Source organism: Podarcis liolepis, assembly GCF_965112155.1.
Source record: "Podarcis liolepis genome assembly, chromosome: 5".
NCBI lineage: Eukaryota > Metazoa > Chordata > Lepidosauria > Squamata > Lacertidae > Podarcis > Podarcis liolepis.
The window spans coordinates 57,846,898-58,977,533 of NC_139556.1; the positions used below are offsets into that span (position 1 = coordinate 57,846,898).

At 42.0% G+C, this 1,130,636-nt stretch overlaps 23 protein-coding genes and 5 long non-coding RNA genes across 87 annotated transcripts; 13 read left to right on the forward strand and 15 right to left on the reverse strand.

Moving 5' to 3' along the window:
- Positions 1-1,466: 1,466 nt before the first annotated feature.
- Positions 1,467-88,048, reverse strand: CFAP58 (cilia and flagella associated protein 58). The gene is made up of 18 exons (XM_083504782.1): positions 87,584-88,048; positions 83,453-83,734; positions 79,814-79,962; positions 78,061-78,217; positions 76,539-76,733; positions 73,672-73,809; positions 71,861-72,020; positions 69,919-70,001; positions 68,138-68,329; positions 59,206-59,367; positions 56,460-56,606; positions 51,445-51,585; positions 50,898-51,121; positions 46,967-47,078; positions 39,130-39,234; positions 12,658-12,777; positions 9,398-9,531; positions 1,467-2,665 (listed from the first exon to the last, which is right to left on the reverse strand). The coding sequence occupies exons 1-18, from the start codon at positions 87,590-87,592 to the stop codon at positions 2,545-2,547; spliced, it is 2,631 nt and encodes an 876-aa protein (XP_083360908.1). The 5' UTR covers positions 87,593-88,048; the 3' UTR covers positions 1,467-2,544.
- Positions 28,076-37,385, reverse strand: LOC310707719. The gene is made up of 4 exons (XR_014526689.1): positions 36,781-37,385; positions 32,993-33,121; positions 29,874-29,964; positions 28,076-28,139 (listed from the first exon to the last, which is right to left on the reverse strand). It is a non-coding gene; the product is annotated as an uncharacterized lncRNA (long non-coding RNA).
- Positions 88,049-97,011: 8,963 nt separating the features above from the next.
- Positions 97,012-116,608, forward strand: ITPRIP (inositol 1,4,5-trisphosphate receptor interacting protein). Its single transcript, XM_083504973.1, has 2 exons — positions 97,012-97,418; positions 114,697-116,608. The coding sequence occupies exon 2, from the start codon at positions 114,710-114,712 to the stop codon at positions 116,357-116,359; it is 1,650 nt and encodes a 549-aa protein (XP_083361099.1). The 5' UTR covers positions 97,012-97,418; positions 114,697-114,709; the 3' UTR covers positions 116,360-116,608.
- A 5,024-nt stretch (positions 116,609-121,632) lies between these two features.
- Positions 121,633-130,549, reverse strand: GSTO1 (glutathione S-transferase omega 1). Its single transcript, XM_083505024.1, has 6 exons — positions 130,397-130,549; positions 128,112-128,220; positions 126,882-127,104; positions 125,501-125,602; positions 124,628-124,734; positions 121,633-122,090 (listed from the first exon to the last, which is right to left on the reverse strand). The coding sequence occupies exons 1-6, from the start codon at positions 130,512-130,514 to the stop codon at positions 121,937-121,939; spliced, it is 813 nt and encodes a 270-aa protein (XP_083361150.1). The 5' UTR covers positions 130,515-130,549; the 3' UTR covers positions 121,633-121,936.
- Positions 130,550-134,549: 4,000 nt separating this feature from the next.
- On the forward strand, positions 134,550-183,634 carry CFAP43 (cilia and flagella associated protein 43). 3 transcript variants are annotated; one of them, XM_083504734.1, is made up of 39 exons: positions 134,550-134,777; positions 136,564-136,817; positions 138,483-138,579; positions 139,774-139,941; positions 141,239-141,389; positions 141,944-142,103; positions 143,300-143,350; positions 145,181-145,260; positions 147,329-147,460; positions 149,384-149,500; positions 151,518-151,598; positions 152,126-152,274; positions 152,941-153,044; positions 154,202-154,342; positions 155,326-155,495; positions 156,925-157,077; positions 159,283-159,413; positions 160,100-160,271; positions 161,819-161,923; positions 163,173-163,250; positions 165,679-165,804; positions 166,268-166,372; positions 169,587-169,703; positions 171,065-171,271; positions 172,407-172,613; positions 173,127-173,216; positions 173,318-173,398; positions 174,859-174,984; positions 175,962-176,081; positions 176,162-176,269; positions 177,054-177,140; positions 178,027-178,115; positions 179,006-179,213; positions 179,890-180,002; positions 180,482-180,641; positions 180,967-181,131; positions 181,532-181,612; positions 182,603-182,756; positions 183,287-183,634. In XM_083504734.1, exons 1-39 carry the CDS (start codon positions 134,713-134,715, stop codon positions 183,460-183,462), a joined length of 5,079 nt encoding a protein of 1,692 aa, XP_083360860.1. In that variant the 5' UTR covers positions 134,550-134,712; the 3' UTR covers positions 183,463-183,634. The 3 variants fall into 3 exon arrangements, with proteins under 3 accessions (XP_083360860.1, XP_083360861.1, XP_083360862.1); XM_083504735.1 differs by having other exon boundaries at positions 161,825-161,923; XM_083504736.1 differs by lacking the exon at positions 134,550-134,777 and adding an exon at positions 134,951-135,068 and having other exon boundaries at positions 161,825-161,923.
- SFR1 (SWI5 dependent homologous recombination repair protein 1) lies at positions 181,939-186,338 on the reverse strand. Its single transcript, XM_083505030.1, has 3 exons — positions 186,226-186,338; positions 185,348-185,758; positions 181,939-184,345 (listed from the first exon to the last, which is right to left on the reverse strand). The coding sequence occupies exons 1-3, from the start codon at positions 186,322-186,324 to the stop codon at positions 184,154-184,156; spliced, it is 702 nt and encodes a 233-aa protein (XP_083361156.1). The 5' UTR covers positions 186,325-186,338; the 3' UTR covers positions 181,939-184,153.
- A 14,639-nt stretch (positions 186,339-200,977) lies between these two features.
- On the forward strand, positions 200,978-262,010 carry COL17A1 (collagen type XVII alpha 1 chain). Of its 2 annotated transcripts, XM_083505042.1 has the most exons (51): positions 200,978-201,252; positions 208,903-208,964; positions 209,989-210,033; positions 212,662-212,760; positions 216,082-216,213; positions 217,286-217,333; positions 218,188-218,223; positions 218,762-218,809; positions 219,442-219,585; positions 220,786-220,941; positions 221,750-221,821; positions 222,561-222,629; positions 224,264-224,344; positions 226,389-226,553; positions 227,258-227,347; positions 228,000-228,044; positions 229,238-229,387; positions 230,579-230,773; positions 231,466-231,495; positions 232,388-232,405; positions 233,433-233,486; positions 233,865-233,969; positions 235,098-235,160; positions 235,733-235,768; positions 235,997-236,050; positions 236,654-236,689; positions 236,861-236,896; positions 237,349-237,411; positions 238,497-238,532; positions 238,906-238,977; positions 239,684-239,710; positions 240,943-240,978; positions 241,917-241,952; positions 242,064-242,144; positions 243,371-243,406; positions 245,171-245,254; positions 246,682-246,735; positions 247,671-247,712; positions 248,653-248,694; positions 249,184-249,249; positions 249,934-249,975; positions 250,375-250,497; positions 251,156-251,281; positions 251,370-251,507; positions 253,288-253,389; positions 253,959-254,111; positions 254,991-255,509; positions 256,352-256,492; positions 257,242-257,304; positions 259,401-259,472; positions 260,080-262,010. In XM_083505042.1, the coding sequence occupies exons 2-51, from the start codon at positions 208,910-208,912 to the stop codon at positions 260,127-260,129; spliced, it is 4,266 nt and encodes a 1,421-aa protein (XP_083361168.1). In that variant the 5' UTR covers positions 200,978-201,252; positions 208,903-208,909; the 3' UTR covers positions 260,130-262,010. The 2 variants fall into 2 exon arrangements, with proteins under 2 accessions (XP_083361168.1, XP_083361169.1); XM_083505043.1 differs by lacking the exon at positions 216,082-216,213 and having other exon boundaries at positions 201,018-201,252.
- Positions 221,914-224,465, reverse strand: LOC310707729. The gene is made up of 3 exons (XR_014526699.1): positions 224,411-224,465; positions 224,021-224,077; positions 221,914-222,011 (listed from the first exon to the last, which is right to left on the reverse strand). It is a non-coding gene; the product is annotated as an uncharacterized lncRNA (long non-coding RNA).
- Positions 262,011-265,923: 3,913 nt separating the features above from the next.
- On the reverse strand, positions 265,924-311,745 carry SLK (STE20 like kinase). Of its 2 annotated transcripts, XM_083505046.1 has the most exons (20): positions 311,475-311,745; positions 310,205-311,045; positions 295,865-296,029; positions 294,164-294,212; positions 291,977-292,126; positions 289,401-289,473; positions 288,846-289,040; positions 288,051-288,132; positions 286,452-286,580; positions 284,416-285,855; positions 282,785-282,915; positions 282,049-282,172; positions 280,833-281,012; positions 278,003-278,095; positions 272,030-272,159; positions 271,460-271,584; positions 269,805-269,993; positions 269,250-269,375; positions 267,950-268,063; positions 265,924-267,787 (listed from the first exon to the last, which is right to left on the reverse strand). In XM_083505046.1, the coding sequence occupies exons 2-20, from the start codon at positions 310,352-310,354 to the stop codon at positions 267,641-267,643; spliced, it is 3,792 nt and encodes a 1,263-aa protein (XP_083361172.1). In that variant the 5' UTR covers positions 310,355-311,045; positions 311,475-311,745; the 3' UTR covers positions 265,924-267,640. The 2 variants fall into 2 exon arrangements, with proteins under 2 accessions (XP_083361172.1, XP_083361173.1); XM_083505047.1 differs by lacking the exon at positions 278,003-278,095.
- A 208-nt stretch (positions 311,746-311,953) lies between these two features.
- Positions 311,954-333,900, forward strand: STN1 (STN1 subunit of CST complex). 2 transcript variants are annotated; one of them, XM_083505106.1, is made up of 10 exons: positions 311,954-312,070; positions 316,512-316,721; positions 318,335-318,430; positions 320,358-320,429; positions 322,775-322,945; positions 323,786-323,897; positions 324,626-324,788; positions 330,800-330,922; positions 331,868-331,940; positions 332,725-333,900. In XM_083505106.1, exons 2-10 carry the CDS (start codon positions 316,589-316,591, stop codon positions 332,880-332,882), a joined length of 1,101 nt encoding a protein of 366 aa, XP_083361232.1. In that variant the 5' UTR covers positions 311,954-312,070; positions 316,512-316,588; the 3' UTR covers positions 332,883-333,900. The 2 variants fall into 2 exon arrangements, with proteins under 2 accessions (XP_083361232.1, XP_083361233.1); XM_083505107.1 differs by lacking the exon at positions 311,954-312,070 and adding an exon at positions 312,077-312,263 and having other exon boundaries at positions 316,477-316,721.
- A 4,165-nt stretch (positions 333,901-338,065) lies between these two features.
- On the forward strand, positions 338,066-598,938 carry SH3PXD2A (SH3 and PX domains 2A). 17 transcript variants are annotated; one of them, XM_083505057.1, is made up of 18 exons: positions 338,066-338,152; positions 339,921-340,070; positions 340,241-340,368; positions 343,904-344,175; positions 374,345-374,425; positions 412,019-412,094; positions 442,753-442,829; positions 449,907-449,998; positions 491,927-491,955; positions 507,732-507,776; positions 519,445-519,576; positions 559,319-559,432; positions 561,019-561,102; positions 574,579-574,696; positions 580,744-581,078; positions 582,714-582,763; positions 584,679-584,798; positions 584,941-598,938. In XM_083505057.1, the coding sequence occupies exons 4-18, from the start codon at positions 344,104-344,106 to the stop codon at positions 586,825-586,827; spliced, it is 3,312 nt and encodes a 1,103-aa protein (XP_083361183.1). In that variant the 5' UTR covers positions 338,066-338,152; positions 339,921-340,070; positions 340,241-340,368; positions 343,904-344,103; the 3' UTR covers positions 586,828-598,938. The 17 variants fall into 17 exon arrangements, with proteins under 17 accessions (XP_083361183.1, XP_083361184.1, XP_083361185.1 ...); XM_083505058.1 differs by having other exon boundaries at positions 343,937-344,175; XM_083505059.1 differs by lacking the exon at positions 339,921-340,070 and having other exon boundaries at positions 338,093-338,152.
- Positions 446,063-457,008, reverse strand: LOC310707754. The gene is made up of 3 exons (XR_014526716.1): positions 456,899-457,008; positions 447,981-448,115; positions 446,063-446,906 (listed from the first exon to the last, which is right to left on the reverse strand). It is a non-coding gene; the product is annotated as an uncharacterized lncRNA (long non-coding RNA).
- Positions 458,285-488,574, reverse strand: LOC310707756. Its single transcript, XR_014526718.1, has 7 exons — positions 488,404-488,574; positions 476,792-476,868; positions 473,182-473,321; positions 471,494-471,671; positions 469,417-469,497; positions 468,555-468,768; positions 458,285-458,676 (listed from the first exon to the last, which is right to left on the reverse strand). It is a non-coding gene; the product is annotated as an uncharacterized lncRNA (long non-coding RNA).
- Positions 598,939-599,272: 334 nt separating the features above from the next.
- LOC310707755 lies at positions 599,273-607,040 on the forward strand. The gene is made up of 2 exons (XR_014526717.1): positions 599,273-600,445; positions 602,826-607,040. It is a non-coding gene; the product is annotated as an uncharacterized lncRNA (long non-coding RNA).
- NEURL1 (neuralized E3 ubiquitin protein ligase 1) lies at positions 602,616-734,355 on the reverse strand. 2 transcript variants are annotated; one of them, XM_083505074.1, is made up of 6 exons: positions 733,576-734,355; positions 653,269-653,510; positions 650,180-650,501; positions 619,933-620,613; positions 609,990-610,136; positions 602,616-608,362 (listed from the first exon to the last, which is right to left on the reverse strand). In XM_083505074.1, exons 1-6 carry the CDS (start codon positions 733,664-733,666, stop codon positions 608,121-608,123), a joined length of 1,725 nt encoding a protein of 574 aa, XP_083361200.1. In that variant the 5' UTR covers positions 733,667-734,355; the 3' UTR covers positions 602,616-608,120. The 2 variants fall into 2 exon arrangements, with proteins under 2 accessions (XP_083361200.1, XP_083361201.1); XM_083505075.1 differs by lacking the exon at positions 733,576-734,355 and adding an exon at positions 670,910-671,146.
- CALHM3 (calcium homeostasis modulator 3) lies at positions 733,931-755,902 on the forward strand. 11 transcript variants are annotated; one of them, XR_014526704.1, is made up of 4 exons: positions 733,931-734,014; positions 736,205-736,995; positions 738,912-739,009; positions 740,213-741,350. XR_014526704.1 is itself a non-coding variant. In XM_083505112.1 (4 exons), exons 2-4 carry the CDS (start codon positions 751,292-751,294, stop codon positions 754,664-754,666), a joined length of 1,032 nt encoding a protein of 343 aa, XP_083361238.1. In that variant the 5' UTR covers positions 734,472-734,788; positions 751,169-751,291; the 3' UTR covers positions 754,667-755,902. The 11 variants fall into 11 exon arrangements, 4 of the variants coding, with proteins under 4 accessions (XP_083361238.1, XP_083361239.1, XP_083361241.1 ...); XR_014526705.1 differs by lacking the exon at positions 733,931-734,014 and adding an exon at positions 734,469-734,788; XR_014526706.1 differs by lacking the exons at positions 733,931-734,014; positions 736,205-736,995 and adding exons at positions 734,469-734,788; positions 737,861-737,944 and having other exon boundaries at positions 738,912-738,993; positions 740,173-741,350.
- Positions 755,903-762,332: 6,430 nt separating this feature from the next.
- CALHM1 (calcium homeostasis modulator 1) lies at positions 762,333-765,536 on the forward strand (the record flags this gene model as incomplete). Its single annotated transcript, XM_083504715.1, has 2 exons — positions 762,333-762,947; positions 765,078-765,536. Exons 1-2 carry the CDS (start codon positions 762,399-762,401, stop codon positions 765,534-765,536), a joined length of 1,008 nt encoding a protein of 335 aa, XP_083360841.1. The 5' UTR covers positions 762,333-762,398.
- An 11,945-nt stretch (positions 765,537-777,481) lies between these two features.
- CALHM2 (calcium homeostasis modulator family member 2) lies at positions 777,482-787,039 on the forward strand. 3 transcript variants are annotated; one of them, XR_014526714.1, is made up of 4 exons: positions 777,482-777,721; positions 782,593-783,227; positions 784,648-785,750; positions 785,968-787,039. XR_014526714.1 is itself a non-coding variant. In XM_083505121.1 (3 exons), exons 2-3 carry the CDS (start codon positions 782,685-782,687, stop codon positions 785,062-785,064), a joined length of 960 nt encoding a protein of 319 aa, XP_083361247.1. In that variant the 5' UTR covers positions 777,483-777,721; positions 782,593-782,684; the 3' UTR covers positions 785,065-787,039. The 3 variants fall into 3 exon arrangements, 1 of the variants encoding a protein (XP_083361247.1); XR_014526715.1 differs by having other exon boundaries at positions 777,483-777,721; positions 784,648-785,626; positions 785,667-787,039; XM_083505121.1 differs by having other exon boundaries at positions 777,483-777,721; positions 784,648-787,039.
- A 939-nt stretch (positions 787,040-787,978) lies between these two features.
- Positions 787,979-816,227, reverse strand: PDCD11 (programmed cell death 11). Of its 2 annotated transcripts, none has more exons than XM_083505044.1 (36): positions 816,070-816,227; positions 814,794-814,908; positions 813,679-813,810; positions 813,177-813,344; positions 811,397-811,558; positions 810,658-810,781; positions 809,082-809,263; positions 808,319-808,426; positions 807,899-808,105; positions 807,350-807,474; positions 806,614-806,674; positions 805,713-805,859; positions 804,866-805,117; positions 804,246-804,389; positions 803,202-803,396; positions 802,480-802,650; positions 801,395-801,614; positions 800,698-800,850; positions 800,282-800,397; positions 798,976-799,490; positions 798,410-798,472; positions 797,124-797,232; positions 796,714-796,803; positions 796,008-796,110; positions 794,590-794,767; positions 794,294-794,350; positions 793,538-793,660; positions 793,100-793,222; positions 792,598-792,748; positions 792,340-792,456; positions 792,102-792,242; positions 791,464-791,714; positions 791,032-791,200; positions 790,452-790,605; positions 789,656-789,821; positions 787,979-788,504 (listed from the first exon to the last, which is right to left on the reverse strand). In XM_083505044.1, exons 2-36 carry the CDS (start codon positions 814,896-814,898, stop codon positions 788,339-788,341), a joined length of 5,448 nt encoding a protein of 1,815 aa, XP_083361170.1. In that variant the 5' UTR covers positions 814,899-814,908; positions 816,070-816,227; the 3' UTR covers positions 787,979-788,338. The 2 variants fall into 2 exon arrangements, with proteins under 2 accessions (XP_083361170.1, XP_083361171.1); XM_083505045.1 differs by having other exon boundaries at positions 815,963-816,133.
- A 159-nt stretch (positions 816,228-816,386) lies between these two features.
- Positions 816,387-819,734, forward strand: ATP5MK (ATP synthase membrane subunit k). Of its 2 annotated transcripts, none has more exons than XM_083505124.1 (5): positions 816,387-816,474; positions 817,100-817,164; positions 817,894-817,991; positions 818,454-818,551; positions 819,449-819,734. In XM_083505124.1, the coding sequence occupies exons 3-4, from the start codon at positions 817,905-817,907 to the stop codon at positions 818,544-818,546; spliced, it is 180 nt and encodes a 59-aa protein (XP_083361250.1). In that variant the 5' UTR covers positions 816,387-816,474; positions 817,100-817,164; positions 817,894-817,904; the 3' UTR covers positions 818,547-818,551; positions 819,449-819,734. The 2 variants fall into 2 exon arrangements, with proteins under 2 accessions (XP_083361250.1, XP_083361251.1); XM_083505125.1 differs by having other exon boundaries at positions 816,398-816,435.
- A 1,599-nt stretch (positions 819,735-821,333) lies between these two features.
- Positions 821,334-834,218, reverse strand: TAF5 (TATA-box binding protein associated factor 5). The gene is made up of 11 exons (XM_083505069.1): positions 833,592-834,218; positions 832,274-832,508; positions 830,639-830,954; positions 829,806-829,969; positions 828,761-828,896; positions 827,617-827,737; positions 826,724-826,853; positions 825,259-825,423; positions 824,189-824,366; positions 823,592-823,769; positions 821,334-822,514 (listed from the first exon to the last, which is right to left on the reverse strand). Exons 1-11 carry the CDS (start codon positions 834,163-834,165, stop codon positions 822,297-822,299), a joined length of 2,415 nt encoding a protein of 804 aa, XP_083361195.1. The 5' UTR covers positions 834,166-834,218; the 3' UTR covers positions 821,334-822,296.
- A 925-nt stretch (positions 834,219-835,143) lies between these two features.
- PCGF6 (polycomb group ring finger 6) lies at positions 835,144-881,704 on the forward strand. 3 transcript variants are annotated; one of them, XR_014526711.1, is made up of 11 exons: positions 835,152-835,603; positions 836,707-836,806; positions 838,287-838,383; positions 838,914-838,969; positions 840,575-840,634; positions 843,651-843,759; positions 848,126-848,153; positions 849,055-849,153; positions 857,738-857,824; positions 860,737-860,895; positions 881,223-881,704. XR_014526711.1 is itself a non-coding variant. In XM_083505116.1 (10 exons), the coding sequence occupies exons 1-10, from the start codon at positions 835,322-835,324 to the stop codon at positions 860,803-860,805; spliced, it is 987 nt and encodes a 328-aa protein (XP_083361242.1). In that variant the 5' UTR covers positions 835,144-835,321; the 3' UTR covers positions 860,806-864,134. The 3 variants fall into 3 exon arrangements, 2 of the variants coding, with proteins under 2 accessions (XP_083361242.1, XP_083361243.1); XM_083505116.1 differs by lacking the exon at positions 881,223-881,704 and having other exon boundaries at positions 835,144-835,603; positions 860,737-864,134; XM_083505117.1 differs by lacking the exons at positions 849,055-849,153; positions 881,223-881,704 and having other exon boundaries at positions 835,149-835,603; positions 860,737-864,134.
- On the reverse strand, positions 869,586-876,833 carry INA (internexin neuronal intermediate filament protein alpha). Its single transcript, XM_083505101.1, has 3 exons — positions 875,624-876,833; positions 873,215-873,339; positions 869,586-871,895 (listed from the first exon to the last, which is right to left on the reverse strand). The coding sequence occupies exons 1-3, from the start codon at positions 876,632-876,634 to the stop codon at positions 871,583-871,585; spliced, it is 1,449 nt and encodes a 482-aa protein (XP_083361227.1). The 5' UTR covers positions 876,635-876,833; the 3' UTR covers positions 869,586-871,582.
- Positions 881,705-885,786: 4,082 nt separating the features above from the next.
- Positions 885,787-968,594, forward strand: NT5C2 (5'-nucleotidase, cytosolic II). Of its 15 annotated transcripts, XR_014526700.1 has the most exons (21): positions 885,787-885,921; positions 895,213-895,346; positions 909,150-909,223; positions 927,012-927,129; positions 930,316-930,411; positions 931,783-931,874; positions 932,047-932,104; positions 932,881-932,974; positions 933,713-933,766; positions 934,613-934,696; positions 935,877-935,918; positions 936,979-937,086; positions 938,042-938,108; positions 939,717-939,887; positions 941,377-941,428; positions 941,702-941,762; positions 943,806-943,982; positions 944,954-945,082; positions 945,998-946,031; positions 965,585-967,045; positions 967,105-968,594. XR_014526700.1 is itself a non-coding variant. In XM_083505086.1 (20 exons), exons 2-19 carry the CDS (start codon positions 895,246-895,248, stop codon positions 945,998-946,000), a joined length of 1,581 nt encoding a protein of 526 aa, XP_083361212.1. In that variant the 5' UTR covers positions 885,787-885,921; positions 895,213-895,245; the 3' UTR covers positions 946,001-946,031; positions 950,204-956,793. The 15 variants fall into 15 exon arrangements, 12 of the variants coding, with proteins under 12 accessions (XP_083361212.1, XP_083361211.1, XP_083361202.1 ...); XR_014526701.1 differs by lacking the exon at positions 945,998-946,031; XM_083505086.1 differs by lacking the exons at positions 965,585-967,045; positions 967,105-968,594 and adding an exon at positions 950,204-956,793.
- On the reverse strand, positions 954,245-1,075,751 carry CNNM2 (cyclin and CBS domain divalent metal cation transport mediator 2). 4 transcript variants are annotated; one of them, XM_083505065.1, is made up of 8 exons: positions 1,073,119-1,075,751; positions 984,748-984,891; positions 980,918-981,055; positions 978,206-978,375; positions 972,745-972,838; positions 968,385-968,450; positions 961,256-961,437; positions 954,245-957,730 (listed from the first exon to the last, which is right to left on the reverse strand). In XM_083505065.1, the coding sequence occupies exons 1-8, from the start codon at positions 1,074,749-1,074,751 to the stop codon at positions 957,521-957,523; spliced, it is 2,637 nt and encodes an 878-aa protein (XP_083361191.1). In that variant the 5' UTR covers positions 1,074,752-1,075,751; the 3' UTR covers positions 954,245-957,520. The 4 variants fall into 4 exon arrangements, with proteins under 4 accessions (XP_083361191.1, XP_083361192.1, XP_083361194.1 ...); XM_083505066.1 differs by lacking the exon at positions 968,385-968,450 and having other exon boundaries at positions 1,073,119-1,074,934; XM_083505068.1 differs by lacking the exons at positions 954,245-957,730; positions 968,385-968,450; positions 972,745-972,838 and having other exon boundaries at positions 961,332-961,437; positions 1,073,119-1,074,937.
- Positions 1,075,752-1,086,202: 10,451 nt separating this feature from the next.
- Positions 1,086,203-1,098,491, reverse strand: AS3MT (arsenite methyltransferase). 3 transcript variants are annotated; one of them, XM_083505103.1, is made up of 11 exons: positions 1,098,188-1,098,491; positions 1,097,947-1,097,978; positions 1,096,495-1,096,622; positions 1,095,568-1,095,718; positions 1,094,789-1,094,925; positions 1,094,294-1,094,363; positions 1,093,697-1,093,778; positions 1,092,901-1,093,032; positions 1,092,190-1,092,332; positions 1,091,897-1,092,031; positions 1,086,203-1,086,414 (listed from the first exon to the last, which is right to left on the reverse strand). In XM_083505103.1, coding segments are annotated over exons 1-11 (1,113 nt in total). In that variant the 5' UTR covers positions 1,098,189-1,098,491; the 3' UTR covers positions 1,086,203-1,086,312. The 3 variants fall into 3 exon arrangements, with proteins under 3 accessions (XP_083361229.1, XP_083361230.1, XP_083361231.1); XM_083505104.1 differs by having other exon boundaries at positions 1,086,203-1,086,411; positions 1,098,188-1,098,486; XM_083505105.1 differs by lacking the exon at positions 1,098,188-1,098,491 and having other exon boundaries at positions 1,097,890-1,097,978.
- A 3,143-nt stretch (positions 1,098,492-1,101,634) lies between these two features.
- On the reverse strand, positions 1,101,635-1,109,673 carry BORCS7 (BLOC-1 related complex subunit 7; the record flags this gene model as incomplete). Its single annotated transcript, XM_083505123.1, has 5 exons — positions 1,101,635-1,102,461; positions 1,103,611-1,103,631; positions 1,104,342-1,104,385; positions 1,106,635-1,106,697; positions 1,109,524-1,109,673. 5 exons carry the CDS (start codon positions 1,109,671-1,109,673, stop codon positions 1,102,410-1,102,412), a joined length of 330 nt encoding a protein of 109 aa, XP_083361249.1. The 3' UTR covers positions 1,101,635-1,102,409.
- Positions 1,109,644-1,128,216, forward strand: CYP17A1 (cytochrome P450 family 17 subfamily A member 1). 3 transcript variants are annotated; one of them, XM_083505094.1, is made up of 9 exons: positions 1,109,644-1,109,753; positions 1,112,540-1,113,044; positions 1,115,837-1,115,975; positions 1,117,740-1,117,969; positions 1,118,804-1,118,890; positions 1,120,511-1,120,726; positions 1,121,750-1,121,919; positions 1,122,398-1,122,501; positions 1,123,754-1,128,216. In XM_083505094.1, the coding sequence occupies exons 2-9, from the start codon at positions 1,112,736-1,112,738 to the stop codon at positions 1,124,029-1,124,031; spliced, it is 1,533 nt and encodes a 510-aa protein (XP_083361220.1). In that variant the 5' UTR covers positions 1,109,644-1,109,753; positions 1,112,540-1,112,735; the 3' UTR covers positions 1,124,032-1,128,216. The 3 variants fall into 3 exon arrangements, 2 of the variants coding, with proteins under 2 accessions (XP_083361220.1, XP_083361221.1); XR_014526703.1 differs by lacking the exon at positions 1,109,644-1,109,753 and having other exon boundaries at positions 1,112,563-1,113,044; positions 1,123,754-1,125,772; positions 1,126,123-1,128,216; XM_083505095.1 differs by lacking the exons at positions 1,109,644-1,109,753; positions 1,123,754-1,128,216 and adding an exon at positions 1,122,640-1,123,439 and having other exon boundaries at positions 1,112,561-1,113,044.
- Positions 1,128,217-1,130,636: the final 2,420 nt, after the last annotated feature.

Below are 1,130,636 nucleotides of genomic sequence, written 5' to 3' on the forward strand. Positions count from 1 at the left end.
TTAAGTGAACAGGCTATCAGGGCACTGATCAGTTACCAGACAGGTTAGAGGTGCTGAACATGGATGGTAAAGGAAAAAGATGTTACTCTTCACTAAGGTAGATGACCCACCCTTTTTTCTAGTTTTTTCCCTTGCAGGTCCTTAATTAAATTGTGACCTTTAACCTCAAAAGCAGCCTCACATGCTCATTGCTGGTGTGGAGGCAATTTGACAGTTTGCATTTTGTAGATATGAATTGCCAAATAAAAAAAGTAATTTGACCAAGACAAACCATTCTTACTGTGGAATGATTGAAATCTGAATCCTCGTCTTTCTAAGTGGGCAGTAGCCACACATCACAAACCCCTTTCCTTTTTTGCAGAACATCAGCAAACACAGCTTGACCGTATCAAAAAAAAAATATTCATATTCACCCAACCTTAAAATCTGCTGGGAATGATCCAGCTGAAGTAAAGCACTTTTCAGCTTGCTCATACATATGCTTCCTCTGAAGTTTAATCCTCTTGAGTTGAAAAGAATTTCCTTCCTGGTAAGTTTTATTAGGAACTGTAGCCTTACAATTTCCACTGACTTAGCACATGATTGCCTATCTCAGTTGAAATCAACAGAGGTTAAAAGTGCTTTTCTTTAGCTGGATCATGCTGACATTATACAGGACAATGACTCAAATATCCTTGGAAAATATGAACTCACTAGGAACCTGAGATGACGTTTCAGTTATGCTTTTGCTGCTTTCATTAGCAAAAGGGTCAAGGTGTAGGGGGAAATGAGAGCAATGATTCTGCTAAAGTCAGCATACATGCTTTTATCCTACGAGGAGCCACCTGTCTATACAGAAACATGCCAGATTACCTGCTGGTATTAATAAACTTAGCTTTGTTGACTCTGGTGGCATTGTGCCAGGGTAAAGCAGCTACACCTTCAACTATGTATTGTTCCAATTTGTACTGAATGGAGACAAATTTCATTATAAAGAAAACAAAATAAACACATATGCATATAATAGCATTTTAAGAAAGCTGTGAAATGTTTTGGGAAAGAATATAAAAAACCAACATGTCTAAGGGCTTACCCACAAAGCTGGTTCAGATGTTCTTTTTCTGATTGCATTTAATTCACCAATGCAGTACTAGTAAGATGGATGCTCCAACTTAAATCAGTCTCTGCTGGTCCATGCAGCTGATGCAGCAAAGATACTAGGAGTTGTACATTGCATATTTTGTTTATAGTGGGTTGATTGTTATGATGGTAAGAAAATGGTAAGAAATATAATTTTAAGTATTCACTGGTATCTTCAGGAAACAAGACACGAAAGACAGAGACCCTAACAAGAATAATAATTGCTTCAGAAATTAAAGACAATGGCAATTCCTCCAATAACTAAGTATCTTTGTCCTTGATATAAAAGCAAAATGATTCCCCATCACAGATTACTTGATTTCTATGAAATAAACACTTAACATTAATAGTTTTCCAAAGGGGCTTTAATATACAATTCTGTATTCCACCAAACAAAAGATCAATATCTTTGCAAAAGTTTTTTTTAATGAAATATTTATCAGGCTCTCTCCTGGGAGTTTTTCATCCCTGAAGCAAGAATACATCAAAGACATTTTATTTTAAACTCTTATCCCCATTCTTCAGCACCTCACATATTGACATTATTAAATGGCTTGCTAATGAATGTTAATTAAATCTCTTTGGTTGAAAAGGTTTTGGTGTGGGGAGGTATATATGATGTAAAATGTAAACAATCTTTAAATGTTGCAGAACTAAATCAGTGTCTTCCTTTTAACAGGTTCGAAAATGTAAGGTTGGTTATATTTAGACTCTAGATTGAGAAACAAATTAATGAAAGATAGGCATAATCTAAATGTACAGACTGAGATGTACAGTCAAAGATGTTGCCATCATACTAGCTAGCTAGCATAAAAAGGAAATACATTCACGAGTATGGGCTTAATGTTATCGCATACCTTCCCAATGTTCCTAATCAGTTTTGAGAATGACTTTAAACTTTCACAGATTAATGTTGTTCCGATAAAGTGATGAATTCTAAGCTTTAAATTTTCTTAAGCTAAAGTATTAGCATTCTAGTTATTTTTCATGTTTTTTCATGCTGAAGAAGAGGTAGTTTAAGCCAATATAGATATGGATATTTTACAGTTGATTACAATTTTATATGCAATATATTTACTTGGAAGCATGTATCACTGATTTCAACTGAACTTACTTCTAGTCTTGAGTACTTTGAAGTACAACAAAAACTGTAAAATCGAAATATCTGCTCCAAATATATCTATAGGATGGGGAGTGACTTCATTATGTGCAGCATTCAACTAACTGGGCATAAAAAATAGCATTGCCTATGCCAGAATGCTACCTTTAATGAAAGAACACAGTAACCTCGAAGAAATATTTTGCTACAAATTATTTTAGAAACCATAATATTATCTAATCTGTATTCAAAAGCATTTTAGTTCAGCTGGACATGCCAATGTCTCTTTTCCATTCTAGTGGATGAGGTTTAATGATGCAATGGTGTTAGGCTACAATTTTGGGAGGTGGGTTGTTAAGCGGGAAACCACCTCCGGTGAAGCGTGAAGCTCTGGCTCTCGTTCCTTGGTAGTCATGCTCTATGTTACTCAAGGCTCTCTCCTTTTCCCTTAGGGGTGGAAGTAGAAAAGAAAGAAAGAAAGAAAGAAAGAAAGAAAGAAAGAAAGAAAGAAAGAAAGAAAGAAAGAAAGAAAGAAAGAGAGAGGGCATATTATTACATTTTTTATCTCAGTATCATTTTGAAAAGTTCCAAAAGTTTTAATAGCAGCAATAGCTCTATCAGGAGATCATTAAAAATAAGTTGATGAAAGCTTGTTTAGCTAAACAACCACAATTAGATGCCTGTTTGGATCTAATTAGGTGACTGCTTACGGTACGCAGAATTATTAAAAATTAGAACTAAATGAGCTCTCCTAATGTTACCCCCTCAAAATGGTCACAGTTTCTCATTAAAAGAATAATAAATGTAAGACTTGGAATTTCTAATCTTGGCACTGTTCCTCCAAATGATTATTTGTTTTTCAAATAAAAAGCTGAAATCATCAAAGGCAAAAAAGGGATCCCCCCCCTTTGTTGAATTTTAATGAAGAAATTGTGTTAGCCATTTTCACCATTTAACAGATTTATAGAGATAATTATCCATTTTTTTTTACACAAAGCCAACACTGCCTATATAACTTTGAACTGATAGGTGTGACCGTTAGACTTAAAGCCATAGGAAGAACAATCACAACTTGAATTTAGCAGCCTTAAGAGAAAGCAGCATAGTTTAACTATCCACTCAGATATTTAATGAGGAGGGGGGGGGGGAGCCAGGAGAGCAATGTGAAAGACACATTTTCCTGAACTGAGATGTACAACTACATAAATGGAGCAAAATATTCAAACAAATTTATCAGATCACTATAAACTGGTGGTACTAAAGCACAAAAATGCTGTATTATATTTTTTTCTAACAATTTTTAAAAAATCTTAGGACTTTTTATGGTACAGATCAAAGCCTCAAAAATGTCTGAAGCTAACAATAGGTTATATGTATCCAGGGCTAGTTATCCCCAAAGCATACCCACTAAAATTAATGGGCACGTCTCACCTAAGGTCCATTACTTCCACTGCATATATTTTGAGTAGAACTTAGTTGGATACAACCCTGTGGTTCAAAAAACTAAATAGTTTCCTGGAGAACATTTCAAATTTGCTTCCTAGTAAATGTTTTCTTTTAAAAAGTAATTCAAGGACTGTGGCACTGAGGAAAAGAGAAAGGGTGAGATTGTTGCAAGCATGTATGCAACTGTGCACCAAACTCTCCTAAATAATGACGAATGCGCTGTGATCCAAACATGCAACAGAGAGCAAGAAGCAAAAGAGAGCTTATGGTGATTTTCTGTAGCAGTCCTACAATCATGCCCTACACTGCAAATTTATTCAAGCTGTAATAGACACTGGACTATATACTACACTAGAAAGAAGTAGCTAAACATGTGCAGGTCCCCTTGACTACATGACTGTTTTGGAGGCAGAAGGAAGGAGAAGGAAATAGTAAGAAAAAAATAAAAATAAAAAAGAAAGGAGATAGCTTAATTCTCCTTTCTGGACTTATAAACATAATTTACTATGGAAGCAGCGGCGTAGCGTGAGTTGTCAGCACCCGGGACAAGGCAAGTAATTTGCGCCCCCTAACCCGGGGCAAGGCAAGTAATTTGCGCCCCCCCTAACCCCAAACCTGCCGATCTGAGGCGAGTTGCCGCTGCTGCCCAAACCACGCCGCTTGCCCGGAGGAGGAGGGGGGCAGAGAGGCGAGGAAAATGCAACATGGCCCAGCAGCTGCAGCAGCAGCGGCGGAGGAGGGGCTGTGAGGAGGGGCTGCCTGGCGCGTCCTCCGCGGCCCTGACGCGCGGGGCTGAGAGCTGCTGCCTGCCGGACGCCTTCAGCCCGGGCGCGTGCAGCACAGCTCGTCGGTTCCGCGAGACATGGGGCTCTGCTACAGCCTGCGCCGGAGGCTCTTCGGCGACTCCGGAGGCAGCGAGCGCGCCCCCCCAGATGTTGTGCCCGGTGCTGCCGGCCCCCCTGGCACCCCCCACGCTACGCCACTGTATGGAAGTGGCATAAAACTGACAAAAATGAAAACCTCATAGTACTGTATGTAATACTCATATATATCTAGGCGTAACTCTATTCCTTATAGATGGTCCATTGCCCTTTAAAAATATAATAGTAGAAGGAAATAAAATACTAGAAATAAAATACGGCAGAGTGAATTTCTTCCCCTGTAATGCTGAAATGGAAAAGCTAAGCCCAGGGTTCAAATTCTAAATATTATAGCTGTTTTCAAAAGGACACTTAGCTGCTGGAAATGGATCGCTAGACATTATGGTAGCTTTGTGTATTGATCATAAAGCCCCAGGAAGGCCATTAGCCACGAACAATTGTTGCTAATTCCAAACATCAAGGCATGCCATTTTCAGATGGGCAGAGGTTTTGCTAATTCAGTCATCAGAACTGTTTGCTATCTAAAAACATGAAGTTTGGGTGGTAAAGGAAGTAACTAGTTTGAAATCAAATTCTGTATTTCTAAATGGGTACTAGTGCAGGTTCTAAAAATCACGTTCTAGCACAGGAAGGAGCGAAACAGGAATATATTAAATTATTTGAACTGCCCGATGCACATCTAATTCATGGATGGGGAGAAGCATGATTGCAAAAATCAAGACTGGTGACTGAGAACAGAATCAAGAGACTATTAGATCAGGTAAACAACATGTACATGCAGCTAAATAGGCATGTGTGTGATCACATGAAGTTCTAAACATGGGGTTTCTCTCATGTTAAGTGGTTTCTGCATAAGCAAATTGCGATGTTTGAATGGTTTTGAATTGACAGGTGTGATATTGAGAATTTCCAGAAGCAGGGATGGTCCAGGGCATGGGTAGGCAAACTAAGGCCCAGGGGCCGGATCTGGCCCAATCACCTTCTAAATCCGGCCAGCAGATGGTCCGGGAATCAGCGTGTTTTTACATGAGTAGAATGTGTGCTTTTATTTAAATTATTATTATTATTATTATTATTACAGTGGTGCCTCGCAAGACGAAATTAATTCGTTCCGCAATTCTCTTCGTCTTGCGGTTTTTTCGTCTTGCGATGCACGGTTTCCCATAGGAATGCATTGAAAATCAATTAATGCGTTCCTAGGGAAACCACCTTCAGACCAGGTCCGGGGACAGTCTGTCCCCGGACCTCTTCTGAAGGCTGGGGGGGGGGGGGACAGGCGAGCGGCATTTTAAAATCGCTCCGGACAGCGGAGGACTTCTCCGCTGTCCGGGGCGATTTAAAAGCCCCTGGGAAGGCAGGCAGGGGGGACAAAGACTTTCGCCCCCTGCCCGCCTTCAGAAGGTGTTCCCGCCCCCCGCCCCACTTCGGAACAGCTTTCCGAAGTGGGGCGGCGGGGCCGGGTGTCCCCGCCTGCCCGCCCCACTTCGGAACAGCTTTCCGAAGTGGGGCGGCGGGGCCGGGTGTCCCCGCCTGCCCGCCCCACTTCGGAACAGCTTTCCGAAGTGGGGCGGCGGGGCCGGGTGTCCCCGCCTGCCCGCCCCACTTCGGAACAGCTTTCCGAAGTGGGGCGGCGGGGCCGGGTGTCCCCGCCTGCCCGCCCCACTTCGGAACAGCTTTCCGAAGTGGGGCGGCGGGGCCGGGTGTCCCCGCCCGCCCGCCCCACTTCGGAACAGCTTTCCGAAGTGGGGCGGCGGGGGCGGGTGTCCCCGCCTGCCCGCCCCACTTCGGAACAGCTTTCCGAAGTGGGGCGGCGGGGCCGGGTGTCCCCGCCTGCCCGCCCCACTTCGGAACAGCTTTCCGAAGTGGGGCGGCGGGGCCGGGTGTCCCCGCCTGCCCGCCCCACTTCGGAACAGCTTTCCGAAGTGGGGCGGCGGGGCCGGGTGTCCCCGCCTGCCCGCCCCACTTCGGAACAGCTTTCCGAAGTGGGGCGGCGGGGCCGGGTGTCCCCGCCCGCCCGCCCCACTTCGGAACAGCTTTCCGAAGTGGGGCGGCGGGGGCGGGTGTCCCCGCCTGCCCGCCCCACTTCGGAACAGCTTTCCGAAGTGGGGTGGCGGGGCCGGGTGTCCCCGCCTGCCCGCCCCACTTCGGAACAGCTTTCCGAAGTGGGGCGGCGGGGGCGGGTGTCCCCGCCTGCCCGCCCCACTTCGGAACAGCTTTCCGAAGTGGGGTGGCGGGGCCGGGTGTCCCCGCCTGCCCGCCCCACTTCGGAACAGCTTTCCGAAGTGGGGCGGCGGGGCCGGGTGTCCCCGCCTGCCCGCCCCACTTCGGAACAGCTTTCCGAAGTGGGGCGGCGGGGCCGGGTGTCCCCGCCCGCCCGCCCCACTTCGGAACAGCTTTCCGAAGTGGGGCGGCGGGGGCGGGTGTCCCCGCCTGCCCGCCCCACTTCGGAACAGCTTTCCGAAGTGGGGCGGCGGGGCCGGGTGTCCCCGCCTGCCCGCCCCACTTCGGAACAGCTTTCCGAAGTGGGGCGGCGGGGGCGGGTGTCCCCGCCTGCCCGCCCCACTTCGGAACAGCTTTCCGAAGTGGGGTGGCGGGGCCGGGTGTCCCCGCCTGCCCGCCCCACTTCGGAACAGCTTTCCGAAGTGGGGCGGCGGGGCCGGGTGTCCCCGCCTGCCCGCCCCACTTCGGAACAGCTTTCCGAAGTGGGGCGGCGGGGGCAGGTGTTCCCCCGAGCGCTTTTAAATGCGGGCGGCTGGGAGGGAATCCCTTGGCCCCCCGCTGGACTTCCCGAAGCTCTTTTGAAGTCCGGCGGGGGTCCAAGGGATTCCTTCCCAGCGGATCTCTCTGCCAGCAGCGGCAGCTCTGCCGCTGCTGGCGGAGACTTGCCGGCATCCCGAAGCCTGTGCGCAGCGCGCCCAGGCTTCGCGGATCTCTCTGCCAGCAGCGGCAGCTCTGCCGCTGCTGGCGGAGACTTGCCGGCATCCCGAAGCCTGTGCGCAGCGCGCCCAGGCTTCGCGGATCTCTCTGCCAGCAGCGGCAGCTCTGCCGCTGCTGGCGGAGACTTGCCGGCATCCCGAAGCCTGTGCGCAGCGCGCCCAGGCTTCGCGGATCTCTCTGCCAGCAGCGGCAGCTCTGCCGCTGCTGGCGGAGACTTGCCGGCATCCCGAAGCCTGTGCGCAGCGCGCCCAGGCTTCGCGGATCTCTCTGCCAGCAGCGGCAGCTCTGCCGCTGCTGGCGGAGACTTGCCGGCATCCCGAAGCCTGAGCGCAGCGCGCCCAGGCTTCGCGGATCTCTCTGCCAGCAGCGGCAGCTCTGCCGCTGCTGGCGGAGACTTGCCGGCATGCCGAAGCCTGCGCGCAGCGCGCCCAGGCTTCGCGGATCTCTCTGCCAGCAGCGGCAGCTCTGCCGCTGCTGGCGGAGACTTGCCGGCATGCCGAAGCCTGCGCGCAGCGCGCCCAGGCTTCGCGGATCTCTCTGCCAGCAGCGGCAGCTCTGCCGCTGCTGGCGGAGACTTGCCGGCATCCCGAAGCCTGTGCGCAGCGCGCCCAGGCTTCGCGGATCTCTCTGCCAGCAGCGGCAGCTCTGCCGCTGCTGGCGGAGACTTGCCGGCATCCCGAAGCCTGAGCGCAGCGCGCCCAGGCTTCGCGGATCTCTCTGCCAGCAGCGGCAGCTCTGCCGCTGCTGGCGGAGACTTGCCGGCATGCCGAAGCCTGCGCGCAGCGCGCCCAGGCTTCGCGGATCTCTCTGCCAGCAGCGGCAGCTCTGCCGCTGCTGGCGGAGACTTGCCCGGAGATTTCCCTATGGGCTTTCGTCTTGCGAAGCAAGCCCATAGGGGAATTCGTCTTGCAAGGCAAATCGCGGACGAAAAAACCTTTCGTCTAGCGAGTTTTTTGTCTTGCGAGGCATTCGTCTTGCGGGGCACTACTGTATTATTATTATTATTATTATTATTATAAAAAGCATCTCTGGGTTATTTGTGGGCCATAGAAATTCGTTCATTATTTTTTTTTCAAAATATAGTCCAGCCCCCCCACAAGTTATGAGGGACTGTGGACCAGACCCCTGCTGAAAAAGTTTGCTGACCCCTGGTCTAGGGTTTTGTAATATGTAGCTGATTTTGGAAGACTGACTATATACTCTTTTCAAATTCCAATGTGAAGGAACAAAGCCCTCATCAATGAGAAACAGCAAAGCAGTTATTGGCATCCGTCTGTCTCGAAAGACAATGGAGTGCACCTTCTGGGGTGAAGTCAAACTGCTAACACCCCATACACCAAACAAAGCAGTGATGGGATGCAATTCAAATAAGTCTGGAAATAGCAAACTCAGAGAGCAATTCAGCATCAAGCTATTATGATCATTAAGTCAGTGCAAGCATTTTTTCTTGGAAGATGAAATGATCTCCCCTTTCCTTCCCCTACAGCCAATTTGGGGGTGGAAGTGGGTGCACAAGGCATGTACAGGGGAGAAGGGGGAGCCCTGTTGCACTAGCAGGACTCATTGCACTGTCTCCTGCTAGTGCAGCTGTTTACTTGAGTCTGGACCAACATAAAAAGCCCAGAACAGAAATTAAATGCAGGGGGGAGGAGGGCAGGATGTGGCTGAAAAAAAGAGTTGCAATTAAAGGATTAAGAAAGCTGGGCACTGACATGGGAAAAGAGATAAAACTACACTTGGGGGGATTTTCACACAAGTGACTTACAGGAAGTACTCAATATTTGGCAATTTCACATATCTCACCAGGGGAACATGTATCCACACACATGAGATTGCTGTCATAATCCGATCTCAGCTGGGCAGTAATTTATTATTAAATGATGTAATTATTACCACCACTGGTACTATCACTTACTTGTTTTCATGTTCCTTGCGTTTTTGGGTGAGGTATTTCTTCTTTACATTTAGAAGCTCATTGGCAAGTCTTTCAATTTCATATTTGTATTCTTGACTCTGTGATTCATACATGTTCAATTCAGAAGACAAAACCTTAAAAAAAACCAAGAACATACAAATGCCATGGGTGCTTTGTTGTCTTCTTGTACCTATACGGCTTTTATAAATAATTGTTATTTAAATCTGTCCCTGCACTGGGTAACAATTCTCTCATTCTGCATCATCATGATGCATTAATTTATATACTGCTTAGTGTCTGGATGTTTGTAAGCAGTTTACAAAGCATAAAAACCAGTTTCACAACATGGTTAAAATACAGAATCATTAAAAGCATGCCATAAAATACACAATGAACAGCTTAAAATACACAATAAAACAATCATTTAGTTTCATTGATACCAATATTGATAGCAGTTATTATATACAAACTATTTCCATTTGCACAGTACATGAATAGATATACTATACTTACTGTGACATTCTGATCTTTTGAGAAATTCAAGAACTGTTGGAATGAAATCAGTTTCTTTGTGTTTGTATCAACCAATCAGCCACAAGCATACCTGTGGCAATGTTTGTAATATTCAATAAAAGAGATTCCCGGGGCTCGCCCCGGTAGACGCCTCTCGATGACACCTGCTACTCGTCTGTCGTGATTTCATTCCAACAAAGAACAATATTCAAGTGGCTTAAAAATCATAAGGCTTAGAAAAGAACAAATTTAATGTTTTGTACTTGTGTTTTTGTTTCTCTGAGTTGAATCAGACTAAGTTACAGAGTAAACCCCCTGAAATTAATGAACACGACTAACTTAAATTCAAGTAGGTAGCTGTGTTGGTCTGACACAGTTGAAATAAATAAAAAATAAATAAAAAATAATCCACTAGCACCTTAGAGACCAACTAAGTTTGTTCTGGGTATAAGCTTTCATGTGAATGTACATTTCTTCAGATACCAATATTGAATATTGAATATTGTTCTTGACTATCTCAAAAGATTTTTCATACTATCAGAATGTCGCAGTAAGTATAGTATATCTATTCATGTGCTGTGCAAATGGAAGTAGTCTGTATGTAAACTGCTATCAATATTGGTATCAATGAAACCAAATGATTGTTTTATCGTATCTGAAGAAGTGTGCATGCACACGAAAGCTTATATCCAGAACAAACTTAGTTGGTCTCTAAGGTGCCACTACACATTTTTCTTTTTATGACTAACTTAGGTCCATTAATTTCAATGGATCTGCTCTACCTTTGTTGGCTACAACTCTTTGACCATAAGCACAGACTGCTATTTTAGTTTCAAACATTACTCTATGAGCCCACAAACTTTAAAACAACCCAGACAACTAATTGCTGTGTTTTATCCAATGTCTCCGTAATATGTTGAGTGCAAAAGCCAGCACAAAAACCTTAATAGTCATCTCCTATCCGAGGTACAAGCTGCAGCCTTAGTTATTACCACCTATGGCAAATGGGTATTACTTTTCACACTGCTTTCCTTAGAATGCGTAAACAGGGATGGGAGGAGGGGAAAGAATGTACTCTATTGTATTTTCATGCAATGAAAATGAAGGAAGAGCACTACATTACATATTAGCTGTTGCTGCTTAACATGGTGCATCAAGCGGTTCCAGGAGGCATAAACAAGCTTTTCTCACCCAAGAAATCCTGTCTTACAGTGACAAGGGGTTAAGAAAGATTACTCTTGTCAGCCCTCTAATAAGATGCGAGACTAATATAAGTCAATGCACCGTTAGAGAAAAATGAAGGATTTAGCAATGTTTTCTCAATCCGTTTCTGCTAGCTTGTTAAGGACAGAAGGAAAACTGTTTTGACGGGGATGTTTAAAAAAAAAACTCATTTAAAAAGGAAATTAAGTCTCGTATAAAAATCTGGCAGCATCTCCAAAGACCCAAGTGGGATGCACATTTATAGTAATAGGCTGTAAATTTATGCTCTAATTAGATTTAATTTCTTAATTTTATAAACAAATATTATACCACGAAATGCAAACAACAATGTTAGGAAATTCATACAATAGCTTTCTTCAGAACTGTATGTGTAAAGAACTCGTGGGCATTTCCCAAAAAGCACAGTTCATGTGATTCATAAGAATAGTCATGCTAAATTATGGATCACTAAACTTTATGATAGTAGCAGGTTTTTTTCTGTTCTATTTCCTAATGATCCCAACATGGAATTTGCTTTTTTCAAAGCTGCCACACACATCTTTATCAAGTTATCCACTATGATCCTAAGTCCCATTCCTAGACAGTCACCATCAGTTCAGATCCCATTAGCATATATGTGAAATTAATCATTTCCCCCCTATTGTGCATCACTTTACTCTTGCTTACATTGAACTGCATTCCCTTTTTATTGCCCATTAAACCAGTTTAGAGAGATCCTTTTGAAGCTCCTCACAGTGCATTTCCATTTTAACCACCTTGAACAATTTGGTGCAATCAGGAAATTGGGCTGCTTCACTGCTCATTCCTAAGCACAGGTCCTAATGCCTATCATTGTGGGAGCTCCACTTTCTACATCCCTCTGTTGGGAGAACGGTCCATTTACTCCTACACTCTGCTTCCTGTTTCTTACCCAGTTACTGATTAATAACAGAACCTTTAGTCATTCCATAACTGCTAAGCTTACTCAGGAGCCTTTGGTGAGGTATTGTTTCAAAAGTATACAATATCAACAGGTTCACCTCTACCAATACGTTTGCTGACACTCTCAAAGAACTCTAAGAGGTTAGTGGTACAAGAACATAAGAACAGACTGCAGGATCAGGTGAAAGTCCCATATAGTCCAGCACTCTGTAGTCCGAGTGGCCAACGAGCCCAGGGAAAGCCCACAAGCAGTGCAACTGGAATATCTCTACCCAACAGCTGGTATTCAGAGGCAAACTGCCTCTGAAAAAGACTTTACCAAAAGCATGCTGCTTCTGCTTCGATATGTTACTCAGAAGAATTCTGCCTCTGAATTTGGAAGTCCCATTTACCTTTCTGGGGTGACAACATACTTGTAGTTCTATTCTTAAAGTACTTATCCATGAATTAAGAAGTATACCTCCAGGTTCCAAAGACTTTTCCGAACACAAGTCCTTATGTCCCTGACAACAATGATTTCCTACTTCCTGGGGCTGCGGAATACAAGCTATCTATTTCTGCACTCACTATTTATATAATGAATTATTGGAAATGACTCTTACTTTAAGCTGCTTGGTCTTCTCCCGCAGAGTGTGCCGATACAACTGCAACTGTTCTGCTGCTTCTGGTCCAGGCTGACGGGCCAAGAGGTGCTTCAGCTCTACATACAGTTTCTCCTTCTCCTAGGAGACAAGGTGAGATGAAACCAATTTGGAAGTTACGATTGTTCACTTGCCACCTTAGAATGTATGTAAGGAGAGGGAATGCAAAGACATGAGAACAGAAATATAAAAACAATCCAGACCATAAAGATTTTCATAAGCTAACTGTTTTGGTTTAGCTGTGGTGCTTTACTTCTTCTCAAACAAAAAATCGTATCTGCTATCTTAGTAATTATGGTTTATCCTGAGTCAATTCCTCCAACAAGTCAGTCCACGTCTACCGATGAATCTATTTTGCACGTGTACTACACCAAGTGGCTACCAGCAAGCATATGAAAATGTTGCACAGTATATTAATGAAAACTGTAAATCACGCTGTAAGACAGTAATGAGGTAATCCTTTCTAATTTTCACAAGGTTTTACAGTTTAAAAACTGATCATACTAAGATATTATTTTATTTATATTTTTATCTTAAAACATTTGCTCTGCCACTCAGTATCATAGTGCTTTTAAGCCAGCCTGCAAGAATAATCATATATAACATATATAACAATTAGCCAAGCACTAATATTCCAAAAACCCAAGAAAGCTAACAACATAATTAGAACAGGGCAGCACAGATTTAACAACCACCATACAAATACATAATTATATGGATTACTCATAGGCACAACACAGAACTTTTATCAAGAGCATATGCGAAAATATAAACATGCTGGCCTATAATGCTGATTCAAGCAAAATAGAAAAGTTTTGCATCTTTTCACTGTTAATTTGAGCTGAATTTTGCGTCTCTTTCACTATAGTTTTGCTTCTCTTTAACGAAGTATGGCAAATGCATCTCAAACCATATGGTTCTACTTTTGCAGGTATTCATGTTTATTGAGGTGGCTAGTGCAGAACTCAAGGCTTGAGTTCGCTGGTTGCAGTTGCACTTTCATCCTTTTCCCTAGGCTATATAATTGGGCTTAAAACCCCAGAGTATTTAACATATCATATTGAAGCATACGCTGCTGAAGATAAATTCAAATTCAATCCTTTGTTGTAATTTTTAAATTGATTTTATTGTCTTTGAGGGGGTTTTTAAACAATCAAGCTGTGTGTAAATTCTATAAAATAAATAATAATCCTAGCCACTGGCATTTTTTACATGCAGAGTTCATCTTGCAACATGCTTAAGATTTGCATTACCAAATCCACTCCTAATGTACCAGTATTCTATATTTAGTTACAATCACCCGCTCAAAATTAATATTCTGTTGAAACAACATAATGCTTGAAATATGCAATGATGTACTAACAAAACTGATTTAGTCTTTCCTAATTTTCATGATCTTGATCCTGCCCTTTCTTCAAGGAATCTAGGCAATGGTTTGAAAGAGAGGTGAATATATTAGTACTGTAAAACATGCCCTCACTATACAGTTTTTGACAGATGCTGAAGACACAGCACTTTACCCTGGCCATTGACACTATGCTTTTGGGACCCACACTATATTTGTAATTGCAATCTGTTTTAAACTCTTTGCGCTGTATTTTAAATTGTTGTGACCCACCCTCAGATCTTAGAGTGAAAGCGTGGTAGAATAATAATAATAATAATGTAGAGAATACTTGTATGGGTAGGAATCCATACACCTGCAAAACCTTTGAGTTTGGCCACTGTTGTATCCCAGTTTACTTAGACTTTTTTTTTTTACAACAATCAAAAAGAGTGCCAGCAATTATTCACCAAAAGTCACCAAATCTGGTCTCCCTTTCATCCTACACAAAGTTCTTTTAGTTTCGGGCTTCCTGTTTCCGGTGCGCCAGGAATGGAGTTTCTCTCAACAAAGCGGGAGACAGACAGACAGAGATAATCAGATAATGATGGAGGAACTTCATTATCTGCATTCCTCTTTGGCTGGAAGAGGAACCAGGCTCTCATCTGCCATTTGCTTGGCAGTCTGGCACTCGCTTCCCCATGAATGTGATGGCAGGCAAAGGCACTGGGTGCATGGAGCACTCTGGCTGCTGCGACACCCCCCCCATCCTGTCCCTGGAAGCACAAGTTATCCTGTTAATTGGGCTTTAATTGGAGTAAACTATAGACACATGCCAGAGACAATGAGATAAGAAGCTGCAAAAACAACGCAGCTACAAGGATGTGAAAGGTTTGGATTGAGAGCAGATTTCATTTAGTGAAAGAGACGGTGGGGGGAGAGGAGCCCATGGTTTGCTTACTCAAGGTTTTTCTCTACATTTATGATACAGCCTAGAATGCAAGTTTTATTTTAAAATATCAGCACAAGTGAGGATGGAATAAATTGGGATAGAATATGGAATTTAACAAAATTGGAAATGGGTATGGTGAGAGAAAGGAACTGAGAGGGGGGGGGAGAGAAACGCTATGCTTTGAAAATATAGAGCAAAATCCTCCCTAATCTCCATTATCCATAAAGGAATGTGTTTGAGATAAGGTTAAATGGTCATAAATCAGTGGCAGGGAGGAAATGAGCCTACCAGCTGCGAGAATAGAAGTTTCTAGATTGACTGTCTGGAAAAATGGTGAAGACGGCTTGTTTACTGGAAGCCGAATCACGGGATGAAGTGATGCAGTGACTTTTGGAAACTGTGAGATAACAGCTTCTCCCAAGACATGACGGGAACCATCAACAGTTGCAGGAATAACGGATATACCACCATATATGGATGGGGAAACATCATGGGGGAAATTGTCACATGTACGAAAGAATAAGGAGTACAGCTAAAGTTCCTCACTTGAAACTTTATAAATTACCTATTATGCCAACACTAATTGAAATCACAAGACTGTAGCTGTTATATAAGGGATTATTATATCTGGATGGAATGGAATGGAAAATATTAAATTTTTGGAATGCAGAAAAAATGTAGAAGAATGAACTCATCAACTCTAGCATGCGAGGGAGCTAGTTTAATTAAATCGTATAATTTGACATATGAATATTTGGCAATAATTGTATTAATTGGATAAAATTTGTTTTGTTATAATGAGGCTGTTATTGGAATGATATTGGAAAATCAATAAAAAATATTTTTTTAAAAAAAACACAGTTCTTCTAGTTTCTCCTTGAAATGATAGATGCCGTAGTTAAACACTTTGCTGGAAGAAAATCTTTCATCTTTGTCACTGATCTTTTCATTCATATTTTGCATGGATTCTTTCTGCTTTAAATCCAGTCTCATTTTGCAATATTTGACAATGTCCTTACAATGTTCAAACAAAGTGGCTGCATCTTTCATGGTTTGCTTTGTGGCCAGTTAATAGGAAACTGAAAAGCAACATGACAGAGCAGAAAGGACAGTTGCTGAATGATGTCAAATATGCTTAAAGCCTTTTTAAAAAATGCTTTGAATTTTTCTTTTTGTTTGTGTATATATGAGAAACATTTCATTGCTGTTCAGAAAACTATGCATATTTTTGTATCACTAACTGTCATGGGCTCCAGAGAGGTGCACTTCAAACCCCAACCAAAGAAAGACAAAGAAACTCTAGGAATAAGTTGCAATTTACCATTTCTTTATCCCAGTTGGAATAATAATAATAATAATAATAATAATAATAATAATTTTTATTTATATCCCGCCCTCCCCAGCCGAAGCCGGGCTCAGGGCGGCTAACAACACTAAAATAGTGCAACATTATAAAAACATTATAAAAATTAATTAAAATTAAAATTGATGGCAACCATAAACTAAAGTTCTGTAAAGATTGCCAAAGGAGGGAGTCAGGCTGCGCCCCGACCAAAGGCCTGGTGGAACAGCTCTGTCTTGCAGGCCCTGCGGAAAGATGTCGTCCTGCAGGGCCCTTGTCTCTTGTGACAAAGCGTTCCACCAGGTTGGAGCCGCAGCCAAAAAAGCCCTGACTCTAGTTGAGGCCAGCCTAACCTCTCTGTGGCCTGGGACCTTCAAGATGTTTTTATTTGAAGACCGTAAGTTCCTCTGAGGGGCATACCAGGAGAGGTGGTCCCGTAGATACGAGGGTCCTAGGCCGTATAGGGCTTTGAAGGTTAAAACCAGCACCTTAAACCTGATCCTGTACTCCACCGGGAGCCAGTGCAGCTGGTATAGCACCGGATGAATGTGATCTCGCAGCGAAGACCCCGTAAGGAGTCTCGCCGCGGCATTCTGCACCCACTGGAGTTTCTGGGTCAGTCTCAAGGGCAGCCCCACGTAGAGCGAGTTACAATAATCCAGTCTGGAGGTGACCGTTGCGTGGATCACAGTGGCTAGGTCAGGGCGAGAGAGGTAAGGAGCCAACTGCTTAGCTTGGCGGAGATGAAAAAATGCCGCCTTTGTTATAGCTGCAATCTGCGCCTCCATGGAGAGGGTGGTATCGAAGATTACACCCAAACTCTTAACGGACGGTGCTGGCACTAATTGCACCCCCGCAAGAGATGGGAGTTGCCCCCTCAATCCCATATCGTCCCATCCCAGCCAGAGGACCTCTGTCTTTGAAGGATTTAACTTCAACCGGCTCCCACGTAACCATCCAGCCACAGTTTCCAAGCATCTGATCAGTGTGTCTGGGGCTGAGTCAGGATGGCCATCCATCAACAGATAAAGTTGGGTGTCATCAGCATACTGATGGCAGCCCAGCCCAAAACTCTGGACAAGCTGGGCGAGGGGGCGCATAAAGATGTTAAAAAGCCTTGGGGAGAGTATCGCACCCTGGGGCACTCCATACACCAAAGAGTGGCGCGATGACAATTCCCCCCCCCTGCGCCACCCTCTGTCCCCGACCAGAGAGAAACGAGCGCAGCCACTGAAGGACTGTGCCCTGGATCCCTACGTCGGCAAGGCGGTGGTCCAGGAGTTCGTGATCGACCATGTCGAAGGCTGCTGACAGGTCTAGAAGAATCAGCAGCCCCGATCCGCCTTGATCCAGCTGCCTGCGGAGATCTGTTAGGGCGACCAGAGCCGTCTCGGTCCCATGACCAGCGCGGAAGCCAGACTGGAATGGATCGAGAGCCGATGTTTCATCCAGAAACCTACCAAGCTGTTCAGCAACCGCTCTCTCAATCACCTTACCCAGGAATGGAAGATTCGAAACCGGGCGGTAATTGGATAGATCTAAGGGATCTAATGATGTTTTCTTTAAGAGCGGGCGCACCACTGCCTCCTTCAATTCCCCTGGACAAATTGATGATATCCCCCAGGGGGGCCCGCACCTCATCTGGACACGCTCTAATCAGCCAAGACGGGCACGGGTCGAGAGGACAAGTGGTGGGCTTTCCAGCTCGGAGGAGTCTGTCCACATCGGCTGGGGATATCCAGTCAAAGTAGTCCAATACTGGACCCGAGGACAGTCGAGGGGCCTCCAGTTCCTTTATTGTGTCCAAATTGGCAGGGAGATCATGGCGGAGCAACAGGACCTTCTCCGCAAAAAAGCTCGCAAATGCCTCACAGCTGTGTGTCAAATTGTTATTTAAATTTGGCTGTCCTTCGGGGGACGTTAAAGACCGAATTATACTAAATAATTGCGCCGGGCGAGAGCTAGCAGATGCAATGGAGGCCGAGAAGTAGGACTTCTTAGCGGCCTTCACTGCCATCTCGTAGGTTTTCATAAAAACCCTATAAGATGTTCTTGAAGCTCCGTCACGGGCACCCCGCCATACTCGCTCTAGCCGTCTGAGGTCCCGCTTCATTTTCCGGAGCTCCTCGGTAAACCAGGGAGTCCGGTTTCTGCGGAGTCGCAGAGGGCGCTTAGGTGCGATCTCATTGATGGCTGCCAGTAGCTGGGTATTCCAGCCCTCAACAAGCTCAGTCAATGAGTCGCCAGGGGGAGAAAGGTCCCGCAAGGCTTGACGGAATCTATCAGGGTCCATCAGCCTCTGCGGGCGAGCCCAAATCGGCTCACCACCTAAGCAGGGTGGGGGTGGAACGTCAATCCTGGCTTTCAGAGCGTAGTGATCAGACCATGGCACCTTCATTGAAGGAAACATGATCACATCTATACCGACGCCAAAGATCAAATCCAGCGTGTGGCCTGCTTGATGTGTGGGCCCGAAACAAACTGGGAGAGCCCTAGTGTCGGGAATCTGGGAATCTGTATTGGATTTAAAATAGTTTTCATATATGTAACTTTCAGCTGTTTTTATATAAATATGTTTTAATATATATTTTTATATAGGTTTTGTGAAGTTGCCACTAGATGCTTCATAGGAGGTGATTAATAAATGAAATAAGTGGTAAGTGAACTACCCTGTTATCTCTGGATGAAGGCAAAAATCTCTGGATGATATGTGCAAAAATCAGGAGTAAATATAGCTCTGCTCAGAGCTCACTTGGAGTACTATGTTGGATTTGCAGCATAACAGTTAAAGGAGGATGTTGATAAACTAGAAAAGATTCAAAAGACACCAAAGCTTATAAACAGTCTAAAACGCAAGCCATAGAATTATGAGGAAAGTTGTACTTTGAATGGAGCTGGGAAAGGGGGTTAAGTTGACTTCTGTGGAATTTAAAATGTTATTAAAGAAGATTAACAGTTGCTCAACATTTTCTATAAGGATAAAGCAATGGACTTGGACTACCAGAATACAGCTTTCAGTTAACATTGGAATGGGTAAAGACAATAGCAGCTTTGGAACAGTCTAGAGAAGCTGTGAAAATTTCTTCTCCTGTAATTTTTAAGAGATTGGGCAGTCATCCATTAGGAATTCTTTTGGCATATGTTATTCTCCAGAGCAGGCATAGGCAAACTCGGCCCTCCAGATGTTTTGGGACTACAACTCCCATCATCCCTAGCTAACAGGACCAGTTGTCAGGGATGGTGGGAATTGTAGTCTCAAAACATCTGGAGGGCCGAGTTTGCCTATGCCTGCTCTAGGGGCATATGTGATCCCCTCCAATTCTAAGATTCTGCAATTTAAAGAATATAGCTAAAACCTAGTGGAAAGGGTTTATTGTCCCTTGAAAAGGTTATTATGAAGAAGACTAATTCTGAGTTCGGACAGCACAGATTTTTCAAATGAAGCTCTGGCATGTCTTTAAAAGCCAGTAGAGGGCCAAACAGACACAACTAGCAAGAGCCGGTGTATGTTAATCAGTAAAATCAAAAGGTCTTGGGAAATTAAATAGCAAATACATGGCACAGCTTAGAAATGGCTTAGGTGCTAGAAAACAAAGAAACAGAATGGTCTCAATGGCTTCAGAATGCCTCTTCATATGGCTTCCTTCCAGTTACAATTTCTTCATGGAGCAGAAAAAAACAAACACGGTCCCCAGATTTTATCTGCTAAACCCAAGTGTTCTTTTATGACAGATGGGTTATCATTGGCATCCAATTGCTATATTGGATCAGACCAGCGGTCTGTCAAACCCAGTGTTTTTTTCTTGGAACTGTGGCCAATGTCAGATTATGTTGTGAAAGAGCACAGCAATGGAGTATATTTAAAAATCTAGTATTTATTCAATTAGTCCTTTAGAAGCTGAACTGAAAATGGAGAATAATCACTTTTTTCCTTCCACCATAAAAAGCATTTCCCCTTTTTTCTAGGGCAAAGTAATTCGTTGTCATTTGTTTGCGAATTCAGAAGTCTACACCACTTAAAAAGAAGGGGGGGGAGGCAGAGACATCACCTTGCCAACAAAGGTCCGTATAGTAAAAGCTATGGTTTTCCCAGTAGTGATGTATGGAAGTGAGAGCTGGACCATAAAGAAGGCTGATCGCCGAAGAATTGATGCTTTTGAATTATGGTGCTGGAGGAGACTCTTGAGAGTCCCATGGACTGCAAGAAGATCAAACCTCTCCATTCTTAAGGAAATCAGCCCTGAGTGCTCACTGGAAGGACAGATCGTGAAGCTGAGGCTCCAATACTTTGGCCACCTCATGAGAAGAGAAGACTCCCTGGAAAAGACCCTGATGTTGGGAAAGATGGAGGGCACAAGGAGAAGGGGACGACAGAGGACGAGATGGTTGGACAGTGTTCTCGAAGCTACCAGCATGAGTTTGACCAAACTGCGGGAGACAGTGGAAGACAGGAGTGCCTGGCGTGCTCTGGTCCATGGGGTCACGAAGAGTCGGACATGACTAAACGACTACGCAACAACAGCACACCACTGAACCTCATATTTCAATGCACTCCATTGTGAGCCACTTCAAAGCCCCAACTGGCTGCAGCTTAATATTTTTTTCCTTCAAATACACCTTATTCTTCCTAGCAAGAGTGACCTAATCACAAATCTTGTCAGATTTCAATACATGACTACACTACTGACAGTAAACAAAGTCCTAAAAGGCATTAAGCCATTCTGAATTAACTTTCACTGTATTATAGAGAAAGCTGATTTTTAAATCATATGAATGGTGCTGAAGTGACAGTCAATTGGGGCTTCCAATAAAGCCAACAGGTCTGAAAAATATAAGCTTGAGGGTTGCCTTTTGGGAAACTTTGTGGGTCTCCCGTGTGTGTGTGTGTGTGCTGAAAATGGTTGCTAGAAAGCATTTCAACCGAACAAATACTTAAACAAAAAATGTCCTCTGCTTTTCCATTGGTGTTATTCTTTTAAGAAATCAGTAGAGATATCTTGCCCTTCTATTAAGATAAGGGGTGATATCCATTGTTAGTCATACTCAAAGAAGAACCATGGAAGTCAATGGATTTAAAGAACCTACCGTAAGTCTGTTAATTTCAGTGGGTCTACTCCAAATATGACTTAGTCAACCTAGAATCCCAGAATCTGTCTTAATACAGGTTTAGCACTTCATCAGAAGATTTCTGTTCTAATGCAACTGTCTGTTAGAAATGAAACCCTAAACTACTAGTTTCTGGATTACCTTAAAAAATAAGCACTGCACAGTAAACAGACAAATATGTTGGGAATCTGTCAGTACCATAAATGACTCAGAAAAACAAGAGAAAAGGATGGTAATGTTAAAAGGGACATCCTTGACCAATTTTTTATTTTTTGCTCGATGTATTTAACTAGTAATGAGTTTCAGACCCGCATTTCTGTAGAAAGCTTTGCATCATGAGACTTCAACCAGAAAGAAAGAAAAATATTTTAAACAGAGATGTAGAAGAAGAAAAAAGATTGAACCCACATGGATATTTTGCTTCACATTTAAGCTGCCTTTGCTGATCATCCTCTTTGCCTGCTTTTCTTGCTACTATGTAGCACTATAAGTCTTCCTGTCAGACTCCTGGGTGTGAATAAAAAGAATTGTAGAAAAAACATCTATCTACAGTACACATACTTCTAGTTAATCACTCAATTGCGTGGAGTGTGGCCAATATTTTCAAAAGCAATTCATGATCTTGAAGCCTGGAGCCAGAGAGGCTGCACTTGTTATGAATAAAACTTACCTAGTTTTAGACTTTTTGGTATCCATGAACAAAGATACCAAAATAAAATGAAAAATATCAATATCATTTACAAGATACATTTTCTTTCACAATACAACCTCATAATTATTACAGAGATCACTGTTTTGAAATTATCACACAACAAAAACCACTAGTTTACTCATAGGTGAAATTCCATTATGCAATTCAAAATAGGATTGAACTGTTTTTCATGCTGTTGGCTTTTCCATTAATTGTGACTATAGAAGATGGCAACTGTTTTCACAACCAAACATGTCCCAGCCTTGAATGTTGTACATGTTTGTATTTTGTAAGAGGGTCCTGGTAATATGGATAAATAAGGAGCAGCTGATAGACCGCTGGTCTTATTTGCAATTGGTTTCCAATTTATTTCTCTCGTAACCCTCAACAAGGGCCAACCAAGTCCTCTGAACATTGTGCAATGGAGTGGATAATAACCCCATTTAGAGACAATGCATACATTTCTATTAGAAAGTGAAATCTATCCTATGCAGCTGAAACTGGTTTCCTCTCCAATATGTATTACTGCCATCATCTAGCAGCAGCAGAACCACATGTCTTGTATTACACCCATTATTATTATCACTAAACAGTATCTATTTCTTTTAAGTCTTGTCATTTAATTTGTCACTGAGTTAAGATCACCAAATGTCAGGGAAACATCAAAAGGAAGCCCATTATACTTAATTCTTTCTTCTTCAAAGAAGAAACAAAATGTGTGTTAACAGTGGTCACTTGCCTACATTCTGTTACTGTATTCCAGTAAGCCAGAAGTTGCACGGAACAAAGTGGACAGGACTCCTGAATCCCATTTGACAGAGTTTATCTTTAAAATTAACTTAAAAACAAATGCAACCAAAATTATAGATACTAAAGAAGTTTGGTGTCTCTCTGTGTGCAGGCTGAAAGGCAAATCTCCTCCTCTCAAAAAAAGAAGCACCAAATCAAACGAGTCCCATACCCATTCTAGCTTCGATATAGCTTGAAGAGGGGTTTGCCTCCAATCCCCAACTCTTGCCCTCCCTGCTTCAAAGGCAAACCACCCCATTTTTATTTATTTTTTACAAAAGTGGCAAAAAAGGCTCATTAACTCCATTCCGTATTTGAAACGATACACCAGAGCATGGGTAGGCAAACTAAGGCCCAGGGGCTGGATATGGCCCAATCGCCTTCTAAATCTGGTCCGCAGACATTCCGGGAATCAGCATGTTTTTACATGAGTAGAATGTGTCCTTTTATTTAAAATGCATCTCTGAGTCATTTGTGAGGCATAGGAATTCGTTCACTTTTTTCTTCTTCAAAATATAGTCCAGCCCCCCACAAGGTCTGAGGGACAGTGGACTGGCCCCCTGCTGAAAAAGTTTGCTGCCCCCTACCCCAGAGCATGCTTGAGGCTTTGAGAATTTGACATGTCTGCACAGCTAACATGGAGAGCTCTTCCCCAATTAATATACTCTTGTGTTCCCTTCTGGCTTCAGACTGCCCACAGCTTGGACATTCATTCGCAAGTTTCTATTAAATATTTTCATTATTTGGATGTTTTATGCCACTTTGCTTCTCTAAAGCCTGACTAATTGCTGCTCGACATTTATGAGAAAAAATAATATAGGTTGTTCCAAATTAAAATGCCAGTCATCCCTGAGTGAAAGTTCTTATTCAGATTTAAGTAAACATAATATGCCCTCTGATCATAAGATGGTCTGTCCCAAGCTAAATGCAGCTCATCTTTAAAACTAGTTGTTTACTAAAGTAAAACAAAGCCTATTAATTAGAGAATCATTGCAGAGCAATGTACACCATATAAACATTAAATTAAAACAGAGTAACAGTATTCTCATTAGGGGGCTTAAAATAAAATACAAAAAATGTAATAGCCAAGTACTCAGATTGCTTTATATGTTGATGTCTGCCCTATTCCTTTGAAAAAGGATGGGCTATATGCACAATTGAATAAATTAATGATGAATTATGAAAAGGGGGACATAACAAAGTGGATCACCACTCTGTTAACAATAAAGACAGAGCAAAGAAAAATGAAACAATACATAGAAAAGGGCTACAGCAGAGACCCTATATCCTTGATAGACTCCTACCCCATTCCCATAGTAAATAATGCTTATGAGAACTGCACATCAAGGAGGGGACTCAGACTGAGGGTTTGAGGCTTTTCAGCATTTCTGCCAGTGTATATTATTTGTATGAATAAACCTTAGGATTATTTTTAGCAAATCCTGCCAGCCTGTAAGATTTGTTTTTCCAGTAGTGCTCGAAGAAGCCCATGGATCTGCCTCTAGGCTAAACCATGACAACATATTTCTGAACCTGTCACTCCATTTATTTTAATATTTTGTGTTTCCTTCTTCTGAATGTGAACTAGCTGCCGTCTTAATAAGATTTTGGTCCTACTAGTGCCTTGCATGAAACAAATTCAGGATACAGAATTTCAGCTACTAAGTTGCACACATGCTGGTTGATGGAAGCTAATATAACCCAGGTCATTGATCTCTGCTGTACAACGCAAGCCTGCACAACTTGTGACCCACAAATAGTGTCAGTTCTTGGAACAAATAAATAAATAAATATAATATAATATTGGGTAGGATCCAGAGTAGAACCTTTCAGGAAAGCAACAGAACTTCCAGAAAAAAAGCTCTGTACTACAGCATGTTTACCTGTCCACTACCACCTAGCAACACACCCACAGGCCAGCACAAATAGCTCTCTCCGCAATCCAGGCTACAATTCTATTGCAAGCAGAAAAGGAGAGATAGAAAAGGCTAGAAGTCTTACACTAAATATATCATTCATTTGCAGAGGAACATTACATTTGCTGCTTGCTCACTTTGATCACTCTTCCCAAGCCAAGTTGATTATCAAAGGCCTGTGTCTCAAGCCTTATGAACTGCATGCTCTTGCAGTCCTCTTCTTGCAGATAACAGAATGCTGCCCAGGGAAACACCAATGCAGCAGCTAACAATTCTGAACACACAAGGGTGTTCACTTTGATGGGGTTTTTTTCCTGAGTCAGGCTGTTGCACTAGTCTAGAAAATGGCACAAGTGCTAACTCTGTCATTAGGAAGCCCAGTCTGTCATTTTAACTAGAGATGATCAACAGTCTCACTCCTAATGAAGATTTATTCACCGTCCAAGAAGTCACATTACAATTCTAGTCCTCCAATGCTGCTGCCTTGGTTACATATTTCAGAAATAACTAGATCCTTGTTAAACACCAAGAACCTCTCACTACATTTTGCAAATCCCTGCTATATATTTCTAGTGCAGAAATGTGCACTACATATCTTTGTAAAATGCATTTTTTTGTTTTACTTGTTGTTCTTGGACAACTGCAGGTCACTGCAAACAAAAGTAATCTTTTATGCTTTCTTTTATCTATATGGTGGGACATTCAATAAAGCATTTGTAGAATATCAGCTATTAAGAAATATACAGACTGCACAAACATTATTTTGGGTGCTATCAAGCATTCTTCTTCTTCCCCTATCAGTCCAACATCAGCCTCCCCAGAATTCTCGTCATCATTTCACATTAGAACCCGAAACTGCTTCTCACATTTTTCTTTAGCAACTACCATCCTAAACTAATATTTCAGCACACTCTGCTTGGTGGTAGATACAACTTCTAGAGTGATTCTGGGTATTTATACCCAGAAAAGAATTTATAGCAAACAGAAAGGAGCCAGAACTGCTGCTATTCATCAGAGACTGAGACTAATGTCATAATCAAGGTTCCAGCATTAAGAGCAGAATTTTAACAGAAAGTTTAAGATATTTTAAAAGCTGTGCTGCTTACTGTTCTAAAAAGAGTCCTAAAACATTTAATCTTACAAAGACTTTAATTGCAATTAGTGGAAGAATTACAGTGAGGTTTGACATTGCATTGATGAGGGAAACAAAACCCTCTGCTTTGAGGGTTTCATGTTTATTGGCATTATAACCAAAATGTCAACTACACTGAACTCCAGAACTATTTGTTCATGATGTAATGAAGCAGTGAAAATTCCAAGTGGGCTAAGAACCCTTCTGCAAGATATTACATAGGAAGCTGATACTAGTTTAAATGCAACAATGTATAGCCCTGTTCAGTTTACTTCTATGAGCATAGTGAGGTTGTTTTCTTCTTTTTAAAGTTTTTGCATAATAAGAACATTTTCAGCTCAGGATGCCTATGATGAAATGTTTTATGAGGCATATGAAAAATTAGCATACAGTAACCTTCACTTTTTTCTTTTCTTTTACAACAATGGGGAAAAGTTGCCTTAAGCTTTTCAAGATAGCTGCAATATGGATATTCTTAAAAAACTCTTCTTAAAAGGTCTTTCACTTGTGATAAATTTCAGCAAACACTTCTGAAAGCTGCAATGTTTCAGTTCATATAAATCAAGAAATCCATGAGCTTCACTCATTGTCATGTGTGTGTGCCATATTTGGCTTCCTTTTTAAAAGCTAAACCACCTTCCTTGATCAGCATTGAAAAATCATATTCTACAGAAGAGAAAAGACTCTTTGAGAAAAGAGACTGAACCTTCAACCTTTATGTTTCTTATTTTGCTTCCTATCTAGAAGCCTTCCTATACGCTTACACCTCGGACTTATTTGGTCAGCTGCACCCCCTTCCTGTTTCGAAAAGCTGCCTCTATGACTTTCTGCACCAGCCATCTAAGGTCAGGGGGAGTCAACGCTGGCAGCTGCGGGCTCTCCTGTGCTGGCTTGAAAGCCCAGCCTCCCTGTTCCTGACTGCATTCTGCAGACGGCCGCAAGATTACACTTGGAGCTGGTGTGTTCATGACACGCAAGCATCATCCTTTGCTAGGTTTTCTGTTTTAACAGTTGAGAAATTAGCCCTCAGTTACCCCATGCCAAATTGATGTCATAGCATGGATATCTGAGAAGTTAATCCAAACGGTGAGACCCAACTTGAAGCAACTTGAAGGAAACATTTTCTTGCAGCTGGATTCATGAACTTCACTATTGCTTTCTAGTGAGGGGCATACAGCCAATAAATTCTAGTTTGGCAATATGACAAACTCCTTTGAAAAGAAGCTACTTATTCACTCAAAGCAATTTCAAGATGAAAGACAGTCAGACCCTAGAGCCATATTCTTCTTTCCATAATAACAATTCCTTTAAGAGTATATCCATAGGATCTGAAGCCAATTCAATATGGTTTTAGGCTTGGGCTTGTGGCTACTCTGGTTCCCCCAGTGAGTAAGAACACAATAAGAGTGCTGCTGGATCAGATCAAAGGCCGTCTAGTGTCACTTTCTGTTCTTATCGTGGCGTGCCTGATATCACTGATAGCACTCTTTCGCTCATGAGTCCCAGCAACATTAAGTCCCAGGGACATTAAGCCAGGTACTGGAGGTAATATAGCCACTAAGATTAATAGCCATTATTGACCTATGATAGGAGATAGAGAGTTTTATCCTTTTGATTTTCCAGACATTTCAAAAGCCTTTTTTCCATCAATTATGACAAATTAAGCTGGAAATAGGAGCACTACCCTGCAGTAGGTCTGCTCTTACCGTTTTACCTGTACAAGGATATTTGTGCAAGCTTCTTAACTACTTTACAGAATTTGAAAGTTTAAGATTGCTCTTCAGGAAGGAACTTCATTTAGTTAGAGTCATTGATAAAAGATATCGTATTTTCATAGGCAAGCAGCTCCATACAGTTGTAGGGATGCACAATAACAAGGGTTTAAGGAACGGCTAGTAAAATAACCTGCAGCCAAGCAAAGGGAGATTGGGGTGGTTTCTCTGCATCGGATGGAATGCATTGTAGTCTGTATTCTGCTACATCCCTGACATGCCTCTCTGTCTCTCTGAGTGCTTTTAAGTGGTAAGTTTGTCCCCTACTGCATGGAGCAGATTGCACCAAAATGACTAACATTTTCAAAACAACTTAATGAGAGAAGAAGATACCTTACAGCCTCTTAGAAGATGTTCACCCTCACCTTGTCTTCCAATGACACGAGTTGAACGTACTATCACTATACTCAGCATGTTTTCTAAAAAACAAAGTAACACAGCAGTTCTTTTCTGCATTTTTGTTGGCTTGCCATCTTCTTTTGTTATGGGAAGTAGGAGTTTTCCATTTACTAGGACAACAAATCAATACCTCCAGTGCTCTCCCACACAAACACAGCCATGGAAGGCAAATGGCTGATAGTTAATTCTTTAATGACAAAAGCAACACTTACAGCACTTCCTAAGGTGCACCAGATGCACACGTGCACACACTTCTTGCACCAACATAGCTGGCATTAACTTTTCCAGGTTCACGCCTGGCGGAGCAGTTGAAGCAACAGTAGGAGCATGCCCTCCCCTGGGCTTATGTATCCTTGTCTGATGGTATGCATGCCTGTAACCTGAGACTGGCTTCTCCTGCACAGAGGTTGCCCCTCCACTTCCCTCTTCAAGACCCTCCTGGTTCTAGGAGACAGCAGGACAGGGGATGATGGGGATTTGACCAGTTCACCAGTCACATGAAGAGCCTCTTTCTCTGCTTCTGACACATCCTGCCCCCATCTCCACCTTTGACTGACCCTTCCCCTTCCCTCTGTCCTGGCTGCTGCGTTGTGGGTGGCATCAAACCCCATAAATCACTGCCCCCCTCTCCTGGGTCAGCCTCCAGACCCCGTCTCCATCACACACTCACCAGAGCCCTGTAAGTCCCTGACAGGCTGTGACCTGCACACAACTAAATGGGGGTAAAATCTACTGAACACTGTAGGATTTTCTTCCAAGTCCATGGACAGGGATAGCCTGATGACTGCAGTCCATGTGTTGGTAACCTTGAGGTTGGATAACTGCAATGCACTCTATGTGGCAGCCATTAAGTCGTGAGCCACCCCAGAGCTAACTGCTTTGGTATGAATGATGAAGTCCCCCAACACTAGCAGTCTGGAAGTCCTCAACACCACCTCCAAGATCAGCTCAGGCAGCAAGACTGCTGGGCAGCAAAGTGGGAGGTAACCAGCAGAATCCCTAATCTGTCCCAATTACGCAACACCAGGAACAAACACTCTGGACCCCCACTGAACTAGACAGAGAGCCTGGCGAAAGATAAATATATAAATTTATTTATGTATTTTAGACTATTTTATTCTCATTTTTAAGATGCATGCAAAACGGAGCACACCCATTAAAATGCAGAGAACAAAAGCTTTCCTTGGCACCCATCCATCAAGAATAGGTAAGAAGAAATTATATAAATCCCATGTGATGCAATGGGTGCAATTTTATGACCCAGTAGAATTGCCTTTTAGCTCCAATGAATCTTTTAAATTCCCTTAAAACATAAAGGAGATTAAATATTCATGGAGCTTTCCTAACAATAAACTCAAACTAATTTCTCTTCCGGCTGAAACTTTGTCTTCTTTGTAACTGGCACCTTTAGTCTGAAAATATCTCATACTGAGATCCCATCAAAATAGCTAAAAATGGTGAGGATTCCCCAGAGTTGTAATTTTGATCCAATTTTGTCTAATTCTTCTGTCAAATTTGCATCTTGCTGTTGTCCAAAAGAACATTCATCACACAAAAAAACCTCTTCTCTCTTTGTGCTCTTAAAGAAAAGGTACAAAGATTCACTAAGACCTGAAGTGAGGAAGTTTTTTATCACAAATTCTTCATTTGGGTGCTAAGTGATCTGCTTTATTTTCTCCATCTCTTGATGCTACATTAACATAACTGGTTTTTATTGGAAAACAATTTTCCTTTTGTTAAATTCAGCTGATTACCTCTAATAGATGAAGTTAAACTGATCATTGCCATTCCTTTTTTAAAAAGCACAGATTTAAAAGTGTTGCCTCCTCCTGAAGGTTTTGTTCTCTGGGGAGGAAGGAAAAGTTAGTGCCAACATCAGAATGCTTCTCAACTTAAAAACCATGATGATTCTCTCCCCCCCTTCCCTATTTTATACACCATTTCAATATGAATTGGAATTAGAAATAATAAGGTGGCAATGTGAACACACCCTTTAGTCTCTTCTGCACAATATCATGTTTGTGTCCCATCTCTTGCTCTATGTGGTATAGCTCACCTGTCCACCTCCTGCCCAAAACGATTATAATCAAGGGGCTACCAACATTGCAGGGGGGGCAACTGGAAAAGGGGGAAGGGGGGGCCAAGTTCAAGCAACAGCTCCCAGCCCAGCTAGAACTGACTCTCCATCCCATATTGCCTCCCAAGGACCAAGGAGGCTGCCCAATCCTCAAATGGGGTTTTGCAAAGGTTTTAGAAAACTTTAACAAGGGATCAGAGAAGAAGCATGTCAAACAATTTGAGATCCCTGAATGATTTAGGGAATAACAAATGCCAAGACTTAAAAGCAAGAATGTGAAGTGTAACAGGCCTATATCAGTGAAGCTAAACAGGGCTTATTCCCTCCGTGCCCCCCCCCCGCCAAATCTGTTCTGGGGGTACCCTGGGCATCTGGAAAGATTTTGGGCATAGACAAAAGTCCTTGAAACCAACAGGACTTCACTGGATACAACCCATCAAACTGAAATAATACAGCACATGCTCCATAACCATTTTTTAGGTTCAGGCTAAATCAGATATCAAGGTGAAGTACCAACTTCAGGCTGAAAACACTGCTCAGAAATATATTTACACTCTTGAATAGAAATCCCAGCATAAAGATTTGTTTGATTAAGGGTACAAGAGTCCTCTTAAACCAAAACAGTTTAAGGGTTCAGGACTTCAAAATTCACTATGTGGATTTTAGAATCAGACTTTGGGAGTGGGATGCTACCAAACCTATGTGAAATATCTAATATGTTGAGGATTTCACAATTTATTCTGGAATACAGAGAGTTCTTTTTGCGCTGTCTCTCAGCTAAAGCCATTCTTTTTCCTGCATATACCTTCTTTATGATCAAGACAAGTCTTTAGAGAAGATGATTGACAACCAGCAGGTAATATGATGTCATTGCACTATTATCTGGTTTGAATGTGCAGATAAGTAAACCAGACTGTTAGTCAGTTAGACAGAAAATCAAATTTAGAAAGGGAGTTTGCTTTAAAGGGAGACGGCTAGATTTTTAAACAAATAAAGACATGCATAATTCACTTTTTCCTCAAGCTATGCTAGCTATATCTACAAGGTAATTACTATTACTTTGTTCATTTACTATTTGTTATTTGCCTCCTTACACAGTAATAGTACATATACTTCATTTGAGATTTGTAAGCAGTGGCTGGCCACATAGCATGGATGCTGCAGTAGCAGGTTTCCTGCACTGTCAAGAGATTAGACTAGACTTTTGAGGTTCCTGACATGATTCTGTGAACATAAGAATTGTAGCTGAGCATATAATGAAGCAGAACATTCTAGAAAAGTCTGCCTCTCCCAAAGTTCAAAGTAAGGAAGATTCCATTTAGGTGCATAACCAGTAAAGTTGCACAATTTGATTCAAAACCATCCTAGACTGCAAACTTGTACAAATATATGCATTAACAAAACATTACATGGGAAAAACCATGTGTTCACCCAGAGGCATCCTTCTGACATCTTCCAATGCGCCCCACCATGGGGCGCATTGGAAGATGACCGACAATAACATCTCTCCAACCCACACGAGGTAATTAAGAGGCTGATATGGGAGTATGCAGCCTCCCTTACCCCCCCAAGGGAATGGGGGGGACTGCCTTGCCAGCGGTGTCCATAATTCACCCCCGGATTCGAAAGAAGGGGGTGTGGGCACTTGGCACGAAGCCCTCGAGTGAGGCCGGCTCTCCCGGACACTGTCTCTAGTTCGTGCACTGGTTCGCATTAGCTCGGAATATATAATTGGAAATATATAATTGGAAAGAAGCTAATGCACATACATGATGTGAAGATCGGGAGTAAAGACTGCTGATTAATGGATCTCTGTGAGCGGAGCGAGGGGGTAAACAATAAATCAAGTGAAGAATCATCATTAAAAGACTGGTACGTTGGTGTGAAACGGAAAGGGGGGGGAGGAAAAAACTTTTCTTTTTTTATCTTATGTGAGTACCAATAACCCTCCCCTCCAGAGAGAAGAATTGTTGCAAAGTATTAATCACAAGCAGGAGATCAAGAACTGTGTGGAAATGATCAAAGAGAGGAAGTTTTATGATGCAGTTACAAATGGTGTTTCGCTAAGACAGGCTTGCCTATAGAAGGACGAGGGGGAGGAGGACCAGGGTCATCAGAATGTGAACGTATGGTTATCGGAATGTGATCTTGACCTGGCAGGGCCCCCTGAGATATGTTTGGCAAGCCTGGGGAAATCAACGGACAGACGGAGGGAATGTTCTTTATGGAGGTGTGGAAATGGCATCTGTTCTTTATGTGATATGATTTTTGGAGAGTGTAAAACCCACAAAGAGGATGTTTGTTTTCAACCCGCTTGTGAAGACTATCAGAGATCGCAAAGAAAGGAATATATGATAACAACAAGAAGATAAGGAAAGTAACAAAGAGACTATCTGGACAGAACTGGATAGAACTGTTTAATTAAAGCAGCAACATGAGTGATGTTTGGTCCCCTTTCGGAGCTTGATGTATGGGTACCCCCAACAAAAATTTAAAAATCTGGCTGTATAATTTGGAATTAATGTAATTTGGAATTAATGTGATTTGATTGGCCTGTTAATAAAAACTATATTAAAAAAAGACATTTCTAGTGCAGTGAGACAGCACATTCCACAGTATCATCCAAGGAAGGATTGGAGTTTTCCAACTTGTTCAAGCCCTTGTAATTATTATTAGCATTAGTATATATTGATTTATATACTAAGGGATGGGTAGTACCTCTGATGGGGGGACACTTTGTGCTCCTCCTGGGGTAGTTGGTCCACATTTGGTCCCCACCCTGCACTCAGTTCTCACCTGTAGTACCTAGAAGCTGTCACACAGATTGTGACAGTAGCCACACCCCGGGAACTGCTTCAACTGGCTAGCTATACCAGGTAAGGATAGCTGATGGGTCTCAAACCCTCGGTGAGTTAGGGACTTCCCCTGCATGCAAAGAAGGCAATGGCAAATTGAGTAGACGAGACCAATAGTGGGTCCAACGGTCAAGAAGGTGGTTTCTGCACATGCTGTAGAGGAAAGTGAGGGGCAGATGGGGCTTCTCAACCTGAGAAGGTAGTCTATCTAGAAGAAGGGAAACTGATCCTCTGCTGCCTTGCATGATATCTTCAGGAGAAGAAAAGGCTAAGGAGTAAAACTTATACAAATACGGAGTGGAGTCCCTAAGATGGTTATATATGCCTCCTTCTGGCAACTCCTGCAGATAAGCTGGTGCCAACCATATTGCTCTGCTTTTTTTGGACCACAACAGCAAAGGCAAGAAGGGGATCATGTCGTCTGGGCAGTCCAGAACCTCCATGCACACTGGCCAGGCTTGAACCCTGGGAAGGTCACTTTGGTGCTGCTAACACAGGAGTCTGCCTTTCCTCCTGGGGGACACTCCATTGTCTCTCAGGACAGAAGAATGCCAATAATATACCCCAACTTTTTCCCTGAAAGTGACTCAAAGCAGCTTACAGACAAAACAAATGAAACAGCTAAATAGACAAATGCTCACTTTCTCCTTGGAACTTTCTCTTTATAATTCCTCTACAGTTACAAGCTTTGGATTACTAGTATCCCTTTGTTCTTGGTTTTGTTGATGTCCTTTAATGTAGGGTCAGAGCTTTCTTCAGTCTGTTTACTGGAATTACCCAATTATCAGCTCCTGCCTAAAGCTGCAAATTATCTTTAGAATAGCCATTAATATACCGAGAGTTTCTGGAATGTGTTGAAAGCTCCTTTCCCCAGCTTAGATCCAGTGCTCACACTCTTATCAGCATGGGAGCCACAGCTGCACAATACCTTCCAGCTCCACTGCAGTAACATAGGATACAGGAGGAGCCCATGCAAGCATCTATACCCAATAACATTTGTTTATGGGGGCAGGGGTCTCCCATGATTCACACATTATATGGGAATGAATCAACTACTATGGCTCCTGTACCAGTGGAAAAATGCAAAAACCCAGTCTTAAATTTCTGTACAGAACAATTAGATTCTCTGTCATTTATTCTACTGTTTCTACTGTACATGTAAGCTTACTGGTCAACTTCTCTTTTTTTACAGGAATCCAAATACCTTACACTCTTCTTAGGAAATGTCATATGGCAGTTGAGCTGAAAGCCAGAGAGGCATGGCACAAAATCTGGATGGAGCTGTGTAGTACAGGATAACAGGCTTTTACTATGAGGCAAGAGGCCTCAAATTCTAGACAATAAGACAAAGCTGGGTCCAGAGAAAACTCAGGCAAGCAAGGGCAGATTAAGGTTGCTGGGGGCCCTGGTGCAATTCCCAAAAATAGGCCACCCTTCCCTCCAAAAAGCATACATGCAATAAGGTACCACAAAAAAAATCTAGTGGTATCTTAAAGAGTAACACAGTATATTCATTATGGCATGAAGGAGAGGACCCTGAGCACATGTAGTTCACAACTTTTAGCAAACTAAGAACTTTTGGGGTGGGGGGCAAACCTTAATAAACAAAAAGAAAATACTCTAAGCATATGCACTTAACTCATTGCTTTTGCTCATTTCCTGCATTGGGCCTGTAATCAACTTAGCCTAGCCTTCCTCACATGGCTGTTGTGAAGGTGTAGAAGGAAGTATAAAATGGTGGCAAAAGGAAACTTAAGACATCAAACTTTTGTTCCTTTAACCAGACTAATGCAGCTTTATTCCATAAGGGGTCATTATTTTCTACTCCTCCTCCACCCCACAAATTAGTACAGTTCCAAGGCTTCAACCATTCGTACTCTGCATGATTATTGTGTGTTTTAGATTCCTATGTCCCAATGAAAAAAATAAGGGGTAAGGAAACAATTGGGAACTGCTCTTACTTTTATTTTATCTTCCCCATCCCCCAATTTACTAAACTAGACCAGCTGAAGTACTGAACTGCTGAAGAAGAAAAATGAAAGAAGAGTTTGTTAAGACACTGAAAGATCTTCTGTGTTTCTGCTCTCCACAGTAGTCACAAAGCATCAAGCAATAAAGGTGCTGGCTCTATCCTTTGGCTTGTGCTAAAAGCACAACAAAGCATCTATCTGAGAGTCAGGCATGGTTCCTTTGACACTCCCTTCTCCCACAGACACACAGGCTGACAACAACCATTCAATATAAACAGTACTACAGGCTGCACATACGAGATAAATCAAATGATGATTTTTAGGGATGAAGAGGTGACTGAAATAAATAGGGGTTAAGGGACACAGATGCTTTATTAATTATGAGATTTCTCATTTTTTTTCCTGTGGAAGCAGTTTATTGCTGCTGTGAGGATGCTGCACAATTGAAAGTCTCCAGACTTTGTACATAATCATAACTAATGGAGTAAGCATAAGGGGGCTTTCTCTAATAGTCATTTTTATTATGAATAAAATAAAATCCCCAAAGTTTATTTAGCATTACATCTAATGATACACCCGAAATACTATAACAGCAGACAAAAGTTTATACACACACAAATGTACAAACACACACACACACACACACACAGACATTCACTGTATCTTTCCAGTTTTCAAAAAGTTACAATAGCTTTTTCAACAAAAACGCTTTCTCCAAAATACTGCAGCCTCAAATTCAGAGTATTCTAGAGAATAAAAGTACCACACTAGCTAGGCTCTCACTCTGACCCAATCTCCCCAGGCTTTGGAAACCAAACTGACCTGAATGCAATGAAAGACCCATAAAAATTCATCTCCTGTTGGAAGTGGCAAATCTTCCTGTAGCATTTACAGCTGTGGTGTATAGGGACCCATTTATTTCCAGGTTATCACCTTCCACCCACAGCAACATAAAAGAAAGGCTCAGAGACTGACAGGAATCAACAAAAGACCTCATTTCTTCCTGCAATGGCAGAGCAGCTCCTGGGAGAGCTGGGCAATTTGGAACAGTAGCTGAAGGTGGGAAAATGTCAACTATCTGTGAACACAAGGGCCTTTATCCAGATTATTTACAACTATATATAGGAGCTTCTGAGCTATGCTGTTATGCACAGCATCTACTACCTGGACAACACTAATACTGATTACAGTTCAACATTTCAGTTCAGCTTCATCAACAAACTATCATGTCCAGAATAAAACAGGAATAAAATTGCCATGGTGTATGGGGCATTCAGATCTTCTGCTCAGTTCCTTTATTCGTAGTGTGAAGTGGTCATGAAGCCCACTAGATGACTTAGGGCAGTCACTGTCCCTCAGCCTAACCTACCTCAAGATAAAATGGAGAGGGGGGGGAGAGAGAGTACATCAGGTGGGATTAAATGTATAAACAAACAAACTAGGGAAAAGTTTTATTTATTGACTTACTTACTTACTTACTTACTTACTTTGTTATTGTTATTTTGCCCAGGAAAACCCAAAGCCAAACAAAACACCCCACAAAGATACATTAAAGCCAAGAGGAGGGGAAATACATTAAAAACATCCTACCCACTTCTAAAAGGCCACAGATAGTTAAAGGCCAAAGGCATGGTTACAGATGAAACTTTTTGCTTGGTGCCTAAGAACATATTAGGATGGCACCAGGCGAGCCCCCCTGGGGAGAGAATTCTACAAATGGGAAGCCACCATAGAAAATACCCATTCTCATGTTACCAACCTCCAGGCTTCTCATGGAGGAGACACAGGAAGAAAGGCCTCAGATGATGACAGCAAGGTCCACCTTGGTTCATATTAGTCTCTTGATGAGATGAAGACCTCAGGGTATGGATTCATGATTGTAGGAAAGGTTGCCATTTATTTAAACATACTGTGTTGAAAATCATACATCTTATAATTTTGTATGTCGGGAGGTACCAAAACCAGGGCTTTTGATTAACACCCACCATCCCATTCTGAACTATCAACCATATATATGCCAAAAATTTGGGGGTAGAGAGGAGGAAAGTGAAGAGGGGAGGAGAGAGACACTGACCTCCAGCAGAAGGGAGCAAACTTGACTTTACACACTAACTGATTTAAAGGACAATGTGCTAAGCTGGTCTTCAAAAATGAGCCACAATGCAGACAGGGCAAGTCAAAAAAGTCAAAACCTGTTAAATTTAAATCTCATGCTGGTTCATGCTAAACTAGCAGCAAGGGAGTGACTCAAGAGGAGTCAAAACAAAACCCTATAAATGATCAACAAGCTGATGATAAGAGGAGGAAGGAAGAGGTTACATCTTAGTGTAAACTGAAATCAAATTAACTCTTCTGACCATATACTAACTGCTATGTTTTACCCATATACACATGCTGAACTTCCTAAGGAAATTTCTAAAATGATCTCTTTCTTCATTAATAGTATGTTCCTTGTGCTCATCAAGTGATAAAATATTGAACAGGAAATTCAGAAAAATACCTCATGCTACTTAAATAAGAGGAAAACTCCTGTTTCCAATTTGCATCCTGTATCCCTGCATTTTAGCAACATAAGATTATTCAGGCAATTAAAAATTTCTGCTTACCTGATGCATTTACAATCACTGTGTAGAGACATAAAACACAAGCCTTAGACTATTCTACTTAGAGGGAGAACATGTATGAACACAAGCGGCATCATTCCACCAGGTCAAAGCATAATCCTGCATCTCTACTTGTATTTTCTGTGTTGGGAAAATACAGACTGCCTTTTAGGACACAGAGCGCTTAATGGACTTGCATACTGTGTGAAATGTAATACAAAGCAGAGGTACATCTTAAAGATGTGCAACCTTCCCTTCAGATTTTAGTGGCATTCCCAAACACATCAATATGTATGTACCACAAAAAAATGAACTACAGAAAAAATGTGCAAAAGGAGGAAATACTTAGCGTCCACTGCAAGAAAAACCAGTGATGCAGAAAACACGTCTTACTCTTAAGTCATAAAAAACTCACTGAAATCTTCTACCAAAGGCCATAATAAGCAAAGTAGGAAATCCAACAGGCATTATTCTCTACTGACCTGGTAATTAGTGGCATGATCAAAATGATTCAGAATGACCTGACCAAGGAAATAATGCTGCCTTTAAAGCTGGCAAAATTGGTGTTTTGATTGTTGTTTTGCTATAAGTGGAAGTAGAGGGGTGGACTTTTCACTACATTTTTTATTCTGAAATGTGGGTTGCAGCAACAAAGTTTCATGTAAACAAACTTTATATGTGAATAAGTGCTGCCATCTAAAGCTAGTTACTGGACATGCACTGTGTTTAATTCCATAAACTGAATACCAGAGTATCTGAACAGCACTGAAGGCTTTTGCATACAATCCATCACATTTCTTCCTTTATTCTATTAGCTTTCTCAGAGATCATTTCTAGTCAGATTTGATTTGTGCAGTGACGGTACCATGGCCCTGCTCTATAGTTTTGCTGTAGAGCCATTTTTAAACAAAGAACAGCATGGCTCTGTACCCCAGAGAATTGCTCAGCTGGAGGAATATAGGAAGCTGAGATGCCTCAACTAAGACTATTCCCTTCCATCTAGCATACTACAGCTGAGTGGTTCTGCACTGGTGATGTGAAGCAAAATTGTGTTAATCTAGCAAAATTATGTATAACAATGTGTCAGAAGGCAGCAGGAAGCCTTTTTGATTTAGACAAGTCTTCTAAGGAGTGTGCTCATTAGAAAAAGAAATTAGCCAGCAAGGAGCTCTGAAGACAAATAGATCTCTGTTCCATGCAACCATTCACATCACATGCACTACTCATCACACCAGTCATTCATACATCCACATTCCACATGATCCCATCACCACTGACTGCACTAGCTGAAGGAAGTTTGCATTTTCCCAGCAACACAAGATACTTTTTTGATTGCTTGGGGAGTACAGTATTCCTGCAACAGAAGCACAGCCTTAGGGGATGATATATGGATCCCTCAAAGCAAATAAAAATAACACCTGTGCAAAAATGAACCCAATAATATGGAAATGACCCAAGAGAAACACATGTATGTAAGCAGGATACACCCAACATGCCAACTGTACCTGGAGGAGCAACTCTTTTTCAACCACTTCTTCCGTCTTGCTAATAAGTCGTTTCTGCAATGCATGTATCTTTTGTATCAACTCATAGGTATTTGGGTCGCTGGCCTGCATGAATAGGAATACAAATTTTTAGTTGCAAGTTCTGTGCCTTGTAGTATGCCTAATTGCTCAAAACTTAAATGAATACCTTCCACACTAAACATGGCCTTTCATAATAAAACTTAAACTTTAAAGCTGTTATTTATTTCCCTAGCAATATGAACAGCCCAAGTTACCAATCTAGACAGTAGCAGGTTCAAATTGCTTCCACACAGAGCAGTCATGGAGATCTGCCTATGCACCTCATTTAGGATTTGAGGAAGCATCAGTTTCATTGATCAACAGAACGTGTGCAGGCAAGCACATATCCTGAACACCATAGAACGTAGTCACATGATTGTCGTCTTCTGGCCAGTAGTACCATCTTCTGAATTGTAACATTCATGCTACACTTTGTATTATTGGGCTTTCAAAGAACTTTTGATATAGCCCCTCAATCAATTTTTATTGCGGTCAAAGACCAGACAGCAAAGTTAACAATAGCAATATATGCTACATCCACATGAAGAAGCAGATGTAATTAAAAATTGCCTATAAACTTATTTACATTAAAAATAACACTCCTTTTTTTTTATAAAATTTTTATTTGGTTTTCTGCTTTTATAAAGACAAAACATACACAAAGAAAAAACAAAAGACAAAAACATGTATAAAATCAGCAAATCCCCATTTCATAACCTTGTTCCCTGACTTCCCCCCACCCCCCCTCATGCATCCCAGTTTCAAGATTATGTCAGCAAGTTGATATTTCTCCTCTTAACAATCTTATTCATCTTATTTCCTTTTTTATAATTAAAAATTAATTTTCATAAGTTGGACTTAAATTCTCTTCCATCGATTTTCATTTTATCTTAATTAAGAGTCATCTTAACCAAACCTAAAAGTCTTGAGAGTTTTTAAGAGTCTCTTCTTCCCTCCCTCCCATCCCCGGTTTTTGTCCCTTCCCAATAAAGATCCAAATTCTAAGTTCTCAGCCTGGGTTCCTCACGTCCGAGGCTTTCAAATCTATTTCCGTTCCTCTCCGCCTGTCCTGTTGGTAGTCCTTTATAGCAGTCGTCAAATCTGGGAAAAGTTCTTTCACCATCAAAGTATGTCCTCTTCCGACAAGAAGATTCAAAGGTAGCTGCTGAAGTATTTCCACAAAGTCTGTCTCTTCCAAGTCTAAGTCCAAACGGAGGCCCCAATCATATTTCTTTATTTTAAATTCCTGTACTCCATTTTGTCTTGGGGCCTCCTCCTTCTTCTTCTGTATCTCTCGCAGACTTGTGGTGGATATGTTCCCAGCGTCTCCTTGCTTGTATTCCACAGATGTCAACTTTTGGTTGTTGCTTCCCAGGATTACTTCTTCTTTTTCTTGTTGTTTAGTCTCTTCCAGCTCTGTAGATATTGTTTCCCAATCAGCTGTGGATTCTTTCTCATTAAGGTCCTCAATACAAAGAGCAGAGTTGCCTGTTCCCAAGGTCATAGTCTCAAGTTGTTTGTTCATGGCCAAACTCTGCTCCTGTAAGATTCCCACCAATTGAAACATCCTTTCGATTTCCACTAGTAACTTTCCTTCCACAGCCATTGTATCCATTGTAGTTTCACAGAGTTCCCCCTAGGGGGAATCTGGTTACTTATTTGCCTTTTCACCAACAATCCTTTAACTGATTATTATTACTTTGTTTCCAACAGTTTCAGCTCAATTATAACTCGTCTTAGTCCATAGGAATCTTAAATGACAATTTCTCACTTTAAACCACCCGTTTGGCAGCTTTGACAGCTGTCAAACTCCGCAGCTCTAACGCAGGCACAAAGGCAGGACGTTCCCGATCCCGGGAGGGGGAGTTGTTTAAAACAAAAGGAAGGTTTCCAAAACTCCACTCTCCTGCACAAAGTTTCCTTTAGTAAAATCTTGGAAGTTAGTATCCTTTTTAACTCACCCCACCAAGGGTAGGCTCTCCAGCTTATCTCTTGTGTCGTTGCTTAGATGGTCTGCAAGGGGGGGGTGCGGACTTCCTTTTAGCACACCCCCCGGTCGTCTCCAATTGAAGGTAAAATTTTTATAAAGTCCCAATCCGTCTTACTCACGGGTGATTCTTTCAGTCCAAATTTCAAGGAAGGAAGTCAGCGCTCTCCGGTCATGGCTCGCGGCTTCGCTCCACCGAGGTAGCGATCGACTCTCAGTGCCACGCCACCCCCGTATCCCCTCCGCAGCCTTTAAAAAGGCTCTTTGCGAATCAGGGGGGGCGCTTAAGGCACCCGCCGAGTCTTCAGTCCGCAGGCTTCCGCGCCTGCGGTTTTTAAGGGTCCCCGCGTCGCCGGCGCGGCAAAGACCCATCCTCAGTGGAGCCGATTCCCTCCGGAGCTCGGAGGGAATCCGCCATTTCCAGATCGCGTCAACCCGGAAGTCTAAAAATAACACTCCTTCAGCTAAAATCTGAATTCCGGAGATTAAATCAGTACTCATTCGTCAGTCATCACTGTCACCACAGCCTGTCTTGTCCTTGTTGCTATAAAACAGAGTTTTGCAACAGGCCTGATGATATCTAGATTTTTATCAGCAAGAAGTTTCCTCTAAGCATCCGGGAAATTTCTTTAATAAAGGTAAAAAAGCTCTCCTCAGGTATCACGGGCAGTGTAGAAGAACGTGCCCAATGGATTCAATCTCATTAGAATTGCATGGACATAATCTTTGTTCAGCTGGGATGTCATGATATCTGCCCTCTAGTAGTGCTGAAGGGAGAACATTAAAATGGCTCTGGAAAATGTCCAACAATGTTTAGCGTTTGCTGGATGGGATATTTGAGATTTGTGCAGAGATTTATAGATTTTAGAGGATCAGAGAAAATCAGTTTGGAATTCTATGTCCCAGATTTGTTCTTTGGTTATATATCTGGCCCTCCCCATTTCCAAACTATTCAGGAGAAAGGCCATAAAAGGACAGTTTTCTTGTAATGCCCTTCCACCATTTTGTTTGATAGTTATGAACTAGCAACAAGGGAAACAGCCCAGTTGGAGTCTTATTAAGTCTTAGCCATGTGTATAGAGTAACTAGCCACACTTTGGCTTCAATCCTATATAGGCCCATCTCCAGTCACAGGGCTGAATTAGGGACACGTTTACGGGTTCAGAAAATTGACCTAAGAAATCCTGATTGCATTTTTTCATAGGAGTTCAAATTAGAGAGGGGAACTAGTTGTGTACCATATAATAGTTGTGCTATAGATTTTTCAGCAAATAGTTTAACAGCAGCTGGAATAAAATTTCCTCCCTTTGCTCAGCGGAATCTTAAAATTGCTGCAGTACTTTTTGGGGCACTTGGAATACTGTGTATAGTTGTGGTCACCACATATCAAAAAGTGCATTTTAGAGCTGAAAGATGTGCAGAAAAGGGCAACCAAAATTACCAAGCCGCTGTAACAACTTCCCCATATGAAAAGTTGCAAACAACATTTGAGGTGTTTCAGTTGTGGGTGGGGAGGAGTGAGTAGTAGAAGTAGTAGTAGTAGTAGTAGTAGTAGTAGTAATATATTATTTATACCCCATCCATCTGGCTGGGTTTCCCCAGGCACTCTGGGCAGCTTCCAGCAAAATATTAAAATACAATAATTCAGTAAGGGAGGACATGATAGAAATGATGACTAAATTATACATGGCGTGGAGAAAGTGGATAGGGGAATGCTCTTCTCCCTCTCTCATAACACTAGAACCCAGGGCCACCCAATGAGAGCTGAATATTGGAAGTTTCAGGACAGAAGTATTTTTTTACACAGTGCATAGTTAAACTATGAAATTTGCTGCCACAGGATGAAATGATGGCTACTGAATTGGAGTCTTAAAATGGGTTTGGACAAATTCATGGAGGATTACAGTATCAATGGCTATTAGTCATGATAGCTGTGCAAAATGGTCAAAGGCCTGGAAACGATGCCTTATGAGGAACGGCTAAGGGAGCTGGGCATGTTTAGCCTGGAGAAGAGGAGGTTAAGGGGTGATATGATAGCCATGTTCAAATATATAAAAGGATGTCACATAGAGGAGGGAGAAAGGTTGTTTTCTGCTGCTCCAGACAAGCGTACACGGAGCAATGGATCCAAACTACAAGAAAGAAGATTCCACCTAAACATTAGGAAGAACTTCCTGACAGTAAGAGCTGTTCGACAGTGGAATTTGCTGCCAAGGAGTGTGGTGGAGTCTCCTCCTTTGGAGGTCTTTAAGCAGAGGCTTGACAACCATATGTCAGGAGTGCTCTGATGGTGTTTCCTGCTTGGCAGGGGGTTGGACTCGATGGCCCTTGTGGTCTCTTCCAACTCTATGATTCTATGATTCTATGATTCAGAACTGGAGGAGGAATGTATCTGAGTACCACTTGTCGAGGAACACAAGTGAGGCAAATGCAGTTGCACTCATGTATATCCTGCTTACAGGCTTCCCATAAGTATGTGGTTGACCATAGTGCAAACAGGGTGCTAGTCCACATGGGTCTGTGGGCTGATCAGGGCTCTTATGTTCTTATTCTGGTAGTTTTGGAATACATTGGCAAAATGCTACAGAGAGACTACTGTCATCAATTACTTCCAGAGGTGGTGCTCACATGGAAAATTGTGTTGACATGCACATTGTCTCAGAACATTTTATCAACAGTGATCAACATTGGAGCTGTTTGCCCTGGGGCATCTGCTATTTTGCTGCAGGGCAGTAGTGTGAAAGTTTAGTCACTGCAACATGCTGCAAGAAAAATCTCCTATGACAGCAGGGTCCCAGAAGCAAAGGGAGTCCTATAACAATGCAGGCAATTATAGGGTTTTCTAGCACAGGACGGCGAGCAGAGAGAGGGATATTAGCAAACCACATTTTTCTTATATATGCTATTGCTATTCTATCTTCACACTTGAAAAACAAATGAGCCCAGTGATTCCTAGTGAGACAGACTGCAAATACTTTTCCTTGTGTTCTACAACCGCAAACACACTGGCTCATAATACTGGCCCTGTTTGCATTCCACAGTATGCCAAACTATGTCTTACAGGGGTTGCACAAACATGCTGGCTCTCAGAGAAGAGCTCCCATGCACTTTACTCCTCCCAAGTCCTTTTAGCACAATGTGGCAGTTAAGCCAAGGTTTGGCTCAGAATGTCATCTGAACCTGGCATCACAGTTTAGGTCTCTGCTCCTTAACAACAAGCTGCAACCACTGAACAAATGTTTGCATGAACCTGATAAGCCATTGTTTGGTTTATTGTAAAATGTGAACCAGGCTGCCGATAGCAGCTTTCTAGAATCCTCCCATCTGTTTACACAAACATGTCCAATTAATAAATTCCTAAGGACTAAAGCATAGATGCTTCATGCCTTTAACAGCCAAAGTGTTGATTTGCAGGAATTGTTCTATTTTTTGTTCTGGAGATGAACTGAGGCACTGTTACAAATTATTTCAACTGATTCTATATACTGGATGATCAAGCTATTTCAAAATGATTCTAGAATTCAAAGACTTCATTTTCTGCAAGTATCAAATTGTTGTTTATGTGTAAGATTTAGATGTATAGCTGACGTTATCCTATAGGCTATGGACAGGCTACAGTAAATATCTCTAAAATATAAGCAATTTCTAAGCATTTAAATTAAATTATATTCTATATTCTATCTGCTTCTAAAGGAGAAATTCCAGAATACTTTATCAGATGAAAATAAAGCATCAAAATATCAGAATTGTCTGCTGGGCAAATCAATACAACCAAAACATTCAGCTGGAGTTCTTCAGAAACTTGAATATTGCTACCAATTTGAGAGGTCAGCTGAACAACATTTGGCGCTGCATAAAAGACCAACATGCATGCAAAACAGAAATCTCAGCAGCTTGAGAAATGTTCAAATGTATCGTTTCTGCTCATGGATTTAGCTTAAAGATCTTTATTTATTTTGCTTTCAGTTGTGAAGCAAACGAGTGTACGCGTTCATAATAAACTACCGTATTTTTCGCCCCATAAGACGCACTTTTTCCCCTCCAAAAATGAAGGGGAAATCGGGGTGCGTCTTATGGGGCGAATGCCTGCAAGCCTCGCGCGCCCGGCAGGAGGTCCCACCGGGTGCGCGAGGCTTGGGGCGGCAGCCTGTCGCCCGAAGCACGGGGAGCCCTCTGGAGGGCTCCCCCTGCTTCGAGCGAGTGTCTGCAAGCCTCGCGCACCCGGCAGGAGGTCCCACGGGGTGCGCGAGGCTTGGGGCGGCAGCGGACTGCTTGCGCGCACCTAGAAGCTTGGGGCCAGCTCAGCTGGCCCCAAGCTTCTCGGTGCGCGCAAGCAGTCCGCTGCCGCCCCAAGCCTCGCGCACCCCGTGGGACCTCCTGCCGGGTGCGCGAGGCTTGGGGCGGCAGCGGACTGCTTGCGCACACCGAGAAGCTTGGGGCGGGCTGAGCTCAGCTGGCCCCAAGCTTCTAGGTGCGCGCAAGCAGTCCGCTGCCGCCCCAAGCCTCGCGCACCCTGTGGGACCTCCTGCCGGGTGCGCGAGGCTTGGGGCGGCAGCGGACTGCTTGCGCGCACCGAGAAGCTTGGGGCGGGCTGAGCTCAGCTGGCCCCAAGCTTCTCGGTGCGCGCAAGCAGTCCGCTGCCGCCCCAAGCCTCGCGCACCCCGTGGGACCTCCTGCCGGGTGCGGGAGGCTTGGGGCGGCAGCGGACTGCTTGCCGGCATGCAGAAGCTTGGGGCGTGCTGAGCTCAGCACGCCCCAAGCTTCTAGGTGCGCGCAAGCAGTCCGCTGCCCCCCCAAGCCTCGCGCACCCAGCGGGACCTCCTGCCGGGTGCGGGAGGCTTGGGGCGGCAGCGGACTGCTTGCCGGCATGCAGAAGCTTGGCGCGCGCTGAGCTCAGCACTCCCCAAGCTTCTAGGTGCGCGCAAGCAGTCCGCTGCCGCCCCAAGCCTTGCGCACCTGGCGGGACCTCCTGCCGGGTGCGGGAGGCTTGGGGCGGCAGCGGACTGCTTGCCGGCACGCAGAAGCTTGGGGCGCGCTGACCTCAGCTTGCCCCAAGCTTCTGGATTAGCGCAGGGGTCCGCTAGCCCTGGGAGAGGGGCCCGGCTCTCCCACGCTAGCGGAGACCTTGCCGGCACGCAGAAGCTTGGGGCGCGCTGAGCTCCGCACGCCCCAAGCTCCTGGTGTAGCGCAGCGCACCTGGGGGGGAAATAAAATTTTTTCCCTTTATTTCCCCCCCTAAAATCTAGGTGCGTCTTATGGGCCGGTGCGTCTTATGGGGCGAAAAATACGGTACACAGAATGTTGTACTGGTTACTAAAATTCTTTTCTTTCCCAAATTTATACATGCCCTTTCTGCTTCAACTCAATTGTTCTCTCTTCCGTTCTCTATAAACTTCATCTAATGCAGCATTTCACATTTGACCATGGAAAAGTCGTTCCTTCTTTAAGGTGGGTGGGACTCTCTTTGAATTGTTTAATACTCTAGCCCCCTGTCCAAGTTAATCAACTATTTCACTCTCAATCTCACCTTCAGACCTTTCTCTTCTCTTTGGGCTTTATCAGTTTTCATTCTGCAAAACTTTCTGCAATCATACATCATGGAAGCAACACAAAAATAATCCCCAAATGCCTTGTGCCTATAAAGCCTGTCTGCCATTAACCACCATAGAATATGGTGTGGAAATTTTAGCCTGTCAGCCCTTTTTAATGTCAGTTTGCACAGATTAAAATATGTTTTGTACCATGCTATCTATTTGAAAAACCGGGTCTCTTTGAAAGGTGAAACGTTACCTCTAATTTTCTCCATCTGTGAACATTCATGGGGTTCTCAAGCTCTTCCTCCAAGGCTCTACAGCGGGTCCGTTCCTTCAGTAACTCCTTCTGCATATGATAAACTTCTTGCCTTCAAAAAGTAAGAAATACAAACACCATGACCTCTGCAAAGCACTTAATATGAATATGGCAAAATGTTTATTAACTCTTTTATTTGGTGTAAGAGAGAAACATGTAGCCATCTCTCAGTACAATTCTTCTTTCGCATGTATTTACTAGTAATTTCAATTACTCAAGCAAACATTTCCAGCACTGGGTGCAGAAGAGTTTCATGATGTAATGCTATTTTCAGTCATCCCATTCGACTCTTGCCAAAAGCAATGGCAAACTTTCCCTATTTACACAAGGCAGTCATTCAGAGGTCTGCTATGCAAAATACCAGCATTAGGCTTGTCACAAAGGATTTTTTTTACCTAAGAGATCAAAAATTAGAAGTCTTGTTTCAAGAAGCAAAATATGGTAAAATGAAATATGATACAATCAGCATGCATTATTTAGGACTTGAGATGAGGTAATGAGTGGCTAGTGATAACAAAACTATAGTTGAAACTGTCCAGATGTCATACATATCCGATCATGCCCACTACCACAAAGAGATAAATGTAATGTCCCCAAAGCAACCTAAGTGACCTTGTTGTTGAGTATTTCCCAAACATTCCATCTGTGACTCATGGAACTTCATGGTAGGGCCGGTCGATACATGAGGCAAGTTGAGGCAACCATCTCAGGCAACAGGATCCACAGAGGCAAGAAATTCTGATGTAGATATTTATTCCCCTTTGTTCCTAATGTAGGAACTTCACTTATCCCTTCTTCCCTAGTTGGGGGAGGGCACCATTTTGTGGTTTGCCTCAGGTGCCAAAATGTTTGGGGCTGGCCCTACAACATGGTACGGAGCATTCATCGAAAGATATAAACTGAAGGCTGTTTCAAAGCAGGCAGACTCCAGAAGTTTATTGTAGCTGAGGAAACATGCATTAAATTGTTCCTTTGGGCAGCTTGAGGAAGTCCCACTTACATTTCTATTCATAGTGTTCCAGCTAAATATCGGAACTGAAAAAACTCCCACCTATCCTCATTATCTCTTCACCAGACTTAAGAGTAAAAATATACCTATAAAATATATTAAGGCATGCCTAAAAATGTAATCTGTACACATGAGAAATGTGTATTTTCAGTCATGCGTTTTCTACAAATGCAGATGTCAGTGCACTCGGCTCTCTATGACTTCTTACATGGCTGCAACAAGAAATACAGCATTTAATTATTGCCAGCTCCATTAGACCTCTCCATCAACTATCACCTGGTAACAGTCATTCCATCAGGCAGCAGTGGATCTGGTCTTTCAGCAGAGCTGAAGGAATGCGCTCTGCTTTGTGTCTCTGAGGCAGCCTACTATCAAGAATGGTAGCCAGGGCAGTATGGGTGGGGCTGCATTGTTCTCCTGTCTTCCCAATGCTGGACACCACTGCCACCAAGATGCAGGGGGACAAGGCAACAGAAGCTCAGCACAATGCAGGTATATTGGATGGGACACACCACTGCCCATACCATGCCATGCTAAACACCTGCTGCCCTGCCCCTCGACTTCTTGGTAAATGGCAGCAACATACAGCATTGGGAAGACAGCAGAGCAACACAGCCCCTCCTGCACAGCTCCACCAGCTGCTACTGCCGGAAGACTGCCTTAGAGATGGGGAACAGCTCATTACCTCAGCTCTGCTGAAAGATCAGCTTCATCGGGTGCCTCCTGCCCCTGAACTTTTTCCATTCCAGCTAGTCCTGAGGAGGACAACCTCCCAAGTGTGCTTTTCCCCTCTTCCCCATCCCCTTTTCTTTACAGTGTCTTTTACACTGTATGCCTGTAGACATACAGTAGATGGTCTTGTTTCATTGATCAGACATAAGCCATCATTGGAATCTTTTCGGGTGAGGAGCAAGGTATAAATGCTCTGATTAAATAAAAACATAGTGGAAGTCTCTTTAGCTTGATAACAATTTATACACCATGATGTAAGTGATTTTCAAAGTTCTTATTGTTATAATTTTAGTTATATACCTTATATTTCATTTCTATTTCCAAGTATAAAAATATTAATTACTAGTGCCATAAACAGGATGCATTAACAATTTTACATTTTACATTTGTAATGTATGAAACGATTCTTAGATGGATGGGCCAAACCCAAAGAAGTAACTGTACTACCAATTAAAGCAGCTTAGCACTGCAAATGATGAAATAACTATTTTCTGGCAATTCTAGCAACGATTGGGGAGTTCATTAAAACAGAGAGCTGCTGATGCCATTAACAGAAGTTAACCTTGCCACAGTAGCATATACTTGCATTTCCACATGGTAATCAAGCACCCAGCCCAATACATTTCAGCCCAAAATCCAAAGTGTGTCATTGACCATAGACAACAAATAAATGCCACATCTTTCTAGAATGCTTAAATCTAAATAAAATCTTAAATAAGGGCGGGAAGGAACCTTCAAGCCATCTCTCTCAAGTTCTGCACTGAGACAAAATCCTCTGTTAGGACACTGAGACACTGCACTGAGACAAAATCCTCTGTTAGGACCTCTCCCCATATATTAAAACCACTAGCCAATTGGGCCTAGAGGGGGAAAAATATCACACACCCCACAAAAAGGTATCAGTCTACTAAGCCGCTCAACAGAAATTGTTAGTTCTCAAATATCTAAAGTTCACAATAAAAACATTGCATAACCATTGCCTCTCTCTACAGTAGTTTCCAAAAGAGGAAAAAAAATCTGTTCATTATAGCCACCACTGGCACATTACCTGCAAAATCTTTTAAAACTATCTTAGGCTGCATTTTATATACACTTACTACACAGTAACATCCACTGATTTCAATAAGATTTACTTTTCAGGAAAAATGCTTAGAAGCACCCTGTTATTTAATTGCCTAAAAGTCATTTAGCATTTGAGAATTAGCTACAGTAAAAAGTTCCATGAAATTTGCACACTCTTTCACCCAAATAAATAAGTCCAATTAATTAAAAAAAGCACCTTACCTATTTTATTGTTCTTATTCTTTGGGACTAGCAGAGTAACTCTCTAGAGCAAACCTTATTAATGTCTGTGAAGTTTTGCCAACAGCATAAATCTTACTTAACAGAAGACAGAACTAAATCCTCCTTTGCCAAACCAGTAACTCACTGAAAGCAGTCCTTTTCTTTAGTCTATTTTCTTACAAGCCCACAGTGACTATATAACAATGTTTTCCCAAAAGAACAAAATATGTCTCAAGTATAGCAAGGTCTTTTTTCTTTTTCTTTTTAAAGTATTAGCACAAAAAAGGAGGAGATAAATCTAGCAAGCCCATAAAATTTTGCTTTGAGGTAAACACAATCTCGAATGAAAATTTAAGCAAATCTTTCTACTAGGATCAAGCTACCTGATAAATCTAAAGGACAAAAAACTGAGAACATATTAGGGCTTGTTATAAATATGTCAAATGTTCTGTTTCCACTATGAATTACCTAATAAAAAACAGCTCTGCTAATGTGGGTCCTGGGCCCCACTAAGTTATTCACTGAACTCTGAACACTTTCCCCATTGCAGCCTGTCAAGTTTTACGTTGTAGCAATTGTAGAAGTAAGTAAAGTTTGGAAGTGGGATAGTTTGGTACCAGCAACTTCCCTTTAAAATTATGTTTCTTTTTCCTGGCTATTGATTGGCTTATTTGCTTGAATTTAAATCTAGCATTGTACGAGGTCATGTGAAGCAAATCATTCCTTGAAATAACTGATATGTCAACACAAATCTTTGTCATGCATGAAAACAAACATTCCCTAGTGTCTCAAAAGCAGTGTCATGGCCGCAGCCACAAGCAAAATTGATTCATTCTGTCTTTCTACCTGAGTTCTTCCACATTAGCTACACTCTTGCCAAGTATTGCCTTCTCCCGACGAAGTTTCTTGATCTCCAGCTTGAGTAGTCGGATGTCTTCCATTCTTTGCCGGTACTGCATTTCTCCCTTGTTCAGAATTGATTGCTGGATTTTGATCTTCTCATATAGAAGAGCCAATTCATCGTTGCGACGAACCAGCTGGCTCCCCAGAATGTCTCTTTCACTGATAACCTAGAAAAAGTGGCAGGCCAAGACAAGATTCTACAGATGGGCTGAAAGTATGAAAATTGTCAGTCATAATGCATAAGGGGGAGCACTGCCTTCATCAGCAAAAAAAAAAAACATAGCACCAAAATGTTGCATATTGTCAGTAAATAACAATATTACTGAAGAGGGTCTGAAGCAATCCTGACAGTAGGCCAGATCTTCAACTAGGACAAGTTGGCATCCTTCTGTTTTATAACACTATGGTATGTTAAATGGGTTGATGCCAATTTGCTTCAACTGAGTCACATTGGAGTAAGTGCCACTGAAGCAGTGCTTGTATTACTTACCTGGTCTAATTCCTTTTTTTGCCTGATCCTCTCTGCATCAGCTTCAGAAATAATTTTCAAGAGTTTTCTTTCTTCTTCCTCTTGTTTTTCAATAAAGTGTTTAGTCTCCAGAGCTTGTTGTCTCATTTTAAGCAGTTCACTCTGACAGAAACAAAAGAAACAGGAAATAAATTGTGTTTAGTAACAGCTTCCGACTTTATAAACCTGGGAATTTAGGATTATTAAGATTTAGACAATCTTGTACTCTTGCTTAGGTTCTCATGTTTTGTTGGATTCAGTTTGCTGGTTCTCAACAACAAATGAGAAATACCACACAAATGTACACTAAACTCTTATAAAAGAAAGGTTGTAACAATATGTCCAACATCTTTGTATTGTACATCATACCCAAGAGAAATGTCAGTGTGGTTTAGGCTCAATTTGTAATTCGCAGGCATTTCTTAAACTTACAGAGGGGGAAAATGAACAGTAGTAGATAGTGGAGAATTCAGTTGCTTACAGTAATAACCCACCACTATCTTTATAATTTATCAAACTTGTCTGGAATTGGTGCAAGTGAAATTACACATTTTCTGACACAGAAAATTCTGACACAATCACACAGACGGTTGATTGATCATGAAATCACTACAATCAGATGACTTAACAGCATTACCCCTGCAGTGGACAGAATACTTTCAGACAAAGCCCATAACCATGGAAGCAGTCCAGGTCACCTTCATTCAAGCTGCTGACATTTTTATAGTGTGCTTGAAACAGCATAGAGAACTCAGAAACAAAGATTCAAGGATAGTACATAAGATAATATTATGTAATACTGTAAGCTACAACACGTTCACAGTCAAGAGTTGAGGTGATAAAGTTTGCACATAATAGGGCTGTTATTTATCTGTAATTTATTGCCTTTGCCTTTAGCAAAGTTGTATCATTCCTAGATACATTGCTAGTACAGTAGTTCACTGGGAGCAACTCAAGGTGTGCTATTTTCAAATATGATAATGATACCATGCCAAAGGAACCACCAAATATTCTGTGGTGCTTCAATTGTTAAAGGGACAATCACTTTGTTAAAGTGATAGAAAGGAAAAGGCTATTCCTATTGATTCCTTAGTTGGGAAATATCTTTAAAAGCAAGAAACATTTGCGATATATTTTCAGGACAGGATGTTTTTCAGAGACAGAGACATTTGATCCTGCTCTGTCACAACAGATTCTGAAAAGGGCCGGTTCCAATAAATGGGGATGTGTGTTTGGTCTCTTGAGAAAAAGCAATGCAACAACAACAAAACTGGTTGCGAAAGCAATAATTTAAGAGAACTGGAGGAACTGTTCTGTTATACTAATAAAATACCTTGCTCCCGTGTTGTTTTCTTTAATAAAACTTTTATTTTCCCATATGCACAATATTTGCACCACACTTACTCCAGTTTGGACACTAATCAAACTCTATCAGCAGAGCAAAAATGGATGCTGCCTAGTATTAAATGCAAGCAACAGCGTGTAAAAAGTAATTGTCTGGAAGAGTAAAACTGTTCATGTGGTTCAGCATTGCTGAAACATTTTTTTAATATCAAAACGCTATCCTTTTTGTCACAGAATACACAAGCTGTAAACAAGATACAGCTTTAGATGTGGGCTATTGATATAAGCAAATATTCTGGTTCAGATGCATTAAGTGCATGAAAATCTAAGCTATCTTGCAAAGCAAAATCCAAACAACTACCAGACAATCCAGGAGCCCCATGTTAAGCAGAAGCCCTAGAGGTGTCAGAAATCTCACAAAGGTGTGATCTAAATACCTTCAGGTATAGGATCTGCACATAGCCATGTGACAGGAAACACACAGTGCATGGGTAAGCTTTCCCGCTGATCCACTGGATCCTGGCCAAAGCACCAAAGACAAATGTAGAAGTTGCATTCTAGGACACCCACTGAATTGAATGCATAATATTGGGGTTGGGGTTGGGAAAGTTGTAAAAGAGGGAGGAGGAAACTCTTAGCATTCTAGGTATTTAGCAGAAATTCTGTAGGCATCAGAGCAGAATGCCCTCAAGCCAGTTACTAAAGTGAGGATAGGCCACAGACACTTTTGCTGCTGAATAATTGAACAGGTAAAAGAGCACAGCAATCAAGCTGCTGTCAAACTGTTGGTGGATGGCTCCACAGTGACAAGGCGGCATTAGAGGCTAGTTAAAGGAGACAGTTTTGCACAAGAAGTAAAGTTCTGAATGCTTTCTCCATAGCTGATATAACAACTCGCAGACAGACCAAGAACCCAAATTCATCACCCCTTTACAGAGTTCTATTGACATTCTGTCATAACAGTAATGTGCTGACAATAGCTGAAAACCTACAGAGTCACTGGAGCGTAGCATAAAATTGACAAAAAGAAAGCAAAGCAAAAAGTAGCAAGGAAGGGATCTCCCCCTTTAGTGAAAATAAAAATGACCTGCTATGGATGCTGTTTCTCTTGATCTTAAAAAGACAAAAAAAGAGAGACTGAAGTTGAGAAAGTTACATTTCATGCAGCCAGATTCAGCTACATTCACTGTAACTAAAAGAAGCACTGACAGTATTCTCCTACTTTCTTTTTGATTTAGCACAGATTTATGACTTTCTGCTGCTCCTCAAAAGTAAATTTCCACCTGACCAGAAATCCACTCATAGGGAATCTAGTTATTTGGTAATGAAAAACTAAAATCTCTCCCTGTGTGTATCTTTTCTTCTTTCTTAATATACTACAGGGAAGGCGGAATTACTAACTTTGCACAGCATTTCAAATGTTAATTGTTAAGTATCCATCAATACTAGAAATAAGACTATGCAAAGAATAGTATTCCCACATCAGCTTCCAATAGTGAACAACTCCAGAATCCTGGATATCTCTGCTCTATATTAGGTTTTGCCTCTCTATTCCTTTTGGCCTGCTCTCCATATTCAACCAGTTCAGCTATCTCTCTTCAAATCATTGATCTTCTTTCCCCCTAAAGTTACAAAAGATTAGTCTGCGGTTATTCAGTCCCACCATTCACTATACCCACCATTCACCATACCCACCATTCACCATACAATTCACCATACCCATCCTTACACCTGGGGAGGGGTTTAGATTTGGTGGTGGTATCTCACTTCCTAGCTCTTTGGACTCAGCCAGACTCCCACAGGCTGCCAATTGTGCAAGTAGGTATGAAGCTCACCAGTGGGAGCCAGCAGAAAGCCCTGGAGTGGGGCATTCAAAAGGATGGGGGGGCTGTGCCAGCTCAGGATTGACTGGATCCCAAGTCAGTCTTACAGCCACAGCACAATGGCATAGGGCCCAATCGCTGCACCAGCTTGGGCTGGCACAGCCATCACGTATGGATGGGGCCTGAGCATCCTCCACCATCACCTGCCTCCACAGGCACCATGAGGAGCAGGGCTGCAGATGCAGCGGTGGCCCTGCCACTCCACAAAGCCCCACTGGCCAGAGGCAGGAGGTGGGAGTTTGGACTGGGCCCTTAGCCTAATTATCTAATGGTTAAGCAACAAACTCCTTAAGTTAATTTGCAAATATTTAACCCTAGAGATTTGTGCCAAATATCAGTGTAGTCTAGTAGTATTAAACTGGGGTTTAATGGGTATATCCACACTTACAATAATAATGTTATGACAGAGCAATCCAGACACCAATAGTTCAGTGGATTCCAAGCACAAGTGGCTAATGAAACATGAATGAAGGCAGTTGGCTAAAATGGCATTGGTACAACCTGTCAAGAAGGGAACTAAGACTACAATCCTATATATAATTACTTAGTAGTAAGATTCATTGGCTTAGTATCAGACAGCTATGTATGTTAAGCTAAAAAGGAACCATTTCCAGCAAAAGTATTAGATCGCTATAATATTCTTTACTATGTTTTTTCCTGGCAAGATCGTAAACTTTTTATAGTTGCATGGCCAGCAAAAATTCAAGAACTGACAATTTTCCATCTATGCATCTCCATGCCAGGAATCACACAAATGTTAAAGGGATACAAGCCCTGCCAGAAAAATAAGGGCAACCATGGAATATTGACTCTACCCTGCCACTTAAAGACTAGGGAACTTAATTTAAAATACTCCTATCCTACAAATCTGTTAAACAGAAGTTAATTCAACAAATGTAGACCAAAAAGTATGATGAATAACCAGCATGGGCCAGCAGAGAACTCAGTTTGAATTGCAGAGTCTTTTTGAGGAACCCCAAGTGTTAGTAGAATCAGTTATTTCCCAATCACCCTAGGGCACCCTGGCAGGAAAATCCTCCAGAGCTCTATGGAATCCAATGGCTTCCAGAGGAGGGACCATTTTAATAGGTGCCCCATCCTTGCAGGAGGGGAAAGGCTCATGCAAGCCTAAACCTAAGTAGGAAGTGAGTTTTCCATGACAAGTTGATAGATGTTAAATCCCACCAACCCCTTTCAGATCACGATCCAGCTCCTTGATCAAGTGTGTTCTATGTTGAGTTTGGAGACGTTTTGGGACAGCCCCACTGCAGCCATTAAGTCCTGAGGTACCTGGATCTGGCAGCTTTAACATGGATGCTGAAATCCCCAGGAATCCACAACACCAAATCAGATACCACTTTTATCAGCTCAGGCTGATGGATGGAGCACAGCAGAATGAGCAGTACACCAACATATGCCAAGTGGCAGGGCCTCTTCTGGGCAATGGAATGGGAGACTTCCAGCTCTCCCTGCTTTCACTGGCAATGACTGCAGGATGCACTCCTACCATTACTAAAACCATAAATGTTCCACAACAGCACTAGTGCAGCAGCTCCTGCCCTTGGTCCACTCTGAAGAGCCACACAAGACGAAATATTTTAATACTGCTCTTCAACAGCTATTGACAGAAAAAAGAGGTCTTTTATATAGACAATAAAAAAGTCTATTCAAGAAGGTAAACAGGTACATTTCTGCCAATTCAACAACTTAAAACCAATTCCTTTACCTCTGATCAATACTGGGACACTTTTCCTAATGGAAGTTCCTTACCTTTAAGGCCTCTTTCTCTTTTTCTATCCGCTGGTGGTCCAGGTGCATTTTCACAAGAGCTGCCTCTTTAGCAGAGATCTCTTCTTTCAGCTGGTCTACCTGGTGTGTCATAATCTTCAGCTTCTTTCTCATTTCATTGATTTCATCCTAACATGACAGAATTGAGGGCTTACTATATGCAGGTACCAATGGCTCTAAAGCAGTGATAGATATAAAATCCACATTTTTCTTTCAGCATAGCCATACTCCACCCCAGAGCCAGTCCAGGAGGATACCATGAACAATGCCATCAAAAGCCAGAAAAATACAGTGGTGCCCCGCAAAACGAATGCCTCGCAAGACGGAAAACCCACTAGACGAAAGGGTTTTCCATTTTTGAGCTGCTTCGCAAGACGAATTTCCCTATGGGCTTGCTTCGCAAGATGAAAACGTCTTGCGAGTGTTCCGATTTTTTTTCCGCTTTCCCCCCTTTTTCTAAGCCGCTAAGCCGCTAATAGCCTTTTAGCCGCTAAGCCTTTAATAGCGCTAATCCGCTAAGCCACTAATAGGGTTGCTTCGCAAGACAAAAAAACCACTAGACGAAGAGACTCGCGGAACGGATTATTTTCGTCTTGCGAGGCACCACTGTATCAAGAAGCAGGAGCAAGGTCTCAGGCTCCTGTCTGATATAAAGGTATAATACAATGACAAAATAAGAACTCTGGTTCTCACTTAGGTAAATGCAACAGAAGAAATATCACACACACACAAACACACACATCCTTTGAAACAAGAGCTTATCATGTGATATACACATCATCACTCATGTAAAGAGAACAGGAGAAAGCTGAGTATAATCCTAGATATGTTACAAATCCTCATGAAGAAAGCCAGCTATTTTAAAAGTTGGTATGCACATATGTTTCCAAATCTACTACTATGATAATGAAAATGGAAAAGCTCCCATGAATTTTGCAAAGCTTGAGGTTACATTCGTTTAAATTAACAAGCAACAATTCCCAAAACCAGAATGATCCAAAAATGTGAAACCATCCTAGCAAGTACTGAAATTCAGCCAACAACTCCTTTATCAAATGGCTTTACTGTGTCTGAGCTTATGATACCCTGGAGATCAGAAGCAGTGTGAACAGGGTTGGGCAATGGGGGAATTTTCCTTATTAAATAATCTGAAAATGCCTACCAAGAGGTTTGCTTTCTCAAATAAGCTTGCACCAATTAAGCTTATATCCCAAGAGAGATGACAGTTCTGCATAGTTTTTCAGATAAGACCATCTTTGTTTTCATGGCTGGCTGGCTTGTTACTGAACTATGAATGATGGTCTTATTGCTATAGCATAGCTTGACTATACTATAAAAGTTATGTTCAGCTACAGATGTTTTCTCCTACTCCTGAATTTTGCAATTCATGCTAACTGAATCCTCTTGCTCCCCACACTCTTTTGAAATAAATTAACACCTTATAGATGCCATAATTACCCACTTCGATTTGGGCAAGGGCTATATTCCTAGCCAGGTACAAGCCTGTGCAAGAAATTCCCTGGTCAAATTTAAATTATGTTCTCCTTACTAGGCCACCTTTGTAGCTACTTCCTTAATAATTTGATGGGCTAACTTTCCCTCAGAAAAAAATCTGTATCTTTTTCCTTCATGCTGCAATGACAGCTTTTCCCTACTATAGAAAATAATTTGTTGCTTAATATTGGTTTATACATGTCTATTGATTCTTCACACAAAGCTGAAGACAAAAGGAAATTGATGGTTGAGCTATCAATCTGATACAGTCATGTTTGACTCTCCTTTAGTCCCCTGGAGCTTTGGATGCCCCTTGGCAGACACTTTCAAGGCATCTACTTTAAAACAATACTATATTCAGATAATCATATCATTCAAGAGCATTTATTTGTAATGTTCTTGAGCTAGGCCATCTGAAAAATGGTTCCCTTCTCCACTGGGTACAAATTTCTAGATCATCTTTGGAGGACATCTGATATGGAAAGCTCTCCTGTAATCCAGAACCACCAGAGACTTGTCACTTTCCTAATTTGACTCCTGACATCTCTTCATCTTTCAAAGACATACATGTGAAGATAGTATCGTGGATGGTCCCCCTGCAGCCACCTAGACTCTATGTTCTAGAGCAGAGCTTTCCAAACTTTTCATGTTGGTGACACACTTTTTAGACATACATCCTTTCGCAGCACAGTAATTCAGTTTTACTAGGAAACTAGAGGTTAAACTAACCCCTTTCCAGCCCCAGGAGGAGCGTGGGGAGCATTCATGTGACACACCTACACACTGCAGCTGACACGTTAATGTGTTGCAACACACAGTTTGGAAAGCTCTGTTCTAGAGTCACGATTGTTTGCATAAACAGTCAGGTCAATGTGGCTGAGGTTTGTAATATAACTTTTCCCACAGGAGGGACAAAGATATGAAAACAATCATGTCAACATTGTTATATCTTCTAGATATTAACCGAGAATGGGTGGCTCAAGTGGAGGCTGGGCTATAGGACCACAGCCCTCCTACTGAAAATATCAAGCCATTAAAAATAATAATAATCCTCAAAAACTCAAAGCCACACGCTTTTTCCGTCCCACACACATTTTATACTGTCTTTAATTTACAGAGTCATTTCTGTCAATCTGAAAATTGCAGCCCTCCCATGTCAAAATGTTACCAGCCACCACTGAATGGCTCAACTAAAATGGGAAACAAACTTAGTAAGAGAACTGCTTTTTAGTACCTGGGCTTCGATCAAATTTTTACTGTAGAGGTTTCTGTCTGATCTCACAGCTTCATAGAGGTTCTGTTGCTGTTTTAATTTTGTTTCAGACTCTGCTATCTGCTTTTTATAGTCAAAGATCTGCATTTCCCGCACTTTGATATCTTCCATGTGATGGAGGACCTGTCAGAGAAAGCATAAAATAAATATCATTAAACCATCCTTCTATGACGACTAGCAGTGCTCTATATACAGACTTAACTGCAAATACAAAGATTTCTGTTCAACCAGACAGATTTGGGCTAAGGTCTGGATTATATTTACAGACTTTATTGTGTTGTAAAAGAATGCAGCTGCAATCTGAAGGAGGAGACTAGCATGGGAAGGCAGGATCATAACCTTTCCCCACACACCATTTTTCCACTGAAAATTGTCTCTACTCAGCTTTTCCCCAACAGGATCTCCCGAGATCTTTCCCCCAACAGGAATAAAAGCAGCTGGGAAGAGGTCAAGTCCACTCTGCAATTATTAAAAAGATTTTTGCAGTGTAATCTTATACATATCTACTTGTAAATAAGTTGCATTGCATTCAGAGGGATATGCTCCTAGGTAAATGGGTAGAGGATTGCAACCTCTGTGTAAAGGTAAGGTAAAGGACCCCTGGATGGTTAAGTCCAGTCAGAGGCGACTATGGGGTTGCTGTGCTCAACTCACTTTCAGGCCAAGGGAGCTGGCATTTGTCCACAGACAGCTTTCCAGGTCATGTGGCCAGCATGACTAAACCGCTTCTGGCGCAACGGAAAACCATGACGGAAACCAGAGCGCATGGAAAGGCCGTTTACCTTCCCGCTACAGCAGTACCTATTTATATACTTGCACTGGTGTGCTTTCGAACTGCCAGGTTGGCAGGAGCTGGGACAGAACAACAGGAGCTCACCTCATCATGTGGATTCTAACCACTGACCTTCCGATCAGCAAGCCCAAGAGGCTCAGTGGTTTAGACCATAGCACCACAGCGTCCTGCAACCTCTGTGTATATGTATATGTATATATACGTGTGCATATAGTTAATATGAAATGAAACCGCATGTTATGAAGAATGCAACATTGCTGTCTTTCTCTCATTTGTAGTGACCCAGTTGTTTGAACTGTCTATTGACAGATTTCAAATTTGTTGCTGAAAACTAGCCTATGAATCAATACATCACCTTAGTAATGAAACTTGCCCTCTGCCAAAGTGTGAAATGGTTGTCTTAAGGAGCTGCAATTATTTTCAAATAAAGGAGAGCAAAGTACAGTTTTTTTAAAAAAGGGTGTCTACATGGATCATTTTAGCCAATGAATACTCTTTATACGGTCAGTGGAATTTAATAATCCTGGACAGCTCTGTGTTATAACTTCAGGTGCACATGAGAATCCTCAGTATCTGAGATACTATGGGCTCTTGTCATTCTCATTTATCATAACTGTCAATCCGGATATCCCATTGTACTCCATACCTCTTTGCAAGGGTAAAAACAGCCAAAATTATTTGCCTAATCATATCACAATTCACCTTTCCTAAGGAAAACAAGCATTTGGAGAAGAAAACATGGAGACAATGAGTGGAAGCAGATCATCTGGAATGCACTGGACAGTTTGCCATGAAGAAATTTAAGGTGTCACAAACACTTAAATCTTAATACCTCTCCAGTATATTTTTTTACACTATACTATATTGATAGGGAAGAAGGAAAAATGCCTTTTTAAAGAGCAGGGCACATATGAGCTCTCAAATTAAGCAAGGAGAGCATAGAACCTCCAAATAGTGACGTTTGTAAGATATGAAACCGGCAAGAAAAACATTTTACTACTACAACTTCCTCTTGAAAAATATGCATTCATGTTCGTCTCTGCCATGCAAGATACTGGAAGAAACCTATCTCTAGCACCAAGGTTTTTTGTGCTTTCTTGTACAAAATCCCCCCTCCCATATAATTATTTACATATATGCTATGTAGTTTCCACTTCATTTATCCAACTGACTGGGGAGAGCTGTACAAACTTTGCAGTAATGAGAGACATGGGAATATTTTAAAAATGTATTTTCACTAATAAAACTCATAAGGAGAAGCCAGAGAAATCTGATAAATTTTAAATTTCAGATATCTGAGGTTCTGGAAATGGTTTCTTCATTACCTTGACATTAGATGGTAATGAAACAGATTGCTGGAATTCGTCCACCCTGCTTAGCTTCCTTGCATTGAGGCCTATTGTTTAAATTCATAAATTTATGTTCATGAACCTTCAAAGGAAGAGATAACATTAATGTTCAAAACAGCTACTCAGTAGTAGACCTTGCAACCAGCACATTTGTCTATGCTGAAAGAATTCAAGCTTTGCTAGTGTATAGTAGGGTTATCAGTGTGCAAGCTTTGGGGCGAATGCTTAATTAATTGATTACCAGATACCTCTAACCAACTCAGGAGATAAAGCACATCTAAATATAGAAAGTTTTATTGCAGAAGTGGCAATGGTACTCAAGTGCATTTGTTGCTGACTGCAGAGATGCCTAAAAACTGCTTACAGTTTAAAACAAAAGCAGAGACCCAGCTTATAATTTAACTCCTACTCCTACCTCTTGCTTTTTCCTGTTAAAAACAAGTTGCCAATAGCAATAAAAGTGAGCTCAAAATCAATAATGTGTATTTCAAATCTGAAGCCTAGCTTAGTGATTATCTAGGCTGAAGCAAAATTAGAAAACAGATCACTGAATTGTAACCATGCATCTTGGGAGTTGATGAACAAAAGTACAATAATAAACTACTTTACTATGTTTTACAAGTTGGCATCCATGGTTCTGAGGCTGACTGTGCTTTCATAAGAATTTATAAAATTGTTGCGTGGGAGTAACACCTCTCCAATAACTCTCAAACTGGAACTGGATGAATTAATGGATATTTTATTATGAATAACTCAAGAGTTGTCAACTGAGATTAGGAAAACATTTCCCTTACAATGCTGAGTTCTTCTTTTTTTTCTGAGAACTCTGTAACAATCTCCTTTACAGATAGCATGTTGGGAAGAATGCACAAAGTATCACTTGATGAGCTTCAGTAGAGTGATTTTGCATTGAAGGTCAGATTTTCAACTGCCATACATACATGAAGCTGGATCGAAACAGACTGCTTACTTACTGACACAAATATCTGTCTTCTTAGGACAATGTGCCATGACTCAAGTAACTTGTACCATCTGAAATAGTTTTACTAATTCAAATGCATTTTTAAAATTCTAGATTCACTTTTGGCATAGCGCCTGTTATTCACGCTTGGTCAATTTGCTGGAGGTTGTCATCTGTAAAGGTAATCTGAATCCTCTGCTCTTCGGCATGATTCAATGAACTAATGAACTCTAACATTTCTTCATCAGAAACTCATATGAAACTGTAAATGCTAAACTTCCTGGATTTCAATGTACTGATCTTGTACAGGGTGTAATCATCTCAGACTGAAAGCAGTCAGCATCCTTCCACTGTGACTGGGGCCACAGTGCACAATGTACATCAAGCAACCTATCTAGCAAACTGATGTGCCTAAATTGGAATAAGAAGCCTGGAGAGGGTTGTTTCTCTCACAAACAATTTGGCACATCATACATTATTTGCAAATCTGTATACAAGTTTTGGAAACTGATCTACAACATTAAAAAATCTGAAAGAAAACCTCAGTTGTGACTAGATCAGTTGAAAAAATAGACTAAATTATTTGATCCTGGGAAGCTCTCTGGGGTCAACTAGAACAATATAAAAAGGCAATTGCTTCTGAGTTGCTTCAAAGCACAGAAGTATTAGCTCTATAGCCAGCCACTGGTTCTGTCAATATCCTCATACTAGGAAGCCAGAATTAGGACAATTTGCATTAGTGCTTTTGTTCGGCCCAGACATCATGTGCCATGGTGCTTCTCCTACCTTTGCCATAGCCCTGATCAAGGCTTTTTGCAGCAGGAACTCACCAGAACTTAGTTCCAGCACCTCTCAAGTGGGCACCATTGCCATTCTAAGAGAATAAGGGAGGTGTTCATGGTGAGTTCTGGCACCTCTTTTCCAGAAAAATACCACTGGCCCTGATCTATTTGTATTTTGCTTTTCACCCTCCATTTTCACCAACTACTGTGCAATCCTAAGCATGCATACTCAGAAATAAATCCCAGAATTCATTAAGTTTTACTTTCCTGTAACTATGCTTCGGAGTGCAGCCATTGTTAAATGAACTAAGTTGCTTATCACAAATTCTGCGTTGGATCTACATTATTTGCTTCACTTACTACTAAGCAATCTTGTCTTTCAGACTACATTTGAAAGGTTACTTTGCAGAGCATTCCTTGTACTCTGGGGACCAGGATATCTAAAGGATTGCCTTACCCACTATATACCCGCCTGGCAACTGCATTCCTCAGTTGAGAGTACCATACACCCCAGAAGTGTGCTCAGGCTATAGCAGAAACTGGGCTTTTAGTGTTGTCACACCAGCTCTGTGGAATCACATAAGATATGCACCTAGAGTGATACTGTTTAGGCACCTACTAAAGACATTTTTGTTTAGGAAAGTTTTCCCTGAAGCATAATTAGTCATTTATGAAGATCAAGATCAATTTTATATTTAATTAAATGGCTTCATTGTTTTTAGAGTCTGTACAGATAGTTTTATTGTTTTAGAATTCTGTTTTTATTAATACACTGCTTTGATGGCTTTATGCCATGAAGTGCTCTATAAAAACATTTAATAATAATACAGTGAAAAACAGTAATAAAGGAAAAGATATATTAATTGTCCTGCATAGAAAATTAGCCCTGCAATGTGTGCCCACATGAATAGCTTTATCTTCCATCAATCTTCTTTTAATTAAACTATTTATTTCATATATCAAGTTCTTGCAAATGCATTGTGTATTATGTGGCACCTAGAGTAGTGCCTATTCTGCTGAGCTAAAGCAGTCTATTGGTACATGTGGCATAAGGTGATCTCATAGGTATACTTCTTCCAAGTTGTAGATAGGTAGCCGTGTTGGTCTGCCATAGTCAAAATAAAAAAATTCCTTCCAGTAGCACCTTAAAGACCAACTAAGTTAGTTCTTGGTATGAGCTTTCATGTGCATGCACACTTCTTCAGATACACTTCAGATGCACACTTCTGAAGAAGTGTGCATGCACACGAAAGCTCATACCAAGAACTAACTTAGTTGGTCTTTAAGGTGCTACTGGAAGGAATTTTTTTATTTCTTCCAAGTTGTTAGGGTCCTTATATACAAATAGTAACACCTTTAACCCAACCCAGCCCAGTAGCAAACCTGAAACCAGTGCAGATCATTCAAATTTGTGTCATCACTACAGGTTGTTGGAGCACATTCCATTGTTTCAATTATGTGCTGTGTGGAGAAATACTTTGTCCTGAATCTTTCAACATTCAGCTTCTTTGGATGCCTACAAATTCAAGTGCTATGTTATGCTACTTCCTTGACCTAACAATGGTCGCACGTTTGGGGCTTTATGCACTGAATTATCAGTATATAATATCAACAACCTCAGATATGCAGATGACACAACCTTGATGACAGAAAGTGAGGAGGAATTAAAGAACCTTTCAATGAAGGTGAAAGAGGAGAGCGCAAAATATGGTCTGAAGCTCAACATCAAAAAAACTAAGATCATGGCCACTGGTCCCATCACCTCCTGGCAAATAGAAGGGGAAGAAATGGAGACAGTGAGAGATTTTACTTTCTTGGGTTCCATGATCACTGCAGATGGTGACAGCAGTCACAAAATTAAAAGACGCCTGCTTCTTGGGAGAAAAGCAATGACAAACCTAGACAGCATCTTAAAAAGCAGAGATATCACCTTGCCAACAAAGGTCCATGTAGTTAAAGCTATGGTTTTCCCAGTAGTGATGTGTGGAAGTGAGAGCTGGACCATAAAGAAGGCTGATCGCTGAAGAATTGATGCTTCTGAGTTATGGTGCTGGAGGAGACTCTTGAGAGTCCCATGGACTACAAGAAGATCAAACCTATCCATTCTGAAGGAAATCAGCCCTGAGTGCTCATTGGATGGACAGATCCTAAAGCTGAGGCTCCAATACTTTGGCCACATCATGAGAAGAGAAGACTCCCAGGAAAAAACCCTGATGCTGGGAAAGATTGAGGGCACTAGGAGAAGGGGACGACAGAGGATAAGATGGTTGGACAGTGTTCTCGAAGCTACCAACATGAGTTTGACCAAACTGTGGGAGGCAGTGGAAGACAGGAGTGTATGGCGTGCTCTGGTCCATGGGGTCATGAAGAGTCGGTCACGATTAAATGACTAAACAACAACAACAACATACTAAACTAAAGATTTTGAGAGTTACTATTATTTTGGAGCTTCCAGATGGATTGTTTATTCACACAAAACCTGATTGTTACACAACAATTTCTAGCACAAATATCCCATTACCTTTTTAATAGCAAAATGTTTGGTAAGAAAGGTGATGGAAAATTGCACTAGAAAGTATGGGATAATAACCACTAGTTGGCAATATCATAAAACTTCAACACAAACATATCAGAATGAATACTCAATAAACAGACAATGCTGTATAATTTCTGCTCAAGTTGTGTGTGAATATGTCAGCATGATTGCTCAATAAGCAGCTGGTTTGGAAAGTCCCCAAGTCTCCTAAACATAGAAATTTGGCAGGCAGATCATGCTTTGTTATGGATAAGCTTCTCAGACAAAGGGAAGAAGGGAAGAAGCACTGAAGGGAATGCAGTAAACATCAAAATCACCAAAAATGTATTCATTATGTTCTTCTTTCACAGTTTTATTTGTGCAACCTATTGGCAATTTTTAGGTATTAGCATTTTTGCTCCTTGGTTTTTATGTGTAGCTAGAGAGTACCATATGAAATGCATTCAATGATAAAACAGATCTTGAGCTAATTCTCACTTGAAGTTGATGATCTATAAATATCCTGATATTTTTGCAAAATGTGTTTGCACCAGCTATGTGCGAAGGCTGTCCAAAGTCAGAATTCACCTCCAGTGAAGAAATCAAATGTATTTTTTTCTTGGTTTATGATTTTCCATTTTGGACTGGCATTACATATACTCAAACTTGGACAATCACCTCTAGTTATAAGGTCCTTTCTGAGGTGCCAGCAATGACTGATGTGCCTTGTTCATAACAGGCCTCAATAATCTTTTTTAAGAATACCCAAGAGTTCTTAATATTCCTTCCTATGGTTAACATCAACTGTGGTGGAGCACTGAAATGGCCATGGCTCCTGTTGTTGGCATCCATCCGTCAAACATGCATGCATGCATGCATACATACATACATACATACATAGCTCTTTATCTCTAGGCCAAGGAAGTAGGCCAATGTAAATGTAAAATGTAAAAATCATGCTACCACATAAAAATTTCTCTTCTTGATTACTTAACAAATCAAGAGCCTGTGGACAGGTGATCACGTCAATTTCTCTCACTTTCCACACACACACACACACACACACACACACACACACTGATACACAGTATGTAATGCTATTGATAAGGATTCACTGCCATAAACACAAGACAATTTAAGATACCAAAATAATAACAAATCTTACTTAAATGGAATTGTTATTACAAGGAATTTATACATGCTGTCATACAAGAAGGCACCTATCTGTTAATCAGATAAAGATACAGAAAGTAAAGTGAGCAGGGAATAACAATGAGAAGAAAACAGACTGGAAGCTAGCATGCCTGTCAGTGAGTTTTATGTAGAGCTCTTCAGTCAGTTCTCAAGCAAATAACAGAGCATTTTACAGTCACATAGCAGAGGAAGCAAGCAAGAAAGCTCCACCTAACCAGCTTGAGTTAACAAAACAGGCTATGACATAGCTTCTGCAAAAATTCACAACTTGTGTTTTGTTCAACAGATCGGATTCAAGTTACATACTGAGCAGTAACAGCTTTTTATGCAAGAAGAGAAGTCTAGATATCCGCATGGCCAATCTAAAAAACCCTTCTTAATTATAATGCCATATCCTTTATATTACTGAGAAAAGAGTAAGTTATTTTATAGTGGATAAATAATTAATACCCAAGCAATTTCACCTTAAGTGCACGAAGCCAAGAGATATCTGTGTATAAATGTTAGTGGTTGAGGTATGGGCTGTACTACAAAAGCAACAAGCTAATGAGTGCAGGGTAAGGTTGGAGGAGAGCAAAGGGGAAAGCTTTTTCCCACTTGCCCAAGCTTTCAGATAAAAAATGCAAAAAAAACCCTTATATAGTCATTCAGGATTTAACAGCTGTAACAACCTAGCAATGTCTCTCAAATGGGAAGAGAAATGAAGGGCAAGCAATTTTCTAGGGAGCACTTGCCTTTCTTTGTCCCTCTACATGCTATCTGAGGCCTGATAAGACATGCTCTGCACAGCTCCTTGTAATCTCTGCAGGCTCTTCACCCCTTTTCTCCCATTTCCACATGCCTGCTAATTCACAAAATCCCATGCATCCTGCTCATATGTTCCAACAAAAACAAAATTATTCTGTCCCCAACCAGCAAATTTTTCACATCAAGCAAAACATGCTAGTTAAGTAAAAAGATGTCAATTTTCTTAATCTGCATAATTTACTCCCATCACAGAATTAGAGTTTTTCTGGCAGCATAATTAAGTATGTTTATTTTAGATCCTAGATCTCTTGATTAGCCAGGCAACAGGAGGGTTTTTAGGGCACTAACTGTAGATACCAGAATGTATGCTTAAGTGGACTCTTTAAGATGTAACGAACATGCAGAGAAATAAGTATGACTCACTGGAACTTTATTCTTGTACCCTAAAGACCACTGAGAGGACCTTGGCAAAATTCATATAGAAAGTCAAGAACTGAAAAGAACATCTTGTTAGTTCTGAAAGGCAAAAGTCTGCAAACAACTCTCTCATACCTTCTGTGTGAGATCACTGGCTTCATTGATATAGCGGTCTCTCTCTTTTTCGAGCTGAAAGATTATCTTTCTCTGCTTCTGAGCCTCATCCTTATAATTCTGAATTTCTTCTTCCAGGTTCTTCTTTGACTGTTCATGGAGCTTAACAAGGTTCATCTGCTTTTGAGTAACGGTAGCAGCCTTGAGCAAGTTCTGCAAACAAACAGTGAAGATGGTTAGGGGACACATTGTATAAGAGTGATTTCACAAAGCCTAATAATACCAAGCACTCATGTCCAAACATGACATTACATGGGAGATACATGACATGGGAATTTCCTGACTTTTTCTTATTTATAGAATCATAGAATCATAGAGTTGGAAGAGACCACAAGGGCCATCGAGTCCAACCCCTTGCCAAGCAGGAAACACCATCAGAGCACTCCTGACATATGGTTGTCAAGCCTCTACTTAAAGACCTCCAAAGTAGGAGACTCCACCACACTCCTTGGCAGCAAATTCCACTGTCGAACAGCTCTTACTGTCAGGAAGTTCTTCCTAATGTTTAGGTGGAATCTTCTTTCTTGTAGTTTGGATCCATTGCTCCGTGTCCGCTTCTCTGGAGCAGCAGAAAACAACCTTTCTCCCTCCTCTATGTGACATCATTTTATATATTTGAACATGGCTATCATATCACCCCTTAACCTCCTCTTCTCCAGGCTAAACATGCCCAGCTCCCTTAGCCGTTCCTCATAAAAATTTAATGAAAAGCAGCCATAGGAGGCAGCAGTAGAATGAAAATAACAGCAGAGGAGTTGGGGTGGGGGAGAAGACTGCTTAATTATGTCTCCTCCGGCTGTTTTCCTGCTCAAATCTGCCTAGCTCCTTATCTAGAAGACTCCTCCTTCACCCCTCACTGCAGCCTCCCACAGCTTTTGATGAAAGAAGAAATGTGGAGAGACTATGTAACATATAATTTGACTCTCATTGCCAGAAAAGTACATAAATCATCCCAAGGTGGTACTCTTAACACCTGGTATTTCATTTTTTAAAAATGCTTGTTCCCAAGATGCAAGACACTCCATTTAAAGTTTGCATGTTACTACAGATAGTGGACAAAGTTTGCAATCCCGGGCACAACTGGCATCCGTGAAACTTCGCCAAACAAACTGTCTACAGAACTTTGTTACATTTATATCCAAGAATAATTCTTTTCAATAGGGATGGAGGATAAATTTGTTCAGTCTGCATTATGTCACAAACCAACTAGTCCTGGACTTACATGGATCAGAACACAATCCGCAAAACCAAAAAGGAAACAGACGTATGACTGAGTGCATGCAAAACTGACATGGAACAGAAATAGGCTGATCCAGTCATCGCTAATGATCAATAGATGTATATCTGTCAGACTGATTTTTAGTTTTACCAATAATGCCCCTGTCGTGTTTTTCCCATTGGGCCACTCTCAATGAGAAGGATGCTGCTGCTGTCCATCAGGTCACCTGATGGACCGGCAAAGTTTTTTTTCCAGTAAAAGAAAGACTAAAACTCTCTGCCACCTCATTTCTATTATGGTATGCCACATCACCCACAAAAGTAAAAGAATTTCTCCCAGCCCCTGCCACCAAAAATGCAGCCCTTTCATAGAAGATTGATGGGCCCAAGAAAGGGGAAGCATTTTCCAGCAGCAGTGTGCATATTCATACTTGACCAAATGACTACTAATGACCACAACTAGGATTTGGTTTTGTACAAATGACTGAGAGATGCATTTTCTAGAGTCAGATGTACACACTCACCTTGTTCAATATGTCCCTTTCTCTCACCAGCTCATCTATAGCCTTTTTGTCAATTTCAGCTTGTTTTTTTGCACCTTCCAACTCTAAAACACAGGAAAAGTTGATAAACCTTGAGGTCAGAGTCAGACTGCATAACTTGAACATTATGGGATGTTATTTTTTAAACGCAGTTTTACTTTAAAACTAAAAGTCAATATGATTATTCATTACTTCTGACAAGGTGACAGCAGAAAGGCACTAACTTGGAGGTTTTGCCCCAGTGCACACTTTACTCAGAAGTAAGCCCTGCTTAAGTCAATGGCCCTTGCTCTCTGATGTGAACATGCAGTGGCACACACTCTGGAAATTGGTCAAGGCAGGAGAGAAAACAGGGGAAAGCGAATCAGCTATGGTGAATTAAAAGCCTCAACTGTTACCACATCAGCCGAAAGGCCGCTCTCAGGGCAAACAGAGGGAGTGGGAGGGGGGGACAGGAGCAGCTGCCGTGCTAGGACAGCGGACCAAGCAGCAGCGTCCTTACAGACAGTACCACTGCAGACTAGGGAGGGGGCTCTGCAGGGTTGCTGCATCAGCCCATGCAATGTCAGGATCGTTCCGCTGAGGTGCTGAGAGAGCTGAAATTGTTGTCCATCAACCCTCCCCCCCCCCCCGAGTCTGTGGCCTTGGCAGGTGCTAACCTAGCCAACCTCTAAGTATGTCTCTGCCAAATTAAGATGTATGGAGGCCCAGGAGTAGTTCCAACAATAAGGTCTCCTAAATGAACATGCCAGTGGGAGGTTTCTTTCCAGGGCTTACTGCAGCTGCAGGGAGGTCTGATTTTGTTGGGCTTACTGTAGGGTGTGGGGTTAAAAACCTTGCAATACAGAATAACCCTGATGAAATACACTAATCCATACAGCTGGTAACTGAAAAAATATTAATTCATTAATTCACTGGCAACACTCAAAATCCATACAAAGTAGAAGACTCTTGATCACAAAGAAAGTCTAATCAGATCAAGTGAATCCATGGCAAGAATTTAATACACAACAACCCCCACTTTCCATTTCTTATTTTTTAAATTACTATTTCTGAATTAAAAGTTTGCTTTAATAATTATTCATTTATATAATGAAAGCATGTATCACAACAGGATACAATACTAGGCAAATACTAGGGGGTTATTGGGTTGGTTTTGTTTTTTTTATTTTGATTCTGTATTGTGTGTTTTTATATTGTGATTTTATCTTGTTTTCACTCTGTTTATCTCTTGGAAAAGCTCATTTGGTTTCTAAGACTGAGAGAATGAAGATTCTACTTTGCCTTTATACAATGAAGTATTTAATATTCCATTGACTTCTTTCATCTCAGGACACAAGAGATAAACCTCTGGTGGATTCCTGGCAAGAGAAGTGGACCATAACTACATATTCATAGCTGCTCCCACAACTTGCATTGTATTCCTAACCAAGAACTCGGCACAATTCTCAGCCCTGCTGCATCAAAATTCTTGGAATTCTGCATTCTGCTATTTTCTACTAGAAACTGCAAGTTCCTGCACCTGCAGGGAACTGCTAATAGCAGATTTCCCAAGCATGTCAACCAGGTCTTTTCTGAAATGGTTGGAAAGAAGACTCAGAGATACAAAACATATCGAAAATACTTGCAAGGGGAACTGCAACTGCCCACATTTCACAGATGCATGTTTGCTTTCCCATACTTCCTTCAAACATTACAAAAATAAACAAGAATTTGTTTATTTTTAAGATATGCTGAAGCACATTGTCATACCCTCAACCTGCCACCACCAACTAAACAATAATAAACCCACAGTTGACATATCATGGGAATTCAGGAGCTTGCCTTTTTCTGTAACACTTGAAGTATAGCTAAGACATATATTGGGGGGAAATTGTTTTGTCCAACCAAATTTCCATATCACTGCATTAAATTTGACTCCTACCTCTCTCCAGCCCATTTATCTGATTTTTAAGAGTATCCCTTTCGAATTCAGCATGAGTCTTTTGCTCTTCTACAGCACGTAATTTTCGCTGCATAACCTCTCTCACTTTAGAAAGTTTTGAAATCTCTTGACGCATCTGAGACACCTCATCTTCTCTCGACTACAGAAAACAAAAGAACAGGAATAGAGAGGCAACAATTAGTAAGGTATATATCAACTTTTGCTCCTACTGCAATGTGTTGGGTAAAAAAAATAAAATAATAGCCATTGTCATTTGCAATAAATGAAAATATTCAGAGCCCTGAAGGCTTTACAGAGCACAGCTTTTGTTTTTCATCCTCTTTTCTCTCTATCCTTTTTCTTCCGCTGCACTCTTGAGCTTTAGTACCAAGTACTCAGCTTGCCATCACTTGCCTAATGACAGCTGGACAGAAGAACTAACAGTGCACTCCAAACCCAAGATTCACCAGGATGAGTGAGTTTGGACTAGGAAGATTCTGGGCTGTCCTAGTTCAGCTGCTGTAACTCCCTGATTGTGGCTCAGCTGGGACTCAGCCTGCAGAACTCAAACGTATGCAGGGGTGGGACGGGACAGGATAACAAGACACGCTGATTCTTAACCTTTTAGTTCAGTCACATGACCTAGCAACTCAGCAGATCGTACACTGGCAAAAAGAGTGGTGCAAGCCAACATCTATTTTAAAGTATTATATTCCCTCTTCTGGGCTCTGGCTAATCAGCCAACAGTAGCCCCACTCCTGAAAAGAGTTTAGAATATTGGTAACTTATGCCAACAACAACAAGGTTCTATGGCATTTTAGGGTGTAATTCTATGCACCTGGAAGTAAGACCCATTAAACTCATAAGGCTTACTTCTAAGTTGACACTCATAGAACTGTGCAACAGAAGCATTCGTAGGCTTGAGTCTACCATGTATCTGATGAAATTTGTGCCACAATTAATTTTTTAGCTTTTTAGGTGCCCAAAGTCTTGGTTCATATCCAAAGGAAGATCATCGGCTGTGATAATAGCTTTTGATAATGACTTTTTTAATAAACATGAACATAGATCAGAAAATAATCGTGATAGCCTGAAACTCTGAAATGGAATCCTCTTGCTACACCAGATAAATATTTTTATATGCTTCTAGAACTTGCTTCCATTGTTTTAACCAACCAGGCCCCTTGGAAGCAAACACTTCATCAGCAAATGACTTCTTCTATTTAGAAGAACAGGTTGTACATTACTAAAGCTCAATAAACTATTGGTTTTCTGTCCTTTTCTTTAACAGAAACCATGTTGTAACTGCAGATGTGTTCTTGACTGGAGATTAGACAAAAGAGATGAACAATGGCAATATCTTAGGTATATATAGTGCCTTTCATCTCAAGGAGAGATTGGCCTATCTTGGAAAGGCAGGAATCTGTAAGATGCCACAAAACCAATGTAAAAAAACACAAAAGGTTGGGGAACAAATTGGAATAGAAAAGAGGCCGTAATAGGAAGAATAAGGTTTTTGCAGAAAATAAATTGTATGAGCAGATTATGATGTCACCACTTCCAAAGTTTGGGCTATCCTGGATGTCAGTGCAATTCATGTGCATGTTTTGTAATGTAATTCTCACTGGGGGTGAGAATGTTCTGTCCCAACAAGAATTGTCTTTCCATATCTGCTATTTGTGTTTCAAAGGAAGCCTCATAGCGATCAAACATCTAGACACATAATCTAGTAATCACACACCTACTAAGCAGCCATTTTGTACAATGCAGTTTTGAAACTGGGATAGTATCTGATGTCATACTGAACTTACTCTCAGCTCTGTGGTTTTCTGCTGGTTCTCCTGCATGAGTTGATCAATGGCCAAAGTATGCTGTTCATTTTCTTGCTGGAGCTTGAGATTTCTTGCTGTACACTGTTCAAGTTCTTTTGTGGCTCTTTCATTCAGAATCTGTGGAATTGTGGCACAAAGCCATAAATGTATTTATAATATACTAGTACCACCCTCAACTTCTACAAAGCTTCTAAGGAGAACAGAATTCCTTCACCTTTTTTTTAAATCAAATGCCATTTACCACCATATTAGTAATGTATCCTATTTGAGAAATATGACAATTGTTCAGAAACTGGGAATGAGAGTGGCAGCTTCTAATGAATAACTCAGGGGGTATAATCTTTTTTGTAGGATCTTTGTAAGCCTCCCTCACAGGTAGCCAATAAATATTTTAATGCCTTATTGACATTTGGTAGTGTACAACACTTCCTGTAACCACTGCAAATGAGAAATAGAGTCAAATGGTTTTTATCAGCAATCATGAAAATAAATTATAAATCTTAGCAGACATATGCTACATTAATAAAAAGCAGTGACTATTATGAGATGGTAGACTACATATTGTATCACTGCAGAAGATCCCAGGCTCAATCTCAAGTATTTCAAGGCAAAGGATTGCCATTGGTAAAGCTGGTAAAGACTGCCCCTAAGACCATGATACACCACTGCCTGTCATAATATTGGTCTAGATGGGTTGGCGTCCGTCTGTCTTGGGAGACAGTGGAAGAGTGCACCTTCAGGGCTGCTGTCACAATACTAGTCTAGATAGTATTTTTAATATAAAGCAACTTCATATGTTCAACATGTTCATAATTACTTGAGTCCATAGAAGTGCATATTCCAGTGAAATTCAGTTACCTCAATAGGAAGAACAGAAAAGGGTAGCAAGACATCACTATCTGACAGACTGATTAAAATCAATACACACAATACATTCTGGGAGCAGAGAAGCATGTTAGTAAAGCAAACTTGGCGCCATTCTGTGGCTGCTAATAGCTATGCCAGGACTGGCCCACAATTACCATTCGTAATGTGTAAATGGATCATCACACTATTTTAAAAGGCTACATCAGGACCAATGTATTTGACAGAGACAATAAAATTTTCCTTTCAGTTCTGCATATACACCGAATCTGTGCTTGGTTTTATTAAATACTTCATCTAAATGAACAACTGTCACAGACGTCTACCCAAATACACTCAGGGAATGGAAGGAAGGACTATACATTTGCATGACACAAGCAACTCCAGGAAGACTTTTGTTCCAGGAAGAAACTGCTTTACAATTACCAAACCTCTTTTACTGTTTACTAAAATTGCTTCTCATAGGGCTTTGCAGCATCAGGGGAAATGGAGTGAAAAAACAATCTAGACCATTTTAAGGCCTGATCAGAAAAATGCTAAGAAATGATATTTTGGTTTTTAAAAATAAATACTTTGCACTTTGACAGCAACTTCTGTCTAAAGATCTTTACCAGCATTCTGACAGCTAACCTCACAAGTGACAGATAGGAAAATATTATTGTCATGCTTCCTTATTTATCTGCAGGCTTCAATATTTCAGAGGGAAATGAGCAACAATTGTATGTTAAGAAATATACTAGTATGAAATGACAGTCTGGTGAGCCATGGCATCAGAGCATGAACACTGTTTTAGGCAGAAGTGAAAGTCCATTCTTATGTTTTATTAGTTTGAGGCAACTGCAGAAAAACATCAGCTTCTGCTACTCAAGCTGCATCAGTCCACACCGAGACAGTCATACACATGCTCTTCTCAGCCAAAATCAGCTTCTGGCCCAACACCACAAATGTGGTGGTGTGGATTATCCCTTTGCACAAAAAAAGCAGCATTCACACAATAATAAGTCAAATAATAAGTCAGCATAAGCTGGTTTTTCCCCACAGATGCCATGCTGCTTAAACCAACTGTGTGTGAATATACCCTGAGACACTGAAATTTCCAAAGTGAGTTCTTAAAGACCTACAGAAACTAAATACATTCAAGTGAGTTTTCTGATAAAATTCATTTATATACAAGAAAATATGGCATATTCATTTTAATGTAGCCACTAAAAAGGTTCAAACGCATCTGCATCAAGTTCATAGAAATATTCAGTAGAAAGCCAGTAGCCCATTTAATAAGACATAAATGCAACTACTAGTCGCTATCCGGAGCTGCCACATTTTCAATGCAACTTTTTTTTTAAGCAACAAAGGAAAGACCATAATTTCAAGAACTATCAATGGGCTCATAATGGGTATTGCTAGACTCACATATGTAAAACTGTGTTATGTGCTGCTGGATAATTTTACAAACCAGACATGAGTCCCATCTTTAGAATCCTTCCTGATTCCTGCTCTCTCATATTTGTTCCTTGGCAGACCTCAGAGGAAACAGGAAGTACCCTGTCATCTTACAGTGGGGTGGGGGGTACAGTCCAGATGCTGTTGGATTGGAAGATGGAGCCCAACAGTAGGGAACCATGTTTGCTTCCCATGTTACAGGATCCCACAGTTATGCATTCATTTATCTCATGTCATGTAACTAAAGGCTCACACTCAGAGATACTTTTAACAAACCCAAGGGACCAGGATGTAATTTTGTGCATGTGGCTTTATTGTCTTATTTTGCCACAAATCTTTAGAAGGCATTCTCAAATTACTTCAGTGCGAGTGAGGGAGCAGGTGGGATTTTTGTCAAAATCTATATTAGCCGTATATGACCAAGAAAAAGAAAGTGTTTAGTTTCCCCAAGTGTTTTCATTCTGTCCTGAAAATCTGACCTTGATCTGAAGAGTCTATGTGTGTGTGTTTTTAAGGAAGTTCAATGTCAGACCCTACATTACCTTTTGCTCCTTGAGCTGCTGTTCAATTCTCAAGAGTTCCTCCTTGTTTCTATTCATATTCTGCTGCATTGCCTTCATTTCAGCCAATTTACTGTCTAATTCCATCTGCTGCTGTTTTAGTTCCCTCTCCATTTTTTCTTTTCTTCGGGCCTCCCTTGAAGCCTCATTCTGACGCAACTGGATTTCCTGATTAAGCTGCAAACAGCAATATAGGAGGAAATGGCAAAAAAAAAAATGTTTTTCTTTTAATCAGAGGAATCAGTAAGTGTATATTTTACCCACATTTAAGTTCGGCATTCTACTTTTTGCTATTTAAACAATTTACACAGCATCTGGACAGTAAGGTAAAGGTAAAAGGTAAAAAGGTAAAGGACCACTGGACAGTTAAGTCTAGTTGAATTTGACTATGGGGTGTGGTGCTCATCTCTGCTTTCAGGCCGAGGGAGCCAGCATTTGTCTGCAGACAGCTTTTTTCGGGTTATGTGGCCAGCAAGACTAAACTGTTCATGGAGCAATGGGACACCATGACGGAAGCCAGAGCGCACGGAAACGCCGTTTACCTTCCTGCCTCAGCAGTACCTATTTATCTACTTGCGCTGGTATGCTTTTGAACTGCTAGGTTGGCAGGAGCTGGACAAAGCAATGGGAGCTCACCCTGTCGCGCAGGTTCAAACTGCTGACCTTACGATAGATAAGCCCAAGGTGGTTTAGACCACAGTGCTACCCATGTCGCTACACAGTAAAATTGAACAGAACCCCAGCCAGAGAACTTACAATCAGTATTGGGCAAAATAGGGCTAAGGAGATAAAGTCAACGCTTCACATGAAGAATGGAGGTGAGGTTGAAGCACAGTTGCTTAAGGAATGGTTTTGTGAAACAAAATATGTTTTTGGGAGACTTCAGGGAAGACAAAGAAGTGATCTGATGAACAGTGAAAGGAATGTTTCAGGAGTGAGGGGCAAGAAAGTCTAGAGATCGCTGAACACCCCCACTATCTACCCCACAAACCCATATGGGTTTTACAAGTACAAGAAAGAAATGATCACAAAACTCAGATGGGATGCCAGATGGGATGCAAGCAAAAGGGATGGAACCAGCAGAAGAAGGAACCCTGGTTCTCAGGCTGTTCCCCTCCCACTCTACCTAAAGTTAAAAACCTACTCCTGGCTCCATTCTGCCCTCTCCCCTGATGTCTCCCCTCAATCTAATCTAGATTATAAACTCAGCAGGGTAGGAACATGTCTTCTCAGTATTTATAAAGCAGCAGCTCCAGTTGGTGCAGATTTGGCAAACATTTAAGTCCCCTACAGAAGGAAAACTGTTCTGAAAAAGATATGTCAGAGATCAATGAAAGAGATTAAATGCACTGATGATGCTCTGTCACTGAAGACTTCTCACCAACCCGCCTGGAAAAGGTTTAGGAAGTAAAATAACAGGTGGTAGTTAATAGAGACAAATTGGCAAGCTTGGAAAGCCTTCTAGACAAAGACAAAAGTGACAGCAAATAGGGTTTACACAGACCTCAGCAATGGTTTGTTCCGCCACAGTTTTTGTCATTTCTGCTTCGTGCTGTTGATCTGACATATTTGTTACGTTTTCACGTAACTTTACAACCTCTGACAAAAGCTGGTCTCGCTCCTTTGTTACTTCTTCCTTGAATTTTAGCAATTCCCGCAGGCTGTGGAGGAAAAAAAGATCTAAGTCAACTTCTCCGTGTTCTCCGCAAAAGGTGCTTTCTGGGAAATGATAGTGTAAAGATATAACTGCTTTACATGAAACTCCCCTTCTATTAGCTCACAAAACCTGTCAACTAAATTGCATGTCTGTGAACATTTACTAAAAACACCCTATTACTACTTAGTAGCAAAAATCATAACCCAGTAGTTTTTATTCTTCAGCTGAATTCATGATTCAAACTTAGTTCCTTCCAACCTAATGATCAGAACTCTAAACTGTCATGCTCTGCAGCATGTTCACTGTATGCCCGCTCCTCTACTCCTGTCTTGCCGTTTTTTGGGTGTCTTCCTTTGGATTTGAATAGGTTGTCTCAGCTAATCTGAGATATTACATGACACATAAACGTCCAGGATTCAAGAGATGTACAGACAAGAACATAATCTGCCCAGGATATCTGCTCATCTGGCTTCAGCACCGTCGACCCTCCAAAAACCTTCTGACCAACAAAGAAGACTTCCCTTTCTCCCCTACTGACCAGTATACTTTCCCACCTTTTCCATGAAGTGTTTGGCAAAGCTCTCTAGTTCCTGTGCCCTGCATTAACTATTAACTGTACATGTAAATGAAACAACCACATACTGCAGTGCTAAAATTTAGATTGTAAGCTCTTCAAAGCAGGGACCCACAGGGAAGGTGCCATGAGCACCGACTGCCTATTATTGTTATTATCAACAGCAAAAGTTAGACACACTGAGTAACAATGAGAGACACTGGGTTCCAACTGAAAACCCATGTGGAAGGCAGCTTGAATTTATGCTCCAAGTATGCTGGCAACTGTTACGCAACTATTACACAGGTGCTCCCAGCAGCAAAGCTAAAATCACAAGATTAACAGTACAAATTAAAGCTAATATAGCAACACCAAATGGTTGTGGCAACTGCTTTCCCATCTACCAATCACACTGTTGCACACTGACAATTTCTTAACATTTTTCATGCACTGAAACCACTAATCAATGCAGAGGTTGAAGATGCCCCCATGGCCTAACATTCCCCAGAACATAAATCCTAGATCAGGGGTGGCAACCGCTTCTGGGCTTGAGGGCCACATTCACCTTTGGCAAACACTCTGGGGACCACATACCAGTGGTAGGTGTTGGAAAAAATGTGTGTGGGCACACAGCCCCCCCCCCCATTACTGCCCTCTCCCCACTCATCATATGGTTGATCTGAAGACCAGGAAGGGGCAATTTGCATCCTCATCAGGGAACTGGACTTGGCCAAGGAGTTTAAACCTTTCTGCCCACCCCATTGCCATGCTTCTTTTATTTGTACCACTGCTAAAATCAGTGGCAGAAAAACTTGCTGGGAGAGGGCACATAAGGCATCCTGGCTAGGGGATAGACTGCTGTGGCTTTTGAATAAAAATTATCAAGCTATTCTGAGGGTGCAAACACACAGCTTTTCACACATGAAATATATTTTCCCACCTAAAATATAATATGTGCAGGTTTTTGCAAGATTATTTGCATTATCTTTATCAAATGTAGTCTCAATGAACGGCAATTTCTCCCAGTCCTCTCCAGATGCAACTCACTTATGCTCCTGACCCAATGATAATCCAGATCCTTGCTCCACTAATTTAGTCAAGTTCACAATTTCCTCTTTAAGAGACAGGATGGTTTCCTTTGCTTTCTGCTCCTTCTCATAAGCTGCATCCACCATTTTCCAAGCCTTTTCGATCTCCTGTGGATGGTTGAAGAAAACAGTTTCATATATTTAATTAAAAATGAACAATTAGCTAATTAATTTTCCTCCAGGTTAATGAATAAAAGTTTTCAGCCTTCTTTCAACCTTTTGTCTTCATCTGTGTTCTGTTCTATTAGCCAATTCCGTCTGGCCAGTAAATATTAGTACTTTCAATTAAGTAATCCATACCTACTAATATGGAACATTATACCTAATTATATTGTATTTTCAAAGTTATTTATTTTCATCAGCATGAATCTTGCTTAAAGTCCACTGGAATCCATGGTCAAGTTTATCCATATTTTGCACAACGTTTCTATAATCATAATTTTAAAATCCAGCTTTTACCTTAAAAAGTCCAGAAGGAGATGACAACTAAACATTCGGGGGAAAACTTTCTGACAGTAAGAGCTGTTCAGCAGTGCAACAGACTCCCACTAGCGGTAGTGGGCTCTCCTTCCTTGGAGGTTTTTAAGCAGAGGCTGGATGGCCATCTGTCATGGATGCTTTAGCTGAGATTCCTGTATTGCAGGGGGTTGGACTAGATGACCCTTGGGGTAGCTTCCAACTCTTAAGATTCTATGATTCTATTTGATTCAAACAAGAAATTCAGGGGAAAGCAAGCTAGTATTTTTAATATTTTCTGCTTATCTCATAAATGTGAATATATGAATATTTGGGAGAATGATTACAATGCAAAGCAATTTATGGTTAAGCTAGCCCGTAAACAATGGGGGTCAAAGGATGGGTACTCAACCATGACCTGAAGCCATGTGTTTTGTCATAGAACTTAAAATCTACTGTTTGGGATATTATTTCCAGCACATAGCCAGGGATTTTTTCCCTTTCTTTGTTAACCATCATATACTAGTCCATCAAATCATAAAAGTATGGAGAGAGTTCAGGCAGTAAGAAGGTCATCCCCTTAATATCTGTGGCTCTTGGGTCAGGAAAGCTGCTTGCTACCACATCTTAGCTTCTTCTCTTCTTTTTTGGGACAGCTCAGAAGGATAATTTGAGTAAAAAGGCAAGCACCCTAAAGGATTCTCATAAAGCTTTTGAAATGTGTTTTCATCTACCATATTTCTTCTATGTTCTATGCTCTCATACCACATCTCATTATTATGTAAATATTGTTTGATTTTGAAGTGATAATATTAAGCTTACTGTCCAGTTCAATAAAGCATTATACACGTAACTAACAATATGTTTAAGAACAGAAGAATTAGCCTCAGACGAACTATTTTTGTGTTTAGAATCTAAGGGCCAATCTAGATTTGGTTTTAAATGCAGCTTTATATATAATATTCATTTCTTTAAAATGCAAATAACAGCCCTGCAGTGGGGTGATAATTGTCATGCTCACAGCAGGCAGTGTGATTTTCCTCTGCTTTAGTCCTGAAATCACCCATCTAAAGCTACTATTTGTATTAAAGGAAAACCACTTGTTGGTGCCATAAAATTAATCCTGGTGCAATTCCATGTTTTAAAATAGTATTTAATATCCATGTAACATTTACATTTGTTTAAGGAACAAATTTGTTCAACAAAGCAGATGAAGGGGAAAATAATATTTTACAGGAATATTCCTTATCCCATTGTTGTTGTCTATTCGTTTAGTCGTGTCCGACTCTTCGTGACCCCATGGACCAGAGCATGCCAGGCACTCTTTATCCCATTAAAACCCCACAAAATTTCATTGATGTTTTTTCTTAGCACTGCAGCCCCAAAGCAAGCCATCAAATAGATTCTACAGTTCTATGATATCAGTTATTTTTTACAATACTGTCATAATAGTTTCATTAAAATCAGTGTCACTTGCCTAAGTAAAAGGTGTCATATTTCACCTGCCTAAGTGAAAAATGGTCCAATCAATTAGCCTTAAGCTGCAACTTTACTGTACATTCCCAAAAGTTCCCAAAGGACCACAGTGGCACAACTGGATAATTTGGTGCATAATGTAATTGCTCATCTCATCTCCATACTCTTCCTGCTCTCATTGACATAGTCAAAGGAGTCTGTACACTCAGATGAAGGACATCTTAATACCCAAATGGGCTTTTGTTTTTGTCATTTACTTTGGCTAGAGCATGACTATACACAACATTATGTAAGTGTCCTCTTGTTTGTTTGTTTTATTTCAGATGGAGGAACACAAGGTTGTTCCTTTTTGTATCAGGGTAAAAGGACAAAGAAGTATTAATATGGTAAGATAATAAAATAAGCAGTTCAAGTATGACTGATTGAAGATACAAAACAAAAAGACTGTAAAAACCTGTTAGATCTAACTAGAATTAATCTTATGCTAGCCCCTAAAATTAGATATATAAATACATTTTATTTTTACCAAATTCACACTATAAAATTAGCACACTGTAAATGTAGGTTGTGTCGCTCTGAGCAGTCTGACATACGCAGTAGTCCATTTCCTGCATATTCTTTTAAATTCACTTTCAGCACTTTTGCTGTTACACTGTAAATGTGGCTTCTGTTGAAAACTAGAGGCATGTATGTGATGAAACAATCACACAATAGCTTTACCACATGCCAAACGTTGCATGGGTTCTGTCAGGGAACTGACATCGGAGCCAGAGGCGGAGGGAAGGCTCCCAAGTGATGCTGGAGAAGGACCCAGCAGGGAGAGAGGCAGCTCATCAGCTGGGGAAGGAAATCAGCGCAACACCAGGGATAAAGGGGGGCAGATGGGGGAATCGGCGAGAGGGCTCCAGGACTCTTCGCCGGACACCAGCGGGGAGAGCACGGGTCCTCCGCTACCCACACCCTCCCTGCGCAGAAGACTTCCGCGCAGGGAGAGTAGGAGGAGACTTGGTGTCAAACAGCTTTTATGCTGGAAAAGGTTTAAGAAACGCCCACTGACGGATTCTGCTAGCGACTGAAACAGCCACGAAGTAGAGGGCTGTCCAGACAGAAAAGGTTTAACCAGCCAACCTAGCCAGGAGTGTCAGCAACTTACGCACGAGTAACCCCAATCATTATTACAGGTTCATTTGACCTACATTCCGAAAATGCTAGTTTGATGGTGAACACTGACCTCATTAAAAACTTTTCTAGGAATGTTACAGAAGTAACATACAGGGGGAGTAGCAAGGACCCACAACTTCAGCATGCGTACACTACACATATACATTATACTCTACACATATACATTTACATTATACAACTGTTTCAAGTGACATGAGAATAAAGTCAATGTAACTGAATGTGAATGTATGGTTTAAATATGTATTATTAAATATTTAGTATAGGTGCCGTGAGTTTTTCTGCATAATCTGATCTTCCCTCTCCACCACAGATGATTAACAGAATTAGAAGAGCTGAGATCAACAGTAAAGGGACATCAACTTCCACTACAAACTGTAACTCACACCAAGTCATCATACTAAGGATCATGAAAGTGCTAACATTTTACAGGTTCAAGACCTCCTATGGCCTCAGTTATGCATTTGTCATGTTTTGCTTCCTTTACCCTTTTCAGAGATGCTATTGTTGTCTGGTCATCCTGTGAGAGTTTCAGGGCAGTAGCCACTTTAGCCGAATTCACCACAATCTCTGCATTCAGCTCCCTGCATTTTGCCATGAGACGCTTTTCATTCTCATAGGACTTTCTTAGCACCGTGTGGAGCTTCTCATATTCCACGCGAAATTTCTCAAGGCTTTGATCTCCTGTAAGCTCATTGATGACTTCTTGGAAGTCTTTTTCCAACGCTTCAAATATATTTTCTTCTATTGCAGGTTTGTCATATTTTTCCTGGATGAAAGGAAAGAGAGAATCTATCAGTCAGTCACCAAAGGCATCTTGATAAAGATAATGACATATCCCAAGATATTGGTATAATAGCTCCAAGGTACCTCCTTTTGATTAAAACATCTGTGATTATGGCAACTCATACCATATGAAGCTTACATTCCATCCTATTTTAAATGCACAATCCTTTAGGCAAGCAGAGTCTTTTAAACATAACTTCAGCCCATCTATAAAGACTTACCATTACACAAAGTATCCAATTATAAAACACAACTTTTAAAGATTCCAGTGTTTATATCACAACTGCTGTCTTTGTTTTCATGATCATATATTCCTTGAAGATGTCACTTCAAAGCATGCTGTTCTTCAATTCTTCACTAAGCAGTTACTTGGGATGGGGTGGGGGAATCAACACCATTTCGGCCTTAAAATAATGCTAGGCTTATCAATACTTTGTAGTCCCAGGAAGTTAGAGAGTATATCTAGGACCTGGCAGGTTACAGTGCATGGTTTACATGCCACAGCCTGGAAGCCATTTGTTTGACAATGTTTGTCCTACATTTCTGTACACTTCCTCTGAAACAACTATTAGAAACAAGATATCGAATTTAAGTTAGATAAATCACAGGTCTGAAGAAAAGAAACTGATTTGCAGTATAATCCTATGCATGTTTATTCAGAAGTAAGTCATTTTGAGTTTTTTACATTTTCAATAACTAAGTTGGTCTGAAATAAAAAACCCTGCTATTTGTATTCAAAAGTAAGTAAGCCCCATTGAGTTTAATAGAATTTACCTCCATGTGAGTATAATACTGCAGCCTGAATTATTCTTACATAAAATCACACAGATCACTAAACATCACATTTCAATAAATAGATAAGGAATCCCCAACCTTTTGGGGCTCAGGGCCATACTTAGAAATTTAAGAAACTGTCGTGGGCACCACATAATACCCATTTCATAGAAGAAAAAACTGAAGATTCTCAGACACTTAAAAGAAAGAAAACAGGCAAAAAGCAAAACACCTATACACATCTCAAAAAAATAAAAAGTTTTTTAAAACAACCCCTAAAAAAACAATCCCTCCTAAACAAAAGAGCACACAAACCCTCGTTTCTTTAAAAAAAAAAGAGACAAGCAGAGGGGCTTGACAGGTAACTAGTGGGGAGGTTTCTGAGGAAGCTGTGGTGCCCACAAATCCCACACCGGAAACCCCATCTGTAAGGGAGCCTGAAGGAGTCCAATGAGGACTCAACGACCACATAACGCTGACTGATTTGAGAGGTAAAAAATACTGTAAACAGCCCCAACAATTGAATTTCTAAGAAGTTATACAAAAATAGAAAAATCCAATATTTTAACCCAGCCAGAACTGTGCACAAGTGTGTCCATCCCAACTCACAAAGAAAAATCCAAAATGGAGGGGGGAAACCCCAGAACAGTTCAATGAGAACCGAGCATGCTCAGTGGGCATGAATGCTGATCAACTGGAAGGAAGTGAGAAAGATGTGGAGAGAGGAGAACAGGATCCCATTTGTTTCAACTAATATATTTTAGCTATAGAAACCAATATATCACTATTGTATCACCATGCCTCCACTGAGCCTATAGCACACAATATTGCACCTCACCATAAAACTATTTCAATTCACAATGCTTAAAATGTAATAGTATTCTCTACTCATGATAAACTACTTGCTGACAGAAAAATATGTGTGAAATCAAACAGAAGTAAAGATGTTTTGTGGGCTAAGGAGAGCAGTGAGGCTGCCTCTGTTTTATTCTCCCTGTCTGAGTTCATGCCAAACTCAGTTATTCAGCCTATAAAGCTTGGTTTATTGCCCCCCGTTTGCCCAGAGTATCAAGAAACACAGGCTGGGAACATTTCAATTAATAAAGGACAAAACTAAGGGAAAAGGCAAAGGCTAGCTGAAATGACAAAAAGATTGTTAGCTACAAGGTGCATAGGACAACTGTACTAGAAGACACACAAAAAATGGCCTCTCTTAAAGAAACCCTTGCAGAATGTGAGGGGGGGGGAGAAAAATAAAGACTTGAGAGATGAAAGAAAGGAGGATTGAAATAATAACAGACATACAAAACAAGAGAAACAAAAAAGGAGTCATTTGTTTATTTTGAGTCTATCTATCCCACCCTTTACCAACTGTCCCCAGGGAGGAAGCTTTGACAGTAAAATATCGACAAATCATTAAAAGAGAAAGTGAGCAGTTAGGGAACTACAAACAAGAGACAGAAAAGAGATCCAGCCCGTGTGTTGGGGGGGGGACCCACAAAAATGGAATAGAGGCGGGGACCTTGGGATGACTAGTGGTATTAAATGCTTTCCGGGATTTATTATTATTATTATTATTATTATTATTATTATTATTATTATTATTGTCATCAACAATACACAAAGATTAGTCCACATGTTGATTTCTTACTAAACTGACAACCCATAGGATCAGCACATGTTCCACCAGTACAAAAGAGAGTTTGTGCCCCTGACGTTTTTTCTCTCCATTTCAAGTTCAGCACTACACATGTCTGTTGGAGTTACTGTTGTCTGCTCAAGCCCACAGGGGAAATGGTTGATAGGAAAGCAATGAACAAGGTTTAAAGAACAGTCACCAAAAGACGTCTGTGGGAAATCAGCAAGAAAGGACCTGAGCGCAAGAGCACCCCAACCCTCTTCCTGTGGTTTCCAGCAACTGGCATTCAGAAGCATTAGTGTCTCTGATCATGGAGGCAAGGCATAACCATTATAGCTAGTGCCACTGATAGCATTATCCTCCATGAATTGGTCTAATCCTCTTTTAAAGCCATCCAAGTCAGTGGCCATCACCGCCTCCTGGGGGAGGGAACTCCATAGCGTAACTAAGTGCTGCATAAAGAAGTACTTTTGTTTGCCTGTCCTGAATTTCTCAACATCCAGCTTCACTGGACATCCGTGAGTTCTGCTGCTATGAGGGGAGAGAGAAAAACTTTCCTCCAGTCCCTGACAGATGTCAGCAAGTGATAATTATAAGAAATGATAGTAAAAGGCATAGAAAATGAAATGGAGAATGTTGACAGAGATGGAATACAGATGTGGGAGAAACAAGTTAAGAGAGTCATTCTAGGAAAGGAAGGGTAAAACAAATTAGACAAATTCATGGACAGGAATCCTAGGACACAATGATGGGTAGGGAAGAAGAACTGGGCAAGAGGTAAGGCATGGGAAAGTGTGGAGAGCAAAACGCTTAAAACAGGTGTATGATCAAACATGAAAACTTTTCTGGATCAATTAATCCAGAACAAAGTTCTACCTGGCTCCATCACTAACTCAGATTATAATCCCACTTTTTCACCATTCTTAAACCATACTACTTCTGCGTACAATAATGGTGCAAGGTAGTGAGAGCGCATCCTTGAGTTCTGGCGAGGAAATGTGTGGTGTGTGTACGTACTCAAGGGGATGGGATGAGGGGGTTTTTGACACCCCATGTCTTTATAAAATAAGGTGAAAGGACATTGTCGTGAGTCTACCTACAAGCATGCAAAGTTTAGATCTATTAAAACTGGCGAAACTCACGCTATCATGTATGTTACTGCGACTGGCAAATGAAAGAAGATATTATTCTACTTCTTGGTGCGGGGAGGGGTGGAGGCAGCAGAAGGGGGTCGTGGAAATACCTGAGAGGGCGCCCAGTAACCCTTGTTTCCTTTTGGGGGGAAAGGAGGCGATTCCTAGGTATGGATGGATAGGGGGAAATGTGTTGTTAAGGAAAGGTACTAAAGGCGAGGGGGGAGCCCTAGAGCGGCGGAGGTGGGAGATACGGAAGAGGCTGCACCGTGAGGAAGGGGCTCACCTCTGCCATTTTTGCAGCGGGTGGAGAAACGCAGAGGCCCCGAGGTGAGAAGGGAACGAGGACCCCGCGTACAGGCCGGGCGTGAGGGCCTGTCCTTTTCCTCGCTGCCGCGTTGCCGCTGTGTACACGGGCCGCCGCTCTCGTCTCCTAGCAACCGCTCCCCCTCCCTCCCCGCGTTCGGCCGGGAGGCGACTGGGCTGAGGAGAAAGGGGGCGCCCCAAAGAGGGAAGAGGGTCTGTAGGGGCATCGGAGTAGCGCAGGCGGCAGGCGAAACCCGCAGGGCCCCTGGAAGGCGCCTTCTGCTGAACCAGACCATTATTAGTCCAGCACATCCAGCTCAGTGCTGCTGCTGCCCATTGAGTAGCTCACTGGGAAACAGGGCTTTCCAGTTCCCGGCAAGTGGCTACTATGGGCTCTCTCTTTCGTCCCATAAGCTGCTCAGTCCCTCGTGACTGCCAGTTCTTGTTTTTTCTCGAATATTTCCGTGCTGCCGTTCAAGAATAAGCCCTCCTCAGTACAATAAAACTAGAACTGCACTCTACAAAAACACACCCCAACTCGACACACACCTGTGAATCCAAGCTAAAACAATTAAGAGGGAAACAGTTTTTAAACCAGTGGCAATGTAAAGCATTATATATAGTGCTTTTTCTGGGGGGACGCAGGGATCCACATGCCCCTAAATATTTTGTGAATCTAAGTTCATTGAGGGGTAGTATTTCAATATGGGTAGAAAAATGAGAGTAACCCTAAACATTTTTTTAGGGGGAAAAAACACTGATTATATATAAAGCATGGGTGTGAAGCATCAATTCAGCCCAACCTCTCAATTAGAAGAGTGCCAGAGAGAGGAAGGAAGCTCCAAGCCACAAATCCTGTTTCGTGAAGACTGAAGTGATGAGAATGTCTCTGATCTGGGATAGTGGTTTCACAAATGCAGTTGTTGGGTGATGACCACAATATCAAGCTGCTTTTATACAGCAGGGACCTCCACCTCCAGACTGTCACTATTTTCTGATGGGAGTCCATCAATTAATTCAGTAATTAACTGATTGAGAGGTCTTGCACAACTAGCCTGCTTCCCCCTGTTGTAAATAAAAATATGCCCTTTTCCCTTATGGGGTATCCAAGAGCCCATATAGAGTCCTTACATAGGTTCCCTATTGGTAGGAGAAAATAACAGAGGCCAACCAGAGAATATTGAGAAGCAAAGCAGCTAGTAAGCTTGATCTTTATTGATCTGTTGCAACAGGGTACTCCCCTCACACGCAGGAGAGGAAGAGGACCCATAAAATTCCTATCACACCCCCAAAATCAAACTTTTTATTATAAGGAAAGTGACAGGAAAGTGCACTGGAAAGTGCAGGATAACACTTTCTTGACTCATCATCTAACCTCCCCGCAAACAGATTAGAATGAATGCTGAATAAATAGCTGTCATTGTCTAACCTCTGTGCAAACAAATCAGTCCATAATGATTGATAGCAAAGGGAACAGCATTCCAGTTGGCAGCAATAGGAACATTCTGGCATAGTTGGAACACCCATATTCTAACTCCAGTCGTCACTAGATAGGACACCAACACTCAATTTTGCATTGCTGAATGTTCTTCTATGCTATAATAAGATAGCTAGCCTCTTGCAGTATGTTGCCAACATTTCAAATTAGCCAAGCCTGTGAAATGGCAGGCTGTGTACTCCTCAGTACCTTATGTGTTCATTTACATGCATGTGCACTGTGGTTAGATGCATCCACTACCATAAAACCTATTCACAACACAACTCTAAATTCTGTAGAAAGCATCCGTAAGTATAGAAGTCTCCCTCCCCACTTCAAAAGATCATGGAGATCAAAATTCAATGCATGGAGGGCTGTAAAGATGAGAAATGTGACATGCTACAAGGTGTAGAGTTTGCCAGCATACCCTCATTCTCCCTCAGTTAAGGGAAGTAAATGCCCAAATAGAACTCCTGACATTTAATTCCTAGGGTGGGCTGAGGGGAAAAGCTGAAACTTGAAGAAAAACAATTCCATGTGTATGGTTGCTAATAAAAAGAAAAAAAAAAGCCTGCCCCAAAGCAAAAAAGGGACAGTGATTTACTAAGGATAACTACCAGAAAACCAGGGTTGTCATCTCTAATAAATAAAAATAACTGGAATATTGGGATTAGCTGGATCAGTCACCTACTGAAACCCTTTCGGTTGCTGAGTGAGCAGTGTTTGGCGAGTGAATCGTGGTTAAAGAGGAGGCTTATTTGTTGCAGAGATGCTTATAGGTAAGAAAAATAAAGTTATTTATTGTAGGACGTGCATAACTTGGATGGCACATTGTCTAGCTCTAAGCTAACTGGTCTAGAGAAGATTGAGGCAGCCTTGATTACTTCTTTGTTCTCCCAGAGAATAGTTAAAGATGACTTCACATCTTAAGGTTCAAGAGAGAAGTGTGAGGGTGAGGAAGTTGTAAAACAAGATGCAACCTGAGAATATCAGTCTAACAACAAAGAGATAGGTCGGATCAAGAGGTTAAAGTTACATGAATAATATGAGAATCTGGATGACCCTAACTCTTCTGTCTTAATCCATGCAAAACCCCTCTGCTGAGTTGCACACAGACTTCCAACATGGAGTATATGGAGGAATGGAACATGGACAAAGTTATGTTATGTGACTGCTATTGTATCACATTAACAGAGGAATTCTTTGGGGGAGTCCTCTGTGCTTAATTCTAAAAAAATAAGGACCCAAAAGTCAGCTCTGCCAGAAAATGGTGTCCTCTAGAGCAGTGTTTCCCAACCGGTGTTCCGCGGCACACGAGTGTGCCGTGAGACATCGGCTGGTGTGCCGCGAGATGCCTGGAGGGAGGCGGGCGAGTCGGGCGGCGAGAGGCGGGGCGGCGGCGGCGAGGAGAGGCCGCGCCTCCTGCTGCTGCCTGGCGCTCCTCCTCGCAGCCGGCAGCGCTGCCTGGGCGCCTCCGCGCGACTCTGCCTCGCTGGGTTTGGTCTCCCAGCAGAGACAGGTCACACGCGCCCCTCCCTCCCTCCCTCAGCCTGCGCGGAGGGAGAGCCAGAGAGAGGCATCGCTCCTGCGCTCCGAGGGGGATTGAGCGCAGCTGAGAGGAGCTGCCGAGGGAAAAAACTTTCACTTTTGTGCGTCCCTCCCGGCGTGACGCTGCGCGCTGACGTCACGGGGCGGGGCTTTAATGGTGGTGTGCCGCGAGATTTTTTTTCAGTAAACAGGTGTGCCGTTGCCCAAAAACGTTTGGGAAACACTGCTCTAGAGGCCTAGGCACAAGGACTGTTTGCAATTGCTCTGTGCCCTATCATTAGGAAGAGTGGTTGCAAATTCTTAGTTATATATTATTGCTATATTTTCTGCCAGGGAGAAGCACTGGTGGGATTTTCTTGTCTTGGGTGCCAAAAAACTTCACCAGCCTTGAGGACTATGCACTCTGCCTAGGTTGCAGGGCCCTATTTGTTGTTCTGCCTCAGGCAGCTAAATGTCTTGGGCTTCGTATCTTCAGAGGCATTGTTTCTTGACCCTGTCTCAAATTAAGCATTGGAGCAAGGGAAAGATTGGATGAGCATGGAAAGAGATTTCTCTGCTGCAGGGAAGATTATTCCAGGCAGGAAAGGCTGATTGTGAAGGTGTGATGGAAACTACTGGAATAAATGGTGGGGGGCAGGACCTAATCTGAGTGAGTAAACAGAGAGCCTGGTTCTGCCAGAGCTCAGTGCGGGAACAAATTCAATTCAGTTTAACTCAGCTTAAACACAAGCAGCCAAGTATAACTGGATAACTGTGGATCAAGCTATAATTAACATTTATTAAATGGCTGCATACCCAATGATTATTGCGTACACATTAGCTGCATAACCAGAATCTTAATTTATGTTTATTTTTATATATCTCAGAATCTCTCACTTTCACTGAACTGTTTGCCTCCCTTCCATTCCAGTCACAGTGAAACTGAACCCAATGAAGTGAATTTCATTAAAATCCATATGGCTCAACAGATTTGTCTGTTAATCAGATCCATTTCTTCCTATTTTCTTTCTTTGCCCTCTCTTCTTCTGTCCTCTCCTTCTTTGCAGATGTTTGTCAATATTGTCTCTTGGATAGATGTATCTGCATCTTCTGACTTAAATAAACATAACAGCCTCTGCTGATTTGATATTGGTGACAGGGCTTTTCTGCATTGCAACCAGCATTCAGCTGGAACTGAAAATATCTGAGAATCAGTGTAGTCACTTCTATTATTGCACTAAAATTAAATTGCACCAGTCCAAAGAGAATAAGATTCCCTCTTCAGACTAAGGCACTGCAACAAGCATGCAGGCAGATTATTAAGGCTTACTTTTGTTCCTATAATATTACTGTGCTATTAATTATCTCTGTGTGAAATGATACAGCCACTGAGAACGGTTGTAAAAAACGACAATGGCTTTCAACCCTGTATCTTCTGCTCCTTCTCAACAAACCACAGCGTGCATATATGTGTCTGAATGTTTTGCTTTGTGCCAGCAAGGTTTGTAAGCATATGAAGTACTGCAAACATGAAGTATTCCAAGATACGTGACTTGGCATAAAGCAAATGATCTATGCAGGCTGTGGCTTCTTGAGAAATAGCTGATGATGTCAAGGCATAAGAGCAGAAGAATAAGTTATGTTAAGATTATTACTAATATGCATATGTGTTATATTTATGTTATTTTTTTCTTATTACCTTGTGCCTGACTGTAACACAGTATGCATTGATTATATGATTAAACAGAAAAGCAATTTTAAAAAAGAGAGAAATAGCTGATGATGCAATGTCAATGTGTTATAAACAATGCAAAGTAAGCGATCAAAAATATTAGCAATACAGTATTTTACAGCACAGATATGGCCAACAAAGCTCAGACCAGTTTATGTGATTACTTGGTGGATATATGTGTTTTACCAGTTTTGAAATCATAGCGTTAAGGCAAAAGTTTAATGCCTCAGTTGGATTGCAGTGGCATTGAAGCAGAAAACTGTTCAGGGGCTTCAGGGGCCATTTCTAATACATATACAATGAAACCTCTCTACTGTCTCCTCACCTATAAACTCTATTGGAAGACAGGTTACCCAGGAAAGAGCATTTGCTTATGCATTGTTATAATGAAGAAAAGCACTAGATGGCACTATACAACCATAAGCTTACAGTGGAGATGCTTAGTTTTTGCCTAAATTCTATTTTTTTAAAGAGTAAACTCAATCCAAACCTTTTTTCTGCTCCTTTTCCATTTCAATTATATTCACCTTGTGATCTGATCGTGTTGTGTGTTGTCAGCTGAATCTTAACAATCTTAACTATTACTATCAGGCTACACACAGCTGTTGATAACTATAGGTTTATTAACAATTTTAAGGTTGTCTGCGGTTTCATGGGAGGTAAGACATCACAAACTCACATGGAAAAGATATGTAAATTGCCTGCGGCCTGCCCATCCCCATTGTCCCCACTGGAAACCATGAAGGTTAAATTTAACCATGAAGGGCAAGCATGCAAACATTCACTTACACCTTACACTAGCCACCTGCGGCCTGCCCTTTAAAGGAGAAATTGTGAATTGCAGAATTTTAAATACCCGGCATCATCCTTGGCTTCACTCAGTTTTGTGTACAACACTCTTCCATTTTTTTCTAGTTGTAAGGTGGGGGAGGAGGAGGAGGGGCCTCACAAGTGGAGTAGCCTAGAGCCTCTCTTCATCTAAATTTGGCCCTGGGGCCGGTTCACTGTCCCTCAGATCTTGGGGGGGTGGGGTGGAGCAGACTGTGGGGTTTTTTTTGGGGGGGGGAGAATGAACACATTCCTATGCCCCACAAATAATCCAGAGATGTGTTTTAAATAAAAGGACACATTCTACTCATGTAAAAACATGCTGATTCCCAGACCGTCCATGGGCCAGATTTAGAAGTCAATTGGGCCAGATCTGGCCCCCGGGCCTTAGTTTGCCTACCCATGCCCTAGACACTGGGGAATTAATAGGCACACCAGCAGCATAAAATCCATATTAAGCCAAAGTACAAACAGGCTTTCTGTATGGGAAGAAACAACAACACACTATTTTTTTGTGGTCCTTCCAGGGCTACGTATTCAAATAAAACGTACATTATCACCTTTCTAGGAGTAAAACCTGCTGAAAATTGTAAGGGAATAAAGCAGAATTATACTTGTTGAAAAAACGTAACACCATCAAGAGGACTATCACAAGCCAGTCCCTGGGAATGGGGGTGTGTTTTTTGCCACGATCTATATCCCACTCTTTTAGCGTAATCTCTCTCAAGGGTAGTCCCACCCAGTCACTTAATTAGCAGTCTAAACTAATGCTGAGTTATGTGCACCTACCTAATGCCACAGACTTCAATGTGTTTGAGCACCATCAGCTCTAGATAGAACAAATCTGTACAATGCAGGCAGGACTGGGAAACTTGATGAGGGTTTATAGTTTGGAGAAGAGCTGGTAGTGGCCTTCCCTTCTGCCAGTATGAAAACCTACCCCCAAGGAATCCATGGCTAGCAGGAAGGTGGTGGCTAGCATAAGGTGTAAGTGAATGTTTGCATGCTTTGCCCTTCATGGTTTCCAGTGGGAACAAGAAGCATCAAGAAGGATTCAGGACTGAAGGTATAATTATGCTGACTGGATGAAATTTGGGGTGGGGGGGGAATCCCCATCCAAGAATAAATGTCCCAAATGTGCTGCCCTTTAGAAGTACTTCTAGATGGAAAGGTTAACAACATAAATATTCCAACAGATCCAGGGGCGCGGACTTATAAAAAATATTGGGGGGCCCGGGAAAGCTCATGAATAATAAATAAGCTCATGAATATGCAGATAAAGTGGCGCCGCCTCCTCGTGAGCGAATAGGAGAGAGCGTGCTGCGCCTATTAATCAGCTCCGAAGGAAATTGGGTGGAGCTTTTGCTCGGGAGGGAGGGCAGGAGGCATGCAGCCCGACCCTGTGCATTTTGGGCTGGGGGAGGGGCGGCGGTGGCGCTCTGCTGGAGGGGCGCCCGAGATTATTGGGGGGGGCAGAGCCCCCCAAACGAATTTTTGAGGGGGCTCGGGCCCCCTCAGGCCCCATGGAGTCGGCGCCTATGAACAGATCATACTCCCCATTAGGTGTGTGAGTGAGAATAGTCAAATGCAACAGGCATGAAAACAGATTGGCTTTGTTCTATGAGACTATATAGTTGGATCTCTTTCTCGACCCTGGACATGACTATGCCAAGCTGTAGGAGAAATGCTTCTCTTTGATGTGTCAGTCAGTGATACAAAATGAACAGTATGTTCTACTCTCAACATTTCGTACTGGTTCGGTAGTAGAAGGAGTATACTGTACTAGGCAGAGTGCATCAAGTAGAACTGGCATGTCCAGATAACTGGAGTCTCCATTATTCCCAATAGTACATTTGATGCAAGATCAGCTTATGCCGCGTAACTTCCTAAGTGGACTGCAAACAGTGCTGGATTTACGTATAAACTAAACAAGCTATAGCCTAGGGCCCCACTCTCTTGGGGCCACCAAAAAAATTTAAAGGAAAGAAACCTGGATGTACATTTCCAAAATATAAGATAAAAAACAAATAAAATAAAACCTACATACCGCAACAGTGTTTTGTGTTGTGTAGGTTCCTATGATGTAAGGAATGGGCCCCGCCAGCTAGCCTGCTCCCTAAAATATCACTGGTAATTATTTCACTATTAATATACTTCTTATTTCAGTTCAACAATTACTTTGATAAAATACATATTTTGTGATGTGCAAATGGCTTTAGATACCTATTAGGTCCATAAATTAGCATATAGCATATATTCAACACAAAAAAACAATTTGTTGTTGGCAAAGGACAGCTGGACATATAAAGGGCCCCATTACCTTCAGTAGCTTAGGGCCTCATCAAACCTAAATCCGGCCCATAAGTACAATGTAGTAGAATGTAGAATCGGATGTATAGATGCCACCCTTCTTGTGGCCTGTACATCAAGGCAACCAAAGCCAATGGAACAAGTGCTCTGGTGCTAGAGCAACCTCTTTTTGCAAACTGAAAAAACCACACACATGCATTACAACCGATTCTATTGGTTTTAAGAGAATGCTCATTTTAAGCCTAACTTATTATTATTAATCTAGAGCATTTGTACCTCACTCTTCAGCCAAAAAGGCTCCCAGAGTGGCTTACATACAATCAGCCCGCAGGCTTGAAATCTAAATTAAAATGACATGGGTACCAATCTACACCTGCTGCTTGTACAGTGGTACCTCAGGTTACATACGCTTCAGGTTACATACGCTTCAGGTTACATACGCTTCAGGTTACATACGCTTCAGGTTACAGATTCCGCTAACCCAGAAATATTACCTCGGGTTAAGAACTTTGCTTCAGGATGAGAACAGAAATCGTGCAGGGGCAGCAGGAGGCCCCATTAGCTAAAGTGGTGCTTCAGGTTAAGAACAGTTTCAGGTTAAGAACAGACCTCCAGAACAAATTAAGTTCTTAATCTGAGGTACTACTGTATAAGGAATAAGAGTCCAGCATCCTGTTCTCACCATGGCCAGCCAGGATGCCTGCAAGCTGAACATGACACCAACAGCACTCTGCCCAACCTGTGCAGCCCATCAACTGTCATTCAGAGTTGTGCGAGTGGAGGTGAAATGCAGCCATCTTGGCAAGTAGCCATCAATCACAGTTTAAGAAGCCCAATCCTAAAAAGAGTTAAGCACACCTAAACCCTTTGAGTCCAATGGCCTTAGGCAGGATCAGGCTGTTCATATGCAAAGTGTGGTCCTTGTCTCTTTTGTCCATTATTATGTCTTCTTTCACAGATGGGGGGGGGGAGTCTGAGAAAGGATGACCTGCCCACAGGGAGGCCAGGTAGCAAGTTCCAGGCACACGTGGCACTTTGATCCAAGCCTCCTGCACCGTCTGCCAAACAAACGCTGTTGCATATTAACATTTAATATCTACTTTAAATAGTTTTAAATGCTTTTCTCATTTGTTTCTTCACTCTCCTCCCAAGGAGCTTGAAGTGTTTTGAACTCACACCAACCCTGGAGGGTAGGGTAGAGTAGGCTGCATGGTAGTAATTTCACCAAAGCAAGGCCCACGGGTATTTAACCTGGATTTATAACGTCCAAATTATTGACACCGACACCTGGCTATTATCGATCAGACTCGAGTATAGAGATTGGCAAGCCGATTTTACCAAAAAAAGGGGGGGTAAGTAATGAAAGAAAGTGGGTTTCTGAATTTTTAGTGAAGGGGGTGGAAACACTGCCTATATAGAGGTAGCAGCGAGAGTTGCTTCAGTTCTCGCTCTGTATTTCATATATATTGCAAGCCACGAGGAGCAAACTCCGGAAAGTTGTTGCGTCGTTGCTTTTCCCCTTTCCTCGCGTCTTGCACAACAAGCAGAATTTAAGGGCGTCCGCGATTTCTTCACCCCTCCGCGAGTTTCTGCAGTGATCGCCAAAGTTTTCTCTTGCTTTCCACCTTAAGGGCGTCCCGGGACTCGACCCAAAGTTGTGCGCGCGGGAGGGGGGGGCGGTGGTTGTCAGAACGAAAAACAGCGGCCGCCAGGAAATGAGTAAGTTAGAAAGTGATCGTCGTAGTAACGCCAGCTTCGTAGCCAGAGAGGAACAAGCGTGGAGGATGCCGAGAGAAACGGGAAGGAGCTCCGACTGAGCCCTTTGTCCGCCTAAACTTATCCAGCATGAGAGCCGCGTGAAAAAGTCCGGCGTAGGAAAGGACGCGGGCAAAGAGATCCGTGTTAACCGTTTAGGGTCATACAAGAAGTTTGCAGGACGCTGTAAGTATGAACTTATCTGCCACCAAAAGGTGGCCGTGCAATATATTGCTTTGGTGTGTGCGCGCGCGTGTGTTGTGTGTCTTTGTGTCTGAAAACGCGGTTCCAGGTTTGAGCCCGTGTTGCTTGTCAAGGAGGCACCTCCATCTTCGCCGACTGGGGGATGCGAGTCTTGCCCCCTCGCCTTGCCCGCTTCCGCCCTCCCCTTCTGCTGCGCGCAGCCCCCGGAGGTCGCCTCCTCGTGAGGAAGGGCGAGCAAGGCGGAGCTGCTGCTCCGAGGGTCTGCGAGAGGTATGCGCGATGTGGCCTTAACAAGAGGAAGTTGGGCTTGTAGAGAGCAAGGCAACATCTTTCTTAGTTTCTTGAGAAATGAGAGCGGAAGAGGCGCATCAAGCAGGGCAGGGGAGAAAAAGCACCATTTAAAGACATAGTCTCTGTCCCAAACCCTGCACTTCCCCCACGAAAATAACTTCGTTTTTGTAGCTTGCTGCGCATCCTTTTCCCCCCTTTTTTTTGCACACACGCCTGGGTTGTACTAAATGCATTTGCTTAAAAGTAAGCCCTACTGACTTCTGCTTTACTTAATATTAAAGAGATGTGCTCATGGGCATAGCCAGGATTTTTGTTTGCGATTCTGTCCCCCCTAACAAAAGGTCCCCCCTGGTTTGCTATGGATTTTTATGGAGTTTTATTGAGGGGGGGGCAGCTACACCCATGGGTGTGCTTAGGATCAAGGCCTTGAACATGTCATTGACTTGTTAAGTTTCTTGGCTTCCCGGTCATGCAGCCTTTGATTTGCTTATTCAGAAAGTAAGGGCTGCCATCAGATAGTAAATGATACAACATTCCTCAGATAACGCGGGACAAAGAATAAAGGATGTGTTAGTTAAATAACACTGACTTTGTTGTGTCCATCAAACCTGCAGTATGGACTGTTCATATCCAATCTAGCTTCTCATCAGGTAGGTACTATAAGGACCTAATGCTTGGAACTAATTTATTTACAGTATTTATATGCTGCCCAATAGAACTGGCCTCTGGCTGACTTATGATAACAAGCCATTACAATGTAATTACAATCAATAAAACAATAACAAGAAGCATAAACATGTCAGTGGCATCAAGAAAAAAAAGTATACTGTAATAAGATGCACTGTGTTACTAAGAGAGCACAGTAGATCTACAATTTGGAGGATTAAGAGTGTGCAGATGTAACAGAGCCTATGAGAATTGAATGGTTTTCACCTGGTGCTGAAAACCATTTTAAAACTCAGCAGGTAAGCCTCCCTGGGGAGGGCATTTAATAACTCAAAAGACTTGGGCAGCAATCCTGCATACACTTATTTGGAAGTGAGCAGCACTGAGCTCAGAAGCGCTTGTTTCTGAGTAAATATGCATAGGGATGGGCTACTACACTCATTTAATTCTACTGCTTTGGATAATACATTGCTACTTCTGACTAGAAGGGGACTGGAGTATGAAGTCTCAATAGCTACTAGTCACGGGTGGCCTCTGCGATCAGAGGCAGCATACCATGGGATGCAAGGGAGCAACAATGCGAGAGTGCTCTTGTGTTTAGGCCATTCTTGTGGGCTTCCCAAAATTATCTGCTTGGCCACTGGTGGGGGGGGAAGGTTACTGATGGTTTAAATATAATTTTCAGCATAGTTCTTCCGCTGGCCAGCAGCACAACTAGTTCTTGCAAAAGTATTATGATTATTGGTGGAAGCACCTGATAGAAACATTAGCCGCAGAAATCAGAGGAAACTAGCCACTAGGGTAACCAAAGAAGGGGCTCAGTGAAATATTACACTATATTTTGCATATTTGGCTTGACCCACTCACTGCTGAACTGAAAAATATACCTGACGCAACTCTGAGAAAAGATGAGGTGTGTGCCTGTAGCTCTGTCTATTATATACGTGCTTGCCTGTAACTGTGTGTGTGACCATAAAGTCACAAAATTTATGCCCAGCTGCATAGTTTCCATTTAGGTTTTTAATAGCGGAGTGCTCCTGAAAGGTAGACATTCCAGTTCTAGGTTGGGAGCTGGCACAATTTGGGTGTGGCATGGGCAGGGATGCAGCTGTGCATGAGGATGCCTGGCCCACGTGCTGCCAGAAGCAGTAGGTGCCAGCTCAGCTGTATAAGCAAAAGCCCTGGCCCACATTTTTTTTAGCAGAGAAGCAGGATGTGAGGTAAATGGGAAAGAATGGAGCAATGTGCAACAAACAAAACAGATACATGAGGAAAAGAACCACATATTCGAAACCTTGCACAACATTAACTTAGTGGAACTGGTGTAAACTTTGAATAATATGCATGTTAACCATGTCTACTTCTGTCAACCGTGTGACACCTTTCTGAGGCACATGTTGCAGTCCAGTTGGCAGTAGTCTAGTGCAGTTTGAACCAACTTCTTCAGCACTATGGACAGTTTTGGAGAAAATATTTTGAGTTGTGGATTGCTGCTGTTTTGCAAGTTTATGTAAACATTTGCATACATGTAGAGATGGCTCATCTAGGCCCCTTCTTTAATATACATTAATATTCTTTAATAATACATTTAATATACATTAAATATGCATTAAAAGCAATACAGTGGTACCTGGGGTTACAAACGCTCGGGTTACAAACTCCGCTAACCCAGAAGTAGTTACCTTGGGTTATGAACTTTGCCCCAGGATGAGAACGGAAATTGTGCGGCAGTGGCACAGCGGTAGCGGGAGGTCCCATTAGCGAAAGCGCACCTCAGGTTAAGAACTGTTTCGGGTTAAGAACGGACCTCTGGAACAAATTAAGTTAGTAACCTGAGGTATTACTTTAAGCAGTTTAAGCACTTTAAGCAGTCATGGCTGCCCCATGCCCCCTGGAATTCTGGGAACTGTAGTGTGTTATGGGTGCTGAGAGTTGTTAGGCAACACCAATTCCCCTCAAAGAGCTACAATGGCCAGAGTTCCCTAGGAAACAGGATTGACTGTTAAATAGAATTGTAGCTCTGTAAGGCAAATACGGGGCCTCCTAACAACTCTCCGCAAAATCTTTTCTTCATTGAGAATCACTATCTTCCTGAGGATAAAGATCAGCAACCTAAAGTTCAGATTCTGCAGAAACAGTGGTATTTGGACCAGTCTCCCCAAACCATTTAATAGACACAGTTGGCAGAATCTGCACCTTGTCAGGACAAACAACCAAAACTCTTCCATCTTCAGTAGTAGGACAGGTAACAGCTCATGCAAAAGGCAGAAAATGGTTGCAGGCAAACCTGGTTTGAACATGATTACATAGCTTTGTTCATTCCTGTCACCTACTGCATGTGTTGGTTGTGGCTGGCAGGAACCGTACTTCAAAACAGCTGGAGGGCACCTGGATGGCAAAAATACCCTTAGGCCTACCAGATGTTCTAATCATGTGAAGTGTTTGGCTATCAAGATGTCTACCCTCATGAAAGGGGTAAGATTACATTACTTCCTGCTAGGGCTTTCACCTGATCAAAGACATCTTCATTGATTGAATTCGTTGATTAAATGTATTAAATCTGTACAAGTTAGCACGTGACTAAAACGATAGTACTGAGGAAAAGGAGTGCTTTCTTTGTTTTTAAATGAGGTATGCATGTATCACAGGAGGCAGCATTTTAGGAGTGGGTATCTGATACTGTGTGGGAGTGAAAGGGGAAAGCCTCCTTCCCGCCCTCTGCAATTTTTACCAACCCTTGTACTACAACGAAGCAACACGGGGAGATTTTGTAAATGTTTCGCCTAATTAATTGGGGACACTCATTCATCAAATAATGCAACCTATTAATCAGTGAAAGGTTGCAGCTCAACTTCCTGTATGTTCTCTGTTCAATGAAGAGGAGCTCAAATGTACCAAGCAAGAGGTTTTATTAAATAACTGTGTACAACAGGGCTTCTTTCCTTTGGCTACTTCCTCTGGCTTCTAGCTCTGTCTCTTGCTTGGGGCTGACCTCTAAATTTGATATGGGAAGTACTCTTAAAGGAGGGGTGTGGAGTCTCTGGCTCACAGGCTAAACTTGGCCCATGAGGCTGTTTTGGGAAAGCCACATTCATCCTCCTCACACTTTACGTTATGTCAGATACGGGGCAGATAAGGGCACTGTTTCAAAGGAATACAGTAATTGGGAGCTTAATGTGGGCTCAGCAGTGCCTGGCACTTGGGAACCCCACAAGGGATTTTGACAAGTAGATGGGATGAACCACCTGTCAGTCATGTGAGATGTGATTGGCAGGTTGATGCCCATACCCACCTGTCAGATTTGACCCCTAAGACCAATCCTGATAAGCATCTGGCCCATGGAGCCAGAAAGGTTATCCACTCCTGCCTTTAAAGTGTGGCGTTGAATTCAACTAAGTTGTGCTAGCTATTTAACTAGGAACAATAACATTATAGCATATGTATCCATATTTGTTAACTGATGTGGTTTAACGCTTGTTGTTGTTAAAAAAATTAGACTGAGTTTTAGCATACATGAAAAACTTAAAACAAATCCTTATTTCCTGAGGGATAGCCTTGGACTGTAATGTAACTTAAATAGAAAATTATATTTAGAAAGATTTTTTCCTCCAAAAGCATTTTATTTTTAAAAAATCCAATTTAAATTAAAAAAAAACCAATTTAAATTTTAAAAAATCTGATTATTGTTTTAAATTAATAAGTCATTGATTTTTATCCACCCTGCTCTTAACTGGAAAACTGCCCAACTCTGCTTTTTGACATCTGGAACAGTATTATCATTTCTAAACAGAAGGTATAGACATGGCGAGAGTCTCTGTGTCACAGTGAGGCCTTAGAGTCATGATGCATCATTTCCATGGTGCTGCAAATTAGCCTTCTAATGGGAGAAGAAGACTTCCATTTGGCTATTCTACAAAGCAATTATTTGTTGCCTCCTGGTTACAAACCAACCAACCATTTTTGCTCACCACAGACGTGTCCCAGATGAGTAATGTGTTGGCCAATTGCCTTGTATTTGGTGGATCTGCCATGGAGACACATGGCATGGCCCTTCTAATATTTTCTGCTGCTTCTAGAAGGAAGAGGGTGAGTGATATTTAACTAAATTTAAATTATAGACAGATCTAAAGTTTCTGGTAATATCGGGGCACCCAATGTCTCTTCAGTTGTTGCACTGCAGCTTCCATAATTTCTTACTGCTTTTAACTTCTTTTAAACTTTTTATTAGGGAATTGTTTGGTTTCATGTTTTTATATTGTGGACTGCTGTGATATATTTTCATGATGCAGCGGTATATAAATCTTTATAGAAAGCAAGCAAGAAAGTTATATTGGCATTCTTCACTTTGCGATGGAAGTGGATGAAATGCTTTGGTGAGTCACCACACCTGTCTATTCTTGTACTCTTTATTCTCTGCTTCTGTTAAAATGTATGTGATACAGAAACTCAGCTCTCCTTCTGGAAACTGCATGTGGTGTTAACAGTACAGTGATACCTTGGGTTACATACGCTTCGGGTTACATACGCTTCAGGTTACAGACTCCGCTAACCCAGAAATAGTACCTCGGGTTAAGAACTTTGCTTCAGGATGAGAACAGAAATTGTGCAGCGGCGGCGGCAGGAGGCCCCATTAACTAAAGTGGTGCTTCAGGTTAAGAACAGTTTCAGGTTAAGAACGGACCTCCGGAATGAATTAAGTACTTAACCAGAGGTACCACTGTACATGTTTTATTTTTGCATCTTTACTACTGGCAAATTCATTGTTCCTAAGGGGCTTTCACTTTCTTCATCTCTTACAAACAGGAAAGGAAAAACAAATGTCCATCAGAAGTAAACTATTGATTTCACGTGAACTATTTCCCAAACTCTTCCCCATCATTGCAGTCACTTGTGGGTGTCTGTCTTTCATTTATGGCAAGACCCTTGACAATTTAAATTGGAGAGGTCAGTTTCTGGAGTATGCTTTTGGTCCCTTCAAGGGCTTTAAGATAAAAAGGGAAATCTGGTGACATTCTGATGCATTTCTAAAAATTCTGTCTCATCTTCAAAATCTATAGCAAGAGCTTTAATTTATTCTTCTACCTGGATATAAATCAAAAGGACTAGAGAAGGAGTACCTTTTAAAAGGCTTAAAGCAGTATCTTCTGACACTGTCCAGTGACCAAGTAAAATAAAACTAGAAGCAACACAACTGAGCAAATCAGCTGTAAATGGCTGAAAACACGAGGTTATTAAGGTATGGTCATGCAGCCTGCTAGTCTTTTCACACTTTAAATGATATTACACTTTATAGCTTTAGAGTTTCTTATGGGCACTGTTTATTCCTGTTAAGGAAAATTCCAGGGTGAGCTGGGCTGTTGCGTATCTTTGCACCCCGAGATTTTCCTTAACATTTCTAATCAACCATTGAATTCCTGGTGTTAAATCTTTTTCATCGTCTGAGAAATTGAAAGGGGTCATTTTAGGGTTTCCATGTTTCAAAAAGTGAAAATCTGGACACACAAGGGTTTTTTGGGGGTGGGGGGTGGCTACTGCCTTCAACCACAGTATTCCGGGTATGTCCAGACGTATGACAACCCTGTCTGTAGCAGTTATGTTGTTGGCTCTGGAGCTGCTATTGAACAGAGATGCCTGAGTGTTCAGCCCTTTTTATCTGTGACTTGAGATAGATGTTGTAAGCTGCTGTGAATTCCCATGTTCTGACCACGCAGTCTGTAAATGACTGCATATCCCTAGTGGTACAAACAAGACTTCTCTTAAGTTGCCTGAAGGATGAGGAAACATTTGAGCTCTTGTTTACTTTCATACCTAGATCTAATTCTTGTCCCTTTCTTAGTAATTGGCGAGTGTCCAAGTGGGGAAGCTTTTGGTCCAGGAGTGCATTTTGTCACCATGAATTCTCACTGCTTTCTGCCAAGTTTTCTCCACTTCCTCCTTTTGTTTTGACAACTTCCTGTTCCAAGGCATGATCCGAGGGCACATGATGCAGTTACTTTGCTGAAGCAAATCAGGTCTGGATCTGGCTGGTGAATTCCTAGATGATAGGCTGCCCTGAAAACCCACCTGTCCAGCCTGGAGTTCCATGATGAAAGAAAGGTGGAAGATGATAGATAGATAGATAGATAGATAGATAGATAGATAGATAGATAGATGATAGATAGATAGATAGATAGATAGATAGATAGATAGATAGATAGATAGATGATAGACAGACAGATATAAATGCTGGTAGGAGAAAGGAGAATGGCAAATGGTTGTAAAAAGGAAACCATAAGGGGGTACCCATTCAGCCCTACCTTTGTTTCAGTCCATAAAACGAATGGGGTAGGACTGCCTCTCTGCCTTCAAAAAATGACAAAAGTGGCAAGAATGACTCGTGTGACAAATAGGTAACTGGGCAAATATTTCAGTAGAGCAACTGGATTGGTTCCAGAAGCAGCTGATTAGAATAAAAGTATTTGCCTTATTGACCAGGAGAAAAATTACTTAAAGCCTGGCAATAATTTTACGATAATAACCCAGTACATTGTTTGTGTGCAGAAGCTCCCCAGCCCAGTTTTCCTGTTGGATATATAGGGATTTTTAGTCCTATTGAAATACTACAAAAAAATTGCTGTATCAGAATCTTGTGGGATCTGCTGGTCCTGGGTCTTACATAGTGTTCCCCTGCTGATAGGAACACATCTGGCCAGTGGAAGGAAGAAATATCAAAAACTATGTGTAGTGCTTGTATTGATGAGGATTCTTTTTGCGTATGGCCCCTTTTCATAGGCATTGTTATTTTAGGGAGTCCCTAAAAGCAATTGTCATGAGACAATGTGATCAAATGAACTGCTGCTGATGCTGCTTTTAAGCTTCTCGTTGAAACCAGAGCAATTTTCATAATATTGCAGCACAGTCCTCAAGCAATAAATGAAAAAAGCAGATTGTCATTTTTGATGCATGTAGTTGTGCCTGTAAAACCTCACGACCGAGAAGTGCTGAATTAGATTTGGCTGGGTGCTAAGATCTTCAGTACAGCATACTTTTAAAGACAATTTAGAACAAGATGCTAGGTTTCAGATAAAACTGGTTGAGAATAACTTTGGCTGTGCAATTTTGTTAAGCTATTTTGTTCAGAAAAAGTGGATCATCCTTGCTTCAGGAATACTATACTGCTTTTGTTTGCCTTGTACAGGAAATGTCCTTAGCCTGTTAAACAATATGTCACTCCTATTGTTTTCTGAAAGAACAAATACTTGACCCTGTCTCCATTTGGCTTGCCAGGCATTTGTGCTCTGGTAAAGGCGGAGCCACTTTGAACATCACACAGGAAAAACGTCAGGATTTCCATGAAAATTATTTACCCGTAATAATTGAAAGGGAGGTCCTTTCCAAAAGATATCAGCATGTATGCTGGAAAGAGTGGCCAGTGCTGGCCATGTGACTGACTGCTCTGGCAAAAGTAGGATGTTCCTAGTATTTGTGATCAGTGGCAGCATTTTGGCAAAACTAAAGTTTTCTTTTGAATCTCCACAAAGCTCTCTGGAGATGTCCGATCTGCTGTGTACCTATTCCTAATTGGTAGCTTAAAAAGCCACATTGATGGGGAAGGGCAGTCACCTCATTATTGCCATTTTTGGCATAGGTAGCACAGGACCCATCAAAAAGAGTGTTCATAGTGGGAGGCAGAAATGGGCATTTCACATTTTTCTTCTGATTGATCCCCAGGTCTAGTCTGACACCCAAAAGGCTAGTAGAGGAAGTACTGATGCACTGGGCCCATAGCCAGCAGGACCCCCAGACTCCTTTTGAAGCCAAATGTGCATCTACCCTTCTAAGAAATTTCTGTGAGATGAGCCAGTCTGGCTGTTCCTGCCTTTTAGTGTTTTTAACCAATAAATAAAGGCAGAACTGTGATTGATTAGTTGTTTAGACAGCAGGTGATAGGAACCCCTGGTGTTGCTATCCACTCCGCTTGAGTGCAGTTTTCCTGCTTCTGTCTTCTTTTCTACTCTTTGGAATCTCCATATTTTGCTTTTCCTTTCTCCTAAGCAACCAGGATGGACCTTCCTGTGGTGGACTCTTCTGAGATCAGATACTCTATAGAAGTTAATTTTTGAAAATCTCGCTGGCACCGTTGCTGACATCAGAAATGAAATTGGCAAAGATGTTCCTGGCCATAGAGATAATGTGATACGAAAAGCTTCCTTTTCTTTATTTCTGCATAGTGGCCTGCTGTTAAAGACATAGGAACGCTATGTATGCTGTGGCAGTGGCAATCCTAGATAGCCTACAATCTTGGTGGAATACCAAAAACGCTGTGAAAATGCTTTTTTAAAAAAAGTTTTGGAAAATATATTGAATTTGCCATAGCTCACCATCTCCATCTAGTGTCACATTTGTATATTGCACTTTAAACACACCTAAAATGTTTTATTTGCCACTATATAGCTGAGTCCCTGGAAAACATGGCCAGAGAAACTAAGAATCAGGATATGTAAGAAACACAAAGGAGAGTACAAGGAAATGTTGAGGCAATATTTGCTACTTTTAAAAGATGTGGGTGGAATTCAATATCGTTCTAAGAAGATTGTTCTCTCAGCACAAGCGTTTATGCTTGCGTGATGAAACGACCTTCCCATTTCACCCCCGCCCTGTCATCAGTTAATACAGGGATAAAATCTTATCACAAATCTCTCTTCAAGACAGAATCAGCTAAATAGTTAACCTTTGGTAGTACACACAGGCATTTTGCTTTGATTTTAAAGTAAAACATTGTATTAGACCATACGGCATTAGCTGAATAATTTTAAACTCAGCATTTGAACACCTGCCATTGTTGCAGGCATACTTAGAGACCACAAAAATATAAATTGCTTTTCCTTTGCTGTAGCCTCTGCACCCTTTACTCTCTTATGTGTAACAAGCTTCCTTGCTGATCATCTTTCTAAGATGGAGTGTCCTAATCTTTTAAAACTTTCATCATATCACATAAGCTGCCTCATGATAGCGGGGATCACTAGAATTCATAGATGATCCATTATTATGGCAAGAGCTTTGAAGAGACAGCAGGTGTAATTGAAACAACTGCCTATATATAAAGTTTTACTCTCCTTGTATAGCCATTCCTTTAACGAGGTTTTAAAACGTGTGTGAGCTACAGTTTGTCAAGACAGATTGGCCTGATTCATTTGTAACGCTAAACCATAATTTAACGCTTCATGCATGAGCCTTCTCCTTCTCCTCACCTCCAAGGTGTCCACAGAGCAGAAGTGTCTGCAGTTTCTCGTAAATAAAATAAAAATTAAATAAACGTTCACCCTGTTTACCATCCCAACCAGAGCCACATTCCTACAAGAATCTGCTGCATTGAAATGTCACAGAAGGAAATATCATTTTTGGTGCTAAACAGAAGAGTGTTCAGAACCTCTTTCGAGGAGCTTATTCCTATGTTTGAGTTTCCTGCAAATCTTGCTCCTCCCAAAGTGAGTTGCCTCTATTGAGTTCATCACTAACTTTGTGGGTGAGGTCGGGTGGCGATGCTTCTATTTTACTTAATGTGCGTGTGGGGTTTTGTGTCAGCGTCGCTTGTGCATGTTCTCTTTGCTATTCGCTTGTGTTCCTTCGGTGCTGAGAGAGGTTGGGTGTTGGCCTGGGGTGTGGTTGTTCATTTGTGATTGGTTGTGGTGGGGTGGGTGGTTGTTTTGGATCCGGTTAGCCACACACACCCCACCACCTCTTTCCACCTTTTCTTCCTAATGTAACACTAATGTCTCCACAAATGAAACTGATCTGTAGAAAACGTAATTTGAAAAAAGAGACATTCCACATACTTTGGTAAACCAAGAAATCTTTCATAAAAATACATTTTAATATTTTTTTTACTAACTTTGTGGGGGTAACGAAAATCTGGGAGAAGGGAAGTTGGGGAACCTTGGCTTCTATCTTTATGGGTTCAAACAAGTCCAGAAGGCATTTTCCTCTTTCATAATTGGCAACACAATGAAAGCGAAGCAGTTTAATCACTCGGTAACAGAAGCCAGGTAAACACCCCCTGAAGGGGTTATGTCAGAGCTGCTCTGCTCTTTTTTCTTTCTTCCCTCTACACTACCCATTGAAGTAGACATGCAAAGTGGTGTTGGTGACGCCCTTGTTCCATCTGATGTTGCTAACCAACTGGTGTGCACAGGTAGGGTGGGAAAGCATGTATAAATATTAATAAAAGCTTTGTGTGTTTGTCAGGGCTGGGATTATGGTTGTTATGCATCTAATCTCACATACGCAAGAAGCGGTGCGGTGCCACACCTTTCAGCCCCGAGGTGAATGCTGCTGGAGCACTAAGATCAGCTGGCATAGCTTGCTTCTCACCAAAATGGCAGGTCTCTTAAGGAAAAACCTTCAGGCATATGGGTCTCGCTATGATCTTGGCTTGTGGCATCTCTTCACACCGGTTCCCAGAAAGTTTGCTAGATTGCACACCCTTGCTTTGAAAGAAGCCTGTTTTCCATGTAGCATTTATACATAGAAATAGATGTCATGCGCACATACTTCATATAAAATCTGCTTGTTGGTCCGTCCCCCCCTTCTGTCTCTGTACTATGTCCTGCTGAACCAATTTTAAATTACCCTTTTGTTTATGAACTGTGGCCTCCAGTTGACTGTAGAAGAAGCCATGCCCATTTGATCAGGTAAGGGACTGGGGCATGCCCCTAATGAGCGCCGCCTGTTATCTTGTTGCTGTCTAGTGTCTTCCCTGCTCACTTCCATGTCAGAGGCGCCTGTAGTTAGTGTTTCAAGACCAAAGCCCAGTCGCTGGCAACCCGCCATGCTATATTTGAATCTCAAAACATACAAGCTGTTCTCTAAAAATACAGAGCCAAAAAAGGAACTCTGTGGCACTTCCTGAAGATCTCTTGCAAATGGATGAAGGCACCTTGTGGCTTATTTTTAAACAACCTCGGTGGGATTTGGGTTTGGAAAATAACTATTTCCTCCTCTTTTTTTAGTTAAATAGGATATACTCAATTTTATATGGATGCCTTCTAATTGAAGTATTACCTAAGAGTTTAAGATAATAAACACTTCTTTTTTTTTTAGACCATCCCCCAGTGCCTCTTCTAAACAAAGCAGCCCTAATACTCTTGGCTGTTCCTTGTAGGAAATGTGTTCTTTGTAGGGCTGCTTCTGCTTTGCAGCAGGGCACAGTGGTACCTCGGGTTACAGACGCTTCAGGTTACAGACTCCGCTAACCCAGAAATAGTACCTCGGGTTAAGAACTTTGCTTCAGGTTGAGAACAGAAATCGTGCTCCGGTGGCGTGGTGGCAGCTGGAGGCCCCATTAGCTAAAGTGGTGCTTCAAGGTAAGAACAGTTTCAGGTTAAGAACGGACCTCCGGAACGAATTAAGTACTTAACCCAAGGTATAGCGAGGAAATGTATGAAGGAAGGTATTTGGTGTTTGAATGGTGCATCAAGACTTTTGAAAGCGGAGGTAGCTAACCTGATGTCCTCCAGATGTTTTGGACTACAACGCTCATCATCCCTGGACATCAGCTATGCTGACTGGAGGCTGATTAGAGTTGAAGTCCAAAACAATTGGAGGGCACCAGGTTGGCTACCCCCATTCTAAAGTGTTTGTCTTAGCAGAGGGGGATTTTTTTTCTGGCTTCAGGCAACAAAATATATTGGGGCAGATATGGTTCTGTGTGCTCAATAACCCTTTGCTTCTCTCACCTTGCAACACCCCTACGCTGGTTTCTAAGTCCCTCTTGAAATTCACACAAACTGTTTGTCCTCATTTTCATGATCCTTTGCCAGCTTCCCCCACCTGATCTTCCTGCCCTTGTCTCTCAATAAGCCCTTTCCCATTGATTGTCACTCCTTCCAACTCTTCTACCCATAGTGTAGTGGCAAATCCAGAAGTTTAGGGTCCCTTCATGACAGTCACAGCCATGCTCCTTCTAAGATTATACAATTATCTTGTAATTATACTGTAATAATAATTAGGGGTGCATTAGGAGTATCTGTGCAGATCTCCATATGTTTCCTTTCAGATAGCTGTACTGTGCATGTGCTTGGGCAAATGATTCAGTGTGCTCCCAGAATCTTCTTTTGGGGTGACTAAGTTGTACTTTCATGAAGTTCCATTGTATGTAATAGAACTTGTGCACCATTCTCTTGAAACTGCAGGAAGCGCCTTGTGTTTCCAGTGTTCCTAAATGCTTGGCTTTGGAGCATACAAAAACCCTGGGCCACTACCCGACTTTGAGCCACTCAAGTTGCCTGCTTTTTCAATCACCTTTTTGGCAACCTCCCTCCCAGAACATCTGCATGGTGCCCTTCCTTCAGATCTCTCCTCAAAGCCCACCTCTTCCATGAAAAGTTTAGCATGGCCCCTTAATTCATCCCCACTACCACCATAATGGGAGAGACGCAGGTGGCGCTGCGGGTTAAACCCCAGAGCCTAGGACTTTCCAATCAGAAGGTCGGCGGTTTGGATCCCCGCGACGGGGTGAGCTCCCGTTGCTCGGTCCCTGCTCCTGCCAACCTTGCAGTTCAAAATCACGTCAAAGTGCAAGTAGATAAATAGGTACCGCTCCAGCGGGAAGGTAAACGGCGTTTCCATGCGCTGCTCTGGTTCGCCAGAAGTGGCTTAGTCATGCTGGCCACATGACCCAGAAGCTGTATGCCGGCTCCCTTGGCCAATAAAGTGAGATGAGCTCCACAACCCCGGAGTTGGCCATGACTGGACCTAATGGTCAGGGGTCTCTTTACCTTTACTTACCACCATAATAATGTCTAAAACACCTGCAATTGCATCGAATCAATTTCTCATTACCCTTCCTGCACTCCCATCACTCTTCCCCATTATTATCAAAAGCTGCAAGATCCTCGAGGCAGAGGCCTGAATACTTCTTTTTCAATAGGCATCAATACGCTGGTGACTAGACCTTTGCAGTTTCTGATTCACCAAACAGAATTCAGTCTTGTAGCTAGTAAATCTGGTTTTTCTCTATCAGGGACTGCAGAAACAGGTTTATCTACCCCCTTCAGGGCTATCATTAATCATGGCTGGTGGGTTGAATCCACACTGTGCAGGGTGTTGTCCAGCAGCAGCACTTAATAAAAAAATCTGGCAGATTTTTGTGTGGTTTTTGTGGTTGTGTTCTTGCTTTTAGAGCGTCTGTGTTTGATGAGGTTTAGCTTTCCCTTTGGAAAGTGGTGTGCTGGAGAAAATGAAAATTTTTAAATAATGTGCAAATGACGGCCATGTGAACGTCTGCTACTGCAGATCCAACCTGATAAGAATTAATTAATTGTGCTGCACTTGTAACAAGGATGTGAAAGGGTGAGACAGGAAGAAATAATACCATTTCACTTTGCTCTTCTCAAATCAGTTGCAGGATTTGTGCTGATATCTCTGTGCTCTGCTATCATTGAAAGTAGAGAAACATCAAGATAGATGGTTCGCTGTCCTTACCTACACAGCAAGACTGGAGCAACCCTAAAATGTTTGCTAAGATGAGGTTGAGCCAAGGGACTCATACGCCTGCCCTTACTTTGCACATCCAGTTTTGCTAATCATGAGTTTTGACAAAGAAGGCAAGATCCTATGTGTTCAAATGGCTGTAATCTATTGTCCTTCTGGCCATCCGATAGCACTTGTATTGTCGCTACAGTGGGGATTGAGCTAGTACTGTTCTTCTCAGCCTGTAGACAAGACAGATTGGAAAGGCAGCATTTATCTCATGTATTCTCTTGTGCCGTGTAAGAGTAGATGGATGGTTCTGCTTTTGAAAAGGTCACTCTACCCTATTTTTAATCTGGCGTGCATATGCCATTACACTGCATCACCTATATGGACTTCAGCATCTTGGGGAGAAACAGCAATAAACTATTGATCCATCTTCCAGTAATAGTTTTTAACCACCCGACTACCACCAATCAAAAGCATATTCAACCACGGTAGCGTCAACTCCCATGTTGGATAGATGGACAAACAGTTTAATTGTGTAAAAAGCCCCCATTAATGAAGTGTTGTTGATGATGTTGCCAATGAGATTGATAGGTTTTCAACTGACAAAATTGAATGTGGTGCTTCAGCAGTTGCCTATAGTTGGGAAGGTTTTTACTCCTCTGACATATGTATGTGGTTCACTTGTAAATAAAGAAAGGCCTTGCTTTACGACCTTACCCAATCTGGTTTCTATGGTAACTAACTGCCAGGATTGAGGGCAAGGTGGCAGCTGGTAAGGTAGTCTTAGACTTACAAAGGGGTGGCTATGCCTTAGCCCTGCGGTGAAACCAAGCCAGTAGATGCTACCTAGTGATGAAAATGTGTCACTGGACAGAGGGGCTCCTTACCTGGCGTCTCACACCCATCCTCTTAAAAATCTCTGGACAGCATCCATGTTCTCTTTTCTCATGATTGTGGTGTGCTCTGTTGTGGGAATACTGATCTTCTTTATTGCTAAAGTAGCAAAAATTTCCTTGTATATTGATTGATTTATAGGGTAGGATAGGCGCCAGGTTGGGGAAGACTGGTTTAGGCTTTAGAGCAAGCAGCCTTTCTCAACCTTGGGTCCCCAGCTGTTATTGGACTACAACTCCCATCATCCATAGCTAGCAGGACCAGTGGTCATGGATGATGGGAGTTGTAGTCCAACGACATCTGGGAAACACTGCTTTAGAAGGATATGCAAAGAAGGGTTCCTGCAGTGATGTCAACAGTGCAACGATAATCTTTCCTGATCCTTTCCCCTTTCTCATTACATTTTTCCTAAAGTTTTTATCTGTGTTTGCATCTACATCTACATTCTTCAATATTTTTTTGCATCTGTCTCCCTTAAGTGCAAAATCCTTGTCTCACTCTCATTTTGGGGGGGGATGTGCACAGGCTGCTAAACATATAGCGGACACCTAGATGGGAAATCAATTTGCAAAACAAAAGAGACTTCATCTAAAAGATAAAGGCTGTGATCCTAACCCCATTTACCTGTAGGCCACATTGAATTCAGGAGGACTTACTGAGTAGACATGGCATGGATTGTTCTTATTAGTTAAGCCGGTGTGCTCGGATACTGTAGAGGGGCAAATCTTTGAATCACATTCGTTTACAGGCTAGAAGGGAATAATTATAGGCTACTGGCAGCTGTGGGAACAGGATGGGTGCACATCAACACACTGGAAATATTAAATGGATCCCTTTTGGAGTCAGAATTACCATCTGCTTCCTCTCACTGTTCACATTATGCAGGATGTATATTTCGGGTGGGCTGTATGTGACAGCCACCACTTACCTGTGACTCCTTCCATCACATTATTAATTTCTATACCTGCCATGGAGCTGGGTCTTTAGAGCCCCTCTCTCCATACACTTTGGGCTCCGTGCTATTGCCATACAGTGATGACATGATATGTGCTACACCATGAACAGAACTCCTCAAATAGAATCCTGCAACAGCAGTAGCTAGGACTTTTATGGGATCCCAGGAATCACTATGGCGCCATGATGGTAGCTGCAGGGACAGCTTCTGGTAATGTCTGACTTCAAGGAACAGAGCATCCTATGGACCGCAGCACTCTAGAGCAGGCATCCCCAAACTCGGCCCTCCAGATGTTTTGGGACTACAACTCCCATGATCCCTAGCTAACAGGACCAGTGGTCAGTGATGATGGGAATTGTAGTCCCAAAACATCTGGAGGACCGAGTTTGGGGGTACCTGTTCTAGAGGCATGATCCACAGGCCATGTGCATAAGGGAACACAGATTATTCAGGCAAAACAAGTGTTCGTAATAAAGTAATTAGATGTGTTACACACCCACCCTTCACTAATAAGAAATCAATTTCATTTCTCTTTGCCACATACTCCTGACCCTGTATACAGCTGTATACTGACCCTTAACAATATCTTCTTAGGAAAATATAACTACTTTATATGGGAAGTATCCAAGTAATGTTTTGTGCTTTGAGATTTTATTACAATCAAGCAGTAAATAAATATTGTGACATAAATAAGGATTAGTGCTACATCAATTTAGATTTTCCCCCTCCTTCCCCCACCATCCCCAAATCTGCTCCAGAGGGTTGGAGGAAACCCCAGCACAGAGTTAGGGGGCGGGCAGGGAATAAATCTTTGTACAGACAGAATATTAGCGCTATCACCACATTGAATACAACCCTGTATCTGAAAGCTCGCAGATATTTCTTGCGTTCCTGTTTGTTTGTTTGTTTTCCACTAAGCCAAGAATTCATCTGATTTCCTTGTGTGCATGTGCAGATCTAAACACTACTGACTGTTTCTCTACCTCTTCCTCACAGGAAAGTTTTTGCCATGCCAGCAGGAATCTTCCGGGTGTGCCTGGTGGTTATCACGGCTATCGTCAACCATCCGCTCCTCTTCCCAAAGGAAAATGTCACTGTTCTGGAAAACACACAGGAAGTCATCCAGAAGATGAAAGAGCGGGAGGAGAACCTGAGGCTGGAGCAGCTTAAACTGGAGCAGGAGATTGCCATGCAGGAGACCTTAACAGAGCCTTCAGTGAAGGCTGCAGAGACAGAGGAGCAATACAATCACAATCCCCTCTCTTGGAATTTCTGGACTGCTTTGTCCATGGTGGTTTTCCTTCTGATTGAGTTCTGGCGGCAGGACTACAAGGAAGGGACTTGGCAGAATTATGCCAATGAGGAGGATGAAATTAGTGTCCTTGGGAAAGCGCTCAAGGGAGTCGTCCTGCCAGACAATGCCACATTGGCCAACTTCTATGAAAAATGCCTCCAGATTGTGACCAGTGATATCGCCAGAAACCGAGAGCTTGTGGAAGGCTTTGCAGATGACTTGCTGGAAGCCCTGAGAAGTGTGTGTAACCGAGATGCAGACATGGAAGTGGAAGAATCCATAGGAGTCGGGAGCATGTATGAGAACTGGAGAGCTCACAAGCCCTTAGCTTGTGACTTCATTGTCCCTTTTACCCCTCCGGAGCCATATTGTTTCCAGTTAGAAAGCTGGTGTTCGGAAGAAACCGTCTCCCCAGACAAACAGGGTTATGGGATGATAAAGATCTTGCGGGCGGATGAGAACTCAACAGGATGTATCTGCGACAAGACTAAGCTCGGGGAAGACCTGCTGTGTCTTCTTCACAGCAAAATGAACCAAGCTAGGCAGAACCAACATATGGAGGACCTCCTTTGTTACAAGGACACTCGATACCTTGATTCTGACCAGGTTATGACGTGGTTCCAGCTTGCGCTTACTAAGGCATGGAACAAAATTTCACACAAGTACGAGTTCAACCTCACTTTCAATCTCCTGGATGCGCCTGGGGCTCTAAAAATCAAATTTCGATCTGGAAAGACCATTACTTTCAACCTCACCCCAGTGGTACAATATGCTGATTCTGATGTATATTTCATCTCCCATTTCCCATGCAATAGCCTGGCAGAGGGCTCCTCTTCCAGCATTCACTGGCTTCTCACGTTTGCAGTATATGAGAAGAGATACATCCAGTTTATTTCCAAAACTCTGCCTGCCAACTCCTGCCACCTCAGCTGCCTCCAGATTCTGTCCTTCCTTCATGGAAAGCAGTGCAGTCTAACGGGAGCAAGCAGCCTTACAAACTACCACTTGAAAACAGTGATGCTACATTTACTGCAGACACTTCCTTGTGCATACTGGGCTTCTACACAGCTGCAAGCCAGGCTGCGAGACATGCTCAGATTTTTAGAGAAAAGCTTGCAGGAAAAGAGGCTTTACCACTTTTTCGTTGGGAACAGGCACCTGCCAGAGGAACTGGGTATCCCCATAGAGTTCCAAAAGGCAGAACCTCTAAACCTTTTCCGCTGCTTTGTATTGCAACGAGACGCTTACAGAAAGACTATGGACACGTTTCATGAGATGCTAAAGAACACAGCAGCTTTAATAAATGAATATGCCATGCATGTTCCCAATGGACGAGTGACCTCACTACATAAAGAACCCCTGTAGCCAAATCTCTGAGAATTACAATATGAACAGATCTCCCCCATTGGGAGCAAACTACTTTATATGCTCACATAACTCCAAAGATTGGTAGAATGGAGATACTTCTCTCGTTTTCTTCCCAATGTTGTTGGCTGATATTTATGCAGCTTCTAACGTTTAAACTGTTGTGTATAAAGTTTGTTGTAAATAGTTTAAGCAAAGGAGGTATCTAATTTATTCCTATATCGACATTACAGACCTTGGGATTTGGTAGTCTGTGTGGTTTGTTTATGTGAAGATGGAGATGGTGACAGCTCTGCAAAAGGAGTCCTTGTAGGAGAGAAAACATAGTTTGAAAATTGGTGATAGATGTTCAGCCCTGTACTTCACAAATGATCAATCATCCACTGTGAAGGGAATTCTTTTATTTTGTCCTAAACTATTAAGCAAATGCAGAAATAGGTTGCAGAAATACCAGTTCAGTAGAGCTTCCTGCAACTATCTAGATAGCCTCTACATACTTTCACACCCTGAGCCCCTGGAGAGGATTTAGAATTTCTGTCCACCTCCATGAAGTATATACATATCTATGAACCAATGGGAATACCTACAAAAAGCTATCCAATGATGCAAGCATCATGCAGGGTATTTGAGCATGCCTTTTCTACATTTCCAGCTACTATTACTTTTAAGACTTGACGCACCACTAAAATGCATTTTTTGTCTTTCTCTCCAATAGCACCAGACCTAACTGGCAAGAATATTTTCCAGAACTGTTAGATTAACCACTGGCCTAAACAGATCATTACCTTGGTGCCAGGGATCTGAGTTTATGATGCATTGCACACACTCTGGCTTATTTTTACATGTTAAGTGTCACAGGCAGACCACAGCAATAAACTGCTGTTCTCAACAAAACAAAAGAATGACCGTATGTTTTCAGATTTCCTGAAATTCAGGTTGTTCTACAAAGATGACATCCTGGATTGGTGTCCATAAATCTGGTGTAATGTGGGGGAAAGGAAGGACAAAAATTCAGGTATGGGGTGTTTTTTTTAAAGGACCCTTTTGAAAGGTAAAGGTGCTACTAGTTATAGTGGCTGGGCTCTGGCTCCACATTTGGAAACAGCAATGCTTCTGAATACCAGGGATCCACAGGAGGCTAGAGTGCTCTTGGCCTTGGGCCTGCTTGTGGGTTTTCCGCAGGCATCTGATTGGCCACTGAGAGAACAGGGTGCTGGATTATATGAGCCATTGGCTCTTCCTTTGCTGTTTTCCATCTTGCATTTGTATCTGCCGCGATTCTGAACATGTGCCAGGTTTTGTTCTTTTCTGGAAAAGGGCTTTGGAAATGACAGTTATCATTGGGAAGTAAGACTTTACTACTGCTGCTGCTACTATTCTCTAGTGCCCAGGCTGCATTGCTACGCTGCTACTTCTTTGACGGAACACGCTGTGTTCTAATAGCAATAGTTAAATGCCAACTGCAGTGGGGGGATGGGGTTTGTTGTTTTTGTTTTAGGAATGGGCTGCTGAACGGAGAACTTGATGGCTGGATAAACAGAAGTACGACTACCACATAGGTTCATAAAAGAACCAAACGTGATGATAGGCAGAATTTTCATCTAATAAAGCACTGCTCTCCTGTACATTACCTGCATGCCCATGTAGCAGTGTAGGTCCACTCAAATGACACACAGAGAACATGGTTCCTGCCACCACAAATCTCTGTTTAATCCGTTACTAGGAGGGAGAATATAGGGATCAAATTGTGCCCCTGTCCCACTCCCAGAAAACAACATACCATTTGTGCTTTGTTAATGGACCAGCCAATGCCTTTGCAACCGGATCTCTGGGTGGAAGGAACCATAGGTGCATATAGTACCAGTATGTTTATGCAGTTCTTATGCACATTTATGATTCTAGCTGGAAAGAGAGCTTTCTGACACCTGTATTTTCATTAAACTCTGTCTTCCGCCAGTTTCTTTCATGGAGCTACAATTCTCAAGATTATCCTGGGAAGATCATTAAACCACTCGGGGAATTGTAGCTCTATGAGGGGAACAGGGGCCTCCTAACAACTCTCAATTACCTTGACAAACTACAGTTCCCATGATTCTTTGGAATGGCACTGTTTTAAATGTGTAGTACAGATGGGGCTAATAATAATAATAATAATAATAATAATAATAATAATAATAATAATAATAATAAATAATAGTATAATGGGCCAAAAAAGTGCATTTCAGCAGGTAGGCTAGTTACACATCCTACCGGAAAGAGCTTGCTCACACAGTGCTATTTTTCTAGAAAAAGAGGTGACAGAACTTACCATGAACACAAGTTCTGGCTGGGAAAAAAAGCCCTGTCCACACACTTCTTTTTAAATCAGCCCACTGGTTATTTCACTGACTCTGTGCAAATGCTTATTTGTTATCTGACCGACTTTAGGGACAGTGAAAGCTGAGCAACTCCAGTCCCTAGTAGAAGTGCTGAAATATCAAACCAAGTGTAATGTGCTCCTTTTGGCCCACACTATAAGGACATAAATCCATGACTGGAAAAAAAATTATATAATGTAAAAAACTTAAGCGGAAGATGGAAGAAACAGTTAAAACCTCTCTACCTTTTTTTTTAAAAAAAGAGTAAAGGTCTGGAAAATGGGTTTTGAAAAATGACAAGTCCAGGGAAGCCATAAAAAGGTGTCAGACACCTCACTGCAATACCTTCCTCCTTGTAGCATTCTTTTTCTAGGCAGCTTCTGCACTTTTAAATTTTTAATGTTTCTTCCATTCTTGTCAACGTGCTATATAATTGACTCCTTGTAAAATAGTGGCTCCAGTTAATAGGCCTATTAAACAACCCATTGCGACTTCAGTTATTTTATTTTAAGTAATTACATGGTTGAAGTGGAAAAATCTCTCTCTTCTTTCTCAGTCAGCAGTATTTCCAGTTTTGCTGGTCTTGAAACAAAGCTCTCTGAGGAAACACAAAATCTGAATGTTTATAGTATGACATTTTTTGGGGTTATGCATTTCCACAAGAGTTGCTATCCTTATCTAGGTCGTTATCAAGCACTCGTGAGGGGTTTAATTAAACTGATGCTTTAGTAAGACTTTAAAAACACAGACATTTACATTTAGTCTCCAAAATGCAAGGTATTAAAAATGTCTTACTCAGCAAGCAAACCAGACTGGTTTAAAACAATTTGAAGTATACATACTATACTTACCTTCCTTAACCTTCTGCATGAGCAGAAAAACATTTTGGGGAAGGGTAATACTAAGATTTCGACTGAGTGCATACTTGCTTGGTAAGCCTCATGGAAAGCAGTCAGACTTTTCTGACAAAGCAGTACATAGCAGTGCTACTCAGACCAACTAATAGGCTTTGCTTCTTTCTGGATGTCCAGTCTTGTGAATGTTCTGGAACATGCCTAGGTTGCCGTTGAAGGAGGAACTCATGGCAGAAATGGGAGACTCTCTTTGCAGGAATCCAGTACGGCCTGCACTGGATTTTGACGCTGAATACACAGGACAGCTGCCACCTGCAAAGACTAGTTTAAAGTCATTTCAAATGGCAGCTGTCAACCTGACAGAAAGGTGCTTGGGGGTGCCTCAGGAAGAGTTAAGTGATATTTCCATTCCATCATTAAAAAAGGAAAAGAAAAAGCAAGCAGCCTCCATTGTATGCCTGTAATGTATGCATTCATCCTCAAGGTGACCTGAATAAGATTTATGCTTTATGTATTATTAATGGAAATCCACCAGTGGCAAAGGCGTTGTGTAACCAAAGAAAAAGGGGAAATTGCTCATTTTCTTACTTTGCATCCTTTCGGCTATAGCTCACTATCTTCCCAAGAATAAGAGAATGTGCGTTGTTCAGTAAGTAAATCTGCAATTGGGCATGTTTTATGCCGATTCTAATTTAAGCAGAGTCCACACAACATACAATCATTCAAAAAAATCTTTTATTTCATCTTCTACCATTGCTATTCCTTGCCTCTTGTAAAGGACCCAGGATAATGGCTGACACTAACTGGTAAATGACAAAGTAGTATATACCACTTGTTCCAATTATTTACTGTTTACTGTGGAACTGCCAACATGTGGTATTTGTCCATGAAGACATGACTTCTGGGATAATATCCTTTTCTGATGCAGCACCCACTGCTGTTGCCTTAACAGCCTTGAGAATTGTGCATTGTTACACTTTTTTGGTTGGCTACTTACAGCTAGAACCAGCCAAGGAACCAAGCTGCAATGTACAGCACAGAGGTTGAATCTAAGTCATTGTGTTTGTGAAACAACTACTGCACTGCCCCTAAATCTTCTCTAGAGGGTCAGGAGAATCCCCAGAGCAGATTGGGTCACAGGGGAGAGGAGGAAGAGAGAGGGTAAGCTCTGTTAACATGACTGGCAGTTGTTCTGTCAACTCAATAATTGGATTCGAGCCCAGGTTGGCTGGTTCTACATGCAAATGGAAAATTGCAAGTAACTGGGGCAGAGTGTGGACAATGTAGAACAGCTGAAAAATAGCCAAGAGCTGTACCTCTGCTAGATGGAAAGGCAGCAGTAATAATAATAATAATAATAATAATAATAATAATAAATTTATTTATTTATTTATTTATACCCCGCCCATCTGGCTGGGTTTCCCCAGCCACTCTGGGCAGCTTCCAACAAAATATTAAAATACAATGGCCTGTTAAACATTAAAAGCTTCCCTAAACAGGGCTGCCTTCAGGTCTGGTTGAATAATATCCCTACATGATGTAAAGCTGTTCATACAAGACCCCTCATCTATTTAAGTTGGCAAGTACAAGCGCTGCTTTGCATAAGGTTGCCAGCTTGCCCAAATTCTATACTTATGCCACGTTATCTGAATAGTAAAGAGGATGGGCCGTCGCTCAGTGGTAGAGCACATCCCTTGCATGCCAAAAGACCCAGGTTCAACTCCTGACATCTCCAGGCAGGGTTGGGAAAGACCTATCTAGAAAGTCATTGCCAATCTGTGTAGACTTCTGAGCTTGACAGACCAGTGGTCTGACTGTATAAGCAGCTTCCTACGTATGGGGGAAATGTATGGATTTTTCTATATGATCAATTTTTTGTTTCCACGATTAAAATAAAAACAGCAACATAGCTTGCTTCCTAGGGTGCATCCTGAACTTTTCAAAGACACAGCAAAGCTCAGCCTAGCATGCACAGCATTATATTTTACTTGCACACTAACATCTCCAGAGACATAACCTCTCCTGTGGAGCAGCAAGGAAAATTAACAGGAAACGCCTGTATTTTTAAAAATGTGTTTATTTCAGAACAGTGGCAGAGCCAATACAGATGCCTACCTGAGGAAAAAGACGTTACAACTTTGGTGGGCAAACAAAGTCAGGCAAATTCTGAACATCAGCCTTTTGGAAAAGAAAGCCTTATTTTTTGCAGGTGGCCTGTCACTTCGGCACAGCCATATCCCTACTGTACATCAAACACAGAAACCAAACCAAAAGTGACAGTGCAGCACAGGTACCAGCTCTGCATGTGACGGAAAAGGAAGATGGAGCTACTGCCAATTATTGGAAAGGCTTCCCTCCACTAACTTTCAGAGGCCGTAGTCGCAGGCCTCGTGGCTGTTCTTCAGATAGAGCTCCAGGAAGCCTTTGTATGTCTGAGCGTCGTTTACTGTAGCCTTGACAGCCGGATCCAGCCTCATGGCTTCAACCCAGTGTTTTAGCTCTGGTGTGTGGTCCAAACAGCTGCAGAGAAAATGAAAAAAGTCACTGTGAAGCCTACATCTATGGTGGTTTGTCTGCAAAAGGTCTCCGGTAGAGCACATGTTTTGAATGCAGAAGGTCCCAAATTCAAACCCTGGCATACTTCTGAAACTCCAGAGAGCTGCTGCCAGACAGTGTAGAATACAATATTAAGCTCAATGCATCGTTGGTCTACTTCTGTATAAGGCAGCTTCCAAACTACTAAGCTGTCTGCATTTAGCTCTGTTGGAAGAAGAGGGGTTTTTGACATCCATTATGCTTGGCTTCCTTAGAAATGATGTGATGCTTCAAAATAGATAGGGGGCACTGCTGCACTGCTCTAGTTTTGGAGATCAGGTGTGTCGTTTCAGCACTTCCCGATTCCAACAGTTTGAATTAGAGGGGTTTTTCCAAGCTATTTGGCCGAGAGATCAGCCCACAGGCAATGCAGCCTGAAATAGCACACTTTCCATGGCAAGAACTATACTGCTGGACCAAGAGCCATGCTACATTAAGTTTCTACTTCCATTTGCCAGCCAGAGGATTCTGGATACCCACAATCAGGGTATGAAGGAGTGGTCCCCTGTTTACTCTCAGCACCTGGAAGTTCCATTTGGCCAGCACAGCTAGAAGCTATTCACAGTCGTCTTCTCCAGAGTGGCTCAGAAAAAAACAACACCCACATCTCCTTCCTCTGTGTGCTACAGAGCCAAGCTGGTATGGGATGTATACTGCAGCTGACTACAACCTAGAAATGGAAAAAGCCTGCTACCTGAAGGTGGCTCCACAAGCTTAACTGTAGAAGGGCCATAGCTTTGCGGTAGCGGATGATGCTCTGCATGCAGATGCTCCAATACAGTGCTACCTCGAGTTAAGAACTTAATTCGTTCTGGAAGTCCATTCTTAACCTGAAACCGTTCTTAACCCGAGGTACCACTTTAGCTAATGGGGCCTCCCGCTGGTGCCGCTGCACAATTTCTGTTCTCATCCTGAAGCAAAGTTCTTAACCCGAGGTACTATTTCTGAGTTAGCAGAGTCTAAGCTGAAGCATCTGTAACCTGAAGCGTCTGTAACCCGAGGTACCACTGTATTCAACTCCTGGCACCTCCAGGTAGGGCTGGGACAGACCCCTGTCTGAAATCATTTGAGAGCCACTGCCAGTAAGTGTAGGAAATTCTAAGATGGACCAACTGCCTGACTCAGTATAAGTCAGCTCCCTATGTTCCTATCCTGCCCCTAGTCAACTCATCATTCCATTTTTTAAAAAAAAAAGTATACAAATGTCTTTCATAGGATGATAATCCTATACACTGCGTGCACCTGAGATGGCTTTGAAGTCCGATCTAAACCTGACATTATGCCAAAGAAAAGAAAGTAAAACCTGAACTCCTATTATCTGATTTACTGTACAAGTATAATACAAAGGGAATTTCTCAGAAATCCCAGAGCACCGAGCCTGACCCTGGACTCTTCAAGGAGAGCAGAGAAAAGGCAAATCATCAGAGGAGTCTGATCCTCCTCTAATTACCCTCTGGACACCTTGCGGCATAGTTTGATAACATTTAGCCTCGGCAATGTTTCTAATGAGAATTTTAATCCTCCCACAGTAATCACAAGTTCCTTGTGCACTACCTAAACTGTTACATTACATTAAAAAATGGTTTTTAAAAAAATATGTGCAGGAGTGGCTGCATCAGTTAAAGCAACAACAACAAAAACTCCTTTAAGGTGCCACTAGAGCCTGACAGATTGTGGTAGAATCTTCATCAGCCTCGTGAAACATGCAGGTATTATTACTCACGGGATCCAAATATATCACATCTCAGCTTAACAGGGCAAGAGATGAGCAAGCCTTTTGACCAAGCATTTAGCTTCTTCACTCTTCCCTTTGCAGCAACAGCCAACACAACCAGGTAATTTTCTGTTAACTACAGTTTCTCAGTTTGGACAAAATGAGAAACCCCAGTTAAAAGCATTAGAACAAGTTAAGTTTCTAAACCACGGTCTGAAGTACATTTAGTATCCAAACTTGTTCTGAAGCTCTTAACTAGTTTTTTTCCTCCCTGAAGTGGGAAGCTGTGGTTAACAGAAGACTTTGCTTGCATGGGGAAGAACAAAGGGGCTATGCATAAAGCCAAAAGGGCTGTTCATACCTTGGACTTATTAATCAGAGGAATGATCATCCAAGTGTGGCCATTATCTGTAGTGAGAAAAGAAACCCATTGTCTTGATCGAATTCAAATTGAACAGAACCGAATCTGCCAGTAAATACTAGTATAGATCAGAAGGGATCACTCCAGAAACATACATTCAAGTGAGTCAAATGTGCATTTCCAAGTGAGAAGAATGATTCTCCTCCTCTTCCGCACCCACTTCACTTCCGCCAGACACCCCATTGCCTTGCAGATTACAGATGAACCAGAACAAATGGCAGTAGCTCTCCCCTATCAATAGTGCCCATTGGGAAAGGGACAAGGGAAGGAATGTAGCTGGAGAATGGTACTCAAATGTGAGAGGTACAAATGCTTCAAAGGGCTTACTCATATAATTCATAGGGCTCCATACGCTCAAACCAAGGCCAGATCAGATAGTCGATCATGGAAACAGTGTTCCCACCGAAATACTTAGTCTTGCGGGTTACTAGAATCTAAAAGGGAAAGAGACACATGACATTCCTACATAAAAAGCACAGTATACCAAGAGAACTTGCAGAAACTGAAATCTAGAGTGAGGAAGGGGAAAGGGGCTGCATATATAACAGACAGGACCTTGTTACATAGAGCTCAGTAGTTTCAGAACTTCTAGCCCTATGTTGCAAACCTGTGTGGAGATTTTAACCTGTACTGGTCCCGAGTAGACTGCACAATAGATCACAGACCAAAGTGGGTTGTGCAGCTGGATTTTAAGAACTTCTTGGCTGCAATTCCAGATTCAGCAGAAAGCAAAACCTCTCTGTCTGGAAACACTTTTGGTTATTTGTTTGAAAATCCCTCTTGTCAGACAGAAACAAATCCATCAATAAAGATATGAACATGGCTCCCTCTAGTGGGCAGCACTAGAGTCTGCTCAGAGTACGTAATCCCAAAACTAAATTACCGGTATGTGGAAGAGTCACAAGTTTCAATGAGCCCTTGTGTGGGATGCGGAGGATCAAAATATTAGACTTTCATTGCATGAAGTACAGCTATGGAAATAAGATACAGAGAACAGAGCAATATGTTCCCTAACACAGGTTCAACAGATCTCTTCAGCCTAGTAATGGAGTAGAAGAGTTGCCCAAGGACATAATGCTTGAATTTAGTTGGAAAACCGAAGAGACCTTTTGTGTGGAATGGAAACGAGGAACCTCTCTCCCTCACAATCAAGTTAATGTATAGCTTTCCTTGGAGCAATGCCCCCCACCCCCAACTCACCTCTTCAAGTTTCAGAAGCCTTTCTCGGAGCTCATTCTTCACTGCAGAGGCATTGTCTCCACTCCTGACGGCCAGCAAATACTTGTGACACAGAGGAGTTAGCTAAGCAAAAGCAGAGATTGCCATGTTACTAAGGTGCAGAAAAGTGCTTAGCATTTTAATTCAAGGAACATAAATGCATGCTAAGAACGAGAGGTAATTCTACCATGACTAAATTTACAGCAGTAGACAGCTCGTCCTCATAAAGCCCTGTCAGTAAGAGGGTGTAAGTTGCAGCCCAGCATGGCTTCCGCTGGCCAACTGTTCTGAACTGTAGAGGAGTCCTTTCACCTTGGTAGAACATCCATCCACACCATCTTTCCATTAGTATGAAGCAGGAATGAGGAACCTGTGGACCTCCGGGTGTCACTGGATTCCAAATCCTATCAGCTCCAGCCAGTGTGATAGGTGTTAAGAGTCCAATAAGAGGGCCACAAGCTCACCCCCCCCCCGCTATAAAGATGCCTAAACGAGTTGTTTTCCTCCTCTAAACTATTTGGTTACCTATTGAGATGCACACCTTTCTCTCTCACACATTTAATTGTATACTACAGACAGAGAAACGTGTCCATTTTAGTTAACACAGGGCAACTTTCCATTGTGTGATGCTACAGGAGCTTGGATGTGTTCCTCAGACATCTTATTAAAAAAATTCTAATGAATTTTGTTGTCATAGAAGTGAATGGGTTTAAGATGGAGAAGAGGAAACACAAACCAAGGGAGATAAACCCACAGAAAGCATCTCTCAATGCAGGAGAATGTGGAACAACCCAGAAGATCGTACCAGATATCAACACCCCCCCTTCCACTCAGCATCCAGACTAACCCTGGTTTAATGCAGAATTCCAAGTAAGCTCAAAGGAAAAGCAAAGCTAAACAGTACATTAGCAGTTCCGCTTTGCTTCTATACTTTAGTCCTATGTTGGGACAACGTACAGCAGCCACCTTACCCTGTCTGTATGTTCCACATTCACCAGTGTTTCCTCTGTTGTCCCTACTCTACAAAATCCCACTTTCTCAGTTATACCAGCCTGGCCCTGTCATCTTGTACCAGGATCTGTGCACGATGCCATAAGTGGCATGTCAACACACTAAAACTCTTTGTAGCAACCAGTTCCTATTAACACCCAGCATCAGGTCACATTGTCCAGTAACTTTAAAACCACTGTCTTTCTTCCACAAATGTTTTCTTTGCAGATCTCACTTTTTGCTTTCAGACACATGTTTAAAATAGGGCAGTGGTGTTGCCTAGCAGATTGCCTGTAATCATAACAATGCCTTATCAAGTGTTATTTTCATACCACACACTGAAATGAGTTTCCCGTTACTCCTCTGTACACACCTTGGAGAACTGTTCCAAGAGCATCTTCTGATAAGCTTTCTCATAAGGATCTGCAGGATACAGCTTCTTCTCTGGATACGCTTCATCCAAATACTCACAAGTGATTGGAGACTCATAAATCAACTGGCCCTTGCTGGTCTCTAGCACAGGTACCAATCCGAATGGGCTTTTCTCAAAAAACCAGTCTGGCTTGTTTTTCAAGTTGATATTGACAATTTCATGACTAAAACGTATGACATGGAAAGACACAGCAAGGTTATTTTGCTAACTTGCCTGTTACAGTTAGAGTCAACTTCTGCTATGTTATTGAAATCACCTAAGGTTCTGTTTCATATTGGCTACATGGTTACAGAACTCCAGATCCAGCCCTCTAACCATTAGGAACTAGAAGGCAAGGGGTCTAGATGACGAATGGGGAACCACTGGCCTCTGGGATTGATCCAGACCATGGGTAGGCAAACTAAGGCCTGGGGGCCGGATCCGGCCCAAATCACCTTCTAAATCCAGCCTGAAGATGGTCCAGGAAGCAGCGTGTTTTTACATGAGTAGAATGTGTCCTTTTATTTAAAATGCATCTCTGGGTTATTTGTGGGGCATAGGAATTCATTCATTTCCCCCCCTTCAAAATATAGTCCGCCGTCCGCCCCCCAAGGTCTGAGGGACAGTGGACCAGCCCCCTGCTGAAAAAGTTTGCTGATGCCTGCTCCAGACCATGGACTCCATTCTAGCACTCATCAAAGGGTTCTTTCGGCAGCTCCACCTCCTCCTCTTGTTGGATGCAAAAACATCACGGGGTCAAAATGGGAATCTCCACATTCCACTGCCTCATGCTGTGGTGCACACTTTCTGGGTGGAGTGCATGGGTGCATAGAAACACACCCTGTGTCAATTGGAAGGCAACTCCCATAAAGCTTGATATGCAGTGAACATCTGCCAGTTTTCAGCCCCAAAGGTGGTTAAAAACAATTACAATACAATAAAATTAGGACTATGTGAAATTAGAGAGAAGGTTCATTTGATCTGGGGGCTGGAGTATTGTTTGGGGGAGTTGTTGGGTGTGGCCGTTGCTGTTAATTTCTGTATATTTTTGATCTTATGATTTATGTAGAAATTGTTCTATTTGGTTGTGTACTTTTTGATGTTTCATTTATTGTTTACAACTACTTTTGTTACGTTTTTAGTTTTTGGAAAGGTGGCATACAAGTAAAATGACTGACTGACTGATCTTACTTGATTCCTTTGGCTTTGAGGACTAGCCTTGTTCTCTGTGCAAAAGGGCAGTAGTGCATACTGTAAAGACGGATCACTCCCTCCGGCACAGGCCCTGGAGCAGAACTTCCTGGAATACAAAGAGACTTACACAGGTCATTCTGGTCAGAACTAGCAAAATTATAGCCTTTTCTGAACAGAAAACATAAGCAGGCCATGACTTAGGGCAGAGAGAACAATGAAGCAGAGAGAAAAAAGGGGAGCCTTCCAAAAAATAAATTCCTCTGGTATTTGATATGCTCAATTTTCATAACCCTGCAGTCATTCCAAAGGCCTTTTTCACACTGGTGATTCACATCTTAATTCAGATGAATTAGCAGAGGAAAGTAAATGGCGACAGGAATGTGAGGATGCCAAGCTACTGATGTGAGAATAATTCCACAGAACTCAGCTGAATTGCTGCAAAGTAAGCAGCTTGTACATTGTAATTGTTCTGCACTTTTTGGAGCTTAAGCCCGCAGTCCTATATCCACTTATCTGAGAGTAAGCCCCATTGAACTCAATGGGATTTATCACTGAATAAACATGTGCAGGAATATGCTGTAAAAAACAAAAGATTTGGCAGCATAAGCCTAGCGTTGCAGTACTCATTTCCTCACCTGGTATGGACTTATGGGGCCCATTCACCGCTATTCATGCATGACTGCAGGGCCAGGAAGAAACAAAATGAACGTCCCAACATGTCTCAACACATCCATCTCTCTCTGTGTATGCAGCAAAGAAACACACACACATAACTTCCTTGCTAGACTTGGGCATGTAGGCAGACACAAAGTCACAAGCCAGGAAGGAAGGTTGTGTGGGAAAGACACTTAAGTTTATGCTCTTCCCCAAACCAAGGATGTACTTCACGGACTTGGGCTAAAGGAAAGAGACTATAGCTCACTCAGGATGATCTGTGGCCATGATGACATCAGGGCAGTTATATGCCATCCCATTTTCAATACTGTTTGCATCTACCAAAGTTTCAGATGGACATGTATTTATTTCCAGTCAGGGCATGCCCCATAACGATATCCTTTAAATTATCATGTTCTAGGACACAAGAGTGCTGCTTTTTGAGGTTTCATGAGCTCTTACAACCCCATCTCATGATTTTAACAGGGTGCTCTTTCTTTATAGGAGTAACAGGTCTACAAATCATCAACACTCATTGAAGGACTCCTACAATGTGCAAGTTGTATTTCTTACAAGAACAAGCTGCAGCTACCCCATAAAGACCCATGGTTTATTAAGAGAAAAAGTGCCCTCACCAATTTAATCAGCATCTTGCCTTCAGTGCCAATTGAAAAGCGTCCCATGAATGAATTGGGGTCTGGTGTAGGGTCACAGCACGGAAGATCACAACAGACTCTTCTGGGTCTAGCAAAATATGCATCTGGAGAATTTGCCAACTGGGAAAGTAGCTACTTACTACAAAACCCACTTCTGGTATTACACTGCACCCTCAGTTAGCTCATTACCAGCAGCGGCTAGGCAAGAGGTTTAGGAAGCTACACCAACACCTGAACAGACCTTTAAAAGGCGTGCAAATTAAATAGTCATGTTACCAATACAATTATCAGTGCAAATTGTCCAGAGTGCAGGTGGAGAAGGTGACCTGAGGCAAATTAAAGTCATCAACGCCAATCCTATTTTTCACATGCAGTACTGTGTACAAACAGCAACGCGCGTCTCACATCAGACGTAGCTCAGAGGAGAGAGCGAGCTCACGATCGTTGTGTGTGTTTTTTTAATTAAATGAGGAAACTAGAGGAGTGACACGCCCCCATGCAAACTGTTTTGGGGAGCGTTTATTTTTTAAAATGCACGTCGCTTTTAGTGAAGTTCGTGGCGAGCTGCTTCGGAGATTTGCTTTACACAGAGTTTCGAGGAAAGAGTCCATTTTGAAACGTTATAATTTCAAAAATAGTCCCAGGAAATCCTCCCCTCCCTCTCTTCGTATACGTGCCTCTGAACATATGCGCCGCAGCAAATCACGTGGCGTTAAATAAACGCAGCTTGGCATTATTATTCTTATTTTAAAACACATCAGCGGGTGGGGTGGTAACGAGCGGGCTCAGAGAAGGGGGAAATTTCACCCCCTTTTCCCTTGCCGTAATATGGAGGAAAATCACTAAAATTAGTATTTGCTGGGCGTCGGAGGGGCGCCACAAGGAAAAGAGGCGGCCCGATCCTCCCCACAACGACAGGCACAGGCAAGCATAGAGCATGCAATGCTGTGGGAAAGAAGCAAACCCTCTCACCTTTTCCTAAGCTCCTAGCGAATTCCCCAGACATTCTCCCTGGTGTAGTCAGCAGGCAAGTGACGGACACCGAAGAAAGGGAACCTCCCCGGAGTCGGCCGACTGTCTCCGCCCACATCCCTTGATCCCAAGATCCACCGACTCCGCCCCCTTCGTTATTCTGCGACGATTCCGTTATAGAAGCCGCCTCCGAACTTGGCCACTTGAAAGCGCCTGGACATACCAGTGTTGGATTCACGCATAAGCTAAACAAGCTATGTATAGCTTAGGGCTACACTCTCTTGTCGGCCCCAAAAAAAATTAAAGGGGAAAAAAAATCTGGATGTACATTTCCAAAATATAAGATAAAAAACCAAATAAAATAAAACCTACATACAGCAGCAGTGGCAAATGGCTTTAGATACCTATTAGGTCTATAAACTACCATATAGCTTCAACACAAAAAACGGGGACAATTTGTTGTTGACAAAGGACAGCTGGATATATAAAAGGCCCTATTACCTTCAGTAGCTTAGGGCCTCATCAAACCTAAATCCAGCCCTGGACATAACGCTGAGTGGATATGGATAGCAGTGCAGCTTTAGGTTTCCAGCCTAAAGGCGCTTCAGCTAAAGTCCTACCTCCACTTACATTGAAATCAATATTTTTTATTTATGCATTCATAGCCCACCGTTTCTCCAAGGCGCTCAAAGTGGAGTACTTGATTCTCGTCCCCAATATTCATTGAAACCCCAAGTTGTGTCTCACACCAAATGTAACTGACCTGTGGAAAGGACTCTATGAACTGAAGACAGAGACATTATATGTACAGTGGTACCTCTGGTTATGTACTTAATTCGTTCCGGAGGTCCATTCTTAACCTGAAACTGTTCGTAATCTGAGACACCACTTTAGCTAATGGTTTACATTTTCAACTCAAGTTCCCTGCACTGGGGCAAAGAGCAACTCCACCCTGAAAGTACATATACACTGCAACCAAATGGGAGTAATAATAATTTGCACCTCAGGATATCAGGGCTGTTCCTGCCACATGGTTCTTCCCACAGACTGCTCTTTGTGTGGTTTGTGTTGGTTGTTTTTTGAAAACTCCCTACAAGAAGAAAACTAGCACGGCAGGAGCAGGCTGGACATGCAAGAAGTTTGAAACAAGGACAAAAATGGAGTGACTCGTTCAAAAACAAAGTTTTTCAGAGTGCGTCCTGGGCCCACAGGTCCCTGACATACTAAGGATGCATGTGATACATGCATAGCAAAGGCAAACACTGAATCATGCACATCGGGCACACCATGTTCTTTTAATACCTTCTGAGAAGTAGTAGTCCAAAGGACTGCCACCAGAGAGGCCAGATGTAAAGGATAATTTTACCTGTTATATCAGCCTATAAAGTTAGTAACCCAAAGTTGAGAAACAGTCTTGTAACACTGTGGCCAAATCGTCAGCAGCAATGGTGACTCTGTACAGTGGTACCTCGGGTTAAGTACTTAATTTGTTCCAGAGGTCCGTTCTTAACCTGAAACTGTTCTTAACCTGACGCACCACTTTAGCTAATGGGGCTTCCTGCTGCTGCGCCACCGCCGGAGCACGATTTCAGTTCTCATCCTGAAGCAAAGTTCTTAACCCATGGTACTATTTCTGGGTTAGCAGAGTCTGTAACCTGAAGCGTATGTAACCCAAGGTACCACTGTATTTTTATGCACAGTCATCCTAGCTGTGCATTATTCTTGTTTTGCTTTTTGCTATCTTATCTTCCAGCATTCCATGTGATTTTCAGCAGTTTTAAAAATGTGGCTTTTCTTGTTTTAATTTGTGAATTAGGTTGCAAAGGAAATCTAACCTGTTTCTAACAATTTAGAAACAGTCTTCCTTGGTATTGCAAGACTACTGCACATTTAATAATGAAATCCTAGGGCTCAGTCCTAATAAGTGTAAAGTAATAATATATCTTTAAAACACATTCAAAACACGTTCTTGCCCTCAAAGAATTCTGGGTAATGTAGTTTACTCCTTGGTTACATGTTCCAGAAACCCTTATAAACTACAGTGCCCAGAATTATTTGAGGGAATGAATTTGTGCTTAAAATGTACTTTAAATGTCATTATTACCAGTGTGTGACTTATCTGAGCTACTTACAGCTCTGTTGGTTTGGCTGCATACACACCATATGGTTAAAGTACATTTAAAGCAACTCCACCTCATGCGAATTGTATTTGTTAAGGGTTCTGGAAATTGTAGCACTTTAAAGGGTAAACTGTCTTTCCCAGGATTCTTAGCGTCAGGGATGTATTTTAAATATATCTTATAGCCTGTCACAGCAGCAAATGAAAAGGAGGGTAATTGGAGAGACCTCTGCACTTGCATGATAAATCAAAAGGCGTTCCAGCTCCTCCCAGCAACACATGCCTTAGCGTGCCTGGCACAATCCATGATAACCAGAGAAAGAGAACAAAAAGCTCTGCCATGTATCTACGTACTAGAGTTTCACAAGGAAGGAATACAATATCAAGAGTGTATAACAGGAGTCAGCAAACTTTTTTAGCAAGGGGCCGTTCCATTGTCCCTCAGACATTGTGGGGGACCGGATTATATTGGGGGGGGGAATGAATGAATTCCTATGCCCCACAAATAACCCATAGATGCATTTTAAATAAAAGCACACATTTTCCTCATGTAAAAACACCAGGCAGGCTCCACAAATAACCCAGAGATGCATTTTAGATAAAAGGACACATTCTACTCATGTAAAAACATGCTGATCCCTGGACCATCAGCAGGCCAGATTTAGAAGGCGATTGGGCCAGATCCAGCCCTCGGGCCTTAGTTTGCCTACCCATGGTGTATAACTAGGAAGGTTTAAAATAGTAGAACTGGAAAGCATTTGGTCTCAAAGGAGCTTGATTTATTTGTCCTTTCCTCTCCCAAAAGTATTGGGTGACCTAAAATTAGATTCTGGGAATAAAAAATAACAACCCTTCAACTGTACTTAATTTAGCACACCATCGAAAATAATGTCACCACCAATTTAAGCATGTCTTGGGGAAGGGACCTAGTCTCTAGGGTTTGCTTTTAAATGCTCTCTTCCCTTATTTTCTCAATGTTAGAACATTCAGAAGTTTAAAATGCCAAACTAAAAGACATTATGATTGAAACTGAAATACTTTATTGTCACTTGTACAACTTGTATACAGTGAAATTACACAAGCACCCCCCACTCAGCTCTGTTAGTCTTAATTCCTCTCGTTTACTGACGCACACCCACCAAACCCGAAAGTCAGTTGCCCTGTTGTTGTCTTTTCATTCAGCAGCCTAACAGCCCATGGATAGCTGTTCTTTACGCTGTTGGTGGAACTAACCATGCTTCTATATCTTCTGCCTGACGGCAGGCGATCAAGAAAGTGCCGGCCAGGATGTGAATCATCCCTGAGAATTTTCCTCTCTCTCCTGAGGCAACGTTCTTCCGCTATTTCATCCAGCGGATTCACAGGACAGCCCATAATATCTTGTGCTGTATTCATCACCCTCTGTAGGCACTTCCTATCAGATGATGTCAAACCAGTGTACCACACCGTGATGCAGTATGAAAGGTCACATACTATTGCTGACCGGTAGAAGATCATCAAATGTTGATTGACATCGTTCTTCTGCAATACTCTGAGGAGATAGAGTCTCTGTTGAGCTTTCTTAACCACCTGGGTTGTATTTATTTTCCAAGTAAGGTCTTCACTGAGATAATTAGCATCACTTGTGAAAATGCCCCCAGAATGTTATTGTTTTTTAAGCACCCGAACATCTGTCATTTTTATTGTCGCTTGATTATACTAGCATGACAATAAACACAATTTGAATAAAACGTGATTAGAGCTAGACATATTTACTCAGAGGTCAGTCCCACTTAAGTTTCGAAAGGACTGACTCTCAGTTGTGTATAGGAGGGCAGCCTGAATATTTTAAAGATGAAAATAATTTGTTTTTTAAAAAATGTTCCCGGTTCCGTCGTCTCATCTCGTGCATGTTTCCTGGGCAGTAAATTCCACAACGTGGGAGCCGACCTCCATGGGTCCCCCATAGTATGAGGGGCAGGAAGAGAGAGAGCGCTACGTCATCTAGCTATGAGACTTCTTAGAGGTTGGCTTTGGATATAACCCCAGCGCGCGGAAGGAGTCAGTCACGCTCGGAACACGAGAACTGAAACGGCAAGCGGGGCGGGACGAATCAGCGACGGAAAGCCCATCTTAGCCAATGGCAGGAGCGGCCGGGTGTTGCTAGGAGACGGGTACAAACTGCTCCGGGCAGCTCTCTGGCGAAGCTGAGGGTGGCATGGACGGCGGGAAGTCGGGCGGCCGCCGCCCAGGCTCCGCTCACAAAGCTGATCTCGAAGTGAGGTGCGAAGGGGAGCGAGCGGGGGACGGGGACTTGCCTGGTGTTTCTTGTGTCCGAAAAACCCCTTCCTCAAGGAAGCCTCTCCCCTCTTCGTACGGCCGCCTTCGCTAAGGTGGCGCCCGCCGGACGCCTTGGACTTGCACGCGCTGGCTGGGGCTGATGGGAGTTGTAGTGCAAAGCGTCTGCGGGCGCCACCTTGGCGAAAGGCGCTATGCATGCTTGTTTGGAAGAGAGTGCTGCTGAGCTCAATGGGGCTGATGCCTAAACGGACGATAATGCAGAGGATTTGCTCTGTAAGACCCCGTCCTTCCCTCTCGTAGCTTGTCTCCCAAAGCTTCCCACCCACCTTCCCGAAGCCTTTTATTTCCCCCAGGGTGGCGCACACTTCTTTGTGCCTCAGTTTTAGTCAGTCCTCTGGATTTCACATCATTAACGTCCCTTTCTTCAGGAATGTAGGTGCAGGAAAGCTAGCTAGACCTTGGGGGGGAGGACGACACCAACAAATGTGTGATAGTCTTTTATTACCCTATCTGAATCCAGAGGTGAAAATATATTCTGTGATTTTTAAATGTTAGTATTGATAACGACAAAGGAAGCCTGGTTTCATTCCCTCCACCCTGTATGTAATCTGCTTTTCATTCTTCAAGATATTATGATGATGCTAACAAAGCAAATATATTTATTGAAGTCCTAAGTAATTCCAGCTATCTGTCTTGTCATTCATTCAGTATAGTGAATGAAGGCAGATATAGCAACACTCCTGTAAATAACAAGATATTGCCAGAGTAATAACAAAGAGGTGGTTTCTGTGTCCCATGTTCTTTTAAAGTGAAGATTTAGATAAACTCTGATTCACCTCATTTCACAGTCCTTTCCAGGACTATTTTCAGAATCTTTGTTTATGTTCTTATTGGAGGGGTCTATTTTTTTTTTTTAGTTACTAAGTAAGTTGCAAAATTTATAAATATTGTACAATCTGTTACTGGTTTCTGTTTTTCTTCGCTTTAAATATTGTGATGCATTTTCCATTCTGCAGCTTTTTGTTTGCAGTAGGTGAACCATAAATAAATTATATTTGCATTCATTCAATTTAAACTGAGGGGAAGTGCTGTTACATCTTTTTCTAGTTGCAGGTTGTGTATGCAGGGACGCGGACATATAAAAAATATTGGGGGGGCCCGGGAAAGCGCATGAATAATAAATAAGCTCATGAATATGCAAATAAAGTGGCTCCGGCCCTAAATAGGGCAAGCCACGCCCCCCAGCCAGCCGATTGGCTGGCTGGGAGGTGTGGCCAGTCGGGATTCCCCTGTTCTCGCGGGGGCTGAAACCGCCAGGAGGAAGGAAATTCCCCCCGGCAGTGCCTTGGCAGTGGCGGTGGTGCTGCGAAGCAGCGAGGCAGGAGCCCCCGCCCCCGGGGATTCCCTAATCTCGCGGGGGACGGCCGGGGCTCTCCGACTAGGGCGCGCGGCTGGCTGGCTGGCTGGCGAGGGAGCAGGTGGGGAGGAGGCGGGGGACGGCGGCGGCGCTCTGCTGGAAGGGCGCCCGAGATTATTGGGGGGGCTGAGCCCCCCCCCAAATTTTTTTTTCGAGGGGGCTCGAGCCCCCTCAGGCCCCATGGAGTCGGCGCCTATGTGTGTATGTAATTAGTGAACACAAACAACAGTGGTTTTCTTCAGTGGAAGCTTTGTTTTACGCCACATTATCCATTTAGCAAAAAACAAAACTCTTTGTTTCTTTTAAAATGTCATATAATCCTAACTTTCTTTCTTTCTCCACCCCTTCAAGATGGGTACAAGGATTCACCAACAGGAATGTTGGCTTTGTCACCAAAAGAACTGTCTGCTATCCTTGTGGGAATTACGTAATATTTGTTAACCTTGAAACACTGGAGAGATCCATCTTGCGGTGTCACAGTGGAAAGGTAGAAGCTTTTGCAGTGAACCCAAACCAGAATGTCGTTGCTTATTCTGACAGGCAACTGAAACCTGTGATTCACATCCACAGTTATCCAGGACTAAAGAGACAGGCCAAATTAAAAGGTGGGTCTGATGGTTAATCGAAACCATCTTGAAATGATTTTTAGAATTTGGTGTGGGGAAGGCATAAGAGTTGTGCTAGATCAGACCAACAGTCTATAGCAGGGATCAGCAACCTAAGGCCTATGGGCCAGAAGCAGGCCATGGAGGTTGTTTGGCCCATGAGTCGCCCCTGAACTGAGCTGCCTGCTTGCGCGCTGCGCTAAACCAGCGCAGTGCGACATGGGGACTCGCTTCGCCGGCGCTGGAAACCATGTCTGCATGCCTGCAGATGCCAAAAACCACGGGCGCGTGCACACAGACTCCAAAAATCACAGGCGCACATGCAATCCTGCCCACAGAGGGCTCTCCACAGGACCGATCCAGCCCAAGCTGACCCCTGGTCTATATAATCCAGCATTCTCTTATTACAATGGCCATTGATATGTCTCTGAGAAGTCTGCAAGCTGTACATGAGTGCAATAGCGTGGGAACCTGAAGGTCATATGACTAGTAACAATTGATATATTCCATGAATTTATCTCATTCTCATCCCACTTGGAGACTACTACTGCATACTGTGGTAGCAAATTATACATATACTGTTATGATATTATACTTGATGCTTATAATTTTATAGTATTAAAATGTTCAGAGATCAACCAAGTAGCACATGAATATTTACATTTGTGTGTTGCCTTATTCCTTAGAAATTGTGCAGATCTTGAGCTTGCATAGAATAACCTTTTCATGGGGCTTTAAAAGCATTAATAAGTGCAGCCTCTCAAAAAAAGAAAGGCTGCATAAAAGAGACCTTGGAATGTTATTGCATGCTATTCATGCAGTGGGATCAAGATAAAATACAAAAAAGCCCACGAATCTAGTCAATATGAGATCTGCAGAGACTAGTTTTGTGATGTATAATTTCATTAAAAATGGAGCAAGTTGGAGACCAGTTACATTTGATTAAAGAGAGGGAGAGAGAGGAACATATGCAACCTGACTATTGAAGATTGAGAAAAAATAATATTGTTCTAGAGATTCTACACCTGCAGTGAATAGTTTGCCCCAAAGGAAGGTGGTACTTTCAATACACTAAGTGCTGGAAAAGTTCAATTTATTCATATTGTTTCATGCCCCCCCCAATCTCTAAGCAGGGTGAGATTCCAGGGGTTCCAGGTGCTTACCCAGGCTTCCCATTTCCTTTTGGAAATGAAGCACAGTGGAGACTAGGGTGTCTTTAATGATATGTGGTTTATTTACACATACTACTTTAGCCTACGATGGAGGGGTTTACGGCACCCTGAAATGATCTTGTGTCTCCCATAGCTGTAGCCTTCAATTCAAACAGAAGTCAAACACCATGCTCTGACTCTTTGTCCCCATCACCTCAATAGGTAGCTATCTTGGCATGACTAGCTTTTAACACTTGATAAATCCAAGGATTAGAGGGGTCTGGCACGCACACACACACACAACTCATAATATCAATCTATTCAAATGAATTAAGCAAAGCCGCCAGGGTTGTACAGATTTGTACATAGTGTTTACCATAACACTCTAGTGAAAGAAAATTAGACCCTCCTATGTTGGCAAGACAAAGCCCTATGGTATGGTATGGTATGATAGGAAATAGCACGACAGCGTGAAGCTGCAGAGATACTAAATCCATCCTATTTTATGTTTTAGGACAAGCCAGCCTGGACTACACCTTGCTTGCATTCAGTTACACAGGTCCTTACCTGGCCAGTTACTCCTCAATCCCAGACTTTTGCCTTACAATATGGTAAGCTTACAATATGGATAAATTGTTTATATTATATTATATTATATTATATTATATTATATTATATTATATTATATTATATTATAATATTAGCTACTTAATAATTCATATTACTTACTAATAGATCCTTTGCTGTCTGTAGGTAATTTAACACCTGCCAGAAATAGGAATGTCTTCATTTTTGCATAATACAGGCAACTCACCATTTGCATGTGATTGGCACATGTGCAACTGCTGACATGTGTGCCATTTTTAACGCCTCAAGGGGGCAGCGTGGACTTATATGTGTCCCGCTGACATGCGTGGTGCCTTGGAATGCAACCCCCATGCACATGGGGAGTTGCCTGTACAGACAAACTCACAAACATCCGTTCATGCAAACAGATGCAGGCAGTGAGCCTATGGCCTTAAAAAGTACTCTGACTTTCAAAACACTTTGTTCAAGTGACCACGCTTTTGCTGAAAACCACAAGTTAAATTCACTGTGCACAAGTTAGATTCATTTGAAAAAAGTTCCAAAAGATACCTCATTTTCCACAATCAGTAAATACTGCTGGTTTCCATAGTCTTCCATAGTCCCCACCACCCCTACATCTGAAATAAGTTGTCTGAGGTAGCATATCAGTCACCTGAGGTTTTAGAAAGACATGTAAAGCACATTAGTTTCAGCAAGCATTTGGGGGGTTGGTTAGTCACTTTCTTGTCATTTTAGGCTACAGTTCTATCCCTACTTATTTGGGAGCAAGCCCCATTGAACTCATTGGGACTTAGAGTGGTACCTTGTTTCTCAAACTTAATCTGTTCCGGGAGTCTGTTCGGCTCCTGAAGTTTGAAAACCAAGGCGCAGCTTCCGATTGACTTCAGGAGCTTCCCTCACTCAAGCGGAAGCCACATCGGAAGTTTGACTTCTGGAAAACGTTCTCAAACCAGAACACTTACTTCCGGGTTTGCAGAGTTCGGAAGCCAAGCTGTTCAAGAACCAAGGTACCACTGTACTTCTAATAGACATGCATATAATTGCACTGTTAATTGTTTTCACTTAATCCTGTTTTGCTGGCATTCTATCTGATTCTATGGTTCTTGTTCTATGGTGTGATTTTATGTTTTCTGTTATAGAGAGGCCGAATATAAATTTACCAAAAAAAATTCAAAAAAGGAAAATTAATATTTTTGCGTTCTTTCATTTTTGATTAGGGATTGGAACAAAAAAGTTATTTTGTGCAGTCAGTCACAGATGGGAGTAGAAGTGACCGCAATGAGTTTTAACCCCATGAGCTGGCACCAGTTGTGTTTATATAATGGGACTTCTGTTACACTTTGGACCATTGAGCGGAATAATGAGGAGCACATTTTGAAGTCAAAGTAAGGTTAATAGAAAGAGATGTTTCAAATGTTACTTTTATTTTATACTAAGATTAATTTTTGTGCTAGATAAAGAGCGTTTTTGCAGCTGATGAATGGTAAAGCATGCTTTCAGGTGAGGGTCTACAGATTAAAGAGTTGCTATGTATATCAGGTGCCTAATCCATGTCTCTTGGGCAAAATAAACATGTTCTGTCCTTTGCATTTTAGAAAAACGTATTTTAGAAATATGGAATAGCCCTCGTGGTTCCTTGTCTTTAAAAGGAAATTTTCCAATTATTAACTCATTTTCTGTTTGTTTTCTTACATTTATATCCTGCCCCCGCTCTCCCAGTCTTCCATCATGGAACCCAACACAGTGTACATGTGGTTCCCAGTCGGTCACCGATCCAAGCCCTGAAGTGACCCAGACTTCCTTTGCTTCCACAAGGTGGCAGCTTCATGTGCCTTCAGACTATGCCCCTGGACTTTATTAGTGATGGTTTGGATTGAGTGCCAGTCCTCAGGCATATGTTCACATTATGCTTACTGTGTATCCAATGTGCTCCTACTATTCATTTTTGAAGCTGCATTCACATGACATAAGCCACAGTCCATATTAGCAGTGGTGGAGGAAGTGGGGAGGGCGGAGCACCCTGGGTGCCACCTTTGAGGGCGTGACAAGAAGGCACCCCGTGGGGGGCTCACCCTGCCACCATCACACCGCCCCAGCCGCATGCAGAGGATCCTTCGCTCACGGCTACACCCTCCACCGCCGTCCGTACAACGCTCAAGCAGCGCTGTCAGCAAACCACCCGGGGGCGTGTGCGCCGTACAGACGGCGCACGCATGGCACTGCTCAAGCTCTGTACAGAGGCCACAGGATCCCTCCGCCACCGCATATTAGTCTTGTAGTTTCTTGACCAATACTGCTGTATTATTATTATTTTATTCCTTAAATCAGCTTCAGTCTGATTAGATAATTGGATGTGGAGTAAGCAGAAATGTGAACACATACCCTAACAGCCGCTGCACAGAAGTAGATGAGTGTGCAAGAACAGATGACAGCTTAATCAACAGGCTTGGGGGGGAACCCAGAAGTACAAAAAATATATGGGGGGGGGAATAAGGGAGTCTTAAGAAACTTGAAATAGCCTAATGAGAACTAAGCATGCACAGTGACTACAGATTGCTGTTGGAGGTGGAGAAGAAAAAGCTGAATGGGGTATCCTGGGGAGCATGACTTCAACAGTTTGTTGCAGTCCCGCTTGAATTTTCCAAATATGCTTCTTCTGTGCCATTTTTCTCATTGCTTCAGGTCAGTTAGGCTTCCTGCTGAAGATGGAACTTTAGCAGATGAGCAAAACAGCTTTTTCTCCCATCCCATGGACAATGATCCTTACTTTGGCCCTATTCTGCCCAATTCAGCCATTGCTGGCTTGGTAGGAGATGAAGCAGAAACATTTAAGGTGAGTTCTGCTATGGATATAACTACAGTGGTGCCCCGCAAGACGAATGCCTCGCAAGACGGAAAACCCGCTAGACGAAAGGGTTTTCCGTTTTTGAGCTGCTTCGCAAGACGATTTTCCCTATGGGCTTGCTTTGCAAGACGAAAACGTCTTGCGAGTGTTCCGATTTTTTTCCGCTTTCCCCCCTTTTTCTAAGCCGCTAATAGCCTTTTATCCGCTAATCCGCTAAGCCTTTTATAGCCGCTAAGCCTTTAATAGCTGCTAAACCGCTAATCTGCTAAGCCGCTAATAGGGTTGCTTCACAAGACGAAAAAACCGCTAGATGAAGAGACTCGCGGAACGGATTAATTTCGTTTTGCGAGGCACCACTGTACTTGTGGTCAAGATATCTATTGAAATATCATTGATATAGGACAGCACAACTTTTTACAAAACACTCAGCAATTTTCCCTGTGAAAAGTAGATAACTGCAATCAATGCCAGTCAGCACTGAATGAGTAATTTATTTTTTAGTACTTTTGTTTTAGTAACTGAATTTTTTTTTTTAATTGAAGCCTAAAGATGACATTCAACCTTATGTTCACCCTACTTCCCACTGCTGGACTCAAATCTCTGATCTGTATATGGGCTGTGAAGAAGGATATTGTTTGAAAATTGGTGCAGACACATTCAAGGCTACAGTTATCCATCAAAAGCTTTCCCCAGATGCTAAAGGTTAGTGCAGTTTCAAGTCAAAGATTGTCCCCAGCCTTTTCTGATTCATTAGGATGACCAGGGTCCCTTTCATAGAATGAGAGGGGCAACTGCCTCCCCACGTTTTAGACTATGCGTAATTCTTCTTCACCTGCACCTGTACCTGGACAATTCACTGGTTACACACACTGATCTGGTACTGCTAAGCCAAATAACAGCTTAGCACGAGTACAAGGTACCAAAGAAGAGACAATGGCCCCTTTGCTCCTTCTTCAGTCATTGTACTGCTGTGCTGCTGTGAGTTAAACAGTGGTTTAGCTGAATGTGTCATCGCAGTCTGGGTTATTGAAATGTCTGGCTACAGACAAACCAGGAGTTGTAATGAAGGTTTGTTCTTCATTTACATCTTGTGTTTATCTGGAGGAGACATGGCTTATGCCTGGATTCCAGGAGCCTGCACACGTCAAGAATTGAGCCACTTTGTAACTACTATTATAAATTAGTATGTTAGTGCCAAAGACAAAAATTCCATTTCTTCTTCTAAATGGTGACTGTTTTAAGAGTGGACCTTTGAATGTTGCTGTGAACTTAGACCCTATCATACAATTCATGCTTTAAAAATATGGAAGCCATCTTTGATTGGGATGGTGTGGGTCTCCTATGGCCACTGAAATGCAATAGATTTATTGAATCCACTAGCTTCACAGCTGGTGGTCTTAAAACTATTTGACCAGTGCTCCTAATATTCTGCCACATTGAACTCCCCTCATCTTCATATTTATCATTTTTAATTAATGTCATCACGTTAAACCACCCCAATAGTTATTTCATTCTGCTGTGGACATTATTACAATACAGACATTTCTTGTGAGAGCGCATAAATGCCTTCCATCTTCAGGGAAAGAAGGAAAGCCAAAACATGGTCAGTTGCCCATATATCCATGTGTGTGTATGCCTCAGCGATACATTACTACTTAGAATGAAGGTATGCAGTTCCCAAACCAAACCCCATAGAAGTGATTATTGCAGTCTTCTGAAACTACAGTAGGTGCTTCACAAATCCAGTAAATACTGGTTCTACACTATAAAAATCTACAAGCAGGTTGGTGTAATGAGGAAGCCTTTGTTTCTTTTAAACTATATCATGTCTGGCCCTCCAGCAGACTTGTCAATATACTGTGTAGGCCGCAACTGACATAGCCTTGTTTCCTTTCCAGCAAAAAAAAGGGCAACTTTTCGATCGTTATCACAGAGTATGAAAACAGAAGGTATTTACTTTTTAATGCTAATTGACTTTGCAGGAAGCATCTGCAAAGGGGATTGTATGTTGCTGTCTGGTAGGAAACAGCTAATCAGAGTGGCATATTTGAAATGAGGGGGTGGTGTTTTATTTGGTGACTTCATCAGAAAACTCTCCAGTGTCAGCAGTAGAATTGGATGGCCACGAAAATGAGCTGTCCAGATGTGAATTCCACCTCCAAAAGTTTTATGAATGATAATCCATTATCAAAGTACTAAATTTTGTACACTGAAAAACAGATATACTAAAGAATAGTACTGTAAGAAGAGGAGGTTCTCTCACTCTGTGTAATAAAGAAAGCATATGTGCATGCAGACAAGCATTACACCATAACAAGGATTACACCATAACAATGGGTGTTTGCCACACTTTTACCAGAGAAGAAGGATGGGGGATAGATAGTTTTGGAGGGATTGGAAATGCTGATGGAAGAACTAGAGCCTTTTGATGCTTCCATCGCTCCTTTGGTTTGGTGGGTGGCGCTGTGGGTAAAACCTGAGCGCCTAGGACTTGCCGATCGCATGGTCGGCGGTTCGAATCCCCGCGGCGGGGTGCGCTCCCGTCCTTCGGTCCCAGCGCCTGCCAACCTAGTTCGAAAGCACCCCGGGTGCAAGTAGATAAATAGGGACCGCTTACCAGCGGGAAGGTAAACGGCGTTCCGTGTGCTGCGCTGGCTCGCCAGATGCAGCTTGTCACGCTGGCCACGTGACCCGGAAGTGTCTACAGACAGCGCTGGCTCCCGGCCTCTAGAGTGAAATGAGCGCACAACCCTAGAGTCTGGCAAGACTGGCCCGTACGGGCAGGGGTACCTTTACCTTTTACTTTTTTGTCTTATCAGAAGGACAATAGGGATTAAAATAGTAGGAATAAAGCTGAATAATCACAAAGGGACCAAATCCTGACGGGTTTCAGGCAGGTGTGTGCAACAGGGGAGATGCATTATCACCTTTGATTAAATCACTTTTGCTCCCTCTGTTAACTTTTACTTTTTTATGTTGTTTTTTGATAAAGTGAAACTGCATTTTTGGCTTTATTTTGAAGGGAGCAGAAGCTTCAGCCCTTCTCCTATTTATCTTCTTAACTCAGGGCTTCACCCCCAGTTGCAAAAAGGCCACAGTGATGTTTTCTACTCTGGGCTCATTATTGCCCATAATCCCTTTGTGGCAGGCCAGGTCCTTGGCCTTGGAATCCTAAACATATTTTTCTATGGAAAAATGTGGCAGTGCAATTTTCAAAAAGTGCAAATCCAAGTGGCTATAGAAGGTTCATAGCCTCTGTGACATAACCATGGTTCATTTTGTGATGATCCAGGATCCTTTACTTGTGGTGATCCTTGTTTCAACAGAGTGGCACTCTACAAGGAGATAAATAAGCCTTTGCGGCTGTATCCTGGCATTAAATATAATTTTTGACTAGTAAGAATTTTGAAAGGTCTGTATATGTAAATGAATCAGCCTGATTCGCACTTCCCAGACTAATATGCAGCTCAGATTGCAGTTAGGCTTGGGGTTTTGTCTTTCTTCAGATGTTGTGACACACATTTTATGTGCCCTTTGATACATTTTTTGAGCCAAAAACTGTATTATTGTTCTTAAAACAAAACCTTAGAATGGTGCAGAAATGGGTTGGAATGGACTTATGAGTGAGTACATATAAAACTGAAACAGATGAAAAATCCATCCATCCCTGTTCCTTATTATTCCACAGTACTGAGTGGCAATACTGCCTTTGGAGATTAGTTATGAAATTTAAGTGATAAATTTTTAAAATCTCTTTTATTTTATTAATTCTTTTGTAGCTGAAGATAAGAAGGAAGCTCAGAACGTCAGACTGCTTGCCATGGCACTTCATAAAGATGGACTCTATACAGCTGGAAATGTATGTAGGGCACCATTTGGTAGAGGACTGTAGCCTCATTGTGAGTGCCAGCCAGCCAAACTCCAATGTTAGCTTTAGTCCTATGCTAATTGCAGGTGTGCGGGTGGCGCTGTGGGTTAAACCACAGAGCATAGGACTTGCCGATCAGAAGATTGGCGGTTCGAATCCCTGCGACGGGGTGAGCTCCCGTTGCTCTGTCCCTGCTCCCGCCAACCTAGCAGTTCGAAAGCACGTCAAGTGCAAGAAGATAAATAGGTACCACTCCGACGGGAAGGTAAACGGCATTTCCGTGCACTGCTCTGGTTCGCCAGAAGTGGCTTAATCATGCTGGCCACATGACCTGGAAACTGTACACCGGCTCCCTCGGCCAATAAAGCGAGATGAGCGGCGCAACCCCAGAGTCAGTCACGACTGGACCTAATGGTCAGGGGTCCCTTTACCTAATTGCAGGTGTGCAGGCTGGATTCAGACTGGAACAACATTGAGGGTCAGAGTGTGAAAGCCCCCAGCCACCCCTAGTCCTGACCTGTTTGGAGCTCTAAAAATAGCTATTTCTGCAAGAAAAAATGTGCATTCCAGAGCAAAGGATGTGTGATAGGGTGAGAGAGAGAGATTTGCCTAAGGTCACATAGTAAGCTCATGGTGGAGATGATATTCAAATCAGGGAATTTGATCTGTAGCTCAGTCACTTAGCTGCTATGCTACACCGACTCACAGGCATCAGCCACACCCTTCTGCTAATTACACACCTGCTGCCATAATATGCCATCCTGGAGTTGCACCAAATGTAAACACAGAAACTTGTTGCTTATACCTACCGTATTTTTCGCTCTATAACACGCACCAGACCATAACACGCACGTAGTTTTTAGAGGAGGAAAACAAGAAAAAAAATATTCTAAACGAAATAGTGGATATATGATTTTTGTGGTTCATGCTGTGGCCACAGACATGTGATCTGACAGTGAGTTTGGAGTAGCCCAATGCAAAAATCCTGAGGATCCATGTGGGTCCATGCTTTGTAACCACAGAGGAGGGAAGGAAGGGGAACCATGGATCCTCTGCTCACAACTGCAGCAGATCTCCCCCGCCACCCGCAGGCATTCGCTCCATAACACGCACAGACATTTCCCCTTACTTTCTAGGAGGAAAATAGTGAGTGTTATGGTGCAAAAAATACGGTAAGTCCTAAGAGCCAAACTAGACGTAAGGCATTGGAGATGGTGAGTGGATATACTGTATTGGTCCGAATATAAGCCACACTTTTTTCTCAAATTTGGGCCGTGAAAAATTAAAATGTGGCTTATATTTGCAACCTTACCGCATGGCTCCCCCCCCCCCCCACATACCAAGAAGCAGCCCAGGAGTGCTGGGCAGTGGCACGCTGCCCACCTGCCACTCCCAAGCCTCCCCCAGCTGCCAGAAATAAGGGGAGAGGCCGCCGGCAAAGCAGCACAGCTCCCTCCTCCAGAGAGCAGCCCGGGAGCGTGGGGCAGTGATGCGCGAGCTGCCGTAAAGAAGGGGGAGGCCGCCCGCAAAGTGCCCCCCCCCGAAAGCAGCCTGGGAGCTCACAGCCCACCTGCCGCTCCCAAGCCTCCCTTGGCACCAGTGGGGAAGGTAGTGCCGGGAGTCGATAGTGCTGGGAGGTGGGCCACACCCGCAAATAAACCTTGAATTTTAAAGGTGTGGCTTATTTGTGGGTGTGGCTTATATTCAGGCCAATACCTCTTAATTATTAATACTTCCTTTTTTTTAGTAGCCACAGGATGGCAAACAAATTTGGTTGGGGCTAGAGCACTGACAGAGGGAAGAGGTTAATCTTTCTCCCTGCACCATGATCCCAGTTTAAATTGCCCCTCTCTAAGTTGCTGTTTTCCCATAAGGGGCAAATACATGTACATTTTCACTAATAGTGTGTTGGGAGGGTATTATTTAGATAATAATTAGGAAACCATTATCGGGAAAACACAGGAAAGGGAAAACACTGTCCCTATTTAATTCCACCTAGTTGGTTGCTATGCTGTCTTGCTAATTATGCTTTTAAAGGTGTGTGTCTGTTTTTGCCTAGGATGGCGTTGTGCGTTTATATAAAATCAAAGGCAACAGTTTTCAGATGGAGGACTGTCTGGAAGTGGAAGAGCCCATAACAAATCTTATCTTCTCCCCTGACTACTTTTACTTATTAGTAGAAACAGAAAAGGTATATTGTGAAAGGCAAAGTTGCTAAGGTGCTGATAAATGGTTCCTACCTTAACTTGGGATATTTTAAAAAATGAGCCTATAATCAGTACAATTTGGGATCTATCGTACGCAACAGTAGTGCAGCTCATGTAGGAAATAATCAAATAGTGCTGGATACTGATTTTGCATCTGATTTTAATCTTTGCCTAAACATGCAAATGAGGGTTGAGGTATGAAATTCAGAAGATTAAGTCATATATCTAAAATAAACTTTTAACCCCTTACTTCAGCTCTGTAATTGGGAGCAAAAATGCTGGGGGGAAACCCATGGTTGAGTGTGTGTATATGTGTGTCTCTGCTTGCTTGAATATGTGTGCATGCCTGCTTGCCTATCTGCTCACCTCTGTATATCTTTCTCTGCCTGCTTGAATGTATCTGTGCTTTTCTGCTAATATGTCGTTCTCCCACTGAGTGAGTGTGTGTGCATCTATGGTGTGGGCGGTGTGTGTGTGTCTATTTATGTATACATGTGCTTTATTTGTGATTAATATATGGGGTATGTGTGCTTATGTGTTGGTTATGCTCACTTTGGTCACATCCACATGGCATTTGGCCCCTGGAAGGATGGCAAATCCTCAATGTGACGCTTAGGTTAGCCTGTATTAAAGCCCTGGAAAGGTAAGATGTCTTTGCCTGGCACTGAGAATATAACATCATGGGCACCCATTGAGCCTCTCTGGGCTGAACATTCCACAACCATATTGGCAGTCCACCACTGAAAAGTCCCTTCCTTTAATAGCCACCCACTACACTTCACCTGGGGACGTGGGTGGCGCTGTGGTCTAAACCACTGAGCCTCTTGGGCTTGCCAATCAGAAGGTCGGTGGTTCGAATCCCCGTGATGGGGTGAGCTCCCGTGGCTCGGTACCAGCTCCTGCCAACCTAGCAGTACAAAAGCACGGCAAAAAGTGCAAGTAGATAAATAGGTACCGCTCCGGCGGGAAGGTAAACGGTGTTTCCATGCGCTGCTCTGGTTTCAGTGTTTCGTTGCGCCAGAAGCGGCTTAGTCATGCTGGCCGCATGACCCGGAAAAACTGTCTGCGGACAAACGCCGACTCCTTCAGCCTGTAAAGCGAGATGAGCGCTGCAACCCCAGAGTCCTCTGAGACTGGACTTAACTCTCAGGGGTCCTTTATCTTTTACACTTCACCTGGCAGGGGCGCCTGGAGAAGGGCTGTTTAAAAAGATCTCAGAGTCTGGGCACTTTACACCTATCTTTCTTCTTCTTAGAAAATAGCTACCAGCATTTCCTCATTGTGCTCTGCCATATTAGCAGTAAATCAGGATCAAAAAAGTAGTCAAATGTCAATGAAATTGCATGTGGTTGCTACAGAAAGCAAGTTGTTAGTGTGACAGCCAGTTTTTCAGTCCTTTATGGAAATGCATAAAATAATTGAATCATATACAGTGGTGCCTCGCAAGACGAAAAGAATCCGTTCTGTGATTCTCTTCGTCTAGCAGTTTTTTCGTCTTGCAAAGCAAGCCCATTGACGGCTTAGCGGATTAGCGCTATTAGCGGCATTTAGCGGCTTATCGGCTGATCGGATCAGCTGATAAGCGGCTTAGCGGTTTAGAAAAAGGGGGGGAGGGGGAAAAACCCGCAGGAACTCGCAAGACATTGTCGTCTTGCGAAGCAAGCCCATAGGAAATTCGTTTTGTGAAGCACCTCCAAAACGGAAAACTCTTTCGTCTAGCGAGTTTTCCGTCTTGCGAGGCATTCGTCTTGCGGGGCACCACTGTAACCTGATGTTCGTCAATTTGAGTTCAAATCTACTTCTCAACATCTAAAAAAGAAAATTGAGAAAGATAGGTGCATTTTTCTCAAAGAATTTAGGATAAGCTTTTTCTGTCCTCATAATAGATTATCATATCCACTTAACAGGGATCACTCTACGCTTTTAATCCTAACGATAATGAACATGTTATCAAGTTAATGGATGCCAGTATAAGCCATTTTGTAGGAGCTGGGTTTCTTGTTCCAGGAAACAAGCACTGTGTGGTAAGGAACTCTTATTTTCCAAATAACAGAAGAGAGAAACCACTGTTTTTTAATACACTGTCACAACCTTTGCCAGCTTGCAGTCCTCCAGATGTTTTGGACTACAACTTCCATTAGCTGTAGGAATTGTGCTCCAAAATAGCTAGAGGCCGCCCAGTTGGGAAAAGGCTGCACCATCATCTTGTGAAGGCTATTACAATTCAAGATTCCAAATGAGATCCGAAAACCTATTTCCATATTGATTGTTCTACTTTGATGTTTTTATCCTATTCATTTTACAAAGCACTGTAAGCAGCTGGATAAGGCAGGCTGTAAATAAAAACTAAATACAGGCAGTGACCATTTTTGGCTTGTCCAATTGACACGCGATCACTGATGCATGGGTCCTTTTGGACCCAGAAGAGGGCAGAATGGGGGTATAATGGGGCAGGGTGGGTTTATGCATGCTCTGCCAAATGTATATGGGGGCTGGGAACAAAACCCCTGCACAAAAATGGTCACCACCTGTAACAAACAAATACAGTGGAACCTTGGTTGTCGAACTTAATCCATTCTGGAAGTCCATTTGACTCCTGAAATATTTGAAAACCAAGGTGCGGCTTGCAATTGGCGCAGGTGCCCCGGAAACAATAGCCGCCAGCCGCATCGGATGTTCGGCTTCCGAAAAATGTTCAAAAATGAGAACGCTTCTGGGTTTTTGGTATTCGGGAGCCAATTTGTTCGTCAACTAAGCTGTTCGAGAACCAAGGTTCCACTGTAACTAACTGGCATTTTTATTTCAATGTATATAAGCCATGCAGTGGGAGCTGTGCTAATGAGCCTTGCTTTAGTCCTACTGCTAGAGAAGGAAGAGGATGAGGCATTTCACTAGTAAGCCAAACATAGGAATAGGCAGGGTTGTGCTCTCCAGACCTTGCTGGACTCCAATTCCTGTCGTTCCCAGACAGCATGGCAAGTGGTCAGGGATGATGGGAGTTGAAGTCCACTATCTCTCTGTATACTGAAACTCTTGGTGCAAAGTTGTTGCATCCCTTTGCAGTGGTAGGTAGTTTAAGCACCACCTTTAGATTTCAGGCCTCTTACAGTTAATCTCACATGACTCCCTTTTGAAATCGGTGCTTTTAGACTGTCACAGTTTTGTGAGAGGTATTCAAGTTAGGTTTGTGCAGTTCAACTAGATTAAAGGTCTCTGCCATCCTAGCACAGCAAATCAAAAGAAACTGGCCTTATATGGTTTAGCGAGTAATAGGGAACTGCATTAAAAATGGCGGGATGAATGAATTACCAACAGGAAGCCATATAAACATGCTACAAGCAAATCAGGATGAATGCAAAATGATTGCCCATTGTTGCATAACTGCCCCGTAAACAAATAAGGAGAACTGCTCACTAAAATCTGGAAATAGTGTAGCCACAAGTACGCCCTCAGTCACAAGGTGTGTTAGCTTGAGTGTCAACAGATTGCTAACTTACTTATTTTCTCTAGGAACTCTGTTTTGTTTTGTCTATAATAATGTCCTGGGGGGGAGACCAGATCGATTGGATAGCGCATCTTTGTGTTTAAATTTAGAACTGCTCTAGTAACATAGAAATGGGGTTTAGGATCTGATATTAAAAGCAAATGGGTTGCATGAAGCAAGGATCTGAACCCTCTTTCCTCCTATGGCTTAGCACCACCTTGCCCTTCTCACTAAATACTTTCTCCCTCTTCAGAGCCAGAGTAGCATCAGCTTCAGGTTTCAGAGTCCCAGATAGGATCAAAGTGCCTGGAGAGTAGTGCTGATGGGAGATATCCCAGGAGCCTGTTCGGAAGCTCTGAATTTCTCACTCGCAAACTTGCTTCTGCTTTTAAAGTTGGATCCAGCATACAAAATTGCTGCCATTACATCTGTTGGCTCTTAAGTAAACTTGTTCAGTGCAAATAGAGCAGACTGGTGTGCATAGCTAGTATGTCAAGTCACCAACCTGATTTATTTTCAATTGTTGCTTACAGCGTTTTCCCCCTCTTATATTGTAGTCTGTAGCAGGATCAGGAGAGGTACATGTTTGGCAGTTGGAAGATGGTGCTTTTGTCAGCAAGCTATGTCTACATACCTTGGTATGCACAAACAGAATCTGAGTATGTAATTAATGAGACATTTTATCTGTTGTCTTATTCAAGCCAGCAATACATTTGGTCCAGCAGAGAACTAGAGTTTTGAGAGAGACCAATATTATTTTTCCTAGTAAAACAGTCTATCCAATAGAGCTTTTGGTATAGAAAAACCAAGAGTACTCTGATGGTACTTAATGAAAAAAATGAAAAAGAATATGATATTCTTATATGATATTATATATATATGGATTCACTGTTTGCTATTTTACAAAGCATGCTTTTGAACTTCTATGGAATTTTAAAAACATTTCTGAAGCTGTTTCATATGCAAATGTGTCAAGAATAAAACAAGAAGAATTATGTTAACTAAGTATGGCCTAATAATGATCCATGCGTGATTGATAGGATTCTTTTTCGAAACCCCATAAAAGTAACTTGCACTTGAAAAACTAAGAATCCTTGTCATTGCCATAAAATGTTTCTTAAGATCCTGTCACGGTGAAATTCACTGTCATTTGTTCTTTCTATAGGTCACTGCAATGGCCTGTAGCCTTTCATGTTCATGTGTCACAGCGGGAACTAAAAAGGGCCAACTTTACTTTATAGATCTTACTGCCATTGAAACGCCTAGGGTGGTTCACCGAGTTTCCATTTCTGAGCATCCTATTCAATTTTTGCAGTAAGTATATTGAGAAAGCAGAGCAAAAAAGACTGCCTGGGCTCAAACACAAGCAGGGGGCCCACCGGATGCAAAGGGGTCAGCAAACCCTTTTTGGAGGGGGCCAGTTCACCTTCCCCCAGACCTAGTGGTGGGATGGACTGCGCGCGTGCGGTGGAGGCGGCTTCTCTCTCTCTCTCTCTCTCTCTCTCTCTCTCTCTCTCTCTCTCTCTCTCCAGCCCCTCCCCTCCCCCAAACCTAAATCCGGCCCTGGCCGGGCACCAGCAGCCCCTGGAGGGAGTGACAGATGCCGCCATCTCCCTGCCATATCAGTTGCCATATTTCAAGACAAAAACAATACTTAATTAAGCATGGCAGCCCCCATCCTCTGGAACTCTGCCTATTTAGATCAAGTAGGCACCGTCACACTACTATTTCGGGTGCCTGCTAAAAGCTATTGTGTTTATACACACCTACTCAGATGCTTAGAAAATTGGAGTAGCTTTAGTCTGTTAACTTATGTATGCTTTAAAGTAGGGTTATATTTTTTTCTTGATTTACTGTTTTATCTTTTGTAAACAGCTTTGAGGGTTATTTTTAAACAATCAAGCAATGTATACTTTTAGTGAAATAAATAGTTAATAAATAATTTTTGATGTACTATATTTGTTCCTTTTCCCTCTCAAGCTATGAACAAAGTGGTCAGTTTCTCATAACGTCAACAATAAATGGATATATCTTTATTTTAAATGCTCTGCCCATGGAATCATTTCAAGTCCTTGGATACGTAGGTAATACAGTACGTTCAAAATTCATGGATATTTGTTGACTGCATATGCTGGCTGCAATATTTGCAAATGGTAATGGATATTATTTCCTGAGCATTTTTAAAGAAGATGATACTCTGCAGAAACTGAAGGTTTTACTTCAAAATAATAGTTTGTCTTAAGGCTGAGAGAGAATATCATCCGGCCTGTATACTATCCACATTTAAGGGAAATTCCTTGACACTGGATTTTTGCTAGCACCCTGTGAATATTTGCTTTAGTTTCCTTAAAAATAAATAAGTGTCTGCATAGCTTCTGTAGCTACAGAAGAAAATCTGAAAACACTATGGCAGGTAATTGGGGGAGGGGGGCTGTTTCCTAAAGGCTCTTTCTGTTCATTGGAATTTTGAGGACCAACTCAATTTTTTTTAATGGGTTAATAATAGAACTGATATATATCCACTCATTGTGACCTGGTGTATCTATCATGCTGATTTCTTTTTGGGGTGAGCAAGCCTAACGTTATGCATAACACCCTTGCACAAAGGAGCTGTAATGGGCTTCTTTGAGTTTTTAATAATAAAGTGGTGAAAAGAACTGTTATCGGAACTCCTACATTCTTTTATAAGACTGAATGCATTTGTTAGGTCCCCAGTTCAGATCAGGGTCATGGTGCTGGCAAAGAGAGATTTAAACCAGCTTTCTAATTCTGGTTTGTCCACCTTCCAAGCTGCGGTTTGCAATATGCTTAAGTTGTGTAACAAATTACAAGTGATTAAGAGTGCCTTCAATTGGGACTAGGTTTTTATGTGTATATGTGTGATATAAAGTTGACTATCTTCTACTTCCAATGTTGCTGGGAATCAGAAGTAGGAAGTGTGCTGCTGTAGTAAGGTCCTACTTGCAGGTTTCCCATAGGCATCCGATTGACTATGGCAAGAACAGGATGCCCGAATAGATAGGCCTTGTGCCTAATTCAGCAGGGCTTTCCTTATGTTCTCAGGTTTTTTCCTGTAGAGAAATAGTCACAGACAAAGAGGCCCTAATTTCAAAAGCTAGTCTACCTACCTCTTTACTTGGTGTTACCTTCCCAGAGCTCCTAATATATTGTACGCCAATAGAAGGAATATATCATTGTGATTCTCTACCTTGCTTGAAATACTGATTTCTCTTCACTTTAGCAATGACCAGTGAGATTCTTGATATAACTTCAGTCTATGATGTAGAAAAGAGTTCAACTGAAGTGATTGTACTCCTTTGTCCACCGGAGATCAAAAGGGCACGAGTGGAGATATTTAATCTTCCTTCAAAGATTGTTCTGGGTAAAAATGAAATACCGTGTGAAGTTCTGCTATAGTTGTGTCCTGTATTAGTCATTTTTAAAAATCAAATATGCTAACTGGAAACCCATTCTCCAGGTGTGGAGCCCTTCCTTGCCAAAATGGACCATCTACACACGGGGGTGGGGGGTATTAGCAGACTAATGAGAACCCCAAGGTTCACAACAGTACAAGCATTATTTGGGGTGGACTCTAAAGAGGGGAGGGAGAACAGGACTTGCAATATTCTGTGATCATGAAATGCTGGCTAACTGGAGGCGGGAACAGAAAACTGGAGTTGGGAGGGTGGGAATGGAATGGGAATGGAATGAAACATCCTGGGAAGGGATGTGGCTAAGCAGGAGTACTCTACCACTCTGCACATTTCGTTGTGGGTACTTCTAATTCTTTCTCTCTGTGTAGGGTAATCACAGAGAATGAAGGGAATCTAGCATAGTAGAACCAGGAACAAAAAGCAAGAAAATGGAGAAAGCCTTTGCTTCTTATCTCCATAGTGTCTCATTTATAGGGAGAAGTGTGAGGATGCACACTTTGGGCTTGTCTACACTTCCGCTTGTCAAGTGCCAAGAAAACATGCGTCCCAGCTGTTCTTTGTTTGTCCCATGCTTTCTAGGCACGGGTCTGAGTGGTTTAGCTGTTGTCCTGCCACTTTCCCCTAGAAAACCAGCTTTTTAGTGTTAAATCGGAGCAAACATCAATCCAGAGAAAGCCTGATTGATGTTTGTTCCAATTCAGCAGTAAATGGGGTTTTCGCAGGGGAAAACAGAAGTGTGGATGAGTCCTTTGTACAGATATTCTAGAGATTCAGGCTATAACTACACATTTGATTGAGAGCCTGATCTATGTACTTAACACTTATCATGTGCTTTTTACATTATTATTTTTAGTGAGAGAGAACTACTGACATGGAAGTAACGTCTTTCTCTCTTCCCCATCCCACTATGAATCTTTTTTTTTTCCTGTAGAAAATGATGAGTGTATCAATGAAAGAGGGCAGTTGAAAGAAAGTGTCATTCAGACCCGTGCGTATGAACTAGAATATGCTCTAAGTTCTGTGGTCAAGCGGAAGGACAGCACGGTGTTTGGCTATGCTACCCAGGCACCTTTCATCTGCAAATACCATTTTACGTCAAAGGTATGATCCTATTGCACAATAAATCAGGTGACTTAAGGTGGTCAACCTAGATGTGAAATTTGTTAACTGCATTTCCATTTCTTTAAGCTCTTAGAATTCACAGCCTTGGAGCCTAACAATCTGGGCCCTACAGCAGTAGGAAGAGGGTTTAACTCCTACTCCCATTTTCCTTATGCACTCCCCAGTTTTCCAAATCTGACACTTTATCCTAGATAAGTAGCTATGTGTGGCTTTCTCAGTGCATCTACCATCTTCTTGCAGGATGCACACTTGTAGTTCACAGGAGCCTCGTGCTTTGCACCAATAACAATCTCTGTGTCCTTAATGCTGGCCTCAAACCAGTCTGCTGTGCTTTTTTGCTAAAAGAGGACATAGCTGTGTTGTAGGTTGCCTCTTCGATGTAGTTCTACCTTCCTTCAGTGCCAGTGCTTGTTCAACGGTATCGGAGAAGCATTCACAAAGTTCAGGTATGGCCGTTGTAGAAGTGTTGATTTGAGGTCACAATTTCTTCTTTGTGCTATCCATCTCTTTGGCTGGAGATAGATCTTGCTCACCACTAGGGAGTGATCCAAGTTTAATAACATGTCCAAAAAGGAACTAGCTCCAGTTCATGATCTTTCATGTACAAAATGAAGTGGTTCCTTCATGTTGATTTCACAGTTCAAGTTCATCCAGTTGGTCCTCAGTAATTTTCCTCAACATTCAGAACGTTGCAAGCTGCTGTGGTGAAGTATAAAATAATCAAGTTGGAAGTAACTTAAGGCTGTGCATCAAGGGAGAATGAACTTGAAGATGAACTTGAAATTGTTCAGCGTCCTGCATCAAAATGAATTTAATTCTCATTCAGTTCACCTGCCAATTACGGGAAATACTTTCAGGCATAGTTCAGAGATTTCTTTAACTAATTTAGGAAACTTCATTAAATCAATCTATTTAATTCCAAGCACTGATGACATCACTGGCACATGCCAGGGCCTGGCAGTCTCAGTCCCTGATTGGCATTCGCATAGTAGATAGGAGATTTCCTGCCATGCTTCCAAGGCTCTGTTTGCAAAGCCAAGAGCTGTAATGGGGTCTATTGGTTTGACACTGAGCAACTAGGAAACCTTGTACTCACAAGAACTTCATGGGGCCAGCAAGACTGTAACGTCCTGGAGAGCAGCTCCAATTTCTGCTTTACATTTAGTACTGGTGAGTTGTATGAAATACAGAAGTGACTTGGTTTCTGCCCAAGAGAACTACATGTAGGGTTGGCAGTAAAGCCTACTACAAACAGCAGTCCGCATAAAGATTTAGCATAGCCCTGTCTTAAGTCTTAAAAATTGTCCATCCTCTTATTTTCTTATGTTTTCTTAGCTATTTTACATGAGGATTCTTGAATACTACCACAATCACATCTGCTATGTAATGTTACCTGTTCAATTCACAGATAACCTGGAAAGACCAGCCAATCGTATTTGCAGAGAGGACGACACCAAGCAAACAGTTTGGACGGGGTTTCCTGGAATTGTCAGCACATGGCAAGTGGTTAGCTTCAGCTTCAGAGAGTGGCCTCTTATTTATCCATGATGCTTCAAATCTGGTATTTGTCATAGTGTGGCTCCCATTAACCTTTGCTTGTCAGAAGTATTTCATAGGTGCTTAAGCTAACTAATAAAATAATCTATGCAGCTTAATCTTTCATGCACGTATTATTCCAATTTTAACCTCTCCAGTAACACTATTAGTGCTACTAATAGCAGACTGCTGACAAAAGAATATGCATTTTATCTCACTGGTCTCAGTTAAAAATAAAATACCACTTTCCCCCCTTTCATTCAGTGATCTGTTTACAAACGAAGCAGTCTTTATAACAGAACAACATGCTCACATTAAAATTTGTGCATAGTGTTACTGTTTCTTCACATTTCTATTATTTGGGTACAACTTAATTTAGCTTGATGCAGGATTGGGTCTTACCCATGGCATGCAAATCTTTGTGTTTTGGCTCTGGTTCAGGCAGACCAGAACACAAAGGACTGGAGGCAGGTGACATAACCTAAGATAGGAGTTCTGAAGATGGCAGATGGGAGAAAGGAGGATGCACGAGTTCAGCAGCTTCTCCAATGGCACGTTGTACAGACTAAGTTGACTGTTGTCAGAGCTTTATCAGTGGGTGCAGACTGGCCTTTGAGTTCAGCTGATCTTCTTCAAGTTCATCCTGAAACCATAAGTCATTGTTGAGCTATGGAACTCTGTCATGGTTTTGCTGAAGAACCACCCTGAACCACATTGAACCATGCTTAAGAAACTAGGAGCTAACCATGAGATGGTGTGCTTTTTGTCCCAGCTCCTCCCTTGTCATGCATGAATTCCCCAAAACATTTCTGATAACCTTAACATTGACAAGGGGCTGTATTTATCAGTTTCAACCTAGTTAATGAGAATCAGGTTCCCTCTTAACCAGGGTTTGCACACCTTCAAATTCCAGTTAGCATTAAACATGGTGCAGATATAACCGTTAATCATAATTAAGATTGTCATGGTAAATATGCATAACTTGCAATCTGCTGGAACCAGAGGCCTTTTTTGGTATTATTCTGAAAAACCGGTGTAAGCCGGGGGGGGGGGAGTTGCACACTCTAGCTCCCCGCTCCCCCCCCCCATGCCTACCTAATCCCATGTTGAGCATAAAGGTCAGTTTAGGTTTTCTAAACCTGCTTTTAGAAGCTTCCCCACAATCAGAATCCTAGTTATCAGGGTTCCTGGTCGCAAGCAGGCTTTTAAGCACATTCAGCTGAGCATTCTGTGAGCCCTCCTTCAAACCTTCTTGTGAAACATGAGAAGTTTGTGGATGGCCTGGGTCTCACCAGAACATGCACAGACATTGAAGATGGGGCTGGTGTGCAAAATCCCCTACGCAGTGTTAAAACACAGAATAATGCCTATACAGAGCTAGGATCTTACTTCTTTCCAGGTATGAAAGAGTGAAGTGTTTCCTGCACTTTCAGAGCTTCATCTGCCACATCCATCAGTGAGAAACTCATGTGCATGTGACGCTCTAAATCATGGCCTTTGTCTCTAAATTAATATTCAGCTTTTCTCATTTAAACGTGAATATAGTGAACCACATACCTATTAAAATGGACATGGCTGCAGAATGTGTTTTAGATGCATTTATTTCTCTGTTGTAATCCTTCCAAAACTCTTTGGTCTGATGGGGTACAGATTACAACAATTAAATAAACTGGTCAAGTACTGACATAATGTTTCCAATCTCTCTTGTTTTAAAAATAAACTTTAAATTTTTTAAAATGAGAACAAAATGCAAACAACATTAAACATACTGATATAACTGGGGTGTAGTGGCGGAGGAAAACTAGAATGGATAAGATGAAGAGGAAGAAAAGGGAAAATGATACCCTCCATTAATTCATGTGCTGCATCTTTCATCAGTATCCAAGGCATCGGAAAATTACTTTATCCTAATCTTCTAAAATATATCTTCTCCACAAACTTAATTGGATCATTGGGGGTCTATGTACCGTCTCTGTTGTATTGATGTACTGTATATAAAAGAATTTAAACCAAATAGCATAAAAAACATCTGATTTAGATTCTTTCCTAGTTATTTTTCATTGATATGTAAGATTCTCAGAGAGAGCTGTATCCCGGATTCTACCAGCCCAATCTCTTCACCATAGTTAAGAGAATAAAAGCAGGTTGCGGAATCTCAATGTCCCTCTCTCTAGAAGGAATTCATTGACTATCAGGTAACAGTGGTATTTGTTCTCTCTTCCTGCTTAAGGAGGTTCTGACTCGTGAATACTGCCATTCGTATCATGGACAGGGAATCAGATCTTTGACATTCTCACTGGATGGCCAACATATTCTTGTAAATGGCATGCAGGACGGTGCACTTGTTTGTCTGAAATGGAAGTATGTATAAGCTGAAGAATGCCTGTATATGACATAAAACAGCCTTTCAGCAATTCCATTAGGCTATCGTTTCCTATTCAACAGAGCAATTTAAATACTTTTATATACTTATATCTCTATTATTTGACCCCAAACAACTAGTTTTATGTCAGCTAAAGAAGGGCAACTAAGGGTCTCTCCTGCTTTTTTTGGTAGGTGTGTTTTCTAATGTGTCATTTACAGTATACTGGATTTCCCCCACATTTTTCTGCTTTATTAGGTGTTCTGCAGTCCTTCCCAGTGTTACTATATTATTGCTATCTGAGTGGCAATGGGGGGTGGGACTCCAGCACCATAGCAAAAGAAAACCTGCATAAAAATTGTGAAGTTGGTGGTGTAAAAATTTACAGGATTTTGGGAGGAAGTAGAGCAACATGCAGTGAATGGAAATGGAAACTGCAGGTGCAAACAGTATTGAAAGTGGGAATGCATATAACCATCATGAGCACAAATCACCATGAATTGCAATAAGAAAGATGTCTGGAATGGCTCTAATTTAATTGGCATGGGCTGCTATCCTGACCGTTTATTTTTGAGCAAATAAGCATTAGATTTAGATATAACAATCTTTTGATCAGTCCATTAATTATGGTGGTACAACCTTACCAATTTCCTAGTTGTTTAATTTCTCTCTCTCTCTTTTGCAGGAAACTGGGAGAGCGCAAATCAAAGGACGCCACTGACTTTGGAGCTTACCTTCTTAGCAACGTACTCGGCAGCTATATTTTCCAAGGAAATGCACACCTAAAGACCATGCCAGAATGGGCAGTGGCATCAAGTCCCACATTTAAGTTATCATTGGATAGCATTTCTTCTCAGGTTTTAAGACTTTTTAAATATACTAGTGTGGTATTTGAAACATAGGTGCTATATAGATCCGTGATGTTCATGTATGGAAGTTGTGGATGAGTTACAGTGCATCCTCGATCTGTTGTTAGAGGATGTATGGAGAAAATGACAGATGAATGCTCTGGATAAAGTGATGTGATTGATGGAGGTCTTGCGTGAAGCTGCCATAAACTAAGCGTAGTAGGAATAAAATACAGAATTGATGAAGATAGATAGATATATATATATATATATATATATATATATATATATACACACACACACACACACACACACACACACACATACATATACATATATATAGGCAGGCAGAAAGGGCATAGGGAACTGGGTATGTTTGTATTCTCTTTCACTAGATTTTAGGACCATCTTCCTGTTCAGCTTATTAGAATGTTGAAAACTAGTGAAGACTGGCAGCTCACTGGATGACCCAGACCTGTATTGTCAAGTTGTTGGGGAAGACAAAATGAGATAGCCAGGGCTTGACATTCTTGCTCATCCCCCTTGCTGTGGTGACAACCATGTTCTGTTGACAGAGCTAAGCCTGAAGCTTCCTCCCCATACTGGAGCTACAGAGGAGGGAGCCCAAAACATGAGCAGGTTCTGCAGTATGTTTTAGATCTTCATTTCCCGCATACAAGCAGAAAGCAAAACAAATGGCTACCTTCATACTCTGGTTCTGGACAATGGAGAGGCTCGTGTCTGAGCCTTCTATGCAATTATAATGTCTAATGTGCTAGAGGAAAGAGAGCCCTGAATGCTTCCCCCAACCCTCAGAAGCTCTGAACTGCAGGGAATTGGCTGAGAGTTCATTTGTTCCTGACCTCATTTTGTGCAGCATGGTATCAAGGATAAAACCCCACCCCATGAGGCAGGGGCATGCCCTAATTATGAGAAGTTTGTGACTGGCCAACATGGCCACCCAAAGGATATTGACTCATTGCAGTAACCCAATGATAAGCCATTCTGAGCTCTTTGAAAGAATGGTAAGATAAAACTGATAGAGGCCATGGATCATCATTCAGTCCCACTTTGTATTGTCCTCCATGGCATTATGCATCTACTGTTGTGATGATGTTTTAGTAAATATAACGCTTAGTATAGTTCTAATCCATTTAGAAGCAAGGAAATGTGATGAGTGGCAAAGGTTTGTAGGGCTAGGCAGGCCCCGGACCAGCATAATAGTGAACTTAGTTTTCTGATTAGTTTCTATAAACAATCATTTTTATACGGTAATTGTAACAACCATGGTAGTCTGCCACCAGCATTGACAAATCTTGTTGGGAGTCTATGCAAAGCAAGCCTTATAATAATTATTTCATTTATTCAGATTTATTTAAATTTGCACTCTCCCATCCTATAAGAAAAATTAAGAGAGCAAATGTTAAATATCTTAAAATGAAAATTCAGTATACAAAATGGAAATAAAAAATACAGTACTAACACATTTTGGTGGCTGAAAATTCTGAAGATATATCAATAATAGGTCCTGTCTTTATTTCTTTTTTAATATAACATTGCAGAAGGCATCATTTATTGATACAACAGAACAAGATGAATACTTTCTTCTGACTCAAGCAAAACCTGAAGAGACTACATGGTTGGACCAGAAAGCAGAGATGGTAATTTGTCCAGTGCTGCAATAAAGTCTCGGTGGCAACTGAAATGTGTTTTGGTGTCGTGCTGCTCTGTTTTTAAAGCTGCCCCAGTATCAAAAAACTGGTAGAAATCACTTGGGAGTGAAAACCGAGCAGCTTAGGCTATGTATGTACCAATGCCCCTCTTTTCATTTCTGTTTGATTCCTCTTTAGACCAGTTTAGACATTACCACTCTGGTTGAAATAACATGGTTTGCTGAACCGGGAAGAAGCAACAAACTTGAGAGCCCACTCCTCTCCAGTCACTTTTCCTTTTGTATGCCTAACTGCCTGATTTGTTTGCTTTGACATCCAAACCTGCAAAACTGAGCCACAGTTTCCCAGTTTGGATACCATAGGAAATCATGTAGTCTGCTCCCAAATGAGAGGATTATGGAAAGGCAGGAGAGGGTGCTCAAATTCATAACAAATTCTCAGTCCAACAAACCAGGTTTTGTTGGAATGGGAATGTGGTGTCTGAACCAGATCTATGTATCAGAAAATTCATTTGCTTCTCTCAGGAAGTTTGCAGTCTGCACCATTAATAGCACAGGATTACAAGTGATTGGGACACTTACTGTCAAGCAAACCTGCTGGTTGGTCACCCAATCATTCACCACTGGCGCCTGTCCTTATTTCTGTTCTAGCCAAGTTTTTTGACTGAAACTACAGGCAGTAAGATTTTCACATTATAATCTCCATTAGAGCTTACCTGTACTTTATTTCATATATCTAGAATCACATTGTTAGTTACTTAGCAGCTCCCTCAAGGCATAGCATCTGTTCCTGGCTACTTCTTCTCTGCTCTTGGTCATTACAAAAAAATTCTCAGTCCTACCCCCGGAGCAATGTCATTTGGTGGGGGAGGCAGCCCTCATGTTCTTGTATTGTACATTTCATGTAAGCCAACTTGAGGATCTTTCTATATCAAAAAATACAGGGGTGCTTGAAGCAAAACAGGAAGTGCTGCACTGCTGCCAGCACCACTATACCTGCTGTGCCAATTTTGAGAGATCTCACCCGAAATCAAGCCAATGTCAGCATCACTTCTCCACTGGCAGATGTGGAAGGGCACCTGCAGGGGGTTTCCGCTGCCTTAAGTGGCGGCCTCACCCTGCCTGATTCAGAAAGATGGGTTAGAAATCAAATGAATGATTAATAAACAAACATCTTTTCCCCTCTCTCTCTCTCTCTCTCTCTCTCTCTCTTTGTCCTTCTCTCTATTACATCCTAGGCTATGAATGTGGAATCCAGAAAGTTTCATGGAAAGAGAAGAGAAGTAAAAATCAGAATTAGACAGCTACGCAAAAAGGTGTGTGTTGACAGATTTTCAGAAGCATTTTCAGGGCATTGCCCTTTAGCTTTTCCATAGCCATAGATAACACTGCCCATTTCATAGTGGCTTTTAAACATAGCTTTAAATCCATTCTCTGGAGACCCTTAACCTGAATAGGAACCATTATCCCCTAATGACTGGGAGCTAATATGGGCAGAAAAGATCAAATGGGTCATTTTCACAGAGTCAAAACTCAGTTGCAGCTGCATATAAAGGGCATTTAAGAGCAGACCCGCATCTAATGTGCCACTTAGGGAGGAATTTCAAAGCCTGCATCTTTATTCTGCATTTTATCACAACATACAAAAAGCGAGCCTTGCATATCCTGCAGCAATAACGTAGGCTGAGCAATAACTTAGGCTGAGGTTGCCACTCTCCAAAAGTGGAGAGGACACTTTTGGCTGGAGTCAGATGCTTATTCCAACTGTCTTGCACTTGGGTTTCCTTCTGCCTTCATGAGATTAGATAACAGTTTTGATGTGTTCTCTTTAAGGCTGATTTTATTACAGTAGGTAACTGGATGCCACTGTAAATGTTTCCATTTGGTTGCTGCTATGTGCAAGTGTTGATTACCACATAGACTGGCATGCTCATGTGGAGTTTCCTTATGCCAGTATCCTGTGTTTTGCTGCTCTACTTTTTATTATTTGATATATTTTATTATTACAATGGTTTCTGTCACTTATTTTAATGACTGCAGTTCTCCAGGGTGTTTTATAGCAGGAAAGTGTGATGAGAGCAACAATATCCTTCACTTTTGGTGGTGATGTGCCTCTGAATACCAGCTGCTGGGAAGCACAAGTCAGAGAGGGCTGTTGTGTTCAGGCCTGTTTGCATGCTGGCCTGATTATTTATACTAGTGAACATAACTAGGACCATTGTGGAGAATCTTCGTTTGACAGAACCATTCCAGGAGATAAGCAATTCTCACATGTTGTGGCCTCCATTAGGGAGCACCACATCATGGAGCCATTTTGCCCTTAGACGTTAGAGATGGCAGTGGTTGTCTTCAAAAGGGAATGTTGTCTTCTCAAAAGGGAGTGTAATGCCCAATAATAAGATCACGGGAGGCATATGGGTGAGTGTCCAAGCTGCAAGTAAGAGCAGAGCCAAATGCCACATATTGGAGTCAATGCAATGCAATGCAATAAACCCTGGAGAACTTACAGAGGCTGTAAGTCACTGTCATGGACATGACTTCCCACAGTCAAGATGAGCAGTCTGAGTGGGGGGATAGTCAGTCAGAAGAGGAAGAAAGAGACTTGCCTCTTTCTCAGCCAACCGAAGGCAGTGGATTACAGCCCCCCTTCTCAGAAGGAGGAGAGGCTACTTTATCAGTACAGTGAGAGCAGGCTGGATGGAGGCCAGTTGTCCGAGGAGCAGCCGTTAGTCACCTAACAGGGGAGGGGAAACTCTTAGTCAGAGGAAGAGGTGGGAGATAACCCTGAGAATCCCAGGGCTCACAGAAGAACAATAGTCAAGGAAATGCATCAATCGAAGAAGAAGAGGGGGGCGCTTTCGTGTTTCCTGTTGAAGGCGCAATTTGAGCTCAGATGCCTCAGCTTCATCTTGATGGACGGTCGCTAGTGTGAGCGGCTCTGAGGTTAATGGCTGTATACAATAAATCTTCTTGCTGATTATCTGAGCCGGCAGCCTGCCAGATCCTGACAGTCACATAGATCCCAAAGAAACAAAAATACGATCAGCGCATTTCCTTATTGAGATATTCCAGAACAATTAGGCAAAGAGGATGAACTTTTCAGTTATCCTATTAACAGTGTACAGTGGTACCTTGGTTTTCGAACATAATCCAGAAGACCGTTTCAGTTACGCAACGTCCAAAAACTGAAAACTCAATATGGAAGCCTCAATACAGAAAACTCAATATGGAAAAGTCAATATGGAAGCTGTGTGGCATGTTCGACTTCCAAGGCACATTCAAAAACCGAAGCATTTACTTCCAGGTTTTCGGCGTTCAAAAACCGAAATATTCGAAAACCAAGGTGTTCAAAATCGGAGTACCACTGTATTTGCACCAGTGGGACCGGCAGCACTTAACAATGCTAATCAAGTGTGTGTTTTATGGGTTCTAGTTGCAGAATTTGTCTGATAGCTCTTGGGGTTGCTTTTCCAACACCTGCATGGAGAAGGAGCAGTGTCTGAATCATTCCAAACTTTAAATGCACTATGTACCTCCTACAGTTTCATAAGTAGATATATATTTGCTGATATTAAAACATGGAGACGCAGACTTCCCAAATACTTCCCAAAGTGGAACCACTCAAAGGCTGTTTGGCTTTCTCATCCATGTCCACTGTATGTTTGGACAAGCACGTTGCACCTTCACTTTTTACAAACATATTTTGAGCCTCCCTCACTAATACTTTATCATTTAAAAAAACAGATTCAGGATATGATGTTTGAAAATGCAATGGTACCAAAAAATGAGATGCTGGAGCAATACGAATTCAATCTGGACGTAGAAGAACAAGACAGACAGCAAGTGCATAGTGAAGCAGAAGTGGCAAGGGTAAGGTGAACTTGTGGGGAAAGATTGCTGCAGAAGAGAAAGAAACATTGGGGACAAAGTAAAGAACTAGAACACAGGAACACCAAATGCTGGCCGAAGCTTTTAAAGTTACCTAAGGCAGGGGTGGGGAACCTTTTCTGGTTGATGGGCCAGATCCTTATCCCCCTACCCTGGGAGAACCAAACTTGGCAGGTGGCCAGCTGTATCCACTCCACCACCAATCAGACAAAACCCACAAAAATCAGCACACATTCTTATCTGCAGGCAGTTATCTTAACAGGACAAACAGACTGACACAGGCAAACAGGCCAGGCAGGGAGCAGGGGTCAGGGTGCTTCAAACCAGCCCTTTCCTACTTAGTCCTCCTGTAAGTTTGCTTAGCACATTCTAATATATATATGATTTTCATGTAACCTAGTGGAATTTGTATCCTTCTCATTTGTTTTTTCTATTATAAAAAAAGGTAAAGAAGGATATAGAGATGGAAAATCTGGCCAACAGCTATTTACGTGAGATCATCAAACAAGAGTGTTGGGATACCATGTTGGTTAAAGGGCGTTCAGTTAAGGTAACATTTATTGACTTTTTCTTTCAGCTTGGTCCTGTTGTAATTAAAGTACTGAAGTGAAGTAATTAACACAGCAATTCTATACATGGCTACTTGAGTTAAGGCCCTTTGCTTTCAATGATGCTTACTCCCACATAAGTGTACATGCAGGATACTGTCCCATGAGCCAGAAGATCTCGTGGACAAAACTCAATAAAATATTAATAGTAAAAGAATGGCAGCAAAAACTATTGCAATATGCAGAAATGGCGAAACTCACCCGAAGAATAAGAAATCAAGATAACAGAGTCTTTAATTTAGACTGGAAATCGTTTATTGAATATTTTAAAAATTATTGTGAACAGATACAATCATTAGCAGGATTAATGTAAAGACGTGCAGTGAGATAAAACCAATTTTGAATGTATGGGATAATTAATAATTAGGTGTAAATTAGAAGATGCAGTTAAGACATGAATTTAAGCAACTGCAGAAAGGGGGCGAGGGAGATCGAAATGGGGTATTGGAATTTGATGTAAAATGGGAAATGATAAGTAAAATTTATATAAAAAAGAGAAATCAGAATAAACATAGTAGGAGTTAAAAAAATAAATGAATGAATAATAACAAATTTGAAAACTATGCTAATTAGGAGAGAACTAGACTCAGTTCTCTGTCCAAATGACATGACAAGCTATGATAACTCAGAAGCAAAAGCTGCCAAACTCCTCCTCTCCATACATGAAGAGGGGGCTTGCTTTGGCTTGTTCCTGCTCATTCACATTGCACTAAATTGTAGTCTAGCAGGCTGTGCAAACACAGCCAAAATATTAGTTGCATTGTATCATATTGACTTAAAAATTCATACGTGGGGTTTTTTTCAGGCCAGAGATACTAATCATATCTCAGACAGAACTGATCAAAGGGGAGATTTTTTTTAAGGATCTAGAGAACAGGGCAGCCTAGAAAAGCTCCAGGGCCTTGGTGAAAAATGAATTACCGTATTTTTCGCCCCATAAGACGCACTTTTTCCCCTCCAAAAATGAAGGGGAAATGTGCCTGCGTCTTATGGGCCGAATGCAGGCTTTCGCTGAAGCCTGGAGAGCGAGGGGGATCGGTGCGTACCGACCCCTCTCGCTCTCCAGGCTTCAGGAAGCTCTGCGCAACCCTCGGGAGACCGGCTCGAGGGTTGCGCAGAGCTGCCTGCAATCCCGGGACCAGCGCAGCTCTGCGCGGCCACCGGGAGCCGGGGGAGAAGCTCCGCCCCGCTCCCGGTGGCCCTGCAGAGCTGCCTGCGGTCCTGGGACCAGCGCAGCTCTGCCCGGCCACCGGGAGCCGGGGGCGAAGCTCCGCCCCGCTCCCGGTGGCCGCGCAGAGCTGCCTGCCGTCGCGGGACCAGCGCAGCTCTGCCCGGCCACCGGGAGCCGGGGGAGAAGCTCCGCCCCGCTCCCGGTGGCCGCGCAGAGCTGCCTGCCGTCGCGGGACCAGCGCAGCTCTGCCCGGCCACCGGGAGCCGGGGGCGAAGCTCCGCCCCGCTCCCGGTGGCCGCGCAGAGCTGCCTGCAGTCGCGGGACCAGCGCAGCTCTGCCCGGCCACTGGGAGCCGGGGGCGAAGCTCCGCCCCGCTCCCGGTGGCCGCGCAGAGCTGCCTGCCGTCGCGGGACCAGCGCAGCTCTGCCCGGCCACCGGGAGCCGGGGGAGAAGCTCCGCCCCGCTCCCGGTGGCCGCGCAGAGCTGCGTGCGGTCCTGGGACCAGCGCAGCTCTGCCCGGCCACCGGGAGACGGGGGCGAAGCTCCGCCCCGCTCCCGGTGGCCGCGCAGAGCTGCCTGCCGTCGCGGGACCAGCGCAGCTCTGCCCGGCCACCGGGAGCCGGGGGAGAAGCTCCGCCCCGCTCCCGGTGGCCGCGCAGAGCTGCCTGCCGTCGCGGGACCAGCGCAGCTCTGCCCGGCCACCGGGAGCCGGGGGAGAAGCTCCGCCCCGCTCCCGGTGGCCGCGCAGAGCTGCGTGCGGTCCTGGGACCAGCGCAGCTCTGCCCGGCCACCGGGAGACGGGGGCGAAGCTCCGCCCCGCTCCCGGTGGCCGCGCAGAGCTGCCTGCCGTCGCGGGACCAGCGCAGCTCTGCCCGGCCACCGGGAGCCGGGGGCGAAGCTCCGCCCCGCTCCCAGTGGCCGCGCAGAGCTGCGTGCGGTCCTGGGACCAGCGCAGCTCTGCCCGGCCACCGGGAGCCGGGGGAGAAGCTCCGCCCCGCTCCCGGTGGCCCTGCAGAGCTGCGTGCGGTCCTGGGACCAGCGCAGCTCTGCGCCGCCATCCCGAGCGGGGCGCTAAGTCCCGCCCCCTCGGGATGGCGGCACAGAGCTGCCTGCCGTCGCGGGACAGCAGGCAGGTCTACGCCGCCATCCCGAGCGGGGCGCTAAGTCCCGCCCCGCTCGGGATGGCGGCACAGAGCTGCCTGCCGTCGCGGGACGGCAGGCAGGTCTACGCCGCCATCCCGAGCGGGGCGCTAAGTCCCGCCCCGCTCGGGATGGCGGCACAGAGCTGCCTGCCGTCGCGGGACGGCAGGCAGGTCTACGCCGCCATCCCGAGCGGGGCGCTAAGTCCCGCCCCGCTCAGGATGGCGGCATAGAGCTGCCCTCCCCATCGCCAGCCCCACAAGCTCGGGGGACAGCGGGGAGGCAGAGCGTGCCTTCCCACTGTTCCCCGACCTGGTTCTTCCAGCCCCGCACCTGGGGGGGGAAATAAATTTTTTTTCTTTATTTCCCCCCCAAAAAACTAGGTGCGTCTTATGGGCCGGAGCGTCTTATGGGGCGCAAAATACGGTATGCAATCTCTTAGTTTGTCTGGTCAAATTGTGGGAAGTCTCCCAGTCCCAACAGCCCATAGTTGTTGAATGAGAAAATCCCAGGTTCAATCCCTACTATCGCTAGGTGGGGCTAGGGAAGTATCCTGACAAACCTGGAGAGATGCTGCCAGAGTAGACAACACTGATAGGGGGACCAATGGTCTGACTCAATATGATAACTTCCCATCCTCCTGTGTAAGGCTTCTCCATATTAGCAGGTTATGACTTTGAAATCTTAATTTTGTTACAATTGGCAGGAGCTGGCATTTGGATTGTTGGTGTAAATTTTCAAATGAATGGACAGAGCTTGCACATGTCAATGTTAAAAATTTTCTTGAAGTAGCATGAAAGAACCTCACCCACAGAATCTTTATTTCCCTCTTCTCCACCCAAAAGGCCTTCCACTCATCCTGCGAAGTTCAGAATTACCCAATGAAAGAACAGAGTCCAGAAGAACAGTACATGTTGGAGAGAGTTTGTTATTTAAAGAAGATTGAATCAATAGATCTAAAGGTAGAATCTCTTTACCGCCACCAAAAATAAATCCCCATCCACATGTTCAGATTATATAATAACCCTAATGTTCAAGGCCATCCTCTTAGAGGTTTCCCATGCTGAATGAAGTGATATTGTTCATTATAAACCTTACACCTCATAATTTAGAATTTTGCTTTTAGAAATACTCCCTCATTAGCTCTATATCCTTAACCATGAATTTAAAACAATTGCATCTACTATGTGTCTGAGCAATACAGACAGAAAACTCCTATGAACAGTACATATGAAACATAGCAATTCATGTTAAAATACTCAATCTCCTTGGAAACATATAACATGTAGCACAGAAGTCAGTATTCCCGTGAGCTGATGTGCTTACCAGTTCTTCCTGGTAGTTGCCCTGAGATTACTGCTGCACTGACTATTAAATAAACTACTTTTGTCAGAGTTTAGCTCCTTGAATTCCTGCCTTTTTCATCTGAGAGGTTTCCATTAAACTTTTAGGGCCAAAACAGATTTCATGTTACTCATTAATTGCACGAGTAGCATCTGTGGTGGGGGCCACTTTGGATCAAAACAGTGGGATGGAAGAGAGTAGGACCTTGGTCCTGATCAGAATCCCTCCCTCCCTCCACCGCTCCGCTTTCCTCCAAATTAAATATCAGTTGGGGCTGAGGGTATGCAGGTCAGAACTGTGGAACTGGGGCCAAAAGGTTAAAATAAATCTCTCCCATCCTATAGCCCTAATTCAGATCAGGGCCCCCTGCAGCTCCCATTTACTTTCTGAAAATTTGTGGAAAGAGTTGTTGAATGAGAAATGTCATTTCTGTTTGAGGCCAAAGGCGTAACGTATACTATTATTAAGGATTCACTGTTCATCTCCAGAATTCCTCTTCATTATGCCCTTCCTGTATTTCTGCTTTTCCCATCCCCAAACACGAAGAACTCTAAATTAGACAACTGAGGCTAGTAGCAAACACCTGTAATCTGAGGCATGCATCTAATGAAGTAAGCTTGTCAAATACTCCTGAGCTATGTAAACTAATCAAATTTCCACAAACATTGTTTCTTTATTCTATTATTGGCATCTTTTCTTTTTCCATGAGACTCAAGAGAGGCTCCAGGGAATCCCCCATCCAAGCACTGACCAGACCCAGACATGCTTTGCTTCAAAATGTTTGCTTGCCATGTGCCTTCAGGCGATGCCCTGTTCACTTTGTTTTCGGGCGCTCACCTTGCATATATGTATATTTTAATCTGAAAAACTGGAATTGTTTCATGCCAAATTCTCGGATATGTGTTCTGTAGGATCCATATGATTTTGGCACCATGTGTTCAATTGTTCTAAGCTGCTGTGCTGTTTTATACATATCTAGCTTCGAAGGCAAATCGTTGAATTTGAATCTCAACCTTCAGTCATTGAAGGGGAAAAGACAGAGGAAGGGGAGAAGCAGGAAGAAGAAAAAGTAGATGCTCTGGTGGGGAGCCTGAGTTCACTTTATGGTGGAAATACATCAACTTTATACCACCAGCTAGAAGTGCACACTCGAGAGGAGAAGATTAATCAAATTCTATTGCTACGGGTAACTTTTTCATAGGTGTTTGCTTATTATTTCATTAACTATATCTAGTCAAAACTGCTCTTCAGTGTCCTCTGATGGGATAGGGGTTTTTGCTGCAAAACTGTTCATACTATCTTATTTCTTTGGAATTTTGATCCTTCATTTACTTGCTTTTTATACTCTCTTTTTTTATAAAAGGGAATGACAGAATGCAGGCCACATAAGCAACAAATGTGGCTGCCCCATTATCACAAATTTTGCTTGGAACCTGTTAATTGCTCGGAACATGCTAGAATCCAAATGATCAGTTAATAATATTGATCAGTCAGTTAATAATATTGATTAAGGAGAGTCCATCTTTGATACAAGGACTGAATAAGATTGTCTTCTAGCTATGTAGTTCTAGGATTCTATTCAAAGGATAGTATAGTATCCTTTGAAAGTCAGTAAATATGAAATCCCTTGTCAGCTTAAATTTATGTGGCATTTGAATGTGCTCTATCTATCTATCTAATAACCCATCTTTTCTCCAGGGAGCTCAAGGTTCTCCTCCTCCCCATAATTAATCCCCACATCAACCCTTTGCAGTAGGATAGGCTGAGAGGCAGTGACTGGCCCAAGGTCACCTAGTGAGCTTCATGACTGAGTGGAGTGAAGGCTCCTGCCTGATATTTACAGGCAGGGAGTTCCAAAGTGTAGGGGCTGCCTCACTAAAAGATTGATTTCTTACAAGTGTACAACAAATATTATGTGGCACCTGTAACAGTGCTAGTTCCATAGACTGAAGCGGTTGAGTGGGCATGCTGTTAGGAAATAATTTTATTACCACATTTGTTCCAGAGTATAAAACAAAGCTGACATTCTTTGTTGAAACAACTTCTGTTGGAATTATACAAGATTTTGAGCTTCACAAAGCTCTTTAAGCAGAATGAGGAAACTGAAATGATGCTTTTGAGTGTGTATTACAGTGGTACCTCTGGTTACAAATACTTCTGGTTACGAACGCTTCAGGTTCTGAGCTCCGCTAACCCAGAAGTAGCTGCTCCCGGAAGTAGCTGTCATTGTGGGAACTAGTCTACGGGTTTCATTATGTGGTTTAGAATTTTACCACATAGCTTTTGCAGTATTGCTGCCATCTTCTTACCTGTTATTTCAGAACATCATTTACAATGTGAAGAGTCATTTCAATAAGGAGTTTGATGCAGTCATCCGAATGAAAGACCTAGAAATTGCACGTGTTCAAGAAAGAAACGTTAGAATCGCAGAGATCCTGATGCAGCTGGAGCTCCAAGAAGAAATTTGGGTGCCAGTTCTTTCCGAGAAAGAGAAGCCAGATCAAGCACTGATCATTCTGGACTCAGAGGTCGAGTATATAAAATTCAGATCTTTCTTGCCTTGAACACTAAAAGTGCACGAGTAACCAGAGGAGCTGCATCCCTTCAAAGAGGATTGAACACATCTGGTGACATTTATCATGGCATATACTTTGGCCCTGGTATTCCTGGGCAGGCAGATGGGGTTACTTGCTTGAGTGCAGGGGTGGGGAACAGGGTCCAGATGCAGGCTGGATCCTGAGCTTCCCCAGCAGGCTGCTAGGACAGATGGGTGGGGCTGCCCAATTGGCTACTCAGTGTGTAATCAATCCCAACAAGGCTTGAGGTTCTGCTTCAACATTGTGACCTTGAAGATGTACCCCTTACTGTAGAATGTGGGTATTTTAGGGTATAGACTCTACAAGGCCATAAGAGAGTCCAGTATTGTTGTCAAGCAGGGATGCTAAGAAAATGACTGGTATTTAGCAGGTAGGGCGGGGACGGTGAATTCTCAGACAGCCTACTTGCTGAAAAAGCCGAATCTGAACGTTTTGTCTTCACAGATCAAAGTGGAAAAGTACTTGACCCCATTGCAGAAAGCAAAAGAAAAAATTATGTCTAGAGTTCACTATAAACGACGTCTTGCTGCTCAGGTAGTTTGGTGACAACAGGGTTTTATTTTCTAAACTTTTCACTTCTCTCACCTCATGCTCCATTTCTACATTGTTACGTCGTACTTTGTTCTCGCTTTCAGGAGGACAATGCAAGAGAGCGTGGCCTTATGGACATGATGAATGGAGTCCTTGAAATAAAAAAGGAAGATATTTTAAAGATGGTGAGTCCTGTTTTTATCGACTCATAGCTAAAGTAAGACTTCACATGACAACAAATAAATATAGCATTCATCTCATAAAGAGAGACCTTAAACACTTGTTCTAGGAAACTAATATCATTCAGCACTAAAAATAGCCCCAAAACTAAGCAGTGCTTAGATAGGTGGCCACCATGGAACTAAACGTATATCATGCTGCCTTGGGTTCTATGATTGAAAAAGGTGGGATGTAATTGTAAGAAAGTAAACAATACAAATAGATTGGAGAGGTAGTGACGACTCTATGGCTGGGCTTCCCCCTGTGGCATGATAGTGGATTAACTCCACTCAATATGCCCCAAGAACTCTCCACCCATGTCTTTTGTAATGAAATGTCACTTGTGTCCAGACTCAGACTCTGTGTGGGGAAAAAGCCCCTTTCACTTCAGGTAGCAGCAATAAGGCAAGTTTTTCCTATAACTGGATGCACAAGGCATCCCCAGTTGTCTTTCCCCCAAGTAATCAAAGTGTACCTAAGGGCAGAACAATAACCTCTGTGTCATGCAGCTAACAATAGATCAAGGACCCCAAATTTCACATTCCCATACTTATACAGGAAAACAGATATGTTGGTGTAACATGTGAACTAGGACATGGGTAGGCTTGATAACAGTGAAAATGACTTTGAAGAGGCAAAATGCTTCCACTTTTGATCACAAACCAACCAAAATTCCCTGTGACACCTGAACCTGGGAAACTGTGGTTCATTTAAACTATGGTGAGAACGAACCAGGATCCAAGTGCGGTTTCAAAACCTTGGTTTTCCCCCTCAAATTCTAGTATAAACTAACCACAGGTCCCCGGATTCACACCCGTGGGAGAGTGTTGTTAGTTTAAAATTAAAAGAAGCAGGTTTCAGTCTCCTTGAGAGTGTGGTATAGTGGAGAGGAACTGTGCAAACCTCAGGCCTACACAGCAACAGTTCATTGATTATTTCCATCATGATATTGAGTGTCACCAGAAAGTAACATTCTGAAATTCAAGGTATACATCCTTTAAGCCAGTGTTTTTCAACCTTTTTTGGGCAAAGGCACACTTGTTTCATGAAAAAAATCACGAGGCACACCACCACTGTGTGCGGAGAGGGAGATGTCAGAGAGGGAGATGTCAGAGCCCCGCTGCTCTATGGGGAATCGGATGAGAGCGAACCGCCTGTCCGCTCTCATCTGATCCCATCCGATCTGATCCCCACCCAGGACGGATGGAAAATAGGGTGGACACAGTCCGGCGCCCGCCTAGTGGGCGAAAATGTGACTTTTTTTAAAAAAAAATCTTTCAAATTTTTCCCACGGCACACCAGGCAACATCTCGCGGCACACTAGTGTGCCGCGGAACAGTGGTTGAAAAACACTGCTTTAAGCGTTATAATGTTAGTGAATATCCAGTGCTGTTTTTGAATCTCTCTCCCACTTTTATATATTCAGGAGATTCCAGCACCTGCTTTTACAGTAAAACAAGAAGCACTGTGGAATGAAGATGAGAGAAAAATATATAAAGAATATGAGAAGAAAGTTAAGGAACTGAATGAAGAGAGAGAGAAACACAGAAAGGTAAACAGAAAAAAGATGAGAAGGAGGATTATCAAGGTTCTCAGCCTTTAAAAAGTATTTCTACCTGCTTTAAGTAAATCCAAATCTAGTATGATTAGTTTGAAAGTTTATTTGATGAGGCAAAATGAAAATGTAAACCATAACTAGCTTTCCAAGAATTGGGTATTGTCATGTTGTTAAAAACTATCTTATCAGTTTTTTTTACTCAAGTTGTAATTGAACAGAGTGAATAATTAGTTATAAGTACAACAGTATTAGGTGAGAAAGAAAAATGACAATCTTTGCCTTGCATTTTTAGTTTGAGAAAATCAAGTTGCTATTCATGGCCTGTTTTCACAACTGGACAATTCACATTAAAATTAACTCGCTGGAAGTGAACAAGTCTTAATGTAGTGAAGTTCTCAGTCAGCTGGGATTACCAAGAAACCTCGTATTGCTTGACTTAAATGTTTCAAAGGAACAATTAATGTTGTGAAATAGGCCTAGAACTAAAGAAAATTGCAAACAAAATATACGGCATGGGATATCTTTAGGTTATTGGTAAACTGGATAGAGAATACATTAATCACATCAGAAATGGGCATATTTAAGCCAAACTGTGGCTGCTGAGAACACCAGCCTTTGAAAACTGGAGACAGTTGTCAGCTGGACCCACTGGCTGCCTTTCTTCATCAGTCTGGTTTTATTTCCTGGTTATTACCTCTTTATTGGTTAATTATTTTTGTTCATTCCCCACCCAGGGCTAATTACCTGCTAAATGACTAATAAGATAAGAGAGGATGCCATGTGTCTTCAGTGTTTCAAACCTGATTATTGCTGGGCTTGTTCTTACAAACATGAACATCTAGAATTTTACATGCTTTAAAAACAAAGTATCAGATTTTAAAAGAAGCACAAACAAAAAGTTCATTGAGCCACAATCTTACATATAATCTATATTCAAACACAGCACCTTTACCCCCCCTTCCACCCCTTAGATTCTGGACACTGAATTGAGGAAACTTCAAAGTTCTATTCAGGAAACTACACAATCCTTTGATGAAATTGTGACAAGGCTCTTTGAGAAAAAAGTCAACTCAGAAATGGTTATATACCAGGTGAGCGTCTGCATGTATTCACCAGTGCTACTTCCTTACAAACTACAGTCTGACTGTTCCTTTTTGAAACCTTTTCCCAGGAAGAACTCAAAATAACTAACCTCCTTTACTCACTACTTCTGGATGAAGAGCTGAGCACAAGAGAAGCTGGGCTCCATCACTACCTTAATAAAAAGAGGAAGGAAAAGGTATAAATAATTTTTGGAATTTGACAAAGTACCTGCTTCTTAATGGAATCTGCCCAACACTCTACAGTAATTCTCTCTAAAATATCTCCTCTTACTGAATAAGCCAAATACATAGATACCCCGGTACATAAAAGGTAAGGTAAAGGGCACCTGGACGGTTAAGTCTAGTCAAAGGCGATTGTGGGGCTGCGGCGCTCATCTCCTGCTTGGCAGGGGGTTGGACTCGATGGCCCTTGTGGTCTATTCCAACTCTATGATTCTATCTCGCTTCAGGCCAAGGGAGCCGGCGCTTGTCCACAGACAGCTTTCCGGGCCATGTGGCCAGTATGACTAAACCACTTCTGACACAATGTAACACTGTGACGGAAGCCAGAGCACACGGAAACGCTGTTTACCTTCCTGCCACAGCGGTATCTATTTATCTACTTGCACTGGTTTGCTTTTGAACTACTAGGTTGGCAGAAGCTGGGCTAGATCAATGGGAGCTCACCCCATTGCGCTGATTTGAACCGCTGACCTCCTGATCAGCAAGTGCAAGAGGCTCAGTGTTTTAGACCATAACGCCACCCGTGTCCTTTTTTACCCCTGGTGCTGTGCATGTTATGCCCTCCTTCTATCTGTTGATGGCAATTTAGTATCTGTGTGAGCATAGAAACTGTTAAAGAATGTCTTGAGTTTCAAGGACAAGGGGCTAATGTTTCTGGGAACGGTTGTATGTACATTATTGCTCACTTGACTTTTTCTGTTCCAAAAGCAGTCAATCATATCTACTTTTTTGGTGTAGGTAATATCTAATGAAGCAGTTAAGACATCCAGAGCAGAAGTGGACGCCCACAGAGAAGCCTATGACATCTTAGTTGTTGAAGACAAAGTAAGAACCTTAAAACCAGATCTCCAAACTGTTCAGCTGAAGCTGTAGGATTAAAATTCACAAACTCTGTTGAGATTACTTGGACTAAACTAATTTTACATTCAAGTAATCCAACTCAATTAAGTTGTCGATCACATGTAGATGTTCCATTCCTATGTAGAAATGGTCTGTTTTATAAGCAGTACTAGTGTTTTGATACTAAACTGCCATTGCAATATTTTGTGAGTAAATGGAAATAAATATGCCTAGATATTTGTGAAAAAATTCATGAGCTAAGACCTAAATAGCTAGAGATTGCATGGTCTTGACTGGTTTTCACCTGGTATTTCTTCTTCTCTCCACCATTCTTTCCATAAGACTCTGTTCATTTATAAAGCACCACCAGTGTATTTGGTGTTCTAAAATGTGTAAGAGGACAGCTCCCTATTGGTTTTTTGAATTAAGCTTGCTTTTCTAAAAATGAAATGTGAGGGCAATGTTGGCCTGAGATATATGAAATAAAGTGTTAAAATTATGCCTCTTCCCTACACTTTAACTGACTCATAAAGCTGGAGGTTGAGCTCAGGATTTGGGCACTGCTTCAGACGGATAGAAAGGTAAAGGTGAACAGTTAGCCTTGCTTTATGCCAGCCAGCACCTGGGCCTCAGGTTCCCCACATCTTGTTTATAGCATATTGCAAAGCTGCCTTGGTGAATGTCTAGATTCTGTTAATAACACTATATATTCTACTAAATAGTCAGCTTCTATACTCTGCAGCTCTATCTATGCAGGTTCTCAACTCCTTCAGTGTTTTCTATAGATCTTTCTCATGCAGGATGGTGCATACTAACACGGTTAAACTCAGTCTAGACTGACATAAGGTTGTGCTTTCCTCTTCACTGTTAGCTTATGGAACGTGGGTTTAGAAAGGAATTTTCAGATCTTCCCACTCATCATATTGATCAGCTATTCAAACTTTACAAACGTCGACCAAGGTAAGCATTCGTGTTGAAAGGAAAATACTTTTCCACGGGTGGCAGTGTTTTATTAGAAACAGTATAAATTGCTTTCAAAACCAGCAAATAGAACAGGATAGTAATGATGCCAGAACCATTATTATAAACTATCAGCTTACATTGTTCATCTTGGCAAACAAATAGTTCTTGCCTTAACTGGCACCTTTTTCCTTATTAAACTCAGTTCCATGCAGTTTTTCCCACATTATAGCTTGCACAACTAGTAAGACTCAGCTTGAGAATCTGTGAAGCTCAGCAGTGGCTAACCTGTGACTAATATTTTTGGGCTTCAACTCTTTCCAGTCTGTGGACAACATGGACAGTGGCTAGGGATTACCACTCCAGCAACTTATTTTCAGTGGCGTATTATTGTGGTTTTGAATAACTCTAGGACATCCTTGACTTTTCCTTTCACGTTTCCTTTTATCAGTCTCCTCATTTTGGGGAAGTTTCCTTTTTTGAAGTCAAAATTTGATTGAACGTATTGAACTTTCTTGGCCATTGTCCACTTTCATCTATGTTAAATATGATAGGACCATGGACACTGTTCCCAGTTAGTTCAACACATACATTTTACTTCAAGTCCTGGGTGCCATTTACAATTAAGTCACTAAGCCTCAAGCTGTGAAGGTGAGCAGTCCATACTGCCACCCCATTGCTCCATGGAAAGGAATGTAGGCTCTACTGCTGGTCAGTATGTGGAACTGTAAAAGTAAGCAAGTAAACAAGAAGGTAGCCAGTAATACCTACAAACTTTGCAAAAGAAATACAACTAGAAACAGTGATCTTAATGACAAGCATCTTTATTCTGAATGCATAAGCAACCTGTAGCAGAATCCTTATTTGTCTGCTCTGTTCCATGGCGGAAGAGCTCTCAGGGCGAAGGTTCCAGCGGATTCTGCTAACCCCTATGGTGAACGGCCAGGCTCTGCAGAGGCTTTAAAGGCTGCTCTTGCCCATTTAATGAAGGGCATTGACGAAATGGATGAACCTGAAAACAAACCTGAGGGTCTTGACCTTCCCAACTGGGAACGTTTCTGTGAAGCTCGGCGAGCCAAGGTGGAAAGTGAACAGATGGTAGGGAAAGTTATTTGTGCTGTGCTTTGAAAAATATTTTCATAGTTGAACAACATTCTGGTAATCTGATCTGAACTGAATGTTATACCAGAGGTCAGAGTTCCACAATGCTCACCTGGTAGGAAATGTATGGACAGGCTCTAATGATCCCACAAGGCAAGAAGCTCCTTTTTTATTCCTTTCTAGGCTTTGTATGCAGAGAATACATGCGCCAAGTCATCAGCATCACAACATCCTAAACACTCCAATAACAGGGTGAATAACAGTGGTTTAGCATGCTATGCTCTCAAGCTATATTACAAACACACGCCACTTTTAGCCCACAGGCTCCCAAAGTAGTGAGCAGCATCACAGTACAACAAAGGATACAATCGCAAGATAAGGGGATGAGGATAAAAGAAAGCCTTCCCAAGCTCATGAGCACTCTCAGCAATCCTACATCCCACACATGAGAAACCTGAACAGACTACAAGAGATACTAAACATGTTTACCACAGTTAGAGGAATTAAATGATACTCTTACCTCTGAAAGCATCCCAAAGTATTAAGTTTAAACTATCAAAAGGGTGGAAGATGCTTGCAGTTCTGCTAAAGAAATTGAATCATATATTCTGACTCTTGGCAAAGAAAAGGTTGAGTGGTAATGTGAACATGTTCTGCCACCCTGTTTGCTTAGGTGAAGCAAAAAGCACTGATACTTGCAGAAATGCAGACTTTCCTTCAGAAGAGGACTGAAGATGATGAGAGGCTACGGAATGACATTGAGCAAGTTTTTGCTGAGCTCAATCTGTAAGCTTGCTTTTTCCTTTTATGTTTACTGACATTGTGGTATTACAGCCTTAACAAAGGAAAGCTACATTGCAGTCAGTTCCACTGACTCCTATTGCTTAGTTTGCTTTAAAAAATATTCTATGCTAAGGCTAACTATGTAACTAATGCCACACCTAGTTTGGTCCTTGAAAGGGTTAATCCTCATTTTTAGCTACTAAGGTTCATAAGGTGCTGTTATGATTAATTCCTCCTTTAAATTCATTTTCAGGCCCAGACTAACCAGTATGCTGAGTGCTTAGACTGCAATCTTACACCCATCTTGGAGTAAACACAGTTATTTCTGAGTAGACATGTATAGGAATATACATTTGGAATATTGCTGGGAGTATTCCAAATACATTTGCCATAGTGTGATTTAGAACTATATATACCAGTTACTGTGATTTAGAACTATATATACCAGTTACTGAAAAAGTTTTTTCCCTTTGCAATTGTAGGCTTCGAGAGCAGAAGATGACATTTCAGCTAGATCTGATGGTCCAGTTTCTTTTTAAGCAAGGACAAGTAGAACTAGAGGGTACCAATTTAATACCAGATTACAGAGATGCTATTCTTATCAGCAGGACCATAATTGAAGAGCTGAACAGCGTAATCCGGGTAACTGGTCTTGTTTCAAAACTGAGTTTGTACAGATTTGCACTGAAATTCTAAATGGTGTATGCTGCACCCATGTAGTGTAAATGATCTCTGTGCTTTTCCCATCTTGTAGCCATTAATAGGGTAAGCCTTAATAGTGGGCGAGTGACTCAAAAGCCAACACATTTAATAAATGCACAAAAAGGACCCTTCATTGGAATGTGGCTGCAGTTTCTGTTTTCTCTCATTACAGCTGGGATTTTAGAATTCCAGTCGATAAGTTCTTTCAGAAGTAAATAATAAAGCTATATATGGAGTTAATTTCTCTCCTACCCTGTACCCCCAGGCTCAAGGAGAAAGGAAAGTTGCCAGCATGGTGGAAAGCAAAGATTTCCGTAAAGGGATATTTCAGCTGGAATGGGAACATAAAAAAATGCGGATGCAAGTGGATGATCTGAACCAAAAGGCTCGAGATATTCAAAAGCTGAATGTTACCAAACATCATCAGATTGTAAGTTATCGCTCCAGATTTTACTATAAATCGAACCAACTCTATGTTTCAGGAAAGTGATTTTTATTCAGTTGTTTATCATCTTTCATTAATTGGTGCATCTAAGAGTTCTACTCTATATGAAGTATGGTGTTCCTCCAGTGACATCTTACCCCAGGAATGGTGTTTGCGACTGGTATTTTGTGCATGTTCATTATTACTTCATAACTTTAGTATTGGCCATGCTACCTAAGTAAGAACTACTTTGTGTACTGCCCAAATCTTTTGGTTTCTCATACAAAGTCCTAACACACTATTGAAGAATACTTACACAAAGGGATTCAGTTTGCATTGGACAGCAAGGTTTAATGTCTGGAGCATCAACTCTGTTAGCTTGATTTTTCTCTGCTTTTAATCCCAGTTCTTAAATGCATTAAACTATGACAGCCGAGTGAATCATGAAGTCTCAATAATGGAAGGAACACTCAATTTTCTAGATAAGGTAAGCTCCTTTTGGAAATATGTGTATGGAGTGTCTGCCTATTTGACACACCCACCTTTAACTCAAAAGTATACAACCACCCTTACCATCCTTAGTTTTGGCACTACTTCCTTCTGGGTTTTGGCTAATGTCATTATTAAATAAATCTAATTTGCTTCCTTCTCTATTCTCTTCTTCAGTGTACAATCACTACCACCATCCAAAAAATCTGCCCTGTCTCCTATTACTATGTGCAGAGCTAGGCATATGTTGTCCAATTGTAATAAGATTTTCTCATGCTTTCTTCTCCCACTGCTGTATACACCTACACAGCTTTCTCGCTTCCATTTTGTGTGGTATCACTTTGTGTTATACCAGTATTTTTTATTAATAAATATAAACAATTTCATCAAGATTTCAGAACAGCTTACAACAATTATATATACAATAAAACTTGTGTTTACACAGTTTTCTTCATCCCCAAATTATTAAAGAGCTGCAAACATTTCAACACTTCCATGGTAGCTAGCCCCACTGTCCCCAGTAAGATTTGCTTCAGTAAGGGCATATAGGATAGGATGAATCATCTTCAGTACTGAACATACATATTTCAAAGTTAAGTCTGTTTAAATGAGTGGGACTTAACAAGTTTTTACACAAACACTTTAGAATCCTGATCTTCCAAGTTCTAAATGTTTTCACCTGCTTCCTCGCCATCTTTTTATATTCCTGCTTTTCATGCAGAACTTTAATTTTTGTGTCAGTTTCATGCTATCAATATTGGATGTGTGTTTTAATGATAGTGTTATTGTTGCTGTTTTATGCAATATATGAATGCAATTTACTTTAAGCTCTTATGTTAGCCACTTTGCCTGCAGCAGGGAAAGCTTGCAAAAAAATGTATGCTAAATACCCAAATCTATTTTACCAAGGAAATAAAACTTGTTTTAGCAACTTTTCACTTAACAGTTCTCAAGCAGCTTCTATGTTTGCTTATTTTTAAATGACCAGGTTCACAAGAAAAATGTACAACAATGTGAGACTGTCATGAAAGAGCTGGAGAAGCAAATTAGTGTGAAAGACGTAGCAAACCGAAAACTTAGCAAGGAATTACAAGAAATGCTTGTAATTGTGTCAGAAAGGCGGCACATTAATGAGGCTACTGGTGAGTCACATTTGAAGGATTACCAGGTTATTTGACGTCCTCTAACAGAAAGTTTAATCCACTGTTCATATCATTTTTCTCTCTCCTGAACTTCATCCTACAACACTCATACCAGTGTATATGTTATTAAAAGCATACAAATCAATCATAGAATGGTGGAAAAGTAACATGTGAATCAGGAGTGTGAGACAAGATCTTAAAGGCATCACTAATTTCTATGACACTGATAAACTGTGCCCCATTTTTTCCCAAGATTATTTTGGGTTATTTCTATGATGGGGGTAAATAGATTACACTACTCAATACAGCCAACTCTTGATATTCATCAGGGTGCAAAGGAAATAAGTGTTTTATCAAATGCAAAACTGGAGCTAGTTCATGTTTCCATCAGCAGAATGAGAACTGTTTCAATGTTGTTCCCACAATGCTCCCCTTTAAACATATGAAGAAAGCAAATCATATGGATCAGTTTGTCAATCTGTTGCACATTCTATATGACCAGACACATTCTTTTTTTTTTTTTTTTACAGACTCGGAGCTGCTTAATCAAAGGGTTTCTAAAGAGCATTACGAGGACATTGTGCAGAGACAGCAGCTTGTGGATCTTGCAAAAGCACAGGCACAGGAGTTGTCAGTCCTTCAAGCTGAAGTGGAGAGACTGAGAATGAGAACATTCCCAGCTTTCTTTGATGTGCAAGAGTTTTAGCAAGGTGATTCGTCCGCAACTAGAAGCAATAAATTTCTCGTGTTAAATAAAAAAGTGGGTTTTTCCTAAGCACATTTAAGATAGCTTTAGATATTACATTGCAACTCGTTTTGATTCTCAAAAGACATATTATTCACTATGTATTTTACAATGGAATAAAAAAGAAAAGAAATACCTATATTATATTGTGCTTGTTGTGTGGTGGTGAAACCTTTGAGGCTTGCCAGGATTCAAAGACAGTTGTCTAAAGCACAATACAGGCAGTGTGCCAAATGTTGTGCAGTGGGGATATGAACTTTAAAGAAGTGTGTGAAAGAAAGTAGGACTGAGCTAAGTAGGACTTCAGCTAAGATGCAGGAAAAGCAGACTGCACCACCACCTGTAGAAAGGAAAGTGGATTGGCAAAACAGGGCTACTGGACTTTTAAAATTGCAGCAGTGTAAGTGTGGCAGTTGTCTTCTATTCTAACAGCAGCTTTAAGACCTAAAGGGGCATTGAGAATCAAGGATAATAGGATGGGGGCTGAGTTTCACATACTGATTGAACTAATCAGATACTTTTTGCAGCAATCTTTTAATGTTTAAAAGATTCAAGGATTCACAACAGTCCAGCAATGCAGCTCAAAAGCCAAATTTAAACTTTGAAAATATTTATCTTCTGATGTGTTAAGAATGAAATAGAAACAGCCGTATCATGCATCTGTAAAGTCTTCTTCTGTTCTAATGTAATGTAACAGTTTATCATCTAATCCAAAATTGTCTATCAATTGAGTGAGACTTAATTTCCTGCTATCTGTAGACAAGGATGACTGTAGCTCATATAGCATTGCTTGGGAACTGCACCGCCATTTTGATATTAGAGACCGCAACTCTGTTGGGTTATTCTGAAAGAGGTAAAGACAAAAAAGCTGAAGTTGTTTGGTAATATCCCAGTATTGATTTAACAAACAAGCATACATCACACTTGACAAGTTCTCTCCCTTTTCCAAATCTGCAATATTTGAAAACTTAAGTGCTAGACCTCTCAACAATTCTAAAAAAAAATAAAATTAAAAGATTCTAGTGGAAAATTTACCTAAAAGAATGGCATTTAAAAATTATGTTTTATCAATATTTGGTATCTAGATACTTTCCATATTGGACATTAGCCTCATTTTGCAGCATTTGCTTGAAGAACTACTTCCTATTTACACAGAACCATCAATGTACATAGAGAGCTTCACTTGTTCCATCAGCACAAGTACTTTTCACTGTGCAACTGAGCCTCCCTTCCCATGCCCCTAAATCTCTTCTGGGTTCTCCCCCAACCCACTGAAGCAGATCTGGGGAAGGCACTTGAGGGTAGAGAAAGGGCGGGGGGAATTCTGTTGCACAGAAGGAAATCCTTGGGCTACCAGAAAAAATGCTATGGATACTGTGCAGAACTGAATCACTGAAGGCAATTGACTTAAGTGTCCATTGATTTCAATGAGTCTACTCCAAGTATGATTAACATTAAATTATCACCTTCATAATTTTACAGAGCTAAAATGAGATATAATTTTTATTCAGGATAAGTCACAAAGGAAGAAAGACAGCGGGAGACACAAGGACTTGCACATAAACAAGATTTGCACATAAGTGCATTTTTTTGGTGTCAGCATCCTGTGTCTACAATAAGTCATTTCTATGGTTGACGATGGCTACACTGCAAAATGCTAGATGGGAGCAGCATTTGGGTTAATGTAGTACTTCGCTTAATTACAGTACTAGAATTAAAAGAGAACTAAGGAAATATTGGAACACACATTTCCTTGCAGTACTTGCTTTTCTAAAAGCTCTCATTAGGGCTAAAAAAAGGAACATTTTCAATTAAATACATTTTCAAGAACATTTTAGCGTCTCACCTTTGATCTGTACATTTTGACGAGTTTAAGTCTTCGAAGAAATTCCTCCTTTTCCTGAATCTTCTTTGCTAACATTCTCTTTTCATCCAATAGTTCCCGTTGCCTGCAATTTGTTTCTGACCGAACTTCTGGAGAGCTTTGTATAGCTTCACTACATCCAGTATATTTCAATACACAGAGCTCTCTCTCTTGCAAAGCACTTTTCAAACACATGGTGGCATCAGGAACTTTTTCTAAATGTTCACCCTCATTTTGTGACTTAGAACATGCCTCTCCTTTAGATAAAGCCCTTCCTTCACAAGGACTACCGTTGTTTTCATCATCTATTTTAAGACGCTTTGCAACAGTGAAAGCTGAATGAAAGGACCGTCTTGCTTTCTTCAATCGTTCTCTTAGAGTTGCACTCATTAGCTAAAGTGAATGTAATATGGGAGTAGTAAGAACGAAGTTTTTTTTGTTTGTTAATAACAATGGTATATGGAAACAAAAAACAAGCTACCTGCATGAACCAATTTTTGTTTTTTTTTATATATGCATATACACATAACAGGCAAAACAACAACACCCTAATGTTATCTATTATACCAAGCTTCCTCAAACTGCCCTTCAGATGTTTTTGAGACTACAATTCCCATCATCCCTGACCACTGGTCCTGCCAGCTAGGAATCATGGAAGTTATAGGCAAAACAAACAAACAAACATCTGGAGGACTGAGTTTGAGGAAGCCTGTATTATACATATCTTTCTTACTTTAAGCTTGGGGTCAAATTTTGTACCAAGATTTCTTTCTCTCATTTGCAGAAACCTCCAAAGATTCAGTGACATAACACCAGTTTAGGAGCAGCTAGGAGGGAGAGACATAATAAAAGCTACACACCTGTTTCCTTGAGCTGCTGCTGCTGCTCTGAGCAGATGTCTCGCAGTTCTTTGGAGTGGAGCATAGAAGTGTAGATTTGTTTAATTCGGTTGTTTCCATTTTCAAAAGGCACTCAGTTGCTGGGGATAGGAAAAAAACCTCAAAAGGCAAGTTTCATTTGTACATTTAAGACACCATTATTTTTATTCCAGTCAGCCTACAATTTCTCAAAATTGGAAAACCAGAGTTAACTAAGTTCGTGAGCAATTGGGATATGCTTTGATAATAAAACCTTCACTGGTGGCTATGCTCAAAAGGCCTCCCCCCCCCCCCATGCAAGACTTCTATAACCATCACATGGCAGCAATTCAACAGGCAAAGATATTCCATTTCATTAAGAAACAGATGGTACAAGGAACACACCTGTTGCATTTCTGCTAAATGAATTAACGGTATATTATTACTATTACTATTACTATTACTATTACTATTACTATTACTATTACTATTATGAAAGGACTCCCAGCCTCCTCAATGGCCGCTTGCCTTTGCTGGACGGAGAGTGGTCTGACTACTGACTCCCAGAACCGACACGAACCGTCGACTCGTCAACTGACAGCGAAACTGCCCACCGAAAACCCGCGCGCCGTCCTAGGCATCGGGGCCTCTCATTTCCGCGCAGGCGCGTCTGGTGAGAAGGAGTGAATGGGTCGGTGGGGTGGGCCTCCTTGTGGATTCGAGCGGGTAGGAACTGGGACGCGGGCGGACAAGAAGCCCCGCCCCTTAGAGCAACGGTTATACTCCTCTCCCCCGCCCATGCGCAGACACACCAACTCCTTACCTCAGAGATGATAACGTCAAGTCCGAGGAGCGGGCGAGAGAGAAACACATCTGCTCAAAAACTCCCGCTCTGAGGGAAGCAGAGGAAGCAGTAGGCAAGGGCAAATCTCGTCTCGCGGTCTCCCGGCGCCTGCGCTCTCTTCTCAGAAAGGGGGCGGGCCGGTGTGGGGCGGAATCGCCGCCTTATATCGAGGGGAGCTGAGCAGGAAACTCCTTCCTGTACAGGCTTACTCGGAGGAAAGTCCTATAGGGCTCAGTAGGGCTTACTCCAAGGAAAGTGAATGCTACGGTTTGCAGTGTTACGAAGTAAAACTCGCTTGAAACCAGCCGGGCTTCCTTCTGAAGTAAACATGCGCGGGACGGCGCGTTGGAAGGACATCACCTCAGAAACAAAATACGCCGTGTTGTTTTGTTTTTTTGTTTGTAACTCGCTGGATTTTCCACAGAAAATATGAATCGGGAATAAACGGCGGGGGCGGGCTGCCAACGGTGTCGTTTGGATGCTGCGAAAAACTTGTATGCTTGACACACAATAAGCATCTGTCTTCTTCCCACCCTCCAATGTTGGTTGGGTAAATTGTCCCTTTTGGAAACGTTATAAAACCACAATGTTTTTTTATGCAACAACAAAAGAGAGTAGGCACAAGGATGTATAAAGTCATTCGCAGGGAGCAAATGAATAAGGAGGTGCTTGTTATGTGCACGTGCATCAAATGGGAACGATGCAGCTGTGATTCTGTCAGAAATAGCAGAACCCAAATTTCCTATCTTAAGGAATTGCCTAAGAGAGTCAGACTTGAAGGTGTTTACATTTTTTTATTATTTTTTATTATTATTTTGAACAAGGTAGAATAGGAAAAAAGAGCTTTAAAAACTGGTGAGAGCTGCTTTAGGAGACTTTGCCTTAAAAGTGAGGTAAAAATAAAATGAACAAGTTTTATTGTGCACTTTATAAAAAAAATTGTAGGAGCAAGAGAATTTACCTTTTCTAGATACTTGTATGGTGCTAAATAAATCTGAGCAGCAGTTCTGTGAATATCTGAAACATGGAATTATGTGAGATTTACTTCAGAGTAAACCAGTGTTAGAAACAGACATGAAAGCTAGGAGCTAAATGGCACCTTAAATCTGTTTTTAATAACAAGAATACAAAGCTGAAAATGAATGAACTACATATAAAATCTTATATTCATTTTGCACATGGTCTAGTCCTCATCTGAAGACTGCAACAAACAAACAAAACAAAACAAACACAAATCCATACTTCTGCCTGCCTGCCCCCCTAATATTCTTAAGAGGGTCCCTTCTCCAGTCATCAGAGAGTGACTGGAAGTGGGAAGGCAGAAAAAGGTATTTCATTCAGTGGCAGTTTTAATCTGAAATATTGGGCGCAGTACTGCTTCCAGAGCTCAGAAGCTGCTCGCATTAATGAAATTCCCTGTCGCAAAATGCGCCTAGAACAATGGGAGTTTCAAACACTGGAGTAAACAGCCTACAGTCAGGGATGGTCGTTCTTGAAATTGTTACTCAACATCAACATGAGTGAGTCACTCTCCAACATCATGCCACTTTAATGGAACAGGAATTCATTACCAAACCTGTCTGTAACATGTTTATTGTGTTATATAAGCACCACCTTATTGATCAATTAAGTTTTCATTTCAGCAGCAGGGTTGAAACATTGCACAATCCATTCTATATTCTGTGGAGAGCACTTATAATAGTACTTGTGCTAATATTTGACGTATGTAGTGAACACGAGTTGGGGCAGGAGGTGGTCAAGGTGACCTCTCCAATTGCTTCCCTAAGTCATTTGTCATATTGGATAGTTCAGCTGAACCTATTACCAGGCAGGAAATCTAGAACCTTCCCGTAAAATCCTGATGATGCCGTTGTTACTCACCCTACTTAGGAAATAGGTCTCAATTTGTATCTCAGAGATTTTCTACATTATATTGTTGATGTAGCTGAAAGCCAAACAGTTATGATTTACCCTGACAGACAAAGGACAGTATGCAGTCATGTTTCTATAGCCTGGAGCATTAAGGTGGAGAAGCTTATGCAGTTACCTGGTGTTGCAGAATTTCCTTAGCCGTTCCCATTCCAGTATGAGCTTACAGTGTATGGTTGTGGTTTTGCTAGTTGAATAACACTTGCTATATGAACGTTTTCTTATTTGTAAATTGCTATGCAACCTGGGCCACAGTCATGAATATGCTGTAGCAAAGATCACTTTGATCAGTGGTCATTTCCTGTCCCACCCTTGGTTCTTAGCCATGTGGTGTGGATGTGGGCCTCTCCTATTGTGGTGTTGAAGTGAAGGTGTAATCTACCTCTCCCTATGCTATCTTTGTACTTGCCAGCTTTTGTAAAAGAGAAGCCCCATTAAACAGAAAGAGAGAAACAAAACTTGGTTAGAAAAGGTAGTGTGTCAGATTAATAATTCTTCCTCTTTTGTATTCTTGCATCACAGATTACACTAGAAAGTTATGTTGAATGTTATTAAAAGGTTGCAGCTGACCATTATGTTTCTGCTGTTGTATTATTAATCATCTGCTAAAAAAATTCAATGCCTAAATATTTCAGAGGAAGAAATGCAAGCTGGGAAAAGTTAGCTGAGAATATCCCCAATTGCATTCAATAGGACCTACTTCTGAATATACATAAGATTGTGCTATGTGTGCTTGGATATTGACTGAAAACCCAGCTGTCTCTAAACCTTGCTTTGTCTAAAACCCAATGTGGCATATCAAGATGTTCTCTTTTCTTTTAGGGGATATACTTTTTGCCAAATTAATTTCCATATATATATATATATATATATATATATATATATATATATATACTGTGTGTGTGTCTGCATATATGTGTGTGTATACACATATACACACCTATCACAGCTAACAAAGAAAGCTGCTTCTTCTAGCTACTATTTTGCAAAATCCACTTGTCACCAACTTCTTATTCCTTGCATTTACCCAGTTTTGAAGGTCCTTGCTGCTCTTACTTCATTTTATTATTGTTGCTGCTTAACTTGCCACTGTGTTTGCAGCTTAAGTTTTGGGCAATACTTCATATGGCTGATGTCTAAGCAAAAAACTCATGGTTCTGAAACAAGAACTCATGGTTTGTTAATTAAATAAAAATACAATTAAAAACCATACACACATAGCACAGCACATGACAATGGCAGGCGGCAAAATAATTCAGTGGTTCACCAAGACCCTCAGCAGTTTTCAAGTGGGTTCATAGAGTGAAAGGATTGGGAACCACTAATAAAGAGTCTTGTTGTGCTTTAAAGACTAACCATTTTTAAAATACAGAATAAGCTTTAGTGGACAAGAGTCCAGCCACTCAGTACATGATTTCATTGAAAACTTTGCCTAATGGAATTGCTTTGCCCATACATATGCCCTTTTTCAAGTTTATGCCTGCAGTTTTTTAAAACTCCATCATTATGCAGCTGTACACTGAAGATTGCACAGCTCACATTGTTGCAACAATAGCATTGAGGCTTCCTTTGAACACTTTATTGTATGCAGTTGCTTTTTATTACAGGGCTGGTACTAAATGCTACATGTCAGATCAAAGTAATGAAAGCCCGGATGCTATTTCAATGGGACTGTCTGGAGATTTTTATCTGACAATGCAAAGGGAAATGAATAAAGTGCAAAGTCCCCATTAATATAGTTTGCTAGCAGAACAGCTCAGAAGAAACTTGGGGTTGTATCCATTGCCTCCCCCAAAATTCTGCAGATGTAGACAGTATTTAAAGCAGGATCATGAACGACTGCCCTGATTGCATTATGAACACAAATTGTTATGAATGCACAATAAAAGGGATGTCAAGGGGGACTTGAGGATGTTTGTATCATCACTAGTGACTGTTGTGAAATAATCACTGTGTTAATTTTGCATACTTTATAAAATAAACTTTATTATTATTTTTAAAAACAATTGCCAAGCGTAAAGTGTTGTCTTCCAGGACAAATGCATGTACAGGTGTCAAATCTTAGATAGAGTCATCTATCTGGCATCAAAACAGACTTGGAAAATCTTTTACATTGCAGATTATTTTACATATATTTAATTGCATGTATTAAAGCTTTCATTTAATGGTCACAGGCTCTTACAGAGGGACGCAGCTATCCCTCTGACCAGTGCCACCTAATAAGAGATTGCATGGCTGTTCTTTTTTCTCTTTCATACTGAGGCAGGGCTTTGCACTCTTATAAAATCCTCTGTTGGAGTATACAACTAGGTCACAGTTTTATGTACTGGCAGGTTTTTACCAACACAGTATGTGTGGCACAGTGGGAGGTTGAAAGCCTTAATTCCTAACCTCTCCTACCCAAGGAAGGCCATCTGTGCCTTGGTGAAGTCTTATGCTTAATCTGCCAACCAGGCAAGGTGAGGTTCCCATACAGTTGCGTACAAGCTGCTGGGTGGTTCCACCACAGCCCCCATGCCATGGACATGGCTTACATCACCTTCCATGTGCCTCTATTTTTCCTTTTACTTTGTACCCATCCCTTGCCCAAGTTGTGAGCGTAGCAAATAGTGTAAATGTATTTGCAACCCCCTGGGTGCTACCCCAGGGAATGGGAAATCATGCCCATCTTCAGCCAATTTGGACAGCTTTTAAAAACCATTCCCAGTCCCCAATCTGCTAAGCAGGGTGGGAGGAGCACACTTGCCTCCCAGCCTGAAGCTGAGCCAAGTGGGATGAGGCATTATAATACACCTTATCAAATTTTGTGAGATGTGGAGATTGTGTGTCCCAGAAGATTTAGGTCTCCCTACTCTCATGATGGCTAGGAATTACCAGCTACCATGAGATTACCTCAGCATGTCATGAATGCCTCCTGGCCAGATTTCATCCAAGAAGTGTGACAATTAGCTGCAAAGATGGTAGATGGGGTGTTTGCTTCTCTTGCCCAGCAAACCCCCGCTTCCTGACAGCTTACCCTTACAATTCAGGTTAGTTATCTTCTTTTGGGTTTCTTTTCTCTGTAATAGAGAACATAGCCAGAGCTCTGAGGATTTATCATAAAGATTAGGGATAGGTTGCCTCTGGAGATTCACTCTTTACAAGAATAATTAGTTCATCTCAATCTAGCACCTCACAAAACACTCAGCTTTGTGATGTTAAGCAAACTTCAGAAGGGGAAAACACTGTTGGCTAGTAAATTAAACAAATTCTTCTAGAACTTGGCCCAGGTTGTCCTTCACCAGCAAAACAGGGTATCTGCTACCTGCAGGTACAAGTTTAAAGACCATTGTAAGACTGCCAGATTCCTAATGTCAAAGCAATAATTAGAACCAAGCGTCATGCAATTAAACCGTTCAGTAATGAAACTTGGCAGCCTTGGGCAATGCAGCAATTGGAGTCTCAGATTTTAGGTGATGAAACACGTGCTCAGCTTCTAAACACGAGACCAGTTAGTCCCCGTTGCACTTGGTGGCCAAACACACAACTGACATTGATGCATCATGTACCTGCAGTACTGTTGCCAATCCTATAAAACAACATTTGCCAATCTGGAGCCTGCCAGATATTTCTAACTATAACTCTCATCAGTCCTCACCAGGACATCCTGTGGCTGATGGGAGTTGTAGTCCAAAACATCTGGAGGACACCAAGTTGATGAAGGGTGTAGTTAATATAGTTCCTACAAATTATGCTATGCAGTTCTATATTTAGAGATGGGAGTATCAGTTTGCTCAGTTGCCAGTTGAAATGTTACTTATCTCTGGACTTTTCAATTGCTTAAACTTTTTGGTTAGGATAATTAATTATTTGATTTGAAATGCCACGTAGCAGAGTTGTAGATTTGGCATTCCCAGTCCTCCCTTAGACGTATGTCTATATAGTATATTAGCGTTAACATGCGTTTGCCATTAGATACATAATTATTAAGTGTATTTTGCCATTGCATAAATAATTGTGAGGAGATGATGACTGGAAGAACTTGGAAAAAATATAGGAACTTAGGCAAGATAGACATCTTTATAGCTGCTATTTGTCCAAGCCAGCTTAATTTGACATTTTCCTATTTCTTGAGTTTTAGAACTATTTCCATATATAGACCTTTATAATTCCTGTGTGCCAATTGCTTGTGCAAGGGTGAAGGATGAATTTGTTATGTCTATATTAGAAAAAAGTATTGTTGATTTTGAGTACGGTAATTAATTTGCAAACCTGCAACTCTGTGGAATGCATTTAACTGATTGACAAGAGGAAGAAGAGCTTCCTTTGGATTTTGGATCATTACAAGTGTATCATCGGCAAACACGTTGATTTTATATTCTCTGCCTCTTATTGTGATTAAGAGTCCATTCTTAATTGGTTGGCTAGAACCTCTTTTGCTATTACAAATAGGGGTGACAGGGGACAACCCTGCCATGTGTCTATAAATGGGTCAATTTGAGGAGTATCAGAACTGTTGACTACTATGATTGCATGGGATTTGTGAAACGTAATTTAAGTCTGGTATTATTTGCTCCTGGGCACTTCCTGTTATTGATTGATTGATTAGTGTGTGTAGGTACTATATTGATTGTAGTGATTCAGAGACATTTCCTTAAAACAGGGATGTCCAACCAGTAGATTGCGATCTACCGGTAGATCTCTGTCTGATCCTGGTAAATCGCGGGATCCTTATCTTGTACAAAAAGTTACAGGGGGAAAGCTAAAACACTCTGTGCAATCCTTTCCATAAAAAGCTCAGTAACTCTGGGCACTTCCCTCCTAAAAAAAGCTCAACAACTCTGGGCGATCCACTCCACGCACGCTCCTCCTCCCTCCAATGATGACAATGGGTAGATCACTGCCAGTTTTTTTATACTGGGAGTAGATCAGTCTCTTGGGAGTTGGACATCCCTGCCTTAAAAGAAACATTGGGATGGGAGTTTAGTAATGATGACTGGACAATAATTTGAGAGGGTGGAGCCTGACTGGCTTTAGGGGCTTCAGCAGAAAACTTCTTGTTGTATCTGCTGACTAATGAAATCACTATGTTAAGTCTGGTGTCAAGGTACTGAACCCAAACTTATTACAGGTACAGAAATGTCTGCATGTGTACACAGAATGGGACAAGGGGTGTGTGTGGGAGGGGGGAGAACACCCTTTATTTTAACTTTCTTCATTGTTCCTACCTATCACCCCAATCTCCAAGTGGTGAGAGAATCCAGGGGTTCCAGCACTTACCCAGGGTTTGGTTGCCATGGAATGAAGGTCAGCAGAGATTGTGGTGGCTTTGGGCTATATGGTTTTGTTTGCACACATATACAACCTGAGTGTAAAACGGAAGGGCTCATAGGGTTAACATCCCAAAGTACCGTTTCTCCATTAGTTACAGCTTTAGATCCAGCAAGGAGCATGTCTCTGTCTCTCCTGCTTCCAGCCCAGCTCTCTCACACACTTACTATTGTTCTCCTACCTAGCAGCCAGGTGAAGCGGGGTGGGGTGTGGGGGTGGGAAGGTCCACCTATTAGCCTGGAAGGCACCATCACTTACTTATAGTCTAGCTATTCTTTTGGGATGCTGATGAGGCCACTTAAGTGGCCAGATAAGGGCATTGTCCTACAAAGAAACTTGTCTGACTAGTTCATCAATAGAATCCATCACTGGGGACAAGAGTCTAATAATTGGAAGGGACTCAGGGCACCATCCAAAGTGATCCTGCAAACTAACATATACATTTCCCCAAGCAATTATCCTAATACAGCACAATTTTGTATCTTATTTTTACAAATATGTTCATTTTCATTGACACTTCCCCTTAATATCTGCATGTCTGTGAACATAGGTTGGAGAACTCTATCATAAAATTGGGCTAAGCACAAATTTAAATGGAAGGCTGTGTTTTGGTTCTTCTATTGTTTAGAAAAGTTCACATTTCATAGATTCAGCTGTAAATGTGGATTGAATTGTATTTCTCATCCATCCCTACCAGTACAGCAAGCCCCGGGGAATTCAATGGAGCTTACTTCTGAGTAGCTATGTATAGAATTACAATTTAAGAGACTGAAAAGGTAGGCTCAGGAGGTTTTTGGCTGCCACGTGAGAGGCAAGCACAAGGAAGTGAGTTTGTTGATGTTCTTCTTTCATGTCTCATCTTGCGCTGAGCAGCGTTCACAAGCATCTGCCCATGTGAATTCACTGCTAATATTTTATGCTTCTGGAATGTACCTTTTCATAAAGGACTGCCATTGTTTCAAGTCTGCACTTGGCAGATATGCCCCAGGAAAAACAGGTGCAGTCATGGCAGGCAAGAGCCAGCAGGAGAAAATGCAAGCCCTTTAGAGGGGAATAATCATCCAAGAAATCACAGTAGTCAGCCACACACATACCAAATACAAAAGGCAAAAAGAAAATAGGTGACTTTCCTACAATCCGTCAGAGGCGTCTGTCTGCATCTGCAGTTAAAAATTAATATAGTAAATATCTGCTTGAAAATGCATTAATAATATATTAATTCTATCCATATATATTATATGAAAGGGCATATTTCAAATAAAGCAATCACTTTTCCCCAAACTGTAACCAGTGCTGCTTAAATTAGGATTTAGTCTTAACCCTAGGGCTGTGTATGTATTAGTGGCTTAAAATGCAGTGAAGTCATTTCTCCTTGCAGGATTTCCAGTCAGACTTGCACGTTGTTGTGCAGAGAGGGCACAGGTGTCTTCACAAGGTGCACATTACCTGATTTGTTTCTCCCCCCCTCCTACTCCTGCAGCACCACCATAAAGCTGTCATCCATGCATGCGCAAATGGTTGCCTCACATGTACACACCTCAGCTGAACCACAAAGTGAATGTGGTTTATGTTTTCCTTTTCGTCTGAAGCTGGTTTGAGGGGAAATGCACCAATCAGTTGTGTTTCTCAGGAAACTACAGAATAGCTCTACCTCGCCGATTACATCATGTGTACATGGATTCCAAAGCCAGGAGTGGGAGTGCGTAGAGTGAATGAGCACCCAGCTCAGAATCTGTTTGTCTATTAAAAAACCTCTCTGTCTATATAAAAAAAAATCTCAAAAATGTCTCTCTTGTTTGTGAAATTGCCTGTAGCATAATGAGGCTTAGGATCATGGCCCAAGAACTATGAGTGACAGGAACAAGCAACAGCTCTCTGGCAAGATGATGGTGGTTTTTATATGGCCTCTTATCAGCCAGGTTGTGGGCAGCTTTTTCAGTCTGAGACCCCCCATTCCCTCTTGGGGAACCTTCTGAGGGCTGCTTGCCAGTACTGGGTGGGGTCAGATGCAAAGGTGGGTGGAGCCATAAATGTGACTCTCACCTTTGTTCAGAAGGCTGCGTTTCACCTACCCACAAGCTGGCAATTCCTACACACGCACAAATACCATACCTCCCAGAGTGTCCTATTTTAAGTGGGACATCCTGAATCACAGAAGCCGATCTCGGTTTCTGTTTGGGACCTGGAATGTCCTGATTTTGGGTCCGGTGCTCAACCGAAGATGCTCACTCTGGCACAAGTCAGCAGGATCACACCTGAACTCTGGCATGTCCCTAGTGACCAGCACCAGGCCAGAAGGCGTGCCCCTCCTGACGTCCCAATTTGGGGGGTGAAAATGTTGGAGGGTATGACACACGCACCTCTCTCCATCCCCCATCCAAATAGAGCAGATGGATTATCACAGTCCAAGGAGATAAATGTGCCAGGAAGCACAAGAAGGATACAGAGCAAATCTAGTGAAGGAAGTGGACAGGGAGAAGGATGTGACTAGTAATATTCTTAAAGGTCACATATAGAGGCCTGAAGGTAGAGATGCATTGGGGTCTTGGTCCTGGGGATTATCCCACTCCTGTTCTAAGCATTTGCCATATTGAGCCTGTTCGCGTGTCAAAGATTTTTTTCTTCAGCCATAAGAGATAGAAACTCCTCACTTCTTAATAAACCTTGAATTCTTTCCTGCACTTTCTGTGCAAGATTCCATCCAGATTTCATAAAGCAAAAGTGCATGGACACATGGGCGACACACAGCTCTGTTTATCATTCATCACCTACATGGTGGTTTTCATGTGATGATAAAGAAGGGTGTGTGAGACAGGAGTTCGGATATTTTCTGAGTCACCAGATGAATAAAAAACTCAAGACAAACTTATTAACTTTTGCCACGGCTGACTGTTTCCAAAGCAGAAATGCTGAAGGTGTGGCCTTCGGGTCTTTGTAGGAATCTATTGGGTTATAATCAGAAGCTGCATTTTTGATATCTGTTGCACATCATGGACTGAAGTCATGGAACAATAACATCCTTGAGAGTTTTGGTGCAAGTGATATACTGAGTCCTGCGTGCTTCACTGAAATAGCGAATGGGAGTAACATGGCCCCTGGATTCAGTTTTAGCATGTCACTAGGTTTTCTTTTCAGCTACTAAAGATCAACAAGCTGCATGGGCAAACTTGTTGGTTCGGTTAAGCTGTCTCTAAGCCCACATTGTGTGATATGCATATATAAAGGATGCAGACATGTTATGGCAAAGCAGAGGCACATTTCAAGATACCCTACCTAATGTGCAGTATGCAAGTCTGCAGCCCATTCTTGTATACCAGGAGAAAATCACTGGGCACTTCCTCAGAGCAGGTTATTGTGGACTTAGTGCAGCTCATGCATGCAAGTCCCCTCCCCACAGTGTCCACACTATGTGGTTCTTATAACAATGTCTTCCCCTATACCCACCGCTTAATCTGGATTTACCATTTCCACAAGTGGTTTTTTTCTACAGAACCATATCTCTGGATTAAATGGAAAAATAAAATGGGAATGAATTTTGATGTTATATGGATGTATGCTCTATATGTATGATCCATAGGTGCCAACTCTATAGGGCTGAGGATACCTCAGCCACCTCCAAATATATTGGGATGGGGCAGAGCCCCCCAGTCTTGAGGGCCTTGTCGGGCCTACCTATGGCTGCGGCTGGCCCTGTTAAGCCTCCCTGAGGCTGTGGTGGCCCTTGTGGCCTCTACCCGCCATGTGACATCACATGTGTGCATCATGCTTATGATGTTGCATGCGTGTGCTGGGCTCCCTGAAAGTTGGGTGGAATCCAGCACCTACGGTATGATTAGCACTGAGTCCATGGTAAACTGCCTCATGGGTAGATCCCCTTGGGTAAAGAGGGCCCGGCCAACTTCTCTATTATTAGAGCTCACAAACTTGACCCCTGGGGTCCCCTTCCAACTCTACAATTCTATGATTCTATGATCACTCCTGTGGCAGGAATTAGTACTTGATCTTTCTCCAACAGCCATTTTCCCAATCAAAATCACACCAATCTCCATATGTTTTCCTTTCAGCAGCATTCCAGGTGGAATTCTGTTGGGGAAAAGCCACTAGGGTAGTTTATGCTTGGTGAAGAAAAATCAGTGGGGAAAGGTACCCTTTTGCCTCTGTTCCTTTACTTAAAACCATAGCTGCTCAAGGCCCATTTGGGGGGTGGGGAGGAATCATCTGCAGCTGCATGTAACAAGTAGTTTGCTCATTAGAAATAATATTCTACTGGTGATTAAATTAGCTGCCCACAAAAACTTGGGGACTGTGTAAATGTAAGTGACAATTAGAGTTTATTAAAGATATTATTTGGTAAGCATAGTGAATTCAAAGAGGAGAGCAACACGATCTCTTTTTAAAGTGCTGAGTTATCAATTATCAACACTCTTCCGATTTCCTTTTAAGGGATCTCTTCTCCCTTTGAAAAAATATTAGAAGTTCAAGAATAAATAGGCAAAGTGATTCATAAAATCGGCACTTTAAACTGTTTGTTGCCAAGAAACACCTATCCGGTTTCTTACTCATTGGGCTACAAAGGATGATCTAAATTTCTTGGAGACATCAAACATGTCTGTAGCTGAGGAGGCATATTGAATATGATGAGCACCACAGAGAAAATGTTATGAATAATTTCCATTGGGGATCAGTGAATAGGTATTACAGTACTTGCTCACTCAAGTTCTGATTGCCATAAGGGTGCCTTCTGCAGCAAACGAACCAAAAGTGAAAGTAATTCAGGTCACCGGTGGAGGAAGGCGGGTGCAGGGGATGCAGTGCACACTGGGTGTCAGCCGTGAGGGTGGGTGACATCCTGGCGTCACTCCCCGCTTGCCCACCCCCAAAAAAGCTTGCTGACCCCTGGTCTTAGACGACCCCTGTGAAAGGGTCGTTCAACCCCCCAAAGGGGTCGCGACCCACAGGTTGAGAACCGCTGATATAGATCCACCTGCTGCAAGTGTTTAGCTGTGTAAAGGGCATTCAGAATTATTGTCTCCACTATGACATTCTAGCAAGAATGCATCAAGATGCTGTAAAATAGGAGGCTCCCTTCTACCACACAGGGAGTTCAGCTACATGGGGGGAAATGGGGAGGAAACACCCAAGTGCACCGAATCGTTTATTGAGATTGCAGGTGGAGGATTTCCTCCCCTTTTCTCCTGCATTTGGTGCCTTTTCTTTTTGGTTGAACTACAGACCTTAATTGGTCCCTTGCAGGCCTGTGCCTGTATAATGGTGCCTCCTACCATGTCTCCCATTTCTTACAACAGGATTAAACAGATTCATGAAGGGGAAGGTGGCAAGCAGCCACGATGGCTACATTGAAACTCCAGTTGGGGCTCAGAGTCAGTGTGCCAACCAAATATCAATTATTTGCAGAGGTCAGTCCTCTGCTGGAAGGGCTGTTCAACCCAAGTCTGATAAAAAATATCAATAAGGTAAAGAACCACAGGAAGAAGATAAAGAACAATATGAAGGGAGAAGACAGGGTGCTGAAGTTGCCCGTCAACTACTAGCACAAAGACAGGACGTTGAGCAGGCACACAGATAACCTGGTTACAGTCTTCTCTGGTATGGTGAGGCATATTGTATTTCAATTTATTTTCTAGTCATTTCTAAATTTGCATTTTTGAATATAAATTAGCATGTGCAAATTTAGTGTAAATCTGTGTCTTCTTTCGTCCTGAATTTGGGGGATAGGTAGCCTATCTTTTTGGCGCCCTATTACCAGTTGCTTTTGTCTTCAAGTCATGCTTGTAGGCTACTTAGAGGTCCCTGGCTGGCCACTTTGGGAAATTGATATTTCAAGTGGTTTGCTTGTTTAATCAGGTGGTTCAGTATTTCTATGCCCTCTCAAGGTGACTCACAATGAATAAAATAAAATGATAAGAAAGATATAAAATTATAAACTATAATGGTTTATAAAACACCTCAACATAGCCCAATAGATTCCCATGAAAGAGTTAAAACAATTTAAGGCAGAGAGTAGCAACCATTCAAAAATTAGCTCAGCATATTTCAACTAAAAGCTGATAGAAACAAAAAGGTCTTCAAGGCCTCTTCAAAAACACGGAGAGAGAAGGGGTCAAATGCACAAGGCTTGAGACGGAGTTCTACAAATATGGAGCCACTACGGAAAAGGCCCAGTTTCTTCAGATCATGAATCTAATTGACCTTAATAGCAGGTCAGGAGGAGTCACTAATGAGGGGCACTGCCATGTATCTGACCTCTCAGCAGCAGAGTCACTGCTACTTACTGGGAGGGAGAGGGTGAGGTAGCAGGGAGGTCCGGACTCTGCAGATGTCTCACAGAGTCCTAACAACTCTGAAGCCAGTCTTGAGGCCTGGGCCTCATATGGTCTTTTCTTCAAATAACCTGGCCCTAGACTATTTAGAACTTAAGAGTTAAATACCTTCAAATTGAGGCCTAAAATGTAAAGGTAGCCAACAAATACCTAACCCCAACTAGCTGCATTCTGCATCAATGAAAATTTCCATGCCATGTATAAAGGCAGCTTCATGTAAAGCACATTGCAGTAGGCTAGACTGGATGTATTTGAGCTTGTAGCTTGATGTGTTTTATTTCAGCAGTTAAATTTGATTCCTGGAGGCAGACTTTTTTTTTACCCGCACTGTGTCAGATAATTGATAGGGTGGAGTAAGGCAAGAAACCATCACACACCTTTGTCAGGACTTGTTTAGGAAAAATGTTTTGGGGAAAAGAACATACGTGTTTGGGGGGCGTGGGGTAAAAGACATTAAATACAAGTCAAATTCAGCATTCTCTGAGGATCACGCAGTCTGAGAAACACCATACTGCTGAAGGAGTGCTTTATTCAAGGACTTGTGGGACAACATCTGGGATCTGGGTAGAAAGCAAACAATAAGGATTACGAACAGAAGCACTTCAGGTATGTAACACAAGACAAGGAAACACTCAGAAGGGTGCCCTTTTCTACTATAATTCTATCAGATTATTTGATTGTAAAAAAGGGGGAAAGTGTGGAGAGATAATTCTCAGGCAAAATATGGGCCAAAATAGCTTCTTATTCTATATTAAGAAGTCTAGTAATTATGCTGTAGAGACTGAGTATTGAGACAGTTTGGTTATGGGGAAAATAGGTTTACAATTGGCACTGAAAGAAAAGCTATAAGTATACAACTTAATAGCAATACTCTGAAAACAAGCCAAAATAAGCATTTCCTCTCACATCTGGGTCCATGTGGTCCAGTCCTGTGGATATTTACTTGAAAGTAAATTTTTTGAGACTTACTTCCTAGTAAGCATACAAAAGCATTGCAGCCTTATTAGATAGGCATTCACAAGATTATGGTTATAGCTGTAGATGGGTATGGTATGTCAGAACCCTGGAAGAAAGACTGACTAATGCATTTTTCAAGGCAGAGGAACTGCATAACCATCATTACAAAAATGTACTTATTGTGTGCTAGTTCTGTGGACGATGTGTGTGGATCCTGTTTTTTGGGTACACTGAACCATATCTCTCAAAAAATGCTTGCAGTTCCTTTGCAGAAAGCAATTTTGTGTTGACTGTGAAAAATAACAATAGATTCAAGCCACCTTCATCAGCAAGGAGTATATTATCAGGAATCACTGAACTCCTTTGTATTCCTATATATAATTAAGTACCTAATCTTGAGTTATGGACTTTCAAAAATTAGCATCATTATGAAAAGGGCGTTTTGTGGGTCATTATTAATTCTTTACATGGTGTTATTTCATTATTCAATTGTCTATTTTGCTCATTTCTGCTACTACTTTGGTTTCAAACCTGGACTGTGGGCTTTCAGGTCATCGTCCCCATCTGCAAAATAGTATTTAAATATGTTTATCAACACTGATAAAACCTTTGCTAGATTCTACCATAGAGGCAAACTTTTCAGAAATCTTCTGAAGTTAAATGTTGAATTAGTCTCCTGGAAAATATAGGAGTAAAGAACATGAGTAAAAATTAAGCTGCTCTGAAGAGCATTGTGACTTTTATGGTGTTTCAATAGTGGCTTAAAGGGCCCAGAATGAATTTCCTCTACCTATGGGATAACATTCCCTACTTCTGAAGTGTTAAGGGCATGACTGAAAAGAGAACATCAGAAGAGACAATCTGAGGTTCGGGAGCTGAGAGAAATATTGAGGAAGTGGAACGCACCATTTTACTTCCATTCACAAATTCTGCCCAATTACTGCATTTAGAAAAATGCATAAATATACCCTCAGGGCAAGTTAGCTGTTGGCTTCCGGCATTTTAAAAATCTTGCTTTCTTCTGCAATGTGTAGTACACTTCACTGAGCTGGCTGGGTGTGTTGTACTGAACATATTCCTTATCCCAAGGACATTAGTTTCCTAGAGGCATGCATGACACATCTTGCTTGATCCTGTTCCCTACTTGTGGCGCATATATCAAAATGCAACTAATCTAAGGGTGCTTCCACTTAACCTGCCTACTGAACATTCATCCTGATTTGTTTGCTGGGAGATCAGATGGCTGATGCCTCAAACTAAGTGTTTTTCCAGCTTTGCAGTACATTTCCTTGTCACGCTCCATATAACAAAAAAGTCTAGTTTGGTGGGGTATTTTTTTAAAAGTTTGTTGCACAAGACTTCTGAATCAACTAAAATTGTGGCACCTTGATGCCACTAAGTGACTGAATCCCACCTCAAAATGCCAACAACATGGAAGTGCCCAGTGTTAACAGAGCAGGAACTGTAGTTATGGTTTGTTTAGAAGCATGGACAAAATCCCCCCATATTCTTTTCCGGCCTCTGAAGATTCTGTCTTGAGCAGCCTATTCCAAGTTGCTTAACTTAGGGGTTTTTTAAAGCTGAGTTCTAAATGCCTGACCAAATGAAGACTTTCTGTGCTCCTGCTCAAGTGCTTAATACATCACTGGGAGGGCAGGAAGGGTCTGAGAGAAATCCAACTTCCCTTCGCCTTGGGGCATCTGCATGATGAGCATGAGAAGTAGCTGAAGGGACCACACAGCCATTGCTGGTTCTCTGCTGGGGTTCACTGGTAGCTGGGTGGAATGGCAGGAGCTGACACAGACTGAATCACACAAGTGGTTCAATGGAAGAGCATATGTGTTGCATGCAGAAGGTCACAGGTTCAGTCCCTGGCATCTCCAGGTGGGGCCAGACTCTTACTTGAAACCCCAGCAAGCACCACTCAGCATAGACATACCAGGACTACAGCAGGATCTGACCAGTTTAATGTAGCATGAATATACTCTGAGAAGCAATCACTATTTGAAATTGGGAAGGCCTTTCCCTTTTGGGCTGCTGGGGTTTTTCACCATCCCACTGTAATGGACACTATGCCTCAGTGCTTAAGTCCTTTGGCCATGTTATCTCACTGAACCAATACCCAAGACATCCCGAGAAAGCCACACACTACCCCAGTATTGCTAAATACACCAACTGGCAGCAGTTGAAGATGGCAGAGATTGCACACAAAGCATAAGCTCTACCTGTGAGCTATGCTCCTTCCCTAAATTGCTCCTTCATTACCGCAGTATCAACCTTGCTGTTCATGCTTGCATTTTGCAAGCAATCACTTGCTTTGGATATAATTATATCACAAGTCCATTAACAATTATTTCTATTTGAAGAATTCTTATCAAGATAAAACAATAATTTCCCTTGTTTCTTTTAGATCTTATGCCTATTTCAGATACCTCCTTGTGTATTTTTTTGCTCATAAGTTTTCCATAGTTTTTGTTTTATACTATGCCCTGATGCTACAAAAACACCAGTATTAGTAAGAATACTTAATCAGCAAAACCATCTTAAAAGAATAATGTTCTGCTCTGGTTTAGTTATAATTGTGAATACCTAGAATTAACATAATTTAATTTTTGTGTTATGCCACACTCTCCATGGCAGCCATTTTGTGTTATGCCACACCTCCTCTCCCTCCATAGCAGCTATTTTTGTCTAGCACCCCCAGCACACTCTGAAAATTTGAAATGTGTCCACTGGTCCAAAAATGTTGGCAACCCCTGCCTTAGTCCAACCTCCTGCTCACTGCAGGAAAGTCAGAACTAGAATGTCCCCAACAGATTGTTGTGCAGCCACTCCTGGAAGAGCTCCAAATTTCACTTATGATAATTAAATCAACTCCTTGGGCAAATGCAGCATTTTCAGTGGCAGGATATATAATAGTTTTTCTTTTGAATTCCCTCTCCTTTGATGTCTTATCACATGATGGGCACCCATGTGAAACACCAAAAGCAAATGTGCCAGCCTGCCTCATTTCTAGTCACTGAGATAATCATCTCTGTACCCCAGAGGATGGAACAAAAGAGAAGAAAGCCTTGCTAGACTTCAAATTCCTGCTGTCGTCTTAGATATTTGAAGGAATGGTACACAGGACCCCAAAGCAGTGGCTAGGCTACTACAGTAGCTTAGCTGTGAAAGGTAAATTTGATTGATAAGTGATATCAGCAGTGCTGGAAGATCACACAAGCCAACTGGAGCAGTTTCAGCGGCTAAAGTTGCTGTTCAATTCTGGGCGACTATAGAACAAAGGGGTAATTAATGGACAGAACTGATTTTGTTCTGCTGTTGGTGTGCTACCAAAGTTTCCTGAGGCTTCTGTGGGGGGTTGTTTCTGTCTGCAGACTTGTCCACACCAGAGCAAAAAGTAGACCCCACCCCAATGTTGTCCTGGACCTTTCCCCCTTTAAATGTGGACTTTTTCAATCCTAGCCATTTTGGACTTTCCAAGGATTGAAAGAACCTGCATTTAAAGGGGGAAAGGTCCAGTACAACACTGGGATAGGGTGGACATTACCGGGGAGAACGGCAAATCCACATTTACTCTAGTGTGGACAAGTTATATGTGTATATATGAATTGTAAGTGTTTGTATGAGAATGTTGATGTTTTATAAGAATTTCTAATGGTATAGTGTATTTATTTTGATTCTTTTAAATGTAAGTCTCTTGGAGACCTTGATAACAAGTGAGTCACAAACCTAATAAATACTATTTATTTGTGTGTTTTAACATTGATAATCTGTACTTTCATAAAATATATCAAGGTGGCTTATAGCATATAAAATACAATAAAAACCAGCCTATAAATTAGAAACATTAATAAATGGAGTAGAGGAGATTTCTGGGTTGTTGTTTTTTTGGTTTTTTTTAGTAGATTGACTAAACAAAGCAAAACCTTTTTCTATATTCCAAAAAGTGAAAATCCAGACACAAAGTTGGCCAAAGTTGTTGAGCTTTTTCTAGTTTTGTCCAAGGCTATTGAGCTATTAAGGAAATTCATCAAAATCTACACTTCTGACATTGGGTACATCCGGATTTTCCTGGACATTTAAGCAATTTCCGCCTGGACACTGTTTCCGACCATTAAATCCTGGCTGTGTCTGGAAAATTCTGGACGTATGGCGACCCTAGTTTAAATAGTGTGAAATGACAGCCTTAGGATTTGATTGCTGTGACCCAGGGGCCAGTTGAAAAATAATTTAAAGGACAGTAACACTGCATTGTGTCTTTCCTGGGATTACTGACCACTCATCACCAGACAAATACCATAGAATATGTCACAGATGGGAAACCTGTGGCCCTCTACATATTGAATTACTACCATCCCAGACCATAAGCGATGCTGGCTTGGGCTGATGGGAGCTGGAGTTCAAAACATCTGAAGGCCCACACTTTCCCTGTCTGGGTTAGAGAGTATGCTTCTCAAATAGCTTTGAGTCCTATCGCCTTGAGTTTTGTTGTTAAATTACTTGGCAGCTTTAAAATACTTGGAAATGTCCTCTTTGGACCTCTGTGACAGGAGACTAGAGGGAGGGGTCACGATTTTTCTGTTCAGAGCATGCATGACCAGATGCCACCTGAAGTTTACTTAATTGCATTTTAATCCTTTATGTCATGTAAGGCAAGGCTCTGCGAACCTGTGGTCCTCCAGATGGTGTTGGACTCCAATTCCCATTGGCCTCAGCCAGCGTGGCTCAATGGTCATGGTTGATGAGAGTTGCAGTCCAGCAATATCAGGAAGGCCACAAGCTGCCAACCCTCCTCTAATGAGCTCAGATAAATGTTTGTGGTTCTTCTCCTCCCCACCATTCTAACTTCACAACAAACCTGTGAGGTAGTTTGGGCCGAAAGACTGTGACTGGCCTAAGGCCTTCATGGCCAGGACTGGCCCAAGATGTTTTGCTAGTTGAGGTAAATGACACAATGGCTCCCCCTTCCATGCTCAGAAGCTGACTGGCTTGGCAGTTGAATTGTGCATCAACACTCTCAACAGGAGAGCATAGCATCCCCTATTGCACCTGGTGGTTGTGTTTGTGTGTGCTTGCAAGGCCATGTGGCACACATAGCTTTGATCTCCATCAGAGGGGAACGGCCAGAGGTGTGGCTAGGGGAGCTGTTGCCTTTGCCTGCCAGTCTGTGCTGCCTGAGGTGATTCCCTTATTCTTCATAATTATAGGGCCAGCCTTGCTCATGACAACAGAGTGGGGATTTGAGTCTGGTTTGACACCCTCACCTCTACTCCACACTGGCTGCTCTCCCAAATCCTGAAAGCCAAGGTCGAGCAAAAGAAAGGAACATGCAAAAGAAACTTTAGCAAAACAACAGAGGCTGAGAGAGCGAGGCCAAGATGCCACCTCAAGCCAAAATCTTCTCATAGACTGGGTTGGGTTTGGCTCCAGGGCTCCATTGTTCCACCCGCCTAAGCTCATCTTTCAAGCATCTTCCTTCAGTGTTGGAGCTTGTTCATCATGCGCGCCAATTATGACTGTGCCTGTGATTCATGGTTTAAGGTGCTGTGGGTTTGCTGAAGTGCCTCAGGCATCCATTATCCTGAGGAAGAGGGCACAGCAGTGAAGAAAGAGATTCGGGTGGATTTAGACAAACAATTAGGATGGATTTACCCTGAGATGAGACTCACTTCATGTGCAAATATTTTCCTCCACAGGAGCAGTATTTGTCTAGGAAAAAGGACACAATATAATCCCATACGGAGCTCAGTGAGTTTTATATTGGCTCATGCATACATGTAAGGCTGCTTTTGTAGGCATCTTTTTAGCCAATGTGGCTTGAGAGGAAATTCCTTCTTTAGTAGCAATCAACCAATCACTGAGCATGAGTAAAACCACTTTCAAAGTCATCCCAAAGGCAAATAAACCCTCTTCATGAGTTCACTGAGGCGTATGTAGGTGGGCGGAATGAAATTGCACCCACGCCATACATTTAAAGCACTTTTACACCACTTTAAGAGTCATAGTTTCTGCAAGGAATAATGGGAACCCCTCACAGAGTTATAATTCCCAGCACCCAGAGCAAAGTACAGTTCCCAGGATGATTGGGGCAGGGGGAGGCATGTGATTTAAATGTTCCTTACCTCCACAAGTTCAGTAGATGATAGCAGATATGTGCCCACAGGTATAATAAGTACAAAGGGTTCTGTGGTCCTACAGGACCACTGTTTCCCATCTACTTGAATGTGCAACAACAGATCTTGTCCCTTCATAAACTACTTTGCTCCCATTTCTTGCCCGTTCAGCACTCCTCTTTTTTTCACACCCTTCAGCAGAACATATGTTCCACCTTCCTGGTATCTTTTTACTCCTGAGCTAAACAAGTCATTGTAGTTTATTAGGGGGAAAGTAACCACTATAATTCAGAAATCTGAACGTTCCTACTTTTTAGTGCCAGAGGGGGTGGCAAACACCAAACATAATTGCAGAAGATTTATGTTGTTGTTATTTTGCCCTTCTTCTTGTAGGAGTTTGGGGTAGTACAACACTGTTAAAATGCAACAATGTAAAAATGTTATTTAAAAACCTCAAAAAGCTACATGTCTGAAAACAAGAATTGAACAAAGAACACCACCAATACGACTGGATCCCAAGGAAGTCATATCCCAAAAGTGCAAGCAAACAAATATAGACTGTTTTTACAGGAATATTTTAAATTTTGAGGCCTGGAAACATTTGAAGACTAAAGCTGTGAACTACTGTAAATCTGAGCAGGGGGAGATAAACACTGGCTAAATATTCCTGAGCTGCCACTAGATGACACTGTTGCTTCACCGACTAAAGCAGTTGTTTTTAAAAACAAGTTTCTACCTTTCTTCTACTTATTAGCCACCTTTCCAGAACTTCAATGAAATAATTGTAAACTTCGGATTTTAAACATTCTAACACCCTGGATAGGTTACTTCAGAGCACTTTATGAGGTGGGGGAGAGGACAAAGAACACAATACCTGTGCCAAATGCCTTTCTCTTGTGAGAGGAATTGGTTTATCTTAAAAAACAAACAAAAACTAAACTTCTAACTGGCTGAGCACTTTCCAGTCCTTATAAATCACACATATTCTCATCAAATAGAAAAAGGCCTATGAAGTGTTCCAGGAGGGACTGTGTGAAAATGTGCAAACTGCACATCTTAAACTGCTTCCTAGCCTAGCATTGGCTGAGGAGGGAGGAAGCGCCTGAGTGGGACCACTACAGCAAAGTAGCCACCGGGGTCAGGAATATGTTAACCTTTGCTCTTTCTCTTCGCCTTCATGTAGCAATGATATGGCCGCTGTAACAAAGAAAAACAAGCGGGATGGAACAGAAGTCACAGAGAGACGTAAGTGAAACCTTTTCTAGGAATAGATGATTCTTTAAGTTGATTCGCACAGACATTGCAGAGGTAAAAGTTAGCGTGCAATCATTTCACCCTTCAATATCCATGTGGTTCAATGTTCTTCTGACATTATTATAACATTTTTTAAAAGGCTTATACATAATGAAATGTTCATTATGCGGCAATGGGATCTTAAAATGTGAAGGCCCTTACTGCCTGAGTATTGGGACGGAAGAGTCATCTCAGGGTAACACTTCAAAGAAGAAAAGTTTATGTGAAATGGCCCCATGGTGGGGACCAAGTGGAACCTCCCGATTATTTTCCAAATGGAAGTTTTGATATAATAAACCAACCTTGCAAACCAGGTTAATAGCAGCTTAATACTATATGCCTTTTCAGAAGCATTATATTGCCATTTTCAGAGATGGTTTCGGCTAAATATTTCACAGGGTTTCAGGCAATTATCCCTGCTGTATACATCCTTTGAAAAGTTATATCTCACTATGCCTTCATAAGTATCTCACCTGTAAAAAATTGAGTCCTTCTCTTAATTACCAAGATGGTTTCCATGGGCCAGAAACAAACAACTTTCAAAAGGAATTTGTTGGTTTGAATTCAAGACTCAAATTCAGCTTAGCAATTTTGAAAAAAAGAGAAGAAGTCGTGGTGACTTGCTTATCGCCCCCAAACAGGGAGAAAAGTGAGCACAGATTTGCATTAAAATTGCCTATGTATAGATGTGATTTTAGAAATAATGCTGTGATTTGAAGGGAAATGCAATTGATCTCACCACAGTGGGAAATAGTGTGATCAGGTGACTGCGTACCTGCTCAATTTGCTGTCCAGATGCTAATGATTGAGGAGCAGCATCAAGGTTCCTCTGTAAATGAGGACAACCTATCCCATGGATTTATACTTCTCTTCTCTTCTCTTCTCTTCTCTTCTCTTCTCTTCTCTTCTCTTCTCTTCTCTTCTCTTCTCTTCTCTCTCTCTCTCTCTCTCTCTCTCTCTCTCTCTCTCTCTCCAGTTATTACAGAAACTGTTACCACCAGACTGACATCTCTTCCCCCAAGTAAGTGGCTGCTGTACAGAGTTCACTATACGTGTTTCTGCATGCATGCATCTCAGTTTGCTTTGTTTGTGCCTCTTTGTCAGAAGCCCCTCAAGTGTTTGTGCCACTGAGCTTATAGATCAAAGCATAACAAAAGCACCATCCTACTTACGGTTGCAGGAAAGTTACAGGAAAGACATGGATTAAAAATAGCAAGAGACTTTGTACAGCCTCTCTGTGCATGGGAGTTCACTAGGCCCATAGGCTTGGCTCAGAAGAATATATGGAACAAAATCCAGTTAGATCATATTATTTCTGAGCCAAGGAACATTGCCAGTAGAGGGTTGTTGTTTCTAAATATCAATTGGTCCCATTCTCCCATGGCTTCTGTATGACCTCGGCCCACATTGTCCGTGATGATGTAACTTCCCTTCACACTATCAGCCTGGAAAAACCTGGGATGGGATGTGTTGACTACAACAGCTGTTTGAGTTTGATATCGAGCACCTTTGCTGAGTAACTTTTGACCAACCACACCATCTGTGGTGTGGTTTCTTTACCAGAGTAATTGTAAGGAGTGCCAAGCAGTGATAATAGCTCTTGATCGTACAACTCTTCTGACTAGGGTTCTAGCCTTCCCTTTCTCACTGGAATGTACCGTATTTTTCGCTCTATAACACGCACCTGACCATAACACGCACATCGTTTTTAGAGGAGGAAAACAAGGGAAAAAATATTCTGAATGAAACAGTGGACGTATCATTTTTGTGATTCATGCTGTGGCCACAGACATGTGATCTGATGGTGAATTTGGGGTGACCCAATGCAAAAATCCTGAGAATCCCTGTGGATCCATGCTTTGTAACCACGTTTTTGCACCATTGCAGCCCCAGGCAACAGTGGGTGCGTGATTTTGGGGGGGGGGGCAGGCTGTAGCCATGGACATGCTATGTGCTCTGATGGTGAATTTGGGGTGACCCAATGCAAAAATCCTGAGAATCCCTGTGGATCCATGCTTTGTAACCACGTTTTTGCACCATTGCAGCCCCAGGCAACAGTGGGTGCGTGATTTTTTTTGGGGGGGACAGGCTGTAGCCATGGACATGCTATGTGCTCTGATGGTGAATTTTGGCTGACCCAATGCAAAGATCCTGAGGATCCCTGTGGATCCATGCTTTGTAACCACGTTTTTGCACCATTGCAGCCCCAGGCAACAATGGGTGTGTGATTTTGGGGGGGGCAGGCTGTAGCCATGGACATGCTGTGTGCTCTGATGGTGAATTTGGGGTGACCCAATGCAAAGATCCTGAGGATCCATGTGGATCCATGCTTTGTAACCACATTTTAAGTGGGGAGGGAAGGAAAAACACAGAAGGCTAAGAATGCAGGAGAGGGCTATAACGTGAGGAAAGGAAGGCAAAAGTTTTCCCCCACCCACCCACACAAGCCAGCCACTGTTTAAGGATTTCATCCTTTTAAATGGAAGAAAGCATATTTGAATGCTGTGTGTCTCCAAAAACAAAAAGCAGGAAGTCAAATCAGAATTTTAAGCCGAACCTGTAATCTCTCTTCCCTTCACAAACATTGTTCCCTCCGGAGCAGGGACAGGATAGAGCGACGCTCTGCTTTCCTCTCTACTTGCCTGGAGGGGAGGGGCTTTCCCTGCTCTTTGTTCCGTTTGAGCAAACACAGCAACGAAACAGAGCAGGGTGGGCAGTAAGACCCTGAGGCAGAATGCAGGGAAGCTGCCACTTCCTCTCTTCAGGCTTCCCTTCTCCCTGAAGCGCGGTTTGATTTTTGCCTTATTTTTCGGCTACAGGGACCACACATTCGCTGCATAACACGCACAGACATTTCCCCTTCCTTTTTAGGAGAAAAAATCTGCGTGTTATAGAGCGAAAAATACGGTAATTCTCATTTCAGCTAAGTAGATTTAAAGTGGTCTGTTTTCTAGCACTGAAGGTGTGTTGCAAGTATGACACATGTGAGTGTAGGCAGGGGGACCCACCTAGTTAGTTCAAAATTGACTATGCGGCAGCCCTATTCTTGAGAGGAATTAATCCATTCAGCTTTTCCTCAACCTCATACTCTCTAGCTGTTTTGAACCAGTGCTTTTTTCTGGGGGGATGCAGGGGTACGCATACCCCTAAACATTTTGTGAATTTTTGTACTTTTGTCCATTTACTATATTTATTTCCCCCGATTTGAACTATAAAATGGTGATTTTCTTGAGTCAAAATGAGAGTACCCCCTAAACATATTTTTTTACAAAAAAAGCACCATTTTGAACTATAGTTCCCATCAGCCCCAGCATGTTTGGGGAAGGCTACTCTAGTCTTACATTATTTCTGTGAAATTGATCATCATCATTCTATTATTAAATGCTGCCCATCTGACTCTGTTGCTCCAGCCACTCTGGGCAGCTTCCAGCAAAATATTAAAACTCAAGAAAGCATCAAACATGAAAAACTTCCCTGTACAGGGCTGCCTTCAGGTGCCTTCTAAAAATCATATGGTTGTTTGACACCATATATGTGAGGCATGCTCATGTTGTATATGGCCCCACTGAAAGGCCCCTATATTATTCCGCAGTCCTCTTTTCCTGCTTTTTCCCACCCACAGAATCTCATGTTGTGTTTACTTTGACAGAAGGAGGCAGTACCAGCAGCCTCAAATCAACGGCTTATAGTGGAGGAGGTGGAGTGGAGAAAAGGACATACACCCACGGCAGCAGTTATGTGACAGCCAGTAAGTGGTTCTCAGACTGAAGGGAAAGGGAAACAACATAAACGAGGAACGTAAAAAGGTGTGGGGAGAAAGGGCAGAAGCTTACAATTCAAAAGCGACAAGTGCTGTGTGTATGTGTGGGAGAAGCATTCCTCCTCTCAGCTTTTGTGGAACTACAAGAGAAGGGAAAGAGTCCTTGCCCAGAGATGCCCTTTAAAATCTGGAAGCAGGATCCTTTTTGTGGTAAATGGTGGGAATTTATACAACTGGTAGTTTTTCTTCTTCCAGGAAATATCACCACACAATTATATTTCCTTGCAATCTCCTGTGGTTCTCTGTCTTTTCTTGGCGCTTCTTCTTGGGCTCAGCACATGGGGGTACAGAGGAATCAAATAAAAACAGCTGCAAATAAACATTAGGTTATTGTATAAACTTATTTGGTTTGCCTTGGAAAAGCCTTTCTGCAGAGAACATGGAAGGCATCCATTTAGACCAGTGTTTCCCAACCGGTGTTCCGCGGCACACTAGTGTGCCGTGAGACACCGGCTGGTGTGCCGTGGGAGGGAGGCGGGCGAGTCGGGCGGCGAGACGCGGGGCGGCGGCGGCGAGCAGCGGCCGCCCAGCGCGGGGCTCTCGCCGTCTGCCTGCCTGGCTGCCTGCCTGACGAGCAAACCCCCGGCGCAGGCGCCCCGCTTGTTGACACGGGAGGGGAGGGGGGAGAGGAAACGCTGCTGGTGTCGCTGCTCCTCGGCGGCGGCTCCTCCTCTCAGCCCGCCCTGCCTATATTTGCACCAATCCCCGCCCACTAAAGCATTCGCGCCTCCCAATGGGAAGCCTTGCCGGGCGGCGGGTGCTGCTGCCTGAGAGTTCTGAAGCCACGCCCACTTTCCCAGAGACTGGCGGTTCTGAGGGATCCAGGGCAGGGCCGGCGCGCGCGCGCTTCTTGCTGCCCGGGCGCTTGCTCTAATCCCGCCTTCCCTGGGAGGGAGGGATGGCGGTGGCTGCGAGCGTCCGGGGTGGGGCGCGCGCTGGCTCTCCCTGGCGGCCCTTGTGCCTGGCGTTCTATCAGTGCGCCTCCTCTCTCTTTCCCCACCCATCCTCCACGTGCTGCGCTCTAACCCGGAGTTAGAAGCAAATTAGAACACGTGTGTGGTGTGTTTTTTGTGCTGCTCCTCTTTTTTTAGGGCTTTTTGGCGGCTTTTGGGACGGCGTCGAGGGGTGGCCGCCTCAGCTGCCGCCGTCCCTCAGTCCCTCGCTCTGCTGCCTCCTCCCACCCCGGCAAGGGGGAGGGAAAAAACTTTCACTTTTGTGCGTCCCTCCCGGCGTGACGCTGCGCGCTGACGTCACGGGGCGGGGCTTTAATGGTGGTGTGCCGCGAGATTTTTTTCCGGTAAACAGGTGTGCCGTTGCCCAAAAACGTTTGGGAAACACTGATTTAGACAACCAAGGAACTATCCACCCTGCTGCTCACTGGAGAACTCCAAACAGGCTGTGCGGGTGTGCCTTGATATTTTCTTCTGATGAGGCCGACAGCACTGCCATGTTTGAGGGGGCATGGGCAAAGAGACCTCCAGGGACCCTCACCCTGGCTAGACCCTTCTCTCCCAACATGCCACCTGGGCTGCTTGTCCTGCCTTCTCCCCCAGTGCTCTGCCAATCTTGTTGCTTTGCCACCTTCTCACCCACCTCCTGGTCACTGCTCTCCTTCCCCTTTCCAGCAGGAAGAAACCCCATTTTCCTTACTAAAGAGGCTCCAGCAATAGCCACCATCTCCATTTCCCATGAGTTTCCTCTTTTTCCTGCAGACACTCTGGGGAAATGAAGGTGGTGGCTGTTGCTGGAGCCTCAGCAAGCTCTTCACTGCAGAGGGCACCCTCTGCCATCATTGCTGGCAGTCATCTGAAGACCCCTGGATTGTAGGGCCTTGGAGCCCCAAAGTCCAGCCCCAACAGAACCACTGGAAGGTAGCCTAGACAGGACAGACTTCACACAACTTCATGAAACTTTATAAAACCTTCCAGGTGTAAAGCTCTCCATAGGCCACACACACCTCCTAGAAGGAAAAGTAACGCCTCTAGTTAATTAACATGGAACACATTAGCGTGTTTTCTTGTAACGGTCCTGATTGAAATGGCTTTTTGGAATTTCCCTAGATACTTTAGGAATCCATATTGAAAGTATGATGCTCACAGCCACATTAAAAGAGCCAGAGCAGTTTGAGTTAATAAACTCTTGATGTTTCTATGTCTTAAGTCTGTGTGTTCCAAGTCAGCGTAAAATTGGAGAGCAGGGCAGAGGAGGGAAGCAAAGGCTTCCTCACAAAAGTTCATTGTTCTTCAAACAGTTTAATGGGGAAGCCACTGAATGACACCAGATTCAGAAGTACAAGCAAATGTATGAGAACAGCCCTCTTCCTGGGATTACAAAGGGAACATTCTCTCTTCATAATTTGGAGCATGGCATTCACCCAGTATTCACATGACTGCATCATGTTAGATCACAGCTATCCCTCTGCTTTTGGAGACCTTATGAAAATCCAAGGGCAGAAATAAATGCAGTGACCAGGACTTTTAACAAACTACATTTTAACCACACTATTCCAAGTGGGATTTGGGTGGGGTTTGATTTAGTTTGCACTTAAAGGCAAACCTACCTAACTCACAGTTCTTGAAACAATATGCAAACCAAGTCACACTCACCCTTCAAAATCCACACTTCAACAAACTTTGCAATGTGTAGCAAACCACACAAACTTTTTGTGAAACTGAAATACTCCATTAATGTCATTGACTTCTAAAGGCTATGGCTTGTATTCAGCGTAACTCTAAGTAACCATTCCAGCAGAAGGATTTATTCTTGTGCCATGGGATTCCCCCTCTCTCTCCTCACACAATCCACACGTACACACACACACACACACCTGCTCTGGAGGGTTAAGGGAACCCCCAAGAAAAGATTCATGTGTCTGTGGGAGGAGGAGCAGGGTACAGGCCTGTTGTGCAAGTGTAAAGCCTTGAACTGACGGGATTGTTACTTAACGCTATATTGGATGAAAGCCTGTTGCTGGCTGAATGGAAGATGGAGAGGGGTTTACGACCATGTGTACAAACCAGCCTGCTATACAAAGGTTAAACGTTTGCTGGGTCCACTTTTGTCTCTGGATCAGCCCACCCTGGCATTGTTTCCCTCCTTCCCAAAAGTTGCCCAATAGCAAATGTGACCCTCAAGCTGAAAAAGCTTTCTGTTCTAAGTAATAAATATTAAATTAAAGACCGGACTGTCATTTCCATCACAGTCTGGTCGATTGTACATACATTTTAGGAGGTCTTGTTTCATCTGTAGGTGGAAATACTAGAACGAATACCTCCTCTTCCTCCTACAAGCAAGCCATCACTCCTTCTTCTACTCTTACCAAATCACCAGGCTCAACCTTTGAACGAAAAACCTATTCCACTCGCCATGCAGCATATGAAGGTACCATAGTCTCAAGGAAACTAAGGGGTTGCACAGATTATGTTGGCTAATCATTCAACTATCCTAGAAGCCTGCTTCATTTGCACAAACTCTGGCTTACAGGGACCTCACAAATGTGCTCATTCCTTCAGAGAAGCTCATACCCACTCTGATCTTTCCTGGTCCTAGCTGACCCCAAATTTTTTTATTTTATTTTTTTGGTGGCTGACCCAAATTTTGATTTTTTGCTTAACCACTGTCTGTAACCATATTACAAGCCTTGGCTACAGATGGTGTTTGAGGAGGAGAGACCTTAACTACAATCCCAGATTCAAATTACACGCTAAGCCAAACTTTCGGTTTAGCTGCAGTGCTGTGCTTAAAGGACCAGAGAGAAGCAAAGTGGGTGTAAGCTCCTCTCTGGGATCCAACACAATTACGTGGTCTCAGGACACCATGGTTTGGCTTACCGTGACATGTGAATACTTGCCCTTTACAGTACTTCTGCTACTTTTGACCCTTTTGTTATTCGAATGAGTCACACCCCATTGTCATATCAATTCATGATCCATTAAGCCTTTTTGGAGTATAGCACTGTAATCCATTGTCTAACATAACACTTTCGTCAGCAGTGATAATCCTCTCTCTGCACTTTGCCAAGATCATTTCCTGACTTCTCATGCAGACTAATCAATAGCTCTTCCACATATGTCCTCGGGACACCTTTTAATTCCAGAGAAAACTACAGGATACTCTATATACCACGATGCTGATACGTTAAACTATTTTTAAAAAATAATAATAACAATTTATTATTTATACCCCGCCCATCTGGCTGGGTCCCCCCAGCCATTCTGGACAGCTTCCAACAAAACACTAAAATACAATAACCTATTAAACATTAAAAGCTTCCCTAAACAGGGCTGCCTTTAGATGTTTTCTAAAAGTTTGGTAGTTCTTTTTCTCTTTGACATCTTTTTCTTTTTATTAAGGATTTTCTTGTTTTACAGAAGTAAGTGTAGTGAAATCTCCCTTTCCATATAACACATGCAGTTAAATTTTAATATGAAATCTTCTTGTTTTTTCCCTGCAGGGAGCTCCAGCGCAAATTCCTCTCCAGAGTTTCCAAGAAAAGATTTTGGTACATTTCTGTTATTAATACTATGAAGGCCAAATTGAGGGCAGGTGCATATTAAATGCCTTATGGTCAGGGAGTTCAAAATGTTGAAAAATCCCTATACTCTTGCACTAGAATGAATTATGGAAATGACTCAGATTTGAGTATATTTCTTTGCTGTCATGTTTCCATCTGGTGCAGAGCTTTGCATTTAGAAAGAAATGGAATCGTTCTAATAGTTCTGGCTTTAGTAGATAAGAAGCTGAAATGCATGTGTCTAATATTTGGGGATAATATGCAAGTGCCTGATCTACAAAAGTAACGGGCAGCACAAGCATACCCCTTTCCCACTCCATCTCTGTTGTGCCAGAGTCCCAGGAAGCTGAAAGGAAGCCCAAGAGCCAGTTACCACTGTACTGCCAGTGCTTCCCATTCCTGGCTGAACCGCTGCAATACAGATTCAGATCAGATCAGGCCCTAGGAAGCTGCAGTGGCGTAGCGTGGGTTGTCAGCACCCGGGGCAAGGCAAGTAATTTGCGCCCCCTAACCTGTGGATTTGCGCCCCCTAACCCTAACCCCCAGATGTTGCGCCCGGTGCGGCCGGCCCCCCCTGCACCCCCCACGCTACGCCACTGGGAAGCTGGGTGGCATCGGAGGGGATAAAGAGTGCTATAGAGTGCTCATTCCCCTGTCACTGGAAGCACAAATCATTCTTCCAATGTTTTCTAAGGATGTGTACACATACTATACCTTTAAAGCAGGTTATTCAAAGAACCTTCTTTCCCCCAAAGAATTCTGGATTTTCGTCAACCTTCTTATCTTCATCACAGTTTTTCAAAATAAAATTCAAACAATTGCATTTTCCTTGATTTTCACAGGTTCCTCTGCTACCAGGGGGCGAAGCCAAACTCGTGGTAAGATATAATATACTGTACACTTTGCAGAGATCCAAAGAGTTAATTTGGGCATGCCCAAGAGTGTGTGGGCATGCTAAGTGGCTTTTTGTTTGTTTATTTTGAAAGCTTTTTTCTTTAAGGCCAAGTCACACAAGTTTTTAAAAAAGTGGTTTGCTATGATGAGGCATGGCAGGTTGCTACTGAGGAAAGCAACACTTTGAAATGTCAGCACATATTATGTAAAAGGAAAATTGGACTGGTGGGAGGTCTAGGAATGAAAGCAGAGTGCAGTTTTATAAAAGTTGCTGTGTCACCATTGCATTATAATAATAAACTCATAAAAAATGATTAGACAAGCCATAGTGTAGGAGAAATTAGTATTTTATTCCTGTCAAACTTTGCTGCATGTGGTCTAAATACTGACAGAACATACCGAATGCCAAGCTAACAACCAGCAGCAATGAACGTTCTTCATGCCAAAGGTGTGTACAGGGTATCCAGTTACCAGTACCTCTCCCTTCACAATAAGCCTTTTCTATCATTTTGTCTTGTACAGAGAGTGAAATTCGAGTGAGGCTGCAGAGTGCTTCTCCATCAACCAGGTGTAAGTGCTTGAGCTATTTTTTGTGGACTTGAACAAAGGGTAGCTGAATCTCCTTGATTAATAATCCAGTAGTTGTAGTGATGAACTCTTCCTTTGACCATTTGGTAGCCCTTTTTTCCATGATGCCATCTGATATTTTCCTAATATCTATTAGCCGGAAACTGTATAGGGGATGACAAAAATACACGAGGAGCAAGGATTACTATAATCCAATGAAGAAATTACTTGTGGCCTCAAGGGAAGAGGAGTCCTTGATGTTGAGGTGGAGCAGCCAGAACAGAGACAAGGGCTGCATACACACTATATCTTTGAAGCACGTTTGAAACATGTTCTCCCGTCCCCCCCTGAATTCTCGGCACTGTGGTTTGTTAAGGGTTGCTGGGAATTGTAGCTCTACGAGGGGTAAACTACAGTGTCCGGAAGTCTTTGAGGGAAAGAATATGCTTCAAAGGTATAGTGTGTGTGTAGTTTTGGCCTGCACCATTCAGCTCTATCCATCTTCAGATGCATCTGTCATTTTTAAGACCCAAACATATAAAGCATACAATTTTCTACCATCATCATGCTTTTAATTTTCTACCTACATTGTCAAGTTTTGAGCTTAAGTCTCCAATATCTCTCTTCTCTTTTAGGGACAGAATTGGACGATGTCAAACGACTACTTCGGGGAAGTCGGTCAGCTAGTGCTAGCCCAACTCGATCCCCATCAAGCACACTCCCGATACCTAAAAAAGCTGTTGTGGAAACCAAAATGGTGACAGAGAGCAGCCAATCAGGTATCTCATTGCTGGACCCCAGGAATTCCAGTATATTTCTAATCTATCAAATCACAGAATAAGGTGGGGAGGGTGGCAGAGGCTGCAAATGGTTGTCTTCTTTACAGGCCAACAGTGAAAGGATCACATTATTGTTCAAAGGTGCATGCTTTTTCCTAGTATCCAAAAAGTAGAGTGAAGTATAACTGCTTCAGTCTCTCTTGGCAGTGATTGAGTGGCACCATTGCAAGACTCTTTTTTTAGTTTCATCAAAAGTAGTTTCACACTAGGTATGGGGAACCTATGGCCCTCTAGGTGTTGCTGGACTCCAGTTCCCATCAGCCCCAACTACCATGGCCAATGATCACAGGTGATAGGAGCTGTAGTTCATAGGTTTCCTACCCCTGTTCTAGACTAAGAGAAGAAGAAGAGAAGAGTTTGGATTTGATATCCCGCCTTTCACTCCCCTTCAGGAGTCTCAAAGCGGCTAACATTCTCCTTTCCCTTCCTCCCCCACAACAAACACTCTGTGAGGTGAGTGGGGCTGAGAGACTTCACAGAAGTGTGACTGGCCCAAGGTCACCCAGCAGCTGCATGTGGAGGAGCGGAGACACGAACCCGGTTTCCCAGATTACGTGACTACCGCTCTTAACCACTACACCACACTGGCTCTCTTAACCACTACACCACTAAAGACCAGGGCAGAGGTGTTAGTTAAAAGCTAGAAGGTCAGGACTCAGGAGTGACTCCTGACAAATAGGAAGCAACTGGAGGAAGCAAATATGCTCAATGTGAGGAGGGCAAGGAAAGAATTTGAATCGAATAAGGGATCTCTGCTGATGTCCAATTCCATGGCCACTGAAAACTGTGCTAGGGATCACCATCGGTTTATGATGTTTTAGAATAGGGATGAGAAACCTGTATTCCTCCAGATGTTGCTGGACTACAGCTTCCATTATCCTTCTGGATAGCCACAGGTTAGCCATGCCTGCTTTAAAACCAATTTGAAGGACATATTCATGCTTTTCTCTATAACTCTGAAGACTATATAAACTTGTTTTTTTAAAAAAAGGAAACACCAAAAACAGATTAGACCAAGTTTCATATTTTATGGTGCTGTTTAGGTGAGAGGAACAGAAAAAGAAATCACATTGCTTAAGGATCATGCATTGTATATAAAGATATATGGTTTTTAATGTTGCTTGTTGATTTTTCTTCCAGTGTCAGGGACATACGACACAACCATCTTGAATGCAGCACTCCCACAATACATGTGGTCCTCCACCCTGCCTGCAGGGTCGTCTCTCGGCGGCTACCACAACAACATGACTCAAAGCTCCTCTTTGATGAACACGGCAGCACATTCTACTGGATCAGGTACATGTTCACAGCATCGGCCATAGCAATTCTGCAGACAAGCTCCAAGATAACCTTTTCTGAAAATCATGAGGTGGCCAGTTGTGGTTACTCAATACCAGAAGTCTTAAAGACCACGAAGGAAGCATGCAGTGTGGATATTCTGCACCATCATTGCTTTCCTACATTTTCATTGCCATTCCTCAGTTGGTTTCAGAACTTGCCTTCACCGTATGGGTATAAGTGTTAACCATATTGGGAGTTGGGAAGGCATTGCCCCTTCTGGCCAAATTGCCTGAGTGACTGTTGGAATTTGAGGACAATATATCGGATCAGGGTGGGATGTGTGCCCTCTAATGAACTCATTCACTTCAGACATATATATTATTCAGTGGAATGTTAAATTTAGTAAAGCAAATTTAGATGGCTCTAAAGTACAACCGAGTGCCAGTAAAAGAAGAGTTGTGAAGCAGCCAGCTAAACAACAGCTTGCAAGATTAGGGTAGACATCTGCAAAGGTGTCAGTGGTTTTAGGCTAGGGATGGGAAACTTATGGCCCTCCAGCTCCCATAAGCCCCAGCCAATATGGTCAATGGTCACTGATGGCAGGAGCTGTCCAGATACAACATCTGGAGGGTCACAGTTTACCCCTCCGCCATGTTTTAGAGACTTCTTTCAGTGTGTGGAATTCAAATCGAAAAGTTTAAAGTTTACTGATCATTCTGCTACAGGACAAGTGATTTGTGTCACGTCCCAGATGCGTTGGAATCTTTCTGACTTCACCTACATAGTCAACATCTCTTCCTTTTTTCCCTACCTTCCCCCACAGTGTTTGGCGTCCCAAACAACTTGGCTCCCAGTTCCCCAGCTCTGCATGCTGGTCTCAGCAGTTCTTCCACAGGTGCGTTTTCTCCCTCCCTCCTTGATCCCACCTGCCAAGATGTGCGGCCATCAGGAGAGGGATATGCAAAGGGTTTGGTCTCCAGTTCTTCATGCCAGTGGCACCAGCACACCTGGACTAGTTTGTGGGATTCATTTAAAGCTCCTGCTCTGTAAACAGAAACACCTGTTTGAGGGATGGCTTAGAACTCCTGCAGCAGAAGATTTTAAAAAAGTATTTATTGAAGATAATCAAAAATACATAAAATAAATACAAGTGAAATGAGCAGCACAAATGTTGCAGTGTGTCCCTGAGCCTGGGTGCCAGTCAGAGGGATGTCCTTACCTGTAACCCAAGTCAGGAGGTGAGTGGGCAAAGCCCTCAGGTCTGGCACCCAGGCTTGCATAGCAATTCCTTGCTTTGCAGTCTCTCAGAACCTAGGAATCAGCAAGGAAGATTTCCACACCCTTCCTCTAAACATTGAATTGTAAAGAGAACTTTCAAGCTATTTCCCAAAGTTAAAAGTTTATTCCTGCATAATAAGTTACAGAGATTTGTGCACTTCTGAGAGGACAATTAGAAATGAATATAAAGAATGACAGACTAGCTCAGTTTATTAAATGCAGTGTAGGGGAAGTCTTCAATTTTGGGGCATGGTTAATTTCAGACCATTCTTACCTGTGGTGAGTCACTATGGCTGTTTACTAAAAAAAAAAAAAAAGCAAACTTGCACCTCACCCCAGAATATTTTTATTTGCAGTATTTGGTGTTCAGAACAACCTGGCTCCAAGCACACTTGGTGTTGCCAATACTGCAACCACAACTGCAGGTAAGGTAACAGAACATTATGAAAATACCTAGTTTATGAGCCATTTGGGTGACATACTTGAGAAATCCAGCTCCTCATGGAATATTTTTAAAACCTTATTTCTGTACATGCTGGCCATGGATTAGCCTCAGACAGGCCTTTGTAGACAGTTTGATGTTGTGCATATTCACTAACTTCATTTGTGACTGGATGCTCCGAGTGAGGCACTGGGCTGTAAACCTGGCCCCAGCATTTGACAACGTGAAATAAACACCTCAGGCGGTAGATTACTATAGGCAGCAGTGACAGCCCCTTGATTGTTCTTCCTGATACCCGCCTCCACTCTGTGGAGCAATGGTAAATTAATCAATGCAGAGTCTTCTTTATAAACAGAATAAAACTTTACTGAAGGAAATAAACTTGTTCAGAAACAGCATAGTTAAAGAGCATACACAGAGTGCTCATAGCAGCCATCTTAGTCTTCAGAGAGGCACAGATCTTAGTTATGGATTAACTGGAGCCCTGGAGCCGCTCTGTCTGCAACAACTCACTCACATACTGAGCTGAGACTGACTCAGAAGACAGACTGAGGCCCAGAGAGATGGCTGGTTACATTTTTAGGGAACCCAAGATGAGTCACGAGTCACAGTGACATGGCAGTATACTGCTAACAGTTACAGTTAGCAGGCTTGAAATGATTGTGCAGGCCTTGTAGGCTGTGCCTAGCCCTTGCCTGCTTTTGCTCTCAAGAACCTTTGTCTCATGACACTCCACTTTGTTGGAGGACAGAGCTGTGTATGCCACACAGCTGATGCTTCAGATGCAGTGAAAGAAGTTGCCCCATTTTTACTGTTGAAGCAAGATTCAGCTGCCCCTCTGGCTGGCTTCTGTACATGGAGTAGAGAAGGGGTGCTTTCTGGTCCTTCATCTCACACAGCAAAATGCTGTAGGCTGGCCCTGGCCATAGACAGTGATGGAACACATGCTGTGGATACAGAAGGCCACAGCATTTCTAGGTAGGACTTTCCTGCCCGAAGCCCCAGAGAGCAACTACTAGTCTGTGCAGAAGACAATACCAGGCTAGAGGGACCAAGAGTCTGACTGAGTACAAAGCAACTCCTTAATGCTCCAGATATTGATGAAACAATCACTTATACCATAAGCTAATCACGGTGCAACATATACACATACTTGAGAGTACATATGTATAGGATTCCACTGCCAAGCACTATTTTTTCATTAGGGGTTTGTGAGAGTAGGGCATGCTAAAACCAGGGACCAAGCAGGTTACTTGGGAACCATGCCTAAACCCATGCTGAGTACCATGAGTCCGAACAGCCAAACAGGATTAGTAGAGATGGGACAGCAGACAGTGTACCTAAGTACTGCTGAGTTATCACAATAATACTCACCTGCATTACAGGGCTGTTATAAGGGTTGTTTGGATAATTGCATTGAAACGCTTTGAACTTTAATAAAATGAAATAAAATATTATTTATTAGTAACTTGCAACTCTCTGCAGAGAAATACCTTTTCCTCTGCTTATTACTCAAAAAATAAATAAATGGTGGTGGTGGGGAAGCAGATGTCTAGATCTCTTTCTTTGGCTTCTACAAACTGTGAACTGAAGTATTCTCTTCTTCTCCTTTATTAGCAACAGCATATGGAGCAAAGAAGAATACAACCCAGAGCTATGGCGTGACTAGCACTGGTGTGTCCACCTCATCTACAACTGGTGAGTCTTCGTTTTCATTTTGCATTATATGGAAAACCAGTCTTCATATAACAGATAGAATGGTACCTTTTCTGCAATCCATAGTATACACATGTCTGCCATGGAATGGGGAGGTGGGGTTGTGTCACTAGTGATGTCATAAGCACTACTGAGGACATGCTAGTGGCAATTTTTTCATGTATAGAAATGTTTGCTGGATGCAGGGGATTAGAAGGGACTCAGGCCTCATACAGACTGACCACCCCCCGCAAACACACAACAATATAAAAATACATTATATTAGGGAAAATTCCTTGCAAAAATCTCATACCAAAAAAAGCCTATTAGGATAAATTTGCACTAAAATGCTGACAATTATTTATTTTTTTTTTTAAAAAAATAAGAATTACAAACTGATGTAGAAATGTTGGGAACTAAACTGAACTCCAGATATCACAGGATTGAAATTCCCATCAGCCCCTACCAATGTGTGTTGTTATCCAGATTGTCCACTAGATGCAGCTGCTGCATTTTGAAAATAAGAATAAAGGCCTAGTGCATTAAAGCGCATGGAGAACAGATTAATCTTCTCCCTAGTGCCTGTTTTGCAGCCATTTTTCTCAAAGCGCAGCTGACGTGGATTTACTTCATGAAGTCTAATTGCAAAACTGATATCATTGTCCTTAATTTAAACTATGCCAGACGGTCTTCACAGAAACATTTCTTCATAGTTTTGTTGGATAAATCAAAGGCAGCAGTTGCTTGCATGGCAATTCCATGAACCCATTATCACTAAAAAAGAACATATTTTAATCAAGACAGCAGCAAACCCTGCTGTCACCCATATGGGATTTATTCCCTGTTCTCACCCATATAGACTTTTTCCACCCTTTGCTTTTGCTTATGTTGGTGCTTTTAGTGCCTTTGCTAGCATTGCCAAGGGTGTCAAAGCACAGAATGCAATAAGACATTTACAAGTCTAGATACTGAAATTGACATTATACAGTCCAAATACTGAAAATGACATTTTGATAGTCCAAATATTTAAATTTACATTTTAGCCTACAGCAGAAAGGGCCAAAAGACCCTAGCAGAAATATATTTTGGATACATTCTTTTGGGACAGGGTGTTTACCTTTTTTTCTTTCGAGCATGTTCCTGTGCCTTTAACAACTATGGCAGGAATTCAATAGATGGAGCTTTCCCCTGTTGTATATGTACTGAAAGCGTTAGCAAAAGTGTCTTTCTACCCAGCATAAATTCGTAATCCAATTTGCATTTTGTCTGAATCCAACATTTGTGGAATTTTAAATAACTGTCTGAAAATGGGCAAAGCAATCCTCTACTGCAGTTACACTGGGGCCAGGGATAAACTGCTGCTGCACCGGCAGAACAACTGCCCTATCCAGCACATGCTCAGTCCAGTATAGAAAGAGAAAGCATTTGGGAATAAAAAATGTAAATGCCTCAGAAATGCATCCTTGGCAACACCAGCATTGCCCACCAATCCCAGGGCACGGCAGATGTTATGCACTCACACCAGCCAGAGAACAGAGGGAGGCATTCCATGCCAGCTGATCTGAGCGCATGGCCCTAGTGCAGTGATGCCACAGTGCCTCCAGCACGTGAGTTCAGCAGCACAAGGAGCAGCACACTGCTCCCAAGAGAACTTGGGTTCCCCTGCAAGATGGGATCTATGCATATGTACAGCCTCAGAACTTGATCAGTGTCCTCCTGGCGATCACTAGACCAACCCTTTGCCTGTGGAGCCACTCTGCCAGCATGTCTGAGTCCTTCTCCTGGCATTTATGCCATGCTTGTGGTGTATCTGGCATGCCACCCGCTTAGCATGGTCTGCCACTAAACTCTGTAGTCTGGCAGCCGGCAGATCTTCTCTTAAAAATTGCCCCTAAATATGGAAATCCAAATGTTCAGGTCCCCAAAATATATGATGAGGCTGGAACAGGGAAATGGCAGATTCATGCCAACAGCTTGGATATTCATAGGGCTATCATGCAATAGTTGCATGATTTCATTTACTTTTACCTTTTTCAATGCCATCCAGCTGCCACTACCACAGGCTCTCAGAATGATGACATCCTGCGCAAGGACTGCAAGTTCCTGCTCCTAGAGAAAGAGAACGTGGCTCCCAAGAAAGATGTGGAGCTGTTGATCATGACCAAGGACAGTGGAAAAGTTTTCAGTGCTTCTGGCACTGGGCTCAGTGGAGGTTTGTTTCCTGCCTCGTTCTCATGTCTCCCACCCATTGGTGACTGGACTTAACTCAGACATTACTTTGGTGGGGTAGAAGCTGCCTTCCTATGGTCTAGTTTTATACCACTCTAGTAAGGTCTAATTGGGGAGACAGTATAATTCCTTCCCATGCAAATGTTAACTGACTCCCAGCTCCCATGCTGTTTGTTTGTTTATCAAGATTCATATACCACTGAATATTCAAAAACTATAAGTAGTTTATGTAAAACTCTTGTGGTAACATATGAACTGGTCCTACGATGCATGTATGCAAGGTATTTTTCAGGGGTTGGTTGTGCTATATCTCATTAGGTATCCAGTGACCAGCATGTGGTGGCTCTTAGCCCAGCCATCTGTGCTGCCATTGAGAGCATCTGTGGGAGCAGTGCAAGTTGCATCTGATAAAAGGTTCTCCCAGTCACTTCTGGTTTGCTTCTAAAACCCCTGATCTGAAGTGTTTCCAGTCCCTGTGTATTCACACAATCAGTGGCTATGTGGTTATCCTGGGAGTAGTGGAGTCATATTTTTGGTGGACAATGTAATCACCCCATAATAAGTAAGTCAACATGAATGAGGAAGAAGATTGTTCCAAAGGTACTGGAACTTGGTTAGTTCAGACATACCAGGTGTGATATCTACTTTGGGATGCTTCTAAATGTGTTTTGTTTGGGCTGTTTACAGGCTGTTATTCAGAAGACACCCTAAAGAAAGACAAGCAGGCTTTCTCTTCCTCTTATGCTGGAGATTCCTATCTGAAATCAGAAACAAATGGTAAACCTCTGATTCTCTGCCTTGAAGTGGGAATAATATTTTTCCAACATACCTATAGAAATAAATGTGTGCACTTGTATACATACATGAAAATTGTGTGGGTGGCTATTGTACCATGGAATCATGTGTTGAGAACTTGATGTAATTTGTGGCTTCCTAGCACCTATACATGATAAAACAGTGTTTCCCCCTCTATACACATGTGCTAGAAAGTGCCATGTGCAGGAAATAATTGAGGTGTTGCTATAGTCATTCTGGAGGTGAAAGAAGTGCTTTAGGGTGAGTCGGATTTGGGGTGGGGAATCATGTTCTTTAAAGGTATCTTTCTTGTGGTTGTGCATGGGTGTTTCCAACTGTTGCTTTCTATTTTTGCAGATGTTTCTGCACCATTATTTTTAGAGTTTCTTATCCTTTTTCATTTTTTTAAAAATTACAATGTAGGTTGCAAAAACCTGTCTAATACTTACCACCCTTAATGATGAAAATTGCAAAATTGTGGCCCTATTATCTGATCAGTGAAGCTACACTGCAACTGTTTTTCTCAAGATCCTTGTTTGGATTGGCAGCTGTTGCCCTGGCTTGAATTTCATTTAGAAATAGTGTGGCTGCATGTAGGAAGACTATTTAGCATTTGTTCTTGTTTTTCTAATAGGAGGACTAAGATCTATTTCAACCAAGGACAAAGCTACTTATGCAGGTGAGTGTGTCTGCCTTAGAAGGGAAGCAACGTTTTATAGTGATTATAGCTTTAAAATGTCACTAGGTAAAATGCAGCCCTGTTAACAGCTGATATGCAGAGGCACAACAGAGCTACAACCCAAAGCTCAAATGTTCCTTAACATGCCAACTAAAGTCAATGACACTCCAGTAGAAATGTTCCAGTCTACTGGGGATTGCAACTTGCAATCACAACCCACCAGGGAGTTCTCCTGTCTATGCCTCACAAGCGAACAGAAGCTGCACAAGAGCTCACTTAGTGTTTTCATGTACTTTTACTGAGTCCAGAATATCAATCCCAGATGTCTCCCTTGCTTCAGTTGCTAGAGAGTTTCCCCAGAGGAAGTGTAACGCTATTTGAAATCTTTTGTCAAGCTTTAAAATCTTTCTTACTCCCATTGATTTTGGCAGAGACTTAAACTGGGGACTTCTGGTTGTGATCACTTCATGACACAAACCCTCACCAAGTTTGGGATGTTACATTTAAAGAAAGATAAATATAATGGCTGTTTTCAGACATCATGATGAACCATAACTGATCCATGGTGGGAATGAGCAGTAACCTCACACTACTTGGTGTGCCCTTTGCCTTTCATAGCCACAAGGAGAAGTTTGGAAGCATTTGCTTCCATTTTTAAAAATAACTACAGTGTGACACATTGTTCAAGCCCCACAAACTATGGTTAATCCTAACTATGGCTTGTTTGAAAGAAGCCATCTTCACACTACTGCAGTTTTGAAGCTGGCTTGTTTCAGAAACCCATAGTTAAGTTTAGGAGGTAGCTAAATGTGATTAATTAAAGCTGTACTGGGGGAGAAAGGAATAGTGGGGAGTTCATGAACCAAAGGGAGGGGGCTCGGGGCTCATCCCAGTCATTATATGGTTTGTCATGATTCCCAAATGAAGCCATTATGGAGAAAACTTCAAATATATGTGTGTGTGTGTGTGTGTGTGTGTGTGTGTGTGTGGTGTTGGAAAGTGCTATGCAATTTCTATGTGATGAAGGCCAATTTATAAATTTGGTTAATAATCATTAAATGGAAGGCAGTAAGTAAAAGAATCTTGACAAACATTTGTGTGGGACACCTTGGAACGTTTTCCAGCCTACACCTTTGTGGAGCCACACTCTCTTGTCTAACCTGCTTTTACTGTTATGTCTCTGCTCTCTATAGAAATCCGAGGTGATGATGGATGTGGTGGAGCAGGAGCTGCTCCAGCCTGGTGCCCCTGTGCCTCCTGTTGCAGCTGGTGGAAGTGGCTCTTAGGCTTGCTGCTAGCCTGGCTGCTTCTCCTTGGTCTACTCTTTGGGCTTATTGCTCTGGGTAAGTTATTACAAGGGAACAGGAGAAGTGATGGGTTACAGCTAAGGAAGGGGATGGCTTAGTAACAACACAAGAGGAGACCAACAGGATCAGGCTAAAGGCCAATCTAATCCAGCATCCTGTAGTCACAGTGGCCAACCAGGTGCGTATGGGAAGTCTGCAAGAAGCCCACAAGTAGTACTCTGTACCAACTACTACTGAGCAATCAAAACAAACATGGGGCCATTGATTATGATGAGAGCATGGTCTTAAATTATTTAGGACTGGGTTGAAGGGATCTAGGCAAAGTTCTCTGTGAAGAACCTGGGAAGCCCAAGTGCCATTCTGTTTTTCTCCCCATGAGCAATGCAGGAAGGACGCCTTCACTGAAAAGGAACAATTCAACTTAATTACATATTTTGACTTTGGTTAGAGAACTGACCAATCTGAGTTGTTTGGCCAGTCATATGATGATATAGAATTTCCTAGGTAAAATGCTCTGGGTATGTATAACTAACATGGGGCTTGAACCCACAACCCTGAGATTAAGAGTCTCATGCTCTACCAGCTGATATATATGTCACACATACATCCTCTGAGAATCCACTGTTTACTCCTTTGGAAGAAGCTCTCTCTATCAGAATTGTTAAATTTCCCACAATTCAAGAAGGTTTTCTGTTGCACCCCCCACACCCCTAGGCATTTTATATTCAGTAAGTTCCCCACATTCATAACTATTTGTGATTATTATGGTATTGGGGCAGTCACACACAACCTCACTTTCAATACTGTTTGTATCTGCAAAAATGTGGGGGCAGTCACATTGCTTCACTTCCAATCAGTGCATATCCCAAACTTCCTGGTGAAACCCTATAACTTTTTCTATCACAAATGGTCTGGGTTTTTTGTTGTTGTTGTTTTGGTCTGTTTTTGTTGTTCTATAGTTCCTCTGGATAGTGCTAATGTAGTAGCGTTGGGGACACTTCACAGTGCAAGTAAAAGCAGAATAAATCCACCAGTAATGTACCATTTTTGAATCAAGAACATGTTGAAGAACACACCTGCGATAAAACAGCAGTCTGGAGGACCCCTAAGTTTCATCTCAGTTCTGGAAAAGCAGAATGGAGGCACAGAGCGGGGACTAAAGTTGTATTCACACATGCAAATAGTAAAACCAATGATCATCTAATTCTTTGTTTTAACTTCTTTCAGCGGAAGAAGTGAAGAAGCTGAGATCCCGGGTGGAGATCCTTGAATCCCAAGCCAGCCGCTGGCAGGTTCAACCCAACACAGTTGAAAACGTACATGCTGTACATTCCGAGAGATATAAAGCAGTACAGGGTGATATTAGTGACGATCAATTGTGGTTTTTAATGAAGAAGAGGCTGGATGTGGAACGAAGCAAAGGTGAGGAGCCCACAAAATTCCACAAGGATAGAAAAAGAAGCAATGTATTTGCCAGAAAATGTGTAGTGTTCTTTAGCTACACTCCTAAATTTCCTATAATGCAATTAAACTGGAGGGAAAGAATGGTCATAATTGAATTATGTGGACTTTGAGGTCAGTCCAAACCAATCTGTATATTTGTATAAAGCAAAAGACTAAACTAAACTCAAATTAAAAACTAACACTTTTTCTGGTCTAAGTTTTAATGAATGAAGTGTAATTCTGGAGGTTATCTGGAATAATGCCATACCCAGATGTCCAGAGGGTGGAGCATTCATTCCTTTCCTTCAGTACTGAGGATCCTTATATTTGAGAAAGCTGCTGTATCAAGCGACATGATGCTGGGAAAATTAGGACCAAATTAGTCTGCCATTGGCACACCTCCAGGATGCCATGTTTACTCCCTGGCTTTAAACATTCTAAGAGATTTCAAACTGGATGACACTATGCAGCCTAATTTTGTGTTAATGGGCAAGTAGTCTAAAGAAGATCCATAGCCAACTGAAAGGGTTCCAGGAAAAAAAGTTTTTGGTTTCCAAACTGCACATATATTCCACTTAATTGCACTGCCTTTCTGTCATTATATTAAGCCAGAAGTAGTTTTGGGTCATTTGCACAACAGAAATATGACTAGCATTTTGTTTCCTTTGCAGGTTATTTCCAAGGAGAACCAGGACAGAAAGGTACCTGTGTGCTGCATCTCTGTTTTGATATGTATTAGGGATCTCTCTTACTTTCAGCAATGCATGTCATAGAAATGAACAAGTCTTTAGGATGGGTTTCGTCTGCCCCGATAATTATGATTCTCAACCCAGAATGGGGTTCTATGAGAAAGTTGAAGTACTACCTTTCTTGTGATTCTCCATGGGAAGCCATGATAGATAAACCACTTTCAAACCAGTTTCAAACTGGTTTAAATGGATTGCATACAACACTACGTAAGCAATGTTCTATATAATATTATAATAATAATAATAATAATAATAATAATAATAATAATAATAATAATAATAATAATAATAATAATAATTTATTATTTATACCCCCCCACTCTGGGCGGCTTCCAAAAGAATATTAAAATACTGTGATACATCAAACATTAAAAGCTTCCCTAAACAGGGCTCTACTAGTGCAGTGGGACGTCCCCTTCCCTTCCTCTCCCTGTGCTCCGCACAAAATCTGCTCCAGAGAATCCCTCGACCTCGAGCAGATTTTGAGGGTGCTCATTTTTAAGGGGCTGCAGGGGAGAGGGGAGGGGGGGAAAGTTTTGTTGCGCTAGGGGAAGTCTGCTGCATGAGATGAATGGCAGCATTAGACACAAGCCAATTTGTTTAAAATTTAGAGAATTCACAGGAAAAAATTATTCCAAAGAAATACAGAGAAAGGTGTAAGGAGTAAACTGGTTCAGCTGAGCTGAAGAGCTGATTGACCTAGAGATGGCCTTGACACTGTCTTTTATGATCTCCCAGAACTACCCCCATGTGTGACAGTAATTAGAGAGAGGTTGATAAAATGAGCAAAGCCTTATTTTGATCCCACAACTAATGCATTTCTGTCCCTTTTGTTCTGTCTTAGGCGATATGGGCACCCCAGGTGAGTTTACGATTCTCAGTTCCTGTGTGCTATGACAACTTATTTGGAGTAAATTTTCTTTGTGTGTGAGCATGTGTGTGCAATGGAGCTTCCATGGCCACTAGGAATCAGGACAATAAACCTGTACAGGTGCTCTAATTATGCCATCATTATGTGAAATGAGGGCGGGAATCAATAGTCTAAATGCTGAATTGTTTAGCGTCTGATATCAAGCAACAATCGTTGTTAAGGAAGAGATTAGCATAGGGCACACCTGCCTAACAATTGTGGTACTATCTGAGATGTAAAGAGTTCAGAAATTCTTATATTATTGGAGTGCTAGTTATATATAAGTGCACTGAAAAAGAGAAGAGAAATTTGGATTTTGCAGGTACGGTGCTTAAAATTGGTGGGGAGGAGAATATCAGCTGTTACCACAGAACACCTTGTTCATTTTCTCTGCTTCCCACTGTGATCAGTTGCTGCACCTGTATTATGCAACTTGATCTGTTTTGTCAAGTCTGAACATCACAAGCACAATGAGAGGTACCTTCAAGTTGACTTGCAGCAATTTGCAGTAAGGCACTTAGACTGCCTTTGTATTAGATGATACTCATTGGAAGACGAGATGGAAAAAAAGAGCGATTACTGACAGATTCCTCTCTAAGGACAGATTGGTCTCTGCAGGGGAGTAGGCAGAACTGTAGAACTCAAATACTGAAAATTTAATATATGATACTAGCCTTCATTTTAAATCAAATCTGGGAGTGGTTTGCCATAGTAGAACTCAGTGTTTGCTCCCCACATTCTTATTTTTTTAAACTTGCCCTTAAACTGATGCTGTTTCAGACCAACTCATCTGGTTATTGCCACAGTTCATTGAAAATGTTAAATTTGAAGCAACAATCAAAACTTGAATTCAGATATTAATGCTGATTTCATTTCAGCTTCTCTGCATTTCCCTGCATGTCACAAAGTAGCAGTGCATAGCTCTTTTTAATATCATTTGTTTCATTTTATAAAAAGAAAAATAATGTCGTTTTAACAGGTATTCCTGGCATCCCTGGGCGTGAAGGGCCAAAAGGACAGAAAGGCAGCATGGGTAAGCAGATCAAAGAATAATGAGCAATTTGAGTCAGAGTGCAAGCCAGAATGCAGGGCCAGAAACACTAGATCTCAGGTAGACCTTGTTGCTCAAGCAAAGCTTCAACTGTGACAGGAAGCCCTCTTATACATCCAGCCCAGGAGGGGCCAATGGCCAAGTCAGTCTGGAAGGTTCTTTCCCGAGAAGTCAGTGACACTGCTTGCCTTATTAGGTAGCATCCAGCAGTTCCTGATATTTTCCTGAGAAGCTGCAGAGAAATGGCTCAGCACATGGGGCAGCGGGCAGCAGCTACTGACACAGGGGAATTTTTTAGCTCTACTGAGTAGGATGTGGCATATGTTGGGACCTGGATTCTAAGGTACTGGTTCTCCTCAGGTGAAACCGGCATGGAGGGTCCCATGGGACAAAGAGGGCGAGAGGGACCTCCTGGACCTCGTGGAGAGCCTGGTGCACCTGGATTTGGACAGAAAGGTGACAGAGGTAAGCAATACTTTTGTGTCTTGCTTTCCCACCTACCATTGTTGATCACTTCAATGAATATTACAAAATTATTGTGGGAAGGGAGGCCCTCTTAATAGATGTTTTTCTTATGACAGTGGCTTTCAAACTTCTGCTTTCAAGCTACACTTGCTACATCAGCTTGTCTACCAAAGAATGTCTGACAGGAAATCCTGTGCATTGCAAAGGATGTGATACTTGGCAATGACTAGGACTTTTGGAGCTCTGTTGCCCCACACCAGCCCCAAAACACACTTGACACCCCTGTGTCTACTATATATTGCTGGGGAAGTTCTGTAGTAATGGTCAAGTTGCCTTTCAGGGGAACTTACCCAGATAAAATTCCTAGGATCCCATAGTTTGAAAAACACTGCCTTAATATTGTGCATGGGTATGACAATAACTGTGTCATAAACTATGCTTGGATAGTTTCAACAGTTGCATAAAATGGCAGCAATACTGTTGTGGAAAAGGCAGTAACAGTCTGGTATTTTTCCGAATGACATAAATGTAAGAAAGGTTGGGCTGAGAGATGAGTTTGTTTCCCAGTAATGTACTGTCTGTTGTACTTTAATTACTCATTAATCAGCGATACGAACAGGGCTGGGGACCACAACTGCATGCCCCTCAGGTGCCAAGTAAATGGGGCTACCAGCCCTTAGTCATTCATATGAGTAATGGGATACAATGAAACTACAATGGGAGTTTGTTTTGTGGCAGGGGAAACAATACCTTATCTGTGTCCATAGAACTCTGGTTCCTACAGAATGTGTCTCTTCTCATGGTGTTGAGGGGTGAGGTGATGAAAGAGAGGCTTGGAAAACACTACTCAGCTGCTGTCCCCCAAACACTACCTAACTGTAACCTTATATTCTGAATGGGATCACCTGACTACCTCATAGACTATGTAACCAACCCCACCAACCACATCGGCATCAACAGGGTCAGGAAGAGAAGCATTTTCCTTCTAAGGCTGAACATAATAACAAACGTCAGTGCTGTGTAGTGGGTCTTCTTGGTTCAGGGCCATGAAACCAAGGAGAAACATGACAGAAAGAATTAGGCTTCCGTAGGTTACTTAATGGATTTCTCTCACGTTTTACTCTGCAGGTACTCCTGGCGAACCAGGACCTCAAGGTCCCCCCGGTGCTCCAGGTTCTGTTGGTCTCAAAGGTAAATTTAGTCCCTAGCAAGGAAAAACAACAAATAAAAAACACACAAATAAAAAAGCTCAACAGTTATCTATGAAGGAAACACGAGTTGCAACAGTGAGGCTGAACGCATTAATAGTACTTCGCTTTTTTACCCCTTGGCTTTATTGTGATGAAGGAAATATTTGAGGCTATTCAGAATAAACTGGGTGTATATTTTAGAATACAATGGAGTAGTTCTTAGTTATCCTCTGTTGTTGTATTTACATACACAAATTCTCTGTATGGTCATTGATGTGTTTTAAAAAGAAATCTATTTTTATCCTAGACCCTAGTGTAGGCTAAGGGTACTTCTAGATGCATCTAATATTGAAAACAGGTGTTCAGATGTTGCAAACATGCTGTTGGCAACTGGTTTCTTTACCTATAAATGGTAAATCCAGATTAAATGGGGGGAAATACAGGCCGGCATTTTTCATGCCAACCATGTTGTCTTGGTGCTACAAAAAGTTGCGTTCATGAGATTGCAAATGTATTGTTTGTTCATCTTTAAATCACATAATTCCTGAGCAGTTGCAATGTTTCCTCTTCTAGGTATGATGGGTTCACCAGGTCCCCATGGTCCTCCTGGTAAGTATCATGTTCTCATTATGTAGTTGTAAAATATAGTAAACCCAGGTACTGTAACTGGCAGCATCTGGTATATTGCTTCTCCTGGCTGAAAAGTAGTAAAACTATACAAAAGAAAAAAGAAAAGAGAGAGCTACAAATAAAATATGTCATCCACTCAATTTTCTGCTTTTCAGAAACTTCATATATTATGTGCTTGGCCCTTATTGATTTTACTTTTCTTTTTAGGTCCTCCTGGGCTTCAAGGATTTAGAGGTGAAGCTGGTATCCCAGGTGGTAAAGGTATGAATCAGCGCCCAGAGCCCAACTTATCTGTTTCAAGTTATATGAGAGAAAATAATATATGGTTCTTTTCTGCCACTATCTATTGAGTACCTATAGCAGATAGTTGAATCCCTAACCCAAGGAGGACATGGGAGCACTTCTTGACTGAAATTAAATAATAAAATGAAGAATATAAGCAATTTAAATGGTGAGGGTAACAGTTTTTAAAAGTGGGTGCATGCATGTGTTCATGGAAAAATAAAGAAGAGAAAGAGAGAGTGCATGTTCAAAACTGTGTGTATTTTTTAATTTGCTAGTGAATTGACATGTGTTGGTAGAAGGCCTTTGGATATCATTGGGAAAATGCCTTTGGATATCATTTATTTATTTACCCCTCTCCTTACCTAAAAAAGCTCCCAGAGTGGATTTCATAAAATGAATAAAGACAAGGCAGTCTAATCCAGATTACATTGAGCATTAAAGATATTTGGGGTGCGTAGAATCCTCCCTTAGGAGTTTGACAGATGCCCTACCTTAACTGTTCCTTTCAGTCCAATATGGATGAATGATTTTACTCTCCAATCTTTTTGCCCCAATTCCATTGTGTCTGTGTGTTTTTAGGTGAAAGAGGAACCCCAGGAGCACCTGGAACCAAAGGTATGCTTTATAATAATATGTGATTCCTCAATAGCTATCAGACTCCTATTTCCCCAGTCACTGGGGTGTTCCTTATATGTTTGCCATTAAGATGTTTTTTGCTTTGATGGGGAAGTTTCAGTGTGAATTAATTGCATAATATCAACTTTTCTTTTTGTGTTTTCCTTTTAGGAGATCAAGGGGAAAAAGGACCCCGTGGTCTTACAGGTATGTAGTAAATTATCGAGGATTTTGAAAGGACAACACATGAGCATCCATGCTTGCCCATGATGACTAAGAGGTGTGCCTGGAAGGTTGTCATCCTTGAGGACAGGCAGGAAGTGAAGGGCTTTTCCCTAGTTCTAAGGGGAACCATGGGCTCCCTCCATTCAAAAGGTAGAAAACCTGAAAGACCAGGAAGGTTTTTTCTGGGAGCATCAGTGATGAAGCAGTTCAGACTGGGAGCTTATGACAGGAACTAAGACTTGGCCACTGGCTCTCACCCAGGTCTTGATGCTCTGATGTGATCTCAAGAGAAGCACCTGCAAGAATTGCATGTTGTATTTTAATCTGATATTGAAGATGGTTACATAGTTCACCTCTTTGGTTCTTATACCAGCCGCAACCCATTAAAGCAGAACTGTGCACCTCATTCTAAGCCATTCCTGTTTGATTTGCAGGTGAACCAGGTTCCCGGGGACTACCTGGACCTCCAGGTGAAGCAGGAGCTAAAGGATCAGTAGGTGAGTGAAAATATATAATATTGACCTTTCTGGAAGATAATCTACTTCAAACCACTGTCTCTAGGACTCTTGGATCATAAGATTCAGAATAAAAGTCAACCTGAGGGACTGAAATTTAGCTGCCTTCAAAAGACAGAAAGCATTTTTTTTAACGCAGTTCAGTGTAGGGTCCCTTCCAACTCTACAATTCCGTGATTCTATGTTCCTCGCTGTTGGGGGATGCAAGAGGTGTGACTGGCATATGTGCATGTTTTAAGTCATGTGTGAATGATCTCTTTGTGCCACTTAGTGAAGGCTAGTATGGATATGAACATGTATTCTGGTCTTCTGTACACTTGAACATTGATAAGATTATATTGGCCCAGTTCACATGCCACAGTAAACCATGGTTTATTTGAATGAGCAGTGTGCTGTTGCATGCTGTTCAAAAGTTATCTTGGTGCTGCTCCCCTGCTCTTGATGCTGCTGCTGCATTGGATTGAAACAAGCCAGAGTCTAGTTTGTCATGCAGTCTGAATCCAGGTTTGTGGTTTGTTTTCCTCAAACAAATCCTAAGTAGTAATTCAAGAACCAACTGTGGCTACCACTTGTGGGGTTCTGGCTTTGTTTATTCACAGTGAAGCGGCAGCAGAAATTTGGGGTGAGTGCCATGGGCACTTTTAAGCACTGTACACCAGCACAATGCCTGTTCACTTATGTACTATGTATTTTTGAAAGTTGTGCACCTGTTCATTATGCAATTGAACACTTCTTAAGATATTATAGTGAAATTCTGCATGATCATTCCTGAGGTCAAGGAGCAGGTTTTCTTCTATGTTTGGATATAATTGGATGCCATTTTGAATCAAGGTGGTAGGCTGAAACTTTAAAAATGGTACTGATTTTTGGATTTCATAGAATTCCTGAACATTGCGAGGAATGCAGCTACTAGTATATGATGTACATTATACAAATATACCTTCAGCCAAATGTACTTGAACTTTAAACAATTAGCTATCTTCCTCTGTATGGCTTTGTGTTAAGTACAAATACATATGATTCTATGATACACCGTATATAACTAACCAACTCTTTTGTCTGTATAGGTCCACCAGGACCAGATGGACGGCAAGGCTCCAGAGGTAGATGATTGCTTTCTGTTTCTTTTCATGATAGAGAAAAACATGAAAAAATAACACGAAATGGGTCTGGACATGGATTTACAATGTTCTACCACCATAATTTTTTATGACGGTGGTGTATCTTGCATAGCAACATCTTCTACCAAATCTCATGGGGCTTAGCTTGCAGATCTCGAATATAGCATTGCACACTTGGTTGGTTATAGTTTTGTTTTTATCAGTGTATCACCTTAATGTTTCATAGCAAGCAATTCAGAAATAAAATAAGTAATCAAGTGAAATAATAGCAGCAGGTCTGAGTAGCTCTGAATTTCAGTGAACATTGCTGTTGCATAAAATGAAAATACTAATTGTCCAAACAATTATTTCCTAGGAGAGCAAGGTCTTATGGGATTGCCAGGCCCACGAGGCCCACCAGGACCTCCTGGAGATGCAGGGCAACCAGGTAATAAACCAAACACATTTATTGGTTGTTAAGCAAATGAACAGCCCCTGGCAGGTGTTCTTGTTTTCATGTGGAGAGTGCCTTTTGCCACTGAAAAGTTCTCTTCAAACTGAGGAGCAGAGGTGGAACACCAGGACTTACCGTAGCCTTAGCCTTGAAGGAACATCAGGCTCCCCATAGGAAGAGGAGCAGGGAGGCAAGAAATATTTAAAAGGGGAAAGCAAGTAGCTTGGTTCCCATGAGGGAAAGTGAAAATCCTGGAGGTAGTTTTGGGATAGGAGGATAATCTTAATTCATTCGTATATTCATTTTGTCCAAAGTCATCATTCACTGAGGAGGCTGTTTGCAAGCTGGTTCATATTCAGCATAGAGACTTAGGAAAGGGAACTGTACCATTATGGTGGCAAAAAAGAGGAGGCGGGATGTGTAAAGAACTTCTATATCAGCAAAATGAAAAAGGAGGCCAAAAGGGAGGACATTGCAGGTACTGAGGCTAAAAATGAGAAACACATGTAGGAAGAGTTAAACAAGTAGGTGCAAAAAAGGCAAGGGCTGATCATAGATGTACTGAAAAGCACTAGGCAGCAGTGGCTTCCATTTGGGATGCTGTTGAATCAGCTGAAAAGGCCAGGTTCTTACTTGCTGAAACTAAAGACCATGGCTGTAAATTCTGAACCTCTTCAAATGTTTGCTATTGTTTTCCTAGGTCTCACAGGACTTCAAGGACCACCAGGTAAATACACTGTGTGTGGAAAGAGATCAGCATTAAGTACCTTCTAAACACTGAAAAATGCTGAATTTGGTGCAGCAGATAAGGAAGGTTCATTTTAGTGGGAAACAATAACTGCTTAATGCACAGTTGTCATTTATAGTGTGGCAGATGTAACCACATGGAGAACTGGTCTCCTGTCATACCTGGCTATGGAAATTTAGATAAGTGGTGAGCCTGGTAATTCTGGGATTACCACATAATTAGAGGTTACCTTTGCATGTTATCTTAATTGGATCTTCTTTAGTTCTACATTGCCTTGTGAGGGCTATGCCCTAAAAGCAGAATATAAATGGCATTAATATGCAAGCAAGCAACTGCATCTCATAGAATTGTAGAGGTGGAAAGGATCCTGAGGATCATCTAGTCCAACATACTGCAATGCAGGAATCTCAACTAGATTTATACGTGACAGATAGCCATCCAACCTCTGCTTAAAAACCTCCAAGGGAAGATAGCAGGACTGTGTTCCACTGTGGAACAGCTCTTCCAGTTAGAAAGTTCTTCCTGATGTTTAGTCAGAATCTTCTTTCTTGTAACTTGATCCCAAATGGTTTGGGTCCTAGCCTGTGGAGCAGGAGAAAACAAGCTTGCTCCAGCCTCCATATGACAGGCCTTTCAATATTTGAAGATGGCTATCATATCTCCTCTCATTCTCCTAAACATACCCAATCCCCTCAGCCGTTCCTCATAAGGCTTGGTTTGCAGATCCTTTATCATCTTGGTCACCCTTTTCTGCACACATTACAGCTTGTCAATATCCTTATTGAATTGTGGTGCCCTATGGTTACCTGGCGTGCTCTGGTCCATGGGGTCACGAAGAGTCGGACACGACTAAACGACTAAACAACAACAAATGGTTACATCTACCAAGTGGTGCATTCCAAATGATCCATTCAAAATATCTGAGAATGGGGGTATAGATTGCACTCCAAGTACTGGGGGACTGATATGGATGGACAGAAAGGTGTTTGCATGTTTATGAAAGAATCTGCATCCTTTGAAAACAAATGAAAATGAAACAAAAGCAGGCTGCCTTTTGCAATATCTGGGAAGGGTATGTGTGAGAGAGATATGCCTTGCAATGAAGGAACTTTGAATACATGATTCTTTATGGTCCAGTATTATAGCATTCTCACACACACAGTGATGTATGGTATTTTGTATACTGAATTTTCATTTTTAACTCTCTGCAGGACTCACAGGCAATCCAGGCCGACCAGGAGCTAAAGGTGAGTAGAGATGAATATTGGATGTGCATGTTTTCAATAGAAAATGCTCTTGTTCATACATTCAGACCAGGGCAACACTGCAATAGCCAGGCTCTTTAGTCCCTCAGATTGTCTAAGAACCCCTCTGCTGCACAGTTAGCCTGCACTCTGGACTCTGCCCTCTGTGACTTCCTGTCTTAATCACGCAGAGGCTCCTGTTTGTGCGATTCCCTGTTCCTCAAAACAAAAACAGGTGGAAAATCATTCTGTTCAGGACCTTAGGTGTTATGGTGTTAATATGGAGGCCTCTATTACCTGCCCAAACAGAGGGACTCATGCCCTTTCTCATCATACTACTATTATAGGTCTATGCAGCTTGAATATATGAACCAGGAAAAGGTGAGGAGTAGAAGCAAATAATTGCCCCTACTCTCTGCTGTCAGCTACAAAAGTCTCACAACCTCTGGCTTTGGATAGGGATGATGAGAAATATGGAGTACTACTGATTGCTCATAGGGCCTTTTCTAGGGTTGCATATTTCAAAAAGTGAAAATCCAGATACAAAAACACAAAAGTTGTTGAGCCAAACATCAACAATGCACCCAAGTTTTCGCAGACATTTTAAACAATTTTTGGAAATTCCGCCAGGATGCTATTTCCGAAGGGCAAATCCTGGCTATGTCTGGGAAATTTTGGACATAAGGCAGCCCTATCTTTTCTGATAACAGATGCATACACTTAATTCTGACAATCATTTGGGGCAATTGCCATTAGAGCCACTTTTGTGCCCTTATACCAGCAATTCCCAATCTTACTATAATAATCATCATTTGGCAAAGTATTTAATGGCACAGATATATCATGGGTCATAAACATGTTATCACTGAAGCCCTGATAACGTCTTTCCCTTTCCTTTCCTTTCCTTTCCTTTCCTTTCCTTTCCTTTCCTGTTTCCTCAGGTGAACCAGGTGCACCAGGCCGGGTTACAACTTCAGGTATGTATCACTGCTGTAGCAGGAAAAGTCCCATGCCTGATAATTGTCATACTGCCATGGTGCCATAATCTTTCTTCACAAAGTGATTTATGGAACTTTTTGCTGTTTCAGATGGTGCATCAACTATTTCTGTCCCAGGACCTCCAGGTCCACCAGGGGCTGTTGGTCCTCAAGGCCCACCAGGTGTTCCAGGTGAGAACCTTTTTTAATTCCTTGCCCTTTTTATTTGCTTTATTCCTAATATTTCTCCATATGTAGGGATGAGGGGGAAATCTGTTCGGTTCACATTTAAAGCTGAATTTTTCAAATACACGCTTTCCCAAACAATATGAGAACTGAAACATAGCCATCCTTTGAAATTTTCAATTTCACCTAATTTTCAACCACCTAATGTTCACAAAATGCATATATTTTAAAAAGGTTTGCATAACAACCCATATATTCATGAAAATGCCTAACATAAAACATGTTATATGAGGATAAATTGCTTGCAAAAATGTTTATGTTAGTCAAAATGGCAAATTTGTTTATTAGGAGAAATCTACACTAAACTGCTGAAGAATTATGAGGATTTTAAAAAAGAAACTGTTGCAGAAATGTTGAGAACCAAATTTTGAATAGAAAAATTAAAAACAGAAAGAACTGAAATTTACAGATCTTTCTGCTTTCATTTCAGTAATTGCTCTCAATATGGACCTTTACAGCTGTCTGCAAAGACTTGCTCCCTACTTGTCTCTCATTATATGGCCAATGTTGTGTTGAAAAGCTGATGATGGGTTTGGACTTCTGGCTGGTGCTTATAGCTTAAGAACCTCGTGTAGAGGAAACACACACACACAAATACTATTATGTATTAGCATTCCTTTTGCCTTGGTGATGTATGGTTTTGTCACTGCTTAGTGCTATTTCTTGCGCTGTAGCTTCAAAAAACACATGGAATTGGAATACAACAATTTTCACACGATAGCATCCACATTTGTGTGAAGTGATCCCCAAACTTATTCACCAACTGGAATCTATCCCTTTCTAGAGAAGAGTACACTCCTTTCTTTCTCAAATTAGCATACCTGCTGTAGCTGGAATTGCCTACCCAGGACCTTTTCATTTAAGTACCTTCTGTTTTCTCTACTCAATGAAACAGAGAATGCTCCAAAAGTGCATTCCAAAATTAAAGGGTGTCTTGGTGGGAAGTACAAAGAGAATAGGACAATGGGAGAAATCATTTGTTTCAAAGCTATTACCCACTTGACAATTGTGTACCATGCCAATGGCTATCAAAACCTGTTGAAATTTTAATTCAGCCTTTCAGGCAGTTATATTATTTGTAAGTTTCTGCTCCATTTCTCAAGAGGAGCTTCATCCACTAAGGTTGCTTTATTCACTAAGGTGATCTAACTTTCCCTCTCTTTCCCCCTAAGGTCCTATTGGCCCAGCTGGACTTCCTGGATCTCAAGGTAATACATTCAGTGCAACTCCATCTTTAGATTCCTTCCTTTGTTTTCCAGTCCCTGTCATCACCCCTTATGATGTGTTTTTCCCTGTGCTCCACTTTAGCTCATCTTCTTTCAGCCTCTTCTGAAAGAGGTGACCTCCCTGAAACTCTGCAAAGCACCTCCTCCCTGAAACTCTGCTTTTCTCCATAGTCTTTCTGCACCAGCCTAGCCTTGTTTTTTCCCCCCTACACATGCTGCTACTTCCTCCCATCCTTATTGCTTGTCTATCAAGCTGTGTTTCCTTCTTTCACACTGTAAACCCTTTGGGCAGGGATGTACTTGCTTTTGTTCGACAACCAGCTTCCATAAGCTTTCCTGCTAATTTCTGTCTTGCTGACATCTGTGGTGCGCTTGGTGGAGATGTGGGGGAGAGCCTTCTCCAGGGTCATGTCTGAGCTTTGAAAAGCCCTGCCCAGAGAGGTCTGCATCACTCACTTGCTGATGTTTTTTCACTATTTTGTGAAGATCTTTATTTTCTGACAGGCGCTTGGCCTGCTGAGCTGATCATTGTTTTATTGACTCTCTGGAAAAAGAGATGGTTGGGTTTTTTTGTTACATTTTTTTGCCCCTCCATTCTTTTCTGTTTGCTAGGCTTTACTGTTTTAATATTTGCTGTAAGTTTCAGAGAAAGGGGAGGATGAATGAAAATAAATACAGTGTAGATGGCAAATGATACATTTCCAGACACAGTGTATTAGTGACCTACAAGCCATGTACAGTGGTACCTCAGGTTATATATGCTTCAGGTTACAGACTCCGCTAACCCAGAAATAGTACCTCGGGTTAAGAACTTTGCTTCAGGATGAGAACAGAAATCATGCCCCGGCAGCCGGAGGCCCCATTAGCTAAAGTGGTGCTTCAGGTTAAGAACAGTTTCAGGTTAAGTACGGACCTCCGGAACGAATTAAGTACTTAACCTGAGTTACCACTGTAGAGGATCCTTTCCACTGCGTATAGTAGACTGGAAGATTAGCAACATTAGCTCAAGTAGTACAATCCAAAAACAAGTCTTGTGCAATATCTTACTTTCTTTTTCCCCCTCATTTTTTTGGTACTACCTCCAAAATTTTTGGTTTAGTTTGTGTGGTGAGGAAAATTGATTATCTAAGGACTTTGTCATGTAATACAAATTACAGATCTCCTACATGCAAGGCACTAAAGCCAAGGTGATGATAACACTATGGGTATATGTTGGTGCATAGACATGACCAATATATGTGGGTGGGTGTTATGCTGTTTCCTACAAGGAATCATTTTCCATGCAGGAGACCTATAGTACATCAAGCAGCCATAAAGCTTTTGGCAAACCTGTTCATTTAAGTAAGCACTGGGGAAACTTCAGCCCTCCAGACATTGTTGGATCTCCAACTTCCATCAGCCCCAAAAAGTATGACCAGGGAAGGATGGGATTTGTAGTCCAATCACATCTGGAGGCCCACGGGTTTCCCTCACCAATTGAAACTTCATTCCAGTCTTTCCACATTTGTCCACATTAAGGAATCCCCAGGTTTTTCTGGCCTTATCTCTCTCTGCAGTATCATCATTGCCATGCAAGACACATAAACTGAGGACCAGTTCAGGTCCTATCTAGATTAGGTTTAAGCTAAAAAACATAAAGCCTACATGCATATTAGGTGGAAACCAGAACCTGACAACTTGAGTTTCAACCAGTGTGCTTATTTGTGCTGAATTAAATAGTCTGTCATTTCTTATGTTCTGATGCAGGTCCTCGTGGTGAGAAAGGTGACCCAGGTGAAGCCACCGTTGTGGAAACCATCCGTTCAGGAGTTGGTGCTTCAGCTGCTCAAGGTAGAGAAAATTGTCTCTTCTATGCTTCTGTTTGTGAAGTCAACTCTTAAAATACTGGCACTTTCTAAGGGACTGTTTATGCCTTCAAATGTTCTTGTGGTTTGTGTCTGCCCTCCCAAACAAGCCATAAGTCCAGGTTTGTATGACATGACAAGCCAGACCATGGCTTCTTTTCTGGCAGGGTGGCAGCAGTAGGAATGGAGAGGAGTGAAGTACCCACAAATTTAGCAGTATAACCAAGGGCTAACCCACACTTCCTCTTGTCTTACTGCTTTTTCCCGGGAAAAACTGCTCTTTAGCACCCAGTCAGAGCAAATGGCAATTGAGGTTTCCCTCGGATTGCCATTTGTTCCTATCTGTTGCCAAAGAGTGGGTTTTCTTTTGGAAAGAAGCAGGCCAAGGGGGAAACCACTATGACCCACTCAAGCAGAAAACCCCTTAGACCTGTGCATTCTAGGCATAGCCTAGATGAGATAAATTTGGATGAGCCCCAAATTTATTTTAACTGTAATTTAATGTGACACATGTACCAGACCATTATCTTTACTTTGGAGCAATACACTTTTATCTCCTATTCAAAACCAAGTCAAACTAAGCCCAAACCTACTTATTGCTATAAAATAAGAGGGTGAGTGGTCATTTAGAGTCACTGGTTTGTTTTAGAGACAGGGGGATCCTGAGTTAATTGAAATATCATTTTACTATATAGACCAAGCCAGATACTTAGCCCATCTAGTTTTCGTTTATTGTATTGGGGGGTTTTTTTGTTTTGTTTTGCTTGCAATTTACCCTGCCAAAATTTTCACTTTTCTCTCAGCTTTCCTCATTCTCAACTTTTTTCCTTAAAAGAAAAAGAAAAAAGACACAGTTATTTTACGCTTAATCTTTGCCCCATGCCTCACACTTCAAGCAGGATAGAATGTTTCTTTGGGCATTGTCACAAGATATTACTTTGTAGTGTCACTTGTGAATGTTGGTGTGGATTTCAGTATGGAAGTGAACAACTTTCAAGACAGTTGGTTGAATCTAAGTCATGCTCAGAGTAGACACTTTGAAATCAAGGGACTTGGGTTACTACTACTTCTTCTTCTTCATGTATATACCATATACCACCTTTCATTTTGGGAAGAAAGCCCAATGGAGCTCAAGGTAAGTTGTCTATTGATTTCAGCAGGTCTACTCTGAATGCACCTTAGTTAGACAGAACCAAAGTGTACGTTCTAGTCAATGGAGCCTCCTTCATTTTGATTTATAGACACATGAGATGATTTAGCCATCCTTTCAAATACAACTGCTGTCTGGTTTCCTTTAATATTTTAACCCGTGAGATCATTTATTATTATTATTAAAAGCAGCCTCTTTCTGTTTCTAAAATATGCTGCGGTAGCAGCAGTTGTGTAATACTTCTGTTTCCCTTTTTCGTCTAGTGGTACCAGAGATGCAAGGACCGCCAGGACCCCCTGGACCGCCAGGACCTCCAGGTATAGACTGTCTATTCTGTACTAGCATATAAGTGAAAAAATGGTGGTGAAGAACTAAGTAGGAAAAAAATAAGCAGGCTGTAAGTCTTCCTATACTAAAAAGGGAATTTCACACAAAACCACTTTGCAGTTTATATTTATATGTACTTTTTATATAAATATTCCCGATGGCTTCTAATCTGTCCCCTTGATAGTCTTGGCAGAAAACCAGCAGTTTTCTGATCAGCGTGATATAAAGTGAACTGAAGCATTTCATAGACACAAAGAGAGAAAGACCACATACACACTCTACAGAGTGCCCTGAAATCATGTTTATTTTAGCAGGTGGCAAGAAAAACAAGAACTGAGCTGCTGCCATTAAAAAAAAAAAAATCACCATTGCAATACCTCGCATTCTGTTAGAATAAAACCTTTGTAAGAAATTAGCAGCTACTTAAAGAGGTCACGTTTTGTGTAGTTAAACTGCTGTACAAGATGGACTTTGCAAGATATGACTTCTGAGTTGACTATGAACAAAAGTGTGCCTTAATGAATATAAAGATTTAAAAACCTGGAAAGTTTGATGAACAGTCCTTTAATATTAGGTCAGGCAGAAAAAAACTGACCTCATCAGGCAACATCTTTGTTATGAGGTAGCAGCAGGAAATGCCTACACAGTGTGCTACATCCTAGCCTGTGGATAGTCTTATATCTCTGTCAAAGTCTATTTCTTCATGCACGTGCCTAGCCAGCCATGGGCTGGTAGGTAGTACACTCTATTTGAGTCCCCTATCCATGGCTGCCACATGTCCAGTAACTGTGTGAATAGGCCCTAAAGCTGTCTCTATTTTTGGAAGTCAGTAGGTATGGAGGGAACAGAGAGGCAGGATAGAACTCCAAGCATTATTAAAAAAAATAGGAGTCCAGTGTAATACTTTCCTCTCTTTTTCCCCCAGGAGCTTTTGTTCAAGGCCCACCAGGACCTCGTGGCATACCAGGTAAAAAGGGCTTTTGTTCGATTTAAGAACTTCCCTTTGAGGGATTTTCAAAAGCTGCTCTATTGTTTTGGTGAAACGCAGTTTTAATGCACAGGTTTAATCCCCAAAGCATTTCTGAAGAATTTGTTCAGTGAAAGCACAAGCTGATCTGCCTGTGTGATTTCCAGACTTCCTCCTCTCTTCCTGCTGTAATAATTGACAAGTCTCAGACCATGTGTGTGATTACTTGTGACTTGGGAACTAAAATGTGACTTCAGTATGTGATAGCCTTGGTATATGCTACTTCAGGATGAAGCACTGTCCTTTGGCCTCACCCAGTTGGTTTTAGGTCCCACCCACCTGTCCCTCAGAGGGCTGGCAAGATAAGAATCTGGCCCTTGGGATAACAAAAGTTCCACACTCTTGCTCTAGATGATGTTGAACTCCGGCGCCAACTCAGCCCTAATCACCATAGCCACTGGTTAGAGGTGATGGGAGTGGAAGCCTTACTCTACAGACTGGTGCAGTTGTATAGGAGACTGAGTTTGCTAAGAGGGTTATGAATGTAGGTAGAATGAAAGCAGGAAAGCAGAAGAGAACAGGTCTCTAAGGCTCATCTTTTCCTTTGCTGCAACCTGACCCAGTGAATGGTCCGGAAGCAGCTAGTGCTGCAAAGTTGCTGGAGCTAAGTGGGTGCAGACCTGAACATTAAAAAAAAAAAAAGGATCTGGCATATCCACCAGCAGTGGTGCTGGTCTTAGTCCATTCTGCTGGTCAGAGGGCAAGAGACCCTGAGTGTTCCCCATCACTAAGCACCAGAGATCTAATGGGCCTTTCTTAATTGCCAGCTCACTCAGCCCTCAATAATTATATAACTATTTTTAAAATTTTCCTTATGGGAACCAGGAGCTATTGATGCACTGTAATAACCTGGTTGCGTGGTTTCCAATCTTTCTCACAGGTGAACCAGGTCAGCCAGGTCTACCAGGAGCCTCTGTGTCAGGTGAGTCTAAATGCACTCTCTTTCTTATCAGCCCCTTCCTCTCCTGCCTCTGAGTCTGACCTGCCCTCTTCCACAGCCTCTTCCTGATCACTAAATCCTGTTTCCCCTTCAGCTTCTGACACCACCTCCCCCTAGTCTGTTCCTTCTTCTCCCTCTGACCACTCATTGTCATCCCACCACCTGGCTCTGAGCCTTCTTCCCTGGGGGTTTCCCAGCTGCTTCCCCCCCCCCACTTCTCTGCATCCAGCCAGTCCATGACAATCAGCCTTCACCAACCTGGTGCTCTCCATACATTTTGGATTATAATTCCGTCAGCCCCAGCCAGCAGGGCCACAATGATCAGGGATGGTAGGTAGGCCGGAACATCTGGAGGGCACCATGTAATGAAGGAGTCTCTAAACAGTACAATGTCACATGTGAAGCCCCTGTTCTCTCCACCACCCCCCTCTCCAGATTTCTCATCACCATCTCCCTGATTCCTGTTTGCAGGTGCTGGAGTTACCATCCAAGGACCACCTGGATTACCAGGACCACCTGGGCCCAAAGGAGAGAAAGGTTTGTGAAGAGCACTGAGCACCCTTTTGCAACTTGAACTTTGTGTGAGAGGCAAAATCTGTGGCTTCTGGCATGCTGTGATGAGCCTTGCTCCTAGCTGTAAAAGTGCCCAGCTGTGATGTAATGTAAATCATTGTGGGTGACCCTCTTGAGAAAGCTCTTTTGCTGCTTTTCTTACCTCTTCCCACAGGGCAAAATAGATGGTTACAGTTCTCCTAAGCCAGGAGTGGGGAACCTCAGGCTTAGAGGCCAAGTGTGGCCCTGTAGGCTTTTCTGTGTGGCCCCCAGGATTCTTTCCAGGCCACCCTCCACTCCCCATGCCATGTCCTTTACCAGCCCAACTTCATCCCCTTGAGTGGTTGGAATGTGTACTTAAACTCAGACAATGCCTTTTGGTTTCCTGTATTGAGGACAGATGGATGGGTGGAAGGGTGTAAAAACTAGCCTACTGTACAAAGGTAGTATTTGCGGTCACTGCTTTGCCCACTTTTGCCTCTGACCCCACCCACCACTGGCACGTGGCCCCCAGAAAATTGTCCTGATGGTAATGTGGCCCTCGCTCTGAAAAAGCTTTCCCACCAATGTGACTTGGACTTTTATCCCCAGAAGGAGTGCAATTAGAAAGGTCCACAGGCTTGCTGAATGGAGTCAATGAACACATGTTTTTCTTTGTTTTCCTGTTAGGTGATGCAGGTGTACCAGGAGCTCCAGGCATCCCTGGAGGAGGTAAGATGACAGCATCAGTAATGTACACTTTTGTATATAGTATAAACCATCATGGCCATCCCTAGTGTTAAAGCTTTCTGAAATGTATTGCGTCTTCTTCCTGGGCAAATAAAACAAGGCAATTCAGCTCACAGAGCAGGGCTGAAAATCCCACTCATGCCACAGAGATGCTGAAGGACTCCATCTCTGAGGAGTCGTGGTCTGGGGCCATGACAGGTTAAGGAGGCCTGTCATTCTCCTGTCATGTGGCAAATGCAGGCTTGTGAAACACACACAGTTGCTTTGTAATGTACTGTTTCATCCTATGTGTCAGTATAATGCACTTAAGTACAATGGTCTTTTTAGGCTGCGCCTTGCTTCCATAGTAATAAAAACAAATCAACTTTTGTACTTCTGCAGCTGGATCAAGAGCATCTCAGGGTCTTCCAGGTCCCCCAGGTCCTCCTGGACCTCCAGGCCTAGGAATCAGTGGAATTAGTTCGGCCCGAGACATTCAGCTGATGATTGCTGAGTACCTGCAAAGTAAGTCACACACCTTTTGTTAGAGTCATACTCTCATGTCACTATCTGACAGCACTCAGTTCAGACACCTTTGGGGGTTTGGGGAAAGCCTGGAGCTTGTTTGCCTTCTGATCATCTAATATCTGATTTACTGTGGACATTTCAGATTGCAGGTAGAAGGGGGCTGGAATGCCTCCTGCCTCCTGCCATGCAAAACTTAAGTTTCAATATACCCCAATGAAATTTTCCAGTTAAACCTTCAGCAGTATACATTTAGGCATTTTCCATTTCAATGTCAATTAAACCATTGTACTTAACAGGCAGGGGTTCATGGAAGTTGTCCAACAACTGGAGAGGCAGGGGTTTCCTACCTCTGGTCCAGGTATATGGCTCCTCCCTAAGGACTAAGAGAACTTTAGCACTAAACAAATAATACAGGCCAATATATTAAAAAGCTTGGACTCTGGATCCCAAAGTACCCTACTTAAACCTTTGTATGAGAGCAGATAACAAATTATTCTATGGTAGGAGCAGCCAAGGGGTGATGTAGAATAATCAAGAGTGTGTGTGATTTCGTAGGGTTATGCTGGTGGAGCTGCAGGAGAACCACAAAAACCATGTAAATCACCACATCCATCCACTCCAGTAATGATTGTACTCTGCCCTTCTGCTTCACTAGGTGACAGTGCATCCTATCTGATTGGACCACCTGGTCCTCCGGGACCACCAGGAATGATTACCGCCATTGGTGAGGAATCCTTGGACTACACTGAATTGGCCCGCCGTGTCGTGAGCTACATGTCTGGTAGGCACCATGCTTTCATGCCTTGTCAATTTTGTTCCATCTCTGGACAAACCAGAAAAGCAGGACTAATTTTCTTTTATTTTCTTAGGAGTGGATGTGCGCCAGTATTTCATTGGACCCCAAGGTCCCCCAGGACCCCCTGGCCCCCCTGGACTGGGAGGAGACAGCTTATCTGTGTCCCTGGACTATGATGAATTGACAAGACGGGTTGTCAGCTATATAACAAGTAATGTCATATGCATATCTATTATGTTGCACTAAGTGATTTCCCCAACAGCACTGTGAGCTGCAAGTTGGCTTTTTGGTACTACCTGTTGGCTGCAGGCCCCTTCGTAAATTTTGCAACCACATGTTGTGTGTGTATGGTTACACACTCCTTAGGATGCCACACACAGGTGGGGGCCTCTAGTTATAGGATGCTTATTCTTGACCCATTTACCACCACCCAATAGCTTCATGTGGACCCACTTTCTGCTACAAGGGCTATCAGGGCATGTCCCACTATGTTTGGATGATATGCTGTAGTGGTCAGTAAGAATATACTATTGTTGATTTCCATTTACACTGAATAATCCATTTTTGGTGGCTGTTAGTTCACAGAATTCTCAGAGTAAACTGAAGAGTTGATCCAGAGAATATGTAATATTATTTTTTCCCTACAAAACACTTCTCTACAAAACACTATAGGAGTGCTTTGAAAATAAAGGATTATTTTACAGAGATGCTTTCAATAATCCAGTATTTAGCACATTTACTGCTTCAACACACTGACTAAGAGCCACACCATAGTGGGTTAAGGGTACTCTGTGGTAGGTAAACTGCAGTTCCCAGGATTCTTTGAGGCAAGTTATGTGATTTAAATGTACGGTGTGGGTGTGAGCATCTTGCCGGAACCACAGTCATGAATTGCAGTATTGATTGGAACTATAGTAAGTCTTGCAATCCTATCAAGCCATCTTGGGACATTTTATAGACTCACAACTATTGGATTTTAGGCTTCCCTACAATGACCAATGGTTCATAGACACCCAACTTGGACTTGCCCCTCTGTGCTCATCTCTGGGTTTTAAAAAGAGTTGAAATGCAGTGGAGACATCTAGGTCTCCATTTAGTTCAGTGAAGCAAAGGTTTGGCTCCACCTCATTCCCAGGAGGTAGATTGCTAGAGTAAGCTGAGTGGTTGTGTTCCTACTTCAGCTGAGATTGCGTAATGGAGGAAGTAGCTCAGTAGCAGAGCACATGCTATACATGCCAAAGGTCTGAGGTTCAATCCCCAGCATCTCCTGATAGATCTGGGAATATCCCTTGCCTGGAACCCGGGAGAGCTGCTGTCCATATTTGTAGATAATATGCTTGTGGAAAACTCTCCCCAAGGAGGCCCATCTGGTGCCTTCATTACGTATCTTTAGGCATCAGGCAAAAATGTTTCTCTATAACCAGGCCTTTGGATGATTGAACATTCTGTTGTCTTAAGGTGTTTGTGGGTTAAAGGTGTGTGTGTTTTATTATGTATTTTGTGTTCTCATTTTGTATTTTTATGTTGTGAAGTGTCATGTGATTTTCTGATGAAGGGTGGTATACAAATTTACTCAGTAATAATACTGAGCTATAATCAATAATAATACTGAGCTATATGCGCCAATGGTCTGACTCTGTATAAGGCAGCTTCTTATGTTCCTACTGGCACATTCTAGAAATGAGCTGTAAGATCACTGTCAAAAGTAGTATGTGCTTTATAATTTCTTTTGCAAAGAGACTACAAGTGTGAGGTGCATAGTCCTAATTATTCTTCAAGACATAGCTGATTCTGCCATTCTTAACCCTCACTTTGTTATACAAGCTAACAGAGTAGGACAGAAAAGTCCTTCTGCCTTTTGTTTAGCTATTCTGTCCTGGCAATGTGGGTAGGGACAGAGGGGATTTGCTTGCATAGCGGGGGGGGGGGGGGAAGGGTGTGTGTGTGTAAATCAGGCCTCAGATACTTATTCACATTCTTCCTTCTTTCAGACTCAGAATTTGATCGCTTTGTAGGGCCACCTGGGCCACCAGGCCCACCAGGCAGTGCGCTTTCCTCCATCACTGCAGAGGACATCTCCGCCTACTTACAAAGTAAATATGATTTGCCATACTCTGTGCTTGGGTACCATGTAGGAGTCTGGGATTTCTTGTGGGGGGTGGGGAGTTGCTGGGCTTTCTAGGACAGAGTAAAGGAAAAAGAAGGGGGGTAGAGAAATTGAGCCACGTTCAATATGCAGCAATACAGTGAATCCTAATATTGTAAGATCTGGGTGTGTTAGTCATCACCAGCAAAGGATGCTAGTGACAAAATAGTATGATTGGTCAATCAGCTGATCTAAAATTCTGCTGGTAGCTCCCTATAATGAAAGCTATGTGATACTTTGACTTTCCTTGCTAACAGGGTAAAAGGGTGTCATCACCCCACCCTGCTGCCAAAAAATTAATGATACTGAATCAAAAATTACAAAGGTATAAAATAGCATGCCATCCGGACATGCCAATGAAGTTGTTTTTAAACATAATGGTGGCTAAGTGCATATGATTGTGCTGTTAGAATTGGGGGGGGGGGGCGAATGACATAGGAGAAAGAATTCAAGCAAAGGGTCTGCTTGCAATTTCTTAAAAAGCACATAATTAACCCAGTTTCTTCTTCTTCCAAGGTTTGGGGTACTTCACACTCTCTGGACCCCCCGGACCCCCAGGTCCACCAGGCCCTCCAGGACCACCTGGCTTGTCAGGAAGTGGCCTTGTTTCCTATGGTGATGATCTTTGGACTGACCAGTTCAGAAGTGACTTGATTAAGTACCTTACTAGTAAGTCACACACGCAAAACCACTTCCACAATTTTGATTGCTATAACCAGCTGCTGCTCTTCTTGAAATTTCAAGTCTGGGCCTCATCCTGGCACTATGCCTAGGGCTGATCTCATAGCTCTTTTGTAGCAGCTGAGAAATGCTTACTACAGCTGCTATCCTGGACTGAAAAGTCCCTCAAGAAATCAAAAGTATTGAATATGGTTTTGTCTTAAGGTGGATCCTAAGATTTATTTCTGTTTGGTCATCTTTGACATGTATCACTTATGGAAGAGACTTGTTCTTTAATTTGTGCTTCCTTTACTGGAACCAGAAGGTCTAAAAAATAGCACCTTAGCTGGTAGGGCATAACCTCTAACCATCAACTCAGTCTCAAGTAGCATCCTCTTGCTTTAATGAAAAGCTTTCCAGAAACAGGTTCTCTTTGGGGCACCATGCTGTGCCAAGTTTACTAAAATTACTAAAATTGCATCCTGCTACAGTAAACTTAAAGAGGCTTACATCAATATCATTAACATACTATCAGGTTCTTGCCTGTGGGTGGAACTGACAGTGGATAACCACTCCTGTAGGAATAATGGGTGGAATTGGGAAGGCACTAGATCCTTCAGATCCCACTGCTCCCTCTGCATGCCCCCAAACCGTCCCAACACATTTTGGTTTTGGGATGTCAAGAGTTCCAAAACTGATAGGGCTGGGTTTGTGGAAGTTGTGGGGATGGGAGGATTCAGCATCAGAGCTCCCTTGAAGAAGATCTGATGTATCGTGTGACCCTCTGGGATGCCGTCCCAGAGCACTCTTTGCTGGCTTCAGCACCCCTGTAGAACATTCCATTATAACTGGTGCAGCTCCATTAACACCCATTGCTGTGTTTTGTAGGTGACGATATTCGTGGCATCATCAGAGGACCCCCCGGGCCTCCAGGACCACCTGGTATAGGAGGAGATGGCAGCTTGATGGCTGAATCTTACAGAAGGTCTCTAAATTCAGATGGGTCGTATGGCAGGTCCGTAAGTTCTGCCACATCCTATGATGCATCACTTGCCACAGGGGGATCATACAGCAGCTCATTGGGAAGCAATGGAGCATATGGTGGATCTCTTGGAGCTGATGGATCTCTTGGAGCTGGTGGATCACTTGGAGCTGGTGGATCATACGGTGGATCTCTTGGAGCTGATGGCTCTTATGGTGGATCTCTTGGAGCTGATGGTTCTTATGGTGGAGCGATTGGAGCAGGTGGATCTTACGGTGCTGGAGCAGGTGGATCTTACGGTAGTTCAACTGGAGCAGGCGGATCACAGATGAGATCTACAGGTGCAGGAGGATCCTATAGTGGCTCATTTGCTGGGGCACTGGATTACAATGAGTTGGCAGCCAGAGTGTCAGAAAACATACAAAGTAAGTATATCCATATTTTACCCCATGCTATCTAAAGTGCTGTGGACTGTTTAGAGTTTGTGTGTGTGTGTGTGTTTGGGACATGTGATTCTTAGACCATTAAGTTGTGTTCCACTCCTTTGAATATATGCAGTGTAGATTCCATGAGCTATTCTAAGGAAAAACTTGGCATTCTTTTTTGAAATGACCCTAAAAGTGCACACATGAGAAATGTTAAATTGAAACGTGCTGTATGTACCTCTGAGGGAAATCCCAGGAGCAGGTTCCTTCCTTGACTGCTAGATCTTGGATTATCACAGCAAAACAGTTTAATATATGTGCTCAGCAGAATTGGTGCAAAAAGTTTCCCCAGAGGATCAAAACATGAAATCAGTTTCCTAACTCAGATTAGAATCCTTCACCAGCACTAGGGCTGATGTGAGTTGTAGGCCAAAACATCTGGAGGGTACTAGGTTGGTGAAGGCTGAAGTACAATGCTTCAACTATGGGCTGAGTCTTTTTCTGGAGTGTTAAGGATGCTTTAAAAGTAGTACAGAAAAATGCCACGGCTTCAAAGGGCGGGGGGTGGGAAGAGATGCTTCCTTGAGTTCTGACTTCATAGCAAGGATGTAGAACCGGTGGCCCTCCTGATGTTCTGAACTGCAACTCCTATCTACGCTAACTGGGACTAATCAGAATTAACTACGCTAACTGGGACTAATCAGAATTAGGGGTTGCCTACCTCTGCTTTATCGAATGGAATTTTCACTGCTGGACACAAAGCATTTTGAAGAGCCAGGGGGTGAAATTGGTCATGTCAACCTTCGTATACTCTATTTCAAATTTATGTTCTAATTTCCCAGGCCGAGGGCTTCTGCAGGACATGATGACTTATGCTGTGCAAGGACCACCTGGGCCTCCAGGGCCTCCTGGCATTCCAGGCATCAGCAAAGTGTTTGCATCCTATGGCAATATCACTGCGGACCTCATGGAATTCTTCAGAAGTAAGTCACATCCCTGTTGTCATTTTAATTTAGGATATACAAAGATTTTAAATGAAATGAAATACTGCAGCTGCTGCTTTACTGGGTAGGGAGTAGTTTAGGGACCACTCCAGATTAGTGGATTTTTTTTTAGCAGGTGCATTCTGCAACATGTCATTGATGCAATAGTAGCGTGTTAATGGTGGATGCATACTGGACGGTCTACACATCATTCCCCTATACTGGTTGTTTTGCAATAATCCCTCAATGTTATACATTAGTGCCTTCTCAAGGGGCACTCTTGCCGTATATAGTGCAACCACAAAATAATAATATTCTTGGAATGTTTGTGGTACAGAAAGTTACAGGGTTTCAGCAGGAAGCTATGGGACATGCACTGCCTGGAAACGAAGCAGTATGACATGCCAAAACTTTTGCAGGCACAAATGGTATTGAAAGTGTGATTGTGCGTAACTGCTGCAACAACTTGATGAGTACAAATCATGATGAACGCTCAATAAAGAGGCCCTAGACGTGTAGAATATAGTAGAATATAGCCTTGTGACAACCTGCATTTCTGCCCCATTAGAAGAGGAGGCAGTCTCTCAGATATGGCTTACCTTGATTTTGTAACCTGGACCCTTCAGGCTTTGCGGTATTGAATTACTTTGTTAAATGGGCCATAAGCACAGAGCTTTTCATTATGGACGTTCTTATATTTACAGTTAAGAGCAGATATACACAAACATGATGTTGTTTGTTTTCTACAGCTTATGGAACTATCCCAGGTGCACCTGGACAGAAAGGAGAGATAGGATTCCCAGGACCCAAAGGTAAGAAATTTGCATTAAGGCAGGCTGTGCTCTGGCTGATTAAACCATCCCAACTATGTTTGTCTAATCATTTCTGTCCACCCTCTTTGCTTTCATAATTTCTTTAAGATACTTGTTCCAGGTGTATTCTTGAGTCAAGTGTTGTGATGATCATGACATATATTGTTCATGCCTCTTAAAGTTTGGCCAGTCTGACACTGGTGGCATAGAATCATAGAATTGTAATTAGGAAAGGATCCAGAGGTTAACCCCCTGCAAAGCAGGAATCTCAGCTAGATCATACAGCTGCTTAAAAGTCTCAGAGGGTGAGTCCACCACCTCTTGTGGAGACCTGTCCCACTGTCAAACAGCTCTCACTGTCAGAAAGTTCTTCCTAATGTTTAGTTGGAATCTCCTTTCTTGTAACTTGAAGGTTCGGGTTTGGGTCTTGGCCTCTGGAGCAGGAGAAAACAAGCTTGCACCATCCTCTATGTGGCAGCCCTTGAGATATTTGAAGCTGGCTATCTTAAGAGCAAAAATCCTTTTTGGGAGCTTGCAAAGCAGCCCTGTCCTGCTGGTGTGGGCGAATGCTGAATTTCCTTTGTTTAATCCTGCCTGTGAACAAGTTTGCATATTCTGGCTACCTGCCTGTTCCCAGGCAGGAGTTCCTACTTTTAAATGCTGATATGCTTGTTACCTAACAGAGGTGTGCCTGCTCAGCTCTTAAGTATTTTTTTCCAAAGTGGTAGCACTGTTAATAAGTTGCTGCAGAAACAGCTTAGAGTCTTGTGATATGTTAAAGACACAGGCTGCATACATACATTTAAAGCAGACTTAAATGGCAAGGCTTACACCAAAGAATTCTGGGAACTATAATTTGCCCCCAGAAAGCTATGATTTCAAGATGCTTGGCAAACTGCGGCTTCCAGGATTCTTTGGGAATCATGTGCTTTAAATGTGCACTGAATGTGCTTTAAGTGTACGTCTGCCCCTTGCACCAACTGTGTTGGCATAAAAATACAAATCTATCCTTCCCCATATCTTAATCTGCGTTTAGCCTTTCCATGGAAAATCTGGTAAGATTTTTTTTAAAAAAAAATTGTTTCCAGCTGTCCATTTGCAATGTTAAGCCCACGTTTGGAAGTCTGGAAGTCCCCAAAGTAAAAATAGTACAGGGTGTTTTTAACCCTTTAATTGCTGTATGAATTAAACTTAACCCTTTTCCTACAAAGAAGGCAAAGTCCTGTGACACCTTAGATATGAATTTATCTCAGAACTAGCATTTGTAAACAAGAGTTTACCTTATCATTTGTATGAAATAGAAAATATCTCTCTCACAAACACAAATTTTTAATCCGAACTTGCAGAAAACAAATAATTGATAGAAGAGATAATTGAATACATAATTGAATTCAGCTGACATCACTAAGGTTCCCATTAATGTATCTAGATTGCTGTTTTCTGAACACTTCCACAACATGGTCACTAATGTGTCACTTACAAAGGTTGTTTGCTGAAGAAAGAAAATGTGGGAGGAACGCCATTTTAAACCACACACATTTTTCTGATTCAGTTTACATATACAGGAATTCTTTTTTTTAAAAAACAGTTTGTTTCACTTCTTCCATTTCATTATAAGATAGATATTATGGGCTTGGTCTACTGAGTATTCAGACAAAGCCCAACTGTTGCCACAATGGATGATTATCTGGCTGTAACCATATTGTTTTCTGTATCTGGATAGTTAGATTCTCTCTGTAAAATGCTATTTGAAAATGTGTGCATTTCACCTTAATTTCTGAGTAGTAGCATGTGCCATAGATGTTCAGCACCCCTGAGTGAATGAGCACATGTTCTGTAGATAAATTATCCTCATGGGACTAGCCCAACTGCACAAACAAGAGACTTGCATTATCTGGCCATGTTGTGTGTGATCTCAGAAATATGCTTCATTGTTCTCTATGGCATACTTATCAGATTGCAGCATGATGGGATAACGCATGGGGTCAGCTTTGGAAGATACACTCTTCAAGAAGTGGGCCTGTGTTGTAGCTGAACTATTTTAAATGAGTAGCAATCTCAATCGAGTAAAATATCATTTCTCTTCCCTCTGCTAGGTGACATAGGACCAATGGGCCCCCCTGGCCGCCAAGGCCCAAGAGGACCAAGGGGTGAAAAGGGCGAGAAAGGTATTTGTTTTCCAAATTAGAAGGGGAAGCATAGCGCGGGTCCAAGCATGAAGACTTAGCATTTGTCATAGTTCTAGTGTAGCCACCTGTATTGTGAGAGTCAACCTTCCCCCACTTTTTTCAGAGACCCATACATAGGCAATGACTCAAGCAAACTTTATTTATTTTATCCTGCTTCTCAGACAACTGGTGTCTCCCAAAGTGGATTACGTAAATGAAAAGAAGAACCTGCAATTAAGTTTACAAATAAAAATGCACAACACACAATGGAAGGGGAATTGAGGGAAGAGGCTGAGGATGTGGCCAGATTGAACTTCCTTTGCTTGAATAGCAGCTGATAGCTTCTGTTCCTGTGGCTGCAGTCAGAGTATCCTTGCTTGCTTCTGCAGTCCCAGGGCAGTTGGAGCCAAATGGTCTTTCAGGCAGCTCCTTCCTTGGCCTCCCCATCCTGAGGGACAGTTGGAAGTGCAGTGGTTCTTGTTCCCTGGCAAATGGCAGAGGCCAAAGTGTGCTGCTCTTTAGTTCCTAACAGTAGCATGAAAGTTGGGAAAATGTGTACTTGTACCTGTAAAGTAACACTTTCTTCATCTTATTCCATCTCTCTTAGGTGAAGCAGTGTATGTTGGCCGAAGGAAAAGGAGAAGCATTGGGGTCTAATCTAAGAACACAAATTTGAGCAGAAGATTTCTCAACTGCTTATGGTTGCTTTTTTATCTCAGTGGAGACAAAAACCCCGTTTCCAGTGACTTCCAGCAAGTGACGACTAACACTTGGTACTTTGGGAATGGTTTTCATAACATTTTATCTTATTTCTAAGATATGGGTGGCTTCCAGTAGTACATATTGAACTAATGGCTCATTTGCTTGTTGTCCCATATGAATTGGCTGGAACAGAGTATAGCCCTCATCTAAACCCAAGGATTTTATAACAGCATAGCCTCAAAAGTTGTAACTTACTCCCCAGGAAACTCACACTTCAGTTTCTCTGGATGAAGATTAGCATGAGAAATCTTCAACAGAAACTCAACCAAAGTTGAAAGGATTGGAGTCAGAGGTTGTGTATCTTCCTTTGAAGTAGGAGAAAGCATATCCAAAATTATCAAGAATATGGATTTAAGAGTAAAGGCTATGCCAGTTGTGATAATACTCAACTATATGCTAGCAGGATGCATAACCATAGGCTACATTTTATTATTGTTAAATCCACTTAATCTGTTATAAAATGCATTGCAAAAATGTGAAGGACCTTGGGGCTGTTAGTATATAAGCACTTTGTTGGAATTTTTTTTAAAATGTCTGCTGTGGTTTTAATTACTATAAAAGTGCCTTTTTAATATAAAGCTTCCCGATTAGAGCTTGTTTACACTCTAGCCTCACTTTAGCAGAAACCAGACACTGAAGTATTATGACAGACAAAGTCAGGGAAGCTTATGCATACAAGTACAGCAGCCTGCCCACCTTCAAAAGTGAGCAGTTTTATCTATGACCATTTCTTCCTCTACTGCCTGCTTGCAGTGAGCATCTCCTAAGCCATCTGTTGTTTTTAAGGTGCGGCAATCCCCATTAGCATAGAATGATGTGCAGCAAGGGGAATTTAGGCAACATGCCTGAGTCTGTGCAAAGTCAATAAAGTTTATTTTCACGTGTCCTAAATCATATCAATATATCAAGAAACTAATGTTGTACAGTGTGAATCCTCTATCCCGTTATTATACATGCAATCATGGCAGCAATAAAGTGATAGCTAAGTCTGGAGGGACATGTTTTTGGGCCACAGGAAATTTATCCATGTAAATCCTGATGTTGCGACACATCTCAAGATGTTACGGAATTGTAATTTGTTAAAAACATTGCTGGGTATAGGTCAACCTTAATTCCTCCATTTGCTCCAAGATACAAATTTAGTGTTCCGTAACTGATAGCAAAAGATTCAGAATTTAGCTAAGAGATCAAGGAAGATCAAATTAGAAAAATTAACACCAGTGTTGGAAATACACATTTCCTGGACAGGTTAACTATTGCCTCCAACCTTATCAAACATATAAATCGAAATTGATAGCTGCAGTTCGCCATCTTGTGAAATAAAAACCAGTTTTCTACAATACAAAGAGGTAGATAGTTGCATGGCTTTCTGGTGTGACCTAAGACTAGCACTTCCACTAAATGTGTCCAGTGGGGCTTTGAACTTTTTTCTCCCTCCATTCCAACATACCTAGGTAGCTAATCAAAATTAGTTTGTGACATGGTACTGAGCTTGGGAGCTGTTTGCTAAGGGACTCAGAATTGCATACAAGCCCTTAAGTGCACAAATTATGTCTGGATCTGTGACCCTTGACATGATGACTTGTGCTCAAGGGATTCCATCAGGGTAAGATGAATCTCCTGTAACTGGCATACCATTTGTCTGGTTTTGCAACTTTGGAGCAAACATCCTATTAAATAGTATTTTCAACATATCAAGCAATTGGTTGTGCATTTAAACCAGCTATATCTGTTACTGAGACATTTACTTTTTAAAAAATAAAGTTACTTCCAATGTGTTAAGTTTCTTTCTTCCCCTGTCCCATGAGCTGTGTGGATTACACTATGTTTCCTGATATGCTTGCATATTATACAGGTAGGCAAGGGTGAGTCATTTGGTAGATGAATGGAAACTGAATGTGTTTCCATCTTTCAAACCCCCATTTTGTTTTGACACAAAGTGTCCATGTTTCTTCTTAACATTATCTTTCAAGTGCAATCCTATACATATCTGCTGAGAACTCCTGTTTAGCTCAGTGGGATTTGGGACATGGGTAGTGCTGCAGTTTAAACCACTGTGCTGCTTGGACTTGGACAAATGCCGGCTCCCTCAGCCTGTAAAGCGAGTTGGGCGCCGCAACCCCAGAGTCGTTCGCGACTGGACTTAATTGTCAGTGGTCCCTTTACCTTTAAACATGCACAGGATTGCATCCTTAAGAGCATCAAAATAATTTCAGTCATTTATCTGAATTTTGGTTTTCTGTGGCAAAAAAGCGTTTAAGTATTTGAAGATGGCTAATATCTCTCCTCTCATTCTAATTATCAAGCAAAACATACCTAAGTCCTTCAGCTGCCATCCAAGTGGTGGCAGCTGTGGTCAGAATTGCCTGTGCTTGTGTCCTACCTACACCCTTGCTGCAGCTGGTACAAAATACAGTGGCCAGTGTGGTTTTTGGCATTAACAGCCCTTTTCTTTCAAGACACAGAAAGAACAGTGCTAGTGGAAGAAAAGTATAGATTCCTACAAAATGGGTAATGGACCACAGTACTTATTCTACAGATCTTTCTTGTAGTTTATTTTGTTTGAAATATATGGGCTTCCCTTCAGTATACCTGAAGGAGCGTCTCCACCCCCATCGTTCTGCCCGGACACTGAGGTCCAGCGCCGAGGGCCTTCTGGCGGTTCCCTCATTGCGAGAAGCGAAGCTACAGGGAACCAGGCAGAGGGCCTTTTCGGTGGTGGCGCCCGCCCTGTGGAATGCCCTCCCATCGGATTTCAAGGTGATGGACAACTACCTGACATTCAGAAGACATCTTAAGGCGGCCCTATTCAGGGAAGCTTTTAATGTATGATATTTTAGTGTTTTTTGGTTTCTGTGGAAGCCGCCCAGAGTGGCTGGGGAAACCCAGCCAGATGGGCGGGGTACAAATAATAAATTATTATTATTATTATTATTATTATTATTATTATTATTATTATTATTATTATTTCAAATGAAAATGAACTTTCAAAGCTTGTGGGGGCAGGGGCAGATATAACTCTAATTCACCAATTAAAAAAAAAGTTTGCTACCAAGAGTAGGCGGCTCACAGGCAAATACTTCAAGTACAGCACTAACTGAATTGAAATTCTTCCTTCTGAAATTTTATTGTATCTCTGCCTAGAGATAAAAGAAACCACATCCCAACCCTTAAAATAGCACTTTCAAGGGGCCAGAACTTGTGCTTTGGTAAGAAGCTTTTCTAAAGAAAACAAATAGTAACACCTTAGGCAAGAATAAAAAATTTGTGCTCCAGAAGAAATCAGTAGCATCAACTTCCAAAGAGATTATTTAGAATCTTAAGATCTAACAGTATTCCTATGTTCCACTGATTTAAATGAAAGTAAGATAAAGGAAAAGTTGTTCTTACCATAAATGATATTTCACTGAGGATGTAAAGAGAGTTCCAAGCGGATTGCGTTGCTTGCCCTGCAGCTTGGAGGCAGAAAATGCCTATATAAGTTTTCTGCTCTCTTCCTGTTGAGGCTCAGTCCTATTTCTTCGAACAGCTTAGGAGGAAACAAAACTCAACAGCACAAAATGTGATAAAATGTGTACAAAATAGGAAACAACCAGAAAAAGTGGGAGAAAAACCATTCTGGAAACCAACAAAATCCACAAGGACTAACACAACTGAATATGTATTGCTTTCCCATGCTGAGCCTGAAGGCTCAGTGAGGCAAGTGCCTGTCGTTCACCAGGCATGGATTGTATCTCCTCAGGAACGGCTGCCATTATGCTTGCCAATTTCTTCGTTCCTTGCTGCCTCCAAGCGTTGTAGTCTCAGAGCTGGTTGGTTTAGGACTCAATGAAGCAGCAGAGGATGATACCCCCAGTTTTTCCTCCAGCAGCAACTTGCCAGAACTCAGTTTCCGCCCCTCTCAGGTGGGCACCATTGCCATTATAAGAGAACAAGGGAGGTGTTCATGGTGAGTCCAGCACCTCTTTTTCTAGAAAATTAACACTGGATGTCCCTTGCACAGGACTCAAAGGAAGAGGCTGCACTTGCAAGGGCCCTCCCTGGGATCTTCAGAAATAGCGGCCCCCTGGATGCTTGCTGCAGCTACTGCTGAGTGTGGCCCCAACCCCAAAACTTGGCTTTTTTCCTCCTTCAAAGAAGTAGCCCTGAACTGTAGGGATTTGTCTGTCTTCCCCATAATGAGAAAGTGGAAAATCCTAGCCTCACAGCTCAGGATGGAGCTTAGAAAGGGAGAGAAAGAAAAAAAGGCAGGAAACAAGTGAGGAAAGGTGAAGGAATTTTTTTTCTTTTTCTTTTTTACACAGTAAGAGAAAAAGAGAGGAAGAGCAGCTGTAGAAAACAAATAAGAACAAAAGACTCAATATAAGAAGGAGAAAAAAGAACAGGCTGGCTATAAGGGAAAAGCCTTAAAGTTTCCAAACAGAATGTTTCTCCGAGTTGAGACAGGAAATGGACTGAGCCTCAATAGAAAGAGAGCTGAAAAATCTTCCGTAGAAGTTTTGGGCATTTCCTGTCTTCAAGTTGCAGCAACACAATCCGCTTGGAGCCCTCTTCCATCCATAGGTGACAGGAATGGCAAACTGACCTTAGGTGGTATGATTCTAGCAACTGACAAGCTAAAATAAAGACAGCGGTTCAGTAAAAAGTTTTCTTCTTTGACATAATCAGCTTAGCTCAGAATTATGAGGGCTTTTTGGTGCCCTTGTAGTAGAGCAACAAAACTGAGCTTCAATATTAATGGCAGTGTATTTTCCTTCATCAGATTATCTGTGAAGGAAACCATTTCTCACGCCATCAAATCAAAGCCATATATTGATATCATTTTCAATAAACTCCACTGTGTACCTCTATAGGGAAACCAATCAGGTGCAGGTGCTCAAAGTTTCAGCCAGGAGGAGGAGCCAAACACAAAACAAAAATGCAACATTTTTGTACAATTAAACCTTTTATAATGGTGGGGAACTTGGTGGCACAAAGGGCAGACCCCTCTCATGGGGCCCCTCTAATTAATGCATTATCTGACTGCCAGCCTTTACCCTGTTTATTTGTGGCTAGGTTCAGACATCACATACACACAGCATGGTTTGACTCTCAAGAATGTGCCCTTTGTTTGTAGGGTCCCTTTTATGTTCTAATTTCCTCCTGCAGGACCTGGTTATCCCTGGTTTCCAGGGATAACCAAATTAGATAAAATACAACAAATGTACTGTATCTACAAATCAAGTTGCTTCTAGATCAATTTCCGGTATATAGTAACCATAGCACCACTGATTTTGGTGTCATGGAAACCTAGGGTTACCATGAATTGGAAAATAAAAAGAGAATCAGAGTATGCAAGTACAAGAGGAAAAACACATGCACATTTCTGACAGTTGAACCATGGTTTGGCACCTGACCCTAACATCCTGTGTCATGACACCGGGAACCATGTTGGGATAATAAAGGTCTGATTTTGTAGCATGTGAAACATGCAAAGAAATGAACACTTTATATGCAACACAGGGCAATAATGATGGAAGAACGCCACCAGGCAATCATCAATATAGGAAGAAACCGAGTAGGGCTAAGTTCTGGTGCTCATTTTGGTTCTGGTGCCCCAAGAAACAGCAACACCACAGAATCCTTTCAGACTAGCACACAACACACACAACTCCCCAAAGGAATCCACAAACTTGAGATTTTTAAAGAGTTTTTTAAACAGATAGAAACAGTATTTAATGTTATAATCAATACTAGTTATTTCGTAAAGGTGACTTTTAAAAAAAGTAAAGGCTTTTGAAAACTTTCCCACCAAAACAATTCAGAATAAACAGATTTCAGAACTTTGTAAAGAGCAAAATGCCACATTCTAGTTGATGTATATGCGAATGTACAACCTGGTACACAATACATATTTATAAAATAAAATGTGAAGTATTAAGGCTAGCTATGAAATATTTGTTAGGTAGATTATGATTAAAGGAAAACAAAATTTAACTGAAACATGCATCTTCAAAGTATGTTTACTATACTGTCACAATTAAACAATCTGATCTGATAAGATCAACCTCAGTATCCGGATTCAGTAGCCAAAGTATTGAGCACACTTGATTAAAGTACTATATATTTTTATAATCTGCTTCCTTCACATGCAGGAATGCTGCTGACATAATATAAAATTTGTAAGAAATTGGACAGTATTCACATTTAATGAAAAGACTGCAAATGCGAAAACTTACAATTGATTATTCAAAGCTACCTACTAAAAGATTAGGCTGCGAAAAAACAGGAAGCAACCAACATTTATATTACAAATCTAACTTTGGCATATCAAAAGGACAGTCTACAATACTGTTTTTGATATGACTGAGATCTGAAGCCTGAAAAGACAGCAGCTGCTGTTTAATGCAGGCACATCTCCTGCCAACAACATGATAAATATTTCTATCCCACCCCCACAGCAAATAAGTTATAATACAACTATGAATTTTAGAAATAAAACCATTTAACTTTAGTTACTTCATGGTAAAACAATGAAGCAGATTAACCGTTTGTCTATACATGTAACTTAAATCCTTCTATAGATCAACATACATTTTGAAAGAAAACATGCCTTGCAATCCAGACATCAGCATTGATTTGTACGAACGGGGACAGTCACAGCCATTTTCTGCTCTGGAGTTTCAAAACTGCTACTTTGAGTAAGGAGAGAATCCATTCAGTTCACGTTTCCCTAATCGTGGGGGTGAGAATGGGGCTGCAATTTTTGCACACTTTTTCTTGAGAAATAAATGATATTGTTTTATTTCAGTTTGTAGAGGAATATGGTGTATATTTTAAAGTAGACAGGAGTACTCTTTTTTAAACTTTTACATATTTTAGTGCAAGGATTTGACAAAAATTGTGGCAGCGGCAAGCATTTCTGTTACAGTAATATCAGTAACGAGGGCTTCTTTAGTGATAAAGAAACATGATCCTCTTACAAAAAAAAAAACCGTAGCATGTTTACAGGTTTCAGGCACTGAATGAGGCTAGTGACCCATTTCCTCACGAGGTAATGGGCATAACACAACAAATATTTGGTTAAATGAGTAGTAGTATATCTGCCTAAGAATCCTCTACAATTATTCCTGGGCATTGCAGATTATCTTTAATAGTTTAGGCTTGCTTTCCAGTGCCAACACAGTTGGATACATTTTTTTCAGTCCAGTTTTCAAATGGCTATCCTTGAAATACATGAAATATATCATATTGGATTTCAAGACCAACATTTGTGCTTCTATATCTGATATCACTGATTGTCTCCACTGAAGGTGGATGGAGTTCCACTGAGGTTCTTGGATGCAGAGTGTAGATTTCATTGTGACAGAAGCTGAAGAGGAGAAGCTGAAAGACGCACCCAAAGCCACCTCACAGAGGCTCCAAATTTATGATCCAGTGGAGTGCAGGCTAGGGACTGCGTAGAATTTAGAAATCCGGCTTTGCGATGATGGATTAAGGCATTCAGATTCTCCAGACATTTTAAAGAAAATCTCCTGTTCTTGAAGCTTACGAGCAAATTCCTCTTCTAATGTCTAATGACAAACAACAACAACATTTAAACAAAATAAACATGATGAGCTTGGTGTTAGTTCTTGATCTGATTTATCAGAGACAAGCTACAAAACCAACTGCCCCATATAGTATTAGTATAGAATATAATATTCTATTGGTGATTCAAAGTCAATCTGCATTACCTTTTTCCTTGGTCTCAGTTTCTCTCGCCATTCTTTAAGTTCTTGGCTATGTTCCTCATCCAGCTCTTTTAATTTCTGAGTCTCGTGTTCAACCAGCAGGTGGCATTTCTCATTCTGAAAATGGGATACAGATAATCCTTTAGTAAAACTAAATCAGATTAGACATTTGGCTACTTGTATAGAAGCATATGCTGACCTAATTCTTTAATTAGCTTAATCTGTACAGTAGCCAAGATAATTCCTACATAGCAATGTTCTCTATCAAGATTTTAGCTTTTCAACAGAAACTCTTACTTGAATTCCTCAAATAGGGCATGAAGAATATGTATTATGGTTTTTTAAAACTTTATCTGAAGCTAAAACTATGAACATATCTCAGAGCTAGAATCACAAGATTTATAGTGCAGACTGACGGGTTTTCCCACGATTTTTTTTTTAAGTTGCAAAAAGTTATGCAATCTATCAGAATCTACTTTTTTTGGTTCTCACACACAGAAATTATTCTATTTCAATAAAGAGGTAACAGCTTTTATGAGATCAGCCCATCCAGAAACCTCATGTTGTCTTCTCCCCAGTGCTTTTTTTCCTAAAAAAAATATTTAGGGGTACTCTCATTTTCCTACTCATGTTGAAATACTGCCCCTCAATGAGGCCAAACTTTGATTCACAAAATGTTTAGGGGTATGTATACCCCTGCATCCCCCCAGAAAAAAGCACTGCTTCTCTCTACACACAAGATCCCTATACACAGTCCATTTTGTGTATAAATATTCCCCGGTCTTCTGTTTGCCAAAATTTCCACAGCTACTTGTAGCACAGGGAAATGTTAATACACAAATATACTTCATGCAGTTGAAAAAGTTGGAAGAGATCATAGCAGTAACAAAACTGTAACACTGCTACAAATCCGCAGCTAAACCCAGTTAAGAGACATGCTGGAAGATCTGGATTAATAAGAGATGTTTTCACCTAAACACCAAAAAGATACCAAACTCATTGGCACATAAATCTCACAGAGAAGGGCATTCCACATGCAGGTCACTACCACAGAGAAGGGCCCTCTTTCTGGATATCACCCACCTGACTTCAGAAGGTGTGGAGACTTAGAGGAGGGCCTTGGAAAGAAAAACTGGTGCAGATTCATTTGCAAAAAAAAAAAGAACAGAAATACTGTGTGTAGTACCACAACTACAAAGTGTCACATGTAACTGCAGCACATGAAGTGCCATCACACTGAAAACAGACCTATCCCATGTATAAATTACATAAAGGGGCACATTTGGGATTAACATTGTTTAACCTGCAGCTGATGTAATTCTCTAATGTTGGCTTCGCACTGCAGCTGGAGGTCTCGCATTTGATTTTCATGTTTCTGATGTTGAGCCAGTCTCTCATTTTTTTGCCTTTTTTCTTCCTGAATAGCAAACTTTCAGAGAAACAGGAGGACTTAAATTAGAATTTTTGAAATGTTTATAGACTCAAGCATATAATTAAATGACAGTGTAACATTCAAAAACAGTATATTGAAATAACTAATATTAGACAGATTTGAAAAAACATGGGCTTGCAAAAACCTTCTTGGTTCATTCTTAATACATACTGGATAAATGTGGATCTTACCTGAAGGAGCTGATCCACAAAACACATAAGCAACAATATGACTTGGTTCTTAAACCAATTCTAACTGGCCCACTAGATTCAATAGGCTAATAGTAAATCAGCTTCAAGCACACACACATAGCTGAAGACATCACTTCCAGAGACTTGGACTCATCAGATTTTTGACTTGAGAGTTTCATAGAACTGCATAATCTGTGTATGCAGATTCCCCCTTTGTCTAAAATCACTGCTTTACCTGCTTAATCTTTTCACGATCCTGTTCCGGAGTGCTTGAGGAGTTTATTCTTAGGCTCTTTTTAAACATTGCCATCCTAGTTTTTGCTTCACTACGCTGGATTTTGGGCAACCGAGCTCTTTCCTGGGTATGCTTGTTTTTTAATTCCTCAATAAGCCGCTGGTTATATCTTTGCATCTGTTCTGTTTCCTTTTAAAAAAATGAGGGGAAATACATTTTATATATCATCAAACCTTTATTGGCATCACTTACAAATGTTCAGAATAAATAGGCCAATGCGGTCTCGTCGCCATTTCAACAGTACATTTAAAGTATTTAATATACATTTTACCCTGTGCAAATAAAACACATCATAATTAAATTTTCTGTATCAGAAAAACTGAAGATAAATCTTTTTTTAAAAAAAATAACTGGTTAGTCAACCAGCAGTAATAACAACATACAAATTTCAGCCAACTGAAAAGATCAAATCATATTATTTCAAAATTTGCAGCTCTCCTTTTACCTACTACCATCACTCATAGTTTTCATTTATTTATTGTCTAAACCAGTGATTCTCTACCCTTTGGGTATAATGACCCACAAGTCCAAATTTGCTTGGTACAGTAACCCATCTTTTTATTGTCACATGGATTTCGCAACTTAGGCCTTCAACATCCATCTGTTTAACTGCAATTTTGTCTATTTTACAACCATTACTTGAGGCATCCAAGGAAAACGTTCCTTAACACCCCTATTGATATGAAATTTGTGTAAATATTTAAAGAACTATAATGCTATTCATTATTTTATTTATAGGAATGTAAGACCAGCTATCTGACTGCAATATATTGCTTCAAAAGCTGTAACTTTTATTCAAAAACCGCTGTGTTAATATAACAAATTATGGATATTTTAAATAGTTTTATTCATGAAAAAGTCCATTTTGGCGAGTATCAATGGGGTAGCTGAGCTTGTATTTTGTCAACAAGTAGGCTGATGCAGGTTTTGATGGTTGTTAGACATGGTCTCAGATCATTATTGATAAATAAGATAATGATATTATTTATTAGTTTGACTAAGCAAGGAAGGATGGACTGAGGGTGGTGCCAAGCCTATAAAGCTTGACACCTGCCCTTGCACTACAGGGATAGAAAGGCACACGTCCCTTTCCTAACCCCCTCCACAGAAGAAACCACCCATGCCTTCTCAGGAAATGCAGGGGGCAAACTTGCCTCCATGCTAGGGTGGGAGCAGCATTCTGACATTTGGTTACAAGTGCCAACACAGCATTATAATATGCAAACAAAAACCTGCAAGAGGTATTCATCATACCAGTTCAGAGCAAAAGCAATACTTATTTTGGTTTTACTTATATGGGCCACACCTCACTTGCTCAGGTACTGTGACCCACTTGTGAGTCGTGACCAACAGCTTGGGAATTGGTGGTCTAAAGTGTTTGTGTGTCCCTCCCTCCCTCCCTGAATTTAAGGCGCTGTTTTGACCTTATGAACATTGGGACTAAATATCAGTGCATCAAATAACTTACACAAAATATAAAAGTATTAAATACTAAAGAAAAAAGGCAAGAAATAAATAAATATAGGTAGTGGGAAGGGATGTATTTGAACCAGGATTTGGAGCCAGCAAAGAGGACGAACTAGGATCGCACTAACTTTTTCATGCCGTTTAAGCAGCTGATGTCTTTGCATGAAGTACTGATCTTTCAGTTGCTGTTTTAGCAGTTGGTGTTTTTCCTGCAAGTGTCGTTCTTCTAGTTCCCATATTGCAGCTTCACGGGCTAGAAGGGAATAAAAATTCTGTCAAAATTACAGAGGAGTCACCCCAAAACATTCCTTATACAATGTATTTCACGAAGCAATCAATAACAGAATAACCCCAATGAAATATTTAATGGAGAAATGCATTGAAGAAATTATTCCCCATCAAGTTATCCAATAACAATTCACCAAAATTGTAGACACAAGTAGGCTTGTTTCAGAAACAGACAAGCCATTTTAAAATGGATTCTGTACACCATTTTCTGCTTGCCTAATAAAAACTCTTCTGTACAGCTACAGTCTTCAGTGCATTTTCATGCCTTCACTAGAAGGACATAAATTTAGGACATGACTCATTCCACAAGTTTCATGGGGCTTGCATGTGAGCTGTACTAGTGCCCAGAGCCCTTAATGCTTCTTTAAGTTGATGAACAGTAATCCAACACTGGGGAAATGGAGAAATACCTCTCATGAGTTGTTGCTTATTGTTCAGACAGTCCCGCTCAATGGTAGCTAGCTCAGTTTTTTGCTGCTGAATGATTTTCTTTAGCGATGCATCCAGTTCTTGCTGCTGCTTCTGTACAAATTCTTGTTCCTATCGGAAATTAAGCCAAATTGAGTACATTATGCATAAGTCTCAGACGTCTTAATTTGTATACAGCCTTCTTCTAAAGGATCTCGGAGCAGCCTTTTAGCTCACAACTAGCAGGTAAGGCGCAATATGCGGAGAGCGAAAGATGCATACACTTTGCCACAAGCCAAACTTCAAACAGGGATCTGAACCTGGGTAACCCATATTCAAATCACAACATTATTTTCTAAGGGTCAATTAAAACATTTACACAGCAAGTGAGCTTGCTGTACTTACCACAGCATTTGAAGTGCTCAGCACTATAAAATGTGAGGGGAAACATGCATTTCTCAACAGTAGCAAACCTATACTGGGAAACTAATGGGCCCTATGAGTTCTCTCTCTTTCTTTTCCCTCCACCAATTACTGCTTTTTCAGCAAACATATAATTTGGTCAATAATATATGAGACAGCCTTGCGGGCAGCCACTTGCCAGCCCAAGTTAATTCTTCGTGGGCAAGTAGCTTGTCAGATCAGTTGCTGTACCCTGCTATGTCTTTGTATGCCGGGCCATTACAGCCTTTATGCTAATCAGCAAATATGGAAAAAAACACACACAACTTAGAGAATCTTTAATTTAAGAATATTAAGTTCAAATCTTATACAAATTTGCTTGCAAATTATTATTAATACATTTATATTAAATTACCAAGTAAACAAAATTCTGTTTAGGAAAGCAACAAATGACAAGACTAGGGCTGAGCTGCTTCAGAAAAAACTTGTTCAAAATTAAAAGAAAGCCACCCCCACCCCCAAAATTTTCTGGTTTCTTTCTTTTTGGTAGATTGTTACAGAAATAGCTGGAAAAAGTGTCCATTTCATAATCCCTTGGGGGCTAGGATTGATCACTGTCCAGTTTAGGAAACACTGCCTTTACTCTAAAAGACTTCTTGATGTTGACAAATAGCCATATCAGATTCAGTACATAGTGCTATTGTGACATGTCCATTATATGATCCATAAATGGCTGGGAGGAAGAAAGCAGGGTGGGATGAAGGTCAGAATAGTCCAAGGAACAGCAAATATAAATAAATGGCTGAAAATTACTGCAACTGAGATAGGTTTAATGTATTTTGTGGGAAGAAAATGTATATTTTCTGTCTCAATCATTACTTTCAAGCAGAAATGGAAACTGGGGAGGGGATTTAACCCATGTAAAAAAAAGCCTTCATATAAACAAGAATATTTGCTGCACAGAACCAGCTCTCTCTTGCTATCTGTTAACAATGGATGGCAAATTACTCTTGAGAATCAATTGAACTGTCTCGATTCACTCTATGTGCGAAGGATACTGAAAAGGTTTAGGTTAGAATGTGTACATCTGTCTTTTAAAGAACATGTGAAAAGTCTGGGGAAACCTCTGGCCCACATGAATCCTCTCCAAGATAAGGATGCCTATTATATTTTCAACATTGTATTTTCATGTTTCAGAGCAAGATACCCAGACCAGGTAGAGGACACGTGACAGCTTAAAAGACCAAACACTTCCAAAATTCAAAATGCAGAATTTACAAGATTGGCTCCTCAATGGCACTGTAAACAGTTTCACATTAGGCAACTGATGTACTTATTAAGCTGCACCATCTATAGCGTGTAATGTGAGGCTGGTAGATAAGCAAGTGCTGGGGAAATGAGGCCAATGGCTTCCAGATGCACATTTTGAACAGTGCACATACACAAGAAAAGGGCTTCCAAAGATTAACATAACAAGTCACGTGTAGCTATTTTAATGGAAGTGGTTACATGTGAAGTATTTATCACCTATTTTGTGGAAAGGAGCTTTATGAAAACAGATGTCACAAGCTCAGAAAATAACTAGAAATATTGGCCCTACATTAGAAGTTGATCCAATCCTATACAGATCATTCCACGAACGGAAAGAAGGCTGTGTGGAAATCTAACAATGTCTGAGCACTTACACATTATTTCCAGGTGTGGGGTGGGCACATGGTATCTCTCTCGATTATATAATAAAATTTATGCAACAGGGACACGTCATGTTGAGACAGGTCCATGTTTTATGCATTGGGTAAGTCACATCTGATGTCCTTGTAGTTCAAAAGGTTCATATAAAAGGAAGACGTGTGATTTATGGACACAAATGAGAAAATAAATAACAAATCTGCAAAGTTCACCTCCAGGCCAGGTTGCACAGAAATCATCCGCCCTGATCACAATTTTTTACTTGCTAGTAATCTTCAGACAAATTGCATCTGACCAATTTGATGAAGATGTTATCCGATGTCTGATGTTCCTACTCATCTCACAAGAACCAACAGAAAGCACCATATAGGAAGATGTGTACATCCATCAGAATTGGTCACTTCTTTTCCTAACAGCAGCTTCTTTATGCCACATGCTAACTCACTTTTAAAAGCTTCAAGGGATTAAACAGAAGGTTCTATTAAGTGGGTGGGGGAGGAGGAAAATGAGGAATCCATTTGCCAAAACCCCCCAAAATGAACTTATGTGATTCTATTTATTCATCCTCTACAGGAAAAGCACAATGTAGCAAAGAAATTAGATGGACAATGGAACAGTGCAGCAGTAATGGTGGTGATCCTCTGTGTTTGGGGACATTAGGTTCTTAAGGTCCCTTTCCCCTTTTTGCATGCAAATTACCCCTGGTTAGCATTAACTACAATGCAACATCAAGTTTGCACCAGTGCTAAGCATGGTTAGTTTTAATCAAAACTTGAAAAGTAGATTTTCAGTGCAATTTTCAAATCTTAGTTTAAAAACTAAGCATATTTAGTGGTGAGGTAAACATAACACCAAACTAGAGTTAACACTAACCAGAAGGGAGGACCTGGAAGCCTACTGCACAATTCCACAGTTTAGATATCACTCTTATTATATATGTATTAGATCAATGACAAAGACATTTTCTGGAAATTATAAATTATGTAAGTGTGGAATATCTGTACAATACATATATATATATATATAGAGAGAGAGAGAGATAGTTAAAGTATAGTTTCTTTTTTTAATTCTCTCCTAATGAAAGTCAGTGAGACTGAAATATATTCAACTTTGGTTAACTTGTGTTTCCTGAAAACTATAGAAAATATGCATTATTTTAAACATCCCCCCAAAACTGAAGAAAGCTTTACCTTCAGAATCATTTTTTTTTTACAAATGCTACCGTCTTCACATCAATATTAGGGACTGAACTGTCTCAACTCCCTGGAGAGTTGAAGGAAACCCCCAAAGCAAATTTCAGAGGATGAGGGGGGGGGGGCATGTGAGAGGAAGAGAGGGAGGAAAAGTTCGTAGTCTACCACTATCAAAATTCTAATGAAAAGCAGGAAAAAATGTGTAGAGACAAATCCAAAAACCCAGATCTGTAGAGACAGATGTCAACAACAAGAACAACAGATGTCAACAACAAGAAAGGTATAGGTCCACTGTCTACTTGATGGCTTTGATGAAGTGAGACAAATGGCAAATGTACCTGCCCTTCTCAAGCAGCAATTCTGTCAAATTGCAGGAGCTGGATTATTAAACTGAAATGAAAGCAAGTAGTGTTTTAGTCCTGAGGTTTCCTCAGTTTAGATGAGTATGTTTTAGAACACAAAACATTGAGAATAACCTAGATTAGATAAAATATATCACCACAGCCTATTCTGTAGTTTTGTGAACGAAAGGTCAGTTGACATAGACTTCCATGTCAGGCTTGTGATCACTAACATTGTTACGCAATTAAAAGAGACAGAGAGATTTGGTATACAGCGCTGATGGGGAGCCTGGATGTTCTACAGATTCCTGTTCCCAGAGCCATGTAACAAAAGGCCATTTCAATAAAGCTTGCAAAGCAAACTTTCCACCTTCCTACTAAAATCTCAACTACCATCTGGTGGAACAGAAGAGAGAACACAAAGGTAGAAGCGGGTTTGTTTAAAAAATAAATTACCAATACTGCACAAGGCAGAGAAGAAAAAAATGTCACAAGGGTGTTCCTTGCCCCATGAGTCAAAACTTAGGATGGCTGACTCTATAAGGGTATAGCAGGGAACACCCATTGTCAGGTGGTATCAGGAAGCATTCTGGAAAATGCCTGTTTCACTGCACACAGAAAAGCAAAACATAGCACTGGTTTCACACATGTGCTGAAAATCAACAAGTCTCATTTGCCCAGTTTGTCCATCACAATCTTTGTGCAGATGAACCCATTTTTAGATTTTTTTAAAAAATTCATCAGCACATGCGTGTCAGAGAAAAAGCAGAACAACAAGCTAGAACTACAGAGGAAACACCCAATTTTTGGCATGTTGGACTTACATCCTGCATTATTGCATTGAAGAGGGTACATGAGGACAACTGAAAAGACTGAATCATAACCTGAGCAACGCCCTGCAGAGCAGAATACAATGTACTTCCGAGGTCAGAATGCAAGCACAAACCATGCATTCAAACACCGAACATAAGCAATAAGACTGTATGACTCATTAGTGGAGCACCTCCCTCCCTAAAAGTAGAAGTGGAGTACAGTGATGTGGGTGGAGCTATGAGAACAAAAATTACACTGTATTCATAAAGACACCAATTGCAAAACAACGTAAAAACCGTTATGTCTTCAGTATTTATTTTATTTTGCTAGATAATGCCCTACAACCTAGTCCTATTTAACCTATATTGTTAACTCTCTGTGCCCAAAAGATATTGATGAATTTTCTCCAATATATTTAAGACTGTAGTTACTCAATAAGCCTTCATGTAGTACAATATTGGCTGGACGTACACCTTCTCAAATATCCAGTTCCAAGAGATGTGCACATTCAAATATACACAGTTGTCTTTAGAAGGCAGTAGCATACACTACTGTGAATATCTGCAAAAGCTGGATTCTGCTCCATACATGAGATAAACTGGCGTTGGACAGTCTGGCAATGCCTCCATTTTAACTCTCTTTCCTCTCTTTCACTCCCCTAACATTCCACCTGTATTTCTTTAGTGCTTTAGTGCACTGACTCCTGAGATTTCTCTGTCATTCAGGGAGTTCAGCAGCAGTCTCCTGACCCCCTCACATCCTTGTACAGAAACTGTGATACAGCTCACTTTAAAAATTTATACCTGAAGCATTACTTCAGAAGTACTTCAGTCTCATTGTACATGAATACATAGGAAGTATTCATGGATATCAGAAGTTATCTGTACTTAGTCTGGGATTTAATACCAAGACAAGGAATGTCAACAAGAAGTGAAGAGTTCTTCATAGCCTTAATCACTATATACACTGCCACACACCCAGATCCTTATATATTTCAGATGCGCTTCGTTTCAGACAGGAAATGTAATCAATAGTATGTCTGCTGCAATAGCATGCTTGGAACACAGAAAGTACAGGCAAGCCATTAAATAATGAACATGGACACCATCATGTCAACTGCATTGCCTGGTATTAAAAGATTCAAAGGTAAGATATAATGAAAAATTGCTTATAAAAATATTATTTACTACTTTTCCACTTTGATAACGTTATTCTTTATGGTAAATGCCCTGAATAAAGTAAACATTACAGCCTGAAATTCATATCCACACCTGAATACACACTAACTACATAAATTGCATTTTTATAACTTTGGCTGTTGTTCTAACTAATCACATCTAAGTAAATGAATACTGAATAGATTGCACTTCTGTTTATATGACACGTTTGAGCTACGGTTTTAAGAATGGTCAGTCATTACAAATTAATATCATATTTACTCAGAGGGAAAACAAAAAGCAACCACTATGGAATGGTTAAAGCTATTGTGAACAAAGCTGCTTGGTTGTTTTTAGAAGCATGAAGCTGCTGCGGTTACCTGAGCATGCTGGGATTGAGAAAGTTCCTCTTTCTTGCGTTTCATGAGCTCTTTTCTCAGCTCTTTTGGTGCTTTCTCCACTTCATTAAAAACCTATAGTGCACAAGCATGCAGAAGGTGGGGAAGATAACCCTTTTTCTCCACAGCAAGCATTTTATGGTGAATATGAGAGGAGCAGGTCAGGCATTATAAAGGTTATCAGAGAGCATGCATTGAAGCCAGAAGAGTTAGCTTGGCAGAAGATGGATGGAAGAAGCAGACATGCACAAAGCATTTGCGGACTGCATTCTACAAAGAAGTGCACGAGCTAATCGTATTCTAGAAACTAGTTTCATTTTGCATGCAACTACTAATTAGATGCTTTTACATTTACTTTTTATGCAATCATTCAGTATAACACAAAGGAATTTAAGACCGTTGTCAAAGGAAGAATGATACTGGGAGGGACAACAAATGATTTTACCGTCATGGAAAAGCTCCAAAATAGCAGGATGTTTAGATTTCTCAAAAATAACAGCTACTGTTGACATTATGTCTCATTTGAGACACAATTGTCTAAAGAACAACTTTCATAAAAGTAAGGCACCTCAAAAGGGGCATTTGCAGAGCATAGGAAAGTGTAAATCAAGTGTCTAGTTTCATATAGCTTATCTAGCTAGTGACATTCAAAGAAGGCAACCACTTACAAATATTTTTCAGCAATGTATGTCAAAGGATCTAAAGGATAATTTTGTCAGGAAATAATAATGCATGTTATATAGATAATCAAAAGTATGATTGTGTATTTTTCATACTCTCATGAAGAGATTCAGTACTCTAGATGTTATTTCCTACAAAAGAACTAGGAGGTCACAACTATCCAAGAACAAATGGCTGTTTAAAAGTCAAAGAACCCAAAGAAAACAAAGCCCAAATCACCACATGCTACTGTTCAATGAAAAAGATTGGTCCTGAGTGCATTAAACCTCTTCACCAGATTTCCTTTTGAGACCCAATTACCAATAGAGACTCAGAGTGCAAGAAATTCAGCAAAAAGAAGAAGTAATAGTCAATATTGTGCAAATTAAACACAAGTGATGGTATCTTGGAGATTAAATGACATATATTACTTAGTATAAAAATCATGAAAAGTTGTTTAAAAACCAAATGAAAGCACCTAGAAATCTGTGCAATCTGTTCATATTATATGCCTCAAAATTGGTATATTATCTAGAAATTGTTGAACTGCTTTTTTAAAAGTTAAGATGAGAAGTAAAAGATTACAGGCACTTTCTGCAGAACAATGAGATTATAGGTAGAATTTCTGCATTTTGCACAGCTGTATTTCTCCCATCCAGTGTAATGAAAGAATACAAATTTCAATTTAGTTTGATTTTAAATCAATTGAACTTGATACATAACTATGCTCTCTGCTGAACTCAAACTAAACTCAAATTAAATTTAAAAAATCCCTTTATCACTGACTGGGTCATTTCTAGTCCTTAACATATATTACAATCAATCCCCCATGTGAGTCATTCTGAAAGATCAAGGGTTATACAGTGGTACCTTGGTTTACAACCATAATCCGTTCCGGAGGTCCATTTGTAAACCAAAACAGGTTGTAACCCAAGGCGCGCTTTCGCCAATGGGGCCTCCCCCAAAAATTTGTTCGTAATCCAAAAAAAATCGGTTGCAATCCAAAAAAGGGTTGCAAATCAGAACATGCACTTCTGGGTTTGACGTGTTTGTAATCCAAAATATATGCAAACCAAGGCACCACTGTATCCAATGCTAGTCCTACTCAGGGTAGATTCACTTAAGTTGCAGTCATCACTAACTTAGGTTCACTGGGACTAATTCAAAGGAGTGCCATGGTAATCGTTCTCCCAGCACAAGTGTTTTATCTTGCCAAATGGAAAGAGCTTGCTCTCCTATTCCAGTGTGCTGTTCTGGAGGTTATCCTTCTCCATCCGAGCCACTTTAATGCTGTGCGGAGGGAGGAAGAAAGCCCTGTTGCATTATCCAATGTCCACGTGCAGGCTTCTGCTAGCGGGGCTCAACAGCTGAATCTAGATTATTAGTTTAAATGGCTTTACAATGTGTAGAACCAAGTTGGCAACAATAAATCTTGCTATCAGAATTATGAATGCAAACAAAGTTGCTTAAGATTGCAGTTTTAAGATTTTCTGGAGGCACAGAGTAGTCTTCCACAGCACAGAGTTCTAGACTCTTCCACACAAAGTTAATTAAATCGCCTTTTTAACAAATTCAACTACAAGTAAAAAGAAAAAAAAAACATTGCATTTTGTTATGAATGTTTCATGAACCAATGCACAAATATCCTCATCCCTCCACCTTTGTGCTGCTTTTATATGTACTGAATATAGTAAGGAAAATCTTTATTTGTCACACATATCCAAAGAAGCACATGTGACAGATATGTGTGCAATGGATTCTAGCAGTTCTCCCTATTGAACTCCTAGATCAATTTTACATTGTCTGTAACATACAGGTATTGACTACATATAACATTTGATACTGTTCCAAATAAATGGCGAAACTCCTATTGCTAACGATGATGTTTAAATCATAAGGGTGGAGACATCTACACCATATAATTGTTTTTTCATTATATTTTCTTTGCTCCTATATAAGGTTACTATTTTCATTGCACATGGCTGTTTTTTATTTTAAAAAAACTTTTCAGTGCTAAATATTATTATAAAAATACATCTACTGTTGAGGCATCTTATGGTGATACATCTTTTTTTCAAAGTAAGACTGCAGACATCACTGGAGACCAAGAAATACCAACCTTATTTTTTCCAACTAAATAAATAGTATTTACCTCTTTTTTCCTGTTTTTCAGCATGTTCTGAAATTTGGACAATTCTTTCTCCTGTTCTGCTTTGATGCGTTTTGCTTCATCACGTAAGCGATTTGTATGTTCCTGTTCCAAGCGCTCTATTGTCTGTTTCTGCTGTTTTTCCAGGTTTTCAATCTCCTGGTCATACTGCCGCTTCTTGCTCTGAAAAATAATTCCATTAAATTTTATATTTACCTATTGTTGAACTTGATGGGTTTGAGGCAGGGCAGAGGACGTCTGCACAAGTAACAATTGCCTATGCTTTTCAGTTCCTAGATTTTCTAACTAGATTTCTGCCGTTATGAAGCACAAAAAATACTTTAAAAACCCCATAGAAAGTCTTCAAAACTCAGAATCAGAAGTGGAACTAATTGTTATTGCACAGAGTTTAAAAATATTGGCAGAACTGGGACTGATACTATAAAGTTTATTTCCTTCTTGAACACAAACACACACAAATTCAGCTCTTGAGAATCTAACATTTGGAACTCAACATACGTAAACTATTTTGTAAAGGGTATAGTGGTTAAGCTTTGTTTTGTATGCAATCTTTAATACAGGAGCCTGTTTCAGATATAATAGGGAGTATTTTTCTCTGCCCAATGAATAAGCAGACCCCCCCCATACATAGAACACTTTTTCAAGTAAGTTTTTTTATTATCCATTGCAAGGAAAAAATAATTGCACATGGGCTAGAAGATCACAGTGTTTTGGGTACCACAGTCTACTACAGAAAGGCAAAGATCATGAACTGGGCCTCTGAAATTATTTTGAGATATTTTCTACAGTTGTCAAAGTATGCAACAGCTTCCTCTTCAGTATAGCAATCCTGTAAAGCTGCATTCACTACCTACAAGTAGAAAATAAACGTTTCTAACCTTCAAGGGTAAGAAGTGGCCACATTCTGCCAATTCTAGTACTGACCATGCCTTAACAAGACACTCTCAAGCTAAACATTGCAGCGCTTCACTGCCTTTTCCACTGTTGGCAGCCAGTGACTACATGCAGGGCTACCATTGCAGTAGTTTGCAGTTCAGTTAAGGCTTTTGGTATGCAAGTTTCATTCATAATACATAAGATGAAATGTGGCAACAAGGGCAAGGATATACCTAGAATGACTTCTAGGCTGCTTACATTAAGTAAATTAACTCAAAATAAGGGGCCTGCAAAATGTGGGTGCAAGGGAATCAAACCTTACCGTCATTTCTTGTTCAAAGCGCCTGAACATCTGTTCTCTTTGTTGTAAAAGTTTATTACTAAGCTGCTGCTGAGCTCGCTGCTCTTCTTTTTGTAGAAGTCGTAACTCTCTTAATTCTTGACGCCTGGTAGGAAGGAGAATGGACGCAGTATCGCAGGGGAGAAAGAAACAGACTGAGTTCAGAATTCTGCATCAGTGTACAGTGTAGATGCATTCGGGGGCTGTGCAGAAATATTATTTATTTATTTATTTGTTATTATTTATTAAATTTCGATACTGTCCTTCATCCGAGGATTACAGGGCAGTTTACAGTAGAAAAACACAAAAATGCACAACATAGTAACAAACAAAAACAATACTCTCCTACTGGGCCATAGATTGTTTAATTAGACAAGGGCCTGGGAGAAGAGGAATGTTTTTGCCTGGCATCTAAAAATATGTAATGAAGGTGCCATGTAAGAGATGGGGAGAGAATTCAACAACCACGGAGCCAACACAGAAAAGGCCCATTCTCGTGTTGTTACCCACCAGACCTCTCATGGAGAAGGCACACAAAGAAGGGCCTCAGATGATGATGTCATAGTCTGGATTGATTCATACGTTATTTAAAGGGACAACATGAATTTTGTTAAATATAATCAAACCACAGTAAGTTATTAAAAACAAGCATGAGAAAAGTTGTTTTAATTCAGAGAAGAAATCCTCTGTCATTAAGAATGGGTATTTTCAAACTCACCGAAGATATCGTAATTCTTCACTTTTAGAATCACTTTCTGTTACAATTTTAGAGGTAGTCACACTTACTTCCACACCATCAACAACAAATTTGCGAGTTTTCTTTAATGTTTTCTTGTGTCTTTTAGTTTCCTGAATAAAAGATCATGCATTATTTCTGTGCTGCATAAAGCATACTTGTCCAACCTTTACTTATTTTTGAAAGAACCCAAAGCCTGCAAGTTCAAAGATTTCAGTTTTCAACCAACAGAATTAGATACTAAATTTCTTTATTTAATTCTGTTTCTTTTCACAAGATGGGCAAAGGTGGACTCAAGTTTGCTATGAGGTATGTTCTTAAAGAAGAATTCATTTCTTCAACTGGCCATTTTGGACCAGTATACTACTGAATATACAGACAAGGCTGAACTAAAGTAATCATCTGAATAACTGCTACATATGCAATCCACGTAATCAAGAACAGAAATATAATTCAAACCTATTTTCAAGCTGTTAATTCAGAAGTATATACTTATAATTTCAACGTAATTTACTCTCTACTATGGACATCTAGGGTAACAGCCTTAACATTCTTATTCTGCATGAATTCAGGAAACTTCACTTAAATTTGTAGACAGATATCTAGTTATAAACATAAAATATATTATATAGTGTGTATGTTAAAAATTTAAAGGTACCCCTGACTGTTAGGTCCAGTTGTGGACGACTCTGGGGTTGTGCACTCATCTCGCTCTATAGGCCGAGGGAGCTGGCGTTTGTCTGCAGACAGTTTCCGGGTCATGTGGCCAACATGACTAAGCTGCTTCTGGCAAACCAGAGCAGCGCACGGAAAAGCCATTTACCTTCCCGCCGGAGCGGTAACTATTGATCTACTTGCACTTTGACGTGCTTTCGAACTGCTAGGTGGGCAGGAGCTGGGACTGAACAATGGGAGCTCACCCCGTCATGGGGATTTGAACTGGCGACCTTCCGATCGGCAAGCCCTAGGCTCTGTGGTTTAGACAACAGCGCCACCCGCGTCCCTCTAGTGTGTATGTTACACATTGCCTATATTAAGGCTAGCTAACATTTTTTTGCTCAAGGGCCACATTGATATTTAACTACCCCTCTGAGGGCCATGGTATACACATGCACTTCCATACAGCTCACATATGGACCAAACATACATGCACCACCACATATGTATACATACCATGCTCACCAGTTCTATACACAACTCTCTCGTTCTCTTACACACACATAAACACTCAGTATTTCCAGCCTTTCTTATTCCAGCACTGGTGTAGTAAAGGCTGGAAACACAGCCTTTTATTTTGCCCCTACCCCTGTGCTGGAGTGGAGGAATATGCTGCCTTTTGTTCTTAAAAAGCAGGCAGAGAGCTTCATCTCTGATCTTAGTCTTGGGCTTAGAATGGAGACAGAATCCCAAATTTTCTGATTTTATCTCATACCTTTAAGATCCTATCTAAAGAACAGGTAGAGAAATTTTATCTCCTGATCAGATTCAGAGACAAGCTGTGGAAGCTAGTGAGCCACTTCCTATGGGTTGGTGGGGCAAATCCAGCGCATGGGCTGCAAGCTAGCTACCCTGATCTGTATCTCTATGTTACTAATAGAATTGTTGACTCTTACTTGTAAAGATATTGATCCACTCTCCTTGTTTTTAGTGAGGAAACTGGAAATGGACAAGTTCAAATCAATGCTGCTGTTGTCAGCAGTGGAACCTCTGCCTGAATCTGTATCATTTTCTTTAGTGCTTTCAGAATCAACATGATGCGAGTTTTCAACACTATCCTGATTGCCAGATTTATCTTCTGCCTCATTTTCTGCAGAGCTAATGCTAATATTGGGTACCGGAGAAACCTCATGTTCATGCATCTGCTTGGCTGCAGAATCTTCAAGCTTATTTTCAACTGGCAAACCACTGGAAACTGCTGATCGGTCTGTGTCCATTTGTATATTATTCTCATGCTTCTCCTCAGCTCTGTTTTCTACTTTATGTTCAGGTTCTGCAATTTTATCCCCTGGTGCAATGTTCCTTTCCTCAGTGCTTGCCTCTTCAGTATGCTTTTTGTCTGCTGGCTTATGCTCAATGTTGTCTGCTCTTTCTGAAACACTGACCTCTGTTTCCTTTGTGCTGCTTGTCTTCTTTGAATCGTCATTGTATCCCTCAACTAACTGCTGATCAGAATCTACCATTTTCCTCATTTCTGAGACTTTCTCAGAAGCATCCTCAGCCAGGCACTCTGCTGGCTCCTGAGCATTTTCAAGCACTTTATCTACATCAGTGACCAGATTGTTGCCAGTACTGTCAATCTCTTGTGGACTACTGGTACCTTCTTTTATTTGCTTCTGTGGTTCATCAGCTGTCTCAGCTATGACCTTCACCTGTGATTCCTCAGTACCTGCAGTAACTTCATTTTTCTGACTTTCGGCCTCTTTCAGATTACCCTCTTTGTCATCCCCTTGCAATTCCTCAACCTCTTTAATTCCTTCGGTAGGCTTTGCCTCTTCCATTTCATTTTCTTGGAGGTTTGTGGTACTTTCTTCTTTCACACCAGCTGCTTTAGAGACTGCATCTGTAATTTCTGCACTGCTGCCTCCATCATCAGGAATTGTTTCTTGTTTGTTTTCAACCGTTGATTCATTTGTGAAGTCCTTTCCTTCCTCTGTTTTTAGACTGGGCTCAACGTTAGTTTCAGATGCTACTGTGCCAATCTCCTTTTCCTCTTTCTGTGACTCTGTGTTTTCACTTAATCTTGAATTTTCAATTGTCTTCTCAGTCTTCTTTGCTTCCTCATCTTTATGGAGCAATGCAGATCCATTCTTCAGTTTTTCAGTGTCTTCTTGTATGGTGCCACTCGTGCTTGCAGTGTATTTCTCCTTTTCATTTTTGTCAGGAGTCACACTTGTTTTTTCACCTTCAGGTGCACTAGTACTATTCTGTTCTGTGGATGAACGCTCTGTTTTTTCAGAAACAGATTCCAGAATACTGGCATTCTGTGAAAGTTTATCCTCTTCGGAGCTGGCAATGCTGAGGTCAGATGAGGCTCGTTTACTTGCAGGTAACTGCTAAAATAGACACACAAAAAACTGATTAGCTATACAATGCTGTAATAAGGAAATAATGCTATCAAAGTTTTATATCAACCAATGGGGAATTTAATGGTGATTACAGGGCAGAAGTGACCTGTTCCTTTTTCCTCCCTACTGTGGATTTTCCTAATTTACTGTACTGATAGGAGGGGGAGAAGTAATCACTGACTCCAGAGCTGGCAGAGGTTTTATCTTATCTGGGACACGCTGGAGGAATGGGAGGATCCCATGGTCCTCCTCCCGCTGGAACACTAACTAGAGAGGACTAATGGCAACAGAGATTTCTTCTGCCACAAAGGGGCCTTTGACTGTGGCTCTCCCTTCTCTGACCATGGAAACGGTTCCATGGCATCCTAAGGAAGCTTACATTTACTTACTTTGCATTTTACATTGGCATCTTAAAGAAAATTGTGTGTAATGCAACAGAAAGCGTGTCAGGACATCTTATAAAAGGCAATTAGCATTGTATCTCTAAGCTCAATTACATGAAAGATCAATGGAAATGAATACAATTCATAGCTGTAAACTGCAGCACAAGTTAAAATATTTTTGATATATTTATTTTAACTTACCAGAGAATTTTCAGTTTCTTCCTCTTCTTCCTCCTCTTTCCCATCTTCTACTTCCTCTGTAACTTCAGCCTTTGCTTCTGCAATCAGTTCTCTGACTGGTTTATTAGAAGTTACAGTAACAAATGGATGCTGTTTAAAAAGGCATAATATCAGTTAATCAAAATTAAAAACCATTTAATAGCAACATATTTTATCACTTAGGGCCAGGTTATGGTCTGTTTTGTATCCAACTCAAAATAAAAAATAGAACACTTAAAGGAAAATTTATACTGCTTACAACTTTTTTCTGTGCTATCTTGTTCTTCTATTTTCATGTCTAAGATCATTTACATTTATTTGAAATATAGTAAGGCTGAAGCTAAGAGTGTTTCTCTGGCAGATTATCTTTGCCTGGCCCCATTTCAGAAGTCTTTATTTTTAAATCTAATGTATTTTAGATGGGAACATGAATGAAGTAACATGAAACCAAGTCATATTCATCCTATTACATTTATTTAGGTTAGGTCCTTGTAAACTATGAAGGAGACTGCAGCTTCTGAAATACCAGGCAGTAATAAGCAAGGGCTAGAATCCAGAGGACCTATGCATAACCAAGGTCTGGATATACTTTTGTCAGAATGTCTGTCTTCTCCCTAGAACCATCCAAGTGCTCAAGCTCCCTTAGACATGAGAGCTTCTCATGATAATACCAGTGGTAAGGGAGAAGAGTAACAGCACAGTTTACCAATGGGTGCATGCTATTCACTCACTTCCCCAATGCCCTCTTCTAAAGATCTGCATGCCTACATTACCAGCTACTTTTAAAATCCAAAGCATGGCCGTTTGGACTAGCCCCCAGTGTCTCACCATCCCCCTTCCTGCTTTCCAAAGGGGATTACGGACCTGTCATCTTTTGGAACTGCTGCTTCGAGGAGCAGCTGAAAGGGGAGGTGGGGGAGCACTGCTCAAAGCGATGGCTGAAAAGGCTTTCCTTGCCCTTCATGTTGGAAAAGTTTAAGGAACCCAAGCAGAGCCCTCTTTGCTTGTGCTTAGCGGCTTTCTGATCAGCTGAGTTTGGGGATGGGGGACAGAGACTGCAGGGAGGGTAGTTTTAAATTTTCCTCACAGTATTCCTTTCATTCCATCCTGCTGATTGGGAAAGGTTGTGTGGGTATACTTGTCTGTGTGCCTCTGTGGTGCATGTTGGATGTATCTACAGTACATGTATATCTACATATCATACATATCTACGGTATGTATATGCAGGTTTGCAAAAGAGTGTAGAGTTGCCCTGTTTGTCACTAGAATGGCTCCTGGAAAACTGGTATTTTATTTTATGTTGCTTTTAGTATTTTTTACTGCAAGCACAGCAGTTTTTTAAAAAAACAAGTTACCGGTATTTGCTGCTTTTATCATTCTCTGGTTAGAAAAGTGGGGTATTAACCAGTTTGTGCTGTCTCCTAACTCTCTGGTGACCAATGGCAAATGGGAATGTTCTAAATAAAGTTAAAACATGCAAAGATTGAAAATTTAGCAGACTTTTAAAATAGTTCCTGTTTTAATTTATATAAATGCACTCAATAAAATATCATGACTCAATAGACACTTCGTTCTTCCTACCTGTAGAAGCTCAGCAGTGTTCCACCTGGCATCTACATTTTTTTCCAAACATTTCCTTAAGAAGTCTTTGAAGTCAGCAGACCTGCATAAAAGAAGCTGAACTCAATAAATACTATACATTAAGCACTACATACAAATTGAGTGATGTCATCCATGTCATCAGAAGTATATAATGACTGTCAGATAAAAATAATTTCAGTACCGTCTACTTCTTGCCTGCTACCTCTTGTAAGATCCACAGTACACTGTTAATAAGCTATTATACGAGAAACGTGCTAAGAGGAAGGCACGCTTGGCAAATCCACAACGTGATCAACTCCCACCTGGGAACCAATGTCCTCAACTGTGGAAGGATGTGTGGATCCAGAATTGGCCTCCACAGTCACTTGCGGATTCATTGTTAAAACCGTGTTTATGGAAGACAATCTTACTTGGCTATGAGTGATCGCCAAAGAAGAAGAAGATACTTCAAATCATTTTAATGAAGATTGATGTCCAAGACTATTGTACTATTTTATTTCTATTGCACCACTATCTGCATCCTCATCTTGAGGCAAGCTCACTCTCCTCCGGTGATGTACATCTATATTTAACTGAAAGCTAGCCTAATTAATATCCAGCTAAGCTTGAAATGCCTATTTGCTTCTGGGGGGGGAAACAACATTTAACTCTTGAGGCCTAAGTGTGCTTTTTTTGCCAATTGACAATCTTAAAAATTAAGACAGCTCTATTATTCTGTACCTAGGTATTATTCTTGAAAAATAAAAATACCATAAAATAAAATAGAATAATCACCATTTTGAAGGTTGTGCCAACGATGGTGGTTCCGACTTTGCTATTTTCAGCAGAACACGCATTGGATTCAGTTCATGATGAGGTGGTTCTATTTCAGCCATTTCTATTAAAGTGACACCTAAAGACCAAACATCAGCCTTGTAATCATAAGGCCTGTCTTTAGAGGTCTCACACATTACTACTTCAGGAGCCATCCTGGGATAGAAAGAAAGAAAAGATTTTTTAAGATCTATTATCTGTAGTAAGTGGTATTTTCAACAGCGAGAAGAAATATATCCAAGGGGAAATATCTATCCCAGTTAAATGGAAATAATCAACATCATCAGAGTAGAGCCACTGAAATAAATGTATATAAATTACTTTAAACCATTGATTCCAATGGGTCAGAGTATGACTAATCTTACATATAAATTAAGGTTAATAAAACCAGTAAATGCTCCAACAAAACAATATTATCATTTTGTTTACTATACTTGTTTTTTTTAGATAAACAATTGTTTATAAAATGCAATATGCTGCACTCAGCATAAAACAGTATAAAAACTGCACACATACCAATATGGAGTACCAATGAAAGAATCCCGTCTTTGTATTGTCCTTGTATTTTTAGCAGACACTCCAAAATCCGCTTCAAACAAATGAGAAAACATTACAGTCACTCATACCAATATACACTTTTACTTCAAACAGTGTCATTTATGTAAAAACATGTATAACACCACTCATTTGTCAAGAATATTCAACAGGTTTACAACAAAAAATATGAATTAATAGAGAAAGGATTAAGCTCATAAGTGATGAGAGCATAGTTTAACCTAGTGAGTAGATCTGTGACAAGTGAGGCACAGGTAGGGGCATGACTGAACTCACAAATTGGAAGCTTGTACCTCCAATAGCACTGAGCTTCCTGGGCACTCTTCTCCAAAAGAATCACTTTAATCATGTATATTTGCATTGGTTTTATAAATCATTGAATGTTACTATAATGACAAAGATTGATTTTCTTGGGGTTCAAGAAGACAGAAAAATGGATGAGGTTTGTAGAAGTTTATATTTATAATGGAATGACCAATATGCTCTGTGAACACTTAACTGTTATAGTTATGCATTTTAATTATTTGATTATATCGTTTAATATTTTGATATAAAATTCAGAGGAAAAGAGGCATAAAAGTCCACATCAACAGATATATGAAGGGAATTTATTCTACTAGTTACTACTAGCAAAGATGAGTATCCCCAATAAGCACTAAGCTGTTGTCCCCACTAACATCATGAATGCTTAGTAAAATTTAACACAACAGTGCAGTTCCACCTGAAGCCACACAATGGAAATGGGCTACTTCACAGTACGCGGTTAGAAAAATATTTAGGAATTTTGACGGAAATCTGCTTGCCCGAAGTAATTATTTTCCCTTCCTTCCACCCTGGGTTATTCTGGGCATTCTCCCAAACCTCCAGAGTGGATTTGGCGAAGGCTTGGAGATATGTGGGGGAAGGAGAGCCCTGCTGCATTAGCAGGAGTCCTTGTGCTGACTTCTGCTTATAAACTGGACTACAGTGGTAACTTGGGTTACGAACTTAATCCATTCTGGAGGTCCGTTCTTAGACCAAAGTGTTCTTAAACCAAGGCACACGCTTTCCCTAATGAGGCCTCCCGCTGCCAGTGTTCAGCTTCTGTTTGTCTTCTGGGGCAAAGTGTGCTAACCGGAACACCTACTTCCGGTATTGCAGAGTTTGTTGTCCAAAGCATTCATTTACAGGACTGTTCGTAGACCGAGGTACCACTGTAGTTGAATCTGGCCCTATGAGTTTAAGAAGCCAGTTTGCCCATACTGAAATGTTCTGCCTAAAGATGCAAATAGTAAACGGAGCTGAGGAGGAAGCTGTTCCTCAGTTTAAGTCAATAGTTTCAATCTGGGAAGAAAAGAAATGTATGTCCATTCCTTAATCCCCACACATTCATGTGGATTTCCTAAAATGGCCTTTAAACATCTTAGTAGGCTAAGTTATGACCAAACAGCAAGAAGCCACCACAAAAAGCAGGGGTGAAAGGCAGACACTGCCCTGAAGATCTAAGCTCAAACTATGTTTAAAGATTTATTGTGAGAATGAAATAAAGCTATATATAATAATCTAAAAGGAGCCTAATAATCCAATGAAACAAATTACAGCACAACGGAAGGCATTTGCTTGCTGGTACAAATATTCAAAATGCTGGAACTAAATAGGCACATCTTATTCCTTAAGACTAAAGTAAGTACTTTGGTATTCAATGAATAATTTACATATTGACTCCACTCCCACAGTATGTATTGAAAGCCAAGTACAAACAATTGTTTAAAAGTTGGATTAAAAATATATTGCTCCTATAAGGACATAACAGTCCTGCTGGATTAAGCCCAAAGACCCATGTAGTACAGCATTTTCATCTTACAACGGCCAACTAGATGCCTACGAGAAACCTGCAAACAGAGACTGAGTGTAACAGTGCTCTCCTCACTTGACTTGTGATTCCCAGCAACTGGTATTCAGAAGCATGCCATTCATATTATCTCAGTGGTTATTGCTTCTGACCAATCAAGGAATTCCATTGAGTGGACAGCTGGCGTTTTTATTTTCCCACATGGAAACCTTAGCTGATATGATGGGGTTTCTTGGCATGGCACCTGACCATGCAGAAGCAACAGCCACATTGTAAGGGTAGCATATGATTGAACCTTATCTGTGACTGCCAAATGCTGGGGTTTAAAAAACAGGCAATGAATATTGATAGCATGCCTTGATTATAATCTTCCCCAAGCATTTGGTAGCTCAGTACAATACGAAGAAATGGTCTAGCTATGTAGATCATTTATCTGAACAAGTACAGGCATTTTAAAGTGTTTCTATGTGTGTCCCAAAAACATACCATGTCAGGCTTTAAGAAACATTACAGTATTCAGTACAAGTATTACAATAGGCCCACCCATTCACTCTGAAATCCAAAGGAAGTTTGTCAAATGTAATTACAATAATTACTTAAATTGTTTATTTTCCAAGGCAACAAAACTTACTTATACCAGCTGGAAAATAATACATCATGAAATCTCTTTTCATCCAAGTTAAATTTTTAAAAGAGGAATACTCACCTAGCTTAATGTCTCCATCCAATGTGAAAAGAATATTGCCAGCTTTTAGATCTCGATGAATGATCTTATTTTCATGCAGATAGTGGAGCGCCTCAAGTGTCTGCCTGCAAACTACCCTGATCTGTGGCTCGGTTAGTGGTCTCTCAAGTTCTACAAGAAAAGCATACTCTCAGAATATAAAAACCATCATTTGCAGATTGCATTGATTCACATTTTTTAATAAACATTTGCTTCAACCTGATAAGTCTTAAAAGCTGATCAAACAGAACAGGATTCTCCAACCTAGTGTTGATTACATGTGTTTGACTACAGCTCTTATCATTCCCCCAGTCACCTTGGCCACTGGAGTGAACAACTTGTAGTTCAACACAGTAGGAGGGTACGAGGTTGGAGAAAGCTAATGTAGAAGCCACTGTGTGAAGAAATATAAAGAAGCACCACGAAGAATCAAAACAAAAATGAGAACAGGCTCTGATGCTTACTGGTCACATGACTTTTATTATAGTTCTATGTGTTTTGGAATGAATAGTCCTTCAGGAACTTGAAAAACTTGCAAGCTCCTGAAATTATCACCCTAGCTATTCATTCCAGACACAGAATAAACCTGTTCAAAGTTGGTTGTTAAGTTCAGACTTTCCAAACAAGTACCTTAAAGTACTTACAAGCTTTTCAAGTTCCTGAAGGAGTATTTCAGAAACAGAGCTAAAATAAAAGTCTTGCAACACTAAGCAGTGGAACCTGTTTTCTTTGTTTTAATGTAAACGCTATGTCATAGATATTTATATCCACAATAGTTCAAATGCTGTCTTGTTTTTCATTTTGCAGCATTGCTGAATCATGATACTTGTGTGTACGTGTATGTTTGCTACTAAATACATTAAAATAAAACAGTTTAACTATAGATATTCTTATATATAAAATGTGTCCAGAAAATATATTAAACCAGGCATGGGCAACCTTTACCCCTCACCCCCCAATGTTGCTGAACCACAACTCCCATCATCCCCAGCAAGAATGATCAATAGCCAATGATGGATAATTCAGCAACATTTGGAGGGTCAAGGGATCCCCATACTCTGTGGTGAGCAATCAGTTTCTTCCAAGATTCAAAGTGCTGCTACAGCCCTCATAAAATACTTTTAAGGTTTTTTTGTTTAAATTTTTGTTTAAATTTTTGTTCAAATTCAATCAGATTCAAGCATAACAAAATTCTAAAAATTAGCAGAATTCCTACACTGTGAAAAAATATGTCCCACTGTTTTCCAAACTATTTTTTTATCTGGAGCACATTTCTCACATATCAGAACTGGCAACACACTTTCTTTTACGCCTGAATTCTTTTATCTTATACACCCGTCAAAATGGAGGTGGCTGAGAGTGAAATAAGGGAGGTGCTGCAGAAGGAACAGTACTATTAAAGTTCCATAAATTATTCTGGCCTCCAGCTTTCCCATCAAAGCTAAAATGAGAGATAAGAATGGCCTATTGGGGAAGTTCAATAAGTCCTGCTGCTCTGGTAACTAGGATGAAGTAACACTCTTTTGGGGGTTTTACTGTGGTTTTCAAGAGGTCTTGAAATGAACTCCTTTAGTGAGATCAGAAACTACTCTTTCCTTAAGGCCTTTCTTAGGAGTGACAAAAGCTTTTTATTTTGGAAGGATTTTAACTACTAAATTAATTCCTAGGGTAGATTTGGTAAGTAGTGTATTTTGTGTTAAATGTATACAAATGTTTAAAATCACAAGGACCGCCCGTCCCCAAATGAACCAACCTGAACCCTGCAATCCTCATTTGAGGCCCTTTTTTGCGTGCTTCTTCCATGGGAGGTCTGAAGGGTGGCAACACAGAGTGGGCCTTTTCTGCAGCGGCTCCCTGCTTGTGGAGGGAGGCTCACCTAGTGCCTTTGTTACGTACCTTTCGGCACCAAGCAAAACATTCCCCTTCTCCCAGGCCTTTTGCTAATTAAACAATCTGTGGCCTTTTAAACTGTGTGTGGTGTGGTTATTGTTTGTTTGTATGCTATTTTTTGTGTTTTTATATTGTAAACCACCCCATGATCCTCAGATGAAGGGCAGTGCAGAAAGTAGATAAATAAATAGACAGACAGATATTTTGGTACACAGTATAACCAAACTGTTAATATGCAAAATTGTAGCTTTCTTTTGCAAAACGTAATATTGTACTTGCCCAACATTACTGCATCTACAGCACCACCAGCACAGAATTCAATCAGGATCTGCATATAAAAAATAAAATAATCTATTTTTAAACTTCCAAGTATTGAGATTTAACTTTGGCTAGTCAGAGCACCGAAGATAAATCAAAACTCCCCTAACCAAGGACTCAGCTAGATGGGTAAAGAAAAAGCTATTTTATGTGTTATATATGTGATATAACATTGTGCCACCAGATGGCGCTGTGGAGTCCTACTTAACCTGTTTTCCCTGTTTAAATTTACAATACATTTAACTGAAACACTCAAGTATATCAACATTTTGAGGCTTCTGATGTTTGACTAATCAGTCACTCTCTCCTTTCCTCTTTGGGTTGTGAATGTTTGTTGATGACAAAAGATGGCAGGCTTTTACTGGCCATATTGCTTGCTTTCATTTATAGAAAAGAAGAACTCTGCATCTGATATTTAGCAAGCAGCAACAATAGAAAACCTAGCATTTTGTTACTGTTACAATGTGTGGGCACACAATGAAAAACATTGCAATTCCTGTCCCAGACCAACCCTCAAACACTCTTTCTAGGGAGGCTATATGCTTAAATCAAATTGAGCAATGCTTATGGGCAGAACTGTCTATACCAGGGTGGGGAACCTCAGGCCCACCAGCTGAATGTGGCCCTCCAAGCCTCTTATCTGGTCCTCAGGGCTTTCTCTAGGTCTCACACCCCTCCCCTACAGGTCTAGAATTCTAAGATTTAACAAATTGACCTTATAATATGCAACTCCCCCATTAGCTAAAATTTTAAGAAGGCAACAGACTTTGGAGGGTGGAAATTCCACGAAAATTCTGGAAACCCGGGATTGAGGCTTATACCCCCATGGTTTTCTGAATGTAGTAAGCCACAGTAAACAAAGTGTGGCCTGCCTAGTGCAGGTCAGGCTCTCTGTGTATCTCTCCCCCACTTAGGAGGGTAAAGGGGACCCCTGACCGTTAAGTTCAGCCGCGGATAACTCTGGGGTTGTGGTGCTCATCTCGCTTTACTGGCTGAGGGAGCTGGTGTACAGCTTCCGGGTCATGTGGCCAGCATGACTAAGCCGCTTCTGATGAACCAGAGCAGCACACAGAAACACCGTTTACCTTCCCCCTTGAGCGGTACCTATTTATCTACTTGCACTTGACGTGCTTTCAAACTGCTAGGTGGGCAATAGCTGGGACCGAACAACGGGAGCTCACCCCGTTGTGGGGATTCGAACCGCCAACCTTCTGATCGGCAGACCCTAGGCTCAGTGGTTTAGACCACAGCGCTACCCGCCCACCTGTCAGTTGGTGAAAATGATCTGTTCCTTTCACCTAGGCTGGCAAAAATAAAAGCCCAATCCATCACATTTGAGAGCATAAAGATTTTTACAATGAAAGGGCAAGATATAAGTACTCTTAAATAAATATATAAATTTAAAGTAAAATATCTTATTTTATGAATTGAGATCTCTAGCAAAAGCTTTTGCCTTAACAGCAAGCATATTTAGGTCTAAAGTTACACTCCAGAAGGTTTAAGCACCCTTTCCTCCACTGTCAACAAACTGTACATATGCAAACAAAAAGTACTAATTAAACACCCATATTGTACTGAAGTATTGTTTTGTCAAGTCATAAAGACACTGTAATTTCACATCTTTTCCTAAAGTACAGGCTCTGAACAACAGCAAATACCTACCCAAAGGTTGTTTTCATAATAAAAGGCATCTAGAAGTTTGACAATGTTAAGATGATCACAGGATGCTAGGATATCAATTTCAACCATGTAGTCTTCAAGTTCTTCCTCAGATTTAGTATCAATCACCTTTGCAGCAGCAAGCACATTTGTTTCTTTGTTCTGAGCCTGGAAAATACATTGAAACAAAATTCTGGTCAGTTGTTTTACTTGTTCCAATTTATATAACTTTATGAGCACTTCCCCATCTTCAACAGACTCTACAAAGAAGCATTAACATTGTAAAATGTCTATGTTTTAATTGCCCTCTAATTCATTGTCTCATCTCTCATCCAGCTTTTACTGTTACTGGACTCTTTGGGGAGTGGGGAAAACAGTCTACAAGTTTATTCCTTCCTGCATTACTAAAGTACCTGAAGGCAACAAAAAGAAGGGGAGGGTGATAAACAACTGAAAACTTTAAGGTAATATTACACACTGCTTAAGTCTTCCACATCTGAATGTGGAGGTATGTTCTTGTTTCTGGTTAATCCTAGACGAACTGCATATGAAAGTAGCAACCCACATAATATGTAAGACCTAAGACACAAAGTACACCTTTGTCTCCTTGTAGAGGTTTAAACACATCCACAAGTAAAAAAATGACACACAAGGTGAAGGCAAAACTGTGAACTAGTGTGATGTTCTACATCACTGATAAACACACACAGAGAGACACAGGTTGCCAAATACAGGCCAGGAAACAAGTCAACAAAGTTGTGAGGATACAACCAGGAAGAAATGCCACCAATAAAATCGGAAATACTCAACTTCTTGGGTTTTTTGTTGTTGTTAGGGGGTGGATATTGTAAAGCATGATGGCATTAACATGGTGTCAGGCTAAATGCAGCGTTTCATTGTGCATTCTGTGGGCTTTGGCTCTCTTGTGGGCTTCATCTGTCTTCATGGCTATTACATGCCTCTACTGTTTTGAGTGCCGTTTCCATATCAACCACTTCAGCATTAGCAACAGACTACCCAGTGTATTTGTTGCGGTTCTTTTCCTTCCTCCCAGACATGGTTACTTACAAACCACAAAGTTATATATACAAAACTGGCAATAACCTGAAGCATTTAAAGCAGTTTGGATTTCTTTCATCTCATGTATTAATTTCCCTATGGAGGGCATTAAGCCAAAGTGTCCTAGAATTCCTTTTGGAAAGATTTGTTGACATAAACTTGACTTTTACCTTGCCATATCCTTGATTATTATGGAAGCGAATCTTCCGCTCCTCTCCCCTATCTTTGCATGTAAATTTCCTGTATGTGACAATGTTATTCTGTTATATTGACTTGTTTATTAGTGTGCATATTTATGTATATCTTTAAAACAAATACACACTTGTCTGGTTAAGAATATTATTTCCCTCACATTTCCAGTAGCTCCATGGGCCGTATTCACATTTTCTAAGCTAAAATGAAACACACCTCATTTTTACCTTTTATATCAAGGAAATCAGTGGAACAAACAAACAAAAGTTGTACATTTGCAAGAGCTGTCAAAACAGCAGCAAATGATTCAGAGTGGAAGCTGCAGGTTCACCTTTAAATGTGAACATCAGTTGCAAAGTTAAAGGTTTGGAGAGCTGGAGTGTTGGAAAGACTAACTGGGCTGTGAGTTTGGATGGATGGAAAACTATTTATTTACTTATTTGCTTACTTGCTTCTTTGGCACCCAGGGCAGATGTCCTGTCACAACCCTGGCCTATTGTGACATGGAACAGATCAACCACCAAAGCAAAATTCCATATTTTCCCGTGTATTAGATGAGGTTTTTTGACTCAAAAATCATGTCATAAAACTGGGGTTGTCGTATACACAGATAGTGGCATGGGGGGGGGGAGCTACGCGCTGCCAGCTAGCCAGCTAGATGGCGGGCACGCAACTCCCCCCCAATGCTGCTGCGGGAGGCGCGTGCTCAGGGGAGCATTTCCCGCAGCTACATTGAGGGGAAGCTGCGTGTGCCAGTCAGCTGGTTGATGGTCCACGCTCTAGGGAGCTTCCTGCCCACAGTGGCATGGGGCGAGCGGTTGCCCACTTTGCCAACCCCCAGCAACAGCCCTGCTGGGGTGATGGCACAAGTGCAATTTCCCCTTTAAAAAGCTCAACAACTTTGGGCCATCTCCCCTCATTTTCTTTAAAGTTAGTCCCCCAAAATACGGGGCATCTTATACATGCGGGCATCTTATACATGGAAAAATACGGTAACATGGAAAAGGAGACGTAGTAATTCCACACACTTAACATAAGTCAACTGTGTGATGCAGTAGCAGCGAAAGGGGTGGGGTGGGGGGGAAAGGTAATGCTATTCTAGGCTGTATCAACAGAAGTATAGTGTCCAGATCAAGGGAAGTCCTGCCTTATTCTGCCTTGGTCAGACCACACATGGAGTACTGTGTCCAGTTCTGGACACAATTTAAAAAGGATATTGGCAAGCTGGAACGTGTGCAAAGGAGGGCAACCAAGATGATCAAGGGTCTGGAAACCAAGCCTTATGAAGAACGGTTGAAGGAGCTGGGTATGTTTAGCCAAGAAAAGAGACTGAGAGGAGATTTGATAGCCCTTGAGATATTTCAAGGTGGCTATCACATGGAAGAGGGAACAAGTTTGCTTTCTCCTGCTCTAGAGAAATGGCTTCAAGTTACAAGAAAGGAGATTCCAACTAAAGTTCAGGAAGACCTTTCTGATTGTAAGAGTTGTTCGACAGTGGGACAGTGGTGATGGGCTCTCCTTCATTTGATGTTTTAAGCACTGGTTGTATGGCCATCTGTCATGAAGAAGAAGAGGAGTTTGGATTTGATATCCTGCTTTATCACTACCCGAAGGAGTCTCAAAGCGGCTAACACGCTCCTTTCCCTTCCTTCACCACAACAAACACTCTGTGAGGTGAGTAGGGCTGAGAGACTTCAAAGAAGTGTGACTAGCCCAAGGTCACCCAGCAGCTGCATGAATGTTAGTTGAGATTCCTGCATTGCAAGAGATTGAACTATGGGTCGTTTTCAATTGTACAGTTCTATAGTAGCATTACCTTAAGTCCCCTGTGGCTGGAAGATGCTGCCCACAGAAAGGAACGAACTATTTAGTATGCCTGCAAGAAGCAAATCTGCAGCTTGACTTCTATCACTTCAATTTGTAATGCTCATTTTATTTTTTTGTAGTGGTTTGTATAACTGCATTGGTAATTTAATTTTGGGGAGGAGATGTCGCAGAAACCATAGTTCAGAGATGCTGGACTTTTTTTTTAAAAAAAAGGAAAACATCTCATTTACTTTATTAGTTGATCTTCAATGGCTGTTCAATGTGGTTTGTGCATGAATCATTCCAGATTGTAAGTGGGCCTCCCTAAATAACTGCAAATGCTTTACTGAGTGAATGACAGACTCACAATGCAGCTTCAAAGTATTGGGAAAGGAAGTGATGCACCAAACCAAATAAATCAACAATACTCCACTCATATTAGATTTTTGTTACTGTGATGGAGTCCAGATTTTGCTTTTGTAAGCTATGGCCAGTATTTTTGCTGGCCTAATAACCGACCTAGGTGTCATGTAATACTACTGATCTATATCAGGAATGGTGAATCTTTTTTATATCCTCATACACACATACTCATAGAAGGGTCTAGATGAAAGTTTCCTACCCCTGTTCTATATGTAGGGAAACCCATCATTATAAGCTACTGAAAATAAACCAGCATATCTAAAGACAATAGCCTTATGGGCCAGTATTTGTTTTCTGTGGAGAACTGCTTTCTGTACAGTCACACTGATCTCCAAGATCTCAGTCTTTCCAACCCAGCCACCCGCTAAGATACTTTAAACTGGAGGTGTGTAGGACTTAACCTGGGACCGTCCACATGTAAAGCATGACAAAGCAATAACCTCTTCGTTTTAGGAATTTTTTCAGATCTTCCCGTTTTCCAAAACATTTTCAAGCACTCAAGAACATCTATCAAGCCTAGAGTCTTGTACCTTAGAGATCAGACATGGGGACAGTGAATGCAAATAATATTTGTGTTATGCTACAAGAGTAAATCTGTGTACAGATAATTGTGTAGTACGGTCTCCACTAAACGATTATGGAGGTTAAACTGTGAATACAGTTGCAGAAAAGCTTGAGGAATGAAACAAAACTCCGTTGTTTTTCTTCCATAGTTTCACTGAACTATGAAGTAGTAACTAGCATCAATATAAATGTAGAAGTGAATCTTATCAGTGAAAAAAAATGACTAGGCTAACTTCCAACAGTTTCCGCAAGCATATTATACAACTTTTTAAGTTGTCACTTTATTCCTCTCACATTCTAACTCTCAGTTTACCAGCAGGACCATCTCACATGCTTTCCTCATTAATAGGCGAACAAACAAGTAACAAAACTGCATGACTAGCTTTTCAAGTACTACTTGTAAAAGAGGCTTTATACAAGAATGTGTACTAGGCAAACACATTTATCACACAGTGATTCATTTTTCCTTCCACAGAATTAAAATCAACTTTGAGAAACAACAATTTACAAATAATTTTAAGCAGGGTCTAATTTGAAAACTGCATTGATGTTGAATAAGTGTCAAGACTTTAATTTATAAAGTTACAAGTACGTAGCATAGTTCATGGCACAAAATCATAAGCATATATTTTAATTATGCATATATGTATGTATTTATAGTCTGCTTTCGTAAATGTTTATCAAGGCAACATACAACATGCAAAAGGAAAATTAATTCAGTAAAGCATCAATAAAACACCACTAAAACACCAGAAAATATTAGGTTATAAGGAAAAATATAATGTAGTAAACATCTATATAAACAGTTTTCATACAGCATTTATCTCCCTTGAATGGCCTATTTGAAGTTAGCTGAATTTGAAAACATTCCATTATTTCCAAATAGTAAAAATACAGTATTACAAGTCTGTTGAGCTTAATAGGACCATAGATTGAATGCTACAGACTCGATGCAAGAGCTCCTTTATAAAAGCTGCTGTTGGCAGAACAGAACACAATTATACGCAGAATTGAGAAGATTTTTCTCCAAGAGGTGATAACTGTGCTCTACCACTTTGAGTTTCTAACTTAAATGTGATGTAAATTAAGAAACAAAATGTACTGCATCTATATGCATAAAGGCAACACACCTAAGCATAATTCTGCAAGTGTTACTATTTTATCCATAATTATCAAGCTTTAAGACTATATTAAAGTAACTATTATGTTTGGGTCAAAATGTCTTCTTTCAAATGGGTAAACTCTTATTAACATAAGAATGCTAAAACAAAGAAACAGGCAACACATTAAGAGTGGACTAGGAAATTCTATGTAGGATTATGGAGATTGCTTAGGTAACAATCTCCTCCCCATGGAATTCTATTGGGGGCAGGCTCTCCCGACCCTCCAGAGCAGATTTAAAGAAGATACAGAGAGTACCAGCCCTGTTGCATCAGTGGGAGTGTTCGCACTGCTAGTAGAATGGGATGACTGAATTTGACCCTAAGGCTGCAACCCTAGAGTTTTCTATTTGAGGGGAAGCTCCATTTAGTTCAGTGGCACTTATACTTCTGGGCTGATGTTCACAGGATTGCACTGAAGGGACAGATTCCTTAACTTTTTGCCTTTTATATATCCTTCTAACTGTCTGCCCCTACTAGGTGCAGATTTTCCATCATCAATCAAGTACATGGAAATAGCCTCTTCAATATTTCCACAGATTTCTTTCTTCTGTTGCACTGGTTAGTATTACTGTATCTGTCAAAGATTTGGGAAATCATGCTATCAGTAAAAGTGACAAGAGCCAGGTCAATACCCTTCCTGCAAACAGACACTATTTATTCTTTCTCCTCATCTTATCTCTTCCGTCTGCCATCACTCTGAAAATAACTTTAGTGTAAATACTGCTGGTGCTTGGGACACTTTTGTGCATCCTGACCAATCATCTGATTTGAGAACCAAGGGATTAGGAAATCTGGGCACACAATGCAATTATCAGACTTTCCTGCCCCCCATGGCATCCAGACAATTCTAATGCAGGCAGGATAGAACTTTACATGCCATTTCCAAAGTACTTCCCAAAACAACAGTGCAACAGAAACTATGTATTGGGCTTATTCACCCTTGTGGCTTCAAAGTCATTAGCTCCAATGTTAGAAGCCGCAGGCTTCACACATGCACACAATTCTTTCATTATGACACACTGTGTTACACATGACAGTGTTAAGGAGATTGCATGCATTGCCCTTTGTCTTAAAAGCATGACTTTTTAAACATTGGTACAAAGATAAAAGAAGCTGCATGCATTTTCCAAAGCACTGTCCAGTGCTAAGCACCATCTCCACTGCAAACCAAGACAGGATAGTTAGTGGGTGGTGGCAGAGTGAGGGGAAAGGAGCCAAGTGAATGAGAAGCATGAGGGTGAGTGACGTTTACTTAAGATCCTTAAGAGGTTGCCATCCACAACTGCCATTAATTCAGCTAGCTGGAACCAATGTAAGTTGGAACCCAACAGCAACTGATGGCCAAAGATTCACCATCCTGCTTTAGTATGTAAGGCTCAGCTGAAAGCTCCTATGTAGAATTGGGATGAGAGTGGAGGGAAAGGGAATCCCCTGAAAAGAATTTGGAAGTGGAGAAAGTACAACTTCTGCCTGGAGTTATTCATAGCAGCTGACATTTTTACTAAAATCCCTCAGAGTGATGCAATATTGCTTGGTGGGATGGGACTGATGGCACTAGGATCATTTCAGGACAGTAAAAGCAAATCTTGCACCCCAAGGATTTAGTCTTCTCTTCAAAAATTGTCAAAGTATCTCCATTTTGTTGCACAGAAAGGTTAAAGCCTAATACTTTTGTGGACTATGTACTGCCACATTAACTTTCTCACTATCCCCTCCCTCTTGCCTATTTTTCAGCTAACAAAAACATGGACTGTGCCTAATGAAGTTTAATCTAATCTCATTGCTGCTTGCCTTCCAGCAGGCAGCTAAGACTTACAATTATCTATGCTCTGGTCACATTCCATTTATACAACATATACATGGGGCTGTCTTTAAGCAATGCATCTGGTTCAAAAATAAGTAGTTAGGCTCCCAATGAGGATGGGCAAAAAGAAAGAAGAAGCAGCTTGCCAGTCTCAAAATGACTGCCAATAGCTTCCAATCTATTTAAGATGACAATTCAAAAACAGATTTTAATCTTTTTCAGGCAAGCCTCCCTATGAAGAAAAATCCATAATCAAAATGCTACAATGGAAAAAGCATTTCCATCTGTATTAGTTCCCCAACAGTAGATGAGACTAGGCCATACTTTCCTACAGTTTTGCTGTCCCTGAGTAACCAAGAGTTGTTCAGTATTCTTTGTGACAAGGAGGTAGCTGCTCCTTTACTGGCTGATGGGTTCAGACTGGTCTCTCCTTACCATGATAAGAGGAAGAGGGTGCATCCTCCCAATGGCCTTTGGCCCCCGTGCAAAAGGCAGAGTTGGAGTACACAGCTCTGCTGTCCCAGGACAAATGTCTTCATAAAAAACAGAATAAATTATACTAATGCTTTTAAAAAGATGGCTTAGATTCACAGGTAACATATCTACAGATAAATTAATATTTTAAAGCAACAACCTAGAAATCTATATAAGGTTAATCCCATATTCTTGGCTGTATTAGAATACAAACCTCACATTATTTCCACATACATCTTGAGAGCAGAACTGCAATACACTTGGCATGATACAAATGTGCGCACTTTGTGACTACTATACTATACACTGTAATTCGAGGAATTAAAAAGAACAACCTGTTTGTTTGACTAAGTTGTGAGCAGAGGGAAATAGTGCTGGAAGCAGTAATGTCAACATCACAATATGCTAATAAAGCATTCTATGCAACTCAGAATTTTGCATACGAATGCCTCCTTAGGTTGCTTCAGTATCATTGACCTGCAGGGTGTTTTGTGTCACCTTAAAGACTAACAGTTGCATTGTCACATGAGCTTTCATACATCATAGCCCCTTTGTCAGATGCAATATTTATCTGCTTTCTATCTTCTGTCATTTCCAACCACAACAGCCACTATCTACTGAACAGCCTATTCATAATGCTTTCTTCAGAAAAAAAAACATGCCAATATAAAGCTTTTCAGTCTGGAGAAAGGAAATGGCTGAAAATTCTGTAACCCGAGGCAAACATTTGTTGCTATCCAATGTTCAAGCATGTAATATGATCACCAAGAGCAAGTTTTGCTTTTATTATAATGGGTTCCTTACCATTAGAACTCAATTAGAAGCCCCAGAGGAATATTTCTCTTCCTACTGATAAAAACCATATGCATAAAAATTGCCTTAATGAAAGTTTGAAACATTTGTTCACTTCAATTCAGGAAATAGTGTGTAAGATGACATCACATAACAATAAAATGACAAGAAAGATCAAACATCTAAGCTTCCAGAAGTCTGATTTAGTTTAATATAACTGCTACTTTTTCAAATTATAGTGAATTTAATTTGGATTCTTACCCAGATCAAGTTTGAAATGACCAAAATACTGAAACAACGAATTCTGCAAAGGTTTCCACATATATCAGTTAGTGAACTGCTTTGGGTAGCAGTCTCAGTGCCCTTCTCCCTAGTTACGAAAGTCACAACTTTCAGCTTGTTTTGTTGGGTTTCCTTTATTAGCTTTTATGAATTATATCAAATTTACTACTTTAAATTCAACTGAAGTTATCTTATTCTTTTAAAAAATCAAAATAAACACAACAGGGCCACAACATTTTGATTGATGGATTACTGACAACCCTGGATCCCCAATACACATCCAATCCATATTCCTCTTTGGAATATCTAGACCAGAAGTAGGGAATCTTTTTGGCTGGGGGAGCAGACCTTTACTTTCCGCCACCTTGTGGGTCAACTTTGACAGGTGAGTGGGGTGACCCATGGGGGTGGGGTCTGCTTTGCCAATACATTCACTGTGGGGAATTCAACTCCACGCCCAGCTCATACCTGATACCACTCAGTGATGTTAACTGATCGACAGTCAGTGTTCTTTGGTGGAAATGGGACTCATAGGTCTACTAGGACATCCAAGGGCAGAGGTTTCCCACACCAATCTAGACAGACCTCAAACCTGCCCATTGCTAACATGGCATTCTTTATAAAGAAATGAAAAGCACTATACTATTTATACAGTTATAAGATGAATAGTTATAGAGATACCTTTATGCAGCCTTGATACAGTTAATTGTATCCTGTTATAAAATCACGGGTGCTAACATTGGTAGCACTCAGAACCCAGCCATTAATCAATGGCTTTAAATAATTATCTACTCTTAGCATAACTTGGATATCACCTCTTATTAGACAGTAAATCAAGTCCCAGAAAATAATAGTTTACAGAATGCCTTTTTTTTTTTACTCAACAAAATGCAGGTTTTTAAAAAATAGGCTCAATTATGGCTTATAATGTAAAATGTTTTAATATATATTTATTCTGTCCTGAAAGTATATTAAATGCTATCAATATGTTGAAAACCATATCCTACCCATTCTGCTTATTATTGCAGAATTCCACAAGTCTCCTAGAAATCGTTTACAGAGATTAGAGGCCAGTCTAAGGCACAAAACTAAAAATGGATAATTAAGTGGAGAATAGCAACAGACAGCTGGAAGGAAAAATTAACTACTGTTTTAACAAATGCTTAACTGTACAACCGATGGTCATTTCCACATCTTGGGAAACAGAAACTGACAGATGGCAGCAATCTATAAAGTTTATTCATAGTTCCTTATTCAATTCAGAGATAAATATGCAGCATGAAAAAGAAACTGAAATCTGAGCAAATAAAACCACAAAATGGCTTTAGGAAATCCCAAACCATGGCACTAGGAGACTGCTCAGAAAATAGTGTCCTAGAAGTGCTATATTCAAGACAAAACTGAAATCATGAGTTTTTTCTACCATAAAAATATATTTTAGCAAAAATATATACATGAACAGCTAATACGCCCTTTTGGTACCTTGCTTCCTCCTCTTAAAATAAATGTTTGAGGTTAACAAGAATTAACTCATACCTTGGAGAAAATGACTTGCCTTATAAAGGGATGGGTGGATACAGTCTACATACACACTCCATGTACTGAAGTGTGAAAGAAAGACTCCAGATTACTCATGAGGTATACACCCAGCTCATAAGTGACTAATGAAAGATGGCAAGAATCAGCATGTACACCATACTTCCTTGATTTGAAGAATTAAAAATTATTAACCCTGGATAATATCAACTGCACTATTATGCATACTGATATGCCATCTTGGGCTTCTTTGGGAAGAAAGGTGGGATGTAAACTAATAAGATTTCTGTGCTTGTGTATAACAGAGGAAGTTAGTTGCTTTTGTTTTCAACTCATTGCAGGAATTGAGAATGTTGTGTCTGATGTGCAATAATAGATAAGCATAGCTAGTCTTTTCTACTGTTATGAATCTTAATCCCATACTGAATCCAAGATTTCTGTGCTGCTCAGGAACATGAAAGCATACTCCATGATTAAAGCAAGGAATTGGATGATTAAAATATCAAACGTACAGCCTTAAACAATTATGGTACTTTTCACTAAAGTTGAAGAGAATATCACTGCATGTGCAAAACTTCCAGAAGCTAACATGATGCAATATGTTCAGGAGATTGGCATCTATAACTGTATGAATGAGTCATACAAGACACACTTTAAACCAGGGGTCTGCAACCCGTGGCTCCGGAGCCGCATGTGGCTCTTTTACACCTTTGCCGCGGCTCCGGGGCGGATACTAGCGAGGGGAGGCGGCGCATTGTGCGCCCCGACACTCCCCACTGTGGCGGGCGCTGTACTGGCTGTGATGTCGCATGGGGGCAGTGCGTGCGTTAGTCACGCACCGTCCCGACGTCACCTTCCTGCCCGCTGTCAGATCGCGGCTCCGGAGATATATTTGTTTTAAATGTCGCAATGGTTTTGCGGCTCCCAGGTTTTTTTTTTCTTCGAAAACGGGTCCAAGTGGCTCTTTTTGTCTTAAAGGTTGCAGACCCCTGCTTTAAACCATGTTCCACAGAAATGCTGTATCAGGATGTGCAATATATGGTGTTCTGGGAGTTGCTAAATCACAACTCCCATCATCCCTAGCTACTAACCATACTGACAATGGCTACTGGGAGATGGAGTCTTACAATACCTGGAGGGCCACAGGTTTCCCTTGTGCTATAATAATAATAATAATAATAATAATAATAATTATTTATTTCTACCCAACCCATCCGGCTGGGTTTCCCCAGCCACTCTAGGTGGCTTCCAACAGAAGGTTAAAAATACATCAAAACATCAAACATTAAAAACTTCCCTAAACAGGGCTATATCTCTCCACCATAATTTTCTAAAAGTAAAAGTGATTTTTTGGTAGTATTTTATGTTCCTCTTTTAATGCTAATGAAAAGCTAAAACAAAGATTTAGCTTTGTGTATTCCAACACTTACACTTTGGCTTTCTATGCAAATGCAGTTAAGGTGGCTAAATACAAAAACAAAACAATATAATCAAGTAGAATCTAATGAAACCAGCAGAGAGCAAACGAAATACTGTATTCAAAAAGTCTCAGTTAAAAAATGCCCACTGAAAGCAACAGTTTTCAAGGCATGTTTGAAAGCAGGTAATAAAGAGGCATATAAACGTCCCAGGAGAAATTATTCCATAACCTGGGTGCAACCATCGAAAAGGCCTCTCTCATTCCAACTAGCTGCACCTGTGTCAGCAGAAGGACAGCAAACCTCAAGCTGATTTGTCCAGTCCAGGCTGTCAGGGCATTTAAGGCCCAATCAACCTCTTGAATTGAGCCTGGAAAGAAATCAAAAGCTGTTAAATTGGTACAACCAAATTCCTGGTGACTCCAGATAACAGTTTCGCAGCAGTATTCTGAACCAATTGAACTGTGTTCAAGAGGAGCCCCATGTAGAATACTTTACATAATCCAACCTGGGAGTGACTAAGCCATGAACAAATGAGACTTGATCTGATTTCTCAATGAAAGGGTGCAAGATAGTAATAATAATAATAATAATAAATTTATTACCAGATAGTTATGTCACAGGCACCTGCATAAATAGGGCAGATCCAGGAACCACCCCCAAATCTATGAGCCTGATGCTGGGAGTGCAACCTGGCATATAACAGATTAAATATTTATTGCAAGAACAGTAGTACTACCAACCAAAACAAATGAGAGGTTCAGGGGAATCAACAGGATCACAGTCCTCCATCTCCCAGGACAGGTCACCCAACAGGGTGAACAAGGCAATCTCTTTTTTTAAATGATAGTTTTGCAATTTAAAATACACATCAACAATTCCTTTTACATTGACATATGTCTTCTACATTATTTTTCCCTGCATATTTGCATACTTTAAATAATAATTATTGACTTCCCTCTACCTCTTAACAGCTTCTTCTCACTTTATTTCATTTTCTTTTGTACCATGTCAAAATCCTAACAAACCTTTCTTTACAGCAAAAGCCTCCAAAGGTGATAACCACCATGGTGTATTTGGTTCTAATAACTTTTTGGTAACATTCCCAGACTGAGTATTTTCTAATTATATGCTCGAGGAAGCCTCTATGTGCTTTCACTCTGTTATAGCCCAAATACCCCTGCCAGCCGAATCTATTATCCCACCCCTCTATGTCCAATGTATTTGTGTTTTTCAAAATCATCCATTCCTTTGTCGAGCAAAGACATACAGCTTCATAGTATAATCTGAGGTCTGGCAATGCAAAGCCCCCCTCTGTCCTTTTTCACCGTCAAAAGTTTATACTTAATTCTAGGTTTTTTGCCTTGCCATATGAACTTTGCTAGTTCTTTCTGCCACTATTTAAAGCAGCTTGTCCTGCTTATTATAGGGATCATTTGGAATAAGAATAGCATTTTTGGCAGCACTGACATCTTGACAGTCAAGATTCTTCCCCATAACAATAGATTTAGTCTACTCCAAATTTCCAGGTCTTTTTTTATCTCCATCCATACTTCCACATAATTATTGATATATATATATATTTGTAGAGATCCAAATTCCTAGATATTTGATCTTTTTGAACAAGGCAATCTCAGTCCCACACCAAAATGAAGAGTACAGCACTGAAATACTATCATATGAAGAGCCCTGGTGAATCAGACCATAGACCCATCTAGTCCAGTAACCTATTCTCACTGCAACAACAAGATGCCTAGAGGAAGTTTCAAAGCAGGATCTGAGCACATTCTTCCCTACTTTCAAACGCCAACAACTGGTACACAGAGGTATACTACCTCGTACATAACGAAACTATAGAATTGGCTCTTATAAGATGTAGTGACAACCAGTAAACTGGATGTCCTTAAAAGATCATTCGTAAAATTAGTACCATGCACTAAAGAATGAGATGCCTGAAAATTGTATTAGTGCTTCCTCTGAGTGTGTTTTTCCTGAAAACACTTAATACTTGTTCTACAATCTCTAATATGCAAACCTCCCAATTCTGCTCTCTGATGAGCTCATGCTTTAAAATGCTGTTTTGCATATATTCACATATATTCCCCCAACCACCATAAATCAGCAATTCAAAACCAAAGGCATAGTACTGTATCTATGAGGAATGGGATTCTTCCTTTTAGGAGTTACTTCATAAAGATCTTGCTAAGCCTAAGCCAACTGTTTAGAAAGCAGCTTGTCATCTAGAGAAAGGAAGGTTGAAGTGATAAGCAGCACTTGCAGAAGTCATACAAAAACAATGTTATATGAAAAACACACACAAAATTGAGTATTTTCCCCCTAGCAATGTACTTTGTTGAAAGAAACTAATTTCATGCTTTCATAACAAACTGCATCTAGTAAGGCCTGCATTTTGACAGTGGTGAAATGAAGAGAATCCAGCATATATACATGCAAGAAACTCTTCTATTTTTTATAAATGAAATTCAAAACCGGTCATAGTTGAAAAACCAGCCAACAAGAAAAACTTTGCAATACCAAAGAGGGGGGAAAGGGTGGATAAATGATCCAATACTTTTCCATCTCATATTTCTATTATTCTAAACTGCGACAATTCATAGAATCAAAGAACTGTAAAGTTGGAAGGCTGGCATGATCAAAAGAAAAACCATGTTTGCCCTAAGATGTAAACAACAGAACAACCAAAATCATTCTAAGGATAATGAAATCTTTATGATATAATGAGATGTTCCCAAGTTACAGGTTATAGACAAAGACAGTGTTCATATTTCAGGATTACAGCAGGAATATAAGACAAAACAAAATTTCTTACCTTGAATACTTTTCCAAAAGCACCATCTCCCAGTTCTCCTATAATTTCCCAATAGTCCTCTGGGTTTAAGTCTCTCTTGACATGCTCATATTGCTTCTTTTTCTTCTCACCCCCCAACTTGAAGATCTTACGAAAATTGAAGAATGACATCTTTGCTTTTTAAACTACCAGCAACTCAAAAACCGTATCAAAACCTCAGAGTAGACAACAGTTTGGCTTTTTCCAACACCTTTCTTCCTTGCTTTATGATCCAAAGGGATAAAAGGCACACAACTGCGGCAGTTATGTCACGTGAGAACTTTGATGCTGCCAGCAAACCAACAGAAAAAAAGAGTTTTTGACCTTAATTTTTAGATGCAGTATACAATAATCCAATGTCAAGTAGAACAACTTCTTTCAAGTCTATCTCTCTAGCTTTAAAAGCCAAATAATCATTTGATCGCAAATTTCTTGCTCATAATAACCATACCATAGTACATGGCAAGGCCCCAAAGATGCTACTAGATAAAGTACATTGATGGTCTACAGCCATCAGTTGTGGCAGTCTTGGGGCTGGAAAAAACATACCAGCACAATATTTTTGATGGTGTAGCAAAACATCTGGTGCAGGATACTTGTGCCAAACAACGAAAGGGCAGACAGCAGTATTCAAATCCTACTACTCCAATACTACTTATTTAGCAACAAGGATTATAGGCACCATTTCAGGACAAGCCTCCTTTCGCTTGATGAAACAGCTTCAGGACTCCAACACTGTGAAGATTGCACATCCTCCTTCATATTTTGGGTAAAATAAAATAAAAAGACTCCTTATCCAATGGGCGTTGGGAGCCAGTTTCGCCTGTTGGGAGAGAAGAGGAAAGTGAGAAAGACCGTCCCGCCTTGACAACTCACGAACTCTCCGGTCCCACCCCGAAAGACACTTAACCAATCCCCACAACAATTCAAAGTCAATCATGGATTTTGCTTTAAGGCGTGAGGGAGGGGCTCCACCGGAGTTTTTGAGGGGTAAAGTGGAGCTACTTCACAAAGCAGGGGGCGTGTGAAATAAATCTCCCCCCCCCCCCGCTTCACTTCTGTGTGGAAAAGAAAAGCCATAGGAGTCTGGGCTGAAGGAGACCTCCCCCCCTCCGGAGAATTAGTACCAACGGTCGTAACGACAACAAGCCCCACTTTTTTTAGTATTTGGGGGGGGTAGGAAGTGGGAAAGGAAAAGCGCTGCGAATAAAGGAGCCCACGACCCACAGGGAAGCTCATTTCAGCCTCTCACCCGGCCCGAGACGGATCCGGCGTCTTCGTCTTCGCCGCCGCCTTCTGTGTTCCCACTTCCTCTGTGGGGGCGGGGCAGAGAAATAAGCCTCCTTATGCCGATTTCCTCTCCTCCCCCCGCCTCCAACCACCACCCGAGCCCGGCTGCGCTTCGCTTCTCTCCCTCGCTCGCTCCCAACTACAGTCACGCACGCGCACTCTCTCCTCAGCCACTCTCGACCGAGAGCCTGGTAGAAAAGCCACTCCCAACTCGCTCTCCTCCCGCTCCACTCTCAACCGCCTCGCTTTGACACTAAACTACGCATGCGCGGTTCCACTCCAGTTCCGCCAGATGCCTCTTTCCCGGACTTGCGCTGACTATGGCTCCCCCCGCCTCTCTCTCATACACAACCCTGTACGTAGCCGGGTTTCAAGGAAACGGGGGCGGAGGAAGGCGGAGAGGGAGGAGCTTAAAAGAGAAGGGCCGCCGCCTGAGGTAGACTTCCTTCCGGTTTCTCCTCCCACCGACACCCCTCCCCTGTCCCATGCGCGTGACGCCTAGGAAACCCGCCCGTTAGCGGCGGAGAGCCAATAGGAGCGCGCCGAGCTCTTTGGCGGGTAAGTGGCGCAGCGTCGACCGTTTTGATGAGGGGGAGAGATTACAGCACTTTGGGGAAAAAGGGGCGCTTAAAAGGGGCAACTTTCTTTTGTGCTGGTTTAGTGGTTTTTGGCGATTACTTTGTGCTCGTTTGTAGGGGAAAGGAAAAAGGCTAGGCTTCCTGTTCCCTCCATGTATGGCTGTGTATGTGGAGTGTTTGGACAGGGGAATTTAGGCACAGGATAGTTACTGATCGTTATGTCCATATAGAATCAGGGGCAACGTGTGTCTTGAGTGCCACTCGCTGGGGAGCAATAGCGGGAGAAGGCTCTTTCCCCCATGCCCTGAGGGCCCCATGGATGTCCCTTTGGTATTGTGGAAAACCAGGGGGTGGACTAGATATGTGATTGGTCAAGCAGAGTTCTTGTACTCATAAGAACACAAATTGTTTATGGAATTCACTGCCACAAGATATGGTTGCGGTCCTTGGCTTTAAAATGAAAGTAGTTTTTTTAAAGGTTAAAAAAGAAACAATGGGCAATGCGTCAGGAACAGTACGCTTTTGAATACTAAATCCTCAGCGCAGATAACGGCGTAAACTGTTGCAAGGCATGGAAGCTGTGGATATTCCATTGAAATGGGCTGCTGGCCGACAAGATGGATTTAAGGTCTTATCAGGGCTCTTATCCCCTCAAGCTGTCCATACTGTATCAGAATATAGTTTGACAGACTAAGCAAACTTTACTGCAATAAGTTAGTCTATCCTGAATAACAACGTTTGCTTCTTGTTCATTTAAACGATGCCTTATGAGGAACGGCTAAGGGAGCTGGGCATGTTTAGCCTGGAGAAGAGGAGGTTAAGGGGTGATATGATAGCCATGTTCAAATATATAAAAGGATGTCACATAGAGGAGGGAGAAAGGTTGTTTTCTGCTGCTCCAGAGAAGCGGACACGGAGCAATGGATCCAAACTACAAGAAAGAAGATTCCACCTAAACATTAGGAAGAACTTCCTGACAGTAAGAGCTGTTCGACAGTGGAATTTGCTGCCAAGGAGTGTGGTGGAGTCTCCTACTTTGGAGGTCTTTAAGCAGAGGCTTGACAACCATATGTCAGGAGTGCTCTGATGGTGTTTCCTGCTTGGCAGGGGTTGGACTCGATGGCCCTTGTGGTCTCTTCCAACTCTATGATTCTATGATTCTATGATTCTATAATGGAGCTAAACTGTAATAGTTGAATACACAAGGCACCCCCTCTCTGGAAATACAACAGCCAGTTGTTACTCAGTTTTGTCTCCATGCTTAGGTAAAGCACACAAGTCAATAGTTATTGTGAACCACTTTGATATTTTCTTTGTGAATTAGTTGTATATAAATATTTTTATAAAGTTGAGAGCCAGACTATAAAGAAACTTGTCAGTCCTTGCTTTAGCAACTAATCCACACCTAATGACCCACCTAAGTGGTACTCAGAATATCACTCAAGAAATCACTCAAGATATCCCTCAAGTAATTAAGGAACAAAAGAAGAAAAGGCACACTAACCTGGGAACTTCCTCTCTGCCCAGAACGTTGGAGGCTATACACCACACCCCCTCAACAGTATTTATAGGAACTCAAACACTGAGATCCTGCTCTGTTCCAGTAACAAGAAGCCGAAAGCACCAGCCTGAAGATGACGAGTGAGACCTCGTCGAAACGTCGCCTAGACACCCCAACTCTTACACGGGAAGACACCCGAAGACACCAAAACCTGCATTCCTGTACCCGTGAAAATCTACGAAAGCATATATATATATATATATATATATATATATATATATATATGCATGGTGTGGAGAAAGTAGGGTAGGGAGAAGTTTTTATCCTGTTCTGTACCTGCATTATAGCAGAAGCTTGAATGGTCAGGGCAGACAAAAGGAAGAATTTCACCAGGGCATAAACTATGGAATTAGCTCCTGCAATATGATGGAACTCAGTTTGGTTGACTTGAAAGGCAGATTCATAGCTAAAGCTATTGTTGGCTACTAGCCAAGATGACCGGGCTCTACCACCACTGTTGGATAGGAATCACAAGTGGAGAGTACTGTTGCATTTAGGCCCTGATTGTAGGCTTCCCATAGGTATCTGGCTGGACACTGTGGTAACAGGATAATGGACTAGATTAACCTTTGAGTCTGATCCATCTGGGTTCCTTTTTTGTGTGTGTATCTTTTACTATCTGCTCTTTCGCTTATTCTCCCCATTTTTTTGTCTCAACTTGATCCTCATTTCACTCTGATTCTTTTATTTTCCTTACACCTTTTGTTCTATCTCTTTCCTATGCGTAAACTGTTCACATCTTCCCTTTCCTAATATATACACAAGGCTAATTCATCAACCATGCTCAGTAGGTGGAAAGACAGTTGGATCTATACACCACATTCATATTCTTTTAGTTTTCTTTCAGCAAATTGGTTTCTTAAGCTAGAGTTATGTATTTATGCATTGCACTGTGATTTTCTGACTATGCAGAACTGTTCTCTATTAATCTAGTCATAAGACTGTTAATCATACAAAGTTCTCAGAGGTTTAGTGGATTTAAGGCTACTTTATTATCCCTTTGTCCTCAATAATGCCTAATTGCTGCCGCTAATACATGCATAGTAGGATCTATGTAGGTCATTATTGAATTCCTCCCCTAGCTGAAAAAGTCAAGCTGCACAGACCTTATAAATTGCAAGCTTTCTCACTCAGCAAGAGGAACAGCCCCCTGGTGAACAGCCCTTGTCAGATACTTCCTGTCCAGTTAAGAATTCAGAAAATAAAGATGGGAAATATGTAGGAAGAACCACTATTTCTTTTAATGCATCTAACTTCTTGGTATTAAACTGCAAAATCAAATATGTGCCACAATTTCTACCCTCTTCATCACTCCATACACTTTTCCTGCCTAACTCTTAGATAGCAAATCTGCTTTGTTGTTAAGGTGTCTGATGTTATTGTCTGATGTTATAGCAGCCTAGCACAGCTACTATTCCTAGTTTGTGGTTAGTAGTAATTGAATGGTAGCACTTTTGACTGTTTTCATGACTGCAAGTACATGTTATGGTTGGCCTCTTATCACCAACATCACCATCACCATCATTCTTTTTGGAAGTAAACCTAAAGGCAAAACAATCCATTTGTTTTAGAAACTTGTGTGCTTTGTAGAGTCACAGTTAATGCTTCATTGATTAAAATGCATAGTTCAATGTAGATAGAACCATAATCAGACATTAGCAACTGCATTTTCTTTGCTTTAATTCACTCATGACAGTGAATTTACAGATGACATGAACTATGGAAATAGTATTTCAAGATTGCTAAATATTTTCTTTAAAAATAAATGTCGCATTGTGGTGGCCTATGGCTTTAAACAACAAAGTTTCATTCACATTGATTTGCACTGCAAAATGATCCTCATTTTTACATTGTGTTTCCAATTAATTATTGGGAAAATTTATTTTGGTTTTAAGTGCAAGAAGCCTCATACAGTTCAAGGCAGGTAGAAATAACATTTTTAAAAACCATAATGTAGCCAACCGAGTCATACTCCAAGTAGACCAATTGAAATTAAAGAACTTGACTAAATTCCATTGATAAAAATGGAACTACTCTTGAGTATGCCTCAGTTGTATGCAACCCATTCATTCAACAACAGTGTTTCTACCGTTCATATCCTGTGTAAATTCATTGCTGAAATTTGACAGGTAATATGTTTATACAGTATACCACTGTCATCTCAAGTATTCACTCAAAATTTCAAACTAAGTAAGATCTAAAGACTGTGAAGATGGAATGGGGGAAATGATACTCCCAGATCTGCATTTCATATATGTTTCTTTTGATAGCTTCAAATATAAACAAGTAGCAAATCTTTTGTTTGAAAAGAAAACAAGCACAAGCCATGCCTGCTTTTCCAGCGGGTCACAGCAGGATTGCGCAATGCATTGAGTGCATGCCAGGGATGAAACTAATTAAGGGAAAACACTGGAGAGAATGAAACTAGTCATTGTGTAATAACTGACATTGTATTCCTGATTGTTACTAATAGTGTAATTTTGTCAGCAAGGAAGATGGCAGCTATAAATTGATGCAAAGTTTTGGACAGTGGGGTACAAAGCATGATGTGACTGGCCTGTAGTCCTTGCCTAAATTCTGCCTCTTGTGATAAACCTATTTGAGGTAACATTGCAGGTTGCTTGATCCTCATTGCTGATCTCGGACTACGTATCTGTTTTCCAGTATCCAGAAGGAATGAATTCAAGCATTTGTTTCTTTCCTTTTAGCAGAGGCTAGGTGCTATATAAAATGCATGGAGCAGTTAGCACTCTTTCTAATCCTGTCATACCATCAACAATTAAAATTTTAAAACTAGGCATCATAATAAAAACTAATCAAGCTAGCATAATGTTTATGTTACACACATTTCCCCCCACAGACTTGCAAACATTTGGTCAGAAGCTCTGCTTGTCTTGAGTTGATACATGGTCTTGGAGCCACATCATTCACTTCTGAATGTTCACCGCAGCCACAGAATCAGAAGAAGAGGTCCCTTCATTGTTATGGGGACTGGATCCTATCTTTTCAGCTTTTGCAAGACTGTACATTAAAGACCTACAAGAAATGAAAGAATCAAAACAGGTTCCAGGTGAGTTATGAGGTTGCTATGATATGTATAACATCACTGGTTTTAAGGAAAAGCCTAGCATTACTGTGCTATGGACTGACAATCTGGCTCCAGATAAAAACTTTTCTCTCCCTTCTGTGCCTGAAAGAAGCTCTGAGGATAGATAAAACAGCAAAAGAAAATGAGCTAATCTGTATATTCCAAGTTCCTCAATGAATCCAACCCTTGCTTGAGTTTCCTGGCCTTGATCTGCCACCTTACCTTGCCCAGCAGGAAAGGGAATAGAATGGTGGATGCAATGTGTACCACCATCAAGAGGAGTGTCCCTTCTCTTATGGATATACTTGAATCTGCCTCCACCCCATCCCATGTAGCATGAAGCCATTGGATTGGGGAAAGAAGAGGGGAGAAATTCAGTCCCTGGAATTATCAGTATATCATTGGGAGGGAGTGACCCATCAGGCTTATCTCTCAAAGTGGCTATACTAGTACAACTAGCTGCAGACAGGAGGGAGAGGTTGTGATAAAGGCGCTGAGGGAGTGTAAGAAGGATCCCAACAGCCTGGATGAGCTTGCAGCTGGTGACTCGGAGCTGTGCCTCAGTCTATATCCCTAGTAACATAACCATACTCGCACTGTACTTCAACCAGAGCTCTCTTTCCACTACTTGTCAGTTCATCTCTCACATGATTATTATCAGGGCAGCTTGACCAGACAAACTGCCCTGGCTGGAAACAGCTATAATTTTTTACCATTATTTTTGCTTAGTCTGATCCAATTTAGGACTCATCAACTATTCCTTTATGCAAGAATGTAAGATTTTCATGAATAATAAAAAGCAACTAAAAGATCAGTCCCAAGCTACCTTGAAAGAGATAAATAGGCAATATTTGTTAAACAGAACTGGAAATCAAGACAGAGCATATTGCTTCCAAAAATGCTTAAGGGAAAAGGTGTGGTGAATTGTGATATGCAGAAACCAAAGAATTTAACAAAAGGCTGTTTAGAAAATGTCTTTTCTTTTAAAAGATGTTGAATTAAAAGCCATGGCTGAACATTCCTCAGCATGTTCCTTACAGACCTTACCTACCCTCATTTATTAAAACTGACATTTTTTGTTTGCTTGGCAAACTCCAGTTTCCCTTAGTAAACTCTTCATCTGTTTCACCCTTTGGTAGTTAAAATCTCCATGCTGGTTCCTGAGACTCCTACAGCACCATTTCTAAGCCTACTGATTGCAAAGTCTGAGAAAGTGGGGCATGGCCTTTTTAAATAAACTGAAAATAATTACTGGTACTGCCTTTAATCATTAACTGGCATGATGAATACCTCTTACAACTTGTTGCTTTGTTGACATATTATAATGTTGTATTGACACTTTTGGCCAAATGTCAGAATGCCACTCCCAACCTAGTGGGGGGCAAATTTGTCGCACACCCCTTTCCTAAGAAGCCTTGAGTGGTTTTTCCTGAAAGAGGCGTTAGGGAAGGTGCATGGGGCTTTCTAGCCCTATAGCAAACAGGTGGGCATTAGAATTTATAAGCCCAGGCATCACCTCAGTCTATTCTTCTTTACTTCGCTGAAATAAGACTGTATGTACCTTATGTATCAATAATGATCTCCTCCTTTCATAGGTATATTCTTTTACAACAGGCATCCAGTAAGGCAGGTGGATATTCTTGGAACTGTGGTTCTGATCAAAGAACGAGATGCCTGTTATACTTATGGAGGTAAGAAATTCTTATTCCTGCTAGCTCTTAAATTTCTCCATTCTCATTAGCCTTTACTGCCTTCTTAAATTAGGTTTGCTTTTATATATGGTGTAGCAACAACAACAACCAGCTGGAGGTTTCTGATCAGTCTGCAAGGGAAAACCCCATGCAACCCACTCTGGAAGAGACCAAGGTATATAGGGTTGAGGGAAGGTCTGATTGCTTCAGTAAATGGCAAAACAGGGGAGCCAGATGAGAGTTGGCAGAAAGTACCCCTTGCCACTGCTGCATCCTGTAAGACACTTTAGGAATGGCCCAAGCTGTGAAACTGTTCCTTCAGGGGGAATGTTCACTTTCATTGACAACTTCCACAGCCTTGACTGGGACAGATGGTGGTAATGAGAGAGAGAGATGGGGTTTCAAGAGCATACTAACAATGACATAGCCTTTTGAATGTCCCAGCGCAGAGAGTGAGATGCTAGGTGCATAATTTTCTGTTCCTGGGAAGAAATGCTTGTGTGGTTCTTAGCATGGTTACCTTGTACAGTTCTTTGGTACAAAGACAGAGGCTATGCTTTCCTCAGCCACCCCTCCCTTCACTGCCAACTCTTTCCAAGTTCACACCAGTGAACTTAGGAGAAGGACTACCCTCCTTGCGTCCATGGTTGTCTTTCTCCTCATGTTCAAACTGTTCCCAGTTTCATTCTTGGGCATCTTGCCAAGCTGCCCCTCCCTGACCTTCTCTCAGCTGCACTCAGGCTGACTCGCCCAAAATAAATCGTAACTTCCATTTGCATTTTCCAGTTCAAAAGCAAGGCTCTGCCAGCTGGGGATCTAATTGGCTAGTATTGCATCAGCTGGATCACGTGCTTGAGTTTAGAGAGGCATGATGCACTCCTTTTTGAGAAGCAAAGCTGCATAAAGGAAGGAATGTGGATTGTTGTCTTGTTTCTGCACTGAAAAACGGGAATTTGTTTACACTTACATACTTAAAAGGGGCTGCTTGTTTTAAACTCTCTTAAACTCTCTTAAGTAAGGCCAGTGGTCCCTCAGACTGAGTATCCTGTTGCTGAAAGGACTTAAAGGGAAAATGACAAGAATGTAGGTCAATAATGCTAGAAGTCTCCCAAATGTGGCAGAGGGGCTTGGATAGAAATTACGAATGACCAGCTCCTTGTGAATATCTGGTACCAAAAGTTGACAACTCACTGTGAGGGTATCTAAGGCCTTTTCTGCCTTCATTCATCCTCCCTTTGTGATCTCAGTTCAAGCTGCAGCTAATACAAGAAGTTGTTCTGTCCCTGGTCAACAGTGTATGTATCAAATAGCAAGCATTATTGCCCTTATATTAATTTCAGGAGACAAATGTTAGATGTTTCAGGAAAGGTCATTTACATAGCATATGCATTTGTGCAGATGATGGTATAGAAAGGGTTGGGAGTGAGGAAGGCACTGTTAAAAATAAAAACCTGCCTCTTTATATATCATTAAGATAGATTGCCAATAGCGTTAATCCAGCATAGAGAAGGTAGCCTGTCCAGCCTCTACAACAGTAGTCCATGGAACAGTCATTTTCCTCTTTCCTTCACACCCCCATAACCCAGCTTAGTTGCAGAAAGTGTGTCTGTCTGTCTTTGACCCGCATCTCCATCTTTTCACTATCCAGACTATTCCCTCAACACCACTAGGAAAAAAATTGCTGTAGGGGAGAATTTCGGAAAATGAGTTATTCTGTGTTTTTGACTTTTGACTAGTTTGTCAGTCACATTTAGTCTGTTGATTTGCTGCAGCAGGAAATTGGCACAGGTAAAATGGATGGGAGAGCTTTGAGAAAGATTTTGCTTCTCTGGTACAAACAAAAAGGCTGTTGCTAAGCAAAAATGTTTGTGGTGTGTGTTCTATAAACTCCCACCAAACTGATTAAAATTGCTATCCTACTATCTAGTGGATGACGGCACAGGAGTTATAAGCTGCACCTGCTGGAAAAACCCTTTGGCACAGCAGAAATCTTTGTCAGGTAACTTTCCACTTCGTATCTGCTTTCCTTTTAGCTTTTTCAGAATATGTATTACTATATATTCTATACTTTATTAGTGAGGGTTATTTTCAGGTGTTTGCACCATTTCCCTGTTCATTTTTATATTGTTTTACTGTGACTTGATAAAAGAGCAGTGCTGAGGTCCATTCCTTCATAACAGATGGGTCTGTTGTTTCCGTTCAGGACACTTGGCTTGAAGAGCCTTCTTACTGTAGTTCCCAATGCAACTTTTCCATTTTGTTTAAAGTGATGTTTTCCAATTAGAGCTAAATGATCTGAGATCTGTTAGCTTGTTGAATTCAAGATAGCTTCTTAACATTTTGCATATATTTTGATTTGCAGAGATACTATTCTTTTCTCTTACACATCTTATATCCTATTCTGAACAGTTGATTTTAAAAATGTGAATGTCTCATGTTTCCCATGTTTCAGTGCAGATGACTTTTTCTTCTTACCCACAGATACCTGCTACATAACATAGCCAAACTTCTGTTCCTTCCTCTTTGCTTCCCACCTCCCTATTTCAGTGGGTTGAAGAGTAAACAGGCCACACACAAAAAAAACATTTTTTTTTAAAAAATGTACTAGAATATAATCACCTAGAGACTTCATCTTGGGAATCTGCTGTTTTTAACTCAGTTGCTGGCCTTTGCTTGTTTTATTCTTGGTTCACTCCCTACTGACAATTATACAGTCATTACTACTGCATAATTAAAAATATGCAGTAGTATATTGCTTTCAAGGTGCAGAGAATAATGTTAAATAAATGTTCCAGGCCTTTCGTGGTCTATTGATGCTCTAAAATTATTTATTAATAATACAGTTGAGGTCAGATTGTCAACACTAAATCCAAATGATAGCTAAGAACCCTGAAACTTGAAGCTCTGCTCAATTCTTGATGCACCTTAAAGACAGACAAGCTCATTATGGCATAATTAAATAATTTTTAAGGTGCCACAAGACTCTTAGTTGTGTTTGATGTCACAGTTTAACATGGCTATCTGTCTGGAAAAAGCTACTCAGTTATGCCAGGAAAAACTTATAATATTTAATGAAGAAGTCACCTTCTTTTCTGTATTGGCTTAGCTCTAAAATATAAGAAGAATTCAAGTCCTGAAAAGGAACACAGAATATTTAGTAGCCTGCTTTTTTCTGAGAATGTGTTCACAGCAGACAACTTTTACAGATGGCTGCAATTAAAGTTTATGCTGCCCTGGATCAAAAACTTATTGGTGAGCCAATAAACTTGAAGTTCTGTCAAAGTGCATTTGTATCTTGGCAGGCTCAAAGAGGCAGCTTTTGTTTTACTTCTAATGATATTAAGTTTCCTTTTTATTAAGAATGAGGTTTGCTGGTGAGGTTTGCTTTTTATTTTGAACTTGGGTTTACTTTTTTGTTCAATTTTGAACTTCAGAAGATTAGCATTGTTTGTCTGTTGTAGGCTAAGCCACAGTCTGGTGGCACTTTAAGAATTATTAGGTGTTTTGTAGCATGAGCAAAGTTATATTCATCAGGTGCATTAAATATTTAAGGACAGTATTGGGTATTGGATATTACATATACATGGTTTCTCTGTGAGGAAGGAGGTGCATTATAACAGCTGGTAAAATTAAAAGGAACATTTCCTGCATTCATCAGTCAGCTGTAGGGGACAAGATAGATTTGAAAATACTGCCAGCTATATTAAACACTTATTATTCATATTACATACCGGTATATGCATTTGGTAGAAATACTCCAGTTTTGGAACACACCATCACAACAAACTTAACACACGTTTGTTTTTTAAAAAGAGGTTAACATTTCAGGAAGCAAGTCTGACAAAAATACTGCTTTCTACTTTTATTTGAATAATGAATATATATATTAATCATGTCTCATTCTGTTGAGTCACAGTCTTAGTCAAGAGGAGCTTTCTCCAGCCTGGTGCCTTCCAGGTATTGTTGGACTACAACTCCCATCAACCCCAGTCAGCATGGCCAGAATTAAGGAATCATTGAAGCTGTAGCCCCAACAACATTTAGAGGGCACCAGGTTTGGGAAGGCTGGTCAAGCAGAATTTCAGTGTCTCCTTTTATTTTTTCCCATCTCTCCAGCGCTGTGTTTTCTCCCATTAATTGTGCTGTTTAATGTTATATCTACACAACTAATTTTTTGGAAGATGGCAGTTTCTAAGGGGAGAAGACAGTGTGTGTTGGCAGCTGTAATATTGCCTATGAAGTGGTCTTTTAACATACATGGTATCTTGGATGACATCAATCATATTTGGGAAAATCTACTTTGCTTTTCCATTCCAAATGTAGTGAATGTTTCTTTCCCCACAGATTTTAGACCCCATCCTAGTACCTCAAGTGGCCTGGATCTAGCTGAACAAATAAGAAAGCTCGAAGTAGCAGTTTGCCAAAAAACAAGACTGGAAATTGGTGATACTATCAGGGTCCGTGGTTGCATTCAGATCTACAGACAGCAGCGAGAAATCAAGGCCTCAATGTACTGTGAGTAGTTACTCATTCAGCAGTATGCATTTTTATCCTGACCTTTAAAACTCCCATAATTGTAACCTGTGCGACTTACAGTTTATTTAAGCTGCACCCAGGCTTTTTTCCTGTCGCATCAAGGCCACTTTGTGTCTCTGATTCATACGCCTTGTTGAGAGCTGCTGTGTATGACTCTGTGCAGCATATGGATGTTGTGTTTTGTAAAGCTGGGCTTCTCAGCTTGCTAAAAGCCATCCTCCAAACCTAGTTCCAGACACTCAAATGTAGAAGTAGTGTGGCCTCTCCCTGTCCTTCTGTAGAACGACAAACCTGCTAAATTCCAAATAGGATATACAGTAGATCTGATACTCAGGAGTTGTGAATAATCTGAGATTTACTCAGCCTGGAAACTGAGATCCATCTCCAAGGGTCTTCTGGCAGTTTCCCTCACTGTGAGAAGTGCAGTTACAGGGAACCAGGCAGACGGCCTTCTCAGTAGTTGCCCCTGCCTTGTGGAACACCCTCCCGTCAGATGTCAGAGAGATAAATAATCATATGGCTTTTCATAGACATCTGAAGGCAAGCGATGTTTAATGTTATGTTGTGTTCCTTTATATTTTGTTGGAAGCCACCCGGAGTGACTTGGGCAATCCAGGCAGATGGGATGGATACAAGAAATAAATTATTATTATTAACATCAGATAAAACAACCATTATCTTGGAAGGTGAGCTGTAAATAACTAATAAATAAGGTGCTACTGGAAGGAATTTTTTTATTTTAATAAATAAATGAAATGCAACTAGCGGCTCAAGTTTGAATCTGTTTACCTTTTTTGTGCCTTCCTTATTTCTTTTCAGATAAGGTTGATGACCCTATGTGTGAAGTTCTGATTTCAAGGATGCTGGAACTCCCCCATCTATACAGAGATATTTATGATCAGCCATTCCAGTTGCAAGAAGAGGCACAAAGGTCAGTGAGAGCTCTAGATAGGAGATGCTGGTGATTCAGGAGTGTAGGCCTTGCATCAAGAGTAGGATATAAAACAGAGTTACTGGTTTTCTATGAAAACTGAATTTGTATGGTGGGGCAAGTTCAAAGGCAGGAACAAAAAGAAGACGGAAGGATGATACGTCTAGAATAGGTAGAGCCATAGAATGAGACAGCCAGATTCATGTATGGAAGAATCCCCCACTTATGTGGGGATTCCGTTCTAAGCTGCCATGTGCGTCACTGGGATGCGCACAAGTGGGGCTTGCACCATTCTGTCCCTGCCCACTTTCAGCACTGTTGTCAGTGTGTGTGTTAGCAGGAGTGCCCATGCTAATCGCACGCAAGTGGAGAGATGGCTGTAGTAACCCTAGTGTCACACCACAGCACAGGATAGATGCCACACAGTAAGATCTAGTGCAAATGCCACTCCAAACCCTTGCACAGTGATCATGCATACATGTCATCCAGATCGTAAAGCTTTTTATGGATCATAGAAGCCAGTTACATTTCTGATTTCTGTGAAATTTATCCTAAACCAGCTCATAAGTCTGGGTTATTGTAGGCTTGATCTTATAGTGACAGTGTGTTCAGCACTGCTGAAGATTTAGTTGGGTGTCATTTAAACTAGTTAAGTATCTAGTTGTAGGAGGCCTTTTAATTTGGTTAATATTTTCACTCTCCATTTTAAATTTATTTTCTGCTGATAGCCAAGGTGCAGTGTACATGTTGGGCTCCATCACTGAACTGAGCAAAAAAATAAGAGACTTCTTATTGAAGAACAAGATCCAGAGTTTCTATCAGCAGGAGTTGGAAACTGTGGAGGCTTTAGTATCGCTAGTCAAGGAGGATGGACCAAGAACTGCTGAGCAAGTGAGTAAAGGTGGCTTTGTAGGGAGCTGACTGCATTTGCGGGGTAGCTTAGGTCAATAAAGAATGTTTAATAATATTGAACTAAACACTGGACTGTGTAATAGCTGCTACTTTGAGAAAACAAAACCTCCTGCAGTTAATGGCATGGTAGCCGAACAGTATGTTAGTTTGTGTACTGTTTTTGATGGTAATAAAAGTAAGACAGATCAAAACGAAAAAGCTATAAAGCAAACTAAAGTTTGAGACTTGCCACTCCTATTAACTTACTACTTTCATAACTGTGTAGGTAGCTATAATGGAGCTTGGGAGGTCTCTTGAAGATAATGGATCAGTTGAGTGACAGGACTGGATGGTTCTGAACTTAATCAAGGGTAAGATAAATGAGGCCCAACATATTAAAAAGGTTGGCCCTTCTGTAGAAAATTATAAAGAGTATGCTGACATCTGCTATGTATTACACTTTCTACTTGTTAGACATTTCAGCCTGTTCAGAGCAAACTGGGTCTGGGTGTTTTTTTTTTAGGAGATTCCAAGTCCCAAACTCTAATTGGAATCAGAGTTATACATAAAGCAAGTGCTTGTTTGAGATTTGGACTGCTTTTCAATAGCAAAACATTTCTGTCTGTCTCTGTGCTTCTGGTTAAATAGGAATTTGTTTATAAAAGATTCTTAGCATGCAGAGAATAGGGTAATGAGCCAGATGCCCACCTGGTGCAAATTTGCATAACTTCAGTGCTTATAAAGTTATGTATAGCTACATTAGCTGAGAATCTGGGCTGAATATATATAATTTAAAAATCCTTTCTTTAGCATTACAATTAAAACTGAATGTCAGTATGGAAATCTGTCTTTAACTTCAGCCTTTGCCTTACTTTTTTCCGCTTGCAGTACAATGGAAATCGAGGCGATTCCCCCCCCCCCCAGCTTCCCTTTTGTGTCTAGCTATGTATTTAGTTAAGGATGTGCTTTAACTTCCCAGTTCTATAGGAGGATATTTTAATCCTTCCAAAACTGTACAGTAACAACAAACCTGCCTCCCATTCATAGTGGGTTCTGTGGCCTCCTTCCTGGTGGTTGCTTCCTGGCAACCACTTGTTTTCATAAAAGTAACGCTTGTCATTGAATTTTAATAAAGCAATAGGCCTGGATTTGAACAAGAACCCTGCTGGTCTGTGGCAAAGGAATATAATACAAAAAGTACCAAACAGCAGAGAAAGAATTGGCTTCTCAAGCCAGCTGCAATAATAAGCAATTCTGGTAAAAGCTGAAGGCTATTCCAAGTTATTCTGCTCAGTAGGCTCTGGGTTGCTATGGTCACACAGGGCAATTCCATTGCTTCAACTGCATCCAGTTCCCTTTGACTTCCCCAACACAGTATATGAAATAATCATAACAGTATAATCTCTTGATAATGTATTGGACTAGTCCTGGGCTGAAATCACAGTTCAGTTGAACCCTTACTGTGGGATTTTAGTAAGTCACATTTCTCAGCTTCAGCTGCCCATTGGTAAAATTGTGAATAATATCCTCCCTCTTTCTCTGAGCACCCCCCATATATTTACATTTTAAAAAACTTTGTTTCTGTTTTTCCTTACCCCCTCCCCAGCACACCAGGCAGAGCTACATTTACTCTGGTAGAAAGTTGATCCAATCAGATCTTAAACTAGCCCTTTACATAGAATTTAAAAGCAATAAGCATGGGGAACTCATTCATCATTTAGAAGGATACTCCCTACCAGTTGCCTCATTTGACAAAAATAATTATGTTGGTCTTGCACCTGATATAATGATTCCTGTGGCCATCTTCCTCTTGGCTGATTATCTGATTTGAGAGTCTTTCTTTAGAGCAGAAGCAAGAAACCTGTAGCTCATCAAACATTTCTGGCCTGCAGCTTTCATTATTCTTTAATATTAGACATATTGACTGGGACTGATGGGAGTTGCAATCCATTCTCTGGAGAGTCACCCATACCTCAGAGTAGTATAGTTGCTTACACCTTTTAGCATCTTTCTGACAAGTTTCTTTATTGATGTTTCTATTGCAAAATTACTGATTGATTTATTTTTACAGCACTAGATAGTGTTACATTTTTATATCTATATGACTCTTCTCAACCCATGTCAATCTAATTATGCATCCATTGCAGCTGTCATATTGAATGTGTAATTGGTCATGAACACCTAGCTGTGTGTGTGGTGTGATGAGCAGAGCTCCTCCATCTATGTCTCCACCCTCCAAATCCATACTGATTTGTGAACATTTACCTTCATTTTATGTTTGTCTTCAATATAGTAGTTATGTACTTCTTAGCTACAGAACAGAACTTCAGTGTATTCATAAATATTTATCTGCACCCCCTGGGATGCTGCAGGCTTGGGTGCTTGGAAAAATGGCTCCAGCTTGAAGACTCTTTCAGTTCTGTCATTTCCTGAAGTGTATGTCTTTTTTAGTTCTGTCATTTCCTGAATAGAAGTGCATAACCACTTTCTTATCATATTCTATGTGCAATTTCCTGAGATGAGCAGCAGTGGCATTCTGCAGAGTTCTGTTATGTATTTCCATTCGACTGGGTATCAAATTGCTAGCTGCAGCATATCTTCTGACTTTATCATCTGTAATTTTGACCTTTTCAAATCTGTAATTTTGACCTTTCACTTTATGTATTCCCTATTATGTTTGTCATTTCAAAGACCGCATGGACACACACTTAGCATGAAGTCTTTTCATGCTTTTGCCCGTTATCCTGTGCTCAGATATTTTTACAGTAATTACATTTTTTATTACTATTTTTCTTTTGTCAATGGGACCCTGAATTACCCCAAGCCTTAAGTTGGGGACCCTCTCAAACAAAATACATTTTAACCTGTGTTCCAGTATATATGCACTTAGCTTGAATTTTTAAAATTTAACTACAGAGTACTGTACATTCTTCTGAGTAAACAAGCATAGAATCACACTATTAGATTGCCAGATTAACATATTTCCCCCTCTACGTTTGTCAAGAGGCATAAAGTGGTACAACACATTGCTAGTGAATAGAATAAGGCTACAGAGGAAGGACCAAATGAAAACTTTAAATTCTCATAATCATCAGGTCAGGTAATAGTCTACATAGTTTCTTCTTTGAATTTCTGGAATTGATCTGTTTCTGTCCTCTAAAAACTTTAAGTTCAGTTCATGTAGAGGCAGAACTTCTGTCTTTGCCTTAATCTCTTGCATCCTCTGAACTGCATTTGTTGCTGATAGTCTACCTCTTTCAGCCTCTTTGTTACTCCTTAGATAAGCTTTATGTACCTGAAATAGACTAAGCTGGACTCCTGTTGAGTTTCAAATCCAGCAGACTGGAGTCACACTAATACAGCAGAATTATCCCTATTTTTTGCATGTCTACTTTCTTTATATAGTATCAGCTGGGAGACAGCATGCACTCTTGCATGCTAGGACTAACTCACATTAAAGCAGATTTATGGGGGGGTGGGGACAGGAAGAAATGCTTCACAACTCCTGGCACTTTCCAGTATGTCCCAGCAGTACCCAGCTTCAAAGCTAAGCACACTTAACCAACTAATGATTTGCTGCAAAATTTCTCAGATTTTCAACACATATATCAAAATGATTTGACCAAAATATTTTGTAAGTAATGTGTTGCACTTGTATAACCTATTGTGTTGACCCACTGCATAGGCAAGGAGGGTATTTGTTTTGTGTTTTGTTAACATGGCATTCTCTCTGGTTAATACACATTTGGATTTCTGTAACTATTTTTAATTAGCCACCTTTTAAGAAATGAATTAAAAATTCAGAGGTCAAAGTAGGTTTTGGTTTGGAAAGGAAAAACCATTGAATAAGCCTGAGTCATTTTATTCTCAAGAAAAGATGAATGAAGTGAAGGTTTGGCTTAACTGTAATCTTAAATGCAATCTTCAGATGTTTAGAAAAGCAATTATTCTATACTGCCACAGATGAGGAAGTGAGCTTTAAATCACAGGAAAGCAGACTTTAGAATAGAATAGAGAAACTTCCTTGCTAAGCAAGCAGATGGGCATTGTATTGAGTTGCTTTGGAGAAGCTGCAGAATCCTGTTCATAGAAAGAATTAGAAGTGCTTGTCAACAAACAGGGGAATAAACTGGTATTTCTCTTACAGACTGATTGCTCAGGAGTTTCCAGGCTCATCAACATTAATTTTGAAGATTAGCAATGCACATCTGAGCTTTCAACTCTGCATTCTGGCACTTAGTTGCACCAGAGGGGAATTGATGTAGTGTCATAAAGCAAATTGCACTGAAGAGAAATGGGTCTCCAAAGATCCTGGACTATTCTAGGGAAGGGAAAGAACAGTGGTAAAGGTAGTAGAGCTTTGGAGAATCTGAGGAGGAGTGACTGGGGACTGTTGGTAATAAAGTTTATGTAACACATGCATCAGGTTTTCCCTCATGATGGAACCCATTGGCACTTAATGTGTGCATTACATTTATTGGCCTTATGAACACATTTATGGTTAAGAATTTCAATGATCCCTGATCAAAAGCCACAGCCCACAAACGATGTGAAGAGCAAAAGATAGGATCTGTGAACAATCTGTGCTGAAAAGAATTTAGAGCAGCAGCAGATGCTTCTGTACAAGGTAGGAAATGGCAAAGGTTCACAAGCCATCCCTGTGCCTCTAAAGCAAAATGCAGTATTAGAGGAAACAAGGTGGACTCCTGCACCTAGGGAGGGGGAGGAGGTATGTTGCAAAATTTGGTCTTCCCAGCAAGTAACATCATGCACTATAGTTTGGTCCAAAATATCTTCCTGGATTTTATGCAGAGTACAATAGAGGTGCACTTTAAAGATGCAAAAAAACGAAACAAAAAACACCTCTATGGCCATAGAAAGGCTTCCTTTGTTTTACATTTTCTTTTGTATATGACCTATCTGAATTTCCTACACCCATCTTTGCTGCAGGTTTACTTCCTGATGCTTTTCCTCTGATCAGATTTCTTTGTAGATCACTGCATATAACAAAGAAAGCACTCCACCATTGTCTTCTGTGGCCATACTAAATAGATTTAAACCTAGATATACCTGGATCAAATCCAACACTGATCAAGTGTGTTGGATTTAATCTAGGGAGATCTAGGTTTAAACCCATTCAGCCATAAAGCTTACAGGGTGACACTGAGCTGCTTTTCTGTTTTGCGTATCTTATACTACATCACAGGGTGATCGCAAAGAGGGATGGCAGGGATATAGACTATTCTGAGATCTTTAGTTAATTGTAAGTAAACCTAAAGGAGGGCAGACCCCCTATTGCACATGGTATGTACGTAAGATATATTTGGAGTCCAGAGGCACCCCCTCCCCATATCTGAAGCAGGATACTCCAAACTCAACATATTGGTAGACTTAACAAAATAGGAAAACTTAATCTATAGTCATCTAAATCATAGTGCTTTGGGCTGAGGTACAAGCAAGCACAGAGTGCCAGTGCTGCCTGTAAGGCAAGGAGTAAGGTTAATAAAACATAGGTTTTTTTCAGTAGCTCATTGCTTGTACTTTTCAAGCTGACATCCATTTCTTCTGCTTTTTCTGTCAGTTTTAAGAAGTTTGCCATTAGCAATTCTCTTTCAGGAGTTATCCAAGCTGAGCCTCCTGTCAGCTCACGCAGAGTGTGTTCTTAATTAGGCCTTATCTTCAGACAGGATTGATGCTCTAGACCAAAGCAAGTAATTATCAGACTCTGCTCCTTCCACTTGCAGATCCTTTAGTTCATTTCCCTTTTCTTATTAAAAATGGATCGGTGTGTCATGAGGTAATTACTTTGGCAGCAGCTCCTTTCAGTAGCGGAAAGTAAGGTTTGTTTCAGCCATTTTAATCTCAACAGTTTTCTGCTGCTGTTTGAAGGAAAGGACTTCTCTTTTATTCCTTGTGCAGACCCAAATAACCTAAAAGTGCATTTGACTTCCATGCTTCTTCTTTCCCCCTTATCCAAATATGCCTCTCTTTTTTGTCTTTTTCCTCTTCAGACAGATTCCAAAAATGGTCCCTGCTCCAAACTGATTAGAGACTCCTTCACGGAAGCAATAAAGGTGTTGCAAAAAAAGGGAGTTCTTTTCCAGAAATCAAAAAATCCCCAGGATATGTATTTTGTAAGTATCTCTTTATATGAATGGTGGTCTGTAGGTAAAGCATGTTCTGTCACATTTACATAAGCTTAATACATGAAGCATGCCACTAGCATGCTAACTCTGCATACAAATGGGGCATTGCCCCACCAAACTCAGTGTCCCCTCAGCCAGACCTACCTGTCAGCCTTCTTACTTTGACATCCAGTCTGAGGATGCTGCTGGCTGTCACCTTTCTGACTCTTTTAGTCTCAGAGTTGTCTTTATAGAACTCAGCACGGAAAAGGATGAGGACAAATCTATAGTTGATTGGATCTGCCTGTCATTGGCTCTAGATCTGCTCACTGTTGACCTTCCTGTATACTACCTTACTAGTTCCAATGGGCATTAGCCACCACTTCAAATGGGCCAGTGATAGGTGTTTTATGATGGTCAGATGCAAGTGGAATGCTTCTTTACATAAGAATATAAGAAGAGCCCTGCTGGATCAGGCCAAAGGTCCATCTAGTCCAGCATCCTGTTCTCATGGTGGCCAACCAGATGCTTATGGGAAGCACACAATCAGGACCTGAGTGCAGCAGTGCTTTTCCCATGTGTTTTCTGGAAGCTGAGATTAAATCCAGACACAGGGTGGAATTCAGTGTTGTGCTCTTCCAATCATTCCACATACACAAACCTTCTAGCTGAACAGAACAATACCCCCTCCCACTGTGTGCTGTTCTGTGGGTTTTCCTGACACCCCCCCAAGCCAGTTTCAGGGGGAGCCCTCTTGTCTAAGTGGAAGTTCTTGCACAGGGCTTCCACTGACAGGGCTTGTTAGGTGACTCCCACTCACAGACTATCTAATGGCCCTGAAATGTTTCTTTCTGTTATAAAAATGCAGTGGTCTCTAATTGTAGGCCAGGCTCTCATCTTTGATACATAAATGTACATTGCTTTGATTTTAAGAATCACTCCTGCATCCTCTAGGTGACTGAGCAAGATAAAGAATTGCACAAAGTGACCCTTGAAGTCCTCAGAGCTGATTGTAAGAGGCCAAAATGTAAGTATGAACAGTTAGATAACCACAAACACAGGCCTGTACAAGTAAGGAATAATTGTATTTGAGTAAGAGAACTTAATTTAATAACAACAAATTATTATTATTACTACCGCACTTTGAGCACTTTGGGGCCTAAAGGCTAGCAGCATACCAGTACAATACAATACAATCAATCAAACAAACAAACAAACAAACAAGAAAATCACAACATAGGACAAGGAGAAAGCCTTCCCACACTAGAGAATTCAAGTGTGCTCTCACAAACCCTGTATTCCCTTATGGGAAGAAACCTGAACAAATAATTATGGGTCTCTCATCACCACCACCATCCCATTCTAACTACTCTGAAATGTATCCAGTTAGATATGTATTTGCAAAATAACTGCCACAGGAAAGTGGAACTGACTACTGTTGGTTCCAGCACAGAACGGATAACTTGTAATGTTCTAATCCCCCTTCCTGGTTTCTGTAATGAAATAAGATTCATGCTTTTGGTTCATGCCAGTTCTCATTCAGCATAGTGAACCTTTTGGAAACGATCTGCCAGTTTTGTGGAAATACCTTCAGGTATCGCACCAGCAGAAAGAAATATGGCATTGGCGATGGTGGTGGTGTGTTTCTGAGCCAGCACACAGGCAAGTTATCTCAAAGCTTTTATCCAAAGTCTGCCACCTGTCCATGGGGGCAGCTTCACTCCTGCTACTGAAATCCAGTCTCCCTTCTATATGAATAATAGAACAATTACCCACCCATTTACCATTTCACTTCTGCTTTACATCTGTAGATGCTGAAAAGGGCTGCCATCTCAATTACATCCTCAATTGTATTCAGCAGCGCTACAGCCCTTTTGTTTCCAAAGATGTGATCCATTGCCTACTGGACTGGATGGAGACCAACAGTGACGTGGTCACTACCATGGAAGGATACTATACTGTCTTTTAAGACGAGATGCAGTAGACCTCTTTTGCCAAACTGTATACAGTGGACATGAGTCATAAGAATACTTCAATGCCAAAAACTTGGCTGGAATTCCTAGAAGATGCTGTATCATAAAATTCCTATTCATTTAGTTTCTCTCCATGTTTCAGAAGTGCTCAGTCTGCCTCTGGTATTCCAGGTACTAAACACAGGGACCTCTTTAAACAGTTATGTTGTGAATGCCCTCTTGTGGCTAGATGGAAGACAAAACAAACGTTGCATTCATACCTTATAGTCTAATAAACAGGAGCTGCCTAAAAAGGAGAGCAGTCTGAATTCAAGGAAATACTTGAGAAACAGGTATCAGAATAAATTAACCATACCCTTATCTCCAATAAATTTCTGGTACATTGATTTAGGTCATCTCTTGAGATACAACAAGTGCTGTGGATTCTGAATCCTTGTTTTAATCAGATTTGTTACTACTCCCAGTTTACTTTTAACCTGGATTCCATGATTATCTCAATAATTACTAAAGGCTATTCAATGCTTTAATTTAGGGTGGTATCTGCAGGATGCCCTCCTGCAGAACACAGCAGTTGGTTGCATAAGTCGTGGACAAGGTGATCTTTTAACAATCTGACAGTGCACTGGCATTAAAAATCAAAGCAGTTTTTCCTTCTGTAATATTGAAATGTGCACATGCATCCATGCCTCTTGCAAACTGAGGCAGGTATTAAATAATACTCATTAGTAGATGGAGTGACAATCTTGTTTCCTCAAGACTGAAGGAGGGAAAATTCCAGAGGGCACTTCTACTTCGATTTGAGCACTATTTCTGGAACTGTCACAGAGATGAATTATACCTGACTGCAATGAGTTACAGAAATTATATATACATATATTATATCTTGGTTATGCATGTTATAACTTTGTTTTATATTATTCTAAATTGCCATAAAACTACTCAACGGTAAAGTATTCCTTGGTCCCAGTAAGACTACATTCATTTTTAAAATAAAGATACTTTGTTGAAAACAGACCCTAGGCCCTGTCTTTCTTCCTTCCCTATTCCATAATGCTGTTGGAATGCCTCTTGATCTACAAATGCCCTTGTTTAGCGCATGCATCCTTTTGGCAGGCATCCAGCAGATAAGAGCCCTTTTCCAAGTAGTACTATCTGGCAAGAGTCTCTCATTTGCTCTGGTGCGCTGTGGTTTTGGCATAAGAAGTCTTTGTGTGTCATTCCAGCCACCACATAGACTGCTTTATACATGCATAACTGTCACGTCCACAAATGTGAAGCAAATTGAGATCTGCTGCCAGATACATCACCAAGGGGGGCGGGGCGGGAAGGACACTGCTTTTGTATAAAATTTGAATTTGGTAACTTGGATGTATAGGTGAAAGTCTATAAATAATTACTGTATTTAAACAGAAATATTGCAATCTGCCTAAAATTTGGAAATAATTACTATATTGGGGAAAGACAACAGTTGACTTGTATGCCTGCTGACCATGTGCTGCTAACTGTGGATGGGCAACTTCAAGGCAACTTGTAAATGAAGGAGGGGGAGGCACAAAATCAGATGGGGGTGGAAAGAATCCCAGCTTAAAACAAGATCTCGTTTCTTCCTTCCAGCTCCCAAACCCCAGGACTGTTGTACCCAAACCCCGGGGTACCAACCCCATGGACTCTAGTAGGGTGCCAAATCGCCAGGGTGAAAGCCAGCCTTGCATGGTAGAACTGCCACCATACCCCTGTTGGTCCCCCAACCTGGGCCAGCGGAAACTCAAGCTGTTTCTGGACTTCTCTGGAATTCTCAAAGAAAGGAGTCAACCTACTTTTCTGCTTTTTGAACCCCAAGACTACAAATTACTTAGCAGGGGATTTTTTTTGCTGTAAAATTTAAAAAATCTGCCCTATCCTCTTACCTATATTATCTTGATGCCAGGAGAAATGTCTTTTTACATCTTAGTTAGCAATGGAATGTGTTTTCTTGATGCCCTATATTTTAAAGTGTCCTTGCAGGGGAACAAATCGGAGTCTCGTGGAATTAAATAGATGTATTATCTCATGGCTCCACTAACATAATATCCGTAGGGTAGACCTCAGATCTCCTAGCTCAGAACTTCCAAGTTCTGATTTGTTCGTCTTGTACTATTGTCTCAGGAAGCATGGCAGAACAGGACCTGCTAGTATGTGTCTAGCCACAGTGTGGTGCTGTTGAAGCAAACTTGAGCATGAGCTGGAACTTGCAACTGTGTCCCTCAAATACTGTACACAGATTTATTGAATGGATTAACAAGCTATTAACATTGAATTTGGCTAATAATAATAATAATAACCCAGAGAGGGGCACTGCTTGGAGAAGTGATCAAGAAACCAAGCTATGAAATTCAAGGAGGACTAGAAAGAACTAGCAAAGTCACTGTTACTAAAGCATATTCAAACAAACATAAGAAGAGCCTGCTGGATCAGGCCAATGGCACATCTAATCCAGAATCCTAATCTCACAGTGGCCAACTAGATGCCCGTGGGAAACCCACAAGCAGCACCCAAGCACAAGAGCACGCTCCTCTCCTGCAGTTTCCAGCAACTTTTATTCAGAAGCTTTACTGCCTCCCACTATGGAGGCAGAGCATAGCCATCACAGCTAGTAACCATTCATAGCTTTATCCTCCATGAATTTGTCCAAAACTTAAATCCACCCAAGTTAGTGGCCATTACTGCCTCCTGTGGGAGTGCGTTTAAATATGTGCAGTGTTGTATTAAGTTGCACTTAAGTTGTATTAAGGCAAGCAGATAAGCCAGGTTCAGAAGCTTGGCTGAGGTTAGTCTCCAAGGCAGGTACAATGTGACTCAAGAGCTTCAAGCAATGGCATGTAAAAACATGGAGGAAAGGTGTATTATGCCATTTCTCTTCCGGTAGTTTGGACACCTCAAGAACAGGACGTGAAGCTCAAGGACACTACTTTTTTGCTTTTGCAACACTAGACTTCTACAACACCTCTGAGCCCAGCAGCACCTCTGCATGCAGAATGTATTCAAATTACGTAGCATATTTTTCAGAATGCTTCACAAAGGCTTGGGGTTTTATTCACTTAGTCGAAATTTTGAGTCACTTTATCTTATGAAGCTCAGCACTTGTTGGAATATCTTAATCATGCAGAAACCATTACTATGGGACAAGTGTGTTCTTGCTGTCCTTATATGGCATACTGTAGAGTTAGTGCAGGACTGGGGACTGGGCATGAAAAATACTTCCTTATAGCGGTGATCTCTGTTGATTGGGGCACCCAGTATTAGTGAATCAGAATTTTTTCTAGTCTTTGAGCTTCTTTTGACTAAATCAAGATTCTTGCATGTCTAGCATTGCAATTGTGGCAGTCATAGATAACACAGCAGCGGAGTAAGAGGGAAGAAGGAAATGGGAAATTGTGATTTCTACAGAAGACATCTCATGCCAAGGTAGAAAGCATTCTGTCAAGGTTATGGATAATGCTATCTCTTATTGCATAGCAGAGCCTAACTCCCAGTCGTGTATTATCAGATGAATGGGATTAGAGCCTTTTTGTCATAGTGAGTCAGAGTTTCATTTCCTAGCCGGAGTGCATTTTAAATAATGATCTATGAACATATACACCTTGGCAAGGTACTTGACATGTTCCAGTTCCATTAATGGGTTTAGCAAAAGAAAAAGTTGCTGGCCTCATATGGAAATGATCTGACCATCATTGGCTGGTTTGTATAAAGACACGCACACAAACACACATGAGTTTGAAAATCATTGGTTGACAGGTGCTGTTATCCTGAACGTGTTGTGTTATGCTGGTTTTGCTGATACAGAGTGTGTTTATCTGTCCCTTTCACTCCCTCTGCACAATAAGGAGGCTTCAAAATGTCTGGACAAAAATAGCCACTTTGAAAGTAGCACAGTGAAGGCCTGGTTGTCCTTGTTTGTTTTCTTTCAGCTATTTCCTGATCAAGTTCTCAATTTACAAGTCAAGAAGTTTCAGGCTGCCAGCATTGCAAAGACCACCTGAAATATAGAAAGAAGGGGGCATAGGCACACAATAGATGCTTGTGATCAGAATGGAGCTTGGATAAACCAGCACATTCCCTCCCATGGGTTGCCCTCATTTACAAATGTTTTGTTTTTCTTCCCTTACAATAATATAAGCAGTTTCCTCCTGCAGTGAGCAGTTGAGATGTACCTTAGCGTTTACAATTGGAACATGGTGGCTAGCCTTCCTCTCTAAAGCTCTGTGCATTGGATCTCTTGACCGGTTTTCAGTTCACTCATCAATAAATTCTACCAATATTTTCAAAGGTGGTGGGGGAAAGTGCATTGTTACCCTTAATGTATCTTTCTCCCACATGCAAAGATGTCCACACACTAGAGGAACTTTGAAAAAGGGGATAGAGTGTCAGGGAAGAGTTAGAAGTTTTCAGTTTATCAGAGAGAGAAAGCATTCCCCAAGGGGGGGAGGAGAGCAGTGAATCTAATAGAAGGGAGCAAGAGGAACAACAGGGAGGGACCGGCTGTTCACAGCAAAGGCAAGAGTTAAGTTCTAGCTCAGATTCGGAAGGGGGGAGATACAGGCCAGCTCTAGCCAGGAGGTTAGAAAAAAGAGCGGGAAAACGAAGGGAAAGGCGCCTTCGCCATTTTGAGGGTGACTGGTCACGGAGAAGCAGAGCTCAGAAGGTATCTGAAATAAGTGACTCTGAGGAATAATAGTTAAGAACCGTTTATAAGAATGTTTTGTTAATACGCAATAAAAAGTTTTATAAAAGAACAAGAAGCGTTTGTGTGGTGATCTGAAGAGGACAACGACCAGTCCTGACAGAATACCTTCTGCTCTGTGCCTCTTCACTATAAGTAAAGAAGGAGAAGCCAAAATGGAGGGAGCTGTGGCGCCAGTTGGGCAAGGAGAAACCCCCGCGCTCCAGCTAACATTACAGGACTTATGGCAACAGAACTTACAGTTGAAAAGTCAAGTCGACGTACTATCGGCAGCATTGGGAGAACATAGAACCATGCTGCAAGCGACGTGTGGAGATAGAGTGAGTAAAACATTTACTGTACGTCCACGTAGCTTCAAGGGAGAAAGCTCTGAATACATAATACATAGAGGTGCTCATCTTACAGAGCATCACAATAACTTTGTAAGGATAGCAAAATATATATATATATATTCCCATTTCTTGTTATTCCTCCCCTATTTTACAGATGAAGAGGTCAGATTCATCAGATTCAATTTCAAAGAGATGAGATCTCACTGCATTTAAAGTAAGCTCTAGCCTAGCCTTCCCTTCAAAGCAAATCCTGGGTTTACCTTAGACCCAAGGTTCATATGCGTGTCTTGTTTTTGTTTTGTTAAACTAAGGTAGCCACCTCTTTCTCTGTTCTCATTGGGGGTGGTCAAATTCTTAGGTCTGGTTTGGATATCTGGGGTTTCCTCTTGATCCATAGTTTGTGCTTTTAAAATAATGTTATAGGAACATGATTATTTTTTTTTTGCAGGGGGGCTGAACATTGTGTAACTGTGAAAGTAACCTAATTGGTTAATACAAGGCATCAAGGAAAACACTGAATTATTTTCAGAAACTGGGGATAGATACACATTCCTATGTTTTCATGTGATTGTTCCCTCTATCAACTGATCACCTATCTGAGCCAACTGACACACGAGTTATTGTGATGCACTAATCAATGAGAAGGAACCTCACCTATGCTAAGAATCCTGTGAATATCACATAAAACCTAGTGTGGAAATCTATTGTATATGTCCCAGGGTGATCCATAAGACAGCAGCAGCCTCCAGTTTTAGTATAAAGCATTTCCCTCAACCTTTACAATTTTTTAATGTATACTGTAGTGGTTTGTGACTAGTGCTGTGCTTAACATCTGCCTTCCAATTTTCTGCCTTTTTATCTAGACATATTGCAATTTCTGTACCCTTTTTATGAGTGCAGGGTGTTACATTGTTGCAAGGTGACTCGAGGTGTGTTTTTCTTTCCAGTAAACTGTTATCCAACACATTGCAGCCTCCCTGGATGCCCACAGTTCCTGATCGGGGGGAAATGCATAGGAGGGTGTCTTCCACTGAGCTTGAACTGAAGCTTGGGCACCTGGGAAGTCTGTAGAGTGCGGACCACTGATTATTTTGTTGAATTAAAAAAAGGACAATCACAAACATCCCTTGACCACCTCAAAAGCATAGGGATAAAAAACTTGCACCCTACCCACAAGAATTTCACAAGCTTTCTCTCCCCTTAGATACCTTTCAAACACAATTTCTTTTCTAATTGAAGAAAAATGTGGGAGAAAATTTTGGTATGACCCCCCTCTTTATTTGCACAACTCTCTGTAGTGCTTTTCACCAAAAGCATTCCAAAGGAGCCATCTACATAAAAATCAGTGTCTTGAAGTCTGTTTACGCAGGGTTTGAATATAGGCCATGTAATCATTTTCTCCCCGCAGAAATTATTCTATGTGTGATTATCACTGTTGCTAGTTGTATATCCTTGTTTGTAATTTGCCATAGTAATTCGGCTGTTGGCAGTGATACTTGCTACATATTTCCTATGTAGGGTGGGATTCCACCCTATTGCTAATTGCCATTTTCTGCAATGCACTTGCACCCAACAGCGTATGTTACTGATGCTGTCATCCCATGAAGTAAGGACTGCTCGTGCCATTATTTGATTTAATGTTGTGGTGGTTTGCTTTTTTATTGCTTTGTTTATATTTCATGTTAAATATTTTATTGGGTTACAAAAGTACATACATGGTCTCTATTTTCAGATCATAAAGTCCTTTCTACAGATCAGTTATATTCAATGTGAGACATGAATGTTTTATACAGTATAAGGGTTTATTTTTCATGTTGCCCCCCATTCTGGGATTGATTTAATGAAGAGTGGGTTTAAAGTCACCTAATTAAAGAAAATTACATTTGCACTCAGGGAAATGGCTCCCACAAAGTCAGTCTTGAGTTTCTGTATATTCCAAAAGATATTGTAATATTTTAATCTATATGCGTGACTCCTTCCAGAAACCATGAATGGCAAGATTCCAGAATACAGCGGAGTTCTGTGGCAGTCATTGGGCATGTCTAATTAGCATCAACTGGAACACTTTACTTATTTGCACACACAGTATACTCACTGATATGTATCATAGAAGTCCCAAGTGCCCATAAAAGGTAAATATAAAGTTGATAGTGGATAGAGTGGAGTTCGACATCACAGTACCCAATAGATGCAAACTGACCTATTATTTGGGTGCTCCTGGTAGAATTAGCATGATTGTTGAGCTTGCTCCTGTGAATCATGCACCTTGAGCATCATAACTCTTATTTGTCTTTTGTTCCAGGCTAAACATGCCCATCTCCTCCAAACTCTCCTCCTCAGACGCCAAGTCCCTCACCATCTTTGACACCCTTCTCTGGACATGGCCAAGTTTGTTGGTATCCTCCTTAGACTGGACACAGTTGATGTGAGGTATGACCAAAGCAGAATAGAGTGGTGCCATTGCTTTTCATGCTTTTGTTGACACAGCTTAAATTGTAGTCAACTTTTTAGCTGTTGCCAAGGACGTTAGGTCTTTAAAAGGATTCAAAGCACAGGTCCATGACATAGATTTGCACAAAAGTTTTATTTCCTAAGTTATATACATGTATGTAATTTTAGGTCTACTTTCAGAGGGAAGGGAAAGGGCAGAAGACCTGAAGTGTGCAAAAGACCCAGGGCTCAGCTCCCCCAGATCACCTAACAATGCCCTAGACTTGCATAGCATTGCTAGCTCATGTAGAGACAGTAGCTTACTAAAAGCCCTTGTTCCTTTTTTCTGATCTTATTGCTGTGAAGCCAAGTGTCACCAGTCTTACACTTGTGCACCTGATTATTTTGGTAATTTTACCTTTTGGAGCTAAAACGGCAAATTCCTTTTTCTGCTATTGTAAGTTAATTTCACCTGCTCAGCATGATATGCAAGAGTTGGTCATCTTTTTTTTATGCAGACAACATATTATTCCTTAGCACTTCAGTCCTAGTAACATTGTGCCCTGCTTGAGATTTTTTCATTCTCTTGCAAGCACAACTCATTATCGACGTCTGAGCTACAGTGGCAGCTGTTCCATTAGGATGAATGTGGCACTGCCTCACCAGCCTAAGTCTGCCCTCAGCCAGCCCTCCCCTACCCATCTGCCTGCCTTCTAACTTAACAACTAGTCTAGGGGGTGGCATTGCCTGTCAGCTTCCTCCTCCTTGGTCTCGGTGTTGCCCTTGCAGAACTCAACAGGGAGGAGGATAAAATTGAAATTAGGTATCACTACCTCCATTGGCTCTGGCTCCACCTGCTGCTGGCCTCCCTACCTTCTGCCCTACCAGCCCCACTGGGCACCAGCCACTAACGATGATAAAGACAATAAGATTGATTTGGGTGTGGGCGCAGAACTAACACATGCTATGCCTTCTGAAAAAACCAAGCAAAACATGAAAATCCTAAAGTAGCCTTTTTTTCTGTTCTCAAGTACAAGACACCGCAGCACTGAAAGTTACTTTGGCTATCTTGCAGCCAGCTTGTTACTGAATAGCTAGCAGGTTGATATCAGAATAAAGAGTATATGGCAATTAGACATGAATCCCCTTTATCACTACCTGTGGTCTTCAGAGGGCTGTCTCATTCTGTTGGGCAGCCTCATCTGAAATCCACAAGGAATACATATTGAGATTCCAGTTGCTTTATACAAGGGGTGTTGTTGTTTAGTCGTTTAGTCGTGTCCGACTCTTCGTGACCCCATGGACCAGAGCACGCCAGGCACTCCTGTCTTCCACTGCTTCCCGCAGTTTGGTCAGACTCATGCTGGTAGCTTCGAGAACACTGTCCAACCATATCGTCCTCTCTCGTCCCCTTCTCCTTGTGCCCTCCATCTTTCCCAACATTCCAGGGAGTCTTCTCTTCTCGTGAGGTGGCCAAAGTATTGGAGCCTCAGCTTTGGGATCTTTCCTTCCAGTGAGCACTCAGGACTGATTTCCCTAAAAATGGATAGGTTTGATCTTCTTGCAGTCCATGGGACTCTCAAGAGTCTCCTCCAGCACCATAATTCAAAAGCATCAATTCTTTGGCAATCAGCCTTCTTTATGGTCCAGCTCTCACTTCCATACATCACTATTGGGAAAAGCATAGTTAAAACTATGCGGACCTTTCTTGGCAAGGTGATGTCTCTGCTTTTTAACATGCTGTCTAGGTTTGTCATTGCTTTTCTCCCGAGAAGCAGGCGTCTTTTAATTTCGTGACTGCTATTCACCATCTGCAGTGATCATGGAACCCAAGAAATTAAAATCTCTCACTGCCTCCATTTCCCCCCCTTCTATTTGCCAGGAGGTGATGGGACCAGTGGCCATGATCTTAGTTTTTTTGATGTTGGGCTTCAGACCATATTTATACAAGGGGTTGTTGTTGTTGTTTAGTTGTTTAGTCGTGTCCGACTCTTCGTGACCCCATGGACCAGAGCACGCCAGACACTCCTGTCTTCCACTGCCTCCCGCAGTTATACAAGGGGTAGAGGGGTGCAAATCAAGCAATGAGCAAGTTAAATAGTCCATGTTAGGAATGTGAATTAACATGCAAGTAAAGGTGGAAGTTTCGAAAGCAGTAGGATGGCACCTTGTAGGTCTCCTTCCAGCAACACCTGCCGCTAAGCTGGTGCCAAACATATTGCTCTGCTTCCGTTTGGACCACATTAGAGAGACTGAGACAGGGGTCTTGTCATTTGAACAGCCCAGGACCTCCATACACACTGCCCAGCCTTGCACCCCAGGGAGGTCACATTGGTGCTGCTAACTTTGACTTCACCCCTGGAGGCTCCCGGGACAGTTGGATGCCAGCAACAAGGGAGGGGGGATTGGGGGGGGCAGTGGCAATACAGGCCCACCTGCAGACCCCTATTAGGGCTGCTAACCTAACCACCTCTAATAGGAGTAGTCCCCAAAGAATTCAGTCGGGTTTACTCCCAGGTAAATGAGAGTTGATTGCACCCTAATCTCTTCCGCTCGCCTGCCTCCAGCCCAAGAACAGCAGTCCCCAAAGGGAGCCGGTTGTTCCGTCTTCTTAAAGAAATCTGTTATCTCCTCTGCCTTTCTTTTCTCGCCCGTCCCCGGGGAACTTCTCCCCACCCCGCAGCGGCTCGCAAAGTCATTATTTCTGAAGGGGGTGGAGCCGCCTGGGCCAAGCTTCGTCGGCCGCCCAGCGCCCCCTCGGGGCTTGGGCGTGGAGAGGTGATCGCCCACTCCCCTTTCGGATCTCCTGTCCGGGGGAAGACCGGGCCCCCTCCTCCCCTCCGCGGGCGGCAAGCAGAGCCCAGCCCTCCTGCCTCCCGACCGGCCGCCCCCTCCTCCTCCTCCTCCTCCTCCAGCCCCTCGCCTTGTTCCGCGCGGAGTGCAGATCGCGGCAGCAGGAGGCGAAGCCGAGAAGGCAGGGGAAGGGAGCTTCGCGCCCAGCCGCTCGCTCGCCTCTGCCCGAGCCGGCCCGCCGCCTTCTGCCTGCCTCCTCCTTCCTTCCTTCCCCCGGGGCGGCTGCAGCAGCTGCACCAAGGAGCGTTGCCAAGGATCCGCCGCTGTTGGGCACGAAGCGGGGGCCGAAGAGAACCGCTCAGCGGCGACTCGGGTGTAGGGACGAGGGAAAAGGAGGCAGGCAGGCATATAGACACACGAGCACGCGGGACACCGCGCCGGGGATCCGTACAGGGACTGCAAAACTTGATCCGCCTTTAGGAGGGGGAAGGGGGGACTGAATAGAGACTCCCTCCCATCCATATAAACGCAGCCTTGGACCAGAAGGAATCCCCCTTAGTCCCACCAGAGCCGAGCTCTTGTGAAAGTGGCCGAAGACCATTTCTGCCCTTTCCTCTCTCCCAGGGCCAAGGGGAGGATCGTAAGCGGTGTGACCAGGCTCTCCAAGATTGGTGCATACATACATACATACATACATACATACATACATATATATACTTAAGGACATCTCCTTCTGTTGAAGCTTGGGGAAGTTTTGCTTCTCTTCTGGTGCCAGCAACGAAGAAAAGAAAAAAAGGGAGAGAGAGAGAAGGGAAGGCACCAGCTTCCTAGGAAATCCTTCTTGAGCGCCAAGGAGCCATCCTGAAAGAATAAGCACACTCATCATAATACAAGGATACATCTGGACTCTGTTTGCATTTCCTGGTTTTCCTGGGGACGAAGATGCTGTCCTACAGCGTGCTGGATGCTAATGTGGTGGACGTGGAAAAAAGGCGAAACCCATCCAAGCATTATGTGAGTACATAGATGGGGGCTGAATAATGCTTGCATGGGAGGGGGGTGCCATTAATGTCCAGTTTTGCCAAGGCAAGGCTGCATGTCCTGGCAATGGGTGTCATCCCTGAAGCATTTTACAAGGCTGGCTGTTTGGGTTTGCAAAGAGCCAGAGAAATGATTTGGAAAGTGAAGTGGGTGGGATAGGGTTTCTGAGTGTGTGCTGTGTCCCACTGATGAACTTTATGAAGCACCTTTACCACCAAGGAAGAAGGTGAGCATAGGGGTTTTTGCAAGCATTTCAGTTTGGCGCAATCGTGTCTCTTGGGTGCAGTGTTGTGTAACATAGCCTATATAAGGACACTGTTTGGAACAGGCTGCACCTTCCCAGGTGGTCTGAAAAGCACACAGGATGAGTATATGGGTGTTGTTTTGTTTTTAAAGAGCTCTTCTCGTTCAGTTTGAAATCAGTTTTGCAGTCTGTTTTAAATAATCCTGCTGCAAACAAAGTTCCTCTGCCACATCCTTGCTCATTTTTTATGAGCATTGGTAGCATGCTAGGATTTGGGTGGAGTGTTTGGTGCAGGACAGACATGAACTAGACTAGATGATGCTTAGCTCCTCTCCAGCCCTGAGTCTATAATGGCAGTCCCAGTTTATTCATGCACAAGAATGTTGCCCTCTGGTCAAATTGGCTGACCATTTTTTGCCCTTTCCGTGGAGCAGGAGGCACATGTTGTGTTATTTTGAGCCATCTGGGCTTGTCTGACCCAACTTATTATTTTGACCTGGATGCACATTTGGCAGGGGTGTCCCTCAGTTCCTCATAAACATTCAGTTCTGCTATTCTGGAAGACTGCTTACATTCTCCTGCCCCTGACCTGAGCCTTAGAGGGCTTTTGCACATTGGAGCAAAGGGTAGACTTGCAACTTTCCTATCTTCCCATTAATGTAGGGACGTCCACATGATGCCCTCCCCATTCCAGTGTTGCCCTGAACCTTCCATCCTTTTAATACAGGTGTTTTTTTAAATCCTTGGAAAGTCTGAAATGATCAGGATGGAGAAACACCTGCATGTAGTGGGGAGAGGTCCAGGAAAACATTGGGATGGGGATGAAGTCTTGTGGGTGCTAATGGGGTGTTAATGGGGAGACTGGTAGGTGCAAATCCAAGCCCGCAGAAAGACAGTGGTTAGGGCATTTCTTCCCAAAGCATTTTGGAATAGCTGTTTAAGGACCTTGAATTTTTCCTAGGTGGGTGTCCCATTTTCTCTGTTAGGCTTTATTGGCAAAATTTGTTGCTTGACTTTCTCATTAGAGATCCAAGGCAGTGACCGTACATGAACCCTCGGTTTCTTCTCTTTAGCTGAGCCAGCTCAATCAATGTGCAGTGCTGGTTGTGCTCCTGTGCGGTGCAGGCCAGGACACGGACATAGTCACTGCAGGACAAACCTCAGTGAAAAGATCCAAAGAGGATGAAAATGTTAGTCACTACGACATGGGACTAACTGAGGGCCATATATGCTTTCAGATCTAGTGGCCCCAATATTTGAAGGTACCAAGGGTGGTAAATCTGTTATCCTATCCTTGCCAGTAGGTAAGGGCTATATATTTTAGGTTAATTCTCATAGGGTGATATTCTGCTAATCAGTGCAAGGATTTATGGGCAGTAGGACTTTCATGTTTTCCCAACCCTGTGCTCTCCCAACAGCCTCCCAAAATCTTCTCCAGAGGGTTGGGGGAACCCCTAGAACAGATTTAGGAGACATGCTGGGGGGGGGGGAGAGATGCAAGCAGAATTAATTTCACGGATGAAACAATTGCCTTAATGCCATGTTGCACTCCACCTATAATATTTTCATGGAGCTCCAAACTCTGTTTTGGATGTGGGCGAAATGTTTTGCTGGAGCTGTATACTATTTTGCTGATGTTCCATACCTACAATTTCCCACCAGCTTTGACTACTGAACACAAGCTGGTAACTGAGCACCAGAGAATAGCTTTCCCCTTCCAACTGTTCACTGACAGGTATCAAGGGAATTTGATTAATCCTACAGATATCAACACTAAACTTTGTCATGTTGTCATCATCCATTTTGAACAGAAGTGAAATAGTAGATGAGGTAAGGAGTAATCACAGCCTTGGAGAAGGACAGAAAGGCAGGAGTTCTTGCATCAGTCCTCTACCTGACAGCCAAGTCATGCACAAGAGTGGATATAAAGAGCATTATTAGTATTGGCATCTTTCTCCATATTTCTGCCAAGGACCCTGTAGAAGTAGCCTATCAGATGTGCAGCTTGCTTTTTGTGAATTCAACCTTAAATGACATTATTTTTTCACAAGGTTCAGTTTGCCAAGTTAACCAGGATCTACTTGTAATCTTGTCCATTTTAAAGCTCAGCTTTGCTCCAGACAGCAAAATGTGTTGGGCTGGTATTACCACCAGTGTTTCAGCAGACGTTCTCTTAAATTGAAAACTGCTGGTGTAAGGGAAGGGCTTTTCTGATTATTAGGCTTAAAAGTATATCTAGCCAAGCATTCTGCTTCACACATTGACTAACCAGAAAACCCACTAACCACACAGCCTGAAGGCCATAGCTGGCTCCTCCTATTGTGCTTCCCCGGTAGACTGCCATTAAATTTGAAGGTTCTATTAGTCTTGGCAAATCACTACTGGTAGAGTTATTCTCCATGAATATAGCTGATCTCTCCTTAAAACAATTGAAGCCAGTGGCTATCACCTGTCTACTCCTTGCTCTAAGAATTAAAATGCATAACATATTCAGCAGTTATGATACAAGATGCAATGCCAGCCATAGAAGTGAACAATTGAGGACAAAGGGTGGTATTATGTCATACAGTTGTTCAGTTCTTTGGTAGTTTGTGCCATAGACAGTGAGTATTGTGGGTGATATTCACATAGAATCATAGAGTTGGAAGAGACCACAAGGGCCATCGAGTCCAACCCCCTGCCAAGCAGGAAACACCAGCAGAGCACTCCTGACATATGGTTGTCAAGCCTCTGCTTAAAGACCTCCAGAGAAGGAGACTCCACCACACTCCTTGGCAGCAAATTCCACTGTCGAACAGCTCTTACTCTCAGGAAGTTCTTCCTAATGTTTAGGTGGAATCTTCTTTCTTGTAGTTTGGATCCATTGCTCCGTGTCCGCTTCTCTGGAGCAGCAGAAAACAACTTTTCTCCCTCCTCTATGTGACATCCTTTTATATATTTGAACATGGCTATCATATCTGGGTATAACTGTGAGACAGTTCTGTGTCACGCTGGGTGCTATCAGGTTGTGTTCTTATCTACACTTACCTGGAAGTAAGCATGTTAATACTCAGTTGGACTGACTTTTAAAATGTTTACAGTTTGAGATCCTTCAAAGCAAGTATTTTTCATGTGTAAAACAAGCAAACAACCCTCAGTTATAGAGACTGAGTAACTGAATCTAGATCAGGGGTTGCTAATGCAAACCCTGTGGGTGCTAGTGTGCTCTGCCAGTACCACCTATGACACCTGCAAAAGATTGTAGTAAATGTTCCTTCAGAAATCAGCACTACACCAGAGACTTATTTGCTCTTCCTGCTCAGTTTGTTTGCACTAGTTCTGCTTCTCCTGTATTGGAGACACTCCCTTAAACATGTCCACATCTTGTTGGTGCCTTGATTAGACACCCACCCTCCCATTTTGAGGAGAGGTGCAAAGAGCTACTCTGTAAGTGATAATGGTGGATGATGTGGCAGCCCTTTGTGTTATGCCATACCCCCATGGCATCATTTTGTGACTGGTGTTCGTGGCACCTTCTCAAATTCCAAAGGTGCCCACTCGCCAAAAATGTCGGTGATGCCTGCTAGACTTGTATGCTATACTTTTTTTTTAAAAAAAGCAACATTTGAATATTAAAGTCAAATTCTCTTGTTAATAAATGCAAATTAGATAGAAATGCTTGATTAAATTACATGCATTTTTCAGTTGTTACCAAGTGGTTTTCATAATTTGGATTTTAATTCCAGTGTTTGAGGTCTGGGTAAAAAAAAAAAAGTGGGACCTAGGAAAATAAGAGTGCAGAATTGTATTCATCTTTTAAATATTTCCGTGTAACCATGAGGACCAGAAACTTGATCTTTTAGCAAAATGAAATGTTTCGTTTTCAAAATTCCATGGCAGCAGAAAGATTCTGATTTAGTACTTACACAGATTGCTAGACTACTGCCAGTCAGAATGGGGTTGTGCAATACTAACATGAGATTTGCTGTGTTCTGTTGAAAAATGTTCCTTGCTTCTAGATGAATTAATGAACACTGCAATGACTTAATTAGGGCTTCTGATCCTCTTTCCCCCCCATTCCAACTCTCTGGAGGATGCTCTTTGATTTCCCAGACTCAGGTTCTCTGATATATCAAATCGATATTGGCTGACTGGACTCATCTAAGAGTGCTTTCATTTGCAATGTTTAACCTGATCTTCCAGATGTGTATTGAGAATGGGTGATCAAAACCCATCCACAGCCTCAGGCCAAATGCATGTACATGTATGCCTTTTCCTCCTTTCTGTGCATTAGTGCTGGCTAAGTGAATCCAGCTGCCATTATGATATTGTTCCTTTCAGGCCTTTTTCATGTGCTTTATTCAGTCTGGTTTTAAATATCTCACTGTTGCAATGTGCAAAGCTTGATTTTTTTATTTTTGCCAGTGTGGGGAAAATAAATGGTCTATGGCATTTTTCACCCAAGGTCAACATAGCAAAAGGGTTACTTTCATCTTGTTGATTGCCAGCTCTTATCTCTCACTTTCTCTTAGATGTTCGAAACCATACAGGGAGGAGCATACTTGGTTAAATATTTGCCAGTGTGATTCAGCAATACCTAACAAAACTATACACTGAGCTCCATGATTCCAGGAGATACAGGAGACATCTCCAACCCTAACATATCCTAAGTATGTGTAACTTAACTGCATTTGTTCACATTCATCCTTTGCCTGTTCTATAGCCACTTACCTCTTTTCTCTCTCCATTGTCAAACTTTAGATTCTAATCTCTCTGAGACAGGTCGTTTCCCTATTGGACTGGATCCAAAGATCCATTATAAGAACTCTTTTTGTGGAACACACCTACTCACCGAAGTGGGGCAGTCTCCCCTAAACTGCTTTGTAAGGATGGAGGTGAGGGAGGCTGCAGCAAGGGGGGGGGGACTTCAGAAAATTGCCTCCTCTCTTCCTATGAGCCTCTGACAGATCTCAAATCCTCTCATTCACAGAAGGGGTCCTTCTGTGAATGGAACGTGTATCCAGCCTGATGATGGCATTGAATGAAAACAATAATATACCTTGAAAAATAAAGTAACAAGTCAACACAGACTAGATGTTAACCTAAATACAAACACACACAAGATTTATGCATGCATGCTGCTTTCATTTTTGCTGTGCGTGTGTGAAAGGCTTGTATACTGTAAATATTGGGTTGCATCCAGACACGCTTAGAAACACTGAGCTGTATCCAGTACTATTCCAGCAAGGTTCCTCTGGTGCAGCAGGACTTTCATTTTCTCACCTCCCTACACCAGTATGCCCCCCAACTGCTCTGAAGGGTCCAAAGGAAAAGAATAGGAAGTTTCATTGTACCCATGGAAGTTAGAAGGAACTTCCATGGGTACAATGGAACTTCAGTGGAGCTACAGTGTTGGATATGGCCCACTGAAATCAATGGGACTTAAATTAGTCATGACCTACTTAGGTCCCATTGGCTATCATAAGTCCCACTTATTTCAGTGGGTCTGCTCATAATTAGAGACTTAGTCCGGATTCAGCTCACTGCCAGTAAATATGAAGCCTGTCTGAAGGAGACGTTGATGCATAGAGAGAACACAAGCTGCGTTCCCCAGCTCAGAACTGCTTCTTCATGTGATTATTATCATCCCTCCCAAGGCTACCTCTGTCTATGACAGAGAGAAATAAAACTTCTTTTTCTACAAACAAAATTTGAAGAAAATGTGGGGACACCCCTCCCCCCCCCACTTTGTTTGGTAATGACATTAAATGTTCTTAATTAAGGCAAATTTAAATAACCCCTACAATGGTGCCCAACCTTTCTGTCTTTTGTCTCATATGAATGCATGTTAGTTGCAGATATATTGATTGGCCAGGACATGGGATTTTTTGCCCTGGTGTTTTTAAACCTTCATTGTTTTGCGGCAACTGAAAACTAAAGCCAACAATTTTATCTCTCTTTTTCTTCCCTAGCTTAATGACTAAAAGAAATGATACATTTCAATCTCATGTCACAACTCTTGAGTGATATCATTTGCAATCTAAAATTGTATTTCCTATTAGGTAATGATGAAACCGGCTTCAATAATGGCATTTGGTGCTCAGATGTATAGGCTGTCTTGGGAGGAAACAGCTGGCTTTTACACATTGCATAGGCTGTTTCTTTGTCAACAACCATTTTTATGTCGCTTCCTCTTCACGACCCAGTGTCCATTCAAAAGGAAACAGTTCACAGTTGGAAAGCAGGATTGCTGGAAAGCACTTAGCAATGCTGTGTTGAATGTGTGTGTAATCAAGTGCTTTGATGTGTCTCCGCAGAGCTGACTTCTTGTTTTTAGCCTCAGGCATCAATTATGTGTGAGCATAGGAAGCTGCCTAATAGTGAGTCAGACCTTGTGTCCATCTAGCTCAATACTGTCAATTGTCAGCAGCTTTTTTTTCATGGTAACAGAACAGGTCTTTCCCAGCTCAACTGTTCATAGAATTATAGAGTTGGAAGGAACCCCAAGGGTCATCTAGCACAGCCCCCTGCAATACAGGAATCTCAACTGTAGTATCCATGACAGATGACCACCCAACCTCTGTATAAAAACCTCCAAGGAAGGAGAGTCCACCACCTTCCGAGGGAGTCCATTCCATGGTTGAACAGCTCTTACCATCAAAAAGTTCTTCCTGATGTTTAGTCAGAAACTCCTTTCTTAAACCTGAAGCCATTGGTTAAGTTCCTAGTCTCTGGAGCTGGAGAAAACTTCCCTGGATCTGGTCACTGTGTTCTGTTGGTGCAGACTAGAATAGCATTAGCTTTTTTTGCTGCTGCATCACACTGTTGATTCATGTTAAGCTTGTGGTCTGCTAACACCTCTAGATCCTTTTCACATGCACAGCTGGCAAGCCAGGTGTCCCCATTTTATATTTGTGCAGCTGGTCTTCCTGTCTAAGTGTAGAACCTGACATTTGTCCCTATTGAAATTCATTTTGTTTGCGCCTAGTTCTCCAGTTCATTAAAGGTCATTTTGAATCCTGATTCTGTAAGCAGGGATGGAGATCTAAAGCGCAGAGATGAAGAACAACCTCTGGTTGTCCAAGTGTAGTTAGACTACATCTCCCTTCATCCTCTACCCCTGGCCATGCTGGCTCTAGCTGTTGGGAAATGGAGTCCCAACAACATCTTGAAAGCTATAGGTTCTCCACCTCTGAACTAGAGAAGTAGAACAGGGTGCAGTAGGCTTATCAAGACAAATGTAAGTTGTTACAAGACTGGAGCCAGGCTGTTCCCCAAAGAATAACAATTCCTATTAAATGGAAAAAAGGATCCTGAAAAAGACCTCGGAGAGTGACACAGTTTCTACAGTCATAAGGCACAGTACAGTGATAAAGGGAAGTATGTTTAAATTTCATTTATTTGATTTCAGTTAAAGAGAATGAAGCCTTAAGGCTGCAGTTCTAACCCTGCTTACCTGGGAGGAAGCCCAATTCAGAATGACTTACCAGGGTGGAAACAATTACACACCATTGCCCCCAAAAGCAGGTTGTGGAGGCGATATGTAGCAAACATAGATTACTATTGTCACATAGTTGGATGAGTCAGGTTGGCCAGATGCAAAGGAGGAAAGGGCTTCTGCATTTTTAATGGTTTTGCAAAAGAGGGAGTTTCACCAAGCAGAGCTTGCATGACAACCCACACTTGATTAAACTCCCTCTTCTATGCACCTATTAAAGCTATAGGGCTCCTGTCCTCATCTGGTCACCGTAATATAAGATGACAAAATTGTTAAAATAACTTACTCTTTCTTTCTAACGCAATGATGCCCCGCCCCAAACCCAACTAAAGTTCTGTTCAGATCTGAACTGTAGTTACCATGGTTTCCTGATCATCCATATTTTATAGAACTCACTTCCTTAGGCTTATAATGGTGATCAGTTAGATAAGCTATTTATTAAACCATGAACACAGGAATCTATCTGAGAGCAAAGATAGTGAAATAAAATCCTTTGTTTAGCTTGTATCAAATGTTTTGTTCAGTGCTTCAGCTCTCGCTCTAGAAATCTGATACTTCAGAGAATGAATTTTTAAAGAAAAAGCCAAGAATACCCTAGGGGGATATTTCTTTTAAAAATTGGACCTTGAGTGTCTCTGACATGTGATACATCTCCATTCTTCTACCTGGAAAATGTATAAGGTGAATGTAGATTTTGAACTTGCAGATAAACTTTTAAAAATCATCTTTGCTGTATACAGAGTTAGAAAGTGGAATTGGTTACGATTATATTGTCTTTCTCTTGGAACATGGGAACCTTTTTTTTTTTTTGGAATGGCAATAATAAAAGAATGCATTTGTAGTTGCACTCTGCTTAGTGTAAATGTTTAGCTTTAATGTTAAACAAAGTTATAATAAGCCAGAACATTTTTTCCTAAGTGAGTGCTTCCTTCTAGACTGGCATGGAGAAATATTATGGTGAGGCACAAACAGCTTGGGAGTAGAGAATGAAACCACTTTTAAATTACAGTGGTACCTCGGGTTACATACGCTTCAGGTTACATACACTTCAGGTTACAGACTCTGCTAACCCAGAAATAGTACCTCGGGTTAAGAACTTTGCTTCAGGATGAGAACAGAAATCGCGCTGTGGCGGCACAGCAGCAGCGGGAGGCCCCATTAGCTAAAGTGGTCTTCAGGTTAAGAACAGTTTCAGGTTAAGAATGGACCTCCACTACAAATTAAGTACGTAACCAGAGGTACCACTGTACACTCTTGTCGCCTGTCCCCCTTTTTAAATCTCTGCTGGAGTTTTTCCACCCGGATCTTGGCATCCAGGGAATTCTTTTTTATACTGTTATTTTTTCTTGCACCCACACCCATTTTTCATAATAAATCCAAAACACCTCCAAGTACTATTTACATCAGGATCACTATAAAACAGTTGAGCACCCTCCCTCTAGCCTGAACCCAGTTCTGTTCAAGGTGTCTCAATACAGCATTTAGTTTTGGTTTGGCAAACTTTTCCCAGGAGGCTTTTGTTAAGCTTTTCCGTTGCTATAAATAAAGAAAACAGCCTTTAGTGCAAAATGTGGGCAATGTTTAGCACAAGAGGCCTGGGAACACAAAATGGATGACCTCACGCTAGGAGTCTTCCATTGACAACGACTACGAGCTGAGCTGGCTTCTAAGCCAGGCTTGTGGTAAAAGTAAGGCATGCTGCTTTCGTACAAGCAAGGGAGTCTGAACATCTGGAAATGTGGCTGTGAAAATGTCGCATAACATTTTCTAGCAAGCCAAAAGATTACAAGTTGTTATCACTGGGGTAGGGCCAGACCCTGCTGGAGCCCATCCAGGAGTCTGATGTCACTATCAAAGACGTCAGCTACAGTACTTTCCCATGTCATCTCTGTCACTCTTGCCTTCATGCTACTCCTCAGAAGATCTTGAAACACGTTGGTGACCGCCAGGCAAAAATAGTTCATCAGGACCAGGCTTTTTTCACATTCTGCGCTGGAACCAAACCTCAGGATCTGCTTTTTTAACCAAGCTCCAAAACTGCTGGTGTATCAGCACGTGCGCACACATCAGTTAAACTAACAAGTGATTGTGTCTCTGCTTTCTTCTGCCCCTTTGCTAAGTTATCTAAGAATTTCAGTATTGGTGATTTCAGCTACTATGCATAAAACAAATTTCTAGACGGGGATGGTGACTAAGTCATAGTCAACGTATTTATATACTGTGTTTCACACAAATACTGCATTTTCTTAAAAAAATACATCTGTGTTCAAAGTGGTTCATGAACAAATCAGAATAGTCTAAATAAAGTAGTACAATATGGATGCGTATTAAAAGCATATCACTGCAACACAATAGAACAAAACCCAGCAATTTAACAGCTCATTTACCATACAGCAAAATATAACAGAGCATAAAGCTCATTTATCGTCAAACATCCAAAAATAGCACCAAACCTGGTGACGTTAGCAACCGCCCCCCCCTACCCAAACTCAATCTTCAAGGCCAGAAACTCTCCTGTAAGGAAAGGTTGCAGCCTTTGAGACATTTTAGTTTAGAGAGTAAGGAGAGTAAGAGGGGACATCATATAAGTTTATAACCTTATTCATGGCATAGAGAGAATGGATAGAGAAGAGTTTTTCTTCCTCTCCCATTTGTTGAGTGTTGGAAGATTCGGGACAGATAAAAAGAAGTACTTCGTCATGCAGTGCATGGTTGCTGTTGTTTAGTCGTTTAGTCGTGTCCGACTCTTCGTGACCCCATGGACCAGAGCACGCCAGGCACTTCTGTCTTCCACTGCCTCCTGCAGTTTAGTCAAACTCATGCTGGTAGCTTCGAGAACACTATCCAACCATCTTGTCCTCTGTCGTCCCCTTCTCCATGTGCCCAACATCAGGGTCTTTTCCAGGGAGTCTTCTCTTCTCATGAGGTGGCCAAAGTATTGGAGCTTCATGATCTGTCCTTCCAGTGAGCACTCAGGGCTGATTTCCTTAAGAATGGATAGGTTTGATCTTCTCGCAGTCCATGGGACTCTCAAGAGTCTCCTCCAGCAGTGCATGGTAGAAGTATACCAATTACCAATTGCTAGGAACCACAGAAGGAGAGAAGGCTGTTGTGCTCAGACCCTGCTTCGGGGTTTCCTACAGGCATTTGGCTGGCCTCTGTGAGAACAGGATGCTGGATTAATGACCTGATCCAGCAGGAATACCAAGCAGTTGCCCCAAGCCAACAGTAGGGGCAAACACACTTATCTCCCTGCTTTATTGTTGTAGCAAATGTCTAGGTTATTCGTTTATTTTAAATTGTACAATATATCCCAGCTTATAGCCCAAAAGCAGCTTAGCTCTTTCTTTCTTTCTTTCTTTCTTTCTTTCTTTCTTTCTTTCTTTCCTCACCTTGTTAACTTGCTTAGTGTGGTGTAGTGGTTAAGAGCGGTAGTCTCGTCCACATGCAGCTGCTGGGTGACCTTGGGCCAGTCACACTTCTTTGAAGTCTCTCAGCCCCACTCACCTCACAGAGTGTTTGTTGTGGGGGAGGAAGGGAAAGGAGATTGTTAGCTGCTTTGAAACTCCTTAGGGTAGTGATAATGCGGGATATCAAATCCAAACTCCTCTTCTTCTTATCCTTCCCTTTTTATCAAGCTACATTCTACATTCATATTTTTGCATAATGAACACAGATGTTTAAATGTATCACGTGCACATCATTTTCTCGGCCTACTATCCATCTGTTACAGAAGGCCCTTGCTTACAGAATCAAGCTCAATGCAATAATAAATAATTCAGGTAGTCCAGAGAATGCGGCAGTACTTCTGTGCACCAGAGACGCATCCATAGTCACGTACATGTTTCTTTCTCTTAAAAAAAAAGTGTCTTCCATATGAGATCTTGACGCAAAGAAGCAAGGCTGTGACTTACTGATGAATATGTTTTTCTTTGTGCCTTGCGAGTGACGTACATACAACCAGACTTTCATCAGGATACCTGACCACCAGAGCCCTTTAGTATGTGGGAGTTTGGGGGGCAGGTGCCAGGGGTGTTAGAAAATATGAATGTGTCGATTTCCTAGGGTAAAATAAGAGGAGGGGTGGGGAGGGTAGGAAGTTTGTGAGCCCAAGGCTCACTAATGTAACACTAAATCATGGTTTGGCATTACAAGTCAACTGACAGTGTGAAAGTTTGCAGTACCAATGCAGTATTAAACTTAAATGTGAATTTTGCTCCAGTTCTTCTAATGGCAAAGAACTGAAATAGACTGACAGAGCAAACCTCCGTATATCACTGTAGAAATAATATGTTTGTGATTGTGGAGGTTTTCTGCAACTTTTGAATTTAATCCTGCACAGTTTGCTTGTTTGAACAGGCTGTTTAATTGTACAACTTGTTAATTCATATTGATATGGCTGCCGCTGATACTGAATCAGAGAGTCAATGCTTATAGCTTTTTGTATCTGTGTTATACTGAGACAGGCTATGAGTTCATCAAATCTAGTGTACCTCTGCAGCAGCTCTCCAAGGTATCAAGCGGAGATTTTACCTCTTGCAGGGCTTGCACTTGTCCTATGCCTAGAAAGCAAAGGTCCAAGTGGTTTTCTGCTTGAGCCACTCTTTTCCCAGGGAAAATCCACTCTTTAGTGCTAAATCAGAGCAAACCCAAATTGCTGTTTGCTCCAATTGAGTGCTAAAGCGCTGCGACAAAAGGAAGTGTGGTAAGCCCTTACTTGATGCTCTTTATTAAATGTAAATGCCAGATCTGGGAGATATATGCAGATCCAGATTCCTAAATCTGCACCTAGTCATCACAAAACAAATGTTTGACGGTATGAAAGCAACACAAAGTAACACCAGCAGAAGTTCACTCAGACCCAAATAAAACCGCAACATAAATTTCAAAAGCCAAATTTCCCTGGCAGATCACAACATACCTCTTAAAAAAGAATTTCCCCACTTTTAACAGCCTCGAGTCCATGTCGGGGGGAAAGGTGGAGTATAAATAAATATATAACAACAGCAGCAACTAGTATTAAATATGTGTATATATGTAATGTGCTTGGCCACTGCGCTATGGACTTCTTTGTTCTTCAACACTTTTGTTCAATCTCTGAGAAGCACCTAAGGAGCATCAGATTCTGGCTACTGCCTGGCTTCTAGTTAGCTGCAGTATCTTATCAGGTTTGGGATTACCCATCCAGCCCCTGGAAAGAACAATATAAACAATAACTCAGTGAAGTTCCTCTTGCCATTTCTTGAGACAACAGATGGGAATTAGCAGGAGGGGCAGAGGTGATTGCCAGGAGCTACTGTTTACTTTAGCAATTATGATTGCCAAGTTTCCCCAGGACTGTATAACTCCAAACGTAAAAGTCTATTATGCCGGTTACTCTTCAAGTGCCTGCATGGTACCACAGGGAGCATTAAAACATATGAGCAAGCAGTTGTTGTTAGAATATCCTGCATTTTGAAAGGCAGCCAGAGCCATCTTAACCAGGATCTCAATCTATTCCCACTTATCATTGTTTGTATAGCACTTTCAATATGCAAAATGTTTTGTAATCTTGCTTGTGTTTGCCCTATAATAGCTTTGTAAGGGAGGTGATGATGGGCAGAGCAATTCTATCCTCTTGTTGCCCAGAGACTGGAGATATGCTGCTGCTGCTATGCTAACAGAACAGCTGCTGTATCCAATGTGTGCTCAGCTTGGGAGGTGAAAAACAAAGATGCAGTCAATCAAGAGGACCTCTGTCTGAATGATTAGTCTGGCTCCTCTATGGGCCATCTAGACTCTGGCAACCCATTTGACTCATCCCACCACCTTCTGTTTTGCTTGATAGGCCAGCATCCCAGCAGGACACATTGCTCCTCTTTGTTCTTTTTATCCTCATCCCAGACAGTTGCTTCATATACCAGCAGCAGCTACTACCACCCTGCTTTCACATGCCAAGAGGCCTGTTCTTTGACATTGCAGCAGGGGTGCTAACCTGTGGCCCTCCAGATGCTGCTGGACTAGAACTCCCATCAGCCCCAGCCAGCATAGCTAATAGTCAGGGGTGCTGGGAATTGTAGTTGAGCAACTGGTTCTCCACCACTGCAGTACAGAATGCCAGAGTGAGCAGAGAGGATGGGCCAACTCTAAACAGCACAGCAAGCTCCCTGCCTGTCCCCTGTCCCCTTTCCTGTGAAGTCAGATCCTGCTTGGGTGGAAGGGGAAAGGGATCCCTATCTACCAATCCTTAACAAGAACGGAATAACACATGCCAATTTTTAGTGGAGAGAAACTAGAGCTGGAGGAAATCCTGAAAGAGAAAGCCACATGTTGTGGAGTTGCCAATCACTTTCCCCAGCAGGGCTCCTGTGCCTTGAACTCACCAGGTAGCAGAGTGGCATGTATAAAGGTAAAGGGACCCCTGACTGCTAAGTCCAGTCACGGATGACTCTGGGGTTTGTGGCGCTCATCTCGCATTACTGGCCGAGGGAGCCAGTGTACAGCTTCCGGGTCATATGGCCAGCATGACTAAGCCACTTTCTGGCGAACCAGCGCAGGGCACAGATACGCCGTTTCCCTTCCCACCAGAGTGGTACCTATTTATCTACTAGCACTTTGATGTGCTTTTGAACTGCTATGTTTGCAGGAGCTGGGACTGAGCAATGGGAGCTCACCCTGTCACGGGGATTCAAACCGCTGACCTTCTGATCGGCAAGTCCTAGGCTCTGTGGTTTAACCCACAGCGCCACTCGTGTCCTTCATTATACCAGCTCCACGCTAAGAACACTTCATGTGTTGCATAGCTGTCCATCATGGAGCTTGCAAGAGCACAGGGGCATGTCTGGAACAAGAAGGTTAACAACTCTATAGAGAAACAGCCAGAAAGCAATGTGGTTTCTGAACTTGTTCTTCATGGAACAATATATGGAGCAGCTCCTGCAACTCTTGCAGCCAATGGAAAGTAAGAATCAGCATGCACACTAGGTGTTTGCGAGAAAGGGAGAAGTGTGAGCGATACTGCCTGGGTGTTTGTGCCTGGCTAGACTTCAGTGACTGCTTTTCCCTTTGAAGTTGCAATGGAACTTTGTGTGTACAGTTGCTGCATCCAGAATGTGATGCAAAGCAATAGAGAAAGCGAAAAGGTGTAAATGCTTTACAGCTTAATCAGACAATCAGGAATTTAGATAAATTGAATCACTATTTATATACAGTGGTACCTTGGGTTACAGATGCTTCAGGTTACAGACGCTTCAGGTTACAGACTCCGCTAACCCAGAAATAGTGCCTCGGGTTAAGAACTTTGCTTCAGGATGAGAACAGAAATCGTTCAGCGGCGGTGCAGCAGCAGCAGAGGCCCCATTAGCTAAAGTGGTGCTTCAGGTTAAGAACAGTTTCAGGTTAAGAACAGACCTCCAGAACGAATTAAGTTCTTAATCTGAGATACCACTGTATATGGCTGCAGTCGCATAGAGAGGTATTTGCTAGAATGGAAATACTCTGGGCCTGGGAGATTTTTGGAGAACAAATCCACTGTACTATTTGACCCTCATGTTTTCTGAGCCAATTTTCAACCAAGAGGTCTGATTTTTTCATGTTTAATTTTAAGAGAGTCCAATGTTCCCAAGAGCCCCTAACACACTTATCTTTTCCATCTGTGAGTTTTATCTAATTCTCAGTAAAATTCTACTCCTAGAGTTTTAATTTTAAGAGCCAAGCCAAAGCAATGCTGATAAAGCATCATAACTCTCCTGGCCCATGTTTTCTGTTGGTAGAGATGATGGGAGCCAAGTGCAGAGAAAGTAACTAAAACTGTTTTGTTTTGATTGAGCTTTTGTGGAGCAGAGAAGTTCTTGTTCCAACTGTACTTTCGGATGACATCAATGTCTAGAATGCTGTTTCTAAAAGGCTGCAGTTCCCTTAGTGGTTCTGTCGCCTTCAGAGAGGGAGGAAAACTTCATTTGCTTGTGTTTTCTAGGAGAGGGCATAGGGCTGTTGCAAAGAGCTAAGAAGACTGGGGCGAGGGGGGGCATGGACCTATGGGCACAAATGTGCATAAAATTTACATATACTAATTCATGTGTACAGATACAGATATAGAATTTAAATGTCCAAGAAAGCAGGGCAACTAAATTGATATCCAAATCACACACACCAATAAATTATTCAGTAAACTGGCACCTCTCCCTCGATTGCCTCAGATTGCTTCCTCTTTGAATCAATTAATTTCCTAAGAGATCCTGCTGTAAGTAAATTCAGTTCCTTTCAATTACCCCCATCCTCCCCCCCCCGTATTGTATCTAGATAAATTCATATTTGTCTTGTATGTAAATAGCCTTGAGATGGTAGTTTAGAAGGTGATTAATAAATGGATGATAATGTTAAATCAATTTATTTCCCCAAATTATTGTCCTAGTCAATAATCCATATCATCACCCCAATTCTGTTTCCCCTGAATTCTTCACCTACACAGAAGTATGTGAGGCACTTAGAAAAAGATTCAGGATGCCATTGAGCATATCCCTGGCAATGACCCACCTAAGTGACTAACAGTGCAATTCTAAAATACTCTAAAATAAGCACCATTGAATTAGTCCCAGATAAATGCATATAGCACTGCATCCTAAACCAGCTTTTTAAGGAGTGAGACCCATTGAATACAGTGGGATTTCCTCCTGAGATAACATGTAAAACAGTGGTAACCAACGTGGCGCCCTTCAGAAGTTGTGAACTACAACTCCCATTATCCCTGATTATGCATTGGCCATGCTGGAAAGGACTGGCAGGGGTTGTGGTTCACAACATCTGGAGGGCACGACATTAGCTACTCTTGATGGATAGGATTGTGCTACAAGGATGCAAGCCTAAGCACACTTACCTGGGATTGAGCTCAATGGGATTTCCTTCTGAGTAGACATGCATAGGATTGCACTGCAAGTAACCAGGCTGCATCATTTTGGAAGGACCTGTTTCTGATGCACTTGGTTCTTGGACCTTGGGAGAGGATGACTGCAGAGCCCAGGGGCTTAGTTTCTGTTATTTGTTTCTGCAGTCTCTTGTGTTTTTTGCAGCTCATGGGAAAGAAAATAGCTGGGGCATTAAAACGCTGGCCGAGTGCCTCAGCAAGCAAGGCTCATCTTTCACGCTCTGTGACAGGCACTTTCGAACTGTGTTCCAGGGAACCAGGGGTTCCTCAGAAGCTTATCGGCGTTCCTCAGAGAGAATCCAAGGAATGGCGGACAAGCTTCACTCAACGCATCATGTGCAATTGTGTGAAAATGTTTGGTGCATTCTATGCCACCCTGTCAGTTCAAGCAGGACAGCAGTGAGCCTGATACCCTTCCTCCCCATGAACTTGACTATGTGCTCTAGGCCCCTAGAATATTGCCCTGAATACTTTGCAGCAGAATGGGATTTCTAGTGCAAATGCACCTGTTCCCAACACACAGCCAAATGAGATATGGCAGCATTAAATTCATGTTTCTACTCGGGCTTGTGTCACATATGTTGAAAGAAGGGGTGGTGCCTGATTTCAAAAGCAAAAAGGGGCTTGCAGGTGAGGAGGACAGAGCCCATCTGCTAGTAATGCACTTCTCTGCAGCCCCTCTCCCCAAACGCTTTATCTCACAGCTGAGAGCCAACTCTGGAGTGTGGGGAGGTGCTCAGTATAACACCCAGTAATGAACTGCTCTCTTGCAGGTAGCCCTCTAGTGGATTTACCTAGTGGTAGTTCTCCTCCAGTTAGAGCCTAGTAGTTTGCTATTTTAGGTTTCCCACAGTGTTCCAGAGCAGCTTTTACAAATCTGGTGCTCTCCGGATGCTTTCTACTACAACTCCCATCAACCCCAGCTGCCATGGTCAATGGTGTAAGGGATTGTGGAAGTTGTAGTCTGAAACATCTAGAGGGCACCAGGCTGGGGACACTTTGTCAGGTACTCCAGGGCACTGTGGGAAATTGTAGGCTGCAGTCCTATAAGCACCATTGAACATAGTGGAACATATATGCACAAGCAAATGGGATTGCACTGCGAGTTTGTTTCATCTAATATTCTGCTGCTACTGGGATGTTTATTGCTGATTGGTTTGCAGGGAGGTCCATGAATTGGAGAGGAAAGAGAGCCAGAGGGAAGTAACAAGATCCTCTGGCATGATTGAGCTGATTTCTCTACATGCCATGTAGGTCAACTGCCTTTTTATATCACTAAGTATTCAAGTGAACTGCAAACTGGTTTGTGCATGTTGAAGTGCTCTTTTAGAAACCTGATTTTGGCAAACTGCTCATCTGATAAGTTTTCTCTTCTACCAGGTTTCAAAACGGGATCTCATTGATGCATTTAAAGCATGCTTGTTGACTTTGGTTGAATGTACACAAGTCTATTATTAGTTATTTATATTTATTTAATTTGTATACTGTACTTCATCTGAAAATCACGGGGCTGTTCACAACATAAAATTAAACATGAGAACACAAAATACATAAAACAAAACCAATAAAGCCCCTCCCCATTATTATTTTTAAAAAGGTCATAGAATGTTCGTCATAGGCCTGGTTATAGAGGGGGGAAATGGCCTGGCACCTAAATATATGTATTGAAGGTGCCATGCGAGTCTCCCTGGGGAGAACATTGCAGACACAGGTAGCCACCACAGAAAAGGCTCGTTCTTGTGTTGCCACCTTCTGGACCTCTTGGAGGAGGCACACAAAGAAGGACCTCAGATGATGATTGCAGGGTCTGGGTTGGTTCATATGGTGAGAGGCGGTCCTTGAGATATTGCTCCCCTGAGCCATTTAAGGCTTTATAGGTCAAAACTAGCACGTTGAATTGGGCCCATAAACAAATTGGCAGCCGATGCAGTTGAGCCAGGATAGGTGTAATATGCTCAAACCGTCTTTCCCTGGTGCGCAACCTGGCTGTCGAATTCTGCACAAACCAGTTTCCGAACCAACTTCAGAGGCAGCTCTACCTATAACACACTGCAGCAATCTTAGAGGTATTATCCTGTATTGGGAAGGCCTCGGTTTTGCTCCTAACCCCAGGTTTAGAATTGCAGCCTAAATTTTGCATGTTCAGCAGCTATAGATAAGGCTATGATTCTGAACCAAGTAGTAAGACATTCCTTGAAAATATCATCAACCAGCCCTCCTTCAGGAGCACCAGGACTGTAGTTAAGAAAAAAAAAGCATAGTGGAGGCAGAAATAAATGCCGCAAACCTTCCCTGTTATGCACATAGACACTGGAACTGCAGTTGGATTTCCCCTTTGCTCTGCATGCAAAGTCACACAATAACAATTTTCTGAAACATTTGATTTTCATCTCCGTCAGAAAGATTAAAGGACACGTCCTTTCATTTCCAGATAAATAGTTTGCTGCTGCTAAGCCTGAAGTGAGCCATTAGAATGCAGCCTGCAATCTACAAGTTGTTGGAGTGCTTCAGTTGTTTTATGCAAGCGAGAGAACAGAGATCACAGACTTGATAGTCCATAACCGAGGAAGCCTGTTGTGACAGACACCAACTGAACAGACTTGTGATATTGTTTTTCAAAACATGACAAAACAATGGTGAAGCTATGCATGGGAATGTCTCATACCTCATATTTGTCTTTTTAGTTATGCTTCTGTTTCTGACCTGTATTTGGAAATATGATATAAATGAATGCACTTACTTCATTCTCTGCATGGCTTAGAGAGGGTGCATATTCTGGAGCAGGCACCCCCAACCTGTGGCCCTCCAGATTTTTTTGCCTACAACTCCCATGATGCCTAGCTAACAGGACCAGTGGTCAGGGATGATGGGAATTGTAGTCCAAACATCTGGAGGGCCAAAGGTTGGGGATGCCTGTTCTGGAGCATACCATTTGAGAATTTGTTGATGCTATATATAGGGAAAATTGCATATTCTTTTTCTCCTCCCCGCACAGAAGCCCTCAAGGTGGCCAACAGGACCCCCCTCCCTTCCTAATGACATTTGAACTGTTGTCGCACAATCACTGAAGTTATTTTTCAGTCCTTGCACAAAACAGACAGGCACAGTGAATGCTCTCTCTATTTTCCCTGCTTCCCTTGTGTATGCACGTTTATGTAGCAGAACTATGCATTAAAATATGACTCAGTTGGAAACTGGACACTAACTGGAAATTCTGAAGAGGTGTCCTAAGGTTGTCTGAGTCAATGTGCTAAACATGTGAAGCTGCCTTGCACTGAGGAATACCACTGTTCCAGCTAGCAAAGGGTCTAACCTTTTTAGACCCAGCCCCCCCCCCCCATTCAGCAGAAACATGCATTTGAGGACTCATTCCTTAATTTTAATGTTTGTGTGGTTATAAACTGTCTTAGGTTAGACTGTGGTTGCATTCAGGTCTGGGAAATATTGTGTTAGTTTCACTGGTTACAATGCTAGCTCTTCTGTCCCATTTTCTAACCTTCCTTTCACACTCCAGTGCCTATTGCGTTTTGACTGATAACACCAGCCTGTCTCTTTCATTTACACCAGTGGGTGAGTTGTGACTTAGCAGCAAACACTGTTTCTACTCCTCCACCCTTTCCACACGTGCATACTTCTTTTTCCCTGTGATTCCCCCATAAAAACAGCAGAAAAGAATTGAATGCTGATATAATGCCCCAAAATTCGTCTCTGTACTCTCATTATTTTCTGGGTTAAGGGGGCTGCAAATAGATTTTTTCCTGGAAGCAATTAATGTGGAAAGGTATGCTATATATTCTGCTAGATTTCCAGAAGTGGCTTTTGCACCATGTGAAAGCTCAAATATAATGTGGATATCAACAGTTATGGAAACATTGGGCAAATGGAGTAAGTCTCTGTGTGAATGCAGCCTGTAACTCACCCAGTAGTGGGTCTCAAGGCACCAGTTGAAGACCACTGGTCTGTTCTGACTGGCAGTGGACAGTAAGTCCTTGCTACTGCATGTCCTTTTGGCTGAAGATGCCAGGGTTTGATCCTTCTGCATGCAAGACATGTGCTCTAGCAGTTCTGCCATCTCCCCTGTACCTTAGTGATGGAGGACTGCACTTTGCCAAGTTGATCAGAGTGATCCCAGGTTTTGATTACCACTTGACATATTTGTGTGTTGATGGGGTGGTGGTGGAACTATTACAGTATTAAATTGTGGTTTGTTGCACATTTAAGTGTCATTTAAGTGTCTTTAAGTTGAAGAACTGGGAAATTGACGCCCTTGGCTTCATTCCTGGGTTTCAAAACCCACTTCCAAATTGTGCTAGCCCATGTTCTCAGATGGGGAGATTTGCAAGTCAATGATGTGTTTGAATAGGCATTCAGTTAAGAAAATAAAAGGAATTAGGTTGGCTAAAGGATACAAAGGTACCTCTGACAGGTATAGCAGATGTTGCTTTATCAGAGAAAAGTGTTTGTTTTGGTGTGCTCAGGTAATAAGTAGCATTTGGTTTTATAGCTTGGAAGCTGGTTTTCTGTAGTTAGTCATAGAAAATTTAGGATGGAGATTCCACCATTCACTAGCAGCTCATAATGTAGCATGAAATGAACATAAATGTTTTAGATTCCTAACCCACCTCCTCTGAATGGCTTGGTGTTGGTGGTGATGATGACAGTGGTGGTGGTGATAAAGCAATAGAATAACATTCCCACTAATATAGGATACTCTTTTGAATTACAGTTCTGGGCCAGAGTTTGCTTGCACTGGCTTAACATTAGGCACCGAAAGTCAAACAAAGCTTTGCAGCGCTTTTGGCAGACATGCTCTAATTTGGACTTTGTCAAGATGACACAACATTTCTGTAGCTGTCTGACAGTATATATTGGTGTTTTATTTGTAAAGTAAATTGAACAGGGCAATTACAAGTTAAGATCATAACAGCATTCCTGCTATAATCCAGGATTATTGTAAAAACTTGCAGTTTCTATAACATATAGGAAATAGATGAGAAAATAAATAAATAGAGTCAATTGGGATATGCAGGGGAAAAGAAAGAGAACAAATTTATGGAACCACAGAAAGGGGGGGAGTTGAAAACTGATATATAAGAATTCTTTCTTTCTTTCTTGTTTATTTGTTATAAAGGAAAATCATTCATAAATAAATAAATAAATAATCAATCAATCAATCAATCAATCAATCAGTCAGTCATAAGAGCATTGAGTTTAGAGAGCTCCAGGCAAGGGCCGCATGTCTCTAAATCCTCCTGGAATGTCAACACTTGATTTTTGTCCTTCCAAGTCCAGTTCTAGTCGCAAGACTCATCCTTCAGCAAGGCTATAAAAGCGCCTTTCCAAGGTGATGTGCCACCTCCTGTGTAAAAACATTTTGTTTCCCACAAAGTACTAATTGCAGCACCTACTCAAAACAAACCATGCAAATATGTCACCTACAGATCATCACTCTTTAGTCTCTTTGTTTACTATCAGCTTGATAGCAAATCTGTTGAAATTCTATGACTGGGGGGAAAGAAGTGCTCTTTCAGCTTGAGTCATCAGAACTTCTAGCTAATGTTTGCTCAAGTGATGGCTACCCAATCTCCTATGGCTGCTATGTGACTACATTCAGCCCCCTACACCAAGGCCATTTATTTCCCCATGTCTATAATCTTCCTCTCTGAACTGTGCCTTCTTTCATTAGAAATCTCTTCTCCTGTATTTACCGTTTAATGGAGGGGAGGTTAATGGAGTTTGCCCATTGCTGATCTTTCTACCTACATGCAATTCCCAGCAAATGACATTCAAAGAATACCGCCTTTCACAGTGGAGGTAGAGCATAACTATCATAACTCATAGCCAGTTAACCTCCATTAATTTGTCGTATCATCTTATAAAGCCATCCAAGTAGGTTGGCATCACTTCCTCCTGTGAGAGTGAGTTCCATAGTTTAACTGCACTGCACTGCACAAAGAAGTACTTTTTATCTGTCTGAAAACTTCCAATGTTCTATTTCGCTGGATGTCCAAAAGTTCTATTGTTGCCCACTTTCTCTGCTCTGCACCTAAGTTTATAAACTTATATCATGCCACCTCTTGCTTGCCTTTTCTCTAAAAAGCCCAGAACATACATTTTCATTGTACCTTGTGCCTTTCTCTACTGGAAAGATAAAGCTTAGGTAGGATGCAGAAGCTTATTCAAAGAAACTTCCTTAAGAGAGAGGTTCTGGTATGTAGGTGAGGGCCTTCTCCACCTATGTTATGAAGCTCCCTCCTGTGGAAGTTCCAGGCAGCCTCTTTTCTCTTAGCTTTTCAGCACCCAGCTAAGACATGTTTATTCCAATGGGCATTTAACCTGTTGGGTTGAATTGTTGTAATATTTATCTCATTACTTGTACATTATTGTTTTACCTGCAAACCATTTCCTGTTTGCGGCATTTTGCTTGATTTTTTTTTTTAAAAACCCATGCTTTTGTATATTTTGTAAATGGTAAAAAGCCGCCCTTAATATTGGCATATACATCTTCCAAACATATAGAGGTATGTATAAAGCGCTCTTTGTTTCAGCTGTTCTCAGGTGGTAAGCTATTCATGTAGAATGTCACACCATTCAGATCTGGAGGTGCTCACTATATGAATGCCTGAAAAGAGAAGTTTGTGGTAAACAGTGACAGGAGCAGATATGTTGACAAATCATTACAAATCATCTTCTGTTTTTATGTTTATGATCTGTGAGCAAGTCCCAAGATTGATTCAACCTTTGGGTTTCAGTTTCAGAAGTAGACCTATGGATACTGGTTTGCATCCAGTACTATAGTTCCACTTGTGTGAGACTTCTGCTTGTGTAACAAAACATCTCCTTCCTCGTCTCTGAAGTCCACTGTGTACCCTCAAAAGCTGCACCAGAGGGTTGGGGTTCTTTGGATTAGATATTGGGAGAACATGGATAAGACCTCTTTCTTTTTAACCCTTTGCTTAGAGGTCCTCCAGAAGTTGCCAGTGGACACCCAACCAGCCACTGACCAGACCTGCTTAGTTTCAGCAAGGCTGTGATCTCATGTGCCATAAGACCACAACCCAGGAATGAATATTTTTCTTCAACCTTGTATTATGTCATGCAGGATGTACATAGTGTAGCAAATTTTAGCCTCCTTGTGCTGGAGGGAGCCGATAGCAAATCTCTGCTAATGGGATTTCAGCCTATAGTTTGAAATGAACTTTTGTAGTCAAGAGGCAATTTTAGTAAGTGATTTCCATACCTGGACAGCTATGGACATGTAAAGTGTGAATATATTTATATGTGTGAATTTCTGTTCTACTAATACTTATACTGTACGCCTCTAGATCCACAGTCTGTGAGTTGTTGATATTTGAGTTAAAAGTCTAACAGTTTAGCACTTGTTAGTCATCTAGATTTATGACCTGCATGGCAGATGATCAAAGGCACACATAGTGATTTGCTGCTTTATTGAAGCTTTGTCTCTTTTATCGCTGTGACAGATTTAAATCATTATAGTGAAAGCAAGAACAATTGGGTGCACTGCTATATTTTCCCTTTGCTGTAAGCCAAAATTAGAAGTGTCACAGCCAACAGTTTTGAGTTTTGTGAATCTTGGGGTCTTGGAGCTTACATGAACTTTCTTTTCCTTTCTGCTCAGAAAGGGAGGGAAACAGTCCCTCACTCACCAAGGCACCCCTTGAAGAATTCTCACTCTTCTGAAGCAAGGAAGGCCCCAGAGACTTAGCATTGTTTGACAGAGGCCTGAGGGACTTTGGAGACTATACTGTTATTTTTTTCTTTCCCAGGCCCTGGGTCCACTTATAGGGCACTGCATCTGGAGGTCAGCTGCAAGGTTAAGAGTCAATGCTGCAAGATTTTCATGTTCATATAAACTACATTAAGTGTGTTGGTTTTAGCATGAGGCCGTACAATTTGGCTGGCTAGAGAACCAAGAAAAGCTTGTGAACACATCTTGGTTTTTCAGAGATAAAAGCCATAGCTGTCAACTTACAGATTTGAAAATAAGGGACCAGCAGCCTTGAAAATAAGGGACCAGCAGCCAAAATAAGGGACCTGCAGCCTCACCTGTTCCAGGCACTCCAGTTTTCCTGTCCTCCTGCAGTCTGGTCAAACTCATGCTGGTAGTTTCGAGAACACTGTCCAACCAACTTTGTAACCAGAGGTTCAACTGAATAGAATCTGAATCACATGCACCACAAGGCCTATGCAGCCACAACTTAAGATGGCTCCCTGGCCTGGCTTTGCACTGCAAAGTTTGCAGCAGCACGTGTAACAAAATGGCGTCCAGCATTCAACCCCCCCCCTCCCCAGCTTGCATTAACTAGCCACACACAAGGCATGCAAGCTCCACCCCCCCAGTCGTTCTTAGACTTCTTATTGGGTGAGCAACACAACCAAGCAACACGGTTGGAGCCTCCCTCCTCCGGCAGGCAGGGAGGGAGAGGAGCTGCTTCCTTTGAAATTTAAGGGACATCATTTAAGGGACATTTAAGGGACATCCATCAATAAGTGACAGCAGCGGGGCATGGCGCTGGAATAAGGGACTGTCCCTTCAAATAAGGGACACTTGACAGCTATGATAAGAGCACACACTAAAAGTATTTAATGTGAGAGCATGAAATACAAACCGTACATTTGATAGCTATAACTAAGATTGATACAGTATATGCACCCTTCATATTTGCCCTGAGAGCATTACAGTGGTACCTCGGGTTACATACGCTTCAGGTTACATACACTTCAGGTTACAGACTCCGCTAACCCAGAAATATTACCTCTGGTTAAGAACTTTGCTTCAGGATGAGAACAGAAATTGCACGCCGGCAACGCAGTGGCAGTAGGAGGCCCCATTAGCTAAAGTGGTGCTTCAGGTTAAGAACAGTTTCAGGTTAAGAACAGACCTCCAGAACGAATTGAGTTCTTAACCTGAGGTACCACTGTATTGCTGAAATGAATTTCTGATACTACCTGACAAGCTACTGAGGACCCCAGGTTCAATGCTGTTCGAAAGAATCACACCTTTGTGAAATATAACAGTTTTTGGCTTATTTATAAGTAGGATTAGCCACTGATGAAATTGTTGAGCCAACAAATTGCTTATATGTGCTTATGTATTGACTATTATTTTAGAGACTCCCAATGGAGGAAGGAGGATTTGATGTTCTCTTGCCAAGGGAACAGATAACCCCTCCTAATGTAGTGCTTCCTTTTTAATGCAGAAAACAAGGTATCTTCTTCAAAAGAGCAGAAGTTGACATTAGGACATGATGTCACGTTATCCTCTGGATCTGTGTCAAAGAAAGCTGGATACTTTCCAGAGGAAACAATGCTTTTTATAATGAACTCCCACCTAACGGCCCTTTAAGTGGATTCTTTATGATTTCGTATAGGATAATTTATTCATCTTGTTGCCCTCTGTAGACAGCAAAGAGGGGGACACAGCATTATATGGTAGTAGTAAAATCTTTTACTGTGTTTGATACATCACTCGGGGGTTAGCAGAACCGCTGTTAAACGAATACTTCACAACTGACATCCTAGTTCCTAATAAATTTCAACACTTTCTTTCAGAATCCTTCTAAGGGCCTTTCTGCACAACCATTTTTTAAAAAGTCAATGAGTATTTGTTTCCCAGTTGCAGTGCACAAGCTGCAAGCATTTTGCCAAGACAATACCTTTTCTGTACGGTAAAATGCAGTAAATTTTGAAGGCAATGGGTTGTGTTAGCCATACACAGAGTAGACCCATTTAAATGATCAAGTTGATCATGACCAACTTTGGTACATTAATGGTCATTAATGGCCATGACTAACTTTGGTACATTCATTTCAATGGCTCTACTTTGGCCACATTTACCTCACGGCTTCCTTCCCCCCTGTCACCAGTTCTGAGAGTTGACAGGAGGCCTCTATTTCCCTCCCAGACCTGCAGTTCTCAGAGTTCAGTGTAAAGAGGGATTGATTTTCTTTAAAAAAATAAAAAATCATTAAATATATTGTTTGGTTACAAAAGTATCTGTTTTCTCTCTTTTTTTGGGGGGGGGGTCATAGCGTTGATCAGTTACATTCAGTGTGAGACATTAGTGTGGAAGAGGGATTGATTATTAAACCACAAGGACAATTGTAACTCTGTGAAGTGAGCAGAGGTCGCCTCACAACTCTCAGCAACTCCCTTAACAGACTTCAGCTCCCAGAATCCTTTGGGTGAAGCCATGACCGTTTAAAGTGGTCTCATGGTGCTTTAAATGGTATGGTGTGAATGTGGCCTCTGAGTAGAACTGAGTTGGATACAACCAGTGAATCTGCAGCCTTTGCAGTTACAGCACTCGCTGAAGTAGCAGGTTGTGAGGGGGTTAGCTACAAGCCTATACTTATTAAGGATTAAGCCCAATTTAACACAGTAGGACTTCATTCTCATCTTGGCTTTATTTATTGATGCAGGGCATTTTTACCCCACCCTTCAGTAAAATTCCTGAGGCAATTTCAGAGCTTGAGGTACTGCTATGCAGTTTTGGTGTTTTGACAATGCTATTGGCTTTCTAATCTTGGATTCTGCTTCTAATAATGGTGTATTCTTGATTGCTAGGGTGGCTACTTACACATCACCCACAAAAGGGGGGGGGACTGATGTAGATCTACATAAACTGTGCATACACTAATGTATAGATGCCCATTTAGAAATAACAATAATTCAAACAGAAGTACAGTTCATCTCACCACAGTAGGGAAGACTATGGCCAGGTGATATGCACACCTGCGTAGCCCGCTCTCCTGGTGCTAACTGCTGATAGGAAACTTCAAGACTCCTGCTTTTATGGCTTCTTAGGGCTGGACTGTCTTCTCTAAAGGAGGCCACATGGTCACCCTATTAATTGGGTGAGTCTGGTAAATGACAACTAGGCCCATGGCCTTCTGCTGTTGCCTAGATAACAGAGCAATGTCTTGCATGTTGCACTTCAGGCACTTGCTTCTGCTACTTCATAGCCTAGGTTCAGTTACAGGAATCCATGGAAAAATAGGCACTGGGACATGGTAAGCTGTCTTATACCAAGTCATATCATTAGTCGATCTAGCTTGGCGTTGTCTATACTGACTGTCACTGGCATTTGCAGTGCTACTGAGCTACACGAAGTGGCTTGTTTACGAATTGTTTCATATGAAATAGGCTGGAACAGTTAACAATAAAAGCATTATTTTTTAAAAAATACAGTAAAATAGTGGGAGGTCAATGCTGGAGACACTGTGCACCAACGGCAGATTTCAAGTACTGGTACTTGTGGTCTTGCAAGCACGTTTGGGGCAGGAGAGGTGATAGTAAGTGTGTGTGTGTGTGTGTGTGTGTGTGTGTGTGTGTGTGTTGAAATATTACATAATGTACAGCTGAGTTCTACACTCACTGTATTTTTCTTCTCACCAGGCAAGCTGCTTAAAAGGCTTCCAGAAGGGATGTTTATTAACAGCAACTGTAGTTTTTATTATAGAAACACAGACTATTGGTTAAGGCAGTGCTGGGAAATACAGACTACCCAAATCACAGCAGGTTAAGGGAGACAAAGCCACAATGATTCTGCTGGGGAGATGTCATCCCCATGCTATTGGAATAGTAAGTGGTTTTATTTATATAGAAACCAGAAGATGGTTATCACATACTGAATTAGAAAGTTCTTCATTCTTAACACTTCTCCTTAACAGTTTAAGTGCAATGAAAAGAGATAAAGAAAAGAAGTGTGTTCTTGGGGTTTTCCCCTCCCTTAAGCTGCAGATATTGAATGTACTACTGCCTTTTATCTTTCAAAGCCTGCAAGCAATTGCTTTGCCCCAGAGCTCAGAGAGACCAACTGGTGTGCAGGACAGGGAGAATAGGGAACCTCAGCCTTTTTATCCAGAAAGACAATCTCAGAAAAGCAGCCTGACATTTACAGAGCCTGCAGAGGAGTGTGACTCTCTGCAGCTAAGCAGCACTTGAAGCTGAGAGATGAAGTTTGCCCCCTGCACTCCAGCCTTTTTGATTTCCTCCTTCCAGATCCTTATCTTTTGTTATCTCTGGGAAAGCCCAACAAGTCATTCTGAGGACACAGCAGTCAGTCAGTTTTCAGTAGCTCTGGCCTTAATCTGGAAGCACTCAACTGACCTTTAACAGTGTGTAGAAAACTCATTAAATATCAACAACAACTAGAGTTGCATTGTTTAGTTAACTGATTGTTGATCTTAGATTAACTGATTGATTTTGCTCTCCTTTTAATTGATGAAAGGATTTCAATCAGGTTTTCCCCTCCCCCCTCTAATTTTTTTAAATTATTTTTTACACAGAACATGTAGGTGCTATCTTAGAAGAGACTTGCTCTGCTTTCTGGAACAGAAGGTTATGGTAGCTATGCCTGCTTGTTTGTGACAGGTTTCCACACAGAGGCTGTAATGTCTGATATGATTAATTGTTTGATTACCAGTCTTTAGGTCCAACGCTGCTGCCTTAGGCCCCACACTCTGGGTGCCCAGCATGCTCCGCCCACACCATGACTTCATGAGACACACGCTGTGAAGTCATGACACTCGCTGTGGCATCATGACATCATAGCGGGGTTGGGCACGAGCTCCAGTGGCGCAGAAGTGACTGGACCCCTCCTGCCCAAACTCCGCACTCTCTCTCCGCTCAACTCCACACTCTCTTCCATCCCCACCTGAACTCCGCCATCTCTCCCCCTCTCCCCAAACTCCACACTCTTTCCACAGAGTGTGGTGCCTGTGCACCTGCTCCCACATTTTGTGGGTGCCCAGCCCCTATATGGGAAATTTTGTGGGTGCTCGGGTACCCAGGGCTCCAAGGAGATGGCACCTATGATTAGATCACACATTTCTGGCGTGTGTTGCTCTGGAGATCCTATGTGATCAAAGTTATATTTCAGAAGTGCATGTGGAGCAGTCACATGACTGGTGGTTTTTGTGTTGGGTTTAGAATGTGTGGATTGGTCTTAAGGCAGAGGGCCTTCTTGGTAGTGGCGCTCACGCTGTGGAACGCCATCCCATCAGATGTCAAGGAGATAAATAACTATCTGACTTTTAGAAGACATCTGAAGGCAGCACTGTATAGGAGTTTTTAATGTTTGATGTTTTACTGTGTTCCAGTTGGTTGGAAGCCACCCTGAGTGGCTGGGTAAACCCAGTCAGATGGGTGGCATATAAATAATAATTATCATCATCACCATTATGTTTTCAGGAGTCTTTTCACGGCACTGGTATGTTCCTCCATTCTTTTCCCATCTAGCAAGTGAGTGGCTCTGCCTGATTATTCAGGAACTCTGTTTCTCCTTAATAAGCAAGTCATTTATAAGTGAGCAAGTAATTACCAGGAAAATTATGAAATTTGTCTTATGAAGAATTTCAGAGCTTGAAACAATCCTTGCGTATACAAACACAATCATCATCTGAATTAGCCTCTGAATCACATTGCCTTCAAAGCCACAGTTTTGCATACTAGAATGATGATTTGAATGACAGATTGTTTCCTTTCTCCCCTGCAGGTATATATCATAAATGTAACATGGTCAGACTCAAGTTGCCAGACAATCTACCGCAGATACAGCAAGTTCTTTGACCTACAGGTAATGGAATAATTTTACTCATGGCTATAGAGGTGGTATGCATGATATTGATTTCCTACATTGTCTAATGGTGCCACCCAATAAAACATGCCTTATAAGTTTATTGCCTTCTGAGGGTGTGGAAGATTTTACATTATGAGAGAAATCACAGTCAAAAGTATTTAGAAGATGAAGTGGTTCTGGGCTTAAGAATAGATAAATTGTCCTGGTGTTCATTGAGGAAGATCTTGGTTTATTGTGCTGCTCCGTTGGTCTTCCCTGGTGGGCGGTACACGTAGGCCCCCCCTTTCCAAACGCAATGCATCCCCTGAAATGGTTTATCAGGTGAGTGTTTGCATAATGAGCTGACGATCACCATTATTTCCTATGAAAACATATCTAATCCTTACTCCCCTGCCGCCCTCCTTGAGTTCCTCCTAAAATGGCTGCAGCCGACCAGCAAAAGAGAGACAAAGGAAATACTGATTTGCCCAATCTCTTCCACTCTCTGATTTGTCCAATTACTCTCCCCCTTCCAACTCTCCATGGTTTCTCCCTGAAAATAGGTGCTGTTGACCAGCAAAGCACAACAAGTAAGGAAGTGGGCAAACTTTGGCTGTTCAGATATCGGAATCAGTTGTGCATCTAGTGAGGTTTGGGCATAATTATTTGTGTTCAGATAAATGAATTTGCGGATAACGTCTGGGTGGATAGCAGGAGCTGCCTGTATTTAGTTTCTTCCTGTACTTTTGGACACAGTGTCCAGAGTTTGCCTTCAGCCAATTTCTATAAGTTGTTTCTCTTAGACTTTGCCTTCCTAGTTGTGATTCTGCTGACATTTTATCATTGTCATGTTCTGCCTCTTCTCATTAACTTCCCCACAGTTTCTCTTCGTTGAACAATGTGCACTGAAGTAATTTCTTAGTCATCTCCAACACACTCAAGATCCTTGGCGTTCATCAGTTTCAAGCCATCAGCTTACGCACTTTATATCTCCTAAACCAGAACCTTTTAATCCTGAGGGTCATCATTCCCTTCAAGGGTCATGTGCCAGTGGTGGGCAGGGCCAAAGGCAAAAGTAGGAGGGGGGGCAATGAATGCAAATTTTTACCTCTGTACAGTAGGCTACTTTCTGCGCACATTCACACACACTTCTCTATCCTTCATTCATATAAGCAAGAACCACAATCAGGTTTCAATGGTATATTCAGCCAGTCAAAATGCTTAGGTGCAAAGCAGGGTCAGTGAGGGGCGTAGCCTAGGGACAGTTCTGACGGCCAGACAGAGATGCCTAGAGGGCCACATCCAGCCCTGAGAGTCCCCACCCCTGTCCTGACTGCGCTAGCCAGAAACTGAAAGGCAACTCTGGAGAACTGAGCAGCCGCAACATGAGTCCCCAATTCCTTCTATTCTAATTTTTCAAAGATGATTGGAGTAATGCTTCTGTTTGCTCAGTGTTGTTGTTGTTTCTATACAGTATTTATACAACCCATTCCTTAAATTGTAGTTACCGGTATATCAGGAAACAATTTCCTGCCATGAAGCAGAAATATTCAGTGGTCCCATTTCATATAGCTGGGAGAACAACCAGCCTTGGAAGACCCTCTCAATAGATACAGGCTTGCCTTCATATCCGCCACAGCATTCATGTGAAAGGGAACAATTGCCACTGGTGAAATCTGTAGCGATATGTCCTAATCAGGTCACTGTGGCTATTTCTTTATGTGGAAACAGGAAATAACTAAGATGTGACTCATGAGAAAGAAGTGATGTAGTACTGGTAGTATACAGTTGGTAAGATTACAGTTTGGAGGAAGCTTTGATCTCTGTCAAAAGCCTGTGGTAAAGGGATGTGCCTGTTCAGAATTCAGACTGCTGTAGTTTGCAAGTGTTTCTATAGTTAGATGAGCGCATCAAAGGCATATCAAGATAGACAGTGTTCATCATACTGTGCTTGCAAGGAGTGAATTAATATGGGCTCAGATTTTGAAAACCGAGAAGGCTCTGTTCTTTCAGAGCCCATCTAGGGATTTCCATTTGAAAGCAGCTGTCCAATGTTGGGAACCAAGGAACTCCCACAAACGTCTGAGCAGGAACAGCTCCATCCAGCATCTTCTCCCATAAATGTGTGCTGCCTTTCCCCTGGCCAGTTTTATGACCCCAGAATTATATCTTGTATGCCTTCTGTGAATTATAGAAAGGCTGAGAGGGCAAGTCCATCTCTGCATTTCTTCCTGTTGGCACTCATTGGCTGAAGTGGTCAGTTGAATATGGAGAAGAAAAATCAAGGCCACGATTGGGAATCCTTCTCAGTCCAAGTGCTGCATTCTCATCTGGGCAACTTTCCAGGGGCCACATGTCAGTGGTAGCTGGGGCCAGAGGCAAGAGGGACTAGAGCAATGGATGTAAATTTTTATCTGTATACGGTAGACTAGTTTCTACACATACTCATACACCTCTTTCTATACTCCATCCAGGCAAGCAAGAAACATTAGCAGAAGTCAAAGACATGTTCCAGTCAGGCAAAACCCCCCAAAGATGGTGCAAAGCAGAGCCAGGGATGGGAGAGGGGCTGTAACTGGGGAGGGGTGTGGCCTGAAGAGAGTCCTGAGGATGAGATACAGAGGGCTGGTGGGCCACATTTGCCCCCTCAGGCCTGAAGTTCCTCACCCCTGACCCGAAGCCATTGGATTCCTCTACATCTTGTTGGTAATACTTCTAAACTGATAACAGCAACGTTTAGAAAATAATTTGGCGCTGCAGTTCAGTGCTTAGTTCCAAGCACTTTCTTTCCGTTTAAACAAAAACAAAAAACTTGTCTGTATTCTTGTAAGTCTCCTGGACTTTCCTGTTAGGTTTGAAAAGTTCCCATCAAGCTGAAGTTATCAATGGGGTTAGTGTGTTGGACAGGAAATGATGTCTCCAATCAGGGGAGAAGGAGTCTTGAAAGGTCCCATTGATAAGTGGGAGAGGAGGGGGACCCAACCACCAGTGGAAAGTGTCTGCCAAACAACATGCATCCTTCTCCCATTCCCATTTGGAAACAGCAGCCCCTCAGCCCCCCTTCATACTCACCCTTTTATTTTTATCCTTTTGTCCCTGGGCACTTTTGTCCTCTAGGTTAATGAAAAAGACACTGGCAACCAGAGACCTGCAACATCCCTGAAAGAGCTTAACATCTACACGTTTGACAACTATTAGAGACGCATGCATTTAAATGTGTCTATTTAAAGCATTTTTATACCAGCTTTCCACAATGGTTCAAGGCAGCTCACAACATTACTGAAAATATATGTGCAAAAAGTACAATAGATTTAATACCACTCCAAAAACTCAGTGAACAGGCAAAATGTCTTCTTGGTGTGCAGGTAGTATCCAAAGGACATTGCATAGTCTGTAGTTTTCCTTACTACTTGGTAGGTATTGAGGGATAGGGTTAATGCCCAGGAGGCATGTTGGCGGAAGGAGCACCATCTGGCTGCATCTTTCAAAATAAATTCTGTAGGGCCTTTTAAATTTAAGTCCCTGTAAAGCAATATTCCCAGAGGTGCAAACATTAGCATATATACTTACCTTTCCAATGTCTGCAGAACGATGGTCTTACAAAGATAGGATTCTTTCTGCTCTGCGCTTCCCTTATGTGGAGGAAAAAGGCAGGATCTGTGGCTTTCTGTCTATGCCTAGACTGTCTGCTTTCTTCTGCTTTCTTCTCTCCATCTGCTCCCTTAAAACTCTTTGTGAAAGATGTGGTAGAATGAGCTTTCTCTGTTCATCCTGTATTTTGTTGAACCCATTTACCTGAAAAGCCTGCAGGTGCCCCAAACAGGTACCCCTTCGAAAAACTGGCTCACCAGACCTATTTCAGAGAGGTCTGGATGCTGGGATTTCTAATGTGATGCTTGTGGGCATCTCTTCATACCTGCCGAGACTCCCTGCCCCACACAGTATCTTTCTTTATAAAAATAAGGAAAAAAATATTTGGGGTGTGTGGAAGCATTGTCTGTTCTTTTGTGGGGAAGTGTGGTCTCCTTTTTTTGTCTGTATTTTATTTCCTTGGGGTGTGTAGGTGTTTTGCCTGTTGCTTTGGGGGACGTTTGCAGCATTACCCCATTTTCACTTGTGAAATTGGTATTTGGGTAGTGCCCAAAGCAGTTTCTTAGATTTCCAGATGGGCCTCCAGGCTCAAGAATGTTGAGGACCCCTGCTTTAATTGGTGGTTTATGTTTAGCTGCTTCTGTTCTTATGGCTGATTTTTAGGTTAATGTTTATCAACCCACTATGTCTCTTATATGAAATATACTAAATAAATACAATAACAGGTTGGACCCAAATGAGATGACTGGGTCCAAATGTGTCTTTCTGCTGCATAGTCTTTGACAGATAGAAGAACTACTGTCATTGGTGAAGGGGCAACCTTGGCTCCAACCCCCTAATGTAAATGCACTTACGGCAATGTTATTTCTTCTTCACAGCTCCATTGGCTTGCTGGATTTGCATTTTATGAACTGTATCTAATGACTCACTGGAGTGGGTTTTAATGAACCCATTGTATACATACTCACAGCAAAACGCAGAATGAAATATTTAGGGAAGGGACCCGTATGAAGATGAGTTATCCAGTTTTCAGGAGTTTGGAAGTCATCCCTTGCACTTGTTAGTGGCCTTTCCATACCAGTGGTTCTGCTTGCATGGTGATTTAGCAGGTAATAGGTTAATATGCACACTGGGCCTCTGCTGAATTTGACTCTTGCATGCAGTGTTTTTCTACTCCAGGCAGTGCAGGGTGTGGCCTTCTAAAGAAGTTTTAGATGGTCATTATACTCTGGATATTCAATCACTGCAAGACACTGAGACACGTGTGTTTGTTTTACTGTCAGTAGATTGCATCATGATTTCCCATGCTAGATTTGGCTGTGTCCCATTTCCGTGGGAGCTGCATCCGTTATGTTGGGTAGATTTCAAATGGCCTGGAGAGAGGGGTGGTTGGGAAAGCTAGCAGAAGAGATCAAATAGCAGTGTGAGAGGAAAAGCCTGGAAAGACAGCATGTGTATTTGAATGCTTTGCTAGAGTAGTTCCTTTGCTGGAAAAGTTCCTGTAATCAACATTGGGGTGAAAGGGAGGCAACAGGAAGAGAGCCCCCCTCTTCACTGGAGAAATGAATGGAGCAGCACTCCATTGGAGAAGCCCCACTTTGCACGGACAGCCTGTGGTTTGGCTGAGAGGCGGCACATGCCTGTCAATGACTACTGTGTGTGCGTGGCATAATGGTTGGGCTAGGGCTGGGGAAACCCTGGCTCAAGTCCCCATTCAGCCATGAATCTCACCAGGTGAGCCCAGTCACTCTCTCAGCCTCATCTACCCCAAAGGGACATCATGAGTCTAAGGATGTTGGGGGAGAAAGAACTCTGTATGCTACCTTGAGCTTTTTGGAGAGAGAACAGGATGCACATGCCACAAATAAACTAGATGTGACAATAAAAGTTTGTCAAACAGAAACTGCCAGGAAGGGAAGGGGTCAGGATTGGGACCATGCCATGTGGGGAATAGGGTTAAGCCTTTGCCCTTTTCTACAGTCCCAATTTGGGCAGGGACTTGAAGCTGCATTTAGCCTTGGAAGGGAAGTTTTAGTCTGAGTACTGAAACAAAACATGGTTTAATGAAGTATTCTACTACAATGCTATCTGTAGTAGGTAGAATATTTGGCACCTTGAGTTCCTAATAGGAGAGTTGTTCCAACCCTATGGTCATTTTGTCTGCCCCTTTTGGAACACTTTAAAACTCTAGAATATCCTTTTTCAGATGTTGTGACCAGAACGGAACACAATCCTCAAAGTGTGACTTTACCATATATTTTGATATTGGTAGTTTGGTTTTCAATCCCTTTCTTAATTATCTCTAACATGTAATTCACCCCTCTCAGAAGTGCCACGCAGTATGCCAACATTTTTATTGAGCTCTCCACAATGACTCCAGGATCTCTTTCCTGGTCGGTCACTGACACTTTAAACCCCATAAGCTTATGTTATGAAGTTAGGATTTATTTATTTTTTGCACCACTTCAAACTAGCTTACATTGAATCCCATGTGCTGTTTTACTGCCTGTTCACTCAGCTTTGATACAGCAGATTGAAGAATCATTTTAGGGGCATTTTAGTCAAAGGTTTCCATCAGCCAGTAGGCAGCTGCTCTGCGTATGGAATGAAGTTGCCTCCTCTGCCAGCCTGACTTTCTACAAGAATGTTACGTAGGCAGAAAATTGAAATGTAACCATGCAGCACATTATCCCATGTTGACATTTTGACCACAAAGAGTCATCTGAAGTATCAGAATATTGCAAAGGCAAATAAATGAATAGCTTTCTGTTGCACATTCTGTCCGTGTATCAGTTTGCGGAGAGCGGCCTTTTCGATTCCGTCTGCTGTTCCAAGTGGGTTTTCTTTAAAGTGGCAAAGAGAGTTGTTCACTTACAGCCTCTTAGAATGTTTGGAAAATAAAGAATTTTACGGGGTGTCAGGAGGGGTAAAAGTGCTGCAGGGATTTTTAGAGGGTGAATATGAAACTTTGCAAACTTTGCATGTTGCTCCTAAGATTGTCTTGATTATTTATAGAGCTCCGATGAACAGCTGAGTGCTGAATGACATATTAAACAAAAAAATGTTACCATAAAACCTATAATTGCTTGCTATAATGCTGTACTTCCTTCCAAGTCAGCTTGAAGCATTGCTGTCATGGCACCAGACGCTTGCTGATCATTGTTATGCAATGCCCTCATTATAAACATCCACATTCTAGTTACAGAAAACCTTAATGTTGCAATTAAAAGTTTACATAGCACTTTCAAAAGTGTTTTACCGTGTTAATCTTCATTGACGTGGCAACCTTGCAAGACAGAGCAGCATTCTCATTTTATATAAGGGGGACTGCCACTGAAAGATCCTGCAAAGCTGTGGATGTGGTGAGATTTGAGCCCAGGTGTCCTCTGTCCCCCCCCCCCCCATTTTCTTCTGCCCTTTGACCACATTCGCTGCCTGGGACTCAAAGCCAGGGGTTGGGAACCTGTGGCCTTCCATATGTTATTATTATTTATTAAATTTGCATACTGCCCCTCATTCGAAGATCCCAGGGCGGTTCACAACAGAAAAATACAAAATGAGAATACAAAATACATCATAAAACAAAACAGCATGGCAAATCTTGTTGTCACATAGATTTTGTTCTCAGGCTTTGCTTCCTTCCATCTTTTTCTCCAGAAGAGTTGGTGTCAGTTTTAATATTAGTGTGCTACCCTCTTGACCCCATGTTGGCGACATCGTAAGCTTTTTCTCAGAATGTCTTCAATGGCCATGAGTAATAACCTTTTAAGTTTCTTTCTTTAAACCAGCAGTCCTAACATACTATTTATTTCTGCACTCCACTGCTATATACAGTTTCAAACTGTGTTCCAGAACTCCCTGGGGCTTTTTGGAGATTTAGTGCAGGTCTCCCAAGATTTGTCATGAAGAACAATTAACCCTGAAAGATAGCTTACCCGTCACTTGCTACTCAGCTTCCACTGCAGGAGAATACTAGGGATGTTATTGAGAAGGGAGCATATGCCTACATTTGCAATTAATTCTGAGGACTGATTTAGACTGGCAAGGTTCTGAAATGGTACTACAGTGGTACTTCGGGTTACAGACTCCGCTAACCTGGAAGTAGTACCTTGGTTTAAGAACTTTACCTCAGGCTGAGAAAAGAAATTGCACTGTAGCGGCAGCGGGAGGCCCCATTAGCTAAAGTGGTACCTTAAGTTAAGAACGGTTTCAGGTTAAGAACGGACCTCTGGAATGAATTAAGTTTGTAACCAGAGGTACCACGGTATATGGTTGGCAGTAATTTTTTTCCAGGAGGGAAAGGATTCACATTTCTGACACCCCCACCCCACTCTCATTTGGGTCCTTCCACCATCCCTGAGTGGAAGGCAGACAATAAATAAATTGCATCTGTTCAGTTGGTGGTGTGGTATGAGATCCATTGCGGTGATGCGGGGGAATCTGGTTCAGTCAGGAAAGAACCACAGGCTTGTGGAACATCACCTGCAGCTAGGACTGGCCCTGATATTAGGCAGAATGAGGTGGCTGCCTCAGGCAGCTTTGGGGCATCATTAAAGAACAGCAAATGGTTTATTTATTTATTATTTTTGCATTTCCTGCCTCGGTTGCAAAAATAACTTCACCGACCTTGGGGACTGTGTCCATTGCCTTGGGGACTGGGGATGCTGTTTGCTACACTGCCTCTGATGGCAAAGTGCCTGGGGCCAGCCCTGCACACAACTCTTCATTTCACTCTTCTTGTGGGCCTGTGGCCTGATACTCCAAGGACCCAAGAAGACGCTGGGACCAGAAGTTGAACCACAGCATGCCTGGAGGTGCACACAGATGCAGCTAATAGAAGAAAGCTGAGGGCCTGCCCTTCTGCAATTCTCTTCTCCTCCGCAGGGAAATATTGCTACGGGCAGGGCAGTAAGGGTTGCTTAAGCATATACATAGAACAGGGAGGCCAGATATCAAAGAAGACTGGGGATGATTTTTTTTGGACCTTTTAATATGTGTGTAGAAGAGGGAATTTTGCATGAGCCGATCCAGGCAAGATCATATATGTGGTGCAACTATGGTGAATGTGCTTCTGCAGTGGCTTTAGCACTAAAGAAACTCCCTTTACTGCTAGCTCTATAGAACGGGAGGACTAAGTATTTAATGGCAGAGGGGAAGAATGAGCCAATTAATGCCAGAAGCAAAAAGGGGCTTATCTTAACTGGTTTGTTTGTTTTAAATACTGGTTTTCCTTGAGATATTCTAGCAGTACCTTAGGTTACCACCCCACCCTGGGAACACATCATTATCTCTGATGCATAATGCCCAACTGTTTATTATTCCTGTTTCCACCATTGTTTTAAACATTCTCCTTTGGAAAACAGTCTATCTTGTTTCCAGTTTTTGTTTTTTGAGCAAACTCTACCAAACAAACAAAAGCAAGGTCTGTAGGAGGAAATTGTCTACCATGCTGCAACAGAATAGCAAAGATATTTGCCCGGAGTCTCACTGGTAGCTGTGGTACTTGGTTTTTGTCAATGGCTTTAGTGCAATACATAAGTCAGGCATTGTCCCAACACTTGACATGCCACCAGAGCTCCCTTTTTGAAGAGTGGGGTGGGTGCAATTCTATGCTTGTTTGGTGTCCTGAGCAACAGGACTGGGAAAGCAAGTGGGCACTCTTCTAGGTGAGCAGTGTCAAAGGAGCTGACTCACTGTCTGATCCAGTCCCAAGCTCCTCCCTGGGCAGGGGTGGCCCTTCTGTGGCAGGAGTTGTGCTGGAGTCTGCTGTGACATGACATTTGGGATATTGGGGAGCATTATGATAGGTTGTTATTTTAGCATTCTGCTGAGCCCCTCCCCTGAATTTTGGTTGGCACTTCCCAGCCTCCTGAGCTCCTCCCACTTCAACCCACCAAGACGCTTCCACAGGACTCCTGGCATAATGGAGAAAACCCTTTATTTTCCCCACTGGCCACTAATGAAATTCTCTCTGGCCTAGCAAGTTGCAAGCACTTCTGTTCTCTGCATTTATCTGTTACTCAAAACAGATGCTGAGTCCCAGTAGTGGCTGAGCATGTGAGGAGGAACCCCCGGGCTTTGTACGTAGCATACATTCAAAACACATGAGTTTCCCCAAAGAATCCTGGGAATTGTAGTTTATCCCTCATAGAGCATAGTTCTCAGTACACTTAACAAACTACATTATTTTTTGGGGTGGGGGGGAGAGAGTCATAGTATGTATGAACCCTGGTTCCAACCTCCTTTCAGTCTTAGATCGCTTTCAGCAAGCTACTAGGTCTCAGACCAAGCCCTGGTCCATTATTTGCAAGTACAGTGGTACCTCAGGTTAAGTATTTAATTCGTTCCGGAGGTCCGTACTTAACCTGAAACTGTTCTTAACCTGAAGCACCACTTTAGCCAATGGGGCCTCTCGCTGCTGCTGCACCGCCGGAGCACGATTTCTGTTCTCATCCCGAAGCAAAGTTCTTAACCTGAGGTACTATTTCTGGGTTAGCGGAGTCTGTAACCTGAAGCGTATGTAACTTGAAGCGTATGTAACCCGAGGTACCACTGTATTTGTATTCATGGATGACCTGAAGCCGCAGTTGGATCCAGTGGAACTTCTCTCCCAGGTCAAATAGCAGCTGGGAGAGAATCTTAAGCAGGACTGCGTTGGGAGAAATTGTTATCCACAACTACCCCAAGCTTGATAGTGTGAAGCCTCATCAGGATAGCACAGAGAGAGGTGTTCCTTCAAATGTCTGGGTCCTAGCCAACATGGAGTTTGTAAATCAAATTCCAGTTGTATTATGGAGCAGTTTGAGGTTTTGGACCCCAAGGATTCCTGAAGTGTGGGGCCAATCGTATTGGTCTGTTTTCTTCTGCTGTCAGACTCCTCTCTTGAATGGGTAATCCTAGGCATGCTTACCTGGGATCAAGTCCCAGTGGGTCTTGTTCCTGGGACAACCTAAACATAGTTACCCCCATAACAGGAGGAAGGAAAGAACAATCATATTGGTATTGTAGAACAACTGGAAACATTATCAAATCCTAGAAGGTACCATACCCCTTTTAGAAGTAGGGCATTTAAATCTTACCTTCTAGCAATTGTCAAGGGTTTTGAAATGTGTTTCAGTCATCTGTTGCAAAAAGAGCTACCCTTGTAGCTTGTTATGCTTGAGAAGATGATTAGCAGGTTTCAAGGAATTCTATACTCTCCTCCACCTCCCAAAACTCTAGCTACTTGACAAGCACATTAATAAAGCACTCTTAGGCTACCTGATGGCTATCCGTTTAGCTTCAAGGTAGTGAAGGTGGCAATTGCCCTTGAGAGAGTACCAAGGATGTAAAGATCAAGCACAAAAAGAGGTGTAGCAGTGAGATGAAACTGGAATTGACACCAACCTTGCTGCTACATACCAGAACTGGGAAGAGAGGTAGTGGCAAGCACCGTGCAAACACAGTGGGAGAAGTGCCAGATTGTGAGTTTGCATTGTGCTGTTGTTGCTGCTTTGTCCCTTCCCTTCTCCATGCAGTGACAACAACATGGGCATCTGGAGATCAAGTGAGCACTGCTGCCCCAGCCTACTATCTGCTATGGCCAACTAGGCATACCTCCCCATGTCTAGTGAAAGAGTGCAACATGCTTACTTTTGCAAAACTTAGAGTGCCTCCAGACTGTCACTGTTTTAAGGGAAGGATTCAAGCACACACTGGAATTTTAGGTTTGCACAATGAAAGTGGGAAAAAAGGCTCTGCTGCCCTAGCGCAACAAATCATCTTTTTAAAACCTGAATTTTTGCAGTTTAGAAAGTGACAGGAAAATGCATTGAAAAGTGTAGGCTGTGACCTAACTGCTGCATTAGCTTGTGCAAGCATATCAGGATGAGTAAATGTGTGGTCTGGAGGGGGCCTTCATTCACCCTCCCTTCTTGTCTTGTGACCATTGGGAGAACAGTGGGTAGCTGTCCCAAACAGCTATACATTATGCTGCTTCATTGTAAGGCTGACCCTAAATAAAATGTTACCACTCCTCACTGACACTTGCAGATTTCTGGAGACAGATGAGCACTGGATATGTCTATTCCAACGAAACTTTAAAAGCTGAAATTCTCATGAGTTTTTATAATGGTTTACTAGTCCTGGAAAAATTAAATTTGCAGGCCAGGTGCTGCTTTCTATACACTGAAAAGAGAGGCCAAGATTGGAGATATACAATCATGCTGAAGCTCAGGGGTGCAAATTATGCTTGATTGCTTGATTGCACTCTTAGGGTCTCTGGATTTACACTTTAGAATGTAGGTCTGGAAAACCCATCTTCTAGAGTGGTAGACTGTGTAGGGAAGCCAAGATCTGGTCCCATAGGAAATGCAGGGGAGCTCTAGGAGGGGCTGAAATACAAACTGTAAATTGGTTCAGATTTCAAGCAAGAAAGCAGCACATAAAGAACAAATCTGTCTGGGACGTGCAGTTTCTGCATTAGGGAGGGTGTAGCAAGTTCCATTATTAGATACTGCTATCTAAGGTTTTGAGATAAGGCAGCTTAATTTGGGTGCCTTGGCAGATAGAAGTTTGGGTAATCTTGCAGATAAGAGAATCAGGAGACATTCAAGCAGGATGTTGAAGTGATGCCCCCAATGCACAAGAGGCCCTACACCTACAGAGATCTCTGGTTGTGCCCTGAAAGTTCACAGCTGTGCTCACTGTGACTCAGTTCACGTTAAATGTTTCCACAATTGCAATGGCCACTTGAAGATGGTTTCTTCAAAACTTAAAGCCACACTGTGTGCACCATATAGAATCTCTTCCCAGCTCAGCAAACCCTCTTTCTGATTTGAAAGTTATCCCCAGCATACGGGTGATGATGAAATAGAGTTAAGCAATGAGTACAACATTTAAAATCCAATGTAAACATGAGTTCATCCTCTCCACACCGGCCCTGCACATTGTTCTGATGATGCAGATGCTGCTGGCCAGGCCACAGCTCTATACCCATTGCTATACTCAGCAATATGTTCCATTGAGTTTAGTGGGGCTTCCAGGTAAATGGGTATAGGATCGATAATTTAAGGTTATGCTTGCTTTGACTGGATGTATTAGACTTGTATATCGCTTCATACCAAAAGAGTCTCAAAGCAATTCCATATATGTGGAATGAGTAAATAAAACAAGCATAATAAAATACAAGAAACACAATAAAACATAAGAAAAATATATTAAGCAATTCACAACATCAGTACAGCAACAATTATATAAGCACACACACTGGATTGAATAGTAAAAACAACAATATAATTAAAGCTATCCATATGCCTGGCAGAAGAAACAAGTTCTACCTCAGTGAAATGAAAGTAAAGTTGGCTGCAGGCATACCTCCCTAGAGAGAGCATTCCAAAGACAAAAGGGGCCAGTGCAGAGAAGGAGCACTCTGCCCTGTGGGGGAGCACTCTTGAAAAGTACTGCTTTTTGGCACCCTCTGTACAGGAGGTGCAACATTCAAATCAGCACACACCCCCACCTCACATTTGAAAGATTGAAATCACATGGGCGCAGCCAGGATTTATGTTGGGGGGGCAGGCTTCATGTTATGGGGGCAGAACCTCAGTTGGTTAAGTATTTTTATTTACTTGGTTTAGGGGGGCAGCTGCCCCCTGATCTCCCCGTCGCTACGCCCATGGAAAATAGAGTGGTTCTGAACAGTAGTGCAACTTAGCCAGCCAAGAGAGAAGAGCTGGCAGCAACAACCAATGACTCAGTTATGAGGCTGGATGAGACGGAAAGGCAAGTAGATTATGCAATAGGAAGTGATGGGTGACTTTCAGCATTAGGCTGTTGGTTCCTTTAGACTTCGGAATGACAGAAAAACCAGTGCCACAATGTTTTCCTTCTACTTGAAGGTTATGGATTGATTACGCTGCCTTATACTGAGCCAACTCGTTGGTACATTTAGTTTATCACTGTCTACTCTCTGAGCGGTTGACTCCTGGGGCTTGGGCAGATGTTTTTCCAGCTCTGGTGCCTGTTATCCTTTAACTTCAGATGTTGTTGGACTACATTTCCTGCCATTGTCACGTTGGCTGGTGTTGATGGGACTTGGAATCCAGTAAACAACATCTGGAGGGCCACAGGTTCTCCACCCCTGCTTTAATTGGAGAATGAACCCAATGCTGCCTGCATGGATAGCATGTGCTTTACTACTGTAGCTCCCTGGACAGAGTTGGGTAGGGCACCACTGCACTCCCAGCTTCCAAACACAGCAGGTCACTGTTGCAAACCGGAGGGTGAGAAGTGAGGCACGGAGCGCGTAGCTGTGCAGGTACATATGGGCAAGAGCTTCAAATTGGCTCTGCCACACTGCACAGCCCTGAGCTCCCTGTACCTCCCTCTCTGTCTCCAGTAAATGCTAGTGGCGTGCTGTGTTTGGAAGCCAGGAGATCAGTGGTACGCCACCCATGTCACCACATGAGCCACTACTGCTCTACAGCTGAGCTGTGGCCCCATGCCTTCAGAATGTAGGAACTGTTTAGGGCTGTGTATACAGCATACATTTAAAGCAAACTTAACATGACTTGCCCCAAAGAATCCTGGGAACTGTAGTGCACCCCTAACAGCGCTACAGTTCCCAGCAACCTTGACCACAAAGTTACAGTTCCCAGGATTCTTTGCAGTAAGTCATGTGCTTTAAATGTATGGTATGTACACCACCCTAGTCATGATAAGTCAATCTAGTATTACCTTTGTTGTTTTTAAGATGGAAGTTCAAGTGACCACTTTTCTCTGCATGAAGATACATGGATGGAGAAAGCTTCATCAGTTAAATTTCTGCTTGTCAGGCAGGTGTCAAAGGCAGGTACAACAATAGTATTTTGTCAGTTCTCACTGGGCACAATGACATTACAATTACATTCAAGGTCAGAAAAATATCACAGTTCAGGGTGTGTTTTTTTAAAGGTGACAACACAAATTGTCTTGGAATGCAACAGTTTTGCAGTAAAATTGCCTGGGTTCTCTTAAATAAATAAGTGAAAGAATCAGTGGCGTAGCGTGGGTTGTCAGCACCCGGGGCAAGGCAAGTAATTTGCGCCCCCTAACCCGTGGATTTGCGCCCCCTAACCCTAACCCCCAGATGGTGCGGCCGGCCCCTCCTGCACCCCCCACGCTACGCCACTGGAAAGAATGATGTCAAATCCTGGATATAGCTGTTAAGGGAGCAGCCTTGGAGACAAGTGTTTTGCAGCATGAGACCTTGAAGAAGGATCCACATAAAAGAACTCTGCATATGAAGGTTGCTGGAAAGTGTAGCTTTTGGCTCATGCTCCATCTTCAGATCAGAGCAAGATGCTGCCACAGTAGGCCTCATTAGCAAATCTTTACATATTGATGAGGAAGTATTTTTAGCACTGGGCAAAAGCTGCATAGACTCTTCAGACTTTAAAATGTGATTTTGTTTATGGCTATTATTTTCAGGACTGTTCTGTCTCCCAGTGGCAGATAATCACTGGCAGATGAGTTTTACCTAAACATCAAGTATTAAGTAAGAATTAAAGGTTGTGCCTGGACTATTGCATTTTAAAATCTGGGTTGCTCTAGAGGCTTGTTGGTAGTCAGATAATAAATTCATTTGTATGTGGAGAGCATTTGGTTCACTGCACTAAAATATTCCACATTTTGCAACTAGATAAAGCAAAAGTCCTAAAGTTTTGAAGATATATTCCTCTGTCTTGCATGATACAGTAACAGGTGGCTGTAATTTTAGTGATGCACCCTTAAATAGATCCTAAATCAGGGGTAGCCAATGTGGTAATCTCCAAGATGCTGCTTGGCTACAATTTCCATCAACCCTGGCTATTGGACAGGGTGGCTGGGACTAGAGTCCAGCAATTTCTGGAGAGCACCACTTTGGCTTATTCCTGCTCTAAATACTGTGCATTATATCAGACATGTACTTCTGGAATGAATGGGACAGACTCCAGTATGGGGCTTAAACATATTCCAGGGGTGTGGAACCTACAGTCCTCTGGATGTTGCTGCATTTCAACTCCCATCACTCTAGGGCTGATGAAGTCCAACAACATCTGGAGAGCCTCAGGTTCCCCCATCCCTGACATCTTGAGAATGGATTTGTCACTTTGTACTCATAGCGATGCTGTGAGGACCTACATGTGGAAATATTAGGTGGAAACCAAAAATTTCCCCTAGTTGATATGTCAGTGCGGTCCTAGGTCTATACAATCCAAATTGTATAGACAACCGATTCCCGTGAAACATTTGCACTTGTAGATTCTCATGCAGTCTCTTTTCAAAATCCAATCAGTGAACAACGCACAGGGTTATTTTGGAAGAGGCCCAAAGGCTAATTACATCAGATGGGAAATGAATGTATGTAGTTAGTGACCACAGGATGATGGTGCCAGCCAGGGAATTACGATGATGTATTAACTCCTTCACGGAGTAGTAAAAGAGCAAAACACACACCCCAAGCCTCAATCGCAAGCCCCTCTGCTCAGCTAACTACTGTGTGCGCTCAGTTATTTATGGTACCAGAAAATGGCCCACAGCCCTAAAACACAATTCTGCTTTTGTACCGTGAATGCAGTCATTCACTTTTATGAAGGGTGCAGAGAACGAGATGAGAAGTGCCTGTTGTGCTCACATCCCTTGGCTTGCGATGAGAGACGCTCTTTGCTTTCAGAAATATCCAGCATAAGGTTATGGGGAGTTTATTTACATTATTGTATATAAGTGCCGCTGGGAAATTGCACCAACAAGACTGGAAAAGTTACAGATGGACCTGTCAGTTGCAGTTCGTCCCCACCTCTTTTAATTTTAAGGTCACATTTTCCAGCAAGGCTTGCATGTGCCATGTTTCTTCAAGCTGCTGGGTAGCAACGTCTTGTTTTGAAGCCTTTTCCAGGGTTTTGAGAGTGCCTGCATGACTTGATGTAACTGTGGGTGGGGAATAAACATGCAGATGGGTGTGGGGCGTAAAAGGTTCTCAACCCCCAAACATTCTCAATTGAAAACATTTTCAGCCATCGTAGGAACATAGGAAACTGCCACAGACTGAGTCAGACCATTGGTCCATCTATCTCAGTATTGTCTACTCCAGCCTTGGGTCATAGAATCATAGAATTGTAGTATTGGGAGAGACCCCAATGGTCATCTAGTCCAACCCCCTGCCATTCAGGAATCTCAACTAAAGTATCCATGACAGAAAGCCATCCAACAACCTCTGGCCATGTTGGCTTAGCCATGTACACAGAATGGAAGATGACAGGATCCCCAAGGATGTGCTCTACGGGGAGCTGGCTTCAGGCACATGGCCCATTGGCAAACCAACTCTGTGTTACAAAGATGTCTGCAAACGTGACATGAAGACTGGCAACATCAACCCCACTGTGTGGGAATTCCTTGGAGACAATTGCGGTGCCTGGAGATAGTCAGGTTCTGTTTCCACAGCAGTGACCAGAGAAGGAATGACTGCTGGGAGGAGCACAAAGATAGGAATGCCACCTGTAGCAGCAAAACAGGACCCCTTCATCTGCCCCATCTGCAATAAAATACGTTTCTCCTGTATCAGTCTCTACAGCCACAGCAGGCACTGTAACTCTTCGGTGGTTTGACTTTACCCCTAAAGATGCATTCTTCCACTGTCTCCTGAGACAGACAGATGCGAACAACAATAACAACAACAACAACAACAACAGATAGGCTAGCTCAATGACTCTTGGCTGTGCAAAGGTCATTTACAAAAAATCTGTGCTCTCTCTTGCACCCTAAATCTGTTCTGAGTTTCTCCTCAACTCTCCAGAACAGCAGGAGAGGAGAGGGTGGGCAAGTTAGGTTGCACAAGTGGAATCATTGCACTAGTGGATCTGCTTCATTGGATAGTGACCATTGTGTTTGTTGTCAGGATGGAATATTGGACTAACTGCAGTTCTTGTGTGTATGAGACACCAGGCAGTGTTTTTGTTGCAAGAAGAGGGTGACACTCCTCCTCTTAGCTCATTGTTCTTGTGCGTATGAGACACCAGGCAGTGTTTTTGTTGCAAGAAGAGGGTGACACTCCTCCTCCTAGCTCATTGTCCTCCTGGAGCTGGAGAAGGGCGAACTAATAGTGAAATAGCAGGTGGCTACTCAACAGTGACAGTGTGGCTGGTAGGGCTGGACAGCATCCTGCCTGAAACAGAGCCTCCCCAAGTCAGCAGATTTGCCTTGGCCCTTAATCAGGAGCAGAATATCTGGCTAGGTATGGAGCATTATTCTTCAAGCTGGAGCCTGGAGCCCACAAAAAATGAAATAATGCTAGTTTGAGCAGGTGGCCTTGTCTCTCTCTTGCTTTTCTGCAAACTTTCTGACAAAAGTGCTCTAGTTCAGTGATACAGCATCTGCTTTGCATCTAGAAGATCCCAGGTTCAAAAAGCTAGTTTCTCCAGGCAGAGTTGGGAGGGACCCTCATCTGAAATCCTGGAGAAGCATTCCCAGTCAGTGCAGACAACACTGAGTTAGATACACCAATGGTCTGATTCAGAATAAGGCCGTTTTGAAAGCAAAAGAAAACTAATATTCAAATAATCCAGGATGGACTTCCATCTCCAACCCTGCTACCACCAGTATGTATAGTCAGTATGTATAGTAGATAAAAATCCTCAGCTGTTTGGTCCCAGAGCTATACTTCTGAACGCTTTGAAGGGCTGGCTAGTTAAGAACTTGTTTGACGTTCTATCTTTGCTATATTAAACTTTATTTTCTTTGGTTTATCTGTCACTTAAATGAGGCTCTCCAAATGTCTGAGGCGATGAGCTATTGTATACTTTTTGTGCCCCCTCCTTCCAGCGCCTTAAGATTTGTAGAACAGGTTGACACCCAATTCCTGTTTTCATTCTTGATGAGGGTGTGTAGGGAAAACCAGTGTGACCTGCACAGCTACTGTCTTTGAGCTTTCCTTCAGTAAAACAGAAGGAAAGCAGAAAGTTACATCAGGGTAAACAATGTGATGAGAAGTTTTTTTGCATGTGCGAAATAAATGAAGACAGGGAGAGATACCCTAGAAGCAACTTTATCTACTGGAAAAGGCTTCTAAATCATCCTCCATCTACTAAGAAAAAGAAAATGATGAAGGGAAAGAGATTGTTTCGCAGGGCAAAGGTGAGTCTAATAATGCCCATTCTCTCTCTGCAGTCTGTTTTTGTCTTATCCACTTGCTGAGACAGACAAGCTCATTTCTTTCTTTTCTCTTGAACCAAGGAGGGGTCTTAGCTACTGCTTGTTTAACTTAAAATCTCAAGACAAATTGCTCTTCCCCCATACTCTCTCACTCTCTTTTTAATTTATTGGGTTTTACAATTTTATATTCATTACAATACATATTATCTCATAAGAAAGTTATAATATTAAGAAAAAGTAAGGAAAAAGAAGAAAAGAAAAGAAACAATTCCCCAACTCCCCCCCCCCCCGACTTCCCTCATCTTCCCTTTTTGATTTGTTACATTACAATGGTACCTCGGGTTAAGAACTTAATTCGTTCCAGAGGTCCGTTCTTAACCTGAAACTGTTCTTAACCTGAGGTACCACTTTAGCTAATGTGGCCTCCCGCTGCCACCACCGCACGATTTCTGTTCTCATCCTGAAGCAAAGTTCTTAACTCAAGGTACTATTTCTGGGTTAGCGGAGTCTGTAACCTGAAGCGTCTGTAATCTGAAGCGTCTGTAACCCGAGGTACTACTGTAATTGTTGTATTCTGCATGTATACATACTATTCCTTGTTACATTGTCATCCTCCATTTTTTAAATCAATAAAGTTGTGAAAGTTTATTCAAATCCTGCCAATGAGTCCATTTCTTTTTGTTGTTTCTGCAAATAATTTGCAAAAGGTTCCCATTCCTTTTTCAAGTCACTATCGTCTCTTTCATGTAATTTGTATGTTAACTTTGCTAATTTTGCATAGTCCATCAGTTTTTCTTGCCATTTTTTTTTTCATTGCTATTCTCCAGATTTCCAATTTTGAGCTATTAGGATTCTTGCCACAGAATCTACATTTCCCTTTCGGTAGACCTAAAATACCTATTAAAAAGGCTTCTGGGTTTTTTTTACAAATGTCATTTTAAAATGACATTTCTTCCTCCGTACTCTTATGGCTATTTAGCTTCTGTGGAGCTCCATTGTTTATATACACCTTTGCCTCTCCAAAGAGTTGTAAGCAGCTGGGTGGAAATATCCACCCTGCCTGGATTCAGAACCAAACATTCCTTTATTGAGTGGGATTATGAATGTTTCACATCCTTGACCAATGCAAACCTCATTAGGTTATGTCTAGTTTACAACAACTTAAAGATACCCGCTGTTGGTGCCTGATACTTCCGCGGTCTTTCTATCTGGCTGTTTATTCCTTTGCTGCCAAGTCCGAAGTGAATGCCATGTTTTCTCCCCAGGAAGTTGCTCCATGTCAAATGTGGGATTTTACAGCACAATCCTATATGTATCTGCACAGAAGTAAGCCCCATTGAGTTTGATGGGGCTTCTCAGGAAAGTGGGTGTAGGATTGCTGCCTTAGGGAGTTTGGATATATTGTGATGCTGTCCTTGAAGTGCATAAAAAGAGGGTTAGGTCTATCTGCCACCAATATATGTCAGTATAACAAAATTAACCTTATGAAGAAATGTGCAACACGGCACAATTGCATCCACCTCTTGAGCTTCCAGTGACAAAGATGTTTCCAAGGGTATACCTTGTCAGAACAAGCTCTCTAGCCATTTCCACTTCTGAGATCCACCTACATCCAGGACCTCTGGCTTGTCAGGATTCAGGTTCATTTTTGTTTGTTCTCATTCAACCCCTTCTCACCACGGGCATTAGTCCAGTATCTGCATAGCCTCACCTGATTCAGATGATACAGAGTGATACAGCTGAGTTTCATTAGTATCCTGATGACCTAACTCAGCAGCTTCATATTATTACCCGTCACCCCAGTCTCTGCTCAGCGGTAGCAAGATTCCAAGGATCTTGACGCTTAGAATCATACAATTGTAGAGTTGGAAGGGACCCTGAGGATCATCCAGTCCAACCCCCTGCAACGCAGGAATATACAGCTATCCCAGAGGGGAATCGAACCTGCAACCTTGGCATTTTCAGCACCATGCTCTAACCAACTGAGTTAACCAGGTTTGTGTTCCTTTGAAATGAGGCACGGTGTAGACTGTAATGTCTTTAATAAATAGGGTTTATTTACACGTATTTGCACCTGAGTTTAGGTGGAGGGCGTGCAAACCCCTTAAAAATGCACTTTGTTGCTCCCTCATAGCTTCAGCAAACTTGGGTCCAGAGCAGAAGCCGGCCATGTTCAATGGTCTCTGTGTGCTGCCTTTCACAGCCAGTGTACATGGAGTTCTCCCTGCTTCTTCCAGATCTTTATTTTAAAAGGACACCCTTTTTTCCTGTAGTGACATCATGCCCCCTGATATCCTGGCAACCTTCCCCTCACAGCTTACATCATTTGAACACTGAAATCCTAAACCTGACCTTTGCTCACCATCCCCTCCTTAGAGGATCACATCACATTTGTGTCAATCACCTATTACCTTCCTTTGGTAGTACATGATAGTTCTTTTCCCCAGGTGATTCCTGGCTAAGAAACTGATTCAACCTGCATTTTTAGATTGCTAAGCTCTCACACCTGGGTGAAGACTTCAAGCATTTAGTGATCTCCTGCATTTACTAGCTCTAAAAAATTTTGGGAGGGAATCTGGTACCCAGGACTTTTAGAGGAATCTGCCTCCACCCCACAAATTCATAACAATATCAATATTAAAAAGCATAGGACCTTGTAGGTCCCCAAAACAAAATTGTCATAGGGCTGAACAGAAATCTCCACCACTACTCTCTGAAATTGAACTAGGTAAGGATATACACACATGTAGAAGTTACATGTGTTTTATTTCTTTTTAGCTACTGTTGATTTTAACCCATCTTTTGAATATTTAAAAATACCCATTTCAAACTTTTTTTATTGAAAATTGTAATGTTTCACTTTGTATTTTTGTAAGCAGCTTGGAGGTTTTCTAATTATCAAACGGTATATAAAATTTCATAAAGACATGGTGTAACAACAACAGCAGCAGCAACACTAGTTCTGGGGTCAAGTGGCTAATAAAACTACAAACCACATGCTCAGCCCCCCTTGAATGTGTGAATTTTAGGTCAACAGATCATTCAAACTCAATTTCCTTAGCATAATTGAATACTGTAGTGATTGTGAGGCACAGATGAGAAAATATAAGAAGGGGGACAGATGGGGGAGTGCCCCTCCCCGGGGTCTTGTATGACATAGCCTATTTGTAAAGATGCAGCATGAGCCTTCTGCACTTGGTATCTTTTTCCGCTCTAATCAGTGGCAAGTTTCTTTGAAGTCAAGCTCTTTGAAATTCACTCTCCCTTGTCTCAGCTCTGATTAAAAAACAACACAAAGTGTAAGGCTGATCAGGTAAGCAAGAAGAGAGGATACATGGGGCAGGGGGGGGAGAGATCCAGGTAAACAAAAAGTCCAGGTAAACAATTATTTGTCAAGTGCCTAAATTTATAGTTTGTTGGGCAGGAAGGGAGTGTCTCATTTGGATCTTAGTGCAATTAGCATGCTCAGCAGAGATACTGATGCAGGTGTCTTGCAGGAAAGCAAGTTGTTTGTGGATCAAAGGAGAAACATAATAATAAGTGAAAATTTTCTTTAACATACATTGTGGGACCGAAGGGCAACTTAGTTTAGAAAGCCTAACATTTTGATCTGCTGCAAGTTTGATATACTAAGATGGTGATTTGTAGCATATATTTATCATATCCTAGCCTTCCTTCAAGGAGTTAAGGACAGTGTACATAGCCTGATTTGTCCTTATAGCAAACCTGTAAAGGAGGGTAGGCTAAGGTTAGATAGAAAGCCACATCGGTCTCACCAGTCAAAATCCAACACTCTGTCCATTGTTTTATAGTCAAGATGATTATAAAATAATTATACAGCACCAGCATATTTCAGCATTTGGCCCCACATGTCAACAGTATGACTGTGATGGTGACACAGTTGGAAGCCTCTCCCTGTTCTGGGCAAGTGTGAGCAATGCAAACATTGAGCTAATGATTAAAAGCAGCCAAGGGCCGTGAGGCAGGATGACACAGGCCTAACCTGAGAAGAGGACAGAGATGGAGGATGGATGCAGAAACAGCCCCAGCAGGAGAACCAGCAACTCAAGGAACTAAGTTTGAACAGGAGACTTGTGGGAACATGCTCAGTTACTAATCTCAGTTGCCAAATGAGACAAACACAACATACCAGGAAGATTTATGGGAAACATTTGTTTTCTAGCCAAAAGTGTATCACTTAGAAGACGGTTAACCTGTGGAATGGGCCTTCCAAATGGTACAGGAACTGGGAGTTGGTGGTGCACCCGGAGTGGGGCAGGAGGGCCTTCTGACCTAAATGTAGAACAGATTGAAGTGAAGCTTCTGTCTGCATCTCCAGTGCTTGCTGCTTCCTGGCAATCAGCACATTAGAGGCAAAACCACACCATGGCATGGGCAGCTAATTATACATGTGCCAGGCTAGTGCATGCGGTCTCATCCTGTCCAATGAAAGGGTGGAGAACCGGAGGCTTGTCATGCTTCTCTGCCTGGCCCCTCCCCCTAGGCCACAGCCTCCCCATCTCTGTGTAAACCTCTGACCTTTGCATAGCTGGAATGGAGCCTGCTGCACAAAGAGTCATACCTGTTGCTCAACTGGCTTCTGTTTCTGGTCCTGCCTGCTGCTGACATCTTCCCTCCAGGAGGTTGCTTGTGAAGGAATGCAGACCTTGTGCCAAAAAAGATTTCCTCCTCTTGGTATTAGTGTGCATGACTTGAATTGGATCCTCCTGCTTTAGAAGGTGCTGGTGGTGGTGATGATGATCATCTGTTAGTGTTCCTTCTAGAAATAAAGGCATCATATGCTTTGAAAGGAGCATGACAAGAAAGTTGGGTTTGGAATCTCTAAAAACACCAGCAGGGCTGGGTGGAATGGTGTAGTAGTATCACTTTCGACTGCCCTTTCCTGCAAGTTATAACATTCCAAGGCTTATCTGTTGCAATTTCTGTGCTTGTGTTGTGTTCTGAAGTTGTTGCAGCTCTTTAGACAACATGCTATCCTGTTTGAATTTTCAGAAAGTGATAGCCTGCAATTACTTTGTTCCTATGGCAGTTTAATTACTAGATCATTGAGTTTTCCCTGTTCTCATAGGGCTAAATGATAGACCAGGTACAAAAGCACTTTTAATTAGGGCGGAGCCTCTCTTTCTGTGAGATAGCAGTCCAGTAGGAGAGATAGCAGCTGGGCCTTACAGAGAAAGGTGTTTCCCTCACACACACCTTGTTGTTTTTATACTGCTCTGGACAAATTAGCACTGTCAACTTTTTATTTCTGGCAGGAGGCTGTAAATGAACCACTGTCTGACATGCAGAAATGTAGCAGGTGAGCGCTGCTAAATTGTGCTAAAGGTTTCAGCTTGTTACATTTTAGCTGTTTCAGTTGATTCCATCCTTCCACTAAAGCAGGAAAGGGAGGATGGTGGCAATGGTGCTGGATGGGTAACTCCCATCATCCCTTGTTATTGCCCAGGCTGGCTGGGGTGGGAGTTGGAGTTCAGCAACTTCTGGAGGGCACAAGGTTCACCACATCTGCTCTTGAAGAGTTCAGGACAACATGCATGAGTTGCTAGTGATGAAAAGTGAGGTCCAAGGGACATAAAATGCAGAAAAGTACAAGCAGTGAAATTACTTACTTAACAGTGGTTGTTATTCACAGAACAGCTGCTGATGACACAGACATTGGGGCATTGGTAGGCCAATTAACACATATACGATGTGTTAAAAACCTATGTTGAGTCACTCCACAACTGATAGTGCTGAAACTCTTGATGCAATTCAGTGAATTACCAAACACCAACCATTTCATATCCTATGTTTATTTGCATTGTAAGGTAAAGGATCCCTGGACAGTTAAGTCCAGTCAAAGGCAACTATGGGGTGTGGTGCTTGTCTCGTTTCAGGCCGAGGGAGCTGGTGTTTGTCCACAGCTAACTTTCCGGGCCATGCGGCCAGCAAGGCTAAACAGTTTCTGGTGCAATGCAACACTGTGACAGAAGCCAGAGTGCACGGAAACCCTGTTTACCTTCCTGCTGCAGCAGTACCTGTTTATCTACTTACACTGGTGTGCTTTCGAACTGCTAGGTTGGTAGGAGCAGGGACCGAGCAATGGGAGCTCACCCTGTCACGCGGATTCAAACTGCCCACCTTCTGATCAGCAAGCCCAAGACACTCAGTGGTTTAGACCACAGTGCCACCCATTTGCATTGTAGCATTGGTTGGCAAGGGGTCACACCCACACCAGCACTTCCATGTTGCCTTCAAGAGAAGCACTCCCTGTACTGCTTTATTCTGGATTGTTTTATTTGATATTTTAATGTAGATTGTAAACTGATTTGAGATTTTTCCCCCTTTAAAATATAAAGCAGTATAGATATTACCACTACTACTACTTTAACAGTTGTGGTCCCCCCTCCCCCTCCCCGAATCCTGCGAGCTGTCGTTTATTAAGGGTCCTGAGAGTTGTTAGAAGACCCCCTTGCAGAGCTACAGTTATTAGCACCCTTAACAAACTATGGATCCTGGGATTCTTTTGGGGAAGCTATGACTGTTAAAGTGGTATAAGAACGTTTTAAATGTATGGTGTGGGTGTGGTAGCAGCATTAGTAACCTGGGCCCAGTGCCATGGCAGCACAATCTGATACAGCCAGTTCTCCTGATAAGAAGCTAGTTACTTTTTCTATGAACAAAATCACTAACATTTTTGGGCCAAAAATTAAGGTGAGCCAAGGTTTTCCTCTCTATAAATCTTATATTCATGCTTCCCGCTAGGGAAAATTTCTTTGATATGTTTTCTTGAATTCTCCTCGCCTATCAAAGGTTTTAATCAAAATTTTTCCAGCACCCACCACTTCACATCTGAGCTTCCTTTTCTGTTTGAGTTAGATCCCTGGAAAGCCAGAATGCTCTAGGAAGGCACACTGGGTGTGTTAATCATTCCATTTGATCCCGGATGGCAGAGCTGGTTTTACTTTTCAGAGGAGAGCAGCTGCTCTTTTCTTTAATTAGCACAAATGATGGCTTGGATGGGAGAGGCACCTGGGCTTCAAATATACTGAATACGTGATTCCTATCCCGAGTTTCCATCTGTTGCATATTGTTTGATAGATGCAGCTACACATTCTTCATTTACACTTTGTTGCTTCATACAATATTAGTTTCTATAAGCTTCTTTCCAGCACACTTCACATTACTAAATTAGTCAACTTCACACTGTTATTTCCTTCTGCTCTAATGAAATTCCACATGGATGTAACCTGATGCAAATAGCCCTTTCAGTATACAAGTCCAATTTTCACAATTCTTCTGATTGCCTCATGTTTAAGGGATTGCACTCTAGTTTTGTCATGCTTTGAGGGCAACATGGGAGTGCTGTCATTATAGCCTGGTGATGTGGTCACATTATTTATTCATTTGCAACATTTATGCTCCATCTACTAGGTGAACTTTTCAGGGCAGCTTTTCTACATGGGCTCCACTATGTGGAGCGGGTGATGCTCACACATTTCCTCTTATGGATTATGTTAATGAAATTGTGATGCAGGTTTTAAAATATTTGTTGATGGACCAGTGACGTTGAACTAACAAAGACTTTTAAAAATTAAGTGGCAGTAGGGGTGCAAAACATAATTTGATTATCCATTATTAGAGGGGGACATAATATATGCTTTGCATACAGAAGGTGCCAAGTTCACTCCCCAGTATTTCTAGTGAAGCTGCTGACCTTTGTCCTGGACTCTGAAGGGTCACTGCCACCCGGTGGAGACAATGTTGAACTAGTTTTTGTTTTATCTTTTTGTGAACCGCTTTGAGGGTTGTTGTTTTTTTTAACAATCCAGTGGTGTATAAATTTTATGAAGAAAATAAAAATAACTTGATAAATAGGCAGACCTAGTATAAGGCAGCTTCCTATGTTCCATTAATCCTGGTATGCTGCCAAATATCAACAGAGAAGTGACAAGCTTAGCCTCTTCCTGCAAAATTGCAGCTAACCCATTTCCCTGTTGATCAGCAAAACACAACTTGCTGTGTAGTTTGTGTTTTGTTGATCAGTAGTTCTAGTGTCCAATACAGGGACCTTCCACTTGTATAAGTTTTTTTGTTTCCCAAGTACGTGTCAATAATAGTCTTAGACTTAGAGGGAGCTGCTTCCCTGTCTGAAACCCTGGAGAGTTGCTGCCAGTCAGTGTAGACAGTGCTGAGCTAAATGGACTAAGGAGTCTGATTCAGTATAAGACAGCTTCCTATGTTTCTTCCAGTCTAGGATAGGCAAAGTACAAAACAGGCCATATACTGAAGGAAGCATTGCTTACCTTAGTTCAGTTGAACTACTAGAGCATGATTTGGTGGATTGGAAATGAGCCATTGGCTCCTCAGCTACCTCCATCTGTACATTTTGCACAAGACTTCCTGATTGGTTTGCAGTTTAGTTCTAACCATAGTTTGCTGTGATATCTAAATCTGCAAACTATGGTTAGAGCTTGCTCTCCAACTGCAGCTGGAAATCAAGTTTTGAAGTGTTAACAATAATTTGCCAGTTTAGACACTGCTCCAGCCTACAGGTAATACTAAACTGAGGCTGAAAGTGAAGCTGTGCATGAGAACAGAACATTTGAACTTAACATATCTTGTCTGACCTCACCCAGAGAATGTTGTCCCTGGGATAATCTGCACATAGACACAAATATATGAAGGCTGCTTAAACTGGATATGACCACATTGCCAGGTGTGTTTGCAGTGACTTGAGTGAGTTTCGATACCACTGCAAAGCTTTCCGACTATGTATTTGTATGGTTCTCCAATCAGTGTAGCAGCAAGCCACTACCCACAAATGGGTTATCCTGTGAAAACAGCTGCTGTGTGGAATGATTTGAAGTTCAATCTGGTGGCTGTAATGTGTGTACTTGCCCTTGGTCACTCATGAGAGGGATCAAGCTATTTTTCCAGTTTAAAGAGGCTTACTAAGAGATAGTATAAGAACCTTGCCTCAAGTCACACAGAAACCAAATCTGCCCAGCCTAATATTTTGCCTCCATATGGAATGGAATGGCAATATCACTCTCATCTTCTGTTACCTGGCTTGTCTGTCATATTATTGATTTGTGTATGTGTGTGTTTAATAAGCAATCCCACAGGGAGATGTGGATTCTTCTTGCCTGAGAGTCAGGAGTGCCTCTGGGAAATCAATAATTCCACATGAAAAGGTAGAGAGAACCACCTCTTCTCATACCCCAGTGCATACACTTACTTTCTTTCTTCTTCTTCTTCTTCTTCTTCTTCTTCTTCTTCTTCTTCTTGTTCTTGTTCTTGTTCTTGTTCTTCTTCTCTTTCATGTTCTGTTTTCATTCTCCAGTGCTAATCCCCAAGGCTCCAAGCCAGGGTGAAATTTCAAAGACTCTCTCTCTTGGCCTGCTATCTTCAGCTTGCCACTCAACTTTGCAGAAAGCTCTAAGTGTAGAAATAAATGGCGCTGTATTTCAGCACCTGTCAGAAAGGAGATTTGCTTTGAGTCTGGGTGGGGGGGGGGTCCCCCTCGCCCTCTTCCTTCCATGAAGTTACACTCACAGCCAGTGCTTTTTTTCTAAAAAAATGTTTAGGGGCACTCACATTTTCCTACTCATATTGAAATACTGCCCCTCAATGAGGTCAAACTTAGATTCACAAAATGTTTAGGGGTATTTGTCCCCCCCAGAAAAAGAGCACTGCTCACAGCTATAGTGAATACGAGTCCAGGGTTCATGTTTGTGCCTTGTTAATAAAGTGTTATTTTCTTACACCAGAAATGGCCCTTGGCATTGTCGCCTAACCTCACCCTCACAAGTAGGGGTGTAGAGTTGAAACCACTCTGACGGCCACCATGTCTTTGTTACCTCCCCATACACAGGTCTCATTGCACTCCTGTCCCATTGGTTTTCCCTATTTACATTTCTGAGTCTTTTATTTCTGATCTCTTCTTGTCCACTGCCCTCTCCACTCTCCTGGCTGCCTTCCTTTAGTCATCCTTATCACTCCTCGCTGAGTTTGGCAGTAGCAACATGCAATGCTTTCAACAGCGCACACATGACTTTCACTCCCCCAGCAACCCACATCAGTGAAAGAGTTGCAAGCACAGGTGGGCCATGGACGGTGCCAGTTCAGCCACGTGCCTCTGAAACCAGGGAGGAGGAGATCCCTTTCAAATGCCTGGTGGCTATATTTAATAGAGATGTTTTAAGGCAGTAAAAGACTTGGGGGGGGGGGCAGCCCTCTCAAGGGCCAGATGGTGTACATGGTTCTCCGCAGCTCCATTTTATCCTCACAACGACCCTGCAAGGTAGGTTAGGTGGAGAGACTTGGGCTAGCCCAAGTTCACCCACTGAGCTTCATGGTTTAGCAGGGATTCGAACCCTGGTCTCCCAAGTCCTAGTCCCAACACTCGTAACCATTACACCTCACTGACTCAATATTTATAACAAAAATAATATAAATCAAATAGAATTGACTTCAGCAAGGCAAACTGTTGAATTAATTAATTAGTAATTGAACACTAAAGTTAATTGTGTGGCTTAAAAATGAGTGTAAGCTTCAGGAAAATGACTTCTTAGCTGCTTGTGTAACACCAGATGCACATGACTGTGTTCTTCACACCTTCTTAGGACCCTGAGGGTTGATTGCAAGGCTGTCCCCTGAAACTGGCTGAAAATAGGTTGGTTGGTTTTAGGTTTGTGGACCTTGTGTTTGTTTATCTTGTTCCCTAAGCCAAATCTTCCCACTCCCCTCTAATAAAACAAGATAGCTTTGCAGCAGCTGAGCTCTCAGCCCAACCCATGAAGTATCTTTTTTTCTGTAGTGACACACCCAGCCACTGTCATGCTTTCCTAACAACTTGCTTTGTTTGGGTGGAAGGCAGCTGGCGTCCTGTTTCCAATTTCCTCCTTATTTCCAGGACCCAGCTTTGCTTTGGGTGTAAAGTGTAAGATTGCATCAATATGCACCCTTGCTTGGGAGTAAGCTCAGGTAGACATACTTCTGAGGGTTGCACTCTTCTGATCCTGCAGAGTGCTAGAGTTTTCTGATGTGTGTGTGTGTTTAAATCCCCTTTACTATGTGTAACGAAAAACAGGAAAATGCTGAATCATATATATTTTGGGGGATATTGTAAACATATGCAAAAAAGAGAGAGACTTGTTTCTAGCAGATCTATAAAAGCTTTAGCCTGTTCTGTAAATGGAAAATGCAGCACCTGTGTTGTAAATGGATATTTTGTGTTTATTTGTTGAAAAATTAACAGTAAAATATATGTATCTTTGAGGGGGGAAATCCAAATGAAACAGAACTAAGGTCCTATGAGTGTGAGGAGGTGGGAGAATGCCACTTTGCTTCACACACTATTTTTGTTCATATGCTGCTTCCCTTAAGGAGCTAAAGGCAGCATACCTGTTTTCTCTTCTCTCCCATTTATTTATATGATACAGTTATTGGCTGCCTCATGAAAGCAATGTTCAGTAAAAGGAGAAAAGAAATAAAAACACCCAATCCCAATTTAGTACATTTTAAAAAGCATTCACAATTCAGCGCAGCGCTAAAACAGCTGCAGCAAGGCAACTTTAACCCTGGCACAGCCATACAAAGCCAACTGTGCAAGCAAAATCCTAATCGCCTCACAGTTTGTCCTCACAGCCACCTTGTGTGGCAGGTTAGGTTGAGAGATGGTGACTAATCCAGGATCACCAAGTGAACTTTGTTGCTGAGCAGGCATTTGAAACTAACTCCAGCCTGACCATTTGACAAATACACAGCTTTGGAGGGGTGTGTATGTACGCAGTCAACACTGACAAACGGTGCCCTTCAGCTGAGAAAAATGATACTCACACAAGGCAGAATTCTCACCAACCATGCACAGTAGATTGTTACTGGGGGCAGGTGGGAAAATGTGGCATTTGGGACGCTGCTTAAAGCATAGCCTTACTCCTTGTTCTACACACGGCACACTTATGCTCCACAGTGAGCAACACATCTATAGGGCTAAGGTCTCGCCTGCATTAGAAAACTTATGTGTGCGTGTTTTACCAAAAAGTGGTGTTTTCTATGTGTATAGGCATGCAGTTAGGAGAATAATTTGTATGTTTACATCAGGGCTATACGTACTGAACTGGAACTTAAAGAAGTTTCGATACTTCTCCCTAATCCGCTAAACTAGTTTTAAGAAGCAGACCAAGTCAGAACATAAAACTGCAAAGATAAAAACTGGCCCCCAAGGCTTAAAAGGTCTGTTCTGTGAAACTTTCACCCTGTTGGCTGCAGTGCTTGTGAAACTCCCACAAGGCAGGAGATCTGTTCAGCTTGCTGCTGCCCATCTCTCCACAAGAAAGATAAAGTCCTTATCTGGACTCCTACTTAATTCCCTTTGGGGGGAGTTTTGTGTGTTTGGAAGATTGAGGGGGATATGGGCAAAGCAGCTTTAGGTTTTTATTAGGTTTAAAAAATGTGAGGTGGGGTGGGGGTGGGGAAGAGTGACTGACCAATCTTGTTCCACCTTGTCAACAAAATTGGTGATTGTTTACTTTGGCAAGTTCTTTTTAGTTATACTTTGCCCAGCTAGTATAATCCCCTATGATCCTGAATCCTGTTTCAGTTGACAATGTCAAGCTCATGCGCCGTTGTGTTCGAAGCTATTGTTTTCTGTTTTTGATGGCCATTGTGCTCTTAGTGGGGAACAGATCAAACAAAAGTCTGCTTTGTTTGACACATATTACAGTATGGATTGCACAAACCTACCAGTGTTTCAAAATCCAGGACATTGCTCCCTGCTATTGAATTGTGTCTGTATGGAAATACTGTTCAGCAATGCAGTTTGGAAAAGGCACTTTTCTGGAGAGATGTAAGAAGCCATTGATTTATGTTCTGATCCATGATCATCACATGCAGCACTGTTTTCCTTCCACTGCAATCTGCCCTCGCTGTCAGCTGCGGCTACGTTACATCATGTAATTACTTATGTTGTCATTATGTTCTTCTACATCAGGCATGTCCAACAGGTCGAATGTGATTGACAGGCAGATCGCCTGACGTTCATGGTCAATCGCGGGGTAGTAGCTGTTTCCTTTGGCAGTGCATCATCAACGTTCGTTTTATGATGCGGCAAGTGGAAGCAATGCTGTCTGTAGCGCTGTGTTAAATTGAAAGCGCTGCGTGTTATAGCGATGGACCCCCCCCCCAAAGGATCAAGAACATTGGCTTCTCTTTGCAATATGGGAAAGGGGGATGGCGGAAGACAAGCACTATCACCTTCCTTCCTTCCTTCCTTCCTTCCTGGTCTACCTGTGTGGAGTTTATATACAGGCAGCAACCATTTTGCAGTGGGTTCTGTTCCTGGCTCCCGTGTGTGTTGGCAGAGTGTGCATAAGTCCGTTCTGCCCCCATTCCTCTATTTTCCAGGTCCACAAGGACCTGTGTGTTGGTGGTTGCCCATTAGTTGGACATGCCTAAAATGGTTGCCGGTAGTGGTGTGCTATGAACTTGTGGGGCTGTCATGGGAGGGTGGAAGATGGTGATGCATTTTTAATTCCCCCCTCCCATTGATTTGAATACTCTGGAGCCTATGCAAAGTTGCACTGTTGATGATGGTGTAGCTGTGGATTGAAAAAGATGTCCCACTCAAATGTCCACCCCATTTTGGCCACTTCTCTCGTGTATTTTCACTAGTGGAATAGCTCCATCAGTTCCATCAGTGTATTGGGAGAGTTCCAGCAATTAAAACAATGTGCTATATCACAAGTTGTGCCACTGTTGCAGGGTTTCGACTGCATCCTAGGGACCTGTATAGACCTCAGCCTGTAGTTCTCAAGCACAGAATTTCATACCTTTGGTTTCATGTGAGAACAGGTCAATCATTTTTAATTGGAAAGTTGGTGCTTACTTGAACATGTCTGCATTTTTTTATGCTCTGGGTGGTAGTGAAGTGTTTGCATATCCTAATTTAATAGGCAACCATGGCTACATGATTAAACACACACACACACACACACACACACACACACACACACTGTGCAAATAGCATGGTAAAAAAATAAAAGTCTGATCACTCACTCAGATGACATCTTATTCCATAAAACAATTTGTTCCTAAGATGCTTTGAGGAGTAGTTTAAACTGGAACATCAGATTGCAACTATCTGGTTTGAAGCACTTAATCTAAAGTTGGGTGTAGTTCATGTTTTGCAAAATTTATTTTACTTACATAATTTGGAAGATTGAAGTCTTTAAAGACTATGGGTTGGATAAAATGCTGCTGTTCTGCTTGCACAGCAGAACTGTCTCCTCTTTTCCTCTCCTATGCACCCCCCAAGACTCTCAGAATCTGCTCCTGAGGGTCGAGGGGACCCTCCAGAGGAGATTTTGAGGCTGCAATGGCAGAGAAGAGGAAGAAGTCCCATTGCACAAGGAGAACATTGCACTTGTGCAGCACTGAATACAGCACTTTTAATGAATTAACCTGCACAAGCTTTTGCAGTCATCTTTGTCAGGCTAAATTAAGAGTTTAGTGCACAGAGGGAAAGCTCTTGGCCTCTTTAAAACAGGCTCTTTCTATGACTAATGAGCAGATTCGGCAGATAATTACATTTCCTCTGCAATAGCTGTCTCGGCTGAGGCGATATGCTTCTAAATACCAGTTGCTGGAAACTGCAGGAGGGAAGAGTGCTCTTGCACTCAGGTCCTGCTTGCAGGTTTCCCCCAGGCATCTGGGTGGCCACTCTGAGAACAGGATGCTGGACAAGATGGGCCTACCTGATTCAGTAGGTTATCATTGTCTTCATATGCATATGGAAACATAGGAGTGCTAAATTACCTCTTCTGTACTCTTTTTTGCTTGGACAGCACAATTATTCTGTTATTTCATGAATGGTTCTTGAATGGTAGATCACTACTTTATAACTATCAGTTGATCCTATTAAATAAGGGATGGGGAGCCTGTGACCTTCCAGGCTTTGTTAGAACTGCGGTTCCCATCATCTCTGACCTCTGGGCATGCTGGCTGCGGCTGATGGGAGTTGGAGTCCAACAGCATCTGGAAGGCCAGAGACATCCCATCTCTGCATTAAAAGTACTGATACTATTGCTGCTAATTATAATTCCCCCAACCCCCAGCAAATGGACCATAACAGCTATTTGCAGTTGTTTCCTTTTTTATGAGACCCAGTTTGTTACTTAAAAAGGAAGAACAGACTGCCCCCCCCCGCAATATTCAGCAGAAAGTTCATCCATTCTTACAGGGTTGCTCAATACAAAGTTTGATGTTGCTACCATCTTCCATTTCCTTTCGCTAAAGTTTAAGGTAAAAAATAATTAGGTTGAAAAAGCCTTTTGACTAAATAAGAGAATAAGGCAGCAGCCTTAGCTGATACCTGTTGTGGACTTGCAAGCTTTCTGCATCCTTTAACTAAGCAAGGGTGTTTAGGCTCCATGTATTTGATTGGATATTTAGGTAACAGCACTGGTTATCCTTCTGGTGACTCCCTTCTCCCACACAGTTACTGCAGCACATGTGATATCTCTTGTTAGTGAAGCTCACCACCTGCCACTCACACATTCACTTTAAAGGTTAGCTCAGCCTTCCCTAACCTGTTGCCTTTCAGATGCTTTTGACTTCAAACCCCAATCACCCCTAGTCAGGTTGGGGAAGACTGGTTTACATCCTGCAGCCAGGTCACTGTGAACTGCTGACATTTATGGCCAACCTGTTTTACTTGTATCTCTATTATCTAGTGATGGAAGATCTTGGAATTCTGCAGCTGCAACTTGCTGCATCTGTTCCACTGATATCAGCCCTGTGGATAAACAGTACTTAGTTATATACCACACAACCATCTTGATGTGGTTAGGAAAGGCCCACATCAGCCAAACAAGATTACCTCCAAGAATAACCCTAGGAATGTGCCTGTCTCAGCTGTAGGCTCACTGAGTCAGTCACTCTTAAGAGAAAAATGAGACACTTCTCTTCCTGGATAAAAATGTCATGACAGCAAACTCTGGAGTTGAACTATACCTTCATTCTCCTTTGAACAAAAGTAATCTTACCCCTGACTGACCCCAGACAGCCTGAACTCTGTCTACAGGAAAACAAAACATCCTTTAACTCCCACCCTCCTCAAAAAAGTCACCTTCAATTGGCAGAGAAACAATTTGTCTAAGAAGCATTAAAGCCACAATCTGTTTCTTCATCAGGGTGACTTGAAAATGAGGAAGCCTGATGGTTCTTTCCTCTTCCTTAACTCTCCATGCAGGTAGGTCTTTTTCCTTCCAGCCAGATTGCTAGCAGATAGGGTCCAGTGTTCCATGATAGTTAGACTCCTGAGAGAGAACATTAGGCATCTTTCTTTGAAGGAAAGTTTGCTCTCAAAATCTTAGTGGGTATTGTTCCAACATATCTATTAGGAGCAGCAAAATATAGGGTTCTCAACTGATGGAGATGGCTTAGGGTGTTTCCATACTTCCTTTTAACCCCACTTTTGTGTTGACAGCCACCCACCCATTTGTTTTGGGAATCCAGTTGGAAGAAATGGTTCTCCCAAACATTTATATTTACATCCCTCCCTAGGTGTTATCCTGATGTTTTGAAGTGCTGGTTTGTAGTGATTTTTTTTAGAAGCCATTGTAATCACAGGGCAATTCTTTTACATGTGAACTGATGTCATGCTATTGTGCCTGATTTGGAGTCTGGCTTATGTTAAGCTTGATGGTGGGCACACCTTCCATCCTTCCTTGTTCTGAAATGCTATCCCTTTGCTATGGAGTTCCTGGAGTTGAAAATGTAGTATTTGCCATTTTCAACATAGACTGCGTACACACCAGAGTATTAAGGTACATGTCGGTTGCAAAGATCTGATTTTCCTGTGTGTGCTTTATGCACATTTGTTCACTGTGAGCACTTTCAGTTGAATTCCATCTCAATGATTCCTATCCACATTAGTGAAGGTGCTTGAAGGGATGTATTAGCACTGCATGCTGCCCCCTTTGTGCTGTGCTGAGTTGATCACTGCAGATGGTGACAGCAGTCACAAAATTAAAAGACTCCTGCCTCTTGGGAGAAAAGCAATGACAAACCTAGACAGCATCTTTAAAAGCAGAGACATCTCCTTACCGACAAAGGTCCGTATAGTTAAAGCTATGGTTTTCCCAGTAGTGATGTATGGAAGTGAGAGCTGTACCATAAAGAAGGCTGATTGCCGAAGAATTGATGCTTTTGAATTATGGTGCTGGAGGAGACTCTTGAGAGTCCCATGGACTGCAAGAAGATCAAACCTATCCATTCTGAAGGAAATCAGCCCTGAGTTCTCAATGGAAGGACAGATCCTGAAGCTGAGGCTCCAATACTTTGGCCACCTCATGAGAAGAGAAGACTTCCTGGAAAAGACCCTGATGTTGGGAAAGATGGAGGGCACAAGGAGAAGGGGACGAGAGAGGACAAGATGGTTGGACAGTGTTCTTGAAGCTACTAACATGAGTTTGACCAAACTGCGGGAGGCAGTGGAAGACAGGAATGCCTGGCGTGCTCTGGTCCATGGGGTCACGAAGAGTCGGACACGACTAAACAACTAAACAACTAAACAACTAAACAACAACAACCTCAGTGTGCCAGCTTCTGAATGTTGAGTAAAAATGGTCCAGGTCTATGTATGCAATAAAGGCTAAAAATAGGGTTGCCATATGTCCTCTTTCTCTAGGACACGTCCTCTTTTTCATGGCTATATAAAATGAGAGTTGTTATAGCGAAGTCAGAAAATGTGTTCTCTGTTTTGCTCTTCAAATGGCAAACCTAGAACCCAGATTTATAGGATTCTGCATCGTTGCACATCATTCATTATACATAGTACCATGCAGCCTTTCCAGCTTCAAGAGCTCTGCCAATCAGGTGGTCCCATCATATCTACACATCCTTCAGGAACCTGTCCTCTGTTCCTACAGTGCTGGAGGAACATGGTCCCGTATGTGAATGCGCACACACGAACATGGGAGTATTCCTGCCAAAGAACCTGGCAGCAACCCAACTTTTTTAAAAAACAAACTTCTGTCTCCATTATACTGTGATAGTTGAATCTGAAAGCAGGCATTAAAAAAATCTCAAATTTAATATTTTTACAGATTAAATATTTATCTGCCTTATTATTAAATCACTTTGCCAAATTTTCTATATATTATGAATGTAATGGATGCCATTTGCAATGACCGCACACTGAGTTAAATGTGCAGAAAATGTGTGGTCAGCAGGGAAGGGAGGGTCTTTCCAGAAAGGTTGATACAACCTTCCACTTTGTAAGAACTCATTTTGTTCCAGCAAAGTCCCAGGGATCACAATAAGAGAGTATTTCCAGATCCCCAGGAAACTCCTCTGCTCTATGTATGCCTGTCCATCAAGATGCACGGAGAAGCACAGCAATGTGTGGGAGATAGGTGAGGTCTGCCAACAACCACATTGGATGCTTCATTGAAATAACCTCTCTGGCGGTTCTGAGGCAGCAGTTCTCGTCAGGTGGGTGGTCTGTCTTAGAGGATAGGTGGACCCTGCAGGATTGCTACCCAGAACATGGATGAGGGTCAAACTGTGTGTTCATTTATTATGAAAGTACAAAATAGTTAATTTGGGAATTGCTGGAACTCCAGGCTTTGGTCCTGTCCCAACTCTGATGTAATTCTCCCTGCCCTCTCAGGAACCTTGCCGCTCTTCAACCAAGTTCACTGAACTGTATTTGTAAAAAAATAAAAAAATCCTGCCCTTTATCACAGCTGCTCCTGCAGCTTTCAAGATCTGTTACAGCCAGGAAAATAGGCCATGTTGTTGTTGAGGTGGGAGTGGGTAAAGGGGGTGATGGACTTTTGTTCACACTAAATATTTCTTTTGCAGATGCAGCTTCTGGATAAATTCCCTATCGAAGGAGGCCAGAAAGATCCCAAGAAGAGAATCATCCCATTTCTTCCAGGTAACAAACCTTTTGATAAATTTGGACACCTTGTCTTTAAAAGGCCTCTGAGGGAATGAGTAGGCTCATTCACAGGTGTCCAGGCCAGGTTTTTTAGGCAGGATCGTTGAAGAAATGCTAATGCCTCAGTTGTTTACTGAATTTACACAAATTGAGGGCTCATCTGCCCATCACTTTTGCCCCACGCTTTTTAGGCACAGGTCCACACTTTCCTGGTCCATCTCCAAACACTTTACTTTTTCTCTTTTTGCCCTGCTGTTTCCCCCAGGAAAACCATGTGTGTACTGCACATGACATTAAATTTAAAAGGTTTTATTTCATGATTATGTAAAACTTGGAATTTGGGGTTGTATTCCAAGTAAATTAGATTAGACCCACCTGAAATTAATGAGCCTAATAGTCATGCTCATTAACTTCACTGGGTCTACTCTCAATAGCACTAGCACTGGAGACAACACAATGTCTTCATGGGGGGATGGTATATAGAGGCTTCTCATGATCTGAAGCCCTAATCCGTGGCTCACTTACCTTGTGCATAAATCCCACACTGGTAGAATCTGTCCAGAGAGTTCAGCTGCTTTTAGGCGTGTTTCAAAGGTATTTGAAAATGTATACCAGGGGCTGAAATAACAATGTCAATAAATTAAAACTGAAAGGCAAAGGTTTAGCTCCCTCAGGTCTGCCTTTCTTTTCTGCTTGCTTGTGCACTTCTGGGTCTTAGCAAATAATACCACTCTAATTGTTTAGGTACGAGGAAAAATTATGCGTGCATGAGAGTTTTAGGGAGCCAGGCCAAAAAAATAAAAACAGCCTTTCAACTCCGACATGATTTGTGCAGCAGAGAGGTATATAAATATTGCCATGATTTCCTTTGCAGAGAGTATTTTCATCTGTCTGCACAAAACTGTTCCCAGCTGAACTCACAGAGGAAGAGTTTTGATGACGCTGGGAACTCCAGCTCATTGTTAATTACTGGTGCACATGATCGAGACCATCTTTCTCTTGTTTTATTAGTTGCTAGATGCTTTATGGCAACTGCCTTGTAGGTTGGCTTATTGAACTGTGCTCCAGAATAAATGGTGTGGTTTGAGGTGGAGGAGGCTTGAAACCCATTAAAAGATTGCCCTTTGTCTTCAGGTGCAGAGTAAGAATAAGCCTTTTCTCCAAGTACAGACCATGAAGGCAAATTTACAGGGAGTGGGATAAGACTTGGGCCAATCTGTTTATTGAGCTCTTGCTCTGACTGATTTGCACAAAGATTGCAGGGAGGTTATATGGCAGAATCATAGAATTGTAGAGTTGGAAGGGGACCCAAGGGTCATCTAGTGCAGGGTTGGCTTGAACCACCAATCTTCTGGTTAACAGCCAGATGCACTGACCCATTGCACCACTAGAGGTGCACATATGCCAATTTTCCGTGTAAGCAAATACTGATGATAAAGTTGTGATACTTGCTGGCAAAAGGCTGCCATCATGTTTTCCAGATTCTCTCCAGCCCTGCCGTGATAGGAGATGTCTACTGTTTATTGAACCTTAATTCTACTTTGTTTGTGGGGAAATTGTAAAAGGTTGTATTACATTAGCCCACCTTTCCTAGCACATTTTCTTGTTACTTTCTTTTCCACAAAAAGTCCGTTTTTATTTTAGTGTGCGGTTTGTTGCACAAGAGCACCAATTCCACTTTAAATGTGTAACCTGAATTTGCCAGGATGTGATTGAATCCTGCCCACAAAACAGTGACAGTCTGGAAGTGGCCTTGTAAAAATAAATTCTTGCCCTTAGCCATCTTGCCTTTTGGAAAAGCAGTTACTGCACTTATGCAGCAAGAATAGCTACTGTACATATGATCCAGGATATATGGGGCTATGTAAACAGTCAAGCCACCATGTGGTACCTGTCACATAAAAAGCTACAATATGTTCACTCCCTCTAAACTTTCTCCCCAAAAAACTTCTAAAGTGTAAACTAGGAAATAATGCATTTTCAACTGGTTAGTATGCTGCCTTTGTGTGAAGGAGGGACAGGATCCTGTATTCAAATACTCAGTTGGTTCAACACATAAATTTAGGCAGACTATAGAGACAAGCAGCTAGTAAAGTCTCATGCAAAGCTGTGTTGAAATACCTGCCTGCTCTTTTGGAACTTCACAGAGTGCTGCCCTTTCTACCTGTGTAACTGTTTCATTCTTTCTCACTTCTGGAAGATACTTTCAAGAATTGACCCTTGGTGCTTATTTTGGCAAAACTTGTATCCAATCTCTCATCTGGCTGATAACATAGCCATGAAAAGTTTCTAGACCTTATGGGTGCATGATCTCTTGATCAAATTTAGACACACGTGCCACAATGTGTGCCATATCAACCACTGTCCCATCCTCCCTTCATCATCAGAGTTTTATTTAGCTGCTTTTTTAAAAAAAAACAGGCTTTGAATCTGTCTACCCATTCACTCTAAACAACTTCAGACCATGAGTGCTGGGTTTATGAGCTGATGAAATTATCTCAGTGAGAATACATTTCAAAGTTCATATTTCATTTCCAGTCCCCTCAGTATCAGTATGTTCTCTCCTTTCCCAACTGTTTAAGATTTCTTTTCTAGCTGCAGAAGACAAAATTCTGCAGTGTAAAGCTTTGAAAAGGAACAGGCCACTCAGGGTGGGGATATTACTTGGCTGAACGTCAGACATCACCAAACAACATTGAATTAACCTGCTACTTTAATTAGAAAACACCCTGTAGTTTTTACAGTCAAAGCCTTTCTTTTGTTGAAACAAATGCTTGGCGATAAACCTTAATTGAAAATCGAGCAACAAGAAGCTTGTAATGAAATCCTCCTGCTAGGAGAGGCATCAGACTCCTTTCCTATGAAGGGATGTTGTTGACTGATGGAAGCTTCATTCTTGACTCTGCAGTCTTATGTTTCCCGCAGGAAAACATTACTCTGGGGCAATTGGGGTTGTCAGGCATTTGTTTGTTTTGGAACATTTTCTTACTATGCCTGTTAGCTCCCCAAGGCAGCTCCCAGATTAAAAACACAAAAACACAAAAGAAATAATTCATGTAGACGCAATATTGTCAGGAGATTCTGTCTGTACAGTGTAGGAATTGGGCTTTTAGTGTGGTGGCTCCTACCCCTTGGAATTCACCCCATTCAGTATCATATATTCTCTGACTCTGTTGTCTCTTTAGCAACTATCGAAGACCTTAAAGAACATCACTTTTAAGTGGATATTTTTATTCTAATCTGTATCTGTATTGGATTTGAATTACTGTTTTATGTGTGACATTTTATATATGTTTTGATTGCTGATGTCTTTAATCGCTTTGAAATGTTTCATAAATTGGGCAATTCACAAATCAAACGAAACAAATAAGCAATGAGATAAAAACATTCAGAAAGCTGCACAAGAGGGAGGGGGATATAAAACCACTGGGGCAGTTTTTTAAAAAAGTGCATTTCCATAGCAGGAGGTTAGAACAGAATTATGGCATGGTAAAATAAAAAATGTATTTTTAAATTAATTTATCAAAAATTATATGCTGCTTGGTTGTAACAAAATCTTTAAGCAGTTTACATTAAATATTAAAATTCCGAATAAAAACAGTTAAAAACAAATAATTTAATATGTTTTTTAAAACCATTAAAATCAGCAGTAAACCAACTTTTCACACTTCTGTGTGTCTGGATTGGCTTGCCTAAACAAAAATGTTTTAAGCTGGTGCCGAAAATAATACGGTGAAGATGCTTTCCTGATATCGATAGGCAATAGAGTCCTACTTTGCCACCCAAATAAAACTCAGAGAGAGAAGAGACCAAGCAACCAAACCTGTTGGAATGTAGTTCCACTGTCCGGATGCCACCACTGAGAAGACCTGCCCTCATGTCCCTCCCAGGCACACATCTGAAGGTGGTAGAACATGAAGCAGGGCCTCAGATGTTGAATGCCGTATGTGAGCAGGTTCATAATGGAACAGGTGATCCCATGCTGGAGGTGGCCACCCCAAGCCATTTAGGGCTTTGTAAGGAATAAATTTTACTTTCAATTGTGCTCAGAAATGGATCAGAAGGCAGCTCCAAATAAAGAAGATCTGGTGTGATATCTTCTCAGAGACCATACTGGCAATTGCATCTGTCATTCTGGCATGTGTACAGGGTTATTTAAATAATGGTGAATACATGTGGTGGTTATGCTTGCCAAAAAAAGTGTAGGACAACTCTAACAAAACCTTTCAGGATGCCGGTGATAATTGACTCTGGAGTCTGGCTGCAGCACAAACACCATATTTATTCAAATAAACCTTCCAGTGTTTGTTTTTTTCAACTTCGGCTGCCTGGAGCAATATTAATTTGGAATAAGACTCTAAACTGAAAGCCACACTAATTTCGTTCTGCTCTACTTATTGTGGTCCTTCAACAGGTTCCTTAGTTGTGGTTAATTTGAATATTTCTTTTTAGGCTATTAGCTTTATGCTTTAAAGTTTAAGCAGTGCTCTTCTCATCTATGCAATTTAATGAGTTCTTTTGAAACTGTGTTTCAAAAAGGGCACAGGTTTTTTCTGGGTTTAAATTAGGTGAAGCCATTATTCCATCCCAGTAGAGAGGTATAATTAAATGCCTTACTTAGTGTCCAATAAATACAAAGATCAAATGTCAATATAATGTTTACATTTCAACAAACAGGATGTTTTCCAAGCAACCATACTGGCATGAATAAGAGGTGTAATAGTCTAAAAATCATCATTGTTCTTTTCAAAAAACTGGTTTACCCTCACTATATGTATGTTGGTATACACATCACTTCCACTGTAAAAGGTTGGTCTGGTTTTCCTTAGACTAATAATAATAATGAATGTAATTACAACAACAGCAGCAATGACAATAGTATCAGGACTTGGCCTTAGTATGTGCTTGAAAACGAAAGAAAATGCTTCCTCCTAGACACTCCTGCCAGTTCACCTTTTCCTATCCACCAAAGCACATGCTTAAAACCAAAATGGGTGTGTTAAAATGTGCAAACAAAAATGTTTAATCTTAGCCTCCAAATGTTTTACTTAGCGGAGGCTGCTCCATCCTCAGCCTGCCCTTGGCTAGCCTGCCCCTCTCCTAGCCCTCACCTGTCTACCTTTCTACTGACAGGCCCAGTCTGTCATCTTCCTCCTCCTTAGGCTTAGTGTTGTCCTTCTGAAACTTGGCAGGGAGGAGAATGGGGACAAAACAAGAACTCACTGCCTCTGCCTCTCATTGGCTTTGGCTCCACTTACTATTGAGGTTTGAGGTTTCCCTCTGATGATTCACAGAGTGGTTTAATGATCAATCTCTCCTCCCAGGGTACTCTGGAAATTGTAGTTCTGTGGGAGGAATAGGGGCTCTCTGAACAATTCTTGGCGAGGGCCAGTGCAACAAGTTCTGCCAGCAGAGCAGAACTTCTCATTTTCTCCTACCTCCACACACTTCTGTGTGCCCCCCCCCCAGGCTCTGGAGGAGCTCTGAAACAGCAGAAAGGATATTGTTCCATTTGACAAGCTGAAATGCTTGTGCGGTCAGAACAATTGTCATAGTGTGATGTTGGATCCCATCCAATGATGCAGGTGCCCCAACACACATACTTTGGGAACAACTGCTTTAAAGAGAGGCAAAAAATTCAACATGTTGAATTATTAGTGGTAGTTAATACATGGAAAGTGTGTGAGAGTAGGTTGGCCACAGAAAAGCTCATCATTGAGCCTTCCTGTGTTTGGTCATGAGACAAGAAGCTCACTTCCTACTTCAGTTCCCAGTCTAAAAGAGGAGGGTGTTAAGGAACTGCCTCAGAAGACTTGAACCTATGTGGACCTATGTGAACACACAGCCACGACAACTGAAATGGCTGGAGTTAGGTATGCCTAGCACTGCATGGGATTGGGCTGATGATGAGTTAAGAATCATAATGTGCTTTGGATGCTGAAAGCACTGCTGAAATTAATAATGGAAACAATAATACGCTATGCCTAAAAGTAGACAGCCAGTCTCATAAAGAATAGCCAGCCATTCCCAAAATAATTATAAACTGGTTAGTCAACATGAGTTGCCTTTAAAACAGAAGAATGCTGAGTCATGATAGATCACACCACACAATTATTCATGCAGTTGCTGCTTACGGTTGAAGTGAAATGCTAGGTATCGTTTATGTAAATATGCTAGAGCCACAGGCAAAAAGCTGGCTGTGGATTTAGAATAAATATGTGAAGCTTAGTCCCACCTTCTGCCTCTTCCACCAATAGTACACAACTCCTCTAGTTTCTCAGCAATGCGTAAACTGTTTTCACAGCTTTCCCACCTCCCCTCTCCCTGATTTCTTAACTAGAAATTCCCCCAGCTGTCCTGAAGCATCTAATTCTTTGTATCCCAAAGGCCCTATGCATGGGCATAGCTAGGATTTATGTTAGGAGGAGGGCTTTATGTTGAGGGTGGCAGAATCTCAGTTAGTTAAGTATTTTTATTGATTTACTTGATGGGGGGGACAGCAGCCCCCCTGCCCCCCTTGGCTATGCCCATGGCCCCATGGAAGATTTTACCTTTCCCCAAAGGGCAAAGCTGCCCATAAGCTTCCATCACAACAGCTGCATTGAATTTCAGCATTCAGTGGCTTACCATTCCATTTTATCTTCCCAAAGGCATGCAATGGGCAGTGAAGCATGATCTGTTAGGCCAAATGGGACATGACCTCACCAACCTCAATCTGCCTGCCATCTTACTTCCAACCAGTGCAGAGAGTGGTGATGCCTCTCAGCTTCCTCCTCCTTAGCCTCAGTGTTGCCCTTGAAGAATTCAGTAGGGAGGAGGATGGGTCTCCCTGCCTTCCACACTATTGGTCCCAATGGATACCAGCCATCACCGGCTATGGGTTTCATGGCCAGTGGCAATCTAAGCCATGTGCTCTCCACTACACCCATCTCAAACGTCAAATATTGAAAAATATTCATGGGGGGGGGGAGTAGAGCTTTGGTTAACATCTTTTAAAGAGAAAAGAAAAGTCCAGCTTAAGCTGTGTGATGCCACTGTGAGATGGATGAGAATGTAGAGAGGACTAGGGTATATGGAAGGAGTTTTTCATGAACGGCAGCTCCAAAGAGATTTCTCTAATGGGCAATGAAAGTGCAGAGAGAGTAACAGTGAAGGAAATGAGAGTAACAAGGTAGAATTGTGTTAGAGAAATGAAGGACTGGTTCGTGACTGATACAGGTTGAATTAGTTTCTCTGCCTCGCATTCTAGCCGCCTTCTTACCTTCCCATTTTCCTGGTTCTGGTATGTGGATGAATAGTAATCTTGGAAGCTCCCCATTCCCATGGAAACGAGGAAACACCTCTGTTCCCTCCCCTCACAAAATAATTTCCCCCTGTGTGTTTGCCTTAGCTTTTGTCTAGGGCTCCACCCAGATTCTTCCATCTGGTGAGAGCAATAGGCGGGGAATGTTTAGTGACACTGGGAACTGCCTTCTTTTCAGCAAGTTTGTAATAGCCTGAATCAGCACTATGTGCATTTCCCCCTAAGTTGTGCCTGGGCTTTGCTTCCATTTGCGTCTCCCTCGTGAGAAAAACAGACCTCCTGCCAATGAATTGCATCTCAGGTGGATATATATCATATATTTATTTATTTGTTTGTTTATTTAAAGCAAGAGGGGTGGGGAGAGCTGTTCAGGTGAATAATGTGGGCTGGTCTGCAGCTACGTAACCGGCTCAGGGACCAAACAGACAAACACAGCTTTATCTTTTTCATATAGCTGAATTGAAGAGTTATTAGAGTTATTATCTAGAATTGAGACCTTGCTCTCTCAGTGTGCTGAAGCACTGAAGTGTGGTGATTTGAGGTTTGTGTGCTTGTGCATTCAGTGTGTGCTTAAGCTGCAGAGATAGAAGTGGGGAGAAAATCTGTTGCTGTGTGTTTTGAGGAGCTCAACATACAAATCATCCTTTTTCCACTCCCTTGTCCGTACCTTAGAGAGGCAAAATGCCCAGATGCGAGGAGTCATAACTGCCAAAATCTGCAAAGAACCCTGATTTGGCTTCTGATAGGAAGCTTTCCAAAGTTCCTAAAATGGACTGGTTTTCAGGTTAACATATCAGATATCTAACATGATTTCTGTATTACCATGGGCAATGGAAAGAGTTTCACAGCACAAAACTCCTGCTCTACTTCTAAAAGAGTGTTCTCATAAATCCCTTTACATTCAGTGGGGCTTGCTCCCAGATAAGTGAGTATATTGGTGCAGCTGAAAATAGTTCAGTGTGCACTTTTTAGGTTTTCGGTTTTCACTTCCCAGCACCTGGCTTGGAGACTGGAGCCAGAGTAGAAATGCAACGAAGAAGGGCTGGAGACTAATGAACTCAAAAGTTAACCCAGCAAACGATTCAGAGGAGGCTGAGAGGCTTGTATAATCACCGCCGCCTCCTGCTCTATCTGGTTCACTGCTGGTCATTGCTTCCATCTGGATCTACCGTATTTTTCTGTCTATAAGACGACCCCATGTATAAGACTATTTTTGGGGACTCAGTTTTAAGAAAATGGGGGGGGGGTGATATATCCGTTCCAAGTAGACCACTGGCAAGAAAGCCACCTAGAGTCCAGATGAGTGGTGCCCTGGCCACTCTAGGCTTCCCACTAAGTCTACTGCCACCTTTGCTCCTGAGGGATGATGGTGGACAATTAGGGAACAAGCCAGGACTCAGGATGGGGTCCAAGGGAGAGAGGAATCAAAGCATCCTGAGTGTCTTGGTCCCCACCCTCAGACGAAAGACTCTAACTATTGGCTTGGGGAATCCTGAAGGTTTTATTACATGATATTTGCATCAGCTCAGGATACAGGTTACAAAGCTTAACAGGCACCAGCAAATGCTAGAATTCATGGCTAGGCTTTAGCACAAATGTTGACCCAACACTTGACACTCCCCTCCTGCTCTACTTTTATAGGAGTAGGGCAGAGCCCGTTACTTATGTGGTTCACACCCTAAGCTAGAAGACTGAACCTGCAGTCCAGCGCTACCCCTGCTGAAATGTTTTCATCTATGCAACTATTGAAGGTAGTGAAGCCCTGTTCTATTTTTTGGCATCTGCCCCCCCCCTACTCAGAGGGCAGTTCTATACATGCCTGCCCAAAAGTAAGTCCTACTGAGTTCATTGGGACTTTTCCCCAAATAAGACTATATAGGATTTTAGTATCATTTACTTATTGACAGAGAGTGTAGAAGAGAGAATTTTTCTGCTCTTGATACTAAATTTCACATAGTCTTGGATTCTGTTCTTGGAAGTACACTGTGCTGTCAGTAGCACAGCAATTATGCTTTTAAAAGAAAGAAAAATTATATACCAATTTAACTGAATGATGACATTCAGCTGCAGCACATTTCTTGTGTTTGCAATTGCTGATATTAATGCTTGTTCCCACATTTTTTTAAAAAAATATAGAATTCTTCCCCCTGCCCCCCAAAAGAATTGTAACTTGAGCATAGTATGCTTAAATACATGGTATTCCATATATTCTTTGTGCAAAATGAGTATCATGTCCTAACTCTGTTATCAGGAGTTTGTTGAGATACCCATTGGTGCATTCTTTGAATAAAATATCTGAATATTGCAATCTTAGAAGATTCATGGTTTGTGTGCAGTGAGAAGTCAAGGCTGAAGATGTCAGAGCTGGGAAATGTTTTGTACGTGCAGCTTTCAAATGATCCTCTTCAAAGAAATGTCCTCTCGTTTAATTTTAGTTAAGAAGTGTTTGTTGTGAGATAAAGTAGCACTCTGTGCGATGTTAAGAGAGCTCTTGAGGAAAATGAAATATCTTGCCCTGTATACTGTAACAGTAATGGGATTCCCTGGCTGCTCTAAGCATGAAGGGAATGCCTAGTATTCTGATGGGGTGGGGTGGATGTGAATGGCTATTCTTTAGTGTTCACAAAACGTCTGAATGCAAAACTAAGAGAATGGCTAGGTAGAACAGTTCTCTGCAAAAAGTATTTTTAGATCTTGGATCTTGTATGTTTCAAAGACCAAATTGTTGTTTGATGTGTCACATGACAAACTGATGGTTTGTATTGTCATGTGCAGCCTCCAGGCTACTTAAATGTGGAAGGAGATAGCTTTGGACCTTGTGGAACTGGAAGACATTTAAGCTGCTTGATTTGTTCTACCCCGGAGAGTGGAATAAGCAAGGGAAGCAATTTTGCTCCCCTTTTAAGAGTTAAGCCTCCCCAAGGTGTTAATATTGCAAAGATGTGCCCAAGGCAGCGAAACCTAATGGAGTGACTGGATGGACTTTCCCCAAGAACTATATTTAAACATAGATTAGCTGAAGTGTTTTGTTGTCTTCCAGAAGCATTATGTTTCTCTCAGCACTCTAATGAAACAGAAGGACTGTATGTCAGTTCACCAACAGCTAGCATTCCTGAAAACCTTTATAAATCTACTTATTATTTCCTTGGACTTTGTTCCTTTTGGACTTATTTTTAGACTTGTCTTGCGTAGGACTGATTGCCACAGTGCCTTTCACGTCTTTCTCTCCAATCAAACATTGCAATAAAATGGATTGCAATATGATTTCTTTTTAATTTCAAGGCACTCTTGACAGTGGGCTACATGAAACAGATTTGCAAAATTTCATAACAGCAATTAAAATAATAGCAAAAATACCAATGGTGGGATTCAACATTGCACTAATATGATCATTCTGCCAGCACAAGCATTTCTGCTTGCCAACCTTCCCCAGAACAAATGGGCAGGATTTGGGGTTGGGGGGGGAGAAAGCCCCCTTGTGCTAGAGGGACTTGTTGCGCTAGCTCCCAATAGTGCAGTGATTTAGTTGATCAATCCAAACCCAAGTTCCATTGTGACAAGGGGGATCTCTGGCTGAACTGGCTGAAATCTCCCATCCTTGCTCATTATGCTTGCAGAAGTCCCCCATGATGAATTCCGCTGGCTTCCTACAGTTTGGATTGCTGCGTAACTGAAGAAACAGAAGCGTATTTCCCACTACACATAACATGCCGGAAGGTCATCTATACACTAAAAATAATTGCACGACATTTCGGTAGGGAATGAAGTGGGGGAAATTATCTTGGATTGGAAATAGGCAATTGGTCTAGAATGGGACACATTTTATTTTGAATAATTCACACAGATTTCAGAGGTGAGTGGCTAAAAAATAATGCTGAAATAAGCTAGGATCTTTAATAGAGATTAGGTATTCTGATGATTTATTAATACTTCAGTTTATGAGAGATGAAGCAGGTTTTCTGATGGATTTCTGTGTGAAAGCTGTTTTTTAAAGAAAAAATATGTTGACAAACTTAAATCATTGGTGGTTTGGCCCATAAAACTGATAAGAGCCAATAAGTTTTCCCACCTCTGCCTTTGGCATACACATTAACTGTAGTTACAAGATTATATTCTTGAAAATGCAGCATGAATTGTAGAGGATCCTAATGTAGAGGTGCCCTTGTCCAGTGAATATGCCCTTCTGTTATAACTGCTATTTAAAAATAAGTCCAATCGAGGCCTGTAATCAAGACTGGGCTGTGCCTTTGCAAATTTGTAGGTGAATAGATGTGTATGTAAATGTTTTGCATTTTGTCTTTTCTGTGCTGCTTTCTACTCCAAGGTGCAGTCATTCAAATTTCAGTGTTTGGCTTTTTAATAACAATGAGATCAGAGCTAAAATATAACCTCAGCCTCTTGCAAATTGGCAACATAGCAAAGCAAGTAGTGAAACTTGAATTATATTTTACTTTGTGACTCCTCCGTTTTGCCAAGGATCAAAGGGCACATACCCTGTGCAGTTTCTTAAGAGTGTAAACCTTAAGAATGAGAAATAGTGTCTGCCCCAAGGTTGCCTAGTAAGTCTAATGGCTGAGACTGGTTTAACGGCATCTGGTGTAAGTACCTTTTTGAAGCTAAGCAAGTCTGAATCTGGCTAGTGCCCATAGGCGCCGACTCCATGGGGCCTGAGGGGGCTCGAGCCCCCTCAAAAAAATTTTTTGGGGGGCTCAGCCCCCCAATAATTTCGGGCGCCCTTCCAGCAGAGCGCCGCCGCTGTCCCTCGCCAGCCAGCCAGCCAGCCAGCCGCGCGCCCTAGTCTGAGAGCCCCGGCCGTCCCCCGCGAGATTAGGGAATCCCCGGGGGCGGGGGCTCCTGCCTCGCTGCTTCGTTTCAGCTCCCGCGAGAACAGGGGAATCCCGACTGGCCACACCTCCCAGCCAGCCAATCGGCTGGCTGGGGGGCGTGGCTTGCCCTATTTGGGGCCGGAGCCACTTTATTTGCATATTCATGAGCTTATTTATTATTCATGAGCTTTCCCGGGGCCCCCCCCCCAATATTTTTTCTAAGTCCGCGTCCCTGCTAGTGCCTGGATGGGAGAGTGCTGGGGAACCCAGTGTATGCTGCCTAGAGCTGAATTATTGAGGAAGGGGTGGAAACATAATAATAACAACTTGAAAATGGTTCTTAAAGAGTTTCCCCAACTCTCTCATAGCCTAGTGCTGAGCAAAATGCATCCCAACTTCTGACACATCCTTTTGGAGGGGCGCGGGTGGCGCTGTGGGTTAAACCACAGAGCCTAGGACTTGCCGATCAGAAGGTTGGTGGTTCGAATCCCCGCGACGGGGTGAGCTCCTGTTGTTTGGTCCCAGCTCCTGCCAACCTAGCAGTTCGAAAGCACGTCAAAGTGCAAGTAGATAAATAGGTACCACTCCGGCGGGAAGGTAAATGGCATTTCCGTGCACTGCTCTGGTTCGCCAGAAGCGGCTTAGTCATGCTGGCCACATGACTCGGAAGCTGTACGCCGGCTCCCTCGGCCAATAAAGCGAGATGAGTGCCGCAACCCCAGAGTCGGTCACGAATGGACCTAATGGTCAGGGGTCCCTTTACCTTTTATATCCCAAACTTTAGTTTGCAATTCAAGTTAGACCTTTCTTTTTCCTGCCTCCCCAGTTCGGATATCGCTGAGCTACCATCCTTCCCCTATCCTAGAATGTGGGCTGTCCTGTTCACCCATTCAGGATCTCCTGGGATCTGTGTATAGTATATCACTGTCACTTCCATAGGCATGATCTCAGTCAGCATTAATGATGGTGCTGTTCTGTTCAGAGGTGGAGCCAGCAGGGTACTCACTGTGTGATGCTAAATTGTGTGATGAGCCATTTCATATTTTCACCCTTAATAACCTTCTAAGCCCTCCTCCCCTTGAAGAGGACAATAGGTGTGAGCACGAGAAAGGATGAATGCTCAGAGTGCAAGGCAGAACAAACTGGTGTTAAGCTGCCAACCATCAGGGGAACTCTTGCTTCCTGTCCAATTATCAAAACAGCTGATCTGTGACATTTTAAGAAAGGGAAAGAGGCAGGGCAGAGAAAAGGGGGAAAGGAAGGAAAGCCCTGACTACATAAATATTTACTTTCCAACAGTGTCACCTCCTCCAGCTTTCCTGGGTTTTAACTCTAGAGCTGTCAGAGTTTGCTGGGAATAACCAGTCTCCAGTCTCCTCTGTGCTGTAAAAACAACTGAATCCTTCCCTGGTGTGGGGCCTCTGTTTAAAGAGAGAGAGAACTCTTACCTGCAATACCCTGTGTTAACCACTTGCTTTTTAAGTTTGGGAAGTGTTCTTAAAAATTGATAATACTTCTACACAGTCTGGAGATATAGACTCTCTTGATAACTAGTGTGATACATGGGATAGGTTTATCTGCACAGGACCCCAATTAATGACCATGATCACACATACACAGCCTTAAGTGAGTCACATAGCTTGAGCCGATGTGTGTTTACTCTCAAGCACAACTCACTCCCAAGTCTAGTGTGTGTAAGGTAGCAGCTTACAGTGCTGAGTGCAGCTTTCTGGGTTGTTGGGATGAAAAATGGCACCACCGTGAAATGTTTTGTACCCTAAGTAGTGGAGATTAGAGATTATTTATAGTTCTGCTATCTTTGGTGAGAGAAGGACATGTTCGTTAGCCTCAGGTTGGGAAACATAGGATACGACAATATTCCTCCCTTTAGTGCCTCTGACTCTTTTGTGGCTGCCAGAAGATCTAGCCAATAGATTTATCAAAAATACATTGTGGTGATCACAAAAATGGGTGATAAGAGCAGGATGGCCACGGTGGTTGAACTGCACTGGAAGCCCTTATTTAACCTCATTTGCATGTTTTATGATATTGAGATTTGCATAACATCAGGAAGGGCCAGAGTTTTTTGGAATTGCTGAAATGCTTCTAGCCCCAGCCCTGACATTGCCATGCCTCATTGGATCCACTCCAAACTTCTCTGTGGAGAGATGAAGATCTGATCATGGGCACCCATGCACATAGCAGTCACACAGTGCAGGTGCTTAAGAATCTTAATCATATATGCGTGGAGCATCCATGCACCTACAGTTATATACACATATGGATCTCTCTTTAGATTTTTGGCTCCCTGTGGGGACAGGGGTTATTGGAGTTCAACAACATCCGGTGTGGAACTAGTGGGCACAGTCCTGCTCCCTCTTACATGTTTGCTGTACATATGTCATTTTGGAAATGGGCTCTAGCCACGTAACATTGATTATGGGTGGTTGCCTAGCTGTGTGCTTGTTGAACTTCACATACAAGTTACAGAATTTATTCATCTGAAGTGAATCACAGTTTGACCTGATCAGTGTTCATTTAAAATCACCAAGCTACACCTCTTTCCATATCCATGCATCCTGGTTCATCTGAATGCATTACTTTCCCAGTAGGGATACAGGTGCTGGAAATGAGCCTGCATTTCTGGTGGCAGGGTAGCCCAGCCTCCTGTTTCTGCTACTCAGTAGTGATGCCAAGAGCCTGGGTTTTCTCTCTGACACTCCAGAGGGAAGCTCTCTAGCCGTTCTTCTATGCTCCTCCCTTGAAAGGTTTAAGGATGGATAAAAATGATACATGTTGTTTGCCCTCATCAGCCCAAAGAACTGGCATAATGCAATGCAGATGGTTTGTAAATTTGGCAGTGCTCATTACAAAGTTGAGAGCAGGCTTTGGTAATTTAGGTTAGTCCTGCAATTTACTGTTTTGTACACACTCTTAAAACAGCATGTTCAAGACAATGTGTGTGTCAACATCTGGGTAGACCATATTCTTTCATATCCTCTTTTATAAACAGTAGCAATGATGCCTAAATACAGGGCTTGTACAAACATGCATAAACCAAGAAAATTTATCATCATCTTTGGGAGAAGCTGGGAGGAGGGAAGAAGCACACATCTGGTGACTTGGACGAAAAAAAATTGCTGAGCTTAGAGAACCTGTAAGACTGCAGTTCTATAACACTTACCCAGGAGCAGAAAAGCATAGGACTGCTCTGCCAGTCAGCCTAGTTTTGCCTTGCATCTAAAATAACTAAAAGTTGGGGGGAAGTTAGGAAACACTTGTAACACCAGGTGTTGAATGTTTTGGGGTGCTGCTGCCATTTTGTCTCAACATTCGGTAAAGTGGTTTTCTAAGTTGTTGTTTTTTATTCTCTGTCTGCCGGACATTGCATTGTGTGGGCTAACTTAAAACCTTAGGCTGTTGTTACATAAGTCATGTGTTAGGTCCAAAATGATTCAGACAGTGGTATTATATAGTATTCTGGGACACTTCAGGAATACAGAACCAGGTAAAGAACTACACCAAATGTTCATTCTTTGTTGAAACAAGAGGTGCTTGATTTTCCTAGAATTTGTGCATACTTGGGACATATCTGACAGTCATGTTAAAAGTCATTTGCTCATCATCACAAATGTTGTTTTTGAGGCAAGTCCTGATTAGAATGCTTTAGAGATTTGTTTGTTTGTTTAAAAAATAAGTGATTGATGCTTCTTAGTGCCAAGAAATAAAATATTGGCTTACAAACAAACCCATGTTAACAGAAATTTAGTTATGCATGTTTTGCATTAAGTACCACATGGTGATTTTTGTTTTGGGCTTGGGTAACATGAAACCTTAGTCAGAGATTGCCATAGAAATGTGGAGCTTTGACATCAGTGTAACTTTGCTTCTGTTTTCTGGGCCTTCATAAAACACCACTTCATGGGAATTTCAGACTTTGTTGCTATGTAGATGGCAACCATGAATTTGCCTCAACTCCTGATAATTTGAAACAGTGTTGGGCTTAATTACTTCTTCTGTTTCTGGTCTACCTCTTCTGCTTTATTATTAGATGTCTAAAATGCCATTCAGATAACAGGAGAAGAAATCTTACATGCTATTCCTGGAGTTACTGGAATGCTACAGACAAATACTTACTGAGACACTAAGCTATTCCATGGAAGCTGAGGAGATGCTTTTGCTTTATGCGGTGAAATGAAGGCTGCGTTTGATAAATTGGACCCTAGTCCACAAATGTTTATGCCATAATGCATGTGTTAGTCTTTAAGCTGCCGTAAGACAATTTGTTTTTCACAGAAATGGTTGCCTTTCCTTGGCATATGAAGAGATGTGGTGGGAGGGAGGTTCAGGGGTGTACTGCAACTGATCATCCCATTTTTGGCCATTGCAGCTATTAATCTCTGACAGTTGCCCCAAGTTTCACATGTGCTGGTGGCCACACCAGTAATGAGAAGCAATACAGTCCAGCTAAGGAGAGGGAAAGGGAAATACATTGCCACTGTATGCAGTGAGGACGAGGAGGGGCTCAAATGAATGAGCCTCCCAGAAGCTTGATTTACATGTAGTGGAAAACAATGGTTTTCTTTTACAAGAATGAGCCACACCAAGCCTGAGGCTCATGTACGGCCTTCTTTTTTTGCATTATTTTATTTGCATTGCTTTATTTGGAAGGTTTGTAGCTCAGAGGTGGAACATCTGCTTTCCTTGCAGAAGATCCCAGGTTCTGTCCCCAACACATCCAGGTAGGATTGAGAGAGACCCTATATGAAATCCTGGAGAGCTGTAGCCACCCAACACTGAGCTAGATGGTCTAATGGCCTGATTCAGTAAACAGCAACTTCTTTTGTTTCTATGTTATGCTACGGTTCCTCATGACATCCAAATTCAGGGAACTGTGGTTTTTTTAATCCTATGGCCCTCCAGATGTTGCTGGACTACAAGTCGCATCCTCTTGACCATTGATCATTCTGGCGGGGGCTCATGGGAATTGTTTAATCAGGAGATCAAACCAAGATTGAACTATGATTTCAAATCTTGCTTTCAATAAGCATAGTTTAAAACAAATTTTCCAAGTCTGGGCATCATAGAAAACAACTGTTAGTTTATCTGAAAATGCAAGTTTTTATCTCCTAATTACAGGCGTGAAAGTGAAGGAGAAAGTGGTGTGTGTGCAAGCCTAAGATTCACCACAGCTTATTCATGCATCTGGAAACCATGTTTTTAACTAAGCTAGAGACTTAGAAATGCTCTGGCCATTGCTATTCTCCATGAATTTTAATCTTTTAAAAGTGAATCTATACCAGTGACCTATTACAACATCATATGACATTGAATCCCATAGGCCAGTTATTATATATTACTTGGTATGCAGCTCAACCCTATCCATATTTATCCAGAAGAACTGCTGAGTTCAATGTGGCTTACTTCAAATTAAGATTGCATAGAACTGCAGGCATAATGTGACTTTTTGGCAGTGGCTTTCTTTGGATAACCGACCTGAGTTTTGGCATCATGAAATAGAATGTTTTGTTTCTTTCCGCTCTGTGCAAGCTATTCACGACTCTATAAACCTTCATCCTCCTTGGTCATCATTCCACAAATAAAAGGTTCCCTAGACACATAAGCTTTTCTTCACAAGAACAATGATCCATCTTCCTGATCTTTTTAGCCACTATTTTATGTACTGTCAGCTCTAACAAGATTTTAAATTTTAAAGATTTAAGGATTACAATCTTGTTAGACAGGTATAATTTACACTACCATAAATCCATCAAGGGCACTTCATTCCCTGGACAGTTGTAGCAGTTTATTTCCTGGAGAGTTGCTGTAGTGTTGGAAAGCAAGATTTAGCTGTAAATTAATGGGTGCTCTTAGCAAATACTGTATCTGCATTTTAGATCGAAACACTGTGGTACATGTGCACGTAGAAAACTCACGACTGCAGTGATGGCCACAGCTCCCTTGCCATGTGAACTGGAAACACAGAAATGTTGGGGGGTCTGGTTCCCTTTCAACCCCTCCCCATTTTATGGATCTTCCAAGGAAAATAAGTTGTGGTTATTAGAAATAATACTTAAAATGTATGTATGTGTGCTTGCCTCTCGTTAAATAATTGAGAGAGTTTGATGCTTTTAAATGCAGAAGTGTAAATCCTTTGTCTGTTTATAGAAGAACTGCCTGTCCTTTCTGGTAAATGACTGTTGCCCAATTTTATAAGCTTATGACGTATCTAATGTTTCTACATGTTCATGGATGCCCTTGTGGGAATCTTTTCCTTATAATTTACTTCCAGGTCATTCAACTGACTCACGAATGAATCCCATAGTCATTCTAGTTATCTGAATAATTCTTGTCATATATGAGCTTTTAAAAATATCATTATTATTCATATTTTTCAGCCTGCAGCACCCTGCTGTGTATTTAAACTGACTGTTTCCCCAGCTCCACCTTAAGGTGGAAGAGGAATGAAGGTACAAAATGCAAAAAAACCCAAGAAAAACCCAAAAACCACCACCACCAAGTAGCAGCTGTCTACTCAGTTGCCTTCCTTACCCATGATCCTCCATGGAAGAGTAGCCCAAGTGCCAGTGTGGTGCCCAGGCATAGAAATAGCAACTTATAGAGTAATGGGGTTGGAAGGATTCTCAAAAGTCATCTAGTCCAATCCCTTACCAATGGAGGAAACACACTATTACATTTCCCCATACTTTTCCATTCAGTCTTTGCATCTTAAAAAAGAAACTCTATTTATTTCGAGCATTTATAACCTAGTTTTCAACCAAAAAGACACTCATTCTGCAGGCTTACAATGCAAAAAGAAAAAGAAAAAATGACACTGAAAGGAAAAGGGGTGGGTAGGGAAGAAGAAAAAAGTAAACACTATAGACAATTCTTAAATAGAAGATCTGATGATAGGTCAGCTGGCATAGAAATAGGAAGGAGGCACCTGAGCTGGTTCTTTGGCAAAGCTGATGAAGTGAGCCCTGCTTCCAGCTCTCCCACTGAGGTAGCCTGATAGAATGGCTGCTGCCAGTTGAGGGAGAGGAGGCCTGATGGAACTGGTCATTTAGATCACATGCACACATAGGCTTTTGTTTATTTAGGTCATGGACATGAATTTTCTTTTAACTTTCTATGCTCTGTTTTGATAAATGACATTTTTGAGCATGAGGCACTGTGCATGAGACCGTGCCAGTGATAGAACTCTTCAAAAGTAACACATAACAGTGGTAACAGCTGTAGTTCTTGCTCGGCATGCCAAAGGTCCTGGGTCCGTTCCTTGCCATTGCCAGGAGAGTGGGGCTGGGCAAGGCCGAACATCAGGAGAGTCCTTGCCAGTCAGTGCTGACCCAATTTTGCCAAATGAGCCAGTGCTCTGACTTGGTATAATGCAGTTGTCTGTGTTGCTAAGATCTATGTTGACAGTGAGGCAACCCTGAGAAAGGGGTGACTGTATGGCAACCAAAAGACTTTCACGACTCTAATTCTAATCACATTTACTACTAAGTAAGTCCCATTTCATTTAACAAGTAAGAAGTAAATATGCTTAGGGTTGTGCTGCACGAAGCTTAGCATTAGAAATAGCTTTACTCCGGTTTCCAGCGGGCTCCCTTGTCACCATTCCCAGAAACATAAACATCCTTCTTTCCATGTCCGTATAAAATCACTACGATGAGGGGAAGGGGATCAGGGCTGGGTTGGGGAAATGAACACAAATCCAGCCAGTGAATGACTCCAGAGTTCAGGAGGGCCTACAACTGTGCCCAGCCCTGGGACCTTTATGCAGGTTGTTTGGTGGAGTTCTTTTCCACACAGACACACTGCCAAACTGACAGGGTGGCCATCAGTAAGCCCTTTGTGCCTGCAAAAGATCCCAGACGAGTCGACTCCAGTAATACACTGATTCTTGTTAAGATACCTGGCCGAAGGAGCAATTCCGAATGACTCCCATTCTGTGAGACGTTCCAGGGACAACATCAGCTTTGTAAGCAAAAGGAGGGGTGGGATTCAGACCCCCTAGAGCTTGTCTGCATCAGGGAGTTTTAGTGACACTGACACAGCTGCAAAAGGAGTACTCAAAACATGCCTTATGTGCAAAGGTCCATGAGGAGGTCCAGTTAAATATTTTAGGAGCAAAAAGTACCACAACTGTTATGAGCCACCCTAATGTTTGCAGCACATCAAGAGTCATAGAAAGGCTTTTAAAAGTGGTTTAGGAGTGCTATCCTCTATCTGCAAGCTGAAAACAAGGCTTTTAAAGTATTTTTTTAAAAATAACTTCTGCATATTTTATATCTAAAAGTAATTTAATTCCTTCAGATTCAGGTAGGTAGCCTGACACAGTCGAAATAATAAAAAAATTTAAAAAATGTCCAGTAGCACCTTAGAGACCAACTAAGCTTGTTCCAGGTATAAGCTTTCGTGTGCATGCACACTTCTTCAGATACACTGAAACAGAAGTCACCAGACCCTTAAATATAGTGGGAGGGTGGGGTGGGGGTTTTTACTACCCTTCTGAGAAAAAACCAGAACAAACTTAGTTGGTCTCTAAAGTGCTAGTGGACAATTTGTATTTTTTGTTTTTGTTTATTTTAACTCCTCCAGTTTGCTTTGAAACCCTTGTATAAGGTTTTTAAAGTACTAGTTTTATAAAATATTGGTGCCTACCATCTGACTTATAGGGTACTTTTAAAGAACCATTTAGTATACCCATCCACACCCACAATGACATTCTTAAAAGTGTGAAGAGAAGAGTTTGAATATATATTTAAACTAAAGGACAACAGCTGTTTTGGCCCCGTGTGTGCGTGTGTGTGTGTGTGTGTGTGTGTAAGTAAGTAAGTAATAATGGCACTTCCATCTCCCTACAATTTTAAAGGCACTTGCAGCAGAAGTTCTAAATATTTCAGAGATACAAACAAAATTGTTGAAAAGACAGCCCCTCAACTTTGTAGGGGGGGGAATGAGAATGTTTGTGTGTCTATTTTGGCTTCAATACTATGCAGTAAGAACAGAACTTTCTTCTGAGTAAACATTAATAGGATTATTCCACATGACTTGCAAAGTCCCTTTGCAACTGGCCATGAGGCTTTTCTCCAGTTGTCATAGGACTTGAGTGTATGATTCCCACAAAGTCAGACTAAGTATTGTTGCTGTGTCAGGTTTGACTGTCAACTGCTGTTCGGTATTTAGTCTGCACCGCTATTCTCAGACATGCTACTTAGCGGCCATACGTTGCTTCTATTTATATGATTTTGGAATTCAGTATATCCCAACCTAACTTTTCCATGGTATCTGAAGAAGTGTGCATGCACACGAAAGCTCATACCAAGAACTAACTTAGTTGGTCTTTAAGGTGCTACTGGAAGGAATTTTTTTATTTTGACTATGGCAGACCAACACGGCTACCTATCTGTAACTTTTCCATGGTGATCACTATACTGTTCCGCCCCACCCCCTTTTTGTTATTGCCATTTTTCTCCCAGTGAGCCTGGGCAGGATGGAGAATGGGGCAGCTTCTTCGTTTTCATAAAGAGCCTCCTACAACTAGGCATCAGAAAGGGAGACACACCAAGCATTCAAAGGCTGATTCCAGATGACAGCTATGCCAATCCCTGTTCTGATAGCTGCTGTTCCAAATGCTGTCAGGTTGGGGCTCCCCGTAACCATGTGCAAAACAACTTCAAACTCTTGTGATAACTGATACCCCTTCAAAGAAGCAGTCTCTGTTTTGCTTTTGGGTTTCCAACTACTATTGCTGGAGAAGCCAAGACTTGGAAGCACTCAACAGGCAGCTCTTGTGCTTGTTGCATGAGGGTGGCCAGTTATGCATTACCAAAAAAAAGGGGGTGCAAAAAGTTCGCATGGGTTCAATTATATGTATGGATGCCGACTTAGAAATAATTACTGTATTTTTGAAATGCAGAAATGCATTGCCTTCCAGTTGGTTTTAGCCCACAACGGGTTTCTCATGATTGTGAATGCAGAATTATAGACACCAGAAGAAGCCAGGCTGAATATAATTTGTGTACATGACCATCTTTATGATATTATTTAAAGTAAGTTTTAAAAACATAAAATAGTACACTAAATGTGAAAACGTTTGTGGATGAAAAACCCACCTAAATATGTGGGAAGGGACATTGGGGGGATAGATTGCTTACTGTTAGACAAGCTGTATGATGGCAGTCTTTGTTCTCCCCCACTCAATTTACAAAATCTAACTGCAGCATATATATTTTGCTGTACAGTACACCTGGACGCAATGATAAGCCATCACTTAGTGTAGTTTCCCGGAGCATTTCAAGCTCCACAGTTTCAAAGCTGCAGGGCTGCCAAATTGGAACTTGGCTTTGTAATTTAAGTAACACATTTATAAATAAAAGCACTCTTGTCTAATAATAAGTACAGGCAACTCTCAACATACGCAGGAGTTACGTTCTAGGGATAGTGCATAAAGCCAATATCACATAAAGTTAAAACACATTGGGTTCCATGGCAGGAGGTATTGCCATAGTCTTTTTTTCTTCTTCTGGGCATCCACCCCCTTATTTTTTTAATTTATTTTTTTTGCCAAGCATGTAAACCTGAATGTGCGTAAATTAAATCTGTATATGTTGAGAGTTTCCTGTACCTCAAAAGTGCTGCAATATTGTCTGTATGACTATTAAAATCAGATGTTGTTAAAGTATTTCCCAGTGTCTGATTTTACCAGACTTTACCCCAGACAGTTCTTCTAATAGAGGACTCATTGGTGTAAAGCAGGATACAAATGTCCCTATGAGCTTATGCAGGTTTGAAAGTAAGTCCCATCCAGTTCAATGGGACTTACTCCCAACTGCACATATACGATTTCTGCCAAATGTTTTAAAGAAAGAAAATAGATGGAGGATAGGATTTCAACTGGGTTACTTCTACACTTAGGATTCCAGTGAAGGATTCGAGATAAATACCATGTCTTATTTGCCATGCTAGTTCCAAATAAAGCCATGAGGGGATTTTCTTCAAAATGGACAGGATGCGATTGATATCCCTAGTGGAAAATTGTTCAAGACACATGTACTCATAAATTATGGAATAAGAGATCCTGTTACCAGCCCATCTGTGTCTCCTAAAATAGCAATAAGAAGATAATTGTATTAACAGCCTTTCTTGGTGTATTTTGTGCTGTATTATTGACAGAGGCTATAAGCTGGTTTTGTTCCAATTAAGAAGTGCAACATACGCCTTTTGGTGATTTTTTCCTGTGACATTTTTGGGTAGCAATCTCGTAAAATCAGAGGCTTTGTTTGAAATGAAAATGACAACATTGTTTCATAGTATAGCCATTTTCTTCAAAATAGTGTATCCTCTGTATTTTAAAGCATGCATATCCTTTAAAAAAAACACCTGCCCATATCTATGGGAAACCATATATTATTTTTTCTCCCAACTATATGAAATAATTGCTCCTATGGACAGCCTATCTCTTCCTGTCTGCACCTTTCCTCTTTTGAATGGAAGAAACACCGGTGCAGACCTATCCGCATTGCTTGATGCTAAAATCTGAGCTGCTAGAACCTTAGACACAGAGAATGATTTTTGCTGGACTTAAAGGGTAGTTTTATCTAAAAAGATTTGCACTGACTTTGAATGGAAGCCACTTGAAAATCCTGCCTCTAAATTCAAAAGGCAAGCGTGCCTTTATTTGTGGGTTTAAAATGCTTTCATACAGCACATCCGGTCCATACAGTCCACACACCCTTCAGATGTGGAAAGGTAGGAGAGTGCTCAGCTGACCTCTCAGTGTGCTTTGTTCATAGGCCTGTGAGGAGGATGGCATCTATCCATCATCAGGATGGAAATGGAGACCTCAAGTCTACAAACCTGACCACCCTTTGAGGGTTATGTGAGGTTCTTGGTGTCAGGATTCTGTAAACGATGGCCAGCCTGCATAGCACAGCAGCACAAGGGAACAAAGGCAGGCAGTATTTGGGGAGTTGTTGCTTCTCTTTGGCTGTGCTTGGAAAGAAGGCCCAGCTTGTTTGGGCTAGTGTTTTTCTAGCAGCCTGTCCAGTGCGACTGCCTTATGCTCTGAAATTCAGATGCAATTATTCAAGATCCAAAAGAACATTTGTCAGTTCACAATCCTCCTTCTAAGTTTTACTAGTATTCATTTATATATAAAAAAGCTGTCACATATCCTGTACTTTCTTATATAGTGAAAAATTCTATAACTATGGAGAAAGCAGGAGGCAGATCCTGCTGTCATTTTTGCTTAGGACACTTTTCCTTTCAAGGGGGGAAGTAATTGGCTAGAACAACAATCCCTGAGTGAGCTTCTTAATGCTTTTGCTTTCATTGGGGGAACGGCTGTTGAAATGTGACGGCTCTGTGTGGCCTGAATGGGTTCATTCTGACACAGGCACTTTGCTTAATAACAGCAGATTCTCTTATGTAAGCTGAAGTGTAGTTATTTTGCAGTTAAGCTTTCATTTTGATTTTTTCCTCTTTTGGAGGCTGAAGTAAGAATAGCCTGCATAGTAAACGGTTAACAGGTTTCAAAAGGTGATAAGCTGCCTTATTCCAAACCAGACCATTGTTCTACAGTGACTGGAAGCAGCTCTTGAGAGACTCCAACAGGGGTCCGACACAGCCTCGGTTGGAAATGCTGGCAACTGAACCTGGGACTTTTGGCATTCAAAGTATCCTTGGGCTCTATGGTGATGAATAATGCGGCAAGAAGTCCATGCTAGTTGTGTTTAGGAAGATGTTTTCTTAGGAAAGGATTAGGGTCCTCTGGAACCTTGATCTTCCAGTGGTTCTTCACCTCCCCAAGCATTAGTTGCTATACTTAAAGGGCCTGTAAGCTATTTTGCAGTGTGGGAGAGGATGCAAGGGAATCATCTTCAGACTGCAATGGTGATGGAAGAGCCACATCCTCAGGCTGGGAATGCTGAGGTCTCCCCCTTGAGCAGGACAACTAGGGCAGCATCTGAAGCAGAGTTCTCTACAGGCCAGCTCTACACATGCTACATACACACCATACATTTATGGTTCATCTCTCATGGAGCTACAATTACCATCACCATTAACAGTTCCCAGAATTGTTTGGGAAGGGTGTATGGTCCGACCATAGTCATGGACACTGTTCCTTCTTTCCTGCCTATTCTTAAAGAAAGAATTATCAAGAAGGGACAGCAGGAGGCATGGGAGAGCAGCAGGTTCATTGAGTGTCTTTTAAGATACTGCAGTTGTGTATGTCCCTAACATACTGTAAAAAACATGTTCTGTAACTGCAAAAGTTATGGTTCCCACCTGACTATAAGGCTTCATGTCAGGTTTCTGGCGAAGGCCGGTTGAGTAGCATCTCTTGACTTATATAACAGCATTCCTGCCCTGTCTACTGCACATGCAGTCAAAACTTGGGTTTGTTTTGTTTTTACTTCAAGGAGTTATCAGAGATATGATGCAAGAAGTCTTTAATTTATCCTGTAAAACTGTAAGAAGGGAATCTTTTTGGATGCAATTTCAGTTGGTACAGTGGTACCCCGCAAGACGAACGCCTCGCGAGACGAAAAACTCGCAAGACGAAAGGTTTTTTCGTTTTCGAGTTGCCTCGCAAGACGAATTTCCCTATGGGCTTGCTTCGCAAAACGAAGCTTGCCCCGGGGACAGCGGGTCTTCTCTTTTGAAGCAAGGGGCGGCGGGGAGAAGCGATCTTCTCCCCGCAGCCCCAGGTCCGGGGGCAGCGGGAAGCGCTTGCCGCTGTCCCCGGACCTCTTTTGAAGCAAGGGGCTGCGGGGAGATCGCTTCTCCCGGTGCTCCGAAGCCGGGCGGGGGGGAGGGAACACCTGCCCCCACCGCCCGGCTTCGGAATGCTGCTCCGAAGCGGGGCGGGGGGCGGGAACACCTGCCCCAGCCGCCCCGCTTCCGAACGCTGCTCCGAAGCGGGGCGGGGGGGCGGGAACACCTGCCCCAGCCGCCCCGCTTCCGAACGCTGCTCCGAAGCGGGGCGGGGGGGCGGGAACACCTGCCCCAGCCGCCCCGCTTCGGAACGCTGCTCCGAAGCGGGGCGGGGGGGCAGGAACACCTTCTGAAGGCGGGCGGAGGGCGAAAGTCTTTGTCCCCCCTGCCTGCCTTCCCAGGGGCTTTTAAATCGCCCCGGACAGCGGAGAAGTCCTCCGCTGTCCCGGGGCGATTTTAAAATGCCGCCCGCCAGCATTTTAAGATCGCCCGGACAGCGGAGAAGTCCTCCGCTGTCCCGGGGTTTTTTAAAATGCTGGGGGTGGGAAGAAAAGCCCTTGTCCCCCGGACCTGGTCTGAAGGCGGTTTCCCTAGGAACGCATTAATTGATTTTCAATGCATTCCTATGGGAAACCGTGCATCGCAAGACGAAAAACTCGCAAGACGAAGAGACTTGCGGAACGAATGAATTTCGTCTTGCGAGGCACCACTGTATATTTGTGCAGCTCCTTGGCCATTGGTTACACTGTGATGAGAAGGATGAAGTTGACATTCTGTCAACAAAACACTCTCTGTGTCTCCCCACCCCTGCTTTCCTCTTGTTGATGTCCAAGTGGCTTCAGACAGCTTGCCTATAATGGCCATTTGTTAATTTTATTGTATGTAACAGAGGCTTGAGTGTTTGTTCTCCTGCAGAGTGATGGAAGGAATTTCATGGTGAGAAGCATAAAGGAAGTTTGTTTCCCAGTACCAATTGTAGATCTGTGCTCCTCCAGTGCCTAAAAATGACTACAGAGAAGAGGAGAAATATATTTCTTTAAAGCAGGGTGGTGGCAGTGGTGTTATAGCTCCCCCCCTCCTATTTATACAGCCCTATACAGACATGGTGCAACAATGTTAGGAACAATTCTCCATTTAAAAATCAGATCTAATCATACAGCTCTAAGGAAGGCTTAATGATGCATTCAACCAGCAAGTCAATTAGAGTTGTGCCAGATGAACTCCCTTCCTGATGGTGGACCAATACAGATCATCATAAATCTCTTGGCAATAAATGGGGATATTTGATCTTCCCAGGTCTTCAAGAAATCTTTAAACAGTAGCTTGAATTTCCATGTGACGGAAATGATTGTACACAAGAGGCTAACATAAAAATGTATGCGCTAAAAACTCAAAGCAGTTTCTGCGCTGGAATAAATCATTCAAATCAGGCACATTTCAAAAAAAATTAAAATTGGGATTTTGCAAGATTGTGTGTGCATGTTTGTGGAAAGGAAGCAGTAGTATGTGGGGGAAATGCTATAGCTGAAAATGCAATGCCTGGACCAAAATTACCGTATTTTTCACCCTATAGGACGCACTTTTCCCCCTCCAAAAATGAAGGGGAAATGTGTGTACGTCCTATGGGGTGAATGCAGGCTCCTTGGCTTCAGCGATAGCAACCGAAGCCTCCGAAGCCTGCGCTCCGGAGGCTTTGCGTTGCTTTCGCTGAAGCCAGGAGAGTCTGCTCTTTGAGGCTGGCAGTGGGGGAAAGCAGCGCTTCCCCCCATCGCCAGTCCCAGAGGATCGGGGGGCAGCGGGAAGGCGCGCGACGCCTTCCCGCTACTCTCCGACCCGGCTTTGAGGCTGGCGGTGGGGGAAAGCAGCGCTTCCCCCCATCGCCAGCCCCACAATCTGGGTCGAAAAGCCAGCAGGAGCCGCACAGCCTTTAAAGAGTGTGCCGCTCTTGGGGGCTTTTCCCCAAGGACGGAGAAGGGACTGACTGGCCGAGTCACTCCCTTCTCCCTCCTGTGGGCTTTTGTGGGAGATGGGGGAATTCCCCTACCTCCCGCAAAAGCACTCAGAAGCCGCACACTCTTTAAAGGCTGCGCGGCTTCTGCTGGCTTTTCTACGAGGTGGGCGAATTCCCCCACCTCGTAGAAAAGCCTGCAGTATGCCGCACACCCTTTAAAGAGCGCGCCGCTCTTGGGGGCTTTTCCCCTAGGAGGGAGAAGGGACTGACTGGCCTTTCAGTCCCTTCTCCCTCCTGGTCGAAAAGCCCGCAGGAGTCGCGCGCGGCTCCTGTGGGCTTTTGCGGGAAGTGGGGGAATTTGGCCACCTCTCGCAAAAGCAGGGAGAAGGTCTTGGAGTAGCGCACAGGCTGCGTGCAGCCTGTCTGCTGCTCCCAGAGCTGCGGGGGGGGGGAATCATATTTTCCCCCTTGATTTCCCCCCCCTGAAAACTAGGTGTGCCCTATGGACCGGTGCGCCCTATAGGGCGAAAAATACGGGACTTGTTTCTCTCTCTCAGTGGTGGCTGGTGTCCATTGGGGCTGATAGGGCTTCTTTTTCTTCTTTGGCGATCACTCGCAGCCGAGTAAGATTGTCTTCCATAAACATGGTTTTAAAAATGAGTCCGTAAGTGACCGTGGAGACCAATTCTGGATCCACATGTCCTTTCACAGTGGGGCCATTGGTTTCCGGGTGGGAGTTGATCACGGTGTGGATTTGCCAAGGCAGGGAGACCAACAGTAAGTGGAGACCAAGCCAATCAGAGGTAGAGCCAGTGCTATTTTTCTAGAAAAAGAGGTGTCAGAACTCACCATGAACACCTCCCTTTTTCTCTTATAATGGCAATGGCGCATACCTGAGAGGTGCCAGATTGAGTTCCGATGAGTTCTGGCTGAAAAAAGCCCTGGGTGAAGCCAAATAGTTCTGGTTTTGTCCCCATCCTTCTCCTCCTCCTGCCTGCTGAGTTCTCCAGGGGCAATAATGGTTAAATCATTAATCCCTGCCTTTCTCCTGAACTGGGTATGGTGTGGGGTCTTTTTGTCAGCCTAAATGGTCTACAGATGACTTCCCAATTTCTCTTCCACTAGAGAGCGAGAGCAGCAGCAGCAGCAGCAGCATTTAAAGAATGAATGCAGATATGGCATATCCTAGAACCTCACCCCATCCTTTTTATTTTATTCTATTTTGTTTTATTACTCTGTTCCACACATAACATTACACTTGCCTTGTTTCTCATGTCCAAACCTTGTATCTAATATGGTACTTTGGAGCTGTTGGCAGGAATTAGCCTCCTTGTAAACTGTCTGCTTAGTGAAGTTGAATTACAAGTTCAGGAGGCCTTTCATGTGTTCCACATCTATGGCTGCTTTATATTTTGTAAAATATGGTCGCCACCAGTCTGGTTTTCACTTTGTGGCTTGGATTAGAAACTGGGGAATGGGAGTCGTTCACAATCCATACTGTCTCCACAGATGCATTATTAAAACTTCTGCTTAGCTTGCCCAGCACACCAGTTAGTTGGAATGCTGAAAAGGTGGGGGCTGTTGTATTGTAAAAACCGTAATGACCACCACAACCCTGCAAAATTAGGATGTTTTTATAGTGTCCTTCTGTGCAGCAGTTTGAAAGGAGGATGTTTGCCCTAAACTAAGCCTCACATTCCTGGTCCCATATTGCGAGAAAAACCAAGGCATGTATCCCATGTTGCCTTGTGTTGGTGTAGTGGAATGAGAAGTGAAGCAAAACTTACACATGATTTATGCAGCTTAATCCCCCAGTTTAATCCTCCCTTCGTTTAGCCTGACAGGTCTTCTTAATCACACCCAGACCCACTGAATTGATATTTTGCCAGCTACTGAGGGGTGCCGGAATGCATTCTCTTATCCTCCAAAGAGACAGCAAGTATTGTTAGAGCAGCCAGCACCAGCCAGCTGTTGATGAGAACCTGGTCCTGATCCTGCAAACATGTGCAACCCTTGAAATAGATGCAGGGTTATTACAGTATCCAACCTGGAAGTTACCAACTCATAGACAATCGTGATCAGGCTTTCCTGCTTCATTTTTCAGGCCCTACTAAGCTGTCTTTGTAGGATCTAGTCAGAATGGATGGTTCTGTATGTATTATTCTCCAGCCATCTGGTGCAGCTGCTTCCAGGCAGGGTGGTTCAGACAGTAGACACCAGGGTCCTGCATTCAGTCCTCACTGTTCTGAGCCCTGATTCCTTACACCAGGGGTCAGCAAACTTTTTCAGCAGGGGGCCGGTCCACTGTCCCTCAGACCTTGTGGGGGGCCAAACTATATTTTTTGGGGGGGGAAAGAATGAATTCCTATGCCCCGCAAATAACCCAGAGATGCATTTTAAATAAAAGCACACATTCTACTCATGTAAAAACACCAGGCAGGCCCCACAAATAACCTAAAGATGCATTTTAAATAAAAGAACACATTCTACTCATGTAAAAACATGCTGATTCCCAGGCCGTCCATAGGCCGGATTTAGAAGGCGATTGGGCTGGATCCGGCCCCTGGGCCTTAGTTTGCCTATCCATGCTTATACCTTTGACTGGGTACCAATGCCTGCAGTACTAAAAATCTGACAGCCAGCCTTATTTCACACATTTTCTAGAGTGTGAAAAAGTGTAACAAATCCAAACTGTCAGATCTCTTGTTCTGCCACAAGCCTCACTCATTTAGAGATGGCATTATGAAGAGATCCAACTTTCTAACCTTTTTCTTCACACCTGGGCTCAAATAGTCAAAGTGTTGTCTAGGAGGCACCTGCTCAATTTCTACATCCTCTTTCCCCCCCTAGGTAAAATCCTATTCCGGAGAAGTCACATTCGAGATGTCGCTGTGAAGAGGCTACGGCCTATTGATGACTATTGCAGGGTAAGAATTCTTATGTTCTTAGGAGAGTGATAACTGACAAAACACAATGAGAGATGGTCACCCAAGCATATTTAGAGGGGAATGGGACTGTTTTAGCTTAATTGTATGTCTACAGAGTTTTGCTCTCACACAAACAAAAGATGCATAGTTGAATTAACTGTAATCTGAATCTGAAAAATAAAGGAAGATGAAAATGGTGCTTACCCTACAGAATGCGCCCTTTGAGTTCCAGTGGTGTGTAGTGGAAAACATATATAATATAGTCCTCTCTCTTAAGTGATGTCAACATCCCAATGACATTTATTTCTTAAATAACTCCTGTGGCAATGTGTTCCCATCCCATCATAATCTAGAACATCCAGTGTTACACAGTTCTTGTTAAATAGTGGGTAGACATAGCTGACGACGCAGCAATTTCTCCAAAGCAGCTCTTTATTTGTACGCTGGAACAGAACTGAACAGCAAACAGCTCAGCCGGCCTGCTTTTATAGGCAGCCAGCTGTCAACATTGTAGCGACAACAACCCAGGGTTTCCCGCCTAAAGTAACTGACGTGGACCTGAGTGAAAACTATATACACGATACTCCTGGTGGCCAGAGTGAGAACGTCAATACATAACAGTTCTACAGAAGACTCCCATGGTATTTTTCAAAGTATTTCCTTTCTTCTTAAAAGTAACTAGTTACATGATTGATCACCTTGACCCAGTGCCTGCAAGAGGGCATGTTCATTCAGTATTATTTCTAATGGAAGAAGGAAAGAAAGAGAACGCTTAATAGGTATACCTGAGCTATAGAGCTTTATAGGTCAAAGACCAGAGAGGATCCTGGAGCTGGAATCCTTGGAGGTTCACTCCTGTGAGGTTGCCAGCTACTACACCTAGAAACTGTGGTTTTTCAAAGTAAGTTACAAAGGCCTGCTGCTCCTTAAAACCAAACTGTCTCTTCTGTTGCTTCACTCTGGCTGCAAATCCTATGCACATTTACTTTTGAGTAAACTCCGTAAAATTCATTGGGGCTTACTTCTCAGTCACCATACACATAATTGGGCCCCTTTCACAATCATCGTGTTGTGTTTTCAAAATAGTACTTATTTATTTAAAGGATTTTTTTACTCTACTGTTCAGCCAAATATGCACACAATTAATATAAATGCTGTTTGTATTAGAATGGTGTGTGTGTGTGCATGTATCCTCATTCTTTTGGATCCTGATCATATGAACAAAGGCTCAAAGAGTATCAGGAAGTAACCAGTCTGCATTAATTGATCTTATAAATGCCCTCACTGAGCATGGTTAAACAGAGGCAAAGACATGATGCCCATGGTGTTAGCACTTGCTGACTAATAGAGGGTCAAATAGGGTCTCTAAAATTAGTTCAGCTTCTGCTCCCCTCCCCCTTCCCCCAGTATAGTTTTAGGCAAAATAATGTGGTAGAAGCGTATTGATAGCAACATGCATCAAAGTTCTAAGAGCTCGAGACCCAAAGAAAATATAGCATTAATTCTCAACCCTCTGGCTAGGGGAAACGGAACTAAAACCTTATCTTATGAGATCAATCCTTTTGTGCAACAATTGATGCAGTGTCTGGCAAATGAAGGCGTAATGGCTGTAACCACGTGTACTCACACTGTATCCTTCACATTAATCGTTCAAACAGGAACTGTGCAAAAAATGTGCATATGAAATAACGTCATGGGTTCACTGAACAGACGTGCTGCTCAGAAAGCAGGAATTCACTCCAAGATTGTAGAGGTGGCCTCTGACCCCACCCAGAAAGCAGACATTGGTTACTTATCTAAGATGCAATTGTTTGAGAAGCAGACAGTCCCTTACTGGCGCGAGGGACGTGTCTGAGAAATACATGCTTGAGAAATTGTTATATCATTTATGGCTGTGATAACGAAGGCTACCTAACTGCTAGTCAGTATTTATCTTGGCCTTGTTTACTATCTGTGTCAGTGGAATCTACCAAAGTGAAGTCAGGCTCCTTTTGTTCTTAAAAATTCTAATCGATACTGAACGAAGTACAAGCTGCAGCTTGACATGGAGATTGTGTGTGTAAGTGTGCGTCTATATTGATTGAGTGTTAGCAGGGCTGTTCCATCGACAACACTAGTTATTAAAAAAGCAGCAGTCCTTTGTCTACTGAGATTCACAGTTGATTCTTTGAACTCACATGATATGGAATGTGATCATGCAAATGCCCACTAATTAGAGACATCATATTATGTCCAGTGTACAAGTCAGCTAGGGTGGCATGGTGAAAAAGAGGGAGGCCCTTGCACCTCTGATAGTTGTGAATTTCAGCAGGTGTAGCTTGCATGGCAATGTGGTTTATCATGACATACAAACACAGCCCTTTTTGCTAACACACACAATGCTGCTCCAGTTACAGTGGTGCTCTGTGGGATGTAGTGCAGCTAACATGCACTGGGACTTGTATGATTGGACCCAAAGTTAGGGAATAATATGCCAGGAAATATTTGTGCCTCTTACAAAATAAATAAAAGAAAACAAACCGGAACATAGACAGTGAAAAAGAGAATTTGAAGGGGTGGCTGAAAGGTTTGCAGTGTAAGTATTGGAAGACACAAGATCTACCCACTCTGGAAGAATGGCAGATGAAAGTGATGGACTATATGACACTGGCTGAGATGACAGGCAGAATCCGTGATCAGGGAAAAGAGACGGAGGAAGAAGAATGGAGAAAATTCAAAAGTTATCTTAAGGACTACTATAAACTTGATGAATGTTAGAATGTCGAGGTTTTTAGGAAAAAAAGGGATACAGTGACATAAGATTAGATTACAGAAAAGATTAAGATGACAGAGGTTGGAAAGGAACATTTAGAAGTTGCTTAAAAATTGTGGACATTGGGATGCAGGAAGGGGGGGGTATGGGGGAGTCCTGGAAAAGAGGTTTATGAAAAAATGTTATGAAACTATACGTGTTTGTATGTCTTTTTAGTTGTTTGTTTGTCTTTAAAAATTTGTAAAATCAATAAAAAATTTATTAAAAAAAACATGAAAGGTTTGCAGTGTAACTCCACTCTGGTTAGCCTCAGAACTCTTCAGCTGCCCCTTGGCTTGTACCGCCGACCTTTCGATCGGCAAGCCCTAGGCTCTGCGATTTAGACCACAGCGCCATCCGCGTCCCCCGACATGGAATTGGTACCAGGCTATATTTCGTCACATCAAATCATTTTTCCAAATTATGCCCTAGAAAAAGCAGATATGGAATTTATTTTATTCAGCAGAAAGAAGCAATGCAAATCAAAATACACCAATCTCTGCATATAGAGAAACTCATGGCAAATATTACTTTCAAAATCAGATCTGCTGTATAGCTGACTGGAATCTTTGAAAGTGAAGAACAGGAGATGCCCAGGCTACCTCTGCTCAGCAGACCTCCCAAGAACCCGTGTGATGTGTTTCATAGCCATACAGCTGCTAAAGTAAATAACTCAACTTTGATAATTAGGCTCTTTCTGGCACCGTAATGGAAGTCTTTCCAGAGGCAAGTTGAGGATCAGGCACAGTAAGGGATCTATCTTTTCATGTATATAAACACAAACAACAGAACTCTGAATGTTTTGCCTGGTAATCAGCAAGACTGTGTGAGCTGCGCTTGTAAATATTTCTTACCCACTGGAATTTATCTCCCTGGATCATTTTCCTGTTAGCAAACTTGGCATTATTTTTGTGTGAATTGAACTCTTCCAGGGCCCATCTGAAGCAGCTTTCTTCTTTCATCTTTGCAGTTTCCCCCAATCTGAAATAATGAGCTACTTCTTCATAGGCTTTCTATACCAGACACATTTCATTCTTTAGTAAGGGTTCTCAACTGTTGTGGTCACATAAAACCTTTCTAAATGTGTTTGCAATGTATCTTGCACTGTTAATGCATATAATGCCTTTTCCATTCTTATTTGCCAAAACATTTAATTCCATTTGTTAAGCCAGTGGTGTCTTTTCTACCTTGTCCATTCCCCTTCTCCATGCCCCCGTCCTCTGCTACTTAATTCCTTCTGATGTCCTTCTGGATCATTCAGACCAAAGTCTCTTTAGCCCAGTATCCTGATTCAACAAGATAAATAAATAAGCATTAAAAAGCCTTTGCCCCCTAATAGAATTACACTTCCCAAGGGAACGACTCCAAAACCACTTGAGCCCAGAATGTAGAGGCACTTGCAGAATGTGGTTCCGTGAGTATCATTGACACCTTTCGATAGTGCCTATTAAATCAGTACTTGATGAGTGACTGATGTCCCTGCCGTTTTGTGAGCTTTTAAAAAGCATTTGAGATTTCAAAACAACAATATTCCCCAAACTCTTTAGAGGCTGTTTGCTCCCGCTCCCTCCACTCAAGTGCTACAGGGATCTTTTAGCCTTTTGAAAAATTGACAAATGTGAGCAGGGCTACGTAGCCTTTACTCTCACATCAATGTCTTGACATTTCATTAACCTTTTCCTTAGGGGGAAAAAACCTCCTATGAAATGGTGTGTTCATCTTCTCCAGTCGCAAAGTACATATATCTTCTGTTTTGAAGTAAAAGAAGCAAACTGATATAGCTGTCACTTACAACAAAGCTATTGCTTGCAGCCCAGCCCCACTGGATTGTGTAAGGGCAATTTGCACTACTGGTGCTGTGTGAGGCTAGCTCAATTGCAGAAACCATCTACACAGGTTCTATTCAGATGTCATGCTGTCCAGTCGTCCAACAAAGTCTTGGGGACAAGCTTTGCATGAACTAACTCTTCTTCTTCTTCTTCTTCTTCCTATAAGCAGGCCCATCTTAATGGAACACTTACTGGTTTGTCAGACTACAAACTGGTTTGAATTTCCAAACCAAAATTGCAAATTCAAATTTAAACTTTGGCTTGCAATCCTTATTTGGCTCATAAAATCAGGATGTGTTTCATTAAACCAAGCACTGAAGGGGAAAGGAGAGGACGGCTTACGCATGTACAATGCCTGATCCAGCAAACCATGGATTGGATTAACACAGGCACCTGAATGCAAACACAGGGATCTCAGAGTGCCCTTGCATGGTTGTGGGCCATACCAACTTTTATAGTTTCAGCAATTCCTTCCTATTGGTTATATGGAAACAATACCAGTATTTCACACAATTAATGAAAAGTATTTACCTCTAATCACCATGCACAGAAGTAAAACAGCATAAAAGGTTCTGGGATTTTTTCGGCTCCTAGTGCAGGCAGGAAGCCATGAAAAAGAAGGAAATATGGGAGTCTTCTAACAGTCGGGGTAGACTTTCTTAACTCCTGTGCCAAGAAAATCATATCATAAATCGTGGATATAATCACAGTCAAGCCCACATTTTCAAATCACATCATGGCAATATAATTGCAGTCAAACTGATCTTCTGTCTTTATGATTAATTTTAATTGATCCTATCCACTGCATGGTCCCCCCCGCCCCCCGTAATATGTATATGCACCACTTAGACGCTTGGGTGATTACGTAAACAGTATATAAACAGGTGACGTAAATAAACAAACCTTATCAAATTGCATTAAATAATGGAAAGGATTTTTTTTTCAAACATGAAAGGCAACCAACAAGATCAGCAACATAAAGAAACAATGAAAAGCAATTGCTTAAAAAAAAAATGCACCATCACAGAACAAGTATCAGAGTACTATAAATCAGGCACATAGTAAAAGAGTTACCGTAGATCTAAGTTTGTTAGTCCTAATTGGTAGGACATTCAAATTGCCAAGACCCATCTAGAGAAAAAAACCAATTTAAAAAATCTGCTTTTACATCCAGATAAGCCAGGCAACCTCATTCTGGTGAATGGGTTTATAAGAAGTCTGAGAAGATTTGGTTATACTGAACTCTTTGGTGACAACCTGTCTCAGGGCTTACCCATACTTTTCCCCGGGGAAAACCACTCTTTAGCTCTCAATAGGAGCAAACAGCAATTGGGTTTTCCATGGATTTCCATTTGTTTCTATTTAGAGCTAAAGAGCAGGTTTTCCTTGGGAAAGGAGCAGGGTAAGGGAAAAACCTCTCAGACCCATACTTAGAAAGCATTGGTCAAACAGAAAACCTCTCAGACATGTGCTTTATAGGCACGTGAGAAGCAGTAGTGTGGACGAGCCCTTAGAAAAAATAGTAAAAAAACTCCTAGCCATTATCCTTGCTGATTTGTTTAAATCTCTTTGCAATCTGGGGAGTCAAAATTGTTGTGTCTGATCCTGTGCATAAACACCAGCCATTAGAAATTGGAAGGAAGTATTCCTAATACCTTTTTTGAAAAATAAATAAATAATAGAAGTGGATCACCATGGCATCATTTTGCACAGGATAATGATCAAAGGATATCTGAACCTTTCATCAAGACTCAAAACCATGATGCACAACAGTGCTCTTGGAACAGGATATAAATCTCAAGTAAATTAATTGGTTGGAGGCATTGGGAAGTATAAAATGGCACCTTGCCCATCTATAACTACAATAGGTCAAATGTTCAAAGTTGTAGTAAAGCATCTTTAAGTGAATTATGAAATGAGTGAGATTATAATGTCAAGGACGCTGTTTTTTTTAACAAAACATTAAACAAGAATAGTATAGGTATGTTTTGACCCAGAACAGCTAGCGTTTGTGCTTATTTAAATACAGAGCATACTAGAGATGGTGTCTTTCTCTTTGAAAATTCCCCATCGCTAAGGACTAGTCTACATTTCTGCTTGTCCCGTGCCTAGAAAGGGACGACCAACTAAAGCAGGCTTTTTCAACCTTTTGGTCTCAAGGTGTTGCTGGACTACACCTCCCATCACCCCTGACCTGTGGCCATGCTGCCTGGGGATGATGGGGATTGTGGTGTAACAACATCTGGGGCTCAAGGTTGGGGAATATTGAACAAGGATCGACAGCTGTGAATCTGCTTGAAGACCAAGTTTATAAGTCCAATTTGTGTTTTTATGTCATCCTGTTTTTATTCACTAACATTTCTGGGTTGATATGATCCAAAACTTTTTTTGAAAAAAAATCTTGTTACTTGGCATATTTTTAAAAACTGATTTTCCCTTATATATATTTAAAAACAGGCATTGGTGAAGCTTCCCCCTCACATTTCACAGTGTGATGAAGTCTTTCAGTTCTTTGAGACCAGACCAGAGGACCTAAACCCTCCTAAAGAGTAAGTTCCATTGTTGCTTTTGCTGCTGCACTTCTCCAATTTTGTTAGCGAGGAAGGAAGCTAAAGGTCATTGCATTTTATCGCATCCAGAGGATGGAAGAACACTTGGTTTTATTTTAAGCTTTTAATTCCCAGGGAAATGAGACTATAATTTGGCACATGTAAGTCTGTGTGTGTGTGTGCGCTTATGCAAGGGGAAAATTGAAACAAACTTGGCATCTGTTTAATCATAGGTCAGAGGACAGAACTTTTCTCGCTTTGTTAGTTTGCCTAATTGTGTTCTTCCAAGGAATCATTAAAGTCATAAAAGTATTGGCTTTATCAGCTGAAGGAAATCCTGCCAGTTAAAATATCAAGTTTTAATCACCGTCTACCTTACCAGATATACTCATGCTCAAAGATGATTTGCAAGGCTTTGATTATGATCCGTGACGGATACAATATCCGGAGAGCCTATTTTTTGGAAGCCGAAAGCAAAATCAATCACACCAAGAGAGCAGATTGTGCTGGATGCAGAAGAGAAATATACCTACCATTCTGCTGAATTACCAATAACTATATTATTTGTGTTATATATCTCCTCCCAGCAGACTGTAATTAGCAGGGGTTCCCCCCCTACCCCCCCAATGTGGGGCTGAAATGCACAACTCTCAGATCAAGTGTCTCATGCTCTACCAAATGAGCTATCCTTTCTGGCCTCCTAGTACTCTGTCAACCCAACAAAAGGGCATCAAGTGTACCTAGGAAGGTTGTGAATGTTCCTCTGCCTCATCTGTATTGCAGCTGCTTACTAGTGGGATTCAGCTACCAGGCGATATAAAGCTAAATTACACATTATGTATGTCCAAATATTTTCATTTTAAAACAACAGTAAGTGGGGGTGGAGAGATTGGAGCAGTAGTGCTGGAGTAAATTCGAACTATTTTCTTCATGCTGTTTTCCTGACCTAATTTCACCTGCAAAGCTGTGGTTAGCTCTACAGGATTTTTTCCTCCTCATATATTTTCTGCAACTTTGGGAGTATTTCAGTTGGGAACAGGTATGTGGGCCCTCTTCTGATCAGATTTTAAATGATGAACCCTAAATCCTTGGAAGTGGTTGAGCACCTATGAAGCTAACTAGCTAGCTAAACAAACAAACAAACAAAAAACAAGGTAATCAAAATGTTATGCATCTAAAGGGATACCTAATTCAAAATATTGTGATTGGACAGGAAGCCAGTTGTGCATGAAATCTGACATTTCACCAGCAGATGCAATGAAATTGCCTCCCCTCCCCTTCTCCCTGCAGTCGCCATACCTCACAATCTACTTCAGAGGGGTCCTCCAAGCCTTCAGAGTATATTTTAAGGGCACATGGGCAGATTCCTGGAGTAGGGGAGGAAGAATGAGCCCTGTTTACACAAATTGAAATCCATTGTGCAAATAGATCACTACAGTTGGTTGTCACGTTGCATCGCTAATTCCATAATGTTCTGCATAAGAAAGGTAGTTCTATTCACCTATCCACTCTGCTTTCAAGAAAAAGAAATATGCCTGTTTCTGAAAATTGCTTTTGCACTTATTGATCTGCTCTCTGGTTTCCAGCAAAGTAATTGATATCTTTGGAGATCTGAACTGTTTTACTATGCTATATAATTGAATTTATATTGGCAGTCCAGCCAGATGTTCTCATCCTGACCTAGAGGTAGAAGGAGGTTATCAGACACCAACATTCCTCTTACATGCAAAGATTTATTTATGTATTTAAAAATGGGAGGAAGTGGAGCCCTTTATGCCCCAAGTGCAGGCATGATCATACACCTTTTGAGTGACTGAATAAAAACTGATTTTCCAGGCAACACACACACACACACACACACACACACACACACACACACACACACAAAATGTATTGTTTATAAAACTGCAGGTGACTAGTGCCATCTCTTGAGAAGCATTTCCCCTTTTGTCTGACGTGAGTTAGAGATGCCACTTCTGAGAAAGTGACTTCTGTGATACATAAACATACATAATCATCAGTGAAAGAAAGATTGGGCTGTATCTCACTCACACTCAGAGCAAACCCACTGAAATCAATGCACTTGTTAGTTATGAGTGATTTTAAGCCCACTGGATCTACTCCAAGTGTGACCTACTTTGACATAACCCTGTCCTTCAAAAAAGCTTTTTTATTATTCATATGTAAAGCTACACAGTTTTAATTGATTAATACAATTCATGATTAATTCATAACATTTATTGAATAGAAAAGATGCCCCTATTTTGTATCTGAGCTTATCTGTTAAACTCCTCATATATTCTGTACATGCTATTTGTAAGAAAAGCACTCAGTAGCCTGGTTCAGATGTAATAACAAACCATGATTGGTGCAATGCATACAAGCTTTTAAAGACCCTTGAGCTCATGCTTTCTCTCTTCGCCGTACAGGCTGAAATTTCTTCCCTCCCTTCCTTGTCTGTGGCAAACCACTGTCTGCCACTTTGTACAAACCTGCAAAACTATCTGCAAAACTTAATGCCACAAACTAGGATTGCAAACCATGGCTTGATCCTGGTTTCCATACTGGTTTGTAGGACAAGACAAACCATGGTTTGCTGGTTCAGATGAAATTGCGAACAATGCCTGAAGCTAGGAGGGGATCCTGTCATGAAAGGAAAGGGGAAGGAGCCTGTGAGCCTGAGGTCTCATCCACACTTTGGCTTGGCCTGTATTTTGATCATATTGTGTATTAATTCCTCTGGGTCCAAGAGCTTTTCTTGTTGTTCCATAGCTGTGCATTGGAAAAATCTGATCTTACCCACTCAATTGAAGTTTGGTTAAGCAAAATCTCTCTTCAGATTTTGCACACATCTGAAAAGATCCAACTCAGTGGGCAAGATCGTATTTCTGCAAGGGACAGTCACATAACAATGCAAAAAGCTTTCAGACTAGGGTGAATTAATTGGTACACAATGCAATCAAAATACGGGTGAAGCAAAACTGTGGATGAGCCCTGTGTGAGGCTCAAGTCTCCCTCATGTGGCACTAAGCTGTGGTTTGGCATTATGTCTCAAACTTCCCAGTATCTCTAAATTATTTCTTCTTCAAAGAAAATATCCGAACAAGGCCACATTCTTTTCTTTTCTTTTTTAAAAAAAGTTTTAATTTCTTTAAAGATAAGTAGGTAGCTTTTAGGTGCTTTAAAGAATATCGTATCCAAGAGATAAATGTCAAAAACTGCTTGGTAAAGTCACCACCACATCATCAGTCTCTCTGCCTGTCTGCACTGATGGTCTTTGATGCACTCTGGCCCCCAGAAACACAAACAGCAGATCAAATAACCTCATGTTTTGACTCAAAACGACAGGCAGCTTATCAAACTATCAGAGCTTCTGATTTAATTGAAATTTCACAGATAACCCTAGACCTGATTTTCAGAACGGGGCCTCAGCTACCAGAGGAAATGCCATTATGACTGTGATCATGTTAGAGAAAAGATTGTTCTAGCAGAACACAAGATTGAGATAATGGCCATGGCAGTGAGTGAGGAAGCCGGCCTAAAAGCATGGGGCAAAGGAGGAAGGTAGGGAGAGGAAAGCATGAGGCAGCTGAGACAATGGGGTGAACAGGAGGAGTGCTCAAGTTATCAAGGAGGGAAGGGAGAGACGAACATGACTAGGATTCTATTAAACATCTTGAACACCCCCAAAGCACTAAATAAATACTTCATGTTGCGATATAGGTCAGTTTGATGTACTCATGTTGAATTCATGTGATCTATTAAGCATGGGCAGCTGTGGAAGGGCTGAGTAAGAAAGTTTACTTTGCAGAGGCACCTCCTTGGAATGTGAAAACCAGGGTTCAAGCCATTCAGTTTGTGACTCTCATATCCTTGGAAGTGGCACTAAGTATTCTAGCCTAAGCCAATGAAGGGCAACTTCAAGAGTCAGCTGTGGTATATATCCCATATTCAAGAGATTTCAACACCCTCCTCAGAAGGCAGACATCAAAGCATTGTGGTGAACCTCAGGATATTTTATCTGTCCAATTGCATTTGCTTTTAATTAGAGTCTTGTGGGTTCTCTGAAAAATTGTCAGGAAACCACTGGAAACTACTTGCTGGTAATCCGACCTCCCTATTACTTTAAAAAAGATTGTAGGCTTAAAGTTAGAACCAAAAGCGATTGCTTTGTTGAATTATGATGGGGAATCCAATGACTTGGAGTAGAGAATGGCACATTGGGAAGCAGAATTTTAAGAACTTAACAGTTCTTAAAAGACAGCATGGTTATATTGACAATATGGTCCATCTGTTTCAAGAATGTTAAGTGAAAATGTTAAGCACCTTTCATCATGAGAATTCTCATTACCAATATGTAAAGTTGGGGTCATTGTAAAATATGTTAATTAACCATGTGTCTGTGTGTGAAGCTGCCCCAGTTTAAGTAATATTAAACTCTATGACATCCTCATTATATGCTCCTAAGGCAACAATACACCAAATGAATAAACATCACAATATAAGTACCATCAGAAAAAAATGCATGGTAAGTTTCTCGTTTCCACTTTTAAGATTCTTCAACTACTTGCGATGGTTAGATCAAAAGAAGCGGAAGAGGGTGATTAATCTTCTTCAAATGATCCTGAGTTTGCAGTAGACCCTTAGATATGGGACCTGAATATGTGTACACATGCACTTGTCTTGTTGGGTAAGGCCTTTAATCTGTTAATCTTTCCCCCCCACTGAGTGGTGGTGGAAATATCACAGCACAGCTGAGCTCCATTCTTGCAAACTTCCTTTAGGCTGCCCAGAAGCATAAAAGAAAAGCTTCCATTGTTCTCTTATTCCATCTCAATACACAGATCAAGTCCCTGTTGTTCAGATAGCGATGAGGCTAAAGCCATTAAAATGCATGTCTTCACAGCAGGCTGTAAAAGGCTAGAAATGGATAATGAAATCTGGACATACAAGTGGCTCCATCTAAAGAGTTTTATTTCTCCCAGTCCTTCTTTAAAAAAAATTCACCTGCATAGACTAGTGACTGGCCCTATTTGAAGGAATGGAATCACCTGAATTAAATTTAAGAGCCCCTTCTGAGAAAAGTTTGTGAGCATTTTAAGGAGCATCAGAAACTAGACAGATGAGTGATCCTTGAATTCATTGGGGAGCTAGAACAAGTGGTGGAAAAAGAAGTAGATCAAGGAGAATAGGAGATTAAAAGGTAGTTTTCAGACTTCCGGGAGGCAGCGCTTGCCTTTTCCAGATGGAAATATCAAAGAGGCCCTGATAGTGAAGTGTGTGTTATGATGCTTGCAGCAGATGAGGAACAGACATTCTGCAAGTTTGTGTGTTGGTGTTTCTAGATGTACGGGGAAATAAATATTTTTCAAACTTCAGCTTTAATTTTTATGAGATTAATTCCCCCAGTCTATTACACCTAAAAATGTTTTTTCCCATTTCATTGATGGATTTGCCACTTTCATTACTCTTCCTGCAAACTGGGTACTGTAGTTTGTTGAGGGTGCTCGGAATTGTAGCTCTGTGGGGGGGAAACTACAGTTCCCAAGAAGTCATGTGCTTTAAATGCATGGTGTGTGTGTAACTTTTTGGAGACAGAGGGAAATGGATGGCTATCCCAATGCATTCTGATCGTGAGAATATATAAATTGCAGAATTTGGGTTCATGATTCATCTTCTATGGGGAAATAACTACAAATGTATTTTAGTGGATTTCTTTGTTCTCTCTACTATTGTACATATTGATCTTTTAGAAACTTTTACTGTGGGCCAACCCCACAAAAAGTGTCATTGAACACCGCCAGGGCTTCGCCTGTAAGCTTTCCATGTGCATTTAGATGTACTTAGTACATAACCTGACCCATTTCTGTGTAACACTTGCATGCCAGCAGCAAACATGCCCAGGCCATCAGACCTGGTATGCTAATACTGTACAGAAATCAGACATCGAATATGGTAAATATGTCTGGGTGCACATGCAAAGCTTACATGGGCAAGGGCTGTGCCCTATGGTCTCAACACTCTGCCAAGTTTATTAACACACCCCCACTTTTATTTATTTGGCTATGTATTAGTCACCCTTCCAACAAGAGCTCAGGGCAACTCGCAACCTATTGTGCACAAAAAGCTGCCTAAAGTTGTGCATAGTAAAATGTAACGCTAAAATCACCCTGCTTGCCTGTTTCTCTTTCCCATGACCTTAGCTGGGGGTTGGGCTTTTTTTGGGGAGGGGGGTGGAACAGAGTTTTAATGCTATGCTATATATGTTTAATGATGTCCATATGGATTTGTGGGCTCAGGAATTAAATACATAATAGCTCCCAATGACATAACATGGAAATACAACTCCTACAGTGCCAGTGTGTAGACATTAAAGGGTTATTAATAAAAATGAACACTTTAAATAGAAAAACAAGCTTACCGGCACAGACTTGGCTTCTAGCCCATCTCTGAGTGGCAGTGGGGGAAAGGAGGATTGAAAAATGTGCTCTTTACCTAGGTCAGTGTATGAAAATGAACATCTTTTGTACCATTTGGTGCTTAATTTTTCATAGGGGATGCCTGGGGCTTTTAAAGTTTTCAACTGGAGTACAAACAGAAAGATGATAAAGGGGGTTGAGGAATGATATTCAGCCAAGCACTGAACATTTCAGTTGCATGTTACAGGGGAGATTTTGACATTTCAATATTAAGCATTCATGTTTGGTTTGGCAGAACTGTCCAGAAGGTTAGATCTTAACTTGTCAGAAAGCAAGATGCACTTTGTTTCTAGGTGAGCCAGGAAAATAACAGTGTGCACCATTTGAACATGACCTATAAGAAAGTTGCATCTGGTCTGCAAGAAAACTAGTGCCAAACAAAACCAAATTACAAAAACCCAACTGAAAATACAGTATTTACCTTGAGAATAACAAATGCTTGTACTCTTCTCCAACCTCTGCTTCTTCGTGTCTACTTTTGGGTCTGGAAGTGTGAGTTTCTGGCCATGTTGCCCAGTCTGGAAGGAGTCATATTTTAGTGGGACAAAATATATTAAGTACCCCATTGCACTGATGTGGATACAATGCCAACTAAACATGCCCCCTCTTCTTCATTCCCCTTCCCTAGCCATGCACAGCTTTGCAGCACACATAACCAGCTATGCCTTTTCCGTTCCTTCACCGGTGCAGCATGCATCTGTAGAGCTGATCCAGTATTGAGTGGAGACTTAATGAGGTTGCAGCAGCACAATCTCTCCACCCACCCCCCCACTTCCCTACATAGTATTTTCCAGGAAATAGGATAAGGCTGTAAAGTTGCTCTTTCATTAGGTCCACACATTTAACCGGTGGTGAAGGCCATCGCTGGCGGATAAAACATTGAACAAGTCCATGCATCAGGGTGAAATGACTTGCCTCAGTCAGCACCTGTGTGGGGGCTGAAGGCAGGAACGGTGTGTTATTGGTGCAGCAAGGCTTTTAGAAAGTGTTGGCCTTGGGGGCGGGGAAGCAGTTGGACTCCACTCAGCTATCGCTGAGTATTCCTTTGACTGTGGTATGTTCACTTTTAAATAAGTTATAAGCCCAAGTTATATTTACTTCTGGACTTCTACTCTGTGGTAATGGCTGGGCAATGTGCACTTCTGCACAGGTGTGCACAGTCACTTTACTGGAACCCCCATTTTGAGGACACAAGGTGGTCATGGCTGGCTATCCCTGTCAAGCAAGTTTTGTGATACTATCCAGCATTTACCGGTAATATGTGCCCAGCAGAAAACCACAATATTGCCACCAACTGAAAAGGGTTGCCAGAAAAACTTCCAAGACATTCCTGGAACAGAATGGGTAAATTTAAAGAAATTTAAAGAAAAGAGAAGAAACCTCTTGATTTTCTTTTACTAGGTCAAAGCCATTCTTGGGAGTTGGGCCTTCAAAACTAAAGGCAGTTAGTTTCCTTTTTAAAATCATGCAGAACATATGGGAATTGGGTTGTTTCTGCCAACTTTCCCCCTCTCTGGAACCAAAATCTTCCCAGGGATTGTTCCTAATAGAATAAGGCTGGGGGTGGGAAAGAAAGCCTGATGTGACTCATACAGCTGCAGCAGAAACAACAGAAATAAAATGCCTCTTTTCTTGAGAGCCATCGTCTTTCTAATAGTTTCAGTTCAACTGGAAACCATTAATGTTGTTGTTTCAATCAGCCATTCAAAGAGCACCGGTGGGCAGGGGATAGCAACAGGAGAGAGAGAGTGTGTTACCCCAGTTTTGGTCATAGAAATTAATTAGCAAAGACAAGAATGGAACATGGTGAGTTGTGATTGTTTATTCTCTGCATGGTGAAGCTTAAGAGGGTTTTCTTTCTTCTTTGGCAATCACTCGTAGCCAAGTAAGATTGTCTTCCATGAACACAGTCTTAACTGTGAGTCCGTAAGTGACTGTGGAGGCCAATTCTGGATCCACATATCCTTCCACAGTGGGGACATAGGTTTCTGGATGAGAGTTGGTCACAGTGAGGATTTGCCAAACATGTCTTGCTCTTAGCTCATTTCTCCTTTTTGCCCTGAGTTTGTGCTTCCTCAAAGTCCATGACACCTTTGGTAAAGGCTGCTCAGGTTCTTTTGATGCTTCTTTTCAAAGCGACAGATAGAATTTTGAAGAGTAACACTTCCAGGGGGAGAAATCATATTCTTGAATGCTCCTCTATGTAAAAAAAGAGAAAAGTACAGTACAGAAAACAACAGCTCCTTTAATGTAGCAAAGTGGCACACTGGAGTGCGAGGTTTAGTGCATCATTGGCTCAGTCCTCAGCAACACCTTGCCACTAGAGATTCAGTGAGCACATTCTGTGCCAACTTCTAAACACCAGCTGGAAACTTCTGTATTCCTCCAGGCCTTTGCAAGCAATTAAGAGTATTAAGAGTACATCCTCCGCAATGGTCTATTGATGTTTGCTTTTAATTTCTTTTTGCTTTTAACTTTTTACAAATTTATTGTTTGCTTTATGTTTTTATATTGTTGCTGTCAGGGGTTCAGAGACAGAGACACAGGTGAGGGAGGAGACGGAGAGCGACGAGGAAGAATCCCAGGACAGTGAGGAAGAGGAGGACAATGACTTGAGATCTTCCATGAGTCTCTCAAGTGAATCGGAGGATTCTCAGGAGGGGGCGCCCCTAGTCAGGACAAGGGGGGTCACAGGGGGGACCTGCCAGGAGCAGGGAAGCAGCAGGGAAACCCCGAGCGGGAGTGGGAGATCGGGGCCGACTTCCCAGCAGGAACGAAGGGAAGAGAGGGGGGTTCCCAGTGTGACACACGGAGCGGAGCAGGAAAGAGACAGGGGAAGGAGATCTGGGGAGAACGTCCTGCCGGAAGAGGGGGAGAGTAGTACAGGGAGTAGTGTCAGTGTCAAAAGGAAGGTCAGGGGTAGCGAGCGCGCGCCAAGTTCAAATGTGGAGGCGCGCGGAAATGAAGAAAGCCCGGAGGAGGAGCCCAGCCCCAAAGCACGAAGGAGGGGGGAACAGGCATCTCAGGAATCCGCTTCAGGAGAGAGCAGGAGGGAAGGAACCCAGGGGGGCAGAAAGACCCTGCGGAAAAGGAAAGACAGGAAGAGGTGGTCTAGCACAAGCCTCTTAAGTTGGTGCAGGGGAGGGAGCGAGTCAGAGGGGACTTCAAACGTCTGACGTTAAAGACACGGGGCTGCACGCCTCGGTTGTGGAATCTATAATGAACTGCAATAAACATCCCTGTATATAAGAAGAGCTTGGCGTTGGTCTTTTGTGAGCTGAGACCTGAGGCAGCCCCTGACAGTAAGTCCCCTCCAAAACTACGCAAAAATTTTTTTTGCAAAGCTCACGAAGTTTGGCAGCCCTGAGTATGGAGCAGCAGATAGCTGAGCTACGCAACGCAGTCTCCCGGCTTACCACTGAGGTAGTGGTCTCCCAGAAGAAGGGGGAAGAGGCAGAAAAGCGGTGCCAAGATCTGCAAGCCAGGTGGGATCATGCATGCCAGGTGGGGTTCCCGGGGACCAAAGCGGCTGGAGTAGCACTGGGCAGAAGAGGGGGCAACTTGGTAGCCCACTTCGATGGGAACCTGCAGCAATACCCCAGTTTTAAAGCAGACGTAGAATATGCGTTGCACTTGCTTCGCGACGACTTTAAAGATGAGGAAGAGAAAGTGGGGTTCATTGTGTCCCACTTGCATGGGGAAGCGAGGGCTTGGTTGCGCAATCTGTGGCGTGAGGATTGTCCTGCTCGAAGGGACTCTGATGAATTTATCAAATGCATGGACGCTTGCTTCCAGTCTAGTGTGGATGTGGATGTGGCACGCCATCAAATCCATGGTTTAAGGCAGGGCAAGGCTTCCGTACGTCAGTATCATGCTCGCTTCTTCGCCTTGCTGAATGTGCTGCGCTGGGAGAAGGATTCTTTGGCTGTCAGAGACTTATTTTGGGAGGGGCTATCTGGCCCTGTGAAGGACGAGTTGGCTAGGGGGGACAGACCTAAAACCCTGGCAGACGTGGTGCAGCGAGCGCTTGCCATTGGAGTGCGCCAGGAAGAACGCCCTTGGCGCAATGAGGGGGGTAGCCAGCTTCACGCACCGCCCAGAGTGCCTCCTTTCTTTCCCAGAGATCCAGGACGTCCGCGTCTCTCCCCTCAGCTGCAGCCAGGGGAGGAGCCTATGGAACTGGGGAGTGCTAAGGCTCAGTCAGTGGCCGGAGCCCCAGCGTCTGGAACAGTCAAGAAGAAGCCTCCTAGAGGGAACAGAAAGTGTTACATCTGTGACTGTGCAACGCACATGGCGAAAGAGTGTCCCCAGAGGCTCCGGCAGCACACTGCAGCCTTGGCAACAGTAAATGCAGCAGCACAGCATGAAGAGCTGTTTCAGGGAAACGACAATGCCTGGCTGGAATCAGCAATGTTGGGGCACAGCCAGGCAAGTCAGTAGAGCAGTCCCCAGCGCTTTTGCAGCCTACAGACCCCCTGCCACCCAAACCTGTAGTGCAGCTCACTGCAACCCTCCAGCTACCTAATGGACGCACCCTGGAGGTCCCCATCACAATTGACAGTGGGAGCAACGCAGACTTCGTGGGGGTGCAGTTCGTCAAGCAGCATCGCATAGAGCTTCTGCCAGCCACGCTGCCATTGAACGTCGTCACAGTGGATGGCAGGAAACTGCTGGGGGGGCAAGTGGTACAACAGACGCCGCCCATGGTGATGCAGATTGGCAATCACCGAGAAGTCATCAGTTTCAACGTCACCCGCCTGTCAGACACGCCTATAGTGTTAGGCATGAGTTGGCTGGATAGGCACAGCCCGACCATGGCGTGGTACCAGCGGCAGCTCACCTTCGGCTCGTCCTATTGCGCGCAGCATTGCATCCAGACCGGTCAGGAGGAGGAGGGCCAAGAGGAGGGGCAGCAGCTACGTCTCAGCATGGCGCAAGCAGTACCCCTCAAGTACAAGGGGTTTTTGGAGGTTTTCTGCGAAAAGGAGGCTGACCAATTGCCACCTCACCGGCCCTACGATTGCGCTATTGACCTCTTGCCAGGGACAACACTGCCGCCTGTGAAGCTGTATTCCATGTCCGAGGAGGAGCTGCAGGAGCTCCGGGAATTCATAGACCACAATCTGCAGCGGGGATTCATCCGAGAATCGAAGGCTGTAGGGGGCAGTCCTGTGTTTTTTGTGAAGAAGAAGGACACGCCCCAAAAGAGGCTCATCGTAGACTTCAGATTCATAAACTCAAAAACAAAGCCCGCGGCCTTTCCCATGCCCAAGATCGACGACCTGCTCGCGACGGTGCGGAAAGGGAAGATCTTCACCAAGTTGGATCTCCGCGGAGCTTACAATCTCATACGTGTGCGAGAGGGTGATGAGTGGAAGACGGCCATGTTCACGCCGTTGGGCACCTACGAATACAGAGTTATGCCGTTTGGTCTCCAAAATGGCTCCCACTTTTTCCAAGCTTTTATGCATCATGTGCTGGCGGGACTCCTCTACAAGAAGTGCGTATGTTTCCTCGACGACATTCTGATCTTCTCAGAATCGCCGGAGGCTCACGAGAGCGACGTGAAGGAGGTCCTGCAGAGGCTACGGGAGCACAGGCTCTACGCCAAGTTGGAGAAGTGCCAATTCGACGTGACGGAGGTGGATTTTCTGGGCTATAGGCTGTCCGACAGGGGACTAGCCATGGACAGTGCCAAGGTCCGCGCGGTGTTGGACTGGAAGAGCCCGCGAAATCGGAAAGAGGTCCAGAGGTTCGTCGGCTTCGCCAACTTTTACCGCAAGTTCATCAAGGGTTTCGCCAAGGAGACGGCAGCTATCACGGACACTCTCAGCTCCAAGAAGAAGAAGTTCACCTGGACGGACCAAGCGGAGCAGTCCTTCAGGAGACTTAAGAGTCTCTTCGCGTCCGAAGAACAGCTGCTACACGTGAATCCTGGCAGGCCCATGAGGGTGGAGACTGACGCATCTGACAGAGCGGTGGGGGCCGTCCTCTTACAGGAAGACCCGCAGGGAAACTGGAGGCCCTGTGCTTTCTACTCCCGGAAGCTCAGCAAGTCGGAGCAGAACTACACCATTTGGGACAGGGAGTTGCTGGCCATCCACGCAGCTTTCAAGGCGTGGAGGCACTTTCTCATCGGAGCCAAGCACACCGTGCAGGTCCGCACGGACCACAAGAACCTAGAGTACTGGCGCACGGCGAAGCTACAGAGCCAGAGGCACATACGCTGGGCAGAGTTCTTTGCGGATTTCGATTTCAGGATAGAGTACATCCCAGGCGACAACAATGTCATAGCAGATGCGCTCTCCAGGAAACCGCAGTATCTCGAGGCAGCGGCACCGGTGGCAGCCAAGCACATTTTTGCACCGCAGGCGTGGGCGTGCGCTTCAGCCGCCGTGGACCTGGAGGCGGTGCGTCACGCGTTGCAGGCGGATCCATTCGCACAGTCCAAGATGGAAGAGGTGCGGAGGGGCACAGCGAAGGACGACGAGTTCCAGATACGCGACGGCCTGCTGACCCGTAAAGGTGCTCTCTACATTCCGGGAGACGATCTCCGCGCGAAAGTTCTGCAGCAGTTGCACGACGCACCCAGCGCTGGCCACTTCGGCAAGGAAAAGACGACAGAATTAGTGGCCAGAGACTTTTGGTGGCCCCAGATGCGAGGGGAGGTCGCGGAGTATGTCGCCAGGTGTGACACGTGCCAGAGGTCCAAGCCAGTGCACCAGAAGCCAGCGGGACTGCTGGAACCACTGGAAACGCCACTGCAACCGTGGGAGAGGGTGGCGCTGGACTTTGTCACTGATCTGCCCAGTTCGCGAGGCAAGACGGCGGTTCTTGTGGTTGTAGACCTGTTCACCAAGATGGCGCATTTCATTCCTTGTGCGAAGGTGGCGACAGCGGAGCAGACAGCCAAACTGTTCATCGACCACGTGTTCAAGGTGCATGGCTTGCCACGGTCCATTCTGTCTGACAGGGGGCGCCAGTTTGTGTCCGGTTTCTGGCGGAAGCTCCTAGGGATCCTGCACGTCAAAATCAACCTGTCGTCGGCGAGACATCCGCAGACCAACGGCCAAGCAGAGAGGGTCAACGCGATCATGCAGCAGTACCTGAGATGTTACGCCAATCAGCGACCCGCGGCTTGGGTGGATTACCTGCCGATGGCTGAGTTTGCCTACAACAACACGAAGCACGCGTCTACAGGGGTGACGCCGTTCTTTGCTAACAATGGAAGGCATCCCAGAACCTTCCCGGGGCTCGTAACGACGGGGGAGGGGGAGCCACAGGAAGCCGACCATTTCGCAGCAGAATTGCAAGAGGTGCACGACGAGCTACGGAGACATTTAGAGCTAGCTAAACAAGCCTATAAGGTGCAGGCCGACAAACACAGGAGGGAGGGGGAAGACATCCAGGTGGGAGACTGGGTATGGTTAGCGGCCCAAGCGGTGCCGGCCAAGTCGTTAGCTAAAAAGAAGCTAGGACACAGGCAACTAGGGCCGTACCAAGTTGAGGCCAGGATCAATCCCGTAGCGTTTCGATTGACCCTCCCCGAGGGTTCCAGAATGCACCCGGTCTTTCATAGGTCGATGCTCACCCCCTACAAGGCCCCACACAGATTTCAGGAGTCAGGGACGGCACCAGAACCAAGCAGGGAGTCGCCCAAGAGGGGGAGGTCACCTAAGGACGAACCAGTCAACGAGGTCACAGAGATTCTGGACTCGAGATGGGGGGAAGAGGGAGTAGAATATTTTCTCGCCAGGGAGGGCGCCCCGGCCAGCACCAACAGTTGGGTGCCAGACTACGCTTTGGACGAACCCCTCCTCAAGGACGAGTTCCATGCCCTTTTCCCACACAGGCCCATGCCAGCACAGTTTTTCGACGATTGGCTTTTTACGCCCACACTTTCCGCCAGCACCTTCCGAGGGTTCTCCTCCGCAGAGGAGACGACGCCAGAGTCGAGCCCTCCAAGGGGATCGTGTTCGGGGGTGGACACCGACCCTTCTTACTGGTGGGACGATCAACCAGAAGAGGACTGGCGCATGAGGTGGCGGGTGGGTCCTTGGCAAGCAGACCCCACCCAGGCAACAGGGGGAGGGGAGGACGTGAACATGTTGGGAGAGGACAATGGGTTCGAGTACACAAACAATGAACTGGAAGCAGAGGAGATCGACGTCGACGACCTGTGTCCGGCAGCGACCTCCGCAACGACGGAGCCCCCGGAACCTGCGCCCGAGCAGCGGGAGGGGGGAAGGGGGGGCTTCGAGGGGGGGATGGATGTCAGGGGTTCAGAGACAGAGACACAGGTGAGGGAGGAGACGGAGAGCGACGAGGAAGAATCCCAGGACAGTGAGGAAGAGGAGGACAATGACTTGAGATCTTCCATGAGTCTCTCAAGTGAATCGGAGGATTCTCAGGAGGGGGCGCCCCTAGTCAGGACAAGGGGGGTCACAGGGGGGACCTGCCAGGAGCAGGGAAGCAGCAGGGAAACCCCGAGCGGGAGTGGGAGATCGGGGCCGACTTCCCAGCAGGAACGAAGGGAAGAGAGGGGGGTTCCCAGTGTGACACACGGAGCGGAGCAGGAAAGAGACAGGGGAAGGAGATCTGGGGAGAACGTCCTGCCGGAAGAGGGGGAGAGTAGTACAGGGAGTAGTGTCAGTGTCAAAAGGAAGGTCAGGGGTAGCGAGCGCGCGCCAAGTTCAAATGTGGAGGCGCGCGGAAATGAAGAAAGCCCGGAGGAGGAGCCCAGCCCCAAAGCACGAAGGAGGGGGGAACAGGCATCTCAGGAATCCGCTTCAGGAGAGAGCAGGAGGGAAGGAACCCAGGGGGGCAGAAAGACCCTGCGGAAAAGGAAAGACAGGAAGAGGTGGTCTAGCACAAGCCTCTTAAGTTGGTGCAGGGGAGGGAGCGAGTCAGAGGGGACTTCAAACGTCTGACGTTAAAGACACGGGGCTGCACGCCTCGGTTGTGGAATCTATAATGAACTGCAATAAACATCCCTGTATATAAGAAGAGCTTGGCGTTGGTCTTTTGTGAGCTGAGACCTGAGGCAGCCCCTGACAGTTGCAAACCGCTGTGATATATTTTTATGATACAGCAGTATATAAATATTTTTTATAAGTAAGTACATAAATGGGATTCCTTGGGATTTATTTATTATTTGCCCCAGGCAGGGCAAGTAAATACTCCAAATAAATAAATAAATAAATAAATAAATAAACACACACACATAGTTAACATACACACCCTCTGAGGAATGGTGGCCAGGAGAGTGCTGCTGGTACCATTATTCTGTAGTGGCTAGAAGTTCTTTTTTTACTGGTAATTTGAAGTTTAAATTTGCTTCAGGCAGCACAGGCATGGAGCCAGGTGTTCTGCAGAGCTTTGAAAGAGCTGGGGTGGTGAGCTAGCTGGCAAGGCAAGGAAGCAGGGACCCAGCGGGCACAAATCTGTCAACTGAGGCAATAGCTCTGATAACTGGGTTTCTTTTGCAAGGCTGGTGTAGCTCTTTTTCTCATAGCCACTGCAATATGAGTATAATCTGTTCTCCACCTGGAAAGACCAAAATAAAGGAGCCAGGGAGTAAACTGTGCTTATGTCGCTCTGGACTTTTCATGTTTGTGGAGTTTGTAGGATCTGCTTTCCTATATGTCAATCATTGTTATGCCTTTATTCATTGGCTAAAACCAGTGAAAGTTGGGTGTAGACTAATTTATAGAACAAATGACGATAATGTCTGAACATTTTCCTGCACAGCTAGTGAGGGGGGAGCAAATGCCCATAGTGTGGGGTAGTCCTCTTCCCACTGAGCAGCTTCCCATTGGTCTGGTAGGTCATGGGTGTGTTCCAAATTTTCTCTTTCCTACATGCATTTCTCTCCCTCTGTTTTAGGAATTCTCTGGCACCGCCCTTTTTTCTCTTCTTATTCACTGGCTGTGTGGTCTCACTCTTCGATCATCTATCACATATTAAAGCCCCTCTGTCCCACTCCGCTCTTCAGCTGTTATCACTGGCTGCAGATGATGTCTTATGCAAATCTGTCCCTCACTCTGAGAAGTACCAGTGGGTGGGAGTAAGAGATATTGTATGCATGTAGGCTTTGTTCTCTGCGTGTATGTGCTGGGATGCACGGCCCACCTCCCATAACTCCGAGCAAACACAAATAGCAGCTTTGTGTATTTTGCATAAGCTAAACAGCAGAACACTTTCCAGCTGCTCCTTAAACGAAGGACAACTTCATGCTTTAACCCTCATGTAAGTAAATCTGTTGTCATGTTCAACTTCTGCTTTAGCATAGCTTTTAAGCATTGGCTTGTCTTAAAGATGTATAAACACTTCTACATAGAGGGTCTGAGTGGGAAGTGAGAGGGCTGTCCTCTGTCATCACACTTAATTAGATTCAGGCACTCCTTTATTCTGTTCTTGAGGCTTTCCTGTTGTACTTTTAAGTCACAATCTGTATCAAATGTTCAGCTCCAGCTGCTTTAAACAAAGATCGTACTTAAAAATGGAAAGTGAAACGGCTTTGTGGGTTACATTTTCAGCAAAATGTGAGCAATTTTCAGGGTGAAAAAGATTTACAAAAGTTTTAGCACTGCTTCAGTGATAGTTGACAGTGCAATCCTATGTATGTCTACTTAGAAAAAAAGACGAGTTCAGTGTGGTTTACGCACAGGATTGCAGCCTTGGGCTCCCAAATGTCTTGAGATGTTAGTCCTTATTCCCCTTGGTTTTGCCTGTTAAGACATTTAGATGTTACTGAAAGTTTGGCATCCCCTTTCCCCCAGTATTGCACTTGGATAATGCCCTAGGGAAAGCAACAGTTCCTTCAAGGCAAGTAGCTTGGTAAATCCATCCCTCCAGTTATGCTGTGGCAAATTAGTACTGGGCAGGGTAGGGACATGCTGGTAAAATGTTTAGTACAAGTGATTTAGCTGGTAAAATATTTGTATTTGCAAGATTTGTCCTTACCCTTTGCAACTTGTCCTTTTTAGAATAGGTATGACTGTGTGTGATCAAACTGGAGTGCCTGGCTGTGACACAAATTCTAATTATGCATTTTCTAGTTCAAGGATCTCTAGATGTTGTTGAACTATGATTCCCATGATTATAGGAGTTGTAGTCCAACACAGGGCAGGGGGAGGTTAGCCACCCCTGTTTTATCAACATCTCTTCCCCTCTTCTAACACACTTAGGTCCAATCCACAATTCGGGTTTTTCCCATGCCACAGCTTTTTCTGGCTTGTGAGGCACATAATGCATTTCCAGTCTGTTGTGATTTTTGTTTGCTCATTTGATATGGATTTCCATGTGAACCAGCCTCATGTTAACTGCTGGAAGTAGCTTTGTTCTTACACAACCAGTTTGCTACCCTTTGCCCTTCACCTTCCTCTCCTGCTCCATCTTTAATCTTAGGCAGGTGGGAGTGAATCTGTAGGCATGAAGTTTTATCCTCTGTTTTACTATACAACTCAAATGTTGATCATAACTGGGGGGGGGGGGGCGCCTCACTGCTTCTCAGTGCACACCTTCAAAATCCCTTTCTCCCAAAGCTTCAGTTTTTCTCAGGCGGAGGAGAAGAACTGATTGTAGTGGTGACTACATACACCCTGCAGTTATTTCTGGGAATAGAGATACTTCTTTCCCCTATGCAAATTAATTGAGAGCTATCCTTCTATTAACTTGCATGACTAAAAGAAAAGGCTACCCAGAAACTGGGTTGGGGGAATCTTATCTGCCAAGGATAACAGAATCCTTGGGGTGAGATTCTCCATCACCACCACCATTTATAGACAGCCACTATCTTCTTTCCTCCTATGCAAGCTAATGGAGGGATCACTCCATTATCTTGCATCAACTATCTGCTCAGGTGTGGAGGTGTGCTTGTAAGAAATGACCTTTCAAGCATCACCCACTCCCAAAGTTGTGTGATAAAGACAGGCAATTCTGTATGTGTGACTTCTTATTGCACTGCACAATGGCATGTAGCACAGAATTTGTGTTACAAGCAAGGGAGAAGCAGTGTTGCATTTCATACAGGTACCCTCCACAAGTTTTGAAATATAATTCTCATCCACACCAACCTGCATAGGTAGAGCTAAGGAGCCAGAGGCACATGTGTTCTTATAGTCAGGCCCTTGAATCACTCTGAACAGGTATCATTGCAGTGTAGTGCTGGACTAGGACTGAGGAGAATACAGGTCAAATTCCCATTCAGCCACGAACCTCACCACCCCACTTGCCACAAAGGGTTGTTGTGAGGCTAATATGGAGGTGAATGGCACCTTGAGCTCTTCACTGTAAGAAGGATATAAATGTAGTAAGTTATATGGAAATGGTAATCAGTTTCTGTCAGGTATAGGTAAGCTCAGCTTAGAAAGTAGGTGCTCATCCAGACTTCCTTTTGTGCCTCATTTCTAGAGATAGGTCCACTCTTTAAAGCTCCATGTCTGAGTGCTTCTTCCCCTGCCACCCTGGCTGTTTCCCCACGAAAACCTACTCTTTACCACTATATTGTGGTGGGACATAAGAACTGCTTTCTATGCAGGGAGAGGAGAGGAGAGGAGAGGAGAGGAGAGGAGAGAGGATGGGGCAAAGTTGCATGAGTCTGACTTGCTCCTTTCTCATCCAGTGAAGAAAAATGTTCACATAAACAGGGTCATGTGATTATGGAACTGACAGTATCATGAATACTTGTAATTTAGAGTATAACAAGAATGTCAGTCACAGTTTAAGTTACCCAGTGGATTCAGTCTGAGTTCTATGATGAGGAATGGTTTGCAAAATATTATTTCTTTCATACTTGTTTAAAGTATTTTATATCCCACCCCATATCAAATCAGTCTTGGAGAGGAGTACAAAATTCATTTAAAACAGCAATCACATTCATAACGCAAGAATAAAAAACCATAAATAGCACCCATAATCATAAGAATGCTCTTTCACCTGGAGAATATGTGAATTGGCCCTGGGACAGTTCCCTTTCTGGGATTAGCATCTTTATGGTGCCAAGGATAACCAATTTTCCTAGGATCAGGGAGGGGTGAGGACAGGATTGTGGGAAAGGACAGCGTGTTAGTGCAGGGAATATATATCCTACTTGAGACTTCCTTTGGTTTCTTGCAACTTCAGCAAATACTACACATTTTCTAGCTTTCATATGAGACCATAAGAGCTAGAGGTTTTTTTAATTAAAAGAAAGGCAGGATTGTCAAGTAAAATCAAATTTATTTCGAATTTAAATAGAATTACGTTGATTGCATTGTGCAGAAGAGTTGCGTAAGAACAGCATATTATTGGCTTAGATCGCAGCAAGTTTAACAGAGCCAAACTTGCAAGAAACAGGAAAGATAATATGATCAACCATATAGAAAATATGTACACAAGTGAGAAGCAGGATATCTCTTGCACATCCTTCCGTGGCAAGAGAGTCATGGAAGCATGATTCATAGTTTGAATGCCAAATATATTACCAGCTCTTGTCACAACACCCAAGGGATTTCCAGGCACTTTTGCCGTCTGACTTTGAAATCCTGCTAGGTGAGAGAGAGAGGAAGTGAGTTGGAAATCTGTGGCATGCCTGCTCCTCCTTCTGTGCCCACTAGTCCCATAGGGCAACCACATTTTTTCTGCGATGACTAGAAAGGTTGTGTACCAATCACTTGTGCAGAATTTTTTTCTAGGAAGCACTGGTACCTATAGAGGGAGAAGTATCAGTGGAGCCATCAGGGCAACATTTTGGAGCAGAAGTCTGGGGCCCCCGCTCGGGCGTATGTACAGAAGGGACACTCCAACCTAAAATGCACAGGATGACTTACCTCACATTTTGAAGTTAATACTTCAATACTTGAAGTTCATAATTTGAAGTAAATACACCTTATGATCTAAAGAGGAGCTGTCTGTCAGACAATTAAGTCCAGAGTCTAAAATGTACCACTACAGGTTAGAGTGTCTCTCCATGCCTTTGAGAGGCTTCACTTTGACTTGGCCAGTGCTCAGGTACCAATGATTCACCGAGAAGGTTTTCAAAGCTCAGCTTGTCGGCTTTCCAGGCCTGTGAGCACATGCTCCTTCCCCTTGCCCAAGCATCCCAGACATCTTGGTGATGCTGTGGGGAAATGCCTTCTGAGGCATGTCAAGGGAGAGGCAAGTTCAGACTGGGTGTCTTGCATGGCTCCTGGAGTGTTAATAAAATCCAGAGGCATAGCTGTGATGCATCTGTCGTAGCAAAGCAGTAGCGACACGTCCTGTGGAAGACTTAACCACTTTTGAGTGTTCATAATAAGTTGTCACTGGAATGGTTTGGGGAGCATTATATCAGGAAGACTCGGGGCTTCTGTTTTGTTATGGGTGGATTTGTTGCTGTAGCAGTGCATGTGGTGGGCTGGAGCTCACCTCCCAATACCAGATTCTCTACTGCTTGCCTGGGCAGGGCAAACACATTAGCAAGTTGAGGCCATGCTAGTACACCAACAAGAACACTGGAACGGCAGCAGCAGTCCAGCAGATGTGCTGTCATGGCCCCTCTCTCACCGCCCCCCTGGCCCAGCCCTCTTTGCATAAACAACAGCCTGTGTCAGAAGTGTGGCTTAGCCCCACCATGCATGTTCTGCTGTTGCTTCCTTGTCTATGGTCACATCCACACCATACATTTAAAGCATTCTTCTACTGCTGTAAAAATCATGGTGTCCCCCCCCCCCAAAAGAATTCTGGGAACTGTAGTTTGTTAGGGGCACTGGCAATTGTAGCTCTGTGAGGGGTCTCTTAACAACACTCAGCACTCTTAACAAACTACAGTTTCTGGGGATTCTCTGGGGGAAGCCATGGCAGTCTGAAGAGGTAGAAGAGTGTTTTCAATGTATGGTGTGGTTGTGACTCACTGCTTTGTGCTCCAGATAACCCTCTGCTGAGGAAAAGATAGTCCAGGAAACATTATTCGAAGGAGATGAGACAAGTGTTAATCGGCAGCATCACAGATACCAATCACTGTTAAGCGCTAGACTATAACATCAGATGCACTCACCTTTCTGTGCCGATGAATATCAGAAAACTTGGCTGAAAGAAAAGCCAAAGCAGAATGTTTACCTCTTAGAAATTTCCTCCTAGGCCTCTCTAGCACTTGGTAGGTCTACCAATGGGTTCTATTCCAGATTACAGTTTTTGGAGATAGTACTGCATCACATTTCTCAGAACCAGAGTGCCTGTAAGTAATTATAATTAGTGCTTTTGAAAATGTTCTTTGACTTGTGCAAGAATTGTAAGAGATGCAATTTGGGGAAATTCTGGTTGCAAAATCTGACTTTCCTTGCACAATGCAGACTGTGCATCAGGGACTGCAGTGTGGCGATGATGGGAGAGAATGATGGTAAGTGTGGGAATTTCATACTACATGTGCCCAGGGCGGGACAGAGGTTAGCAGTCATGGAAACAGATTAGGACAAGGAGCAGAATGAGGACCTCTGCTAACAACTGGAAGGCCTTCTGCATATATGCTAACAATGTGCATGGCACATCACAGTATACAAGCGGAGTACAGTGGTGCCCCGCAAGACGAATGCCTCGCAAGACGAAAAACTCGCTAGACGAAAGGGTTTTCTGTTTTTGCGTTGCTTCGCTAGACGAATTTCCCTATGGGCTTGCTTTGCAAGATGAAAACGTCTTGCGCTTTTTTTTAAAGCTGCTTGAAGAGGCGCAGTTGCAACGGACCATGCTTCGCAAGACGAAAAACATTGCAAGACGAAAAGACTCGCGGAACGAATTCTTTTCGTCTTGCGAGGCACCACTGTATTGCCCCAAGGATTTTCTCATCCAAAATTGGACACAGGGAAGCAATATGGAAAGGGGAGGCAGGGGACTCCTCCACATTGAGCATTCTCCATGGATTGCTTTCACAAAGCTTACATGGAATTTATATCTCTCTCTCCACCTCCCGCCATTCTTTATGGAGCATTTGTTCTGATTTACTTGCAGGATAGTTATGTGACAACCAGCGCACATTCTGATATCATTGGGAGTGTTTATACATATTCATCATTCTACCATCCCACACTTCTCAGTGCATTTCGTCGTCAGTTTCCTAACTGCAAAAGCCAATTGTTGTTGGTTTGTGTGTGTGTGTGTGTGTGTGTGTGTGTGTGTGTATTTGTTGCACTAGGGCAACAGAGCAGTGTAATCCTCTTGCATAGTGCAATCCTAAATTTACAGGATGCACTGGAATCCCTCCTGTAAAATACAGTCTGGAGGCATCCGTGGATAAACAAGAAAAGATTGTACAATTACTTCAGTAGCATGTGGCTTTCTTACAGTAGGACAACGTGGGGGTTGTGCCAAAGGCTTCATGCAAAGCATGAGGTTTTGAGGAAGGATTTTAAGAAACAAAAGGGGGGAGGTGGCATCCTTCTTTTAGGTAACCTTTACTGACTGTTGCCCATCTCATATCATGGCTGGGAAGATGTGAGTGGTGAAATGAAATTAACCTTCGTTAGCTTTTGGGGTGACAGCTGCAAGCATCCATTTTCCATCTAGTGGCATTGTTGCTTCAGAGGCCATTGTAGGCTGACTTGAGTGTGTGGTTCAGTGCTACAGAGACCACTTACATATTGCCAAAAAAAGAGGGAGAGAAAGGGCACAGATCTGTATAAAATAAGCACATGCTGATTTATAAGTGCAGACACAAAATGAAATTACAAATAGGAATAGAGCACACCTCACCAGACTGCAGAACACTGTGACCAGCTGCTGTCCAGCAGCTAAATGTTGATAGGCAAGTTCAAGGCTTCTGCTCTCCTTTCTTATGGTTATTTATCTTTAAACCAGACTTGGGACAGAACAGCACTTCACATAGAGGATGCCTTCAAACAGAGAACGGTAATGTTTGGTACGTCACCACTCTAACATGCACACCTCTGCCTTGTTGTGGTCTGATGTAATTTGAAATCAACACAGATTGTCTGAAAGGTTTGGCTGACATTGATTGGGAGGGGTTGGAGAAAGAGCCCCTAATTACATATGCCCTGCTTGCCTGTCAGAAGTCTTAGAAGACTAGTTTGTACATTGGGTTCTTCTAGGTCTCTATCTCCACCATGAGGTCAAATGATGCATTACATGGTTTACCTTCTGTTTTTCATTTTAACCGTGAAGTCATGGCTAGCAGCAACCGGTCCAGAAAGGTGCACTTTTAATCTAGCATGGGGGTGGGGGGTGGGGTGGAGGATACTGTGCAGTATTTACAGCTTTGCTGGCTCTCTTATTCCTCCTACTGTTTGTCATTTGTGAGCAGCCCTTTAAAAAATCTGCATCACAGAGAGGCAGACAGAAGATAAACAAGGGAAGCTGTGTTTGGTCCATAAAGGGGGTGGGCAGATCATCCACAGTTCAGCGAAGAACTTTATTTGGGCCAAGCAAAACATCACAAAATTTTAAGTATTTTTTTTTTAAATCATTTTAGTATTGGTACACAATAATAAAACGAAGAGAAAATGTGAATCATAAGTTTGTATTGGGAACAGAGGGAAAGAACAGATAGAAATAATACACTGTGATAGAAAATTAATTTATTGTAAATAAATTATAAGGAGCTATATCCTCTGCTACTTTTTCATTCTGTAATTGTATAAACATGGACCATCTTTCGATACATTAAAAAAAACCATTTTAGTCATTTGTTTGCTTTATCTACAAGACTGTTTTCTGCAGCCATTCCATAACTGTTGGGAGATTTTTATATTTCCAAAATTGGGCATACAAAATTTTGCTGTTTTGCTGTGTGGTGGGGGTAGGGAGAGAAAAAGGGTGAATGGTTGTAGTCCAAATGCCACAGTTGTAATATGAAATATAGGAGGAAATAACAGACTTGCATGCAGGATTGCAACTTTAATTGAATCAGGCTCAACTAGAATCTGTACAGGTGTCAGGTTGCACCTGCTGAGTCAAAACACACACAGTGGCTCAGCCATTCCGCTTCCCACTTTTAAAATATAAAATCCAATCGTTACCTGGATCTGTCCCTGTCCTTAAGTGAAGCACAAACATTCCTTGTTGGATTGAGAAGTCAATTAAAGAGAAGCATGACAGTTTTTGTATTCGCAAAGCTGCAGATTGATTTTAAGGTGTATACAAGGATAAAGGAAAAGTCAGTAGAAATCAAATTGAGTAACATACTTACTTGTCAAATGGAAGTATATCAAAATATTAAGGATGGGCAAACTTTACCCCATTTATGCCCTGTGGGTTAGCTCTGCTCCCATGCTTATGCTCTGCCTTTCTTCAACTTGGAGAATTGCTAAATTTAGTTTCAGAACTGGTCCAAGCACAGTTTGCCTCAGCTTTTAGGATCCTTCTGTTCATATGCTTGTTGTTGTTGTTGCTACGTATTATTAAGGTGTGCAAATACTTATGGGCATTGAGGAAACACAGCCGGCACCCAGAAAAATCACAAGGCCATTGTGTGCACCATCACATCAAGATGATTTTTTGTACTCTGTTTCATTAACATACATAACCACTAGTGCAACCTGGCAACCTGGATGCTGGGGCCAGGGGCAGGGAAAGACTCAAAGAAATGGAAGAGGCTTATGGCTAGGGCAAGTGGCTTCAATGCAGTCTACCAATAAAAAACGGAAGGATAGGCAACATAGGAAAGTGGTCAGAGGGACTGAAAACAAAGACCAATTGGATGGAATGTGGTTTTTATTTTTCTTCTTTATTAATAAGAATTAGAACTCCCTGGGTTCCCTACAAATCAAGCCTTGTTCTAGAGAGGAATGAATGTGTTCATTCCATACAACAGAGCTAAGGGTCCTTTTATTTTCCTGAACGGGGTTCTTATATACATTCTCTGGCTCTGAATCACATGAAGCATAGTTCTTGTGTGTATCTGATCATCATGCATGTACAGTATGTAATTTTGAGAAGGTTTTTTTGCTGTATTGTTAAACAATTTTTGAAGGGGGAAAGGAAGGCTAGCAGATTGCTAAGGTATCAGTGGCATACCACAAACAAGACAAGTTAATTTGCAGCCCCCAAATCTGAGGTGAACTTAATATAGGGAGAACTTTATAAGCTTCCTTTATTTTGGTCCACAGAAAAATAATTACAGGGCTATAGCTGGAGTGGAAAGTCTGCTAACTCAGCCTCCTTTCCTGCTTAAAATCTTCTAGCTGTCCCTAATGGAAAGACCCCACAACTTTTCCTGAGTAATCCAATCGGCTGTTCAATTATCCTTGCATTTAGGAGGTTTTCCATTATATTGAACTTACATCTGCTGCATTTCAACCTCAACTCATTATTCCTCACCCTGCCTCAAGCTGTTATCCTTAAAGCAGTTATTAAGACTTAAAAATAGCTATCAACCCTTGTCCTTTTTCTCCCAACTTAAGCATGTAGAGTTCCTTATATACCATACATTCCATTTTTCATTGTTCTCTTTTTAAGGCTTAAAAGCAGTGATATAAAGGCCAGTTTGCATGACCAGATTGATCCACTCACTCTACTTTTTCAACACAACCATCACACCAACTATATCAGCTTTCCTCAATCTGCCTTTCAGGTGTTTTGGGCTCTAATTCCAGTAATCAGAGATAACAAGAGTTGGAGTCCAGTGACATCTAGGGGGCACCAGATGCGAAAAGGTTAAACTATACCCGTTGTCTTCAAGCTTTTCAGACCCAGGACCCACTTTGCACCCAAACATACATTTGGGGATCCCTTTCTGAATCGTTTACCGTATATTTTCATAGTGGTAGTGCTCATGTTATGACTCACTAGTGGGTTCGGACCCACCAGTCGAAGACCATTATTCAAGCCACTTTCAGCATCCCTGGGATGTGTGTATGTGTGTGAAGAGAGTTCTACAAGTCAGTGCTATTCAGGTGTGCCCCAAAGGACTTCAAGCATAAGGATTGGCGAGTTTCTGCCTGCTACACTGCATTCGTGATCAAATAAGGTGTAGGCAGTTAGGAGGGGCACCAGGCTTAAAAAACAAACCATTCATGTCGATGGAGAAAATTGAAAAAACCATAATGAGTGATTCAACCAAAATTCGGAATGGAAGACCCATAATGGTTTACTCAAAGGCTCTTGTTTCCAAAGCTCATTGTAAGTGCACAACTCCTATGTGGGTCAGAGATCTGCTGCAACTCCGATACATACATCTGCAACTCAAAATGTCTGCATCAGACCCTGAAAATCTGGCAAACACAAATCTTTCCTCATAATATTTAGCAGATGCTTCTAAATATGTTTCCCACCTGTCATCTTATTAGGTGTTACAGCCCCACCTTTCCCCATTTATCTTACAATTGCAACCATCTCTGTTAAATACCTTCACATTCAAAAGGTAACTGAGAGCTGTCTTGTGAGCCAAGTGTTGCCAGATGTGAGAGAGTCCAGTCAGAGAATCTGAAAGATAGATAAGGAATCCTGGACTGGTGTTTCTTCAGGCTCTAGTGGCCCAGTGCATATGTTTGACATGGGGTTCAAAGCTAGCCCGCATTATGCATAGGGAATGCCTGCCTGAAATGTTTTTCCTCACCTCTTGAATATAACAGCCACCTGATCCTCAAAGGGCCCAGTGTTAGGACTTGAGCCTGAAGCAGAGTGTGAACCTTGAGAATGTCAGGCGAGATTCCACCTGTGCACCATCACCAGCCTCTGGCCAAAAAGGCAATTCCCATTAGCCTCAAGCAGCATGGCCGGTGGTCAGGGATAATGGGAGTTGTAGTCCAGCAACATGTAAAAGGCCACAGGTTCCTCATTCTTTCTGTAGGATGACCACCGAGACCTGCAATAAGCTTATTGAATATCACTAAGAAGAAACTCTCCCAATGACAGTGCCTAACTCCATAAGAAATGTTGCCAGGCAGGCCTGTTCTCTTTTCTGAGTATCATGATGATTTGACTTGCTGGTCTTCCCTGATGCAGATCTGCCTCCACCACAAGTACTAATGTCCAGTATTGTTTGCTTTGTGGTCTCTTGAACCCTGATCCACAGAGACTACACTGGAGCCAGATCTGGACCTCATGCAATAAGACTGTACTAGTCACCTGCTAGTTGGGCGAAGGAGCAGTCATGGAGATTAATTGGTATGTGCTAAGAGCAACGCAAATTCCTCCTCTTAGAGGCAGAAGAGCCCTTACATTTGGAGGGAGAAGGAGGAAGCAGCCCAGCCACAATTCCTGCATCTGATAGAGACACCGCGGTTACGGGGAGGTGCCAAGGCTGGGAGTGGGACCGTTCTGCCATCAGATGGGAAAGGGAGGGCAGTCAGCTAGCCCCCAGAGGGCTTGCAATTATACTGCCCCCTGAAGTTTTGAAGGCTGTGCTTCACAATACATTGCCAGCTCAATTATTTTTGAAATGGTTCTTACAATGTGGTCTACAAACTGGTGTTGGACCAGTTGTATCAATACATCTCACAGCCCTAGCCTGAAACAGGGAGGCCTGCTCTACCAGTGTTTGCTCCCCGTGTTATTTAGAACCCTGCTCAAACACATGGAATAGAGTAGGCTCCCCGCTTCAGAACCTCTGCCCCAATGTGTGGAAATTGACATGGATGTGATGAAAGGGAAGGGGCCAGTGAGCACTGCCCCATCTAACTGTGTGAGTAAGAATGCCTAGATTACCCATAGACTGATCCAAGGTCACCCAGTAATTTCGGGGCTCGTTTGAACCTGGGTCTTTGCAATCCTAGTCACAACACACTAACCACTGTACCACACTGGCTAATCCGTATCAGTAAAGCTTAGATGAAACCCAGCCTTGCTCCAGTTGACTTGGGGATGAAAAAGACGGTGTAGACATACCAGCTTCACATGATAGATGCATGACTTCCTCCATGAAGCCTCCTGTTTCTCTTGACACAAACTGGGGTTCTAATAATTGGTTATAAACTTATAGTTCAAGGTCTTCTAGAAGTTGCTGAACTACAACTCCCACCAGCTCCTACTGGCATGACCAATGACCAGGGATGATGAGAGTTGTAGTTCAGCAACATCTGGAGGACCAAAAAACCCCCACTCTTGCCATGGTGTCTTGCCTAAGTGTCAGGTTATACCATCAAATGGTAAAACATTTGCTGGACTGTCTCACATCAGGCTGTGCTGGACTAGGGTGGAGGTTTGTGTGTTAGACTGTTCCCCCTATGCAAGGCGGGAGGTGTCATAGAAAAGTAGTATGTCAGGAAAAAAGGTTGCCTTCTCTTGATGTTATTTATACCATGTTGGCCTTAGGAAGGAAAAAATCATCTTGAATTGATAGGCTCTGGGTGAGCCTGCTGGAGAATTAGTGTCTGCAAAGTTCAGTCTGCCTCATGCTCATCACATACCCATAAATTTCTTTTTATCTGAAGCTCAGCAAACCCATCTGTTTTCTTTAATTTAATCCAGGAGGGGAAAACATTGTTCTGTCATAACTCAGTTTTTCTACTATTATGCATGTTAAAAGACATTTTAATAAGAAAACATATTTGATATTCATAATGGTTTCTGACATTTTAAATTATATTCTATCTTGTCTTCTGTATTTAAAAATAACAAACATGAAAGTGTGGCTGAGTCATCAGTTGAGCCCAGAAATTAATGAGTAGCAAACATTAATATAGACAGACACAACATCTGGTCGTAACCTGTTATTTGTACAATGAATGAAAAGTAAGAATCCTCTACACTAAGCAAACTCGTTCTCTGTTGATCCTTATGTAGCCACAATGGCACCTTCCATGCACAGGGTAGAGGTAGCAACTGGATTGGGAAAAGCCCAAGGTTTGCAGAAGTGCACAATTTAAAAAAAAACAACAAAACCTTTACCAAAAAAATCTGAAGAGGAGGGGATTTGGAAGAGAGTCCAGTGAAGATGGAGATGGGCACAGAGCCCTGGCTTGCTGGGGATGGGAGAGATGGAATGGAGTATCTTGGAAGAGGTACGTAAGAATAATTCTGCTGGATCAGGCCAGTGGCCCATCTAGTTCAGCATTCTGCTCTCATAGTGGCCAACGAGATGTCCATGTCCATCAGAGCTTTTCAAACTGTGTGTCACGAAACATTAGTGTGTCTTTTGCAGTGTGTAGGTGTATTGCACAAACGCTCTCCACATTCCTCCCGGGGCTGGAAAAGGGTTCGTTTAACCTCCAGTTTGCTAGTAAAACTGAATTACTGTGTGGCAAAATGATAAAAAAGGTAAAGGGACCCCTGACCATTAGGTCCAGTCGCGGGCGACTCTGGGGTTGTGGCACTCATCTTGCTTTATTGGCCGAGGGAGCCGGCGTACAGCTTCCGGGTCATGTGGCCAGCATGACTAAGCCGCTTCTGGCGAACCAGAGCAGCGTACGGAAATGCCGTTTACCTTCCTTCCAGAGCGGTACCTATTTATCTACTTGCACTTTGACATGCTTTCGAACTGCTAGGTTGGCAGAGGTGTAAAATGATACATGTCTATAAAAGTGTGTCACCAGCATGAAAATGTTTGGAAAGCTCTGCTGTAGGTTACCACTGGCTGGAACTATGAAGAGAAGCACTCTATGCTGCAATATTTTGTTCCACATCGCACTTCTATTGCAGAACTCATTTTACAGCTTCTGAATATATTGGAGGGGGCAGGAGTGTGTGCAAAGCAAATTGTTAAATGTAACAGTTTTTAAAATTATTATTGTCCTGCCCTTCCTCCAAGGAGCTCACGGTGGCGTACATCATACATCCTCACACCAGTCTTGTTCAGTTGGTAATCCTAAGAAAGTGGCTGCCCCAAGGCTAACCAGTGAGCGTCAAGGGAGCAGACATTGGAATCCTGGTTTCCTTGGTCTTAAGTGCAACACTCTGGCCACCAAACCACACTGACTTTCTAGCCTAGCTAAGCTAGGCTGAGTAAGAGTTTGTGGAATGTAGCTATGACTGCATCTAGATAAATATAGCAAAGCCAGCCTTGCGAATAAGCCCACTAATGCTACCAGTCTGTGTGAAATTTCACTAGCCCTCTTGCCCAGATCCATGTTAATTTTAAAAGCTCCTTAAAAGGAAAAGGCAGGGGGAAAACAACCTTTATTCTACAGCCTGATCCTGCGTGTGTTTACTTGGAAGAAAGTTCCTCTATATCCAGTGATACTTACAAGCCAATGTGCATAAGATTGCACTGTTGATCTTATGCCCTTAAAACACACTGGTTTATTTTAATTGGTTGTTTTTCCCCCAGAATTAGATAAAGGACCTTACCAGTGTTTCCACACAATTTTTAGACCAGCAAATAAGGGATAATCTAATTTCCTTGAAAAATCCAGTCATACACTGCTCAATGTCAAAATTGCAAGGCATAGGAGGAGATTGAAGAGCTAATTCCTGAACCCTTCTTTTATTCTTGCAGAATTCTGCAAAACAATTGAACCTCAGGATATTACAGTAGCAGAGCGGTGTGCAGTAGTTGCTGCCAAGATAATATAAAGCAAGGGGGGTATATAAAGCCCTGTGTAGATGGGCTACAGTGAGAGGATGGTCCCTTCTGATTCCCAAGAGAGGAGTTGTTGTTGTTGCTGCTGCTGCTGCTGCTGCTGCTTCTTTGTCTGGGCTGCTTTTCTCTCAAAGGGGCTCAAGGTCCCCATGGGAAGAAAACCACAGCAAACCACAGTTTGAGGGTTCAGGTCTGACATGCTTGTACCAAATTTAAAATTGCTGACTTTACAGAAAGTCAGGGCAACATCCAAAGTTGCTTTAAAGATTGCTGGACTGTAGGAAGAGATTTTCTCCAATAGGTGGAGTATCTGCTTCAGGTTTGTTTTATGATGGCACATTCACAGCTGAGCTGGCCTCCCAACAGATGAAGTGGGAAGAGAGCAAGAGCGATTGTGCTGTGTTTATTGTGGAAACATGCCACGTTTTAGTAGATTTACAAGCAGCTCATTGGAGCGCCTGATTGCTCTGCAGTTTTGCTTTCAGTCCGTTATTCTTGCTGATATGTTGCTGGTATATATCTCACTGAGACTGCAAAAGATTCTTTCAGAGACATGACGTGGGCCAAAGCACGGAAGATAGAAACCAGCTGTTGGGCAGCATTTCTTCCAGCGGCTTGAGGAATTCCAGCAGGCTGCAAGAGTCTGATTGGGGATTGCCATATACTGGCTGCCTTTGCAGCTATGTTGGTCAACGCTGGCTGAAGTGAGGTTTTCATGGCAGTGATTTTTGTGCTGACATTAATTTGTGATCCTTTTGGTAATTCAGGATGACACTGTTCTCCCTAAATGGGGAAATTAGCAGGATAGGATCTTGCTCCTTTCCAGATAATTCACAGTCCTATTTTCAAGAGAAGGGATCCTTATATTTAAGCTCCACACAAGTACTCCTTTCTGTGCAGTATCTTGAAATATTTTTAATCCCCCCCCCCCATCTTAAGAATCCAGTTCCATGTTTAGTTTTTACTCCCACAATTGGATCTTGCATCTCTAAGCTTCCGTGCCTTGAATATGTCTTGTTTCTGGTCAGGTTTAACCCCCCCCCCGCCCCGGTTTTCAATGTCTTAGATATAAGACAATAGAAAATCACTGGCCCTGTTGGGGCATCATGCTAAGCCATAGTTTATATCCTGCTGCAGCTGTGAGATTGGCCAGGAGTGATGCAGCATCCCAAGTGCTCTTTCTGAGCAGTGTGTGGGGAGCTGCCTGGTAAGCCTGGTCCTGATTTCTGAGGATTGGGTCCTCGCTGTTGGCTTTCCTTTTGCCAGCAGAACTTATGCTGGGCTGCCAGGTCACTTGACAAGCTGAATGGGCTTCGGATCCAGTGTAAGCCTCTCCCTCCCAGTGTTCCCACCCTCACTACTGCCCCAGAATGGCCCCTTTTCAGGGCTTGCATCAGTTTAAGATCCACTGTGCTTGGCTGAGCCAACTAAGCCTGGATGAGGGACTGAAGCCAGTATGTCTTCAGCTGAGCCAAGGTTGGAGACTTACGCTGGTGTAGCTCAGCAGAACCAGGAACCAGCCAGCTGAGCTGAAGATCCACCACATCCTAAGCCATTCAGTGGATCTGGGCTCAGGGTTGCACCCTTTAGTGATGCTGAAAATGTTGCAAAGAAATAAATGAAATGGTTAAGCATTTTTAATAGTAGCTTTTTGTGTAATGGCAAGGAAAAACCTGACACAGAAACAGACAGATTTTGCATTATGATAAAAGAAAGAAAATACATAAATTATGTGCATTGTCCACATGGCTGAAAAGCAGTCCAGGGCAGAGCAGATGCCTTGCTCATGTCATGGAAACATCATCCCTACATTGTGGTTAATGGGCAACCACAGCCAACTTCTTAGTCAGGAGTTGTGACTGGACACTTTTCTGGATGTGGTTCCTTACTTCAGATTATAGGGACAAGAATCTGCCATGCACTGAGTCAGACCATTGGTCCATCGAGCTCAGTATTGTCTCCACTGACTGGCAGTGGCTTTCTGAGATTTCAGGTCTCTCTTGAAGTTGAGACCTTGTGCAATTAAAACAGCTTCTCTAACCCCTGAGTTATGGACCTTATCTCAGCAGATACGTGAAAGACTTGTGGACAAGGCTTTTAGTTGTTTTTCTTTACACCTTCCATCTCCTGTTTTCGCAGGCCAACCAGCATATAAGGTATAATTGTCTTCCCATCTCTATAAAATCTTTGGGCTGTATTGTTTTCCTCCCCCAGTAATTTACAAAGCAAACTATTGTTATGTTCTTGAAGGGAGCATGGAAAATATGCCACTAAAAGCAACTCAGTCCGAGAGAAACTGTTTTCAGACCTTCAAGAATGAGAAACACAAGGGGAGAGCTGCATGATGAACATGATTTCTTCCATAACATAAAGACTCCAAACTCAGCTATTTCCCTGGAGGCAGCAGTTGCCCTTTTATTCCTTGCAGAGGAGAATCTATGCAAACATAGAATCAACACAAGCATGCAACAGATCCATAATGTGAAGTCATTCCAGGGTGCCAGATGTCCCTGACTTACACATCGTGGTTTGGGGCTCCTAAGTGGGTTGTTCAGACCTAGTGGGTGGATGGATTGCTAGGCTATGGTATTGTTATCAGTGTACCTAAGAGAAGCGGAATCTGATTCATCTTTTGTCAGGTCACGGCCAAGCTCCATGAGAGCCTGCAGTTGTGGGGGGGCGGGGGGAAGGATTCTGTCTCAAGCAGACCTGGTTCCACAGACCCAGAGGTAAACCAGTTGCTTGAAAACAGGCTGGTGTTCGGATGCACGGTTATGTTTAGGTGAGGCTGTCTTTATAGCTGCTTGATGAGAAGAGTTTGCATGAGGTAATCTTAACGTGACAGGGTGGGGGTGGGGGGGTAGGCTAGATGGTGTCCTCAAACCCACACAGCCTAATTTGCCTGGCTTGCTGAGAGACTAGAGAGCTAGTGGCACAAGAGGTAGGGTGCTGAAAGATGGTTGCTGGAAGTCCTCATGGCCTCATTGGCTTTCTTTGGCTTGCTTCCTATGTTTCTCTGCAACGGAGTTGTTGCTTAGAGGGCAGAGCTTTCCATCTGTGAAGCAACTCCTATGTGGTTTGGACTGATGTGAACCAAACCAGCAACTCTCATCTTTTTCAGGGGTTTTTCCTTGGGGTTACAAACGCCAGGAGTATGATTGAGCACTGATTGAACACACTTTGAAAACAGCTTTAACTGCATGGTAGCTGCTTGCCACAGATGACTGCCCATGAAGTTTGCCTTTTAAGCAATACCAGTGTAAAATGTGTTGTGAGCCTCTTTGGCACACTCAGATCTCAAGATATGTTAGTTATGAGAGTATTAAAAAATACATGTGTTTTTTTATTTCCAATATTATGCATTATTATTCATTTTTAATTCTTCATCACTCCTCCTTTTTAAAAATTGCGGGGAGTAAGGCATGAGGGTGGTTACAGCTGGTAAATTTTCTAAAGATTATGCTTACCCCTAAACAGGTTGGTTTAGATGGCATGGTAGGCCAAACTTTGGTTTAGCAAAACTGTGTGAACATGTGGGCTGCTGGAGATGAGCTCACAGCCACTTGGCTCCTCCCTGGTTCTATTTACTGTCATTCTCCTTGAACTAAACCAAGGCTTGGCTTAGCATCTTGGTGGAACAGGGAATCGTGGTTAAGCTCTCACCTCTCTTACCACAAGCTGGAGCGAAGAACAAATCTTCTCATGGTCCTACTAAGTTAGATCTACTGTGTAGAGCAAACTAGTTCAGTAAGTATGCCAAGATCCCTTTCATCCTTATGAATAAGGGTCCACCACTCTTCTGCACCCTTGAGTGACTCTCCGTAAGAAACAGAAAAGTAAAATGATAGGAGGAACTGGGAGGATAAGACTTATTGCCACAACAGCTGCACAACAACCACAGAGATTTGTGTCTTCAGGTAGAGCCATTTGGAAACTTGAAGTGCACACAGGATCTAATGTGGTCTTTGAGGAAGGAAATAAAGTGCTTTCCCATTTTAATAGAAAAATATCAATACCAGTTGGAAAAGAGGGACAGTACTTAACCAGAAGCACAAATGCAGCATCAATATGTTGATGACAATGAGAAGAACCAATTTCCCCCCCTTCTGGTTGTCAGTGACATCCATCTGTTGGCTCTGCTTTTCTACAAATTGCCTGTGTTGTTTACATTGCAAATGGATTGAAGCAAGAAGTGTTGTAAAGCCATATGTGTGAAAATGCCCTGAATTGTCTTTGTGTCAGGCTGAACAAAGATTGAGGTTAATCCTTATCTATCCAGACAATAAAGCCACAGGCCTGTGTTTGATGTCCGGTTACAGTTACTACAGCCAGGGCTCTAATCCAGTGTTTTACTCCTGGGACTCATTCAGAAGAGGAACCATGAAGGTGCTTTGAGTAACAAGTAAAGTGTGCACATGTATGCACTCCTCATTGTAAGCAATTGCCTGTCAAATTGAAAACCACTAAGGCCATTAAGTGAGGGCCATTTGCTACTTGGTGAAAAGCAGAGTCAGGGAGGTTGGATGGAGAAGTGTCCCCCTCCCCCATTTCACCAAACAGGAGGAAATAAAGCAATGACGAGGCAGCAGGCCCTGCTGTATATCTCATCCATTAGAGGTGTCTGGCAAGAATCCTGTTTCACAATTAGATAAAAGCTTTTCCATTCTAAATCACTGTCCAGAAGACAGTTTGGAGCCTAAAATGCTGAATCGAATGCACAGGGGAAGCCAAGATCCCGCTCTGGATGCTGGTAATTTATATGCATTATAAGCATTTACACAGAAGAATGTAGGCTCCTACTCAATGATGTGTTGGTTTTTGTTTTTAATTTAACTGGTTTTCCCCGCAGTTACTTTGCGATTGCTTTGACTCGTTTGACATGATCATATGGTGTTTCTATTGCCCCTATAGTGTGTCCTGCACTGTTTCAGGCTGCAGGGTGATGCAGGCATGACAGGGAGAAGGGTTCTAAATTAGCTGTCTCCCTTAGGCACTAATTTTTTACATGCAGGAAATGTTCTCTGTGTGACTTATTTTGTGGCATTAAGGGTTTTTAATGTAAATTGTATACGTGTTAGAACTATCATGTTCAACTAATCATAGTTTGTTGTTGCATTCAACAAAACAAACTGAGGTAAGTTTCAACTATGGTTTATTGAAATAAGCCAGGATCAATGAGAAATTCTGATTATTGTAAAGGTGAAAGTTCCTGGTTGGCTGTGCCAGAGGAGGAGAGAGAAGGGGGTGTCATGTGCAAAGACTAGCTCAGCTCATTCCTTGAGTGCCAGCCTATGATTTAGTGTTACATCTGAACCAAGACTCGTGTCCCAGTCTTTTGGTTTTCTGAACAAGGCAACTGTGTCTCCCAGTGGATATTGCGCTCTCTTCTTTATTTAAATTTCAGTTTTGGGTGAATTTAAGAGTCTGTTGTTTCTAATCCAAGAAGCAAAGGAGAGAATCAATCAATGCATGATTTATCATTGTAGTTCATAGTTATGCTTATGGAGACAGATGCAAGCTTTCAGTCTTATGGATCTAGCAGCTTTAGAACAGCATAGAGCGGTCATGTAAGAGCAGGAGTGGGCCTAAGGTAGATCTCATGATGATTTGCAGTAGATGGGTAAGGATTTTTGATATGCAAAATGATCCCCTCCTACCACCACCCTAAATCATATTGCTGAAATTCAGAAAGCTTGGGATACCAGAAGTGGACTGTTGCATGGAAGGGCACTCAGAATAAATTTCTGGCTTCAGAATTCTTTCATTCAGTGTATGTCATTTGTACCAGGCTCTGGTTGGTGGATCTTTGGCTGCTAGTAAAAATAAAAAAAATAAAAAAGTTAAAAAAAATCAAAGCAGCTCCTACAAATCTGAAGTCTACCACTACTGGGCAAGAGTACTCTATTCCTAACCAAGACACATATGGGACATGGGGACTTTATATCTATGGAAATAACAGGTGAAATATATTGAATATAAAGTAGCTTCTTAGTGCTAAGAGAGTCACATCTCCAGGAAAGCTGCTAGCAAAATGCAGGTGGCATTTTTTGTTCAGAAAGTTAGAAAGATGTCCATTTGAAAAGGTGTTTTCTCAGGTGGATATGCATAAAAAGTGAAGTGCCTGATAGCCATCTCATAGAACTACTGCCAAACAGGCCTCTGGTATAAGCTTAACACATACTGGAGCATGCCATCATATGTCCTGACATGCTTAATACTTATGAGAGCTGGTCTGGATTGCATTTTATAGCCTGACAGAACTATGAACACAAAGCCTTTTATGCAAAAGCTGTATGAAAGCTGGTAGTGCCCGACCTCTAGGAAGTCTGTTCTGGTGCTTTCCCCACAACTGTATGTAGTTTTATAGGATCTATTTTGATGTGCATGAACTCTGCTTTTAGTCATGTTGGATAAGGAGTTGTCTTTGTGTTTCCTTTTGTAACTGCAAATAGAATATGACCAGGAAGCACGTGTTAAATTAAATCAGGCAACAACTTATATAAAGAAATGATAGAGTGCCAACACTACAGCTTCTTTCTGGAGTAGTTTAGCTCAGAAAAATGAACAGCAAAAGCACAAGATCAAAGGGACATCGCTAATACTAACAGTATACCAAGAGAGAGACTGTATGACTGTTGAGAAGAAAAATGGAGACTGTAAACCTTGACAATTGGCTTCATTTCTCTCTCACCCACATCTTGTAGGATATAGGTTAATCCCAGTAATTATGTATTGCAAAAAATCATTGTGCCATTTCAGAGGGAAATGGGCCCCTGGTGTTATAGTGCTAGGAAACCTGATAAATCAAGACTGCCTTTGAAATTATGAACAAGGGACCTTAACTAATCAAAAACCACAAAAAATATTAATCATCCCAGAGCATGTGTGTGAGTGGGTTTAGGACTCAGCACTAAAAAGGCAGCTATTTTAGAACCACAATTCTATTTTTTCATCATGAAAGTGATCTAAAAAATCTACAGCTAGTGCTGGTCAAGGTTTTTGACTAATGCTGGCCCAAGACATTTTACTACCAGAAGTGGTACCCAAGTGTGCACACCCTCCTACCAGTGAGGACTAACAGTTTAAAAAGTCTGGCTACAGCATTCAAACACTGATTCCTGCTTTGATCTAGGGATGGTTGAGAATCCCCCCCCAGTTCATATTTGAAGCAAGGGCTACCAAATTCATACTTTCTGAAACAACACAAGGAATGAAACAGTGCCATGCTTCCAAATTCTCACTTCTCCAAATTTTGCAATGCAGTTCTCCTGCCAAAAATGTTTACCAAAAAAATCCATATTTTGAGGTAAAGTGATCAAAGAAATGCATAGCACCTATGCAGTCAATGGGTGTGAAGCAAGCTTAAACTTGTAGTGTAACATCATTAATCTATGAAACCCCAGCTATGTTAAAAGCATTTAAATGATTTATGCAATGAGCATTATTTTGCAACTTGCAGACATTTCTACTATGAATATTTCAAAATAATAATGACTCACCTTTGTGTTGTTCCTCACTGTGCTTTTTAAACTTCTCCAGTTCTGTTTGACATTATTTACATTCTATAAAAAGATACCCTCAATGAAAACTTCACAATGGGAGAAAATTAAATTTGGTCTGATGCAAGATGTATCTCAAAGACTGGACTGCAGGCGGTCCAGGCTGCTTTATGGGGCAGGTCCTTTGTGAGGTAAATATTCTGTCTCTTGTGCAAAAGTTCACAAATTGAAGGGATAAACAAGGCAAAGCAGAACCAGATGGGGGATATGATTCTTAAGCAATATCTATTTTGTCCTTTAACTTTCCAGGAAAAAGCCAGCAATAAACATCAGTGTTGCATATCCCAGTCTGGATGACCTTTTCTGGGGAAGGTCATGTGGTTTTAATTGATTGTTCCTGCCCTCTGAAGCCTCCTGTTTTGTTATTCCATAGTCACTGCTTTCCCCATGAGGCATGGGTCTTTTCCTGGTGCTGCACTGCCATATATTATATTCTAATGCACTGATGAACTCATCAAACTCAAGGTTCATCTTTCATCAGGGAAAGTTGAATAATTTCAAAGGCAAAACATTCAGGACAAAAAAGTAGCTTCACACACATATATTATCCCATTCAATGGATTTGCATGTCATCCTCCTGACTCCATCACCAATTATTCATTCATTTTGTGCATGTTTGGACCCTTCTTTATGCCCTTCTTTATGTCCTCTTTTGGGTCCTTGTGAATTTATTTCCCCTTGTTCCTGGCCCTGATGGTTGTCCTTTCTGTCACTCTGATTTTACCAGGCTAAGGAAGAGAGCAGTGACAGGAGCAAGGACAAACAGCATCAGCTTCAGCTTCCACTTACTTATCTTTCCCTTTCCCTCTAACTGATAGTATGGATTGGGTCCAGAGAAAGAGGGTAAGCAAATGGAGAGTGGTAACAGCAGGAAGGAGGAGAATACATCCTGCCCAGAGATGACACTGATAGATGAAGGATAGAATTAGGCCACATTCACACTGTACAGTGGTACCTCGGGTTAAGAACTTAATATGTTCCGGAGGTCCGTTCTTAACCTAAAACTGTTCTTAACCTGAGGTACCACTTTAGCTAATGGGGCCACCGCATGATTTTTGTTCTCATCCTGAAGCAAAGTTCTTAACCCGAGGTACTATTTCTGGGTTAGGGGAGTCTGTAACCTGAGGTACCGCTGTACATTTAAAGTATAGTGATACCACTTTAAACAATCACAGCTTCCCCCAAGCAATTCTGGGAGCTGTAGTTTGTTAAGGGTGCTAACAGTTGTTTGGGGACCTGTATTCTCCTCACAGAGCTACAATTTCAGAGTGACTTGACAATCTATTTGCAGGGAACTGTAAATTGTCTAAAGTGGTTTAAATGTGTGGTGTGAATGTGGCAGTTCTCTGAAATGGGCCAACCAACAGTACTGATGGGCTGTCAGCGTGGTGAAAGAAAGAAAGAAGGTCTCTGGAATTGGGATGTTGCAAGTCCCTCATTGTGCAAATATACAGTGGTACCTCGGAAATCGAACGGAATCCATTCGTGAAATCTGTTCGACTTCCAAAACATTCGGAAACCAAGGTGCAGCTTCTGACTGGAAGCCGTGGAATTCCCATTGGACATTCAGTTTCCAAAGAACGTTTGCAAACTGGAATGCTCACTTCTGGGTTTGTGGCGTTCGGGAGCCAAAATGGACAAGTACCAAGGCATTTGGGATCCAAGGTATGACTGTATTGGGATTGCAAGCTGAGAAGCACTTATGCCACATATAATGGGCATAGGTATTAGTCCATTGAAGAATGGGAAGTCTTCCTGAGTAAACATGTGTAGAACTAGACTGTAGCTTCTTCTAATACCATCACAGTATTGCTTCAAGTCTGTGCAGCCCCTTCTCCTCAACACAGGGCCCTTCTTTCTGTCTACTCTGCTTGAACAGAGAGAATTTCAGAAATTTTGGCCTTCCTCAAGCCCTGTTTTTGCTGGAGGCAAGGAATTTTGGGCTCTTGTACTTAATATACCATCACAATGAGAGGCATTCTAAGTCTATGGAAAAAGTTGACCCAGATTGTGAAGGAACAGATTCATGTTGAAGAGGGCTCCACAATGCAACGATTTAGCTTAGTAAATGAATAGGATACTAATTACTTTTATTTCATTGGTTTATTTGTCTCGTGAAAGAGGGAAAGGGGTCAGAATGCTAGAAACATTACAGACGTCTCAATTTTAACAATTTCAGAGCTCCAGAAGGAAGGGGATAAGTAGTCTGGGGTTGTGTCCCCAAAGAGAAGCATTGGTACCACTGGGTATTCTGCTCACAGTATTGTTTACACCCATACATTGTATTCTATTCTCTCTTCAGTTCCCCCCAATCACCTATGAATGGTCAGTAGCTTCAAGAGGTGGGGAACAGGTTCTTAATCATTATTTAAATGCTTTAACCAATTTCCTATTTGTATGTTTTCATGAAATGCCTTTATTGTCATTTATGACTTTGGAGAGCTGCTTCACTTAAAGTAGAGGTGGGGAACCTGTGGCCTTCCAGATGTGGAACTCCAACTTCCATAATCCTGACTGTTGGCCATTCTGGCTGGGGCTACTAGAAGTTGGGAGTCCAGCAGCATCTGGGGAACACCAGGTTGTTATTCATTTCTAATAGGGAAAAGATTGTACTAATAGATGGGCAATTTATGGAAATGGCTATTGGAAAATGTGCATTTTCTCATGTTTAAGGCTGAAATCCTATGCACACCTACTTGAGAGTTAGTTCCCATTGAACTTATTGGGGTTTACTTCTAAGTAAGCATGCATATGATTGTGGTGATGGTGGGAAAATCCTGCTTTGGAAATGCAAGAGCTTCTCCTTTAACAGCTATCTATGTGAATGTACAAGTTAATAAAATATTTTCTAGAAATAAAGAAACCTTGTCAGCCCCATAATCAAAAGAACCAGTCAAAGTGAGAAAACAGCATTTATTCTCCTTATGTGAAAGAAGCCAGGCATTTCTACTCTTCTTTTGCACAGACATGTGTTAGGCAGAGATAACTAGAAGAAGCTGCAGGGGTATGCAGATGGCAAACTGCTTTTTTGAAACCATAGTACTGCAAGCGTCACACAGTATCGCTTAATGAAGCAAATGCGGTAACCTTGCAAGGAGTAGCCGGCATGCTTGTGCCTCTGCGCTGGATGAAAACGATAAAGGGTTAAGCCAGTAACAGCTCTATCTGAAGCTTGATTTAAAGAAGGGAGAATTGATATGCTCTCCCCCTCCCTTGAGTGGATGGTCGGCTCTTTCTAGTGGATCACATGGGCTTGTTAGGCTCTGCTGCAGAAGCACCAGCTGCTGCTGATCAAGGGAGGGTGCATCACCGGCTGGGTGTGTGTGTCAATGCCTTGTGGTCCCAGGCTCCAGTTTAAAAGAGGGGGAGCCCACAACGTGCTTCTGAGCAAGTGGGCTCTACCTTTTTTCTCCCCTGTGCTTCAAGACCTAACCATGTCTATCTGTTGTTGCCTTTTTTTCAGGGATTATGGATCCTCAAAAAGGAAATCAGGTAAGAAACCATGCTTGTTCCATATGTAGCATCATGTCTACAAAGCTCAAAATGTTTCTTAACAATTGCTCTTTTATTGCCTGCTGTGTGAAATGTTGGGGGTGTTTAATGGATTTCATTTAGCAGGAAAGGGAGCATTTAAAATATTTAGTAACTGAGTAGGCAAAATGTTCCTTGCACATTTTTGCTGTTGTATATTTCAGCAGAAAATGTGCCTCTCCCTGCCCTCTCTAGTTGATGGGGAAATGTTTTACAAATACTAAATGCAGAAAAAGCAGGCTTTTTGTGTTGCAGTTTTGCATTGCATTGGAAGCTACCTGAAGACCCATCTAGTTTCATGTTCTTCTTGCTAAGGTAGAATCACTCTAACCTGACCCTCCAGGGATTGTTCGTGGTTATTTCTGGAGGAATAGTAATGGTATAACTGAACTTGTAAGCTTAGTTTGTGCATGCATTGCCCATTCCCTCATGTGTATCACCACATTTCTCCATCCCTCCCTGGTCTAGTGCTCCTGAAGGGGTTCCTGTACCTTTAGCTGTATCTAAGGGGTGTTGTTTTAGAGTAAATGTAGCTTATTGTGCCAGTGTGAAAAAACCTGCAGCTGCTAAAATGTCATCTTGCATACTACTATAAAAAGGCACAGGAACCCTGGCTGTATGTGTTCTGGCCCACCTGCCCTCACATGGATTCAATCTTGACTCATCACCAGGTTTTCTTAATGGCTGCATTCTTACTAGCTGTTAGGGAAATTGCTGTGTGAGTCATGCACAGATACCCTAAGATTAGGTTCTCTATAATCTTTATTGGCCTAAATTTCTAACTAGTAAGTTCTCCTAATCAGTCAAAAGTATAAATACAAGTTATACTCTGCTGTGTGCACTATGCAGTGCAGACATGGCTCAGAAATCAAAGTCAGGGCCAGCTCTACCATTAGGCAGAGGAAGGCAGTCCCTTCAGGTGACAAATTCCTCCTGAACCTCTGGGCACTCCCTTCCCTTGAAGATCAGAGCTGTGTGTGCTATGTAGCTTGTCATGTACTCTCTGAACTAACCTGTTGTCCTCAGGTGCAGTGGATGATGTTATCTTGCTGCAGCTATTAAAGCAAAATTCCAGCTGCCAATCGAGGTGGTTTCTGTACATGGAAAGTGGAAGTGCTATCTTGTCCTTTACCTCAGGCAGCAAAATGTATTGTGCAGGGCTGAATAAAAGTGCAGCTGTGGGGTCAGATGGGAGAATAGGTTCACAATGAAATCCTGTTAATGCCTACTCAGAAGGGAGCCTCATTAAATTAAATGAGACTTAGTCCCAAGTAGCAATATCCAGATGTTTTGGAGTACAACTGCCCTCAGCACCAGCTGGCAACATCAATGGTCAGGGATGACTTTATATATTTGTTTATTTTTTCTACTTCTAGCCCTCTCTTCACTGAATGGTCTCTGGGCAGGCCATATAAAAATAGTACAATTAATTGAAAACCACAAGTTAAAGCTGCAGAACTAAACAAAATAATGAGAACAGCGAAACAGGTGTGCAGCAAGACAGCACAAGGGAAAACATCCACTGTCTTAAAATCTTGGGTAAAGAGGGGGATCTTGACCTGATGCTGAAAACTATACAAGATGCACCTCAGAGGAGATAACATTTTACAACCTGGGGACCACCATGCGCCACCAGCCCACAAACCACACAAGGAGATGGTGCTGCCAGCAGCGCCCTCCCATCAGTCCAGGCAGGTGGATATGGGAGGAGGAGTCTTCAGATATTTGGGGACCAAGTCACTTAGGATTTTGAATGCCAAAATCAACAATTTAAACTGGGCTTGGTAGTGAATTGGTACCAGAGCAGTTGCTTTAAGACCAGTATATTCTGAGTCCAGCTAGAAATGCCCACTTCTGCTTTATTCCTGCATTCTGCACAAGTTGCAGCTTCCAAACTGTCTTCAAGGGCAGCCCTGTGTAGAGTGCATGGCAATAGTCCAATCTGGAAGTTACCAGAGCATGGATCACTGTGGCGAACCTACATCTGTCAAAAGGGTAGTAGCTGCTGAACAGCTAGAAACAGGCACTCCTAGTCAACAAGGCCACCTGGACCTTAAGCAACAGTGATGGATCAAGGAGTAGCCCCATGCTGTGGGACAGTTCCCCCCCCAGGGGAGTTAATTCAGAGGGCACCATGTTGGCTATCCCAGGAAGAATTTGACCACAATACAGTGGTACCTCGGGTTACATATGCTTCAGATTACATATGCTTCAGGTTACAAACTCTGCTAACACAGAAATAGTACCTCAGGTTAAGAACTTTGCTTCAGGATGAGAACAGAAATCGTGCTCTGGTGGCACGGCGGCTGCAGGAGGCCCCATTAGCTAAAGTGGTGCTTCAGGTTAAGAACAGTTTCAGGTTAAGAACAGACCTCCGGAACGAATTAAGTACTTAACCCGAGGTACCACTGTATCTGTTTAGAAGGTACTTGGGCAGAATACTAGAAAAGACCATTCTCTGTCTTAGATGCTCATGCCAGTCAGTTACTGTGCTAGATGTTTTAATGGTCTGACTTTTTACAAAACTCCCTCCCTCCCTCTGTGTGTGTGTGTGTGTGTGCGCAGGTTTGTGTGCATGCCCACGCGCATATTAAGGGGGGTATAGAGGTATAGAGACCTCAATTAGAGCCTGGGCAGTAGCTCTTATTTGTCTTTGGGAATGACTTGCCCTAATGCTGTTGTGCTCATCTGGCACGTGACTCTTATTAATTCCATTGATGGGCTAGCTAAGCTGGAATGCTTGATTTTTGCAATTTAACTAAGTGGTATTCTAATGGATAGTTGGCATTTTGTCTATCTCCCCCTCCTCTTTCCTGGAGATCCTGATGATTTGGGGGAAAAAGGCTCCTAGCCTGTAGCATGAAACCCAGAGGTCAATAGCATAAGAAACCATAGTAGTTGTCATTTCATTCATCTTTTATTAACCCTGCTGGGTAGATCAGGCTGAGACTATGACTCGAATGAATGAGCTGCATTTCATGCCTGAGTGTGTAGGTTTGAATCTGTCGTTCACAGTCAGACTCAATGCCATATCAGTAAACCATAACAAGGTAAGGCATAGTTCCTTTAATATTTCCCATGAAGAACTATCTCTAGATTAAGTCCAAAACATGTCCAAGTTCTCTTTCTCTCTAAATGTTCAGTTTTCCCAATCCACTATTCTTTGTACTTCTGTTTCTTTCCTAATCTTGCACAAATATTTTTGCTGCTATAGTAAACCATACATTTTTTTCCATTTCTGATAGAGCACTTTCCATATATCCCAGTTAAATTCTAAGAGGGTACAGCACCACATCTCAATATAAGTATTGAAAGCTTTCGTGGAACCAGACCTTTCCATCAAATATGCAGCGTTACATTGCCAACATTCAGCTTTCTCCTCCAGATAAATCGTTTTAATTCTCTATGGCGTCATGTACTATCTTGCTAGTACTTTAAAAGATTTCCATGTGGTGAATTATGTCTGTATTGCTCCCACATGGATTCTCATACTACCTCCAGAATATCTTCATTTAAATCTGCAACCCACTTACTTATCACAATATTTATTCTTTGTTATTTATATCTATCAATATATTACGTATATTCTAACTTTGAAGCCGCTTCCTTGTCATTTATCAATCTTCCTGATTTGCTTTTTTTCCCCCGAAGAAAAAACTACCTGCTCCTTTTTTTACAAAATCCACCAAATTATGCTTCATCTAGTTATAACATAATGGGATTTTGGACAGGCTCTCCCACTGTGACTGGCAAATTATTTTGGCCCCAAGTCCTTGACCATATACTCCACTTTGAGAACAACACTATATCTTCTGGCAAGCCGCCGTCTCTTCTTAGGACTGGGAAAACCCAGAGCAGAACAAGCCGGACCTGCTTCTGTAGATCTGCTTCTTCAAAACAGGCCTTCAAAAAGTTGGCATAAAGAGAAAATGGACTGTTAATGCTTTCAGCTCATACCATTGGAATAATAGTGTCCCTTTCGTTCCCAGAACAGAGGTGGGGTATAGCATTCTGCTATTCATACTTTAAAGATGGTGATTCTGTACCCCCACCCCACAGATAAATGAGAATTAGAGTACAGTGGTACCTTGGTTCCCGAATGGCTTAGTCGTCAAGCAAATTGGCTTCTGAACACCGCAAACCCGGAAGTAAGCGTTCAAGTTTGCGAACATTTTTTGGAAGCCGAATGTCTGATGCAGCTTTCGCTTGAGTACAGGAAGCTCCTGCAGCCAATTGGAAGCCATGCCATGGTTTTCAAATGGTTTCGGGAGTCAAACGGACTCCCAGAACAGATTAAGTTCGAGAACCAAGGTACCACTGTACTGGAGTAAAACATTGATTAAACTCTGCAGTTCTAGTATTGATAATTTTCACTGAGCTTTAAAGCATTGTTTAAAAATTGACTGTGATCTGGCTGCAGATGTTTTATAAAGTAATTATTTTTAATACAAGTGCTTTATAAAAACTGTAGAAAGCCGTTAAATGTGGCATTCTTCCCTTTCTCTCATGTGAAATTATGATGGCTATGACATAAGTGTACAGTGCTGAGTTAATGCTTCAGCTACTAGCCATGCAAACTATACACACATGTGAGCTGCATGTGTTGGATTTAATTGCACAATTCAAATTATTTTCAACTCAGAGGCACCCTCTTTTATTTCACTTTTAAAGTGTCTTTATAAATCCTCTTAAAATTAATGGTTCTGTACAGACATCTCATAAATTAGGCCAATTCTTTATCTCTTCCACCTCCGCCCCCCAAACAAAAACCCTCTGCAAAATACCATCTGTGCTTTAGAAACATAGTCTGCTCTGGACATAATCCCAGAGCATTTCTAGTGCTGTAGCTTTGTAGCATGGTGACTCTGTGTGACTGTGCAGTGATAGCATCCTGTCCCACAGTTAGTGTCCAAGAGTTGTTTCCCAGTAAATACAAGAACCTAGAAGTTATCTAATAATTCTTTAACCAACAAAAATGGTTACTCTTGCTGTTACTGGCTCAATACGAGTCTCTTCTTTTCTCTTGCTCTCAGACTGACATTGGCGCAGTTGGGGACAGCTGTGTGTACTCGGAAGCCATCTCATAATTATAGATTATTGTGTGAGACTTGCTTCTAATGTTTGCTCAGTAGGGTGATTGTGTGCAAAGGACAAAGGTCCTCTACTTTGAATTACATTGTAGAAGAGAGAATTTGGCAGCTCCAATTTGTCATGCGTGGGTGGTTAAAAACTACCCACTGAAATTACCTTTCAAAGCTATAATAGTCTTGTCCTCCTCTCTTACCTGGTTTCATTTGGCTAGTTCTGGGATGCCAATGTGGTGCCTTCAGGTGTTGTGGGCTACAGCTCCCATCATCCCTGACCATCGGTTGTGCTGGCTGGGCCCGAAGGAAGTTGTCATCAAAAACATCTGGAAGGCATCATTTTGGCTACCTGTCAGCTAAATGTTCAGCTAAATGTTTCAAAGGGAGGACAAAATGAAGCTTACCGGTATACACCCACCCACCCACCCACACCCACCCACAGAGAGAGAGAGAGGCAAGGTTGTACCAGGGAGATGTAATCCAGCATGTCTCTCTCCTGCCCTAAGGCAGGTATGGAGCATTTGTAACCCTCCAGATGGATTGCAACTCCCATCCACACACCCTTAATGTTGATTTGACAAGTATTTTCTGGAGGACCCATCTCAGTGTACACTGAAGCAGGGGAGACATTCCCCAAGAGCAGAGCTGATGTAATTCCCATGGCTCCTGCCAGATCGGATTGTGTATGGACATAAATACAGCAGCTATTGTGTGCAAAGACTTGCTTGTTAAATTTGAAGCATGACACACTGTCTTCTATATACAGCTTAGTGACGTCTCTAGTTTAAATATGTCCATGCACTATGTGTTATGGGGACCATAGGACAGTAGTTTTCAACTTTCTTTAATCATAACTTGCAGCATGAGATCCTTTATCAGCTCAGACTATTTGTCCATCTAGCTCAGTATTGTGTATTGTGACTGACAGCAGCCCTCCATGTTCTCAGTAAAGATGTTTCTTATTGCCTGTTACTAGTTTCTATCAACTGAAGATGTCAGGGATTGAACCTGGGGCCTTCTGTATGCAAACCATGTGTTATGGTCCATTCTCATTTGGGATTTCTTCTCCTACTAAACAAAAAAGGAAAGAAAATGGTAGTTTCGCTAGTGTGACCTGCCTGTTGGTCTCTTCTTGCTACGTAAAAGCTGGTGCCATGGGGTGTAGTAAAATATTGGGGTTTTCTAAGAGAAAAGTAACATGTTAACATAGTACCTAATTTCTGCCAACGTGCAAGATTTTGGCTTGCAGCAAAGGATGTGACGGCACTCTTTGAAGCTAAGTGTGCTCCCATATTATCCAGGATGTCAGTGCATTAGCTCTGCCAGGCTGCCATGCACAACTCTTTGCCACTATGGAGGCATGGGCTGCAAGTATGAAAGGTAGAACATACAATGGTGCACTTGCCACAGCAGTCAGTTTCTAGTATTCAGAGTCCTACCATAGAATCTGAACTAACCCTTGAACTGGGAGAAGGCTAGGCAGGCTGGACATGCTAACTCAGAGATACTTTAATATGAGGACTTTTAAAAAAAAATCTCTGACATATTTGAGGTGGTGCAGGGCTATTAGAACTACACCTTGTACTCAGTGGTTCAATCAGTTGTACAGTACAGTTGTACATCCCCCCCCCCGAAACTGAAACCACTGCGATCATCGCTATAAAGAAGTCCCATGAAAAACACCAGGACAGATTAAGAAATAAAACAAATGGATGCTTATTGTTTTGTGAATCTTGCCAAGAAATCTAGATCTCACTTTTCTTTTAAGTGACTAGACTTGCTGGGAGAACTTTTACGAGGATGGGTTTTGTGTTTTTGATATTGATTTGGCATTTGAAGCACCTACTGGAACTCTTTTCTTTGGAAATATTTTCCTTGCTATGTGACTCGCTCTGGTCTGGCTTGCTGTGTTTGGAATTCCTAATTTTACAGTATGCCTGATATGACTTCTACAAGGCAACTGGCTGGCATCAGCAGGAGAATTGCCAGTATTTACACTTCCTAAACTTCCACTCGATAATCGACCCAAGCACCTGATGTTGCTATGTTGTGCTTTCCCTCCATAAGGAAAGTTACTTGGAACATTGCTTTCAGTGCTTCCAATCTAGTTCTTGGAAGCAAATGTTCAGCCTAATGCTCAACAACTCAGGGTGCTTTCTGATGTGGGGTATATTGTTAGTTTTCCTGACTTATGATGCTTGCGTTCCTTTTTTTAATGTTCCTTTCACACTGCAGTATCTGTTGTGGTTTGGAACATCAAATTTCATCACACCAGTGGGTGTGGTGTGACACAACACCAAACTTTATTGGACAATGTTGCTACTTTCTTACCCTTTCCACACATGCATACTTCTGTTCCCCATCATTCATCCATGAGAATGGCAGAGAAAGAACTGCATGCTGGTACTTCAAACAGATTTATTTCTGGAATCAGCTGACATGAAAATAAGTGCTAAACTTACACTAGATCTCCATTAGTGCCTTTTATGTTGTGTGAAAGCTGAAATATAATGCAGAGGAAGAGGAGGAGGAGTTTGGATTTGATATCCCGCCTTATCACTACCCGAAGGAGTCTCAAAGTGGCTAACATTCTCCTTTCCCTTCCTCTCCCACAACAAACACTCTGTGAGGTGAGGGGGGCTGAGAAACTTCAAAGAAGTGTGACTAGCCCAAGGTCACCTGACAGCTGTATGTGGAGGAGTGTAGACACGAACCCAGTTCACCAGATTACGAGTCTACTGCTCTTAACCACTACACCACACTGGCTCTCCAGTAAGCTCCAGTAAGCAGTGCTGGTTTTTCTAGAAAAAGATGTATCTCAAGTCGCCATTAACATCTCCCTTGTTCTCTTACAATGGCAACGGCACCCACCGGAGAAGTGCTGGGAACTAAGTTCTGGCTGGAAGAAAAGCCCTGACAGTAAGGGAAATGTTGGGGGTGAGGGGAGAGAATAAACGGCTGTGTGGATGCAGCTCCTTTCTCCTAGTGTTGATATATTTATATTTATGGAACATCTGCATTGGGCTATTTTAACCCCCGTCCCCTGCCAGACTCACAAGAAATGCTGCAATCTCTTGTGCTTACGCAGTATAGAAAACTTGTTTGGATAATACCCTTCACCCAAACTCATGTCTACATACACCAGGAGCTTAGGACAACAGTATGATCTGTTAAATGTTGAGGGCCATTTGGTGATGCTCATGATAAGCCATGGTTTTATCATGACATGCACAAGCTGCAGTGAGTGTTGGGTTTGTGTGCTGTCAGGAGGGCTTTGGAGGGCTTTTGATTTGGTTTTTAGTAAGCAACAGTTTCCTGTTTTGTTTAAAGACTACCTATTCTCAGTTCTCAAAACGAGCCAGCTTCAAGATATGAAGCTGGCTTGTTTATCCATATTGTTGTAGAACAGGGTACCCAGTGTTGTGCCTCCCTTGATGTTACGGACTCCAGCCCCCTCTCCCAGCATGGCCAATGGTCAAGGATGATGGGAGTTACAGGCCTCAACATCTAGAGGGTACCACATTGGTGTAAAGCCACAATCCTGGGTTTAGGAAGCCATGGCTTAATAATGGTTTTTGAAATCTTCCTTCTAGCCAGGGTGTTGGGGGGGGGGGGACAGACATACAAATCTGAGGCTTGTGCTTATCACAATAAATCATAGTGCCACAAGTGATCTAATAAATAATATTGAATAATTAAAGCTTCCTGTGAAATGACCCACTCACAGAAGAGGCTGCCTCTTTGCATGATTCACTGCTCTGGCTTGAGTGGGGAGGTAATTCTGCTACATCTCTGGTTAAGGTATGCTTCGATCTTTTCGTCACTCCTCATCAGCAATTGAGTTAAATAATTGCATTTCCCCAATTCACAGTTCTCTATGAGCTGGTTTTGAAATGCATAAAGTTTTTAAAACATTGCCTGGCAGCAATGTGCACTCCTGAAAATGGACATCAGTTTTTGGAAAAGCATTTTTCAGAAAAGCAGGCATTCATCCCCCCCCCCCCCCAGAGCAGGTCTGTTTGTTTTTATTACTATGCAGGAGGTGTGAGCCAAGTTGGAATTCTTGAATAAAAAAATCAAGCTTTTTATTGGGTGTTCACAGATGCTAGTTGCAAGTAGTGAGCTATTTATGATTTGAGATGAGGGAGATTGGACCTTCGCTGCTTCTGATGCAGCAGATTTACCAGCCCTTGGAAGAAGAGTGCCAAGCAGAGTGTGCAGAAACTGAAGGAATGGGCTCCTTCCTACACACCAAATGCAAGCTTGAAGGACTTAAGTGTGCCAACGCCAGGTTTAATTTGGAAAAAGTGTGCTTCAGCTATTGGAAGTTTGGGAAACAATGTAGTACATGATAAGGTCTCTCACTGCAGCTGTTTGGACTGAAGGAAGCAAATGTGTGCCTATTTAAAAATAAGTTAAGAACCTGGGTTTTCTTGCAGTAATGATCAATACTCCTCCATCAGGACTCTATAGCCCTTGCGAATGCATCTAATCAGCTAAGTGATACTGTCTGGTTGGGAGCCAGAGCTCCCTCCCCATCTTTGGCAGGAACTCAACTCTTGCCCAAATTCCTGCCATTTCCTCCTTGCTTGCATAGCTGTAAATGTTATTGATGGCAATGAAGTTATCCAGACTCTCTTTAGAAGCCAGCTGCACTGCTTTGGACCCTAAAATAGCAGTATTATAACCTCCTTCGGATCTCCATGCATGCTGTCTTAATATAGCAACCATATGGGAAGGGGGTAGGGGGTGCAATCTGTCTGGACTCCCTGAAGTCAGAAGCTTCCCCCTGGACCTAAAGTGCCCAGACAAAACAAAATAATCCTGTAAATTCCTAATGTCTCAAATGAGATCAGGATTCTTTCTTGAGGATTAAGCACAAGGTATATCATGCTGGAAATGAAATGCAACGACGATAGTTTTTGGGCCCTGTTTCCCAGGGAGAGTTAACTTGTGATGTTGTTTGAAGCCCAATTGTGTAAATGTAGAATTATGCCTTGTTTATTTGGAGCATGTGTGATACCTCTGCTCATGTTACAATCTAGAAAAAAATAGCTTTTGTAGCAGGAGAAAGATAGGGCATTACTGAGCTTTTCCCCCTGCCTTGCTTCTCTCTCCCCCCTCCCTTGAGCTTTCTTGTGCCATATGATCAGTTCTGAAGCACCATTCAATCACATGAAGGCCAGATGTGAGTATTTCGAAACAGTTTGGTCTCTGCTGGCGTGGAGATGATAAATGAGGCAGTTCTGTTTACGTGGCAAATGGAAGCAGCCTCTGATTGGTCTGGGACGGAACAGAGGAGGAGCTGATAACTTACAACAGGCGAACAACAAGCGAAAGTCTCAAAGACAGATTCATTCTGTGTAGAACAATGCAAATGAGGGTTCGGTTTTAAAATGAGAAAGAGGCAAAAGGCTGCCATGGACTAGAGCTCACTTCCTTTGGAGTCACAGGTCTGTGCATTTGATAAAGTTGACTTGAGCCCATGAAAGCTTAGAAAACTTTTTGCCGTTGATAAGGTGCCACAAGGCTTAAAACACTGGTGTGCCCTGGATTTGTATTTAAAAGGGTAATGTGTAATGTTTGTAGAGAGGGAGCAATACGCCCCTTGGCATAGTTCCAGAAGGAAATGGGCATCCCAAAGATTAATACAAGGTGGGTTTAACTACACAACATGTGGGATTCCCTGTTACTGGTGGAAGTGATACAGATAAAACGAGAAGGGTTTCCAGGCAGCCTGGTTTTGAAGATCAATAAATGTGCAGTTGCTTTATTTTGTTAATTTATATCCTGCCCTTAATAGCAAGCACTCTTGGGATTTAAATACAATAAAATCACTCACTAAAATGATCTCAACCTGAATTGCTTCATCTCCTTCTTATAACACAGAGGTGGTCTTTGGGGGAAGAAGGATTTTCTGCACGCACCAAAAACTGAACAATGTCTTCCAAGGGAAGAGCATTGCACAGAGAAGCCCCTTTCCTAACATAAAGCATCTCGGGCTCCTCTCACTGGTGGAGTGACAAAAAGTCCCTACCTGGCAGATCCTGCAGCCTGGGTAGAACAATGCAAAGAGAGGCACTCCAGTGGCTTCATAATGGTGTTAAGCATAGGGGACAATATGAAACCCTGCAGAACTCCTCAGCGTATTTTTCACGGGACCAAAGAGCAGCCCTGCCCCTTACTGCCAGTCTCTGAACACTGCCCTGCAGATAGACCAGGGGTCGGCAAGGTTTACCCGCCCTCGCCGGTTCACTCCAGCGGAGATCACTCCATGGGCTAGATCGCGCATGTGCGTGAGCGTGCGTGCCCACAATGGCAGGCATCTTCATCAACGCGATTTTCGGTGCCGCAGAAGTGAGTCCCTGCACCACGCTGCACCGGTTTAGTGCAGTGCGCGGGGACTCGCCGAGCATGCGGCTTGGTTGGGAGGCGGCTCGTGGGCCAATTAAATGACTCCCGTTGCTGACCCCTGAGATAGACACACTGCTTCTGCTCCTAACTTCCAACCCACAGAGCCAGTCCAAGAGGATATGTGGTGAATGATATCAAAAGCTGCTGAGAGATCTAGGAGAACTAACAGGGTTGCATTCCTCCTTTGCCTCTCCCAGCACAGGTCACATGGCTAAGGCTCCTTCAGTGCCAAAGCCAAACCCTAAAGCCAGATTGAAATGGAGCCAGAAAAATAACTTTTTCCAAGCACTTCTGGACACTCACCACCATTTTGAGCAACTTGCCCCAAAAGGGGGTATTTGCCTCTGGGTGGCAGTTGTATACCACTAGTTTCATGGGTGGCTAATTGAGGGGCGGGACCCCTAACTGCTTCAGGGCAGCAGGAACTACTCCCTCACATGATAAGCATTTTCTACCACCTGGACCCACTGCCTGCCTTTCCTAGCCATATCTTGCAAGTCTGAGTATACACATGATAAGTTGAACCCCTTGAAGTGGCTTATCCATGTAATTAAACTGCAAGCCAGGCAACTTCCACTAGAAATCCCTTGCAGAAAGTTTTTGTTAAATGTACTTGCATGCACTGTGTTGGACTGTTCAAAGCAAAAATGCACTAGAGCAGTTTTATGGATCACTTTGTATTTATTTAAAACATTTTTATCCTGCCTTTCAGTCAGAAAGGCACCCAGGGTGGCTTATATGAGATCCATAACAAGCAAGAATCCTGTAGCCTCCTGATGCTGTTGCATTTCAGCTTCTACCAGCCGAAGACAGCATGGCCAATGGCCAGGGAGGATGGTAGTTGAGTTCAACAATGCCTGGAGGGCCACAGGTTCCCAATCCCTACTGCAGTGTCTGCCCCTCCTTTGTCACAATGGGGCTCAATGGTTATACGCAATAGTATTATTGGTGATGGGAGGGGGGAGGTTGTAGAGGCTGGGACCAATTAGAATATAAATGTCGTGCAGTTTTTAATCTTTTTAGAAAACCCTTAAAAGTAATGCTAAGCAGATGTTCAGAACAAAAAAAATGCTAGCTGTCTTCCCTTTCAGAAGCACTCTCATCTTTGTCTAGCTGCTGTCAGACACAGGGAGCTCTGGTGTTCTTCCTATACGTACATATATCTTTTTTATTTGGAAATCTACAATATAGCTTGCCAGTTGCTTGCATGCTTCTACATTCCCTGCCGCCTGTGCTCTGCTTTGGCTCAACTGCTGTTGACAAGTGTGTGTGTGTGTGTGTGTGTGTGTGTGTGTGTAGGGGGGGGGAAATGCTTCTTTTAAAATTTACAACCAATTAGCATTCAGGGCAATCTGATTAAATGGCAATTGTGTAAATAGCTTGGTTGCACTTCAGCTGCTCCTTCAAAAAAACCAGTCATGGATAGAAATCTCACCACCCCCCTCACCAAGTAGGTCAGTTGCATACTATTTTAAAAACTGTATCTTATGCCACTGCGGGAGCATATGGTTCCAATAGAACCATAAGCTCTATGCATTTTCTTATTCCAGATATTTTTCATCATTGCCTGTTTTTTGGCTCTTTCAATATTGGTTTGGCATGGTCAGTGCAAACTCTGTTTGGGGTAGTTGGGGAGTTCTGGAGTATTTTCCCTGGATGGAATTATTCTGTGGCTTTATTTCATTATACTGTCACCTCTGTTTCTCTTTATCCAGAGAAACCTCAATAGCTAGACACAGTATGTACGTATTTGGTTTAGTGTTTTTAAACTTGCCATGTGTGAGCTCCTTCTAATGCATGAACTCCTTTTAAAATAAAAGCCTCGTGGCAAAGGGTTAGCCAGGCCTCAGTTTCTGGAACATCTAAAATAACAATGTCTTTGAGCATACTGAACATGTGCAGAGTGTTCCCCTCCCCCCCGTGCCAGTAAGTAACCAGAGTCAACCCTTGTACACTTGGTTAAGACTTTCAGAATGGAACAATACCTTCTCTCCCAGACACAGAAGCTCATTCAAGAATGTGTGGCTTAATTTTCCATTTTACAGATTAATGAACTGAGGTACAGGGTTTTGCTACCAACCTAGTGTGATTTACAAGTAACATTTTTACTGTTTCATGTGATGGCCTTGCAGGTGCATGCTGGGTATATTTGGACACTGCCCTGGATCTGCACTAGCTTCCATTCTGGCAGAACTCAAAGTCAGGCAGGTCAAATAATACTTGAGAGTCTTATTTATTTTGGTCCCAAATGGTAGGTGTAAAGCTTGGCTTACAATTCAAATCTTTTAAACTTCAGGTCCATCCAAAAGGTACTGAAAACAGAGGTTTGGTGATATTAATGAATGTTTAGCTGATCACCTGCTTATTGACCAACTTAAAAATACATTTAAAAATTGGTTAATAAACCAACAGCTCTAGTCTTGGCTCAGGATAGAGTGGATTGAAATGAGGCGCTAAATTCACAGGGTGACCTCCAGTCTGTGTTTGTTCTGAAGCACTCTAATCATACCTTTGCCTTAAGAACAATGTCAGTGTCTATCTGGATGGCTTCAGTCCATACAGGACCCTGCTTAGCTTTGCAAATCCAGTTTTATTGCTGCACCACATACTCAGAGGGTCTTGTGGACAATGGTGCAGCTAAGTAATTTTAGATCCTGGACTCAGTGGTGTTGAGCCATTGGATGGGAGAATTAGATTGTCATGACATCAGTTGTGAAGCACACAATTAACATTTCTCTTCCTCCTCCTCACTTGCTGTTCCATGCTTTACAACTGCTTCTACATTTCTGATAGAACAAGTATGGGGGACTTCCAGCTCTTTGGGCAGATTAGGTCCATCAGCACCCTGCCCTCACAGTGGCCAACTAGATGCCCATGGGAAGCCCACAAGCAGGACTCGGGTCCTGTGCAACAGTGCTCTTTCCTCCTGCAGTTTCCAGCAACTACTGTTTGGGGATGTACTGCCAATGATGTTGTCATCATGGCCAATAGCTATTATCCTCCACAAATTTGTCAAATTCCCTTTTAAAGTTATCCAGGTTGGTGTCCATCATGGCCTTCCATGAGTATGAATTCCATAGTTTTAACTATGCGCCATGTGAAGAATTGCTTTTTAAAAATATGTCCTAAAACATTCACCTTCATTGGATGTCCATAAGTTCTAGTGTTAAGAGAGAGGTTTTTTCTCCTTCTCTCGTATCTACTTTCTCCATGCTATGTGTAATTTTATAAACTCCCATCAGGTAACTGTTTTCTCTAAACTAGAAGTCCCAAATGCTTCAACCTTTCCTCATGGGGAGTTGCTCCGCCCCCTTGATCATTTTGGTTGCCCTTTTCTGAGCTTTTTCCAGTTCTGCAATATTCTTTTTCAGGAGAGGGGACCAGAATTGTGCACAGTATTCCAAACAAATGCAGTTGCAGAGTGCGCTGCCGATTGTTCCTCTGCAAGCAGGGCTTACGTTTGGCACCTTCAGCATTTGGCACCAAATGCAAGCCCTACTGGGATCTGTTCCACTGATATACAGCAACCACAGTCAGACTATATAAACATCATAGCATAATCATGACTACTGGAATAAAATGAAGTTTGCTTCTACTTCCCTGATTTACTTGGCTATATGCAACATTGTGTTGTGTAAAAGAATAATGCATTTTTTATTAAAATAATAATGAGTATTTGTGCCATGTACATGCCATGTAGTCCCTGTTTAAAAACAGAATGTTTTTAAAATAAGAAATAAAATAAGAAAGCATCATCCCATGGCCAGGTGCTGCTGATACAGAGCCTTTTTTTGCACAGCCCCTCACCCAGGATGTTCATTTAGGACCCTCCTGTAAATGTAGGCCCTGAGGTGCCTTAGGTGCATCATTTCTGTGAAGCATTCCTACGTCAACAACTTCCCACTTGTTCGTATTATGCTTGTTAAAATTACTAATAAGTTATTCAAAAACAAAGCAAAACCTTTCTTATTTAGACCAAAGTTACACAATCCCCTGCCTATATCTGTCACTAATGAAACTCTACCACAGGGATAACTTTGTGCCTTCTTATGCTCTTCTTTTAGCAACCTCCTTGGTTGTTTCCTTGCTGTGAGCTTTATGGAAATAGTTTCTCTGTGTGCACATTAAAAAAAAAGCTGTTCAGTATTTGCTGGTCCATAAAACTGCTTCTCTGTATTTCTAATGCCTCTTCTTCTGCTTTTCTTATTTCTCTGCTGCTTCTTTTCTTGGACTTTGAAGTCTGGATGTCCAGCTTATCTGATTCTCCAAAGAAGGTTATTGCAGGTACTATATTGTTTTTATATACAAATTTGTGCTTGCTCTCTCTGGTACCCTGGATGTCAATTAAGGATCTCTAGAATGGGGGATGGGGAGAGAATGGCAGGCTATAGGCAGATAAGTGGCATGGGATCCCTGCTCAGGGATAGATTGGGATAGACCTTTGACTAACTATATGGATCAACCGTTTGGCCACTAATCTAGATGGCTTTAAAATAATTGGACAAGTTCATGGAGAGGGCTACTGAAGTCTATGAGCCGTGATGGCTATGCTCTCCATCCACAGTTGGAGGCAGTAAAGCTTCTGAATACTAATTGCTGAAAACCACACAAGGGAAAAGTGCTTTTGTGCTCAGATTACGCTTGCAGGTTTCCCACAGGCATCTGGTTCAGCACTGTGAGAAAAGGATGCTGGACTAGATTGGCCATTGGCAGTGCTCCCCCCCCCCCCACGGGTGTATTCCAGGGTACACAGTGCCAGCACCTCTTTTTGTTGTTAAAAAGTGTGGCACTTACCTTAACAACTTCATGGTTATTTTCCTAGAAAAAAAGCATTGGCCATTGGCCTGATCTAGTAGGCTCTTCTTAAGCCTGTATGTCTACTGACTGGCAGCAGCTCTCCAGGGTTCCATACAGGGGTCATTCCCAGCCTGCCCTTGAGGTGCCAGTGATTCAGCATTGAACCTTCTGCAAACTCAACCACTGAGAAGTGGCCTTTGCCCAAGATATAAATAAGTTTCTGTATGAAGTTCCTGGTCTTCTAAACTACTTAAACATACAACCTTAACTTCAAGATGATCAGTTCTACCTTTCAGCTCCTATATTGCAGATCCTCCACTGGCTTATTTACTTGCTTCAGTGTTCCAGAATTAATGCTGTTTGCAGCCTCCTATACCAGTTGTACAGTTTTACTGTATACTAAGAAAACCAACCAACTATTCTTTGAGCCTTTCCAATTATTTCAGCAAGTTTCATTTTAAAGTTATGCCTTATTTCATGTTCTATTCCTTTTAACTTGTCCCTTTGTTTTGCTGTCTGTTCAGTCCTCACATTTGTGTTTGTCTACAGGCTGGCTAGCACAAGCCTTGTCAATCCATTATTTTCTCAATCTGCATTTGGCATTTTACTTGTCTGTTGTATCCATTCATGCACTAAGCTTCCCATCTTGTCTCTTTGTCTCCTCTAACATATTCTCAGATTTCTTTCTCTACCTCCCTTTTTCTTCTTTCCCCATCATTCTCCCACCCCCTCTCCGTCTCAATTCTTTAGGTGAAAGGTGATTTCTATCTTCCATCATACTCTTGAGTATTTGGATTTTACTATGTCAGTTGTTAGTTTTTAAGAAATGGTATTGTGATCCACTGTAATGCTGTCTCTTGATATTCTTCTGTGTTTTGCAATAATTCTCCTCAAGAGACCCGTATGAAGACAAAGAAGCATTAAAAGCAATTCTGTAAATATATAATACAAAATTAAAGTGGACCAAGGGTATTAATCATTCCTCAGGCCTTTAAGGGTCATTTTAAAGAGTACCCATCTAATGACAATTGCATTTGATGATGTCCCACATGGATACACCTGAGAAGTCAATTACAGTAAATGTGATATGTTTCTTTAAAAAAATTACAAATGGGACCTAGTTTGCAAATTATACTGCACAAATCCTAGCAGTGTTGACATAACCTATTTCATAATGCCCTGAACAAAATTTCCCTAATCCACTGCACATTTCCCAAGAAAAAAGTGTTAAAGCGATTTCACAATCCCTAAGTTAGTTCTGCAGCATGGTGCAACTATATAAATAATATTCACCATATCCACAATACGATGACAAATCTCTTGAATCTCCTCCCCCCTCATTTAGTTATTCTGCTTTTCCTCAGTAAACTGTATCCAAATCAGCTTACAATAAACATTAAGACAGTATCTTTTTTACAAATTTATCATGCAACTGCTTTTGGAATACAGTACTGTACACAGTTCTTGTATAATCTCCAAAAAAGAGATTATAGAGCTTGAAAATGTGCAGAAGAAAGTGCTTGGGGCTGGGGGCAGGGACAACTCCCCTTTGAGATAAAGTTACTGTAATGGGGAGGCTTCTTGGTTAAGGGAGGGGAGGGAGGTAAGGGTCTGGAGATTATAAAGGTTTGTACAATTGTGCACTATGTGAAGAAAGTGGATAGACAGATGTTTGCCTCTCTTATAATACTAGCCGTCAGGGTCCTCCAATGAAGTTACATGTTGGGAGGTTCAGGAGGAAAGACAAAAGCAAGTCCTTGATGCGGCAGATAGTCAATGGAATTCCCTACCACAAGATATAGTAATGCCCACCAACTTGGATTTCTTTAAAAGGGGATTAGACAAATTCATGGAGGCTATCCATGGCTAACGGTCATGTTAACTGTATACTGCCTGTATGCCTCTTAATATCTTGTAAAGGTAGACCACTTGCAAAGGTAGGTACTCTCAGGTGACCAGCAAGCTCAGGAGCAACAGCATTTAGGGTGTGGCATTTGGTGCTTCCTTCCTGATGAACCAATTTTTAAAGGCCTGTGTGGAGCTGACTTGCCTACAGAGTGATTCATTTACTAATGAGAGTACTTATAAAGTGCAATCCCATAAGAAAAATATAATGATGGTGTACAATGAGGGATGGGAGCTTGGGGTGGAATAAAATAGAAGCCTCAATCTGAAGCTTTCATGCTAGGTCCTGAGAAGCCAAGGAATGCAGCTGTATCTGGCCACCTGCCCACAGTTTCTTCTTATTTCAAGAAACGGGGGCTACCTGGAGAATACAGAGAGGTTATGAGCATCAGGGTGGGTGGACTAGAGTGTGGACAGAACTGAGCATATTTTAATTTTAAAAGGGAACAGGGCCTTTTTAAAAAGTTTGGAAACCACTGTCTATAAAAACTGTAGAGGGCTAATACAGAGGCTAAGACTTGCTCATTAGTATTATGACACATCTGGCCTCCTGACCATGGCCACTTTTCAACTCTCTCTCTCTCTGATGTTTCTAGTTCTCATTTTTGTTGAGACTTGACAGTGTGTGAGGGCTTTTGTTTGCTTAATCTTCCAGAGAACTTGCCGTTTTCTTGGAATTATTTCATAACTTCCCATTGCTAGCTGCTTTTTCATTTGTGTGTGTGTGGCCTGTGGGGTTGTGGTGGTACTTAGAGATGGACTAAGAGTATAGTCATAGTCTGACTGAAAGTAGGGAAGCTTCAACATCTCCTCATTCGGCTAGAAAATCAGCCATGATTTGTGAGCTTTTCTTCAATGTACTTGCAGAAGCTTGAGAGTTGAAGGATACTCACAAAATCCTGATGTGACTAACAAAAATCCATGGAGACATAATGTTCTTCACGCACTTCAAAAGAAATTTTAAAATACTGAATGCCTGCCAGTGGCTTGGGTATATGTGTGGTAAAAAGCGAGCTATGCTGAAGACCCTCTTGTCCCATCAGTCTACATAGGTGGGTTGACCTTGGGCTTCCTTCAGCTGTTTCTGTAGCCACAGACCTTGCAGATCAAGGTCATGGGTGCAAACAGCAACGTTGGCACTAATTACTTTGAGCTACAAAAAACCTAGTAAGCACAGCCTTGAGGAAATGGGATTTGGGTGGGTGAAGCTGCCAACAGAATTGAAGCAAGGGGCCTGCCAGAGGTGGATTGTGCTTGAAGTCATTTGAGCAGGGGTGCTTTAATATTCTTCAAATACTCATTACTTCCCTAATTGCAGTTTATCCACCCATGCTTTTTCATTATTCACACATGTCAGGTGCTGGCACGACACAAAATAGAATTGCTTTTGCAGAAGTAGGATGTTCTGTGCCATCTGAGCTATTGATTGCTTTCCATTATAAAAGAGAGCGTTGCTACATGTTGACCACCTTGGTTACCGTTGATAACCTTCCTCCGCACGTGCTTTTATAATGTGGCATTATGCCTCAACACTACCTTTGATACTGTTTTGAATGGTGTCTCATTTGAAGGGTAAAAGTGACAGCCTTCCTCACTCACCAGCTGCAGCTTCAAGCCAGCTGTGTTGATGAAGAGTCCTGATATTTCTGACACCCAGTGCTCATTGTGTGGAGCTTTCAGAAGCAGGAATGTTGATAACAAACTTACTTCAAATTGTCTTTGTGTGCTTGTGCTTTTAGACTTACCATGTTTGAAATATGGTCGACAAACTACTATAAACACCTATCCAATTCTAACCTCTCCTTGGTGACTACATTCTTGGCAGCATTTTTGCTACCCTCACTTCCTTATCATTGTTGGTTTGGCTGTTATGTAGATGGAAAATTTGATACTGTAGAAGAGTTGGAAGTGACTTTTATGTTTATTGAAGTGAAGTTAGTTTGCAGAAAAAGCCATAGAATGAGCCAGTATTCAGAGTTCAGATGACAGTTTGGGATTGCTTGGTGTAGCTCACAAAATGAAAACAGCATATGCCAAGAAAGAGTTCTTGATCAACTTCTTGCACTCATTTGGATACTGCTGATTACCCTGTCACTCACAGATTAACGTTGGGAACTACTACAGTTCACTCAACAGGTTGTTGCTTGTACTGACTTAGAATTTCATACACACCTGCTCTCCTCTAAAGGGACATGTAGATAAGGAATAAGGAATAAATTAGGAATTAAGGAATAAATTAGGAATTAATTTTGGCACCATATGGTATATTAGCGTGGTTAACCTTAATTGGTTGATCAATAAATAGTGTGTGCCGTAACAATTGTTTTAATTATATGACCTTCTTTTTACCTCTCCAGCTTATCAGTATGAGATCTCTGGTTAGGTTAGCATAGTATTATATGCATCATTCCTATGGCACCCAGTTGATGGCTAGAATGCCTATATGCCATTCATGCACATGCATCCCAGATTAATCTGGAAACATTTGAGTTCTAATAAATTAGAGGCTGGCTGATACTACCATGCGATGTTCCAAAGCAATGAAGTGTTGATGGCTAGAATGGCTTCCTGGAGCATGTGCTAACCTTGCCCATTGCATAGCACATACTTTCTCACCCTGAACATAATAAGTTAGGGATTTACAGTTGGCACTAGAGCCTGCTCCTGTGGGTGTACATCTTGCAGGGATCAAGACAGATGTGAGAAGAGTTAGTCTTGGGATCGCTCTGTAAGAGGCAAATTTTCCCTTGTCTTAAGTTCTAAGAAACATTGGGGCGGGGGGAGGGGGTTGCAGGGAACAAACAATCTGGATGGCATGGAAAGGAAAAGACAGTCTGAAAAATTAGAGACAAAGATTTGTCCTTGGATTTTGCATGGCTAACACTGAAGACCATGTGTGCCTCATTAGGCACGGCTTTGGTTTAGAAAACTCAAAGCTCTTTCAGGTATCAAATTATGTCTTTCAGCAGTTTAATAGAAAGCAAAGTTTGCAGCCCATCGGATACTTTTTTGTGTATATGGCCATGGGAATACATAAACTGCCTAGGTGTGAGATGGAGGTTGAGAAAGGGAGGCTTGCACCTCTAAAATGTTAAGACTCTGAGCCAAATTCTCTCTCTGTTTGGCACCGTGCAGTATTACCTGGCTGGATTTGTTGCGATGGCAAGATGCAGGCAATTGGAGCTTCAGTAAAAGTCCATGTGTATGAGCAGCCTTTTGCAGGAAAAAAGTTAAATGGGAGGAAATCACTGTATGTAAGCCATTTGAGAAAGCAATCTCCCCACCCCCGGTCTCTTCTGTATTTAATGCTCTCAGGCCAAAAAAATTGGTTCTTTTTACTTGTCTTCCCTCCGCCTCTGCTCACCAGTTCTCCCCTGCAAATACACCATGGGCTGTTCTTATACCCTTCCTTTCCCCCTTCTGGCTAGGGGGAAAGATGCCTGTGGGGAGCTGTTTTCTGGAGAGAATCAGTAGATGGGACATCTCTCCCTTCCAGCTTTCTCCACATTTATGTTACCTAAGCAAAAGTAATTTGGAAGAACTGTGGCTGCCAAGAGGTAAAAGTTCTGCCCTGAGTGCACTTTGAGAACACTTGAACTGAGCATAGAGAGAACACCTGGTCTAATAGTTTCCTGCTCCTAAACTTCTCTAAACCAAACTGCCACCTTTAGGAATGTTCTTCCACTCTTCAATCCTGCCTTAAAAGATCAGCCTCTATCCCTTTTCTATCTCAAAGCACAGCTAAAAGAATCCACACTTGCTTCGGCCAGTTGAAATGGGTCAAGTGCCAAAGTATTTAGGTGTTCTCCAACTGTTGGGGAACTTGTGTCTGGCAGCTTCTTGGATGCCCTCCAAGTGGTTTCACACATCTGTGTGTGGAATACCATTGCCTTAACTTTTTCTACCTGTAACCTAGTTGATTGGAGTCCGTAGACTGTGAGCCAATTTTCCAAGAAGTTGAGGTGGTTGGGGAAAGGAATCTGACTTCACCCTTTCCTCTGTCTCAACTTTTTCTTGGCTGAATGTCATCTCTGAAACCAACAAATCTAAAGTGATTGGGGGTGGAGAGCCTGCAGAACTAATGAATTGCTCAGATTAGAGATTTTCAAAAGAAAAAGACATATAAGAAGGCAAGGCCAGAGATACGACATGAGCACTAACTGTGTGTCAAATATCAGTGGGACTAGAGAATCGCCACTTATTTTAAGTTACTAGTCTTGCTAACTGTGTATTGGACAGATCCCCATTAAAGCACCTGCTGCAATTTAAAATGGAGAATTGGCTAACCTTTGTAAAATTGGTTGTGAATAAAAACAAACATACATTAGATTTGGCAGGGGGATCAGTAGAACCAGATGAAAAAGGACAGGTGGACATAGATAAGGATAAAAATGTATGGAGTATAGATGGAACTAGAATCAAGAAATAGATCCCATTTGCAGCTTCCATGGATAATACTTGTTACCTTGTTTCTGTGTTGCTTATTGTACCACGTTGAAGAAAAGGCTGGATGAAAGTGAGCAATGCCACTTCCTCTTTAAAAATATCACATACTTTAGATAGGGGTTTTTGCATACCCTTAGAACAGGGACGTGGGTGGTGCTGTGGTCTAAACCACTGAGCCTCTTGGGCTTGCTGATCAGAAATTCGGTAATTCGAATTGATGTGGTGAGCTCCAGTTGCTCGGTCCCAGCTCCTGCCAACCTAGCAGTTCAAAAGCACACCAAAAAGTGCAAGTAGATAAATAGGTACCGCTCCAGTGGGAAGGTAAACGGTGTTTCTGTGTGCTGCTCTGGTTTCAGTGTTCCGTTGCACCAGAAGCAGCTCAGTCATGCTGGCTACATGACCCGGGAAAACTGTCTGCGGACAAACGCCGGCTCCTCAGCCTGTAAAGCAAGATGAGCACCGCAACCCCAGAGTCATCTGCGACTGGACTTAACTGTCAGGGGTCCTTTACCTTTACCTTTTTTTAGTCAGAACATCCTCAAAACTAGCCAGGTTAAACTTTTATTCACAGGATAGCTTGACATTTCAGCAACAGATGGAGGAACAGCAATAATCTGAGGTGTGTGTTGTAGTTAGGACTATGCTCAATGTTCCCCAATTCCTAATTAGAGTAAGTGCCCCATATTCTAGATGTGGACTTCAGTGGGAATTTTTACATTTTCCAGAAGTTGTTCACTGCTGTTGTTTCCATATTGGTTGCTGTCCTGATACTCCCTCTTTCTCCTTTCTATAATGATATAAGCCAAATCATCAATTGCTTAAGATGATGAGCCAATTTGATTTGGCTGCATGTTGCTGACATCACTGAAGGCAAATAAAGCCATTTCAGAGTAAGGGCATGCTTTCTACATAAGCAACTGCTTTAGCTCACTTTTGAAGAAATTGCCTGAAGGGGAAGTGCCTTTTTAATGTGCGGGGGTGAGTTTTTTCATAAAAATGTTTCTCCTCTCAACTCTTCAGCCAGCACAGCTCTAAATGTAGTTCATGCTCCTATTGACTTGACCATGAGGAAGGTAGCCATTTGAGTACAGATAGATCATATTTTTTGTTTCAGTTATTTTGTTAAATTAGGTTAAGTGGATTGTGATTTCATGGAGTAATATAGGAAACATAAACTGGGTAAATTAAGAAAGCTCCCATTTATCTGGAAACCTAAATGGCTGTTTAAGATGTAAAATAATATATTATCTCAGGAAACTATTTGATTGCTGGCAATCATGTCTATGTTACAGTCAGTCATTGCATTCATGTATATGTGTATGATTCTCTTACACACACACACACACACACACACACACACACACACACCCTAGCCAGCAGCCTCAGTGGCCAACCAGATGTATATGGGAAGACAAGAAAAAAGTATGATTATTGCTTGTTTGATAATCTGTGTATTCCTTGCATTATATTTTCTATATGGAAATGACTTCAGTATAGAAAATCCCCCAACCTTTGAAGACATTATTTTAAGTATGTTCTCTCAAAACAACATTTAATAGAAACAATGAGAGAGGGTTGTTGGGCTTAATCTTTTGTTAGGAATCCAGTTTCCCAAATAGCTTATTTTTAATGAGCTTTGTGATGTTGAAGGGTGCCCCTGAACGCATTCATATGTTTTCCATAGAGGAGTGGAGAGTGCAAATTCTCCTAGACCAGTGATGGCCAAACTTGGCCCTGCAGCTGCTTTGGGACTACAATTCCCATCATCCCTGACCACTGGTCCTGTTAGCTGGGGGTGATGGGAGTTGTAGTCCAAAAACAGCTGCAGGGCCAAGTTTGGCCATCACTGTCTTAGACTGATTTGAATCCTAAGCACTCTCTCTTTAAAAAGAAACCAGTAGAAATTTCATCTCAACTAGCCTGGTCTTTTTTTTCACGATTGACAATGGAACTTAATAATACCACGATTATTCTCGTCCCCCTCCTCCACTGGGTGCATTCACATTTGTATTTCCTCTACTTTAATCGGGAGAGTCAAAGAAGGGCAAATGGCTGTTGGGAACCTTCCTGCTAAGTGTCGGAAGGAACTCAATCCATGTTAAATTAGACAGTTTGGATGAGACAAGTCTCTCTCTTTCTCTCTCTCTCTCTCTCTCTCTCTCTCTCTCTCTCTCTCTCTCTCCCCCCCCCCCCCATTTCTCTCCCATTTCTCTCTCTTTCTCTAGAAGCTGTCCATCCTATAAATAAAATCTTTTGATAGATGGAACCAATTAAACACGTCTATGGAGAAGATTTTTTTTTACAAATGCTGCACGAAAGAAGAATACTTTTCTCTGCTCTGAAACAATGAAGGCTTCTTTTTCCTCTTTTTCTGTAGAATTGTGGATTGTGATAGCTGGAAAGGGTTTTCTGATTGTAGCCCCTTTCTTCCCAGTCATAAAATAAATATTGCTTAAGATGCTGTGATAGATACATCTTTGCAGACTTGGTCTCTAAATATGTACCATATTGAAGGTGGGCAACTAACTTTAACCTTATTTGAGTTTAATATACTCCATACTATACTATAGATTATACTTTACAATGCAATGCCTTTATTAGACCAGTCAAAATGTTGCAAAAGAACAAGGTTGTTGGAAAAGAACAAGTTTGAGAGAGGAACTTGCCTGTCTCTGTCTCAATGTGTATTACAGCTATTCTCTATTTTGTTTAACCAAAGTAAAAGTGTCTGATTAACATGCATAGCTTCCCATATTAGTCAGTCAGCAGTTCATTGTCCAGCCCAAGCTGACCAGATCTTGCGCTGGAGGTGAGAATTCTCTTTCATCACAGTACCATGCTGGATGTATGCCATAAATTACAGGTCTCTAGGGAACTTACTTGCACCAAGCTGCCCCTAAATTCTTTCTCCAATATTTATATTTGTTTTTCACTTTATCCCAGTTTTTTGCATACAAGGCAGCTAAAAACCACACCAGAACTTTAAAAATTTGCAAAATATATAATGCACTAACAGCAGCTTCTCTCCCTCCTTATATGGTTTATTATCTTTTAAACTGGATGAGGACTGGGCAGACCTTTAAATGGAGGTCTGTCCTCTGTGACCACCCTAACTGCTAGTTATGTGCTGGTTTTCCAGATGTAACTTCCTAGTAAACATGCATAGGTTTCCACTGTTAGCCAGTGATATCATCATTGCAAGGAGTAAGGAGGATTTTGACATCTATTGTCCGGTAAAGTGACTGGACCACTGATAATGAGGTGTCTTGTGAGCCCAGGTGGGGATATTCAAGAAGCATGCCATCCTGTGCTTGGAGGTAATGCCCCTTTTGATGCACACATCAAACTGAATGCAATCTTGTAAACGTCTCTCATGAAGCTTAATGATTGCTAGCTCATTTGAGAATAAGTTTTGGCTTCCTTCAGGGTTTTCTTTTGTTCATGACTGGGGTGTGTGTGTGTGTGTGTGTGTGTGTGTGTGTGTGTGTGGAGTCCTGGGTGGGGGGAAGAGTCCTGGCTTAAAAAATGCTTTTGTAGCACATATTTCTTCTTGCAGGCGCCGAGGAGTAATGTACAGGGGCAGATTTTCCTGTGGGTGTTTAGAAGTGGGCGGGGAAGGGCCTTGTTTATCTTCTGAGTGACTTATGAGCGAAGGGGCAGGCATGCTTCTGCAGCGGCTTGTTGCTATAAGGCAGGAAGGGTGAGCCTTCGTCCCTGGTGGCAGAACACACTTTTTTTTTTGTTCCTTTGCTTTTTTAAAAAAAAACACACACACCCATACGATTAAGACTGAGAAAATGAACCAGAAAATATGGATGGGGTGGGTGAGATGGGAAGACTTTCACAAGAGGAAAGGCCTGGGCATCGCTCAGCTGGGTGGCTGGGGAGTGGAGGCAGGGAGAAAGAATCCAATGTAAGCATTTTGTGTTGGTTTAGAGAACTTTGAAGAATGACTCTTACTATGCGAAGTGTTGTGGTTTTTTTTTACAGCTGCACAAAAAAGAGATGACTCTGTACGTACATCTCAGTTTAACAGGGGGACACACTGGGGGGAGTTTTATTTGGAAAGAGCTTGAGCAGCGGAGCAGAGGGGAACTGTGTAAGCAGGAATCTGGTGCTGTAATTCTTCTTCTTCTGTTTCAAGTAAACAGTCCTTTGCGCCCTCCCCTCTTCCCTTCCTCCACCCCCACCTCCCTTATTCAACACGGCTCATGTGTTTTCTATTTAAGGACTGCAGCGCGAGGCAAATATGATTGGCGTCCACAGCCCCCCTTTTGACTCTTAGCTTGAGCCTGTGAGAGCGAGGCAGGAGCTCAGCCTATGACGGGGAGAAGTTGTGGACTTGGGTGTTTTTCCGCCCTCCCATTTAGCGAGGCAGCCCTGGATTTCAACCCCCCCACCTTTTTTTTTATGCTGGTTGTGACCGAGATGGATTTTTCTCTCTGAATGGGAACAAGGATGGTGTGGCAACCATGTTGGAAAGAGGTTTATTTTCAAACTCCATCCTGCAGCTTGCTATCTAACAATATGCTGTTGTGTTAAACTCTTGGGTGGTTTTTTTTCCTCCTCCCCCTTCTCCCCTTTTCAACCAGTCTCCAATGTTCTTCTGTACTACTCAGCTGTGGGCCAGAGGAAACTTCTTCTATATGGCCAGCCATTTGGGGATATGCCGCGAGCCAAGGTTGTATTCTGATTGGCTTGGCATTGGTGACAAATCAGCCTATCATGAGTCGGATGGACAGAGGTCGCTCTCGAGGAGCCATGGCTGGAAGCTGGCTCACAGCTTGCTTTTTCCCTTCCCCAGGTGCTGACGCTAGTTCTGAACCTATGATCCTGGACCAGTATGTGGTGGTGTCTAACTATGAGAAACAGGAAAACTCGGAGATCAGCCTGCAAGCTGGAGAGGTGGTGGATGTAATAGAGAAGAATGAAAGTGGTAAGACATTGAAAGAAATATATATGTACTTTTCTCCATTCCCCCTCCAGCCCTTCATGTATCTTATGCATTGCATCTGGTAGAGTGCCTGACTCGAGGTGGGATTTCTCTCTTCTCTTCCCCTTGCCCCCACCAGTTGGTTTGGGCTTGTGGCCAAAATATTGCCTTTTGCTGTAAGAATGTCTTCCAAGCCTGTACATTAATTACCCAATATACATTAATGGAAAGTCTTGGGTTGTGGAGGAGGGGGATGTACACAGCATATGCTATGTATTTACTAAGAATGATGCCGTTTCTCTGCTGGAAAAGATCTCACTATTTCCATTACTTGCCACTATTTTTGAAGGATTTATTGGATGGTCTATTTAAAAATATTCCTCTGGGGATGAAAACCTGGCATGGCAGTTCAACCTTTCACCCAATCACAAAGGTTTGAGAGGCGGTGGGATCTTTATAGATTATATGGCAGTGAAAGGTTTAAAGTGCTTTTAAAAGTGGTTGTGTGGGTAACATTTGCTTTTAACTGATATAATTCATTTTCGAATAAGTATTATCATTGCTCAGTGAAGTAATTCATTCTGAGTGTTTTACTGGCTAACAGCAATCTATGTTGTAATGAGATGTATCTAGTTTAGACCATGAACAATGCAATTTGAACTGAAATCTTCCAGCAAGAGACCACTTAGATTTTAAAATACACACTTCTAGTCTCCAATTAATAAAATGTATCAATCCAAGACTGTATATGTAATAGATAGAAAGTACTGGTGTTCATGTGTGACCTTTTGGAAGCCAAAGACTGGGTTCCTTTTTAAGGGAGAAAAGCATCAAAGCTCTTCGGGCAATTCCTAGATTTTGTTTCTCTACATAGCAGTTTTAAATAAGCTATCAGACAAAGCAAAAATGTCCAAAGACTTGAATACATGTTACCTGGCAGTTTAGAGTTAACCTTCAGTCATGTTTCTGTCTCTTCATCCACCTTCACACTAGCCATTCTTTCTGACCTCCCCCTGACTTTACCCACCTGACTTTACTCCACCTCTGGCATTTCCCCTTGTTAGAGGACAAAGCAGGCAGCCTTCCCTGTGGCCCCTAAGCTAACAGGCTGCTCTTGGGTGTGGTAGATGATGATGTCCCATCACCACTGTTGCAGTAATATTCAGTGGTCAGTGTGGCCAGCTTCTCCACATGAACTGGGTGTGTGTGCTCTTGTAATTTGACACACACAATAAAATACCTTGGGGTCAGCTCTGAGTAAGGTTGAAAGCTTATTGGGCAACTAGATCTAGGGCTTAAGAAGTGTGGTAGGTTGAGACACTCTGGCCAAGGGTTTAAAACATGGTTTCCATTATCTTCTACAGAAGACCCTAATCCCAGTACTGTGGTAAAGGTGGGAGTGCAGCTCTACAGCATTCCCCACCCCCAACCCAGTGCAGGAGCAATGACTTCATCTGCTGGAGTTCCAGGGTGGTTGGTGGTCTGTCCTTGCTCAGACAAGTGAATGGGGACAAGCTTGTTTGTAAGAGGCTAGCACAGAGGAGATAATAGAATAAGGGAAATAAGCAGAAGCTAGATGCTATGTTTTTCTTTGATGAGGTTCCTGCTTCATGCTAGTAGTTTAAATGGTAACACTCAGTGCTTTTTTCCCTAAAAAATGTTTAGGGGTACTCTCATTTTCCTACTCATATTGGAATACTGCCCCTCAATGAGGCCAAACTTAGATTCACAAAATGTTTAGGGGTATGCATACTCCTGCATCCCGCCAGAGAAAAAAGCCACTATCCATAACATAACTGATGCATATGGCTATGTTCAAAACATACAGGAGGCAGAGTGAGGCAACCACCTCGGGTGGTGGATGCTTGGGGGGTGGGGGCAACAACAAGATGTTGGAGGAGACAAAAGCTGTGGGTAATGTACAGCTTGCCCTATTAACCCCCCCTCCCAGCTAGCTAGCCTGCTACACTTTGATTCAGTGGAGGATGTTGTCCCATGACCACTGTTGAAGTAAGATTCAGCTAAGGTCACATTCCACTACTCCTGGAAACTGTAGTTTGCCAAGGGTGTTGAGAATTGTAGCTCTGTAAGAAGCAAACTGTAGTTCCCAGGAATCTTTGCTGGAAGCGGTGTGCTTTAGATGTGCTTTAAATGTGTGGTGTGGATGTGACATTCTGCTCAGTTTCTGCACATAGAGCAGAGAGAGGGTGCTATCTTTTCCGTTTGCCTCAGGAAGCACAATGTCTTAGTTTGCCCCTGCTAGGAAGCTTCATAGCAGAAGGCACGGAAGTAGTGATGTGGTTTTTCCAGAAACAATTGAAATGGAAAATTTTGAAAAGTTTCCTATACAAACGTGGGTAATTTGCACAGAACAATTTTCCTTGGAAATTTTTTAGTTTTGGGAAATCTCCTGATGTCCTAGAGAGGGATCAGATTTAGCATGTTTATCTTACTTGTGTTTAGTAACCAAGCTAAAACCTTCAGAATTGCCAAGGTAGCTTGATACTATGTTTGAAATGGGCCTGCATTTATTGTTATTAACGAAGTTACAAAACGTTTTTTTTCTGCAAAAAACAAAACAAAACTAGAAGAATTTTTGCTGTGAAACATTTTCCACCCCCATCATAGCAGAGGAGTGAAAGTGAGAGAAGGCTGGACCAATTACAAATGCACATGTGTGAAATGAAGGGAACATTAGGGAAGAGGTATGGGGGGCGGGCACACAGTGCTTTAAAATTAAACACTTGCTTTGAGGGACAGAGTGATAAAGGAGGACAAAAATGGAAGGAGAAAGATGGGGGGAAGCCTGGTTATGGCAGCATCTGAAGGAGAAATCTTCCCAGTGTAGTGAGGGGAACCCTTAAAAGAATGACTATCTGGCAGCCAACTGGGCAATTCCAGAGAGCTTCTCCATCCCTTTATGGAGGGACTGTCTGACTTCCACTATTCTTCTGGTCTTGGCTATTGTTTCACATACAACAAACACTGAGGATCCAGAATGTCCAAATAATGGAGGAAGAGTCAGACTCCAGGCAAACAAGGGAATTTGCTCTGGCACTTCTTTAGAATGTAAAGTCTGTCTTTCAGGTTGTTTCTCTGCAGTGAAACTGCCAACCATTTGTCACATGATTCACACACACATCCCCAATGGTCCTAAGTGGAAACTCTGGTCAAGATGCCACCTTTGTGTTAAATTCTGTTGTTTGTCTTTTTGTTGTGATCTATCATTTTATGGTGCAGCGTATTTATTTTTCTTTTTCTTTTTTCTTTTCTTTTTCTGTACACTGCCTCTTTCTGCTGAGTAGCAGATAGCTACTGCACAGGCAGATGTGGATAAGTTTCTTGTGGCCATTGCATTGTTTCCATAGACATGTAAAAGATAATTATTTTAAATATTCTTCCTCATGGCTGCAGAGGACTTGTACCTAAAGTCATCTTACCTTAAAAGTAAGGGAAAGAAATGCATTCTTTCCACTCAAGGCAGTTAATGCATCATACTCCACAATTTAAGATATATAGAAATATACTCTCTGGATATGACCTTTCAGAAGGTTTGCTTATGTGTGTGCAGTGTTTTTGCTAAAGAAAGAAGCAAGCGGCAAGGTGCATGAGTTTTGGAGGTTGCCCACTGATGTTGTGCAGTTTGGGGAGAGAGAGTTGCCTCAAGGCCAAATCCATATTGGTGCATGAAGTTTTTTGAATGGCTCTGGCAGGTTTCACTTTTCAGCCTAATACGAAGCCAGAATGTTGGTCCAACTAATCTTATACTAGGCAAACTAATATAACAAAGCTTAGGGGACACATGATTATCATCTTGGAGATGATTGAGTGAACTTTGTTATCTTAAAGGGTCAGACTAGGCAAGGCAAAGCCCTGCCAGAATGAATACTGAACGAGTGTGAATGTGTTAAGACTAAGCAGAACCCTGGTTGCATTTGCCCTGTAGCAGTTGATAAATAGGTCTGTAGACTTTACCCATATCAGAAGATGACTCTTAACTCGACCAACTGCTCAGTCACAAAAACAACTCTCATGCTGGTAGGCTTCTGTAACCTTTCTGGAACTTTCATTTATTTAGTAGGGAACATCCCATTCCCATAAACTAACTGTTGAGTTAGGATATGCCCCTAGAAGCAATCAAGAGAATTCTGTGGCACAGATTTCCCCCCCTTCTGTCACTGTTTTTGACATGCACTGGGTCTTAGACTGCAACACTAAACAGATCTACTCAAAAGAAAGCCATGTTTCATTCAATGAGGCTTACTCCCATGTAAGTTTGGCAAGGATCACTACCTTACTAAATTTTGTTCCATTTGTCCTATCCACTTGTGTTGGAGGGGTACTTGACAATAATGGCTACAAAACATTTAGACTCCAGGAGTTAAGATGAGTATGGGCATGCTCTTCCTACAGCAGCCTTGCTTCCAGAAGTGTTGGCTGTTATGTGCTCCTCCTCCAACTTACCTGGTTGAGATAGTCTAGAAAGTGAGATAGTCACTAGTCTTCAGTGGTCTTGTGTGAGCCTTGCTGACTTTTCCAGTTTGTTGCACAAGTCTTGTATACAGTTAAAACACTGTTGGTTAGTATATAAACAATTTGAGCTAACTTCTTGAGTGAGGGATTCAGACCACCCCAGTTCATTTTGGAAGGGTTTTCCTGTTTTGGTTGGTTATTGCCTGGCAGCAGGGAGTGCCATTATAGGATAAAGCAATACGCTTAATTGCAGCTGGAAGTGAAATGATTGGTACTAGTCGCTAGGTAACTGAGTTTTCATCACACCTCATTCCTTCTGAGATCAGATTGGAGAGGTTACAGTTGATCTGTGTGGAAAGTTGCCTTGTACTGTGCCAGAGGATTAGTTTTTTAAAGTGGTGAATGAGAAGTAAAAGGAATCTTTATATGCCCATTGGGTATGGCCATGTAAAGTTAACTCTTCCCTTTCTCTCTCTCCTTGTCACTTTAACCTCCTGTCACACTCTCTCTTCTCTATCAGCTGGAAGGCTGGGAGGATGCTAGATAGGAAGAGATCTGCTCTAGTTGTGCCTTAGGCTATAACACAGTGGCTGGAAAGCTGATATATTTCAGATGATCAAGCTTCAGCGAACAGTTAACTCTGTTGACATTCCTTTGCGCCAAGAAAGTAGAGAAGGGATTGTGAGGTGTTTAAATATCTGATGGGTTATGTGGGGCAGCTGTCTGGCTGTCCCAGGGCTGCCTTGTCCCAGAGGAAGAAATGCTATCTGGCTACCAGGAAAGTGCTTTGATTTGAGACTCTCTTAACAAAAAATATGAAACTGCTTATTATATCACTGCTCCAGGATGCTAGCTTTGCTTTTCTCCCCTGTCCTCTTTTAATAGACAAACTTCCTTGTCTGCCTGCCTTTGCTGGCTTGGCACTGGCATGGAGTTATTGAACAAGGACAAGTAATTGATGGAAAATAATATATTTATGACGGCAGAGGTATTAATGCTGGAGGTGTCATTGTACAGTTCTTTGCCCCTCACAAACTTTAAACCAAGTTTGAGATTAATTGGTGTGCTGACTTCAGCCTTGTGCAACAAAGGCAGGTGAACTTGGAAAGGTGGGAGCATAAATAAATTTCGAGAATCCTTCACTTTCCCTAAGTGTGCTTGTCATACGGACTGGATTTTTATTACCTAAGGCACTTGCAATCTGTTGGTATTTTCAGGTGGTATTCAACCACATGATGGGAAATTAAGGTTACACAATTATAGTTGGTGCTCCTGCACAAGAAGCCTGCTTCCCCGCCCACCTCAAATGTAATAAGGAAAATGATGGGGAAATGTACTGGAAGTGTGAGATAACAACTGCTTGATGCACATTGTATAAGTTCCCCACAAACTATTCTAATCAATGCTTGATAAGCAGCTAATATTGTTCAACCTCCATGAAAACTTTGTCCAAACAAATCAGAGTGAATTCTCAATGTACAGGTTGCCTAGAAGCAACCCTATTGTGAGCAGTGCAAATGGTATACGCCAGGGGTCTGCAACCTGCGGCTCCAGAGCCACATGTGGCTCTTTTACACCTTTGCCGCGGCTCCGGGGCGGATACTAGCAAGGGGAGGAGGCGCATTGTGCGCCCCGACACTCCCCACTGTGGCAGGCGCTGTACTGGCTGTGATGTCGCATGGGGGTGGTGCGTGCGTTAGTCACGCACCGTCCCAACGTCACCTTCCCGCCTGCTGTCAGATCAGAGGGCAGCAGTGCGCATGCTTTAAATGTCACAATGGTTTTGCGGCTCCCAGGTGTTTTTTTTTCTTCAGAAACGGGTCCAAGTGGCTCTTTTTGTCTTAAAGGTTGCAGACCCCTGGTATACGCCAAGACAGGTTAGGTCTCATAAGGGCTGTATGTTGAATTGTTGGCAGAAGCTAGGACAGAGTAATGGGAGCTCACCCCATTACACGGATTCGAACCGCCGACCTTCTGATTGGCAAGCCCAAGAGGCTCAGTAGTTTAGACCACAGCACCACCCACATCCTGCCAACCTAGCAGTTCGAAAGCATACCAATGCAAGTAGATAAATAGATACCACTGTGGTGGGAGAGTAAACTGTGTTTCCATGCGCTCTGGCATTCGTCATGGTCTCCATGCAGCAGAATTGGTTTAGTCATGCTGGCCACAGGACCCGAAAAGCTGTCTGTGGACAAACACTGGCTCCCTAGCCTGAAGCGAGATGAGTGCCGCATCCCACAGTCATCTTTAACTGGACTTAACCATCCAGGGGTCCTTTACCTTATGTTGATTTGTACAGTCATGGCCTTGAGTGTAACCCCCATGGAAATGGTTCCAACACACTTAACTTTTTGCTATCAGGTTTCTCTGGGTTTCAAATGCAGGCTTGTGCTCCCCAGCAGAGCTCCATTTTCATGCTTGGTAGCATGCACCACTCCAAACAACTTTACTCTCGTGACTTCTCCAAAGGGAGCAGCCTCATTAGATGTTCTTGCATTATGTTCAACTTGAATCCTAATCATATGCAGCACAGATGGCAATGTCATGCCAAAATTACTCAAGATGGATATGCATATTTTACTGTGTCATGCAATTGTCTTGTGATGTTTCAATTTTTACTGGAATTCAGAAGAACGTGGAAGGATGTTAGAACATATTTTAAACATACAAACACACAGGAGAAAGAGACTTGGCTGCAGACCAGAGCTCCCCAGTGCCACCCACAGAGTAGAGAATTCGTTTTTGTCTTTGGTTATTTTAGTAATGAAAATTATCTTGGATGAGTGTTTGTGAAAGTTACTAAGAATTATAAGAAAGGGACTCCTTTGTCCAAAAAGCAGATATTTAGGAGCTAGGAGTAAACATTGGGTCATTCCAGTCATAATAGGCTATAGCTTATTTTTATGAGGAAATGATGCATAAAGTATAGGGCACTTTAGTTATTCCAAAGAGCGGGATGGGGGACCTGGTGCCCTCCAGATGTCGTTGGACTACTGCTTCCATCAGCCCCAGTCATCATAGCCAGTGGTCAGGGATGATGGTAGTCACAGCCAGACAATTTTCCCACCTCTGCTACACTTCCTGAAGAGTGTCCATCCACTGTTCTTTTGTAAACACATCCAATACTTTTCTGCCTGAAGCTGGATCAAATGAAAGCCCCATTTTGAATGTGGAAACAATGTTACTTGGTTACATGTTCTATCAGTACCAGATCTGCTGAACATAGCACACCTGCCACATACTTTGGCCTAACAGGTGCCAAACCGCGTCTGTGTCTGCAGTCCTGGACAGATAAAAATACAAGCTTAGGTCCCTGGTGGGCTGCATTTGGCTTGGTCAGTCACAAGTGGTACTTGCCTGTTCTGCACAAATAGTTGCTCCCAGCTAGCCAAGATATGACATTCAGATCAATGAGGCTATGTTGCATGCCTAGTGCCCAAGTGGTGAATACATTTGATAATGTTGTTTTGGAAGCAGTTGATATTTTCAGTTCTCATTTGGGGTGACTTTTGTTGATGAAGAGAAGCTGGGGAAATGGCAAAAGCATGGGTGATCTGTGCTTTGTATTTCTCCATAATGTCCAAAGCGGAACTCTTTCCTTCCTCGTTGGTGATCTGTGTATGCACTTCATGTGCAATTTTGTTTTTAGTTTCTGATACAAGAGTGGTCTTCTGGCATTGCTGAGCCACCCAAGCCAGGAAGTGAAGTGGAGATAGTGGCCTCTAGGGCCATATAACCTATTGATAGTTGATGTGAAATCCAGGTGATGGAAGGAGATGTAACGCATGGTGGGGATTACAGGATAAGCTCTTTTGTGTTTTCGGTTAACAAGTTTGAGATCCCTGATTTTTGGTTATTCACCAAAAAGTTTGTTCCTAAAACTTTGTGCTTCATGGGGCAAGACCTACCAGAGATGAGTTGCTGTGCGCATTAGGCCTGACATTACTGTGCAGAACGTGCTTTTGCTAATGAAGACTTAACTCCAACTTGCACAGTGTGGTTTACTGCTCGCTTTCTCCTGACAGCTTGATACTTTATATGAGTGGATGGTTTATAAATATTTTTTATAAATCAATCAGTAAAATACATAATGCATGCAGAAGCTCCCAGGCCCTATCCCCAGCATTTTTAGGTAGGATTCTGAAGAAAGACTTCTGTCAGAAAACCTGACAACTGCTAATCTGTGTATAGACAGTACTGAACTACCGTATTTTCCGCACCATAGGACGCACCGGACAATAGGACGCACTTTGTTTTAGAGGGGGAGAACAAGAAAAAAAAATTCTCCCCCTCTCTGCCCAGTGCCCCTTCAGTGAAGCGGCAGGAGGCGCTGCACAGAGAGGGGGAGAACTTTCCCCCTCTTGTTTTCCCGCTCTAAAACAAGGTGCCATTTAAGGTGCGTTCAGGCGGCTACCTTGGAAGCCTGGAGAGCGAGAGGGGTCGGTGTGCACTGACCCCTCTCGCTCTCCAGGCTTCAGGTTCCTTTCGACCTGCTCTTTGGCGGGGGGAAGCCCACCACCAGCCCCAAAGAGCAGGTCAGGGAGCAGCGGAAAGGCGCAGCAGAGAGGCTCCTGCCATAGCCGCGCGTCACCTCTCCAGCAGGGAGAGGGTCGCGGGGGGCTGCTTTAGCCCCGCGCGCGCTCTCCCGGCTGGGGAGGTGACGCGCGGCTATAGAGGCTCCTGCCATAGCCACGTGTCACCTCTCCAGCCGGGAGAAGGTCGCGGGGCTATGGTTTCGCTCCATAGGACGCACACACATTTCCCCTTCATTTTTGAAGGGGAAAAAGTGTGTCCTATAGAGCGAAAAATACGGTAGATCACTAAATGTTTTGAGCCTGTGGACACATTTGGATTTTTGAGTGATTACTGAAGGCACCTGCTTCTTGTTCCTTATTTCCTCTCCATCCTCTCAGTCATTTTCTGTCTCTCTCTTTTTTTGGGGGGGTGCTTTAATTTAGAACCCTCAGAAAATCAATCTTCTTGAATTTGCATGATTTCACACAGGGCCCCCACAAAACCACCATCAAACCGAAGTTTAAAGGGGTAGACTTTGCAGCACCACAAAAACATTGGTCCACTTCGCTTCCCCTGCTCCAGTGTCAATCTAAGCATTGAAAAGCACATAGAACAGAAAGAAGAAGCTGGGAAAAAGCATCACTCTTCTAACTTCCTTCCTTAGCTTAGTACATAGTACCTTAGTACATAGGTACTGTCCAGGAAGTGGGGAGGAGGATGTTAACCACCCTTACCATCTCATGACAAAGGGGGCAGCAAGCCAGGAGGGAGAGCTCAGAAAATTCCCAAATCCATCATTGCTACCATGGGTGCCACACTGTTAATACAGATATAATCTAGTTGTCTAAGTCTGCCCAAGGCTTATGTTCCCAAACCTCCCATTTCAAGAAACCAACCATTTCACTTGTTAAATTGGGATAGGTAAAGGGAACCAAATATGTGGTGTTGCACCTGATTCCTGTTTAAAGAAAAGGCTTATGTAGATACATTTCAAAGATGACTTTTGTATAAGAAATCTGTTCAGAGAGGCATGAGACCTCCACTATGCAATGTGGCAGCATATAGATATTTCCACATTCTCATCTTCCAGCCCTCGGTTGGAAAAGTCTAACTGGAAACTTCATTACTTAATTTTAATTTCTCCCTTCATTTTCACTTCTGGCTCCTTCCAATTGTCAGGTTTTTTTTGGCTCCTTGTTCCCACTTCTCATGGAGAAATCCACAACTGCTCAGGCTGGCAGCTCAAAAGGGAAAAAAATTGTATGCTGGGCCTCTCTCCCCCCACCAGACTCCCTTACACATTTTCCCCTCTGTTTATGGAACTATTGCCAGCTTGGGGACCTTGAAACCTCCCCAGGAAAAATCTGCTTTCTATATTAAAACACTCTAATGTTATAATGATTGGGTTTATATATCCGCCAAATAGGTCACCAGCTCAGCAGTTTTGTTGAGAGAGCAAGACCCGGAAAGATCTAAGGGATATTACAAAGGATTCCCATTCCCTTTGGTAATTACCTTGTGGATTAGATTTCTAGAGATACAGCATCTGAAAAACTATTGTCTCACAACAAATGTAACTGATCTGTAGAAAACACAACCTGAAGAAAGAGACAATGAGCTTTCGTAAATGAGAAAAACCTATAATAATAATAATAATAATAAAATAATAATAAAAAATAATAATAGTAATAAACTATTGTTTTGATGGGCTCTAGTTACATCATAAAGCTTTTTTACAAGGGGGTGTGTTCCCCTTTTCCCCTTCAAGTAAAGTTTTTTTAAACCTTAAGATTTTCCTCACTGATTTAAAAGATATGTCAGCTGATTTCCAACCCTTTCTTCTGTTTAATCAGGGGAAATGATTAATGACTTATCTGCATGCTTGTTTTGACAAATTGGTCTGCAAATATCAAATAAAAGACGGATGGTGCATTTTTATGTCAGACGAGGACAAGATTAATAAAGCGTGCTGTGTTGGTTTTATTTTCCCCTGGGCTGCACAGCAAATAAGCAGTTTCAATAATGCATTGGCAGTCAAAGAACCTGCAATCATTAGCAGACTGGTTTCAGTTGCAACCAGAAATATGTGTCCTTTCTCTCCAGTACTTTTCTCTCTTTCTTGGTTTATATGGTAGGTTTTTGTCTTCCCAGCAACACAATTACTTAGTTCTTTTTGACATAAACACATGCTTGTTAAACAGCCACAGCTTATTAACTTCATAGCTGGGGTGGGGTGGTCAGTAAAGAAATCTTCCTTGGATTTCTCTTCCTCTTCCCCTCCCACTTCAGGGAATACTACTTCTATTAAATTAGTGCACAGATGGTTAATATCACTCACAGACAGACAAACCAGCATGGCTGATGCATCACTCTGCTCCACTCTTAGCGTACCTCCCAAATTCCTTATGCAGCAAAAGGCAGGGTGAACATTAGGGAGGACAAGGAATCCAGGAAAGCCCTCTGCTTATGTCTAATGTCCTGCTCCCTCAGTTTTTCTTATCTTCTTCTGGTATCACAAGTTGCAACAGAACATAGAGGATGGACTTAACAGTAGAGTGAACAAAGTGGGTAAAGTTTTATTATGGTTTGCAGAGTTAATAAGATGAACCCAAACTGATTTGTCAAGCGAGTCATGTTAAGAGTTCATCTCTGGAACATGTGCATGAAAAGCAAAGCCTCTCTGCCTTGCCTTCCCCCTTCCCTTCCCTTTACAGAGTATAGTCCACTTGTTTGAACAGCTGTCCATTCCACATGGTTTGAAGATAAAGGAGAGCAAGGAAGTTAGCACCTGGGATCAGACTGAACAGGCACAAGAGTAACCTATTGCAGGGCTTGTCCACACTTCTTCTTGTCCCATGCTTTCTACGCACAGGTCCGAGTGGGTTTTCATTTGTCCTGCTGCTTTCACTGTGAAAACCGACTATTTATCACTTGTTGTTGTTGTTGTTGTTGTTGTTTAGTCGTGTCTGACTCTTCGTGACCCCATGGACCAGAGCACGCCAGGCACTCCTGTCTTCCACTGCCTCCCGCAGTTTAGTCAAACTCATGCTGGTAGCTTCGAGAACACTATCCAACATCTTGTCCTCTGTCGTCCCCTTCTCCATGTGCCCTCAATCTTTCCCAACATCAGGGTCTTTTCCAGGGAGTCTTCTCTTCTCATGAGGTGGCCAAAGTATTGGAGCCTCAGCTTCAGGATCTGTCCTTCCAGTGAGCACTCGGGGCTGATTTCCTTCAGAATGGATAGGTTTGATCTTCTTGCAGTCCATGGGACTCTCAAGAGTCTCCTCCAGCACCATAATTCAAAAGCATCAATTCTTTGGCAATCAGCCTTTTTTATGGTCCAGCTCTCACTTCCATACATCACTAAATCAGAACAAATGTCAATCCGCAGGAAAAACGATTGACGTTTGTTTCGATACAGTGGTAAACAGTGGGTTTTTCTGGGGAAAAGTGGCAGGACAAATGTTGGCGAGCACATAGTCTTCCTCTTTACGGTGTAATGAATTATATTTCTAATTATGATACGATAATTCTTTCTAAATTTGCACCTACGCACTATAAATGTAAATTTGCTTGGGCAAATTTAGTGCAAAGTGATTTCCTCTTTTTGTAGTGCATTTTCTCTTTGAGGGCAATGCAGAAGTGGCCACCCTACCCTCAGCACTGAGAGGTTGCATCCCCTTCCCACACTTGGAGTTAGCAAATTTATTAAGGGGTAAGAGTACAGCCTAGCAGGGTGGTGCATTTTGAATCTCGGTGTTCTCATCTTAGGAATGAAGCACTTCTAGTAGGTGCTTGTATGTATGGCCTCAAATTGTGCTGTAAATGCAATAAATGCTTTCTCTCTTTAGTCTTATTGTCAAGGTCTGTTCCGGGCAGCTTTCCATCCTGGCTTTACTTTGTAAAATGGCAAAGACTTTATGTTTGCACATGAACACCTGAGGAAGGAGCCATTTAAACAGTCCAGGCAGAGTAGGTGGGAGATCTGGGAGCAAAGTGTTCAAAATCAGAGCAAAACTGATTCTGCTCGCTCTTCACTTCTGAAATAAGATGGAGTTCACCTTCACCAACTATGCCATTCTCACCTGCCATCTATCTGATCTGCCATGCATCCCTTTTACTGGTTGTTTCTTGAAATATCTATTCTTAAATCCACCTAGACCTGTGCATTTTATTACGTGGCTGGGAACCCTATGAGAACAATTGAAGTCTCCCTTCCCCCGATCAGCTAAAGTTTTTTTTAAATAAAAAAATATCATTGGATCATTTAATTCGGACTCTTTCCTAACTCTTGGCTTCCTTCAGAAATAGCTAGGGCTGTAACCCAAGATTGCAAATTGCATAGATAGGGCTGGAATTTTGCCTTCCTCAGCACTAATGATGTGAAATTGCTGGCTTTTCTGGAGTGGCCATTCCAAAGCTGTGATACTATGTGAAGTCAATGTATAGTCTTTTCTTATGTGAAAAAAGTTCTAGAGCCTGTTTGGGTTTGTATAAAGACTTTAGGCTAACAACCGTATTGAAGAAGAGTGAAAACCTAGAGCTGTACAAAATAGCTAACAAACCAACTTGCATAGTCCCAGTGGACTGTTTGGTGTGTGTGGCAGATAGAATAGTAAAAAAATTATACATTGTGAATGTCTGAAATGTCTAAGAAACAGAGAATGAATTAACTAGCACCATGGATAATAACATCTGGAATTGAAGGATTTTCTTAATTGCTTTAATCTGTAGGGTTGTGTTTTTACAATTATCCTTTCCTATAAAGCAGTGGATCAGAATTAATGGTATTTGAGTACCATCCATCCATACCATTAACTTGGTTTTCCTATAGTTCGCCCTTAAGGTGTTTGTTTTGACAATATATGGAAAATGTCCAACAATATTCTCCTCGGATCTACTTTTTGCAGTAAAATTTGCAGTAAAATTTCTATACATTAAAACAGTTTTGTGTGTGACCAGCTTAAAGGTATGATAAATATGCAATGATGGAAACTCAACAGTGTAAAAAGGTAGATTTGCAGAGGTTTCGTTTGATGTTATTACAAGTGCTAATAAAGAAGCACATGGTCTCACATCCTGTTGCTTATCAGTGGATTTCGTTGATTCAATAATACATTATACTAGTATTCTTTAAGATTCATTCCACCCATGGCAGTACTGGGTTTTATGGCATTCTATGTATAAAAGTATACTCAGGGTGTTTTTATTGTACCAGCCTGTTGTACATTTTTATTGTCATTGTTAGCCCAATTAAATATATAAAATTTCTATTTAGGTTGAACAGGATAGGAGGCAACTATCATAACCCTTTGGTAGATAGCACAGGATCTGTAAGATATCCTTTGTAATACATTCTGCCTTCAGCCAGGTATTATTATACAAACTTTTAATTAGAAAAAGTAGCATTTTTGGCTATATTGGATGAGGCTAATTTCCTCCAAAGTCTTACACAGAAAACAGAATCAAATGCTGCCTTCAAATCCAAAACCTCTGATCTATAGTAGATCTACCCTGTCTAAACCCAGCTTCTCATTTGACAAAATGGCATCTTCTGCTATCCAGTTCAGTCAGTTTATTGTGCAGGTGCTTTGCCAATTACACACAACAAGCTAACTGGGTGAAAGTTTGCCGGAGCAGCTTTAGTAATAACAGTACTCTGGATGTTACCCCTTTTTCTTTTTCAAGTTTTCATTTCTAAAATTCTTCCACTAGGGGGCATTTCCTTGTGTTTGTGCTGGATCTTTTCATGCAGTGACATTTGAGCTAGGAAAATCTGGTGGAAACTGGAAAGGTTCAGTAGAAAGGTTGGGGATTCCATGGCCCATTAAAACATCTTCAGCCGTTGTGGCTGTGGTGCCATGGAAGGAATGCTTGAGGTATCCAACAATCTAAGACTAAGGAGTCAAGAATAACACAGATGCCTAACGGGAAAAGACTCCCAGAAAGTGGAAATTGCTCAGTCCCATGTGTGGTCCCTTTTTTGCTTCTCTCTGCCACCCCCTCTCAAAAAATCCTTGTCCTTCTGAAATACAGTATGAGCTTCATTAAACATAGCTGGGTTATTTTGATGTGCTGCAAATACTCTCCTCTACATGTTTAGCAGCTTGTGGCAGGGGAGGCGCCAAGAAGATAGGAGGTGCTCTTGGTAGACACCCAGTATTACCCACCCCATGAATCTGGAGAGCATGTTTTAATCTGTATTGCTCTCTTGCTGGTTCATGTTTCTGGTGGAACTATTGTAGAATTAGTGTGGGCTATCAGGCGTGCACAGCTTGACTCTTCGCCTTCTCGAATTTTCCCCATGGGGAGTAGGTCATAGAAAAGTCAGGACTGTTTCTCCCGGTACCCCACTGCTGCTATTCTGACTTTCCATCTGATGTAGTTTTTAGAAGCTCCTGCTCTGTTGAAAGCCCCTGTACAGTCAAGTAGAGCACTCTGTGAGCATTAATGCTTGCCACCCATTGCAAAACCCTTTTTCATTTGCTTGTGGGGAAGGCACAATTTTATTCAAGAATGGAACAATATCTGGGAACAGCTGTAAATCTGCAAGCTGTCAAGGGAAAAAATGTATAATGTTGTAGGAAAGAATGGAGGACAAATTCCAAAATTCAACTTGGAAGAGATTAAATTCTCTAGCAAGCTTTTGGCTCTGCTTAATTTGGGCATTCATTTGTACTTCTACTTTAGGGGCTAGATTATTGCCAGGTGGTTGAGAACTGGGGAAAGAAATTGGTGCCAGAAAAGTGTGTTTTAATTGAAATCTTAAATAGAATTCTGGAATTTTGAAAGCCAGTTTTTTGTGTGTGTTTTTTTACCAGTTTAATCTCAGCATTTCAAAAGCTTTTCAAGGAACTCTTTCCTTTTTCAAATATGGGACAGGCAATGACAAGTTGTGCTAGTGTGAAGTAGCAAAAGCAAAAAAAGGCATCCTATGGTACCTTATACTACAAGGTTGTTGTTGTTATTCCTTGGTCCCAACACCTAGTGTGCCTTTTCCAAATAATTTGGTTTCAGTTGGGATTGGTTTTGGTTGATTCAATCCAAGTGTGTTGGTTTCCTAACTTACCTTCAGCAGTGTTGCCCAGTATTCTATTATTTCTTTTTTGAAGATTTTAAGATGCTGAGACATTCCTTCCTTCATGGCACTAGGTAGTGTTGGAGATGTTAAATGGTGCTTTATCAGTTTCCTCTCCATTGTTTTTAAAAATCACAGGCACCATATTGTGTGGAGTCTCATTAAGCTCAGGCAATAGGTGCTCCTTTTCTCAAGGTTTAAAACTGCTTGTAAGGTCATAGTCTTTATTTCTGCCTATTCCTGGTATCATGCCCTGTTTGGGCTCTGCTAAAATCTAAGATGGAGTTTTCTTGGCAGGGATACTGGAGTGGCTTGCTGGTTTCTGCTCCAGGTGGATCACATTTGGTCAAAACTCTCCACTATGACCTGTCTATCTTGGGTGGCCCTGCACGGAATAGCTCATAGCTTCTCTGAGTGATTCAAGCCCCTTTGCCACGGCAAGGCAGTGATCCATGAAGCTACCAGCATGAGTCTGCCCAAACTGTGGGAGGCAGTGGAACACAGGAGGGCCTGGCGTGCTCTGGTCCATGAGATCATGAAGAGTTGGGCACGACTAAACGACTAAACAACAACAAAATCTAAGATTCTGTTTGCCTGTTTTAGTTTCTGGGACAAGTTTCATAGATGGCCTGGGATGTTCCTGCTTTATGCCACCCTCTTTCAGGTGTGCAAACTTTGCCACTTTTGCTTTTATTAATAAGGGTATTTCTAAACTATCAATTCATTAAAAATACCATGTGGTGTACAATAAAATTATTAAAATATAATTAATGTGTTTAGTGAAACACATTTGGGGTAGGTGATGAAATATCAGTTTGATTTTAATAGGAACAATGTTTCTAAGTGCTGGTGCCACCATGCTGAAAGCCTTAGACTGCATAGAACCAGAATTAATATGTGAGACAGACAGGATGGCTTTGCATGATGAGTGCAGTGATCTGGCTGGTGTATAGGACTTTATATACTAATAGTCAGGGGCAGCGCATCCGGTTTCACACCACTGGCAGAGAAGCAGTGCCAGCATTAGCATCGATTTCAGATCAGAACTCAACAGATTTGGGTGTGATTAGTGCTGATACCAGTGCCACTTCTGTGCTGCCAGTGGAGGCAGCAGGGCACCTTTGGGGCTTCTGCCGCCTGAGGCACCTGCCTCAGTCTGCCTAATGGCAGAGCCAGCTCTGCTAATAGTAAATTTGAATTTAGCTTGGTAATGTAGTGGCAGGCAGTACAGAGCTTTAAGCACTGGTGTAATATGGTGATACTGAGCTACTTCGTCCAGTGTTCAAAACTCCCATTGTTCTAGGAGCATTTTGTGACAGGGAATTTCATTAGTGCAAGCAGGTTCTGAGCTCAGTACTGTACCCGAGATTTCAGATTAAAACTACTGAGTGGAAGGAAAGGAGGACCTTTTCCTGCCTCCCCACTTCCAGCTAGTCTCTGAAGACTGGAGAAGAGACCCTCTTAAGAATATTAGCGGGGTGAGCAGGGGAAGGACTGGACCATGAGACAAATGAACATAATATTTAGCTGCTGTTCATTTATTTTCAGCTTTGTATTTTTGTTATAAAAAAGCACGCCTGGACATTCCATTGTTGTGCCCATAACCTAGGTTTAAGGTGCCATTTAGCTCCCAGCTTTCATATCTCAGTTTCTAACACTGACTCTGTCCCAAAGCTTAATGTGCTGGAGCACAATTTTATCAGGTGCATACATTATGAATTTGTTAGGATTTCAAGGTGCTATTCAGCTCACTGTTGTAAAAACTATACATGATCCATATGTTGCTAAAGTACAGTGGTACCTCTGGTTACGTACTTAATTTGTTCCGGAGGTCCATTCTTAACCTGAAACTGTTCTTAACCTGAAGCACCACTTTAGCTAATGGGGCCTCCTGCTGCTGCCATGCCGCTGCTGCATGATTTCTGTTCTCATCCTGAAGCAAAGTTCTTAACCCGAGGTAATATTTCTGGGTTAGCGGAGTCTGTAACCTGAAGTGTATGTAACCTGAAGCGTATGTAACCCAAGGTACCACTGTATATCCTTTTTCTCCATGAAAGCCTCTACATAGGGCTGAGTTGGAAGGAATTATATGATGGGGGCGCGGGGGGAAGCATCCTGCTTGTATGTGCAAATATTCCTTCTTCACTTCCCTGCTTTTAGAAGAAAATAAAGTCCTGCTTTTGTTTTTTCACTTAATAAAAATCTCCATCATGAGAGCAGCTTTGAATAGTCTAGCATATCTTTGTAATTTTCACTGTAGATTGATTCAACAGCCCTTCTGAGTGCAAAAATCCTTTTGGAATCCTTTTGAGCATCAGAATGTCAACATTTTGGGGACACTCTCATTCATTCCCATTGTTTTCCAGTCCTCTCTCCATTCTTGCCTAGTGTTTTGGGCAGAGTGAGAGATTTATCAAATAGTGTAAAATATTGTATTTATGCAAATCTAATGTGCCATCGGATCTAATACACACTTCAATTTTCAAAACCTTGAAACCCAAAAAGTATTTGCTGGCAAATGTAAATGCCAAAAAAGGTGCCCATTATATTCAGGTAAATATGGTACTACCTGACTTAGGCAAGCAGTTTGAATAGGTAAGTGGATGGCTTGGGAATGTGGACTTACTGTTCTTTAAGAAAGAAAGTGAGTTTCCCCCAAGAACATTTCTTGTATTTCTGTATAGAAGAGCAATTTGATCTTCTGGAGTGAGTGTCTCTTGAGCAGTGCATGTGTTTTGTTTGGATCAAGTTACCCCCTGTGCTTGGAACTGGAGTGTGTCTTGGCAGCAGGAAACCATTGTGACAAAATAATTCTGAATGCAAAGACATCCAAAATTCGAAACAAAGCCCAGCTGGTTTCATTTCTTCTTAAAGTTGCAGCACTTTGTATTCTTTTGTTGTGTTTGAAAAACTGTGATATACAGTAGTTAGATTTGATCTCAAATTAGCTAAGACTTAAATCAAAATTTGGGGTGGTCTGGGTCAAAGAGTAGGCGCAGTTGCCTGGGCATATGATATATTTTCTCTGAAACTTTGCTGTTTCTTCATGCAATCTCTGGGGTGCGTGTTTGTGCACCTAAGAGGAATGCTATTGACTTGGCCCAACATGTTGTGGGTGAAAGCATGCTATAACCTTACTTTGTGTAATGGGAATTTCTAATTTTGATCTACTTCATATGGCTATGGACATCTTCCAGTTCTTGGAACCATAACTTTATTTATAGGATACAGGGACTCACTTTCAGAAGAGAATTAGGCTTGCTTCAGAAATTCTCATTCAAATTTCTCCCCAGATTTTGGGGTTTTGATTACTTTGACTTGTCAGGTGGGCTCCCTGAATCAATCAAATGAGTTTCTTCCATTCCTGAATGCTTCAAAACTGAGCAGATAAACCCCATTGGCTGTTCTCCCCAATACAGCCAATCCAAGCAGGGGCTGCTTGTTGGCACCAGTTAATTGATTCACACCTACTGGGATCCCCACTTGCAAAGAAACAATTGGGGGCTCAATTTAAGCTCCCAGTTCATTCCTTTGTGGCCACATCCATATCTGTCCCATAGCTGACATCATATATGGTGTCAGATGTAATGTAGGTGGGTGCTGTTTGGAGGGAACAGCTTCATGAGCCAAATTAGTATTTATGCTGGGCTTCATTCCTCACTGCTGCTATAGGTGTTTATTTTTAAATTAAAGCAGATAGAGATCGTTCTTAAACAAGGTTGAAATTATGCCAGTACCTTATGTTTAGATAATGTATGAAGAACACTATGGGACACTTAAATTTTCTAATTATAAGTGTCCTCAAGTATTGAACAAACTTCTATTCAAATCTGTGTGAGTGTAGATCATATTTGCACTCCTTCCTTTGCTTGGAAATGTTCAGGACCTTAAAGAAACACCCAGTTCATAACACCAACACACATTTCTACTCATTGAATTCCCTGTTCAGGAGCTGAAGTCTAACTAACATTTGACATTGTTATAACTGCTCCATGAACAAGATCACCCCCCCCCCAGCTCCTCTTTTCAGCATCTCCAGAGTTAACTTCAAAAGACATCATCTGGAGAAACAATTACACTTTTTGCTGGCTTGGTCTCAGAATATTTGAAAGCTGAGTTGGAGAACAAATAAGCGCTGGCAGACTGCAGCATAGTTAGGGAGAGGATGCAGGCGAGTCTGGCGGCAAGAACCAAAAACTGCAGTTGGGTCAAAGGACCCATTGTTGATTCATCAGTTCTCTGTTGAGCCTTTTGTAAATATCTCAAGCCCCGTGCCCACAGATAGTCTTGTCCTGTACGTTAGAAAGTTCTGAAGGAGCCTAACATGACCTTCTGGTTTATCTACCATGAAACATTGGGGAGGGGGATTTCCCCACCAGTGATTATTTTGGCTTCAGTCTCTCTCTACTAGAGAAGTCCTTTTTAAAAAGTCACTATCAGATTGTGTTTTTTTAAAATCTCAGTAATCTCTGCTGCTTTCTGGGAAGCAGGTGTTCTTAATTTTTTTAAAAAAATTGCTGCCACCTTCATTGTTGCATAGTGATTGAAAACATATTGGAGATACTTACCCCTCATATGAGCATTTGTTTTACACAATTTTGCCTATTATGCACTTTTTTGCAAGCAGTGTTCCACAATAGAATGAATTTTTGAACATTATTTCCACTAATATATGCATTTTGTGCTCACTTTCCCCACTAATCTCTATTTTTTGGTTGGAGAACTGCATTGCAACATTTCAGCTGCAAAGTAATGAGGTAGATCAAAGGTTATGCCATATGACTGAATTAACATGGTAATACAGGCAGATTTGAGCAGAACTTGAAATTTACTCCAGATTTTCTGTGCTGTTGCAATGCTGTCAGAAGAGGATTGGGTGGTAAACATGGGCTTGATTATGAACTGTGCTGGATGAAGGCAGTGCTATAGCTACCGTGTGTGTGTGTGTGTGTGTATGGCTGTGGCTAGCCAGGTTTTTTTGCCCCAGGTGAAGCATGCAGAGGGGCATCATTGAGGCTCCCAGCCTGTGAGTGTGTATGCAATTGTGTGTAGGGGGTGCGAAACTGAGTCTTTGACCCTGGTGAAATAAAGCCTAGTTTCACCTCTGATTAAGGGGTCACATGGTCAATGCAATGTGGGCTCAGTACAGGTGACATGTTCAATCCAGGTGCTCACTATGATAGTTTGGCTCAGGTGATCTTTCTAAAGTCCTCCAACATGGAAATTGTATATTGGAAACTAGAATTTAGCCGTGTGCCTCAGTTAATAGTGAAGAGTGGCTGCTCTGAACCAGAGAACAGATGGGTATTTGTGTCTGGAAGCCTTTAGTGAATGCAAAGAAAATGTTGATGGTCTTTCTCTCCCACACTTGTCTTCCATGCCATTTGGCTACACTGTAGTTGGCCCAGAGAAATGCATCTTGCACCTCTCTAGCCCACCAAATGTAATGTGCTGACCTTGTTCCATTGACTAATCCTCTCCCCCACGCCCAGTGAAGTAAGCAAGCGGAGGCCACCCTTTAATTGTCTTGGAGCCATTTTTCAGCCATACACTAATAATCTGGTTTCTCTTCGGTCCTATTAAAACGGTATTGTTATACATATCCAAGAGTCTCGTGGCAACGGAGAACCTGGACTGCATAGCTGTTTTCCCCAAACATGCCAGTAACTATTGAGATGGGGATTTGAGCAAAGCCTTGCAATGATTCCCCACTGCTTTTTGCCTCTGCTCTTTCGAAAGTTGACCCCTCCCTCCACATGGCTCTTGAACTTGTTGGTGTTTACAGCTATCTAGTTAAGGGGTGGGGAACCAAAGGGATCAAATGTGGTCCTCAGGCCTCTTTATCTGGCCATCAGAACTCTCCCAAGCCACACACCCTACCAACCCAGCTTTTGCATCTCCTTGGTGTAGAATTGTAGAGTTGGAAAGGACCCTGAGGATCATCTAGTCCAACCCCCTGCAATGCAGAAATGGGCAGCTGTCCTGTTTAGGGATCAAACCTGCAACCTTGGTGCTATGATCACCATGCTCTAATCAACTGAGCTAATGTGTCCTTGGAACTCTGATAATACTTTTTGCTTGCCCAGATGAAGGCTGAGTGTGAGGAAACTAGCCTACCCTACAAAGGTAAAACTCACATGTATTGTCCTGGCCACGTTTGCTTCTGGTGCCACCCACCATTGACATTTGGCCTCTGAAAGTTTACCTAGAATGGAGCCTGGTCCTTGAACGGAATTGAATTCATTTGGGGCTCACAGTTTGTTTCGGAAACCAACCATAGAACTAAGAATCGTAAGCTATAGTAGGCTGTTTTAACACACAGGTCTAGTATTTTCCTGATTGTTTTCTGACTGGTTTAAGAACTTAGAATGTGTACACAGTGTTTTAGTTAGTCTTGAAGGCCAGCCATCTCCCACAGATCTGGAATTACAGGTGTTTGGTTCCCTAACTGGCTTCAACATTGAAACTTAATCCTTTCCAGTTATGCAACACTACCAGTTGCAAAGGATGGAATTCAACCTGTAGGTGATTGTTTACCTGGCAAGCAGAAATTATTGTTCTGAAGGAACAATCTCCCCTCTCCTGTCCCTGCACCTTGCTCTGGGTGCTCAGCTGACCATACCAGGAAGATATGAGGAGGGTGCAGAAGTCATGTGTGGGGGGTGGTAATTCCCATTGTAGTAGTGGAACTCATTGCGCCAGCTTCCATGAAAATGTAACAGCTTGTGATGTACATCTGTCTGAATACATGAATGTGTGTGTGCTGTTTATACCAGATAAAACTGATGGGACTTGAAGCATTCTATAGTATGCATCTTGTGCTTGTCATATGGACTAATGAAGAGTTGGAAGCTCTTAAGCTATGTAAAAGAAACTATGTCTATGGTTTTAAATGAGATCCATGTTCTAGTTTAGGACTGGGTTGTATACTCTTTCCTCTGTATATTTGTAGATGCTCCATAGTGGTGTGTTTTGGTTGTGTATTCTACCAGCTATATAATCCATGGGCTAGAAAAATAGAATGTACTTGGAAGGAGTTGCAGGAACTGTGGATTCAGATTTCTGAGTTGCTTTGGGAGCAGCCATCTCCTACTCCTTCAGTCTCTCCCCCCCTCTCTCCCCAGTGCAATGTATTTGGTTAATTGGCAGTTTGCTCAATGTGCTGGCTGTTCTGCAGGCTTCTAGTTTATAGGAAACATGTTCCAGAGGGTTGACTGTTGTTTCCGTTCCTCGAGGCGTGGCTTCAAAGCCAGGGATGTTGTTTGAATAGGACTGAGAAGAGGAGCCCGAAGGACATCTGGGAGGGAAAGCAAAAAAAAACCCAAAACCAAACCAGTGCCCGACCAGAGTAGGTTTAGTTTGTTCAGATTGAAAAGTGTTTCAGTTGCTTCCATCGCCTTGTTGGAGCTTACTGGCTAAGAATAGTTGTAGGATAGGAGCTGTATGTGGATGGGGGATGTTCAAGGAACACCTGGATGCTTCAGGAAGTGGCGTCGGCAGTTTGGTAGGATTGTGTTCTTCTTGCCTTCTTGTGAAACAGTATTTCCAGTGTTGGTAGAACTGTTTGAGATGCAAAATGGTATTGAATGAATGCTGACAGCATTGTGTACCTTTTATGATGAGCTATATTATAAAGCTGTGTATGAATAAACTGTTCTATTTTGTATGTGGTTGCTATGGCTTTTCTTAAAGCAGGCATCCCCAAACTTGGCCCTCCAGCTGTTTGGGGACTACAATTCCTATCATCCCTGACCACTGGTCCTGTTAGCTAGGGGTGATGGGAGTTGTAGCCCCAAAACAGCTGGAGGGCCGAGGTTGGGGGTGCCTGTGTTAAAGAAACAAATATATTAGATTATAGGATAACATTGCCTGAATATCAGCTGCACAGTAGAAGTTTTGTGGTGCTGCTTCCTGTGCTCTCTTGACTCATTTCATTTAATACTAAGCAAGCTGGCATGTCCAACTGGTTTTTTTTTCTAATTTAGGAAGCTGTTTGGAATGTTAGAATGAGATGCCTGTATTAAGCCTCCCCTATACAAGTTTTTGTAAGTTGATAGCTTATATTGTACTTGCAGAATTCTTAATGATTAAATTCCATTTGTATTCAGTTTTCCACACAAAAATTATGCCCAATGTGGTATAGATTGCTGGCTGCGTTTCATAACTAGATACTGAGAAGAAGAATGAGTTATCAAATGTTTTACAGTACAAGGCTGTGATTTCAAGTGTTTTCAAATTGAGTTCTATGTATTTTGTTAAACTGTGTACCTCCTAACTAGCCCATAATGGTCTTTTATAAGGAGCTGTGTTTATAAGCAGTTGTTATTTTGTGTGTTTTGCCCCTCTCATCTTGGGGGCAAAGCCAAACTATGAAAGTACTCCTACAGTACTAGCTAACAAGGACTCTCCTTTAGTTCAACCCTGGGATGGCTACTTTTTATCGAAGTGTACTTAGAAGTTCATTTTTACATGTGTGAAGGTTTTCTGATCCATTTCTCTTTCCTTTCCTTTTTCAATGCAGTTTCCATCTGTGAACTCTTCTCATATAATGGAGTGTGTGAGCAGATAAATTCTTCTCTGCCTTTTATTTTGAAATGGTAGTATGGGTAGTGAAGTGGGAGGGGAATAGAATTTCTGTTAGAAGTGGATTACTAGCATCATCTTTATTAGTAATTTGATGACTGGTCAGCAGTAAAATTATGTAGGTGGCTTACAAATTACAATCATTGATACCGTATATAAAAATACAAAATACAACTTAAACAAACAAAATCAATAAAACCATAATAAAACTTCCCTGGTGCAGAGACAAATAAAACAATTAGAAGCTCAGCTCAGTGACATGCTCTTAGTGTTTTGGAAAAGTTCAGAAGTTAAAGTTGGATTACATTGTGGCTGCTTCCCCTATGACAGGTATGGGAAACCTGTGCTTCTCCAGGTGTTAGAGTACAACTCTCATAATTCCTAATTACTGACCATGCTGGCTTAAGCTAATGGGAGCCGTGCTCTCCTGGTACCTTGGACTACCAGTTCCCTGCCTTGCAATTAACATTTGTGACTCTGTGTTTTGGGGCTTAGCCACACTTATCTTTTGCTCTGCTCTTTCCAGGCATAGGTCCGTGATTAAAAGCTCTGTGTCTGAGCGGGGTTTCGGGGTGGGTGGGTGTGTTTTGTTTGCCATGGAGCTTTACCTGCGAAAACCCTTTAGCACTTGGTCAGAGCAAACATCAAACTGGGGGGGGGGGGGCTTGGCAGATTGCCATTTGCTCCAATTGAGCTTTAAAAAGTGGGGGGGGGGGGACTCCAAAGCAAAAAACAAAAAAACACTCAGACATGGAGCTTTTACTTGCAGACAGTGCCTGGAAAGAGCAGAAAAAAGGTAAGTGTGGCTAAGCCCTATGTTTTGTTGGTAGTGTGCTGGTAGTTCAGGACAAACAGTCTAAGATACAGTGCATGAGGTACAGTATGTAGTTTTTGAAGAGCTGTGTCTGTAAGGAATGGACCCTCTCTTTCTGATCAAAACACTTATTCCTTTCCTGGAAGCTTTTCCTAGATATGCCTTGCATGTTTTTTGGGGCTGCTTTTGTAAAACATGAGACCAAAATGGTTGCCTTTATTTTATTTAAAAATCTATATGAAGTTCTTTCTAGTGAAGCTGCTTAGTTCCATGACGGAAAGCCAGCCCCTGTGATTCATGCAGCTTTTTGAATCCTCTGTCTGTAGCAAGGCGGAAGACTTCTAGTTGCTTGTTGCAGGAAGCTGTTCCAGGCAGCTCTCCCATAAAACGATGAGGCACTGTTGATGCAGCCATTCTTAAAAAAGTGACGCCAGATTGAAGAACGCATTCCCACTTGATGGGAATGTTTCCAGGAGGAACTGAAAAAGCATCTTTCAAAGTGGCATTATTGGTAGCGGTGCTGTGGGTTGCCTGTTACAAGCAAACTGGCAAGCGTACAAGGGTTTTCCTGCCAGTCACTTCCTATGAATGGCTCTGGTGTTATGAGGCATATTGTACAATACTTCCAGCTCATAGGCTAATAGGCTGCCGACCGTTGGTTTGTCAAAGGTTAACATGCCTGGCTAATGATAGTTCTGTGTGATCTGTCAGGATTGAAGGAATATTTCCTTCATGACTAAAATACACAGACCTTCTTCCCCCAATTTCTGCCTGAGTTTCTCTTATTCTGTTCTGCTGTTTTACTTGTATCTGGAATGCAGTTTATGTCAAGAGAAGAGACTCAAATTCTGCTTCTATTGAGAACGTTGGAAAACCTGGGATAAAAGACAGTGAATTCCTTACAGGTTTGGGGTGGGATTTCTTAACATCTCTGAAGAATTGGGCATCTCTTGTGTCTTTGCTGGTCCAGGTTTGAAAAATAAGAGGCATTCTGAAGCAGCAGTGCCCTGTTCTGTTGACATTTGAACTCTTGCATTGTAGAAAAAAATACCTCTTCAGTCTGCAGTATTTCACCACTACCTTTACTCTAACTCAACTTGGTGAAGGGGGACCTTTGCTTAGTGGCAGAGAAGTCACACCTGTGTGAGAGACTAGTTGCAGTGAGAAATGACGCAATTATTTTCTTTCAGGCAGAATGTTTGTCACACCTCAGTGTGTGGAATGACTTATAACTTGTGTCAGAACCAGAATAAATACAATCCACTGCATGTTGGTAACTCTGTCAGAATCTCTGGTATCATTATTGTAACAAAACGTTAATGTACAATGTAAAAACTTTGTACAAAGCACTGCAGCAGTTTGCATCAGTGAAGGGTGCTGACATGTATGTTTGCTAAGTACTTGCTTAGAGAGGTTTGTACGTTATTTGGGTCTCCCTCCTTCTGCAAAAAAGGCAAGGGGAACTCAGCAACCCTTTGTGACAAACAACTAGATGCTTGCTAACAGCACACCTGTGAAACCTGCCCAACCTGTGCAGTGTGACTTCTAACTAGAAAGACTTCCAATTCCTTGCAATGTTCTACTATGACCAGGAAACAAAAGCCAGAATGAGGCCCATACTGCTGAAAGGGGAGAATCAAAGTGGAGCAGGCTTGATTCCCAGTGTCCAGGAATCCACAAAAGCACTTGCCATGGGCACTGTGGCAACTAACCCTCCCAACTCCATGAGTGTCTCTGATGGAAGGAAAAGAATTACATTTAGGCAGCCCAGAGTCCGAATGCAGGCCTCTCTGTCTTGGCCCTCCCTCCAGGCCATGCTCCTTGTCAGCCATGCTCTTCACCCTCTTTTGAGTGCTTCTGCTTGGGCACGATGCGTCCTTGTACCATGATGGTGCCCTTTGCTTGGCTATATGGAGAGAAGTGGGGAGATGTGAAGAAATATGATTCTTGCATGGCGGGAATGAGCACTGGTGAGAATTGCATATGTTGCTCTACCCACCACCTGCAAGTGCCCTTCCACCACCACCAAAGGTTGCATTCGACTTGGGCTGATCTTGTACTGTTCTTTGGTACAAATTACGAGTAGAATTCAGGAAGTGGACCAGTTGCTTTGGAGGAGTTGCTGCCATTCAGACCCAGCGGTTTGTCTAATTACAAGACAGCGTTGTGTGATCTCAAACTTTTCCCCTCCCTTCAGGCTTGGCACCATTACCTTTCTCTTCAGCTCAAGTAGCTGCTTTCTGAAACATTGCCTGGAAGAGCTTTAAAAAGAGGAACGTTTGAAATGCTGGACTGGGCTTCAGGATCTGGACGGAATGCCTGTCGCAGACGAGGGTTCCTTTTTAGCTTTTCCCAGAATTATACTCTTAACGACCTCCATCTGGCCCTGTCTGATGTGGGAGAAATCTACCACAACTGGCATTGGTAAACATTGCATTGAATCAAGGTCCAAAACAGTAAATTCCTGATTGCCCCTGGGATTTGATCCCCAGTTCCATTGACTTCAGAGTTACTTTTTTTTTAAGTGTTCTGTGTTGTCGTAGCTGAATGGTAGAGCCGTTGTGCTGCATGCAGAAGGTCCCTGGTTCAATCCCTCAACATCTCCAGGTAGGGCTGGGAAAGGTTTCTGCCTGAGCACTGCCCAATCATTGTAGAGCACAGATCCTCAACTGGTGGGTCATGGCCAGATCCAAGGTGGGTCACAACAGGAGCACTACTGCCCTGCAAATATATGGTAAAAGGTTAAGAAATGGGTCCCCAAAGGCATGTTTGGGTTAAAAGTCGGTGCTGGATCTGAGAAGGTTGAAGATACCGGGTGCAGACAATGCTGAGATGGACCGATGTATAAGGCAGTCTCCTGTGTTCTTGTATAGTGGCACAAAGTCAGCAATTGCCAAAGTAGCTTTCATAGTGTCCGGCTCCACTTTAGCACATAGTATGTATATTCAGATGACTGATTTGGCAAGAGAGGAAGAGCATGAAAGGAATATGTATTCCAGTATGAAATACCGGTGGAAACAAAGCTGTTCAGGGAAGTGGTTGTTCTTCTTTCAGTTTTGCTTCCTGTGGAATGGGAGTAAAAGTCGTGTTCTCTAAATGCCTCCATAAACAGGACTTGTCTGCTGTTTCTATGCATTAGCTCACCATTTAGGTTGGTTACTTCTTTTCAGTACTTCTAGAGAATGGAATATGGAAAGCTGTCTTGCGCCAGGTCAGACTGTCCATCTAACACAGTATTGTCTACTCTGACTCTTCAAAGTCTTGGGCAGCGGTCTTTCAGATCCCCTGATCATTTTTGGATGGAACCTGGGACCTTCTGCATGCAAAGCAGTTGTGTTACCACTGAGCTGTTGCCCAGATGTGGTTGAATTCCATAAATATTAAATGTATTACAGCAGGCATCCCCAAACTCTGCCCTCCATATGTTTTGGGACTACAACTCCCATCATCCCTAGCTAACAGGACCAGTGGTCAGGGATGATGGGAATTGTAGTCCCAAAACATCTGGAGGGCCGAGTTTGGGGATTCCTGTATTACAGAGATCTGAAACACGAATGTTATTTGCCTCATCAAATTTGGTGGTGACCCTAGCATATGGAAGTTTGGGAAGTCTTGCTGTGATTGTAGAAATCCTTATCTGGTGCAATGAATTAAGACACGTTTCCTTCTCACAGTGTTGTGTACAAGCCTGCAATACATTCAGGCTAGCACATTTCTCTGGAAACAAGTCCCATTTGAACTCGGTGAGACTTACTTTTGAGAGCACATGCATAGAATTTCAGGGTTGAAAGTAGCTTTATTTCTCTAAGCTGAAAATTTCTAGTTCATTGTGGAGAAAGACGGAAACGCTTTCCCTCCTCCGCATGATGATTCATGGGCTGTATTGTCCTCGCCAAACTCTTGCAGCCGGTTAAAGTATTTTCCAAAAGGGGGGAGGTGTGGCTTCTGCTGGTACTGGAATGGTCTATGGTTGCAATGTCCTTGCATAAAATAATGCTGCTAAGCCTATAGGTAGGCTATAATAGGTAGCAACAGGGAAGGAAGGACAGACAAGGGTTTTAGAAAGTGGCTATAATTCATTCAAATGCAGCCTTTCCATGTATATATTGAAAACTCAGGCTAAATCTGAAATACAACTGAATGAAAAATAAACAGAATTGAAGCAGAAAATAAATTACACTTCCTGTGGGGACAGTTCCTACTGGATATTCTCACGGCGCTAAGGTGTTGCCAGTAGGCAGATAACCTCTTAGTTCCAACATCTGATGCCAGGGAAGCAGTGGAAGTGGTAAATTAGTGTCTGGCATGAATTCAGGAGCAGATAGGAGTTTATAAACTGAAACTTAATTCAGACTAGATGGAAGTACTGTTAGTCAAGAACACTGCTGAGGTGATTCAACCTGTTCTGGATAGATTCTCACTAACTTGTTAGAATTCTTTGAGAGTGTCAACAATCTTATTGATAGAGGTGATCCAGTCCACATTCTGTCCTTAGACTGTCTAAAAGATTTCGACACAGGAAGCAGAGAGCATTGAGACTTCTCTCAGTGGAAGATGTAGAAAGAAGAGTCCCCCAGGATTGGTATTGGGACCTGTGCTTTTTAACTTGTTTGTAAAGGATTTAAAGTCAGAGGTGAGTGGTGAGGTAGCCATCTTTGCTGACAATGCCAGATTGTTTCAGGGTAGTTAAAGCAAAATGGGATTACGAAGAGCTCTAAAAGGATCTCTCCAACCAAATAAGTGGGAAGTAAAATGGTAAATGCAATTCAATGTCCACAAATATGATTCACATTTGGACAAAAAACAAAACAAAAAAACCTCCGAATTTCACAGATACACTCCTGGAGTCTGAATAGGAGTAACTTGGCTTTGGTCATCCATTCTTTGGAGCCTTTTATTTGGTTGTACCACAGCGTTCTCATTTAAAATCCGTCAGGCTTCCTTTTTGCGTCTCTTTCAATGGAAATTTTGATAGCGGCCTAATTCTGCTGCCACTTTCTATGGGTAATCCCTTTTATACTCCTGCTGCTGTTCTAGATTTTTGCGTTTAAGTTTTGGCTGGATTATGTTCTTTGTTGCCTTTGGAAAGTTTTTTAGTTGTACTTTAATTGAACATACTGCAGTTTTATGGTTATATTGTACACCACTCTGGGTACTCTGTCCTGTTTTCAAAAAGCATTGAACTTGACAGCCAGAGAGAATTGAAGTTTGTTGTGAGGAGGAAACTGATAGGTTTTGCAGATCTTCTTGGCACTGGCTAAAAAGATCACTTTCCTCTATAAATAAATGAACATGTGTGTGATATGTTAATAAAGTTAACATCTACTCTGCAAGCCTTTTTGTCTGTGGCCACACCATCTTTCTCCTGAATATTTTCCCCAAATCATACCTGTAGCTAGCAACATACAGCTTTGTTCCTTCTGTGTCATTATGCAGACTTTGCTGGCAAAACACAGTGAATTCATTATAGGAGCTATTATTAGTAGCAGATTTTAGCAAATACTCTGAAACTGGGAGTGGGGTAAAAATATTATGCATAGCTTCTTGGTCTATGTATCTATGTATGTAATACACAGAGAATGTCTGGCACAAATCCCAGTGATCAGTTGTGTTGTGCATTCTGCACGGTTGAAGGGAAATTACTGACTAGCGGTATGAGGGATTGCCTCCTATTGAACAGATCTGACAGCTTCCAATCTATTACACAAGTTGTAATGTATGTGCTCACCCAATCAAACCTCCCAAAAATTCTGAACCAGTACTAAGTGTTCTTTAGGCAGTTATGGAGGAGAGGTGTTCTGAACAAGGAACATCCATTATGTTGTTTGAAGCTATTGTGTTCTGGAATTTGGTGCATCTTCTTAATTTCTCTAAAATGGAAAACATTACGTTCATTCTTAATGTAGAACTTTTCAAGTGCAAATAATGAATGTCAGATATCCCAGATATTCAAGTGGGATGGACTTGAGCTAAGAGAGCTTTCTCCTGGGTGAGGCTAGGCAGATGGGGTTTGTTTTCACATTTTGGAAGTGACTGATCACCGTGTTTTTGGAAGGAATGTTTTTCCAGGCTAGATTGGCCAATGACCCTGAATTCTTTTTGTAGCTAGGGGCATGGTTCATCTGTGTGAGTCTTAGTTCTGTTTTTCTAAACCTTTTCAGGCCATTGTACACACCACTGCTCTTCACTTGAGTTATGATGTAATCCTTCTGGATATGGGGGGAGGTCAGCTTTGTGTGCGCACACACACCCACACACACACCCACACCCACACCAACCACTATTCATGTTAGGAAGCTCTTTGCTCTCTCTCATTTTTCTGTATGAGGTTGGGTGGACCAGGTGGCTACCCCACTGGTTATCCAACAACACATATCTGATTCTACAATGAGAGATGATTCAATTAATAATAATAATAATAATAATAATAATAATAATAATAATAATAATAATAATAAATTTATTATTTCTACCCTGTCCATCTGGCTGGGTTTCCCCAGCCACTCTGGGTGGCTTAAAGTGTATATAAAAATGGTGAAACATCAGGCATTAAAAACTTCCCTAAACAGGGCTGCCTTCAGATGTCTTATAAAAGTCAGATAGTGTTTATTTCCTTGACTACTGAGATGGCGCTCTGCCTGGTTCCCTGTAACCTCACTTCTCGCCTGGACCTCAGTGTCTGGGCTGAACAATGGGGGTGGAGACGCTTCTTCAGGTATACTGGACCGAGGCCATTTAGGGCTTTAAAGGTCAGCACCAACACTTTGAATTGTGCTCGGAAATGTACTGGGAGCCAGTGTAGGTCTTTCAGGATGGGTGAATTAGTGTAAGCAGAAGAGCAAGCCAGTCAGCTTATCTCTTCTAATGTATATAGACAAACAAGCAGAATGGATAGGGCATTCCACTAGCACTTGCTTAAGCAAAGTGATTTTTACACATTGAATGCATGTGAATTTGGACTTTGTTCTGCAGATTTGTTTTAAAATCCAATTAATAAAGGAAAAAGTGGTGATAGCAGGGGCATGAAGTTAGCCTGGTGCTGTGGCCCTCAAACTTTAATGCCTTTCGATGAAAGGAGTAAGATAGTCATATGAAGTACAGCAAAGAATATTATTCTGCTCAGTCACAACCAATGATGCAGGAGCCAGAGTGAACCTCATACTGTCTTGGCAGCATGCAGAGAGAACTTTACATAATACTCTGCAGATGTTATTGCAGAATAGTTGTAATAACGGATTGTGCTCAACTCCTGCACAAAGAAAGGAATAAATGCAGGGCAGGGGCAGCTCCATGAATACATTGCTTCATTTTTGAAAGTGAAGTCTCTTAAGAAATGTATACAGTACAGGGTGTATATCCATCTGGCCAAGAGAGGGGTTTTTGCTTTATAGTACAACAATCTTGATTCCTTCTATGTAGCTCTTGGCTAAGCATTTTCCCCCTTCAGGTCTAGACAATTTGCTTAAGATGGAGTCTAAGGCAACTGCCTCAATTTTTCTTCCTTGAGAGCCCTTTTTTAGCTGGAGGGAGTGCTCTTGTAGTCAGATATCTCGGATTGTGGCAAAGGCACAGCCACCACTAGATCATAGGTGTCCAGTCTATGGCATGGATGCCAAAGTGATACACGTAACTGGAGTTTGGGGCACACTTATGCAGGAGTTGAAGAGGGTCAGTTACCTTCCTTGCTATGACATAGTCTGTACTATATTTCTGTCTGCCACTCCCATGTGCATTGCTGGCTGTACCCTATTTCGGTAGGATAGAACCAAAATAGTGCCAGTACAGAAGGAGCTGCTTATATATTGTAGTGTAGCAACACACACATACATCCTTGAATTTGACTTGTGGCATAACTGCCAAAAAGGCTAACTAGCACTGCACACGTTCCAAAATGCAGCATCTCATCATACAAAAAACCTGAAAAGGTTGTGTCATCAGTGTCCCAGTACACACAAATCCATGGGAGATAGAAACCCAAAAGATGCAACTTCAGCACATTCTTAAGCTCCTTGAAAATGGAAACCTTGTTTGTCCCGAAGTGTTTGTTAAAAATGGTGGGTGGAATTTCACAGCTTCAGTAAGGGTGCTCTTTGTTTAAATAATGCAGCAGCAGGCTCTGGATCCATAAATACTCTGTGCACATTTTGTATTCCTTTTGTACCTGGAAGACTAACCTGTAAGAAAAATAAGTGCTGACCACAATGCATATCTAGTTTGACTGGATTCTCGTGCTTTGCTATGTGCATAAGATCAGTTTGGGTCTCATGGGACTTATTTTTTCCTAATGGTTTACAGGATTTCAGCCATAAAGTTCAAATTATATTATTATCAACTACTGTCTTGAATACTTTATTTTTAACATAATTTGAAGGAAACTGGTGATGTGTGTTAATCAGTTTCACACGCAGTTGCTCCCAATTTCCCAACATCTTATTGCAAGTGTTTTGACTTTCACCCCCATTTCATAAAGGAAGGTTGGCGTACTTCTTGTATGTGGATATTTTATTGGTTACCTCCCAATCCAAACCATATTTGACCCAATTTTTTCAGCAGGTTCATAGCATTATGTGTTGTTAAATCCGGCATTCTCCTTTCCTTGTTATTTCATATATTTAATAGTTTCTTTTTTTGGTGCATTTGAGTAAGAAACCTGACTTCAGCATGATATGTTTACAACCATCCATGCTGCAGTTGTCATGCAAGCTAGACCTGCTGGATTTCCTTCTTTCAGACCACAATTAAAAGTGCAGGAGCCTCGTCCTCTTCACCTGGTCACTCCTGACAACTGAATAGGAGTGAACAAGCAGAGTGCCAGGCAGGATTGCATAGCATTTACTGCTCTGTGAAAGTAGCCTTGACATCCCAGGGTGATGAAAGTACTGATAATCATTTCACGCCTTGAAGGTAACTTGCATCTATCTACAGAATCACTTTGGATCTAAGCAATGACTTGAGTGAGGCTGTGTACACACTCCCAATATATTCTGAATCCGGTGCACTCCCACTGCTGGTTTGTGAAGCCACATACACACGCCTTTAGTCACAATCCACACCTATCCTGTAGTTCCTTGAGAATTACTGCATTTTGATGCATTTGCCTCCAAACCAGTGTTGATCTGATTTGAAAATGTAAACCATATGAAAACATCCATGCCCTCTCTCTGCCCACTGGTGTGGACAGGCAGTGGATGACTTGGAAGCACGAACAACTGTGTACAACAAAATGCAAATGCTATTTTAAACAGAACAGGGGGGAAACAACCTCGCTGCGTTTTAAGTTGGTAATTATACACAGCCAGACATTGAGCTTAATGGCTAGATGTGAGTTGGCAAGGAAAACAAGTTATCTCTGACTGATCCTTGCAGAATAACAATAACACTTCTGATAAAAAAATTAAAGGAAGAGCTAATGGAGTCAGTGCCAGCCCAAGGTCATTCATTCATTCATTCACATGTGTGTATGTGTTGATATACAGTGGTACCTTGGTTTACAACCATAATCGGTTTCGGAGGTCCGGTTGTAAACCAAAACAGGTTGTAACCCAAGGCATGCTTTCGCCAATAGGGCCTCCTCCCCCAAAATTGGTTGTAATAAAAAAAAATGGGTTGTAATCCAAAAGAAGGGACACACACTTTTGGGTTTGACGTGGTTATAATCCAAAACGGTTGCAAACCAAGATACCACTGTACTACCCAATCAACTCTGGCGGCCTTGAGGACCTTCAAACTTCTTGGGCCAACACTTTTAAAACTTGGCAAACCATTTTAACATTAGTTTCTGCTTTCCATCTATTTGCAAGTTGCACCTGAATTAAATCACTTCACCCAGCAGGGCTAACCCTGAGTGGAGCACAATGCAATATGATTGGGTGGGTTTTTGTTTGTTTGTTTCTGTCAGTGTGGAAGTTGGTATAGATGCTAAAGCAGATCTTCTTTGTTTTTGTTTTGTTTTTCCTAGACCCCCCCCTCCCCACTGGACCACCACCAAATATAGACTGTACAGGAAGGCAGGATATTGGCGAGGAAAACTGTTGACAAGGGGTTGTGAAAGGATCAGGGAAGAGGGATGAAAGAAACTGGCAATTGGCAGTGGGAAGGGGGGATAAGGTACAAGTTGATTGTGAAAGGAGAATGGGAGAAGAAATTACAGGAGATGGGTAACGATACTTTGAGAAGTATGTGAGGTTAGGAAAGAAAAATATGAAAGGCAAAGACTTCTCCACTTAGAGCTTCTGGATCAGCAAATCCTGCCTAAAATAGGAAGGCTGAGTCACCATACCTTCACAGCAAATATCTGAACTCACCGTAGCTTGAGGAAACCTGAGGTATGGAACTCCTTGCCACAATGCAAGCACTGTGGCAAAGTATTTAGCAATTTCCAAAAATGGATTAGATATCTGTAGGAAATGACAGCACTTGCCTGCTGGTTATGCTAAACTCTGCTTCCATGTACCACCATTTTGTGACTAGTGGGCCTCTTCTTAAGTTGGCCCTGGGGGTAGAAAGTTCAAGAACCCCCTGCTATACTTGGATATGGAATGGCTTGGTTTGGCTCAACTGTTTTAAGCTATATGCAGAGTTGAAAACAGTATTTAGGTCTTTTCCAACTTTTCTGTTTTGTGAAATAGTAGGGCACAAAACCAAAGTTCAGGGTGAAATGAAATGCTTCAAAGGTCATGGTTTTTACTAGAGTGTTAACTTTATAGTGCAGCTCTTTTCACTCAGGCTAACGTTTCCTTCTGAAGAAGAATTCATAGGACCGTTTCCATCTAATTAGGATCAGATGTGTATCAGCTTCTGGTCTGTTTACTTCTGTGTCATAATTACAATTGCATGTTCAACTCTAACATGCCTCCTATCCTGCCATGCCATTAACTATTCCTCGTTTTCAGCAGTAGGCCTTTTTGAAATGAGTTGGTGGTGTTGGTTTTCTTTTTAAATAATATTATTATTATTTATGGCAGCTGGCTGCTGTGGGTAAACGTCATGTCGGGAGAATCTCCCTCTTGCTGTGTAAAAGTGTAACTAAATTCCCTGACCAGGAATACTGTGAAGCAAAGTTTTCCAAATCTCTCTTGGAAATGGAAATCTCTGCCTCTTGATGAAATGATGCTAGTAATGACTCTGGTGTCATCAGTGCTGCTCTGTTTTTATTTTTGATTCCCTTTTGGAACATTTAGGGGAACAGGAGAGAGGTTCCTTCTCATTTGACCATTTAGCAATGTCTTTTGTTAGAACTGGCTTGGATTCTTTTAAGAGTATTTAAATTTGATATGTATGCATGCCTTCACTTTTGGAATAGAGCACTTTCACATGCAAAATTAGATTATAGAGTATGGGCTTTGAATGTTACCTCCTATTATTTGCACAGTATAATGGGGGACCCTCCTGTGCATGGTTGGGGCAAATTTGGGAAGCCCAGTATTGTGCCCTGTTGAAAACTGGTGAGGTCATCACAGTTGAGATTCAAATGAAATGCAAGTGGAAAATGGGAATTAAAGGTGCATGTAAGAAGATTAATCTAGATAACTAAAGCAGTGAGACAAACCATAGATTACAAGGCATACTCACTAATGCACTATATTTTATGCCATGCAGTAGGCTCTGGTCCACATTTATGCCTGAGGAATGCTCAATATCAAATATCAGTTGGTGAATCCATGCCAGAGAATTCTTATGCTGAAATAGCAGTTTTCCTCTGAGTAAATGCAGGGTGCTTCTTTGCTTGCCACTTCCAACAGCTACAGCCTCTCGTCTTCCTCCACAAGCTTTCAATTAAATCCTATATATGTTTGCCCTACTGTATCCAATGGGGACCCACTTCTTTGCCAGCAAACTACAAGTGGTGGATATAGTTTGTTTCCCTTACAAAATGATTTACTTTCCCCATTCTCACTTTCCTTTTAGCAACACTGTCGCTGTAGCTATAAGCAACTGTTTTTGCCTGTTTCCCCTATCTAAGTTAACTTGTGTCAAGACTACGGGGTACATCTTGAGTCTTGTTTTCACTACCAGGTCTGAGTCCTGGAATATGTGGGGAGTGAGCATGCACAGAGTGCTCTTCATTCTCCACTGTACAACTGTAGTCTCCTATCTCCATGCATATTTTAAATTCAAAGCAGGGTACCTGGGTTGGTGTTTAGCCCTGGGAGTTTCGTATAAATGCTCTGGCCCATGCTGCAAACACACACACACACACACACACACACACACACACACACACACACACACCTGCTCCTGGTTTTCCCTCTCTACTTCCCTCATTTTGGTTGCCCAGCTCCAAAAACTAAGAGCTATTTCCCCCACCCTCTCTTTAAAGGCACCTTTCAATGCTTCAAAAATATGAACATTTTATCTAGTTCATAAACCAAGGGTATGGGTAGAAGGCTCAGGTCTTGCTCCAACTTATCCTCCCCGCCATCTCTCACTCTTGCAAACTTCAGCTGACTCTTCTCAGCCTCTGTGCCTTGGGAGAGGCAAAGAGAAGTAGCCAATAGTAAAAGCATCTAATTTGCACTTAACACCTGGGCTTTGCGAAGGACCATTAACCACTTCATTTAAAAGGTTATGTTTTAAGCAAGTCTCTTTGCTTGCCTCAGTGAGAATTTATATATTTACAAGTTCATTAATTGTTGTGTTTAACATCACCCATATGCTAAAGAATATCAATAGGAAAGGAATTATCCAACTTTGCAGAGTGTTAATTTCCATCCAAAAGGGAGCTTATTATGAAGTAGAATTCACACAGACATTTTGTTTTTATTTAAAAGTGAAAGCAAAGCGCACAGCCTTGGCTAAGTCTGGTTAATAGCCTCTGTCCTTTGTCTGTGGTTATGTATTGGCTTAGATCCTATCTAGTTATCCATAATCAGAAGGGCTATTTTCATTTACAGGGGGAACTGGAATCCAGTGGGGATCTGCCCCTCCCCCCTGCCCTGCCCTGCCCTGCCCCTCATGCTCCAAGGGTCCACCTAACCATAAGCGCTGCAGGGAGAAGGGAAGAGAAGCAAAAACTTCCACTGGAAGCAGCATCCTGTTAGTGGAACTTTGCCCACAGACGCTTGCAGCAGCAGAACCTTAGTTATGATGTGACCCACAGTGTGTTTGGGGCAATGTCTTTTGGCAGCACTGTGAGAAGAAACCAATTCTAATTACAACTTTAGTATTTGAATTTTCAGTTTGACACTCCCACTTCCAATTGAATAATCCAAGGGAGTTCCACGGCATTTGGACACAATTATCTGGGGCTACAAAAGCTCTTCAAAGTGTGTGGAGTCATTTTAATAAAGGAAATTTGTGCAACCTGTCTGATTTTTACCAGGAATACAGAACATTTTTCTGCCTACATTGGCAATTAGGTGATTTTATTTCCACCAGCAATATGCCGACTTCTATACAAAAATTGCAGTTCTTGCAGTTCCTACTTCATGGAAAAGGCGAGCAAAAAGTTTCCCTTCCCCCCCTTTCAAGACTCATCTCCTCCTGCTGTATACTTATAAAATGTTTGGCATCAAGCCCCAACTCGGAACCCTTTAATGCTGGATAGCACAGCAAGGGAAGCCTTGGGCAGGGCAGGAGGAAGACAGAAAATGACATTTTAATTTCTTCCCCACCACCACATACACCTCTGTTAGTTCTGCTGTGCTCCCCATCCTGCTATGGAGGTTCTTATTCCAGGGTGGTTGGAGTCTTGAACAGGAGTACAACTCTTAGACGGCATTCAGACAGCACTTTACTCTGTTTTCCTGGTGTTTCCTTCCCTGATCATTTACATGCTCATTCACACTTCTGGAAATCTAGCATAAGTTTAGCACTCATTTCTGCGTTAATTGCTTCCAGGGGAAAAAAACCAATTTTCCAATCCCATTAACCTAGGTAAATGCAGGAGTTTTGTGCTGTAATTTTGTGCTGTAGTTTGCATGGATCACGCCATGTGACAAAATTTGGGTGGAATTCCAGCATACAGTTCTTTTCCTCCGTTATCATGGGCGAATGACAGGGGAACAGAAACATGCATGTCCGCTATTGTATCACACCACACGCAGCAGTGTGAATGAAATTTAGCAAGACATAGTGTTATATTGATCAAAAAGCCACAATTCCATAATGATACAGTAGAAGGAATACAGTGTAAAAGGAACTTCAGAAACGGGTGCATTATAATATAGTGCTAGCATTATAACCAGGATGACTAACACACTGGTTTTGAAGAATTTGAAATTGTTAGGGGACGGTGATTCTGCAGTGAATTAACTCTTATTCTTTCCTTACCCTCACAGGTTGGTGGTTTGTAAGTACCTCGGAAGAGCAGGGCTGGGTCCCTGCCACTTACCTGGAATCCCAAAGTGGAATTAGAGATGATTCTGAAATTAACATGTCCAAAGGAGGGGAAGGTAAGAAACAGCTGTAATTGATCTGGGTGAGGAATTATAATTAAAACCCACCTTTACCCTATATACCTTATAGGAATAAGCATAGCTATCTCAAAGACCAGCACAAAGTCTAGTAGGTTACCTATTGACAGTTATTTATGCCATTTGAGGGGAAGAATAAATGCCTTCCTAGGCTACCTTGATCTGGTAGGAAAAGAGGTTATAGATTTATTTATATTTATTTATTCCCCCGCCCATCTGTTTGGGTTTCTCCAGCCACTCTGGACGGCTTACAGCATATCATAGAAGTAACACTTGTATGGGTTGTGGCATTATTCTAAAGCATAATAAAATATTTTCTAAAAATGCTGATTCTTTTGTGTTTATAATGATGCTGGGTTTCTAGAAATTGTGGTCTAGACACGTGTGGTTTGTATACAATAACGCACCCATGTTCTTCCATAAGAAATTTAACACAGCTATTTGAGTTGTTTTTTTCAGCTTATCTTGAATCTTTCATAGACCACAGTGGGGGAGAGGAGTTTATGTAATCTATGAAATTGTTTTCATAATATATATTTTTCCTGATGTATGCGAATAGTATATTATATAGTTGATATTATTCTGGTTTTGTCCCAGTTTGCAAGTCTTTTTGTCTAAGATGCTATCAGAATCTGCGTACAGCAAAAGGTGTTGCCATTAACTGCCCTATTTTGCTTAGTGCTGACCAAGTCTATCCTCTCCCATCACAGTATTTTGTTCCCCTTTTAGTGTTAACTTTTTGTCATATTCCATTATATGTACATCTTTATCCAACTCATAAATAACTGCGCAGAGGATGCTGTCCCAAAACAGAGTTGTGCATGACATTAAGGCTCCCTTCAGCCTTAGTGCAGAGGAATGGTAGAGTGTAGGTTGCATCAGAGGAAAAGTTCATATCCACAAACGGGAGATACAGTTGGGGTGCACTTGTAGCATCTTTACTCAGGACAGACATGGGGAACCCATTGCCCTACTGATGTTTTTGGATATCTTTTATCATTGGCTATGCTGGCTGGGGCTGATGGGAGCAAGCCAGTGGTGTAATTGGTGTACATCGGATTGTAGAGGCCTCTTTAAAGGTTCCATCCTGCATGGTACAGATTTGGACCTCCCCTCTGCTCGTACAGAGTCATCTAAGGAACAGGCTCCAACTTTGGCAAAGGCTCTGAATGTTCCTGTGCCACAAAGATGTCATAAAAAATGCTCCAAACACCCTGCATTCTAAGCAAAGGTGCTGTGATATTATTGATGTCTATTTCTTAAGACTTCCCAAAATTCTGGATACATACAACCCATTACTGTTATTATTTAGTATGATTTTATGTCCACTAAACGAAGAACCATGAGAAAGCCTGTTTGTGCCTGGGCCTCAGGTAGTTTCTTATTTTATCACTTCTTGTAAACTAATCTGAATGTATTATTACATCTCATCCTCGCTAACACAAGACTAGTCCTTATTGTTACCATGTTTTACGTTGAGTTTGGTTCCCACCCCACCCACCCACCCATCACATTTTATTTTTCTTTCTTTCCTTTTTTATGTTCTCATCCATTTTCCAAAATAGTTTCTAAGAGACGCAAGGCACACCTGAGACGCCTGGACCGGCGATGGACACTGGGAGGGATGGTCAACAGGCAGCAGAGTCGAGGTGAATAACTTCTGGGACATGGTCCTTTGAAGGATGTACATGCTGGTGGCTGCTGCTGCTTCTCTTGCCATTCAACATTGCTACAGATTGCTGGCGGGTGTATTGCATTTTATTGGGTCTTGTCTTCTCTGCGGTAGAAACAAGCCTGCTTGCAGCAAAATTAGATGGCATTTAGGTGTGCTACCTGCTGAGCATGTTCAGATGGGAGCCAATAGCAAAAATCAGCCCTGCAGACACTATATGCTTTCACAAGCAACTCTTCACATCTCTTAATCTGTGCACCACTTCTGAAGGTCCTTAAGGTGACCGAAAAAGGGAAGGCAGGAAAAGGCCAATTTGATCAGTTTTTGTATTTGATGTAAATATGGCTCTTTCATTCTTGATTATTTTCTGTGAGTAGTTATTGTGACCATGGGGAGGGAAGGGAATGTACCTAAAACATAAAGTAAGTAGGCTGATAGTGTGAGCCAAGAAATTAAGTTCATAGTTGAGAATGGTTGCGCAAAGGAATGTTTTAGAAATCTGTTTAAAGAGGGTGTTGACTGTAGCCCCTAATAGTGTCTTGAAGGTTGAGGATTAGGTTGGTGGATGAAGTTAAATCATGAAATTAAATTCTTCCTCCCCCCCCCCGCCAATGCCATATCCCACCCTCGCTCCTGCCCCCCACTGCAGAGCTCAGAGTTGGTAGCCAACCCTGATCCATTGACCGGTATGTAGCATAGTAGTAATAATAGTAATAGTAATAATATTTATTAGTACCCTTCTCGTCTGACTGGGTTGCCGCAGCCACTCTGGGCAGCTTCCAACAGAATGTAAAAATACAATGAAACATCAAATATTAAAAGCTTCCCATGAAGGGTGGGGGCAGAACCTGAGCACTGCAAAGAATGCTACATGCTTCCTGTTGCAGACTACCAGAACAGCGGTATACTTATACCAAATGACACAGGAGGCTGTCACGGCATGTGTCAGTGGTTCTGCTGCATATAAATACAACGGGACGATAACACCAAGCTGGGCATTTCATGCATGTGAAAGTAGTTGTGTACTCTTCATATGGCATAGCACACATGTAGGGGAACATACTGTTTTCTACACAGAAGAGAGGTCCTTGTAATGACTTTTGCCTTTCCTGACTCTAAGCCACTTCTTACTGGAAACGTTTACAAAAACTGTAAACCTTCCTGGGAACATCTGATGCTCCTGATTTACAGCCTGTTGGGAAGAACGCTACCCTGTTCATTTGCCAGAGCTGGGCTGCACATAAAGAGAGGAGAGTGAGGCCTAGGGATGTGGTGAAATCTCCTTAATTCTTTCTGAGAATCGTGAAATTTGTAGGCCACTCCTTGGGTCTTACACTATCCCTTGGGAAGGTGGCCGTCTCAGAGACTGCACATTTTTCAGGCTTGAAGTTACTGATTTACTATCATTTGGAGCGCCAGTTGCCACAAGAACTTCTCTGAACTGGTAGTAAACAAGGCTTCCCAAACCTGGTGCCTCCAGACATTTTGGCCTAGCAAACTGATTGGAGTTGTAGTTCAAGGCACCGGGTTGTGAGAGACTGTTAGTGGGGATTTGTCTTATGTGAAAATGCTCTAAAACTTAACATTATTAGATTATCTCAGTTCTCAGGCATGGAGTGACTTTGTCCTGACAGAGGTTATTTGAACAAGGGGGTTCAGAGGAGGCAAAGGGAGATGGCGTGAAAGAGACTGCTGACTGAAGGGAAAGTATTTTTATGGAGAATTCTTCCGTGGTTTGGAAGATTTTGAGCTATTGCATGTTGCTTAGGAGCCTTAATTAGATAATTCCCCAGACTGCATGCCTCTGCTCCCAGTGTTTCAAAGTTGGATCAGGTCACACAGTGATGTCCCACAGCTGATACACAGAGAGACACAAATTAAACGTTTGGGATAGCTTTCCCTGCCTCAGCCCTTAGAAATGTAATAAGGCATCCTATGCTGAGCAGACCATGTACCATCTACCTCAGTGTAGTCTACACTGACTGGCAGCAGCTTTCCAGGATTTCAGGCAGGGTTCTATCCTAGCCTTACTAGGGATTTCAGGGATTGAACCTGGGATCTTCTGCATGCAATGCTGATGCCCTGTCACTGAGCTGTGGCCCTTCCTGTGTCACAGAAGGCGACTTAGTCACTGGAAATTGTGTGACAGTTCTACTTGCATCTCACCTCAGTCTCAAGAAACTGAAAGGTGTATCTTGTACAGATATTATAATTATAGCGGTACCTCGGGTTACAGACACTTCAGGTTACAGACTCCGCTAACCCAGAAATAGTACATTGGGTTAAGAACTTTGCTTCAGGATGAGAACAGAAATTGCGCAGCGGAGGCGGCAGCAGGCCCCACTAGCTAAAGTGGTACCTCAGGTTAAGAACAGTTTCAGATTAAGAAGGAACCTTCAGAACGAATTAAGTTCTTAAACCGAGGTACCACCGTATTAGAATTTATATACCGCCCTATACCCGGAGGCCTCAGGGCAGTTCCCAAAACAAAATATAAAACCACAAAATATATAATCAAAATAAGAGCAACCCAATAACCCCTCCCCCCCAAAAAAAACACATTTTAAAAGGGCATAGGATGTCAATCAAATCAACCAAAGGCCTGGTTAAAAAGGAATGTTTCTGCCTGGCACGTAAAGGGTATAGTGAAGGCGGCAGGCAAACTTCCCTGGGGAGAGCATTCCACAGGTGGGGATCCACCTCCGAGACCAGCTCTGTCAGCTCAGCCAGGGAGACTGATGGGCAGCAAGGTGGGCGGTAAACCTGCAGAATCCCTAATCTGTCCCAATTGCCCAGTGCCCGGAACACACACTCTAGATTCCTGCCCCCCAACTGGACAGAGAGCCTGGAGAGAGAGAATCTATAGACCATAGCAACTCCCCCTCCCCAATCCTCAAATCTGGCCTGATGCTGCACTGAGTACCCAGGTGGGCACAACTGGGTGAGATTGATTCCACCCTGTTCACCCCCTCAAGTTTCAGTGATACATGCCAGATCAGCCTCCTCATCCATAATCAGATCATGGATCAGATCAGGGAAGAGGGGAGAGAGTCATTTGCTTCCTTTCTAAGGCAATTCCAATCCACACTTCACAAGTAAGTACGCAAAGCGGGAACACCACTGTCCTCTCATTTTTCATATGTGGATATCAAATAAAAATGCACACAAAAATATGTGTTGGAAGAAATGTGTACAAAACTGCATATGAACGCTTGTGCAGTTTTTAAAATTGGAAAAAAAAAATGAGAAAAGGAAAAAAACAGAGAACATCCATCCCTTGAGCTTGTAGATAATTATTTTCATTTGCCATTCAGTTCAGATACGTGGAAACACAAGGAGTTTCAACCAAGTTTTACACAAGAGTAGAACCATTGAAATAAATGAACATGGCTAAGTTTTGCCAATTAATTTCAATGGGTCTACTCTCAGTAAAACTTAGCTGATTACCATGCAAGCCGTTTTTCTCAAAGAGTTACCTTTGCTGGTAAAACATCCGTCAAGAAAGGGCTGTTTTTAATTGCTTCTCTTGCATTGAGAAAACCACCACCAAGACATTTGTATCAAGCAACCACAAATTGAGAGATCTTCCTCCATGTTTCTGGAAGGCTCAAAAGTTGTTAATCCTGTTCAATGAGAAATTGCTTGATCCCTGCATAAGAAGTTGTGTTGAAGCAGCTGCCACAGGGACCAACTTGCAGAAGCCACATGGCAGCTGTTTTGTGAGTGCACAACGTCTCAGACATGCAGATTTAAGAAGGAGAAAAATTGAACTTGGCTAACTTTGGCACAATCCCTGGAACACCGTCTGGAGGGAGTAGTAATCTTGTAGGTTTCAATGGTATTATACAGCAGTAGTGTGTCAGAGTAAGTAATCTGTAGGTGGCATAGTTGTGCGTGTTTGTGTCTTCTAACAACCAGAGATCTTTCTAACACAAAGGATGGTTGGACTTTAACATTAATTGAAGTGAGGAAACTGACCTCGCTTGCAATGGTTTGCGCACTGTCTTGAAATAGCTTTATTTTCCACAGCTGCTTCTAAAAAAGATGATTAATCTAGAAATATAGTATGCAATGTTTAAAAACAGGTGCAAGAAATATCACATGGGAGAGAATATTGATTGTTATAGTCCACTAACTTATTTCATTTGAAAGAAGTGATCTCTTTTGCCTTCACACCAAAATATCAAACAAGAAATGGCTCACAAAACTTAAGAGACCACATATTGTCCACTTTAGGTTTTTCTGAAAACTGAATTGCATACTATCTTACTTGGACCCCTTTTAAACCCTCCTTGGTCAGCTGGATACAACACTAGTCATTCTTCTGAATGATAACATTTCATTGCTGTTTCCCATAAATGCCGACTTGCATACATTTGATATTGTAATTTTTTCTACGGTTAGCCTCAGCTGAAGACTGTCGCAAATTGCTTTTGGGGTTACAAGCGGACCCATGCTCAAAGGAGTGCCAGCTTAATTTATAAACTGTGTGTGTGTGCATTTGTGTGTGTGTGTGTGTGTGTGTGTGTGTTTGTGGTCTCCCTTTTTCCACCACTGTAAGGAAACCAAATGAGTGTAATTTGGGAAATGCTATAATATTTTGCTGCGAAAGCACTCTGCAAAGGGAAACTTTAATGATAGCTTCCTGTTGCAGCACAGAAGGCTTAAAAATAGCACAGCAAAACAAATCTATAACCAGGGCTCTAATATCCGTAGGGGTTTAATCTGACAACACTCTTTTTCTCCTTCGTTCTTCTTCTGCCTTACTTTTGTCATCTTAAATGAACAAATAAAATATTTCAGAAAGACCCATGTTCAACTTTGGATGGCTTTACACCCCCCAAAAACCCTAACAACAAATAATAGCAACCCTTTGGAAAGTAGAGTCTGTAATGGGCAAAGCTTCAGCTGCTTGACGTTTGCAAATTTGGCTTCAAAACTGAGCCTTATTAGAAATGTCTGAATCTTTTGCAGAACCTGTAAATGCAGCAGTCCCCCTTTGACATTTGTCAGCTGGGTGTGTTCATTACATAGAATTAAACATCATAACTTGAGCATTTCCTGGGTGAAAGAGATGCACGGATTGTGTTTCATACATTCCAGGGACAGGAAGCACAAGGCATTAATACTTCTACTGCTTCTTCATTGGTGGTGTTTCCAAAGTTTTCATTCATTTTATGCAATACTTACACAGTGGTGCCCCGCAAGACGAATGCCTCGCAAGACGGAAAATCCGCTAGACGAAAGGGTTTTCCGTTTTGGAGGTGCTTCGCAAAACGAATTTCCTATGGGCTTGCTTCGCAAGACGAAAATGTCTTGCGAGTTCCTGCGGGGTTCCCCCCCCTTTTTCCCAAGCCGCTAAGCCGCTTAACAGCTGATCCTAAGCCGCTAAGCCGCTTAACAGCTGAGCCGCTTATCAGCTGATCCACTAAGCCGCTAAACCACTTATCAGCTGATCTGCTAAGCCCGCTAAGCCGCTAATAGCGCTAATCCGCTAATGGGCTTGCTTCGCAAGACGAAAAAACCGCAAGACGAAGAGACTCGCGGAATGGATTCTTTTCATCTTGCGAGGCACCACTGCACTCTCATTTGCCTCAATAAAAGCAGAGGTGCTATTTCTTGGAACTGTTGCAGCAGGAGCCTTTTAAAGAAAGAAGAAAGAAGCTTTAATGTGCAAGATGCACAAAGCAGAGCTTTGATTGCGTAGTGATGTCACCCCCTTTATGACTCTTAAATCATAAATATGTGGGTTTAGATGTTAGTTTATTGTCTCATTATGATAGTCACAGTGGGATACTTTTTCAGCATGTTTTAGCTATGAGGGGGTGTAGCTGAGGTTTCTGAAGTCACTTGCTAGCCTGTGCTTATTGCATTATCTAAAGTCAAGTGCAAATCTCATTGAAATCCTTTGCCTAGCAGTTTAATATTTTCACCTCCAAAGCCTTAAAATAATATGGCTGTTAACGAGTCCCCTTAGGTGGGCTCTGAGCAGTTGAAGACCTGTAGAAAGATAAGGAATTGTTGCATGATTCTGAAACTGAGTTAACAAACAGAAAGATATGGCTGCATACTGTTTTCCCAGCAATTCAAAGTTAGGCCCATACCATAGTATGGTGGTAGCTGCTTGCACATGGATTTGGCAGGCACCATTCCATGGTGCAGCTGCCATAACAGTGCAGGAAATGATAGGGCAAAGTACCTGCACAGATCAGTTTCATCCACAGCCACTGTACTACTATAACATATATGGGCTTAAAATATAGACCTTTTCTAATGGCATATTTACACTTTCAACCAATAAAACACTTTTAACTGTCACGGCTTCCTCTAAAATACATGTGGGTGGGCACCTAGACACTCTCTGGGCCCCAGAGGGCCCCATCCACTTTTGCTGCTGATCAGCCATTCACCTTTCCTGTAGTTTCAAGGTGATCAAGGGGACAGGGTTCAAGAGAGGTGTGTGTTTGTGTTTAAGAGTAAGGTGGAGTAAAGGCAGTGCTGTTTTCCTAGAAAAAGGTGCTTGAACTTGCCACAAACACCTCCCTTGTTCTTAGAATGGCAATGGGACCCATCTGAGTTCTGGCTGAAAAAAAGCCCTGAGTAAAGGCAAAGCTGGTTCTGCCCACCTCAGGGTCTGGTCCTTTCCTCTGCCACCTATTGCCCTTGTGGTTAAAAAGCTTTCTCCCCACTGCACTGAAGAAACTTAGGAAATATAGTTTAATTGGGGTGTGACAATTATCTTAGACAGTTTCTACCCCCCTGCCGTTAGCACAAAAGAGGGCATGACTACACCAGTTCAGCTCTGTGGTTCAGCTATCCCTTAAAAGTCTGAGTTCTTGGTGATGACTGCGTCTCCCCACAAAGGAATGCAATTTCTCCTATTGTGTGATGTAGTTTATTTGCTTTTTGTTTTTGATGGCTCAGCATGTCCTAAGTGTGATAAAGAGTCCAAAAGCAGTACTGTAATCCTAATGAAACAAGGCTGTGGTTTTGTTGGAGTGTGTTGCAGTCGTGTCCCTTGCCAACATCTCCAGAAAACAAAAAATGAAGTATGGCTCTCTCTGCAGAGGCTTTCAAGTTTTCTCAGTGCCAGTTGAGCCACAGGCTAATGCTGATAACAGCATATTCAGATTGAATGTCATCAGCATCCGGAGCAGGGAGCAAAAATGGCCCTGTTGAATTGCTGTTATCTCCTCTGCCTGCCTTCTTAAATGTGTGTGTAAAACTTCATAGCTGGCCAATAATCTTTTCAGAGCTCCTCAAGCTATATCCAGTCCTTAAGTTGAACTGATGATACCACACTATAATTCAGACCTACTGCTGTGCAAATTAGGAAGGAATTTCAACCATTCAGTTGTACGATTGGAAATCAATTATTTATATTTCAGTGTGTTTCCACACAGACTGCTGTTGATGCAACTGAGTTCCAACCCAGATAGTTACCATAATGTGTGAACTGGCCTAGGATCTAGGGAATTCTGGCAAACAACCTTATATTACATTATATTCTGGACACCAGCCTTCAATTAACTGATAAGGTGGGATCAGTCTGCACCAGATAGCAGGGAGCCTTTTTCTTTCTGTTTATTTTTTTTATTTTTTATAAAATAATATTTATTACTTTTCCAACAATTTAAACACTACAAAAAAAATGAACAATACAATACAATACAAAAACACTACATAACACTAACACATTAAACTAACAAAACAAAACAAAAATAGTTTAAAACACATCAAACAATTTCAATATCTTATCTTTCATTCACTTATTTCAACGACCTCCTCACACCTCCCTTTTTGTATTCCACTTCTGTTAATTGTTTCAGCAATTCCTTTCCATCTTCCTCTGTTTTCTATCCTATAATTATCTTAACACATTCTAACCTTATTTTTTCCTTTATACTCTATTAATCTATTTATACTTAATTCCTTATAACATTTCTACTAAAGCCATATAACTTCATTCCAACATTTTTCTAACATTCATTAATTTTACAGTATTTCTGTAAATAGTCTTTAAACTTTTTCCAGTCTTCTTCCACCAACTCTTCTCCCTGGTCTCGGATTCTGCCCGTCATTTCCGCCAGTTCCATATAGTCCATCAACTTCATCTGCCATTCTTCCCTGGTGGGTAAATCTTGTGTCTTCCAATACTTCACGATGAGTATTCTTGCTGCTGTTGTTGCATACATAAAAAAAGTTCTATCCTTCTTTGGCACCAATTGGCCGACCATGCCCAGGAGAAAGGCCTCTAGTTTCTTCAGGAAAGTATATTTGAATATCTTTTTCATTTCGTTATAAATCATCTCCCAGAATGTCTTAATCCTTGGGCATGTCCACCAAAGGTGAAAGAATGTACCTTCAGTCTCATTACATTTCCAACATTTATTGTCGGGCAAATGGTAATTTTTTGCAAGCTTGACTGGTGTCATGTACCACCTATAAATCATTTTCATTAAATTTTCTTTTAGGGCATTACATGCCGTGCATTTCATACCTGTGGTCCATAACTGTTCCCAGTCAGCCATCATTATGTTATGTCCAACATCTTGTGCCCATTTAATCATAGCTGATTTCACCGTTTCATCCTGAGTGTTCCATTTCAACAGCAAGTTATACATTCTTGACAAATTCTTGATTTTTAGATCTAACAATTCTGTTTCCAATTTTGATTTTTCCACCTGGAAACCAACTTTTTTGTCCAATTTGTATGCCTCCATTATTTGGTAATAATGGAGCCAATCTCGCACTTTGTTTTTCAATTTTTCAAAGCTCTGCAATTTTATTCTGTCTCCATCTTGTTCCAGAATTTCCCAGTATTTCAGCCATTTGGCCTCCATATTGAGTTTTTTCTGTGTCTTCGCTTCCATTGGTGACAACCATCTTGGGGTTTTCTTTTCTAACAAATCCTTATATCTTATCCAAACATTAAACAATGCTTTTCTAACAATATGATTTTTAAACACCTTATGTGCTTTTACCTTATCGTACCACAAATATGCATGCCAGCCAAATGCATTATTGAAACCTTCTAGATCCAACATGTCAGTGTTTTCAAGAAGCAGCCATTCTCTCAGCCAGCAAAAAGCAGCTGATTCATAATAAAGTTTAAGGTCTGGCAGGGCAAATCCACCTCTTTCTTTGGCATCAGTTAATATCTTAAATTTTATTTGAGGCTTCTTGCCCTGCCAAACAAATCTGGAAATATCTTTCTGCCACTTCTTGAAACAATCCATCTTATCCAAAATTTGCAATGTTTGAAACAAAAACAACATCCTTGGCAACACATTCATTTTTATCACAGCAATTCGGCCTAACAATGATAACTTCAAATTTGTCCATATTTCTAAATCCTTTTTCACTTCAATCCAACATTTTTCATAATTATCCTTAAATAAATTCACATTTTTGGCAGTCATGTTAACTCCTAAATATTTCACTTTCTTAACCAATGTTAGTCCTGTCTCCTCCTGAAACTTCTCTCTCTCATTCACAGTTAAGTTTTTCTCTAAAACCTTAGTTTTCATCTTGTTCAACTTAAAACCTGCTACCTGTCTGAATTCTTGAATCAGTTCCAATACCCTTTTAGTACTAAATTCTGGCACCTGTAGAGTCAATACTAAGTCATCAGCAAATGCTTTCAGTTTGTACTGTTTAGCTCCCACTTGTATACCTTTAACATCTTGGTCCTTTCTGATCATATTTAACAAAACCTCAAGGACCGATATAAAGAGCAATGGAGAAATTGGGCAACCTTGTCGTGTCCCTTTCTCAATCTTAAACTCTTCTGTCACTACATTGTTCACAATTAATTTTGCCTTTTGTTCTGAATAAATTGCACCTATACCATTTTCAAAACCTTGACCTACCCCCATCCCCTGTAGATTCTTCTTCATAAAACTCCAAGAAATGTTGCCAAAGGCTTTCTCTGCATTCACAAATATCAAGACTGCCTTAGTTTTTCTAGAATATTAATTATATTCCTCATGTTGTCAGACAAATGTCTGCCCGGGAGAAAGCCCGCTTGGTCTTTATGAATTTCTTCTACTAACACCTTTTTTAATCTTTTAGCCAAAATATCTGCAAAAAATTTGTAATCCACATTAAGCAGCGATATGGGGCGGTAGTTCTTGAGCTGTGTCTTTTCAGTCTCTGTTTTCAGTATAAGTGTAATGTAAGCTTCCTTCCACGACTCTGGTGCCTTTCTCCCTTCCAATATTTCATTGCAGGCTTCCTTCAATGGTTGTATTAACCATTCTTTCAAAGATCTGTAATATCTTGAAGTCAAACCATCTGGTCCTGGAGATTTACCTAATTGCATGTTCTGGATGGCCCCTTCCACCTCCTGATCCGTTATTTTGTAATTCAACATTAGCTGTTTTTCCTGAGAGATTTTGTGTAGTCCATTTATTTTCAGAAATCGATCAATGTCCATTTTATTCTGCTTCTCCTGTGTATAAAGTTGTTTGAAATACCTCTGAAAACACTTCCTGATCTCCACTGGGTTCTGTTTATTCTTTCCTTCCACTTCCAAATTCGTAATAGTATTGAGTTTTTGTCTTTTTTTCATTTGCCAGGCCAACAATTTTCTACACTTATTTGCCTATTCAAATGTCTTTTGCCTCATCTGTTTAATCTTCCATTCTATTTCCTGATTCATCAGCTTTGTGTATTGCACTTGGTATAACTTTATCTCTTTCAGGATCTCCTGTGACTTTGGTTTTACTCTCAGTTTCTTCTCTCCTTCCTTTATTTTCCCCAGGATTTTATCCTTTTTTTCATTCTGAGTTCTCTTCTTTATTGCATTCTGTTGTATTAGGAATCCTCTCTTAACCGCTTTGCTTGCGTCCCAAATTACTCTTTTTTCCACTGTAGTATTCATGTTTATCTCGAAATAGTCTCTTAGAGTTTTTTGGGCCTTCTTGGTCACCTCTTCATTCCTGAACAAAGTATCGTTCATCCTCCATCTAAAGGAACCAATTGGCGTCAATTTCATTTCCATCTTCACAGCATTATGGTCAGAACAAGTTTTGGGGCAAATCTCCACTTTACTGAACTTCGGAGCCAATCCCCTGGTTACCCAGATTTGGTCAATTCTTGTCCATGTCATTTTAGCCTCAGAGAAGAAAGTTCCCTCTCTTCCCAGAGGGTTCTTCATTCTCCAAATATCAAAATAAAAAAATTCCTTCCAGTAGCACCTTAAAGACCAACTAAGTTAGTTCTTGGTATGAGCTTTCATGTGCATGCACACTTCTTCAGATATCTTGGAACAAATGTTTCCATGAGGCCTCCTCTCCCCTCTGTTTCTGCAATTCCAAGTGTATGGTTAGGCTGACAGCATAAATGGCTATCTTTTCTGCCAATAAAATCCTTGCATTTGCATGAGAAGCATTTTCACCACTATCTTGGTTAAAGTGGTATGTCTGTGATGAGAATCCTGGACTAATATACCGCAGTCAATACAGTGGTGCCCCGCAAGACGAAATTAATTCGTTCCGCAAGTTTTGTTGTCTAGCGAATTTTTTGTCTTGCGAATCATGAAATCCCATAGGAATGCATTGAAAATCAATTAATGCGTTCCTATGGTCAAAAAAAGTCCAAACAAAGCCAAATTTGGTACAACAACAGTTTATTAACTGCTCTTTAAAGTCACACATACTGTAAAGAGTAGTTCAAAAATTGAAGGGAAAATAAATTAACTTTATAAACAAAACATGTCTTTGTTTTTAGACAAAGGAAACAAAGTTGTGAGACGTTTTCGTCTTGCGAAACAAGCCCATAGGGAAATTCGTCTTGCGAGGCAAATCGAAAACGGAAAAACCTTTCATCTAGCGAGTTTTTTGTCTTGCAAGGCATTCGTCTTGCGAGGTACCACTGTATATTGCTTTGGATAAACTCCCCTTGCTCCTGAACATCAAATAGCAGGATATGGGTAGTCAGACTCCCATGTGGGGTTGGGTAGGGAGACTTCAACAGAATGGCACAAGCAACTACCCAATGATAAGCAATGCAACCCCATCTCTTCCATTCTGTGAACAATTTAAACATTTACTTACTTATTTTGAAACAGAATATTTCCCTACTGTAATCCTCAAGCACAAGAGAGTTCATGCATTGTGGAAAATAGCAACAAGACTCCCTATCAGTTCCCCAAACACACATAAAGAAATAGCACATCATTTTGTGATCATTTCCCCTCTCTTTAGTCTCTGGATTCTGTATGCTGCTCACATGATAGCTGTCTGTGGGGCTGCCATTCAGATTAAAAAAAACCCACCACCCTGCTATGTCCCAGTCTGGAAAATAAACAAATGAAAGATTATGAAACTGGTACTGGACAGGAGAGTAGTGTGAATGTTGCACCAACTGTAAAATTAAAGGAGGAGTTGACTTTAGTGTGGAAAAGTCATTGATTGGTGAGTCTTTTACATGATCTGTTATCCCAAGAGGTCTTCCAAATTCACTGAAATGTCAATTTGAAACTTTGCTTATGTAATTAGCTAGCATTTTAATATGCAGATGAGAGTTTCTGGGTACTTTGGAGGCATTTTCTTTTCCTGACTCTTGTTTTGGAAGGAGGTGGTTGTGGCTTGAGTTGGGGAGCTTGTGGCCCTGCAGATGTTGTTGGACTACAACTCCCATCAGTAAGTGCTAGCTGGGGCTGATGAGAGTTGGGACTCTAATCACATCTGGAGTGCCACAGGTCCCCCAACTGTGACCTAGTGTAGAGTTGGGTAAAGTTCATAGCAAGTGCACAGTTAGCTAAAGTGCTTTGTGATTCCATGGCTTTGCAAAGACTTAATAACCTGTGGTGGGTGGATAAAACGGGACTTCTAGCACTGAATTAACGACGTTGATTTTTTAGGAAGATGCTTAGAAAGTGACACTTGCCTTTCTCTTGGGAGCACTGAGGTTTGGAGTGGAGTTAGGGGAGGTACAATATGATCTAATCATGAAAAAAACAAATACTGGCAGCTTGGTGCTGCAAACTTGTATTATTTCTAGGAGTGTGAAGATGATAGGTCAGTCCATTCCTTCGAGCTGGAGTAGTATTGGTCCCACTCCAGCTTCAGCATTCAGATTCCAGTAATGCAATGTTTAACATAACCATGTGTGTGCTAAATGGAGCCAGCTGGAGCAAGTTCCTCCAGTGATGCTTTGCTACTCTGGCAGAGAGCTTGATTTTTGTCAATACCATATGTAGGAGATGGGGGAGACCCCTCCTCAGGGACCCTGTCTCATTTGTTGGCATTGACGGCGCAGGGCGGTGGCGAGGAGCTGATACAGGCATGCTTAGCTAATAGGTACAGGGCCTCACAAGCAAGACTCCACCTCTGCAATGCTGCCACATTTTAATTGCTGCGAAATCATTTTGAATAGCAATCAGGAAAGAGCAACAGCTGGGGCCAGTTTTGATCTTAACTGATGTTGCCCTCTCTTTCTTTGCTAGAAGAGAAATATGTCACAATCCAGTCATACACCAGCCAGGGGAAGGATGAAATCGGGTTTGACAAAGGAGTCACTGTGGAGGTCATTCAGAAGAACCTGGAAGGATGGTGGTACATAAGGTAAAGGTTTAATTAAATCATTCTGGTGTTGGCAGGCCTTTTGCTTACTAGCCTTGTGAACACGGCATCTCACAAGTTGCTTGTATCTAAGAAAGGACCTCAGCATATTGAAAACAAAAATGCTGGTCAAGTTGTACAAAGCTACTTAAAATTATATTGAATATGTAGTTAAAATAATGAAGTACAATATATAGAAACGGGTGCGGGGAGGAAAAAGGCTTCTGGGGGATATGTGTGTCCTTCAAGTTGGAAAAAAATCCAAATCTTCTCTCGTGGGTGGTTGTTCTCTTCATTAATGATTGAGGTGAGCCACTAGGGTCTCCCAGTTTGCAATCCTATGGACATTTTCCTTTGAGTAAGACCTGCTGAGCACTGTAGGACAAGTTGCATAGGATTAATGTCAGCAGGTGTGATGTTTGATAACTTTGGAAAGTTGTTACCGTTGTGTGCGTGCGTCACTACAACACAAGTTATATGACAGCAACAGCTCACATACTTGTTAATATGTGTTGGTCAATGAATAACCTTGTTTTGCTTTTGTGTTTGTTTATTTGCAAAAATAGCTGATAGACTATTTTAGAAGAAACGTTTTAGGGAAGTCATGAGGAAGCAGTGGTGTGTTAGGTCTCTGTGGTGCTACACTTTGGCCTGTAAAGCAAGTATCCCTTTAACCGCTGGCGGGGGGGGGGGAGCAGTCTAATTTTCTCTTCTGGTGCCCTTAAACGACTAATTTCAAGCATAAACTGGATTTTCTTTTTTTAAAAAAAAAAACTGGCACAGCTCCAGAAACATTAAATGCCACGTAAGCAGTATGTCTTTGCAGTGCTCAGCATAATAGACTCCTGTTGCTTGGTGATAGGAGAGGGATGAAAGATGCAATGTGTATAAAGCCATTCAAGTTTAACTGCAGCAGTCAGATATATATTGGAAGCAAATCCTACTGAATTTAATGGGGCTCACTTTCATGTAAGAGGCCAAAGGATTGTCGTAATTGAAAGAATGGTTGGACAAAGGTACAGGTTCCCTAAAGAAGATGTGGAATTCTGCTCCTTATGTGGCTTTATAAACAACCATCAAAGGGAGGGTACAAATCTGTGGATCCTGCCACATTATAAGGAGTTCTTTTAGGTAACTCTGGTGATCCCACCCCACCCTGGGATACTATGAATCTACCCCTTATTGCTCACTTCCTTTTGCATGTGAAACATATATTTTTCATAGTTTGTCATTTGCTTTGTAGTCTGGCCATCTTTAAGGCACTGGAGCTATGAATAATGGAACCACACAGAGTTCTATGTGTTCTATAAACATGTTCGCTGTTGCATCTTCCTGATTAACTCTCCCATCAATAACAAATGAAAGCCGATAGAAGGGGAGAAGATTTCCAACTGATGAGCAGGGAATAGCTGGCCCATTGTCAGCTCTACATTCTTCCCTTTTTAAATCATCCACGGGACTTTAATCCAAAGCCAAGGGTTCAGGAGCAGAGTGCACAGTTCTTTGCAGAAGGAGGAACAATATCACAAACTCCCCCTGATGTTATTGCTGAATTCCCTTTTTGTTTTTAAAAGTTTTTTTCTGGTCACTGCCAGCCTTCCTTTTATCTTAAGGTCTGCAGGGGCCTAGAATCTCTTGCAGTCTTCAGTATTTTCATTGAAGAGGGAGACCAAAGCCTCTAATTTTTAGCAGTGTTTACATTTTGTGCAAATGGGGAAGGCATAAATGAAAGCAGGCTAGAGCCCCTGCCCCTGGCTCAGTTTCTCTGCCTCCTGGTGTTGGCTGTTTGGGATTATTTCATAGTTGGACGAAGGCACCTTGCATGTCGGAGACTCTTCTCATTCTGCACATGCAGAGAAAAGCTATCTTTGCTGATGCATGCTCACAGAGATTCAGTCTAGGCTGAAGCCAAACTAGAAGGCCTTTAAAAAGCCTAGGAAGTATTCATCCTTATGTAGCAGAGGAAGCTTGGGGATTATCAGAAGAAGAAGAAGAAGAAGAAGAAGAAGAAGAAGAAGAAGAAGAAGAAGAAGAAGAAGAAGAAGAAGAAGAGTTTTATCACTACCCGAAGGAGTCTCAAAGTGGCTAACGTTCTCCTTTCCCTTCCTCCCCCACAACAAACACACTGTGAGGTGAGTGGGGCTGAGAGACTTCAGAGAAGTGTGACTAGCCCAAGGTCACCCTGCAGCTGCATGTGGAGGAGCAGAGACGCGAACCCGGTTCCCCAGATTACGAGTCTACCGCTCTTAACCACTTCACCACACTGGCTCCCTACTGGTCCCACCCCAACTGTCCATGGCAAGACTTATCTCCATTGTGCATGTTTAGATGGGATCCACTACAATGCTATGGTTAACAAACCTGATTTTCCTAGACAGTGGATAGCTGACCAGAAGCTGCAGACTTCATTGCCAATATATCTACCTAAGGCATGGCAGCCTTTCATGGAAGAATGTGGTTTTGGTCCACAATAACAAGAGTCCTTGCATATGAAACAGGGATTTCCTAATTTGCTTTTTCTTTCTCCTCTGTTATGAATCAAGTTGAAGGCAAGAATGAATGAAAGATAAGATATAGTGCTTAGGCTGGTTCTGAACTGTGATTAAGAATGTCATGCTTGTAACAGCAACATCAGAACAGCAGATGCAGTCCACTTGAAAAATGCCCCCATCTAAATCCATAGGATGTAGGTGTACATGTTGGTGCACATACCTGGGGCCCTCTGACTCTCAGGGGGCCCTAATAATGAAGGTGATGGGGAAATGCACTCAAAAGTGTAGGGTGACCGAATGATTAATGGAAAGATTTATAAACAACGCTGCAAGCAAATCAGAATAAATGCTCAATAAACCAAAGTGGGACTATTACAGCTATCAGAACTTTTGCCACACAAAAAATGCTTGCAAGAATGCATAATCATAATGACGTATGTGTCACAAGAATAAGATAAGCACTAATAATTAGGTAATAAGTTCCACGTTAAAGTCTTTAATGTTCACCTCCTTAAATAATAGTTTCCAAAATACATGGTTCTGTACTGATTCTTACTTCCCCCTCCCCTGCTTTTTCCCTTCCTGGTTTCCTTCCCTCTGGAGTAATTCCAGTATTCTGGAGCTGGAAAGCAGATGTTAACAGGGAAGAAAACGCTCAGACAAATGGAGGCCTCCCCCCCCTTTCCCCCCCCCCAGTGTTGTTACAGTTTGGATGCTAACTTTTCATTCAGCATTTAAAAAACTTTTTTGGAATTGCAGTGTAGCCACTTCTAATATATTACCACCTTCTTGTTGCATTCCACTCTCCAGTGCATCTGAATGTTGTCCTCCCTCCCCTGCTCCATTTTCCTTTACAGTATTATGAATGTTGAGAAGGTTCACAAGTGGTTACTGTTCTAACCCTAAACTCTTAATTGAACTGTTGTCTTCCACAGCAATGGGAAACTGTGCAAGCAAATAGCCTGTCAGATAATGTGCTTAATGCAACTCATGGGGGATGAGAATACAACTCACGGGGGACGAGAATCAGGGGACGTCTGCTTCTCCTGCTGCAGCTGTGCAAGGGAAGGAGGTTTGAAGCACACACACACACACACACACACACACACACACACACACACGGCTAGTGGTGGCAGGAGGAGGAGGAGTGGCCTGCCATTGAAGCTGTGCTGCCGCTGTATTCAACTCTGCCCCTGGCTTCTCCTGACACCCCCCCCCCCATTGCCCTTGAAAGCTGGCACCTCTGGCTTAATGAAATGACTGCACCCTATTTAAAAGTGGGGGTTAAAACTATTACTGTTATAGGGACAAAAAGCAAGAAACTGCTTCGGTGGATAAACCTTGATACTTGCTGCAAGAGTTTGTTTGGCTTGCATTTTTGCTGCAATTTTTTGATCACGTAGAATGGAACAAGTTCCTGGGCCAGTCTTAGGGTTGTGCTATGCAAGGGAACTAGTGCATCTATGAAATCTGAATGCAAGAGTGTAAGCACATAAGAATAAGCCTCCTGGATCAGGCCAGTGGCCTTTGCAGTCCAGCATGCTGTTCTCACAGTGGCCAACTAGGTGCCCATGGGAAGCCCACAAGCAGGACCTAAGTGCAGTCGCATTCTTCCCTCCTGCGGTTTGCAGCAACTGGCATTCAGGAGCATACTGCATCCAACTGTGCAGACACAGTATAGACATCATGGCTCACAGCACTGATAAACTTAACCCCTATGAATTTGCTGCTACCCAATTTTGGCAAAGCCAGAGACCTTTTTATCTTGCTCAGAACTCCTGTGCCTACTTGCATAGGCATATGAGAGTTAATCGTGGAGCTTGTCCTTAGATGCAACTAACTCCAAGCACTTCTCTATTTTTGTGTGCTGAGCTAGGCTTCTATGTTGTGATTACACATATGTAAAGCTCCTAGGAGCAGGATTGTCTGGGGGTAGCTGGATCTTTTGTGCCTGGCCCCCAATCATCTGCCCCTATTGCTCCTTAAGTGCAATGCTGTTTTAAACTTAGGTTACCAGACATCCCCGGATTTACAAATCAGTCCCCATACAAAATCCATTGAAGTCGAAAAGTATCCCCGGATCCATTGAAAAAAATGTGGTAACCTTATTTTAAACTGTTTGGCATCAAGGCCACTACTCTGATTTGCTTATCTTTCTGCAAATCACATTTTTCTTCCTTTAAAGCTGATGTGGGAAGATGCCTGCAGAGCTTCAGAATTAAATCTGAGCTGCTGCATTGGCTCTACATGGCTGTGATCCATTGAGGCTCAGGGGAGGAGCCTCAGCCATGGGGTGTGCCTACCTTGATGACAAGGGGGGAGTGGTCAAAGAATCTTGTATTAATAGTCACTGCAATAATCAAAGGCTTTGTTTTTCTCCCCTGCTGTGCTCATTCAGACTCCCAAAAGGAGGGGAGAGAATTAAGAGTGCACTCATTTGACTAACCAGTCACATTGCTGTCCTCCTCTCAGAGTTGTTGAGCGAGTAAAAGTATGAGCCATTTGAAGAAAAGAATCTCATGTTAAGCCTTGTTTCTTCCAGTAGGCAGTTTCTCACTTCCTCAAGTTCTATTTTCTCTCAGCCCCTAGTCCCGAAAGCTTTGCTCAGCGGCAGTGAAGTGATCCCATTGCTCACTGCTGCCATTGGAGGGCTGCGAGAGGACTCCCCATGACAGTTGTAGAGTGTGGTGGAAGTGACTTTCCCATGCTGCTCCCATGCTCAGTTATCCAGAATGGAAGTGGCAAAACCTGGACTGCATGCCAGTAACAGCCTTAAGACTTTTTCTCCCATGTTTTTTGAGAAAGACATCTTTTGGATGTCTTCTGTGTTTGAGAGACCTGGAATTGTGAGTACTCTTTAACTAAAGTTGCTAGAGGGGCAAAAGGGGAAGGAAGAATATTACAGAGGAGTAGGTTATATTTCTGCAACTAAGCCCATGGCATTTGTAACTCCATCTGGTTTTAAGTCCTTGTGAGCCCTGATTCAAAGTAAACTTTATTATTGGGTTAGCTCCCCCAATGCTGGGGGTGCTTCCAGATGGGCATCAGTGTTCCCCTTGCATGCTTCCCCCCCTTTCAATGTCCACATGGAATTGTTGGCATAAAAGTGCCAACCCATCCCCCATTTTTCCCTTTCCAGGGAATATCCCCAAATCTAAAAACCCCTTCTCTAACTACCCATTTAGTGATATCTCAATGACCTGTTTGCAAATTAAGGACTGCCTGGAAGCATCCAGGATCCAGCAGCTATTGGGTTTTGTATTTCCAAAGTAGGATTCTTGGAGCACACTTACCAGTTGCTATGCAGCTAGGGCTGATGGGATTTGGAGTTTAACCATAGCTAGAGGACCACAGGCTTATAATCTCTGCTTCATTTCAGTATTACAGCACTGACTGGCAACTATGTGGTTATAGTCACTTTCCATTAGTAGGGTTTTTTTTGCATGCATTTTAAGGTGTGCGTGGGGATTCTAATCCTATTCCTGTACATCATCCTGCAACACCATGTCAGATTTTGAGGCACAGAAAACTGAATATATTTGCGTTTTCTATTTCTAGGTATTTAGGCAAAGAGGGCTGGGCCCCAGCCTCGTACCTGAAGAAAGCAAAAGATGACCTTCCATCAAGGAAAAAGAACTTGACGGGGCCAGTGGAAATTATAGGAAACATCATGGAGATCAGCAACCTGTTGAATAAGAAATCCTCTAGTGACAAGGAAACCCAGTCAGAAATTGAAACAGCAGAATCCCACATCACCAAGAAGGAAATAAGCTTGCCCATCTTATGCAATGATTCTAATGGCAATGCCATGATGACTCAAGACAAACAGGTTTCAAAATTGGCACAGGGTTCTCCAGCCATAGCACGGATTGCGCCACAAAGAGCTCAAATAAGTAAGGCCATAGTAGACTCCTAGCTGTTTATTTACTGCTGGGGCAGGTTGGAAGGGTCAACAACTTCTGATGGATTGAGGAAAATACTAGTTGAGAGCAGCTTCCTCAGATGTTCTTCAGATGTTTAGGGGACTACATCTCCCATCAGCCCCAGCCAGCATGGCCCAGTGATCAAGGGTGATGGGTGGTGCTTTTATCTTGGGCTCTCAAAAGTTGTTGGACTCAAACTCCCATTATCCATGGTCATCTTGCCAAATGGTCAGGAATGATAGGAAATGTCATCCAACAACATATGGGGCCCCAGCTCATTCTTAAATCTAGAAAATGGGTGAATTTAAAGTTATATGATTATACCAATTAAGCCATTAAAAACTGTGATTGAAACGAGTGGTCTGTGAAAATGGAGTTGGCACAAGAAATATACAAAGGAGGAGGTAGGATAGATAGATGAATGCATATGATAGCAAGTCTTGCAGGGCAGAGTGGAATATTAATATGGAGTGCAGGCTACACCTGGCTAGGCCCCTTGGCTGATGTTTGTCTGCAAAAAGTCTGACAACCACCGGTCTGTGATTGATTGCTATGATCCTGAATGTGACATGATTCCTACATAGACTCATCTTTTGGGAAGACATCTGACGCCCCCTTCTGGTGAACTGCTCCTAAAAGTCTAGATTTCTATATTAGCACATGGGTTTTTCAGTTGTTCACATCTAGAGTGATTGAAGAGGGGGCATGGAATCATGGCAGCAAGCTCTGCTTCAGTACAGTCACGTGAAGGTCAGAACAGAGCCCACAGAAGTAGAATCCTGTCAGGGTTTCAAAAGCCATGGAGAGAGTCATCTGTATTTACAGCTCTGTTTTCATAGGCTCCATACAGTTCTTACTTGAAGGTGTGCAGAATGGAGACAGGGGCCATATGGTGATCTTGTCCCCCTCTCTGCATGCAAAGATCACATGAAAGGAGCTCCATTGTTGTGAATAGCCATGCCATCTTTCTGGGCATCATAAAAAACAAGACAAAATTCCCATACTATGTTGGCTTAACTCCAAAAACCCACTGGTTTTATTTTGACTTCTTTGCACCTTGCCCCCACCATCAGTTCCATCCAACATAATTTGGCAAGATTAAAAGAATCATCTGTTTTAATTATTCTTCTCCCGTGTCTCAGATAAAGCAGATCAGTTCTGGCTTCAGCACATGGTAACCCTTTTGGGGTGGGGGCAGGTGAAGACCTTATAATTTGTCTAGACCTCTAGGTGCTTGTAGACAAGCCTTTGCCAACCTGGTACCCTCCAGTTGTTTTGGACCCCAACTCCCATCAGCCCCAGCCAGCACAAGTTGTAATCTAAAACATCTGGAGCTTGTGGGAGTCTTGGAGAGTTGTCAGTCCTGTTTTTATGCTCACTTTGCTGCTCTGTTGGTTTTCATAAGTATGTTATTTGTATTTTGTTTAAAAACATAAGGTGCCCAGGAAGGCTTTGTGCCTTAAAAATTGTTATTAAATTATTGTAATAAATTATTTTATTTTTCTTGGACACATTAATTTTTATTTTAATTGCTGGCAGAACATTGAAGCTTGGATGTGCATGTGCCTGTTCTGTTTAAATATGGAATATTTCTTCTCTCACTAGGTTCTCCAAATCTAAGAACCAGACCTCCCCCAAGAAGAGAATCTAGTTTGGTGAGTGCCAATTTCTTTTATACTTCCAATAGCACTTGCAAATATTTAACTTTGCACAAATGCAACACCTCTTAATCTGTTGCACTCAGGTCCCAGTGGAACAGGAAGAAAGAAAGTGGGAAGAGTTACCCTCTTTTGTTTTCCCAGTTGTGCATGTACTACTTTTATATTGTCTTTGGCCACATCCACACCATACATTTAAAGCACTATGATACCATTTTAAATGGTCATTGCTTCTCCCAAAAAATCATGGGAAGTGTAGTTTAATAAGGGTACTGAGAGTTATTAGGAGGCCCCTATTCCCTTCACAGAGCTACAGTTTCCAGAGTTTCCTGGGAAGAATGATAGATTGTTAAACCACTCCCAGAATAGTAGCTCATTGAGGGGATCTCCAAAAACTCTTAGCACACTTAAAAACTTCAGTTTCCAAGATTCTTGGGGGGAAAGAAGCGGATTTTAAAAAGTGATATCCGAGTACCTTAAATATACGTTGTGGATGTAGCCTTTCTAACTTGTCAAAAGTTGTTTGGAGCTATTAGTGATCCATGAGCTACAGCTGTATTACAGAACTGAGTTTTAGTCCATCCCTCACATACTCCTGTCTCTTCATTTTGAGTTGTACCATATATAGGTTATAGTGTGAATATGTACGTGCAAGCTTCCACTTCTTTTAATGTACTAGACCAAGTTTGTCCTTAAAATACCTATTTTCCTGCTACACCCACCTCTATCAAATGCAGGCCTGGATTTGCTCATTCCAGTGGCATGCCATTTTGTAAAGCATTTAATCTAGACAAATATAAACTATCCGATGAAGAAAGGCTCTTCATCCTGTTTCTCTCATCTGCCCTTTTTCCCCTTCACAAAAAAGGTGGGAGAAGAAATATACACTGTCAAAATGGTTTAAGCAATAGTTAAAAGGTTGGGTTGAATATAGATTATTTCATTGTGTGTATTTGAATGTTTTCTCTGCGTTCTACCTCCCTCAGGTCTTATAATCTTGCTTGAGTGATTATAACTATTACTGAGGTGAATTATCAGTGTTGCCCTTAATGTAAAAAAAACCAACCCAAAACCTAGCCACCTCTGCTGTAGGATTTCTAAGGTAAAGGACCCCTGACCATTAGGTCCAGTCGTGGCTGACTCTGGGTTTGCAGCGCTCATCTCGCTTTACTGGCCGAGGGAGCCGCGTACAGCTTTCGGGTCATGTGGCCAGCATGACTAAGCCGCTTCTGGCGAACCAGAGCAGCGCACAGAAATGCCGTTTACCTTCCCGCCAGAGCGGCGGTACCTATTTATCTACTTGCACTTTGACGGGCTTTCAAACTGCTAGGTTGGCAGGAGTAGGATTTCTACTATGAAGCAATTTCCACTTAATATTTTTAAGTTGTTCAAGACTTGTGAGTTTTAAGCTGCTGTGCATCCATCCACATTATCCAGTCATTTAAAAACAGGGAATGGAGATGGCAGCACAGCAGCAGGTATTCCTGCTTCAAGGGTTTTCATCTTCTTCCCATTCCATAGGAAGTGGAAATCTCACTAATGTATTTGAATTGAGGAAGTTTAAAACTGACTGATAGCTGCGTCTCTGGACTGGTAACACCCATTCCCCTTGATTGGCCACCAGGTTTAAGGGATAGCTGGACTACAGTTCCCATTATCCTTGGCGATTGGCCATGTCACTGGATCTGATGGAAATTGTAGTCCAGCAATATCTGGAGGGCCACATCCTAGCTACCCCTGATGCAATGCGTTATGAGCTTTTAATATCTGGGCTGACGTTTATTCATCTCACTTCCTTGCTTAAAATGCAAGCAGCTTTCTTAAAATAAAATAAAACCTTTATTTCCCCTCTTTCCCTCTGCACCCTATTGCCACTTTTAACTGCTCTACTTATTGCTTTTTCTCACTGCAGGGATTCCAGCTGCCTAAACCTCCAGAACCACCATCAGTGGAAGTTGAATACTACACCATTGCAGAGTTCCAGTCTTGTATATCTGATGGGATCAGCTTTCATGGGGGACAAAAGGCGGAGGTAAGCCTAGAAAGGGAAACAATGAGTGATGGGTAGCTGCTCAACCTTAGGCAGAAATGTGACGGTAGCATAGATAAAAAATAATGTGCTATAGTTTTGTCCTTTTCCTCCCAAACTAATCTCTATGTTAATCCCTCTCTAGGTTATCGACAAGAATTCTGGTGGATGGTGGTATGTGCAGATTGGTGAAAAGGAAGGCTGGGCTCCAGCATCATACATTGACAAAAGGAAAAAGCCAAATTTAAACAGGCGAACAAGTACTTTGACCAGACCCAAAGTTCCTCCCCCAGCGCCTCCCAATAAATCAAAAGACTCCGAAGAAGGAACAGTTGCTGGAACCATATCTTCAGGAGATGCCCAGGACAAGCAAAAGTATGAGGAGCCAGAGTATGATGTGCCTGCCTTTGGTGCTGACTCTGAGTCTGAGCTGAGCCAAGGGGAAGATGGCAGCTTGGAAAGAGGCATGTTCCATCTACTCAAGCCTTCCCCTGTGTCATCCCTCCAAAGGGCAAAATTCCGAGTTGGAGAGTCATCTGAAGATGTAGCACATGAAGAGGAGACCATCTATGAAAATGAAGGCTTCAGGCCATACATAGAAGATGCTCTGTCAAGCAAAGAATCTAGTGGGGACTCTGATTCTCAAAGAAGTTCATCACTGTCTCTGATCCAAAGAAATTCTCCGTGTTCTGTTTCTCCCAAGTCTTCCCTCCTGAAGCCCAAAAGCGACAAGAGCATTCAGCCAAACCTTGGGAAGCCACACTACCCCCGGAATGAGGAGACAAAGCCAAGGTCCGCTTCAGACGTTGGTTTAAGTAGCATGCCAAAAACTGGCCTAAAGAGGGATACTGGGGAGGCAGTGTCTAGCAGGGCAAAACCAATGGTGAGACCAAAACCTTTCCTGAACAAAGCAGACTCCCAAAGCCAAGAAAGGATGGACATCAGCACTTTACGTCACCAGCTGAGACCAACTGGACAGCTGAGAGGCGGACTTAAAGGTTCAAGAAGTGAAGAGTCTGAAAGTCCACCTCGGACAGCTTCTGGAAACCCAGAAGAGTCATTCAGAAGAAGCTCTGCAGATCTCATTCCCACTCATTCCCATGCCATATTCTACTCCAGCCAGCCAAACAAGGCAGAGAATGAAAACAACTCCTCAAAATGTATCTATGTAACTACTGATTCTTACCAGAAAGTTCAAGATTCTGAGATCAGCTTCCCAGCAGGGATAACAGTGGAAGTTCTGGAAAAGCAAACAAGTGGGTGGTGGTATTTGAGATATGGAGACACAGAAGGCTGGGCTCCTTCTCACTATCTGGTACTGTCTGATAGCCAGCAACGGGAAACCACTTCGAATGAGGCTAACATCTCAATGGCCAAGAACAGAAGGAATGAAAACAAATCCAACAGCTTGGAGAAGATAGAGAAGAAGGTCCAAGCACTCAACACCATCAACCAGAGCAAGAGAGCAACACCTCCCATTCCCAGCAAACCACCTGGTGGCTTTTCTAAAACATCTGGGTCTGTCAAATTGCGGAATGGGGTTAGGCAACTAGCAGTGAGGCCACAGTCAGTGTTTGTCTCCCCACCACCCAAGGATAATAACTTGCCTTGTTCCCTGCGTAGGAATGAGTCTCTTACTGCCACAGACCACCTGAGGGCAGTACGCCGCAACTCTTCTTTCAATGCTGCCCAATCTCAGACTAGTGATTCTAAGACAAAGCACACTGATCGGCTGGGTTCTGAGGGGTCTGAGACAAGTTCCTACGTATCTTCTGAGCGCAATGGAATCCCAGTGTCCACAGTCAGGCCCAAGCCCATTGAAAAATCCCAGTTCATTCACAATAACCTTAAGGATATCTACATCTCCATTGCAGATTATGAGGGGGACGAAGAAACTGCTGGATTTCAGGAAGGTGTCTGCATGGAGGTCCTGGAAAGGAACCCAAATGGTTGGTGGTACTGTCAGATCATGGATGGAGGAAAACCTTTTAAAGGCTGGGTGCCCTCGAATTATTTGGAGAAAAAGAATTAGAGTCTTTAAATTCCATTATTTATACTTTTATACTGTGTACATACGGAAGGAAGGGGGAAAATACAATGATTTTATTCCCTTTTTATTCTATCTAATATACAAGGGACTGTTGATCTGACCTTTGCTATGACCAGCAAGTCTGTCGTCTTTGAGGGTGTTTGAAGGAATTGGCTTGTTCAGCAAATATCAAGGAAAAAGGCAGCTGGAACTAATGGCATTCTCTTTCTGTTTTGGTGAAGACTTTCATAATTTTGAGTGCAACGTGGTTCACTATTCCACCATCCTGGTTGTCATAAAAGGAAACCAAATGTGTGCCTTTCACAGTATAGTTTGGACCTGTGCATCCACTTGCGAATGGTGGGGACTTTGGTGCCAACCTGGACATGTTAAAAAAATCAGCTTGTTCATTTCTTCCACATGGAGTGTGCAAAAGTGTTTCCAAGCTGTGGATGAGTCTCCACCACCAGCAAGATATCTTTAAGTCAGCAGAGCAAGTGGGGAAACTCAAGAAATCCAGTGTTGGCCCTCTGCTATCACATTCTTGTCTCCAGATTGAAGACTTGGAGCTTTTTCACTGTGCTTTGCTAGTACCTGACATTAAGTGCATATTGTCAGTTTCCCCCAATGGCATTGGTCATGCTTCTGTCCTGTGGTGATCTCTGTGTCAACTGTTTGGGGAGAAGGGGTCAAGTTTTTTTTACTATTATTATTGGAATTAGATGTGTAGTCAAACTTTAATGTGGTTCCTAGGTGTTTGTATGCACACTAAAAATTATGTGTTTGCAACACACCTCTTGTGCAAACTTATTGGTCTCAAAATTTAATGTTTTATTTTGAGGTTCTTCTGAACAACCAATACTGAAAGTACTTTGAAGGGGTTTGTCACATACTTTGCTATCCAGAGCCTCATATTGGACTATGAAGCAGCAAAGTTTCATCTGAATGCAGGGAATATCAGTTGTCTGTAGCTTAAAAGGGGAATCTGCTGTTCCACAGAGCCCCATTTGCTGGCTCATGGACCATCATGGGTTTGGCTCCTTGGCCGTCCATAAGCCTTTGCTAGACGGAAAGGGATTTCTCAAGAACTCTTCCCTTCCTCTTCATTTTGCCCAGGTCAGAATTACCAGGCTTGCTTCCACCAGTGCTTCTGCACAGCTCCTTAAGCTGTGCATGCACTCTGCTCCCATCCCAGAGCCCCATAAGGCTTCAGCTCTTGTGGCCGCACAGTGGCCTCCTGTGGCTTGAAAACCAGGCCAATGAGTCATGTAACACAGTGGTGATGGCTTCTCCAGAGCCATCTGCATGGCTCCACCTGCCAAAGTAGGTGAGTTGGCCCTGAGTGGAGGGGATTTGCTTCCACATAATGGGCCTTTGTTTTGCAGGGGCTTTCCATTATTACCTATGAAGGAAATAATTTATTCATGTTCACAGGGATTGGATCTCTCTATTGTGCATGATGTAAAAACATTTCCTTGCCAGTAGAAGAGAGTAAGTAGTTATTTTTCTGTAAGGAGTAAGGGATACCTTGAAGCCACTGCATCACAGCCAATTCAGGTGCTACTTGAGGTGCAGGAGTGTCCATATGTAAACATGGAGCTTCTACGTGTCCATGCTCTTCTGCATGCCCTCCATTGATAGAGGGGCGATACCCCGTGTGCATCCTCATTGTACATGGTCAGAGTCATCCTCATGTGGAAATGAGTCTGACAGTGCCAGTGCAGGAATTGTTCATGCATGTCAGAACGCTCACAGTGCTTAAGATCGAGAATACTGGAAGTAACAAATTGCATGTGGCAATGCCTCAAATAAAAACAAAGCAAGGAGACCCATACAGTTTGTATTTAAGTGTTGTTTCCAGATATGAATGCCCATTCTCAGCCAGCAGAGAAGCATCTGTGTTTACAAAGTTGGGGCAGGGAAGAGAGAAAAAAGCCATGCATTTTACTGTCTGCACAATTGTTTTTAATTTGTATATTTGTGGGATGATTTTTATTTTTGAACCATCTCTGTCCTAAACTTCTTATTTCCCCCTTTTTAAGAGCAAGCAGTAGGAATCACTCTTCTGTTGTATTCACTTGAACATTACTTTGTGTTGGAAGAGAAGCACCTGATACTTTCAAAACCTGCAAAGCAATTGAATGAGAACACTGTTGAGTGGAGAATGTACCTGTTCAAGCACTGCTCACCTGCACACATGGGCAGTCTCTTCATTTCTGTTTCCACTCCCCACCATTGATATTTATAATCATGAAACTTCAAAGATAGAACATTTGTGGGAGAGCATGGAAAAAATGAAAAGCCACTGGGAGAAAAGGCTTGGGTGCAAAGTGTATCCCCCTCCCCGTGGCCTCAAACACCAGCCCTTAAATAAACTTTATAATTGTAAAAAAGGAAACACCGGAAGGCCTTTGCTTAAGAATACCGGCTCTCAGATGAGAGTTTGATGTCTCTGTCCTGAGGCCCAGCATTTTGTGTGTCGAGAAGAAAACCAGCTGTGTTTGTGTTACTGTGCAAGAATAAATAATATAAATAACTCTTTCATCTTCCAGCAACACTTCATGCCTTCCACTAGGTGAAAGATAAAAGAATGGGAAGATTTGAACGAACTGAATGGATACATTTCTTCCAAAGGATTCAAAATCAAATATATAATGGGGAGATGTTTGGTCTTTGGGAAACATTACATAATTATCACTTGATTCATCTCTCTTTCTCTTTAAACAAAAATATGGTGTTACGCGTCTGGAATCTATGAGAAATGTTGGGGGAGGGGTTGATTTCTGCAGCTCATGTGCCAATTGTCCTTTCAGTTTGATCTGTTGAGACACCATTAAAGTTTGGCTGCCACCACCTTCCATACTATTGCTTTATATTGGATAAATAAGCATGGAAGAAGGGTTGGCTTGTGTGAAGCAGGAAGGAATGGAGAGGCCTGTGATCCGCTCAGTGGAAGAGCCCATGGGGAGAAGGTCATGATCTACACTGCAAAGTAAAAGGTGTCGGTGTTTTTCCTGAGCTTTTCTTCCTAAGGCCTAGCAGCTCTGCCTCTTAGAAGTTTCTCTTCGTTTTAAAAGTCTGCTGAAACCTTAGCAGCCATTGTTAAAAGAACTGCCAGAGCTGCTGTGAGATTATAAATAGAAGTATTATGTTCTTCTGCTGGACAGTATTAAATAGAGCAAAACCATAAAGTAATCTGCTAGATTGCAGTACTAATAGTAGTGATTTAGCAACTCATATTAATGTTTATGATTTATTTTTTAACAATAATGATAAGGAAGTGGTTCATTATTTTTGAATTAATGCACTTTAACAATTTAAACCAAAATGCAGAAAAAACCAAGTGCATTATTTAAAGGTGCAGTATAAATTGTCATTTTTTAAAAAGTTCACCTATTTATTAAAATAATTTATGATTATTTAAAAATTGTACTATACAGTTTTGTTCTAAAGATGCCATCATCTCCAGGGAAAGCTAAATGTGCAGCTCCCAACTTTTCTACATTGAGCCATTGGACTCTCAAAATACAGTAGATTCAGTTAGCAAGTGTCAACGTTCTGCTAAGGAAAAGGGACATAAATTTCAGATTTGGAGAGCAGTGGATCAGCTAGTTATATTCCTTAAACGTATGCAGCCCTGAGTAAATGTGAGGAGCTGATCTGAAGTAGTAATTGAACAATCTCCCATCCCACCACCAGATTCCCTAGATGTCTTCAATATATTCTGCTAGCACCCAGCGCTTAATGGATGACTGTTGACCATTCTCCAGTCCTATGTGCAGAAGATCGCTGTCTGCTAAATTGTTCTAAATATGCTTTTGCAAAGTTCTCCTGAAGACATACGCCTTTCTTGCTGCATATCAAGCATGTGGCTTGTCTACTATTCTTTCAGTAAGGGAAACTGCTACTCACCAAAACAATATCTATTTGCTATCAATATGATACAGAGCAGGCATGGCATCTGTAAGCCCTGTTTTCTTGCAGAGGTCTCCTATTTATGAGATCAGTTTGCTCATCAACAATTACTGAAAGATGTATACAAATACTTGAGGAGTAGGATCTATTGTGCATAAAAAAAGAAAGCAATACTCAGTTGCCCAACAGAGGCGGTCCAGTAGTCAATATTATAATATCCTTTATGTGATTATGGTGATGAGGTTCTGAGCAAGTAGCAAAGTTAACTTCTGAGCTGCTCTCAGCTTTGCATCTACTTGCTGTTCCTGATGTTGTGCTTTCTGCAACACACACACAAATATATTTGTGTGCTTGTGCACACAAGATATAGCTTGTGCATGCACACGTGTTGGACAAGCTTTGAGACGATTTCATGATGTATGGGGTGGAATAAAGGACACTAGAAAGCACCTTTAGTCAGTTTCACTGTTACTGGTATGCAATTAATGTTTCCCACTTTAGCTGATAGGTCATATCTAGGAAACTTTTTCAGAACTGGAAAATTAAATGCAGCACCAGGCCTATTCACAATTACTTGTGACAAGTCTTCATGATCTCACTGCGCAAACACTATAGTCCCATTCAAATGGTTGTAAAATACCTGCAGCATTTTGGTGGGGAAAAGTATTTTGTACTTCTAAAAACTAATCAAAAATCAAGTTGCAATTTAATAATAATTGTACTTTCAGAGTTAACTAATTCACTTTTTTAATTCTCCAGGGAGCTACTGAATAAAATATTTTGAAGTCGGAGTGCCCTCTTGTGGAAGGAGGAGTGGCTTTCTAGTTATTTTCCTCATTATTTGAGATTACCTTGGTCATCCATGCTTTCCAAATAAAAAAAATATGTGAAATGGGAATGATTGAGATAGCAAAAGTTAAAAAACAACAACCAATCTTCTTTTTTGAAAACAAAAAAACCAAAAATTTGAAACTTTTTTGTTCTGCTGTATACTGCAACTTTAATAATAATGAGCACTTCTGAGTTCGTTATTGCGGTTTTATATAATGCCTGAAAAGATACTCTTCCTGTTTTGTTCTTTAATTCTAGTGAACACTATTTCTCTTTGACTCTTCCTGCATATACCTGTTGCCTATTGCAATTTCTTTCAAGCTGAGACTTAAGTTTATTTCTCAAAAAGCTGATGAGGTAGCAAACCTGTGTCTGCCATGGATTCTTCCATGCTTGAATGATCCACCACATCCACAAACTTACCTGCATAGGCCAGGTAAGGTGTAGCCTTGAAGTCATTTCCTTAACATTTTGTTTTCTTTATGCAGGAATTCTTCTTTTCTTTTTGTTCTTGTTCTGTTTTGTTTTTCTGAGGCAAGTCTTTCAATCAGATCTTTCCCTATCTGCAGTCTGAAGTGGTTCAGTTCAGATAAAGGTTTACCACCTGGCTGTTTCTTGAGAACTAGGCCTCGTGGAAAATTTGAATGCCTGGTTAACCTATATCAAAATATCAATTTGGAGCCACCTGGACTCATGTGAGGGGCTTTTACCAGCCAAGAATTTGACTACAGCTGCAGCCCACCACACCACTCCCAGCCATATCACTGCTTATGAAAGTCCCATATTTCTGAATGTTTTGCTGTGTAGCATTGGGCTGATATGGGGAGGGGTGCTGCTGAAGGAAACCATGGACGTAAAGTTCCATGGAACTAGCTTCAAACCCTTTTTGGATTCTGGCCCAACTTTCCAGTGCCTGAAGTCCTTGTCAAAACAGCCCCTCTGTGCGGGAAAAAAATAGCACTTACTCCTTAACACATCGACAGGGAATTAAGTCCCATTGACTCCAATACAAGTGTTGCTTAGGGTCACAGCCCCAATTGAATATAAAATAATTTGGGTGGGACTTCTTTAAAATGCTCATTTATACAGGTAACTGGCAAGGAACATTACAGACTGGCTAATTCAGGACTAGATTCTGAGGTAGGCGAACAAGTGCATTTGTGTTTCAAGTTTACAATGCAGTAGCAACATCTGCATTTGTCTCTGATGATGAGCAATTTCCAAAAAAGTTTCTTTCAGTAGCAACACTGAACATTTTGACGAAGGCATTATAGAATTGTTTGTTTAAACTACTTTCAAATATTAGTGTGGCATATTTTATTGTAAAATTATACTCATTGCTTTTCTCTGTTTAGAAATGTGTTAACGTGCTTTCTATCATTTATGAGAAACCGAAGGGAATCTGGGTTAATCATTCATTATTTTCATACTACTAGCATTTACAGAATAGAAATGTTAGTATTTAAGTTTAGATCTCATTAGCTAGTTTGTTCATTTACATTTTTCTCATGTGTATGTGTGTGTTGTTGGGTTTTGGTTTTTGGGTTACGTCCCCCCCCTTTTTTTTTTTTTTGCATTTTCAAGATAAAATCCAGTTGGAGGATATGTGCAATATTGAAAGAGATTAAACAGGCCCCTCATCCAGGACTTAAAGGTGGAACGCACAGTGTGATTTTTTAAAGTCTTGTTATTATCCAGTCATGCACTCTTGGGGGGGAAATGAGGAATGAGAGGAAGGGAACCATTGAGAAAAAGAGAGGAGGCAGCAGAAAATTTCTGGTATAAATGGATTGTAAGTGTGAATTTACTGTGGTGGCTGAGTGCAGTAGTGGTTACACAAGTGCATCACACTTGAATTGAAGTGTGACTTGTTTGTGTGTTAGTGACTGTTCAACAACCTTTTTCTTTCTAATACTCATTTTTTCTTCCTTACAAAATTCAGTTTGTTCACTTAAGGCTGCTTTCTCACCTAGGAGGAAGTCCCATGCAAGTCAGTGGGGCTTACTTCCGTATAGGATTGTGCCGCTGGGTGGTTTTAGTTAGCATGGAATACATGCTGGAGCTTGGAATAGATGTGTTGAGGGGGGGAAATCACTCATGAGACAACATGAGGATTAATTATATGCTTGAAGCACAGCATGTCAAATCAGTCTCTACCTCATGATCCCTTAGTGTTCCATGCCTTTCAGAATCAGGCCATTTGCAGGAAAAGATCTGCTTGTTGGTGCATGGCCTGCTGTATCTCTTTCCACTGATAAGAACAGGAAAGGTTCCTATCTTTAGCAGCCCAAAATCAGGCTCTTCATCTTTGTGCTGGGCACTTGTACTCAAGTACTCAAGCCTTTGAACTCACGACGAGGCAGTTCCAAAGCAATATTGCTTAAATGTTCATGAAAATAAAATGCTCTTTCAGCGCATTCCATGGGCATGGCCAGGCTTTTTGTTAGGGGGGGGCAGAACCTCCGTTTGCTATGTATTTTTATTGAATTTTATTGGTTATGGGGGGCAGCTGCCCCTCCCTGCCCCCCTTGGCTATGCCCATGGCACATTCCTATATATGCCTATTTGGAGTGAAGCCTTATTGTGTTCTATGGGACTTACTCCCAGATCCCAGTGGATCTTGTGCAGGAGCATTATTTGGTATTTTTATACCTCCAGTGTTCTTAAAAGAAAAAAGCAACTGAGTCCAGAAGAGCAACATAAATTTGCAATTGGCATCAGGAGACCCTGGTTCTTGTCTCAGTGTTTAGTTTCATGAAATTTGAACTCTGTGCGTGCACACACAAAGTTGGCAGGAAGAACTACACTGCTGACTGTAATACATTTTAAATCACAACTGGATTTTTGCTGCTAAATAGTCATAATCCATCTGCCATAATCCAAGCCTCCTTTTTGAGACTTTTTGAGGCATACACGTTTGCAGCTAAATCAGGGGTACTGTACATAAACTAAGCATTTAGCAGGTACGGATTGGGAGAGCTGAAGTTGGTTTTTTGTGGTTTTTTTTTTTTTGTAAATATGTGCTTTTTTAAGGATGTGGGTATTTTTTAATTTTTATTTTTTTGTAGATGTGTAGAGATCATTGACAAATACACGGAAAACTCATCAGGTCCTAAAGTGATCTCATGGGCTTTATGTCCTTGCTTCAAGGTTCCTGTTAGTGTCTCGGTCAATTCCTTTACCATATCTGTTCACAGGTTGTTGTTATTTTTAATTTTGATTTTTGTGATATTTGAATCAAGTACTGTACATGTGACCTTGCCCAGCATCCTTGGAGGTCAGTAATTGGAGCTCCCTGAGCCAGCCCTTCAATTGCTGTTGCTCAAGTCTCCACAGCACTGTATAGAGCCTTCTGGAATAACAATTTAAGAGATCCCTCTTTTACTTTTTTAAAGGGTTTTTTTTTAAATAATAATAATAATGGTGAGTGCTTGAGTATGCATGTGTGCATGTTAAAGTGGAAGTGGTGGTGTCTGGTGGGGTTTGTATCCTGGAAGGTATTGCAAGCCTGCTTTGAGTAAGACTCCTATTTGGAATCAGGTTTCTGTTTTCAGGGTTTTCTCCTCCTAAGTTGTGATAAGATCTCTTAGGCTCAACATGACCAAGTAAAAGTGGGTCCCTTTCAGTCTAGGTTTACAGGGTGGGCTGGCCCCACACAGCAGTATTTTAGATGGTTGATGAGTGCAATTTCCCCTTTCTTTAAAACCAAATTGACTGAAAGTTTCACACTGTCGTTTTAACACATTTTCCTTGTGCAACATAACAGCCACTATTGTCCTGTGCTGAGACTCCTGTTTGCTATTAAACCAAATTGGCTGGGCCGGGGAGGCTATAATCTTTTGGTAACAGTCAAAAGAGGTAACTGGATTATGACTGAGGAGGAATAGATTGGATCTCCATTTTTAAAAAAAAAATTAGGAACATATATATATATATATTTATGCCTGGTCTGACATTCTGGGTGCTTTTTGTGTTTTAGTGCATGAACATACATCACTGCTCTGTGTTTCATCTGTGTCTCCCATTATTGCCAAAAGTTCAGATTCACTTATTGCTATATATGAATCTGTATCCTGAAGTTCGTAATCCGAAGCAGTAATGTTTTCTATATCAAGTAGTCTAGAGGTTCATGAAATGACTGGAGCTGGCATGACAGCATAGCCAAGTTGTGTTTTTAAGCTGGCTTTAATCCAAGTGGCTCTACTTCACTTAAACAGCCAATTGTTGATGAGAAATGAAAGATGGAGCCAGCTGGTGATCTCATTTTTGCAGCATTTTAAAACTTGCCATCTCAGCATTTTTGGTTTGGCAAAGCTTCACCTACACCTTTTGAGCCAGAACTTTATTGGGGATTTTGTGCAACAAGTTCTAACTGCAGCCTTTTACTATGCAAAAAGTTAACTGGAGAGTTGTTTATGAGTTTGAAATTTAGAGACTTGTACAGAAAACCAAAAGCAGGCAGCAAATTACTGTTTTGCCTGAAATCTAAAAAAAGAGTAATCAATAAAAAGGATTAAGGTTTCCTTTTTGCAAGAAACAGTCAGGACAGTGAAGCAGAATTTGAATGCCTTGTGATTGTTACCAATCTTCCAAGTAGTTGATATTGAGTATTGTTCTTTCAATGACCCTCTTGAAATGGTTATTTAACATAAAGGTGAATGTACGGTAATTGTCAAAAGTCTGAGAGAGTATGTTGGTGAGGAGATGATGTAGGATGTGTGGTTGGTTCTTGGGCTGTGTGATAGAGATGGGGAGCGGAGTTTGCTTTTGGTTTTGTTTGGCTTGTTTTTTCAGAAGGTTTATTATTATTATTATTGAAGTTGGATTGGTTACTGTTGGGAGAGCAAGTTGAAGATTGAATCTTTTTTGTGGTTGGATTTGTTATAAGAAAGAATCCAGGAGGGAATCAAACTTTGGAGAAAGAAAAGATAAAGAGTCCTATGATAGATTTGGGTAGTCCTTGTCCATTTATTTTTCCTCTAGCTAAGCTTTTCAAATAGTTGAATGTTAAGTACTGTTAACAAAATATGGGGGGGGGGTGTTTAGTCCACCCCTAGATGACCACTATTGTTAAAAGTTGCATGTGACCTTTAGTGGATCTCAAATATGGAATAGAAAAAAACCAAAAATAAACAAAACTAGCTGTTGCATTTTACTGTTATTGTGCTCATTATCAAAGATGACATTGAGTTTATAGGAAGAATATTCCGGTAAATCTGTTTGCATAGTAAAATGGTTTCTGCAAAAGGATGTTGGCCACATTCACAAAAATCATTTGGGGCAAGTTTTAGTTTTGCTTAAATCATCTCACAGCAGAGAACAACTATGGTGAAATTACCTTAGCTCACATCACCATTTCTTTAATAGTGACTGGGGAAACACAGTTAACCTTTAAAATATCACATTAGTAGTCTCTGTACAAAACAAACGCAACAAAGGATGACACCTGTTTGATCTAACTTGGTCCCCTCTTAAACTGATTTTGGAATGTCCCAGCAATCAAATTCACAAGAGGAAACTAAAGGTTATATGCAGTAATTTACCTTCTTATAGTTAAACAAAACATCTATTTTTTGGTCAAGTAATTTTGAACAACAGTTGGCCTTTTCATGTAACCTGTGATAATGAATGAGAATTTGTGTGCTGGTTAGATTTTTGCCATTCCAAGTTTTCATTTCAAAACTTGAGGCCATGTTGCACTGTTGATGACCTTCTTGGCCATCATGGTTTCACCTTGTTTAAACAAAAGGTTTTGCCAGAATGAAACCAAGTATGTGAATATTCAGTCTGGTGCCCACTGGGGTTAGTAAAGTGGCAGTCATGATGGCAGTGCAGTCAGAAGGTGGCCTGGTAGTCAAAGTCAGAGTCGTTTTATGATCACAGCTCATCTGATAGTGATTTATGGTCCCACTCTTGAGATCTTAAAATTCTGAAATTCTACAGGTTTGTCTGTCTTTGTTATGGCAACTGGAGCTTCTGAAATGTGATTTGGAAGAAGGTGTTGTACTGTTGCAGTTGTTACCAATGTAAATGTAGATCCATCCAGGTGGAACATTTTATATCTCGGTATTATAAGGAGATTTTATGAGTTCTTGGCATTGGAATTTGAGAGGTGAGTGCTGCACTGGATTCTTGCATGGACTCATGGGGAAATGCTGTCAGATCAAATAGTTGTCATCTATATACTTGACTAAAAGATTTAAAGACTCTAAGGCATATAGCTCCATATTCAGTCCCGTCCCCCCACCAACAACCATGTGCTATTAATGATTCTTGATAAACTGATTCCTAAATATAGAAACTAAATCTTTGTACATGTTTTGGCCCAACAGTCCTGTATTTTATGGCTCTCACTGCTATAGGCTCCTTGGGCTCACTTCAGTCTTGTTGGAATCTGTGTGCCTTAGATGATGGCATAGCAGAATGACCATGGAAACAGCAGTTCCTTTTTTTGAAATTCCATCTGGTCTACCTTTGTACTAAGATTAGGCTGAATCAGAACCCCTGACTAGGAAAATGTCTGTGTGACGTGCAAGATTCTATACAGCGAAAACAGTACAAGTGTGTACAGCTTGTCAATATACAGTTGAGGCTCAAGTTTTCACTTTGGCTAATGATGCTTTTTATAATCACCATGTGGGCAACATGCAAAGGGAGATGTGTTCTCCTAAGATCACTTACTATGTTCCAGAACATGTTGGGGCACAACTCTTCAGATCCTGTGAAGCAGCACAAAACAAGAGTTGTGCTCACCACTCTTAGCCATTGTGGAGCAGATATCCTTGGGACTACGCAGTGCTTACACTTGGAAGGGAATTGAGGAATATTGCCACTCTAAGCGCACTCTCATATGGGGACACATACTAGTTATTAGTCAGAGGCTTTTTATGTTTGTTTTAGGGACTGCCAAGAGAGACTAGGCTGCAGCCTGTTTTACTCCCAGGTTTTTGCAATGTGAAACCACAATATAATATTCAATGTCTCAGGCAGAGAGGACTTGATAACTAACTGTACCTCACAGTCATCTCCCAGTTTACTCATTGCTTGGACCAAAGGTGGTGCTAATAATATGAACTTTAATTTTTATATTTATGTTATTATTGTTGGGTTTAGAGTGTGTATGTGTTAAATCAATGATGCAAGTGTCCTGTTAAACTAAAAAGATCTTACCCAGGGCATCAGGCACTTCAAAAACCCACAATATACCTTTGGGATTCAGACATTGTACATTTGGAGAAGGGTAAAGGATACTCTTATCTTCAAATGCTTGCAAATTGTAAGTTGTTGCTTTTTAAATTTCCATTTGTTTACATGGTCTCTTCTATGTCCTATGAAAAAATAATAAAGTTTTTGATCTTTTTAATTGTGTTCCAATTGTTGCTTAGTTTCTTTTTGTTGAGTTTGTATTTTATTATTGTATTGTAGTTCATAAAAAAATTATATGCCACATGATTTTAAGAAGAAGAAAGAAAAAGAAACCCCAAAGCAGTTAAAATTGGCGTCCCTGGAGTGTAGGCTTCAACAAACCTTTATTTCTGCCAACAGCTGAATATGCAGCTTTCTACTGTAGCTTCTTGTCTGCACAGCATATCTTGTCCTTCCTTGCAAGGACAACAGTGGTCCCTTATGGACAGAATGATCAGCATCCTCACAAAAATAAATTCCCAGTGATCTTTTTTTTAAAAGAAGTAATAATAATAATAATTAATAATAATAATTTTTTATTTATACCCCACCCTCCCCAGCCAAGGCCGGGCTCAGAGCAGCTGAGTACTTACGTTGCTTGCTGTATCCATGAAACTAAAGGAGGTAAGGAAATAACAAATTACCATGGAGGTATAAATATGGAAAGGAAACTATTAAAGCAGAAAAGGTAGAAATCCTTAAACCAGTACACACTGGTTTTTAAGTAATTCAGGTAACTTCAGAACTCATGATTTAAGAATTACCTTTTTTGGATTGGAATGTGAAATGAGCCGAAGAAGTAGAAAGAGGGAAAGCTGCTTAGGGCTCAAACAAGCCATTGTCCATTGGCTCCCCAGATTCTAGACAGGGCATTCCCAGCCCTAACTAGAAAGGCTGGCGATTGAACCTGTTCTGTTTTGCATGCAAAGCATGTTCCGCACCATTGACCTACAACCCTTCCTTTATTTGTAAGACTCCCATCAGTGTCGTATGAGTAATATGATTTGTAATACATGGTGGGCACTTGAGTTCAAGAGTGCTCTCTAAAAGTGCACAGTTGTGAATTCATTTGAATAGGTGCTGATAAACACAATGCACTTTTTGTAGAATATAAAGCTTGAGGGTAATATGTACTTCTTACACAGTCCTTGGTTTCTGGTATGCTTATGGGTGTCCCTTGCAACACATATTTTTGTGTTTGCAACCCTTAGTTTACCTCTTTGCCCTTCACTCTTCAGTGGTTGTAGAGGGTGCCAGTCACTAAACTAGCCACTAGGTGGTGGTGATGATCCATCACTAATGTTTCAGTCTCAGTTTCTCTCTAGCTTGGTTTCCCAGTCAGGCTATTTTCACAGGCTGCACTTAATTCCAGGAAGCATTCAGGGCACTGAATTTCAAAGAGGTCAAGTGGGTGGGTGTGTTTGTGCAACAATTAAATGGCAGAGATAAATCTACCCCGATCCTTAAAAGTATCCCAAGGAGAGCAGTCAGTCCTGGTGATTTCAGCATGTAGGATAAGAGCATAGCAGTAAATTTTCTAAATCAAGAGAAACTCTGAGGGGGTGTGTGGTCAGAAGGCACATAATGCAGCAAAACTCTTGAAACTATGCAGGTCTGTAACTGACTGGTCAGTGCCTGGATGGAAGACCACCTGGGAACTCCATGCTGCAGTGAGCTTCATAAGAGAAAGGTAGGTTCTAAATAACTCACAAAGGGTGCTGGGTTTCTGGTAGTACTTTCATAAACACAGGTGGTGGAGATGTGTTTGAGACCCTGGAGCAGGCTTGCTCAACCTAGTGTGTGACACTGCATCAGCCCTGACTATTGGCCTTACTGACTGGCGCTGATGGGAGTCCAAAACAAGGCTGTCCTGAAGGATGCAGAGTGCCTGCTAGCCAAAGAAAGAGGGGGAAATTATACCGCCACAAAAACCATAATGCCTCACCCCTAAATAGCTGGCCATTTACCCACGAGGTATTGAAGGAAGTCAAATAATAATCATTAATTAATTGTACCCTGCCCATCTGACTGGGTTGTCTGGGTGGCTTCCAGCATATATAAAAAACTTTGTTATGAACACCTCCTTCTGCCTCTGATTCCCAAGGAACTTGTGGTGGAAGGGCAGTTAAGCTTCTACAGAAAATAACTGGGATGTAGCTGCCCAGCTGGGACGCGGGTGGCGATGTGGGTTAAACCACAGAGCCTAGGACTTGCTGTTCAGAAGGTCGGCGGTTCGAATCCCCACAACGGGGTGAGCTCCCATTGCTCGGTCCCTGCTCCTGCCAACCTAGCAGTTCGAAAGCATGTCAAAGTGCAAGTAGAGAAATAGGTACTGCTCCGGTGGGAAGGTAAACGGCGTTTCCGTGTGTGCTGCTCTGGTTCACCAGAAGCGGCTTAGTCATGCTGGCCACATGACCTGGAAGCAAGATGAGCGCCACACCCCCAGAGTCTGTCACGACTGGACCTAATGGTCAGGGGTCCCTTTACCTTTACCTAGCTGCCCAGTTACTTCCTGTCCCTTTGGACCAAGAAGTTTCTCACTAAGAAATGTCATTCTGTGTGAAGGAATGTCTTGTTCATGCATGATCTGAAACAGTTTACCTAGCAGAAAAGGCCCTCCTGTGTTCAATAAGACAAGCTTCCAAGTTAAGTGTGCTTAGGTTAGTGGCATTTGTTTCAATAAGTGGAAATAGATCCACATACTTCACTGACTCCTGTGCTCATTGACCATTGTATTGTGTCCCCCCCCCCCAAAAAAAATGTAAGCATCCCACACCAGCACATCCATGGCATACCTAAATCAACTTTATTCACAATCACTGTTATCCAATTCTCACACTGAATGGAATAGTCTTTTTTTATATTGTGTGAGTGTGTATATATATATTTATATATATATAAACAAAACACAAAATTTGTTTTTAAATAAAGCAATTAAAAGATAAAATTCTCATTTCCATGACATTGTATCACATGAATTCTGGATCCTGACACAAAAATACAGAGGAAAATGAAACCGATTGTGATAATGCTCCCATTGAAATGTTCTTCTGCATGAACTGCCTTGCACTTCTTTTTCAGCTTCTGTAAGCCGCCTCCATCTTTGGTCCTCAATAAATACATACATATCCCCACACTAACTGAGTGGAAGGAGAATGTTCTCCCTTTCACACTCCTCCTTCCCTTGAGTCCATCTTCAGCCAGATTTCTGTATGCCCAAATACATTTTTGTGCACAGATTGGCCTTCAAGCTTTGAATTTGCATGTGCAAAAGGGTGCTACTGTTAAGGGCAGAGGGGGGAGTACTGAATATCTCTTTAGGTGGAAGGAGCTGGCTTAGGTATATGTGGACACAACCCTGAGCAAGTCAAAGCTGGCAGCAATGTGATTGATTTTCTCTTCAGCTGTTGTGTAAGGATTTGAATTGGGCCCTTGGCTTACCTGGATAAAAAAAACAGTTTGCCTCTGGCAATGAGTATGATTGACCTTAGTTATGTGCTCTTAGCACATGTTGGCAAAAGCTTTTGTTTTTAAATTAAAACTTTGCAGAAAGCCATGTACCCCTTTAGCATGGACATCCACCCTCTTTCAAACACTTGTACAGTGTGGGGTTCTCTCTTGATTCACTTCAGTCCAGTTTCCCTTACTGGAGTGGAACCAACTTCTCTGGTTGCCAAAAAGCTAATGAGGGGGAATATTTTCAAGTCAAAACAAAAATATTTCCTTCCACCCACAGTCCAGTTATTATGGTTTCAGAATGCAGCTCCTGCAAATTAGCAACACCTTAGGAACACATGTAATTTAGTTAACTTTGGTTTATCACAATCGATAACAGATTAGGCAAAAGAAAACAACAACCATTCTTTGTCATGGCAAACCCTTTATTAGGGACATAAATTGGATCCATTATTTGTTTTAATAGGCTGCGATGAAGGAAGCATTTTTTTTTATTGATTTCAAAATATTCCTACCCATTAACATGGGGAGAATTAATTTTAAAAGTGGATAATATAAAGCAGCAGGCACTGCAATCTGAACAAGTTCCTTACCCCTACTCTGACACTTCATAGGAATGACTCTGTAAGGAATACAGCATTTCAGACAAGAGCCCTTTCCAGCAGAAGCACAAAAGGAGATAGTAAGTATGGCTCACCTTTTAAAAGCCTTACATTCAGAGTTGTATGTGAACTTCCTCTCTACCAGTGACTGACATCTGCGGGCTCAAGGTTTTGTTTTCCCACAAGGGAAAATGGAATGAATAAATCCAGGCCTCATATTCCAAACAGGTTATTTGGGCAACCATAGATTTGTAGAGTTAGAAGAGACCACAAGGGTCATCTAGTCCAACCTCCTGCAGTGCAGGAATCTTTTGCCCAAAGCGGGGCTTGAACACAAAGTTGATTACTCTAGCTCCCCACCTGAACAGCACATGGATGAAGTCCACTGTTGAACATGTGCATTTCTGGATTAGGACCCATCTATTCAGAAACTAATGACATTTAATTTACTAGGTAAGAGAGTGCAGTCATTTGTAACATGAATGAAAAATTAAATGAGCCTCGTTTACTCATCTGTTTTTATAGTAAATGGGAATTTGAATGAAAATTAAACTAAAGTTCATACTCTGTTTTCAGCTACATTGCTTTAGAGGCATTGCTTTTGCATTGAAGGAGTCTATGCACAGTTCAGAGAAATGTCACAGTAAGGGGGAAAGAGAGAGACCAGTGAAAGCTGTGTTCAGTTCACAGAGCATCTAGCCTGTGCCTCGGCATGCTTCTAAGAACCTATAAAATGGGGACCCATTCAGTGGGTCTAATGCCCTGGGGAGGTAGTAGATTGCATACCAATTGGATAGAAAACATCCAAGTTAAAACAGAAAACTGCCTGGGTCTTCCACTGAAAGCAATGGGAAAACAAATAGAAAATTAAACAAAAGAAACATTAAAAGTGACAATGAACCGAAAAACAAAACTATTCCTCACACACCCCTAGGTGTTTAGAAATGTGTGCCATGTAATTTTACTAGCCACAATTGTTTGTAAAATAAGAAGTGTGCTCCCCACAGAAGTGATGCCAAAGGGATATTATTAAATGCATTTTCTAGAAAACATCTTTTCTAGAGGCAATATTTTTCTCATGCACAATAGCAGCATCAACTATACACAGCATTTTAATTATGAATTCATCATTTGAAGACATGTTGCTAGTTTCTATGGCATAGTGTCCTAAAATATGAAGCCCTGGGCTGAAGTTTCCCAAAGCACCTTCTCATATTAAAATACATTCTAGGGAAATGTGAAAACTGACTGGCAAAATCTGCCGAGCCTAGGAGATGTTTGTGTTGTTACAGTACTTTAAGCCTTTGGCTATCCTACCCCACTGTCTCTATTTTTAAAGAATTGCTTTCTCCCCCCATTTTTCCCATCTATCGATATGCCATAATAATAATAATATAAAATACGTTAATTCATCTTTTGATATCTCCATTGCTATTGTGGATGCAACAATGCAGAGCTTCACCTCTGATTTTAGATACTATGTGAAAGCAAGATATATAGCCACAAATACCTTGTTCCAAAGCCGTATATATTCACTTATCTGCTCACGTGGGGCTCCTGTCCCTACACTCTGCCTCAATCAGCTGAGTAGAGGCAGCAAATCTTTTACTGGGAAGGAAATACACATGCAGACCTACTTCCTCTCTTCAGTAACGGAGGGAACTATTCAGGGAAGAGGAGCTCCTGGATCACAAAGAACCAGAACCAGATCAAGGTGAATGTGTCTTGCATGAAATCTCCAGACAATGCCGGCCCTGTCTCTTCCCTATGTTACTGCATATTATGTATTGCCCCAACTGCTGAAACAAATGTTATCTCTCTCTTTTTATACTGTAGCTGTGGAGGAGACTGGATTTGATGGGAACCTTGCAGAATGAATGCAGCCTGTTTCTAGCCATGATTGTGCAAAAAGACTTAACTCCAAAGTAAGTGGGCATATGACTACAGCCTCAGTTTGTAATTTTCTTATCTACTTATAGCCATTGGGCAGCTGTGGGGAACCTTCAAATGTTGCTGTGCCGTCATTCTGATCTTCCCTGATCCAGACTGGTCATGGTGGCTGTGGCTGATGGAAATTAAGCAACTTCTAAAGGGCCAAAGGTTCCTATCTCTGCTATAGGACATGAAAGGTAGTACCAGATGTTCTCTTCACACAACTTATACTGGAATAGATGCAATGAACTCAACGGAAGACAACACATACACACAGAGAGAGAGAATGGTCTTGTCAGATCCTGGTTCAAATGATCTTATGGTGCCACAGTAGGAAAGGGCTCCTGCCTTGAGGGGCATAAATTAACTTTCCATGTCTTACTTGCCAAAGGCAGAGATAAATCATGTGGTTGTCCCATCTACATCTGGTTCTCTTATGTCATGGCTATGGAGTTTGAGGCTTTGTGCTCATTTTTAAAAAATGTTTTGCAAGTGGTTGACACTGCAGAGGGCCAGATGCAAGTTACTAGTGGAATGGGAAGCTGTTTAGGGATTTGAGTGCAGTTAAGAGAGCACAGATGAGCACCTCAAGGTGGATGGGGGGGGGGTAGGAAAAAATGCTAATTTATGTGGTCCAAGACTAGTATGAGTGAGCAAACTCTTAGGAACTATAGCTTCTATTTTTGGTTTGTGACTAGGTGAGTCAGTTTTCCTTTCTGCAAAGGATTGCTACAATCCACCTGCATTGTTTTTTATTCTGAAGTGCCTGTAACCTATCACATGGTACAATATCCATTGCCTTGATAAGGGTCTACTTAGATTGACAACCAACAGCAAAGTGCTTGCTGGCTCCCAGCCAGTGAGGAGTTGGCTGTGTGCAAATATTCAAAGTGGCATTTGCAGTAACATTCCAGCAGTTGGATCCAGTTCATGCAATGGCGGCACATGACCAAGCCAGCATGGACGGAGGGCCAAACCAGGCAGGCTTTTCTTTTGAACACCACATGCGCAGGTGGTCATATGCCCAAACAGAGGCAATTTTAACTGAGGCCTTTTCTGCACATCCAACAACATGGACACTAAATTTCAAGAGGTGCCATTGCTTAGTATTGCACATCACAATATCTTTACAGATCACGAGTCCTAGGCAAAAGTTGACTAGGAATGCCTTGATGGGGGAAAACCAGTTATCTATATTCTTTGGACCACACCTGCATGAGGCGGTTCAGCAGCCACTGTGCTGATCCCCGTAAACCAAGGATGGGGAAACTTGTGCCTCTCCTCGTGATGCTGTACTACAGTTGCCAACATTTCTTTTCCTTGGCTATGCTCACTGGGATGTATGGAAGTTGAATGGTCTCTAGAAAGCCACAATTTCCCCATCCCTATTGTAAACTGTGGATTAGCTAGGTCCAGCACAGGCTGAAGCACTCCCAAGTGCTCAGACAGCAAGTACTAGAAGAATCAGTCCAGTCCAGGAATATTACTATGCTGGGTATACTTCAAACAAGAGTCTCCTAACTTTTTTCCTTACAGGCAGCGGCTGCTAGGTGTTGCGGGGAACTGGGTCTTTTAGAAATACTGTGCCCCAATCCTCTTGTGTGTTTTTTAAGGACATCTGTATTAAAGGGTTTTCTGCCTTCCCGATATGAGTTGGCCATCATTACATTTACAGCCTCAATGCTATACAGGCAACTCTCCATTTGCACAGGGGCTGCATCCGGCAGTGAAAAACGGCACACACACAACATGGGAATTGCCTGTACATTTAGCCTGGCGTGACTCTGATGAGGGCAAAACTGTCCACTAAGTTGGTGAAGCAAAACACTTTTCATTGGGGGAAATGAAAATCTCAGACATCAACAATCCACTGTCCCTTTCCGAATGTTTTCTTAATCTACCTCTTTCCTTACCTAACTGTTTCTGGTGTTCATATTAGGGAGCTGAGGCTGATGAACTGGGCTGCGGGTTTCTCCCAGCTGGGGTATTTGGTGGCATTTCAGAAGTAGTTAGCCCACTTGGTGCCAAGTGACGATAAGCTGCAGTTCCGGATGCATGTGGGATTTGTCCAATGGAACACAGAAGATAGTGGAGCTGCTGAAGAATGAGGCCTTGTTATTGTCCATCACAGCACAATCAGCTGCAGCAAGGCATGGAGGGAAACACCAAGAATTCAGTCAAGCCAGGTAGATTCACAGTGCTGGGAGCAAGAAAGGCCAAAACAATTGTCCTTCACATGTTGGGAAGAATACTTTAAAAATCCTTCATAAAACCAAATAAACATTTTTTAAAAACTAAGACAAACTGCTTCAGGTCTCTCTTTTTTCATGGTAACAAAATAGATGCAGCTCTGTGTCACACATTCAGCTTGGCCAAAGGTTATTAAATTACCGATGCTTTTACTTTCCTTAAAAGCAGAGGCAGATGTTCAGTGTCCTGATAAAAGGCCTTTGTGTGCCTTCTTCCTTATGGCTTCTAAAATGCACTCCATCATTTGCAGAAAACAGGTGTGAAGGCACCCCTGTTGGCCATTGAAAAAGCCTCCTGGTGCAATGCTTTAAAAAGAAGAAGGAAACCAGTGGGTTTGGGAAAGCAGCAGGGGGAAATGCTCATAAAGGATGCAGTGTCATGCTGTAGCACTATCAGCAGCTGCTTCCAAGGGCGGGGTGAACAGACTGGAGTGGAAAGGAAGAGAGCATTTATAGAAAGTAGAACTTGAAGGCTGTCAGTTAACAGTGAGACTCTCGTGTTCAGCACAGTACAAGAAGAAGCACCCAAAGATCACCTTCCTTAGCACCAGCATACACCACATTCGCTTGGGAACTAGCTGCCACTGATGTGCATTTGTGGCCACTAGGAAAACTGGCAGAGGCAGTTCCAGCCCATCGGAATAGACACTTGCAAGAGATATTTCTATGGGGGGAGGCCATCCCTCTTGCTCTGGCAAGTGGTTTCGTGCTCACATGGCTTGTTCTTTTTCTACTCCACTTAAACGTCCAAAATGTTGAATTCATTCACATAATGAAACTGCTAACATACCCAAGAAAATCTGATTATTCTGCATCATTTGATCCTTGCAGGAAGGTGGGTGAATGGAGCCAGAGCTAGGGAGAGAGGAGGAATGCAATTCAACCTTTCTTGACAGATGCACATCAGATTGTTGTCAGTAGCTCTCTGCTACATGCCAAGGAAGGAAGGAAATGTTTAGACCTCAAATTTCTGGGATTTGCCCACATGTAGCAACATTCAGAGTTAGTTGCAGAGGGAAGGATGGGAATTTTGGCAAGCTGGACAGCCCCTCCCCACCCTGTTCTGTTGAGTTGTCATAAGAGAGCATGTCCCCTGCTGCCCCTACCCTTTTCCTGCCATGCTGCTCTAGGTGCTGCGATAGGTCTTGATGATGTCCTTGATGGCACGTCTGCAGATAGGACAACAGGCATTGGCCATCTTCTTGAGTTTGAGCCCGCAGGTGTAGCACAGACACATATGTCCACAGGAGTAAATCACGGTATCTACCATGTTCTCATAGCAGATGGTGCACTCGTCATTCCAGGACCCTGAGATGGAGGGGGAAAGGGGGGACTCTGGCATGCTGACGGGAGAATTTGGAGCTGTGCCTGCAATACAAGAAATGCTGTCACTCTTTTTATATGTCGTCATCTCTACCCAGGGATATCAAAAATAAGATTGCTGGTCCAACATATCATATTCTTGACAATGAGAGAGAGAACATCACCCCACACCCCAATTCTGTAACTCCCAGATGCATCTGTCTGACCACTATCAGGATGGCCAATACTGTGCCAGATGGACCATTCATGGGTTCCAATATGTCACTCAATGTACTCAATTTCCTGCAGAGGTCAAGATTATCCCTCCCTCCCCCCCTTGCAGTTTCTACTAAAATGTGATGGCCAGCCATGACTCGATAGGATGCTGGAATACCAGTACAGAAGCGCAATAAGGACTTCAGAACGTGGCATCCTCCCCCTACTGCTAGTACATTTCCCTGGCTCCTGTAGTCTTTTCATCCATCCACCTCTCGGTCAGCGTCAAATATATTCCAAAGTCACCAATGGCTTGGATCTTGGAAGCAAATTCCATTTGTGCCAAATTAGTGCAATATAGTCTAGTCTCAGAGTCTGGGGGTTTGTTGGGCATATAAATTGGATTTGAATGTGTGACCTGCACACAAACATGCAATAGCAGAAGTGTTACTTTTCTCCCATAAGTGGATTTAGTTCTCTGTCCGTGTCTGTAAGAACAGAAGTACAAAACTGCATCTCCAGACAACTGTCTCATTGGTCTGTTGGGGTGGAGGGTATCTCTGCAAAGTGATGAACACTGGGCATTGATAAATTTCTAGAGAACAATAATTTGCCACAAGGCCACTTTTAAAGCCCCCTACATCCATTATCTGTGTGAAAGTATCATCCTGCACCTGCAGAGGAGTAGAAACAGGCTCTGGACCTGCCTCTGGCCTTGGGCATGTGGCCCAGCCCTACTTACAGATGTCAATGTGGTTGGTGTAGTTGTCTGCAAGGAAGAAGCAGCTGCACATTTATAGGGCTTCACACGATCCAAACACCTGCTTGCCAGTGTCCCGAGTGCACGGAAGCCTAAGCACAAGCTTAGTGTAAGTCAGGCCTTGTTTATGTGCAAGGGATAAACAGTGGCAGGCAGTGTGTCTGATCATTGGGGTCCACTCATCAAAATTCAAGTACAAACATAAGAAAAGCCTCCTGGATCAGTCCAGCATCCTGTTCTCACGGTGGCCACCCAGATGCCTGTGGGAAACCTGCAAGCAGGACCCAAACACAAGGTCACCCTTCCTTCCGGCAGTTTCCCACAACTGGTATTCCAGAAACATTACTGCTGCCAACTGTGGAGGAAGAACCAACATGGCTTGCATCTAGATTTGTGTCTCAACTAAAGCATCCACGACAGATGGCCATCCAACCTCTCCAAGGAAGGAGGGAATCCATTCCACTGTTGAACAGCTTTCTCGGAAGCTTACAAAATTATATTAAAACAACAAAATATCACCAATACTGCACCATTATAAAATCTAAAATCACTTTTAAAACAAAGAAAAGAGGAGAGGAATTTTGCAATGGCAAATGAGCAGAGATTGAAGCCTGCACTTCTTGGGGCAGGAAAGGAAAATGAATTTAGGAAGGGCTCTGACGAGATGCAGTAATTGAGGCTGGAAGGGGTATAGTTTGGTGCTGTAGAAGTACTTACCACTGAGTGAGCTGCCAAGTGGGCCAGATCCACATGTACTCAGAATGGGGTCAGAAATGCCACTGCAGAGGACGGAGGGAGAGTTTGGAGATGAGGTGGGTGAGCTTGGTGCAGAGGGGCCCAGTCGCTCAGCCAGGAGAGTAGAACCTGCAGAAGGAAGTGAAATGCTGGTATAGTTTCAGCTTTTTACTGAGAGGTAGTGTGACATAGTGATCGGAGAGGCCCAGGTTCAAATCGCTGCCACAACAACTGCTCAGCAACAAACTCACTGGTTGTTTCTGGAGCAGTCTCTCTCCCACCCTATCCTACCTCAGAGGGTTATTATTAGGAGAAAGTGGGAGAAAGAGAACCATCTATAGGTCACCAACCTATTTGGACTAGTGGCAACACTTTGAATGTTTAAAGAGTGCTGGGAGCGCCGGTCATAAAATGGCTACTCTAGGGATGGAACGTAGCATAATATAAAATTTGAGAGACAACCAGCCCTGACAACCTTATGCATACCATGGAAAGACAGCTATGTCCTGCTAGTCATGGCTATGGAAATCACACAATACTTAGACGCACACAGAAAGAGAGAGAGAGAAACCCACACTGAGGCCGTCGCTGTCTAAAAGCAACAGAGGGCATTCCTCAGTATCAGGAAAAAATACACAAGGTCACCACACTACATTGACTCTCATTTCACCAAAATTGCTCAGAAAGTATTTGCACTTTTTATCTCACAACTTTCTTGCTGGGAGGGCAAGACTTAGCTATTTTCCCCCTGAAAGCTCAGAGTATTGGTCACCTGCCCAGGGGCACCAGTGAAAGCCTTTCTGGGCACCATGGAACCTGTGGGCACATGGTTGGCAACCCTGACCTACACAGAGAAAGAAGTGGGTTATAAATAAACCAACACATTATACTCGGGTTACATACGCTTCAGGTTACAGACACTTCAGGTTACAGACTCCGCTAACCCAGAAATAGTACCTCTGGTTAAGAACTTTGCTTCAGGATGAGAACAGAAATTGTGCTCCGGCAGCGCGGCGGCAGCGGGAGGCCCCATTAGCTAAAGTGGTACTTCAGGTTAAGAACAGTTTCAGGTTAAGAACGGGCCTCCGGAACAAATTAAGTATGTAACCAGAGGTACCACTGTACATATAAAATAGTAAGATTTGGCATTGACATTCGCTAGTTAGCAATTCTGGGCAAGAGCCTGGAATCCTAACTAGGGATTTGAACTGCTGGCATCATTGTTATTTGGTAAGATACCCACCCATGCTGCTTCGCACAGCTCCTTTTTTGGCTACCAAGAAGCCCCTGTGGCTGGGACACGGGGGCTGGTGGAACTGCAAGTATTGAGATGCGTGTTATTCTAGATATCTGAGCTGTGGAGTGAGAAATAGCTGTCATACCCAAGGCTCAGAAGACCAGAGGTTTGCGTCAAAACACCCTGTGAGCAGTATCTGCATTCTGTTTGCTCTAAACACATCAATCACACATTGTGCTTCTGTTGCCCGGCACTCACTTATTTCTGTTTACATGGAAACAATCGCCATGACACACGTAATTGCATACTTAAAAAAAGAAAAAAAGTCAAATGAACAGAATGAGCATGGCATCAGGTGTGACGAAGAAACAGAGTGACAAAGAGAGAAGGCTCCAAAGCACAGCGGCAGAGCATAGGTTCTGTGCGCTGAAAGACTCAAATTCAGTCCCTGGTATCTGCAGTTTAAAAGGATCAGGTAAAAGGTAACGTGAAGAAGATCTCTGTCAGTGACCCTGCAACGCCATTGACAGGCAGACTAAATAGGCAATGCTGGACCAGATGCACTGGTATAAGGCAGTTTCCTATGTACCTAAAGAACAGCTTTGGCCTCCATCTCAGCAAGGAGATGCACAGGCTAATGTCCTTGCAACAGGAGCTTAGCCATCTAAGATGTGAGTGTTAAACTGGAACATAAAGAGGCATCATGGGGTAAATTTATACCAGGTGCAGATGACCTTCCCTACAGAACCCTGGGGAGTTAAGATCAGCAGAGGGTCCCTCTTAGTTGTTCCAGAGGTTTAAGGGGTGTGTAGCAGCCCAAGAAAAGACATTGTCAGTGGCAGCCCCTAAACTGTGGACCTCTGCCGCTACAGAGGCCTATCTGCTGTCTTCATTATACAGCTTTTGGTGAATGCTGAAGAGGCACCTCTTTACCCTGGCTTTTGACACCTGAGATGTATATTTTTAGGACCCACCTTGTTTCTGTGATTGCAAGTTGATTTACACTGTTTCTAACATTGTGTTTTAATTGTAGCCCACCCTGGGACTTTAGGGTGAAAGGCAGGAAATTAATACCACCAATACTATTACTACTAATAATAATACACCACTATGGTGGAACAAATCCCGTACTCATTCAAATTCTCCTTTTTACATTCATTTTAAAGGAAAAGAGGCATCTCAAAAGTCTGGGCTTGGCAATCCTAACAGAGAACTGAAAGCAGCAGTCCCAAATCCATTCCTGAACCCTATTTTATAGGGCAGGGGAGGCAACGGGGTCCAAGCTGTGTTCCAACATTTGTTCTTTGGAAACAAACCTTATGACAATATTAGGCTTTATGGTAACTGTTTCAGCTCTTTGCCATTGCTGGTTTAGCAATCTGCTATGTTGATTTTGCCATTTTTAAGGGGATATAAATGGCAATAAAATAAGTAATGCTTCCCATGTAACACTGCAAAATGCCAAGGTCATTGAGGACAACGTTCTGAGGAAAGGCAGCTGTTTCTAATGGACCGTTACTCAATGTCAGATTTTGGCTAATCATGGCAGAATCCTTGGCTATTTTGTTCTGGCAGCCAATGCAGCTCTGCTGTGTGTGTGTGTGTGTGTGTGTGTGTGTGTGTGTGTGTGTGTGTACTGATTAGCATTAAGTTCAGTAAAGTGGGTGGGCAGGATGGGCAGAGAGGAAGGGGGGAGTGATAGCTTCAGGCTCAAATGCTGAGCAGGGCTGACCATTCCCAATAAAGTTCACAGGCAGATTTTGTTTTCATTGGAAGGCAACTGTTGATCTCCATTAGAAAATACTACAGTGGTACTTCTGGATGCGAACAGGATCTGTTCCGGAGCCCTGTTCACATCCTGAAGTGAAAGCAACCCATGTCTGTGTGTGTGCAGGTCGCGATTCGCCACTTCCGCGCATGCGTGTGACGTCATTTTGAGCGTCTGTGCATGAGTGAGCGGCGAAACCCGGAAGTAACTCACTCCGTTATTTCCGGGTCGCTGCAGAGCGTAACCTGAAAACGCTCGACCTGAAGCTACTTCAACCTGAGGCATGACTGTACTTCCATTAATCCTGTATTGCTCCAATTGAAAAGAAACAAAGTGTAGGAAGAAAACTGCTCCAGCCATACAACCTGATCAAAATGGCTTGATAGACCAGGCATAGGCAAACTCAGCCCTCCAGATGTTTTGGGACTACAATTCCCATCATCACTGACCACTGGTCCTGTTAGCTAGTCCCAAAACATCTGGAGGGCCAAGTTTGCCTATGCCTGTGATAGACAATGCTTTAATGTCAGAGCAACCATTCATGGCTACCTCCCACTGAGCTACAGTCATTATCCAAGGGTCTAGAACAGGCCTGAAATTTCACTGAGCCCTTGTAGGCACCCAAGCTCAACATGTCTGACAGCACTCCACAGAAATGGGTCACTTCAAAGAGATTTTAAAAATCTGTTTTAGAGGCCACACACATGGGACAGCATCCTAGCAACCCTCTGGAGGGCGGCTCTAAGATGCTAGCGCACACCTTATCATAAGTAATTCAGTAGGGAGCAGTGTTTTTGCCTACCAATTTTCACAGCAGAGGCCATCAAGTACGCAGTGCAGCCCCATTATGGCTCCACATTGCAAAAGATCCCCACTTTTCAAGTCTGGTGGCCCTCCAGTACAGTGTTGTTGTTTTAACCAGGCTCTTCAGTGCATTGAAGGTTTTGCCATGTGCACGAGAGGCCCATCAATGCAGTACTTTCTTGAAGGTGCCTAGAGCAAAATGTGGAAGCCACTCTGACTACCACAATTCATCATGCGTCGGGTGGGGAGGTACAACACAGGAGGCCACTGGCCCATGTGGTTCAGCATTGTTGACACTGAGTGGCAGCAGTTCTCCAGGGGCTCAGACAAAGATATTTTCCAGAGCTAACTACAGATGCCAGGGATTGAACCAGAGACTTCTTGCATGAAAGTAGGTGCCCTACTATGAAAACAATGGGACAGTATGGTCAGCTCAGGGCCATCTGTGGTGCTGCAGTTCCTTCTTTTCTCTGTGCATCCCCCTTACTGCTTCCAAGAAACTTGAGGCTTTCTTAGATGTTTTAGAGCTTCTTCTCAACCACCACTATTATCAGTGTCATGGGATGGTCTGCTGCAGCCCTGTGCATAACCCTGTGTAAACAGGCCTGTTTGCACCAGTGACTGCTATCTGAATGTTCCTGGAGGCAGCCTACCCCACACCCATTCCTCCAATCTGTTCAAATGAAGGGAATTGTATTGTATATTGTAAACACCCAAGCAAGAGAACAGATCTCATATACACACAACAAAGAGAGAGACATTAAACAGCAGCCAAGAAGTATACAAAACAAAAGGCTTCCTCTCATATTTTTGACCTAAATGAGGCTCCATACACAGGGAGCAGCATGGGTTATATGTCTGTGCATCAGAGAAATACCAATTTGTCTATCTTGCAGCGACGGCAGCAGCAGGAATGCTGGGCAGCTTCACACAGTGGAATCAAGGAGACTCCATTTTAATTCCCCATAATGTTCCCAATGTACTGTAGCTTCATGGCATTCTGGGAAATTAAAATGGCAGCCCATTTCCCCTAAAAAGGGGGAAATTCTAGCAAATGAACATGGTGATTCCCAGATCCAGGACGGGCCTCAGTGGTGGGTTTTGTCAGGTTGCTAGGGCAAACCATGCCCACATTTCCCAAAGGAAACTGCTGATTCTGCCCCCACACCCATACCAGAAAGGGACTCTAGCATGGAGGGTAGCAGGGCTTTAATCTTTTGCCTCTCATTATGGTCCTGATCTAGCATTCATGGAAAAAATGGCGTTCAGTGGCAGCTGTGATTGCCACTGCTGCCAGGAACATACTTCCTAGACTCTGCTGAGATTCAGTTAGAGATGTACTGCACTCATTCATACACATGGAGTCAAAGTGCTAGTTCACATTTTCAAATATTTTATATACACAAAGAGCTGGAACCCATGCTCCAGGCTGATTGCTCAGAGAGATGTTAAGCTGCCAAGATGGCAGAACTTATGATGGCCAAGAAGGTGCAAGTAATATTTTTAGAGCACCAAGGCCTCTGTGCTCTCAGTCCAAATAGGTATGTTTCTTCTCCAGGGTGGAACTCTGGGAGGAAACATGGAAAACACACACACACACACACACACACACACACACCAGGTCTGCAAGCTTGAATAAGAACTTGGCTATGCACAGTACAAGTCCACTCTCACAAAAAATCTCCACCCAGCCCTCCATCCTTGGATTAGCTTTGCGCTTTGAGAAAGTTAATAAGGGATGAATGAATGGCTAAAAGCATGAAGTCTGGACAATTATTTTTTTCAATGCAAAAAGTGTAAACCTTCTGACAGCACAAGGAAGGGGCTAGATTGGTTGCTGAGACAGCATTCAGTCCACTGGTACAGTGGCAAGACCAGGTTCACTGGAATGCACTGTGTGAGATATCTTTATCTGATTATGGTTAGTATTAATGTATGAATAACCTTTCACATAAGTCTCAAAAGTGGGGATAAAACATTGCCCTGCAGAATCCCATAGCATAACTGTCAGGGGGCTAACAAGCACTTTCCCAACGCTCAGTCCCATAGGTAAAATCAGAACACAACCTGTTCTTAATATATTCCCTCTTCTCTTGTATCCTTTGGGGCAATACTGCCTCCAGTACGCATGCTTACTTACCGTATTTTTCGCCCTATAGGACGCACTTTTTCCCTTCCAAAAATGAAGGGGAAATATGTGTGTGTCCTATGGGGCGAATGCAGGCTTTCGCTGAAGCCTGGAGAGCGAGAGGGGTCGGTGCGCACCGACCCCTCTCGCTCTCCAGGCTTCGCGCAGCTCTCCGCAAGCCACGGGAGCCCGGCTCCTGCAGCTTGCGGAGAGTTGCCTGCATGCTGAAGCCCAGGCGCACTGAGATCAGCGCATCCAGGCTTCGCGCAGCTCTCAGCAAGCAGTGGGAGCCGGCGCTGGGCTCCCACGGCTTGCAGAGAGCTGCCTCTTCTGGGGGCTGGGGTTGGGGGAAGCTCGGGCTTCTCCCGCCCCAGCCCTGCGCCTGGGGGGGAAATAATTCCCCCCTTTATTTCCCCCCCAAAAAACTAGGTGCGCCTTATGGGACGGTGCGTCCTATAGGGCGAAAAATACGGTATGTTCTTGTCAACAGGGCCGGCCTGCCCATGAGGTATGCTGAGGCAGCTGATTCAGGTGGCCAAAGTTCATGAATAAACGTAGTTAAATGGCCATTCTCCTGCATTGCTGTTGTGGCAACAGCCTCTAATGTCTAGGCATCAACACTTGCAGCAAACAACAGCTCATACTCATTTCGTTTTCTTGGCTTTATGGGTTGCAGACAGATATGTACAAATGTCTGCCTGAATAGCATTTCCTTCCAGACTCACTCAACTTGGACATTTTTGCCTACAGACAATATTCAACTAAATCAAAGTGCTAGTGCACGGATTAGCTCAAGCACAATGGGACTTTCCCCTCGTCTCACCCCACATGCACACGATGCTATCCATGAATCTCCTCTTGAGGTTAAGGGAGCCCCCAGAACAGATAAAGGGGGGCATGGGAGGAGGAGAGAGGGGTGACATTCTGTTGTGCAAGGAGAAATCCTTAGGTCAAAACAAACCCAAGGAGGTTGAGACAGCCAGCAGATCAGGATGGACTAGCACTTTGCTCAGAGTTATTTTACTCCCACTAATTCACTAAAAGCACACCACAAAGTTTGATGCTTTAAAATTTACTGCAGATTTTGCTGGAAGCATCAACCTGCTTGTTACCAGGAAATTTAGTCCATTTTGTCACTTACACATATGCAGAAAAATCTAACCCATTCCAGCATTTGTGCAAGAAATGGGGAAGCTTTAGCTGCCATGAACAGGCACATCAAAATTCAGAGAGGATGATAAACTATCTTGTTTCCAATTTATTCGATATACCCAGGCAAAGGCATAAGGGAGCTAATATATAATTATTACTAACATCCCATTTCATCCAGAGCTGTTTTATTATTCTGATGGAGAAGACAATTAATTTGCAGTCTCACAGAAGGAGAGAACATAAAGTTTATGCCTGGTGTGTAAGTCCCTTGACTATAACTTCATATCATTTTTGTTTGTCAAACTCAATCTGTTAATTTTTGCTTTCTCTTCATTTCTAATTTTTTCAACCTTAAGTTCAGTTCTTTACATTACCACATAAGTGGAATATACACTTTTAAAATATTGCCTACTGTATACATTTTTTGCAAGCAATTTCCCCTAATATTATCTAGTGGAAAAGAACAACACAATCAGGATCAGAAGGGAGAGAGTGGCAAAGAAAAATGACACCTCTGGAACAGATAAGGTATAAAGATGTTGCAGGGATTGAGTCCTAATACGATTTCTCTGCCGTCTGGGGATTAGCAATCTGTGGCCCACCACATGTTGCTGGACTCGAGCTCCCAGCACCCTCAGCCAGAATGGCCAATTGTCAGGGATGGTGACCACATCTGGAGGACCACAGGTTGTTAATCCCCACTTTAGTTATTTCAATGCCACTGACTACGAACGTTTCCACGGGTGATGCCTAAACTCATTTCTGAATAGAAAAAGCATAGTTCTCCGATCAATTTAGAAGCAGCAACTCTTTTACATTCTATCCTTTACTAGCAATATTCACAAGTGACATTCCAGATGAAAAGGCATTCTTAGCATAATTTAAGAAAACACATTGAGGAGGAAATGGAAAGCCAACCCTAAGCCTCTTCACACTGCATGTTTCTCCTCAAGGAAGGCTCCCCATCTCCACAGAAATTGTAAAGGGGCAGATTCCAATTTGCACTAATTTCACTTTTAAATGAAGATTTGCTCAGGACACTATGTAATGTCAGTGCACAGCCCTTTAGCACGTGATGATTAAACCCCCTCGAGAAATGCTTGCTAATCATTTACATTACTAATGTATACTTAGCTTACAAGAGAAGAAAAATAAAAATAAAATTGAGCCTGATGGAATGGCTCACACAGCATTTAACACAGCTAAATGCCTTTCTAAGATGCACTTAAGGCATTTTTTTTAAATAAAAAAATGTTTTTAGACATATACCAAAAACCCCAAAGCTGCTGCTTCCAAACATATTTCTATTAAAACACTAAAGTGCTGTCTGCCCTGCAGTTTTCTGAATACTTTAGGCAGTGATGTGCCTCAGATGATCTGCCTGCTACATTTCTGCCTATTTAATGAGTCCATTTCCCTAAACACAAAATTAAATACATGGCTCACAAAACTTGGGGGCACCCCAGAACAAATGCTACACAAAGGAAGAGACCCATTAGGCACATTTATGTGCATTCATTGTCTGCATTTGCCAAACTTCTCTTGTGGTGTATTCATTTTAAGTTGCTGGTTAATAGCATTTTTCCAAGATAACACAATTGTTGCAAGTCTTAAGAAGGGTGGTTTTTCTGGTGTTTTTTTTAAGGAATGAGGCTGCTTCTGTGATGAACACAACTACACAGGTGTCACCTTCTCATAATTGATCTGTGGCATAAAAACTCACTATTGATGATGTATCTCAGTTGTATCAAAATTAATGCATTCATTCATGTAGACCCCGGAATCTGGTGAAGCTCCTCAAAATCCCAGAACTACTTTAGGAAAAGGGTTATGACACTACCAAGGATACTCCCTCCTTTTGCAGAAAAATGGCCCACCATTTAACTAACACTTTTCCTTTCCTTATTAACTCATTTTTAAAAGGCTCTTTAAAAACTATGTGCTCTACTTCTACAGTGCTGAGGAGCACATTTCCCTTGGTGACTTAATGATATTTTTTCTAAGTAGTATATACACTGTCTAAATCATTAACATCATCACAACATGCCAGTCACAGTTCCCAAAATGCAAGTTTGCTTGTTAGCTCTGTTCTTTTTTGGCATAAAATTATTGTTTGGGAGAAGCTATAAAGCAGTAAGGACTAGATTTCTCAGAGCAAATAACTACTTTCTGGAATTCAAGTCATATTAGACAAACATTGGTAACAAGCCATAAGAATGAACACTCATAATAGTATGTCTATGTAATATATTAAACTGCGTGGCTTGATTCTTAACTTCACATTTTATAGCAACATAAGGAAATGTTAGGCTGTTTACTTCAAATGCTATCACCCTTGCAAGCCTTGCTCATGTACTATAGCACGGTGTACCTCAATGATAAATGTGTGAGATTTTAATGTTATAAAGCCATTTGCTTATTTTCTTTTTTTGCTGAAATGCTGGCTGCACATGCTGTTTAAATGAAGCCAGTGGTCAGCTATATTATTTTCTTTCAGTCTGTTCAATTTTGTGGATAATAGGGAAAAAAGAGAAGGCGAGTGTCTCCATAACCCCCAATACAGTAAATAAAAATTACTTACCCTTTTTGCCATTGGGAAGTCACCACTGGCAGTCTTGATGGGGTGCCCTAGCTGGAACTGCAGGTATTGAGAAGCAACCCTGCTTTCTCCATTCTCTCACCTCCAACATCCAGTGCAAACAAGACAGGACTTGCCACAGAACCTACTTTGCCTTTTCTTTGCTCACCCCAGTGCTATATTCTAGTGCTACCACTTGCCCACTCAGCCCAATCCACCCATTTACATAACACTGCATGTGGAAAGAGGCGCACATACCCAGGACACGGATTTGCATGACTGCTCCATGTAAACCAAAGAACATCCACAGTGGCTGGGAACAGTCCACGCACACCTGCATGCCGGCGTTTGCTCCATTGTGGCTCAAGTGCAGTTCGCCTTCTGAATTCACCATGAATCCCAAAATGTCTCCACTCTGGAGAGGCACCAGCACCCTACAAACTGCCCAGAACTCTTTCCGGTCAACCAAAGACTCTGGATTATAAGGAAGGTCGCTGGGCCTCAGGGTGCTAGGATCGCAAGTGGTCACCCCGTAAGAGAGTGTCCCAGTACGTGAAGTGTTGGATTTATTAATCTTGACAAATATGGTCTCATTGATTCTAAGGGGCCTGCTGGTGAAAACCAAAGTTCTCTCTTCTCGAGCATGCTCCAGGCGAGCCACTGTCTGGTCATCCAGGATTTTAATATGGGCTCCCCTGAGCTGATGGAAACGGAGGTCACTTTCAAGCTGGGATGGGAGAAGATGGGAATGTTGAGAGTTGAGGGAATTCTGTGGGATGGGACACATGGCAGCCATGACATGGAAGTTCTCCTCCTGGAGGTTGAGGTCGCAAAGGCTCACAGACAGACGGGTGTCCTCAGTCTCCCTGCGTAGTGAAGGCCGCCGGATAGCCGTGAAGGATCTTGGACGGAGACAATCTGGAGCAATAATTTCACTGTCTGAAAATCAGAACAAGAGAGGGAAGAGATCACCTGAGGATAATGTGAACGTCTAGTTTACATTATCAGTTCCTCTATGAGCAATGCAAGCTTTTGCTGTTACCAATGTGTTTCCCCTTCTACATGATAAAACAGTCAGATCAGTCCATTTTCCAGTGAAATCATCTCTGTAAATATTTCAAGTACCATTTCAGGCAGACTATGTCTGAGTCAGTATCAGATATTGAGGGTGGGGGGCAACACTTGGAAAAGTGAATCAGATGGTAAATAAGCAGGATCCACCAAGAAAACACTGGCAGATTGCTGGAGAGCCCTGAAAAGTTATGCTCTGTTGACATCTAGAATACGTTTGATGGTAAAAATGAAAAGGACAGCTAAGCAGGTATTTGTCTTTAACGTTTTAGAAAGAGGAGGGTGAATCCACAGCTATGCTTGTCCAAACACATTCCCTTTCTTTCCAGCTGAGTGGGGAAAGTGGAGTTATGCCATATAAAAGGATAACGGATTCACACAAAGTGGTCTTGCAAATGCATATCCAAGATGAGAATAATGGCTCTAACTCCACTCAGAAGTTGTGATAAATGCCTAGTTTACTGGTGACTGTTTACAGTGTTGATGTACTCTTCAATTTACTGCTGTCCTTAGGTTGAAATCCTATACTACCTGGGAGTAAAGTCCATGGCACTCAATGCAACTTCTGGGGACATAGGGGTGGATCTAGACTTGATCTCACTTAAGAGTAGATCTACTGAAATCAATGAGGGAATTTAGTCATGACTTACTTAATTCCAACTGATTTTAATGGGTCTACTCTAAGCAGGACTAAGTTGCAGTCCAACACAGTTTTTTAAATAGTATTTTACTGTATTTTTATTATAGTTTTATGTTTTTGTTATCAGTTCCATTTAGGTGCCACTGTGGCAGAGAACACAACTCATTAATTTATAAAAGAAATGAATAAACATTTCAAATTCATTCATTCAGCAAAACTGAGTTAAGATTAGTACAACTGAGAGTAATGGAGTGGGACTCAGTTGTGGCTAATATAAATCTCACTGACTCCAATAAGACAGTCATGATGAACGTCACATGTTATGTGCTCTGTGTTTCCCCCCTCAATATACTTTAGACTGTATTTATTCTACAGTTTAGTACAGAGGATAGTGAGGTTGGATCAGTATTTTATCTGGTTTTCAGGTAAAGTTTCTCATGCATTTTATCTACTTTTTATTTTTATTTTATCTTGTCATATTTTCAAAAGTAATAGAAAGCAGACAACAAATCAGGAAAAACTAAATCATCACCATCACCCCATATTAGCACAGTAAAAACAACAAAAAGCACTACACACAGAATGCAATGAAGAACCTTAAAAACTTTTTTTTAAAAAAGAAAATCATGGAAATATTTTTTGAACAGACCTTTTAAAATAACTCAGTTTTTTACTAGCTTCCTAAAACAATCAAAAGATAGAGCCTGGCAAATATTATATAGCCAATGTGATGCTCTCCTGAAGTTGTTGGATACCTTCCACCAGCCAATGGCCAGGGATGATGGAAAGTGCTGTCCAATAACATACAGAGGGACCATTTCAGCCACAAGCAGAATTGCAATTGACATTCCACACCTTCAGGAGTACCAATCTGCTAGGTTCTATGTACATTGGTGGGTGTGGCAGTTACTGTGGGCGGGGCCATTTGAAGCTTTACCACAACCTTTACAATGGCCAACTCTACAACTCTATGATTCTGTGACATCATTTATGACCCCTGCTTATTTGTGCAAGTAATATTTTCATTAGCGAAACCTCTTTTCTAGCTGTATGTTTTAATGAAGGGCAGGCCTGACACTATTAACACCATCGTGCTATGATGTCAGTTGATTTGTGGGCTGCTCACTGATAGCGCTTCCAGTCAGCAAGACACCTCACCAGGGTTGTTGTCTTGCCAGCTTTTTCAGTGAAGTACTTCCCTTAGGACCACAAAAGTATGTCTCAAGTGAGTGCTGACAGGCAAGCCATCTGTCTTTGATTTGGTTTATAAAAAACATTTCAGCTACAGGGCTTGTTCACGCTTATGGTTTACTCCTAAGGCTAAGTAATTAGTCCATTGCTCACTATAAGCAGAAGTATGAATGCAGCCATTCAAGGACAGCTGTCACAATCCCTTAGCAATTCCCCACCACCGCCACCCCGGTATAAAGTTTGGATTAACCTGCCTTATCCAACTCACTGAAGTTGTCTGAAGCCTAAATTAGACATCATTCTAATTGAACAGTTAGCAATCACATTCGGGTGTTGTTGTTGTTTTAAAAAACCCCAATACCAAGTCCATTTTCATCCATAATGGCAGTGCCCAGTGAGGGTCAATTTAACCCCTTCCTCCTCATCAGCCAAACTACACACACTTACGCTCTGCAATGAGCCTTAGGAGAAAGAAAAACCTGCACTGGGCCTAATCACTCAGAGACCTGGTTTCCACATGTAGCAGCATGGAGTATTGTTCTACTTCAAGTGGTGTGTGTGTGTGTGTGTGTGTGTGTGTGTGTGTGTGTACGCGCACACTACTTTTGAAAGACTCTCTTTTATTGGTAAATTATCAGGAACTGGGCTAGGTTGGGCTGATTTTTATCCTCATTGCACTAGCTGTATAACGGCAGGGATTTTAAACACGGGGAAACATTTAAAAGTTGTAGCCCTCACCTGTAACCTGAAGTTTAGAAACTTGGGTAAAGACTCGGTAAGTAAAAGTTTAGAAATGCATTAAATTAAAACAGCCCATTCTGTCAGCTCAGTATTCTACAATCTCATTCCCATTTTATGAGGTAAGAAAGAGGTGATAGAAATCTTAAGAGAGTAGGATACTTTCTCCCACTTAATATTGCGATCACCTAGAAAAAGCATACTGTTGTCTACCCCACATCACATTCAGACAGTATTTGAGTTCTGAAGCACCATGCATACAGGTTGCTAGAAGAAAGGACACCACTTCTCTGGTGCAAAATCCAATGCTAATGTAAAAATCACTGGAGCCACTGGACAGGGCAAGGGAGAGTTAAATCTCCCTTCTCCATGCACTGCAATCCTCATGAAAATTACAACTTCCCCCCAACACACTTTTCTTAACAACAACAACAACAACAACAACAACACATAGGGTTGCTAACCATGCAATTATTCTAACACCCTGCACGACCCTCTGACTGTGCTTGCAGTGCTCTGTATGCAAGATGAGAATGGCAGGGCTACTGAGACAGTGGGACCTTTGCAGAAATGGAGCCATGACTGTGCCACTCTCTAAAACATTGTCCCTGTCTGGAACTAGTCCAGTTAACAAGAATGTATGGAGGAGCAAAGCAATCTTCTGCACTGAGATTATTAAAACAATGCCTCGGTAATGTAGATAAGACATTACAGCAGAACAAGAAAAAGCAGATGATGCAGGCAAATGTAACACCATAATGTAGAAAGCCATGATTACTAGAAAGAAGCAAGGCAGAACTAACAGATTCAACAGCATTATTGGCACTTTGTGTCAGATCTGGTATAATGAGAACTGCGTATACAATTATTATAAAATAACCAGATTGACTGCGTAATATAATAATAATAAAAAATTTTATTTATATCCCGCCCTCCCCAGCCGAAGCCGGGCTCAGTTGCGTAAAGGGCAACTGCAAATATATTGATACTCAAGCATGGAGGCATCTAAAGTACAGAACCTATCAGCTGATTGGGTGACTGTACTTTCTATAATAAATAACTGTAGAATACTTTCCATTTCATAACAGATACACCAGTTGCCAAAATGTTTGTGAGCACTTCTGATTATTTTTAATGGCACCAGGAAGGATTCAAACTGCTACTTCAAAGACGCAAGTTTTCCATGCCAATGTTCTAACTCAGGAGTCTTATTCTGCATCCAATGTCAACCCAAAGGGCATGTTCAGAATTTTCATGCTTCCTTCATGCCATTTGGCCAATTTGGCTGCATTTCAGGAACAAATAAATGAGTTTGCACATGTGCTTAAATGCTTTTCTGCAGATACCATCTGAGACTCTCAAAAGCATTCACTAGGAAGCACAAGAGAGATGGTCGGATGATTAACATTCATGGACATGAGCCAAGTGGCCCAGAATGTCTTCCTTGCAACAGGAGAAATTTAAGTGATACCAGTTTTTGCCCGAATACGTAAGTGCTCATTTCCCAGGCAAACCTACTGCAAACGCACAAGTCAAAATTTGGAAACTATATTAAGATATGCACTTTTTGCATATGTGTACTGTGAGGGTTTGATTGGCTGCTTGTGCGTGAAAACGTGCTCCCTCAGAGTTTGTGCGACCCCACAAACCTCCGTGTGTGACGGAGCTCCTCAGACATGTCTGCTCTAGTCACTAGTAGAGTCCGACAGTGGCTGTCTGCGGAAGCGTTTCCAGCAAAGAAGTTCCTTAACGGAAACGCGTCTCCTGGACTCACGGCGTGACAGTTTCCTGCGAGGTGTGGGTCTCCCTATGGGAGACTCCGATACCTCCCCACTGTTCTCGCTGGAAGCCTCCCTGAGCCCTCCCTCCTGCTCGCATTCCCTCAGAGACCCACTCCTCCCCCTGCTGGTCCCTGCTTCAGCAGTTGAGTCTCTTTCATCCTGCCTGAGTCCCTCCACCACCTGATGCTCTGATGGCAGTTCCCTGACATCCACCTCCCCTCCAGGGCCCCCCTCACCCCCTCCCAATTCCTCCCCCCTGGGAGGTGAAGGGCTAAAACCCCGAAACGAATCTTCCTCATCTTCTGACGTCTCGAACAATTCTCTCCATCGATCGTCGTCCTGGCCAGCTGAATCCTCCTCCTCTTCAGAATCTGGGAACCCCTCCAACTCCTCTTCCTCGTCGGTGGTGGCAAAGTATTCCCTTCGGAACCTCGCTACAGGCTGAGGTTTACGTGGGAACCTCTGATGAAAAGTCTCTATTAAAACCTCGTCATTGACATCCTCTGCCCTAACCCAGGTGTTTTCCGACTCCGGTTCCCCTTCCCACATTACCAAATACTCTACTTGATCTCCCTTCCACCTGGAATCGAGGATCTCCGCTACATGGTAGCTGTGTTCCTTCTCCTCCATTGCTGGTCCCCTAGTGACCCTCCCCTCACTGTCTCCTCTATATGGTGACAGCAACGACCTGTGAAAAACTGGGTGCAGCTTCATGTGGTTCGGTAACCGGAGCCTGAAAGCCACTGGATTGACCTGCTGTATGACTTCAAACGGACCCAGCCTTTTGGGTCTTAATTTCTTACAACCTCCTTTGAATGGCAACCCTTGGGTTGACAGCCACACCTGGTCCCCCACCCTGATGCTTTCACCTTCCCTTCTGTTTTTGTCTGCCTGCCTCTTATATTCCTCCTTAGCCCTGTTTAAGTTGAGTTGGAGCTGGCGATGGATCGCTTCCATTTCTTCCACGAACTGTTCTGCAGCTGGAACGCTCCAGTTCTCCCCCTCCCCCCCTGGGAAGGCTCTGGGATGGCACCCGTGATTAGCCAAAAAGGGGCTCATCCCCGTGGACACGTTCTCTGCATTGTTGTAGGCAAATTCTGCCAACGCCAGCTTCTCCACCCAATCATTCTCTCTGTCATTAACATAACACCTCAAATATTGTTGGAGAACCCCATTTGCTCTTTCCGCCTGCCCGTTGGTTTCAGGATGACGGGCCGTCGAGAAATTAACCTCTACATGCAGTAAGCTCATGAGCTTCCTCCAGAACCTGGAAGTAAATTGTTTCCCTCGGTCTGAAACCACCCTCAAGGGGGCGCCATGCAACCTAAACACATTCTCTACAAACAATTTGGCGGTTTCTTCTGCTGTAACCGCATGTGAGCAGGCTATGAAGTGGGCCATTTTAGTTAACAGGTCTACTACAACCATGATGGCTGTTTTCCCTCTAGACCTTGGCAGATCAGTCATGAAATCTATTGCCACTGCTTCCCACGGTCTCTCAGGTGTGGGCAGTGGTTCTAATAAACCAGCCGGCGCCTGCCTCTCCCCCTTGGCTCTTTGGCATTGTTCACACCCTCTCACATACTCCCGCACATCTTCCCTGACCTTGGGCCACCAAAATTCCCTGGTAACCAGCCACATGGTTTTGTGTTGCCCAAAGTGCCCTGCTGTGGGGCTATCGTGCAGCTGCTTGAGTACTTTCTCCCTCAATTCCCCTTCAGGGATATATAACGCTCCCTTATAATACAATGCCCCATTTCTCTCCTCAAAACCACCGGATTTGTCTTCCTCCCCTCTGAGATCCCTGAGTTTCCCCTGGGCGTATGCATCCTGCACCGTACCCTCTACCAATTCCCTTTGCCCCACCAAAGTCGCCCCACACACCCAGCGGTCCTCTGGAATGATATGGGTTTCTTCGGGTGCTCCCTCCCCCTCCAAATATTCAGGTTTGCGTGAGAGAGCGTCCGCCCTAACATTCTCTGGGCCTGGCACATAACAAATCTCAAAGTTAAATTTGGAGAACTCTTGGGCCCATCTCAACTGCCTTTGGTTGAGCACTCGCGCCGTTCTCCAGTACTCTAGATTTTTATGGTCCGTGCACACTTGCACTTTATGTTGTGCACCAACTAGCAGATGCCTCCATCTCCGGAACGCCTCATGAATAGCAAGCAGTTCTCGGTCGTACACCGTGTAGTTCCTCTCGGATTTGTTCAGCTTCCGCGAGAAGAAGGCACACGGACGCCACTCTGACTCCTCCTTCCCCGGCTGCAGAAGAAGCACCGCCCCTATGGCTCTGTCAGATGCGTCTGTTTCAACCCTTAGCTTCTTTCGTAAATCCACATGCAGAAGTTGTTCTTCAGAGGCGAAGGCCCTTTTCAGTTCCTCAAACGCTCGCTCCGCCTCCGCCGTCCATACAAACTTCTTTTTACTGCTGAGACAGTCAGTGATGGGCGCCGTCAGATGGGCGAAGTTGCGGATGAACTTACGATAAAAGTTTCCAAACCCTAGGAACCTCTGCACATCCTTCTTGGTTTTGGGTGTTTTCCATTCCAGCACTGCCTGTACCTTGCCGGGATCCATGGCCAATCCCTTGTCTGACAGGCGGTACCCCAGGAATTCCACCTCCTTGGTATGGAACCGACACTTCTCCAGTTTGACCCACAGCCTGTTGGCTTGCAGTCTGCTCAACACTTCTCTGACGTCTCTCACATGTTGCTCCTCATTCTCAGAATACACCAACACATCATCTAGGAAGGCAACGCAATTCTTGTAGAGCAAAGGGCCGAGCACGTGGTTCATAAAAGATTGAAAACACGCGGAGCCTGCTTGTAATCCAAATGGCATAACGAGGTATTCAAACGCCCCCAAAGGGGTAAACATGGTGGTTTTCCATTCATCCCCTTTCCTTATGCGTATCAGGTTGTACGCCCCCCTTAGATCCAGCTTTGTGAAAATCTTTCCCTTCCTCACCCTGGTCAAAATATCATCAATTCTGGGCATAGGGAACGCCACCGGTTCAGTCACTGCATTCAGCCGCCTAAAATCACATACAAGTCTCGGCTTGTCCGCATTTTTTTTGTCCACAAAGAACACTGGGCTCCCCCCTGCTGCTTTGGACTCTCTGATGAAGCCTCTCTTCAGGTTTTTGTCAATGAACCCTCGCAACTCCTGCATTTCCCTGTCTGACATGGCATACAACTTGCCCACGGGAAGCTGTGCTCCAGGGAGTAAATTGATCTGACAATCAAAGGGTCTATGAGGTGGTAGTTGATCAGCTTCCTTCTCGCTGAACACGTCGCTGAGATCTGCATACTGTGGTGGTACCTTCACCTTCCCCATTACTTCAGTCCCTGCTAGGGTGGCTTGGGCTCCTGCTGAACCCTTCTCCCCTTTGCAGTGTTCCAGGCAATGTGCTGAACCAAAGGACACCACTCTTTGATGCCAGCCAACCAGCGGATCATGTAGAGCTAGCCAGCTCATTCCCAAAATAATGGGAGCGCCTCCCAGGGTGGCCACATTAAACGCTATCAGTTCTGTGTGCCTTGCCACCCTCATTATCATTGGGACAGTCTGCAAGCGGACTCCTCCTCCCAACAACTCCCTGCCATCAATCGTGGTCACCTGCAGGGGGTTGCTTAAAGGGATGGTCTGTATCTGGTGTTCAGCAGCAAACTCCTTGCTCATAAAATTGCAGGAGCTGCCTGAGTCCAATAGCGCCTTTATTTTTAGGGGGTGCCCATTCTGCAGCTCTAGCGACACTTCAATCACTAGAGCAGGTCGAGGAGCTTCTGGCACGGGCACTTTCACTGCTCTTTGGCCTGGCTGCAGTGCCCCAATTGTGGCAACCAGGCGTTGGCTTTTACCTGCTCCGCTCCCCCTTCTTCTCCCCCCTCAACAGCTCCCACCATCCCTTGCCATTCCTTCCTCTGGGGGCAGACTCTGGCAAAGTGGCCTGGCTGTTGGCAGAGATAGCATTTCCGGGGGCCCTTTCCCTCCTTCTTAGCTCCCTCGCTGGTTTTTGAAAATGCGCGCGCGCGCGCTGTTCCGATTTCCATCGGCTCTGCCGGCGGGAAAGCTGGCTCAGGAATGTCTGGAATGCGGAACTCCTTCCAACGTTCCCCTCTCCCTTCCCGCCTCTCCAAGGCTCTTGCCTCCTGCCGAGCTCCTATGGTCAGCGCAGATTTGGTCAGCTGATCCATAGACTCCGCCCTGGGGCTCCGTGCCAGCTCGTCTTTCACCCCCGAAGAAAGACCTTCTTCAAATAGCATTTGAACGGGTGCCGCCGATAAATCCCAACTCAGTCTGTGAATCAGCATGGTAAACTCAGTCCAATATTCACGGACCGATCGACTCCCCTGCTTACAAGCCATTAGCTGTCTGCGCACCACCCCTTCCTCAATATCGCTGGAAAACATGATATCCATTGCACGAAAGAACTTCATTGTGTCCTTTAGTATGTCATTGTGCGTTGCCATTAGGGGTCGAACCCAGTCTCTAGCCCCTTTCTCAAGATGCCCAATTACAAAAGCAACTCGCGATTCCTCATCAGGGAACTCATCGAACTCCACATTAAGGGCATATTGCATCTCTGTCCTAAAAGCATGGTAGTCCTTGGGGTCCCCCCCAAATTTCTGCACCAATCCTGGTACCTTTCTGGGGAATTGAGTGGCTCTCCCCTTCTTGTCTGCATCCTGAGCCCTTCTCTCCTCCAGCCTCGCCGTCTGCAGGGCCAGTTGAACCTCCAACGCTCGGTATCTATCTTCCAAGCTTGGACCAGCTCCAGCCCCTGCTCCTCCGGTTCCGGTTGGTTCGCTCATGATGCCTTCTCTTGCACAGGCAGCGTACAAAGACTGTCGGACTGCTGTGAGGGTTTGATTGGCTGCTTGTGCGTGAAAACGTGCTCCCTCAGAGTTTGTGCGACCCCACAAACCTCCGTGTGTGACGGAGCTCCTCAGACATGTCTGCTCTAGTCACTAGTAGAGTCCGACAGTGGCTGTCTGCGGAAGCGTTTCCAGCAAAGAAGTTCCTTAACGGAAACGCGTCTCCTGGACTCACGGCGTGACAGTTTCCTGCGAGGTGTGGGTCTCCCTATGGGAGACTCCGATACCTCCCCACTGTTCTCGCTGGAAGCCTCCCTGAGCCCTCCCTCCTGCTCGCATTCCCTCAGAGACCCACTCCTCCCCCTGCTGGTCCCTGCTTCAGCAGTTGAGTCTCTTTCATCCTGCCTGAGTCCCTCCACCACCTGATGCTCTGATGGCAGTTCCCTGACATGTACAAATTATATTACAGGAAAGTAAAAAAGAAAATGCTGAAGACCTAAGATGAATCATTTGCTAGTCTTATCTATTAATGTCAATTTAAATGTTCTTTGCATCAGAAACAGCTGCAAAGCAAATAGCTGAAACAGCAGCTCTAATCTGTAACTCTAGCTCCAAGGGCTGGTTGAAAGAAGAAGGGAACCAATGAAGGGCATCTATAGCTATCCATGCCAAAGGATGCGTCTGAAAAGCTCAACTATTTGGTGAATTTGCATTGTATGTTGGGCTGATGAGTGCTTGAGAGAGAATCTTGGCAGGCCCAGCTGGTAACTTCTGTTCATCAGCGATACACATAAAATTATGTATGTATGTGTGTATACTTTTAATACAGGAACTGCACTTGAAGCATGCTCATGTTGTTACAGATTGATTGTACACTCAGAAGCCACTGCATGAATGCTTGCTGGACAAGTTCACTTAAGTTTGCAAATTTCTTGCCCCCTAAACAGCCTATTTAGTCATCTTTCCTTCATGTTCAGATTGAATAACCTCACAGAAGTATTAAGAGGAAGGATGAAAATATGAGTTAGATTCATATTAAATTCAACTTAATATAGGTGATTTCTTATGTTTGCCTTTTCTACCTTGTTCTCAGCCAAATGTTTCCACTTAGCTGTGTTTTCTAATCAGTATTTGCCAACATAATTAGTTATTTGTTCATCTGTATTTTACCTGATTGATTCCTGAAAAAAATTGCAAAAGGGAAGGAAACTGGGTTAAGCTTGTATTTTTAATATTTCTTGCTAATATGAACATGTAGTGAAAATATTTTGATTAATGTTTGATTCCTATTTAATATTCATATTTAATGTCCACATGATACCTGCCAGGGCTGTCACAAGTTCTCATTCTTTGTGGATAATCTCACACATTTTGGTTAACACAGACTGGGGTGTGAGAACATACAGTGGTACCTCGGGTTACATACGCTTCAGGTTACATGCGCTTCAGGTTACACACTCCACTAACATAGAAATAGTGCTTCAAGTTAAGAATTTTGCTTCAGGGTGAGAACAGAAATCGTACAGCGGCAGCGCAGCAGCAGCAGGAGGCCCCATTAGCTAAAGTGGTGCTTCAGGTTAAGAACAGTTTCAGGTTAAATACGGACCTCCAGAACGAATTAAGTACTTAACCCGAGGTACCACTGTATCTATAAAAAGCAACCTGTAACATTATAAAGGCTGCTTTCACCATGGTAATAATAATAATAATAATAATAATAATAATAATAATAATAATAATAATAATAATAAATTTTATTTATATCCCGCCCTCCCCAGCCGAAGCCGGGCTCAGGGCGGCTAACAACAATAAAACAGTACAAAAGTACAGCACAAACAACACTCTAAAATCATTCATTATGAAATTAATTCAAATCAAGCCATTGGCAACCATTGGGCCAGAGCTCCACGAAGATTGCCAAGGGAGGGAGTCAGGCTGTGCCCTGGCCAAAGGCCCGGTGGAACAGCTCTGTCTTGCAGGCCCTGCGGAAAGATGTACAGTAAATATGGGCATGCAGCTGCAGTTCAGGTAGCCAGTGGATCTAAATGATTAAGTTCCTGCCCACTTGTCAAATAAAATAGTGTACTACTAAAACAAAACAAAACAAAACAAAACAAAAAACAAATCAAAACACAGAAATATGCATTTATTTATTGGAATCTTTTGGGGTTGAGTAGATCACTCTTTAGGGTCTTTAGGGTCTATGCCTACTTCCTTGCTACTCCCAGTGCCAAATATAATCTTTGTGTAGCTAGCTAAAAGGCACCTGGCCATTTCAAACCTCTAGCATAAATATACAAAGGCTGAAGAAGTGCAGAAGTGCAGGAAACCAAGAGGCAAATTGCTGTGATTATGTATTTTCTTATGTTTGTAACCTTTCAAGATGGGACTTGAGTAGAAGAAATGTGGATTTCATCTACATCCACCCAGGCACTAACCAGACCCAGATCAGCTTAGCTTCAGCAAAATGGTGGCCTGCTGTGCCATGAGACCATATCCGAGGTGACATATAGTTGAAGAAACTGTACTTCCAACCCCCATGCTCAAGATGAAAACATTTTGAAGCACTTTTCCAGTTTTTATCTTAAAAATGATGGAATGTATTCAAAACAGATGAAGATGCTTGATCTCATGTGTAGATCTAGTGATTAGAAAGAGCCACATGTGATCCAGGGATCTTGCTTCTCACCTGCTTGTAAATCCTACGCCCCATCTTCTTAATCTCTTAACAAATATCAAATTCCACCTCAGGAGCTATGACTGATATAACTGGATGGACCACTCTTGCCTAATTGCTCATTTTGTGATATTTGTATTTCATTAAAAAACAGACAATGAACAGATATTTAAGTTTGTAAAAGTTTCTGCAAAGTTAGTTATATCAACATCTAGCATTATGCCTCCACCTTGTCACATGTAGAAAGGACATAAGCAAACTTGAACCCCACTCAACTTAATCTACATTCCTTTATTAGATTTAATTTTTTCCAGATCAGTGAGCTTATTCCATAAGCAATACCGCATAGCCACTACCAGAAATATACAGGTAAAAAAGCAAGAAGAAAAAGCACGTCACGTATTCACCGAACAACAGTACTTTGGAGGTGGAAATTTTTTTGGACTGCCACACCACTGCAATGCCTTTCTGGCAATCAAACCATGGGAAATCTCCAAAGTTGTAAAGCACAAATGAAATCAAGTGTGCACATTCTCAACTTTTGAATTGTTCAAAAGGAAGTGATCCATGTAGGATTGATTGTCTTGTTTTTCAACTGAAGAACGTTTTAAATCTCGTTCGTAGCAGTTTTACATGAGCGTCAGGTTTCCTGGGCACCAGCAGAGTAAGCATCTACGCTAATAGCTATTTGGATGGATGGATAGTTTAATGCCGAAAGCAGGTTGCTATGGAGAGTGTGACACAGGAATCTGAGATGACTCAAGTGCACTGGTGCACAAATTGACACAGCCTATAGCTTCTGTTGATATTTGCTGTTTGCTTCCCTCATCCCAGTACGATGGAAACAGATCAAAGGCCAGAGTATTTGAAGTATGCTATTCATCCTCCCCCACTCCCCATTTTCCTCCAGAGGCTCCAACACTATGTACAAAATTATATTAAACATCATGCACGTAGAAATCCTTTAAGTGGTGTCAATTATTCTGTGCTGATTTACATGTGCTCCAGCAACCCAAATGTGATCCCAAATCTTTCTTCAGCAACCAATCCTTACTTTTTATTAAGTACTGTTGGTATCTGCTTTTGATGTGAAATAGAATGCTGATTCCCACTCCCATGTTAATTGTCAGCATGAGGAATATGACCCGATACATAACCACTGAACACCATACAAAAGTAACTAAAGCATTACTGCTAGCTATCTACCCATTCACCCACGTAGAAGGGCATTTGCCTCTCAACAAGGAGGAGACCAGAGCAGTATTAGGTGTGACAAATAGGAAACAGGAAAGTCAGAAGCCCAGGATAGAAACAGCATGGTAGTTCTACTACACTTGGACATACTGCTCTCTCAAGTGCCAAATAAGAGCAGAATCAGTGGTCTAGTGGTAAATTCTGGAGCACAGGAGTTCATCATACCTCCAAGACAGTCCATAAAATGAAGTGAGTTATGTTGATCCACTATTACACACTGCTCAAAGAGCAGTGGTACAATGCATAAAATCCACTTTATGATTATCAGTATGACTGCAATTCCATGGACAGTTTCCTAGGAGTAAACTGATACAAGTTCCCTCAGGAAACATTTTTCATTAAGCCAATAAAATGGCTGAAATACCATTTGTTTTCTTTCTCATGTTCTAGAAGAATCATGTTCTTAAGAATAGCATAAACATTATGCCATCATTCCTTGATTTCTAAAAATGTCATATTTATATTATGCAAAGAAATTATTTACAGAATTCATAAGCATCCTCTGTGTGAAGTCCATCTGGCAGCCAGGAGAGGGTCTTGGAACTTGTTAATTTGTTTACACTGTAAACCACTTCATAATAAGTAAGAACGTTCTTAATGTTCATGTGCAAGAATAAGGTATGTGAGCATTGCACTATAGTTAGGGCTAACCCTTCAAATCCAGTTTCTAAAAATGTAAAAGGAAAGGGGATCATTTCATTCTTCCCTTTCTTGATACCAAACTGGTGTCTTTATGAAAAATTATTAACATGCACTCAATTTAAATTATTACTTTTTGAGTGCCATCTGTCAGAAAAGGTTAATGACATAAGGACATAAAATGATCATGATTTCAATACTTCAGTCTACTGTCAGTCCTATCTACTATTAAGGAGCTCATTCTCTGAATACCAATGTAGACACAATAACACCATCCACACACATGAGGTGCCAGCAAGCTTGGGAGAATATGCAAAATATGGGGTGGGAGGTAATGAAGAGTTGTTTCTTTAAGCACAATGATAACTCAGTGGCCACAGAATGCTGAGAGCTATTGGTTGAGAAACAGAAAATGGGATTGGGGGGAGGGAAGGGAGTTTCCTGGCTGATTGGTTGGCTGTAACCCTGAACATGAGCACGCCACATGGTACCATTTTGTTGTGGGTCCTACTTGTGTTTCACTAGTCTCCTGAAAGCTCTTGGGGGGGGGGAGAGGGAGACAGACAGGCATAATGAAACTGAATCTTCACATTCGTCTCCATCACTGTAACAGGACATGAGGCCAGTACCAACCAAAAGGTGAAGTTTTCCCCCCTCCTCCATGCAGTTGTGAACTCAAGCTGATGACGTATATCTGCAGAATAAAACCACAGGCTACCCAGTCCAGCACTCTGTTTCAAACAGTGGGCGATCAGAAACAACCACCTTCTCCACAGCATATTGGACATTAGAAAACCACCTCTTCACCTGGGAACACCCACAACCGTTTTCATGACTGTTAATACTTTTTAAAAGTTGGTTTCCCCCCACCCCCAATCCTTACACTATTCTGACACAAAAACACATTTGAGTGAATTTTGGAAACCTTGTGGCTGCAATAGATTTTGTAACTATGTGTCAGAAGGGGTTAAAATTTACCAGGTAAAAGTTCTGAGCCAGCCAACTGGAACCACCATGACATTCCACTGACATGTCCCCTTAGGAACAATGTTTAAGAGTCACTGACTTGTGACATCTTTGCCTCCTTAAAACAGAAGCTGTTGCTGCATAAGTCAGAAGCAGTTAGCGGTGACAATCACCACAGACATATTGGATCTCTTTCTCTTTAAATGCTCCCTCCCCCCACCCCAGAACTGAGTCCCATTGCAACTACTTTATTTGGGGGGGAGGGAGGGTGCAATATGCAAAGTGCTCCAGATACAAAGAGTATGAAATCTATACCCTCTCTCACAGTGAAAATAAAACTACATATATTAGGCACCACTTTAGAATATTACTATTCCTCCCATATTAGTAGCAGTGTGCAATAATAACTACCTTGCCAAGTAATTCAATAGCCTTCCCCACCCCCCACAGGCTGTGGATTCAGGGCATCATATGAGCTCTTGCACTGTTATACTCACAGTGTTGTTACTAGATTACCCATTATATAATTCACCAACAACATCCAGTAATAGGTTTAAAGCCTTTTGGAGAATTTGCAAATAACTTATAGCTGCTGTTATTTAGTATACCAAGGGTATGAGCATCAAAAGCTGAAGACAGTCTTTGACAGCCTCATCAACAGACATTGATATTACAAATTCTGCACAGCAGAAACCTTAACCCTCAAAGTCATTTTGAGCAGCTTTTGAAAAATCTCATCCCTTCAAGGACTCTAGGAAGAATACTTATCCCAACTGCAGGATTAATGAGTCTCCATGTTGGGTAAAAGTAACATATGAAACAAGTACAATTTAAAAATCAGGAAGCTAAAATGTAACACTTATATCAGTGTCATCTGCACCCATGTAACTGAGCTCTTGTAGGTCAGGAGTCTACAGCAAGGAACCCATGATGCTGCTTGACTACTTTGTAGTTGCACACATTGGTAGGATTCTGGACTATTTTCAGACAAGAACAGCAATGGGGTAAGAACATGCTACTGTCTTGAGTAATCGTGATAACGTGCTTTTTCTACCAGTAGGAACAATAAGCATGTATACCTGGGTATTAGGTAGTCAGGATTTCTGAGGACAATCTATGCTCTTTTAATTTTTTTAATGGTAGGAAGTAAGAATGCCAGCACTTCTGAGTTAACGCCAGTAAATTATGTGCTGCAGCAAAATCCTCAGGCCTCTGTCATGGCTTCTTGAGCCATATCTACTCATTCTGTCAAGAAACTGCACTGAGCAAGACAATGCACTGTTTGGCTGTAATGATGCTTTAATGTTGGGAAGTGAAGATATAGCTGCCAGGCCTGAAAGGGGGAAATGATAATTCTATGGTTGCATATGCCAACCTAGTAAGTCCAGAAGGAGAAACCAGCTGAAGTTACAAAACCCATTGAGATAGTGACAGACTAGCACAACTGCTGTGTGTCCTGCAATCTGGAAGTACATCAAAATAGATGATCAAATGGAAATCTGAGGATATGAAAAATTCATTAAAGGTAAAAATAAAACATTGGCATATCAATGCCAAAGAGCAAAATGCAAAGGTTGCTATCTTCCATCTACACAATATTATGCATTCCTGAATACTGGAACTAAGCAGAAGATGAACAAAATACCCCTCACCTCTATGGTTGTGACTCTGCCAGTTTAAGAATCCATCATGTTAGACACCTAAGCATGACAATACTTCATGTCAGCTCTAATGATAATCGTTATGTCATGCCACATGCAGTTTGTTGAATATGCACACCCATCAGCATGTCAGCTGCATTCTAGTTTTCTGTATATGGCAGGAAAACATTCACACATTCACACAGATTTCCAGGTCTGCTCTGCTTTACAGAGCAAAGTCCAATTCATATATCCAGTCACCTGTAAGGAAGACAGGTGCTTGAAGCACATTAATTATTATTATTAAAATTTCTATACTGCCCTATACCCGCAGGTCTAAGGGCAATTGTCAGGTGCTGGTGATGGCCTGCTCATGAGTAACCAGGCAGAACTCCGACCTGGCTTTTACAGGTTTTATTGTGCAAACTATTTACAGTGCAGATCCACAAAGTTCATGTCCGTCTCAGTCACTTGCAGAATCCGGGAGTGGCCCCTTCCGGTATCTCCCCCAACATAAGAACTTCGGCACCCTGAGCCTCCTCCTCCCCTCCTTGTATTTCACCCCTCTACACAAGCAGGGCAACGGAAGGGGCGTGCGTCCCTCCTGGCTAACCTGGCTAGGTGAGGCGCTGGGGCTCTCAGCAGCATCCTCGAGCCCTTTCCTGTCAGCCTGGCTGGGTGAGGCGCTGGGGCTCTCCACAGCATCCTCAAGCCCTTTCCTTGCTTGGCTGGCCCCTTCCCTCTCTTCTCCACTGGAGGTGTGGCTTTTCCCACTGCTGGAAGAGGAACTGCTCCTCAGGAGTTTTGGATGCTCTCTGTATCCCAATGGCCCCCCTGCCTCCCTCCCCTGTTCCGATGGCAGTCCCCTGACAGCAATTTTATATTATATTATTATTATTGAAGAAATTCCCTGTGCAGTTATGACAATGTTCACCATAGCATCACAGCTCCCTCCACCACACCATCACCACCTATAAAAGGTGTTCTATGAAGGTATAATGACAACTGCAGAAATTGTATGGGCAGTTGCTTTAAATTTACATAAACACATCACTGCTTCCTATGAACAGCCTCCACACTGCAGCATTTCAAAAAGCCACTCATGAAAAGGGCTGCATGTGCAACTTTAGCTCTTCACTAACTAGAAGGAAAGTAGATGAGTCTATAGGATGGGTTGTTCAACTTATTTCCGTCTTTTTTAAAGCTAACTGTGCATTTCAGCCTATCAGTTTGGCTGGGTACCATTTTGTCAACTAGCATTCCTCATTCCCTGCCTTTGTGCCATGATAACTTGCTCTCTTATCAACAAACTGGATTTTCCTTAGGACAGAGACGTGGATAACATCGCACTGATAGTATTTCCAAAAGTTGTGGGGATGAGCCTTTCAGCCATTCAGTACATACCAAATAGCCCTTGGAGTCAGATGATTTTAGTAAACAATGTAAAACCTGTTTTAGAATCATTTTGATTAAAAAAAATAGATGCTATAGATTAGGGGTGCATATTCCAGACATATGAAAGTCATTATTCTGGTTAGTTTCTAAACAGAGTGAATTGCTGTTCTGTAGTTCCTTGACTGAGAAGAGGATAATGATTTAATGTTTTACATAAGCCTCGCTTTAAGTGACTATTATTCAGCACTCATAATGGACAAGAAATTCATCAGGGACAGCTAAACACACAAGTCTGCACAAGCCACAGCCATTAAGATGTTTTATCATTTCAATGGGATGAAGATTTTTGCCACAGTCCAATTAACTTTCTGAGATATCACTGTTGAAGATCTGACAGCTTGCCAATGTCAGATAGAATCTTCCATTATTCATAATATATTATTTTAAAAATATCAGACCTGGTTACTCCAGGGTCTTGACGTACCCTGTCAAGTTCAAATCATGTTAATGAATGAGCTTTGCAATAAACAAAGTATTTTACCATTATCATGTACCCAGACACAGTTTTAGGAGTGTAGATGAGTCAATTTGTAGTAGGCAGCAGCACAGACTACATGAGGCTTTTCCTACAATCCCTATGCAAGTATTGATTGGAGAACCAAAGGAGGAGGGTCACTCTCCGATACTATATAATACACTCTTGCCCTATATTTCTCTCTCCCCTCTGCCTAAAGGAACAATACCATCCAATATGTTCTTGGCTCCCATAGATGAGGACTGCAGAATTCTTGTGCTATTTCCTGTGTTATGGAGAGAATATTGGAATGTTTCACTAGACCCAATTCAAACATTCAGCCCATGTTAATATCCTTTTTACTAGAGAGCATGTGCCCAACACCATGTGAACAACATTGTGGCCGCTGCCAGGTGACCCATTTATTGAGCATTTATCCTGCTTTCTTTGCAGGGAGTTTAGACAATGTTGCATCAAAACAAGTGCTGTCCCACAATTTCCAACACATTTCTCTGTCCCTTTCTTTGCCTTCAGGTTTGTTGCACAAGACCTCCTAATCAACTATAATAGTGCAATCTACATTTGTCTGTATGTGATTGAATACCACCCAAAAAATAGCAGCAGTGAAAGTGCCCTGTATGGGAGGTAAGCTATCAGGAGCATACAGCTAGATTTGCATGTTCCTCTCCCCCTTCCAACAGGTGTAGGAGGAAGACATACATTGGGTAAATTGCACATATACTTGTCAACCTTGCACAGAGTGTCATTTGTGAGATGGCAGCAATATGTGCCCTTGCTGCCAAAGCCAGTTCCCAACAAGTGAAGGACACTATTATGGGCTCAAATGCCTGAACCAGACCTCAGAGAAAGGAGATTTATTCATCTGCAAGATGAGATTGCTTAGTTATCTGCATGTTCAATTCCTGAACACTAAGACTTTAAGGATAATCTTGGTACATTGCTGAGTATTCAGCAGCAGGTCTTTTGAGAAATGCAACAATGAGGCTGGATTATTATAAAATGGTCTCGCATACAGCTCTCTCCTCAGCCAGACCACCCACAAGCGAAAGAGCAGAGATATTGTGTACAAAGGCCGATCATAGATACACAGAAAGGATATTAAATCTGCAGGCTATATAGCGATCCTCCTTCCTGAGAAAATAACATCCAGTAAATTTCTGACTCATGCTCATTTTGTTTCAAGGACTCCAACGGAGGTATCAATACATATCCTTTAAAAGTACGCAGAAAAGAAAGAAATCCAATTTTCATGGCTGCACCAAGATGAATTGATTCTGAGCATAAAACTAGAAAGGCTCTGAAACTACGGAAAGTAATGTTCTCCACGCAATGAATTTTCATTCCAAGATGTAGAATGAGAGCATTCTTCACCACTGGGATGCCCTTCCATCAAAAACACAAGACTGTCAAATTAGAAGTTACTTCCTGAAGAGTGGGGGGCAAGAGAGGATGTTCTCTCCTTGGATCTCTCTATGATTTTACTAAATAAAAGTGTTACACAAGGAAACAAAATCCACTGTTAACAGAGTAACTGAAAGAGGCACACACACACACACACACAGAGAGAGAGAGAGAGAGAGAGAGAGAGAGAGAGAGAGAGAGAGAAGTCATTCCCAGCTCTCAAACCGACTGAAATGCAGATGACAGTAAGAAAGAAGAGCAAGGACAGGAATAGTGTCTTCCCCATACAACAACCTGAAATGAACATTAAAAATAAAGAAAATGTTAGTCTCCCATGAGGTGACTATTGCATTTCAATTGCATTTCAAGAGCAGTTACTCCACCCCACCCCCGCCAAGCTGGATGGGGTACTCCTGGCCTACTTATGCTGTAGCATTTCATTTAGGATCCTCCACCAAGGCAAAGAAGGCAACTTAACAGGATTTGGAGGGTGCGTGCACAAAGGTGTAGGTGGCCACTCTGCTTGTCTCCCTCACTAGTGCTATTTACCAAAAGGAATGACCACCACTCCAAAAAGGATGGATGTGCTCTGTATGATAAGCTTCTATATAACTTGCAAAGTCACATTGTAATAATGGCCTTGGAAACTTTCTGCCCCACAGAACCCATTCTGAGTAAAAGAAAAGTGTTCTGTATGCACTGGTAGCCTCCACAATTCTTGTGATGGCATAGTATCTATTTTGGATGAATATGGGTCAGTCCTACATTTTCATCTATGTTTTGGCAGTCAAGATAGTCAGCTGTGGTATTTTCTACTTTAGTCATATGTTGTACTCTTAGATACTAGGTGTCATTCTGCCTGGAATCTACTTCATGATACTTATCATTTCTTTGTGAGCAGCTTACAACACTACCACTCCTCATCAATAGATAAAAACCTTTACTTTGGCGTTACTTGTGAACACCCTAACATACTTTTGTAGAAGTCTGTTTTTCAAATGCAGGAATGCCAGCTGATAATTCTGCTTTGCTTCAATGAGGAGCACTAATTCTAAGCTGTTAGGCTCTAGGTTGTGGGCTTCCTAGCTAGGTAAGAACTTGGAAGCTCTAGCAGTGGAATGCCCAACTGAAACCAGTCCTCTTCATTCCACTACTAAATGGAGTCTATAAGTTGGTGGCTCATTTGCCCAGAACTTAACTGAGCTATACCTTAGTTTGGAGCAACAACCAAAACCTTTGATGTGGAAGGGACTCAGCTGCTACCTAGTTTACTGTCAAGCAGGAATACATCTTTTCTAGGACCCATCCCACACTTATAGCTGTTCTAGGAACCCTAGGGCTACAGATCTGATCCACACTCATCATGCCCCTGACACAAAATCTAGTTCCTGGTGTCCATGAATCTGCACAAATTTCTGTCATAATGCCTAGGTTCCTTTTCTCAAAACCCTTCAGACTTCGGGCCAATTCTTTGTTTACACACTTATGGTCAGGCTGAGAAGTGAGTTAACCTAGGATACAAACAGGATTCAAATTTTCATAGTCTATGGACTATGAAAGGTGAAATGGGCTCTTGCCCTTTGTTGAGTAGCCTGTGAAGGCAGTTCAGAGATTTTTGGAATTGTGGAACAAACAGGGAGAGACTTTTTGCTAGGGCTGTAATGAAGGACTGGGCCCACCATGAAATTAGAAGCCTAGGCACATCCTGCCAAGGTCAGGATCACTCTGTAAGTTGGAAGCCCCTCCTTCCCAGGAAGTGACTTATAAGTTGTCTCTGCATCCTGTTAACAAGGAAGAAGCATCCCAGTAGTGAAAAATGCCTCCCAACTACCTCCTTCACACCCACTCACACCCACAGATATATAGATACAGATATATAGGCCAATTGGAGAGAGTGTTTTCAGGAAAGCTGCAACTGTGACAGAGAAGATTTTAAAAGATTAAAATATTTTTTTCAAAAGAACTAAATGTATGTTTTGGTCCAAAGGCATTTAATGGAATGTAGAGGTACAGGAACTGTTTGGACTATAGCCTGCCAGTTGTTTATAGTAGAGTGATTAAGAACACCATTGCTACTGAAGCTGCCATGATCATCCTATGCTTAGAGCCCCTGGAGATAAACATGGCAAGTTACGCCTCTCACTGCACTTTTAAACATATCGCTGCAACAATACCCAGATGGGAAAAGCTGCACCAAATTCCTAGGCAGGCAAAGCTGGGTCAAATCCACTCCAGCCAGCTTGCCCACCAGATATGGTCTTATTGCATACAGACTTCATGTTAAATAACAGTGCCGCGAGACTGGAAAACATTCCAACGGAGCTACCAAATATCAGATAGATGGAGAGATAGAAGGGGGTACAGCATGCATGCAGTGTCCCTACTCCATCGATGTCTCATCCGCCTCCAATGCTATAATTCCTCCTGCCTGTTACCACTGATATTGAGGCACATCTAGCGATCTCTCCTCTGCTGTAATCACCCAGGCAAACACTGGACCGATATTCCACTCACCCAGGCACTCTCAGCACCACTATGCACCCACCATTCATACATACATCCACTATCATATATATTATGCATCCACTTTAACCAATTACCAGTTTATATTCATCTGACAGATACAGTGGTACCTCAGGTTACAGACGCTTCGGATTACAGACTCCGCTAACCCAGAAATATTACCTCGGGTTAAGAACTTTGCTTCAGGATGAGAACAGAAATTGCGCGGCAGCGGAAGGCCCCATTAGCTAAAGTGGTACCTCAGGTCAAGAACAGTTTCAGGTTAAGAACGGACCTCCAGAACGAATTAACCACTGTACCTATATATTGTGAGTGATGGGACTGTGGAGTTGTGTCATCGATATTGGGTGGGTGCTGAGGGTCATCATTTAGATTAGGTTGGTGCCGGAAGTTGTTAGATGGCAGCAATGGGCTAGTCCCATCACTCACAAAATTCTATTACACCCCTAGTACCCTAGCTCTCAGTAAAGCCCCAGTATCAACCACTGGGTACCCAGCAGCACCCCTGAAACACACCATCCTCATTCTCAAACACTCAATACTGGGTATGCAGTCACTAGTTGGCCTCTTATCTCATCTTGTGCACCCTGGTATCCTAGCTCTTACTTAGGGCACCAGTGCAGCCCAGCAAGAGTGCTCCCTGCTTTCACCCAGAAGCACCCATCAAACATGCCACCCTCAGTTCCAAACACCCTCACACATTCAAACACAGACTGAAAAGGCAATGACAACTCTTGCCCTCATGGTGAGCCAAAGGGCAGTTCCCTCTGGTGACAGCCCACCACAGGGCAGGACCACCTATCTCTCTGGTGTGCAAGTGCCTCACAATGTCCAGAGTCTGTCACCACCTTCCTCTACGACGATCATCAGTAATACTTTGAGGGTTGCTGTGGTTTACTAGGAGTTGAGGGTGAGTAAGTGATAAACATTCCATCCGTTCCCATTCTTCTCACTGCCAAAAAGTTGCAGAGTCCAACAACACGCAGCATCTAGTTCAAGACACTGCACATGCAATACTCCTAAAGATATTTTCTCAGGCTCTCTTCATTTTCAAGAAGACCATGCCACATCTGTTCACACTGAAGGCTTATTTACATAGACATATAGAACTAGTGTGAAGGGAATCATTCCAGTCAGTTGTGTTTGCTTGCTGGTGTAAACATTCTTAGTGTTGTTAATTTCTTCATCCACTAACACAAATTAAAATATCTGGAGTTAATTAGCATCCATGTTTGAATCTGACCTGTCTAAATGTACTGTCCCACCAACTGAAAAGCTGAAAGCAATAATAAAAAGTGGGTTCTATGAAGATAAACAGGGGTGGGGTGGGGTGGCTTATTTTTGTCTAAACAATGCATAGGGCTACTGAAAGAGTGGTAGAAGACCCTATGAGCCATCCCCATCACTGGGAAGTAAGGGGAAGTAAGAGAAGTAAGGAGAAGTAAGGGGAAGTAAGGGGAAGTAAGGGGAAGTAAGGGGAAGTAAGGGGAAGTAAGAGAAGACCCTAAGCACATTATAAGGCTGATGTTGATGCAGTTACAAATGCCTTGGTGCCTTCTATAATTCATTCTGCCTAGAGCTACCCTTAAAAAATATTTGGAAACCACCACTAGCACAAAATGTGTCAACTGACAGGAGCCACATCACCTTATATTAGTATTATATCAAGATCCCAAAATGTTTCCTGACCGAATTCAAGCTTTGGATCTTGCATTTTAAGCCCTCTGTGGTTTGGTAACTGGATATCTGAAATAACATCACTCCCTGCATGAATCTACATGGACACTGCAGCCAATGGAAAGGCTCTAGTAAGGCTTAGTAAGATGCAGAAAGAAGGGAACTGTGCCTAGTGCTTCTTAATAGAACTACACAAATTCTGGAATTTATTGTCAAGGGAGATTTATTGGAATTTATTGTCAAGGGAGATCCAGGCAGTCACTTCCCTGAGCTCTACCATCCTAACACAAGAGAGATGTAGACTTCAAGATTTGGATGTTGTTGACTCCAAGATTTGCAGAAGTGCAAAAAAACAACAACAAATCTTTAGGAGGGAAGAGGGTGGGTCTGAGGAAGACTGGGTATGCTCAGTAATAGTCATGAAATGCTGGCTGATTGTTGGGTGGGGGGGAACAGGTGAGTATATAGAAGAGGGTGCAGAGTGGAGTATTCTGGAATGTCTTTCATGGCTGGCTGGTTGGCATCCTTGAACAGGAATACTTCACACTGCACCAGCAACATTCATTTCTAGGTTCCGTATGTTTTTACTTATCTATATTCTTTTTTACAGAAATGTTCACAGTTTACAATTCAGGGTTACAACTCATTAGGAATGGTACAAAAGGCATGGGCGAGAAAAGAAAATGAGCACATCAAGTATAATGGCCACAGCACAAAACAATTATAGGAAAGGAGGAGCCATGTTGTAACTGGAAGGGGGCATCACTATCCCGCCTCCTGCAAAGCTAGTTGATTCAGTCCCTCAGGCAACGCTGTCCAAGGAATCCACATCTCTCAAAAATGGGCACAAAAAGGCTGAGCTATGCATATGCTGAGCTAACCAATGATCAAATTTTTGGAACAGAAAATTGTTCACATGACTGTGATTTCCAGGTTTCTTTCTTTCAATATATATAAGAAATGCAGAGAAGTGCATGTTTGGCTGGTGAAAGTGACCTCCTGAGGTCAAACTACTCTGCTTAATCATTTGAAAAGTATTAAGGGAGATTGTAAAGATTAATTCCCATAATAGAATATTTGCATTTCAACCCTTTTGTTTACTTTTGCTCTTGGTTTAAGAAATCATAATGGGAACAATGACATCCAAAATAAAATACATTACATAACCATCAATTAAGATGATGTACCTTTTCCTCTAAACAATGTAATAAAATACCCATTCTCTTAATTTTCAATAGCATCTGTATATTTGATTTCACAATGTTGACTTCTCTGTACTAGGAAAGTAATCCTATTTAATCTGTTTTTAGTAGCCAATGTTTTCTAGTTGATGTCCGACTCCATTATCTTGATTTCTTTTATTTTTAAAAAAATCCTTTGGGGTATTGGAAAAACAGCAGGTCAATCATTACAAACGAGTATGTGTAGAACAGGTTTTAGATTTATATCTCAGTAGTTAGTTCAGCTTATTTTTAGAAGAAAACAACCAAAAGTTCTCAGAACACAACTCCTGAACCTCCACTCCCTCTAATTTTTGTAGTTTCCCCATCCAATGCCTTTGATTAAAATTCACAAGGAAAGGTGAGGAATACCACAATCGTATGCATGTCTACTCAGAGGTAAGTCCTACTGAGTTCAACAGGACTTACTCCCATGTAGGTGGGGGTACAGGAGTGCAGCCCCAAAGTGAGTGTAGAATTGATGAAGAATTATATGTCAACAAGCACCTGAGCTTTGACACCACATAATACAGAATGGAGATGCGTAAGAAACAAGATTAAGAGGCTTCAAGACAGTTGCCAAGATTACACTTGCCAAAGGCAATTGGAACATGCTATAAATAAAATGTCTGAGCATTAATGTCAATTGCATAAACTCATTCTAAGCGGCAGGGGAATCTGAATCCTGGTGGCAGGTGCCTCGCTGTACTGGTTACGCTGCTTTGTACTAACTGCATTTAGCTAATTGGCAGAGACAAGATATCTGCAGGACACTTCTGTCTCTTAGCTCTCATAATGAAGCAGAGTGAAAAGTTTAACTCAGGCATCCCCAAACTCGGCCCTCCAAATGTTTTTGTGACTACAACTCCCATCACCCCTAGCTAACAGGACCAGTGGTCAGGGGTGATGAGAACTGTAGTCCCAAAACTTCTGGGGCGCCGAGTTTGGGGATGCCTGGTTTAACTCTCTGTGAAGGAAAGGAAGATAAAGAAAGTAGGTAACTTGCTGTGAGACGTTTCGAATTCAAAGGGAATTATGGGTGTAGGGAAGGTTGATGGAACTTTAACATCTGTAAACGGATGGAGAGCAAATGAGTCCACTAGATGTTAGCATTGCTAGCAAACTAACAAGGCTGAGAATTCCATATTGTCAGGGGTTCAGGAGCAGAGGCGAGGGCAAGGGAGGAAACAGAGAGCGAGGGGGAGGAGTCCGAAGAAAAGATGAGTGATGACGACGACCCGAGATCGCCGAGTCTTTCCAGTGAATCAGAAGATTCACAGAAAGGAGCGCCAGTGGCCAGGGCAAGGGGGGAGCCTAGGGGGACACCCCAAGAAGAAGGGTCCAGAGGGGGTTCAGAGGGCAGCAGTTGGAAATCGGGGCCAGCGTCACCAACAGAGCGCATTGGAGAGGAAGGGCGCCAGGTATCGAGCTCTGGCAGCTCGCAGCAGGGGGGAGGACATGAGTCAGGAGTGGCCACACCTCCATCGGGGAGCGAAGAAACGGTCAAGCGGAAAGTGGAAGGTTGGGCGCGCGCGCCAAGTTCAAATGCACAGGAAGGCGGCGCAGTAAGCAGCCCGGAAAGGGAGCCAGGTCCTAAAGCCCGACGCAAGGAGACAGAAGGGTCCGGGGGGTCAGCGTCAGAAGAGTCCAGGAAGGAAGAGACCACGGGGGGCAGAGGGACCCAGAGAAGAACGGTCAGGCGGAAAAGGTGGAGTAAGGCTAGGGTATTAAGTTGGTGTACAGGGGGCGGAGACTCAGACGGAGCTTCGCCGGTCTAGCTTATAAGACGTAGAGCTGCACGCGGCAGCTTGAAAATGGAAACTGTAACTCAATAAAGACTTTTATAAAGTGAACGCTGGCTAGCGTGATCCTCTGTGAGCTAGGATCTGGGAGCAGCTCTGACACATATGTTTCCCTCTCAAATATCATTCCTTAAAATAATATAATAATTCATTCCTTCCATCCACTTTCAAACCCAGGGACTGATTTCAAAATTATTTCTGCTACGAGTCTTATTTTAGGCATTAAAAGTGCATTTTAATGCCAAGGTTAGCTATGAGAATATTGCACATAATCTCATGGTTCAATGACGTGCATTAGCCCTCTTCTTCCCTGCCTTGCTAAAATGGGTAAAAATCCCAGAACGATTCACATATAATGCTAGACACACTGTTTACACTATAACACAAATATTATTTTATCAGCAATATTCTGATCTTTCTATCAGAATATAAGCCACTCATACCATCATTTTGTATACATTAAAGATACAACAATGTGACTTTCTCTAATGAACAGTTACACTAACTTCAACTCACTTAAGATTTCAATAAATCTTAAATGTTACATGAAGCATCAGTAATATCACAGATGTCTGTCATACACTATGCATACACTATCCCTATGCAAAAGCTGCTAAGTATGTCAACTCATGTAATCGCAAAGTATGTCAACTCATAGTGTAAAAAGGATTGTTAGGTTAATTGGTCTTGAATTTTAGTTGAACCTCACAGCTGAACTTCCATTCTGTGGCGTAGCGTGGGGGGGTGCAGGGGGGGCCGGCCTCACCGGGCGCAACATCTGGGGGTTAGGGTTAGGGGGTGCAAATCCACGGGTTAGGGGGCGCAAATTACTTGCCTTGCCCCGGGTGCTGACAACCCGCGCTACGCCACTGCTTCCATTTATTCTGGAGCTTTGCCTTACAAGTGCTCAGGAACTCTCAGCTCACGGGGAACTCTCACAACAGAGCTTTTAAAGCACAATAAAATTATTTTTCATGGCTGTACTTTTATTGTGTAATAAAATGATCTACTAAGGATTCTCCTAGAGCCCGGGAAACATATTTTATTTTCTAAACCTACTATTTTTAAGAAGAGCAATTTCATTTAAATAGAAGTAACAACCAGCAAATCCTTCTTTCAGGTAAAATGTGAGCCATGCATAAACTATGAAATGTATTTACCCATGTCAGATGTAAGAGAGTTAAATAAGATAATGGAGAACTTTTATGGAGTGCATTCCATGCTTCAGAATGTGCACCAATAGTCTGTCATAACAAAATTCTTCTATTAATGATATTTATTTTCATTATGATTTATTACTTCCAGACCCATCTTGTTTGCTTGGTCTTTGACGTCCTTATGAACAAGAGTGAGGAATGTAAGGTTTACATGGATGGCATCAAGCAGCACTTTCTAACAACAAACACGGTCTGATTCTTGTTCTGCTATGTAGACAAAACATGGGTGAAACTCCACTGGAATTTATTTTGCACTCCAGCTTTGCTCAGGCTTATTAATTAAAGGACAAAGGTGGAAGATATTTTAAGGCTGAGACTACTAAACATATGAACCGAATCGCTTTCTACCATTTTGCATCCTGTTCAAGTCTGGATAATAAAGTAGTGAACACAACCTTTATTCATGTTGTGCTGTTTCCAGAGGGTTGTACTTTTTCCAAAGGGACAACTATGATAATACATTGCAGCAAAAACAACAGAGAGTCCTGTGACACCTTAGAAATGAACAGATTTATTATAACTCAGTTGTAGAGCACATGCTTTGAATGTAGAAAGCCCCAGGTTCAATTCTTGGCATCGCCAGATAAAAAGATATCAATGTTATACTGGTTTTTATGCTTTCACTGGGATTGTTGTATTGTTAGTTGATTTTATATATGATGTATCCTACTCTGGTATCACTTGTGAGATGAAGGGCGGGTTAAAAATTAATTAAATAACAGTAGAATGTGATCTGGTTTTTATTTGCAAGCTTCCTTTGCAACAGGGCCATGTGCAAATATTGAAAATAAATAAACAAATGTGGAAGCCGTCTGCCTGAAACACTGGATAATTGCTGCCAGTCGGAGTGGACAATCTTGGGCTAGTTCCTATGTCCCTAGATGACATGAGGCCAAATGGCAATGAAATGCAATGATCAGTCTGTGACAATTCTATATAAAAGCACAAGATAAACAAAATCACTCTCTCACACACATGACACTATCACATAAAAAGCTTATACTACACAAAATGTTAGTTTTTAAGGTGTTGCAAGACCCTTTGTTGTAATACTGTTTGTACAATGTACAATTATTGGCCTTAAGAAAGATGAGCATTTATCACAGCACAAGCAAAGCAGCACAACCATAGGGTCTTTCTGACTTATGATAATTGGAAAAAGATAAGGAACTGTGACATACACATTTCAGAAAATGGCATTACCAGAAATAATAAGGTATAATGGATTAATCCAGGTAAGATGTGTCCAGAGAAACTTTCAGCAATAAGGCGACTTACCCTCCCATGACAAAGTCATATTTTCCAGAAATGCACCTACCTAGCAGCTGCACTCCACGTGTGAGTCCATAGACGTCAATCAAAGCCCACAATGGTTCGGTGGTCCTCACTCCACTGAAGAACAACATGGCAGCAGAGTTATTAACCCGGTAAAATACACGTCCCTTTTTGTCCACCCAGAACGCGATGATGTTTCCCTCATTTGCAAATTCTTCCGGGAGGGCCTTGGCCCAGAATCCACTCTGAGAAACGAGGTCTGGACATGCATACTTGGGCAGGGTTTCTGGGTTAATCCTAGAGGGGTCCTTAGAGGTAAATCCAAGCCGAAGAGCCCCACTCCAACAGCACTGCTTCTTTGTGATCTGAAGAGAGGGAAGAACGGATGCATAATCAGCACAATTTGAATTTTTCATTAGCAACATGTCATTGTTTAAGGGATAGAGAATAAATGTGTGGTGTAGCATTACTGAGCTGATGGGGACGAGGGCTTGCATTTACCGTATGTGGAGCCAGGAGGAGTTGGAGGCTTCCAGCAGTACTGGATATGAATGGGTTTTAGAAAAGGGGGTTGCATTAGGCACTATATGATTGCTTTGCCAGTGGTGGAAGGAGTGAGGAAACACTACTAAATAGCAGTATATTGTGTGGGGATGCTCACCCCACAAGGTTATAAGTGATGGCAATTACTTGGAGAATCAATGTTATCTGCAACCAGATCACATAATGCATTTTTGCCTACAATGAACCACCGACTGTCCCTGAACAGGCACCCATGTAGCCTATTCTCATGATTGCAGTAAAAAACATGAATACATGATTTCTGCTGTACTCTTTCGTCTCTATTATTTGATTCAATTCAATTAGATAGATCATTCCAAAGATGAATGGATTGAAATAAGTAAGCTAGTTGCCCTTTACACAAATTAAGGTGTAAGCAACGCCAGAAAGCTGGCTGGAGACTAAACAGGATATATTGTAGAAGCTATAGGTCTGGAAATGGTAACATTTATTCATTCTCTGAATTACTCATGAAACCACCTTTCGTCAATTAAAATGAAGTGGTTTACAATAGGTCAGATATAATAACAACATTCAAATATACAACCTACAGCACACTGATTAAATAAGGCATTAAAACAATAATCAGGAATTTAAAATATAAATCATTACAATATCATACAGCAGCAATCATCATCACTGAATTTCCAAACAGATGAGCCTTTACCAGAAGCACAGTAATGTAGGTGTCATCCACACTTCCAGGGGAACAAATTCCACAACTGGGGGTTATTACAAAGAAAAACTGCATGCATTCTGTATGTGTGCAAGGGAATGTAATACTGGAATAAAATCACAGTAAAATAAAATAAAATCCAGCAGTAAAGTTTTGAAGACAGGGCTCCTCTGGATATAGCTGCAATAACAGCAACACTCAAAAGCAAAAATAAAGTTGAACAGCAAAGATATCCAGTGGAAGCTACAAGTAACTTGCTGGTATTTAAGCAGATTGGGGTTGTTTCTTCAGATAATTACATATATGTATCCACCCTTATCCTTGGTACCTTATCTTAGATGTGATGCTTCCATATTGCAGGGAGTTGCAGGGATTGGACTAGATGACCCTTTGGATCTCATAGAATCATAGAATCATAGAGTTGGAAGAGACCACAAGGGCCATCGAGTCCAACCCCCTGCCAAGCAGGAAACACCATCAGAGCACTCCTGACATATGGTTGTCAAGCCTCTGCTTAAAGACCTCCAAAGTAGGAGACTCCACCACACTCCTTGGCAGCAAATTCCACTGTCGAACAGCTCTTACTGTCAGGAAGTTCTTCCTAATGTTTAGGTGGAATCTTCTTTCTTGTAGTTTGGATCCATTGCTCTCTTCCAACTCTACAATTATTTGATTCTGTTATCCTTATCCTTGCAACCCTTATCCTTACAAAAGTTCTAAAGACTGATATTAAAAGCAGTTTATTTAAGGACGTGAGTGCCAAGTGGGTAGGTCTCTTGCTAAGGAGGTTAGATGGCATCTTGCATGCCTGCTTCCTTCAGCTGCTACAGCCAAGGCGGTGCCAAATGTATTGCTTTGCTTTGCTTTCCTTTGGACCACGTCAGTGAGGTGGAGAGTGGGGTCTTGTCTTCTGGCCACCCCAGGACCTCCACAGACACTGTCCAGGCTTGCTATAGTAAAGACCACACTTGCCTCCGCACCACTTGTCAGACTATCACATCCTCAAAGTTGCAACAAAATGCAGCAAAACAAGCTAACTGTACCGAATGTGTAATAAGGAAGCAATAATAGTAGCCTCATTAATCACTTTAAAAAACAACAACAACTGTGGGATTATTCATCATAGCAATTTTATTGCAGAACTGCAGGAGCTCGTGGGAAGGAGATAAATGGTGCTTCATCATTATTGGTTTTGTACCATTTTATCTGTACTTTACACTAACTGTACGAGATGGCCAGTTAAATGTTCAAACAATGCAGCACACAAGGCACTCCAGCTATTAATCCTGCAAAGCAACACAGGACAGGGCCCTGGAGGACAGGAAGGGAAAAGAGCGCACAAAGCAAAAGCATAACCCAGAGGATTCTGCTGTGCTACAGAGACCCCAGGGGTATATTCTCAACTTGTATTCTGGGTCTTCAGAGAAAGTAGTTGAGTGTTGATTTAAGTACATCTGAAAATACATTGACTATGTTTGCATGTAATGCTAAACTATGGTTTAGCAATAGCTGCACAAGCAGAGAGGAAACTATACAAAGTACAACACTCATGTGCTCCCTAAGAGGAATAAACCAGGGTACAATTTCACTTTTGCCACTTCCCGGCTTGACCTCACTCGCAGATTAGGTGTGTTAATTTCAAATTAACAAACAAGTTTATGGTTCCTGGTTTGCACACAAGCCAGGAACCACCAAATGCAAAATTGAATCCTCCTGACCATGTGGGGAGATGATAGGAGGGCAGGGGAACACTTTACTCAGGCTCACAGAAGCTCATGTGCATGATGCTAGGCCATAGTTTTGTGCTCCATACAAACCCTCCTGTTGCGAGGTCCTGGTATGTCATATGAATTTTGGTTCTCGCAAAGAAGTGAATGGGAAAGGCATCAACTCACCTTGAGCCTGACTTGCTCATAGATAACAACTGCCCTGTTGCTGAAGGTGATGGCATTACAGAAGCTAGCCTGACGCTTGACTGCCTTCTGTGTGGTGTCCATGATGATCTGTGACCCCTTGGTATGGGGGTGGAACAGCAGTGGGCTGACTGAGAGAGTTCCACACTGTGGGATGGGCAGGCAATGCTTTTGCTTGTGGTGGCATCGGTGAGATGAAGCAGGAAATGGTCCACCTATGGAGTCTGAGATAGAAAGGAAAAAGAGAGAAACTGAGCTTCAAAAAGGAAAAAGGAAAAAAAAATCTGATGAAATTCCTAAAATGAAATCTACCATTGCTTAGCCATGAGACTAATATACAAGAGACCTGTGGGGTAGCATCAAAACCTCCTTCAAACACTTTACATAGATCATTTGAATGTACAGTCCTGCAAACCCATTTAGAACTTTGGGACATATGCTGGAAGAAATTGTACAAGCAATCCTGAAGAAACTGGGTCAGTTTGGCCAAAGAGGGGGGAAATAATGAAGGGCAGAACAAAGCTCATACTCCAAAACTGAATAGCAGTTTGCCTTCTATGACTTTGGGAGGTCATAGATGAAGTCTACAAATAAAATTCCCACTGCACACAGCTTCCCTATGCATTCATGTAGGGCTTTAACCTTCAAATGTGCATATGGAAGGTAGCAACTGAATCACTTTTGTTTAATGAACAATAGTAGGCAATTGGCTCTTGCCTTGAATTACCAGCTGATATATATGGGTTTAAAATGCTGTGGACAATTTGTAAGAGAACAGTGGTTAAAGGTTTTGAGGGAAGCTATGGGATCTCCTTCACTGAAGATTTTGAAAAGACCAAATAAGCAAATATATCAAGGAGATTTAATAGGAAACCTACTTCAGTGCAGATCAGTTAAATAGCTTTCTTGGTTATCTGATTATTCATTTTAATCACTTACATGGATGTCTTAGCTTTGGTCTATAATCCTGTACCTGATGCTCTATTGTGTTGCTCATTGTGTAACCTCCCCATGGGGAAAGGTCATAAACCAGTGGCAGAATATATGCTTTGCATGCAAAAGGGGCTAGATTCAATTCTTGACATCTCCAGGCAGTTACGGTACCTAGATCAGGCTTCGTATAACATGCTACACAAAGTAGCTGCAATGCAAAACAATCATTTTATGACAGAAAGTAGTTAACCACATGGATGCAAAACAGGGAGTGGCTGTATGGAGATAGTTTCCAGTAAACCAGATACTGCATACGGAAATAAAAAAAGAGCAGTAGTTTGTTAACGAATGGATGAATTCAACAATTCAGCAACCTTCCAAACACAAGCTTTATGATTCTTCTGAAAGGCTGCAAATTGATTTTGTCCTTCCTATACCTATCTCTCATTACACAGGTCAGCTGTTCAGAAATAGGTATTGACCCAAAACCATTTTTTTAAAAGAACAGCTCCCTAAAGGCATTGGCAAAGTCTCTATCATTGCACATATTTATAATCAGGAAATAACAGGAGTGTGGTAACTAGACAGAGTTCAATCTTGTCTTGCCTAAAGCGTAGGGAACTGCCAACCAAAGCTAAATGAAGGTGACATAGAATTAAACAAGGTATCTCTGAGTAAATTATCTCTGAGTACATTCTGAGCAGAGAAGACTCCCTGGAAAAGACCCTGATGTTGGGAAAGACTGAGGGCACAAGGAGAAGGGGACGACAAAAGACGAGATGGTTGGACAGTGTTCTCGAAGCTACCAACATGAGTCTGACCAAACTGCGGGAGGCAGTGCAAGACAGGAGTGCCTGGCGTGCTCTGGTCCATGGGGTCACGAGGAGTCGGACACGACTAAACGACTAAAGAACAACAACAACAACATTCTGAGCTTAGGGTTATTTGAGTTCTGCGCCTTATTCCCCAATCACTTTTTAAAAAAGTAAACACTGACAGGCACAGAACAGGGTATAAAAGCCAACCTCTCATAAAGCAAGACCCATCAAAAAACAACAAACGGTCAGGTGAAATAACAGCATGAAGAAGAGTCCCAATGCTGTACTTCATTACACTTCTTCCTAAGGGCACTATCTGTCAGTATCCCTTTCCTGACCTCTGGGGTGAAAATCAACACATTTTTATGCCCTGCAAACAACTGCTTTTGTATTTGTGTCACATTTAATCACCAATGACACATCATCCTTTTAAACTATTGCCGTCCATCCACAAATTATGTCACAATTTGAAATAACTGAAAGATTTCAGCAAATGCTTGTAAGAATGCTAGGCTAAAATACAGCCTCACTGATCCACCAGAACTGTTCTTATGATCTCATATAATATCAACAGTACTCGATTTAAAGATTGTAATCAGACCCTATATTAGCCTTCCCTGTTCCACCATTCAGGATGCAATCCTATGCGCACAACTCCCTGGCAGTAAGCACAGTCATACTTACTTAGAATCATAGAATTGGAAGAGACCACAAGGGCCATCGAGTCCAACCCCCTGGCAAGCAGGATATGTTTACTTCTGAGTAAACATAACAAAGGACTGCAGTGTGTGTGTGTGTGTGTGTGTGTGTGTGTGTGTGTTCTAAAATACTTTTCATTCATAAATTTGATCTATGACTTTGTTATATCGCGCTCTTTTCCTGTGTTTTCCCGATTTAGGAGTGTGGGGAGAGAAGGAATTTATGAAAGAGAGGAGGAGGAATTGCCATTATGGTACTCTAACCATCACCTTTTCACATATCAAAATGTAAGAGCGTAAGAAGGCAGGGCCCTACTGGATCAGACCAAAAGCCTATCTAGGCAATGTTGGCTCTCCATTGGCCAGACAGATGCCTATAGCCCACAAGCAGGACAAGAGCACATTAGATACTAATATTATGAGAACAGGAGAAAGAATTTGCCTCCCCACTTTCTCCACAACATGCACAGTTTAATACATCTGCATCATGTTTCCCTTTTTACTTGCCTTTTTTCTGAATTAAAAGGCCCCAAACATTGTACAAGAATTTTATTGAGTCATTCCAGCTTTCTGATCATTTTGCTTGCCCTTTTCTGCTCCTTTTTCATTTCTACAATATCCTTTTTGAGTTGCAGTGACCAGAGCTGTACATAATACTCAAGTGCGGCTGCACCATAGATTAATACGAAGTTATTAGGATATTGGCAGTTATAAATTTGATTGCTTTCCTAATAATCCCCAACAGAGAATTCACATTTTTCACAGCAAGCCAACATTTTCACTGACTGAGCTGCTGCTTCAGTGAGCTATAGTTAAAGTTTATCATACAAATGCTGGCAAAGATTTGGGGCAATCCTATGCATGCCTACTCGGAGGTAAGTTTCATTTTGTTAAATGGGACTTACGCCCTAATAAGTGCATTTAGGGTTTCAACTGCAGTTGCTTACTGCATTAAGGAAAACAGTTTCCATTTGGTCAGATTCCTGTTTAGCAGGTGGGAAACCATTAAAAATGGACTCTCACATTGGGAACCCCAAATAAAGAACTTTCTACACTGGGGTGGGGAGCCTGTGATCCTCCAGATGTTGCTAATCTATGTCTCCCATTAGCCTGACCATTAGCCACACTGACTGCTGCTGGTGGAAGTTGGAGTTCACCAACTCCTAGATGCCCATCACTGTTCTACACAATTTGGCACCTGACAGTAAGCTCCAACTAGGATATATTCAGCTGAGGATAATGCTTCAAAAGCATTTGAGGAAGAGGACACTAGTTCACAAATGCTTATGCCACAATAGATTAATAAATGTTTGGACCTTTAAAGTGGCAGAAGCAGCAGACTGAGATGGCCTGCTCAGGTGGCACCATGAGGACAGCATAGATGAAGGCAGGAGTTCATGTCTGAGTGGTGCAGCAATACTTTTTAAAGTGCTGGCCCTAGGGAGGAGATACCATCTGTGCCCTGCTTTGGACTGTAATATTTCTTGGCCTTGCACCTCTTCCCCTCTGCATTCACATACAGTGGTACCTCAGGTTACAGATGCTTCAGGTTACAGACTCTGCTAACCCAGAAATAGCACCTCAGGTTAAGAACTTTGCTTCAGGATGAGAAAAGAAATTGCACGGTAGCGGCGCAGCAGCAGCGGGAGGCCCCATTATCTAAAGTGGTACCTCAGGTTAATAAAAGTTTCAGGTTAAGAACAGACCTCTGGAACGAATTAAGTTCTTAACCCGAGGTACCACTGTACCTCTTAAGATATCATAACCAAATTTTGCTTGATGGTCCCTGAGATCAAGGAACAGGCCTTCATCTATGTTTAGTTACAACTGGATGCTATTTTCATTCAAGATGGAGGGTATGTTTGAAAGGAGAATATCAATACTTGTCTACACTTCCTGTCTTACAGAGTAATGTAACTTAATACAGACATACTAAACATGCAGCTTTCACCAGAATTGCATGCTGACTGAGTGTAAATAGCAATTCACACTTCAAACACCAGTTGTGTAAAAGGGCTGTGAATATTTTACGGCCATGTTTTATTTCCATGGTCTACAAATCAACGTAAAAGTTGTTTGCTCTCCTTCAGTGGGCCTCAGATAGAGTACACTTCTTTAAAAAGAAAAAAAACCATTCCTGCTGCTAAATATAAACCAGCAGTTAATCTTTTGGAAGAAAGAAAGAAGAAATGCTAGTCATAGTATTTGGGGATCTAGTTCTGGAATACTTGTAAACCTGCCAGCATTCTCTTCCAGTTTAAATACATTTTAATGGAAAGCCTATCCTGGGCACATTTTCCATGCACACTGCAGTAACTTGGAACCTATCCTATTAAATTCCAGTAAGAGTATGAGACAGAATTAGGTGCAGCGATGTTAAAAGCCAAGCCTTTTGAATATGCAAAAAAGCTGGAAAAAACTGGAAACAGTCGGAACAGAAATAATAAATGAGTAATACAGAACCATCGTAAGAATTAAAACAATGGTTAAAATTCAGTGGGTGTGAATGACACAAGGCAATATCAATGGATTAAACGGCAGGAACAGTTGTGAATCATTGTGGTGTTTCTTGTGTTATGGGCCACACAGAAAGCACTGGCTCATTAAAGTAGAATTACATTGGTCCCTGACTTTTCCCACTTATGAGATCAGTATGTTGGCCTGTGAGCTCAACCTTCACTTCAGGACAGATTCTTCTTTTCTCTCTCTCTCCCCTGCCACCCCCCCAGTCACTGGAAACGAACTATGAGGAATTTTGCTACAGTCTCTTAAAAGGTTCAGCTTTTCACATAAGTAGAGAGGGTTGCGTGATGTTAAAGGATGGTTTTCTGAAAGTCAAGAAAAAGCCAACAGGGAGCGGGGGCGGGGAGAGATGCTGCTTTGGGATAGAGTGGGATAAGACATGAAACACAACTGAAAGGGAGAGTCAACAGGGGTGAATCTTTTCAGGATGCTTGGAGATTATTGAAAACCACAAAAATATAAACTAAGATAGATCACAGATTAGGAAAGCAACAGCAAAACTCCAAGAGGATGCCAGTGTGGTTAATGAAGACACAGTCAAGGCAACTATAAAAGGCAAGGAGGATTCCTTGTGGGTTTGCTTGTTTTTCATTTTAAGAGTCACAAAAAGTTTCAATAAAATTACTCTTTTTTAAAATAATGGACATCTTGTCCGAATGAACAGAACAAAAAGGAACACAAACTCTGGCAAAACAAGTAAGGCAAGTGGGGAAAGAATTTGAGGAACATATTGCTTTAAAGGGGGGGGGAAAGTCAGTCAATAAACAGTGATTTCTGGCTAATGGCAGATGCAGTGATTGTTCACCACAAGGGTGCTCAAACTTATTCTGAGTGATTATTACAGCTCCCTTCTGATGCCCCCTAACCCATGGCCCACAGCCCAGTTTTGGTAGACTGCTCCAGAATGTGGAGGTTCCACTCTTCTCAGACGGCTCTCAGCAGCGTCCTCCTGAGCAAGAAGCCTGCCAGCAAGCGACTCGCCCTTTCTCCTTCAGCACACCCAGAGAGGGCAAACAAATGTTCTACGCTCAGCCTCAGGTGCATTGCTGGGGCCAGTTCCTGCCTGCAGGCACATGTCCCCCACCCCTTAGCACCTCACCTGGAGAAAGGCCCTGCTGGTGGGAGGAAGGTGCCTTAACAAGAAGCCGGCCCAGAAGAGACAGGAGTGGTGGACACAGGTTGAGGTGGTGAACAGTAGGGCGGCACTATCAAGAGCAGCTCCTCCCAGCTTGGGCAGAAGGTAGGAGCAGTTTCTTTCCTCACCAGCAGAAGCGTGGTGGAACTTTCCAACACCACCATGGAGGCTTCTGATGGCAGACTTCCTTCTCCATTTGCGGAGAGGGAGATTGATGGAATCCAACAGCCCCTTAGGTGCCTTTCACAAGTTCTTAGGATTTATCCCTTAGTGGATTTAACTGAATTAGAAGACGGGGTGGGATGGCACCTGCTTTCACCTGGCCTACATAATCTTTAACCAGACCGAAAAAACACTCAAAGAAGAAGGGTGTCACTGTGGGTGTCAGGCTATGTCTACATCCACAATTCAATGCAGTTCAATGGCAATGTGTAGAACACATCTGGCTTGCCTCTCCACTGAAAGCACTTAAGAACTGATTTGGATGTAGCATTGCTACAGTTTTCCTGCTTCACCTTACTGTGCACTGAAAGAATGCATTAGGAATTATGACTGCTGCCCACTATATGCGTGTGTCCTCCTGTTCCTGGTTCATTCTTTCTTCTACTTTTGTCTTTGTTCATTTGTTTGATATGGGTTGCTTTGCATGTGCTCAGTTTCTTAGCTATGGCATGAGAGATCAAAAACCCAGAGACTGATCAAGAAGTTTGAACGGCGTACAAACATTAACACCACCTTCATGTCCCAAAGGACAGTCCTCTCATGATTAAATGCAAATGAGCTGAGAGGAAACTATACATGAAGCATAAATGGAATATCTTGCAGATTGTGCTTTTCTCCAATTCAAGAACTGAGACCCGTGTCATGAGAAATGAAGGTCAGTGGCTGGCTGCTGAAACTTCAGAATAGCTGAATATGCTTCTTTTTTCTGTCAAGATGCCATCTATTGTCACAGTTCTGATAGAAGCCAGATGTGTGTTCCAGCAGTAAAACAGAAATGTACCTGACCATTCTCAAATTGTTGCCAGCACACATCCTCTCTGCTTTTCCTGTGTAGTGAAAATAAACACACAACCTGTGTGTGCTACACCATCCTATAAGCTCAGCAAATAGTCCCTGTTGTACACTCAGTGCTGGCTGCATTATTTGGGGGGGCCGTTGACACAGTACCTTCAGTGGGGCCCCACTTACCTGGAAGAATTAGGACATGCAAACTAGGAACTCCCTTAACTTGTATCAAGTCTTAATGGATACTTCATGCAAACTGGGAATGGCAGGATCCTCAACTGGTGAGTGGTCCTCTACTGGAATTGGGGCCGTGGCAAATGCCCAGCTTTACCATTCCCATGTACATTTGTGCAGGGTCAGTCTTTCAGAAGTGACATACTGCATTAACAGTTACACCTGGTTAATTTCCAAAGCAATTTTAAGTATTTTGAGACAAATTGTATTGCCTCGGCAATTAGTTTCCTAATCAGGTAATTAATAAGCAGAGTCCTTATGTCCATGTGCAATCACTGGGCTTGTCTGAAGCCAGAAATTCACTTGCTGTAATTTTTAATTTCTCTTCTTCCTCATTCAATACCTGGGAATTGATATACTCTAGGAAGCTTTGTTAGTGAGTACAAAATGTGAATAGTCAAGAAACAATGCTGCCTAGAGCTTCATACAAAAGTGCACATGATGTCCAGAACCTCCTAAGAGTCATGGTTCAGACATTATTTAAAGTTTCTCTCTAAAGAATCACTAGATTAGTCTGTACTAGAACAAGCTTGCTGTAGAATTAACTGGTGTGAGGCACAGCCCAGTACTTTCAACTTGTTTCCTGAAAACAAAGGGCAACCACAACAAACAGCAAAGCAATTCATAGCATCATTTACACAGCAAACATAGCAAAGAAAAGGGAAAGGAAGCAGTGTTTGGGAGAGGTGTGTGTTATGCATACAAGAAGAACTTCATTTTCCCCTCCTTGCTTCCTTTTCTCTCTGTTTGGAAAGCTTGGTGGCAGGAATAGTGGGATCCCATTCCCCCAGCAGCTCGCTACAGCATCTCCTCTGGCAGAAGACAGCCCAAAGAGGAGGAGGAGGAAGAAGGAGTGAGTGAGTGAGTGAGTGACAGCAAGATTAGGACTTTTCTGATCTGGAGCCTAATAGTTTGTTTCACCCCAGCTGTTCCCACAATTCAAAATTATTCTCAGACTGCTTTCTCCCACTAAAACAGTGCAAGTATTGTTATGAACATTGGCCAAGTGAAGCCAGTCACCCCTTTAGCTGGGGATTTCCAGGTAAACGGCTCAAGATGACTGGTACATGTATCTTCCTGGGAACTAGTTGTTAGATGGTGAAGTGACGCACATCCCTGGAATGTGAGAGCTATTTGGAGGAGGTGTTTTTGATTTCCCTCCATCCCCCACAACTGAAGAGAGGGGCTGTCGGAAGGTTTGCATATGAAAAACCTGCCCTTTTTTTCTTTTTTTCTTTTTTTGAGAGAGGCACAGAGTGATGGCTGAGCTGCTGATGAAAGGATCTCAGGGTGCCTCTGTGGTGTATTGCTGGACTCCATCATCCCTGACCATTGGGCCATGCTAGCTGACATTGCTGGGAGTTGGAAGTCCACTAATGTCTGGAAGTGCCACCTTGGCTAAACCCTGCTCCAGGGAACTAGTGCTGGGGTATTAGGGTCTAGTGTCTGCTAGAAAGGCTATGGTGCTTGCCTCCCACTTGTGTTCCATCTCCATATTTGTGAAGACATTAAATACTATAAATTATCAAAGTCTCTAGTGATCTCTTCCTGAAAAAGGAAGCCAAATGCAGGCAGCAGAATCGCTGAAACTTCTTGCTGCTTGGGGAAGCAAATGGGAACTGTGCATCTGCAATATGAAAACATATCAAAATGAGTTTCTCTCCTCTCATAGCAGTAATTTCATGGAGTGGAACTTTTGAAATACAAGTATTCAAAATAAAGTACATTTTATAACCATTCGGATAAAGTATGGTTTTTAACACCACCACATGCATGTAAACACCTTCTGTGTGTGTGTGTGTGTGTGTGTGTGTGTGTATATATATATATATATATATATATATATATATATATATATATATTTGCTTTCGTAGATTTTCACGGGTACAGGAATGCAGGTTTTGGTTTCTTCGGGTGTCTTCCCGTGTAAGAGTTGGGGTGTCTAGGCGACGTTTCGACGAGGTCCCACTCGTCATCTTCAGGCTGGTGCTTTCGGCTTCTTGTTACTGGAACAGAGCAGGATCTCAGTGTTTGAGTTCCTATAAATACTGTTGAGGGGTGTGGTGTATAAAGCCGAAAGCACCAGCCTGAAGATGACGAGTGGGACCTCGTCGAAACGTCGCCTAGACACCCCAACTCTTACACGGGAAGACACCCGAAGAAACCAAAACCTGCATATATATATATATATATATATATATATATATATAAAAACAAGGACAGCATAACACTTTCCCCCCCAGCCGCTTCTACTATTCAACTCAAAGTAACCTCAGATGTTCACTTGAAATCTGGCAAAGTCACAGGATTATAGCATAATCACTGGTAGCCCCCTTTTTAGTAAACGTTAACATTGCTTCAACATTCTTCCCAGGGTATTCTGTATCAGTTAATCCAGCCCTGAGATGGACTGATTTTAGAAAAGCAAACAAATACCATCTTTCAGACTATATAAAGGCCATGCTGTATATAGATATTTAAGAAGAGCCTTGGCATCTTCATCTCACAGCAATACTCAGTGGACCAAATGTGGGGGGGGGGGGATGATATCTACATCCTGGCACATTTGCAGCAGCGTCTAGAAACAATATATATTGGTCTATTTCAGTTGTCCTGTGTTTGTAGATTATTTACCCATTCAGAGCAAAATAGAATACTAAAATAACTGCATCTCCACAGTGCTGAGGTTAACATTTGGCATTATCAAGGTATTATTTATTTTAATGAGGCAGTGTTTTGAACTCGGGCAGTTCCATTTTTAGACATTTGCAAGTCAAATTGTATTTGTAAAATGTGCCTTGGAGGTGGACAAATATGCAGACAATTGGGGTCTGAGCTACAAATGCTGAGATAAATGGAATGGGGATCAGTTTAAATCCAGAAAGGTTAGGATATTATGATGTAGCAAACATACAAGATGGAAAAATTACAAGACACAGAGCAGCTGGGAATAAAACACAACAGATTCAATGTGGCCTGGGGGGTAAGGGTAGAGTGTGTGGTATAGAGAGAGATTTGACCCTGAGAGCCAAACAGAAAAACTTGGAGTAGATCCACACCATAAAGCATCTCCAGTGCACATTTAAAGCACATTACTTCGCCCATAGAATCCCGGGGAATGTGGTATCCCCCTCACAGAGCTACAATTCCCAACACCCTTAACTACAGTTCCCAGAATCCTTTGGGGAGTCATGTGTTTTACATGAGTGTTGACTGCACTTTCGATGTATGGTGTGAATCTGCCCTTGGTGGGCTGAATTTGGCCTGGGGGTCCGTCCCCCCGTACACCGATTTTCTGCTGTTAATGGTAAGTTTTCAAACTATAAATGAGGTGTTTTGTATAACTGGTAACGTAGCTGAATAACAAAATCTGCTGTTTGTCACCAACACTTTGTTGGTGGATATCATGTTTACAGAGTGAGGTTAATGCCCAAGTGGGAAGAATATGCATGCCCAATTGCACTGCCGTCAGAATCTTAATTCATTGTGAACCATGACCGGCAAGAAAATCCCTGGAAGATATGTGCAAGTTATTCACATCCATGCATGCATATTGCTGCAGCTTTTTCCTATGTAAACTAATAAAGGGGTAGGAAGGGAAATGAATTCTTGTCTATTTAAGACAACAAAACGTCAACAGTCCCAACTGTGGCATTTAAAATGTTGCTCAAGCTTCATAAATCAACCCAGAGGGCCAATTCACGTAGCTATAAAGATCATGGCAAAACGTAGCTTTTGGCAGCTCCCCACCAGGCAGAGTTTGCTGTATACATTTCAATCATCACTATGTGGAGTCTTGTGATGTCTCTGCAAACAAACTAAAATGCTAGTTTGTTGTAGAATGTGGTATTCCACACTTGGAATACTGTGCAAAGCCATGATCACCACATCTCAAATATAAGACTGCAGAGCTGGGAAAGGTGCAGAAAGGGGAAGCCAAAATAATGAGGGGACTGGAACAACTCCCTTATGAGGAACAATTACAATGTTTGGGGCTTTTTTAGTTTAGAGAAAAGGCGAGTAAGGAGGGATGTGACAGAGAGGTATGAAATTATGCTTGGTGAGAAGAATGTGGATATAGAGAAGCTGGTCTCCCTTTCTTATAATACCAGAAACTGGGGTTTATCCAATGAAACTGGAAGACTCAGGACAGTTAACAAGGACTACTGTATTTTTCGTCCCATAGGACGCTCCGTCCCATAGGACGCACCTAGTTTTTTTTTTGGGGGGGAAATAAAGGGGATTATTTTTTTTAAAAAAAAGAGGTAATTGTACAGGAAACATTTATCACAAAAGTTGGTTGTCTTGTTGCTTTTTTCATATTATGAAGAGTTATACAAGCACAAATCTCTGTGGCAAATAGTTACCTGATTTTTCTTCTTGGTAAAAAGAAGACATCCATAATAAGCACACATAAAATGGAGTGCCCTATGCAATGAGAGAAACATCTAATACTTAAAATTTGATTCTTATTTTTTAAAAAAACTCAGAGAGAAATGATACAGCTTTGTGATCAGAAACACAGAACTGGGAAACAAAACCCTTGGTGTCTGTTCCCGGCTCTGCTGAAGGCTGGCTGCATTTCCCTTGTATGTTATTTTCAATATCATTGCACTGCACTCCATTTATAAAGTGTATGTTTACTATGAACAGCTGTTATACTAGACAATAACTTTTAACCCGCTACCATAAATGGTATAATTGCAGTACCGTGTGCCTCCCTCCAAGACCAAATGTTAGCTTATAGGGTGGGAAACAAGTCATCTGCTTTCCACTCTACTAATGGCTATTGCTTCTGGCTGATCTCATGTTAAGGTAAATAGTCTTCTCTACCATCCAAAGAAGGGTTATTCATAAAATAATTATTGGGCAACTTCATTTTGTTCCTCCAGCTGGTTACCATGTTTGGCCTCATCCACACAGCTACAACACGAAGGTGGTCACTTAAGCATCACCAAAAAAAGGGGCAGCCAATCACCAGAAAAGGCACCAATTTGCATATTATTAAATATGCTGATTTATGCACACATTCAGAAATGAAGACTATAGTTTAATTAGAAATATAGTCTATCTCAGCACAGCAGGGAAGCCTGCTGTCAAAGTGCTAAACTTGATGGGATGAATTAACCTTCTTACGGTTCCTTATTTTTAAGCTAGACTTGGACTTCAAATAGAGGCCACTTTCAAAGAGAGGACCGTTTTCTGAAAGCCTTTGAAATAGGATTGTTCCCTGCAAATTAGAACATGTGTCTACCCTAACAAGACACCCAATGTTATTCCATCACTGGGAATTTATACTGAAAACATAGTCACAGCCACTCCTTCTACTCCTGAAGAACTACAGTGGTACCTCTGGTTGTGAATGGGATCCGTTCCGGAGCCCCGTTCGCAACCTGAAAGGAATGCTATTCATCGCTTCTGTGCATGCGCGTGACATCATTTTGCATTTCTGCGCATGCGTGAGTGGCGAAACTCGGAAGTAACCCTTTCCGGTACTTCCGGGTCGCTGCAGGACGCAACCTGAAAAAACGTATCATGAAGCAAACGTAACAAGAGGTATGACTGTATTATTAGGATAATAGATCACCTTCAGTAAACTTCAGAAGATAAAGTTCACTATTACTCCTAATGTTGGAAGTGCAAATATCTAGGTACCTTTTAAAAAAACTATCATAATGGATACGCTCTACAGCAATTACTTACTGAACCAAAATCAGTTATACGATAGGATTAAGTGGGGTGGGGGGAACAGATCCTTGATTATTTCTTCTTACTTACACCAAGTATATTCCAACGAAACATAGGGCAAAATAGTACAAATAGTACAGCATATACAAAATCCCCTATACAGTGGTACCTCGGGTTACATATGCTTTAGGTTACAGACTCTGCTAACCCAGAAATAGTGCTTCAGATTAAGAACTTTGCTTCAGGATGAGAACAGAAATTGTGCTCCGGCGGTGCAGCAGCAGCAGGAGGCCCCATTAGCTAAAGTGGTGCTTCAGGTTAAGAACAGTTTCAGGTGAAGAACGGACCTCCGGAATGAATTAAGTACTTAACCCGAGGTACCACTGTATTGTCCAAGTTTTTAAAAATGGGAACAAAAGTTGTTTGAATATGCAACTATAGCCCAAAATAACTTGCTTTAAGGGCATTAGAGGAGAGGCAGAAAGCACTCATTTGTAGTTAAATGATTTACGTTTATCAGTGATTGGTAAGACGGCTGCTGTAACATACACACTAATGTACTTAGGCTCATTTCAATATATTCAAATTGTATGCTCATGTAGGCATGTTGTGTTTCAAATCCATGTCACGTTCAGGTTATTTAGGTAATTTAAACTGAACATTTAAAAAACAGTGGTTGATAACCAGCACTGAACAAGTGGGTTTCCCATTCTTCTCGTCCCCTTTACAGTCTCTGCCCCCCTCCCCAGTCTGCTCCAGTGAGGCCTACAACCCTCCAGAGTAGATTTCAGGTGTGTAGGGACTTCAAGGGGAGGAGCAATCCATTCCACAAATGGTATTTGTTCCTCTAGTGGATTATATACCATGTAATATTCCTTCACTTTCCATATGCAAAGCATCAGCACTGTTTATACCAAGTTTAGTCTGCAATAGTCTGAACAGTTTCTGCCTGTTGTGCACCTATTCTGTATATGATGACAAGACGAGACTTAGGCAGCAATCCTAAACATACATACTAAGGGAATACCCCCTACTGAATATAGTTGAACTTATTTTTGAATATCCATACAAAGGATCATGCTGTTCAAAAGAATCAACCCCGACTCCTTTCATTATCATGGTGTTCCTTTCGTCATGCATTTTGGTTTTTTGAAATCCACCTCCTGTCTTTCTGATCTATTCTAGTCACATTCCAAAAATAATTAAAATCAATGGAAAACTGGAAACAAGAGTAAAAACGCATGCCAATATTCTACATATCCAGGGAAATTGCCTGAACAAAAAAGTTTTTAGCAGGCGCCAAAAAGAGTACAGTGAAGGTGCCTGCCTGATTTCAATAAGCAGGGAGTTCCAAAGATTGATTTGTTACAAATGCTGAATGAGTATTATGTCGTACCTGTAACAATGCCAGTTCCGCAGATTTAAACAGTCAAGTGGGCGTATATGGAGTAAGGCAATCTTGCAGGTAAAAATCTAGCTGGTCCCAAGTTGTTAAGGGCTTTTTATACTAACATCAGCAGCTTGAATCTGGCTCGGTATTAAATTGGCAAACAGTAGAGATTTCTGACCACAGGTGTTATATGTTGACAGGGACTCACACCTGTTAGCAATTGTGTTGCAGAATTCTAAACTAACTGCAGTTTCTGAGTCAAACAAAAGGGGAGTCCCAGAGCTCCCTGGAAAAAATAATATCAGCTATTTTCCTGTTCTTGATTATGCAACACTGCAATGAAACATAACACAAACTGTTTGGGGGATATTTTACTACCATTGCCAGAATGTAGGTGTATCTCATAGTAGCAAAATGCCTCGTATAGTGGTGTCAGAAGAAAAGAGCCACTTCATCCACTTTCTTCAATCAAGTTCTCTTTTAAAAAACCCAAGGGACTTTCCACTGACTGGCTGAGACAAAAAAAGCACCCCACTGACAAAGATCAAAGATTTCTTGGGTTTCTTAAAAATGTCCCATGCTCTTTTGGGGGGGCATGTTTTCAGAATGAAAATATTGTACAGGTTTTGCACATTTGTTTCCCTGGATCAGTCTTTATCTGAAAAGTTTTACCCCAACATTTCCCATTGGCTGGGACAAAAAAAGCACCCGGTAGCAAAAAATCAGTAAGATTTCTTTGTATTTTTGTTTATGTTTGAGGTGATTTTTTCCTTCTAGTAAATGGTAGATGGCTGAAATTTGAGACACTGTTTACTTCTTTGTAGGTGACAATGCTCTAGAACTTATTTTATAGCTCTACTTCTGAGTAAATTCTGCAAGGAAGAATGAACCTGGGCTAGGATTCTGTGCCAGTTAAGGAGACAAGATAAATTGGAAAAGGCAAACCGGGACAACCTCTAACCCAGTGGATTAGTCTGCGTAATCCAGAACGTACTGTAAATCAAGCAGAAAGCAGATGCATTACAAGAAGATTCCTACAGCACAGATAGCTTCATATGAATTGAGTGAGTACACAGGCCCAAAGACATGGAAAAGCAAGCCTCCATGTCCCCAAAATCCAGACTTATGAAGCAATGAAATCTAGTGGAAATCTCTTCCTGATCCAAGATATGAAAATCAGCCAGGACTCTTTGCAAGTAAATTTTATCGATTGAGTCTTCCATGGAAAACAATTGTAGCTGGGCACCATTCCATGCCATGCAACCAACCTCCTATTTCAAACTGTAGCAGTATCTTATGCCCCAAAGAAAGATGCCCCCTTCAGAAACATATCCAACTCCAACTTGAACCCAGTGAGGTTCTTCATTCTCTTGCTTCTGTAAGACTCTTAAAAGTTCTTGTTTTTTATTTCTAGCATGGTTTTTCATAAGTGGTCAGTTTGTAGCTATTATTTATTGTATATGTAGATTTCTTTATAGTTATTTCCCCTCTATGGTGGTAGATTTAGTATGTCTCTGTACCTCATATTTCCTAAGCTAAGTTTTCCCCCTCCCCAGAATGAATAAAGTAATGAATAAAGAATAAAGTAATTTCGTTGTCCCCGAAGGGGGCAATGACAATAAAGATATTCTTATTCTTATTCTTATAAAGCCAAGAGAATGAAAGCAGTGCAGTTGTTGGGTGTCTACGCTACACAGAAGTAGCCATTGACTGCTGCATCCAAGTAGAATCATATACATTTACACAGACCCATGGGAGTATTTATTCAGTCAAGATTTCCCCACCCCGCAAAGTTCACCAACAGATTAATAGTTTTAAACAGCAGAAGAAAATCCAACCCTTCTTGCTGGATTTCTCATTTTTGTTATGACAATATGTAAACGTTATTTTGCAAACAATACGTGACCTGTGATAGCTGGGGGGGGGGAAGGGCAGAAACTTGGTTGGACAATGAAAAGCAAACGATTAAAACTTATCAGAATCCACTGCAAGTGATAAATAAATAAGTTAGTAGGCTGGTTTACTGTTTGAAGACTGTAATGAAGTATGGAAACACAACAAATGAGAACAATCCTACCAACATCTCATATTGGAAAACAAAATTATATATCATATGCACTGTCACAACTTCTGTACAGTTTCAATATAAACCCACTCTGTTATTTTCCTGTTTTGAAACTGAGTTATGGGCCCCCATGAACAAATATTTTAGATAAAAAGCACTTTATCACTCAACATAAAAAAGTTTGAAGAGAAATAATAACCCAAAAGAATAAAGAGGTTTTGTATGAACCATCCAGTCACAGTTAAGCCCTGTCTGTCCCCATCAACTTTGATGAAAATAAGTTAGGCGTTTGCTTAACTCTTTCACTGAAATCAATGAGTCTGAAATTATGGTAGCATCATGCCCATGATAGCACCCATATAGGTTCCCTTCGCTGAATCATATAAAAGCATGCAGACGCCATATGATTTTGTCCCACATCCTAAAGTTTTTCATTCTCTGCATTAACCTGTTTGGAACACTGCAATACTGCACCCTCGTCTCCTATGCATTCCAGTCCATTATCCTACAAAGACATGCAGCATACTGTACTAAATGGATTTACAATGAAGCAGCCTTTTCAAGCCTCCAGCTGTGCTGTAAACCAAATACAGTTTTAGACGCAGAGCGCAAAATCCCACTATCGGAGGAATTTTAAAAAGATGAAACCCTGATCCATTTTCTCAAATGAATGTTTCCTCTGAAAGCCCTGTAAACTGTCTTGCCTTCATGTCAACGCCACAAACTGTTCTCTCTCTCTCTCTCTCTCTCTCTCTCTCTCTCTCCCTACAGGGTATCAGAGCAGGAAGCAGTGATCTGCAGACAAATATTTGTCCGAAGCAATAAAACAAAAGCGACATATGGAATTAGATCAGATAAAACACACACACACACACACACACACACACACACACACAGCCATCTAAGGATTCTGCATTTAAAAAGAACATCTCTGGCAAGAAGATTTCTCTTTAAAGGAAAAGGCACCAAGTGAGAATCAGTTAGGAGAGACTACAGCTTCTTTGCTGTAGCTCGCTTACCTTTCTGAGCCATATTGTCCCCTGCTGCGGAAGGGTTAGGCAAAGGGCATGAAATCTACCCAACATTAAGAATTTGCTGTCTAAACATCAGTGCTGCTGGCCAGCTCCTTACCGTATAGTGTGCTTCTGGTTAGCTGTCCCCCCATCGTACTGCGCAAGGTGGCTTGGCTACCTTGCAGTTTCTCCTCTCACTGGGCAGAGATGCAGAACTCTAAGTGTGCGATCATTGTCAGCACGCAAGACACAGGCACACTCCGACACAGAGGGATTTAATGACTCTCACATAAATAACACACTCATGAACACACAACAGAAGCCTGCAATCAGCCTCCACCCACTTTCCAACCCTCACAGGCTCAGCAATAAGCAGAGGCATATGTCATGATTATTTACATAAGGAGGAGACTTGTGACTCCAAAATAGCTAGAGAAAACTCAAAGCATTTTACAGACACAGACACATACAGTATCGCAGCCCCAAAGAAACTCAAGGGCACCTAAACATGCCCTGTCCCTCAGCCTTTATTCTGGTTTCTCTAATCTGGGATCGCAACTCTGATAAATCGTTAGGAAAAATATAGTTGATTTCTTGGCTGTTGAAAGCAGTGGCTGCATGCCTGTTTCTAAACCCCAAGGTACCCTTGCTTGCAAGCAAAACAAAGCCTTTGTCTCTGTGAATTTCACTGCAAACACAAAACAGATTTATTTAGAAATCTTAAGTCCAGCTGTCAATGAAGCTTGCTTTTCACCTCCATCATTATGCAATTTAAATATAAAAATGAAGTTTTTGAAAAGGAGAAATACTTCCATTCAGCACATTGCTCCTACATATATCTGTGGGTATGGCAGGCAGAAACCCAAACTGAAATAGGTGCATTACCAGAAATCATTGGCCCAGATTCCTCTGCTGGTTAATTATTAATTATTTAAGAGCAAGGGAGAAGTGTCTGAAATGCAGAATGGTCCACCCTGGACTGTAATAGCAAAATATTTTCCTCCACCCGCCTCAGACTAGCTTTTGTGGCATGACTGCAGGCTCAGCTCAGACACAATGCAGCCTGCTCTTCAGTCCATTACCTCCACTGATTGACTGCAGTGAGCGTTATTAAACGCACTGAGTTGTGGAGGCAGGCTGGTATGGGCAGGGTGTGGGGCAGGGTTCAAAGGCATGAACCCCCATTCTGCCCCTCAATGCTTTGGTGTAAGAATGTTATCCTTCCCCAACTCTATTAACAAAATAAGAACCTAGCTCTACCAGAACATAAAATCAAACTAACTTTACACTGAAGTTTCAAGTTCCAGAACAAGCACAGTGTTATGCAAACCACAGTTTGCCACCTACACTCTAGCTAGGAAAGGGTTACAGTCAAACCATGGTTATGCAGACAGTGCAAGTAACAACCACTTTCTTCACAGGTACATAAGATAGTACAGGCAGAGAAGAGTTAGATTAAACAATATGAGTGAGAACACATATAACAGGTGCAATCTGAAGATTCGGGTAAGGAAGCAGGAAGCAGAATGCCTTGACTGAAGGAGATAGAGTTCTCCCAGGAAAAATGTGGAATGTCTATGCATCAGCCAATGAATTATGTGTAAGCAAGAAGAAATTGCTTGGTTAAGCCACAACAATAATGAATGAGGCACTCCTATAAATGCCAACTCTGAAATAAGTCCTATTGAGTTCAATGGAGCTTAGTGCAAGATAAATGGGTAGGGGCTCACAGCCTAAATTCCTTTACACATATACTTTTGGCATTGTGCAGTCTTGGTTGATCCTGATCTCTGCTTGTGTAAGAATGATATTTTATAACAAGAACCAATTTGCTATTGTAGTAGTTCCCTCACCTATCTTGACCCAACCTTGAAAGCACCTTACCAAATGACCTCTGTACTTCTGGATGGCAATCTAACAGCCAACAATTTGGAAATCACAAAGGTAGGATGGAATCCTTAGCTATGGAAAATCCTGAGATGGTGATACTAGGTCATCTTCAATTGCCTTCCGGACATGCAATTATTTGATAAAGTCAGTGGCAGCTGAGACAGTTCCTTAGCCTGAGTTGAAGACATCTTCTGCATTGTAGAATAAAATGAGTTTGAAATATGAGCAGGTTACATCATTTTCTGCGCAAGCTTTTCAATTCATGCAGGGTTGCTACAAATCCTCTTTTTTAAGGGGAACCGAAAACCTCCTTAGAATATGCAGAATACTCTTTACTCCAGGATTTTAAAAAAAAAATCATTGACAATTGACCAGCTGCTGCTGCTGTTGATGATGATGATGGTGATATTTCCAAGAAAAAAAGATCCTATAACCTTCCTGGGCAACTTGTTTGGATTTTTAACTGCTTCCCTAATCTTTATCTTAAATCTATTTCTCTGCACCTAAAAAATGAACTTTCTTGTCCTATGACAATCATCTACACTACTGGTCACAGATTCTCCCTCCATCTGGGAGGGATTGCATTCCAAATGGAGGTTCTCTATCCCTACCACATACCGTTCCCTATAAAACACTGAAGGAGTAAGGCAGGGTGCTAACATTAAGAAGGTGCAATAGTTCCTAGTGTTAAAAGCCCTGAGATAGCTTTACTCTTCATGAACCAGTAATAGATATATGCCTGAAACTCTCTCCCTTCTGCAGTTTGCATTTTTACAACAGTTTCTTGGCAGCCAGAGTGCCTGCTTAATTCTGCTGCTGCATTTCTAGCAATACTGCAAGAGCAGGACTGTAGCTGCATTGCTGAAGCTGCAGACTCAGCAGCAAATTTCAGTACAAAGGCATGCACAGGGAGAACCTGGGTAATCTGTAAAAGAAGACCTCCCTGTCTTTGAACACACAATTAAATTCCCTATTTTTTATAATTAAAAAAGTGAAATAATTAAGTATGTTTCGGTGGACATCTGCTTGTACAGAAGCACTAGATCAGTGTTTCCCAACCGGTGTTCCGCGGCACACGAGTGTGCCGTGAGACGTTGCCTCGTGTGCCGCGAGATGCCTGGAGGGAGGCGGGCGAGTCGGGCGGCGAGAGGCGGGGCGCCGCGCCTCCTGCTGCTGCCTGGCGCTCCTCCTCGCAGCCGGCAGCGCTGCCTGGGCGCCTCCGCGCGACTCTGCCTCGCTGGGTTTGGTCTCCCAGCAGAGACGGGTCACACGCGCCCCTCCCTCCCTCCCTCAGCCTGCGCGGAGGGAGAGCCAGAGAGAGGCATCGCTCCTGCGCGGCGGGAGAGGGAGCAGCCGGAGCGATGCCCCAAACGAACGCATGGGACCGGAGGGGAAATCCTCTCCGAGGCGGATTGAGCGCAGCTGAGAGAAGCCTTTCGAGGAGCTGCCGTGTCCCCTGGAAACCCCCTTCCCAGCTCTGCCTGCCTGCCTGCCGTGGGGCTCGTATCGCCCTTTAAAGGGCGCGGGAAACTAGAAATGTGGGGACTTGGGGTTTTCCTCAGGCTGAATTCCGAGCTGAATTCCGAGCGAGGGACTGAGGGACGGCGGCAACTGAGGCGGCGGCGAGGATCCGCGTCGAGCCGGGGGCGGCTCCGCGGTGGTGGTGCCGAGCGGCGGGGCAGCGTGTGCAAAAGGGAGGAGCGCGAGACAGCGGAGGAGGAGGAGGAGGCCGGCATGTCCGGGCAGCAGCAGCAGCAGCAGCAGCAGCAGCAACTCCCGGCGACGGCTCCTCAATCCCCGCCGCCGCCCCCTCCTCCGCCCGCTATCGCCGCCACCACCACAACAGCCGCCGCCGCCTCAGTTGTCGCCGTCCCTCAGTCCCTCGCTCTGCTGCCTCCTCCCACCCCCAAAGCTTGGAGGTTCCCCAGCAAGGGGGAGGGGAAAAACTTTCACTTTTGTGCGTCCCTCCCGGCGTGACGCTGCGCGCTGACGTCACGGGGCGGGGCTTTAATGGTGGTGTGCCGCGAGATTTTTTTTCAGTAAACAGGTGTGCCGTTGCCCAAAAACGTTTGGGAAACACTGCACTAGATTACCACTGCAGTAGTTTATTAAAAGGCATTTTATAAGCAATAACCAAACCTTTATGTACATCACAGAATTTCTGCATGATTGATGACTAGCAGCTGAATGAATGGGCACACTGCACTGAAGCAGCATTGCATCTGAGATAGGCATGAAAATTATATTTCTGGCAACACATTCACACAAGATTGTGTTGGGTGGCCACTGCACTACTTTACAGAGAAGTTAGAGCAAGGCAAGGGCAGTCCTCCATTTGAAGGAGTCCTCTATTTTGAAGGGCTGTCTAGTCCACACTGGTTTAAAGATAAGGAACTATGACAAGTGAGATGTTTCCTGTCAACAGTTTGCACCTGGGCAGCAGACACCTTTTCAGTCTTAATCACTATGGTGCAATATATTGTATTTCGACTTAAATTACAGTAATCATGTTTTCAATCTGTACATATAAATCAGCCTATACACATTGTATGCAGTTCTATTTCCCTTTCACTCTTTTTTTTAAATAAATGAGTGGGCCCTCTCCCTCACCTGGCTGGTAGTGAGAAAGACAAAAGCTGGGGTGGAGCGTCCCTGAGATGGAATGGAAGCCGGAAGAAGCCAGAGAGTGGCAGCCATGCTTGATTTCTGCTTAAAACCAAGGCTGTGATTACAGGAGAAGAAAAGACGTTTTGGTGTGTTAATGCTGTGAGCCCTGCCATCGTAGGCTCGGTTTGTATATATGTGTGTAAATAAACCAACTATCGTAATGACAACACAGTCTCTGCTGTTTCTCATTACAAGAAAGTCAAACTCTGGGAAAGCACCTCAAACCCCTGGAATCTCACACTGCTTGGAGATTGGCTGGCATGCCATGCACAATGCAATGTTTCGCCGCCTCCTCACAGACACAACCATTCTCTTTTTCCATGTTCACATCTAACTTTTAAGCTCTTAATTAAAGTAATTAAAGCAATTATCCAATGGATGCAATTTAATAATTTGCTTCAAGGTTAGCTTTTAACATCCAGAGTAATTAGCAACCTGACTTTGCTCCTTCCTCACTTATTAATGGGTTTATTTTCTCTCCAATACTACTCGTGTAATTATTTTTAAAGGTACCACCTTTGGCTGTCACTGTCTCACTTGTTTGTAACTTGTTGTCTCCCCTGCTCTTTGAACTGGTCCCATTACGCCATTCACTGGGTTTTCCTTAAGGCTTCTGTTCTTTGAGAAGCCCCTCGTGAAAGCACGAGGAACAACTAGCAATATTATGTCAGCTATTAAAGTCACAGAGGGCTTGTTAAGCACATATGCCTTCAGGCTCACAGAATTCAACTTCAGCACTTAGGATACCTAGGGTGATGTCCAACTAAGTCATATTCAGAGCAGACCCATTAAAACCATGCCCATTAGTTTCATGGCTAATATTGGACATCACCCCTAACTATACAGTGATAACTGGTTTTTCCCCTTAGAAAATAAACATATATCTATTTATGAACTTTCTGACAGTAAGAGCTGTTTGACAGTGGAACAGACTCCCTTGTGAGGTTGTGGGCTCTCCTTTCCTTGGAGGTTTTTAAGCAGAGGTTGGATGGCCATCTGAGTTGAGATTCCTGCACTGCAGAGGATTGGACTAGATAACCCCCGGGGTCCCTTCCAACTCTGTGATTCTATTATTCTACACACACACACACACACACCCCTATTAGTCTATTGTTATTCTAACTTTTTGAGTTTTCAATAATTGTTAATTTTTCTATTGATAATTTTAGTGTTATATTTTTTTTATAAACTGCTTTGAGGTTGGTTTGTTTGTTTGTTTGTTTGTTTGTTTGTTTGTTTGTTTTACAATCAAGAGGTGCATACATTTTATGAAATAAATAATTCAGAGATTTTAGTTAGGTACTTCCTGGCTCACATCCAATTCTCTCAGCCATGACACCACACTAAGCCATTTTGTGTGCTCGTTTCTTTCAAGCAAAACTGATGTGATTTTTGCACAAAAGGTTCCAATTTCAAGTTTTGTTTAAAGCTTCATCAGATTAATACTTGGCCAAGATTTATTCAAGATTTACACAAGCTTTATAAGATTTATACTTGGCCAAACCCAGAAACCCCCTTTTTCCTCCATCTGCCAGCTGAACCCCAGCTTCCTCTCTGCATCTTTGCACAACCTAAGACAACAAGATAACATAGAAGAGCATATGAGCTGGAGACGATGCTGTGGTGTTTCACCAAAAGATAACAGCAGGATATCCTGGTCATTAGAGGGCCCATTTCAGAAGGGTAAATATTTGGGAATGTGTAGGCAACATAAATTATTGCCTGCCCCCATTATTCCATCTTTGTTTTGTTAGCAATTAAGGGAATCCATTCCTTGCCTGGTCACACCTGTCTGCGGATGCGAGATGAAAAGTAGTCACGTACAGGCCCAGTGGCTGCCCAACTCCTACTGCTTCCCTAAGAAGGACTTCATTTCTTCCTAAGTAGCCTCATCTTCACTCTCATTCGGACATGTGGAGGCTCCTCAGAACAGTGAATGGAATCACACATGGTTGGAGGAAGTAGCATCATGTCAGCAGACTCCTTCACCAATCCTCCACAACCCTCAGCAAGTTCATTTTTCAAGCCTGGACGTCTGCATGAGGCTCTTGGGTACATACTGTTAATGCTTCCTGGAGCATTACCTTCAGTTTCTGAACCAAAGCAGCTCAAGTCATACCAGAGTTCTCAGTTGGGTCCACAGCTAATGGCCTTCCTTTGACCTCCATTTTGTCTGCTCAGAGGAGCAAAGTATCCCCGAAAAACAAAGTGAATATATAATTAGGGCTAATCATTGATAACCTCTTGCTAAGGGGCTACTGTGGGAGAGATTAACCACCTTCAAACCCTGCTTGTACGCTTCCCGGGGTCATCAGGTTGGCCACCAAACTAGACAGATATTTGGTCTGATCCAACAAGCCTCTTCTTATGTTCTTATGCTTGCTTGGACAGTGGGAATCAGGATGAAAACGGTATGCCCAGCCATACCTAAATGATGAAATTTGGTCACATATAAGTGTCTTTCACAAAATTCTTCTACCACACAATGAACAAGCTAAAGGGGAGCAGGATGAGAGTAGCAAGCCCCACCCCCTGCCATGCATGTATGTGTCTGCACATCTGCAACAGGCCTACATGCATACAAACTGTATGTACCTAAGCTTGTGTGCTTGACTGAGGATACTGCAAAAGTAGATATGAAACAGCTGAGGTGGAGTCTGCTGCTGCAAACTTGTTCCCCATCATGCATGTTCATCGTACTTGCCCATTGTACATGTCAATCATGCAGAAGAGTTAGAGATAGCATGACTGTGTGGCAGGGTACTGCCATCTTCAACTAGGGCAACTGAAAGGTTATGGGATGATGAGAAAAATATATTGAGAAGATGTCCGTGTAATACGGGAAAGAAGATGTATTGGAAAGGAAGGCTGTTAAGGATAGAGTTGTCAGCTAATGCCATCCATTTTTCTGGAGGTAATGCATTAGGAAAATCTGAGCAATTGCTGCTGGAAGCTGAGCTTAACAGGTCTCAATTAACAGGGGCAATGGGGTAAGTTAAGGGTAGAAAATCTTTGCTAGCAATTATCTTTGTGGTATATATTTGGTAAAAACCTGGTGTCAGTTTCATTTGGTTTTGCAGTGCAAATGACATGTGTCTCAGCTGCAAATATTTGTTTGCATATATGATAATAAGGGCATCAGCTGTCTACATTTTATTTTTAAATCTACCCTTTTACCACCATTGTATGATATGGTTAATGGAAAAGTACATTGTTTCTAGTATAGTGGAATATTCACTTCGTATCAGAGCAAAGAGAGTTGGAGACCAACTGGCAGTGCAAATACTTGATTCCAGGATTTACCCATTGATAACCTTGTTTGGTTCCTAAAACTGTTGCGTGGACAATTCAACATCCTAATTCATCTATTCTACCTTAAAACCAAACACAGAGTAAAATGAAATCAGCGGCTTCAGCAGCCTGACACAATCTGGGATTAGTTTTGCCAAATGGTCACTTCACAGGGAAGCAGCAACAGGGAGCATGGCACCATTGCAAGTATACCTTCTTGATACACATGTTTTTTTTTTTACAAACACATGCTTCTTACTCTCATAAGCCTAAAAAGCAGTGTGTAAAGTGACTGTAGGCACACAGGACAGAAAATCAGACCTATTATCCCACTTACTTCTCCAAGGCTCCTGCTGACCTGTAGAAACTGTTCTTAAAAGAGAAATATATGTGTGATTGTTTCATCACGCTCTCACCAAATACTGGAAGTCCTACCCTTAACATTGCTTTATTTTATCCATTACTGGGGTACCATCTGCATAGCTGATAAAAGAGGAAAGAATGAAGTAAACCAGTGTTGAGATAAGCAGTTAAAAGGATTTCTAAGGCAAGAGAGCTGAACAAGCCTTCATCTAATTGCGCACAAGCTTACTTCGTCAGATTGCCATAACTGTTAAGGTCTGCAGTGAACCTATTTTAAAGCCCTGAACATTCAAGGTCACCCAACAAGTATGTATGGTTATCAAGAAAGGAAATTAACATAGGAAAAGAACAAAAAAAGGCCCCTTGCTCTTGGAACATCACCACATTATTTGAAAACCAATATTTCTCATAAAACTTCATTGCAGGACAATACAAGAATTCCAGGTAGAATATGAAACCAACTCTATGTTACAACAAAAAAACAACAACACTGTGACAAGTCATTCTCTGTCCTATGAGCCTCCCCAAGACAATCTACTGGTTGAACATTTTTATATTAACTTACACAAAGCAAATATGAATTAGTGAATAATAGCTCTCCATTGTTCATCATGTTTTAGAACAGAGGGAAAACATAGAAAATGATGCTTTTTTCTGTTAATGGGTAGACCCAGTATGAATAAACCTGCACTCTCCACTAGAGGCAACACAGAGAGGGGTCAAATTCACTGAAGAAAGACTATCACAACCAAGGGACTTGATAAAGCCTCCACCGGAAAGGTACATTTGATCTACTCTGTACCCAAGTCCACCCTGAGTCTTTATGTTCTGCCTTTCACACTAAATGCAACAAGCCAAATGTCTTCTAATCAAACATATTGTTTTCTAATCAAACAACAGCAATGTGTGGTGTAAACGTTAACAGATTGGAAGAAACTTCTTTTTGCTGGCCTGACTTGTCCCAATCCTGCTGGCTCCTCGTACCGACGGATGCAAGACTGACAGAGAGCTTGGACTAAATTTGTTCCACCAGAAAATCCTTGGAGTAGACCAAATTTGCCAGAATAACAATATAAAAGCATGGGACCCAATGGAGCTGAAGGATCTGTTTCTGTGGAGTTTTGAGATGTAAAAGAGTTCGGGGGGGGAGGGGAACATCCATTGTGTTATGTGAACCTGCAAATGCTCAAGAGTACAGAATGTCTTTCATGAAATGTTAGAATCAAAGAGCCACGTGCAACATTTGCAAACAAGGTCTGAAGAGGCATTTTTGCTTTAACATGCTGACCCCCACCCCTGCTGCCTCTGATTAGAAACCCTGATAAAGCAGAGTTCTTGATCATGGGAAGGCTTTAAGTGTATTCATGTGAACATGCTTACAAGCCCTCTTCATACCTTGCCAGTGAATGCTGCAAGATTATGTATGGAAGCAGCAGAGTCAGTGCACACAGCCCCACTGCTCCAACATGATTACAATTTCCAAATAAGGCTATGGTGAGGTCTTTTTATTAAGAATAATAATACATTTATATCTTGGCCTTTCCTCCCCAAGGGGCTCAGAGAGGCAAACAAATACACAATTTTAAACAAAAGCAAAGCAAAAGCAATCTAATAGAGTTACAACATTCTAAAAACAATCACAAATAAAACATATAAAAGCAGTTGCAGTAAAACCAGTGATCTCAGGGTTACCAGGAAGATACAAGTTTACAGAGAGATCCTCTAGTCTAGCACGTTATCATGCTAGCTCACCATGTTATATAGCAGGTAACTTTCAGCTTCTCTGCTGATCCCTTGAACTGAGCAAAACCTCTTCCGAGTGAATTCCTCACACTCCTGCCAATGCTATTGAATGAAACCTTGGCTTTATACCTGCCTCTACAGGTGGCACTGTGGTCTAAACCACTGAGCCTAGGGCTTGCTGATCGGAAGGTCCGTGGTTCAAATCCCTGCAACAGGGTGAGCTCCCGTTGCTCGGTCCCAGCTCCTGCCAACCTAGCAGTTCGAAAGCACATCAAAGTTCAAGTAGATAAATAGGTACCGCTCCAGCGAGGAGGTAAATGGTGTTTCCGTGCGCTGCTCTGGTTTCGCCAGAAGTGGCTTAGTCATGCTGGCCACATGACCCAGAAAAACTGTCTGCGGACAAACGCCAGCTCCCTCAGCCAGTAAAGCGAGATGAGCAGTCTTCACTGCATACCTGCCAAACATCACACCTGAAGGGAAGGAGCAAAGAGGCCTGGGGCAACAGCATGGGATGGCGCAAAGGCTGCTACTGTCAAAAAGGCACAGGAATGGTCTACAGCAGAACAGGGCAAAAAGGAAAAGAGGGAAGAGGCAGTGACCTGAGGTAAGCCATGAATGAAGCGGTGAAAACACAAAAATCGCAAGGGATATAGAGAGGAAAGGAACAGAAGTCACAGAAAAGAAAAGTGAGGCTGCATAGGTGACTAAGAAGGAAAGTTGGGACTGGCACTCATCCAGTTACCTGTCCATCTTTGTGGTCCTGTTTCCATATATACCACCATCTTTTTGGTTGGACAAACTGCTAGTACTAGAATAGTTACTATCCCACATCCATCTCAGCCCAGAAGTTAAGAGATATTATTGTTCTATGTCCTTGAGTCACACATCTCGCAGTGGTACTCTACTACTCTCACGGTACAATGTGGTCTGGAATGCATGGAGTTGTAAAAGAGGAGGGGAGCTGGTGTGAGGCCAGCCTTGCCTTGCTGGAGAAGGCTGGCCTTTTGGTCTCTTTAGATTGTGATCAGCAAACGTTAAGGATTCATGCAAAGAAACATGCTTAAAGACATGAAAGAATTTTCATTTTTATTTTTAAATTGTTGCGCCTGGAGGCTGCAGTTTACATACAAAGAATTTACTAGCTGCTATCCTTGAATAGGGCAATTTCCTAAATCACATGAAACACATACAGCTTGAAGAGACAACAAAAGAGCTTCAGTTTTGCAAGTTTTTGCAAGTATGTGCAAGTTTGCTAATACTTGTGTGCATGTGCATGTGCATACACAACAGTGTTTCACAACCAGGGACCATATGACCCCTGGGGGGGCAGGATATTCCAAGGGGGGCACAGGTGAAAAATGCATAAATGGGAGGCCACAAAGGGAAGTGAGAAGTGAAGAAAAATCCCGATTGACTGGCTATCTGCTTGGCCAATCACAAGTGGGTAAGGGGGTGGCCCACCAGAAGAAGAAGAAGAAGAAGAAGAAGAAGAAGAAGAAGAAGAAGAAGAGTTTGGATTTGATATCCCGCCTTTCACTCCCTTTAAGGAGTCTCAAAGCGGCTAACATTCTCCTTTCCCTTCCTCCCCCACAACAAACACTCTGTGAGGTGAGTGGGGCTGAGAGACTTCAGAGAAGTGTGACTGGCCCAAGGTCACCCAGCAGCTGCATGTGGAGGAGCAGAGACGCGAACCCGGTTCCCCAGATTACGAAACTACCACTCTTAACCACTACACCACACTGGCTCTGGCGCTACTTTTCCCCACATGCATTTTCTTGGCGCAGTCCTGGTTTGTTTCCGGCAGGAGAGGGCAATCACTAAGGCTCCCATTTTGAACAGTAGAGCCCATGATCCAGAATCCCCCGGTCAGGTAAGTGTGGTGGTGGGATGGCAATGGGTAGGACTGGGCGAGCCGGAGCTGCTTGTTGCTGCCACCAGACTTACCGGTATTTGTATTCATGACATTATAGTAGAACGAGTTCAAAATTTATAAACCAAAAAGGAGCAATAAATTATGGTTAATTCCTAATTGGTGATTTTGGCTGAACATTTAGGTGCCTATAGGGCTTTGGATTTTAGTTTGAAATGTTAATGTCTTTAATTTTGTTTTGTATGTTTATGCAGGTCACCTTGGGAGTATTTGGATCGATGGGTAAGGTCCAAAATAATTAATTAAGCAAAATGAGTGCACTTGTTTAGGTAGGGTTTTTATTTTTATTTTGGGGGGAAACGTCCCTGTGTTGTCTTGGGAATAAACACATTTGACTTGTTGATAGAGCTGCATTAGGAAGCTGCATTAAGTTCTTCTTCATATTCTCTGTGAATACTTTATGATGAAGAAGAAGAAAACTTATTTTCAGAAAACAAGGCTTTCTTGAGCATAAAGCTTTCAAGCCAAGTTGAGTTTGTTCTGCTGTCAGATGATCCTTGGCTGCTGGCAGATTCTCAAGCTTTTGCCTTCTCATCTTTTGCATATTGTTTCCAAAGGATTCTACATTTAGGACAACTGGAATCAGACTGTCATCACTTTTGCCTCCACTTGGAGCAGTGGCTAACCATTTTTCTGGCCTGCTTCAGCATTCACAATCCCACCCCCCAGCTACTAGCCTTTTTATTCTCTCTCAAACCCCACCAAATTCAGAGTATCTTATTATAGTCTCCAAACTAGGGCTATTGTTTTGATTAACCATTTGCAGTTTGATTGGTTTAATTTAAATACATTTAAATATTACCAAATCATCAAAATAGATGCTGTTCCAAGACATTGGTGGAAATGTCAGATTACTTATAACTTAACAAACTGAAAGCCATGGTTAGAAGCAGAAGCCATCATTAATATTTTCTTTCCAGTTGCTATTGCAGCAACATAACCAAACAAAATAGCCTTTTAAAAAATATAATTACAATAAATTTCCGTATCAAATAAGTTGGGTCTCACCAATCAATCAACTAAAGTTTTATTTGATTAGCCTACCAAATGAATCAATTAAAGCTTAAAACTTGCAAGCTGTAACTTGCAAACCCTGTAGTCAATAATACACAGATTGGGTGAGTTGACACAGTACAGCTGCCTCAGTCTCATAATCTAAATTAGAGGCAAATGGAGACGCTCTGATATTTTCCTTTGCTCTATACTGCATGAAATAGATTTGTTAAACTGAAAACTTTAAAATCTGTCTAGTCACAAGTGAACTGTTTACTACTTGCCCTGGCATTCCTTGAACAGAATTGAATAACTTGGATATGTGTCAAGGAACGTACTTCTTTTTCTTTTTGCTCCTGCTCTTTTAAATAATATTCTGTACATGCGTCATCTAGTGCTCAAAGTCCATAATTTAAGATTCATATGGGTTACTTCTTGCCAGTGTAACGCTGTAGCCATAGAGGTCCTGAAGGAGCATGGTCCCCTCAGGGAGATTCTGTACCCAAGTTTAACAGCAACAAATGCACACCCTAGCCTCATTCCTGCTTCTCAGCCAGGCTGGTTAAATGAGCCAGCCTCTTAACCCACAGACAGAAAGCACATAATTGAAAAGGGGAAAGAGAGGAAACCACAAAATACTCACATATAAGGAGAACACGGGATATTGCAGTATATAGGTTGGAATTCAGCATAGCACCAAGTTTGTCATTCCATCAGCATAAGGCTTTCTCCTTTTGCAACAGAACACTCTCCTCCCCCTGCACATCCCTTAAATCTGTTCCCAACCCTCTAGAACAGATATGGAGAGGTCATAGGGCATGTGGGGGGGAGAGTTCAATTGTGCAAGTGGACCGTGGTAGTGGAATACTGCCCGTGGTTATGATTCAAACTCAAGCAATGCAGCCAAAATCCATGAAGTGAGTTTTCCCCTTTAACTCAAGACCCTGCCCCACAAACCTCCTTTTCCCTAGCTGAGGTGTGTCCTTGAAGTATAATTAATACCTCTTACCTGCCTCAAGCTACAAACATGAGTCTGACCAAACTGCGGGAGGCAGTGGAAGACAGAAGTGCCTGGCGTGCTCTGGTCCATGGGGTCATGAGGAGTCGGACACGACTAAACGACTAAACAACAACAACAACACCTGCCTCAATGGCAGGACCATGAGGTGAAGTGAGGCAATTGCCTCAGGGCAGCAGGCTCTGGAAACCTGGGAGGGGTGGCCAATCCGGCCTCCACGAGGCTGATATTCCCTATCCATGCTCTAACCCAGCACCCTTAACAAACTACAGCTCCCAGGGAGACACCATTTTCTGGTTCATCTCAGGCAGCAAAGTGTCTTGGGCCAGTGCTACTCAACGGGGATATGTACATGTAGGAACCTCTGACTTTTGTGTGGCCAGACTGTAGCCTACTGTCCAAAGGTAAGAGTCACTTCTACTCGCCTCACCCACCACCAGAAAGTGCTCTCCCCCCCCAAAAAAAAACCCCTGTCTACTAGGAAATGCAGCTCTCTTGCTGAAAAGACTCCCAACACCCAGTACAAATGTTTACTGATAGCTGAATGACTGCATGCTACCATGTACTATGACTGGGTGCTATTATAACTTTTCTGGTAAGACATTACTACAGTTTAATGAATTTTTTGTTTTTGTTTTAAAGTCAAGGAAATGAAAAATGAAAGAAGGCAAGATATGAAGGAGAAATGTGGGTGGGGGGGGACTGCAAGAGAACTGTGAGAATTGCAGGAAGGAGGTACTAGTTTACAGAGCTCTTAGATGAGAATGAACAGTTGCCTTCCAATAGGAACATATACAGATAAGCTAAGTAACTGCTAATAGACTGAACTTTGCACGACCTCAGCAGAATGAGCCAGTAACAACCATAATGTCACCACCATTCTCACACACCACACTGGAGAGGAAGAGGAAGCAAACTGCCCAAGATTATGTATTATTTAGAGCCATAGAAGAGGCTCTCCAGTTAAGGTGTGTTGCATTTTCTGCTAAAGCCATGGAAACGTTATGTCTTATAAAACAGAGATTATCCCTTGAATTAGGTAGCCTTCCTGGGAAAGGGCTGTATGACACCCAAACTTTAGAAAAAATAGCTGATGGTGCTTACTAAGGCTATCTCCACTTTCATCTGACCATTTATCTGCCATGAAAGTGGAGCAGGGGTCTTGTTTATTGTGGAGGCAAATATAACAAACTTTGAGGTGAGTGTTGGCTTCCCTTTAAAGTAGAGGTGGCAGAGGTTTCTTGCTCATTTAAAACATTAAAATGGGAGGGAGCTTTGCACCAAGGTTTGGCACTTTCAACTGATATTTATTTTCAGATATATTGGCTTCCAGCTGAGTTTCTGCATTTTCTTCCAAAAATGTTGCGTTCTAAACACATATTGCCCAGGTTGTTGTGGAAACACTCCTAGAATGTCCAGCTGTTAAATGTCAAAACAGGAATTTTTTTTGGCTTAACTAGGAAGAATAATGCCTAGCAGCCATGCTTATGTAATTAAGAGGGGGGAAATGTTTAAATCAACATGTTTTCAACAAAGATGGGAGACCTAGAACTCATTGCCGATATAGTCGAGGGCCAGATGTGGATGTCGATTACATGAAGAAAAATGTGGAGCAATTCTCTTCTTACCAGTAAAATCACTGTCAAATGTTACATCCTCATCTGATGACCTGTTGTCCTCCTTAGTTCAGAGAAATCCAATGGTTCAAACACTCTAATAAGACTCATTCTCCTGTGTGGATGATGCCTTTTGAGCTACATGGCTATTAGTATATTGGAGAGCACAATGAGAAGTGGTGCTATCACCTTTATAGGATCAAAAGGAGGAACCAAAAGGGGCTGCCAAGCTCATTCTAGTTCAGGGAAGGACACGTTAAAATAGAAGCAACAGCTGAAGTGTTAAATATATATTATGAGAAGAAGGGTAACCGTGCTAACTTTTTACTGGCCCTGCTCTTATGCTTTTCATAGTTTCCTTAGTTGCAGAATTTTAGCAAATGAAGCTTTTCCTGGCACAGAGATGAAGTGGAAGCTTTGCCTGTTTAATTTATGCAAGTCTGCCTGTTAAAGGTCTAGGAGCGAGGTCATTAAAAAAAGAAGATGGCAGCCTTAGGCTGGATGGAGCAAAGAGGAGGAGGGATGGATAGGACAAGGTAAGTCAACTGAGGAGTAAAAAGCAATGTATTTGTAAAGATGAAATAAAAATTAAATGCCTAGTACAGAAAAGACTAGTACAGGGGTTTTTTAAGTAAGCATGTAGATTCAGTATATTAATATATTTAAGTAAACACCATTTACCTTCCCGCCACAGTGGTACCTCTTTATCTACTTGCACTAGTGTGCTTTCGAACTGCTAGGTTAGCTCCCTCGGCCTGAAGCAAGATAAGAGCCGCACCCCATAGTTGCCTTTGACTGTAGTTAACTGTCCAGGGGTCCTTTACCTTTTCACATTTAATGAACTTAATCTGTATGAAATGTATTCATGGATAGCTTTCCTATTTGAGTCATTAAGCAAACTTGAGTAAGCTCTCATGACAAAAGTGGGTTTTTGCTTGTGTTGTTTTTTTAAGCTACAAATTTATTGGTGCTGTTCAGAAAGGTACTAGTTTCTTTATATCCTTTATATCCACACAGGAATGAAAAATGGCTAATGCAGATGTGTGTGTGTGTGTGTGTGTGCGCGCGCGCGCGCACGCACAAAGTGCTGCTTACTTTCAAGTTTGCATAGGGTTGCAACCTTAGATCTGCTAGCTGTACCTCATTTGCAGTTCTCTGAATATATTATGAAGGATACTTAATATTCTTGGTGAGGCCAGTATTGCACTGTATGCTGGCTGCAGGTGCCTATCTAAATGGTTTCTGTTTTGAACCCAGCACTGAGGGAGTGAATGAAAGGAAAACAGCAACTCTTAAAAGAGCATTAGTTGCTTGCAATTGTTTTCCTCTTAATCTGCCACTATTTCTATCTGCAAGCTGCAGAGTCCTGATGCAAAACACAAAACAGGATTAATTAGAGAAGGCTTATCAAGTGCTTTGCATGTTAGAAGAGCTACAACTCGTAAGACTTAAAGAGAAAACCACCTAAGGTAGGGCTCCAAACAGAGGTGTTTGTCCTTTGGACGTGATGTATTTATTATTCAGTGAGTCTCCCTGTAGCCCTTCTAATCCGATAGGCAGATCACGTTTCTTGTGCTCTTCTCAGAGCACCTGTATATACTATTCCTTTTTCTCCCTCCTGGCCTACACACTCTTTTCTACTAGGAATACAAATAGTCCACAAAGCAGATGACAGAAGAGAAGCCGCAGACCACCTGTCAAAGAGAAGACAGTAATACTACTACAGTCAAAGAGGATTTCGCTCAGAATATGATTAAGACAGCTTAGAAACCAGCTGGCTGAAGGCGATCTGCGCTACCTCTGATTGCTTTAGTTCTTTGCAACTCTTTAATTTTGTGTCTCACAAATCTTTTCCTTTCTCATAACAAAGATCTTCTAAGCTATCTCCTGCCAAGGAGGTTTACAGATACTTGCACACATCTATATGAAGCCTTCAGTTTTCTGTGCCAATTACTTTATAAATTATGATGCTGCTTATATATGTGTCCTTTCAAAAATTATTTAATTTTCATTCTTTGTAGTTTTGAGAAACTGGAAAGCAGCAAAGCATGAAATACTGCTTCTGAAACATCACCACTTATCCAGAGAATCTCCCATTTGCTTTAAAACAAACTTCTTCCCATCATGTCTGAGGGAGCAAAACATTTGCCAAATGTTCAGGAAAAAAATATTTATTACTTTGTATTCTATCCTCCCCCCACCATACACCTCCCCACTACACACAAAAAATGCTTAGAGCAATGTGTACACAATTAAAGGCACTGGCAAGTGGAAGAGATTTTCAGATAAAGTTGCAGATGCTGTGAAATTTACAAAATCTTCATACTGCACTCCAGAATAGCAGCCATGTTAATGCCAAGACTCAGAGCAGGTCCATCACTAAGTCTGTGGCTAGTTTGACTCCATCTTGGGAATGAAGGGTTATTGTAAAGAAACGTTATTGTAAAAAACAGGGTCCCAAATTTGCAGGAGGGCCAGTGCTAAAGGTCCCGTCTGGCTTCTAATGTCATGGCCTTCAGGCCAGGCAATAGAGGGAAGCACCCATTTCGTGGGTTCAGAATCTACCTCTTTAAGAAATCTCACATTTCTTGAAAATTCTGGAATGTTGTCAGAATATAGGCTTTCCCAGCCTTCATCAAGCCAGGATGGGAAAGGAGAGAGTATGGTAATCAAACGCTCTGTTGGGGAACAATGTTTCTATACCTTTACATTATTTCAAAGACCCAATATTGCTGTGGTGAATGAGCATTTATTCAATTCCTTGCGTATGCTGGAAAGCTAAAGTAATAACAAGCCCTCTTTGCATATTCTTCTTCTTCTAAGTAAAGTAAACATGCAAAAGGAAGGGGGCACAAGCACACTAGCTCTACTATTACCCATCACCATCACTCGTTATGAGATAAAGGGTGGACTTTGGATGTGGAAGTCATCTGTACTCATAAGAACCTTGATTTATAGAGGAATATTTTGCTGCAAACAATCCATATATTTAAAGTACCACCCCCAGAAGACTCCTGGGAACTGTACTTTACCCCTCAATTCAGAGGGCTACAGTTAGCAAGCTACAGTCCCTATGATTCTTTGTGGAGGTGCTCTGGATTCAAATTACAAGAAATGAAATGCCAACTAAATATCAGGAAGAACTTCCTGACAGTAAGAATTGTTCAACAGTGGAACAGACTCCCTCAGAATGTGGCGGACTCTCGTTCATTGGAGGTTTTCAAACAGAGGTTGGGTGGACATCTGTCATGGATGCTTTAGTTGAGATTCCTTCATTGCAGTGGGGGGTGGACTAGATGACCCTCGGGACCCTCACAATTCTATGATTCTATGGTGCCTTCCCAGTCATTATCACTAAATGCATGGGTTGGCAATCAAAAAACAAAAACCTGAGCTACACTGTTATGAACCCTAGCCCTACTGAACAGATAAACCGCACAAGCTTCACCGCAGAGCAGAGTAAGACCTTTGCAAAGGAAATCTAAACAAACCTGTCAGGATATTCCTATTCCTACCTGCTTTGGAAGAACTGTTAGAAGACTGTAACCAATCTGAGAAAGACTCTTAATACAGCACAGTTGTTAGGCTGAATGAAAGGTGCTACAAGGCAAAGCTGAGAACAGAAACTTCCTTGCCACAGCATAGCCAAATGCCCTCCTAGCTATCATCTTAAAGGCAAGACTACTTCAAAGTTATTCCAAGTGTTGTCAAAGGGAACATCTGTGGCTTTTATGGCTAGTTAGGCTCCTGCTTAGCATTTTTCATGCCCACAAGGCAGGATTCACTTGTCCAATAGGAGATTTGAAAATACAATACAGGCTCAGTGTATAGTAATTCATGCTCGGAGCCTGAGCTCACCATTAAAATGTCTTTGAAGATATAATCTTTGAATTTTTTTGTGCTGAGGGAAAAAGCATCCCTTTGTAGTGAACGTTCCTTTAAAAAAATAGAAATAATGGTAGGAAAGCCCTTTTTGGGAATGTTGTCAAGTTTAGCTGAATTCTACATTAGAAACATAGATTTGTCTATAAGTTGTTTGGAGAAGCAGTAATGCTATTAAATCATTGTGAAGTGCATGATCTCTGAAAACACATTGATACATATACCACACACAAGATATTGCCCACCCCAGTAAGTTACCATATCTTCTCATTACAGTTGCCAGCTGCAAATCAAAACCCCGGTTTCCTCCACTGCTGAGCTCTCCCAACAGCCATGGAACCATACGGATTCATCTTATGTCTTCCTCGGCAAAAGTGGGGTTAATTCGATACCACACATAAGGTGAGCTATCCTCTTCTCTATTGGGTATATTAGAACAGCTCCTGGCATGATCATTGCAACATGTATGTCCCTACAGCCCACACACTTCCCAAGTATCCACTGGAAGATCCATGTCACACAAGAGGAGCCCATGATGTGGAGCTTGAGGACTTCCTGGTGGTAGTCGCTCTCATGTTCAACGCATCTTCCTGCTGTGGAGAAAGAACTGCAAGCATGCGCACAAACACACACACACACAAAAGAAACAGAAAGGAGACTATCCATCTAGAATGGGCTTCAAAAGAAAGACAATCCAGCAACAACTGTAGTGAGAAGAGATTGGCAAAACAGGGGCAGCCAGAAGACACAAGGTAAACAGATCCACAGGACTTTGCAAAGAGTAAGCCCCAGAAGACCAAGTCAACGGGCGATGACTTGAAACAGAATGGTCTGTAGGAAGCATCTGCCTTGCATGCAGACGGTTCCAGGTTCAATCCCCAGCATCTCCAGTAGGAGATCCTGGAGAGCTGCTACCAGTCAATGTAGACCAGCCTTTCTCAATTGTGGGTCCCAGATGCTGTTGGATTAGAATTCCCATCATCCCTGACCACTGCCCTGCTAGCTAGGAATAATGGAAGTTGTAGTCCAACAACATCTGGGGACCCACCATTGAGAAAGGCTGGTGTAGCCTGAAATGATCTAGATACATGGGCGTAGCCAGGATTTCTGTTGCCAGGGGCAGAACCAAGCTATCTGTGACACAATTAGTCAGTTAGGTATTTTAATTTATTTATTTATTTACTTGATTGGGGGGGACAGCTGCTCCCTCTATCCCCCAATGCCCAGTGGGTCTATCTCAGTATAAGGCAGCTTCCTATGTTCCTAAGGAGCTCAGTCATCAGATTCAGCACCCTTTCAAAATTCAAACTGTGCCCACTAGTCCAGAAAGATTGATGGCTCCTGGTGCATACAAAGTGTATTATGGGGTTGGGGTGGTGAATAGGAAAGAATAGTAAACACACATTTATAAATCAGTATTAGTAAGTAAACAAATTGCTGCAGTGGCACATATTCAGCCTGAAGAGATGCCAGGAAAATAAGGGAAACTAAAATGAAAAGAAACGGAAGACTAGGGCACTGATGTAGACATATACAAAAAAGTTAATGCCTTTCAGCATAGGGGCCAAAGCAGATGTGGAGACAGTCAAGAAGAAATGAGACACGAAGCAACAGGGTGACATGAGTGGCAGAAGATGGCCAAAGTAGAAATAAGAAGATAAAGAAGAACTGCCAAAGGAGGGCCATATACACACATCCTGGTCAGTGGCAGACCTTGGGGTCTCAAATATAAGTAGTGCCCTGTGCAATGCCAGAGTCCCACCCCCTTCTCGCTTTCCATTCCATCTCATAGTTATGATGCCTCCTGCATAATCTCCAAGGTTCTGTGCTCAGTGCAACCAAATTGGTTGTGCTCCCCTAAATCTGCCTTTGCCCTGGTCCATCCAGAGGATGTGGGTAGAACCTTGAAAATAGATTTGATCTAAAACCCCATTACTGAAGACCCTAAATGTCAACACAGGTGTATGCTTTCCATTAACCTGTATAGAGAAAATGGAGAGATCTGACATCAGAACCGGTGATCCATGTCTACCTGGTACCACAATGTGGTTGCAATCACACCAAAATATATTTGAGAACCACCATTCTAAAAGTTAGGTCAAGCAGACATCATGTTTTGACCACGGCCATCTATTTAGAGAATGATCCTCTCCCTGCAGATAAATAAATGTGATGGGGAAAGGCAGTGCAGTACAGAATCACTTCCAACTCTTCTCTTCCTTACTTCATAGTGTAGGCAGCCAGAAGACTTGGATGACATGCGACAGATGGCAGAGGCTGTGTGCGGCTTAACTATGAAATGCCAAAAACAGATTCCTAATCTGCTCCCTCACATGCTGAGTGTTCTCCTTTAGCAGATTAACATTCATCACCAAAGCATGGACAGGTCCCCCAGAATCAGAGGTAATGAGTAGCAATTTGCCACTTCAGGTTTCAGTTTCCACTTATTGGGTTCCCTCTTTTTAGCCCATGCAGGAACAAACAAGGGAATGGTTCTTTATTGCATCTCTCAATCACAATATTACTGCCACCAACTGATGACTCATAAATAAATTAAAACATGCCCTTAAGGTTGAAGAATTGAACTTCCTCGTATCATGGAGCCAGTCAGCTAGAAATCTCACGATAGGCTACAAATAAAAGCATTATGGTGTAACTCTGGCTTCATTTTGCTGTAATGTTTACATGATAATAGGGCCTCCTGGAAGCTCTAAATTATTTGTAAAAAAAAGCCACTGTACAACATAAACTTTCAAAGGGTTTTGGGTTCATGAGTACTTGAAACATTCGTCTGCTGACCCCTAACTGTTCTCCTCCCTTCCCCCATTTAAAGACAGGGTCTATAGACCTTTTCCTTGACCCCCTGAAAAGATTTGGGGATCAACTTATACATGACACTCTGCATCTTCAAACACAGAACTTTCCTAATCATGTCGAAACTGGAAGGTTTTATTTAAAGAGCAATATGGGTGCACAGGTAGGAGATGCTGAAACATCTCCCTTCCCACTAATTTCATCCCTGCAGTCTTCTCCCCAGAGATCTATTTTCTCCCAGCTGAGCTCTAATATCAGAAGGGAGCCTGGCTATGGGGAAAGCACAAGGGAGAAGGTCTCAGGGGACCAAGGACTGCTGGAACCATTTTTGTGCAGTCCTCTCTGATGACAGTCCTCTCTTGTGACAGCATAGCTACATCTTATGGAACTCATTGCAACAAAAATGTACTATCACATGGACCGTTTTGAAAGGGGATTGGGCAACTTCATTAAAGATAAGGTGATCAATGGCTACCACTCATGGTGGCTGTGTACTTCCTCCAGGGCTGGAGGTGGCATTCCTCTGAATGCCAGTTGCTGTGAACCATGAGTGGGAGAGTGCTATTGTGTTCACATCCTGCTTACAGATTTTCCATGGGTACCTGGATGGCCACTCTGAGAATAGGATGCTGATGTGGATGGAGCTTTGGTTTGATCCAGGGAGGCTCTACTTATGTACTATTTCCAACAAAAGTGAGTGCTGTTAGGCTCATTGCCCAGAAGAAGCAAAGGGAACATCACATGGATCTTCCAACAGGTTTGGAATGGGTGGCACTGAGTGCAAAACTCTCCACACAAGGCAGAAGGATCACACACAGTTTTGCCTTGGAATAGCTAGCATGCAAAGGTCATTTCCAGCATCCTCTGATGAAAGTAGCAGGTAGACCAAATGTATTGAGGGGGTGCATATCTGGATATAGATTGCAGTTGGGCATTAAGTCCTTTATAAAGTACCCTCTTCTGCTATCATCCTTTTGCTACCCTGAAGATGCCTACATTTCCCTAGAACAGAATACAGTGGTACCTTGGGTTAAGAACTTAATTAGTTCTGGAGGTTCCTTCTTAACCTGAAACTGTTCTTAACCTGAGGTACCACTTTAGCTAATGGGGCCTCCCGCTGCTGCCGCGCCACCGGAACACGATTTCTGTTGTCATCCTGAAGCAAAGTTCTTAACCCGAGGTACTATTTCTGGGTTAGCAGAGTCTGTAACCTGAAGCATCTGTAACCTGAGGTACCACTGTATACGACTAAGAACTTTAAAACAAAAACAAAAGCCTCACCAAGACAATTCTAGCAAAACACAACAAATTGACACAAAAGGCTATGGGGTCCATTTTGCTCCTATTTCTAAAAATATTCGGTGCTCAGTAGCATTTTCTCATCTTGCTTCCCTTGCTTATCACAGTTCTTTGAGTAGAGTAAGATCTTGTCCAAGATCTTGCTCTCCCTAATATGAGTGTGAGTTACATTCAAACAATGACTCTTACTCCAAATAAGGGAACTTGCTGCAAACTTCCTTCAAAGCTGCCTTGTTCTGGCTGGTTTATGTTAGGGAGACAAGACTAAACAGACATTCATATTTCCAGTATTAACCACTAAAAGTGAAAAGTTAGTTGTTTGTTTGTTTCCAGGATGGATGGATGGGGGGGATGAAAAAGTTCTATTCAGTCAGCAGCTCCTTCTGGAACCTACACTGCAGTGCTTCAGCATTCAACCGGTTGGGTTTCTCCTAGAAGTGACTCAGATAGATTCAATTTGGCAAAAACAAAGGAGGAGGAAAAAGTGAGTTGATCTCACACTGGTGGGAGTCCAAATTTCCCTCCTTCTCCCTTTTTGTTTCAGCGTCAGCCAATTCACATGCGCCACCCTGAGCACTGACAGCTGCATTTCCCTCTCAAGCCCAAAACCATCTCAATCATTTCAGAGTAGTACCCACATTAATATATTACAGCAAACACAAAAGCAGTAGTCTTGAAGCACTTACAGTACTAAGGGTTGTGTCCAGGTGTGCTCTTCTGCAGACGTCCTTCCATCTGCAGATGAGTCCTTGATCCAACAGGCAGCTCTGTTAACAGATAGGAGAGGCCATTCTTGCCACTTATCCCTGCAACTCCCCACCCACTCAAAATCAATGGCCCTTCAAAACAATGTGGAAAGTAACAGTGGAAGCTGCAGGACGAAGGTGAACAGCCCCCTCCCTTCCTAGTCCATTAACAGAATAGAAGGTCACAATCGAATTCAACCTTATATTTGTGGCATAAACTTTCATGGACAAAGCTTTCCACTTCAACCCATACAGTGGAAGACCCTCATGAAATGAGCTAATCCATGAAAGTTTATGCCACAGGAAATAAATCTGCTAGTCTTTTAAGGTATCACAAGACTCGCTTTTCCTTGTCAACACAAATGGCTATTTGATATACGGCTGGCAAAACTTCCTCCAGCACACCAAGTGGCGGGACTTTGAGTCATGCTCATCAGTTGTTTATATGCATCACCTGCCCTCTCCTGTGGGCTCAGCGCAAAAGCACAGCGAAGTACAGTCATCTAAAAATGAGTGACTGCCCCCCCCGCAAGGTCACAATTTCAGCAATTAATTTAGGACAAGCTAGAGGGAAAGAATGATTCAGTCCCATTCGCCTTGCATGAGGTATCATCTCGACTGGGGGTGGAGAAAACACAATCAGTCACAAAAAGTCATCATGTGAACTGGCCTGGTGTTTTTGCCTCCAAAACTTTAGTTTTTTGAGGTTTTGTACTTTTCCTTTAGCTCTTCTTTCTCCAGTTTATTAAAGTACATGTGTATATACTTTCTTTGTTATTCTTCAGTTAAAGGCAAATTTATAGTATACTGTGTACAGTGCTATTTTCATAGAAAAAAGGTGCCAGAACGCAGCACGAACACCTCCCTAGTTCTCTTGGAATGGCAATGGCACTCACCAGAGAGGTGTTGGAACTGAGTTCCTGTAAGTTCCCCCTTTAAAAAGCTCTGTGTGTATATTCTCACCATTTCCCACACATGCTGACAGTGTTTGCATATTGTGAAAAGCATTTTAATTTCTTAATTCAGCCACTTCTTCATGGAGTTCAGGGTGATGCATATGGTTCTGACCTTCCCAACTCCACCCCAACTTTCTTTTACCACAGCAGCAACCCCCCTGAGTATGCTAACCTAAGAGATCCTAACGGGCCCCAGGCCACACAATGAGTTTCATGGCTGAGTGAACTAACTCTAGCCACTACACCATACTGCCCCTTAGACAGCTGTTTCTGGAAAAATATTCAGATCATTTGTTGCACCATAGAAGGGTCATAGCTAAGTGCCAGAGCCCTAACTTTGCATGCAGAAGATCCCATGTTCGATCCCAGCTGTCTCCAGGTATGACTGGAAAATACTCCTGCCTGAAACCTTGGACAGTTGCTGCTGGTCTATGTGGCCAGTACTGAGCTAGATGGATCAGCAGTTTGACACAGCATATGGCAGCTTCCTAGGTTCCTCTGAATTCAAGGAGCAGCCTGAACTGGGGATACATGCAGCTATCCATGTGCAAAGATGCAATGTGAATTAACTCAAGGTGGAAAAAAGGGGGATGGGGAAAATATTGTAATTAAAAGTGAATTTGCACTTGCACATGTGTGTTTTTTAAATAGTAGCCACAGGTCATCCCCTCCCCCCAGTCTGGATGGAGGGGGATTAACCTTCCCTTCAATACAACATTCAGAACAAAATCTCTCCCCCTCCCACAAAAAGCTTTTTCTTTCTTTTTTTGCCTCAGGGTGGAAATTGCTGCTGATCCCCATGTCTCTCATATTAGAGCAAGATGTTTCAAATGGCTATAACCATAATTGACCCCCTCGAGGTTGTAAAGGGTTGGAGCTGTGAATTTTATCACAAACAACATATCAAGCTCATATAATTACCAGCAACATATTGAACACAAAACTTTGGCTTTGCATGAGCAGGCAATCCTGTGGGATCCAAGAAAGAAGATTGCAGCTGCTGTGCTCCTTCCTGGACCTTCTGCTAATGCTACATGGTTTGGCTTAGCATATACGATGAACCTGGGGTCATAGCTTATCATGGCTCTCCTTTCTGGGAACCCTCACATTCACATATTCAGGCTAAACCATGGTTTGCCTTAGCACTACAGCAAACTAGCTCACTGTGAACAGCAAAGTACCAAACCCCCAAGTTTCTCAAGATTATGAAGGTAACCTGATATCACACTCAAAGCCTTCTAGTTATCCAAAGGAACAGGAACACAAGTGGAATGTACCGTATTTTTCGCTCTATTAGATGCACCGGACCATGACGCACCTAGTTTTTAGGGGAGGAAAACAAGAAATAAGAAAGCAATGCAAAGCCTCCTGAGCGAAGAGGGAGCGCTCCTCCCTCTTCGCTCAGGAGGCTTTGCGGGGCTATCCCTGAAGCCAGGAGAGCAAGCGCACCAATCCCTCTTGCCCTCCTGGCTTCAGCGAAAGCAAGCTTCCTAGCTTTCCCCCCACCTCGCGCAAGAGACGTGCACTCTTTAAAGGGAGCACGGCTCTTGAGGGCTTTTCTGGGAGGTGGGGGAAGGGACAGAGCCACACGCTCTGTCCCTTCCCCCCGTCCCACAAAAGCCAGGGGTAGCTGTGCAAAGCCAGATGCTAGAACAGTGCACAGCGCTGCACAGCGCTCCCTCTCGCTGTTCTGGCTTCTGGGATAGCCTCATAGCCTGCATTTGCTCCATAAGACGGACACACATTTCCCCTTACTTTTTAGGAGGGGAAAAGCGCGTCCTATAGAGCGAAAAATACAGTACATAGATAATCTTTTCACATAGTCTCTCAGAATTCCTAACAAAGGATCAACCTTTAAGGATATGAGTGGGGTAGGGATGGATCATAGGATACAAAAAGCAGAAACAAGGCTTACAGAGCAGCTATTCCGTGTGCCCGCCCCGTCGCCCCCCATAAGAGTGGACATGCCATTTCTAGTCTGGCATCTTTACACAATTTCTGAAATTTCTCCCAGTTTTAATCAGTGTTCCAAATATGGTGAGGAACCAAGCAGGATAATTTTGAAGCCCTAAAGCACAAGCTCCTGGAAAAGCAAAGTGCATAAACATGAAAAGGTCCATGACAGAATTGTCCATCTGTTGACCTTTTGCTGATCCCTCACTTTCCACTGAGAAATTTATTGATTCAAAGCAGCGCAGGATCTAACCTAAGCAAATGGAAACTTTAGCTTCTCCCCACTTCTTCTGGAATAATAAAACATACAGACTCAAATACTGTTTTCCTTTACCCCTGTTGTAAGATCAGACCAGAACTGCTGCTTGGATTCCAGTGGAATTATTTCTGATTCACATTATGAGCAGAATGTGGCCCAATAAAGAGAGCACCACCAGTGATCTCTTAAAACTGATGTCTAAAGACAGGCTCCACTTCAGATGTTCTTGTGCGGCAAACTAATCCCCATAAAATAAATTAAGATTTAATCCTAGTAATACCAGGCTGATCCAATCCAATCAAGTATCAAAAGTTTGAGGATTATTTCGATTCAACTGATAGACTTGTATATATATAAAACATGAAAATAATGTGTCAGGTTAATTTCACACACTCTCGTTTTCTTGAGACCAGTTGACATGAGTTTAAAATCTTATGCTTTCCCATCTAGAGCACTGAGTGTATTTTTAACTGTAGCTTGATGAAGCTTTTACTGTAGCTTTCACTCATAGGGTTAACAAGATTTTGTTGATGCAGGGAATGAGAACAGGGAAATTCTGATTACTATATTCTGCCATTCTTGGGCTAGAAGAAACCCTATGACATGAAAGTTCAGGCTTAAAATGAAAAGAGGAGAAACAAGCACATTAATTTCCATTCAAAATTTTGGAACTATATATGCCACAGCTGTTATTAGATCTCCTTATGCTTTAATGTTATCTTAAAAGTTGTTACTGGTTCTCAGCAAGTGTGTTCTCAATAATTGCACCTCGGAAGATGCCATAGGAGCCAACTAGCAGATAAGGTTCCTTCAGCCCCACCTCCAATAATATATTTGAGGGTTGCTAGCCTACCCAAATTTGATAGGCATTGTCATTCAAATGGTGTGGGTGTGTGCTGTGTCATGTGATCGATTACGCAGGGCAGGGGTTCCCTGGCTCTTCCCGCCCTCCCAGTATTTTATTCGAGTTGGCACCCCTGGAAGATGCTGAGAAGCTCCTCCCCAGGCGATGGGGGTGGGAGCACCATTGAGAGGCTGAGAGGTGATGAGATAAAAGTCTTCTGTAGTAGCCTCTGGTTATGGAATGCTCTCCCCAAGGAGGCCCGTATGGCATCAACCTTGATATTGTTTCAGCACCAAAGTATTTGAGCAATGCCAGTGACATATTGCATTGTTAAATCTGTTTTTAATATGTTTGTGTGATTCAGCACTGTATTTTCCTATTTGCTTGGTTGCAAATTGCTTCAGGACTTTTTCGTGCGAAGTGATATACGTATAAATTTAATAAGCCTAACCTAAACTTAATTGTAGCAGCAAAAAAAATTGGTAGCACAACCCTGACATCTAGTGGCAGCTATGGGAGTGCATTGAAGATGGACCTACTACGGTATTTAATTATTGGCTTTATGTCACTTGAGGCTGCAACTTGCACAGCCTCCAGAGTTTCACTGATGAAAACAGGGACCTTTCTGCATGAGTGAACAGAGCCCAGCGGCCCAGTGGCGTGGCGTGGCAAACCATGGTGGACGAACACAACCCAGATTCAAATGTGCCGCAAGCAGAAAATAGGAATTGAAACAGCAACGTGAGCAGATTGCTCCTGATGACAAAAGCAGTAAGGCAAAAACTATGGACTACAAGGAACACACATGTACACATCATATTGCAATTATGCCATTTAAGGGTCATTGGTCCCATTTTACAACTAAGGGACACCGTGACATAGCATTAGATGAAGGTCAGTCAGTCAATCCATGGTGGAGAGTTCTTAAGTAATAATGCAGACTGCTTCTTGCACATATCCAACTCTATGATTCTATGATTCTATGTGCTGGGTGGATTTTCCTCACTGCAGCCTCTCTCCTCTTCAGGGCTGTACGCAGTGATGGCATATCTCCCCTACAAATTTAAGCCCCAGCACCTCTCTCTCTCTTGAAATTAAGGAGCAACTCTGCTTAATTTTGCTGCTGCCAGAAAAAAAACAATCAATGCATTCCATGGTGCAATCCAGTCCTAGATGCCCCCCCCAACTTTCCATGCAGAAACTCTCCACAAAAACATATGTTTTCTCTTAGAAATGACCCTGCTTTCTCTTTATTGGAAAGATCACTTATCACCCAGACTTATCTAGTGCAAAGACATAATATAGCTCAGCTCAGGAGTCTGTTCTTAACACCAAAGCTGAGACCTGGAATATGGGAAGAAAAGAGCCCCAGGACACGTGCAGAGCAAGACCCTCACTGAACAACTACCATCTTCAGCCTCCCCACACATGTAGAATTCAGGTGACAGTTCTTTCCAATTACATGCTTAGCTAGGTGTAAAAGTCCAATCCATTTCCTCTCTCTATATATATATATTTAAAAACATATCATTCCTCTCCAGTCACTTCTCTCTTTACAGCAACCCAATTTACAAAACAAAGATGTTTCTTTTTCATTATTAAATAACTTGCCAGCACAGTGGGAGAGGAGAGAATTCTGAATGCAAAACAAAAAGGGGGAGACAATACAAATACCCTCAAAGGACAGAGGAGGGTAGCAGTAATGGTGAAATTGTTCTGGGTGGGTAAAGCATACTCTGCAGCAGATCCCAGTATTAACTGTCTAGATGTTACTGTAGTTATCCATGCAGTGTTTTCCACACTGTTTTAAACTCTATGTCAGGGGGCCAGGAACCTGCAGCCCTCCAAACATGGTTTTAATGACCAGGCCAGTTGGGACTGATGAGATCTGGCATCCTTTTTAAAACAGGGTGACTAGAACTAAATAAAACATTCTTAAAATGGGGAAAGGCCAAAGGTCTGAGATTAAGGCTCATGCTTTGCAGGCAAAAGGTCTAAGATGCAATTCTTGGCAACTCCAGCTAAAGTCTCTCACACAGCAGGGCTGGAAGAGACTCCTGCCAGAGGCGCCAGAAAGCTGCCGCAAGTCAATACAGATCAGCCTTCTACACCCTGGTGCATTTCAGTAGCTTTGGACTACAACACCCATCATCCCAAATTATTTGCAATCTTTGCTGGTACTGATGGGAATTGTAGTCCAACAACACCTGGAGGACACTAGGTTGTTACATTCCACGCCAACCTTGATGTCTATGGGCTTATCCACTCTTACCTTTCCTCTGCTCTTTCTAGGCATGGTCCACAAATGTCCTTTTTGGTCCAGAGCTTTCCCCTTGAAAACCCAATCTCTAAATCTCAAATGGAGCAAACATCAATCTGCAGAAAACCCAGTTGACAAGGGCTGCCATATTTCAAAAAGTAAAAACCAGGACACCCCACAACAACCAGGCACAACTGATCAGGGAAACCTTGGGGCAAAAAATAACGCTTGGGCATGGAGCGTTCAAGCATGGATCTTGAAGGAACAGGTAACTTATTTCACTTTTAATTCAATATATTGGTATTGTGGAATTTGATTTGTTTTCATTCCCTTTCCTAATAACTCCCTCGATCGCAAAGGGGGCAGTCGCTGCATGTGCCACAGAGATTTTCAAACCTACAAAAGTTATTAGCACGCATAGAGGAAGGGTTGAAGTTGAACGTTTCTGCCTGCTCTCTCCTCCAGTTTACAAAACTGTTCTAGCAACTGCAGATCCCCTGGAACAGTCCCATATGCCTATGGAATTCTTACATAAGGATAATACTCTTAGAATATTATTTTGAATTTGAGTAATGCCTTTGAAAGAGATTTAGAAAATGTTATACAAAACATACCAACAAAGGTTGTGGCAGGTGAAACGAAATGCGTGGACGTGCCCTTTCATGCCATTTGGAACAAGTAGTTCATTCAAAAGGTGGAAGTAAGTAGATTTTTGGCCCTGGCAGGCCTATAAAGTGTTGCTAGATTGAATATGCTGCAACCTGCAAATGACAACAGTCATCATTAGTCATCAAGATGCACCAGCTAGTTCCTAATAAGCCCCTGAAAGGAATTTAGGCCCTCTAGAAGCCAATATCCACAGGTCCCACTGTGGTCCTTGGCTTCTCCTCTTACTTTTGTTACATGTCTGTCAGTCAGACAGTCTCCCCAACTCCCCTGCCCACAAAATTATGATGGGCAACTGCTTCTGCCCACTGGACTGCTCTGTGGCTTCTGAGATCCTTCAATTGCACAGATTCATCCTCAGGCTTTCTGGCCTTCCTTTGCTGCCTGCTGTTCCTGAGTTTCTATATGCAAGGCTGTCTTGTCTGTTGTCAGGACTTTTGTCTGCTGTTTAGTAGCACAGGTCCCACAGTAGCAACTCTTAACCCTGGGTCAGTCAAATGCAGGGAATGCCAATATCTATTTACAGAGGATCACAAACCCCTATCTCCACCCCTTGTATAGCCCAGACAAAGAGGTCCAGCTTTGAGGGCCATCTGCCAATTCCACCTGCTTAACTTCACCACCTGAAGTTAAACAGTACCTGAGATACGTTGCAACCATTTTCATACCAGTAGAGGAGCAAAAGGTACAAATGCTGCTGTTGATTCATAAAATAAAATCTCCTCCCCCTTCTGTTAATGACTTATAAATGTGACTCAACCTTTCCCTCTAGGTAATTTCATTCTCTTGCATCTCCAAATAAATGACATACATCCTTGGCCAAAGGCCCTCCTCTTACATTCAATTTAAGAAACCATACGCACATTATTGGGATGACAAATAACAGGTGTTACAGAATATAGCCACTTCTGGGGGGTGATTCATGCATGTACATCACTAGGAGATAATACGTCTTCCAATGACTTGCAGTTGAATCTGTGAAACCACTAGAAAGTGTTGTGTCCGAGGTGATGCAAGGTGATATGAAAGCTGTGATGACTGTTTCACACACTGTCATCACTTAACATTTCAATCCCTTAGTTCTAAAACTAGATGGGTGAAAATAGAAGTGTTTTTGACCTTTTTAAAAAAATGATTGCTTTTTCTCTCACTTTCTTTTTTCATCTCTTCCTTCCTCCAGGGAGCTCAGGGGCAGCATATACAGCTTATTTCCTCCCAACCCCTGTTATCCTTACAACAGCCCTGTGAAGTAGGTTAGGCTAAGAAATAATTATTGTTCCAATGTCTCTAAGTGAGCACCATAACTGAGTGTAGATTTCAACTCAGTTCAGTCTTAGTTCCAAACTGCATCCACTGTACACCACTCTGACTCTATTTTCTGTCTCTCATAATCCACTTTCATTTTAGCCTGATCAATTTAAGGAGATATTTCTCAACCATCCATAAGGACATAACATGGCATGAAACACCTTTAAAGACATAGCACAATCTCACTTTTAGGTATGTACACCATTGGTCTCAGAAGATGTTGCCACACCCATAAGGCCAGACCTACGTTTAGGCAGAATGAGGCTACTCTCTTGGGCAGCAAATACTGGGGACAAGGGAGCGTTGGCAAAGTATTGGGGGTAGAGATGTGCATGCCATGTGGCCTGTCCTGCATCCCCTAAGCTAGCTTGCTGCCCTCAGCCAAGGTTGCAGACACTGTACTTTTGCTAGTCTGGTTGGCTTCTATATATTGGAGGGGATACCATCTTCTCCTTTGTCTAAGTCGGCAAAATATCCTGGGTAGCCCCTGCTCTAACCATTCGAGGCAACAGTGCAAAATCAATTTCATGCAAGTTCTCTCTCTCTCTCTCTCTCTCTCTGGTATGTTTTGCCAGTCTGTAACTCATTTAGATCCATTGGGGCAGTTTTACTGTACGGTATATTCCACTATTACATGCCAAAATAACAGCCTCATGTAGTTTAAATCACAGCAAAAGAAACAAAGGTTAGCATTAACCTTCATCTAGCCCTTTTCCATTCATTTTGTCTAATCTAGATCTGCATTTTGAAAACACATTAGCTAGCAAACAAAGGGAACAAAAAGCAAATTTTAACTGGATTTTTACCTTTTGACAAAACTTCATATTATTCTCCATCTCTCCCTTATCACTCTGTCTGGAAAGGTACCCCTCTGGATTTTGGAGATATTAAGTTTTCCCCATGTGTAACACTGTGCACTCAGTTGGTAACCAACAAAGGAAAGCAAAATGAGGATTTGTTCACTGCTGCTATTATATTTTTTCCCCATTACTGTTCCTCCCACTAGAGGCAGCTGAAACAAAAGCAAATCAAGAAGCGTATTTCCCTTAGGAGGATGCCAAGAACAGAAAGTCAAAGCAATGAATAAATGTTGTGAAGGAAATCAGCCCGAAGTGTACATTTCCAGAGAAAATAAGAAAATGAATTTCTTTGGTATTTCAGTAGTCTGAAAGAGAAAGTGGCTCAGGAGTAATTAGCCACAAAGCTAAGAGACAAGGTGAACTTCAAATAGGTGCCAAAAAAGTGTATTGATGTAATTAAATTGCCAAAAGCATTTTGATGAGTGCCTTTCTCAGGGGAGTCAACTGCGAGTTCTTCTATATCAAAATGGTGCTCACAAAATGTTTTCTTTGGGAAGGCATGTGCATTCGGTGCCATTACCACCATCAGTTTTCCACATCTGCATCCACAGATCACCTAAGTACAAAGAGCACACAGATTGATTCTGCCATTCTGAAGCATGCCCTGAATATATAAATATTCAAAGTCTGGAGATTGGGTGAGTATGAAGGAAGCATGTTGAAGGGGGGAAGTCCTGGAACAAGAAGCAGGATGGGAGAGGAAAAGCAGCAGCATGTGATAAAGTTCCAGCCAGTTGACAGAACTCAAAAGAACATATGAGGCCTACTACATCAGACCAAAAGCCTATCTACTCCAACATCCCACACTGGCTAAGAAGATGGCCATGGGAAACCCACAAGCCCTCTCCTGCTGTTGTTTCCCAGAAACTGAACTTGGGTGGGTGTGTAGGACAATAGCTGCCATGATTGCGAGCCACTGATACCCTCCACAAATGTGTCTGAAACCTCAGTAAAATGAGAGGTGAGATCCTAGTATCAAAATAATCTTCAAGCTAAATAGGAACAGCTGCTTTCTCCGAGAGAAGCTTTGAAGAGTCGGGCTCAGATTCTTGGGATTTAAGGCTTGACAAAGGAGAAAGACATGAAAGACAGTGATATTTGTTGAGATCCATAGCAATGCACATCCAGGATTCTAGCAGGACCGCCAGACTGTCTTACTGTTAACATAGCCCAGTTAACACAGCTAGGGTTTCAAAGGGTGTTGCCAAATATAGCTCAGTTTCCCTTGCCCCCCCCCCCTTTTAAATATGCTCATTCTGATACTTTCAAGAAAGCTGGGAATAATATTGTCCTTATCAATCTAATTAGTTCCATTTATTCAGAAATGCCTTCCAGATAAGAAACACTGGGGAGGGGATCTTAAGATGATTCACATTAGAAAGGCAAGAGACAGAGAGAAGGGTTGTGTATTGCAAGCCGCTCAGATCACTTTGGTATCAGGCAGCATATGAAATGTGTTATTCAATTAATAGTTTTATGCAAACAAGACTAAACTACTCTTCTATTGCCATGAATGCCATCAAATGTATGTGTCGACCCACTAAGAAGCAGCAAGGTGTATCCTCTCAATAAGGAGTTCCCACAGTGTACCATTTGTAGAGTGTTTCTGTAATGTTATGGCTAAGAATATTTCTGTAGAAATTCTGTGATCAATCCCTTGCTTTTTTTTTTTGCTTCCCCCCTTTTTTTGCTTCTTTTAACTAATAGGTAACTTTGGGTGGCTGCCCACTTATTCAGATCAGTTGGGGATGGTCATCCCTCTGCTTTGTTCTATTTTCCCAGTAAAAAAGTGACTCCTAAACATCTATTTGTCCAGGAGAAACAGGGAACATGTATTTACTATGAGGCAAACACCAGCTCAGAGACAGGAAAGTGTGTACATTCACTCCCACACACTCTGAATCATTCATAATTATCTTATGGTGCAACTCTGTACATGCCTACTCAGAAAGAAAACTGAGGCTTACTCCCAGGTAGGCATGGATAGGATTTCTGCCATAAGTTCTTTCAGTTCCCACCCTTGGGCTTGTCCAATTCACTTCCCCCACCCCTTGTGTTCCAATGACATCAAAGCCAGAACGAAGTAAATATGCCATCCTCTTTCGTGTTGTTGTGGCATTTGTATTTGGCATCAGTCATGAGCAAAACTTACTTTTATCAATGACACATTATCACACTGATTTAAAATATTATCCTGATTTCATATTAAGGTCTGCCCATATCAGGTTGTGAGTATGTGATTCTCCCACTTGCCTTCTGCATGTTTTTTGGAAGAAATTCTTGGTTAACACCTGTCCTAGTATAGTGAGCTGGCATGAGTTCCTGCCAGCTCACTATAATCAGACTGTTCAAGCCTCAAGAAATCCTAATGAAATATGCAAGGCGAATCTAACTGATCCCAGTGTACTGAAGAAGAAATGAACACAAGACAGAAAGGCAGATAGAAAGGGATGTCATCCCCCCCCCACTCCCCCAACCACCCCTGTGACATTTTTATTTTATGGAACAGCTCACACAATAGCCCTTTGACAGAGCTCAGTGGAAGCAACCCTTCAGTATCTTCCAGAGAATCCTACATAGGGAAATTGCTTAACTTAGTTTACAGAGATAGTACTGTGCTGCACTGGAAGCTACTGTAATGAAAGAAGTCACAAGCAATGAAGAAGTAGAAAGGGCAACAATTGTGGTTTTATTCCATGGGATTAATGATGCACTATAAAAGAGCTGATTTCCTCTGAAGGAAGTATGAATTAAGTCCAGTGCATTGAGCCCTATCTCCTAAATTCAGGATGCAGAGCAAAGCTTGCAGTCCAATGACAACACCACAGTTACTGGCGATCAAGGGCTGTTCCACACATTGCATGGCAGCAAATACATTATAATTATATGATTTTACCACTGAGCAGTATACTCACCAGTGTGCTGCAGAAAATCATGGCTCTCTGACATACATGTGCACCTGAGTGATACATTTGATCACAAAAAGTGGTTTTGTTGTGCAACAGCAAAAATTGACTTTAATTGCATGACCTGAATGCCCCAGGATGGAATTCAATCCCACCTACAAAATAACCACATCTGGAAGTGTCTGATAAATGCAACAATTGCTTGAGGTAACATTGTATAGCCTCCCCACAAACAAACCAGAATGAATGCTAAATAAACAGCTGACGTCAAATAACATCCCCACAAACTTTGAGCAGACAAATGATCATTAAACAGGTTGTCTGGAAGCAACTTTTACCTCTTTGAGTGGTAAAAGAGTGGTAAAACTTTGAGCGGTAAAACTTTTACCTCTTTGAGTCCCAGCTGCTAATTGACTTTGGTCCATTAATTCAATTCCATTCACTAGCAAAGGTTAATGTCACTAACACAACCAGCTGCATGAAAAACAGGATAAGGATTTGTATGGAATGAGTCTCTGAATTCAGTCTGGACCCACTGTGTGGGGCTATGGGCTAAGACCACCTCCACAGGATGCAACCACATATTCATACAACCCCTATTTGAAAATGTGTGTCACATTTCATGCAATTGTACCCACACATATGTCCATTTATGTTAAGTTAGGACTGAGCCTGAAAATACCTAGGCAAAGGATACTGCAGAGCTGGGAAAGGTGCAGAAAAGAGCAACCAAAATGCTAGAAAGCTGTTTCTTTTTAATGAAAGCTTACTCATTTGAAGGGGAGCAACTGTGAGGGGGGAGGATTGCATAGGTATATTAAAAATATGCATTGTGTGGAGAAAGTGGAGAGGAAGAGCAAAGTTTTTCTCTCTCTCTCATAATGCTAGGATCCTGGGTAATCCAATTAAGCTGAATGTTGGGAGAGTCAGAGCAGGCAAAAGGAAGTACTTCTTCACACAGCACAGAGTTAAAACTATAGAATTTGCTACCATGGGGGTCAACCAATGTGGATGGCTTTAACAGGGGATTAGACAAATCCATGAAGGATAAGGCTATTTGTCACAATGGCTGAAATTCACCACCTACTGTATCATAGAATTACAGAATCATACAATTGTGGTGTTGGAGGGGGCCCTGAGGGTCATCTAGCCCAACCCCCTGCAATGCAGGAATCTCAAATAAAGCCTCCATGACAGACAACCATCCAACCTCTGCTATCAGAGATAATATGCCTCTGAATACCAGTTGCTGGGGTTCACAGGTGGGTAGAGTGCTGTTGCACTAATGTCCTGTTTGCAGTCCTCCCAAAGACTTCTGGTTGGTCACTGTGAGAAGAGAATGCTGAATTAGATAGGTCTTTAATCAGATCCAGCTTCTTATGCTACACCATGCAAGTCAACCCTTGTGCACATTGATTTGTTGCCTTGAGGTTTCATCTCAAAGAAGCTTCTAAGCAGCTTGTTACATAACGGGAGAGTCACTGCAGTGAACGTTTAAATGTCAGTCCCCTAATCAGGTAGAATTTGTAATCCACACTGTGCTGGTATTAAATGGATTGATTCCTTCGTTTTTACCCAAAAATGTCCCCTTTTTCCCTTACAGTACCAGCTATTGTATAAAGGGTGTTTAAATGAACTTCAATCCCGGGTATTGCTAGTGCGTTAGCTGAAATTACTGCTCCCAACTGCAAAACTTAAAAGCAATCGGAAACAATTTCATTAGTGTTCCATTAGAGATTAAACAGGTTGGTCTTTTTGCATTCAGGAAAGCACTAGAGAGCTGCCCTGGGCAATGATGTGAGTATGTTGCAAATGATTATCTAAGCAATGAAGTCATATTTACAGCAAAAGGTTGCCAATAGCATCAGAAAGTGTTTGGCTTGTACAACAAGTACATTCTATTCACACATCCTGGTGCAAATTAAGGAAAGGTGGAACTGAAAGGGAGACAATTATGTCCAACAGGGGTGCAAAAGAAAAATTCTGTCAGCTACTGTGCTCTTTATGCAACCGGCATAAAAAAGCTTGTGATTGAACCATATTGATAATCTGCTGCATGTGCAAATTTGGCACCACAGAGCAATAATAGAAATGAGACTATTAAAAATCTGTGGTACCAGATTTGTGCACATTCCAGGCCAGTGTCAGGAGGACACAAAAAAGTAAGAAGAATCCCGACACATTTTTTAAAAATTGAATTGTAAGTCACATAAAAAACTTTTAGGTAAGAAACAACTTACTACTATTACTACAATTAAGTAGTAGTAGGAGTATATATGGTCTTTTATAATTACCGTATTTTTCACTCTATAAGACGCACCAGACCACAAGACGCACCTAGTTTTTGGAGGAGGAAAACAAGAAAAAAAATATTCTGAATCTCAGAAGCCAGAACAGCAAGAGGGATCACTGTGCAATGAAAGCAGCAATCCCTCTTGCTGTTCTGGCTTCTGGGATAGCTGCGCAGCCTGCATCTGTTCCATAAGACGCACACACATTTCCCCTTACTTTTTAGGAGGGAAAAAGTGAGTCTTATAGAGCAAAAAATACGGTAATTTGGTAATGTATTTTGAGAATTTTTTCCATCTGAAAAGGCCTACAATTTGAAAGGCACTGGGATTTTCTGGGCTTATAATAAATCTTCTTAAACCTTGTGTCAGATTCCATCATTGAATGAAAGGCGGGGGGTGGGGGACAGAATGTGAAGGGAACCACCATCACAGGTAAATCTGAGGATTAGATCTCAAGATGCTGAGTGTTATTTCTATGGACCAGGGAAAGTCACACTGTGAGCAAAACAAAGCAAGAAACCTACTGTACATGATCAAAGCAGGATTTATGTTAAGCGATTTGGTAGCTCATTGGCTTCAATGAATAGTTGAGCAATATGCTTATAAAAGCACCAGTACTGAATAGTACTGAGATAGCTGGAATCTCTAATTTCTCCCATATAATTGTTCCAGTCCAAGTAACTGCCACAGCTTGTGATGCTTACAAACCAAGGGCGCTGGGCTATGATCACCTTGGATGATCCCTGCATAAGCATCTTAATTATTATTTTTATTATAACACCATCTATCAGAGTTTTAGGGACGCCCAACCAGTGTGGCCACACTGGGTGCCGCAGTGCAGGGGGCACCACAACCATGCTGTAGAACAACGTGCAAGACACGGGGCACCAAATTTTAGTGCCGCACAGGGCGCGGCTGAAATTTGACACCATTGCCTCTATGTACATGGTGCTTTACAAAGAACAGGTTTGACAAATGCCTACTCCCAGGGTTTACTATCTTGAACAAACACAGGAAAACTGAAGTGATGGGCATGAGGCAGGAGTTGATAATGCAGGTGAGCTGCGCACAGGTGGGCTGCATGCAGGCTGCTGGCCAGCCCTGTGGAGCCTCCTTTTATTGACACAAATATGCAAACCAGGCAGATACATTTTGGGCTGTGACCTTTACACATCTTCCGGTCCCGAGATAGTGGGGTGGTACAAAGTTATTTTGGCACCTGTTTCCACCACGTCATTTTCCCCTTGCACAGTGTATGACAAAGGAGACAAAAGGTCTCAGAGACAAAGGTTACAGACAGGGCACCGCAGACTACTGAGACCGCAAAAGGTTAGACAGAGGGAACGATGTTCAGACAGCTGTGGCTTGTCTGGGGGGGTGCCCCGCACCCCAAGGTCACGCGTACAGGCAGACTGTGGCTGCCTGCGGGTGGGGAGTGTGCTCCCTCCGGACCCCATTCCCCACTCCGCGATCATCCCTACAGAAAACATCAGACAAGGATGGGGTGGAGGCAAGCAGACATGACTACACGATTATTTCAATTTCACATATCTTCTCCTAGTTAAAATATGGCATTTGGGACCAGGGGAATGTTCCAAAAGCTTCCTGGAAAATGTGACTTTTGCATATGACTTGAAGGGAGTAAGGGAGGTGGCTGAACAAAAGAAGTTCCAGGCATAAGGGGCAGCAAAGAACACAGTTACTCTTGAGTTGGGTGAGCAAAGGTCAAGATGTAAGAGTGTAGAGTTAAATTGGGGCAAGGCTTTGAAGGCAAGCCAGCAGAAGAGTTGAAGGTGAGATGTCACCATGGTCAGAGAAATGAGAGAGATGGATAATATTAACAGAGTGCTGGATGGACATGGCTGAACAAAGGGGAAATAATGGAAGATCAGAAAGAGGAAGACTGTAACAGGCAAGGAGAGAGATAAAGAGTTTTCACTGAGGGAACAGAGAGGAAGAGTTATATTTATGTAATGTTGTAATGTGAAAAGGAACAGAAAAGAGGGGGAGGTAAAAACCATGAATCAATGAAAAAAAATACGGTTTTGTGTCTGATCGATAAGGTGGACGGTGAAGCCGTCAATGGATAAGAAGAGTAAACAAGGCATCTATTAATCAATGTTGCAATTTACTGTTGTTTTTACAACATTTACCCTAGTCTCTCCTTTCACAACATGCAAAGGAATAAAGCTGCAGCAATCTGCTCTGGAAAGCTGAAGCCATTGGTGTTTTGATCTCTCAAGACAGATCCATTAATTGTACTTTCCAAACATTTATAAATATATGAGGAAGAGGTTAAGCATTATAATGAATTAGCACTGACATGCAAAACACAAGGACAGATAGATAGATAGATAGATAGATCAGAGATAGGTACATTCAAAAGGATTTTTCCTGTGATCTCTCGAAATATCATAAAACCCTACTGGTATATTTGTGTTAACAGCAAAACAGTGGCTAGAACCAGATTTTGTTGCTTACTTGAATCCCATAACTCTCCCTACTGTTGAACTAAGAGCCAGGCCAACCAAAAACACCTAAGCAACCTAATGTAGACAGCTGTAAAATTTTCAGAGCAATTTCCTGCTTTCTGCTCCAATCCACACTTACTGGCTTGATAACCATCAAAGTAATAAAAAAGAGAGTGAGCATTACTTCTGGAGCGAATAGCCTTAACTGTGAATTAAAGGCCCTGTTTGCTCCTTTGAAAGTACGGTATTTTAAAGCCCAGGAGTTGTTTGCAATAGTTTTGGAAAGGGAAAACATATTCTGTTCTATGAAAATTAATTGTTATAAAATAAGATAATTACAAAAAAGATGCTATAATTATTTACTGAATTCCACAGACATCTTACACAGAAGAATTGCTTCAAGGGAGCCTAAGTCAATATCTAATTTATAACAAACTTTACAGCATAATAATAGAAAGAAGAAGAAAAAAATTAACCACACCAAGCAGAACATCCAACAAAACTATCTGTAACAAAGATACATGAAATATTACCAGCACACATATACAAAAACTTTGAGAACAAATGCTCATCAGAAATAATAGCTCATTGAAACCATAAAATGCCTGGGATTAGACATATAAAGTGTATATGCATTTTAAAATACTTTTTAAATTACAGGTGTCTGCTACTATCATGTGCAGTTTGAACCTAGCTGGGTGGGTTGGGCTGGGTGGGTAGGTGTGGGTGTGAAGGGGGGGCTGAATCTTCTCTCATCTCTCCTATTTTCTTCTGCCACCTCTTCCCCATCACCTCTCTCTGCCAAGTTCACCTCTGATACTGGGCCTGACTTGAAGAAAAGCACCTGAAGCAGGTAAAAGCAAGAGGCATCTCCAGCCCATTCAGCAACTCCAACCCATTCACCCCTTTGAACTTTTCAACTGCATGCACACACACACACCCTCTTTACACATGAACAGGCAGCTCACACTCAAAGGAGTTGGTTTACCTCTGGCTCATGTAGTCAGGGAATTAGTCAGAATACAAACTGAGTGATCAAATCAACAAAAGGAGAACCTGAGCTGAGCACCCCAAATTAAAGCAAATAAGGCCATCTGTTTTCCTTCTAAAACAAGGTAGTCATAGCAAATGCTTACTGCAACTCCATTACCCACAACATCCATTATCTTCATCAAACTAAGGGTCACGCTGATCCATGGAAAAGGGCTAGAACAGCTTGTTGTTGTTGTTGTTGTTGTTGTTGTTTTAAACAACTGCCTCAAGTCGATTTATGCATAGGATAGTTAAAAACAGTAAAGCGCACAAAAAAGCAAATACATTTAAAACAATACATTTAAAAGCCTAACAAAGTACTCATGGTAAAAACCCACTTATCCAGAAGGGAAACACTGTCAGAACAAAACAAAACAAAAAGTCTTCAATTGTTTCCAGAAAGTGCAGATAATGGACACCTGTCATATCTTGACAGGAATGCTATTCCACAGAACAGGGGCAGCCACACTAAAAACCCTGCTCCAAGTTATTGTAGAGTAGGCTTCTGAGATGACCTACTGGGTGACGAATACAGGCCCACCCAAGAAGCACATTGCTAAATTATTTTTAATGTGTGGATGGAAATTGTATTATTATTTTCTTTTTACACACTCCTATCTTTTTACAGAGCTGACCTTACCTAGCTCCAAGAGCAGCTTGTGATCTGGAACATTCTTAGTTCAAATCTCACCTCAGCCATGAATCACTAAGTGGTAAATAGCAAGCTATAATTGCTTCAGCCTCAGACCCCCACTATTGAGTATTCATACAGGCTTGTAGGATTACTGAGGAAATGCATATGAAGCTCTCTGAACATCTGCAACATGGATACTGGGTACTATACAGGGCTAGCTCCAGGTTTGAGGGGGCCCCTCAAAAAGTATACTCAGCAGGTCTAGCTGGCAGCACAGCAAATTGGCAGCAGTGGGAGGCAGAGGTATTGCTGCCATTTTATTAACCCACAATGAGAGTCTGAGCCACCATTTAAATACCACAATGTCCCAGAGAACTTCTGCTGTCTATAGCCTCTCTCTGTAAAGTTTGAAATAAAAAAGGACGGTAAGAAACTTTTCTTTGCCTTTATATTTTCCTGGGCACCCAGCCATGAGCCACTGACAGCATCCTGACACTGGAAACCCCGTGTTGCAAAAACAGACTAACTATAAACAATCACAGGCAACACGCAGCTAATAATGTTTTAACCAAATAATTGTAACATGTATTATTTCACAATTCTTAAACAGAAAATATATAATGGAGTCACAGAAGCAAACAAGCCTTTCAACAGTCACAATCCTGTAACCGTGCAATAATGGAAGCTCCAAGCGTAGGAATTCTTCAACAGAAAGTATGTAATAGAATCACAGATAATGAAAGTCTATCATTGTTGCATGCCCAACATAAGGCAATATATAGTCCATAAGTGTCAAAGAGGAAAACAAGTCTTTCAACAGTCATAATTTGTGACCGTGCAACAATGGATGCTCCAAAACATAAAGAAAAGAACAGTTCTTCCGGATGACGAACTGTTTTGACAGTAACTATTCATCAGCAGTTAAATGGTCCTAACAGGTACATCAAGTAGCATAGGATCAGCACTCACTAAGAAGTGAGAATATGGCTGCAGGGATTTGCTTCACCACTGTGTTCCCCACAGGTAATGCACTAGCAAAGCAAACCGCAGTGGGGTTGATCTCTCCACTCATCAGGTAGTGAGTAGAAAATGCAATCCTGAAAGCTGCAGGGATGTGCTTCACTAGCGAAGTAGCATCTAGCAAGATTGAACCCCATCACCCCACCTATCAGCTGATGTCACCCAGTGAGAGCTGGGCATGGTTTGGGGAATTTGGGGCATTTGGGGAAAATGGCCTCGTGGTCCAGCGGTGACAGGCAGTGGGGAAAGTAAAAATGTATACGTGTAAGCTGAGTTGGAAAACAAGGTAGCTTACTGGAAAAGCAAAAAAGCTTGAAAGTTTTGAGGTCAGAAACCTGAAGAGAAGAACAGCTACAAGAGTGAAAAGGGGCTGGAACACTTTAAGGGAGCTGGAGTGAGTCAGAGAGCATGGATGCATGGGAAGCTAAGAAATAGTCCAAAAATGGCAAGTATTGACTTACGGTAGATAAGGAAACAGTTTAGAATAGGTAAGGCTAGGTGCATTTATCTCTGCTTATTTTTAATATGCTCTTATGGATAACTGCTCAAAATGTAAAATTACCTTTTTCTAAAATCATTTTCTCAAAAAACTGTTTAAATTGTTACTAACTAAAATATTTAGATTAAAGCATAGGTTGTTTTGGGAGGGGTATGGTTTGAGGTCTTACGAGTAGGCTTAACCACTTAAAAGTCCAGAGTTTAGTGGAGGCAACCAGAAAAAAATAAAGATATCCACTTGGTGGCAGCAGTAAAGTTAAAAAGGAGGAGGAACTGATTTGCTTGCCTTCCTTCCCTTTCACAATGAGCTACACCCTATCACATTCCTCTTCAGACCTATAACATCACTAGTCTTCATAGATTTACTTTAATCTGTAACCCATCCCAACCCCAAGGTCAAGGCATGGTATTGCAACTGGAAACAAGTGTATAAAATGTCAATTAAAAGCAGCTTAAAATACTAAAGTGTCCCCACCTCCTTCCAACTTAATGCTAGCTGTCAGAAGCCTGTCTAAACAGAAATAAATTAAGAACATTTCCATGAGATGCGCAGCAATTAAGAGCATTACTTGTGAACTCTGGAAAGAAGTAAACAGGCAAAGTCTGTGGTGCTTTTCCCTGAGCAATTAACAGCAAAACATCATCTCTGCAAAGAAGTATCACTAAAAGAGAGGGTATATATATTTCTATATCTACAATAATTACCATATGCCTTTCCAACTCAGTACTGAACACCGAAGGAGACATCTAATCAAAGTCCTTAAACCATCAAGTTGAAAACAAAACTAATTTCAGCTGTGACATAAAAAAAACACAGAATGGCTACATTTCAACAAACCCCACCAGGGCCTTCCAAAAATGAAGCGTTCAAATGATAGCAAAATCTATGTAGCAGGGATGCCCAGCAGCTGTCTTCCTTGAGGCAAGGGAGTTCCACAAAAGAGCACCATAATTGGGGGGGGGTGCTTCCTCGCACCCAATTTGGGCCAAACTAGACTTGTGTGTTTAGCTTATGAAACACAGGCTTGCTGGGGAGGGGCTACTTTTTATATCAAAATGAGCACAAGGAGAAGAGAGTGCAATCCAGCCCCTCTTCCTCCACCTTACCTTGCTGTGCTCAGCTGCTTTCCTCTCAGCCCTCTTCCCTTCTGCTATGGGAAGTAGCCTAGAGGAAAGCATCTTAAAGTGCCCCCGCCCCCAGCATGGTGAACAGCACAGAGGTGGGGAGGAGAAGTCAACAACAACCCCAGCTGTATGAAATGGCATGGAACTTATGCCATGCCCAATGCATTGAGGGGGGGATATTTCCTGGGGGCAGGTCCGTGCAGAGGGAGGGGCAGCCAGGTGCACTTGCCCCAGGCCCTGGAGGGTTAAGGTGGGGCGAGTCGGTCTTGCCAGGGACTGGCTGTTTTTTGTTTGAGTTTATAACCTTCTTCTAACAAGACTCCCACCCTGGGCCTCAGACAAGCTCTGCACGGATCTGCCTGGGGATAGATAGATAGATAGATAGATAGATAGATAGATAGATAGATAGATAGACAGATTTAGCAGCAACACATTTTTATACTGTTCCACTCATTTGCTGTGAACTTCTGCTAAAAAACTTGCACCTAAGTGTGTTAGTCCTAGAATAAGCATCATTTCAAGTACCTCAAGTTTCCCTTCTCTTTCCACTCACCCCCCCCCCCCGCCCACCACTCCTTTATTTTTTCTTGATTTGAACCTGGAAGCAAAACTGAAATCTGGTGGAATTGCTGCAGGACAAGGAGAATATGACACTTAACCACATGCATAAAAGCGAGTCACATGCTCTCCAGCATCTGCATATAAGGAGCCCAATCCTATACAGTATGTTGCCATCACTTTTGTGACACAAGCAGAGAGGCCTGGCTGTGTAAAATCAGATGAAACCTAGTCAAGCAAGTGGAGTGGCTGGAAACAAGGACGAAGGAAACAAATTCATATCTCAAGGATACCAAGCTACAGGCAGATTTAAATAGGAAAAGGCAATCATTGTAAATACACAACCTCAGGGCTCTGTCACATAGTAAACATGATTCCAAAAATCCTACAATGGCTTTAGTTCATTGAATAAAAAAAAATACTTTTTTAAAGACATGTTTCCCAGCTCTCTTTTACCAAATCATAACCTCTGCAGCTATAAAAAAATCCCATCCATGAGTCTGGCTGTTTTTACAATTTGCTTCCATGTTTATGACGGTCACTCATTGAACTGATAGGAAATGTTACCAAGGAGATCATTTTGCATCCCACATGGTGTTGCTAAAGCAGCATGACTAAATTAGGCACCAAGTCTCCATGTACTGTATTTGCACTGATAAGAAAATTAAACTGTCACAGCATTAAACTCTACTGGATGTGTCTATTTGCCAAATGCTCGAAGATTGCTGAATAGAAATGGGCCTAGTTTTTTTCTCCATGTGCATCTCATTATCTCTGACTGGAACATAAACAGAGACATCCCAATTCATAAACCAGGTTCAAGCTTGCTTCTTCAGATACACATCTCTTGAGCATCTCGCTAGATTTTGCTTCTCTTGGCTTCATTCATAATTCACAGTTTTTAAACTATTACACGGGTCATCAACTTTTGGGGGCGTGTAAGTACATTTGGATTTTTGAGTGAATGTCATGGGTGCGCCCCTGAGCTAATTCCAGCAAAATTAATCTGAGCCTTGAAAAGCACATAGAGTTGACACTCAGAGGTAGTGGGAAATACACTCTTCCAAATTTCTCCTTCAGGTCTTTGTACTTTTCAAGAGAGAAAAAAGGTTGCAAGAATCATCGAATAGAGTGGGGGCTCAGAAGCTTCATGGGCACTAGGGGAAGACCACAGGGAAATTATTCCAGCCACGGACACTACAATGGTAACCCCTGAACTTTGTTGCAATCTCATTCTTTGATTTTGGTATTTAAGCTATTGCCTGCTGCAGTCTGTTGGGCAGTCTGTTGACCACTACCAAGCTGTAGCCAAGGAGGAGGAAGGTCCCATGCACTTGCTGACCACCACCAACACTGAGCAGTGAGTGATGAGTGGAAGATGACTTGGTTCACACCATGCAAGTGATGCCATCCTGTTTCTATGCAGAGTCCTTCAGCAACCTGCTCTAGCAAAAAGTCAGTATTTTGTCCGCTTGCAGTGTGTCTGGATTTCATCTACAGTTCCAGCTGCCACAGCTGAGTGCCAGACTAGGATTGAGGAGACCTGGGCTTAAAAAACCCTCTCAGCCATGAAGTTTGCTGGGTGACTTTGGACATTGGACCCATCACTATTCCTCAGACTAATCCACCTCACGGGACTGTTGTGAATATAATGTGTGTGAGTGGGAGAACCACATGCACTACTTTGAGCAGTTTAGTGGAATATAAATTAAATAAACAAACAAACTAGGCCTCTTAAGCAAATATTAGGCACAAAATGGATCAAGTCTCCTAAACACTAGTATTTCTATTTAGCAAAACAGGAAAGAACCATGCCTTTAAAAGCCTCAAGCTATTCTGGCCATTAAATAATTTACTATGGTAGAGTTTGCCCATCTGATGCATAGGATCCCAGGTCACACCATTCAGGTCACTTTTAGCAACACAGATTGCTGGAAAACTAGTCCTACTATGTCACAAGACTCCCCCCCCCCCAATTGATTTGATTTTTGAGTTATTTTGCCTTATACTTATCCCAAGACAGCTCAAGCTTAACACAATTTAATTATATTAGGTCAGCTCATACAAGGACAGTTAATCTTTGGCACCCACTAGTAAAACTACCCAGCCATCAGAAGTGCATACAAAGGCCTCTTCAGAACAGTGTCAACAGCCTATAATATGCTTTCTGTTCATCAGCTTTGTTTTGCTTAACGTTAATTAATGCTTCGGATCCTTGATATTGGAAAATGCATAAATACCATATAAAGCCTATAAGTAGGCTTGGTCTCTTGTAAACTCAGTATATATATGTAGCACCTCTAGGGGCAACTAACAGTGTCAAGAGACATTTTAGCAGGAAAATGACAAAGGAAGAAATTGAGGGTTCTTGCAGGTTTTTTAAGTTCTGTGGATTCCCACAGCTGATTTTGTAAAAAACAAAAACAACCATGAATAGTTGTAAGCACATGCTTAACACGTAGTCTGTCCCTTTGGTACATCAGAAGACTCAGGTCTAAAACCAAGTTACTACAGATTGCTCTGCTGCAGATAGGAATGGATTTACCAGTAGTCACTGCAAAACACACAGAGAACAGGAATGTCCCGTTTCTCTGCCACAGCTCCTGTGCCTTCATCAGCTACATGACAAGCAGAAAATCAACATGTGAAGCTTCTCTTGGTTTGGAGATGCAGGAGAAGGGGGAGAATGCTTTCAAAGAATTTTGACAAAGGAAGTTCTCATGTGCACATTCCATTGGTATGGAAAATATGTTGTGCATATCAGATTCATTTCAATAGTAGTATAAAAGTTGCCAATAGATTGTGCCTTCTTTCATCTTCCTGCAAATAATGAGTAGAAAAGGATGTTTCCCCCCTTTAATCTCTAGTCTTCAGCCACCCCCTTTAGCTTCCCAAGGGAAACAAGATCAAAGGTGACTATCATCTCAGAAATGTTGATGATGTCACCCAACTCCTGGAAAACATCTTAAGAAAGCTCATTAGTTCCATTCCATTTAATATTCACTTTGCTTAGATGCTCTTTACTGTATTCTTCATCTATAGCAGGAGATTTTTATTAGCCTGAACTATATAAGAAGCTGCAGACATTACACAATGATACCTATTATAGCATTTTATCGTCCAGGTGATGCTTTCTATCAACATCACCTAAAGATCTTGTGAGGCCTCTGGAACAGTGAAAAAATGAGTACCTCCCAAGGCTCTGGACACTCCTCTTGCATTCTGGAATATGTCTCAACAACACAATTGTTCATTTCATTTTGTATAAAAATACATCAGGATAATGCATCAGATGGGATTCATCATCAGAATAGATTTCTAACTCTTTCAGAATCCCCACAAGGCAGTTTACAGGGAGGAAATAAAAACACACAGAAACTTCATAAAAATACTAATTACAATTTCAAAAAAATCCCACCAGCTTCAAAGTCAGCAGAAACTAACACTTTTTTCCAAGCATAACCCCATTAACCAAATGCAGGCAGAAATTAAAAGATCTTAAAAGTTCTCTTAAAACCAAGAGTGATTTTCATGGTGGGAGGGGAGGGCCTCCAAATAAAAGGACGCTTAAAACAAACTCTGGTTAGTTAAACAAGGAAGCATAATAATGCAAGGTTTAAAATTGTCATGTTTAGAAAAGGTTCAGTGTTTTTCCTTATATAATTATATCTGGTTTATACATAACAAGTCAGGATCTACTGAAAGTAAAATTAAACTCTATCAAAGCCCTCTTCCTAGCTAAAAGAGGAGGGTGTAAGGGGAAGCTCATAACAGCCCCTTCCTACCTGTGGCTGTAATGCTAAACCATGGTTCAGCATTATGTGTGAACCAGACCATGGTTTTCTATTTTGTTAACAAGCTATGGTTTGAACAAACTATCCTGTATTTGGACAATGTCAAATTTGTCTGCATATACAGTGATGTTGGTACCCTGTGAAGTGGCCTCAGCTCAGTTCAGATTCAGTTGATGGTGACTAACAGGTCTCAGATATCTTCGCAGAAAGGAAATTACTTCTGCTTGTATCTGGATATTAAAAATATCTCATTACATGACTCCACTCTGTGCCTCTGGCATCATTAAATGCTCACTATGCTGTGAGAAAATGTTGCTGTTGCTAGACTGTAAATTAGCACCAAATTTTTCTCTCTACTGCCACAGGGCCTTATCTCAAATGTGTCATAAATCTCATCTCATGTTTAGCATGTATCTCTACTCTTTTCCTACCAATGATGTTTTACACACTTGAATGCTGCCTTCTTATGAATTACAAGGCGACCAAATAGTGACACACTAGAAGAGGCAAGCTAAGGAAAGCAAGCATTATAAATATAGCTGAAAGCTATACTGAACTGTTTTTTCCTCATAACCCTCTTGTAATATTCCAGGTTGGAAGCTTAGATAACAAGGCTATTTTTAGCCCTCTAGGCTGACTGCCTATGTAGCATAAAAGCAAAAATACATACAAAAAATTCCTTCTGTATCACAAAAACCTTTTGTTTCCAGACATTTTCCCCTTGGGAACACTCTATCAATAATGTATACATTATTAATATTTCTACACTAGAGTTTTCTTTAAAGTGCTCATCTTGGCTACATTTCAATACTGTACCTCTATATGTGCAACAGTCTAACCTTTTAAAGCAGGGAAGATGAACCACCAGCTTGCAGGCCAGATCCTGCCCCTAAAATGACCCACCAAGCACTGCCTAATTTTGTCAGAAGTTATATTAAAGAAGCAGGTGTATGCTACACAAATGGGGATCTATTTGATTATATCTGAAAGATCTATAGTACAATCGGTTTTGCCATATGTACATGCAATGCTTTTTTTCTGAGGGGACACAGGGGTACACATACCACTAAACATTTTGTGAATCTAAGTTTGGCTTCAATGGGGGGGGCAGTATTTCAATATGAGTAGGAAAATGAGAGTACCCCTAAACATTTTTTAAAGGAAAAAAAGCACTGTGTATATGTATCATATACACACCGAGAAGCTATGGCCAATCATAGCTTCTTCCCAGGTGACAACCAAGTAAAGTGCACCTGTGGTATCCACTTATTCTGTAACATGTAAAGAACAGAACCTTAGAACCAGGGGTTGGCAAGACTCTCCTACCCTGAAGGAGGAGATAACATGGGAGGGATTTATAATCTTAGGAATATGCTGAAGGAGATGAAGAAAATGAGATATACCCACTAGTTGTTTCTTATGGTTGTATTTCAAATTCAATATGCAGGAATGCTTTTAAAAGAATGAACAGTGACAGCAGAATAACAGGGAGAGGTGACCATTTGGAGACATTTTCTTATTTAAAACTGCTTGCATTTCATATTGTAAATCTGCTTTGAGGGTTTCCCCCCCACAATCCAGCGGTATATAAATTTTATGACAGACATAAATAAATAAATAAATAAATAATGCAGCCTTGTTTTCTCTCACATTATCACTTAAGTAAATTTACATGTTGTTCACACTATGAACCTGGGAGAAAATGGCATGTGGTGCTCGCTCCAAGTGTCCTTGCTTTTCTTCAAAGAGGAAGTGTTTAAACACTTTACATGGAAAGAAAGACAAAGCAAATTTGTAGAATATATTTTAAAAATAGAATGGCAACAGACAGTTAAATACAAGCAAACAGCTTAAAACATAAGATCATTTAGAGCACACGGGAAACTTTTACTTGTGGCATCATATCCTACAGCAGGCATAGGCAAACTCAGCCCTCCAGATGTTTTGGGACTACAGCTCCCATCATCCCTGACCACTGGTCCTGTTAGCTAGGGATCATGGGAGTTGTAGTCCCCAAAACATCTGGAGGGCTGAGTTTGCCTATGCCTGTCCTACAGAATATCACAGGGCAGTCATCCCAAAACAGTCATTTTCTGCCATCGTCCCTGCAGTGTTGAATGTTCTTCCCTCTGCCATGTGTGAAACATCATCTATTACTTGCTTCAAAAGTGCCTTCTGAAGACACAACCTTTTTGCCCAGACTTTTCCCAATATTGGAGCCTGTTATATCTGAATTTCTGTTTCTACCTGTTTTTATAATGCTGCTTTTATTATATACAGTTTATTGTTAGTTTATACCACTTAAGAGATTTTAAAATATCAAGTGGTTTAGAAATGCTTTTAAATAAAGAAATCAAATAAATCAAAATAATAGAAATACAGTTAAATGTGACACTGAACAGCTACTATTTAAGAAGGAGGTTGGAATTTATCTTCAGATGATGAAGGCTGATGAACAAATCACATAAGCTCTGCTTCTTTGGGGCTCAGTTCTGCTCTCAGAATCCTATCTCCTAGCTTGTTAAGACACTAATACTAATATCTGTGTCAGGAGAAGGGTGTTGATGATAAGTGACCAAGCATAAAGCACAAGGTATGTTTTCAGTTCAAGGGAAATCAAGCAGAGCTTACACCCATCAGAGGATAAAAGCTGATCAGGAAGGTTTTGAAATCATGTGTTGACATATGAAAAGTCAATGCAAATTAAAAAAGGACTGAGCATAATCTGATTAGACTTCTTTCATCTGGGCTGGAGGGTGAGAGCTAGGTGTTTAAAGGGGCAAAATGCAGAAAGGAATCTAGAAAAAAACACCATGTCATTTTCACATTGTGTGCCTAGTTCTCAACACCTGTATTTTAAAGTGAGGGACAGGATCCCCCTTCCAATTCTGCACATACTTTCCTTTTCAAAAGAGTTCCTAAGTACTCCTAAGCTGCTCTTTGGAGTACTGTGCATAATGCAAATAATTACATGAGTAGGAGGGTAGTCCTGAGACTTCAAACAAAGGCCTTCACATATGTGAATCAATCCTTGGCACCTAGCATGAAAAGAAAAATAATAACCTTCCCCTTAGCTTTCCAAAGAGCTGGTATTGTCTACCCCAAAAACAGTTCATTAGCTCTCAGGCTTGAAGACACTTGACGTAAAAGTGTGGAATATATAGATGTCTCTTCTTCAGGAAAATAGGTATTAGCAAGAAGGGCTTCTGTTATGTTAGGCTGCAATTGCTCCATCCTCACTAGCCTTCATGACTACAAAACGAAAAGATGTCCAGGAGTACCTGCTGAAGCAGGACTGCGGTACCTGTGCCCATCCAGATGTGGCTGGACTATAACTCTCATCATCCCCTCACCACTGGTAATGCTGGCTAGGGGTAAATGCCATTGGAAATCCAACATCTGGAGAGCAACAGGTTTCTCACCCTGTACCAAAGGGCTTCCAGCACCAGGGAGCTTATCTTCTATATTCAGGTCTCCCTAGACTGTGCATGACTGAAACACATTATAAACCTGGCTAAGATTCTTATCCCAGTTTCTGGGAGAATGAATTATCCAGCCTTTTGCTTTCACCACTCAAATATTGACTTACAAATATAGCCTTTCCTGTGTTGGGTTGGTTTAATAACAGCATCAATCTCTTTCTGAATAACCTTTTGCCCGGCTCAATCACTACCTACTACCAGGGCTTTTAGGGAAGCAGAAGAAAGGGAACAAGAAAGTAGAGTAAATAAAAGCAGTGTAATTAGGAGAGCTGAGAAACAGAGGCAGTTTTAGGGAGAGCCCTTAAAAGATAAAGAGCAGAGCATGGTAGTGCAGGAGCAAAAAAAAGGGGGGGGAGAAAGAAAATGTGGGAAAGTAATAACAACTTAAAGGGGGCTTTTCTGTGGGCAGAGCTGGTGGTGGTAACAAGTAAGATACCTGAATAGAAAACAAAGCTACAGATTGAGGGTGGAAATAAATTACTGAGAGGTGGAAACAAGCAATACTGTAGATCACTGAAGCAGGTGTAAAAAGAAAAGTAAATTACATGTTGCACATTCCCAGTCCTTTGTTTGGAATTAGCTGATTAATAACCATGGAAACTGCCATAATGGAAAATGAGGGAACGCAAGCAGAATCCTGAATCCACCAGAGGCAACCTTGGGATCTACAATATAGCGCCTGGTACCTGCTACCTATTAACGAAGAGGGAGGATGTATAGAAGAAAAATATATTCACCATGTCATCATCAGGAACCAGAAATCTCTTCCTGGTACCTACGTTTGTGAGCATGCATGAAGAAGGAACTCTTTCTCTTCTTTGAGTTCTCTACACCTCACAGAGAACTCAGTAGGGTTTCTTGCTTTGCGTGGGGTAGCAAAGAAAGATGCTGCCCAAGCCCCAAAGTCCTCTGCTGAGTACAGGAGCGCCAAGAAGCTGCCAGAATCTATTTTGCCACTTCCAAGTTAATCCAAAACACAGTATGAGGTCAGTGAATTTCTTTCCTAGGTTGGAGTGCTGTACTTGGACCTAGAGTGCTAGGGATCTAGCCTGTACTCAGTCACAGTAGGAGACCCCAAGCAAGTCCACTTCTGGAACTTGCTGAAAATAGTAAAGACAATCAAGTTAAAGGCTACATCTTTAGGTGTCATTTCTGCGCAGCTGGCTGGGATCTAGGTTGCATACACAGCATACATTTAAAGCACATCACCACCAACCCTAGCCAAAGAATCCTGGAAACTAATTTGTTAAGAGTGTTGGGATTGTAACTGTGAAATTTTTTGGAGCAGGGAAGAGGATGTACTTAAATGAATGGTGGGTATACAGACTAAGTCTCAATAGACTTGGAGAGATTTACAAATGCACATAGCATTGGGCTGGCAGAGGGGAGTGTTATTTAAGTAGCTACATCTAATTGTAATTATTCTTGAATCAGTATTCCTCCTACATTTTAATTCGTGTCACCAGCCTTTCTGCTCTCCCTTTTTTTTCATTTAGTCTTATCAAGTCACAGGAAAATAGCCAAGACCAGGATATTAGTTTCAGTCAACAGTTTCCAATCTATCACAAGACTTACTTCAGAATTATTCTGATTATTATCTCCAATGTCGGAGACTCCAATTAAACATATAATCAGAAGTTCAGGCTTTGTTATGGAGCATGGGGCTATCCTGCAGCACAGTATTGTGAAGGCCTGAAAAAGTGGCAGTGTTCAATAATTAGAGGAAATAATTAAGAGTTCAGAGATGCATCATTTGGTTGCCTACATCCCAACTAAATTTCAAATGAAGCAGTGTATTTAAAAGCATTTGTGGAGTCTGTTGTTTATACATATAAAACTCCCTAATAGCCAGAAACATAGGCACTCCAGGAAAATGAGCAAATGTGGTCCAAAAAGCCTCCCTTCACCACAGAGGTAGCATGAGCTAGGCAGTCTGATTTGTCATTCAGAGCAGAGGCCTTATACTACTTCCAGCCCTCCTGGATCATAGAAGTGTTCAGTGTAGAATGACACTGTATTAAGAGATCCACAGTGAGTGTCTTATTAGAAAAAAACAGTGTGGTGCCCACTAGCATTGGACGCAATTGGTGATTTAGTGTTCAAGGTCAACTGAGTCTTTAGATTAGAAGCTGCAGGATGGGGGAAAACCCTAAACTTCCCAAGAGATGCTTCCGAAGTCCACCTTGCTTGGCCTGTGTTGTGCTACTCCTAAACTGTTAAAACAGTATCTGGGGATATCTTGCTCAGAGATAGAGTCAGAGAAGTCTTTTCTTCCAGATTCTCAAAGATCAGAAATGTTCGGAGTTTTTCCACTCTAAATATACTTTGTTTGGTAGTTAACACAAATAATACAAGAGGTTGTATACAAGAGGCAGAGATATGCTTGTTCTCTTTGGTTCTGTTGGCAGTGTTTCCATCCATCTCACAAAAATACATCACCCAATGAACATAACCTCTGCCACAGTATTAAGAGAAACACTGTAGTTACATAATTTTGGTTATTCAAACTTTCAGAGCAAGTCGTTCAGAAGAAGTTTAGCTGGCAAATTGGGAACAGATTGAAAAGAGAGACCATATGTTTTTTACACCATCCCATGTGCCCAAGGGACAGTGAGCCACTCAGTATTGCTCTATTTAAAAACACTGAGATAAGAAAATTGTACATGCATACATACATGCATGAATACATAGAAAGAGCTTTAGCCTATTATTCAATAAATTATTAGCATTTCCAGCTTCTCCTGATTTAATTGGTCTCCCCCTGAAAAAAAGAGAACAAGCATGTTTATGAAATCAAGGTTCCTGAGAGATAATTCTAGCATCCAAAAACCTTCGATTTTGAAAAGAACTAAAGCTGTTACCAATTCACTCATGCACCCAAATGCAGGAAAATAGTAAGTTAAGGCTCCCACCTTAACCTCTGCATCATTTAAGCAGTAAATATATTGGAACAGGCTCCCATATTGTGTTTGCTTGCAACTGAAACAATAAAACTGCTAGCACATTTGCAAAGCTAAGCAGCATCCAGTATGGTTTCAAATTCGATGGGAAATTGCATGTTGAGATTCTTGCATTGCATAGGGTGGGTTTAGATGACCCTCAGGACCCTTTCCAACTCTACAATTCTATGAAGATACATCTACACTTTACCTTGATCATTTAGCCCCAATGTTCTCCTTTTGCAACTAGAGGAGAACACTAGTGCTCAGTGCTTAATGGGTTTATTTGTTTTATAAAAACTAGTTTATAAATTTAAAACTTTTAATTTTGACAACTTACTCCCTGCAAGCCTTATCTTAATAAGCTGCTTAGCGGAATCCTGAACATGTTTAAACAGAAGGAAAGCAAGTAAAGTTGTTAATTGGGTATTATCAGGATTTGAGATTTGCACATTTACTCTGGTCTGTTTATAAAGGCTAAAAACTTTTAATTCTGATAACCAGCCAGTTGTATAGCTTATCTCAAGCTGCAGAGTCCAACACTGTAGTATGTTTGAACAAAAGTAAAACAAAAAAGTTACTGTTCAAGCAGTTCAGACAGCAAATATGAAGAGCTGTTCTACTTGTAAAATCCAAATATGTAACACATCCATTTTGAACAAAGACAACATCTATCAGAGGCAAATCTTATGCATGTTTACTCATATATTTGGGACTTCCCCCTCTTTCTGTTGATGACTTATGTATCACCTCCTGATGTAGAAACAGTTGTCTAATTGCCTGCTGATCCCTGCTTTCTCTTATCCCCATCCTGAATTTTTTTCCCTTTTCCTCACATTTTACCAGAATGAATGATAGTGTTGCTCTTCCAAAGGTCTCTGAGTGACTTTCATTTAAAACCATAAACACAGATACAGTGTACCATTAAAAGAGCCCCTTCCATTCATTAATATATCTGTATCTAGCTTTCTATATGAGAGAATAGCACACACTCCCAGTGTTAGAAACTCAGATATATAAGCTACTTGCCGAATGGCACCTTAAACACAGGCTATGGTCACCACAACAGAATGTCTAGGCACCATTTTTTATATACACTACTTTTAACAGAGTGGAATTGCAGGCAAAGAGAGGGGGAACCAAAACAAAAGAAAAACAAAAAACCCCACCCCTAAGTAGATTAATACTGTATATGTATCACTCTAGCATTTCTTCTTATCTTTGGAATTTGATGGCTCAGACATCACTGCACATTTGAGCCAAAGCTGGTTTCCATAACTCAGCCTGCCTCATAGTCAGGCCTGAGGTGATTCAGGTTTTGGTAGATATAGTCAGCCTTCTCCCTCAGGATACTCAATTACTGGTTTATCTAGCATAAACTGATTCTGTTATTCTGTACCAGAGCTTGCAGGTGCTAAGAAATAATTTTTAAAAGGGAAATGAGAGGTCTTGCTCCAGGTTTAAGAGGGTCCTCAGCAGTGCCTTCCAACAGCTCCTCTCCTACTTTTGTGAGTCCCACATGCTTATCTGGTACTGGTAGCAATAGACAGGTGTAGCAGCAACCAAAGTGCTTTGATCACCACCAGTGGGGAGTCACTATTTTATTTTCCCATAATGCCACAGGTGGAATATCATTGTGGAGCATTGTGGGAAATTTAAGTTTTTGCCTTCATACTAAGCTGTTAAGTGCAGGGAGCCTGGAAAGGGCATCAGCACTAGTGGGCCCAGCTGACTAGTGGTCTTGATACAAGACCTTTATTAATCACAAGACTGCAAAGCTTTTTTATTTTTATCTGCACAATAACCTCTCAGTAACATCCTCCTAATAAAATAAAATCTTAACCTCTTGTTCATGAATGACAGATCTGGTGGCATGAATTGCATTCTCTCTTTAGCCATGTTCAAAGTGACAAAAAGAGCCAGAAAATGTTTACTCGCATCTGGACATTCAGCAGGAGGAGTAAGAGAACCTTTACACACAGGTTCCCCCAAAATTTGTACTCCCCATCATCCTTACCCTACTTAGAGGAGAGGGCAATAAAGCACTGAGTTGGAGGTGTTCTGTGGATTGTCAAGACCCAACATGTCTGCAGAGACAAGCCCCATCCTCCTTCCCAGATCTGAGCTGGAGTGGGATTGTTGTCCCTATTTCCCCTGAGATACAGAGAGACTCAGACTGAGTTGATGACATTCCTTGCCCTTCTCCCAAGCCTGGAAAAAAGCCAGGACTCTCACTCTCAGGCTGAGTCAAGGGTCGGGGAGATTCCTCCTCTCTCCTAGTGACTTGAAAGAAGATGGACAGAATCTCACCAGAACAGAAAAATGTCTTTGCCAATGGTAAACTGGTAAGTGAATTTCTGGACCACCACTCCTGCCCATATAGCTGCTCAAATTCTATTGGAGTGAGCTGTCTGGTCATGCGTATCAACCTGCCAAATGATGAGTCTACTTTGACTACATGTGCAGATGTGTAGAAGAAGAATGACATGGTACGTTAATATTCTGTATGCTTTCTATCAAGCATGTAGTGCAGCAAGGCAGACTATTACTGGATCCAGTCCAACAGGACCCGGAAAAGGAAAAGCCATGACAGACACACAAGTGGTCATTCACACAAAACAGGTATTTACCAATTGGTAAGCAAGTCTAATCCATAACTTTTTACACAGGTTGAGCAGCATCACATGACACAGTCTGGCCTATTCCTGTTAAGAGGTTTCCTAGCAAACCCAGCTTACTTTCCTTTGACTACAGCAGGTATGAACGTGTGGCCCTCCAGATGCCATTGGACTGCAGCTCCCATCAGCCCCAACCAGCAAGTGCAATTGTCAAGGATTATGATAGTTGTAATCCAGTAACAACTGGAAAGCCACAGGTTCCCCATCCCTGTGTTAACGTTTAGCAGAGGGGCTCAAGCAAACGCCCCTACTAACCTCCCTTAAGGCCCAGATCTAGGAAGTGGAATGTGCTTCTCCTGAGTAAAGCTGAAATAAACCCTAATTTACAAGAAGAATGTACAGCATAGGCATGATATGGTTAGGATTCAAATAAGCAAACTGCTCTGAAACATCAGTTGTACTAACGATAAGCTGAAAATCACCCAATTAGTGCCATTGCCTTCCGTTAAGAGTTTGGGTGTAATCCCTGACGCCTCCCTTTCCATGGAGGCGCAAGTTACAGCAACAGCCAAGGCGACATTTTTCCACCTTCGCCGCATCAAGCAGTTGGTCCCTTACCTTTCCCGTCCTGACCTGGCCACAGTGATCCATGCAACGGTCATCTCCAGGCTTGACTACTGTAATTCACTCTATGCGGGGCTGCCCTTGAAGCTGTCCCAGAAACTCCAGCGGGTACAAAATGCTGCAGCGAGGCTCCTCACGGGGTCTCTCCCATGGGAGCATATTCACCCAGTGCTTGCACTGGCTCCCGGTGGAGTACAGGGTCAGATTTAAGGTGCTGCTTTTGACCTTTAAAGCTCTTCACGGCCTAGGACCCTCGTATCTATGGGACCACCTCTCCTGGTATGCCCCACGGAAAGCCTCAAGGTCCATAAATAACAACACCCTAGTGGTCCCAGGCCCTAAGGAAGTTAGATTGGCTTCAACCAGAGCCAGGGCCTGGTGGAACGCTCTGCCTCATGAGACCAGGGCCCTGCAGGATCTGATTTCTTTCAGCAGGGCCTGTAAGACAGAGTTGTTCCGCCTGGCCTTTGGCTTGGAGCCAATTTGATTCCCTCCCTCCCTCTCTTTCTTTTTTCTTTTCCTTCTCCTCCTGCGATGAGGCTACATTTTAATATTTTAATGTTCCATTATTTTAATGTTGTATTTTATTTTTGTTTTTAAGTTGTAATCATTCATCTTGTTTTTATTATTGCTTGTAAGCCACTCTGAGCCCGGCCTTGGCTGGGGAGGGCGGGGTATAAATAAATTATTAAAACTATTATTATTATTATTATTATTATTATTATTATTATTATTATTATCATGCCACCAGAACTGGATGATCTTTAATGGCGTGGGCTATTACAAAACTCATGGATCAGGCAGTGGCTGGCCCTCTCCCAAGTATTTCAGATACACTGGAATAGGAATGAGTGAAAAAGACTCAACTGGGAAAGGCGGTGCTATGTTTTCATCTGGAAGGTTGAAAGGACTGTAGTGTCTCCATCTCTTGGCCACTACATACAGCTTTTATAAGCATGGAACTCTTTCAGCATTCACAACAGTAAGCACAAAAGAAAAGCTAATAATGGCTACCAAGTTATGGTGAGGTCATCTGCAGAGGAACAAGAATATCTTCTTTTACAGATCGAAATAAATAAAATAATAAAAATATTGTCCAGTAGCACCTTAGAGACCAGGAAGTATCTGAAGAAGGGTGCATGAACACAAAAGCTAAGACATTCATTCATTCATTCATTCATTTGTTTATTTGTTTGTTTGTTTGTTTGTACTACATCAGATCCACATGGCTACCTTCTTTTAAAGATAACAGGGATCCAGAGGCTGCCTAAACAATGAGTTCTTCTGCATCTCTCCCAATTGGAAAGATTGTTAGGGAAAGGAGTTAAAGTGAAATGAATATTCAGTTAAAATATACGTCCCCAAAATGTAACAAAACAGTGTGACATTCATACTTTTTGTGCTGCTGTGCCTCCAAAGCATTTTACAGGAACCTGTCAAATCTAATCAAGCTTGTTTATTCTGCATGTAAATGTAGGACCTGAGGCAATCTTCTTTCAAAAATACAGGAAAAGCACATATTGTCCCTGGCAGTTACTTGGCAGGATAGGGTTTTTTTTGTGTTGGTTTTTTTTTAAGGACAAAAGGCAAAGCCTAGTTAACTCTCCATTTCAATAATTTCAATCATTATAGTATTTAGGCTACGCAAGAACCATTTTGTTTGTTTTGTCAGCAGGAGTGACAGCATAGCAACCAAACCCAGTTAAAATGGGGTGGGGTGTGAAAACCAAAACCAAGCATGTCATATGAAACAAAGTGGAATCAGGTGATTCTTTAATATTTGATATCATGGCTTAAACTATCTGTAACAAATTATGAGGATGTGCTCACTCTGCCTACAAATCTTGAATTTTGTTTAAATTTGTGCCAGTGAGAAATTTCCGGCTGACAGCCTTGTTCTTAAGATAAACCCTTCTTGGCAGTTTACAATTGAATACCAACTACTGCGGCATCGTCTGTGCTTTCACATTTGCGTTGATAGGGAATGATGGGACTCTTGGTAAGATTCAGCTGCCCCCTCCTTACACATCTAATTTTAAACACAGCAATTGTCTGCCCTGAATTTCTGTCTGACTCAGTCTGTGCTGTGGCTGTATGTCTTCTTGGCCATCATCTGCAGAATTGGGCAAAAAAACTATTGCTAACAATACTGAGGACATGAAATAGTGTTATCAGGTGATGAGAGGAAAATCACATTTCCATATATAACAATTTATAAATGAAGTGTTTTCCAAAACAATCTGGAACCCACAGTCCTTGTATAGTGTTTCTCATTTGTCAAACTGAAAATGATATAAATCTTATGACATGCAGGATGAAGCAACACACCTGAAAAAGATCTAAAAGAACAACACAATTGTGGCTATTGAAGCATCACTCTTCTTTCAGTTTTAGCATTGAATATGACAATATTTTATACCGGCTCAAGAAAACAGATGGGAACAAGAATCTGTGGCTAAATTAAAAAAACCCATTAACCAGGAATGCTTGGATTCGAGTCACGTTCGTCCCATTCCTAATATACTCTGGCTTAACTGGTTTGTGAGTTGGGCAGCTATAGCAGGCCAGATACAGGCAATTCAATCTTCATCCTCTTCTGACTTTGCAAGAGAATCCACTAATCTACATACAAACAACCCAGAATGATCATTTTTCAACATAAGGAAATATTATCATAGTAATCAGTTCTGAGCTACAGCTACCAATACCAGTGTACCACATATACACATAAAATGTGTCATTTCCTAAAACTAGATCCTCCTACTTCAAAAGCTGACATTTATGGGGTAACCAAGACAACAGCAGCTAGAGCACATTCATTCAGAAGTAAAAAACTGGAAGCTACTTATATTGCCTGAGATCTCACACACTTCCCTCTCCTCCTCCTTCTTCCTCCTCCTCTTCTTCAAGCCCTTATTAATGTGTTATTTCTCCTATTCACAATTGCAACAAAAGGATGTTCAGATTTCAATCCATCAACCACCTTGATCCTTACCACATTTACTTAAGAGTGAATCCCAATGAAAGCTGTGAGACTTGCTTTCAAGTAAATATGTAGGCAATAGCAACCTCCCTCTTATTTCCTCAAAAGAATCAGAGGGTCTCTCTATTTGTCTTTGTCCTCCTGGGATGTATTATGGAAGCAATGCAACTAGTCCACATTGTACAAGACTCTTCAGAGTCATCATGTGCTTAAAAATCACCAGAGTGAAAGAACAACCTTCTTCACCAGCAGGGGTGGGGTGTTCGAGTAGATTTAGAACAATTACCAAAACAATGCCAAAGGGGGAAAAATGACACGTTCAGGTGAACGCCAAGGACACACCAGTGATGAGCAAAATGAGCTGTCCAAACTTTACAGGAAGAAGAAGAGCATCATCTTTCTTTCCACACTTCTAAACAACAAATTCAAGACACCACTGTGCCTCTCTTACCTTTGAGATTGAGATGCTGGTGATGAACTCTATGGAACCGGCTTGGGTTGCCTCTTGGCAGCGCTGGGATGCTGGAGAAGCTGTTCCCCATGGCATCAGAAGGCAGCAGCCAACAGCTGGGAGATGACAACAGCTGGAGGGATCTGTGGGTTTGTGCCGCCGGCCAGGGCGGGGTAAGGAAGGGGAGGGGAGCAGGGGCTAGGGGCTGGGCTCGCCCCTCCCTCTCTCTCTCCTAGACCTTCCTCTCCTTCCCTCTCGCAGTCACTTTGGCTCCAGAATCCCCCTTTGTCTCCTCTTCCTCAGAGATGCTGCCTTCACTTGGGCTCGATCTACATCGTGGGGTGGAGGGAAATGATTGGGGAGCGGCTGCCTCTTGCGCGAGCAGGATGGGAGATCTCTGCTGCTCTCTTCCCTCGGGGAGCTCAGGTTGATTCCCACGGTAATCCCTCCCCCTCCGCTCTTCCTCTCTCGGATTCCTCCTCGCGTCTCCCTTTGTGTCTCTTCTCTCTCCACCCCCCCCCCCTCGCGCGCTCTCGCCTCTCCCTTCCTACTCCTGCCAGGCTCGCTCCGTGGATTTTACCTTGCCTAGGCAACGTGAGAGGATGGGGATGGGTGTCATCCGGCTGCCCTTGCCCTGCTCAGCCGCAGATGCTGAAGCAGCATGGCGCTTCGGGGGCCTTTTCTGCTTCGCCCGCCCCCGCGGCTTCCCTATCTGGGGGGCTGCGGCAGACCGCTTCCCCATTTGGATCTGGTTGTTATGGTGACAGCTGCCTCCTCAGACTAGTGACTTAAGGGACCAGATGAGTCACGTGAGCAGCCAGATGTGCCACCTCTGGCGCGGGAGGCGGGACAATGAGGCGTGGAGGGGCTCTCTCCCGCCTCTGGCTCTAGGGCCCAGCGAACGTCGCCAGGCCCAACAGGTAGCGTCCGGAAGGGTAGCGGACGGAGGCACGTGGCTGGCGATCCCGGCAGCGTGTGCGGGGCAGAAGCTCCAGTTTTTCGCGCGCCCTTTGGAGTCCGAATTGTACGCGCGAGAAGCGGCGATCCGGCTTCGCACTCGAGGAGAACCGGAAAGTGGTTGCCCAGCGCGATGAGTAGGGCCTGGAGCGTGCAGTGTGTGTGTGTGTTGAGGTGGGGTAAGTTGGAGCTGCACGCGCGCCTTTCTGGCAAGAGGAGGGACGAACAGGAAATGGTCGTGGGTGAACGTGCAGAGGTCAGTCGCTGAGGGAGCGCGTAGAATGAGCTCCAGAGGAAAGCGCGTGTGCGCACTCCCAGAAAGGGGAGCCAGCGCTGGAAGCATGAAGTGCCTAGGGCCAGGCTCGTCAAGTGGATAAGTTAAGAGGGATAGCGTGCTTCTCCCCATTCATTTTTCTGTAAGCCCATTTGCTCCTCTAGGTCAGTGTTTCCCAACCACTGTTCCGCGGCACACTAGTGTGCCGCGAGATGTTGCCTGGTGTGCCGCGGGAAAAATTAAAAAATTTGAAAGATAGCTTCATATCCGGAGAGGCGGCCTTCAGGCGAGTTTTAATTTTAATTTTCCTTCTCCCACTTAATGCCCCACGCTTGCCCGAGCAGCTTGCAGTCCTCGGTAACCACGGCAACCCAAGGGAGGGGAGGGAACAGGGAAGTCGAGGGCGGCGACGAGCCGCGATGACGTCAGTGGGCCGCGCCGCCTCGCCCTGGCACGGTGTGAGAGCCCCGGCTAGTGGCGCGAGCTTCGGAATAAGTGGGATCCGCGTGCGCGAGACCGAGATCGCGGGTAAGGAGCTCAGCCCTGGGCAGGAGGAAGCGGGGCCGCGCGTGCGGGCCACATCCCCACAGAGAGCGAGCCTCCCCCGGCCCACCACTCCGGGCAGGTCCACTCGCATGAGGGGGCGGCGATGGCGACGGCCGGCAGCTTGCCTGCAATGCCATCCCTCGAGCAGGCGAGGAGCCCGGAGGCTACCAGATGCGAGTCCTCTTTCCCACCCTGCTCGGGAGTCCAGAGCACTTGGTCGCATTCAGGATCTAGAGTGGGGAAGCGGGGCTTGTGTCTGGGCTGGACACATTGGGCTGCCTGTGCCGCTCGACCTGCAGGGAGAAATCAGGGTGGGAGTCACGACCGTAAGGCAGGGCTGCCAAGTGTGGCAGAAGAGGACACGGCCGTCGCACCTGTCCTTAGGTAGGAGCTTCTTCCGTGTCGACCTGCTGCCCTAAAGTCTTGGCTTTTTTCTTGGCTTTTTGGCGGTTGGCACAGAAGGAAGGCAAGGGGGAGGGGAAAAAATTGAAACTTACACTTTCGTGCGTCCCTCCCGGCGTGACGCTGCGCGCTGACGTCACGGGGCTGTAATGGTGGTGTGCCTCGAGATTTTTTTCATGAAACAAGTGTGCCTTTGCCCAAAAAAGGTTGGGAAACACTGCTCTAGGTTTCAGTCGGAGTATATTTGGGTCCTATATATTTATTATTTTATTTCACGTTATGCATTTATAGATACCACTCATACACCATTAGCTCGCTGGCAGTTTACAGTGCACATAAAAAAAAATATAAAACAGGCAAGAATTTAAAGAGCAATAGAAATCCAAGCAGCAAAAAACAGCACAGATTAAACACTTGCTCCTAAAACTAAGCCACTCCTTTGCTCTCAAGAGCTTGCTTTTAATGGAATTATCCCTACCTACCCAAAATGTCGGAAGTAATGGTGTGTGCTGTGAGCATCTGTGGGCAACATATGAGCAACCATGCACTAAAAGAGCATTTATGGATCGCTAGCGGCCTCAAGGGATATGTTGTCCAGGTCCTGCCAAAGGCATGTACTGTATATGAGGACTAAAAACTCAAAAATTGCTTCTCAACGTTTGCACAGTAAAGAAAAGGAGATACATTGAGGGTGGGTAGGTAGGTACCTGGGTGCATCATCATATGTTTCTAAGTAAAGTGTCCATGTGGGAAATAAACCTTCAATAGTTTAGAATTGCCTTCTGCAACGGACATAGCTCTGAACCATTCCAAGTCACTGGGAGATTCCCATTGATTTGGGGAGGAACTTGCATTGCAACACAGATATGCCAGGGCATGAATGTTTCTGCATGGGTGCAGTTGTCCTTTCTTGAGTACTGTACTTAGTAATATAGCAAGCTACCTTACAACAAGTCAGACCATGCTAGTTGAGTATTGCCAACTGACTGGTAGCAATTCTCCAGGATTTCGGGCAAGTGTCTCTCACAGCCATACCTGGAGATGTCAGCAATTCAACCTAGGACCTTCTGCATGTGGAAACCAGGTGATCTTCTACTGAGCTACAGCCCTTCCCTCATGTGGGACATACAAAGTATGTAGAGTTTTTACCTGAAGGTAAAATGTCCAGAGTAGCCCACAGTACAACGTCAGTGTTATCAGCTATAAAAGGCATGTGCCAACAGCCAGAAACTAACTCCAAGGTAAGTAACAGAGATTGCAACCATACATATGCAAAAAGCATGTATTCCAGAAATTCTGGGAAGGTAAATCTCTATGCCTTTAACTCTCTAGCTCTTAGAACCAGAAGTCAGAAAAGATGAGAGAGCCATCTAATCAAAGCTGTCAAAAATTGCCTGTGAAAGCCAGACCACAGTCTGCAACAAGCAGAGAACAGGTGTGCTTGCTGTGCATGCAAATAATTACAGATGACACAAACTTGCTTGTGCCAAAGAAAAGCCCTTAGGACCTTTGGGAAACAGGGCCACACTAAGCATATGCCTGCCTGTAGATTTACATATTCATTCTTATGTGCAAACCTGGGAAAGCATTTGCCAATGCCCACAGGCAGTGTGAACCCCAAGTATATCTTTTAAATCCATAGTGCGCAACAAAACATTTTCCACAAACAAGGACCAGTGGATTGTGTAGGTAGCCAAAACCAAATAACAGAATTTGGGTGTTTTTTAAAAAATCTCAATAGTCTTTATCTATTTCCTGCCATTTTCTACAGAAAATGTTTTCTGGAGACTTTGCTCTATGGATTGACCAGATGAAAAATTCAAACTGCCCTCTAGTCCAGAAAATATCTCCAATTAATCCAGAATGCAGCTGCCAGACTGATGACTGGGAGTGGCCGTTGGGACCATATAACACCGGTCCTAAAATATCTACTTTGGCTCCTAGTACATTTCCAAGCACAGTTCAGAGTGTTGGTACCAACCCTTTTTTGTCCCAGAAACATTTTTATTCAGTCCTCAGGACTGAGAAGTTCTGGTTGAAGAAGAACATATCTTTATGGGGGGCAGGGGGCTTTTGTTGAACATTGCTATTCCCCTTTTAAACTAGGCCATGAACCTTCTTATTACTGAGAACGACAGATCTTTGAGCTTGGGACAAAAGGGAAAAGTAACACTTGACACTGGATATATTGTAAGTATATCTTTAGCACTGTAAATCAAGACTACTACTGAAGAGATTTAGTTCAGTCTTTCCAGACACACACACACAGAGAGAGAGAGAGAGAGAGAGAGAGAGAGAGAGGTATCTTTATTTTATTTGGATATAGGATGAGCATGACAAGAAGCTTCTAAAAAGAGGCTTTGTCAAACTGTTATGTGTATGCGATGAAAGGGGGGTTTTCTTTTTTAAAAGAACAGTGCTGTCCCCTGCTCCAGAGCTATAAAATAACACCTTTGGCTTTGCTTCCCTTTGTGTGCCATCACACCAGATTTGTTAAGTTACAGGGAACCAGGCAGAGGGCCTTCTCGGCAGTGGCGCCCTCCCTGTGGAACGCCCTCCCACCAGATGTCAAAGAGAACAACAACTACCAGACTTTTAGAAGACATCTGAAGGCAGCCCTGTTTAGGGAAGCTTTTAATGTTTGATGTATTACAGTATTTTAATATTTTTTTGGAAGCCGCCCAGAGTGGCTGGGGAAGCCCAGCCAGATGGGCGGGGTATAAATAATAAATGATGATTATTATTATTGTTGTGATAGTTTAACCTTTCTTTATAAAGCGGTAGCAGAGAAAGAAGTCACTAAGAGAGGAAAGAAAACATGTGGAGATGGAAGAGACAACACTAGCCACCAACAACCATTTTGTAACAACATTTTGAAAGAAAACCAACTTAAGAAATCACATAGATTGAGGGGGACTACCCTGTGGCCCTCCAGATGTTGAATTGCAGCTCCCATCAGCCCCAGCTAGCAGAGCCATTGATGAGAGTGGTAGTCTAGTAACATCTGGAGGCCACAGGTTTGTCACCTTGACACAGACTTCTAGAGCAGTGATGGCCTCTGGGAAAGCATAGGTTTGTGACTAAGGTTTCAAATTAAGCTCCACTGTCCTGCCTCACCCATACACACCTCTGCTAATTTCCCCCTTTGCACCAACAGATTCATGGTACTGGCACATCTTTGGACTCCACCAATGCAAAGGACTTTAGTAGTGATGCTATCTTAATCCAGAAGTCATAATGTAAGAATATAATTCTGTTTTTAATCTTAGCATTTGGTTCCTAATAAAAGATTTAAAAGATCTCTCTTCCAGTCTTGTTGAGCCCCCTTGGTCCTAAATTAGACAGGCAAGTGTGAAAGATGCTCTTAAACCAGCAGGGTCCTAAATTTTGTTTTAGGTCTATGATTTTAAAGGCATCCTAACCAAAAATGGATATCTTGCAGACAACTCTTAGTGAGGCTATTGGCTTCTTAAATCTACTGAAGGAAAGTAGCTCCCAGATGATGAAAGGAATATAACTTGCTAATCACATTTTTGTTCTTCGCCTTATGACTTTAAAATTCCTCCTTCAAACTTATGTCTCCTGGTGGACTTTCAGCCCCATTTGCAAAGCGGTCATTAGTCTCGAACACTGGGGAAGAGATTCAGGGGAAAGGAACAAGTTGGAAAAAGTTCCTGCTCCTTGGGGGCAAATTGTCCCTTCTCAAGAACACCCTGCTGCAGAATAGCTACCATTGAACTAACATTACAAATAACCGTAATGTGATGTGTAACTTTGCTGTAAGTTACTGGAACAACAGAAATGATAGCTGGTTAGTCAAATCCTCTGCATTGTGACTTTCAGGATATTTACATTTTACCTGAATGTTATTTTTTTTAATTAAAAAAAAAAGTAGTTATCTACGTGTTAAAATGCCTGCATCTTCTTCTGTTTAATTTTCAAAGACATGTTCATATAAGTGTTGTATCAGATATAAGCTGCTCCTTAACATGTGGTGGGGAGTACTGAAAGGGGGGAAATCATCCATTTTTTACATGGAGCTCACTCATGTGCAGAGCTGTCTACAGTTCTGTGGAAACAGAGATAGCATTCCTACTGGATCAGAGTGGACTTAGGAGCACAAGATGTGATGGCCAACGATGGGCCCATCCACACTTGCATTTGGCATGTGCTTTCTTAGTATTCTGGATTAGGGTGGTTTGTCTAGGAAAACGCTATCAATTAAACTCCAGATGTGAGATCATGCCTCATGTCCTACTTTTGCATTTCCCATAGGCATTTGGTTGGCCACTGGAAGAGACATGACGTTAAACTAAATAGCCCTTTAGTCTGATCCAGTGGGGATCTTATTATGCTCTTATGTTATGTTAATTGTTACCACCTTGTGTATAAAAACAGAGCCAGATCTTATATTTCAGCTCTGCCAAGAAGAAGAAGAAGAAGAAGAAGAAGAAGAAGAAGAAGAAGAAGAAGAAGAAGAAGAGATAAACCCTCCACCCAAATAGAAGTCCACTCGTCAGGAACTGCAGAACACACACTAGGTTAGGAGAAGGACAACAACAACACATTACGAAGCTCTCCCCATTATGTTCTACCCTGGTGACAAGTGATGCGAACTAACAGTGCAGCTGGCCCTGAATCTCCTAGCTGCGATCTTCTCTTCCTGCACTGGATACAAATGGGATAGGTGTGAATAATGACAGAACTGGTACAGTTCTGGCCTAGATACAGTTGCAGGGTTTCACTTCAGATTTTGTTTTTGCCTTCTATGAACATTATGTACTTGGAAGCTTGTTGAATGATTCCTATGATGAGTTTGACCCATTGCCACACAGTTTCAAAACAGCTATACTCTAGCTGTAGAATTTCATTATTAGTCAAGGGTCATGTTTCTTTACTTCCCTTTTCTATTTTCTCCCAGCTTTCCAAAGAGGAGAGACCGTAAAGATTAAAGTACAGTGGTACCTCAGGTTAAGTACTTAATTTGTTCTGGAGGTCCGTTCTTAACCTGAAACTGTACTTAACCTGAAGCACCACTTTAGCTAATGGGGCCTCTTGCTGCTGCCGTGCCGCCAGAGCACGATTTCTGTTCTCATCCTGAAGCAACGTTCTTAACCCGAGGTAATATTTCTGGGTTGGCGGAGTCTGTAACCTGAAGCGTATGTAACCCGAGGTACCACTGTAATTGATTTTTTAAAAAAAGGTTTAGGCAGAAGGCCAGTACAAAATGTGAAGGTCAGCCGCTGTGCCCTAGAATAGGGTTCTGGAACCTGTGGTCTTCCAGATGTTATTGGACTCCCAACTCCCATTAGCTCCAGCCAGCACAACCAGGAGTGATGGATTCTATCACTAGCAATATATGTCTAGCAATATATGTGAACTGCAATTTCCCCACCACTGCCCTACAGGAAGAGAAGCATAGATCCACAAATATTATTGAAAAGCATTGAAAGTACTCAATGCCCCCCCCCCATCAGAAGTCTGTCCCCCTGCAATGTCTTACTCATGGGGTATCTTGACCTGTTATTTCCCCTGAAAAGCTTGACAACTTTGATTTCCTAAATAAAGCTCAACAACTTTGGCTGCTCTCCCCCCCCCCCCAAAAAAAATTTTTGGCTATGCCCATGGAGAGAAGATCTAAAGGCCCCAGAAGAATTGAAGCTCGTGGTCCATGCCAAAAGATGTTCACATATTAACAGGTTTGATATTTCTCCACTTTATTTACAACATTCAAATATTTGGACGGAAGTTTCACCCGCTGCAGTTAGCGAGTGAAAAGCAAGCACTTAGTCATTCTCTACTACACAGTAGTTCAGAGCTTTCCAAGCTGTTTATGTTGGTGGCACACTTTTTAGACATGCGTCATTTTGCAACACAGTAGTTCAATTTCACTAGCAAACCAGAGGTTAAACTAACCCCTTTTCAGCCTCAGGAGGAGCATGGGGAACATTTGCACAACACATCTGCACACTGCAGTGGCATACTAACGTCACGACACACAGTTTTGAAAGCTCTGCAGTAGCTGCTCATTGAACACATGTATTCTTTTTGCAAACTGCTTTGAGGCGTTGTTGCAATCAAGTGGTGTATATCAATGTCAAAATAAAAATGAATCAATAGCCAGAACTAGTTTTATCATTCCTTTGTTAACTACCTTTCTCTTGGGGAAGGTGTTGCTCTCCCTCTGGATACACACACACTGAGTCTTGGCTTTTGCTGCTGTGGTCCTTGGTGATATGTTTAGGATTGCTCCAACCCTAGAGGCAAATCAGGCAAACCCCTGGGGTGCCAAATTTCTCAGGAGTTGGGCTGCCTATGTAAATGCATTGGAGAGAGAACCACTGCCTGCACTTTTGGAAGAGATGCAAAGAATCTGCTAAGCAATTCACCACTCAAGGGCTATTCACTGCATTGCAGGGAGTATGATCAAGACCCTTCTGATCTCTACCCATTATCCAAGCCATAGACACAGTTGTCCAGAGAAAGAAATAAGAACCAGCAGAATTCTTGAAATTGAAAAATAGAGACTTCCGGGTTGGCGCGATCTGGAAATGGCGGATTCCCTCCGAGCTCCGGAGGGAATCGGCTCAGCGGTGGATGGGTCTTAGCCGTGCCGGCGACACGGGGACCCTTAAAAACCGCAGGCGCGGAAGCCTGCGGACTGAGGACTCGGCGGGTGCCTCAAGCGCCCCCCCTGATTCGCAATGAGCCTTTTTAAAGGCTACGGAGGGGATACGGGGGACGGCGCGGCACTGAGAGTCGATCGCTACCGCCACTGAGCGAAGCCGCGAGCCATAACTGGAGAGCGCTGACTTCCTTCCTTGAAATTTGGACTGAAAAAAGGAACCCGTGAGTAATTTGGAACTGAACTTTAAAATTTTTACCTTTTGAATTTGAGACGACCGGGGGGTGTGCTAAAAGGAAGTCCCCACCCCCCCCCCCTTGCAGACAATCCAGAGCAACGAAACAAGAGCTAAGCTGGAGCGCCCACCCTGTAAAGGGTGAGTTTCAAAAAGACAGTAATTTCCAAGATTTAGAAAAGTAAATTTGACTAGGAGATTGGAGTGTTGAAGGAGCCTTTGTTTTTTGGCAAATAACCCTCCCCCCCGGGCCCGGGAGCGATCTGTTTTGGAGCCTGTACAGAGGAGCAGAGTTTGACAGCTGTCAAAGCTGTCAAATGGACTGTTAACGCTGAAAAATTGTTACTTAAGACCTCTCCGGATTAAAAGGAGTTACAATTGAACTAAAATTGTGGGAAACAAAGAAACAATAACAGGACAGAGGATTGTTGGAGGAAAGATCACTCAGCAACCAGATTCCCTCTAGGGGGAATTCTGTGGAATTACAATGGCTGTGGGTGGAAAGATACTGAGAGAAATCGAAAGGATGTTTTCACTGGTGGGAACATTACAGGAGCAGACTACAGCTATGAGTAAACAGTTGATGACCTTGGATTTGGAAACAAGTAGTTCTGCTGAATGTGATGATGACCTGAGTGAGAAAGTACCCACAGCTGAATTTGAAATAATAAACAAAGAAGAGGAGAAGACAAAACAAGAAAGAGAACAAGCTATCTGGGAAAATACTAACCAGAAGCCGGCATCTGGAGAACACAAGCAAGGAGACTATTGGAGTAAATCCAGTGTAAGTCTACGAAAGATACAGAAGACGAAAGTGGAGGCCCTGGGAGTTTATGGAATTCAGGAAATAGAAACAAAGAAGTACAATTGGGGCCTACACATAGACTTTAACTTTGACTATCATCAAGATTCTGACCTACTGGAGATTTCTCAGCAGTTGCCTCTAAATATGGGAAGAGACTATGGACTGATTGGACTGATTGTTAAAGAAATCTTTCGAGACTCGATGACAGACAAAAAGGACTACCAACAAAACCGGCGGAGAGGGACTGGAAAGGATTTGAGAGCCTCGGATGTGCGGAACCCAGGCTAAAAACTGTTATTTTAGACATGTCTTGGGAAAGGACGCATAGCGGGGATGGGAGGGAGGGAAGCATTAAATCTAAACAACACTCAAGACCAGGGGGTTTAGTAATAAGAAAATTATGTAAGAAAAAATGAGAAATCGAGGGAAGAGAACTGGGGTCCAACTTAGGGAAAATTTTATTTTTGTTTTTTATAAAAGGACTAATATTAAGACGGAAGAAATGCCAATTTGCTGATACAAATTTGGGAATAGGGATGCAAGGGAGGGGGTGGGGGGAAGTCAAGGACCAGGGTCAGAAAATAAGATTTTTGGGAATTATATATGTTTGTTGTTTTGTTTGTAATTATCTTCGTGTTATGTGTGTTGGTTTTGTCTATATAAAAAGTGAAAACCCAATAAAAATTTTTAAAAAAAAAAAAAAAAAAAAAAGAAATTGAAAAATAGAAAAGTAATATCCTGGTCAACTATTGATTATTTAATCTGCTATTGATCAGCATAAAATAAGAAATGGCAGGGGAGAGGGTTCACCGAGGGCAAGTACAAAACTCGGGTCAGAGGTGGATGTGATTATACCACAGTAGGGCTAGGAGGGAACGCATGAACTAATCACCTGCCTACAGAAGGAACAGGAAGATGGTGGGGGGAGTATCTGCACACAGATGTTTTTGCATGCAGAAATAATAAATTATAATAATGATTTTATTATTTATACCCTGCCCATCTGACTGGGTTGCCCCAGCCACTCTGGGTGGCTTGCAACGTATATAAAAACATAATAAAACATTGCACATTAAAAAGCTTCCCTATACAGGGCTGCCTTCAGAGTCCCAGGTTCAATTCCTGGCACTGCCAGTTAAAAGGATAATACAGCAGGGAATGTGAAAGACCTGCCTATGACCATGCAAAGCCAGAGCTCAAAAAAAATACAGTGGTGCCCCGCAAGACGAAATTAATTCGTTCCCCATTTTTTGTTGTCTAGCGAATTTTTCGTCTTGCGAAGCACGAAATCCCATAGGAATGCATTGAAAATCAATTAATGCGTTCCTATGGTCAAAAAAAGTCCAAACAAAGCCAAATTTGGTACAACAACAGTTTATTAACTGCTCTTTAAAGTCACACATACTGTAAAGAGCAGTTCAAAAATTTAAGGGAAAATAAATTAACTTTATAAACAAAACATGTCTTTGTTTTTAGTCAAAGAAAAAAGTCGCGAGACGTTTTCGTCTTGCGAAGCAAGCCCATAGGGGAAATTCGTCTTGCGAGGCAAATCGCGAACGGAAAAACCTTTCGTCTAGCGAGTTTTTTGTCTTGCGAGGCATTCGTCTTGCGGGGCACCACTGTATGTGCTAATGGACACATAGCTTCCATGATCCTATTAGACCAATAAAGTCATGGAATGCACAATTGGAGAACAGGAGTGTGTAAGGTGCACCTCAGAAAGAGCTTTCATTTACTCAGTCACGCCATGTGTGACCATGGAAAGGGAAGTGAAGGTCCCTTAGGCCTGGGGAATTCCTTCTTAGTGGCAAATATTGTGATCAGTTAGTTCCTAAACAAGTTATGCTGGATCAACCTGTTTTCCTAAGCAATGATGCTTGGCAAATTGATGTGCTGAATGTACACCGCATTCTTGCTCTATTCCCCTTTGATCAAGCTGTAAGCATTCCTTGTAGAGGCAGAGGAAGCAGATTGTTCATCTGTTAGCTATTTATTGAGATAAATGGCTAAGGTGGGCTTTAAGTGTTAATATTTTTCATTATCTGGGACCCTGGCCATAAATATATGCCCAGCAGCAACAGCACACAGAAGAGCATGCTTTTGCCGAGTTAAAAGTAATATCCTGTGCAAGGCTGGCTGGGCATGTATACATACCATATGGGTGTTTTGTATACCCACACAGATGGCCCCATCTTGCTGAACCATTCTGAAATTGTTCTGTCTTGCTCCAACCTTTCATCATACCTGCCTACCCAATTTCTGTTTCATGTACATTTGTCCAGTGACAGTGGCTTGTTAACTGGTACACTGCTGACCTAACTCTGTTGTACTGCTCCTTCATATTGAGCAAACCCATGACATTTGCAGAAGGGGACAAGGGACATTGTGCTGGCACATAAGCCGTTGTGCTCCATCATAACTACCTCTTCTCTGGCACAGCAACTCTTTTGTACCTTAAATGACCGACACTTGGTGATAGGAACTTAACATTTTCTACCAGATCTAAGCAAATTTAGAAGTCCCTCAGTGTACTTGATAGCGCTAATGCCACATTATCAGCAAACACTGACTGTCCTTCAACAATTTAAAGAAGAAGGCTTGTTCAGGCAGATTTTCTCTGTGGTTGACTGCACAGGAAAATAAGTTAACAGTTCTGACATTCTTGCTGGAAGCCACAAAAGTGCAGATAGAGGGTTAACTGGCTTCATGCTGCATGCAGTCAATGTAGCTTAAGGGCCTAGAAGAGTTCAGAAGCTTTGTGAGGCTGCAAACCGCAATGCACTAAGAGCAAGATAAAGCACACATGCAATGGTACTGCAATCTGCACACAACAGCAGGGGTTATTTACAGTGCAGTCAAACCATCAATGCATGTTTTCTAGACAGGCACATGATAGGAGCTGAAGCTCACAAAGTTTTCCTGTAAATTTGCTAGAGAGAACTCTGAGAGCCACTCACCCTGTGCCCTGACAGGGGGCGGGCACAGCCATATATATTCTCCTTACCTGCATGGGGACATCCTCTCATCCTCTCCCTTTTCATCTCATCACCAAGCCAGAAATGTGAGCTCCATTGCTCAGACACCAGCTTAAACTAGACGTAAGCATGTCTTTGTAACCAAATTACCATTTTAAGCCTGCCTGAACAAAGCTGCTGTATCTGTTACTCTTCAACAAATATTCTGAGTGAGTAAATGTTACTTTTACCTTTCACCAGACTGTTTGTGTGGTGGGGAGAAAAGGGGGAAATACCAGGAGAATGCAACTTCCCTTTTAAGCTGCAAAGGGATGCACTTTACTGAACTCACAAACATGAGAAAAGAAGGATAGTAATTAATAAATATATCCTTTCCTAGCATCTATACACATCCCTACAAACACATACTGCAACCTGCAGGTCTAGAGACCTTGTCAATACAGGGTGAGGTATGGTGGATTGGACATCTCAGTCGTACAGTACATGTTTTGCATGCATAAAAGTCCCAGGTTAGATCCCAGGTGTCTCCACATATGGCTGGGAAAGATTTCTGTCCCAGAGGGGGGGTGGAAGGGGTATGTAAGGAAGCACAGGCCCAGGACTTTTTTATGCGCAGGAGTACCACAAGGACATAATCTGCAGGAGTGGCACATATTATGACTCCCATTTTCAATATTCAGAAATTCCAAGCTTCAAGATAGGTAATCTTGAAAACGGCTGAACTATTAGTGTTAGAACCGGAACATTGTGAAATGTTCCTTTTTTTCATGGATGCTGCAAACATTTCAAATTTCAGCTTGTTTGTCTTGGAACTGTTTTTACCAATTAAAATAAAATTGTAGACTATCCCTTCATAGAATAGCAAAGATTCTTGGCCGGTGAATGTTAGTGAGTGAACTGCTGTAATGTCACAGAATGTTCATTTTCACAGCGCTATGTGGAGAAAGGATTTGAGGTAGAGTTTGAAACTCAGAAAACAAAACCATATATTCACATATAGATCAGAGGCATTTACAGACCTGCAGGTTATTTTCTGCTGCTACTGTATCTCTCTTTAGAACCCATAGCTTGTTTGTTTGTTATAAAACATTATTGCATCAAGTTATAATGGTTCGGCTGTATGAGGATCCATTTTCTTAGACTTCTCCTTTGATATGTTTTCCTGTAGATTCATATGAGATGCACAAGCCTAACTCCACTTTTATACTATCAATTTGCCAGCATTATTATTTTGAGTCTTAGAAAACTAGTCCTAGGGGAATGTTTGCTGCCAGCATGGTCTTTTGGATCAATAATGTTTGATTATGACCTTTACATTAGCAATGTTGTCATCCATCAAACCAGGCAGGATCTTCACATAAGAATTAGTAAACACCCAGGCGTTAATTCAGTCCACATATGAAAAAGATCATCCATACCCATTGCAGAATTTATATTTATATTATACCTAGAGAATCCAGTACATATCAGTAAGAGGAATAAAATGTGCTGTGTCCATTGTTGTGATGTTTATGGCACAGCTTCATTTTTAATCTTTTTACTTTCCAACCTGCCCCCACATCCTCAAGCCATGTGCAATTAATACTTCCTATTTACAGGTAGGTAGCCATGTTGGTCTGCCGTAGTCGAAACAAAATAAAAAAATTCCTTCCAGTAGCATCTTAGAGACCAACTAAGTTTGTTATTGGTATGAGCTTTTGTGTGCATGTATCTGAAGAAGTGTGCATGCACACGAAAGCTCATACCAATAACAAACTTAGTTGGTCTCTAAGGTGCTACTGGAAAGAATTTTTTTATTTCGTTAATACTTCTCTAAGGTGCTACTGGAAGGAATTTTTTATTTTGTTAACACTTCCTATGCCATGCAGGAGCCTTTCCCCAAACAGTTGCTCACTCAGCTTTCCTTTTTCAGCTCAGATTCTATAATATAATAAATGGGTAAATTTCCACACAAACACACCACTAGCAGGAGTTCTGGCACTGAGAGTTTGGCCACTTTGATCCCTCCTCCTCCAAAATTGCTGGTTTGAGGGGCTTTCATTGGCTCCCACCAGCAGGCATACAGCTGGTTGCAGCTGCTGCCTGCCTGTGATTTTAGCAGATGTAGCACAGCACTCCACAGAGCAGAGTGGGACTGAAGGACACCTCCGCCACATCCAAGCCCCCTCCAGTGCAGGCAGATTGGGGGTTTGGATTGCTCTGCCCAATGGTTCTTGTAAGGATTACTCAGTTAATATATGCAAAGCACCTCTAATGCTCAAAAATGCTACATAAATACTCAATATTTTTATCTCATCCTCACAGCCACACAGCTCTTCAGCAAGTGTCACAAAGCCTTCCTGAGTGAGACAGCAAAGCAACTGCCTGTAACTAAAAATAATGCCAAGATTAATCAAACAATACAACTCTGCTGGATTCTAGAGAGACACGATCTGATTTATTTACACTGAAAAGTGCTTCATGCCTACAATTTTGCTAAGCAAAAACAGGTGTGACATTTTATTCCCCCCCCTCCTCCTCATCAATAAATTGTGCGTGTCCTGGTTATGGAGATTAACTTTACAGGCAAATGTCAGTCTTAATTCTGGTTTGATAGCCTGGGTGCATTGCAAGACAAGCAAACTGTAATCTTGCGATACAAACACTAAACTAAACCATGTAGAAGCAGGGGCAGGCTACAGTCGCAAGTTCTCAGCAGTGTCTTATTTGAATAATCTATCTGACAGCACTGATCTTCCCTCAGAATTCCCATTTAGTAAAAATATTTTCAGATGTCACACATTCCAGAAGCAGATAATGTTGCCATATATGCTTTCCTATGAGACAGCCTTTGCCAGACTGTTGTCCTCTACACATTTTTGTGCACATTTCCCCCTAATATTTATGCATTATATATGCTGTTTTTGCTAATATATACATTTTTGCGGAGACTTTCCAGGAATATATGCATTTTTGTATGCACTGTTTGACTGGAGAATTGCTTCACAAAAATTGGAGAAGTCTAAAATTGAAATGGTTAGCCCTGCTTTGGTTCAATTGTTTGAGAAGTGTGAATTAGGTGGTTTCTTATCAAGATACAAGCAAAACTGAATTTCTCCTCCATCCCTATCAAGTATTCCCCTAGCATTGGCAAGACCTGCTTAATGTCCATTTTAATACCGAAAGCTAAACACCGCCTCCTTGTGGCACAACCTCATGCACATACAATAGCAATTATAACTACTGACTGAGACAATCCTGAATTAACTCATCTTTCAAATTCTGTTTGTTTTAGTCTACTACATTTAAAATGAAAGCTCCGGCTGAAACACGATCTGGAACTCAGATGGGGAGGAGAGACTTTGGGAACCATTTCCTAAGGAAATATATGTATACACGTACCAAAATCCATTGGTAATGCATGGGGAGGGATCCTGCAATGGTAGCTGAAGAGGAGTTGGGTCTGCCTCCTAACATCTATAGGCTTCTGCTGAGATATATGTTTCCAGGTTGCTTCATAAAACAGAAGTACCCCTTACCTATGAAAAAGTTATGCCACACTCTGCTCCACACAACTTCATTCGGCTTGGCTACAGAACAGGATATAATCATATGTGATAGCATAGCTAAGAAGCCCATGGAGCCCTGATTCTCACACTGTGAATATGTTACCTGGGACCAACTAGCTCCATATCACCTACAACTGACTGGCAGAAGTTATCCTGGGTTTCAGATTGGGAACATTCTGTCCTACCTGGAGACGCCAGGGATTGAATCTGGGACCTTCTGAGTGGGAGGCAGATGCTCAGCTACTGAGTTGAGTTCCTTCCCTAGGATCTCACATAGTGGTACCTCGGGTTACATACACTTCAGGTTACAGACTCCGCTAACCCAGAAATAGTACCTCGGGTTAAGAACTTTGCTTCAGGATGAGAAGAGAAATTGCATGGCAGTGGCGTAGCAGCAGCAGGAGGACCCATTAGCTAACGTGGTGCTTCAGGTTAAGAACAGTTTCAGGTTAAGAGCAGACCTCCAGAACGAATTAAGTACTTAACCCGAGGTACCACTGTATATCAAGCAACCACACCAGGCAGATTATGAAACTTTGTTTCAGATGGAAAAGTTTACAAAGATATGGGACCATATATACAGCAATTCTAAAGTAGAGCAGGAAATAAATCTCGTGTTCTGTGCCCCCTGTATTCTCTTTCATGTAGTTTAAGAGTTGCAGATGAATCAAAGCCAACTCTGCTGAAAAACAACTTACAGGGAGGAGACTTGTAAGCAAACTATCTCATTTGACTGACCTGGTTTCTCACAAACACCAGTGATGATTCATTACTGGACAACAGAAGGAAACCATACATGGGAAGAGGCAAAGGGAGGGGAATTAAAATCAGCTTTTGATTATTTGAAAGCTACTTTCATTCTCTGTGGTGCACCAGTTACTATCTTCACACTGGAGTGTAAATACTGCATCATACCTCCAGGCTACGACTGTTTCACATACAAAAGAGTTTTGTGATTTGATTTTTCTAATGGAGGAGCTATAATACCAGGAAGACTCTATTCATTCTCTTACTATAAAAGCAAGATAACTAAGCACCAGGTTTCATCCTGATCCAACAACACATGGATAAGGAATGCAGCTGGAACAATTATGCCAATGAGAAGTGAATAAGGAGGTTCCTAGGTAGGAAGCCAAGAATGGCACAACAAAGGCAATGATGTTAATGTGAGCTGCTTTACTGTTTGCTTTGTTTGCTTATTGTCATCCTGTCTTTGAACTAAACAGGCCTTACAGAGCTCACCTAATCACCCTGCCAGAGAAGGCTGCCAAGAGAAGACCAGCCAGCTTCATCTCTGAGACGAACCCAAGCGCTCTACAGGAGGAAAGGCGCTCGGTCACCACTGCACTATGGATCGATTCCGGATGATCTTCCAGTACTTCCAGTCCAATTCAGAGTCCGTGACTAATGGGATATGTGCACTGCTGGCATTGGCAAGTGTAAAGATGTACAGCTCCTTTGACTTCCACTGCCCTTGCCTTGCTAAATACAACATGGTGTATGGCTTAGGAATTATGTTTATCCCACCAGTGGCACTTTTCCTCTGTGGTCTCCTTGTCAACAGACAGTTTGTGGTGATGCTTGAGGAGTGGAAAAGACCTACTGGGGACAGGAAGAAGAATCTAGCCATTATCAGGTGGGGGATTTCAGTACTGGTGCTAATTACTTTCCACAATGAAGTTTACTTATTTGTTGTACCCTTCTCTCCCAAAGTTCCTCCAAATCTAAACTTCCTCCAAATTATTACTTAGAATTTGTATTGTATTGTTTTAATTCTTAACAGTACTTAGGAGGCTTTATGTAGCATGATATCACCATAACCACTGAAATGGATTACGGTTCTTATGTATAGTTATTATAACACTCAACTCTGAAGCTAAGAAATAGTGGCATGCCCAAGGGTACACAATAAGGCCAGATTTGAATACAGGCTTCCAGATACACATATCACCTAGAGTCAAACTAAACAGGACAATGGAAGAAGGTTCACCAGCATTCTTTTAGAAAATTTAGATTAGAGGGGGCGGGGTTGGATTAGAACTGTGATGCTGGAAGGGCAGTTTTAACCATTTCCACCTGCATTGTATTTCCCATGTGAAAAACCCCACTCCCCAAGCTGGTATTTGTTCTGTAGCACAAAACATACTTCCTTATTTTTTTACATTTTAAGATTTGCATGAATTATAAATACTGATGATTAATAAATATTGCTTGACTTTATTTCATTTAAATTCTTAAGGATTTGGATTGGGGTTGATGATAAGTTTATAAGCTCAATTAGGGGTCAATGAACTTAGAAGTTTGGGAAACCCTTTGGAAATCACTGGAGCATGCTACTGTCCCTTCCCTTGTTATTGCCAGTGCTAAGCAAGTTCCAGCCATTAGAAATATCAGTTTAGTTTTTTGCTTCTCTGTCCAATAACCAGGTACATGTGTTCCTCCGTTCTGCAACGGGCCATGATTGCACCTGTTGTTTGGATCCTAGTCACCCTGCTCGATGGAAAATGCTTTGTCTGTGCTTTCAGCAGTTCTGTTGACCCTGATAAGTTTCCAGGTTTCGTCACCAACATCACACCTTATAATGAGGTACAGCGCTTGCTGTCCAAGGTCCCATGCAAGGATGATGAACTCATAAGGAACAATACTTCCCGCAAGGCTGTATCCAGGTACCTCAAATGCTGGTCACAGGTAAGTAACAGACATCTATAGGATCTTGCTCTGTAGGAGCTCCTTATAGGAACATTAACCTGCTCTTGAAACATACATAGGTAGAATCTAAATAAAAAAATTCCTTCCAGTAGCACCTTAAAGACCAACTAAGTTAGTTCTTGGTATGAGCTTTCGTGTGCATGCACACTGCACACGAAAGCTCATACCAAGAACTAACTTAGTTGGTCTTTAAGGTGCTACTGGAAGGAATTTTTTTATTTTGACTATGGCAGACCAACATGGCTACCTATCTGTAATAGGTAGAATCTGTTTCTCAAGCTCATCTTCAGAATATTCTCTTGGATAATCACTGATTAAATGCAAGAAGCATAATTTTTTAATTGATTTTTGCTGTCAATGGAAGAAAAGAGCAACAGATGATTCATAAAATACACATGGACCCTACAGCATGTGCAGATTAACTAACAATTCTCAAGGTATTGAGCCGCTATATGAACTATGTAGTGTCTCAGACACAAACTTTTGGACAAGTTACCTTCTCTTAAACTATCCTACCAAACAGAGCTATGGTGGGAATAAACAAGATAAGGATTGCAAACTAATTTGTTAACTACAGATTCTTTTGAAATGCTAATTTTATTTATTTATTTATTTATATTTATACCCCGCCCATCTGGCTGGGTTTCCCCAGCCACTCTGAGTGGCTTCCAGCAAAATAATTTTTAATTATTTAATTTTTCCATTCAACATATTCCATTCATTATGCCTCCAAGTCTCTTGTCTTCTCCTGTTTCTGCTTCCATGTATTTTGCCCCTCTGGTCCCATGTGCAAAACAAGCTCCATGGTCCTGCATCCCCTGTGTTGTGATAACCTTATACCATGTCAAATTTCAACCAAGACGGGCTGCAATTAAAATCCGACCAATAGTAACAGGAACATGTTGGGTTAGGGTGGGGTGAGGAGGCAAACTCTCCAAGCCCCTGGCAGTTGATGACACAGTCCAAGTTTCAGGCTCTGCTCTGCTCTGCAGAAGGAAGAGTGAGTCACAGATAGACTCATGGGTTGACTGATTACAGATGCCAACTAATGAAGCAGTCCTTCTGTTGATTTCAGTACCCATTCCTTCAGTTTTTGCCATTTCATCCATCTGCCATTTTATCTCTCTTAACATACACTATAAGACTGGGTATTGTTTGGCTCCAACTCCCATCAGCCCCAGCCTGCATGTCCAATGGTTAGGGATTATGGGAATTGTAGCTCAAGGACATCTGAAGGGCACCACATGGTTATCCTTGCTATAAGGCTTTCAGTCAAGGACAATATTCCTTTTGTTTTCCTAGCACTAAATAAATGTAGACATTAATTAGCAAATCAACATTTATTACCATTTTAATTACTTAGCAGAAGTGGGGGCTCCTCCCATAGCAGGGTGTTCAACTAGAAGATCTGAGAAGTCCCTTTTATTATGGGATATTCAAGCAATAGAACACAGATGTCCTGTTTTTTTTTTGTTTCCCTGTGGCTGGCCTTGATTGCCTTAACATTTGTATGTACTTCCTTTGCCTTCTAGGCTTTTGGATGGAGCATACTGCTGACCCTTATAGTGATCGCCTTCCTTGCCCGCTCTCTCAGGCCCTGCTTCAACCAGGCTACCTTCTTGCAGACTCGCTACTGGAGCAACTACATTGATATTGAGCAAAAGATTTTTGATGAAACTTGTTGTGAGCATACCCGGGACTTTGCACACAAGTGCATCCTCCACTTCTTTGAGAGCATGCAGAAAGAAATTAAACGAAGGCGGTTCCATGCCCACCCAGGAAAAGAGGAACGGAAGGAAGGGGAGAAGGATCACTTGCAGGGAATCAGCAGCCAGGAGCAAGTGAACAAGCTTCTTCAATCATGGTACTACAGCAAACCTCCACTGGATTTGAGTGGAGCTACACAGAGGCAACCCCTGGGCACAGAGGGAATATCTATGCCTTGGACAGGCAGTATGATTAACAGGTGGCATCCCCAGCCAGGGACCACAATTACAAGGCAAACAGACGTTTAAAAGGAAATGGAAACTGAGAACATCAGTAGCTAGGGGGAAACACATACACACACATCCCAGCAAAAATGGGCTGCTCTTGCATCTTTAACAACAGCATAGTATGCAGGAATCACATATCCTCCAACACATCAAGATGAAAAACCGGGACACCATCTTCCAGGTTCACACTCCCACATGAGTAGCATGACCCATGCAAGATCGCAGCCCTGAAAAAAGCACTTATTTTGGGCATGGTTCCCCAAAACACACTTTTGGGGGTGCAAGATCACAGCACCAAAGAAAGTGCTTTTGGGGGCTCAAGATCATGGTTGCCCCAAATGGCCACCATGATCTCCCGGAGGGTGCGGGGGAATGGGATGTCCCAGTTTTTCCGGAACAGTTGAGGGGTATGGAATCGGCAGCAGAAACTTTAACGGCATGGAGTGAAGCATTAGCACATGCTAATGTCTGTACGAGTTCAGTTCAGATTTATTTCCATATGAGCCATAGGCCATAACAAAAATGCAAAAGGATCTGTAACTCTTTGGTACAGCATATGCTTTTCATGCAGAAGGTCTCTGATTCAATCCCTGGCATCTCCAGGTAGGGCTGGGAAAGACCTGCTGCCAATTCACAGCTAGGTGGATTGCTGGTACTGGTACTTAAACATGTGTTCAATATATTGTACAAAAAATGGTTAACAACATAGCCCACATCTTACAGATTATTACAGCAGGCAAAAGGTAGGTCCAAAGTTGGCAACTCTATCCAGCAAGGAGACAGTAATGGGTGTACTAAATTATCACAAAGGCAACAGCTTATCACTAATGCGCTATATGAAATTATGGCCCAACTGTATTGGCTGCCAATTAGTTTCTAGTCCCAACTGAAAGTGCTGGGTTTGACCTATAAAGACTTCAATGGCCCTGGACCTCAATACCTCAAGGACCACCTCTCCCCATATAAACTGACCTGGACTCTGTGACCATCAGCTGAGGCCCTTTCTCGTGTGCCTCTGCCACAAGTGGTCTGTAGGGTGGCAACACAGGAACGGGCCTTTTCTGCAGTGACTCCCCATTTGTGGAATGCTCTCCCCAGGAAGGTTTGTCTGGTACCTTCATAATATGCCAGGTGAAAATGTTCCTCTTCAACCAGACCTTTGGCTTATTAACCGTCTATGTCCTTTTAAATGTGTTTGTGGGAAGGGGTGTTATTGGTTTGCTTTGTTTTCTATCTTGTTTTTATTGTGTACTTTATGGTTTTTTAATGGCGTGAAGTGCCTTGAGATCTTCAGATGAAGGGTGGTATACAAAATAAAATAAAAATATAAAAATAAGAATCATTTCCCCAACATCTTATTGAAATATGTTACACAGCTATACTTGAATCTCCCTTCTAGAATTAAATTATTAATTCATTTTCAGGCTACAAGAAAAGATGAGAGAGCCAGGCATGTAATTACAGCAGAATCCTGGGCTTCTAAATAGAAGCCTCTGTGAGTATTTATGTTTGGTCTCCTTCACATATTAGAGACCTGCTCTAATTTAATTTTAAGCAGACACACTCAAGAGATTAAATATCTGACCTTCCATATTTGCCATGTGTTTTAATCAAATTGACTATTTGCCTTAGCAAGCTGCTGAGGAATGAACTGGGTGGATATCTACTTTGCATACTGATTTTCATGGAAGGGTATTTTTAAAGCATTTTAGACGCAGCAGGAATATACAAATGCAAAGGAAGGAAAAGACAGTGTGATTACTAAGTAAGCTATGTGCCTGGGCATCAATTTCTGACAATGACGCTGCTATCATTGGAAGCATCGCGTTTTCATGTCTTTGGTTATATTATTTGTTTGTCTTGTATAACAAGCTGATGAAGCTGCTATGTATGCAGTGATGAAAGCATCCCATTATGTTTTGCATTACCTCCTTTAGTGTTATTCTGGTACTCTAACCTCAGTGATGAATTTGAATTACATATTTTGTTAGAAACTCACATCATGTTTTGATGGCGCAGCAGCTCATTCCTGCTTGCCTTAAAGTCCATTTATATTTGAAACAGTATCTCTCAAAACCAGTTCTGCCTGAACCAGGGCAATACCCTAGGTGCCAGTTAGGAAGGGCAAGGAAACCATATCCCGACACTTCCCCCCTTCTTTCAGGCTACAGATGATTGTTTCCCAGGAGCACCTATAGTTCTGGCTGACTCCCTCCTTGAGTTAATACAGTGGTACCTCTGTTTAAGAACTTAATTCATTCCGGAGGTCCGGTCTTAACCTGAAACTGTTGTTAAACTGAGGTACCACTTTAGCTAATGGGACCTCCCGCTGCCGCCACCGTGTGATTCTGTTCTTATCCTGAAGTAAAGTTCTTAACCCGAGGTACTACTTCCGGGTTAGTGGAGTCTGTAACCTGAAACGTTTGTAACCCAAAGCATTTTTAACGCAAGGTACCACTGTATTGTTAACAATTAACAGTGCAAGCCTAGACCCAGCAGTTAGTTACAGAAGCCCCAACAACATGCTTGGTACTGTACATCAGAAGTCAGCAGACAACTTGTGGGATCTGCTTTGCTTTTCTCTAGAATCCTGCCATTGGAGGGCAGGGCCAGATACAAAAGGTTAGCTTAGTGGGCAGAGCCAAATACCTACTTGCAGGCTGCATACCAAAGTACAAAGACACATCTGGGTTACTACTGATTAGGAACTCTTAATATAAAACACTAAAAATGGCCAGTGGAGTTGCTCAAAGCATAGCTGTCAACTTTTCCCTTTTCTTGGAAGGAATCCTATTCGGAATAATGGAATTTCCTCTAAAAAAGGGGGGGAAAGTTGACAGCTATGGCTCAAAAGCAATCATTTAATATTTATATTTTACGCAGAAGGAATGCTGTGGCTGAGGGGTAAGCAATTAGCATGCTGTAGCTGATTATTTTTATTATTTTACTTGCTGTTTGTGGCATAGGCCTGCCCTGCCAGGGTATGTGTCTTTTGCAACTACAACATCTCTAGCCACCCTTCTTCCCAAGACCCCAGCCACATAACTTCTGCCACTTCCGAGCACACAATCTGATAACTCATTTGATAAGTCCTTTCTGCCAGCAGTAGGCCACCAGGAGCAGCACTCATCCAGCCTAGGCTCCAACAGGTGCCTAGTTCTGTGCCTAGTTCTGTGCAACTCAGCTGATTGGGCTTGTTGTTGCCCTGTCACTCAAGGCCAGCTGGACTCAAATGACATAAACATGGAATATGGAGACCCATTCCTTTGTCCCAACTTTTGACCATCCAAGGTCACTGCATGCTGAAACTACATGGTGTGACCTTGTGTGTATGTGAGTATTGAGACTCTTCCCAACAGTCCTCCATCGGTTAGTCTTTTATTTTGTATTAAAGTTTTTGTATTTTGTATTAAAGTACCAGGCTGCTTTCCCTTTGTCTCTTAGCTCTTCCTCTAAAAAAAACACACACAAAAAACCTGCACACAAACTTTCTTTAATTTGGCACTGGGGTTTGGAGTGGTTCTGAGACACGCCCAAGGGATTGTGTTTCCCTCACGTGGTTAGCTGCTAGCCATTATGCTTTCTACTTGTGCCTGAGGGAAAGTACAAAGAAAGCATACTGCTCCACAGCCCATGAAGATATCCAGCAAGATATCCAGCTCATAGCTCTAGTCCTCTCTTTGGCCAAGAGTTAGAGGAAAGGGGGAGTAGTGACACAAACAAGAACATACTGTGGACAGCTGGCCTACCTTACAAGGCAGCTGTGGCAAAGTGATCACTACACCATTGTTAAACTATTAGGAGTCAGAAATCCATGCCAATCTACTTGCAAACCAACTAGAGATAAGACAGTTGACCCCAGTCAAGCTTCTGCCTGCTCTCACTGTATGGAACACGACACAATCCCTGGCCACAGGTCCAGACCAAGGCATTTTGCTGAGGGGCAGCAGCAAATGGTCCCCCAACCCCAATTAAGGTGCATGGTATCCAAAGTCAGACAAATTATTTTGGAATCTGAAGAAAAAAATCCCACAAGGACTCCCCACGCCTTTCTGACAGCAAAAAAGCAAGTCTGGAAATTCCATAATAAAAAAATAAATAAGTAACTATTTGCTTTCAAGACAGCCAAAGGCAGGTGGCTGTCTCATTCTGTTAAATGGTTAGCCTGCATTCAATGTGGTAACACAGAACTTTCCCCGGCAGATTAAAAAGGTCTCTACAAATATCCACAAAGCTTTTCACTACATGTTCCCTTTTCTCAAGCCTTTGATGTGAGTTCTCCTTTAATATCACCAGCCCACAGATCACTGCTTAGCCTCAATTCACTGGAAGTTGCTCTCTGTGGTCTCCCCTCCCCATTCCAAGCTTCAGTGAACATGTAACTCTTTTAACAAGGTGATGTGATTAAGAAAGTGACCTCAGCAGTATCGAAGCACGTTGCTCTGGAGGTCCACTGAATGGGGATTTGGGGTGCCAGTTAATGCTTAACAGGTGTATTCCAAAAGGAGGGTATGTTCACATTACCACTTACTCCACATCCAGTGAGCGCCTGCTGTTAGAGCCACGTGCACACACCAATAGCCACAATCCGTACTGATCTTGTACAGTGGTACCTCGGGTTACATACGCTTCAGGTTACAGACACTTCAGGTTACAGACTCCGCTAACCCAGAAATAGTACCTCGGGTTAAGAACTTTGCTTCAGAATGAGAACAGAAATCGTGTGGCGGCAGCAGCAGGAGGCCACATTAGCTAAAGCGGTACCTCAGGTTAAGAACAGTTTCAGGTTAAGAACGTATCTCCAGAATGAACTAAGTTCTTAACCCGAGATACCACTGTAGTTTGTTGAGAAATATTGTTGTCTGATGGGTTTTTCCTCAAGCCAGCTTCAACCTGACCCCAAAAAATAAAGCAACATTTACTTTATATTTGGGACGCAGGTGGTGCTGTGGGTTAAACCACAGAGCCTAGGACTTGCTGATCAGAAGGTCGGTGGTTCAAATCCCTGTGACAGGGTGAGCTCCCGTTGCTCGGTCCCTGCTCCTGCCAACCTAGCAGTTTGAAAGCACGTCAAAGTGCAAGTAGATAAATAGGTACTGCTCCAGCAGGAAGGTAAATGGCGTTTCTGTGCGCTGCTCTGGTTCGCCAGAAGCGGCTTAGTCATGCTGGCCACATGACTCGGAAGCTGTACACCGGCTTCCTCAGCCAATAAAGCGAGATGAGCGCTGCAAGCCCAGAGTCGGTCACAAGTGGACCTAAAGGTCAGGGTCCCTTTACTTTACTTTACTTTACTTTACTTTATACTTAAGAAAGGTGTGTACATTTGAGACAGTCATCACGCATGTGCATTGACATATGGTAGCTTCATGAATAGGAGTTCCAGGCAGGGGGTGTTGTTGTGGGGGCAGGGAAACCAAAAAGGTCATGTGTGTTGGGTGAAGACATCCCCAGGCCTTCTCTGATTTGTACAACACCATGTTAATGTGCCTGAAATGCAGTGATGGGAAATGACCACTTGATGCATATTGAGTTCCTAATGTGAACATACCGTTGAAGAACAAATAAAACAATTTTACTGTCAGCTCATGATAATGCCAACTGTCAGACAAAACCTTGGAGTTTTGACTATGAAGCTAAAATCTAAACCAGAGTGCCTCCAATTGTACATTTTACATTTTAGGGTTTAGATTAGAAGGATCAGATGTTGCTTTTCAAATCTCTTCTTCATCCTCTTGGACAAGTGAAGGACACTTCCACTCTCACAAAAGAGGAAAGATCCCCTTGATTTTGATTTCTGCCCTTTCCCTCCAGCCCAGCTTCCTCACACCACATCCCCAGCCATTTCAGAGAGTCTCTTGATTCTTGAGATTAGCCTTTCAGGAGCGCAAGGGGCTTCAGCAGGAAGGAAGTGGTAGGGAAGCCCCACTTCACATTAATAACTCTGCTCACATTTCTCAGGATCTCACCCAGTATATCCCATGTTCTGTTCTCTCTGTTTCTTTGCATTAAAACAACTAACAAATATGTCAACATTTATATTAGCAGCACATCGCCATTAATTGTTTTCAAGCATGGATCAGAGTTAGAGGGCATGCTTTGGTAGAAAATCCCAAGACTGGCCTCCAGCATTTCCAGTTAAAGGTTTAACTGACAATAGGACAGTTCTCTGCCTGAGATCCCGGAGAGTTGCTGCCCATCAGAAAATACAATGTTAGATAGATAAAACATCAGACCTAACAGAAGGCAGTTTCCTAAATTATTATTTGCAAGCCTTCTCAACTCCCAAAAAGGAGATCAAAAATTATCATCCTGCGGAAGAGAAATGGATGATGAGAAATTGCAAGTGGCTAGTTTAAGGGGTTCTGTTGAACCAAAATCTCTTTACAGACTTCTGCCCATCAGATCACCTTTACATGGGAGAAATATACAGTAACAGGAAATGCTGCTTGTTGCAGGACAAAATAAGAGGGAGTAGCAGTGTTCTGCATAGATATAGAACATTATATAGAAAGAAAAGATTGCTGCTGCTTCTGATTCATGTTACAGCTCCACCCAGAGTATAAAGCAGTGAAGGATTCCAGAATTTCAAAAAGAGCAGCAAAAGGAGAGAGAAGCTGGAAAAACACAGGAGTTATATTTCTCTTACCCAAATCCCTATCCTTATAATGGATCTTATGCTGAGAATGAGCAAATCTCTCAATTTCACTTCTTCTCAGTTTCTGTCCAGCCTTAAGTTCATTTTTCCACATTTAGTGGCGATTTATCCTAATACACACATTCTGAATGCAATTTCCTCTAATATAACACATTTTTATAGGTTATTTTGCTAAGGTGTGCATTTTAGGCACACTTTACCCTAGAATATGCATTTTTATACACATTACATATTTGACTGGAAAACACATTGCAAAATTCAGAGCAGTGTGAATTTTGAAGGCTGGCTGTGTTTTGTGTGTATTGTTTTGGAAAGTGGGAATGAGGTAGGCTCAACTTTAAAGGTTCACTTCAGTTGATAAGTTTCTTGTTCTAGCCAACGGCCACGAGAAACTTGTATTAATAAAATCAACCTTAAATGTGAACTGAATTGACTTGCTCCTCCATTCCTACTCCACACAATGATATTTGCATAGGTACTTTCCTTTCTTCCCCCCCCCCGCCCCAGGTAAACCTACAAAGGTGGGGCACAGCTTTCCCTTGTTTTTCTAAGGGCAGTGGGAGGAGCATGTGGCATTTGCAGGCACATGAACAGAAGCCAGAGGAATCCTTTTCCTGCCATGAATAAAGAGTGCCTAGAACAGATTGCAAATAACTCCTCAGAAGAAATCATGCCTCCACAAATAGGCAACCTCAGGGATTTAAGAGTTTTTTAAATGAGAGATGTGATGTCTCCCACAAAGAAAGAAGTGTTCGCTGTATTAAGCCATGACATACCTGACAATGGCACACAATTAACTTTTCAGAAGAGGGAATACAATGCACACCAAGTCAACCTGGGAGGAGTAGAGATTCACTCATAAGGTAAAGATAACAAAGTCAATGTACTGAAGTGGCAAGGAATAAATGGGGGAGGGGGACACGTTGCCTGAGCAATTGAAAAGCTGGTGTAAGAGCAGAAACTGAAAAAGTAAGTGACATTGGCAAGACACATTAGGGTTTTTGTTGTTGTTGTTGTTGTTTTTAAATTCTGCCCCATGAAAAGGGCAACAAATTTCTGATTGCATTCGGGCAAGCCAGTGTGCGTAAAGTGACAACGATGGATAAATTCCGTATGATCTTCCAGTTCCTCCAGTCCAACCAGGAATCATTCATGAATGGCATATGTGGCATCATGGCTCTTGCCAGTGCACAGATGTACGTGGCTTTTGACTTCAACTGCCCATGTCTTCCAGGTTATAACCTGGCCTATGGGATGGGTATCCTGTTTGTGCCACCCCTGGTCTTGTTTCTACTGGGCTTTGTGATGAATAACAATGTCTCCATGTTGGCTGAAGAGTGGAAAAGACCCACAGGGAAGCGGCAGAAAGACCCGGCTGTCCTGCGGTACATGTTCTGCTCCATGGCACAGCGGGCTATGATTGCTCCTGCTGTTTGGATTTCAGTCACACTGTTGCATGGAGAGTGCTTTATATGTGCCTTCAGCACCTCTGTGCCTGTAGATAAGTTGGGGAACCAGAGCTATACCCAACTACCTGAGAAGGAACTGAGGAGAATTCTGGCCCGGATTCCCTGCACAGACATCTACAAGGGGCAGGAACTTATTGCCAAAGAGGTGGCAACCAGGTATCTGCGCTGTATATCACAGGTAAGCAAAAAGTGATTGCAGGATTTGCTTAAGCTAATTTGGTGTAGAGAATGGGAGAGACCCCTTATAAAGCTGGCAGGCTTTTTATATGACTTTATATGCACTTATCATGCTATCATTTCCTATACATTGCAAGCACTCTGAGCATTTTTCAGCATTCTGCAGTTCTTTATTACTGGTAAAAAACACAACACTTTTCCTCCTTCTCTTGAGGTCCCACTTCATAGAAAACATGTTTAAAATGTGACGTAATGGATATACTCCTCATGCTACAATTGCAGTTTATTCTTTTTACAGCATAAATTGTGGGCCTTAATCACAGGTAAGTGTGCACACATCTGGAGCTGCAATGTGTGCTAGTTCCACATTCAAAGAGTGGTCTTATGTAGGGTGCATCCTGCAAAACAGAGTGCTTGATTCCTTACTGTAATAATTCCATGCATCGTTTTTGGTAAGAAGTATGGATTATAGAAGGAAGTGAGAGAAGAAGGGATGAACTCCTATGATTAAACTTCCCCTGCTTCCAAATATTCCATTTGCAATGCAAATACAGACAAATATATCCAGTGATCCCACCCTAAAACAGGCAGGTCAATACAGTCCTTTCCTGTTGTTTACTGCGTTTGTTCTCTGCATCTTAAATAGGATGCAAATTCCCTCTAGGTTTTCACCTGGGAACAACGTCAAAGTCATTTTAAAAATCTGATTTGATCACTTGTGTTCTCACCAATCTGATGCTGCCACTGTTTCCCCTTGGCATTGCTCAGCAATGTTAGCCCTTCCTCTGCTGTGTATTAGTTGGATAACCACTGCTTTTCTTAGCATTGAACATTAAGAATGTATTGGAATAAATATTCAGATCTTTCTTTAATCAGAGCTTTCTTTAATCAAGCAATATTTGTTGCACTGTTGCTGTTTTTAAATTTGGCATTATAGATAATCAATTCACTCTATTAAAAAACCCCAATTCTAAATACTTTTGTATTTGAATGGTTCTACTTAGTATTATAGGGGACGCAGGTGGCGCTGTGAGTAAAACCTCAGCGCCTAGGACTTGCCGATCGCATGGTCGGCGGTTCGAATCCCCGCGGTGGGGTGCGCTCCCGTTGCTCGGTCCCAGCGCCTGCCAACCTAGCAGTTCGAAAGCACCCCCGGGTGCAAGTAGATAAATAGGGACTGCTTACTAGCGAGAAGGTAAACGGCGTTTCCATGTGCGGCTCTGGCTCGCCAGAGCAGCTTTGTCATGCTGGCCACGTGACCCGGAAGTGTCTGCGGACAGCGCTGGCTCCCGGCCTCTAGAGTGAGATGAGCGCACAACCCTAGAGTCTGTCAAGACTGGCCCGTACGGGCATGGGTACCTTTACCTTTCTTAGTATTACTGAAATGGCATGCCAGTTTCAGCATGAGACAAAAATGTGCTCCTTTAAAAAAATAATGAAAGCCAAGAGGAAAAATACTGGATTTAGGAGTGGGGAAATAATTTGTTTATGCAATACATTTTAGAAAATTATTATCCAGACAGGCCAAAGTTATAGGTAACTGCTGCAATATAAGAGATGCTGTGTTGTAGTTTAGGGATAGAGAACCTGTGGACCTCTAGATGTTGTTGGACCATGACTCTCATTATCCCTAACTACTGGCCATGTTGGGCTGATGGGAGTTGTGGCAAACAACATCAGGAAGGTTACAGATTCCTTATTCCTGGTGTAGTTGCTCCCCAACACATCCCTGTTAAAATGGATTGAACTGTGTTCTGGTTCAGGAAAACTAAAAGATTTGGTCTAGATTTTGGTTCAGGTTCCATTTGATCCCCCAACTTCAAGAGCTTCAAATACAACAGCACAGGGCTTTCATTGGATTCATATCTGGCAAACAAATATCGAAACATCACTGCCATTGTACAATGAGGTAGACTGTGATGTTAGTTCACACAACTGGATCATCCACTCATTGATGGATGAGGCTTAGCCTAGCAGCCCCACAATCTTTTGAGGTTGCTAGTCCCAAGATCCACAGATTCTGGAAGACCACTGATAATCATGACTGCAATTGTGTACTGCATAGATTTCTCTATCCCACTCCCACAACCACCTCCCTAATAATAGTATGATGTTTGGTTTTCCCGTTCAGGCAATGGGCTGGACCTTTGTGCTGTTGATGACCTTGTTGGCATTCCTTGTTCGTTCCTTACGTCCCTGCTTTACTCAAGCCGCATTCCTGAAGAGCAAGTATTGGTCTCACTATATTGACATCGAACGCAAGCTCTTTGATGAGACCTGCACGGAACACGCTAAAAGCTTTGCCAAGGTTTGCATCCAGCAGTTTTTTGAGGGCACGAATAAGGACCTAAGCATGGGTCATGCAACCTTTGCAGAAAAGACACCTTCCGAAACAGGAGAAGAGAAGGAAAAATTGCTAGGTATCATGGATCAAGGGACCATGAACAAAATTCTGAAGAACTGGCACAAATGTAAGCCCCCTTTGTGCCTCAGCCAAGAGGTGATCCAGAATGGGAATTGTTGGGCAGGAGAAATCCCACACCCTCAGCCGCCTAAAAGAGAGTATGCTACCTATTACAGCAAAGTCTGAGGACGGAGTGGAAGTAATCAGAAAGCACATAGATCACGGCTTGGGACCACACATTTATCAAGGAGATCCTTCAACTATTCATTGTGAGAGCATCCAGAACACCTGTCCAAAAGTCCCCCCCCCCAGCTTTTCTGTGGACACTAGCATGGAATAGAACAAATAAACACTGACAATGCTCACCTGTTGATTTTGTCAAGGAGAAAAGAGATGTCAGAAAGACTAAATGGTGATGGCACCTTAAATTGGATGACTGCTGTGATACAAATAATATAACAAAAATTATGAGGTGGTTCATTGTTGGTTTGAATAAGATATTTATTCTCTGCTAAACTCTAAAGGATAGACCATTTGTCTCAGCAGCAAGTAACATCACATTTTGATTTGAAAAATCTCTACCAATTTCTTCAGATGAAAACCACCTGCTAAGTCTCCATTGTATGTGAAAGGCACAAAACAGATGTTTCATTTTATTGTAAAGGAAAGACTAAAAACAGGTAATACTATCTGTACAGGGGTACATTTCTGTTGGTAGTAAAGCAAAACCAACATTTCCAAGACTTGCAGGAATGTTTTAGGCACAAACCAAAAGCACAAAGGCAGTATTTCAAATACACCAGAGGGCGCCATAAACTAGCAATACCTGACCATAGCAGCTATAAGGCTCTGTTTCTTCCCTTATCTCCTTATCATATAAGTAAGACTTGTTTAGCTTTGACTTGTACAACATGCTCTGACAAAATCTGTTTAGAATAAGAAAATATGTTGAAGGGTATGCTGAAGTAGAGATGAACGAGTATGTTTTAAGGACAGTATTATAAATCCACTAACTGAAAGAAGGAAGAGCCACATTCAAATATTACAAATTAAGCATAACTATCTGCCCCATAACTAAATGAACTGGCAGCGGATCTGGGGTAATTTCAAGGTGTCTGGTCCTTTAATAAGCATAGAACATCAGCTGCATTAACCTGAATGGTTCTTCTGAACCATTTAAGAAACCAATTAATTTTTTCAGAGTGGTAGCCATGTTGCAGCAAAAATAATTCAGAGTCTTGTGATACCTTAGCTTTCATAGACAAGAGAGCCCTCTGCATCATATGACCAATTAATGATCCAGTTTGCACTTCACATTAAAAACCATAGTTTGTTTTTAAGTACGGTTTAATGTGATGTGCAAGCTGGGCCAGTGTGCCCATTCGTGATGTTCTCAACTAGTCTTCAGTGGAAGCTTCAATGGATTCCACAAAAAATAGTCTTACTCTTGGCATCGGAATGAGGAGGATGCAAGGCAGGGCTATCTAACATGTCAGACATCACCGGCATGTCTATATTTATGTGCTTCCTGCTTTGTCAAGTCATGTGTCGCTCAGTGTAGCCTTTGCAAAGCAAGTTTTCTTCAGCTTGATGATGAATGATGTTTTTGTTGTGACCAGTAGTGGTGGAGGAAAGAGGTAAAAGCCTAGACTCTCGGGGAAATGGTTGCAGCTCTTGCTTATTTAACTACTATTGTACACACTTTGCACCCTGCTAATCTCCATCATCTAGATAGGACATAGGCTTACTTCTCACTGTAAGTTCCTTAGCTGTAAGAATTCAGCAAGGCCAGCCCTATCGTCAAGCACAGCAAGGCAGCTGTTTCTGAGATGACAGCAAACTGCTATTTCTAATTTAGTGTTGTTGTATTTTTCTGCCAAGGAGAGGTGAGATTTTCTGCCGCATGTGCCAAAATAATTTCACCAGCCCTGGATATTATGCACCTGGACTGGTGGGGTGGATGTATATGCCCTTGACTGCTCCACCTCAGGCAGCAAAATGCTTCAGGCCGGCTCTAACTTTGAACAGAAAAGGGGGGGGGGGATTTAATAATAAATCCCTGGACACAGAACACTAGGTATTAGGGAGAGGAGCAATAACCTTGCCATCTTCTAGACATCTCTGTTTTTAATGTAGACCTGAGAGAGACATCTAGTTTTGCTTTCTTTTCTTCTGTTTTTACGTAGTACAGATTTATCATCTCAGTGTGTGTCAAACTAAGTAAGATACTGGAGGAATATAAGAAGTCTCCTGACAGTTTTTGGTTTTACTTTAATATAGCTGCTAGAGGTTGCAATTTTGATCAGTGCAATGGTGGGGAGATGAGGTATTTAACTCATTCAGTATAGCCTCCCTTTCCAATTAAAACTGACCTACCCAAGGTGACGTTTTCTTGGTATGGAATAAGCTAAAAGGACCACATATACCCCAACCCCAGGCTGGTTGAAGAGATTAAGTATGCCCTCTCCTGCTGCTCTTCTGATCAATTTCACGGCTGCCTCATCGCCAGCGCTGCTCCCAAGACGTGTTGCTGCCTGAGGCAAAATACAGAATGATGCATCCATCTAGGGATGGATGAACCTGTTAATTTCAGTTTCTCTCAATGTCTCATTTTTTTCCACTCTCAAATTCAGTTTGTATTATTTTGCATTTAAAAAAATGTAATAGTCTTCATGAGAATCAGATAGGAGGAATGTGCACTAAAATGCTAACATACACATTTTTGTCTGCAGTTTTGGCTACTACATACATTTTTGCAAGCAATATAGTGCACTTTTGTATGCTGTTTCCCCTGGTTCTACTAAAATATGCATTTTTATACACACTATTCCCTAATATGTGTACTTTTGTACACATTTTGGTTTGGAGAATTGCATCGCAAAATTTGAAGAAGTGTGAATTTCAGGGTATAGCTGCGTTTCGGTTCACATATTGTTTCAGAAAGAGTGGATCTTAATGTGGATCAGACCACATTTCTGCCCCATCCCATTCAAAGTACAGAAGTTGACTGTTCTGGCACTTGAATAGTCAACCCTGGCAATGGGATAACATCCCCACATGCTCCGAGGACAGATGGCTTGTTTAGCGATTGTACAACAACCCTGTGACGCACATAGTTCTAATCTCCAACAGAGTGGAATGGCTGGAGGGATGCTCCTCTCCCCGCCCCCGCTAGTATCTGCCACCTGAGGTCATTGCTGCACTCTGCCTCACTTGTAGAGGCTAGTCATACAACAGGGCCACATGGCTGGCTCTGCCATAGCTCCTCTGGCTTCCAGATGGGATAGTGTGTTCCTTTGTTCTGGGACTATCAAGAGCTGTACTCTTTATAATGACCTACTAGCTTACACAAGTACAGGTTCAGCAGGTACTACAGGAAAGCACAAAGGCCAGGAAGGTGAGTTCACGCATGCACATTTAGAATGTGTGACTGCAGCTTCAAGCCCTCACAGTAGGAAGCCCTCACAGTAGGGTGGATCCAATGTGGGGTCCTAATTCTGTTTTTGGGTGTGCGGAATCCAAATCTATTATTGTTGTGATTGGACAATATTTAGCTTGGTAAATCTATGTTTGATAAAGAAGCACATAAACTGTTTTCAGAAAAACAAAGAATTTTAATTTTACCTTCTGAAAATGTCAGGTAATGCTAACATTTTACTTACCAAGTTTTACTTACCAAGCAAAACTAAATTATATTAATGTAACCATAATAGCTTTTGAAATTATGGCATCTCAGTAGTTTGATTTTAATATTTTTTTATTTAAAAAACTTCTAAATGTTTTAATCTTAAACTTATATGGGTTTTAAAAAATTAAAAAATTAATGTTTTTAGGTGGCACCCACAATACCCAAAACACACTAACAAACTACAAGTCCATATAATAGAAAAAATGCAGTATGTTGTTATTTACTGAACATCCTAACATACATAAATTTAAATAGTGAGTTCACTGTGAAGCATATTCACTGCATTCTGCTTAGGTGTACAACGTTAAGTTAAATTTCAAGTTTTAGGAAAACCTGTTCTTCCTGTTTGCAACGGAAGTAATTTGTGCCAGTTGCTGCCTGGTTGGCTCCTCATGTGGTAACCAGGCATCAGTTTTGGGAGCTGTGATAGCACATTCTTCCTCCCAATATCTGGGCTCCTATGGGAGGAAGGGTGGGATATAAACTTAAATAAATAAATAAATAAATATTTTGCCTGTTTCAAAAAATAATAATAATGGAGAATTGATAGGTGTTCTTTGTTTTCTTTTAGGCTGCAATTCTGTGCTCACTTACCCATGAATTTGTCTGAATAGGATTTGTATAGTGTTATGAGTTTGGGGTGTTGAACTGTGTGCCGGAACCCTCTAATCTCTGGATCCAGCAAGTGTTAAAATCAAATCAAGCCTTCCAATTCATGGAATAGCGAGGCTAGCCTCCTGGAAGATGTAAGGAGAACAAAGGAAGGAGCTCTGTGGAAGAGGGCAAATGGGTGGGGCCCCTCCCTCAACTTGATAATTGGAAAGAGTGAAAAATTGCAGGGATGAGGGCCAGATGTAAAGCAGCAAACTGAGAGAAGACTGAGACAGAGCAATGTTTGATGTCTGTTTAAATCTAAGGCTGTGGGCTACAGGAGGAACAAGACCCTTTCGGAGTGTTAATACTGTGAACCCCTCCATTGTAGACTCAGGTTGTATATATGTGTAATTAAACCATATATCATAAAGACACTACAGTCCCCACTGTACCTCATTTCCAAAAGGAAACATGAACCCTGGGTAAGTGTCTGGAACCCCCGGAATCTCGTGCTGCTGAGAGATTGGGGTGGCACACAACAAAACAATTGTGCTGCTAGTTCCCTTTGTATAGGTCCTTTACACTTCTGCTTACTATCTGATTTATATTTATAGCTAGACACCAGTATGGCAAATATGCATATTAATTATACACAAGAGAGGAGAGGGGAGTCCCTTACACATGATTCCCTGCCCCTGGGAACCAGTATCAGTTTTTCTATGAAACTGAAGACTAAAAGCCTTCCTTATTTATTCCCATATGTTCTGGAGCCTGTATATCAGGGACAGAGACCCTGTGACCTTCCAGAGGTTGTTGGACGCCAACTCTTATCAGCCCCAGCCAAGATGGGCAACAGTTAGGAATGCTGGGAGTTGTCATCAAACAATGCCTGGAGAACCACAGGTTCCCCACCACCACTGTAAATCCTATCTGCAGCACTGTATCCCGCTGTCCTTGGGATCTCAGTCTCTTTGATTGTTACGGTGCTTGGTTCTCTCTCTGGTTGTCAGTTGCTGCCATGGGAAATGCAGACAGGAACCATGAAATGGTGAGACTTGTAGAACTGGAAAGCACATGTTTTGGAGGGTAGTGCAAACCTCTCTTTCAAACCAAAATCATTGACTCTTTTCAGTACATCTGTTTATGTAGAACAATTGTGGGCATCAAGCATGAGAGCTGTGCATATGAAATCTGAAAACTGGTTAGTTCAGTTATAAAAGGAGCCACCACGAGGGATTATATTTATATTTTGAAGGGTAAACAGGAATTCAACACCGGGGCACAGTGCAGCAGATCAACTAAATGAGGGATGGGGGACATGTGGCCCTCCAGATGTTGCTAGACTACAATTCCCATCAGTCCCAGTGGGCGTGCCCAATTGTCCTATAGGTCCTGCTATTCACTGTCAACACTGGACCACAGCCAAGAACACAAGAGCTGAAACTCCAGAATAAGGACAGGAGCTGGGTGCAAAGCTGCAGTGAGTCTGCAGATGGCACTTGAGACAGACATAAAGGTATGTCAGGGTTCAGAACCAGGCAAGCAGTCAGGATCAGGGCTATAAGTACTAAGAACTGGAAGCAAGACCTGATTCAGCAGAGGTTGTGGCCAGGTAAACAGTCCCCAAACACACATTGCAGGGAGTTGGACTATCAGGCACGTCCAGCTCCCAAGAGAGAGGGGGGAGTCAAAGCTGTTGAGCATTTTTAAGGGGGGCAAGGCCAAAGTTGTTGAGCTTTTTTTAGGGAGGAAATGCTAATCTAGCATTTTTAGCTTTATTTTAGGGGGGGGAACATCGCACACCTATTACAGCAGTAACAGCTACTTTCATTTTCTAACGTGCTGACTACATAAGCATTTGACACAACAGAGGAAAAGCATGACAACAGCAGGGGGTGAAGACTTTAACTCCACTGCGGGGTCAACCAGTTGGACATCCAGTTGGACAGGTGTGGTCTCCACCAACATGGACAAGGCACAAAGACTAACAGTTAGTAAAGAAGGGAGACTCCCTAAGACTTTTTTTGAAATGACAGAAAACATGGACTTGATAGACATATGGAGAACAAGGAACCCTCTGGAGAGAGAGGGAACCTTCTTCTCCCAGGCAATGACGACCTGGACCAGAATTGATCAAATTTGGGTTACTAGTGGAATGGCTCCAAAGATTAAGAAAGTGGAAATCTGCCCAAAAACTTGCTCCGACCATAACGCCGTGAAGATGGAGATGAAACTTACAACAACTGGTCAATTCAGATGGAGAATGAATGACACCCTCTTTCGGGACAAGGAGATTCTTATGAAGGCCCAAAAGACTTTAAAAGATTATTTCGAAATAAATATGAGGACCGACGTGGAGAAAAGAGTGATCTGGGATGCAAGTAAAGCGGTCATGAGAGGATTCTTGATTCAACAAAATTCAATAAAGAGGAAAAAACAAAATGAGAAAAAAGAGAAGCTATTGGAAATGATAAAGGAAGGAGAGAGAAAATTAAGAACAAAACCAAAATCTCAGGACATCTTAAGAGAGATCAAGTTATATCAAACACAATATATGGAATTGATGAACCAAGAGATTGAATGGAAGATAAAGCAAATGAAGCAAAAGACTTTTGAATCAGCAAATAAATGTGGTAAACTCTTGGCATGGCAATTGAAGAAAAGGCAGAAACTAAATACAGTTACAAGCCTGGAGGTGGATGGAAAGAATATATCTAAACCTAATGAAATTAGAAACTGCTTCGTAAGTTATTTCAAAAAGCTTTACACTCAAGGCCCCCAAAATGAAGAAGATATAGACAAATTCCTGGGAAAATATGGATTACAAAACATTTCTCATCAAAGTAAGATGGACTTGAACCAGAGAATCTCAGAACAAGAGATAGAGGCTGCTATTCAGAACATGCAATTGGGCAAATCTCCGGGACCAGATGGATTGACTTCCAGATACTACAAATCGTTGAAGGAATGGCTAACTCAACCACTAAGAGAAGTGTGCAACGAGATCCTTGAGGGAAAAAGGGCCCCTGAATCGTGGCAAGAGGCATATATTTCACTCATACCAAAGTCAGAGACTGAAAAGACCCAACTTAAGAACTACCGCCCAATATCACTCCTCAATGTGGATTACAAAATTTTTGCAGACATTTTGGCAAAAAGATTTAAAAGAGTATTGATGGAGAAGATTCATAAGGACCAAGCAGGTTTTCTCCCCAAAAGACACCTGGCAGACAATGTAAGGAATGTAATAGACATTCTGGAAAAGCTAGAGGTGAATATAAACACTAAAGCAGTACTGATTTTTGTGGACGCGGAGAAGGCCTTTGACAACATTTCTTGGAGTTTTATGAGAAAGAATCTTCATGGGATGGGGGTAGGCCAGGGTTTTGAGAATGGTATGGCTGCAATATATTCTGAACAAAAAGCTAAACTGATTGTAAATAATGTTATGACGGAGGAACTTAAGATAGAAAAAGGAACACGACAGGGGTGCCCGATTTCCCCATTACTTTTTATTTCAGTTCTGGAGGTGTTGCTGAACATGATAAGAAATGACCAGCAGGTTAAAGGTGTGCAGGTCGGAGCTAAACATTACAAGTTAAGAGCGTTTGCAGATGACCTGGTATTGACTTTGCAAGAGCCAAACACTAGTACAAAAAAGGTTTTAGAAATAATACAACAGTTTGGCCAGGTAGCTGGATTTAAGTTGAACAAGCAAAAAACTAAAGTTTTAGGGAAAAACTTAACAGATATGGAAAAGGAGAAATTTCAAGAGGAAACAGGTTTGACTGTGGTAAAGAAGGTGAAATACCTAGGGGTTTATTTAACATCTAAAAATCTGAATTTGTACAAGGATAATTATGAAAAATGTTGGTCAGAAATTAAAAAAGATCTAGAAATATGGTCAAATTTGAAACTGTCAATGCTAGGCCGAATCGCTGTGATTAAAATGAATGTATTGCCTAGAATGCTTTTTCTGTTTCAGACCTTGCAGATTCTCGACAAGATGGAATGTTTCAAGAGGTGGCAGAAAGATATTTCGAAATTTGTCTGGCAGGGCAAAAAGCCCAGAATTAAATTTAAAATATTAACAGATGCCAAAGAAAGAGGGGGTTTTGCCCTGCCGGACTTAAAATTGTACTACGAGGCAGCAGCTTTCTGCTGGCTGAAAGAATGGATGCTCCTCGAGAACACTGATATCTTGGATCTGGAAGGTTTTAACAATGCTTTTGGTTGGCATGCATATCTTTGGTATGATAAAGTAAACAGCGCTTTTAAAAATCACATTGTTAGGAAAGCATTGATTAATGTTTGGATAAGATATAAAGATCTATTGGAAAATAAAACCCCTAGATGGGTGTCACCAGTGGAGGCCAAAGCAGTGAAGAGACTTAATACGGAGGCCGGATGGCCGAAGTATTGGGAAATCTTAGAACAGGATGGAGACAAGTTCAGACTACAAAGTCAGGAGAAATTGAAGCATAAAGTTGGAAACTGGTTTCAATATCGTCAAATAATGGAATTTTTTAAACAGGACAGGAAAATTGGTTTCCAGGTGGAAAAATCAAAATTAGAAACTGAACTGTTAGAACCCAATACTAAGATTTTATCTAGAATGTATAACTTGCTGTTGAAATGGAACACACAGGATGAAACAGTAAAATCTGCTATGATTAAGTGGGCTCAGGATGTTGGACATAACATCATGTCAGCTGACTGGGAATGGTTATGGAACACCGGTATTAAATTTACGGCATGTAATGCCTTAAAGGAAAACATTATGAAAATGGTATACAGGTGGTACATGACCCCAGTCAAGCTGGCAAAAATCTACCATTTGCCTGATAATAAATGTTGGAAGTGTAAAGAGACTGAAGGTACCTTTTATCACCTTTGGTGGACTTGCCCGAAGATTAAGGCCTTCTGGGAAATGATCTATAATGAAATGAAAAAGGTACTTAAATGTACCTTTCCCAAAAAGCCAGAGGCCTTTCTTCTGGGCATTGTCGGCCAATTGGTGACAAAGAAGGATAGAACTTTTTTTATGTATGCTACAACAGCGGCAAGAATACTCATCGCAAAGTATTGGAAGACACAAGATTTACCCACTCTGGAAGAATGGCAGATGAAAGTGATGGACTATATGACATTGGCCGAGATGACAGGCAGAATCCGTGACCAACGAAAAGAGACGGTGGAAGAAGACTGGAGAAAATTTAAAAGTTATCTGAAGGACTATTATAAACTTAATGAATGTTAAAAATGTCGTGGTTTTTAGAAACAAGGGGGTACAGGGATATATGGTTAGAAGATAGAAAAGGACTAAGTTGACAGAGATTTGAAAGCAATAATTGGGAGTTGCTAGTTGAAGTATGGACATTGGGATGCAGAGAGGGGGGGTATGGGGAAGTCCAAGAAAAGAGGTTTATAAGAAAATATGTACGAAACTATGCGTGTTTGTTTGTCATTTTTATTGTTTGTTTGTCTTTTTAAAACGTTGTAAAACCAATAAAAATTTTATAAAAAAAAAAAAAAAAACCAGTTGGACATCCCTGGACTAGATGACTGCTTGAGTCCCAAATCTCACAGTGAGAGAACCGCCAGAAGGCCCTTGGTGCTGGACCTCAGTGTCCAGGCTGAATGATGAGGGTGGAGACGCTCCTTCAGGTATACAGGACCAAGGCCGTTTAGGGCTTAAAAGGTCAGTACCAACACTTTGAATTAGAAATATCAGAGAGCACAAAGGCTGAGAACCATGTAGCCTGCCCAAGCAGTCAAACCTGGAAACACTTAAAGCCCATGCTAAGTTGGGATGAACTATTTGGTTTCCTTGGGGCTTGAATTCATGCTAGAGACTGGAAGAATGACATTTCCTAACTCTTCTGCACTTCAGAACTCAGATGTGCATTGTAAGTGTATGTGACTTCTGAATATTTCTTACGCAGTTATGCCATTACAAAGTTCCCTCTATTTATGGAGTAGGGCTTCCTGCCTATGGCATAGTTGTGTACACCAGCTGAAATAACAGGCAATCCATTAAAATAAAATTCCAGAAGAGTAGCCATGTTAGTCTGTTGCCACAAGGAAGGTAAATAGTCCTTTCGGACAGGTGGTGGTTTCTGGTAGCTTTAACACTGCAGATGGCTAACCATCTGCTGTGGATGATACTCCTGTCCCCAATTAATAGAAAGGGCAGGGGACCAGCCTTACTCCCAATGGAAACCCTTTCTATTAGAAGTCTGCATTGAAAAAATAAATAAATATCAGAACAATATGTAGAAACCCACGAAGATACAGAATCAAGAATAGAAAGCAAGAGAGAAAAGGAGAGAAAATGTATAGCTAGGTTGGGGGTGGATATTTTAAAAATGTATGTTATACCCTGATTTTCTTTTTAAAAGAAATGAACCCAAAGAGGCTTACACAAAACATCAAAATCTATCATTTATTTGGAATACTTAGCGTTTTATCCAATGTAGTGCTAAGAAACTGTCCTATCAGCACAAGGACTTCCTCCCCTCTCTTCCCTCTGTGCGTCCAAGTTTGTTTTGGGGCAGATTTGGGGGTGGCACATGCAAAAAGGAGAGGAGGGAGGAGAGTCCTGTTACAGGAGCATAAGAAGCCTTACAGCCCACTTTTTAGCCCTGAAAGGTGCTCAAGTAGTCTTACAAAAAATTCTCACAATAAAATGATATCCAAATGTAGTATCAGAAACAGAAATGTCCCTGTGCTGACACATTATTCAGGTGGCATTTCCTGCCACCTGGCATTGGTCGTCCTTAGTGTCATCATTCAAGCCCAGGATGAAGGCAAATCTTCCCTTGCTGCCATTTGGCAGCTGCCAGACAATGCCTCCCACTGAGATTTTCTGACACCAGGGAGTGGGACAGGGCAGCTGGATCTTGCACAGCCCATGATGGCTGATACATATAAAAACCCCAAACCTTCAAAAACAACAGTGAAACAAATATACCACATCATTATTGTATCACCACATTGCAGCAGGAGCTCATAAAACAAGACAATGGGACAAAAACAAATCAAACAGGGAAACAGGAACAAAGAGCCAGGGTTTGTCTTGGTGACTGAAGGCCCAAACTGATATGGTCCTCCTTGGAGAAGGCATTCCATGAAGTTGTCCCCTCAGCTGAAAAAGGCCTGCTCCCTAGTAGATGCCTGTGGGCTTGAGAGTCAGCCGTTGGGGGCTCAACAAAAGGAGGTAATGACAGGCATGATCCAAAAGGGGTCCAGTGATGCTCATGTAATCAATGTCACCACAGCAAACAGCAGCAACAACAAACGAAAACCCCAGACAGGAGTGTAGCACTTGCTTGTCTTTCTGACATCACTCAGCATAATTATTAGTCACCCTTTGCTTTAAAGACAGTGGCGTTTTATCTCACCATAATTACAGTACTTACTTAGAGCAGCGTGAACTTTACTAGGAAAAGCTTATAAAATATGGTGAAGTAACAATAACAGCACCTATATCACCAACTGCACCATCCTGTAAAGGCAAAAACCCTTTGCTCTTGAGCAAGAATTATTTTGGGGGCCAGAGGAGAAACTGCAGTGCCTATTTTCACAGCCCAGACAGCTGAAGGCAAAGGTTGTTGTTTTTTTCTGTTCTGTGAATGAGTCATCTTGATCTGGTTATGAAGAGTTTCATTTTTTCCAGTAATTTCCTTACAATTTTTTTCCTACCATTTCCCTAGGCTTTTCTCCTTTCCTTAAAGGCACAGTGTTCTGCATGACAGCAAGAGGATGAATCTGGCCAATTCTTTCTCTCTCCCTCCCTCCCTTTACAATCCCCACCCAGACGGAAGCCTCTCCCCTCCCTTTGCACATGAAAATTAAACAAAAAAACCCAAAAAAACTACACCACCCAGGCCCTTTGCAAGCAAAAGGAAGCTGCTAGATAGCAGCACACTCACACTTTTTAACTATTTCTTCTGTCAGTGGCAATTTCTGCATCTGATCCCATTCTCTATCCTCACGTGCAGGGCAGCCAGATGTTCCTGGAATAGATTCAAAACCCACGTGGTCAGCTAAAAAGAGGCTCGGGAAACTGATACAGTGACCTGCAGAAGTAAGTAACTTGTTTTCTCTCTCATCAAGTTTCATTTTGATTTTGGGAAACCTGGAGCTTTCTGAAAACAAATACATGCACTAAATATATCTACTTGTGATTATTATTATTTTTAATAAAACAATCCCAGCACCCCCCCTCTCCTATTATTAGCAAGAAAAGTTTGCTGGGCTGTCAGATGTCAGAGCTAGAGAAGTAGAAAAGATCAGTTTTGCCGCCTGTTTGCTTCTACCGTAAAATGTTCTCAAACTATTTTTGTGCAGCGGTAGTAAACTGGCAGCAAGCCCAGCTGGTTTACACACAATAGCTTACACACTATATAGTTCTCTGCTCTGCTATGTGAGCAGTTCTTTCACATCTTCTATCAATATTTCAATTTCAAGCGGTGCTTTTGTTTTGTTTCGATTTCAACAAGCCCTGCACAAGAACGTTAAAAGAATCTACAAATCTCTGGGTGGGGTAGTTGGTCTGTGTATGTACTGATGTGCGTGGCTGTTTCTGACATTCAGGCCTTGGTCTAAGGGTGTGGCTCTCAGGCACAAGGATGACATGTGAGATGCCAGACGTATATATCTTTTGCATTTATGTTGCAAGTGACCTTACAGTGTAAAGTATAAGAGTAATAGATTCCATCAGCATTAACAGGAGGTTAATGGTGTTTTTATATTTTCCTGAAGATTATAATGGAGGGAGGGAAAGAGAAGGAATGGGAAAGCCTGTCTACTTCCCTACCCCAACCTGCCTCTTCCCAGATATATTAGAGATCTAAGGTGCCAAAATTGCTGCATAGAAGTTCAGTTCCGAGTATTAATGTGGATTCAGTCCTTCAGTCCTGAGAGTGCATGACTCAAGCACGTGTATGAGTAGATGGAAAGGAATTTCCTGGTTCTTCCTCTCACTTGTATAATCATTTTAATTTCTGCTATCTTCTGTACTGCAAGTACTCAGGCTGAAGATGCATAAAGCATTTACATAAGAAAAGCCCTACCCAAAGTTAAACATCCTGTTTTCACAGTGGCCAACCATAATCGTATGGGAAGCCCACAAACATCCTTTAATTGATACGACTTGCAAACTAAGGTGTTAGTTGACTTGCATTGATGAAGCCCAATTAAAATCCGTAGGAGAAAATTCTGTTTAGCTGGACGGCACTAGGTGCTGCAAGGACCACAAAGTAAGCACCATTGAATTCAGCACGGCCTACCCCCAGGTATGTGGTATAGGATTGCAACCTAAAAATGCCTCCAATATTTTTAAAAACATAAGCCGAAGCCCCAGATTGGTTTTAGCTGTACTTAAGGCATGATGGGAGACTGTCCATGACTTGGAAGACCATACATCTACCACATCTTTCCTCCTCTGGCAGTTTGACTTAATGCTTATTATCAGTGCTGTTTTTCTAGTAAAAGAGGTGTTGGAACTTATCATGAACACCTCCCTTGTTCTCTTATAATGGCAATGGCACCCATGTGAGAGGTGCTGGAACTGAGTGCCAGTGAGTTCCAGCTGAAACCCCCCCCCCTGCTTATTATTATTATTTGATGAAAAACACAAGCATGGTCAAGCTATTTGGGAACAGGGAACATAATCCTAGGAAATGCAGCATATATGTATTTGTTTTCTAAAAAAAACATCAGAAAATACAGCACATTCAGTTAATTTTATCACACGCTTCCCAAATAAGAGGACTGGTAAAAGAAACCCAAAGGGTACTGTTATAAGTGCCATATCTTTTCAGGAAGCTTGGAGGTTATGTCAGAACAAAACACTATAACAGAGACTCCTCAAATGCAATGAATACCACAGCTTAGACAAGGTACAAACAAGTCCAAAAGGAACACAGAATGGTTAAAAATAGAAGAGTCAATGAAGCTATAAAAGGCAAGAAAGCTTCCTTTAAAAAGTGGAAGTCTTGCCCTCGGCGGTGGGGGGCGGAGCACACAGACAAGCTGTGTGTACCGGTAAGTCAAGCAAATAAAGAACTTGAGGAGAATATTACAAAAAAAAATTAAAAACTCAATAAAATTCTGTGAAGAAACTAGGATGACACTGGGGGTGTTAGATAACAGAAATGTGTCAAAATAATACTTAAGGAACACAGGGGATTTATTTTAATAAAATTTAGCAGGCATGGATAAAAAGCCATGTCCTTTGTGGATTTGTAACACACTAAAAATCAGTAAACAGATAAATGGACTGAGAGTTGTTACGGTGGAGGGAAGTAAACAGCCGCATCCCCTAAGAATCTGTGTTGAAAATGATCTAGTGTTTAACTATAAATGATATGAACTTCGAGGTGAAGAGGGTAGTAACCTAGTTTAGAAATGACTTCAAATTATTCGTTTTTCAAAATGCTGCAATCCAGACCAGAGTGAGTACAACTCGGGGGTGGGGAACACCTCTGAATAAATGAGCAAAAGAATGGCAGATATTATTCGATGTACTGTAAATACAAAGTGACACATATTGGAACAAAACAAATCCTACCATAGTTTGAAGGAGAATCTAGAATTATCCATTTGGAGGACTGAAGGGATAACAGAGATGGTTACTTGTGGGGTAACTTTTTTAAAAATTTGTTGCTCCTGGCCCTAAGCTGCATTTATGGATGGTGAGGAAAAGAAGGAGGGATCAGGCTTCAGGCCTGCAGAGTGTTGGGGACTGAATTGGCTTTAACTGTCATGGAAAGAGAGATTGCGGCAGGGTTGCCATATTTCAAAAATCCAGGCACAAAAGTTGTTGATTTTTGGTTTGTTTGTTTTTTGTTTTTTTGGGGGAGGGGGCAATGTTGTTGAGTTTTTTAAGGAAATTCTACACTTACGACATGGGTTGCCATACATCTGTATTTTCCTGGACGTTCAAGCGATTTCTGCCTGGACACAGTTTCCGACATCTAAATCCCTAGTATGTCTGGGAAATTCCAGTCATATGGCAGCCTTATATTGGGGTCCTCAGGAAAAAATCATTACTAATTATGTTCATGGTGGGAAGGGACAATAGTACAGCAGTAGAGCAGATGATTTGAATACAGGTGGTTTTAAGATCAATCCCTGGCACCTCTAGTTTACGCAGGGCCAACCAAGACATTTGCTGCCTTAAGCAAGCACCTCCTGCCCTTTCTATGTACAGAAGCCAACTGGACTGAGAGCCAAATCTTACCACAAGGCTGGTCATGGAATAGCACGCTCCACTAAATCTCAGAAGGCTAACCTAGGAGGGCCATGTCAGGCCTTGTAGCACACACAAGTCTGTCCTCCTGACAGAAGGAACCGGCCGGGGCCTTATGAGGCACAGCCAGGAAGCTGCTGCTGGCATCCTCCATCTGCCACCTTAGGCAGTTGCCTCACTTTGCCTAATGGTAGGGCCAGCCCATAATTTAAGTAGCTCAGGTAGCAGGTGATAGGAAAGGTCTCTGTCTGAGACCCTGCTATTCCTAGGGTACCTCCAAACCGGCCCTATCTTGCAGGAGGCATTCAAGCACATGCTGGATTAAACTTTTATACATACAAGTATAATGCCCCAAATGTGCAGTTAGTAAACCTATCACTAGATGGTGCTTGGAGATATATTATTCACATTGCTGAGTGGCCATAATTGCTAGGATATGCAGCTGTGTCACCTAAGGTAATGAATTGTTGCTCCCATTAATTCATTACTCCGTGTACCTCCCATTGATTCAAATTAGTCAGGCAATGACTATTTGTTCCTCATTATTCCATCCATCAAGTGCCATTCATTTGGTCCAACCTGTTCACACTAATACAGTAAACTCATGTAAATACTCCTGTGTTCATAACAACAGTCTGGTCAGAACTAGTGAATGGAAGTACAACAAAACTAAGGATTCGTCTGTCTCAAGATCACACAGAAAATTTGGTAGCAAAGTAACACATGGACAGAACCTAAGATTAACAGCAGTACATTTTCTATTCTGATAATGGTGTTTCTTCACTGAAAACTTAAACTCCAGTCGGTCATTAAAGCCTCATAGAAGTGAAGGTAAGCCATGCTTGAGTGTTCTCTTGTACGGTGAGATAAAAAGTCCAGCTACAGATTCAAAGGCAATGGAGTGCCAGATTGTTCACTAAAGTACATGACTGCCTAGTCCTTTCTAATCTTCTAGTATTATTAATGGAAGCAGCCGATACAGTGGCAGAGTGATCAGAAGAAAGTTGTCTCATTTATTATACATCCTTTATACTTTGACAGATAAATAGGTACACTTCAAGGAAGATTCAGTGCTTTGTGGAACTCCCTACTGATTTCAGACAAGTATCAACAGTGTTCAGTTTTAGACGCTTGCTTAAGACCTTTCTGTTTATACTGATTTTTTATGCTGTTTATGGTATATTGTGCTTTTATGTTGTGCACCACTATGGTGTTTTTTATGTTAAGCAGTATATACATTTGTGCCATAAATAAATAAAATTACGTTAAGTCTAATGAAATATGACTTCCCCAAGATTCTGTTAAATGTCATCATCAAAATGAATAGTACTAGTACTGGACAGCACATTTTGTAATGAAACAACATAAATTCCCATGCTTTAATTGACACATTTCTGTCCTAAAACACTAGCCGTTTTTAGGATATTACATCTCAAAATAATGCTAGAAGTAGAGATTCACTGCTCAGATAAGACAGAATTCTACCTACCAACCAGGTACACTTGGTATGTAATTTATAGTACTAGGTAAAGAAAATACCAAAAGTATACCAAAATCCAACAGACATTGCAAACAATATAGTGTGCATGGGATTATTATTGTGGCTATTAAGTGGATAAGAGTATGTATTATTGTATCTGTTGACCTTTAGCAACCATGATAATGCTTAGTTCCCAATGTTTAGTAACTATTCTGTTTTGCAGCCCATGGAAAGGTGAAAAGACCAAGACTCCTTGATGCTGCAGACAACTCCACATCAGAACACTGAAGTCTGAACTGGATACAGAAAAGCAAAATGGCTGCCTTCATTGCTGAAAACTTCCGCTTCCTTTCACTTTTCTTCAAGAGCAAAGATGTGATGATTTTCAATGGCCTGGTGGCTCTGGGCACTGTTGGAAGCCAAGAACTTTTCTCTGTGGTTGCTTTCCATTGTCCATGCTCCCCAGCTAGGAACTACATCTATGGTCTGGCTGCCATTGGTGTACCAGCTCTGGCCCTGTTCGTCATTGGTGTCATCTGGAACACTCACACTTGGAACTTGGTAGCTGAGTGCCACAAACGAGGAACCAAGAACTTTTCAGCAGCAGCCAACTTCTTGATCTTTGGCTCTGTCATGGGACGGGCTGCAGTTGCTCCTGTTACGTGGTCCGTGATCTCACTGCTTCGTGGAGAGGCTTATGTCTGTGCCTTGAGTGAATTCATAGAACCTACATCTCTGGATAAGTTTCCACCTGGCTATGGAGCAGAAACCATGGCCAGGTTCCCTTGTAAAGATGTGCCGCAAAACTTGACAAGATTTCAGGATGAGGTTATAAGACGATTAAAATATGAGTCTCAGGTATTGCATTTTACTTACTTGTTCGTCTGAAGCAGAGGAGTGCTGCCTCCTGCTTGGAATAAGAATAATTAAGGGCTTAGAACATATTTTTCCATTCCAAAATGTGTGCTTTTGGTATATTAGGATATGACACATACCTGATAAGCTGTAAATTCCTAAAACAGGTTCATTTTAGAGTCTTTATTAACTTCCCCTGCATCAACCAATATGATTAACTAATGGTAATTCCCTTGATTACTATTTTCCTTTTATTTTCTGCTAGTGAGTTTGCTTTTTCTTTTACTCCATTATCATTGTAGTACATAGTTACTGTTATTATTCGTATCATGGTATGAACTTTGGGTTTTCAGGATATCATAGTATGATAGCATGCCCCTGGGCTTTCTTTAGATCTATGTGATTGTGCACATAGATTCAATTTATTCTGTGGCTGCCCCAGTGGGGGCTGATCTACAAACCCTTGCAACCCAGTTCTTTGCATGATTACTTGAGAAGCAGCTACACTCAATTCAGTGAAGCTCACCCCACAGTAAGAAAATGTTGGATTGCAACCTTAAATGGTCAACAATCTACTGAACTGTCCTCTCTCTCTCTTGCTTCATTTTCAGCCTCTGTCTGGTCACTGGATACTAAATCCTCTTATATTTCTCTACAACTTGGGCCCTCAACATAGCACCCTCAGACACTCCTTGACATTCACAAAGCCCCCCTGCTGCTCCCCATTGTTTGTTTTTGTTTCTGGGTATTTGTTTGGTTCGAAAGGATAACTGTTGTGACGGGGGGGGGTGTGTGTCTGATTTGGCAGGAGTGTGTGTGTTATAGGTGCTTTGCTTGTTTTAGGGCAGGCACATCCAATTCCCAAGAGACTGCGATCTACTCCCAGTATAAAAAAATTGGCAGTGATCTACCCATTGTCATTGGAGGGAGGGGGAGCATGCGTGGAGTGGGTGGATTGCCCAGAGTTATTGAGCTTTTTTTGCAGAGGATTGCCCAGAGTTCTTCAACTTTTATTTGTTAACTTTTGGTAAACTTTTTTTTAATCCCATGATCGATAGGGGTCCCGGTATCTACCAAGATCAGCCAGGGATCTTCTGGTAGATCACGATCTACTGCTGGTTGGACATGCCTGTTTTAGGGGATGTTGGGAAAGCATCACTTTTCCCTTTTGTGACATGCTTTTCGCTGCCCAGGACAGTTTTGGAGTCCCAAATGTGCCCCCATCCAGTGAGTCCCTGTTCCAGGATATACTGTAGTTTTCCGTGTATATGACTAGGTTTTTGTAATTTCCAGTTTTACCAACTGTGGGAATTTTTCTATGTATATAAAAATCAGTGTGTGGTAGCCAAGGATTTCCTTCTGAACCCTACTTTCTCCTAAAGGGAAAGCAAATTTTAATTGGTTTATTTGTCTTTCTCTTCAGCTGTTTGGGTGGGTGCTCATTGGTGCGGTTGCAGTTCTTGTGTTCATCACCAAGTGCCTCAAACACTGCTGCTCACCACTCAGCTACCGCCAGGAGGACTACTGGAATCTGTACCGCTCCAGCGAGGCCAAACTCTTCCAGCGCACTGCTGAGATACACTCGAAGGTTGTGGCTGCAAACAACGTCAAAAACTTCTTTGGCTTTGTGTGTCTGGATAAGGAGGAGAAGGAGTTGGTGCAGGAATTTGCTGTTGAAACCCTTCAGCCCAGGCCACAATGGGAGGCCATCACAGGGGTCTATATCTATCGGGAGAAGAACGGCTTCCCCCTCTATAGCCGTCTCCATAAATGGGCCAAAGGTGTGACAGGAAACAGCTTAGGTCCCGACAGCCAGGAAATGGCCTTCTTAGCTACCTAGCAGAACCTGTGGACTTAAACACATTTCCCTGTTGGGAGTAAGTCCCACTGAACTCAATAGGGTTTACTTCTGAGTATACATGCATAGAATGAACTGGACTATAAGAGTGACCACCACTCTTGGTACATCTATGCTGTAACCTACCTTCATTTTATCTGTTGACCTAAGCTCTCAGCAAAAGATATCGCTAATGGATTTGATGTGAGTGGTCATCCGAAAGACTACATTTCGAAACAGAAATTGAAGGAGCAGCAGAATATCTGGAACTGTGGACTACTAAACTAAGACCACAGGACTGCGAGTCAAAGAGAATAATAAATCTAAAAGAAAACATTGCAGCTAATCTCTTGGATGGGGACAGCTGGTCTGATACCCAAAGGCCTCTCACTGGTGTATTCCCACATACAATGGAAAGAAGAGGAAATGAACTGGATGCTCTGCTTACTCAAAAATTGCTGATTATTTTCCTCCTCATTTTGAAGACAATATAATGCCATCATGCAGCTGTGCCTTAACGTACTTTTGTTTGACTTCCTCCAGGAGGGCTCAAACATACATATATGTATGTATGTATGGGTGGGGAACCTGTGGTTCTCCCAGAGGCTGCTGAACTCCAGCTCACACCAGCCCCACACAGTATGGCCAATGATCAGGGGATGATGCATGCTGTAGGCTGGAAACATGTAGTCATACCTCGGGTTGAATGCGCTTCGGGTTGAGCGCGTTTGAGTTGCGCTCTACGGCAACCCGGAAGTAATGGAATGTGTTACTTCTGGGTTTTGCCGCTTGCGCAGCAAAAAGCGACGCATGCGTGCGCAGACGTGCCGTCACTAGTTACGTTTGCTTCTAGATGCGAACGGGGCTCCAGAACGGATCCTGTTCGTATCCAGAGGTACTACTGAGGTAGGCAACAATTTTCTGATTGCTAATACAGGAAATTATCAGCAGTGTCTCTCAGAACCTACTTCCATATCAAGATTCAGGGCTAGGACCCATGGGATTGGCTGAATTCTGGTTTTCTGAGTGGCATCTGCTGTACTTCCTCCACAGGATTGAAAAACAACCACCACCTAACTGACCTAGAATGGATTATTTTATTTAATGGACAAGACTCTGCAGTTTGCACTTTTATGATCCCGTTTCTCATTATGACTCTTGTACATGTCTTCCCATGTACTGGACTTCAGATGATAGCACAATTGTCTCTGAATAACTGTCTACCAGCAAAGAGCTACTATTGCTTTCCCCATTTATTTCAATTATCTTCATATCCTTTACTAAAAATGTTGCAAGGGTCATCTTAGTTTGGGGACCATCCTTTCTTAATAAAAGTTTGTGGGCTAGAGTTGAAAAGTATGGTAAAGGGTCCTGCTTCAAGGGTCTGTTGTTGAAAGGGTGACTCCCCAAATTATTAAATCAGGGATTTTATCTAATTACCTGAATTGCTGCTATACCAAAAAGCACTTCTATTTATTTCCAGGATGGCTAATAGGTGGCCTCCAGATATTGGACTCCAGTTCCAATCAGCTCTAGCCAGCATGGCCAATGGTCAGATTATGGGAGTTGCAGTCTAACAATATCTAGAGGCACACAGGTTCCCTATCCATGACATTCTACCTTTCGCAAGGTATAAACATTTAGTATCCTCAGCAAAAACCATAATCAGAATTTGATTCCTGCTTGGAGTTTTAAGCCACACTAAGATGAACAGAAGACCTGAAGACCTTCCTTTTCCTGGCTGAGGGACCCTATAAGAAGTCCGGTATCATGTACTGTAATTTGATTTTGTGTTTTTTCACTCCACGGCTCTTTCTAAATGATGTTATAATTTCTCATGGCTTTTATGGTCTTCCTTATTCAAATATGGCACAGACCACATGGACTGTATAAACAACATGATCCAAGGTATGTTTTGTCATTTTTCATGGTTCCAGTAAATGCTGCAACAGTCACCTTTCAAGTGACTTAACATCCACATCTCTAGTTTTCTTGGGCATTCAAGACATTGACAAGATTTATGTGGAATTGTAACATTAAACCATTACGGTTCTGTGAAGAAATCTAACATTAGTCTCACATGTGTCTGTCACATACCAAAATCTACGGGCATTGCAACTCACTTTCCCCGGCTTACTATACCCCACTGCTGGAAAGCATATAAAGGGATGGGTTATGCCTGCTTTTCCAGGTCAGTTCTGTGTAAATGATCAGAAGACATCTTGTCCCTTGAATTAATCAGGTGATCTGATGATTTTACATCAGTTCTGTGTTGTTTGTAAAATATATTCTGCTTATCCCAATTGTATTATTGCAAAGCTTTTGATAAGGATCAAGTGGGCACAAAGGGGATGGAAGCAGTAACAAATGGGATGTAAAAGGGACCAAGATGTACAGCTGCTAAACATTAAGAGAATGGATGTAAGACATTACCCCTACATTATTCACTAGGCAGCTAGGACTTTTTCTGTTCACCAGATAAATAAATTACATTCTCTGGATTCTGTGCAATGCAAATATAGGATAGAAAGTGTAGAAGAAAAATTAAGAGTTTTGCCTTGGAAAGTGTTTCTAATTTGGGTCATGGCTATATGACAAATCAGATATCAGAGGACCATTTTCACCTGCTATTTTTACATTGTGTTTAGGTGTTAAGTATATGTGCCATTTTAAAATAAGGGCTGGAAAACAGCCCTGGCATAATTTTCTAGGTATATATTCATAAAGTATGGCATCAGTGAGTAACTCCAACTCTTGCATATTGGCATAACCAATAGTTCTCTCTTAAGTCAGATTTATAGTATGTGAGAATGAATCTAATGAGACAAGCCAGGAAACACACCCTAGAATACTGGCAGAAGACAGACACCAGAAGTATTCCTTGCACCTTTGGAAATGAATAGAAGAAACAGGAAGCTTTAAAAAACCCTAGTTCATTTAATGAGCAGAGCAACAGGAAAGCACAAAGTAGTGGGTGACTTTCTGCTATTTTTAAACTCCAAAATAAATTTAAATAAAGCTCCAACTATAATTCTCATATTCAAAAGTTTTTGTAAGGTTCAATAGGTATAAACATCTACAGAAACTATGCTCTCACACAGTTCTTGATAAAGCATAGTAATTTGGTCCGGGCTACCCCAATCTGCTTTTGAGATCAGGAAATGGAGCAGGCAGGAACACTCTCCTCCTTACAGCTATGGTCTGCTTCTCTGTCCCTGCTGCCTCTTGCACTGCAAGTGAGAACAAAAAAAAGCCTGACTGCTCTAGAAGTTAGCCCTCAAGCAAGACTGCTCTTGGATTCCACATATTCCAGTGCTGCTGCCTTCACAGCCTGGACTGTTTCTGCTGTGCCATACTTCTTCTCGTATTCCAGATAGCGCTTAAAGAAAAACTTCATCTTCTTCGCTGCTAGGCTTAGGTGTATTACACGTTCAAAAATATCCCTGCAAAACAAAAACAAGGAAAACTCTTTTTTATTATGCAATCAAACAGGTAACAAACAAGCAACAGAAAAAGCATGGGCCTAGGAGTTAGCTGATCCTGTGGGTACAAATCTTTCTTGCCCATCATAAGCGCTTTATCAAAATGATGCCTAGAAGACAGGAAGTGACTACCACGTGTTTCCAGAAAATTCAGACATTGTGTTCAATCACAGAGCTTTCAGATTCCTAGCATCTACAAGGATCTGTTCACAAAGCTTCTGAAACTAGAACAAGTTTCACTTGCGTGTTTTCCTTCAGAGTTCAGTACACACATGCTTGGAGGGGTATATCCCCCTCATTGAGAAATCCTGCTCTGTCAAATGTCAAATGTCAAGCACATCTCAGTTGCTCTTTACAAGCATGGCAGGGGACCCCTAGCCTGAGAAGTGAGAATATTTCTAGTCTAAGAGCACGCCTGCAGCAGCCGGGGCAGAGTTCACATGTAACAGAAAACTATGGTTTTCTGCTAAGAGATTAAAGCTAAGGCTCACCCACATAGTGGAGATCTATAAATTCCCATCACATCTAAACTCAGCTAGGATGTTATGACGCAAAACTGATTTACTAGAATTGGTAAGAGATGCAAATCCCTTGCTTCTTCTCTTGTTAGAGAGTAAGTAGTGTTGTGGCCTTTTAAGGGCTGTTTTGCCCTTCTGCAACATATGATGTTGCTCTGAAGCCACATGCCCCACACCCCAGTTTTCATACCAGCAAGTTCATTAAATTTCTGTGCTATGGAACAATATTTTTTTTACCAGACTGCAATTACAATTTACATACATTTTGTGCCTTTTCTGAAAACTAGGAATCATGGCCAATGAGTATGAAGGTTCCCATGCTAGACTCTCAGCTTCCAGGCTGAGAGAAGGGATAGTATTGAGAAAGAAAGCCAATGGGTTCCTCTAGTAAATAGCAGGCCTAATACAGGTTCTTAATGCTTATCATCCAGTCACTTCCTGTGGCACCTTTCAGAGTTGTAAATATTTGCTCACATGAAATCAAGCTTCCCAGCTTCCCTGGATTTAAGGCCAAGAAGCATCCCTTATGTTGTATTTACATCATTTCCTAGGAAGTTCAGAAGTACCAGCCCACTTTCCCATGCTAGTACTCACCGTACTTCCTTTTGGCTGCCATGTTTGATCATCATGTCTATGTACACTGACCAGATGTCTGTACGCTTCGGGTAGGTGCTCAGGGTATTCTCAAAAACGGTCTTGCCATACTCCAGATCACCAAACTGGAACTCCAGCTGTGCCAGCTTTGATATCAGATCCAGATCTGCAAAAGTGCATTTTAGAAGTGTTCTTCTGGCTAGTTGTCACTGCCTCTGCTTAGAGTTCAAGGATGCTGTAGTTACTTTGGCAATAATATTAGCAAGGAATTGGAGTTCCATGCTACCAAATTCCCAGAGTAGGCAACAAAGCTAAAATTATGTAACACCTCCCCCCCCTGTTTCATAAAATGTGCATTCTTCATTGTGTTGGCAATTTTTTTATTGTTTGGGTTTGCTTCAGGTGCATCGGGAGGGAAAGAAATGAAATTATGCAATCAATGCAAAAGGATATTCTGCATTCAATCTAGGCTATGAAAATCCTGTCTGAATTTCTCAAGCCATTGGTAAAACTGCAGCATCCAGGAATATACACAGTCCTTTATATTAACTTTGAAATCTCCCCAATCAGAACATGCTCCACCCACCCCCCATTCCTAACTGATTAACTTTGAATAGTGTTGGGGTTTTTTTTAAGGAAAGTACCAATAAAAAAGAGAATTTGCTAACAATGGCTATGGATATTTTTAGATTCACAGCACATGCTGCATTTCCTAGATATTACCTGTGTAATGCATAAATAACGAACATGACGTTTAGATGCTAATCATAGGAAAGAAGAGGGAAGAGGTTCTTACGTTCTTTGACTGGCAGGCACTTCAGTGCACGTGGGAGGAGCTTATGAGCTGCCTCTACTAAGCCTCTTTTCAGGAGAAAAGTGGCGTACTTGACCCACACAGACTTTTCTTGACGAAAGCGCTTCAGCATTGTGTTGTACAAGTCATCAGCTTGCTGAAAATAAAAATCAGAGGAGAGAGGATCGTTCAAACCATGGAAACACACTTTGAATCCTGTGGTTCTCCCTTGCCTTTGTATGCTATTCCAATATCTTCATTCACAACTGTATGCAATCTTGGAGTACAGAACTCAACTCATGGGTCCCAGAGGATATTATGCAGTCAACAAGTTAGAGCAAGAGACAATGTGGTGGTACTGCTTACATGAGAAAGAGGCATGTAGGGAATCAGCCTGATGCTTGTCGAAAATGGAGGAAAAATCCACAGCATGATAAATCCACAGGGTAGATGGAAGCACAGGATCCAGGTGGATCAACCAAGGTGGGCTCTTCCCAAGAACAGAATGAACAAGCAATTTCCCTGCTAGACTCAGTGAGCAGAAGTGATCTTTCTCTTGGCAACACTGTAAACCCAGCCTCACCTTATATTTCTCAGAGCCACTGTAGATGTCTGCCAGCTGTTGGAAGACCTTCAGAGGCTCATTGTACTGGATGGCTCTTTCGAAGACTTTCATTAGCGCTTCCTCGGTGCCATACATGTTCTCCAGGTTCAGCAGCGCAACCCACACATTCAGCTTCTCTTGCTCCTCTCTGAAAGAGAGAGGCACCACAAATAACCACCCTACCTACACATGGCTCAATGCTAGCCTTTTGCTCAACAAATCCACCTGGAAGAGCAAGCAGGTGATCTGACTGGACAACGTCTGTGAAGGGAGGGGAGAGAAAGTAACAGAATTGCCCATTTTGTTCTGCAGGTGCCCCTCCCATGACATAAAGCCAAGCTAAGCATGCATGGGCAACAGCAGCTCATCAACTAAAAGCTCAAAAATGGATGATAAGGGGAAGCAGTTCACCTAAAGGAGATGGTTTTGAGTGCCCTTTCTGCCACAGCTCTTGCTTTCTCTATCTCCGTAGCCTGGAGGTGAAAAGCCATGTACTGCAACCAGAGGATGGAGCTGTCTGGGTTGCCAAGGAGCAATCGGTCAAAGTCGTCGGCTGTCTGAGGTTGCCGGCTGGGATCCATCAGGGCAGCTTCAAGTTTGGAGAGTTCCTTCTCTGCCTTCTGCTTCTCGAGCTCTTTTTTCTTCTTTGTCTGCTTCTTGGTCTGAAACAGAGGGCCAAGGCAGGAGAGGAAGGCAATTAGTTGAAAAGGATAGAGAGAGAGTTTTGCGAGTAGAGGCATGGCTCAAAATTCAGCTGCATATAAAAAAAACATTCTTTTCAGAGCAACACATCTAGAGAAAAGGAACTATATATGGATAGTCGCTATAGACATAGGTATATATAAATAAGTGAATCCCAGTTGCAAGCCTAAAACACAAAAGGCGTTTTGCACAAATTAATTCCTGACATAGAGCTAAGCTAATTTTAGAAGCAAAACACTGCCTTTGTACTTTCTAGGCCAGCAAGATAGTACTTCTCTTAAGAGGCCTAAGTAAACAGGATTGCATACCAAGCACTATGCAAAGCAAAATACATTGAGATGCTCTACCGTGGACTCTGTAACATCGTCGTCTTCTTCTTCACTGTCAGAGCTTTGCTCCCTCTGTTTCAACATGGTCGTATCCAGCACACTTAAGCCTTCCTCCCATGTGAAGCTGGCTGAAACCTGCAGCCTTGGAACTTTCTTTTCCTGCAGAAAACACAATCAAGAAAAAAGCCTCTATTTAGAAACACACACAGCAAGCATCCCACGCAAAGCACGAACAATGCTCCAGGCAGTCTTTTACCTTAGATTTTGTTGCACACTTCTTCTCTTCTCCCTCCTCTTCTTCCCGATAGTAAACCTCAACACCACTATCATCATCTTCAGGGCACCGAGTTTTCTTCTTTCGTGCTTTAACCTCCTAAAAAAAAGTTCAGGTAGAGCAGCTTATTTTATTTAAAAAAAAAAATATTAACAAACATTTTTGTGTAGTTTGTTTGAATCGTTGGCTAACTGTTCACAACAACAGTGAGGTTTAAAAGCTCTTTTCCAGGATAAATACCTGCTCACTTTCAGAGTTTTCCCTTTTTCGCTTTCTTGGCTGCGCGTCCTTTTCACCAACTGGCTGTTCCACGGACTCTGGGATAATGCTTGGCTTCCCAGTGTCTTCAGGAAGGAGAGAGAGCTCTGCAAGGTTCTTTTCTTTATTTATACTGCAGAATGAGTAAAAGAGAAGGGGCAGAAAGGAAGTGGCAGGAGAGATAAGGAACTGCTATAAACATTAAATCTACACAGTACTTTCTTAATAGTAACACAGGCTTTAACATTATTCAGCTTGTTGAGCATCACACCAGCCCTCTATGGTTGTCATTATAATTTCCATTTCATAAGATAGTGAGCAGAGGAAAATATAGACATGCTTTCCCAAAACCACCTGTTAGCCCACAACCATTGTGATATCTGAACTCTGGTCTCTGTTGTCCTGTGAACCATACTGTCCTCATGTGTCTCCGCAATATTTTCCATCCCAGATTCACCCCTCTATTAGGAAACATCACACCTACCTGAAAACCTTGGCAGTAAGAAACTGGCCGGCATGTATGTATTTTGCACATAATGAATGATCCGAGATGAAGAGAGGAGAGATAAGTTGTGGTGGGATTTGACCCACAACCGAGTCAGACAACCTGCCAAGGGGGGGGGGGGGAAGTGACATATAGTAACACAGGTTTATTTTGCTCCTATTTGCAGACCAGCTTTATTTCTTAAAAGAAAAATGTCTTTAAGTTATAAGTGAAATGGTGGACAAACCCCCCCCCAATTGATTAAAATTTATTCAGATTTTTCAGGGTTAGGTAAAGTTGCTCTGAGATGGAACAATTGGCCATTCCTGACTTCTATAACTATAGGCTCCAAACTGCTCTACAATTTATTTAGACACCATTCCAACAAACATTCACAACACGGAATTCACTTTTTTATGGTCAGCAAGGGAAACTTACCCAAAGAAGATGCCCGATGGAGTGATGGATTTGACGTAGCCTCTGACGAGCTGACCATTCTGAAGATCATCGAGGGATGTGATTTCAGGGTCTTCCACTTTACAATGGCTCTTGGGATTTATCCTATAACAAAAATGGAGAAGTAGTGAAATGCCCTATTTCTGGATAGGCTTCTTTATTAGAAAGGACACTTCTGGTGACTGCAAAGCGGAAAATCCTGACAATATAGTAAAAAAATCCCCATAGCCATAGTACAGAAACTATTGCAACATATGCAAGGGCTTTGAAATGCTGACAACTTCTATCTCCACTTTGTTAATAAAGAAAAGTAGAGCTCTAGCTGCCCTCGAAAAGCTTAGAGTTTAGAAAGCAATGAACGAAGTAGAAGTCCTAGTGGGATTTCTTTACTTCCCCTGCACTTAAGCACTGGACACAAAAAAGTCAAGAACAAACAAGAAACCACAGTATCCTAAAAAAAAATCAAGAACTCAAAAACACCAAGCAACTTTAGCAAAGGAATCAAAGGACACATATTTATCTGCTATGCAGAATCCATTCTAAATGCAACAAAATTTTGTAGTTGCACTTCAGGCCCAAATGTTAGGTTACCTCTTCCTATGTCCCAAATAGCAGGGCAATTTATGCTAATTTTGAAAACCTGTGCAATATGATATAGAGTATTTTCTATTATTATTATTACTATTATTATTATTATTTAATCTTCTTCCCATCTAAATTTAGGGTGTAGATTCTTACCTGGATTGTCGAAGGGACACTTCCATTTTTTTACCTTCACTGGAAAGGATATAGCACCTGTATGCAGGAAAAAGAAAACATGGAACTTCTGCACGTTTCGAAAAGACCCTCTCCACAGACAATATTGGGATTAAATTAGTTATGTGATAACTCTTCTTGGTCATGGGCTTCATGAGAGCATTAAGGATCTAAGAGAACCAATGAAGCTCAGGGCCATAAAGGACTTAGGGTTAAATGACTGTCAAATAAAATTCTCTCAGCTTGTCTACACACATGATTTTGCATAAGACTCTTACCTGACAATTTTCCCAATGCTGAACATTTCTAGTGGCTGCTCAGCATATGAATCACTCAGGTGGAAAAGGCTGACTTTCCCCTTCCTTTCAAAGGGAAGCTGAACATTCAGGCCAACATGCGGAATCACCTTGCTCACATAGCCTAGCGTGATGGTTCCTTTCTCCAGAGAGTAAACTCCTGTTCAGGGGCGAGGAGGTTCAAACAGATCAAGTCAGATATTATAATACCACACTCCCCTATGGCCTACTTATACAGTACACTTAAAGGTTGTCAGTCTGGATCCTGAACCCCAAGTGCATCTACGATCAATTCCCACATACAGAGGACCTAATCCAGTCCCTAGTACAAATTGCACCAGGAACTTTACTGGCACACAGGGAAGGACTATAATAATAATAATAATTTATTATTTATACCCCGCCCATCTGGCTGGGTTTCCCCAGCCACTCTGGGGACTATATTTGATTTCTAATAGTAACAAAGAAATATACTCTCCCTGCCTTGCACATAAACACTGACAAAAACACTGTCTTTCAAACTTTGTCAGAACCACAACAGGAGAGACAAAAACAGAACAAGAAGAGCAGCCCTGTCAGATCAGATGTAAGCCTCTACTTAGTCCAGCATCCCATTCCTCACAGTGGTGAGCCAGGTGCCTAAGGGAAGCTTGCAAGCAGGATATGAATACAACAACATTCTCTTGCTTGTTTCTCCCAGCAGTCGGGATCTGGAGGAATACTGTCTCCAGCACTCACAACCAACATGGGAAGGGTCGTAGTTCAGTGGTAGAGAACATGTGCTTTGCACGCAGACGGTCTCAGGTTCAAGTTCTGGCATCATTAGGTACAGCTGCCCGAAACCCTGGAGGGCCACTGCCAGTCCGTGTAGACGATGCTGAGCTAAATGGACAGTTGGTCTGACTTGGTATAAAGGCAAGTCCTATGACCAGCAGCCACTGCTCAGCATTTGGTTGCTCATCCTCTAGCTGTGCCACTTTTGATGACGTAGACAAGCCCCTACTACTAAAGGCATCATCATCAAGAGCGACAAAATGATTACTCATCCATTCACTTTGACTGACATACAGCCTGGCCCCACTTTCTGCAAGCGTATTAGCATGGCCTTCCCTGTTTATTACAATGCCACAGAGGCATTTACATGCGTACAGTGTGGATATGAACATGGGGCTGTGTGTGTGTGAGAGAGAGAGACAACACTGGAGTAAATGGAAAGCCCTTTATGCTCAAGAATTCCATGGCACATCTGAAGCTTTTCACATACAAGGAACTACAGGATCAGAGTTATTGTGAGCCTATGGAATTGGGTTTATAAGCCTCTGATAACTAGATGGAGAGCGACTGTCACTGACCGTCTCTTTCTGGGATATTAATGTTGTGGCGCTCTCTTCTCATCATACCTGTAAGTGACAGATGGAGCTTAGTTTCAGTGACATCAGAGCCGGTCACCGTTGCAGCCAAAGCTTGTCCATTTCTGAAGTGTTTCCCTGCGTGTTTTAAGACCTGTTGGGAGAGAATGACCTGATCTTTACCATCATCCAACCATTTAATTGTGCCTGTGAAGAATTCCCAATAGTGGTGATGCATGGGGCGGGGGGACGGGACTGGGCTAGCGTTTAGCTCTTCATAAAAACCACTGTGAAATAGTTAAGGTTTCAAATTGTGTACTTATTTGGGAAATGCCCTGATTTCCCTTTCCAGTGAAAATCTGAACAAAAAAAGCCTTATGCTCCTCTTATCCTGAAAGAAGCAACCCTTGTTGTGGCTGCTATTGACTATGTAACTAGGCTTTTATATGGCTGTAGAATTCTTAAAGCTTAACTTGGAGAAAAAATAACAATCCCAAGGATGTATCCTTTTGGCTTTGTAAAGCCTAACAAATTTATTATGGCATATAGAGGTTATGTCATAATAAATTGGTTAGCCTTTAAAAAAAAGGCTATAAGACTTTGTTTGACTAACATGGCTATGTCTCTGGTAATAGCCAGGACAACACACTTCCAACATTTTAATGCTTCTGTTTCTTTACTGCAGATTTTCATGTTATTGAGCGTAGCCTCCTGCATAGAAGAGTCCTGTGCCCTTCATTCCTTGGCAATTACTTACCGTGGGTCGAAGGGAAAGTAGCAACTGTTGAACTCTCCCTCTAATGTTAGGGGTGACCTCCACCTCCAGCCATTTATTTGCAGCAGCGTACTAAGAAAAGAAGCAAACAGGAGAAAATAAAACACTCTTCACTAGAAAAGACAGAGTCCAGCTTTTACCATGCATTCCCTCGTAAGAAATTCCAGAATTTCCACATCAACCTCCCCAACCCAAGTGAAACAAGAGCTTATGGACACACATACAACCACACATTTTGGACACTATACCCCATTGGGAAATTGCATCAACCCATAGTATTCTGAAGTATGTCATGCTTCCCAAATCTACAGTGAAGACTGGCCCAACTTTTTAAAACGAAGGGGGATGGGAAAGCACTTGCTACGCAAAGGTAGAGAAGTTTTAGGCCTCACCTTCTTAACAAAGCATGTCACCGTCTGCCCAGGCTTAAAGGGTTTCAGTATTTCTTCCGGATTGCCATCTTCTGGACCCAGGGCAGTTTTGCTTTCTCCAGACAGCTCACTGATTGAAAGTGGAGATTTATTTATTTATTTATATTTATTTACTGAATTTATATACCGCCCTATACCCGGGGGTCCCAGGGCGGTTAACAGAATAAAATCAAGATATAAAATCACAAAATACATAATAAAAATAAAAACAACAGCCCAATAGCACCCACCCACCCCAGTTATGCCCTTAGCTTCTTTGCTTTGACATGTCAATATTTCCCCTGTCCCTGATCAAAGTGTCTCCTATCCAAGCTCATGGAGAACACAGGACTCCCAATTTTAAGTCGGCAATCAAAAGCAAGGGGCACAATGCACAAGACACATACCAGGATGTGTGTTACAGGACTGGCCAATTCTCAACAAGGATGCTGGAGATCTACAGACATTTCCCATGATTTAGAATGAATTGGCTCTGAGTAAAAAAGAGTTCACAGAACATGCTTTTGCATGTCTCCTACTGCAGCTCAATAAACTCCCACCCCAAGGAAATTGCTTGTGGGCATTGGAGGGCCCTTGGGAATGGTGTGGGATATGGTTGGGGGGCTGAAGATAAGAGAGGGGAAAGTGGTGGGAACTGCCTACCATCTTATCTGGAAAAAAGAGGAGCAACTTAAAATTAAAACCATCATTCTACAATAGCTTGATCACCAGACATGTTCTAGACAGTCTCTATAGATCCATGTATCCTTAGAGGGGGAACAGCTTGAGATCCACTCCCTGCTCCCTTCCAATATTTCTAGGTCCAAGCATTTGCCAACCAATCCAAGATTTCCTATCTGTAAAACTCCAGGCTGCCTCCCTTCAATGTACTGTATACTACAATCCTAGCACCCACCAAGAACTTCTCTTGTCTTCAAGATCTGAATGTTTTATTCGGCTTTTAATCTGTTGGGAGCCACCCAGAGTGGCTGGGGAAACCCAGCTGGGTGGGTGGGGTATAATCTATTATTATTATTATTATTATTATTATTTAATAATAATAATGCCAGAATCATTAAAATTAAGCAAATTGTCACTTGTGTCTAACATATTTGTGCAATATGTTCCAAGATGCAGAATTTTATGTAGAGAACCCCTACTCTGTCACTGACTAACATTCAGACCAGGAGACGCTTGGATAGGTGTATCTGTTAGCATTTAACATGTTGTAAAACCTCATCAAACAAAGTATCTAAAGGCTATCTTACCTTGGTCGGATGCTGAGCTCTGGGCAGGTACGGGTAAAATGGGGATGGGTGATGGGCAAATACCTAAAAATTAAGAGCAGATTAGCACATCATTCTTACTCCAGTTGTAAGTGGCGCTTCAGTATTTGATAGTTTTTCAAAGTTCCCTCTTTATCTGCTCTAGTGGGGGAAATAATCACTCTCTGAGCATGCAGGACTAAAACTGGAAGGGGTCTTTTCCACACAAAAGTGAGTGTTTCCTTAAATTTGCGAAATTGTGCTTCTAGAGTGAGTGGGAAGAGAAAACCCACTCTGGGTAACCTCTCTCCAACAGAGAATAGCAAGTTGCCTCCTTGTCAGCTGTAGATGGAAATGGGTCTATATTCAGGTAGGAAGAGAGACAAGTGACTATGCTTTAATTGCCTGACTTGGACTGAAAACTATTAACAGGGCAATAAATGCATGAGGACAACACTTGCACTTAGGACATAGATCTGGAAAGTTCTGTGCCTGCTAGAACATTGAACTAAAATTTAGTAATTGGCTAAAACTCAGAAAAGGCACTTAGAAGCTTGGGGGGATCTTACCTGTGATTTTTAATGTCTTTGCCCCCAATCACCCGAGCAGTCAACTGCTGCCCAACTCTTAGCACTGATGTTGGAAAGGTGCCTATGGAAACTTTATCCAGGATCTGGGATGCATGAATGGAGCCGATCAGCTGATCATTAATTGCCACTAGTACATGAGTAGGCTTGATTGACTTGACAGTTCCTTTGACCACATCTCCCAAGCACAGCGAGTGATTCACAATGGCCGAGGTTTCCCCAAGTGTTTCAGATTCATGCCGTGACCTGATTACAGCCTTTCTCTTCTTCTGATCTCGAACAGCAAGTAAGAGCCCACAGTCACCTGCCTGGAGAGTTTTCAGAACCACTAGGACCGACTGTCCCACTTTCAGTTTTTCAGAATCAAAGCGGAAAGTGTCATTGAAGTGGGAAGCCACAGGTATGGCAACCAGCTGGCCGTTTCCTACCAATGAAACAACTGCATGCTCTGCAGCCACATGCTGCACGATGGCTTGGTGCTGAGAGTTCTGTTTTAACTGAAAAACACAGAAATAACATCCAGAGAAAGTCACTCACTCACACACAAAACCTGGTACAGACTTCAGCAGCCATTTTGGCCCAAGGCTTAAATCGATTATTTAAAAGCATTCCTGACCGATGTTTTACCCTCATCAGAAAAACTCCAGCAATGCACTTTCCAGGGAATTTCCAGGAAATTCTCAGGACACAACATTTTTTCGTTTTTAGGCCCCAGCTGAATTCCTAGGCAAAAGCAGAAAACGCCAACACTCCCTGGGGTTTTCTCAGATGTGTGCCTAACAGGTGATCAATTTTTCCTAAGGATCAAATAATATTGAAGAAGTTGCAGCTTAAACCCAGTTATTCCTTCTAGGACACCGGAAGGGAAAGCTGCTCCCTCCTCCTCATTATGGCCCCCTGACATCTGAATATAAGCTAACCAATTGTTTTGGTCCCAAGGACTGTATTCACCTTTGCCCAGTCCTCCAGGGATCATATGCAAGTGGTAATCAAGGCTATACATCACTCTTGTACAGACACACAGGATGCACACCAATATCTCTCCTCCCCACACTGTGTCTACTTTGACTTTCTCTTTGCTGCTGCTGGAGGCAGAAAAATTTGACTAGGAAGCAAAAACAGCTCTCTGGCGGGTGGGTCAACCACCCCTGGCTTGGTTATTCCATTGAAATCTCTTCATATGTGGCTCATTTCTATGGTATTCTATGAACCTCTCTTCTATGACTCTGTTATTAACCAGCTACACAGGTTAGTATCCAGCCTAAAAGCCAATTCAGGCTAATCATACCTTCTTAGGCTTGGGCGACAGCAACTCCTCTCTAAGCGACATATAGACCTTTGATTCTAGGGAATCAATGCAGAGAACCACAGCTCTTGTTTTTTCACCCTGGACAATATTTTTGCCTTTAAAAACAAACAAACACGCACCATAAGATTATTGCTTGATATAACTGGGGCAAAATGAAGCAACTGCATTTCAGTACTTCAGTAAGAGACACTATTTATTTACATTACATCACTGATAGCTGAGTCAGGAGAAAAACTAAGAATTCACTCAGGTCTCAAGACACACTTCTGCTGCTAAGACTGTTAAAAAAGACTCCACTCTTTGCAATCAATTATTTGTTTCCAACCCAAAGAGCAAAATATAGTATATCAGGACAAAGTAGACAAGGGGGGGAAAGACCACAAAGTATGTTCTACCTCCAAGGTGACTATGAGTAGCCATTATAGTCAAGCCAGAAACAGAGGTGCTATCAAATAGTGCTGAACCATCAGTGTTGATTTTGCGAGCCGTCAGCATCAGCTTCTGCCCAGGTTTTAATTCACAGACTTTTTGAACCACACCGACATCATCTGAGGATAAAGAAAGAACTAAGTCCCATTTGCAACTTGATGTTTCATCGCTGAACTATAGAAAGTCAGAGTAAGTATAAGAAGGATTAACTATTAAAAATGAGTGGATTCCCTTATTTTGAGGAATTATGCTCTGGTGCCTGAAAGTAACTTTCTTACTGTATCTTTAAGTCAATATGAAAATGGAAGGAAAAAATGGGGTCTTTTAAGCTCATAGCAAATGAGCCAGTCACCCAGAAACAAAGTGCCAGTCAAAGAAATGTAATCTTTCTCCAACTGCAAGTTAAGCAAAACCCACTTGGCAATCACACATAGCAGGAAACCACCCCGAGTGACTAGATGTTTTACCTGAAACTGAATCTTTGAACCTCTCTTTAAATAAAAGTTTGAAAAGTTCCTAGGCCTCCTGATTTCAGACAAAATGTTGAGAAAAGGTGCTCTAAGCCTGTTCCCCAAAACCAGGACACTCACATGCATCCACTGGGTGCATGTGGCCAACACAAGGTTTGCATGGGCCATCTTTTATCATCATGACAGCCTTTACCTCTTCCACTCCTGATACTCTTGATCTCCTGCAGCTCCTTGAAGTATTTGTGCAGCAAACAGAAACTCTCAGAAACAGAATCCTCGGAGGAGCACTCAGACACCTTCAGGGACAGCAGGATGCGTTGCTTCTCCTCGTCAATGCTGGTCACTTTGGCAACTACAGTCTGACCTACCACATAATGGTCTTTGGTGTCTGTCACAAACTTGTCACTCATTGCCTATAGCAATTAGGAGATAAGAACCAATTAATACTGTTCCTTAAGAGTGTCTTTGCAAGAGAGCTATCAACACCACCAGCCTCAAGACTTCCAGAAAGGAAGGAATGCAATCAAAGCAGTTCCAAACAAGAAACCTTTTTTTACCTAGGCTGAGTTAGAGACAGCTCTATTAGCTACTTCATGCTAGCAGTCTAATTAACATTTCATTGCTAGATTGTTTGCCTTTCTAAGTAAAGACTAAAGGTTGCATTTTCAGCTAGCTGAAGATCTTTGGATAACGTTCAATGTGTTTTAAAAGTCAAATTTGTTCTATAAACATCTATTCTTTGACATTCAGCTGATGCTAATAAACCGGAAATTGTGCCATGTACTACTGCTCTTTGGGGAATGCGACAAGTGTATATATGGATCAGCACAACTGTTTTATGCTCTTTGGGGGCATGGCTATGGATGGTTGCACCAGAAGCAGTTTAGTCATGCTGGCCACATGACCCAGAAAGCTGTCTGCGGACCAATGCCGGCTCCCTCGGCCTGAAGCGAGATGAGTGCTGTACTGCACAGTCACCTTTGACTGAACTTAATCACCCAGGGGTCCTTAACCTTTACCTATAGATGGGGGCCATCTTGAATGCCTGCAGTTCAAAACATACCACTAGAAAACAGGTTTTCTCACACCACTTGCAAGCAGGAAACTCCTATGTATTATTTTGTGCCCTTACTCCCAAATCCATCTAGAGAACTCCTCTCAGCAGGAATTTTGATCCTTGAGTAGTGCAGCATAAGAGAGTATTTCAACGAGAAAGCACCTCTTCCTCAACATCTGTGAATAAACCTATTTTAGCAGGGACAACGCAACATGCCTTACCGACTTGGGTGCCAGCCCTGTCAGACCATATGGAAACTCCACAAACACACCATAAGGCATGACATTTCTCACAAAGCCAGTCAGCAGCAATCCAGGCTGGATGTCTGAAAAGCTCTTCACCACCCGTTCCTCCTCAATTGCTGAAATCACCGATTGCTTTCTGCTCAGGGTCTAAACAATGGGTCAAGGAATAAAATTGGGGAGAAGGAGCGTACTGGTAGTTTGGTTTTATTTGGCAACCACAAAACAAGCATTTCGCCAATGGCTATCAACATAGAGGGGGAGGTGGGCAGACTGTTATAACACAGGGGATGTAGGACATAATTGTGCCAAAAAGTAAGATCATGTTGCAACCAACCAACTGCCTGATTCCATTCAGATTCTGCAGGGGGGAAAGAAAAAGTTCTGTCAGCAACAAGATTCCATTGGATCCCAATTGGCAGACAGCCATTTAAAAAAAAAAAACCTGAAGAATTGCTTCATCCAAAAACCAAGGTGGTGAAGATACTAAAGACTACTCTCCCTCCATCTAAAAAATCTTCTAAGACAATTTCTTTCCTTCAGACTGCATAGACATAGAGGAGTAAAACTGACACACACAGAATCTTTGAATGTCACTTGTCTGGGAGACAATATATGCAAAGCAATGCAAGTTAATGCTGTTGTACAACATAAAATGGCTAAATGATTTCACCAAGCTTGGCTGGACTTTACAAGGATACAACATGACCTCCCTTGTCATGGAGGCATAACACTCTATGGAGAATATCATCTGCTTTAAGACAGGACCACCACAACTTGCTATTGGACACATAGTCAGAGAGATGATTTGTAGAAAGGTAGGCGAAAACATTGTCCGGCAAGATTGTAACTTCAAGGCCATCTTCTTTTTTCCTCAGAATTTTTACATCAACAATCTGAGCAAGAGAAAAAAGGCGACACTTTTTTAATACGTGGAAGACCACCGCCTAAAATGCAATATTCCCAGGATAACAAGGTTTCTCAAAATGCAAGCAACTTAAAAGATAAAAGAAAGAAATCATCTCAACAATCAAAGTTAAAGTCTAGGAGCATTTTTTAATTTTTGGAATAACTTTTTATTGGGTTTTATAAACAAGGATCATAGGAATAATAATCGATACAAATAAATAAAACAGTTCTTATTTGAATATAACAAAAATAACATAATAAATCTGCAGCAATATCTACAATAAATAGTTCATTATTAGTGGTCATTGTATAAGTTCTTGGTTTGTGAATTGATTTTTTAAAAGGAGGTGGGGAGCAGGACAGAATATAGTTGACAGATAACATTCATCATCGCATCGCTAAATGCCTAATCAGCAGCCCTTCTGGTTGTGCTTAGATTAAGTAAGTGCAATAGTCATTTTTCTTCTTAGGTTATTAATGAAGCAATATAAAGTGTTGGTATACTGATGAACATGGGAGTGGAGTTGAAAGTGAAGATAATAATTTATGTTTAAATTTAAATCTAGACCAACCAGATTGAGCATTTATTCTGATGTGCAGAACAAGTTAGAATAAATGGTTTAAATCCAACAGAAATGCTCCATGTTTGCATGAAGTAGTACTAAAATTGGGACCCCATAGCATAGTCCTTCTTAAGATATATGAACTGATAATCTGATCATTTTGAATGAAATAAAACCCAAGTTAGAAATATCATAAATTCCTGTCTTTGCTCCTAGCATCCTCAGGAGAATGTCAACAGGGAAAGGGAAGGGACATCTTTTAGAATAAATTACCCGTCCGGTTTCATATGTTACTTCTCGCTTCTTTGAAGTCTTTTTTTCTCCACCATCCTCAGCTAGTGCTTCATTTGTCAGCTTGAATGACAGCAGCAGTCTCTCCTGCTCAGGCTCACATTTTAAGACAATCACTTTGACCACCTGAATGGCAAAACAAAAGAATCTTCATATTGCAGACATGTTCTCTCTCACACTTCAAAAACAGGACCACCTGAATGTGTCCCCAGACATCCCTCTACTGCATCCTATCTGGGTCCTAACCCATTTTCCTCCACTTTAGCTGGATAAAACGTGGAAGTTCTGTAACTTTCCACTGGCTTTATGCCTCTCTCTGTGTTAAAGTAACAAATGTAAGTCATTTTACTAGTAGTTCAAAATCTTTTATTTAAATGTTTTTCAAGAGAGGAAAAGAGACTACTGCTATGTCCTACTACATAAGCATATCAAGGGTCCTACGAATTCAGTAACAATAATCTGCCATTCATGTTCTATCACTAAACAAATGTATGTGCATTAAAGATGTTATGCAAATCTGTTATGCAAATGTGTAGTGCTATTAACAACTGAAAAATTTACATCAAGGACAATCAGACTTTTTACTTTTACCCAGCTTTTACCTGGCCTGCATAAAATGTTTCCTGAGGAACAATTGAAGGTGCCCCACCAAGCTCAGTTTTGGGGACAAGGCCCTTTATGTCGTTGTAGAATTTCACAATGCAGCCAAACTCCCTAGCACAGGCAACAAAACCGTGGGTGGTCAAGCCTGGCTTTACATCTTCAAAACTGGAAAGGGCAGGGAGTTTGGAATTGACAAGTGTTCTCTTAAGCGTCAGAGCGAGTTTCCTTGCTTCAGGATTGCAGGAAAGCACCTGGAGGAGGAGAAGAAACTGGAATTATGTATGCCAACTGGCAGGAAACTGCAATTGAACCAAAATGAAGGAACGTCCAAAATGTCAGCTTGGAACGCACGGGATCAGTCCTAATACAGCTGGCACAACCCATCAGCTTAGAAAAATAAGGGCTATGCAAGGTTAGGAGGTAGCTGTCAGAGGCAGAGCTCATCCTGTAACAGGACCTGAATAACACTTCTTTAACTATTCAAAATAGGCATGGGGAATCTCTGATCTGCAAGCTAAATAGGCCACTGCATGGGTCCTAATGTGGCTGACAATGTCCTGTGGGGCTGTAATCCTACACACCTGCCAGCAAGTCCCACAGAACTCAGTGAGTTCTTCTGAGTAGGTAAAATAGAAATATTAGAAATTATGAATACATGTCATTGTCCCCATTTTAGATTCACTACAACTCTGAATAAGCTAGGTTGAGAGATAGTAACTGATCCAAGGGATTACACAGTAAATACAATGGCTGAGAGGGATTCTGAACCTAGGTTTTGCACAGCCAACCTAATGTTACCCACAGAACCACAGCAGGGCAAATTGGTCCCTTACAGAGAGTTCTTACCCGACACCGGACAGTGCTCCCCACACTGTATTTCTTCTCTGGCTGTTTCAGAAGCACATCTGCCAGATGCAGTCGGGGAACCAGGCCCTTGATGTGCTCAGTCACCTTTACTTGCATGCCAAAGGGCTTCAGAGCCAACACCGTGCCCTAATCCAAAAGAACGAGGGATCAGAAAGCAAGGAAAACTAGAAGAGAAAGAGGAGATGCCCACCATCTATCTTTGAGGAAGTGAATGTGGGGCATTCCAAATCTTTGACTCTAACTCCCATCAGCCTCAGCCAGCATGACAAACAGTCAGAGGTGATGGGAGCTGCAGTCCAACAACTCCTTTGGGAGGAAGGTTGGGATATAAATTGGGCAGGCATCTGGAGGGCACCACATTGGCTACCCCAGCCCCCAAGTGTCCCTCTCCCCTCAGCTGCTACTTCAGCGTTACTTAAGAACCATCTTGAAGGGAAGAGAGATCTAGCTTTCAATAATTACATTTCTCCTTGAAGCTTATGTTTATTGTTTTATCATACAGTCTAATTGATGCTCATTATTTAAATCTTTTTATGTAGACTGCCTGGCAAGGTTTCCCTAAAAATCAGCATATAAGTATCTAAACAAAGCATGATTACACAGACTAAATGATAGGCAAATCCATTGCACGTAACTTTGTGGAATGTAGCAGAAACCAGACTGATTTCCGTACAACTAATGCAACGGCTCTGCTAGCCTACAGTGAAATTAATAGCGTTCCATTAATGTCACACAGCAGGATTTAGGTTCAAAGAGGCATTAAGCACACAAGTCAGAAGGAAATACTTGCTGGACAAAATTGAACCAAAGCCCTCGCCTCAGGTTTGTTCAGCAAGATAACCAAGATTCCAAGGATATTTTTCTCTCTCCTTGAACTTACTTCCACCACCTGTCCTGGATGAATATCATGGTATCTCAGGAATGGAGCCTCAATAATGTGTCTGCAAACAAAAAGAAGGGAAGTGAAAATTGATCTGTGTGGTGGAAGAGAAACAGATGAAAGAGTAAAGAGAACTGATTCACCCCCACCTCCGATTCTTGCTCCTGCCCTTCTAAACAGGTCACCAAGTGAGCTTCATGGCCAAGAGGGGATTTGAACCCTGGTCTCCTACGTTCCTGGCCTGCCACTGTATACTACACTGGCTCTTTTTATATCTGTGCTGTCAGTATGAAACTGGTATATATGATCTAAATGAGGGAGGGTATCTTTGGGCTAAATATCAGTCACATTGTGTGCCATGATCTAGCCTTGGTGTGGCCTTGGTGTACATGGGGTGGGGTAATGGATGTGCCTGGACAGAAATTCATCAGATGCTAGAATGGACCTCAACAGAATTTCCTTTGTAACTTAAGGAGCAAAATATCACCTGAAGGTAGAAAGTTTGGATACCTATGGAACCAATTTTTTTAATGTGCAGATGCAATCCACTGCACAGGTGTGCATAATGTAGCCATCTCAGTTGTTCTGAAAGCAATGGGACATACGTCCCAACTGAAATGTATTATCTGTCAGGCATAAGGAAGTTCCATCTATGCATAGAATTTAAGACATGGAAATATGATTATATAAAAACACTTCTCAGATTGGTTCATTCAAATTGTACTCTAAAGCTTACTGTTTGAGAGACACCACCACCACATCATCCATTGGGCTGTAGTCAATAATTCGGCATTTATGCTTGCTTCCAGGCTTGAATGCTGCAGGTTTGAAAGATTTGGCAGTATCTGAAAGATGTTTTATCTGAAAGAGGTATAAAGATAGTGCAGAAAATGAAGATTAAATTATAAATCCAATTTTCTAGTTTAGGATTAACCTTGCCTTAATCCAGAAAGCAAAGCAAAGCCTAGATGCTGCATCTGTCTGATTCTACCTTCCTATATGAATCACAATGTGACAACAGAGGTTATGATTGCATCTAACAAAGGCGAGCAAACAACAAAAGAATCTAGAAAAGCTCTTTGCTACCTTCTGACTCTGGACTCTTCTCAATACTCCAGCACAAATTAAGACATCATATAACACATTCACAAACAGATGCCAAGACACATCTATGTATTGAATTGGTAACGGGCAAAAGTGCTGATGTACTGCTCTCCAAACATCAGCCATGATGGTTGAAACAGTCTACCCTCCTAGAAGATGCAATCAGCATTGAGTTACTTACATGTGCAAAAGCTAGGCAGCCACTATCCAGCTTGAAGATGGCACCAGTCTTTTTGAGAAAGGTCTCAACTGTGGAGTCTGGAACTACCCTGCCAATCTGATCACTAGACAGCTTGCCAAGTTGAGTGCCAGGCTGGAGGAAAACTGGGCGCAGAGATAGGCGTATTGCCTTGGAGGTAGGATTGTTGAAGAGAATGCATGCTTTCACCTGGCGGGGAAAACACAAAGGGGGGGGGAGGTGTTAAGTTTGTAGGAAAAATAGGGAATATGCTGAGAATGGTACTTTACTTCTCTTAAACATTCTAGCCTCCATGACTATGGTGAAACCATACAGAGATGCAACCGTTCAATTCATATCTTAACCAAATCCTGCAGCAGCACCACCTTAACACAATTTAAGCCTTGCTATAAAATCACTTACCGTCTGACCTGGTGAGTAGTTTCTTGTTTTTGTAGAATTCATGTGCATGTAGTCCACAAGTCCAGAGAAGGAAGACAGAAAACTTAGAGAAATTCCAAAAGGAGTCACCTGGAAATATTCAAAAGGAAACAAAAATTGCCCTGCAAGATGTAAAATTAAACAGAAGATTTTTTCTGACAGATCTAGATGAGTATTAGATGAATATTGAGTTCTAATGTGGCTATCATAAAATGTAAATGTGTGTTTTATGGTTTATATGTATTACATGCTTATATGTATACAATATTAATGATTATTTTGTGGTGGTTCCAAATTATGTCTTCTAGTGCTGTAAATCACTAGATTTAATAACATTTTAGGGTGGTACTCAACCAAGTCCTACTCAGAGTAGACACATTGAAATTAATGAACCTAAGTCGTGTCCATTAACTTCAATGGGGTAGCTTGAGTAGGGCTAATGTTGAATATCACCCTATAGAGATTTTTAAAAATCTAGGGTAAGCTAGAAGGGAAAAAAACAAAAAACCTCATATGGTTCAGGCACAGAGTCATAGATTTTTCCAACAAAAAGCCTCTATTTTTGCAATTATCCTTATATTTTAACCAACCTCAGTAGTCAGACTGGAACAATTCAAAGTTGTGAAAAAGCAAATGTATTTTTTGTTTAAAATGCAGATGTGTTAGGGAATTTAATAATTTCACTGTACTCTTCCAAGAGAGAAGAGAATAAGATTAGTACATTAATTCGTAAAGAACAGCTTACCTCCTGAATCTGGGCTTTCACCACCAGCCCAGGTAGCAAATTGCCAAGGGACCAGTTTTGTTCTTCTGTGGCAATAGCTGCAGCAACCTCCGACTGATCAATGGCCATGCGGATTATCCTCCCACCATTCTTTACTTCTTCAATAAGGCAGTTGAAGTATTGGCCTATCTTCAGCTCAGTCCCTAAGAGACCAACACATGCAACTATCATCACTTTTCAGCAAAGTTTTGACATTACCTTTCTATCACTATGGCCATTATTTCCTGGCACCAGCTACTTCTGAAATCCTTTCACATGTTCATCACATTAAAAGGCTTTTCATCCTAGACCATAACATCCTTCTGGACCATCTAGAGGTGCTGGGAGCTGGGGGCACTGTTATACGGTGGTTCCGCTCCTTCCTCCTGGGCCGTGTCCAGAAAGTGGTGTTCGGGGATGAGTGTTCAGACCCCTGCCTCAGGGTTCCGTCCTCTCCCCCATGCTTTTTAATATCTATATAAAGCCGCTGGGAGAGATCATCATCAGTATGCAGATGACACCCAGCTCTACCTCTCCTTTAAATCAGAACCAGTGAAGGTGGTGAAGGTCCTGTGTGAATGCCTGGAGGTGGTTGGAGGATGGATGGCGGCTAACAGATTGAGGTTGAATCCTGACAAGACAGAAGTACTGTTTTTGGGGGACAGGGGGTGGGCTGGTGGGGGGGGGCTCCCTGGTCCTGAATGGGGTAACTGTGCCCCTGAAGGACCAGGTGCGCAGCCTGGGAGTCATTTTGGACTCATAGCTGTCCATGGAGGCGCAGGTTAATTCTGTGTTCAGGGCAGCTGTCTACCAGCTCCACCTGGTACGCAGGCTAAGACCCTACCTGCCCGCGGAGTGTCTCACCAGAGTGGCGCATGCTCTAGTTATCTCCCGCTTGGACGTTTCCGAACACAATTCAAAGTGTTGGTGCTGACCTTTAAAGCCCTAAACGGCCTCGGTCCTGTATACCTGAAGGAGCGTCTCCACCCCCATCGTTCAGCCCGGAAACTGAGATCCAGCGCCAAGGACCTTCTGGCGGTTCCCTCATTGCGAGAAGTAAGGTTACAGGGAACCAGACAGAGGGCCTTCTCAGTAGTGGCGCCCACCCTGTGGAACACCCTCTCTTCAGATGTGAATGAAATAAGTAGCTATCCTATCTTTAAAAGACATCTGAAGGCAGCCCTGTTCAGGGACGTTTTTAATATTTAACGCTGTATCATTTTTAATACTTGATTGGGAGCCGCCCAGAGTGGCTGGGGAAACTCAACCAGATGGGCGGGGTATAAATAATAAATTATTACTTTTATTATTATTATAGACTGAAATACTCCACCTTGCATAAAAAGCTTCCTAAACAAGAGAAGCCAGGCAACAGCTGGCCGCTTATAAGTTACTGTACAATGATATGTACTCAAGAATCTCTCTCTCAAACACACACACACATTGGGCAGTAAATTCTGCCTCTGGTAACTCCCAAATCTAAGATTTTACAGTTCTCTAAACCACCCATTTGCTTCTCCCCCTGCCTTAAACCCAGTACTCCTAAGTATAGTTATACCTTTGTTGGCTGACTGCAGGTAGGCCTTGGCTTTCTGACGAGGCAGAAATGCTTTTGTTGATGGGATGCCTATGTCAACAAGGTAGCCGTGATCTTCCACACTAGAGATGCAGCCAGAGAGCAGCTGTTTGGAGAAGAAGTGTAAGCTTAAAGGAAATTTTATCAGACTCCTTGTTGTTGTTCCTCCCTCAAGCACTCAAGTTTCCCTGAAAAGAAACAGGACTCTGGGCTCCCACAAATGAGACCTATACCCTTCACAGCAATATTAGGACAAGATATCTGCACCTGCTGAAATTCTATTCCCTGCATTCTTATAAAAGGCACAAGAACATTTTCCCATATCAAATCACAAAAAATTAACAGATATGTTTTGAGCTCATCTGATGATGCCCATTGCCAGGTTCCCCAGCTACTGAGGTTAGGGTATGTGATGATACCAGAGAGGTTCTTTTCCATGGAAGCCCCTCTCTAGGTCTGTATACCTGGCACCTACATGGATGACTTTCTGGCACCAAATAAAGGCATTTTTATTTATCCAGACATCTTAATTCATCACACTGTGTTTTTATTACTGCTTCTTTCAATTGTTACTTTACATTTCAAAGCTATTTATCTGCTAAAGTGTTATTAATTGTTGTTTTGTGCTTTTTATTTTGCTTTATTATATTTTATGTTTTGTAAGCTACATGACATAATTTTGGAAAGGCAGGCGTAAACAGATAATTCATATGTTTCATACCATGCCAGGTCTCAGAGTGGCAGCATTCAAAGCCTTGTTGACATCTTTGGGGTTGATTGTTAGCTGTATACTCTGACGACCTGTAGTAGTCTTCTCCACACCAACCACAGCACATCTGACCAGCATTCCTGGGGTAAAGAGATCTGAGAGAGAATTCAGATCCTGCAAAACAATAGTTTAATGGATAAAGACTAAAATAAGGAACATATCAAAACAGCAACAGCAAAATCTAGTCACTGACTCTGAAACACTGGCCAAACAAAATGTTCTGCTGTAAGCAATACAACTGAATTTTTGAACATGCTACAGAGGATGTTGATTACTGAAGGGGTTGCAATACAGCCATTTAACTATTCAAAGTTTATTTCCTCCAAAATACAGATGGCAAGCCAAAGGAAATTCATGTTACTGGCTGTGTGGAGACCCAATGCAGGACTTCGGGGCCAGAGTCTAAAAGGGAACTAGCCAGAGGGAATTTCTAATATTTCCTCTAAATTCTGCCCTTCTCCCTGAGGATTCCCATTTTCCTCTCTTTCAGAGCTTTCGTATGTTGTTTCCCTAACAGGATTTCTTGGCTTTTTGGGTGGCATTTCGAATGAGTGTGATTTGACAGCAAAACAGTCAGATAAGAAATTTTTCTCACTGCCATTCCCTCCGGCTAGGTTCCCTTTTAGACTCTGGCCCCGAAGTCCTGCACTGGGTCTCCAAACTGACCCTGCAAGCTCCCTTCACCCAACCACAAGTCTAAAACCTCTGCCAGAATAGCTTCAAGTTCTCTTTTCAATTTATTACGTTGGCTTCGCCTCATACACTGGGTTTTTCCACAACTACACCAATATGTCTTCACACCCAGGATAAGGTAATCATTCCCAGATTTACCTTTTCCCTCACGGTGTATTCATCCCACCTCTACCACCCATTTTGTGGCGTTCGTACAGAGCCCCAGTCGTTTCACGGACTATTGACCTGTATACCACTACTTTATTCTTCCGCTGCCACCAATTTTGTGGGGAGGAAACCCAGGGTTCCCCGGTGAAGTATTGAGTTTCAGTCAGGTAGAGTTAACAATGAAGATTAAAGTTTATTTCAAACACAAACAAGTTTTAAAATATATTCGAAACGCTGTCACTCTATTGACTCTCAGTCTTGTCCCTGTCTCTAAATCACTCTGACTCCTCTATCCCCGCCCCTCAAAAAAGAACCAACCGAACTAACTGTCAAAACCTCTGGGATGAGCCTCAAAATCAGGTAGGCTCTGCCTCCGGGCTTTCTTATTGGTCAACCTATTAACCCTTTCTCTCCCTCAATACAAACGTATCCCCAAAGAATGGGCAAACACCACATCAGCATATGCTGTTCCAGACTGGAATGGGATGTGTCAGTCAAAATCTAGAAGTGTTTTTTAAAAAAGGTCTACCTTCTTTTGTTTTTATTCAATTGTGAAGATATTAATTTCAATGCACATCTTCCCATTCTTGCAGTGTGCAAAACACTAAAGCAGGGCACTCCAGATGTTGGACTACAACTCACATCACCTCTAGCTGTAATTGTTGGGGATGGCTAACAACATCTGGATGGCCTCAAGTTCCCCATCTTGGCACCAAAGCAAGTCAGGTGTTGTAAAGGCAGCTCTAAATGGTCTTCTACAATGTAGACCTCTTCAGGACAGAGCAGGAAACAGAGGAGGCAAGAAAATGCCTTGAACAGAAAAAACCTGCTGCTTGGTGGTACTTGCAGAACCCACCAAACAACTACGTAACACACACGCACCTTGTCTTACCTCTAAGTGCGCATCTGTAGCCACCTGTTCATTCAGCATCTCATTGTAGGCATCACTTATACGTGTCACTTGCACAAATCCAGTGAGCCCATTGGGCAAGCTGATCACCAGCTCAAACTGATTAGACTCTTTCACGCATCCTAAGAGCAATACCCCTGCAGTGAGGGACTGTTTAAAAAACAAGGACAGATAATGAGCAACTTTCAGAAACACTTTTTTCTCCTGTGTTTTACACAACTAGACTGTCCCCCACAGGGGAAAAGAGTATAATGTTAATAAAAGCTGTAAGTCCCCTTTTTAACAAGACCTTAAAAAATCCAAAGAAAAGCGGAAGGGGAAAATTACATCATTGCCTTCTGCATGCTGCGAATTATCTCTCAATACCACAATGATGTACAATCTACTCCTGTCTCATATGCTACTATTTGAAATGGTACTACTTATTATTGTGTAGTTTTTTGCCACGTGTGAAAATAAGCCATAATACAAATTATAGACCAACCTCAACTGTTAGAAATTCAAAATGTTTAACACCGATTTTTACAACGGCTTTCTTCTCAATCTTGAGTTTTTTTGGCTTTGTTTCATCTTGATCGTTTTTCTTTCTTTTCTTGGCCACTTCTTCATGTTGCGTCTAAGACAGTTAAAAAAAAGAAAGACATTTCAAGATTTTGAAAAGACAGTTGCTTCCCTAAAACAATAGTTTAGTTTTAGAGCTGCAAAGGGACCCATGAACACAACCTGCAGGAAAGCATGTTTAAGAGAGTTTAATCTTAAGGAAGGCCTGGTCTGAAACTCAAAGGAGCAGTACAAATCTAAAATTAAACAAGAATGGAGATTCAGTGACGTTCCAGTGCTAGATTACAACTTCCATCATTTCTAACCAATGGCCATGATAGCTAGGGCTGGTGGGAGTTGGAGACCAACAACATCTTGAGATCTACAAGTTGCTGGAAGCAAGTGAGCTCAAAATCGAGGCTGAAGTGCTCCACCTCCTCTCTCTTCCTCTGGCACGCATCAAAGGAAGACATTTGAAGCATTCACTTCCAAGTTTAAACTAAACTGACCACAATTTGTTGCTATGCCCAAACCAGGCCAAACTCTGGCTTACTGAAATGAACCAAAATCAGAAGTTACAGTTTAAGCTACAGTTTCGGGAAGCTTTTAATGTTTGATGTATTATAGTATTTTAATATTCTTTTGGAAGCCGCCCAGAGTGGCTGGGGAAGCCCAGCCAGATGGGCGGGGTATAAATAATAAATTATTATTATTATTATATTATTATAATCAGCATGAAACTTGTTTATACAGCACAGGCATTTCTATTCTATCCTGAGGAGTTTCCAGAACCACTTATTGTGTTATTCTTAAGAACAATGTCAGTGCATCAATCTGGGGCTATAGCACAGTGATAAAGCATATGCACTGAATGCTGAAGAATCTGGGCTGAATCCTTGGCAACTCCAGTTAAAATTGCTACAGGTAAGAGGGTTTGAGAAACACCTCTGTAAGGAGTTAGAGAATTGCTACCAAGCAGAATAGGCAATAATAAGCGACAAGATGAACCTATGATCTGACTTAGTAGAAGGCAACTTAATATGTTCACAATTTGCATACTTTGAATAAATTATCCTGCTCTACTGTTGACTGTCTGGCCGCTTTTTCTTCTTGACTTTTCCTTTGTGGGCCACCTCGAGGGAAATTCTCTTCTAAAGATGACATGGTTATCTTTCTGCAATGGAAGCAACAAAGTTATTTGCATATACAAATCGTGTTCAAAAGGGCAAAACCAACACAAACATTTTCTTATATGCAAAGAACGAGGACAGACTTTAAAATAACAGGAATAAAATAAGTGTTGTGCTTTTGAAGATGATTCATTCTTTAAAACAAGACAACACTCATGAGAGTATCAGGACACCAAGAGCTCATAAATATTGTTAATCTATGATGTGCAAACACTGTACCACACCTACTCAAACTGAATGTCTACTGGTAGAGATGCAAAAATAAGCTAGTCCTTCCTTTGTTCTTAAGTAACAAAGAGTTATTTCATGAACCAAGATCCTAAGTATTCTATGCCTACATAAGTGGAGATCAATAAATAGTTTTTTCTATCATTAGCTCAGTTGGTTAGAGCGTGGTGCCAATAACACCAAGGTCACAGGTTTGATCCCTGCATGGGTGCATCCGAGGGGTTGGACTAGATGATCCTCAGGGTCCCTTCCAACTCTATGATTGGGTCCTCTTCCAAGTCTATGATTCTATCACTCAGCCAAAAAAATAACTCTCCTGTTGATTTCTGGCCGTTGTGCAGCTATTAGAGACCCAAAACCTTTGTATTTTAAAATCTGACAAACTAAAAAGAGAGCATTTCACAAACAATATGCACTATTCTAAATGGCTTTGCTTCATAACCATACCAGGATTTTAATCATTTACCCCACATACACTCATAAAAATCTAGCAATCTTTTGCTAGTTTTAAAATATAAACATTTTTATATAGCTCAGAAGGCACAAAGTGGAAGCTGGGGCAGATAAGAGCACTAATTTCACTCTGTCTTTATGTCCATAAACCAGCTTTCAATATTAAAACACACACACACACACACACACACACACACACACACACAAACGGGTTAAATCAAGCCACACAGCCCCCCTTCCATGTCTTCTGTGAGAGATCCTGCAATCAGAAGAGCGGAGGCGCGTCACAGCAAGCACTCCGGCGGCGAACCCGCAAGGCACTCACACAGCCACGCTAGTTCTACACGTGCAACCCACCTTGCCGTATTTCTCAATCCCCAGCTCACTCGGACTCGGCCCCCTCTCCTTAGGCCACCCTCCTTTCTGTCATTATCCCTCTTTTCCAGAGAGCTCAGCTTATGTACCTTTTCCCCACGCTTCTTCAACTCACTGGCACGCCTGGGGCGTGAGAGCCGCCATCTGCTCCGCAACCCGGAAACGAATTCGAAGGCCAGCAAAGGGAAACCGGAAGTTGGCTTTACGGAAACCGGGCCGTGGTAGAACTCGAGGGACGGTTTATTAGTCGTCACAGAGCGCAAGGAATCCGGTAACTTTGACAAACACGAAAATTGCCCAATCACATCACACCTTTCTGAGGTGGTGCCGCCTTACTCGCCAGGTCAGCGCGCCTCAGCCAATCAGAGGCAAGCGGAAAGGACGGCTGTTTGAGCGGCGCCATCTTGCACGCGAAGGGCATTGAATGGTTCTTATCGGGAGGAGAAAGCTACTGGGTAATAACTGCGGCGGGGGCTGACTTGGCTCGGCAGAAGGTTACTTTTGTTGGGGAGTTTGAGTAGCATCTGTAAAAAGGGTAGAGGCCCTGTTAGTGTCTTGTGACACACACATAGACCCTGGTAGGAGTAACCTTCAAGGATTTCTATGGCAATTGAAATTCAGTTTAGTAATCCAATAGCTACTGCATAGGTCCAAAGGGTCAGCATTTTTGTGCTGCTGTTTCCGACCGGGCCGAGGGATCCAGGCTGTCATTTTCTATTCTGTGTGTTGTCTTCAAAACTCGTTATGAATGTCATTGGTTGGTATATAGAGTAATTTAATACTCTTTATACGCAGGTTGCTGTTCATATGAAATAACTAAAGTTGGTTCAATGGTTGGTAATAGCTAGCCGAGGTCTAAAGGAGCTTCTATTATGTTGATTGAAAAATACTAAGCAGTTTGAACTGTTTAAAGGCTTTTATTTCACTAGTAAACAATGATGCATAAAATAACTTTCTGGTTAGTGAAATATCCCAATGGGAATATGCAAAACGGAGTGGTTTCCTTTTTCTGAAGTTCTGGTGTTATGCATAGCACCAGACTCCGGTTGGCTTTGCTTATGACTCCGTAGTGTCCCTGTATCTGCAAGAGGATGAGCCGTCTCTTTCCTTTTTTTCCAGATTTGCAGTGTAAAATCAATCCACCTGTTGAGATACCTGTGTTAATCGCAGTTGAGAAACATTTGGTAAGTTGGTCTCCTATACTAGATCTAACTAGTATTCCTCAGTGAATTGATTTGAATGTTTCAGTGGTTGGTGCCTATTCCCTTCCACTTCTTGCTGAACAACAGTGATTGAAGGTCTGTTTGAAAGTGCTTGCTTTCTGCCCAGACTTATGCCTTTAGCTATGACATCGATGACCTGACTCCTTGGGGTGGGAAACTACAGTTGTTGGTCTTGTTGGTCATTGACTTGACTAAGAATAGGTGGTACAGGAGTTGTAGTCTGGAACGATAAGATAAATTTATTGCATGAAGTATTCTAATGTCAATTAAAACTATGGATTACATAATTCTTACAAATAGGACATGCAATTCTTATTAGGTTATCTGTTATTATTATTACCCATGCATGTGAATAGTGGCAAATCCGTAACCTGCTCTATGGAGGCTCAGGTGGCTAAATAATTCGTTATTTACAAGCCCATATTATGTTTCTTGAAGCATCGCTCTTAACTTCAGAAGTAACCATTATTGTTTGAAGGTCAGCACTGTAAAATATATTGGTATTAGATGTAGCAAGCAATTCAGAATAACAGCTTTGAGTAGATCCTCCTATGTAGTTTTAGTTTTAGTAGCTAATGCTTTCATGCTCAAATGTAAATAATTGGAATGAAGTTGGTCTACTTTGGCTGGAAGATACTGTAGATATTTTTTTTTAAAGATTCAGTACTAACTTCCTTTTTTAAAATCTAGGACTAATAGTGATGGCAGGACACGATGCTGGGTCACAACACCAATTCACAGGGTTTCATAAATACTTCAATACCTACACCATAACAGGCAGAAGAAATGTAAGTGTCCAGTTAAATATCTGCTAAGAAACAAAGAAGTTGATTCTCAAAAGTTCCTGAATTGATTTGGGAATGTGTGGGGTGGGAACCTCTGGCACACAAACCAAATTAGGCTTGGCAGGGATCCTAATTTGGTTTGCAAGGCTCTATTCCACAAACCACTTGCCCTGCCTCTGGTATCCTGTGGTGTGGCCTTCACCTTGAAATGCGTTTCTAAGAAGTTTAAATGAAATCTCCTTGGAACACACTTCAGAAGGTGATGTCTTAGCACCCAAGGTGGTGTCACATTATTACATTAGGTGATTTGACAGGTGGACAGCCCTGCCTTCCTGTCAAATTTGGGCTTTAATAAACTCATGTACTTTTAATAATCCATTTCTCTCTTTCCTGCACTTAAATAACAGAAAAACAACCCTTTGAAATGTGTTTGATCTGAGGAATAATATCCTTTTCTGTCTTTAGTATGTTATAGCTACATATGCAACGATTGCAAGTATCATCCTGTATTTTAAACTGAGGCCTAAGAAGCAAACTCCAGCAGTGACACAGAAATAAGATGGGTAAGTGTCTGCCATATTTTACTGATGCCAGTAGGGCTTAAAACCTCCAGAAATCCAGGTAAATCTCTGTATCTGTACATGAAATGTCAAATGCAAGTTTAGGGTCTTAAGCACTTGTATTGTTACGAGTAAATCATTTCATAGGCCTTTAAGCAGATTACAACATGAATGAAGTTATTTCTTACCAGGAATGTTGTTATCATATGTTGCTGTCTCTCTAATCTCAACTTGAACATAGAAGGGCTTTCTTAAATGGCATAACAAAGTGTAGTGATCTTGAATTTGTGTAACACTCTGTTCTTCAGCTAATCAAACACCAGGAGCAGATGCATAGTACCAGAATTTTGATACAGGATATGCAAGGTTAATTTGCTTGTTTTTGAAACCTGGGATGTTTGCCATGAGTTTAAATTTAATAGATGTCTTAATAGAGTTGGCTAAGGAAAAGTTGATAGTTCAGATAGCAGCAATTGCTCAGCATGTGCATTTTTATCCTATTTTATGTCACTTAGTTCTTCACTGAGTGGCATGACAAGAGTATCTAAATGCAGAAATAAGGGGAAGTGGTTGCTTTCATATCCTCTTGACATCCAGTTGTGAGCATACCTTTAAGTTCTGCCCAACTAAATAGCATGTTATTTCATGTCAGCAGTGTATCCCCATTTGTATGATCATATATCTGCTTAATAAGCCTTAAATGTGTGAGCCAGCAAACCAACCAGGAAGTCTTCTGTTAACTGTAATTTCCCATTTTGTATGAGCCAGGAAACTGGTTAATGGCTTCAGAACAAGCCAGTATATGAATTTTCCTGGTTTGGGCAAAATACTGCCACTATGTGTTAATAAATAGAAGTTGTGCAAGATGTAGTAACTGAATGATGTTTATTTTTTTGACAGGTTGACATGTTGACACTGGACCATGCACATAATATAACTAGAAGTTGATGTACACTTCAATAAATCATGAACAGTGATGAAGTTTGTCATCTGTACACATTGCCACTACAGAAGTGACGGTCCTACATATAAACAGCGTGCAGAGTTCTAGTGTGTACAATTCAGTTAAGGAGCCCTTTCAATCTGTGCTGAGAAATGATGGATACATCCTTAGGCATTACTGTATCTCTGTGATAAATGTTACACTGCATTCTGTTCCAAAAGTAAATTATGGCTTTCATTACAACCATTTGTGTTCCAAACATGATCCTATTTCCTGTGTCTTAAACATGTAGATGGTGCTGAGCAGAGTATGGCACTAATACTAAATGTTAATATAACCTGTTTAATCTACAGGCATTCGTCAACATATGGAATTCAATGATCTGGCAGGGCTGCTTTTACATTGAGGATAATGCTGAATGATAGGTGTTAAGACTCCTTGACTGATCTTATTTCTGAGCAAATATGTGTCTGCACCACTCTGCACAGCCTTAATTCAACCCAAAGTGAAATGCAGATAGGTAATAGGGATCGTGGGTTGCATCCATTGTGGGATAACAAAGCTTTCACTTGCTTTTAACCAATTGTGGTTTATTATGTCCAAATGGAGACAAAATGGGCAGTCTTAACTATGGTTTATGAACTGGTCATTCACCAATCCATAGCAAAGATTAACTGCTGTTTAGGCTTCAAATGTAACAGTAAAGGGTGAAGGGACCCCTGACCATTAGGTCCAGTCGTGGCCTACTCTGGGGTCGCTTTATTGGCCAAGGGAGCCGGTGTACAGCTTCTGGGTCATGTGGCCAGCATGACTAAGCCGCTTCTGGCGAACCAGAGCAGCACACGGAAATGCCATTTACCTTCCCGCCAGAGCTGTACCTATTTATCTACTTGCACTTTGAGTGCTTTCGAACTGCTAGGTTGGCAGGAGCAGGGACCGAGCAACGGGCGCTCACCCCGTCACGGGGATTCGAACTGCCGGCCTTCTGACCAGCAAGTCCTAGGCTCTGTGATTTAACCCACAGCACCACCTGCGTCCCCAAATGTAACAGTACCTGTAATTAAATTGAAAGCAGAAAGGGAAGCTTCTAATCTTGCAGTCCTGCGGGAAGTGGCTTGCTTATTTATGTAATGCAAAAACATAATTTAGTGTTGAGACTCAAACCAGGCCTAAATTCCACCACTTTCTGCAGTTTGCCTCTTGGGAAACATCCTTTATGATGCTGCATATACATTTCATCCCAGATGATGTACTTCCAGTGACCTGCAGGTCCCTTCTGATGGACAAATGTTCTGATCAGTCACCTAGAGGCTAGTAGTGAGCAGGGTCAAAGAATGAAATTTTTACTTTTGTAGAGTTTCCTAATTTCTGCACACATCCCTCTAGCCTCCATCCAGGGAATCAAAAGAGGCATTGTTCGAGAGTACAAAGCACAGCCACTAGAATATGGCTGGGGTAGGCTTGTGGCCTGAGAAGACTAGCAAAGGCCAAGCAGAGGCTCAGATGACTGCATTTGGCTTTCAGGCCTGTGGTTCCCCACCCCCATTTTAAAGATGTGACTAACTGGCTTCCCTGAAACACTGATTTCTATACATACAACCCTTTTAAAAATCCAGTTGTAAACTTGACAAAGCATTACACCATTTCTGGAATTATGTAAGTGGAAATCTTCCACAAGAAGTATTTAGCAGCCTCACATTTTTTTCTTTAAAATCATGATTCTCTCATTTGCTTTGTCTTTGACAATAAAAGCTTGTAGTACAAGGGCTGCTTTTGCTGGAACTATAGAATATAGGTTCAGACAGGTAAAAACAAGGCCCTAGTGAGCAAATGAAACTGAAAGACAGGCACAAAATAGATTTTATTATAAAATATCAAAAGTATAAAACTGTACATAATGCAAAACCATGGCAGTATGTTTTTAAACTAATGGATCCATACTAGTTTTCAACAAATTGTGTATAGCTGTGGCACAATTTTTCACAGAAAGCATAAATGACATTTATGCTTTGTCATTATAGAAAGGGCTCAAAAAGTATCCCCCCCCCCCGGGCAAATACTTAAGGGGGGGTGAATCAAGATTCTTGTGGGAGGAGATTGGTATACTTTTTGTATCCAAAATAGTTAGGAACGCGAAAATTCAGTTTTAAAGGTTTCAAGTATTGTTTGCGTTTCCTAAAATGCCGCTTACTGGTAATTTATGTTTTAGAAATGTTCAATCTTGTTCAATTTGTGCTTTTAAGCTTTGAAGAAACTAGATTACTCACATAAATCAGATAACTATTTAGGCCTCTTCACAGCTTTATAAAGAAGTAACAGCTCCATAGAGACACATTCCACACTTGAAGAACTTATATGAACAAGCCTTACTCCGAAAGAAAATTTTGGGTACTGATTAAACCTGTGTTAATGCCAAACTAAGTGCTTTTAAATTGTTGTTCAAACAACTTTGCTTTATGCAACTGGCACTACAGTTTTGTAGTGCCTGTTGTCATTTTGTGGACAAGGTTAAGCAAGGTATTCCCACATACTGTTTACTTCTTTTAAAAAGCCATACCACATTATATGTTTCTTCCCCTATTTTTATGATGTCAGTTGTCTCAGCACTAACACTGGGGTTGGGGTGGGGTTTAAAATAGCAGTTTCTGAAGGTGTGGCTTGCTTGAATCATCATCAGTTTGCACCATTTGTTCTGGCAGACAAGTTCAGTTCATTTGTATAATATGTACATTGTGGTCTTCATTAATTCAAGTTATTCTAAGATATACATGAGACTTGTACAATCAAGTCTTGTAGTTTGGTAGTTCACTGAGGACTGTATGCCCCAGCAGCAAGAAGCAAATTTCTGCGGGTAAAATGAAGATGTGTGACAGGGGTCGATTTGGACATGTATGTACCCAACAGCAAGTCTTGAGAGCTTTCAGGCAGGTTTATATGTCCAGTGGCTGTGGTAAAATCATCTGTTTCTAAGTCCTCAAAGGCTTTCACAGCATCCCACAGCTTTACCGTGTTATCCATTGAACCTAGGAAAAATGAAAATAACTCTTCTAATTTAACAGGATATAACATTTAATTCTGAATATAAAGAAAAAACATCCGCTATATACCACAACCCATTTGTCAAGCTGAGGATCTACAAACTACTAATCACTTCTTATACTCACTGCTAAGTACTCTGTAGTAGTTAATAGCCTTTCAAAGATAAAGTCTTTTCAAAGATCCTTCAACTTGCTTGCAGGGAGGAGAGGAAGTCCTAATGCATGAGTTGGAACCCATTTCACTCATGCATGGACTCTTTAGAATATGACCCAATGTTTCTAAAATTCTGGTAATAGGACAGAAAATGCAGGTCCCACTCTCACAATTTATAGTTGAAAAGCTATAAGCTGAAACCCTCGTAATAGTAAAAAGTAAATGGAATTATAATTAAGTTATATTTGTATTATATAGTTTGAAATAGCTTCACTGGATAGATTGGAGGCTGATGCTAATAAAATTACACTGGGGGAGCATGAATAAGAAGGTAAAACTTCTAAACCCATTTACTTTTTCAAAAAGACACACTCCTTGTTCATAATAGGTTAAAAAAAAGAAGAAGAAAAAAGCCAAATTCTGATGAGAAAAATATTTAAAGTATTCTGCAAAGCCGAATTTAGCATGTCCACTTTGGTAAGTACATAGATAGTAGCTCTGCTTCAATAGGTGTATAATTGCATAAAAGGAAGTTCGGGGCTGGCCTATTAGCCTCAGGTGGTGGATGCTGGAGGGTGCAGTGTAGAAGTAGTGTGTTTATTTTATGGACAAAGTTGTGCGCCATGCGGCCTCTCCTGCAACCCCCAAGCTATCTGGCTTCCCACAGGTGCAGTACAAGATACCTCCCCTCACCATTTGCCAGTCATGTCTGCTTCTATACATGGAAAGTTGAGTGTGGCACCATCTTGTCCTTAGTTAACAGACAATGCTAGCAAATTAAAGTATTAAATGAATATGCTTAAACAATTGCTCACTAAATGGAAGACTGGGCTGTCAAAATAGAGACAAGTCTATGATTCCAGATGATAGTATTGTTCCACTAAGCATAACAAAATTGACTTCAATACCTGATGCTAAGATCTCTCCATCTCTACTGAATCTCAGTGTGTAGATTGTGTCTGTGTGTCCTTTTAATTCTCCAACCATCAAACCATGCCCAATATCCCACAAAAGCACTCTTCCATCTGTTGCCCCAGTTGCCAAGAATCTTCCATTAGGAGAAAATGCCAATGAATGAACTGGTCCCTGGAACAAAAATAAGCCTATTAACAACAACACTTATGCATCACCTTCTACAAGAAGCCTCACGGTAAATTACACTAGAAATGATAACAATTCAAAGCTACAGAAAATCCTATGTATAAAATCCAAAAACACAACTATCAACAGTATACCTTGCTTTACTTAGCAAGCACCCTTCAAATAAATAATGTCATTTCAGAGCGCTCTGCATCACCTCTTCTGAGGTGACCTCTTATTTCCCAGTGGGAAGTTAAAAGATAGGTTGTGGTCCCATGGAGAAACAGTATCTATTCAAAAGGAAACTTTGAGCAACAGGTCAGTTTTTAACTAATTTCTAGCACTGTGTGCAAAGGTTTCAGCCATCTCCTGTTACCATTTTTGTGCAACTAATGTATTTCAGTGTTAATCTCACATTAATTTACCTTATGTCCTGTGAAAATTCTGACACAATTCCCATTCAGGACATCCCACAGCCGCACAGTCCTATCTGCTGAGCCTGTAGCAACGTAGTTGGAGTTTGGGTGAAAGCGCGTCGATGTGACATCAGCAAGATGGCCAGCAAAGATCCGCAAAGGCTGGTAGTGATCCGTAGCCCATAAGCTTAAACCAGTACAAAGGACATTTCAAAAATGCGAAACAGGAAATACATAACAAGACTGCTGATGTCCTGATGGCAAGGGAATGTGTGCTTCACAAGTGCCTCCAAACTAAGCTAAGGAATCGGGAGACGGGGGGGGGGGGGCAGGGGGCAAATTTAATTCTCCCTCTAGTATAAAAAAATCTAAATGGCAATTAGTATTATTTTTAGTCAAATTTCTCAGAGGATATATCCTAGAACAGGGATAAGGTACCTTTTTGGCATAGCAGGCCAGACCTGCAATGGGGTGTGGTTTTTTGCGTTTTGTCCTCCCGAAAACCTGATGTCTTAATTTTGGGTTTAAAAAAGTAGGGGTCATCTTATATAAGGGTCATATACCATATACAAAATAAGTTAACTTTGGCAGGTGGGTGGGGCCACCCACCTATCAATCATCTAATGTCAGGTGACTGATTCACCTATCAAAGTTAATCTGAGGCAGGGGGAGGGGTCTCCTTCACCAGTGACATTCCGCTGGGAACATACTGGCAAAGCAACAACTATATGGACTGAACTCTCCATTCACCAGCTGAAAAGCAGAGAGTTCAGTCCTGCTGGCTGAAGGAGTCTACTTCACCAGCATGTTCCCCACAAGGAACACAGTGGTAAAATAGATCCTTGCAGGATTGAACCCTGCCCCCCCCCTTCATCAGCTGACATCACCCAGTGATATCTGTTGAGATACAAGTGGGTGTTGTTTGGGGGAAAGGACCTTGCAGGCCAAGATTGGCCTTTGGGTTAGAGGTTCCCTACCCTTGCCCTAAAATATAGCAGATAGCAACAAGGAGATACCACCAACTGACAAGACAGAATTGCAGATTTACACTGAGATGGGAAACTCATGCTGACTCTTACCGAGCCACTCTGTCATGACCTCCAGATATAAAGTAATATCCATAGGGAGAGAACTGTGTATCCCATATAGGGTAGTTGTGTCCTTTGTATCCGACTAGACAAGAAAAGGTTAAAAGGCTCCACAGTCTGATAGTGCCATCCTCTGAAGATGATAGCAAGTAGTTCCTGACAAAAAAAAGAAATCAGAAAAGGTATTTTTGAAGCTATACTCAATCTTAAATCTCTCAATAACACATTTCAAGACATCAAAGCTCTTAATACACTTCAGGAGAGTATTCTCCCCATTTTGCATTTAAGAAGCTAAAAGAATCAAGATCACAGCTGAGATGACACAGGAACTAAGGATTTCTTATGTTTACATCCTCTTAGCCATCACACTGATTGGTTACTGTTTGATGCTTGGCTGACGCCTGATTTGTTTTTAAGAATTAAAATTTAACAATATAAGCTCAAAATTATAAACTACTAGGTTGTATCCAACATTGACTGTAGCCCCCACCCTCCACACATCCTCAAACTGCTCTGGAGAATTAACAGGATTGTCCAGAGATGATGGAGGGGTTTTGGAGGGAAGGGTAAGGTAGCTGAAGCCAAATTACATGAGCTTAAGTCCACTCACGCAACATGGGGTGCTGCCCACTTTGAAACACGCTCCTCAGAATGCAATCCCCTTTGTTTCTTAGAAGTTATTTCATATTCATGTTTTCCATACAATATTTTTAAAACAGTGATATAATATGAAATATAGAACACTCATCTATTCATGTGCATGTGAAGATCTATTGCCCCATATATAGTTTACTAGTTTAAAATATGAGAAAAACCTCCTGCATCTAAGAAAGCTTGATCATGCTTTAAATAAATAAAACCGTTATTTTGACAGGTATATATTTCATTGTCTAATACACAAAAACATTTCAGAGACTATAGCCAGAGGTGGGTTTGAGATTCATAGATAGTAAGTGAACATTGGCTTAACCCACTGCACTTTTGTAAACAACAAATGTGCAGTACTGTTTCAACTCTAAGCTTTTTGATATTGTACATAGCTCAGCTGAAGGATGGGACCTTCAGATTAAAAATATGCTAGTACAGACGGAACATTTCGTGTGGGGGTTCCGTTCCTGGCCTCTGCATGCTTTGGTTGAGTGTGCATAAGCATGCCACACCCCTCATTCCGTTCTCTTCCAGGTCCAAAAGGACTCATATGTCGGCAATCACATGTCAACTGGACATGCCTAAAATGGCCACCGCCTGCAGCAGTTTGAGGCTTCTAGCTCATGAGGTTCCTTCTGATGCTCAACATAAATTACACAGTCCATGGGATCAGGTCTCATTCATCTATCCTGAGGTGGTAGACTCAAATTGTGCAAAAGTCTCCAGAAATATACTTTTTGTAACTGTGGATACTCTGCTTAAAGAATACTGTATTAAGAGATCCCCCCACAAATAACTATTGTTTTACCTATCAGGACTGAAGCTGGTACCATAGACAGGTCCACTGTGACCATATAAAATCTTCAACTCACTTGCTGTTCTCTCATCCATGATCCTTTCTAAAACATCATCTGATTCTTTATCTATGAGACTGAGATCTGAAAAGAAAAAACCCTAAAGTTTATCTTCATGTAGATCGCTAGTAGTGCTTGCCAAAGTGCAAATGCCTTTTTGATTGTATCAGAATACCAACATGGCCTAAATCATGATTTTCTGTCAATTTCAATGATATAGATGCCCTCAAAATGTGTTTGTCTATAACTTCCATCAGCTCCAGCCAACAGAGATGTGCTGGCTATGCCTGAAGCAAGCTGCAGTCCCAAATATCTGATGGGCATCTGGTTGGGAAAGGCCTTCACTGAAATTTGAAATCTGTGATACTTATACCAGAGTACCACTGGCAACCATTTTGCTAGGCTGACAAGCCTGAACACTTTCAATTGTATTTTCTGCTCCATTCCTGGAACCACTTAATTTTTAAAATCTCTGCATTAGCATATCTTCTTTAGCAAAAACACAGTACTCTACAATAAGGAAGTAGAATAACACAAAGTAAATATTGTCTCATTTCCAATGTATCACAACATCTTCCCTAAATAGAGTAATGATCCTTATGTATAGTTTTTCCCCTGATGTCAGTAGTTATATGCAAAAACAATTTGTATTAATTTGGGTAGGTTCTACTGTCAGCAGTTATAAATATGAATGCTAAAGCTGTGATGCATTAAGTCAAAATAATTTCATTTCATTAGCTCAGGATTGCTATTCCAATGGAAGGATTTAAACTGAGCAACCTTCCTCCATGTGATCCTCTATCAGAACAGTTAGTGTGTAAATTAGGAGAGAGTTCATTCTGATTACCTGCTGCTGATTTCACACTGCGTAGCTTTTTGGGTGTCACAGACCACACTCTGACAGTGGAGTCAGCAAAGCCTCCAACGATCATGCTAGAGTCATCTGTAATGTCCACTGCTGTAAGGCCCTGTTCAAGCAAAAATCACCATTGAAGAAGTTCTATATGTGGGCTGAGAATGTAATCACCACACAGTGTTGTTCCCCAAGAATTGGCCATCTACCATTAGTTTTGAACACAGAGGTGAGAATTACCATATTACAAAGTTAACTATACTGTATAGCCATTAAAAAAAAATGTAAAGCAAATGTTGCTAAACCTGGGCAGAAGTTTTTTGTTTTTAAAGAAAGGATCCACCTTTTGGCTGGCACTGATTTTTTGTAGTCATCATTTACCCAACCCTCCTGAGTCCTCCGGCAAATGCAGAGGACTTGAGAGAAGGGGAAGAGGTTAATTTTCCACTTTACACCAGGATTTGGAGACACTCAAAATAGTGAGACTCCCTTGTTGTCCATCTCTGCCTCCCAACCTGAAGTAAGATAAATTCTTCCTGCCCATGTTTTGTTCAATAAGTGAAAAGCAGAGAAAGGAAGGACTCTTGCTTCATGTGGGGCAACCAAAAGCCATCATTAAAAGTAAAAGATTTGCAGGCCCCTATTATTTAAGCAGCCTGCACAAGGCACTTCCACATTTTTGGTATTAACTATGTGTTGTATCCTGACTACAACGAGTGGCCTTCCGGCTCTGCATTAGGCAAGTTGTTTCTGTCCAATTTCTTATGCTTCCATCTCCCATTGCAGCCCACCCACAACACTTTGTTCCACAGCTGTCCTGAGGGCCAGAGGAGATAGGATGAAAAACCGCACTGTGCAAGCAGCGTCCCACTCATGCAAAGTCTGGGCACAATCCATTTTTTAAACTGTGCCAAGATTTGATAGAACAGGTATCTGGGAAGGGCTGGATTATACAGCATATGTGTTGCATGCCAAGTTTAACCCTCAACAGATGTTGCAGGTAGGGCAGGGAGAGAACGGTCTAAAACTAGGGAGCCACTGCTATAGACAAGGAGTGGAGAATTAAGCCCACCAGGCCTCCCCTGTTGCCCTCTGCCTAATGTCATACTTTGGTATCACTACCAATCCCACAACTGACCTGGTATGCATTAAGGAATGTGTAGAAACAAATGGAAGGCAGGCAGTCTGGACCAAGACGTACACGTTTAGTGGCTTCTTTCATATTCATTATTTTGTCCAACTTATCCGAATCCTTTAGCTCAGGAAGCGGGATTCTGCATACAGAAGAACATACTTAAAACCAAAAATGAAACAAAAGATTCATTGATGTCAGGAAATCACACCTGCACACTGACTGAACAGAGGCCGAAAAAGAACTCAACTTTTGAATGTCTAGGGGGGAAAGAACCCGGAGAACAAGCTCCTTGGGTAATATTAACTAAAATTAGGAAAATCATAACTACCAATTCTTTTACAATATAAGGGAAGTTACTTTTACGAACACCTCCATATTCATAGAGGAAGGTTTTCCTTCAAATTACAAGCTTTTTACATCAGTGCAATGCATCTCCTAATACATGGGTAGGCAAACTAAGGCCCAGGGGCTGGACTCGGCCCAATCGCCTTCTAAATCTGGCCCACGGACAGGCTGGGAATCAGCGTGTTTTTACATGAGTAGAATGTGTGCTTTTATTTAAAATGCATCTCTGGGTTATTTGTGGGGCATAGGAATTTGTTCATTCCCCCCCCCCAAAAAATATAGTCCGACCCCCCACACGGTATAAGGGACAGTGGACTGGCCCCCTGCTGAAAAAGTTTGCTGACCTCTGTCCTAATAGAAAGAGAACCTCCAAAACATTTTATAAGAATCAAATTAACTGAGAAAATGTGTATCAAAATATTGACTATAGTCTAGTTCCTAGATGGTAAACTTTCCTTTGCTCTGTATCACATTAGAGTGCATGAGGGCTCACATGATTGAATGCTCCTCCATGCAGAAGAAAAAAAAAAGCTAACCTTCCACACACAAAGCTAGATGTCAGGTAAAAGACTGGGGTAAAGACCTTTTCTATGATATCTAGTTTTCTATTCAGGAATGTCAGCTGCCCACTTCAGTCTGAACTGGCACAGACTAAAAAAGCAAGATGGAAAATGAATTGAGACGTTTCTACTTTCAGCATTACCTAGTCTGTGGAGGAGCATTTGGATCTTGCTTTTTACTTTTTGATCCCATGCTGTCTTTTTTTGGCTTCTTCTTCTTTGGCTTGCCCTCCTCATTTTCCCCCTCTTCATCTTCATCATCCAAAGGCAACTCAATTTCTGGTTCTTTTAGTAAGCCAAAAAAGACCTACAAGTTAAAAGAAGATAAGAGTCATGTAATTAAAAAAAGAAAAGTTTAATGAAACAGAGAACTGGTAGAACAGAATAATAAATTTTATGAGATCAATGTAATTACTTTTAAAAATATGAATGTTTCTCTGTGGACCACAACAGCTTCCATTTAAGACATACATCTCTACAAAGAGTGGTCCACCAAAATTCTTGGCAATTTTCAATTATTTGGGGGTGGGAACAACAGTTAAGTTTTAACTGTGCTTTAAAATGACATGTAAACTGGACCACTAATCTGTCACAGATATCAGTGACAAATGTAACTCCTTAGCCTTTTTGTATCATATATTGAACAAAGGCAGGACATATGAACACATCCGATGTAAGTCATCCCTAATGCCAAGACAATGGTCAGAGAAATACTTGCCATTTTGGCAAGTAAGGGGCACATAAATTTAAACTGCTCTGGAAAATGGAGATCTATCCAGACAACATCCAGTTTAGCACAAGGAGCTGCAGTCAGGAGTAATGATAAGTAAGAGTGCTTAGCTAATTCTTCCTTACCCAGAAGCATACACTGTTAAACCAACTGCAGATCTAAAGAAGCCAAGAACTCTCGTAGAACTGACAACCTATACATCCCTGACAAAATGTTCATGATGTTACGTATTTATCAACCTCATACCTTTGCTTTATTAGCCTCCCGTTTTGCCTCTCCTGCCAAACTTCCCACCATAGCATCAATCTGTTGTTTACTGCGAGGCATTCCATCAAAGATATCAATGTAAAGATGTTCCTGAACAATATTCCAGATCTGATTGTTCTGTTTTTCCTGAAGGTGTCTCTTCAATAACTGATAAGAATCACGGGAAATTCGCAGCACAAACTTGCTCGTTCGAAAATCCAGCATTGTCTCATTCCCTCTCATGTGCTCTTTTTTGGTTAAACTTGATAGTACACGCAAGTCATCTTGATAATAACACTCCTGATCCCCATGAAACCTAGAAAAAGGTTAGAATCACACAAAAGATGTGTAGGGGGACAACTGTCTAAACAACTTAAGTTCTGTGATCTTAAGCATTTTTATTTTTCTATATTCACACGTGACATCTATGTACTATCACCATCTTATATTTAATGTGTCTAAAATTATGTTTTATCAATAGTTATGTTAAAAAATTCATTTCAGTTGAATTTTTCACTCCCATAACTGCTTTTATCTCGTAATTTCTTTCATTATCTAAGGGTGATATCCACCATAGTGCAAGTGGGTGTTCACTTGCACAACAGAGCTTCTTCCTCGTCTACATCTGCCTGTCTCCCCCCACTCCAAAATCTGCTCTGGAGGCTGAGGAGAAGAAAAACTAAGTCCTGTTGCACAACCAAGCGGAAATCTTTCTACGTCACCCTTAATGTCCCAGATCTTTCTCTATCAATTGCTGGTGCAGTCAATCTAGCAGAACATCTTGAAATAGCAGTAATTTAATAAACTACTTGACTTTCAAGGTAAAACCTTACTACATAGTTCATTATACCAGAAGAAAGCCACAATTCTAAAGCACAGAAGCACAGGTGCTGTGAGAAATAGCTAGCTTTTACAAGCAGCAGCTTTTTGTATTAGCCCATAAAACCAGAATGGACAAGGCTGGAAAAAACATTTCAGATTCCTAAGTAACCACATAAATGTTTAGGAATTCAAGTACCAAATACCCAGGATTTTCCAGCCTTGGGCACAGGTAATTTTCCTCTGAACAGGCCATGTATGTATTCGCTTGCTGCCCATAACAGGAGACAATGCAGAGTATTTCATTGGTTCAACTCCCTTAAGTCATTGAAATGAGCAATGTTATCAAATGGTTCAGGCCTAGAAGTTTCAGAACTTTACAGACATCACTAGAACTGGCATTTAACCTCATAATTAAACAAATTAGCACACACATAAACAAAAGCTGCCTCATTAGAATAATAATTAGTCATTGGAATGCAATAATCTATGTAATAACTGGGAATGTCTTAAGTCATGTTATACGGCATCTATAAATATCCTCCTAAAATAGTGCATATATTTTGTGGTTGCAGGCATCCAGTAGCCCACACTTGCAGGAAAGACCTAACTGCCAGGAGAGGGGCTTAAAAATCTTTCAGCATCTCGGGATTATTTTGTTCCTCCTCTGGATGCCTGCCTTAGCGTAAATGTTACAGGCGCTACTTCCAGTTCACACACTTTAACTCAGAATATCTGCAACCAACAAATTTATAGATTTATCTAGCTAATTGTGAGAACATGAAAATGGAGACTAAATGAACAAAATGGTATTACTTTTCAAAGAAGGACTTTGCTTCATTTTCATGCCCATTGTAGACTAGCTCCAAGTACATATGTACAAAGAGAGGATAAAAAAGCTGCGATAACTCAGCTCGATGACAGTCCAGAGCACATTCAATGAAGTGTTTCAGTCCACTGTAGTACTCTTCATAAAGCGCTGGGTCTCCTTGCTGATTGTAGGCAGACAGTACTGCACTTACATCTGGCTGATCTTCCACAAAGACTCCAACTGCTAGGCATTAACATATAAAGGGTAAATCAATGTTTGCACTCTGTGTAACTATTTCAGTTCTAAACTGTGTAAGCTTCTTGAGACAATAACCTCTTTCCCCTTTATACTGCTGCATAAATTTTCATGTACCGCAACACTGCTATTTTTATCACTTTTAATAAGTAATGACACGGAGCAAATGACTAAGAAACATGCTGCAACAAATTTCTTTTCAACTAAATGTTTACATGAAAAATTGACATCATTCAATCATACCCTAAGCTCAATTGTACTATTACAATCCAGGATCAAATATCATTCATAAGCAGGTTATGCAGTCAGTATAGCCCCTTACCTACAACTCCTATCATCCCATGCCATTGGTCATGCTAGTTAAGGCTGATGGGAGTTCTGCTCTACAGAATATTCTATTAGTGGCGTCAATTCCTCCTATTATATTACTTCCCAAAATGTAGTTATAAAAGGTGATAACTAAGTCTCTCACCTAGTTATTTTGAAACTGAAGCTGTAGCCTACACTTTGTATTCCTTTTGTATTATGTGTGGTTTTAAATCTAATTTTACTGTAGACTTTAACTTTGATTGCTTGGGAGAATAAAAATATAAACAACAGCTTTATAGGAGTGCCCCAAAACAGCAAGCCGATTAACAAAAAAATAATAATGTTAATATATACAGTAATGTGTACTCCAAAGATGATGATGATGATGATGATGATGATGATAATAATAATAATAATAATAATAATAATAATAATAATAATAATAATAATAATAAATATTATTTATACCCCACCCATCTTTATTTATACCCCACCCATCTGGCTGGGTTTCCTCAGCTACTCTGAGCGGCTTCCAACAAAATATTAAAATACAATAGTCTGTCAAACATTTAAAAGCTTCCCTAAACACATAAATTGGTCAAGTCATTACCATTCGCAGAACGAATCCTGTGCAATAGCACTAGGTGACCACAACGTAGAACAGCATACGAATTTAAAAACCGGATTTTGACCTCAGCTGTCACAAAGCAGCCAGTGCAAATATGAAAGGTCCCTCCTGCGAGCGACCCCCTCGCTCACCTTTCCCAGGTGGCCCCAAGGCCACTGCGGGAGGCGCCGCGGCAGCGCCCGGAGAGATGGTGGCCCCGCTCTGGCCAAAGGTGACCGAGCTGAGCAGCACATCCCCAGAGCCGGGGGCGCCGCCGCCGGGCTCCTGCCCTTCCCCGCCATGGGACGCCTGGACTCCGGGCGCCGAGGAGCCGGGATCCGCCGCGACCTCGTCGGCGAGCAGCCGGGCCTCCCTGCGGAGGATCTCCTCGGACTCGCGGAGGTTGCTGCGCCTCAGGAACTGCAGCACAGCCAGCAGCGTCTGCCGGTCGGTGGGCAGCTGCGAAGCGGGCGGCGCAGGGCTGGGCGCCACCGGCGGCTTCGCGTCGGCTCCTGCCGCCAACGGCTCGCCCCCTTCCGCTAGAGGAGCGGCGGCCGAGGGGGCAGAGGGAGCGGCAGCGACTCCCGCTACCGCCGTCGCTCCCGCTGCTGCTGCCGGCGACTGAGGGAGAGCGGGAGGAGGAGGAGGTGGCGCCGGCGGCGCTCCCGCGTCGGGGTCCGGCTTCACTGTGACTGCTTCGGCCGGCTCCTCCGGCAGAGCCGCCATAATGGAACCCGACAGCCTCGCCTCCAACTCAGGCAGCCCGCGGCTTTGCGACAGTGAGGGCACGGTCTCCAAGCCGTGAGGCCAAGGCCTGCTAGCGACAATTAGGGCGGCGCTTTACGGCACTTCCTGTTCCACTGGAGGGAAATGATTTCAAATAGAATACTGTGCTGTAAAATAAAAGGAGAACTAACTAGCGCAAGTAAATGCTCCCGATGATTCTGCGACCGTTTACAAGTTTGTGAAATGAGAGATTATGGGTGCGGCTTGCACAGAGGGGTCGATTCTCCAGTTGTATATATCCTGTGACAAATATAACAGGTGAAAAGTGTATCGTATACCACATTTTAAGTTGTCAGTGAACTCATCAGTGAGCAGGATTCTGAGATGTCTTTAAGAGAGTTCTGTGAAACTCGAATGGTGGTGTATTTCTATCTTCTGCACCCTCGCACACTTAAAAGCCAATTCTAAACATCGTGTTGGCTATTTTTTTATTTATTTAGCTGAACCTCGGGATATTATATAATCCCCTTCTGTAAATTGCTTAGATTCTTCGTAGTGAGTGACCAAAAAGTCAAATATGTAATAATAATGATGTTGTACAAGCACTAAATACTGACCCTTTCACCAACACTGGCATCAGAATGATTTCACTATGCACCCATTTCAATTGTCTAATCAAAACTGCTATTAAGCAGTAGCCAGCGTTAAGTTTATGAAAACCATTTTATGTATTTTATAACAGGAATCAAATTTCAGTTTTAAGACCAAGTGCTGCTGTATTGATGTCGTTGTTATATATTTATTTGTACCCCGCCTTTTCCCGTAACTGGAACTCAAGGCGGCTTACAGGTAAAAAACCACCTTGAGTCCTGGCTCACCGTTGCGAGAGAGAGAAAAAACTCAGTTTCCCAGAGTACATAGGGGTTGTATGTGAACGAGGCAGATGCCCTAGAAGCGTGCGCGCCAATAGAGGTTTGCGCACGCGCTTTGAATCTGTAGCACGTTTAGGGAAGGATCATAGAGATAAGAAAGAAAGGACAGGAATAGTTCCTTTGGGTGTGAACTGCGTTTGCCCTCGCCGCCCCTCAGGCACTTCCTCGGTTGCTCCTTGTCGGTCGAAGCGGCCCGTGCATTTGTTTCCCTCAAAGGCGCGGCGATGAGCGAAGAGGTGGAGGCGGCCGGTGAGGGGCTGGGCGAGGGAGAGCAGGAGGACGTCGACGATGAAGAAGCGATAGCGGGTCTGGAAGCCCCGGGCTGCTCCGGGGAAAACTCCCGCTTCGAAGCGGGAAGCCGCTCAGAGTCCAGCAACGAAGAGATGGAGGAGGATGAGGAAGAGGAAGAAGAGGTGGAGGAAGAAGCAGCAGCAGCAGCTCTAGGAGGGGGGTCCACGGACCCCTTCGGGGGCTTTGGGTTGGAGGAAGGCGAAGATGAGGATGAGGTAAAACAAGAGGCAGTGCGCTTAAGGGGGAGCACAGGGGCACCCTTGGGTGAAGCAGACACCATGGGGTGAGATTCCGTCGGACTAGGATGGAGAAGAAGCAGGTTCAAATCCTCCCTCCGCTGGCCTTGGATCGATCACCATCTATCAGCCTAGCCTACCTCACAGGCTTGTTGTGAAGATGGAAGTGGGAGCAGGCAACACATATACTTTTTCCTGGAACTTATTGATGAAAGGATGGGGATATAAATATGTAAACAGCACTTCCTGTGATGCCTTGTGCCAAATATAGCCAATGTGGTGCAGTGGCTAGAGAGCTGGGTAGGGATTTCAGATTTAGATCCTTGCTCAGCTTTGACTTTCCTTGGATACCTCTTGGGCTTCTTCCTCTTACCTAATCTTCCCCTGTGAGTTCCTTGGGAAACGGTGGGATCAGGAACAGAGGAAGCTTCCTTATACCAAGTCAGACCATTGTACATTTAGCTCAATATTGTGTACACTGACGGGCAGCAACTCTTCAGAGTTTTGAACAATGGTCTCCCAAAGCCCTACCTAGAGATGTCGAGGATTGAACTGTGATTTTCTGCATGCAAAGCAGATGACCTACCACAGAGTTTATGGCCCTTTTCCTATATACGTTTTGCTTGCTCTGTGTTTTCTCACAATGTGACATCCTTTGTGTGTCCCCAGTGAAATATTCCTCACCATCTCCCATGGCTAGAGACAGTAATGTTTCTGAATACCAGTTGCTGGAAACTGCAGGAAGGGAGATTGTTCTGATGCTCAGGTTCTGCTTGCAGGTTTCCCATGAGCATCTGGTTGGCCACTGTGATAACAGGATACTGGACAAGATGAGCCATTGGCCTGGTCCAGGAAGCTCTTCTTATGCTCTTAATTTTATTTATTCTATATGTTTACATATGCTTTCACTTAAATGGTCCCCAAAGCAATTCACAACAAAATTAAAAAGACCGTGTTCAGGAAAATCCCCACTTCACTTCTAATACTGTGCTTTAATCAAACAATAAACAATATACATCTTTGTATTGGTAACAAGCAAAACTTTTAAAATTGCTATTTCCCTCCTTTTTTCACGTTTGCAGCGCATGATTAACCTCTCTGAGCTGACACCATATATAATGTGTTCTATCTGCAAAGGTTACTTCATAGATGCCACAACCATCACAGAGTGCCTTCATACATGTAAGTACTAATATTAATTTCTTACTCAACAGAAGCTTTGATGTTATCTATGCAGAAATATCAAGCCTAAGTACATTTTGGTGATAATGTAAAACAATGTTGTATTAATTGTGGTAACTGCATGGTGGTGGATGCCTTTAAGAGGGGTCCTGGAAATTCTAAACAATCCAGCTATGTCTTGGATTATACTACCCCCACCCCAAAATTCTCCATGATCATGTTCTGAAATAAATTAAAATGAATCATTCCTTTATTTGCCTTTCATATTCAGCTTCCTGAATAGATCTTAGCACATTTTCTTCTACTTAAATAGCTACCATTACCTCAGCTTCTGCTGCTCCTTAACCTAATTGTCATGGCTAGGCTGTAGATGACCAGATGCAGATGCAGATCTGGAGTGGGTTCTGTAATCCAAAATCCCTAGAGTCACTGGGTGACAGCTGAAGCCTGAGGTACCGCACACAGATGTTACTGCTGTGCAGACCAAGAAATAGTAGTTTTCCTTGTATTTATTCCATGCTTGTCCAGCCCAGAGTCTTCATATTGCCTGCTGGTTAGGAACCTAGGAAGTTGCCTTTAATCGGGGCAGAGTATTTGTTTATCTACTCTGCCTGACAGCAGCTTTCTAAGTTCTGGTAGAGGTGTTTCACATTCTCTGGTATTTGATCCTAAACACACACACAATATCAATGCAAAAGATTGAACCCAGGGCTTTCTGCACGAAAGCACATGTTCTACCTCAAAGTTGCTTGCTCTAGGTGCAGCTGCTGCACCTGGCTCCTCCCTTTCGGTTCTTGGACTGTGAGATGATCTGCATTTTGACAGTGAAAGGAATAAGGAGTGCCCAGCCAGGCAACAGACTATTCCGTTTGCAGCAGCTGGGAAAGTAAGAAGGGATAAAAGACAGTGGGAAGAATTGCAGTAATTTGAGGGGGAGGGTTATATACCACCTCAGAGTAGCATTGGGAGTTGGAGCAGCTAGAACAGGCATGGGCAAACTCAGTCCTCCAGACGTTTTGGGACTACAACTCCCATCATCCCTAGCTAACAGGATCAGTGGTCAGGGATGGTGGGAATTGTAGTCCCAAAAACATCTGGAGGGCTGAGTTTGCCTATGCCTGAGCTAGAATCAGCCTTAATAAAAATTGTATTATTTTATGTAAACATGTTGTGGATCCTTCAGTATGAAAAGGGAGAGATTGATATCAAGTAAATACATATTGCATACCGCTATTCAAGACTTATTCTTAATAACTTTTTTCAGTAAGATTTTAGTAAGCCTTTGAAATTTTGTATCGAAAAGTAGGGCAGAAATCGATTGAAAAACTTATGCAAAGTTTTTATCCTCCACACACACACACATTTTATTTCTTCAGTTGTTCCACATTTTAGGTGACACATGCTATATATTCTGTATTATCTTTGGAACTTGTGTACTACTACATTATAGGCCTGTAACTGCAAAATTTATCTTCTACAGTCTGTAAAAGCTGCATAGTAAGACATTTTTACTACAGTAACAGATGCCCAAAATGCAACATTGTAGTACATCAGACGCAACCCCTTTATAATATCAGGTAATATATTTTAATTATAATTGTTTATCTATATTTTGTGTGTGTGTATAAAAGAAGCAATGGTTTTCAGATAACACTGATATTTCTGTTTTTGACTAAAATAAATTATTGGAACTTGAAAAATACTGCTAACTTGCTATATGCACTGGAGGGAAACGTTGCTGTCTCATAAAAGGTCTAGCACCTCACACAATTCTTAATTCCTTTTATTGTTTACCAGCAAAAGTTTTGCATTTCCAAAAGATTTGCCTCCCTGGTCTTGAAACTTTGCCACGCAAGGATTGTTTGAGACTTCTTATCTCCTCTGGTGCAGCAATGCATTGCTTCAAAGATGGTTGTAAAGTTGCTTTTGTAATTGAGATATGTTGACTTGAACCTCAAATCTTTCCCAATATAGGGAAACCTGCAAATCTAAGATTGCTGTTGAAAATAGCTTCTAGTTCCTCTCCTGTGGCTCTTCTTCACCAGTTCACTACCACAAGCTATATTCAATCACTAATTTAATTAATCTTTTTATTCTACTTCCACAGGCTGGATCGACAGTTGCAAGACATAGTGTATAAATTAGTTGTTAGCTTGGAAGAAAGTAAGTCTTTTATTTTGGACCCAGTGCTATTTATAAAAATTAAGATTCACCAGAGAATGTGTTAGCCGTGAATTAGGTGATAATTCCTAAATTGCCTTGGTTCTTGATATAAGGGCTGTGTCTGTTTTCTGTGACTGCAGAAGCATGAACCCTGCCATGTAGTTTGTCATACAACCATCTGAGATCCTCAGCTTTCATTTTAAAAGGCTTGTAGGCATTTTGGTTGTGGAGAAGAGCTTTAAATATAGTGAACAGTGGCTGGAAAAAGGAGTCTGATTCCTACTAGTGTTGGTTTCTTTGACCTGCATAGTTCCTTTTCCACCTGGGACTCCTTCCTTTTCACTCTTCCTTTCCATTTGCCCCTACTGGTCACTGTCATTTAGTGGCCGCTCTCTAGAGCCCACGTAGCCTCTATTTCCATACTTTTGTCAAGTCTTTGTCAAAACATTCCACATGCCTTGAAAATAATACATTTAAGAAACAGAAAAGCCGGGGGGGGGTGTCACTTGCATAATAAGTTTGAGTTTCATTAAAGTGTAATATTTATTTTTTTAATGTCAGCTCTGGATCAAGTCAAGGCTTGCTGAATCTTTTTAATATTTTTAAGGCCCTAAAACTTCTCACTGAATTCATGAATATATACTGTACCTGCCATTTGTAGACCAGTGTGCTCACAGCTTGACTACCATAATCAGTGCCAGTGAGACAAGTTAAATTTATGAATGCCATAGTGCTTTGTGCAATACAAAACTCTTGTATTTTGAATGCAGAAAGGAATGAAGATAACACCAATAAGCTAAGAGGTGTTGATGATGGGGAAAATCAAAGCCTTAGAATTGTGTTAATATACTTTTAAATATGTAATTAACTTGAAGAATGCATTGGGCATTTCAGATCTCATATTAAACCACAGAGCCTAGGACTTGCTGATCAGAAGGTTGGCGGTTCGAATCCCCATAACGGTGTGTGCTCCCGTTGCTCCGTCCCTGCTCCTGCCAACCTAGCAGTTCAAAAGCACATCAAAGTGCAAGTAAATAAATAGGTACCGCTCCGGTGGGAAGGTAAACGGTGTTTCCATGCGCTGCTCTCTTTCGCCAGAAGCGGCTTCGTCATGCTAGCCACATGACCTGGAAGCTGTATGCTGACTCCCTCGGCCAATAAAGCGAGATGAGCGCCGCAACCCCAGAGTCGTCCGTGACTGGACCTAACGGTCAGGGGTCCCTTTACCTTTACCTTATATATCTTAACTGCTTCTGTTTTAAGACTTTTCCTCTCTTTTAGATGACTTAAGACTCTTTAGATGACACAATACTATAAATGTATGAAAATCCTGCTGAATGATAATGATGGTTTCTTTAGATTTTTTGTTTTGTATCTCCAACCAACTAGTTTGAGAAAATCTATCTATACTGGGGTTGGGGGAACCTGTGCTCTCCAGATGTTGTTGAACTACAACTCTCATCATCCCCGATAGTTCGCCTTCCTGGCTGGAGCCGGAGGGGGTTGGAGCCCAATAACATACTGAGAGCCACGGATTCTGCACACATCTATGCATTGTATTTTCTATGTGGAGCAAACCCAAATATTTTGTATTGCATTTTTTAGGAGAGAAAAAGCAAATGCATGATTTCTACCGAGAGAGAGGTTTGGAAATACCTAAGCCTGGTAAGTTTTTATAACAACTATAGTAGCAGCTTTGCTATTGAAAAATATGTATGTAAGAATTGTCATGCCACTTTATTCCAGTGGATCAGGTAGCTCAGCTTTCTAACCACAGACTATGGCCAGGCTGATGCTAGGGGATGTCCCATGGATATGATCATGAAACGTGTTCCAAGTTGGACAGTGTAATTGGTAACAGTATTTAGAAGGATGACAGATAATTGACTGACCCATTGTCATTGTTCATTGAACTTGATTAAGCTGTTTAATGTTTCCTTTTCCCACCCCACCAGAATGAAAATAATACTACAGTAACTTATCTGCCCCACAAGAGTATTATTAAGCTTAATTAACTAGTTTAAAGATTCTCTTATTAATGTGCTATAAGATAGCAGGGCAGTTTAGAGTTGTGATATTCACAAATGAATTATGTAGTCAGCATTTTTTGCTAAGAAGAATTGTGTAGTGATTTTGTTCATGTCTGTGAAAGACAGCTAGGGTTTTTAAGGCTCAAAATAGAGTGAAGAGTAGAGAAGGGATGTTACTAGATCATGCATGCACAGCACAATAAATATGATTAGATCAGACCATCATAGCAATTGTGGCCACTTTCTTGTCTGTGGCACCCTTTGGGAATTTGGGATATCCATTGCTTATGAACTCTTCCTGTGCATTTATGACAACATCAAGGCCTGTCCAAATTCATCTAATATAGGAGAATACTTGCATCCACCGATAACTTTGGCTTAGTAGCCAGTTACTAAGTTAACAGTGATTCTTGTTAAAATGGCAGAGAACTGTGCTCATGCTGTATCATAGAATCAGAATTGGAAGGGACCCTGAGAGTCTAGTCCAGTGTTTCCCAACCTTTTTTGGGCAAAGGCACACTTGTTTCATGAAAAAAATCTCGAGGCACACCACCATTACAGCCCCGTGACGTCAGCGCGCAGCGTCACGCCGGGAGGGACATGAATTGCTAGCAAATTACATAATCACCTCCTTGAGGGCTGGCTCATCTTCTCCGAAGGCAGAACCCCATTAATTAACAGCACAGACTCACACCATAGCCAAGACGAGGGGGGAAAACCTCAGTCATGCACAGTCATGCACATGTGGGGGCTAAATGAGGATGAAGACTGGGCAGAGAGCAGGGTTCAAATCACCCCACCTGGCCAGGACAATCCCTGGGTGCTCCCTTGGGCCACTCGCCTGACCCACCTCGCAGGGCTGTTGTTGCGAGGATAACACGGGGAGAACCACGCGCGCCCCCGGGAGCTCCTTGGAGGAGAAAGCGGGCGATGAATGCAATGCACGAAATATATGAGAGGCGACCAGGTTTTGCAGGTGAGGGGCCCCCGCCAGCCTCCGCTTCCAACACCCGGCGCAACGACGCCGAAGTTTCCCCCCGGGCAAGGCTCGGAGAGCAGCGCTGCTCCCCCCCCCGGCTCCCCTTCGCCCTCCCGGCTCTCTCTGCCGCCCACTGGGGACCCCCCTCACCTGCCAAGTCCGGAGCGCCGGTGGAAGTTGCATGCATGCATGCAGGGCGCCGCGTTGCCATTGCATTGCACTGCACTCCATGCAACGCCTGCACGCATGCATTGCCTTGCACGCCCACCAAGGGGTCTCCCCGCGGTCCGATGCGTCCCCTCCGGCGCGGATGCAGCATTGCAAAAATAAACACACACCCCGACGCAGCCCTACCTGGGGGGCAGCCTCCGCCTCCGCGGGGATCCCCGGGCTCCATCCTGCCGCCCGATCTCCGCGGGGGTGCAGGCAGGCTGCGCGGGGTCTGCGCGGAAGAGCCCCTGCCCGCCCAGCCGCCGCCGCTGCGCTCATTCCATGGCCGGGAGAAGAGCGCTTCAAACAAAAAGCCCGGCCCGCCAGGCCACGCTGGGAAACGTAGTTCGCGCACCCCGCGCGGGCGCGGAGCCCAAGGGCGAGGGGACTACGGATCCCGGCAGCCCCCGCGCCGGGGACGGAGGGGGAGAGGCCGGGTGCAGGGATGGAGGGACGGGTGGGCGAGCGAGTGAGTGAGTGGCAGCCGCCAAGCCTTGGCCGAGAGCCAGGAAGGGCCTCCCCGGAGGAGGACGAGGAGGAGGGAGGCGCAGAGCGGGAGGGAGGGAGGGAACCCCAGGGGTCATCTAGTGACGGCGCCCCAATCGAAAATTTGACTTTTTTTAAAAAAAATCTTTCGAATTTTTTAATTTTTCCCGCGGCACACCAGGCAACATCTCGCAGCACACTAGTGTGCCGCGGAACAGTGGTTGGGAAACACTGGTGTAGTCCAACTCCCTGTAATACAGGAATCTCAACTAAAGCATCCATGACAGGGAGATGGCCAGCCAACCTCTGTTTAAAAACCTCCAAGGAAGGAGAGTTCCAAGAAAGACTGTTCCACTGTTGAACAGGTCCTACTGGCAGAAAGCTCTTCCTGATGTTTAGTCAGAATCTCCTTTCTTTTAACTTGAATCCATTGGTTCAGGTCCTAGCCTCCAGAGCAGAAGAAAACAAGCTTGCTCCATCTTCCTTGTGACAGCTACTTGCGTTGTGTTAACTATAGGTTCTTGGCTATAGCTTGTGGTTTAGTAAGATAAGATCTAAAACACAAGGCCCAGTTTGGATGACATGCTAAGCCAAACCTTGGCTTAGCTCAGCATAGCACAGAAGTAAAAAAGATTGGGAAGGAACAAAGTGGTCGCAAGCTCCTTTCTCCAGCAGCTCATGTAATAATTATAATCCATGTAAGCATGGTTTGGCTTACCATGCCATGTGAACCAGGCCAGTGGGTTGAAAGAAAATGTGGGTTAAAAAATTGTAACAAAATGCTACATTAATCACAGAAAAAAGTGTTGTTGCTCTTGAGTTAGCAAAAACATTTAAATAGCCCCAATAGGAATTAGGCAGTGCATTTCTGAACTAAGTTACAAGTCTGTGCAACTTGTTATTTCATCATGTATCCTGTTGTAGGTGGGAAATATATTCTTTGCTATCTAGTTTTGTTTTTCTTCTACTATCCTAGCTGTTCCACAGCCAATTGCTATAGCCAGGGGGAGGCCCCGTAAAGTTGTAGGCTCGGTTTTCCGTATCCCTCCAGAGCTTGACATGTCACTACTCCTCGAGTTCATTGGGTAAGTAAAAGCAGACTTTCAGTAGATTGAGTTTTAACTTACAAGTAGTGTTTTAAAGACATGGGCGTAAAAGGATATGTTGGCCTTGGCATTCAGTTGCAACATTAGCTTTTTTTTGTTTCAGTAATTAGATCGAGAGCTAATGGAAGACATTCAGATTAGCAATTCTATTTGTAGAACTCTTGGCTTACAAAAACCATCTCTCCTTTCCCAATGGATGTAGATTCATCTTGAATTTCTGAACTGTTCTGAAAGGTTTTCTTATCTCTACAGATTGATTTATTGAATAAAAGTTCAGTTCTTACAGAAACAGACTGCAATTTTCTATAGTAGGCACATGTAGAACCCTCATTATACCTTTTCTGATGAAGTGTACAGCATGTGTAAAGACAGTTCTATTTAATCAAACCGTGCCCGACCAAGGGTTCTGTAACTTGGGGTGCCTAACCTTCTTTGCCTGTTTTTAACCACTAGGTGGCAGTGACAACTGGCAAACACTGAAGTGATTATGTCTAAAAGACAAGCCAATGTGTTTCTGGACATGTGCAGTAATAGTTTTTCTCTAATTTAACATATCCATTTTGCATCCAACAAAGTTGCCAGGTCAATGGTAGAGGTTGGTTGTAGACTCAAACTTCTTGAGGGCGTCATGTTGGATACTGTCGTCTAAAAGAATGGTGATCTGTACTTTCCCCCCCTTTTTAAAAGAGACACTTGTAATGTTTAGTATAAACTATTGCAACCTTAGTTTTAGCACTTATAAAAAGAAAAATCCAATAAGTCAAAAATCATTTTGAATACTATAGGTGGTTCTCCTTAAGTCCCTCCCCCGTTTTATTCTTACAACAATCCTCTGAGGTAGGTTAGGCTGAGAGATGGTGACTGCCTCAGGGAGCATCTGTGTTGATTGTGGGTCTCAGTGGGCCTTAATCCAGCACCACCCTGGTTCAGAATTGCTGTTTGTAATGGTGTGTGTGCCAGTTAACAGTAGTTTTAATGAGCAACTTTTAATGTTGTGAACTGCCCTGAGATCTACGGATGAAGGGTTGTTTACAAATTTAATTACCAATAGTTGTTGTCGTAGTAGTATATGTATATCTGTTACATGTTTTGTATTGTTTTACATTTTGTCATTTTCTGGGAGCAATTTTGTTTATTACCTCTTCCATATCATTCAGTTTATATCTTGAAATGGTCTAGTCCTTCCTATGGTAGTAAAAGGGTATCAGAGACCCCAATCCTGGGAATGGAAAAACTGTGATATCTTCTGCCTTGGAAATAACATGGTTTTTCCATCTGTCTTTGTTAACCTTTTAGACATTCATGAAGATAAAGAGTAGACTTACAGTTTTTTGAAAGATAAAGTTCTTGTCTGCAAGTGAATTTGTCTCCATGTATCTAAAGGAAAAGCAGTCAATCCTCTGAAATGCAATTTGACAGCTGATTGTGCATATGATTGTTCTGCTCAGCACCCAATCTTGCACACTATATACCTTTTAGATTGATGTCTAAAGGTAGACTTAAATTACATGGTTAGTTCTACTAAAGTCAAGCTCACTGTTTTTCCTAATACAGAATTCTTCAATATAAAGGTAATACAGTGGCTGTAATTCTATTTGTTTCTATGTCAGTATAAAGAAAGCAGTTTGTCATTGAAGCTTTTAAAAATATGCATGTATATTTTAAATACACTGGCCTAGTTCAATAGTTTCCAGTTTCTCCTGAACCAGGAAGCTTGTGCCTACCAGGATCAAAGCAAGCCAGGATATTAAACTGCATATTTGTGCTCATGAAGCCGATATATGTTTGTCTGAACTGGGCCATTGTCTTCTTTTGAGACCAATTCTCAAAATGCGCTGATCTAAAATATATTTGAAATATGTGGTGAAATAATCTCAAACTTGAGGAATTGTGTTACAGTGGTGCCTCGCAAGACGAAATTAATTCGTTCCGCAATTCTCTTCGTCTTGCGGTTTTTTCGTCTTGCGATGCACGGTTTCCCATAGGAATGCATTGAAAATCAATTAATGCGTTCCTAGGGAAACCGCCTTCAGACCAGGTCCGGGGACAGTCTGTCCCCGGACCTCTTCTGAAGGCTGGGGGGGGGGGGGACCAAGGGCTTTTCTTCCCACCCCCAGCATTTTAAAAAACCCTGGGACAGCGGAGGACTTCTCCGCTGTGCGGGGCTATCTTAAAATGCTGGCTGGCGGCATTTTAAAATCGCTCCGGACAGCGGAGGACTTCTCCGCTGTCCGGGGCGATTTAAAAGCCCCTGGGAAGGCAGGCAGGGGGGACAAAGACTTTCGCCCCCTGCCCGCCTTCAGAAGGTGTTCCCGCCCCCCGCCCCACTTCGGAACAGCTTTCCGAAGTGGGGCGGATAGGGCAGGTGTCCCCGCCCCACTTCGGAACAGTTTTCCGAAGTGGGGCGGCGGGGCCAGGTGTTCCCGCCCCCCTCCCCACTTCGGAACAGCTTTCCGAAGTGGGGCGGCGGGGCCAGGTGTCCCCGCCCCCCGCCCCACTTCGGAACAGCTTTCCGAAGTGGGGCGGCGGGGCCAGGTGTCCCCGCCCCCCCGCCCCACTTCGGAACAGCTTTCCGAAGTGGGGCGGCGGGGCCAGGTGTCCCCGCCCCCCCCGCCCCACTTCGGAACAGCTTTCCGAAGTGGGGCGGCGGGGCCAGGTGTCCCCGCCCCCCCTCCCCACTTCGGAACAGCTTTCCGAAGTGGGGCGGCGGGGCCAGGTGTCCCCGCCCCCCCTCCCCACTTCGGAACAGCTTTCCGAAGTGGGGCGGCGGGGGCAGGTGTTCCCCCGAGCGCTTCTAAAGGCGGGCGGCTGGGAGGGAATCCCTTGGCCCCCCGCTGGACTTCCCGAAGCTCTTTTGAAGTCCAGCGGGGGTCCAAGGGATTCCTTCCCAGCCGCCCACGTTTAAAAGCACTCCGGGCAAAGCAGTGCACTTCGCTGCTTTGCCCGGAGTGCTTTTAAATGCGGGCGGCTGGGAGGGAATCCCTTGGCCCCCCGCTGGACTTCCCGAAGCTCTTTTGAAGTCCAGCGGGGGTCCAAGGGATTCCTTCCCAGCCTCCCACGTTTAAAAGCACTCCGGGGAAAGCAGCGCACTTCGCTGCTTTGCCCGGAGTGCTTTTAAATGCGGGCGGCTGGGAGGGAATCCCTTGGCCCCCCGCTGGACTTCCCGAAGCCCCGCTGGACTTCCCGAAGTGCGCTGCTTTGCCCGGAGTGCTTTTAAACGTGGGCGGCTGGGAAGGAATCCCTTGGACCCCCGCCGGACTTCAAAAGAGCTTCGGGAAGTCCAGCGGGGGGCCAAGGGATTCCCTCCCAGCCGCCCGCATTTAAAAGCACTCCGGGCAAAGCAGCGAAGTGCGCTGCTTTGCCCGGAGTGCTTTTAAACGTGGGCGGCTGGGAAGGAATCCCTTGGACCCCCGCCGGACTTCAAAAGAGCTTCGGGAAGTCCAGCGGGGGGCCAAGGGATTCCCTCCCAGCCGCCCGCATTTAAAAACACTCTGGGCAAAGCAGCGAAGTGCGCTGCTTTCCCGAGCGCTTCTAAATGCGCTGCGCTTCCCCGCTGTCCCAGAGATTTCCCTATGGGCTTTCGTCTTGCGAAGCAAGCCCATAGGGAAATTCGTTTTGCGAAGCGCCTCCAAAACGGAAAACCCTTTCGTCTAGCGGGTTTTCCGTCTTGCGAGGCGTTCGTCTTGCGGGGTACCACTGTATTAGTATTCTAATTACACCAATATGCATTCTCAGCAGAGCAGCAACAGCAAGTGTAAAGCAGTATCTAAATGCTGTACCAGACTGGATGAGGATTAACTATGAAGTGCAGATGGAATTGAAATGGTGGTGATTAAAGACCTGCTTGACTTAAATAAGGTGACCTTTGCTCTTCCTGGTAGGGTCATCCACACACTCTAAGCAGGCTTGGTAATTAGGGTTGTTCCTGAATCCAGTCTAAGGAACTTCTGTGATGATAGTTTTTTCTTATGGGTTGCATCTGATTCAGAAAATGTTTCCCCTTCCTTGAAGATAGGAAACTTACCCCTGTGGTGCATGCCTTAGGAACTACTTGAATCAACTACTACAGTTTTTCCTTTCACTACTTTTGAAGCCTGTCTAATTGCTACAACTTGTGGTGAGTGCTGCTGCCTGCCTTTAACAGGAGATTATGATAATGACGATAACTGGTAATATTCTAAGCTTCCAAGCATAATCCAAGGACTTGATGAGCATATAAATTACACACACATATATCACAGAAAAACTCTGTAACTAATGGCATTGTATTGATTTAGCAGTTTGAACCTGCAAATCCAGATGTAGCTCAGACATATTTATTATGTTAATTCTCTTTTTCTTTCAGAGCTAATGATCTGTCTGGGAAATTTAAGGTACAAATACTGCTGAAATTTATCTTCCTTTGGTTCATTGTTATGGCATGCATAAGTAAAACTAAGTGTTGCATTGAGAAAGCCAATAATTCTGTCCTGGAGTATATACTGCTTTTTTGCAAATCCGTAATTTATAAAGATAAAGGAATGTTGCAAAGGCAGGGATGTAATATTCTAGTTTGAGGGACCAGGCACACTGGACATTATGACTGCCTCTGAAGCATGGTGACCAGCCTGTAGCCTTTCCGATGCTCCAGTCAAACAACATCTGAAGAGTTACAGGTTAGTCGCTCCTGTTTTAAAGAGTGAGCAACTAGACTGTATTCTATAGAAATGGGCTAGTGATTAAACAATGCCCAGAACATCATGTTTTTAATTATGTCTGTGAGCTATCTGTGAAGGGTAGAAATTTGTAAAGAAATAAATAAAAATGGTACATATATGTATTTGAGAGCCAATGTGGTGTAGTGATTACCACCTCAGACTGAGACAATCCAGCTTCAAATTACCACTCAGCCATGAAGCTCACTGGGACCCTTGAACCTATTGCTAGCTCTCAGCCTAGCCTAACTCACAGCATTGTAGTGAGGATAACATGGGACAGGGAGAACCATCTATGCCTCCTTTAGCTTATGGGAAGAAGAACTAAATACACAAGATACATGTGCAGTGAGATTGTGGGTGGAAGAGGAAAAATAGTGGAACTGTGGGTTGCAGCTGAACAACATCATCTTACTGCTGAAAAAAAGCTGTTTAAGGGGGAAATTTGTGAAAATGACTTACTGGTTTCATATAATAATAACAACAATATGGGATAAAGTCCTTGTTAAAGAACCTGATTAGAATTGCTCCCTTCATTACTGAACAACCTTACAGTATGAAATCTGTTTCCTCCTTCCAGCCACTGGAAAAGAAGTTTGTACGGGTTTCAGGAGAGGCAACAATTGGACATGTGGAGAAATTTCTCAGAAGAAAGATGGACCTTGATCCTGGCTGCCAGGTATGCTGTGCTAATTGTTTGCACCATATCACTGGCTATGACACTCCTCTACTCTCTTGCTCACACTGAAAGTCTACTTCCTAGCAGCAAATATGCGAGTGAGGTTTTTACCGTTCATTTCACAAGGCATTATGTAACTTGGAAAAGCCACACTTGTTGCATCAAAGAATTTATGTAACACACACTGAGGCAATAGCAAGCAAGCACAGAAGAACGAACCAAAGAAGAAAAGTCAAATGTAAGAGGGCAAGCCGATGTGTTGGATTATAAGAGCTTTAAAGTTATTTCCACTCCTCCACATAGATTTTTTAATAGCACTTTGCCATATTTCTCTCTGTGATGTTTTGAGGGGCAAAACAGAGTTTTCAGTGAAATGTTCGGCAACATATCTTTTTGTTTACATGTGCTGTTTGCTGTCTCTGATTTGCAGCTTTAGCACCATTTTAAAAAACAAAATAGCTTCCTTCTATGGCAATCTCATTTCAGGGTCACATAGGCAACATGAAGGTGTCATGTTGCCATGTAGGCACTCAGATTCGGCCCTTCTCCCCTTCAGTATCCCTCCCTCTAACATCCTGGTGGCAACAGCTATGCACTTGTGTACCTTGAAAATCCTGTCTCCATCTCAGTCCAGGGAACCTGAATAAGTAGAGAGATGGGACCACTGTCCTGAGCCCATCAAGCATATTGACACCATCTCCCCACCTTATAGTGTCATTCCAAAGCCAAATGAAGCCATAGCCTTCTAGAGTGTGAGAAAGGGATCCTCATCTACCACACCATAGCAACAAATATGGCAAAGTCATAACCCTTTATTGAACAGCCTCCAAAATGGAGCCGATTCTGAAGAAGAAGTACACGTTTAGGGTTTCCAACAAGTCAGCCCACCAGGACTCTTGTACCATGGGCCATTGCTTGAAATGTAGCTGAATATCAGCTGCAGCGTCCATGATGGCACTCTGTTCCATGGTAGGAACAAAAGATACAGCAGCCATGCCTGGAACAAATAGGTTGATATTCTTACAGAGGAACAGCTAGGAGGAGCCTCACCACTGCTGTTGCTAATGAGGTGGAACTCTTTCTGTACAACCCCAGGCCTGCACCTTGTCTGTCTGACTTATGGTCTCCCTGCCCAGGATTTATATACTGGTAGTTCTATGCTGTGATTCATCACACCATACCTTACGCTCTGTTGTGGTCTGGAAGGTGAATAGGATAGAAATTCTGTGTCAACAGCTCTAGGTCTAGTCTAAAACTTCACCATAAATGGGGGTGTGGTCATGATATTTTAAGATTACAAGACAATGTAAGTACTAATGTTCTTCTCTTATGCCACTGACAACTCCGTCCATCTTCACGGGCAGAAAAATTGCACTGGTACATCTGTCATCGTGGTGGTGGCATATTTTTTGTTCTGAGAGTGTAGCATGGCTTCTGCCAAATTGTGCAGCTGTTCAGCAGGTACAAGTTGATATTGAATTTCACATTTTATAAAATACAGGATTTAATGGCAATTATGTGCAAGGTGAAAAGGATTCAAGGATTATGTGTCCTTGTAGTTGCATTAATACACGTGATGCATTTGCACATCTAATTAAAAGAAAGGTTTCTGATTCTGCCTTTTAAAAACATTAATCTGCCCAAATGGTCTGATGTGTTAAGACTCCAGGGTGTGTTTTGTTGCTCTCTTATAATGAAAATGTACACTAAGTGAATTCATTGGGCACATTTGTAAAACCTACAGTACTGATTTTGTGATATGTTGTGATCTGTTTTCCAAAGATGGGATAGACATATTTTGTTCTCAGCTGTGTCTGCAAATGCCTTTGATTTTTCAGGTTTATTAGTTTCTGTTGCTATACCTTCTGTTCATTTTCAAAGTGTGCCTAGATTAATTTGCAGATAGAAGATATGACAATGCATATTTAAACCCCATCCCATACTAAAAGAGTAACTGCAAAGCTTCTATCTTCTGTCATTGTTACTGGAACATGCAACACTCTCTTTAAAAGCCTTGTATGCCACAGACTTCAGTTGAACATAAAAGTTGATGTTGCACTTGTTTCCTAGATATATTACTTGGAAGTAGGCCCCTAAGGATTCCCAGCTTAATTGTGGTTGAGTCCAGAGGAGTTCTTTGCTAGGACACGGCACTAGAGAGCCTTGATTTTCTCTCTTCCCATAGGCTGGCAGTTTGCTTATTATTGTTATTGATGCTTGAAAGTCCTGGTCTTGGTCACTGAGGGAATGATTAGTTTTATGCCTGTAGCAAAGAGCCATAATTGCAACATGATTTTTGAATGTTATCAGATGTTATTTAATTTTAACATGGTCAATCCGAAAACAATATTTCTCCTTTTCATACTTGTTTGCTCACTAATTGCAATGAAGTGTATCTGGAATGTCCAGCTTCAGTAACTACTTGTCAGAACATATTGTTGATGTTACTATTCTCATATCCCTCTTCAGTTTTGCTGTACTGCAGGAAGCCCCTATTCTGAAGGCCTGACACAGCCTGCCAAGTAGTTTCTTCTGTGTGCTTTCCTTCCAACCACACTGATTCTGGCAATGACAAAAGAAAAAAGGAGTTATGGTGCTGGGCTGGGAGAAGCACTTCATTGGAGGTTCAAATCACCCTGTCCCTGCTCATCAGACAAATTGGATGAGCAGGGAAGGAATGATTTACATCTGCACCAGAATACTAGGCTGGCAGGAGAAGTCTAACCCTCTCTTCCCAAAATAAAAAAAAATCCTTCCAGTAGCACCTTAAAGACCAACTAAGTTAGTTCTTGGTATGAGCTTTCGTGTGCATGCACACTTCTTCAGATACACAGCACTACAGTGGAGATTCCAATCTTCTCCTCCCTTCTCATCTGCATAGATCGCTGAGGATGTGATTGGGTTTTTTTTTGGGGGGGGTGACCCACCCCAAGTGGTTGGCCAAAGGTAATTGCAGCCATTGGCCCAAAAATGGTTGGCCACCCCTACTTTCCGGTGTAAATTTATGAGCCCCATTATTATTAGAGGTAGGGCCTTGGCTGCTATTGTGCCCTGGCTTTGGGATGTTCTCCCCAAGGCAGCTTGCCTGGTGCCAGCTTAGATGTTCTTTCAGCACCAGGTAAAGACCTTATGTGCTCATGCCTTTTAGACTATGGTTTTTTTTCTTTTTAGGCTTACATTCTGTAGTCCCAGCTGTCCTGGTTTTAAAGTTTTTAAGACTGCTATTGTTTTAGACATCTGCTGAGGCACTCTAAAAGTCTTCGGACTGAAAAGTAAATTTCAATTTGCAATTTTTTTAAAAAAAATGTCGAATAAACCACGTCTTTCCAACACTTTAGTTGCCATCTTGCCCCCTGGACTCACATATTCTTATTGAAATCAGCCTGTGAGCTGCTGTCTTCACTTGATAAGACTGTTGTAGCAATGTCTGAAAAATATCTGAAATAGTAAGTGCCTTGCCGTCCTAATATCAGGACATCCAAAAGCTGCTTTCTGCCTGCCTTTTGAGTGAGAATTAGTGTGGGGAGAGAGCGACAGTTATAAAGGAATTTGCTATTTCACTGCTTTAGATGTACTAATATAGCTTGCAGAAGTGTTCCCTTGTCAGAGGAATCTCTCAGATGAAAGTGTTTATTGTAAATGAAGACGGGCTTTCGGGAGATAATTAGAAGTAGCATGGGATTGATGCATCTTCTGCTAGAAATCAGAGTGCGATTGGGCCCAATATAATATCTGGTGCACGGTAAAGGCACAATGAGAGCAATTTATAAACAAAGGGAGGATTGAGGTCAATAATTTGTATAAATAGCCCATGCAGTTTTTCAACTGGCTCCTCAGTAGCTGTGTTTACCATGTACAGTCATACTGCGGGTTAAAGTTGCTTCGGGTTAAATCTTTTCAGGTTGTGTCCCGCGGCAACCTGGAAGTAACGGAATGGGTTACTTCTGGGTTTCGCTGCTCACGCATGCGCAGACACTCAGAATAACGTCATGTGCATGCGCAAATGTGGTGAATCGCGGCACGAGCAGACGTGCAGACGTGGGTTGCGTTCTGCTCATGATGTGAACGGGACTCCAGAACGGATCCCATTCGCATCCAGAGGTACCACTGTACAGTGCATAGCTGTCAACTTTCAGATTTGAAAATAAGGGATCAGCAGCCTCGAAAATAAGGAATTAGCAGCCTCACCTGTCCCGGGGACAGTCTACGGGATATCTAACAATCCGGGATAGCAGCAGGAAGCGGCAAGAAACGGCAATGGGATAAGGGAATTTCCCGCAAAAAAAGGGAAGGTTGACACCTATGGTACAGTGGTACCTCAGGTTAAGAACTTAATTCATTCTGGAGGTCCGTTCTTAACCTGAAACTGTTCTTAACCTGAGGTACCACTTTAGCTAATGGGGCCTCCCACTGCCGCCGTATGATTTCTGTTATCATCCTGAAGTAAAGTTCTTAACCCAAGGTACTATTTCTGGGTTAGCGGAGTCTGTAACCTGAAGTGTCTGTAACCCGAGGTACCACTGTATATCTAAAGTTAATGCTCAGCAGCTGAAGCGGAACCAGTATCAGAACCCCCAAAACAAGAAAGAACAAATTGTTTGCAAGGCAGGGAGCCAAAGAAAAGCATCATGGTCTCAGGCGGACAAAAGTTCCAGGAAGGGCAGTTGGTGAGTAGGAGGTCAGCCTGACCGGATCTGCTTACAAGGAGACAAGTTGCTCAGACTGAAGAACAGGCCCTGAGGCTGAGACTTTATAGAGCCAGATAGAGTTGCATTCATCCCCCTAGTCATCTAATGCGGTACAGTGTCAGCTGGTGGAGCTTGTAATGCAACCAGGATGACACTTCGGGATAACATAAGTTAGTGTTCAACTCTTGCCAAAGATGCTGCCGGGTGGTCAGGAGGGCAAGGTGTTGGAGCCTGACAGATCCAGTGCTTAATGCACAAGTTGCATCCCTTACGTCTCATTTTCATCTATTTTCCCTTCCAATTCCAGGCATGCTTACTTGGGAGTAAGCTGCATAAAACTATGTGGAACTTCTGAGATACATATGTATTGGATTGGGGTGTCAGGGAAATAACTTGCATGCACCCAATCAAGGCATGTAATTCTTTTAAAACATCAGAAAGGTTTCTTTCCCTTGCTTTAACTAGACTTTAGTGTGTTCATTAGGGGAATATTTACAGCAATATAATGATCTTCCTGTTTCCAGAAAGGGTCAAATCAGTTATATTCATTGTTGCAATACTAGTATAACACTGATTTGATTCCAAACTTAAAAGTCTAAAATAGATTTAGAACACTGCTGGCAGATGGGATTCCCACCCCCTTATCTGTAATATATTTCCTTACATCACAGGGATTAATGGATATAATCACAAATGCTACAGATGCTTCTTAAAAGGGTGGTTGAGAACAAATTGCTTCTTTTCTTTGTATTTCTATTCCCTTGAGTTTTACAGCTATCACCTGAATCCCACCCGAACAATTAGTATTGAAGCTTTAGGACTTAGCACTGAAGTAGCAGAATTAGGCATTTAATATTCCAAGCACTTTGAGGTAGAGGGGAAGCAGCTTTGCAATCATTTATTTAAAGCCACTGAAACATTTAATATCTGAAGTCTAGAACTGCAGCAGCGAAGGTCACATCAGGATATCTCTAGGCAGTCACTTTTGAATTATCTCAGGACTGTGAAGAATTGTTTTACAGCAATGGAATTCGTTAACATTTTGCTTCCAGTGTTAATAAACTGGAATAAGTTCCATCTGATCATAATTTGTGGCATTTAATGGTGTGGATACATAGAGTTGTATCTAGTGTTGTCTGTATGCGCAGAACAGGCTTCCACTTGTGCAGAGGGACTTCACCATCCTCTGAAGCCTTCCATGCACCCTCAAAATGTGCTCTGGAGGGTTGGGCTCTGCAGAGCAGATTTTGAGGCCACTTGGGACTGCAACGGGAAGGAGAAAGAAGTGAGCACAGCCTCTGATTCTGCCCATAGGAAACAGGCAGGTGGTCTGAAATGCAGATAAAATGTGTGTGTTTGCACCTTGGTGTTTCAATTAGATGCTAATTTGCCATTTTTAAATGTTTGTAATAAGTTAGGAAGATAAAGAGGGGGAATTGGGGGAAATGCATAGAAATAAATGCAGCTCTAATGTCTAATTTCTTATGGACTGGACTTAGGACATTTCACTTGATCATATTCTGTTTTGCCTTTCTTTTCTTACTAGCTCCCTCTTTCTCCTCTTTCTGTTTTATCTAAATCCAAGGTCCTTGCTGTTATCTCTAGTGTCATTAGATAAAGGGCGGTAATCCGCTCTGACAAACAGGAGACAGGCTGTTCAAAAGATGTACCTGAAATGTCTGTTAGGATTTCTGCTTCCCTGGCCATCAGATGTTTTTCTGCTTCTGCCAAACGTGGCCAACTTTGTTGACTCCTCTAAAGATTCTTGAGATTTCTACTACTGTAAAAATGTTTGTACTAATTTAGCATGATAAAGGGGAAATGTGTAGGAATAAATACTGAGCGAGCCAGGCAGATAATTTGGAAATGTATGCCTGGTAGGTCTAAATATGATAAATTCTGCCCCTAGATGCTATTTTTGACCAAAACAGACTATCACAAATTTCAAGATTATCCAGTAGCACCTTAGAGACCAACTAAGTTTGTTCTGCGTATAAGCTTTCTTTATGCATGCACACGAAAGCTTATACCTAGAACAAACTTAGTTGGTCTCTAAGTGCTACTGGACAATATTTTATTTTTTTTATTTATTTTGACTGCGTCAGACCAACACGGCTACCTACCTGAATCTTAAATTTCAAGGTCTCCTCTCCCACACCTGTAGAGTATTGAGTTATCGGAGAATACCAACACTGCTACATGCTCTTCAATACAAGACCAAGGAACTTCATTTCTGTTCAAATGGGAGGAGCACATGTCATAATTTCTACCCTTAAAAGAAAGTTAATTCCGTGGTGTCAAGCAAAGGAGTTATACCAGCAGACCTCTACCTAAAAATCCTAATTATGAAACCTAGGAAGCTGAACATCCTCTAGCAGATGAAGTCAATACAATCCCCAGTGAAGGAAACAGAACTAACATTTCAAACAGTGAAGGTATATCTGACTCCCTATAGGTTTCCAGCATGTGTTCTGTTTTTGTTGAATGTTTTTTTTTTAAAAAAAATAATCATCTGCTGACTTGGAGAGGTGGTTCTGAAAATATCCAGAAACATCTTGAGTATAATCTGCCTCCTGTTATTCAGAACAGATTAGTACCCACCATAGAATAGCACCAGAGATAAGTCAAAGATGCACAGCTCATTGTTAAGAACCCAGTCAGCCATTTTCACACTGAGGAAGCTTTTATCAAGGATTGATGGTGAAATTGTCAGTAAAAAAAAGTTTGTTTATTACATTAATATACTGCCCTTGATCCACAGATCTCAGGGCAGTTCACAACATAAAAATACAAAATGAAAACACAAAATACATAATAAAACAAAAACAAAGCAACCTAAAGACAACTTGTCTGATGCTCCCACTTGCTTCTTGCAAATCTTCTTGCAAACTCCTGAAACTGCAGGAGTTAAAATTGTACCCTAGAACACAACCCCAAATCCTCTGTAGTGCAAAAGTGTTTTGTAGGTAACAAAATCACAGCACATGGATCAACACAGAAACAATTCATTGACACTAGAAAGACTGAACTCTACCGACTTAGATATTAAACATGGACATGATCATGACTTGTTGATCCTATCTTTGTTTCAGTTGCATCACTTGAGATTTCTGTTTGCTGGTGGTGTGGATGACTTAAGCAATATCATGCAATAGTTGCATGCAATTGTTACATGAATGGACTGTGCACCTCTGTTTAGTTTTAAAGAACCATTCAGAGAGTTGCCAATGATCAGTATCTCTGGGACTTGTTAGTGTCAAATGAGATACAGATTGCAAATGGCATGTACACAGTGTCCACAGAGAACTGGCACCCAGGAGCTCCTGCGTTATTTAATTAAAATGATTCTTGGACACCTGCTCATGTTAACAAGTTTAACCACACCTGTTCTGAAGGGATATTTGCTTTGAACATGGAATTTCTTGAGATATTTATTGACACATCCACTGAACAGTACAAAATGAAGTTAATATTTGAACAAAGTCCAAAGGCATTGGAGTTAATAAGACAGGAAAAGGATATTTAAAGTAGTTAACAGAGAAGCAATAAGTCTTACGAAGCTGGGACAGGGTGCTGTCTTCAAATGAACTCAATCTGTTTAGGAGTGTGCTTTACATGTTCATAGCGGCTTGTTACTTTACAGTGCTATTGCAGGCAATGGGTTCTTGGTAGCAATAACAACTTGTGTTTTGAAGAGATCTCTTGCCAAATCCTCAAATTGCTTTTTGAAATTGGGACTACAAAAGAGTAGTTTTGAGGTCCTGGAGAGCATTTCTGGAGATGAAATAGATACATAAAATGTGTTCTCAAACAGCCATTGAATTAAAACTTTAAAGCCCCTAGCTTGTTGCAGCTAAAGAAAACACATTTTGATACTTTTTTCTGTTTATTTCTAGGTAGACATAATATGTGGTGATCACCTGCTGGAACACTATCAGACTTTGAGGGAAATCCAGCGAGCTCTAGGGGAGAGTGCAGTGCAGGTAAGTTGATGCCACAGCTGCAAGGGAATTGCCTCTGGTGCTCCTGCCTCAGCCTCCCATACACCCCTTGGGGATATAGCCAAGGACTGCATTTGCCAGGAAAGCTTCTGAGTTGTGAACCTTTAAGGCAAAAGTGTGCATGAGTCTGTCCAGTAGTGGCAATGGCTGAAGTGGAGCGTCTGGCTTTTACCAGCAGAAAGTTTGCCTATGTGTATGGATGAGCACCTCCCTTTTGTGTGGAAGGCACTGCTCCCCACTGTTTTGGGGAGGAATGTGTCAGCAGCACTGTTGAGGCAGGACAAGAGTATTCAAGTACAGCAAAAAGGGGTGAAGAGAGACAGGTGTCAGGTGCACCAGTTAAACATCATAGTATGTGTTTCTCCTTCTCTTGCTTACCTGTGTGAGGTGTAGCTGTTGAAGTGGAATGGGGCTGGATGTACAGTATGTGTCCAGAGTACCGAGGTGAGATACATATTAGGATTCTGAGATAAGAAGCATTAGCAATGTGTTCAGATTCCCATGTGTGTTTGAGGCCAAGTGCATCTAATGTTCTTTTGATGTGGGCAGAGTGGTCACAGAGGGAAATCTTATGCCAGGTCTGGCACTGATGTAAAGTTATCTGTCAACCAGGATTGAAGGGCTATAGGATACAGCACGTGTGCTCCTCCTCTGTACCATGCTGCCTTGCCCATGACTCCACCCCATTTTATCTGTTCTGACAGCATTCTGTTGTGCTGCTGGCATATTTAGAAGCTGGCCAGGATAGCAAGCCTTCAGCCAAATCCTATAGCATCTTAGCCAACAGAACTTAAGTATAGGACTGCTTCTTAAGTCTAGCTGAGTCTTCATGTAGTGTTTAAATGGCTTCTACCAGCATATTAATTTAAAAAAATAAACAAATTTCAGGTATCTGAAGAAGTGTGCATGCACACGAAAGCTTATACCCAGAACAAACTTAGTTGGTCTCTAAGGTGCTACTGGACAATTTTTAAATTTTTTAATATATTTTGACTGCATCAGACCAACACGGCTACCTACCTGAATCTAAATTTCAGGCTGTTATGGTTTAGAGCGTTGTTGTTTTTAATGAAAGCAGTCTCTCCCAGTCTAAAGACACAAAAGGGTATATCATGGATCTCCTAGTAGGTTGAGGAAAAGGAAAATTCACCAACTCTGTTATCCTTGGTGAATGTGCTCTGATCTAGGCATCCTTGCATACTGCAGGCTAAGCATGTGCTTCTGCATTCACAGATCAACCCTGCTGAACAGGTGGTTGGCTCTGTCTGCTTTGTATGCACTAATCATTTGTTAGGACAGTGGTGGGTAGAGTGTGCATCTGGAATCAGAACTGACAATGCTGATCTTGTACTTTAGCATTCAAGAGTATTGTGCACATAGTGATAGCAGGTGCTGGGTGCAACCGCTGCCCATTGTAGGGCAGGATTATTTTGCATACTCTGGTCACATCTAGAACAGCAGTCATTGTAGAAGCCTCTTTCTACACACATATTGTCTTTGCTTGATCACAGCAGTAATGTAGAATTCTTACCACTTTTTAAAATCGTACAATATAAGGACAATTGTAAATAAAAAATAAGATACAGTTTATAATCTGGTGGCTCTTTTAATCAAATCTGAGGATAGCTTGCTGAATTACTGAATTAAAATAACCTGTTTTACAGGTTGAATTGTTCATTTCTCACTGCATACGTGCTAACTTCGCATTCTAGACAAGGTGTCAGAATGAAGTGTAATCAGCAGAGAAAGGTGTCATACAGCAGTACATTTTTATTTTTATTTTGCTCATAGGCGATGTTTTGTGTGATGTTGTAGATCTTTCTAGCCAGCACATTTCCAACATTTGAACACAGTATATGTCAGAAGAAGTCACAATCACTGCATTGCCTTTCACACCTAATAGTAGCCTGTCAGGAAATTGTGGCAGACTTATGGCAAAGCTAAACCTATCATAAGGCACCATTTCTGTATATCCAAACTTCCATGCTAGGGCTGCATATAAAACTGTTGCGATTTGGCTTATTTCAATGGCTCAGTTCACACCAATTATGCAGTCAAATGGAGGTTGCCAGTTGACTCCCTATGGCTTTTGTTCAGACTTGCCAATAAGTATGGACCAACCCTATATATAACCCGAAAGCAGTGCCTGCTTTTTCATTTACTCCAGCAGTTTGTTTCAGGGAAATTGCCTTCTATAACACTTTGTCCTGGGATCGAAAGCTGAAGCTTGCTTATTAAGAATGATTCACAGTGTGTTTGTCGTCTTCAAAAAAAGCATGTAATGTACTGTGCATACAGTGGGAATCTGCAGATGGTCAGGTTTCTCCAATACATATATAGGTGTTCAGGATGATGCATCTGCCATTAACACTTGGCATTTTTGCAAAGCTAAACACTGGTTTTACTGCAGGAAACACTGCCTTGTAAAGTGCAAATCAGCCCTCAAACTTACTGGAGGGAGGATTGGATCCTAAGGAGTCTCTGCAATAACTGTGGCTTGATGGAGAAGCTGAGTCAAAAAACAAAGTGGCTGCAATATGATGTGGAACAATTCAACAATGGGTTGTGCATTCTGACTGTTAGCCTCTCTTTAAAAGGGATATTACAGTATTCGGACACAGGCAAACAACTGAATGACTTGTTCAGTTGTTTTCAAACCACCTCTAAATGAGACTGCACTCACAAAGAAATTACAAGTGGCCTTCATACTCAGCTGTTGCCTCCCTTGATCCTCTGTTCATTAAATAGCACACTGGGAGATCCTGCATTTTATTATTCACAATCAAGAGCAAATTTTCATTAGGTGGCATAAAGACACTTAGGTGAGGCAAGGCTTTGTTTTTGCATTCATTTTGACTTGTTTACAAGTGTGATTTTTCTTTCCTACTTTCTAGGATGGCTTACTTGTACTTCACTATGGGCTGATTCTTAGCAGAGATCCCACACTTTCAAGGATTTGTTAAAATCCAACATGGAGGGGCTTTGAAGAAACAAATGATCCTCATTCTGGGAAGTGCATGATGAACATTAATGCACAGTTTTCACTCTGCATAGTAAGTTAGAATCTGAAAAAGGAATGCTGTACAGTAAGTACAGCTATAAATACTGCAGTGCTATTATGTCATTAACACCTAGCTAGTTCGGGGAAGAGCAAATGTGTCAAGATGACTGGATTTGTCTTAAATGTGGTTTGTGTATTGGCAGCACTCCCAGCTGACTCCCAGGACTTAAGCTTGAAACCAGTATTTATCTGAAAGACAGTTTCACTGGTGTTCTCAGGGATTATCTCCAATGTGCGGTGTTTTATTGGAAAAGATGTGTTCTTCTCAGAGACGTTTATTGTACACTAATGGTCTTGGTTTAGAAATAGGAAAGGGAAACCTTTCAGTTGTGTGCCTAAAATGGGGGGGGGGAGAGATAATCACCTTTCAAAAAACCACAAGCATTGTATCTCATGGTTTATGTGAGTAATAACATTAAAATATGCAATATCCTATAAATTAGTTAAAATTGGAGATAAATTGTGTGCATGTTAACTAGACACCAGAATACCAATGCTACTCACACAGCGTGGATGTGACAGTAGATTGCACAGGGCTGCCTTTGAGGTCCCTTTGGAAGGCATCATGCAACTGATTATATTCCTATTGAAGACAATAACCAGACTTTGTTCTATGAAAATCTATCAGAAGAACAGCAGTAACCTTTCTCTATCCCCTGCTACTTTCCTTTAAGCCCACTTCTTCTTCTGGTTTGCAGTCACTACCATGTTTGCCTTTGTCCCTTGCAGCCTCTGTCATAGCTCCCCTTCTTGCAGATGTTCCACTATATTCTACTCCCTCCCCCAGCTTTTGTTTTGCCACCTTTGTAGAAAATGACTATATGTCTGTCCCCTTCCATGCATATAAGCTTGAGACAACGCCCTGTGTTTCCAAGCCAGTAGTAGTACTACCATGTGAACAATAAAAAAAGCTCTGGTTAAACAACAACACAATGAAGGAGTTCGTTTTTAACATTTCCTGTAACATAGCCACAGCAGTGGTCTTATTACAAAGATTTCATTAAACCTTGCTATACAATGCTTAGTCTTCAACTTTTGCAGACGCAGAATCCACCATTAACCCAGACATGCACCTGGGGATCCATTTCATAGTTTTTAACCAAAATTTTATCTAGAAGTGCTGCTGTTGTGACCTCCCTTAGACCAGGCTGTGATATAATGGTGCAAGTGTGAGAAATCCGTGGCCCTTTAGATGACCTTGGACTCCAACTCCCATCAGCCCCAGCCCGTGTGGCCAATGGAGGCGGATGGTGGGAATTGTAATCCAGCAACATCTGGAGGGCCACAAGTTCCCCACCCCTGTGATAGTGGTTCTCAAACCACCAGTTGAAGATCAATGGCTTAATCCATTATCACATAGGCAGCAAACAAAGTTTATGCAATTGGAGGGATAGATGGAAGACACATTACTGATGCAACTCCTGTGCCTCTATAGAAGGTGTCAGATTTTCTTTTGCAAATTCTTAATTCACTGCCTGTGCACTTAAAGATTCTGTCCTATTGTGGAACTGCTACTCCATAGTCTTAAAGAGGCTTAGATGTGCATTTATGGTGACCTGAAAAACTAGTTTTTAGACCAAATGTGTGTTGAAGGGTTTTGCTTTTGAAAATGCCTTTATGAATTCAATTTTGTTACAATAAATTTTTGATGTAGGGATATTCATAAATATCTACCTGCTTTATATTCAAAATATCCAGTTTGTGTTCAGTATTTCTATAAGCAACAGAATGGAACAAAAATTATTTTTGTAAATATTTTTGTCTAATGTGTTATGGGATGAAATATTTAAAGTGTTAAAAAGTAGAAGCCTTTCAAAACTAAAAAAAAAGAGGAAGTATAATAAACATGCTGGAAAAGCAAAACTAGCAGGCAAGTGAAAAAGAATTTGAGGCGCATATTGCTAAAAGAAGGAATTCAACAAAGCACTATGGCAATAGTTCTGTTAGCACAAACATTTCAGTTTGCCAGACAGAACAATACCCCCTATCTTTCCCCTGCATGTTATTCTGGGGTTTCTCCTAACACTCCCCCTGAGCCAGCTGGAGGGGCAGTGGAAGAGGCAGAAAAGCCCTGTTTTGCTAGCTAGCCACTTGTGGGGGCCTCCATTAGTGTGACATGTTAGTTGAATCCCACTCAAAACAATGAACAGAACACTGAAGTACATTAGAGACAGGAAAATAGCCAGGGTGATATTTGAATCATTACATAGCAAAGATACAGTAAGACAGGATTACTAAAGAAAGGTAGAGAAAGTAATTCTATTATTTGCTTTGAACTTCAGGGTGGAAGATGGTGGGCAGGTGCTATATCTGATTCCCCCACTGACCCCAAGGAGGGTATCAGAAAAACAAAGCTAAATAGAAGTGACGAAAACTGAAGTTGTAGAACTATCTACAAATCACTGGGTCCAATTGAATATTTTCTAACAAAAATATTAAATTTGTTTAAAATTCAGCTGACAGGAAGGTAACTAATGAAACATTGATTTGTAAAAGGGTTTAAGAGGAAAGGCCATTGCCTTAAATATATTAGAGCTATTATTATGCAACATAGAAGAACCTGCCTTGCTGAGAGAGAATCAACATGGCTTCTCCAAAAGGGCTTTAAATTGAACCTAGAAACAGCTGCTCTGGGCTTTAACATGAACCTGGAAACAAATGGGTAACCAGTGCATTTGTTTTCACCCTTCTGCCTCGCCTTCATTCTGGATGCTTCAAGTAATTGGGTCCCATAAAATGTCATAATTTCTAATGTGGCTATTGTGGTAAAGTGATTTGGGGGGGGTGAGTGGGGGCACTGATAGAGCTCCTTGCCAGAGACACAAGGGACCCTGGGTACACCTTTGTAAGTACCAGTGCTGCTAAAGCTTTACACCAGTATTTATTTATTTCTGGAAAATAAATAGTGAAACAATTCCCCCACCCAAATCAACAATGCAATGATTTTTTCTAGTGCTTTCCAACTGTTTCTATCTATTTGATACTGCTACCTCCAATGTGAGTATACCATACAGTGGTATAATCATTATGGCAGATGTAAGAGCCTTTGTAGCATGTTAATAGCCCCTGCTAAGTTTTGGGTTTGTTTATCACTGATATAGTAGTTCTTCCTGTTTTATGATCTATGTTTTCAATTGTGGTTTTAATTAACTGTTATATCCTGACCTGGGGTTGCTTTGTAATGAAGGGTAGGCTAAAAATATTTTAAAATAAATAAATTGGTAACACCTGGATTCCTACTCTTTTATTGTAGAATGAAACTTCATTCATATGGTCAAGAAACCAAATTTCTCTTTCACATTTTTTTCAAGACTAAATTGTAATGCACGGGGCCCTTAGGCTTGAGGACAGCTGAGCATACCCTGTGTCAGACTGTTTTAAGGCTGGTTGTCTGGTGGCAGAGAGGCAGGCTCACATGTTTTTGTTCAGCAATAAACTGTCCATGTTAAGGGGAGGCTACAGATGTGAGAGTCTTTTTATACAGTGGTACCTCAGGTTAAGTACTTAATTCGTTTTGGAGGTCCGTTCTTAACCTGAAACTGTTCTGAACCTGAAGCACCACTTTAGCTAATGGGGCCTCCTGCTGCTGCGCCGAACCACAATTTCTGTTCTCATCCTGAAGCAAAGTTCTTAACCCGAGGTAATATTTCTGGGTTAGCAGAGTGTGTAACCTGAAGCGTATGTAACCTGAGGTACCACTGTATTGGCTCTTCAATGTCACTTGATTTCTCGGCCCAGGAAAATTATGAGGTGGTGTGAGAATGCCCTACCTATTACCTTATTACCTTATTACCCTAGACTGTAATCTTAAAGCTCTTTTGTCTATGTATGCATATGCAATTTCCAGAAATACTTTGCAAGTGAACTGTACCAGATTTACTCTACAATGTGTACAGGGTCTTCTTGGGGTTGGGATGTGTGGCTATTCTGTGTAACCTTGAAGCCAAGCATTGTCAATTCTTGATTTATTTGAGCAAAAGTGTTAAGAAGCATTCACACACAGGAAAAAGTAACTTACCTTGAGACTTTGTGCCCAATGAGAGCACAACCCAATGTGTGCAGTTTTTGTTAACCATTAGCTCAAGCTCCTGAAAATAATGGGAGCCTCGGCCAACAAAAATAAAGGCTTTAAGGGAAGTACAAACCGCTGTACTAGGAATGTGTCCCTTTCTAGAGTGTTGCTCCCAAAAGGAACACTTTGTTCCGCAGAATCTGTGGCTGAAGCCTCAAAGTAAACTGTAGTTACCAAGTAAATAAATCTCTTGGCACCCAACTAAGCTTTTACATTCTAGGAAAATGAATATTAACATCCTTGCTTGTGGCAGCGTGCCTCTGATACAGCCTTGACCCATGCTAGGAAAGATTAAGTCAGAAGACTTTTCAGCATCTGCTAGCTAGACAACAGTGGTGCCAGGACTCTGGGCAGACATCCAGGACCCCACTTGGCAAAATGAACAAGAGGGCTGGCTTACCACATGTTGAAGTAAAAGCCCATTAAGGACAGAGTCTAAAATTACCTAACCACCACTGTTCAACAAGTGCTGCCTTTTGCAAAACACAGGCCCAATCCTTCAGAATACGATTGATCAAACCGTTATAAATTTGTGTTATTTGGGTAATAAGCTAATTATTTTGCATATCTATGGGGGTTGGGAAATTAGCTATGTCTTTCCTGCTATTAGGATCTCTTCCTTTATATTCCCATTGATTCTAGTGAGTTTGTGAAGACTGCCTGCTACTCCTATCATCTTCCTAAACCTTTTGTCAGCTGCACTTCCCAGACATACCAAGATGATGATGATGATGATGATATTTTGCCTCCTGCACATTTTCCTTGAAGTGATAACACCTTACCCTACAACACAACATTTTAGCACCTCTTCTTAGGTGTTGTGTTCTGACACATCTTCTGTCGACTAGAATTTATGTCCATGTAAATACTTTTTAATTGATGTATTAGATTAATTTAGGGGCCCCCAACTTTTGTTGGGCCAAGGAACACATCTGTAAATCTAAGAAACTTGTGGACACCACAAAACCCTGCTTTCACAGAAGAGAAACTGACACTGCTCAGAACTCCCACTCCAAAACCAGGCAAATCACACAAACACACCAGTCAAAACACAAAAAGCAGGCAACAACAACCCCCTCCCCAAAGGCAAACCCCCTCAACCAAACAGCTGCCACAAATACACCAATACAATTCATTTAAAAAATTGACCAGGGGACTGGTGGACAGCAAGGGCAGTGCCATCATGGGACCCCAGATCTAATAGTTTGTTATATAGTGTAGGTCTTTGTTTATGGAATATTTTAGGTGAACTGGATTACGGTAATTCATTGTTCTAGTTGTAATTTGAAGCTGGTTTGAATAAGTTGTTGCTGAGCTGGTGAGACGATATGAAAATCTAGCTCAACCCAATGTGTGTACAATTTCAAAATCATCAAGACATACCACTGGTGCAGGAAGTATGTGCTACGTGTAATTGGTTAGTTTGTCCTTTGATCGTAAATTATTACAAAGAACACAGGTGCAGTATATTTTGGCATTTGATTATTTTGGTGAACAGGCATTTTTCCTTCAAATTTGAATAACACACTAAGTGGAAAAGAAATGTATATTTAGGCTGCTTAAGTGTGATTTGAGTTAACTTGGGTTCAAAGAATGGCTCCAAAATTCACTCTGAGTGAAATTGCATGGTACTATGAACATTCAGAATGTTGTAAACTAGATGTAGAACCTCACTCTTCTTCTGATCCCTGTTGTCCTCTGAAGTGTTATTGCCTTCTATTACACTTTCATAGTAACTGCTTTGAACTGATTTCTTTAGACTATATCGTATACAGGGAAAGAGAGCAGAGAAAAAAATCAATCAATCAATCAAGATGAAGAATTGAGAAATGGAAAGAAAGGAATTACAAGGCCAAACTAATATTGAAGTGTACAAGTTAAGAAAGGAGGAAATCATCTTTTATCATAAAAAGAAGATATGTATTTAGATATTAAACTCAGGTTTCCTTCAAATGTTCCTATGTATTATAACCATGTATTATTGCATCTTATAATTGCTGTGTATCATAGTGCCTGCCTGACAGCTGTAGTTCTTAGAATCAGTAGATTCTAAGAACATAGTAATAAAGGCAGTGTCTGTCCCAAGACAGACTCACTACAGATACCAGCTCCTTCAAACCCAGCACCAAGAATATGATGCTTCTCCAAGCTTCATTTTTCACCATATAACATAGGCAGTTCCAAACTCACTTAAAACAGTTTTTGATTGCAGCTCTATGACTTCCAGAAATGCTCAGTACTTCACATGTTGCTTGAACGCATGAAATGACTCATTGTTCAACTTGATGAATTTCCCATTAATTAGTGGGTCTCATCTTGAATAGCTCCGGGGAGATGACAATGACCCTATAGTATTTGCTTTGTGGTTACTTTTCTTGGTTTCCATAGGAAAGGAAGTGTAAGTATGTAGTTTTTTACAGCAGATCGTGACTTTATAAAGAAAGCTCTTGTTAATGGCTTCAGTACCCTTTCTTAAGGGCTTAAACTACCCCTCTTTGTTCCAAAACAAGAACACTCTTACAAAGCATTGCTTGCACAATGGTAAGCCATGCCACTTTCTCAACCTCTTCGCACAGCTAGACTGTCATCAGCAGGCATGCACCAATCAAATTGGATCCTTGCTGTATGCATAGTGAGCATTTATTTTTGATACACACACAGAGTAAATGTCGCCATGTTTGCTCATAAGGAAAATTCCAAAGTTCATATTAAGCCAACCCAAATGTCATGAAATAGCATGCAGGTTCTGGGAGACTTCAAAGCTTACATGCCACTTTGATCACCTTAATAAAAGTGTTGCTCTGATATAGACTTTGGAATTTATTCTTATATTTGCCATTAAAAATGCACACAGAGTTACAGACAAGGCCAAATTATCCATGGTGCAACTGAAGCAATTTCATCAGGGCTCATGTCAGCAAAGGACCCCAGAGCCTGAGCTTTCATTAAAAAATAAATAAAAGTAAGTGTCTAGCGCTCCCAGAAAATTTTATGAATCAAAATGTGCAGGGTACCAACCTGACTGGAGATAAGATTTCCCTGAAGCTGCGGACACAGCTTGGTTGAGGTGACCAGCTAATTAAGAACAATCCAGCTGTATCAGACCAAAGTCCTATCAAGTGCAGCATCCTGCTCTCAGTGTGACCAACCAGATGCCTACAGGAAGTACGCAAGGAGGACATGAACAGAACAGCCCTCTCCCAGCAACTGGTATTCAGAGGCCTGATGCCCCCAATTCTTGAGACAGTACACAGTCATCCTGGCTAATAGCCAAATCCTCCATGAAAAGTGGATTCTATTACAACAGCTTGCGGGAGTAAATGCCATCATTTTAACTATGTGCTGTGTGAAGGAGCACTTTCTTTTGTATGTCCTGAATCTTCCAACACTCAACTCCTTTAGATGACACCAGGTTTTAGCATGATGTGAGGGGGGGGACCCCTTATCCAGGCATGGCCAAACTTGGCCCTCCAGCTATTTTGGGAGTACAACTCCCATCATCCCTAGCTAACAGAACCAGAGGTCAGGGATGATGGGAATTGTAGTCCCAAAACAGCTGGAGGGCCAAGTTTGGCCATGCCTGTTCTTATCCTTTCCCACACCTGCATAATAGTATAGACCTCCATCATATATTCTCTTTACTAGGTTTTGTTTTTCTAAACTGAAAAGCTCCAAATGTTGTAACATTTCCTCATAAGGGAGTTATTTATTGGGCAAGGCGTTGGACCAGCTTGTTCCGATTGTTCTATGAAGAGGTTCTCAGACGTGGGATAAAAAAAGGCAGGGAAATTAAACTATGCTTTCAGACAGGAGTTGCTTAGAGAAGCACAAGGTCCTTGCTAGGGTAAATGTTGCATCATATCTATTCCTTTGGGCTGTTCCGTCATTGTGTCAGAATCAATGTCATCCACTGAAGATTGTATTAGCTGATGAGATGCATTTGCTCTGTGGTACCCAAATTCATGGTAGTTGCGAGACATTTGCAGTGAGCAACCCAGCACTTACTAGAGCCAGTCTTTCCTTTCTTGTTGGGCAATAACGGTCCAGTTTAAGAAGATCTTACTGGGAAGGGATGTTAAAAACTGACCAAAGCTGTTGGAATAATGAGAATGAACCATGCTTATTAGTCCCTTTTTGGTGGCCCTCCACAACATTTGATGCTCCCCCCACAGCCCTTGTCTACCTTCCCAAAGCTGGTAAGCCAGGTGCTGAGCTTTGGGGTCCTTGAGTCCTTGTGCCGCCTTCCTAAAGCCAAGTTAGCGCTTTCCCAGCTTTGGGAAGGAGGTGGGGAGGGCTCTAGGACCCTGCCAGAGCCTCACACCTCCTTCCCAAAGCCAAATGCTTCACTAGCTTAACTGGGAAGGCAGCCCAAGGGCTGAGGGAGTGTGTGTCAAATATTCACACTCCCCTCCCCACAAGGCAGTGTGCAGCCTGTGGGTTCCATGTTGAAGTCCTCTTGCAACCCACTTGGTATGAAAAGTCGGGCCACCCAGCTCTAGACATTGCCCAAACATCAAACACTGATTTGCCTGAATGTACGGTAATTGATTTGGAAAGAGATTATAACCCAGAAAAGTTTGAAGTCAGAATATCACCAAGGACAAACAGGCTGCCTCAAGACATGTCATCTTTATTTATTTGTGCCTTACAGAAGAGGAGGAAAGAATGTGAGCAAAACAGTTTCTCTTATTTCAGGAAACTATTGCAGTGAAACTGATAGGACATGATGGTTTTGTGTGCTCAAACCTTGTGGCAGGATTCATTAATGCAAACACATCACAATAACACACAATCTTCAGCTTCTGCAGAAAGCAAATTCTGCTGGCAATTTTAAGGCATTGAAAGAAAATCCACACTAGTAAGTTCTATATAAAACTTGGCACATATTCAAGTGGTAGACTGAAAAGGTACACTGAAGGTTAGCAGATCCAGATGGAGGATAGGATTCTATCTTATCAGGATTCCTTTTTGAGAAAATAGTAGGTGTGAATCTTTCCTCCCTGTGACTCTACTTGTTTGCAAACATGTGAATTTAGTCTGCCAGTGTCTTGAAATGGGCAGAATTTCATTAATCAGTCTACAGCACCAGTTTACCAAGCAGAAGTGATTCTGTGTATGTGTGTAGCTGCATCATTTCCAAGTCTGGCTGGCAAGGCTAACAATATGCTCCTCTAAGTCTATTAGAGAAAAGTCAGAAGAACCACTACAATTCACTGGTGAGGTTATCATGTGGCAGTGAGTACATTTAAGAAAATACATTAAGAAAAAATACCTTAATAGTATGTTATTAACAAACTTTGTCTCTAATACAGCACATAGAACCCATATTGCTTTCCATAATAAAGAAATAAGCAGCTGGCATAATTCTACATTCCTTTTCTAATGGTGAATCAAAAGCCAGGATATCCATGGTTTTGAGTTGCCAATTGTGGCGATAGGAAACAGCAGATATCTAAGCTTTTGAAATGATGTTAGGAATCTGTGCTCTAGAAGACTCAAGAGAGTGGATCTTTTTTTCTTTTAGCCTTATTTTCATACAAGGCTAAAGCTAAAATCTAGGAACTGATTACAACACACCTGTTTCCTTTATTCTTAATTGCTGGCACTACTGATTGTAAGCAATTGCTATTTTAAATCTACAAATATGGCACAAAGTGAAATGGACAGCACAATGGTTCACAATGTAATCACAGGAATGACTGTCCATGCTTCTAACAGAAAAACAGGGCTCTAATACTCCAAAAAATTTATCATGTAGGTTTTTTTAAAAAAGGAAGAATGCACCAGGTTTAGCTAGTGAGATAACAAAGATATATTTAAGTGCATCTTCACTATGTGCTATCATATGACAGAGAGCTCCCATGTGCATTGGTACAGAAAGTTGGTCCACAGTTATTGTGTGGCTTAGTATTTATCTTCCTAAAGACATTTGCACCTTATAAATGTCAGTAGCTTCCACCTCGTATTTTTGAATGCACTGTGCTTCTTTCTAGAATACACCAACCACACAGCAAGGCAAACAAAATGCCCTGTTTTCTCTACCCCTGTGGTCCATAAGAACTGGAAACAGAATAAATCATCTAATTACTTGCCTTCAAGAGGCGAGTAACGAAGATTAATCTGCACTTCCCTGACAAGGTGCAATTGCTGGATATTTTGTATCTTACCTGTGAAGGAGGTTCACTTTTCAACTGATTCTGAATAGCAGGTTCAGCAATTAAGTCAGACATCATGAAGGAGCCCTGAGTCATTAACTATAATGTGTAGGTTTTAACTTTTTCTACTAGCTGCACTTCTGAGACTTCCCTCTTTGCTTAATTTAGAAATTGTGAGATCTGGCTATTACAGAACTCTGCAGTTTGCCAACTAGTTTTCCTATAGAATCCCTCCCCGCCCCCGGAAAATAATCAAACTTTGAGCCCCCTCCCCTTTCTTTCCTCCTAGTGATTCTGGATGTGGTGCTCTTACTAAACTAGTCTAGTGATGTGAAACATTAGAACTTTATGTGTACATGAGCTGGTAAGCACCTTAATTCAGGCATAGGCAATTTAAAGGTCTAAGCTATATTGTTCCCTCCTTAAAGGTTCATTGTATTTAAGGTGAAAGGTTACACTTTTTGGTTTGCAGCACCCCCCTCTTCCAGATTTGTTCGTTCAGTTTTCTTAGTGGATGTTATGGTCTCCTCAATCATTTCAGCAAAGGCTTCCCCTACTTGGCTTGATGAGATTTTTGAAGCCAATTTAGCCTCTTCTTTCTCCTCTTTCTTAAAAGAGAAAGTGGGGGATATTTTGGAACTGCTGGCCATAGAGGAACTGAAGAACCTGGGCTGGAAGGAGTAAGTGGGGTTGGAAGGGGGATTCATTGATGAAATGCTGATGCTTGAAGTGCTAAAACGTGTCTCCTCACCCTCCAGCAGTTTCCTATAAACACCAGAGAAGGAGAGATTATTATTATTTGGGGTTCAATCCAGGATTAAGCACATTTATGAAGAGGTAGGACCATTTCTAGTCCCTATGTTGGTTAAAAGCAGGAGAAGACTAAAAAAGGGGTGAGTAACCAAGCATTTTTTCATGCCCCAAAGACCCACAGGAATTTGAAAATATTTGCAGATTTTAAAAAATCCCCCATGTTGTTTAACATCTATATGAAATCGCTAAGTAGGGTCACCTAGAATCTTGAGCACGTAGTCAGGAATATTCTGATGACACAGAGCTCTACTTCTCATTGACATCTACAAGTGTGGCAGTAGATGTGCTGGACTTGCCTCAATAATGGACGCTCAATTGAAGCTCAATCCAGATAAGACTGAGGAACTGTTAGTGGGTGGTTCCCTAGACTGGATGAATTGGAGCTGGCCTGCTCTTAATGGGGTTGCACTCTCTCTGAAGGAGCAGGTACATAACTTGGGAACCATCACTGGTGCTTGAAGCTCAGGTGACCTCAGTGATGTAGAATGCCTTCCATCAGCTTAAGTAGGTGGCCCAGCTATGCTCCTGTCTGTACATATGCTTTCCACACTTTGGTAACCTCTAGGTTAGATTACTGCAGTGCATTATACGTGGGGCTGCCTTTGAAAGGCAATTTATAAACTGCAGCTGCTGTCAGGCATGATCAAATGAGAGGTGTCAGAGGTTGTGGCATCTGTACATATGCTATTTCCTCTACTTAAGGGATTCTGTAGAAAGACACAGCAGCTTTTAAGAGCATAAACTATACCCTGTTACTTACAACCACGTCTTACAGAGGGGTGTTCTTTTATGCTGCAGCAGACTAAAAGTCTTGTAGCTGCTTAAAGACCAGCAAATGTATTATGATATAAACCACAGGTAGAGAACCTATGGCCCTCCAGGTATTGCTGGACTATAAGCCATGCTGGCTGGGGCTGATGGGAATTGGAACCAACATCTAGGAGGCCACGGGTGCCTCACCTTTCGTATAAGCTATAAAAGCTTATCCCACAAAAAAATCCATTATTATTTTAGGTGTCATAATATGAACTAGAATATGTTAATTTGATTTATAAAATGTATACTGAAAACAATTAGTCTTACTATACTTTATCTACTTTAAATACATTGCATTACCATCAATGCAAAATGATGGTAAAGCTTCCTAGCGAGCAGCGCTAAATTGACTCCCACCAGCCACTAGGATAGGGTTGGTTTTCATCACAGCCTATTTTGGTGCTATGCTGTTTACATAACCAACAGGCAAGCAGGGCTTTGATAGTCACTGTTACCTGTATGCTGCTATCTCTATATCCAGGGCCATTTTGACATTGAGCAAATCTTGGTATTCTCTCAGATGCCGAGCCATTTCACTTTTTGTGTCTCTCAGGTCACTCTCCAGCTGATTGACAGTGTCCTGTAATTCAGACGGACAGATATAAAACTGATATTTTAAAGCCAAAGATGTTGCTGAGTAGCTGCTTTTCCTCTTAGAATGGAACTGTGGCAAAATCAGCAATATTGTACATGCATTTGCACAAAACAACATGCAAATTCGGGTCTACCATTAAAACATGTATAAGCCTGCATGACAGCTTTTTGGGTACATGACAGCTTTCTGGGTATGACCACCATGAAGTCCTATGTGGAAAACTGGATGGGATTTCTCTCAGTGTTCCAGAACACAGACACAACCCTCTCCTATATGAAGCTATTCAAGTATTATTATTTATCCTTGGAGGACTTTCTCTGGATTCTGCCGCCCCTCCACAAGCACACACTGCTGGAGGAGAAGTGGGTGATGATCAGAGATAGCTACCCTTACAGCTATAGTGCCCCAAATTTGTAAATTCAGATGAAGACCCCAACCATTTGGGTTCTGCTTAAGGAAAAAGGTTCACACCAGCAATGTATAAAGGGCACCTTTATATCACATATACCAAAAGCTTCAGCAATGATTCTGTATCTCTGATTAAATCAGAGGCTGTTTTTCTGCATTGCTTAAGTTACACATTTCCGCTAACAAATTTGCATCCAGAATCTTGGCCAAGTAGATGCTCCTGCTACACCTGTACAGTTGCTAACTAGGGCCGCCATTTGATTATGGAAATCTTAGTTGATTAATCATAGGACTTGTAAGTTATTAACTCATTAAATTTGCATATTAATATGGCAGTCTTTCTTATGAAGAAAGCTTCCCCCGTTTAAATGATGTATGCATGTATTACAGAAGATTGCCAAATAATTGGGGGGATTTTTTTAATCATCACAATTTCCAGCCCAAATTCTAGCCCTAGCTGTTGATATGTATGCCTTTCTAACTAATCAACAGACTCGCCTACATAAGATGCAATCCTAGAATTCCTCTTTTAATGTAATACAGCTTCAGTTTGCAATATGTTAAAGGGGGAGCTGTGCAAGCTTAACTTAGAATGTGTGTATCCTTTATATAGCCAAAACAGTACCTCCCATGCACAAGAAACTTATAGACGAAAAATTCCTAAAATTTCCCCCCAACAGCCCAATGATGACAGAGCATTTTCAGTTGCCAAGGAATGCTGACTGTCCAAGAGGGAAAAGTGAGAAGGAGTAACAAAAGTAATGGACTATCCTGGAAGATCCAGTGTCTGGCTGGCACCCTGAACAGAAGCATACCATATTTTCTTACTGGCTCCACTAGCTAACAGTAGATTGTTTGCAATGCATCTTGTTCAGTACCATGGAGAGAGACATAGTTTTCTCCGTTGTCTTTTAGCTTCAGTTCAGGCTGAGCCCTACTCTTCTTAAGAAGCAGGGAGATGTTAGAAGAGGTATAATTCCTCACAGATTAGAGGGAGGGATGTCCCAAGGCTGACACCACTCAAACCCAGGAACTGTGAAAACACTAAGCAGGCGCAGTATCCAGATGTGGAAATCAGTTATTCCTCAATATGAAGCCAGTGCACAACCAGGGGTGTAGCCAGGATTTTGGGGGGGCTTTTGTTAGGGTGGGCAAACCTCAGCTTTGTTTTGATTTTTTTTATTTGGGGGCAGCTGCCCCCTCTGGCTATGCCCATGTGCACAATGAATTAACATGAGACTGGTGGGACAGACGGAAACACAATCAAAACACTTCATGGATAAGAGGTTCTGTTTATGGGCCCAACTGCACTACAGTCAGGAGCTCCATGGTAAACTGTTAAGAGCTTTCAAGGTGCCCAGAGAAATAAGCATGCAAGTGATACCCTCGCACAGTGAACTGCTTTTCTAAAAGACACCTGCACAAAAAGCAAAACTCCTAGCCTGTTTTAACACACCCTCCAGACGGAATGTGTTGACAGACTTTCCCCCACCCCTCCTAGCAGATTTTTGGAAACGAGATTCTCAAACGTCTAAGGGCAGCCGGAGGCTTCCAACCACTGGCCTTAAGTCTGCTGTGAATGGGCCTATGGTCTGATTCAGCACATGAGAGGCGACAACTGTCATCCTGAGCCAACCCAGAGATCCGTTTCCTGCAGCTTTCTGCGGCTAGTGATCGGAAGCCACCGTGGGGAGGGGTGGGTGGAGAAGCGGCGCTTACGTGCGCGATAGGGGGCGAGCGCGCTAAGGCGATCGACAGCGTCTGGCCACGAGGTGTGTCCTCGGACGCGGTGCGGAGAATGACGACGCGGCGCCTGCGCGGAAAGGCGACCCCCTCCCTCCGCCCGCGCGCGCGCCCTCACCTGCAAGCCGACGGCCTCGGCGTGGTGGCGCTCCTCCATCTCGTGCAGCTGCCGCTCGAGGGACTCGTTGGCGCCGCGCAGGCTCTCCACCTCGAGGGTGCGCGCCTGCAGCTGGCGGCGGTACTCTCCGATCTCCTCGCGGCTGGCGCGGATGGCCTCGTTGCTGCGCGCCGCCTGCTCGCTCAGGTTGGCGAACTTGCCGCGGTACCACTCCTCGGCCGCCTGCAGGTTCTTGGCGGCCAGCACCTCGTACTGGCCGCGCAGCTCCTTGAGGGCCGCCGTCAGGTCGGCCTTGGGGGCGTCGGGCTCGACGGCGGCCAGCGCGGGCGCCTGCAGCGAGGCGCTCAGCTCGGCCAGCTCCTCCGAGTGCACTTTGCGCACGAAGGCCAGCTCGTCCAGCAGCGCCTCCACCTTCTTCTCCAGCGCCAGGCGCGCCAGCGTGGCGCCGTCCACCTCGCGCTGCTGCGCCCGCAGCGCCTGCTCGGCCTCGGCCCGGGCGCGGGCCTCGTCCTCGCAGTGCGCCCTCAGGCGCTGCACTTCCTCGGCCAGCCGCTCGCGGTCCAGCGCCGCCTGCGCCCGGGAGGCCTCGGTCTCCTCCAGCTGGGCGCGCAGCTCGCGCAGCTCGGCCTGGAAAAGCTCGGCCAGGCGGCTGGGCTCGGCGTGGCGCTGCCGCAAGGCGCCCAGCTCCGTCTCCAGCAGCCGGTTGTGCTGCTCCAGCTGCCGCACTTTCTCGATGTAGCCGGCGAAGCGGTCGTTGAGGCCCTGCAGCTGCTCCTTCTCGTTGGTGCGCGTCAGGCGGAATTCGTCGTGCACCGCCGCCGCCTGGCTCAGGTCCAGGCTCTCCGCCTGCGCCAGCCGGTACGAGACGGCATGGCTGCTGCGGGACAGCGACTGCGAGCGGTAGCTGCTGCCCGCCGTCGAGCTGCCCAGGCGGGAGGAGTAGCGGGGAGGCTCCCCGAAGATCTTCCTGTAGGAAGAGGCCAAGTAGTGAGAATCCGATCCGAAATTCATCCTGGAGGCAGTAGAGAGGCTCCCTGCGCCGTCCGTGCTTTATATAGGGAGGCGGGTCGCCCGTCGCGCCGCAGAAAGGCGGGGGTGGGGGGAAGCTGCACTTTTAGGGCGCGGTCGAGGGGAGGAGATTGGGATGAAAGGGACAGGCGGGGGATGAGGATGCTGGGGCGCTCCGGCAGTCCCATTGGGCGTAAGCAGTGGATTTTGGGGTGCGGGTGGGAGAAGGGCTGCTACTCTACAGGGTGATAGAACTTGGTATATTTAGGAACGATGGTCATTGCTTTGTAGAGAAGCGGAGGTAAGCGGAGGTGAGAAACTTGGGCTCCCCCTGACTACGATGGAAGAAGGCAGAGCAGAGAACGCCTATCCAGGAATGGGAAGCAGCTGGTGTTGCTGGCTAAAATCTTGGGGCGCACGTCTGAGGAAGGATAGAGGGCTTGGAGGGACCTGGTAGTGCTGATGGTGCATCTTTCCGGTCCTAGCTTCGCATTCCCAACTGACTTTGCTAGGAAGCATGACAGGGAGAAATGCTGATGGAGCTGTCCATTTTGCCGCAGTGCTGATGTCAGTTCTTCCCACCGGCTGCCGCTGAAGGTTGGGGACGCTTCCACCCAGCGCAAGCTGTTTTGGCTCTTGGAGATAGACAGTTATGATATACAGAACTGCTAGGCTCCGTCTCCCTTAAGCCGCTTCCCAATGCTGTTGTTTCTCCGAACCATAGAGCCAGTTTCCTTCTCATGGTAGGCCTGTGTGTGTTAAATAATGGAGCTCTGCAATTCAGTCAGAACATTTGCTTTGTTGTACTGTGCACAAACAGTAAAGAAGACTGGAGGGTAACACTTACTGATTGCTGCAGTGAGGAAGAAGAGAAAGACAGGAGTGTCCTAGATTTGCTAAGGGAGTGAATTTAGTGTGGGAAGATTAGAGTATATTAAAGATACTGCAGTGTAGTAGGACCTTGAAGATCCTATAACACTGTAGTTGCATTCTGTTATTGCGTTATCATATTGTGATCTTAAACCGGGGGGGATATGCTATTTCATTAGAACAACTCAGTCTGATAAGAATATGTAAGTGTGGTTTTTAGAATGAATTTCAGCAGGACTGCAGGAGTGTTCTTAGGAGGAAGTGTTTTGCCTTAGATGATTTGTAGTGGTAGTGCCAGTATTAACACACACAGCCAGTTTCCCTGATCACAGCACCAAGGAAGGAAGGTGAAAACATTTGCATCCATGACTCTGCATGATACATTGCCCCTGCCTAACGTGAACAGTCTTTTAAAAATATTGTTTGTGTTCAGAAAATACACTACTAAAATGTGTGATTTAAATCCTATCATCTCAACATGGTATTTAGTCTGGCAGTTCTCTGTGGAGATGTACATATTCTCTAGGTGAGGCCATACCCCCAAACCTGGAATTCAGTTCTCTGTAGAAGGGTTGCAGGAACCTTTTCTGCCCCTGGGCCACATTCTCTTGTGGGCAACCTTTTACTGGACCACTGTAGTCAGGATGTCTTGGTCCAGAAAAGGTTGCAAGTGGCATACCAGCTGAAGCTGGCAAAAAGCACTCCTGGTCTCTTGGGTCTCTAGTGACAGAGATGGCTCAAGTAGTAGACCCAGTCTGCATACCTGCTCCTTCAGAGGGAGAGAAACCCCATCCAAAACAGGCAATTAACCACTCACCCACAAAACCTCCATTTCCCCCCAGGATTTAAGCTCAGGTTTTTTTACCTTTATCTAGTGCACCATTGCATCGAGACGCTGGTCCAAGACTTGCACAGCCTCTCCTGTTGGCATTTAGGGCTTCCTACCAGAACATTCTGACTTTCTTTCAGTCACCTGGTTGGTTGCTATGTAGAATTGTCCTTGAGTTCCTTCCAGGATGCTTGATTTCCTTTCTGTTTTGGCCTTTGATTTAGCTGCACTTCTTCCCTAATTCTGGATCTGGAGTTATGTGCTTTTGGCTGTGGGCTATTTTTGGTGCACAAGTGGCCGTATTCTTTCCAGCTTTTGAGACTGAATGGCTGTAGACCATAGGCATGTTCAGAGACATAGCTACTGACACCTTCCAGTCAAGGTGGAAGCAGAGACTCACATGGAAGCCCCACCCCAAGACCCTCAGGCATGTCCTCCTCCACCCTCATTCTAAACATCTGCATGGAGCTTCTACTTGACTTCATTTGGATGTGGGTAGAACTTTTGTGCTATCTGGGATCCTGATAAAGAAGGTTCTCTAATCACGTGAGGGATTCTACTTGTGTCCCGGCAAACACAAGTAGAAGCCCCAGTACAGGTTTGCCCCATGAACACGTGGAAAGTTGACAGACAGGGAACTGATGTGCCCAAGGATGTGGGGAGGCTTGTGTGTGTGATTCTGGCTTTGTCAATTCAAGTTCTCCCATTGACTTTTAAGCCTAAGCCAAGTCATTCAGTGACCCCAGCAGTTCTCCAGTCACCCTCTATTCCTTTCAGGTCTTCTTCCTTCTGGCTGTCTACCAGGAACACCAACCAACATGAGCTGCCAATCCAACTAACTAACTGCTGGTGACCAGCACTTGGCCGTATATACACTTCTTCTGGATCCCTATTCTAGTCCCAGTCAATCATCTAACTATGAATTCTAAACATGCAGTTACCAATCAGAATATGAAATCAATCAGTAAAGCATTAATTGATTAACATCCTGTCCTGTCTGACATTCAACAAGGCATTACAGAATCCCGGGAAGCTCAAGTGAGCAACTTGTTCTACAAATATCTGGAGCTTTGTCCTGGATAGCACCAGATCACCCCTCCTAGGCTTCTACCACCCCACCACTTCTCAGAGGATAAAGGTAAAGGGACCCCTGACCATTAGGTCCAGTCATGACCGACTCTGGGGTTGTGGCACTCATCTCGCTTTATTGGCCGAGGGAGCCGGTGTACAGCTTCTGGGTCATGTGGCCAGCATGACTAAGCAGCTTCTGGCGAACCAGAGCAGCAAACGGAAACGCCGTTTACCTTCCTGCCAAAGCGGTACCTATTTATCTACTTGTACTTTGACGTGCTTTCGAACTGCTAGGTTGGCAGGAGCAGGGACCGAGCAACGGGAGCTCACCCCATCGCGGTGATTCAAACCACCGACCTTCTGATTGGCAAGTCCTAGGCTCTGTGGTTTACCCACAGTGCCACCCGCGTCCCTCTCAGAGGCTAGTAAGGCCTTAAAGCAGCAGTCCTGTGGCCTGATTCTTAGCACTCTGCCTGCTCTCTGTTAGTTCTCCCTAGGTTTGTTGTTGGCATGGACTGCCAGGCATGGGCTTATGGCGTGAGCTGGTTGGACACAGAAGAATGATGGGAGGAACCAGCTGGGGAACCCCCAAGAGAAAAAGGCTCAGAGCCATGGGATTGGGTGGGATGACAATGAGTGGTCAGAGGGAGAAGACTGGGAGGACGTGCTAGAAGCTGAAGAGGTAACAGTGCTTAGTGAGTGGAGGGAACCTGTGGCAGAGAGAAGTCCAGAAGCTGAAGCAGGAGAGGAGGGAGTCCAAGAGGAAGAGATGAACCTGGCTGGTGGAGGCATGGATGTCTCCCCCTCCTGCTGCAACAAGCTTTCCTCCCCCTGGTCTCCCAGAACCAGGATAGGCATGAATAGGGTAGAGGAGAAGTTAGCTTCACATAGGTGCCCTCAGATTGTTTGGGGAAACCATGGAGAGGTGGGGACTTAAGCAGCTGTGGGGAGATGAGGGCCTTCAGTCTCAGCAACTGCTTCATAGTGGCAAGACTTGCTTGAGTTGAGTTGCTGTGCTCACTAGGCCTGACACTCCTTTGTGAATCCCATTTTTGGTAATAAACACCTGCTGGCTCGCTCCTGTCAGCTCCCCCCCCCCCCGTGTGTGTGTGTGTAGATCACCCTGACATACATGCTCAGGAGTTTCTTCATCTGGAGATTCAAATTCAGGGGTCCTTGTATTGATGGGTCCTGGCTTATGAGCTCTCTGGTATAATGTTGCTGCCTGGGTTGGTGTGTGCCAACTCTGCCTCCTGTGCTGCTGTTCCACCTTACCTGGCTGGTCCCTCCTCACCTGAGTCAAAATTGGGGAACAAGCCGTTGCTCAGGGTGAGGGTCATGACACCTACCAATTCAACTAAATAAAGCTGGCAACTCTGAAATATTTGTGATCAGCATTGTACACAGTCCACTTTCATGCGGAGCCTGGTAAAACCGTAAATTACAACTCTCCTGGCTCTGCTTTTGCCTGGTTTCCAAATGAAAAACGGAAGCTTTCTCTTAGCATCTTTTACCGCAAATGGGCTCTGTGACGCTCATGCATTTTTCAGCACACTATTAAACCAGGGCTGTAGCTACATGTTTTACCACCTGACTTCATGCTGACCACTTACATCAGAATTCTCTAAAGGTTTCCCTTTTGCTCAACTTTGGAACACATTTCAGAATAATCGTGAGTACGATGATAATTATGATGATCTATCTTGGCAACTAAAAAGAGTCCACAGTGTAGATAACAGAAAATTAATCTCACCCTTTGCTTCTACACCTGGGTCAGATCTTGTTAGTTGCTACAGGTCTTCTTCATCTCCCCCCCCCCAGCTTTTTAAAGGGAGACTTAGAGGTGGCACAAGCTGGAGAGCACTGTCATATCCTGCATCATCTGTGAGTTTGTGAACTGATATCCAAATATCCTCTGGAAGTTACCGATTGCTGGGAAATACCACTGTTCTTCAGTATCTTCCCCTCTAATCTTGGGTAAGTGCTTCCTGTGTTGTGCATATTTACTCCTGATTTATGCCTGCAGCTGAATATCTGAAAACAAATGCACTCATATGTGTAACCCATGGAACTGCATATGCAAGTAGTAAAAACTTTGATTTTTTAAAACTTACATGGAACACATAAGATCTCAAGAAATAAAAGAGAAGAAAAGAGCAACCAAAGCAGCACTTAAGAGTTCAATGACATGGGCTGGTATTTCAAAATATGTACTGAAATAAATGTTGGATGTTGATTCCTATAAGCCTCATATGAAGTGTTGCTCTTTCGATTGTTAAAATAAAAAGCAATATGTTATATTACCATTCTCTCTCTCTCTCTCTCTCTCTTTTTTAAACGTTGGAGAAAGATTTGTAATTACTCACTAGCTTACTCCCTGGACGCATGTAAATATCTACCTCTAGACAATTGGACATGCCTGCTTTGCTGTTGGAAAGCTTCCAAGTGCTGTGGAAGTTCCAGGGACACAGCACTTACCCAGATTTAGTTTTCTTTGGAATGAGGTCACTGGAGGCTTTTGCTGTTTTGTAATATTTTAGTTTATTTGTAAGTACACAGATTGAGCAAGAAGGACAACTTAACATTCCAACAGTCAGCCAAATCCACTGTACCACATCAGATCTCCAGATTCCCTCTCCAAATGGTACTTTCTGGAGCTTAACAAGTCCTCTGTTTATCTTTTCCACTGTCTCCAAAAATTGCAACCTGCCTCCTTTATTCACACACGGAAGCCTAGAATACATCATTTGTAGCTAGACAAGGAAGCATTCTCCCATTGCTCCCTGTCTACCTCTCATAATTTCCCCCCTATTTGCAATATCCCAGGCTAGTCCTGTGTCACACAGTAATCTTTCATATGGCAATTAGCTCTCATAAAGACATGTCACCTGAACATCTCAAGCTATTTACACTCCTTTGTCAAGTCCAACCCACACTGGTAGTCCTATTACCAGAAATATGATAGAAAACCCATAACGATATTGCAAGCTGCCTCCAGAAGGTAGGTTAGTAGGCAGGGAGTAAATACAGTATTCAAAACAACTCTGTACAGTGGTACCTCTGGTTAAGAACTTAACTCGTTCCGGAGGTCCGTTCTTAACCTGAAACTGTTCTTAACCTGAAGCACCACTTTAGCTAATGGGGCATCCTGCTGCCGCTGCGCCACCAAAGCCCGATTTCTGTTCTTATCCTGAAGCAAAGTTCTTAACCTGAAGCACTATTTCTGGCTTAGTAGAGTGTGTAACCTGAAGCGTATGTAACCCGAGGTACCACTGTACTGATCTAGATGGACCCATGATCTGACTCAGGAGAAAGCATGTTCCTGTTTCTGTCACAGTCTGTTGCCAATGTTCATGGTTCCTCTACTTTCTGAATCTTTGTCCATCTGCTTCCTTCTCTTCCTCAGCTTCTCAACTTAGTTGTTTCTCCTTATCTCTTCAGCTGCTCTATTTTAAAAAGCTGCTCAGCTTTGTCAAGTATCTCCCAAACCATTTTTTACACACACACACACACACACACACACCATGCAATGTCCTTCACTAAGGCCACATTTTATATCCTTCTAGCATTACAAAGGCTTAGTAACATGTTTGGGATGCAGAACATCTCAAGTTCATTACCCAACATATCTATTTAGAAATGATCTCTACTAGCAGGGCTGGAAAAGGTTTGTGCTGGAGACCTTCCTTTAATCTGCCTTCAGAACCTGAACTTTCAAAATATATTTCAGGGACTACTCATTTTTGGAATGATGCAATTCTATGAAGCAGTGCCAGATTTTTTTAAAAAATATGTTTATTAATCTGAGGGCTGCTGCAAGTCCGTTCTACAGGGACCAGTATAAGGGATCTTCCTAACATTCTATAGTCTCTGTCTAGTATTGTTGCAGTGTGAGGTTCTAAGGGTTCCAGGGTTCATGTTTTCCTTTTGCCAATGAGGCACGGCAGAGATTGTTTTGTGTTTATAATATATAGTTTATTTACACATATATACAACCTGAGCCTACAATGGAGGGGTTCACAGCATTAACATCCCAAAAGGATCTGGTTTCTGTTACAGCTGCAGCCTTGGATTCAAACATAAATCAAACATCATGCTCTGCTTCTGTGGCTTTTCAGCCAGCAGCTTTTAATTCTAGCTCATATTACACACAGACTCTAAACTCTGGCTTTTGTCCTTCTGACTATCTAAGAGCTGGAGGAGGGGCCCCACCTCTTTGCTATTTGGCTCAGTGCTTTTGCCTTCTTAATGACCTTTCCCTTTCTTCTCTTAACACTTGTTGAGTCCATGGATTAAGTGTCTGGCACCCACAAATGCATAAATGTACTGTTGGGTTTAATTTTGTGCCTTGAATTCCTCTTTAAAAAACAGAAACACTGCACTGAGTATTGTACTTCAAGTTATGTAATCTGCTTGGGTATATATTTATTTGTTTTCCTCAAAAGCAGGATTATAAATATAATAAATACATGTAATAAGGAAAGTGTTGCTTTTAAAAAATGAATGTGATGGAAACAGCTTTAACAAAAAAAGCTTTCGTAATATGAATATTTTTAACTGGAAGGTCCTAAGTATTTGCCAGTATTATCACACAAACCTGAACTTTATTCTGTTATTTCATAATAGCTACTAGTATGAGAAGCGCGTGGGAGGCTATTCATTGTAGAAACTGTCAGATCTGACTCTGTGATCCAGCTGGAGCGATACCAACTATACCAATGCCCAGTCAGTCAACTTCCTTCTTGCGTTTTCATTTGCTAGGCGCTTCTCCTCCCCCTTGCGCATGGCATGTAGTCTTTAGTTTGTTTAGGGATGGTACACAAATTACCAGCATTTTTTCTTCCCTGCTCTTCGGCAAGGAAACTGCATGAGAAAACAGGTTCAACGACACATCCTGAAGAAATTGAAAGGGTTTGCTTGATCTGCTACAGTGCTTTTGAGACAGGCTGAAGGAAATATTGATTCTGTTTTTTAACACAGAAAATATAAATAAACCACTACAGCTAATGCAGTCCGATTTGCCCACGAAAGTTTTAAATGCCCTTGAATAATCAATGGTGCCAAAATGGACAGCAACGGCCTACCTTACTGATTAGCTGTGGCACACATGCAACCAGAGCCACAGCTATGCTATAAGCAAGAGGACAGTACACTTGCCTAGCTAAACATTTTTCAAAAAGAAAAAAAAACTCCTTCCTGCCACTGTTTGGTAATCTGGGTAAGTGGGAAGAATAATGCTGTGACCAAGATGGCAGGGGCCTGAGAGGGAGAGAGAAAGACAGCAGCAGTGGAGGACTCAGATGGACATCTGGGGAAAAGACTTTTGCAACCCCATTTGCCATTGAACCCAATGTGTTTTGACTATATGATTTTGGCTTTAGGTGCAATCCCCGGAACATAATCCCCTTATAAATTGCGGGCTTACTGTAATGCAACAGGTAGGTAGCCGTGTTGCATTTGTTGAAGGAACAAAAAAAATCCTTCCAGTAGCACCTTAGAGACCAACTAAGTTTGTTACTGGTATGAGCTTTCGTGTGCATGCACACTTCTTCAGATACCCTGAATATCTGAAGAGGTATCTGAAGGGTATCTGAAGAAGTGTGCATGCACAAGAAAGCTCATACCAATAACAAACTTAGTTGATCTCTAAGGTCTCTAAGGTGCTACTGGAAGGAATTTTTTTTAATTTTGTAATGCAACAATCTTTCATCATTCTCAAATACAAAGCACACAAATCATTTTGAATAAGCTGTATAGAAATGTAAAACCCCTCAAAGGTCCCTTTGAGGCCTGTGCCCATGGCACCTGCCTACTTGGCCCAATGATAGCCCTGGCCCTGCTTCTCCACCACCCTGGCTACGAGGACCAACTACTTCCACCTGTCTCTTCCCCACCCAGAACTACGTCCTCCACTCCACCTGGTTATTCTTTTAAGAGTACAAAAGCCCTGGCGCTGAAATTTTCCTGGTTTTCCTATTCACTTTCCAATCCTTTTTCCTTTTGTATCAGGGATATTACATCATCATCATCATTCCACCCTTTACCTTATGGTTCGGGGGTGGAACTGACAACGACAGATGATGTTTGACACCTGTCGCTTCTATTGCGCCAACGTGACCGCCCATCGATGGTAAAGGTTTGTCCGGCTGGTTCAGTGTTTTTCCTCGCTTGTTTCTAGTTACCCCCCAGCTTCATTGTTAGGTGGTCGCCGATCCGTAAAACCTGCAAAATGTAAGCCAACTAATCAAGTAGAAGACAAAAAACTTTGTCCTCAGCCCCAACCCCCCCGCTTGCGTTCAGCCGTTGAGTGCGGCCTACCGGCTTCCTGGCTGCGTTTGCGGCATTGCTGTAAAGCGTCACGTTCTCCTCGGTCCCTAACCGCGGGAAGGGGGAGGCAACGAAAGGGCTAGCTCGCGCAGGCGCGGTGTGCGCGAGGTCCAGTGCTGCGGCAGTTCAGTTGTGCGATTTCTTTTTCGCGGAGAGCGACGGGCGAGTGAGAGCCGCGCGCGCGCTGGGAGAGGTGAGCGGGACGGAGGCCGGGAAGCAACGGACTGGCCTCTCGCGCCCCCGTGGCGGCGGGGGAGGGGGTGGAGGGAAGAGAGGCGACCCCCCCCCACCCGCCCCCACTCCTGAGGCAGGGGAAAGAGGAAGAGAGCGCGTCGTAGTTCTGTCACGAAACCCCCCAAATGACGCGGGAGACGGGTCTCTCTCTTTTCCCTCACGGAGGGAGGAAGGAAGGACCCCGTTCCCCACCTGGCGTCACTGCCGTTTTCCGCGCCGCGGGGAAATGAGCGATTGAAATCCCATCCTGTGGGCGAGGAGGGAGCTGGGGAAGGTGCCTCACGTTGGCCTGCTGGGTGGGAGCACTATAACTTTCTTTCTCTGTTTCTCTCTCTCTCTCTCTCTCTCTCTCTCTGTGTGTGTGTGTGTGTGTGTGTGTGTGTGTGTGTCAGAGAGAGAGAGAGAGTTTGTGAGTGTGTGAAGTATGAGTGATGGACTTGAGTAGGAAAAACCCCAAGCTCCCATTCCAGAAAGGGGCAGGATTTGAGTTGGGAGAGCACCCGCTCCTCATTTTTAAGCGATGCTTAAAGTTAACAGGGTTCTCCTCCCCCACACCCCGTGAATGGCTCTTGAGTATTTTCTCCTCTCTTCAGTATTTCTAGTGCAGTGGTGCTGCCTCATCTTCTTCTCCTTACTGAATGGTATCCATAACTCTTAACTAGTGTGGTGTTAATAACAGGAAACTGGAGACACGTAGCTTCTTCTTCTTTTTCTTCCGTTGGGGAGAGAGACAGAGTGAAATTGTAGTGCTTGCTTCCTATGTTCTGTTGAGGCTTGAGTAGAAACACTCTCTCGTGGCAGCACAAAAATGATCTTAGTGAAAATTATTTTTTCATTCCACACACCCTCAGCCAGATGTTGACATAAAAATCATCTTTTGTGTAAGAAGGTGGGCAGTGATTGTGGAAATCAAATTTCTCTTTCTTGTCTCCACAAAGGTCTGTGATTTGTGCGGCTTTCTTTCCCTAGTTTGGCACCTGATAACTCTTGACAGGAACAACACTTTTAAAAGAAGATATTGCTGCACCATTCAGACACCAATGTCTGTCTTCATCAATTCCCTTCCATCTCATGCTGCAGCCTGAAAGAGGTTGCTGCATCTAGCTGCATGGCACAGCAAGCCTTTAATTTGTACATTTTGTTCTTCTTACTCCATCACTGCAGCTGTCTTTACTTACATTCTGTGAAACTTCCATCTCTCTTGCACAGACACTGAAGGGCTGCATTTGCCAAAATTCGAAGAGGGGAAGTTCTTGAGGTGATTTTTTTTTTGTATGTAGAAATCACTTGGTGAGTATGTTTGACTCTCAGTGATCTGCAAAACTCATTGAATAGAAAACATGCAGTCAAAATAGCTAATTGTAAGGGTATAGACTCACATTTTACTAAAACCAAAGTTTTAGTAGTGCAGTTACTTATGTACCATAAAATCTATACTAAAATCCAGTACATTTAGCCCTTGTCCTGAGATTGAACAGCAGTTTGGAAAGACTGCTGACATTTTCTTCTTCGTGTCACTTCATTATACACAATCATGAAATCTGGTGAATAAAGAGGGGGCAAATTCTGTATAGTGTTGGCCTGGCATTCTGATAGAGGCAGTTGGTCTACCATTATGTCATATATTTCAGGCAACCTTCCATAGGGATTGGGATTATATTTTCTTTCACTTTATTTAAATTTTGTTCACTTTAGCACCACCAACCTACAGCAGAGAAATGGCTGCCAAATTGGCAGATTTCTCTATCCATTCAAGCTTTTAAGAATATCTGTCATGAGTGTTTTGTTGCAACATCTAACAATTCTGCTGTAAGCATGCATTGGCCAAATGACCAAGTATGTCTTATTTGTATTTTTGTAATATTAACAGCCATTCCTGGAACTGCAAATAATTAAACTCTCAGATGTGCCAGTAGTTGAACTTAGTGCACTCTGAAAATGCCATCTGGCCAGCTCACTTTTGGTTTTGTGTTCACCTAGACAAAACAGTGTTTAATTGTTAGCAGAATATACCACTGAAACACACATCTAGAACATTTTGAAAAAATGCTTAATTACCTGAGTATATACTGGTAGATTTAGAACCAGCCCAAACTTTCAGTACTTATGCAAGCTTGTGATCCACTGATAATTGGTGGATCAGTGTCTAAGAAGGTTAAAACTTTGGTATAAATGCTAGTTTGTTTGTTTTCCCCATGTTTCCTTTTTTATGATACTACCAGGAAAAAAGGATGAGCCATGGGGGATTATTGTGAAAGCCTGAAGCAGTTGTGTGTTGTGGTAGGGAATGCTTGGAGATATATGCTCTACCCACTGAGCTATCCCATGTATGTAGGAAAGAGAGAGGATAAGCAGGTCAAAGGATATCAGTTATCCTGCTGAATGTGGAGAGGGCATGGCATGGAGGGTGGGTTGTAGTAGTGTTTATAGATGCATGCATCCTGTCCTTTGCTGTGTCCACCCCATCTTTGATATCATCCACTGTGCCCAATAGCCTGGTTTTGTTCTTGAACAGCAGGTCTCTTCATAATAAGACTGTGTTGATCCATGCTTTTATCATGGATGAACAGGCTGACCTGGTGGGGGAGCTGGGTGGGTCTGACCTGACACAGCTTTACCCAGCTGGGTACTCACTGCAACACCAAACCAGACTAGAAGTCTGGCGGGGAGGCATTGCCATTGTTCATAGCAGCTCATTCTCTCACTAGGAAGCCTTTCCACTTAGGAGCTGGACTGGAGGGCCTGTTATGGGTCACGGAGATAGTCTGGGGATGCTGTTGTACCACCTACCCTACTACCTCCCTGATCAAGCTGACTGAGGTTGTTTATGGTGTGGTGTTGGAGGAACTAAGGAACATTCTCCTCTGCTGGCTAACAGTTTTGTTAGCTCCTTAGGAGCCATGGATAGCTGTCCCAGATAGTCACTGGCTCAGTGCACGGAGCAGGGCATATCCTTGATTTAGTATTCACCCAGATGGGGAAAAGGATGGTCTGGATATAGGAGTGGCGTTTGTAACCCTGTTGCCATGGTTAGACCACTTCCTAGTGAAGTGGCAGCAGCCCCTTCCTGCAGGGGATGGGACCAATTTGGATAGTCTGCCCTTGGAGACTAATGGAATTGTATAGGTTCCTGACTGCTCTGTGGGATTTCCCAGTGGATAGAGCCCAGTGATCCTGTTGAGGCCCTGTTGTCATTGTGGCATGGGGAGATGATGAGGGCTGTTGATGTGATTGTTCCTGAGGGTTCTGTCTAATGCGGCAGGGCCTGAACTGTGCCTTGCTTTACTGAGGAGTTGCAGTCAGTGAAGCAAGCTGGAAGACAACTGGAGCAAGTATGGTGGAAAACCTGCTCCAAAGCTGATCAAACACTTCTTACATTACACAGTTCTGCCTACTAAAGTGGCAGTGAAAGAAAAAAGTTGCAGTGAAGAATTACTTTGCTGCCAGTATTGCTTCCTTGATGACCCATCCAGCAAAGTTATTTCAGGTGGTTTGGAGACTAACTGTACTAGAAGTAAAAAAAATCCTTCCAGTAGCACCTTAAAGACCAACTAAGTTAGTTCTTGGTATGAGCTTTCGTGTGCATGCACACTTCTTCAGACACCATGCATGCACACGAAAGCTCATACCAAGAACTAACTTAGTTGGTCTTTAAGGTGCTACTGGAAGGAATTTTTTTATTTTGACTATGGCAGACCAACACGGCTACCTATCTGTAACTGTACTAGAAGTAGTAGATGCATCTTTGGAGCACTTGGTAACATGCTGTGAGCAGCTTGCATGGCACTTCAAGGGTTAAGTCGCCCACTTCCGTAGTGCCTTAGGTGCAGCAGTTTTTGCAAGTCGAGTCAAGGTGTCCAGTGCAGCACCTTCTATTTCATCATAATATATGAGTCAGGAGAGGCTGAGCATGGTCTGGAATATTGTCTGGATGCAGTTGTGGAATGGATGGTGGCTAATGAACAGAGTGTGAACCCTGAGAATATGAAGACGCTGTTGGTGGGTGGTTCCAGTGTCTGGGAGGCTGGCCATTTTCCATTCCTGAATGGGGTTACTCTACCTCTGAAATCACAGTTGCATAGTTTGGGGGGGGGGGTATTCCTGGATTCATCTTTGTCACTTGAGGCTCAGTGGCTAGGCATGTAGCCACTACAGTTAGTGCACCAACTGTGGCCTTTTGTGGAGCGGTATAGCCTGGCTACAGTAATTCATGCATTGGTAACTTCATGACTCAATTATTTCAGTGAGCTCTATGTGGCCCTGATCCAGAAGCTCCAGCAGGTGGAAAATGCTGCAGCTGGACTACTGATGGGGAAAGATTACCGCCAGCACATAGCTCCGGTGGTTAAAAGCTTGCAATGTCTGCCCATATGTTACTGGGCCAGGTTCAAATTCTTTTATTAATTTACAAGATTCTTAACAACATGGGGCTAGGATATCTTAAGGACTGCCTGATATATGCCTGATCATTGAGATGTTTAGGGGAGTCCCTGTTGTTAGTCCCCCATGGCTCAGATGCATAGCTTGTAACTACTAGAAGCTATACATTCAACATAGTGGGCCCGAACTTCAGTGGTTAGCCACCCCTGATGTAAGGAGTTACTGATCCCTCTCTGTTCTTTTCCCACTCTTATTACATATAACAGGATACATTTGCTTATTTATTAAATGTATAACACACCCCTTATTTCTACAGGTAGCATGGTGGGATATAAAAAGGCATGAAATAAAATTAGACAATTTATCAGGTACATTTAGTTGCATTTTTATAGTTATTGATTTGTCTAAAAAAGAACACTCCTTGTTAATAAGCAGAAATATTTAAAAATAATGCTAAGACCTGTTTGTAAACTTAGTGGTGCTTAAAACTGTTGGTTTCATTGAATTTTGCATGTTTGTTTTTTACTGTAAGCTTCTGTGAGTATCCTTTGTGTTAGTTGGCAGGGTATTATAGGAATATACTTTGAGGTTGCATCCTTTAATCAGTAAAATTATATTCAATATTTCTCAGTTCTGTTTTCATTTCTGCTGATGAAATGTTAAAATAAATTATCTGTGTTGGGATTATCTGTGAGCTAAGGAAGATAACATTTACTGCCCCCTATTGGTTTAATGAAGTTTCATTGATTGTAAGGTGCTGATCCCAATAAGATAAATAAATAAATTGAATGCCTTTTAGTGATGAATACAGGGACTTGGAGATACAGTATTTCATAGAATGTTAGAAGCCTTCCGCTGTTTATCTATATATGTGTTTTATATATGTGTGTATGCTCTGGGTATTAAAACTTTGCTTTTTTTGTTATGCAAGCTTATTGTGAAGGAACTAGAAAAAGCAGGGTCATCACACATCTTTTGTTCTACCACCCAATTCTGTTAGCTAGTCAGGTCAAAGTACTGAAACCATGATAACTGAAAGGAGGATGTATACAAACAACACACACACAAAACAACAACAAAAACAACACCCCATCCATTTATAACAAGCTACAAAAATATTTGAGCTCTGTGTTAAAAAAATAAGAGAACTGTCTGGCAATTCCACATCTCCACTTTTTAACTGTCAGATCTCTGTGGAAAGCTACTTAATTTGTCAGCATTTGCAATATTTAGTTCAGTGCTGTGTTAAAAGGGGGGGGGGAGAATAACCTATATGTGTTGTGTTCTATTTTTGAAATGTGCATTTCTTGCACACAGACACCTTCTCATATGCATCATGTTAGCCTGGGAAAAGACTTTATATCTTAAGCATGCAATATGGTAGAAGTTCTTTGATTCAGTTGCTTAGTTATAATAGTGTTAGGAGCACTGTAATTGAAATAAATTGCAGAAGGTTGTTTCTGATGTGCTTGGCATGTTTACAGGTTTCTATATTTATTTGAAGCTATTTACAGATGCTTGGCCTTTAAAATAAGTTTTTGTAATTTAAGAAAGGTGCCATAGACTTTATAGTTCAGAATTTTAGCTGGCTAGCCGCCTATGCTGTTAACATACTTATCCTACTGACTTACAAAAGTATGTCAGGGTTCAGCTCAACTTATTTTTAACTTGTACCCTTCGCATCATTTGAAAAGAAACATTTGTTAAAGTAAACAAAATCATTAACCCAAAGGAAGATCAGTACTGTACAAGGTTCCTGCATCCTCCTTTCTGATTCATCATAGCAGCTTGAAATCTGTATTGCGTTGTGTCAGTTGGTATGGACAGAGGTGAAAGCAGTAAAATAACTTGGAATGGAGTTACATTAAGGGATTGGATCCACTTTATTTACACTGGTACCTTGGGTTACAGACGCTTCAGGTTACAGACTCTGCTACTGCTAACCCAGAAATAGTACCTCAGGTTAAGAACTGTGCTTCAGGATGAGAACAGAAATTGCGTGGCAGCGACAGCGGGAGGCCCCATTAGCTAAAGTGGTTCCTCAGGTTAAGAACAGTTTCAGGTTAAGTACAGACCTCCGGAACGAATTAAGTACTTAATCTGAGGTACCACTGTATGTGTGTGTAATTTAAGAACAGACCTCTGAATAAAATAAATTAAAAAAAAGAATGGATCTCCAGAACGAATTAAGTTCTTAACCCCAGGTACCACTGTACTGAAGTAAGAATTCGAGTATGACCCTATGGAACTTTTGGTAGAAGTCATAATCCATTTTCATCACTGGAATGAAACCTCTGTACTTATTGATTCGCTTTGGTACTTCAAACTTAAAAGGGTGTTGCCATAGTTGAGGCACCAATTTAGTTAATTGGCTAATACTATTTTCTTTTGCATCTTTAAGCACATTATTTTCCATCCTGCCAAGCATTACAAGATTCATTGATGAATCTTAGGTCCAGTTCAGACGCTTACCAGGGCTGAAGATCTTCTCTCTATGGTGAAGGAGCAAATGTGTGTAAACTTATAATATCTTACTCTGACACAAGGATTCAAATCATTAATTCTTTGAATTCACAATGGGAAGAGATTCAGCCTTCTGTGTGTTTGGGTATTTACTATTTGGATCCCGGTGTCAGATTTAAAGTTAAGTTTGGAGGGGGAGAGGCACTTGCCAACTATTGTTCCACTCTACCAGGGGAAGAATGATTTTTGGCTGAAGTAAACTGCTTGTATGGAAAAACTGTGCTTCTAGGGAGCTGAAGGTTCTTGAGAAACATAAGGTAAAGGTAAAGGGACCCCTGACCATTAGGTCCAGTCGTGACCGACTCTGGGGTTGCGGCGCTCATCTCGCTTTACTGGCCGAGGGAGCCAGCGTACAGCTTCCGGGTCATGAGGCCAGCATGACTAAGCTGCTTCTAGCGAACCAGAGCAGCACACAGAAACGCCGTTTACCTTCCCGCCGGAGCTGTACCTATTTATCTACTTGCACTTTGACGTGCTTTCGAACTGCTAGGTTGGCAGGAGCAGGGACTGAGCAACGGGAGCTCACCCCGTCACGGGGATTCGAACTGCTGACCTTCTGATCGGCAAGTCCTGGGCTCTGTGGTTCTTGAGAAACATACATTTTTATTAATTTATGTAGTGCTTATAAGCAAAAAAGGGCTTCCTTACATATATGGAACTGATGTCTGAATTTTAATTACTTCTGTTCGCTTCTCCCCATATGTATTCCTAACCATCTCTCTTACTGAAATGATGAATGGAAAGGAAATTTACCTCAGTCCTTTAATGCATTCATTCTCTCTGTTGGCTGGGGCTGCCCCCACCCTCAAGGAATTAACATGTCAGTTTAGGAAAGTTTTAAATAGCAAAATGCAAAGAGATTGAAAATTGAGCAATTTGGGCCACATTTGTCAGCACAGCTGACCTAAATTGATGGTTGTAAAAACTTTATACTTTAAGTCTTTCCTGTGTTTAATGATTCACAAATCATAATTGTGATACCATAAGGATATTATCCTTTTATTAGTAGCTGCTGGAATGACGGTGGCTGGAGACTAGAAAATGTCCTCAGACTTTTCAAGAGGCAGTTGATGGAGAAGCCAAGTCACAATATCAAACAGGCCAAAGGCCAAGTCAAACCTGATACATTTGCAACTGATGGTTCCTGTTTCTCCCTTTCATCAACTCCTTGTCTGACAATTTAAGACCATTTCCTGCTTGTGCTGGTTTCTGGAGAGACTGCTTCAGTATGCCTTGTTTATAGTGCTTTATCTGCTTGCTCCTGTACTCCCTCCAAGTGTGTTGTTACATAGAATGAGACACGAGAGACCTGCAATTGTTGGTCTGTTGCTGTTGATTCTTTATTGTAAATGTTAAATTGTGTAAATAAGTTTGATATTCCATTAATAAATGGATGTAATTTAGGTAGGTTCTTTCTCTTTCTGTAGTACTCATAGAAACATAGACTAGATGACTTCTGATGTACCTAAGCAGCTCTTGATGCAGGGTATGCATTACTACAGCATCCTTGTTAGGTGACAATCCAGTCTTTCATTTGAAAATTGAAATGAAAGAGAGTCTATCACATCCCAGACAGTCTGTTCCACTGTCAAATGGCCCATAAAGTCAAAAAGATCTTCCTAAAATTTAGTCTAAATCATTTTCCTTTTAATTTAAATGGCTTGCATCCTATCCTCTGGAGCAGCTATCATCATCTGTGTGATAGCTCCTCAGTTATTTGAAGATGGCTATTTTATTGCCTTTTAATAATCTTTTCTTCAGGATAACCACATATACCTCCTTCAATCTTTTCTCCAATGGCTTGGTCTTCAGGCCTCCTCACCAACTTTATTGAGCTCTGCATGCATTCCAGTTTGTTCATATCCTTCTTTAATGTTGGTTCCCAGAACTAGACATGAGCAGAAGAGAGCTGCACCATTCCTTACCATGAAATAGACCAGGCTTCCTCAAACTCGGCCCTTCAGATGTTTTTGGCCTGCAACTCCCATGATCCCTAGTTAGCAGGACCAGTGGCCAGGGATGATGGGAATTGTAGTCTCAAAACATCTGGAGAGCTGAGCTTGAGGAAACCTGATCTAGACACTGTACTTCTGTTGATGCAATCTAGAAGCATTCATTCAGTTCGCACAGCATTCTTGTTGAAGCAAGCTTGTTGAAGCATGCATACTGAAGTATATACCCCCACAAGTATGCTAGAGTCTCTGCTTTGTCTTTTTTTTTTTACAACTAAGATAACTGTTTTTATCAGCCACTTGCTTTCCCCCAAGTATTTATGACTCTTTTTAAAAACAGGGAGTGGTGAGACATACATTACAAACTAAAAAAGTGTCTTCATTTGTTGTTTCAGAATTAAGTGACAGTTGCACAAAACAACAACAAAATGACAACTTCATGGAGTGACAGATTGCAAAATGCAGCAGATCTTCCTGCAAATATGGATGGCTATGCTATGAAGAAGTATCGTCGGGAAGCATATCACCGGTAAGCTCTTTATGTAAGGAAAGCATTTTACTGCAGGAAAAAGCAAAGTTCCAGAGCCCTAAGGACCACATTCAAATATCTCCACATGGTTGAGAGCCAGCTGGCATTGCTTTCCCTTCCACAGGCCCCTGTATCTCTTACTGCTGGTTTCTCTCCTCAACTCAGACGTGGCTTCTTCTTTTTTTACTATGCATGTCTCTGGCAGTGTCATTCAATCTGTCTATTTATATTGCATAACTTGGTGTTTGCAGGATTGTGTTGCTTCCACCATTGTGCTATTCATTCTTAGGCAAAGAGGAGGTAGAAGGGATGCTTGTTTTTGTGAGTTGTGGTATTGTTACCCCTGCTATATTGCAACAGTGTTATGACCCAGGAACTAGACAACTGTTTTATATTTTTTTATTTAGATGGCATATACTTAATGTTTAAATTGATTTATGTAGGCTTTTTCTACTTTTTAAGATTAGAAACAAATTTTTAAGGTTAAAAAGGAGAATTCCCTGTTACTTTACTCTCCACAAATGAGTGAATAACGTCAAAGTTAGCATAATTGGAGAGGGTTTGGGCTTGTAATGTTATGAAATAGAATTAATTGACTTGGAGAGGAAAGTAGGAGAATTAAGAGAATGTGACAGTAGATTAAACCTAAGTTTAATTCTTTGCTAGTATAGAAAAGAGACAATCAGTTGGTGTTGAACAAAGCCTAAAACTGTCAACAGGTGGTTAAGAGGAAATAGTTATACTTGGTTGTCATCCCTATATTATTTTTGGCTCATCTGAATATTAAAAATAGCCTGTCCCTACTTGTGCAGAGGAAAGATTGATGACAGACTTGGTGGATGTAATGGAAAATATTTTTTTTCCAGCTGTTGCTTTGCCAGTGCCAGTGGTGTCAAGACAACAATAATAGCCCTGCCACATTGCTACAAATTCCATGGATGTTTCATAAATATAGATACACATATTGAGGACATGTGGTTTTTAACAGAAGAAATTAGTTTTATATCAAGTAATCATCAGTGGGTGTCTTCTTGTGTCAGATACAGATATGTGCATATGGTATAAGAGAATTCTGAGTTGGCGAGGAATGAAATAATTTCTATAGCTTTAAAAAAGTCCAACTAGCAAGGTGGTCAAATGACCTGGATAGCTCCTCCTCCTCTTTTCTTTCTTCCTTGTAGTCCATGTTACTTCTCTAGGTCTCATTGATCAGTTTCACGTTTGGAATCTTCTTGAAAACTGAGCTTGACATTTCTGAAGCCTCAGTGTTGTGACTAGCCTGAACAGTGCAATTCTGTACAGTACATATGTTCCTAGTAAGTCTCATTGACCTCATAAGTTGTTACTTTCAGGTTAGTATGTATAGGACTGCAGTGTGACAAAGCACTCCTAATCTCCAGATTTGCTGGCTGAAGGGGGTTAGGATGGAGCAGAGATACCTCTCTGCCGACTTTGTCATTGAAAGGGCTTGTCTGCCACAGATATCCCACTGACCATGTCCAAGCTATAGATTTCTCCAGGTATAGATTTGCTGTTGGTGGTTCTTTTGCCTTCAGTGGCCGATGTTAGGCCCTGGGGTGATAATGATCTTGAACCTACCAGCCTCTGGCAAGCCCTGAAGTGGATGTAACTAATGAGAGACTTTGAAAAATCTGTAGGGGAGAAAAAAAGTAAGACTTCCCTCCCACATCTCTTGCCCTGGTTGGTAAGTATTACTGCTTTTTGAAAAAGGCAACACACTCCTGTTTTTAGTGGTGCATACTAGCAAAAGGCAATATGATTTAAAAAGTAGCATGATTGTACAAATTAATTAAAATAGTAAAAATCAAAACAAATAAGGCTGCAATTTATGTACACTTATTTTGGAGTAAGTCCCATTGGATTTAGTGGGGCATACGTCTAAGTAGACACCCCAGAAGATTGCAATGTAACATTTTTAGAATAAAGAGGGAATGTCTTCCTGGCCTGAATCCACACAGCCCTGGGAATGGGAGTCCTGATTTACCATACTTTTCCATGTATAAGACTAGGTTTTTTTACTTTAAAATAAGGTTAAAAATCTGGAGGCGTCTTATACATGGATAGTGAATATGCCCATTTTCTAAATTTGGGGTCCCCAAAAGTAGGGGGCATCTAATACATGGGGGCATCTTACACACAGAAAAATATGGTACTTCAGTGTTAGACTGACTACCTGATAGGCTTTTGAGAAGAGGTTAAAGTTAAATTAACTAGTTTTTATATAGAATTTTTGAGCATTCAAAGCACCTTTTTTATTTATATTTCACCATGCGTGGAATTCTCAACCAACAAGGTAGGGCGCACAGATGATATGACATTGCATCAAATTATGCCTTTTCTTAGGCCACCATTCAGCACCCAGGACAATTAGCAGTCCAAATACAGTGGTGCCTCGCAAGACGAAAAGAATCCGTTCTGTGATTCTCTTCGTCTAGCGGTTTTTTCGTCTTGCAAAGCAAGCCCATTGACAGATTAGCGCTATTAGCGGCTTTTAGCGGCTTATCTGCTGATCGGATCAGCTGATAAGCGGCTTAGCGGCTTTGAAAAGGGGGAGGGGAACCAGCAGGAACTCGCAAGACATTGTCGTCTTGCGAAGCAAGCCCATAGGAAATTTGTTTTGCAAAGCACCTCCAAAACGGAAAACTCTTTCGTCTAGCGAGTTTTCCATCTTGCGAGGCATTCGTCTTGCGGGGCACCACTGTAAAGATAAGCAATTGGAGTCATTCTGGAGCCTGCTGTGGTAATGGTGTATGAAAGAAATAATATAATTTTGATTAGTAAAAATAAAGTGAAGGTCAATTTTCTAAATATTTCTCTTTTCTGTTAACAAAATGCAAGGAAAAGGTTCAATACTAAGGCCCCCAAGATGATAGCCTTTTCCAGGCCAAGTACAGTGGTACCTCGGGTTCCACATGCTTCAGGTTACAGTCTCCGCTAACCCAGAAATAGTACCTCGGGTTAAGAACTTTGCTTCAGGATGAGAACAGAAATTGTGCTCCGGCAGCGCGGCGGCAGCAGGAGGCCCCATTAGCTAAAGTGGTGCTTCAGGTTAAGAACAGACCTCCAGAACGAATTAAGTACTTAACCCGAGGTACCACTGTACTGCATCAACCCATGGCCAACCCTCCAAGGGTCATATGTCAAAGTGGGTGTGGCTAAAGTGTAAAAAGTGGGTGTAGCCATTCAAGGACTAATTTGGGGAAACCTTTTGGCCCCACAGAAGTACTGCAGAGGATTTGTGCAAATGATCATTAAAAAATTGGGGGGGGGGGATTTGTGAAGCCTTGTGGACCTGCATTTTTTTTTCATTCTAAAATTTTATTAAATCAAATTTAATAAAATCACCACAAAAAACAAAAAACACAGCTCTCCACAAACATGTTTGCAAAACTGGTGGGAGAAATTGCTACTTCCCTTATGAAAAGAAGGGGGGCGGGTTTCATCAAAGTTGTCTCTCTTTATAACACTGTTTGCTACTCTTCTAAGCCCAGATAATCACTCTAAAATAGCCACGTCCTAGATATTGTTGTTCCATACCTCAAGAGGTAGCTCAGCCTGGGATTTCCAAAAACAGGCTATCACTAAACCTGCAAATAACTTGTTGGCATCAGAGTGAAGGTGCCTAAAGTAGCTTGTTCTCACTCTTTCCTGCAACAGAAACTGAATGTTTCTACTGACCAATCTGAATGAGGATAATGTGACATCAGACCTGTCTCCTTCCATGTATCCTCAAGTTCGCTTCATCCCAGGAGCTGGCAGAAGCTGCAGAGGAGCAGCTAGCTGACCTGGAGAAAAGTCAGTTTAGACCAACGTCAGCCTTCTGATCATCCCACTGAGAGAGTGAGGTTTTGGAGGGTCCACAGCCACTGGGCCTTGCATCACTTCATATTCAAGTGATTGACATCATAGCTCATCACCCCAAGTTCTGTTGGTGGATCTGGCAGGTTTTGGTACAAGGAGTGGGGATTGGTCCCTCAGATAGCCTTTCTGGGGCCTGCTTTTTTCTCCTTAGCCATGGTCTGAGGCTCAGTCCCAGGCCTTACCTCAGGTTTTTGTGGGAGAGAGTGCACAATGTCTACTTTAGTGGTTTGTTGGGATCTCAGGGCCCCTCAGTGACTCCAGCCTCTCCTGCATAGGTTCATTCCTGCTCCTCTAGGGGGCAGGAAACTGGGGGCAGGAAACTGCCTCCTTTCCCCCCTCCTCTCCTGGGTCTAGTGATGCAGCAGCTGTGGCAGAGTTCAGGGGCACTCTTGCCTTCACAGGCATTGGATCATCTCTGGGCAGCTGGAAGAGGAAGTCTTGATGCCACCAACATGTCAGGGAGGGGGCCAATGCTGCTCAGAGGCCCAAAGGCAAACTGATTCCTCCACTCTCTGCCTCAGCTTCTGCCACAGGGTGGCATGCCAGGCAAGTTTGTGTGAAAGCTTATATTTGCACTAGGGTGGATCCAGATCTCTGACACTGCTGCAGGAGGTAACACATCTGTTCAACTGGGCGGAGAACCACCTTGCATCTATCACTGTGGAACATGTATCAGGTGCTTCAAATACCAGGGCAGATTGGCTGAGTCTCCAGGACATGTCTTAAGCAGAATTGAGTTATCTGCCCATGGTGTTAGAACAGATAGTGTTACACTTCGGTCAGCCCTGTATGGACCTATTTATGACTCAGCAGAATGCCAATGTGAATAGTGCATAAGTAACACTGCGTTTTTAACCCGGATTCAGTGATCCTGAAGTTGGACCCTATGTTTGTTCCTAAGGTTAACTCAAGTTTTGATAGGAACTAGGGATGTCATGTTACCTTCTTTCTGCCCCCACCTAAGATTGGACAAGGAGAGGGAGAGGCACTCTCTTGGACTTAAGACGAGGACACTGCATGTCTATCTAAAGGGAATGGAATCCTTCCACTTGTGTGATTCCCTGTTTCTCTCCTTCCAGCCCCAAACCATGGGAAAGAAGGTTTCAACTGCTACACTTTCCAGATGGCTGAGAGGATGCATTTCCAAGTGTTGTGAGGTTTCTGTTCTGACTTGTCTGCTGGGGTCACTGCTCACTCTACTAGCAGTACCTCTATTTTGGCTGCCTTCAGCATCTCTGGGGGAAGCCATCTGGTCTTCTTTGTCTACCTTTGTGAGACATTACAGGATTGATATCTGCGCGTCTGCCAAAGCTTCTTTTGGTTGGCAAGTACTACAGCCAGTAGTTCTCCAGTAGGGATAGGAGGTCCATAGCTGGTCCCACCTCTCTGAGTAGCTGTGGTACATCCCATTGGATGATCCCCTCCACTCAGCAGGAAAATGTGACATTGGACCAACTGTGAAGGTTCATTTTCTGCAGGAGATGGAGGAATACTACCTGTCGTAAGCTAGTTTTGGTTATTGGCTGTAAGTTGGACAAATCTTTTTTATATGTGGGTTTCTTTGGGGTTTTTTGTTTTGTTTTGTTTTGCTTTTTACTGGATGTTCTTCTTCCTCAATGGTTGCAGTTCAGCTGGCATTTTGTATCCATGGGATGCACTGCTTTTCTGAGATTAACATGATATTTTCTTCTGAGTTGGATTATCTTGTCAGCTGGAGGTGTTGTCCACCCACAGTGAGGTAAGATTTGTCTAATTTGCATATTCCTGCCTGTGGAACAAGTGGGAGAGAAAACCCATCCAAGGATCCCCTGCAGAAAATGGACCTTCATGGAGGTCCAATGTCACATTATTCTCATTCAAATTGGTCAGTTGAAACATTACATTTCTGTTTCAGGGCTGGCCCTGCCATTAGGCAGCGTGTGAGACAAGCCACTTTAGGCAGCTGATTTTGGGTGCCATGAAAGGGCACCAAATTGCTAGATATTTAATTTATTACTGCAATTTTTCTCCCAGGGTGCGGAGATTGTGGAATCTTTTTAAAGTTCCAGAACAACAGATTAGTTTTAGGTAGTTGTTATTCTGTCCCAAGACTTCAAAATGTCTTGTGCAGGTCCTATTCCGGATTTCATATATTAGATTATAACTACAGCATCACCACCACATCTGTAAAGACACTGCTTCAATCAAGAGAAAATAATTACTTTAAAAATCAAGACTACTTTACTGATACTAGATCTGCGGTGTGTTGTTAGATCTTTGGTATGTTTTAATGCTATACAACTTCAGGGTTTAGATACTTGAGTATGTGTTTAGCTATGATAGCTAAAACTTGGAACTGAAGAATTCTGTTGATAAATGTTTTGTATTGAACCATACTGGGTGGAGTATTGTGTGTAACATTTTGAGACTTGTTTAACCAGTGTGGTGAATGCTGATTACTGACTCAGTGCCAGAGACTGAAACTGCATAGATATATACTTTAATATTTCCTCAAAGTTTTTGAAAGATGTTTAACTAACTGTTGTTTTACAATAATTGTATTACTGTAGCAAGTTCTGTGTAATGCTTACTTACTGAATAAAATATCATTTGGAAAACTAGCTTATAATTAGGATGGCAAATACTGACTGTAAATTCAAGGAAGATAAAACATGAGACCCAGGAAAACATTCATAGCCTGCATTTGTGTTATATCTGTAGTGTGCACAGTACAAGGATTCCCCCTACCCCCCCCCCCATATCATGCATTAGTAGGCTTTAGACTAATAGCTGATGTCAACTGCACATCTTATTATATCTTCTTGTAGCCTATTTGTGGGAAATGCCTATGGTATAAACAAAAATAGGGACTGAATTACAGCTACTTTCTTACTGAAACATTTTGTAATAAGACGCTGCCTATCTATAAGCAGTTATTGATACCATAATCTTCAAAGTGGAAATAACATTGATATAACATTGTTAGGAAGCTCTTCTTCACTGTATACAAGCAGAGCACTACTTCCTTACTTCCAGTCATTTATTTGGCTTGGTGATAATTGTGAGGCTGGTCCCATTGTAGGAGTACAGTCATGTACTGTGATTGTAGTTAGACAGGAAGGAGGTTGAGCATGAGACACCAAATTGCTATGATGTCTATTTTTTCACTCTGAGGGAATACTTCTAGTCACCCTTTGGACTATTGCATACAGTTCTTTGGTTAACAGCTGTGGCTAGTAAAGGTTAAACAATGGAAAAAGTTGGATTTCCGTTCTCCCTTGATACTGGCAACTGCCAAGAAACAGAACTCAGGTATTTGCATTTATTTTATACAATCTGTTTATAATTCATGAGTAGCAATTTTTCAAGGTAGTAGGACAGAACTGTTCCCACCCCCCTTAGAAATCCGTATCTTTTGTGGATCACTAAGACACAGGTGACATAAACCATGTTGAAGTGCTTCACCTTTCTCTGATTTCAAAAGGCAGCTTTACCCATAGGGCAGGGGCAAAGGTCTAGAAGTTAGGCCTCTAGTTTAGAATTCTAATACTGCCTCTATATTTACTTCGGCTTTACTTTTGACATATAGTCTATATTTGTATCATAGGTTTCTCTGAACCAGTATGATGTTGTAAAGTGGTGTGTCCTGTTGGGGTCTAAATTAGGCACAAAAAGATATTATGAATTGATTAGTGCTTTGCTTTGCTTTGCTTTGCTTTGCTTTGCTTTGCTTTGCTTTGCTTTGCTTTGCTTTGCTTGTGAAGAGAATGTGAGGTGTGGAAACACAGGTGGATCAAGCTAATGTTTTAATTGAAATAGTTCTTGGATTGCAAAAAGAAGCAGGATGACTAAAAATAGATGATTAAGTCCCCCCCCATCCGTTTAAAAATGTGTAAAATTGTAAATACATAGTTGTTCTTTAAAAAAAATACTAGATCAGTATAAATATAGGCATGACAGTCCTATTGTTAGTATGCTGTCCTCGGGTCATAAATCAATTGGTCATAGCACTTACATTGGAAGGGCTAAAAAGTTAGTGCTCTGGGGCTTGCCAGAAAGCATTTGGAATCTAAAGGAAACATGAGAGCCAGTGTATTGTGGTGGTTAGAGTGCTGGACCAAAACCTGGGGGATCATAGTTCAAATCCCCACTCAGCCATGAAGCTCACAGGATGACCTTGGGCCAGTCACTGCCGCTCAACCTAACCTATTGCACAGGGTTGTTGTGGGGATTAAATGAGGTGGGAAAGAATCATGTCCACCAGCTTGAGCTCCTTGGAGAAAGAAGCGGGATATAAATGCAAATACAGTGGTGCCTCGCAAGACGAAATTAATCTGTACCGTGAGTCTCTTCGTCTAGCGGTTTTTTTGTCTTGCGAAGCAACCCTATTAGCGGCTTAGCGGATTAGCGGTTTAGCGGCTATTAAAGGCTTAGCGGCTATTAAAGGCTTAGCGGATTAGCGGCTAAAAGGCTATTAGCGGCTTAGAAAAAGGGGGGGAAAGCGGAAAAAAATCGGAACACTCGCAAGACGTTTTCGTCTTGCAAAGCAAGCCCATAGGGAAAATCGTCTTGCGAAGCAGCTCAAAAATGGAAAACCCTTTCGTCTAGCGGGTTTCCCGTCTTGCGAGGCATTCGTCTTGCGGGGCACCACTGTAGCTCTCTAGGTTTCCTGTCACATACCCAAACCACCAGAAAAATTTGCCACACTTCTGAGCATGTCTAAACCTCCCCTTCCCCCTTTCTTCCCTCAACCACATGCCTGCCCTTCAGGTTTGAGCCTGGCGAGAAGTGACTGAAAGGCCTTTGGATTTCATGCATCCCTTATTTTAGGATTGCAGCCCTGGAGTTGTAGTTTGTGCTAGTCCTACTCAGAGTAGACCTTTTGAAGCTAATTAACATGTTTAACTTAGGCTCATTAATTTCAGTGAGTTTATTTTGAGTAAAATATAGATACAACCCTTAATCTCTAAACAGAACCATTGCTTCTGCTAGATACATCCAGGTAAAGGAGATTTATCAGGTACGAATATTTAGGTGCCTGTGTATAGTAGATAGAGTGTTTGGTAGGTAGAGTATACTTCATTGTCACCTGATAAAAACAAACTGATCTAGTCTACCCAATTAACTATTAAACCTTGCTTTGACCTATGAGTCATGGGCATTTTATTTTTGTTTGCTACTTTGTTTTGTAAGGGTGGAGCTAGCCCAGGCAGAATGAAGTAGAAAGGAGCAATACTGGAAAGAAGAAAGGACAAAATTGCCCAGTGTGTACATACCTATGCTCCTACATTTAGGCAGCAATCCTATACCCAACTTCGAAGAGCAGCACAGGGAAGAAGATGCAGTTTCTACTTTCCCCTTCTTGAGCCAGAAGCTCTCCCACTGCCTATCAGCTGATGGATCCTGATTGTCTGTTTGAAACCCCATTATTGCCTGCCCCACGTCTGACATCATGTATGATGTCTCATGTGAGTGAATGTGGCTTCCCTACTGTGGCTTAGCAGTTGTAGACGCAAGGGTGGCGAATCTCCGGCCTGCGGGTCAATCTTGGTCAGCTAGGGGAGCCAGGATGACCTGCAAGACCACAGCCACCTGTCCATCAGCTGTTGTCACTGGTACCGGTAAATGCCATAAGATTCCAGGGGGGGTACAATATTAGAGTCTTTAATTATTATTTTTAAAATAAAACCATTAGAATTACATAAGACAGTTTCAGATGGTACAGAACAGTATAAATTCAGCAAAAGAGGTTGGTTCCACAAAAGAAAATACTTTAGACTGGCAGAGGCCTGAGTAAAGTGATGCCGTGAAAGCTGTACAGTGAAGATGCTAGGTGGTAGTAAAGAATTAATCACATTAAATAATCATGCCACATTTTACAGTGGTTAGAGTGTTGTTGAGACCAGGATTCAGATCCCCACACAGCCCCACAGAGTTCACTGGGTGGCTTTGCACCCGTCACAGCCTCACCACCTAATCTACTTCACAGGGTTGTTGTGAGGATAAAATGGAAAGGAGGAGAAGTATGTATGCCACTTTGAGCTGCTGGGATATGAATGTAATAGTATACGGGGAGAAATATTGATTGATTGGTCGCCTTTTCGTACACAAACTAATATACTTCTGTATATCTGGAGAATCCTACAAGTATGCAGAAGCCACCACTTAGTGACCCTCCTTTTCTGCCAAACTGAAAGGCACTAGATGATCCAAATTCTGTGTGAGAATATCTCTGCTTAATTTTAAAGCAGGATATTCAGTGATGCTGCTTTTCTCTTTATTTCCAGACAGTGTCTTCAGTGAATCATGAAATATTTGCAAGAATGTTTATTCTGTTTGTTTCCCCCCTAATATAGTATGATGCTGGCTATTATGTAACTTTTAAGATTGTCAACTTTAATTCCCCGTCTGTTACTGCCCCCCCCCTCCCTTGTACTTTACATGCTTCACTGCCAAATAAGGCAGCTTGCCAGGAAACTGTGACTCCTGAAGAAGCATGGAAAGTTAAGGGTAAAACATGCTATAGCCAGAGAAACTCTATTCCAAATGGACTTGGGTAGAACAGTAATATCCAGTGACTTGTTAAATTAGCCACGGATGTTTATTATGTAACACTGGCTAAGGAGATATGTGGTACCTTCAGTCTTGTTTCAGACTTCGTGCTTCAAGTCAGACTGATGCAAAATTATGTATAGATGAAGAGAATTAGGTAATGTGATTAGGCAAGTTTCTCAATTGGACAGCTACGCATTTTACAAGAGGAGCATCCAAGTGAGATGAGGTAAGATTACTAGTGCAGAAATAGGATAGCGTGAGCTTGGATGTTAAGAGTTTGCTATACAAATATTCACTTTTTCAAATTTCTTTTTAGTGATGCTAATTGTTTTCTCAGTGCTTGGTTTTGGGAGGAAAAATATCTTAGAATATAAGTAATAGATAGCTCTCCCTTTTTGTATGTATTTGCCTGCTTCCTTTTTACATCTGTTTTCTCAGTTCTGTGTGAATGAAAGGTCAGATTAATTATCCACATCATATTAGCAGTCTGAATGGAGCATCCAAGCAAAGCCTTAAGACGTAACGGTGCATGCTTATACTTATACTTGTATACCATCATTTTCTTATCAATGCTGAAGACATAAATTCAGAATGTACTGAATTTATCCATTCATCAGATATTAGAAATAATTGTAATTTGTTGCCTTGCAGCTCACTCAGCAGAGTATGAGACTCTTAATCTCAGGGTCATGGGTTTGAGCCCCACATTGGGCAAAAGATTCCTGCCTTGCAGGCTGTTGGACTAGATGACCCTTGTGGTCCCTTCCAACTCCGCAATTATATGATTCTTCAATTTGTCAACTTTCCCTTATTAAAGGATTTTAATTGGTGATGGCATTGTGCACAGCATTCCTATGTGCAGCCTGAAATTAAATCTGTATTTTGAAGCATGCAGCTAGGTGAATTCAATCTCTCCTTTTGGATATTAAAGACCTTTTAACATAAAGGGCATTGGTGGTTGTAATTTTGGTTTCTGGATTTTTTAGAGAGGATAAAAGTGACAGAACTACTACATTGAATAGGTGTCTAGCTGGTTGTCCAAGGGACAGCAGAGCACAAGGGAGAGGGACAAAAGCTCTACCTTCCAGCTACTCCATACTTGCTGTTTACAGACAATTCATAGTTGAAAGTCCCAGACTGATGCACTGCTTACTCTAGATGAGGTACAAATGTGCTGTGATGTCGTGCACAGGTGAGTGGTGAGCCAGTCAGCATCTCTGTTGATAGTCCATGGTTCACTAATTGTCTACTGTTGAATTGTATGCTTGGTGTAACCATATTCACAATCAAATATACCTGATTTTGTAGTTTTCTCTTTAACAAGTTAAGTTGAAGAGCAGCACTTGTTTGCAGGATCAAATCTCCTTCCTCCTCCTCTGTTGTGCCATAAATCTTGGCTCGTTCTGAATCTGGATATCATCCAGATGTCATTAGGATATGAGACGAAGAGGAAAGTCAAGAGCAAACCATGGATCAGAGCCATGAAATTAGAGATGCATTGCCAAAGAGCAGGGCAGTTTTTAGAGTCCAATCAAATACAAGGACAGGTAGAAACACATGAAGACATTCTGAGGGAGACTGGTAGGAATGCACGAAGGCAGATGTAAACAAATGAGTTGTGATGTTAGGGACAGCACACAGAGTGTTGTTGGCAGAACAGATGTCTGGAGGAGGAAAAGGAAGAGCAGATAGTGGAATTTCTCTAACAAAAAAAAATCCCAGCTTTGGCATGGTCACGTAGTGAGAGCCCTGGCGTCATACCCAGGAAGGATTGGGTTTAAGTGAGGAGATATGGTATCTTACAGATTTTCTCTTTATTTTGCATATATCATTCACACATTCTTGGAATGTTCAAGTGAAATAGTATTTTGACTATAAAATTGGAAACAAATTCATTTGTATATGTTGGTTAGGCTACAGTGAGGTTGCAAAGGGTCCCCCCCCCATAAGTTCTTCAGTGATATATTAATACAGGTTTAGGTTTTGTGAGTAATTGTAATTTTTAACAGTTTCATAGTTAACTTCAGTTAGAAGGCAAATGTCTATGTAATGCCCTTTTAATATCCCACCACCTGCTTCTTTCTTTTTTTCACTAGGGAGCTTTACAGAGTAGTTAATACTTTTTGTTTTTATGTTTATGTTCCAGTTCAGCATGGTTGACTTTGTTAGTGGTGGTGGACTCTCCTTCGTTGCAGTTTTTAAGCAGAGGTTGGATGGCCATCTGTCATGGATGGTTTAGTTGAGATTCCTGACTTGCAGGGGTTTGGGCTAGATGACCCTCAGGGTTCCTTCCAATTCTACAATTATATTATTCTATAGTATGTCATATAATGTAAATAAAAAATTCTGGTGTAGTTAGGAAACCAGTAGGTAAAACTACTATGGATAGCATCTAGCAGTGTTTAATTATTTGTTTTCTGTAGCAGATCAACAGCTCAGTTCTATGCATGTTTACTCATTGTTGTTTTTAATGTCTGTGTTTTAATTGGGTTTTGAAAGTTTTGAATAGCTTTTATTGTTTTATATTGTATTTTAATTGTCGTTTAATTTGTTTTCTGATGTATGCAGAAAACCTATGGGATGACGATATAAATGGATTCTTTTTTAAAAAAATTACTCTGACATAAGTATACAGAGCCTAATGGCATTTGCTACCAAGTAAATGGCCACACTGGACTGTCTGCCATGCTTACCCACCTCCACAGGGCCATCTGCTACCAGCTATCTTGTGGGTAGGATTTTAGGAGAAAGAGGGAAACAAATTCTGATATCAGAAGGTTTCCCCTCTTCCCCCAATAGGGCTATCTACCACAAACTGCTCTGTGGGAAGAATCCTGATGGCTTGAGGTCCAGCGCAGAGGGCCTTCTGGTGGTTCCCTCACTGCGAGAAGTCAAGTTACAGGGAACCAGGCAGAGGGCCTTCTCGGTAGTGGCACCCTCCCTGTGGAATGCCCTCCCACCAGATGTCAAAGAGAACAACAACTACCAAACTTTTAGAAGACATCTGAAGGCAGCCCTGTTTTAATGTTTGATAGACTACTGTATTTTAATATTTTGTTGGAAGCCGCCCAGAGTGCCTGGGGAAACCCAGCCAGATGGGTGGGTATAAATAATAAATTATTATTATAATATATTATTATTGTTATGTTTTGATATAGATTGTGGTGATTTTATTAATGTATCTTGCTTTTACTTGTAATCCTTGGAAGGATTTGGCATCCTGAAATGTGGGATATAATTAAAAACAACAACTTGTCAAGTCATGTGGTCCATTGACAAACTCCTTAGCAATCCTTGGACACTTTAGGAACTTAATTATTACATAGGCTCCCTTCAGATTTCATGTCAAAAATGTTTACCATTGGGTTTCTTACTTTCCTTTTACAGGGTTTTTGTGAACAGAAGTCTAGCCATGGAAAAAATAAAGTGCTTTGGATTTGATATGGATTATACATTAGCCGGTGAGTGTATATGATGAATATGTATATTATCTATAATTGAACCTCACATCTACAGGAAGCAGAAATAGATTGGTATTCCTCATGGTAGCAGGTGTTTTTCTCAGTAGCATTAGAGTAGGGAAGAGCTGAGTAGCACACAGATGCTGGGGACATGTTGCTGTCCTGATAGTTTTGACAAACATCTGGAGAAAAGTTGGCTTCTCCAGGCCCATAGAAGTGTCCATTAAGGGAGTTGTGTTGCCCATTTTTGCGAAGGTCTGTTCACTTTAATTGATGAACCCTGCCACTATAGATAAATGAAGTCCCTTAGGGCTGCCATCCTTTATACACATACCTGGGAGTAAGCCCCCCAGAATACAGTGGGAGTTACTTCTGCATATATGTGTGTAGGATTGTGCTATAAATATCTTTAAAGTATTTCCTCCTAATGCTTAATCGTTGTATTTTCTTTTTCCTTTGCTTCCCCTTGTTCCCAAATTTGCAATATTGGTGTAGTTTCCCCCCTCCCTCCAGATTAATTTTACCTAAGGTCTCATTATAATCCATTAAACATCTTAAAAATATGTTTTTTCCCCCCTGTCAGTTGATACCACTAAATTATTGCTCCACTCTTTTAATGTTTGCTATTGAATACTGCAGTTTCTTTGTTTCTTCTTTCAAGCCACTGTTGCCTGTGTTCCATGCCTTCTGTGTGTCACTTCAGTAATCAAATTTATTTACAGTGTTTATTTCACTGGCTTCCTCTAGCTGTAGCTAACCTTTTTGGGGCTGAGGGTCGCATTGAGACTGCATGTCAACATGGATGAGACCAAAGTGTAGAGCTGGGTGTGGTGAGAACTACAGTTCTCAAGCCTATCTTCCCAAAGACTTTCCCATTCTACACTATTTAAAATCATTTTTTATCATTATTTATTGATCATTAAATTTAGTAATAAAACTTAAAGGACAAGTTGTGGGGATCTTGGAGGGTCACAAATTTATTGCATCACAGAATCATAGCAGAGGAACCTTGGAAACAGTTGGTAAAATGTTTAATTTTTCTAAAGGGGCTTGGAACACAAAGATGTTGGTATTACAGCCCTTGCAGAAGCAGTCAACAAACTAAAAACAATGATTATAAAAAAGGCTTATTTAGGGCAGTCCTTAGGGGTGGATAAAAAAACCCTTTTGGTATCACAGTGGGTGTCAAATAAATTAACTTTTCCAAGACAAGCAGCAGTTTCAGACCTCCTCTTTCTGCAGGAACGCTTATCTCTAGGCCTGAAGCCCAACACCTTGCATTGTCAGACCTTGACACTTCCATCTATTGTCTCCAAAGACCCAGATCAACTTATTGTCTACTCACCCATTCTTCCCACATTTTCCTTCAAGCCCCGCCAGTGCAACATAGGTTTCCCTATTGGCTCTACAACAACCTCCTTTTCATCCGCTCAAGTTGGTCCTGCTAGGCTTACTATCCTTTAAAGTCATGTTCCTTGTAGCCATTACCTCTGCCAGATGCATTTCAGAACCACAGGCACTGTCAGTCACGTGTGATTTTTTTAAGGCAACCTTTCCTAGTTTTTTGCTGGCTTTAAATTGTCAGCGAATTCTTTTTTCACCTTCAAAAACTGCCAACCCCTTTTTAACCTAGGAAAACTGGTCTACCATGAGCAAAACAAAACAACTAAAAAACCTAAGCTGATGCTTCGACTGGCTAGATTTGTATTCTGTGGAGCTATATGTAATAGTGGAGTATTCTTTTTACCCCTTCTCCAAAACTGGAGCTTAGACTAATTTACTGTGGCTCCTCAAGCTTCTCTGATAGGGTAGCACTGAAAACTAGGTATCTACAAGCTTCCTACCCCTAGAAGTTAGCTTCTAAGTTATTACAGGATTTGGCTGCTAGCACACAGTGCCCTTAGTAATCTGAGCTGTTGCTTTAATTAAATAAATGGATATTGCTTCCTTATGCTTTTCCTTAACACATTTTTAGCTGGGGCAGAGATACTTTATCAACTAGGGCTCCCTGTAACTCATAGGTGGCAACCTCATATTTCTATGGGTGAGATCTAGCATTGCATGAATAGTTTCTTCTAGTACAATGGGTCTTCTTCAAGCTCCCCAAATCTCCTCTGCAGATTTGAGGCACCCTCTGGAACAGTTTTGGGAGGCATGTGTGGACTGCAATATGGAGGAGAGAAACGGGAAGAGCCATTGTGCTACTGGAGTTCCTTTTGCACAAGTGGGCAGACATTCTGGGATCTTATCCCAGGAACCTGGCAAACCAGGCCTCTGGATTTTTAAAAAACATATCTAACTAATGTTCTGTACTTGGGCATATTAGCCTAAAACAATAATTCTGTACCAGAGGATATTTCTACAAATATGTAATAACTTCTGTTTTATTACATGGTAGTACTTTCATTGAAAGATTCTGAGTACAGTGGTACCTCGGGTTACAGACGCTTCGGGTTACAAACTCCGCTAACCAGGAAGGGGTTGCTCCAGGTTAAGAACTTCACCCCAGGATAAGAACGGAAATCGCTCGCCAGCAGTGCAGCGGCAGCAGGAGGCCCCATTAGCAAAAGCACACTTCAGGTTAAGAACCGTTTCAGGTTAAGAGCGAACCTCTGTAACGAATTAAATTCTTAACCTGAGGTACCACTGTACTTCTGTTTATGGTATCTTCTGTTCTGTAAGTATATTCTGTTAATGTGTTGAGGGCTGACTATACAGTTGTTCAAAGTCCATCAGGAAAAATGTTAATTAAAATAGTCTAGCATTCTGGCTTCCTAAGTACATTCTCTTTATGACAGAAAAGCATCTAAGCCTGCATACTTCATAACTACTTATATTCCCTTGTTCTGTATTGCTATATTGTGCTTTCTTACTTGTGTTTAGAGATTTCCTCCTTCGTAGGGAAAGTTATTTAGGATGAGTGATTTGCATGAGTGATTTGTAGTTCTTCCCCAGCCAATGCTTTTGTTTTTTACCAAATGCAGCTGCAGTCTGTAGAGGAAGATGAATATGAGGATTAGCCATTTTCACCTGGGTGCTTTTCCATTAAATGTCTCTTGTACTAGAGACAACTGAGTGTGCAAAATTGGTCTGGGAAGAAGGGTTTAGCTACCCCTTCCACTATTCTTCCAACTGACATTGGAACCTTCAATAGCAGCATTTCATTATAAGACACACCAAAACAATCCAGGACCACTGAAAACATTTCTACTTCTAATGTCTCATTTGGTGCTTTAATACTGACAAACAAGAAAGGGATGTATATCAGTGAATTAATGTAAAAAGGAATTTTTTTGTAACTTCAACATTGTCAATATGAAAATATATAACTACCTTGGGTGGGTTCATTTGGGAAGGTGTCCTTGTACATTAATTGCTCTCGTCACTTTGGATGGCAACTAGTTGCTGAAGAGTAACTCATTTGGAAGTCATATAAACACACAAGTGGGTAATTTAAAATTTAATCATTGTGTTATATTAGCTAGCTTCATGTTTCAGATGCTTCGCCTTGTGTTTAATTTTGTTAGCCTACACCACTGGGTTAGTGATATTGCTGTGTAAATTTCAGTTTGCCAACATTGTAGTAATAGCAGAGAGCTAATTTGGAAATGGTGTTTCGATCTTGGTAATCGGTGGTTAGTTTCTGCTTCTTAATGAAGAGCTGGATCATAGATGAGAATTAACTTGTAGACAGATTCAGGCAGGCCATTGTATTTAAGTTTATACATTATGGCACCAGTAGGATTTACTCATGAGAATTTACTTTTGAGTAAGCTTGCGTGGAAGCATACTTATAAGTTAGCTAATCTAGAAATATGTTAATATTTCCTCTCCTTCTACCCACAAGTTTATTCCATAAGCTTTAGGAAACAACTGTCTTGAATCTCAGATTCACCATGATATTCATTAGATAACCTTACATTAGTCACTTGATGAGCATATGTCACAGTGTTGTAGTGAGGGGGGAAATGAACTCCGCTCCATAAGCAACTTGGATGAAGGTGAAATAGAGGCATGGCTGATAAATACAATGTTTCCTTGTCACTCTGGACAACCCGATAAATTTTTGGTTAACCAGAAATTTGATTTCTTTGGAATAATGAACTGATTATCTATAAGAGTTTCTACATATGTTCAAGCAAGTACAGATACAATTTCAAAGGTTTTGTACAAGATTTAATTTTGGTACAGGAGGACTTAATAATTTTGAATATCTCATTGCTCATTTTCTGTATTTGCACGGTAAGACCAATGTATATGTAAACTTTCCAGGAGATGGAGCAAATGGAAGATAATTAGAGTATATTGTTAATAATTCTAATTATTAATTATTAATTCTAATAACAATCTTGTATGGTATGCACAGTATTCTTTATTTAACCATGCTTCCTTCATAAATCATTTTAGCAGACTCAGGGCAAATTTGTAATGTAGAAATTATGTGTTTGGCAGTAGATGTAATTTTTTTAAGGAAGCAAAGCTAACTGAACTGTGGAACTCCACCAGTATTTGGCATAATTTTGTCTTTCTTTTGACATCCTGGCTCTGATCCTAAAAAAAGCTAACTTAAGGAAGTTAACAGACAGAAGTTTTCTGTCTCCTATTTCCTGCTACAGCCATCTGAACCTCCTGTGGGTGGCCAGAGACCTTCCTGAACAATGTGGGGTGGGTCATGAGGAGGCAGCAAGGAACCATACCCCACTTTGCTCAGGTAAGCCCTCGCCCTCCAGGTAGACTTTTGGGGGGTGCAGGTGTGAATGCAAAAGGGAGCAGGGGACAAGAAACTTATTTTCTATGAACACTCTTGTTGACTTTTTTCAGAATCCAAGCCAATGTTTTTTGTGAGACTACCTGGAATATTCAAAAATAGGACAGATCTTTTCTTATCTGACTTTGCAGATAAACCATGAATGAGCCAAACATTCATAATTTTGTCACTGTTGGAATTAAAATTAATTATATCGCTTATATTGGGGTTTTGATATCTTACAATGTTTTGATTTCTCAAGTGTTTATAGCTATTAGGGTTAGGAGTTGTTGTTGTTTAAACTTTTTGAGATGCATAAGATTCTTGCTCAAAATTTATATACTCCTTGATTGTAAGAAAACCTCTAAGCCGTTTACAGTACACTGCAGTAGTCCATCTTGAAGTTACTAGAGCAGGGATTACTATTGCCATGCTCTCCTAGCCCAGGAATTGCCATGGCTGGCAAACCAACCAGAGCCGAAAATACACTCCATGCTACCAAAACCACCTAGGCCTCAAGCAATGTTGTTTGATCAAGAGGCAGCCCTAAGCTGCATACCTATTTCTTCAGGCAGGGTACAACTCAGTCCAGAACAGACAGCCTTCCCAGTTCCCAGATAAAGGAACCACCCAGCAACAGTAGCTCCTCTTTTGTCAACTGTTAGTTAGTTTTAGCTTATTTTATTTTCAATGTTGGTGTCAACACATAGTTCACAGTGGAAATTATTTGCAAAAATGTAAGTATAGATTTTGGTAGGCAAGGGTAAAACAGGAGCCAAACACTGAAGAACACGACAAAATATGCTGTGGAATATGAACTGTCTAAATTTGGAGTCAATTAAGGAGATTGATCCCTTAATATAGTGGTGCCAAAGAAAAGGAACGAGTATGTCATGTTGACAGTGTCAAATGTATCAAGTAAAATGTTTTTCTAATCTATTCCAAGTTTAGAAATATTGTCTGTTGTTGCTGTCAGATACCTGAATAGATGCTGGTAATGTTTAGTGCTATATTTATAAGATACGATGTGCCAGGGAAGTAGTGATTCCTTCTTAGCTGCCCTTAAGAAATCAGGAACACTGCCCCCCTCACCTTATTCTTTGAGTAATTCCCTGTGCCTGCCTTAATAGCAGTTAAGGAAAATGCTGAGATGAACCATAACCATGTTTATCCTAACCGGCAGTGGCTGCTGGTGCCCTCTGAGGCCGATGGAGATGCTTGGAGATGATTTTTGGCGATCACTCGTTGCCAAGTAAGATTGTCTTCCATAAACACAGTTTTAACAGTGGGTTCGTAAGTGACTGGAGAGGCCAATTCTGGCTCCACATGTCCTTCCACGGTGAGGACATAGGTTTCCAGGCAGGTGTTGATCATGGAGAGGGTTTGCCAAGCGTGCCTTCCTCTTAGTATGTTTCTCCCTTTCATCCTGAGTTTGAGCATCTTCAAAGCCCATGACACCTTTGGTAAAGGCTGTTCTCCAATTGGAGCGCTCGCAGGCCAGTGTTTCCCAGTTGTTGGTGCTACATTTTTAAAGATTTGCCTTGAGAACATCTTTAAACCTTTCCATTCTTGAGTTGGGAATAGAGTAGTTGCTTTGAAAGATGGTAATCGGGCATCTGAACAACATGACCAGTCCAACAAAGTTGTTGAAGAATCATTGCTTTGACACTGGTGATCTTTGCTTCTTCCAGTACACTGGCATTAGTTCTCATTGGACCCATCCCCTGCAGCTTCTTTCTTTTTGTATCAGAGTTTTAAATTTGCCAAAGTGTGTTATAGTTTTTTGTCCTTTGTAAAAGTAGGACACAGTACAGTTTTAGTGGTTTTGCAGAGTAACAGCTCTGAACATGCTGAACATTGAGGAATGATTCTGATTTGTCTTACTTGGGTTCAGAGGCAATCCCCAGTCTCCATTGGGGGGACACACATATGTGTTATGCTAATTTCTCTGCCCTGGTTGGCTGAATTGCTGGATTGCCTTTAAGGTTGCAAATGAAGAAGGAAAGAGCAAAAGTGCCTGAGGGTGTCTCACCAGTTACTAAGTAAATATATTCTACTGCCTTGAGATGGGTTGGAGGGGTCTCCAGAGCACAGCAGTAGTTTTGGCTTGGGATTGGCTGAGCAGTGCAAATGGCGACATAAGTTCAAAACTAAGGAGTGTGGATGGAACACAAAAAAATGTTTTGAGAAAATGTTTATTTCTTTGTGTGGACATATGGTCAAATAGTGGTACATCAAATCTTTTCTGAAGAAGTTGTTAATTTGCTGTTTTTAGAAACTGGATTAGTTTACTTGGATAACATATTTGGATGCATATATGTTTTTTATGATGCTGCTTAAAAAAATAGTTCATTGATGGTAGTTTAAGCTGGAAACATGCTTAAAGTTTGTGATGGTGCCCAATGAATATTGTACTGTCATTAGACCAGAGTGTATGTCTTACTGTTGCTTCTCATTAAATCATTAACTAACAGACTACTAATTTGTGAGACATAGTTTGCTGAGGAATTGGACCTGGACTGAAACTCCAAAAAACTGCAGAAAGCAAGCCTAACAGCAGAAAAAGCAGCAGGATTCTCTTTCCTTAATCTGCTTAATGATAATTGAGCACCTTAAAGTCAGTGGGTGATCTCCAGTTGTTGCTCATTGGACTAGTGGAAACATCCCTTTTTGGGAAGGGCAATTTTGACCAATTACCCCTGCCCACTTTAGCCCAGTGTAGCTCCAACACCCTCAGCTGGAGAGGTTATCAAACGAAAGATGCCGCATTGTCCAACAAATACAGTAGCTACTAAAAATCTAACATGTTAGATTGCTTCCTCTGCCTGAATCAAAGCAATTAATAGTGATAAGTCTTGTTTATCCAGCTATTTATGCTGGTTATTGTCAAGAAACCTATGGTGCAAGAAATAATAACTTCCCAGATTGGCTATCAAAATTGTGACTGTTGCAGAAGAGACATTTTTACAGGGTATGGATGCTGCTGCAAATTTTGAATTGGTCTGCAACAGAATATATGTATGTTTTTTTCTCATAATCTTTAGAACTCTGTTAAATAGACTTATGGGGGGAAAGCACATTTTCTTTTCTTTGTATCTTGCCTTCTGTCGTGGCATGGTATATGGTATATGTGCTTAGCTTCTGTAAGGCGGTGACCTCACGTACACTCAGACTATACTTTGGAATAAATACCTAAATGCATGTGTACTAACATGTGGCAGGTATATAATTAGATTTTTTAGAATCACACAATGGAAAACATGGAGGTGTAAGAATAGCTGAAGGCTCCTTGTAATCTTTGAAGGGCCAGATGTGAGTATAAGACTAGATTATTTCAAACAAAGCAGAACCATCTCTAGAGTTCCCACATCTTGTGCTTGGTTGTGACCTTCCCAACTTTGTTAAGAAATATTTTCATCATATCATAGCTAATTCCCCAAAGGTAAAGTTAGAAGTATTCAAACCCCAACTCAAAGTTGCTTAATCATTGAATTTTATACTTACAGCAGTGTAAGTGTTACCTAGAGGTTCTAAGTAAATAATTTATTTACTGACATGGAGATTTATTATGGGAATATTGGAATATTGGAATGTAGTTAATATTGCAAAAATGTGGTTCAAAATATAGTTTATAGCTGCATTTTAGTTAGTTACAGCATATAATCCATTGCATATTTACCAGAAGTAAGTCCCACTGTGTATCAAGAAGTAATGCCAGATACGCATTTCGCAAGATCGCTCAGTTGGTAGAGCATGAGTCTTTTAATGTCAGGGTTATGGTTTGAGCCCCATGGCATTGCAGGTGGTTGGACTAGATGACCCTCATGGTCTCTTCCAACTCTACAATTCTATGATTCTAACATTGCAGCCCTATTCAGGTCTACTTAGAAGTAGATTCCATTGAGTTAATTGGTGCTTACTCCCAGTTAGGTGGCATAAGATTGCAAGTGTTGCTCCTTTTCAAGCCATTTGTGCAGATTTGTAGACTTACTAGCTCAACTGAATCATACCCCATGAGACATGAATCTCATATCTATCTTTCCTGCCTTTACTGTAACATGGATATTTGCCCATTAACAGACCAATCCTTTCTTTTAGAGGTTAAAGAATATGCCTTATAATATACATGACCCCATACCCACATTACATGTTCAGGACTCTGGATGGATTATGTGGATGTGAGCCTGTTGCCTCCCCTTCACACTTTACCACCTTGGGGTTGCCAATGCGTAGACCTAAATCAACAAGTGTAAGGAAAAGGGCTGTCGCTCAATGGTAGAGCATGAGCTATGCTTGCAGTAGGTCCCAGGTTCAATTCCTGGCATCTCCAGGTAGGGCAGGGAGAGATCCTAGTCTGAAACCCTGGAGAGCTGCTGCCAGTCAGTGGTGACAGTACTGAGTTAGATGGACCAATGGCCATTCTTGGTATAAGACAGCTCCTCTGTTCTTATATACTACTTAGAGCTATTAGTTGATACACTTTTGGAATAGCTTGGTGTATTTCGTTATTATATTGGATGCTCATAGAAATGGTTCAAAAAGTTAGGTTTAAGTTTTAGTATTGATTTAAACACATTTCTTAGGAAATATGTGTTTACATTTTGTATTCAGTATTGATTTAAACACATTTCTTAGGAAATATGTGTCTAAATTTTGTTAATGTGCCATGCTTACTTCTTACACAATGCTGCTATCCTTGTTACCAGCCCTCACTTAAATAGTTATATTTTGGCAGGAAGAGCAAGGAGTACTTAAACATACCAGTTAAACCATAGCACATGAGTAGATATTTGATACAGAATTTATAATCTAATATTGTAATTTGTTAGTATTTCTATTTTTGCTAGAATAAGATTTCAAAAGATCCAGATTTTCATCAGAAGTCTAATTTCTGATCCACATTGTACCACCTTATTCTTATATACAGACACAACAATCTCTGCCTGATACCTGCAAAATATCCATTTTGAAATCTTGATCTGAGAGATTTTTCATGGATTTGTAGATAATGACAAAAACCATGTCTGGTAAACCAGTATTTGGTCTTTCTGAAGCCAATAGCATCAGCAAACGACACCATTGTTAGCACACCACCACTGTTGCAGTTTTAAAGTCAGTTTGATTCTTTCTTTTTGACAGGGGAGTCCAGTGTAACTCCTTCAAGACTGGAGTGACACTCAGCATCTGCATCTGCCTCATGTGAGTTAACATCTTGGCAGCAGCATTTTGCACTACCTGGAGTGGCTGCAGATTTTTTTTTTTATCTTTTTCAGAAAGACTATAAAAATGGCTACTGTACCGGACTTGGCAGCAAAGGTAACACTAGCATGCATGGGTATTCTATACCTTACAATATAGCTTTCTGTGCAGAGTAGCTTCTCTCGTGACATGCTTATTTCTTAAGGAAACTCATACTTTTTGTAGGATGAAAGTAATTTTGAATGCAGTACATTTATTTTGGTATTTCAGTTGATTTGAACAAAAATTGTGTATGTTGTCGGCAGGTTTCTGTCTTCAAAGCTTTGCCCCATTTGCCAAGGTACACACATACACACACCACCCCAAACTTGAGAACACAATTTGTTTCCATATGTACATGATGATTTCAGTACATCTCTCAGTAGCCTTACTGTCTTTCAGCTGTATTACACTTGTTTGAAAGTAGTACATTTAGGGTAACTGCACCAATCTGATTTACTTCACAACAGATTATGCATGGCAACATCTCACTTGCCTGTTGTTGTTGTTGTTGTTGTTGTTGTTGTTGTTGTTGTTGTTTAATGCAATACTGTAATTTAATTACTGTAACTAAGGGTTTGCAGTTATTCATCTCACTGTTAATTAGCTTTCTCAATAATCGAGCAGTTTGAGAACTGATCATTTATTATCACCAATGCTTTTTTTCCTGGGGGTACGCATACCCCTAAACATTTTGTGAATCTTTGTACTTTTGTCCATTTACTGTATTTATTTCCCCCGATTTGAACTATAAAATGGTGATTTCCTTGAGTCAAAATGAGAGTATCCCTAAACATTTTTTTAAAGGAAAAAAGCACTGATTATCACTCAAATGTACAGTTTACCTGTCCATTAGTTATGGATGCTTTTTCTGTTATGCTATTCCTATTTTGGTACCCAGTCATTCATACTGGCTGTAATTTGCTTGCTTGGGAGCTCATATTACCTAAATGAGCACTTGTACAGCTTGCAGGAAAATGTCAGGAGCTTGTAGCTCATCCTGATTAATCTAGACTGCTGTGCAGAGTGTTGTCAAGTAGGGACATGTGCTCTGTGAATTCCAGCTCCATTCCCAGTTGTCTAATTAAACGAAAACTTATATTGAACTATGTCACAGTAACCGGAGTGTGATGTTTGTAATCTATTTTCATCTTCTTAGTTTAATGTACACTGCAGTTTCATGTTATATGCATGAATAAAAAATGCTCACTCAAGTGGGTTACTTAAGTGAAGTAGGAAATTTTCCCAATTATGCTTCCTTCTCTTCATTAGTCATATATACAGTATTTGAGTAAATTTCAAAACTTGAGTAATCTAGAGGATGTGAAATATGAAGTACAAGTTCACAAAGTAGGCTTGAGAGATCACCTTGATGAAACATGGAATGGCTTCTCTTGGATTCAGGAAGAGATAGGTCTTTTTAAAAAAAAGTTTGCATTTTTGGAGTGGAATAACTCCATAATGTACAGTGGTGCCCCGCAAGACGAATGCCTCGCAAGACGGAAAACTCGCTAGATGAAAGAGTTTTCCATTTTGGAGGTGCTTCGCAAAACGAATTTCCTATGGGCTTGCTTCGCAAGACGACAATGTCTTGCGAGTTCCTGCTGGTTTTTTTCCCTCCCCCCCTTTTTCTAAGCCGCTAAGCCGCTTATCAGCTGATCCGATCAGCAGATAAGCCGCTAAAACCCGCTAATAGCGCTAATCCGTCAATGGGCTTGCTTCGCAAGACGAAAAAACCGCTAGACGAAGAGAATCACAGAACGGATTCTTTTCGTCTTGCGAGGCACCACTGTATATGCAAATTTTGTATGGCAAAAAAATAGTTCAATTTTAAAAAGGTCAGTTGGTTCGAGTATGGTGCTGATAATTCCAGGGTTGCAAGTTTGATCCCCATATGGGATAGCTGATATTTCTGCATTACAGGGAGTTGGACTAGATGATCATGAGAGTCCCTTCCAACTCTACAATTTTATGATTCTATGGACTGAGTCAGAGAGCACATCTCAACACCAGTAATTATTTGCCAGTTATTGGACTGTATTTTAGGTGGGTTAGCCTTAGGATTTTAAAAATATATGCATTCTCTTTTAAATCTGCCCCCCCCCCCATGCTGATAACTCCCTCTTGTTTCTCAATAGTCTATGGGCATTTAGAGGGGTGAGCAGCAGTGAGAGAATGTATTCCCTATCATTATAATGGGAATATCAACTCATGCCTATAACTTTTTGAGGAGCCAGAAGTTGATGAAATATGCATGCACAGTAGCCCCATTTAAGGAGATGAAGTCTGCCAGATTTCAGATAAATAGGTGCTTTGAGTTTGTTTCAAAAGGTTGCCAAACCGGCTTCATGGACAATTTGCATTGACATGACATACTTTGTAGATGCGATCCAATATAAGTTTCTTTTAAAAATCTCAGAAAGCTAAGTGAGTAAGTTAGTGAGTTACAATGGATTAAATAAGAGTATTTGAGGCTTTTAAAATTGTTTCCTTTTCAAAATTGGCACTGGAGTTTCTGTGCAAAGTTAATTAGGACAGAAGTAGATATACGGACATGTGACAGAGGTAGGACTTGAACATCCAGCGTTTCAAGTAAGCACCAAGCTCTCATGCATAAGAGTAAGGTGGGACGTATGTGCACCGCTATCGGTATCAGCCACTGTCACCTTATCAGAGAGGTGGTCTAAGTATTTCTGGAGATAGAGAAACCGAGGGTTGTATGTTTACTAGGCACAGTGGCTAGATCACTGTGGAGGAGTAGAGCACTCACTGCAACATCGGGGTTGACATACTGCACAGAGAAGAGTACAGGCAAGCAATGACAGCAGGATGCAGCAGGAGTGCTAGATATGCCTGTGATTTGACATTCCCAATATACAGGAAAGTTGTTTTTTTTAAAAAAAAAAACCCTCATGGTTGCCTCAACAGTTTGAAAGCCACTGTTTTAATGGGGGAAGGGAATGCTGGGGGGGGGGGATACAGAATGCAAGCATTTAGGGGTGTGTTTTTGCAGTTGTAGTCTGCTTTTCATGGCACTTTCTTAAGAGTGCCCATTTCTTGTCCAGCCAGAATAGTCATTTCTCTTCTGACATTGTTAATAGTTGCTTCATTGCTGTTTATTCAGTTACAAGTTTTCTTGGTATTTTTGAGTTCAGCTTATTCTACCTACCTAAAGCTCATACATGCTCTTAATCTATTCGAATCAATGTGTCTTTTCTATTGTGATACAAAATAATTGTTGGTTTCACGTTGCAGTCTTTTTCTCATTTTTTTGGAAACAGTGATTATACTAGGCTGTGTGTCTTTCTAGGATCCGCTTTAGAATATGTATTTTGAATGTTAGACTAATGACTCAGCAGGTCTGTGCTAAGTAGCCATGCCCCTGTTATCACATATGTCAGTTAACACAGTAAATTAATATAACCCACGAGTAAAGTACAAATGTCTACAGAGGGTGCCTTCATGTAAACAGTTGTATGTGCAAATGTTTATTTGTTACCTGGAACCCAGTGCAACTTGGGGCTTCAGGTTTCATCAAAGTCTCTACTTCTTCCGACTTCTTCCATACAGATATGCTATATGTGTGGGTGTCAGGTGAAGGTTAGCTGGCATGTGCAATGCAGATGTGGCCCTACTCACACATTAATCTCTGTAAATGTCTGAATAGGGCTATGGTTTCATGAGTCTTCAGGTGAAATGACTTTAAAGGTGCTTTTAGTCTGTGAAACAAATCAATGCCTTGGACAACAGGCCATGCTGGAGTCTTTGGGATCCCTGTTTTTTTTGGGGGGGGGATCTATCTGAAGGAGACACTAGAAAGTTTGTGGTGGTAGGTCAAGGCCTTTTCTCCCAATTTCTTTACTTGACTGGGTAAGATGGAAGAATGCTAATCAACTTCCATATAATAAATACAGTGTTGGTGGCTATGTGGAATGGAATGCTTTATGCCGGTCCAGCTGACATGCGAAGCGGGTCTGGAACATATTCCCCACGCAAAATGAGGATTGCCTGTATTACCTTCAGCTACAAGGAAGAAGTAATAGTGTTTCTCCTCTTGAAAACTAGCAGAGCTGTGTGTTATGCATGTCTGCAGTCTCCTTGTGTCTGGAACAGAGACTGCTGTCCCTTAACACTCAATACCAAGGGTAGTTACATGACAGCTACCCACATTACTAGGGGCCATATCCAGCCTTCCTTGTCCACTAATGCAAGAACTCTTGCACCAGCAGAAGACAGAGTTTAAAGGTAATCTAATGCAACACTTACACTAGTGGAAAATTATTACACAACAGTGGATTCTTGTTGTGCATTCTGCTGCACAACAGCTTATTATTGCTGTGCAATCCATTGTACAGCAGTCTTTGGTGGCAGTAAATTGCAAATGATCAGTAATTTGACTAAATCTTAGGTAAGGTGCAGGTGTTTATACGGAATGAGGTATAATTGGATAGTCATGTATGTTGCAAAAAAAGACCAAGGCGTAATAGTGAATCACATGTGGAACTGAACTACTGCAGGTATTTGGAATAAGAGAAATGCACTATATGTGTTTCTAATGTAAGCTTTATATCACTCTCTCTACTATTATTGCACTAGTTTGTTATTGTGCTGTTTTCAGTGGATCTTCCCCAAAGTTCTAAAGGCAGGGGTGGAGGCAGGAAGAAAAATAGAGCACTCGTGTCTGTAGTAAATTATTTGGGGGGGGGGGGGTTGAGGCTGGAGGTGCGGGAAGGGTATCTCTGTGTGTGACAGTTTTAGTCCTTTGGTGACAGATTGGGGAGAAGAGAGAGCTGGAACTGAGGATGGGGCAAGTGGAACTGGGGGTAAAGATCGCATTCAGAGGAATAGGAAAGTGTATGGGCAGTAGGGAGGAAGGTAGGGTGGGTGCGTCTGAGAGAGAAAGAGACAGAGAATGTGTGTTTTAGGCAGTGGTAATACCAGAAAAAAATTATGGGGACAGGAGGGGCAAAGTAAATTTCCAGGTGGGTGAGTTGTGACCTACATGTTAAGATACCTGAAAGAAAGATATCAGTTTATGTTAAAGAGAGGAGTCCAGCAATGGGTGTGAAGTAGAGGGAGGGAGAAACTTGTTTGGGGAAAGTCTTTTCCCCACTGACCCCCTCTGGCACTGCTCATGGTTTTAAGGATCTGGTAATAGGCAAATGGAAGCAAATTGGGTTGAGAAGGGCATTTTCAGTGCTGTGGAGGAGCAAGAGGATTGGGAGAAAAGAAGGGGGAAATGCTAGTGTCCCTCTCTTCTCACCATACTCATTTTTCTCCCTCTTCAATTACTCAGCAGCCTCATATGGGAGAGATAAAGGATGTGGAGCCCTCACGTATTCCACAGTACAGTGGTACCTCGGGTTACATACGCTTCAGGTTACATACGCTTCAGGTCACAGACTACGCTAACCCAGAAATATTACCTCAGGTTAAGAACTTTGCTTCAGGATGGGAACAGAAATCATGCTTCAGCGGCGTGGCAGCAGGGGGAGGCCCCATTAACTAAAGTGGTCTTCAGGTTAAGAACAGTTTCAGGTTAAGAACGGACCTCCGGAACGAATTAAGTTCTTAACCCGAGGTACCACTGTACTACCAAAATCTACCATGTGTTGTCTTCAACGTGAAATTCCAGATTCAGTGTAGTAAAACAGATGTTTTATTAACAAGCAAACACCCGGATAATGTAGAACATCCATTGACTGAAGTTAACTTTCTCTAACTGAACTAACTAATGAACATTCACATTAAAGAGACAGTAACATATATCATCCGGGGGTGTGTGTGCAAAGGGGTCTGTAGAATAGAAGAAAGGAGGAGACATGGAAATGGGGGGTAGTCTGTGTGCAAAGGACAGTTGGAAAAAGGTCGGTAGGAAAAAGGGGGTTAGGGTGCTAATGGAGTGTGTGCAAAAGTAGTTGCAAATAGGGAATAGGAGGCATGGATGTGGGGGTGAAGATGAAAGGGGGACACACAAGGGGTTGCAAAATTGGAGAGGATGATGGCTTCATAATTGGTTAGAAGGTGAAGAGGGTGCTTAGTAGCTGCAGGTTACCATAAGTGTGGCAACCTACTACAAGCTAACCTGATAGCTGGTCTTTAGCAAACGGCAACTTAAATTATTATCTTAAACACCTCCTGACTAGATGCTTGATCTAAAATTAGGGTTCATAATTGCATTCTGACTTTCACCAGTGGCCGTAAGTTTCATACTCTTTTGATGTCTGTATGTAGAGGTGAAATAAGGTGAGTGTGTTAATGCTGTTTGGAATATATTTCCCCTGAGGCACTAACTAATGCTTTATTTGATGCATTCTGTCGCTGAAATATGAACTGTATTTCCACTCTGCAGAGCATTCCTGGTAGAATTAAATTTTAAAATCACTGGGTGGAATTCAACATCATGCTATTTTAAATGTTCCACTTGCGCAAGCCTATCAGCTTGTCAGATGGAACAACCTCCCCGTGCACGCTGTTCTGGGGGTTTTTCTGATACCCCCCAAGCCAATTTAAGGGAGAGAAAGGGGGAAACCCTGCTGTACAAGCAGAAGCCTTTCTGCTGATGGGGTTTGTTTGGTGAATCCTGGCAGCTATGTCTGTCAAAGGTCATGCTTGCCTAACATACTGAGCCAATGGTTCCCAATTAGCTAATTACTGAGGACCCCATTACTGCAACACAATTTTTTGAACAAAATGATATCTGGTTTTCAGCATCATGACATATCAGCAGCTAAACATTGCAATATTCCTATATATCACAATGTCTGAAATTGGAGATCAGGCGTGGGGATGAGGAACAGTCACAGAGATCAGGTGTGGGGGGGGGGAGAGAAAGTGAGACACCTCCACCACATGGTTTGAGTGAGAGGGGATGGGGATGGGGGATGCAAGTCCACTGTGGCTGCTGCTGCTTTCCTGCTGACTGAGAAAAGCTGCTCCGCCTCAGTGCCAGGGGAAGGTAGTGCCTTGAAGTGAGGGCGATCAGCTGCCCTGTTCTCCCTCAGCATGAGGAGAAGGCAGCGCTTTGCAATCGGCTGCCCTGTTCTTCCTTTATATTGCTACGTATTGCCTGCTCAAAATACTTGTCACAGTATGATTTCAAAATCAATTTTGGCCAATATATATTTAAAATCGCAGTGTGTTAAAACAGACATAAAATTTGTGATAGCACCATGCAAAATGACAAAAAAATGTTTTGGGGGGAGGAGGCAAGGGATGGGGACGCGGACCCCCTGGGTGTGTTCCGTGGACCCCTAGTTGGGAACTACTGCTCTAAGCCAAACCACAGTGCAAATGTGCTGGCTCCTGAGGAGGAGATCAAGCAGTTTTGCTTCCCCCCAGGCATCATAGGTTAGTGCAGTAGCTTAGCATGTATCCAAAACAAGGATTTTGGTAAAGGTTTCTGCATAACTCCAATCTGTAGCCAAGATTTGTCCTATCGTTATAGGTTGTCATTAAAGAGGAGGTAATGTAACCATGTTTCTGGATTCAGATGACACACCAAGCCAAACTTTAGCTTAGCTGCTGTCCCACATTGGCCTAAAATACCCAAAGAAGGCAAAGCAGGTGTGAACTCATAGCTGTGAACCAGCATGTTTGCAAAGTCCCAGTATGTCATACTCTGGCTCGCTGTGAGATATGAACCAGACCAGTGTTAAATACCACTCTCCTTGTATGTCTGCTGAACTGTACATTAAACCAGAGGAGAATAGCAAAGTTAATATACATTTTCTGCCTTGCTTAGATAGAATGTGTGTGTTGCTTGTGTTTTCTAACCAAAATCTTCTTCACATCTTCTCACAGTATATAAATCTCCAGAGTATGAATCCCTTGGATTTGACTTGACAGTTGAACGGCTAGTATCAATTGGATACCCTCAAGAGCTGCTTAGTTTTGTCTATGATCCCACATTCCCTACCAGGTAAATAATTGTAAGCTACAAAAATATGTATATGCCACTTACTGGTTTGTTTGTTTTTAAAGTGTTCTATTTTTAGCATGCTGTTGTTCAGTAATACATAAGCAGATTTAATTGCACGAGGTTCTTGCTAGTTGAAGTGGATTTGTCAGCAGAGAATTTGTCTTAAGAAACCGAGTGGTAAATGTATTGGAAGTGAAATGCATACCAGGAAAACCTGAACATAGTTAGAAACTGGGGAAAACAACCCCTAATTTATGCAAACATGAATTTCAATTAAATTCTGGGCTGCTTAAAAAGTCCAGCATTAAACTACTTGAGGCAGAATATTTGTAGATACGTATAAAATATGTAAGGCTTGGCAGATTTTCTTTAAGCAGTTCCTTATATGTACTAAGGTTTTCCTGTGTTTCTGCCCATAAGGAAGCACCTCTTCACATTTACGTTAGAGGTAGCTCCTAAGTTCCCCTTGAGTTTTGGGAGAAGCACACTTGCCAACCCTGGGATTCTTTTTAAAAGAGAGCCCACAGAAGTTGTGGTGCATGTGTGGAGCTTTCCACACTTCTGTCTTGCATTCTGGCCAGTTTTTGCAACAGAAGCATTGTTGAAACATGCCAGTGAGTTTAGCAAGAGCTGAAAGGAATGCAAAACTATTTATGGAATGATTTAGGGGAAAAGTCAACAAATTTTGGCACCTTTAGTAGACCCAATTCACATGTTTACTTTTGAGAAGGCCACTTTTAGTGATCTTTGCAAGGCTTTTTCGAAAAGTTAAGCAACAGAGAAATTCACAGTTCATTCTGTAACAGCACAAAATTAGCATGTGAATTGAGCTTTAGTAAGTGGGCCATTAAGGGGCAAAATGGCAAGCCCATTATGCTGATACATATACAAAATTTGTTGTATATTTTTGTTTTATCCAGTCATTGCAAATGCATTTGAAAATTATTAGTGGTACAGTAGAATGTGGGCTAGGGTTGGGGGAAAAGTGACCTAGGCTCATTGTGAAGCACTGGCACTACTATGTCACCACCTTGGACAGCTTAGGCTATCTTCACTGATGAACATGCTTGGAGCTGTGTATGTTTGCCCTTCCAAAACAGGCTAATAAATCTTGGTACAGGCAAGCAGAGTCACTTTGAAGCTTGTTCTAAATCTACTTGGGTTTCTCCATACTTGTAAGGGCATTTGCTGACTTTAGAACAAAAATATTAGCACAACATTTTATTTGACTATTTACACAGGAAAGTGCATGGAATGAGTGGGCTGACAGAGGAGGGATAGATTGCGCTCTCCCTTTCCTGCCATCTTGATCTGCTTCCGTGCTGCTTCCTTCCTTCCTGGCCAGCATTGAAATCAAGTAATCTGGCAGGGAGTGAGAACAAGTTATCTATCACTTCTCTGTTGGTTCATTGTGCTTCTGTGCTGGATGTGCAGAAGGCGAAACTGCTTGCATAGAAACAGTATGTGCTGGACGTGATAGGAGAGCGCAATTCATTCTTTCACTATCAGGCTGCTCTGCATCTGGAATGGATGCACAGCAGGGGGAAAAAACCCTTCTGCATGTTCAGCACAGAAATCAGGTATGCTGGAAGTAGTGACAGGTTGATCCATCGCCCTGTCTTTAGTCCACTGTGCCGGACATGCAGGAGAAAAAGCATTTTCCTGCACTCTCAACATAGAAACTGATCAGGCTAGCAGAGTAGCTAGAGATCATTCCATTTCTCAACCACCAGCCTGCTGTATTTCTTTCCAGCAACAGTTTTTTACTGATAAGAAATGCTGGTGAAAGGGAAACCAGCCCCTCTTAGGAATAAAAACTTTTATATGCTAGTAACTTTTGGAAATTTATGAACAAGGTTGTTTTAGCATTTGAGGTTACTTGGTATGGCTGTTGCTTCCTTGCTGTCTCACATTCAGGGCCAAACTACACATTGCCGCAGACATGGGCCAACCGCCAAAAACTGTCTCCCTGAATCATGTTCTCACCTCTCTCCTCTGAATGTGCAGTTTCACTTACCTGAAAGTGAAACTAACAATGCCATGCATTTCCTCTCTGCTGTGCCAAGCAGCAGCTAGTGATGTGGAGTGGGGGCAGAGAAGCACACCATGTGACAATGTCACATTGTGGGTAAGTGGAAAAAACTATAAAGAAATGGGAGAGAGGGAAAATGTGACATGGAAAGCTCTTTCTAAGGAGGTACCCACTGTGCAAACTTGGTAGACGAGCAACTTTCCTCAAGGGAAAAGAGAAGTGGTGACTGAAAGTCTTAACTGCCACTTACTCACTGGCAAGAGGATTGCTTGGAGCCAAACTAAATAATCCCTATGTGAAAAGGGTGGTGATGTCTTAAGGTGTTAGAGGCATGAGTGATGAACTCTTCCTCCATTTGCCATTTGTGTTCCAGCAGTCCTTCTCCCCAAACTCTTTTCATATAGCTTAGCTGAGAAGTTCTACATTCCTCATCTCCTACATTCCACACCTCCTTTCCATGCAGATAGGACATTCACACACAGAGAACTGCCTTGGTTATGTTTAGTTTTTCCTGTTTACTGTAGCGAAAGCACATCTGGTGTCAACTAACCTTTTATAAAGTCCAAAAGGTTTTAGTCCTTTAAAGGAATAGTAATAAATATATAACACTTGTATTATACAGTTCACAGTGAGTTCACAGTGCCTCACACACATTCTCTGAGTAGTCTTCCAACAAGCAGGTAGGGTGGACAATCTGATGTTGAGGTGGTACTTACGTTTTAAACAAGGCAAGTCTGATTTGACAGAATTTTTTGTCCAATGAGACTTCTGCCAGCTCCAGTTATGTAGTTACTCTTCTTGGTCAGTTGGGTAGGTGGGAGAACTAAGGTTTTTATTTTTTTTTAAGCTATGCACCTGTGCCTGCTGATTGTGTAATTCAGCTTTTTTGTTAAGATAAATGAGCTAATGATAAGAAAAGAGATCAATTGTACATTTGAACTGGGCAATGCAGACTATTTTTTCCTCTGCAGCTAAACAAAAGTTCAATGGGACTCTGTCAGCAAAGTGTCCTCCTTAGGGTCAGATTCTAGTTTGGACAGAACATGATAGAACTGGCTCAGGTATGCCATTCCAATAGACTATCTTTCAAAGTCTTGCTGTCCACTGCTTGGTATACCATGCTTATATCGATCAATGCACTTCTTTATTAATAGAGGCCTGGTATTTGATTCCCTTTATGGAAATTTGCTGAAAGTCGATGCCTATGGGAACATCCTAGTGTGTGCACATGGCTTTAACTTCATGAGAGGGTAAGTACTGTGAATATAGGCAGTTCACATAAGGAAGGCTGCAATCTGTATGTACAACAGGGGGTGGTATGTTCCACTGAACTTGGTAGAAACTCTGAATTCATATATAGAATTGGGGCTTTCAGGGATCACCTACGCTGTAACATTTCCAAATCCTTATGCAGGCCAGTTTTTCTTACTTTGGAGTCTTATAAATTCTAATGACTTCAGAAACTTGGTTAACCTTTGGAAACTAACTTAAGTGAATATGGGAAAAATGCACACAAACCTGGTTCAGATGTAACAATCTCACCTCAGTGCATCAGTTTATTGGGCCAAGAACAAGCCTTGTGTCCACATATTTTCTTCTTGGCCCTTGAATGCACAACTTTGTTAAACTAATTTCTTGTGATATCCAAACGGGACAGCTATGGTTTAAGTGTTGTTTCCAAATCATAATATGACTTGGGACTAGACCATTTTGAGCCCAGCTATAGGAACATAGGAACCTATTATACTGTGGTCTATCTTGACTGGCAGTTGCTCTCCAGAATTTCAGGCAGAAGTTTTTCTCAGCACTACCTGAAAATGCTGGGGATTGAACCTGAGATTTTTTGCATGCAAACACATGCTCTACCACTGAGATGATGATGATTCTGCCTTTTATCAAAAGATCTAAGGGTGGTGTACAACATTAGAAACACATTACAGAATATCAGTGATAAAAACATAATAAAAAGCACAATCAGGGAGCCACCACAGAAGAGACCCGTTCTCTTGTTGCCACCCTCTGAACCTTTCTGGGAGGGTGGACATAGAGAAGGGCCTCAGATGACAAGTGCAGGGTCCAGGCTGGTTTGTATGGGGATAGGCAGTCCTTAAGGTATTGAGGTCCTGAGCTGTGTAAGGCTTTATAGGTCAACAGGATCCATTTCAGTATTCTATCTTTGGCTGTATGATGACATGAAATCTTACTAAACATTGAAACATTGCTGCTGCTACTTTTTTTTAAGCAGAATATTATGTGTGAATTGTACAGAGTTGTTGATGGTTAGTTGCATGCTGTCCAAATGAAACACAATTCTTGTTTTGTTTTGATCACCCCAGTTCTTGAATTCTTCTGCGATCAGTTGAGCAACCAAGAGCTGGAGGGAATAGGCTCCTCTCTGTGGATGAAGTTGTATGAAGTATCAAATTTTGCTGTAGTAGAAAGGAAGCCATATTATATTTATTCCAGTGTTCGCATTAAAACCTTTCCTTGAATCCCAACATTTTAGGAGATCTTTCTCATTGGTCTTATTGACCCAGTAGGAGTTAACCTAGCTGTTTAGAGAAACTATTATGATTAGACATCATTAATAGGCATACTCCCTTGTCCCTTACCTTTTTCAGGCCAGATATCCGAGAGCAGTACCCTAATAAATTCATCCAGAGAGATGACACTGACAGGTTTTACATTTTAAACACACTGTTCAACCTACCAGGTGAGACCTTAAACTCTAATGGGGATGGTGGGGATTGTGTCATGATAATCCGTAGGTATATTACTGTTAATTTCAAATGACAAATTAGGAATGTCATTTTGGCTTAGATTAATTACATGAGTGTCTCTTTATCCAGTTCTTCATTTAATGTATATTCTTTGCTTCTTTGCAGAGACTTACCTGTTGGCTTGTCTGGTTGATTTTTTTACGAACTGTGATAGGTATTCAAGGTAAGCATGTGTCTCATGTGTTATATGAAATCCAACATGTGACGCTATAGCCATCATTGTCTCTCACTGCAAGTGTGCAAGGACAAATTCAAATCTTCTTATCTGTAGCTTGATGACAACAGCAACCACAAGTACTGTAGCGATTGTTTATGTTGGTAAAGTTTGTGATTTAAACCCTGGCAGGGCTCATAGGGTCTATCATACACAGGTGAATATGACCATGTAGCACAAGTGTGGGCTACCTTTTCAGGGATTAGAACTTGGGGTGATGGATACCGCCAAAGCCAGCTACTCCTGGAGCTACTCCTTTTCTCTGTTCATTTGTACATCCATTCACATGTCCCTCTCCCACACCCAGCTCCCTTCTTCTGAATCTTCAGCCCCTCAACTTCATCTAGCCATCATCCATGTATGTTCATTCTCTCTTGTATGCAGAAACATGTACCAACCTAGATTCAGACATACACACATCCTGCCTATACCTATACCTTTATCTCATCCCATTCCCTGCCTGGTTTGGCCTCTGAGAACAGATGCCATGCTGATTAGACAGGCAATGAGATGATATATGTATTCATGAATTGGCACAAAACATACAAGCAAGAATCCACCTAACAGTGGGATTAAGGTTTGGTTGCTTTCAATACTATCAATGTAGCTATCAATACTGTTGGTGTTTCCAGTTGTACAGTGATTCCCAGGCCTTATGCACCCTCCTTACTAGCTGTTAACCTACTTTTACAACAATTCTGTGCTTTTTTCCTTTTTTCTCACAGCTGTGAAGCAGGGTTCAAAGATGGAGACCTCTTCATGTCCTTCAGAAGTATGTTCCAAGATGTGAGAGATGCTGTGGATTGGGTTCACTATAAGGTGACTTGCACTTTGGGATTTTTTTTTAACTGTAGTCTGTTTAATTCTTAACATTTTGAATAAATTATAGTGTGAGTTGAACACTGTTGGCAGCCAGTGAATAAGTATTCAATGCCAGCTAGCATGCCCATCAATATGATTGGAAAGGGGGGATTGGTAAACAAGAATGATAATTCCTTCTATCACCACCATCCTGCTGCTTACTTTCACACACCCCCATTCCTCCCCTCCCCTCTTAATGAAACAGGCTGCTGCTGCAAGCCATCTTAAAAGCCATCACTGTTTCACTTTATTATATTTATGCTATTGTTTTCCCTTCCAAGGAGCAGTTTCATGTGTTTCATATGATAACTCATCCGCACATTGCACAGGAAGCACACCACCCCTTTGCTTCAGCAACTGAACTCTGTCACCATGTGTTTTCTGAACTATTCTGTTTTGCACTTCAAGTTTATTTCAGAATATACTTAATTACAGCGCTTCAATGGCATCTTGTCCCATGTGTTTGTTTCTCATATGGTGAATGAGCCACAGGGTTCTCCACCCCCAGGTTGAACCTATCCAATGCTAATCTCATGACACATGAAACTCCACAAATAACTTTCTGCCTCTAGTGTCAGTGGTGCATCTTTCTACAGTACGATGACAGCATGGAAGCTGATACTATAAGGCGAAACCGGAGTAAGATTGCTAGATCATTACTTCTGCTGTGTCATGTGGTTTCTCCTGTTGTTTCAGGGATCACTGAAGGAGAAGACAGTTGAGAATCTTGGGAAGTATGTAGTGAAAGATGTAAGTACATCAAGCCTTTCCTTATTGAAAGTGGACCAGTCTTGGTTTATTTCATGCAGTCTCAAAATGATAAAAAACAGAATGGAAAGTTCAAACTCCCTTGTTCACAATTTATTTTTTTAAAAAATAGGCATTAAGTGATGTTATTGTTGCTTCAGCAAATTTTGCCTTTTTTGATGAAAAATAATTTAGCACGTCCTCTTTATCTCCCTTTTGTTAATGGAATTCTAAGCACCCGAACGTCAAGCAGGGGCAGTTGGTTTCCCCACCCCCCACAATATATGGAGTAGTAAGAGAGTGCATGTCACAATAGAAATGTGAATATTCCAAAGCATCTTCTGTGTCTTGATATCTTGAGGGGCATAAAGTTGAAATTGTGCATTTTGTATTTCTTTAGAGGGATTCCTTTGATTTTCACCTAGCATGGGATACTTTCTGTTTCCACATAATGCTCATGCTACGTACTCACAGCACATCAAAGTGGCATTTTGTTCTAAAATTAGTAAAGAGTCCTTGCTGCCTGCAGTCTCTCATTTTCAAATCATCAGGTTTCTGGTTACATATTATAGAACAGCTTTCAACATTTCAGTTTTTTAAAAGTATATTTTAATACTTGGCCAAATAGGACGTTAGTACAAATTATAAGACATGACTAAGATGCAGGATTTCAGTTCACAGCTGAGGCATCTAGGATTTTTGAAGACATTTTAATCAGGCTGAAATATTCATTTGGCATTGTTCAAACTGGCACTATGTACAGATAGCCTGAGATATTTATTTATAGACCCCCTGAAGGTATGGGCTTCAACTGAAAACTGTATTTTATGTAAATCTTTGCCATTTTAGGGGAAACTGCCTCTGCTTTTGAGCCGCATGAATGAGGTGGGAAAGGTGTTTCTTGCCACAAACAGTGATTATAAGTACACTGATGTAAGTACTCCTGTAACACAAGAATCTTCCTCCATCATTCATTCATTCATTTAGTGTCTCATATATGTTAGGTGTCATATTTTGAATTTCTATCTTGGATTAGGGTGAGCAACCTCAGTCCTGGGAGCTAAATGCAGCTCTGTAGGCCTCTCTGTCCAGCCTTCTGGCCTTTCTCCAGGCCATGCCTCCTTCCCTAGATTATGCCTGCCCCCTTCCTCTGAACCCTCCTCAAGTGCTTTTGCCTGGCTGGAAGGTGCCCTTGAGCTGTGATGATGCCTCTTGCTTGTCTGGATGGATTCATATATGAGTGTTGAAATCTGTGTGACTGGAATGTGGCATGCATTACAACAGTAAGTTACATCCATTGTTTTGCCCATTTTTACTTCCGGCCACACCCACCACTGATGTGAAGCCCTCAGAAGTTTCCAGATGAATGAATGTGGCACTCAGTCTGAAAAAGTCTTCCATCCCTGCCTCAAAGCAGAGCTGGGGAACCTTAGGCTCCTCAAGATGTTCTGGACTACTACAACTCACTGTTTCTTACCATTGGCCATGCTGGTTGGGGCTGATGTTCAACAACATCTACAGAGCCATAGGTTCTCAAAGCCAGCTGTAGAGAATTAGATAAGCTCATTATAATGAAAGCATGAGCTGGAGGCACCTAAGATTCTCCTTGAATCTTGGTTGCTAATTTAATGATGCCTTGTACCTAGCAATGTGTCTGTAATTTAGTCTCCCAAGTTTTTGGGGGGTGAGGGAAGAAATATATTTTAAAGACCTGTTTATCATAAAATGCATTTTTTTTAGAAAGCCATGAACAACTATACTGGGAAATCCCCATGTTAATATGAATGCAGGACTCTCCTGTATTCTGTGACAATGAACTTTTGTTCTCCAATCCTATGAACATTTGCTTCAGAGTAAGATTCACTGAACTTGCTTCCAAATTAACTGTACATAAAACTGAGGTTCTTGCAGAGCTGCATATCTGTCAGAGCTGGAGACATGCCTTTTGTTGTCATGAAAATCCTAAAAATAACATCATAGGGTTCTGCAATGTTATTTTAATTCTCACAATGCCTGTTCTAGATTTGTATATCTGAAGACTATTTGTATATTTAAATGTATTGTTTAAACATAATTAATAGAAATTAAGTCTTGCTTCCAATTTGCCTTTCAGAAAATTATGACTTACCTGTTTGATTTTCCACATGGACCAAAGGTGAGTGATGAAAAGAGTTGTTGCATTAATGATACCTCTGCCTTCCCCAACTTGGTGTTGACCAGATGTTTTTGACTACAACTCCCAACCAGGGTTGGATGAGAGCTGGATTCCAATAAACTGGATGGCACCATTTTGGGGAACGCTGTGTTAGATGGTGTATATTATTCCTTCCTAAATAAATCAAGAATAGGAGTCAAGTCTTTGTTCATGGGGACTGAAGAAACCAGATAGTTATTTAATTTTCTATTTGTAAAATTCAACCTTTGGAGGCATGGTGTCAAATGCCTTATTATTTTTATTGGAGAACAGGTGGAAATAATTAAAGTCAGCTTTGATATGCCTGATATGCAGCTTCTAGAGGTCACTAGTGATTAAAAAAACACCACTGAATTTTCAAATCAAAAGCATTTACTTCCACTGGTGGTGTTTGCCTGTCTGCACTTGCTTGAGTAGAAGTTGCTTGCTCAGATACAAGGAATTGCCACTTAGCCACATATCCACTAATGCATTATAACAGTGCTGCTGAAATCCTTCCACATATAATTAATAATTTTTCATAGCTACAAGAAAATGTACTTTTCAATTTTAAGGTTTGGTTATGGTTTCATATACTTACTATGTGTAGTAGAAATCAAAAATTTAATATAAATACACAGACTGTTCCCTTTTGTCCCTTTCTCAGTTGTGACCTCTGCTTTGAAAGCCCTGGATGTTCTGCAGTAATTGATAAATGCCTGGATCTTTGTATTAATATTTGTAGTAGTGATATAATTGCTAACTTGTATTTAAATTATGATTAAACAGTATATAAATCCAGATAAACAAAAATAAAATTTAAAATATCTGCAATTTTTTTCTTTCCTGCATTGTTAGGATTCTCAGGTATATTTACTGAATTGAAGTGTTGGGGAACTAAGATGTTTTGTGTATGATGTCAGGATACATATAGAATACAGTTATCAATCTCTCCTGCAGAACTAAAATAAGCCAGTTTCAGTGTGAACAATTAGAATTTGTACCTTTTAAAAAGATGTTCTTCTGCTTAATTTTTCTCTAGCCTGGCAATTCTCACCGGCCATGGCAATCATACTTTGACCTCATCCTTGTGGATGCGCGGAAACCTCTTTTCTTTGGAGAAGGCACAGTCTTGAGACAGGTGGATACGGTGAGTGATACATAGAATATATAATTAGGCTTGACTGGAGGGAAACCTGGGACAGTTTATTTCAATAATTAGAACATTAGTGCTAAATTCATAAGCTCTCTACTTTTAAATTCATTGACTACTTGGAATATGTGTTTCTAGCTATTTTTGGGTTACCTGAATCACATAGAAAGGAAATATGAGAAGGAGCTGTGTTCTTTAAATAAAAATGCAGCATGTTTTTTGAGTGCATCATTAAGTATTTCAGCTAGATGTACTGAGTGGAATTAAATTAAGAACAGCATCATACTGAAAATATATGGAGCCTAATAATGCTGTGTTTCATTAGATCAATTTCACTGTAATTGCTGGTTATCTAAAAAATTCACTGACTGCAACATAAATACCTGCTTTGTCATTCTGTGGGACTGGTCTTTATTGGGAATCTATTAGGGTTTTAGATGAATCTGTGCTATTGATAACTTGTTAGCCCCAACAAAATTCTTAGCTTAAGCCTGACCTATAGGCAGAATCAACTGGCTCATAAAAGGCAACCAACACTTTAACTGTAAAATTTGGAAGTATAGCTTTAAGCAGGCTTTTGTAGCATCTGTATGCAGGCCATGCAAAAGGGTTGTACGCAATATGCTTCTACCAGACTAACTTCACTGTTTTCACCTGGCACAGATACATTTGAGGCACGCAACAATTCCCAGTGTAAGAGTGTTTATGGCCTCTAGGAATAGGGGACCGAATGCTGTTTGCCCCTATGTCCTGCTGCTTTTAATAATTAAAGGGGCTGCCCAGGAAAAATATAGTGCATTTGGAGTATGCAAACACCAATTGTGCTTTTTCCTCTGAAGCATATATTGAACAGCCTTTCTACTGATTTATCAATCCATTGATCAATATTAAAACTGAAAATTGGGCTGGAGAGACCTACAGTTTCATTAAATGAATTTCTCTTTCTGTGCAGGTTACTGGCAAACTGAAGATTGGTACCTACACAGGCCCCTTGCAGCATGGTATTGTTTACTCTGGAGGTAAATTAGAAATGAGACTTGTTTAGTCATTTAGTCTTGTCCGACTCTTCGTGACCCCATGGACCAGAGCATGCCAGGCACTCCTGTCTTCCACTGCCTCCCGTAGTTTGGTCAAACTCATGCCGGTAGCTTCGAGAATACTGTTCAACCATCTCGTCCTCTGTCGTCCCCTACTCCTTGTGCGCTCCATCTTTCCCAACATCAGGGTCTTTTCCAGGGAGTCTTTCTCTTCTCATGAGATGGCCAAAGTACTGGAGCCTCAGCTTCAGGATCTGTCCTTCCAGTGAGCACTCAGGACTGATTTCCTTAAGAATGGAGAGGTTTGATCTTCTTACAGTCCATGGGACTCTCAAGCACTATAATCCAAAAGCATCAATTCTTTGGCACTCAGCCTTCTTTATGGTCCAGCTCTCACTTCCATACATCACTACTGGGAAAACCATAGCTTTAGCTTTAGCCATAGCTTTAACTATACGGACCTTTGTTGGCAAGGTGATGTCTCTGCTTTTTAGGATGCTGTCTAGGTTAGAAATGAGACTAGTGAATCTTTATCAGGAGCTGGGACGGAGATTTTCACTTTATTCTATTTTATCATGGGGTTTGAATAACTTTTGATTTCTCCAAAACTGTTCTTCAGGCATGATGTTAAGAAAATCAGCAGGGAGTGAGGGAGAAGACTGGATATGATTTTAAAGCCCCCCCCCCCAAATGTCTGAAGTTTAATTTGTCTTAAGTAGAGTGCCATATATATTATGCAGATGTAACTAGATTAGAATGTTTTAGGTGCAAAATAGATTTCAGATTGTATCAAAACTTACTGGAGCAAAGGAACAACAGTGGTTGTACCATTTTTTTAAAAATGCACTAGCAGTTACTCAGATCTGTTTGTAAGTGGAACATAAGAGTCCCTTGTGAAGCAGAGTCTTTATATTAGTGAAGATGGAAATTTAATTGTAGGTGGGACATTAGGTAAAGAGTCAGCAGAAGCCAAAAGTGTAATATAATCTAGTAGCTGCAAAAATGTACCCACCTATCCAAAGTTTGTAAGCCCAAAGGTTAAGTCCCATGGGGGTAGATGGGTAGATGGTAGATCTTCCTCAAGTTTGAAGATCCCTCTTGGTATTTTCTAAAACTATATACTCAAATAATATATAGCTGTGTTGGTACTTTTGTGTATGTGTGTGTATTTGGGATGGCATCTAAAATGCACGTCTCACATGCTACCTGATTTGTGTATTTTAGCAGCTTATCCCTTTTTTAAAAAAGAAAGGAAAAAAGTGAGAGGTGATTTGATCATCACTTGTATTTTAAATAGATAGGTCTCAGACACTTGCAGCTCAAAAAAAATGTTCTGGCAGCACACAATATAGCAGGCTTTGCCTGAATGGAAGACCACCTGTGAACCATATATTTGTATGCTGTAGTGTATTTATTTTATACTCTGATATGTCTGAGTGTGCAAAAGCTGCATTATTTGAAAAAGCCTTATATCTATCAGATTGGGAGGAGGTACATGATAATAATGGAAGTTTATGCACTGAACCCATGGTTTTTATGCTGAGAGACCTTTTCTGATTGGCCCTTCTGCTTTCTCCCTCCTTCTGTTAGGCTCCTCTGATACAATCTGTGACCTTCTGGGGGCCAAGGGTAAAGACATCTTATACATAGGTGATCACATTTTTGGAGATATCCTGAAGTCTAAAAAACGCCAGGGTTGGAGGACCTTCCTAGTGATTCCAGAACTGGCACAGGAGCTTCATGTGTGGACAGACAAGAGCTGTAAGTACTGACTCTGTAGTTTAATGGTTCCCAATTGATGGTATGCGGACCTCCCGGGGGGAGGGTCCACATAACCCACCCAGGTGGTTTGTGGCACCATTCGCATAACAAAAACTACCATAGAGATATCATTATTTTTTTTTAAGTAGGGGGGGTCCATGGTTTGGCTTTTGAAGAACAAGGTATCTGTAGTACTTAATTTAGAACCACTGGTCGTGTTCATTCTTCTTCACTTTTTAATTGATGTTGCTTGGCTTGACACGAGTAGCTGGAAAATCACTTGGCTGGTTTCCCATAGGTTATTTGCATTGCTTTTGTGCATCAAAGACTGGGAAAGCAGCAAGTGTCTGGATAGTTTGGTGACTTATTTGTAGATAGTTGGGTTTCTTTGCTTTGGACGGAGGCTTTTTTGGGGAGACTTACCACCACTGACTGCTGGTTTGAACAGTTTACAAACCTGTGGCTATGCTACCACTTGTCAATACGGTTGCTGACATCTGTCAGTTATTTATTTCTTTATACCCTTTTAATTAAAGTGCTCAAGGCTACCTACAAGAACTGTTAAAACAAATATTATAAAAGCAGTTGCACTGCACTAAGTGTGTAGAAGAGTGAGGCTGATATTTTCAGTTGCACTTTCCATGAACATTTTAGGATTTATTGGAGAGCAAGAAATAGAAGCTGTAACCCTAGAGCAATTTCCCCCAACTTCATGCCCTCCAGATGTTTTAGACTGCAACTTCTAGCAGTCTCAGCTAGCTTGGCCAATGTTCAGGGATGATGGGAGTTGTAGCCCAGCGTGTGGAGGATACTGTGTTGGTGGAGCCTGCCCTAGACATTGAGAGGGCATTTGAGACACTGCAAACATATTCAAAAGACTGTCTGCTGTGTTCCACTATAAGATTATAGATTCTGTTCTTTTTAGCCACATGGCTGCTCCCACCATTCACAAAGTTGAAATAAAGGGCTAGGTCTGAAACTTCTACACCATCTGAGTTGTCAGATGAGTTTTATCAAAGTATATATGGCAAAAAATGTAGGATTGTATTCTAAAGAGCTGTTTGACAGTGGAACAGACTCCCACAAGAGGTGGTGCACTCTCCTCCCATCTGAGTTGTCAGATGAGTTTTATCAAAGCATATATGGCAAAAAATGTAGGATTGTATTCTAAAGAGCTGTTTGACAGTGGAACAGACTCCCACAAGAGGTGGTGCACTCTCCTTGGAGGTTTTTAAGCAGAGATGGCTGCCCATCATGTATGATCTAGTTGAGATTCTTGCATTGCGGGGTTTGGACTATATGACCTGGGAGTCCCTTCCAACTCTATAATTCTATAAATCAACAAATAATAATGCAATTTGGAAAGCAGATAGAATCTTCAGTCTGTTTTCCCATATTGGTGAGAGATAAGTAATAGTCTACATAGTATTTGTTTCAGCTGATCCACTGCCATAATATCCTTTTACTTTGCCTTCCCTTTGCTGCTTAGGCCTTTTTGAAGAACTTCAGAGTTTAGACATCTTTCTCGCTGAGTTATACAAGTAAGTAATGGATTTTTCTCTTTAGAATATAACCCAATACTCCATCCACTAACTCATTAGAGGGAGTGCTTCCTTTTTAGTGGACAGCTGCACTCTGTCAAAGGGCTCCACATTAACTTAGAATTGGGGGTGGGGAAGAGGAGTATTGTTGTGCATATCAGTTTTGCCTGATATAATCAGCTTTTCTCAATTAGTATTTGCTTTCCCAGATCCACCCTCACATTTATCTTCCATGTGCTCTGTTGATATTGTTTTCTTTCCTATTTCAAACAGGCATTTGGATAGCAGCAGTAATGAGCGTCCTGACATCAGTTCCATCCAAAGACGTATTAAGGTAACTAGTAAATAGAATGCTGTGGAACGCGGGTGGCGCTGTGGTCTAAACCACTGAGCCTCTTGGGCTTGCTGATCAGAAGGTCGGTGGTTTGAATCCCTGCAACGGAATGAGCTCCCATTGCTCAGTCCCAGCTCCTGTCAACCTAGCAGTTCGAAAGCACGCAGTGCAAGTAGATAAATAGGTACCGCTCCGGCAGGAAGGTAAACGGCGTTTCCGTGCGCTGCTCTGGTTTCAGTGTTCCATTGCGCTAGAAGCAGCTTAGTCATGCTGGCCACATGACCCGGAAAAACTGTCTGCGACTGGACTTAACTGTCAGGGGTCATTTACCTTTACCTGTTTTAAAAAACAGAATGCTATTTTGCTCCGTTTTCCAGTGCAGCAATCTGTGCTAACTTCATTAGAGGGAGATTTGAGGGGACGGGGAGGTAAGGAGCTGGACAGGCAGTGGACCAAAATAGTAACCTGAGAGAAGTTGGAAGAGAAAGATACAAGACAGGGAGCTGATAAAAGGAGGAGCTAATGAAGTGAGATGGTTGTTGGAAAACCTCCATAGAGCCTAATGGCCGAGTAAATCTGTACTGATAATAAATGAGGGGGGTGTTGGATAGTTGAATTAATCAAATAGACTTTAGTCAGAGAAACATAAGATGATGAAACAGTAGGCAGAGGAAACACACTGAAGCTGCTTACATGGCAGATGCAGGTAGTAGTCTCCCAACTTATTTTTAAATGAAAAGCAGCTTTGGGGAGGTGCAGTCCTGAGCAGAGGAATTATATGGGTCATAGGGTTCATGCTGTTGGCTCAAACACAAAACCCACACCACCACTCATTCGCATACTCTCTTGCAGGTTTTTAAGGCATAAACCCCTGTATGCCTGGAACCCTCTTGTATTTTGTTTGCTTATCCTCCCTCCCCCCTTTTTTTGTCAAATTCTATTCCCCCCCCCCATCTGTCATGTTGCTAAGGAACACAAACACTTATTCTATGGTGGAATGCTCCTGCAAGGCACTGTATATTGCTGGTGTTCTCACATTTGGGACTTCCAGTTTTTGCCTCTTTACAGTCAATGCCTCTGATTCAGAAACTTGTGTGTGCTCTAGTGCAGTGTTTCCCAACCTTTTTTGGGCAAAGGCACACTTGTTTCATGAAAAAAATCTCGAGGCACACCACCATGCCAGATGGGGAAAGGTCACTTTTTACTTATGTAAAAAAAAAAAAAAAATAGTAACAGCATAGAAGGTAATGGTTAGGCTAGCATCCCTCTTCCAAATATGCTAGGTTTTTATTTGCAGGGACTGTTCTACATGGGAAAGCATTCAGCACTGTCATTCTCCCATCTGCCATCTGAATTGGTACTATTCTGGGTCAACTTACTCTGCTGCATGTGTAGATGAAAATGGCACCAAGTGTGGGGGAGGGGGCAGAACAGGTTTCAGATACAGGATATTAAGCATACACGTACTTCAGATTGAACTGGTTGCTTGCTTTGCAAGTTTTCATTTCCCAAATGACTGCCTTGGCAAGCGCAATACCTACCAGGCTCAACGCCGGTCTCGCGCTGCCGCTTCCCGCGCTCTCAAGGACCCGGGAGGAGGAAGGCGTGAAGGGAATCCCGAAGGCGCGAAAACCTCGCGCATGCGCAGGCCTTCCGCCTGCGACAGCCCAGTAGGCCGGCCGAAGCGAGCGGCGATGGGATGTGGGAGGGAGCTCGCTCGCCGCCCCGCGTGTGCCTATGTGGGGCACGTTACAGCCCCGTGACGTCAGCGCCACGCAGGCAGCCAGGCAGGCAGACGGCGAGAGCCCCGCGCTGGGCGGCCTCTCCTCGCCGCCGCCCCGCCTCTCGCCGCCCGCCTCGCCCGCCTCCCTCCCACGGCACACCAGGCAACGTCTCGCGGCACACTAGTGTGCCGCGGAACACTGGTTGGGAAACACTGCTCTAGTGTACACATGGTGCTCTCGCACCTGCAATAGTTTTTAAGTATGTAAAACTGCTCCTTCCCCGAAGTGACCAAATGTCTAATTTGCCTTCTGATTTTAGAAAGTGACTCATGACATGGACATGTGCTATGGAATGATGGGAAGCCTGTTTCGAAGCGGCTCCCGACAGACACTCTTTGCCAGCCAAGTGATGCGCTACGCAGACCTCTACGCAGCATCATTCATCAACCTCCTGTATTATCCCTTCAGTTACCTCTTCAGAGCTGCCCATGTGCTGGTGAGTTGGAATCCATGAAGCTGCAGATGAACAGTAACAACATTCAGAGAAGTACACGCACTATCCAAGTCTGAATAGAGCGAGGGACATTCTAATGTAGCTGGCAGCATTAGACTCAAAAACTTTTAAAATGGATGTGGCAGATGGCTACATTGGGAGACACTGGCTAGGGTTAAACAATTTTATAAATTTTCTGTGGGGTAACAGTATAGTAAGTAGTAGAAGTCAGGCACTCACTGTACTAGCATACGCATGTGCTGTGAAAAATGGGAATTCCAGACTAGGGATCATTAGGAAAGGAGCTGAAAATAAAATTGCCACTATCACAACATTATACAACTCTATGGTGCAATTGCACTTGGGTACCATGTACAGTTGTGGTTGCTTCACCTTGAAAAGAATATTGTAGAGTTGTTAAAAGTTACCAGAAAAAGTCAACCAGAATGATCAAAGGGATAGAGCAAGTCCTAAGAGGAAAGGTTGCTGTATTTGGGCCTTTTAGTTTCGAGAAAAGGAGAGTAAGAGGTGCCATGGTAGAAGTTTATAAAATTATGCATAGCAAGGAGAAAGTGGGTATAGAAACATACCCCTCTCTTGTAATTCAGGGATATCCAATGGAGCTGAATGTTCTAAGATTCCTTTGTCTGTCCTGAAAATACTTTTTCACAAAATGCATAGTTAGACTGTAGCATTTGCTCCCACAATCTCACAGTGGTAGCTACCAACTTGGATGGTTTTAAGAGAGGATTGACAAATTTCTGGAGGATAAGGCAGGCCAATATATTTCTAAGTGCCTGTTGTGGGAAATTGCAGGAGGGCAGCGTGCTGTTGTGGGCTTCCCATGGGCATCTAGTTGGCTACTGTGAGAACAGGATGGCTGGACTAGATGGGCCACTGGCCTAACTGAGCCAGCTCTTCTCATGTGACAATGCTAATCTTCTCTGAACAATGGTATGTATCTCTCCATGCAGATGCCACACGAGTCAACAGTAGAGCACACTCATGTGGATATCAATGAGACAGAGTCACCTATGGCCACCCGAAACCGCACATCAGTGGACTTCAAAGATTCTGACAAACGACACCAGCTGACCCGTTCTGTGAGTGAGATTAAACCACCCAACCTCTTCCCTCAAACTCCCCAAGAAATCACACATTGCCATGATGAGGATGATGATGAAGAAGAAGAAGAGGAGGAAGAGGAAGAAGAATAGAAATGAAATCTGAACACAACCTGCCAAAGCGTGGCTATAGCAGTGATTAGCAGGAACAGAATCCCACTAGTCCTGGGGTATGGGGTGGGGATGACAACAAAATTAACACTAATCAGAAACCCTTTATTCTTTACAGACTTATTCCAACTGTAAAGGATTTTGCACTGAGTGAGGGTAGGACCACATACAGATGCCTAACTGCGTTGCTTGCTCTACCTATAGAACATGGGAAGGAAGAGTTGCTTGTGGATCCTTTGCTCCTCTTTCTTGTGCATTTCAAAACTGCCTCCAAGACATGTTTTGGAATTGGTGCAGTGAGCCTGCCATGGGTCCTGCAGCAATCACAGTAGCCCAATACCAGTTCCTCACAGCTGATACCCTTTTGGGGGAAAGATGTATCCTAATATATAATACTGTATGCATGGAAATGGTGGCAATTCCAGGGTCAAATTGAACCCCATCAAGCACAAGTTTTGTTTTTGAAATGGTTTAATCCTCTAATCTCCTTCTAGTGCAGTTCTGCTTCTGCTCTTTCTGTTTGGGGCTGGTTCAAGAAAGACTATCATGCCACAAATTCTTGATCTGGCTGATAGCTAGTTCTTCTCCTGCTGAGATCCCAAAGCTTTTATCATCCCTAGTCTTGGCATGTGGTGCATGTATTATACGACCTTCAAATGGGTCCTTATGCCGTGTGCTTGTTCTACACTCTGAAATTATCTCTGCTAGTAAGAGATAATGTCATGCTGTATTTTGATTAGGTCTCAGTTAAAGATTAATACTGTATTTCTGTCTAACCCACAGTGATCAAGAGCTATACAGTTTGTGAAGAGAAAAGGTTTGTGTCACCTTTCCTAGCCTCTTCCTGTGGCTAACAATTTAGGCTCAAATTAGGAACAACAACTTGTAAGATGCAATGTTTCAGCTGGCAGCCGTTCTATTCTCTGATACAGAGTCATAGGAGATGGGGTATGTGTATATGCACAGGCCTAGAGCCTTCATGTAGAGGAAGAAGCCCCCTTCAGCAAAACATCCTTATTGCTGCCACTCTGTGGTACTGCCATTCCTGGAATGAAAATGGTTGAAGGGCTGATCCATATTGTTTGTAAATGGTTCTGAGGGCCTGGCATAGCATTCTGGCTGTAAGTGCAGGCTGTTAAGTTAAAGCACATTTTTCTCTTTCTTATTCATACAAGCAGGCAGTAAACTGTTTCCCAAGGTATAGAGTTCCTTACGTCTGTGCCATTGAAGTTTGAAAGACTGAATAGAGGCCCTATTTTGAAGTATTAGAAGTTTTATTTTGAATCACTTGATTGTAATTAGTTCTATTCCATTATTAAAATACGGTGAACTGTAAATCAGCAGGAGAAGCTGGTGCTCCTGTGATGGACCTGCAAACTAAATAAATCATGAGGTTTCATAATAAGCTGTTTTAATGTCTGTCTAACACTGATGAATCTACTTCTCCTAACCCTCCCTTCATACTGCTTGCCTAACACTTGTTATAGCAACTAGAAAAGCCTGTATACAGCGTGGAATACAATGTGCTTTATAATCTTCTCCCAACAATGATGGCTGGGAGGCAGACAGCAGCCTGACAGCATAGAATCTAGATATATGCATTAAATGTAGATATACTAGAGTAAGGTGATGCCATCAGAGTTGTATGGATAAGGTCCCCTGCCCAGAAAACGGGAGCAGAATTGGAGAGCATTAGTTAACTTGACAGTGGTCTAGCTGGTAACTCTATTAGTGATCTGGTGTTGAGCTGGATACATACTGGTAAGGAACAGCAAGAGCGAAATAGTGCTCTTCTCTTAATCAATACTGGAAGATATCCTGGCTCTAGGCAAGAGATCAGTGTTCTCAGATGTCTACAAGTTCAGCCTTACAAATTCTACCCCCACAGCAGCCAGCCACAAGAACATACATATGGCCTTTTCATAAATGAGTAAAATGCCTCCCTACCTGAAACCAGCTTGGCCTTGGCTTTTCCAGCTAAGAAATAGGAAGGCTTTTTTCCTGCTTTTATCCTTCTGCTGAAGCTAGTGAAAATGGACAGAAAAATGAGCACTGACAAGTGAGAGATAAGTGAGGAAAAGAACTGGAAATCAAGAAGCAAAATTAGACCATGAGAAGAGGCATTTGCATACTACATCAGAACAATACCCTAGTTCTTACATTTGTATCAGCAGAATTTTATTGTGTCAATCTTAAATTTCTAGCAGCACTTTTAGGGGAAATTTGGAAACAATCTGTAAAAGGGTTGATGCTTTTCACAGAATTGGAGGAGACCCTGAGGGTCATTTAGTCCAACCCCATGAAGTGCAGAAATCTCAACTAGATCATATAAGAAAGATTGCCCTCCAACCTCTGCTTAAAACCCTGCAAGGAAGCTGAGTCCACCACCTCTTGTAGGAGTCTGTTTCACTGTTGAACAGCTGGTAGTGTCAAAGTTCTTCCAGATGTTTAGTCAGAATCTCCTTTCTTGTAACTTAAATCCATTAGTTAAAGTCCTAGCCTCCAGAGCAGGAGGAGAAAACAAGCTTTCTCCATGTTTTAGCCCTTGAGATACTTGAAGACTGCTATCTCCTCTTAGTCTCCTCTTTACCAGGCTAAACATACCTAACTCCTTCAACTGCTTCTCATAAGGCTTTGTTTCCAGACCCTTGATCATCTAAGTTGCCCTCTGCACACAATCCAACTTATCAACATCCTTCATAAACTGTGGTGCCCAGAACTGGACACAGTACTCCATGTGTGGTCTGACCAAGGCAGAATACAGTAATACTATTACTTCCCTTTATCTGAACACTGTAGTTCTGTTGATGCAGCCTAGAATAGCATTACCATTTTTGCTCCTGCATCACAGCGTTGACTCATGTTAAGCTTGTGGTCCTCTCAGACCCATAGATCCTTTTCACATGTACAGTGGTACCTCGGGTTACATATGCTTCAGGTTACAGACTCTGCTAACCCAGAAATAGTGCTTCAGGTTAAGAACTTTGCTTCAGGATGAGAACAGAAATCGTGCAGCGGTGGCGCAGCAGCAGCAGGAGACCCCATTAGCTAAAGTGGTGCTTCAGGTTAAGAACAGTTTCAGGTTAAATACGGACATCCGGAACGAATTAAGTACTTAACCCGAGGTACCATTGTACTACCAGCAATCCAGGTGGTTGTGAGGATAAAAGGAGGAGATTATGTATGTATACCACTTCAATCTCCTTAGACAAGGAAGACAGAATACAAGTGTATTTTCAGGCTCTTGCAGAGGTGCCAAGCAAAGTGCCACACTTTCCCAAACACCACAAGAAAATTGAATTCATTTATGACTGTGCAGAAGGAGCACTTGGAACATCGCAAAGACTGTTGCCTACATTTTACTTCTTAAGCATAACATTATTTATCTGGCCTCTTTGACCATCCTTCCTTTGCCTTATTTTTAAGTGATACTAACTGCCACTGCTGCCGCTTTTAACTTAAGTTTGTCAGCATACAATAATATTTGGGTCTGTGACATCATCTCCAGCTGAAACCCCTTCTGACTCCGTTCTACCTCAAACATCTCCCTTCTTTGAGCTGTGCCGGAGGGCCAACACAGTGGCAATCCAAGTAAGCCTTTCGGGCAAAGTTGCCACCAGCATATTACCACCCTAGGCTCAAAAACATGCTCAAAGAGTCTATGTATAAGACTAGTTTTATACATCTTTTGGAAACTGTTTGGTTGACTGAATATCACCGACTGTTTACTAATTTCTTAATGTGCCTTCCCAAATCCTGCTGCTATACTGGCATTCAGCATATTAGGACCAAACTGGTAAGGACCCTTTACCATATATTATGGAGAACATGCTTTTTCAAGTAGTGTACAGACTATGCTTTGCTATTCTTACAAACAAAGTAAACAGCTCTACCAGACAAGATTGTAAGCCTGAGAGCAGGGAGTATCTTATTACTAAATGCTATAAACAGCAGGAGTTGGCTTTTTTGCATGAACAGTGTGGCAAAAAATACTGTGACCCATTGGTGGGGAATCTTTTTTAGTCCGATCCAAGAGGCACATTCCTTCATAGGCAGTCTTCTCAGAGGGCTATATGCCAGCAGTGGATGGGCAACAGGTGCAATACTTACATCCAATCATGAAGAAGTTAAGTTATGCTGCCTTCATATTTTCCCCTTCCCCCAACCCCATTGTATGATTCCGCTGTTATTTCTCAACTATCTCCTTGCATTCCCTTAGTCAGAGCACTCAGATTAGAAGAGTCAATAGATTGTTGTTTCGGCAAAGGGGGGAGACACCTGAGAGTTACTCAAGAAATCACTGAGTAAGCTGCAACAGTCACAAATCAGGTTTTTGGTGTATGCAATTAGTAGTATGAATCTCAAAAGTTTACATCTTCCTTCCACAAATAAGCCTATTTTACAAATAGATGCCAGGCATGTTCTCCCACATACACTCCTCTACCCAAAAACAAACAAACAAAACCCATGTAAAATAAATAGAAACCATGCTAGTGTATATTTTGGATATGGCACTTCAGGAACGAAACACTTGCACTGGTTATTCAAAGTTATTCAAGAAAAAATTAGTGCATATCCATCAGACTTCCTGCTCCCTACAACAGAAAAGTAAAATAGATAATCTACAAGACCATTGCTAACAATAAAGTCAAACCAAACCAAACATAAAGAACACATCCTTTCAGGGCTCCTTTACTCAAAACTGCTAATTAAAAAAATAATAATGTCACCAATGCACACCCCCTTGTAAATAAAAGAAAGATGAAGTATGCAGTGGGGGGACCACTTAAACATGAAAGTTAAACAAGAAAAATCATTTATCTAAAGGAAATAAACCGTTTCCCAATAAAATCACAAAAATATGCAAATTAATGAGGTTCAAAATAAATAGAAGAAACTGGAAATCTGCAACACCACTAAGTATTTATATACTCCAACAGGATATCAATTGGCTCATGAAATGTGTACATTTCATTTGTGCTTTTTCAGGGTTTATACAAACAGACAGTGTGGAATACTGTTGGCAGAATACTACAACTTTGGAAGAAATATGATACAATTTGACAAAGATCCCAGAAGACAAAACTATAGAAGCTTTGGAATGCAGCAATATATGGAGACAGATTGTAAGGCCTTAAAAAGGCATAGGATAAGTACTGGGAAAATTGTGCAGCATACAAATATTTACTGTAAAGGAAAGCTTGGCTTGAGACAAGATTCCAGGGTTTAGCTAATTCCCTTGGGCTGGTCTGACAGCAGAACAGAACTCTGTAACCTTCCAGATAGAATATATTTTGTTCACTATTGGAGCTCTTCCGCACACTAAGCTTAAGCAGTATTTTATTGCTCTAAGAAAGTTTCAAGCCTCCAAACATCCTTCAACAGTTTTTGTAAACCTAAGTGTGTCACAGTTTATATCTTGATTTAATGGATTGCAGGTGTATCGTCCTGTCCAAGTCAGCGAGTTACAGTGAGCAGTAAGTTCTTTAGATAGAAATATTGGATGGTATTCAAAGGAGATTGCTTCATCAATGCAAGCATTTCTGCTTGCCTGGTGATCTCCCCCCAACCACTATTTTGTTGAATCTGGTCCAATACCACCACTTATTAACTTGTCCAGGCATTTAAAACAAGTGACAGTAGACTTCACCTAACTATGCACACCAGATAAACCAAATTTGCTGAGAGTCCCTTGCAAAACTATAGTCTCTCAGACTGTCATAACACCCTACCCTCTCACTATGAGATGTACCAAAGGAGAGAAAATGGCCAAGATTTCAGTAACAAGCTACTACTCACAGTGACACCTCATCTGAGAGCATCAGTACAATCCTGTATGCAGGAGCAAAGAAACAAGAGAAAGGCGGCAAAAGCTCAAGAGACAGCTGCCACCACTTCCCAGTTCATCCCAACATTTACACAAGAATGACCCGGATTCCTGCATTCCTTATATCATTATCTTCAGGGCTTGAGGCTTTTTGCGTAAACCTAGTTCTGCAAAAATGTACTCTAGAAGATTATCTGTGCTTCAAGCACTTTGCTGAAATGCTGGTGTTAGCAGCACTGTCAAAGCAGCTACACAGGCACTTCTGCAGAAAGAATTTCAGCCTCCAGCATTGTGACAAGGTAAAGAGGACAGTCACTTGAGGCATAGGTGGGAAAGGGTTAGACGAAGACTATGTGGATGTAGAATAGCCTTGTGTACAAGCAAAATGAAATACACTTCTGGGGGACCCATTTCTTTGCAGGACAATGCCATTGCTAACTTGATTCATGCATGCATTTTAAGAAGCAACTGACTCACAAAAGTACTGGCAGAAATTACAGTTGGTTAGGAGCCCAGTTCAATGGCATATAATCAAGTCCATAGAAAGAAAAAAACAAACAAGTCTGCAAATCAACAGGGATAGGGAACATGTGGCCTTCAAGAGGTTGTTAAATGTTCATCAGCCCCAGTCACCATTGTAAATGATGGGAGTCTAACAAAACCTGAATCCCATTGGTGTTGCAGACTATCCATGTAGCATAATAAAAGACCTCAGTTGGAATAAGCCCAGGAGTGGGGAGAAGCTATATGAGGCTCATCATGTGCACATTCCAGGAGAAGGTAAGCAGAGAACCACAGTAGAAAAATGATAGGAGAAGGGGATGCAGTTCTGTGTGCCAGAATAAACAAACACCTATTTACCAGTTACTAAAGTTGTCCAAGTAGGATGTGGTGTTTTGAAGAGCCCAGAAAGTGCTTTATCCCAGAGAGCAGGCATTCCTGAAAGCAGAGCATCAAGCAAATAGTTTTTAATCTATAAATTGGATTTCACCAGAAGAATTAAGTGGCTCGTTCATTTAGCTGGTCAAAATTATTTCAGACCTTTGCCCCAAAGACAAAAAACTTGTTTTCAGAGAATTTGAAGCTCATTTTATCACAGCAGACCAAGGCACAGTGCAAACTATTTCACAGTGTTGTGAGTATCCTGCCAACTGGACATCAAAGCTAACAGAATAAAGCAATTATTATAGTCAAGTGCAACCACTCAGACTAGCTACTGTTCCTGTGCTCTTCAGTTCAATCAAGCCATGCCTGACACCAGAGAACTCTTCAGATAAAAAACAAACAAATCTCCTTCATATGTTGGCCGAGTATGTGAAGGAAATGTGATCATGTCCTCAAATCTTGATGTGCCGGCTAGCTACGCCCCACTGGCACCCACATATAAGCATTAGACGGAAAGGGTTCTAGACGTCTATAGCTTTAGGTGTATAATTCTCTTCTGAACAAATGTTCCAGGGGATAAATCAAAATACCCAGTCATGAGGAAGACTGCATATATATGGACAGCTTTCAGATTAATGCTGAAAGGGTGTGGCCATTAAGTGAATTGGAATTAGGTTTATTTTGTCTGCACAACCCTCAGGTAACTAGCATATGGCATAACAATGCTAAATGCCCATGGAGTATTATCTGCAAGTCACCACCACCTCTTTGTCTTATTTCACACAAGAGCCACTGTGTGACAACTACTTGAAATTACATGGCATGTTGTTTCAAACCCTCCATGTGGCGGGTTCTTCATGTTCAGTGGTGTACTATGTAGTTAATTGTAACCTACAGCAGTGTTTTATAGCAGCATGCAGACAAACCATGTGGTCAGTGCACAAATGCAGCTCACCACATGGCAGGCACAAGTTTAGAGCATTCTGCATGCAGGTGAGGTGGCACCCAATCGTACCTCAGCACATTCTCCAATGCAATGACAGCAAAAGCAGAACACTTAATGCTCAGAGATCACATGGAGCCAAAGTTACTAAAGTAGAGCAAAACCGTTGTCTAGGTGACATTCGGGCAGACCCAATGGCAATACATTTGTTTCCCTGGATTCCCCAATAAAGGTTCTGTCAACTTGCAATAGCCAAGTCCTGACTGAATGATGTAGTCAAGATCTTTATTGCATGGAAGTGAAGAGCTCATCAGGTACATCATCACACATTTCCTGCCAATTAAAATATCAAGAGCTCCCTCTAGTGTTAGGCTGTGGCAAAGATTGGTGAGGGCATGGGAGAGGGGAAACGGGAGGGGAAATGGGAGACGGGAAACAGGTAAACTCTTGCCACTTTCTCCATTCACCTGAAAGGGTCAAATAGCTATATTTTTATCTGGATGCAATTCATAGATACCTAGGCATGAAGGTGCATTTAAAAAGAAAACTAGATAGGAAAAACAGAAAACATTAATGAATAATGTCAAACCCATTAAGAACCACTAACCACGTTGCATGTTTGCAACTACTGCGAGCCATTACTTACCAGGAATTAACAGCTTCTCAGTGCATGGTCCTGAATCACTCACATTTGTCTCCAACCTCCCTGGTGCTGGGAGCAACAAGCCATGAGCCTTGATTTATTGTAACGTGCAAATCTTGGCTTACTTTCATGGTTTATTTGCTTGGGAGAAACCAAACCTCAAGTGCTAGTTCACATGTCCAAGGCTTCTGGTTATTGCTCCTGAGTAGGGTGCAGCAAAATGGGAGCGATTCAGCAGCAATCACCAGCACATTGCTTGTTCTTGGTGGGGCATAAAACATGGCTTCCTATGACATGTAAAGGAGCCCGTTCGTGCAAAGACACATTTTGCATACTCAGGGTACCCAGCACTTCAGTTCTGCACTACCAGCTCCTTCCCCAAATCATGACCTGTGCCACTTGGGACACTTCTCCAATAATCCTCAGGGTTACCTTTGGGACTTGGGAAAACAAATCTGCAAAGTGAATTGTACATTTTATTACTTCCATCTTCATTTGTTGAGCCTGAGCTCCAGCCATACTTTTTGATTAGTGCTTACCTATTCTAATGGGTCTGAGCTTTTTGGCTGGGCAGTTAAATAGCAGGTAGAAGAGTGATTCTCTGCAAATCCTAGGCCTCCTTGAGATAGCGAGCTTGGAAAAGGAGGAGGAGGTGCTACCTCCCTTGCTCCATCAGCTTACATGCTGTCTGGGCCAATGACACCACTCTTGTATTTGAAGACATAACAGTTATCAAGAACAAATTCTCTCTTTAGTAAGGCTTGGCAACACACAGGTACAAGGTCTCCAATTCACAACAAAGAGTACAAAATTAATTCAGACATTTAAAATATTGTCAAAAACCTCACCTCAAAATAAATTTCATGTAAAAGCTGCATCTAATTTCACATTAGAACATGAAGATTGAATGGCTGCTACCAGCTACTAAATTGCTGACTACACTTGACAAAAGAAACAGAAACAGTGAAAGCAGGGTTCTTTCCAAGGTCACTTTCTCAAGTAATGCAAATAACATATTCCCCCCACAAATGTACCTGTAAAAGCCAGTGAAATAGTTGCTCTAAAATATAACATGAGAAGCACAATTTTTAAATAAGATAAATAATATTTCTAGAGCCAGGAAGAAGATCACTTGCCAGAAAGCAGAGGACAACTGCTATGTAGATGTTGACACCAAGGAACAGAGTTTCATAATGCTGTACAAAATAAGAGGCATATTTGAACTGAGAACAACTTCCTATACCTTGACATGGGCTGGTGACCTTTAATTCACATGGCCTGGCCCTCATTTTTTTCTGTACTACAAAATGTTCAGGGAGAGATGTTGCCCTCCGACTTCTAGGCCGGGGTGCGGAACTTGGGGGTCTCCAGATGTTACTGGACTACAGCTCCTATTATCCCTGACCATTGAGCTTTCTGACTGGGGCTGATGGGGAAGTCTCCCCTACCCAAACAACATCTGGATGACCATAGGTTTTCTACCCCTGGGCTAGGTTATGGAAGATTGCTTTTACCCTGCAAGCTTTTTATGCTTTATTCTAGGCCTAATTAATAATAATTACATGAATTTAAGATAAGCACTGAACCCTTTTAAGAAAACTAGAAAAGCCAATCATGATAAGCCAGGAAAGTTAATTTGGGTCAGCACCAATGTGGTTGTAGAATCCAACATGTGTTATAGGGAATAAAACATTTTGCAAGACAAAGAGCTGCTGCTTGAAATGCAGAAACAAGAGCAACTGAGAATCCCATTCTTGATCAAGAACATTCTACACTTCCCATCTGTTGAAGTGTGCTGGCTATAATGACATCATTTCATTCAAAAATTTGAGTTTACCTTTGTTCTACTGCTTTGGCAGGAAGCATAACACTTTGTGGGTTCTTTGTCTCAGAGGCCTGTCTGCCCTTCCTTAAAGCTGGCTGTAAAGAGCAGCATGTATAAAACAAATACTTTTAAAAAGATGTATGCTAATAAATTAAAAGGTCCAAAGTTTCTAATTATACTGAATGTCATAACTGGAGATGCCTCTTCACTTAGGCTCTTCATAAAGAACTGATAGGTTTAATGGGGACTTGGGGTGGAGTAAACTAAATTTCCTCCTTACCATTCCTCTTTTTATGAGCAACCGTGAAACAAAGCAAGTATTCGCCTTACGCAGACTAAATTGCTTTCCCCAAAATAGAATGAAATATTTGTCTCCGTAAACTCATCCAGGGAGGTATCGGAGGGGTAAAGGGGGGGAGGGGGGCATACCTCTCCCCAGAGCATTTCCATAAGGGGAACAGTGGGGAATTCACATTAAGCTCATCCCAGCATGCACAAAACTACTTCTGCGTCCAAGAATCGGAGGCATCCCTATCACCCAGGATTCTGGCAAAGCAGAAATAATGGGGGTGGAGCAGAAGAAGGGGGGAAATCGAGTAACAGAGTCTGGAAGTTAGCTCAGAGACTGTTGTGCAGAACAGGCCCATTCAGCAACAAATTAATATTGTTTTCACAGTCATATTTCTTATAAGCAAGAAGAACAGACAAAAGGCAACCCAGAGTCACAATGATGTCAAGGCAGGTTGTTCAAATTCAGAGAACCCCTAAAGGAGCAGTCCTCCCATAGTAAATATCAGTGTCCTGAGGTGTGGGAGCTGAGAATGTCCTGAAGGCATTCCTGGTCCATCTTCCATGCCCAAACAGCTGTCCCATAGAGCTTATTTAAAACAGTAGGTTAAAAAGGTGGCTCCTAAAAGGGAGAACCAGTAGAATAATAGGAAAGCTTTCAGGTGTGCCTCTCCAATACCTTCACTGAAACAGACACCATCATGGCCACACATACCATCAAATATAGGTTGATTTTATATGGAAAAGCTTTTGCCAAACCTAAAACAGGACAGCATCCACAGTGAAGTGCATCTTGCAGGAAGAAAACTTTGGGACGATTTACTTTGGCTCTCAAGCATAGCAGCATAACAGCAGCATCACATAAAAGGTTTGAAGTCACTGGTGGACTAACATCTCTTACATTCTATCCTGCTTATATTATGTCATCTCAAAATAAGGAGCACATTGACTATGATGGCGCCCCATACTCTGAAAACATAAACAAGTTAAAGTACGTACTCAGCCCAGGGGAGGTGGTAGGGACTGCTATCATTACTCCCCCATAATAAATAAAAACTCTATGTAATTCTCCGGAGGAAATTATTACCTCTGAAAAATCAATCATCTTCATATGGCACGCACATCATTTTCTGACATTTATGAACTCTAAAACATGGCCTTTGGGGGGGGGGGAATTTATATTCACAACCCCAAAATACCTCCTTCCTTAAAGGTTAGACAAGGGAGAATACCACCTTTTTCCCAGTCTCCCAATTGAGATATGCCAGAAATTCTTTAAGTTTCATTCATTCTTTGTTCTTTAGAAAACAAATACATTCTAGTACCAGTCTCTCATTTCAACAAGGGGAAAACAGAACAATATGGGGGAAATGGGAACACTGGAGCAAATTCAAGAACAATACAAAAGAACTTAACTGGGAAGGTCCTGCAACACTTAAAACTGCAAAATACTTCTTTTTTTTAAAAAAACCAAAAACCATGATCTCTCTTTTGAAAAAATAAAACGCAGCTTTAGGTTTAAACTGTTGCATACATTAGAAGGATCATCAATACAGCTGGAAAAATAAACGTGATTCTACTCCACTAGGAAGAATTTTGCCATTCACCCCAGAAGGGTGGCTCACCGTTCCCAAGTTTTGCTTCGGTGTTGGTTGCTTTTCCCTCTCTGCATCCACCTCTCACTCTGAGCTCCTTGTTCTTGCTTCTTTTTCTGCCCTCAGGATCAGCATAAAGTCTTTGGTCTCAGAGCATTGGATGCAGCACAGCTTAATAAGCACATACTAATGGTGTTTGCAGTCAGGTAGAAGGCAAGGGGAAGGAATGAGGCCTGGTCCTGATGAAGATAAGGGTTGGGATGGAGGGCAGAGGAAGAGGAAGATGCTATGTGTCAGCTCCTAGATGGCGCCTTCACTGTGCATACTGTGGTTGGACTTGTTGTGAGTTACACAGTTCTGTTCGTTCAGAAGATTTGCCGTCTCATCCGGCAAACCATCATGCAGTTCTGTAAGAGTCAGTTCTATTTTAGTGGTTTCACTGTCCGAGGACTGAGGTGTTTTATCCATCCGGGATGCCATTAGGGCATTTTGGTACTGCTGCCTTGAGATCTATGCCAAGCACATGAAAGATACAAAGTCCATAATTAAATTAATATTTGTTGATATGGAGAACAACTGTATCTACTGTAATGTTTTCATACATCTTAGCCCAACCTGACTTGTCCTTGTTACTTCAAAATCAAGGCATGCAGACCTGCAACATTTCCAGTGTAGCAACAGCAAATTGTTTCATGGTGCATAAGAACAGTAAAGATATTTTTGACAGGGTGCATTTTCTAAAAGGCTCCAAGTAATCCAATCCCCCTAGTTCGTAGTGCTTACTATGCAGTTTTTAAGAGACTCGTCTTCATTTTAGCCAGGGTCTTCAGTAAGTGGCACAGAAGTATTCGGAAAGCAGAAGTGAGCAATAATTCTCATATAAACAGAGCTCAAAGTTTATCACTCTAAATTAAATCAATGAGTTGCATCTGAATCTTTATACTATATGACAAATTACCACCTGAAATGACCTCATTTACAAAAATGCCCATTTCACACATAATGCTCAGCCTAACAAAAAATAAGTGAGTAAAAGTTGTGGCTATTTAACTCCTCACCTGGGTCCTGCTGCTGTTGCCAGGAGGCTTGTCTTATTCCAGACAAAACATGAGCTGTAGGCAAGACTTGTGGCTTGTTTGCAGGAGACAAGCCATGAGCATGGGATCAGACATAGTACTAAACCAAACCAAGGCTTGGCTCTGGTTGGCATGGCAGCAGAAGGACCAGTACAAGAGCAAAGTGGACACAAATTTTAATGTGAGTTACCCAGACAGTTGTGCGATCATACTTAGCCCTGGTGCACACATAACACTAAAGGCAAACCACGGTTAAGTGCGAGGAAAACAACAAGTTCTTATTAACTTATTGAATTTGGATGCTGGAGATGACAAGGTAAATACAGCAAGGAGATTCTTTATCCTATCAATTTCTTGAGTAATAAAATTTTTTAAAACTGGTGAATTTGGTCAATTTAGTATATACTGTGGACAGCAGCCTTTAAAAAGGTGAATAACCATTCTAGAGCTATTTTCTGCATTATATATGTGATGTTTTAAACATTTAAAAATGCTACTATTGTTAGTACAGTGGTACCTCGGGTTGCATATGCTTCAGGTTCCATACGCTTCAGGTTACAGACTCCGCTAACCCAGAAATAGTACCTCGGGTTAAGAACTTTGCTTCAGGATGAGAACAGAAATCGTCCTGCGGCGGCAGGGGGAGGCCCCATTAGCTAAAGTGGTGCTTCAGGTTAAGAACAGTTTCAGGTTAAGAACGGACCTCCGGAACGAATTAAGTACTTAACCTGAGGTACCACTGTATTAAGCTATTATTATTATTAAGCTATTATTATTATTATTATTATTATTATTATTATTATTATTTAAGAGTGGCTAGGGAAACCCAAGCAGATGGGCAGGGTATAAATAATAAATTAGTAGTAGTAGTAGTAGACACATTTCACATTCCTTTGCATGGATGTGGTCTGCAAAATTCTACCGTATTTACTCGAGTCTAATGTGCCATCGAATCTAATGCACATCTCAATTTTCAAAACCTTGAAACCAAAAAAAGTATTTGCTGGCGAATGTAAATGCGCCATCAAATCTAATGTACACCTTAATTTTTGCAACATAACTTGGCCAAAAAAGGTGAGCATTAGATTCGAGTAAATACGGTAATTGCCGAGAATAGATTCCTTGGGGAGCTTTCATTAAACAAATGCATACAAGCAATCTAAATTATACTGAAGTACAAAAACACCTATTTATGGAACCCCCTTTTTCAGTGGTCCCTCCCCTCACCCCATTTGTGGAATGCTCTCTTGAAGGAAGTTTGCTTACTGCCAATGTTGTCACTTTTTCAGCACTAGGCAAATGCATTTGGTCCTTGAGATGGTTTGGTTTATTCACTATTATAGTTTTGGTGGTTGGGTGGGGAAGGATATTATCATTTTATTACTGAGTATGAACACTATTAGTATTTTTTATGATTTGATATTTGTTGCATTTTTGTATTTTACCTATTTTCTTAGTTGCTTTGAGACATTTTTGTTGCAAAGAGCAACAAATTGAATAAATACATACAGGTTCTGCACAATGTATTCCCAGGAAATCATTAGGAGAGTGTTTGCATAATGAGCTGCTGATTTCCATTATTTCCTATGGGAACATTTCTATACTGTGATCCCTCTCCTCCTCCTGCCATGAAATGGCTGCAACCAAACAGCAAAAGATAGACAAAGAAAAAACTTATTTGTCCAATCTCTCCTGCTGTCTGATTTGTCCCTTCCCTCCCTGTGATTTCCCTCCCCACTCCTACTCCCCATTATTTCTGTCCAAAAATGGCTGCTGCTGACCAGCAAAGGGGAAGTGGGCAAACTGACTGTTAGGATATCTGAATCTGCACTGTGTATAGTGAGGTTTGGGTATAAAACTTTGTGTTCAGATTAAGTGATTTTTTGCTGAATGAGTGAGCAGATAGTGGGACCTGCGTCTACACATTGCTGAACATTTTTGAGAGAGGGCCACAATCCATAAATACTAGATACTGAGATGGATACAGAGTTTCTCTTTTACTTGGGGGATAAGAACAAGCTGGAGCAGCACAATATCCAAGAATCTATGTATTTGAAAGAGCCTTAAGTTGTATCCCGGAAGGCTACTTCCAATCCGCCTGGTTGTAAATAGGCATTTGCTCCATTAGCATGTTCTGGAGAAATGAGAAGTGAACAGATGTCCTTATTCATTTGTGTAATATTCCCTAGGCTATGCAGCACTACCTCTCTCAACTTTAATATGCATGTTTGTTGGCTTCCATCTGTCTCGAGCGATAATGGAGTGGGGGCCTCTGGGGGTGGTCAAACTGCTGGATTAGCAGCACCAGAGTGATCTCCTGGGGGCCTGGGCAGTGTGTATGGAGGTCCTGGGCTTCCTAGATGACAAGACCCCCTCTCGTGAAGGCAAAGTAACTGATGCTACATCTCAGAATATAAATGGGACATGCATTTAGATGGGTGCCATTAGAACATACAAAATTGAAGGCTATCAATTCATTCAAGATCTCAAATTCATAACTACCCAAAGTCAATTAACAATGTATTATGCAATTTAAAAGCACATGCGAAACACCAGAAGCCCAAAAAATCAACAGCTGCTGAACTTTAGAATGGAAATACATATTAAGAAGCATACATATTAATTCCCAATTGTGTGATGAATGTGGGCAGGGAGCATGTGACTGCTGATCCTTCTTTATAACAGCATCCACATGTCATTCATGAGCAAATACAGTTAAGGAATATGCCTTGGGCTGGGTGCAGAATAGATCCTCCCTGGGAGAGGTGGAATAATACGGTACCTCACAATGAAGGGGGAAAAAGAAGAGTTTCAGCAGTCCAAAAGAGCTGCTTCCAAATTCGGAATGCTTTATCAAAGTAGCATTAGGACCAGTTGGCAACTATTGGCTATGGGCAGCCAACCAACCAAAAATATATTTTGCTGGTAGAAGATAGCTACCCATTCCCCCTTTTCCTACCTTGACATACTGAATGTCTGAGATAGCTCTCACTGAGTAGTCTGGAACATAAACTTGAAGAAATGAGTTCAACTGGTTGTTGCTATTTCCTATCGTTGGTGTCACCGCATCAATGCGATCCCCTCTGTTAAGAGAGTCTGAATGATTCAAGCCGCAAGGACGAGGTGGTGACTTGTTTTCAGCTGGGGAAAAAGGAAAGGAAAAGATGCTTCAGAAAAAAATCATATCTTAAGAGACTCACATCTGTTCATGCAGATCCATGTTAAATTTTCCAATTGAAACAGCTTTTTGCTAGAGCTATAATACTGCAGTGTACACTTTCAATCAGATCTCACTACTAAAATCCCAACTCTGTCTAGCTTCAGACCCATTACAGGTGACTTTGTATATAAAGGCCAATTGAGACATAGCAATTCTGTTCTGGTACCTATAATAAGTAGCGTATCCTGATTTACAATCAAGAATCAAAGAGATTGTGGCAACAGGGCAAAAGACCAAGAAGAAGTCAATTTAAGAGGATAATATTAAAGTCTGACCAGATAAAAAAATAGTTTTCACTTTACAATTTAATTCTAGCCAGTTGCAAATTACAGTGGTGCCCCGCAAGACGAATGCCTCGCAAGACGAAAAACTTGCTAGACGAAAGGGTTTTCCGTTTTTGCGTTGCTTCGCTAGACGAATTTCCCTATGGGCTTGCTTCGCAAGACGAAAACGTCTTGCGCTTTTTTTTAAAAGCCGCTTGAAGAGGTGCAATTGCGACGGACCGTGCTTCGCAAGACGAAAAACATCGCAAGACGAAAAGACTCGCGGAACGAATTATTTTCGTCTTGCGAGGCACCACTGTAACAGCATACTACAAAAGACTCATAACACATTGTATTTAATACCACTTCTCAAACCTTTCTCTTTAGCCAATTATGACCATTCCCTGACATTTCCCATCTTATGTTTTGAAAATACATGAAGGAAGGTGTTTAGTAAACAGGCACAGTTACACATTTTTGTACAGTGGAATAGATTTGAAGCTTTGCAGATACCAGTTTCTTCTGCTATGTTCAAACATCTTAAACATCTGAATATCCCCATGTTACAACAAACCTGTGGAAATTTTAACTATTTCCCTATACACATTTTAAGAATATGAGATCAGAAGTGTAACACTGAACAGTTTCTACAAACCTATACGGTCACACAAAGATGATTTCAAGGCACCATTGTGCAATATTGTGAACAGGCAGCAAACAAGGTGGTGATGGGTATTCCAGGAATTTTTTAACACACAAACAAAGCACAGTACGAAAGACTCCTACTGTGCTGGCCATGCAGGAAGACTGCTTTTTTTTTTTTTTTAAGAACAAGGAGTCCGAGTTGTAATGTTTCTAGGCCCAACAGAAGGCACCAATAATATTTATGAAAGAAGCCAAAACTAGAAACAACCAATTCAGATGTTCAAAATACTGAACATCACTGAGCTATCAAGCAAAAGCTCCTCTTGTAACCTTTTCCTCACTAAGGTCCCATCTAGCCTGTGCATTACAGTATCAATCAGAACAATTGTGTTTATTTGCAGAATAGCCAGTTCATGTAACAATGCAAATAAACAACTGGCTGCAGCAAGGAATGCATATATGATAAAAGGAGGTGAAGAAGGCAAGGAGAAATATCCAGGCTCTATCACATTTATGCCACAATAGCTCAGTGTCTAAAAATACCATTATGTGGGGATCCTTCATTTCCCTACAACAGCATGCAATAATACAAATTAAGTACATTTATTTCTGCCACCAATAATATAGACAATTTCCTTCTCCCACTTTGATACCCTATGCTGATCAGATAAATGTTAATTAATGGAAACAATTCAAGCTGATCATGGGGTATTTAATTCGGATAATGGGCCTTCTAAACCTACTTGGTTTCACTTGCATGGAATGAACATGGTTTCCTGAAAAATAACAGCTGGTCCACAAATCTAGGTATCGGCACCCAAAAGCAAGGGCTGATTAGAAGTAATTTAGATCAGGGGTTGCCAAACAGTGATCTGAGGACCGCCAGTGATCCACAAGCTACATTCAGGTGGTTTACAGTGGTGTGTCTAATAAAATACAATAAAAAACCATAAGATGTCTGGTGCAGCACATATCAATTGCTACAATAGGCAGAAAAGTTAGTCAGTGGCCTGCCAAGACAATCAGCAATTTTCAAGTAGTCAGTGAGAAAAGTAAGTTTGGGAACCACTAGCTTGAGCACCTTCAACTTTTTCAGCACTGAGGTCAATACTTATTCCACTTCATTACTGCCTGCCTCAAACATGCTTTATGTTTAAGCATGCTAATCTACTAAAAGACAGCAAGACTTGAAAAGCTAATACGTTGCAGTTGAAAATGTGTCTAATTTTAATTTCACGGCAGTATACTAAACACAGGTGTGGAGGTACTAAATCCTCAAATGACTGCAAGACAAACAGCAGGCAATTAAAACCTGTAGTGAGAATCTCCTTGTAGTTTTGTAAAGCAAAAAATCAGGAGGTAAGAAGTCAGGAAGTATATTTGAAAAATAAGCAAAACAAACACACATTTTTCCTCCTGCTGATTAATTACTAAAAGAAAATTTTCAATATTAGGGGGAAATGGGTTCCTCCAGAGAATAAACTATACAGAAGCTTTAACTGCACTATCAAGGCAGAGCACATGGTTTTAAGAGAATTCTAACTGCAAATTTATCTCAAGAGTCAAATACATCTAACAAATATATAATTCAAAATATTGACTTTCTTAATTGTTATCCTTGACAGATGTTATATAAATCTCATCTTTTTTATAAAAAAAAACCCCAATACCTCAAATCTCCCTGTACACAAATCTAAGGATACATAGCAATGAGAATTTTACTTACAAACATTGTGCAATTTAAATCTGTTCTGCTGTAATTTAAACCCATTAATTTCTTTATCCTTCACTCAGTCCTGGTTACAGTTGTACTTCTCCCCCTTCTTCATGACTATGTTTTAGCTATTGGGCAATTGCTATCACCTGTGTTGCTTTCTAGGCAACACACCCATTTCCCATTAGAAGCATGACACACAGAATGAATACAGAGTTAGTGTAGAATGGGGGGGGATCTAAAACAAATGACAATATTGTAAATATAAAAATCAGTTGTTTTCAAATCTAAGGTTGATGCCTAGCGTCAAATTTGAGGAAGCTTTGAGCAAAGAAAGATAGTAGCTGGAGCTGCCAACATTTCACTTGCTGCTTCTCTGTCCTTGCTGCTGCCTACGCCTGCATCTTACCCTGACCCCCAATCATATTTACCAGACCAGGCAATGCACTGGGGGCAGCAGGCCTCTGGCAGATCAGCTTCTGGGATAGTAAAAATGGCAGTTGCTGCTGCAGCATCTGTAGGCCCCAGCATTTGTCTCAGCATTCAGAGTGGTGCTGCTGGGTCTGCTACAATGTCTCTATCATGTTCTTAGCCAAAAACTAAAGTTTTAAAGGTGAAAGAATTTGAATAAAATTCTTCATCTACATATTATTAAATACCAATAAGCATGAAGTTGTATCCCAAAGGTTACAAAGGTTGAGCAAGATGAAAGCAGATCAAGCAACCAATTTCCCCCTTGGTCTTCTCTCCCTCTACAACCCCCTGGACCCCCTAAAACCCACCTCAGAGGGCATCTGTTTCTATTGAAAAATATTCTTTTGGGTGATGTGAAAGAAAACTGCTGAAAATTCCCCTCACCCAGACATAGTATTGAAGAAACAAAGCCAGCACTTTGCTGCTCATGTTCAAACCACTGACCGTAGCACAAAGATGGCATAAAAGTGGCATATAGGCAGGACTATAACATTTAGACAGATTAAATTAACAATATTTAATTAAAAGGTGTCATTAATTGAGCAAGTTATTTTTTTAAAAAAGACTGCTGAACATATTTACTAGACGAACTTACAAAATCTATAGGTAGAAGGCACAATCTTAAAAAAAACCCTATTCCCCCTTTTCCTAACACATCAGGAAATGTCACTTCCAAGATGGTGCCTGCTATAACATAGAATCATAGAATTGGAAGGGACCACGAGGGTCATCTAGTCCAGCCCCCTGCAAGGCAGGAATATGCAGCTGTCCCATATGGGGATCAAACCTGCAACTCTGGCATAATCAGCACCACACTCTAATCAACTGAGCTATCCAGGCTAGCTAACACCTAACATGTAGGAACATTGTGGACCATAAGTACTGTTTTATTCATATGCAAATTAATGTAAATGTAAATGATTTCATTTACTGACATATGATTAATCAACTAAAATTTCTTTGAATATATAGGAGAGAAAACCTTCAGGACCCACAACTGCAGGGAGCATAGCTGCAACCTGAAATTCATATCAACTATGTGGAAGAGCCCATCAGGCCCAAGAGCCTCTCAAACAGTACTGCTGGCTAAGACAGATAGGGATACACCCCAGGCCTGGTGCCGTGAAGAAAGCAGATCAAGACCACAGCTGCTCCTATCAAAGTGACTGAATAAATTCAAGTCAGATTGGATCCCCCCCCCCCCAGGTTGGAGCTGCAATACTATGTAATTCCTTCCATTCTGTAGGGAAGTGAGAGGTCAAATTCCTACTAGTTATATAGGAACAGAAAATCTGGACGATTCTGTAGACATGCATTATGTAAAATATTTTAGGACTCTTTTGGGGGGGAGGGGGATGGATGCCCATTCAAACAGGTTACAATATAAAGCAGAGAAAATGAGGGGGGAAATTTTTAAACTAGAAACAACAAAACAACACTCCTCATATAATTTAAAAGAGCCCCTAAAAATCATATTTCAACCAACCAGCCAGTAAAGCATCATGCCTTGAAGGCCGGTTGAAAGAGATAAGGCTTTCAAGGCCTTCTAGAAACCCTGTAGTGTGATGATGTCAGTCCAAGAGAATGGAATTCCAAATCTTTGGGCCACCACAGAGAAGAACTTGTCCCTGGCCATTGACCTTTCAGCTCTAGTGGGAAGACACACCAGAAGAGATACCAAAGCAGAAGTGTGGGCAAGATGGTACAGGAACCTGCAGCTGGGTACAAACCATTTAGGACTTTAAAGGTCAAAACCAGCACCTTAAATTGAGCCTTGAAACATTGGTAATCAGTACAACTAATATAATTAAGCTGTCACAGACACCAACTGTCTAGACCCTTGTAGGATTCTGGCAGATTCATTTTGGACCAGAATAAGTTTCTGAACCATCTTTAAAGGCAACCCCATGTAGAGCGCATTGCAGGCGTCTAGTCTGGACATGACCAGAGCATGGATCACTGTGGCAAAGTCACCTCCTCTAGATGGGGTGGAGCTGAATCTTGGGGGAAAGTCTCCTGGCCGCTGACACCACCATTACTAATTACCACTATGCACTTTCAAAAACCTCAGGCTGTTCTGAGACAATAAAGGGTGCTGAACAAAACTGGATTCCAATTTGCAGAACTCTGTCTTGGTAACAATTCATTTTGCTCACCTTCCAAGATGCCTACCTTTGCACAACCAATACAGAAAGATAATCACAATACAGAAAGATAATCTTAGCTTCTATCTCATAGATGATCACTATTAATACAGAGAAGGGGACTGTATCGCGTTGAGCGAGACAAGGTAGATCCCAAGGAACTGGTCCTTCATTATTGAAGGCTGTTATGTCTCTTATCAGGCTGGCTTATCAGGCTTCTTGGGAAGCATCTCTGCTGTGACTGAAGTGGTATGTTGTACAGGATTAGGAGATGCTTAGAGAAATCTCAGTGCAGCTAAGGTGCTACTTCCTAGTGCAGGAGTACAAGGAAGTACCTGAGAACAAAAGGTGGCTTTGGGATGTGGAAGTGCTTTGAGTGCCCCAAAGTCCACTTCAGTTATGATGCCTTAGAAGCCAGACACAACTGGAAGAACTAGATGCTGACATGTTTGAGACTGACAGTGGCAGACGCTGAGGAAATGTCAGCAGGCATCTTGGGAGGCCTAGAAGCCTTAACAAGGAAACACCTGGAGAAGGGGAACAAGAGAAGGCTGCAGGAGTTGGAACTTGGAAGGTCAGAGCAACTTCCACTGGTAGCATGGATAGGGATTGCTTGCCTCAATACCTGTAGCTGCAAAAGCATGTTTCCACATGATGAATTGGAATTCTCTAGCTATTTAAGAAGGTTTTTGACCAGGCTTGCAGATATGGCCTGTATGACAGACTGAGGATCAGATTAGACATGTTTATCATGTAATTTCCTTCACAAATACCCAGTACATGGGTGTGGAATAGTGGGTCATACTGAGATGGTGATAAGAGGGGCCTTTAACCCTTTGCCCCTGCTGTGATCCTAGGTTGGCTCAGTCTTCCCTTTATCTGCTATTCATAATGGAAGGAAAGCCCCCTTTGGAGCCAATGGGGAATGGTGTGGGATGTGTAGATATTGAACACAGTGGGGGTGGGTTAAATGCTCCCTTTCCTCATCTCATGGTTCTGATCAAGCCTGGGGCCTCCTGTGTGAGCTATTTGTGAAAGAAAAAACAACTATACAAAGGCAATAGTCACATCTAGTTTGGCCCATTCCTGACTCTTTTTGTAGAGTGCCTTACTTGTCAGAGGTGGCTGTGGAAAGGACTGGCAAAGACATCTTTCAGAGCCCTTTACAAAGGAGATCTCTCTCTCCTGTGTGCAATCAGAAAGAAACTGGGCAGGGAGTGATCTCCTTCAACAATATCTTTAATTGTTGTTTTAATTGTTGTTAACTGTTGTTTTAAAAAGTCTTCAGTGTTAGCAGTCAAGGAAAGCTTCTCCATGACTGAATATATTATGTGGACTTCCCACAGGCAACTGGTTGGCCACTGGGAGAGCAGGATGCTGGACTAGATGGGCCACTGGCCTGATCCAGCAAGCTCTTCTTATGTTCTTATAAAAGAAGCACTGGTTTTTGTTTCAGTGTCCTTTTGCTATTAACTAATCACAAACATAAGCTCAAGCACCTACCTGTCAGGCATGATCTTGCCTGCATTTCTCCAACAAAATGGGCATCTGGTAAATGCAAGCTGTTGTTGATTCAATAGAGGGTAAGTGCAGTGACAAAAGGGTGAAGAAGAAACGTGCAAGTTTACCTGGAGTACCTGCTGCTAATAATTCTGTTCTGCTGACAACAAAGGTACGAGACAGGGACAAGGGAACTAGACGAAAGAGGGAAGGAAAAAAAAAAAACAGATGAGGTCAGGATCAGTGAGGATGCTGGTATCTATAATCAACAGGAGAGAGGATCAGTTGACACATAATAGAGAACTAAAATACAATTCAAAATTAGAGGAAAAAATAAAGGGGTAGAAAACAATGAAGGGACATAAAGCAATGAAAAGCTGATCAGAATCTTACTAAAATAGTACAAGAAATCAGGAGTTGTGCAACTATACATGTTCCCTGTTTACTAACCATAAACATATGAACAGCTTTTCATTTAGGAACGATAGTTCATTAGTCCTCTTGGGGACCCAGCACTTACTAACAATGATATAAAGCAATGTTTTAATGATATATTGTTTGTTTGTTTGTTTGTTAGACTGTACACAACTCAGAGATTTTTTTGAAATATTAATCAGTATGTTAATGCTTTTAAATAAAACTATATGACAAAAAATAAGGTGTGTGTAGCATAAGGCGTCAAGATAGTAGTATTTTAACAAGCTTATCCATTTTGATCGTATGTTACAAAATGCAATGGTAATTCCAGCTCATCCCACTGCGTTAGTCAACATGGACCTCATAAAATTCAAAACACCACATTGCCATCATTTTTTCCAGACAAGAACAGTGTTTCGTTCTGTAAAGTCTTTTGGCTGTCATCAAAGACAGTTGTAGAGTGAGCTGCAACTTTTATTTCTTACAACTATGAATTCCTTTAAGATTTCATCCTATTCCAGGCATTCTGGAAGATATCAGGCATCAAGACAGTACAGAGATTGAAATGGTTTAAAAGGAAAATACAGCAGCAACACAACAAGAATCAGCACCAGCCACTTTAGTACCAGACCATGCTGACACCAGGCAGGCCTCCTGCTTCTCCCCACACCTCCTCCAAGATGTAAAAGGCATTGCTCTGGAGAAGTGATTATTGCAAGGGAAAGGCTCAAATGGCATCTGGAAGAGGGATTTATCCCCTCAAATGCAAAAACATGGAAAGAAGTGGGTGAGAATGCAGCACCAGCATGCGATACTAAATTAATCTGAAATGGGACATATTGCAAGAGCAACACTTTCTTTTCTAGTAGAATAGTTGCATAAGAGCAATGCTACAGAAGAAACCAGGGCTTGTCTCACCTTGTCTACCTCCAGAGGCTAGGAAACCCTCTGGAGCAGATTGAGGGGGCACCCAGAAGACAGGAGAGGGGAGAAGAGAAACTGGAAGTCCCATTGTGCAAGTAGATGTCTGTTACACAAGTGGGCAGACACCACTGGATTTTGCCCTATACAGTGGTACCTCGGTTTTTGAACAGCTTAGTTCACGAACAACTTGGAATTCGAGCACCACAAACCCAGAAGTAGGTGTTCCACTTTGTGAAATTTTTTCGGAATCTGAACTGTTCCGTTTTGAGTGTTACACTCCTTTTTCAGTGCCACACTTCCGCTTTGAGTGCCCCCGGCTCCTGCCTGCACTGGAGTAGAAGCTGGATCAGGGCAGCTCAGCTGGGGAGCACACAGCCTCCGCTTCCCAGCTAAGAGATCCCCAACCCCATTCCTGCTTGCACAGGAGTAGGAGCTGGATCAGGGCTGCTCACCTGGAGAGGTGCAGGCTCCTTCACACTTTTCCATTAAGGAGTGTGTGGCTGTGTTAATTAATAATAATAATAATAATAATAATAATAATAAATTATTATTTATAACCCGCCCATCTGGCTGGGTTTTCCCAGCCACTCTGGGCGGCTTCCAACAAAATATTAAAATACAATAGATATTCAGATATTAAAAGCTTCCCTAAACAGGGCTGCCTTCAGAATAGAGAAGTTTAAAGGAGCATAGGGTAGCAATGCAGAGACAGCCCGACAGCTGCCCCAGCAGCAGTTTAGGGGCTCTCAGATGCAGCTGCCGGGCTGCCTCCACCTTCACCACCCCAGCAATTATTCTGCCTGGCTGCCTCCAGGTGGTGCAGGGGCTCTGATGCTGAGGTGGGGGCTCCTTTAAACTTCCTCCTTGAGGAGAAGGAGCCTCCAGCTGCGATCTCTCAGCTGGGAAGCAGAGGTTTCCTGCTCCCCAGCTGAGCTGCCCAATCCAGCTCCTACTCGCGTGCAAGCAGGAGCAGGGGTGTGGATCTCTCAGCTGGGGTGGAGGCTTTGCGCTCCCCTGAGCATTTAAAATTAAAACTGAAACTCTCCAGAAAATCACAAAGCCAAAAAACTTACAACTCATGAATAAGCAGCAACACAACAAATTAGAAAAAAAGCAAACAAACCGCAAATGAATCAAAATCACCAGAAAACATAAAACAACACTGACCCTAACCCTGATTCTAATCCTTACCCTAACACTAATCCAATCCTAAAATTAACCCTAATCCAGAAATGGTCTTGTTAGATATTAAAATTCATGTTAAATAGCTATTTTAGAGGTTGTTTTTAAAAGTCTGGAAAGGATTAATCCATTTTGCATTACTTTCTATGGGAAAACGTGCCTTTGTTTTGGAACACTTTGGTTTTAGAATGGACTTCTGGAATGGATTAAGTTTGAGAACCAAGGTACCACTTTAACTCTAGGCAGCTGTAAATATGTATCTTAGCACAAATATAAATAAATCGCTACAGGTACTGTACACCTTAGCCTACAGAAAGTATGTGTTGTCTCCCACAGATGAAACGCATAGCAAGTGCTCTAAAACAAAGCCAGTTTTCCAACAGGGAACAGGCATAGAAATGCCCACATAATCCCAACAGAGGCTGATCCATTTGGGCCAAAGGGGCACTGCCCCTCCAAACTCAGTCTGCCTTCATCCAGCCCCCACTGGCTTGCCTCCTTACTTATAATTTATATACTTTAATATTGCATGTCATCGTCCTCCTCCTTGGGATCAACACTGCCCTTGTAGAACTCAGCAGGGAGAAGGATGGGACAAAACTAGAATTACTTGGCTCTGCCCAACACTGGCTCTGGCTCCACCTACTGTTCCATCTCCCTATCTTCCAGCCACCACTGCATAATTCCACAGCATGATGGAGAAAAGCTTTATTATAAAGACAAATATGAACTAATCAAACTCTGGCAAAGGCCTTCTAACAATCTGAACTTCAGAAAATCTGAAGTTCTGTTACCCAGGAAGTTTTCATTAACCAATGTGACAGTCATTCCACTAGGCTGCATAACAAAGGGAGAGAAGTAAAGAAGTGCTGTTGCACTCTGGTTGAGAGATCAGCTGCCTGTGGCTCTCCCCGGCTGTCATCAAGCGGTAGTCATTCCATCAGGCTACCTGAACTGTTCTCATCCCAGCTGTTATATGAACTGTAACAGTGCCCAAGTGTTTTTATCCTTGTTCCTTTCCCCCTTGTCTGTCATGTCTTTCAGATTGTAAGTCTGAGGGCGGGGACGATCTTTCTGATTTTGAAAATGAGTTGGGAGCCTTTCTGGTGAAAAAAAACAGATTAAAAATGCTTTAAACAATAAAATAAAATAAAAACCAACTGTCAATACCACCTGATAGGAGCGAGATCAAACTTATGATAGCCTACATCATTATTGAAGAGTTGTACCCCTCACATAATGCAAACCTCTTATTTATATGTTGAAGTGTCAACTACTTGACTACAATTGTTCTGACACCTTAACAAGACATCATTGCTGTTTCTTCTACCCCTTAACCTTGAAGCAATCTGATACTGGCATAGAACATGAAATAGACTTATTTGAATGTCTGCTACATCCTCCCACATTCTTCCTTCACACTCTTACTAAATAAGATTCATGGTACTCCTGTCAGCCAAGTTTTTTTTTCTCTCCCCACACTGCTTTGCCATCTAACTGAAGAGGAGTTATTGAGAACTTGAAGGCTTGCACACTATTTTGTGATGTTTTGGTTGGCCTAATAAAAGGTATTGCTCTAATATGGATTTCTGAATTTTTAAGAGATTAATTTATTGATTTGAAAAAAAGATTTGCAATGGTAGGCAGACCTGATCTCCAAGCAGCTTATTTTCTTCTTTTGTCCCGACAATTTTTCAGTACAAAAATTAACAAGAAATGTTAAGCTACCAAATCTAAATACTGTGCTAGATTCGTGCCAATAAACATTCTGCGGCATTCTAATTAAACACTTCTGATGGCTTAAGGTTTCCTCCATGTCAAGCTGTTTATGTTGACAGGGCACTGTTATGAACTGCTTCATCAGATTTAATCAAAAACTAAATTTGTTCCTCTAGCCCTCAACACCCCAGCAGTAGGGGATGTTTGTTCTGGAAGGAATTTCAAACAGAGAAATTAAGAAATTACCTGGTGATGCTGTGAGAGCCATCACTCCATAGTAAGAGAAAGCACCAGCCTCAAACTTCATTCCCTCTTTCCCAGCCTCCACTTCCACTTTCCCCTGTGGAGAAAAGATGACAATGTTCCTAGTGGGTTCAAAAGTATTCCTGCTTTGAGTTAATTTTCATCCCTCATCTGAAGTTCAATAAGATTAACATGTGAGGCAGATAAAGCTTTTTTTTAAAAAAAAATACAATTTCTTTTTCCATTCATATTCAGTGTTCTAGATACTGCAGTTTCTCAATCATGCACAAATAAATCACAAATATATGGGTAAAAATAATTCTTCAAGATTCTGAATACTTGAAGAAGGCTACACTACATGTATAATATAATCTTTTCAGGGCCTCTGTATAGTTTCATTGCGCAACATATTGACATAGAATGTTTCAGGTAGCATTTCATGGAAGAGCCCCGACACACACACACACACACACACACACACACACACATTGCAGATCCATCATCTCAACTTAGTACTAGATGGTTCCCTGTTCTGCTGCCTTATCACCCCATTTTATATGAATGACTAGCAAGAATGTACACTTGCGGCACTGGTGTGGTTGGAATTGCTATCCTAAAATATCCTGTAACATAACAACAGGTGAACAGGAATCTTGAACTAATGCCAACATTCTGCTACTGTAGGAGCCATTGTAGGTGGACAGAACAGATCCTACTGTCATCCAGCTGTGTATTTTTCTTATATTATCTCCAAATTAAAACTGTACTGCATATAACTATGCATTGATTTGCATTTTTTCTCATGCAACATCATAATATTTTCATACTCAGATAACAATGCAACTTCCTGAAAGCTGTAGCAATGCAACTCTTGCCAGATATATTATTTCTAAGAAAGACTAGAGGGGTGAGTGAAACAAGCAAGTACCACTCATGCATGCCAAGTCCAGTTACCTAACCCAAGTGACAAGGGTGAATATTAGATAAAGGGGAATGCTATTCAGCAGCTGACAAAAAGCACAATTCTAATGAATTAAACTTGCCCAATTTATTTTCAGAAATATGCATTGCACCCTATGCCAACAGTAAGGACAGGTCTACACAGGTACATCCCACACTACTGGTTCAACATATTGTAAAGCCCATGGTGTGAGAAGGAGTACCCAAAAGAGGCAGCAAAACATGCACAATTCTGCAAACATTATAGGCTTTGCCACTTATCCCCACAGCACACCATTTAGGGAATGGTTGATTTCAGTGTGAATGAGGACAGATACTATTGGCCTTGCAGAAAATCAGCTAATCTGGGTTCTAACATTATTCTCCAAGTAAAAGCAACCTGCATCATGCAGACAGCCATTTCTATATTGCCCTACAAATAGGGATCCAGAAGAAAAATGCTATTAACTAACCAGTTTACCTTATTTGTTTCAGTAATTGCTACTCATTATACTCACAGTAATGCTATAACAACTTTTGTAGTGTTAATCAGGAAATTATTCAAAGCAAAAACAGACAATGCTACACCAGGTGTGGCTACTCAAAATGGGTACAATTCTCTCTCTCCCACCCGACAATTCTCTCTAATGCTTTGGCAGTCTAACTTTTGCCATGACGTCATCTTGTTGCGTGTTCCCAGTCCTACATCACTGGCTGTTGCTGGTGGGAGCAACAGTGATAAGTCTGGCAAAAAGCTGCCCTTTTGGACATATGCTCCCTTTCAATAATCATTTCTAATTTGTCTCCAAGAACATTTAGGGCCTTAACAGTTCTTAACTGACTAGTAGAAAAGAAAATCAAGGCCATCTGTGCTATCTCACATACAAGTTCTGCAGCAACCCAGCTCGATGAATGTTTTAATGCTCTAGTAAAGAAGCAGATACTTGTTCCCCTCTCCCCTAATATAATATTTTGATTGTGTGTGTGTCCATCTCCACCTCCCCACTAAGTACCAAAGAGATCAGTAGGAAGGGGAGACTGACACAGAAAGCAGGAAAGTGAGATGGATTGTATGACTGAACAGCAACACATAATTCACCATTGTGGCGGGTTTGAACTATTGCTATCCTGACAAATTCTTTTTATGTTACACATCACATTCCAAGAGAAAGTTGCTATTGTTGGAGAATGCCCACCTATTAGCTGATGTAAAGAAAAGTGGAAGAAGTGTTTTTCACATGAGAAAAAAACTAATATACTAACTGACTAAACAAAGTATCCGAAAGGAACAAAGGATGCATTCCTCATTTTAACTTTTGTGACCTTGCCCCCAAGAAGCTTGAGGAAAAGTAGGCTAGACATACACCACATTCCACAAGATTCACATAAGATGCTACACAAATCACCTCCTTCCATGAAGCAAAGCTACAAAAAGTAACTATCCATATAGTTATAAGTGCACAGGATGACTCCTATAGTTAAGGTGAGTCTGTCATTATAAGCCTCAATATTCTTTAGCTTATAAAATGGGGTATGTCTGGCTGATAACTTCAAACTTGCCACACATGATATAGCTATGAAAGTGCCAAATTTCAAACCGATAATATTCAAATTGCCACAGACATAGCAAGTTTTAAAAGTGCTGAAAACTGAACTTTGTCCGTTATTACCAGTTAACAATAAATCACTACCCCACCCCCCAATTTTGCTGAAAGCCGTGACTGATTTAGTCAGGCTTGTTCAACATCCCACACTTTTGTTGGTTTGGCAAAGTTCTAATCAGTGCAAATGTTATTACAGTTTTCCTGACCCACTGAAATCTATGGAAAACAAATACTGGCAAACTATTACCCTGCACGACAAAGCAAAAGTGAAGCTAAGATTTTGCCAGAAGTGCAGTGTCTGCAGAGGGAGCCACCTAATTTTAATAGGCATAGCACCTACTTTGCCACCACCTGCAATGCCTATTCATATAATTATAAAATATAACATCGGGGTACAGATGATAGATGAGGGCTTGTCAATTCATGTTGGATCTCTGGGTGCATTTGAAAGCATGGGTGACTACATACCACAATCATGCAGACAGCCCCCACAGCTCCCCCTTCCTATATGACAGTGTGGTGCAGTGGTCAGGAATTATCAACCTTTGGGGGTCCACAGACATATTTAGAAACCCCACAAATGCACACACTTCACTGTAATCCAATCACACTGCAACTCTATATATACTTGAGCCCACAGTGAACACCACACACTGAATCTCCCCTCACAAATATCCTCCAAAACACACTGAACCCCCATTCCCACAGGAGGTTTGCCAGGACAGTGACCCACCCCCAATATTGAATCTCACAGCAACCGTGTGAGGTCGACCATGTGCAAAAATAGTGATTGCATCAATGCAACACACATGCCAGCTACTAGAGGGGACCACATGCCACAACCACACATGTATTCTGCACTGCAACCCTGAAGAGCGCGGACCCTCCAGTCCAAGAGCTGGATGCAAATTCCCTGCTTAACCCTTGCTTTTTGCTTTATAAACGTTACTGGAAATTTTAAAAACATGTACCAAATACAAAACGTTTTCCAAGAGAAATATATGTACAGATGTTAAGACTTTTATCCAGCCATCCACATGGCATCAAAACAAACTTGGAAAACCGTTTTACATTACAAATTCAGCTCACATTCACGATGTTAAGATAATTTCTGAATAGTAGCTGCTCCAACTGAGACAGAAGGCAGATTACTGTACTGCAGTTAATAAACAATAAAACTTAACCCTACTTAATTTTATCCAGCCTGAGAACTTCCATGGATTCTTCACCACTGAAATGGTGAGCAAAGCAGTGGCTCAGGGAAAATGCCAACATTACGCGAAAGAACCACCACACATGGAGCCTGGAGGAGGAGGGTGGCTATAGATCAGACCTGGCCCACCAATCCAGGAAACCAAACAAAGAAAGAGCAGATGTGGAGGAGGAGGAGGAAGAATAGGCTGAGAGCTGCAACTCTTGTGGGAGTGGAAGAAGAAAGCCCAGGACAAGAGGACTGAAGAGCCATCAAGGCTACCTGCTGCTGCATCAAGCAGGGCACCAGCTTCCCATTCCTTCCTACAGCTGTGAGGGGCAGGGTGAGATGATCAGTCTTCTATTGTAATCATTCACATGTAAAGCAAAGTGACCTTTGCTTCAGATGTGAATACATTTAAGGGTGACTTATACTCCAAGGGCAAAGCAGAACAAGACATTAGCAAGTCAGTAGGTGGTGCTGTTCTCTTAGTAAATATAACCGTCCAGAAATGATGGTAAAAGGCAATGCTAGGCTTCAGCGCTGACCACACGTAGCAAACCACCCAAAAAACCTTTTGCCCAGCCTAAATGGTAATATACCTTTTGGGTAGGGAGCATATTTTGCAAAACCTCCCTTTGAGCTTGTTTGCTTCTTGCTTATTTCCAATCTCTTCCCTGCTTTGGTGCCATTTTCATTGTCTAGTAGGACTTCACTCTCTGGCTGGGATCATGCAAGGAAAATCAAGGATCATGCAATGAATGTAATTACAAGCCAATCAGATTTGGTTACATGATGATGTCATTAACAGTAACCAAAGACAATTAAAAGTACAGTTTGTACATCCTCACGATCAACCAACTCGATAACTACTAGCCTTTACTTCATTTGGACCAACAACCCTTTTCCAGTGCACTCCCCAAAATTGCCAAAAGAGGGAGCTAATTTTTGCCACTGCTGGAACAATTCACAAAAGCACCCTGTATCTACCTTGTCCCTAGTAAATACTATTTGTTTGCTTTCCATTATTTCCTTAGAAATGTTAATTACACATATATCCTTTTTCACTTCAGAACTTACTAATATTTAATACATGCCTTCACTACTTTTCATCAGAAACTCCAAGGAAAAGAATTTGAACATAAACACTACTGTACTAATGGAAAGTTGAAGTGCTTCACTTGATGGCTAAGTGGAAAGCTAGAAAGCACACTAATAATATAATCAGCAGTTGTTTGAATGGCTTTTAAAATGTAAATAGTAGACACAGGCTGTTGTGTAAACTCTGATTCACGCAAATAGCAAAAAAAAATGCTACAAGAGTCCCAATCCAAGTCAGAGGTTCCGCACTGGCTACTTGTTTTTGGTTTTTTTAAGCCATTCACGTTTGTAATTTTACCCTAGTGTACTTCATCTAGTTTTGTCCTGACATGCATATCGCAGTCAGGCAGAAAAAAAGCAAGCCAAGCTAGGAACCCTGGCTCCCTTCCCATTACAAGCTCTAAGCCAGCCTTTACCAACCCATGGTTCTTTAGATGTTGAACTACAACTCCCATTATCCCCAACTATTGGCCCAGCTGGTTGGAGCTGACAGGAACTGTAGTCCAACAACATCCAGAGAGCTGAAAAAGGCTACTCTAGGTAGTATATAGAATATAGTCACTGTTGCTGAGATGATGCTCAATTTTGCTGCAGGAGAGAAAGATGCTTATATATTCATAGACCTGACCTGTAAAATTAGAACGAAGTAATCAACAGGCTTGTTTCGCTGATAGAGGTAGCATTCAGGGGCTTTCTTGTTCTTCTCATCATACTTCAACTCCTGAATCACATTGGGATGCTTCAGTAGCCTTAGGAGAATCTTTTCAGACATCTGGGATGGGCCAAATGCTTCAACCTCTGAAGACATAAACACAACTTGACATTTACCCCACGGTGCATTAGATGACTCACGTGGATCACTACTTTGTATCCATTACACAAAATACATTTGCAGACCTAATTTTCGGGTTTTGAAGGCAAAAGTGATCCCCTTATTAAACTGCTCAGTAATCCCACAGTTAGTCTAGTGACCACCTCAGAACATATCCTAATATTATTTTTATCATGAAGCAAATAATCACAAAATCAGCCCAGAGACCAATTGTGTGATGCACATCCAGTTCAAATAAACACATAGTTAATTTTAGCCCCAGAAATGCAGACTTTCTCTTTCAATTAAGTTAGTTTCCAGATTGTGGTAACAGCAGTTTCAATTTAGAGAGATGCAACAATATGAAAATGGTATTAAGGCTATTTAGAAAGCTGGCATCACTAAAGCTGCTTCTTGAATTGTGAATGAAAGTATTTTCTGCAGTGACTGGAGGCTTTTAATATTTGCTTTTTATAGGCCTAGAAGTCCTATATGTGTTTACTTCAGCTCAGTCACCACACAAAATAGAAAAAGGGGCCAGTGAGCCTGATCCAAATAGGTCTGTGATCCAAACAGAATGGCAAAAGTGAGACCATTTTCAAATAACTAGGATTACAGTGGCTGTCACACAATGCTTTCTCCAGTTTTTAAATCTTACTATTTGACACTTCCACAAGGATAAAACTAAAATATTCTCAACATGGGGCACAGTTAATAGTTAATATATTGAAATGCAAAGCACCAATCTCAACATTTCTGCTATATATTTATTCATATTGCTCAAACAGTCTAAATATACTATCTTAAATGGCTCTGAGCAGAATTAATATTTCAAGTCTAATACATCATATCTTCTTACAAAAGCACACAAGCACTAGAATCATAAAGACTGCTTTTGGAGTCCGTGTGTAAGGCATGGACCATTCTGTGCAAATTAGTTTAAGAAAGATATTGTATATTTATTCTCTGTAAATCCAACACTCCCTCTCTGAGGAGTCTTCCTCTTGAAGTTGCATTAGCAAATGGTCCCAACTACAAGATTCCTAGAACATAACTGATATATAACTTCAGCCAACATACTCTCATGTGAATTGCTCTCTAGAGCACAATTTTCTAGAATGAAAGTGATATTCAGAGACAAAAGCTCTTCTAATCCCTAGACTCACTGCTAAGGCTGCCCAAGAATCAGCCAAACTTCTGGACAATGTTAGACTGCAGACATCTGCCCATTCAAAAGAGGGTCAGGATTTCTTTTTTAGTGTAATAATTACAAACTAATATTACAAATCTCCTGAACAGTAGGCATTTAAAAACACCTATAAATCCAGGAACAGCTTGTAGATAGAAGGTTGCATTCTCACTCTTGATTCCAGATGCTCTTCCAATAAAAGACACTTAGCATCACAAACTATTTAATGAAGGGTCCACGATTATATCATTTCTTCTGAGAATCTATTTGCTAGAAGTTAGGGCCTGTGTGTGTGTGTGTGTGTGTTACTTGTAGTTCTGGGTAACTCATGGCCAACTTTTTTATTTAATGAACAAAAGAAGAGGAAGGACAGGAAAGGATGCTTCATTCCCTTCCCATTGGGCATTTTATTTCTCAAAATTCCTCAACAAACTCCTTTTGTCCTGCAGGATAAGAGAGAGACGCAGAAACAGAGATTTTGAAAGGAAAAACAGCCAGTAGGGAAGGGGTTAAGTACCCCTTTCCTACCCACCCTCCGCTTCTGTTTACAATACCCAGTAACAGCTTCTCATTAAATTGTTTCTGTTGCCAGTTTTACTTGTGATTGCTTTTAATTTTATGATGCCGATTGGTTTATTTTGTTTCAATTTTTTATTGTTAATAGTGATTTTAATGTTATTGTTTGCTGCTCCGGTATTCTTGGCTGTAGGGTTGTTGGCATCTGTCTGTCTCGAGAGACCATGGAGTGTGGGGGTGAAGTCAAACTGCTGCACTAGCAGCACTAAAATGACTCCCACCAGAGGTACTACCCCTCCCCTAACACTCCATACATACCCAACTGACTAAAGGGGGGGGACTGCAAATCATACAGTAAATAAATAAAAGTCACAGAAAACTTCCACAGATTTATATAATTGCAGGGTTGGAAGGGACCCCAAGGGTCATCTAGTCCAATGCCCTGCATTGCAGGAATCACGGCTAAAGAATCCCTGACAGATGGTTCTATGTAACATGAAACTTGGCCTTCAGTCTGTTGGAGTCAAAACATGTACAATGTGGCACTTCTACATATCCCCATCTTCCAGATCCATTTTTAATTTAAGTTACTGACCCTCCTTCTCATAAGTGTCCTGGAGAGCAAGTGTCAAAACCGAATAATGAAGGGAATTAAAACGGGGGGGGGGGGGGGGGAGAGAGACACAACAATGGCATGGTTTATCACTCTCTAGGACCCAGCCTTTGTGTCAGCTTGCACTGTCCCACCCACCGTATCAGCACACTCTACTAGCAAATCAGCTCTTGGACCCCGGAGTGATCAAACTGTGATAAGCCACACTTGCCTGTTGCTAGGAAACGGTGCATTGCCAACAGCAACTGTGGTGATATTTTAACCTTCATTTCACTGTCTGTCTGTTTGAAGGCAGAGAAGTCCTGCTTTCTCTCTCGATGGGCTACTTTCTTTTTGGTCTTGTTATCAGCTGGAGATGGAGAAATAAAACAATAATTCAATCAGGGTCCAACATGAACACTGGGTGACACTGTTTAGAAACAGGAATAAGCACACATACATTATGCCATTCTCATAAAATAAAAACTCTTGAAGTTATGAGTACAATCACTGCAAACTGAAATCAACAGCACAGGAAGAATCTCATGCACCTATGTGAAGATCTATTCATCTACCTACAAGATTTTGGGGTTATTTCGCTCCTAACACCTGAATAATTGCAAGCATTTAAGTTCAAGTTATAGAGTGAACAAACTTATGACTCTGTTTTCATGCTGTGCTCAGAACATAAAAATCAGCCAAAATACTTCCTGTATCAGCACAAAGGGACACCCTGTGCCAGAAGTCATCAGTGCTGCTCTATAAGCAGCACTGTAATGTCTTTATACATTATACAATAACTCTACAATGGAAGTATTTTGGGAAAGAGTTGTTGTGAAAGAAACAACTCACAGATCCTGAAGATCATCAGGAGTGGATTTATTGCTCTCATAAATATTTAGTGCGAACAAGAAAACTGTATCAGGTTAGGTGAATTTAATAGATTTTATGAACCAAGTGGAGGAAAGTTAGCTCTGCTGCCTATTAGATTAACTGTGGAACTAGTAGAAGTGTCTACAACAGCAGTGAAATGCCTAGCCGGGACTGAGATATTTACAGCAATATAGGAATGCTTAGTAGCCACGTATTGTAAAAGTCCTATGATTTTATTTTTAAAAAATGTTGTTGGCATCCATTGATAGACAGTGGGGCGCACCTTGGGGAGGTGAAGCCAAACTGCTGCATTAGCAGCACCGAAGTAACCTTTCTGGGGCGCAAGCTTAGACAGTGTGTATGGAGGTCCTGGGCTGCCCATACAACAAAACCTCCTCCCCTTTCGGCCTCACTGATGTAATACAAAGGAAAGAAAAGCAATGTGCTTGGCAACAGGATTTGTCAGAAGGAGGCATACAAGCCGCCATCCAACCATCTTAGGGACTCCTCTCCGGATCTGTGTAGGGTTCACTCCTTAGCATTTCTTCTCTCAAAGATATCCTGCAAAGCAGTGGAGGTTTAGGATCAGAGTTTTCCTTCTCCTAGATGGGCTACCTTCCAAGGTTGGTGAGCCCCATCTGCCCCTCACTTTCCTCTACAGCGTGTGCAGAAAATGCATTCTTGACCATTGGACCTACTATTGGTCTTGTCCCCTCAATCCACCAGAGCCTGTCTTCATATGCAGGGATGTCCTTAACTTATTGAGGGTTTGAGACCCATTTGTCACCCTCTCCTGGTTTAGCCACAAGTCGAAGCCTTTTCATAGTGCTGCTGTCACATGCTGACAGCTTTTAGGAGCCACAGGTGACAGCTAAGTGCAGGATAAGAACCAAAGATGGACAAACTACCCCAGAAGGAGCATGGCATGTCCCCCACCAGAGGCACTACCTCTCCCCTAACACCCCATAGGAAATGAAGAATGAACCAAACAGGAAATGAAGAAAGTTGTAACGGGCAAATGTTTAAAAATCGAAATATTTACAGAATCATTGCTTTCTCTTTATGGTAAAATCAAACCTAACGTATTTTCTAGTGGAAACCCATGATAATTCACAGAAGGGCTTCCATCTTTTCCTGCATCCTACACACACAGGAATTATGTATCATACAGATAGTGAAGTTCCATTTATGCTTTTTCCACTTCCCCTGTAAAGAGTTCCACTGAATGACTGGAACTCAGATACAGCAAATGAACAATTCCTCTCCTTATACCCTCACTTTTCCCTTCCTTTTTAAAGTTACAGTGAGGTGAGGGACAAGAGATCATGCCAATAAGAATGAACCTTCTTCCCACCCATCCCCTTTTCTTCCAAGGGGAACGGGCAAAAGATGGAAGAGGAGTAATGGATCTCTTGTCTTATTTCAACATTCTTTATTAAGGGAAATGTCTGTAAAAATAACACAAAATTATATATGCTATAATAATAATAATAATAATAATAATAATAATAATAATAATAATAATAATATCTTTATTGTCATTGCTCCCTCTCGGGGACAACGAAATTACTTGGCTGCTCCATCCACCCAGGTAGGATTGGGATAACACCCAATGTGATTATATTTAAAAACACTACAATATTTAGCCACAGTATACACACAGTGCATGCAAATTAAAACAGTCACTTTAAACAATACTTAACATCCAGTACAATAAAATACACACAAAAATATAAGGGGAAAAACATAAAAGTATCACAACCATAGGAAAACTTACTAAATGCTGTTTGGTACTTTTCTACCACTGCTTACCTAAACAGATTAAAAAGTAATCTACCCAACAGGGTATATATCTGGTTATCCCCTAAACCAGCTGTCTCTAACTAAATTAAATTTTAAGAGACCAAATTACAATTCCACCGTTTTAAAGAAAGTTTTAGGTTTTATTACAAACAGATGTATATATGCTTAAAAAGTGATAAAGCAAAAGGGGAGATATTCTGTGCTTTTCCCAAGTAATGGTTTTCATGTAATAATGATGTTTTGAATACCAACAGTTTTTATTATTTATAATCGTGTACATAGTTTCTTATAGTGAGTTTTAATGCTGTCTAGAGTATAAGGATGGAGAATAAGTTCAACTAGTCAGCATTTTCAGCAAAGTGACACAATTTACTTCTCCAAGAGTAATATACAGATTGCAGCATAATTATTATTTAGATTTTGTATGTCTCTGACTTTGGCAAAGCGGTTTTTGGCTCAAGAAACACATCAAAATGCATTAGAAACAAAAAATGGTGTATTTTAGGATAAAATACATTTAGAAATGTAGGTTCACATTTAAATAAAAAAAATTATGCAGATTCATGTAGAAATGGGCTGGAATAGACTTATGAAAAAACATATGCAAAATTGACACAGATCAGATATCCATTAATGTGTCCACCCCAATTTGAGGGTTTACACTGGATACATTGGCTTTGTGTATATTACAGTTAAATGCTGTACTATTTGTTTAAATACAATTATTAGCACTGAGTTTTTTCTTTTTATAGTGTGTAATTCTGTATTATTTTTACAGGCACTTTCCTTCATTTACTTGAAGTGTGATAGGAACTATATATTGGGCAATTGCCCAATTTTGGTGCTGTATTTTTCCAATGTTGTTATTGATTCTCTCTATTTGTGTTTCTGAATTGATCTCCTTCCTATGCTGCTGATAGATTCTTCCCCTGAATAACTGAAGGTTGCTTAAAAGAGAGATTGCTGTTGGGGTGTTTACACTCACTCCACTTTTGCCTCTAGTAATGAGACTTTGGAATTGTTTCAAATATGGGCAAAATTTGTTTCACCAGAGGTAACAGTGCAACAACACCCTTGTTTGTCTCTAGCCTATAGTATAGAAGTTTGGAAGAAATTGTTAAGATTGCTGAGTGGAGCACTATTCACCCCAGAGAATGCCTGTCAGTAGTAAAATGTTCTGATAGGCTAAAAGAAAACGTTAGAAAAGACTGCCTGTCATGACAGAGGGGTCTGTGGATGACAAGCACTTTTAATTGGAGTGAAGTTCCAATTCTACTTCATAGATCTTAAGCAATTTATCTCAAAAAATAAACAAGATAGGGAACTTTATTTGAAGGAAGGCTCCAAGCTATTTTGAGGGGGGAAATCATGGGGATTAATACTCACTGTACAGATCTGTTTCATCTAGAATCTCAGATTTGATGATCTCTTCAATTACATCTTCCAATGTAACAATGCCCAAGACTTCATAAAAAGGATCCCCTTCCCCTTCATTGTTCACCCGCTGCACTATTGCCAAGTGAGATTTACCTGCACAGAGTAGTAGACCAAGAAATTAGAAATTATAGCAGAATCACTAGCCAGCCGCTGTCAAAATGACATGGATGGATCCTGCAATGAAACAGCAGATGGTTAAAGGGATACTGTCAATCTAAAATACAATTATATCTGAAAGTTCATAACGATTATTAGAATCAGCATAAAGCTGTTTACAGGTAGAACTTGTATGAAGTTGGTCCAAAAATTATAACAGGTGATATTTATAAAAACTCAACCACTCTACGACAACCTTGTATTGGGTTAAGCCTCCAGGCTGTCAGCTGGGAAGAGCTCTAGCCAGGGGAAAAATACTGGCCCCTGGACTAGCAGGTCTTAACACAGTGGCAATGGCCACCGGCCAGGCACAGTTATAGTCACCAGGTCCAGAAATCATGGACTCCATGGCCAATGGGGGCCACCAGAATCAGATCAATTGTGAGACTCTGATTTGTTGGAACTCGCAAAATGGCTGGGAGGCATACAGTAGGCTAGCTGGTGAAATGGATTTTAAGACATCTGTTCCCCTGGGTAGCTGCACATGGCAGACACATGAGACAGACCTGCAGCTGAGTATTTTCAGGTGTGGCAAAGAGAACCACCACTGACTGTATGCCCCAAACTATCCAGCAGCATCTAAAACGCCCTCAGATTCTGCTGCCACTATGCTTCATTTATGATTCTGCAACTTAACCAATCTGCCATGGTGTACTTCAGGCCTGCTAACTGTTCAGCTTTCAAGGAGAGCAGGTTGTATTCAGCACAATTGAAAAGGCTTTTGGCCTCAGTGACCAAGTCCCACCAGTTCATTTACATATGCTTTTGCCAATGTTTTGTCTGTGTGAACCAGCAAGTGCATGCCCCTGGTCTCCAACATCAAGAGACTTAGACTGAGCTGAACTGCACAAAGTTCACCAAGTTCCAAGACACTGATATTCAGCTGGGACTTTTCCACATTTCCTGAACCACTTGACGGCTGATGTGAGCCCCCACCCCATCCCTAAACAGAAGGGAATGAACAATAGTCAGAGTCTCTCACACACTCCCTAACACCATAGCCAACAAAGATGAGAAACAGCGCATAAAAGCTCATGAAAGGAGAGTAAAAGTGATGGTAATACATGGGGCAGCTGAGTACCCAAGAGGACCCTAACTGTCTTTGACCGCAGGCATGTTCAGACTAGGAAGGAGGCAAAAAGATTTCTGGGCTCTTCCTGCCAAGTACAGCAAGAGGAGTCATCCTCATTCACTGCCAACAGGTAAGTTTCCAATTTGCTTTGGGAAATTTTCTGATGGCCCCTGTGATCTGAATTAGCATGTTTATTTTACTTGTATTTAGTAAATAGAGGTAGAAATCTTGAAACTGCCAAGCTTGACTAATATTACATTTCCAGCCGCAATCCATTCATTATCACTAATGAACTTATGAAATAGAAAATGTTTCACCTCACCTCACTGACTGTAGCTAAGATGATAATTATTCCTAGTTTACTGACATTCCACATTAGCAAACACCAGATGTATTGTATTATACTGTTCATTTGCAAACAGATGAATTCAATCATATGCTGAATGAAAAGCAGCGCAATAACTTATTTTAACACAGGCAAGTGACAGCCAGTATACTGTCAACTAACATAATTGAACAAATAAGCTTAGATATGCCACTCTCAGACATTTTTTGTTACACCTATTTTTTATACTTCAAATAAATCTATTGATTATACAAATGGTGGGAATTTTAATGCCACAGTTTTACAAGGGGGATCTTCATTACAGCAAACATAGAATCATATAATTGCGGAGTTGGAAGGGACCACAAGGGTCATCTAGTCCAACCCTCTGCAATGTAGGAATATTTCACCCAATGTGGGGCTCAAACCCATGACTCTGAGTCTCAGGCTCTACTGATTGAGCTATTCTAGCTGTCAATGATCACTGGTAAACCAAAGTCAATCCAAAGCTTATTAACCATGCAGCAAATTGCACTAAACTATAGTGTCAGAGAGTTCACTAAAGAACAGTTAAACTACCAATTAAAGTCTAGCTAGTCTCACTTCAGATGATTCATTTTCCTAGATATTAAGGGACTAAAAAAGAAGCAAACAAACAAAACATCTGCACATCATTGTGTAAACAATTGCAGGGCTGTAAGGTTGTAATCCTGCACATACTTAACCAAGCAGTAAGTCTCACTGAACTCAGTGGTACTTCTGAGAAAATACAGTACCCATAGTCTGGGAAGTAATCAAAACAGTCTGATTGACTTTTGTTAAGCTCATTTGTAGACAATAGGAAATTGGTGGAAGAAGCTGAGATTTACTAAACTAACAAGCATTCAAAGTATTCCATCCAAACTCACTCATGGTCAAAGAATGAAGCTATCTTGGAAAAAATAGACCAGGGAGGGGACCCTAACAACTGACATGAACACTGCATCAGGTCAAACCAATTCAGCTTGGTAAACTTCACATCTGCTTTCCCAGGGACCTAACATAATCAGTTAAAAACAAATTCTTTGTGAATGCTGTCTGTCTAAAGCTAAATACTTTTGCTATTCCCAGCTTGTGATCATTTAAAAGGAATTTTCCAAAGCAAGGTCTAATATTAGACTCAAAATGAAGTTTCCATTCCACTTACGCGATATTCTCACCAAAGTAACTACTACATAATCTGATTGTCTTGGAGCTACTCGTTTAGATGCAGATGGACATACTTCAAATACCAACTCCACAGCACCAGCAAGACTTATCTTGAAGAGACCTTGTTTTTCAATGAAGATCATTATTAGAACAATGATTTGTATTTTTAATTATGCACATGCTAATAAACTATGGAGGATGGACAAATTACTTCCTTGCTCAATTATAATATTACGAATCTACAATCCAAGTATTGGAAGTTCTAATCAAAGTTTGTTATGTGACTGTAGAACTAATTTTTACCTGCCTGATCATACACCACCAAAGTCAAAAAATATTTTACCACCAGAATGACAGGTGTGGTGGTTTTGAATATCAACTGCATTTTGGTTTTTACATGGCTAGATAATATATAATATGTAAAGTAAGTACTGTATGTCAGAGAAGCTCCATTAAGTTTAACCATTTCTAAGATCTTCCATATTAAAGATGAATATTTCAGCTTGACACTTCTGTGGGTTTTTTACTAGCATAAAAAGGTAAAGTAAGGAAGAGAAGACCAAACATGTATATTTTATTCAAACCCACAATCTCCAATAATAATCACTTCATTTTGTTACTGTGTGAGCTTCAGCTCTTTCTATATCAGCTACAACTTATACATAGCTCTGTCAGTAGGGCATGAGACACTTAATTTCAGGGTTGTGGGTTTGAGCCCCATGCTGGGCAAAAGAGTCATGCACTGCAAGGGGCTGGACTAGATGACCATTGTGGTCTCATCCAACTCCACAATTCTATGATAGCTTTCTAGGAATCAAAACACAATGTGTGTTAAGATACCATTGTCTTTTCCATTTGATTACAAATATATTATTTTTGTAAGAATTAGAGGATTATTAGAACCAAAGCGAACAAAATATATTTCCATGCTAATAATTGTGTGTTGAGGTTATTGCTACAGTTTATGTATGCTGTACAGTGGTACCTTGGTTTACGAACTTAATCCATTCCAAAAGTCTGTTCTTAAACCAAAACCATTCTTAAAACTGAGGCGCGCTTTCCCTACTGAGGCCTCCCGCCACTGGTGCCCTTCCACCATTCGGATTCTGTTCTTAGACTGAGGTAAAGTTCTCAAATTGGGACATTGTTTTCGGTTTTGCAGAGTTTGTAAACCGAATCGTTCTTATACTGGGCTGTTCTTAAATGAGGTACCACTGTAATTGGTCAGTGAGCTAACAGGAGAGTGGTGACTTTAGATGACTACACCTGATACAACAATGGACACAGCAGGAATTCTCTGCACACTTGAAACCAGTGGAGCTTAATTTACAAGTTCTTATGCATATGATAGGAGGCTCATAATGTACAGTAATTCAAAGACTCAAGAACAGCAAAATTATGTGTGCATGAATGTAACTGAATTTCAATGTGACTATGTAGGATTAATTTTGGTTTACAACTTTAAATTGATTACTATCTTAGACGTCTTTAGGAGAAACAGCAAATTTTGATCACAGGACTGAATTATCTGCTACTACAGGATCTCTGATAGGAATCCTACCATCATGGATCTGAATGGATAGTTTCAAGTGTTATCTGAATATTGTGACTTTATCAACCCACAACTTCCAAGTTCCTTTTCTTTCAATTTCTTTAGAGTCCCCCATATTTATCTAAGTTAATGAATTTTATAAATTATTTATTATAATTATAATTATTTCTGTGTAAAGGACCCACCAGGCCAGTGCCTGTTGGTTGGTATAAACAGAGGTACAATTTAGGGACTAGCCAAGAAAAAGACAACGTTCCTGATTATTTTGCAGAAACAAAGACACCAAAACCCACAAAGAACCTAGGCCACTAAAACTACTAGTATCTAAGTGCAACACGAGAAGCTCCAGTTATTTAAATATATTTACATATGGACTATTTTTTCTTCCTTTCCAGTTTTTTTAATCCTGTACATGAAGAAAGCATAATTCATTCCTTTATTACAGGATGTCATCTCTTCTGGGCATACAGTCACTGGATTTAGATGCATGTTTCACTAAGATGAGTGCAGATACCACTTTCAGCTTCGATAGAAAAGCCTTTCATAACTGATACAAGCATTCACATTACTGATTTATATTCTTTTGGTAGAACATACCAAAAGTTCTGCACCACTGAAAACAGTAACTGAGGAGAAAATATGGTTCAGAAAGCATTGGTCAAATTATTTTTATGTAACTGCAACAGTCTGTGAAAAGCTTCTAATTTAACAGAGCGATCCTAGACATCTGCTCAGAAGAAAGTTCAATGGTGTTTACTCCCAACAACTTAAGCAGCATAAGATTTCAGCCTAAAAGTCATAGTTGATAACGTAGGTTGCTTAAATGACCAACTGCTTTAAACACAACAGATTTCCTACAGGGATAGCAGTTCCAGATATGAAAAGCATTCAAATCAAACTACATGTTGATCTTAACTCTTACAATCTACATAAAAAAATTCCTTCCAGTAGCACCTTAAAGACCAACTAAGTTAGTTCTTCAGTATCTGAAGAAGTGTGCATGCACACGAAAGCTCATACCAAGAACTAACTTAGTTGGTCTTTAAGGTGCTACTGGAAGGAATTTTTTTATTTTGACTATGGCAGACCAACACGGCTACCTATCTACAATCTACATAAAGTTTTCAATACAGGAGTACTTTCAAAGTAGCAAAATTGTCACATATCAACCAACCTTAGCCTGCTAGGTAGGAAAATAAATATACACAAGACATACATTGAAAACCAAGGGAAAAGGAGAGGCAAATGTACAAGTGAGTGTTATATGGATAATTTATTTGTTAGACTGCAAATGCCACAAAGTGTTTTCACAAATATTTCTTCAAGAACAGTTGTTCATGGAAACTGATGTTCAACACAAATCATGCAATCATAATGGAATTCATTAATGTCATGAATTGTGCTCATGAAAAAGAACCTCAACATTCAAAGTAAATGAAACTAATGTTATATAACACATCACTCATTTCATCAGAAGATCAACAGAACATGCAAATCCTTTATTATAAATAATACATTTGCCTTCAAATATAATGTAACTGTAATTTGCATTCTAATAAATGATCCACACATTTTGAAGTTTGTCACATTGCTTTCTATTGACACTCTCTGAGGTCTGCCTCCCTCTTCCTTTTAGTGTTGCACTTCTTTCCTTCTAATTTTTACATAAACCAACATAGCTTATAAGGGGGAAAGTAGTGTGGGTCCATAGATCATCACAACATTAAAGGAATCTTCACCAGGTCTTCTACATTAATCAATGATAATTATCATTTTGAAGCTAGATAAAAAGCTGTTCACCACTGTTAATCACCAAGCAAGGACAGCTGCATATTATTGCCTTGCAAGGGGTTGGACTAGATGATCCTCAGGATACCCTACAACTCTACAATTCTATGAAGTCAGCTTCAAATCTTTGCAAGTTCTGAATACTTGTCAAACGTAGGTTTGGCTGACTATAGATTCACTGGCTACCAAAATGTCTGGATGTAGCCATGCAAAGTATGCCAGCAATCACCAGTATTTGATATATGTTTCACTAGACCAGGGGTCTGCAACCCGCGGCTCCGGAGCCGCATGTGGCTCTTTTACATCTTTGCTGCAGCTCCGGGGCGGATACTAGCGAGGGGAGGAGGAGCATTGTGCGCCCCGACACTCCTCACTGTGGCGGGCGCTGTACTGGCTGTGACGTCGCATGGGGGCGGTGCGTGCGTTAGTCACGCACCGTCCCGACGTCACCTTCCCGCCCGCTGTCAGATCGTGGCTCCGGAGATATATTTGTTTTAAACGTTGCAATGGTTTTGCGGCTCCCAGTTGTTGTTTTTTCTTCGGAAACGGGTCCAAGTGGCTCTTTTTGTCTTAAAGGTTGCAGACCCCTGCACTAGACAAAGGCATCAATTTAACTCCTGCATTACATGCTACAAACAACAGTGAGACAAATGGAATTTGATGCTACTTTATTTGTCATGCTTAATAACAGTGCACTGAACAGTACAGTACAGTACGGCACAGAACAATGGAGATTGCTCCAGTGGATAAAGTTACCACTGCAATGGACCTTTAGTAAAGGTAAAGGCAACCTGGTTTAAGCCACAGCGCCACCCGCGTCCCTCAGTGTTTAAAACAGTAACTGCCAGCCACAGCAAAAGGGATTTGTCTCTTTCCTTACTGGTCTTTGGACTGAATTCAAAATATAGCCTGCATTTTCAAGAACCATAGCAAAGTAGAGTAAATTATCAGCACCAGTTGTTGCACCCAGGATGTTATCCTATTTGAAACATCTGTGGAATTTTAGCGCAAATTAAGAACTCTCTATCACACTACCCATAAACTTTAGCATCCACCTCTGGACAGCTGTCCTGTTTGCCAGGACACAGGCCTGATATTTGTTTCAGCATTTCTTTTGACCTCAGGCTGAAGAGTCACTTTGGTGTTTCATGAACCACATCTGTGGCAGGGAGACAATGTAAAATTTCTTTCCTCTGCCTTTCCTTCTCTTGCCATATTTCTTGAGTGATGGGTTGTGATCCTCAAGTCAGACACTTTGCTGGAAAAAAGCACAGAGAAAGTTAAGTGACAAAGAACAGTAGATATTGTCTCACATACTCCTAAAAAGTAAGGAAAAACCAAAGATGTCAACATGACAGCAAGTAGATGAACCCAAGGGACACCTTCTGCAACTCATATGCATACTTTTGCTCAAGGACAGAGATGGAAGAAGCAGGGCTTGGGGGGGGGGGAGTGTATGCAAAGCATGAGGTGAAAGTGGAAGAACAAGGCAAGGAGAGCCAAGCAGAAAAGAAACCCAGCTTTGTGAATGAATAAATAAATGGTGAGGGTATATCAATGAGACACAAAAACAAGTAGGATAAATGTGGAATTATGGTTATTCTGATTCAGATATTATGATTCCTCCCTCCCTTCCTCTCCTTTAATTATTTCATCCCAAAGCCATGTATTATATGTGGTCAAATGTCCCTTTCCAACTGAACTGCCAAAATGGTAGTTCATGACAAATACAGAAGGTAAAACAGCACAACATAGTTTTGCTTACCAGGAGTTAAATATCATGAGCAATGCTGTCTCTTGTGCTGGCCTTCTCTGTCTTGTTGCCACCTGTAAAGAAGTACAATGCTAGCTGTCCAGGTCTTAGGGTTCTGATCTCTCAGGAACATCAAAGAGGTAGGTTCTTTGAAGAAATGGTCTCCATGCTTACACTAAAAAGATGCTCGGAAAAAGTATTTGTACTTGGCTTCAGAGGTTACAATGATGGCTGTCCCCAGTGGCTATGCAGTGGTAGACAGTACTTTCAGTGCTCATGCTTATACAGTTTCTATGAACTTGAAGACAAAATTTGTATATTATAGTCTAGCAGAAGCTAGGAACCCTTCTAAAGAGGAGCTGCTGCCTGCCTGACAGGCATTGTTACTGGGGAGAGCCTGCAGGAACCATTAAGGACATACTTTTCCACCTGCTTTGCCCACCCAGCTCCAACCAGGCAGAGCCAGCACAGCCATTGGGCAGGGTAAGGCACCAATGCCACCAGCACCAATTTCAGGCAAGATCACATCTCACCCAAAATGGCATGATCTTGCCTCAAATTGGCGCCACCGGACAGAGCACATGGCAGCAGCAGCAGCAGCAGCAGCAGATCAGGTGGTATTGGCAGCAGCAGGCATCGTGGTGGAGGGAGTAGTGGTGGAGTCGCAGCAGCAGTTCCCATTTCACCTGAAACAGCAAAACAGGATGCGCTGCCCTTGCATCCTTCAGTATTCTTGCTTTCTCTTAATATTTTTGTAGGCAACCTTCTTTGTCTTTTGGGCAGGAACACGGATGTGTTTGGTATTTGGTTTTTAATACTGTTGAAATGTTTTGAATTTGTATCATTTGTATTGTGCCACACTTCAGTAGCACAATGACTCCCCTTGTGAAATTCCCAATCCTACACACACAGTGTAGTACCAGCCTTCATCCCCTACCCTCAGGAGACTGTAATACCTCATGGACCACCTCTCCCCATATGAACCAACCCAGACCCAGATCATCATCTGAGACCTTTCATCGTGTGCCTCCTCCACAAGAGGTCTGGAGGGTGGCAACACCCTCTTTAGTGAGGGAAGGGGAAGGAATTGACTATTGACGAGAGTAGGCAAAGAATTCAAAGTGTTCCATGCCCTTTTCCTTCCAGCCAGACAATGGGAAAGGGCATGGTGACGCAAGTATCAAATATGGAGTATGAAGGGGGGAAATGAAAGAAGCCAAGGTTTGTTGATTGTTTGGGGGGCAACATGTGGTTTATGTGCGGTGTGTTTGCAGAATACACTATGTAATCTTTGGTTTGGTATGATGTGCAAACCAAGCCACAGTCAAACACTGCTTCATATAAAGAAAGACTTACAGATTTCTGCTCCGTAACAAGTGATCAGAAAAATCAAAATACAACCAGTCTGGCAAGATAGGTATAGGAGAGGGTTGCATTTGCATTTGCATTAATGTATATGAAATTACTGGAACTATTAACAAAGCAGAAACCACTAAGATAGAATTCAGAATACAAACATACATACATTAGTGGAGACACACACTAACTCCAGGAAAATACAGAAGGCTATTGTTGTTCTTGTTTAGTCATTTAGTTGTGTTCGACTCTTTGTGACCCCATGGACCAGAGCATACCAGACACTCCTGTCTTCCACTGCCTCCCACAGTTTGGTCAAACTCATGTTGGTAGCTTCGAGAACACTGTCCAACCATCTCGTCCTCTCTTGTCCCCTTCTCCTTGTGCCCTCAATCTTTCCCAACATCAGGGTCTTTTCCAGGGAGTCGTTTCTTCTCATGAGGTGGCCAAAATATTGAGCCTCAGCTTCAAGATCTGTCCTTCCAGTAAGCGCTCAGGGCTGATTTCCTTCAGAATGGATAGGTTTGATCTTCTTGTAATCCATGGGACTCTCAAGAGTCTCCTCCAGCACCATAATTCAAAAGCATCAATTCTTCAGCGATTAGCATTCTTTATGGTCCAGCTCTCACTTCCGTACATCACTACTGGGAAAACCATTGCTTTAACTAACTTTGTTGGCAAGTTGATGTCTCTGCTTTTTAAGATGCTCTCTAGGTTTGTTATTGCTTTTCTCCCAAGAAGCAGGCGTCTTTTAATTTCGTGACTGCTGTCACCATCTGCAGTGATCATGGAGCCCAAGAAAGTAAAATCTCTCACTGCCTCAATTTCTTCCCCTTCTATTTCCTAGGAGGTGATGGGACCAGTGGCCATGATCTTAGCATTTTTGATGTTGAGCTTCAGACTATATTTTGTTTTCTCCTCTTTCACCCTCATTAAGAGGTTCTTTAATTCCTCCTCACTTTCTGCCATCAAAGTTGTGTCATCTGAATATCTGAGGTTGTTGATATTCCTTCTGGCAATCTTAATTCTGGCTTGGGATTCATCCAGCTCAGCTTTTCGCATGATGAATTCTGCATATAAGTTAAATAAGCAGGGAGACAATATACAGCCTTGTCGTACTCCTTTCCCAATTTTGAACCAATCAGTTGTTCCATATCCAGTTCTAACTGTAGCTTCTTGTCCCACATAGAGATTTCTCAGGAGACAGATGCACTCCCATTTCTTTAAGAACCAGGCACTCCCATTTCTTTAAGAACTTGCCATAGTTTGCTGTGGTCGACACAGTCAAAGGCTTTTGCGTAGTCAACGAAGCAGAAGTAGATGTTTTTCTGGAACTCTCTAGTTTCCTCCATAATCTCTCTAGTTTCCTCCATAATCCATACTGCTTAAGACTGCCTTGTAGAATTTTAAGCATAACCTTGCTAGCGTGTGAAAGGAGTGCAATTGTGTGGTAGTTGGAGCATTCTTTGGCACTGCCTTTCTTTGGGATTGGGATGTAGACTGATCTTCTCCAATCCTCTGGCTGCTGAGTTTTCCAAACTTGCTGGCTATTACTACTGCTCTAATCTTCCCACATGGCCTTCAATTTCCAAGATAAATTAAATTGTTTGGTAAGTTCAGAAAAGATGCATTTCTCCCCGCTGGGAATTTACATGTTAGTACTTCCATATTTGTACAAGTTGTTCTTCACTTATCAGCCATCAATTTACCAAGTGAAACAAAGCTAAAAATCAAGACCATCACCAGTAGAGGGAGCAGGAAGCTTTCTTTTGATTTTCTCAATACAAAAAAAAGTGCTGTAACGTCTAAACCTGGCATCAGGAACTTGAATTAAATGTGAGTCCAACAACAATTAGTTAGAATACTACATGTTCAAAACTTTAGCTACAAATAAAAGCAAATGAGATAAGGAAGTGTTTATCAAGGACTGAAAACAACCAAGCGCTGGATTCCAACTGTGTATCTGGTCAAGGGTAACCACAATAAAGTTAATCAGAGGAGCACTAAACAACAAATATAGTACTGTTTTCGGTAAATGTAAGACTAACAAACTAAATGGAGAACAAGGAAAAAATCAGATGTATACGTATATAAATAAATTGTCATCTATGTCTCAAAACTACTCAGCATATTCATTTAATATGGTTACATTTTTCTACTCTTCATATATGATGGTGATGATTTAGAATACTGTATACAGTTCTGGTCACCTCACCACAAAAAGGATATTGTAGAGCTGGGAAAAGGTCATAAAATAGCAACCAAAATTGCTATTTCCCTACAAAATTGGAATTCCCCTACAAGGAAAGGTTGTAACATTTGGGACCTTTTAGTTTAGGAAAAAGGCAACTAAAGAGAGATATGACAGAGATGTATAAAATTCTGCATTATATAGAATTCATTTCCACAAAGTATAGGGACAGTCACCAAATTGGATGGCTTTAAAAGCAGATTAGACAAATTCATGGGTGATGAAACTATATTAGGCTACTAGCCACTGGTTATGTTCTACATCCACTTGGAGGTTTATGCCTCTGAATACCTAGGACTGTTGGTGGATTCTTTTAGAAATAGAAATGGGAGCAGAAATTGCCACAATTGCTTGTTTGGAGGTCAGGAATAGAAATCACTCAAGCAAATACAAGCAATATTCACTACATTATTATTATTTTTGATATGCAAGCATGTAAATAATTATATGATTTTCTGCATTATCTTTTAAATTTCTTGTCCACTGAGCTGTATTTATATTTATTCCATAACTGAGTCCACAATTAATTACAGCAGTTTAGGCCATAGCAGATAGGAAGATAGACAACATAGGTTTTAGCAGTAGATAGGTAGCCATGTTGGTCTGCCATAGTCAAAATAAAAATTTTTTTTCTTCCAGTAGCACCTTAAAGACCAACTAAGTTAGTTCTTGGTATGAGCTTTCGTGTGCATGCACACTTCTTCAGATACACTGAAACAGAAGTTGCCAGATCCTTCTATATAGTGAGAAGGTGGGGAGGGGTGTTACTCAGAAGGGTGGTGGGAATGGGAGATAGGCAGATAGCTGGGAGAGCCTGTTGACGACTCTTAACGACTGTAATAGGTCTTACAGGAAAAGGCAAGGGGTGAGTAGGTGAGAAATGGTTTAGTCATGTATAGTGAGATAAGAATCCAATGTCTTTGTTCAGCCCAGGTTTTTCCATTGTTTTAAGTTTGGTAATGAGTTGTAATTCAGCAGCTTCTCTTTCCAGTCTGTTTCTGAAATTCCTTTGTAGTAAAACAGCTACTTTGAGATCTTGTATAGAATGTCCTGGGAGATAGGTTTTAGCAGAATCCGAACTGTAGTGGAATGAAAACAACACCAACTGCAATGAACGACCAGATACAAAGTGCTGCTTAATTGCATCTGTATGAATACCAGAGGCTAGGAATCACAAATGGGGAGAGTGCTGTTGCTCTCAGGTCCTGCTTGCCAGCTTCTTATAAGCATTTGGGTGGCCACAGTGAGAACAGGATGATGGATTAGATGGGTCAAGGTTAAATGAGCCTTTGGGCAGGGCTCCTCTGACATTCATTATGTATTGTTTAATATTTGTCAGTCAAGTGAAGGCATACTGAAGGATTGGTGAAGCAACATCAGTTCCTTAATACGGGTCACACAAACAGGCCAAGTAATTCTAACAAATAGGAAATATTTCTCAAGTTCACAGTGGGGCTATGGTTTATTTCTGCACTAAAAAAAGGATTCAGATTACATAGATAGCTATTTTACCTTAGTGTCCCAGTAGAACAAAACACATATTTTCCACTCATATTTTCCCACCACTAGAAAATGTGACAAATATTTCTAACTGTTTCTATAAAAGTAATTGCAAAGTACGCTTGGTCATTTACAGAAATATGAAGACAGAGAGAAAGAGAATGTGTTTCCAATTTGTAATTTATTTCTTGAGCTTAATTATGTGATTGTGAACTTAAACCTTACTCAAGTGATTTTTGAGGCAAAAGCACGTTCTACTTTGTATCACACAATACTCAAATTATGAAAGACAGGAACCCCTAAATAAAGTCCACAAGTCCCTACACCAGCTTCAGATTTTTAGCTAGATAATGCCCCCCTGCTGTCAAAAAACAGTAGCTAAGAAGGGCAGGGACAAAAGTGAAGGTCTGGGGGCTACATCTCTAATTTGAGCCTGACATCACACCCTTGTTAGCCAGAGCTTTCCAAACTTTTCATGTTCGTGACACATTTATTTTCACGACACGGTAATTCAGTTTTACTAGCGAACCAGAGGTTAAACTAACCCATTTCCAGCCCTGGGAGGAGCGTTTGCATTACACACCTACACACTGCAGCAGACACACTAACACGTTGCAACACAGAGTTTGGAAAGCTCCGCTGTTAGCAATGTAATTTCCTCCTCCTCTGGAATTCAGTGGATTTTAAAATTGAAGATTAGATTAGATAAATTTATTGTCATTGTCCGTATATACACAGTATACACAACAACGAAAATCAGAAGAGCAGAACTATTAAAATTTTACAGAAAACGAGTCCACATTACTATGAGATAAAGGATTTCTACTATGTGGCTGCTAGTCATATTACTACAAATGCGGTCAACTTTTCTATCATGTGTTCAAAGGTATCATAAAGGCCGATAACATCACCATATGATATTCACCATATGAAGTAGTAAGGCTTTGCCATATTTCCCACACTGTTAGATGGTTATCTGTGCTAGTAGCCCATAGCTGGTGATAACCTACATTATTCATGCTCAAAAGCCAACCCATTGGATTCAATGGCACAGGACTTTCAACTGTGAAGAAGTCAGTATTCTAACTCCCTACAGCTTGAAATGTTCACAAATGCCACTGAGAGAAGATTGAGAGTGTTCCATAAACAGGAAGGAGTGCTCAAATCTGTTCCAATTATCTCTTCCATTGTTTCCTGAGTGCTGGCAATGGTTTGAGAAGTATCATACAAACATTACAAAGAGCCCTGCTATACCAGATAAAAGGCCTATCTAGTCAATCCTATTCTCACAGTGGCCAACCAGAGGCCGATGGGAAGCATAGGCCAATGGAAGGAAGCCCTAACAAAAATTTAAAATTGTTCAGGCCTGCCTTATCCATTAGGGATGCGGGTGGCGCTGTGGCACAGAGCCTAGGACTTGCCAATCAGAAGGTCGGCGGTTTGAATCCCCACAACGGAGTGAGCTCCCGTTGCTCAGTCCCTGCTCCTGCCAACCTAGCAGTTCGAAAGCACGTCAAAGTGCAAGTAGATAAATAGGTACCGCTCCGGCAGGAAGGTAAACGGCGTTTCCGTGCGCTGCTCCGGTTCGCCAGAAAGTGGCTTAGTCATGCTAGCCACATGACCTGGAAGCTGTACACTGGCTCCCTCGGCCAATAAAGCGAGATGAGCACCGCACCCCAGAGTCGGCCACGACTGGACCTAATGGTCAGGGGTCCCTTTACCTTTACCTTATCCATTACACCCTAATCCTTTCAGTGATGAATGGAGAATAGGCTTCTGCCATTGCTAGCAAGGCTGCTGTTGCAGAGGCGTGGTACCTCGAGTTAGGAACTTAATTCATTCCAGAGGACTGTTCTTAACCTGAGGTACCACTTTAGCTAATGGGGCCTCCCACTGCCACTGCGCCGCCGGAGCACAATTTCTGTTCTCATCCTGAAGCAAAGTTCTTAACCCGAGGTAATATTTCTGGGTTAGCGGAGTCTGTAACCTGAAGCGTATGTAACCTGAAGTGTATGTAACCCGAGGTACCACTGTATTCTCTTCCCAGGCTTTCTCTTCCCAGACACAAGGCTGAGGCACTATACTAGAAATAAATCCCACCTTCCAAAAGCTGGGAGGGAAAGCACAGGGGAAAGCAAAATTCCTAAATTTGAAACAGATTGAAACCAATTATTCAGTTTCTAACTCTCCTTTCTTAATTCGAGTCAACACATAATAACAGAATAACAGAAATAGGTAAGCAGGGTACTTAAATTATAGCTGGTCACATTGAACTATAGCCAAGGAAAGATGATAGATATATGCTTGAAAAACTGAGCAATGAACGTAGTTGAAATGCAGAAGCATAATGCAGAAAATAGTGTCCGATAAAGTTTAACACCATTTAAAGACAACGTTTTACATTCAAGAATGGTTTGAATTTGATAGAAATAACTACCCACTGGGTTCCTACAAGCTGTTCATGAGAAAGTCTCCTGAACCCTGGGGACAATGCAAGCCACCCATTTTCCATCATTCCCAGAGTATTTAAAGACTTGCATTTTCCCATCTTATTTTGGTTCATCTCCATTTTCCTATAAATAAAGATTCTACATAGGACATCAATCTTTCCATCTTTTCTGGTGCTAACATACACATGCTGGAATGTTTTTCTAGTAAATGATAAGCAGTTTGAGACAAAGGATTATAAGGCCTTGAGCCCAGACAGATAGAGGAGATGGGAGCCTTCTCATCTTTCCCAAGAGACAGGTATCTTTTCTCTAGACCAAAAGGTTGTGTTTTGGAAACAAATGTATCTATTTCTGTCATTTCCTTTAGACTTGCAGTCTTTGTGGGGTAGATAAGCAAGCCTGACTACACTGTCTGAGAATGGCTCTTGGGCCCCCCAAAAGTATTCTTAATCTAAATATGAGGCTTTCAAAAGGAAAATGTGTGTTGCTTATAAACTCACCACAGTGGAATAATGCTACAATATACAAGTTTTACTCTCAAGGGTCTTATACAGTGGTGCCCCGCAAGACGAATGCCTCGCAAGACGAAAAACTCGCTAGACGAAAGGGTTTTCCGTTTTTGCGTTGCTTCGCTAGACGAATTTCCCTATGGGCTTGCTTCGCAAGACGAAAACGTCTTGCACTTTTTTTTAAAAGCCGCTTGAAGAGGCGCAGTTGCGACGGACCATGCTTCGCAAGACGAAAAACATCGCAAGACGAAAAGACTCGTGGAACGAATTCTTTTCGTCTTGCGAGGCACCACTGTAATCAAGTTTCTGTGGAGGATCAAGTCCTTCTTGACCTCAGTTCAACAGATAATTGATAAGGAATCTAAGAACTAAACAGTGAAGAAACAATGGTAGTTCAAGATTCAGGTAGGTAGCCGTGTTGGTCAGACGCAGTCAAAATATATAAAATATATTTAAAAATATTTTTAAAATTGTCCAGTAGCACCTGAAGAAGCGTGCGTGCACACGAAAGCTTATACCAAGAACAAACATAGTTGGTCTCTAAGGTGCTACTGGACGTGTGTGTGTGTGTGTGTGTGTGTGTGTGTGTGTGTGTGTGTGTGTTTTGAATGGTAGTTCAGTTGGATAGAGCATGGTGCTGATAATGTCAAGGTTGCAGCATATTCCTGCATTGCAGGGGGTCGGAAAAGATGATCCTCAGTGTCTCTTCCAACTCTACAATTCAATGAAGTGTAGACATTCAAGTATGGCAACAATGATTATCTACCATCTAAATATTATAGGAAATGCCTATACGAACCGGTGGTGACATTTATTGATTGGGCAAACCCCAATCTCCTGGATATTCATGTTAAGTTCTTCTGGGAAGACCCTTCTCAGCATCTCACCTCTGTGAGTTATCATGTGGGACATGTGAGAGACCCTTCTTTGTGGTGGATTCTTCAAGTTTATGGAATGCATTCCCCTCTGAGGTAGGGCTGGCACAGCCACCATTCTCATTTTGGTACCAAATAAAAACATATTGTTTATATCCTAGGAGAGAAAGTGGATTGTTTTAAGGTGTGTACACAAAGGCACAAAGATCTCACATGAGAATGGAAAAAAGTGATGAAAAGTGGGGAAAATAACCTAAAAACATAGCATGGAAACATTCCATCAAGGACTGTCCATTGGTGTGAATAGGAAACAGTAGAATACCTATGAAAGATCAAAGATTAAAAGGATTAAATGTAAATATAATACTAAAAAAATGAGTGTGTGGACCATATGCCAATTGTGCATCACATGAAAAAATTTGATCTAGATGACCTGTATCATTGCAGAGTAGCAGTTTTTGCAGTTTGAACAGCAAAAGTTCAAAAAGGCATTCAAAAAAACAGTTTGTTGTACAAAATGGTATAACCAAGGTGTGGTACTGGAGCAGTGATCTGTCATTTGTGCATGTGTGAGAGAGGCTTTTAAAACTTTGACATATCAGCTTCAATTTAAAGAGTTTATTTTTAGTATAAGTAGTGCTCCCCCAAGGGAACGTGGGTGGCACTGTGGGTTAAACCACAGAGCCTAGGGCTTGCCAATCAGAAGGTCGGCAGTTCGAATCCCCGCGATGGGGTAAGCTCCCTTTGCTCAGTCCCTGCTACTGCCAACCTAGCAGTTCAAAAGCACGTCAAAGTGCAAGTAGATAAATAGGTACCGCTGTGGCAGGAAGGTAAACGGCGTTTCCGTGTGCTGCTCTGGTTCACCAGAAGCGGCTTAGTCATGCTGGCCACATGACCCGGAAGCTGTATGCCGGCTCCCTCGGCCAGTAAAGCAAGATGAGCGCCGCAACCCCAGAGTCGTCCGCAACTGGATCCAACGGTCAGGGGTCCCTTTACCTTTACCTAGCGCTCCCCCAAAGTGCTAGTAGTCTATATTCTACCCACCTCATCTGCCCTGCACTGACAACAATTCTAAGATTTCTCATGCCACAGGGTAGAGATTACCATTATATCCATGGAAACTTGAAAAAAAGTCCCCTTTTAAATACTATGACATGAGCATGAATAGGTGTGGGTAACAGAGCTTAAGGAAGTTATCCTTTATTTAAGGAAGATGTTTATTGTAAGTAGGTAAAAAGTCTTACTTGACTTGATTCCCACAATTCAGAGATACTGAAAGGGGGAAAAAATACTTGGGCTTGGTAAGACAGTTACAGAAATGTGCTTGTTATGAGGGAATAAGTGATTTTGCATTCATTTGTTAGAAGCCCTACCTGGAAGTGGAGAAAGACTGGCTATATCTCTAACTGTTCCAGAGATGCAAATAACGTTCATGTATTATTATTTGGAAATCAATTATCAAAACAAAAATATATAATCTAAATTCTCTTTCTGAACAAAGGATGATAGACAAGAGTATCTGGGGAAACATTGCAGTTTTTCCTTATGGAGGAACTTTTCCAATGAGCAAGCATGCAACTATCCATTCTAAATGATCCTTTAGTATTTCTACTATGCAACTATTAACCTGCTTTTAAAAACAGCTCTAAATTGTATAGATTGCCACTGGTGACCACACTGCCTCTCCTTCTGCTCCAAGCAATATTGCATTTCAGGAACGAGAACAATTCTACAAATCTTCAGCATTAAGCCAAAAAATGCACCAATACAGTCATACCTCGGGTTACGAATGCTGCAGGTTGTGCGTTTTTGGGTTGCAGACCACGCTGAACCCAGAAGTACCAAAACGGGTTGCTTCCTGGTTTTGGTACTTGCACATGCGCAGAAGCGCAAAATGATGTCATGCACATGCGCAGAAGCACCAAATCACATCACAAGCATGCGCAGACACAGCGCTTCAGGCTGCGAATGCTGCAGGTTGTGAATGTGCTTGCCGCACGGATCACATTCGCAACTAGAGGTATGACTGTATTGATTTGGTCTTTCTATTATATTCCACCATTAATTAATTGCTATGCAAAAAGCTAACTGTCATCCTAGTGTCATCACCATTTGCAACATCTCCTGAGCCAACACTACAAAACATAGTCTAGAATCCTTTCAGTATTTTACTTTTATCAGCACTGAAGCCACATAAATTGATAAAACCATTAAAAAAAATTTTGTACAAGGCCAGTAAAGGATTTATGTGAAATAAGAAAAGGAAAAATGTATAAGTGCTATTAGTAATCTCATTTTACATGTGAAGAAAACAGTAGCTGATAGCATGTTTCTGGTAGCATCCCACAAGGCGAACTAGAAGAACAAAGGATTTGTGTTCAAAGTTGAGTGAACCTCTGATATTTGTTAATTCTCACCTCCAACTCCATCTCACATCATTCTGGACCAGAGCTTTCCAAACTGTGTGTCGCGACATATTAGTGTGTTGGCTGCAGTATGTAGGTGTACCATGTCAACACTCCTCCCTGAGCTAGAAAGGGAGCAGGCAGATCACAAGATATGTTTTGTCCCCATACATTTTGTTATTACAATTTATGCATGTGTCCAAATCTCTTATAAGAGGTTAGTTTAACCTCCAATTTGCTAGTAAAACTGAATTACTTTGTCACGGTGCATGTCTAAAACTTGTGTCACCAATGTGAAAAGTTTGAGCAGCTCTTCACTAGATGCAAGGAGCAGCATAGCAGAGACAAGAAAGTTCAGTTGCACATACAGAAACATATGGAAACATCTCATTCAAAGATAGTGTAACTGAAACATATGTAGAATATGTTACAAAGCATTATTAGATAATATATGAAGTTTAAAACTATTTATAATAAAAGCACCCAAGTGTCAAATAAGCAGTTTACCTGTTAACCCCTGAAATTCGCACTGACCTTTTTCTTTTCCACTGCTGTTGCAATTTTCCAGCAGTTTAAGTTCATTTGGCTTAATGGCTTCAACATGAAGCTGCAGGTGGAAAAAGTTGCCTGCAAGTTTGTTCCATTCAGAGCAATTTAGGCAGCACTGCTTGCGTCAGGCTCTACCTGTTTTACACCATGGACTCCATGAACAAGTATTGCTGACCTTCTATTTGAAATGTTTCACTAGGTATGCCTATGTACAAAATCATTATAGCATACTGCATGCTTGTAGGTAAGTGACAAGAAGTTTGCCATGAGGAAAACTGCTATGTAGTAGAATGGACTTCTTGACCTCTTTCAAAGCTTCTTGTAGTTAAGTGCTGATGTTTCAGAATTAAGAAAAAAAGGACACTGTTAAGTTGCTAACCAGTTTTTCTTTTAACATACCTACTGCAAAGAAGCTTGTAACAAGGAAGTTTAGGTTTATAGCGATAATGTGTTTCTAAAGTTTAGTAAGTGATCAGTAACTTATGAAGGTAATTCTCTAACACAATTGTAATAAGATTTCCTGTAAGTACTCAGAATGCTATTTAACTGGACTAGGGCTGGCACAAAGGCAGGGATGGAGGCTGAAGTTTTTAGGAATAAAATTACATGTCTCACACTATCACAGCAGAAGTATCATATGCAGAAAGGCCATAGCACAGTGGTAGAATACATGTTTTGCATATAAAAGTCAAATCAAGCTTTGATATCTACAGGTGGAGCTGAGAAAGTCTCCTGTAAAATCTTGGAGAGTAGCCAACTGTTAGTGTAGACAAAGTTAAGGTATATGGACCCATGGTATGACTCAGTAGCAGCTTCCTATGTTCCAATATTTATGTAGTAAGAACTAGTTCATACATGCATGCCACTCAATGACTACAGCATCAAGTGGCAGCTTGAGTGTGAGAAAGAGCCAGCAAAGAATGAACAAGAAGTATTTACATGAGAAAATTCTATCTTTGCTAGATAATAGTATGCGATGGTTTGTTCACACAACAGATTTTTTTTTAGTCAGCCCTAACTATCCTCATATCTTTACTAAGTCATCAGGTTGCCAAGAGATGAATGAACTTAATGTGTCTGATCATCAAGTTTTCCTGCTTTAGTTGGTTTTATAGTATTTCCTAATTGGATACAGCCCACATAAAATGGGAACGCCACCCTAGTACAGACAACACTGAAGGTCTAAGCTATGATTGTAAACAAGCAGCACATTTATGTTTTCATGTGAGATAAATGACATATCAGATCTCTCCAGTCTACATCAATGCTGTAGATAGCACCAAAAGCCATGTTGGAGAATTAAAATGTATTGGAGGAGTGGGAAGGGGGTTCAACTGACTTTCAGAGAGGCAGCTCTGTTAGCCTTGTGCCACCTTAAAGACTAACAGGTTTATTGTGGCACAAATGTTTGTGGACCTGAGTCCATTTCATCAGACTATCAGTTGGCAAGGTGTGTGTATGCATAAATACGTTTTCATTCTTTCAAAACCAAGAGCTGTAAATGGCCATAAAATGCAGAAGTACAGTCTGTGACAATTCTATGTAAAGCTTAAGTGCATACAACACAAGCTGTATAGTCAAAGAGGTCATTGCAATGCCACTGGCAGCAAAAATGCAACAGGTAACAATCCTGGGAGAGCCAGAAGTGACATATAGGAGTGAGTGAACTGAAATAAAAGACTCACCAGGGCTGAGGCTGAGAGAGACAGCAGCACCAGCCACCCAGTGAGGGTGTCCTAGCCTACATGGGTTTAAGATCTAGCTCAGGGCAGTCCAACATTTCATACAAAGTGGGCCACAAGAGAACTTCAATGCAGTGGCGTAGCGTGGGTTGTCAGCACCCGGGGCAAGGCAAGTAATTTGCGCCCCCTAACCCGTGAATTTGCGCCCCCTAACCCGTGGATTTGCGTCCCCTAACCCTAACCCCCAGATGTTGCGCCCGGTGCGGCCGGCCCCCCCTGCACCCCCCACGCTATGCCACTGCTTCAATGTAGAACCCATGAGCCGCACACTGATGTTGTACCGGGCAGGGAAAGGGGGGCAAAATTCGACACACACACCCCCCAGCCCTCTGCTGCCTCCCCAAAGCTGGCTAAGTGAGGCACTGGGGTTTGGGAAGGAGGCACGACGCTTTGGCCAAATCCTAGAGCCCTCCCACCTCCTTCCCAAAGCTGTGAAAGCCCTAACTAGGATGTCAGAGCCCTCTGAAAACCCAGCACCTTGCTTACCTGACTTAAGGAAGGCAGCATGAGGTCTTCAGGGGCTTCAGGAGGAAGTTCCATGGCCTAAGTCCAGTCACAGGAAAGTCCCAATCAAGCATATTCCAGAGCATGTTGGGACACGCAGAAGGACCTCTGAAGGTGATTTCAACAGGTGGAAAGCTGCTCTTCCAGGTAACTCAGTTGTAAATCATGTATGAATTTAAAGGTCATCACCAGCATGTTGAATTGTGCCCAGAAACCAATAATCAGCTTGTGTAGCTTTATCAATAAGGGAGCTTACACTTCCTATATGCTTCCTGTATGCAACCCTTGTTTATCTGCCCACTGCATTATGATCAACTGAAGTTTCCAAGTACTCAAAGGCAGACCTACACAAAACACATTGCAATGATCTAGACATGATTAGACATACAACTATGGCATGGATCACCATAGCCAGATTTACATTATCCAAAAATGGGCACAGGTGGCATACGATCAGCTGATCATCATTGTGTGCATTGTCATACCAGTGACTTATAATCTCTTCTGATCTTTTAGGGAAAGCATCAGAGTTTCTCTTTCTAAAGCAATTAAACATTGAGCACAAAGTGCTCTAGAACCAGAATTATTAATACTTGAACCAATCCCCCAGCGAAAATGCTGAAATGGGTCTCATCTGTCTAAATATTTAATCATAATTGTCATCAGTTAACAAACAAGCCAGAAAATGTTGCTAATGATGTGCATGTCTGTTTGGAAAATAGTTTCAAGCTGAATTTACAATTCACAGTAGTATAATAAAATTATTTTCGCTTTTGTACAGTGTGCTCATTGCTGCAATCATCCCTGCTCTATGTCATGCCTGGCCATTTTCCTGGCAGCAAGGACTCATTCTGTGGGCTAGACAGAATCACCCGTCAAAAGCCCTTAAAATAGGACTGTTGCTGACATTCTTTGGTACTCTTGATCCCATTCAATTGGCAACTGGCAGCCAGAAGCTGCCAGCCCCAGAGGTGACCAATGAGAGTAGGGTTTTTTGTGTTAATTCTGCCTAATGTAAGAACAGTTAGACCAACATTCTTGTACAGGGTTTTGTTACTATTTTTTCTGCATGCTCTGTTCCTTCCTCCTTTCCCTATTATATATACTTTTAAATCGAAAATAAGGGATTGCATGGGATCTTGCAGCTATAGGGCTAATCCAACGAACATTATAGGTATCAATAATGTCATTGTATTCATGAACATCAATGATTAAATTATGTGCATTCAACCTCTTAATGCCTAGTCCACATCACTGTTTAAAAATGATTCCAAAGGATACAATGAATTATCTGAAAATTGCTGGACTTAATAAAAGTCAGATCATCTAAAACAAATTATTTATGTGCTAGAAACCAGGCAGGTCTCCAATTTGTACATATGACCTTGAAAGACCTACATCTTGAAAGACCTACATTGGCTCCCAGTACGTTTCTGAGCACAATTCAAAGTGTTGGTGCTGACCTTTAAAGCCCTAAACGGCCTCGGTCCAGTATAGGGACCAGTTTAGGGAAGCTTTTAATGTTTGATGTATTACAGTATTTTAATACTTTTTTGGAAGCTGCCCAGAGTGGCTAATGTAGCACCCTATATGTAAATATTATTTACATATAGGGTGCTACATTAAAGCATAATTCATTTAAATCTCTGCTGTTTAATTTTGACTGCATTCTTTCTAAGTTACTATAATAATGAAAAGCCTCAGTTAGGCAATACTGCACAAAAAAATCAATGAAATGCAAAGGTGGCTGTAATTAAGGATTTATTGAACCATATAATTAGAAAGCCCTTATACAAAGTATGGGCAAATTATTGATGGCTACTGGAACCAAAGATACCCTGGTGGGTGTCTCCACTAGAGGTATTAGCGGTGAAAAAAATAAATATGGAAAAGAAATGGCCAACATATCAACAATTATTAATAAAAGAGCATTGTGTTGTAAAACTAAAACTATATGAAGAGGTAAAGGATTACTGTAATAGTTGGCTACAATATCATCAAATAGTCCATTTGTTTAACGAAGATAAAAAAAAACAGGTTTTGAACAGAAAACTTCTAAATTGCAAAGCGAACTATTGCAGTCAAATAAAAAAAAATCGAAAATGTACAATCTACTTCTTGAGTGGGAATTGAAAGATGAAGTAATAAAAGAAACAACGATAAAGTGGTCACAAGATCTGGGCAAGACAATACGTTTAGTTAGGTAAGAAAAATTATGGATTGTTGACATAAATTTCCCATCTTGTTATTTGATAAGAGAAAATATAATGAAAATGTGTTATCTTTGGTACCTTACCCCAGTAAAATTGGCAAAGATCTATAAAAAAAATTCAAACCTTTGTTGGAGATGTAAAGTGGAGGCGGGAACAAAGCACCATATGTGGTGGGGGTGTAAGGTGATTAAACAATTTTGGACCAAGATACATGAAGAGTTGAAAAGAATATTTAAGAGCACACTTCTCAAAAAGCCAGAAGCATATCTGTTAGGCTTAATAACCTACGATATCCCCAAAGATAAAAAGAATATATTCCTCTATGTGACAGCAGCGGCTAGATTACTAGTGGCAAAAAATTGGAAAACACAAAAAATACCAGAATTATCAGAATGGAGAATTAAGATCTGTGAATTTATGGAGATGGAAAAATTAACGGCATCAATTAGCGGCTGCCCCAAGCGAAAAATTGAGAGTGGGAGTGTGTAGAGATATACAGTGGTACCTCGGCTTACATACGCCTCTGGTTACAGACTCTGCTAACCCAGAAATAGTACCTCGGGTTAAGAACTTTGCTTCAGGATGAGAACAGTGGGAGGCCCCATTAGCTGAAGTGGTGCTTCAGGTTAAGAACAGTTTCAGGTTAAGAACAGACCTCCGGAATGAATTAAGTACTTAACCCAAAGTACCACTGTATATGAAAAAATATGGATATGGAAATTAAGTTTAACATAAACGTAAAAGGAAAGACTCGCAAGGATACAATCTGATATTATAAAGGATATGACTATTAAGTATAAATAACTGCTAACACAACAAGAAACAATAATACAAATGCCAATAAGATGTCACATGGGTGAGGGAAAGTTGGGGGGGGAGTATTTGGAAAATCCATGGATCGCTGCCTTGGTCGGGGCTGGAATAACTCAGAGAAGCTATGAACTATGCCGAGCAGGGCACCCAAGATGAGCAGGTTATAGTGGAGAGTTTTGACCAAACGTGATCCACCTGGAGGAGGAACCGGCAAGCCACTCCAGTATCCCTGCCAAAAAAACTCCATGACCAAACTGCGGGAGGCAGTGGAAGACAGAAGTGCCTGGCGTGCTCTGGTCCATGGGGTCACGAAGAGTCGGACACGACTAAACGACTAAACAACAACAACAACATTTGGAAAATTATTAATAATATGATATAAAAGTAAAATGATTGTGTTTGAAATTTGAATTATTTTAAATGATTGTGATTGTAAGTTTTTTCTAGTTTTTACTTCTTTTTCTGTCACAAAAACTTTAAATAAAATTTAAAAAAAGAAATGCAAAGAGCCAGCCACAAAATTAGTCAGTTGCCTAATAATTACTTTGTTTTCTTAGCTGTTCAATGAATTCAAAGGGGTTCATTGAGAAATTAGTTTCAATTTGATGAACAAATATTTCTCTCTCTCTCTCTCTCTCTCTCTCTCTCTCTCACACACACACAGGCAAGGCAGAAAGTGAGAAAATACTAAGCCACATAGTACACACCATCCATCACCTTCGCCAGGAAAGGATTGTTCATACCCTGCAGCGTGTTCTAGGCTTTGCCTAGTCTAATTTTAAGTGACCCAAGCAACAAGGGAAAATATTTCCAAGTTACATAACTGTTTTTAATGAACTGCCAAAGAAGCCTACTTAACACTTTTTATTCAAGAATTTTTATTGATCTAGGGTGTTAACAATAGCAAAAGCAAAAATACAGAAATCGTTTACTATACAAACACCCATCCTAACCTAGAAATTTTCACCAAAACAAGAGCAAGAAAAAGTTACAAGGGGGGAAATCATATTTCAGCTACATAAGGAAGGCGGCTCAAAAAACGAAACAAAACATATATACACATGCAAATCAGGAGCAAGCAAACATCTAAAACCAAACAAATCCCAAAGAGAAATTAAGAAATAATGAGAGGAAAAGTGGTGGGGTAATGGGTAAGAAGAGGCAATGAGGGAATTCCAGTCCTAAACCAAAATACATGTCCAAATCTCAGTGCTGAAACAAATCAGGACAATGTTGTTGTGTTGTCAGAAGTCTGGTGTCTATTTTAAGTCATTTTTTCTTTCACAGTTATTTCCAACACACCCTGTACCCCTAGTAATGAATGCCCTCATATTAAACAGTGTAATATGCTTTGTTTTAGAGCAGGTAGGCTTGATGGAATCACAGGCAGCTATGTTTTTAAGGCCGTTAGAAAGACAAAATATAAGCAAGATATAAGATATTGGCCCTGTTTGGATGACACATATGCCATAAACCTGGCTTACCATAAAAAGGCAGAATGCTTCCAACTTAATTCCACTGTACTCCTGCCCTAGGCATTGCTGGTGGCAAGGGGAAAATATATAGGTATATAAAGAAGAATTCCCTGGATGCCAAGATCCAGGTTTGGAGCAAGTACTCTTTGGTGAGAGAACCCCAGCAGAGATTTAAAATCACAAAATATGCAGCAAAGTAAAGAACTTGGCCCTCCAGATGTTTTGTGACTACAGTTCCCATCATCCCTGACCACTGGTCCTGTTAGCTAGGGATAATGGGAGTTGAAGTCCCAAAACATCTGGGGGGATGAGTTTGGGGGTGCCTAAGTTAAGAACTCATTACATGCTGAGCTTTTCAGGCAGTCTGAGGAAACAAAGTCTTGATTATCTAGTCCCTCCCAAGGTGAGCTAAGCTTGGCAGGACAGCTTACTCTATGGTATTAACCTCTTCATGCATTAATTAAACTTAAGCACATTGGTTACATAAGGTGATTATCCCATAGGTATGGCCAGGAGTAACAAACAAGGAACCTTGGTTCACCATGACATTTGTGGCTAGTTTCTCTCAAAACAAACTGCCATCTGAATGAATGATCAAAATACAGTGGTGCCCCGCAAGATGAATGCCTTGCAAGACGAAAAACCCGCTAGACGAAAGGGTTTTCCGTTTTTCGATGTGCTTCACAAGGCAAATTTCCCTATGGGCTTGCTTCGCAAGACGAAAACGTCTTGCAAGTTTGCGATTTTTTTCGCTCCCCCCCCCCTTTTTCTAAGCCGCTAAGCCTTTAATAGCCTTTTAGCCGCTTAGCCGCTAAGCCTTTAATAGCCGCTAAACCGCTAATAGCGGTAATCCGCTAAGCCGCTAATAGGGTTGCTTCGCAAGACGAAAAAACCGCTAGACGAAGAGACTCGCAGAACGGATTATTTTCGTCTTGCGAGGCACCACTGTAGTTAATGAAGCACTGAACCATTTGCCAAAAAGCTATGACCTTAGGGCAACACCAAAAGTACAAGAAGATCTTCCTTCTTGTACACCTCAAGTACTTGGTTTCCAAATACAAACCTTTTTTAAGTGACCCAATCTTTTGTTGAATTAGATGTTATATGAGGCTGAGATGCCCTCCTAAAAGACAATGCCATTTATCACTGAAGAATGTATAATCTCAGCCACCTATTTTTTTCTATATAAAAAACAAAGGCATATATATTTGTGTGTGTGTGTGTGTGTGTGTGTGTGTATCTATAATTGTACATATTAAACAGAAACAGCTATAAACTCAGCCATCTATTAGCATGAGTTAATGTACATTGGCTAACATGCAAAAGATGCATTTACTCATTATACTATGCAAAAAAAAGTATTGCAATTAACTCTGTCTCATAAGGCACATTGAAGATATTGCTCAACTTGAACTTGGTTCAAATTGCTTCCTAAAACAACATTAACAGCACCCTTAGGAGCTACATAAGCTTGCCAAAAATCAAGACCCTGGGGTCCAACTTATAGCCAGCCTTGATAATGGACTGGATGAGAGCCAACAAACTGAAACTCAATCCAGATAAGACTGAAACATTGTTAGTGTGTGGTTCCCTAGAACAGATGGCTGGGAGGTTGCCTGCTCTTGATGGGGTTACACTTCCTCTGAAGGAGCGGGTACATTGCTTGGGCGTCCTCCTGGACCCTTTGCTATAACTTTAGGATTATTACTACTACTACTACTACTACTACTATTATTACTACTATTACTACTACTATTATATTGCCCTATACGCACAGGTCTCAGGGTGGTTCACAAGATTAAACAGCTCAGGACCACAATACCCCAAGGACCGCCTCTTTCCGTATGAATCTACCCAGACCCTGAGATCATCTTCTGAGGCTCTCCTTCATGTGTCGCCTCCTCAAGAGGTCCAGAGAGTGACAACACAAGAACGGGCCTTCTCTGCAGTGGCTCCCCATCTGTGGAATGCTCTCCCCAGGGAAGTTTGCCTGGCGCCTTCATTATACACCTTTAGGCACCAGGCAAAAATGTTCCCTTTTTAACCAGACCTTTGGTTGACCTGATCAACATCCCATACCCTTTTAAAATGTGGCTCTTTTGGTGGGGGGTATTATTTGGGTTATTGCTTTTATTTTAATTTTATATACTGTGATCTTTTCCTGTGACCTCCGGGTGTAGGGTGGTATATAAATTCAATAAATAAAATAAAAAAATAAAAAGAAGATAAAATCACAACATAGAAACACAAAATACATAATCCAAATAAAAACAAAAATAATGCAATAACACCCTCCCAATACATTTTAATAAGATGATTCTACAGCAATATTCCTCATTTTTACATTTTATGATTCCCAATAATGGTGATTGATGATTTGAAAAAGTTGATTATATATTGATATTTCTTGACTTTATTTCTTTTATATTCCTAAGAATTTGGGCTGATGACAACTTTATAAGCTCATCAAGTGGTCAGTTAGGTTTGGAAAGCCCCGAGTTAAAGAGACACATCTGATTTCACCTTGGTCTTAGGATGTGTCCTTTTCTCTCATCAACAGAACTACACAAGGCTGTAAAGTAGGGGGGGGGGACTTCTGCCCTGCAGGCCAACCAGGCCCGTTTGGCTTTCTCGTCTGACCTGCCAGGCTGCTTTCCCCAAGCACACCTAAGTAAAGTAAGGTATGGAATAGGTAGAAACACGGCTACAGAAAACAGGCTTGAACCCTACGTACAACCATACAGTTCAATCTGTTTGGTTTTGGTGCACCAGTCAGTTTTCACATGCAGAAAGTAGGACTGAATTACCCATGCAGAAGCTGCTACACAGGAGCTCAATCCTGCTAATTCAGTATCTCCCCCCCCCCCGTGGGAAGACTTTGACAGGTGGGCAGTATGTTCCATCTGACATGTGCATGATCCTGCCCACCTGTCAAAGTTAGCCTATGGAGTTGAGGGAGATTAAGATTTGGCTCCTGAGACAAAAAGTGTAAAGATGTGGTTTCAGCACTGGAAGTGTATACATCTGGATTGAATGCTTGTGCATTGTTGTTTCTATCCTGTTCCTTTTTTTCCTCTCTGTACATTACCTCCACCGATTAAAAGGGGATGTAGAAAAGAATTTAAGAAATGCAGGTTTGAGTCATATGAGTAAAAACAATTTTGCACTGAGGCAAAGAGAGGAATGATGGTGAAGAGTGCTGCTTTGGATTTTCTGTGGTGAAACCTACGAAAATGTAGTGGGGAAAAGGCATTACTGTAATGAGCTTCTTGGACGGTGAATGCCACACATTCCTTTAATGGGAAAAGTGAGGAAACTGTGGAATGTTGTTGCTGTTGCTGACAATACTTCAAGGAGCTCTGAAGATGTTTCCCTGCCCCATTCATACAGCTGGGTAATGGTAAGGGGACTGCTATTGGCCACGAAAGCATTTGGGATATCAGGTGGAAAGGTGTGGAGGAAGCTGTGAGGAGAAAAATGAAACTGTACCATAACAAGCTATCATTTACTTGATTGTCTATGGGACAACTTGAGCTGCAATTATGGTTTATTAACAGAACCATGGCTTAGTGTTTCCTGCAAGCCAGTCCAATATATCAGCACCAATGCTAGCTGCATAACAAAGGCTGCACTGCTTTAGCAAGCAGAACCAGCAAGACCTGTGAAGCACAATTCCAGAAAATCAGAACTCTCATAAAGGAAAATACTTGCATATAACCCTTGACTAGAATAAAACTAGTCTACACCAAATCATAGTGTGCTGGGGAATTAGATACTGTGACAACTAGAAGATTTTATCATGTCACAGTTTATGAGGAGAAACTTTGAACTGTCCATTGAAAAAATAAAATTGTGTGCATACAATTGTGCCTGAAGGAACGTGGCTGGCTATGTTTTACAGGGCTCCAAATGTCAGTGTGACTGCCTGACTAACTCACATGGAATAGAACATCTGCAACCCCCATATAAAAAATGTTATTTCACTGGCAAGATAAAAATTTAAATCGAGATAATTGGTCCATTGGATAGAGGCACTTCCCTAACATTTACTGTCAAGTTTATTTGTAAATTATCAATGCAGAATAGCTTCTATCCTGCTAATTTTTTCTCAGTACAATTATGTAGTACTCATGTCACAAGCAATAATTATTGGCATCAATTTAACATAGTCAAAAGAATCCAATACTGAAGTGGTATTTCTATTATTCCTTATAGTCAGTAATTGAAATTTACTAAATATCATATATGTATGTAATTGTTAAAAGTACTATTCACATCAATTAGTGGATTGACACTAAGCATCTCAACTAGAGAGTGCCAACCTGAGCCCACAAATGATCTGTAAAAGTTATATCCCCAATTGAATCATTACTTGTTTTAAATAATCTGAGAACTGTAATAAGATTAGAAACGATTGGGTTGAGCAATGTGAGTAAATCCACCTACTAATCCTCAGAATCTACTATTCACAGCTCAAGTACATCAGCCTTCCCAAGCAGAATGAGCTCCAAACACCTTTTGCAAGATGCATTGCTACAAAGACTCTTTATTCCATTCTCAGTGGTTTCCCATTTCTTTCTACGACCAATTTTAAAGTGCCAATGTTAACCTTTAAAGCCTTAAACAGTTTAGGACCAAGTTATCTCAGAAACCAGCTACTTCCCCATATGAACTAGCCTCTGATGTCCCACCCTCTTTCTCATCTGTAAGAGATCAGGCAGATTTGGCACAAGAGAAGACCTTTTCAGTGGTGGCACAGAGATTGTAGAAATGCTTCCCAGTGGAGAGCCATCAGACTCCATCTTTTCCCATCTTTATACAGTTATCCAAAGTTTCTTATTCCAGTCAGTTTTTATGTAATGTATAATCTGCTATTTACCATTTTTTATTTAAATCTGCTATCTCCTGGGGAAAACTAAGGAGCCAGAAAAGCTCTATAATGCAAGAGGGCAACTGTATTGAGAACTCTTTTAATCTCACTATTTCAAAGTGAGATCAGAGTTTTGGGTAGAACACATGCCAGGCAGAAAATCCTCAAAAGCGTTCAGGAATTCAAGGGGAAAACCAACTAAAAGAGATCCATCACCTCTGCAGAGGGAAACAACTGCTGTCAATCTAAACCTCACCAAAAAGTAGACTATGCAACAGGGTTACTAGAAATCCCCTATTTCCAGATCACCAACCTCCCTCCAGTCAAAAGCATCAGGCCCAGAGTCTTGCAAAATGCACTGGGCAAATGATATATTGAAATAGCCTCAAGGTGGACCCAGCATGAATACTGTAATTCCCCAGGATGAACATCCTGGGATTTTCCAACACCACCACTGTAATCACCAGTTCAGCCATGATGAGGGATAACAGGGTGCTCAATACACAAACGTAATCCCTAATCTGTCGCTGTGGTCCAGCACAAGGTACAAACACTCAAATCCAGCAGTTGACATTGATGCCAAAATCCAGCATCATCTGAGTTCTCTGAGTGCGGCTTTCTCCTGATTGAAGTGCAGAGTGTTTGAGGACCAGGATATTCACAGGGAAACGAAAATGCTTGTTTACAAAGTTATTGTACTACCAACCTTACTGTATGCTTGTGAAACATGAACAATTTATAAACGCCATCTCCAACTCTTTGAAAGATTCCATCAATGGTGTCTAAGAAAAATTTTACCCATCACTTGGGAAGACAGGTGAACTAATACTGGTGTACTGGAAGAAGCAAAGATCACCAGTGTTGAAGCAATGATTCTTCAACATCAACTTCATTGGACTAGTCATGTTGTACGGATGCCTGATTATCGTCTTCCAAAGCAACTACTCTATTCCGAACTTAAAAATGGAAAGCGTAATGCTGGTGGTCAACAAAAAAGGTTTAAAGACTGTCTCAAGGCAAATCTTTAAAAATGTAGTATAAACACTAACAACTGGGAAACACTTGCCTTCAAGCACTCCAGTTGGAGAGCAGCCTTTACCAAAGGTGTCATGGGCTTTGAAGACACTCGAACTCAGGATGCAAGGAGAAAACGTGCTAAGAGGAAGGCACGCTTGGCAAATCCACACCATGATCAACTCCCACCCACAAACCAATGTCCCCACTGTAGAAGGACGTGTGGATCCAGAATTGGCCTCCACAGTCACTTATGGACTCATTGTTAAACAATCTTACTTGGCCACGAGTGATCACCAAAGAAGAAGACAAACACTCAAATCCAACAGTTGAATGAATTGGTTTCCTGGTGGGAGATGGATTTCTTACAGATGGCAATTCCAAAGAAAAAACTCACTCTATATATATATATATATATATTGACCTATAGTAATTAGAATTTATAATTCAAACAAGCAGCCGCTGACCCATAATTTTCAAGGACACTAACACAGCCTAGAATTGGCAGAGAATGAGTCCAAAAAGCTGGAGCAAAGTAATCAGACTTTTTTTGTTCTGAGAGCTATCAGCCAGCAGGCCTTCTACCATAATTATTGCTCAGGGAGAAAATTTAGGGAACACAATCAGCATGCAAGCTTTCTTCCCTCAAGCACACTCTTCTAGCTTAAATGTTGAACATGTCTTCAGGATCCTGATTTCTCAAGTCTGGGGGAAGGGGTGGAGAGGAGACTAGGAAAAGGATCACATCAAGAGGAATTATTATCAAAGCTGATGTAGCTAGTAGCAAACAATTCTTATTACAACATACTGGACTACAAGATGGAGAGCAAGTAACACACTAATGAACAGCAGCTATTATGGAAGTGTTCACATAGACACTGTGGAGCTTTATTTATAACTAACAGCAAAGAGTTGCTGGCATCCGTCAGCCTCAAGAGACAATGGAGTGCACCTCCTGGGATGAAGTCAAACCGCTGGAGAATCACAGCACCTGCTGTGGCTGCAGAGACCAGTAACTCATAACTGCTGCCTTCAAATTTGTTTTTGCTGCGTTGGCAGCACCGAAGTGACTTCTCTGGTGTGCTAGCTTAGGCAGTGTGTGTAAAGGCCCTGGGCTGCCCAGATGACAAGACCCCCTTCTCAGCCTCAGTGATGTGGCCCAAAGGAAAGCAGAGCAATACATTTGGCATCAGTTTGGCTGCAGGGGTTTGCTAGAAGGAGGCATGCAAGACACCATCCAACCATCTTAGGGACTCCACTCTGGATTTGTGTAAGGTTTACTCCTTGGCCTTTTCTTCTCACGAAGATGTCCCGCAAGGCAGCAGGTATGGATTTTTGCTTTCTCCCAAAGCCTTTCTCACGAATGAGTATAGCCGTAAGGCAGCAGAGGTTTAGGATCAGAGTGTTCCTTCGCCGAGATGGACTACCATCCCAGTTTGACAAGCCCCATCTACCCCTTATTTCCCTCTGCAACACATGCAGTAACCGCCTTCTTAACCGTAGCACCCACTATTGGTCTGACCCGCTCCATGTGCCAGAGCCTGTCTTTGCATGCAGGGAAAGTCTACATAACTGATACAGTGGACAATGGATAAAACAAACATCATTTGCTGTATTGCTGGATAAGTGTTTGGTGGTTATTGTATTTGTATTCGTTCAAAAACCAATAAAAATTGTTTTTTTAAAAAATAACGGATACAGTATAGTGATGTTCTTATTGCTTTTACCATAGAGCTACAGTTACTTGAAGAAGGATGAAGAAAAATACCAGAGAGAGGGCAATATGGTCAGGCAAAACTTCATATTCTGCTTCATCATTGATCTAAAACAGGCACCCACAACCTTTTCAGATCCAGGACCCACCTTTAACCCAAACATGCCCATTCCTTAATCTTTTGCCATATATTTGCATCGTGGCAGTGCTCCTGTTGCAACCCACCTTGGATCAGGCTGCAACCCAGTAGTGGAGCCCAACCCACCAATTGAAGACTGGTGGACTAAAAGAAAAACAGCAAATCACTGGATAAGTTGTCATTCTTCTGTTTGAAATTTGCCCAGAATAATTTTTTAGTTCAATTTAGTTCAATTCTGCACAAATTGAGTGATAGCCAATAACCAGCTAGCTCTCCCTTCCACCAGTCTAAACTTTCGGCACTTACTTCGAGGGTTAAATTGACATTACAAACAAAGGCAGAGAGGCTCAAGAGGATTCTACTGTAATAACTTTTAACCAACATGCAATTGTTTTTCAAAAGTACCAATAATTCTGTCAGGTATTGAAGATACAGTTCACCACTCGGTAAAAATCATCATCCTGAATCTTAAAGAACAATGGCAACCCAATCATGACAATTTCTCCTCAATGAAAGAAAACCAGTTGGAAGAACCAGCTTTTTCCCCTGTTATGTTTTGTTTTTCAACAAAGTAAAGATATGGCCCTAGAAGAAAAACCCTATGTAGCTGTATATATACAGTTTCAGGGCATATACAGTTATTTGGGAAAGAGAGAGTGCTTATTGTTGACCTGAAAGTGTAAGGTGCATAAGACATCAATTATATACTCCAGTTTATATTATCCAAATGGCTTATACCTTAGGCATTATGTTCTGCAAACTGACTCCTACATAGCCATCACTTACTTTAAAAGAAAATTGCACTACACCTGCACTATGATCCAACCCGCTGGCTTAGATTGCACGACTAATCATCTGTATGCTAATTTATTGCACAGCAGATTTTAAAAATAAAATGCAAAACTGCTTTTGAATTTGTAGAGGAAGAAACAGATTAGGTTTGTAATAACATAGGCACAATCCTCACAAACAGATTTTCTCCATTTAAACTCCAGAATTTATCTTTTCTAAAGTACACTTTGGAACAGAAGCTGTTAATCTGCTTACAAAGCAGCAGCATTCTCTATGCCACTCTTGCTATGCTAATTTTGTTCACTCCCTTCAAGTTTTGCTCTGGTAGATTTTACATGAAAGATTTCCCCTCTCAAACACAAAGCTTTGGACAGTTCCTGAAGGGTCACATTTCTCTCACAGTGGCAATGTGAATAATTCATCCTGACACAGAAGACTGCAATGGCACTAGGATGTAATCCATAGTGCTTTGCTTAGCTTTATGCTTTGGGAACTAGAACATATTTCAATTTTTGTATCACATGTCCCAATTGCTTTGTGTAGATTTTAAGCTACACATGGATGTGGTCAACGAAAAACAATCTCCATTTACATTTTGTAAACTGAAGACTTTCAAATAGTTTAAAACAAGAAGATAATCCCAATTCATCACAAATTTGTATTTAACAACAGGGTACATGTCCCATAGATTAGAAATTAGTTTCCACTCTCCAAAGAACACACAGTACGAAATATATGCATTTACCTTCTCACAGCATTTCAACACACCCTGAGGGCCACGTGTATGAGTTTAAGTAAAATAAACAGTAAGAGAATGAACAGATAAACAGTGAGAAGACAGTGCTTAGCACCCTCTCTTGACATTTGTACACTCACCAGCAGCAGCAAAAGCAGCACACACAGAGAGAGACACACACATACAGCTTTCTTCCACACAGAGGAAAATACAGGTGATTCCTGGGAAGAAGAACCATGGAACTACAAATCATATGCAATCTAGTATCCACTCACTTGCATACATGAAATATATATTTAAATGAAAAGAGCAAGTTTGCTATGAGAAAGAAGAAATTATCTAAAGAGAGTCAGCTCTCTCATAAAGGAAGGTGCTGAGAGATTTGCATGCTATTAATACATCATTGAAATGAATACATTTGAAGTGGACAAATTAATTTAGACCTTGACTAAATTAAGGACTATAATATGTGCCATCACACTAAAGGGCCAGTTATTATGCTGATATATTCAGATAAAGTCCTAGGGAAAATTAATTTGGGGCATACTATGCCATCAGACTTTGCTTTAGACCAAGCTGCTAGGATTCTTCAGCCATCAAAATTAAAAATCCTTCCAATATTTAACTTCTTATTCCAAACCTACAATAATAATAAATAACAACAAAAAAACAACAATATTTCTATATCACCCTTGACATCCACTCTCATCATTTTAAAAAGTGGCAAGCGTTAACGGATACCTATATTATAACAAAATACTAAACTAGGTGGCCTAGGAGTGTGGAATCTGAAGCATTATTACGAAATCTTTCAAATGAGGCAACTAATGCACTAATGCACTATGGAAGTGAGAGCCGGACCATAAAGAAGGCTGATCGCCGAAGAACTGATGCTTTTGAATTATGGTGCTGGAGGAGACTCTTGAGAGTCCCATGGACTGCAAGAAGATCAAACCTCTCCATTCTTAAGGAAATCAGCCCTGAGTGCTCACTGGAAGGACAGATCGTGAAGCTGAGGCTCCAATACTTTGGCCACCTCATGAGAAGAGAAGACTCCCTGGAAAAGACCCTGATGTTGGGAAAGATGGAGGGCACAAGGAGAAGGGGACAACAGAGGATATAAATTAGTTCCATGCACCTGCATGCAGATGCTTTTCATGAGTGGGAATTACCATTACCCATCTCTCCAGAAGTGATATTTGTGGTTCGGGAGCATGGGGAGGTACAGTTGCCATCTCCGACATCTGGTGCAATAGGGGAGATGAACAGGAGGCTAGAAATTCTCACAAGAACCTTGGAGACAATCAGCAACCACACTAGGATGAACCTGGGATATAACCCAACCAGGTCCATTCCAGGGAACACAGTGGAACCTTGGTTTTCGTGCGTCTTGGAATCTGAACGATTTGGGACCCAAACGCCAAAAACCCAGAAGTGAATGCTTACATTTTTGAACGCTCCTCAGAAGTCAAACAGCTTCCGAGGCATGTTTCTTCATTTTCTCCATTGAAATTGCCAACTGCCCATTGCACCTCAGCTGTTAAACGTTTCAGAAGTCGAACAGTCTTCCGGAATGGATGATGTTCAACAACCGAGGTTACACTGTATAAAATATGTCTGGCAAAACAGATTTTAGTCTTCACCATCTTTTTCTGTATGATACCAATACTTCATCTGAAGCAGGATGGTGTGGCAGCTTTGCCACTTTTGCTAGTTTCAGGATTGGGTAGGAATTTTGCCAACAGACAGATTGGCTAGATCTGTGGGGTTTTGCCTACCTCATAGCAATTGTCACAACTTTTAGGGTGGAAGAGGCATTGGGTTGGATCCTTAGTAGTGATCCCTTTAAGGGATCTTGGAGGGCAGCGTTTGCTGTCTGGAAACTCAGTTGTGGGCTAATAGGCCCCAGCACCAACTACCAGTGGCTGAACAAAGTTCACCTAGAAGCAATTCGTTCCATGAAGGACCTCAACATCATTCAACCCCTTTCTTTCAAACAACAGCATATCAACCAGCGGGTGGGCTAGCTGATCAATGGATACTTGCCCAGTGCCTACGCCAAACCTATTCATCTGTAACCAATAAAGATGTGGCCTAATTACAACCACCTGTCTCACTGTCTTTGTTTGCTGCTTGAACCCCCTTCCCACAGCTTCACTGTGCCTGGGTCCACAAAACAGACCAGAAAGCTGCAGTCAACCATAGCTTACTGTTGCATCCAAACAAGGCAGAATATGAAGTCACTGACTTCCCCACCCTATCTGGTTTAGAAGTCATTAGCCATAGTGCCCGATTCAGATATAACAAGAAGCTATTGTTAATTCCAGCTTGTATGAAGAGAGGACTAATGCTGCTGTGTGAAATGCATTCATATCTCAGTTTATTAAGCTAAGTTCTGATCATCTAGATGAAGCTACTGGATCACCCTGTTTTCTGCAAGGCACAAAAATATGCTCAATTTCTGTTATGTGAAACACAGGGAATATACCAACTTTAGGATCTGTTCAAAGGAGCCACAGTTACCATGTAAATAACCTTCTGCACAAGTTCAGAATACTGATCCAAATTTGCTTCAGATACTTCAAGCACAGTATCCAATCTTAACCATAACAGAAACCCAACAAGCTAAACTCCCACTCACAAAGTTCTTAGTAAGCAGTAGCCATACAGCTAAAAGAATTGTATACAGCAGCAAATCTGGCTGACACATGCAATATTACTTGAAGGTACCGAAAGTGGCATGGAAAGCTGACATACGACCAGGTTCTGCCAGCATGAGCTTAAGTGAAAAATGATGAATTTCCTAATTTCTAATATCCATTTTCAACTTATTGCAACCAGGGGTGTCAAACCACCAGATTCCAAGAGCTGTTTCTGGGGGGATACACTAACATAAAATAGAATATGAAAACTTCTATACTGTATTATTGTGTGCTGTCTGGCATACGAACCATTGCTTTCCTGAAAAAATAATAAAAAATAAGAAGTTCAGAAAGAAAAAATGAGAAGTTGACATAAGAAAAAAACAAATTGAGAGGAATGGGTAGCATGTAGAAGAAGCAACTCTCAGTAATCTCTCAGCTTAAATTGAGGTTCTTTAAAACTCTTCTACCAATAGCATCTAGTTGCATAATTTTATGTTACTACAAGTTTGCACAGTACAGCATTACTCCACCTAATATAGATCATTCCACAATGAACTGACTAGTACATGCTACTTGCATTCTGTGTCTGTTTATCAAGTAAATGCAATCCCCTTACTTGCCAAAGTTAAACCCCTACCTTCTGTGATTAAGCAGATTAAGCACTGGACTTAATCACATTTAAGGTATGCTTAAGATAAGCAAGTTTCTCTTGGCCTCAGTTCCACATCTGTAAAATTATAACTTCTCAAAGTGGCTGTTACAAAGACTGAAATAAAAACAATGCACCTCAAAGCACTTTCAAAGTAATACAAATAATAAAATCAATAATGTTCCTTCTGCCGCTGAATGACTTAAGATTAAAGAAATATGCTATTTTTGCATACTCTAGAGACTTATTAACCAGTAATGTAGTAATGAATATTTGTACAGTGACAGGTTACCCAGGCAACACGGTATTTACCAAGCATAAAATTAGCATTATAAAGTAGCTCCCCAGGGACATTAAATTAAAGTTAGTAGTACACTTGATTTTGCTGTTGGTTCTCAACGAATAGCCAAAGATAAGCAGTTTGACAAGGCAAATCTTTATTGGCTCCTCCTAGTTATGTCACAGAGATTACTATATATATATCACACCTTTCCTCCAAGAAACTCAAAGTAGCATTCATTAGTTTCCCCCTTTCCAGTTTGTTCTAAAAACTACGTGAAGTTAGGCTGAGAGGCAGTAATTGGCTCCAAGGTCACTCCAGGGAACTTCCTGGTGACCTGGGGAAGCCTTGAAGAAAACAAGTCTTGAGGGGAAAGGCTCAAGCTGGAGGGAACTTTTTGTCCTAAGGGCATTGGTCCCTCTGATAGCAGTTTCACTGTGTGTGAGCTTGAGCTCCTTCTATATCAGCTACAACTTATACATAGCTCTGTCAGTAGAGCGTGAGACTCAGGCTCATGGGTTCGAGCCCCACATTGGCCAAACGATTCCTGCATTGCCCCTTCCAACTCCACAATTCTATGATTTTATGATCTCTGTGAGGTACGCTGTGGGGCTCCTTGCCTCGGATACCATCTCATCCTCTTCTTGGGGTGGGAAAAGTGTTCTTGCAGGTTTCCCAGCCCCTACTCTCTTCCCCAAAATTTGGACCACATAAACCAGGGGTCTGCAACCTTTAAGACAAAAAGAGCCACTTGGACCCGTTTCCGAAGGAAAAAAAACTGGGAGCCGCAAAACTCGTCATTATAAAAATAACTTTTTTGTCACTTTTTTATTATTTCTTTGTTTGACCCCTCAGAATTACTTCTCCTCATAGAAATAAACGTTAAATTAACAAGTTACCTTTTTGTGTGTGTGTGTGTTCTTCACTCCCCTTCACAACAGTGGCCAGCGTACATGCCCCCTTTCAATGCAGTGACCAGCGTACATGTCCCTTACAATGTAGCATGCGGGCGGGCGGGAAGGTGACGTCGGGACGGTGCATGACTAACGCACGCACCGCCCCCATGCGACGTCACAGCCAGTACAGCGCCCGCCACAGTGGGGAGTGTCGGGGCGCACAATGCGCCTCCTCCCCTTGTTAGTATCTGCCCCGGAGCCGCGGCAAAGGTGTAAAAGAGCCACATGCGGCTCCGGAGCCGCGGGTTGCAGACCCCTGACATATACCAAAGCTCCCCAGGCTGGGGGAAGGAGCCCTTCCCCTTCATCCTATTACCCTTGCCCAGCCCCTTGGAGTCTCCAACTTAGGCCAAGCATTTCCCCCTTGCTACTGCCGTGTTTCCTACTCTTCCTAGGATGTCCTTGCCCTCTTCTTTCCTTCTGAGATGGTCCATGCCCCTTGGGCTACCACATCAGGCTGTTTAAATAGTCCAACAGCATTGGCTGACCATAACTCCATTCCCTGCCCAGCTCCTCCCTAGGCTCCGAACAGCTTTCAGGCAGGCTTGCAAATTCCTGGCACCCAAGAATGGCACCAGGAACAGGTGCTAGGGCTTGCAAGTGTCCTGGCCTGGCTTCTGCAGCACTTCTGTGAGAAATATCAGAGCAGTAAAAATATAATCAATAAAATCCAATTTAAAAATCATATCAAAACTGACATCAATATTTATGAATTTGAATAACCCAACATGGATTAAGAACTAGACAAAATGGTCTTCTGGAAGTATAGGATCAAGAATGTGGGGAGATGCATCTTGATCAGGAGTGCCAAGAAAGCCCAAAAACCAACAAATAAGGAAAGTAATGCGAACATCCTATACTAGTCATACTGCTACTTAGTACAGGTATGAGAACAATGGTTACATCAGAATCACCTATACTAAGCATTTAAGATTTAGACTTCAAGATGAGTAAAAGAGAGAGAATAAGAAATTGCCTGAGAGAAAGCTGTGAGAACGGGAGTATGAACGGACTCATGCAAGATTTTCATGATGACAGAACAGACCCAGGTGCTGCGATACACCATGGGAGATCCTGCTTCCCATGATGCTGTACCTGCCTTTGCTGACCGATAGAATAATAGAATAATAGAAATGCAGAGCTGGAAAGAACCCCAAGGGTCATCTAGTCCAACCCCCTGAAATGCAAAAATCGCAACTAAAGAATCCCTAAAGAATGGCCATCCAACCTCTGCTTAAAAACTTCCAATGAAGGAGTCCTCCAATCCAAGTTTATGGCACAGGTCAAATCCTTACACCTGCTGCACAGGGCTGCACAGAAGACTTCTTGATTGGGAAATGGCAGAACATCTCTCCTGTGTTTGGAGGAAGAGCTCCCTGGACTCTCCAATTCAGTTTCCAGTGATAATGAATGTCCCAGGAGAGTCTGTTTACTTAAAAGGTCATAATGATTGTTCTCAGTACTTTTCAAAGCATAGATTTGTCAGATTTTCGCTCTGCATTTCAAAAGACCAGAATTCAGTTCTATTTGGCAAAACATTTTGATGTGACAAACAAAATGTAAGCAAGGAAGAATTTCTTTTGCTCCCATTCTGCTGGTGAATATATTAAGCTCCATAAACTGATGAAGGGCTTCCATACAATGTGAAAAGGGAGATAATGTAGTTCCTTTGAAAGAGAAGACAGTGCCCTTGCTGTTTTCCAAATGCACAAAGAAATGATTTATCAGTTTAAACATATTAGCTATATTTCCAGTTTTTATTAGACAGTCCTGTTTTATTTGCAAGGTATGTTTTTCCATTTAGTGGACACTAACTATGGACAACATTTTAAAAGTAATTTTTAAAGTAAGTTTTAAAATAAATTTTAATTTTTACATTTTTTTGTGGATGGCTCTGACTAAGTAAAACAACTTGTGACATGGAAGCCATTTTCAAACAATCTGCTCATATGACATTATGAAGGCCTGAAATAAGAATTGCAAAAAATAGAGTGCTGCCATCAAAAATATGTTTTATTTTTATTTTAAGCTCCTTCTCCCAATCGTAACAGCTTAATATATGCTGTGCTTCTCTAGCAACAGCCAAAAATGTGGAGCCTAAGAAGTGAAAGTAAGGGACTCCATCTGGACACCTTTAATTCTTCTCCACCCTAGAAATCAGATTCTATTCTGTGGTAATAGGAGAGGTGACAGATGATTTTGAAGCACATTGATCACTGCCTTAATGCTAGTACAGTGGTACCTCGGTTTAAGGATAGTCCGGTTTAAGAACAATTTGGTTTACAAACTCCCCCAAACCGGAAATAGAGTCTTGGTTTGAGAACTTTACCTCAGTCTAAGAACGGAATCTGAACTGTGGAAGGGCACTGGCAGCAGGAGGCCTCATTAGGGAAAGTGTGCCTTGGTTTAAGAATGGTGTTGGTTTAAGAACGGACTTCTGGAATGGATTAAGTTCATAAACCAAGGTACCACTGTATCTGAAAGCAGAATTTACCCTTGCCATTAGTCATCCACTTGACCAAGGTGAGCAAATTCCTCCAAGGCATATATCTTGGCAGAGACACTGCGAGTCACCTTGTGTCAAACAGGCAAATGGGTAAGTGTGAAATAGTAAACATTTTGTGGAAGTACTTATCTATGAAGCTGGTAAGTGGTTAAAAACCATGGTCTCCAAACTATTTTTAAGTCTTCACCTTGTATCAATTCTATCTGTTCCTGTTCTGAAAACAGCGCAGAAAGTCAAAGTGCTTATACAGCAACTGGATAACTAGTTTCTCTATAGTTTCCTAGACCACAACTGATGTTAAAAACATGTTTTCCATACACTTCAGTATAACAACAATGAGAGCAATGTGGTGTTAGCCCAGAGCTGAACAGCAACACAGTCATATCTGCAGACGTGCACATTCTTGACGATAGCCCTTTACAGGTTTGTAATTCATAATTAATGCCCCCAATGAGAAACAATCACTTTTGTCAAAGCCCTAAAGCCACAACTAGCTAATTACCAATAAAAGCTCTACAGTCTCAGTTAAGCTTTGGGAATGTCGCTATGCACAGCAAATAGCCCAATGGTGAGCAATGTTTAAATCCTCTGGACTTTTTTGGGGTAAATATTCTATAGTTTTATATTTTCCCTTCCCTTTGCAATCCTCACAAGCCCTTGTGTTAGACACATAAGCTAAAAGCACAGTGGCAGAGACACAACAATCAGAGCCACCCCACACACCATGAAAGCAGCTATTTGTTTAACAAAAATTAGGTATGCAACACCAAGCTACATCTATTTTGGCCCTGGTTCATAAAATGAAGGTAATTTATTATTTATTACAAGTTATTATTACAAGTTATTATTACCCAAGTTATTTATTACAAGTTATTATTACCCACTCTCATAAAATGATGGTTGTCATGAATAATAGTATTACTAAACCATAGTCGGTTGTTGTTTTTTGAATAATTTTTATCGATATTCTTTCTTACAACAAATATCCATCATTACTAAGCATTCATTTTCCGATTCCCCCCCCCTGTTTACTTCCTTCAGCTTTCATTTCTGATTTGTTACATCAAATAGTGCAATCTGCTGTTTGTATTTAATACTATGTTGTCACATTGTTATACTTCTTGTTCTCTTTAAATAAAGTTGTAAATGTTTATTTAAATCCTGCCAGTGAGTTCATGTTTTTTTTGTTTCTGCAAATATGTTATAAAAGGTTCCTATTCTTTTTCAAAGTCACTATTGTCCTTTTCACGCAGCTTGTCCGTTACTTTTGCTAACTCTGCATAATTCATCAACTTTTCTTGCCATTGTCCTTTGAATGGTACTTCTCCAATCTTCCAATTTTGTGCTATTAAAATTCTTGCTGCTTTTGTAGCATACATAAATAATGTCTGTTTTTTCTTTCGGCAGCTCTTGTCCTAAAATACCCAACAAAAAAGCTTCTGGTTTTTTAACAAATGCTATTTTAAACCTTTTTTCAATTCATTGTATATCATTTCCCATTTTTTTTAAATAATCGTGTAATCCCACCACATATGGTAAAATGTACCTTCCCTTTCTTCCCCAGTTTGAAGTCATTATTGAGACTGATTAAATGGCATTTCATCTTCTGAATAGTCAGTGGATAGTGGTACAAAAGCAGAAACTAGAGCGAAATACCATTGAAAAAGGATATGGATATATCAGTAAAAACTGGAAAGGTAAACCATGATATCATAATCCTGTCAGCCAATCATTGGGGTTTGTTTTTTTTAAATTTACACTGTTGTGAGGTTAATTTTAAAGGACAGTAGTGATTCTGCCTGCAAGTATATAACTGAGTACAATTATGAGACCAGTTCTGAAACCTGAGCAAGAGAAATCCCTGAAAGGTTTTCCTTTCTGTTTTCATAGCACGACCAACATATCCGCCATGTATGTTTTCAGAAGCTCATGTTGGTGCAGATGCATTTTTTAAACCTGGAGTATGCACCACAGTTAATTAGCTTTTTCTACCATGGGTCTGCCAAGAATAGTCCAGGAAAAGAAGTTAGAAGAGTTTTGCTCAAGGCAATGAGAATGCAGTGAACCACCAACACAAAGTTACAGGTAGCTAGCCGTGTTGGTCTGCTGTAGTCGAAACAAGATAAAAAAAATTCTTCCAGTAGCACCTTAGAGACCAACTAAGTCTGTTATTGGTATGAGCTTTTGTGTGCATGTATCTGAGGAAGTGTGCATGCACATGAAAGCTCATACCAATAACAAATTTAGTTGGTCTCTAAGGTGCTACTGGAAGGAATTTTTTTATTTTGTTTCCACCAATACAAACACACTGCAATAATTCAAAATTATATGATGCAGTGTCTATATTATTAAGGGGGCCAAAAGTCTACAGATAGCATTTGATTTTATTCTTATCCCACTAGATAAACTAGTTCATCACTGTGTTCCTATGCAAAGGCTTGTTTTTTTTTTTTGTTGTTGTTGTTTTTTTGTTCCAGCCAGTTGCTGGCATTAGCAACTACGACTTCAACTCAGCCAGAACAAGTTTGCTTGCGCAGTCAGACTTGAGCCAAGAATGGTCTGGTGCCACTTGTTAAATTTTTGCCTTGTAAAACTATGTGAGTCAGCTACATTCCACTTGCAGATCACTATACAGGTGATTCTCCACTTGTGTATTTGTTGGAAGGGGCCCGAGAGGCTGGGGAAACCCAACCAGATGGGTGGGATATATATATATATATATATATGCCATCAACTCATGTAGGTGTGGTGCTGAGAAATAATTAAATAATTTTATTCATACCAGGAAATGGAGAGATCTGGACAGTCCTTGTGGCTTGTGAGGATACCATCCCCGGAGCCTGAAGAGGACTTCAGAGAGGATAGAGAAGAGACTGGAGGCACAGTGGGACTTTGTTTAGGCTGCTTACTTAGCCTTTCCCTCTAACAGCTGATGCACATGGTAGCGCAGCAGCAGCTGCTACTTTTCTGCAAGCCCTCCGGCCTCAAGCCAGCCCCAGAGCTTCAATTCCAGTTGTGGATATTTTTGGTACAATGTTTTATATCTGGATTGGAAAGAGAGCAACAGAGAGGGTATTTAAAGGGTGCTCCTCACTTGTGTGATTTTCACTTATGTGTTCAGGGCGCCGGAACATAACCCCTGTGTAAGTGGGGAGTTGCCTGTAATCCAGGGATGGGAAACCTGTGGTCCTGCAGATGTTGTTGGACTCCCATATGTCCCAGCCAGCATGGGCAATGGTCAAGGATGATGGGAGTGTAGTCCATCATCATCTGATGGGCTACAGGCTCCTCACCTATCCATAATCCTTCCCCGGAGTACAATGTATTAACTTACTTTCATTCAGTTTGTGCTGTATGTCCCAATGTCTGCAATAAAGAAATGCAGCCATTATACCCTACATTGTGGGCTTCTGCCTGTGACCATAGCATAAACATTAGAAATTCTGATAAATCTTTTCAGAAGGCAATTTAAAAAATCCCATTCTGAAAACTACTGCATGCCGCCCTAATCTCAGAGTAGTGCAGATTACAGGTGCTTACCCAGGGTTCACGTTTTCTTTTTGAAATGAGGCACAGCAGACTGTCTTTATTATATTTAGTTTACAGTCATACCTCAGGTTACAGACGCTTCAGGTTGCGTTTTTTCAGGTTACGGACGCACCAAAACCCGGAAGTACTGGAACGGGTTACTTCCGGGTTTCGGCGGTCGTGCATGCACAGAAGCGCCGAATCACAACCTGTGCATGCACACACGCGGCGCTGTGGGTTGCAAACGTGCTTCCCACACGGATCACGTTTGCAACCTGAATGTCCACTGTAATTACATATACTGTATATACAAAATGAGCCTACGATGGAGGCATTCACAGCATTAACAGGGGCTTGTATCACCTATAGCTGAAGCCTTGGATTGAAATAGAAATTAACCATCATGCTCTAACCTTCCCTTCAGCTTGCTGCCTTTACCCAGCCTGCAATTTTTCTTTCTCTAGGTCACATCACAGTCAACCCTGAAGACTCTGGTTCTGTCTTCTAACTAACTCTGAGCTGGAGGAGGGGCCTCATCCATTTGCCATTTGGCACAGAGCCCCCTTGCTTGGTTTTCTTAATGGTCTATTGCCCTTCCTTTGTTTTAATGACTCACCTCCCAGGCAATTACCTCATCAGGAAATTGGCCTGGCTTATACTTTAACCCTCGCTGGATCCAGAGGTTCAGGAAGCTTGATTAAGTTCTCGCACTTCCAGGATCCACAAATTTAGGGGAGTCTGGCAGCCCCAAACTCATAACAATATTAACTTACTTTAATTCAATTTCAGTTTTAATTATATTTATCACTTATTGCAGTGGTTTTCAACCAGTGTGCAGTATCACCCTGTAGTACCTTGAATGATGGTCAGGGTGCCGTGGGCAACACCGGTCTCTGTCCCTCTTTCCTTCCCTCCCTCCTCTGAAGCCTTCTTGTGTCTCTGCATCCTAAAGGCTCCCACAACTGTTTGTTGAAACAGCCCTGGCTACAAGCTTCACAGGCAAATTGTGTTTCTGGGGCTAGTAAGGTAGTGCTGACTGTTGGAAGCTGAGGTGGCCTTGGAGCAAGCAAGCAAGCAGGCAAGGCAACTGAGACAACAGGAGTGGCAGCAGCGGCTGCCCTGGGGACTCTCAAGGAGAGGAGGCTGAGGAAATACTCCACAAGGGGAAGTGTTCGAAAATGGGTGAGAGGCTGCTAGCTCTGCAGACAAGGGGTGACATAACTGGGCTCCTGAGCCCCACACAGGGGTACCACAGAAAGAATGCAGTTAGTCAAGGGAGCCATGGACTCAAAAAGCTTGAAAACCTCTGACTTACACATAAGAATACCAGATGAAATAATGTAAAACACTGTAGTTTTTGTCGTGAAATTGTCTTATGATGATATTGTCACATTCCAATTTCTGCAGATAAGTTTTGAAACTAGAATAAATGTATATGTATGCAAATAGAGCTAAGCTTGCAGATAATTCCAAACAGAAAAAGTATAACAGCATTTGGAGTATATAGTACACAGTCCTAATTTAAGCATTAAGGAACTGAACCCTCCAAGTCCTAAACCAGGCGAAGTGCCAGTTCAATTTGGAAAATTAGATCCTGATCCAGATCTCTTCAGCAGAAGGTCTGAAGTTACATCTCCATTACTGTTTAGAGCATGACAATTTTGTTACTGTCTCCAGTTAGTTCATAGTTTAGTATATGAATAAATATCCTGCCTTTCTGTATAAAATATATTAGAGGCGGATTACAAAGAACAATACACATAATAAAACCAACAACAAATGGCAGAAAAGCAGTAGGATAAACCCAAAACTTCAAAGAGGCAATCATTATAAGGAAGTCTAAAAGTTTGCTGGAATAATACTGCCCTTGCTGTTTCAATCATGGAACCCTGAAAGAATCTGAGATATACAAGAATCCCAGTTTGTGTGCCCTGTTCATAAGGCACCAACTCCTATGATACCTCAAGTAAGACTACAGAGCATCATATGAAAGCCCATAGACTAACTGCACAGCACCATCTGCAAGGTGTTTAGTGATCTATTCCAAAACCAGCAAAGTTTTTCAATCCCCCTGCCATGCTATGCAAATCAGAATTTATGAGGCAAGGGTATGCATGTGGCAGCCATACACTAGCTTCCAGCTTGACAATAGCTGCAACTACTCATTACACTAGAGTATCTTACACAAAGAATTTTCCTACTTCATTTCCGCAGAGAATTGACAAACTATGACTTGTAATGGATCAACTAAACAAAATGAGACAGATTCACCTATATGATGCCTATAGCAATCTCCTTTGAAAATCCATTTTCTGCACCAATCATCTGATTAGCTCAGGGCATATGTCTTTCAAATAGGCTCTCTTAAACTGCCAATCAGCTGATCTTTGGTTACAGGGTGCCTCTTTGAAGACACTACAGATGGGGAAATGCTCTTAAAAATTGACTACAGTATTTTCCCCTCTGCGGAAAAAAAACAATTTGTATTCAAAATACGAACTACATTAATGCTCTGGAAGGAAAAAATACTTCATTTTTAAATGGAGCACTTTTCTCTCTATCCAGAGGAAGCATTCTGAATCCAAGTCACTTCCTCCAGTGCATTTGGCTGCACTAGGGAGTTCCCAAAATTAATGCTGACTGTCAGGACTTTGGCAGCGCAGGGTTCTCTTCAAGCCCTGACAATCAGTTAAGAAGTGCTTTGCAAGTACCACTGATCAGCTGATTGACATTGCCTGCAACCCCCTTTTTGTTACCTGCCATACACCTGATATAGATATAGATATATAACGTCGGGTGTAGGGCAGGTAGGAATGGCTCAGCCAACATGGCCTGGTAGACCAAATGGGAAGGCCTGGCAAACCTGATTAAACCAGTTTGCTGGAGTTTCCCCACCCTTTAATTTGCTAACTGTGGTTTGGTGTGATGTCCATATCGACAAACCATAGTCACAACTGTTCCAGAAACCACTGCACCTAGAAGCAGGAGGGCTGAACAGATAGGAGAAGAAAGGGTCTTTTTCAGCAGGATGCTACAATTGATCAAGAGTCCCTGGCATTTATCCACCACATATTTAAGCAATCTTTAAAGTGTTTGCATGATAAACATGTATGATGCATAAAGTATAAATCAAATATTACATTGCAAAACTAGGAATGTTCATGTGACATCTGTCCTGAAAAGTTAGAGAATACTTCACTATTGACTGCTAAACTAAGAATTTCTTTTGCTGCAAATATTTTGTAAAATTCCATGAGAACATCTAGAATGAAGATATATTTGGATTCCCAAATAATTCAGCAGTGAGCAAAGATCACAGTAACAGTGATGTGAGAAGCAGCTCATAAATCAGAAACTCCTACTTTATAGCTCTCTCTAGGGACTTGTGACACAAAGTACTTGATGCAAGCAATAGTTTGCAGATTTATTTCAGCCAATTAGGTCATTGCATCTTCTAAGAGAGCTTAACAGGACTTTAAACATGAGCTAATCTTGTGTGAAATGTACACAGTACTACAAAACAGTCAGAATCTGCATAGGAACAGAAGATTCCCCTCACCCCTATTCTTCAAAAGTGATGTTTGGGGGGTTTTTTAAATTTAAAATACTATGAAGAATTTTCTAGAACAATAGAGTTGAAATACAATTTATCACATGGCAAGGTTCTTGAATCTACTCCTGTATCTCAAATATGCGGAATCTGCTTGCACCTCCAACAATCTAGATAAAACACCTACGCTCTTCAAATGCCCTTTGGTGGATTAGAAAGTGATTTTTAAGGGTAGATATTAATTTATGAGAATTAATTCATGATTTGAAATACTTTCTAAAGATGCATTGGTCAGAATTTCAAGAGCATCTTAAAAATGCTGGTGCTTAGAGAACAGGAGCCAATTTACTTCATTGTAAACTCAAGAACAGAGCATATCATGCACACAGTTTCACATTCACACACAAAGATGCAAGTATTTTGTAACAAAGGAATGAATGTGCTTGTCACTGGTGGAGGAAGAGGGGGGCGGGGGGAGCACCCCGCCCCCAGCAGCACGATCCCAGTGGGGTTCAATCACGGCTGCCCCCCCCCACTGGGTGCCCCGCCCCCGCAGGCCCCACACCCTCAGGATGCAAGCCACGCCCTCCGGGCGGTGCGCCACACCCCCAGGACGCGTCCCTTTGGGTGGCGCACCACGCCCCGGGACACATGCCAGCCCCACCCCTGCCTGCTCTCTGCCCTCAGTGCCAGAGCATGAAGCACCGCCACTGGTGCTAGTACATTTTCTCTTCTCAATGTACTCTTCAAGAAGCATGGCAAATATGCATAGGCACCATGACTTACCTGCATAGCTCAGTAGAAATTAATAGCCAACGGACTTGCAAACCACTTGTTAAGAAGGTTTGTATAGATGAATCAGAGTAAATATGAAATTAACTCTGAACGACACAGATGGAAAACTAACCACAAATTCTGTTGTACTAAATACTAATTCAGATGTTATTGGATTACCATGGTTGCTTCTTCCTTGTTGTTGGATTACATGCCGTTTTAAGTAATGTGCAAATAATGGGAATACCAGGATGGTGTTGGTATGTATAATACCCACATCATTACTAGATAGGAAGTGGGGGAAATGCTCACATAATTAGAATCCACATGATCAGCTTATCCTTAGCAATTCCGTTCTTCAAATGTTACCAGGACAGCATAAGATCCAGCCACAAAGAAGTACAAGCCATACTTCTGGTAAAGTATGAATCAGACGAAACAGAGGAAAAGGTGCTAAGCAGGGCACACAAACACCAACTGGAAATGTCATGAGACACAGAGGGAACAAAAGCCCTAACTGCTCTACTGCACAACTGAAGAATCCATTAGGAAGTGGCATGGCTGTTTCAAGTCATGCGGTATGCAGAGTCACTTCCTAAATTACATTTTCCTAAACACACAGAGGTATGACTGTGGAGAGAGAAAACATGTACATTGTTTATTTGCCATGAGTACATTGGATGGGAAAGACAAAGTAGAAGCCAAGAGGAATTATACAGTCAATGCCGTGGATCCTCCAAAGACAAAATATTAAGCACAGTTTACAGAGAACTCCATTCTATCTGAAGAGACCACTAGTTTAGAAGTTTATATTTAATTGTGTTAGAGGACATAGGTTGAAGCAGGAAAAAACACTGGCAAAAGGCAAAAGAAAACACTATAAAATCCAGCAGAGTATCTGAACTCAAATCAATTAAAAGATAAACAATAAGAAAAACAGAAGAATAATGTAAGCCTAACACTACACCAATAGATATGCAAGTATAATACAGTGTTACCTCGGGTTACAGACGCTTCAGGTTACAGACGCTTCAGGTTACAGACTCCGCTAACCCAGAAATATTACCTCGGGTTAAGAACTTTGCTTCAGAATGAGAACAGAAATCGTGCTCCGGCGGCGCAGCAGCAGCAGGAGGCCCCATTAGCTAAAGTGGTGCTTCAGGTTAAGAACAGTTTCAGGTTAAGAACGGACCTCCAGAACAAGTTAAGTTCTTAACCCAAGGTACCACTGTAATGAACTATGGTAAATGCCATATAGAAAGCAGTTACTATCACTTTAGGGACATTTATCTACCAGAACTCAGCCAAAACAGACAGAAGGTGTATGAGATTGCTACAACATTGCCTTCCAAATTTCAAAATGCTACACAGCTCAGTATGAAATACAGTGGTGCCTTATTTAAGAACAGCCCTGTTTATTCAGTTTAAGAACTCCACAAAACCGGAAGCAGTGTCCAGGTTTGCGAACTTTTTACCTCAGCCTAAGAACGGAATCCGAATGGTGGAAGGGCACCAGTGGTTAGGAGGCCTCATTAGGGAAAGTGTGCCTCAGTTTTAAGAATGGTTTCGGTTTAAGAACAGACTTCCGGAAAGGATTAAGTTCGTAAACTGAGGTACCACTGTATACAAAATACACACTTGAAGTCTTTCTTAATGACTACATAGCATACATTATCTGTCTTTGCGATCAAATAGGCCTTTCCACTAAACCAGCTGACTATAGTAAGAAAAATGAAGTTTATCTTGATAAGAACCACTGTTATGATGTAAACCCACCACTGAGAAATCCCTTCAATTAAAAAAAAAATTTACCGTATATACTTGAGCATAAGACAACTTTTTCAGCACATTTTTAATGCTGAAAAAGCCCCCCTAGGCTTATACTCGAGTGAGGGTCCTTTCAGGCTGCTCCTTCCTCCTCCGCCGCCTTTGCTGCTGTCGACGGCAGAGGAGGAGGAAGGAGCAGCCCAAAAGCAGCCCTTTGGGGCTGCTTGTTCTTCCTCCACTGCTGCCGCTGTCACCAGTCTCTGCCTCTCGGCAGCACCCTAGATAGACAGGGAGGGACTGGGGGAGAGAGAAGCCCCCTCTGCGCACACACACACACACTCCGGCCCACCAGGAGGTTTGTGGTGTGGTAAACTGGCTTATACTCGAGTCAATAAGTTTTCCCAGTTTTTTGTGGTAAAATTAGGTGCCTCGACTTTTGTTCGGGTCGGCTTATACTCGAGTATATACGGTAAATTGAACTAAACAAAAAAATGCTGTTTAGTAAAAACTGTACATTTAAGTTGTATCTTAAGAAGGTTGGAGAAAAGCAACAGACTTTCCTCCCTTATCATGGTTTTATTTATTTACTTATTAATTAAATTCCTATACCACACTTCATCCAAGCGTCACAGGGCAGTTTACAATATAAAAACATAAAAATACATACATACTATAGTACCAAACAATACCCCTCCAACACACAAATATTTTATTCTTTTCATTTGGAGCCAGGAAATGAACACAACACAAAATTGCAGCAATTTAAAGTCTTGCACAACAGGAACAAAAATGAATTTGGGGGAAAGGAGTGGGAGTTAGCTGTCTGGAGCCAAGAGGTCTGCATGTGGTCCAGTTAAATATCAAGTTTTAATTTTGCTCTCATGGGTTTTAGAAACAGCAAGAGTCAGGATTTGCTTTAATTGGGATTTCTAAAAATAACACTCACCTATACAACTAATGCTATTCAAACAGTTCTGCCAGATCAAAAGCTAGTTAAGTAATAAAGCAAACAGAGCCTGTAATTAGAGCACAGAAGTAAAGGCAGGAGATCAAGTTCTCTTCTGAGGCAGCTCACATTTTTTGGCGAATGTCTGAGAAGCGTCTTAAAAGTTGTTGTTGTTTTTTAATTTAAGACATTTATACCCTACTTATCACATAGACACAGGGTCCAGGTCTTGCAAAAATCCCACCTGTATACATACCTGCAAACCATGGATAACACTTCATGTAGCTGATGAAATAGGACTACTATGCCATAATAAATTTCTAGTCTTTTAAAGGGGCAGCAATACTCTTGTTTTAGGCAAAATATTATGGCTACCTCTCTGGCACTTTCCTAGTGAGGGCATTTTGAGACCTAAGCAGACCATACTAGTTCACAAGTGTTACAGGTTCTACTGATGCAAAAATATTTGCATAGAGAACTTCACAGTTTAACCCAGATGATGACCTAAACTGCTTTGACAAAGTTAAGGGGAAATATATATATATATGAGAAACTGGGACAAGAGCTATAAAAACCTAACCTGATGTTTAAACAAACCTATAAATTTGTGAACAGAGTCATCACTCTGAGAATATACAGATGAGCCAACTAGGCTAAAGAACTGTTCTTGTTTTGCCCATAATCCTAAAAAAAACTAGGAAGCTCTCAAAGTTAGAGACACAGAATTGTGTTGCAAGATACCTGGATTCAACTGGAGTATGCACCCTGTGTTACTTCAAATCAGCAATAATCCAATCTGAAATACAACTGATTTCAACAGAATGTGGTAACCATTTTAATATGCAGTCATACCTTGAGTTGCATTTGCTTCACATTGTGTTATTTCAGGTTATGAACGTGGCAAACCTGGAAGTGTTTACTTCCGGGTTCACCACTTTGCGCATGCGCAGGAGCGCTCTATTGCGTCACGCACACGTGCAGAAGCGGTGCTCTACTTACGGACTTTTTGGGGTGCGAACAGCACCCTGGAATGGATCGCGTCCGTAAATAGAGGTACCACTGTATGTATTTCTCATTTGGAAAAAAATGAACTGACAGCTTCTCCCAGATTCAATATTAGAATGCTTGCTGTTATGCAGAAGGTAACTAATAACAAAATCATGAAAAGTGATTGGATGGGTCAAATGGCCAAGTGAATTAAAAGTATTCTTAAGAAAGAGGGCACTCAGTCGGTAGAGCATGAGACTCTAAATTTCAGTCTCATAGGTTCGAGCGCTACTCTAAGCAAAAAGATTCGTGCTTTGCAGGAAATTAAACTAGATGACCCTCATGGTCCCTTCCATCTCTATGATTCTATGAATCCAAGCCATTAGATACTGTATGGAAGTGAGAGCTGGACCATAAAGAAGGCTGATCGCCAAAGAATTTTTTTTTCCAAATTACATTTTTATTAGTTTTCATCAAACATACATTCCAATACGTTCATTGTATTAATACATCTCATACATAACATTAGCTCTGTTGAGCTTTGGACTTCCTTCCTCCCCTTCGGTATCATTTATTTTCATTATGTCACATATTTTATACATTTATCTATTTGATCATAAGCTGTTGAATCCTGTCAGTGTCTTTAAAGATTTACAGTTGTCTCTTATATAATCCAAGTATTTACTCCAATTTTCAAAAAACTTTTGTTCATCCTGATCTTTTATTCTCCCCAATATTCTAGCCAGAGAATTGATGCTTCTGAATTATGGTGCTGGAGGAGACTCTTGAGAGTCCCATGGATTGCAAGAAGATCAAACCTAGCCATTCTTAAGGAAATCAGCCCTGAGTGCTCACTGGAAGGACAGATCCTGAAGCTGAGACTCCAGTACTTTGGCCACCTCATGAGAAGAGAAGACTCCCTGGAAAAGACCCTGATGTTGGGAAAGATTGAGGGGACAAGGAGAAGGGGACGACAGAGCACAAGATGGTTGGACAGTGTTCTCAAAGCTACCAGCATGAGTTTGACCAAACTGCGGGAGGCAGTGGAAGACAAGAGTGCCTGGCGTGCTCTGGTCCATGGGGTCATGAAGAGTCGGACACGACTAAACAACTAAACAACAACAACAACAACAACAACACTATAGTCTAGTTATTTCTATAGAGGTTTGAGATCTGTCTCAGAGTCGGTATGAAGATACAACACACATCTGATGTGCAACCAACATGCTTGACACCATTTTTACTGTCTGTCTAAGGCTCTCAAAGGTAGATATTTGGATTTGTACCACATTGTGTACAATGAATATCATAAATTAGTCCTATATCCCTGTTTGTTTTTCTCAGCAAGCACTGCACTATTATGTAGCTGGAAAATCAGAGAACACAAACATAACAATTAAAATTTCAAATTATCTAGAAATCCTTTTAAACTGAGCATAAAACATGAATGCTAAGCATTCAAACACTGTTTAACTGTGAAGGAAGAAGGTTCAGTTTACCAACTATTGTGACACTGGGGATAATCTCCTGGAATGACCAGGGCCTGGCATTCAGTGGTGGAGGAAGCGGGATGTGTGGTCCGCCCCGGGTGTCATCACTGAGGGGGGTGACAAAATGGGGGGGGGGGTTAAAGGGCTCGTGAAACTTTTTAGGAGTGATGTGGTGGCTTAGGCGCCTGCAGGTTCCGCTCTGCCTGAAACAGCAGCGTGGGACTTGCACCTGCCTACTGTCTCTCCCTCAGCTGCCCTATAGCTGAGGAGGAGATGGCGGAGAGGCTCCAAGCGTCGGAGAGGCTCACCCCGCCCCCGTGTGCGGATCACCCCACCTCGGCTGCAGGACACGCGCCCGCACCAGGCACCTTTCTCCCTATCAAAGGAATATGCATGCTTAGTCGTTTTGGGAATAAGGCTCTACAATATTGTCGGTTGACTTTCACTGCTCTAAGGGTGTCCAAGTCAAAATTTGCATGGCTCTGCGCCTTTAACAGCTGCATTGAATTTCACAAGATCTGGGGGATTTTTTATAAAGTGCTCTGGTAATACAGTGTTTCTCCAGCAGAACATGCAGCTGTTTGAGGCATACAGCTGCCCTGTCATGGACTGGAGCTGGCAACATAGCTCAGTAGGCCACTATCTTTTTTCTCTAAACATATCTGACCATTCCCCTTTATTCCCAACAGTTCATTTTTTTTCTCATCCTTGCTGTGGTTTTCCCCCCAGCACTTATTTCTTTTTGGCCCTTTTTTATCCAGTACTATGCTTTTACCAGACATAATTTCCCCAAAGCCCTACTTTTCAGCTGCTTCATTCTCTATCATGTATTCTTTATCCATCTTGGTTCTCAGTCAGCTCTGTCAAAGGGCCAAGTACTCTCATCTTGGTCATGTCCATTCTTTAAATAGTATACAGCTTTTCCTTGTTTTTGGAGCCACACCTCACCCACCCCACTTCCACACATCCACTTCTCTTTTCATTAGTTCTCCTTACTGCACTTTTCTTTTCTGCCCTCCCCCACAACTGACACTTGACTTCCTGGTCTGCCCCTTCCTCTTCTGCCCCTTTCCCTTTACCTACTTCTCCCTTGGCCTCCCCATTTTCTTACATCTTGGTCCTTCTCATCTTGGCAAACTTTCTATCGATGACAGTTTCATTTTCACAGCAATTACAATACCTGTGAATATTCCATGACATCACAGCAATTCAGCCAAATAGCTAGGAAGCATTGTTTCCAACATATTTTTGCTTATGTTGTAACATTGAAAGGCAACCACACAAGGGTCAAAGAGTTATACATTTCGAAGGCACAATAAGACTCCCTGTACCATATTCTGAAAGCTATCATGCATTCACTTGTATGAAAGGATTTGTAGAATTTATTCAGCTTCAGCAAAGATGGTGCTAGAGATACTGGTCAGGATATTTGTGAACCTAAGAGTTTTAACCTTCAAACAACAATCAGGTAAAGATCTAGGCAGATCCTCACTCTGTCCCAACAAGTCAAAAGTACTTAGAGAACAGAAAACAATTTGCAATCAGCCATGACCATTATGAGGAGGAAAAAGATACGCAAAACAAGAAATAGGACCTGCAAGAAGAGTTCTATATTAAATGTTTCCGTAAATAAACCCAGGCCATCCATTTAAGTTACAATTACAATGGATGGTATACATTAATCACATCCAAAGTAAACCCAAGGTACTTAAGTCCATTGATTTCAATGAGTCTACTCTAAGCTAAAATTAGGTAACATCTACTATTTATTAAATATCTAAATTATTAGTAGCCAATGCTTTTTTCTGGGGGGACGCAGGGGGATGCATACCCCTAAACATTTTGTGAGTCTAAGTTTGGGCTCATTGAGGGGCAGTATTTCAATATGAGTAGGAAAATAAGAGTACCCCTAAACATTTTTTTAGAAAAAAAGGATTGTCAGTAGCATTTATTTATGCTTTGTAACACAATGTAAGACTATGCAAGACTTCTCTTTGTAAACCATTTTGAGGATTTTTACAATCAAGCAATGTATAAATGTTAAGAAATTAAAATAAATGAAACATTCAATTATTATCTCATTTTGTAGTAAAAAACAGAGGTACTATTGTAGTTTGCTGTAAGATATGTAGAATTTACTAGGCCAGTGGGGTGGGGAGAATAGAAAGAAGAACATTTATTGGAATACTGCTTCCTCTCATAGAATTTCTAGTTAAACAATTGGATAGAAGAGTTCAACACACTTGAAGGAGTCACCAAGACAAACAGAGAAAAAAATTACAAACATTTTAATCTTATTAACATGAAATGTGTAAATATGTCAATGTGCCAATTTACACAAAATGTGTGAGATACAAAACTTCTTCCAAAAAGTGTCTAGGCATGTGAGGTAAAGGTAAAGGGACCCCTGACCATTAGGTCCAGTCATGACCGACTCTGGGGTTGCGGCGCTCATCTTGCTTTATTGGCCAAGGGAGCCGGCGTACAGCTTCCGGGTCATGTGGCCAGCATGACTAAGCCGCTTCTGGTGAACCAGAGCAGAGCACGGAAACGCTGTTTGCCTTCCTGCCGGAGCGGTACCTATTTATCTACTTGCACTTTGACATGCTTTCGAACTGCTAGGTGGGCAGGAGAAGGGACTGAGCAACGGGAGCTCATCCCGTCGCGGGGATTTGAACTGTCAACCTTCTGATCAGCAAGCCCTAGGCTCTGTGGTTTAACCCACAGCGCCACCCGCGTCCCGCGCATGTGAGGTAGAGGCACATAATAGATTCTAGTTGGAGTTTGGCATGCTTAAAGAACTGAGTTTTCAAAGAAGAAACAGTGAAAAAAAATCCTTACATTTGGAAAGATTAGCTAGAAAGAATAATGTTACGCTCAAGGACACTGTTTCACAGACCATCACGGTTTTTAAATCATACATGCCCAAACTTTCTTGTTTCTAGAAGGCTACATAATGATTAACTTGAAGTCAAACAGGTTGGACATCTTTTGTCATTTTTGAAAAAAATGCAACCTTTGTCAAAAGTCAGTCACATGAGTTGAGAGACCAAAAGAATATGTGGCTAAACCACAGAAGGTGCTGTCAAAAGAAATCCTGTAAAACTGTTTGCTGTACCGCCTTCACTCTGAGCCTTCACCCATTGCATTTTCAATCATGATAGCTTGAGAAGATAAGACAATTATTTCCAAACGTTTTTCTATTGCTACTTCACTTATTTTCTTTCACTGGATTTGGGATGAACCACTGCATGCTGGGAATATGTGAGTAAACATGTGTGAGCTGCAACACACAGACATGACCCACCAGGAAACCCATTACACTGAGAATTCTACACTCACTCAGGGTCAAATTAGACAAAATGCAATTCATGCAATTAACTATTGTGTGAGAGTGTGTGTGTGTGTGTGTGTGTGTGTATATATATATATATATATATATATATATATATATATATATGCAGAATGCAGAATGCAGATGCTGACATAGAAATAAAGGTGATAAATCAAACACCAGTTAACAAATTCATAATTTGTTCATTTGAAAATATTCTTATTAGTTATATTACATAGATGACTTTGATAAATTGTTTCTGATCCAATCCAATACCAGATCATTCAACTCTATTTTTAATTTTAATTAATATCCTCTAATATGACTATATTTTGTCTATGTATATGTATGCGCGCACACACACACTCACAAATACGCTATATTTATCACATCCGCTATGCAAGCTATCAGTAAAACTTATTAGTTAGACACAAGCCTCATTATTAAACTAAACCAAGCCAGCTACTTCATTTAAGTGCAAGAATTTTAAGCCTCATCTATATTTTAACCTACACCCTGGAAAAAGTCTGTAATCCTATACCCACTTACCTGGGAGTAAGGCCTATTGAATTCAATTCAAGGATGCTTGACTGTACAGTATCAGTGTTTTTACTATATCTGATGAAAATAGTGGGGATGCCTCCCTACAAGGCATTTATGCATCTTGAACCCTTTGAGTTCTAATATCATTTATCTGCTGCTTTTATTTCTGCACACAAACCAAGTGTGGCAGTTGTGAAAATTACCAAATTACAATGGGACACTTCTGAAGAATTAGCATGATGTTATTCTGGTTGCTTAAATAGACAAGCAACCTTATAAAGAGGAAAGCAATCTACTATATTGTAGTAAAATAAGCCTAAGTGGCCATAGGCATCAAAAAATATTTCTATGTCATTTTCTGTTGTCTGCGCACTGGTAACCTCCAGGATGGACTATAACAGTGTATTATATATCATAGAACAATAAAGGATACCAGGTATCAGAATTGTAGAGCTGGGCCCACAAGGATCACCTAGTCCAACTTGCAACCCAGGAATCTTTTGCCTAACGTAGGGCTCATACCCACACCTCTGAGATGAAGCCTTATTCACTACCGACTATTGGGCTGCGATGGACATGTCAGAAACCGTGTGCAACATTTGGAAACCACAATTGTTGACTGGGGCAGGGCAGACTAAACAAATAACACCAATTCTGACATGATTATACTGACTACCAGTTAAGTTCCAAGGCTCAATTCAAATGGTGATTTTAAAACTTTATACAGCTCAGGACCCCAGTTCCTCAAGGACTGCCTCTCTCACATGAACCATCCTGGTCCATGCAATCATCATCTGAGGCCCTACTTGGTTTGTCCCCTTCACAGGAGGTTTGAAAGACAGCAATACAAGAATGAGCCTTTTCATAGCAGTGGCCTACCACCTGTGGAATACTCTCTCCAGGCAGGCATGCCTGGTGGGTGCCATTGTTATATATTTTTAGGCACCATGCAAAAACTCTTCTCTTTACTCAGGCTGTTCCTGCTTATTTTGAAGGGTGGCACTGTGGCCTCCTTCCTTCCTTCCTTTCACCTGCATTTCAGCTCCCCCTCTTCTCCACCTTTGCACTGTTCTGGGAGTTCTCCTGACACCCCAGAGTAAATTAGGGAGCAGTGTGCACAAAGGGGAGAGGAGAAAGGGCAAAGCCCCTCTGCTGATAGGGATGGTGAATCCCACCCACTATTTTTAAAATATTAATATTAGACATGTTTCACTAGGAAATGACATTTTTTCATGCATTTAAAGCAGCCAGGAATACATTTAAGATATCCCCCTCTCTTTTCCTTCAAGGACCCAGAGCTGGCAGGATTGTTATTCTTAGTAGCTGTACTTGCATTTCAGCCTGGCGAAAAACATGAGGGTGATGATTTAGATTTAGAAGGGAGCAATGTAGCAAAGCCTTTTCAACTGGACCTTGTTCAAAACATCAGCTTAGCAACAAGTTCAAACTTAACACTTCAGGCTATTGTCAACAGTGAAAACATCAAAACTATTCAAACTATACTACTTTACTTCTAAGAAAAGAACAAATATTTTGAAGTAGAACAAAAATGCACACATCTAATAAAAAGCCCCAGAAAGCAAAGTACTGTACACACGCAGTTAATATATGTCCATTTTCATGGCAAAGCTCTAAAGCAAAAAAACCTCTTCTCTAGTAAAAGAATATTGTTATAGGATTTGGGACTGGTTTGGATGGTGCCTGTAGGTCCCAACCAAACCTGAGATGCAGCATCTGTGAGATAGTGGTTTGCAGTAGAGAGGGCCTGCTGAACTGGTCAAATTAGTCTCTTTGTAAGATAATGTCCCAGATAAGCACATTACCATCCTGAAGAGTGGACCATGTTGCTATGGAGCCTAGGGAGGGATGATGTTCTCCAGGAGGAGATAGGATTTTCCTCAACCCATCACCTGTCCGAAGGCTGTATCTTCTTATAATCAAGATAACCATAGCCAGGGCTAGCTAGTGTGTGGGTTGGGCTTAAGTCGAAAAGGAGCACATTGCCTTTTCTTGCTGTGTGCATGATCCAAAGCTATGAAGCCTAATAAGGAAACCATACTGAATTGTTAATGCTGTGAGCCCTTCCAGTCGGTGCTCAGGTTGTATATAGAGTGGTACCTCAGTTTAAGAACAGCCCTGTTTACAAACTATTTGGTTTAAGAACTCTGCAAAACCGGAAGTAGTGCCCCAGCTTGCAAACTTTACCTCAGTCTATGAACGGAAGCCAAACGGTGGAAGGGCACTGGTGACGGGAGGCCTCATTAGGGAAAGTGCGCCTCAGTTTAAGAACGGCTTTGGTTTAAGAACGGACTTCTGAAATGGATTAAGTTCGTAAACCAAGGTACCACTGTATGTTTAAATAAAACCATATATCCTAAAGAAACCAGTATCCATTGACCTTCATTCCAAGGAAACTGAACCACGCGTGGTGCATGTAACACTATGTTTCCAATAACATTCATTTATATTTTCAGCTTAACCCCTAAACATGGACGCAGAAAAAACAAAGAGGTATGTGCAAAATACATTCCTTTCCATGCCAAAAATCATCAGTAAGTTTAAGAACTACATAGTCATTGAAGTACCTTTACTGTGTTAAATACTGGAATCCTCTCTAAATGCAGCCCAAGCAGCTAGCAGCATGGAAAGCACTCTGCTATCAGCAGATTATCAAAAAACTTCTGGTATATGAAGGGACTCCATCTAGAGAAAACAATACAGTTCCAGTTGTCATTTACAATTTGCAAGTGATTTAATGAAGTAGTAAATAGCATTTCAAGCTTCAGTGAAAAAGAAGGTAGCCTACCCCAGGATGGGTTTGAGTCCACACTGGCTACAATTGGGGCAAATTTATGTAACAATTTTTGGTTTTATTCTTCATATCTAGGGATTTGGAGGAGGTGGTGTATCTGACCAACTTGTATTGAATATGAAGATGAAGTGATCATCTGAGCCCTCCAACATGCCAAGATCCCAGTTTACAGTATCATTACAAAAGGGGTAGAGGGGGAAGATCAGTAATGAATTCACATAAATATTGTCACATTCTGTTTGGTCCTTTAAAGTAGCTATTTGAGCAATGAACCATATTTGCATTCAATATATGCCGGCAAAATGTTAGTATGGTTGAAAAGTAAACTCAAAGAACAGGCTGACATTATTTATTTATTAAAATGTTTATATAGCACTGTATCATAAAAATATATCACAGCTGTTTACAACAATATAAAAACATAAAATCACAGAATAAAATAACAGAAAATTAAAAACAAACACCAATAGACCATTGTGGGAGGTGTGCTCTTAATTGCCGGCATAAGCCTAGTGGAATAGAAAAGTTTTCAGCCAGTGTTTGAAAGCTGGCACAGAAGGCACCCAACTACGGTATATTAAAAAAGAACTCAGTAGCGGTTTCGACCCCTATACATTGTGTCCAGGGTACGATTCCAAGTTTTATTCAAAACCAATATGGCACCTAGTTCTTTGTGCTTCTGAGCATGTGCAGGGTGCCTTTTGCAAATACACACATTCTGTGAAATCAAGTGTTATCTACCTTTCCCTTTTCTTTCTTCCAACTCCCTCCATTCCTAGGTCCCTCTCTCACATCTGCCCCTCAGTTTTTAAATTAAGTTTGTCTTGTTTAAAACAAAATATTTTAGTGGTGCATGGTCACAAGGGAAGGCCCAGAAAAACAGCTTGAAGCAAAAGCTTCTGCTGTCTAAAAAAAACCCCCAACAACCCTAACCTTGAAAAGGAGAGGGGAATGCAAAGGGATTCAGAAAAGATGAAAATAAAAGACCTCACTCAATTCTTCCTGCTCTGAGACAGAATGCTCATTTCAACAAGGACACTAATGCAGGACACAGCCAGATGACACTGCCCTCAAAAGAAGCCTCTTCCTCGCTGGAGAAAGAAAATGGTAACAATATCTTAAGAGAAGAATTCGCAGCACAAAAAGAAGCCATAAAGGAGCTTATTAAAAATACTTGGAAAGAACGAACGCTTCCAATGGAAATGAAACTGATGGAACTTAACACAAGGTTTGACTCTTTTAACAGAAACAACTACAGAAACAAAAGAATTAAGCCTAATTCATAGCAAAAAGATCAAACAACTAGAAAAATTAAATAGATATACCGTATTTTTCGCCCTATAGGACGCACTTTTTCCCCTCCAAAAATGAAGGGGAAATGTGGGCGCGTCCTATGGGGCGAATGCAGGCTTTCACTGAAGCCTGGAGAGCGAGAGGGGTTGGTGCGCACCGACCCCTCTCGCTCTCCAGGCTTCAGGAGAGCCCCAGCGCCAGCCCCACAAGGTCGGGGGACAGAGGGAGGCGGAACGCCACCATCCCGCTGTCTCCCGAAGTGGTTTGGAGGCTGACGGCGGGGAGAAGAGCGCTTCTCCCCGCTGCCTGCCCCACCACTCCGGGGACAGCAGGGAGGTGCAGCGCGTCTCCCTGCTGTCCCCGGACCTGATCTCAAGGCGGGAGACGGGGAGAAGAGCGCTTCTCCCCGCTGCCTGCCCCACAAGCGCCTGGGGGGGAAATAAAATTTTTTTTCTTTATTTCCCCCCAAAAAAACTTGATGCGTCCTATGGGCCGGTGCGTCCTATGGGGCGAAAAATACGGTATGCACCAAGCTTGAAGTTGCAGAAAAACAAAATAGGAGAATTTATTCATGTTTCCATTTTGGGGTTTTTTTTGGGGGGGGGGAGGGTAGAAGAGAATAATCCTGCACAATTTATTGCCTCATGGCTTAAATCAATGCTTCAAAACCTCATAATCTTTTACTGTGATTTTGAATGGGCACACAGAGCACTTGGATCCAAACTGAGGGAGGTAGTTTCCCTCCACCCCACTCCCAAGATATAATTGTCTGCTTTGCCCATTACAGCAAGAAGTAGGAAGTGTGGAACAAAATGAGGAACCTAATATCTATAAGGTAAGGTAAAGGACCCCTGGACGGTTAAGTCCAGTCAAAGGCAACTTTGGGGTTGCGGCACTCATCTTCTTTTTCAGGGCAAGGAGGCTGGCTTTGTTCACAGCTAGTTTCTGGGTCATGTGGCCAGCATAACTAAACCACTTCTGGTGCAACGGGACACTGTGATTTATCTACTTGCACTGGTGTGCTTTCGAACTGCTAGGTTGGCAGAAACTGGGACAGAGCAACGGGAGGTCACCCTGCCGTGGGGATTTGAACCGCCAACCTTCCAATCAACAAGTCCAAGAGGCTCAGTGGTTTAGACCACAGCACCACCCGCTCCCCTTAAAATCCATAACTTATATAAACAGCCCAGTTATGGTGACAAAGGATCTGGCTCCTGAAATGCTGAAAAAAAGGGGAAAATCTACATGCTTGCATGATGAAACTCCACAAAACTGGAATGAAATATTGCTGGGGCTTCCCCTTCCATCTTATTGTCATGAGAGGATCAACACTGCTCAAAGCAACAAATAGACTAGAAGCAACAGATCTCTTCAACAATCTTGAAATCAACCTACCTCTAGAATGGCAGCAAAGAGAGGTAATGAAGAATTGGAGCTTGGGAGGATGTGAATAGGAGCAAAGATCTGGTAAACACCTCACACACCATAACAAATGAGACCACTACAGCACACCAAGCAAATTTCTATGTCCTAGACCTTCCAGATATTGTGGACACTCTTAACCAAATCTCAAAGAGAACTGTATCCTGGTTTCAGATAGGTTAGCCTTTAACCCAACATCTGCCCTTTCTCTACCCCTTCCCCATGTCCTTGACTCCTATTCACCCAGCCCCCTCCTCCCAAGCCCCTCTCCTAACATTCCAACCCTTATCTTCCACTTCTACATTCAATTCAGCTCTCCCTTCCCTTTCCCACCACCTTAACCACCTACCCCTCTCGCAAAAAAATGGAATTCTGTTTTCTGTCCTTCAAGCCATACTATGCTATACTGTACTATAATGCACTACAGTACAGTGGTACCTTGGGTTACAAACACTTCAGGTTACAGACTCCGCTAACCCGGAAGTAGTACCTCGGGTTAAGAACTTTACCTCAGGATGAGAACAGAAATCACACAGTGGCCCCATTAGCTAAAGTGGTACCTCAGGTTAAGAACGGTTTCAGGTTAAGAACGGACCTCCAGAAGGAATTAAGTTCGTAACCAGAGGTACCACTGTATATTACATCAAACCAATACTCTTAACTCTGAAATAAGTACATGTCCCACAGTGGAAATGTGCTTTCTCCAGCCAAAACCATATAAAGTGTAACGTGAAGTGGGCAACAGTGGAGTCCAGATATCTTTAATTCTAACATTATTCTTTATAACCCACCCCCACCCCAGCTTTATATTGTATGTAGAATGTTGAAATGTTTGAAAGTCTTTTACTGATTTTCCCCTACCACAGTTGGCAGGGTCAGAGGTCTGCCCAACCACCAGAGCAAATGTGGAAAAATGTGTTACTCCAAGTAGAAGTCAGATATTTGTTTTTATATCATTTATTATATATTATAATTTACTAATTGTTAGTAGCCCCAAAGGGAAAACATTAGCATTGCCCAAACAAGTTGTTGCATATATGCATTATAGTAATAACTTTTGGATATGTCTAAAAGCCATAACCCTGAACATGAGGGGAATTAGTGAAAAGAAACACATCGATTCATACATACATGCAATGAAGCCAAAATTGCCTTTTTACAAGAAATACATAAATCTCCTAGGGGTAAAATCCTCAGTGGCAACTGGTTTCAACAGCAAGTGGAAGCACCAGATTAAAGTAAAGGCCGGGATAGAAGTCATTTTTGGCAAAGGAATAAACTTTAAAATCCACTCAGTACTTAAAAGACAAGAATAGTAGATATGTTTTTATTAAACAGACAATGAATTAATTAATTGTTGGATCCGTATATACATCAAACTTGAAGCAACTTGACATTATTCAAAATATATTAGGTAAATTCAATAAATTTGCTGAGGGACGCCACCTGGAGGAACTTTTTAAAAGATAAAGACAAGAAATGCATATTACAACTCTTCAAAAAATGGGGCTTATACGATATATGGAGTGAAGAAAATACAAAAGATTTCTGTTCTATATTTCTTTCAAGCCGGTATGGCTCCCAATCCAGATTAGTTTTACTTTTCACCCCACAATTAATTCCTTTCACACAATCAGTGAACATCAAATGTCCCCTTAAACCTGGGTTGCAGGCCCTGCAACAGAACGTCTAGGCAAAATTTTAAAAGCATAATGTGGTGTTTTCCCACTTTTTTGCTGCTATTTTGATTCCCTTGGGTTATTTTCAGGTGTCTTTTGTGGCCTTTTGAAAAAGCATCCAAAATAAAAAGAGCACCCCAAACCATACCTTTGTATTTTGAGCAAATTAATCCATAGTAACTACCATTTCCTGATTCTGTACTAACAACAGCTTTAAAAAGCTACACTGTTGACTGCACAAGACAGCAATACCATTTCCTATAACATTTTAATTGAAGTCACTTTCTTGGGTAAATTGGATGTACTGTAGATTCCTTCTTTCTCCCTTGAATCATTTGCTTGGAAGTAAGTCCCATGCAAGATATCATGGCACTGATGCCAAAAGAACGAAAATAAGCAGAATGAAAGGGGATGCTTGGGGGGCTTCTGCCCACTCCCAAGAAGAAAGGAGAGATGAAGAGTGGGGGGGGGGCAAGTCAAGAAGGGCCAAAGGGGGTAGTGAAGAGAAAAATAAACCAACCTACAAAAGCAAACTGGGGAGGGAGAAGGAGGTGAAGGCTGTCTGCTGCTCTGGTTTTGCCAGAAGCGGCTTAGTCATGCTGGCCACATGACCCGGAAAAACTGACTGCAGACAAATGTCGGCTCTCTTGGCCAGTAAAGCAAGATGAGTGCCACAGCCCCAGAGTTGTTCGCGACTAGACTTAACTGTCAGGGGTCCCCTTTACCTTTACCATATTATAAGGCCAAGAAGGAGAGCTAGGGTGGGGTCAAAGAGAGAGAATGAGGAAATGGATCAGGCTAGTTGGCTTTTTTTGTGCCTTCCTTCCTTCCTCCCTCCCTCCTCATCCTCCTTGGTGAGGCCAGTTACTACCACAAGAGGAGATGACAAGAAGCAGGAGTTGCACTGACCTCCAAGGGACCCTTCCGTGCTCCAGCAAGGGGCCATAACATTGCCACAGGGGGGTGAAGGGGAAGAAGAGTCAAGAGCTGTGGCCCCTGAAAGCCCCCACAGCAAGAGTTCCTGCTGCGGGACCTGCCCAACACTGCCTCTCCGGCGAAGACTCAGCAGCCAACCTGCCTCTCACACTTGCTCCCTACCGCCCCAGCTCTTTCTCAGTCTCTCTCCTCAGAATAGACCTCCACTGATGTGGGAGACCACTGGTCTCCAGCCTCCTCTCCTGTCCAGTCTTGGGCAAAACGCCACCACACAGGTTACTTGGATCGTGCATGAGCCAGCAGAAACCGCTACTGTTTGCTAGCCAGATGGTGGAGATGTCAGGTGCCAAACCTGCAACAAGACTTCTCCATTTGGGTGTAATTGGACCTGCACCAGTCACAAAATGTACCTGGCACATGGGGAATTTCAAACACTGGCTGTTGCTGAGGAAGAGATTGAACAGAAGAAAGATTAGAATAACTAGTGAAGAAGGATACTTGGGTCCTGTTCCCAGGCCCACTGGGGCAAATATAGCTGGGGAACTAGGGAAGAGTACTCCACCGAAAAGCAGGCAGAAACAAAGCAGGTTTCTTTAAATGCCTTTGTATGTGAGAACCAACATAAGCACAGTGTAGAATAGTTTTAACATGCTTATATATTTAGTTCAGTCTTGCATTTAACAACTCACCTGATTAGACAACCAAGAATTCCATGCAGGTGAAAGAGCAGGCTGAACAAGGAAGGGCAGATCATTCCATCCCCCATCCACAGTGTTTGATACTAGCTTGCCGAGAGCAGCTTAGTAACTTTTATGAGCTTATTTTATAAGACTAAATTAGATTGCAATTTTGAACTATTAACACAGCAGCATGGAGAGAATTATTGAATTTAAGACTACTATAGCAATAAATAACTAGATATGAGCTGTTCATTAAAGTTGTGAAATTCCCCCCCCCCAAAAAAAGGGCCAAACTAAATGCAACAAACAAGATCTGTGATCAGATCTCTCTTTTTTTCCAAATATTTGAAAGCATTATGAGGGGCCTGAACTGAATGGAATTATGACAACAGAGGAACAATGAACATCCCGCCCCAGCTGCTATTAACCGAGAGGTGGACAGGTACAGTACAGGTAATGTTCTCAATACAGTGGTACCTCAGGTTACACACGCTTCAGGTTACATACGCTTCAGGTTACAGACTCCGCTAACCCAGAAATAGTGCTTCAGGTTAAGAACTTTGCTTCAGGATAAGAACAGAAATCGGGCTCTGGCGGTGCGGCGGCAGCAGGAGGCCCCATTAGCTAAAGTGGTGCTTCAGGTTAAGAATGGACCTCCGGAACGAATTAAGTACTTAACCCAAGGTACCACTGTACTAGATTCAGCTCCACTTTGAGATCTTTCCCTCATATAACCCTTAGGTTATCTCTTAGCAGTTTATACTGAGGAAGGCTGCTAATTGTTTGTCCCAGTTATGGTTTCATTTCCAGCAATACTTGAGATAATATTTCTTGTTATTAAAATTATAGTCCTTAACATTATCCATGGTCTTTGGGCAAATGCTTCATATTCTCTTCAAAGGTAACATTCCTTTTCCATCATTATTTTGGTTTTTTCCACCCTGCAAACCAGATTGGGGCATACAAGGATGTGTGCACGATTTTAACTTTTCCCTTCCATCTCACACAACTCCAGCTATTTTACGATGGTAAAATAGTGGTTACAGTGGTGGGTAACACGTGGCCCTCTTCTGTTGTTGGTCTCCAATTCCCATCCCCAGCCAGCTTGGGCAACTGTCAAGAAGATGATGGGAATGGGAATGCAGCAACAGCTGGAGGGCCACAGGTTTCCTGTCCCTGATCTAAGACATTTATCATGTTTCAGTTATTATAATAATAATTTATTATTCTTTATAGACACCCACCTTCCAACAAATAAAACACAGTAAAACATCAAATATTAAAAACCCTTATTCCCACAAAACTAGCAGTGTTTATAGAAGTATACTTTATGTGAACATTTGACTTTTTAAAAGAAGTTAAGCCTACCCAAAAATACAGAGAAATGCCCATTACAGGAAAAAGCCATTTTGTACAGTAAACTAGAAGACACTGCATGTGAAAAACAAATAGGAATTTTTAGAACCCTTAACAGCTGCAACAAAAGCATGCTGATGCAAACAAAACATAACATAAGAATGGGTGCTCAAAATTAACTTCTAATTACTAGAAGAGTAATATTCAGGAACCGTCTCAGATTTACACAGAAATCTTGATTCTTTTTCAGAACTTATATTACAAACTACTGTACAAATTTTAAATAGCCTGCTAGCTGGCTAGTTTCAGCCTGAGACTGCTGCCATCAGAAAACTGGAACAATAGTACCTCTAAAATACAGCCTAGCGTTGACTCTGTGGGTGCAAAGGTTAAACAGAATACATTCTCTCTGACTACTTAAAGTACAGGAGGAGGGGCAGATGGGAAAGAACACCATAGGAAGCAAAAAAACTAGCAACCTTAGATTGCTTTGACATTCTCAAATCTGTTCACAGCCAGCGCAGTCCAGTTAAGAATCAGAGCACTCTCAGCAATTTCCTGCTGACTGCTGACAGACAAATTGATAAAGTTTTGCATGATCTTTATAAAAGCTAATGACGGCAGCAAACAACTATCTCTTCACATTCTGTAAAATATTATACCAGCATTTTTAAAAAAGTTAATAGCTCATTTAAATCTTGATTTCCTGCCCCCACAAAGGGATGTAGACAATCAAACTATGCATTCAGCCTTTTAAAAAGGAACACACAGGTTATAAACTAACGATGACAGTGGTTTTTTTCTGGGAGGACGCATACCCCTAAACATTTTGTGAATCTTTGTACTTTTGTCCATTTACTGTATTTCTTTTTCCCGATTTGAACTATAAAATGGTGATCTTCTAGAGTCAAAATGAGAGTACCCTTAAACATTTTTTTGGGAAAAAAAGCACTGAAAGATGACTGGATCAATCCTGAAGAACTGCCTGGGAATAATGTTAATAATCTACATTTTAACCCTTTCTCATTTTTATATATACTTTTTGATCATATTATGACTTCTATAGAATGACCTATCAGGTTTTATGTAAAGTGGGTGAGTGTTCACTCATAATTCCCATTTCACTGCCCATATAGGAGCTCCACCACTCAAAATTTGGCTAGTCACTATTGGGTTGGTTAACATGCAACACTAAATTTGTTTGAGCATCCTTGGGTTTGTGTGTGTGTGTCCAAGCAAATCATATAGTTCAGGCATAGGCAAACTTGGCCCTCCAGTGGTCAGGGATTATGGGAGTTGTAGTCCCAAAACATCTGGAGAGCCAAGTTTGCCTATGCCTGATATAGTCTTTGCCTGCCCTGCAAACTCAAATGGAAGACTCATTTCAAACTATGGCTTGGCATTACACATGAACTGACCCATTATGCAGTGTGCATATTTAGAACATCAACCACAACTTGACAGCACTTCTGTTTAACACAGGCATCCCCAACCTGTGACCCTCCAGATGTTTTGGCCTACAACTCCCATGATCCCTAGCTAACAGGATCAGTGGTCAGGGATGGGAATTTGCAGTCCAAAACATCTGAAGGGCCGAAGGTTGGGGATGCCTGGTTTAACAGTTGCCAAAACAGAGACTAATTTCTAAGTTTATGTTTCTATATTACTAAGATAAAACCTTATAGACATAAAAAGCTATAGAGGGCATGCGGACGGGAACCTTTTGATTTATCATTACTGGTTATTTTTAAATTACATTCCGTATTTAGAAAAACCACAATATTCTAGAAAAATAAAGCTCAAAACACTATCAAACTAAAAAACACTATAAAAAAAGAAAAGAAAAAAGGGGGAGGGGAAGAATTAAAAAAGAAAGAAAAGATTTAAAAAAGAATTTAAATAAGAATTAAATAAGAATTTTAAAAAAGAATTCATATAACTACATACAGCCTATCATGTTGTGTATGTTGTTCAGCATTTTTACACGGCTGAAAAGTGAACAGCTGCCATAGTGGAGCTTAACCTCGGCATTGCCTCTTACATAAACACATCACACATAGTTCAAGGAAGAAAGCAATCTAAACTATTGAAGTTAGATATGCAGCATGTAATTAGCTGGTTGGCATTCAGCCAGCATGGAATGAACTACAAGTATCACCTCTATTATACTGTAAACTGCCCTATGATCCGTGGATGATGGGTGGTATAGAAATTTAATAAATATAATATATATGAAATATTCAATTAGATCCTCCAACTGAAAGAACAGAAATTTTACTCTTCTGGGGAGTCATGCTTTATTTTTTTTAAGGGACATCCTTATACATACATTTCCATGAAGTGCTGCATTTGATTTATTTGCATGTATCACCCAATCCTGGACACTTAAGAACCACCACTTCTCAAATGGTTTTCTTTTATCTTTTTTTATAAAAAGAAAACACTTCAAATTTCACTTTTTCTCCCTTTTGTGACAAGACTGCTATCACATTTTATCTTTATTACTCCATCGCTGATTTAAAGATGCATAGATTTAATGTTACACCACTTCTATAAGGTACAGTACAATCAACATGAACTAAGTTTTAATAGGTTTGACTATCTACCATACCTGTTCTACTCTGTACACGCTCATTTGTTTCAAATACATTGGGCTTTCAGAAAATTGAGCATGCTGGGAGCAATTTTCCTTCCTTCCATCTACCCACCCTTAAAAAATTCCTCCATCCATACATAAGAATTCCTATACAACCATATGTTATGCATTCCATTATGGAACTTGCAAGATTAACCTTTGGGATAGTCAGTGCCAAACGACATGCCTATGACCACACATATAGTCTTTTAACATCATTACCACATTCCACCTGTTCTATACTCTGGAAAGCATAGCGCTAGATAACATGAGGCTGAATACTGGCATCAAATGGCCATGATACAATCAGATACCTTGTAGAAATGGCAGGTCCAAGGGGTATGAACAAAGGTGGCATTATTGTATTTTGCAATGTGCAGGTCACCTGAGGCAAACATTTCTGCTGTGATTTCAAAGATCTGCTGGTACTCATCAACTGCTACTCTGTTCACTGTTTGCCCTTAACAGCCGAAGTGGCCTGATACTAACAGTTTCCACAAAACAGGCATTCTGTGATGTCACTGGGTTGCCATGTTGGTGCCATGCCACAAAGAACAAAAGGGCAAAAAGATTTATGTAATGGATACGCTATTATCTTTTAAATAGGTAACAGGTGTTCACGTGTATATAGGGGGTATATGAGCACTTCTCATCACTATAGCAAGGGAACAAAAAATAGAATCACAGTATCCAACAACAAGTGAAGTGTCAGTAGTTTTGTGGTTTACAACGACAAAGTATCTTATTCCTCTGCAACAAAAATGAACGCTATAAAATCTACAAACGATTGCCACCTTCGTAGTATGAAATATGGTAGAAAAAGCTATGAATACTATTACAGTGGTGCCTCGCAAGACGAAATTAATCCATTCCTCGAGTCTCTTCGTCTAGCGGTTTTTTCGTCTTGCAAAACAACCCTATTAGCGGCTTAGCGGATTAGCGCTATTAGCAGTTTAGCGGCTATTAAAGGCTTAGCGGCTATTAAAGGATTAGCGGTTAAAAGGCTATTAGCGGCTTAGCGGCTTAGAAAAAGGAGGGGAGCGAAAAAAAATCAGAACACTTGCAAGACGTTTTTGTCTTGCAAAGCAAGCCCATAGGGAAAATCGTCTTGCGAAGCAGCTCAAAAACAGAAGACCCTTTCGTCTAGCGGGTTTTCCGTCTTGCGAGGCATTCGTCTTGCAGGGCACCACTGTACATCTTTATCCCACTTTTATCCCACTTTCTGCCCATAACTAAGCATAGTACACATGGTCTACCACCACATTATCCTTATATTATCCTGAGAGACAGTATAAGTCCAAGGTCACCAAGGAACTTCAGGACTGTTTAAAGCAGGAATCCTCAACCTGTGGCCCTCCAGATGTTTTGGCCTACAACTCCCATGATCCCTAGCTAACAGGACCAGTGGTAAGGGATGATGGGAACTGTAGTCCAAAACATCTGGAGGGCCGAAGATTGGGGGTGCCTGGTTTAGAGGTTCCTACCAGTTTTCCTAAACCCTTGTCTAACAGTTACTTTAACCACTACCCTACTGGCTCACCCTGAGGTGCAATTCAGGGTGCACACACCACTAATTGTGTTAAATCTATGTTAAAAACATTCCTGTTCACTCAAGCATTTTCTGGTGCTTAATGTTATTATTTAAATGGTGTCCTTTGGGTTATCACTTGTATTTTATTAATAGTACTGTGCTTTTATTGTTTATCATTTTAACACTGCCTCAAGACAGATTGTAATACAGTGGTACCTCAAGTTACATACGCTTCAGGTTACATATGCTTCAGGTTACAGACTCCGCTAACCCAGAAATAGTGCTTCAGGTTAAGAACTTTTCTTCAGGATGAGAACAGAAATCGTGCTCCGGCGGTGCAGCAGCAGCAGGAGGTCCCATTAGCTAAAGTGGTGTTTCAAGTTAAGAACAGTTTCAGGTTAAGAAAGGACCTCCGGAATGAATTAAGTACTTAACCCTAGGTACCAGTGTACACAATATGGTTAATCTGAAATACTGAGTTTACACATTCAAACAAACCAAAATTAGGCTAAACAAACAACTATCTAATCTCAGTATTCATGACCATTCATTATTTTTTAGGCAAATTTATTTCAGAAAACAATTTTACCTCTCTCAGGTTATGGCCTTTTCATTCCTTTTTTCTTTTGATTTACCTACAAACTGTCAACAACTCAGCTGTACAAACTGCCCCATACACTGAGTAGGTTCCCTATAATTCCCGTACAGAACAAGATATTTATTCTTGTATTCATACTGCAGAGCATTTAACTTACCATTTTATCTCAGAGCTGAAGTGTTCCCTGTCAAAGTTAAAGGAGAAATTGCAATTCACAGCAACATTCCACACCCCTTAAACAGCATCACAATAATAAAACACACACCACCAAATGCACCTGAGCTGGTCAGATGACCTTGACAGTAGCTAGGCTGCAGTGGCCAGCTGATCTGAGGCCATTAGCCATGTGCTGGTATCTGCAGCTCATTAGTGTTTAGCATTTACGCTACTGTTTGTAGCTGGCAGGCTGCAGTTTAGGACCTTGTCAAATCACTCTGTGTGTGCCAGGTCATGCTCACTAGACATGGCATGGTTCACAGCACTGCAGTCCTCCAGTGTCAAGGGCTAGTTTTATGAGCTCAATTAGTGGAACTGGGAGAGACTCAAAATTAAAAGTTTAATCAGCAGGTTGTAGACCAAGAATTGCAACACTGCTTTGGAAATACCCATCAAAGCACTATTTTGTGTTAAGCTTATATATTAATGGACCAAGCATTCCAGGGTCTCAATTTCAGTTTAAATTACACAATGCTATGAATCAATCTATTTTGTTCCAGTTGCTAAAAATGCATTTAAATACCAATTGTTTTGAATGCATCCTTATGTCTATACCTTTCTACCAAAGATTTAACTTGCATTCCTGTAAGTCAGCTTCCTAGAGTGACCTCCAGGTGCTTTGGACTACAACACCTATCATCTCTGACCAGTGAACACTGATCCACTAGCATGATCCCTACTAGTGTGTATATTTCATTGATAATTATTTACTGATGAAGACTTTATTCCAAAACAGTTGAACTATTCCGGATATACTGTCCTTTTGAGACTTCGGAGAGACATCTTCCTTTGAGACTTTTGTGAGATGTCTTCCTTTGAGAGACGGCTTGGCGTTCCTTAATATTCATTGATTTGTTTGGTTCTTTGTTTGACTTTGATGCATATAACAACTTGTAGTTACTCGTATATTTTACGAGATGTGTTGTATGATATATACATCATTTTGAAGTGACTTATTTGTTTATTTTGAATGACATCATAACCAATTATATATTCACCAACAGTTATTAGCCAGTGTGCTGCATTTGCATTTTTTGTAGAATGTTACATTTTGCAACACAGGGGTTTCTGTTTGTAGTGCTGTTCCCAGCAGGCCATTTTCAATGAGGAACATTGCCAGGATACTACTAGTTCCAGTTCCACCATTACCTTGAAGAAGGGCAAAGCTTTTTTTAAAAAACAAAAACCCCAGTTAAAAAGAAGGCTGCTTGCAACATTCTGCCATGTCATATCTATCATGGTAAGCCCCATTCAAAAAGTGTAAGAATTCCTCCTTTTCCCAAAAATCTCTAAAATTGTAACTACACTATAATTTGAGACTAATGGCCTCACAAAAGGAGTGGGCACTTTTTTTGGCCAAATTTCACCTACGCTCCTTCAAAGTTCCAAGTTACAAATGATGCTATGCCATATGGAAATCCAACCTCGGAAGGGAGAAAGGGGGGAAGCAGCAAAGGCTCTGATGGGAAGATATCATTTAAATGTGTTTTCCAGTCTCTATTTTCCCGTGATGTGTATTCCATCAGAAGTTAACAGTGAGGTGGTGGTGGTGGTTTTAACAAATGAATGTTGACAATAATTAAAGATGTTATTTGTGTTAAGCTTTGCTTCCATTTTGCACAGATACTTTAAATATATTTAACCGTATTATCTGAATCCCAATTACAAGTAGGCTATTCAAATTATTTAGTTTTCATTCTTCTGACGGAAACAAAGAGAGGATGTCTAATATTTGCCCTCCAGCACTCACCCCATGCCACCAAGTGCTATTTAAGAGCGACCCACATCTCCATTCTATGAATTGTGGCAACCAGCAGACGTTAAGGGTGGTTGCACAAAGAGAAAGACTGGAGATAAAGTACAGTGGTACCTCTGGTTGCAAACGGGATCCGTTCTGGAGGCCCGTTCGCAACATGAAAAGAGCGCAACCCGCAGCAGCACATCTGCGCACGCGCAGCTTGCGATTCACCGCTTCTGCACATGTGTGCGACGTCATTTTGTGCTTCTGCACATGCGCAAGTGTGAAACCCGGAAGTAACCCTTGGCGGTACTTCTGGGTCGCCGCGGGACGTAACCTGAAAGAACATAACATGAAGCGGACGTAACATGAAGTATGACTATATCAGAAAGCATTTACTGCATTGATACAGCCAAGAGAGAACATAGAATTACACCCGCCTTGGCAGAAACTACACAGCAGCTTAGATTAGAAGAATAATTTCCAAGTCTCTAGACCATGGGCTTTTCCCAATAAAACAAAGTTATACCTGCTTCTCAATCTCAGCATAGGGGAACCGCTTATTAATGTTAAAAATACTTCAGTTTCAATAAATCCTTTTACAGAGCTCTCAAATCTTCAGAAGAGGTTTATTAATATTCTTCTCTATAGGTCTGGTAAACTATCAAATTATATCATGAGACTAAATGCTGTTGGGGAAGTGAGGGAGAGGAAATTGCTTATATGGCAGAAACTGGACATTTCTCATTTATTAGACTACAAGGCAAAACAAGATAAAATATTACTTGTTATGGCCAGGCCTGACAGGGCTAAAGTGAAAAGTAATTCATTTAGTGGCATCCTTGACATAATTTCTCTGTCATCTTTTGAAAGAGTCACTGCACTAGCAGCATAGCATCTGTTTAAGGCTCCTGATTGTTTGTAGAAATATAGCTGCCTATGCACAAACCAAAACAAAGGAGAATAAATTCAAGGCAAAGCATAAACTACAAGGGCAAGGACACAAGTAGAAAGTGTATGAACAGATATTACTCAAATCTTAAGAAGAAATAAATGTAGGCATTTTAAAACTAAAATGAACTAAAATTATCTATCCATATGAGTAACAGGCCAACAAACTTGTGATAAACAATATATATCAAAACCACAGAGGTCTTCCTCAGTGGTTTAAAGAAGTACCAAAAAATTAGTCACATGAATCTGGTCTCTTAGCCAATATGCCCAAGTGATGTGGTCAAATTACCTATGAAAAATGAAATACACAGTAATACAAAGTAAAATACTCATTACGTATAACAAGTTGCTGTAAAAACAAATTGCTGGGAATATTTTTACAGCAACTTGATCGTTATGAGTAGTGAACGGTAAATCTCTTTTGATGATATTAATGTTTATGGTTATGTTTACAATATTTTACTGATTATGTAAAATATGATTATTTATATGATTGTTTTACAAATTCCTCAACCCTCTAGAGCTGTTTTAGAAGGGACACAGAAAAAAGAGAGAGTAAGTTATGTTGCACAGCTAAAAGTTGTGGCAGTAGTGTAACTATTTAGTTGAATACCACTCCAGCACTGTAGATGCCTGCCTGATGTTCCCTGGGAACACTTTCCAAAGGAGCAGATGCCACCACACTAAAGGCCCTGGCTTTGGTATACCGTATTTTTCGCTCTATAGGACGCACTTTTTCCCTTCAAAAATGAAGGGGAAATGTGTGTGCGTCCTATGGAGCGAAGACGCCATAGCCCCGCGACCCTCTCCCGGCTGGAGAGGTGACGCGCGGCTATGGCAGGAACCTCTACAGCCCCGTGTCACCTCTGCAGCCGGGAGAGCACGCATGCGAGGCTAAAGCAGCCCCCCGCGACCCTCTCCCGGCTGGAGAGGTGACGCACGGCTATGGCAGGAGCCTCTCCGCTGCGCCTTTCTGCTGCTCCCTGACCTGCTCTTTGGGGCTGGTGGTGGGCTTCCCCCTGCCAAAGAGCAGGTCGAAAGGAACCTGAAGCCTGGAGAGCGAGAGGGGTCAGTGCACACCGACCCCTCTCGCTCTCCAGGCTTCCAAGGTAGCCGCCTGAATGGCACCTTGTTTTAGAGCGGGAAAACAAGAGGGGGAAAGTTCTCCCCCTCTCTGTGCAGCGCCTCCTGCCACTTCACTGAAGGGGCGCTGGGCAGAGAGGGGGAGATTTTTTTTTCTTGTTCTCCCCCCTCTAAAACAAAGTGCGTCCTATTGTCCAGTGCGTCCTATGGTGCGAAAAATACGGTACATAAGACAAACCTCAGAAGCAAACAGCACCACCAAGAGTGCCTCTCAGAAGGACCAAAGCAACTGGCAGGGGTAGTCCCAAGCTGCTCAGGGCTTTATATGTCAATAGCAAGTGGCCCAGTAGGATACTGACAGCATCTATCATATCTGAAGCCAGAAGAACTTAGTAGATTGCAAAGACCATTGAGAAAAAAAATCTATCAAGGTTACCAGGGAAGCCTTCCAAACTAGGAAAAGGATCAATATGGTGAAGCAAAAAGAATATTAGATTCAGGTATGGGGAATTCAGCTTCAAATTTGCTAGGCAGCTTTGGCCAATAAGTTCTGGAAAATTTCTTTATGCTGCCTTACTTCAAGTAGGTTACAGTATATATTTATTTCATATCACAAACCAGGGCTAGGTTAGGGTGAAGATTAACTTGTCCAAGACCACTTCATAAACAAGAAGAATGTATGCAGAAGAATGTATGCAGATATTGAAATAATACTATGTCGCAAGACTGGGTATATAAATTTGAATCTGATTTTTAAAAAGCTTTTTAAAAGTTTTGTAAGTGAATCTAAATAGAACATGTCTAAAAATAAATTGGTTAAAAATTGATCCCCCATTTTATACAAGCACCCATGCAAGAATCTATGGGCTGCATCCAACGCTAGTCATAGGGTAGACTCACTGGAATTAATAACTACTGTATTTTTCGCACCATAGGACGCACTTTTTCTCTCCTAAAAAGCAAGGGAAAATGTGTGTGCATCCTATGGAGCGAATGCAGGGGGGAGGCAGTCGGGAAAAGCTCCATGCGCTCTTGTGGGTTTTTCCCCAGGAGGGAGAAGGGACTGACTGGCCGCATCAGTTGCTTCTCCCACCTCCCAGAAAAGCCAGGAGAAGCCGCGATCTCTTTAAAGGGGTTGTGCGGCTTATCCTGGCTTTTGCGAGAGGTGAGGGAATCCCCCCACCTCCCAAGAAAGCCAGAAGAAGCCGTGCAGCCCTTTTAAAGTGTGCACGGCTTCTGCCGGTTTTGCAAAAGGTGAGGGAATCCCCCGACCTCCCAGAAAAGCCAGGAAAGCCCTGCACAGCGTCTCCCGGGAGGGAGAGGATGCACAGGGCTAAAGGGGAAGCCAAAACAGCGAGCGGTATCCATCCCGCCCCCTGCCTTGGCTTGCTCCATAGCTGCGCGCAACCCCTCCGGCAAGGAGAGGCTGCACGGGGCTATGGATTCTTTAGCCCTGCGCAGCGTCTCCTGGCAAGGAGAGGCAGCACGGGGCTAAAGGGGAAGCCAAAACAGCTAGCGGGATCCATCCTGCTCACTGCCTTGGCTTGTGCCATAGCCCCGCTCAACCCCTCCGGCAGGGAGAGGTTGTGTGCAGCCTGTACGCTGCTCTTTGGGGCTGGGGGGGAAATATTTTTTTTCTTGATTTCCCCCCAAAAAAACTGGGTGCGACCTATGGTCCGGTGCGCCCTATGGAGCGAAAAATACGGTATAACTACCGGTAACTGAAATCCACTAATTTCAATGGGTATACTCTGAGCAGGACTTAGATACCTTTATTTATAGATTCTTAAAAATGAATTATGACACCCCCCCCAATCAAAATACACCAAATTAAAGCTTGGGGAAATGCAGGTTTCAAGGTCCAAGACACAATAGCTACAAATCATAAACTAGAATAGAGTATATTTTTGTAGCCATTTTTTTAAAAAGTGACCATATCAACCAAACAGTATGGACATTTATATTCTGTGTCATAGAGAAATACTACTGTGTACAGCTACTCTGTCCTTTGCTTATGAAATGTTTGAAATATTTTGCCCAAAATGCAGTATGTACATCTAAGTCTGTCTTCATGTAAGTGATCTTATTTAGTGTATTTGCATAGCTAGAGAGAGAACTGAACTAATTAATTTGTTTCATAATTATCTCCCTGGTCACTAAGGAAGCAATCCTACAGTCCATTAGAAGGCATCCCAGGGACAACAGAATGCTGTGGTTCTTCCCCTTTGCTGGAAAAGTAAGAAGTTCACTCCCAGGGGGCTCTTCTTGTAGCTGCAGAATCTTCACAGCTTGCTTTCTTCTGCCATTGGTGCTTCAACAGTTGTCCCGTTGTTACTCCATTCTTATCAGCTCCACATTTGGCAGCACATATGACATCAAGTGTGGGACAAGTGGACATGGGTTTGGGAGAAAATGGTCTCACAGGCCAAATTGGAAGCCATGTCAGGCAGGGTTAAACCAATAGCCTGGAAGCTCCTCACAATAACTGTAAAGGGTTAAATGAGGCATACCAAAGGCATGTTAGGCCCAAAGCCCTCTCACAAAGCTCCCCAAGAATGGAGAAAAAGTACACACCAGCCTGAAACTGGCATACTAATGCTTCTTTCCACTGGGGTCAATGAGAAAGAATCTTTTTTTTTTAATCCAAAGGAGTCAGCAGGGGTTTGGAATTGGTGGCTCCGGCAACTACACCACTTTCTCCAGAACCAGAAGAATTGCTCTGCTATTTTGAAGTATAAAAGGTAAGCACACAGCATAACAAAAGGTTTTAGATCATGCTAATGGGCAAGGCTCTATTTACAAAGCAAAATGCTAACTGGCTGTTGAAACAATTGGTATGCTTTCTTGTTCATGAAACAGATAAATTACAAAATGGAAAACTTGGTTTGATTAAGATGAATGCACCTCACCATGCAGAAACCGCAACACAAAGACAGAGAATAAATTAAATGTGTAAACAAGAACACAGTTTGCAATAACTAACACACACCAAAATAAGAAACAGATGAATTTAAATAGTTTCCATAGCTGAACTCCAAGATTAACAGAGGCACAGGAGGATCAAGAAATTCACTTCTCCTACAACATGAAAAAACTGAGAAACAGGGAACCCATCCAATAATAGTTACATCCAAGGAAAGCACATTTTCTGAGCAACCAACAGGTACCATTTCTTCAAAGGCTTAGACAAAACACAGACATGGGAATGTCAGTAATCTACACTAACTAACATTCTCTGCCATCACACAACTTTATTAACATTTAAGTCTTGAAACTGCTCTGATCAGATCTGAGCAGAGCCCAAAGGAAAGCAAACTTTAGTGCACTCAAATGATCTCAAAAGCAGAATGATGCAGGCGCATTTTCTGTGAAACAGGTTATTAATTCAAACTCAGCAAGCTTGTAGTGTAATACAGTAGCAAACAGAAAGATTTTAAAAAGAACAAGAAGCAAAACTCAACTTCTCCAGGTCTACTATTGTAGCAGATAAGGAATAACTCACAGAAACTCCTGAACTGTAGGGCTGTAAAGGGCACTGGGAAAGCTGCTGTACAATGAACGGTCTGTGCTAAGTGTGCCAGCTTTACAATATTAGTGTCACAACACAAGGCATTTCAAGCTGAATTCTTGCAGTAAGCTAGAAATAGAAGGCTTTGGATTTAGGATCATACATGCTGAGAACAGCCAGTGAAGAAAAACGACAAGAAGGAATGCCAGCGGTTTTAGCCAAGGCTCAAGCAAACAGGATCATTAAAAACACACTTGTCAATTGGAAGAGAGGCAAGCAAAGAACTGCCCACAAGTTTCATTCCAAACCAAACCTTTTATGCACTCCATGCTGTCAACCTGAAGCCAAGTTGCTCAGCTTTTTGCAAATGAACACACCTAGCTTCTTTCTAGAGATAAAACTAAGCTATTTACACAGAACTTAGTCCTATGGCCGCATTATGTATGGTGTTACAGGGTGCTAATAACCTAATAACCCATGTCCACAGTTCTTCCTCTAGAAGTCACAACAAAAAAGAAGTTCAAACCAAGGCAATGGTCTTTATTCTATTGTTTCTGAAGGATCATTTTCTGCAACTCTGCCAGAGCATCACATAGAAATAGAGAGGGGAAACAAAACCCAGCAGAGAAAAATTTTGAAAGATGCATTGAAGTTGGACTAGATGACCCTTCCAACTCTACAATTCTATGATTCTATGTTTCCTATCTCTGTTAAGGGTTCAAAGCCAGGGAGAGGGCGAGAAAGGCTTTCAATGGGCAATGCATGGAGCTTCTGGGTAGTGGATAGACAAAATGGACAGGATGTGCAATGCAGGGCTTTTGTGACATTTTAGCTGCTACCATGAAAATACATTAAGTTACAGTCAAATTATTAGAGTTAAAGCAACACCACAGCCTCAGGCTTTAAAGTACAAAGACAGTAATTCATCTTTCCAAACTAGTCAGGGTCACATACTCAGCAACTCTAAATGTCAATCAGTTTTTAATGTACTTTAAATGGCTCTTATTATTAATCCTTGAAGCACTGAATGTTAAACTTGCAGTCTGATTAATCTTTCCAGTCTGATCAAAATCAAAATATGCCCTTTCATCATTTCCAAAATCTACCCTGTAGGGCCAGCCCAACACTCTGTATTCCTCAAATAATTTGAAGTGGGGGAAAGTATAGACATCAGCATATTTCTACTGTTGGGGGGGGGGGGAATCATGATACCTTATTAGCAAGTTGGGATAAAATAGTAAAGGGAATTTGCTATTTTACAAAGATATTATATATAAGAGAACTATTGCTCAACCAACTAGCTCAAAGCTAATAAGGCATCACTAATGAAGAAGTACAGTTGCTATAATACAGATACAATAGCAAAAATGAGGTATGTTAATACACAAGTCCAAGTACATTTTGGTGCAATAACCAGGAACATCTATGGTTCCTATAAAAGGTCTGGAAGTTATGTGGAAACAATATGACTTAAATCATATCCTAAACAATTTTGGCATGGGCTCCCTCCATACAATACCACACTACTAACCTACCAGATTCAAGAAGGCTTTGTTTTACAATGGAATAAGGCCCTTACTACAGCTTTTCAGAGTAGTTCTCTCTCACACACACCAGATCAGATCAAGGAAGGTTCCCATCTCCAATCAAAACAAATGTGTACAAATCATTATTTAGACAGGCTTGCAGATTACTACAAAGAAACCTTTAATATAGTACCAGCATTTTCATAGCAACATACAGTGGTACCTTGGTTTTCGAACGGCTTAGTTCTTGAACGTTTGGGCTCCTGAACGCCTCAAAGTGATTGTTCCAGTTTGTGAACTATTTTTGGAAGCCAAACGTCCAACAGGGCTTCTGAAGCTTCCGATTGGCTGCAGTAGCTTCCTGCAGCCAATCAGAAGCTGTACTTTGGTTTCCGAACGTTTTGGAAGTCAAACGGACTTCCAGAATGGATTCCGTTTGACTTCCAAGGTATGACCGTATTTCACTTCTACACTACCACTAAAAGCAATCCTATACATTTTTACTCAGAAATCAGTCATGCAGTGTTCAACGTGGCTTACATTCCTATAACCCTGTGATTTTATGCATGTCTAGTTGGGAATAAGCTATTGAGTTCATAAAATCATAGAATTGTAGAGTTGGAAGGTACCTCAAGGGTTACCTAGTCCAATCCCCTGCAATGAAGGTATCTCAACAAGTGGTTCCCCCATCCAGTCTGAAACCATATCAGACCTTGTTTAGCTTTGCAAATGTGCTAACAGTTTTATTGTTGCTGGCCATACTCTCAGGTAAATTGATATAGGATTGCAGCCTAAAAGCATCTACTACAACAGGGCTGGAAAACAAGCATTTGCTTTAGTTACATTTTAAATTATTCCATTTTGGGTTTTTCCATCATAGTCCTCTTGTTCTTGTTGCTTTTAGTGACATTGTAGAAATGGAAGCTTTTGCTATAAAAATGGGAAAGCCATAGTAAAAAGAAATAGCTTCAGAATTCATAATTTATCATTCAATCTGCCCAAATGTACTGCTCAGAAGTTATAATTCAGGTGACCATAAAACATCCTAGGTTACCTTTTCACTTTCACCTTCTTTAGAAAATGGTTACCTAAAATACATAAAGATACAGCAGGCATGTAAACGGATTTAACCATTAAGGTCTCTCATTAATTTGTGTGAATCAAAATATTTCAGAACTTATAGTCAACTCAAACATGGGTTATTATTAAATGGAAAAACTAAAGCTTAGAACAAAATGTTAAGTGTGCTGATTAGATAGAATCATAGAATTGTAGAGTTGGAAGGGACTCTGAGGGTCATCTAGCCTGAAATGAAATGAAATGAAAATATCTCAGCTACATCATACAAGACAGATGGCCATCCAAACTCTGCTTTAAAACCTGCAAGGAAGGACCACCACCTGCTTAGGAAGTCTGTTCTACTGCTGAATAGCTCTTACTGTCAGAAAGTTATTTCAGAATCTCCTTTCTCATAACTCAAATCCATTGATTCAGGTCCTAGCCTCCGGAGGAGAAAAGAAGCTTGCTCCATCATCCATGTGGCAGCCCCTTAGATATTTGAAGATGGCTACCATATCTTCTCTCAGTCTCCTCTTTACCGGGCTAAAGATACAGAGTTCCCTCAACCGTTCCTCATAAGGCTTGGTGCCTTTGATCATCTTTTTTGCCGCTGTTGACCCATGTTCAGGTAGTGGTAGATCCTTTTCACATGTACTACTGGCAAGCCAGGTGCCCCCCATATTATATTTGTGCAGCTGGTTCTTCCTGTCTAAGTGCAGAAACTTACATTTGTCCCTTTTGAATTTCATTTTCGTAGTTTGGGCCCAGTTCGCCAATCTGTTAAGGTTATCTAGAATCCCAATTCTGTCTTCAGAGGCATTGCCTACCCCTCCCAGTTTGGTGTCATCTGCAAATTGTATGAGCATCCCCTCAATACCTTCACCCAAGTGGTTTATAAAATGTTAAACAACAAGAGGCCCAGGACAGAACTCTGTAGCACCCCCCTTGTCACTTTTTTCCAGGATGATAAGGAACCGTTAGTGAGCACTCTTTGGGTTCGGTCAGTCAACCAGCTACAAAATCACCTAACAGTTATCTTGTCCAGTCCACATTTTACCAGTTTCTGTTCAAAATTATCATGGGAAACTTTGTCAAAAGCCTTACTGAAATCAAGATAAGCTATGTCCACAGCATTCTCCTGGTCCAACAAATTTACAGCTCTATAAAAAAAATAAGATTTGTCTGCATGACTTGTTTTTGAGAAAACCATGCTGGGTTTTAGTAATCACAGCGTCATTTTCTAAGTGCTCACAGGACCTTTTCTAAGTGCTCTTCTAGGACCTTTCCCAGTATTGATGTCGAGCTCACGGGTCAGTAGTTAACTAGGTCTTCTTTTTTCTCCCTTTTAGAAGATGGGGACATTTGCCCACCTCCAGTCCGCAGGGACCTCACTGGTTCTCCAAAAATTCTCAAGAGATTATAAATAGAGGCTCTGAGATTACACCCACAAGTTCCTTTAGTACCTTGGGAGCAGCTCATCTGACCCTGGAGATTTGAATTCATTTAAAATAACCAGGTGTTCCCTTACCACCTCTTTTCCTATCTTGGGCTTCAGCTTCCTCCCTTGCATCCTTTATTCTGTTATCACCAGGTTGGGCACTGCTTTACTTTTAGATGGAGGCAGAAGCAAAGCAGGTGTTGAGTGGTTCCATCTTCTCTCTGTCACTCAATAGCATTTCTCAATCTTCACACAAGGGACCTACTACTTGCCTGCTCTTTCTCTGTTGCTTCAAGCATAGAAACCTTTTTTATTATTATTAACCTCTCCTGCAAGCCTTGCAAGATAATGCTCTGTGATTTAACTAGCAAAGTTTACTGTCTACCAATCAGAAACTGAGTGCAAAAGTTCAGTCACAGTGCAGGAATTACCTTGAGAAAAGGTTAACACTAGCAGTAACCTGTTTGCCCAGCTGTATAGCAAATGCAACTCTTAAAGATGGTCCACTGGGCCACAGGTCACTAAATTTGATCTGTGGACTTTTAATCAATAATTTGTTTCTTTAGATTTCTAGACTGCTCCAACTTGAAGACTCAGGGTGCTTAACAAAAAAATGAATGAATAAATGAAACAGAACAATGTGCATCTTTTGCTATTCCTTCCTAATATATCTGATACTAAAGACCAGCTCAAACAGGTGGGTCGTACAGTTTTTCCAAACGGTGCTCATGCTTGGTTAAGTCTGCAGTGAGGAGTTCCACAACTGATGGGTAATCATCAAAGATAAGCCTTTGTGCCCTTGCTTATTGAACTTGAGAAACAGATAATTTAGAGTAAGAGAGTTTTCTAAGTGTTTTTTCTAATCATCGTAAGACTAAAGGAGCTATATTGCAGAATTCAGAAATCATAGAACTCATATGGTCCAAGCTGCCCATTAAGTGTTCATGATTAGAGTCAGCACTTACCATGTATGTACCAGTAGTAGGAAACACAGAGTGACTGTAAATACCAATATTATTTTATAGTGTAGCCTTCACTGAAGGACCACTTCACGTTATGGGAGAATTAGCATACAAAATACACTTCTGTGCAAGACCTAATGGAAAACCTACACATTGATCATAATGTGACCTTATTGTACACGTTTTTACTCCAAATTCGCAGGGTGTGAAAGTGGGAGAACACAACCAATTGCAGCTTCTCAGTATGTGTATAAGGAGTGAAAAACACCAATCTAGACCACATGTTATAATCTTCATCCAGCCTTTATATTGATTCCCACACAAATGTCTTCCAGGTAAGAATCTTGCAACATGTGACAACTTTAGTTCAGAATTAATTCTTAACTATCTATAAATAATACTTCGCTTAGCTTTAAACACAGAACTCAGTTTTAGAGTTATTCAAAGGCTCAGTTTGCAAGTAATACTAAGCCAACCATGAATGTGCAACCATGCAGCTACTCACCCAAAAAATCACAGCTGCTTCACTCCTGCCCAGATTCTCCTGCTGCCACAGTACCCAGAGCTAAGCCATAGCTCCTAGTGTTATAACAAATATGAACTCGTCATACGTCTCTCTCAGACAAACCATGAATGGTAAGCCAAGAACACTGCTACAAATCTTGTGATCCATTATCTTGTGCTTACATATTTGTACATGTTCTTTTTTACACAAACACGTGACTTTGGCCCATAAAACTACTTTTGTGTCATGAGACACTTTTTCAGAAAAGTGAGATGTACATATAAAAAAACATAGTGTGGACACATGAAATATACCGTATGTAACAAGGTAAATAAGAACGATGCATAGAAGAGGGAGCAAGGATTCCATATCATATGCTTATACACATTGTCTGCTTTAAAAATGTTAAATCACCTCTTTAGTAATATAATAATACTCAACAAAGTGTGCAGACTCAAAAATGAATAGGGCAGTAGATGAAACCCTATTATTATCAGGGGGGAAGTGAGGGCAAAAGAAACTGTTTGCTACTCTACAATTGCACCATGCAAACATCAAATTTGTTTTGAGTAATATTCAGCATCCCAAGAATCTCTGTTCTCATTTCTTTAAAAAATAAACAAAATTCCAGCCCTTAAAGCTCCTTTTTGCATTCATCTTCCCCACCCCCATCACCAACCACCACCATCCCACCTTTTTTGAATTCCTCAAGCATGGCGTCAAGCTTGGTGTCATTGAAGACAAAGTGAAGCGGGTGGTTATAGAAACGGGTTATGGTCTTGAGCGGAGTGCAGTCATCAGGATCCACAAAGGCCAAGTCCTTGACAAAAAGAAGGTCCACAATGTTGGAGCGTTCCCCTTCGAATACAGGAATACGGGTATAACCACTTTCCATGATTTCAGACATAGTGTTGAAATCAAGCACAGCCTCAGCAGTAATCATGAAGCAGTCCCGTAGTGGAGTCATTACATCCTCCACTGTCTTTGTGCGCAGTTCCAGCGCCCCTTGAATTATATTCAGCTCCTCCTTAACTAGGTCATTGTAGGGGTCAGTAACCCTCAACATTTCAAGTAGTTTCTCACGGTTGTAGACAGTACCTATCTCCTGCCCTAAGACACAGTCTAGAAGCTTGCTGACTGGGTAGGAGGCCGGGAAGGTCATCATCATGAAAAACTTGGTGAGGAAGATGGTGTTGGCGCCTACAGCAAGGCCATGCCGGGAACAAATAGCTTGCGGCACAATCTCACCGAAGATGACGATACCGATAGTGGAGGCCACCACGGCCACCAGTCCAGAACCAGCAATATCATCAAGCAGGATGGTCAGAGTGGTGTTGACCAATACATTGCCCAGAAGCAGGGAGCAGAGCAAGTAATTCCCCTGGCGGCGCACAGGCTCAATACGCTTAGCGTAATTCTTCTCTTTTTCTGTCCCACAGTTCTGCACAATACGCAACTCCATAGGGTCGAGGGCCATAAGTCCCAGGTTGAGTCCACTGAACATGCCCGAGAGGCACAGTAAGAGGGAGATGAAGATCACCTGAAGCCAGAAGGGCAACAAGAATTTCTTCTCCTCTCCCACGATCATCCTGGTATCCTCACCATCATGGTAGATCCAGGTGGTCTCGGTCCACGGGCCCCCATCGGGGCCAATGATGCTCCCTCCCCCACCGCTGCCCCCGGCCGAGCTCCCTGGCCCCCCCAGGATAGCCGGGGAGGACACGGAGGTGCACAGGTAATAGCACTTGCTCTTCTCCGTTTTTCGCAGCGGCTTGATATCGATCTCGATGACCCCCGACGTGCGGCGGTTGAGGGTGATGTGCGGCCGGATGATGATGTCCGAGGTGCGGATGCCGCAGCGCTGCGGGGCCGGGGAGGTAGAGCCCACGGGGGCCGGGCCGTCCTCTTGCTCCGCCGGCGGCCGCCTGCCATCGCCATCCCTCCACCGGACATGCTCGGTGAAGGCGATGCGGGACCAAGTCTCGTTGTTGATGTTCTGCCCGTAGACCCGCAGCTTGACCCGGCTCCTCTCGCTCACTCGCAGCACGCCCTTCTCCATGAACGACACGTCGTTCGTGTCCTCCAGCCTCAGCCCGATGATCACCGTCTCCTCAGCGTCGGAGGCGCCGGGCAGTAAGGAGGCTGCGGCGGCGGCTGAGGCGGAGGCGGCGCGCGGCGGCTGCTCTCCCAGGCAGCGGCTGAGGAGGATGCCCAGCAGCAGCGGCAGCAGCAGCGGCGACCGCAGCGCGACCCGCGTCTCCCTCTCGCCGCCTCCCCCCGGCCCGGCCAGGAGCCAGGCGGCAGCCGCGGGCAGCGGCGCGGCCATATTCCCACGGCCACAGTAGCACTACCACGGCCACAGTAAGCGGGGCAGCTCCATCGCGACGACGCTCAACGGCCACGGCCAGCTGCGAATCCCTCGAGGGATGCCAAGCGACTGCCGGGCCTCGGCCAGGAGCTACTCCAACCCCTACCCCTGAGGGGGACGGGGGGAGGGGGCGCGGAGCCCGCGCGTGCGCGGCAGCCAATCAGGTGAGTACCAGCGGGGCGACGAGCTGGAGTAGGGCGGGGAAGGAAAAACAACCGTCCAATCGGAGAGCGCGCATGCGATAGGGGAGCGGGGGGGGGGAGGCGAAAGCCACCGAGCCGGCCGGCGGCCGCTTGCCTTGCGCACACGAGCCACAGTGGGAGGAGGAGAGCTTCGCTCGGCTTACGGGACAGGGAAGGAGGCCTGAGGCGCGTGTTGCAGGGAGTGAACAAGGCGAGCGAGACTCCGCTTGCGCGCTCCGTCCTCGTCCAGTAACTCTTATTACGGCCGCGAAAGGGGGGCGGGTTCGTTCGTGGTGCGCCCCGCCCCCTTCCCCCAAATTAAAGAAGCGCATGACTGCTGTGTGTATGTATGTTAGCGCAAGCCGGGCTGAACGACGAGCCAATGGGAAGGGAGGAGAGCGCCAATTGGTGGGAAGGGTGGCCAATAGAGGCGAGAGCTTTGTGCCGGCTCCTCTTGAGATGTTAAGCGCGAAACTACTCGTGCGTGAAGGATGCGCTCCTTCCCTCAGGTCCGTCCTCCTCGACCTCGCTGTCACAGAGGCACGTTTCCTCTGTCGGCATTTTCTTTTGTTGCGCACATTTACCGCCTTTGACGGTTTTTTCCTCTTTTAAGGCTGTTGTTCTTGTCGGGCTATTAAAACTCGTAAAAATTTCACATTCATAGGTTGCAGAGACAATGGGTCTGCAAAACCCTGCTCTCCCAATTGTCCATGTAATAAATGCATCATCACTGCATTTATATCCCACCATTTTCTCCAAGGAGCTCGAGGTGGCTTGCATCATGGTTCTCCCCCTCCTCATTTAATCCCCCCACAAGACCCCTGTGAGGTAGGCTAGGGCTGAGAGTGACTGGCTCAATATGCACAACAGTAATACTGATATTAGTCTTAAAAGCAAAACATTTCAGATCCCTAAACATTTTTTTTAGAGTTTCATATCTCTGTTTTGTTAGTCACTGCAATAAAAATATTGCTTCAGCGATTAATTGCATCCTTCTGGGATCTATACTGTTGTTTGATACCTTGGCTTAAAATTAGGTAGATTTAGCAAGCAAGCCATCTTCTAGTGACTCAATTTTTGTTTTTGCAGCTTTCTCCTCATCCTGCACTTTTTCCTAAATTCAGTTTTTCCTGATCCACATTTCATTCAATAATGGGAAGAAAATCCAATATAAAAACCACATAGTACCTGACTGGGAATACTATGAAGCACATTTGTGTAGCTGTATGCATGTGGGTTTTTGTTTTTTTAAAAAGGTATGGTGATATTTGCCTAAGGGTCATCCATTGCCACATCCCCTACTTCTGTTTGCTCCTTGCCTGAGCAACAAGTTCCAAGAGTAAATTATATGAGAAAAACCCATGAGTTACACTGAAAAAAGCAAATTTTTTGCATGTTCTGTAATCTCTTTAATAGCATAGTGTTTTGAGACAACTGTTCTTTAAGTACATTTTTATATAATCTCATTCCCTCTACGTAGAAGACTTTTTCCGAATAGAGGACCAACATTTGTGAAATAGAAAGATTGCAACCTAATCTATAGACACTACATATTATACAGGGAGGCTGAGAGGGGGTCTCATCATCAGGGCTTCCCAGGACCTCTATACACACTGCACAGGTCTGCTGCCTCGGAAGGTCACTTCAGTGCTGCTATAACACAGAACATGACAGTTTAAAGCTCGTCTAAAATACTACCATATTATGTAGCAAACAGACATTCATCAGATTGCAGCTAGCCTTGAAGAAATCACACTTACCCATAGGCCTAGGGAACATCTTCGGCTGTGCTGGAAACCAAGTAAGAATGGCAGCAAGAAATACCTGAAAGCAAATCTCATAGTTGAGAGTGTGACTGTCCCAGACAGGGTGGTATAAGGAAACTATTTGGATCCTATGTCATTTAAGGCTTTGTAAGTTTACATTAACACATAGAACTGGACTCAGTAGAATACAGGCAACTAGTGCAGCTCCTGAAGAGTGTATTATGAAGTATTATGTGGTTTCAATGAGCTGTACTGCTTAGCTAACAACTGAATTCCGCAAAAGTTGTAGCTTCCCAACCATCTTCAAGGCTAGCATCTTTCCAGAAGCACAGAGGTGAAAAACATGTGGCCCTCCAGATGTTGTTGGTCTCCCAACTCCTGACAGCCCCAGCCAATATGGAAATGCCTGGAGTGATGGGAGATGTAGTCCAATGACATCTGGTGGGCCAAAGATTGCAGTCAAGATCTACCAGGCCTGTTGGGGGCAACTGTGCCATTTATTTCAGTGGGTTGTAGATTATATCATTGCACATTCCTATTTCAGATCTATATACACTTACAGCCCAACTATGTTGACATAGAAACGCCTCATTGTCTTCACTGATAAATAGGCTTAGCACTGCCTAGTAAGTCTGTTTTTATTTTCTTTATTTGTATATTAAACATTTATGTAGTACCTTCCATTCCAATCTTTTGGCAGTTTACAACCTTATATGGTATGATATATATTGCCATATATGCTGCCCCTCCATACATTTAGCCACAGAAATGTACTTGTATGTAGCTTAATATTGTTTTCCCCTGTGGTTTAGATCGGATACTTTACCTCTTCAGTCTTCTTTTTATTGCAGTGCAGCTCCCTCTGGTGCCAAAATCAAACACCAAACTAATCACAAGACAATCCTATATTTGTCTACTCAAAAGGAAGTACCACCAAGATATGTGGGATTTACTCCTAGATAAGTGGGTATAGGAAAGATAAGTAAAGTTGTACAAACATGTACACCAAGGATGGCTAACCAGTGGACCTCCAGATGTCCACATTCCATTAGCCCCAGCCAGCACAGCCAATTGGAAAGGATAATGAGACCTGAAGTCCAGCAAAATCTGGCAGGCAGTGAGAATATCCCTTTCAGGTTTGTCATTCCTGATTCACTCTCAGCTCCTTTCGCTTTGCCAGCCATATAAAAACATTCTCTAAGTGGGTCGTGTAACCTGCGTTTGCAAGGCATTTGTAACAAGTAAGTTATGTTAAAGTTGGATTTTATGGTGTTTTTGTATTTAGATTTTCTATCTTGACCAGGATCAGGGCAGTTGGCTGTCCCATAATCTTTTGCCTAGTGCCTCTAGCATTGAATGCCTTAGTTGTACACACCCCACTCCTCTGAGCAGTGAGAATATCCCTTTCAGTTTTTGTTTCTTTTGGATGTGGGAGGGGGCACTGGACACTTTTGCAGCATTTGTAGTCACAAAATTAGACAGCACAGGGATTGGAGGGTTACACTTGAATAGGGGGGGGGCAGGAGCTGTAACTGGGGAGATACCGTGGTGATAATTTCTTGAGGTTTGTTTCCTCCTGATTTTTACTTAAAGCAGGTGGTGTGGCATCACTCCTCAGACTCTCCTTTCCACTGTAGGTAGTATGAGGAAGGGGAAATGTTTGGAACATCAACCCAATTTAAAACAATGCTCTCATGAATCAGATTTGAGTGATAAACACCTCAGTCAGTTTCACTATGCTCATCAGCTCTATCCATCTGTCATGTATGAGTTTATCCGGGGCTTATCTTATTCCGTCTAGTTCCACTCCATTTAATTCCTTCCTTCCTCAGAATCATAGAATTGTAGAGTTGGAAGGGACCACAAGGGCCATCTAGTCCAACCCCTGCAGAATCTTTTGCTATCCCAACAGTTGTTCATTTGTTAGTTCCTTCCAAGACTGAAGAGGGTTAAGCTGCTCTCTTGATACACAATTGTGCAAACAAGCCCTTGGTTTCAAAATGCAATCAGACTGGTTTACTGCTTGGTGCTTTTTAAGAACAGAACAGTACTAAAAATATGGAGCACCTTTGCTGCTTTCTTATCCGAGTTTTTATGAGGCCCTATAATAAAGCAATTAAAAATTAACCTGACAGGCTTCAGTCTCAATGGCCTCCTGCTGTATATATGGCCCCCTGCTCCTGATTTGACATTTATTTATTTTTCTTGCTTGCTGGGGAATTGGACATTTAATATTGATAAGGTCAATTCACTTAACAGCAACTTCTTAGCATATGGCAGCCCCAGGGTTCTAACCAGATCAAAACAGCATCTTAAAAGCAATATGCAAAGAATTACCATAAATAATACTTGCTGTTTTATCTCCCAGTAAGAGGCCATGAAAGCCATCATTTGTTTTCTAAAGGTAGCATTTGGCTTAATTAATGTACAAATTGGAGGAAGCGACAGATTTAGGTGCTAAATCTGAAAAGGCTTTAAACAGGGGTGGTGGGGAGTAAGGAAGAGCAGCCAGTGGCCTTCCATATGTTGTTGAACTCCAATTCCTATCAGCCCTAACCAGAATGACAAATGGACAGGCATTCTGGGAACTGTAGTCCAGCAACATCTGCGGGGCCACAGGTTTGCCACCCAATTTAAAAGATGGCCAAGATGCTCTGGCCAAGAAAACACCTAATTCTAGGGTTAGCTGAAATATGGATGGATTTTCTATAAACATAGTTTCAGAGTGAATATCATTCTTCATAATTCATAGTTAAACATCAGTTTTCAATTTTTTGTGTTATAATGCATCTTTATTAATCTACCATTCTTAAAGGGAGAAGAATAGCCTTCCAGAGCGGGCTGTTCAAACATGCTTCACATCTGGGTTTTTCGAACATCAGTGAAGCAACATAAGAATGCCAGGATTTCCCTTGCTGGATCAGGTTAAAGGTCCACGAAACAACAGTGAACAGCCACTTGCTGCATGAAAGCTCACCAGCAAGGCATAATGGAGCAATCTGTCCCTGGCTTCTCCAAACCATCTTGTACAGTACTCATATCCTCTATCCAGTCATGTGGTACCCATGCAAAAGACCTTCCAATAAAGTGCCTCTCTAGCCCCTCAAATACCAACATGTGTGTCAGATACTCCCTGCCTCCAACAATGCACAATCCACATTATTCTGGGAGCCCCACCCCCGGGGTTCTGGGGAGGTTGGTGTGAGTAAATTCCCCATTTGATCCCTGCTAATTCCAATCCATAATATCAAACTGCTGTTGCAAACATATAATTCAAATCTGTCACATAAATTTAAGCAGCATTACTGATTTCTGGAATTGTTAGATGCTGTTACCCGATTTGTAATTCTCAGTTTAGGAATAAATCATTCACAGGCTACAAGTTATGAGTTCAAGGGCTATGTAAGTTGTTTTTTTTAGAATGCAGCTTGCTGTCTTTACTACCAAAGCAGCGGGAACAACTGCTTTGATTTCATTGAGGGGCCAAAGAGCAAAGTATTGCGAACCTGTTCAGATGTTTGGAGATACCACAAGATTTCTTACCCAGCAGTTTGTAATCTGTTGTTGCTAACCTGTTTGGTTGCTTCCTTCCCCCTCTTGCAATCTCTCCATCTTTTGCTGCTCTCAGGCCAATTGTGAAAAACATGCAACTCACTTCAAAGCAAAGGTGTCACAAAAGTTAACTAAGCTGCCAGTTTCCACAGTAGCAATGAGTTTACAGGTCTCAAATCAATGTATGTCAGCCCAATATATGAGGGAATCAGGCTTAGGCTTTGTTTACCATGCATTCCAAGCATTTCCAGTGCTGGGTTTTCAATCCTGGTTCACGCTATGCAATCCAAAATATGCATATATACCCTGCCCTTTGTCATAAAATACTACTGTCTGATGCATTGTTCCTCAAACCAGCTTCATGAGTCCTTAAACTGTTCTTATTTTGTCTCTAAGGTAAAGGTAAAGGGACCCCTAACCATTAGGTCCAGTCGTGACCGACTCTGGAGTTGCGGAGCTCACCTCGCTTTATTGGCCGAGGGAGCCGGCGTACAGCTTCCGGGTCATGTGGCCAGCATGACTAAGCCACTTCTGGCAAACCAGAGCAGCGCACGGAAACACCATTTACCTTCCCGTCGGAGCGGTATCTATTTATCTACTTGCACTTTAATGTGCTAGGTTGGTAGGAACAGGGACCGAGCAACGGGAGTTCACCCCATCGCGGGGATTCGAACCGGCAACCTTCTGATCAGCAAGTCCTAGGCTCTGTGGTTTAACCCACAGCGCCTCCCGCGTCCATTTTGTCACTAGCCAAGGTATCCCTGCCCTGTTAGCACTCCTTGATGTGCACAGAAACGAATCTGACACTAATGAAGCCTTGTTGATGTAAACAGCTAGGTGGTGAAAACAGTTGTGAAACACATTAAAGAAAACAACTTCACGGTTCTCTAAGGCAGGCTTCCTCAACCTTGGCCCTCCAGATGTTTTGAGACTACAATTCCCATCATCCCTGACCACTGGTCCTGCTAGCTAGGGATCATGGGAGTTGTAGGCCAAAAACATCTGGAGGGTCGAGGTTGAGGAAGCCTGCTCTAAGGTATAATATTAACCTTTAACCTGTTTATTCTTCCAAAAGTAAAGACTGATGCTGCATACAAATTTAAAGGCACATTTAAAGCACATCTCTACCTGCCCCTCCACAAATTCTGAGAACTGTAGTTTGTTAAGGGTTCCAGAACTGTAGCTCTGTGGTTAAACTACAGTTCCCAGGATTCTTGTGGAGGGTGTCTTTAAATGTATGGTGAGAACAGAGCCTGAGTCACACATGCATGGCTGCAAGCTGACTTAATTGAAATGCACCACATTTGAAGTTATATCAGATAATGCAAAACTTCAACTTGGGGTGCTGGATCCACACATGCAAGCAATGATTACCTGGTAATACAGTGATTGTGGATAAGGCTGTATGCGTGAACCAGCCAGTAGCCGTCAAGAAATCTAAGGCCATGTTTATAGAATCAGTGCTAAGCTTCGATGCCAGGAAAGATGCAGGAAGTTTTTAAACTTTTTGGCCCTTGCTGACATGCCAAGTGCTAATAGAATAGGAAAGCAAAGCAAAATGTCCTGGCATTTAACAATGGCCTTTTAACAAATGCACGCTTGAAAGGGGAGTCATACTGATGAAACTCTCTAGTAGCCTCCACAGGGGTTTTGAAAAGCTGCGGTTAAGATTTCATGTCTTTTTAATGAAGACAGTTTTCACAGCCATCAGCACTTTCATTCTTACTCTAAAGATCATCTTTGATACCAAAATTAATTAGAGAAAATATCCCAGCAGGAATGTTTTCAAAAAGTATTTATGAATAATAGCAAGGGGGGGGCTGAAGAGTTCTATTTAGACAACTGCATTCTTCGAGTTTCTTTTTAGCCAAACCCCTAAACAGGGGAGGCTGGTCCCTAGGGCAAATGTGGCAGAGTCGTACCATTGCTTTTTCTGCACCCTAAAATCCAGTGCTGGAACTCAGAAGTCCTGTGTCCTATAGCCTCACATTCATAATTTTTCTACCATTTAGAGACTCCCAGGAGTATTTTCTGTCTGTCTTGTTATATGCAGAACTGAAAAATCACAGGTAAATCTAGGCGTTTGATGCAGACTTGGAGAAACGTAACATTTCTAGGTGTCCAACTTTTCTCCTTGGCCACAGTTGCCCATATACTGGTAACTTCACAGTTGGATTACTGCATTATATGTGTGGCTACCCTTGAGGTTGAGGGATACGGGTGGCGCTGTGGGTTAAACCACAAAGCCTAGGGCCTTACTGATCAGAAGGTTGGCGGTTCGAATCCCCACAACGGGGTGAGCTCCTGTTGTTCGGTCCCAGCTCCTGCCAACCTAGCAGCTTGAAAGCATGCAGTGCAAGTAGATAAATAGGTACCGCCCTGGCAGGAAGGTAAACGGCTTTTCCATGCACTGCTCTGGTTTGCCAGAAACGGCTTAGTCATGCTGGCCACATGGCCCGGAAGCTGTACACCGGCTCCCTCGGCCAGTAAAGCGAGATGAGTGCCGCAACCCCAAAGTCATCCGTGACTGGACCTAACAGTCAGGGGTCCCTTTACCTTTACCCTTGAGGTTGGTCTGGAGACTGCAGCTGGTGCAGAATACAGTGGCTGGGCTGCTTGTGGGGTCAAACTACTGCTGGCATATAACACCTTGCTCTGAGGATTTGCACCGTTTGCAAATGTGCTATCAGACAAAGCTCAAGGTGTTGGTGCTAGCATAAAAGGCCCTATCCAGCTCAGAACTAGGTAACTTGAGACACTGCCTTACCCCTTATTCATCCCGTGGGTCTCTGCTGCCTATGGTAGAGCTTGTCCTGCAAGTTCCAAAGTTCTCAGAAGTCTACTCCACAATAACTCAGAGCTGGCTTTCAGGAGCACAGAATTGCCCTCGTTCTGTGGAACACCGTTCCTGTCAAAATACAGAAGGCATCCACTGTCTGCACTTTCTGGAAACAACTAAAGAAATTTTTGTTCTGATGTGTCTTTAGTTTTTTTAGTTGTTCTTTTCCCAAACACACATACACCTGCTCATTTGCGTGGTTTTACTGTTTTTTGTTGTTATGTATTGCCATGAGACATTTGTGCAGGTGATTAATAAATTAATAACAGTAAAAAAGAAATGCTAACATCTGATGCTTGTGTCTGAGAACTGCCTAAGTGTTCACTGTATATTTTCAAGGGAGGATGGGGAGAAAACCAGAATTAGTTGTCTGAAGCCGAAAGTTGGAAGATTCAGGACAGATAAAACAAAGTACTTCACACAGCACATAGACTATGGAACTCACTCCCACAGGAGGCAGTGATGGTTGCCAACTTGGTTAACTTTCAAAGAGGATTGGCTAGATTCATGGAGGATAAGGCTATCAATGGCTTCTAGCCCTGATAGCTATGCTCTGCCTACACGTGCCAAGGCAGCAATACTTCTGAAAACTAGGTAGTTGGCAGAAGTCACAGGAGGGGAGACTTTTCTTGTGCTTTGGTCCTGCTCGTGGGTTTCCCACAGGCATCTGCTTGGCCACTGTAAGACCAGGATGCTGGACTAGACGGGCCATTGGCCTGATCCAACAGGCTCTTCTTACATTTGTATGACTCTGCCTCCAGGGACTGCCTGCCTCTGCCTCCCATTAGTTGCCCTGGTCACCATCTCACCAACTCGAATACTTACCAGCCGCCGCCACTCATGAATGCTTAAACAAAATCATCTGATATATGTGAACTTGTTCTTCTATCTGCCACTTGGTTTCTCAGTGATCCACAAACAGACCTTGACATAAGCTCTGGCTAGAAATTAAAACAGAATTATCAAACATCCTTAGGCTAAACATTCTCAGATTATAAAAATGGCACCTCAGGCTTGTTTAAGAGACTACTAAAATCCTAGCCAAGACACTTGCATTACCAATCAAACTGCATATATGTTTTCACTGAACTGGGAAACGATAATATTTACACAAGGACAAAAGGCAACTGCTGCTTTTCGCATTGGATATTCCCAAAGAGGAGGAACCAAAATGAAAACCAAGAAGGATGTTTCCTGGCAGCAACCTGATGTCAGCATTATCACTTGATTATTCTGGAAGTTGCTGGGCCTCCCACTAGGGGAGGGATATATATATCCAGTTGGTTTTTTGTGGAAGGGGGCATCTCCAAGAGGGGGTCTTCCTAAATGCATGGGTAGGCAAACTAAGCCCTGGGGGCCGGATCTGGCCCAATTGCCTTCTAAATCTGGCCCACGGATGGTCCAGGAATCAGTGTTTTTTTCCATGAGTAGAATGTGTGCTTTTATTTAAAATGCATCTCTGAGATATTTGTGGGGCATAGGAATTTGTTCATCCCCCCCCCAAATATAGTCCGGCCCCCCCCACAAGGTCTGAGGGACAGTGGACCGGCCCGCTGCTGAAAAAGTTTGCTGGCCCTATTCCTAGAGCAACTGGTCTAGATTGCCCTGCAGGCAATATGTGTGTTTGACACCATCTTGAACAAGACCTGTCAGTGGCCCCCAGAACTATCTGCCTACACTTTTGGTTCCATAATTTAGTGCTAAACTGCAACATTCATTATTCTCTCTCTCTCTCTCCCCCCCCCCCAATAAAAGGGTACAAAACTCATTATAGGAATTTGCAAAGTACAGTCCCTGTTCACCTTGGAATTCTAAATTCAGTTCAACATTCAAAAGCCTTACAGCTCCCCCTAGTGTTCATACTACATACCTTTTTGAATGCCTTTTCTCCTAGTGCTTGTTTAATCAAACCCTGCCACAGTTATCTCAGTTCATACAGATCGAGTTTAGAAATATGTTGGTTCAAAGTCCTAATGCTGAAGCCTACAATGATCTATCGCTATCTGTAGCTCCTGTTTTGTCAGCTCAGCAGCTCCCTACAGTTTAGAAAGAGGACAAAGCTAGCTGTAACAGAGCATAGGGAGATTATTTAATATATATATAACCCCTGTATAACCCCTTCTAAAAGATCAAGTTTATGGGTGTCCACTTCCCAATGACGCCATTCAAGAGTATTGTGAGTACAAGGAAAGAGTCTGAGATACAGAACAGTACCCTTCACTTACAGAGGATTTGATTCAGTGTCCCAAGCAACAGTATTGCTACCTCTCACATGTGATAAGCCACTACTCTCTTCCTGCTGGATCTTTGGCAGTTCTTTAAGGCAGGGATAGTGAACCTGTGGATCACCATATGTTGTTGGACTACACTTCCATCAGCCCCAGCCAGCATACTCACCAGTAAAAGCAATTAGACTGCCAGGTTGCATAATAGGGCCTTCTCAGTGGTGGCTCCACAATTTTGGAATTCAATTCTAGAAGGCTCTTGAGAATAGGCAAGCCCCATCTCTCACATTTTTTTAAAAGTTACAGATAGGTAGCCGTGTTGGTCTGCCATAGTCAAAATAAAAAAAATCTCACTATATAGAAGGATCTGGCAACTTCTGTTTCAGTGTATCTGAAGAAGTGTGCATGCACACGAAAGCTCATACCAAGAACTAACTTAGTTGGTCTTTAAGGTGCTACTGGAAGGATTTTTTATATTTTTTTTAAAGAAGGCCTTAACAACCTATTTTTTTCTCAATAGCTTTTTCTCAATAGCTCAATAGCAATCTGAGGAAGTATGAATGAGGGTAGTTTATGGTTATTGTTTTATGCTGGTGATTTTAATGTTATTATTGTTGCTAACTATGGATTTTTAACAGTTTTATGGAATTTATTTGTGTTCAAAAATATTGTAATCCGCTTTACGGTGGATTTCTTAAAAAAAACAAACCACAGTGTATTAATTCCTTAAATAAATGGTCAGGAATGATAACCATTATAGTCCAGCCACATCTGGTTTCCCACCAATGCTTTAAGAAAAGATATTTTCACTCTTGAGACAATATACACCAACACAGCAGAGCATCTAAATGCCATAATTTATTCCTTTACTCTGACCGCAATCTCTCTTCTTGCTTTTCATTTTTGGATTTATTCCACTGTAGCTTTTCAGACTCTTGATTTTACACTGAAAGGTTCAGCAGCATGATTTGGCTCCACAGCATCCTGAGGGATTTTGTGCAGGGACATTTGGCTCCATCTGCTCCACTAACTTAAATGGATCCCTGAGTTTCTCCTGCTTAAAAAAAATAAATACAAGCAAAAACAAAACAGGGTCAAAGTGAAAAAGGCGATGAGGATCTGTGTTACCTAAGCTAGAAAGGGCATGTTTTCACTGTTTCTTTTTACTTTAAGTACTGCAAACTTAGTGCTTCTAAAAATTCAGTTCTACTGATTCAAACTGCATACAAGAGGGATCACTGCAAGCAGTTCACCAAGGAGTGCAACAAAATACTTTTGAACTCATGCGCATGGTGTCTTTCAAGGGCAAAATCAGTTCCGAATTTCACTTCCAAAAGAGGTAAAACCAAAAGGAAGGCCTCAAGGTCTTTCCTCATTGTTTGTGGTATTTAGAGTAGGTACAGATAAAGCCACAAGGCTATATGCTATAGATACGCAAAAGAAAATGAAGTATAGCACAGAGATAATGAATGAATGAGTTCAAAGGATTTTGACAACAGGCTATTGCTTTGACTGGCCACTTAGTTTGGAAGTATGTCTGCACTAGCTCATTCTTAGAGGAGCTCCCTTTGAACAGGATAATCACATCGTATGCTTTGTCCTTGCACCATCTGTGCCCGATAAAAACTGCAATTTCTGGTTCTTTTGCGTGAAAGTCATTATCTCATTCAAGGGGAATTAACCGTCCTATCACTAAACATGGATAGATGCCTTGGAGTGACTCTCCTCCTGGGCACTGCTATGCTGCCTCCCTTAGTGTTGATTTAGAACAGGGGTCGGCAAACTACGGTCCAGGGGCTGGATGTGGCCTGAAAGGGTCGTGAATCTGGCCCACACGGCCATTTGAAAACCCCCACCAAGTGTCTGAGGCCAGCATCTGCGACACAGTTTTTCAGCGGCGCGGGGACTGAGTAGTCAGTTCCCCCACCGCACTGAGGTAAACTCTTGTCGCAGCCTTTCATTTGTAGAGCCACTGCCGACACGCAGCAGCTCAATAAATGACAAGCCATGTTGGAGTTTACCTCAGCATGGCACAGGGACTGACCAATCAGTCCCCGTGCCACGCTGAGGTAAACTCTGATGCAGCCTTTCATTCGTTGAGCCGCGGCCGACACGCAGTTGCCCATGGCTCCCACAGCAATGGGGAGCTGAGCACAGAGTGGCGCAGGAGGGAGCAGTGAGGGGGTCGGCGGCTTCGTCAGTCGCGGCTTCGGCGAGCTTGTGGGGCTGGCGCTGAGGATGCAGCTGAAGCTGGGCTTTCTCTTGCGTGCGGTGCTGCTGCTCGGCTCCTGCCTGGGGCTGCTGCTGCTCTGGTCGTCGCTCTCGCCCCGTGCCGAAGAGCTCAGCCCAAGGGACAGGATCCGGGTGAGTCGCTGCTTCCCAGCTGAGGGAAGGCAGAGGAGGAGGTGGGGTCTCTGAGCCCCGACAGTGGACCTCCCGACCCCAGAGGCAGCCGTTCTCCCTTCACTCCCTGCCGCCCACCTGCTTCGGAGGCACTGGGCCAGAGCCCTCTTTCTCTCTGCCTGGGCGCCTTCCTCTTCAGCCTGGACCAGCGGGCCAGGATGGGGCAAGTTCTGCAGCGGCAGCAACTGCTGTCCCTGCCCAGGCTGAGGCCTGCGGCATTGGCGAGGCCTGAGAAAGGGGGAGGGAGCTGCGAGGGGGCCGGCGGGAAGTCGTGACCGGCAAGGCGGCGGCAGCGCTTGGGCCCTCCTCCCACAGTGGGGATTGTGACTGAGGGGGCTCCCGGCTCCGGCTTTTTCTTCTTCCTCCCTGCCCTCCCCCCCCCCCCGTGGCGGTTCATATTTTTTTCTAAAATATAGTCCAGCCCCCCACAAGGTCTGAGGGACAGTGAACCGGCCCCCTGCTGAAAACGTTTGAGGACCCCTGGACTAGAACGTGGGAGAGCAGGATGCCAATCCCCACTTGACCATTAAGCTCATTGAGGGACTCTGGGCCAGTCACCGTCCCTTAGGCTAACCTACCTCACAGGGTGGTTGTGGGGATTAAAAGGGGGAGGACCACCCTGAGCTTCTTAGAGAGAAAAGTAAGATACAAAACCAATAAATAATTAACAAACAAGTACCGTAGTTTTCGCTCCATAACACGCACTTTTTTCCTCCTAGAAAGTAAGGGGAAATGTCCGTGCATGTTACGGAGCGAATGCTTCCCTCCTCCGTGGTTTCCAGCGGGAGAAGAGCCGCTGAGTGGGGAGGAGAGAGGGACTGAGTGCCTGCTTCTTTAAAGGAGCAAAGCGGGAGGGGAGAGGAGCTGCTTACACGAGTGTAAGCGGCTCCTGTCCGGTTGGCTCCTTTAAAGCAAGCAGGCTCTCTGTCTCTCTCCTCCCCATTCAGCGGCTCTTCTCCCGCTTTGCTGGAAATAGCAGGAAAGATTTTCAGCTCACTAAGGGGGGGGGAGGAGGGAGAGAAACAGAGTCTGCTTGCTTTAAAGGAGCCTAGCAGACAGGAGCCGCTTACACTCGTGTAAGCGGCTCCTGTCCGGTAGGCTCCTTTAAAGCAAGCAGGCTCTCTGTCCCTTCAGCAAAGTTTTTCAGCTCGCTAAGGAGGGAGAGAAGCAGAGCCTGCTCCACGCATGCTCCTTGTCCCTTGAGTGCTTTTCCTTCCCTCCCCACTTTAAACGTGGTTACAAAGCACAGATCCACATGGATCCTCAGGATTTTTGCACTGGGTCACCCCAAATTCATCATCAGATCACATAGCATGTCCATGGCTACAGTTTGCACCAAAAAAATCACGCACCCACTGTTGCCTGGGGCCGCAGTGGTGCAAAAACGTGGTTACAAACATGGATCCACATGGATCCTCAGGATTTTTGCATTGGGCTACCCCAAACTCACCGTCAGATCACATGTCTGTGGCCACAGCATGAACCAGAAAAATCATACATCCACTGTTTCGTTTAGAATATTTTTTTTTCTTGTTTTCCTCCTCTAAAAACTACATGCGTGTTATGGTCGGGTGCGTGTTATCGAGCGAAAAATACGGTATGTGTGGGTGTGCATGCACACACACAAATACCACAACCTACAACCTAATTTTTAAAATGTCATCCATAAACACATGCAGCTTTGGGATTTCAATGTAGGTCACACACAGACAACAAAACCAGCCCTAGCATTAGGGATGGTGTGTCTGCAGGCAAAAGCAGCTAATTCTGAGTATCATGTGACGGCAGGAAATTGACAATTATTTAATATATTATTGTTGTATTTTCACAACCAGGGAGAAGGAGAAGCCCTTGTGGGATCTTCTGCCCCAGGTGCCCAAATAATGTGACCAGCCTTGGGTAACATGTACCTTGATGTGTGAGCAAGGGGGCACCATTTACAGCTCTGCCTCAAGCAGCAAAATATCTTGCTTAGGCTGCCCCTGACCTTGGTATTTTGTTGACCTAAATCCTTTCATCCACACATGAGAAGAAACCTGTCCTAAGCATAGCAGAGTCTATCCTTGCATTGTTTCTTCCAAAACAGGATTTTAATCCTTGGACTGAAAAAAGCATACATTTTCCAGTGCTTACAGCAAGAGGCAGGATATTGGGGGAAAGTAACCAAGAACTGGCTTTGGACTTGCTGGTTAATCCAATCCTGACTTAGAAATTCTATGGTGTGATATATAAGCTTGGGTTACATTGCAGTGATGACACAGAACCTTTATTACAGAAACCAAACTTAGTTGTTTCTGCTGGGAGTGGAGTTAAGCCTAAAGCACCTGACTGCAAACCTCCCCTTGGACTTTGCTGCTTATCTAAGAAATGCCTCTCGTGCCCTCATCCTCCCTCTTCCATACGCCAATAAGCAAAAGGTTATCCTTTCTAGGACACACAGCTGTTTGCCTTCATCAGATGAATTGGGAGGAGGGAATAGGCTTCTTATAGATAGACCAGCTCCAAAATAGGGTCAGGGCCGGAGGGTAAGGCTTAAGATTCAGTTAAGCATGCTGGATGTACAAAGAAGCCCCTGGGGAATCCAAAGCACTAGTCATCCTTTCATCTGCCGCTGCAACGTGCCGCACTGCTCAAAAGGGCTCCCTTTCTGCAGGCAATCATTTTAAGTCTCAGTGTACATGCACTGTGCAAATTACACAGGTGTGACTCCAGATTAATGCAGGGCTTGTTCGCGTCATCTTTTCTGAACGGTCTATGCGTTAATTTCAAGGCTGGAATGGCTTCACAGACTCTGCTGGAATGTATCTACTGAGATAAGTAGCAATTTGTAGTTGATGCCAGAGACCCCAAATCTAATTCTGGGAGGATCAACATAGCTATTCAGTCTGGACGAAGCACATTTCAACATAATTTACATGCACACAGGTCGTATCCACACTACACATCTAAAGCATATTTATACCACTTTAAGAGTCATGGCTTTCCCCCAAAGAATACCAGGAACTGTAGTTCCCTTACAGAGCTATTATTCCCAGCACCCTTAACAAACTAAAGTTCCCAAGATTCTTTGGGGGAAGCCATGTGCTTTAAATGTATGGTGTGGATGTGACTATAGAGTAGGCATGTCCAAAGTCCATTTCGGGGGCCTAATCCGGCCTGCCGTTTGGGTTAATCTGGCCCCTGTGACAGTTTATTTCCTGGGTTAAATCCAAAAAAAAAGCTCAACAACTTTGGTCGGCCCCCACGGCCCTTCACTTCATCAAATCTGGCCCTCATTGAAAAAAGTTTGGACACCACTGCAGAGGAATTTACAAGTTTTGTCTGGCACTGCTAGCCAGCTAAAACTTCTGGTTGCCAAACTGACCCTCAATCTCTAACTCAAATGGAGGGACAGGATTTTGTGTCGATTGTCACATGGAGCTTTTGAAGCTCAGAAATGGCATACAAGAGCCCTCACTTGTTTTTCTCTTTGCACCACGCCAGTGTGAGCACCTTGGATTAAGCCCCAAAATGAACTAAACTTGGCAAACACATTTTCCCTAGTACTATCACAGTTTGCTCATCTACAGGAGCAAGACTTGAAGAAGTCTGCAGCAGACCTCGGGGGGGGGGGGGGGAAGGGCAGGTCTGAACAGTAGATGTTACTGAAGTGTGAAAACCTCCCTTTCAGTCCATCTCATTTCTGCAGAACTGCAACTCCCACTGACAGTCCACACTTCCATGGGAAAAAAGACTCTGGAAATCTGCAGAGATGTAAATAAACTCTGCAGCTCATGCTTATGAGGAGTGTGGTAGTTTTATCACTATCCTAAGAATAGAAATTTCCTTTTATAATTTCATTGTAAAGTAAAAATCACTAGTCTGGCATAAGGCTCAGTAGGCGTTAATCCAGATTGGATTATTGCAATGTGCTGTCCTTGAGGGCAACTCAGAAACTTCAACAGACCCAAAATGCACCCACCGGATTACTATTCAGGGTTCCATTTCAAGCTCATACAACCCGTGCTTTAAAACAGTTGCATTGGTTGCCAGTTCATTTCTGTGCTTAATTTAAGGTGCTCATGCTAGTGTTTAAAACCACAAATGACTTAGGAAACAATAATGCTCTATTAGTATTGCTTTAGGGTCTAACCAACCTTTTGCTTCCCAGGAATATAGCCTTCTGGGGATGAGACCTTCTGCCCCACTGGATGGATCAGGAATTTCCTAGAAAATCTTGAGTTCTGTAGAATAGCTGCTGTCTCCTCATCCACATCCACCACTTCTCCTTGCTGAGAAAGGAGGGGAAGAGGGTGAATGCAAGACACATCACAATTAACAAACAATAAACAGGCCAGATGGGTATGTATAGGCAAGGGCTTATTATATTTACCTTCTGTTGGCTACAGCCCTCTTTCACTTCAACCCCAATGCCTCATCAGGCTTGTACCTTGAACCTGTAGTTAATGTCAAGCTCTAGTTCCTTCTCATGCCCAGGGATTCCTCCTTTGTAAATCGCTTCACACCACTGAGCTGACCCATCCTTGGGGATCTTGAAGAGGCGAAAAGTAGCAGAAACAAACTGGAAGTCACCTATAATCAAAGTGGAGGGGCTTGTGTCACTCCTGAGCAATGTCCCAGTACAATTCCCACCTCAGATGTGGGCTACCAGACGCATGGGGAGGGGAAGCCAGGTAGGTAATTTTCAGGGTCTCTCGTCAACTACAATACTAGCTGTGTTTTATGAACCTGGATTCCTCCCTCCTCCAAAGATGTACATGCCTGTGGATTCAGAGACCAAAATATTCACAAAATATTTTTGCAAGCAAGAATTCTCAGGTTAGCAAATTTTATTCCTTGTCCCACTTTCCTCGAAGCTATGTATGCAGGTAAAGAAAAGATAGGAATACTGCTAACCATTTAACCAGGCAGCCAAGGTGTGCATCAGGAACATGCCCCTAAGTCTCACGCATCTAAAATTAATTAACCCTGACTTAGGGCCAAATGACATGTATAGCAGGAGAGCCACAATCTGATCTCCCAACAGCTTTTATTTGCCAAAAAAAAAAAAGAAAGGGCAAGGAGGAGGGGCAATCTAGACTGAAATGACACTGAAAGTCGAACGAGGAGGCTGACTAAGGGTGAAAAATAGTACTCTTACCCACGGCATTTTCCAGCTCCTTGTTAGCAAGGGTTATTCGAGAGGCAGCAACCAACCGAGGTGGCAAGAATCCAACTTCCTCAGCAATTTTGTACAGATCCTTCCACCACAGGGCTCCCCCTAGGCACTCACCTACAAATGGTAGGATGACAAAAGTGATCATTTCCAGATAGCATGGGAACAGGTACATGCAGCTAATTAATGCAGGATTTAACCCTATCCACCCAACCATCAGCTGACACCACAAGGGCCATCAGCTGATGAGTTGTTTGGGGGAAAATAATCTCACAGGCCAAGACTGGCCTCCACACTGAAGGTTCCCACCCCTTCTGTAGTATCAGCGTAGGATTGTTGCCCCAATCCACAGAACCTTACACATGGCAGCAGGCTTCTCCAAGGATCTCATCCATAAAACTGATCATTGGTTCTATGCTGGGGGCACCCAGAAGATCCCGTAAGTTAGAGCTGGGCTGGAGAACTTCAGGTTTGGGAACTGAACATGGCCCTGCATCGCTCTCTATCAGGCCCTTGGGAGACTGTATCCCATGAGACTGTATCCCACCCACAGCCATGCTCTGCACCCTCATGGAGTGCTTCTGCCCAGCTGGAATGTTTTAATGAGCTCTGATCATTTCTGCTACTCCTAAGGCCTGTGTGGTATTGAAAGACATTGGCCTATGGGGAAAAAATGGGTTACATATTTGAAGCAATCTTAAAATGGTATATCTGACAGGAAGATGCAATGCTGGCTACCGTTTCTCAACTGGGTGTGGGAAGAAGAGAATAATTCACTCACCCCACAAGACTTTATGGTTCCTGGTTTCCTGTGGCAGGTCACAGTTGGCATAGACATCACTGAAATACATCTCCCCACCTGCCTGAAAGAGCAGGTAACAAGAAGGAAACAAATAATTACTGTTTCCACGGTTTGATAGGCAAAAGAGAGCCACTGTTTGCTGCCAGTTTGGTTGCTTGCTATGGATGTGTTGTGTCTTCAAAGGGAAAGCAATTCAACCATGTAAACTAATCTTGGGGAGGCAACCCATTCCTACTAGGTAAATTCAATCCTCCTCCTCCCTTTGTTTCTATAAACAGGGCCCAGCAGTGGCTGGAAACTCAAGAACATTGAGGAGAAACAACCCAAATGGAGACCGGACATATCTTTTCCCTCTAAAGTCTTTGATTTTCCAGGGATTTCTTTCTAGATGCTGATCTGCATAGGTTCTCCTATTCCAGGAGTTTGAACACTCAACTCCAATTACACTTCCCCCCTATTCCTTAGTGTACACCTGGGCAGAACTACGTGCAGAAGAAAATTCTCCTTTTCACTCAGAGTCCTCCCTGTTGGCCTTAGTTTGCCTGACATGCCTTATGCAACCAGCCCAGTGTTTACCTTTAACACTCGATAAGCTTCATGCAGGACAGCTCTTTTATCAGGGGAAAGATTGACCACACAGTTGGAGCTAAACAAGAGATAAAGCCAACTTATTTATTTGATTTATTTGTTCTCCTGCTCTTCCACCTGAAGGAACCCAGAGCAACTGTGCATCATCATAAATGACACGTCGTTATTAAAAATGTTGCAAAACTGTTAAAACAACTAAAACCAAGTTTGTGTATATAAACAGCCATTTCCAAGCCACTGCACACCCTCCCTCCCTCCAAGTTCTAAATGCCTCAGTGAACAGAAATATTTCCAGACTACATCTGAAATGATGGCAACATATGGGGCAAACACACTTCACGTAGGTGCTACTGATAGCCACAAAGACTCAATCGCAGCACAGCGTGGAATATGGCATGCAGTGCTAAATCCAGAAACTCAAATATAACCCCCCGGTTTCCAGCCTATCTGCTTGCAGAGGAAGGGGCTAGAAAAAGGACCTACATTACAAGGTTATAGCTTTCGTCCTTCAAGCCTGCTTCACCCAGTTTCTCCATGTAGCCCTGGATAAAGTTTACATTGGGCTTCCGGTAGCCAAATTTGTTCATATGATAATCGATATGCTTCTTCGCCACTTCCACCTGATGGAAGGAAAGCAAGGATGTAAAAGATAGAAATTCAGTACAGAAGTATATGTGCAGGATAAAGCAGTGCTAATCACACACAGAGCAGCTTTAATATACCTTTGCTTATATGTTCTGCCATTAAACCCATCCCACCTACTCTCCTTATGCCAGAATACCAGCTTGCTCTTCATCCTCCTGCCATCCCCAGATGTGATATCAGTCTACGCATGATTTCATTCCAGTTGGACTTGCTGTACATGTTCCAAATTGCATATAGTAGTAAAAGTATTTCCCAGCATCCTTCCTGGGTGCCCACAGAGACCTTCCTAGCACCCAAAGGGTCTCCCCACCCCACTGAAATTAGGTTTGAGAGGTTGTATTTGTCTTGCTTAGGTGTAGTGTGTGTGTGGTGCCTAAGAGAGTTTTTCTAGTTTGCAAAGGTGTCCAGGAGTGCAAAAAGGCTGGTGACCACCTAGGTTAAGGACTGCAAACGAGGAGGCTGCACATGGGTGAGATGCCAGAATGGGAGCTTGTGTGAAAAAGGTAGGTCATGAAGGAAGCTGCATGCCAAGGAGTTTCAACAGTTATGCCCTCCATTTAGCAATCTGAAGGTAAACATGACAGTCTTGAATCAGCACGCAAAGAACAACCTCTTACCTGGGATTCAGTCATGTCTACCCCGGTCACATGTCCATTCTCCCCAACCATCTTACTGAGCATATAACAGTCTCTTCCACTCCCACAGCCCAAATCCAAAATCCAGCAGTCTTCTAGGCATTCTGGGATCACCAGGCCACAACCATAATACCTAAGGGAACAAAGGATAAAGCAATGCGAAAGTGAAACACATTTTGATGGAGACAAGTGGGTGGTCCAGATCAGCAGTGAGATGAGCCAATCCTCACCAAGGAGCAGTTCATCAGATAAATACAACTGTTGTGTTGGCACCTGCTGTTCTTGAACACGTCTGCCACTGCTGAATAGTTCGGTTTTTAAATCACTGCATGGGTTAGTCACCACATTATTACATATTCAGACAAATTAAAACAAATACAATGAATGACATAGAAAAACAATAGTTGGCCTATGAACCTTGCAATTTAACAGCACAATCCCAGGCATGTCTGCTCAAAAAAGCGCTATCAAGTTCAATGAGGCTTACTCCTACATAAATGAGTACAGGCTGCAACCCTAAACACACTTACTAGGGAGTAAATTGCACTAAATATAGCAGAATTTATTTCTGCGCAACAGTGTATGGGATTGCACTGCAAGATCTACAAGTTCTTCCCTAATCACACATATTATTCTCATTTTATTATTATTTTGTTTAGATTCAGCCTACCTTTTACACTGACTGATCAAAATTCACCCTCACTGATTAATCAACTAAAAGCTTTACTTGCTTAATCTGCCAGTTAAATGACCTGCCCTAATCTTTTGGTTTGATTTTATACTTGATATGGCGCAGAGGGAAAAGGTTAAATAAGGATGAGGGGGAAATTAGATCTCCTCCCCACTTTCCATAATGCAATGGGCAATAACTCATGAGATCAAAGTTCACTCAATAAAACAATACTGTACTTTGCCGAAACCTCCTCATGCACACATTGTAGGGCTTCTCTGGCGAAAGTGGGCAAAGGCCTTGCTACAGTACAACAGGCATTGGTTTTTAGGTCTTCTTTTTTCTTTAACTCTTTGCCATAGTAATCCTAAAAAGAGAAACAGAAATTATCGGTATATACAACACGTTTGTAGCTTATAAAGAATGGTTGAAACACAAATGATGAAGGCAGGTATGTCTGGCACCAGCAGTTGGCCAAGACAGGCACTGGCTGAGGGCCCAATGGGCTTGACAGGGTCCCCCAGAAGTCTGGCTCAACCCAGCCAGGCCACTACATTCCCTGCTGGGATCCTAGGTGCTTTCCCATGGTGGGTGGCACCAAATCTATTGATTTGACAGATCTATGTGCCAGGGCATGGCATCTGAGGTAATTTAAGAGGGTAGGTCCCCTTGTCGTGGCGAAGGGGCTTGAATAACTCCAAGAAGCTATGAGCTATGCCATGCAGGGCCACCCAAGACGGACAGGTCATAGCCGAGAGTTTAGACTAAATGTGATCCACCTTGAGAAGGAACTGGCAACCCACTCCAGTATTTTTGCCATGAAAACTCCATGGACATTAAGAAGGAGAAGCTTTAAAAAGAAATTTCCCAGGCATGCTCTGGTTCATGGGGACAAAGAGGGTAGGTAGGATGGGAGCCAATCTTAGCTTCCATTTAAAAGCACTTTTGACCATCTGCCACTGGAGTAGGACCAGGGCCTGGTGGATGGCAGAGCATCAAAACAGTTGTGGCAACAGAGGAAGAATGTCCACCACAGTCAGTGTGCAATGTCCTATTTGGGGAGGACCCTCATCAATACCATAGCAGGAGCCCCCCCCCCCATCCCATATGTCAACTGGCACAAAAGATAAGGCCTCTTCTGTGATGGCTCCAGGATATAATCTAAGCAGACTCTACAAACGTTTCTATTCATGGTGACTGTTTTTAGTAGAAAATCATTAAATTTAATTTATTATTTCCAAATAATGTAAAGTACATTGGGCTGTTCTGTCTTTAGAGACTCTTTAAGCCTTTGATAATTTGGAATGGGCTTATTTAATCAGAGTGTTAAAATCTACGAAATTTGACCCAAAATCCATTTCAATAGTAATTTGTACTGTTTTAAACACTGTTTTCATGAGGGGTTGGAAAAAAGGTGATTGGCTGATTGAGTAATACTGGACACAGTCGCCAGGCTGGATAAATGAGAATATATGACGACAACGCTGAGATAAGCAGCCATGGATCAGAGGCGAGGAATGAGAAAAATTAGACATGGAAAGGCTTCGTTCTAAGTGGGCAAGAATTGTGTATATAAATGTTATATCATAAGGCCAAGATTAAGTGTATATAATGTGCATTAATGTGAAACAGACCATTGGGATCATGGTGAAGGAAGGATACGTCAAGATCTCGGCATCAAACTACCTCACCTGGACTTCTGTATATATCCGCTCCGCAGCCACTGTTAAGAAAAGGAAAAGGTCAGCACACCGTGTAAACTCGGGGAGCTGCAGACGTAACACTCCGCTATGCAGCGGATTACCAGAGCCAAATGTAGCCCTTCACCAAAGGGGAACTCAACCCCAAAGACGGACTCTAGGCGGGTCTCCTCCTCGCTGACTCACGAGCCCCCATGCTGCCCCGTGAGAAGAAAGCAGCAGCAAAGCTTACTCAGAGCGACGCCTCGAGCTCTGGATCCCACAGCGAAGCCCCGGGCGACGCAAGCGTCGGAACAACGAGGATCAGCCAGAGCTCCTTCGACCACGATTGGAGGAGGAGCGATTGGATTGTGTTACAGGAAGTAGATGTGGCTTGTTTCTACAGAGGTCGCAGGGCCAAGAGGCGGCGCCTCGCGGCTATTCCTCTGTACAGACGGTCGTCTCGTGGCTTCCGAAGAGGACGAGAGACCGCGGGAGAAGCCCTCGCTGGAATTAGAGGCTTCGAAGGCTTTGCTTCGCAGTCTGCGGCCCCGTTCTGTTTTCACGCCACTCACGAATCTGGGAAATTTAGGAACCCCCCCAGTGCCGGATTTACGTATAAGCTAAACAAGCTACTGTATAGCTTACGGCCCCACTCTCTTGGGAGCCCCGAAAAAAATTAAAGGGGGAAAAACCCTAGATGTACATTTCCAAAATATAAGATAAAAAACAAATAAAACCTACATACAGCAACAGTGTTTTGTGTTGTGTAGGCTCCTATTTGTTATGTGCAAATGGCTTTAGATACCTATTAGTTTCATAATAGGTCCATATATAGCATATATTCAACACAAAAAAACAGCAACAATTCGTTGTTGACAAAGGACAGCTGGACATATAAAGGGCCCCAATACCTTCAGTAGCTTAGGGCCTCATCAAACCTAAATCTAGCCCTGGATCAGACCCAAAGTCCGTTGGTCCAGCGTCCTGTTTCCCACAGCATCTAAGGAGATGCCCCTGAGAAGCTTCCAAGCAGAACATCTGCCTTGTATGCAGGAGGTGCCAAATTCAATCCCTAGCATCTCCCCCGCCTGACACCCTAGAGCTGCTGCCACTCCTGGAAGGCGCCTTCCTCCCAGCAGCTGGTATTCATGGACACGCTGCTTCTGTAGCTGTTGCATTGTAGTCATCATGGCTACCAGTCTTGAAAAAGGAAGCTGGCTTAGATTATGAGGGCCAATAGTTTGCCTATATCAAATACTGTATCAAAGTTACAGACTAAAAAAATTATTACAGGATAAGCTTTTGAGAGCCTCATTCTACTTCATCACATCATTAAGTGTTATTCTGAGTTGCAGATAGCGAGGCGTCGCGAGGCTTTTTGTTGCCTTTGCTGCATAGAACTACCATGGCTACTCCTCTGGAAATACAAGACAATTCACATTAAATTTGGGAGTAGGGCAGTTTCTAACGCTCAGTTTACATAACCTAACTTACATAGCCTAACTTCCTTGCTGGTCTTCTGTTTAAGGCCAACTGTACAGACCCTTGACCCACTGATTTTCATCCTTGCCTACAAACCACACACTAGTGAGGTCAAGAGAGCCATTGGAAAAAATATTCCTCAACATGCTCTCTTGCAGAGTAAATAAAGAAAGAGTATACAGTGGAACCTCGGTTTTCAAACGTAATCCGTTCCGGAAGTCCGTTTGACTTCTGAAACATTCAAAAACAGAGGATCAAAGGGCAGCTGGCAAATCTAATTGGGGGAAAATGAGAAATGCGTTTGGCTTCTAAGGCACGTTCGAAAACAGAAGCAGTCACTTCCAAGTTGTTGGCTTTCAGCTCCTGAAACATTTGGCAGCTGAGATATTCAACAACCAAGATTTGACTATATTTTAAACCATCCATTGATATGCAGGAACTTCTCCTTCCCAAACTGATTATACTTACCAGATGCAATAGTAAGCTGGTGGCTTGATTTTAAATGTTTATATGTTTTATTGTCAACTGCTTTGGTTTTTTACGATTTAGCAGTATATAAATATTTTTCTAAATACATACATATATCTTACAACAATCACAATAATTTTGAAACAGTCCCCCCCCCCCCGCTTTTAACAATTTCATTTTTGTGTAAAAATGGAATGGGTCAGCATTGGAACAGTGTAAATTGGACTTGCAATGAATTGTTGTAATGTGGAGTGTTCCTGTTCACTTTTCATGGCAGCCAGCCACTCAATCTCTTCTCACGCCATTTTCCATTGTCCATCCCAGCATTCCATAGCCACTGAGCATGCTCAGTCCTCACTGGGTTGTTTGGGAAGGATTCCCCCATTAGGGTTTTTTCATATAAAGAATTGTTGTATTCTGCAAACCCAAGCCTGCTGATATTTCCTTCTTGTGAATTGGTGACATCATTTTGGCGAAATAAGTAACAGCACTCATGTCTGAATGTCGCAAATACAGTGATTGGATCACTCTTATCCACAGATATGTATTTAACTGGTACTAAATATGTATTTAACTGGTTCTTGTTCAAAAAGAGGAAGAGGTACAGCAATCGTAACATATATTGCCTGATTTTGTGTACAAAATACTTCGCTCCTTCAGTTTTTTGCAATTTGTCAATGAAGCATGAGTACCGTTCTCTGAAGAAAATACAAACAAAAAGGAAATGCAAATATATTTTAAATACGTATTTTAGATCAGTTCTGTTTCCCATGGGCTTTAAATTGGTTCAAGCCACAGCACTGTATAAATAAGATATTGCATGTACATCTGCAGCTGTATATCTGAATAGATTACTGGTTCTGTAGGATATTACATAATGAAGCCAAGGCTGCTTAATCAAGACCCGTAATAGCAGTGAGTGCTTAGGAATGTAGCCCAAGGCCAAAACTGACAGCAGATGTACAGACTTAAGGGACCTCTTTCAAACACTTTCTGCAAAGGAAATACACAAACTCAAGTAGTTTCAGAACAGCTCACACTCATGTAGCTAAAACTGCATTAAGAAATAAGGGGAAATAAATTTAAAGTATAATCCTATGCATATAAATACAAAAGTTAAGTTCCACGTGTTCAGTGGGGACTACGGTATTCCCAGATAAATGTGCACAGGATTGCAGCTTAAATTAGAAACCATTGGCAGCTATATATATTGATGTATATAGATCAGTGTTTCCCAACCGGTGTTCCGCGGCACACGAGTGTGCCGTGAGACATCGGCTGGTGTGCCGCGAGATGCCTGGAGGGAGGCGGGCGAGTCGGGCGGCGAGAGGCGGGGCGGCGGCGGCGAGGAGAGGCCGCACCTCCTGCTGCTGCCTGGCGCTCCTCCTCGCAGCCGGCAGCGCTGCCTGGGCGCCTCCGCGCGACTCTGCCTCGCTGGGTTTGGTCTCCCAGCAGAGACGGGTCACACGCGCACCTCCCTCCCTCCCTCAGCCTGCGCGGAGGGAGAGCCAGAGAGAGGCATCGCTCCTGCGCGGCGGGAGAGGGAGCAGCCGGAGCGATGCCCCAAACGAGCTGAATTCCGAGCGAGGGACTGAGGGGGGAGGGGAAAAACTTTCACTTTCGTGCGTCCCTCCCGGCGTGACGCTGCGCGCTGACGTCACGGGGCGGGGCTTTAATGGTGGTGTGCCGCGAGATTTTTTTTCAGTAAACAGGTGTGCCGTTGCCCAAAAAAGTTTGGGAAACACTGATATAGATTGATTTATTTGCAAATTGGATGAACTTAGTCTTTTAAAGAAAATCTAAACAAGCTGTCAAATTTCATCTCTGCACACTCAGCTCCCACTAAACAAAGACCAAGTTGGGAGGGGGAAAATTCCAGTCCTCTAACTCTTTCTTTAATTACTTAGGTAGTAAAACTAGATAGATTTTCATGTTCAGGGATGCAAAATGCCAGTACAAAGTGATGGTTGAACCTATACACAATAACCATACACAGGGAACCACCTGCATGCAGCTTTTTCAAACAGCTTTCTAGTGCTCATCCAGCTACCATGAGATTGTATTCCTCAGCCCTGAAACATGAAAAATGTCAGCCTACTGATTAATCTGACCGAGCTCTGAACAGAGAAGAGTTTCATCCTTTAAAGCACTCTAAAACAAAACAAGATATATTTCATTTGTGATCTCCAGAAGTGTAAATCCTTGGAAAAATTAATCCATTAAAAATATGCACACATGGGATTGCAGTCTGCAATTAGATACATTAAAATAGCCAGCTTTTTATAACTGCAACATTGGCGATGGAAAAAATCCAAGAGTTTCCTCCATTTGCAGGTCAGAATCTTGTACACTGTGCAATGTACACTTTGCATCATTACAAACTGGCAGATTATTTGGGGATGAGATCAGTCCCATAGTGCATTTGGTGAAGAAGGAATAGAGGAAGGGTCTCCATAAGTCCTCAGACATGTATTTTCTCAGTGGTTTCTATCAGCTCTTTAACACCGTGCAACAGTCTCTCTTCATTTCAGAAGGTGAGTCAGTTGGTCGCGCAAATTTGAAGACTGTTCAACACTGAAGATGAGAAGGAAGACTTCAATAGACACTCAAGGATATTAGGATATATTAAATATTGACTGTAAATGGGCCAGTCTGGGCTGCTTCTGCAATGTAAAGATGGACCAGGGTTGTCAGGATAAAATGGGGAGGTATCTGCTGATTTAGTCCACTAATCGCCCCTCCCAAAATATCCTTTAGAGATTGAAAGAAGAGGACACCCTACGTCAACAAGAAGGGAACAGATGCTTCCATTTTAAAGGTTAATATTTAATATCCCACTGGCTGACCCAAAAGGTTCTTGCAGCAGCTTAAAAAAATAGAAATAATGTTTGTTTTTACCTAACAAAACCACTTTACACCCAGGACTCAATTCAATTGCATCAACAACCAAGTAGCTAAAGACCCAACATTCTAGATACTTATCTTGGAGGGAGTCCTGACTTACTTCCAACTAAACATGTCTAGGATTGGACTGCATATCTTTCTGACTGAGAAATGAGGGCAAGGAAGATGTGAGGTGTAAATGGGGACAATTTAAACGAAAGCCATAAGCATGAGGCTCATTGGCAGAATGAATCTGAGCTTGAGCGATCAGGATGTCACCTAGGAGAGGAACCTTTGAAGTGCAATCCTGTGGGTGTTTACTTGGAAATAAGTCCCAATGTGTTAAACAGGGACTGCTCACCAGTAGTAAGCCTTGCTCTCACAAATGGAGGTCAGTAGAGCAGGAAACAGAAACCATGGTGGAAAAAGCCAAAACAGTAAAGAGTATAGCCTTCTTGGTCCACTCACCTTTTTAAAACCATTTTTATATATCAAACAGTTTTATATATGCTTTCATTATATTGTAAACTGCTTCAAGATGCTTCATAAGAAGCAGTTCATAAATTAAAGGCTCTGGGTTATTATTTATTTATGTATGTATTTATTTCATCGCACATTTTACCTGTTTTTACTATGTTACACTTTAAAAATCAAGCAATATCACTATTATTTAACATTTATTTGGTACCAGCAGTGTGCCACCTTTGTACAGTTTTGTACAGAGGTGATATAGTCCTAACCTATTTGGTTTACATTCAAAATAACATGAACAGAAGAAAAGGCAAAAGTAGCAACAAGGGGGAGTGTAAAAGCCACTCAAATAAAGCAGAGCAAACTTACTTTTTCTGAATAGCTTCTTGCCTAGAAAAAAAAAGATGTCAATATAAAATAAATTATAAGGAAACTGTCTGCAAGGTGCTTAAGAACACAAACAGGTTGAACTGAATTCTGAACTGATGAAAGGCGGCCTGATTTCAGGAGGCTAAATAAATGAACGAGTATCAGATTGACTTCACTTCCATGATATATAGAACTGAACTGACATCCTGAAATTGCTACCAGTGTTGCAAAGAAGCTTGTGAAGTAAAGCTGCAAAAAGATAAATCCTACTTCTGAAGATTCCTTTTATGATGGCTGTTAGATGCTTCTCAGAGATGTGTAAGGTAAAACAGCCTAAGAGTCAATTTAGCTATTTTATCTTAGTAGTTAATAACAGAAGCTATCTTGGAATGCTGGTAGTAGAGGACAAGAGTAACAAAATAATGCAGTGTGGAGTGTAGCTGTTCAAGATTCCAGCATTTTTTGTTCCATTCTACAATCCCCAACAGTCAGACAGCATTCATTGGACAATAAGCATGTTTGGGAAGATTTCCTCCTTAGGGTCCTCCCCCAAAAATGTTTTTCTACTTCTGCAAATCATGGAGTTCCCCCAAGCTTGCTGAAATGTCACTTTTGTGTTTGGTAAGTGAAGTTTTGGTTACATCACAGCCTGGACACTGGAAACATTAGAGGGGATGAGATTTTAATAGTCCTGGTCAATCAGATAAAGAGTACACAATGCATATACTTACTGGTACTGCAGATGAGTAGTTATAATGGCCATTTTCCTTAAACTCTGCAAAGGAGAAAATATTAAATATGGTAGATTTCCCCTCACTATGATTCTCAATCATTACTCATGGCATTTTGTGTTACACTCTCCTAGCCTTGAGTATCTGTTGTTCTGAATGATCTGAAAGCTTTTGAAATTAACTTTATTTAACAATTTTATTTTTCCAGCTCTATACCTAGCCACTTCATACATTCTCCCAAATTTTTCAGTTCTGATCATGACACACCCTCCTAGAACTCATTTGGGAGCTTCCCTTTTAATTTTATTTAATACTGGATTTCAGATTCAATTCAGTAATTTTGGAATTCTAATCCTGAGAGCAACAAGCAAGATTCCTAATTGGCAAGCTTGATTAAAATAAAAAAATAAAAATCTACCAGGCTTGGGCTGGACAACATATAGCTCACATACCATCTGTAACCAACCACACCATCTGCCACCAGCCATGGCCTAAAGTTCATCACCAGCAACTGTATAAATTATGGGAAAATGTAATTGCATTTTCTAGTTTTGGTTAAGTTTTATAGGAAGCAGAGTTCCCCTCTTAGCCACAGAAGCTGAGCAAGCTCCCTTGCCACATAGACCGGCTCACCTAGAAGTCTGTAGACTGCCAATACTGCTCAAGAATTAATAAAATAATAAATAATAAACCTTTATTGTCACTACACCACCTGTATGCAGTGAAATTAAACACTTACTTACTTACTTACTTACTTACTTACTTACTGAAATGCCAACATAAATCATGAAGGCACAAGATGGGATTTATTGGGGCGGGGATGCACAGATATATAAGCCAACCGTATGTAGCAATGTCCACAGTCCCATATTTCAAAGATGAACAACTAGAGATGAATGGTTTTTTTTTGTCTAGCTCAAAGCTGGTAACGTTCTTGGTATAGATAACAATAAGCCAATGACTGTTTAATTCTCTTTAAATCTAACCATTAATACTAATGTCAAGGCTATTCTGATAAATAGGTAAACATAAAGGTACCCCTGCCCGTAGGGGCCAGTCTTGACAGACTCTAGGGTTGTGCGCTCATCTCACTCTATAGGCCGGGAGCCAGCGCTCAGTGGCGTAGCGTGGGGGGTGCCAGGGGTGCCGGCCGCACCGGGCGCAACATTTTTGGGGGCGCGTTTGGCCGGCCCCCCTCGAGGAAGCGGGAACCTCTCCAAGGCGCAGCGCGCCGTCGGTGGAGGAAAAGAGCCTCGCAGCAGCAGCAGCAGCAAAGCCGGGAGGAGGAGGAGGTGGAGCGAGCCTGCTAATTGCTTGCTGGGAGGAAGCTGGAGAGAGCAGCGCGCCAAGCGCACGGGACGCAAAGGGCCTGCCCACGTGCAGGCTGAGCTCCGCGCGGCGGGGGCGGAGGGAGGCGCTCGCTCTTTCCAAAGAAGGACCCGGCTACTGGATCAAGGCCACAAGGGCCCATGTAGAGTGAGTGGCCAAGCAGACGCGTCAATGAGAAGCACTCAAAGCAGGACCGGGGCACAAGAGCGCTCTCCCTTCCTGCTGTTTCCAGGGGGTGGAAGCGTCGCTGCCTCGAGGGCTTCCGAGATACCCTGGGGTGAAGTCCCGCTTCACCTTCTTGGGAGTCCCTCCAGTGGCGTAGTGTGGGGGGTGCAGGGGGGGCCAGGCGCAACATCTGGGGGTTAGGGTTAGGGGGCGCAAATCCACGGGTTAGGGGGCGCAGATTACTTGCCTTGCCCCGGGTGCTGACAACCCACGCTACGCCACTGCCAGCGCTGTCTGCAGACACTTCCGGGTCACGTGGCCAGCGTGACGAAGCTGCTCTGGCGAGACAGAGCCGCACACGGAAACGCCGTTTACCTTCCCGCTAGTAAGCGGACCCTATTTATCTACTTGCACCCGGGGGTGCTTTCGAACTGCTAGGTTGGCAGGCGCTGGGACCGAGCAACGGGAGAGCACCCCGCTGCGGGGATTCGAACCGCCGACCATGCGATCGGCAAGTCCTAGGTGCTGAGGTTTTACCCACAGCACCACCCGCATCCCTTATTCTGATAAATACATAAACACTAATGTAGACTATTTGAAAATGATAAAGGCAGGTAGCCTATAGTGCTTCTGGGGTGAAGTCCAGATCATGTTAGGAATGGCGGGGAAACAAACACCTTTCAATTCCTAACCCTGCACTTTACGAGTCACCTCCTCTTTTCCCCATGTCTTGCAGTTCACAGAGAAGAACCTAGTTATCTGACAAAGTCCCCACTTTTGTAGCTCAAGTATTTCTTACATCTTCTGAGTGCAGAATGGCATCCTCTTGCATCACCATGTTTCTGGCTGCTTGTCCTAAGAACTGAAAGACATGGAAGCCACAGTAAGATACATAAGTTTCCTGTTCTTAGGTGCCAGTGATGTAGCATTCCACAGGTCCTCAAAGGTGCCAATTCTGCTCATAGCTTACTATTTCAATAGCATTTAAGCAATCTAAATGTAAGAATTATTGCAGGCTTAACAAACAGAGGGTTAAAAAAATATATTATTTGAGACTCATGGAAACATGCAGTCGGCTGCCATGAGTTTGGAATTCTCTTTTCTTTTGACACAAGGTTTCAAGTAAGCTAAAGAATTAATACTCCAAAGCATGGGTAGGCAAACTAAGGCCTGGGGGCCAGATCTGGCCCAATCACCTTCTAAATCTGGCCCACGGACGGTCCGGGAATCAGGATGCTTTTACATGAGTAGAATGTGTCCTTTTATTTAAAATGCATCACTGGATTATTTGTGGGGCATAGGAATTTGTTCATTTCTTCTTCTTCAAAACATAGTCCGGCCGCTGACAAGGTCTGAGGGACCGCCCCCCCCCCGAAAAAGTTTGCTGACCCCTGCTCCAAAGGCTTGGGGATATTGAGATGCAATCACGAGCAGCTGAAATCGAGACTTGACAATCGAATAATTTGTATGCTTCCTTTATTCCATTGAACTTATCCCTTCTAAGATATCTGGTAGACCTACCAAACGTTAAAATGAGGGTAGCCTTTACACAAGCAAGGTTAAATGTCCTTCTGCTAGAGGACTAGATTAGCTGGCACAAAGGAATTCCTAAGAAGGACAAAGTTTGTGGTTGCAACTCTGTGTCAATAGAAGATACAACTCATGTGCTACTATTCACCCATTGCTAAGGGAAGGTCACCCCCAGCAAATACTTGTTTTTTGCTGTCTCTTGTATATCCTTTCAGAATATCTGAATTTCTTGCTAAGGCTCTACAAATCCATGCTATTAAACTTAAAGGGGTTATAGGAAATGATTTATCCTTTAAAGGTTAAGGAGCAGAAATGTAAATCTCTATTATTAATATTTTTGTTATCATTTTCATGTGTATAATGGCTGTCTGCTAAAACACAATAAACTGACTAATTCTTATTTATATGTTTTCCAAAAGAAAATAAAACAAATTGTACAGCATTTTCCAATCAGCATTCCGTTAGTGTCTGACTTCCCCTCTACCCTTCCATGGTTTCCTCAAATTTCCTAGTACTGATGCATATTATAATTATTCTATGCCTTCTCTCCTCCACCGTATTCGCAGTATACATTTTCTGCTGTTCTTAGTCAAATCCTGCTTGCGTTTTAACATGTTTACAATAAAAAAATAATAATCTACAAACATTTTCCAATCCTCCTTGAAAAAAGTCTCATCTTGCTCTGTAATTTTACTAGTTAAATTTGCTAATTCAGCATATTCCATCAGCTTCAACTGCCAATCCTCTTTAGTAGGTACTGCCTCATCTCACAATTTTTTGTGTACATATAGTATACTTGCTCACATACAAGAATTATTTTAATTTTTTGGTACATCTGTCCCAGTTACCCCTAAAAGAAAAGCTTCTGGTCTTTTGGGTAGAGCCTCCTTAAATATTCTCTTTACCTCGTTACAAATCATCTCCCAGAGTTTTAACCCAGGGAGTCCCAGAAAATAGGTAATGCCATGCAGCCCCCCCCCCATGAGCCTCTCTGAGGCTGTTGCCTCAAGTGGCACTTTGAGAGGGGCAACAGATTTGCTCTGAGTCCTGCACCCGCCTCCTTGCATTCTGCCAGGAGTTCTCTGCAAGGGTATTTATTTATTTATTTATGTTTACATTTTTAATAAAAATCTCAAAGCGGTTTACAGCATATTAAATCAATAAAACAATAGCCAGGCAATGTTCCTCTGGTCTCATGAGGAGCCTCTTCAGTAGGGCTCGTGAGTCTGGGTCTCGTCCACTAGGCCAAGTGGAAGGGGCCTTGCAGGGAACGGCTAACCTCTATTATACCTTATTCTCATGAGTGGAAGAATTTTAATGTTTTCTGTATGGGAGCAAAAAAATAAATAAAAAGTACTTCCAAACACCCCCCCCCCCACATATACTTCTGTATTTGACAACTTCTTGCTTTTAAGGCCAACATATCTTGCAGATGTGTTCAGCCACTTGAATGTAATACCTCAAAATAGGGAATAAATTTTACAAATTTTGACTGTTAAAAAGTCAAAATCCTCCCTCCCAGGCAAAAACAACAGGGCTTTTGTCCTTTTCAAAAGCATCATCACTTATGTTCTTTAATAAATGCAAGCAACTTGTATCAAATTCCTACCCCCACCCCTTTCTCAACTTGGAGACTGTCAGTTGCTGGGAATCACAGGTGGGCAGAAGGCTGTTGTTCTCATGTCTAGCTTGGGGACTTCCCACAGGCATCTGGCAAGATACTGTGAGAAGATGATGCTGGCCCAATCCTGCAGGCTTCTCTGCAGAAAGGCAGATCAGGATTCGATTGCCAATCATCTGTCAGCCCGAATAATATTTTATTATTGCAGCTAGTGGGAGAGAACTACTACGGCTTTTAAAAGGAGGTGGAAACAGCAAGTGTGCTGAGAACTTTTGATTTTAAATCCCCGTTTCGATACCCATTTTTAAAACCAGAACAAGGAGTACAATGGAAAGCACTACTCAGCTGCTGTCCAACCCCCCCTCCCCCCATGCCTAGGGCACCACACACCCCTTAAAGCGATAGGAAGCTGGAGCAGTTCCAAAGCAGCCGGCATCCCAACGAGAATACAAATCCCACCATGCATTGCGCTCCCCTGCTGCCGGTCTAAAGTTTTGCCCCAGCGCAGTGCTTTCTGGGCCTCGTAGTCTCTCTCACCTCGGCGCTCCGCGAACCCTTCAACACCTGTTTGGTGAGGGCGATGACATCCGTGCCGCAGCTGGTCACCTTCTCGGTCAACAGTCCCTTCACCGAGTGGCCGAATCGAGTCTGAACGTCCACGGCGCTCGCAGCTGAGGGTGCCGCCATCTTGGTAATGTTACCCGCCCGAACAAGCCCGTCTCTCACGTGAAGGATGCCGCGACGGCGAGCGAGAAAGGGCAAAACAGGTGAAAAGGCAAGACGGCGAAGCCGCTCTCCCAGAGGGTCCAGACCACGATCTTAGGGATGTTGTGTTCTCAGTCTGTCAGACCCACACAGTCAGACATTAAGAAGTAATGGGGACATGCCCTTCCCCATTATTATTTATTTCTCAGGATCACCGCTTCTTCACACAAAGTGATTTATTTGCGCGCGCGCACGCACACACACACACACACACACACACACCCTCCTCAACCAAGATACTCAGATATAAATGAGAACAGAAAACAGAATCACAATCCCAGCCAATAAAATACAAATGTTTGATCAAATTAAAAGCGACAAAGCAGAAACATCAGAGAGGCACTCACAATCACACCAGTGTGGTGTACCACACCCTTCAAGAACTACTGTTTTAAGCTCCTTTGGTCAGGGACCTTTCTGCTCATTCTTTGTAAAATGCCAAGTGCAGACATGACACTGTATGAAAATATTAATAGTTGTCAGCTGAACCTGGAGTGAAAGAAGGTGGTAGAACACTGAGGTGAAAGAATGGGCACTTCATGGTAGGAAACACCACTTGTCTTTGCCTGCATATAAAAACTCCCTGTAAGGAGAAAACGAACAAATCCTGGAGAAATGTTCAGTGCCAGTAATCTCCCTGCTGGGCTAAGTTTTCTCCTTGCAGGAGAAGCAGCACCGCTCACCTGTCTTCCCAACATCAAGCATCCCTGCCCGTTACCGACAGCAAGAAGGGGAGAAAGTGGGGAGCTTAGTGCAAGAGCAGTGGCAAGTGGAGTGGCAGAACCAATCTGATGTTCCTGCCACTATGCTCACACTGCACCAAGCTCCCTGCCACTGCATCCTTCCCCCTCCTGGTAACTGGGAGTGACACTCAGGGTTGGGAAGCCTGGTGAGCAACGCTGCCCCACCTCACCAACTGTTATTGGTATCACCTCTGCATCCTCAATTTCATGCAAGCTTCTATTTGCTATTTTGGCCAACTTAAGAAGCCTAGATGGGAGAAATAGATATCTACAGTAAACAATACACATGAAAATGCTACATACAGTGGTACCTTGGGTTAAGTACTTAATTCGTTCCAGAGGTCCGTTCTTAACCTGAAACTGTTCTTAACCTGAAGCACCACTTTAGCTAATTGAGCCTCCCGCTGCTGCCGCGCCACCGCTGCACGATTTCTGTTCTCATCCTGAAGCAAAGTTCTTAACCTCAAGCACTATTTTTGGGTTAGCGGAGTCTGTAACCTGAAGCGTATGTAACCTGAAATGTATGTAACCCAAGGTACCACTGTATTTATCTGCCTAAGCAAATTCAGCTGAGACTGTTCCAAGGTTGCAATGGAAATTAGGGAGAATGGATATGGGGAAATGACAGTACCAGCCTTAGCCATAGCAGTATCCAACTGCATAACTTATCTGGGGTCTCAGAACATTCGGCTTTGATCTTGTCATTACTTCAGAAGGCAGCGTCCCTCAGCTGTCACCTTGAGAAGTATCAAGAAATAGTGACCCCCAAGGGATGGCAGTGTTCACAACTGTCAAAATGGACCCTGACACCTGGAGATGGGGATGTCATAGAAATCTGGTCTCAAGGGGAAGATATTTTGTGCCATCTTAAAGACTCACAAATTTATTATGGCATAAGCTTTCATGGACCATTGTCCACTTCATCGGATGATCCAATGAAGTAAAGTGCCTGAAAGCTTATACTTATACCATTATTTAAAATGTGTTAGTCTTTAAGGTGCCACAAAATATGAGTTGCCAAAACAATTCACTGAGCTCTCCTGTGGCACAAGCTTGGAAGTGCAATTTACAGCAACTAACATTACAGTGGTACCTCAGGTTACAGACGCTTCAGGTTACAGATGCTTCAGGTTACAGACTCTGCTAACCCAGAAATAGTACCTCGGGTTAAGAACTTTGCTTCACGATGAGAACAGAAATCGAGCTGCCGCGGTACGGCAGCAGTGGGAGGCCCTATTAGCTAAAGTGGTGCTTCAGGTTAAGAACAGTTTCAGGTTAAGAACGGACCTCCAGAAAGAATTAAGTTCTTAACCCGAGGTACCACTGTATCTGCACAGTGGAACCTTCCCACCTTTTCTTCTTTCCATGACCCACCGCCTAAAATCCCCAGGACCCACAAGCAGAAATGAGAGTGTATGGAAGTTCTATCACACAGCTAAAACTCCTTGCACTAGTGAAACATTTGGATTCTGGCTTTAGTAATTGCCGTGACTAGCCTGTCATAATGAAAGGGCCTTTTCAGTGGTGGCACACAGCCTTGGAATGCTGTCCCACTCTGATACCTTCACCACACCAGGTAATTTTATTTTCCCAGTCTGTGTCCTTTTTTGAACTGGTCCTATTGAATTATTTTTATGCTGCATTTTTAGATCTGCTACCTTTTAATGCCCTTTATGTTGTTTTTAAAGTAAGCTGTGAGCATAAACGTATCAGCCAATAGATGGATAATTAATAAATTCTGCTTTGCATTAAGAAACCTTAGACACCCCAGTTTAGAACTTCCATAGAGAATTGAGTTTGACAGCTTAGATTTGTGTCTTTCATGAACAAATTGGGGGGGATATGGCTACCCCATATTGGAATGTATTATGGGGATATTGAGGATTGCTTTTAGAATGGGAAAGTAGATTATACATTTTAATTAAACCAAATAACCCTTACTTATGCATTTCCCACTGCATAAGTGGGAATCTTTGATTGTATATTTGGCTCAGATCCGCTAAAGAGTTTTGCACTTTGTTACTGCTTTTCTCTTTTTTTGGCAGGAGGCAAGGCTAGCCTTCATGCTTCAGATTACTGCTATCTCCCATGGGCTGTCCAGCAAGGCCTGGCACACCCCCAAGGTAAAAGCATGTGACTACAAACCGTTATAAGAGCCGTAACTTGGCTGTTGCAGGGACATTGCTTCCCTTTGTCTTCTTGTTCTTTGATTGCTGACCAAGCAGCAAACCACCTGGGGCAATGACTGTTCTACTGGCTGCCTTACTCTTGGGGCTGGCTCTCCTATCCTTCTGGAGGATGGCAAAAGGGAAACTGGAGCCCAAGGCAAACTACCCGAGATGCCTGCCATCCCTGCCAGTCATCGGAAGCCTCTTTTATTTTATTGGACATACCCAGTACCATCTCTTTTTCCACAGATTGCAGCAGAAGTATGGCAGCCTCTACTCCTTGTACATGGGCTCCAGTTATGTAGTAGTGGTCCACGACTATACCCATGCCAAAGAGGTGCTGCTTAAGAAAGGGAAGATCTTTGGTGGCAGACCTCAAAAGGTAAGCAAGCTACAAGTGTCTTCCTTATTTCTAAGCCATGAAATCTGGTGGGGAGAGTGGAAGAGGTGATGAAACAACAGAGTACAGTCATACCTCGGATTACAGACGCTTCAGGTTGCTTTTTTTGGGTTACAGACCGCCAAAACCCGGAAGTACCGGAACGGGTAACTTCCGGGTTTCAATGGTTGTGCATGCACAAAAGTGCTAAATTGCACTTTGCACATGCGCAGAAGCCCCGAATTGCAACCCGCATGTGTGCAGACACACCACTGCAGGTTGCAAATGCTGCGGGTTGTGAATGTGCATTCTGCACGGATCACATTCGCAACCCGAGCGTCCACTGTATCTTCTTTTAAGTTCGTAACCAGAGGTACCACTGTATATTGTTAAGTTATGACCTGATGTCTGCAGCAGAAAACAGGGCGGTTTTAACATGAAAAGGGACATACAGGTGAAGAGCATTGAATCCTCTAACCTCTCCTTTGTGTTCAGTCATCCCAGAAACATTATCCCCAGCCCAGAACAGGGTACTAGGATTGAGCTAGGCTAGAAGAAATATACCTGAAATTTACATGAGTGATTGTGCATGGGAAATGAGGTGAGCAGTCATGGCTTGCTCTATCACATTGCATTTTGCCCTCAGCAAAAACTGTTGTAATTTTATGAACACTTCATCTTCATGCATTTGCTCTTCAGAGCATGATACAAGTGGGCTTCTGTGCTCCTTGAACAAAAGCATCACCCATTTTGTTCCTAAGGAAGAGTTACTACTTGGGTTGCTGAGTTAACTGCAGGTTATAAATTTCTGGAACTGGTTTATTGAATAAGATTATTGATACCTGTAGTACAGTATTCTCTACTCTGATTTGCAGCAGCACTCAAGGGCTTTGGCAGATTTCTTGCCAGTACCTAAGATCCTTCTAATAGAGCTGTCAAGGACTGAAACTGGCACCTTCTGCATAAAAAGCATGTGTTTCACCACTGAGCTGTTGCCTTGCCACTCCCATGAACCTGTCTTTGTAACCCAGTACAAAGAGAGAGAAAAATCTGGAGAGCAGCAGCATGGCCAGGAAGAGGCAGATTCTGATAGGCAGTTTTCTTCAGAGGAGTTAAGTTTCTGATTGATTATAACCCTTTCCTGTCCTATACGTTTCTGAACTTTCAAGGAGAAGAGGTGAAGAGGCAAGTGCTTTCATGCATTTTAGATTATACTTATTTTTCATTGAAACATTAGCCATAGCATGACTAAGTGCTTATGATCTATATGCATTATAGACATTACACAGTAAATATTCATTCAGTTTAAAATAAATAGATGTGGATCATGAGCTATGTGGTTCCTTTAGTATAATAAATTAATGTTTGCTGAGTTCTAGGTAGTACAGTGGATTTGTTCCGGAGGTCCATTCTTAACCTGAAACTGTTCTTAACCTGAAGCACCACTTTAGCTAATGGGTCCTCCTGCTGCCACTGTGCCGCCGGAACACGATTTCTGTTCTCATCCTGAAGCAAAGTTCTTAACCCAAGGTACTAAGCGTATGTAACCTGAAGTGTATGTAACCCGAGGTACCACTGTACTTCCGCCTTTCTTTACTCAAATATACTTTGTGGCCTTAAGAGAAAGTGGCATGTTCACATATTTTGTTTTCCTACCTTTCTGATGTCCAGGAATCATTTAGGTTCTTCTCCTAGTATGTTGACTTTGAGGAGGGATGTATATATATATACAAAATCCAACAGCAAAACTACTTGACTATGCCATAAAACAAGGCTGATTGTAAGATCTGCAGCGCTGGAATGGTTCCAGAGGTGCTTTAGGAATTATTGTTCTTGGCCTCTGAGTAATATGCAACATTTAATAACCTTTCAAAGAATTTCCCAATTTTATGACCCAGATAAATTCCTGCACCTTCTGCTTTGCTTAAAAAAAAAAAGTGCAGCCGTAACGAAAATAAAGAAAACAAAGAAAACAAAGAATCAGAAATGTAAACCAGAAAGTGTTTGATTCTTCATTTTCTTGTTAAGGTAGCATTTTTTAACAATTCAATAAAATAATTTTAATAAATAAATGAATTGCTGCACCTCTTAAATTACACCCTCATACCTCTTCAGAATGAATGCAGGTTCCCTAATATACAGATGAAAAGGCACTAATGTTGCAGTATTATGTCTACAGTGGTACCTTGGTTTAAGAACAGCCCTGTTTACAAACTATTCAGTATAAGAGCTCCACAAAACCGGAAGTAGTGTTCTGGTTTACGAACTTTACCTCGGTGTAAGAACAGAAGCCAAATGGTGGAAGGGCACTGGCGGCGGGGGCCTCATTAGGGAAAGTGCGCCTCGGTTTAAGAATGGTTTTGGTTCCAGAACGGACTTCTGGAATGGATTAAGTTCGTAAACCAAGGTACCACTGTATTCAGAAGTAAGTTCTATTACATTCACTAGAGCTTACTTACAGCCAAGTGTAGGACTGCAGCCAAAATCTGTTTTAATTCCAGGATCAAGGAACATCATCTCTTCTGTAAAAAGAGAACACTTCTGGGAGAAAATAGGCTTTTAACATACAAAACTGGTTTGCATATTTTTGCCCATTTTAAGCCATAATAATTAGGGAATAACAAACCTGTATCAGTGATATTGTGAATAACTTTTCGGTCTGAAGTGGCTTTAAAAAGTAAATTTTAATCAAATGCAGAAGAATGAATTTGATGAAAATAGTTGTTTGTGTTTTTCCTCCTTCCAAGTAAAATAAAACTACAATGCTGTTAAGCTTTCTTCTTCATTGATTCAAGGTGACAACAGACTTGCTGACTCGAAACGGGAAAGACATTGCATTTGCCAATTACAGCCCGGTTTGGAAGGTTCAGCGCAAGCTGGCACATTCTGCACTCTCCATGTTTGGAAAGGGTTCTCTGGCCCTGGAGAAAATCAGTAAGTAAACAAAGGAAATGTTGGGATTGCTGTAAGAGAATTCCAAGAAGGGAGCTGAGGAGAGAAGATCCTAGTGATGACTCTTGTGGCCAAAACATTAGGGTAATTTGCTCCTCTTTGGCTGAATAACACTTTAAGCATTTGTTTTCAGAGCAGTGTTCATTCTCCTCCAGCCAGAGTGCATATATACACATCACCAGAATTTAGGCACACACCACAAACCCCAGGTTGAGCTTAGGGAGGAATCTGTTTTTCCAGGTTGCAGCTGAAACTGCATGTATGCCATCACTCACTGATCAGCTGGTGCTTGCATCACTCTTTAAACCACCTCCTTACCTGCCTTCTCAGAACAGATATTGAAATAGAAAAATGATAGTTATGTGCAAAAATGTTTTTTAAAAGGAGTTTCAAACATTTGTTTAAGCAGATAAATTCAAGTACCTGAAAAATAAAGCAATGTGAAAGTCCACCTGAAATATTGGGGGGGGCACAGAGGGGTGGCAACCAAATTAAATTATATGTGTGTCCATTCAGGAGTGCAGGTGCAGGGGAAAAAGAACTAGAGGAAGTGTGCACCCATTCCCAGTTCTAAATGTATCTATACTTGCTCTGAATGTTAAGTCTGTTTCCAACCATTGGTACAGTGTTTGGGTGCAGTTGTGTTTGGCTGCCTAAACCTTTCAAAGACAGAATTCCATCTTATAGCCACATGCTGGTTTATGCTGGAGCAACCGTGCTCTTTTGGGGAGGGAGCATTATCTTTCTAGAACTACACTTCGAATAATTTCAGGCATGCATTAGGCACCTGCAACTTTAGGAGTAGCAATCAGATTTCCTTACAAATATTTTCTTTGTACAGTATTATATATTCTTCTCATCACACAGACTACTGGGGTTCAGGTGAATCATGGATTTGTAGCGTAATGGTTTTTTAAAAAAAACAAAACAAAAAAACCTGAATTATATAATGTGAAACGGTCTAACAGAATACAAATAATCTCAAAGAGCAACAAAAAAATAAATATATAAAGCAGGATGTCCCAGTTGAATAACTATAGGAAACACATGATCACTGGAACAAAGAAAATTAGATATAATGTACTGGACGATATCCCATCTAGGCATGTCACCCTAATATATTGTAGCCAATCTTTGGGGTCAAATAAGAATAAAACTCTTTGCAGGGAGGAGCAGCTATGATTCTAATTGCTATACGTATAGGAGTTAATTTTCTCAGCCTGCATCAGATTGGAAGTATCCTATGGGAGGAAAGGGGAGCAGGAAGGAGACTGTACAAAATTCTTAGTACAGGGCATCGTCTTGTTTTGTCCTTTACTGTCACTTAGTAGTAGTGGTCAGAACTTACTTGCAGTGTGGCCAAAGAAATACTCTCTTTCTGTTAAAAAAAAAAGTAAAACAAGAATTGACAAGATCTCAAATTATACTGCACATGTCAGGAACAATAGAATAGCTACCCAGACAGCAAGGGTTCTTAATATGGGAAGTAGTATAGTCACTTCAGAAAGATAATGACCTCCTGACAAAGCCATTAGCAAGTTTGTGGAGGAAATGGCTTTGAACCCTTGTCTCCCAATGTGGAACCAGCATTCTTATCTGATGGATTACCCTGTCTATTTCAAAGTTGCTCCATCTCCAAATCTGGGTTGCCAATGTCCCTCAGTTTCATCCGTTCATCTTTATTCATAACCACCTTCTTCTAGCTCCTAAAGGTTTTAACATCCCTTCATGCATCTCTTCTTTTAGTCTGTCAAGAAGCAGCTACTTTGTGTGAACTTCTGAGTGCTAAACAGGATTCGCCCCTGGACATGGCACCTGAACTGGCACGTGCTGTTACTAATGTGGTGTGCACCATCTGCTTTAACTCATCCTACCAGCGTGGAGACCCTGAGTTTGAGTCCATGCTCCAATATAGCCAAGGCATTGTGGATACTGTAGCTAAGGAGAGCATGTTGGATATCTTCCCATGGCTTCAGGTGAGAGCTGGTGGGAAGGGCTAGCAACTAAATAACACATTTTCACCTGATTTGCCATTCTTCATTAAGAGAGGTTGAGGAGAGAGGGCTAGGTACTCTTTTAGGATAGATAGATAGATAGATAGATAGATAGATAGATAGATAGATAGACAGACAGTTATTCGAGTGGGCAATAGCATATAGATCAGCTAACGTAGAATTCTATGCGAGGGAGGGGAAAAATCACTTTGTGTTCATTGAACAGAATGTGTTCTTTGACTGGGCAAAATCCATAGTTACTTGTTTCAATAGGATATATTTGATGCAGATATTCTGTACTTCCATGTGCATGCACATCATGTCAATCTTTGCAGCGTATAGAAAGTCAGAATAGAGACCCAAAAGGTTTTACTGGAAGAGAAATCATATCAAACCATGGTTATACAGTGGTACCTTGGGTTAAGTACTTAATTCGTTCTGGAGGTCTGTTCTTAACCTGAAACTGTTCTTAACCTGAAGCACCACTTTAGCTAATGGGGCCTCCTGCTGTCGCTGCGCCGCCGCTGCACGATTTCTGTTCTCATCCTGAAGCAAAGTTCTTAACCCGAGGTAATATTTTTGGGTTAGCAGAGTCTGTAACCCGAAGCATATGTAACCCAAGGTACCACTGTACAGGGATTTTGAGGCATGTGCAGGATGCCAGAAGCATCTAGTCAGATCACAGTCTACATTACACGGAACAGATCTGTCTGCTACATAACCCTTAGTGGCAGGGATTAACACAGGAGTTCTGGAGAGGGGATTGTTTTCTGCAGACAGGAAAAGAATTGTCATTATGGTTGTTTCTTTCTCCAGTTCTTTCCCAACAAAGACCTGGTACTGCTGAGGAAGTGTGTGGAAGCAAGAGATCAGCTCCTACAGCAGAAGTTTGCAAAACATAAAGTAAGTAGAATACACTTAATATTATTGTTATTAATTACCTGTTCTTCACCCTAAGGTCCCAGGGTGGGTTACAACAATTAAAACACAATATTAAAAACACTTAAAAATAACTTACACACAGAGAAGTAAGGTGGGTCCTAAAAATATGCACCTCAAGTCTCAAAAGCCAGGGTAAAGAGATCCATAGAGTAGCAAACCCAGCAAAAGAGAGAAAACTGTTTCATGGAAATGGAAGGATCTGTGGATAAAAGCAATGAACATCATAGCAAAGATGAAAATGGTGCTCCAAGATGAATCACAATTAGAACACAATTTTGGATGATGAGAGAAAAGGGAAGGAGGGAAAGATGTGTGCATAAAGAAGGATCCTGCTTCAAGACTCTACGTCTTACCTTCTCCCAGCTTTTTAACAATAGGCACACAAGTGGGAAGAAGCCTCAGTTCTGGTGCCTCAGTTCTGGAGCTCTCAGTCACCAGATGTCCTAAACCAGGAAGATGGGGGGATGTTGGCACAGTAAGAAATGTTAAATTGGACAGAGCACATAGAACAGAAAGATCCTACATGCTTTGCTGTCATGTCCTTTGAAGCCCAGTCATTTAAGAAGAACTACAATATTTTATATATCATTTGTGAACCGCAGTCATTCTCAGAATGGTTCACAACAATAACAATCAGACTCATGGGCAAACCGTATTACCCTCACTATAACAGAACTGGAATATCAGGTGCTGTTAGTGGCATCAACAATGGGACTGTGTGGCCGGGCATTACTGTGTTCTTCATGTCAAGACAGTGGTTATACTTTTGGGGTTAGCTGCAGGAAAGCCAGTTTCAAATCCTTGCTCAGCTTTGATTAATGTTCAGGGTAGCCTTGGGCACTAATCTACCTCACAAGTTTATTCTTCTTGTGAAACTAAAAAATGCTACTCTGAGCTTCTCACCTCCATAAAAGCCAAAGTCACTTTTCACAGTGACTAAGATTCATTCATTCATTTAACGTATGGGCAGAGATCAGGGCTGGCCCAAGAGACACCCAAGTGTAGGGTGGTATATAAATAATAAGAATAAGAGTAATAAGAATGATCAGGCTGCAATACCAGAGAGTAAGTGCTATTGAGCTCAGAGGGACATACTTCTCAATAGACAGAGTCTTGCAGTGTAAGGCTCAATTTACAATAAACAAATAAAACACTCCTCTTGTTCCCTAAAAAAATTGCTGGCTGATGAACCATTACAGTGTTAATTACTTCCAAGCAAATAGGCTTTGCAGGACAGGACTGCAGCCATTAGATATATAAAAAAATCTAATCTATACTGACTCGCCCATTTCATGATACTTTTGCCCATGTTCCAAAATGTTATATTGATCTCAACAGAATTTATTTCAAATTAGTGGGCATATAGTCACAGCTTCAGAATTTTAAAACAAGATTTGTATTTTATATTTTATTTCCCTCTTACGTGTTTTGGGGGAAGTCTGACAGTGGCAGTGGCTGGCAGCTGGCATTTTTAAAGACTTATGACAGTAGTTGTTTGGGGGTTGGGGGTAGGTAGATGATGGCCTAGACCTTAAATTGTCGCTCGATCTTAGCCCACAGTTGCTTTCATCTTCTACCCAGGAAATGTTCAGTGATGACGATTCTGCCAATTGTTTATTAAACGTACTCCTGAGAGCCAAACTCAACATGGAAAACAACAACAGTCATCTGTTGCCTGGGCAGGAGCTGACGGACGACCACCTGCTCATGACAGTGGCTGACATCTTTGGAGCTGGTGTGGAGACGACCACAACTGTGTTGAAGTGGATTGTGCTCTATCTCCTGCACTACCCAGAGGTACAGGTCCTCTAGTCCTGCCCAAATTCCTGGGGGTTCTTGACAGTGTGTTATGTGAACAAGACAGAGAAGAGTAGCATAAAATGCAATCCTATGCAAGCCCCACGTCGATTCCTGCATTGCAGGGAGTTGGGCTAAATGACCCTCTTGGTACCTTCCAACCCTACAATTCTATGATTCTATGAAACAGTTGATATCAACTAATGCAAACAAGTCAGGATGAATGCTCAATAAATAGGTCATCTGGAAATAGGGATGGGGGAGAATTTTGATGCCGTTCTCATTTAAAGGTGAACTTATCTAATTCATACTTTCGGAAACAGTATGTGAACCAAAAGAAAGCCATCCTTCAAAATTAACACGTCGCTGAATTATGCAATGCAGTTCTCCTACCAAGTAATGGGTACCAAAAGTGCATATACTAGGGTAAAGTATACATATAAATGCATGTATTAGTTAAAATAACACAGAAAAGTGCATTATATTTGGGGAGAGGAATTGCTTTGCAAAAAATGCATATTTGGGCAAAATTGTATACAAAAATGTACAGATTGGGAGAAATTTGTGCTAAAATGCTGATGAATTTTCACAAGGACTTTAAAAAGAAATCACAAAAGGATGTGGAACTGAATTTAAAATGAGAAACTGAGAGAAATTGAAACTGAAAGATTTGCTCATTCCTATCCTTTCTTCATGGAACTGCACCATTTTTAGAGGCATGGAGAGGGGGAATCACCCAATCCACACACTGATGACCGCATACAGTAATTAAAAATGGCTCCCTTATGTTCCAGCCCTCCCCAAACAAGCAATACCATAGCTTCCCACACTCCTCTGTAAGCACAGGAGGTCTTGGTAAATGGGAAGTGGAAAAGCTGTTATCCACTAGCGGTGTAGTTTCTCACACCTACTGCGTGAGCAAAGGAATTAATACATGAAGCCCTATTTCAAAAGTACATGAAGAGGCAGTAGCTTTCTTTCCACTGTTGAGTCTGTTTTGTCTAACTCTTCCACACTTCCCAGGTGCAGCAAAAGATCCAAGAGGAACTGGATCAGAAACTTGGCTTTAACAGATTTCCTCAGCTCGATGACCGGCAGCACTTGCCTTATTTGGATGCTACCATTAGTGAAACTCTGCGCATCCGGCCTGTAGCTCCACTCCTTATCCCACACGAGGCACTGGCAGATACAAGGTAAAGTCCATTTCCAAAAGCGAGATCTGCTGCAAAGCTGAGGTGCGGAAGGAGACATAAGGGCATCAGTAAGAGGAAGCGGGTGATGCTGTGGTCTAAACCACTGAGCCTAGGGCTTGCCGATCGGAAGGTCGGCGGTTCAAATCCCCGCGACGGGGTGAGCTCCCATTGCTCAGTCCCCCCTCCTGCCCACCTAGCAGTTCGAAAGCACGTCAAAGTCCAAGTAGATAAATAGGTACCGCTCCAGTGGGAAGGTAAATGGTGTTTCTGTGAGCTGCTCTGGTTTTACCAGAAGCAGCTTAGTCATGCTTGCCACATGACCCAGAAAAACTGTCTGCGGACAAATGTCGGCTCCCTCGGCCAGTAATGCGAGATGAGCGCCACAACACCAGTCGTTCGTGACTGGACTTAACTGTCAGGAGTCCTTTACCTTTACCTTTTTAAGAGGAAGCCACTGATGGCCTTTGTCTTTCTGCAGCATTGGGAAATACGACATTCCTAAGGGAGCTCACGTTGTGATTAACCTGTGGTCCATTCACCATGATGAGAAAGAGTGGGACAAGCCAGGGGAATTTAATCCAGGTGAGTCTGCCACATTGCCTCCTGGCATGTGTGTGTGTGTGTGTGTGTGTGTGTGTGTGCGCGCGCGTGCGCTGCTTAAATCCCCTTTTTGTCTGGGCAGGGTGGATTTTCAACACACTTTTTCTATTCCTTTTCCAGCCCAGTAACTGAAACTGACTTGGTCACATCTCTGGCGGGCTAGGGACAAAGGTGAAAGCTGTTTCCTAGTTTTGCTGGATCTCTCAGCAGCCTTTGATACCATCAACCATGACATCCTTTTGGAGCTGGGGGCACTGTCATACAGTGGTTCCACTCCTTCCTCCTGGGCCGTGCCCAGAAAGTGGTGTTGGGGGATGAGTGTTCAAACCTCTGGGCTCTCACTTGTGGGGTACCTCAGGACTCTATCCTCTCCCCCATGCTTTTTAACATCTATATGAAGCCGCTGGAGAGATCATCAGGGGTTTTGGACTGGGTGTTCATCAGTATGCAGATGACACCCAGCTCTACCTCTCTTTTAAATCAGAACCAGTGAAGGTGGTGAATGTCCTGTGTGAGTGTCTGGAGGCAGTTGGAGGATAGATGGCAGATAACAGATTGAGGTTGAACCCTGACAAGTAGTACTGTTTCGGGGGGGACAGGGGGCTGGTAGGTGTGGGGGACTCCCTGGTCCTGCGTTATAGAGTTACTGTCCACATGCACATTTGGGAAGGGTCTGTAGCAGATGTGAAGAGCCTTCGGCCCTCCAAATATTTGTTTATTTCAACACTGTGTATACTGCTTGATCACAGCAATACTGGAGGAGCATTATAATAAGACTAAAAATGAGTTAAAACAATAAAATCAGAATTCATTCAGAAAGCCTGCTGGAATAATTAAAAAAGTCTTCGGTAGGTGCCAAAAGTGCAACAGGAAGACAGGAGTGCCACAAAACTGGGCCCACAGTACTGAATGTATGAGCCAGGGATATAATGAGCAGGGATATAAGGGATCAGGTACAAGGTGTCCTGGACCCAACTTGTTAAGGGGCTCATTAAAGAATACAAGAACCATGAACATGATCTGGTAGCATAGGAACTACAACTCCCATCAGCCTCAGCAAGCATGGCCAAGGACCAGGGATGATGGGAGTTATAACTCAGCAACATCTGGAGGGTCAAAGTTTCCCTTCATCTGGTCTATAGAGATATTCCAGCCAAGCTCTTGTATGGTATCAGTTTATGTTTTATTTATGTTTCCTGGGGATATGTTTATGTGTGTTCTTCCTCCCACACAGGACGGTTCCTGGATAAGGATGGGAAGAGAATCGCCTCTCCCTCACCCAGTTATCTTCCCTTTGGAGCTGGTATCCGGGTTTGTTTGGGAGAAGTACTGGCCAAGATGGAGCTGTTCCTCTTTATAGCGTGGACCTTGCAGAGATTCACACTCAGCGTCCCTCAAGGCCACACATTGCCTGAACCAGAGGGGAAATTTGGAGTTGTGCTTCAAGTACCAAATTTCAAAGTGAAGGCCACACTGCGGGAAGCTTGGAAGGCCAAAGTAAGAGAGGAGTGACGTTATTTGGCTCTCAGACAGCCTCCCTAAATGGAAAGAGACCAAAAATTACTTCAGCTGGTTCAGTAAAAGTTTTGCTGGATAAGTGTGTCAAGAAGGGGAAGTAAATTGCTTGGTCAAGGACACGAGCCACTATCTACGTAATAGAATATATTAGGCACATTGGACAAAGGCAGAAAGGAACCACAGTTCCTAAGAAACTTTTTTGACATCGAAAGTTGCATCTTCTTCCATCTCTCCCTCAGACTCCAATGGAATAACTCAGAATGCAGTGGTTTTGCATGGCAGAGCAGTGACAACACTGAAGTGTCTCTAAACAAAGAGGTCACTCCATTTGTCTCCCATTGCTGGACTCCTGTCATTAACCTATACTGTTAATTTTATTTCAGTGATCTTAACCTGTGGAACACAGCTCACCCATTTAGATATGAACTTTGTCCCTTCTGTGTCCTCCCATTCTTATTTTTTGGTGCCGCCACTGACGTTAGCACAGGATCCTCAAATGCTTGTGCTGAAAGATCTGGTCATGATTAGTTAGGAAATCAACAGACACCAGCCAAAGCACTAGCACAACAAATTAGGGAAAGCCCTGGTTTGAGAAGAGCATGCACAAAACAAGGACAGAGCGCTGCAAAACCATTGTCATGGGTCTTATGCAATTTAACTATGAGCACCAGAGGCAGATGGGAATACTGTGATGTCTCTGTTGCTTGCCAGTACCTATGGACAGCAGCAAAAAATCCACAACCTTGAACGCAACCCATTTTATGTCCTAGTACTTTCTGTAGAGAGGGGAGAACATTAGCTGTCCAATGACGGGATTAAAATAGCTTTAGGAAGTGTGTCGGAAGAAAAGCGAAACTGGTTGGTTCTTTTCTAGGGGGAGCTCAGGCAGAAGCTGTGGATATAACATCAAATTATAAGCGGGTTACTTCAAGGAAGAAAAATAGCTCTCATTTAAAGCCAGGGTATAGTTAGGGAGGTCTAATCAGCTGGCTTTACAGTGGGTGAGAAGAGCAACGGCCTCATACCTCAGCTGGAGTCTGTTCACACCATGTATTTGTTCAAAACTGAGGCCTATGCAGTACAGGAGAGTTAACGAAACTGTGTCTTCTGGATGTTGATGGACTATAATCCCTAATCATTGGCCATTCTGGGGGGGACTGATGGGAGTTGAAGTCTAACAATATCTGGAAGGCCACATGTTATCCATTCTTGCAGTAAAAGCCTTCTGCTACAAGGATAGGGCTTCCTCAGATTTATAGGGCTATTCACTTGTATCACTACAGAGAAGAAGCCAGAAACTAATTTCACCCACTTCCTAATTTGGTACAGCTTACTTCTACCCCACTATATCCTCCCTCTAGAAATTCCATTGGGTTTAGTTACCTACATCCTATTTCTCTCATATACAGCTTTTCTTCCACCCACATATTTTTGACTTTCCACCTGGTGTTATGCTCAGTACAACTGCCAAAAGGGTTTTTTCTTTTTTCAATTTGCTTTTCTGTTTTATCATATCATCAATGCATACTGTGTTACAGTCAGACACAGGACAATTGGGGGAAAAACAAACATATATATACAACACATATATATGAATAATAATGGTAACATAGCTTATTCCTTCAGTTTATTTGACTCTTATAAACCTTAGTTTTTACTCCCCTTCCACTCTTTCCATGGTTTCCTAAGTGCTATCTTATCAACTGCGTTTTCTTACTCTACTAAGTTGTTTTCAGTACCTTATATTATCCCACGTTGTAACATCTACTGCTGAGTGTTTTTTGTCAGTCTGTTACGATTATTTTCTTGTTATAATATTTTTCCATATAATCTATATATAATGTCCAGTCTTCTTTTAAATTCTTAAACAGTGGTACCTCAGGTTACATACGCTTCAGGTTACAGACTCCGCTAACCCAGAAATAGTACCATGGGTTAAGAACTTTGCTTCAGGATGAGAACAGAAATCGTGCTCCGGCGGTGGCGCAGCAGCGGGAGGCCCCATTAGCTAAAGTGGTGCTTCAGGTTAAGAACAGTTTCAGGTTAAGAACGGACCTCTGGAACGAATTAAGTACGTAACCAGAGGTACCACTGTAGTTCTTTTTTAATGCATAACTAGCAGTGAATTTTAAGTTTGTTTTCCACAATTGTTCCCACAGGTTCAAATCAATATTATGACCCACATCTTGTGCCCATTTGATCACAGATGATTTTACCAATTCTTCTTTCGTTTCCCAATCAAGTAATGTCCTATACATTTTAGATAATTTTTTAACTCTAAATTTTAATATTTCTTTTTCAAATTTTGATGGTTATTCTGAGAATCCCAATTTCTTATCTACCTTAGATTTTGAATTGATTTGGTGATAATTTAGCCAGTCCAACACGTACCCTTTAATCTCTTCATTTTTTCCCTTATTTTTGGTTCTCCTTCTGAGATGTCTAGCAATTCATTATTGGTACCCCAGCTGTCACTCATATTAATCCCCCCCCCCCCTTGTCTCAGCTTCTACTGGGAGTAATCACTTTGGTGTTTCGTTTTCTAACAATTTTTTGTATTTTTGCCATACTATTTTTTTTCTAATAACATGATTGGTGAAGCTTTTACATATTCCAGCTTTGCCATACCAAATGCCAGCCATATTTGACATCATGGCCCTCCAGGTTTAGCAACTATGTATTTTTTAGAGATAAAGGTAAAGGGACCCCTGACCATTAGGTCCAGTTGTGAACAACTCTGGGGTTGCGGCGCTCATCTCGCTTTATTGGCCGAGGGAGCCAGCGTACAGCTTCCGGGTCATGTGGCCAGCATGACTAAGCCGCTTCTGGAGAACCAGAGCAGCACACGGAAACACCGTTTACCTTCCCGCCGGAGCGGTACCTATTTATCTACTTGCACTTTGACGTGCTTTCGAACTGCTAGGTTGGCAGGAGCAGGGACCAAGCAACGGGAGCTCACCAAGTCGCGGGGATTCGAACTGCCGACCTTCTGGTCGGCAAGTCCTAGGCTCTGTGGTTTAACCCACAGTGCCACCCGCGTCCCTATTTTCTATCAATACCAATTCTATCAATATCAATTCTATCAAGTCAGGGAGTGGAAAACCTCCTCTGTCTTCTATGTTGATAAGGATCGTATGTTTTATTCTAGGTTTCTTCCCCCTCCAGATAAACTTAGATAGATCCTTTCACCAATTTTTCAGACATCGTGTATTGTTAAGTATTGGGGTCATTTGCAATAAGAATAGCATTAGAAGAAATTAGGGAAAATTACCAGCTGAAAAATAAGAGAAAAAAGCGAAGTACTTAGGAGTGTGGCTATAGGTAAATAATCATAACATCTATATAGATAATTATGTGAGGACTTGGAAAGAAATTAAAAGAGACTTAGATAGATGAAGCAGAATGCAATTATCATTAATGGGGAGAATCTCGGCAATAAAAATGAATATTCTCCCCAAAAATACTAAAAGGGTTTTATTTTTATTACTTATTTTGGAATATATAAATGTGATTTGGGGACTGTTTATTCAGCCAAAGGTTGACAGGGTGTGAACCCATTAAGCTTCTGATTAAACATGGTTAGTTTGCATACCATTTGCAGCAGGGACTCTAAATTGAGGGGGGTGATAATTATTCAATAAATATGATTCAATAAAGTTGTCCTAGGTTTTATTAACACAAACAAATTTTGCTTTTTAAAAATGCTAAGCTTTCTCACTAAAAGCAACAATCCTACACTATTTACCTGGGATCAAACCACACTGGAAATTTCTTCCAATAGAATGGCAGCATAACTTAGCTAAAAATGATTAAGATATAACAACTAGTAAATTAGGAAGCTTCAGCTATTTCAGAAGGGAATATTTGCTATACTCCTATGCTCAGATTGCTTCGAAGCAAAGATCACCATATTCAACATGACGTACTCCATGTTGATGTTGTCTAATTCTACAAAGTTACTGAAAGGTTTATAGAACTACAATCACAATTGCTTTCTTGGTTGGTTGATTCCTCTATTAGTATATTTGCCACTAGACCTATAGACCCCGTTCTCCATATTCCTTGTATGAATGGATGAACTTGTGTGCATATTTTACCATCTTTGCTTCACATTTACCATGGTTTTATGATCTACATGTATTATGGATTCTGGCTGAATTAAAACATATCCCTCAGCAATTGATGTCACATTTCACTGAAGTAGAGAGCATGTACATTTGTCCTGGTCATAAAAGCAAAAGGTAAAAAGTGCATGTGTGCAGAGAAGCTAGAGATTGTTTTATATTATTTGAACTCACAGTATACAAAATAGCACCAATAACAGAAGTCACACCGAATAGGAACCATCCTACCATCTCTTCAGTCCCCAAAGGCCAGATGAAGGCTTTAACTGATGTGGAAAAGACGTCATCCAGGAGAACAAATGTCTCTCTGATGGGCGGGAGTTCCAAAACTGATCAAATTTGGCTACACAGTGACATTACTGGAGGCAGACAAAACCGTCACACTGCCTTCAATGTGAAGAGGCAGGAGAGAAAGGAACACCACCCTTACCCAGTCAACTTCCTATTTTGCCATCCTGGTTTAGTTGCCTATTAGCATTCCCCTCTCCCAGGCCAGCTATACATGTATGCAGTTGCAGGACTGGTTGAAGCAGAATGTGGATGAAGACCCACAACTGTATGCACATCCCACTGAAAGCAGTACAGGGGAGGTGGACAATACCCACATTCAGATGAGCATCCGAACAAAGGTGTTGTTCATCTTTCAACAGGAAGCACATTTCAACAGAATGAGCATCCATAGTCTAACGCAATTAGTCAACATGGCCAGGATGAATGAGCATCAGTCTGGCTGTTTCAGCAACTCTTCTGCACGTTACCTGCCTTGATAACAGTTTGCATATACTGGGGAGCTCGCTAGATGGCACCAGCTCACACATATTTACAACAGTTCCTCAAGATTATGATACAAGTCACTCAGCTGCAGTTGCAGTATTAAAAGATTCCAAAAATGAGAAATATGAAAGTATCACAAAATAATGTGCAAGCTTTTGAGTTCTTAAGAACTCTAAATCAGGCTAGATGGTAAACAGGAGTGAAGAGAGGAAAAAGTAGCTTATGGGTGATGCTGAAGACATGTTTTCTCTATCTGGTCCAAGTCTTAAAATAGAAAGGGGAGAGGAGGTAGCAGACATTCAAATGGGTTTTTTTTTGCCTGTTGTGCAGGTGTCAGTTTGCACCAAAGCCTGCTGGGAAACAGAAGGATAATGATGGCAGAACCCTCATCTCTGAAAACACAGTAGACAGTGACTGGCCCAAGGTCACCTCATGAGCTTCACGGTCGAGTGGGGATATGAACCCTGGTCTCCCAGGTCTTAGTCCAACACTAACCACTACACCACACTGTCTCCTTGTTTGGTGTAAAAGAGAAATAAGAGAAACTAGTCCTTATGTTAGAAAAGCTGGAAATTACTTGTGCAAAGCAGTAAGTCAATAGAATATAATTGTAGAATTGGAAGGGACCATGAGGATCATCTAGTCCAACCCCTGGGATGCAGGAACCTTTCACCCAGTCTGGGGCTCAAAGCTATGACCCTGAGATTAAGCGTCTCATGTTTTACTGACTGAGCTATCCAGTCCATTTGTGTAACTTTACCTTGCAGTTTGAGAAATTTTCCTTCAGAGAACCTTCAAATGGTGCGAAAGATGAAAATTTGTACCATGCAGCAGATTCTCAGAAACTGGTACAATTTTTGTTAGGCATTTGACAGAAAATAAACAGAGAGCCTTCCCAAAGCAACATACAGACTATCTGCATCTGCCAGAATCACTGTCAACAATTCTAGGAACACCAAAAGCTCCAATCCTAACTCTGTTTACCAGGAGGAAGTTCCATTATAGGATTAGGGTTGTGCTATAATTCAGTAGGAACTTTATTATCCTTTATCCTGAACCAGAACAGATCAGGGCTGCTTGGGAAACAAGGCTTGCCTGAGAAGATCAAGGCTACAATGTGTTGAGGACAAAAAAAAAGTTGTTCTGGGCTTATTTCAGTGCCTTCAGCCATTAAGATGATCTGATACACAGCAACTGGATGCTGAGCTCACACCCTTTTTTATATCCCCCTTTTTGCTGCTTAAGATCAATAGCCATTCATTCATTTGTAAGAATGCTGGCACTGTGTTACTTTTTAAAGTGAGTACTCCCATAATTATGAGATGGAAGCCATTATAGCTATCTAAGGCAGGATGAGAAACCTGTGAACCTCCAGGTGTTAATGGACACCCCATCAAATCCAACCAGCTTGGCCGATGGTTATGGATGATGGGATCTGCAATCAAACAACATTTGGAGGGCCACATGTTTCCTATTTCAGGTCTAACATATTTATTTTAGAAGATCATCCCAGGCTTGATGTGAAGGATAACTGAGCATATTCATTGGGTTCAGATAGCTTGGGCCATTAGTAAAAAAAAACTTTCTGGTTTCTAGTGTGAATTTATTTTTCCAACAACTAGTGTGTTCTTCTTGACTAAAGATGCATTTTAATAATAAACTGCCCTCTTCCTGGAAAGTATCTTCAATATAGAAAAATCA

Excerpts from the sequence above, each read along its gene's own strand:
- GSTO1 (XM_083505024.1), bottom strand. The coding sequence starts at position 130,514 with ATGTGGGCGGAGACAGTCGGCCGACTCCGGGGAGGTTCCCTTTCTTCG. Across the intron at positions 128,221-130,396 it reads CGCTAGGAGCTTAGGAAAAG|GAAGTTCTGCTCCAGGGCCT; the intron begins GTGAGAGGGTTT and ends TTTGTATTCCAG. Across the intron at positions 127,105-128,111 it reads CTCAAAGCCAAAGGAATCAA|TCATGAAATTGTCAATATCA; the intron begins GTAAGATCAGTC and ends CATACGTTTTAG.
- CALHM2 (XM_083505121.1), top strand. The coding sequence starts at position 782,685 with ATGGCTGCCTTCATTGCTGAAAACTTCCGCTTCCTTTCACTTTTCTTC. Across the intron at positions 783,228-784,647 it reads GATTAAAATATGAGTCTCAG|CTGTTTGGGTGGGTGCTCAT; the intron begins GTATTGCATTTT and ends CTTTCTCTTCAG.
- CNNM2 (XM_083505065.1), bottom strand. The coding sequence starts at position 1,074,751 with ATGGCCGCGCCGCTGCCCGCGGCTGCCGCCTGGCTCCTGGCCGGGCCG. Across the intron at positions 978,376-980,917 it reads GCACCGTTTCCTAGCAACAG|AGGTTGAAGCATTTGGCCCA; the intron begins GCAAGTGTGGCT and ends TTATGTCTTCAG. Across the intron at positions 961,438-968,384 it reads ATTAGCAGCAGGTACTCCAG|CTGAAAACAAGTCACCACCT; the intron begins GTAAACTTGCAC and ends CTTTTTCCCCAG.
- NT5C2 (XM_083505076.1), top strand. The coding sequence starts at position 895,246 with ATGACAACTTCATGGAGTGACAGATTGCAAAATGCAGCAGATCTTCCT. Across the intron at positions 934,697-935,876 it reads GTGATTATAAGTACACTGAT|AAAATTATGACTTACCTGTT; the intron begins GTAAGTACTCCT and ends TTTGCCTTTCAG. Across the intron at positions 941,429-941,701 it reads TTTCTCGCTGAGTTATACAA|GCATTTGGATAGCAGCAGTA; the intron begins GTAAGTAATGGA and ends TATTTCAAACAG.
- CFAP43 (XM_083504734.1), top strand. The coding sequence starts at position 134,713 with ATGGACGGCGGGAAGTCGGGCGGCCGCCGCCCAGGCTCCGCTCACAAA. Across the intron at positions 169,704-171,064 it reads TTGAATCAATAGATCTAAAG|CTTCGAAGGCAAATCGTTGA; the intron begins GTAGAATCTCTT and ends ATACATATCTAG. Across the intron at positions 177,141-178,026 it reads TCTTAGTTGTTGAAGACAAA|CTTATGGAACGTGGGTTTAG; the intron begins GTAAGAACCTTA and ends CTTCACTGTTAG.
- SFR1 (XM_083505030.1), bottom strand. The coding sequence starts at position 186,324 with ATGGAAACAACCGAATTAAACAAATCTACACTTCTATGCTCCACTCCA. Across the intron at positions 185,759-186,225 it reads GCAGCAGCTCAAGGAAACAG|CTAATGAGTGCAACTCTAAG; the intron begins GTGTGTAGCTTT and ends CATTCACTTTAG. Across the intron at positions 184,346-185,347 it reads TCAAAATGTACAGATCAAAG|AATAACCCAACAGAGTTGCG; the intron begins GTGAGACGCTAA and ends TACCTCTTTCAG.
- ITPRIP (XM_083504973.1), top strand. The coding sequence starts at position 114,710 with ATGCCAGCAGGAATCTTCCGGGTGTGCCTGGTGGTTATCACGGCTATC.
- NEURL1 (XM_083505074.1), bottom strand. The coding sequence starts at position 733,666 with ATGGGGAACAGCTTCTCCAGCATCCCAGCGCTGCCAAGAGGCAACCCA. Across the intron at positions 653,511-733,575 it reads CCAGCATCTCAATCTCAAAG|ACTCCATAGGTGGACCATTT; the intron begins GTAAGAGAGGCA and ends TTTCTATCTCAG. Across the intron at positions 620,614-650,179 it reads ACGTGGAGTGCAGCTGCTAG|ACAGTGAAATTATTGCTCCA; the intron begins GTAGGTGCATTT and ends TCTGATTTTCAG.
- SLK (XM_083505046.1), bottom strand. The coding sequence starts at position 310,354 with ATGTCATTCTTCAATTTTCGTAAGATCTTCAAGTTGGGGGGTGAGAAG. Across the intron at positions 294,213-295,864 it reads ATTATGAAAACAACCTTTGG|ATCCTGATTGAATTCTGTGC; the intron begins GTAGGTATTTGC and ends TTTTATATGCAG. Across the intron at positions 272,160-278,002 it reads CTCAATCCCAGCATGCTCAG|GAACAAGAATTTGTACAGAA; the intron begins GTAACCGCAGCA and ends AATTTCCGATAG.
- COL17A1 (XM_083505042.1), top strand. The coding sequence starts at position 208,910 with ATGGCCGCTGTAACAAAGAAAAACAAGCGGGATGGAACAGAAGTCACA. Across the intron at positions 218,810-219,441 it reads TGCTTCTCCATCAACCAGGT|GGACAGAATTGGACGATGTC; the intron begins GTAAGTGCTTGA and ends CTTCTCTTTTAG. Across the intron at positions 224,345-226,388 it reads GTCCACCTCATCTACAACTG|CTGCCACTACCACAGGCTCT; the intron begins GTGAGTCTTCGT and ends AATGCCATCCAG.
- INA (XM_083505101.1), bottom strand. The coding sequence starts at position 876,634 with ATGAATTTCGGATCGGATTCTCACTACTTGGCCTCTTCCTACAGGAAG. Across the intron at positions 873,340-875,623 it reads CCGAGGCCGTCGGCTTGCAG|GACACTGTCAATCAGCTGGA; the intron begins GTGAGGGCGCGC and ends TCTGAATTACAG. Across the intron at positions 871,896-873,214 it reads ATAGAGATAGCAGCATACAG|GAAACTGCTGGAGGGTGAGG; the intron begins GTAACAGTGACT and ends TGGTGTTTATAG.
- AS3MT (XM_083505103.1), bottom strand. Across the intron at positions 1,094,926-1,095,567 it reads TAGACATGACTGAATCCCAG|GTGGAAGTGGCGAAGAAGCA; the intron begins GTAAGAGGTTGT and ends TCCTTCCATCAG. Across the intron at positions 1,086,415-1,091,896 it reads ATATTCCTGGGAAGCAAAAG|CAGGAGAAACTCAGGGATCC; the intron begins GTTGGTTAGACC and ends ATTTTTTTTAAG.
- ATP5MK (XM_083505124.1), top strand. The coding sequence starts at position 817,905 with ATGGCAGGACACGATGCTGGGTCACAACACCAATTCACAGGGTTTCAT. Across the intron at positions 817,992-818,453 it reads CCATAACAGGCAGAAGAAAT|TATGTTATAGCTACATATGC; the intron begins GTAAGTGTCCAG and ends TTCTGTCTTTAG.
- STN1 (XM_083505106.1), top strand. The coding sequence starts at position 316,589 with ATGTTCACCGCAGCCACAGAATCAGAAGAAGAGGTCCCTTCATTGTTA. Across the intron at positions 318,431-320,357 it reads TGCCTGTTATACTTATGGAG|TGGATGACGGCACAGGAGTT; the intron begins GTAAGAAATTCT and ends CCTACTATCTAG. Across the intron at positions 324,789-330,799 it reads GACCAAGAACTGCTGAGCAA|ACAGATTCCAAAAATGGTCC; the intron begins GTGAGTAAAGGT and ends TTTCCTCTTCAG.
- CALHM3 (XM_083505112.1), top strand. The coding sequence starts at position 751,292 with ATGGATCGATTCCGGATGATCTTCCAGTACTTCCAGTCCAATTCAGAG. Across the intron at positions 751,579-752,368 it reads AAGAATCTAGCCATTATCAG|GTACATGTGTTCCTCCGTTC; the intron begins GTGGGGGATTTC and ends TCCAATAACCAG. Across the intron at positions 752,631-754,183 it reads ACCTCAAATGCTGGTCACAG|GCTTTTGGATGGAGCATACT; the intron begins GTAAGTAACAGA and ends TTTGCCTTCTAG.
- SH3PXD2A (XM_083505048.1), top strand. The coding sequence starts at position 371,086 with ATGTGGCCTCTGAGTAGAACTGAGTTGGATACAACCAGTGAATCTGCA. Across the intron at positions 559,433-561,018 it reads CATGTCCAAAGGAGGGGAAG|TTTCTAAGAGACGCAAGGCA; the intron begins GTAAGAAACAGC and ends TTTCCAAAATAG. Across the intron at positions 582,764-584,678 it reads CAAGAAGAGAATCTAGTTTG|GGATTCCAGCTGCCTAAACC; the intron begins GTGAGTGCCAAT and ends TTCTCACTGCAG.
- CYP17A1 (XM_083505094.1), top strand. The coding sequence starts at position 1,112,736 with ATGACTGTTCTACTGGCTGCCTTACTCTTGGGGCTGGCTCTCCTATCC. Across the intron at positions 1,115,976-1,117,739 it reads TCTGGCCCTGGAGAAAATCA|TCTGTCAAGAAGCAGCTACT; the intron begins GTAAGTAAACAA and ends CTCTTCTTTTAG. Across the intron at positions 1,118,891-1,120,510 it reads AGAAGTTTGCAAAACATAAA|GAAATGTTCAGTGATGACGA; the intron begins GTAAGTAGAATA and ends TCTTCTACCCAG.
- TAF5 (XM_083505069.1), bottom strand. The coding sequence starts at position 834,165 with ATGGCGGCTCTGCCGGAGGAGCCGGCCGAAGCAGTCACAGTGAAGCCG. Across the intron at positions 830,955-832,273 it reads GCAAAGTCCTTCTTTGAAAA|GTTTCATGGGGATCAGGAGT; the intron begins GTAATACCATTT and ends ACCTTTTTCTAG. Across the intron at positions 827,738-828,760 it reads CATTCCTTAATGCATACCAG|GGCCTTACAGCAGTGGACAT; the intron begins GTCAGTTGTGGG and ends TTGCTTGAACAG.
- PDCD11 (XM_083505044.1), bottom strand. The coding sequence starts at position 814,898 with ATGTCATCTTTAGAAGAGAATTTCCCTCGAGGTGGCCCACAAAGGAAA. Across the intron at positions 805,118-805,712 it reads GGAGCACTGTCCGGTGTCGG|GTGCTTTCCTGCAATCCTGA; the intron begins GTAAGAACTCTC and ends CTCCTCCTCCAG. Across the intron at positions 794,768-796,007 it reads GCTCCATCTGTCACTTACAG|GAGTTTACTCTCTGGAGAAA; the intron begins GTATGATGAGAA and ends GCCCCTGAACAG.
- CFAP58 (XM_083504782.1), bottom strand. Across the intron at positions 47,079-50,897 it reads GCTAATGTGGAAGAACTCAG|GCAAGAAGTTTATCATATGC; the intron begins GTAGAAAGACAG and ends TACTTTTTGAAG. Across the intron at positions 39,235-46,966 it reads ACAGATGGAGAAAATTAGAG|GCCAGCGACCCAAATACCTA; the intron begins GTAACGTTTCAC and ends CTATTCATGCAG.
- PCGF6 (XM_083505116.1), top strand. The coding sequence starts at position 835,322 with ATGAGCGAAGAGGTGGAGGCGGCCGGTGAGGGGCTGGGCGAGGGAGAG. Across the intron at positions 840,635-843,650 it reads TTTGGAAATACCTAAGCCTG|CTGTTCCACAGCCAATTGCT; the intron begins GTAAGTTTTTAT and ends CTACTATCCTAG. Across the intron at positions 848,154-849,054 it reads ATCTGTCTGGGAAATTTAAG|CCACTGGAAAAGAAGTTTGT; the intron begins GTACAAATACTG and ends TCCTCCTTCCAG.